We start from the raw sequence: 1,153,433 nt of genomic DNA on the forward strand, positions 1-1,153,433 counted from the left end.
GTGCCGCTACATATTTTCTCCTACTCATCCAACTGAATTCACTTCCAAATAGGTTAAACACATACCCACTTGTACATCTTCTCTAATCGAGATCTCCAAACCATTCTGCATCAACAAAGCCACGGATGTCCAAAACTCCATCCAATCCATGTCTTCCTTGGTAGCACAAACCATAATCACTAGTGCCACACAAGTACTTGAAAAGCCACTTCACTATTGTCCAATGATCCTTCCTTGGTTTTTATATAAACTTGCTCAACACTTCCACTACATGTGCAATGTTTGGTCTAGTACATACCATTGCATACATCAGACTACCAATTGCACATGCATATGGAACACAGGACATGTCCTCTTCCTCTTCTTGTGTGTTGGGACACTATTCAACAGATAACTATACAGCTATAGGAATAGGAACCTTTACCAGTTTACTATCTTGCATATTAAACCTCTTCAGTATTCTCTCGACATACTTCCTCTAGTTTAACTAGAGCTTATTCCTTTCCTGATCTCATTTAATTTCCATGCCCAAAATATAGTTTGCACCACCAAGATATTTCATATCGAATTTGGAGGACAATTTGGTCTTAAATTATGGATAGTTTCTTTGTCATTTCCAACTAGTAACATATCATCCACATACAAGACAATATAAATAACATGGTCACCAATTCATTTAAAATACGCACAGTGATTTTCTTTGCTTCTGGTGAAGCCAAGTCCCCGTATAAATGTATCAAATTTCTGATACCACATCCTTTGTGACTATTTTAACCCATACAAAGACTTTTTTAACTTGCATACCGGTTCTTTCTTACCCTTCACCACAAAGCCTGTAGGTTGCTTCATGTAGATCTCTTCTTCCAGATCCTTGTGAAGAAACGTTGTCTTCACATCCATCTATTCTACCTCAAAATCAGAATAAGCAACAACAGATAAAAGTAATCTAATACAAGCTACCTTGGAAATAGGAGAAAAAATATCACAAAAATCAATTCCCGACACCTAGGAATAACCTTTTTCTACCAACTGAGCTTTGTATTTCTCCACATTTCCTTCTGCATTCATCATCTTCTTGAACACCCTTTTGTTGCTAATGGCTTTCCTTCCAACCGACAACTCCACTAGATACAATGCCTCACTTTTGTGCAAAGATGTCATTTCGTCAACCATGGCCTCTTTCCAAAGTTTTCCATCCTCTGAATCTATTGTTTCCTTCATAATTCTGGGATAATCATCAGTAATAGATAAAGAAAAATTTGAGTATAAAGTAGATGGACTATACTTTTCTCACTACCTTCTTTCATGAATTGATCTTCTCACAATCAAAGTTTGTGGCTCTTCATCTTATGATTCCTCCTCTACTATAGACTCTGATTCTTCCTCCTTTAGCTCAAACTATATCTTCTCAAGTTCCTTTGGTAGGAATTCATATTTAATAAAGTATTTCACCTCTCTAAAAAATACATCTCAACTGTACACAACCTTCCTTATTACCGGGTTCCAAAGCTTATAACATTTTAAACCATCCTTATAACCACTAAAGATGCACTTTTCGAATTTACTATCCAACTTTGTTCTTTTCTCCTTTGGAACATGTACATACGCATCACATCCAAATACCCTCATATGTGAAAGAGAAGGTTTCTTTCCAGTCCATACCTCTTGTGGAGTCTTATCCTCCAACGCTGATGAAGGTGATCTGTTGACTTGGTAACATGCAGTCTCCACTACCTCTGCCCAAAATTCCTATCCTAACCCGACACCACTGAGGATGCTTCTTGCCATTTCCATCAACGTCTTGTTCATTATTTCTGAAAATTCATTTTTAGCATGTGTGTATGGAGTAGACTTCTATCATGATATACCACAATTCTTATAGAACTCTTAGAATTCATTCTTGCAAAACTCTCCATCGTTATCTTTCCTCGGCACCTTTATATTCTTCTATGTTTGGTTTTCCACCAAAGCCTTAAATTCTTTAAACCTGTCAAAGACTTCAGATTTCTTCTTGAGGAAATATAACGATGTATTCCTTGAGAATTCATCTATAAATGATACATAGTAAACATACTTACCTAGTGATGGAACCGACACTGGTTCAAAAGCATCACTGTGCACAAGCTCTAATATTTGTTTCACCCTCTTTCCATTAGAGGGGAAACTCACCCAATTCTGCTTCCCATGTACACAATTTTCATAGATGTTATAGACATTTTTGTGCCTTACATCACTGAGCATGAAATGTCAATAATTAAGGGATCCAAAGTCCCTAAACATGTTGTTCCTACCCCTAGGGGAACAAGGCCAGCAAACCACAGCAATTCACAAAAGTTCTCCACCTGAAAACACTCAAAAATAGGCCATTTCTGGATCATGTCAACTGCTCCACTGAGCATCTGCGCTGAATGTCAACTGCTCCACTGTCTACCTGCGCTGAATGTCAACTGCAAAGAAGTCTACCTGCGCTGAGCATAACTGGACAAGTGGCAGACTCATTTCTTAAGGTGTCAATGCCCAGGAAGCTTCCAAAATGACACTTGGATCAGGGAATTCGACTGGTGATGAGTAAGAGGTTCCAAATCTCCAAGTGGAAGCAAGAACCTCCAAGTGGACTCAAGAACTGAAGTGGGAGAGGACACTAGTCAGCTCCATGCCAGCCTCAAGCTGACTCATCCTTTCTCCAAAACTCCTATATATAGAGCTCTCTCATGAGGTCTAGGGAGGCTGGAATATTGTAATTGCAAAGAATTGCTGTTGGATTGTGGTTAGATCATTGGGTGCTTATGCTTTGAAAGGGGCTGAAGAAGGAATTCCATTCTGCTGGGAAGGAGATGCTGGGTTGGAACCTTATGGGTTGTATCTCTTCCTGAACCTTGTTTATCAATCAATAAAGCTTCTTGGTTCTTTCCTATATGCTGGTGTTTATTGTATGATTTGCATTAGTGTATTTGATTTACTTCTAATCCTGAATCATTTATGAATATGTATATTTGCCTTTGTATTGTGTCCTTCTCTTGCTGCATGTAGCTGTTCTCTTGTCACAGGTAGCTGTTCTCTTGTGATCTCGTGGGAGCAAAAGCAAAGAGGCAAGTAGCTGTGGACACACAAAGAGGAAAGGATCTAGATCGAGGGACAACCGAAAGATAATGGTATGTCTACCAATCTCCTCTCTTTCATATTTCATAAAGGAAGAAACCGAAGTAGCTGTGTTCGTTTGTTGCTAAGGTACTGTCACACCTTAGGTGGATAGGATCGTCCTGCATAGGCATTTTTCCCCACAACAAATTGGCGACTCCGCTGGGGAAGAACTTTGTTTTAGTCATTTTGTTTGTTTGCATCATTGTTTACCTCATAGACTCAACAGCAACAATCGAACTGCTTTACAAAGTAGAATGTTGCTGCTTTGATCCTTCACTGGGTTTTTATCTATGATCTCAACAATGGACTCACAAATGACTTGATGATCCTTTGTGATAGTCTTTAGTACCCTCTCAAAGCATCCCTCTGTTTATACCTTGCTTGTGTTTCTGACTTGGCCTGAAACAGTTGATTTTTGAGCATTTTATGACCCGGAAACCAAGAGAAACGAGAGTTTCTCCTTTCAGCGCAGACACTGTGAAGGCAGTCTGCATTTCAACGTAGGTCCCGTGAAGGCTACCTGCGTTGAATGTCAAACTGACAGTGTTCTACCTGTGCTGAACCAGTGTGGCCTTGTGCAGCTGGGGTTCCTTGCTGTCTTTTGCCCTGTTTTGATCTCTGTTTTTGCAGCCTTTAACCAGCATAGGTACCACCTCTAATACCCCTTTTCTTTTCTTGAATTCCGCCTCATTTTTGTACAAAAAGACTGTAAGTGTTTTTATGTGTTTGTGGCGTCATTCACAATTTTCCTTTGCATGAGTGAAATAGTCATCCTGTAGCCTTGATTCAGATCTGATTGATTGATTGATTGTGATCTTAGGAGAGAGTTCATTGGCTGTTTGCAGTTTGATTATCATTTTCTTTTGCTTATTGGTTTGAATTTGTCACTTTTAAGTGTCGAAACGAGTATTCCTTTCGAAAGATCGCAAAGTGCTTGTAATCTCTTCTACCCTTGCTGATTTTGGAAAAAGTAAACTTGTTTATTTTCAGTCATTTAAAAGCAAATTCGAAGTTGTACAAAAAGCTTTCTCTGTAGGCATTTATACTAAGAAAGTGAAAACAAACACCTGCATTGTGCATTTGCATTTTGATAAGTTTGCATGTGTGATTTAGGAAGAGTGAATTAGAGTGTGCTGATTTCTCTTTGAGAAAAGATAGTCGCTCTCTTTTCCCTTAGTAGCTAGGATTTTCAAAGTTGAAAGATTATAAAGCTTGCTTATCATCTTAGACTGCATTTAGGAATTTGTACCAATACATCTCGTGGTGATCCTGAAAGACAAACTTTAAAAAGATCAACTTAAAATATATTGAATGAACCTAACAACGCTTTGCAACATAACGCACAACATAGAGGTCTAGGTAGAGACGTGTTCTGGCGTCGTTAAACGTGGTGACTGTCGATCTCTAAGAAGGTGGGTGATTCCTCCTGAGGGACGATAGCACTAATACGGACTTGTGCTCCCACGTACCGTTGCGTATATATTGGGAGACCCCTATAGGCATATATCCTTTATCCTTAGGAAGCCGTGTCGGCCGCCCTACTGATCGCAATGCAGTGAACATAGCATTCACGAAGATCGACCACCCGTACTGTAAAAGTATTCTGTGGTTTTGCGAAAAGTTTGGCACACCCTCTACCTAGATCTCCAGAGTAGTTTCTTTTGGCCCTTTTCAGACTCTATAACAGAAAAAGTCCATCCGAGCATTTGTCACTTCGGGCTCGTTAAAACATCGAAGGAGACTAGAGTCATCTTTAGCTTTTTCTCGACTCTTTAAAACTGAAAAAGCAAGTTGTGTCTAAAGCGTCGTTAACAATTTATTTTAAACGGAACAATCACCCTTATTCCCGTGTTGATCTTTAGGTTGAAGAGATGGAGCACACCAAACAAGGAGTTCCCCTTGATGGGAATCCTAGTCCTTTCTCCTCTTGGGGAGATGTTGGTGCACCCCACATGGCCACATTGTCACTTCCAGGACTGACAATTGGCCTACCTGTATGGCTCTTTTCAACCAATGTCGTTCAGAATACCACCATTCCTGAACAGTCGAGTCAACAGTTAGATCAGACAAGAGTTGCCCACCAGCCTTCCACTTCATCTTCCTCTCCTCCTTCCTCTTCGCTTGAGGGAACTGGTCGTTCAAAGAACCGGGTTCCTAAGGAGAAGAAGGAGAAGAAGAAGAAAGAAAAGAAGCAGAAGGAGCCTAAGGCGACTGGGGGCAAACAAGCGTCATCTAACAAAAATCCACACACAGCACTCATAAGGCCTAAATCTCCATGCGTCATATGCAGGGGAGACCACTTCCATAGAGATTGTCCATGTATCCCCCGGATACTAAGAGACTGGTCCCCCCGTTTGCACAATTCGGTAGCATCGACCTATGATAGCCATGTCGATTGTTCACCGTCAACTAGTGGGAGTGAAGCTCCAGGACAGAACGGGAAAGCTAAATTTCCCTGTAGACTGTGTGAAGGCGATCACGCCATCCACCGTTGTCCCTTCTTAGACGAGGCGAAAAGAGTTCTGGAAGATCGCCCGATATTACGAGCGAATCTTCCTCCTGGATATCAAAAACTCTTGCCAAGTCCCTCGCTAGTTGAGAATCCGGTTGACCCGCCCAGGTGGTCAGCCGAAGCACCTGTCATTGAAGATGAACCATCTGAATCCATACCTGACAAAAGTCTAAAGGTTGAAACGGCAGTTGACCCGGTTTTGCCTTCAGAGGATCTATCTTCGAATGACACCATCACAGAGGAGAGTAAAGACGACACCGTCCAAATTCTCTTCATCAGCACTGACTCTGATGATCAAGGGGGCAATGCCACCATTCCTTTATCGCAGGAAGGAAGTTCATCAAAGCGCTATCTGGCCGTTTACTCGGTCCCACCACCAAGCAACCTGGTTGTGTCCTTTGACTGGAATCAACTAGGCAGACCCCGCTTGCCAGCTAGCATACCATTCAGAATCATTGTGCAAATATACAGAATGGTAATGGCTGGTACAGTTATTGATGAAGGGGAATCTGTGAGTATCCTTTCCTCTATTGCTTGGAAAGCGCTTGGTTCGCCTGCACTTTTTCCTGAAATGAGAAATCTATCAGGCTTTGATAAGGGAACCAGTCGCCCTTTAGGGATCCTCCCCAATGTGCCAATAACATTGAAAGGGAAGATCGTTCAAATGAACGTGATGGTCGTTCAAGGACCCTTGGATTATAGCCTACTCCTTGGACGAGACTATATATATTGCATGGGAGCAATAGTCTCCTCACTCTTTAGAGTAATGTGTTTTCCGCATGGAGGAAGAATGGTCAAGCTCGTGGACCAACTTTCGTTTCCCAGATCACACATCGCAAATAGTCATATACCATCCCTAAATGGTCTATTCACGCAAGAAGTGTCTCAACCCATGGTTCGTCCTCCTGATGAGCACGAGTAATCCGAGAGGACATGACTGGAACCCAGGGAGCATGCGTCCTGGTCTGCTTCGGCAGAGAACTTCGGGTATAAGATAGGATTTCCGTGGAAGAATATGACTAGTCCGTACCCCGTCCGTGGAGGAAAGAGGGTTGTTCTGGAAAAAGATTCTTTTGTCAAAGTTATGTGAGTGAAATTATTTTGCTTTTCGCCCACCTTTGTCTATTCCGGTAGACATTTCCAGGGAAGTGTTTTATTCGTAGCCGCGAACGAAATAATCCTTGGGTAACCAGAAAGAGGTAAGCCTCCCTCAGTAACACAAATGTTTTGTCTTTGAGTAGTGTCCTTCTCTTGTCCCAAGTAGCTGCTCTCTTGTCACAATTAGCTGTTCTCTTGCGATCTTGCGAAAAATCTATTGAAAGTTGGACTAACGAGAAGACAAGTATCGTATAGACCCATTAAAACTGGACTAGCAAGATGACAAGTAGCTGTGAACACCCAAAGAAAAGCAGAGGTGAGAAGGAGGAGGGGCAACCTTGAAATTGTATTTTATACCTGGGGGCATGCAAACCTTTTGGAGTGCAAGCTAAGAACGGTTATTTATCTACTTTTTGGGTTAGCCGTTTCCGAACTTGCATAAAGAAAGGGTGAGGAGTAAAGTGCAAGAGAGATGAAGCTCCTTAAAAAATAGCAATCTCCAATGAGACACTCGTATCATATGACTGGTATTTCGAGCAGTTTTACCGCGGAATTTATGCTCGTTAAAAAATAGAAAAGCGAAGATCCGAGCAGTTTTAACGTGGAATTCATGCTCGTTAAAAAATAAACATAAGCTTGAGCAGTGTTTTGGCGCATTGAAGCTCATTAAAAAATGAACCCATCCCGGTAAATAACCATTAAGAATGTAACCTGATCAACCATAAAAGCCTTGGTCGTGTTTGTGTACCGTCACCTCCACTTTTCATTTGGTCGATCGTTTACCTCCATATGATTGTTTACCCATTTTGAGGAACAGCTGCGAAGAGTGATTTCACCTAGCCATCCTTGTGACACTGCCATGATTGGAAAATTCCAACCTGTACCTGGAATCAGCTGCTATCCCTGTTCATCACTCGTTCCTCAGAAGACGAGTCTTCTTTAAGCTCTTTTCAACTGACTCATAAAATATGAAAAGATTGCTGAGTTTTGGCCATCCAGCTCGTTAAACGACCGGAAGAGCTATCCCTCCTCTAGATTTTAATCTTTTTGGACCTGAGGGATTATTGCACAAAAAGATCGAGCGCTTGTTTTGTTCGGCTCGTTAAAACTATCGAAAACTCATCCCTTCTGTATTGTTTTATACTTTTTCGGACTTAAGGGATTAGATGACGAAAAAGGAATTTTGGAGTTAACTTTATGTACCTTTTCAGACTCTCTAAAAGTGAAAAGGGCCGAGTTTTCCTTGTTGTTAGACTCGTTAAAATCACTAAATAGCGACAAACTTGTCTTTAGACGAGAACGAGTTTCCCTATCGCTAGGCTCGTTAAAACATAGCGATGGGCTTGCCCGAAGGGCAGGTTATAGAACAAGCATATGTTATCCTCCTCAAGCTTGACAAAAATAAAGAGGTACTGGTCAGCAATGACTGGGGAAAAATTGGGAAAAATCAAGAAGTCTTTGATGGTAGCAGGTCGCTCTTGAACATGACACTTTTCCTCCGTACCACATCGGGTTGGGTTGTTTCATTCACCGGTCACATCACCATGGTATTTGCCACACCATCCATATTTGGGGTAATGCTACCAATCCATCGCATCAGTGTCGCCATATGTTCAAGAGAAGTCGTTCAGAAAGAGTCAACCAGGTCCCATCCACTGCCATACATTATCCTTCATCCATTTCATGACCGCCACCCTGAATCATATGTTACAGATTGTTTTCACCTCCATTAAAATCATTAGCTCCGTTCCATGTCACTGATGTGGGATTCATTAAGGCCCTCCTTTGACGAATCACTTCTTGTCGACATCAGCTCATTATCCAAGAAGTTGATCTAGGAACAACCCCTTCAGTACTTTGAAGCTTGCATGCCTCAATGGCAAGTTTCTCACTTCCGGCGACAGGTATACATCAATGACCTTCGACCAGAAGATTTTGCGTGGTGTTCGACGCCAAGTCCTTTATTCACACCACGTAAATTGTACTGCAGTACCTTGAGGGTCATTATCATTATTGGTGATTCCTCTCGCGCTTGTTAACGGTTTACATCATTGACCGGTAATCAAGCGATGTCTTTCCATGTTCGACTTCAGCGCAATTCTCACATGGATCGACTTGTACTTAGAGTGAAGATCGAACGAGATTGAAGACCCCGGATCTAGTTTCATCCATCCGGGCTGCGATATATATTCAGGAAATATAAAGACATTTGACATGTACATCATTGCAGCAGATGATCATCCTACTCAAAAGATGATAATTTCGCCAGAATTATCAGTCTACCATCAGACGATCGTCTGTTCTATGTACCAAAATGTATTTATAAAGCTGAGCATGGGAATGCCCGCCTCATCTAGATCATGAGAGCTGTATGAATCATAATGTATTGTATTGTATCTTATTACAGGTCTCCTCCCAGCAAATGGATGAACTTCGGACTCCCCTGGATAAAGCATTTCACCCGATAAACGGCCTCATACTTTAGGGGGCAACTGTTATAGACATTTTTGTGCCTTACATCACTGAGCATGAAATGTCAATAATTAAGGGATCCAAAGTCCCTAAACATGTTGTTCCTACCCCTAGGGGAACAAGGCCAGCAAACCACAGCAATTCACAAAAGTTCTCCACCTGAAAACACTAAAAAACAGGCCATTTCTGGATCATGTCAACTGTTCCACTGAGCATCTGCGCTGAATGTCAACTGCTCCACTGTCTACCTGCGCTGAATGTCAACTGCAAAGAAGGCTACCTGCGCTGAGCGTAACTGGACAAGTGGCAGACTCATTTCTCAAGGTGTCAATGCCCAGGAAGCTTCCAAAATGACACTTGGATCAGGGAATTCGACTGGTGATGAGTAAGAGGTTCCAAATCTCCAAGTGGAAGCAAGAACCTCCAAGTGGACTCAAGAACTGAAGTGGAAGAGGACACTAGTCAGCTCCATGCCAGCCTCAAGCTGACTCATCCTTTCTCCAAAACTCCTATATATAGAGCTCTCTCATGAGGTCTAGGGAGGCTGGAATATTGTAATTGCAAAGAATTGCTGTTGGATTGTGGTTAGATCATTGGGTGCTTATGCTTTGAAAGGGGCTGAAGAAGGAATTCCATTCTGCTGGGAAGGAGATGCTGGGTTGGAACCTTATGGGTTGTATCTCTTCCTGAACCTTGTTTATCAATCAATAAAGCTTCTTGGTTCTTTCCTATATGCTGGTGTTTATTGTATGATTTGCATTAGTGTATTTGATTTACTTCTAATCCTGAATCATTTATGAATATGTATATTTGCCTTTGTATTGTGTCCTTCTCTTGCTGCATGTAGCTGTTCTCTTGTCACAGGTAGCTGTTCTCTTGTGATCTCGTGGGAGCAAAAGCAAAGAGGCAAGTAGCTGTGGACACACAAAGAGGAGAGGATCTAGATCGAGGGACAACCGAAAGATAACGGTAAGTCTACCAATCTCCTCTCTTTCATATTTCATAAAGGAAGAAACTGAAGTAGCTGTGTTCATTTGTTGCTAAGGTACTGTCACACCTTAGGTGGATAGGATCGTCCTGCATAGGCATTTTTCCCCACAACAATAGAAATCAAAATCCAAAGAGATATTAGACATACCTTCTACCATACCTTTACCATGAAGTATTCGAAGGCCCTTCTCTCTGATTTGTCCAAACCTTTGATGCCATAGCATGGTCTTTTCTCCAAAGACCACTAGATTTTCCACTCCACTTTCAGGAACCACAAGTCTGTTGCACCCATCAATGACAGTGCTACTTTGTAGCTTGTACAGAATTCCAATCCAAACTTCCAGCATCAATACGAGTGCTCCCAGAACCATCTTGTAGGTATCTTTCTCGAAATTTGTTTTTACACTTGCATCATCCAACTTTCTTGTTGAAATCAGATTTATGGCTAATGTAGGAATATGTCGAACACTTGGAAGTGTTCTAATCATTCCACCTTGAAACTTCAACTTTACTTTTCCGTGACCAATGATTCTACCCTTCCTATCATCCCCTAAGAATACATCACCACCATCATATTTCAGATACTCACAAAACCACTCTCTATGGGGAGTGAAGTGAAAGGATGCACTTGATTCAATCAACCATGCCTCATGATATACATGTATACTTGAAGAAGAAGCTAAGTAGACATCCCCAGCTTCATCTGAGGTGGGTTTTTCCTCTCCATAAGGACCATCATCATATTTTTTTCCTTTTTGAGGAGCTTTATATTTACAATCCCTTTTGTAGTTCCCTTCCTTTTTGCATTTCCAACACACCTTTAGAGGTTTTCCTGGAGATTTAGATCTCCCTCTAGATTTAGATCTCCCACTCGAGGACTTATTTTTGTTTCTTTTCTGGGATCATCCTTGTACTGACAAGGCATCACCATTGTGGCTCTCCATATTTTTCCATCTCATCTCCTCTATCAGCAATGATGAGACTATTGCATCAAACTGCAAGGCATTTGCATTGCTACCTATTGCAACAACCATACCATCCCACAAATCTGGTAGAGAACACAAAAAATTGATGCACTTATCTTCATCTGAAATTTTAATATCAATAGATAATAACTGACTTACCACAATATTAAATTTGTTCAGATGCTCTGTCACCGAGTCTCCATCTTTCATCCTAAGGTTATATAGTTCTTTCCATAGGAACAATTTATTCACCAGAGACTTACATTGGTACAAAGTCCCCAATTTTTCCCACAAATCCTTCGTTGTAGCTTCCCTTGATACATTCATCAATACTGAATCTAAGACACACAATCGTATTGTGATTTTCCCTTCCGATCTAACTTCTTCTAGTCTTCATCAAACATTGTCGTTGGTTTAGTACCACGATCTACTGTGATCCACTGTTTTTTATCCACGAACAGATCCTCCATATTGAGTTTCCAAAAATCAAAACTCTGACCATTAAATTTATCGATCTCTATATTTCCACTACTCTCCATCTTCTTTAACCACAAGAATTGACCTCGTAGATCTCCCACTGAATAGGGTTTACCATAGGCCCAAGAAAAACCCCTCAGCAGTAAAGGCATCCCCTTGGAGCCAAAAGAACTTTGATACCAAATGTAGGTTTTAACCCCGTACATAAATTACCTACATATGAATTCTAAAAAGTAGAAAATAAACAATGGAGAGAGCATAACACATAGAAAACATATACACAGAGATTTTCCCCTGGATCCAAAAACCGAGACTACCAGATTGATTTTTCATTATATTCCTTCCAATGTTACAATACATATATATACATGTCAAAGCATCCATAAACCCCAATCCATTAACCCTAGATTATAACATAACTGTAGTTCCCTTGACCGAATATATAAAATACCATGGACTTGAAACCGTCGCACCCAAAACCATGTGCAAAATGCATGCACAAACAATAGGTAGGTTCACCCAACTAATATAGGGTCGAAAAAAACACTAGGGCTAGTCGTGGAAAGAATATAACACAACCTAGCGTTCCATTAGATTTAAAATAAATTGAAATAAATTCACATCATACCTCATTGGTATCTCGTTAATAAGGTATACTTGCAATCCTCTTTACTTCTTGTCACAAGAAGTTGAACTAGAATCTTTGATCAAATCATCATGTATAAACATATCACATCAGGTTATCTAAAAAAAACCATCATAGATCAACATCATAAATCAAGTGTAACCATCGTAAATCACATGCATAATAAAACTAAAATAATATATCGATACTTATCCTTTAATCAATCCTTACTTCTACCTTTTATCTTATTTCATGCACACACCAAATTGGTTTCCACACTCGACAAACACCTAGTGAATTCTCCTCAAACATCTGGAAATATACATAGTGTGCATCACACACATACAACCACACATGACATATAACTCCACACAATACATGCACCTACACCAGTACCATATGTACAACATGTACATAGTACCGCCTCTACACTACAACTACCTGCACAACATGTGCACAACATCACATGTACACAACACCACCTTCACAATGTGTATGCAATGCCACATGTACAATGCACCATTGTATAATGTATACACAATACCACATGTGCATAGTACCACATGAACAACATGTATGCGACACCATATGTGTAGAAATTTCACCATAGATTAAGCTAATTATACAATGTACTAAAGAAAAATACTTAATCTACTTCTACAACCAAACTTACGGAAGCTTAATCGATTAGACCAAGATTGAACAAAAGACATATAACAGAGAAGAAGAAATCATACACATGAAACACAAAAGAATACTCTAGGGAAAGCCTTAGCTAAAAACCCTGCTATCTGTATTATCATACAAGTGGAAATATCTCAGGATTACACAAAGCTTTAGCTCACGAGCTATCTAGCTCTTAGTACAATCCCTCATTGCTTCTCATAGACAGAATAGAGAAGACATATTCCTTCTTTCAGTCCTCCAAGCCTCCTATTTCCTTGTGCAGTTTCTCCTGGGTCCTCGAGCTGCCACCTGTGTGTAATTTTCTCACACACTGCTCACTAACCTCTGAAATAATTGCACAATCCTCAAGGAAAGAATTCCTTTTGCATGCAAGAGATATCCTCATGGGAATATTCCTGCAATTAATAGTACATTGTCCCATCCTTTGATCTCAACTGGGTCTCTGTCTGAACTGACATGCATGAGTTATTTATGAGAGAATATTCAGTTATTTGAAGTACACTAGTTGCATGAATGCATGCATTGACTAACTGAACTCACAATCAGTTACGCAAACTGTTGGAACTAATCTAACTGGACTTAACTCAGTTAACTGAGCTAACTAATTACAACTCAAAGTACAAATCATCCTGATCTCCTCAATTAAGAGATAACTTCCTCAATCAAAGGGATAACTATTGCATGTCTTCACATAGACTTCATGCTTGATTTTCTTCAACTAATTAGCTCAAGATGAATTAATTAATTATTTTACAAATAGCTCCTGAGCTCAAAATCGAATTTTAATTTAGGGACTAATTAAAATTGGAATGTATCTCGAAATGCTATCTATAGAAATGATATTTTTATCATTTCTTGTTGCTATCTTAAAAACTCCCTCTCAAAAAGAAAGTGATTATCTGTCACCCCAATCCTGTCTCTGTGGAACTATAATTTGCATTTTGACAATGCCTTAGTCAAAATGTTTGCATCCTACTCCTCAGTCGAAACATATTGCAACAACATGATCCTATTCATCACACAGTCTCGAAGATGATGATACTGGATATCGATGTGCTTAGACCTGTCATGAAACACTGGATTCTCAGAGAGTTTGATACAACTCCGATTATCACAATAGATCACAGTTGGATCAATCCTCTTATCAAACAACCCAACTAGAATTTTACGCATCCAAATGGCCTCACATACTGCCTGGATGGCAGCCATGTATTCAGCCTCTGCTGAGCTAAGTGCAACTGACCTTTGTTTCCTATTGTACCAAGAAACTGCAGTTGAACCAAAGTTGAAAATTCCTCTTGAAGTGCTCTTCCAATCTGATGGACTCCCTGCTCAATCTGCATCTGTGAAGCCTTGAAGCTTCACTCCCTCTATCCATATATACCATAATACATAATGAGATGTGCCTCTAAGGTATCTCAGCACATGCTTAGTTGCCTTCCAAAACATCTTGGTAGGCTGAACCATAGCTTGACTTAGCTAGTTCACCGGAAAGCACAAATCTATTCATGTGTTGACTAAATACATCAATGAACACACAAGCTATTGATACACAGTAGCAGCTACTACCTCACCTGAAGTAGCATCCTCCTTCCTCCAATTACCTACTATAGGATTCTACATGGGCTTGCACTTTTCCATGTGGAATCTCCCAAGTATCTCATTGGCATACTTGCCTTGAGACATAAACACTTCCCCATCTTTCTGCCACAATTCCATGCCTAGAAAGTAGTGCATGAGACCCATATCTTTCATCTTGAACTCTCTTGCAAGGTCCTCCTTGCAAGACTTGATCAACTGATCATCACCTGTTAATATGAGATCATCAACATAAAGAACAATGATCAATAGCTTACCTTCCACCATGATGTGGTATAAGTTCGCATCTGCTTCACTTTTTGTGAAGCCCAAACTAGTGAATTAGTTGTCGATCCTAGTGTACGAAGCACGAGGTGCTTGCTTCAGCTTGTACAAAGCTCTCTTGAGTTGGCACACATGTGACTCATGATCGAAAGTCTCAAATCCTTCCAACTGCTCTATGTACACCTCTTTCTCAATATTGACATTGAGGAATGCAGTATTCACATCCATCTGATGGATCTTCCAACCGATCTGTGCTGATAGTGCCAACATCGATCTGATAGATGAGTACCTTGCTACAGGAAAAAAATTCTCATCATAGTTGATCCCCTCGACCTGTGAGAAACCACAGGAAGCATACCTTACCTTATGTTTCTTCAAACTACCATTAGTTGCTTGTTTTAACTTGTAAATCCAACGGGAACTCACCACTGACTTGTTCTCTGGTCTTGGAACAACATCCCAAACATTGTTCTAAACTATGGAGTCATACTCCTCCACCATAGCATCAACCCAAACTAGCTGTTACATTGATTCCTCGAAGGAAGATGGTTCAGTCTCTATACATTCCCCAACAAGGGCCATGTAACCAGTGTATCACTCAGGTGACCTCCTCTCTCTGCGCTGAGAAGATGACTCTCCCATATTTTCTGTCACATCCATCAATAATTTTTCAGCTTCCCTTGAGCTTTTCTGCCCATCTCTGGAAGACTCTGCATGAGTGGATGTCTCCACTCCTAGATCCTCTACATGCGGCTACTCCACATCAGTCTGAGCATCCTCCTCCTTAAGAACCAAAAGTTCCTCCTTTGCATGCAACTTGAGCTCCTTCTCAAGGGAAAATCGCATGGCCTTCTGCTCGTTGAACTTCAGATCTCTTCGTACCACTGTCCTCTGACTAGTAGGCAAGAAAACGCGATAGTTGTGGGGTGTATTAGTGTACCCAACAGTATCCCCAACTCAGCTGTTGGCTCAAGTTTCTTCAGGGCATCTTTGGTCACATGGAAAAATACTGATGAGCCAAAGATCCTGAAGTGACTCACATCTAGTCTCTTCCCAGAGAAAGCCTCCTCTGGTGTCTTCATCCCAAGTATGCAATGCGGGCTTCTATTATACAAGTAAACCACTGTATTGCATGCCTCAGCCCACAAATGAAGTGGTACACCTTGGTCATGCAGTATCGCACGAGTTGCTCCCACAATCATTTTGTTCTTCCTTTCGGCCACCGCATTTTTCTATGTGTTATTGGGTGCTGTCAACTCCCGTTTAATTCCTTCTGCTGCACAAAAGTCCTTAAACTCTTGATAGACATACTCTCCACCATTTTCGCTTTGCAAGGCCCTGATCTTCTTTACTGATTCTTTCTCAACCAAGGCTTTGAACTCACAAAACCTTGAGAAGGTTTGATCCTTCTTTTGCATGAAATAGATCCAACATCTACAAGAAAAATCATCAATGAAAATAACATAGTACCTTTGTTTAGTGGTGCAAGCTGTCGAGAATGGTCCACACACATTTGTATGAACTCATTCCAAGATTGCTTCAGCTCGACTATCTCGATACTGAAAGGAAGATTTTGCGTACTTACCTAAGGTACAACCTTTGCATGTGTCCACTTGCTCGAGTTTACCCTTTGAAAGTCTGGTAGAAATCTGTTGCATGATCTTTAAGGCCCCATGGTGCAAGTGGCCCAACCTTCTATGCCATAGCTCGCCAATATCTTGGCTTTGTACCAACTCTACTTTGGAACTCAATGCAACACACTCATCTACCTCTAGCTTGTAGAGATTCTTCACTCGAATCCCAAACCTTTTGGTTTGTCCTCACTCATCATAGCCTTTGTCTTCCAACATTGCAACAGATACCAGGTTCTTCTTCAATCCAGGCACATACTTTACATCAGTTAGGGTGAGAAGAGCTCCATTATACCTCTGAAACACAACTGTGCCTTCACCTAAAACATGGTACTTTCCATCATCGCCCATCTCTATGCGCATCTGGAGGTCCTTCTCCTTTAAGGTACTGTATAAACTCCTGTCATTGGTCACGTGGAATGAGGCTCCACTGTAAAGGTACCAAACACAACCCACCATCGAAGAAACCATGCATGCGATGAGGGTAAAATCCATTTTGAACTGTGAGGCCAGTGCCTCACCATCTGATCCTTTCAAGGATCCCTTCTTGGATTTATTTTGTGGACAATTTGTTGCATAATGACCCACCTCATGAATATTAAAGCATCGCACTTTAGATTTGTCAATATTCTTCCCACCATGGGAAGAACTCAATTTGGAATGGGAAGCCTTCCCTTTGCCTTTCCTAGCCTTACTCGCTAAGGCTATATTTTGTTCATCATCATGCTTTGAGGAAGAACCATCTCTGGTGCTTCTTCTAATCTCCTCCTGCATCAGATCTGACCACAATCATTCCCAATCTGGCAGTTTCTCTCTTCCATTCACTAAGTCTTGGTAGCTATGCCAGCTCTTAGGAAGACCAAGGAGAGAAAGACTCACCATGTCATCATGGGCTGTCATGATTCGTACACTTCCAAGCTCATCCCTACAGGTGGTGAACTTGTTCAGATATGTAGAGATCATGTCACCCTTTTCACATTTGATTTTCCAAAGCTTGTCTTTCACCGCTAACTTCCTCTGATCGTTGTTGTTCTGATATAGATCCTTCAATGTCTTCCACATTGAAAACGGTGTCTCCTTCCCATGGAGACTCAAGACAATAAGACTTGAACTCCCTCCAAAAGAATCCTCCTTGCTCTAGCCACACATTTCCTCCATTCTGCCAATTCTTGGGCATTAGTTTTTGTTGGCTTGGGGACCTCTTGATCAATGAAGGTCTTCAAACTATTGTCCTCTAATACCGCTTTGATGCGATCCTTCCAGGCTATATAATTCAAGCTACCATCCAGTGCATACTCGAGTCTCAAACCATTGAACGCCATTAGTGAACTTTGAGATGTGATAAGAATTCGATTTCTTCAATCAGGAACTTTAAACTTCAAACTTCTCCCTTCTTTGTATATTATTCTCTGCTTTGATCACCTCTGCTCTAATACCATGTAGAAATTTCACCATAGATTAAACTGATTATGCAATGCACTAAAGCAAAATACTTAATCTACTTCTACAATCAAACTTGCGGAAGCTTAACTAATTTGAGCAAGATCAAACAGAACACATATAACAGAGAAGAATAAATCATACACATGAAACACAGAAGAATACTCTGGGGAAAGTCTCAGCTAAAAACCCTGCTATCTTTATTATCATACAAGTGGAAATATCTCAGGATTACATAAAGCTTTAGCTCACAAGCTATCCAGCTCTCAGTACAATCCCTCATTGTTGCTCATAGATAGAATAGACAAGACATATGCCTTCCTTCAGTCCTCCAAGCCTCCTATTTCTTTGTGTAGTTTCTCCTAGGTCCTCAAGCTGCCACCTGTGTGTAATTTTCTCACACACTGCTCACTAACCTCTGAAATAACTGCGCAATCCTCAAAGAAAGAATTCCTTTTGCATGCAAGAGATATCCTCATGGCAATATTCTTGCAACTGTCAGTACACTATCCCATTCTTTGATCTCAATTGGGTCTCTATCTGAACTAACATGCATGAGTTATTTATGAGAGAATATTCGGTTATCTAAGTACACTAGTTGCATGCATGCATGCATTGACTAACTAAACCCATAATCAGTTCCAAAAACTATTGGAACTAATCTAACTGGACTTAACTCAGTTAACTGAGCTAACTAATTACAACTCAAATTACAACTCATCCTGATCTCCTTATGTTAGGCACCTATACTACTAGTGTAACCCCTTATTGCTATTAGTACAACCCCCTTATTATATTGTTGTACCCATGTAGTCCCCATATTGTTATTATTCAGCCCCATAGAAGCCCACTATTGTTATCATTGTGCCCTTACATTATTATTGTTATGTCGACTCTGATTATATTACGACTCCTTAAACTCCTATATATAGAAAGGAGGTCTTGTCATTTGTATCATCCAAGAATTGTTCATTTGTGTAATGTAAAGGAGGTTGCCCCCTCAAAGAGGCTGAATTATAAGGTGTTGATCTATCTTTTCTATCTTTTTGTGAGCTGGTTTCATAACATTTGGTATCAGAGCTTTGGATTCTAGGGTTTCACTGCTCCAAATAGGTCATTGTGGAACTTTCACTATAACTTTTTTCTGTGATGTTTTAGAAAAAAAAAAAATCCCATTTGAGATGAAATCGCAATGAACCTTGAGTCTGAATTTCAAAGCTTTTCGCGCAATATTTGTGGAGATATGATCTGAGGAAGTTGGTCTTTTTCTAGACTCCTGAATTACATTCCAAACAGGTCACCTGGGGAAACTCATCATAACTTTCTCTCTAAGCATCATATTGAAATTTCGTTAGAAGTTACAGAAAGAGGATGAACTGTAGTTTCTTTTGTACATTTTTCAGATCCAAAGGTTGAGACAGTGACACGTGGCACTTCGCACAAGTTTCCTCTACTGAGCTAGTCTGTAATCAGGTCACCATGGGAGACTTGTCATAACTCTTCCTTGGAGAATCCAATTTGGATCAGACTTGTGCCATTGGAAAGGGGACGTATAGGGCTACTACTGGTCGCAATTTCAGAATTGGAAGATCCGAAATTACAAAGTTACAATCCTTTCAAGATCAACCTCCTAAAATCAGGAAAAAGCGAGATGAGGAAGTTTGATGGCAAGGATCTGGTAAATTGGATACTACAGATGGAGAAATATTTTGATCTACATGGTGTACCATTGTTACAAAAGGTATGTATTGCATCTAATTATTTAGAACCGAATCAATTTTTATGGTATAAAGGGTTTTGTTCTCCTAAACCACTTGTCACGTCGTCAATTTTCACAGAGGAAATGATAGCACATTATGAGGATACAAAGAGAAACTACTTTAACCAATTTATAAATCTCAAACAAAATGGTTCAATGGAAGACCACATTGACGACTTTCAAAAATTGAATAGAATGATATATATTCCAGAGAAGCAAAGGATTGATGTCTTCATAGGGACTTTGAAGGATAACGTTCAACATGAGGTTTGTTTTTGGGAACCTGATTCATGGGAGGAGGCATTCGAGTTGGCAAGAAAAATTGATATTTAAATTATCGAAACAAGGAATCCCACCACTCATGACTATAATTATGGAAGTGTTTCTTCTCCTAGCCTTCCACAACCTACAAGGCTTACACCACAACAATTGGAAGAAAAAAGAGAAAAAGGGCTTTGTTACAATTGTGCTTGAAAATGCACTAAAGGTCATAAGTGTGCTGAGAAGAAATTATTTTACATAGAGTATGAAGAGTGTTAGTCTCCTATACCAATAGGGTTTCATTTTTCATGATTGACAGTGGAAGTGCCAAAAATGTTCATCTTTGATGATACAAAGGTTCCATATTTTGTGAAAGAAACAGACAGTTAAAAAATGTAAAGAGGGTATACCTTAAAAGAATAATCAAAAGGCAAAGAAAATGAATTGGTCAGAAAAAATAATTGAAATGAACCCCAAAGAAAGACCAGGAAAGTGGCCAACCAAAATGCCACTGCTATCTTGATGGATGGCCCAACAGTTCAAGCTGGGCCATGCCATGTTTTAAATTGCCTGTTCTAGACTAGAGAATGAATACCTGTTCAAACAGTTCAAGCTTGGCAGATGAGTAGCTGGATAGAGAAAGGAAGGAGCCAATTTGCTTAATCTGGGCCCTTGGAAGACATAAGGGTAGATTTAGATAAGAGGGCAGCAAAAATAAAAGAGGATTATCAGGGTTTGCAAGGCTAAGTGCACCCATCCAAAAGAAGAAAAAATGTTAGGTCTATTAGGCAGGGTAGGCAGTTGGAGGTTGCAGAAGCAAGGTCTAACCACATGATATATGGAAAATTATATCTTATCTCATCAATAAGAGAAGGGAAAGAACAATGGTCCATATGGCAAACTACCAAACCAGCTCTAACTTCCCTCATTCCCTTTAAAAGGTTTCTTATTAACATCCCCTTGAGGACTTTAGGATCTGCCTAAACAGTCCTCCTTGCATTTCTTCCTTGACAAAGTCAAGACAAGTTGTGACCTTCTTCTTCAAGAAAAAGTCACATTTCTCCTGAAAAAGCCCTCACTTCATACTTCATCTATCTTTGCTTTCCCACTTCACCTCACATACCCATATTAACTTCTAACCCTATTATATAGCTCCCTAGTACATCCCCACCCCTATTTCTTACAAAAAACTATAGAAAATTCCCAAAAATATATTAAATATCCCCCCCCCCTTAGCATTATAGCTAAGTAACATGGTTATGGGAGACATTAGTCCATCTGGGGCTATAGTCAACCCTTCGGCGTCCTTACCCCGGAATTAGTCTAACCCCTCGTTAAGACTAATAGCCTATGCCTAAACCCTTGAAAAAATTGTCCCCTCAATTGAAATCCAATCTTTAAATGGTAAAAGGTTTAAATAGTTTGTATTAAACATTGTGGCGCCATGACCTCCATTAATTCGAACCCCAAAACCCACCCGAACTAAAGTTTTAAACCCGCACCACAAAATATTATTTAAATAATGGGCGGGTCCCGCTCCAAAACTTGCACGCCGCGTCGGAGGCCCCGCCAGCTGTTGATCTACCACCGCACCCGATCCAATGGTGGGCGGGTGATCTGAGCCACCAACATGCCGGACTTTAACATCTGGGGGATGGGCGGTTTTGCCGTTGTACACCTGCCACGTGTTGGCAGCCCGGGGTGTTCGGAGGCCTCCCCCTCGAAACCGCTTCTCCCCAAAGGCAGTGCGGGGAAACCGGAAACCGCTGACTAGAAACTAGCCACCCCCCATTACGTCTGTGCTCTCGTCACTATGACGTCACACCCAAGCCACCGCCACTGTCCCACGTCGCCCACCACGCTGTCTTTGCACCCCACACATTGTGCCACCGTGTCCCACCACGTTGTCATCCTGGTCAACATTCACGTCACCCATCTGTACCCGGGGCCCGCTGATGACGTCATCGCGGGAAAGCGCCAAACGCGCCTATGCGCCAAATTTATCGTTAAAAAGGCCAAAAGTGACCATTTTCGGTCATTTTCATTGTACAATTGTGGCTGCGTTGTTCTGCTGGTCACCTCCAACTACCTCCAAATTTCTAAATTCACTACTTTGGACGTCGTCACCCGCAAATTCGACGACAGTCTTCGTCCTCCAATCAACTCGACCACCCTCGGCATTGGCTAATCCAGGTATTTGCCAAATTCAACCCGTTTGCCCGTGTTCTTCCCATTCTCTGCAAATTTTTCCACTAAAGTGCCTACAAAACTCCTTAATTTAATGGTACTGTCCTGTAAATGTTGGCCTAAATAATCTAAAGCACCCCCTGTTTAAGATAGCCGAGCACTATACACAATTTCACTGTCACAGAATCGTTTTCGGGCTCAAATTTTCGATATACTCTCACACCTGCCCGGCATTGTTCCCTTTTGCCATGTTTTGATTCAAGCTCTCAGTATATTAAGCTGCAATCCTTTTCTCCTCTGCATTTACCCTCAATGCCTCTAAATTCTGAAAGTTCACCAGAAGAAACCAAAGCTCAAATCAAACTCTTCAAGTTGTTCTTTTCAAAAGGCAACTTTGGCTTCAGCTACACTCATTTTGCCACTCCTCTTCAAATCCTCATAAGCTATCATCTTCAGCCTATTATACTCAAAAAATTCATTCTAAAGATAACACCTGAAAGTTCTACAATGGCTACACCATCAGCTCTTAGTGTCACTCCTATGAATCCAGCAAACAAGGAGCTTGAAGCCATGCCTCTTGCTGATAGAGATTACCTTATCCAAGATCTTGTTGGTGACAGAAACCACTTACAGACCTTCTGCCAGTTGAGAAACAACTATCTAAGCAACAATGACACATATGGTATATGGGAGTCCAATCTGCCTTATTATTTCCTCCCATCTGTCAATATTTTTCTAGAGCTCATCCGCTTATGTGCTGAGAACTATGATCCAACTCAGAGAACTATTAAGTCTCCATCTGGGAGCATACTTTTTCACATTAATCCTGAATCCATCAACCAAATGCTCAATTTCAAGCAGACTCAGCTGTTGTTTCCCTTCTCCATGAACTATTTGCTGGATGCAGGCACCAAACTCTCCAGTGCTGACATTGAAAAGATCACCAAGGCATTCATGAGGGCAGACCGCCAACCTACAGGGCCACCTCCTTTCCTATATGTCCATTTCAATGAGGTAGGCAGGCTCCTAGTTGATATGATCTCTTATGTGTTGGGCTTCAAAACCAGTGAACAAATTGATGAAACAGTGTTGGTATTATTAGCTGCATATAGTCCAGGTCAGCCCCCTGCTTACAAGTATAACTTTGCCAAGTTTATAGCCAATAAAATACATGACCAGCTATTGAAAGTGGATAGGGAGGGAGTATTTAAATATTCATCATATATCTACCACTTATTCATGTATTATCAGTCTGAAATCTTCCAATGCCCCATCAAGAAATTGGATTCTAGGGGTGAAAGGAGGTCTGTCATTTTCTGGTCATCAATTTTCCACCAAGTTCAAGACTCTCCATATTCTTACTGCGAATTTGTTGACCAATTTGTTTACCCAGTCTCTTGCCTCTTAATGAGATCCCCTCCTCCCAGACTGTCATTTGAGATTCAGAAGACCTTGTAGATGTGCAAGAGCTATAAAATAGGTGATTGGTACCTATATCAAAACCATACGGTCATCAAAATCTATGGCTGTTAGCTCTGTCCTTACAGGCTCCTAAGATATGTACCGATGAGATTGTTCGCCTTGGAATACTATAGGCAACTCATTAGCTCTAACCTCGCCCACTTTCATAGTGCCAAAAACAAAGCCCACCTCAAATTTAAAGACCATCTGGGCCCCTTCATCATGAACAAGAAAGAAGGTTGGCAAGATGTTGATCAAATTCTCAGGGATAAATATAAACTAAAGAGGAGCTTCTGGTGGGTCCCTTATGACCCAGAAGGCTTCATCAGTGCTAGAAGAGTCAAATACAGGCTGCTAGGTTATGATCACTGTAAATATCCACAAATTGAGCAGTATGCCAATCAAGATGAATGGTTGCAAGGCACATTCGTTGAGAAATTAACTCAAGAGGAAATAATGGAAAGGAATGTCAAGGATTTAGAAAAAAATCTTGACTTGGATTCAGTGCAGCAGGTAACATTCAAGCTGCCACATCAAATTGGAGAAGGTACATCCACTGCTGCAACTGCACCAGCCACCCAGGGGCCATCTACATCAGCAATAGGTACAGAAAAGGGCAAGGGGATAATTGTTACTGGGAAAAGTGTCTATTTAGAACTGCTCTATCCCACTAAGGTGTGACAGCTGCCTTAGAAAAACTACTTTTGTATTTCCTTTATGAACTATAGATAGAGAGGAATAGAAAGAACCAACCTGTGTCTTGCGCTAATCCTTTGATACAATCCCTCTCTTCTTTGATAGCTTCCAGCTACCTGCTCCCTTACTTGCCCAGCTTCACCAAGTACCTGTAAGATCACAGAAGAAGAACACTATACAAAGACATGGATCTATATTCATAAACAACTTAGGATCAGATTTAAGTTAACCATACAAATGTAACAAGCATCAATGATACAAAAGCATGGAGGAAAAACTCAAATAGTTTTTATTGATAAACAAGAAGATCCAGGAGGAGTTACAACTGATGGTTCCTGACCCAGCATCAACCTCCTAGCAAAGAAGCCCCTCTTCACCTCCAACAAAGCATAGATCACCCAATACTCTGATGTTTGTCTCAAAACCAACAACAATTCCTTACAATGTGCAAAATTCTAGCCTCTGGATCTTTGGGATGAGGGATCCATATATAGATATGTGTAAGGAGGATGAGTCAGCTTGTGATTTGATTAGTGTCTTCTCTCTGTCAGTTCTTGCTTCCACTTGGAGACTAAAGGCCTTTTACTCATCCTTGGTCGAATTCAGTGAGGCAAGTGTCATAGGAGAAGATTCTGGAAGCTTCCATTGTCTCTCCACCTCGTGGAATGACACTGCCATTTGTCATTTCTCGCCCAACACACCCTCATAGTGCATTTAAGTGCGTTGGAAAGCACCTAGCCAAAGTATTTAGGTGCAATGCAATGCACCTAGCCAGTGGAGCAGCTGAAATGATCCTGTTTTGACTTATTCTGAGCAGTTTCTGGTGGAGAACTTCTGGGAGAAGCTGTAATTTGTTGACCTTGTTCCTTTAGGGGTTAGAACAACACTTTTAGGGACTTAGGAGCCCTTGGTTTATGGACATTTCATGCTTGGAGTTGTAAGGCACAAAAATGTCTATAACAGTTGCCCCCTAAAGTATGAGGCCGTTAACCTTTTGGTGTCGGGTGAAATGCTTTATTATGAGGATCCAAAGTTCTTTCAATGCTGGGAGGAGACCTGTAATAAGATACAATACAATACATTATCTTCATACTATTTTTCATGATCTAGCTGAGGCGGGCATTCCCATGCTTAGCTTTATAAATTCATTTTCATGTACATAGGACAGACAATTGTCTGATTGTAGACTGATGATTCTGATAGAGCCATCATCCTTTGGTAGGATGATTATCTGTGCTGCAATGATGTACATTTAATGTCTTTATTTCCCTGGATATATATCGCAGCCCGGATGGATGAAACTAGATTCGGGGTCTTCAATCTCGTCCGATCTTCACTCGAAGTACAAGTCGATCCATGTGAGAAATGTTCTGAAGTCGAACATGGAAAGACATCGCTTGATTACCAGTCAATGATGTAAACTGTTAACAAGCGCGAGAGGAATCACCGATAATGATAATGATCCTCAAGGTACTGCAGTACAATTCACGTGGTGTGAATAAAGGACTTGGCATCTAACACCACACAAAATCTTTCGGTCGAAGTTCATTGATGTAAACCTGTCGCCGGAAGTGAGAAACTTGCCATTGAGGCATGCAAGCTTCAAAGTACTGAATGGGGTGTTCCTAGACCAACTTCTTGGATAATGAGCTGATGTCGACAAGAAGTGATCCGTCACAGGAGGGCCTTAATGAATCCCACATCAATGACACAGAACGGAGCAAATGATTTTGATGGAGGTGAAAACGATCTAATGATATACGGTTCAGGGTGGCGGTCATGAAAAATGGAGTATAATGTATGGTAGTGGGTGGGACACAGTTGGCTTCTCTGGATGACTTCTCTTGAACATGTCGGCGACACTGATGTGATGGATTGGTAGAATTAACCCCAAATGTGGATGGTATGGTGTGAGCATGGCCATGTGGCCGGTGAATGAAACAACCCAACCCGACTCGGACACGGAGTGGAAGTGTCATGTTCAAGAGCGACTTGCTACCAATAAAGATTCTTTGAGTTTTCTTCCCAATTTTTCCCCAGTCATTGCTGACCAGTGCCTCTTTATTTTTGTCAAGCTTGAGGAGGATAACATATGCTTGTTCTATAATTTTCCCTTCGGGCAAATCCATCGCTATGTTTTAACGAGCCTAGCGATAGTGAAACTCGTTCTCGTCTAAAGACAAGTTTTTCGATATTAATCTTTTTAACGAGTTTAACGACAAAGATAACTCGGTCCTTTTCAATTTTAGAGAGTCTGAAAAGGTACGTAAAGGTAACTCCAAAATTCCTTTTTCGTCATCTAATCACTTAAGTCCGAAAAAGTATAAAACAATACAGAAGGGATGAATTTTCGATAGTTTTAACGAGCCGAACAAAACAAGCGCTCGATCTTTTTGTGCAATAATCCCTCAGGTCCAAAAAGATTAAAATCTAGATGAGGGATAGCACTTCCTATCCCTTTAACGAGCTGGAAGGCAAAGGACTCGGCAATCTTTTCATATTTTACGAGTCAGTTGAAAAGAGCTTAAAGAAGACTTGTCTTTTGAGGAACGAGTGATAAAACGGGTAACAGTTGATTCTAGGTAAGGTTTGGAATTTTCCAATCACGACAGTGTCACAAGGATGGCTAGTGAAATCACTCTTCGCAACTGTTCCTCAAAATGGGTAAACAATCAAGTGGAGGTGAATGATTGGCCAATGAAAAAGTGGAGGTGACGGTGCAAACACGACCAAGGCTTTAATGGTTGAAGTACTACATTCACGGTGGTTATTTACAGGGGAATAGTTCATTTTTTAATGAGCTTAAACGCGGGTGGAAACATTTGCTCATGTCTTATGTTTATTTTTTAACGTGCTTGAACTATGTGCTAAAACTGCTCGATGCGGGTTCATTTTTTAACGAGCTTGAACCTTGCGGTAACACTGCTCGAGGCGGGTTTATTTTTAAACGAGCTTAAACCCCGCAGTAACACTGCTCGTGATAAGTTTGCATGCCCCTAGCATAATAACACAAATCGAGGTGCATGCCCCCCAAGCTTCATTGTATTCAACTCGGTGGCTGGAATGAAGGTTTACCTTTGAGATTTGGAAAGGGGATTTGTTTCATTTTTTAATGAGGTTGACACAGTAAAAGAACTATCCTCATGACTCCTTGTTTCATTTTTCAACGAGGCCGACATGAGAGAAGAACCATCCTTGAAATCCACCGTATTTACAGTATTTGATAGAAAATCAAGAACTGATGGATGCTTAAGGTTGCTGGAATAATCTCCGTGGTAATTCGGAAGATGGGAGCAATGGTGGTAATCTTCCCACAGTGCCTCTCCTATCATTGAATGAATGATTCCTTCTTCTGTTAAATGTACATGCAACGAAGGATTTGAAGAAGTGCCATATCCCTTAGACCTATCTATCCAAACACTCGATGAGCGTTGATTTGATTTTGCCCCCCAGGCCAAGAAAATTGATTGCTACAATGTTTCTATTAGGGCGATGATCCATGCTGACAAAATGTTTAGGAATCTTCTGAATCCATTAGATATAGAAGATTTCATATTATAGGTTCCCACTGTGGCCACTTCTTTCAGATTACTCGGAGGTGGTAGGCCAAAAGTACCCATTAAGGCAGGGTCTTTTAGGAGGCCTACTCCAATATTTTGAAGCGAATGATTGCTTCCATAGACCATTGGAATGATTCTCGTAACTTGTGAACTATTGGGGAGAAATGTTTGTTGGTCGACTATTGTAATTTTTCCTTGGAAGGGAAACGCAATCTTCCTGAAGTAGGTCGACACAACTGCGGCCATGGCATATATCCAGGGCCTTCCCAGTAGGATGTTGTAATCGAGGTTTCCATCGATTACTTCAACATCAACTTCTACTGTTTTTCCCCCCAGTTCAAATCGCAAGTTACTTAAAATCCCGTATGGAGTGTATGATCGTCCATCAAATGCTTTTAATGTCGTTGACGATCTCGACAAGGGTGGTGAGCCTAAATTTTTCCAGCAACTCATCGACATAATACATGTAGATGCCCCCTCATCAATAATTGTTCGATGAACAGTTTTGTTGAGGGCTTTCACGTGAATAAGGAAAGCTAGTTGAGCTAGTAACTGAGGGTCATATCCTTTATGATTAAAGGCAACAAGATTGGAATCCATTGGGTCAATCCCACCTATTGCTGATAATAAAGCTTGCTCTTGGGAGGGGCAATTTTGCGGTACCTCAAGTGTCGACATAGCGGACGGCGATTGGGCCAGGTCCTCTACTATATTATAATTCTGTGCTACTTTTGCATGAGGATTAAATTTCGATTTGTGTACTACTCCCTTTGGTGACTTTATCATTGGTTCAGGAATGATGGGTGGCACAACTTCAGTCAAAGTTGTTGTCGAACTACTAGGTTGTTCATTAGCCTTGTTATTCGACAACTGTGGATTCCCGTAATCTTTATTCCTTGTCAAAGCATCACTTTGTTGCTTTGAGATAGACAACATAAGCACTTGGGATCGGGAAGCATTTTGATTAGCAACCAGTTTGGTTCCCGGGTTTAGAAATGGATCAGTCAATACCGCTGAGGTTTTTGAACTCTTAAAGAGTTTCTTAACTTCAGCTTTATGTGGACAATCTCTCGTCCGATGATCCTCATCGCATATATGACACCCCGCAGGGGGTTTCCTTTGCCCAGAAGGGTTTGTAGAAGCTTTTCTAGGAGATGATTCATCCTGCTTCCTTTTTCTCCCTTTCTTTTTCTTCTTGCCCCCCGGTTGCTTCAGTTGTTTGCCCTTGTCGGCCGACACGGCATTTACTTCCGAGGCAAGAATTTCCTCATTTGCATTATGACTAGAAATCTTACAGGCCTTTTTAGATGTAGCCTTTGTCGATTTCGTGTCTATTGCACCAATCATGCCATCGCCAGCATGAGAGTCATTGTTTGATTTAGGAGGAGGAGGAACTGAGAATTCCGGTCTAGGGGCATCAGGTATTTTATCATAGAGCGTGCCGGACTGACTGTAAATCAAGTCCAAATATTGTGCACGAGCGATAACTTGCTCTTCTGTGACGACTCCCCCTTTTGCCACATCTTCCGTGATGGAAGGCAGTAATGACTTAATAAACCATTCAGCCAAAAGCTGATCGGGAACATACGTTTTCACCATTCTATGACGACATCGCCATTCATGTATATGATCAGATATGTGAGTGGTCGTCGTTTGTTTGAAGTTGGTAAGAAGTTCGGTTCCCGTTTCATACCTTATCGATAACTGAAAATGGGTTAAAAAGGTTGTGGCTAGGGTACTAAAGTTGTCGAATGAAGCTCTAGGCAATTTGATATACCATTTTGCTGCAGGACCAGTTAACGTCCTCTGAAAAAGGCGAAGCCTAATCGAATCATCGTTTAGGGTCAATGAACACCACAGATGAAAGGTCATCACATGATTCGACGGATCTTCACCCGGATTTCCATTAAATTTAGGAATATCTGACGAAAGTTTATGCGGAATCACTGGCCACCAAGGGGCATAAGCAATTGGATCATTCGTCAGCCGGTTTAGATCTGGTAATTCTAGAGTTGCTACAAAGGGCAACTGTTGATTCAGGTTAGGCGAAGCATACCCAGGATAAGATGGAATCGCCTGAGCAATGGGTCTTTGCATACCAGCATAATGTATTTGATGTTGGCAACCTTGACAAGGTTGATGGGCATAACCATTATAATATGGTTGTTGATAACCACTTTGGAAATGTGGTTGCCCATTACTTACAAAGACTTGTTGCTCAGGTCCCTGATATGATTGCTGGAATGGCGGTTGTTGAGATTGAACCAGCCCTGGTTGTTGGATCATTTGCTGTTGTCCAATACTGGATGATTGACCAAGATGAGGATTCATAGTACTTGTCTGAGCCTGAGTCTCTCCAGATAAGGAGGGACTAATGTGAGGTTGTGATTGAGTCGTTGAGACAAGAGGCTGTTTTATTGCAACTTGAGAAACTTGGGGTTGACATACAACAGGTAACGCTTCTACTTGCGATGCAGTCACCATAGCAGGTATAGTGGGAATATTCGACATGGGGTGGACTGGTTGCATTGAATATACAACCCTTGGTTGCTGAGGCAGTATTGGTACCCAACTGCTGGACGTAATTCCAGTTTGACCTGAACTTTGTTTTAAACTCCCATATGGTTGTTCTCCAGGAGGGAACAATGAAAGGGCATACTGCCCTCCATATGGTGGAAATCTAGTACTTAAAGGTTATATTGGCCTTTGAAGACACATTGGATCAACTTGTTCAGTTTCAACATAAGAAATACCAGATGATAATCCGGATGAAGAAATAGGAACTGACCATGACGTCGAAACAGTCCCCGATTGGACTCCGGCTTGTTGCTGATAACTTTCCGGGATAGTTGGTATACCATCGAACATCGTTGGAGTAGTAGCAGGAGGCTCTGCCATTGCTGCATCGGATGATACAGTCCTGGATGTTGATGGTTGTTCAGACATATCTAGTCTATCCAAAAGATTTCCTAGTGATTCTACAAGAACTTGTGACGAAGGGAGACTAACTTCGAAGATCAACGAGGGAAAGGTGATGATTATTCCATTTCAAATAAATTTTAGACGCTTTGACACAACTTGTTTTTTCAATTTTTAAGAGTCGAGAAAAAATAAAAGATGACTCTAGTCGCCTTCGATTTTTAATGAGCCTGAAGTGACAAGTGCTCAGATGGACCTTTTCCATTAAGGAGTTTGAAAAGGAACGAAAGGGACTGCTCTGGAGGTCTAGATAGAGGGAGTACCAAACCAATTGCAAAACTGCAGAATACATTTTACGGTACGACAGTCAATCTTCCCTAATGCTGTGTTCAGTGCATTGCAATTGATAGGGCGGCAGACACGGCTTCCTATGGATAAAGGATTTAAGCCTATAGGGGTCTCCCAAAATATACTCGACGGTACGTGGGAGAACAAGTCCGTACTGGCACTTATCGTCTCAAAGTGGAGGAATCACCCAACCATCAGTGAGGACAACAGTTACCAAGCTTTACGACGCTGGAATATGTCTCTAGCCTAGACCTCTAAATGTTGTGCATTAAGTTCCAAAGCGTTGTTAGATTCATTGAATTTATTTTAAGTTGATCTTGCTCATGAAGTTTGCCTTTTGGGTTCACCACGAGATGTAGATGTAATTCCTAAAATGCAATCTAAAGATGATAAACAAACTTTTATCTCTTTTGTGCAATGAAAATTCTAGCTACTAGAGGAAAAGAAAGACACAATCTTTTCACAAAGAGCAAAGAGCACACTGTAAATTCACTTTCCTAAATCAAGCCAAACAGACTGTCTATATGCAAATGCACATACATGTATTTGTTTTCGACTTTCTTAGTATTGATGCTAAAAAGAAAGTTGATGTACAAATCTGAATTTGCTTTTCAAGCGACAAACACAAACAAGCTTCTTTTCGAAATCAAAAGATAGAGACGATTACGACACTTTACGATTTTGAAATGAATACTTGTTTTGACGCTTGAAAATCACAAATTCAGACCAAAGGCAATAGTAACAGTATAATCGACCATCAACAGCAATCAAACTTTCTCCTATGATCGAAATCGACACTTGCGACAGCTCTAAATCAAAGGACGACAGTACGACTATTCTACTTTTGCAATGGAAAACTGTAAACAACTCAAAAAACACACAAAAACATCTACAGTTCTTTTGTACAAAGGAGGCGAAATAACAGCAAGGAAAAGGGGTTTTAAACAGACATATACTGATCACAGGCAGCAAAATTCAGAGACAGAACTGGAAAGAATGAAGCACAAGAACCTCAGCTGCACAGGGCTAGTTTGATCAGCGCACATGTAACACAGAGAAACTGTATTGCAGCGCAGGTTTCCCTTTTGGGAAGTGCGCTGAAATTCAGGATCTCTTAACAGTACCTGCACTGGGCCAAAAACGAGAACCTGTCTGGGTTCTGGGTCACAGTTTGCAGTTCAGTCTTTGGTTTTTGGCCGAGTAAAAGCAATCAGTAATGCACAATCAGGGGTAGATCTAAGGAGGGTCTAAGAGCTATCACAAGGGCAATCAGATAGTTTGTGAATCAGCTGTTCAAATCATAAACAAATCCAGTGAATGGATTGAAGCAGCAGATGTCTACTTTGCATTTGTTATGGAAAATGCAGTTCGAATGCTACTTATAAGTTTATGAAACAAACAACAAAGAGATACACAAACAAACTAATTAGACATTCCCCAACGGAGTCGCCATTTTGTTACCGGGAAAAGTGTCTATTTAGAACTGCTCTATCCCACTAAGGTGTGACAACTGCCTTAGAAACAAACAGAGAAAAACTACTTTTGTATTTCCTTTATGAACTATAGATAGAGAGGAATAGAAAGAACCAACCTGTGTCTTGCGCTAATCCTTTGATCCAATCCCTCTCTTCTTTGACAGCTTCCAGCTACCTGCTCCCTTACTTGCCCAGCTTCACCAAGTACCTGTAAGATCACAGAAGAAGAACACTATACAAAGACATGGATCTATATTCATAAACAACTTAGGATCATATTTAAGTTAACCATACAAATGTAACAAGCATCAATGATACAAAAGCATGGAGGAAAAACTCAAATAGTTTTTATTGATAAACAAGAAGATCCAGGAGGAGTTACAACTGATGGTTCCTGACCCAACATCAACCTCCCAGCAAAGAAGCCCCTCTTCACCTCCAACAAAGCATAGATCACCCAATACTCTGATGTTTGTCTCAAAACCAACAACAATTCCTTACAATGTGCAAAATTCCAGCCTCTGGATCTCTGGGATGAGGGATCCATATATAGATATGTGTAAGGAGGATGAGTCAACTTGTGATTTGATTAGTGTCTTCTCTCTATCAGTTCTTGCTTCCACTTGGAGACTGAAGGCCTCTTACTCATCATTGGTTGAATTCAGTGAGGCAAGTGTCATAGGAGAAGATTCTGGAAGCTTCCATTGTCTCTCCACCTCGCGGAATGACACTGCCATTTGTCATTTATCACCCAACGCACCCTCATAGTGCATTTAGGTGCGTTGCAACACACCTAGCCAGTGTATTTAGGTGCAATGCAACGCACCTAGCCAGTGAAGCAGCTGAAATGATCCTGTTTTGACTTATTTTGAGCAGTTTCTGGTGGAGAACTTCTAGGAGAAGCTGTAATTTGTTGACCTTGTTCCTTTAGGGGTTAGAACAACACTTTTAGGGACTTAGGAGCCCTTGGCTTATGGACATTTCATGCTTGGAGTTGTAAGGCACAAAAATGTCTATAACAATAATGGGTGCAGAAAAAGAAGTGGTCATGGAGCAGCCTGCCTCTTCAATAGGGCATCAGCAAGAATAGACTCCTCCACAACAAACAGAGGCACCAACAGTGCCTGCCTTGCAGACTCCTGCACATGAGGAAAGAGGCAGAAAACGAGACCGAGAGGAGTCCACACCTGTTAGTGGATCCACTCAGCAACCCGAAGCCAAAAGGCAAAAGGTTGATTCTCCAGTTATAGAAGAAATCAGTGAAGAGATCCTTTGAAGCCCAAGGAAAGATAAAAAAGATAGTCAACAAACAGCCACAAGCTCTTTTCAACAAGAGCAGGAAAGACAGCATGGCATGGAGGTGTCCTCCTCCACTCAGCAAAGAAAGAAGCCATCTAGCACCAAGGCCACCTTCAAATAAATTAAGGCACAAAATGAGCTGCTAAGAGTGCAGTTATATGACCAATTTCTCAAGGCAACACCGGCCAAACAAGAAAGGCTGATGGCAGCATATGACATCAAAGAGGAAAAGATGATCCTCAGCCATTTTAAACCCAAAATACAACAGCCTCACTCAGCTACGGATTATGTTAGAACAAATTTGGAAGTCATGGCAAAAGACATTCACCCCATGGATCAGATAGAACTACATAAGCAAACAGGGGAAATGGTCTATGCCACATTGGTAGATAGGGCCACAATGGCACATGAATTAAAGGAATCTCTGAAGAACACTAATACTCAGCTTGATTTAGAGAGAATGTCCTCCACAGCCAGAGACAATAGAATCAAAACATTGGAGGACATTATTGTGGACTTAGGACATGATCGTAAGGATCCTAAGGGTGTGAGGGTCCTTATGAAGAAGAAGGATGATAATATTGCTGCATTGAAGAACAGATTGAGATTGCTTCCTACTGAGCACCCCCAAATAGGAGAATTGCAGAAAGAAAAGGAAGCTGAGGATCAATTGGATCTAATGATGAAACTGAACCAAAGAGTAATTGATCTGGAAGGGGAGTTGGAGAGAGCACTGCAAGAAAAACAGGGAGAATCAACCTCCCAGCCTCCTCAAACTGCCCCAACTACTGCAACAACTACAGAAGCAGTAGTGACCCCTCCAATGGCTACAACAACTATAGATGCTGCAACGGCAACAACAACAGCTCCTAAGGCTAGCATAAGCATGGATGATTTGACCAAAGCTGTCAAAGAGCTGGAGCTTCAGGCAACAGAGATCAAACAAGCCAAAGAAAAATTGGCTGAGCTGGAAACAAAATATGACAAATCCAAAATGACAGTAGCAGAGCAGACCAGAGAGATTAAGGCCCTAAAGGACAAAATAAAGGCCTTGGAAAAGGAACTAAATTTAGAGAATACTCTGGCGGAGATAAAGAAGATTTTGTGGACCCGGATTGACCACTCTATTACCAAACAGTGGAAGTCAATCAAAACAGTGCATGAGCAGATGGAGTTAATAGGCCAAGCACAAGTTGAAAGCCAGAAGGCCAGAGCAGCACTAGGGAATATGCCTGAGTAGGCCAACAGGATGATACATTTCCTCAACACTCACACCAAGGAGGAGTTGGCAACCCTAAACATCAATAGCAGAATAGATGTTGTTCTAACACCTAAAAAATTGCTAACCGTCAGAAATTTTGTGCAAACCGTGGAAAGAAAATGTCAGGAAATGCAGACCGAGGTAGATGACTACAAGCTTAGAATGGGAGCATTACAAGACAAAGGATTGCCCAACCTTTTGACCGGTGCAGGAAGACTGCTCACCCATGAGCAATATGCCACTAGGATGACCAATTTCATTACAAATCATATCACGGCATCCACCAGCACTTCTGAAGAAGCAGGACCTCCATCAGGGCAGAGCCCCTATAACAAGCTAGAAAATTTATTCTACATTGAGCATGAAATTAATCACCTGTTTGAGGTCCCACCAAATTTTTACAGGTACACAGAGGCAGATGAAACTCTAACAAAAATACGAAGACACCAACTGCCTAAGGAGGATTGGTGGCAGGAAATGCTGCAAATTTTGCCCCAATAATCTTAGTTCGGTCTCTTCTAATCAGCTTCAGGTCAACAAAAGTTAATGCAACATGAAGACAGCAGGCAGGGCGGGTGAAAGTAATGACTTAGCATAATACTGGGACAGCAAGCCAAAGAAAGGAAATGCACAAATTTTGGACAACACAGCTCTAGCCGACTAAATGGGTCACAAAAGTCAAAACTCTTTGACAAATATGGACAGCTAATGCACTGAATAGTTATTACAGCATTTACTCTATCAACTGTAATCCCTCAGGGGTTGGCACAAAATTTATGAGCCATTAACTCATCAGCTAGATATTTTGTATCTAGTTTTTGTATATATACCTCCCCACAAAACGTATTTGGGGTTGGTGATTTTCTCTCTGAGACACTGTTGTGTATATTTTCAGACTATCTAATACAAATGGCTGGAAAAGTTCATGATCTCTGCACTGTTTGATGTCAAAGTGATGATCTGCATTCTGCTACAGAATTCCTGTGTTGTCTAATGGAACAATAAGTTATCCTAAACTATGTTTTGTCTTTCTATGTTTGCTTAACTCAAATACATGTGTCATTAGCTTAGCAATAGAGAAAAATAATAGTACAAGAATTGTTTAAATACACCCTATGCTCAATCTCTGTTGTTAAAAATGTTTTCTTCAGAACTAATCATAAACATGAATTCTTAATTGCTCATGTTTCTATTTGTTCCATTATTATGAATGTTGTTCGGGAATTCTTAAATGCTTCTAAATAATGTTCCCACTATTCCCTCTATCAGTTTAGTGAAAGATCCTTAGTTGCCTTTCACTCCCTGATCTCATCCCATCATATTCCATATTTGAAAAATTGTTCCATAGATGCTTCTCTCGCTCTGTAGCATAACCTTTTCTTCAAAAGATATTTCCAGCAGTTCACCACCATTGACTCCATGCCCAATGGTTTAGATTATTCTCCAAAAACATACCTGTTCTGACTGAAATCATCATCCCAATCAATTCAAAACAAAATCCTGTGCACCATAACTAGCCTAAAAATTACACCAAACAAAGATAAATCAGAAAGAGAGAGCCCTCTCTGGTTGCAAGTAGGCTAGGACCTGTGGCCAAAAGATTGGTTAGTGGTTACCTCGGTCGTATTCCCTTCGGAGTCAAAGGGAACAACCTGAGTGATAACATCATTGGCGACTCCACTGGGGACAGAACGAATTTTTCAACTGCTATCTACTTTTTAAAACTACAGATGAAGCCTGAATGTCAGCCAGGAAGCCTTTGAAACTGTTCTTGCTTTGCATTTACAGGACTAGATAAAAGCTGCTTCAGTCAAACTTCATGCTAGTTTTAGACTCTAGATAGCTGTTCCAAAATTTGAGTAGTTCCTTGTTAGTTCTGAAAACATTCCCAAAAATACCAAAAACAAATTCGGAAGCTGGCTCCTAAAAAGAAAACTAGGTATACCAGGTCAAATCCTGACCCAAATCCTCCAGCTGTTTTTGACAATCCTAATTTAATTCCTAAGATTCTTAGGAAGCAAGAGGAACAAGAAGAGCTTGTTGATTCTAGCCCTGAGGCAGTTCAGCAAAGTTACATCCCAACCCCTGCTAAACCATCAGTTCATCCTCACATAACCCCGTCTTCTCCCTCTTCCTCATCCACTTCTCAAAACACATTCTTCACACCTCCATCCACTACACAAACTGTCGTTGTTGTCCCTGTTGTTCCGGTCGTTCCCCTCCTTCCTGTTGTCCCATTGATCCCTGTAAATATGGCAAATCGTTATGCCCCTCTACAGCTACCTGGTAATCCTGGGGCTATGCCTCAGGACTACCAAAGTAAGATCACTTATTTTGATGGTACCAGCACATATATTGCCTTACGGTATACCAAAAAAATGCAAGATTACTTTGAAAATTATGAAATAGATGATGATGATGTGGGAATGAAAATTTTTGTCCAAAGTATAACAGGTGAAGAACTTGGTTCAGAGCACTTGCTGCAAATTCCATAGTCAATTCAAGTGCTCTTTATCAATCCTTCCTGAACAGATGGGAAAAGAAAAAAGACCCACTACATATTTTATCTGAGTATGACACCATAAGGAGAGGCCCACAAGAAACTGTCCTAGATTATTGTACCAGATTCAACAGTGTTTACGATGCCATCCCTCAAAACCTTAGACCTCCACCTGATTTAGCCTTTATCAAATTCCCTGAAGGGTTTGATGGTGATATGGCATATCAACTAAGGGAAAGAGCCCCTGCAACCTTGGCAGACATGCAAAACATAGTTGTCAGTGTAGAGGCAAATCTTATTGCCAAAAGAAACTGGGCAAGAGCTAAAAGAAGAACCACTTTTAAGGAAGAACCCTCAGCATTTGAACAAAAGCTAGATGCAATCATCAAAGGCATGGACAGACTTGGGGACAGGGTAGAAACCATAGAAAGAAAATCATCATGGGAAGGTCAACCAAGTACTGCTAGAAACCCAAATTTTAGAAAAAATCAAAATCCAAATGTTGGAAGGACTGATCCTGACTAGCACATTAGACCCCCTTTTCAAGAAAATTATGCCGAGGCCTCAACATCTAGTGAACCTACTGAGGATCCTCACATCAACCTAATGGGTCTGGACAGTGAACATCAAGTCTTTCTAACACAAGAAGATCAAGAGGACTATAATTGTAATCAATTTCAAACCAAATCAGGAGAGTCTTTTAACTTTAGGGAAGGCTATGGTGCAGTAGTGTATGAGGTACATAAATAGTATAAACTAAGGAGTAGAACCATAGAAGTGCCTGAAACTTTCAAACCAAAAGACACTAAGCAGCCAAAAAAGGTAAAGGATAAAACTGTTCTTCCAGAATCCTCTGATACAACAGACCTGCATCCCACAGAAGTCACTGTGGAGGATATATCAGATGAACAGCCCTCTGGAAACCAGCCATCCCCATCCCATCCTTCAAAAGCAAGTTCAAACAGCATCCCTGAAAATAAATCTGGTACTGATTTCATTCAAAATCATACCAATCATGAAGAAAGGATTACTGAAAATCCAGCTGAAAAGGAAAAATCTGCTGCACTCAATGCCAAGACTCAAATGGAAAAGCCCTTTAACTTAGAAACAGAAATAAGTAAGCTAAAGATAGTTGTCCCTCTTTCTGAATTGGCCAAACATCAAGTGTATAGACAGTAGATTAATAGGTCACTCCAAATATCAGATAATAAGGATGCTGTGAATGTTCTAGATGATCAACCTGAGTTACTGTTTGGTCCTGAGGTTAACGGAAAGATAGCCAATGGAGGGGTTCCACCCTTCTATGTCAGTTTAAACATTCATGACAAGGTTTTACACAATGCGATGCTTGATTCCAGGGCCTCACACAACTTAATGCCCAAATCTGTAATGGAAAAACTAGACCTAGATATCACAAGACCTTACAAAGATCTATTCTCATTTGATTCAAGCCAAGTCAGGTGCCTAGGCTTGATTAAAGATCTGTGTGTCTCCCTGGTCCAATACCCAACCAAAACAATTTTGATGGATGTGGTGGTAGCTGACATACCACCTAAGTACGGTATGCTCTTGTCCAGATCTTGGGGGCCAAACTCCAAGGATATTTGCAATTAGACATGTCCTACGCCACCATTTCAGTCTTTGGATAGCCAAAGAGATTATACCGTGAAACATTAATGAAATATGTGGTGAGCAGTCAAGAGAAGCCCCAAAACTTCCCTATCTATTCAATACATTCTGACATGGATTCATTTATTCTGTATAATGCTGACATGTGCAGCAAGGCTTATTCTAAACTATTAGTGGCAGCACAGACAGAGGGATTGAATGAACAATTTGCCTCTCAAGACCAAAAGACTTTTGATATAATTGATATGACAAAGGAGGATGATGTATCAAATGACTTACAAAAAACCAATCTGCCCATGATCCAAATTTCTAAGAGTCTCAATGCAAACCTTGACCATGAAACCCTGTGGTATTTAGAATTTGATGGCTCTGTAAACAAGTTGGGAGCTGGGGCAGGAGTTTGGATTCACAATATGCAGAATGACCAAGCTGAAGGTCATGCATATAGGTTAAACTTTCGATGCACAAACAATATGGCTGAGTACGAAGCCCTTTTGTTAGGTCTCAAACTCATAAAAAATTTAGGTGCAACCAAAGTTTCAATCTTAGGTGATTCAGATCTGATCATACAACAGATGAAAGGAAACTTTATCACAAATGATCTAAGGTTAAGAGCTTATAAGGGAGCAGCTATCCAAGTACTTGATACCTTCTCAGAATCTCAGCTAACTAAAATTTCCAGAAAACTCAATTTACATGCTCATAGCTTGGCAACTTTTGCCAGCACTTGCAAGCTACCTTTCAAACCCAATCACACTTTCACTGTTGAAATCAAACATAGGCCTACAGTCCCAGATAACATCAAGAATTGGCAAGTCTTTGAGAGTGACACACAGATAAATAACTTCCTTACTCTAAAAGAAGAATTTTCCGGCATTAACATTGATACTAGCACTATGGATGATCAACAGCAGGCATACACAATCAAGCAGAAAATATCAGCTGAAACAACAAATCTGGTTTTGCACCCTACTACCTTTAATAACGAAAATATACAGGAGCTGAAGCAAACAGATTTAGATGAAATAGCTGAGACAGAAGCCGAAGTAATTGATCTAAAAGACAATTTTCTGCCCATAGGTTTAACCCCTTTGGAGGATTTGTTTGATTCAAATGATATCTCAAGAAAACCAAAAATGCAACCGCTGAATGCTGAAATTGAAGACTGTAACATTGGAACCACAAAAAATCCCAAAATGATAAAATTGTCTAAGGCATTACCATCTGATCAAAAGTTGAAATACATTGAATTGTTCAAAGAATTTCAAGATATCTTTGCCTGGAGTTATGAGGACCTCAAGTCCTATGATACCTCAGTCATCCAGCACACCATACCTTTAAAAGAAAACCAAAAACCTTTTAAACAAAAGCTTAGAAGAGTGAACCCTGTGCTCCTTCCCCTCATTGAAAAAGAAGTGAAACGTATGTATGAAGCAGGGATCATTGCTCCAATCAGGTTCTCAGAGTGGATTTCAAACCTAGTACCTACTAGGAAAAAGATGGGAGAGATCAGACTGTGTGTTGACCTAAGGAATTTGAATAAGGTCTCTCTCAAAGACCATTACCCCTTACCAAAAATGGATCATATCCTACAAAGGGTAGTGGGAGCCTCTAGGATCTCATTATTAGATGGATTCTCTGGATTCAATCAGATTTTAGTACACCCGGATGATCAAGACAAAACTGCCTTCACAACACCTTGGGGAACTTTCAAATATGTCAAAATGCCTTTTGGGCTTAAAAATGCAGGGGCCACATTCCAAAGGGCAATGGATATAGCCTTTGCCAAAGAAATCCATGATTTTCTGGTGGTCTACCTGGATGATCTTACTGCCTTTTCAAAATCAGACCAAGAACACTTAGAGCATTTGAGGCAGGTTTTCTTAATTTGTAGAAAATATGGCATATCTTTGAATCCAAAGAAATCACTATTTGGCCTAGAGGAAGGTAAACTCCTAGGACATATATGTTGGCATTATGATTCAAGTGTTGTCCTTGATGGAAACTCACTCAGAGGTTGGTACAGGTGCTCAGAGACTGGTACAGGTGATGACAACTTAACTAGTGGACAGATCTCAGTACAGCAGGACAAGAAAGAGATATACGCAGTTTCAGCAAGGAGAATCAGCGTGTACACGCAGGTTGGCTTCAGTAAAAGCGCGTACATGTGAAAACGTACCTTTGGTCAGTGGCAGTTAGTCCTTGGAAGTTGTGCCTATGGTTTTGGACCATGGCGTCTCGACGGACGTGTTGATCCCTAGTTTTGAGGTTGATGGTATTGTGTTACTATGGTTTTGGCTCTTGGTATTGAGCAAGGCCTAAGGCTATATAAGGAGAAGATCACTAGGCCAAAGTGTGCAAGTGTGAGTGATGAAGATCTGAGAAAGTGTGTGATCCAAGTGCTGGTTATGGGTTGGTGATCTAAACCAAGGTTTCACCCATGTGGAGGATGATGAATGATGGAACGAGATCTCAAGGCTTGGAATGATTATCTTCATATGGTTTGACTCTGGATAGACTAGATCTACTGACGCATGTTTATTATTATGATCTGGGTATGTTTTGATGTCTGATATAGCTGCAGAGTTTTAAGGTTGAATTTATAGATCTGTACGCGAGTTGGTTTTGGTAAAAGAGCATATACACGCAGGTTGGGGTCATCCAAGTAGCGTATACAATGTGAAGTATGATATTTGAATATGGAGCTGGATCTGGTTGTTGCTATGATTGTCTAGTTATTGTTGACAGGGTTACAGTGATTCAGAATTGGGTGTTTCAGTGATTGATGATGCAGGTTGTACTACAATGATGATTGTCTTATGGATCCAGTATGAAAATGTATGAAACGTGGTCCCGGGTAGATCGTAGGCCGGCACCTACGTACTGGTAAACATATCAGCCAGTACAAGAGCCAGGGGGTTGTAGCTCCCTTCCACTAGCAGCTGGAAAACGAGTAAAGAAGCATTCTGTAGGTAGGCACCTACGTACTAGTAAATGGATCGGCTAGTACAAGAGCTAAGAGGGTTGTAGCCCTCTGCAGGTTGTAGCCTGCGTGCTGGTAAAGGACTGCACCAGTACATTGTAAAAGAAGTTCTCATTAAAGAAGAAAGAGACAAATTGCAGCAGGTGGTTTTCACCCACATTGGGTTTCCACCTTATATCATGGTGTTCATGTGTGTGGCATTTGTGTGATGATCTGTTCTGTTATACTGCACCTGTTTACTGTTAATATGCTTAATAATGTTCTGATGCATTTACTGAAGATAAGATTAACTGAATCATAAGATCTCTGGATATACGCTAGTTGCATTAAACACAGTCGCGTGTACACGCGGGTTCACTTAACTGAAGTCGCATATATGTTTCTGAGTATGAAATTGAAAAGTTTTATCTGATCTGATAATACTGATTCACCCCCCCTCTCAGTATTATTTCCAACAATTGGTATCGGAGCCAAGTTCTTCAGAGAAGCTTGATCGCTTGAAGGAGATTCGTAGAACAATGGGGAAGAAAGCACGTCAGAAGAAGAAGACAGCTCAAAAGAACAATGACAACCTGTCGTTGTGTGGAAGCAAGTATTCAGATCCTGAAGCACCTCAGATTGAAGATGTACAAGCAAATGAAGCGTCAGATCAAATCATAGATCAACAAGATCTACCTAGCAAAAGGGAGAATGCCCTCAAAGAAGAAATCATCAGATTAGAAGAACAGTTGGAATGTGCCTCCAGAGTTCGAGAAATGCTGCTAGCACTGAATAAAGAGCAAGAAAACGAGATCCTCAAACTAAGGCATCAGTTGGATGAAGGAAGGAAAGTTGAAGAGACCTTGAAGAAGCAATGTCTTGAAAAAGAAGAACAACATCAAGTTGAGGTAAATATCTTGAAAAGCAAATTAGAAGAAAAGGATAAGCTTTTACGATTTCAAGATAGCTCTAAAGTCTTGGATGATATTCTTAGTAGTCAAAGATCTCCTGCTATCAAGACTGGTCTTGGTTTTCATGAATATGTTGAAAGTGAATCTAGTTCACAAGGTGAGGCAAGAAACTCTAATGAGAAATCTGAAATGCCCAAAAAGGAACAACCAAGGAAAGAAATTCCTCAAGGAAGATTCTCTACTCCTAACTATGGACGTGATAGACGATTATTTCCTCCACTGAATAATGTTGAATGTTTTGTATGTCATAATCTTGGACATGTTGCAGCCATATGTAGAAGAAGAAGGTTTCAAGACCATCATGCAGAAAGATCATCACATTCAAGATACTTTAATGGATATTGCTTTTCTTGCAATATGTTTGGCCACAAAGCTGCTGATTGCTACAAGAGGAATATGAAACATGTAAGATGCTATGCATGTAACAAGTTTGGACATAAAGCAAGAGATTGCAGGAACAAAGCTCATGATAAGAAGAAATCATCAACATGCGTGAAGATATGGAAGAAGAAGGAAGTTCAGTCAGAAAGATGTGGCACAGCACAGGGTACTCAGCACAGCACAGACATAACAGACTCAGGGGGAGCTGAAGGTATAGAACTTCAATGTTCTGATTCTCATACGCAAGTTTCATGAAGACAAGTCGCGTATATACGCGAGTTACAGGCTGCAAAGTCGCGTATATGGAGAAAGGGCAACAGAACAGACCCAGGTTCAGTCATGGTTGGCTCAGGCTCAGGGGGAGCAGAACAGACTCAGGAAATGGTTCAGACATGGTTGGCTTACACTCAGGGGGAGAATATTCTTCAAATAATGCATTGTTGGCATTATGGTTAGAAGGTGTTGATAAAGTCTATGAAGCTAAATGATACATCTTACTGTTTAGGAATGGTATTGCAGACTGATGCTTATGGTACAAATCATGATGCTGTTGGTGGCTTTCATAAGTCTTGGTCTAGATATTTCATCACTATGTCATGTATCTCTTTTATGATGTCAAGGTCATGTAACGGCCTATGTTGGTTTCCCCACTATGCCTGGGATGAATGATGAAATGTTCATGTATTATCATGTATCTTCACATGGTTAGGTGGATGAGTCAATATTGGTATATCCCCACTAGGTTGGGTGATGAATGTATGTTAAGTCTTTTGGTGATAGGAAGGTCTTCTATGATGTATAAGTCTTTGTTCTTCTTGAAGAACATCTTTTGCAGATCTTGCCTACAGTCAAGGGGAGCATGAACAGCACAATTCAGCAAGAGCAGGATGGATAGATTGGTACACTTTGGCATACACAAAGGGGGAGCACATTTGGAGATTTCAGCATGTACTCAGGGGGAGTATGGACAGCAGTATGGACAGCAGAAGGTATACCAAGGAAGAGAATATCTTGGTCCACCCTTTGCCCTTGATGTCAAAGGGGGAGAGTGACTTGGTGTGGTGGTTGCCATCAAGTCCAAAGGGGGAGATTGTTGGCATTATGATTCAAGTGTTGTCCTTGATGGCAACTCACTCAGAGGTTGGTACAGGTGCTCAGAGACTGGTACAGGTGATGACAACTTAACTAGTGGACAGATCTCAGTACAACAGGACAAGAAAGAGATATACGCAGTTTCAGCAAGGAGAATCAGCGTGTACACGCAGGTTGGCTTCAGTAAAAGTGCATACATGTGAAAACGTACCTTTGGTCAGTGGCAGTTAGTCCTTGGAAGTTGTGCCTATGGTTTTGGACCATGGCGTCTCGACGGACGTGTTGATCCCTAGTTTTGAGGTTGATGGTATTGTGTTACTATGGTTTTGGCTCTTGGTATTGAGCAAGGCCTAAGGCTATATAAGGAGAAGATCACTAGGCCAAAGTGTGCAAGTGTGAGTGATGAAGATCTGAGAAAGTGTGTGATCCAAGTGCTGGTTATGGGTTGGTGATCTAAACCAAGGTTTCACCCATGTGGAGGATGATGAATGATGGAACGAGATCTCAAGGCTTGGAATGATTATCTTCATATGGTTTGACTCTGGATAGACTAGATCTACTGACGCATGTTTATTATTATGATCTGGGTATGTTTTGATGTCTGATATAGCTGCAGAGTTTTAAGGTTGAATTTATAGATCTGTACGCGAGTTGGTTTTGGTAAAAGAGCGTATACACGCAGGTTGGGGTCATCCAAGTAGCGTATACAATGTGAAGTATGATATTTGAATATGGAGCTGGATCTGGTTGTTGCTATGATTGTCTGGTTATTGTTGACAGGGTTACAGTGATTCAGAATTGGGTGTTTCAGTGATTGATGATGCAGGTTGTACTACAATGATGATTGTCTTATGGATCCAGTATGAAAATGTATGAAACGTGGTCCCGGGTAGATCGTAGGCCGGCACCTACGTACTGGTAAACATATCAGCCAGTACAAGAGCCAGGGGGTTGTAGCTCCCTTCCACTAGCAGCTGGAAAACGAGTAAAGAAGCATTCTGTAGGTAGGCACCTACGTACTAGTAAATGGATCGGCTAGTACAAGAGCTAAGAGGGTTGTAGCCCTCTACAGGTTGTAGCCTGCGTGCTGGTAAAGGACTGCACCAGTACATTGTAAAAGAAGTTCTCATTAAAGAAGAAAGAGACAAATTGCAGCAGGTGGTTTTCACCCACATTGGGTTTCCACCTTATATCATGGTGTTCATGTGTGTGGCATTTGTGTGATGATCTGTTCTGTTATACTGCACCTGTTTACTGTTAATATGCTTAATAATGTTCTGATGCATTTACTGAAGATAAGATTAACTGAATCATAAGATCTCTGGATATACGCTAGTTGCATTAAACACAGTCGCGTGTACACGCGGGTTCACTTAACTGAAGTCGCGTATATGTTTCTGAGTATGAAATTGAAAAGTTTTATCTGATCTGATAATACTGATTCACCCCCCCTCTCAGTATTATTTCCAACAATATAATCTCAAAAGATGGTATTAGGATCGATCTGGACAGAATTCAAGCTATCCTTCAGGTGCCTCATCCAAGAAACATCAAAGAATTGCAAGGCTTTTTAGGTAAGATTAACTTCTTGAGAAGATTCATTCCTAATTTGGCCGAGCTCATAAGACTGTTAAATAATATGTTGAAGAAGGATTCCAAGGTCAAATGGACCATGGAAGCTAAACAAGCCTTTGAAGACATCAAAAGAGCATTGACAAACACACCAGTCCTAACAAGTCCTAAGTTTGATAGAGACTTCATCATTTTTCTTTTGCATCTGAGCATACAATTGCTGCAATCCTATTACAAAAAGATGACCAGGGCTGTGAAAAACCCATTCCATTTTTTAGCAGAGCCCTTAGAGATGCCCCCTTAAAATATCAGATTATGGAAAATCAAGCCTATGCATTGGTAAAGGCCATCAAAGACTTTAGAATCTATATTTTGTACTCTCATGTAATTTTCTATGTCCCAAATGCAGTGGTTAAGGACATTTTAACTCAAGAAGGAATTGAAGGCAAAAGGGGCAAATGGATTGCCAATATCTTAGAATATGACACTGAAATCAAGCCTACCAAACTCATAAAAGGACAAGGTCTAGCCAAGCTAATGAATGAAACCAATTTCCAAGCCCTTGACATTAATGAACTGGACAACGAATAGGAGATGGCGACTCCACAGATCAACCAAGCCTTTTTGCAATCTCCCTGGTATGCTGACATATGTTTTGTATTGCTAAACCTGCAAGCTCCTCCAGGGTTGTCCAGAACTAAGAAAAGGTTCTTCAAAATGAAAGCTTCAAAATTTTGTGTCATAGATAATGTTTTGTTTTGGAGAAATCATGAAGGAGTCTTACTTAAATACTTAACATTTGATGAAATTGACAATGTCCTCAAGGAATTTCATATAGGTGACTGTGGAGGACACCTATACCAGAAATCCACAGCTGATAAAATCCTAAGGGTTGGATTTTATTGGCCTTCCTTGTTTGCTGATGTGAGAAAATTTGTAATGTCTTGTCACAAATGCCAAATTTTTTAAGGCAAAAGAAAGCTATTTCCTTTACCACTCAAACCTATCTCAACTAAGAGACCATTCCAGTAATGGGGTTTAGACTTCATTGGTGAAATCCACCCTTCATCCTCTGGTCAGCATAGGTGGATTTTAACTGCTACAGACTATTTTACCAAATGGATTGAAGACATCCCTTGTAGGCAAGCCAATGACTCCATCATTATACAATTCCTAGAAACCAACATCTTGTCTAGGTTTGGCTGTCCAGATAAAATTATTACAGACAATGTTGCTGCTTTCAAGTCCAAAAAAATGATCAACTTTTGCCATAAATATCACATGACCTTGGATCATTCCATAGCTTATTATCCTCAAGGCAATGGCCTAGCTGAGTCTTCCAATAAAAGCCTCATCAATATCATCAAGAAGGTTTTTGAGGAGAACAAAAAGAATTGGCATAAGAAGCTGGTAAATGCACTATAGGCAAACAGGTTGACCACCAAGAGATCCATTGGCACAAGCCCATATGAACTAGTTTATGGAATGGAAGCAAGATTTCCTTCATCTTTGGGGATCCCTGTAATCAAGTTACTGTAGGAGATACAAGCTGAGCCAAATGACATTCAAAGAAGGATCAATCAGACAATTCACCTACAGAAAACAAGAGAGGAAGTCTATCAGAGAACCCAAGTACTGCAAGATAAGCTCAAGAGAATATTTGACAAAAGAACCAAAGTTGAAGACTTCTTCATAGGAAGTAAAGTGTTGAGATGGGATTTGAGGAGAGAGGATAAAGGAAAACATGGCAAGTTTGACTTCTTGTGGAAGGGACCCTATGTCATTTATGCTGTACAGGGTAATAACACCTATTTTCTAAAAAGTTTGGATGGCTCAAACACTGAGGAAGGCCCAGTCAATGGGAGGATGCTCAAGCATTATTTTGAACCCCGGTAATGAAACATTGCACATTTATATATTGTACATAAATATTTGTATTTTCAGTATTTTTCATTTACAACAGATAGATGAAGGACCAAGTGGAGCTGATTTTGAGAAAGATTGGGGTACTGCACCATTTTTGATACATGTTTTGATCCAATCATTGGAAAGCAAGAGAAATCACTTGGGAACTATCAAGGTGATGAGGAACACTTAGAGAAACAAGTAAAAAACAGAGCTGTAATTTCACAGCAAATCAGCTTGCAGGGTATTTCATACAAGTTTCTAAAGATTCAGATGAATGGTCTTTAACAAAAGGAGAATTCAGGCTGCAGCAAGATTGGAAAAAATAAGGCGATCTGACCCGTTGTTCTTGACTTTTCATCTGGAAAAGTCATCCCCAAGTGGAGCCACTATTAGTCTCCTATACCAATAGGGTTTCATTTTTCATGATTGACAGTGGAAGTGCCAAAAATGTTCATATTTGATGATACAAAGGTTCCATATTTTGTGAAAGAAACAGACAATTAAAAAATGTAAAGAGGGTATGCCTTAAAAGAATAATCAAAAGGCAAAGAAAATGAATTGGTCAGAAAAAATAATTGAAATCAACCCCAAAGAAAGACCAGGAAAGTGGCCAACCAAAATTCCACTGCTATCTTGATGGATGGCCCAACAGTTCAAGCTGGGCCATGCCATGTTTTAAATTGCCCGTTCTAGACTAGAGAATGAATACCTGTTCAAACAGTTCAAGCTTGGCAGATGAGTAGTTGGATAGAGAAAGGAAGGAGCCCAATTGCTTAATCTGGGCCCTTGGAAGACATAAGGGTAGATTTAGATAGGAGGGTAGCAAAAAGAAAAGAGGATTATCAGGGTTTGCAAGGCTAAGTGCACCCATCCAAAAGAAGAAAAAATGTTAGGTCTTTTAGGCAGAGTAGACAGTTGGAGGTTGCAGAAGCAAGGTCTGACCACATGATATATGGAAAATTATATCTTATCTCATCAATAAGAGAAGGGCAAGAACAATGGTCCATATGGAAAACTACCAAACCATCTCTAACTTCCCTCATTCCCTTCAAAAGGTTTCTTATTAACATCCCCTTGAGGACTTTAGGATCTGCCTAAACAGTCCTCCTTGCATTTCTCCCTTGACAAAGTCAAGACAAGTTGTGACCTTCTTCTTCAAGAAGAAGTCACATTTCTTCTGAAAAGCCCTCACTTCATACTTCATCTATCTCTGCTTTCCCACTTCACCTCACATACCCATATTAACTTCTAACCCTATTATATAGCTCCCTAGTACATCCCCACCCCTATTTCTTACAAAAAACTATAGAAAATTCCAAAAAATATATTAAATATCCCCCCCGCCCCTAGCATTATAGCTAAGTAACGTGGTTATGGGAGACATTAGTCCATCTGGGGCTATAGTCAACCCTTCGGTGTCCTTACCCTGGAATTAGTCTAACCCCTCGTTAAGACTAATAGCCTATGCCTAAACCCTTGAAAAAATTGTCCCCTGAGTTGAAATCCAATGTTTAAATGGTAAAAGGTTTAAATAGTTTGTATTAAACCTTGTGGCACTATGACCTGCATTTATTCGAACCCCAAAACCCAACTAAACTAAAGTTTTAAACCCGCACCACAAAATATTATTTAAATAATGGGCGGGTCCCGCTCCAAAACCTGCACGCCAAGTCGGAGGCCCCGCCAGCCGTTGATCTACCACCGTGCCCGATCCAACGGTGGGTGGGTGATCTAAGCCACCAACATGCCGGGCTTTAACGTCTAGGGGATGGGCGGTTTTTCCGCCATACCCCCGCCACGTGTCGGTAGCCCAGGGTGTTCGGAGGCCTCCCCCCCGAAACCGCTTCTCCCCAAAGGCGATGCGGGGAAACCGGAAACCGCCAACCAGAAACTGGCCACCCCCCATTACGTCAACACTCTCATCACTGTGACGTCACGCCCGGGCCACCGCCACCGTCCCACGTCGCTTGCCACGCTGTCTTTGTACCCCACACATTGTGCCACTATGTCCCATCACGTCGTCATCCCAGTCAGCATCCACGTCACCCGTCTGTACCTGGGGCCTGCTGATGACGTCATCACGGGAAAGCGCCGAACGCGCCTATGCACCAAATTTATCGTTAAAAAGGTCAAAAGTGACCGTTTTCGGTCATTTTCATTGTAAAATTGCGGCTGCGCTGTTCTGCTGGTCACCTCCAACTACCTCCAAATTTCTAAATTCACTACTTTGGACGCCGTCACCCACAAATTCGACAACAGTCTTCGTCCTCCAATCAACTCGACCACGCTCGGTGTTCGCTAATCTAGGTATTTTCCAAATTCAACCCGTTTGCCCGTGTTCTTCCCATTCTCTGCAAAATTTTCCACTAAAGTGCCTACAAAACTCCTTAATTTAATGGTACTGTCCTGTAAATGTTGGCCTAAATAATCTAAAGCACCCCCTGTTTAAGATAGCCGAGCACTATACACAATTTCACTGTCACAGAATCGTTTTCGGGCTCGAATTTTAGATATACTCTCACACCTGCCTGGCATTGTTCCCTTTTGTCGTGTTTCGATTGAAGCTCTCATTATATTAAGCTGCAATCCTTTTCTCCTCTGCATTTACCCTCACTGCCTCTAAATTCTGAAAGTTCACCAGAAGAAACCAAAGCTCAAATCAAACTCTTCAAGTTGTTCTTTTCAAAAGGCAACTTTGGCTCCAGCTACACTCATTCTACCACTCCTCTTCAAATCCTCATAAGCTATCATCTTCAGCGTGTTATACTAAAAAAATTCATTCTAAATATAACACCTGAAAGTTCTACAATGGCTACACCATCAGCTCTCAGTGTCACTCCTATGAATCCACCAAACAAGGAGCTTGAAGCCATGCCTCTTGCTGATAGAGATTACCTTATCCACGATCTTATTGGTGAAAGAAACCACTTACAGACCTTCTACCAGTTGAGAAACAACTATCTAAGCAACAATGACAGATATGGTATATGGGAGTCCAACCTACCTTATTATTTCCTCCCATCTATCAATATTTTTCCGGAGCTCATCCGCTTATGTGTTGAGAACTATGATCCAACTCAGCGAACTGTTAAGTCTCCATCTGGGAGCATACTTTTTCACATTAATCCTGAATCCATCAACCAAATGCTCAATTTCAAGCAGACTCAGTTGTTGTTTCCCTTCGCCATGAACTATTTGCTGGATGCAGGCGCCAAACTCTCCAGTGCTGACACTGAAAAGATCACCAAGACATTCATGAGGGCAGACCGCTAGCCTACAGGGCCACCTCCTTTCTTATATGTCCATTTCAATGAGGTAGGCAAGCTCCTAGTTGAAATGATCTCTTATGTGTTGGGCTTCAAAACCAGTGAGCACATTGATGAAACAGTGTTGGTATTATTAGTTGCATATAGTCCAGGCGAGCCCCCTGCTTACAAGTATAACTTTGCCAAGTTTATAGCCAATAAAATACATGACCAGCTATTGAAAGTGGATAGGGAGGGAGTATTTAAATATTCATCATGTATCTACCACTTATTCATGTATTATCAGTCTGAAATCTTCCAATGCCCCATCAAGAAATTGGATTCTAGGGGTGAAAGGAGGTCTGTCATTTTCTGGTCATCAGTTTTCCACCAAGTTCAAGACTCTCCATATTCTTATTGTGAATTTGTTGACTAATTTGTTTACCCAATATCTTGCCTCTTAATGAGATCCCCTCCTCCTAGACTGTCATTTGAGATTCAGAAGACCTTGCAGCTATCCAAGAGCTATAAAATAGGTGATTGGTACCTATATCAAAACCATATGGTCATCAGAATCTATGGCTGTGAGCTCTGTCCTTACAGGCTCCCAAGGTATGTACCGATGAGATTGTTCGCCTTGGAATACTATAGGCAACTCATTAGTTCTGACCTCACCCACTTTCATAGTGCCAAAAAGAAAGCCCACCTCAAATTTAAAGACCATCTGGGCCCCTTCATCATGAACAAGAAAGAAGGTTGGCAAGATGTTGATCAAATTCTCAGGGATAAATATAAACTAAAGAGGAGCTTCTGGTGGGTCCCTTATGACCCAGAAGGCTTCATCAGTGCTAGAAGAGTCAAATACAGGCTGCTAGGTTATGATCACTGTAAATATCCACAAATTGAGCAGTATGCCAATCAAGATGAATGGTTGCAAGGCACATTAGTTGAGGAATTAACTCAAGAGGAAATAATGGAAAAGAATGTCAAGGATTTAGAAAAAGCTCTTGACTTGGATTCTATGCAGAAGGTAACATTCAAGCTACCACATCAAATCGGAGAAGGTACATCCACTGCTGCAACCGCAGCAGGCACCCAGGGTCCATCTACATCAGCAACAGGTATAGAAAAGGGCAAGGGGATAATGGGTGAAGAAAAAGAAGTGGTCATGGAGCAGCCTGCCTCTTCAATAGGGCAGCAGCAAGAACAGACTCCTCCACAACAAACAGAGGCACCAACAGTGCCTGCCTTGCAGACTCCTGCACATGAGGAAAGAGGCAGAAAATGAGACCGAGAGGAGTCCACACCTGCTAGTGGATCCACTCAGCAACCCGAAGCCAAAAGGAAAAAGGTTGATTCTCCAGTTATAGAAGAAATCAGTGAAGAGATCCTTGGAAGCCCAAGGAAAGATAAAGAAGATAGTCAACAAACAGCCACAAGCTCTTTTCAACAAGAGCAGGAAAGACAGCATGGCATGGAGGTGTCCTCCTCCACTCAGCAAAGCAAGAAGCCATCTAGCACCAAGGCCACCTTCAAAGAAATTAAGGCACAAAATGAGCTGCTAAGAGTGCAGTTATATGACCAATTTCTCAAGGCAACACCGGCCAAACAAGAAAGGCTGATGGCAGCATATGACATCAAAGAGGAAAAGATGATCCTCAGCCATTTTAAACCCAAAATACAGTAGCCTCACTCAGCTGCAGATTATGTTAGAACAAAGTTGGAGGTCATGGCAAAAGACATTCACCCCATGGATCAGATAGAATTGCATAAGAAAACATGGGAAATGGTCTATGCCACATTGGTAGACAGGGCCACAATGGCACATGAATTAAAGGAATCTCTGAAGAACACTAATACTTAGCTTGATTTAGAGAGAATGTCCTCCACAACCAAAGACAATAGAATCAAAACATTGGAGGACATTATTGTGGACTTAGGACATGATCCTAAGGGTGTGAGGGCCCTTATGAAGAAGAAGGATGATGATATTGCTGCATTGAAGAAGAGATTGAGATTGCTTCCTACTGAGCACCCTCAAACAGGAGAATTGCAGAAAGAAAAGGAAGCTGAGGATCAATTGGATCTAATGATGAAACTGAACCAAAAAGTAATTGATCTGGAAGGGGAGTTGGAGAGAGCACTGCAAGACAAACAGGAAGAATCAACCTCCCAGCCTCCTCAAACTTCCACAACTATTGCAGCAACTACAGAAGCAACAGTGACCCCTCCAACGGCTACAACAACTACAGATGCTGCAGCGACAACAACAACAGCTCCTGAGGCTAGCATAAGCATGGATGATTTGACCAAAGCTGTCAAAGAGCTAGAGCTTCAGGCAACAGAGATCAAACAAGCCAAAGAAAAATTGGCTGAGCTGGAAACAAAATATGACAAATCCAAAATGACAGTAGCAGAGCAGACCAGAGAGATTAAGGCTCTAAAGGACAAAATAAAGGCCTTGGAAAAGGAACTAAATTTAGAGAATACTTTGGCAGAGATAAAGATGATTTTGTGGACCTGGATTGACCATTCTATTACCAAACAGTGGAAGTCAATCAAAACAGTGCATGAGCAGATGGAGTTAATAGGCCAAGCACAAGTTGAAAGCCAGAAGGCCAGAGCAGCACTAGGGAATATGCCTGAGCAAGCCAACAGGATGATACATTTCCTCAACACTCACACCAAGGAGGAGTTGGCAGCCCTAAACATCAGCAGCATAATAGATGTTGTTCTAACAGCTAAAAAAGTGCTGACCCTCAGAAATTTTGTGCAAACTGTGGAAAGAAAATGTCAGGAAATGCAGGCTGAGGTAGATGACTACAAGCTTAGAATGGGAGCATTACAAGACAAAGGATTTCCCAGCCTTTTGACCGGCGCAGGAAGACTGCTCACCCGTGAGCAATATGCCACTAGGATGACCAATTTCATTACAAATCAGATCACAGCATCCACCGGCACTTCTGAAGAAGCAGGACCTGCATCAGGGCAGAGCCTCTATAACAAGCTAGAAAATTTATTCTACATTGAGCATGAAATTAGTCACCTGTTTGAGGTACCACCAAATTTTTACAGGTACACAGAGGCAGATGAAACACTAACAAAAATACAAATACACCAACTGCCTAAGGAGGATTGGTGGCAGGCAATGCTGCAAATTTTGCCCCAATAATCTTAGTTCGGTCTCTTCTAATCAGCTTCAGGTCAACAAAAGTTAATGCAACATGAAGACAGTAGGCAGGGCGGGTGAAAGTAATGACTCAGCATAATACTGGGATAGCAAGCCAAAGAAAGGAAATGCGCAAATTTTGGACAGCACAGCTCCAGCCGACTCAATGGGTCACAAAATTCAAAACTTTTTGACAAAGATGGACAGCTAATGCACTGAATAGTTATTACAGCATTTACTCTATCAACTGTAATCCCTCAGGGGTTGGCACAGAATTTATGAGCCATTAACTCATCAGCTAGATATTTTGTATCTAATTTTTGTATATATACCTCCCCACACAACGTATTTGGGGTTGGTGATTTTCTCTCTGAGACACTGTTGTGTATATTTTCAGACTATCTAATACAAATGGCTGGAAAAGTTTATGATCTCTGCACTGTTTGATGTCAAAGTGATGATCTGCATTCTGTTACAGAATTCCTGTGTTGTCTAATGGAACAATAAGTTATCCTAAACTATGTTTTGTCTTTCTATGTTTGCTTAACTCAAATATATGTGTCATTAGATTAGCAATAGAGAAAAAGAATAGTACAAGAATTGTTTAAATACACCCTATGCTCAATCTCTGTTGTTAAAAATGTTTTCTTCAGAACTAATCATAAACATGAATTCTTAACTGCTCATGTTTCTATTTGTTCCATCATTATGAATGTTGTTCAATAATTCTTAAATACTCCTAAATAATGTTGCCACTATTCCCTCTATCAGTTTAGTGAAAGATCCTTTGTTGCCTTTCACTCCCTGATCTCATCCCATCATATTCCATATTTGAAAAATTGTTCCAGAGATGCTTCTCTGGCTCTGTAGCATAACCTTTTCCTCAAAAGATATTTCCAGCAGTTCACCACCATCGACTCCATGCCCAATGGTTTAGATTATTCTGCAAAAACATACCTGTTCTGACTGAAATTATCATCCCAACCAATTCAAAACAAAATCCTGTGCACCATAACTAGCCTAAAAATTACACCAAACAAAGATAAATCAGAAAGAGAGAGCCCTCTCTGGTTGCAGGTAGGCTAGGACCTGTGGCCAAAAGATTGGTTAGTGGTTACCTCGGCCGTATTCCCTTCGGAGTCAAAGGGAACAACCTGAGTGTTAACAAAGAGGAGGAAGAAAAGGATCAAGAAACATCAAAAGAAGAGGATATACGCCAGGACCCAACCCCCAAGAAAGAAGAAATGAATCCGACCATATCTTGTAAAGAATTGGCAAGAATTACCACTCAAACTCTCAAGATAGAAGGACATATCAAGAAGAAAAAGGTTCAAGTGAAATATCACATCAATAAAGAAGAAATGAATCCAACCATATCTTGTAATTCATTGGCCAGAATTACTACTCCTCAAACTCTTAAGATAGAAGGACATATGAAGAAGAAAAAGGTTTAAGAAGTGAAAGATCATATCAAGAAAGAAGAAATTAATCCAACCATATCTTGTAATGCATTGGCTGGAATTACCACTCCTCAAACTATCAATATAGAAGGACATATCCAAAATAAAAATGTTCAAGAAGTGAAATATCACATCAAGCATCAAGAAATGAATCCAACAATATCTTGTACATCATTGGAAGAAATTACCACTCCTCAAACTCTTAAGATAGGACATATCAAGAAGAAAAAGGTTAAAGCAGTCAAAGATCACATTAAGCATCAACAACAAGTTCTCCAACTTTTAAAGGATAATGCCACTTTGGTGTAGAATCGAATGAAACAATAGGTAGATCAACATCATAGTGAAAAAAGTTTTGATGTAGGTGAATGGGTATTTTTACAGTGACATCTCAAGCAAGTTATTTATGAGAAGGAAATGTTGGCAATACTACATGCACTTAAGAAATGGCGACCTTAACCAATGGGAAGACACTTCAAGGTAAAAATGGATCATGATAGTCTTAAATACTTTTTAGAACAAATATTATCTATAGAAATAGAAAAAATGGGTCACAAATATGTTGGGTTATGACTTTGACATCATCTATAGAAAAGGGAAGAAAATTTTTGTTGTAGATGTACTCTCAAGAAAGAATGAGGATGTGGAAGAATTGTTTTTTGCTATTTCTATTATCCAACCAGATTGGAAAAATGAAGCAATGGATGAATGGAAGAAGGACAGAGAAGTGTGGCCACTCATTCAAAAGTTGTAGAATATTCCAATTCAAACAATATTCCCAGAACTTGAAGAGGAAGGAAAAATCAAATTGGAACCTAGAGCAGTCACAGAAACAAGAACCCGACAGCTACAAAACCAATCAATTTCAAAGTATCTCATCAAGTGAAAGAACTTACCCGACAAATATTCCACATGGGAGGACAATAATTTTATATAGAAGCATCAAGAACTACTCAAGCATTGAGGACAACACTTTTTGAAGGAGAGGAGCAAGTTAGGCCCCTATACTACTAGTGTAACCCCTTATTATTATTAGTACAACCCCCTTATTATATTTTTGTACCCATTTAGGCCCAATATTGTTATTATTGTGCCCTTAAATTATTATTGTTATGTCGGCTCTGATTATATTATGACCCCTTAGACTCATATATATAGAAAGGAGGTCTTGTCATTTGTATCATACAAGAATTGTTCATTTGTGTAATGTAAAGGAGGTTTCCCCCTCGAAGAGGCTGAATTATAAGGTGTTGATCTATCTTTTCTATCTTTTTGTGAGCTGGTTTCATAACACCTTAATTAAGGGATAACTTCCTCAATCAAAGGGATAATTGTTGCATGTCTTCACATAGACTTCATGTTTGATTTCTTCAACTAATCAACTCAATATGAATTAATTAATTATTTTACAAACAACTGTTGAGCTCAAAATCAAATTTTAATTCTCAATTTTAATTTAGGGACTAATTAAAATTAGAATGTATCCCAAAATTCTATCTATAGTAATGCTATTTTTAGCATTTCTTGTTGCTATTTTCAACAATATGTCCACAACACCACATGCACAACATGTACACAACACCCCCTACACACAGTGCCACTTGTGCAACATGTACACAACACCACATTCACACATCACCATATGTACATAGAACCCCCCTTACAACATGCACGCAACACCACCTGTACATAGCACTGCATATCCAACATGTGCACAACACCATATGCACACAACTTCACATATCCATCATTTACATAGCACCATCTATACCCAACACTGCATATGCAATATCTACACAACACTATACGTACCATCATGTACATAAAATTGCATAGAAACATGTAAACACGCTAGGTATAGACAACACCACGTGCGCACAATATCACAGATGCAACATGTAAAACATATACAACAATAGTACCTCACATCCAAAAGCACATTGTCTCTACCAAGAAACCTTGCTCCCAGTGTCTTATCTATGCTCATTGCAGACCAAACTTCTTTCATTTTCTTATTGTATCCTTCCACATTACCTGTCATAAAATAAGCATACGCATATACAACATCAATTCATAACCACATGATACTAACCTTGCATATTTGTTAGGGTAATCTTCACACTTGATTCCTCATGAACAAAGAATCTCTTCATGCCATTCACCCGTATAGGAAATCATTTCTCCACATGAATGATCCCTGATAACTTTGTCATACAGTGACATAGATACATACATGCATACATATATAATCATTAGCATAAAAAAATCATCATCCTGTCAGAAAATGACATACACACATACATACATGTATTCATGTAAACTTCAACATAATCATGATCATAACATAATTACCAGATATCAAGGTGAAGGTTAACAAAACTTCCCTTATTCATGCACAAAAAGGATGACACTGAGAACAATGGTTCCCAACATAGCCAAGACATCCAACACCATAGATCCATTTACTTTACCTTTTTTGATTACCTTTCTCATGTCTGTGCTGCCACCATCCATTTACCATAATGGACCCAACCAGTCCAACCGAATGTCATAGTCTTACCTTCTACAATGCTTACTCATGCAGAGAGCTTCATTTCAGTCTTACATTACCTGTTGGTTACCACACAACTCTCCTAAATATCCATTAACTTCCTCTTTCCCAACGAATTCCCAAGACTCAAAACACAAAAGGAAAGCCAAGAAATAAACAAGAAGAAGGTCATAAAAACCGATAACAACAATATGACACCACAACCAAAGTGGCAAGGCCTTGCACCAAACATAAGAAAAACAAAAAATCGCAAAATACCAAATGCACAAGACCTTTTCCATGCAAAATTATTTTTCCATGCAATCCCTTGAATCATAATGCTATCAACACATAACTATCAATGCTTAAATAAACATCACAATACATGAGTTACCTTATCTTGTTGTTTCAAGCACATTTCCTTGTATATGAACACATCTGTGCCTTCTCTCAAGGGACTCCAATTCCCTTGATGAATACACCTTTAACTATAGTCTAGCTAATATACCTATCAAACACAAGTTCATGAGTCTAGCACATATCCACATAATGTCAAACAAAATCAAGGTTAAGAAAACTTCCTATATGCGAAGCGCTTATTTGTTTGGAATTAGGGTTTCCAAACCTAGCCAAAGGAATTCTTTCCCAATTCCTTTCGGTTACCTCTTTACGCTACTGCAATTGAGGCTTACTAGATATTGTCACATCACCCAAATGTTAGTTATATAAACACATCAACTATTACCTTGTCATGCTAATACCTACCATGCTACCCTACAACTTGCTCACACATGTCAACCACATGTTCCAAATATCAAGACAATCATATGTATTGATTTGAAATCATCTTTTACAAACAATCATGTCATAATACATATTCAACTCATGGTCATTAGACATAATTCTACAATTGTCAACTACATTCAAGCACATATCAACTGTCTCAACACATATTTCTTAGTACAATCCTCTTAAAACAAGATCATTTGAACACATACTCATATTATGAAATTTATTAAACAATCAACCAACTTGCAAACATACCATGTTAAATAAATCAACTAGATGACATAATCAAACTGTCAAGCACCAAATATATGACATAAGCGAGCTCATACCTTAGTGTATCCTAGGGGAGGAAATCTTGTCTGCACAAGCAATCAATATTAGCACGATATAAATTCTCAACACATCGGCTTAAACATAAATAAGATCATGATATCCATAATATTAACTAACTAACATATTCACATCATAATCTCATAAGCATTTATCGTTCTTAAATAACAATCACATATGCAAAGTCAATCTAGATTAGTAAATTACCATATCACAAATATGTCAGCTCATACCTGAATACCTTAACCATAACCATCTGCATAAGTGAAACTAACTTAGTATAATACATATAATATACAGATCTTAATGTAATAACCCTAATCATCAAGCTACTAGCATATAACAACAATAAGCGATATATCATGCTCATCAACAACATATAACCTAATTTTCAAGTTATCTAACATGAAGTAACAATACCAATGTATACAACCATAGGTTGCCATCATTCTTGACTATCTGACACATGTGCATATAACTACACTAATTAAATAACATCTATCATGAATATAACCATAGCATCAAAAGACATGTACATAAACCTAATGCATTTAATAGTCCTTAACTTACATACATGCATTCCAACATACAATACCTGTATGATGATATTCTCTTACCCCAAAGTCTAATATTGCAACCTCATTATCATGATTTGCATCTTCTGTTCTATCTTAGCCAAAACATTAGCATCATAAGATATCAATATCACCTTGATGACTTAAATTGCATACCATGACTTCACAAAGCATGTTTTACCTACTATTTAGGCATAACTATAACCAAGACCATACATGCATGACAACTACATATAGACATATAACACATGAGTGCCAAACCATATTCACATTATTCTAGCTAGAGTCTAGTCATCAATGCATGACAATATCAACTTCACAAACCATGACCTCATGCATGAAAACAACCATTACTTCATTGTACACATTTCCATATACAACCATCAACATGCATAAGGAATGCCTAATCAACTACACATACAGTTGAATGCATGTAGTCAAGCATAATTGATCAATTCTTGTAACCAACCTACAAGACTGACACATGCAATCAAACATAAAATAATGCAACCTAACATACAGGGATGTAATCAAGCTGCATATAATCATGTAACCAATCATATACTCCTGATGATACATACCACAAAATCAACACCAATTTCCTCATGATAACCTTACTACCATCATGACCATTCATTATGTAATGCAACAAGCACATGGAATGCAAGTGTAAGAGGTACACTCGCAACTGACATGTATGCATGACCAACGCATTCACCCAAGGAGAGCACAACCACATTCTGATACCACTCTGTAACACCCCCTCCTCCTTGGTCCACCCAAGCAGCCAACTAGCTGAGAAAACATGTTATGAGATAGGTTACTCTAAAGGATTCAATCTCCATGGTGTCCTTAATGAAATTGAATCACCAAAACTCATCAAATAAATCCATCCACATTAGCAATTACACCCCCAAAAGACATGTCAGCCACTCAGACATCCTGTACCTGGGTCTCACTGATGGTTTAAGACTCTTAACCCAAATTTTCTCTCATTCTATAGGAAAAACATCGACCAAAAACTCAAATTCTCTCTCATAGGCCTCTATGACAATGATTGTGGACTTTTCTTAGTAGACCTGTGTTAGCAACCCCACAATATGAGCCACCTTTCTAGCCTAGAATCGCGGCCTTTTCCCGAAACTTACTACAACCTTCAAAATCCATCAAAGACATGATAATAATGTTGATAAATCAAAAATCAACCTCAGGACTAGGCCTGAGCATCCCCAACCAGGATTAACATTATTTCAAATAATTTGCATCAATTCAACCTACAGTTCTAGGATACAAGACAGAGCATAAAGAATTGAAATAAATTATGAAACATAACTAGAAGGATCACCTCATTCTCCATTGGACTATTATATCATCAATTAGGTCTTGAATCCATCCATTTAGCAATTACTAGTAAATACATGAAATAACAATGAAATTAACTAGTCACATAATCAATCTTATAACCAACATTAAACCATATAAATATGAGAGTTATGACTACCAATAAATCCGCATATAAACAATTACAAAAGTAAGAGAACTTAGCTTTTATTAATCATAGGAAAATTTGATCAGGTTCGAGACTTCCATGTATCACCCAACCATAGATGTGGTTGAACCAAATCTCTCTTTTAGCCAGTCACCCCTATGCCATATTCCAAGCATGAATGTGGGATCTCATAGAACAACCAAGGCAATTCAGAGGCTAAACCACCTCCACCCTCTCTAAATCGTGATCACACCAAAACCGGTGCTCCGATCACAATTGAAACAACCTTGGAATGCCATTCCGAATCCATCACTATCCTTGATGAATTTTCCATCTCCTTGCCTCTCACGCTTTACCACAATCCAATCCCAAATCACTAGGCCCTAAACCGAGACCAATATCTCTGGCTTTACTGTAATCGAAACCTAGATCACTAGGCCCTAAACCTATAATTCCCCCTTCATCTTTATCGTATCCCGCCAAAACCAGTCAAGGGATTCCAAGGCCTTTGGGAATGAACCTTGAGACCACTTCCGCCCTGGATTCCAAAATCCATCCGAAAAACCAAATCTCAAAACCGAAATAAACATCCCAACAACATGGCATCTGGAAAAGGAAAGCCTAGGTTGAAAACTAGAGTCATAACCTAGAAAAACCATGCTACCAACAACAAGAGAACCATGCACTAACATGAAAAGCCATGCATGTCCAAACCAGTTAGGAAATCACACATGAAAAAGGTTACCTGCAAGTATTCTTGCTGAATCTGCTTGATCATACTCTTCTTCTGTGATCCTTTCTTTCCTTCCTTTGGCTTTGCTTGCTTTTCCTTCCCTGATCCAAACCTAGAGTGCTCCAAGAAAACTCTAAGTTAACAAGATTGGGAGAGAGAGGGAAAGAATAATGAGAGAGCTCCAAACTTGAACTAACAAATCTTAACATTAACCAAGCTTGAGCCAAGAGCTTGCCAACTAGTCCTTAGAAGCCTTTTAATTAATTCGGCCTTTATTTTCTTCATTTTCCATTATTTTCCTTCAATTTCGTCCTCACATGCAACATGTGACCTTTCACCTCCTTTTTCTCCTAATTTCCATTATTTTCATAAATAATTGTGCCAAAAATTCCTTTTCTCTTTTAATGCCTTTGCAAATTTTCCTTAGGCGAAACACAGATCCAGTGATGCCCACTAAGATATATTTTCCCAACATTCAGCTTGGAATAAGTTTCCCTTAACCATGGTCTTATTTTTCCTTTATTGACTTTTATTGCAAGAACTTTCCACCAAGGCTATTACAGAACCCTCCCCCTTGGGGAATAATGTCGTCGGTGTTAAACCACAACATGACCTCAGAAAAAGCGTTGAAAGACAAACATCTTGCCCATGGAGCTTTATAACTTAGCTCGTTGCATTATTTACAATGAATGACCTACTCAAAAGAAAAATATCATGAAAACATTACACCATACTGCATACTAGAGCTTTATTACACAACTCATTACAATATTTAAAATAACCACATATGCACATATGAACATTTGCTAAACCGGCAAATAAAAGGATATGATGCTTGTATCAATCAAAAAGGGAATCTAGAGGATCACACCTCCACCCTCAAAGTTGTACGAGGATCCACCTCCTTCCGTGGAAGTCTAGAATCCATCGCCACAGTCAAAGATGCATCCAATGTTTGGTGCTATAATCCTGCACCAGTTTTCCTGATCTGAAAATGGAATGTACTTGTTTAAGGGTGCAAGGTATCCATTTCCCATAATTGCAAATGTGAGCTATACTCTCCAAGTGACCTCTGAAAATGTGAAAACTTCTTATTTCTTATACAGAGATAGACTGTAGGGGCATTCACCGGACATGTCACCTCTAAAGAGAGGATGAGTTCCAGATGCTACCTGGCCCTCTACAGGATCTGCCTAAAGAAATAATGAAATAAACACTTAGAAGTCTTTGACATACACATACTTGAAGTTTGATGTCTTACAGAATAAGACAAATAACTTTCTGCAGCGGAATAGGTGATTATGTGTGTATGCAAGTTATGTATATTTTCTATTTAACACTTTATATCAGTTTTGTTTAGCATATCATCTTCAGCAAATAAAGACATCAAAATGATAAAGCAGTTCACCCCTTCTGGGCTACATCTGCTGGACCAAGCCTCTGAAACTAGGCTTGTCCTCTTGTATTAAAAATTCTACAAAGGCTAATACAAGAATATGAGTGTCTCGACAGACAGATCTGGCTATAAATACATAATCAGAAGATATAAATTAGCTAAACGTGCTCTTTTCCAAACACTAAAAAATGAAATTGTACCTTATATAGTACTTTCCCCAATTGGCCCTAGTGGCCCTTTAAACTTGCATGGAGAATTTCGAGGTGAATCTGACCTCAATTGGTTTTTAAACCTCTTCCATTAGACTCAGAAGGTCAAAAATAGTAGACATAGGCTTTTGAATCACCAAAAATGGATGAACATAGCCCCCAAACAGCTCAAGCACTGAAATGGCCCTAGTGGCCCTGAAAGCTTCCCTGAAGCTAAATAGTGAGAAGAATGCCTCAACAGGCAAAAAGAGCTGTAGAAATGGATTCAGAATGCTGAAAAACTTTAGGAATGACCCTCGTTCCACATTCACTAGCTGCACAATTCCTAATGCAACTCCCAAACTGATTTGGCCCTGGTGGCTCCTGGAACTTCCACGAAGCAAAATCACCTGCAAACGACCTTAGATGGATGTGAAACCTATGCCAATGGCTTCAGAAGTTTGAAGAGACCCAAAATCAAAAAACAATTTGTCCAAAAAGGACTTTCCTAGCCAAAGTTATGGCCCATTGAAGATTTCCTCCAATTTGGCTTAAAATCACTCCAGCTAACTGTAGTTGGGGCCAGTTAGCTCCGCCAATTATGGCAGGACCACCCAAATTTGGTGCTCCTCCATTATTCCTACCATCTTAACTGTTAGTTAACTCTGCATTCAGCACACATGTGACCGGGAATCTCGGCTGGTGGTTTGCGTTGGAGTTTGTGCCGGCGGTTAAGGGAGGAACCCACGGTCCTGGGCGTGAGGACACATGATAAGGGGGTTGGCCCTTAGGGGCTGGCCCCCTTCGGGCCCCGCCCATTCAAAGTTAAAACCCATATAGAATTTCCACTACCATCCTAACAAGTCCCAACAATATTACCTAACGGTAAGGCGTGGGAGTGTTACAAGGTAGGTCGCATGTTCAAACCTCAACCCGACCAAAATTTTAACCATATGCGCCCATAGTTGCTGATGTCACCTTGGGCCACGTGGCAGCCTCCGGGCCTGCCACGTGGAAACCTATGATTGGCTTCCCAAATGGAATATTCCAAAGAATATTCTACGAAATATTCTTTTTTTAATTTTTTTTTTGAAAAATATTCAAAAATTAAGGGTTATTGGGCAATTTTGTTTTTGGCATAACTTTCTCATACGGCGAATGTTTTTCAAACCGTTTGTGGCACCGAAATCAGGAGGACGAGCTCTATTCGGTCATTCAGGTTCGAGCCAGTTCTGAGCACTTTCATTTTTGACCATTTTACGACACTTGGTCCTGAGCTCCTGATCATTTCCCCTCGGCGAATAGTTACTATCTTGTTGCTCCATGGCGCACTTGAAATGTGCATCTAATTCCATCTAGAAATTCTAATTACCAAAACCAATAAATCTGTGACCTTCCCTTCTCTACTACATAGTCACTTGGGAAATCCTGTCACCCCCTTCCATGCAGTCACTCACCTTCCAAGTTCCCCAACATCCCCTATCCCGAGTGATCCATCCCTGGGCAAGGCTTCCTTACATCAGAAGATCAAACAACGAAGGCATATACCTACCTCAACCATCATATTGGTTGTAGCATGCTCATGGAAATAAATAAACACTATTGGGTACCAGTGTCCCTCAATGGTCCTGCTCCTAAAGTATTCTACTAGCATACTGCTGCATGTTCCAATCTCTTTTGTTGTTGTTGCCAATTATCGCAGTCGATATCAACCACCCAATTGAGAATTTTTGTGTACCCTATACCAATTACATAACTTCCATTAGATTTAAAATAATTTGAGATAAATTCACAACATCTATAATTGGTAGCTCGTTAATAACATATACTTGCAATCTTGTTTACTTCTTGTCACAACAAGTCAAACTAGCATCTTTGACCAAATCAACATGTATAAACATATCACATCAAGTTAGCTCAAAACACAACCATCATAGATCAACATCATAAATCACATGTAACCATCATAAATCACATGCATAATAAAACTGAAATAATATACTGATACTTATCCTTTAATCGATCCTTACTTCCGTCTTTGTTCTTATTTCATACGCAAATTGGATTGGTTTCCATGCCTGAAAAACATCTAGTGCCTTCTCCTCAAATAGGTGCACATATAGATAGTGTGCATCACACACATACAACCACACATGACATACAACTCCATGCAATACATGCACCTACACCAGTACCATATGTACTACAAGTACATAATACCACCTCTACACTGCAACCACCTGCACAACATCACTTGTACATGACACCACCTACACAACATGTACACAATGCCACATGTACACTACACCATTGTAAAATGTTTACAAAATACCACATGTGCACAGTAACACACACACAGCATGTACGTTACACCATATGTACATAACACCACATGCACAACATGTACACAACACCACCTGCACACATCGCCACTTGTACAACATGTACACAACACCACTTGTAGAATCATGCACAAAACAACATATATACATAGTGCCACATGTACAACATGCATGCAACACCACTTGTACATAATAGTACATATCCAACATGCACACAACACCATATGCACACAACATTGCATATCCATCATGTACATTGCACCATCTATACCCATCACTGGATATGCAATATTCGCACAATGCTATATGTACCATCGTGTACATAAAATTGCATAGCAACATGTACATGCGTTAGGTATACACAACACCACATGCACATAATATCATAGATGCAACATGTATAACATATACAACAATAATACTTCACATCCAAAAGCACACTATCTCTACCAAGAAACCTTGCTCCCAGTGCCTTTTCTTTGCTTGTCCCAACATATCACAGTTCCCACTACTTTCATTTCATTGATGTATCCTTCCACATTAATTTTCATAACATAAACATAGACATAATACAAGTATACAATATCAATTCATAACCATATGATACTAACTTTGTAAACTTGTTAGGCTACTCTTCCCACTTGAGTCCTCGTGAACCAGGAATCTCTTCATGTCATTCACCTGCATAGGAAATTATTCCTCCATAAGAATGATCCCTGACAACGCTGTTAGAGACCGACATATATGCATACATGCATACATATATAATCATTAGTATAAAACAATTATCATCATGTCATACAACAACATACACAGATACATACATGTATTCATATAAACATCGACGTAATCAGGATGATAACATAATTAATAGATATCAAGGTCATGGTTAAGAGAAATTCCTTTATTCATGTACAACATGCATGATGTTGAGAATAATGGTTCCCAACATAGCCAAGGCATCCAACACCTCAGATCAATTTACTTTACCTTTTATGGTTACCTTTCTCATGTTTGTGTTATCACCATCCATTTACCATAATGGACCCAACTAGTCCAACAAATTGTCATAATATTACCTTCTACTACGTTTACTCATGCATAGAGCTCCATCGAAGTCTTATATTACCTGTTGGTTACCACACCTCTCCCAAAGATCCATTAAATTCCTCTTTCCCAACCAATTCCCAAGACTCAAAACAAAAAAGGCAATCCAAGAAACAAACAAGAAGAAGGTCACAAAAACTGTTGGCTTGTTGGGGCCTGACCCAGGTTCGAAGTTAATTAGCCAAAAAAATCCTGGTACTATTGGCCCTTTCGGCAATAGTCCACGAATCGCACACTGGGGTCTCACCTGAAGTAGTATGGGAGGGTGCTAGAACTAGGTTTCCACACCCTTGAGATGTCTGAGAGGTTCGACTGGTCCTTTGCAGGTTGCTTCACATACCTTATGTTCCTCGCATCCTGGTACCCTGCCTTCGCGCAACCCTAACCAAGGGTTGTGTTGTGCTCTACGCTATTACCCAAGATCTTATTTATCTTCCAGTATTATTTAAACACCTTTTCCTACTTAAATGTCTTAAGCTATACTTAGCAATGCAAAACATCCATACAAGTTCGCAAAGTAAATAAACAATATATTTGCAAATTATATCCAATCATGCATTAAACCAGGAAAAGATACACAGAATTATAGCAAAAGTTCACTTAGACTTGTCATTCTTCTATTCTGTTTGTTATTCCTTAGATATCTTTTACACTTAGAGCCTTGCTCTATTTATACAATCCCATGGTATGCGGACCATGGGTAGGTCTATGCAGCCAGCTTTACATTACAAAACTAGGGCAGACAACCCTGTGACTCTATTATACTTTCGTGCCCTGCGCCCGCAATTCACGGAGATTTTACAACAAGATTTGGTCAAAACTTGTGCTTTAAGCCCCAAAACATGCCTTGGGTGGATTCCATGCCCAACAAGCCCCCAACACAAACATCATGACTTGCCCTCGAGTCACTCTACTGACATAGAGTTCTTTGCGTGGAGTCCCTCCAATTGTTCTTGAATTGCGGCAAGGTCAATAACACACTGAGATGTTGCTTGTTGGATCTATTGCATACATTGTTTCGAGACCTATGTGTCAGGAGTTCTTCTCTGCATCAGTACATGCATCCCCTGCATGTGAATGAGCTTTCCTTCAATTTCTGTTGTGATGGTGAAGGCCTCATCAATCCAAGGTTGAATGTGTGCCTTCAAGAATGCTTCCTTGTGTCGTTCCGCGTCCATATGCTCTTTCAGCACCTTAGCCTATTGCATCTGCACGAGCCTCTGAGTGAGGGCCATCGTATCTGCAGTTCCTTTGACGTTGTCATACTGCTATTGGAGTTCCCGTGACTCTGTCTATAAGTGTTGGATGTTGGGGTCCTCCTGCAGATTTGTGAGGACCTCAAATGATTCTTCCAACATGTTGGTGCAATCCCACACTACACTTCCAATTTCCTCTAGTCCCGTCGTGAGAGCGCTAGCGCGGTGTTTTTTGACTTCCAGGGGGGTGGACGGTTGCGCCTTCAATCGTAGCTTGACGATTTGAAGGTTCAGCTCCAGCCGAAACTTTTTCATTTCTTCACTCACCTTACATACCCCTGCTTCTAACCTATGGATGTGTGCCTCTGCTGTTATGTCGGCTGGGATGGCTAGCTTCAAGATGCTTTGGCAAGCTTCATCTATTACCTGTACCAACTATTGATTCTGCGACACCAATTCATCATATTGCAAGCTCAAATTTCCATATTGATTTTCTACTCACTAAGAACTTGTAGTTCGTGACTCTCCCTAGCTCGCAACTCTGTAGTTATCCCATCCTGCAAAACATACAAGGTCTCTCGTGGGAGTGCAGCCATATTGAGACCGAGATCTTTCAGTGTGCTGACCGTAAGCGTGTCAGCCTAATTTTATTTCACTAGTGCCCCTTCTAGTAGCACTACGGTATTTGTCATTCGCGCATGCAACATTTGTTCTGCTGCTATTGAATCAACTGCGAGGCTAGTCGAAAGGGTACCACCCTGAGGAGGGCACACCTGCAACTCTTGCAACTATGCTCTGAGGGCCCCCAACATAGTTTGGTTTTCCTGCATGAAATTATGGAGGGCCTTGAAGGTGACATCATGCACTACCTCGTCGATGTCGTGCAGATCACCCTCGGTTAGGGTGATCATATCAATCGACAACTTCAATGCCTTGATCTTATTACTTGACCTGGCTCGCTCAGCTTGGTGCTAGTGCTTTAAGTATGTTGACTCAATTCGGGGGCCTGCACCTTCCTCTTCTTCCTCTGCTTCCTACTCATGCGAAGGTGACAGTTGGACCTCGTGCACCTTTCCAGCTACCACCTGCACTGTTGTTGCTATCGCTGTGGCCTATTCTTGCTGAAGTGTTATCTTTGCAGTGTCCTGTGCCGCCCACACTTCTACTGCCACATCTTCATTCCTGCGCTTTTCGGCCAACTGTGCAATGCACAGCTTGGACTCATCTTTCTTTCCTTGTGTCACTAACTTCTCTATCTCTACAATGTCTGGAGCACGCCACTCTAGAGGCCATGCCTCCGGTACATTGAAAATGACATCATCTGTGGTTACGAAGGGTAGCTTTATCCACTGTTTGGTTGGGTCCTTGCGCGATCTGTTATAAATGTTGTGGATATCCACTTTGAATTCTGCAAAAATCTGCAGGTTGTTGTAGATACTGGGTGACAACCATGGCTTTCAGTTGATCTCTATTATGAGGTTAATCTCCATGAACACCCAGAATATTTTACAGTCACAGATCCTCTTGGCATCCTTTGTGGCCCAGAGCGAAGCATACTTCGTAGCCTCTGGTAGGTCCCTGTCAATTATGGGGAATTGACTATCCTCTGGTAATTCCCCTACCACGAGCACTATGGACAGTAGAAGCCATGCATAGTGGAACATTTTGCCATGTTCCTGAGCTTCGCAGCAATTCTATAAAAACTCATTGTAGAGGAACTTAGACCAGTTAAACTGGACACCCTCCTCTCACTGCTCAGTTAGTGCTACCTCCAGCGTGTGTACTTCATCCACACAACACTTGTGCATAACCTTTCCTACCAGGATTTGGGTTGCCACACTTACTACTTTGTCCTTGATTTTGGAGATGGCATAGCCCCTCTTCTTCTTTTCCAGCTTGTACTTTTTCTTCATGGCCTTCGCGATGGCCAAGTCACTGTTCTTCCCCTTTGAGATGTCCGCGAGGTCCTCTCCTTTGCAAGGAAGCTGGGAGATACGGTTAATCAAGTTTTTCGTGATGGGGATGGGCTCCTCTAGCGAAAAACACCCTTCATGCAACAAGCAGAGCAGCAGCCTAACGACGAAAATTTTTAAAGGGGCACGGTGGAAATGCAACCACTATCGTGGTTCTAGTTCTGTAACCCCCACCGTGGTGTTTTTCTTGGGCTTCATGAGGTGCTTGGTCTCAAGGTGAGGGAACTTCTCGTGGTCAGCGAGGTCCTAATCTTGGAATTTTAGGGTTGACACCCATCACAGGTGCGTTCCCTAAAACATAATGTTGTCTGGGAAGAATGGGGTCTGGCGTGAGCTCTTGGTCTCTTCCAAGTACTTGGGTACTTTAGCCTTTCCTTTTCGAGGGGGGCCATAGGCAAGCAACTTTGTCAGGGGATGCGGAGGCTAAGTTTCCTCCTCCATCCCTTCATCCTCATCTGTGGTGATGATTAGTTCCTCCATGTCTTATTCCTCTCCATCAATCTCTATGGTTAGCATTCCCCTTCTCCTCCATTGACAGCTTGGTGTACAGCAGGTTTTGTGGGGGCACACATACAGGAACCATCGCTTGTTTGTCCTTCTTAGGTCTTGGGGTGTGTGATGATTTCAGGATTTCTGCCACAATCCCAGCACCTTCCAGAGCATCCCCCATAGCCAAGGCTTGCACGACCTCCCCGGTGGTCATTTTGGTTATCTACATAACAACCTCAGTTGATCCCATCATATCTATCCATAAATATTGCACTCGCGAACTAAGGGACTCAATCAACACTCGGCACACAACAATCAGGGCTCTGCTCAATAACTCAATTCCCAAATGACCAAGTGTTGTTTGCTGGGTAGCCCTTTGTATTTTATAGCACTTTTTGAATTTGAATTCGACTATTTCCCCCAATCCAATTCATTAGTGCTCCCTTGGCGGAAGATTTTCCCAAATCTTGCCCATAAATCACGTCTTAAATGCTTGTCTCCTACTCCATTTGGTCTCAAGTCGAGCATTCCATCATGACTAGTGGCTTCAACAGTCACTTTCTATTCAACCCACGTGGTAGCACATTCCCCTGTGCACGGTCATGAACCTTGTGACTGTTTGCTTCTGCACGCAAATCCAACATTGCACAACTCTCGGGCATAATAGTTTATAGTCCCATGCTCCCTTTCAACTGCCTGGAGCAATAACACTGTTCATCCTTCGACTAGTTAGGTGGTCACACCACCCATGGAAATTTTCATCCTGGAATCCATCATGTTTCCTGGAGAATACCCACCTTTTATTGTTATGATTAGCATCGTGTGCTTCACCATCTGCAATATGCTACCCTAGTCAATTCACTTAGTGACGTGCAGTCCAAGCCAAAGCATCAAACTAATCAATTCGCAGAGATAGGTCTTAAAACTGTCATCGTGATCATACGCATCCTGCCTTATCACCCTAGTCTTTTTGCCAAGAAAATATTCCTTTACCTCGTCCTCCAGCTTCTTGACTTCCACGTCCACCAGAACACTTTTCTTCCTTAATCATACCCTTTATTCTTCAAGTTCTTGGAGTCTAAAATTTCCTTGTTGGATTTCTGCTTTCAAGGTTCCATGAACCATCGTATCTACCGAGGCTATCATGCACGGTCTAAGTGTTAGGCATGGAATCCCCCAAGGCATGTTTTGAGCCTCAAAGCCAAAATTTCACCGAATCTTATTGTAAAGCTCAACGAATTGCGGGCATGGGGCACAAAAGTATGATAGAGTCATAGGGTTGTCTGCCCTAGTTTTGTAATGTAATGTCAGCTGGATAGACCTATTCATGGTCCACGAACCATGGGATTGTATAAATAGAGTGAGGCTCTAAGTAGAGGAGAAAGGAGAAGCATGAAGAAGTCTAAGTGAGTAAGTCGAAGTGTAAAGTGTGTCTTTGGGTCATAGAGTAGAAGAAGGCTCTGCACCTGAGTGTGCAGAGGCCTAGTAGTCTACAGCTGAGTGCGTGGACCCCTACAGCTAAGCGCATAGGGCGAGTCGAGTCTGTAACCAAGGAAGGAATTAATAAAGAGAAGCTTTATCATAATTCTATGTATTTGTTCTTGGGTTAATGCATGTTTGATATAATTTGCAAATATACTATTTATTTACTACATGCACCTAAATGAATGGTTTATGTTGTTAAGTATAACTTAAAACACGCAAGTAGGCTAAAATAATCAACTAACATTTGAATACTAGTAAGGTCTTGGATAATAATGTAGAAGAGTGATATTCAGCCCCTGAGTAGGGCTGCGCAAAGGCCGTATATTAGGCTGCGAGGTACGGGAAAGTGCACGAAGCCACCTGCACATAGTGTCAAACCGCAGACCACTTGAACTCATTAGACATATCCAGGGTGTGAAAACCTAGTTCTAGCACCCTCCCATACTAATTTGGGTGAGGCCTCAGTCTCCACACTGTGGACAGTTTTCAAAAGGGCTAGTAGTATCGGGATTTGTTTGGCTAAAATAACTCTAAACCTAGGTCAGGCTCCAATAAGCCAACAAATGGTTCTGTTGTTGGGAACGGGATCTGCATAGAGATGTCTGATGTCGCATCACTCAAATCTGAAAAAGAAAGGAATTGAAGAGTGATTGGACAGAAAGATTCACGAGTTCACAACCCAAGAAAATAGGAATCCACGATTATCAAAGGAAGAGTGGTTAGATTGCTACTTATATATGGAAATCCATGAAATTTTCTATGCATCCTTCCACTCTGAGTTGTACAAGTGGATCGTGAAGCTAGTAGACAGTCAAGAAAGGTGTAGGCTCAACAAACCTATTGTGTGGACTCCAAAGTTGGTGCACAGACTAGAAGCATTAGAAGATAAGATTGCGTGTGCTGTGGATCACTGGCTCGATCAAATTATAGGAGGATTTATCACCGAGTTCATGGTAGGTACTTCAGTCAGCTATAGCAAGGCAGAATGGTGGTTCCTCAAAGGATCGTGAGGTAAGTAAATTAAATCTTTGAACACTTGGATTAAAATGCTACTGTGTGAAAAGCAGGTTATGTGAGTAAATTTATGTTTGGGGCTACGCGAAGTGGGAGGATCTATAGAAACAAAGGTAGCGTAGAACTAGAAAATAGCCCCTTGATTTCAACTCGATGAGGAAGTGAGGAAGACCTCTCGAAGGTTTCACCGAGAAGTGCAATCATTTTGATAAAGTAGTGAATTTCGTGCATACCACCCCCACCTACACCAGTAGAATTTTCACCATCTTCACCCCCGTCTTTGCCCACACCACCTCCGCCACCACCATAGTTCAATATGGAAAGCGCGATAAAGTTGCTAATGTTCAAAGGAGTAGGGAATGAAGATCTGAACCAGTTTTGGTCCATGGTAAGGGTTGTATGGGCAGCGCAGGGAATCATGAATGACAATATAAAGAAAGCAACACTGGTTAGCACTCTGTAGGATCACGCAATGAATTGGTACATTAAGCATTCCAATGACAATCTGAACACAGGGATCGTGGATATCCAAGCCACACTAGACAAGGAATTTAGCAGGCCAAAATCAAAGACATAGTCGATCATTGGATTTAAGGAAATCATGATGCTTCCGGGCAAGACCCCTAGGAGCTGGATCAGAGACTGAAGTGTACAATTCGTGAAGCCAATATGACCTTGATAGATGGGAAACACCACACATGGTTTGTAGCATTGCTAACGCCGCATCTGAGGAATGCGTTGTCACAACAGAAGCTAACCAACCAGGTCAAGGCCTTGGAGATCACAATGTGATTACATGAGACCCTGATACAAGATCCTAACCTAGGATTTCAACAGATCCACACGCAGTTGAAAAACTTGTGCCTTGAGATGCAGAGTTTTAAAAAATACAGGATAGCTCACCCAGAAGTGCACGAGGAGGTATGGTTCATAAAGTGCGATGGCCAAGGACATGACAAGGACCATTGTCCAGTCTTCGCGAACTACCCAGTAGGAGGAGGACCAATGCCATTGAGACCGGAGGCACAAGTAGGACCGAGCATGGCGTCTGCACTATGGTGTGTGATTTTTCAGATAGGAGGGAAGCATGCTACAGATAACTGCCATCTACTACAGAAGTATACGTAGAATTTGCAGCAGTTTTTTTGTAATTTTTGTAGGTCAGTAGGCCATGATGAGTGTACCTGTAGAACTTATACATTGATGATGGATCGGACTCCTGCCTACAGATTTCAGACCAAAACATAGGCCCTCGATCAAAATGTAGCGATGACGTGCACTAGATTTTAGGGTCGCGGATGAGGTCGAGCTGGAATGGGACCAGGAAGAGGTCATAGACAACTGATATGTGATAATTGTGGAGGACTAGGGCATTATGTCCGCGATTGTACAAATCCAACGAAACCATCACACTTATATTGTACCCAGTTTATTCATGAGACAAAGGATTGTCCCACACTGATAGCGAGGTTGCATGATAAAGGATCACTCCAACCTCCCCTGACTCAGAACCTACAAATGATGAGGTCTGAGCTATGCAAGGAAGACCCAAATGTAAATATCATGCTTTGAAGAGGTATTACAACAGGGGATGACAAGGGAAAGCAACCCGAAGAAAGCACCTGGGTTCACAAAGCTCTGATGAAGGAACCTAAATTTGATATGGAGCACGTTAAAGAGACATTCATGGAAGTTAAGAAGAGCTTCGCAGATGCCTCTACTTCAGGAAGTAGAGACAGACTCGAACCAGAAATGGACCCATTGATGCACACTACATTCCTAGAGACATGCATGAAGCTGTTGCACGATAGCAAGGCTATGAAGGGGCTGCAATAACTCATAACTAGATATGTTGGGACTGTTCTAGGAGAACCGCGCATAGTCAGGAAGCTCGAAAAGCACATGACACAAATAGGAAGGGAGATGAGATTGACCGCGCAGATCGGGGAATATGAAATGGACCAAGTGATTTTGGATCTAGTATCGAATGAAAACGTCCTGCTAAAGGAGACATGGGAGCACATGGGTAGGCCTACGCTGCAATGGTCTCCTATTTAATTACGAATGGTAAACCAGTAAAAGATCCTACCTATGGGAAGATTGCAGAGAATAATGGTAGATATCGAAGGTGCGAGCGCACTTGTAGATTTCAAAGTGATTGAGATTATTGATGACAACAATCCCTATCCCACGCTACTGGGAATATATTGGGCCGCTGACATGAATGGGGTGGTAAATCTAAAGAAGCACAAGATGATTTTTGAGAAAAAGTCACTATGCATAGTGGTACCTTTAGACCCGGTAGAAGGATCGTGCTACACAGAGCCGGTGCACGACTATGATAGCGATGACGATCTAGACTGTATCTACAAGATAATAGTGTGGGACTAGGACTAGGTAAATCTAATAGTGGATGGCAGGATTTCGTGGAAGTACGAAAACTCCTACACCTCAAATTCAGATGAGGAAATAGAACAATGGCAGAACTAGTTACACGAGGTAACCACACTCAACTATAACATGATGAAAAGGTCATTGCGCTGCGTGGCAACAAAGGTAATAGATTTGCCTATGCATGATGGGTTGAGTGAGGTGGATGAATTCTTAAACAAATTTGAAAGAGAAGTACCAAAACAACAGCATTTCGATGCTCTGAAATGGGTATTACGCACTACACCCGCAAGGTGGTGGGGTACGCACCAACAGAATTTTGAGGACTGGTGTGAATGCAGAGGGACAATGCGCATGTGATTTGGGACACCTCAGATGTGGCTAACAGACAACTATGATAGATGGGATGATCCACGTGCACACCTCGTGAAATGGACCAAGGTCTACGGGGAAGAGCCACAACTTGAGTGGGTGCACCTGTTCTGTCATACCCTGGATATCATACCCATGAATTAGTATACTGAGACAGAGCTGCACCATGGCATGAGCGAATGGGATATCTTGCACAAAGGATTCCTGTTAACCTTCACGTTTGAGGATCATTGGTGGGATACTGTTGATGATGCGCTACAAGTAGTAAAAGCAGCTATCTTCAAAATACCCCAAGAGCCAATGGAAGTGCTTCAGCCGGAATGGGCGACCTAGCTGAGCTACGTGATGGAGTGTTACAATGTAAACATTGAGGAGGATGATGAAGATCCATGAAAAATTAACATTCCAGAAACTAAAGGATACTGCAAGGTTCAAGGACCACTGATTGAAGATCCTGACATCATCACACTGGTAAAAATGAAGCAGGTAAACATTGGGACGAAGGCCGAACCGAAGTATGCAATGCTCGGTGACTATTGGGATGATGCCATAGTGGATAAGGTCACTGAGTTACTCCGTGAGTACCAAGACTTATTCCTGACAAAGATTACAGACTTAAAGGGGATTGTTGGAGATTTAAGGATGATGAAGATCACCCTAAAACCTGATGCGAAGCTGGTTAAGAAGAGGCCTTACCGCTTGAATCCAAAGTACAAGGAAAAGGTCCGCATAGAGCTAGACAAAATGCTCATAGCTGGGATTATTGAGCTGGTGGAAGAATCCGACGGGGTAAGCTCTATGGTAATGTAGGAGAAAAAATAGAAGGGCGAGACAAGAATATGCGTGGACCTCAGGAAGTTGAATGACACCTGTGTACATGACCCATTCCCAACCCCCTTCACAGATGAAGTATTAGAAAATGTCAGCGGGAAAGAAGCATATTCTTTCACCGATGGGTTCTCAGGATACCACCAGATCAAAATCGCACCAGAAGGCAGGAGCAAGACCACCTTCACCACTGAATGGGGCTGCTTTCAATACACTGTGATGCCATTTGGGTTAAAAAATGCGCCAACCATATTTTTACGCATAGTTGTTGATGCCTTCAAAGAATATATCTACAAATTCCTGGAGATCTATCTGGATGATTGGAATGTCTTTGGATTGGTTAAGCACCATGTAGCAAGCTTACGATTAATGTTGGATACTTGCCGATGACACCAGATTGCGCTGAACCTTAAGAACTGTATGTTCCTCGATCCCTTTGGGTACCTACTTGGACATGTGGTCCGCAAACAGGGACTAATGGTAGACGCCATGAAGATTGCAGTAATTTTGAATTTGGAAGCACCGCAAAGTGTTAAACAATTGCGCGCTACGTTGGGACACACAGGTTACTATAGGAAGTTCATCAAAAGCTATGCCCAGATCACCGTACCAATGGAGAAACTGTTGAAAAAGTATGTCACATTCTTCTGGAATGATGATTACATGAAAAGCCTGGATGTCCTATAGGGGAAATTAGCCTCCGCTCCAATCGTCGTCTTCCCAAAATGGGATGTGGAGTTTCATGCCCATGTTGATGCATCACGTATCATGCTGAGAGTGGTGCTCACACAAGATGGCATAGAGGGCTTGGATCGACCTATCACATTTGCAAGTCATAGATTGTCCAAAGCTGAAAATAACTATTCCATAATCGAGCGCGAGGGATTAGCTATGGTGTACACACTCCAAAAATATTGGCACTATTTGCTAGGAGGACACTTCAAGATGTATACAAACCATTCCACACTAAACTACTTGGTCAATAAGCCTGTGTTGTGGGGGCACATATCTAGGTGGCTCTTATTGTTCCAAGAATATGACTTCGAGGCCATGGTAAAACCTGGACACCTGAACGTAGGACTGGATCACTTGTCACGTATTGAGACGGACGAGGAACCTACTAGATTGGAGGAAGGGTTACCTGATGCACAGCTCTTTGCTGTGTGCATTGCAGACAGACACTTCAAAGATATAATCCACTTTGTGACTACAGGGATGGTGTCGAAGGAATACTCCATCCAACAGAAGAAGGAATTGGTGGTGCACGCGACAGATTTTTCTGTCATTGTGGAGCACCTATACAAAATGGGAAATGATGAGATATTGTGAAGGTACGTACTTGAATTTGAATGAAGTTAGATCCTTGCAGAAGGACATGGGGGTGCTATAGGAGGACACTATGCAGGATGTGCAACTGCACAAAAGCTTCTCTGTGCAGGGTTGTGGTGACAAACCCTTCATCAGGATTCAAGAAAGCACATTGTAAGGCATGCGATATATGTCAAAGGACCAGTAAACCATCGCGAAGGGATAAAATGCCTTTGAATCCACAAATGATGTTGTAGCCTATTGAAAAGTGGGTAATCAACTTTGTGGGACCTATCAAACCCCAGGGAAAAATGGGCACATGATACATCATCACCGCAATGAAGTACCTGATGCACTGGGCAAAAGCACAACCAGTCAAAGACTGCACAGTAGCTATGATTGTGAAGTTTTTTTTTGAACACGTGTTGACTTGATTTGGCTGACCAAAAATCTTAATGATTGATCATGGTACACATTTCCTGAATGAAACCATTAGCGCACCCATAGAAGAGTTCTAGGTGTATCATCAGAAAAAAGCACAGTGTATCACCCACAAGCCAATGGGACAGTAGAAGCCTTCAACAAAATACTGGAGACTGCACTAACCAAAGTGTGCAACGCGCAGCGAAGCAATTGGGACCTAAGCGGACCTACAATACTATGGGCTTATAGGACAACATGCAAGAAATTAACAGGAAAAACACCTTTTCGGTTAGTTTATGGCATGGAAGCTGTGATGCCGATGGAGTATACTGTACCTAGTCTGTGCATCGCAGTGCTCGTAGGTATGATGGACCGTGAAGCTCTAGAAGAAAGGCTCGTGCAATTGGAAGAACTTGAAGAGGAACGGTTCTTGGCTGGCTTTCATTAGTAGGTACAAAAGCAGCGTGAAAAGGCCTGGCACAATCGCCATACTAAGTTGCACACCTTCAAGGTAAATGGCTTAGTGCTCTTGTATGACAGTAAGTTTGAAAAATCTCGACAATGTTCACAATGCATTGGTTGGGACCATACATGGTTAAGGAGGTCACAGACGGAGGCACAGTCCAGCTAGTCAAACTAAATGGAGAACCTTTCCCAGGGAATGTGAATGGCAGCCACTTGAAGCCCTACAAAGGTGGGTCAGCTATCTGACTAGCCAACAGAAGCACAGTCTTCGTATTCCAAGGATCCGGACAAAGGTGCAGGACCATAAACATATACAGCAGATACCGGTATAGATGTAGAGAAGTAGTTCAGACACAGAGGTCTCGAAATAGCATATGTGGAAGATCCAACAAGTAGTAGCTCAGAGTGCTGCTGACCTCCGCACAGTTCGAGAATAGTTGGAGGGACTCCGCGCAAAGATTTTTGTGTCGATAGAGTGACTCGAGGGTGAGTCACGACGTTTGTGTTGGGGGCCTATTGGGCATGGAATCCCCCCATGGCATGTTTTTGGGTTGAAAGCCCAAGTTTTGAATGAATCTTGTTGTAAATCTTGTGAATTACAGGTGCGAGGTGCGAAAGTATGATAGAGTCGTAGGGTTGTCCACCCTAGTTTTGTAATGTAATGTCATATGGATAAACCCTCTATTTAGAGAAGGAAGGAGAAGCAGGAAGAAGTATAAGTGACTAAGTCGAAGTGTAAAGTGTGTCTTCGGTTCGTAGAATAGGAGAAGGCTCTACAGCTGAGTGCACAGAGGCCTAGTAGTTCACAGCTGAGTGCGCGGACCCCTACAGCTGAGTGCACAGGGTGAGTCAAGTCTGGAACCAAGGAAGGCATTAATAAAGAGAAGCTTTATCATAATTTTGTGTATCTGTTCTTGGGTTAATGCGTGTTTGATATAATTTGCAAATATACTGTTTATTTACTGCGCACACCTATATGAATGGTTTATGTTGTTAAGTATAACTTAAATCACGCAAGTAGACTAAAATAATTAAATAAAATTGGAATACTAGTAATGTTATAGACATTTTTGAGCATTGCAACCCCAAGCATAAATGTCCATAAACCAAGGGCTCCTAAGTCCCTAAAGGTGTTGCTCCAACCCCTAAAAGAACAAGGTCAGCTGATTACAGCATATCCCAGAAGTTCTCCATGAAAAACTACTCAGAACTGGTCAAAACTGGACCATTTCACCTGCTCCATAGGCAAAGTGCATTGCATCCCACCTGAATACACACAGTAGGTGCAATGCATGTCAAAAAGCCCTTCTATGGGGTGCGATGGGTGAGAAGGGACAAATGGCAGGGTCAATCCGCAAGGTGGAGGAGCATGGAATCTTCCAGAAACCTCTCCTGTGACACTTGCCTCTCTGAATTTGACCAGGGATGAGTAAGAGATCATCAATCTCCAAGTGGAATCAAGAACTATCAGAGAGAAGACGCTAATCAAATCTCAAAAGCTGACTCACCTCCCTTGCAGACATCTATATATGGATCCCTCATCCCCAAGATCCAGGGGGCTAGAATTTTGTATCTTATAAGGAAGTGATGTTGGTTTCTTGGTACAATATCATAGTGTTGGGTGATCTAAGCTTTTCATGAGGTGAAGAAGGGCTTTCTTGCTGAGAGGATGATGTTGGGTCAGAACAATTGGTTGTAATCCTCTTTGCTCTTTCTTTATTATCAATAAATCTATTCAAGTTTTCCTCCACATTCTTGTATGATTGATGATTTATGCATTTGTGTGGTCAATGTACATCTGATCCTATATTGTTTATGATAATAGATCTATGTTCTTGGATAGTGTTATGCTGCTTTGATTCTATAGGTACTCCTTGAAGCTGGGTAGACAAGGAAGCGAGTGGCAAAGACCTTCCAGAAGAGAGAGGAATCAAGCAAGGAACCAAGCACAAGACAAAGGTTGGTCTCCTTATTCTTCTCTTATCTATTGCTCATAAAGGAAAACGAAAGTAGTTTTTAGTGTGTTTGTTTCTAAGGTAGCTACCAGCCTTAGTGGGATTAGCAGCTCTGCATAGACACTAGTTTTCCCGATAACAAAATGGCGACTCCACTGGGGAGCGAGTAGATTGTTTGTTCATCTACATTTGTTTACTTTATAAACTTACAGACGGAGCCTGAAGTCAAGCCAGCTAGCCTTCGAACTGCATTTGCTATGCAAGTGAAAAGTAGATCAATGCTGCTTCAGTCAATCTTCGGGTTTTGTTTATGAATTAAATGATTGATTTACAAGCTTTCTAATTTCTCTCATGGTGGCTCTAGTAACCTCCTTAGATCTACCCCTATGATTGATTTACTAATTACCACTTGCTCGGCCTAAATCCCTGAACCAAACTACAAACTGTGACCCGGAACCTAATCAAAGTCTCGTCCCTGGTCCAGCACACTGTCTATTCTGTGAACTTCAAATGAATCACACTTCCTGAGTGTAGTAGGTGCGTTGCATTTCAGTTTCACAGTGTTACAGGTGTGCTGATCAGACAAGGCCTTGTTCCTAAATTTTGGTTTCTGTGTTCACTCTTTTCAGCTCTATTCAAGAGTTTTGCTGCCTATAGTCAGTACACCTCTGTTTGAAACCCATTTCCTTGCTATTATTCTGCCTCCATTATGCAAAGAACTGTAAATGTTTTTATGTATTTTTGAGTCATTTTCATCTCTCCTTTACAAAGAAGTAGTGTAATTGTACTGTCATTTCTTGATTTGAAAGTGTCGCAAGTGTCGTTTTCAGTCATAGAAGAGGATCTGATTGTTATTGATAGTTGATTACACTGTTACTCTTGTATTTGATTTGAGTTAGTATTTTTTCGAGTGTCGAAAGAAAGTTTTCAATTCCAAATAATAAAGTGTCGTCACTGTCCTCATTTTGTTTTGAAAAGAAACTTGTTAGTAATTGTCGCTTTGGAAAATAATTCATATTTGCGCTTAGCTTTCTTTTTATCATTCACACATTAAGAAGGCTGAAAACAAATACATGCATGTGCATTTGCATTTAGACTGTTTGTTGGCTTGATTTAGGACAGTGCATATAGTGTGTGCTCTATGCTCTTTGTTGAAAGAACGCCATCTCTCTTTCCTTAGTAGCTAGGATTTTCATTGCAGAAAGAAGATTGAATGACTATTTGTCATCTTAGCTTGCATTTTAGGAATTGTACATCTACATCACGAGGTGAACCTGAAAGGAAAATTTCTTAAGCAAGATCAACCATAAAATAAATTTAATGAATCTAAAAACGCTTTGGAACCTAACGCACAACTTCTAGAAGTCTAGGCTAGAGACGTATTCCGGTGTCGTAAAGCCTGGTAACTATTGTTTTCACTGTTGGTTGGGTGATTCCTCCACTTTGAGACGATAAGTGCCAGTACGGACTTGTGCTCCCACGTACCGTCGAGTATATTTTGGAGACCACAATAGGCTTAATCCTTTATCCATAGGAAGCCATGTCTGCCACCCTATCAATCGCAATGCACTGAACATAACATTCGTGAAGATTGACTGCCGTACCGTAAAAAGTATTCTGCGGTTTTGCGATTGATTTGGTAATCCCTCTGTCTAGATTTCCAGAGTAGTCCCTCTCATTCCTTTTCAGACTCCTTAACGGAAAAGGTCCATCTGAGCACTTGTCACTTCAGGCTCATTAAAAATCGAAGGCGACTAGAGTCATCTTTTGTTTTTTCTCGACTCTTAAAAATTGAAAAAACAAGTTGTGTCAAAGCGTCTAAAATTTATTTTAAACGGAATAATCATCACCTTTCCTACGTTGACCTTAAGTTAAGAAAAATGGAGTCCACCAACCAAGGAGTTCCCCTTGGAGGAAATCCTAGTCCCTTCTCCTCTTGGGGAGATGTTGGTGCACCCCATATGGCCACATTGTCTCTTCCAGGATTGACAATTGGCTTGCCGATATAGCTCTTCTCAACTTCTATCATTTAGAACACCGTGATTCCTGAACAATCAAGTCAGCAACTAAACGATATTAGAGTTACCCCCCAACCCTCTACTTCATCCAATTCTTCCTCTCCTCCTTCCTCCTTGCTTGATGAAGCTGGCAAAGCCCAAAATCAAGTAACTAAGAAGAAGAAGGAGCCAATGGCGAAAAGGGGTAACCAAGCATCGTCTAGTGAAAATCCACACACTACACCGACCAGGCCTAAATCGCCATGTGTCATTTGCAAAGGAGACCACTATCATCGAGATTGTCCTTGCATCCCTCGGATCTTAAGGGACTGGTCTCCTCATTTGCACAATCCGGTGTCATCAACCTCTGACGATCATGTTGAGTATACACCGTCAACTAGTGAAAGTGAAGCCCCTGGACAAAAAGGAAAATATAAATTTCCTTGTAAATTGTGTGAAGGCGATCACGCCGTCCATCGTTGTCCCTTCTTAGACGAATCGAAAAGAGTTTTAGACGACCGTCTAGTTTCACCGTTACGGCTTCCTCCTGGATACAAAAAACTCTTGCTGAGTCCATCACTAGTTGAAAATCCGGCTAACACGCCCTTGTGGTCGGCTGAAGCATCTATCATTGAAGATAAACCATCTGAATCCATACCAGACGAAAGTCAAAAGGCCGAGGTGGCAGTTGACCCTGTCTTGCCTTCAGAAGGTCCATCTTCAGATGATACGGTCACTGAAGAGAACAAGAACGACACCATTAAAATTCTCTTCATAAGCACAGACTCCGATGAACATGGGGGCAGTCTACCCATTCCTTTACCGCAGGAAGGAAGTTCGTCAAAGTCGTACCTGGCCGTTTATTCGGTCCCACCTCCAAGCAACCTGGTTGTTTCCTTTGACTGGAATCTACTAGGCAGACCCCATTTACCGGCTAGTGTACCATTCTGAATCATTGCTCAAGTATATAGAATGGTTATGGCCGGTACCATCATAGATGAAGGGGCTTCTATGAGTATCCTTTCCTCAACTGCTTGGAAAGCGCTTGGTTCGCCATCGCTTTTGCTTGAGATGAGAAATCTAACAGGCTTTGGCAAAGGAACCAGTCGACCGTTAGGGATCCTTCCCGATGTGCCGATAACATTAAGAAGGAAAACTATTCACATGAATGTAATGGTAGTCCAAGGACCCATGGATTCTAATCTACTCCTTAGAAGAGACTATATTTATTGCATGGGAGCCATTGTCTCCTCACTCTTTAGAGTAATGTGTTTTCCGCACGAAGGAAGAGTGGTCAAGCTCGTAGACCAGCTTTCATTCCCCGGTTCACACATAGAAAATAGTCATATACCAACCCTAAATGGTCTATTCATGCAAGAAATGTCTCATCAATCCCTTGTCCGTCCTCCTAATGAGCACGAGTGATTCGGAGGGCATGGCTGAAACCCATGGGGCATGCACCCTGGTCTACTTCAGCAGGAAAACTTCAGGTATAGGGTAGTATTCCACAAAGGATATATGACTAGTCTGACACACCCGTCCGTTTAGGAAAATGGGATTATCCTAGAATAAGATTCCCTCGTCAAAGTGTTATGTGAGTGGAGGCGTCTGCACCACTCACCTTTTTCTATTTCGGTAACATCACCAAAGAAGTGTTTTGTTTGTGGTACAGATAGAGCAATCTTTGGTAACCTAAAAAAGGTAGGCCTTTCCCGATAAAATAAATGTTTTGTCTGCAAATTGAGGGGTAACCTGAAAAGGTAGGACTTTCCCGATAAAACAAATGTTTTTTCTGCAAATCGAGCGGTAACCTCAAAACTCTATTTCACTATACCTGGGGGCATGCAAACCTTTTGGCATGCAAGCGAAGAGTGACCATTTATTTTTTAAATTTATAGGTCTTCTAACCCTTTAAACTCGTAGGATTGGTCGTTTCCTAACTTGCATAAAGAAAGGATGTGGGGAAAAGCTTTGAAATAATGTCGTTTTTATATATGAGACATCCTTATTATGCGACTGGATTAATCAAGCAGTTTTAACACAGAATTCAAGCTCGTTAAAAAATAAACATAAGCAATGAGCAAGTGTTTCCCCCAGCATTTAAGCTCATTAAAAAATGAACCAATTTTCGGTAAATAACCATCGTGAATGTATTACTTCAGCCTTTGAAGCCTTGGTCATGTTCTCATCATCACCTCCACTCTGTATTGGCCGATCATTCACCTCCACTTGATTGTTTACCCCTTTTGAGGAACAACTGTGAAGAGTGATCTTGTTAGCCATCCTTGTGACACTGCCATGATTGGAAAATTCCAAACCTTACCTGGAATCAGCTGCTACCCGAATCTATCACTCGTTCCTAAAAAAACGAGTCTCCTTTAAGCTCTTTTCAACTGACTCGTAAAATATGAAAAGATTGCCGAGCCATTGGCCTCTCCAGCTCGTTAAAGTGACCGAAAGTGCTATCCCTCCTTTATATTTTAATCTTTTTGGACCTGAGGGATTATTACACAAAAAGATCGAGCGCTTGTTTTTTTCGGCTCGTTAAAATTACCGAAAATTCATCCCTTTCGTATTATTTTATAGTTTTTCAGACTTAAGGGATTAGATGACGAAAAATGATTTTTGGAGTTTCCTTTACATCCCTTTTCAGACTCTCTAAAATTGAAAAGGACCGAGTTATCTTTGTCGTTAAACTCGTTAAAACCTAATAGTGACAAACTTGTCCATAACAGACAATAACGAGTTTCACTATCACTAGGCTCGTTAAAACATAGCGATGGGTTTGCATGAAGGGAAAATTATAGAACAATCATATGTTATCCTCCTCAATTTTCACAAAAATAAAGAGGTACTGGTCAACAATGACTAGGGAAAAAATTGGGAAGAAAACTTGAAGAAACTTTGTTGGTAGCAAGTCGCTCTTGAACATGACACTTTCACTCCGCATCCGAGTCGGATGGGTTGTTCCATTCACTGGTCACATCACCATGGTTCCATCACACCATCCACATTTGGGGTTAATGCTACCAATCCATCATGTCAGTGTCACCGATATGTTCAAGAGAAGTTGCTCAGAGAATTCGCCTGTGTCTCACCCACTATAATACATTTTCGCTCCATTCTTTCATGACCGCCACCCTAAACTGTATATCACCAGATCGTTTTCACCTCCATTAAAATCATTTGCTCCATTCCGTGTCATTGATGTGGGATTCACTAAGGCCCTCCTATGACATATCGCTTCTTGTCAACATCAGCTCATTATCCGAGAAGTCAATCTAGGAACAACCCTTTCAGTACTTTGAAGCTTGCATGCCTTAATGGCAAGTTTCTCACTTCCGGTGACAGGTTTACATCAATGGCCTTCGACCGAAAGATTTTGCGTGGTGTTCGATGCCAGGTCCCTTATTCACACCACGTGAATTGTACTACAGTACCTTGAGGGTAATTATCATTATCGGTGATTCCTCTCGTGCCTGTTAACAGCTTACATCATTGGCAGGTAATCAAACGATGTCTTTCCATGTTCGACTCCAGAACATCTCTCATATGGATCGACTTGTACTTTGAGTGAATATCGAATGAGATTGAAGACCCTGGATCTAGTTTCATCCATCTGGGCTGCGATATATATTCAGGAAAATAAAGACATCAAATGTACATCATTATTGCACAGATAATCATCCAATCTAAGGGATGATGGCTCTACCAGAATCATCAGTCTACACTCAGACGATTGTCTATCCTATGTACATGAAAATGAATTTATAAATCTGAGCATGGGAATGCCCGCCTCAGCTAGATCATGAAAATAATATGAAGATAATTTATTGTATTTTATGTTATTACAGGTTGCCTTCCAGCTCGAAAAAAACTTCGGATCCTCATGATAAATCATTTGAACCGACATCAAAAAGATTAATGACCTCATGCTTTAGGGGGCAACTATTATAGACATTTTTGGGCACTGCAACCCCAAGCATAAATGTCCATAAACCAAGGGCTCCTAAGTCCCTAAAGGTGTTATTCCAACCCCTAAAAGAACAAGGTCAACAGATTATAGCATCTCCCAGAAGTTCTCCATGAAAAACTACTCAGAACTGGTCAAAACTGGACCATTTCACCTGCTCCATAGGCAAAGTGCATTGCATCCCACCTGAATACACATAGTAGGTGTGATGCATGTCAAAAAGCCCTTCTATGGGGTGCGATGGGCGAGAAGGAACAAATGGCAGGGTCAATCCGCAAGGTGGAGGAGCATGGAATCTTCCAGAAACCTCTCCTGTGACACTTGCCTCTCTGAATTCGACCAGGGATGAGTAAGAGATCATCAATCTCCAAGTGGAATCAAGAACTATCAGAGAGAAGACACTAATCAAATCTCAAAATCTAACTCACCTCCCTTGCAAACATCTATATATGGATCCCTCATCCCCGAGATCCAGGGGGCTGGAATTTTGTATCTTGTAAGGAAGTGATGTTGGTTTCTTGGTGCAATATCATAGTGTTGGGTGATCTAAGCTTTTCATGAGGTGAAGAAGGGCTTTCTTGCTGAGAGGATGATGTTGGGTCAGAACAATTGGTTGTAATCCTCTTTTCTCTTTCTTTATTATCAATAAATCCATTCAAGTTTTCCTCCACATTCTTGTATGATTGATGATTTATGCATTTGTGTGGTCAATGTACATCTGATCCTATATTGTTTATGATAATAGATCTATGTTCTTGGATACTGTTATGCTGCTTTGATTCTATAGGTACTCCTTGAAGCTGGGTAGGCAAGGAAGCGAGTGGCAAAGACCTTCCAGAAGAGAGAGGAATCAAGCAAGGAACCAAGCGTAAGACAAAGGTTGGTCTCCTTATTCTTCTCTTATCTATTTCTCGTAAAGGAAAATGAAAGTAGTTGTTAGTGTGTTTGTTTCTAAGGTAGCCACCAGCCTTAGTGGGACTAGCAGCTCTGCATAGACACTAGTTTTCCCGATAAAAAGTAAGGTCTTGGGTAATAATGCAGAATCACGACATTCAGCACATGAGCAGGACCATGCAAAGCCAGTATATTAGGCTATGAGGTACGGGAAAGTGCGCGAAGCCACATGTACACAGGGTCAAACCGTGAACCACTTGAACTCATCAGACATCTCCAGGGTGTGAAAACCTAGTTCTAGCACCCTCCCATACTACTTTGGTGGAGACCTGAATCCTCGCTCTACAGATTGTTGCTGAAAGGGCAAGTAGTACAAGGATTTGTTTGTCTAAAATAACTCTGAACTTAGGTCAAGCCCCAATAAGCCAACACTAAGATTTCCAAGTACTATAGGGCTTACATTGGTTGTTTCATACTCTAATCTTAGCGGTGCCTGTGCCATAAGGTTCTTTCATACAGTCCTATAAGCAAATAGAACCACTAGTACGCGCAGGTACTAGTCACTCTGCTTCACATTGTGGACCCTATTCAGTGCTTCACGTCTTTGTTAAAATCTTCTGTGTGGATGTTCTTCTGCACACTTGTTCTTTCTGTACTTTCTGGTCCCAACTGGAGAGGTCATTCGCACTATTGCATTACCTGTATTTGCTTTCCGATTGTGTCTCCTATTGCGAGGATGGTGTGCATTCGTGCAAGTTTCGCACTATATGCCTGTATCCACTTGGATAGGTGGGTGCGTGGGCTGGTTCGCTCTACAATTTTGTTTGTTAATCACATATGAGGCTTCCCAAACTGCATGTGCATCATCCTTCTACATTCGTGCTAGCCTTCAAAATTTTGTTTGTGCGTACCCCACCATCTTGTGGGCATATTGCACAATACCCATTTTAGAGCATCGAAACATTATTGTTCTAGCACTTCTCTTTCAAATTTTTTCAGGAGCTCCTCCACTTCACCTAACTCATCATACGTAGGCAGATCCCATATCTCCATTGTTACACAGCACAATGATCTTGTCATCATGTTAAAGTTGAGTGTGGTTACCTCGTGTAACTGGTTCTGCCATTGTTCTATCTCCTCGTCAAAATCTGATGTGCAGGAGCTTTCGCACTCTCATGAGACTCAGCCATCTACGGTTGGATTTACCCAATATTGTTCTCATGCAGTTCTCTTGTAGATGCAGTCCAAATTGTAGTCGCACACTAGCTATGTGTAGCTCGATCCTTCTACAGGGTCTAAAGGTACCACTATGCGTAGTAAGAGATCATCTTGCGCTTCTTTAGATTTATTACTCAATTCATGTCAATGGCCCAATCTATTCCCAATAGCGTTGGGTAGGGATTCCTGTCATCAACAATATCTATCACTTCAAAATCCACTAGCGTGCGTTCTCCTTCGATGTCTACTGTGATTCCCTGTAGTCTCCCCATAGGTAGGATCTTTTACTGGTTCACCATTCAAAGTTAGATAGGAGACCATTGCAATGCAGGCCTGCCCATGCGCTCCCATGTCTGCTTTGGCAGGATGTTCGCGTCTGATCCTAGATCCAGAATCACTTGGTCCATCTTGTATTCCCCAATCTATGTGGTCAATCTCATCTCCCTTCTCATTTGCGTCATGTGCTTCCCGAGCTTCCAGACTATGCTCGATTCTCCTGGCGTGGTCCCAACGCATCTAGTTATGAGTTCTTGCAGCCCCTTTACTACCTTGTTGTCATGCTACAGTTTCATGAATGTTTCTAAGAATGTAGTGAGCATCAATGGGTCCATGTCCGGGTCTAGTCGGTCTTTACTTCCTGAAGTGGAGGCATCATTGAAGATCTTCTTAACTTCCATGAAGGTCTCCTTAGCGTGCTCTAAATCAAATTCTGGTTCCTTCATTGGAGATTTGTGAACCCAGGTACTTTCTTCAAGCTGCTTGCCTTTGTCATCCCATGTCATAATACCACTTCGGAGCACAATATTTACATTAGGGTCTTCCTCGCATAGCTTAGACCTCATCATTTGTAGGTTCGGAGTCGGGGGAGGCTGGAGTGCTCCTTTATTGTGCAATCTCGCTATCAGTGTGGGACAGTCCTTTGTCTCATGATCAAATTGTGTACAATATAATCATGATGGTCTCGTTGGATTTGTACAATTGTGGGCATAATGCCCCAACCCTCCACAATTGTAACATATCAGATGTCCGCCACCTCTTCTTGGTCCCATTCCAACTCGGCCTCATCTGCGCCCCTGAAATCCAGTGCACACCATTCCTGTGTTTTGATCAAGGGGTCATGTTTTGGCCTGAACTTTGTAGGTAGGAGTTCGATTCATTATCAACTCATAACTTCTATGGGTGTGCTCTTCATGGCCTACTGATCTACAGAAATTATAGAACAACTACTGTGAATTCTTTGTATACTTTTGTAATAGATGGAAGTTATTTGTAGCATGTTTTCCTCCAATCTGACAAATCATGAACCATAGTGAAAGCACCACGCTTGGTCCTTCTTGTGCATCTGGACTTAGTGGCATTCGCCCTCCTCCCACAAGGTAATTCGCAAACACCATGTAGTGGTCCTTGTTGTGCCCCTGGCCCTTGCATTTTACGCACCATATCTCATTTCACATCTCTCGGTGGGTTGTCCTATCTTGTTTCAAAATCTACATCTCTAGGCACAAGTTTTTCGGCTGCGCATGAATCTACTGAACTCCTAGGTTAGGATCTTGTATCAAAGATTCGTGCAACCTCATCACTACCTACAAATCCTAAGCCTGAGTAGTTAGCCTTTGTTGTGACAATGTGTTCTATAGATGAGGTGTTAACAATGCTACAAACCATTCGTGGTGTTGCCCATATGTTAAGGTCATGTTCACTTCACGAATTGTGCACTTCAATGTTTGATCCAACTCCCACGAGGTTTCTCCTGGTAGCATTGTGATTTCATTGAATCCAATGATCGACTGTGCTTTCGATTTTGGCTGGCTAAATCCCTTGTTTAGTGCAGTTTGGATATTCATTATCCCCGCACTTGGATTGCCATTGGAATGCTTAATGTACCAGGTCAACACATGATCCTACAGAGCATTGACCAACGTCACCTTCTTTATATTGTCGTCTGTGACACCTTGTGCTTCCCATACAACGTCTACCACGAACCAAATTTGGTCCAGATCTTCATTCCCTACTCCCTTGAACACTAGTAGCTTTATTTCAGTGGCCATACTACCTTGCAGTGGTAGCGAAGGTGGGATGGGCGAAGTCGGGGGTGAAGACGGTGGAACAAGTGGTGGTGTGGGTGGGGTGGTATGCGCGGAATTCTCTGCCTTATCAAATTGATCACACTTCTTGGTGAGACCTTCGCAAGCTCTTCTTCACCTCCTCACGAAGGTAAAATCAAGGGGCTAGTCCCTAGTTTTGTGCTACCTTCATTTCTATAGATTCTCCCACTTCGCATAGCTCTAAACATCAATTTATTCTCATAACCCGCCTTCCACATAGTAGCATTTTAATCCAAGTGTTCAAAGATTTAACGTACTTACCTCGCGGTCCCTTGAGGAAGTGTTGTTCTGCCTCGCTATAGCTAACTAAAGTATCTATCACAAATTCAGTGATGAATCCTCCTATGACTTGATCAAGCCAGTGATCAATAGCACGTGCAATCCGATCTTCCAATGCTTCTAGTCTGCATACTGATTCTAGAGTCCACAGGTTCGATGAGTATATACCTCCCTTGGCTATCTGCTAGCTTCGCGATCCACTTGTACAACTTATTAGGGAAGGATGCAAAGAAATTTCGTTGATCTCCATATACAAGTAGCAATATAACCACTCTTCCTCTGATAGTTGAGGGTTCCTATTTTCTTATGTCGTGAACTCGTGAATATTTTTGTCCAACCACTCTTCAATTCCTTTCTTTGTCAGATTCTAGTGATATGACATCAGACATTGTAGAGCTATAAAAAGAGTCTCTTTCACCTCTAATTACCTCACATTAATATGTCAATCCGGGAACATTTTGTTATTTCAAAGAGTGTCTCAGTCTGAGGCTATCATTTGTCAGATTAATGCTATTATAGTGTTCAGAAATATAAGAGTAAATGGATGCTTGTCTACAACTTAACTACTTTAAAGATTAAATCACACATTCAAAAGACTAAGCAACTTATCAGTCAAGGGTTCGGTAGCAATAACCCATCCCTTTGGAAACTGATGGAAAAGGAAACTAGAGAACAAATCGTGGATCTGGGAGCAGGACAGTAAATTCCAATGCTCACTACAGCCTGAGATCGTTCTTCACACCATAACCAATGAATGGAACGACAGATGAGAAATGGAACAACAATTAAGAAATCGAATAGCAAGTCTGCAACGGAACATCAAATCCGAAATGGAACAACAATTCTGAAATGGAATAGCAGCTAAGAAATAGAACAACAACTAAGTCTCACAAGCGGTAACAATATTAATCTATCAGATCCAATGCATTAATCGTAATCTACAGGAATAAAACGACAATATTTCACTCTTAAGGGCGGATTGGATAACACACACCAATGGAACAATGCTGATTATTGATAAATTATGGAACAATGCTTGAAAACCATATATGTACACAACACACTTAAATAGTAACCTGATTCGAGTATCGGTCTCAGTTAGAAAGAATATGACTGCATTTCAAAATAGAACAACATTGTTCATAAATCCAGCAATCGCAAAGAACATATCTTCCAAGATGAATTCTGTAACGTTAATGAACAAGTGCATGGCACAAAGGCTCTGTAATGGAACAATGACAGTATTCTATAAAGACTAGCGGTATTATATCAACTCCTAAAAGAATAGTAATATGATGTAGAGTCAATACAATAGTTCTGTCTATGGAAATCCTAATAAATCAAACATAACAGAGCATGTGATGTAAACTTATAAAACACACCAGATTACCAATTGACGTCGATAAGAAAACCACACATAAACCAAATGTAATGATACAGAAACAAGTTTCCTCCAGGGCCAGGTCCTTAGCCTCCAGGGGTACACCGGTTGAAGTTATTCCAGACTGAGAGATGAAATAATAACCAAGTTTGTATTAATGCATAGAGCAGAATTACAATAAACCAGTTCTTAACGAGACTCGATGATCAAAGTTTTGATCTTAAAATAAATTACATAAAAGCATAATTGTATCTAACTCTCCTCCGAGCTAACAATGCTGCCCCTTTATAAGGGTGACGGCGGAGATATCTAAGTGCAGGAAATAGATAAAACAGCGATCCCTCAGGATCAAGGATCCTGAGGGATTCGCCGAACTGTTAGTCCTCAGTCATTTCTTTTCTCTGCTGCGCCGAGCTGATATCTCCACCTCCTTTTCTGGGCCGATTCGCTTTGATTTGCTTTGCCTTGTTTGCATTCGGTCTCCCGTCAAAGGGACAACGGTTAACCCATCCTTGTCCTTTCCTTTGGAATGGAAACTTCTCGTTTTTCCTCCTTCCTGCATAAGGAAATGACAATTGTCAGCGTTTTAGTCTTGCATATTAATCTCACATGTTTTATTATAATTCTTTATCATTTTCCTAGTTCATGATGCAAAAGGTTTGCAAGTTCTAACGAAAAGATACTGAAATAATCATCAAAAACATACCTTCTTTAGTACTCCACACACCCCCCTGCTTACCCTATTTCATGCCCTCATGAAAACATTGTAGTTGACATGTAAAGTAGTGAGAGAATAGGCTGGAGATGGAATCTCATGAGGAGGCCTAGAGCCATGATGCGTAACTAGGTAGTCAAAGAAATGGCCTGTCTGACCCTCAGGTATCTCATACAGGGCTTGGTATCCAGGTGCAAGGTGCCAAATAATTGGACTTTGGAACCTATATCCTAACCAGGATGGCCCTGCCCTCAAAACGATTTCTCCATAGAGGTGCAAGTGGTTAGCAGCTAATTTAAAATTCTCATACTTAAACAGTTCCCTGAGCTGAATATTCAGATTAGAGATTTGATACCGAAATTTAGTTGCATCAATGGCAAGGTCTTTGATAGAAAGAAAGTATTCTAATCCCTGTCGAATGAGTGCCTCATGCATGGGTCCTAATGCTTCAATTACACCTGGAGTCTTCATGAGGTTTCTATGTGCTTTCCACAACTGTACGGGGTCCCTAGGCTCAGCCCTTACCCACAAATCTAATTCGTTTTCTTACCTTTGGAAAGTATTATAGGCTTTAAGCCATTTAGTTTTATTAACCCAAAATGAAATGAACGCCTGCAATTGGATGTCCCCAACAAAAGGGCCAGGGTTCAGCTCGATTTCCTTGTCTAATACACGGTTATGTAAATAGAACTCACACAGTAGTCTCTGGAATTTTACCCCGTAATGCTTACAGCAGTCTATAAAATTATTGACAGTGTTAATTTGTATGGGAGCACCTGCTTTAACAACCTTTATTTTTCATTGCAAATACCATTCCAGTAGAAACAAAACATAATTCTTAGCAGGGGCTCTACATGCTAAGATGTCATCGTATAAAGAACACAAGGTATCTATCTACTTGATAACGATATCTAACCTACGAGTTACCTTCGTGACTTTATCTTGTTCCCTTTGCCACCCTTCAAAGGCCTGGCTTTCGGATAGATTGACGTTCCTTAGCTACTGCTGTAGCTCTTCATACTTTTCGCGAGGGATCGTTTGCTCTCTAAGCTTTTCTGCTCCTTGCTGAGCTTGCTTCAAACCCTTTCATAGGGTTACTGTTTTTGGATCTCTTCTCCATGCAGCAGTGGAGGCCGGGAGTTTTACCCTAACTTTCCTATTGCGTTGCTTTGAGTTCATAACCCTTATCACTCCCAAAAGTGGTGCCTCTGTCTGAATTTCCTTATCACTGGTCATCATCTCATCCATTTCTATCTTAACGTGAATATCAGTCCGTTGTTGTTCCTTTTCAATTGGAACAACAGTCTGTTTCTCAGCATCATTTGGAACAACAGCCTAGTTTTCGACAGGGTTTTGAACAGCAGGATGAATTCTGGTCCTCCGTCCCTTTGCCTTGAGGGGTTTTGCTGGAGTGGTCACATTTTTTCTTCCCGAAGTCCTTTTTACCCTTTGCCTTGCTTTTAGAATCCTAATCTACTGGTGGAGCTGGACTATTATATTCAATAATCTCTGTTGTTCCTTTTGCAATTCATTAATTTCCAGGATTTCCTTAGAAGGAACAGCAGGCTGTTCACTGCGGCCTGGACTGTGACTAATTCTTGGATTTTCTTTCTAGGGTGTTTCTTCATTGCTCTGTTCTAGCTGTTCTGGGGCAAGAACCCTAACTGGTTCTATTATTTCTTGGGCGACTTCTTTTTTAGCCCCTGTTTCCTCTGGAATTTCCTCTGGTGTCTTCTGGTTAGGAACGGATTGTTCCTGTTCAATATCTCCTATCATCTTTTCATCAGAGCAAGTAGATTCTCTTCTTCTGCCCCTTTTGCATGTGTGTTATAGACATTTTTGGGCACCGCAACCCCAATCATAAATGTCCATAAACTAAGGGTTCCTAAGTCCCTAAAGGTGTTGTTCCAACCCCTAAAAAAACAAGGTCAACTGATTACATCATCTCCCAGAAGTTCTCCATGAAAAACTACTCAGAACTGGTCAAAACTGGATAATTTCACTTGCTCCATGGCCAGGGTGTGATGCATCTCACCTTGTACACATGGGAAGTGCATTGAATTTCAAAAATCCCTTCTATGGGGTGCGATGGACGATAAAAGACAAGTGGCGGAGACAGTTTGCGAGGTGGATGATCATGGAATCTTCCAGAAACTTCTCCTGTGACACTTGCCTCTTAGATTCGCCCAAGGATGAGTAAGAGATCAATGAGATCTCCAAGTGGAAGCAAGAACTATCAGAGAGAATACACTAATAAAAAACCCAGAGTTGACTCACACCTCTGCAAATATCTATATATAGATCTCTCATCCCAGAGATCTGGAGGTTAGAGGCTGGAATTTTGAATATTGTAAGGAATTGTTGTTGGTTTCTTGAGACAACATCAAATTGTTGGGTGATCTAAGCTTTGTATGAGGTGAAGAGGGGCTTCCTTGCTGAGAGGATGATGCTGGGTCAGAACAACTGGTTGTAACTCCCCTTGTCTCTTTCTTGTTTATCAATAAAAGTTATTCAAGTTTTCCTCCATACTCTTGTGTCATTTATGTTTGCTGCATTTGTATGGTCAATTTACATCTGATCCTAGATTGTTTATGATTATAGATCCATGTTCTTGTATAGTGCTATGCTACTATGATCTTACAGGTACTCTGTGAAGTTGGGCATGCAAGGGAACAAGTAGCAAAACACTATCAAGAAAGAGAGGAATCGAACCAGGAGATTAGCGCAAGACAGAGGTTGGTCTTCTTTGTTCTTCTCTATCTATACTTCATAAAGGAAAAACGAAAGTAGCTTTACTTTGTTTGTTTCTAAGGTAGCTATCACACCTTAGTGGGATAAGCAGTTCTGTGTAGACACTTTTCCCTGTAACAAAATGGTGACTCCGCTGGGGACGAATTAGTTTGTTTGTTTATCTTCCTTGTCTATTTTATAAACTTACAAACGGAGCCTGAAGTTGAGCCAGGTAGCTTTCAAACTGCATTTGCTATGCAAATGCAAAGTAGATAAATGTTGCTTTAGCCAATCTCCGGGATTTGTTTACAAATTAAACAACTGATTTACAAACTCTCTGATTTCCCTTGTGATAGCTCTTAGAACCTCCTTAGATCTACCCCTGACTGTTGCATTACTGATTACCATTTGCTTGGCCAAAACCCATGAACTGAACTGCAAACTGTGACTCGGAATGCAAGCAAAGTCTCGTCTCTAGCCCAGCGCAGGTACTGTTCTGTGAATCTGAAATTCAGCGCACTTCCCGAGTGTAGTAGGTGTGCTGCATTTCAAATTCCCTATGTTACAGGTGCGTTGATCAGACTAGGCATTGTTCAGTTTTGGTTTCTGTGATTCATTCTTTCCAGTTCTATTCATGAATTTTGTTGCGTGTGATTAGTATATCTCTGTTTGAAACCCCTTTTCCTTGCTGTTATTCTGCCTCCTTTGTACAAAATAACTGTAAATGTTTTTGTGTATTTGTTGAGTCATTTTCAGTTCTCCTTTGCAAAAAGTAACGTAATCGTATTGTCGTCCTTTGATTTGAAAGTGTTGCAAGTGTCGATTTCAGGCATAGGAAAGAGTTTGATTACTGTAGATAGTCGATTATCCTGTTACTATTGTATTTGGTCTGAATTTGTAATTTTTCTAGTGTCGAAAGAAAGTATTCATTTCTAAATGGTAAAGTGTTGTGATTGTCTCCACTTTTGATTTTGAAAAGAAACTTGTGAATAATTGTCGCTTGAAAAGAAATTCATATTTGTGCATTAGCTTTCTTTTTTCCATTCACATACTAAGAAAGCAGAAAACAAATACATGCATCTACAATTGCATTTTAGACTATCTGATTGGTTTGATTTAGGAAAGTGCATTTAGAGTGTGGTCTTTGCTCTTTGTGAAAGAATTATGTCTTTCTTTCCTTAGTAGCTAGGATTTTCATTGCACAAAGAAGATAAAAGTTTGTTTATCATCTTAGATTGAATTTTAGGAATTACACACCTACATCTCGTGGTGAACCTGAAAGGCAAACTTCATAAACAAGATCAACTATAAAATAAATTCAATGAATCTAACAACGCTTTGGAACCTAACGCACAACATTTATAAGTCTAGGCTAGAGACATATTCCAGCGTCGTAAAGCCTGGTAACTGTTGTTCTCACTGATGGTTGGGTGATTCCTCCACTTTGAGACAATAAGTGCCAGTACGGACTTGAGCTCCCACGTGCAGTCGAGTATATTTTGGGAGACCACAATAGGCTTAATCCTTTATCCATAGGAAGCCGTGTCTACCGCCCTATCGATCGCAATGCACTAAACACAACATTCGGGAAGATTGACTGCCATACTGTAAAAGTATTCTGCAGTTTTGCGATTGGTTTGGTAATCCCTCTACCTAGATTTCCATAGCAGTCCCTTTCATTCCTTTTTCAAACTACTTAATGGAAAAGGTCCATCTGAGCACTTGTCACTTCAGGCTCATTAAAAATCGAAGGCGACTAGAGTCATCTTTTGTTTTTTCTCGACTCTTAAAAATTGAAAAACCAAGTTGTGTTAAAGTGTCTAAAATTCATCTAATTCGGAAACATACTTCCCCTTTATTTTTAGTTGATCGTGTAATCCGCAATTGTGGAAGAAAGTCAATTGAAACCCCGTCGTTCGCAGAGGCTTACGAGTCAACTGTCTTTGTCTTCGGAATCGAAGCTAGTACGGATAAAGCGAACTCGTTTAACTGGTTCCAAATCTCCTATTAAAGTTAGAACAAGTGTTCCAACAACATCAGAGATTCCAGTTACTCCAAACATTTCTGGTATCCCTGCCTTTACAGAAGAAGTTCAGCAGCCACAGAAGGATAGTGGTGTTGATCCTAGTCTGAGGGTAAACACTTGTATCACTGAACCAGTTCCATCTATAACCGGTTCGGAGAGTGTTGCTCCCCAAACATCTGTCGCTGTAGATTCCATACCTTCTTCGGCACCAGAAATATTCTACGGACCTGACGGTCTACCCCTTCCACCTGGTCTGATTGCTATAGAAGAGATTGTGGAAGATCCTCCATCTAGTACTCCATCACAATTTGGAGTCGGGATCACTCTGTATCCTTCTTCATCAGAAGTTAGTCTACCGCCAGCAGAAGCTCCTGTAGAAACACTAGGTAATCTTTTGGATAGACTATAAATGTCTAAACAACCATCAACATCTAGGACTGTGTCATCTGACACAATAACGACGGAACTCCCTGCTATCACTCCAACAATGTTCACCGGTATACCATCTGTCCCAACTAGCTCTCAATCGCTAGAAGGAGCCCACTCAGGGGCTATTTCGACGGTATGGTCCGTTCCTGTTTTTTCATCCAGAATAATATCTGAGAACTCTTATGTTGAGTCTCAACAAATTGATCCATTTGGAGGTCAATTTGGGCAGTCCGGTCCTCAAGGGCAAACCATTCCCTTAAGTACCGAATTACCGCCATATGGGGGGCAGTATACCCTTTCATTTTCCCCTCCGGGAGGATAGCCATACGGGATTTCACAACAAAATTCGGGTTATGCTGGAATTATGTCAAGCGGTTGGGTACCAATACTACCTCAACAACCAAGAGTTGTATATTTTATGCAACAATGTTTACCTATGTCAAGTATACCAACTACGCTAGCTATTGTGATGGTGTCGCAAGTTCAAGCGCTGCCTATTGTATGCCAACCTCATGTTTCTCAGGTTGTAATGCAACAGCCTCTTGACCCTGCAACTCAACCACAATCACCGACTGGTGGAATAACACAGGTTCAAACAGGTACAATTACCCCTCATCTTGGTCAAACAGTTAGTATCGGGCAACAACACATGGCTTCACAACCATGGCTAGTGCAATACCAACAACCACAGTTCCAACAAGTATACCAAGGTTCTGAGCAACAAATCTTTGCAAATAGTGGGCAGCCGTATATTCAAAACAGTCAAAATCAACCATTCTACAATGGTCATGCCCACCAACCTTACCAAAGTTACCAGCATCAAATGCATTATGCTGGTATGCAAAGACCAACTGCTCAAGCAATACCATCTTATCCTGGGTATGCTTTACCTAACCTGAATCAATAGTTACCCTTCGTGGCAACTTTAGAGTTACCTGATTTAAATCAGTTAACAAATGATCTAATCACTTAAGCCCCTTGGTGGCCAACGATTCTGCATAAACTTCCATCAGATATTCCTAAATTTAATGGAAATCCCGGTGAAGATCCATCGAAACATGTGATGACCTTTCATCTGTGGTGTTCATCAAACACCCTAAACGATGATTCGATTAGGCTTCGCCTTTCTTAGAGGATGTTAACTAGTTTGGCAGCAAAATGGTATATCGAATTGCCCAGAGCTTCATTTGACAACTTCAGTACCCTAGCCACAACCGTTTTAACCCATTTTCAGTTACCAATAAGGTACGAAACGAGAACAGAACTTCTTACCAATTTCAAACAAACAACAGCCACTCACATATCTGATCATATACATGAGTGGCGACGTCGTCGTAGAATGGTAAAAACGTATGTTCCTAATCAGCTTTTAGCTGAATGGTTTATTAAGTCATTATTGCCTTCTATTACAGAAGATGTGGCAAAAGGGGGAGTCATCACCGAAGAGCAAGTCATTGCTCGTGCACAATATTTAGACTTGATTTATACTCAGTCTGGCACGCTCTACGATAAAATACCTGACGCTCCTAGACCGGAATTCTCAGTCCCTTCTCCTCCTAAATCAAACAATGACTCTTATGCCAGTGATGGCGTGATTGGCGCAACAGACATGAAATCGACAAAGGCTACATCTAAGAAAGCCCGTAAGATTGCTGATCAAAATGCAAATGAAGAACTTCTTGCCTCGGAGGTGAATGCGGTGTCGACCGACAAGGGAAAACAACTGAAGAAACCAGCGGGCAAGAAGAAAAAGAAAGGGAGAAAAAAGAAGCAGGATGAGTCATCTCCTGAAAAACCTTCTGCAAACCCTTCTGGGCAAAGGAAACCCCCTATGCGGTGTCAGATATGCGATGAGGATCATCGGACGAGAGATTGTCCACACAAAGTTGAAGTTAAGAAACTCTTTAAGAGTTCAAAAACCTCAGCAGTATTGACTGATCCGTTTCAAGCCCGGGAACCAAACTGATTGCTAATCAAAATGCTTCCCGATCCCAAGTGCTTATGTTGTCTATCTCAAAGCAGCAAAATGATGCTTTGACAAGGAATAAAGATTACGGGAATCCACAGCTGTCGAATAACAAGGCTAATGAACAACCTAGTAGTTCGACAACAACTTTGACCGAAGTTGTGCCACCCATCATTCCTGAGCCAATGATAAATCCACCAAAGGGAGTAGTACACAAATCGACATTTAATCCTCGTGCCAAAGTAGCATAGAATTATAATATAGTAGAGGACCTGGCTCAATCGCCGTCCGCTATGTTGACACTTGAGGTACCACAAAATTTCCCCTCCAAAAAGTAGGATCTATTATCAGCAATAGGTGGGACTGACCCAATGGATTCCAATCTTGTGGCCTTTGATCATAAAGGATATGACCCTCAGTTACCAGCTCAACTAGCTTTCCTTATTCAAGTGAAAGCCCTCAAAAAAACTGTTCATCGAACAACTATTGATGAGGGGGCATCTACATGTATTATGTCGATGAGTTGCTGGAAAAATTTAGGCTTACCACCCTTGTCGAGATCGTCAATGACGTTAAAAGCATTTGATGGACGATCATACACCCCATATGGGATTTTAAGTAACTTGCAAGTTGAACTAGGGGGAAAAACAGTAGAAATAGATGTTGAAGTAATCGACGGAAACCTCGATTACAACATCCTACTGGGAAGACCCTGGATATATGCCATGGCCGAAGTTGTGTCGACCTACTTCAGGAAGATTGCATTTCCCTTCCAAGGAGGAATTACAATCGTCGACCATCAAACATTTCTCCCCAACAGTTCACAAGTTACGGGAAGCATTCCAATGATCCATGGAAGCAATCATTCGCTTCAAAATATTGGAGTAGGCCTCCTAAAAGACCCTGCATTAATGGGTACTTTTTCCCTACTGCTTCTGAGTAATTTGGTGGAAGTGGCCACAGTGGAAACCTACAATATAAAATCTTCTATATCTAATGGATTCGGAAGATTCCTAAACATTTTGTCAGCATGGATCATTGCCATTTTAGAAATATTGTAACAATCAATTTTCTTGGCTTGGGGGGCAAACCCAAATCAACGCTGACCGAGTGTTTGGATAGATAGGTCTAAGGAATATGGCACCTCTTCAGATCCTTGGTCGCATGTACATTCTACAGACGAAGGAATCATTCAATCAATGATGATAGGAGAGGCACCATGGGAAGATTACCACCATCGCTCCCATATTCCGGATTACCATGAAGATTATTCCAACAACCTTAATCATCCATCAGTTTTTTATTTTCTATCAAATACTATAAATAAGGTGGTTTTCGAGGATGGTTCTTATCTTGTGTCGACCTCGTTAAAAAATGAAACAAGGAGTCATGAGGATAGTTCTTTTACTGTGTCAACCTCATTAAAAAATGAAACGACTCCCTTTTCAAATCGAGTCTTTGATTACGATCTCGTAAAATCAAAGTCGAGTCTTTCGAAGATCTCAAAGGTAAACCTTCATTCCAACCACCAAGATGAATGCAATGAAGCTTGGGGGGCATGCACCTCGATTTACATTATTATGCTGGGGGCATGCAAACTTATCACGAGCAATGTTACTGCAGGGTTCAAGCTCGTTAAAAAATAAACCCGCCATGAGCAGTGTTACTACAGGGTTCAAGCTCATTAAAAAATAAACCCACATCGAGTAGTTTTAAGACGGACTTCATGCATGTTAAAAAATAAACATAAGCAATGAGCAAATGTTTCCCCTAACGTTTAAGCTCAATAAAAAATGAACCAATTTCTGGTAAATAACCATCGTGAATGTAGTACTTCAGCCTTTAAAACCTTGGTCGTGTTCTCATCATCACCTCCACTCTATATTGGCCAATCATTCACCTCCATTTGATTGTTTACCCCTTTGAGGAATAGCTGCGAAGAGTGATCCTGTTAGCCATCCTTGTAACACTGCCATGATTGGAAAATTCCAAACCTTACCTGGAATCAGCTGCTACCCAATTTTATCACTCATTCCTCAAAGACGAGTCTCTTTTAAGCTCTTTTCAACTGACTCGTAAAATATGAAAAGGTTTCCGAGCCATTGGCCTCTCCAGCTCGTTAAAGGGACCGGAAGTGCTATCCCTCCTTTAGATTTTAATCTTTTTGGACCTGAGGGATTATTACACAAAAAGATCGAGCGCTTGTTTTGTTCGGCTCGTTAAAAGTATCGAAAATTCATCCCTTCTATATTGTTTTATACTTTTTTGGACTTAAGGGATTAGATGACGAAAAATAAATTTTGGAGTTTCCTTTACGTCCCTTTTCAGACTCTCTAAAATTGAAAAGGACCGAGTTATCTTTGTCGTTAAACTTGTGAAAACCTAATAGCAACAAACTTGTCCATAGCAGACAAGAACGAGTTTCACTATCGCAAGGCTCGTTAAAACATAGCGATGGGTTTGCCCGAAGGGAAAGTTATAGAACAAGCATATGTTATCCTCCTCAAGCTTGACAAAAATAAAGAGGTACTAGTCAGCAATGACTGGGGAAAAATTGGGAAGAAAACTTGAAGAAACTTTGTTGGTAGCAAGTCGCTCTTGAACATGACACTTTCACTCTGCATCCAAGTCGGGTTGGGTTGTTTCATTCACTGGTCACATCACCATGGTCCCATCACACCATCCACATTTGGGGTTAATGCTACCAATCCATCACGTCAGTGTCACTGATATGTTCAAGAGAAGTCACTCAGAGAATTCACCTATGTCTCACCCACTGCAATACATTTACGCTCCATTATTTCATGACCGCCACCCTGAACCTTATATTACCAGATCATTTTCACCTCCATTAAAATCATTTTCTCTGTTCCGTGTCAGTGATGTGGGATTCATTAAGGCCCTCCTATGACGGATCACTTCTTGTCGACATCAGCTCATTATCCAAGAAGTTGATCTAGGAACACCTCTTTCAGTACTTTGAAGCTTGCATGCCTCAATGGCAAGTTTCTCACTTCCGGCGACAGGTTTATATCAATGGCCTTCGACGGAAAGATTTTGCGTGGTGTTCGATGCCAAGTCCTTTATTCACACCACGTGAATTGTACTACAGTAACTTGAGGGTCATTATCATTATCGGTGATTCCTCTCGCACCTGTTAACAGCTTACATCATTGGCTGGTAATCAGGTAATGTCTTTCCATGTTCGACACCAGAACATCTCTCACATGGATAGAATTGTACTTTGAGTCAAGATCGAATGAGATTGAAGACCCTGGATCTAGTTTCATCCATCTGGGCTGCGATATATATTCAGGAAAATAAAGATATCAAATGTACATCATTGCTGCACAGATAATCATCCAATCAAAGGGATGATGGCTCTACCAGAATCATCAGTCTACACTCAGACAATTGTCTGTCCTATGTACATGAAAATGAATTTATAAAGCTGAGCATGGGAATGCCCACCTCAGCTAGATATTATGAAGATAATGTATTGTATTGTATCTTATTACAGGTCTCCTCCCAGCTTGAAAGAACTTCGGATCCTCATGACAAAGCATTTCACCTGACATCAAAAAAGATTAACGACCTCATGCTTTAGGGGGCAACTATTATAGACATTTTTGGGCACTGCAACCCCAATCATAAATGTCCATAAACTAAGGGTTCCTAAGTCCCTAAAGGTGTTGTTCCAACCCCTAAAAGAACAAGGTCAATTGATTACATCATCTCCCAGAAGTTCTCCATGAAAAACTACTCAGAACTGGTCAAAACTGGATCATTTCACTTGCTCCATGGCCAGGGTGCAATGCATCTCACCTTGTACACATGGGAAGTGCGTTGCATTTCAAAAATCCCTTCTATGGGGTGCGATGGACGAGAAAAGACAAGTGGCGGAGACAGTTTGCGAGGTGGATGATCATGGAATCTTCCAGAAACTTCTCCTGTGACACTTGCCTCTCATATTCGCCCAAGGATGAGTAAGAGATCAATGAGATCTCCAAGTGGAAGCAAGAACTATCAGAGAGAAGACACTAATCAAAAACCTAGAGCTGACTCACACCTCTGCAAATATCTATATATAGATCTCTCATCCCAGAGATCTGGAGGTTAGAGGCTAGAATTTTGCATATTGTAAGGAATTGCTGTTGGTTTCTTGAGACAACATCAGATTGTTGGGTGATCTAAGCTTTGTATGAGGTGAAGAGGGGCTTCCTTGCTGAGAGGATGATGCTGGGTCAGAGCAACTGGTTGTAACTCCCCTTGGCTCTTTCTTGTTTATCAATAAAAGTTATTCAAGGTTTCCTCCATACTCTTGTGTCATTTATGTTTGCTGCATTTGTATGGTCAATTTACATCTGATCTAAGATTGTTTATGATTATAGATCCATGTTCTTGTATAGTGCTATGCTACTGTGATCTTACAGGTACTCTGTGAAGTTGGGCGTGCAAGGGAACAAGTAGCGAAAGACTATCAAGAAAGAGAGGAATCGAACCAGGAGATTAGCGCAAGACAGAGGTTGGTCTTCTTTGTTCTTCTCTATCTATACTTCATAAAGGAAAAATGAAAGTAGCTTTACTTTGTTTGTTTCTAAGGTAGCTATCACACCTTAGTGGGATAAGCAGTTCTGTGTAGACACTTTTCCCTGTAACAATGTGATTCTTTAGGCGCATTTTCCTGCTGGGGTTTCTTTTCGGCATGGAGGTTTGATGGACTGGAAGGCTGGCCATATTCTACCATATTGGCCAAAACTTTGGCCAATTCATCTTCTCCCACTGGGTCCTGCAATGGGCTACCTTCCTGCTGTTCCATTTCCTCCTCCTGCTCGAATTGCTTAGCTTCTTCTTCTTTGGTTTCAGTTTCTTTTTCCCCTTCTTCTTTAGATTGTTCGGCCTCTTCTTCATTTTCTTCTTCTTCTTCAGATTGCTCGGCCTCTTCTTCTTTTTCTTCTTTCTCATCGTCCTCCCCTTCTGGCCGTGAGGATTGCTCATCTTCAATTTCTACTGGCTGGCTAGTGCTTTCTTGCGGCTTCTCCAGCCTCCCTCATAGTCGTGCTAGCCAAACTGATTTCCTACGTTTTTTTGGCCGTTCGGGTGTACCGGTGGTATGTTTACGCTTTGCCGATTCCTTGCGTTTTTCTGGACGCTCAGGTGTACTGGTGGCATGTTTCCATTTTGCTAATTCCTTGAATTTTTCTGGATGCTCGGGTGTACTGGTGGCATGTTTATGTTTTAGGGATGGTGCGGTCAATCCCCCCATTTATCATAGCAATTAGCTCTTCCCAGCTGCTCTGCTGCTGGGTGAGGCTATGGCTAACAATTAACCAAATCAACCCATGATGACTACCAACTGACTCTACATGTTATACCTTTTTTTTGCTCCGTGCAACGTCATGAAGTAACGAATTAAAAAATGCAGGTAAATTTACAGAGCATTTTTGCTTAAGTACAACTAAGATTTTAAGTTATCGTGGTCTTACCACGTCTTTTTTGCCTTCACAGGTGATGTAGCTTTGAATGGTCTTTGCCAATTCTGCCCACGGATCTCCTAGTGCTGCTGGCAGAACTCCCTTTCCTCTAATTTCCAGACTTTGGCCTTCGTCCCGGAAGATTTCTATAATCTTCTGCAATCTCTCCTTTTTTAACGTCCGTACGGGTCCAGTGGCTGGTAGTCCCAAGACTTTTGTGATAATGTCATCGGTGACTGCTATGTGTCTCCCCCTCACTGTGGAGTAATCCTCTTGCAAGTTCTGCAAGAATTCAATTGCCACCGTCTCGTTAGACTCCTGCAAGCGGTTGAGATAAGTCAGCCACCCTACTCTTGCCAGGATTTCTCGGGTAGCAGCAGAGACTGTTAACACCTGCGGTTCTCTCTGAATCGATCTTCCTCCCATGGTTTTGCTGTAAACTTTTAATGGAACAGCAGTTGTTTGTTCTGTTGAAACACAGAGAAGTTGGCAGACGTAAGACTTGTTCAAAATCTAATGCTGCAGAGTATACAATAGAAATGGTTTATGAACATCAAGTCATGCAGAAAAAATAAAAATAGTATGCCGTTGAGTTGTGCTATACCCTAGTACACAACTTCCCGAATGGTGGGCTGACACGTAACCCAGGGAATGATGAGGTTAACCTCCCCCCCCGCAATGTGATAGGTTGTCCCAACCGTCAAATAAAGGAGCAGCGCCCGCTCTGAAGCAAAGTCATAAAGGAACAGCGTATGGCAATATGCCATGTTTACAAAAACAACAAATTACCGAAATCGAGGGATAGAGTTGGATCGCTTAATACGTAAGAGACTGCTGTGATATGATGCGAGGCTGGGAGGATAGGACATCTGCCATACATTCCAAGTCTCATGTGGTCATTGTCAACTACTCTGCCATGATTAGTGATAATAAATTTACATGCGTTATATGATTCGGGAAATAATATATGATTAATTACTAAGGTATAAGAAATAGAAGGGTGCTAGTAACTTACCTATTGGTGTAAATAATGTGACTTCGATACCATTAATAGTGCTCTGCTGCCAACAGGTCTCCATAACCTTGGCAGAGTTGTTTATTTCACCCATGGAACCATGATCCTTTGTGTATACTTAGGAAATGTTATGTGATGTCAAAATGTAGGCCATTATGCTAGCTTGGTGACCGGTTAACCATAATGCCATTCATGAGGAAGAAGCGAAAAGTGGGCAGGCCGGCTCATGATGAAACCTCTTGTTCCAAGGGTTGTTTATTTGATATACCTTTTGGACCATATCCCTGGTGTGCTGTCCAAAGTGGGAATGCCACTTCACTTTCTCCCTCATGATCATGGTAGGCTGGCTCTTGATGAGACCCCCTATCCTACATTTGACAACTTATAAGTCATGTTTGCTCTTTTTTCTTTGTTTTTCATAAAGTACTTTCCCTTATTTATACACAAAGGGTGGTTCAACACTCCTTAAGAGTAGGAATGGTGGAAGAAGTCTTAACATCTCAATAGGAAGATATAAACCCTTTGCTCTTATTCCTAAATAATAATCAAAGAGGATTAAAAGGGATCATCATGATAAAGATAACCAATCAGAGCAGAATTAGTAGAACAATGACAGCAAAAGATGATAAATAAGTGTGTCCTTCCTTCTGTCCTCTTACCGATGCAGAGAAATTTCTTATAAAGATAGCGATTTATGATTGACTGGTTTCAGTATGTTGTGATTTTGTATCCATTGCATAAGTGCATGGTTGTATTCTAAAACACTTGAAAGAATAGGAGCAATAAGCATCCTCAATTTATAACAACAAAAGGAACAAGCTGTTTCACAAGGAAAGTAAAAGCATGCAAGAGGTGTTCCTTTTGGAAAAAGGGACAACCTAAGACCACGAACAACAGAAAATGCAAATGTCGTTCCTTTGAAAAAGGAACAGCTGAACACACAGATGCCATTCCTTTGGAAAAGGAACAACAGAACATACCAAAGTCGTTCCTTTGAAAGGAATAACAGAACATACCAATTCCATTCCTTGGAAAAAGGAACAACTGAAATAAAAAATGTTGTTCCTTTGGAAAAGGAACAACAAACACTCAGAAATGTCGTTCCTTTGGAAAAGGAACAACAGAAATAAAAAATGTTGTTCCTTTGGAAAAGGAACAGTAGAAATAAAAAATGTTGTTCCTTTTGAAAAGGAACAGCAAAATAGACAAATGTCATTCCTTTGGAAAAGGAACAGCAGAAATCAAAAATGTTGTTCCTTTGGAAAAGGAATAGCAACCACTCAGAAATTTCGTTCCTTTAGAAAAGGAACAGCAGAAATAAAAAATGTTGTTCCTTTGGAAAAGGAACAGCAAAAACAAACAAATGCCATTCCTTTGGAAAAGGAACAGCAAAACACAAAAAATAAGAAAAAGAACCAAATTACAACAAAATGACGACTGATCCAAAGGGGGTGATTATTTTTTAAAAAGGAACAGCCAGAAGAAAATGCTGGTCTTTTGAAAAAAAGGAACAACAAAAATGATAACAACAAAACGTTGATTGAAAAATATGTACAAAAATGATTCAAGAAAAGAAATTATGTACAAACTATAAAAAGAAATAAATTTCTTAATGAATTATAGGTGAGGAACACTTCTCTTCCTCCCCCAAAATCTCCATATCAGAGTCTCGTCGTAGTTGCTGGCAGAAGGACTCCCGAGTGAGTGGTTTGTGATAAAGACGAACTCAATGGCCATTTGCCTTGAAGGCATATCCAGAACCATCAATAATGATTAGAGTAAGTGTCCCATTGTCATGTACCTTTTGGATTTTGTATGGTCCCAACCAGCTTGTTTGGAGTTTCCCAGGGATGTCCTGAAACCTGGAGTCGTACAAAAGAGCCCAGTATCCTTCGTGGAAGACTTTATTTTTAATGAGAGCATCATGCCATGTAGCTCGCTGCTGTTGGATCAGGTTAGTGTTTTGAAATGCAGAGAGCCTAATTTCGTCCAGCTCATTGATCTGTTGCAATCGATTAATCTGTGCCTCAGTTAGGTCTAAGCCAACTTCCTGTGCTATTCGCAATGTTTGGATTTCGAATTCTATGGGGAAATAGGTTGTTTTCCAAACACTAATTGATAAGGTGAATAACCAGTGGTGCTTCTCCATGTTGTTCTGTAAGCCCACAGTGCTTCAGGTAGTCTGGCACCCCAATCACATCTATGTGACGCTATGGTTTTCATTAGGATTGCTTCTATTATTTTATTGTTGCTTTCTACCTGCCCATTTGCCTGTGGGTGGTATGGAGTAGTGATTTTATGCTGGACATGATAGTTGTTGAGTGTTGCAGCTATTCTATTCCCAGCAAACTGTAGTCCACCATCTGTAATTATTTCTCTTGGAAGGCCATAATGTACAAATAGATGGAACATGAATTGTATGACAGAGTCCTCTGTAGCTCTTGGTAATGCCTCTGCTTCAACCCACTTGGTGACATATTCTGTTGCCACCAAAATATATGTTTTCTAGTTGGATGATGGGTTAATTGGTCCAACAAAATCAAGAGCCCATCGCTCGAATGGTTCGATGACTAACTGCGGTTTCAGAGGCATCTCATCAGACTGACCAGGGTGTCCTTCTCTCTGGCAACTGTCACAGGCTTGGACAAATTTCTTTGCATCTTTGAAAATCGTGGGCCAATAATATCCTGTCTGCAGCACTTTATGTCCAGTTCTACGATCAGCGAAATGTCCACCACATGGTCCGTCATGGCAAGCTTTTAAAATGTCAAAGATTTCATCTTCTCTAACGCATCTCCTGATATGCATGTCTACCCCTGTGTGTAACAAATAGCCCCCAATTCAAGAAAATCGAGCACTCCGTTGAACAATCTGTTTCCGCTCATTAGGGGTTAGATGCTTTGGTAATTTACCTACAGCTAAGTAATTGGAAACATCAGCATACCAAGGTGTTTGAACATCCACAACAAATAGATGCTCATCCGTAAATTGGTCTTCAACTGCTGCTGCATCTATTGGCTTTGGCATTCTTGAGAGAAAATCGGCCACAGGGTTTTCTTTTCCAGGTCGATCCTTGATTGTAATATCAAATTCCTGCAATAGAATCAGCCATCTAGTTATTTTGCCATTTGTGATAGGCTTGTTTGCTAAATATTTTATGGCAAAATTATCTGTCTACAAGATAACAGGATATCCAGTAATATAATGTCTAAACTTATTGATAGCATGTATTACAACTAGGAATTCTTTTTTAGTAACAATGTAGTTTAATTCAGCAGGGGATAAATTTTTGCTGATGTAATAAATTGCATATGGTTTTCTATCCTCTTCCTGCCCAAGGATTGCTCCAATGGTTGTATTTAAGGCATCAGATGATATCTGAAATGGCAAATCCCAATTTGGTCCTCGAAGGACTGGGGCTGTGGACACAAGCTTCTTCAGATCCTTGAAAGTATGTTCACATTTTTCTGTCCAAAGAAAATCAATGTTACCAGTTAGTGCATACAGAGGTGCAGCAATGTGCGAATAATGTTCTATAAATCTCCTATAATAGCCAGAAAATCCAAGAAAACTGCGTACCTCTATTTGAGTGGTAGGAGTGGGAATAAGCAAAAGTATTTGGATTTTGGCTGGGTCTACTTGAATGCCAGCTGCTAAAATATAGTGTCCTAGGATAAGTCCTTCAGTCATCATCATATAGCATTTTTCATGGCTTAGACAAAGCCTGGTAGCAATGCAGCGTTGTAGGACCTTTTCCAGTGTATCCAGTGCTAGATCAAAATCATCTCTATATGGTGTAAAGTCATCCATATATACTTCAAGTCCTTCATTTATTAAGTCTGCAAAAATGCTAAGGATAGCCCTTTGGAATGTGGCAGGAGCATTGCATAAGCCAAAAGGTAGAACTCGGTAGGCAAATGTTCCCCAAGGACAAGTAAAAGTAGTTTTGTCTTGGTCTTCAGGGGCAATCTAAATCTGATTGTATCCACTGAAGCCATCCAGGAAGGAGAAGAATTTCTATTCTGCGAAAGTGTCTAATACCTGGTCGATGAATGGGAGAGGGAAGTGGTCCTTTTGTGTTGCTTTATTTAGCTCTCTGTAGTCCACACAGATTCTCCATTTCCCATTCTTTTTTGGTGCCACCACAAGTGGAGAGACCCATTTACTACCAAAGATAGGATAGATGAAATTGACATCTAAAATTTTTTGAAGTTCAGCTTTTACCACATATTTTAGATGAGGATTAAGTCTCCTTTGAGGTTGACGAACATGTCTCACATCTTTTTCTATATAAATGTGGTATGTACATAATTGGGGGTCAATTCCTTTCATATCAGGGCAGTCCCATGCAAATTCTTCTTTATATTTCCTTAACAAATGGATGAGCTTCATTTCTTGTTCGGGTGTGAGGTTGGCATTAATGTTTAAGGTCTTACCTGGTTCAATTTCCACAATTTTACTATTTGCAACAGAAGTAATATGTATTGTTTGATCATGTGTATCTTTCAGATGATCATCTTCTAATTCATTATCAAATGTTGCTTCTATCATATGACACTGTGTGCAGGATCTGGATTCAGTTTGACTAATGAAATTATTAATGGCATCGTCTTCTGTTTGGTCCTTGAAATCAAGTGCCTCTTGTATAGTTAATGGAGATCTAATGTTATTAGTAAGGTATGATACAGGGTGCTTATTAGTTTTGATTATTGTGACACTTGGCTGCGCTAGAGGATATAGAACTAAGTTCTTGATATTTGGTCCTCTGGTTATGGTCATATTTCCTTGCCGGCAGCCAATATAAGCATCGGCAGTGGCAAGCCAAGGTCTACCTAAAATCAACGGATGTCGATCAAGTCGGGTTTTGGGATTTATTATTAGAAAATTGGTCGGATATTCCCAAGAATCAACAGAGACCATGACATCATGTAGTGTACCCTCCGGCCTAACCACAGATTGGTCAGCCAATTCTAGCAAGGTAGAGGTGGCTTCTACAGATGTAATGCCTAGCTTTTGGCAAGTAGTGATAGTTAAGATATTAATTGCAGCTCCTAGATAAACTAAGGCATTGGACAGGGTCTGACCATAAATTTGGACAGTTACAATTGGATTTCCTGGGTCTTCATATTTAATGGGTGTTTCTTTTCCTGATAGTAAGTTAGATAAAGTGCCAACTACTTGGACTCTTCGGTTATTTGTTATATTCCTCCTTGGTTTCTATTGAAGCCCCGAAAATCGGGTCGACAACAAGGGGGATACCCACCCGGTCCGGACCTTGGTTGGTAGCTCCTTATCCGTTTGGTATAGCGGGTCCCACTGGGGATAATGGGACCAGTTTCCCAATCTAAGGGTGTATGTGTGTGTGTGCAGAGTTGGATGTTGCTGATCTAAGAATACTTAAAGCTAATTTAATTCAAACTTTTAAACTAACTCTATGCTATTGTAATCTAATGAGAAACAACACATCTAATCTACGCTAACCCGGGGTGTATTTCTTCTACTATGCGATCTAAAGAGATTTCAAACAATAAATGGTAATAAAGATCATTCAGCTATCATAAGAATAGAAATCAATTAAGATAAACCACCTTGCATAAAAAGTTAGGCAAAACAGTTGTGAACAGCATATCGCATAATAAGTTATTCATATATCAGACATAAATAAATGGCTCCACCATATAGAAGTGCCAAATGGTAAATCATACATTCATGCAGTAACATATAAACAACTAAAAACTATATATCACTTTAAGAATATAAACAGAAACGGTCAAGAGATAAAAGTACCATTTATGACTGGTTCCACTCATAGGCTTCAAGCAACAATGATTTATCTCTCCTTGCTCTAACATCTACTAAGAGTACAAAAGTGCAACATCAGTAGCAGATATCAAATGAAAACATTAATAAACCTTGATCCATCCATTCATCAAAACCCCCTCCAAGGGTGCAAAAGTGCATGTTCTGAGGACAAGTTTTTTGAGAAATTTCTGGACCCTTCTCCTAATGCCTGAGAAGGGTTTAAATACTGCTAACTAATTAACTTAATTACATAAATTTAGGATACGGTTTTTAAATGACCACCCTTCTGCTAAAGCAAAACTAGTTCTAAAAATTGAATCTAATTCCTAACCATTTCTGTATTTGCTCCTTAGTGCTGCAAGCATGCAACATTCGCCTGGGAAGAGTTGGCTGGTCGCCTTCTGCTTTCGTTTGAGCTATGAAAATAGAAATAACAAGCGCTGGCACCACTTTCTAGTAAACTAGAAGATATTTTCGAGAATCTTCCTCTGGCTGGGTGTATTGACTGCATGTATACTTGGTAATAACCCAAATTTCTCTAAAACTGATTCTGCTTTTGCTATTTCGGTTTCTGGCCTTGCGAATGACTGAACAAGTTAGGGACTTTGCTCTCTGAACAATTTTCTGCATTGAAAACTGCCTCCGTTCTTTGTTCCGGGCTTTTTTGGTGCGTTTTCCTTCTTTAGTGCCTTTTTTCCTTTACCGGGCATAAGCTTCAGGATCTTTTGTAAACATGCTGCTTTTGTGCGCTTTTGACTCTGAGCGTTGGATGGCCTATTGACATCAGCATCTGTTGAGTGATACTCTGGAATCTGTGGTCCTGTTGCATGCGGCATCCATTTATGAAGGCATCTCTTCTCTGTTCTCCGAGCATTGACACTTTCCCCTTTTCCTTAGATGTTTCTTGCACATTGCTTCATGTTATTTCCTGTCTTACAGTTTACACAAAGGAAAAGAGTAATGATAATAAAGATTGACATGAAAGCTTTAAGCTCTTATGAATGTATAAAATCATGACACCCATAGTGAACTGACTCTTCGAAAAACACAAAACTGTCCTTCTTGAATACTTTGGCGTACATTCATTAATTTCTTTTAAGGCGCGCGCCCAATTTTGGTTTACGGACAGCTTTCCTTGAATACTGCGCCGAGGAAAATTTGCAATGGGTGATTTCTGCGACTCGCATCGCAGCATCGCGGATCGCGTCGTCAAGATGTGTCATCGCAGAAATTCATGATCGCATTTATCGCAAATCGCATTCATCGCAGATCGCAGCATCGCAGATCGCAGATCGCGCTTAGTCATTCAATCATTGTGTGCTGCTTACGCGATGTTGCGATATGCGACGTTGCATATCGGCCGTCGGAGATTTCTTAAGATTTTTCATTTAAGAGTGCTTCATAATGTATGCGATGCGATGAATTTCGCGTCGCTTCTTCGCAGTTTATTATGCTCATAAGAAAATGTTTTATTCTCTTCTCGCGATGTGATACAGTTTTAAGGAGTTGAATACAAAAAAAATTCATAAAATGTTTTTTTGGATTTTTTATTAAGGGTCCCCATTTGCTTGGTGTTATTGCTAATACCAAACAAAGAGGGGGGTTGTTGGTGGCCACAACAATGGCGATTCATTGGGAAGAACCAGTTATCTCTGCTTTTCTATTGAATTTTAACTTCCAAAGCAGAAAAATTTTCATAAGTCTAAATTTTGTTATGGACAGATAGAGTACATTATGCCTTATCCTATCAATGATATTTTGTTTCAACCTTTTTCTATTCCAATTGTTTGCTTCCTCAGGCTTTGTCCTTGTATTTACATCAGCCATTACTTGGTCTTTTAAAGATAAAATAAGGTCTTCTCTGTGTGCTAGCTTTTAAAATATGCTCATTTGTCGTAGGTAGAGCCTCTGATGCTAGCAGGCATCCATAGCCTCGACAGGGTTACCTGTTACCTAGTAATGATCCTTTATCCTGCTTAAAGCTATTTACAACTTTTCAGAGAAAAACCCATTTTGACACTTTTTTCCTTTTTTATTCTCTAAAGAACAATGTCTTGGTTTGGTGGCAAAATTATGACACAGTCATTCACTTGATTTACACTTTTGCTGAACAAGCTGGCTCATGATGAGACCCCTTGTCTTTTGATTGCAACAATCTTGAGTCATTGCCCTGTTTTGGTGGACAATATTGGCAAAGTCAGCAAGTTATAATATCTGTGATCATGATAAGCCGGCTCGTGATGAAACCTCTTATTCTTTGAGATATAGTGTTTTCTAGAATTGTTTCTCTGAATGTTGCGATTTTCTTTAGTAGGAGGAAATCATTGTTTTTCCTTAAGAAAGCTCTGGACGACAATAATAGAGTTTGAAAACAGCATTTTTACAGAGAATCTTTATTTTATTATTGATACCTTTCATTGTGCTGATATAAAACAATTTTTTGCCAAAGGTTGCTTTCATCAAATTTTTTGAAGTTGAAACTAGTATCATATCTAGGCTAAAGGTTGCTTTCATCAATTTTTTTTTTTTTTTAACTCTATCTGTCAATAATAAAGATCAGATTTTTCGAAAAATTTTACTATTTGTACAAGCTAAAAAAAAAATCAAAATCTAATAGAGAATTGGTGTCTTTTTCGTGAACCCCTGTAGTAACCATCTACAACTGGTTTTATTTATAAGAAAGAAAAGAAAAAAAACCAAAACTATCCTACAAAATAGAAGAATAATCTTCTATGGAAAATATATTTTAAGGATCTGTCCATTAACAGGCAAAGAATCCCTTCTACCTGCTAAATCCTGCAACACAAACGTTGATGGGCCTATGACTTCTACAATTTGAAAAGGACCAAGCCACATCTTCTGAAATTTTGTATGTTTGCCCTTTTCTTCATGAGCCTTATCCCATTTCAAAACTAGATCTCCCATCTAAAAAAAAATTCTGGTCATTATGCTTGAATCAAAAGAGGATTTTATTGGCGCTTGGTGATGAGCATGGGTTTTCTTAGCTTGTTTTCATCGTTCTTCTAATTTAATTATTTCCATTTGTCTTAATTGTAAAGAGGAAGTAGATACTTCATTGATGTATTGTACTAAAGACAAGGAGGGGATCACTAAGTGAGTTCGGAGAACCACTTCCTTCCCATAAACTAAATTAAAGGGAGAAGTGCCGATTGAAGCTTTCTTTGTTATTCTATCTGCCCATAAAGCATTTACCAAAGTTTTGTGCCAATTCTTCTGGTTCTGGTCAACTGTTGTTTTAATAATCCTGATTAGGTTTTTATTTGTTGACTCAGCTAACCCATTACCTTGCGGATAGTAGTTGGCCGAATATTTCAGTTTGAACCCTCTTTTAAGTGCAAACTCAGTCATTGCATTCCCAGAAAAGTATGAGGCGTTATCAAACATTAAAGTCGTTGGTAATCCAAACCTAGTGATTATAAATTGATCTATGAATTCAATGATGTTTTCAGAATTAGTTGTCTTGAGAGGAACTGCTTCTACCCATTTAGTAAAATAATCTGTTGCCTTGAGGATGTATCTATGCTGCTTAGAAGAGTGAGGAACGATCTCACCTATTATGTCCAAGCCCCACTGACTGAATGGTTGCTCGATGTTTACCGACTGTAGTGGCATGGACGGTTTCTTTTGTCTCCCTGCAGTAGTTTGGCAGACTTGGCATTTCCTCACGTAACTATGTGAGTCTTTGAACAGCATGGACCAATAATATCCTGCACGTAAGATTTTATGTGCAGTAGCATCTCCAACATAGTGTCCACCTGCTGGTCCATCGTGGAGTTCCTGCAAAACCTTTTCGGCTTCATTTTTCTCAAGACACCTAAGAAGAACAGAATCGTAATTCCTTTTAAACAAAACATCATTTATGAGCTGATATTGTTTAGCTTTCAATCTCAGAGCTCTTTTCTTGGTGTGATCCAGGTGTGATGGAGCATACCCGTTCTTAAGATAATAAATGGTGTCAGCATATAATGATTCTGCATCGTTTAGGCTTACCTCATACATTTGTACCTCTTCAGATGAATTTTCAGGAATTTGCGATGCTCCAGCCAACATTTTGCAGAAGCCTTGACCTCTTACAATGCTTGCTGGTTTGATCTCAAGGTCATATTCTTGTAAAGCAGTGATCCAATTTGCTCTTTTTTCACCCACATTCTTCTGTACTAGAAGATTTCTTACCGCTGGAAACGGTACTATGACCTTAGTATGGGTTTTAAGTAAGAATGGTCTGAAATATTTGATCGCTTTGAAAATAGTATATGTCTGTTTCTCCACGTCTGAACAATTGAGTTCAGTACCTTGTAAATTTGAGCTAAAAAATGCGATTGGAGCTTCCGCTATCTCTTGATTTGCTTGAGTTAGAATCCCAGCATATGCTTTCTCTGAGGCAAATGTGTATAAGATAAAAGATTCTGAAAAACTCGGGGTTGCTAAAGATGGAGCGTTAATGATAGCTTGTTTGATCAGGTTGAATGCTTCATGCTCATCTTGACCCCATTTAAAATTTGAATTCTTTTTAATCATGGTTTGCAAAGGAGAAACAATTCGTGAAAAATCTGGGACAAATCTCTTCACAAAATTGATTTGACCAAGGAAAGATTGCATGGCTTTTTTATTATGAGGTAGGGATATTTCAGAAATTTCTTTGATTCTATCAGGCTCAATGTGAATACCAGATTTTGACACTATGAATCCTAGAATTTTTCCTTCACTTAATGCGAAAAAAGATTTCTTTGGGTTAAGTGAAATTCCATACCTTAAACATCGTTGAAAGATTTGTTTCAAGTCTTTGAGATGGTCGCTTCGCTTCTTGGAGTACACTGTTATATCATCCAAATAAATTACTACAGACTTATTGACTAAACCCTTGAATGCGATGTCCACGGCTCTCTGAAATGTAGCGCCAGCATTGATCAAACCAAATGGCATCTTCTGATATGCGTATGTGCCCCATTTAGTTCGGAATGTGGTTTTTAACTGATCATCGGGATGTACCAGCACTTGATTGTATCCTGAAAATCCATCCAAAAAAGACATTAGTTCTGATCCTGCTACTGCTTATAATATCTGCTCCATAGGTGGGAGGGGAAAATTGTCTTTTTGACAGGCTTTATTGAGATTCCGAAAATCGATGCAAATTCTAATATCTCCGTTTTTCTTTCTAACGGGTACCATATTGGAGACCCATTTGGAATGTCTGACGGGGAAAATTATTCTGGCTTTTAATAACTTATTTAGCTCAGTTTTTATCTAATTTTCTAAATTGGGGTGGATTTTTCTGAGTTTCTGTTGGACAGGTTTTTCGTTGTCAATCATAGGGATAGTATGTTGAATGATAGAAGTGTCGTATGTCTTCAGCTCATCGTAATTCCAGGAAAAAACATTTTTGTATTGTCTCAAAAGACGAATATACGCTAGTTTTTCTTCAGGGGCTAGGCCGTGGCCTAGATTAATGTTTTGTGGTTTATCATTGGTTCCTAGGTTTACTAATTCGTAGTTCAGAGTTGAACTGTAGAGCTTAGAATTGGTAGACCTTTTAAACCAACTTTTCAAATCGTATAAGTCTTCCAACTTAACCACCGATTTAGGTATAGCATTATCAGTGCTATCTTGTTGTATTTGTCAATCGTGATGGTCTTCGTCAATTATTTGATTGGAGTAGGATCCTTCAGAAGTGAGGAAATTTACAATATCAGGATCGTCATTGAATACTCTCCAATTTGTAATGTTGTCAGGGATGGACAGTTTAAAGATTAATTCTATTGAGAATCTATCTGGACTAAAATCTTCGGAGGGAATAAGTCTAGAGGCTACATTAGCTAAAAGGTCTGCGCTCGCGTTTTGGAGTCTTGGGATTGACGAAATATTGAATGCTATGAAATGCTCAGTCAAATCTTGTACTAAAGATTGATAGTGTTTCAAATGACCTGATAGGCAATGTATGGTGTTACGTACCTGTTTGACGACAATCTCAGAGTCTCCGAAGACTTGAAGATACTTGATGTTCAACCCGATTGCTTTGTATAGGCCTTGCACCAAGGCCTCATATTCCGCTGTATTGTTTGTGCAATCGAATTCAAGTCTGCATGTAAGCATGGTCTTATTTCCTTCTGGACTAATCAGAACGCATCCTGCTCCTGCTCCTTCGTTAGATTTAGAGCCATCAAAATATAATTTCCAAAACAAAGATGCATTTACAGGTTTATCTACAAAATTAACACACTTTGAATTATCAGTTTGGGAAAAAATTTCGACTTGGGACAAAACTGAATTTTCTAAGTAAGGTGATGCATGATCATTGAAATTACCGAGGAAAGAATCTACCGAGTAATTGCCTATGATACTGCTGTTATATGCTATTGCTTCATTTTCTCCCTCCAATTCCGTTACTATGTACTTCTGGTGTAACTCTCGTTCAACCTTTATTTGATTCGGTTTACCATTGTAGGTTAACCACATGTGCAACCAGTGGGTTGAGAAGTATCCATGGAGTTTTTTGGACCAATCCCTGCTAAGAATCAAGCCATAGAATTTTGGGATATCAGCTACTAGAATGTCAATAACCTGACATACCTTCGGGTTGGACGACAATCTTATGGTTACTTGATTAAGTTCACCAATCACTTTGACTTGAGATCGATCAAGCTGAACTATGCGCACTGCGGATTTTTGTGGTTGAACATTCAACTTGGCACATATTGATCTAGGTAAAATATTCGTTGAAGCACCAGAATCTACCAAACAATTGTGCACATTTTTATTGAAAATTTCATAAGTGAGAAGAAAAGGGGGAGTGTGAGACCTTGATCTTCCTCCAATCAAGGCGATGTCATTTGGATCAATCTTATTGATTGTGTTGGTTGGAGTTCTTCCCATGTTGTGGGAAGCTACAGCTGTAGGCAAAGATGTAGTAGGCATGGCATGTAATTCTTTCATCATTATCTTATGTTGATGTTTCAATTTGCTCAATTCATAAAGAGTGATATTAGCCCTAGTCTTTTTCATGTCATCAATAATATTGTATTCCATTTCATCCGAGACTATCAGTGTTCTTAATCGAGGTGTTTGATCTGGTTGGACTGGGCTAGATTGAGTCGCTTTAGCGGTCGTTTTCTTTGTTTCGACTTTATCTTTTGCTGCAGGGCTTGCGCCCTTCTGCTTAGGGGTAGTTTGGGGAGGATCAAGTTGATTTTTGCTTCGTGTGCTAACCGGAAATGCTTCTTGATCTTCTTCTTGTGGGAGGATGAAATCCCACATTCCTTGTAGTTCCACAACTTTTTCTTCATCGGTCTGCCCTTCAGTGGTACTCTCTTCTTCTTCCTCTTCTTCAGATTCGACATTTGAGATAGCGTTGGGTGGTTTCACATCCATTGAAGGGCCTCTTTTAAAAGCTCTGTAGGGCTTTTTTGAAGAAGTTTCTGCTACTTTTTTTTAGGTCAATCATCTCATTGGACATGGTCTTTAATACTTTTTGCAATCCTTCCAAATTGAAAGGGTCTTTCATTTGTTTCTTCTTGGAGTCTTCCTTGAAGGTGACCTTTTTAGATTTGCGTTCCTTTATCGCAGATCTCTTTTCCAGGGCTACTACGCGTTTCTCTACTGCTATCGCCTCTGTCAGGTTTTCAACTAAGGTTGTTTTATTTTCCCTATCCACGAATATTGCTAAGTTTGATGGTAAGGCCGTAATATACCATTCACATCGTACTTCTTCGCTGGGTTGGGAAGCAGTGGGAATTTTGTTGAGGATTTTATTGAACCGTAAATTGAAATCTTTGATGGGTTCTCTAAACTCGGCTTTAAGATTGGATAGGTCATTGATTAACGTTGCCATTGATCTGTCATCACCAAACTTGGTAAGGAATTGACTTTGAAAAATGTCCCAACTTGTGATAGACCCAGAGGGTAATGAAAAGTACCATGACCCGGCTGTTCCTTGCATTGTATAGGGAAAAATCCGGACAACAGCATCCTCGTTGGTAACTCCGTTGAGATTGACAGAAAGCATGAAATTGTTAATGTGCTCTTCAGCTAGCATGCCTGCATCTGGATTGAATTTGGGTAACCATTTCTCAGGATGGGCCGATATTTGGCTCAGGGGTGGAGGCATTAAAACTGCCCCAGGATTGTTCCATGGAGACTGGGCCATCGTTGAGCTGCTAGTAAATGAAAGTGCAGAGGATGATCCCTGAGGCTGGGAAGATGAAGATATTATGATCTTATATGATTGAAGAAGAGGGGTTGTGGAAGATGGATGGGTGGTTTGGAATGAAGATGTGGGTGGCTGACTTCGCGGTGAGGGAGTTGAAATGGACGATGTAGATGAAGGAGTCTCACTGTCAAACTCTTGTGGTGCTTTCCTTGCTCTTTCCCTGGTGGGGAGAGGGAATTCGGTTGGCTGGATGCCAAATTTTTCACTCTTTAATCTGGTCAGGGGATGAGCAGGATTGTACTGCAAAGTCACGCTGCTTTGAGATTTATCAGACCTCTGTGTAGAAATAGAAAATCCCTGGAGTTTGCGAATCAAAGTTTGAACTTCAGGGGGTTCAATGGTAGATTGGTATGAAATATTAGGGTATGTAGCAGCAGTTAATACTCGAGTGACTTCTGACTCTGGATTTAAACGTACTGGGGAAGTCGGGGGAGTTGATGAGGGCGATTTACTCTCAAAATGGTATTTAGATTTTGATTTAGGTGCCATTCATAGTTCGGGCACTCCTTCTAGCACCAAATATGTTGAAGCCTCGAAAATTGGGTCAACAACAAGGGGGATACCCACCTGGTCCGGACCTTGGTTGGCAGCTCCTTATCCGTTTGGTATAGCAGGTCTGACTGGGGATAATGGGACCAGTTTCCCAATCTAAGGGTGTATGTGTGTGTGTGCAGAGTTGGATGTTGCTGATCTAAGAATACTTAAAGCTAATTTAATTCAAACTTTTAAACTAACTCTATGCTATTGTAATCTAATGAGAAACAACACATCTAATCTACGCTAACCCGGGGTGTATTTCTTCTACTATGCGATCCAAAGAGATTTCAAACAATAACTGGTAATAAAGATCATTCAGCTATCATAAGAATAGAAATCAATTAAGATAAACCACTTTGCATAAAAAGTTAGGCAAAACAGTTGTGAACAGCATATCGCATAATAAGTTATTCATATATCAAACATAAATAAATGGCTCCACCGTACAGAAGTGCCAAATGGTAACTCATACATTCATGTAGTAACATATAAACAACTAAAAACTATATATCACTTTAAGAATATAAATAGAAACGGTCAAGAGATAAAAGTACCATTTATGACTGGTTCCACTCATAAGCTTCAAGAAATAATGATTTATCTCTCCTTGCTCTAACATCTACTAAGAGTACAGAAGTGCAACATCAGTAGCAGATATCAAATGCAAACATTAATAAACCTTGATCCATCCATTCATCAAAACCCCCTCCGAGGGTGCAAAAGTGCATGTTCTGAGGACAAGTTTTTTGACAAATTTCTGGACCCTTCTCCTAATGCCTGAGAAGGGTTTAAATACTACTAACTAATTAACTTAATTACATAAATTTAGGATACGGTTTTTAAATGACCGCCCTTCTGCTAAAGCAAAACTATTTCTAAAAATTGAATCTAATTCCTAACCATTTCTGTATTTGCTCCTTAGTGCTGCAAGCATGCAACATTCGCCTAGGAAGAGTCGGTTGGTCGCCTTCTGCTTTCGTTTGAGCTATGAAAATAGAAATAACAAGCGTTGGCACCACTTTTGGGTAAACTAGAAGATATTTTCGAGAATTTTCCTTTGGCTGGGTGTATTCACTGCGTGTATACTTGGTAATAACCCAAATCTCTCTCAAACTGATTTTGCTTTTGCTATTTCAGTTTCCGGCCTTGCAAATGACTGAACAAGCTAGGGACTTTGCTCTCGGAACAGTTTTCTGCATCGAAAACTGCCTCCGTTCTTTGTTCCGGGCTTTTCTGGTGCGTTTTCTTTCTTTAGCGCCTTTTTTCCTTTACCGGGCATAAGCTTCAGGATCTTTTGTAAACATGCTACTTTTGTGCGCTTTTGACTCTAAGCGTTGGATGGCCTATTGACATCAGCATCTGTTGAGTGATACTCTGGAATCTGTGGTCCTGTTTCATGTGGCATTCGTTTATGAAGGCATCTCTTCTCCGTTCTCTGAGCATTGACGCTTTCCCCTTTTCCTTAGATGTTTCCTGCACATTGCTTCATGTTATTTCCTATCTTACAGTTTACGCAAAGGAAAAGAGTAATGATAATAAAGATTGACATGAAAGCTTTAAGCTCTTATGAATGTATAAAATCATGACACCCATAGCGAACTGACTCTTCGAGAAACACAAAACTGTCCTTCTTGAATACTTTGGCATACATTCATTAATTTCTTTGAAGGCGCGCGCCCAATTTTGGTTTACAGACAGCTTTCCTTGAATACTGTGCTGAGGAAAATTTGCGATGGGTGATTTCTGCGACTCGCATCGGAGCATCGCGGATCGCATCGTCAAGATGTGTCATCGCAGAAATTCATGATCGCATTTATCGCAAATCACATTCATCGCAGATCGCAGCATCACAGATCGCAGATCGTGCTTAATCATTCAATCATTGTGTGCTCCTTACACGACGTTGCGATATGCGACGTCGCATATCAGCCGTCGGAGATTTCTTAAGATTTTTCATTTAAGAGTGCTTCATAATGTATGCGATGCGATGAATTTCGCGTCGCTTCTTCGCAGTTTATTATGCTCATAAGAAAATGTTTTATTCTCTTCTCGCGATGCGATACAGTTTTAAGGAGTTGAATACAAAAATTTTTCATAAAATGTTTCTTTGGATTTTTATTAAGGGTCCCCATTTGCTTGGTGTTATTGCTAATAGCAAACAAAGAGGGGGGTTGTTGGTGGCCACAACAATTTCTTTATGCACAATTCTTTGATAGTTTTTGCGTATATTGGGATGTCTTGAATGGCTTGGAGGAATAGAATTTTTATGTACAATTTTTTTAATTCTCCCAGAATGTCAAAACCAGGATAGTGTATAGGTCGAGGTATGACTAATCGTTCTGGGAATGGGGGAGAGGATGTGGTTGCTTGATTATGAGTTTGTTGTTTATTCACATCCTCTTCTTGTGACAGATGTTCTTTAAGTAACTGATCTTCAACCTGAACTGTCTTATCTCCCTCAGTTTCGATAATACGCCCAGATATTAACTGAAGATCATTACACTCCCTCAAATCGGCTCCTGTTTATGGTGTTTCTATGATTTGGACAGATTGGACCGGTCTGTTATTTGGATTGGGGTTGGGTTGGATTGGGAGTTGCGGTCTCAGATTAGATTGGGGATTTTGTTGTAAGGCTGGCAGTGTAGGTTGAGGGAGCGGAATGGTTCCTACTGGTTGATGCATCGGTCTTTGCCAGTTTGTCTGCCAGGCTAAACTTTGCGAAGTAGGGGGAGTCCATTGCGGTGGATATGAGTTACCTTGACAATATGGTGGAGTATAAGGAAGATTTGGCCAACTAGATTGGCTTGCCTAATTCAGCCACGGGTTTGAGGAAGAAAACGACTATGGTGACTAGTTTGGAAACGGGGGTTGGGATTGACTTTGCCACATATTATATTGTTGAGCATTATACTGCGGAGACTGAAAAGAATAAGTTAGGTCCGGAAACATACCGGGTTGTCTTGGCTACCACTGACGGCACCGGTTGAGCAAATACACCGATTCTGGTTCTTCTTCTTCCTCTTTATATACTGCTTTTAATCCGGGAAGTGAGGGACAACTTTCTGTAAGGTGATCTTTTGTGCAGATGGCGCATGTTTGGACTACATCCAGTGGACACTCCTTATGGCTATGCTTTTTCCTGCATCGAGGACAGAAGATTGCCAAATTCTGTTCTGCCTCCATTTGCTTCTGTTTGGCCTGCATAATGTCAAGTTGTGTAGTTAGTGTCCCTAGTATATCATTTTTAAGATTTTCCAATAAATTTCCAATTTCTACACGTGTTACTCCTTCCGTCGAAATTTTATGATCCCTTAGAAACCGATCATGTTCTGTCGGTTTTACTCTTGTGCTGCCTCTCGAGCTCCTGATACATAAATCAATAATATCAGCAAAGTTTTCTTGATAAATATCTCCTTTTCCCATAATGTTTAATTTTAAAATCCATTGTTCCTTCATACCCCTTATTAATGTTGTTTTTAACACATTATTAGGTAAAGGTAGTGATGCATAAGGAGATCTTTGAAGATTATACTGAAAACGTTCCACATACTCCTCTAATGTTTCATTTGGTCTAGCTGTCATCTGGAATATTTCTTCCTTCAATTCTCTAGACTTGCAATAGTCCTGATATTTTTTCAGAAAAGATTCTTTCATTTGATCCTAGTTATTTATAACCCTGCCACCTAATCTCATAAACCATCTTAAAGCAGCCCCTTTTAATGTAGAGGGAAATAGTTTTAGTTTCTAGGGGTCGGTGGTGTAATCATATCCCCTGCACAGTACATCAAATTCAAATAAAAATGCATCTAAATCTTCTGATGTAAGACCATGGAATGTAGGGATATGTTGAAGAGGGATTGCTTTCATAGGCGCATTTGCTGCAGAATCCACTATGGGGTATTGTAATGTAGAGGTTTGGGTGTTTGGCTGGTTTTGAGCCATTGGGTCGAATATATGCCAATAACCTTCTGGGATATCTAGGAGGGTATTCCTAGGTTGAGAGGGAATGGTTTTAACAGGAATAGTTTTAATAGCACTTCCTCTATCCGGGATAATGAGAATGCCTGATGTCTGAGGAGATTGAGTTTCTTCAACAATGATTTTTGCAACACTTCCCTTGTCTGGGTTGTTTAATGGCTGACTTGTTCCAATAGGAGACCTTGGTTCCTCAGTTTCCCATGTTTCTCCTTCTCCTTCACAAAGATTGCTGAAATTCCCTTCCTGCAATAGTTCTGGAGTAGAATTTTCAATTTCTTAAAAGTCCTGCTCTTCAGTTTGACTATGCACCTCAGCAAAGGCTACAGATGGTGATCCTGTGGCCTGAAGGGAACTATTAGGCTCTTTAGAAATGAGTTTCATGGGTCCTACTGAGGGCTGAGATTCTGATTTCTTGTAGATTTCATCTATGAAGGTTGGTCGGCCAAGGGTCACTGGCCCCTTAGCTTTTTCTGGCTTGGGTAGAGGTTTGGGATTTTTTTTTGGCTTTTTCTGCTTAGTCATGCACTCAAATTAACTACTAAATTCTATTCAAACAAAACAACAACAGATCTGTAGGAAAGCAGACAGAGGAGTAGGGCTTTTACATGCTCCACACGTAGGTTCATACTTTCCATTTTTAAAATCCAATTCTTCCCTAGCAGGTTCGTACACTACTCTGAAAAAAAAGAACAAATGGCTACACTCTTTCCCCGGCAACGGTGCCAAAATGTAGAGCTATAAAAAGGGTCTCTTTCACCTCTAATTACCTCAAATTAATATGTCAATCCGGGAACGTTTTGTTATTTCAAAGAGTGTCTCAGTCTGAGGCTATCATTTGTCAGAGTAATGCTAGTAGTATAGTATTCAGAAATAAAAGAGTAAATGGATGCTTGTCTTCAACTTAACTACTTTAAAGATTAAATCACACATTCAAAAGACTAAGCAACTTATCAGTGAAGGGTTCGGTAGCAATAACCCATCCCTTTGGAAACTGATGGAAAAGGAAATCAGAGAACAGATCGTGGATCTGGGAGCCGGACAGTAAATGCCAATGCTCACTACAGCCTAAGATCGTTCTTCAAACCAACACCAATGAATGGAACAACAGATGAGAAATGGAATAGCAATTAAGAAATCAAACAGCAAGTCTGCAATGAAACAACAAATCCGAAATGGAACAACAATTCTGAAATGGAACAGCAATTCTGAAATGGAACAGTAGCTAAGAAACAGAACAACAACTAACTTTCACAAGCGGTAACAATCTTAATCTATCAGATCCAATGCATTAATCGTAATCTACAGGAATCAAACGACAATCTTTCACTCTTAAAGGTGGATTGGATAACACACACCAATGGAACAACGTTGATTACTGATAAATTATGGAACAGCGCTTGAAAACCATATACGCACATAACACACTTAAATAGTAACCTGATTCGAGTATCAGTCTCAGTTAGAAAGAATACAACTGCATTTCAAAATAGAACAACATTGTTCATAAATCCAGCAATCGCAAAGATGAATTCCGTAACGTTAATGAACAAGTGTACAGCACAAAGGCTCTGTAATGGAACAGTAACAGTATTCTGTAAAGACTAGCAGTATTATATCAACTTCTAAAAGAACAGTAATATGATGCAAAGTCAATACAATAGTTCTGTCTGTGGAAATCCTAATAAATCAAACATAACAGAGCATGTGATGTAAACTTATAAAACACACCAAATTACCAATTGACGTCAATAAGCAAACCACACATAAACCAAACGTGATGATACAGGAGCAAGTGTCCTCCAGGACCAGGCCCTTAGCCACCAGGGGTACACCACTTGAAGTTATTCCAGACTCAGAGATGAAATAATAACCAAGTTTCTATTAATGCATAGAGCAGAATTACAATAAACCAGTTCTTAACGAGACTCGATGATCAAAGTTTTGATCTTAAAAGAAATTACATAAAATAATAACCGTATCTAACTCTCCTCCGAGCTAACAGTGCTGCCCCTTTTATAAGGGTGACGGCGAAGATATCTAAGTGCAGAAATAGATAAAACAGTGATCCCTCAGGATCAAGGATCCTGAGGGATTCACCGAACCCTTAGTCCTCAGTCATTTCTTTTCTCTCCTGCATCGAGCTGATATCTCCACCTCCTTTTCCGGGCTGATTCACTTCGATTTTCTTTGCCTTGTTTGCATTCAGTCTCTCATCAAAGTGACAACGGTTAACCCATCCTTGTCCTTTCCTTTGGAACAACAACTTCTCATTTTTCCTCCTTCCTGGATAAGGAAATCACAATTGTCAGCGTTTTAGTCTTGCATATTAATCTCACATGTTTTATTATAATTCTTTATCATTTTCCTAGTTCATGATACAAAAGGTTTGCAAGTTCTAATGAAAAGATACTGAAATAATCATAAAAAACATACCTTCTTTAGTACTCCACAGACATCTCTATGCAGATCCTGGTCCCAAAAATGGAACCATTTTTTGGCTTGTTGGGGTCTGACCTAGGTTTGGTGTTAATTAGCCAAACAAATCCTGGTACTATTGGCCCTTTCAGCAATAGTCCGTGGAGCGCGGACTGAGGTCTCACCCAAAGTAGTATGGGAAGGTGCTAGAACCAGGGTTATGCACCCTTGAAATGTCTAAGAAGTTTGACTGGTCCTTTGTTTGTCCTTCGTGCAGGTGGCTTTGCACACCTTCCGTTCCTCACAGCCTGGTACCCTGCCTTCGCACAACCCTAACCAGAGGTTGTGCCGCGCTATGCACTATTACCCGAGACCTTATTTATCTTCTAGTATTATTTAAACACCTTTGCCTAATTAAATGTCTTCAGTTATACTTAACAATGCAAAACATTCATACAGGTTCACGCAGTAAATAAACAGTATATTTTAAAATTATATCCAATCATGCATTAAACTAGGAAAAGATACAAAGAATTATAGAAAAACTTCTATTTATTGATTCTCTAATGGTTACAGACACGATCCGCCCTGTGCACTCAGTTGCAGACTACTAGGCCTCTGTACACTCAGCTGCAAAGCCTTCTCCTGCTCTACGATCCACAGACACACCTTACACTTCGACTCAATCACTTAGACTTCTTATTCTTCTATTCTCTTGCTTATTCCTTAGTTATCTTTTACACTTATAGCCTTGCTCTATTTATACAATCCCATGGTCCACGGACCATGGGTAGGTCTATCCAGCAGAATTTACATTACAAAACTAGGGCGGATAACCCTGTGACTCTATCATACTTTCACACCTCATGCCCGCAATTCGCTGAGATTTTACAACAAGATTTGGTCCAAACTTGGGCTTTAAGCCCAAAAACATGCCTTGGGGGGATTCCATGCCCAACAAAAACCAATAACAACAATACGACACCACAACCAAAGTGGCAAGGCCTTGCACTAGACATAAGATAAACCGAAAATTAAGTTCAACAATTGCAAAAGACAAAAATCACAAGACTAACAACAAACACCATGACTCAATCCCCATGGTTCCCAAGGAAATATCAACCCGAGCATTCTTCAAGATTTCATGGCAATTTATTTTGTAAAGCAATCCCTTGCATCATACTGCCATAAACACACACTTATCAGTGCTTAAATAAACATAACAATACACTAGTTACCTCATCTTGTTGTGTCAAGCACATTGCCTTGTAGTTGAATAGGTCCATGCCATCTCTCAAGGGACTCCAATTCCCATGGCAAATCCACATGTAACTTGAGTCTAGCTAATATACCTATCAAATACATGTTCATGAATCTAGCCCATATCCCCATAATGTAAAAATTAATCAAGGATAAGAAGACTTCCTAAATGTGAAGCACTCATTCATTTGGAATTAGGGTTTCCAAACCTAGCCAAAGGAATTCTTACCCAATTCCTTTCCTTTACCTTTTTACCATGCTACAATCAAGGCTTTCTATGTATTATCACATCACCCAACTATTAGTTATATAAACACATCAGCTATTACCTTGTCATGCTAGTACCTAGCATGTTACCCTATAACTTGTTCACACATGTCAACCACATGTTCCAAATATCAAGACAATCATATGTATCAATTTCAAATTGGGTTTTATAGACAATCATGTCATAATCCATAGTCAACTCATAGTCATTAGACATAATGCTACAATTGGTAACTACATTCAAGTACATATCAATTGTAACAACACATATGTGTTACTACAATCATCTTAAAACAAGACCATTTGAACAAATACTCATATTATGCAATTCATCAAACATTCAACCAACTTGCAAACATACCATGTTAAATAAATCAACTAGACGACATAATAAAATAGTCATGCACCAAATATACAATGTAAGCGAGATAATCCCTTAATGTATCTCAGTGGAGGCAATCTTGTCTAGACAATCGATCCATATTAACACGATATAACTTCTCAACACATCAACTTAAACATAAATAAAGTCATGATATCCATAACAGTAACTAACTAGTATATTCACATCATAACCTCATAAGCATTTGTAGTTCATGCATAACAATCACATAGGCAAATCCAATCTAGATTAGTACAACACCATATCACAAATATATTGGCTCATACTTCAATACCACAGCCATAACCATCTGCATAGGTCAAACCAACTTGGTAAAATACATATAACATCAATATCTTAATGTAATAATCCTAATCATCAAGTTATTAGCATATAACAACAATAGGCTATATATGATGTTCATCAACAACATATACCCTAATCATCAAGTTATCTAACATAAAACAACATTATAAATGTATACAACCATAGGCTACCATAATTCTTGACTATCCAACACAAGTGTATATAACTACGCTAATCAACTAACATGTATCATGAATGTAACCATAACATCAAAAGACATGTACATAAACCCAATGCATATAATAATCCGAACTTACATACTTGCATGCCAACATACAATACATGTATGATGTGTTGGATTGTGTTATATTCTTTCCATGACTAGCCCACGTAGTGAACCGGGGGATTAGAAGGGGGGCAGAGCCCCCCCTTTGTTGCACTGATTGTGCAATGGGGGGTTCACAAGGGTGGCGGCAGGGCCCCCTGTTTGGAGGGTTTGAGGGGGGTGGGTTGCCCCCCTCTACGAAGTCCGTGGCAGCGCCCCAGGAAAAAAAAAATGGACCCTATATTAGGTTGGGCGGACCTACCTATGGTTTTTTTGGTCCATGGTTTTGGATGCAATGGTTTTCGGTCCATGGTATTGGATGCTTCGGCATGTATAAATATGTATTCTAACATTGAAAGGAATATAATGAAAAATCAAGCTGGTAGTCCCAATTTTGGGATCCAAGGGAAAATCTCTATGTATATGTGTTTTATGTGTTATGCTCTCACATTATTTATTTTCTATGTTTTATAATTCGTTTGCAGGTAATTTTTGTACGCGGTTAAAACCTACGTTTGGGATCGGAGTTGTTTTGGCTTCAAGGGGAATCCTTTGTTACTAAGGGGTTTCAATCGGGCCTGTGGTAGACCATGTTTAGTGGGAGATCTGTGAGATCGATTCTGGTGGTGAAAGAATATGGTGAGCAGTGGAAAGATAGAGATCGAGAAATTTAATGGTCAGAGTTTTGAGTTGTGGAAACTCAAGATGGAGGATCTATTGGTGGATAAATATCAGCGGATCGTGGTACATCTTGTTACTAAACCAACGGGAGTGTCTGATGAAGAATGGAAGAAGTTGGATTGGAAGGAAAATATCACAATATGATTGTGTGTCTCAGATTCAATATTTCTGAATGTATCAGGGGAAGCTACGGTGAAGGCTTTGTGGGCCAAGTTAGGGACTTTATACCAATTTATGTCTTTGGTGAATAAACTGTTCCTGCGGAACAAGCTGTATAACCTGAGGATGAAAGATGGAGACTCAGTGATAGAGCGTATGGACACATTTAATACTGTGGTAAGTTAGTTAACATCTTTTGATATTAAAATTTCAGATGAAGATAAGTGCATCAGTTTGTTGTGTTCTATACTAGATTCGTGGCATAGTCTGGTTATTACAATAGGTAGCAATGCAACTACCTTGAAGTTTGATGAAATAGTCTCATCCTTGCTGATGGAGGAGATGAGACGAAAAAATATGGAGAGCCAGAATGGTGATGCCTTGTCTGTACGAAGATAGTCCTAAAACATAAATAAAAGTAATTCATCGAGTGGGAGATCTAAATCTAGAGGGAGATCTAAATCTCCAGGAAAGCCTGTAAAGGTGATGTGCTAGAAATGACGAAAGGAAGGGCACTACAAAAGGGACTATAAATCTAAAGCTCCTGATAAAGGAAAGGGATTTGATGATTCTCCTTCTGGAGAGGTGAAAACCACCTCAGATGAAGGTGGGGATGTGAACTTGGCTTCTTCAAGTACACATGTAGATCATGAGGCATGGTTGATTGACTTAGGAGCATCCTTTCACTTCACTCCCCATAGGGAGTGGTTCTGCGAGTATGAGAAATACGATGGTGGTGATGTCTCCTTAGGGGATGATAGGAAGGCTAGAATCATTGGTCGTGGAAAAGTAAAGTTGAAGTTGCAAGGTGGAAGGGTTAGAACACTTCCGAGTGTTCTGCATATTCCTGCATTGGCCAGAAATCTGATTTCCCTAAGCAAGTTGGATGATGCAGGTGTAAAAACAGTGTTCGAGAAGTATACCTGCAAGATGGTTTGGGGAGAACTGGTATTGATGCAAGGAGTTCGGATTGGAAATCTGTACAAGCTACAAGGTAGCATGAATGTTGATGGGTGCAATAGTTCTATGGTTCCTGAAGGTGGAGCAGAAAATCTAGTGGTCTCTGGAGAGAAGACCATACTACGGCATCAAAGGCTTGGACATATTGGAGAGAAGGGCCTTCGAATACTTCATGGTAAAGGTATGGTAGAATGTATGAGTAATAGCTCTTTGGATTTTATGTCTGTGAAAATTGTGTATATGGGAAGTAGAATCAGGTGAGTTTCCCCTCTGGTGGTAAGAGGGCGAAACAGATATTAGAGCTTGTGCACAGTGATGTGTTTGGACCTATGACGGTTCCATCACTAGGTAAGTTTGTGTACTATGTATCATTTATAGATGACTTCTTGTTATGAAACCAGCTCAAGAAAAGATAGAAAAGATAGATCAATGCCTTAGAATTCAGCCTCTTCGAGGGGGCAACCTCCTTTACATTACATAAATGAACAATTCTTTGATGATTCAAATGACAAAACCTCCTTTCTATATATAGGAGTCTAAGGAGTCACAGTATAATCCATCCGACCTAACAATAATAATATAAAGCCACAAAAATAACAATAGAGGGATTCTATGGGGCACAAAAATAACAATATGGGGGTAATAGGGGCACAACAATATAAATAAGGGGTATAACTATAATAGTAATGGGGTAATCACTAGTATTATAGGGACCCAACATGCCTCTCTCCTTCAAAAAAGTGTTGTCCTCAATGCTTGAGTAATTCTGGATACTTTTGCATAAAATTCTCATCCTCCCATGTGGAATCTTCAGCGGATAAGTTCTTCCACTTGATAAGATACTCTGAAATCGATCGATTTCGTCGCTGTCGACTTCTTGTTTCTGCGATTGCTTCTGGTTCCAATATAATTTTTCCTTCCTCTTCAAGTTCTGGCAATATTGTTTGAATTTGGAGCTTGTTGCCTGTAACCTTCTTTAAACATGAAACATGGAAAACTGGGTGCAATCGAGAAGCTGCAGGAAGCTCTAATTTGTATGCCATAGTACCAATCTTTTGCAACACCTTGTACGGACCATAATACTTTGGTGATAATTTATTATCCTTCTTAGCTTGCTTTAGGGACATTTTCTTATATGGTTGTAGCCGTAGGAATACCCAATCACCTACATCAAAACTTCTTTCACTGCGATGTTGATCTGCCTGTTGTTTCATTCTATTTTGTGCCAACACGAGGTTATCCTTTAAGAGTTGGAGGACTTGTTGTTGATGTTCGATGTGATGTTCCACTGCCTGAACCTTAGAATTTTCTCTTAAATATGATGTGATGGATGGTGGTTGATACCCATAAAGTGCCATAAATGGGGTCATTTTTGTTGCTGTATGGAAGGAAGTGTTATACCACCATTCAGCCAGAGGCAACCATTTGACCCATTGTGTCTGTTTATCAGATACAAAGCAACGAAGATATCCTTCCAAAAATTTGTTTACTATCTCAGTTTTCCCATCAGATTGAGGATGATAAGATGAGCTATGAGCTAACTGAGTACCAAGACAAGAAAATAATTCTGTCCAAAAATTTCCAGTGAAAATGGGATCTCTGTCACTTACAATAATCTTTGGGTTTCCATGTAGCTTTTGAACTGTTTCCATAAATGCAGTAGAAACTGTACTGGCTTTAAATGGATGTGATAATGCACAAAAGTGTGCATACTTGGTAAGTCTGTCAACTACCACCATGATGACACTCTTTCCCTCAGACTTGGTAAACCTGTGATAAAATCCATTGAAACCTCCTCCCAACGTTGGCTTGGAATGGATAAAGGTTGTAATAGACCCGGTGTCTTAATTGTTTCAACTTTATTTTGTTGGCAAACCAAACATTCCGCCACAAACTTTTGAATATCTGATTTAAGGCCATCCAAAAAAATTCCTTCTTAACCCTGTGGTAAGTTTTTAAAAATCCTGAGTGCCCTCCTAAGGGAGAAGTGTGCAATTCCATAAGAATCTTTTGTTTTAGCTGGGAATTCTTACAGAGGTATAAGCGATCTTTGTACCATAACGAATCATTTTTCCAGCTAAATGTATCAGAAGTACTGGAATCTTGTTGTAGCTTTCGAATAAGTGCCCACACTTCTTCGTCATTCTTCCATTCCTCCCTTGCTTCGTTTATCCAATCTGGTTGGATAATAGAAATGGCACACAACAATGCTTCCACATCCTCATCCTTTCTTGAGAGTGCATCTGCCACCACATTTTGCTTCCCTTTTTTGTAGATGATTTCAAAGTCATAACCCAACATCTTTGTGACCCACTTTTGTTGCTCTTCAGAGGATAATCTTTGTTCTAAAAAGTATTTAAGGCTATCATGATATTTTTTACCTTGAAGTGTCTTCCCATTAGGTAGGGTCGCCATTTCTTAAGTGCATGGAGTATTGCCAACATTTCCTTCTCATAAATAGCTTTGCTTAAAAACTTTCCCTTGATTGGACGACTTTCAAAAGCAATGGGTCTTTCATCTTGCATTAGAACAGCACCAATTCCATTTCCTGAAGCATCACATTCCACAATAAAGGTTTTTGTGAAGTCCGGTGTAGCTAAGACCGGTGCTTGGCACATTGCCTCTTTAAGATGTTCAAAGGCCTTTGTTGCTTCCGGAGTCCATGAAAATGAATCTTTCTTCAATAATGTTGTTAGAGGTGCTGCTATTCTCCCATAATTCTTAACAAACTTGCGATAATACCCTGTCAACCCAAGAAATCCTCGCAGATGCTTTATGGATGTGGGGATTTTCCATTCCTTAATGGCTTTAATTTTGCTAGGGTCTACCTTAACTCCTTCATGAGATACAATATGACCCAAATATTCCACCTCCTGGACTCCAAAGAAACATTTGGATCTTTTTGCATATAATTGTTTCTCCTCCAATAGTTGTAGCACCCTGTCAACATGTTCAACATGATCCTTCCAAGACTTGTTGTAGATTAGTATATCATCAAAAAATACTAACACAAATTTTCTAAGGAATGGTTTGAAAATTGAATTCATCAAACCTTGAAATGTTGAAGGTGCATTGGTAAGGCCAAAAGGCATGACCAAAAATTCATAATGACCCTCATGAGTTCTAAATGCTGTTTTCGGAATGTCTTCAATCTTCATTCTGATTTGATGATATCCCGAACGAAGATCCAACTTGGTGAAGTAAATTGATCCATGCAATTCATCCAGTAATTCATCAATGACAGGAATGGGGAACTTATCTTTAATAGTGAGCTTGTTGAGCTCCCTATAATCCGGACACATGCGCCATGATCCATCCTTCTTGTGCACCAATACTACTGGAGCTGAGAAAGAACTTTGACTCGGTTGAATTATACCAGCCTCTAGCATTTCTGCAACCATACGTTCAATTTCACTTTTTTGGACATAGGGATATCTGTACGGCCTGATGTTTGGAGGAACACTTCCTGGAATCAGATGAATAGCATGATCATGATCACGCATAGGTGGGAGACCTTTGGGAGTCTCAAATACCTTGGAATGATTGTCCAGGACTTTTTGGAGATCTGGAGAAATAGATGATTCCAATGTGGAAACATCTAGCGAACATAATTGTGCAATTACACCTCTTTGCTCCTTTTTTAGAAGCTTTGTCATGCCATTAGAGCTGATTATCTTTCCTGGTTTCCCTGCAATACCCCTTAATTCAACTTCCTTTCCTTCCATAGAAAATTTGATGAAAAGTTCTTGAAAATTAAAAGCTATTGTACCCAAGGATTGTAGCCATTGGACTCCTAGTACAACATCAGCACCTCCCATTGGAATGGAAAGCATTGGGCTAGTCAATACATATTCTCCCATGGATAGCTTGATATTATGGCACTTTCCAAAGCAATTTATTGTTCCTCCATTTGCAATCATCACTTGACACTCTGGTGCTGGATATAGGAAGCAATTCAATTCTTTTGCTACCCTACAATGAATAAAATTGTGGGTGCTTCCTGAATCAATCAACACTATTACCTTTTTCTTCTTGATTTGTCCTTCTATCTTGATGGTTTGAGGAGTGGTAATTCCCACCAATGCATTACAAGATATGGTCGGATTTATTTTTTCTTCATCTAGGCTTTGTTCCTGGAATATATCCTCTTCTTTTGACCTTTCTTGCTCCTTTTCTTCTTCCTCTTCACAATCTATGTAGAATAATTTCTTCTCAGCACACTTATGACCTTTTGTGTATTTGCTATCACAATTGTAACAAAGCCCTTTTGCTCTTTTTTCTTCCAATTGTTGTGGTGTCAACCTTATAGGTTGTGGAAGACTAGGGGCAACAACACTTCCGTCTTTATAGTTGTGAGTGGTATGCTTCCTAGTTGCCATAATTTTGCTTTCCATTTTTCTTGCTAACCTGAATGCCTTCTCTAATGAATCAGGTTCCCAAAGGCAAACATCATGTTGGATATTATCCTTTAAAGACCCTATGAACACAGCAATCCTACTCCTCTGGAATATCTTTTACCCTTATGTTCAATTTTTGGAACTCCTCAATGTGCTCCATTATTGAACCCTTTTGTTTGAGACTTATCAATTGGCTAAAAAAAGTGTTGCTTTTTGTATCCTCATAATGTGCTATCAATTCTTCTATAAAAATTGCCCAAGTGATAAATTGTTTACGAGAACAAAGCCATTGATACCATACAAACTGATTTGGTTCCAAATATACAGTTGCCATACGTACCTTTTGTACGTTTTTGACATTATTGAGATCGAAGAATTGCTCCATCTGTAATATCCATGTGGCGGGATCCTTGCCATCAAACTTCCTCATATAGATTTTTGGAATATGGTGATTCTTAGATCCAACATAATCATGATTAACATTTCTTTTGTTCTCATCATGAGTTTCCTTTATTACCTTTTCACCATTAGTATGTATTTTTTGTAGAAAATTTGTCAAATCTGTCTTCAAATCTGCCATGCCTGTCTTCAAATTTGTGTTCAAATCTATCTTCAAATTGTCCATCTTAGCTTCCATGCCATTCATCTTAGCTTCCACACCATTTATCTTAGCTTCCACACCATTTATCTTAGCATCTGTTAACTTTTGTGAGCGTCACATTTGTTGCACTTTTTCTTGTAATTTTGATATATCATGTAGCATTTCTTCCTCTTCTTCATGAGTCATGCTAGAGCTTTCAGGTTCCTTACTAGGTGTCTACATTTTCTTTCCTCGGGGCATCAGTTACCGATAATAATGCTCTACTATGCCCTTTGAATTCCTTCAAGATAAATTTTCAAACCAAGCTTAAGCAAAAATTTAAAAAAATCTACACACCTTTTTTCACTTTGTAGGAGCTCGATATTGCCTCTGATGTATCTCTATATTTTCGAATCATCTAGTTCTGAATTTGTGACCTATAGTAGCTCTCTTTGTCCTCTTTCCATTGCCACCAATCTAATCCAAGTTGGATTCTCCAAGAAATAGTTATGCACAATCTCCCAAGATGACCTGATTATAGACCTTTCCAAAAGAGCGAAGTTGTATGAAGTGCCTCGTGTACCATTTTCGATATTTGGTTCTGAAAAAGATATACAAGAAACTACAATATGTCCTCTTTCTGTACCTTCTTATGAAATTTCAATCTGATTCCCAGAGAGAAAGCTATGACAATTTTCCCCGGGTCACCTGTTTTGAATGTAATTCAGGAGTCTGCAAAAAGACCAACTTCCTCATATCATATCTCTGAAAATATCGCACGAAAAGTTCTGAAATGCTAACCCAAGGTTCAGCGCAATTTCTTCTCAAATGGGTTGTTTTTGCAACTTCTGAAACGTCATAGAAAGAAAGTTATAGTGAAAATTCCATGATGACCTGTTTGGAGCAGCAAAACCCTAGAATCCAAAGCTCTGATACCAAATGTTATGAAACCAGCGCAAGAAAAGATAGAAAGGATAGATCAACGCCTTAGAATTCAGCCTCTTCAAGGGGGCAACCTCCTTTACATTACATAAATTAACAATTCTTTGATGATTCAAATGAAAAAACCTCCTTTCTATATATAGGAGTCTAAGGAGTCACAATATAATCCAGCCGACCTAACAATAATAATATAAAGCCAGAGGGATTCTATGGGGCACAGAAATAACAATATGGGGGTAATAGGGGCACAACAATATAAATAATGGGTATAACTATAATAGTAATGGGGTAATCACTAGTATTATAGTGACCCAACACTTCTCAAGGAATACATCGATATATTTCCTTAAGAATAAATTTGAAGTCTTTGACAAGTTTAAAGAATTTAAGGCTCTGGTGGAAAACCCGACAGGGAAGAAGATAAAGGTGCAAAGGATAGATAACACTGGAGAGTTTTGTAGTAAGGATTTTTGAATAATTCTATAAGAAGTGTGGTATAGCAGAGTAGAAGACGACTTCATATACACCTCAACAAAATGGAGTTGCAGAAAGAATGAACAAGACGTTGATAGAAAGGGCAAGAAGCATGCTCAGTGGTGTTGGGTTAGACAGGAATTCTAGGCAAAGGTGGTGGAGATAGCATGTTACCTAGTCAACATATCACCTTCATCAGCGTTGGAGGATAAGACTCCACACGAGGTCTAGACTGGTAAGAAACCCTCTCTTTCACATCTGAGGGTATTTGGATGTGTTGCATATGTACATGCTCAAAAGGAGAAACGAACCAAGTTGGATAGTAAATCTGAAAAGTGCATCTTTATTGGGTATAAGGATGGTTTAAAGGGTTATAAGATTTCGAACCCAGCAACAAGGAAGGTTGTGTACAACCGAGATGTGGTGTTCAGAGAGGTCAAAGATGTTATTAAACATGAATTCCAACCAAAGGAACCTGAGAAGATAAAGTTTGAGCTAAAGGAGGAAGAATTAGACTTTACAGTAGAGGAGGAATCAAAAGATGAAGAGCCACAAACTCTTGATGTAAAAAGATCAGTTCGAGAAAGAAGGTAGCCAAAAACGTATATTCCATCTACTTTCTGTTTAAATTTTGCTTTATCTATTACTGATGATGATCCCAGAACTATGAAGGAATTAGTAGATTCAGAGGATGGAAAATTCTGGAAAGAGGCCATGGTTGATGAAATGGCATCTTTGCACAAAAATAAGGCTTTGGATCTCGTGGAGTTGCCAGCTGGAAGGAAACCCATTGGTAGCAAATGGGTGTTCAAAAAGAAGACAAATGCAGAAGGAAAGGTGGAGAAATACAAAGCTCGGTTGGTAGCAAAAGGTTATTCCCAGTTACCGGGAATTGATTTTGGTGATATTTTTTCTCCTATTGCCAAGATAACTTCTATTAGATTACTTTTATTTGTTGTTGCTTCTTTTGATTTTGAGGTAGAATAGATGGATGTGAAGATAGCATTTCTTCACGGGGATCTAGAAGAGGAGATCTACATGAAGAAACCTGAAGGCTTTGCGGTGAAGGGTAAGAAAGAACGGGTATGAAAGTTAAAGAAGTCTTTGTATGGGTTAAAACAGTCACTAAGGATGTGGTATCATAAATTTGATACATTTATACGAGGACTTGGCTTCACCAGAAGCAAAGCAGATCATTGTGTGTATTTTAAATTAATTTTTGACCGTGTTATTTATTTGGTCTTGTATGTGGATGATATGTTGCTGGTTGGAAATGACGAAGAAATTATCCAGGATTTTAAGACCCATTTGTCCTCCAAATTTGACATGAAAGATCTTGGTGCTGCAAACTTAATTTGGGCATGGAAATTAAAAAAGATTGGACAAAGAGGAAGCTTTGGTTAAACTAGAGGAAGTATGTCGAGACAATATTACAAAGGTTTAATATGCAGGATAGAAAACCAGTGAAGGTTCCTATTCCTGTAGGTGTAAAGCTATTTGCTCAATAGTGTCCCAAGACATAAGAAGAGGAAGAGGACATGTCCCATGTTTCATATCCAAGTGCATTCGGTAGCCTGATGTATGCGATGGTCTATACTAGACTAGACATTGCATATGCAGTGGGAGCATTGAGCAGGTTTATGTCAAAATCGGGGAAGGAGCATTGGACAACAGTGAAGCAGGTTTCCAGGTATTTGTGTGGCACTACTGATTATGGTTTGTGCTACCAAGGAAGACCAGGATTGGATAGGGTATTGGATATTCATGGCTTTGTTGATGCAGACTGGGCTAGAGATCTAGATCAGAGAAGATCTACAAGTGGGTATGTTTTTAACCTATTTGGAGGTACAGTCAGTTGGATGAGTAAGAAATAATTTGTAGTGGCACTATCAACTATAGAGGCAGAATACATGGTAGCCACTCATGCAAGAAAGGAAGGAGTTTGGTTGCAGAGATTGTGCTCAAGTATGGGGTTAGTACAGGGAGCTATAAGGATAGACTGTGACAGCCAAAGTGCAATTTTCTTGGCAAAGAACACTGCTTATCATTCAAAGACAAAGCAAATTGATGTTCAATATCACTTTGTGAGGGATATGATAGAAGACAAAAAGGTGTTTCTGGTAAAGGTGGACACTTTGAAGAATACTGTAGATGCATTGACAAAATCTGTGAGCTCTGAGAAGTTCTCTTGGTGTAGAGAAACAATGGGTGTTTCAAGGCTCGGTAAATGACTAACCTCTTCTATCGCCCCCTATGGAAAGAAAACAACAAGTGGGAGAATGTTGGGTTGTGTTATATTCTTTCCACGACTCTTGGAAACCTAATCCTCAGTGGGTTAGTGTGGAAGCCAAATAGACAAAAGGAGTCCAATAGACCTTGGGATGTGGAACCCAACAGTCAAACCATGTACTATAAATGTATATCTCTTGTTAATAAAAATGTATTATCATGTTTTATCTTTCATATTTGTTGCTGCCATGTGTGTGTTTAACATGGTATCAAAGCAAGCGTATTCCTGCCCTGCATAATTACTTTGAGCCATTTGTTTTATGGAATTTATGTGCAGATCATTTCTGCCATCAATTCTCCATTTCATGAATATTTTCTCGTGAATATTTTCTTAGCTAAATTTTAGCTACAACCTGTTATTTCTCCAGTGCCATTTTTATTCACCTGCCTTCTAAAAACACTCCTTGCTCAGACCTGCCATCTCTGCCCTAGGAAAAACGCACCTCTGACTTGTCATTGAATGGCACAATTTCATTTGATTTCTACGCACCGTTACTCCAGTCTTGTGTGTCAGACAACTACGCTGCCCACTATCTGCTGTCATAACAGTTACATTGTCCGCCTCTTCTAGTTGCAGAAAATGTTAGTGCGAACATTCCTGGTATCATTTGTCTCTCTGCCTGCCTAATGCATGGATCTCTGCCCATATACTCTGTCGATTCTCTGCCCTGTAATCAATAATAATTCATGTTATTTCATCTGCTATACAAGGGGACCATTACAAGCCTTCGATTACTGACAGTGCCTAGAATCACTCTCATTTGAATGACTGTGTGTTGAATGTCGTCAAGCCGCTGAAGCAATCCTGAATATCCTGCACTTGGTGAGTGTTATGAGTATGGTGTTGATGCATTAGCCTTATTGTCTATTATGTATCATATTCCAAAAATGTGTCTTCCACCACCATTCGTAGAAGTCAAACTCATGGGAAGGAGCCGAATCCCATTGAAATTTCAGGAGTCCGAATGTTCTTTCTTATGCCTAAAGAGAATCGTGTTCAAAAAAACCTAGCCATTGTTATTTCCTAGAGATTAGAGGCCAAGTTAATCTCAAAGGAAGTAGTTTGAACACCAGGGCCAAATTGTTCTAAGCATTGTCAATAGATTCATGGGTTGTATTCATATGGCTAGAGGTACGGAACGTGAAGTTCTGTGGCAGTGATACCCCAACTATTTGATGCTGACTGAGTGAACTTCCTAACTGAAGGTCCAACCTTGTGGGAAGAGTTGTGTTCCTTTGCTCTGGGAGGCTGAGAGCTTTGCTCTATCACCTGAATGTATTTGGGAGAAGGTCACATTATTTTTGGAGCATCAATGACTTTCACGAATGCTGAATTGATTACACCCTATGGAAAGATCTAAATATGTGTTTAAAGGCTGCTAAACCAATGTCAGAAAAAATTATGTATCATTGGGCTGCATGTTACTTGAAGTTTGGACTGTGTGGACTGTAGGATATGAAATATTGTCACAAGTAGAGCCGCAGGACATTCAGGGATACCTCCAGAAATTTCTGGTACCAGAGAAGGCACATCGTTTTTAGAAGGTTGAGGATAAGTCACGAAATTGCAATACGCTAGGATGTTGGGCTGAGGAAAGCGATTCCTTAAAGCTGAAATTTATTATTTGAGTAAGCCAAGTGCTGATTGCAGTCATCCTCATTTGGGCAGATCAAGTTCTGAGATGGGTTTCTCTGTGCATGGCTTGATGGACAAGTTCCCTTGTACATGGTTCGATGATGTGATTGGTGCAATGTCCAAATTGAGGGTGTAAGGGTCTTAATCCACTGAAACCTGCTGCCACATATGAATGCTTGCTGAAATTATGAGAAAATTTTATGTACGTTGTCACTTTCAAAGGCTAGATGCCTGAAGTGTGATTGTTGGAAATCGAATACTTCACTGGTATAAGAATTGTTGCTATCGTCCTGTAATGAGTGATGCAACTATGCATTTAATTCCTGAAGCAATAATCTTCTTGAACAAATTTATTATTTTCTGGGCAAGTCAATTTGCTTAATCCAGATACAAAATTCGATTATAGTTGGAAGCTGACTTAGTATTGTCGGAGATCATTGGGATTGCACAAATCTAGGTGTGAATTCCTTTGCTAATTTCAAAAAGGTTGGGTTGCTGTACATGCATCTTCAACTGTGGCTGTAGTAGGCATTGTAAAGTAGAAGTGAGGAGGCCATGTTTATCAGTCTTTCCCAGAGTGTATGCACTGTGTATGATGCGTTCAATGAGGTTTCTTATGGTATGATAGTGTATGGTGTGAAAACGGTGATGATTCGAATAGAGATCAAAGAAATAAAAAATGTCGCTTTGTCCATTTCCATTTCTTTGGTGTTAACTATATTCCGTGATTGCAAGTAATGTGACAACAACTTTTCATTCCATGTGGGCCACAAAAAATGGTTTTAAATGCATCCCTTCCCGATGAAGAAATGGAAGCGTGAGAGGTTTTGAATCCAGAGTTCAAAGCATTGTTCCTTTTCTATTTTTGTCAGGTTTTATATATTAAGAAATTTGCCTCTTAAAATCCCGTGGTTTCTCCTCATTCTGGCATATGCGTTTTTAGCTCTCCATAAATTCTGTGTTATATATGAGGAAAGATTGTTTTCCTTGAAGAAAGTGGCAAGATCAGAGAATATTTGTTCATACCCTAGTCAAAGAATTTATATATGAGCATTCAAGTCCTGTCTATGACATGGTGCTATAGTTATTGAAGTTTTGATAGCCATCATTTCTGCTTTGAAAGTGAAGGAGTATTTGAAGGATCCAAGCAAGTTTGCAGTTGTTGCTGCCCCAATGTCACATTGTATTTAAAACTCATTATATTTTTTTTCTACATATATATGCATTGATTCCTTGATTCGACTACTGCATAAGAGTTTAGTGGGCTGCATAAAGGCTGTGATTGTTTTGACAAATAAAAGTAATCTTTTGTAGAGAAAAGTTTAGTCGGTTGTATTTTCATAACATAGTGCTGGTCATTTTTATGTAATGGATTGTTATTGGTGCTTGCTGGTTTCACACTGACCATTTACTACACATTTATAAAGGATATTGCTGTGTACTATGATTGATATTACTTTTTTGCATTGAGTAGTGGTTGTGTTCAGGTTTTTAAGCTGTAATTCTGACAGTAAAGAAAAAAATGGCCATAATCAATGAAGTATTAGAGTTCCTCAAAACTCTGATATTGTCTACCAATCATGATACATTAAAAGTCAACAAAGTTTCTCTCATAGACATTCAGGTCTGTCTACAAAATGCAAAAGAGAAAATTGATTTTTTGCAGCTTGAATCTCAGCTACAGAAAGAATAATTAAAATAGAGGAGTCATCATTCTAAACCTGTTTCTGTTCAGAAGATTGAAACAGACTCCAATAAAGTACCAGTTGTAAATGCAAATGCATAAACTCAGTCTGCACTTCCCAAGCCCATCATCAGACCTTGGGAACAGCTTGTCAACAACAAGCATAGAACTGGTCTTGGATATGACAAGGACTTGTCCTTTCATATTCTAGACTACTCAAAGCCCATTCAATTTCAGAGTGTTGGATTCATTCATGACAGTTCACCACCAGCTGTTCCAGATTCTACTCATCTTCCATAGCAACAACAACAGATTATGAAATGCTAACACTGTGACCGAGTTGGCCATTTGAAAGATCACTGTTTTGATATTCATCCATGTAAGCACTGTCATAAAACCACCCATTCTTCACACAGATGCTTTAGAAACAAATGTCCTACAAGAACAAAGATTCATCTTGGATGGATCGCTTTCTTGCAATGGGCATCAACAACCAAGAAGATACTCCAATCACATGTCATAACTTGTTCCACAGTATTGAACAGTCTTGTAGTTGAGTTTTCTCCATCATCTCACCTCGTATCTGATAGGGGGGAAATGATGGTCATCTACAAGCTTCAAAGCCACATCAAGCGAGCCTGAGCCACAACCTGCCACACCAATTTCAGAGTTGTATCTAGAAACAAATATGCCCCTGAGCATGCCTTCAGTTGGTAATCTGGGACACTTCCTCTAGCAGAAGACTTCAGCTTCTTACAAGTTTCGGAAGAATTCCAGGAACAAAATTGAGGACACTTCCTTTAGCAGAAGACTTTAGCTTCTTGCCAGTTTTGGAAGAGTTCCAGGAATTGCATTAAGCATTCCAAAGTTGTTGGTCATCCTTAAACCATCACAGGTTGAGACTTCCCTTTTCAGGTTGAAGTTCTCCCTTTTATGCTGGGTGAGACCTCCCTTTCATGGTTGAAGGTTTCCCTCTTCAAAACAATAGGAGCACTTCCTCTAGCAGAAGAACTCAGTTTCTTGCTAGTTTTGGAAGAGTTCCAGGAACTGCACTAAGAATTCCAGTGTTGGTGGTCATCCTTAAACCACCGCCCTTTATACCAACATTTCAGAGAGCACATTCATCCTAGTGCTACCATGCATTTTTGCACATTTTTTATTACAGCTCTCTTCTTGGACTCATACATAACCTTTTGGGTTAAGGGGGGGTGGGGGATGTTGGACACCTAATCCTCAATGGGTTAGTGTGGAAGCTGAATAGATGAAAGGAGTCCAAGAGACCTTGGGATGTGGAACCCAACGATCAAACCATTTACTATAAATGTATATCTCTTGTTAATAAAATTGTATTCTCATGTTTTATCTTTCATATTTGTTGTTGCCATGTGTTTGTTTATCAACGACTAGCGCACGTAGTGAACCAAGGGGTTAGAGGGCGGGTAGATCCCCCCCTTGTTGCGCTAATCTTGAAACAAGGGTGTCACAGGGGGAGCGACAGCCCCCCCTATCTAGGGGGTTTGAGGGGGGTGGGTAGCCCCCCTCTACGGGGTCTGGGGCAGCACCCTGGGAAAAAAAATTTGGACCCTACATTAGGTTGGACGGACCTACCTATGGTTTTTTTTGGTCCATGGTTTTGGACGCAATGGTTTTTGGTCCATGGTATTGGATTCTTCGGCATGTATAAATATGTATTGTAACATTGAAAGGAATATAATGAAAAATAAAGCTCGTAGTCCCGATTTTGGGATCCAGGAAAAATCTCTGTGTATATGTGTTTTATGTGTTATGCTCTCGCATTGTTTATTTTCTATGTTTTAGAATTCGTATGTAGGTACTTTTTGTACGGGGTTAAAACCTACATGATGATATTCTCTTACCCCAAAGTCTAACATTGCAACCCCATTATGATGATCTACATCTCTTGTTCTATCTCAGTGAACACAATAGCATCATAACATACCAATATCACCCTGATGACCTGAATTGCATACCATGAATTCACAAATCATGTTTGACCTACTATTCAAGCATAACTATAACCAAGACCATACATGCATGACAACTACATATAGACATATAACACATGAGTACCATACCATATTCACATCATTCTAGCTAGAGTTCGACCATCAATGCATGGCCATATCAACTTCACAAACCATGACCTCATGCATGACAACTACCATTACTCCATTGTCAACATTTCCATATACAACCATCAACATACATAAGGAATGCCTAATGAACTACACATATGCATGAACGCATTTAGTCGAGCATAATGGATCAATTGTTGTAACAAACCTACAAGACTGATACATGTAATCAAGCATATAAGAATGCACTCTAACATAAAAGGATGTAATCAAGCTACATATAATCATGTAACTAGTCATATACTCCTAAAGATACATTCCATAAAATCAAATTCAAGTTCCTCATGATAACCTTACTACAATCATGACCAATCATTATGTAATGCAACAAGCACATGCAATGTAAGTGTAAGAGACACACGCAATTAACATGCATGCATGACCAACACATTCACCCAAGGAAAGCGAAACCACACTCTGATAGCACTCTTTACCACCCCCTCCTCCCATGTCCACCTAGGCATCCAACTAGTTAGACAAACATGTGATGAGAGAGCTTAGTATAAGGGATTAAATCTCCTTGGTGACCTTAAGGAAATGGAATCGATAGTACTCATCAAGCAAACCCATCCACATCAGCAATTCCAAACCTAGGAGACATGTCAGCCATTCAGACATCCTATACATGGGTCCCACTAATTTTTTAAGCATCTTAAGCCAAATTTTCTCTCATTCTATAAGCAAGACAATGACCAAAAATTCAAATTCACTCTGATAGGCCTCTATGGCAGCGATTATGGTCTTCTCTCAGTAGAATTGTGCTAGAAACCTCGATATTTGAGCCACTTTTCTAGCCCAAAATATTGGCCTTTGCCTAGAACTTGCTACAACCTTTAGAATCCATCAAAGACATGATAACAATGTCGATAAATGAAAAATAAACCTAAGGACTAGGCCTGAGCATCCCCAACTGGGACTGACATTTTGTCAAACACTTGGAATCAATGGAACTTACAGGTCTACGATACAAGACAGAGCATAAATTACATAAATAATTTATAAAACATAACGAGAAGGATCACCTCATTCTCCATTAAACTATTATATCATCAATTAGGTCTTTCATCCATCCATTTAATAATTACCATTAAATACATGAAATAACCATGACATGAACTAGTCACATAACCATTCTTATAACTAGCATTAAACCATATAAATATCAGAGATATGACAGGAATTAAATCCACATATAAACAAGTATGAAAGTAAGAGAACTTAGCTTTTATTAATCATAGGCAAATTTGACCAGGTTTGGGACTTCCACGTACCACCTGACCATAGACATGACTGAACCAAATCTCTCTTTCAGCTAGTCACCCCCGTGCCATATTCCAAGTATGAACGTGGGATCTCATAGAACAACCAATCGAGGAAAAACCAAGGGAATCTAGAGGTTAAACCACCTCCACCCTCACCAAACTGTGATCACAGAAAAATCGATGCTCTAGTTACAATCGAACAAAACTTGGAATGCCATTTGGAATCCATCACTATCCTTGAGGAATTTTCGATTTCCTTGTCTCTCAAGCTTTATAGCAATACAATCTCAGATCATTAGGCCCTAAACGAAGGCCAGTCTCTCAAACTTTTCCGCAATCCAAACCCACATCACTAGGCCCTAAACTGAGACTTCTCCCTCAAGCTTTATCGTGTATCCCCCCAAAACCGATCAAGGGATTCCTAGGCCTTTGGGAATTAACCTTGATACCACCTCCACCTTGAATTCTGAAATCCATCCAATAAATCAAAGCTCAAAATCAAAATAAACATCCCAACACCATGGCATCCAGAGAAAGGAAAGGCTAGGATGAAAACTATTGTCATAACATAGAAACACCATGCCACTAATAGCAAGAGAACCATACACCAACATGCAAATCCATGCATGTCCAAACCAACTAGGAAATCACACATAAAAAAGGTTACCTGCAAGTATTCCCACTGAATTTTCTTAATCTTGCTCTGCTTCCTTGATCCTTGTTTTCCTTCCTTTCCCTTTGCTTGCTTTTCGTTCCTTGATCCAAAGCTATAGTGCTCCAAGAAAACTCTAAGTGACCATGACTGAGAGAGAGAGACAATAATGAGAGAGCTCCAAACTTGAACTGACAAAGCTTAACACTAACCAAGCTTGAGCCAAGAGCTTGCCAACTGATCCTAAAAAGCCTTTTTATTAATGAGGCCTCTATTTTCTTCATTTTACATTATTTTCCTTCAATTTCCTCCTCACATGAAACATGTTACCTTTCACCTCATTTTTCTCCTAATTTCCATTATTTTCATAAATAATTGTGCCAAAATTCCTTTTGCCTTTTAATGCCCTTGCCTTTGCCTTTGTCAATTTTAGCCAAAACACACATACAGTGATGCCCACTAGGGTATCTTTGCCCAACATTCAGATTGGAATAAGTGTCCCTTATCCATGGTCGTATTTTTCCTTTATTAACTATTATTACATGTACTTTTCATTAGGGTTTCTACAATGTACTTGCATGAACTAGTAATAAGTCTTGGAACTATTTCCTTCGCTTATTGACTTCATTTTTTATTCCAAATTCAAAGTTGGTCCAAATCCCACTTTACTAATCCTTCTTTCAACCGAGATAGATTTAGTATTTATTTTCTAGTATTTAGATTAGATTTTCATTTAGTTTTAAATATTTCATTCTAGAAGTCATCATACACAGGGGCATATTGTAGAGTGGCTTGGCTGAGCCATTAATTCAACTTAAGGATCACTTTCTTGCATGAGCTCTACAAACAGGAATATTTTATGTCTCTTTAATATTAGAAACTAATAGACATATTATAAGCTAGAAGAGTAAGAGAGAGGCTAACGGGGCCCAATTGAATCAGTCAGAACCACCAGTCCAAACGTAAAAGGACCTAATTTAAGGTCCTGACTAGGTGGTCTCCCTTATAATGTTGACATGGCCATTTTCGGCCATCAACATTTTTGGCACTAGAAGGAGGGCCTGAGTAAATTTTATCTATGATGATTTTGTGCTTTAATATTTTATCTTATTACTATGGCCACATGTAAAAGACCTCCTTGGATTTTCTTTATTAGACATCATCTAACAACCACTCTGATAAAGGCAGTCTAGACCATATCTTAGGTAAAATATAATGGTAAGGTCTCTACTTTTAATCATCTCCTTCAATTTATTTTAAGTTGTAATAATTTTAGTATTGATGAAGATATTATTTGCAAGATCTTTGCTCTTAATTTGATAGGTAAAGCTAAAGACTAGTGCTAATCACTTGCAATTTCCTCCATACATGGTTGGGACGAATTTTCGAAGATTTTCCTTCACATTTTTCAGGAATATGATTATGAAAAAGGTGTGTGATCAATTAGAAGAATTGTGTAGGATGGAAGGTGAGACTTTGGATATCTTTTATATTAAATTTAAATTAATTTTAATGCAATTTCGATCCAAATATTTTCCTCCTCAATTCTAATTAATTGGATGGTTCAAACATTTAGTGTCTTTTCCCTGTAATAACTATAAAGAACCAGAAAGTATATCCATTGTTGATGATGATTCAATTGCTCAAAATGACAACTCTGATTCTTCACAAATTGAAATTACAAATGCTAATCATGATGCACAAACTATTGCAATTAATTTACAATCTGCTGATAATAAATTGGAGTAGCTTAGCAACAATCTACAAATCAATCAAATGCACGAAGAATTTGAATTGTCTATTTTGGAAAATCAAAAATCATCTATGCATAGAGAAACCTTCAGGTATATATCTTCAACTTTCTATTTTTCTCTCTACCCTGGTATCTTTAACAATAATAATTTAATTCATAAAAAATTAGTAATCCTCTTGAATAAATATTTAATTTTAGAAAACACAGAAACCGATATTAATAATGAATTATTAATTTTTTATATTGGAAGTGAAAATTTAACCAACAATTTAATCAATAATCCTAAAGATTCTCTTACTTTGGTATTCAATTACTTTTTTGATTCTGATTTATTTAATTCAAAGGAAAAGAACATTAATGAAGTTATTTATGATGATGACTTGGAAAAAGAAAATACTCAACCTCTTTGTTCTTTAGAAATGGTGTTTTCTTACATTCATATTCCCAATTGTTTAGGTGAATCTGTTTTTGAAGATACAAAGAAGTTTAATCAAGGAATCATTTTGGTCCATTCAAATTTTCAAATATGCAATCATCATAGTAATTTTGGTATTCAAGAGCCTATAGCAATTTTTTATTCCTACCATGATGGAATTCCCTTTTCTAGATCATAAGATTGAATTTTTTCCATTCCCACAAAATAATGCAAACAATAAGTTTAACTTTATAAAAAAATAATTGACACTTGTGGCAAGAAAATCTTTGTAAATGAGTCCCAACTATGTTGTACCATTATTTGTAACATTAATGTAAATTTTAATTTTCTTCATTTTCAGTTCCATCAATTTAAATTTGTTCTTCTTCCGAATTTCATTTTTGAATTTCTGAGAACATTGTACTGGAATTTTGAGCTTTCAAACTTTCAGCACTCTTCATGCACATTAGTGAGCGTATGTGAAAATCCTTTTCAAGATTTCGAGCATGAAGATCAGCTACTTTTTATTTTAAAATTTTATTTGAGGATCATGCTTGCTCGATTTATTTTTATTTTCAAAAGAGTTTTTCACAGATTCTGGCACTTGAGAGTGAACCATTTCATTTTAGTCAACAATGGAATACTTCTAGAAACCTTCCAAATATTTATCCATGCTTTATTGATCCATTTGAAAAGCAACTGGAAGTTCCACTGCTTAGGAATATTTCTGAATCTGCAAGTGTTCAACATGCTTCAATATTTAAAAATGTATCATCTAATGTAGGCTTGACGTTTCCTCTTCCTTTTAACATCTTCCAATCGTTCAATGAAATACATCCTGATTTTTATGATCCTAAAGGCATATGGTTGGAAGAATTTCAAGGAAGGAGTTTTTTAAATAAGTTTATTTTGCCAATTTCGTTAGATGTACATAGTAGGCCGAATTTTCCTTTTACTAATTTAGCTACATTTTTATTTTTGTTTGTCATTTGTGACATCTTCATATGCACAAGAAATAAAATGATTGCATGGTTTCACTAGAAGTATGACTATACTTAGTCATATGCTCTCTCAGTTACTTAGTATAGGAATAGGATTAATTTTGTTTTTTAGTTAATATTTCTTTTACTTTTTAGTTTAATTTGTTGATTTTTAAACAAGTAATGGGCTCAATTGTTTCCTTTGTTATCCATTTCATTTTTGGCAAAAAATGGCTTACAGTGCTTTGGATCACACACATGTGTGACGCTCTTGATTATCCTTCAACACAAACTTTCATCATAACATTGAAATTTCTATCATCAAACAAAATCATGATTGATGAAATTTCAAAGAATCATTATAGCTAAGCATACAAATCTCCCCAAAATCACAAGAATTTCTTTATGGTCACTCTTACCATATTTTCCTCAATTTAAATGGGAAGCAGATGAAAATTTCTCATTACTTAATAGTTAGTTTAGATTAAATGATGAGATGGTTTTGAACATAATACACAAGAGAATGTTGATATCTATTTATCATCAAACTCTTCCAATTATGCTAAACATGTTCATCTTCATCTGTTGTTAATTTTTCTTTTTCATAGTTATCTTCTTATTTCTGTTTGCTTCCTTTTGCAGCTCTTCATTAGCTTGACTTGGAGACTTGAATTTTACAAGAAAATTCAATTAGCTTTATAATAAAATGAGAAACCAACCCTTTCCAATCTACAACATGTTCAGGAAAGTATTTTTTATTTCATCAAAATATGGGTATTCTATAGTTTAGATTCCGTTCGTATTTCCTTTCTTCGCAAATGCATGAGATGAACCAATAATCGTTAATGTAACTAAAACGGAATGTTAGACTCTTTCTTTTTAATATTTTCTATACGAAAAGGAAATAGTAAAAATCTTGCAAAAAATAATTTTTTGATGATATTACCTCTTCCTGTTTTGAATCTTACAATTTTCGTGTTGAGCTAAACCTTTTCATTGCATTCACTTATCTTACATCCAATTTAGTCACATTTCCTCCTTCCAAGATGATTTAGAACCCCTTACAAATCTCGAAATTTCATACCTTCTGGCTCATTGGACTCTTGGGTTTATGTTATATTGGAAGCATTTTAAAACACATTTGAAATTTTTCTCTCTGAGATCCATGTGACCTATTTTATTTCTCTTTCCAATCTCCTCAGTCTCAAAGTCTTGTAAAGGTACATTAAATTATCATTCTATCTGAGTTTCCGATATTATGTTTCTATTCAATAAGTAACCTCAGACTTCCTTTTTATCAGAACTCTTATTTAAAGACTTTGCGAGAAATCTTTTTAAAGTCTCTTCATATTTCGGAACCTCGGTATATTGGGTTATTATCATTAATCAATTGAAATTTCTTCTTGAGATTTCCTTTTTTCTTCTTAACATCTTGGACTAAGTGAGATATCAGACTAATATAATCTTGTTGGCCTCTCGTCAATTCATCCATTACTTTATAGTCCGACTTATCATTATACTCACATGGAGTCCTCTTTGCTTATCTTTGTATCTTCAAGTTGAATTTCATGTTACTCGGGTATTTGAGAGCTTGGATGCATTTTTAATTATAATTTATTCCAACATCCAAGAATTCATTTCTCGAGATGACTAAGTGACTTTGGGGATATACATTCTTCATGGTGTGTGCACTTGGGCCTCTTTTTACTCTTCTAGGCAATCCTCCTAGCTAATGAGAAGTGCATCATCTGTGGGTTGCCTACATTTCCATCTTTATCCTACTATCGTATGCTTATACTGATGATTTTTTAATATGTATGTTTATTTTCTTTTCAAAGACACTCTTGAACAACCACTATGATGATGCAACTAGTTGGTAGGAATTTGGAACAGGTAAAAATAATGGATCATGGTTAATTCATGTTTGTATTCTCTTTTGTTTAAATGTTTGATATATCACTCCATATTTAGCATGTAAAATTTCAAGACCTCTCCATACACACATAAGTACTACATAGGTTGGGTCTTGGTCTTGAATTTTAATATTTTACAAAAATCATGGAGTAGATATAAAATCATATCTTCATTTTCATTTCTGATGGATTTGATTTCTTCTTCCGACTCCTTGAACATAAGACATCATTTTTCTAGTTTTACTGCTCGTTGTAATTTAGATTTAATAAATTATGATTTTGGGTAAATGATATTTCAAAGAGCACAACTTCTTCATGCTTTTAATGTCAATCAAAAGAAGAGGTTATCTGTTGTTGGAGCAAATGATATCTCTCAGGTAAAATTAAACAAAATTCTCCAATGGTAAGTCTCATATGCCCACTTTCATCCTTTTTCTTTTCTTTACATTTTAGTTTCAGCCTTTGTTTTTAATTTTGTTGATCTTAAATTTTGTTTTGTGGGACTTCAAGAATTAATGCATACCTCAAATTTGGCACTCATTCTCCTTTGTTTGGTTTACTTTCAAGTTTTTGGGAGAAGCAGTAAATATCCTCATCAAATCAGCTAAACTGGGGAGTCCCTAAACTTTCTATTTGTTTCATAAGCATTCCTTTTATCAGAAAATGGTTAAGATGCTTTTATGCAGGATTTTCTTTGAAACAAGAAAATTTTCAACATGTATCCTACTTCTCATTTGGCTTAATGATTGTTATTTCCCTTATAGTTTCAAAGCCTAATTGTTCCTAACTTTGCAAGATAAAATTCATTAAAAATCTCAACATAAGACAAACACACACTTGGTTGTCTTCTTTTACTCTTTTGTTGAGACATTTGTATAATTAGTCTTGTTGGGGTTTATCTTTTAGTTTGGCCTTTTCTTTCAGCTTTTCCTTTCCTCATTTTGACATTTTGGAGTTTGTTGATTTCTTCACTTCAGTTTGGATTTATTCTTCCTTTTTGTTATTCCTTATGGTTTGATTTTGGTGACGCCACCAACATTTATGTAGAAGGCCTTTTTTCCCACCTAATATTGGTTGGTAGACATGGAAATTTTTACTCTATCTATTCAATGAGTTTCATTTACCTTAAAGGTCTATCATTATGGAATCTTAAAGCCCTCTTTCTTTAAATATTTTTAATAGAGGAGCATGGATCCTTTCTAAGTTATATAATTCATATTTCCAAGGAAATAAAATACCTAAGTTTAATTCAATGGATCCCTCCTATCCCTTCACTTTATTAAAAAACTTTGATTTAATAGTCGCGGGGAAAATATTTGGAGTCAAAATTACAGAAATATTCTATCCATTAGCATAAGTCTCTATTACCATACCACCTCTTTCACTTAGGTACAACATAAACTTGAGCTTGCAAATGTGCTTATAAAAAAAGTGATGAAAAGGGGAAGCATGAAAAATACAAGTAAACCTGCTGGGACTATGGACACTCACTGGAAGTGAGGCCATTTTTGTATGGCATAAGATACAACTTCGTCATGGTACAGACCAAGCTCGTTGGTAGCAAAGCAATGTCAAATACCATTCATATCAATGGATATATGCCTTATCAAAAAACTCCCATCTATAAGATTTTTTTACTTTTCATACAAGGCAATCTTAATTATTACATTTTCCCAAAATTTGGATTCATGACTTTAGTCTACTTTAAGTACTTATCTTTTTGAGCTTATGTTGTTGGGTTGTGTTATATTATTTCCATGACTAGCGCCCTAGTTAACTGGGGGGTAAGAGGGGAGGGCGGAGCCCCCCCTTCATTTCACAGCAAGGGGGTCATAGTGGGTTTGAGGGGGGTAGGTAGCCCTCCTCTATGAGGTCTGGGGCAGAACCCCGGGGAAAATTTTTGGGGACCCCATACTAGGTGGGACGAAGCTACCTATGGTTTTGTGCATGGTTTTAGCTCATGGTTTTGGGCGTGATGGGTTTTCGGTCCATGGTATTGGATGCTTCGGCATGTATATATATGTATTGTAACATTGAAAGGAACATAATGAAAAATCAAGCTAGTAGTCCCAGTTTTGGGATCCACGGGAAAATCTCTGTGTATATGTGCTTTATGTGTTATGCTCTCACGTTGTTTATTTTCTTTGTTTTAGAATTTGTATGCGGGTAATTTCTGTATGGCATTAAAACCTACATATATTTCTTGATTATTAACATACGACCCATGAGATTTTTTTTATCGTTAAATGGCTTAATAAAATTCGTCATTTTTAACCTTTGGGTAAAGCGTAGTTCATTATCTTTTAACCGAAGACAATTGGTTCTTCCCTGTTTTTTGTCATTATTCATGTGAAAACACAACACCCCCATTTTTGAATTATTTATTTCAAATAATGGGGACCCTGGGGATGCATTCTGTAAATTTTTGATAAATCACCTTTTAATGTTTTCTTTTGGTTAAGTGTTCGACAATTTTTCCAAATTTTCATTTTTTTTCGGATTTCCCTTTTTATTGCTTCATTGCATTTGAATTTTCACGAGATTTCTATTGGTACTCATTTCATCTCATTTGGATGAACAGTTTGCAAATGGTGTTCATCCTAAGTTTGGTAATTTTTACTGCCAGCGCTAAAAAAATGTACAAAATATATATTATTTTAATTTTCGTAAATTAATTGTAAATATTGATTCCTAGTTAATTTCTACTAATTAATTCACTTTTTGCTAACGGTCCTACAAAATCGCCATAACCAAATTTTAGAACAATTAAAATTATGGTGTTTTTGGATTTCGTAAGTCTATGTTAAATCCCAATTTAAAAGAAATTACGAGATGCAAAATCTCAAAATTGAAAAGTGGTTGTAGTTCTTTATGTCAGGACTTTTACACAAGTGGATGTAGTTTATGATGGAAGGGACCCATTCCATGTGGGCCCCACTTCACCTCACCTCCTTATCTCTCCACGCCAGCAGAACATTTATATATCATAATTTTATATCAGAACTTTGGTTTATCATAACACCTCTTTAAAAGAACCTCCGATTTTTTAAAACTATGATACTCCAATAATTTTCCTCCTTCGATCTCCTTTCCTTTGCTCCCGAGACCTCTTTATGATGCCCATTCACCTCCGATACATTCGCCTCCATGTTGTTCCCATTATCTCTCCTCTAATTTCCCTCTCCTCCAATCAAATCCCCATATTGGACCTCAAAAGGTTTGTTGACCCTAGGACTTTTTACTCTGATCCTCTAATTACTATACCACTGATTCCATGTATCTCCTTCTCCTATCCTCTGATCACCTCATAACCTCAAGACTAATGATTCATCAGACCTCGGTGTTGTTATTTCCTCAAAGCTCGTTTCAATTAAATCTCCGATATCGTATTATCTCCAATGCCTGATGTCTTTGTTTACCTCCGATGGTACACTTAACATATGTACGATTGTTTCATATATCACTTCATCACATAACAAAGTCCCTTATGCCTCCTACTTTGGTTTCACCATGGCTCATTCATTGAGCCAAAAGCCACTATGGTCCATTACATTGGCCAATAGCCACTCTCATCATGACACATGTCCCATGTTTATTAATTCAAATTAATTTATATTTTTTATATTATTTTAATTAATTTAATTTTTAATTAATCTAATTTAATTAATTTAAATTTGAAATAAATTTTTATATATAATTCATTTAAAAATTGTAATTAATTAACTTTAATTAGGATATAAAATTTTAACCAAAAGTTTCCTAATTTTAGCCTAGGCATGTATTTTTCCAGAACCGTTGACAATTTTGACACTTCAATGTTGGACACTCATAAGTGGAGTTTTACTTGGCCAAATGAGGTTCACAATGACTCGTTAGAAAGCTAAAAGCATGGAGAATATTTATAAATTGGTTACGTGACCATATTTGGAAATTATTTTGACTCTAAAATTTAGCAGAGAATTAAGCTCCAAATTTGTAATCAAAACTAATTCCCTGAGTTTAGTTTTTGCATTTTCATTTGCCCAAAGCTTCTAGCAATTGCAGATCCATTCGATTTTGTCCTATTTAACTAATAATAAATCTACATGGATCGATGGGAAGCTTTGATTTATTTTTATTTATTTATTTAATTGAATTTTGCTTCGATATGTTTGTTTTCTCATATTTGGTATTTCTGATTTTGGTTTTAAATTTAATATATTTTTTATTGGTTTTTGGCACACGAGTAGTTGAGGAGATGAGGAAGAGAAGATTTGGATCAATGCATTTCTCCTATATGAGAGGAAAAAGAATTTTGGCCAATCAAATTTGTTGGAGCAAATTTATTCCCAACAACTCTCTCATTTTAGTTCTTTTTTGTAATTATAAATATAGCTTTTGTAAGAATTGGTAGGGGGTTCCAAATCTGAAACTCAGGGAGAAAAGTCTTTGCAAAGAGAGGGATTTTTTCACTACTATAGGGAGAAATGTTTTTGTAGAGAATTAGCTAGTTTGGACCAGACTTGTGGAGATTAAAAAGAGATGTTTTTTAGCTCTGAAAATTTCATGCTATCATGAAATTTTCTGAGAATTTCATGCACTACAAGTTTGTAATCATATATTTAATTCTTATACACTATTGTAAGAGATAGAGGACGATTGGTGGCCTAAAATTAATATAATTTGAGGCAATTATTGATCGAGATAAGTATGTGGTTTTTTAAGTTTTTCACTATTCTAAATTCGTTTGATTACATGCTTGTCTTAATAATTTGAAAGTTATCTTTTAATGATGGATCTAATTGCCATCAAGTTAAATTATGAATTCAAATATATAAGTCTGACATACTTGTTAAATATCTAGAAAATTCATGCCATGTTTATCATGGTTTTAATTATGCTTGTTTGATGATAACTATTTCCTTAATGCAATCATATCTTTTTAGTTTGAATTCACTTTATTTAAATTTGGATGTATGTGCACCAGAGATATGATGACCATTCATTAGATAGTTGAATAAATGTACTTACTTGAACTTGTAATAAGTATTGGAACTATTTTCTTGGCTTAATGACTTCATTTTTTATTCCAAATTAAAATTTTGTCCAAATCCCCTTTTACCTTGCTCTTGGTTGAGAGAAGGATTAATCCTTCTTTCAATCGAGATAGATTCAGGATTTGTTTTCTGTTTATTAGATTAGATTTTCATTTAGTTTTAAATATTTCATTCTAGAAGTTATTTTACATAGGGGAAAATTTTAGACCTCCTTAGTTGAGCCATTAATTCAATTTAAGGATCACTTTCTTGCATGAGCTCTATAGGAAGGCAGATCTGATGTCTCTTTTCTATTGGCAACTAATAGACATACTATAATCTAAGAGAGTAAGAGAGAGGGTAATTCAACCCAATTGAACCAATCAGAACCACCATTCCAAACAGAAAGGGATTTGATTTAAGGTCATGATCAGGTGGTCTCCCTTATAATGTTGACATGGTCATTTTGGGCCATCAACTCCTTGGAATAATGACCTTTATAGATGAAATTATTCTCAAATAAAAATCTCAAGTGTCGGCAGGTCCCCGAGTAGCATCTGGGAAGGGTTCTGCTATTATTTCCCATTGAGTAGTAGGGCCATATACCACAACTAACGTTGAGATACAAGATAAAAATTTAGGATCTAAGTAAAGCTTTCAATACATACCTGTTAGGCATCCCAATCCTTTTGATAAGGGTGAGGGGCACTCTTGTAACTTAAGGGAAGGGAGAGGTGAGACAAGCAAATCATACCCTCAACCTTCTAAGCAGGAATCTCCTGTGACACCCATTGTGAGACGAGAAACTGAAGTTCTTGACCTGAGAAGTGTTGTGAGACTTGGTCAAGGTCCAAAACCCTGTCAGCATATTACTCTTTTTTAGATAGTACCTCCTAACTATGTGATCCCTAAATATTAGTGGCATATATTTGACCAAATGTAAAATGCAGTAATAGGAACGCAAACCTCGACCATAGAATATCCTATTGTTGATCCATAGGCTAATGCACCGATGAAGGCTATCCGTCGCAAAACCTTCCAAACTTTCATGGGATGGCCTCTAAAGACCCTGATGCATTTTTGTTTTAGTTTAATGTCTTATGTCGAGGATATGATTATACTATTGTTCCCCAAAAATTAAATTTGTTTCCTTCTACCTTAAAGGGAGAATTATTACGATGGTTCATAGGATTGGGGGGTGGTACTATAATTTCGTGGGATCAAATGAAAGAGGTTTTCTTTACTAAATAGCATCATTATTGTTGATATAGGGATCTAAAGGAAGAAATATTTAAGCCAAAATAATATGAAACCTTGAAATAATATGTTGAAATATTTCAATATAATTTACAAAGATCAATATATACTACTCTACCCAAGGATGTGTTGAAAACTACTTTGATTAGAGGTATTAATGATGAATGGATAGAAATCCTTAATTTAATGGGGAATGATGACATTTATAAAGAATAATATGATGAAATTGTAAAACTTTGTATTAGTTGTTCACAAGGGAGTACACGAACCAAGCCAAAGACTCGCAATCCTCTTAGCAAATCCAACAGAATTGTAGGGGGAGGATTCACATGAGCAAATATTGGTATATTTTTGTGGATTTAAAAACTGATATCTTAAGTAAACTGACAGCACAATTGGATGTTTTATAGGTAAAATAGAATATTCTTGAAGCGGAACAAGCATTAGCTATTTTCTGTCCTCATTGCTGAAAGAATCAAAGTGATAAAGAATGTTCATTGGATATGATGAGCCTCATCATTGGGTAATTATATGGGCGTTAATTCACCTCCTAGCATAGTCAAACCAACTATTCTCACAACTTATTGCATAATTTTGATTATATTTTGTTTATGAGATGAGTTAGAGTTGGATATTTTTCTTTATTGTCTAACATGCATTTAATGCAAGATTAAAGGATAAAATCAAGGAATTTTGGCAAATACCTTGGTCAAAACTCAAATGGGACAAGGGAGAGGAATTATAGGAGGAAAATCTTCCTCATTTATTACCCTTTGAATCTCAAAGTGCAAACAGCCAAATCATGAGGACTAGAAGGCAGTCGAGAAAGTGAAGACAAAGCAACAATTTATCTCGAGTTTTGGAGCCAAGCCTCCCTAATTTTAAGGGAGTCGTTGGAGACTTCAGATGTATAAGTAGAGAGGCCTAGGACCTTAGTAGGATTCAGATTTTTTATTGTAAAACTCTACTCTATTTTTGAGCTACGAGGCTTGTGATAGCTTTTTATGTAATCCATTGTTTTGATAATAAGAATGAGTTTTTTTTTGAGCCAACACTGAGTCAACTTAGAGGGCTGAATCTATTGGGCTAGGGCCCAAACCTAGCAACCAAGGCTAATCTTTATTGTACATGTATCCTAGCATAGATTCATAGTTTAATTGTTCATTTGCTTAAGTAGCTGCATTTCCATTACATTAGTGTAGATTAGATTGGTTGTATGTTAGTTTGCTTCCATTTGTTCCTTCTTTAAATTAGCAAGTTAGCAAGGAAAAAAGGATCACCATAAGGTTTCTAGGTGTCTCGGCCTCACTTCCTCCCTCTGGGATCATGACTTTAGGATGAGAGCCTTCAGCAACCCCAAAAACATAGATTTCTAGCTCTTGCATGAGATTTGGAGTTTTTTGTCTTGATTCAGTATTTGGTTCATTTAATTGTCATCCTTTTCCATTTCTCTATTTTGCAATAAGATCTCACTCATGATTTCATTTCCTCCAACACTTTCTTCATGCGTAATATAGGCAATTGATTCATGCTTTTCTAGTTTATGAAGATGTATCTTGTTGCATAGTTCTTGGAAGACACACATATTTTAGGCATAGCAGGTACTTCAGGACGAAACCCATACTTCATCACCAATACCCACCTTCAACCTCATCCACCATAGCCATCTCTCCTTCCACCATCACCCTCACTAGTTTTTTTGTCATTTTTCATTGAAATTCCCCTAGATACATTAAGCGAATCTAGCCATATATTCCCTTCGATATTAACTCCTGAGTGTTCCTAGACCTTCTAACACCCCATCCCACTCACCACATGCCTTTTCAAAGATTCCCAACACCTCACAATTAGCTCTTGGCTGTATCATGTAGGTTTCCTGTAATTCCTACAAGATCATCCTGTAGGTTTCTAGTACATCCTATAGGTTTTCCTGAAATGGCCTGTTTTGAGGTCGAATTGATGGGGAACCTCTAGAAAGTCACAAAACGCCTCCTAGGACCCTTCCACACCATCCAACCACTCCATAAGCCTTTTAGCCATCCTCAATCACCTTCCATCCACCTGTCACATCCACAAGAACAATTAATTTGCATGCTTGATTTTGCCAAAAAACCAAAAAAAAGGTGAAAACAGATTTAGTTTAAGTTTTCTTGCTTACACATTAGTATGGTTTGATGCTCTTTACTTCTGTAGCTTAGATAGATGCATTAGGTTAGTTTTGATTTAAAAATTCTGCTTAGCATAGCTGTTTAAATGGTTAATTAGGATATGGTGTGATTTAGCATTACATGTTGTTGTCTTCATTACTGCAGTAGAGTAGCTCTCTTAGAGTAGATTTTCTCTTCCTCCATCAAATAATCAAGCTTCTTCTGACTCTATAGAAGTCTAGCTTCAAACTTCTGGGGTCTCTCACCGGATGAATAGTGACAAAAGGCAGGACCTTCACTTTTACTTGTGCATATAGCACTGTTACCTCCAACTTTGTACAAACCTGGGGTTGATCAGTAAAGTTGGTAGCCCAGGAGTTGCAGCATCCTTGCTGCAATACTAGTGGTCATCACTTTTTGGCACCGTTGCTGGGGGAGGTGTCTGAGTAGAATGTGATTACTTCTTTCTTTTCTTCTACTTCATGTCTTCAATTTTCTGTCATTAGTTTATTTCTTCAAAAGTAATCTAGTAGCTTCCTTTCTTTCATTTTTCATTATTTAATTTCCTTTCCATTCTACAAGTAGAATTTCAATTCAACATGTAGTTTTTTCATTCTATCAGTGATTTTCATTCAATTAGCAATTTCATTTCTGCAAAGTACTTTTCAGCTTTAAAAAAATTACAAAAACCAACCCAAAAACATTTCCTTTCATGCCTCGTAGGAATAGGGACAATTTATGGAATTTTTTCCAAATACCCCCATTGCATCTAATAGCCAACCTTCTCTTTTTTTCAGTGACTATAAACTGGAGGAACCTTTAGGTGAGCAACCTGACATATTTGAAGAACCTACAGGAGAAGAAGAAGAAGAGGAACCCATTCCTACTAAACCAATGGTTGAAAACCGAAATGACAGAGGGAATAGAGAGAGAGTTGAGGGTGCTTTCCCAATGAGGGAAACCAAAGAGGACACTAAGATGAAGAATATAAGCCCCTCTTCCCTACCTCATTTCCATGGCCTCACCACAGAGGACCCCGACACTTTCCTATTTGAGTTTGTTGTTATATGTCGAACCTATGACTATACAGATGATAAGAAAAAGTTAAAATTGTTTCCATCTACCCTCAAGGATGCAGCATTGCACTGGTTCATGGGTTTACCTGGAGATAACATCACAACTTGGGCTCAGATGCAACAGGATTTTAACAAAAAATATCAGGACTACTGTAGGTCAAAGGATACTAAAGAAGAAATTTTTAGGATGACCATGGGTCAGGATGAATCCTTAGAAGACTACGAAGAAATATTCCATCTCAGTTACAAAAGGGCGAGGTTCACACTTGACCCCGAGTCACTAAAGTTGGTCCTGCTCAGTGGAGTAAGGGAAAATATTTTGGATACCTTACATTTGTTAGTAGGATGAGATATCTACCAATTACCTTATGAGGATATCAATACTATCTTTAGAACCCATTCTATGGAAGCCAAGAAAAAGGGTAAGGGTGGTCAACCTATGGTTAGTACATCATCTTCCAACTCATCCTTCAAGGGTGAAATTGGAAATATGCTGGAAGATTTCAAAAGTGAGATGTTGCAAACCCTTGCCTTGCAATTGGACACCATGAACATCAAAAGGAAGCAAGAGGAAGCAGAGAGAGTCTTGGCCACCTTTTGTCCTATATGCACCAGGAGGCATCCTAGGAATGGATGTCCATTGAACTGTATTAAAATTTTCTTGGTCTGTGAAGAAAACCACTCCAAAGACAAGTTCCCTTCTTTACCTGGACTCAAAGTTGTATATGAAGGAGCTGAAGGGGTCATGGAGAAGCTTTGCTACATCAACCAAAGGAGACCTCTTGGGCCTAGAACATACCAACAGGGCATGCAAGGGTCATCCCATGCATATTACAACCCCAACCAAACCACATCTATACCTTCCTGGGGACCCCCTACTCATCCTTCCTAGTTTACACCCCCTCCTTGGTCCTATGCATCTCGGTATCATTGCCAAGTAGCCAGCTAGTCATTTCAACCTTATGCTCCACCACAACCTCAGTGCAATACACCACTCAAGGGGTGGAGGCCCAAATACAACAATGCTCCAGCTCTATTGCCTCCACCACCTACCCAACTGCAACTCCTACACTCTTCTCCACCCAAGAAACCCCAGATACCTGCCTAGCCAAATCCAAACCCGAAAAATAGGTAGGCTCAAAAATTATATAGTGGAGAGATATCATATCCAACTTATGTTGTAGAAATCTATGAGATCAATCTAAGATGTGGGAGTGTCCTCCCAGATAACCAACCTCCCCCTCCACATAGGGAGGTTGAGGAAGAAAGAGAGGAAAGAAACATTAAAGTAAATCTTGATCCAGGTGGATATTGGTGGCCACCTACCAAGTTCACTTCGACCCCCACCATTGTTTCTTTCAGCTTTTCAGTTTCCTTAATTGTAGCACAGTTTACTATTTTTAGCAAGTTTTCAGGTCCTAAACTTCAGGAGCCGTTTTGAGGCCCTAAATGACGTTTTTTGGGAAATCTGGGAGCAACATTAGTCCATGGATCAATGTTACTTGTCCCAAAGTTGTATTTCTCAAATAGATCTTTCTAACAAGATACTGTGCACATCAAACGGAGATCGTATGCCAAAGTTACAACACTGGGAAGTTGATGTACCAATTTACCCAAATGGGGCCCAAAGTTTGGCGTTTCATCTTCTAGGGTCAAGTTTTTGGATGTTTAGGGTTTTCCACTGTTTCTCAACAATAAATAGGCCTTTGAGCCTCATTGTAACAAAGTTTAGAGGCATGTAGCCGCCACATCTCTTCTCAAAGATAAGCTACCATCGCCCTAGCTGGTTTAAATCCATTGCTGTTTGTAAGCATATTTCAGTATTTTACATTAATGAAATAAAGTATTATTTATGTTGCATCTTTGTGTATATGTTTATATTTGTATCTTGTTGCATTCCTATTTAAATCCGGATCAGTGGTATAAGAGCTATCTACTTTTTTTCTTTGTTTTTCTTTGCATGTCCCCAACGAGGTCGGGATATAAGGAGTTAGGGCTTGAATTGGTCGAACCTTTGCAAGACCAGCCTCACAAATCCTGATGGCCTCCCATGGCAGATGAAAAGAAAGACGAGGGGGTGGGAGATCCTATCAAAATCTTGCTTGAAGAAGCCCTCGAGCGACAAAGGAATGCGATGATGGACAACTTTGCCCAAATCCTTCAGCGGCTACCCAAGGGCGACGCATCGGCTTCCAACAACTAGTTTGGAAAAGCCACATCATTTAAGGTACAAGTTAATTTTGAAATCACCATATTTGAGGGTCAGATAGACGCAGATGTCATTGATATATAGTTAAATCTACTAGAGGGTTATTTTTATGTTCATGATTTTTCTATTTGGGAAGAGATTATTTTTGCTCTTCTCAAAGCAGCCCCCCATGTCAAGGACTGGTGGGAGACCTACTGCGAGCATAAGGTTGAAAGTACAGGCCACTATTTTCGGCTGCACCCACTTGGAATTCATTCTAGGATGCCATCAAGGAGCAGTACTACCCTATTGGAAGCTATGAGGATCAATACATAAAGTGGACAACGTTGCGGCAGGGAAGGGACCAAGACATTCCGTAGTTCACCAATAGTTTCAATACCCTTCACACAAAGTTGGGTATCAAAGATTCGGAGCAGCATTTGGTACTCAAATATCGTGGCTGCCTGCACAAGCACATCCAGGAAGAAATAGAATTCCTTAACATCTCCTTACTTGGCACTGCATACTGATATGCCATCAGGTTCAAGCAAAAGTTTAAACAGAAGAAGCGAGACTTTTGATCTATGAATCCGAAGCAAGGGAAAGGTTCTCCCAAACTGCAGAACAAAGGACAAAGCCAAGGCAGGGTGGCCCAAGACAACACGCCAAAGTTGCAAGCAAGGAACAGTGCCATGAAGCCAAAAAAGGACATGGGAAAGTGGTGTGAGTTCCATAAGAGCTCCACTCACAACACGAGTGTCGAACCAAGCAGTCACTGGTGGCTGAGCTAAAGGTTTCATAATCGGATGTAGGTTCCAACTCTGAGTCAGAACACGACAAGGGGAATGAAAAATGGAAGCAAATTATTGATGTGGAGCCCAATGCCACCGTTGCCACCACGAAGATCCCGAAGGAGGAACCTGAAGATCCAAAGGAGGAAGAGCATCTCTTCCACTCCCAGATGTGGGTAAAGGGTTCCCTGCTACAATTCATTGTCGACAGTGAGAGCCAAAAGAACCTCATTTTGGTAGAGGTCGTGAAGTGGCTGGGCTTATCGACCACAACACATCCACAACCGTACACCATCGGGTGGCTTCACCAAGGACGGGATCTTCGCATGAGCCAGTACTGTCACCTTCCATACAACATCAAACCCTTCATGGATGAGGTATTATGTGACATTGCTCCCCTTGAAGTTTGCGATGTATTACTAGGACAACCATACTTGTGGAAGCGACATGCTATGTATGAATCAAGGCCTTGTGCTGTTATTGTTACTTTGGGAACAAATTTGTACAAGATATCAGAGGTAGCACTGCCTACCACCATCTCTTTGATTATTGCAAAACAATGTAGTAAGCTCATTTCCAAAACCGGGAAATTTGTTTTTCAGATGATATGCCCTCAAGGAAAGAAGAAGACAGTGGCCACAACCTCCAGACACGGCCCCTCCACACGACAACCACATATGGACAAGGTCATGGAGGAGTACAAGGACATCTTCACCTCCCTCGCAGGGCTTCCTCTACATTGTCAGGTCAAGCACTCCATTGATTTCACCCCAGGTGCACCACTGCCCAATGGACCAATCTATCGGCACTCCGTTCTAGAGAATGATGAAATCAAGAGGTAGATTCAGGAGCTGCTGCAGAAAGGTCACATCCATCCAAGTTCATCACCCTGTGGGAGCCTGATCGTGTTGGTACAGAAGAAGGATGGGACTTGGAGTCTCTGTATTGACTATCGAGCGTTGAACAAGATCATTGTCCATAATAGGTACCTGATCCCATGGATTGATGACCTCTTGGACCAACTAAAGGGGGAAAAATATTTCAGCAAGATCGATTTGAAGTTAGGATATCACCAGGTACCAATCGAACCCTCTGATGTGTGGAAGACTGCCTTCAAATCCAAGGAGGGCCTGTTCGAATGGTTGGTAATGCCTTTCAGATTGACGAATGCTCCCGTGACCTTCATGAGGCTAATGGATGACATCTTGTAGCCATTCACCAACTCATTTGTAGTGATATACTTGGATGACATCCTGATCTTCAACCAGAGTTGGGAAGAGCACCTCCACCACATTCGACAGGTTCTCCAAACACCGATAACACAAGTTATGTGCCAATTTGGAGAAATTCACTTTTGGCATGACCTAGGTTTAGTATCTGGGATACGTTATTGATGAATAGGGGGTACATGTGGATCCATCCAAGATCCAAGTCATTCGAGATTGTTCATCTCCAACAACTTTGATAGAGCTCGGTAACTTTCTAGGTCTTACCAACTTCTACCACAGGTTCGTGTTGGGATTTTCTCATATCACTTGGCCCTTGAGTCAAGTCACCAAGGGAGGAGCAAAAGAAAAATTATTTTGGTATAAATCTCAATGGAGGGCATTCACATAGTTGAAATATCATCTCTGCATGGCACCCATGCTTGCATTACCAGACTTGCAACAACCATTTGACGTTGAGACATATTCCTCTGACTATGTTATTGGGGCAGTCCTTACTCAACATGGGCATCCAGTGGCATATCATAGTGAGACACTTTCAGAAACAGTCTAGAAGTATCCCACCTATGACAAAGAGATGTATTCCATTATGCAGGCCTACCGACAATGGAAGCATTACATTTTGGCGAAGGAAATGGTCATCCACACAGACCACCGACCCCTGCAGTTCATATAGACCCAAGGGAAATTGCAAAATGATTGCCATCAGAAGTGATCCACATACCTGCAACAGTTCCATTTGAATATAAAATATAAGAAGGGTAGCACAAATAATGTTGTATAATGCCCTAGTCGACCACCGATCATGGCATTAACCACTATGCTCAACTCTTGTGTGCACGAGACTTTTGATTGGCCACTTCTCTACAAAAGCGACCCAAAATTTGGCCACACATACCAGACACTCTTGGAGGGTTAGCATGTTCCAGATTTTCACCTCTAGGATGCCCTGTTATGCCACCTGGGTCACCTTTGTGTTACTTCAAGCGAGCGTGCCAAGATGATTTGGGAAGCACACTATAGTCGAGCTGCTAGACATTTTGAGGTTGACAAACGGTGGTAGTACTGCAAAAGTATTTCTATTGGCCGAATCTTCAACATGATGTCGGTAAGTACATCAAATCATGCACTGCCTGTGCCATTGCCAAACCGACCATCAAGAAGCAAGGCCTCTATACCCCATTTCCTACCCCTAGTCGACCTTGGGAATCCATCTCCATGGATTACATGTCAGGTCTTCCTTCCACTAAGCATGGAAATGACTGTGTTTTTGTGGTCATTGACAGGTTCTCGAAGATGGCCATTATGGCCACCTATAAGAAGAATATCACAGCAGAAGCCACTGCTAAACTCTTCTTTGAATGAGTGTGGATACACTTTGGGATCCCACAGTCTATCATCTCATATCGGGACAGCAGGTTCCTCGATACATTTTGGTCTAGTCTCTGGTCAATGCTTGACACTAAACTCACTAAGTCCACAGCCTTCCATCCTCAAACTGATGGCTAGACAGAGGTTGTCAATAGGATGATCGTACAAATTCTGCGCATGTACAACTCAAAGCATCCATGCACATGGGACAAGAGCCTCCCCTATGTTCAAAACAGCTACAACCAGGCTCTCCATAGCTCGACTGGCCACAACCCTTTTCAAGTGGGCTTGGGATTCTAGCCACTATGTCCCATTGATGTGGCCATGCCAGTTGCAGCTACTCACGCAAATTCGGCTCATGTCTAGTCCAAAATAGATAAGGCAAACAACTTCATTGAGAACATCCAACATATTTGCTAGCAGGTCTATGACATTCTAGAGAAATCAAATGCCAAGTACAAGCAGTGACATGAACAACATCGGGTGCCACACAAGTTTCAGATGGGTGACAAATTCTGGTTGCATTTGCAAAAGGAATGCCTTACCGGAGCCTATCACAAAATTAGATCACTCCGATATGGTCCTTACACCATTACCAAGGCTATGGGAGACAATGCATTTGAGCTTAGCATTCCCCCATTCCTTGGCCTACACCTAGTGTTCAATGTGGACCGCCTTCAGCCATACTTTCCACCATTTCTAAACACATCCGACATTGCATAGTAGCTCACACCCATAGAGTTAAATCCATATTGCATGGAACAAGTTGCAACTGATTGGATCATAGACACATAGATCAAGCACACTTGCCAGCAAAATATCCAATTGTATGGATTTGTCAAAGCAGGCCAACTCCTTCACGAGGGCAAGTGGCTCACTAGGGACCAAGTTCAGCAGAAGTTTCCTCATCTCATGGAGGAACTCAATGCAATGGGGACCATTGCTTCCTAAGGGGGGAGGAATGATCCAGGTGGATATTGGTGGCCACCTACCAAGTCCACTTGGACCCCCACCATTGTTTCTTTTAGCTTTTCAGTTTCTTTAATTGTAGCACAGTTTACTATTTTTAGCAATTTTTCGGGTCCTGAACTTCTGGAGCCGTTTTCAGGCCCTAAATGACATTTTTTGGGAAACCTGGGAGCAACATTGGTCCATGGAGTGATGTTGCTCTTCCCAAAGTTGTAGTTCTCAGATAGATATTTCTAATGAGATACTGTGCACGTCAAACGGAGATCGTATGCCAAAGTTACAACCCGGGGAAGTTGATGTACCAATTTACCCAAATGAGGCCCACAGTTTGGCGTTTCATCTTCTAGGGTTAGGTTTTTGGATGTTTAGAGTTTTCCATTGTTTCTCAAAAATAAATAGGCCTTTGAGCCTCATTGTAATAGATTTTAGAGGCATGTAGCTGCCACATCTCTTCTTAGAGATAAGCTACCATCGCCCTAGCTGGTTCCATTGCTATTTGTAAGCATATTTCAGTATTTTACATTAATGAAATGAAGTATTATTTCCACTACATCTTTGTGTATATGGTTATATCTATATCTTGTTGCATTCCTGTTTAAATCTAGATCAAATCTACCCTTTCCTGTGAGATTAGCCCAACCACTCCAGCCTACCCCAGAAGAAACTAAACTTCTAGGAGAATTAAAAAATCTATGTGTAAAGATCCCCCTTCTCCAGGAAATAAAATATGTTCCCATTTACAATAATTTGATTAAAGAGAAATGCTTCAAGCATCCAGGAACAAGAAAAAGGGATGCCCCTACCATTAATTTCATTGGGAAAAATGTTTGACTTAATGTTAGGGTAGGTAATATGTCTGAAATATTTGGACCCTAGAAGCCTTGTAGTAGATGTGCACATCAATGGCACCATTGTCCCAAACACTCTGATCGATCTTAGGGCTGCCATTAATTTTATGACTAAGGAAACCATGCTCAAGCTCAATCTCCAAGGGTCATTGAGGAAGACCACAACAGTTCTGCAATTTGCAGATTGTTCCACAGTCACCCCTGAGGGAATTGTGGAGCATATGATGGTCTCCATTGACTCCTAGGAGTACCCTACAGATTTTCTAGTTCTCTAGCCTAACACTAAGCTTACTAGTTACCCTCTCATCCTTGGAAGGCCATGGTTGGCCATAACCAATGCTTACATTAGCTGCAGAGATGGGAATATGACCATCAAGAATGAGCATATGTCCAAGCAGTTAGTCCTATACCCTCCTGCTCAAGCTTCTCTATAGCATGATTTACCTTTATGGTTGGAGGAGGAGAAAGAAGATGAGGTTTATTCCACCCAACTTTATGCTTTAGAAGTAACCATAGGAGGAGGACAAAAAGATGAGGATGACTTGATTGAACACATGCTCCAAAGTCCAAATACTGGTTCGTTACCTTAGAAGAAGAAGTAAGGGAAACTCAGAACAATCATCCAATTGACTTATTCTTGGCCGATTCCAACCCACTCCATGTCAAAACCATAGAATTAGGCCCAGAGAAAACCTTGAAAATTAATCCATCCTTTTCTGCTCTCGAAGAGGAAAATATATGCAACGTGTTAAAAGAAAACCTAGAGGCCTTTGCTTGGAGTTACAAGGAAATGAAGGGAGTACACCCCTCAGTGTGTACTCACCACATATACATCAAAGAAGGCTGCAAGCAGTCCAAAAACCACAAAGGAGGATGAATCCATCTCTTAAAGATATAGTCAAAGAAGAACTGCAAAAACTGCTAGATGAAGGATTCATTTACCCTATCTCTAACAGTGAATGGGTATCAACTTTGCTGTTAGTTCCCAAGAAAAATGGTAAGTGGAGTATTTATGTCGATTACATGGAATTGAACAAAGCAACAAAGAAGGATCATTTTCCCCTACCCATCATGGACCAAGTGCTAGACGGCCTGGCAGGGAAGAAGTTTTTTTCTTTCATATATGGATTCAATGGGTACAACCAAATCCAAATCTGCCCAGAAGACCAGGATAAGACCACATTCACCTATCCTTGGGGTAATTTTTCTTATAGGGTCCTTCCTTTTGGCCTATGCAATGTTCCTGCCACTTTCTAGAGAGCAGTCTTGAGTATTTTCATCGAATTAGTACATTATGCGGTGGAAATTTATATGGATGATTTTACACCTTATGGCTTTTATTTTTAAGAAGCCCTGGCTAACCTAGGAAAAGTACTGCACAAATGCATTGAAATGAACCTGTCTCTTAGTCTTGAAAAATATGAATTCTTAATAACTGAAGGGACCATGCTAGGTCATTCAATATCTCAGCAAGGATTGCAGGTGGACCCAAACAAAATAGCAATCATAGAAAGGGTCCCACCTCCGCAAAAGCAGAGAGATGTAAGGAGTTTCTTGGGGTTATATGGATACTATCGAAGGTTCATAAAGGACTTCAGCAAGTTTGCCTCTCCTTTATTTGGGTTGTTGGCCAGAAATTCTGATTATATCTAGTCAAAATGCTGTCAAGAGGCCTTAGACATTCTAAAGGGTATGTTAACCACTGCACCAATTCTCCGAGCCCAAACTGGGCCCTCCCCTTTCATATTCATGTTGATGCCTCACACAAAGCCATAGGACCATCCTTAGGAAAGGTATAGGAGAAGCTTCCCTATGCCATTTATTTTATCCGTAAGAATGTGTCAAAGGCTGAGCTAAATTATACTGTGACTGAAAAGGAACTCCTGGTTTTTCTACATTCATTAAACAAATTTAGGCATTACATTATAGGCTATCAAACATTTGTGTATACTGACCATGCTGCAATCAAATATTTAATGAACAAACCAAATGTGAATGCTCGGATTATAAGATGGTTTGTTTTATTACAGCAGTTTGATCTAACAATTATTGATAAGCCTGGTAAGGAAAAGTTGTTGAAGACTTTTTATCTACGATGAATCTGCTTGCAGGTGAAGAAGGAATGGTGGATGACTAGTTACCAGACGAGCACTTGTTTTCTATTTTAGCTCTCTCTCCATGGTTTGCTGATATAGCGAACTATTTGGTATCAGCACAGTTCCCACCAAACTTGCCCTCCAAAGAAAAGAGCAAGATAGTCAGGAAAAGCACCCCCTTCACCTGGTTTGTGGGCAATCTTTTCAAACTTGGCCCAGCTCAAATCTTGAGAAGGTGCGTAAGGGAAGAGGAAGTTTTTGACATCCTTCTGACCTGTCATGATGGGCCCTGTGGAGGTCACTTTCCAACAAAGAGGACAGAATTCAAAGTGTTACAAGCAGGCTATTATTGGCCACTCTTCATCAAGATGTGAAAAAGTACACTAGTTAATGTGATCAGTGCCAGAGGATGGGAAAGCCTACTCCAAGAGATGAAATGCCCCTACAACATCAAGTGAATTTCCAACCATTTGACAAGTGGGGCATGGAATTCATTGGCCCTATCAACCCTCCTTCAAAGCAAAAGTAGTACATTATTGTGGGCACTGATTATTTGACTAAGTGAGCTGAAACCAAGGCAATTAAGGCAAAAACAAAAGAGAAGGTGGTGGAGTTCCTAAGGGATAATGTATTCTACAAATTTGGGTACCCTAGAGAGCTAGTTACATACCTAGGCAACTAGTTTACCTCCAACATGATTGAAGAACTGCTCAGTCATCACAAAATCAAGCATAGGACCTCCACTCCCTATCATCCACAAGCTAATGGGCAAGTGGAGGTGACCAAAAAGGCACTGGAGGGCATCTTAACCAAGTTAGTGAGCAACAATAGGAAGGATTGGGCAGAGAGACTAGTTAAGGACACCTGGGCCTATAATACCACATCGAAGACCACCACTGGATTTACACCCTATGAGCTAGTCTATGGGAAAAATGCCTTGTTGTCCATTGATTTTGAATATAACACATTGAGGATGGTAGCCCAACTATATTTGGATCTCAGTCATGCAAAAAAAGAGAGATAGTTCCAATTGAATGCCTTGGATGAATTCAGAATGCAGGCCCTCCTACATATAGAGATAGTTCAACTTTAGAGGAAGATATGGCATGATAAAAATATTAAGGAGAAGCAATTTCAAGAGGGCAATTGGGCATTGTTATATGATTCTAGGTATAAATACTTCAAGGGCAAGATAAGGACAAGATGGCTCGGACCTTATGTTGGGGAAAGATGCCATGATAATGGTTCAGTGCAAATCAAAGCGATACATGAAGAATCCATTCCATTGCTTGTTAATGGGCACCGATTGGAAATGTTCAAGAGACCTTTATCAGAACTAGATTTCATTGACAATATCAATAAAACAGTGATGATGGTGGAGCAAGTTTCAGCTCCTCCCTCATCCAGTCACTAAAAAAAGAGAAAAAAGAATAAGGACTCAGGTGAAAACCTCCATGAGGTGCCTGAGTCCCATCTTTGGGTTGAAAACCTCGTGAGGTAGCCCAATGATGAGAAAAATAGAAAGAAGAATAAGAATATCCCTGGGTGAAAAGCTTCCTTGAGGTGCCTAGGGCAAGCAGCGAGGGTGAAAACCTCGCTAAGGAAACCTAGGTGTTTTTCAAAATAAAAAAAAAAAGAAGGAGAGAAAAAGATATAATTGTTATTTGCAGGTGGGCGAGAAAGACAACCAAGGAGAGAAAAGAGGATCCAAAGGGAACCCTACCTCACACATATTCATCTCCTCCACTCCTTACCATGCATCCTTCCACCATTTCTATCATTTTTCCACTCCATTTTTTCAATTTATGCGAAGACTGTTTTCTATAGGATCCCCTGTATTCCTACAGGATCCCCTCAAAACCTATAGGATGATCCTGTAGGAATTACAGTGGCCTGGAAAACCTATAGGAAGCAATCTGAGGGCACATGGTAGCTTTGTTAGGTCCCTAAAATTTGTCCTAGGCATGCTCTAACACCTCACCACGTCCACCATCATCATCCCTGCACTCACCATTAAAAACAAAAGGAGATCAATTTCTACCTGTCATAGGAAAAAAGAGAAAATAAAAGAAAAACAGATGGGAATAAGAGCATTAACTGAGTGTCCTTTGCTCTACACACATTTTACTCCCTCTGTCCATTCATTTCACCATCCTGACAGCCCCATCCAGCGACATGATTAAAGAATTCTAAGGGAGAAGCAGCTATATAACATCTTGTGGGAAATCCTGTAGTAGCTTATCCCACAGAATGCCAATCACCAACTATAGGTCTTCACTAGGATGATCTAGGAGCTCCACAACAACAACAACATCAGATCTTTAGTCACAGATACCTACAAAAGCAAAGAAACCATTAGCAGACAACAAGAGGAGGAAGAAGAATGGCATGCAACAAATAAACAACACAGCACCTCTAATCCTCGACAACTGTAGCATGACATCGAAACCATAGGTAAGTATCCCGCTCACTCACTCATATGCATCATTTAATCAAAAGTTGTAAGGGTTATGAGATAGTTGGTTTATAAGTGAAAATGTGGCCAGTTAACTTGGCTACCTTCATTCAATCAGCACATGCAAAATTGGGTGTCCTCTCACACGTGGCTGCAGTTAACTCAAAGACCAAGGAGGAGTAGGACAAGAATTGGTTAACTGTGAATCTACGAGGTGGGAGCTGATTACGAGGAGTGGAAAATGATGAGGTGGTAGTGGGGACCAAGAGTCCAAAAATGGAAACATACCTCTGCTGCCAGCACACCACCTCACCCTGAAACACCATAAAGGGAAATAAAACATCGTTTGCATGCATTCATGCATTCCACCTCCTCAAAACTCCCTCACTCAAGTCGCTCTCATAACTTTGGCCACCCACTAGAAGCAAGGATCCATCGTTTTGGACAGGAATGCCTATAGGAGTATGCATAGGAATTCCTACAGGATATAGTCTACAAGATACATAGAGGCAGTGTACAGATAGGCAAAGAAGAGTTCAAGAGGGGATATCATGGGAATTGTCCACTGCCACCATTCTAAAGAGGTAGGACCTATCATTCCATCCCCATTTACAAGAAAATGAGCCAGAAATAATCTAAAATCTAGTGAATTTAGCAGCTGTGAGAGGTGAATTACATACAAAATCAACTCTATTTTCCTCCTGCATTTAAAAACATTGTGTCAACCCTCTCATTTTCTCCTCAAGCTTCACAAGCAAGATGATACGATGGTTTAATAGGAGAGAACCCACAAACACTGTGAGGATACAACAACACCCCCAGGTGCTTGAAATATTTAAAAGACACAAATGGATGGGGTTTCTCGAAAAATTCACAGGGTATGATGATGAAGTGGCTCAAGAATTTTCTCATTCCCTCACTCCACTTCGCATAATCCATGCCGCTATTTTAGTTAGAGGCCTAACTACAGATCTCACCCTATAACTCATCAGTAGGGTCACCACACTTCCCATGGGAATTCCATGGAGAAAAGAAGACAAAAGAGACAGTTAGGTGGCAAAAGGGAAATTCTTTTTAGAAGGTGAAGAACCTATTGAGGACAAAAATGGAGTAAGGAGGGATAGTCTGCCATACCCATGGAGTGAGGTAGGCTACTAGCTCATCAAATATATCTCATGTGAGGGTAGATATAGTGTTTTTTATGGCTACCATTTCAGGATCCTTGAAGAAATAAGATTTGGGGTAGAAATACTAGTTCACCAAAGACTTAGCATACCCTATTTCTTGATGCAATCACTCGTAGACTCCAACAACAAAGTAAAGGAAGGGAATTCCCAACAATTGTCTCACCATGGGTTGATTAGGATACTCATTGAGGATACCCTCCAAAATCTAAAAATCCCTATAACATGGTCAGTCTTCAGAGACTTGCCAACAGAGGAAGACATCAAAACCCTCACTTATGATGTTAGTCCTTCTGTCACTGAGGAGGAGGCAAAGTAGGGAGAAGAAGATACAAATCTAGATAAGGATGGGATTGATGAAGAAGAAGGTGACGTAGAGGAACATGATGAAGTAGAAGAAGAAGAAGAAGAGGGAGAAGAGAAGGATGATGATGATGAAACAAAGGAGGAAACTAAGGAAGAAATTGATGGAAATGAGGAAGAGCCACAAGAGGAAGAACACAGGAAAAATAGAGAGGAAGAAGGCATTGTAACAGAAAGGGAAGAACACATGGAGGAGTCACCTAGGGTGTCTCCAGAGGCCACTGAGAGGGAGGCAATAGCTGCCCTCACTACTCTCAACACCCCAGTCAAGAGAAAAGGAAAAAGAAGGAGGCAAACCCCATTATATTTTAGAACGAGAAAGAGCACAAGAATCAAACAAGGGAGGCCACAAATATCAACAAAAATTCCTATTGAGATTGAATATTACCCTACACAAAGAGACAAAATTCCTTCCCCTAAGTCACCAATCACCTATGTAAGGAGGCCTAGTACCAGATCAACTTCCTCAAAGGGTAAGGCCATCCTATAGGATCCACAAAAAAACCTACAGGAAGCAAAAACAGTCCTACAGGATACTCTGCTGAAACAACAGGAAGCACAAAAATTGGAAAGCAAGGTAGGGAAGCAACAAGAAATAAAATAAGAAGACCCATAGTCAAAGGAACCAATCCCCCAACCTAACCTGGACTCCTACTATCGGTTTATTTAAGGAGGCAAGGTAATACCTCAAAAATTTGCCATCCCATTGATTTTCAAACTTGAGAAGGAGAGAGATAGAACCCACCAATGGATGCAAATCACCATGTCAAAAGGGGTGGAAGACATTGGGCACATGGAAGAGAAAATCAAAGAAATGATCAAAGAGCTAAACGGCTTAAGGGATAGAGAATCAATAATGAGAGATCAACTTGAGAGGGAAAATGCATGGCTGAGGGGACAACCGTAGGAAAGGCAGAACCAACTAGCATGTATGTCTAGCCTCTCCTTGGAGGCCATCCAGTGTAGGATTCCATCTAAATCCTATGCTCTTTACCTCAAAGAACAATGGCTGCAGTTTCAGATTAAAAATCTAGCACAAAGGGGCACCATGCCATTTCAGGACTACAGGCAGTTTATTGATATTTGTGATCAAAGTACACTAGAGGATAGGGGCAAAATGGTTGAGTTTATTTGCACAACATGGCCCTCACAGACATGAATGTTTGGGATAGTAATGCCAAGCTAGTAGATCTACAATTAATGGCTTTTGCATCATGGATGAACCATGAGGAGTCAAGGGCTGCAGAGATGAAAGAATATTAGCCAGAGAGCAAAATGAACCTCTTTTTATCAGAGCTGAACAATCAAATCATATGGCCCTAATCAACACCCATAATTTGATTGCAAATGGTTCTCAATTGGCACTGTTGGGTAGTGAATTCACCGCGTAACAATTTTGAGGCTTAAAGCCCACAATTTAGGGTAATGATATTGTAAAATTTCTACGAAGAGCGCGGAGCGTGAGATGTAATAGGTCAAGTCAAAGGGTTGTCCACCCGAAAATAATGTAAAATAATAGAAAGCGAGTGAGCCTGCCCATGGTCCGTGGACCATGCGAAGGTATAAATAGAGTAAAGTTTTAAGGATGGGAGGTATATTTTCGTAAGATCTGATGTGTTATGGGTTTGTGAAGGCAATATTCACTCTTAGTCTATAAGTCCAAGTAAGGTTTGGTAGTAGTTAGAGTAGGCTCTGCAACTGTGTATGAAGAGGCCTGGTAGAGTCCGTAGCTATGTGCATAGACCCCTGCACCTGAGTGCACAGGGTGGAACAGATTGTACTGAACAAAAGACATTAATAAATAGAAGTTACTCTTGAAATATTGTGTATCTATTTATATTTTGTATCTGGTAGCAACTCTGAATAATTGTTCTTACGTTATGATTTTATGCATTTCTCTAATATTTCTGGTTGCACGCATTGGTTATAATGATTGAATGCTTGATTAAGACCACAAGACCTAGATCAGATCTATAATAACTGCAATAATAATAAGATTCTGGGAAGCATTCCGTCGTAGATCTACATAAAGGACAGAGTGCTGCACAGAGCAGCGCGAGTGCACAGATCGGATCGTGACCCTTCCAAATCTCATCAAGACATCCCTAGGGTGTGGGAACCTGGTTCCAACACCCTCCCATACTAGCTTGGGTGAGACTTCAATCCGCACTCTATGGATTGTTGTCGAAAGGGCCGGTAGTGTAGGATTCGTTTGGCTAAAATACTTCTGAACATGGGTCAAGCCCCAATAAGCCAACAAATAGTTCCATTGTCGGGACCGAGATCTACCTAAGGGATGTCTAATGTTGGAATGCTGGAACCCTATGAAGAAAGAGATTGAAGATTGAAGGTTCACGAGTTCATGGTGCAAGAAAACGAAACCCTGCAGATATCTGAGAAGAGGTGGATGGATCGCCCACACCACCCCCACCAAACCAGAACTTTGAAACAATGAACGAAATCAAGTTTCCTGTATTTAGAGGAGTAGGAAGCAAAGATCTAGATCAATTTTGGTTCATAGTAACAACAGTGTGGGAAGCCTAAGGCGTTATGGATGATAACATTAAAAATGCTACTTTGGTGAGTGCACTACAGGATCGCGCGTTGACGTGGTATATCAAGCACTCTAGAAATCATCCAAATGCTGGAATAGTGGAGATCCAGGATGCCTTGAACAAAGAGTTTAGCCAGACGAAATCAGAGACACTGTCGATCATCAGGTTCAAGGAGATCGCGATGCTACCAGGCAAAACCCCTTGGGATCTAGATCAGAGACTGAAGAGTACAATCTGTGAGGCTAACATGACGCTGACGGATGTGCAACACCACGTGTGGTTTGTGGTGTCTTTGACACCACATCTCAGGATGGCGCTATCACAGCAGAAGATCTCAACCCAAGCTGAAGCATTAGAGATAGCAATGAGGTTGCATGAAACTCCAATACAAGAACTTATGTTGGGAGTTCAACAAATCCATGCGCAACTACAAAACCTATGCTTGGAGATGCAGAGTTTGAAGCAGGATATGGTGCCCTGGCCAAAGGAACATGAAGAAGTGTAGTGTATAAAGTGTAAGGGCCAGGGTCATGATAAGGATCACCGAACGGTGTTTGCGAACTATTTGGCAGGAGAGGGATAGATTCCATTGAGACCAGAGGCACAAGTAGGACCAAGTGCAGTCGCTACTCTCTGGTGCGCGATCTGTCAAGTGGGAGGAAAGCACACAATGAACGACTGTCACCTGTCACAGAAATATACCTAGATGCCGCAACAACTATTTTTCAGTTTTTGTAGATCAGTAGGCCATGATGAGCAAAACTGTCGAAGTTATGAATTGTTAATGGACCGAACACCTCCCTATAGAGTGTTGATGGAGATGCAAGGCCTTGATCTAGCCACAGGGATGGTACATGTTGGGTTTTGAAGGGGGAGATTGAGGATGAGGAGGAATGCGGCCAAGAAGGGGTCGCCGATAGCTAATCTATTATAACTGCGGAGGACCATGGCACTACGCTCGTGACTGTACAAACCCGACTAGAATATCATGCCCCTACTATGAGCAATTGGATGATGAGATGATAGATTATCCCACACTCATAGCGTAGATACATGAGAAAAGGGTAGCACAGTCTACACCGATGTAGAACATCCAAATGATGAGTTCCAAACTGAGCAAGGAAGACCCTAACGTGATCATGATGCTCAAAAGTGGCACAACTGTAGGGGAAGATAAGAGGAAACAAACCAAGGATGACACATGGTTGACAAGGCCCCTACAAAGCAACCTGAGTTCAACTTGGAATGCACAAAGGAGACTTTTATGGAAGCTAAGAAGAGCTTTGTGGAGGTATCTACTTTAGGTAGTAAGGATCAACCTGAGCCGAATATGGATCCCTCTATGCTAACTACCTTTTTAGAGACATGCATGAAGTTGCAACACGAAAATAAGGTGGTTAAGGGATTACAAGAGCTGATAACTAGGTGCGCAAGGTTGGGTGAACCTCCCATGTTCCGAAAATTGGGAAAAGATGCTTTGCGCACCGGACGGGAAATGTGATTGACAGTGCATATTGGTGATTATGAGATGGATCAGGTCATTTTGGTCTTAGGTTTGGATGCAAATGTGCTACCTAAATATACATGGGAATGTATGGGTAGGCCCACATTACAGTGGTCTCCTATTCAATTACGGATGGCAAACCAACAAAAGATCTTGCCCATGGCGAGATTGCTGGGAGTAATAGTGGACATTGAAGGCACGAGCACACAAATAGATTTTGAAGTAATAGAAATTGTGGATGACAGTAACCCATACCCCGCATTTCTAGGAATAGACTGGGGAACGTATATGAATGGAGTCATCAACCTAAAGAAGTGCAAAATGATATTTGATAAAAATCCCCTACACATAATCATTCTGCTAGATCCGACCGAAGGAGCGTGTTACACTGAACCCATGCGCGACGATGGAAGTGATGACGAATTTGATTATATCTACAAGATAACTGTGAAAGATCAGGATTGGGTAAATCTGACTGTAGAGGGAAGAATATCATGGGGATGTGTAGATTCTTGCCCCTTGGATTCAGATGAATAAGACAAATGCTGGCATAATCGTTTGAATAGAGTAACAACGTTAAACTATAACATGATGACTAGATCATTGTGTTGCGTAACTGCTCAGGATCAAAATCTACTGACATATGATGGGTTGATAGTGGTGGATGAATTCTTGCACAAGTTTGAAAGCATAGTACCAGAGCACCAAAGGTTCGATGCATTAAAATGGGCATTGAACGCGACGCCTGTGCATTGGTGGGGAACACATGAAGTAACCTTTGAATACTGGCACGACTGTAGGAGGATGATGCAAATAAGGTTTGGGAAGCCATAACTATGAATAACCGAGAAATATGATGGACATGATGACCCGCGCGTACACCTCACAAAATGAACCAAAGCCTATGGGGAAGAACCCAAGCCGGAGTGTGTATAGTTATTTTATCATACACTGGATGTCATCCTGAGGAACTGGTATATTGAGATAGAACTCCAACATGGTACAGGTGAATGGGATATCTTGTGTGAAGGATTTTTATTAATGTTATTATTTGATGACCAATGGATGGATACTATTGACAATGTGCTGCAAGTTGTGAAGGCCGCCATTTTCAGAATACCGCTGGAACCAAAAGAAATAATGCAACTGGTATGGTCTCATTAGTTGAGCCAGGCCCTAGAATGTTACAATGTGTAGGTAGAGGATGATAATGATGACCCCAGAAACATCAATATTCCGAAAACCAAGGGGAGTCACAAGGTTCGACGATCCCGACATCACCACGCCACTAAAAATGAAACAGGTGAACATTGGTACAGATTAGGAATTGAAGTACACGACCTTGGGGGATTATTGGGATGATGCCAGTATGGATAAGGTCATTGAGTTACTGCACAAATATCAAGACTTGTTCCTGAATAAAATAACAGAGTTAAAAGGGATCCTTGGTGACCTGGGGATGATGAAGATAACTTTAAAACCAGACGTGAAGCTAGTTAAGTAGCGTCCTTACCATTTGAATCCAAAGTATAAGGAAAAAGTCCGCGAAGAATTGGACAAAATGCTAGCAGTAGGAATTATTGGACCTATAGAAGAGTCTTACTGTGTCAGTCCTATGATAGTACAGGAGAAAAAATAGAAGGGCGAAATTTGAATCTGCATACACCTCTGAAAACTGAATGATGCCTATGTTAACGACCCGTTCTCGACCCCTTTTACAGATGAAGTCCTAGAGAACATGGGTGGACAGGAAGCGTATTCATTTGCGGATGGGTTCTCAGGGTACCATCAGATCAAGATCGCACCAAAAGATAGGAGCAAGACCACCTTGCAACTGAATGGGGATGTTTTCAGTACACTATTATGCCCTTTGGGTTGAAGAACGTGTCAGCGATATTTTCGCACGTAGTAGTGGCCGCATTCAAGGAATTCATTCATAAGTTTTTGGAGGTTTATTTTGATAATTGGACTATATTTGGGCTCGTCAAGAAACATGTAGCGAGTTTACAGTTGATGTTGGATATGTGTTTCCAACACCATATTGCACTGAATCTTAAGAAGTGTACATTCCTCATCCCTTTTGGCAATTTGCTCGACCATGTAATCTGTAGACAAGGCCTGATGGTGGACCCTACGAAGATTGCCATCATACTCAACTCCGTACCATGTTGGGACACACCGGCTACTATCGGAAGTTTATTAAGGGATATGCACAAATCATGGCACCAATGGAATAGTTGTTGAAAAAGGATGCTACATATTGTTGGAATGATGACTGTAAGAGAAGTCTGGAAATTCTAAAGGAAAAGATGACATCCACCCCCATTTTGGTTTTCCCAAAATGGGACATTAAATTTCATGTACAAGTTGATGCGTCATGTATCGCGCTGGACGTTGTACTCATGTAGGAAGGTGCGGAAGGTGTTGATCACCTGATCGCATTCGCAAGTCAACAATTGTCGAAAGTAGAAAGGAACTACTCCACTACTGAGCATGAGGGGTTGGCGATGGTATACGCACTCTAGAAATACTGCCACTACCTACTCGGTGGGCATTTTAAAATGTATACCAATCACTCCACTTTGAAATGCCTGGTGAACAAGCCTGTGTTCGGGGGTGCATTTGTAGATGGTTGTTACTATTTTAAGAATATGATTTTGAGGTCATCGTAAAGCTGGGACGCCTAAATGCGGGCCCATATCACATGTCCTGAATCGAGAATGGTGAGGAGCCAACAAATTTAGAGGAAGGACTACTTGATGCATAGCTTTATGTAGTGCAAGTCACGGATGGCCACTTCCAAGATATAATCCACTTCTTAACCATAGGGACTGCGCCACAGGGATATTCAGTTCAACAGAAGTAAGAATTGGTGGTATGCATGGTGTATTTTACTGTTATCACAGAGCACCTCGATAAAATGGGAAATGATGAAATATTACAAAGATATGTACCAGAATTTGAACAAGGACAGATCCTCGTAGAAGCACATGGATGGGTTTCAGGTGGACATTATGCGAGGAAGGGTGACAACACAGAGGATTCTTCGCGCCAGACTATGGTGGCCAACTCTACATCAAGACTCAAAAGCATACTGTCGGGCCTATGACATATGTTAATGGACTGGGAAACCATCATAAAGGGATGAAATGCTACTCAATCCACAGATGACACTACAACTATTCAAAAAATGGGCGATTGACTTTGTGGGGCCTATCACACCATAAGGAAAGACAGGTGCGCACTATATCATTACCATGACAGAATACTTGGCTCGATGGGTGGAAGCACAACCGATTAAGGACTGCATGGCTGCTATAGTTGCAAAATTTTTGTTTGAGAATGTGTTGACACGGTTTAGATGCTAGAAAATTCTAATGAGTGACCACGGAGTGCACTTCCTAAATGAAACTATCAATACACTCATTGAGGAGTTTTAGGTATATCATCAGCAAAGTATGCCGTATCATCCGCAAGCGAATGTGACAGTCAAAGCATTCAACTAGATTTTAGAGACCACATTGACCAAGGTCTATAACATGCAGTGAAACGATTGGGATTTGTGCATACCTACTGTGTTATGGGCATACCATAAAACTTGCAAGAAATTGACGGATCAGACACCTTTCCGGTTAGTCTACGGCACTTAACCCATCATGCCAATGGAATAAATTGTACCCAGTTTATGAATAACAGCGAGGACAAGCATGGTAAACTGTGGCGCATTAGAAGAGTGGCTCATGCAACTGGAAGAACTAGAGGAGGAATGGTTCCCAGTGGGATTCCGTCAACAGGTACAGAAGCAGCACGAAAAAGCTTGGCATGATCTCCATATCAAGTTGTGCATATTCAAAGAAAATTATTTACTATTTCTTTATGATAGCAAGTTCGAGAAATTCCCTGGAAAACTGCAGATGCATTGGTTGGGACCATATGTAGTCAAGGAAGTCACAGATGGAGGCGTGGTCCAGCTCAGCAAGCTTAATGGAAAACCCTTCCCAAGAAGAGTAAATGGCAGTTGCCTGAAGCTCTACATGGGTGGGCCAAGTGCTTGACTAACCGACCAAAGTACAGTCTCACTGCTCCAGATAGTTGAAAGACAACGCGGGATGATAAAGCAATCTGTGAGAGAGTTGCGTGACAACAAGGGTGCACGTAGAATCGATATGTCACAAGGGTCACGGTTGCGTAGAAGGGGCATCATTGCTGCGTGGATAAACACGAAGGTGACCGTTGTTGTCACTGTTCATGACAAGATTTCTGAGTCACGGTGAAAAGAATCAGGTGGCCGAAAATTAAGATACGAAGTACATGTCAGATCTAGAATGATATACTGTAGATTTAACGTTAATGTGCTAGAAAAGGAGGGAATGGCTGAATTTGAATTTCCATATGCTTATAAATCACAGGGGGGCATCCACCGACCAATCTATGGTATCGAGAGAAGTAAGCTATTGGGCCTTCCAAGTGGTATGGAACTATTTATCGTCGACGCTCAAGGAGTAAGCCCGGGGGTTTTAGTATGGCCAATGGAGATGTAGGACCATCTGGATAGTGTGATGTCGATGACCTGCGAACGCCATGCTGAGTTTAGCACCGACGGCCGGGGATGTCCTGGAAATTCTCAAACATGAAGCAGAACTAGTCCGGGTGCCACTGCCTAAACCACGAGCTGGCAGGCGACCCATGAAAGTTAAGGGAAAGATGGTGAATCTTGAGACAAATGATGGAATTGTAGTTAACAGTACGTCTCTGACACACCATGAAGATTGGGATCTCGCAGACAGCAACATCTTTCTTGCAAAAATGCAACACAAGCTACAGTAAACAGTGCATACAGTGGACTAGAAATGGGAGACTTGCTGCTTTAGCACAAAGAATTCCTGCCTGTGGTGCCTCAGCTAGAGCTAAAATCCTATGAGGGGTCGCTTTGTGTCAACCAAGCAAAGCAGAATGAGCATCATCATTTGAGCAAGTTAGTAGAGGAAATGGAGCAGGAACTTGAAGGAGTTTTGCACATAGAAAGGATGGAGCAACAAAATGTAGTGTGTCACTAGTAGGGATGTTGAACTATGACACCTTGGTAGCGCATCTTGCCACACCGACAAGTGACTCGGGATGAGTCACGATGATTGTGTTGGGGGCCTGTTGTGTAGCGGATCCCCCACGTAATGGTTTTGAAGCTTAAAGCCGACAATTTAGGGTAATGATATTGTAAACGTTCCGTGAAGAGCACGGAGCACGAGCTGTAATAGGTCGAGTCAAAGGGTTTTCCGGCCAAAAATAATGTAAAGTAATAGAAAGTGAGTCGGCCTTCCCATGGTCCGCAGACCATGGGAAGGTATAAATAGAGTAAAGTTTTAAGGATGGGAGGTAGCTTTTTGTAAGATCTGATGTGTTATGGGTTTGTGAAGGCAATATTTTCTTTGAGTCTGTAATTCTGAGTTGAGTTTGGTAGTAGTTAGAGTAGGCTCTGCAGCTGTGTGCGCAGAGGCCTGGTAAAGTCCAAAACTGTGTGCGTGGACCCCTGCAATTGAGTGCACAGGGTGGAACAGATTGTACTAAATAGAAGACATTAATAAAGAGAAGTTACTCCTGAAATATTGTGTATCTATTTATATTTTGTATCTAGTAGCAACTGTGAATGATTGTTCTTATGTTATGATTTTATGCATTTCTCTATGAGTTCTGGTTGTGAATGCTGGTTATAATGATTAAATGCTTGATTAATACCACAAGACTTAGATCAGATCTGTAATAACTGCAATAATAATAAGATTCTGGGAAGTGCCCCGTCATAGATCTACGTGAAGGACAAACTCCTACGTAGAGCAGTGCGAGTGCGTAGATCAGATCGTGACCCTTCCAGACCTCATCAAGACATCCCTACGGTGTGGAAACCTGGTTCCAGCACTCTACCATACTACCTCGAGGGAGACTTCAGTCCACGCTCTGTGGATTGTTTTCGAAAGGGCCGGTAGTGCGAGATGTTTTTGGCTAAAACATTTCTGAACCTGGATCAGGCCCAAATAAGCCAACAAGCACCTAGATATCTTGCTGCCCAAGAGCAAGCAATTTCACATTTTGAGGATATGTTTAGGCTGCTAGGATATGATAGTATACATGCTTGCCTATGGAGATGGAACACACTGCCACACAGCTTGAAGATCAAAGAATATCACTCCCCTCAAAGGTTAAGAGAGGCACTCAACATGACACCTATGTATAAGAAATCAATGCAAAGGTTGAAGGTCAATTGGATAGGCCTAAAAATTAGACCACCACTACTCCTAGGGATGCTATAAGGAAGAGAAGAAGAAGAAGAAAAGAGGTAGTGGGAAGAAGTAGAAAAGAAAGAAGGCTTCTATGAAAAAGAAGAAGAGACCACAATAGAGGCATGGGATGTCAGAGAGGCTAGCAGAGTCATGAAGGACATGTACATTAACTAAGTTGCTCAGAGGATGAGCAAAAATTTCAGTAGGGGGTGATGAGGAGCCTCATCATTGGGTAATTATATGGGCCTTAATTCACCTCCTAGCTTAGTCAAACCAATTATTATCACAACTTATTGCATACTTTCGATTATATTTTATTTATGAGATCAGTTAGAGTTGGATATTTTTCTTTGTGGTGTAATGTGCATTTAATGCAGGATTAAAGGATAAAAGCAAGGAGTTTTGGAAAATACCTTGGTCAAAACTCGAATGGGACAAGGGAGAGGAATTATAGGAGGACAATCCTCCTCATTTACTACACCTCCATTCAAATATTCCTCCATCAGCTCAGAGTGAAAACAGCCAAATCATGAGGACTAGAAGGCAGCCGAGCAAGTGAAGACAAAGCACCAGTTTATCTTGATTTTGGGAGCCGAGCATCCCTAATTTTAAGGAAGTCTTTGGATTCTTCATATGTATAAGTAGAAAGGCCTAGGACCTCAGTAGGATTTGTATTTTTGATTGTAAAACTCTTCTCTATTTTTGAGTTGCAAGACTTGTGACAGTTTTCGATGTAATCCATTGTTTTGATAATAAGAATGAGTTTTGTTTTGAGCCAGCATTGAGTTAACTCAAAGGGCTGAAGCTCATGGGTTAGGGCCCAACCCTAGCAGCCAAGGCTCCTCTTTATTGTACATGTATTCTAGCATAGATTCATAGTTTAATTGTTCATTTTCTTAAGTAGCTGCATTTCCATTACAACAATGTAGATTAGATTGGTTGTATGTTAGTTTGCTTCCATTTGTGCCTTATTTCAATTAGAAGGCTAGCAAGGAGAAAAAGGATCACCATAAGGTTGTCAGCAGGTGTCTCGGCCTCACTTCCTCCCTCTAGGATCATGACTTGAGGAAGATACCCTTCAACAACCCCAAAAACACATATTTCTAGTTCTTGCATGAGCTTTGGAGTTGTCTTGATTCAGTATTTGGTTCATTTCATTGTCATCTTTTTCCATTACTCTATTTTTTCAATAATATCTCACTCATGCTTTAATTTCCTCCAACACTTTCTTCATGCATAATATAGGCAATTGATTCATGCTTTTCTAGTTTATGAAGATGTATCATGTTGCATAGTTCTTGGAAGACACACATGTTTTAGGCACAACAGGTACTTCAGGAGGATACCTAGACTTCATCACCAGTATCCACCTTCCACCTCATCCACCTTAGCCATCTCTTGTTCCACCATCACCCTCACTAGTTTTTTTGTCATTTTTCATTAAAATTCCCCTAGATACATTGAGCAAATCTAGCCATCCCTTCTCTTGGATATTGACTCCTGAGTGTTCCTGGACCTTCTAACACCCCATCCCACTCATCACACACCTTTTCCAAGTTTCCCAACACCTCCAACACCTCACAATTATCTCTAGGTTATATCTTGTAGGTTTCCTGTAATTCCTACAGGATCATCCTGTAAGTTTCTAGTACATCCTATAGGTTTTCCTGAAATAGCCTGTTTTGAGGCTGAATTGATGGGGAACTTCTAGGAAGTCACAAAAAGCCTCATAGGACACTTCCACACCATCCAACCACTCCATAAGCCTTTTATCCATCCTCAATCACCTTCCATCCACCTGTCACATCCACAAGATCAATTAATTTGCATGCTTGATTTTGTCAAAAAAATGCAAAAAAAATGAAAACAGATTCAGTTTAAGTTTTCTTGCTTACACATTAGTATGGTTTGATGCTCTTTACTTCTGTAGCTTAGATAGCCGCATTAAGTTAGTGCTGATTTAACAATTCTTATTAGCATAGTTTTTTAATGGCTAATTAGGATATGGTGTGATTTATCATTACATGTTGTTGTATTCATTACTGCAGTAGAGTAGCTCTCTTGGTGTAGATTTGCTCTTCTTCCATCAAAGAATCAAGCTTCTTCTAACTCTATAGAAGCTTGGCTTGGAACCCCTGGTGTCTCTCGCTGGAAAAAAAGTGACAACAGGAAGTACCTTCTCTTTTGCTTGTGTATATAGCACCGTCACCTCCAAGTTTGTGTGAACCCCAGGTTGATAAGTAAAGATGGTAGCCCAAGAGTTGCAACATCCTTGTTGTAATACTTGCGCTCATTAAGATACAGTCGAGATATGTGCTATTTGTACCAAGATCACTCAACCAATTGTTTTCCTTTGCTTCTTGGGCTGAAATTTGGATTTAAGGAATCTTAAGAACAACCAAAACCAATGTATTTTTTGGCACAATGATGACAATGGCAGAATCACCCATTAGGTATGTTGCAGGACACTTCTATGTTTTTTTCTGTACAATGAACAACTTCCTGTATTAAATTGTTAGGGCCAGTAACATTCTCCCAATACCTGGCAGTCTTAGCCATATAGTTTGTCACCCTGGACAAATCTATCATTCCCTGGTCCTTCTTTGCCGAACCAAAAATATCCCACAACTTCATGGCAGAATACACCAAATAATTCATACCCTCCGCAATGGGAAAACCAAGCTACTTAAGGGCTAATTTTCTCCCATAATTGGCAACACCCCACTGGACTGATTAATTAATAAATGGGCACAATTCCTCATTCAAAAATCAACATCATTACAACCTATACCTACTTACCTCAAAACACTCCACCTTTGCTATGACCTCAGTTACCTACACAGCCAAATCTGAATACAAATAAAAGACCTGTGCAATTTTTTTAAATTCTCAAAACTTCAGATTCTCCCCCTTCTTATTTGGAATGTAACGAACTATATCTAATATATGGGAGAACATATTTCCAGAAGATCACTCAAAAAATCAAGAACAACTAGAAAAGGATAAACCCACTAAGGAGTAGTATTGAACAAAACATTCTCATCCTACCGTAATCATTACTGAAGTAGAATCATCTAGTAAACCAACTAAAAAACAGGAACCCATTAAGATTACGGATATTGCTCCTCCGTTCCCTGAGAGATTAGCCATAGTAAAATCATTTGTCTACCTTGAGTTTGATCTCTTAGGGGAATTACAAAATTTATGTATCAAAATCCATCTCCTACAAGCTATTAGAGAAATACCCATTTATGCTAAAACCATTAAAGAATTATGTGTTAAGAAGCCTAGTAGGAAGCCAAAATACTCTCCTACAGTCCATGTTTTAGGGAAACTCTCTGATCTCATCCTGGGAAAACAAATACCCATTAAATATGATGACCCTGGAAACCCTGTAGTCACTGTCTAGATTCAAGGATATAATTTCCCAAACAATTTAGTGGACCTAGGAGTCATGATAAATATTATAACACTTTAAACTTGTGGACTCCTTGGAAGAGACATATTTAAATTGAATCCAACCATTCTGGAACTAGATTATAGATCAATAGTAATATCGGAGGGGACTTTAGATGATTTCATTGTTTCTGTAGATTCCTAGGAATACCTAGTGGATTTTTTGGTCTTCAATCCTAAAAAAAAACTAGAAGGACACCCTTTGATATTAGGCAGACCATGGCTTTCTCTTGTAGACTCATACATCGGGTGTCAAACTAGAAGTATGACAATCACTAAAGGACCAGCTATCAATAATATTATCTTATACCCTCCCTCTAGACCCAGCATGTTGACTGACAATTTTAGATGTTCCCCGCCTGAATATCAGGAAGGAAACTTACGATCTCCTCTTACTGTCAACAAAGGTATCATATTTAAAAGATAGATTGAGGATGATATAATTAATGGGTTTATTAATCAACCTTCCACTATTGGAAACCCAACCTGTCAAATGTTGAAAGTGGTGCTTGACAAAGAATCCCAAGGATATCTACTAGAGGACCTGAATACTCAACATATATCCACAACTGTAGTTCACAATAACATTCCCATTGAAATTGAGCCTGATAAGACCTTGAATATTAATGCCAATCTTAATGACCTTCAACATGAAAGGCTGATTCAAATTCTTCAAAAATATAAAAAAGATTTTTCCTAGGAATATTATGATATGAAGGGCATCAATTCATAACTCTACACATCATATTTATATCGAGAAAGATTCCTGAGCTATTTTCCAGCCTCAAATAATATTAAATCCATAGCTCAAGGACATAGTAAAACAAGAACTTCAAAAACTTCTTGATGTTAATTTCATATATCCTATTTGTAATAGTCAGTGGGTGTCACCTGTGGTAGTAATCCCTAAAAAGAATGGAAAATGGAGAATTTTTGTCGACTATAGAGAACTAAATAAAGCTATGCAGAAGGATCATTTTCCCCTTCCATTTGTGGACAATTCCTTGACACTCTTTACGGAAAGAAATATTTTTCTTTCCTGGAAGGGTTTAGCAGATATAAGCAAATTCAAATTTTCCCTGAAGACTAAGATAAAACTACGTTCACCTGTGTGTGGGGAACGTTTGCATATAAAGTCTTACCATTCGAGCTATGCAATGGACCAACCACTTTTCAAAGGGAAATTCTCAGTATTTTCTCTGCTATAATTAATGAAGGACTTGAACATTATATGGGAAATTGTAATCCTTATGGTAATGATTTTGACCAATCCTTGAAGATTCTTGAGAAGGTTCTTGCATGATGCATAGCTATTAGGTTGTGCCTCAGTCATGAAAAATTTCATATGATGATGATTGAGGGTGTAGTTATGGGACATTTTATTTCCACTATAACCATTCAGGTAGGCTCAGGTAAGATCAAGGTAATTCTTAAACTCCCTACCTCTCGAACACAGATAGAGGTATGTAGTTACCTTCATTATGCTAGTTATTATCACCATTTATAGAAAAAATTTCAAAAATTGCAGCACCACTATATGTATTAATTGGCCATTGCTTTTGCAAATATATCCTCAAATATCCTCAAATGCATTAGATATGGTGATAGGAGCAGTCCTTGGACAAGAAGAGGATAAAAATCCTTATGTGATTTATTACATCATCAAAATCCTTACGTTGGCTGAGTTAAATTATACTATGAGCGAAAAATAATTTGTGGCCATTGTGTTGGGTTGTGTTATATTCTTTCCATGACTAGTCCATGTAGCTAACCAGGGATTAGAAGGGGGGTGGAGCCCCCCCTTCGTTGCACTGATTGCGTAGTGGGGGGAGTCAAAGTGGGTTTGAGGGGTGTAGGTAGCCCCACTCTATGGGTTCTGGGGTAGCGCACCAGAAAATTTTGGTTTTGGACCTCATATTAGGTTGGGCAGACCTACCTATGGTTTTGTGCATGGTTTTTGCACATGGTTTGGGATGTGATGGTTTTCATTCCATGGTTTTGGACGCGATGGTTTTTGGTCTAGGGTATTGGATGCTTCGGAATGTATAAATATGTATTGTAACATTGAAAGGAACATAATGAAAAATCAAGCTGGTAGTCTCAGTTTTGGGGTCCAGGGGAAAATCTCTATGTATATGTGTTTTATGTGTTATGCTCTCACATTGTTTATTTTCCTTATTTTAGAATTCATATGTAGGTAATCTCTGTACGGGGTTAAAAACTACATTTGGTATCAGAGTTGTTTTAGCTTCAAGGGAACACCTTTGTTACTGACGGGTTTCGCTCGGGCCTATGGTAAACCTTATTTAGTAGGAGATCTGCGAGATCGATTCTGGTGGTGAAAGAAGATGGCAAGCAGTGGAAAGATAGAGATCGAGATATTTAATGGTTAGTGTTTTGAGTTATGGAAACTCAAGATGGAGGATCTGTTGGTGGATAAAGATTAGTGGATGATGGTAGATCTAGGTACTAAACCAACAGGAGTGTCCGATGAAGAATGGAAGAAGTTAGATCGGAAGGCAAAGAGCACAATACGATTGTGTTTCTTAGATTCAGTATTACTGTATGTATCAGGGGAAGCTACGATGAGGCTCTGTGGGACAAGTTAGGGACTTTATACCAATCTAAGTCTCTGGTGAATAAGCTTTTCCTACAGAAAAAGCTATATAACCTGAGGATGAAAGATGGAGACTCAGTGACAGAGCATCTGAATGCATTTAATACTGTGGTAAGTCAGTTATCATCTCTTGATATTAAAATTTTAGATGAAGATAAGTGCATCAGTTTGTTGTGTTCTCTATCAGATTCATGGGATAGTCTGGTTATTACAATAGGTAGCAATGTAACTGCCATGCAGTTTGATGAAATAGTCTCATCTTTGCTACCAAAGAAAATGAGGCGGAAAAATATGGAGAGCTGAAATGGTGATGCCTTGTCTATATGAGGATGGTCCTAGAACAGAAACAAAAATAAGTCATCGAGTGGGAGGTCTAAATTTAGAGGGAGATCTAAATCTCCAGGAAAACCTATAAAGGTTGTTGTTGGAAATGCGGAAAGGAAGGGTACTACAAAAGGGACTGTAAATCTAAAGTTCTTGATAAAGGAAAGGGATCTGATGATGCTCCTTCTGCAAAGGTGAAAACCACCTCAGATGAAGGTGGGGATGTGTACTTGGCTTCCTCAAGTACACATGTAGATCATGAGGCATGGTTGATTGACTCAGGCGCATCCTTTCACTTCACTCCCCATAGAGATTGGTTCTGCGAGTATGAGAAATACGATGGTGGTGATGTCTTCTTAGGGGATGATAGGAAGGCTAGAATTGGTCGCAGAAAAGTAAAGTTGAAGTTGCAAGGTGGAAGGATTAGAACACTTCTAGGTGTTCTGCATATTCCTACATTAGCTAGAAATCTGATTCCTGTAAGCAAGCTGGATGATGTAGGTGTAAAACAATGATCGAGAAGGTTTCATTCAAGATGGTTCAGGGAGCACTGGTATTGATGCAGGGAGATTGGATTGGAACTTTGTGTTAGTGTCAATATCTGCACACTTCCATCAGGGATCAAAATTCACACTTTACATTTTCATAGTAGGGGTCTCATACTGAAAATTTTGTATTATTCCATTAGGTCATGATATACTGATCCACTGATGGTTGTTTTCTCTTCAGAAAATCTTTCCATCATAGAGTATACTTGTTGATCCTTCTTCACAATGTCTTCAGTTATGGTTTCATAATTAATCTACAATTCATTTCATTAGGTCATAGGGCATGATTTCATGAGGTCTAAGGTTTCATCACCAAGGTCAAGAAACTGATTTCAAAGTGTAAATAAAGGTCAGCAAGGGTATGAGGATGATCAATAAATCAATCATGATGGCTTGTAAGTCATAGCTACTAAAAATATTATCTTTCTAAACTAATTTAATTTTCACCTCAAAAACATGATTTTGAGGTGAAAATAGATTATTTTAGTTTATTTGTATTTCATATCTAATTTTAAGTTCCTATATGTAATAATTGATCTTAGCTACATGAGAGCATTTCTCCTTGCTACAAGACCAAAAAAAACTGGAAAATTCAAGTCAAATTGAGCATTTACCCACCTGCAAAGATACAAGAAGAAAAGGCATTAAAACAGTGTTTTGAAAAAGAACTAGAAACATTGAAAAAGTGGGTTTTTCAAGTGAAAAAGTAAAATCTTCTTCTTTCTAATCCCTCATACTTCATTTTCAAAGTCATTATCTTCGTTTGCCAAGGAAGAAGTGAAAGGCAGAAGAAATAAAGTCAAGTTTGAGTGAGTTTAAGTGAAAAAATCCCAGCGCTTCGCTTTTGGCTAAGACAAACTGGCACTATGCTTTTGGAGGTAGGTGCTGCGCTTTTCACCTAATGTTGTGCTTTTCCCCGATTTTTCTAGAAAAAAAATGAACAGGCACTGCGCTTCTTAGCGATGATGTTGCGCTTTTCCCATAAGTGACCAAAAACCTCCTAATATTCCAGAAAACCTTAAATTTGTTTTGCTCTCCATTATTACAAGTAAGTACATGTCCTTCATCTTGGTTTTGGGTTGGAAAATCTAAGTTACAAGCATCATTGGTCATTTGTAATCTCGAAACCCTAAAATTCTCCCTAATTCTACCTAAACCCTACCTCCTTCCTACTCCTCTTAACACCTAGCCCTACAGTCCTAAAATCACCCTATCCCTTTTCCTTATTTCCCACTTTTCCTTCACATTCCCCTTTGTCTCTCTTCCTCGAGAGCTCAAGACACAAAATCCTTCTTCTCATTTCCATTCATTTCCTAGTTGCAGGCCCATTTTCCATCCCCTCATTCCTCATTTCCATACACCTCGACCTTGCAAACATGGACCAGGAAGACCAAGACTATGAGGAGGAGAACACAAGCAGTGATACCTAAGCTAATGGAGCCATGCAACCAAGAAAACCACACAAGGGAGGCAGGATTATCAGAGAAGAGCCGTCAAACCTTAGGGAATTGTAGGCCTCAGAGTTGGATGCCACATGCTTCAGGTACCCTACCTATTATGAATTCTGTGAACAGGTTGAGAGAGTGCAATATCACCCAGAGCTCACTAGACTTTTGACAGAACATCTTCATGACAACAGGGTGACTCTTGCTGGGGTGACTTTCACCATTTCATCTTCTATTATTGCAGATGCTACCAGGATTCCTAATGTAGGGGAGAAGTGATACAAGTGCCAAGATCTAGATGAGCACTATTATGAACCTTATGTTGAACCCCAGTACATAAATCAGGTGAAGAGACTGTTTCCTTTCAAGTTTCTTGAGAACAAGTATGTCCCCGTGAAGAAAATGAACATGAAGTATTTCACTTGTGATGGTTGGTTCTCCAAGCTGTATACTTATCATATCAGGCTCCTCATGCATTTTACTAGGTTGAGGATGTTAAACATCCCTTATTACTTGTTCAGGAGTATTGAGAAGATGGATTTTATTGTCCAAAGGAAGTCTTACCCTTAGCAGATGAGCTGCCTTTAATTACTCCCTGATCAAGGTCATTGTGCTTCGTCATCTCAGTCTCCTTAATATTCCTTGGGAGACCTTTATTTCTCATGAGATCTTCAAGGGTCCTCAAATTCCCCCACCAATGCCTCAGGAAGTAGGATGACCTTCTAGCCCAGTGAAAAGAGATGAGGAGGCCAAGGGGACAAGAACTACTGAGGTGCCCATGTTCATGACATATCAAAGGGGCAATAGGAGATTATTTGTAGTAGATAAGAGAGTTTTTTCGCCATGGGATGTGGAAGGGACCTTGCCTTTTTCATCAGCTCATAGGCAAATGCTAGCTCCATAAGATGTGGAAGGGGCTTTGCCTTCTTCATCAACACAGTAGGTACATGCACAACAACTGCTCAAAGGGAAGGAAAAGGTGCAGGAGTAATACCTTGATGATGAGGAGGAAATAGACATTGATCTAGTAGAGCATGATGAGTTTGAGTAGCATAATACTCAGGCCATTGATTTAGAGACTCAAGATGGAAAAACAATCAAAGACATCATCATACAAGAAAAGGAGGCTCAAGTCCAAGCATTGATGGAAAATTTAGAGAGGGCCAAGTATGTCATCACATACTTAGAGCAAGAAAACAAACAGCTGAGTGACAAACAAGTCCTCATGGAGTTACAAATGCTCAAGGCAAAAAGGCAAAGTGGCAAAGAGACACAAGTCACATTGACTTCTATTGAGCAGGAGATTAAAAATGATAGGGAGAATTGGCTTGAGAGAGTCAAACTACATATTGAGAATCTGCTATGGAAGGCTAACAGAGACAACAAGATGATCAGACACATTGCCTATCATTACAAGACCTGCAACAATATTTGCAGTATGAGGATCAAGAAAATGAAAGCTAGGCTAAGGTGGGCCTTGAAAGGCAAGAAAGCAGAGGATAGACTGAGAATTCTAGCTGAAGCCTCCTTGGCTCATCAAATCACATGATGGTGGTGCTTCACACCAATTTTGGGAAAGTTTTAAACAAATTTTGTCATTTGCAATTTTGAACTTCATTACACAGAAAAACTACCTAAAAGCGCAGCACCACCGGCGCTGCGCTTTTCCTAGGGGCACCCAATGAGGAAATGGCTTGCATTTTTTGATTCATAGCAATGAGGACATGCACCCTAGCAAGTTTCAAAAGTTTTAGGGTAGAAATGGTCCACCAAAAGGTCCAAAAACACCCTAAAAATGACCTTTCTGCCACTTTTTGGGCACACATAAGCAGCCTTGAGAGAATCAAGTTTTAAGGGGTCAAATAAGCTCCAAATGTAGAAATTCTAGGTGTTTTGGAAAGTCAAATTGAAGAAGTTTCCAATGAGATATCATGGGCTCAATGTGGATGTTTGGAAGATCTCCAAAAGGGACCTGAAAGTGGTGATGCGCTTTTCACGATTTTGCTCAGGGTTACTATTTTTCCAGTTTTTTTACTGTAATCATGGATTCTCTCTCATGGTGGACGATTTACCATTGTAAATGATGACTTGGGATGTAACTATGATATAAAAATAGTGATAGAAGGTAGATTCATTGCTTAAGGAGTTATTTTGAGCTCAAATGAATAAGTTTTTCACTTTTAGAGGCAAGTTATTAATGATGCCTATATTCCTGTTTCTTGTTTAGTATCAGTTAGATTAGCTCCTCATCTTAGGTGTTCAACCCCTGAGGATGGGAGGAGGTTGAAACAATGACATTGTAGATGATTGGACTCAGTTGGATGCTTAGAGCTTGATTATACATCATTGTAAGCAGTTTGGCAAGGATATTACTAAGAATTGCAGCTATTTTTATGGGATCCTTATGGTGTGGAGTTTTCGTACAGTTTCTTATTTTGTGAATATATGTCTATATGTTTTATGTATTCCATCATTCATTTCATTGCTTCTAGTTGAATGTTTTCAAGTTTGTTAGGTAGAATCCATTGTATCAGTGCTCTGCCTTGGGAAATCATTCAACATTTTAGGTTTTCTACTATTTAAGAAGGATCCATGATTGTCACAAGCCCTTCTTAGCTCCTCATCAGTCGTAAACACCTCACCCCATCAAGCCTAAAGTGCTAAATCCTATGCCTACCTTTCCCCATATAACACCCTGCATTTCTAACCTAATTCCTAGACCTAAACTGCCCAACTCCAACTGATTTGGCAAAAAACCTACAAAATTCAATCAAAACCTTTGAGCTACTACACCTAGCCTAGAACCCCTTACCTGATCCAATCATCTTGACTGAGGACTTTACAGAGAGAGCTGTCTCCCAGCCTAGTAGGGCTAGCTACTTGGATAAGCTTGGTTTGTGGTTACCCGGGTATTGCCTCCCTTCAGCCTGAGGTCAATCTAGGTGATAACATAGTGGCGACCATACTAGGGACCGAAAGACTAATCACCCCGGTAATATCCTTCATTTAAATTCTTGAACTTTGGATGATGAGTTTTATAATTTACTAGGCTGAAATAGAAAGTTGAAAAGCAATATAGAAAACTTCAAAATTTGAGCATACTGGCTTCGAGAAGGTACACCAGTTCTAATCTAGATCCGAATACACCAGTCATTGTCAATGGTCCTCATAAAATTGGAAGGAAACATAGAAAAGCTACAGAGAAATTCAGTGATGCCGAAGAACAATTAACTGAGCAATCAAGTGAAGTTGTTATTCCTCGTGTTCACTCACTCCCAGAAAGGTTAGATACTCTGCAAGATATTGAGTTTGATATTACTTTTGAGCAAAGTTTGTTTCACAGTAAGTCTTTGAGTTGGCTTGATCAAATAGTTTTTGACTCTTCTATATCTCTTGATAACCCTATTGAAGACTTGTTTATACAAAGTAAATCAGGATCACAGGTTATCAATGCTCTTGATTAGTTACAGAATCTTACCTCAAATGTAGACACTTGGGTAAAACATAGGCCATATTTTGATTTTTGAAGTACCTGTTTTACATCCACTACAACTCAAACAATATCCTACCCACTGCTTTCATCTTTACAGATTGTTAATCCACCTATTTTTGTTGCTCCTTTGAATATACCGAGTACCACAAATCTTGCTTTAAATCCACCTCCCCCACCTCAAGTTATGGCTACTTGTTATGCACCCCTTATTTTACCTCAGAATCTTGGTGTTATGCCTGCTGATTACCAAAGTAAAATACCCCTTTTTGATGCCACTCAAAACATTACCACTCATCAACATGTTGATAGAATGAATGACTTTTTTCACCTTCATGAGGTAGAGATAGAAGATGTGACTATGAGATTGTTTGTCCAAAGCTTTGGAGGTGAAGTTCGAAAGTGGTTCAGAGCTTTATCCACAGCCTCTATCACCACTTTTCAAGTCTTGCATAGGAAATTCATGGATCGGTTGAAGGTAAAGAAGAATCCACTCCAAATTTTGTCTGAATATGAAAATATCAAAAGAAATGTCAATGAAAGTGTGCAAGATTATTGTGTGAGGTTTAATGCAGTCTATAATGCTATTCCGGTCAACATTAAACCACCAGAGGGGTTAGCCTTGCTCAAGTTTCCAGACGGTTTCAACATTGATATGGCATATCGATTATGAGAACATGATCCCACCACGCTAGAAGATATGTAGAAGAACGTTGTAAGTGTAGAAGAAAATATGCTAGCCAAAAGAGCAAGAATGGGATCTGAAAAGAGAATGACCATAAAGGAAGATGCATCTACCTCAGTTGTCAAGATGGATACTTTGATCCGAACAGTGGAGAGGATGGTTGACCAGCTGACCATTACAGATAAACCTGAACCACTAATCAGGAATCCAAATTTTAGAGGACAGCGACAACCCCAATTTCGAATCAAGCAGAGGGAACGAAAGGCACTGGACCAACCAACACAACAACAATATATCAGAACTCCTTTGTAGCAGAATTATGTTCAGAGAATGGAAGAAGAAGATGACGATGATCTGGTAGTTGAAGAAAACCATTTTTTCACTGCCAATGGTATGCTCGTTTTTCTGATGGAAAATGAAGAATATGCAGAGGTTCCAGACATTCAAAGGGATGAGGATTACATACTAGAAAATGATGTAATTTTGGAAGATGAGTTTGATGATTATCAGTGAGGTTATATGAATGCTTTGACAACGCAACAAAGGCAGTATTCTTCGAGGAGCATAGATGTGCCAATCATCCCATTCAGAAAAGAAAAGAGCTGCAATCAAAAAATGACTCCTAAAACATTTAGAAGAAAGGGAAAGAGCCTGCTGATCCGAGTTCCAACAAAGTACCATCCACAAATAACATTGTAAATGAGAACAATAATCAGCAAAATGTAGCAAAAGAGTAAGTAGAGAAGAAGGACCTTACTGTCAAAGAGGTAGAAAAAGTTTCATCCTTTAATTTAGAAAATGAAATTGCTAAATTAAAAGTATCCATTCCCTTGACTGAGTTGGTAAAGAATAGCAATTATAAACACCAGGTGTCCAAAATTTTACAAATAGACCCTTTGTCAGATATGGTGAATGTTGAAGATGATCATCCTGAACTCATTTTTGGTCCAGCCATAGAAGTTTAGTCTATAGATAGTGAAGTTCCTCCCTTTTATCTGAGTCTTAGATTGCATGAGTACATTCTCGATAATGCCATGTTTGATTCCGGAGCTTCTCGTAATTTGATGCCTAAATCCATTATGAAGAAGTTGGGCCTGGATATTACCTAGAAATACCATGATTTGTACTCCTTCAACTCTGATAGAGTTCATTGAATTGGTCTTATCAAAGATTTGGTAGTGTCTTTAGATCAAATCCTAGCCAAAAATGTTTTTATGGATGTGGTTGTTGCTGATATTCCACCGCGATTCAGTGTGCTCTTGTCTAGATCGTGCGGTGCTAAACTTAAGGGCACTTTACAACTTGACTTCTCTTATGCTACCATTCCCATTTTCTATCATTTGAGAAAGTTATACCAGGAGAAGAAAATGAAATACATGATCACCAGCAAAGAGAAGCCACTCAATCATCCAATAAATGTTGTACATACTGATTTAGAATCATTTTTTTTGTACTCTAATAGTGGATTAAATGATGTAAATATTCAGATTGTAGAAGTAGATAATACTAGAAATTTCAAAGAATTTTAGGGCAGTCCTTAATCAGGAAAAAGAGAAAGTGGCAAGTTCTTCTGAGCAGTAAAAGGTTAGTAAGGAGCAGAAAAATGAAGAAATCAGTCAAGGTAAGGAAGGGAAGGAAACATAATTTTAGCACCTAGAAGATGAAGCCTGTCTTTGGAGCGTGGATTTCCATGGCACTGTGGGTAAGGACGGTGTCGATATAGGAATTTGGATTCGCAGCCCTGCTTTCTAGCCTACCAAAGTCCCAAGTAATGTTAGAGTATGTTCTTACAAGTTGGCTTTTGATTGCTCTAACAATGAAGCAGAGTATGAGGCTTTGATTGCAGGTCTTAAAATTTTGAAGAAACTGAGTGAAAAAAAGATTTATGTCTATGGTGATTCAGAGCTGGTGATCAAATAGGTAAAGGGAGAGTATCAAGCAAAGCATCTCTAGATGAGAACCTACAGAAATGAAATCCTAGATATTTTGAGAATGTTTCTTGAATATACCTTGACATTAGTACCCCGAACTCAAAACATTATTGCAGATTCACTCGCCACTGCTGCAAGCAATTTGAATATCCCAATGCACTCCAACAACAAGTTTGAAATTCATGTCAAACACTGACCTATTGTTCAGAATAACTTAAGGTATTGGAAAGTGTCTTTGGATGATAATGAAATCAATGCCTTTTTGCAGAATGAAGGAAAGTTCGAGAATGCTTCCATTGATGATGATAGTGTTACCAATGAACAAGAGATTGAGGTGAATCAGATGGAGGTATTACAGCTGAAGGGTAACATTATTCCTAGAGGTCTTGTACCTTTAGAGGAGATTTTTGATCAGGATGATGTTGCAAGAAAACCAAGCTTGGTTCCTACCAACAAAGGAGTTGAAGATGTCAATCTCAGAATAGCTGACAAGCCCAAGCTTGTAAAGCTATCAAAAACATTGTCTCTCGAGATAAAGGCCTAGTATGTTAGATTACATTCTAAATTTTCTGATGTGTTTGCGTGGGATTATTCAAATTTGAAGGTGTATGACAAGGATATAATTCATCATACTATTCCTATCAAGCCGGATCAAAATCCTTTTAGACAAAAATTGAGAAGGATCAATCCAAAGCTACTACCATCCATCGAAAAGGAGGTGAACAGATTGTTCAAAGCTGGCATCATTGTTCCAATTAGATTTTCTGATTGGCTTTCGAATTTGGTCCCGGAGTGAAAGAAGACTGGAGAAATAAGGTTTTGAATATATTTCCAAAACCTCAACAAAGTATCCTTAAAGGATAACTATCCACTTCCAAAGATGGATCATATTCTGCAAAGAGTAGTTGGAGCATCGCGGATGTCACTACTCGATGGTTACTCAAGCTATAATCAGATCTTGGTGCATGAAAAAGACCAAGACAAAATACCTTCACAACACCTTGGGGAACTTTTAAATACACCAAAATGCTATTCGGATTGAAGAATGTCGGAGCCACTTTTCAACGAGCAATGGACATCACTTTTGCTAATGAGAAGGATGTTTTCTTAGTTGTTTATTTAGATGATTTGACGGTATTTTCTGGTTCTAATGATGAACACTTGAACCACTTAAGGATTGTCTTTCAGAGATGTAGAAAGTTCAAGATTTCTCTCAACTTGAAGAAAAGTCTTTTTGCCATGAACGAGGATAAACTCCATGGTCATATCATTTCTAAAGACGGTATCCACATTAATCCTTCAAGGGTGGAGGCAATTCAGCATATAGACTTTCCATGCAACAAAAAGGAGATTCAAGCATTCAATGGTAAGATGAATTTCTTACGCAGATTTATACCCAATTTGGTGGAACATTTACGTGAAATGACTAATATGTTGAAAAAGGACAGCACTTTGAAATGGACCGAGGACGCCATGAAGTCATTTAATTTGGTAAATTTTGCTTTAACCATAGCCCCAGTATTGATTAGTCCTGATTACACTCAAGATTTCATTATATTTTCATTTGCATCTAAGCATACCATGGTTGTAGTATTGATGCAAAAGAGAGATCAAATTGAGCAACCGATTGCCTTTTTCAATAGGACTACTCGAGATGCTACCTTGGAGTATAATATCATTCAAAAAAAAGTGTTGGCTCTCATAAAAGCATTGAAGGATTTCAGAGTGTACATTCTACATTCACATACCATATCATATGTTCCTAATGCAGCTGTAAAGGATGTTCTAATGCAAACTAATCCGAAGGGAAGAAGATGCAAGTGGATAGCAGCAATGTTGGAATATAATCTGGAGATTAAACCCACAAAACTGATCAAGGGACAAGGCTTAGCAAAATTGAGGGCAGAATCAAATCTGCATGCTCTAGACATAAATCTCATAGCAGCAATGTCGGAGGATGAGGATGATGGCTTGCTCATTCAAGTCTCAGAAATGTTTCTCCAGACACCGTGGTATTTTGATATAGTTTATGTTCTTCAACACCTTTCTCCACCTCCTAGAATATCAAGGAGCAAAGGTAGATCACTAAAACTCAAATCTGCTAAATTCTACATTTTAAACAGTGCTCTTTATTGGAAAGATCTGGGAGGGGTTCTTCTTAATTGTTTGGTTGAAGACGAAGCTCAGCAGGTGATGCATGATTTTCATAGAGGTGATTGTGGTGGCCATTTGTTTTGGAAAACAACAGCTAATAAAGTGTTGAGAGCAGGATATTATTGGCCGGCTTTATTTTCATATTTGTATAAAATAGTCATGAGCTGCCATGAATGCCAAGTTTTTCAAGGAAAAAGGAAGCTGCTTCCTCTTCCTTTGGAACCAGTTGAAGTAAATGCGCCTTTCCAGTAGTGGGAACTTGATTTCATAGGGGAAATCAATCCTATATCATCAACACAACATCGATGGATCTTGATAGATACCGATTACTTCACCAAGTGGATTAAGGCCATTCCGACAACGCAGGCCACGGATATGGTAATTATTCAATTTTTAGAATCTAATATCTCATTTCTTTTTGGTTGCCCTCACAAGATCATAACAGATAATCTAGCGGCATTTAAGTCCTTGAAGATGGTGGAGTTTTGCAACAAGTACAATATTACATTGGATCATTCCACAGCATACTACTTGCAGGGAAATGGATTGGCCGAGTCATCAAATAAGTCCTTGGTGAATATAATCAAGAAATGTTGGGGAAAAATAAGAAGAATTGTCATCAAAATCTTGTTAATGCCTTATGGGCCAATAGAGTGAGCAACACGAAATCCATAGGTATATCACCTTTTGACTTGGTTTATGGTACTGATACAGTTTTTCCTACGTCACTTGCAGTCCCAGTCATGAGATTACTACAGGAAGCTGGCAGCAAAGAGGATAATATTCAGTGTAGAATTAATCAAATGATTCACCTTCAGCAAACAAGGGAAGAGGTTTCTCTAAATACTTTCTGGTTGCAAGAAAAGATAAAGAAGATATATGACCACAAAACCAAAGCAGAAAAGTTTTAGCTAGAGGACCTAGTGTTGCAGTGGGCTGCATGGAATGAGGACAAAGGAAAGCATGGTGAGTTCGTCAATCTTTGGAAAGGACTATACAAAATATTAGCCTATTGAGGGTAGAATGCCTTTTTGTTAAAGGAAATGGATTGTCAGGATTTTTCAGGAGGGCTAGTGAATGGTAGGCTCTTGAAGCACTACTACTTTTGAGGTGGTTCCCTGAAATTATGTCACTTTCATTATATATACCATTTTGATTTTCCTTGCAAGTTTTCAAGTACACTGTCATTTGAGCTTGGGGCCCGAAGTGAAGGCTATAAAGTTTAAATGATTAGTGTCAAGTTTGAGTTGGTTTATAGTCAAGTTTTGAGTCAGTTTGGTTGAGAGTTAGTGTTCAGTTGTATTGAGTCATTTTTCACTTTTTTTGGTTTTGACCATATTGCCCAATGGATGAGGCACTTGGTCTACAGTGTTCTTAAGACCTCTAAGGAGCTTCCACCCCCAATAAGGCCAATGTTAGTGTCAGTATCTACATACTTCCATCAGGGATCAAAATTCACTCTTTACATTTTCATAGTAGGGGTCTCATACTGAAAATTTTGCATCATTCCATTAGGTCATGATATATTGATCCACTAATGGTTGTTTTCTCTTCAGAAAATATTTTCCTCATAGACTGTACTTGTTGATCCTTCTTTAGAATTTCTTCATTTATGGTTTCATAATCAATCTATAGTTCATTTCATTATGTCATAGGGCATGATTTCATTAGGTCTAGGCTTTCATCACCAAGGTCAAGAAACTGATTTCAAAGTGTAAATAAAGGTCAGCAAGGGTATGAGGATGATCAATAAATCAAGCATGATGGCTTCTAAGTCATAACTACTAAAATTATTATATTTTTAACCTAATTTAATTTTCACCTCAAAAACATGTTTTTGAGATGAAAACAGAGTATTTTAGTTTATTTGTATTTCATATGTAACTTTTTATTCCTATATGTAATAATTGATCTCAGCTACATCAGAGCATTTCTCCTTGCTGCAAGACCATAAAACACTACAAAATTCAATTCAAATTGAGCATTTATCCACCTGCAAGGATACAAGAAGAAAATGCATTAAAACAAAGTTTTGAAAAAAGAACTAGAAACATTGAAAAAGTGGGTTTTTCAAGTGAAAAATTAAAATCTTCTTCTTTTTAAGCCCTCATACATCATTTTCAAGTTCTTTATCTTCATTTTCCAAGAAATATTTGAAAGGGAGAAGAAAGAAAGTCGAGTTTGAGTTAGTTTTAGTGAAAAAAACTCGACGTTGTGCCTTTGGCAGAGAGGCACTTCGCTTTTGGCTGAGACAGACTGGCGCTGCGCTTTTGGAGGCAGGAGCTGTGCTTTTCACCCGTCACTGTGCTTTTCCCTGATTTTTCTAGAAAAAAAATGAATGGGCATTGTGCTTTTGTCATGACATTGCACTTCTTAGTGAAGGCACTGCACTTTTCCTAGAAGTGACCAAAAACCTCCTAAACTTCCAACAAACCTCAAATTTGTTTTGCTCTCCATTATTACAAGTAAGCACATGTCCTTCATCTTGGTTTTGGGTTTCCAAATCTAAGTTACAAGCATCATTGGTCATTTGTAATCTCGAAACCCTAAAATTCTCCCTAATTCTACCTAAAACCTAACTCCTTCCTACTACTCTTAACACCCAACCCTACAGTCCTAAAATCACCCTATCCCTTTTCCTTCTTTCCCACTCTTCCTTCACATCCCCTTTTGTATCTCTTCCCGAAGAGCTCAAGACACAAAACCCTTCTTCTCATTTCCATTCATTTCCTAGTTGCAAGCCCATTTTCCATCCCCTCATTCCTCATTGTTATAGACATTTTTGTGCCTTACAGCATTGAGCATGAAATTTCCATAATCAAGGGATCCAAAGTCCCTAAACATGTTGTTCCTACCCCTAGAGGAACAAGGCCAACAAACCACAGCAATTCACAGAAGTTCTCCACCTGAAAACACTCAAAAACAAGCCAATTTTGGATCATGTCAACTGCTCCACTGAGCATCTGTGTTGAATGTCAACTGCTCCACTGTCTACCTACGTTGAATGTCAACTGCAACAAAGGCTACCTACGCTAAGCGTAACTGGACAAGTGGCAGGCTCATTTCTCAATGTGTCAATGCTCAGGAAGCTTACAAAATGACACTTGCATCAAGGAATTCGACTGGTGATGAGTAAGAGGTTCCAAATCTCCAAGTGGAAGCAAGAACCTCCAAGTGGACTCAAGAACTGAGAGAGGGAGAGGACACTAGTCAGTTTCATACCAGCCTCAAGCTGACTCATCCTCTCTCCAAAAGATCTATATATAGATCTCTCCTCCATGGGAAGAGGAGGCTGGAATTTTGTTATTGCAAAGAATTGTTGTTGGTTTGAGACTGGAATCATTGGGTGCTTAATGCTTTGAAGGAAGGTAAAGATAGGAATTCCATTCTGCTGGGAAGGAGATGCTGGATTGGAGCCCTCTGGGTTGTATCTCTTCCTGAACCTTGTTATTTATCAATAAAGCTATCTTGGTTTTCTCCTATATACTGATGTATCTTTGATGTATGATTGCATTAGTGTATTTGATTTATTTCTAATCCTGAATCATTTACGAATATGAATATCTGCCTTTGTGTTGTGTTCTTCTCTTGTCTCAAGTAGCTGTTCTCTTGTCGCAAGTAGCTGTTCTCTTGTGATATTGCAGGAAGGCAAGTAGCTGTTCTCTTGTGGTTTTGCGAGGAGGCAAGTAGCTATGAACACCCAAAGGAGAAGAGGATCTAGATCGAGGGACAAACGGAAGACACCGGTAAGTCCATTGATCTCTCTTCTTTCCCATTTCATAAAGGAAGAAACCAGAATAGTTGTCTCTGTTTGTTGCTAAGGCACTGTCACACCTTAGGTGGATAGGATCGTCCTGCATAGGCATTTTTCCCCACAACACTCATTTCCATACACCTCAACCTTGCAAACATGGACCTGGAAGACCAAGACTATGAGGAGGAGAACACATGCAGTGATATCTCAGCTAATGGAGCCATCCAACCAAGAAAACCACACAAGGAAGGCAGGATTATCAGAGAAGAGGCATCAAACCTTAGGGAATTGCAAGCCTCAGAGATGGATGCCACATGCTTTAGGTACCTTGGCTATAATGAATTCTGTGAACAGGTTGAGAGAGTAAAATATCACCTGGAGCTCACTAGACTTTTTACAGCACATCTTCATGACAATAGGGTGACTCTTGCTAGGGTAACTTTCACCATTTCATCTTTTATTATTGCGAATTCTACCAGGATTCCTAATGTAGGGGAGAAGTGGTTCAAGTGCCAGGATCTAGATGAGTATTGATATTAACCTTATATTGAACCCCAGTACATAAATAAGGTGAAGAGACTATTTCCTTTCAAGTTTCTTGAGAACAAGTATGTCCCCATGATGACAATAATCATGAAGTATTTCACTTGTGAGGGTTGGTTCTCCAAGATGTATACTTATCATATCAGGCTCCTCATGCATTTTACCAGGGTGAGGATGTTAAACATCCCTTATTACTTGTTCAGGAGTATTGAGAAGATGGTTTTTGTTGTCCAAAGGAAGCCTTACCCTCAGCAGATGAGTAGCTTTTATCATTACTCCCTGATCAAGGTCTTTGTGCTTCATCATCTCAGTCTCCTTAACATTCCTTGCGAGACCTTTATTTCTCATGAGATCTTCAGGGGTCCTCAAATTACCCCACCTGTGCCTCAAGAAGCAAGACGACCTTCTAGCCCGATGAAAACAAATGAGGAGGCCAAGGAGACAAGAACTACTGAGGTGCCCATTTTCATGACATATTAGATGGGCACTAGGAGATTATTTGCAGCAGATAGGCAAGTGTTTTCTCCACGAGATGTGGAAGGGGCCTTGCCTTCTTCATTAGCTCATAGGAAAATGCTAGCTCCACGGGATGTGGAAGGTGCTTTGCCTTCTTCATCAACACAGTAGGTACAAGTACAACGGCTGCATAAAGGGAAGGAAAAGGTGTATGAGGAATACCTTGATGATGAGGAGGAAAGAGACTTTGATCTAGCAAAGCATGATGAGTTTGAGCAGCATGATACTCAGACCATTGATTTAGAGACTCAAGATGAAAAAACAGTCAAAGAAATCATCATATAGGAAAAGAAGGCTCAATTCCAAGCATTGATGAAAAATTTAGAGAGGGCCAAGTATGTCATCACATACTTAGAGCAAGAAAACAAACAGCTGACTGACAAACAAGTCCTCATGGAGTTAGAAATGCTCAAGGCAAAAAGGCAAAGTGGCAAAGAGACACAAATCACATTGACTTCTATTGAGCAGGAGATTGAAAATGATAGGGAGAATTGGATTGAGAGAGTCAACCTACATCCTGAGAAGTTGCTATGGAAGGCTAATAGAGACAACAAGATGATCATACACATGGCCTATCATTACAAGACCTGCAACAAGATTTGCAACATGAGGATCAAGAAAACGAAAGCTAGGCTGAGGTAGGCCTTGAAAGGAAAGAAAGAGGAGGATAGACTTAGAATGCTCGTTGAAGCCTCCTTGGCTCATCAAAGCACATGATTTTGGTGCTTCACGCCAATTTTGGGCAAGTTTTAAACAAATTTTGTCACTTGCAATTTTGAATTTCATTGCACAGAAAAATTGCCTAAAAGCACAACGCCACTGGCGCTGCGCTTTTCCCAGGGGCACCCAATGAGGAAATGGCTTGAATTTTTGGATTCATATTAGTGAGGACATGCACCCTATAAAGTTTCAAAAGTTTTAGGGTAGAACTGGTCTAGCAAAAGGTCTAAACACACCCTAAAAATGACGTTTCTGCCACTTTTTGGACACACAGAAGTAGCCTTGGGAGAATCAAGTTTTGAGGGGTCAAATGAGCTCCAAATGTAGAAATTCTAGGTGTGATGGAAAGTAGACTTGAAAAAATTTCCAATTAGCTATCATGTGATCAATTTGGATTCTAGGAAGGTCTCCAAAAGGGACCTGAAAGTGGCACTGTGCTTTTCATAGTTTTGCTCAGGGTTACTATTTTTCCATTTTTTGACTGTAATCATGGATTCTCTCTCATGGTGGATGATTTATCATTGTAAATGATGACTTGGCATGTAATTATTATAGACAAATAGTGATAGAGAGTAGATATTGCTTTAGGAATTAGTTTTAGCTTAAATTAATCAATTTTTCACTTTTAGAGGTAAGTTGTTAATGATGCCTATATTCCTATTTCTTGTTTAGTATCAGTTAGATTGACTTCTTATATTAGGGATTTGACCCCTAAGGATGGGAGGAGGTTGAAACTATGCCTATATCTTCTTCTTCTTCATTGTAGAGGGTTGGACTCAGTTGGATGCTCAGAGCTTTATTGTACATCATTGTAAGAAGTTTGGCAAGGAGATTAATAAGAATTGCAGCTATTTTTATGGGATCCCTATGATATGGAGTTTTAGGACAGTTTCTTCTACTGTGACTATATGTATATATTTTTATGTATGTCATCATTCATTTCATTGCTTCTATTTGAATGTTTTCAAGTTTGATAAGTAGAATCCATTGTATCAGTGCTCTGCCTTGGGAAATCATTCAACATTTCATGTTTTCTATTGTTTAAGAAGGATCCATGATTGTCACATGCCCTTATTAGCTCCTCATCAGTCTTAAACACCTCACCCCATCACGCCTAAAGTGATAAAGCCTATGCCTACATTTCCGCATAGAACACCCTAAATTTCGGACCGAATTTCCCAGACGTAAACTGCCCAACTCCTCTTGATCCAACAAAACACCTACAAAATTCAATCAAAACCTTTGAGCTACTATACCTAGACTAGAATCCTTTACCTGATCCAGTAATCTTAACTGAGGTCCTTATGGAGAGAGCCCTCTTTCGACCTAGTAGGACTAGCTACTTAGCTACACGTGGTCTATGGTTACCCTGGCATTGCCTTCCTTCAGCCTGAGGTTGAATCCAGGTGATAACACTTTATACAAGCTACAAGGTAGCACTGTTGTTGATGGGTGTAATAGCTCTGTGGTTCTTGAAAGTGGAGCAAAAAATCGAGTGGCCTCTAGAGAAAAGACCATGTTGTGGCATCAAAGACTTGGACATATTGGAGAGAAGGGCCTTCGAATATTTCATGGTAAAGTTATGGTAGAAGGTATGAGTAATAGCTCTCTGGATTTTGATTTCTATGAAAATTGTGTATATGGGAAACAAAATTAGGTGAGTTTCCCCTCTGGTGGTAAGAGGGTGAAATAGATATTAGAACTTCTGCACAATGATGTGTTTGGACCTTTGAAGGTTCCATCACTGGGTAAGTCTGTGTATTATGTATCATTTATAGATTACCTCTCAAGGAATACATGGATATATTTCCTTAAGAAGAAATATGAAGTATTTAACAGGTTTAAAGAATTTAGGGCTCTAGTGGAAAACCAGACAGAGAAGAAGATAAAGGTGTTGAGGATAGCTAACGGTGGAGAGTTTTGCAGTAAGGAATTTGAAGAATTCTGTAAGAAGTGTGGTATAGCACGACAAAAGACTACTCCATACACACCTGAGAAAAATGGAGTTGCAAAAAGAATGAACAATACTATGATGGAAAGGGCAAGAAGCATGCTCAGTGGTGTCGGGTTAGGATAGGAATTCTGGGCAGAGGCGGTGGTGACAGCATGTTACCTAGTCAACAAATCACCTTCATCAGCGTTGGAGAATAAGACTCCACAAGAGGTATGGACTGGTAAGGAACCCACTCTTTCACATGTGAGGGTATTTGGATGTGATGCACATATACATGTTCCAAAGGAGAAACTAACCAAGTTGGATAGTAAATTTGAAAAGTGCATCTTTATTGGGTATAAGGATGGTTTAAAGGGTTATAAGCTTTGGAACACAGTAACAAGGAAGGTTGTGTACAACCAAGATGTGGTGTTTAGAGAGGTAAAATATGTTATTAAACATGAAGTCCAACCAAAGGAACCTAAAAGGATATAGTTTGAGCTTAAGGAGGAAGAATCAGGCTCTACGACAGAGGAGGAATCAGAAGATGAAGAGCCACAAACTCCGGGTGTGAGAAGATCAGTTCGAGAAAGAAGGTAGCTAAAAAGGTATAGTCCATCTACTTTCAGTTGAAATTTTTCTTTATCTATTACTAATGATGATCCCAAAACTGTGAAGGAAGCAGTAGATTCAGTGGATGGAAAACTTTGGAAAGAGGCCATGGTTGATGAAATGGAATCTTTGCACAAAATTGAGGCTTGGGATCTAGTGGAGTTACTGGCTGGAAGGAAACCTATTCACAGCAAATGGGTGTTCAAGAAGAAGACAAATGTAGAAGGAAAGGTGGAGAAATACAAAGCTCGGTTGGTAGCAAAAATTTATTCCTAGGTGTCGGGAATTGATTTTGGTGATATTTTTTGTCTTGTTGCCAAGGTAACTTCTATTAGATTACTTTTATCTATTGCCGTTTCTTTTTATTTTGAGGTAGAACAGATGGATATGAAGACAAAATTTCTTCATGGGGATCTGGAAGATGAGATCTACATGAAGCAACCCGAAGGCTTTGCGGTGAAGGGTAAGAAAGAACTGGTATGCAAGTTAAAGAACTCTCTGTATGGGTTAAAACAATCACCAAGGATGTGGTATCAGAAATTTGATACATTTATACGAGGACTTGGCTTCACCAAAAGCAAAGAAGATCCCTGTGTGTATTTTAAATTAATTGGTGGCTGTGTTATTTATCTGGTCTTGTATGTGGATGATATGTTGCTAGTTGGAAATGACAAAGAAATTATCCAGGATTTGAAGACGAATTTGTCCTCCAAATTTGACATGAAAGATCTTGGTGCTACAAACTATATTTTAGGCATGGAAATTAAAAGAGATTAGACAAAAAGGAAGCTTTGGTTAAACCAGAGGAAGTATGTCGAGACAATATTCCAGAGGTTTAATATGCAAGATAGTAAACCGGTGAAGGTTCCTATTCTTGTAGGTGTAAAGTTATCTGTTGAACAGTGTCCCAAGACACAAGAAGAGGAAGAGGACATGTCCCATGTTCCATATGCAAGTGCAGTCGATAGCCTGATGTATGCGATGGTCTAAACTAGACCAAACATTGCATATGCAGTGGGAATATTGAGCAGGTTTATGTAAAAACCAGGGAAGGAGCACTAGACAATAGTGAAGTGGGTTTTTAGGTATTTGTGTGGCACTAGTGATTATGGTGTATGCTACCAAGGAAGACCAGGATTGGACAAGGTGTTGGATATTCATGGCTTTGTTGATGCAGACTGAGCTAGAGATCTGGATCAGAGAAGATCCACAAGTGGGTATGTGTTTAACCTATTTGGAGCTGCAGTCAATTGGATGAGTAGGAAACAATCTGTAGTGGCACTATCAACTACAGAGGCAGAATACATGGCAGCCACTCATGGAAGCAAGGAAGCAGTTTGGTTGCAAATATTGTGTTCAGGTATGGGGTTAGTACAGGGAGCTATAAGGATAGATTGTGATAGACAAAGTGTAATTCTCTTGGCAATGATCCCTGCATATCATTCAAAGACAAAACACATTAATGTTCAATATCACTTTGTGAAGGATATTATAGAAGACAAAAAGGTGTTGTTGGTAAAGGTTTACACTTTCAAGAACACTGCAGATGCATTGACAAAATCTGTGAGCTCTCAGAAGTTCTCTTGGTGTAGAGAAACAATTGGCATTGTAGGGCTAGATAAATGACTAAGCTCTCTTGTGGCCTCCTGTGGAAAGAAAACAACAAATGGCAGAATGCTGGGTTGTGTTATATTCTTTCCATGACTAGCCCACGTAGTTAATCGAGGGATTAGAAAGGGGAAGGAGCCCCCCCTTCGTTGCGCCGATTGTGCAGTGGGGGGAGTCATAGGGGGTTTGAGGGGTGCAGGTAACCCCACTCTATGGGGTCCAGGCAAACCTACCTATATTAGGTTGGGCAGACCTACCTGTGGTTTTGTACATGTTTTTCTCACATGGTTTTGGACGTGATGGTTTTCAGTCCATGGTTTTGGACATGATGGTTTTCAGTCCATGGTATTGGATGCTTCGAAATGTATAAATATGTATTGTAACATTGAAAGGAACATAATGAAAAAACAAGCTGGTAGTCCTGGTTTTGGGATCCAGGGGAAAATCTCTGTGCATATGTGTCTTACGTCTTATGCTCTCGCATTGTTTATTTTCTGTGTTTTAGAATTCGTATGTAGGTAATCTCTGTACGGGGTTAAAACCTACACATTGTTTATGACATCAATAAATTTCACCATTATATAATGGGATATCCAGCTTTTCTATACATTGATCATTCTTCCATATGTTATTTAGATAATAAACTTGTTACCAATGGTAGAATAACTCGTTGGTTACTTTATTACAAGAATTTGACATTACTATAAAGGATTGGCTAGGAAACTAGAACCTTATTGCAAACTTCTTATCAAGAGTTCCAATTGTAGTCGATTCTTCCCCAGTTGACGACCAACTCCTGGATGAACATTTGTTTGATGTAACAATCAAAACGCCTTGGTATGCTAATGTTTTGAATTATCTAGCAGCCAATAAATTACCATCTCACCTATCATCCTCGAAAAAGAAGCTTATCATTCAACACAACACACACTTTTCATGGATGGATGGTTACCTTTTTCATACAGGGGTTGATCTTCAAATTCGAAGATGTGTTAGAGAAGATGAAATTTATGATATCCTCAGGGCTTGTCATGATGAGCCCTATGGAGGTCATTTTGTTGATCGAAGAACTAGACACAAGGTATTATAGATGGGCTATTTTTGGCCCACAATATTTAAATATGCAAAGAAATATGTCCAAAGTTGTGATAGCTGCTAAAGGATGGGTCATCCCATTCAAGCTAATGAAATTCCCCTTCAACCTCAGATTTTATGGGAACCGTTTGAAAAGTGGGAAATGGAATTTGTAGGCCCCTCTAATACACCTTCAAATTAGAAAAAATATATTCTTGTTTGTACAAATTATGTGACTAAATGGGTGGAAGTCATATCACCCGCAAGGGCTCTGGAAGAAGAAACCAACAATTTTGTATTCGAATTGTTTGTTTGATATGGGTTGCCTCAGGAGCATGTAACAAATGGGGGATCACATTGAATTTCTCATAAAAGTTTAACCATGCTACAAAATTACAACATTAAACACATAATCACTTTTCCTTACCATCCACAAGTGAATGGGCAAGTGGAAAGCACCAATAAATTCTTAGAGGTGATTTTAACTAAAATAATATCTATAAATTGCTGAGATTGGGTTGACAGGCTTCCAGAAGACTTATAGGCCTATCAAACAATCTGGAAAAATACAACTCATTGTTCACCTTATTAGCTCGTTTTCAGTAAGGATCACATTTTTCTGATTGAGTTTGAAGTTAAGACTCTCAGAACTACCAAGGAAGTTAGATTGGATCTTACAAAAGCACAAAAACAATGCTTACAACAACTCAATGAATTGGATGAAATGCATCTTCTTTCTTTACAATGTATTGCCATAATTCATCAAAAGAGAGCTAAGTTCCATGATTAATTGACTAAAAATAAATAAAAAGAGTAGAAAGGGGATTCGACATTGTTATACTACTCCAGATTCCAAGACTTTATAGATAAACTTCAAACAAGGTGGCTTGGCCCTTACGAAATTACTGAGGTTTATGACAATGGAATGGTATGCCTTACCACAATTGATAATTCTGGTATTTCATTCCTTATCGATGGGCACCGACTCCATCCATGCCATCAGTCAGTTACTCGAGAATCTTTCCTTCATGAAATTTATAATGACGCTAATTTGATAGTTGTAGCTTACTGAGGAAATTTCCCCACAGTCACAACTAGGAAAAATTTTCTTTGAACTAATGTTTTTACTTTGTACATAATGTAAATAATTTTATTTTTTTAATGATAAATATGGAAAAATTATTGATATTTCAATTACAATCGTTGTTTCTTTAGTCTCAACCATTGTTTCCTTAGTTACAGTTGTTCTTTCCTTAGTCTCATCTATTGTTTCCTTAGTTATAGTTGTTGTTTCCTTAGTCACAGTCGTTGTTTCCTTTATCACAATTAATGTTTCGTTAGTCACATCCATTGTTTCCTTCATCACAATTGTTGCTTCCTTAACCACAATCATCGTTTCTTCACATGCGATTATCATTTCCACTAGCTTATTAATGTTTCTTTTTCTTTAGGGTAAGGAATATTTTTTTTAGCTTTCCTTTCTTATTGTGGTGGAAAAATAGTTTGTTTAATGGTTATCATTGGAGAATTCTTTATGAAAAACCATTATCAGAATTCTGAAATTTTCATGATTTTTAATCCCTTTTAGTACTGTAGAAATTCATAAAAATAATCATGATTCATTCCTCCCATCACCAATTAAGGAGCATTCTTTCACTCCACTATCTAAAGATTATATGATCATAAGTTTTGAGGAAAAAATTAGCAAGCTAAAAATGTAACCATGAAAATACTTTTTACACCATCCCTAGCTCCTAAGGAGTTGATGTGGCACCCCATTTACTAAGTAATCTACTAAGATCAATAAAAATCACAATTTAATAGAGGATAGGAGGTCTCATCACGAGCCGACCTACCATGATCATAGGATCTAGTGGAGTGACATTACCACTTATGGTTAGGCCTTTGGCCTTCAGGTCAAAGGACAAGAGGTCTCATCACGAGCTGACTTGTTGACCTCATTAGCTCTAGTGAATGGCATTATTATTAACTGGTTACCACGCCAAAAAAATGGCCTTCTATAAATGCTGATATATATATATATATATATATATATATATATATATATATATATATATATATATATATATATATATATATATATATATATATATATATATATATATATATATATATATATATATATATATATATATATATATCTATATATATATATATAGAGAGAGAGAGAGAGAGAGAGAGAGAGAGAGAGAGAGAGAGAGAGAAACAAATTTTGAAAGTTCCTTAGTAAATGGGGCAATGGCACCTTAAACGGTTAAAAACACAACCCTCTCAAGGCAATGGAATCCTGCTGGCAGTAGCGGACATGCTTGTGGTATTGAAGTAAAATTGAAAATTACAATATAGCTTGGCTATTTTGTTCCTTAAAAATTAATAAGGAAGTTTCACTAAATTTATTATGGACATCTATAAAATCCTAGGTGATGTTTTGTTGTCCGTAACTTTTTCATTATAATTCTACATACTAGGAATACTTTTTTGGAAATTTAGCATTCAAAATTAATCTCCTTTATTTTCTGTAATTATGTAATTGATACAAATATTAATTCCATTGATCTATTATTTGTAGAAATCTATGCATTCCTTTATTTTGTCTGTACCCTCTATGGATCCTAATAATTTGAAGTTATCATTACATCACACGAGTCCTAAAAGTATCAATGATTTCCTCACATGTCATAGATACATACCGCTTTCTATTATTTCCTTTTGACCGTTACATTGTTGCACTGTATTAATACACCCTTATCCTCCAATCATGCCAAACCTATCATCCTATTAAAACATGATTAACGGTCATGGATAATCTTTACCTTTAATGGTGGGGTGATTTGGCACTGAAAAATGCCTTGTTATTTGAAATTTCAAATACCATTGCATGTCATGATCACTGAGCCTCTATACTTTGTGCATAATTAATTTTATCATATATTTTAATTTTTTTTTTCAAAATGCAAAATTGTGTCTTGTTGAATAGTAATTGAAGGTGTAATAGTAGAATTAACAAGCCTTCCAACATAAGGAGAAAATTGGTACGAGATACATGATTATCTCCAAAACTCAGCCATCTTGTTTTTAAATATTGGTGAAGAATTGATCAGAAAAGGAAAGGGGTATAACCCCAATTCATTTCCAGAACCATGGAAATAAGTAGCATGGATTTACAACGATACATTACATGTGATGAAAGGTATGATGTGGTGAGGGGACATCATCTCAAACTAATGGCATCCATGATGTGAAATATAACTCTAAACCTTCCCCAAGCTTCTCAATTCACCGTTGCATGAGACTGCTACTGGGTTAAGAAGGTCCAAGGACCAACTCTTGGCGGTAAGTCACCATGGACTTATCAAGTTATTGATTATAAGGAGTCTTAATCAAGTTAATTAGACTTGGGAAGGGTTCCGTGGAAACCTTGACCCTGGTCAAGAAATTCCTTTATGGGATTAAACAATCACTGAAACATTTGGGAACATTTCATTTAGTGATGAGCAGCAAGAAAAAGGCCATGAGGAAGATTTAAACAAAATTCTAGAAATAGAAGATATTGTTGATGGAATCGCATAAATGGTAAAACCTAAAAAACTCAGTAGAGTGGAGAAAAGAATGGAATCAATTCTAGATTCACTACCCAAGAAAAGAAGGAGGTTGGCTAGACTTGTTAGGCAAGGTCAGAGTTCTTTGACCCTCTTGAGCAATTACCTGAAGAAAACTTGACTCAAGGTTTTTTCAATATAGAAGAGATGCACCAAGAAACCTTTGGATAAAAATCAGTTCAAAATTTACCAACTTCAAAACAGATAGAATAAGAAACAGAAATAGTTCAAGCATTAGAAGGTATAGAGAGTTTACTTGAAACTGTGAATTTCAGAGAAGCCATGACTACTTTAGTAGAATAAATGTTGGCTGCGTAGGGCCTGACCCGAGTTCAATGTTAGTTAGCCAAACAAATCCCTACACTACTATCCCTTTCAGCATTAGCCCATGGAGCGTGGACCAAAGTCTCACTCGAAGCAACGCGGAGGGACATTGGAACCAAGTTTCCACATCCTGAGATGCTCGTGATGTCGGTTTATACCCTCTTTTCCTGCTTTCATGCAAGTCACTAAGTTTTAGGGCTCTCCCACTCTAGCCCTTTATTCTGCCCTTTTGTACCTCCGCGAAGGAGTACGATTGACCTTCGCGTAGCCCTAACCTGCAGTCAAGGTACTTTCACGTTGCTATGACAGCGTATTGTATAGGTTGCCAAGTTATCTTAAGTGTTTACTTTTCTTACTAAACAATCACATTTAGCACTTCATAAACTAAGATTCTTACTTGTGTTCAATTAACCAACATAATTACATACATTTGCACATCACATAAGAATTTTAAATGAAACCCATACACAATATAACAAGATGCATTAACAGGAAATAAATACCTAGAAATTGTGGAATACTTCTCTTTATTGATATCTTCAGATGATTATAGACTCTATCTACCCTGTGCACACAACTGCAGGGATCCACACACTCAAATGCAGACTTCCACCCTAGGCCTTTGCACACTCAGCTGAAGAGCCTCTACCTATGCTAAGCCATGAAACTTAGACTTCTCTATCAAGACTCCAAGCCTTCTCTTCCACTACCAAAAACTTATGACTACTTAGATCAGCTCTTTTTATACAATCCCATGGTCTGTGGACCATGGATAGATCTTTACAACTAACTTTACACTTTACAAAATAAGGGCAAACAACCCTTTATGACTCATGACACCTTTGCGCTCCGCAACCACAAAATACAGAGACTTTACAACTTTATTACAAACTTTGACCCAAAACATGGGCTTTTAGCCCCAAAACTATCCTTAGGGGATCCCGTTCCAAACAAGCCCCCAACATAAACATCGTGACTCACCCTCGAGTCACCCTACAACCACAAAGATATTAGTGTGAAGACCTCCTAGCTCGACCTAGATGACCACAACCTCGATAGCACATTGTGTGGCTACCTGCTTCACTTCTTCAACCATCTGCTCAGTCACTACTCCTGAACTGTTGGCCTGAAGCTTTTGCTGAGCTGCTTTCAGAGTCATAATCTATCCTTTAATAGAGGTTGTAACTACATAAGCCTCATCCAACCAGGGCTTCAGTCGCGCCTTCAGCACTGCCTCCTTGTGTTATCCTACATTTACCTACTCTTTCAACTGCTTGGCCTCCTGCAGCTTTGCTAATCTCTATGTGAGTGCAACAATTCACATTGTGCCTTTTACCTCGTCATAGCATTGCTACAAGTTTTCCATTGTACATTACGGTCCACCTGCAGGCTCGTCACGACCATGAACGACTGTTCAAAAATTTGTGTGCATTCTGCTACTGCACTGTCGACCACCACTATCACCTCTTTGACATTTGTTGCACACTACTCCTTTACTTCTAGTGGAGTTGAAGGCTAGGCCTTCAAATCTAATTTTATAATATGTAGACTCAACTCTAGCTGAACCTGAGCCATCTCTATGTGAGCATCGCGCACCCCTATAGTAAGCTTGCGGATGCGCACCTCGACTAGTTCTTCCTCAAGAATGGCCAACTCCGAGACCATTCGGCATGTCTCCTCTACGACCTGAATTATACATTTGTTTTGGTTGGTTACCTCGGTCATGGTAGCAATGGCAGAGTCTCTATGTAGGGCCATCTGTTTGTTATTAATTCTCTACTCGCTGATCACCTGTAGGGCTCAGTGTTCACATGTCCTCAGCTCTGCAATCACTCCATCCTGCAATAGGTGGAGAGCCTCACTAGGGAGCACTACCAAATTCAACCCTACTTCCTTGAGGGCACTAACAATGGGCCTGTCAGCTTCATTCTCCATGGTTAGTGCTCCATCAACGTTACCAAGAAAAGTGTCTATTTAGAACTGCTCTATCCCACTAAGGTGTGACAACTGCCTTAGAAACAAACAGAGAAAAACTACTTTTGTATTTCCTTTATGAACTATAAATAAAGAGGAGTAGAAAGAACCAACCTGTGTCTTGCGCTAATCCTTTGATCCAATCCCTCTCTTCTTTGACAACTTCCAGCTACCTGCTCCCTTACTTGCCCAGCTTCACCAAGTACCTGTAAGATCACAGAAGAAGAAAACTATACAAAGACATGGATCTATATTCATAAACAAGATCAGATTTAAGTTAACCATACAAATGTAACAAGCATCTATGATACAAAAGCATGGAGGAGAAACTCAAATAGTTTTTATTGATAAACAAGAAGATCCAGGAGGAGTTACAACCGATGGTTCCTGACCCAGCATCAACCTCCCAGCAAAGAAGCCCGTCTTCACCTCCAACAAAGCATAGATCACCCAATACTCTGATGTTTGTCTCAAAACCAACAGCAATTCCTTACAATGTGAAAAATTCCAGCCTCCAACCTCTGGATCTCTGGGATGAGAGATCTATATATAGATATTTGCAGAGGTGTGAGTCAGCTTTGGGTTTTTGATTAGTGTCTTCTCTCTGATAGTTCTTGATGCCACTTGGAGATCTCATTGATCTCTTACTCATCCTTGGGCGATTTTGAGAGGCAAGTGTCCTGGAGAAGTTTCTGGAAGATTCCATGATCATCCACCTCGCAAACTGTCTCCACCACTTGTCTTTTCCCATCCATCGCACCCTCACAGTGTATTTAGGTGCATTGCAACGCACTTCCCGTGTGTACAAGGTGTGATGCAGTGCACCCTGGCCATGGAGCAAGTGCATTGATCCAGTTTTGACCAATTCGGAGTAGTTTTTCATGGAGAACTTCTGGGAGAAGCTGTAATCTGTTGACCTTGTTCCTTTAGGGGTTAGAACAACACTTTTAAGGACTTAGGAGCCCTTGGTTTATGGACATTTCATGCTTGGTGTTGTAAGGCACAAAAATGTCTATAATAGTTGCCCCCTAAAGTATGAGGCCGTTAACCTTTTGGTGTCGGGTGAAATGCTTTATTATGAGGATCCAAAGTTCTTTCAATGCTGGGAGGAGACCTGTAATAAGATACAATACAATACATTATCTTCATACTGTTTTCATGATCTAGCTGAGGCGGGCATTCCCATGCTCAGCTTTATAAATTCATTTTCATGTACATAGGACAGACAATTGTCTGAGGGTAGACTGATGATTCTGATAGAGCCATCATCCTTTTGGTAGGATGATTATCTGTGCTGCAATGTTGTACATTTGATGTCTTTATTTCCCTGAATATATATCACAGCTCGGATGGATGAAACTAGATCCGGGGTCTTCAATCTCGTCTGATCTTTACTCGAAGTACAAGTCGATCCATGTGAGAAATGTTTCGAAGTCGAACATGGAAAGACATCGCTTGATTACCAGTCAATGATGTAAACTATTAACAAGCGCGAGAGGAATCACCGATAATGATAATGACCCTCAAGGTACTGCAGTACAATTCACGTGGTGTGAATAAAGGACTTGGCGTCAAACACCATGCAAAATATTTCGGTCGAAGGCCATTGATGTAAACCTGTCGCCTGAAGTGAGAAACTTGCCATTGAGGCATGCAAGCTTCAAAGTACTGAATGGGGTGTTCCTAGATCAACTTCTTGGATAATGAGCTGATGTCGACAAGAAGTGATCCGTCACAGGAGGGCCTTAATGAATGCCACATCAATGACACGGAACGGAGCAAATGATTTCGATCGAGGTGAAAACAATCTGATGATATACGGTTCAGGGTGGCGGTCATGAAAGAATGGAGTATAATGTATGGTAGTGGGTGAGATACAGGTGGCTTCTCTAGATGACTTCTCTTGAACATGTCGGTGACACTGATGTGATGGATTGGTAGCATTAACCCCAAATGTGGATGGTATGGTGTGACCATGGCGATGTGACCGGTGAATGAAACAACCCAACTCGACTAGGACACGGAGTGGAAGTGTCATGTTCAAGAGTGACTTGCTACCAATAAAGATTCTTTGAGTTTTCTTCCCAATTTTTCCCTAGTCATTGCTGACTAGTACCTCTTTATTTTTGTCAAGCTTTAGGAGGATAACATATGCCTGTTCTATAATTTTCCCTTCGGGAAAACCCATCGCTATGTTTTAACGAGCCTAGTGATATGAAACTCGTTCTCGTCTAAAGACAAGTTTGTCGCTATTAATCTTTTTAACGAGTTTAACGACAAAGATAACTCAGTCCTTTTCAATTTTAGAGAGTCTGAAAAGGTACGTAAAGGTAACTCCAAAATTCCTTTTTCGTCATCTAATCCCTTAAGTCCGAAAAAGTATAAAACAATACAGAAGGGATGAATTTTCGATAGTTTTAACGAGCCGAACAAAACAAGCGCTCGATCTTTTTGTGCAATAATCCCTCAAGTCCAAAAAGATTAAAATCTAGAGGAGGGATAGCACTTCTTGTCCCTTTAACGAGCTGGAAGGCCAAGGACTCGGCAATCTTTTCATATTTTACGAGTCAATTGAAAAGAGCTTAAAGAAGACTCGTCTTTTGAGGAACGAGTGATAAAACGGGTAGCAGTTGATTCCAGGTAAGGTTTGGAATTTTCCAATCACGACTGTGTCACAAGGATGGCTAGTGAAATCACTCTTTGCAGTTGTTCCCCAAAATGGGTAAAAAATCAAATGGAGGTGAATGATCGGCCAATGAAAAAGTGGAGGTGACGGTGCAAACATGACCAAGGCTTTAATGGCTGAAGTACTTCATTCACGGTGGTTATTTACCGGGGAATAGTTCATTTTTTAACGAGCTTAAACACGGGTAGAAACATTTGCTCATGTCTTATGTTTATTTTTTAACGAGCTTGAACTATGTGCTAAAACTGCTCGATGCAGGTTTATTTTTTAACGAGCTTGAACCCTACAGTAACACTGCTCATGGCGGGTTTATTTTTTAACGAGCTTGAACCCTGCGGTAACACTACTCATGGCGGGTTTATTTTTTAACAAGCTTGAACCCTGCAGTAACACTACTCGTGATAATTTTGCATGCCCCCAGCATAATAATGCAAATCGAGGTGCATTCCCCCCAAGCTTCATTGCATTCAACTCGGTGGTTGGAATGAAGGTTTACCTTTGAGATTTGGAAAGGGGATTTGTTTCATTTTTTAATGAGGTTGACACAGTAAAAGAATTATCCTCATGACTCCTTGTTTCATTTTTTAACGAGGTCGACACGAGATAAGAACCATCCTCGAATTCCACCGTATTTACAGTATTTGATAGAAAATAAAAAACTGATGGATGATTAAGGTTGCTGGAATTATCTTCGTGGTAATCCGGAAGATGGGAGTGATGGTGGTAATCTTCCCATGGTGCCTCTCCTATCATCATTGATTGAATGATTCCTTCATCTGTAGAATGTACATGCGGCCAAGGATTTGAAGAGGTGCCATATCCTTTAGACCTATCTATCCAAACACTCGATGAGCGTTGATTTGGGTCTGCCCCCCAAGCCAAGAAAATTGATTGCTACAATATTTCTATTAGGGCGATGATCCATGTTGACAAAATGTTCAGAAATCTTCTAAATTTAGAAGATATCATGTTGCAGGTTCCCACCGTGGTCACTTCTGCCAAATTTTTCGGAGGAGGTAGGGAAAAAGTACCCATTAAGGCAGGGTCTTTTAGGTGGCCTACTCTGATATTTTGAAGTGAATGATTGCTTCCATGGATCATTGGAATGCTTCCCGTAACTAGTGAATTGTTGGGGAGAAATGTTTGTTGGTCGACGATTGTAATTCCCCCTTGAAAAGGAAATGCAATCTTCCTGAAGTAGGTCGACACAACTGCGGACATGGCATATATCCAAGGCCTTCCCAGAAGGATGTTGTAATCGAGGTTTCCGTCAATTACTTCAACATCAATTTCTAATGTTTTGCCCCCTAGTTCAACTTGCAAGTTACTTAAAATCCCGTATGGAGTGTATGATCGTCCATCAAATGCTTTTAACATTGTTGAAGATCGCGACAAGGGTGGTGAGCCTAAATTTTTCCAGCAACTCATCGACATAATACATGTAGATGACCCCTCATCAATAATTATTCGATGAACAGTTTTGTTGAGGGCTTTCACTTGAATAAGGAAAGCTAGTTGAGCAGGTAACTGAGGGTCATATCCTTTATGATCAAAGGCCACCAGATTGGAATCCATTGGGCCAATCCCACCTATTGCTGATAATAAAGCTTGCTTTTGAGAGGGGCAATTTTGCAGTACCTCAAGTGTCGACATAGCGGACGGCGATTGGGCCAGGTCCTCTACTATATTATAATTCTGTGCTACTTTGGCACGAGGATTAAATGTCGATTTGTGTACTACTCCCTTTGGCGGCTTTATCATTGGTTCAGGAAGGATGGGTGGCACAACTTCGGTCAAAGTTGTTGTCGAACTACTAGGTTGTTCATTAGCCTTGTTATTCGACAGTTGTGGATTCCCGTAACAATCTTCTTATCTACAAGCTTGGAGTTGTAAGGCACAAAAATGTCTATAAAACAATACAGAAGGAATGAATTTTCGATAGTTTTAACGAGCCGAACAAAACAAGCGCTCGATCTTTTTGTGTAATAATCCCTCAGGTCCAAAAGATTAAAATCTAGAGGAGGGATAGCACTTCTTGTCCCTTTAACGAGCTGGAAGGCCAAGGACTCGGAAATCTTTTCATATTTTACGAGTCAATTGAAAAGAGCTTAAAGAAGACTCGTCTTTTGAGGAACGAGCGATAAAACAGGTAGCAGCTGATTCCAGGTAAGGTTTGGAATTTTCCAATCACGGCAGTGTCACAAGGATGGCTAGCGAAATCACTCTTCGCAGCTGTTCCTCAAAATGGGTAAACAATCAAATGGAGGTGAATGATCGGCCAATGAAAAAGTGGAGGTGACGGTGCAAACACGACCAAGGCTTTAATGGCTGAAGTACTTCATTCATGGTGGTTATTTACCGGGGAATAGTTCATTTTTTAACGAGCTTAAACGTGGGTAGAAACATTTGCTCATGTCTTATGTTTATTTTTTAATGAGCTTGAACTATGTGCTAAAACTGCTCGATGCGGGTTTATTTTTTAACGAGCTTGAACCCTACAGTAACACTGCTCATGGCGGGTTTATTTTTTAACGAGCTTGAACCCTGCGGTAACACTGCTCGTGGCGGGTTTACTTTTTAACGAGCTTGAACCCTACAGTAACACTGCTCGTGATAATTTTGCATGCCCCCATCATAATAACGCCTCTAAGAACTTCTCTATCCCACTAAATAAATTGACAACAAGCTTCTTATGGGAAATCCACAAGCTTCTTTTCAAAATCAAAAGATAGAGATGATTACGACACCTTGCGATTTTGAAATGAATACTCGTTTTTGACACTAGAAAATCACAAATTCAAACCAAAGGCAATAGTAAAATTATAATCAACCATCAACAACAATTAAAATTTCTCCTATGATCGAAATCGACACTTGCGACAGATCTAAATCAAAGGACGACAGTACGACTATTCTACTTTTGCAATGGAAAACTATAAACGACTCAACAAACACACAAAAACATCTACAGTTCTTTTGTACAAAGGAGGCGGAATAACAGTAAGGAAAAGGGGTTTTAAACAGACATATACTGATCACAGGCTGCAAAATTCAGAGACAAAACTGGAGAGAATGAAGCACAAGAACCTCAGCTGCACAGGGCTAGTCTGATTAGCGCACCTGTAACACAGAGAAACTGCATTGCAGTGCAGGTTGCCCTTTCGGGAAGTGTGTTGAAATGCAGGATCTCTTCACAGTAACTGCGCTAGGCTAGAAACGAGAATCTGTCTGGGTTCTGGGTCACAGTTTGCAGTTCAGTCTTTGGTTTTTGGCCGAGTAAAAGCAATCAGTAATGCACAATCAGGGGTACTAAGATCTAAGGAGGGTCTAAGAGTCAAGGGCAATCAAATATTTTGTGAATCAACTGTTCAAATCATAAACAAATCCAGTGAATGGATTGAAGCAGCAGATGTCTACTTTGCATTTGTTATGGCAAATGCAGTTCGAATGCTACTTATGAGTTTATGAAACAAACAACGAAGAGATACACAAACAAACTAATTAGACAATCTTCCCTAGTGGAGTCGCCATTTTGTTACCGGGAAAAGTGTCTATTTAGAACTGCTCTATCCCACTAAGGTGTGACAGCTGCCTTAGAAACAAACAGAGAAAAACTACTTTTGTATTTCCTTTATGAACTATAAATAGAGAGGAGTAGAAAGAACCAACCTGTGTCTTGCGCTAATCCTTTGATCCAATCCCTCTCTTCTTTGACAACTTCCAGCTACCTGCTCCCTTACTTTCCCAGCTTCACCAAGTACCTGTAAGATCATAGAAGAAGAAAACTATACAAAGACATGGATCTATATTCATAAACAACTTAGGATCAGATTTAAGTTAACCATACAAATGTAACAAGCATCAATGATACAAAAGCATGGAGGAGAAACTCAAATAGTTTTTATTGATAAACAAGAAGATCCAGGAGGAGTTACAACCGATGGTTCCTAACCCAGCATCAACCTCCCAGCAAAGAAGCCCCTCTTCACCTCCAACAAAGCATAGATCACCCAATACTCTGATGTTTGTCTCAAAACCAACAGCAATTCCTTACAATGTGCAAAATTCCAGTCTCCAACCTCTGGATCTCTGGGATGAGAGATCTATATATAGATATTTGCAGAGGTGTGAATCAACTCTGGGTTTTTGATTAGTGTCTTCTCTCTGATAGTTCTTGATGCCACTTGGAGATCTCATTGATCTCTTACTCATCCTTGGGCGATTTTGAGAGGCAAGTGTCCCAGGAGAAGTTTCTGGAAGATTCCATGATCATCCACCTCGCAAACTGTCTCTGCCACTTGTCTTTTCTCGTCCATCGCACCCTCACAGTGTATTTAGGTGCATTGCAACGCACTTCCCGTGTGTACAAGGTGCGATGCAGCGCACCCTGGCCATGGAGCAAGTGCATTGATCCATTTTTGACCAATTTTGAGTAGTTTTTCATGGAGAACTTCTGGGAGAAGCTGTAATCTGTTGACCTTGTTCCTTTAGGGGTTAGAACAACACTTTTAAGGACTTAGGAGCCCTTGGTTTATGGACATTTCATGCTTGGTGTTGTAAGGCATAAAAATGTCTATAACAATCGAGTAGTGTTATCGTGCTGGAGACCTTCGCACGCAGCATCTCCGTAGCTTCTGAAGTGTCGATAGCGAGGCTGGTGGACACCATGCCAGCCTATGACATGTGGGTCTGCAGCTCTTGCAAACCTATCTGGATGGCCACCAATATTAGTTGCTACTACTACTCAAACTGTTGTAGGGCCTCCACGATGACATCCCACACCATGTCCCCAATGTTGTGTAAATCGCCCTCTGCAAGGGTGATTGGGTCCAGTGATGTCTTAGTGGATTTGGATTTCTTCCTCAACCATCCTTTCTCTTGTTCCCTTAGACGCTTGATTAGGGTGGATGTCGTCTAAGGGTCTACACCGTGCCACTCTATTTGCTCATCCGTTTCTTCCTTTGTCTTGGGCAAAGGTGACCTAGCACCTTTGTTACAGCCCCACTCTATTCCACCTATTTTCTTCTCCATTTGCTGAGCGGCAGTGTGCTCCACCTGGTCCTTGTCAGTGGCCTCCTTCTTCCTCTTCTCGGCCAGCTGTGCCATGTTGATCTTGGCCTCCTCCTTCCTGCATTGCACAGTGGACTTACTCGACCCCACCGCCAAGTCTAATGTGGTGTGCCACTCTGTTGGCCAGTGATCAAGTATTGCATTAATGGCATCATCCGTTTCCAAGTAAGCCAAGTCATACCATGTCTGGGTAGGGCCCTTCTACTCCCAGATTAACACATGGTGAAAATATGCCTTGAACTCTGTGTAACCCTGCAGGTTGGAAAACGCAGTATGCGACAACCGCGGTTTGAAATTGATAGATAGCCACACTGATGTTCATCTCCATCAAGATCCAAAAGATCTCGCTATATTTGATGCACTATGCATCCTTGGTCACCCACAGTGAAGCATACTTCACTACTTCTGGTAGGTCTAGCACGACCGAGGGGAATTGACTATCCTCTGGCAGCTCCCATGCTGCCATCACAATAGACATCAAGAGCCACACATAGTAGAATGTCTTGCTGAGATCCTGTGCTTTGCAGCAGTTCACAAGGAACTCACTGTAGAGATAGTGCACCTAATTGAACTAGACTCCTTCAGCACATTGGGCTGCTAGCGCAACGACAGGTGTCGACACCTGATCGGCGTGACACTTCCTCATCACCTTCCCTGCAAAAATTTGTGTGGCCACCTATACGACAAGATCACTGATACTTGATATGGCATATCCATGCGACTTCTTCATAAGCTTAAATTTTTCTTTCATGGCCTCCGTGAGGGCCTGCTAACCACCTTTTCCGCCAAACGTCATGGCTAGATTTTCTCCTATGTAGGGTAGATGTGTGATCCTGTGGATCAATCTGTCAGTGATGGGTATTGGCTCCTCCAACCACAGACACCCGTCGTGCACCAAGCATGGTAGCTGCTTGATAACCAAGACTATAATCGAGGTGTGGTTGTAGTGTGACATCCATAGTAGGTTGAGTAGACCTACCTTGTCTACTGCCCTGAGCCACTTCCGTGGTTCCAATCTAGTCATCCCGGTGGTTGTGTCAATAATGTGGCACATCAGCTACTCGATTGCCAAGTGCCGAAACTTCTCATGGTCAGCTAAGTCCTAATCTTCGAGCTTTAATATAGGAACCTACCCCAAGCATGTTCCTTCAAAAACAATCTTGTCCAGTAGCAGAGGGGTATGCAAGGGGACCTTGCTCTCGTCAATGTCCTTCAACACCTTGGTCTTGCCCTTGCATGGAGGGATGTACTCAGGCAACCGAGTGATAGGGTTAGCACCCTGAACTTCAACTAACTCCACATCCATATCCATGTCCTCATCATCCATTGGGATGTCTTCAATTTCTTCCTCCTTCAGCTCGAGATTGATGGCTTTGCCCTTTTCCTGTGCAGTGGGCTTGTCCTTCGGTGGGTTTCTTCATAGGGATGTGCACACCAGTATTGTAGGTTGCTTACCCTTCTTATCCTTCGTGCTCTCCTTGGTTTGGATCAACTTCGATCTAGGTGTATGTGGTGATTTGGGAACTTTAGTTAAGACTTCGGCAACCTCTGGGGCAACTTTCTCTGCCTCCATAACAACTTCCAGCACAACCTCCTCGACTATCATTGCTTTAGTGTCCATAGCTTTTGCAGGTGTCGACATAACACTATTCAATAGTTCTTGCATCGTTTCTGGTAATTTCTCAAACGCTGAACTCACTATCAGAGCTTCGAAGAATTCTTAGTTCATATGCGCCTGAGAGCTCAACAACTCAATTCTCAAAATTCCAATTATTTTTCACTGGGCAGCCACCTGTAATTTATAGCGAATTTTGAATTCAAATCCGACCATTCCCCCCACATTCACTTCATTAATGCCAGATTGGTGGCAGATTTCCAATGATATTACCCATAAAGTTCATCTTAAATGCAAGCCACCCACTCCATTTGGCCACATTTCTACCGTCAAATCATGAATAGTGACTTTAACAGTCACTCTCTGGCTAACCTGTGTGATTTCTCCCTGAGTAGCATAGCTTACTTCGTGTTGCTACAAACCCTGTGACACTTCATTGCTTTGTACAATCCTCCAATCACGCAGCCCCCCAACCCAGGCAGTGTAGTTTATTGTCCTGCACCTTCTTTCAGCTACCTGGAGCGTTAACACTGTGCAACCCTCATATAGTCACATGGCTAGACCACAAGTGTATGGCTTCAATCAGCTGCCATTCACCTTTCCTGGGACGGGTTCTCCATTCAATTTAACCAACTGAACTGCTCCACCATCGATAATCTCCTTCATGACATAAGGCCCTAACCAATGCATTCTGAATTTCTCTAGAAATTTATCAAACTTACTGTCATATAACAAAACCAAATCATTTACCTTCAAGGTGCACAGCTTAATGTGCTGATCATCCCATGCTTTTTCGCGCTGCTTTTGGACCTGTTGGTGAAATCCAGCTAGAAATATCTCTTCCTCAAGCTAAGCCAGTTGCGCGAGCCTCTCTTCCAGGGCTCCGTGATCCTTCATACCTGTGAGTGCTGCTATGCATAGACTAGGCACAATTTATTCCATGGGCATCACTGCCTCAACACCATATACAAGCCTAAAGGGTATCTGTCCAGTCAACATTTTGTATGTCATCCGATAGGCCCATAGTACTGTGGGTATGTGCAGGTCCCAATCACTTGGTTGAGCGTTGCAAATATTGGTCAACGCGTTCTCTAGCACTTTATTGAATGCTTCCACCATCCCATTAGCCTATGGGTGATAAGGCATGCTCTTCTAGTGATATACCTTAAATTCATCTGTCAACACGTTGATCGTCTCATTCAAAATGTGCATACTGCGATAACTTATAAAAATCTTTAGACACCCAAATTACATCAGTACATACTTCAAGAGGAACTTCGCAACAGTCACACCTATGAAATCCTTCACAGGCTGTGCCTCTACCCATCAAGTTAAATAATTCATTGCGGTGATAATGTACTTTGCTCTCGTCTTCTTCCCTTGGGGTTGAATGGGTCCCACAAAATCTATCGCCCATTTCCCAAAGGGTTGTAGCGTCATTTGTGGATTTAGAGGCAACTCATCCCTTCACAATGGCCTACCAGTCCTTTGACACACATCACACTCCTTGTAGTAATCTTTTGAACCTTGATGGAGGGTTGGCCACCACAACCCTATGCATAGAATCTTCTGCGCAGTCTCTCTTCCTCCATAATTACCTCCCACGGTGTCCCCATGAGCATCGGCGAGGATACTTCTCCTTTCAAACGTTGGTACATATCTACGTAATATTTCATCAGACCCCATTTTGTATAGATGCCCAAAAATGATAGAAAAGTTTATCGTGCACACCACTAACTCCTTCTTCTATTGGACAGTGTATCCTCCCAAGGAATTTCCTGTTGTTAGGAAGTGTATGATGTCTTCAAAATGACCGTCCACAATGTGCACTGCAAATAGTTGTCTGTCAAGAAATCCTTCCTCCAAATTATTAGGCTCTTCCCCTATTTCAATGCACGATAGATGGTCTGGTCCTGTGTTCAGTCATCTAGGCTTCACAATAACCTCAAAATCATACTCCTGGAACAATATAAACCACCTACAGATTCCCCCCCCCAACACAGGCTTATTGACCAGGTATTTCAACATGGAATGATCTATATACATCTTAAAATGGCCACCTAGCAAATAGTGTCTAAGCTTCTAGAGCATGTATACCATGGCTAACCCTTCATGCTCGATGGTGAAATAGTTCTTCTCAACCTTGGATAACCTTCTGCTTGCGAACCTTACAAGATGGTCCAATTCTCCTTCGCTAGCTTATGTCAGTACTGCTCCCAACGCTATACATGATGCATCAACATGTACATGAAACTCCTTCTTGCAATCTGGGAAGACTAAAATCGGCATGATGACCATCCTTTCTGTCAATACATCTAAGCTTTTCTTATAGTCCTCATTCCAGCAAAATGCGACATCCTTTTTCAACAACTTCTCCATAAGCACGGTGATCTGGGCATATCCCTATAAACTTCCTGTAATACCCATTATTTCCTAAGGTTGCACACAGCTATTTCACACTCCTCGACACCTCCAAATTAAGTATCACCATGATCTTCATGGGATCTAACATTAGTCCCTGTCTGCAATCCACGTGACCCAGCAGAGTCCCAAAAGGAACACAAAATAGGCACTTCTTGAGATTTAGCATGATCTGGTACCTTCGATGGGTATCTAGCATTAGGCGCAAACTTGCGAGATGGTGTTTGACAAACCCAAACATAGTCCAATCATCAAGTACACCTACAGAAATTTATGAATAAATTCCTTGCACACAACAATGACTATGTGTGAAAAAATCATAGGTGCATTCTTAAATCTGAAAGGAATTACAGTGTACTAAAAACATCCCCACTTAATCTCGAAGGTTGTCTTGCTTCTATCCTCCAGCACAATTTTGATCTGATGGTATCCCGAGAACCCATCAGTGAAGGAGTACGCTTTCTAGCCACCTACATTATCCAATACCTCATTAGTGAACAAAGGTGGGAAAGGATCATGTACGCAAGTGTCATTCAACTTCTTGAGATCTATGCATATCCTTATTTCATCCTTCTGCTTCTTTTCCTGTGCCACCATTGGGCTTACCCAATCGGATTCTTCTATGGGCTCAATGATGTCTTACATGAGCATCTTGGCTAGCTCTAAGTAGACATTCTCATTATACTTTGGATTGAGATGGTAAGGACTTTTCTTAATCGGCTTTGCGTCGAGTTTTAAAGTGATCTTCATAATGCCCAAGTCTCCTATTATCCCTTTTAGCTCCATAAACTTGGTAGGGAACAAATCCTAGTATTCATGGAGAAATTTAGTGACCTTATCCACCATCACGTCATCCTAGTAATCTCCAATCTTCGTGAATTTGGGCTCTGCCTCCATACCAATATTTACTTGTTTCGTTTTCAGTGGTGCGGTTATATCAAGATTCTCAATATGTGGTCCCTCAACCTCGCAGTGACCCTCTATTTCAGGGATTTTAATCTTTCACAGATCCTCATCTTCTTCTTCAATAGTCACGTTATAGCATTCCAGTGCGTGGCTCAGCTGAGTAGTCCAATCGAGTTGAATCAGATCCAAAGGATCCCGCGGTATCCTAAAGAGTGTTGCTTTCACTTCTTGTAGCACTTAGTCAATATAGTCAAACCCATATTCAAAGTTTAATGTCATTATGTATCCTTCACGCAAAATATCCCATTCACCTGTACCATGGCGGAGCTCTATTTCTATGTACTAGTTCATCAGGATGACATCAAAGGTATGACAGAACAAGTGCATCCATTCTGGTTGCGGCTTCACTCCATAAGCCTGAGCCCATTTGGCCAAGTTTGTGCGCAAATCATCCTTCCCGTCATATTTGTCTTTCATTCATGCCTTTGGCTTCCAATTCGTGTTCTCATCATCCTCCTACACTCATGCCAATCATCAAAATTACCCTTGTGCGTACCCCACCATCTTGCAGGTGTAGCGCGTAGTGCCCAGTCCAAAGCTTGGAAGCATTTTTTTCTGGTACCTCCCTCTCAAATGCATCCAAAAATACATCTACATCATTCAAGCCATCATAAGTGGGCAGACTTCTTACCTATGATGACACACAGCCAAGTGATCGAGTCATCATGTTATAGCTTAGCATGGTTACTTCATGTAGCCAATTCATTCAGCGCTCTAATTCTTCATCAGAGTCTGAGGTGCAGGAACTCTTGCGATCCCATGTAATTCATCCATCCACTATCAAATTCACCCAATATTGGTCTCACGCTGTTATCTTATATTTACAGTCCAAATCGTCATTGCTCTCATAATCGTGGACTAGTTCAGTATAGCGTGACCCTTCAGTAGGATCTAGGGGTACTATTACGCGGAGCGATTTCTTCTCAAATATCATCTTTCACTTCTTTAGGTTGATTACCCTATTCATGTCAGTAACCCAATCAATGCCAAGGAGTGCAAGGTAGAGGTTGCTATCATCTACAATTTCTATTACTTCAAATTTTTCAAACACGCTCGCACCTTTAATATCTATAGTCACCCCTTGCAGCTGCCCCATGGGGATGATCTTCTGTTGATTTGCTATCCTTAATTGAATCAGAGACCACTGCAGCATGGGTCTTCCCATCCACTCCCACGTCTGCTTTGGTATAACGTTCGTGTCTAACCCCATATCCAAAATGACCTAATCCAGTTCATATTCTCCTATCTGCGTAGTCAGTCTCATCTCTCGTCCTGTCCTTGCTTTATGCTTACCAATCTTTCGTACCACGCGTAGTTCACCCGAAGTGTTTCTGGTGCATCTATTTATAAGCTCCTGTAATCCCTTCACAGCCTTGTAATCACGCAGAAGCTTCATGCAAGTCTCTAGCAAGGTTGTAAGCATAGAAGGGTCCATTTCCTGATCAAGCTTATCCTTGCTCCCTAAGGTAGAGGCCTCAGCGAAGCTCTTCTTTTCTTCCATGAACATTTCACGTGCACGCTCCAAATCAAATTCAACCTCCTTCGTCGGAGCTTTGTGAACCCATGCGCTATCTTTGGGTTATTTCTCCTTATCATCACATGTTGTAATTACACTTTTGAGAACATATATTTACGTTTGAATACTCTTCATGAGGCTCAGACCTCATCATTTGTAGGTTCTAAGTCTGCTGCGATGGCAGTGTTGCTTTGTCACATATCCTTGCTATTAGTTTAGGACAGTGTTCCGTCTCATGATCAAACAAAGTACAATATTTTCACGACGGTCACGTAAAGTTAGTGCACTTGTGGGCATATTGCCTTGGTCCTCCACAGTTTTAGCAAATTAGATGTCCCTAAGCTCTACTAGGGCCTCCTCCACCTCGTCCTCCTCTGTGCCCCTAAAAGCCTATTTGTGTCATCCCTGCGCTCTAGTCAGGGGGTCTCGTTTGTACCTAAACCCTATAGGCAAGAGTTCTATCCATCGTCAGTTCATAACTTCTTCCTTTACGCTCATCATGCCCTACCGACCTGCAAAAGTTGCAGAATAGTTGTTGTGGTGTTTGTACAAACTTCTACAGCAAATGACAGTTATTCGTTGTATGTTTTCCTGCTACCTAACATATAGCGCACCACAACATAGGCTCCATACTCGGTCCTACTTAGGCCTCTAGCCTAAAAGGCATTGGTCCTCCTCCTACAATATAGTTCACAAATATCAAGCAATGGTCTTTGCCATGCCCCTAACCCTTTCATTTCAGGCACCATACCTCTTTTTGCACCTCTGGCTGAATCGTTCTGTCTTGCTTCAGACTTTTCATTTCAAGGAAAATATTTTGCAACTATACTTGGATCTGTTGAACCCCCAGATTCGGATCTTGCATCAGTATTTTGTGCAGTCTCATTGCAATCTCCAAGGCCTCTTCCTAATTCGTAATCTTCTGTTGTGACAACGCAACCCTTAGGTGTGGCAGCAATGAAGCCACGAACCATTTGCGTTGTTGTAGATCTATTAAGTTCATATTAGCTTTGCAGATTTTACACTTCAACCTCTGATCCAATTCCCAAGGTGTATCTCCTAGTTTCATCGCGATTTCCTTGAAACCCACAATTAATTGTGACTTGGATTTAGGCTTACTGAACTCTTTATTCAACATGGTTTGGATGTCTACCACCCTAGTGTTTGGGTCATCATTAGAGTACTTCATGTACCAGGTTAGCACACGATCTTGTAGAGCACTAACGAATGTTGCCTTCTTCATGTGATCATCTGTAATGCCATTAGATTCCCATACAACTTTCATGATGAACCAAAACTAGTCTAGGTCCTCATTTCCCAAGCCTTTAAACAAAGGTAGCTTCGCTAAATTTTCCATGTTGAACTGCAGTGGAGGTGGTGGTGGTATGGGCAAAGTCAGAGGTGATGGTGGCGAAGTTGGAGGTGGTGTGGGGTAGTCACGGGAATCCCTGTCTTATTAACTAAATTTCACTTCGTGGAGAAGCTTGCCCTACTCCCTCCTCATCACCCAATGGAGGTGAAATCAATGGACTATATTTAGGACCCTTTCTTCCTTTGTTCCTGTAAGTCTTTCCACTTTGCGTAGCTCTGAACATCAAGGTAGTTGCATAACCCGTTTTTCACACAATAACATCTTAACCTAGGTATTAAAAGACTTCAAGTACCTACCTCGTGGACTGATCTGAAATGGGGAACTAAAGGCTTCTTGTCTAACTTACAAGAACCTCTCCCACTCCAAAGCTTACATATATTCCAAGACCTTATGATTAACCAATTGCCAAATTAAAAAGTTCTTGAAATAGGTGTATACTTGTGTTTGTTTTTAAACTGTTTATGTGCTTTAAGTTCACTTGCTTATTCTGATATGTAAATACATGTAACAGTAAAATATTGAAGCAAATAATAAACACATAAGACAACAATATAATATGGATTTCACCCAAACTTCTTGGGCTACATCTCCTTGAGCTCTAGTGAAATTGACTAGGCTCTCTGGGATTATGGCATAAGTTCTTTTACAAGCTCCATGCTCAACTCCATTGGATTACATAGAAACAATGGGCTTAGAACACCATCTTATCCTTGGCTCTGAAGCTCTCAAGCTTTCTAGCTCTGGCTCTGGCTTTGGCTCTGGTTCTCAATCTGGCTCTCGGCTCTGGCTCTAGCTCTAGCTCTTGATCTTCGCTCTGGCTCTTGGCTCTGGCTCTTGCTCTTGGCTCTGGCTCTAGCTCTCGCTCTCGCTCTCAGCTCTAGCTCTCGCTCTGGCTCTAGCTCTTATTTCTGGCTCTTCGACTCTGGCCCTGGCTCTTGGCTCTGGCTCTTGGCTTTGGCTCTTCGGCTCTGGCTCTAGATCTTGGCTCCGGATCTAGCTCTCTGGCTCTGGCTCTAATTCTCACTCTTGCTCTGGCTCTCAACTTTGGCTCTAGCTCTGGCTCTGGCTCTGGCTCTCCGACTCTCTCTGGTCCATCATGCTCTCTATGTTTTTATCATGCATCGGTTATAGTCCTCCATCATTGAAGAACCCAAATTTTTCCACAAAAGAATCAGTTTCCTATTGCAATGAATCAATAGTCATAAGAAAACACAACCGTTTGGCCTTCCCCCTACGAAAATAGCCCAATAATGCAATACACAAGAAAATTGATGAAAACACATAATTGGAGAATTTTACCGGACTTCAAAATGCATTCAATCGCATCTATAAACCCATCGGGTCTGCCATTCCATCAGAAATCGCAATCACGTGGCGTATTGGCCAAAAACCCAATACACGGGAAATACACCGAAATCCTAAATTTCTGGATTTCAAAACTTATGAAATCAAGTCTATAAACCCATCGAGTCTAGCCCTTATCGACATATCACTATCACAAATCATGCGGTGCTTGTATCGCCCCTTTGGATCGAGGATCCACCGATAGTCAATTGTCGATTAAATCTAGATCGTCCATTCCATTCCCAATCCGACAGCTAACATTGCACGTCACGTATCGCTATCAAATATTGCATTTGGAATAGCCTGGGGGTCCTTTCCATTGGCTATGGACTATGCCAACCTAATCCACCGATCTGATCATCGGCAATCACAATTTCGCATAATCGCAATCGCCAAGTCTGGGGTCCCGATATCAGAAGTCCAAATCCAGGGTCCTTCTACCTTCGTTTTAAGTCCTCCCCTTGGCTTTTTCCGATGTGATTTCTTCAATGAGCCTTTTAGGCCATGTTTATAAGAATTTTCCTCCTTTTCAAAGGACCATGGAAAACTTCCTTCTGCAATAACTTCTTCATCCGAAGTCCATTTTAGCCCATTCAACTTGCATTAGATTCAGATTGAAAAGATCTATGCAATGGGACTATTTTTAGAAGCATTATTTTACTTTCATTTTTGAGTGAAAAGTCATCTATGATCATTTTTTGATCACTCCTTCCCACTAAAAATCTTTTGGTCCCCAAAAGTCTGATACATTGATCTGAACAGTAGATGAGAGTACAACACCCTATTCTTTCAGCCTTCATACACTTTCCTGCATGGCTAGTGCCTCTAAACCAAAACCTTTGAACACTCCCTTCCTGTATGTTCTTGTCCTCCTGGGAAGAACTATCTTCCTCCCTGACTTCCTACATAAATCCTGCTCAGAAAGTCACAGAAGGTAGTTTGAACTTCTCTACCTTGATCATTGAACCAAGGTGGCTCAAACCAATGTGAAGTTACATCTTCTTCACAAGATTTTCATTTGTACCTATTTGACATGCTGTCAACAACAACTGTTAACAATAACAAAAATACAGACAACAACTAGATGGCATAAATTCCTGCTTCAACAAAAGAAACAAATTTCACATCTTGTGAACACCTCCATGTCTTTACATCTGCATACAAATGATTAACTAGATAACAAGCCAAAAAAACATGATTTTAAAACAAATGACCCTTCAAGTCAATCATGTAGAAAAGATCTCAAAGATTCTTTTCAAAAGATGAAACACTTCATCATTATCTCCATCTTGGAGACCAAGTCAACTTTTCTCAAGTCAATATTACATGCATGTTTAAAACAAAGCAATCAACCCTTCAAGTTAATTACACATACATGTCAAAATACAAGGAAATCATGAACATCCCTATGTTCATGAACATTGTTCTCATGCATGCATTTCATCCTTCAACTTTTGCTTAAGCACACTATACTTTCGAAGCTGAAATGAATATAATGTTGCAGCAATAAAGTGAGTCTCCTACTCAACTTTTCCATTCACCTTCTTGGTAAAAATCTGCAACTTGCATTCCATTAATAAAGAAATGCAAATATATGCATCAAATCAAAAGACATGCAATATTTAATTGGATATGAACTCTAACCATTTCTTACCAATCCATTTCAAAGGTGCTACATTTGTCTGCACATCAGCATCAAAATATGAATCATCTTGAAACACATCATTCATGGAGACTTCATTTCCATTTCTACCATTCTCTCTTTCCACCTTCTTCAACTTTTGTGGAAGCATTGTTGGATCCAGAGTCCAACATTTTGTAGCAACATGTCCTTGCTTATGGCAGTAAGTGCAACACATGCGCCTCCTCTTGACAAGATGATTTTCCTTGTCCAGTGGACCTTTGGCTTCTTTCTTCCTTTCCTTCAAGATTTTCCTATATGTGGCCATTCTCTTCCAACATATAGAAACATTATGGTTATCCAAACCACAAAAGGAACATGCAATTCTTTTCCCATACTTATATGGAAATTTATCATGCTTTACATAATCAAAAGGAATATGATTAGAACTAGATTTATACCTTTCTCTTTCACCTTTATTACCTTCATAAGGAGATGAATTGAATGAAGATGTGGCTCCCCTTGGAACACCATCAATCTCTTCAAGGCTTTCAAAGTTTCCACAACTCTCTGGTTCAAGTGTATGCTTATGAACACCTGCATCCTACAAATGATGTTTCAAGCTATTGCATTCTCCATGAATACAATATTTACACTCTTGAGGTAGAAGACCTGTAATGAAACTCCTTCTTGGAACTGTTTCAGTTGTCTTCATGGCAGCTTTGGAACTTTCTCCATAAGACTATCCATAGCCAAGCCCCAAATACATAGGCCTTTCCTCAACCATTATTGGCTCAAAAATATCTTGTGCATTGTTTGGACAAGCCTTTTCCTTCATAGCTCATCTTGGACATTAACTTGGAACCTATGCCTCTCGTATGTTTTTCAAAGGAACCAACATAAACATTCTTAGAAGAATTTGAAGACAAACAAGAATTGTTTACCTCTTCTTCAAGTTGATACTTGACCAAGGCTTCCTTGCCAACAAGGAGTTGTGTCTCCAACTCATGCATCCTTTTCAGGTTCATACTTGCAATATGAAGTCACCTCTCCATTTCCTATAATTTTTCAGAAAGCAACTACTTCTCTTCCTTGATAGAATTCAACTGCTCTCTAAGTATTCTTCTCTTCCTTCCATCCTCATACATTTCTCCCACATTGTCCATCATGATGGACAAGTCTTGCTTCATGTCTCCATCAAAGAATCTTGTGATGAAGGAGGGATTTGAGGATTCACTTGTAGAAGTTTTCATTATCAAAATGAACAAAAGAATTTCAAACAAGATTAACAAAGAGCTTATTCAAGCAACCTTTTGCAACAAACCGCTTGTGCTTCAAGGATTGCCTTGAGGTCCTTTGGGATAAAAGAATGCCTTTAGCCCTTCTTCCTTCTTTTCCTCTCCTGGACTTGGCTATCAATAGCTTTCCCTTCACCTCTGCAAACTCGCACAATAGTCAGTCTACAAACAAGCAGAAAATCAATCAAACAATCAATCCTTGACTACCCAAACACCTTTCAGACAAGCAATCCTTTGCTCTGTCAGTCAAGCATTGTGATCTGATACCACTTGCTCTGGTATAACCAGCTTTGATATCACCTTCTTTGAAGGTGGGGTTAACCAACCTTAGGCTCTGATACTACCTGATCTAAAATGGGGACCTAAAGGCTTCATGTCTAACTTAAAATAACCTCTCCCACGCCAAAGCTTATATATATTCCAAGACCTTATGGTTAACCAATTGCCAAATTAAAAAGTGCTTGAAATAGGTGTATACTTGTGTTTTTTTTTAAACTATTTATGTGCTTTAAGTTCACTTGCTTATGCTGATATGTAAATACATGTAACAGTAAAACAGTGCAATAAATAAAAAACACATAAGACAACAATATAATATGGAGTTCATCCAAACCTCTTGGGTTATGTCTCCTTGAGCTCTTGTCAACTCGACTAGGCTCTTTGGGATTATGGCATAAGTTCTTTTACAAGATCCACACTCAACTCCATTGGATTACACAAAAACAATGGGCTTAGAACACCATCTTATCCTTAGCTCTGAAGCTCTCAGGATTTCTATCTCTAGCTTTGGCTCTCCCTCTGGCTCTCTCTCTGGCTCTCAGCTCTTGCTCTCACTCTGGATCTGACTCTTGGCTCTGGCTCTTGGCTCTGGCTCTTGCTCTTGGCTCTCACTCTAGCTCTCACTCTCGCTCTCCACTCTGGCTCTGGCTCTTGGCTCTGGCTCTAGCTCTCTGGCTCTGGCTCTGGCTCTGGCTCTTGTTTTGGCTCTCGGCTCTGGCTCTGGCTCTATCTCTAGCTCTAGCTCTGGCTCTTGGCTCTGGCTCTAGCTATGGCTCTTGGCTCTGGATCTTTGGCTCTCGCTTTGGCTCTCCAGCTCTCTCTGGTCCATCACACTCTCTATGCTTTTATCATGCATCGGTTATAGTCATCCATCATTGAAGAACCTGACTGTTTCAACAAAAGAATTAGTTTCCTATTGAAATGAATCGATGGGCATAAGAAAAACCAACCGTTTGGCCTTCCTCCTCTAGAAATAGCACAATAATGAAATACACATGAAAATTGACAAAAACACATCATTGGAGCATTTTACCGGACTTCAAAATGCATTCAATCGCATCTATAAACCCATCAGGTCCACCATTCCATCACAAATCGCAATCGCATGGTGTATTGGCCAAAAACCCAATACACGAGAAATACACAGAAATCCCGAATTTCTAGATTTCAAAATTTATGAAAGCGGGTCTATAAACCCATCGAGTCTACCCCTTATTGGCATATCGCTATCGCAAATCACATGGTGCATGTATCACCCCTTTGGATCAGGGATCCACCAGTCGTCGATAGCCAATTAAATCTAGACTTTTCATTCATTTCCTGATTTGACGACTAACATTGCACGTCATGTATCACTATCACATATTGCATTTGGAACGACCTAGGGGTTCTTTCCATTGACTATGGACTATGTCGACCCGATCCGCCGATCTGATCATCAGCAATTGCGATGTCGCATAATCGCAATCACCAAGTCCGGGGTCCTGATATCGAGCAAAGGCCTACCTCTGATGCGATAAGTCGGAAGTCGCAATCGGGGGTCCTTCTGCCTTCGTTTTAAGTCCTCCCCTTGGCTTTTTCTGATGTGATTTCTTCAATGAGCCTTTTAGGCCATTTTTATAAGAATTTGCCTCCTTTTCAAAGGACCATTGCAAACTTCGTTTTGCAATAACTTCTTCATTTGAAGTCCATTTTAGCCCATTCGAATTGCATTAGATTCAAATTGAAAATATCTATGCAATGGGACTATTTTCATAAGCATCCTTTGACTTTCATTTTTGAGTGAAAAGTCATCTAGGATTATTTTCTAATCACAGATCTTTGAAAAAGTGCCACTTCGCCTCGTTGTAGCTAACTGAAGTATCAACTGCGAATTCAATCAAAAATCCTCCTATGATTCGATCGAGCCAATGATCGATAGCACGGGTGATCTTATCCTCAGAGGCTTCCAATCTCTGTATTAAATTGGGGGTTCATACAGTAGGACCCTCAAGTCTCCACCTTCCTTGGCTATCCACTAGCTTCATGATCCACTCATATAGCTCAACCGGAAATGAACAAAAAAAGATCTCATGAATTTCTGTAGATAGGTACCTATCCATCCACTGTTCCTTTGTCAATCACGGATTTTGGTTATCCTACACCTCGAATTCGTGGACCTTCCTATCTAACTAGTCCTCGATTTCATTCTTAGTTGGATTCGAATGATACAACATCACACATCTCTTATGTAGATTCCGGTCCTCACAATGGAACCATTTTTTGGCTGCGTGGGCCCTGACCTAGGTTCAGCATTAGTTAGCCAAACAAATCCCTACACCACTAGCCCTTTCAGCATTAGTTGATCCGGACTTAAACAAGAACGCAATAAATTACAGAGATAACCATAAACATAGATATGCAGCGGAAATAATACTTCATTTCATTAATGTAAAACACTGAAATATGCTTACAAATAGTAATAGAAATAAACCAACTAGGGCGATGGTAGCTTATCTCTAAGAAGAGATGTGGTGGCTACATGTCTCTGAACTGTGTTACAATGAGGCTCGAAGGCCTATTTATTGTTGAGAAAAAATGGAAAACCATTAACATTCCAAAACCTAACCCTAGAAGATGAAACGCCAAATTGTGGGCCCCGTTTGGGTAAATTAGTACATCAACTTCCCAAGGTCGTAACTTTGGCATACGATCTCCATTTGACGCATACAATAGCTCGTTAGAAAGATCTATCGGAGCACTACCACTTTCGATAGGGAAACATTCGTCCATGGACCCATGTTACCCCTAGATTTCTCAAAAAATGTCGTTTAGGGCCTCAAAACAGCTCTGGAAGTTCAGGACCCAAAAAACTGCTAAAAATAGTAAGTTGTGCTACAATTAAGGAAGCTAAAAATGTTGAGAGAAACAATGGTGTGGGTCTAGGTGGACTTGGCAGGTGGCCACCAATATCCACCTGGATCATTCTTCCCCCCTTCGGAAGCAATGGTCCCCATTGCGTTGAGTTCCTCCATGAGATGAGGAAACTTTTGCTGAACTTGGTCCCTGGTGAGCCACTTGCCCTGGTGAAGGAGTTGGCCTGCTTTGACAACTCGATACAGTTGGATATTCTGTTGGTGAGTTTTCTTGATCTATGTTTCCATGATCCGATCAGTTGCAACTTGTTCCATGCAATCTAGGTTTAATTGTGTGGGTGTGAGTTGTTCTGCAATGTCAGATGTGTCTAGCAGTGGTGGAAAGTATGGCCAAAGGCGGTCCACATTGAATACTGGGTGCAGGCCAAGGAATGGGGAAATGCTGAGCTCAAATACATTGTCTCCCATAGCCTTAGTAATGGTGTAAGGACCATATCGGAGTGGTCTCAGTTTCTGATAGGCTCTAGTAAGGCGTTCCTTTTGCAAATGCAACCAGACTTTGTTGCCCACCTGAAACTTTTGTGGCACCCAATGTTGATTATGTCGCTGCTTGTACTTGGCATTTGATTTCTCTAGAATGTCATGGACCTACTGGTAAATATTTTGGATGTGCTCAATGAAGCTAGTTGCCTTGTCTATTTTGGACTAGACATGATCGGAATCTGTGTGAGTAGCTGCAAGTGGCATGGCCACATCAATGGGGCATAATGGCTAGAATCCCAAGCCCACCTAAAAAGCGTTGTGGCCAGTCGAGCTGTGAAGAGCTTGGTTACAGCAGTGCTAAACATAGGGGAGGCTCTCATCCCATGTGCATGGATGCTTTGAGTTGTACATGCGCAAAATGTGTACAATCATCCTATTGACAACCTCTGTCTGGCCATCAATTTGAGGATGGAAGGCTATGGACTTAGTGAGCTTGGTGTCCAGCATTGACCAGAGACTAGACCAAAATGTACTTAGGAACCGACTATCCCAATCTGAGATGATAGATTGTGGGATCCCAAAGTGCACCCACACTCATTCAAAGAGGAGTTTAGTAGTGGCTTCTGCTATGATATTATTTTTGCAAGCTGCCATAATGGCCACCTTCGAGAACCTGTCGACGACCACAAAAACACAATCCTTTCCATGCTTGGTGGAAGGAAGGCCTGACATGTAATCCATGGAGATGGATTCCCAAGGTCGACTAGGGGTAGGAAGCGGGGTATAGAGGCCTTGCTTCTTGATGGTCAGTTTGGCAATGGCATAGGCAATACATGATCTGATGTACTTCCTGACATCCTGTCGAAGATTCGGACAATAGAAATACTTTTGCAGTAATGCCACTGTTTTCTCGACCCCGAAATGCCCAGCAGCCCGACTGTAGTTTTCTTCCCAAATCATCTTGGCACGTTCACTTGAAGGAACACAAAGGTGACCCAGGTGGCATAACAGGGCATCCTGGAGGTGAAAATCTAGAACATGCCGACCCTCCAAGAGTGTTTGGTATGTGTGGCCGAATTCTGGATCACTTTTGTAGAGAAGTGGCCAATCAGAAGTCTCGTGCCCACAAGAGTTGAGCACAGTCCTTAATGCCATGATTGGTGGTTGACTGAGGAAATCTGCAACATTATTGGTTCTAACCTTCTTATACTTGATATTCAAATGGAATCGTTGTAGGTATGTAGACCACTTCTGATGGCGATCATTCTGCAATTTCCCTTGGGTATGTATGAATTGCAGGGGTCGGTGGTCTGTGTGGATGATCGTTTCCTTCCCCAAAATGTAATGTTTCCATTGTCAGTAGGCCTGCACAATGGAATACATCTCTTTATCATAAGTGGGATACTTCTAGACTGTGTCTGAAAGTGTTTCACTATGATATGCCACTAGATGCCCATGTTGAGTAAGGACTGCCCCAATAGCATAGTCAGAGGCATCTGTCTCAACCTCAAATGGTTGTTGTAAATCTGGTAATGCGAGCACTGGTGCTGTGCAGAGGCGATCTTTCAACTCTATGAATGCCTTCTGTTGAGATTCAAACCAAAAGAATTTTTCTTTCAATCATCCCTTAGTGACTTGACTCAAGGGCCAAGTGATATGAGAAAACCCCAACACGAACCTGCGGTAGAAGTTGGCAAGACCTAGAAAGCTGTGGAGCTCTATCGGAGTGGTTGGAGATTGCCAATCCTGAATGACTTGGATCTTGGCTGGATCCACATGCACCCCCTATTCATCAATAATGTATCCTAGATACTGAACCTAGGTCATGCCAAAAGTTCATTTCTCTAGATTGGCAGATAGCTTGTGTTGCTGCAGTGTTTGGAGAGCCTGTCGGATGTGGTGGAGGTGCTTTTCCCAACTCTGGTTGAAGATCAGAATGTCATCCAAGTATACCATTACAAATGAGTTGGTGAATGGCCACAAGATTTCATCCATTAGCCTCATGAAGGTTGCAGGATCATTCGTCAATCCAAAAGGTATAACCAACCATTCAAAAAGGCCCTCCTTGGCTTTGAAGGCAGTCTTCCACAAATCAGAGGGTTCGATTGGTACCTGGTGATATCCTGACTTTAGATCGATCTTGTTGAAATATTTTTCCCCCTTTAGGTTGTCCAGGAGGTCATCAATCTGCGGGATTGGGTACCTATTACGGACAATGATCTTGTTCAGCACCCAATAGTCAATACAGAGTCTCCAAGTCCCATCCTTCTTCTGTACCAACATGATCGGGCTCCCACAAGGCAATGGACTCAGACGGATGTGACCCTTTTGCAATAGCTCCTAAATCTACCTCTTGATTTCATCATTCTCCAGAACGGAGTGTTGATAAATTGGTCCATTGGGTAGCAGTGCACCTGGGGTCAGATCGATGGAGTGCTTGACCTAACAGTGCAGAGGAACCCCTGTGGGGGAGGTGAAGATGTCATCGTACTCCTCAACGACCTTGTACATCTGTAGTTGTCGCGCAGAGGGACCCTGTCTGGAGGCCGTGGCCACCATCTTCTCCTTTCCTTGAGGCCGTATCATTAGGAAAACAAATTTCCCAGTTTTGGAAATGAGCTTACTACATTGTTTTGCAGTAATCAAAGAGATGGTGGTAGGCAGTGCTATCTCTGATATCCTGTACAACTTATTTCCCAATGTAATAATAACAGCACAGGGCCTTGATTCATACACAGCATGTCATTTCCACAAGTATGGTTGTCCTAATAATACATCACAAACTTCAAGGGGAGAAATGTCACACAATACCTCATCTGTGAAGGGCTTGATGTTGTATAGAAGGCGACACTGCTGGCTCATGTGAAGATCTCGTCCTTGGTGAAGCCACTCAATGGTGTACAGTTGTGGATGTGCTATGGTCGGTAAGCCCAACCACTTCATGACCTCTACCAAAATGAGGTTCTTTTGGCTTCCACTATTGACAATGAACTATAGCGGGGAGCCCTTTACCCACATGTGGGAGTGGAAGAGATGCTCCTCCTCCTCTGGATCTTCAGGTTCATTTTTCTGGATCTTGGTGGTAGAAACAGTGGCGTTGGGATCCACATCAATGATCTGCTTCCCTTTGTAATTCCCCTTGTTGAGTTCTGACTCAGAGTCAGAACATGCATCTAATTTTGAAACCTTTAGCTCAGCCACCAGTGACTGCCTGGCTCGACACTGACTTGTGTTGTGAGTGGAGCTCTTATGGAACTCACACCATTTTCCGGTGTCCTTTTTCGGCTTTGCAACATTTTTCTTTGCTTGTAGCTTTGGCGGGTTGTCTTGGGCTACCCCACCTTGGCTTTGTCCTCTGTTCTGTGGTTTAGGGGCACCTTTCCCTTGCTTCGGATTTGTAGATCCAAAGTCTTGCTTCTTTTGTTTAAACTTCTGCTCGACCTCGATGGCATATCGGTATGCTATGCCGAGCGAGGAGATGTTTAGGAATTCTATTTCTTCTTAGATGTACTTGTGTAGGCAGTTGCAGTATTTTAGTATCAAATGCTACTCCGTATCCTTGATACCCAACTTTGTGCGAAGGGTATGGAAAAGATTGGTGAACTCCAGCACGTCTTGGTCCCTTCCCCGTTGCAGCATGGTCGACTTTATGTATTCATCCTCATAGATTCTGACAGGGTAGTACTGCTCCTTGATGGCATCTTGGAATGAATTCGAGGTGGGTGCAGCTGAAAATAGTGAGCCGGTATTTTCATCCTTATGCTCGCAGTAAGTTTCCCACCAGTCCTTGATGTGGGGGGCTGCTTTAAGAAGAGCGAAAACAATCTTTTCCCGACTCAAAAATTCATGAATAGAAAAATAACCCTCTAGCAGATTTAACCATTTATCTACGGCATCTATGTCTATCGGACTTTTGAATATGGGGATTTCAAAATTAACTTGTACCTTAAAGGGCGTGGCATTTCCATAGTAGCTGCTGGAAGCCGATGCGTCGCTTTTGGGTAGCTGCTGAAGGATCTAGGCAAAGTTGTCCGTCATCGCATTTCGTTGTCACTTGAGGGCTTCTTTGAGAAAGATTTTGATAGGATCTCCTACCCCCTCATCTTTCTTCTCATCCACCATGGGAGGCCGTCAGGATTTGCGAGGTTGGACTCGCAAAGGTTCGACCAGTTCAAGCCGTAACTCCTTATATCTCGACCTCGTTGGGGACATGCAAAAAAAAATAGAGAAAAAGCATACTACTCTGATACCACTGATCCAGACTTAAACAAGAACGCAACAAATTACAGAGATAATCATAAACACAAATATGTAGTGGAAATAATACTTCATTTCATTAATGTAAAATACTGAAATATGCTTACAAAAAATAATGGAAATAAACCATCTAGGGCGATGGTAGCTTATCTTTGAGAAGAGATGTGGTGGCTACATGCCTCTGAACTGTGTTACAATGAGGCTTCAAGGCCTATTTATTGTTGAGAAACAATGGAAAACCCTTAACATTCCAAAACCTAACCCTAGAAGATGAAATGCCAAACTGTGGGCCCTGTTTGGGTAAATTGGTACATCAACTACCCGGGGTCATAACTTTGGCATACGATCTCTGTTTGATCCATACAATAGCTTGTTAGAAAGATCTATCTGAGAACTACGACCTTGGGTAGGGAAACATTGGTTCATGGACCCATGTTGCCCCCAGATTTCCTAAAAAACGTCGTTTAGGGCCTTAAAATGGCTCCAGAAGTTCAGGACCCAAAAAACTGCTAAAAATAGTAAGTTGTGCTACAATTAAGGAAACTGAAAATGTTGAGAGAAACAATGGTGGGGGTCCAGGTGGACTTGGTAGGTGGCCACCAATATCCACCTAGGTCATCAGCCCGCGGAGCGCAAACCGAAGTCTCACCCAAAGTAGTATGGGGGGATGCTGGAACCAAGCTTCTGCACCCTGAGATGGTCGTGATGTCGATTTATACCCTTTGTTCCTGCTTTCACATAGGTTAGTAAGTTCTACGGCTCTATCAGTCTATCCCTTTATTCCACCTTTCTGTACCTCTGCAAAGGAGTACGATTGACCTTCGCGCAGCCCTAACCTCTGGTCCAGGTACTTTTGCGCAGATATGATAGTGTATTGTACAGGTTCCCAAGTTATCTTAATTGTTTACTTATCCTACTAAACAATCACAGTTAGCACCGCGTAAACTGAGATTCTTACTTACATTCAATTAACCAACATAATTACATACATTTGCACATCACATAAGAATTGTAAATGAAACCCATACACAATATAACAAGATGCATTAACAGGAAATAAATACACAAAAATTGTGGAATACTTCTCTTTATTGATATCTTCAGATGATAACAGACTCTATCTGCTCTGCGCACACAGCTACAAGGGTCCGCGCACTCAGCTGCAAACTTCAATCCTAGGCCTCTGCGCACTCAGTTGCAGAGCCTCTACCTATGCTAAGACCCGAAACTTAGACTTCTCTATCAAGACTCCAAGCCTTGTTTTCCACTACCAAAAACTTATGACGACTTAGAGCTTACTTACTTAGCTCTTTTTATACAATCCCATGGTCCGTGGACCATGGCTAGATCTTTATAGCCGAATTTACGCTTTACAAAATAAGGACAGAAAACCCTTTATGACTCATGACACCTTCATGCTCCACGACCACAAAATCCGAAGACTTTACAACTTTATTACAAACTTTGACCCAAAACATGGGCTTTTAGCCCCAAAACTATCCTTGGGGGATCCCGTTCCCAACAAGAACTAGTAGCTCTTTTTGAAAACCTTCTTGACCAAGGGACTTCACCTAATTCGTTAGTTGCAACCTCTCTTGTTCATTATTCATTTACTGTTATTATAGAATCCAATAATGACCCTAAAGTTTTTCCTTCCCAAGATTGTTCTAGAGACCCTATTGCTACTTTACTAGAGCCCTCCTCTCTAGAGGGAACCACTCCACAATATTTTGAAGATTTGGTTGACGTAGAATGAGATGATGCAACTAGATTTTCATCTAAACCTCAGACTAATTTTCTAGACGAGGACTTCCTAATGTATCGAACTAACGAGGTGACAAGGGAAGTTGATAATTCATTGATTGATCCATTGAAAATCGAACCTAATTAAGAAATTATTGTTGAAAATATAAATATAGTATTTTTTGTTTCTTCTCCTTTTATTCCAGTAGCCTTGGTTAGTAGTTTTTATAAGAAGGCCATAGGTACTAGAGTTGTGAGGAATAAGGGAAAAGGAAAATTTCATGAGGAGATTGATAAATTGAAGAAAGAAAACAAGAAACTACGAAGGAAGGTACAACAACTAAAAAATTGGTTGCATGGTAGTAAGCAGTTTCATAAAGGTCATGAGAAGAGACCTAGAAGAAAGAAGGAAACTCAGGAAATGGAAGCCCAAACTGATTTCATATCTGTCTCTAATGAAGCAAGCACCTAAATAGACTTTGTTCTTGTTTCTACTGAAGTAGGAACTTAAAATGACTCTGAGGTATAGATGATTGATGTCCCTCCTAGACTTGTTGAAGTAGGAACTTAGATTGATTCACTATTTACCTCTAATGACATAGGAGTACAAAAAAAGGATGTTACTTCATATACTCCCTTGATTGTAGAAGAAACCCTTAAATTGTTTCACAAAACTATGGAGAAACATTAGGAGACCATGGCAAGATATCAAGGAGAAGTAGTGCCTTGGAGGGAACATCAAGAGTTACTCCAACGATTCAGAGCACTAACAACAACATAAGACAAGACCTATGCACAACTAAGGGCATCTAAGAAGAAAGTACAGAATTTAAAGGACCGCCTTAAGAAGGAAAAAGAGAAAATGAAGGGAATCTTCTCCATTTATTTAGATGCCTCGACATACACGTCCCCAACTCGTAATTATGCTTTGTATTTACTTGAGTGATATTTTTTGCTCAAAGTTAAATCTATACAATCTGGAAAACCATATGAGTTTAGAAATGTAATGGATTTCATTTCTACTTTCCATAAACAGGATGAATATACATAGTATCTTCTATGTGAATTATATATGTATAATTTATTTTTAGAAGAGAATTTGGAATAAATCATGTCCCACTTATTCGATACATTCAATTTCAGGCTTTCATATCATTTTCTAGGCAATAGATGAAATGGGAAAAATCTTATCACACCTTCAAGAGGAGAGAACATGGTCTTGATATTTGTGTCATAGGGGAGCCTAATAACCCCTTTCTCACAAAAATTCATCATGGTATCTTCATAAAAAACTTGGTGTTTCTTTTGCACTTTCACAGATTCACTATGATGGTATCAAAGCTATTTTGGCTTCAAGGGGATGTCTTTGCTGTTGAGGGGTTTTTCTCGGGCCTATGGTAGACCCTGTTCACGGATATCTGCGGGATCGATTCTAGTGGTGAAAGAAGATAGCGAGCAGTGGAAAGATAGAGATTGAGAAATTTAATGGTCATATTTTTGAGTTATGGAAACTTAAGATGGAGGATCTATTTGTGGATAAAGATCAGTGGATCATGGTAGATCCAGGTACTAAACCAACGGGAGTGTCTAATGAAGAATGGAAGAAGTTGGATCAGAAGGCAAAAAGCACAATATGATTGTGTGTCTCAGATTCAGTATTGTTGAATGTATCAGGGGAAGCTATAGCGAAGTCTTTGTGGGACAAATTAGGGACTTTGTACCAATCTAAATCTCTGGTGAATAAATTGTTCCTACGGAAAAAAACTATATAACCTGAGGATGAAAGATGGAGGCTCAGTGACAGAGAATCCGAATGCGTTTAATACTGTGGTAAGTTAGTTATCTTCTGTTGATATCAAAATTTCAGATGAAGATAAGTGCATTAGTTTGTTGTGTTCTCTACCAATTCGTGGGATAGTCTGGCTGTTATGAAACCAGCTCAAGAAAAGATAGAAAAGATAGATCAATGCCTTAGAATTCAGCCTCTTCGAGGGGGCAACCTCCTTTACATTACATAAATGAACAATTCTTGGATGATACAAATGACAAAACCTCCTTTCTATATATAGGAGTCTAAGGAGTCACAATATAATCCAGCCGACCTAACAATAATAATATAAAGCCACACAAATAACAATAGAGGGATTCTATGGGGCACAGAAATAACAATATGGGGGTAATAGGGGCACAACAATATAAATAAGGGGTATAACTACAATAGTAATGGGGTAATCACTAGTATTATAGGGACCCAACATGCCCCTCTCCTTCAAAAAAGTGTTGTCCTCAACGCTTGAGTAGTTCTGGATACTTCTGCATAAAATTCTCATCCTCCCATGTGGAATCTTCAGCGGATAAGTTCTTCCACTTGATAAGATACTCTGAAATTGATCGATTTCGTAGCTGTCGAGTTCTTGTTTCTGTGACTGCTTCCGGTTCCAATATAATTTTTCCTTCCTCGTCAAGTTCTGGCAATATTGTTTGAATTGGGAGCTTGTCACCTATAACCTTCTTTAAACATGAAACATGGAAAACTGGGTGCAATCGAGAAGCTGCAGGAAGCTCCAATTTGTATGCCATAGTACCAATCTTTTGCAACACCTTGTACGGACCATAATACTTTGGTGATAATTTATTATCCTTCTTAGCTTGCTTTAGGGACATTTGCTTATATGGTTGTAGCCGTAGGAATACCCAATCACCTACATCAAAACTTCTTTCACTGCGATGTTGATCTGCCTGTTGTTTCATTCTATTTTGTGCCAACACGAGGTTATCCTTTAAGAGTTGGAGGACTTGTTGTTGATGTTCGATGTGATGTTCCACTGCCTGAACCTTAGAATTTTCTCTTAAATATGATGTGATGGATGGTGGTTGATACCCATAAAGTGCCATAAATGGGGTCATTTTTGTTGCTGTATGGAAGGAAGTGTTATACCACCATTCAGCCAGAGGCAACCATTTGACCCATTGTGTCTGTTTATCAGATACAAAGCAACGAAGATATCCTTCCAAACATTTGTTTACTATCTCAGTTTTCCCATCAGATTGAGGATGATAAGATGAGCTATGAGCTAACTGAGTACCAAGACAAGAAAATAATTTTGTCCAAAAATTTCCAGTGAAAATGGGATCTCTGTCACTTACAATAATCTTTGGGTTTCCATGTAGCTTTTGAACTGTTTCCATAAATGCAGTAGAAACTGTACTGGCTTTAAATGGATGTGATAATGCACAAAAGTGTGCATACTTGGTAAGTCTGTCAACTACCACCATGATGACACTCTTTCCCTCAGACTTGGGTAAACCTGTGATAAAATCCATTGAAACCTCCTCCCAACGTTGGCTTGGAATGGATAAAGGTTGTAATAGACCCGGTGTCTTAATTGTTTCAACTTTATTTTGCTGGCAAACCAAACATTCCGCCACAAACTTTTGAATATCTGATTTAAGGCCATCCCAAAAAAATTCCTTCTTAACCCTGTGGTAAGTTTTTAAAAATCCTGAGTGCCCTCCTAAGGGAGAAGTGTGCAATTCCATAAGAATCTTTTGTTTTAGCTGGGAATTCTTACAGAGGTATAAGCGATCTTTGTACCATAACGAATCATTTTGCCAGCTAAATGTATCAGAAGTACTGGAATCTTGTTGTAGCTTTCGAATAAGTGCCCACACTTCTTCGTCATTCTTCCATTCCTCCCTTGCTTCGTTTATCCAATCTGGTTGGATAATAGAAATGGCACACAACAATGCTTCCACATCCTCATCCTTTCTTGAGAGTGCATCTGCCACCACATTTTGCTTCCCTTTTTTGTAGATGATTTCAAAGTCATAACCCAACATCTTTGTGACCCACTTTTGTTGCTCTTCAGAGGATAATCTTTGTTCTAAAAAGTATTTAAGGCTATCATGATCCGTTTTTACCTTGAAGTGTCTTCCCATTAGGTAGGGTCGCCATTTCTTAAGTGCATGGAGTATTGCCAACATTTCCTTCTCATAAATAGCTTTGCTTAAAAACTTTCCCTTGATTGGACGACTTTCAAAAGCAATGGGTCTTTCATCTTGCATTAGAACAGCACCAATTCCATTTCCTGAAGCATCACATTCCACAATAAAGGTTTTTGTGAAGTCCGGTGTAGCTAAGACCGGTGCTTGGCACATTGCCTCTTTAAGATGTTCAAAGGCCTTTGTTGCTTCCGGAGTCCATGAAAATGAATCTTTCTTCAATAATGTTGTTAGAGGTGCTGCTATTCTCCCATAATTCTTAACAAACTTGCGATAATACCCTGTCAACCCAAGAAATCCTCGCAGATGCTTTATGGATGTGGGGATTTTCCATTCCTTAATGGCTTTAATTTTGCTAGGGTCTACCTTAACTCCTTCATGAGATACAATATGACCCAAATATTCCACCTCCTGGACTCCAAAGAAACATTTGGATCTTTTTGCATATAATTGTTTCTCCTCCAATAGTTGTAGCACCCTGTCAACATGTTCAACATGATCCTTCCAAGACTTGCTGTAGATTAGTATATCATCAAAAAATACTAACACAAATTTTCTAAGGAATGGTTTGAAAATTGAATTCATCAAACCTTGAAATGTTGAAGGTGCATTGGTAAGGCCAAAAGGCATGACCAAAAATTCATAATGACCCTCATGAGTTCTAAATGCCGTTTTTGGAATGTCTTCAATCTTCATTCTGATTTGATGATATCCCGAACGAAGATCCAACTTGGTGAAGTAAATTGATCCATGCAATTCATCCAGTAATTCATCAATAACAGGAATGGGGAACTTATCTTTAATAGTGAGCTTGTTGAGCTCCCTATAATCTGGACACATGCGCCATGATCCATCCTTCTTGTGCACCAATACTACTGGAGCTGAGAAAGAACTTTGACTCGGTTGAATTATACCAGCCTCTAGCATTTCTGCAACCATACGTTCAATTTCACTTTTTTGGACATAGGGATATCTGTACGGCCTGATGTTTGGAGGAACACTTCCTGGAATCAGATGAATAGCATGATCATGATCACGCATAGGTGGGAGACCTTGGGAGTCTCAAATACCTTGGAATGATTGTCCAGGACTTTTTGGAGATCTGGAGAAATAGATGATTCCAATGTGGAAACATCTAGCGAACATAATTGTGCAATTACACCTCTTTGCTCCTTTTTTAGAAGCTTTGTCATACCATTAGAGCTGATTATCTTTCCTGGTTTCCCTGCAATACCCCTTAATTCAACTTCCTTTCCTTCCGAAGAAAATTTGATGAAAAGTTCTTGAAAATTAAAAGCTATTGTACCCAAGGATTGTAGCCATTGGACTCCTAGTACAACATCAGCACCTCCCATTGGAATGGAAAGCATTGGGCTAGTCAATACATATTCTCCCATGGATAGCTTGATATTATGGCACTTTCCAGAGCAATTTATTGTTCCTCCATTTGCAATCATCACTTGACACTCTGGTGCTGGATATAGGAAGCAATTCAATTCTTTTGCTACCCTACAATGAATAAAATTGTGGGTGCTTCCTGAATCAATCAACACTATTACCTTTTTCTTCTTGATTTGTCCTTCTATCTTGATGGTTTGAGGAGTGGTAATTCCCGCCAATGCATTACAAGATATGGTCGGATTTATTTGTTCTTCATCTAGGCTTTGTTCCTGGAATATATCCTCTTCTTTTGACCTTTCTTGCTCCTTTTCTTCTTCCTCTTCACAATCTATGTAGAATAATTTCTTCTCAGCACACTTATGACCTTTTGTGTATTTGCTATCACAATTGTAACAAAGCCCTTTTGCTCTTTTTTCTTCCAATTGTTGTGGTGTCAACCTTGTAGGTTGTGGAAGACTATGGGCAACAACACTTCCATCTTTATAGTTGTGAATGGTATGCTTCCTAGTTGCCATAATTTTGCTTTCCATTTTTCTTGCTAACCTGAATGCCTTCTCTAATGAATCAGGTTCCCAAAGGCACACATCATGTTGGATATTATCCTTTAAAGACCCTATGAACACATCAATCCTATGCTCCTCTGGAATATCTTTTACCCTTATGTTCAATTTTTGGAACTCCTCAATGTGCTCCATTATTGAACCCTTTTGTTTGAGACTTATCAATTGGCTAAAAAAAGTGTTGCTTTTTGTATCCTCATAATGTGCTATCAATTCTTCCGTAAAAATTGCCCAAGTGATAAATTGTTTACGAGAACAAAGCCATTGATACCATACAAACTGATTTGGTTCCAAATATAAAGTTGCCATACGTACCTTTTGTGTGTTTTGCACATTATTGAGATCGAAGAATTGCTCCATCTGTAATATCCATGTGGCGGGATCCTTGCCATCAAACTTCCTCATATCGATTTTTGGAACATGGTGAGTCTTCGATCCAACATTAGAGTCTATGGAATCATGATTAACATTTCTTTTGTTCTCATCATGAGTTTCCTTTACTACCTTTTCACCATTAGTGACCCTTTCTTGTAGCAAGTTCTTCAATTCTTCCATGTCTGTCTTCAAATCTATCTTCAAATTTACCATCGAATCCTCCACCTTAGTTTCCATGCCCTTTATCTTAGATTCCATGCCATTTATCTTAGATTCCACACCATTTATCTTAGATTCCACGCCACTTATCTTAGCTTCTGTTAGCTTTTGTGAGCGTGACATTTGTTGCACTTGTTCTTGTAATTTTGATATATCATGTAGCATTTCTTCCTCTTCTTCATGAGTCATGCTAGAGCTTTCAGGTTCCTTACTAGGTGTTTGCATTTTCTTTCCTCGGGGCATCAGTTACCGATAATAATGCTTTACTATGCCCTTTGAATTCTGTTAAACCAAGCTTACATAAAATTAAAAAAAAAAAAAAACTACACACCTTTTTTCACTTTATAGAAGCCTGATATTGAATCTGATGTATCTCTGTAATTTCGGATCATCCAGTTCTGAAATTGCTACCTATAGTAGCCTTCTGCGTCCTCTTTCCAATGCCGCAAGTCTGAGCCAAATTGGATTCTCCAAGTAAGAGTTATGTGAAATCTCCCACAGTGACTTGCTTTTAGACTGGTTCAGTAGAGCGAAATTGTACGACGTGCCACGAGTCACTGTTTGAACCTTTGAATCTGAAATACACATACAAGAAGCTACAGTCCGTCCTCTTTCTGTACCTTTTTACGAAATTTCAATCCAATCCTCAGAGAGAGAGTTATGACGATTTTCCCCAGGTCACCTGTGTTGAATGTAATTCAGGAGTCTGCAGAAAGGCCAACTTCCTCAGATCATATCTCCGAAAATATCGCGTGAAAAGCTCTGAAATTCGGACCCAAGGTTCAGCGCCAATTCTTCTCAAATGGGTTGTTTTTGCGACTTCTGAAACATCACAGAAAAAAAGTTATAGCGACAATTCCACGATGACCTGTTTGGAGCAGTGAAACCCTAGAATCCAAAGCTCTGATACCAAATGTTATGAAACCAGCTCAAGAAAAGATAGAAAAGATAGATCAACGCCTTAGAATTCAGCCTCTTCGAGGGGGCAACCTCCTTTACATTACATAAATGAACAATTCTTGGATGATACAAATGACAAAACCTCCTTTCTATATATAGGAGTCTAAGGAGTCACAATATAATCCAGCCGACCTAACAATAATAATATAAAGCCACACAAATAACAATAGGGGGATTCTATGGGGCACAGAAATAACAATATGGGGGTAATAGGGGCACAAAAATATAAATAAGGGGTATAACTACAATAGTAATGGGGTAATCACTAGTATTATAGGGACCCAACACTGGCTATTGCAATAGGTAGCAATGCAACTACCTTGCAGTTTGATGAAATAGTCTCATCCTTGCTGATGGAGGAGACGAGATGGAAAAATATGGAGATCCAGAATGGTGATGCCTTGTCTGTATGAGGACAATCCCAGAACAAAAACAAAAATAATTCATCGAGTGTGAGATCAAAATCTCCAAGAAAACCTGTAAAGGTGGTGTGTTGGAAATGCGGAAAGGAAGGCCACTACAAAAAGGACTGTAAATCTAAAGCTCCTAACAAAGGAAAGGGATCTGATGATTCTTCTTTTGCAGAGGCAAAAACCACCTGAGATGAAGGTGGGGATGTGTACTTGGCTTCTTCAAGTACACATGTAGATCATGAGGCATGGTTGATTGACTCAAGTGCATCCTTTCACTTCACTCCCCATAGAGAGTGGTTCTACGAGTATGAGAAATACGATGGTGGTGATGTCTTCTTAGGGGATGATAGGAAGGCTAGAATCGTTGGTTGCAGAAAAGTAAAGTTGAAGTTGCAAAGTGGAAGGGTTAGAACACTTCCGGGTGTTTTACATATTCTTGTATTGGACAAAAATCTCATTTTTGTAAGCAAGCTAGATGATGCAGGTGTAAAAATAGTGTTTGAGAAGGATACCTGCAAGATGGTTTGGGGAGCACTGGTATTGATGCAGGGAATTCGGGTTGGAACTATGTACAAGCTGCAAGGTATCACTGTTGTTGATGGGTGCAATAGTTCTGTGGTTCCTGAAAGTGGAGTAGGAAATATAATGGTCTCTGGAGAGAAGACTATGTTGTGGCATCAAAGGCTTAGACATATTGGAGAGAAGGGCCTTCGAATACTTCATGGTAAAGGTATGGTAGAAGGTATGAGTAATAGCTCTTTGGATTTTGATTTCTGTGAAAATTGTGTATATGGGAAGCAGAATCGGGTGAGTTTTCCCTCTGGTGGTAAGAGGGCGAAACAAATATTAGAGCTTGTGCACAGTGATGTGTTTGGACCTGTGAAGGTTCCATCATTGGGTAAGTCTATGTACTATGTATCATTTATAGATGACTTCTCAAGGAATACATGGATATATTTCCATAAGAAGAAATCTGAAGTCTTTGACAGGTTTAAAGAATTTAAGGGTCTGGTTGAAAACCAGATAGAGAAGAAGATAAAGGTGCTGAGGGTAGATATCGGTGGAGAGTTTTGCAGTAAGGAATTTGAAGAATTCTGTAAGAAGTGTGGTATAGCATGGCAAAAGAATACTCCATATACACCTTAGCAAAATCGATTTGCAGAAAGAATGAACAAGACATTGATGGAAAGGGCAAGAAGCATGCTCAGTGGTGTTGGGTTAGGACAAGAATTCTAGGTAGAGGTGGTGGAGACAGCATGTTACCTAGTCAACAGATCACCTTCATCAGCATTGGAGGATAAGACTCCACAAGAGGTATGGATTGGTAAGAAACCCTCTCTTTCACATCTAATGGTATTTGGATGTGATGCATATGTACATGTTCCAAAGGAGAAATGAACCAAGTTCGATAGTAAATCTGAAAAGTGCATCTTTATTGGGTATAAGGATGGTTTAAAGGGTTAAAACCTACAAGAAGCTTATGAAGCTTACTCATTGACTTCCTTACGTGTTAATCATTTGTTTTCATGAGGTCATGAAAAAGGGTTAGTTGGGGGGTGATGTTGGGCATCATAATTGTCATAAATTCCTTGCCTTACTTCTTAGTTTTCATATTATTTTCTAAGTATTTTTTATAAATAGGTTATGATGACTTATGTAGTATGGATTCTTGTAGTGTTTTATATGCATTCATTATTTTATCATTTTTATGAACGGATTTGACCATTAAAGTGTTATTTACTTACAAATAGATCCTTATTTTGGACAAGAATCTATTGATGCATTGGAATTTGATGTTTCTTTCTAGAATGATCATAGCAGATAAGATAGCCTCGGTCAGTTATACTTTGTTTAGAGAAAAGTAGTTAAAGACTACCTTTTGACCTAGTCCTACGGATGCATTAAGATCTTTTTCACTTAAATGAGCATTCTGAGAATATTTAAATTATCATTATTGCTCGTTATCAAAAAACGATTCTTTGTCCTTATATTTTATCGACACGATATAAAACCTTGCATTAAGCATCAAAAGGGGTTGTTCAATTTGTAATATTGTTTTTACATAAGCTTAGACTTGTGAAGACATTTATTGTAATTGGTTCTTTGTAATTGAATGGAAGCATTTATTACTCAAAGTTAATTTGTTGTGCTGATTCTTTTCATAAGAAAATATGATTGTGGTGATTTGGGCCTGATCCTGGAACCAACATTGTCTTCACTTGTATCATTAAATTAGTGTTAGATTCTCTTATTTCAGCTATTTCTCTTTGTGCAAATGTTTTTAATTTCTCATTTCTTGTTTATTAAATCGAATGCTCTATTTTGAATTAGATTTATCGAGATCGTTACATAATATATTTGTTGTAGTTAATTTGTTAAAACCATTGTCATTTATTGTCGTTTCCTATATATTATCATAGATCGTTATCTTTCTTACATAATATCTTTTGATATTATGATTTTGTAGTATTGTTTTTCTATTTTTTGTTGTTCCCTAAGAAACAACATGATGTCCAACAGGTTTTCTTTTGTTGTTTCCTTAAGAATAATTTAGAAGTTAATGTTTTGAATGGTTTTCTATCATTACAAAATGCATTATGAGTTTATTTATATGATATTTAATATTTTATTTTCAAGAGGATAACAATAACTAGTCCTACCAACTTTTCTCTTGCATAAACTATGTTGATAACCTTGAAATAGAAAAAACGAAACCTCTTATTGATAAATCAATGTGTAGTAGTTAGTTGGTCCTTTTCATAATAATTAATTGGTTCAACACCTGGATTGGTTGATTTTTGACTTGATTGCAAAGTATACTACTCCATCAACATTATTAGTGAATTCTTCAAAGAAATATCTTCTAAAAGTCGTGTGGAAATTTTCTCCTAAATCAAGAAACCAAACATCTTTCCATGAAGAAATTGAATAAGTCTTCAGCTACTCTAATGTTGCAATGTGCCACAACATAATGATCAGAATCAGGTGTTTTTCCTTTCCCTTCACGAGGTGTTTTACCATGTTCGGTGTAGCCCAACTTGGTCTAGTTTTGGTCAAAGACTCCGTATTTTAAGGAGCAAAGTGTGCAGAGTCCGCAAAGGTATATTTACCATGTGATGTTTATGGGATTTGGGGTGGGTAAAAACCCCACATTTTGTAATGGGTATTGGGTGTTAGTTCATTGTTTCTTCAGATCCATGGTATGTGGAACATTGTCTTGTAGTAATGAAATCTATATAAGGAGACGTAATACTTCGTCGAGTAATAGAGAAGTCATAGATGAATCATTGATATCTTCTATCTTTAGTATATATTTTTGGCCTTAAGGGAAGGCTCCGCAATAGAGTGTGTGGTGCCCTTGGAAGAGTCTACACCTGAGTGCAAAGACCACCTGCAGTTGGGTGCGCAAGTAGAGAAGTTGTATGTATTGAAAGATCCATCCTAATAAAGAAGAAGACGTTTTGGCGAAGTCTTGTGTATCTGTGTTCATTATCTATGTTTATACATACTATTATCCATGTTTTTTACTGAATAATGCTAAAGAATACATGTTATACTATTCTTTGATATGTGTATGTGATAAGTGCAAATCTTTTAAGTAAATCATCAACACAAAGTATTTTATGTATGTGAAATTATAGATAGGTATAAAACATAAGTAGACACATGGGCACTACAGTGCGCATATCTCTCTAGATGCAGAAACCTAGTTCTACAACTTCCCATAACTGCTTCAGGTGAGACTGTGATCTTCTTGCAGTTCATTACCAAAAGGGCCATTGGTTGAGGGTTTTGTTGGTGTGTAGTACACTTTGAACTTGGGTCAAGCCCACTCAAGCGAACACATTGGTTAGGGCCATATATCATCAAGGACATCTCTGATGGTGGTGTAGTTCAACTCGCAAAGTTAAATGGTCAGTTGAATCCACGATGAGTGAATGGTAGTAGATTGAAAGTATACAGGGACTATTCTATCCTTGGAACTTCACACTAAAAAATGAAGGGACTAAAGTCTTAGTGCCACCTGTAGTTGAAAGTGGGCATGGGACTATAAACTACTCTGCAGAAGGGGACTTCATCGAAGGAGGATTACTGTCTGATAATTAGGAGTATGATGAAGTCTGAAGGAACTACGACGAAGAAATGATGACTACACCAAAACAAGAGGTTCGTCGAAATTGGCCAGAAATATGACTGTCGGAAGGAAAAGTCTATCATCAAAAAGAAGTTTCCGTTAAAGGGCACAGGAGAACCACATTTATGAAGCACAATTGGTCAAATCTAGCACCATACTTGCATTAAATGAGCAAGATCTTAGCAAATCATGGGGCTGGAAATTCAAATTCGTTATAAAAACCATATCCCATGCCACATTTTACACTTTACCATCTGGAGAATTTAGGTTGAGAACTTTCAACCAAGTGTGGGAGAAGTGAGTTACTACATGTCTGAGAGAAATTTTAAGGAAATTTCTAGATTATTTGCAAAGAAAGGGCTAGAAGGAGTCATGGAAGGCTAGGGTGGTCAAACCGCAGAGACGAGTGTACCCATGTCCCCAAGGCACGCGAGATCACTGATAAAGCAGGTACCCAAAGAAGCACAACTATAGAAGAAACAGGAAAAGAGGCCAGCTAAGGTCTCTGGGATAGAACTAAGGACATCTCCAAGGAAGAAGACACAGAAGGAAGTGCGAACAAAGAAAAAGGAGGACAAGGGGAAGAAACTTGTGCAGAAGGGGAAGAAACCAATCCAGCAGAAGGAACCATAAGAGATTCATGATAGTGAGGAAGAGGTCAAGGTGCACTAGATGGAGACAAAGGGCACAAAAATTCCCTCTATGCTCCCACCTTACATGCCACCAAGAAAACCGAGCACCAAGTCAGTCAAGGACCCACAAGATACAAAGTTTGGCACATTCACTCCATTTCTACCGGAGCAAGTGTCATTTGATGGTGAAATGTTGGGGAAGATCTCACATTTGAAAATGGAGGACTGGGATTTCAATGATCAGAGAAAATAACCATAGTTTGAGCCGAGCAGATACCTACAAAAGGTATATTACTGAGAAAGTGGAGTTACAAGGTTAGAGCCGCACTTGTGGGTTGCAGGATTGTAGAGAGCAGGCCCGTTAAATATTCTACTTGTGCCTCACTTCAGTAGAAGCACATCCAATACAGTCTGGCTGTGATAGCTTCTCGCATTAGTACATGATGGATGCCTCTGTCTAGAGATGAGGATCTTGATCGATGAAATGTTGATCGGAAGGATTGCAGGACTGCCTCACCAAGGAAAAGACCCACAGAAGACTTTGTGGGCAAGAATTAAGACAAGGCGATGACATAAATGATGAAGGATAAGTTCCTAATTGTCAATAAGTCGTGCAGATATGATATCATCTCTATTAGTGACCAAGGGGTGTGCTTCACTACACATATCTTGGCAGGAACAACCATGCAGAAGTGCAGGGAAAATGAGGTCCCTTCAACCGTAGTATCTATGGGTGTGTAGTGCAGCACCAGGGTCCAATTTAACTGGGCCACCTATTTATGTAAATAATTTTTGGAAGATTGTAGGGAAGTTCATGAGGAAGGGAAGATGTTTCATTATGCATGGTTAATCACCATCATCATGCTAATTGCATGGAAGAATATGGAGGACTTGTAGTTTCCTCCTATCAAACAAGATGTTTGTGAAGAAGCGAAGTATGCCTCCCTTTGGTATACCATGGAGTCATTACATGCGATGGAAGATAGGATTTTCTTTGTAATACTATCAATGGATTTACACATGGTGGTGAATCAACACCGAAGGCTATCATCCAGTCTATATAGGAAATACTGCAACATCACAAAATTTAAAGAAGACTTCCATCGAGTCTATGTGAAGGAAAGGAAGGACCCGACAAGGACATGGAACCCATTGCCATATTTAGCAACCAAGGATGACTTACTCATAGTAGTACAATGTTGGTCAGCAGAGTGGATGACTCCACCCAGCAAAGATGTTGGAACAAAGAAGGTTACTCCACACGATGTAAGTGTGAGTGGAAAGGATACAAAAAAGAACATGGCATGAAAGAGATAGATCCATAACAGGAACATGGTACACAGGAACCCCTCAACGATGAAGGAGTGTTAGAGGAGTCACCATTCATTATTAAAAAGAGGGTACCTACAACGACCACATTAGGCATGAGTTAAAAGAAGAAGGAAGACAAATTTAGGGGTGTTATACCACTTGTTTTCGCTAATGGGGCTACCACAGACAGCAAGACAACTAGAGTAGAAAACTGAACGACTATAGGCAGAGTGACAAACAGAAACAACATTTTGCATTAGGATTTTGAGGGTGCCAACTGGAGCACTACAGTTCAAAGCACCAGAGGACATGGAATGAGCTAAATCCTGGAGCAGCTTCAACATGAACATTGTCGCCCTACCGATTTAGGTATTGCATGAATTCCACCAGAGTATAATGATTGAATTGCAGGAGTAGGAACAACGAACTTTGTTGTTGACCAGTCAAGTGGAAAAGGAGAAAGCTTCACTGAAAAATCAACTGGAGAAGTTGGCTAAGAAAAGAGATGAGGTATGGGAGCAACAACAAGAATTGGAAAAATCCATCGCAGATGATTTTAGCACAATTCCAGACATAAAGGTCCATGAAGAGGAGTCACCAGCAGAGAAGGTCATAAAGCTCTCCCTTGCAATCAAAGAATACGGTCACGAATATGAAATTTCACTATGAAGTGCAGATTTCTAAGCTAAAAATAAGGTTGCAGCCAGCCATGCCACCAGAAGTACGGGAGCAGAGGGAGAAGGATTTAAAGGCTTCACTAAAATGTATCTCTGACACAATGGCAGAATGTGGAAAAATGTTGGATGAAACTATGCAAATTTGGACCTCACTGCAGGAGGATCCAAACATTCAAAATATTGAGGAGGAGATACAGGTGAAGCAGAAGAAGCGGGAAGAGATCCTTGCAACTGAGAAGACCCTACCAATCTCGTAGAGGCTTGTCAGCATTATTGAAGGAAAGAACCTCTATAAACAGATAGAATATCTTCAAAGGAAGGAGCAGATCTTGCAAGAGAGGACTTAGCCATGGTAGGATGAGGCCCTCCAACTTTTGTAGGCAGTGGATGGAAGGCTCAAGTAGTTAAAGGAAAGGGAGAAAGAAGTACTGCATAAGTTTGTTGGTCCAACTACAGAGGCATTATTGGAGGAGGTGCGTCGAGAGGAGAAACAAGTAGCAAAAATACTCCAGCAATACAATGCAGTCTACAATGGTATTGCAGCGAAGATCAAGGGCATCATAGTTGAGTGACTCAGGATGAGTCACATTTGAGTGTTGGGGCCATGTTGGGCATAGCCTAACTTGGTCCACTTTTGGTCAAAGACTCTACATTTTGAGGAGCAGAACGCATGGAGTCTGCGAAGTTATATTTACCGTGTGATGTTTAGGGGCTTTGGGGTGGATCAAAGCCCCTCATTTTGTAACGAGTATTGGGTGTTAGTTCACTGTCTGGTCAAATCCATGGTATGTGGACCATGGTCTTTTAGTAATGAAATCTATATAAGGATATGTAACACTTTGTCGAGTAATAGAGAAGTCATAGATGAATCATTGATATCTTATGTCTTTAATCTGTATTTTGGGCCTTAAGAGAAGGCTTTGCAGCTAAATGCATAGAGGCCTTGGAAGAGTCTACAGCTGAGTTTTCAAACCACCTACAGCTAGGTGCACAGGTCAAGAAGTTGTATGTATTGAAATATCCATCTTAATAAAGAAGAATAATTTTTGGTGAAGTCTTGTGTATCTGTGTTCATTATCTATGTTTATACATAGTGTTATGCATGCCTTTTACTAAATTATGTGAAAGAATACATGTTATATTATTCTCTGATATGTGTATGTGATAAGTGAAAAGTTGTGAAGTGAATCATCAGTGCAAAGTCTTTTATGTATGCGAATTTATTAATAGGTATGAAACATAAGTAAACACACTAGCGTCATAGTGCCTAGATCCCTCTAGCTACAGAAACCTAGTTATGCAACCTCCCATAACCGCTTCGGGTGAGACTGCGATCTTCTTGCAAGTTGTTTTCGAAAGGGCCAGTGGTTGAGGGTTTTGTTGTTGCGAAATACACTTTAAATCTGGGACAAGCCCCCTCAATCCAACATACCCTTTTCTTTGTTTATTTCCTGCTCAATTATGTCCCAAGGAAGCTTACATGTGGAAGCATCATGATCAAAACTTTCTCCTTGGAAATGTCTGCCCCCCTGCCTCTAAAACTTTTCCTTCCTCTTCCTCTTCCCCCACCTCTTCCTCTAGCAGAATCTTGTGCATGATTCTTCTTAATCTATGCAAGGCACACAACTTCTTCAGAAGATTGAGGATCTATCTTCTTCAATAGTGTGGAATAACCTGTTATAAAGTTTTTTAAACCCAACGTTTCAGAATTTTAAGTGAGTCCATCTTTGCCAAGTCTTTGAACAAAATGGATACCATATAATCACCATTAACAAAATTATCTTACAAAACTTAAAAGTATATGAAAAGATCCATAGACATACAAAAAATATCACTTAGATACATAAAAGGTACCATTGATAAAATACAAAAAAATTAAACAATCACAATATCAATGTGGCTTTCACCACCCCTAATACCAATAGAAAAATAATTGACTCCATTAAAGACCCAATAAACCCTAACCAACAAAAAGGGGTTTACATAATTCCTTGTTCTTGCAAAAATGAATACATAGGAGAGACTAATAGATCCCTCAACATAAGGCGAAAAGAACGCATTGCTAACATTTTAAGAGATAGAGCTACAACTTCTAGCTTAGTTGAACATGCATGCTCATCCTCACACTATATTTATATGGAAGAAACTAAACTTGTAAAAAAGGAAGACCATTATTTAAAAAGAAAAATTAAAGAAACTATAGAGATTGAAAAAAGAAAAAACAACTTGAACTGTGATGATGGATTAAAACTAAGAAACACATGGAAACCATTAATAAAATATATTCATAATATCAACTAAATTAAATATATTATAAAAAAATTATAATTAAAAAAATTAAAGAAAAAAGTAATCATGATAAAATTTAGATATATTCATAATGTTTAACTAAATTAAATAATTTATATATATGAAATAATTATGATAAAATAATTAAGAATTATTTAATCAATCTATCAGACTCAAATTATTACCTATTCTTATTACACACACACACACACAAAGATATATATATATACACACACACACAAAACACATTAGTCTTCTCAAGATAAATGTCGTTCCCCTGATGATGGACTCACTTAGAAGTCTGAAACGTTGGGTTTAAAAAACTTTATAACATGTTATTCCACACTATTGAACAAATTAACTCCACTTGTATGGGCTCATTATTTAAAATTTATCTTCTTCCCAAAATCCTTCTCTCTTTCAGTAAAGTTGCTCTCAAGGTAGTCAAAGCAAATCTCCTTATGTTTTCCACTTGCTTGCGATGACTCAAGATAATGTGAATTAGTGGGATATAGCGACTTGACATAAGATATCAAAGGAATATATATTTCAACACCAGTGGATCTTAAATCATGCATAATGGATCTTGCTTCTAATGCTAAGTCAAGAGGGCCATCATTTTTCAACTCAAGATTGAACAGCATAATCATAAATTGAACAACTTCAAGTTTAGAGTGTGAATCATATAATTCCTGCAAATTATTTAAGGCTTGAAAGGCATTTGAAAATGACACAATATGATGACTCACCTCTTAGTTTACTAACATAGCAATCAAGGCTTATTGTTATTATTTTCCGAAATGACAAGCTTCTTGTCTAAAGTGGGCTTTTTAGGTGCATTGTCTCCTTCTCCTTCACAAACCCCTTTCCACAACTCATTGAAAATAGGAGTGTGTTTTATCTTCCTATACCACTAATGATAGTTCTCCTTTCCAGTGAGAACTACTCCCATTATGGAAAGGACTATCTACTTTCGATTCAAAATCACAACCTTACTTGATGTTTTCTATTAGGTAAAGGATTGATTTAATTATGTGGATGAAAAAAACTTCACAACAATACATTAATGTGACGTATATAACATGTCACCACTCTTTAATATATTAATGAGCCACTCCTCCTGAATATAAAATAATGTTTTACTACTTCGATACTTTCATATGGCATATATAACATGTCACCACTCTTTAATATATATTAATGTACCACTTCATATATTATATGCCGATCACAATTATATTACATGACCACATACTATATACCATGACTTTCTAAAATCAACTTAATGCACTAGAAGTATTCAATGGACAAGGCTTACCATATATCACTCCATGAAATGCACCACATGGTATTTATAAAAGAGGGCTCAACACAACACATATTCAATGCATACCATGGCATTCAACACACATGGTTTTCAATAAATATTCAATGTAGTCCTTAAAAACTATTGGATCTGTACCACAACCTTCAAAAATGGCTAATGCATAGCATAAAACAACACATACCATTCATGATAGTCATTAATGCACAACAACATGTATTGTTCACCATGTCAGGGGTTTCGACCAGTGTATTCAACACAGATTCCTTCAACATACACGGTCTTCCATCAAATGAGTAAAATCATTCAATGTTTAATGCAGAGGGCATATGTCATTCATGACATTCATTGCCCTTCAAACACACAACACACTAGCACCATTCCAATTCACCATAAAAAACAACTAGCACAATAATCCAAGGTAGCACCATAAACAACAACTAACACAATAATCCAAGGCAACATCGGTTCCTAAGGAATCAAGGTAACACAGATGTAATTCAATGCATAATATAGTAGAGGGACAATATGTAGTAGAGAATAATGGTAGATTTCTGTAGGAGTTGCAACACAAAAGGCTATTTTGGGACCTATGCTCTAATACCATGTAAGGTTAGGAGTAAATCCAAATGAAATTGCTGATTTGCATTAAGAGAGGATATGAATATATCCAAGGAGAGGGAGACTATTTGGTTTCATCTCCTAATGTCTCTCCATATTCCAACTTCCTTTATTTCTCTATTTAAAATATTTACATAGGATTTCCTAATCCCAAATATTAGGTGTCAACACTCCACACAATACTCCTTACACTCTTCAATGCAAAACTATGAAAACACAAAAACATTAATATTATCCCTGAATCAAGGGGATAATATAAATGAGATTACATACTTTGAGAAGAAACATATCAAGATGTCACAATATTTAGCTGACCTTAGATAATAATTAATTTTATTTGCATATTTGGTTAGATAAATTAGCCATGATTCTTCTGAGGACCTCCTAATGATGGGTTGTGATACTTAGCTTGAAACTTCAGTAAAAAAATTATCCAGACATGACTCCATATACTCTTCAATGCAAACCTGCAAAAACACAAAAAGGTTAATCTTATCCTTGCATGGAAGGGATAAGCTGAAGGAGATTATATGGTTTGAGAAAAAAAATATCAAGATGTCACAATATTTAGCTTATCTTACATAATAATTATATTTATTTACATATTTGGTTAGCTAAATTACCCATTATTCTTCAAAGGAGATCCTAATGATGGTTTGTGATACTTAGCCTGAAATTGCGATAAAACAATTCTCCATGCAAGTCTCCATACACTCTTCAATGCAAACCTGCAAAAACACAAAAACTTTAATCTTATCCCTCCATGGAAGGGATAAGTTGAATAAGATTAGAAGTTTGAGAAAAAACATATCAAGATGACATAATATTTAGTTGGTCTTACATAACATTTCTGTTTGATTACATATTTGGTCAACTAAATTATCCATGATTCTTCTGAGGATCTCCTAATGATGGGTTGTGATACTTACCCAAAAATGTTGATAACAAAATTCTCTATGTAGGACTCCATACACTCTTCATATATCCTAGTCAGCCTTGATCACAGACATTTATAAAGACAAAAAATATCTTTCTATTGTGTCTAAACCTCCTTGTTCAGGTCCACCTAAATAGAAAATTTCTCAAGTTGGATCTAGTAAAAGGTCATGGATTTTTAAAGGCTCAAGTTGACCCTATTATAGGTCTCGTCATTCAGTATAAATGTACCTAGTTATGGTCATTCAAGATGAGGAATTTGGGAATTTGTAATAAGATATATTTATACAATAGTTCGAGGTCTAATAAGAAGAAATATCTTAACATGAAGACAAAGGATCGAGCTTAATTGAATGAGTATTATTCTGATATGAAGGAGAAAAATTGAGATATTCATTGAAGGATTTTTTTGAAGTAGTATACATATCCTACGCCTGTTGTTTGAGGCAATATGAAGCTAAAGTCTGAGTTTGATCTGAAGGTGCCACTAAGGTTAATTTGAAATCTATGGTAGAGATATCTAAGGAAAAAATATGAACTTTTGAGACTATGATTGCATAGGTCCAAATGCGTTCATCTCTGAGGTTGTCTAAATAATCTATGAGGTAGATTCATGTCTTCTGTTGAAGCCCTAATTTGGCCCTACCTATGGCTCAGATTCATCCTTACTAAGGCATGTCCCGAGGTTAGTTCCATCTGTGATAAATTTGTTCTCTAGTTTGAATTTCATATCCTTCCTAACGTGTGTTTTTTTGGTTAATTAAAGCTTATTTTGGCCTTCTCTAAGGAAGATCCAACACAAATATTGAATTCATTCTCTCAATTATTTACCATCCGATCACAAGTAAATCTCATGCATACTTCAAGGCACTCTTGAGGAAGATCCAAGTCTTTTGTTAACGCTAATCCAAGACATATTTTGAGACAGTTTTGTAGTTCTTCATGAAGAAGAGTTATACCATATAGTGAAGAAGTTACGTATTGTTTTGAGAATCCCATTTCAAGATAAATTTAATCTTGGCTATGTTTCTATTAAAAAAAACTTAAACATGTATGAATAGCCATTGAGGAAGAATATATAAAGGGGTTGAGTAAGGGTATTGATGTTATGAGGTATGATATCTTGTATTGGTAGTCAATTAGGTATTATTTAATGTCTTTATAAGTTAGAAGCACATTTCAAATTGAATATGACAAGAAGTAGACATGAAGTAGTAAAGGGCTCAACAATATGTAAGAAGCAAAGTAGTGATAGAAGTTGACATTGATAGAGCTCTGTTAACAATATATATGAAGCAAGGTTGTGACAATTTTTTTTTTCAACTATAAACTAAGCATGTATTGGTAGAAGTTGACAATATTTATATCATTATAAGTATGCCATTTTCCTTGGTACAAGATCCCAAGAGTTTTATTTTATATTTTATTGATCCAAACTTAAGCATGAATGCAATAGAATATATATCTAACCATAAATACATAGTTGCAGAATAAATAACACTTCATTTCGTTAATATCAAAGAACTAAAATATGCTTACATATAGAAGGGAAATAAGCTAGCTCAGGTGATGGCAACTTAAATATCTGAGAAGAGATGTGGTAGCTACATGCCTTTGAACTATGTTACAATGAGGCTCAAAGGCATATTTATTATTGAGAAACAATGAAAAACCCTAAACATCCAAAAACCTAACCCTAGGAGATGAAGCGTCAAAACTATGGGCCTCGTTTATGTAAATTGGTACGTCAACTTCCCGAGGTAATAACTTTTGCATATGATCTCTGTTGGCACATAATACATCATTTTGAAGATATCAAAGAGGAGGCCAAAATTTACCAATTTGGACTATTCCAATCTCTCCATTTTTCCTAAAAAAATGCCTTTTGGTCCGTCAAAATGGCTCAAGAAATTTAGGACCCGAAAAACTACTAAAAATAGTAAAGTGTGCTACAATTAAGGAAACTGAAAAGAAACAGCAATGGGGTTCCAAGTGGAATAGGAGGATGGCCACCAATATCCACCTGGATCATTTATTCTATAGGGTGGTAGGGTGGCACTAGGGAAGGAAGTTGTATCTTCCTTAAGGAGGTTGTTCCCTCTTTCTAGTGGATGCTGGTAAAATAAGGGTTACAACTCCTTCTAGTAGTGTTTGATAAATTTTCTTAGGATTTTAGCCCTTCCAGTTGTAGCTAGTAAACCAAAATTTTAAGCTTCCCTTATAATATGAATAATTTTTTTTATATATACTTATTATGCTCCTTTGATGTGATGCTATGGTTAATGTTTTGATATTCAATTGTAAGAAAAAGTGAAATAGTGATTCATCCCCCTCCTAGTATTTCCAAAAATTGTTATTAGAACAAGTTTCTTCATAACACACTAACAGTTGGAAGGCAGGTCCAAAGAACAAGATGGGAAAGGAAAAAAGGCTAGCCTCCAATTCCTCTAACAAAAAGGAAAAAGAAGTCTCCTCTATTTTTATGATTCAAAAACATTCTAAATACACTAAATATGAGGTTAATGTTTTGATATTCAATTGTAAGAAAAAGTGACATACTGATTCAACCCCCCTCCTAGTATTTCCAACAATTGGTATTAGAGAAAGTTCCATCATAACAATCTAACCGTTGGAAGGTAGGTCTCAAGAACAAGATAGGAAAGGAAAAAAGGCTAACCTCCAATTCCTCTAAGGAAAAGGAAAAGGAAAATGAAGTCTCCTCTATTGTTATGATTCAAAAACATTCTAAATACAATAAATATGAGGTTGGACCAGTCTCCTTATCTCACCCATACATCTTGTTTGATGGAATATCATCAAGTGTGATAGATCCATATGATGAATCCTATGAAAGGGAAGCCATAGTTTATTTTAAAAGAGAGATTATATCTATTCTAGAAGAAATTGAGTACTTGCAAATTGACATAGGATTAGACAAAAGAGAAGAAATTTTGATAAAGCATCTTAAAGTAAAATCCAAGGACTTGAAAAAACTACAAGAATAATTGTATTCATAAAAGAGAAGGCTTAAAGAAGAAATTATTTCCTTAAAAAATTTTCTTGAAGAAGGAAGAAAAATTGAGGAAGAGACCAAATTCCAACTAAGAAGTGGGAAGAAGATTGTGAGAACCATGAAGAAGAAGTTGTATAATAGGGTTGATGTTGATCATCTCAATAAAATCTTGAATATCTTGTTAGTATTGGATTACTTTCTTAACTACAAATCAATTTCAGGTGAACCTTCATGCAAAGAAGAGGCAACCACCAAGTCCCCAAAGGAGAAATTTGAAGAAAAATGTGAAATATTTGTCCTCAAAAGGCTAAATGAGAACCATAAGAAGCATGAAGTTTAAAATCCAAGAGGTTATGCTAATTTTGTTAAAAAGACACCTTAACAATAAGAGAAGCGAAGGACTGGACCTCCCCCAAGGAAGAACAATTTTAAAATACCATCATGGCAATCCAACTCATGAAGGTACCAAAGTGTACTTCTTGGTTGTTGTTACTCGTGTACAAATTTTGGGAATAAGGCTAGGGATTGCAAAGTTTATAGCAGACTTAACTACATCATCATAACAATAGAAGCATCTTTACAAACAAACAAGTTAATGGACCTCGCGATTTTGTTAAGAGGAACTTGCGTATACCTCATTTTATTTCATTTTGAGAGCCTAAACTGTGATCTGACCTTTGAGTGAGTTGTCTTTCATCTTGCATTAGAACAGCACCAATTCTATTTCCTGAAGCATCACATTCCACAATAAAGGTTTTTGTGAAGTCCGGTGTAGCTAAGACCGGTGCTTGGCACATTGCCTCTTTAAGATGTTCAAAGGCCTTTGTTGCTTCCGGAGTCCATGAAAATGAATCTTTCTTCAATAATGTTGTTAGAGGTGCTGCTATTCTCCCATAATTCTTAACAAACTTGCGATAATACCCTGTCAACCCAAGAAATCCTCGCATATGCTTTATGGATGTGGGGATTTTCCATTCCTTAATGGCTTTAATTTTGCTAGGGTCTACCTTAACTCCTTCATGAGATACAATATGACCCAAATATTCCACCTCCTGGACTCCAAAGAAACATTTGGATCTTTTTGCATATACTTGTTTCTCCTCCAATAGTTGTAGCACCCTGTCAACATGTTCAACATGATCCTTCAAAGACTTGCTGTAGATTAGTATATCATCAAAAAATACTAACACAAATTTTCTAAGGAATGGTTTGAAAATTGAATTCATCAAACCTTGAAATGTTGAAGGTGCATTGGTAAGGCCAAAAGGCATGACCAAAAATTCATAATGACCCTCATGAGTTATAAATGCCGTTTTTGGAATGTCTTCAATCTTCATTCTGATTTGATGATATCCCGAACGAAGATCCAACTTGGTGAAGTAAATTGATCCATGCAATTCATCCAGTAATTCATCAATAACAGGAATGGGGAACTTATCTTTAATAGTGAGCTTGTTGAGCTCCCTATAATCTGGACACATGCGCCATGATCCATCCTTCTTGTGCACCAATACTACTGGAGCTGAGAAAGAACTTTGACTCGGTTGAATTATACCAGCCTCTAGCATTTCTGCAACCATACGTTCAATTTCACTTTTTTGGACATAGGGATATCTGTACGGCCTGATGTTTGGAGGAACACTTCCTGGAATCAGATGAATAGCATGATCATGATCACGCATAGGTGGGAGACCCTTGGGAGTCTCAAATACCTTGGAATGATTGTCCAGGACTTTTTGGAGATCTGGAGAAATAGATGATTCCAATGTGGAAACATCTAGCGAGCATAATTGTGCAATTACACCTCTTTGCTCCTTTCTTAGAAGCTTTGTCATACCATGAGAGCTAATTATCTTTCCTGGTTTCCCTGCAATACTCCTTAATTCAACTTCCTTTCCTTCCGAAGAAAATTTGATGAAAAGTTCTTGAAAATTAAAAGCTATTGTACCCAAGGATTGTAGCCATTGGACTCCAAGTACAACATCCGCACCTCCCATTGGAATGGAAAGCATTGGGCTAGTCAATACATATTCTCCCATGGATAGCTTGATATTATGGCACTTTCCAGAGCAATTTATTGTTCCTCCATTTGCAATCATCACTTGACACTCTGGTGCTGGATATAGGAAGCAATTCAATTCTTTTGCTACCCGACAATGAATAAAATTGTGGGTGCTTCCTGAATCAATCAACACTATTACCTTTTTCTTCTTGATTTGTCCTTCTATCTTGATGGTTTGAGGAGTGGTAATTCCCGCCAATGCATTACAAGATATGGTCGGATTTATTTGTTCTTCATCTAGGCTTTGTTCCTGGAATATATCCTCTCCTTTTGACCTTTCTTGCTCCTTTTCTTCTTCCTCTTCACAATCTACGTAGAATAATTTCTTCTCAGCACACTTATGACCTTTTGTATATTTGCTATCACAATTGTAACAAAGCCCTTTTGCTCTTTTTTCTTCCAATTGTTGTGGTGTCAACCTTGTAGGTTGTGGAAGACTATGGGCAACAACACTTCCATCTTCATAGTTGTGAATGGTATGCTTCCTAGTTGCCATAATTTTGCTTTCCATTTTTCTTGCTAACCTGAATGCCTTCTCTAATGAATCAGGTTCCCAAAGGCACACATCATGTTGGATATTATCCTTTAAAGACCCTATGAACACATCAATCCTATGCTCCTCTGGAATATCTTTCACCCTTATGTTCAATTTTTGGAACTCCTCAATGTGCTCCATTATTGAACCCTTTTGTTTGAGACTTATCAATTGGCTAAAAAAAGTGTTGCTTTTTGTATCCTCATAATGTGCTATCAATTCTTCCGTAAAAATTGCCCAAGTGATAAATTGTTTACGAGAACAAAGCCATTGATACCATACAAACTGATTTGGTTCCAAATATAAAGTTGCCATACGTACCTTTTGTGTGTTTTGCACATTATTGAGATCGAAGAATTGCTCCATCTGTAATATCCATGTGGCGGGATCCTTGCCATCAAACTTCCTCATATCGATTTTTGGAACATGGTGAGTCTTCGATCCAACATTAGAGTCTATGGAATCATGATTAACATTTCTTTTGTTCTCATCGTGAGTTTCCTTTACTACCTTTTCACCATTAGTGACCCTTTCTTGTAGCAAGTTCTTCAATTCTTCCATGTCTGTCTTCAAATCTATCTTCAAATTTACCATCGAATCCTCCACCTTAGTTTCCAAGCCCTTTATCTTAGATTCCATGCCATTTATCTTAGATTCCACACCATTTATCTTAGATTCCACGCCACTTATCTTAGCTTCTGTTAGCTTTTGTGAGCGTGACATTTGTTGCACTTGTTCTTGTAATTTTGATATATCATGTAGCATTTCTTCCTCTTCTTCATGAGTCATGCTAGAGCTTTCAGGTTCCTTACTAGGTGTTTGCATTTTCTTTCCTCGGGGCATCAGTTACCGATAATAATGCTTTACTATGCCCTTTGAATTCTGTTAAACCAAGCTTACATAAAATTAAAAAAAAAAAAAAACTACACACCTTTTTTCACTTTATAGAAGCCTGATATTGAATCTGATGTATCTCTGTAATTTCGGATCATCCAGTTCTGAAATTGCTACCTATAGTAGCCTTCTGCGTCCTCTTTCCAATGCCGCAAGTCTGAGCCAAATTGGATTCTCCAAGTAAGAGTTATGTGAAATCTCCCACAGTGACTTGCTTTTAGACTGGTTCAGTAGAGCGAACTTGTACGACGTGCCACGAGTCACTGTTTGAACCTTTGAATCTGAAATACACATACAAGAAGCTACAGTCCGTCCTCTTTCTGTACCTTTTTACGAAATTTCAATCCGATCCTCAGAGAGAGAGTTATGACGATTTTCCCCAGGTCACCTGTGTTGAATGTAATTCAGGAGTCTGCAGAAAGGCCAACTTCCTCAGATCATATCTCCGAAAATATCGCGTGAAAAGCTCTGAAATTCGGACCCAAGGTTCAGCGCCAATTCTTCTCAAATGGGTTGTTTTTGCGACTTCTGAAACATCACAGAAAAAAAGTTATAGCGACAATTCCACGATGACCTGTTTGGAGCAGTGAAACCCTAGAATCCAAAGCTCTGATACCAAATGTTATGAAACCAGCTCAAGAAAAGATAGAAAAGATAGATCAACGCCTTAGAATTCAGCCTCTTCGAGGGGGCAACCTCCTTTACATTACATAAATGAACAATTCTTGGATGATACAAATGACAAAACCTCCTTTCTATATATAGGAGTCTAAGGAGTCACAATATAATCCAGCCGACCTAACAATAATAATATAAAGCCACACAAATAACAATAGGGGGATTCTATGGGGCACAGAAATAACAATATGGGGGTAATAGGGGCACAAAAATATAAATAAGGGGTATAACTACAATAGTAATGGGGTAATCACTAGTATTATAGGGACCCAACACTGGCTATTGCAATAGGTAGCAATGCAACTACCTTGCAGTTTGATGAAATAGTCTCATCCTTGCTGATGGAGGAGACGAGATGGAAAAATATGGAGATCCAGAATGGTGATGCCTTGTCTGTATGAGGACAATCCCAGAACAAAAACAAAAATAATTCATCGAGTGTGAGATCAAAATCTCCAAGAAAACCTGTAAAGGTGGTGTGTTGGAAATGCGGAAAGGAAGGCCACTACAAAAAGGACTGTAAATCTAAAGCTCCTAACAAAGGAAAGGGATCTGATGATTCTTCTTTTGCAGAGGCAAAAACCACCTGAGATGAAGGTGGGGATGTGTACTTGGCTTCTTCAAGTACACATGTAGATCATGAGGCATGGTTGATTGACTCAAGTGCATCCTTTCACTTCACTCCCCATAGAGAGTGGTTCTACGAGTATGAGAAATACGATGGTGGTGATGTCTTCTTAGGGGATGATAGGAAGGCTAGAATCGTTGGTTGCAGAAAAGTAAAGTTGAAGTTGCAAAGTGGAAGGGTTAGAACACTTCCGGGTGTTTTACATATTCTTGTATTGGACAAAAATCTCATTTTTGTAAGCAAGCTAGATGATGCAGGTGTAAAAATAGTGTTTGAGAAGGATACCTGCAAGATGGTTTGGGGAGCACTGGTATTGATGCAGGGAATTCGGGTTGGAACTATGTACAAGCTGCAAGGTATCACTGTTGTTGATGGGTGCAATAGTTCTGTGGTTCCTGAAAGTGGAGTAGGAAATATAATGGTCTCTGGAGAGAAGACTATGTTGTGGCATCAAAGGCTTAGACATATTGGAGAGAAGGGCCTTCGAATACTTCATGGTAAAGGTATGGTAGAAGGTATGAGTAATAGCTCTTTGGATTTTGATTTCTGTGAAAATTGTGTATATGGGAAGCAGAATCGGGTGAGTTTTCCCTCTGGTGGTAAGAGGGCGAAACAAATATTAGAGCTTGTGCACAGTGATGTGTTTGGACCTGTGAAGGTTCCATCATTGGGTAAGTCTATGTACTATGTATCATTTATAGATGACTTCTCAAGGAATACATGGATATATTTCCATAAGAAGAAATCTGAAGTCTTTGACAGGTTTAAAGAATTTAAGGGTCTGGTTGAAAACCAGATAGAGAAGAAGATAAAGGTGCTGAGGGTAGATATCGGTGGAGAGTTTTGCAGTAAGGAATTTGAAGAATTCTGTAAGAAGTGTGGTATAGCATGGCAAAAGAATACTCCATATACACCTTAGCAAAATCGATTTGCAGAAAGAATGAACAAGACATTGATGGAAAGGGCAAGAAGCATGCTCAGTGGTGTTGGGTTAGGACAAGAATTCTAGGTAGAGGTGGTGGAGACAGCATGTTACCTAGTCAACAGATCACCTTCATCAGCATTGGAGGATAAGACTCCACAAGAGGTATGGATTGGTAAGAAACCCTCTCTTTCACATCTAATGGTATTTGGATGTGATGCATATGTACATGTTCCAAAGCAGAAATGAACCAAGTTGGATAGTAAATCTGAAAAGTGCATCTTTATTGGGTATAAGGATGGTTTAAAGGGTTAAAACCTACAAGAAGCTTATGAAGCTTACTCATTGACTTCCTTACGTGTTAATCATTTGTTTTCATGAGGTCATGAAAGAAGGTTAGTTGGGGGGTGATGTTGGGCATCATAATTGTCATAAATTCCTTGCCTTACATCTTAGTTTTCATATTATTTTCTAAGTATTTTTTATAAATAGGTTATGATGACTTATGTAGTATGGATTCTTGTAGTGTTTTATATGCATTTATTATTTTATCATTTTTATGAATGGATTTAACCATTAAAGTATTATTTACTTACAAATAGATCCTTATTTTGGACAAGAATCTATTGATGCATTGGAATTTGATGTTTCTTCCTAGAATGATCATAGCAGATAAGATAGCCTCGGTCAGTTATACTCTATTTAGAGAAAAGTAGTTAAAGACTACCTTCTGACCTAGTCCTACAGATGCATTAGGATCTTTTTCACTTAAATGAGCATTCTTAGTATATTTAAATTATCATTATTGCTCGTTATCAAAAAACGATTCTTTTTCCTTATATTTTATCAACACGATATAAAAACTTGCATTAAGCATCAAAAGGGGTTGTTCAATTTGTAATATTGTTTTTACATAAGCTTAGACTTGTGAAGACATTTATTGTAATTGGTTCTTTGTAATTGAATGGAAGCATTTATTACTCAAAGTTAATTTGTTGTGCTGATTCTTTTCATAAGAAAATATCATTGTGGTGATTTGGGCCTGATCCTGGAACCAACATTGTCTTCACTTGTATCATTAAATTAGTGTTAGATTCTCTTATTTCAGCTATTTCTCTTTGTGCAAATGTTTTTAATTTCTCATTTCTTTTTTGTTAAATAGAATGCTCTATTTTGAATTAGATTTATCGAGATCGTTATATAATATATTTGATGTAGTTAATTTTTTAAAACCATTGTCATTTATTGTCGTTCCATATATATTATCATAGATCGTTATCTTTCTTACATAATATCTTTTGATATTATGATTTTGTAGTATTGTTTTTCTATTTTTTGTTATTCCCTAAGAAACAACATGATGTCCAACAGGTTTTCTTTTGTTGTTTGCTTAAGAATAATTTAGAAGTTAATGTTTTGAATGGTTTTCTATCATTACAAAATGCATTATGAGTTTATTTATATGATATTTAATATTTTATTTTCAAGAGGATAACAATAACTAGTCCTACCAACTTTTCTCTTGCATAAACTATGTTGATAACCTTGAAATAGAAAAAACGAAACCTCTTATTGATAAATCAATGTGTAGTAGTTAGTTGGTCCTTTTCATAATAATTAATTGGTTCAACACCTGGATTGGTTGATTTTTGACTTGATTGCAAAGTATACTACTCCATCAACATTATTAGTGAATTCTTCAAAGAAATATCTTCTAAAAGTCGTGTGGAAATTTTCTCCTAAATCAAGAAACCAAACATCTTTCCATGAAGAAATTGAATAAGTCTTCAGCTACTCTAATGTTGCAATGTGCCACAACATAATGATCAGAATCAGGTGTTTTTCCTTTCCCTTCACGAGGTGTTTTACCATGTTCGGTGTAGCCCAACTTGGTCTAGTTTTGGTCAAAGACTCCGTATTTTAAGGAGCAAAGTGTGCAGAGTCCGCAAAGGTATATTTACCATGTGATGTTTATGGGATTTGGGGTGGGTAAAAACCCCACATTTTGTAATGGGTATTGGGTGTTAGTTCATTGTTTCTTCAGATCCATGGTATGTGGAACATTGTCTTGTAGTAATGAAATCTATATAAGGAGACGTAATACTTCGTCGAGTAATAGAGAAGTCATAGATGAATCATTGATATCTTCTATCTTTAGTATATATTTTTGGCCTTAAGGGAAGGCTCCGCAATAGAGTGTGTGGTGCCCTTGGAAGAGTCTACACCTGAGTGCAAAGACCACCTGCAGTTGGGTGCGCAAGTAGAGAAGTTGTATGTATTGAAAGATCCATCCTAATAAAGAAGAAGACGTTTTGGCGAAGTCTTGTGTATCTGTGTTCATTATCTATGTTTATACATACTATTATCCATGTTTTTTACTGAATAATGCTAAAGAATACATGTTATACTATTCTTTGATATGTGTATGTGATAAGTGCAAATCTTTTAAGTAAATCATCAACACAAAGTATTTTATGTATGTGAAATTATAGATAGGTATAAAACATAAGTAGACACATGGGCACTACAGTGCGCATATCTCTCTGGATGCAGAAACCTAGTTCTACAACTTCCCATAACTGCTTCAGGTGAGACTGTGATCTTCTTGCAGTTCATTACCAAAAGGGCCATTGGTTGAGGGTTTTGTTGGTGTGTAGTACACTTTGAACTTGGGTCAAGCCCGCTCAAGCGAACACATTGGTTAGGGCCATATATCATCAAGGACATCTCTGATGGTGGTGTAGTTCAACTCGCAAAGTTAAATGGTCAGTTGAATCCACGATGAGTGAATGGTAGTAGATTGAAAGTATACAGGGACTATTCTATCCTTGGAACTTCACACTAAAAAATGAAGGGACTAAAGTCTTAGTGCCACCTGTAGTTGAAAGTGGGCATGGGACTATAAACTACTCTGCAGAAGGGGACTTCATCGAAGGAGGATTACTGTCTGATAATTAGGAGTATGATGAAGTCTGAAGGAACTACGACGAAGAAATGATGACTACACCAAAACAGGAGGTTCGTCGAAATTGGCCAGAAATATGACTGTCGGAAGGAAAAGTCTATCATTAAAAAGAAGTTTCCGTTAAAGGGCATAGGAGAACCACATTTATGAAGCACAATTGGTCAAATCTAGCACCATACTTGCATTAAATGAGCAAGATCTTAGCAAATCATGGGGCTGGAAATTCAAATTCATTATAAAAACCATATCCCATGCCACATTTTACACTTTACCATCTGGAGAATTTAGGTTGAGAACTTTCAACCAAGTGTGAGAGAAGTGAGTTACTACATGTCTGAGAGAAATTTTGAGGAAATTTCTAGATAATTTGCAAAGAAAGGGCTAGAAGGAGTCATGGAAGCCTAGGGTGGTCAAACCGCAGCAACGAGTGTACCCATGTCCCCAAGGCACGCGAGATCACTGAGAAAGCAGGTACCCACAGAAGCACAACTATAGAAGAAACAGGAAAAGAGGCCAGCTAAGGTCTCTGGGATAGAACTAAGGACATCTCCAAGGAAGAAGACACAGAAGGAAGTGCGAACAAAGAAAAAGGAGGACAAGGGGAAGAAACTTGTGCAGAAGGGAAAGAAACCAATCCAGCAGAAGGAACCATAAGAGATTCATGATAGTGAGGAAGAGGTCGAGGTGCACTAGATGGAGACAGAGGGCACAAAAATTCCCTCTATGCTCCCACCTTACATGCCACCAAGAAAACCGAGCACCAAGTCAGTCAAGGACCCAAAAGATACAAAGTTTGGCACATTCACTCCATTTCTACCGGAGGAAGTGTCATTTGATGGTGAAGTGTTGGGGAAGATCCCACAGTTGAAAATGGAGGACTGGGATTTCAATGATCAGAGAAAATACCCATAGTTTGAGCCGAGCAGATACCTGCAATAGGTATATTACTCAGAAAGTGGAGTTACAAGGTTAGAGCCGCACTAGTGGGTTGCAGGATTGTAGAGAGCAGGCCTGTTAAATATGCTACTTGTGCCACACTTCAGTAGAAGCACATCCAATACAGTCTGGCTGTGATAGCTTCTCGCATTAGTACATGATGGATGCCTCTGTCTAGTGATGAGGATCTTGATCGATGAAATGTTGATCGGAAGGATTGCAGGACTGCCTCACCAAGGAAAAGACCCACAGAAGACTTTGTGGGCAAGAATTAAGACAAGGCGATGACATAAATGATGAAGGATAAGTTCCTAATTGTCAATAAGTCGTGCAGATATGATATCATCTCTATTAGTTACCAAGGGGTGTGCTTCACTACACATATCTTGGCAGGAACAACCATGCAGAAGTGCAGGGAAAATGAGGTCCCTTCAACCGTAGTATCTATGGGTGTGTAGTGCAGCGCCAGGGTCCAATTTAACTGGGCCACCTATTTATGTAAATAATTTTTGAAAGATTGTAGGGAAGTTCATGAGGAAGGGAAGATGTTTCATTATGCGTGGTTAATCACCATCATCATGCTAATTGCATGGAAGAATATGGAGGACTTGTAATTTCCTCCTATCAAACAAGATGTTTGTTAAGAAGCGAAGTATGCCTCCCTTTGGTATACCATGGAGTCGTTACATGCGATGGAAGATAGGATTTTCTTTGTAATACTATCAATGGATTTACACATGGTGGTGAATCAACACCGAAGGCTATCATCCAGTCTATATAGGAAATACTGCAACATCACAACATTTAAAGAAGACTTCCATCGAGTCTATGTGAAGGAAAGGAAGGACCCGACAAGGACATGGAACCCATTGCCATATTTAGCAACCAAGGATGACTTACTCATAGTAGTACAATGTTGGTCAGCAGAGTGGATGACTCCACCCAGCAAAGATGTTGGAACAAAGAAGGTTACTCCACACGATGTAAGTGTGAGTGGAAAGGATACAAAAAAGAACATGGCATGAAAGAGATAGATCCATAACAGGAACATGGTACACAGGAACCCCTCAACGATGAAGGAGTGTTAGAGGAGTCACCATTCATTATTAAAAAGAGGGTACCTACAATGACCACATTAGGCATGAGTTAAAAGAAGAAGGAAGACAAATTTAGGGGTGTTATACCACTTGTTTTCGCTAATGGGGCTACCACAGACAGCAAGACAACTAGAGTAGAAAACTGAACGACTATAGGCAGAGTGACAAACAGAAACAACATTTTGCATTAGGATTTTGAGGGTGCCAACTGGAGCACTACAGTTCAAAGCACCAGAGGACATGGAATGAGCTAAATCCTGGAGCAGCCTCAACATGAACATTGTCGCCCTACCGATTTAGGTATTGCATGAATTCCACCAGAGTATAATGATTGAATTGCAGGAGTAGGAACAACGAACTTTGTTGTTGTCCAGTCAAGTGGAAAAGGAGAAAGCTTCATTGAAAAATCAACTGGAGAGGTTGGCTAAGAAAAGAGATGAGGTATGGGAGCAACAACAAGAATTGGAAAAATCCATCGCAGATGATTTTAGCACAATTCCAGACATAAAGGTCCATGAAGAGGAGTCACCAATAGAGAAGGTCGTAAAGCTCTCCCTTGCAATCAAAGAATACGGTCACGAATATGAAATTTCACTATGAAGTGCAGATTTCTAAGCTAAAAATAAGGTTGCAGCCAGTCATGCCACCAGAAGTACGGGAGCAGAGGGAGAAGGATTTAAAGGCTTCACTAAAATGTATCTCTGACACAATGGCAGAATGTGGAAAAATGTTGGATGAAACTATGCAAATTTGGACCTCACTGCAGGAGGATCCAAACATTCAAAATATTGAGGAGGAGATACAGGTGAAGCAGAAGAAGCGGGAAGAGATCCTTGCAACTGAGAAGACCCTACCAATATTGTAGAGGCTTGTCAGCATTATTGAAGGAAAGAACCTCTATAAACAGATAGAATATCTTCAAAGGAAGGAGCAGATCTTGCAAGAGAGGACTTAGCCATGGTAGGATGAGGCCCTCCAACTTTTGTAGGCAGTGGATGGAAGACTCAAGTAGTGAAAGGAAAGGCAGAAAGAAGTACTGCATACGTTTTTTGGTCCAACTACAGAGGCATTATTGGAGGAGGTGCGTCGAGAGGAGAAACAAGTAGCAAAAATACTCCAGCAATACAATGCAGTCTACAATGGTATTGCAGCGAAGATCAAGGGCATCATAGTTGAGTGACTCAGGATGAGTCACATGTGAGTGTTGGGGGCATGTTGGGCATAGCCCAACTTGGTCCAGTTTTGGTCAAAGACTCTACATTTTGAGGAGCAGAGCGCATGGATTCTGCGAAGTTATATTTACCGTGTGATGTTTAGGGGCTTTGGGGTGGATCAAAGCCCCTCATTTTGTAACGAGTATTGGGTGTTAGTTCACTGTTTGGTCAAATCCATGGTATGTGGACCATGGTCTTTTAGTAATGAAATCTATATAAGGATATGTAACACTTTGTCGAGTAATAGAGAAGTCATAGATGAATCATTGATATCTTATGTCTTTAATCTGTATTTTGGGCCTTAAGAGAAGGCTTTGCAGCTAAATGCATAGAGGCCTTGGAAGAGTCTACAGATGAGTTTTCTAACCACCTACAGCTAGGTGCACAGGTCAAGAAGTTGTATGTATTGAAATATCCATCTTAATAAAGAAGAATAATTTTTGGTGAAGTCTTGTGTATCTGTGTTCATTATCTATGTTTATACATAGTGTTATGCATGCCTTTTACTAAATTATGTGAAAGAATACATGTTATATTATTCTCTGATATGTGTATGTGATAAGTGAAAAGTTGTGAAGTGAATCATCAGTGCAAAGTCTTTTATGTATGCGAATTTATTAATAGGTATGAAACATAAGTAAACACACTAGCGTCATAGTGCCTAGATCCCTCTAGCTACAGAAACCTAGTTATGCAACCTCCCATAACCGCTTCGGGTGAGACTGCGATCTTCTTGCAAGTTGTTTTCGAAAGGGCCAGTGGTTGAGGGTTTTGTTGTTGCGAAATACACTTTAAATCTGGGACAAGCCCCCTCAATCCAACATACCCTTTTCTTTGTTTATTTCCTGCTCAATTATGTCCCAAGGAAGCTTACATGTGGAAGCATCATGATCAAAACTTTCTCCTTGGAAATGTCTGCCCCCCTGCCTCTAAAACTTTTCCTTCCTCTTCCTCTTCCCCCACCTCTTCCTCTAGCAGAATCTTGTGCATGATTCTTCTTAATCTATGCAAGGCACACAACTTCTTCAGAAGATTGAGGATCTATCTTCTTCAATAGTGTGGAATAACCTGTTATAAAGTTTTTTAAACCCATCGTTTCAGAATTTTAAGTGAGTCCATCTTTGCCAAGTCTTTGAACAAAATGGATACCATATAATCACCATTAACAAAATTATCTTACAAAACTTAAAAGTATATGAAAAGATCCATAGACATACAAAAAATATCACTTAGATACATAAAAGGGACCAGTGATAAAATAGCAAAAAATTTAAACAATCACAATATCAATGTGGCTTTCACCCCCCCTAATACCATTAGAAAAATAATTGATTCTGTTAAAGACCCAATAAACCCTAACCAACAAAAAGGGGTTTACATAATTCCTTGTTCTTGCAGAAAAGAATACATAGGAGAGACTGGTAGATCCCTCAACATAAGGCTAAAAGAACACACTGCTGACATTTTAAGAGATAGAGCTACAAAGTCTGGCTTAGCTGAACATGCATGCTCATCCTCACACTACATTTACATGGAAGAAGCTAAACTTGTAAAAAAGGAAGACCATTATTTAAAAAGAAAAATTAAAGAAACTATAGAAATTGAAAAAAGAAAAAACAACTTGAACTGTGATGATGGTTTAAAACTAAGTAACACATGGAAACCATTAATAAAATATATTCATAATATCAACTAAATTAAATATATTATAAAAAAATTATAATTAAAAAAATTAAAGAAAAAAGTAATCATGATAAAATTTAGATATATTCATAATGTTTAACTAAATTAAATAATTTATATATATGAAATAATTATGATAAAATAATTAAGAATTATTTAATCAATCTATCAGACTCAAATTATTACCTATTCTTATTACACACACACACACACAAAGATATATATATATACACACACACACAAAACACATTAGTCTTCTCAAGATAAATGTCGTTCCCCTGATGATGGACTCACTTAGAAGTCTGAAACGTTGGGTTTAAAAAACTTTATAACATGTTATTCCACACTATTGAACAAATTAACTCCACTTGTATGGGCTCATTATTTAAAATCTATCTTCTTCCCAAAGTCCTTCTCTCTTTTAGTAAAGTTGCTCTCAAGGTAGTCAAAGCAAATCTCCTTATGTTTTCCACTTGCTTGCGATGACTCAAGATAATGTGAATTAGTGGAATATAGTGACTTGACATAAGATATCAAAGGAATATATATTTCAACACTAGTGGATCTTAAATCATGCATAATGGATCTTGCTTCTAATGATAATTCAAGAGGGCCATCATTTTTCAACTCAATATTGAACAACATAATCATAAATTGAACAACTTCAAGTTCAGAGTGTGAATCATATAATTCCTGCAAATTATTTAAGGCTTGAAAGGCATTTGAAAATGACACAATATGATGAATCACCTCTTAGTTTACTAACATAGCAATCAAGCTATAGGTCTTATTGTTCTTATTTTCTGAAATGACAAGCTTCTTGTCTAAAGTGGGCTTTTTAGGTGCATTGTCTCCTTCTCCTTCACAAACCCATTTCCACAACTCATTGAAAATAGGAGTGTGTTTTATCTTCCTATACCACTAATGATAGTTCTCCTTTCCAGTGAGAACTACTCCCATTATGGAAAGGACTATCTACTTTCGATTCAAAATCACAACCTTACTTGATGTTTTCTATTAGGTAAAGGATTGATTTAATTATGTGGATGAAAAAAAACTTCACAACAATACATTAATGTGACGTATATAACATGTCACCACTCTTTAATATATTAATGAGCCACTCCTCCTGAATATAAAATAATGTTTTACTACTTCGATACTTTCATATGGCATATATAACATGTCACCACTCTTTAATATATATTAATGTACCACTTCATATATTATATGCCGATCACAATTATATTACATGACCACATACTATATACCATGACTTTCTAAAATCAACTTAATGCACTAGAAGTATTCAATGGACAAGGCTTACCATATATCACTCCATGAAATGCACCACATGGTATTTATAAAAGAGGGCTCAACACAACACATATTCAATGCATACCATGGCATTCAACACACATGGTTTTCAATAAATATTCAATGTAGTCCTTAAAAACTATTGGATCTGTACCACAACCTTCAAAAATGGCTAATGCATAGCATGAAACAACACATACCATTCATGATAGTCATTAATGCACAACAACATGTATTGTTCACCATGTCAGGGGTTTCGACCAGTGTATTCAACACAGATTCCTTCAACATACACGGTCTTCCATCAAATGAGTAAAATCATTCAATGTTTAATGCAGAGGGCATATGTCATTCATGACATTCATTGCCCTTCAAACACACAACACACTAGCACCATTCCAATTCACCATAAAAAACAACTAGCACAATAATCCAAGGTAGCACCATAAACAACAACTAACACAATAATCCAAGGCAACATCGGTTCCTAAGGAATCAAGGTAACACAGATGTAATTCAATGCATAATATAGTAGAGGGACAATATGTAGTAGAGAATAATGGTAGATTTCTGTAGGAGTTGCAACACAAAAGGCTATTTTGGGACCTATGCTCTAATACCATGTAAGGTTAGGAGTAAATCCAAATGAAATTGCTGATTTGCATTAAGAGAGGATATGAATATATCCAAGGAGAGGGAGACTATTTGGTTTCATCTCCTAATGTCTCTCCATATTCCAACTTCCTTTATTTCTCTATTTAAAATATTTACATAGGATTTCCTAATCCCAAATATTAGGTGTCAACACTCCACACAATACTCCTTACACTCTTCAATGCAAAACTATGAAAACACAAAAACATTAATATTATCCCTGAATCAAGGGGATAATATAAATGAGATTACATACTTTGAGAAGAAACATATCAAGATGTCACAATATTTAGCTGACCTTAGATAATAATTAATTTTATTTGCATATTTGGTTAGATAAATTAGCCATGATTCTTCTGAGGACCTCCTAATGATGGGTTGTGATACTTAGCTTGAAACTTCAGTAAAAAAATTATCCAGACATGACTCCATATACTCTTCAATGCAAACCTGCAAAAACACAAAAAGGTTAATCTTATCCTTGCATGGAAGGGATAAGCTGAAGGAGATTATATGGTTTGAGAAAAAAAAATATCAAGATGTCACAATATTTAGCTTATCTTACATAATAATTATATTTATTTACATATTTGGTTAGCTAAATTACCCATTATTCTTCAAAGGAGATCCTAATGATGGTTTGTGATACTTAGCCTGAAATTGCGATAAAACAATTCTCCATGCAAGTCTCCATACACTCTTCAATGCAAACCTGCAAAAACACAAAAACTTTAATCTTATCCCTCCATGGAAGGGATAAGTTGAATAAGATTAGAAGTTTGAGAAAAAACATATCAAGATGACATAATATTTAGTTGGTCTTACATAACATTTCTGTTTGATTACATATTTGGTCAACTAAATTATCCATGATTCTTCTGAGGATCTCCTAATGATGGGTTGTGATACTTACCCAAAAATGTTGATAACAAAATTCTCTATGTAGGACTCCATACACTCTTCATATATCCTAGTCAGCCTTGATCACAGACATTTATAAAGACAAAAAATATCTTTCTATTGTGTCTAAACCTCCTTGTTTAGGTCCACCTAAATAGAAAATTTCTCAAGTTGGATCTAGTAAAAGGTCATGGATTTTTAAAGGCTCAAGTTGACCCTATTATAGGTCTCGTCATTCAGTATAAATGTACCTAGTTATGGTCATTCAAGATGAGGAATTTGGGAATTTGTAATAAGATATATTTATACAATAGTTCGAGGTCTAATAAGAAGAAATATCTTAACATGAAGACAAAGGATCGAGCTTAATTGAATGAGTATTATTCTGATATGAAGGAGAAAAATTGAGATATTCATTGAAGGATTTTTTTGAAGTAGTATACATATCCTACGCCTGTTGTTTGAGGCAATATGAAGCTAAAGTCTGAGTTTGATCTGAAGGTGCCACTAAGGTTAATTTGAAATCTATGGTAGAGATATCTAAGGAAAAAATATGAACTTTTGAGACTATGATTGCACAGGTCCAAATGCGTTCATCTCTGAGGTTGTCTAAATAATCTATGAGGTAGATTCATGTCTTCTGTTGAAGCCCTAATTTGGCCCTACCTATGGCTCAGATTCATCCTTACTAAGGCATGTCCCGAGGTTAGTTCCATCTGTGATAAATTTGTTCTCTAGTTTGAATTTCATATCCTTCCTAAGGTGTGTTTTTTTGGTTAATTAAAGCTTATTTTGGCCTTCTCTAAGGAAGATCCAACAAAAATATTGAATTCATTCTCTCAATTATTTACCATCCGATCACAAGTAAATCTCATGCATACTTCAAGGCACTCTTGAGGAAGATCCAAGTCTTTTGTTAACGCTAATCCAAGACATATTTTGAGATAGTTTTGTAGTTCTTCATGAAGAAGAGTTATACCATATAGTGAAGAAGTTACGTATTGTTTTGAGAATCCCATTTCAAGATAAATTTAATCTTGGCTATGTTTCTATTAAAAAAAACTTAAACATGTATGAATAGCCATTGAGGAAGAATATATAAAGGGGTTGAGTAAGGGTATTGATGTTATGAGGTATGATATCTTGTATTGGTAGTCAATTAGGTATTATTTAATGTCTTTATAAGTTAGAAGCACATTTCAAATTGAATATGACAAGAAGTAGACATGAAGTAGTAAAGGGCTCAACAATATGTAAGAAGCAAAGTAGTGATAGAAGTTGACATTGATAGAGCTCTGTTAACAATATATATGAAGCAAGGTTGTGACAATTTTTTTTTTCAACTATAAACTAAGCATGTATTGGTAGAAGTTGACAATATTTATATCATTATAAGTATGCCATTTTCCTTGGTACAAGATCCCAAGAGTTTTATTTTATATTTTATTGATCCAAACTTAAACATGAATGCAATAGAATATATATCTAACCATAAATACATAGTTGCAGAATAAATAACACTTCACTTCGTTAATATCAAAGAACTAAAATATGCTTACATATAGAAGGGAAATAAGCTAGCTCAGGTGATGGCAACTTAAATATCTGAGAAGAGATGTGGTAGCTACATGCCTTTGAACTATGTTACAATGAGGCTCAAAGGCATATTTATTATTGAGAAACAATGAAAAACCCTAAACATCCAAAAACCTAACCCTAGGAGATGAAGCGTCAAAACTATGGGCCTCGTTTATGTAAATTGGTACGTCAACTTCCCGAGGTAATAACTTTTGCATATGATCTCTGTTGGCACATAATACATCATTTTGAAGATATCAAAGAGGAGGCCAAAATTTACCAATTTGGACTATTCCAATCTCTCCATTTTTCCTAAAAAAATGCCTTTTGGTCCGTCAAAATGGCTCAAGAAATTTAGGACCCGAAAAACTACTAAAAATAGTAAAGTGTGCTACAATTAAGGAAACTGAAAAGAAACAGCAATGGGGTTCCAAGTGGAATAGGAGGATGGCCACCAATATCCACCTGGATCATTTATTCTATAGGGTGGTAGGGTGGCACTAGGGAAGGAAGTTGTATCTTCCTTAAGGAGGTTGTTCCCTCTTTCTAGTGGATGCTGGTAAAATAAGGGTTACAACTCCTTCTAGTAGTGTTTGATAAATTTTCTTAGGATTTTAGCCCTTCCAGTTGTAGCTAGTAAACCAAAATTTTAAGCTTCCCTTATAATATGAATAATTTTTTTTATATATACTTATTATGCTCCTTTGATGTGATGCTATGGTTAATGTTTTGATATTCAATTGTAAGAAAAAGTGAAATAGTGATTCATCCCCCTCCTAGTATTTCCAAAAATTGTTATTAGAACAAGTTTCTTCATAACACACTAACAGTTGGAAGGCAGGTCCAAAGAACAAGATGGGAAAGGAAAAAAGGCTAGCCTCCAATTCCTCTAACAAAAAGGAAAAAGAAGTCTCCTCTATTTTTATGATTCAAAAACATTCTAAATACACTAAATATGAGGTTAATGTTTTGATATTCAATTGTAAGAAAAAGTGACATACTGATTCAACCCCCCTCCTAGTATTTCCAACAATTGGTATTAGAGAAAGTTCCATCATAACAATCTAACCGTTGGAAGGTAGGTCTCAAGAACAAGATAGGAAAGGAAAAAAGGCTAACCTCCAATTCCTCTAAGGAAAAGGAAAAGGAAAATGAAGTCTCCTCTATTGTTATGATTCAAAAACATTCTAAATACAATAAATATGAGGTTGGCCCAGTCTCCTTATCTCACCCATACATCTTGTTTGATGGAATATCATCAAGTGTGATAGATCCATATGATGAATCCTATGAAAGGGAAGCCATAGTTTATTTTAAAAGAGAGATTATATCTATTCTAGAAGAAATTGAGTACTTGCAAATTGACATAGGATTAGACAAAAGAGAAGAAATTTTGATAAAGCATCTTAAAGTAAAATCCAAGGACTTGAAAAAACTACAAGAATAATTGTATTCATAAAAGAGAAGGCTTAAAGAAGAAATTATTTCCTTAAAAAATTTTCTTGAAGAAGGAAGAAAAATTGAGGAAGAGACCAAATTCCAACTAAGAAGTGGGAAGAAGATTGTGAGAACCATGAAGAAGAAGTTGTATAATAGGGTTGATGTTGATCATCTCAATAAAATCTTGAATATCTTGTTAGTATTGGATTACTTTCTTAACTACAAATCAATTTCAGGTGAACCTTCATGCAAAGAAGAGGCAACCACCAAGTCCCCAAAGGAGAAATTTGAAGAAAAATGTGAAATATTTGTCCTCAAAAGGCTAAATGAGAACCATAAGAAGCATGAAGTTTAAAATCCAAGAGGTTATGCTAATTTTGTTAAAAAGACACCTTAACAATAAGAGAAGCGAAGGACTGGACCTCCCCCAAGGAAGAACAATTTTAAAATACCATCATGGCAATCCAACTCATGAAGGTACCAAAGTGTACTTCTTGGTTGTTGTTACTCGTGTACAAATTTTGGGAATAAGGCTAGGGATTGCAAAGTTTATAGCAGACTTAACTACATCATCATAACAATAGAAGCATCTTTACAAACAAACAAGTTAATGGACCTCGCGATTTTGTTAAGAGGAACTTGCGTATACCTCATTTTATTTCATTTTGAGAGCCTAAACTGTGATCTGACCTTTGAGTGAGTTGTTGTCAAGGACAACACCTGTTCCATAGTGCCAAACCTGTGTCATAATGCCAACAATCTGGTCAATGGGATGAACATCCTTGGCCAACACCTCGAAGTCCGTTTTTCTGTAGTCAACTAATTTCTTTGGCTCTTAGACAGTTGGCTGCATGAAGAACACCTACATTTTTCCTGCTTTGATGTCAAAAGCTGACATCAACCTGCTTTGATTTGTTGGTGTATGCTTGAAGTACTGAGCATAGGTTTCAGCCTTCAACTTTTCATTTCTCAATTTGATTTCCTTGTATCTATCCTTGATGTATTTTTCTCTATCTGCTGGCCTGGTGAAAGAAGAAACCTCAACACTGATATGTCTCTCAATTAGTTGAGTGTTAGATTTTGAAGGCTGTTGTGTTTCTCCTGAAGCAACTGTGCCTTTGCTTCTTTACACCATTGTATCAGTGTCAGTGATTTCCATTGATTCAATGGTTTCTTGTTCAATTACAGGATTCAGCTTGGGCCTTTTCTTGAGCTCAAACTACTCATCTATGGTTTCCATAGCAGAAATGGAACCCTCCTCCCTGTTTCTCCTTGGGTTTCTCTCCTCATTTGATGGGGTCTGTAAAACAGGAGGAATATTCATGGGTTCCCCCAGTTCTAGAACTTGCAAGAAAGAACTTTCATCAATTTGTTTCTCTACATCAATCAATGTATTTTCTACATCCACTATTGTGCTATTCATGTCAATTAGAGTGTTTTCCAACCATTCTAATTGGCTAGAAAACCTCTCAATATTTGGTCTAGGATGGTGGATGAGAGGTCCCAATTTGACCTTGATTCTTAGCTTATTTATGACTCCATAAGGGTCATACTACCGCATAAAACTATTTTTGAACTTCATTTGTTGCAGAATCTTGTCTTCCTCTGGTCCAACTTTTCTGTTATTACAAATGAAGGGGCACTTATAGAACCTTTACAAACCTAATTCATATCCCTAAACCTAGTTATGGCTTCCCAAACCTCCCTGGACGTGAGACCTCTGTAAACACCTCACCTAGACATCGACCACCTTGCATTAGCAGACAAAGATTTTCAGATAAAGGATACTGCTTCCCCTGCTTACCTTCTAAAGCTCCGTTGTTGTAGTAAGGACATATTCTTAAACTAGAATGATGACATCCACCTTTGGGAATCTAATTTTCCCAAATATTTGTTTCTAGAAGTACACCCATTCCCAGACATCATTCATTATTGTCATGCTTTCTACATTCCTAGTCAAAGAGCTGTTGTCACCCCTAACCAAAAAGTATTATTTATCATCACTGCAAAATCTATCAACCAAATGCTTCAGGTCCAAACGAGCCCTAATGAGACCCCACTATCTATTGGAGACTTGCTAGACCTATATGTCAAGTTAGACCTAGCCAAAATAGCCCAAATTTTCAAAACATTCATCATAGAGGAATGCCATAGTCCTACAGATAGTCCCCCTTTTGCTAACACCATTTTTTCAGAAAGGAATAGATAGATTATCACCATGCTCTCTTGCATCTAAGGATATACCACAGATGAGCATGTGGATGATTTTGACCTAGCCTTTCTTTCCATCTTTAGCCTAGGAAAGCCTCTTGTTGTTATTTATAACTATGCTCAGTTCATTGCAAACATGATGCATGAATAGTTCACCAGACTACCAACTCAGAGAGTTTACAAGTATTTTTCTATATTATTTCACATGTTTTTATATTATCAATCAGATAAATTCCCTGTTAGCATCCAAAATCTGGAGACCAAAGGAAATTCAAGGTCAGTTATTTGTTGGACACCGTTGATCCATAAATACTCCACTGCATTCACCTATAAGGACTTCATTGATTCATTTGTCCATCCAGACATGAACATGCTAACCAGTAGTCCTCAGCCAAGAATTAGCCAAGAGATCAAGAGGGTCATACAATTGGCCAAGAAAAACAAGGTGGTGAACTGGTATTTGTACCAAAACCACACAGATATTAGAATTTATGGATGCCAACTTGCCCCTTACAAATTGCCCAAATACCTCCCTATGAGGATATTTGCACTAAAATATTTTAGGAAGATCATCAATTCTGATGAAGTCAACTTCCTAGCAGCTAGGAAGGAAACCCAATTCAAAATGAAAAATCAATTGGGGTTTTAGGAGTTTCTGGTACAGTGAGTGAGCAATTACAAACTGTACAAGGAGGGTTTGGGCTATACAAATAAGCTTGTCTTCAATTTAGGAAAATTTCTTAATTTATTTCAATTAAATAAGCTTTCAATTAGACTGTGCATTTTCAAATTTAAGGGCCGTTTTGGTTTTCCCAACAATACTTGGAAATTGGCGGTCTGGCTTGCAAACTGGGTTCAAAGGTGAATGCAGAGGGTATGGTGGCTTCAACTGTGAACTGGTTTCTTGAATTGGGTGTCTGGAGCTTCTTCAGGTGGCAAATGGTGGTCCATTCGGTTTTTTTTTTAGGTTAATGGTGTCGCAAATTGCTTGAGTAGTGGTTGCAGTGAACAACAAGTGAAAAGAGAAAACTGGGGCTTTTCCGGCTTTTTAATGGGTAATGGTCACATTTTGGCATGGAAAATATAAATGAACAGTGGGAAGTTTTTTGGCTTGGGTGGGGAGGTGGTTTTCTGGGCCATCACAACACTTTTGGAGGGTAGGCAATATTTTTCGCAAGCATGCGATCTAGCCTGGGGCCTCCACGTAGCAAAATAGTGCCCAGGAAAAACCGCAAATCTCGCGTGCTCTCAGGCTGCTATCGGTTGGATGGTGAACCCGCGTGATATGGATGTGCATCGTCAAATCTGGGGGTGGGAGATCAGACGAATTTCGCGGGGTTAAGCTACATGGAGGGAATTGGGAAAGGGATTTGTGGGGCCAAGGGTTTAATTATAGCAAATTGTAATTAATTAGTGTATAAGGTCGGGATTAAATATAAGCAACAAGTTAATAAAGTGGGAGAAGGGGTTATGTGGCGTGGTTTTTTAACTGTACCAAGGGTTGGTGGGTTAAGAAAGGGTTTGTTGGGGAAATATAAAGTGGGGAAATTAATTAGATAATGTGGGGGGATAAAAACTTAGGATAAGGGGGTTTTTATAGGTTTTTGAAGGGAAATAGGGAAATTAATAAGGGGGAAGGCAATATTTGCAATGGGAAATGGGTTTCACACTAGGGAAAAGGGGTTTTAGGTAGGGGGATGAAATTTGAAGGGTAATTACTAGGGAAATGTGTGAAACCAAGGGGTAAAGGTCAAAATTAAAGGAAAAGGGGATTTATAACTGATAAAGGGATAATGGGGAAATTAGAAAATAAAAATGTGGGGGCATAGTGAAATGAGGGGAAATTAGTTAAACCATTTTGTGAACATATTTTATTTCTCATAAATGTTCTTGCACATGAAACATAGGATTAGGCATGATAAATGTGCTTTTGACTTAACAACCTTGTACATTTGCAACCTTTCTTCTACCTACCCTTTATTTATCCTAACATTTTTTCTTCATTTTATTGGGTGCATTTGAGCTTTCTGACCCTTTATTTCCTTTTGTTTTGACAAGAAAAGTATCTAATTCTAACTTTTATAACTTCCAGTGGCTTAGATTAAACTGATGAGCTCATTTTTATTCTCTACCTAACTACTGATCTGGCAAGGTTAAACAGTTCGGATAGATGCTTATTCTTTATCTATCAACATAAAATTTAAAGCATGAGTAAGTCAGGATTAAGCTATTTGACCATCATGGATTGTGGCATTTCTGACAAGCTGCACACAACCTTATTTTACAAAGTAAAGTAAAAAGTAGTGGTATTTGAATTTGCACACTTTCATGATCTGTTTTATTTATTTTTGGGGTTCATATTTTTCACTTTTTTGATCTTTTCCATTTCTTTTTGTCCTTTGATTATTCTTTTATGAAATACCCTCTTTACATTTTTTAATTTTTAATATGGAAAACATTTTGGAGAAAGAAAAAGTATGTACAATATTACAAGACTAACCATAGCCAATTCAAAATTATGAATCCTATTATTATAGGACCCTAACACAACCCAACAAGAACAATAATCATTCAATTAACCTCTATCCTTTCTCTTCATGTTAAGATATTTCTTCTCCTTAGACCTTCAACTGTTCCTGAGATATATCTTATTATAGATGCCCAAATTCCTTATCTTGAATGACCATGAATAGGTATATTTATACTAATTTACGAGGCCTATAATGAGGTTGACCTAACCTTTTAAAAAGCCATGACCTTCTACTAGATCCAACTTGACAAATTTGTTATTTAGGCCGACTTACAAAGAGGTTTAGGCACAATAAAAAAATATTTTTTGTCTTTATAAATGTATTTGATCAAGACTGACTAGGATATATGAATTTAGGATAATTTGAATTTCAATTTGACCTCCTTCCAAAGGTAAAATAAAATATTAAAGTCATGAATATAATGGGGCATGATCTAGTGAAAAACCCATCCATTTGGGGCATCAACTTCAAATCAAGATATCTTTGCAATATTAAAGACCCACATGGTGTTCCACGTATAAAAAAGAATTACATGATGAGGGAAACCTAACTAGAGTGATCTCATATCCAAATTTATTATCCCTTGCATGCATATCATCAAACAAATGCAAAGGCATCTTAGGGTTTCTTCATCTTTGTCAATGTCCCATTCATCCTTTTACATGAATAACAACTTCTTCTAATAATCTCCCCCTTTGTCATTAATTTCAACACTCATGTTCCCTTTGTCATCATGCTTCCACTGTCTCCATACTTTAGTTCCTTTGTCCTCATGTTGCACTTCTTTTTCTACCCCCCTTTGACATAAATGGTGAAGGGTTGCTTGCTTTTGCTAGGCTGCTCCCCCCTAACTATGTTTATTCTTCTTTCTCAACATTTTTTCTTCTCCAAACCATAGTGGGTTTTCGTTCTTTCTTAATCTTCTTAGGTGTCCACTTCATGTCACATGTACAATCTTGTGAAAAATGTCCAAGATTATGGTATTTAAAGTGTTTTAAGTTGTACCTAAATGATGGAGAAAATGTTGTGTACCTCTCACTGAAGATATTAGGATAATTTTGAGGTGTAAAATGAACCTCCTAAGGAAATTATAAAATAATAGTAGAAATAATATAATAATATTTGATAAAATCATCAAATTTTAGAGGGAAAAAATAAAAAACTATTTTTTCAACTAGAATTTTCAACATATCTCCCTATGGGTTTAATCAAATTTTGAGCGGAAACACTTCTTAGATGCAGAATTTGATTCTTCATACAAGGAGTACCAATGTTTTGTACTTTAGATGGACCTTGCTACCCTAAAAATAAGAAATACATTAAAAACGTGATTGTAATCACTTGTTTTCATGTATTTCTCATTTTCCATGTTGCAAGGTCCATCAAAAGTATGCAACATAGGTACTCCTTGGATGAGGAATTAAATTTTGCATCCATCAAGTAACCCCCCTTAAAATTTGAGTAAAACCTTAGGGAGATAAGTTGAATTTTTTTTATTATTTATTATTTTTAATCCTTTTATTTTTTTACTCCAAAAATGGTGAATCATCCCCCATGGTTGACATAATCACTTTGAATCCTATTGGTTCTTATAAATTTTATTTTGGTTTTACATTTTTCGTAGGAGGCCCAATTTAGACCTCAAAATTCCCCTAATACGTTCTCCTCTAATCAAGATAGGTATCGGATATACTGAAGAAGCGTCTCAAGCACAGAAGCCATCCACCTCAAAAAGTTATCTTGATGCAACAAGAAAAAGTGAACAGATTGACAATCGAAAAAAAAAAGCATAATGAAGATCCCTAAGTAAATCAGGGACGATTTTCTTAAAAAATGAACAAATATTACCAAATAAATCGGGGGCAATCTAATTCAAGGATGAACAGAAACTTCAACCAACCACAGGTAAATCATTCCCAATTTACCTCAAGAATGGACATCAATAGAAACTACAATCAATTGGTTGGTAGGTTTGATAATCGCAGAAATATCTTCAATGGCCAATGTTTCTCTTGTCATAACTTTGGTCACAAAGCTGCTCAATGTGTTGCCTACAAGACCATCATGACTAGAGAAGCGCAAAAACAAAGGAGTATGACTAGGATCATGAAAAGGACCTACAATAAAATTTTTTCTCTTGAGAATGAAGTAGAATGTTCTATTTGTAACAACTTCGGTCATGAAGATTCTAAATGCAGGAGTAAGTTTTGGCAAACAACTCAGAAGGAGCAAGTTTCATTGAATTCTAAAACATGGAGAAAGAAAGAATTGCAACCAGAAAGATGTCGGATAGGCTTATATGCGGAAGGACAGGAAAATCAATGGTACATCGAAAGTGGATGCTCGAAACATATGGCAGGTGATAAAGAAAAACTTCATTCATATAGTGCCTTAGAAAAGGAAAAGAAGTATCATTTGGAAATGACACCCCTGCACTCATAAAAGGTAAAGGTTCTGTGTTTTTGAAAGAAAAGGTCAAGGCTGGAAATGTTATGTATGTTGATGGCTTAAAGCATAATCTATTGAGTGTCAGTCAAATGTGTGATCAAGGAAATGAAGTAATATTTCGATCAAATGAATGCATTGTTCGTGAGCTTGATATAGGAGAAACAGTGATCAAATTCATAAGAACTCCAAATAATTTATACATAATCAAGGGAGGATAACAACAATGCTATCTAAGCAAGAATGATGAACACTAGCTATGGCACAGAAGATTGGAGCATCTAAACTTCTCTCAGATAAGGAAAGCATGCAAACATCAGGCAGTTCGTGATCTCCCTGACATTAGAATTCCAAACAATAAAATATGCAAATGATGTCAGTTTGGTAAGAAAACCAGAACTAATTTCCCTAAGAAGGAAGGATCAGCTAGTAGGCCACTTGAACTTGTCCATACTAATGTATGTGGTCCATCTAGGAAAAGGTCTCCTAGAGGAGAAGAATAATTTATATTGTTCATTGACGACTTTTCCAGGATGTGTTGGTTAGGACTTATGAAGCATAAAGATGAAGCCTTCGAAAAGTTCAAAGCATTTAAAGCCTTGGTTGAAAACAAATCAGATCGCATAATCAAATGCCTCAGGTCTGATCGAGGAGGGGAATTTACCTCAGATGAATTCTTCAATTTTTGTGAATAACATGGAATAAGAAGGGAATTCTCTACTGCAAGGACCCCTCAGCAAAATGGAGTAGTGGAAAGGATGAACAGAATGGTTCAACAAATGGCTCGTGCTATGCTTGATGAGTCTGGAACCCCCGTAACCTTCTAGGGTGAAGCCGCATTTGCTGCAATTACTATTCTCAATAAGACAAACGTCTGGGTAAACAGCACTCAGACTCCTCATGAACTTTGGTATGGTAAGACTCCCACAGTTAAATACTTCAAAATTTTTGGAAGCAAATGCTACATCAAAAAGACTAATGAAAACCTTGGCAAGTTTGAACCTAGAGCAGATGAAGGCATTCTCCTTGGCTACTCTCCTCACAACAAAGCATATAAGTGTTACAATAAAAGACTTGGAAAAATTGTTGAAAGCATTGATGTAGTGGTTGATGAAGAAGGGAACACTCCTAGGCAAGTAAAATCTGAATATTCCGAAGATGATGAAGACTATCCTTCAACATCAAATCAAATTCATTATGACGAAGAAACCCATGAGGCACCAGAAGAACAGATAATAATAGAAGAAAAGACTCCATCCAAGTACGTTCAGAAGAATCATCCAGAAACCCAAATTTTGGGGCAAAAGGAGGCAGGTGAACAAACGAGAAGAACCATTTCAGAAGCTTCAAGTTATCTAGCATTACTTTCCTCCATTGAACTACAAAATGTAAAAGAGGCATGCAAGGATGAATGCTGGGTAAAGGCCATGGAGGAAGAACTTGAGCAGATTGAAAAGAATAACACTTGGGAGTTGGTTCCTAGACCAAAAGATAATAATGTCATAGGAACAAAATGGATATTCAAAAATAAGCTGAATGAAAATGGAGATGTGATTAGAAACAAGGCCAGACTTGTTTGTAAAGGGTATGCTCAACAAGAAGGTATAGACTTTGAAGAAACCTTTGCACCAGTTGCTAGACTTGAGGCCATAAGAATGTTCCTTGCTCTTTCTAGCTTTCAGAAGTTCAAAGTATTTCAAATGGACGTGAAGTCTGCCTTCTTGAATGGAGACTTGGATGAAGAAGCATATATTGAACAACCAGATGGATTTATTCTTGGAAATGATCCAAAACTTGTATGCAAATTCAAAAAGGCTCTCTATGGCCTTAAATAGGCTTCAAGGGCTTGGTATTATCGGTTGGATAAGTACCTCCATCAACAAGGTTTTATAAAAGGATCAACAGATAGCAATCTATATATAAAAATTGACAATGATAAGTTGCTAATACTTGTTGTGTATGTTGATGATATCATCTTTGGTAGCAATGAAGAAGACATGAGTCAAAATTTTGCCTTGGTGATGTAGAAAGAGTTTGAAATGTCCATGCTTGGTGAGCTCACATATTTTCTTGGTTTACAAGTCCAACAAAACAAAGACAACATTTTTCTATCACAAACCAAGTATCTCAAGTAGATCTTGAAGAAATATGGGATGGAGGATTCGAAACCAATGTGTACCCCTATGGTAACAGGATGTAGCCTCAGCGCAAATCATGAATCAGCAACAATACATCAACCAACCTATAGATCCATGATTGGTAGTCTGTTCTATCTAATAGGTACCTGACCAGACATTATGCATGCAGTGGGAATAGTTGGAAGGTTTCGGGCAAATCCAAAGGAAACTCATCTTCATGCAGTTAAGAGAATTTTCAAGTATCTTCGAGGAACTCAAAACTATGGCTTATGGTATCCTAGAGATACAGATCTCACACTTCATGCATATACAGATGCAGATTGGGCAGGAAGCTTGGATGATAGAGAAAGCACTAGTGGTGGTGCATTCTTTATGGGTCCTAGATTAGTATCTTGGTTCAGCAAGAAACAGAGTTCAATTGCATTATCTAAAACTAAAGCAAAATATGTAGTTGTTGCATCTTACTGCACACAACTTCTTTGGATGATGTAAACATTGCAAGACCCACAAATCACTTGTACTCCACCTATCTCCATTTTTTGTGACAATACAAGTGCAATCAGTGTTTCAAAGAATCTTGTTATGCATTCAAAGACTAAGCACATACCTATCAAGTGTCATTTTCTCCAGGAACAAGTGCTTGAACAAAAGGTTAAACTGGAGTATGTTCCCTCTAAGGAACAAGTTACTGATATACTCACCAAACCACTGCCCAGGGATACATTTGAATACCTCAGACAGAAGCTGGGGGTAGTTTATGCATCATCTTGCTGCTGAATATTGTCTATTTCAGAGAAAAGTTGTTGTACGCGAGTTTCATGAGGAGGATCCATGTACATACGCTGGTTTATGAAGATATATTCACGTATATGTTGGTTTAAAGAAAAATAGTGGGCCATATTTAGGATGAAAATAGTTTGATATAGGTCTAGCAGAGACCATCTGGCACAGGCTCAGGGGGAGCATTGTTGGCATTATCTTAGAAGATCTTGGTTTACATTCATAGTTTTTTTAATTTCAAGTGGAACAAGTGCATGAGGAAGAGCATGGTTGTTGGTCTAAATGATGATTGATGATTGAAAGATGCTAGTCTTGCTGTAGATATTTCCTCTCGATGCCATGTATTTCTTTTCTTATCAAGGCCATGTAACGGCCTATCTTGGTTTCTCCACTATGCTGAGGATGGATGAAGTAATGTTCTTGTTATTATCATGTGTAAATTATTGATGTATCTCCACTTGGTTGGGAGATGGATGTATATATGAGTCTTTGGTGATAGGAAGGTCATTTATAATGTATAAAGTCATGTTTCTTTTGTAGAACATATTCTTGCAGACCTTGCCTACAGTCAGGGGGAGCTTGGATAGCACAACAGAGCAGAAATTTCAGCATGTATTCAGGGGGAGCATAACCCTTTCCCCTTGATGTCAAAGGGGGAGAATTATTTTGAGTGACTTGGGGTTGCCATCAAGTCCAAAGGGGGAGATTGTTGGCATTACGACACATGTTTGGCACTATGGCACAGGTGTTGTCCTTGATGGCAACTCACTCAAAGGGAAGATCATAGTTCAGGCTCTCAGAATGAAATAAAATGAGGTATACGCAAGTTCCTCTTAACAAAATCACATATACACATGGATGTACCGATCAAAAGGCGCGTATCCGTATGCACGCACTTTCATGCCAAGAAAAGCGCATACATGTGGGAAAACTTATGGTTGGTCCATCGTATTTAGTTTGACATATTTGAACCTATGGTTTTGGTCCTTGGTATTGCATCCAAAGTGTTGAACCCAGGTATTGAGTCCCTACTATTCTCTATGGTTTTGGACCATGGTTTGAGTAAGGCCTAAGTCTATAAAAAGGGAAGGAGATCATTTGGCAAGGTAATCATCTGAAGCATTGAATATCTTATGAAGAGAAAGATCTAGAATACAGTCATTGGGTTATGGTACATAACTAGATCTGAATCAAGGAGGAACCTGAGCGCGAGGAGAAGAATAAGTCCTATTGATGGTTCAATATCTTAAGGCGGTTTGAAGAGAAGTATCTTTGTGTGATTTTTGATCTGTTATATTTGGCGCATGACGTGATCTATAAATATGATAATATGGCTATATCTAATGTCTGAATAAGTATAAAGGATAAATTATCTTTTATAGATCTGTATGCAGGTTTAGCATAGCAGAGGCACGTATACACGCTGGTTCACTAACTTAAAATAGCGTATACGCTGGTTGGCCTTGATACAAAAGCGTATGCACACAGGTTTCACATATTGAAGTAGCGTACATCTCATGAAATATGTTTTAGCTACTTCTATTTATTGCTACAGTGCTCAGGGTTCAGAATTGGTGTTTGGTTACATGTATTGTTTTCTGGTTATAGCATTCTGAGAATTTATTGGTTGATTCAGTATTTGTTTGTACAAAGGAGTTTGGTTAACGCAGATATACTTGATGTTTAATTGATATTCATGGATCCAGTCCGAAAATTTATGAAACGTGGTCCCTGGAGGAAAAGAGAAGGTTGTCGCCTTCTGTAGGTCAGCACCTATGTACTAGTACCTCAGCTAGAACAAGAGCTAAGGGTGTTGTAGCTCCCTTCCAGGACAAGCTGGAGAACTAGAGAAGGTTGTAGCCTTCTACAAGTAGCAGCCTACGTACTGGTATAAGACTACATCAGTACAGAAACATTGTAAAAAGAAGTTTCTAATTGAAAGAAGATAGAGACGAATTGCAGCAAGTGGTTTTCACCCACATTGGGTTTTCACCTTATATCTTGTGTTCTTATGTGTGATTTCCTATTCTGTTTTATTGTTCCTGGTTACTTTTCATATGGTTTGATGCACAGATTAATGATCAACATCTGAAGAATAATTTAAATTACAAGTCTGCTTATATACGCTTGTTTCCTTAACTGAAGTTGCGTACATATGCGATATTTACTAACTGAAGTAGCATATACAAATCTGATTGTGAAATGAAAAATATTTGACCTGATAATACTGATTCACTCCCCCTCTCAGTATTATTCCCAACGCAGATTGAATTGCACAAGAAAGCATGAGAGATGATCTAATCCACCTTAACAGGAAATGCCATGGCTGCACATAAGCTACAAAGTTCATTAGATAACATTACAGCTCAATACAAATTGGAAAAAGGCCTCCTCACAGACCAAGGACAACAGGATCAAGTCATTGGAGGACTTGGTAATTGAGTTGGGACATGATCCCAATGACATCAAAGTGGCTGAGAAATTGATCAAGAAGAAGAATGAGGACATTGCAGCTCTTAGAAAACAACTGAAGCTTCCTCATTCAGAGCACCCACATACCAAAGAATTACTGGAGAGCCAAACACATTAGGAGGAGGTGATGGACCTGGTGCTACAATTGAATGATCAACTAAAGGAGATGGAAAAGGAGTTAGATAGCTTGATACAGTTAAAACAAGCTAGTCTGGAGACTACCCCTGCCAATGTTATCCCAACAATTACTACATGACTACCTTCCACTTTGGAAGCATCCTTAGCTCCTACAACTCCAATGGCTACAACCCTCCCAGCTTCTACAATGTCTACATCAGTAACAGGGTTAACGACAACAACTCATCCAGGTGATGAGGCTAGTAGATTGGTCAAGGAAATGGAAGACATGTCTATTCAGACCACAGAAATGAGCAAGCTCAAAGAAGGGGTGACCAATCTAGAGACTTACTATTATAGCATCATTTACCACTCTTGGTATATGTGATGCTTTGTTTATGGCCTAGGGAAACCCCTCCTTCAAAACTTGGTCCAAATATATAAAAAAGCACTATTTTATTCCCTGTACGCTACATTTCCCTGAGCTAAAGCATGTACACATGGGTCAGTCAATACCCAACCGACGTATATGTATTAAAACACTTTAAAAAATTAAATTTCCTTAATTATGGGCAAAGTTCACGGGTTTTACCTGTTGATTACCTCCTATTGCCTGTGGCCCAACTGTTTCCCAACTAAAAAACTAGTTGGGAGAGGTATAAATAGACCTCCATGGGAAGGCCTTAGGGAGGAGGAGAGATACAGTTATTATACTGAGATTATCCCTGACTGCGTCTGATGAATCCCTGTACCTCATGCACTTCCCCAAGCTTCAAGAAACCCTTGTTTCCTTGATTATAGGTATCCTTCCCTTTGCTTGAGATATCACGGTGTTGGTGATGGAAGAAGATTGTTGAAGGTTGGGATAGGACAAGTCCAGAGGATGGTTCCACTTCGAGCCAGAGAAAGACTCACGTGAATTCTCTCCATGTTATTTATAGCTTACTTCAATAAAAGAAATGTCATATTGTTTCCAAAATTCACTAAGTTTATGCATCAAATTATGTTTTAATTCATATATGAATGTCGTTTTGATGTATGATCAATCATTTGTTTATATGATATAAATTCAATTTCATGAACATGATTTACTTCTATACTACTACGTATGTTTGAATTGAATGATTTTCGGGTATGAAGAACATCGAGAGTTATAGAGGGTCTGGACCCTATGGGACCTAATCAAACAAAGGAAATCTGGGTACAGTCAATCTTATGTAGTTTGATAATATAAACATCTTGCCTAAGTTGTATGAGTATTTCTTGTTGTACTTTTCTTCTGCTCTGTTGGGGTTCTAACCCAAAGCCCTAGGGTGCTTTCACCTGAAACAAAATTGGCAACTCCACTGGGAATAACAATCTTTTTATTCTTGGTTTGGGTTGTTCATTCTCAAGAAGGGCCTAGTCTTTGGTTTGCTTTCTATTACAGTCTTATTTGGTCTACTAGAGTCCCAGGCCTTAAATCTGATCTTTTGGATCAGACTTTGTTTTTTTATTTTTTCTTGCAAAGCTTTGTATATGCTCTTTACTTTGTTTACAGTAGTGTATACACACTTGTTTCTGTAAAGTGAACTCGTGTATACATGAGTTTCCTATGTCAGAAGCATGTGTTCACGCTTCTATGTTTGAACACAGTCACGTATGCAAATTTTTGCATTGTTTTTTCAAATCTTTCAGCCCAGATAAATTTGTTGCCTACTCTTTTCAGTCTTTTTATGGTCAATTGTTGTGTGAAGAATTTAATTATTTTGCAAGCTTACTGTTTCAAAGTTTTTCCTAGGTTTTCTTCTTTAGCGAGTTTGTAATTTTTGTTTTTGCACACAAGACTTCATCCTAGAGTTCTTGATTGTTCTGGTCCTCTAAAACGTGAGGTTGTATTCAATTTTAGTGTCAAGCCCAAATTTCAAATCTACTTGCTTTGCTCTCCTTTGTTTTGTGGCCTCATAGCTTTCCTTTCTTTTTGAAAGTATTTTTGACAAATTTGGAAGTATTTCTTTCTTGACTTCTTGGTCAGTTTGTCAAGCTCTTTGCTGCCATTTGGGTCATTTGGTACAAGTTGAAGTCTTTTTTCTCAAGTTTTGTTCATTTTCGAGTTTGTGATTTGCAAAGACTCCTTATGCTCTCTTTTTCAATCTTTTGAGTTTTAGTAGAATTTGGTGTTTTCAAAAAGTTATTTTGGTTGCTTCTTTAAAAAAGAAAAGATCTCAAAAAACTTTGTTTTTATTTTTCTTTTGCCAAGTTTGGTTTAGGGTTTCTTTTTATTGTTGAAAGTGAATTGCGATCTTTTTACAATTTTTCCTTCTTGTTTGGAGAGAATTTTGTGTTCAAAGTTTGTATCATCTTCAATGCTTAAGTTGGCTCATTGTTAGTTATAAACAATAGCTTTTGCTTTTTGAGTGTTAATTAGGATCTTGCATCTCCATCATACCTTGCATTAGGGTAGTTTGCATTGTTAAAGCATTCATAGTCTTTTAGTTTTTGGGTGTGTGAATCGTGTTTCAAGAAAAAAAAGAGAAAAAGTACTATGATTTGTAGAAGTTTCGCAGAACCCACATAGAGATCTCTTTTCATCAAAGAAAAAATGACTGCATGCATGTAGTTAATTTTTCATTGATTTTTTTTTGCGTTATACAAACATCATTGGTTTCACTCCCATCTTTACCCTTGACTTAAAGAACAGCCATTAAAATAAAGTGATTAATTAAAATAAAATAGAACTTTTATGTTTTCATTAGAATACACCAACAAGTTTAGGTTTATTAGGGCCTTGGATTAGGCAAGAGGAGAGTTAACTCTCCAAGGCCGCTCAAAATTACAAAACATAGAAGTTTGATTAATGAGCGAAATCCAATAGCGTTAGGGAGACCAGGAAAGCTCCATAACTAGGAGTAAAGCACGAGGGAGAGTGAAGATAAGGACGAGAGATACCCCCTCTCTTACTTGTCAGATCCTGCCTCACGACTGTTCCGCCTGGCTTCTGATACGAGTTGGTGACCATAGTTTCGTATCCTAGGGATCACACAGGTGGCTATGAAGGGGAATCATGTGGCACCTGAGGCTGGCGTTGTATCATGTTCAACAGTACTTATGGAGGGTACCATTGTGAAGCTTGGGTGCTTTCACCGACAAGTCTGTTGTCTGGAGGTCAGCATAACTGGCTCTGATACCTTCGCTAGTAGGCCTGGGGTGTAATTACCCCAATCTATTTTAAAAAGGTCCATGTTATTAACTTTCTTGTATTTTGGTGTCTATTCCTAATCACCCGGAGGGGAAATACTCGAGATTTTTTTGATTGCTGATATCTTTAGGGACTTTTTAGTGAGTGTTCTTTGCTCCTAGTTAGCCTAGATTTATGATTCTTTGATTCTTTAATTAGATCTTTTAAATAATTCAAAGTGGTTGATCGACCATCTCAACGGTCTAGGACACCTCGTGGGCTATTAGCTACGAGTCCTGAGCCTTCCCCCAGAAGGCGTAGGAGTGATTCTGCTAATGGTTTTCAACCAGTGGCAGCAGGTGCATCGGAGATTAATCCTCCACTTGGGGTCATTACTTCACAAGATAGACCTGGCACCAGTAGAGAGTTAGAGAGGAACACACCAGTTCTTTCTTGAGTACTTTTTCTGTCAAAAGATAATATCGAAGTTGAAGAGCTTTCAAAGTCGGTTGCGGCTACAAATTCTCCTCTTCCTCCTAATCATCCAGATGTTCTATTATACATTGGAACACCAACTTATAGGCCTTTGAGCCTAGGATTACACCCATCTATTCCTTTAATGACCACTATTGGAAGCATGGAATCTACCACGAGTGTTACGACCATGTAGGCTACCATATCTGTACAAGGAGGGAACTATTTCCATCCCTTCTATTACTCCCAACATGACTATATTTGGTCTACTTCCATTCTGTCAATGAGTGGAAGTTCTCAGGTTACTGCATCTAGCTTTGGATTTATCCCTTTTGGAATGCCATCCCATGGGATTCCTTCGGTTCCTTTGAACATACCATCAATCGCCTCCACATCCATGATGACTGGGTCAGCTTCGTTTCAGGGTTTGCCATTTGGAAGTGGTCATAGATCACATTCCAATCCAATAGTAGGGTCAATGCCTTTTTCTTTTACAAGTCAAGGTAATAACCCATTCCAAAGTTGGACAAACCCTGCTGTTAGTGGGACAGGAGCTGGGAATCAATTTTTCGACCAACAACAGAATGTGCCATATTCTCCAGTTAATTTGTTTCAGAATTTTCCACCCTTTGCTAATGCATGGAATCCTTATCAAAGGCTATCAGCTCCTTTCAACACTTCGTTAGGGGGTAACTTCACTGGTTATGGAGGATTTTCGGTAGGAGTTGGTCAAGCTCTGACTTTTGTTGGACCACAAGGAGCACCTTTTGGTTTAGTAGTATCTATGAGTTACTTCAGGTAACCCGGTGTTTTTCAAAATCTAGGTCAATCGTTTCAGACCTTTGACAACCCCGCCCACACTGGATGGAATTCCGAAGGTCTGCCACAACTCCCTTTTCTGGCCATGTTGAACTTGCTAGACTTAACTAAATTGAAAAATGATCTGATTTGGTACAATCTGGCTTGGCCTCCGATCCCAACTAAACTTACCTCAGATATCCTAAAATTCGAAGGGAAGAGTGGTGAAGATCTAGGAGACCACATGACCACATTTCACTTATGTTGCTCATCGAACTACCTGATAGATGATTCGATCAGGTTGAGGTTATTTTAGTGCACCCTAACCAGAAATGTGGCCAAATGGTATTTAGAGTTGCCAAGGGGAACCTATACTTCTTTCTGTGATTTCGCTAATGTAATTTTGAACCATTTTTAGTTGCATGTCTGATATGAAGCTGGAACTAAACTTCTGGCTAACTTTCAGCAAGACACCGCAACTCATATTTTGGATCACATCCAGGAATGGAGGAGGAAGAAAAGGCTTATCAAAGCTGAAATCCAACTAGAGTTCCTTCTTGAATGGTTTCTAAAATCATTACAAATTGAGATCTCAAAAGACATGTCTCTCTACGGTGTTTATATGGAAGAGCAGGCCATTTTCAAAGCCCAACAATTGGAACTGATATATTCTTAGTCTGGGGTTCTTCAGAAAATTCTACTTGATGCTCCTAGATCTAAGGTCGATTTAACCAAACTGAAACCAGGTCCCCATGCCTATGGTATAGATGAATCGATTGATATTAACGCAGTGAACCTATTGAATCAATTACAACAGTTGTCTCTACAAACTGCTTCTTGTACCCAGACAACACCGTCTATACCTACACCTTCCCAACCTACCTCTATAAATGTCGTCCAGACCACTGACACCAAAGGAAATCAACAATCCGATGGGAAGAGGAAGGGAAAGGCAATGCAAACAAACCTAACAATGATGCCGAAGAGGGTAGGAAAGAGTCCAAGAAAAAGGTAAAAGTTCCATTCAAGTTATGCAATAGAGATCATCTCACTCACCTCTGCCCTAAGATGCAAGATGCTTAGTGCTTCTTGGTACAAAATGGGTCCTCTAGCTCCCAAGCTTTTCTGACTAACCCTTTTTCCGAAGGGCAGCGATTACTTGCTGGTATGAATTCTAATGCTGGTACCTCCTCTGGGGGCAACCAAGAAGGGGAAAATTTGTCAAATGTTTATATGATGAGCTCTCATATCGACATCGCTATGCGAGCACATGATTATGGTGAATCAGAAACATCTAGGGCTAAATATATTCCCAAATCCATAGAACCGCCTCATATTAAGCGGCCCACTATTGAGTCTATGCCTCGGACACTCAAAGGCTCCACAAAGTGCTCGACTATTAACTCTAATGCTAGGGAAGCCCATAACTACTCGATTGTAGAAGATTTGGCTCAAAGTCCTTCTGCTATGTTAGCATTGGAGGTACTTGAGTCGTGCCCTGCTCAAAGAAGTGATTTTCTTTCGGCAATCGGTGCAGTAGATCCAAAGATTTATTTAGTGCTCACTTTTGATATGTTGAATGTCAAAAAGAGACTTCCTCACCATATGGCTTTCCAGATAAAATCCACATACCGAAAGACCAATATTTTTCAAACTGTTATAGATGAGGGAGCTTCCACATGCGTGATTTCTATGTCATGTTGGAAGGCCATTGGATCACCTTTAGCTATTCCTTCACTGACTCTTTTGATGGCATTTGATGGACATTCTCATAGGTTGCACAGGATTATCCTAGCCTTTCTTATCTGTGTTGGGGGAAGGGTACTGAATATTGAGGTAGAAATTGTCGATGCAAACCTAGATTATAACCTCCTCTTAGGTAGGAATTGGATTTATAACATGGATGTCATAGTTTCATCATTATTCTGCATCCTCTATTTTCCTCATGAGGGGAGGATTGTTAGAGTTGATCAGTTAGATTATTCTCTAGATGACTCCAAGCAACCTCAAATTCTATTGTTCCATTAGTGGAAAATCCTCGTCAACCTATTGAGAATTTAGGAGTTGGGATGTACCCTTTGTTAATGGGTGTATTTGACCTCCCTACTCCTACAGCTAGAATCAATGTGATTTCATCCTCTAGGGGACCTTCTCGGAAAGAGTACTTTTTAACTCATTGTTTTTTGAACCCTTGGCCCTTACCTTCATCTACCACCACATTAGATGAAGGGAAGGTAGGTGGAATGGCATTTCCCATGTCTGCCACAGAACCTAGTTATCAATCTATTGTTAACTCTACAGACAACCATCCCACTCCCTTTTCACAGGAGGAGTTAGACGGAGATGTGGCTTTGGCTTGGACCCTCGATTCTACTTCAACTCTGGATTGCTTGGATATAGTCTTACCATTCGAAGAAGCAATTTTGGAAGCAGTGATGGGTGTGGATCGACCATGGGAGGATTTACATCATCGTTCATATTTTCTTCCTCCATTGCATGTAGTTGAATCTAGTTTGTCTAATTTGTCTACTAGTGATGTTTGTACAGTTTCAAACCCTTTGGCTCTAGCACAATTTTCTGCCAAAGGTAACATGTCGATTATCTCACGAACTGTACTTGTAAACATCTCTATGAATCCTAACGTAATAAAAAATGTCTCCATCGAAGTTGATTTTTCCCCTGAATAAATTCAAATCTATACCAATCTCTTTAAAGAGTTTCGAGATGTGTTCGCTTGGTCTTATGAGGAAATTCCAGGAATTGATCTATCTATAGTCCGACATGAGATCAAGACATACAAAAACACCAAACCTATTCATCAAAAACTTTGACCGGTCAATCCTTGGAAAGTGGCAGCTATTAAAGTTGAAGTTGAAAAGTTGCTTAAGGTGGGTTCTGAGCGGGTTTCCAACCCAGTCCTTGTAGATAAGAAGCAAGGAACGATCCGAGTATGTATCGACTTTAGGGATTTAAAAAAAGCTTTTCCAAAAGGCAACTACCCCATGCCTTTTATTGATCAAATTTTTGATGAATGTGCGGGTAATGAAATTTTTTTGTTCATGGATGGATTCTCTGGTTACAATCAAATTACTATCCCTCCATAGGATCAGCACAAGACAACCTTTATTTGTCCTTGGGGCATGTTTGCATACAAGAAGATGCCTTTTGGCCTTAAAAATGCTGGAGCTACATTTCAGTGGGCCATGCATTACGCTTTCCATGACATCAAATATGTTATTGAAGCATACTTGGATGACTTAGTTGCTCATTCTCGCAAGAGAATTGATCATCCCAGCCACCTTTGGTTAGACTTTGAGAGATGTCGTTTTTATAAAATCCGATTGAATCCGAATAAATGTGTTAGGATTCATCGTATCGACTGAAGGGATTCAAGTTGATCCTTTCAAGGTTGAGGCAATAATTCAATTTCCTCCCCCGTCTTCCATTCATCAACTTCAAAGTCTCCATGAAAAGGCAAATTTCTTGAGGAGATTTATAGAAAATTACGCCAAGATTACCAAAGGATTTATGTGTTTTCTTGAGAAAGGAGTTCCATTTTTATGGGATGATTTCATGCAACGATCTTTTAATGCTTTGAAAAAAACATTAAACTCTGCTCCATTATTGAGTCCACCAGATTATGGCAGAGATTTCCTTTTGTATCTCACTGTGGCAGAATCAACCATCGATATGGTTCTAGTTCAGGAAGATGATGCTCACATTGAGCATGTAATCTACTACTTGAGTCAAGGCTTAGTAGGACTTGAGCTACACTATTCTCCTATCGAGAAATTGGCCTTGGCGGTTGTCCATGTTGTCCAACAACTTTTTCACTACATTTTGCTTCGCAAAACGTTCATCTTGGTGATTGTCAATCCTTTTCAGTTGTCCTAAGTAGGCAATTGATTGGGGGCAAGTATAATTGATGGATTTTTATTTTGCAAGAGTTAGATCTTGAATTCTTGTTAGCTAAATCTAAGAAGTCATTAATTTTTGCGGAATTGATTTCGGAGCTTCCTTGTGAGGAAGCTATTGTTTATGAGGAAAATTTTCCCAACGAACATTTATTCCTCATTTCTTCACAAGATCCCTGGTACAAAGATATTATTATATATCTCCAGACTTCGAAGCTTCCACCTGTTTTCTCCAAAGATGAGCATCAAAAGTTACGTCACCTTGCCAAAAAATATGTTATGATTGGTGATACATTATATTGCAGAGGGGTTGACTCAATCCTTAGGTTTTTCTTAACTTTGGAAGAAGCCGAGTCAATACTTAATGATTGTCACAGTAGAGCTTGTGGCAGTCATCCATCAGGGCTTGTGACAGCCCAGAAAATTTTGTGAGCAGGCTACTTTTGGCCTTCAATTTTCAAAGACTGTATTGAAGCGGTCAAACATTTCCATCCTTGTCAAGTTTATACTCGGAAAATGTGCGCACATCTAGCTCCACTTTTTCCTATTATCACTATAGGTCCATTTACGAAGTGGGGCATTGATTTTACTACTTGTAATCCGCCTTCAGCAGGGAATCACAAGTACATCATTGTGGTCGTAGACTACTTTACAAAGTGGGTTGAGGCCATGCCTACTTTCAAAAACAATAGTGAGATAGCAGCCTTGTTTCTCTTCAACCAGGTTATTTCACGATTTGGTATCCCAAGAGAGATTGTCACTGACCATGGCAGTCACTTCTAAATTCCACCGATGACTGAATTGGCTCTCGAGTTGGGCTTCCAGTGGGAGCATTCATCTCCATATTATCCTCAGGCCAATGGGTAGGTTGAAGCCGTGAATAAGTCCCTTAAGACCATCCTGCAAAGGAAAATTGATAAAACTCGATCTAATTGGCACATCATGTTGTACCCGGCACTTTGGACATATCGAACCTTAGTTAAGACTGAAACTGGTTTACTCCTTTTCAACTAGTTTACGGGTTGGAATCTATCTTCCCTATCGAATGTGAAATTTTGTCCCTTAAGCTAGTTGTAGAGCTTCTACCTGAGACATCTAGTCTCGAAGAACACCTCGTTCATTCAGAACATCTTGATGAGCAGTTTCAAGATGCAACCATAATAAGCGAAGCCCATAAGAAGAGGATTAAAACTCAATATGATAAAGTTTTCCGTCCTCGGGTTTTTTCTGAAGGCGACCTTGTCTTAGTCTATGACCAAGACAAAGACTCCCTGGGGGCAGGCAAGTTCAAATCTATGTGGTATGGTCCCTTTATAGTCAAGCGTGTTTTGAAAAAATGGGCTTATGAATTAATTGATTTTGAAGGGAACAAGCTAGCAGAGCCCAGAAATGGGCTCTCCCTTAAGAAGTATTTTGCTTACGCTTCGGCCAAGCAATTTCTTCTTTATATATATTTTATCTTTGTACATATCTATCTCACATTTTTGTGATATAGATCTTTTTTTATCTTCTTTGGCAGGTATTGATGGACGATTCGATATATTTCAGATTTGCTAATGGTGCGAGTAAGCACACTCAGAATCTTGCCTTTGTGGCTTGGGTGATTTATTATCCATCTAGCCAATTGATGGTGTTGAGGGGTGTTTGTATTGGCCCTGCTTCGAACAACATTGCCAAATATATTGACGTTCTTAATTTACTATCCGAAGTAATATCTTATGGGATTGATTGATTGATTGATTAATTTACTAGACTCACAACTGGTGGTGTCTTAGTTAAATGACACTTATCGGGTTCATGATCCTTATTTATATCGCCAATTCCTTAGAGTGAGAGTGTTGCAATGATCATTTATTGATATCACATATGTTCACATTCCACGATCTGATAATTCATTAGTAGACTCTATTGATAATCAAGCATTAGATTGGCACATTAATCATTCATCAAATTAAATAACATAAGAAAAAATTGGATCTGTATATATATCATAAAAATGCCTGTATATAGATGGAGTGTTCAAAAAATAATATACAAAATTGGGACAAGATGCCCTCAAAATTTGGGCTTATGCCCATAATCATGTCCAGTCATACATAGATCTATCTATCGAGCCAGCTTAGGATGAGTGGCTAAAAAGTTAACCACAGCTTTGGTTACACGCCGAAGTATCCGGACCCAATCCCGTGGTACCCCTAGCACACGACGCTACATCTCCTTAGGTAGATCCTCTACAGCTATGATAAGTACCTGGTGAGTTAATATCACCAAGTTTCTCTGAACAGCATAAAGGACTCTCTCTGTCTCAGTTGTGGCATCTTCGGCCCCTCTTCTGCGATGCCTGTGCCATGGAAATCCATTAGATCTCACTAGACCCACATCTGGAACACAGTCATTATATTTTTTCAGTATTCTGTCTCATCACAAATATTTTTTCTAAGTTCATTTTAGATTAAAAAATCCAAAAAATCTTTAAAAACCCACAAAAGCTTAAAAATTGTTACCTATGTCTCCCTATGCCGCATTTGGTGGTAACACTAAGTTTGGATCTCCTTGGAAATCCATGCTGGAATATGGGTAGTCATCGACGACAATAATCTGTTGATCCCACCAGGTGAAAAACTCATCATCAAAAGTTGTTCTAGGCATGTCACTATCCCTAAGGCGCTTCATCAAGTCCTCCGATCTACCCATTCATGGATCTCTAGGGCTAGTGATGGACACTAATACTTTGGGACATAGCCCAAGTACCTTCTTGAAGAAGAATGAACATAAGATGGTTCCATATCCAAAGTTATTCATTTGACCCTTATGTATAGACGTCAATTGACTCTTCATGTTAGTCATAAGAGGTGTGCACCAATCAAATACTGTGGTAAGACATTCCATTGCCAGGCTCATAGATACTCGTGATGCCTGATGAAAGGAAGCTGACCCATTTACCCAAGCAATGGTAAATAGCAATATCCTAAAGGATAGACTTTCCACATGTTTGATTGGAATTTGAATCCCAATCTTCTCTAGATGTCCAGGACAATATATGTGGACATAGTCGCCAATTCTGTTTCGGGTGAAAGCATCCTAGGGATTTGGGTTAGAACACCAATAGAGCAGAAGAAAACTACAACAAGAAATACTCATATAGCTCAGGCAAGATGCTTATATTATCAAACTACATAAGAGTGACCGTACCTATATTTCCTTCATTCGAGTAGGTCCCACAGTGTTCAGACCCTCTACAACTCCCGATGTTCTTCAAACCTAAAAATCATTCAATTCAAACATACATAGCAGTATAGAAGTAAAGCATATTCATGAAATTCACTTTATATCATATAAACAAATGATTGATCATACATCAAAATGACATTCATATATGAATTAAAACATAATTTGATGCATAAACATAGTGAATTTCAGAAACAAGAAAACATTTCTTTTATTGCAATAAGCTATAAATAACATGGAGAGAATTCACCTGAGTCTTTCTCTAGCTCCAAGAAGAACTGTCGTTGAAACTCGTCCTATCCCAGCCTTCAACAATCTTCTTCCATCATCAACACCATGATATCTCAAGCAAAGGAAGGATATCTATAATCAAGGAAACAAGGGTTTCTTGAAGCTTGGGGAAGTGCATGAGGCATAGGGATTCATCAGACTCAGTCAGGGATAATATCAGTATAATAACTGTATCTCTCCTCCCCCTAAGGTCTTCCCATGGAGGTCTATTTATACCTATCCCAATTAGTTTTTTAGTTGAGAAATAGTTGGGAAATAGTTGGGCCATGGGAAATAGGAAGTAATCAACATGTAAAACCCGTGAAATGCATCCATAATTAATGAAATTTAATTTTTTTTAAGTGTTTTAATACATATACGTGGGTTGGGTATTGACTGACCTGCGTGTACATGCTTTTAACTCAAGGAAAAGTAGCGTACAGGGAATAAAACACTATTTTTATATATTTGGACCATGTCTGGAAGGAGGGGTTTCCCTAGGCCATAAAAAAAGCATCACATATACCAAGAGTGGTAAATGGTGCTATAACACTGACTATAAGCTTGCACAGATTATGCATAAAGAAGAAGTGCAGAAATCCACCAGGATGAATGAAAGAATAAAAAGCTTGGAGAAGGAATTGAATTTAAAGGAACCCCTTAGAGAGGCTAAGGAACAATTATGGGCCAATATCATTGACTCTATCAATGATATTTGGCAATCCATTCAAGTAATTTTTTAGAAAATTGACTTGGTGAAAGAGGCTACAGAAGCCATACAACGAGTGAAAACGAAATTGGGAGATATTCCAGAGGAAGCAACAAGGATCATTCGCTTCCTCAACTCTAAAAATAAGTATGAATTGAAATAATTAAAGCTACCTGACAGGACAGGTACAATACTGGAAGTAAAAAGGATCCTCACCAAGAGGAATTCAATGCTAAACCTTGAAGATAAGTGCCAAACCATGCAGCTAGTTATAGACAAATTCATGGTTGAATTTCAAGTTTTGAGGCAAAAGGGTCTGCGCAAACCCTTGGTAATAAATGATAAGTTAAAGCCACAAGAGGACTACAATAGAAGAATTAGATAAGTGGGCAGGGATTAAGTGAACACTTCATCTATGAAGGGGATGCCAACTGGCAAGGTCCTATACCAAACTTTTGAGAACTTGTTTTACCTCCAGCATGAGGTAAAACACCTTTTTGTGAATAAGCCCACTTTTTCCAAGTATACAGAGGCGGATGAGATTTATAGGAAAATGATAAATATTCAATTACCAGATGCAGAAACATGGGATAAGTTGAATGACTTATTGTAGAAATACACAGACAAAATGTAAAAATGTATAGTAAGGGTAAAAAGCACAGTAAAAGGATAATGATAGGCCAACCAGGTAAAAGAGTATCAAGTGAAAGTGTATCAATTGAAAGGCCAGAATGAAAAGAACATCCAACGTGAAGACCAACAACAAAGCAGAGATTAAAAGGCAAAATATCAGAGCTTAAAGATAGCACAACCTAATAAACATGGACAATAAACAGTAGTTCAATAGTTGTCTCTATCTTCTTGCATGAAGACATTTCTTTCTCCTAGATTAATTCCCAAGATAGTTTGGGATATTTTGTAAATTATTTTTGCATAAATACTTCATAATTCGAAGTATTGAGGGTGGATTGTTATACATTTGTAGAGTTATTTTGATCATAAACCTAAGGGTTATTGTACCAATTTTTCAAGTCAGCAGACTGGACCAAGTAATAGAGAGATTGCATTATAGGATTCATGTGTTGAGCTATTATAGTGAAGTATTTTCTTTGTCAAATTTGTTGTTTTCTTATGTTTTTCACAAACTTGAATGTTATCTAAAGTCGAATTGATTAACTAGAAATTTATCTCAGAATTTGTTTAAGTACACTCTGTTTTGAGCAATTGATCATTTCCATGTTTTCTTCTGATATCTAGATCTAAGAATCCTTAATTTCTCTCCCATCCCAGTTGACCTCTTTCACTTTCTTCATAATCTGGCCTAAGGAACCCTTAATTTCTCTTTGGATCCGATTGAAACCCACTTCACCGTCCAGCCTTGAAATCTAAAGTAACTCTATTATCTTGCCCTGTAGACACTATTTTTAGAACTTGATCCAGTCTTTCTTGCTTCATATTTGACCCCATAGCCCAATGGTAAAAGACACCCCTCTTTTCATCTAAGTGATCCCACAACCAAATCCAAATCAAAACCCATATACAATCATAACTACCCTAAAATCAAATAACTAAACAAAGTTAAATCATAAAGAGAGAGCCCTCTCTAAGAATTAGAAAGGCTAGATCCTAATCTCCAAAGTAGGTTTGTGGTTACCTCTAATCATTTCCTTCTAATCAACTCCTGAGAAATATTGGAGTGATAACAGGTTGCTAATGAGCCTAGGTATTGTAGCAAGAATGTTGCAACTCCCAGGGCTACCAGCTTTACTTATCAACCCAGGGTTCGTACAAACTTGGAGGTGATAGTGCTATATGCACAAGTAGAAGTGAAGGTACTTCCTGTTGTCACTGCTCATCTGGCAAGAGACCCCAGGGGTTCCAAGCTAGACTTGTATAGGGTCAAAAGAAGCTTGATTTTGATGGAAGAAGAGAAAATATATTCTAAGGGAGAGATACTCTACTGCAGTAATGAAGAAAACAATCATGTAATGCTAAACTCACACCAGACCCTAGCTAACCAATTAAACAACTATGCTAAGCAGAATTACTAGATCAATCACTAATATAATGCTAATTCTCTAAGTTACAGAAGTAAAAGCATCAAAACTAGACTAAGGGGTAAGCAAAGGAAACTAAGCTAAGTCTATGTTTAAGCAGAAGAGCAGTTGGAGATCAAAATTGGTCAAAAGAGGACGTAATGAGCAACAGTGCATAAGAGCCATTGGATCAAGCGGGTGAAAGGTAAATGAATGGCTGAGATCAGATCACAGGAGGGTATGTAGATAGATGGGTGAACAGGGTTAACTAATAGGATGAATGGTGGAGATTATGTTGCAGTGGTTGAGTGAATAGATGAATGAACAGGGTTAACAGGAGATGGACGGCTGAGATTATGTCAAGGAGGATAAGTCAAGAGATTGACAGACATGATTAATCGGTAGATGGACAGTGGAGATTAGATCGTGGGCAAAAGAAACATGCAGAAATGTAGCTGGTTTATGAAGATGGTAAGTTGTATTTCGCATGCCCTCAAAACTGTAAGCTGTATTTTGAGATTTGACATGATTAGCCTTACCAAGTAACACATAGCACACGAAAACCACTTTTATCGCTTGCTCTTGGTCAAATAACGGTCATGCAAGTGTCCACGTGAGATTGCGTGGGAGCCATTGGATCAAGCAGGGCTAATCAATAGTGGAGATCGGCCAAGCTAGTTGGTGATCGAGTGAAGCGACAGCCATCAGATCAAGAGACAGATTGATGGTGGAGATTAAAGCGAGAGAAGAAAATGTGCAAAACTGACGAAGCAAGCTTAGTGGGCGGTAAGCTGTTTTTTGTGCGCCCTCAAAGATGTAAGTATTTTTCTAAAATTTTACACGATTAGCCTTCCTAAGCGACACATAGCACAGGGAAACCACTCTTATCATGTTCCCTTGGGCAAATAATGATTAGATAGAAATCCACACGATATCACGCGATAGCCATCGAATTAGGCAAGGTAGATCATCAGTGGGGATTTAACCGAGCTAGTTGGTAAGTGGGTGCATGATAGCTATCGAATCAGACAAGGTAGATCGATGGTGGGGATTTAAAGTGCATAAAGTCAGCGTTGAAAATGAATTGGGTGGTGATTGGTCGGGTTTTGTTGTATAAGGTAATCTTGTTAGACTAAACAAAGCGCAGCTGAAATAAAATAAACATACATGGCACATACAAAAAACCTCACAAAACCATAACACAAAGATTTAACGTAGTTCACCCAACCAATCTGGGCTACGTCCAACAGAACAGAGGCATCGACAATCTTATTATTCAAAGGAGATTACAACAAATCTAATAATTCACACATGCTCTCAGCTCTCCCCTATTTTCCTTATTTTCTCTACACACTCTTACACACTCCTATACGGGATTACATTTCTATATAGCTGGAGCATAAAACTGAATCATAAATTCCCTCACAATAAATATAGGATGCATTAACTCCTCCTCAAAAAATACTGGAGCTAATATAGCAACTAATCCTCTTGTTGTCACATAAATGAGATTTTTCCCAATTTAATAAAACAGAAAATCTCAACAATCTCCACCTTGACAACAATGAGCCTGATGCCTTGTTCATTTATTATTTTTATCTTTTCTGCAAGCCAAGAGAAGCCATACACCAACACAACGTCTCTAACAAAACTGGTTTCGTGAACATGTCTGCACAGTTTTCCTTCGTATGCACCTTTTCAAGAAAAACACTCCTTTCAGTGATAACCTGTCTTACAAAATGGTACTTGATTGGTATATGCTTTGATTTACTATTATAGGCTGGATTCTTAGCCAAGTGAATTGCACTTTGACTATCACAAAATAGTTTGATGTTGTCCTGTAACCTCCCAAACTCACCAATCAAACCTTTCAACCAAACCGCTTCTTTGTAAGCATGTGAAGCAGCTATGTATTCTGCTTCAGTAGTGGATAAAGAAACAATATTCTGTAGCTTTGACATCCAGCTAATAGCTCCACCTGCAAGAGTAAAGACATACCCTGAAGTCTCTTATCCAAATCACCTGCAAAATCGGAATCAACATATCCACAAACAAATTCACTACTTTTATTATAAGCGATACAATAATCACTTGTGCCTCTCAAATACCGAAGCACCCATTTCACTGCTGACCAGTGTTCTTTTCCTGGATTTGCCATATACCTGCTGACAACCCCAACTGCATGTGAAATATACGGTCGAGTACAAACCATTGCATACATCAAACATCCTACTACATTGGCATATGGAATTCGAGACATATATTCCTTTTCTTCATCTGTATTAGGACATAAACTGGAAGAAAGCTTAAAATGGGAAGCTAAAGGGATTGACACAGGCTTCACATTTTTCATACCAAACCTCAAGAGTATTTTCTCAATATACTTTTGTTGTGATAGCCACAGCTTACCATTGCTCATGCCTCTGAAAATCTCCATGCCCAAAATCTGTCTTGCTTCTCCCAGATCTTTCATATCAAACGTCCTTGCCATCTGAGCCTTTAACTTGTTGGTCTCCACTATGCTTTTGCTTGCTAAAAGCATATCGTCAACATATAACACTAAGATAATGAACATGCCATCATTTAATTGCTTAAAGTAAACACAATGATCATATTCACTTCTTATATATTTCTGACTCAACATGAAAGAATCAAACTTCTTGTACCATTGCCAAGGCGACTGCTTCAGGCCATACAATTATTTCTTGAGCCTGCAGACAAATTTCTTATTGCGATGCTGAAAAAACCCTTCCGGTTGTTCCATATAAATTTCCTCATCTAAGTTGCCATGTAAAAATGTAGTCTTAACATCTAGTTGCTGCAATTATAAATCAAGCAAAGCGACTAATGCTAACACAATTCTAATTGAAACTATTTTAACAACTGGTGAAAAAATCTCATGAAAGTCAATGCCTTCTTTCTGAGAAAAACCTTTTGCGACCAGCCTCGCTTTGTATCTATCCTCAGTATCATTCACACCCCGTTTCAACTTGAAAACCCATTTACATCCCACAGGTTTCCTGTCTTTCGGAAGTTCAACTAGATCCCATGTGCCATTCTTACCTAAGGCCATCATTTCTTCCTTCATGGCTGCTTTCCTCTTGTCACTTTTCGAACCTTCTACAGCTTACTGATAGCATAGAGGTTCATCGTCATTAGCGGTAAATGCAACTGAAGTAACATAATCATCATACCTTTTAGGAGGGCATTTGATTCTTGTAGACCTCCTTAAGGATGTTTCTGGTGCTTCCATAATTGGCTGACTACCATCTGTAGGAACTTCTTCATGATCAGCATCTGAGACCTGTTCATGATCTACATCTGAACCCTATTCATGATCTGATTCTGAAACCTATTCATGACTAGTATCTGAACTATGGGCATCATGACTATCATTAGAAGTGCTTTCAAATTGAATGTGCTGAAAATCAGATACATCATCCTGTTTCAATCTATTATCTACATCTAATTGTACAAGAGAGGATTCATTAAACTTTACATCTTTGTTGATGATGATCTTGTGGGTAGTAGGCTCCCACAATCTATATCCCTTTGTTCCATCACCATATCCAACAAAGATATACCTTTTTGACTTTGGATCTAATTTAGTTCGCTGATGTTTAGGCACTAGAGCATATGCATCACAACCAAACACTCTGATTTTAGAATAATCACAAGGGTGACCTTTCCATACCTCTTGAGGAATCTTGCAACCTATCACCATGGATGGTGATCGATTTATCACATAACAAGCTGTAGCCACCGCTTCTGTCCACAATTCCTTTTGCAAACCGGTGTTACTCAACATGCTCCTTGCTCTCTCTAAAAGAGTCCTATTCATGCGTTCAGCAACTCCATTTTGCTGAGGAGTATAAACAGTGGTCTTATATCTCTTGATCCCTGCATCCTTGCAATAGGTTTTAAGCTCCTTGGAAGTAAACTCACCACCATTATCAGTTCTTAAACATTTTATAGTTCTACCAGTGATGTTTTCTACCAATGCTCTAAAATGTTTGAAAACTGTAAACACATCAGACTTCTTATTTAACATGTAGACCCACACTTTCCTAGAGAAATCATCAATAAACGATACAAAATATGACGAGCCACCATATGAAGTTGTAGGGGCTGGACCCCAAACATCTGAATGGATATAATCAAGTATCCCTTTACTAGTATGTTTGCCTATTTTAAACTTCTGCTTACTTTGTTTTCCAAACAGACAATGTTTACATAAATCTAACTTTCCAGATTTTAGATTAGGAAGTAACTTGCGATCAGCCAAAATTTTTAACCCTCTTTCGCTCATATGGCCCAACCTTTGATGCCATAAGTGAATGGAACTACTGTCATGTTTAGACACCATAGACACATGATCTGACCCTGTTCTTCCTTCTAACTGAAATAGATTTCCTACCTTCTTAGCTTAGATTAATAGTAAAATACCTTTGTAAATTTTCATTACTCCACCTTGAATTACAGTTTTATATCCATTTGTGTCAAGTGCTCCTAGTGAAATTAGATTTTTCCTTAAATCTAGTACATGTCTTACATCAGTTAACATTTTGGTTGTCCCATCAAACATTTGCAGTTGTATACTCCCTATTCCCACAATATTACATGTGACATCATTACCCATGTACGCGACTCCATCATTAATTGATCTATACGTCTTAAACCATTCTCTATGAATACACATGTGGTTTGATGCACCAGAATCTAACAGCCAATGTTGATCATGATTTGACAAATTAACTGATAACACTTCATCACTCATACCTGAACCAGATGTCGAACCTGTATCTGTCGTGTTTGCTTCTTGCTTCGCTGTCGAAGAGTCTTCTTTGGATTCTTGCTGTCTCTTCCAATAGTCCTTCTTCAAATGTCCCGATTTGCCACAAAACTAGCACTTTACCTTACTCTTCTTCCCTTTCGATTTTGATCGTGAGTCGTTGTGCTTACCAGAGCGTCTTTCTCTCGAACGACCTCTAGCCATCATTGCTTCTGATGTAGAGGTGTCGGCATTTGACCTCTTCCTTGTCTCTTCGGACAACAAAGCTCCAACAACATCATCAAATTCAAGGGTTTCTGATATACTTAGACTGATAGAAGTAACAAAATGATCCCATGACTCAGGCAACGAGCACAATAAAGTTATAGCTTTATCTTCTGATTCAAATTTTACTTCTATACTTTCTAATTGCACCATGAGAGTATTAAAGACATTCAAATGATCAGTAATAGTTGTACCTTCCTTCATACCTAGACTGTACAATTTTCACTTCAGAAGAATCCTATTGGTCAAGGATTTTGTCATGTACAGCTTCTCCAAATTTGTCCACAAACCAACAACAGTTTTCTCTGACACGATGTTAAACAAAACATCATCCACCAAACACAGTTGAATACCACTCAGAGCTATTCCATCCAATTCATTCCATTCATCATCTGTCATGGGGTAAGGTTGTTTGGATCTTCCCAACAGCGCCTTCGCCATGCCTTGTTTCACAAGCAGATCGTGCATCTTCACTTTCCAGATCTCGAAGTTATTTTTTCCATTAAACTTCTCGATCTCAAAACAAGCACTTTGAGTTTTTGCCATGTTGTATCAAACAAACAATCTCCAATTCTGAATTAAAAAATGCCTTTGTCGTACTGTGTAATCACAATTTTAAAAGAAAAAACCAAAATTGCAAGTTTGCCAGAGGGAAAATCTGTCGAGCGCTCCTTGACAGCGAAAAAACTGCGCCTAAAACACATCCACTGCCTGGTGCTCCGCTGACAGCCGATCAACCGCGCCAGAGAAAAATCCGTTTAAGTGTCACAAAATTGGCGTGCTAAATCCCATCGATTCCGCGCTAATCTGAATATTGGATCTCTGGCGTGAGTATCAGACTTGGATCCGCACCAATTGGCGCGTCTGTTCCAAAATAAACCGCACCAACCCATTCTGCTACAAATTGGTGCGACTGTCTCTGATAAAACCGTGCCAATCACTGAAACTCCACCTTCAGTTGATCTGTCACATGCACCAGTGCCACAACCAGAGACTTGTAGGTTATGGGCCCTCCATGCTCCGCTTCGCCGCTCTGATACCACTTGTTAGACTAAACAAAGGGCAGCTGAAATAAAATAAACATACATGGAAAATACAAAAAACCTCACAAAACCATAACACAAAGATTTAACGTGGTTCACCCAACCAATCTGGGCTACGTCCACCAGAACAGAGGCATCGGCAATCTTATTATTCAAAGGAGATTACAACAAATCTAATAATTCACACATGCTCTCAGCTCTCCCCTATTTTCCCTATTTTCTCTACACACTCTTACACACTCCTATACGGGATTACATTTATATATAGCTGGAGCATAAAACTGAATCATAAATTCCCTCACAACAAATATAGGATGCATTAACTCCTCCTCAAAAAATACTAGAGCTAATATAGCAACTAATCCTATTGTTGTCACATAGATGAGATTTTTCCCAATTTAATAAAACATAAAATCTCAACAAATCTATGGGTAAAAACCGTTTAAACTTAAATGAACAGCTTCTACCTAAGTATTTCATGCTGAGGGAGAATGAAAGGGATATGAGGGAGATGAAATGACAAGAAGAGAGTTAAGGAGAAGAAGATCATGAAAGGAATAGAGTAACAATGTAATGAACCCAGTGACTGCGCTAAACAACAAACTCCCTATGAAAACCAAAACCCTGTGTTTTTGGGGTTGCTGCAGGGTTTCTTCCTCACATCATGTCCCAGAGGGAGGAGGTGAGGCCGAGACACCTGTGGGAAAACTTGTGGATCTTTTCTTTCCTAGCCAGGTAATTGAATGAAAGAATAAATGAAGAAAACTAAAACACAACTAATCTACTCTACACTACTGTAATGAGACTGCAACTACTTAAACAAATAAATAGTTAAATAATAAACCTCTGTAATGGAAATGCAGCTAATTCAACAAATAACCAGTTCAACCATGAATCATCTACTCTATACTATGGTGATGAAAATGCAACTACTTAAGCAAATAAACAACTAAACCATGAAACTATGCTAGTGTTGTAATGGAAATGAAGTACTTAAGTAAATGAATAGGAAACCATGAATTTGTACCACTGCTATAATGAAAATGCATTTAATTAAGCAAATGAACAGAAAACAGGAATCTATGCTAGCATAACAATACAATAAAGAGGAGCTTTAGCTACTTGGGTCGGACCCTAACCCAAGATCTTCAACCCTCTGAGTTAACTCAGTGCTCTCTCAAAGCAAAATTCATCTTCATTATAAATCAAAAACTATTACAAGACTTGCAGCTTGAAAACAATGTAGAGTTCTATAGTGAGAATTATGAATTCTTACTAACTCTTCGTAACTACTGGTCACTAAAAAATAATGAGGTCCTAAGCCTCTCTACTTATACACCTAAAGTATCCAACGACTTCCTTCAAAATTAGGGAGGCACAACTCCCAATTCAATGATAAACTCGTGCTTTCCCTTTCACTAGCTCAACTGCCTTCTAGTAGGGAGGCTTGGCTCCCAACTCAAGATAAACTCATACTTTCACTTGCTTGGCTGCCTTCTAGTACACCTGATTTGGTTTTTTTCACCTTCACTTGCTTGGCTACCTTCTAGTACTCCTGATTTGGCTGTTTGCACCTTCACTTGCTTGGTTGCCTTCTAGATGTTTGTACTTTCAACTGATGGAGGGATATTCGAATGGAGGGGCAATAAATGAGGAGGATTTACCTCCTATAATTCCTCTCCCTTGTCCCATTCGAGTTTTTACCAAGGTCTTTACCATAGTTCCTTGCTTTTATCCTTTATTCCTACATTACATGCACATTAGACCACAAAGAAAAATATCCAACTCTACTCATCTCATAAACAAAATATAATCAAAAGTATGCAATAAGTTGTGAGAATAGTTGGTTTGACTAAGCTAGGGGGTGAATTAAGGTCAATTGAGGCCCATATAATTACTCCATGACGAGGCTCATCATCAACCCCCTTTGAAAGTGTTGTTCATCCTCTGAGCAACTTAGTGGCTTTGGTAGCCTCTCTCGCATCTCATGCTTCTATTGTGGTCTCTACTTCTTGTTTGTAGAAGCCTGTTTTCCTTTCTACTTCTTCCCTCTGATCTTCAAGCTAAGTGGCAGTGTTTTCCATCTCCTTATCTAGGCATGTATATTATCATTTCTTGGCAGCCTAAACATGTCCTCAAAATGTGAAATTGCTTTCCCTTGAGCAGCAAGATATCGAGGTGCCAGCTGAGGATTATTTACAATTAGATTATGGGTGTTGATTAGCACCATGGGATTTGATTGTTTAGCTAATTCTCTATCCCTGAAGCCACTTAGCTCTTTTGTTTCTTGCTGCTCTTTCTTTTTCTAAAATGTAGAGGGGTTTTCCTCCTTCTTTATCTTTTTTTCTTAACTTGTGTGTCGAGATCAGTGATGGAAATTGTTTCCTTCTACTCAGGGACCTCTGGAGACACCGTAGGTGACTCCTCCTTTTGTTCTTCCCCTTCTATTTCAATTCATTCTTCCTCTCTGTGTTTTCTTTCTCATCTCTATCAGTTTCTTGCTTCGTCTCCTCCTCTGTTTCAATGCCTTCTTTCTCTTCTGTTTTAGCATCATCCTCTGTATTAGTTCACTCTTCATCCATCTCATACCCATCTAAATCTATATGTTATTCTTCTTGTTTTGCCTCCTCCTTACTAACAGAATGACTAACATCATAGATGAGGGTTTTGATGTTATCCTCTTCTAGTAAGTCTCTAGAGATTGACCATGTTATAGGGATCTTGAGGGTTTGGAGGGAATCCTCAATGAGGATTCTGGTCAACCCATGGTGAACTAACTGTTGGGAATTTCCTATCTTTTCTTTGCTGCTGTATTCAATGATTGATTTCATCATAAAATAGGGTATGTTGAGTCTTTGGTGAACTAGTGTTTCTACCCCAAATCTTAATTCTTCAAGATCTCTAAAATGGTAGCCATAAACGACACTGTATCTATCCTCACATGAGATATACTTAATGAGAATCTTGCTTGTGAGGCTTGAGAAGGCAATAAGAAAATTATTTGAGAAAAAAAACAGAGTTTCCTGTGTATGTAATCCACTAGCTTTCTAGAGGAAACTGGCCACCTTTTTACTTACAAACCAAGTACCTCTTAACCTTTACAACTTTTTATCAAATGATGCATATGAGTGAGTGAGTAGGATACTTACCTGTGGCCTTAATGCCACGTTGCAGTTGTCAAAGATCAAAGGTAACGCTAATGGTCATACTTCTTCCTCCTCTGTTGTCTACTGATGATTTCTTGACTACAGAACTGATGTTGTTGTTACTATATGGTCATCTTTCTTCCTCCTCTACTACCTGTTGATGGCATCCGTTACTACAGATCTGATGCTGCTAAATGGACAGAGGGAGTAGGATTGTGTGTGGATGCAGGGATGATGGTAATGGATGAGGTGAGGGGTTAGATCATGTCTAAAATGAATTTTGGGGATCTAACCAATCTACCAGTCAAGGGATCCTATAGAAAACACAATTTTCACCTAAATTGGAGAAATGAAGTGAAAAACAATGGAATTTATTGAGGGATGCATGGTAAGGAGTGGAGGAGATGAAAATATGTGAGTCAGGTCTCCCTTTGGATCTTCTCTTTTCTCCCTCATTGTCTTTCTCATCCTCTTGCAAATGACAATTATGTTTTTTCTCTCATTATATATATATATATATATATATATATATAGATATATTTATGTATGTATGTATTATTTTTGGTTTTTTAAACACCTAGGCTACCTCAGAGAGTTTTTCACCCTAGATATTTGCCCTAGGCATCTCAAGGAAGGTTTTCACCCAGGGATCTTCTTTTTCTTTCCATTTTTCTCAACATTGGGCCGCCTCATGGAGATTTCACCTGAATCCTTATTATGTTTTCTATCTTTTTCAGTAACCTGATGAGGGAGGATCTGAAACTTGCTCCACCATCATCATTGTGTTATTGATACTGTCAATGAACTCTTGTTTAGATAAAGGCCTCTTGTACATTTTCAATCTCCATTAACTAGTAATGGAATGGCTTCTTCATCTATAGTTCTGATCTGCACCAAACCATTGTCATGGCATCTTTCGACCACATAAGGTCCGAGCCATCTTGTCCTTAACTTACCCTTGAAGTCTTTATACCTAGAGTCATATAACAATGCCCAGTCCCCTTCTTGAAATTGCTTCTCCTTAATATGCTTGTCATGCTAGATTTTTCTCTAAAGTTGAACTATCTCTATATGGAGGAGGGCCTACATTCTGAATTCATCCAAGCCATTCAAATGGAACAATATTTCTTTCTGTGCATGATTGAGATCCAAATCCAGTTGGGCTGCCATCCTCAATGTATTACATTCAAATTTAGTGGATAGAAAAGCCTTTTTCCCATAGACTAGCTCATAGGGTGTAAATCCAGTGGTGGTCTTCCATGTCGTATTATAGGCCCAAGTGGCCTCAACTAGTCTTTATGCCCAATCCTTTCTGTTGATGTTCACTAAATTGGTTAGGATGTTCACCAGTGCTCTATTGGTCACCTCAACTTGCCCATTAGCTTGTGGATGATAAGGAGTGGAGGCCCTGTGCTTGATTTTGTGATGCTTAAGCAATTCTTTAATCATGCTGGAGGTAAACTCGCTACCTTGGTCTGTGACTAGCTCTCAAGGGTACCCAAATTTGTAGAATATATTCTCCCTTAGGAACTCAACCACCTTCTCTTCTATTACTACCTTAATTGCCTTGGTTTCAGCCCACTTAGTCAAGTAATCAGTGCACACAATAATGTGTTGTTTTTTCTTTGAAGGAGGATTGATAGGCCCAATGAAGTCCATGCCCCACTTGTCAAATGGCTCGAAAGTCACTTGAGGTTGTAGGGGAATTTCATCTCTTGGAGTAGGCTTTCCCATCCTCTGGCACCGATCACACTAACTAATGTACTTTTTCACATCCTGATGAAGAGTAGGCCAATAATAGCCTGCTTGCATCACTTTGAATGTTGTCCTCTTTACTGCAAAGTGACCTGCACAAGGCCCATCATGATAGGTCAAAAGGATGTCAAAAACTTCCTCTTCCTTAACATACCTTCTCAAGATTTGATCTGGGTCAGGTTTGAATAGATTACTCCCAATCCAGGTGAAGGGGGCACTTTTCCTAATTATCTTTCTCTTTTCTCTCGAGGGCAGGTTTGGTGGGAACTGTGCTGATACCAAATAGTTTGCTATATCAGCAAACCATGGGGAGAGCACTAAAATAGAAAACAAATGCTTGTCTGGTAAGTGATCATCCACCATTCCTTCTTCACTTACAAGAAGATTCATCCTAGATAGAAATTTAGCAACAACATTCTCCTTACCAGGCTTATCAACAATAATCAGATCAAACTGTTGTAATAAAAGTAACCATCTTATGGTTCTAGCATTTACATCTGGTTTGTTGATTAAATGTTTAATTGCAGCATGATCAGTATGCACAAATGTCTGAGAGCCCGTAATGTAATGCCTAAACTTGTTCAATGAATGCACAATAGCCACAAGTTCTTTCTTGGTCACAGTATAATTTAACTCAGCCTTTGACAGGTTTTTACTAGTAAAATAGATGGTGTAGGGCAATTTATCCTCTACCTGACGTAAGGTTGCTCCTATGGCTTTGTGTGAGGCATTAGCATGAATATGAATAGGGAGGGCCCGGTTTGGGCATCTAAGAATTGGTGCAGTGGTTAACTTCCCCTTTAGAATGTCTAAGGCTTCTTGATAGCTCTTTTACCATATAAATTTAGAATGTTTGGCCAACAACCCAAACAAAGGAGAGGCCAACTTGCTGAAGTCCTTTATCAACCTTCTGTAGTATCCAGCTAACCCTAACAAACTCATGACATGTCTCTGTTTTGTGGAGGTGGGACCCTTTGTGTAGGAATTTACAGGGTAAGTTCCACAGAAGAATACCAAAAGGACACCGCTCACAACCAGATCTCAAATCAATACACCAGTATTTTTGACGTGGTTAAAACCCTCAGAGTGCAAGGAGGGAAACAGTCCATGGCCTGTCCCAACGTGGGTACAGACAATTTATTAATCAAAGAATGAAAATTTACATAAGCTTCTCTCATGCACGGATTACCCGAACAATGACCCTCCATGCGCTTTAAATAGAACTCATGGACCAATCGGGTGTCAAGCCACGGATCAAGTGTCGGTAATACCGAGGTGAGAGTGAACCGTCGGATCACTACATATCGTGACCGTCGGATTGTAAGTTACAAAATGTACAACGGTAAAGAAACACACTTTACCTAACTCTAACCTAACTCTATACTAGACCAAGTTGAACTTAACTATATCCTATGTGTCGGAATATCCTAACATCCCCCCTTAAGAACAACTTGGGATAGGATTGAAGGATTTACAAATATGACACAATAGGAGAAGGAAGGAGGCACTAGAGCCTATCCCCCCTTAGTGACAACTTCCTGAACTCCAAGCATATATCGAAGTTTAGTGAACTTCGCCTCTGTGAGAGCCTTTGTGAAGATGTCTGCAACCTGATCATCCGTTGGACAATATTGCACTTCAAGAACATGGTCAAGAATGAGCTTTCTGATGAAGTGCATGTGTAGTTCAATGTGTTTGCTGCGCTGATGCTGGACTGGATCTTTGCATAGCTGAATGGCACTTTGATTATCACACCAAAGTGTGGTTGGATGCTGCTGCTCAAAGCCAAACTCTGATAGGATCTGACGAAGCCACAAGGCTTCCTTACTAGCTTCCACGGCACCACGATACTCTGCTTCTGCTGACGAAAGAGAAATGGCAGCCTGTTTCTTACAAGCCCATGTAATAGGTCCTGAACCAAGAGTGAAGACATAACCGGCAGTAGACTTCCGATCATCAAGGTCACCAGCCCAATCAGAATCAGTGAAACCAACTAACAGAGGAGCTGCTTTGGCACTGTAATGAATCCCAAACTGTATTGTACCTCGAACATAACGAAGTATTCTTTTAGCTGCTTTCCAATGACTTTCACGGGGGTTTTGCATAAAACGAGCAACAAGGCCAACAACAAAGGAAAGATCAGGACGAGTATGGGTTAAATACAAGAGTTTTCCGACAAGTTGACGGTATAAGGTAGCATCAACTTCAGGAGAAGTACAAGAGACTGAAAGTTTGACTCCAGACTGAAAGGGAGAAGGGGCTGGCTTACAGTCTTCCATGTGAAAATGACGAAGAATATCACAAGCATACTTGGACTGGGAAAGGAAAATACCCTCTTGGGATTGCAAGACTTGAAGACCGAGAAAATAGTGTAAGTGTCCTAAGTCTGTCATTTCAAATTTCTTTTTAAGGCTGGACTTCACATGGTTTATAAGGTTGGGATCACTACCAGTAAGAATAAGATCATCAACATAAAGAACAAGGATGATGAGAGAGTTGCCCACTTTCTTGGTGTAGACAGTATTGTCAGAATGACACCTAGAAAAGCCAGATTCTAAAAGAAAGCTATCCATTTTGGCATACCAAGCTCGAGGAGCTTGCTTGAGGCCATAAAGGGATTTCTTAAGGCGACAAACTAGGCTGGAGTCTGTTTGTATGAAGCCAATGGGTTGTTCCATATAGATTTCTTCCTGCAAGTCCCCATGCAAGAAGGCAGATTTAACATCCATTTGATGTACTTCCCATTTTAAAGAGGCAGCAAGGGAAAGAACAAGGCGGATAGAGTTCATTTTGGCAACTGGAGAGAAGGTTTCAGTGTAGTCAATGCCTTCAACCTGTGAAAAGCCCTTAGCAACTAGACGAGCTTTATGTTTGTCAACTTTCCCATCTGGTCCATACTTGGTTCTGTAAACCCATTTGCATCTAACAAGTTTGCGTCCCTTTGGTAGAGGAACAAGATCCCATGTATCATTTGTCATCAATGAATGATATTCTTCATTCATAGCTGTTTCCCAATGTGGATGGCCTGAAGCTTCTGCAAAAGTGTCAGGATCATGATTCACTGGAGCTTGAGCCAGTAAAGAAGAGGCTCTTTCAAACTGAGAACGTGTACGTCGCTGATCTGTAGGATCACCGGCAAGATCACCTGCTGCATCCCGAGTAGCACGGACCCATCTTGGAAGTTGAGGATCCTGAGAAGGTGGGGAAGGATTATCATCCTCGCTTTCATCATCAGAAGAAGAAATGTTTTCAAAGATAGAAGAGATGGGAAGAGGTGGCACATCCGCCGGACTAGGCTCGCAGGCCGATTTATTTTCATCAAATTTTACATCTCTTCTAATGATAACATTTTTGGACTTAAATGGAATAAGTCTATAGCCTTTTACATCTTCAGAATATCCAACAAAAGTACATTTCTCACTCTTAGGTTCTAAGGCTTTATGCTTTTCATCTGGAATATGGGCCCATGCTTCACTTCCAAACACACGAAAGTGACTTACATCTGGTTTAATGGAACTCCAAGCTTCTTCTGGAGTGATATTCTCTAGAACCTTAGTAGGAGTGCGATTGATTATATAATTTGCACAATTAATTGCTTCGGCCCAAAAACTAAGACTGAGTCCTTTAGATTGCAGCATACAATTAGCCATTTCCTTTAAAGTGCGATTTTTCCTTTCAGCTACACCATTTTGTTGTGGAGTGTATGGAACAGTATGTTGCATTTGAATTCCATTTTCGGTGCAAAAGGTGATGAATGCATTTTTAACATATTCTCCACCATTATCAGTTCTTAGCTTAAGAATTTGATGTCCAGATTGTTTTTCAACGAATGCTTTGAAGGCCAAAAAGGTGGTAAATACTTCGCTCTTGAGTTTTAAGAAGTATACCCAAGTGCGTCTAGAGAAATCATCAATGAAAGTTAAGAAGTACTTGCAGCCAGAGAATGAAGCAACAGGAAGAGGACCACATAAATCACTGTGCACAAGCTGTAAAGGGGCTGAGGCGTGCCAAGAGGCACGTTTGTCAAAACTGTCCCGATGATGTTTTCCGAGTACACATCCGGAACAAACACCATCTTTGCAAGATACCATAGGAAGACCTGTCACCATGTTTTCTTTACATAGATGCTGAAGGGAGCGATAGTTTAAGTGACCATACCGCTCATGCCAAAGTTTGCTCACTTCATCATTATGAGCAACAAATACTGAGGGAAGATGGGATGACCCAAAGTTGTGAAACTTATACAACCTTTTGGAATCATCAGCAAGACCAGTAGCTAGAATCTGTTTAGGATCTTTTAGATCCTTGATTACAACATCATGAGGTGAAAATTCAACAATTTTACCTTCACCTGAATGAGTTATCTGATAGACAGATAGAAGGTTGCAGGATAAGTTTGGAACACATAATACATCATTGAACTGACCATTGTCTAGATGAACAGTTCCAGTCCCTACAACATTAAGAGATCTATCATCACCAACATATATATTTTTGGTGTTACAATCATTTAAAGAAGAAAACATGGCTTGGTTTTTGGCCATGTGACAAGAGGCTCCAGAATCAATGAGCCACTCATGAGAATGAGAAGAAGAAGAAGATACATTTAATGCATAACCAGACTGAGATGATTGACGATGACATGCAGAAAATGCCGTTCCGGAAGTTGAAGTTGAAGTAGGCTCCAGATGGATGTTATGTTTCTTCATTGCGGCTTCCAAGGCTTCCATCTTCTTAAAGCATTTAGATTCTAAGTGGCCATCTCGATTACAAAAGTTACAATGTCTATCAGTCTTCTTCCATTTGTTTTTATTGGGCTTATCATATTGCTGAAATGATCTTTCATCTTGAGGCTGAGTTGGTTTAGGACCATTCCTTTGAGGATAAGACTTCTTAGGATTCTTTGAATTTGGTTGCTGCTGGGCGGCTAACGCTTTTGTGGAAGAGTTTCCAAGATTAAGAAGACCAAGGTGTAAGAGTTTTTCTTGTTCTCTTATTAAGGAATCACAAAAGGAGTCAAAGGAAGGGGGCTTGTAGTCTTTGCCTTGACAAATGAAAGCTTCCCTGGTAGAATGGAAAGTGGAAACAAATACAGAGTAGGCTGGTCCTAACTTAGTAAGGATGGAATAAATAAGGTTACCATCTTCTTTCTTAACTTTAACACCTTCCAAGAGATATCTAAGGTCTTGAATTTTGACAAGAAATCTTCAATGCAAGAAAAATTATTAGGATCCAAAGTAAGCAGCTCATTTTCAAGTTGATGGGATCTAATTTCATTTTTAATCCCAAAAACTTTAGCAAGTTTTTCTAATGCTTCATGAGGAGTTTCAATTTCTGCAATGTGGAATCTAAGATCAGGAGAAACAGACATTCCTATCAAACCACGTGCTTGATCTTGTCGATTTTCCCATTTTTCGGCCTTGTCTTCATCTTTGGGTTTCTTCTCTTGGTCTGTGGCTATTCTGAAGAGACCTTTACTTCTAAGTAAATCTCCCATGTAGGCTACCCATTGGAAGTAGTTAGTGCTGTCAAGAATGACTTGGCATGGACTTTCCATTTTTGAAAAACAACTGAAGCTGAAGATGCTGAAAGTAAGTGGTCCAATGGATAGATCTCGAAAAAATAGGCGGTTTTAAAAAAAACGGCTCTGAAAAAGGCTTCCGGATGAAGAAGTTATGGCTTTTTGAAAAAAAATTGTTGACGTTGCCGGCAAAGTGCGCGAATGTGCGGGAATGAAAAAATCCGCCCCCACAAAATGGAGACTTGAACCCAAGACCTCTACTCTCTTAAAAGGTCTTTGAACCAATTGATCTATACAAAATATTTGAGAGAGAGAGAGAGAGAGAGAGAGAGAGAGAGAGAGAGAGAGAGAGAGAGAGAGAGAGAGAGAGAGAGAGAGAGGGGGGGGGCCTCGATTTGCGTGCTTGCCTTGGGAAGACTCTTTTCCCCTACAAAACACAAAACACAAAACCCAACACGAATATCCAAAGAAAAACGAACCTTACGGCTCGAAGTTAGCTTTAGCCAAAAAACTAGAAATTTAAAAAAAATCTCAAAGTTAGCTTTTAGCCGAAAAACTAAATATTTTCCTCAATGTTTCTGATTTTCCGAGATCACACTAAGGTGCAGGGAAAAGAGCATACGCATGAGAAAAATCCTTTCTTTCTGTTTCTGATTTGCCCAGATCGCACAGAGTCGCAGGGCAAAGAGCATACGCAGAAATGAAAGGTATAGATCCGGGAAAAAAAAGGCTAAATAAACCGAAACCGAAATAAGCAGAGAGAAAATGACAGTAAACTGCAAAAAAAAACACTGTATACCTCCCGATCTGAAAAATGACGCAGCTAGGGCTACCGGAAACCTTTTCGCGTGAAACGAAAGGGGTTCCTCACTGAAACAGATGCTCCGAATGCAACAGAGCAGTCCTCTCGGCCCGAAAGCAGTCAGAAACAGCAGATCTAGGAAACGACAGCCGCATGCAGTTCTACCGGCTTCAGATTTGGATCACCAACGGACGCGGCCCTCAAATAGCTCTGATACCATGTAGGAATTTACAGGGTAAGTTCCACAGAAGAATACCAAAAGGACACCGCTCACAACCAGATCTCAAATCAATACACCAGTATTTTTGACGTGGTTAAAACCCTCAGAGTGCAAGGAGGGAAACAGTCCACGGCCTGTCCCAACGTGGGTACAGACAATTTATTAATCAAAGAATGAAAATTTACATAAGCTTCTCTCATGCACGGATTACCCGAACAATGACCCTCCATGCGCTTTAAATAGAACTCATGGACCAATCGGGTGTCAAGCCACGGATCAAGTGTCGGTAATACCGAGGTGAGAGTGAACCGTCGGATCACTACATATCGTGACCGTCGGATTGTAAGTTACAAAATGTACAACGGTAAAGAAACACACTTTACCTAACTCTAACCTAACTCTATACTAGACCAAGTTGAACTTAACTATATCCTATGTGTCGGAATATCCTAACACTTTGGATGATGGCTATTTTGTTTGGGCCCACCTGCAGTCCTTGCTGAGATATGGAAAGACCTAGCACAGTCCCTTCAATCATTAAGAATTCACATTTTTCTGGACTGAGAGACAGGTTCATTTCAATGCATTTGCGTAATACTTTGCCTAGGTTAGTTAGGGATTCTTGAAAATCATAGCCATAAGGTGTAAAATCATCCATATAGATCTCTACAACATCATGTACTAATTCAGCAAAAATACTCAAGACTTCTCTTTGGAAAGTGGCAGGAGCATTGCATAAGCCAAAAGGAAGGACCCTATAGGCAAAAGTACCCCAAGGACAGGTGAATTTTGTTTTATGTTGGTTTTCTAGGCAAATTTGGATTTGGTTGTACACACTCAATCCATCTAGGAAAGGAAAGAACTTCTTCCCTGCCATGCCATCTAGCACTTGGTCAATGAAGGGTAGCAGAAAATGATCCTTCTTTGTGTCTTTGTTCAACTCCCTATAATCAACACAAATCCTCCACTTACCATTCTTCTAGGGAGCTAACACTAAAGGAGAGACCCACTCACTGTCAGAGATAGGGTAAATGAACCCTGCATATAACAATTTTTGAAGTTCTTCTTTGACTATGTCTTTAAGGGCTGGATTCATTCTCCTTTGTGGTTGCCTGACTGGATTACAACCTTCCTTGATGTATATATGGTGAGTACACACTTAAGGGTGTACTGCCTTCATTTCCTTGTAGCTCCAAGCGAAGGCTTCTAGGTTTTCTTTCAACATATTGCATAGCTTTTCTTCTTCAAGAGTAGACAAAGATGGGTTGATTTTCAAAGTTTTCTCTGGGCCAAATGTAGGTTTTAACCCCTTACAGAAATTACCTGCATATGAATTCTAAAACACAGAAAATGAACAATGGGAGAGCATAACATATAAAACACATATACACATATATTTTCCCCTGGGTCCCAAAACTGGGACTACCAGCTTGATTTTTCATTATGTTCCTTTCAATGGTACAATACATATTTATACATGCCGAAGCATCCAATACCATGGACTGAAAAACAAATTTTTCCGAGGCACTGCCCCTGACCCCATAGAGTGGGGTTACCTGCACCCCTCAAACCCCCTATTCCCCCCCGGCTACACAATCAGTGCAATGAAGGGGGGGCTCCACCCCCCTTTTAACCCCCAAGTTAACTACGTCAGCTAGTCATGGAAAGAATATAACACAACCAAACATTCTCCCACTTGTTTTTTTCTTTCCACAGGGGGCCATAGGAGAGCTTAGCCATTTATCCAGCCCTGCAATGCCCATTGTTTCTCTACACCAAGAGAACTTCTTAGAGCTTGAAGATTTTGTCAATGCATCTGTAGTATTCTTCAAAGTGTCCAGCTTTACTAGCAACACCTTTTTGTCTTATATCATATCCCTCACAGAGTGATACTGAACATCAATGTGCTTAGTCTTTGAATGATATGCAGGGTTCTTTGCCAATAAAATTGCACTTTGGCTATCACAGTCTATACTTATAGCTCCCTATACTAACCCCATACTTGAACACAATCTCTGCAACCAAACTGCTTCCTTGCTTGCATGAGTTGCTGCCATGTATTCTACCTCTATAGTTGATAGTGCCACTACAGATTGTTTCATACTCATCCAACTGACTGCACCTCCAAATAGGTTAAACACATACCCACTTGTAGATATTATTTGATCCAGATCTCCAGCCTAGTCTGCATCAACAAAGCCACGAGTATCCAACACTCTGTCCAATCCTGGTCTTCCTTGGTAGCACAAACCATAATCACTAGTGCCATGCAAATAATAGAAAACCCGCTTCACTGCTGCCCAATGCTCCTTCCATAGTTTTGACATAAACCTACTCAATCCTCCCACTGCATGTGCAATGTTTGGTCTAGTATATACCATTGCATACGTCATGCTACTGAATACACTTTCATATGGAACATGGGACATGTCCTCTTCCTCTTGTTGTGTCTTGGGACACTATTCAGCAAATAACTTTACACCTACAGGAATAAGAACCTTCACCGGTTTATTATCTTGCATATTAAACCTCTGTAATATTGTCTCGACATACTTCCATTGGTTTAACCAGAGCTTCCTCTTTGTCTAATCTCTTTTAATTTCCATGCCCAAAATATAGTTTGCAGCACCAAGATATTTCATGTCGAATTTAGAGGACAAATGGGTCTTCAAATCTTGGATAATTTCTTTGTCATTTCCAACCAGCAACATATCATCCACATACAAGACCAGATAAATAACATGGTCACCTAATAATTTAAAATACACACAGTGATCTGATTTGCTTCTGGTGAAGCCAAGTCCCTATATAAATGTATCAAATTTCTGATACCACATCCTTAGCAGCTGTTTTAACCCATACAGAGACTTTTTTAACTTGCATACCAATTCTTTCTTACCCTTCACTATAAAACCTTCAGGTTGCATGTAGATCTCCTCTTCTAGATCCCCATGAAGAAATGTTGTCTTCACATCCATCTATTCTACCTCAAAATCAAAAGTAGCAGCAATAGATAGAAGTAATCTAATAGAAGCTACCTTAGCAACAGGAGAAAAAATATCACCAAAATCAATTCTCGGCACCTGGGAATAACCTTTTGATACCAACCAACCTTTGTATTTCTCCACCTTTCCTTATGCATTTGTCTTCTTCTTGAACACCCATTTGCTGCCAATGGGTTTCCTTCCAGCTAGCAACTCCACCAAATCCCATGCCTCATTTTTGTGCAAAGATGCCATTTCATCAACCATGGCCTCTTTCCAGAGTTTTCCATCCTCAGAATCTACTTCTTCCTTCATAGTTCTGGGATCATCATCAGTAATATATAAAGCAAAATTTGAATAGAAAGTAGATGGACAATACCTTTCTGGTTGTCTTCTTTCTCGAACATATCTTATCACACCTGGAGTTTGTGGCTCTTCATCTTCTGATTCCTCGTTTGTTGTAGAGTCTGAATCTTCCTCCTTAAGCTCAAACTCTATCTTCTCAGGTTCCTTTGGTTGGACTTCATGTTTAATAACATCTTTCACCTCTCTGAACACCACATCTCAGTTGTACACAACCTTCCTTGTTACTGGATTCCAAAGCTTATAACCCTTTAAACCATCCTTATACCCAATAAAGATGCACTTTCCAGATTTACTATCCAACTTTGTTCTTTTCTCCTTTGGAACATGTACATATGCATCACATCCAAATACCCTCAAATTTGAAAGAGAGGGTTTCCTACTAGTCCATACCTCTTGTGGATTCTTATCCTCCAATGCTGATGAAGGTGATCTATTGACCAAGTAACATGCAGTCTCCACTGCCTCTGCCCAGAATTCATGTCCTAACCCAGCACCACTAAGCATGCTTCTTTCCCTTTCCATCAACGTCTTGTTCATTCTTTCTGCAACTCCATTTTGTTCAGGTGTATATGGAGTAGTCTTCTGTTGTGCTATACCACACTTCTTATAGAATTCTTCAAATTCCTTACTGCAAAACTCTCCACCGTTATCTATCCTCAGCACCTTTATCTTATTTCCTGTCAGGTTTTCCACCAGAGCCTTAAATTCTTTAAACCTATCAAAGACTTCAGATTTCTTCTTAAGGAAATATATCCATGTATTCCTTGAAAAGTCATCTATAAATGATACATAGTACACAGACTTACCTAGTGAGGGAACCTTCACAAGTCAAACATATCACTATGCACAAGCTCTAATATTTGTTTCACCCTCTTACCACTAGAGGGGAAACTCACCCGATTCTACTTCCCATATACACAATTTTCACATAAATCAAACTCCAGAGAGCTATTACTCATACCTTCTACCATAACTTTACCATGAAGTATTCTAAGGCCCTTATCTCCAATATGTCCAAGCCTTTGATGCCACAACATATTCTTTTCTCTAGAGACCACTATATTTTCTGCTCCACTTTTCGGAACCACAGAAATGTTGCACCCATCAACAATAGTTCTACCTTGTAGCTTGTACAGAGTTCCATTTCGAGCTCCCCGCATCAATATCAGTGCCCCTTGAACCATCTTGCAGGTATCCTTCTCAAACACTATTTTTAAACCTGCATCATCCAAATTTCTTACCGAAATCAGATTTCTGGCTAATGTAGAAATATGCAGAACACCCGGAAGTGTTATAACCCTTCCACCTTGCAACTTCAACTTTACTTTTCCCTGGCAAACGATTCTAGCCTTCCTTTCATCCCCCAAGAAGACATCACCACCATCATATTTCTCATACTTGTAGAACCACTCTCTATGGAGAGTGAAGTGAAAGGATGCATCTGAGTCAATCAACCATGCCTCATGATCTACATGTGTACTTGAAGAAGCCAAGTACACATCCCCATCATCATCTAAGGTGGTTTTTGCCTCTGCAGAAGGAGCATCATCAGATCCCTTTCCTTTATCAAGAGATTTAGATATACATTCCCTTTTTTAGTGCCCTTCCTTTTCACATTTCCAGCACCCCACTTTTACAGGTTTTCCTGGAGATTTAGATCTCCCTCCAGATATAGATCTCCCACTTGATGAATTGTTTTTGTTTCTATTCTAGGACCGTCCTTGTACAGACAAGGCATCACCATTTTGCCTCTCCATATTTTTCCATCTCATCTCCTCTGTCAGCAAGGATGAGACTATTTCATCAAACTACAAGGCAGTTGTATTGCTACCTATTGCAATAACCAGGCTATCCCATGAATTTGGTAGAGAACACAACAAACTGATGCACTTATCTTCATCTGAAATTTTAATATCAATAAATAATAATTGAATTACCACAGTATTAAATATGTTTAGATTCTCTGTCACCGAGTCTCCATCTTTCATCCTTAGGTTATACAACTTTTTCCGCAGGAACAGTTTATTCACCAGAGACTTAGACTGGTACAAAGTCCCTAACTTGTCCCACAAAGCCTTCGTCGTAGCTTCCCCTGATACATTCAACAATACTGAATCAGAGACACACAACTTTATTGTTCTCCTTGCCTTCCAATCCAACTTCTTCTATTCTTCATCGAACACTCCCGTTGGTTTAGTACCTAGATCTACCGCAACCCACTGATCTTTATCCACCATCAGATCCTCCATCTTGAGTTTCCATAACTCAAAACTCTGACCATTAAATTTCTTGATCTCTATCTTTCCACTATTCACCATCCTCTTTCACCACCAGAATCGATCCCACAGATCTCCCACTGAACGGGCTCTACCATAGGCCCGAGTGAAACCCCTCAGCAACAAAGGCATCCCCTTAAGCCAAAACAACACTGATACCAAATGTAGGTTTTAACCCCGTACAAAAATTACCTGCATACGAATTCTAAAACACAAAAAATAAACAATGCAAGAGCATAACACATAAAACACATATACACTGATATTTTCCCCCAGATCCCAAAACCAGGACTACGAGCTTGATTTTTCATTATGTTCCTTTCAATGTTACAATACATATTTATACATGCCGAAGCATCCAATACCATGGACCGAAAACCATCACGTCCAAAACCATGTACGAAAAATCATGCACAAAACCATAGGTAGGTCTGCCCAACCTAATATAGGGTCCAAAAACAAAATTTTCCACGGCACTGTGGAGAGATAAAAAGGTGTATTTTGAACTCCTAATTACCTTCACATTAATTATCAACCCAGGGACAACTTTTTATTTCAAGAGTGTACTCAGTCTGAGGCGGCTATTTACTCAAAAGTAATGTTTTGTAGTATAGTGCTTAAAAGCTACAAAAGTAAATGGCTGCATGTCTACAACTTAACTACTTCAAAAGGCTAAATCACACCAAGCATTGCATCAGTCGAAGGTTCGGTAGCAATAACTCATCCTTTCCATAACTGATGAGAACAAATCTGAGGTCTGGGAGCTAGGTAGCAGATGCTGGGGCTCACTACAGCCTGAGATCGTCCTTGATGAATGTAAATGAAATGGCAAGTAAAGGAAATAACAATGAAATAGAACAGCACATCAGCCAAGGGTTTGGTGGCAATAACCTATCCCTTTCATAACTGATGGGAGTAGATCAGAGGTCTGGGAGCCAAATAGTAGAAGCTGACACTCACTACAGCCTGAATCTGTCCTTAAGAAATGGCAAGTAAATGAAACAACAAATAAACAATCTTGAAATAGACCAGCAATTGAAATCAAACAACACGCAGAAATAGAACACCATTAACTAATAATGAATACGAAACAACGATGGAAAGTCAAATACAAATGCATAACAACTTAACACACGGCACACCTCAATAGCAATCTGATCTTGGTAATCCACTTGTCAGTCTTAGTTATAAATAATACGATTGTCTTTTAGAATGGAACAACAACGTTCATAGATTCAACAATCGCAAGGAAATATAATTTCTAAGATGAATTCAATAATACCAATGGTCAAATGTTACAACACAGACATTCCATAATTGAATAGCAACGGTATCCTGTAAAAACCATTTATATCAACACTTAAAGAAACAGCAATGCGTTGCAAAATCAATATGATATTTCTGTCTCAGAAAATGAGATTACGTGACAGAGCTGTGATGTAAAATAATAGAACATACTAGATTACCAAGTAAAACTGATAAGCAAACCACGCATAAAACAAAAGAATATAATATACAGTAGCAGCAGCGTACTCCACCAGAGGCTGGACCCTTAGCCGCCAGCGGATGCTGCTGGGTTACTTCAGATAAACAGAATGAACAACAACTCCCAAATCATGTATTAATCATCAAATTGTGAAATCATTACAATAACAAAAGCTTGAGGATTACCACATGCAACAATCCCTTCTTCTTCCTATCCTATCATGAAGCCTTGCTTCTAAATCTCTAATTCAAATCATCAATTCTCCATTCTCTTAGCCATCCCGAAATCTCATCTCTATTTTCATTTAAATAGAGAGATCATAGAGAGGTTACAAATAGAGATAAGTACAAGATTTACATTACAAAATTGGATTGTTTCCAACCAATTGATAAACAAGAAGATATATTTCCATCCAGCTTTCAACAAGAGCAAGACGAATTTGGCTTTGCAGCTGAGATTTGGAGGACGGTCGTAACAATAAATCTGAGAAAATCGTGCTCAAAGAGCCCTGCGCTTCTCTCAGTACAAGCTGAATTTGGGCAAACCGTTCTTTGTAAAAGTTAATTGGGTCCGTTCTGGACAAAACCCATGTTCCAGATTTTCCAGATTCTGCTTCATTTGCTCAGAATCTCAACCGCAAAACCGTCACTTCTTATTCCAGCGAATTTCTGAGTTGGCACTTTTAATGATCAAATCTTCAATCTGGAAATTATCTTGAAGGCTAAAAATGGTGAATAATGTTATAACTGATTTATTAAAACTATCATTGATAAAATCATGCATAATCATCAATTTATTAGAAATAAAGGAGAATAAATAATATTCATTCATAAGAGCATAAATCATTATGAAATGGATTTAAATAATAAATTATAATAAATGACATGATGAAGAATAATAGAAATGGGTGGAATAAGTGTTCAAAAGTAATAATAATAATGGCATATTAACGGCCCAATATACCCCCACACTCAATATGTTGCATGTCCTCGTGCAACGAAAACTGAATATATTGCATGTCCTCATGCAACCCAAAGACAAAACCCATGTGTTAACCAAGCAATAAAAATTTGTTCATCCCAACTCATGAAATGGATAGAACAAATGAATTCTTCCGTGTTGGTTCAGGTGCACAGCAACATTAAATAAACACAGAATTAACACAGCAGAATAATCAAGCACATAGGAGACAATTTTTAACGTGGTTCACCCAACCAATCTGGGCTACGTCCACCAAACATAGGCATCAGGAATTTATTAATCAAATTGGAGATTACATCAAGAAATCCTCACACTCTCTTAGCAAATCATCTGAATGATTGCCTGTTATATAGCCTAGAGAATTTAACAGCCTCATTAATTCCCTCACATCAAATATAGGAGGCATTAACTCCCTCCCAACAACCTGGAATTAATCTAGGACCTGAATTCCTATTGATGTCACCAGCTGAGATTTTTCCTATTTCATCCCAAACAGAAAATCTCAACAATCTCCACCTTGACAACAATTCGCCTGATGCCCTGTTATTATTATTTTATCTTTTCTGGAAGCCAAGAGAAGCCAAACACCAGCGTAGCTTCTCCAACAAAACTGGTTTCGTGAACATGTCTGCACAGTTTTCCTTTGTATGCACCTTTTCAAGAGAAACTCCCCTTTCAGTGATAACCTGTCTTACAAAATGATATTTGATTGGAATATGCTTTGATTTACTATGATAGGCCAGATTCTTAGCCAAATGTATTGCACTTTGACTGTCACAAAGTAACCTGATGTTGTCCTGTAACCTACCAAACTCACCAAGCAAACCTTTCAACCAAACCGCCTCTTTGCAAGCATGAGAAGCAGCAATGTATTCTGCTTCAGTAGTGGATAAAGCAACAATATTCTGTAGCTTTGACATCCAGCTTATAGCTCCACCTGCAAGAGTAAAGACGTACCCTGAAGTTTATCTTCTCTTATCCAAATCACCTGCAAAATCGGAATCAACATATCCGCAAACAAATTCACTACTCTTATTGTAAGAAATACAATAACTATTTGTGCCTCTCAAGTACCGAAGCACCCATTTCACTGCTGACCAGTGTTCTTTACCCGGATTTGCCATGTACCTGCTAACAACCCCAACTGCATGAGAAATATCTGGTCGCGTACACACCATCGCATACATCAAACATCCTACTACATTGGCATAAGGAATTTGAGACATATAATCCTTTTCTTCATCTGTATTAGGACATAAACTCGAAGAAAGCTTAAAATGGGAAGCTAAAGGGATCGACACAGGCTTCACATTTTTCATACCAAACCTCAAAAGTATTTTCTCAACATACTTTTGTTGTGATAGCCACAGCTTACCATTGCTCCTGTCTCTGAAAATCTCCATGCCCAAAATCTGTCTTGCCGCTCCTAGATCTTTCATATCAAACGTCCTTGCCATCTGAGTCTTCAACCTGTCGATTTCTTCAATGCTTTTGCTTGCTAAAAGCATATCATCAACATATAACACTAAGATAATGAACATGCCATTATTTAACTGCTTAAAATAAACACAATGATCATATTCACTTCTTACATATTTCTGACTCAACATGAAAGAATCAAACTTCTTCTACCACTGCCGAGGCGACTGCTTCAGGCCATATAATGACTTCTTGAGCCTGCAGACAAATTTCGCATTGCGATGCTGAACAAACCCTTCCAGTTGTTCCATATATATTTCCTCATCTAAATCACCATGTAGAAATGCAGTCTTAACATCTAACTGCTGCAACTCCAAGTCAAACAAAGCCACTAATGCTAACACAATTCTAATTGAAACAATTTTAACCACTGGTGAAAATATCTCATGAAAGTCTATGCCAGCTTTCTGAGAAAACCCTTTTGCAACCAGTCTCGCTTTGTACCTGTCTTCCGTATCATTCACACCCCGTTTCAGCTTGAACACCCACTTGCATCCCACAATTTTCCTGCCTTTGGGAAGTTCAACCAGATCCCATGTACCATTCTTACCTAAGGCCATCATTTCTTCCTTCATGGCTGCTTTCCATTTGTCACTATTTGAACCTTCTACAGCTTCCTAATAACACAAAGGTTCATCATCATTAGCGATCAAAGCAACTGAATCATCATACCTTCTCGGACAGCGTTTGATCCTTGTAGATCTCCTTAAGAATGTTTCTGGTGCTTCCACAACTGGTTGTCTATCAACTGTAGGAATTTCTTCATGATCGCCATCTAAGACCTGTTCATGTCCTCCATCTGAACCCTGTTCATAATCTGATTCTGAAACCTGTTCATGACTAGAATCTGAACTATGGTCGTTATGACTATCATTAGAAATGCTGTCAAACTGAGTATGTTGGAAATCAGATACATCATCCTGTTTCAATCTTCTATCTAACTGTACAAGAGAGGATTCATGAAACTTTACATCTCTATTGATGATGATTTTGCGGGTAGTAGGATCCCACAATCTAAATCCCTTTGTTCCATCACCATACCCAACAAAGATATACCTTTTCGATTTCGGATCTAATTTAGTTCGCTGATGTTTAGGCACTAGAGCATATGCATCACAACCAAACACTCTGAGTTTAGAATAGTCACAAGGGTGTCCTGTCCATACCTCTTGCGGAACCTTGCAGCCTATTGCCGTTGATGGAGATCAGTTTATCACATAACAAGCTGTTGCCACCGCTTCCGTCCACAACTCCTTTTGCAACCCGGCGTTACTCAGCATACACCTTGCTCTCTCTAGAAGAGTCTTGTTCATGCGTTCAGCAACTCCATTCTGCTGAGGAGTATAAACCGTGGTCTTATGTCTTTCGATCCCTGCATCCTTGCAATAGCTGTCAAACTCCTTGGAGGAAAACTCACCACCATTGTCAGTTCTTAAACATTTTATAGTTCTACCAGTGCTGTTTTCTACCAATGCTCTAAATTGCTTGAAAACTGTAAAAACATCAGACTTTCTTTTCAACATGTAGACCCATACTTTCCGAGAAAAGTCATCAATAAATGACACAAAATATGACGAGCCACCATATGACGTTGTAGGGGCTAGACCCCACACATCTGAATGGATATAATCAAGTATGCCTTTACTAGTATGTTTGCCTGTTTTAAACTTTTATTTACTTTGTTTACCAAACAGACAATGTTTACAGAAATCCAATTTTCCAGATCTTAGATTAGGAAGTAACTTTCGGTCAGCCAAAATTTTCAATCCTCTTTCACTCATATGCCCCAATCTTTGATGCCATAAGTGAATGGAACTACTGTCATGTTCAGACACAGACACATGATCTAACCCAGTTCTACCTTCTAACTGAAATAGATTTCCTACTTTCTTAGCTTTCATAACTAGTAAGATGCCTTTGTAAATTTTCATTTCTCCACCTTGAATTACAGTTTTATATCCATTTGAATCAAGTGCTCCTAATGAAATCAAATTTTTCCTTAGATCTGGTACATGCCTCACATCAGTTAATATTTTTGTTGTCCCATCAAACATTTGCAGTTGTATGCTCCCAATTCCCACAATATTACATGTTACATCATTACCCATGTACACAACACCATCATCAATTGATTTATATGTTGTAAACCAATCTTTATGTATACACATGTGGTTAGATGCCCCGGAATCTAACAACCAATGTTGATCATGTTTTGAAATATTAACTGACAATACCTCATCACTCATACCTGAACCGGATACTGAACCTGTATCTGTGGTGTTGGCTTCCTTCTTTTCTGTCGAAGAGCCTTCTTTAGCAGCCTGCTTTCGCTTCCAGCAATCCTTTTTCAGATGTCCAGCCTTGCCACAATGTCAGCACTTCACCTTTGGCTTCTTTCCTTTGGATTTTGAACGAGAGTCACTATGCTTTCCCCCGGAGTGTCTCTCTCGTGAGCGACCTCTGGCCATCATTACCTCTGATGTAGAGGTGTCTGCATTCGACCTCTTCCTCGTCTCCTCAGCCAACAAGGCTCCAACAACATCGTCAAACTCAAGGATTTCAGATGTACTAAAGCTTATAGAAGTAACAAAGTGATCCCATGATTCAGGCAATGAGCACAATAAAGTTATTGCCTTATCCTCTGAATCAAATTTCACATCTAGACTGTCTAATTGCACCAATAAGGTATTAAAAACATTCAGGTGATCAGCAATTGAGGTACCTTCTTTCATCCACAAACCGTAAAGCTGCCATTTCAGGAGAATCCGATTTGTCAAAGATTTTGTCATATAGAGCTTCTCTAGCTTCGACCACAGGCCTGCGGCAGTTTTCTCTGACACAATGTTGAACAGAACATCGTCCGCCAGACATAACCGAATTGCACTCAGAGCTCTATCGTCCATCTCATCCCATTCATCCTCTGTCATGGAAGGAGGCCTTTTGTTTTTCCCCAACAATGCTTTCGCCACACCTTGTTGAACCAGCAGATCGTGCATTTTCACCTTCCAGATCTCAAAATTATTCTTGCCATTAAATTTCTCAATTTCAAACCGGGCACTTTGAGTTTTCGCCATTTATATCAACAAAAAACACAATAATCTCCAATATCCAACCAGCAATTTAAAAAAAAAAAAAATTGCCTATGCCTTTGAAACAAAATATCTTCCCTTCACACAAAACTTTTCTGCCTATGTCTTTGTACCTTTGCCTTTATTTAAAAAAAAAAAATATTTAAGCCCCCCTTACACTTTTAAAGCCTTTTAATTTGAAAAAACCATGTTACATAACCCTTATAACTCCCTTTTTTGTTTAAAAAACATAATTACGTACTCCACCACATGCGTTCACCATCATATAAAACAATTGTTCATATAAAACAATTACGTACTCCACCATCATATAAAACAATTGTTCATATAAAAAACTTTTAGCACCAAGCTTTTAATCTGAGGTAACCAAAAAATGACACGCTTCAACGCTGGGCACTGATTTGATTTTCGCAGCTAGTTTTCTGATATTTAAGATTTATGCGTTTTGTTTTCGGTGAACATTGATCTACGGTCACTTAAAAAATACGCATCAGCAATTTTAATACGCACCATTAAATAATTCGCACCAGGTTTCGGGCAATTTAACAACGCGCAGGGGTAATTACAAAACGCGCAGGCGCCACACCAGGCAATTTAACAACCAGCAATGTAAACGCAGCAGGTATTGTTGATGTAAACGCAGCAGCAATTTTAATTCATATGCACCAGCCTTATGTAAAACACAAAAAACAGCGCACCAGCATGAATTAACACCACGCGTTCAGGCTCCACATACCAGGTCAACAGCGTGCTCAATGCGTGCTCCACAGCTCCGTGTAGGTATTACAGCACTCAGTCAGCAACACCTCTAGCACCACGCTCCCTGAGCGTTCCAGCTCTTCACGCCGAAAAACTGCCAGCAATCCACTCACGCAGAGAATCCTCCTCTCAGCACCAGCACCTCCAACATCCTCTGATACCAATTGTTGGTTCAGGTGCACAGCAACATTAAATAAACACAGAATTAACACAGCAGAATAATCAAGCACATAGGAGACAATTTTTAATGTGGTTCACCCAACCAATCTGGGCTACGTCCACCAAACATAGGCATCAGGAATTTATTAATCAAATTGGAGATTACATCAAGAAATCCTCACACTCTCTTAGCAAATCATCCGAATGATTGCCTGTTATATAGCCTAGAGAATCTAACAGCCTCATTAATTCCCTCACATCAAATATAGGAGGCATTAACTCCCTCCCAACAACCTGGAGTTAATCTAGGACCTGAATTCCTATTGTTGTCACCAGCTGAGATTTTTCCTATTTCATCCCAAACAGAAAATCTCAACATTCCGTAATTATTGAATATTCAATCTTAGCAATCTTGATAAAGGCATAACAATGAAGTTGCAGCAAAATATGATATAAGTAACAACAAACTTCATTAACCATTTTCTCAAAAACTACAAACCAACTTTTGTTGAAATGTTGCAAGTAAATTTACAATATATGAATGCCTCTATGATCCAAAAATCAAATCGTTTTGATGCACGGATCATGAGATATAAACAAAATGGCTATAGGTGAGAGTGCATGATTTCCGAAATTTTATGAACCAATATTTCTTGAAATTGTCTGGGTTTGTATTAATGATACGTCTGTGTTTTCCAAAAATCACAAGAATTGAGTTCATAGCTTTAAAAATATTATGGAAATCAATTTCTACACTGAAAGTGTATGCCTTAAATGAGAAAGAAAATAGAAAACATCCATCATGCGTAGCAATTCCTCCCCCTCTTTGAAAAATTAGCATGCCCTCATGTGATGCTAGAAAACAAATAGAGGTGGTTGCTACTATCTGTTGAATTCTATGCTTGGTGTAAAACAACATGGAATAAGGGAGGTGTTGAGAATGAATAAGAATAGCAATGGATGATAAAGAATATGAATGGCATGGTCATAAGAAAGAAATGAATGAAAGCAACACTCCCCCAAACTGAAAGATGATATGTCGGTGAAAAATGGGAAGTGGTACAGATGTGGAGTGAAGGATGATAAATAATGCTCAAAATGGGTGTTCATGAAATTCTCCTAAATTCGTAATAAATCAGAAAACTATGCGATTTTACCTCAAGTTTTACCTCCAAAAATATGGAATGACATATATGGACTGGCAGTTGTTGAAGCTAATGTAGGCAGAGTTGGTGCTGAAAGTGATGCAAAAGGTTGAATCCAGGTAAGCACATCATGTCTGAAGAATTGTTCACGTTCATGAGTTGCTCGAGCCGCTTCTGTTAGTTGCAATCATGTGGTCATGCTGTGAATAGAATTCTGTCCATACTTGTTGTTCTCATGTAAACAAAACACTATTTTGCATACAATGTTCTTGAATCCATAGTGTTAGCTTTGAATAGCGACAGATAAGATGCATGCAAAATTTCAATTAGAAAAACTTATGTATACATGCAATACTAATATGTTGTCAAATCAACAAGGTATGGCAAAGTGCAGTAATCATATCGCATGCAATCCCATAATGCATACATTCCCCCCTCCAATTGGAAAATGGGTTCCATAACGATAAAGCATATGAAAGGGGTGGTGCTGACGGCAAGGCAATGGAATGAACAATATATCAGTAAATGAAGCAGAGTACACTTATCAATGATAGGACAGCGAGAGTTATGGTTATAATGAGAGCAGAGTATGTAAAGATAGTTATGAATAAGAGATAGGACGCTTTGGATTGATGATAGTTTATGGAAAACGAAAAAGGACAACAATATGCTAAAAAGATGCTTTGCTGACGGTATTCTAGCTGAAAATGATGTGATTGATCATAAAACAGTTTCTTATGCATAAAGGTTCAAAACAGGGAAAAAGTTAAGGAAATAACTTCTCTGATAAAAGAAAAAAATAAGAAAAGGGTATTATAATAATAATTGACGATAAGATATAACTTCAATACCATAAGTAGAGCCGCTGCTACCAGCAGGCGTCCATAGCCTCGGTAGGGTTGCTTTTTAACCCATATGAGCCAGGATCCTCAATTTATAAATGGAGAGTTACAATGTTGTTCTACAGAAGAGATCAGTGTGTTGGCGTGGTAACCAGATAATCACACTGCCATTCACTGGGATGTAGCAAAAGTGATCAGGGCGGCTCATGATGAGACCTCCTGTTCCAAGGATAATTTGGCTATCAAATGGATCATAACCCTGGTGTGGTGGCCATAATGGGAATGTCACTTTGTTACAACCTTATGAACATGGTAGGCTGGCTCGTAATAAGACCCCGTATCCTCCATCTGCGAACAAAATTTTGTTATTATTACATATTTTTATGATAAAATGAGCGAGGCTCAGTACTCCTTAAGAGTAGAGATGGTGGAAGAAGTTGAACATGTCAATAGAAAAATATACTCATAATCTCATTTATTACAGACAGAGAAGATTATAACTAGGAAAGGTGGAACCAGCATGGTAATAAGATGATCAATCAATATCATGTTCAACAGAAAACAATGTAGTAAAATAGTATATAAATAATTGTGTCCCTTTTGAAAATAAGCTATCATCAAGGAGTTGTCCTATTAAAGATCATAACGTGAACGATATTAACTCGCTTCAATAGAATCCATAATTCTTGTCCTTATAAAAGTAGTGTACTTCATGCCATGAAAGGGAGTCAGTAAAATGTGGTTGAGATGAACTAAGAATAATTCCACAAGAGGAAGGAAGGGTTGCTCTCGAAAATAATCCCAAAGCATTGCTCTTTTGAATGAACAGCAAAAACACTCAAAAAGTGGTGTTCCTTGTAGGGAACAACAAAGGAAATGCACACAGTAAAACAAAAATACACACAAAAAAAAGTGTGAAAATGCAAATGTCATTCCTTTGGAAAAATGAACAGCAAAAACTAAAAGTGTCATTCATTTGGAAAAGGAACAGCAAAAAAGCAAGTGCTGAAAAATGAAAAGTGTTGTTCCTTTGGAAAAGGAACAGCAAAAACACAAGTGTCGTTCCTTTGGAAAAGGAGTAGCAAAAATGAAAAGTGTCGAAGTGCTGTTCCATTCGAAAAGGAAAAGCGAAACGTGAAAGTGCAAAAGTGTTGTTCCATTAAGAAAGGAACAACAGAACGTGAAAGTGCAAAAGTGTTGTTCCATTCAGAAAGGAACAGCAAAACGTGAAAGTGCAGAAGTGCTGTTCCATTCAGAAAGGAACAACAAAACGTGAAAGTGCAAAAGTGTTGTTCCATTCGGAAAGGAACAGCAAAACGTGAAAGTGTTGTTCCATTTGGAAAGGAACAGCAAAAAGTGAAAGTGCAGAAGTGTTGTTCCATTCGGAAAGGAACAGCAAAACGTGAAAGTGCAAAAGTGTTGTTCCATTCGAAAAGGAACAGCAAAACGTGAAAGTGTTGTTCCATTTGGAAAGGAACAGCAAAAAGCGAAAGTGCAGAAGTGATGTTCCATTCGGAAAGGAATAGCAAAACGTGAAAGTGTAGAAGTGATGTTCCATTTGGAAAGGAACAGCAACAATGAACCATGGAAAAGGAACGGCAAAATGAACCATGGAAAAGGAACGGAAAAATGAACCATGGAAAAGGAACGGCAAAATGAACCATGGAAAAGGAACAACAAAATGAACCGTGAAAAAGGAACGGCAAAATGAACGGTGGAAAAGGAACGGCAAAATGCACAAGCATGAAATGCAAGCACGCAAAGAATGAATTAGCTGTTCACTGTATTGATGCTGAGGATGGGTCACAGTTTGAATGAAGCAACACCTGAAACACAAAATAAACGAGAAACTAGAAAGGAAACAACATTTTATTTAAAAAACAGTATGTAAATAAGTAAATTAAGTTACAACAGCTATGATGTTATGTAAAAAAAATGATCTCTTTGAAAAATGTTTTGGCAACAGTGACAAGACACAAATCTTCAAATGGAAATCAATTCTTCATTTCTTCTATTATGAATCCATTGGGTAATGAGTTGGATGAAATTCCTTTGTTTCATTTAAAATTTCTTTCAAAAATCACTCGTCCATAAATTGACCTTCTTTATTTTCCCAAAACCTGCAAAAAACGAGTATCTACCTGCAATAAAACATTAAATCATGGAGAAAGAGAGGTGCGCGGGCTCCCATAATCCAAGAATTATGCAAAAAACTAACAAGTAGTTACTCTATATAACAAATCCACAGAGAAAATAACAAAGTAAAATTTATTTGTCACCTGCGGGAGAGCAGTGGTCGACCATACTAACCAGCGGTGTTTTAATCACAACTTCTTTGTTTTTCGTCGAAATTGAGTGATTCCAAAGGAAAATGAGAGCTAATTCAAATTTTTATCTCCAGTAGAAACAGGTTTTAAAGATTCAATGATATGATATGTCAATTTTAGTTACAACAACCTGCATAATAGAGTCATTGTCGATTACCCGGCTTAGACCAACAGTTGATATTTCAAGCGTAAATTTTACGTTTGATGTCGGATTCGAATGATTCAAATTGGAAATGAAAATAGATTCATTTATTTATCTCCAATAGAAACAGGTTTTGAAGACAAGAAGAATTGATAGGTAAAATACTGTAAGGAACAGCCGGAAAAACAGAGTTTTAAGAGTGCTGATTTACGATAGACAGTCAGTATTTTGATCATAACTTCCCCATACAAAATCAAAAATGAGTGATTCAAATTGAATTGTAAACTAGATTTATAGTGGAATCTACCATAGTAACAAGTTTTAAAAATTCAAACATTTAGGCCTCTAAAAACTGACTGTCCCAACTCTGTTCCTGAGCTGCCCACTAGACACCCTGTCAATGTTTTGGCTCTAACTTTTTCATTTCAAATCCAAATTGAGTGATTAAAATTGAGTTAGAAAGTAGACATCAAGGGCTACTTAGTGTAGAAATAGGTTTTAAAAATATTCCCTTTTGGTCCCTCAAAACATGACTGTCCCGACTGTTTTTCCAGAAATCTCATTAAGCCCGCAAGCCAAAAAAAAATGATATTCAAGCATTTTTTCAAATTGGTGATAAGAATGAAAATGAGTGTTTGTAGAGCTTATTATTTCCATTATGATTCATCTACATACACAAATGATTAAAAAATTTATCACCGATGTTGATTTCGATAGTGTGTTGCAACAAAAAAAAACTATTTTTACAAAAAAAACAAGATGCATTTATTTATGTCCTTATTTTATTTTATTTTATTTTCTCCACTATCCTACTCTTCTTTGAGAATCGAATATGTTTATGTATAAGAGTATTTCCAGTGGAACCATTTTAGAAATAAGGCCTCTAGTATGCACATACCCAAATTTGAAAAATACATGTTGATAAAAATTAGGGTATGAGAAGCCAACTTCCCTTGAAAAGATGGAGTCAAAAATTGTTGAAGTGTGGAGCAATGTTGCAAACAAGTGATGGAGTGAAACCAATCTTCAATATATCCTTTATTTTCTTGATTTCCCATATCCATCATATCATGAAGTTCTTGAGCTTTTAAAATGGTTTGTTGATGCATACTAAAAGAAACTTCATTTTTTTCCATAGCTTCTACAATTTTTGAATTTGAAACATTCTGAATCTCATTGTAAGTTTTCTCTAATGGCGCATGTGAGATAGAATGGGTGAGAAGGGTGGGTAAATTTGGCAGTTCAACATTGTAAGCATGTTGTACTGGTTTATTGTGGTGAGGGTGTGGAATTAGTTGAGCAGGAAAATGTGTAAGGAATGGAGCATTGTGATGATGTGGTTGATTGGGTTGAGTGGATGAATTTGGTATGCAAGGAGGATGTTGTGGAAGAGCTGGTGAAAAATATGGAGAATATGTTTGTGCTACAAGATGAGGGAGAGTAGTCATGCCATCATAAGATGAACCATGCCCAACTTGTAAACAAGATTGGTGGTTATATTGAAATTGACATGGCTGCCCTAACACATTAGCATTCCATAATGGATTATGCAAGTATGACAATGGAGAAAAAGTGTTTTGAACCATACCTATAGGCCTTGTTGCAGCTTTCCCATCTCTTTGATATGCCACTTCCATCCTAGATAAGGAAGAGTGAGTATCTATGAGATGCTCCTTTCGGTCATGAGGGCAAAACACTTCATCAAATTCTTCATTTTTATGAACCTGCAAAACGTCCAATTTTTCATTTAGAGAGCTAATAAAATCAACTTTAAGATTTTCAAATAAAGCATTGATTTCAGCTTTTATGTTTCCTATTCTTGTAGCAAATTTAGAAAATAAGGAACAAACTTCTCTAGAATTCTTACCAGCCTTGGAAATTCCCAAATCATGTATTAATCATCAAATTGTGAAATCATTACAATAGCAAAAGCTTGAGGATTACCACATGCAACAATCCCTTCTTCTTCCTATCCTATCATGAAGCCTTGCTTCTGAATCTCTAATTCAAATCATCAATTCTCCATTCTCTTAGCCATCCCCAAATCTCATCTCTGTTTTCATTTAATAGAGAGATCATAGAGAGGTTACAAATAGAGTTGGAACATTTCTTACCATAATAGAAGATGTTCTTCATGTGTTTCTTCGAGGCCCCTTCTTCAAATGTTCCTGTCAATCGGTTAGTGAAATGGGTGGCGCTTACATCACCACTTGAGAGAAATCATTAGATTTGTTTTTCAAAATTTCTATTTTTTCTTTTAATTCATTGACACAAAAATTCAAACATCTATTTCTACCCAACAAAGCAACAACAAATCTGTTAGGAAAGCGGACAGTGGAGCAGGGCTTTTACATGCTCCGCACGCAGGTTCTTACCTTCCGTTTTTAAGATCCAACTCTTCCCTAGTAGGCACTCATCAGATTCACACTACTCTTCAGAAATGGCTACACTCTCCCCGGCAACGGCGCCAAAATGTGAAGCGATAAAAAGGTGTCTTTTGAACTCCTAATTACCTTCACATTAATTATCAACCCAGGGACGACTTTTTATTTCAAGAGTGTACTTAGTCTGAGGCGACTATTTACTCAAGAGTAATGTTTTGTAGTATAGTGCTTAAAAGCTACAAAAGTAAATGGCTGCATGTCTACAACTTAACTACTTCAAAAGGCTAAATCACACCAAGCATTGCATCAGTCGAAGGTTCGGTAGCAATAACCCATCCTTTCCATAACTGATGAGAACAAATCCAAGGTCTAGGAGGTAGGTAGCAGATGTTGGGGCTCACTACAGCCTGAGATCGTCCTTCATGAATGTAAATGAAATGGCAAGTAAAGGAAATAACAATGAAATAGAACAACACATCAGCTAAGGGTTTGGTGGCAATAACCTATCCCTTTCATAACTGATGGGAGCAGATCAAAGGTCTGGGAGCCAAATAGCAGAAGGTGACACTCACTACAGCCTGAGTCTGTCCTTAAGAAATGGCAAGTAAATGAAACAACAAATCAGCAATCTTGAAATAGACCAGCAATTGAAATCAAACAACACGCAGAAATAGAAAACCATTAACTAATAATGAATATGAAACAACGATGGAAATTCAAATACAAATGCATAACAACTTAACACACGGCACACCTCAATAGCAATCTGATCTTGGTAATCCACTTGTCAGTCTTAGTTATAAATAATACGATTGTCTTTTAGAATGGAACATCAACGTTCATAGATTCAACAATCGCAAGGAAATATAATTTCTAAGATGAATTCAATAATACCAATGGTCAAATGTTACAACACAGACATTCCATAATTGAATAGCAACGGTATCCTATAAACACCATTTATATCAGCACTTAAAGAAACAGCAATGCGTTGCAAAATCAATATGATATTTCTGTCTTAGAAAATGAGATTACGTGACAAAGCTGTGATGTAAAATAATAGAACATACTAGATTACCAAGTAAAACTGATAAGCAAACCACGCATAAAACAAAAGAATATAATATACAGTAGCAGCAGCGTACTCCACCAGAGGCTGGGCCCTTAGCCGCCAGCGGATGCTGCTGGGTTACTTCAGATAAACAGAATGAACAACAACTCCCAAATCATGTATTAATCATCAAATTGTGAAATCATTACAATAGCAAAAGCTTGAGGATTACCACATGCAACAATCCCTTCTTCTTCCTATCCTATCATGAAGCCTTGCTTCTGAATCTCTAATTCAAATCATCAATTCTCCATTCTCTTAGCCATCCCCAAATCTCATCTCTGTTTTCATTTAAATAGAGAGATCATAGAGAGGTTACAAATAGAGATAAGTACAACATGATTTACATTACAAAATTGGATTGTTTCCAACCAATTGATAAACAAGAAGATATATTTCCATCCAGCTTTCAACAAGAGCAAGATGAATTTGGCTTTATAGCTGAGATTTGGAGGACGGCCGCAACAATAAATCTGAGAAAATCATGCTCAAAGAACCCTGCGTTTCTCTCAGTACAAGCCGAATTTGGGCAAACCGTTCTTTGTTAAAGTTAATTGGGTCCGTTCTAGACAAAACCCATGTTCTAGATTTTCCCGATTCTGCTTCATTTGCTCAAAATATCAACCGCAAAACTGTCACTTCTTATTCCAGCGAATTTCTGAGTTGGCACTTTTAATGATCAAATCTTCAATCTGGAAATTATCTTGAAGGCTAAAAATGGTGAATAATGTTATAACTGATTTATTAAAACTATCATTGATAAAATCATGCATAATCATCAATTTATTAGAAATAAAGGAGAATAAATAATATTCATTCATAGAAGCATAAATCATTATGAAATGGATTTAAATAATAAATTATAATAAATGACATGATGAAGAATAATAGAAATGGGTGGAATAAGTGTTCAAAAGTGATAATAATAATGGCATATTAACGGCCCAACAGGCACTGCCTTATACCCCATAGAGTGGGGTTACCTCATTCTATGGTTTTGACTTGGAGTGGGTTGGAATTGACCAAGCATGAGTCAATTTGATGATTTTTTAGTGTTTCCTTTACTTCTTCTTCAAATGGTAATGAACTAGGAGTTGGAATTTGGAGTAGGTGTTCAATTAAGTCATCCTCCTCTTGTTTTCCTCCTCCTATGATTGCTTCCAAAGCATAAAGTTGGGAAGCATAAAGCTCATCTTATTCCTCCTCCTCCAATCATACAGGTAAATCATGTTCTGAGGGTTGAGCAAGAAGGTATAAGACTAATCGTTTGGACATATGCCCATTCTTGATAGTCATATTCCCAGCTCTAAAACTAATGTAGGCATCCGTTGTGGCCAACCATGGCCTCCCAAGGATGTCAGGGTAACTAGTAAACTTAGCCTTAGGCTGGAGAACTAGGAAATCTGCAGGGTACTCCATGGAGTCAATGAAGACCATCACATCCTCCACAATTCCCTCAGGGATGACTGTGGAAGGGTCTGCAGGTTGCAAAACTATTGTGGTCTTCCTTAATGACCCTTGGACATTAAGCTTGAGCATGGTTTCCTTGGTCATCACATTAATGGCAGCCCCAAGATCAATCAGAGTGTGTGGGACAATTGTTCCATTGATGTGCACATCTAGTATAGGGCTTCCAGGGTCTAAGTATTTTGGATATATTACCTGCCCCAGCATTAAGTCAGATTACTACCTAATGACATTAATGGTAGGGTGTTATAGACATTTTTGGGCACTGTAACTCCAATCATAAATGTCCATAAACCAAGGGCTCTTAAGTCCCTAAAAGTGTTGTTCCAACCCCTAAAAGAAAAAGGTCATCTGATTACATCATCTCCCAGAAGTTCTCCATGAAAAACTACTCAGAACTGGTCAAAACTGGACCATCTCACCTGCTCCATGGTCAAAGTGTGATGCATCCCACCTAAATGCACACGGGAGGTGCGATGCATACTGAAAGCCCTTCTATGGGGTACGATGGGCGAGAGTGGACAAATGGCAGGGTTAGTCTGCGAGGTGGAGGATCATGGAAGCTTCCAGAAACTTCTCCTGTGATACTTTCCTCTCTGCATTCACCGAGGGATGAGTAAGAGATCATCAATCTCCAAGTGGAATCAAGTACTATCAGAGAGAGGACACTAATCAAATCTAAAAATCTGACTCACCCCCCTGGCAAACATCTATATATGGATCCCTCATCCTAGAGATCCAGAGGCTGGAATTTTGTATCTTGTAAGGAAGTGCTATTGGTTTCTTGGTGTAACATCATAGTGTTGGGTGATCTAAGCTTTTCATGAGGTGAAGAAGCGCTTTCTTGCTGAGAGGATGACACTAGGTCAAACCAATTGGTTGTAATCCTCTTTGCTATTCTTGATTATTAATAAAGCTATTCAAGTTTTCTTCCACATTCTTGTATGATTGATGATATATGCATTTGTGTGGTCAATATATATCTGGTCCTATATTGCTTATGATAGTAGATCTATGTTTTTGGATAGTGTTATGCTGCTTTGATTCTACAGGTACTCTTTGAAGCTGGGTAAACGAGGAAGCAAGTGGCAAAGGTCTATCAGAAGGGAGAGGAATCAAGCAAGGAACCAAGTGCAAGAAAGAGGTTGGTCTCCTTCTCTCCCCTCTTATTTACTTCTCATAAAGGAAAACGAAAGTGGTTTTAGTTTGCTTGTTTCTAAGGTAGCTACTAGCCTTAGTGGGACTAGCAGCTCTACATAGACACTAGATTTCCCGATAACAAAATAACGACTCCGCTGGGGACGAATAGATTGTTTGTTTGTCTATATTTGTTTGCTTTATAAACTTACAGACGGAGCCTGAAGTCAAGCCAGCTAGCCTTCGAACTGCATTTGCTATGCAAGTGCAAAAGTAGATCAATGATGCTTCAGTCTATCTCCGGGTTTTGTTTATGAATTGAAAAATCGATTTACAAGCTCTCTAATTGCCCTTGTGGTGGCTCTAGTAACTCCCTTCGATCTACCCCTGTGATTTATTTACTGATTACCACTTGCTTGGCCTAAATCCCTGAACTGAGCTGCAAACTGTGACCCGGAACCCAGTTGAAGTCTCGTCCTTGGACCATCGCACTGTCTCTTCTTTGGAATCTGGATGCATCGCACTTCCCGTGTGTAGTAGGTGTGCTGCATCTCACTTTCCCTGTGTTACAGGTGTGCTGATCAGACAAGACCTCTTTTGCTCTTAGATTTTGGTTTCTGTGTTCACTCCTTTCAGCTCTATTCAAGAGTTTTTCTATCTGTAGTCAGTATACCTCTGTTGAAACCCCCTTTCCTTACCATTATTCCGCCTGCATTGTGCAAAGAACTAGAAACGTTTTTATGTATTGTGAGCCATTTTCAGTTCTCTTTTACAAAGAAGTAGCGTAATTGAACTGTCGTTTCTTGATTTGGAAGTGTGGCAAGTGTCATTTTCAGTCATAGAAGAGAATCCGATTGTTCTTGATCATCGATTACATTGTTACTCTTTCATTTCATTTGAATTAATAGTTTTTCATGTGTCGAAAGCAAGTTTCCAATTCCAAATCGCAAAGTGTCATCATTGTCTTCATTTTGTCTTGAAAAGAAGCTTGTTAGTAATATCGCTTTGAAAAATAATTCAAATTTGTTCTTAGCTTTCTTTTTATCATTCACATATTAAGAAGGCTGAAAACAAATACATGCATGTGCATTTGCATTTAGACTGTTTGTTGGTTTGATTTAGGACAATGCATATAGTTTGTGCTCTCTGCTCTATGTTGAAAGAATATCATCTCTCTTTCCTTAGTAGCTAGGATTTTCATTGCAAAAAGAAGATTAAACGATGGTTTATCATCTTAGATTACATTTTAGGAATTGTATATCTACATCATGCGATGAACCTGAAAGGAAAATTTCTTAAGCAAGATCAACTGTAAAATAAATTTAATGAATCTAAAAACGCTTTGCAACCTAACGCACAACATTTAGAAGTCTAGGCTAGAGACGTATTCCGGCGTCATAAAACCTGGTAACTATTGTTTTCATTGCTGGTTGGGTGATTCCTCCACTTTGAGACGATAAGTGCCAGTATGGACTTGTGCTCCCACGTACCGTCGAGTATATATTGGGAGACCACAATAGGCTTTATCCTTTATCCATAGGAAGCCATGTCTGTCGCCCTATCAATCGCAATGCATTGAACACAGCATTCGGGAAGATTGACTGCCGTACCGTAAAAAGTATTTTGCAGTTTTGTGATTGGTTTGGTAATCCCTCTGTCTAGATTTCCAGAGTAGTCACTTTCATTCCTTTTCAGACTACTTAAAGGAAAAGGTCCATCTGAGCACTTGTCACTTCAAGCTCATTAAAAATCGAAGGCGACTAGAGTCATCTTTTGTTTTTTCTTGACTCTTAAAAATTGAAAAAACAAGTTGTGTCAAAGCATCTAAAATTTATTTTAATCAGAATAAACATCACCTTTCCTGCATTGGTCTTAGGTTGAGAAAAATGGAGTCCACCAACCAAGGATTCCCGCTTGGAGGAAATCCTAGTCCTTTCTCCTCTTGGGGAGATGTTGGTGCACCCCATATGGCCACATTGTCACTTCTAGGATTGATAATCGGCTTGCCCGTATGGCTCTTCTCGACCTCTATCGTTTAGAACACCATGATTCCTAAACAATCAAGTCAGCAACTAAATGATACCAGAGTTACCTCCAAACCTTCTACTTCATCCAATTCTCCCTTTCCTCCTTCCTCTTCACTTGATGAAGCTGATAAAGCCCAAAATCAAGTAACTGAGAAGAAGAAGAAAGAGAAGAAGAAGAAGGAGCCAAAGGCGAAAAAGAGCAACCAGGCATCATCTAGCGAAAATCCACACACTGCACCATCTAGGCCTAAATCGCCATGTGTCATTTGCATAGGAGATCACTATCATTGAGACTGTCCTTGCATCCCTCGGATCCTAAGGGACTGGTCTCCTCGTTTGCATAATCCGATGTCATCAACCTCTGATGATCATGTTGAGAATACACCGTCAACTAGTGAATGTGAAGCCCCTGGACAAAAAGGAAAATGTAAATTTCCTTGTAAACTGTGTGAAGGCAATCACGCTGCCCATCGTTGTCCCTTCTTAGATGAAGCTAAAAGAGTTTTGGACAACCGTCTGGTTTCACCATTATGGCTTCCTCCTGGATATAAAAAGCTCTTGCTGAGTCCGTCACTAGTTGAAAATCCAGCTAACATGCCATTGTGGTCGGTCGAAGCGTCTATCATTGAAGATATACCATCTGAATCCACACCAGACGAAAGTCAAAAGGTCGAGGCAGCAGTTGACCCAGTCTTGCCTTCAGAAGGTCCATCTTCGGATGATACAGTCACAAGAGAGAACAAGAATGACACTGTTCAATTCTCTTAAAGCACAGACTCCGACGAACATTGGGGCAATCTACCCGTTCCTTTACCGCAGGAAGGAAGTTCATCAGAGTCGTATCCGGTCGTCTATTCGGTCCCACCTCCAAGCAACCTAGTTGTTTCCTTCGATTGGAATCTACTAGGAAGACCCCGTTTACCAGCTAGTGTACCATTTCGAATCATTTCTCAAATATATAGAATGGTCATGGCCGGTACCATCATAGATGAAGGGGCTTCTGTGAGTATCCTTTCCTCAACTTCTTGGAAAGCGCTTGGTTTGCCATCGCTTTTGCCTTAAATGAGAAATCTAACAGGCTTTAACAAAGGAACCAGTCGACTGTTAGGGATCCTTCCCAATGTGCCGATAAAATTGAGAAGGAAAACCGTTCACATGAACGTAATGGTAGTCCAAGGACCCCTGGATTATAATCTACTCCTTGGACGTGACTATATTTATTGCATGGGAGCCATTGTCTCCTCATTATTTAGAGTAATGTGTTTTCCGCATGAAGGAAGAGTGGTCAAGCTCGTAGACCAGCTTTCATTCCCCGATTCACACATAGCAAATAGTCAAATACCATCCTTGAATGGTCTTTTCACGCAAGGAATTTCTCATCAATCCCCAGTCTGTCCACTTGATGAGCGCGAGTGATTCATAGGACATGGCTAAAACCTAGGGGGCATGCACCCTAGCCTATTTCGACAAGAAAACCATGGGTATGGAGTAAATTTTCACGAAGGATATATGACTATTTTATGAGATTAAACTGGAATAAGATTCCTTCGTCAAATTTATGTGAGTGGAGCCAGTTGCGCCACTCACCTTTGTTTATCTCGATAAACATCACCGAGGAAGTGTTTTACCTGAAGTATGGATAGAACAATCTTTGGTAACCTGGAAATTTTTCGCTATACCTGGGGGCATGCAAACCTTTTGGCGTGCAAGCGAAGAGCTACCATTTATTTCTTTTAAATTTGTAGGTCCTCTAACCCTTTAAACTCGTAGGATTGGTCGTTTCCTAACTTGCATAAAGAAAGGATGCGAGGCAAAGCTTTGAAAAAATGCCATTTTAAATGAGACATCCTTATTATACGACTGGATTGAGCAGTTTTAACGCGGAATTCAAGCTCGTTAAAAAATAAACATAAGAAATGTGGAAATGTTCCCCCAGAGTTTAAGCTCATTAAAAAATGAACCAATTTCCGGTAAATAACCACCGTGAATGCATTATCATTAGCCTTTTAAGCCTTGGTCGTGTTCTTATTATCACCTCCACTCTATATTGGCCGATCATTCACCTACATTTGATTGTTTACCCTTTTTGAGGAACAACTGCGAAGAGTGACCCTGTTAGCCATCCTTGTGACACTGCCGTGATTGGAAAATTCCAAACTGTACCTGGAATTAGCTGCTACCCAAATTTATCACTCGTTCCTCAAAAAACGAGTCTCCTTTAAGCTCTTTTCAACTGACTTGTAAAATATGAAAAGATTGCAAGTAATTGGCCTCTCTAGCTCGTTAAAGTGACCAGAAGTGCTATCCCTCCTTTAGATTTTAATCTTTTTGGACATGAGGGATTATTACACAAAAATATCGAGCGCTTGTTTTGTTCAGCTCGTTAAAAGTACCGAAAATTCATCCCTTTTGTATTGTTTTATACTTTTTCAGACTCAAGGGGTTATATGATGAAAAAGGATTATTGGAGCTTTCTTTATGTCCCTTTTCAGACTCCCTAAAATTGAAAAGGACCGAGTTATCTTTGTCGTTAAACTCGTTAAAACCGAATAGCGACAAACTTGTCCATACAGACAAGAACGAGTTTCACTATCGCTAGGCTCGTTAAAACATAGCGATGGGTTTTCCTGAAGGAAAATTATAGAACAAGCATATGTTATCCGCCTCAAGCTTGTCAAAAATAAAGAGGTACTCGTCAGCAATGGCTGGGGAAAATTTGGGAAGAAAACTTGAAGAAACTTTATTGGTAGCAAGTTGCTCTTGAACAGGACACTTTCACTCTGCATCCGAGTCGGGTTGGGTTGTTTCGTTCACTGGTAATATCACCTTTGGTCCATCACACCATCCATATTTGGGGTTAACGCTACCAATCCATCATGTCAGTGTCGCCGATATGTTCAAGAGAAGTCGCTCAGAGAATTCACCTGTGTGTCATCCACTGCAATACATTTATGCTCCATTCTTTCATGACCACCACCCTAAACCTTATGTCATCAGATCGTTTTCACCTCCATTAAAATCATTTGCTCCATTCCATGTCATTGATGTGGGATTCACTAAGGCCCTCCTATGACGGATCGCTTCTTGTCGACATCAGCGCATTATCCAAGAAGTCGATCTAGGAACACCCCTTTCAGTACTTTGAAGCTTGCATGCCTCAATGGCAAGTTTCTCACTTCCGGCGATAGGTTTACATCAATGGCCTTCGACCGAAAGCTTTTGCATGGCGTTCGACACCAAGTCCCTTATTCACACCACGTGAATTGTACTATAGTACCTTGAAGGTCACAATCATTATCGGTGATTCCTCTCGTGCTTGTTAACAGCTTACATCATTGGCTAGTAATCAGGCGATGTCTTTCCATGTTCGACTCCAGAACATCTCTCACATGGATCGACTTGTACTTTGAGTGAAGATCGAATGAGATTGAAGACCCTGGATCTAGTTTCATCCATCCGAGTTGCGATATATATTCAGGAAAATAAAGACATCAAATGTACATCATTACTGCACAGATAATCATCCAATCCAAGGCATGATGGCTCTACCAGAATCATCAGTCTGCACCCAGACGATCATTTGTCTTATGTACATGAAAATGAATTTATAAAGCTGAGCATGGGAATTCCCACCTTAGCTAGATCATGAAAATATTATGAAGATAATGTATTGTATTTTATCTTATTACAGGTCATCTTCCAGCTTGAAAAAACTTCAGATCCTCATGATAAAGCATTTCACCCGACATCAAAAGATTAACGAACTCATGCTTTAGGGGGCAACTATTATAGACATTTTTGGGCACTGTAACCCCAATCATAAATGTCCATAAACCAAGGGCTCTTAATTCCCTAAAAGAGTTGTTCCAACCCCTAAAAGAACAAGGTCAATTGATTGCATCATCTCCCAGAAGTTCTCCATGAAAAACTACTCAGAACTAGTCAAAACTGGACCATCTCACCTGCTCCATGGTCAAAGTGTGATGCATCCCACCTAGATGCACATGGGAGGTATGATGCATACTAAAAATCCCTTCTATGGGGTGCGATGGGTGAGAGTGGACAAATGGCAGGGTCAATCTGCGAGGTGGAGGATCATGGAATCTTCCAGAAACTTCTCCTGTGACACTTGCCTCTCTGCATTCACCTAGGGATGAGTAAGAGATCATCAATATCCAAGTGGAATCAAGAACTATCAGAGAGAGGACACTAATCAAATAAAAGCTGACTCACCCCCCTTGCAAACATCTATATATGGATCCCTCATCCCAGAGATCCAGAGGCTGGAATTTTGTATCTTATAAGGAAGTGTTGCTAGTTTCTTGGTGTAACATCATAGTGTTGGGTGATCTAAGCTTTTCATGAGGTGAAGAAGGGCTTTCTTGCTGAGAGGATGACGTTGGGTCAGAACAATTGGTTGTAATCCTCTTTGTTATTCTTGATAATTAATAAATCTATTCAAGTTTTCCTCCACATTCTTGTATGATTGATGATATATGCAGTTGTGTGGTCAATATATATCTGGTCCTATATTGTTTATGATAGTAGATCTATGTTCTTGGATAGTGTTATGCTGCTTTGATTCTATAGGTACTCTTTGAAGCTGGGTAAACGAGGAAGCAAGTGGCAAATATCTATCAGAAGGGAGAGGAATCAAGCAAGGAACCAAGCGCAAGAAAGAGGTTAGTCTCCTTCTTTCCCCTCTTATTTACTTCTCATAAAGGAAAATGAAAGTGGTTTTAGTTTGTTTGTTTCTAAGGTAGCTACCAGCCTTAGTGGGACTAGCAGCTCTGCATAGACACTAGATTTCCCGATAACATAGGGGCATCCCTTTTTCTTCTTCCTGGATGATTGAAGCACTTCTCCTTAATCAACTTATTGTAGATAGGAACATCTTTGATTGCCTAGAGAAGGGGGATCTTTACACATAGATTCTTCAATTCTCCCAGAAGTTCAGTTTCTTTTGGGGTAGGCTGGAGTGGTTGGGCTAATATTTCAAGAAAGGGTGGATTTGCTTTAAGGTTGCTTTCCTCTCTTTCTTCCTCAACCTCCCTATGTGGAGAGGGAGGTTGGTTATCTGGGAGAATTCTCCCATATCTTAGGTTGATCTCCTAGATTTCTACAACATAAGCTGGGTATGATGTCTCTCCATTGTATTCTTGTTGATCTTGCCTATTGCTTGGGTTTGGATTTGCCTGGATACGCATCTAGGGTTGCTTAGGTGGAGTAGAGTGTAGGAGTTGTGGTTGGGTAGGTGGTGGAGGCAATAGGGCTGGAACATTGTTGAATTGGGGCCTCCACCCCTAGGGTGGGGTATTCCACTGATGTTGTGGCTGAATGTAAGGTTAAAATGACTAGATGGGTAGCTGGGAATGATAATGAGGTGCATAGGACTAAGAAGGGAGTGTAGTCCAGGAAGGATGAGCAGGGGGTCCCCAAGAAGTTATAGTTGTGGTTTGTTTGGGTCCGTAATATGCATGGGATGATCCTTGCATACCCTACTGGTATGGGCTAGGCTTAGGAGGTCTCCTTTGCTTGATGTAGCAAAGCTACTCAGTGACCCCTTCAGCTCCTTGATATAAAAGTTTGAGTCTAGGTAAAGAAGGGCACTTGTCTGTGGAGTGGTTTTCTTCGTAGACTCAGAAAATCTCAATACATTTCAATGGGCATTCATTCCTAGGATGCCTCCTGGTGTTTCTAGGAAAAAGGATGGCCAAGGCTCTCTCTGCCTCCTCTTGATTCCTTTTGATATTCATGGTATCCAATTGCAAGGCAAGGGTTTGTAGCATCTCACTTTTGAAGTCCTCCAACATATTTCCAATTTCACCCTTGATGGATGAGTTTGAAGATGATGTACTGGCCATAGGTTGACTACTCCTACCCTTTTTTCTGGTTTCCCTAGAATGGTTTCTAAAGACACTCTTGATATCCTCATAGGGTAGTTTATAGATATCTCCTCATTCTAACAAATGCAAGGTATATAGGATATCCTCCCTTACTCCTCTAAGTAGGACCAGCTTCAGCGACTCAGGGTCAAGCGTGCACCTGGCCCTTTTGTAACCAAGCTGGAATCTTTCTTCATAGTCTTCTAAGGATTCATCGTGGCCTATGGTCATCCTAAAAATCTCTTCTTTAGTGTCCTTTGACCTATAACAGTCCTTATATTTGTAATTAAAGGCCTGTTGCATCTCAGCCCAAGTTATGATACTATCTCCAGGTAAACCCATGAACCAGCACAATGCTGCATCCTTGAGGGTAGCTAGAAACAGTTTTAAATTTTACTTATCCTCTGTATAGTCATAGGTTCGGCATATAACAACAAACTCAAATAAGAAAGTGTCAGGGTCCTCTGTGGTCAAGCCATGGAAATGAGGTAGAGCAAAGGGGCTTATATTCTTCATTTTAGTGTCCCCATTGGTTTCCCTAATGGGGAAGGCACCCTCAATTCTCTCTCTATCTCCTCTGTCATCTTGGTTTTCAGCCATTGGTTCAGTAGGAATGGGTTCTTCCTCTTCTTCTTCCCCTATAGGTTCTTCAAATATGTCAGGTTGCTCACCTAAAGGTTCTTCCAATTCACAGTCACCGAAGAAGAGAGAAGGTTGACTGTTGGATGTAGTGGGGGTATTTGGCAAGAATTTTCCTGAATTATCCCTATTCCTACGAGGCATGAAAGGAAATGTTTTTTGATTTATTTTTGTAAGATTTTCTTTAAAGCTAGAAAGTACTATGCAAAAAGGAAATTGCTGATTAAATGAAAAACTACTAATAGAATGGAAACTACTTGCAGAATGAAATTGTTGATTGAATGGAAAGACTTCTAACAAAAATAAAACTACCTACATAATGTAATTGCTTAATTGAATGAAAAACTACTAACAAAAAGGAAACTATTTGCTGAATTGAAATTGTTGATTGCAGAATTGAAAGGAAAGTGGATAAATGACAAATGAAAGAAAGAAACTAGATTACTTTTGCAGAAATAAACTAATGGAAGAAAAGAAAGTTAGAGACTAGAAATAGAAAAAGGAGTAGTAATTCAAATCCTACTCTAACACCTCCCTGGCAACAACACCAAAAAGTGATGAGCCTACATATTACAACAAGAATGTTGCAACTCCCAGGGCTACCAGCTTTACTTACCAACACGGGGTTTATACAAACTTGGAGGCAACAATGCTACATGCACAAGTAGAAGTGAAGGTACTACCTGTTGTCACTGCTCATCTGGCAAGTGATCCCAGGGGTTCCAAGTCAAACTTCTATAGGGTCAGAAGAAGCCTAATTTTGATGGAACAAGAGAAAATATATTCTAAGGGAGAGCTACTCTACTGTCGTAATGAAGAAAACAATCATGTAATGCTAAACTCACACCATACCCTATCTAACCAATTAAACAACTATGCTAAGTAGAATTACTAGATCAATCACTAATCGAATGCTAATTCTCTAAGTTACAAAAGTAAAAGCATGAAAAATAGACTAAGGGGTAAGCAAAGGAAACTAAGCTAAGTCTGTGTTTAAGTGAAAGACCAATCAGAGATCAAAATTGGTAAAAAGAGGACATAATGAGCAATAATGCATAAGTGTTACTGGATCAAGCGGGTGAAAGGTAAATGAACAGATGAGATCCGATCGTAGGAGGGTATGTAGATAGATGGGCGAACATGGTTAACTAACAAGATGAATGATGGAGATTATGTCACGGCAGTTGAGTGAATAGATCAATGAACAAGGTTAACAGGAGATGGACAGCTAAGATTATATCGCAGAGGCTAATTCAAGAGATGGATGGATAGGATTAATCGACAGATGGATGGTGGAGATTAGATCGCAGGTAAAAGAAATGTGTGGAAATGGTAACGGGTTTGCGGAGGGGGTAAGTTGTATCTTGCGTGCCCTCAAAACCATAAGCTATATTTTGAGATTTCACACGATTAGTCATACCAAGTGACATGTAGCACGAGAAAACCACTTTTCTTACATGCTCTTAGCTGGATAACGGTAGTGCAAGTGTCCATGTGAGATTGCACGACAGCCTTTGGATCAGGCGGGGTTGATCAATGGTGGAGTTTGGCCACACTAGTTGGCGATCGGGTGAAGAGACAACCATCTGATCAAGAGACAAATGAACGGCTGAGATTAAAGCGGGAGAAGAAAACATGCGGAAATGTTGGAGCGGGCTTAGAGGGTGGTAAACTGTTATGGAGTGCCCTTAAAGATGTAAGTAGTTTTCTAAAATTTTACACGATTAGTCTCCCCGAGTGACACGTAGCATGGGGAAAACGATCAGACAAAAATCCATGCGATATCATGCAATAGCTGTCAGATCTGGCGAGGTAGATCAAAGGTGGAGATTTGACCGAGCTATTTGATGAGCGGGTGTGTGTTGGGAATGGAATCCCCCCCAAGGCATGTTTTGGGGCTTAAAGCCCAAGTTTTGACCAAATATTGTTGTAAAGTTCCGCGAATTGTGGGTGCAGAGTGTGAAGTCATAATAGAGTCACAGGGTTGTCCGCCCTAGTTATGTAATGTAATGTCAGATGGATAGACCTACCCATGGTCCGCGGACCATGGGATTTTATACATAGAGCGAGGCTCTAAGTGTATAAGATAACCAAGGAATAATGAAAGAATCAGGAGAAGTCTGAGTGATTGAGTCACAGTGTGAAGTGTGTCTTTGGGTCGTAGTTTGTAGCTGAGTGCGCGAACCCCTACGGCTGAGTGTGCAGGGAAATTCAAGTCTGTAACTAGGGAAACAATCAATAAAGAGAAGATTTTCTATAATTTTTTGTATCTGTTCTTGGTTTAATGCATTATTGACATAATTTGCGATTATACTGTTTATTTATTGCGCGCACCTGTATGAATGTTTTATGTGGTTAAGTATATCTTAAAGCACCCAAGAAGGCCAAGATAATTAACTAACATTGGAATATAAGAAAGGTCTTGGGTAATAACGTAGAGCGTGGTGCTTATTCCCTGGGTAGGGCTGTGTGAAGGCAATATATCAAGCTGCGAGGAATGGGAAAGTGCGTGAAGCAACCTGCATGTAGGGACAAACCACGGACCAGTCAAACTCATCAGACATCTCTAGGGTGCAGAAACCTGGTTCTAGCACCCTCCCATACTACTTTGGGTGAGACGTCAATCCATGCTCTGCGGACTGTTGCCAAAAGGGCCAGTAGTACTAGGATTTTTTTGGCTAATTGACTCTGAACCTAGGTCAGGCCCCAATAAACCAACAAATGGTTTCGTTGTTGAGACTAAGATCTGCATAAAGATGTCTGATGTCACATTGCTGGAATCTGACGAAGAAATAAATTGAAGATTGGCTAGATAGAAATATTCACGAGTTTGTGGCACAAGAAAACAGGAATCGACAATTATCAAAGGAAGAGTGGTTAGATTGCTACATATATATGGAAATCCACGAAATTTTCTTTGCATCCTTCCCTATTGGGTTGTATGAATGGATCACAAGGCTAGCAAATAGCCAAGGAAGGTGTAAACTCGACAAACCTATTGTGTGGACTCCAGAGTTGGTGTGCAAGTTGGAAGCATCAGAAGATAGGATCGCACGCGTTGTCGATCATTGGTTGGATCGGATCATAGGAGGGTTCATCACTGAATTCGCGATAGATACTTCAGTCAGCTATAATGAGGCAAAACAATGCTTCCTCAAGGGACCCCGAGGTAGGTACGTGTCGTGGTCACAACCACCAACCTATTAAAACCTATTCTAGTGGAAAATTTGAATGGGTCCCCTAGAAGTTTGATCTTTCATGTCTTTGAATGCTAACTCTCTGAGTGATCTGTTTTTATCCCAGGGATTTTAACTCTCTGCCGAGTCAAATATTCAACTCTTAATGATTAAGATCCCCCTTGAATAAATCTCTGTAGCATGATTCATTTATAACCTAGTCTAGCCCTTCATTCATATCTTTCATTGAGACATTTTCAATCCTCATAAACCTTCATGGTGCTCTATGCCCACCCATATAACCAACCCCCACTCTTTACTATGGTCGTATATAGACTCAACCCACAAAACCTTCTATCACGTCTTTATTTCTATTATAACACTTTTGTAATAGAAATGTGTTGCACACGTATTTAACTTACCTTTTCCGCTCTTTTTCGGTCTTTATACATTTCCCAATGCCTCCCTTTATCGCTATCACAATCTCTCAATTTTTGCGGTTACACTGTGCATTCCTCTCTTACATCCTATAAGCGATGACCATACGGACTTCAAATGCTATTAACCATGTCCATATCCTTTCGGGTCCGCCATTACATCGCTTATCACAATCGCTTGTCCGAAGCCCATTGCAAATCGCAATTGGTAGAATTCAAAGCTTATACATAAGGTGCAATGCGATACAGTAGACCCGACGAGACTATTAAGAATAACACATATGATTTCGGGTCCACTTCCCCAATTGCAAATCACAATCAGCAGAGTTTAGTACTTATACATAATGCGCAATACAATATGGTGGACCTGCCATAATTATTAACCATAGTGCATATATTTTTTGGGTCCGGCCTATCACAAATCGCAATTAGCGGAGCCCAAGGCTTATACATAAGGCGCGATGTGATATGGTGGACCGGAAAATAATTATAGATGCGGGTGTATAGTATTTGAAGTCCAGCCTTATGGTTCGGCCACGGGTTTTCCCATGTATTCCCATGTATTCTGATAAAGTGTTGTGGTCTAGGTTTTTAAAAGAAAATCCAATAGAGTGAATGGTCCGCTTTTGAAGCATTGTCAAGCGATTCTTAAATAAAAATGAATATTATGCGCAACGAGAATACATGTTACAACAAGTTTAGTGGTTTAATAATTATAGTTGCTCTGCGTTGCGAGATTAAATAGAAACTATGACTGAATGCAAGGTCTGTTTATGGGCATGTTTGTCATATTTCTCATAATCATAGCTAATATGAACTATTTCTGCAGGCGAGGAACAAGAGAAGAAAGGTGAGTTCGAGTGGACTGGTAACAGATAAATGTGATTTATATCAAGACAACACCTCTACACCACTGATGTCGATATTGTAAAGACATACTTTGCAGGAAAGGGATACGAACTGCCATAGTGCATAATGGAGGCATGCTCTATGTCAAGAGGAAGCACTCATGACAATGTTAATCCATCAAGATGTTATTACCTTCAAACACACCTTCGATCATGCCAGATGTGGGATGATGACTGCAATATATTTAGTTTCCTTTAGGAAATAATATGGAATAACGTCTATTCACTATAGGTGCGAAGAGATGACACGCAGTCAGTCTCTTTTGATCAATATCTATTCATTTCCCCAGGAAATGAAGCACTCAAACAGATATGTCCTCTAAATGTCAGTCGTTTCCCTGATCGATTCTACATCTGTATATTTTAATGTGTATATGGAAAAGAGCAGGAAAGGGAAAGTTGGGGGGAAGGCGGAGGGTTAGTTTTTTTGCATAAGTATTACCTCCGAAGATGGGTAGAGGAATTTGTTTTTGGGGCAGAATAGATTTTGATTTATTGTGCTAATAAAGAAGACTGTTTGGTTCAAGAAGGAGCCTTTTTCAAATTTATTTTCCTCTTCTTTCATGTGTTTAGAATCAGGGTGTTGTTGTTGGCATAAATATAAATGTGTTTTGTTTTGTGCAGATTGATAACGATACTGCTTATGACTAGTATTTGTTATTTGAATGTAATTCTTTATCATGGTTAACTCATGAGTGGTCCCCGATTCAAAACTATATTAAACATCAGTTGCAAGTTTGTTTGTAGGAACAAGAATGTGCATTCTTGTATGAATAATTAGATTGCAATTAAGATTTAATATAGCCTTGTTCATCTGTGAACTCAGTAATTGATTCATTTGGACTTGGAATCTATATATGATGTTTAATCTCTTTTTTTATGCTCCTGTAGGATAGATTAGAATAGTTAAGATTAGTATAAGTAGGTAGAATTAGTATAGATAGGACTTAATACATATAGGTTAGCTATTTCTTTCGTTGATTTAACTAAAGTCTTCCTCCTAGGAGCAATCTTTCAACACCTATAATAGTTTACAGTATCCTTTAAAACCTATTGGAACTAGCCACCCCAAATGAATGCAGATCTAATCAGGGCCTGTGATCAGGTTAGTTCCCCTTGTTGGCATAGCAAACATCCGCAGCGTCAACAAAGTGGCGCTAAAAGGAAGGCCTGAACCAACGTCCACAGCTTTTCAGGATTTCATCTATAAATGTCACGCATGGATTCGAAAAGATTAATGTATGGATCGTAAAGGTCGAAAAGATCCTTCCGCCCATTTGGAAGATCCTCATTTCAAAGAAGCAAAGATCCCTCTATGTCCCGTGTTTGGGTCACCCAAAGAAGAGACACTGTGGGAATATCTTGTCACTTAGGAGCAACAAGTCAGAGTACTTACTCGGGCTTACGCTCCTTCCCTCTCTTAACTCCCCATCTTTCACTCTTTACCTCTGACAACTAGAAGAAGGCCAAGGATCTTTACCATAAGCAAAGAGACATCTGCAACCTGTTCTCTTGAAGATATTGTGCTAGAGTCCTTGCAAAGTATCGACACTCATTGGGAAGAAATTCTTGAGGATCCCCCCTCTAAAGGTATTCCCTGGCTTGATTTGGAAAATCCTAACAAAGAACACCTTGAAGAAACCTTCAACCAGAACCTCCCTATCCATAATATGGCTAATGTTCCCCCTCTAGGTGGGAATCCACCTCTACCACCTCCTCTAGGTGGGAATCCGCCTCTACCACCTCCTCCAGGTGGGATAAACCCCCACCTCCTCCATGTGCACTCCCTCCCTGGCTCGCTTAGGATGCTGTAGCAGTGCGTGGGCAACAACATGCCTTACCCAAGAATGCAGAAAGAGTATTGCCTAAATTCGATCCTGAGTGGGGAGAAACTACTGATAACCATATTCACTCTTTCTTCCTAGTCGTGCACATGTTGGGGGTAGCTGATGAAGATTTAGTATGTCGCTTATTCCATTTTACTCTGATTGGTGCGACCTACACATGGTACTTTAGCTTGAGAATAGGCTTGATCACCTCATGGGGTGCCTTCCAACAGGCCTTTTTAGACAATTTTGGCAATGACAAAACACCTGCAGCCTTAGTTTTAGAACTATCCCATTTGAAAATGGAAACCAAAGAGAAGGTCAAGGATTTTAACATCCAGTTCAATACTTTGTTCAATAGAATCCTGGCTAATGCTAGACCTATTGATGATGTGCTCATGCAATTCTACATCACTTCTCTCCCTATCCCTATTGCGATGTGGGTCAAAAGGAGTAATGCACAAACCTTATAGGGCGCTATCGATGAAGTAGTAAAAGTCACGAATGAAATGACCAGTCTCACAGCATACCATCATGCAACCTGAGAAAAGAAGGCCTCTCAATCATCTAAGAAGAATAATGGGAGCGATAACAAAGTGGTTGTGATCAAAGAAAAGGATACCACAAATGTCGAAGGTTTGCATTGGATCATTAAGAAATTAACGAACACAGTCATCGATATGAAAAGGAACTCTGGGGAAAGTATAAATGGGAATGGAGGAGATTATAACAATATAAAATCATTCAAACATTTCTATCGTAAGAAGATAGAAGGTGGTCATGGCCAACTTGTGCTACCTGCTCCACCCAATGAAGGGATTTTAAATATGGAAGAGCTGGCTCTTATCAAATCTCTCCTTACCAAAGAAGAACCTACAGTGGAGTTGGAGCCAGAACAAGAAAATGAGGAAGAATACCAAGTAGAGGAGCCCTTGGATGAGGAATGTCAAATCAATGTACTATGGGATTTATATACAAATGAGAATGATGACAACAAAGGAGATAGTATGGCAAAAATCCACACTAATTAAATCCACACACGAAGTAAAGGGCCACTTGCAGGTGTGATGAAGCCTATAGACCAGACAAAGAAATATGTTCGCCCTTTGAAGGCATCTACTTCCAAAGTTCTTGTTAATAAGGGTAGACCTAGTGTCACACGGAAAGAGTCGTTAGTGCGGACACAACCGACCTCCCTAGAAGCCTAAGACTTTCTAGTGACAAACAAGACAAAGGAGAGCAATCCTTCTCTAAATATGCATTTACAATATGAGAAATCAAGTGTTTAGATCCTACCTGTAACCCAACGGTGTTGTAGTAGTACAGCTTCGTTGATCCGGATGAGCTCCTCCTTCTCTTCGAAACCTGCATTTACTAACAATCAAACGATTAAATAGCACCTGAATATCACATAAAATAAAACATATTTAACATATAGACCAGGGAGTATATGAAACAACTCATAAATAACAAATTGTTGAGAAGAATGGACTTATTTGTATTAAAAGGTAACAAAAGGAACCATTACAACCTGAGCCTTGGTGTTGTGCAGGTCCCTCCCAGGGTCCAGAAGAGTTCTCCTTTACTCTGATCAGCTCACCCACTTCCAAATGAAACAAGCAAAGATGGTAATCTCTCCTCACAAGCTTCTACAAGGAAGTCCTAATTCCAGCAGCATCTACCCTTAGGAATGTTCAGCTTTCAACCTCTCCTCCCTTTGGCCCAATGCCTGTATTTATAGTGCTCTAGAGGAAGTTATTCAGGTCCACCATCAATGGGATAAGCCCCTCTTTGGATGGGATAGCTCCCCTCTTGATGGGATAAGTTCCTCTTTGGTAGGGATACATGAACCATCTGGAGGCGCTTCATACACGTCAAACAAGTTTCTAGAAGACTCTAGAAATGACCACAAGTAATGTTTTTAAGATGAAACTCGCGCCTTTTGATCTTTACAGGGGTACGCACCCACCCCTTTACATACAGAGCGTACAAGTACGCAGGTATTATGAACTGGGGTTGCGTACACGCAGGTAAGGCTAAGAGAAACTGCGTACCAGAGATAATTGACTTTAAATGACTTTTCTCTCTTTCTTGAAGTTTGACATGAAGAGCAGAGGCATGAGACTTGCCAAGGAGGATAGTATGACAGTGGATGGAGCCATACTAACTGCAAATAGTCATGGTGACATTTTTTAGGGTTTTATATGATCTAGGAAGGGTGAAGTACTTTATCATTTCAAGGAGTATCTTGCGGAGAGCCCGGTCAGAACCTGCAAATATTCAACACAAAATACATATATAAGATGATATCATCGCTGAGGTAGGCATTCCCATACTCAGATTGAAAATTTTAACTAACAATCTAACTACTGTTCTGATACAAGAATGATTTTGCAGTACATCACAATCATAGACTTTTGTAGACACAGTATGGACGCAGCCATCTGTTTATGGTTAGTCTACTATATAATGAATACAAAACTCCTCGCAGCCTAGATGGTGGAAACTAGATCCAGGGTCTTCATCTCTACTTCCTGAATTGGTACGATTCTATCCATGCGAATAAATGAGTTGATGTCGAACATGGTAGAAACCACTTGATTACCAGTCGATGATGTAAACTGTTAACAAGTGTGAGAGAGACCACCAGTGATGTCAATGGTTCTCAAAGTACCCAGTACAATCCATGAAATGTGAATGAATGGGTTGATGTCGAACACGTCACGGAATCCTTTGATCGAAAGTCAATGATGTAAACTGTCGTCAAAGGCGAGAAACCTGCCATTGATGCATGTAGACTTCAAGGTACTGACGATTTCTAAGTCATCTTTCTAGATAATGTGCTGATGTCGATAGAAAGCGACCCATTTCAGGCAAGCCCACAACATGAAATCCTTGCTCAAATTGAAGAAATGTTGCTGTAAGGACTGATTCAGGGATGGTCAAATGGATGACAAGTATTTTGCATATGAATGGTTTATTTGTAGAGACCTCTTGAACACATAACGACACGACAGATGGCTTGGCGACGATTGACCCAAAGTTAATACCCAGAAACGGTTGAAGACTTTCAAAGTGGTTTTATCAGCTTTAAGGCAAAGGATTTCCCAACCCAGGTGAATGAAAAGTGTCGTGTTCAAGAGCGGTGGTAAGATTCTTCTATAACAAAGGATAACAAATAGGTTCATTCTTCTCTCTTTTCCCCCACCATTTCTGGCAAGTACCTCTTTATTTTTTACAAGCTTGAGGAGGATAACATATGCTTGATTATAAGCTCATCCTTCGGATGAGTCCAACTTAGTTTAGATTCGGACCCTAAGAAGGAGTGGTCCGTTCCTGTTTGTAATCGAATAGGTCCTTTACTGTGAAATTTTAACGAGTCCAGTATAGGAGAAACTCGGCGTTTTTCAATTTTAGAGAGTCTGAAAAAACTAAAGAAGACTCCAAGGTGAACTTTTTCGTAAATTTGCATCTCCCAAGCCCGAAAAAGTATAAAATAATACCTGAGAGAACCACTTGATCTTGCGACCAAGGAGTACTTTCATGATTAATGCCTTTGACCTGAAAAGTAAAAAGCGATCAGAGGCATGTCGTTTTATTTCCAGTATCGAATTTGAAACGACAAAAATCCGGCAATCTTTTCTTGTTTTTACGGTCAGAAAAGGGCTATAAGAGGACCGTCTTTTAATTCCATTTTAACGAGTGTAAAAGAAACGCTCGGCAATCTTTTCATGTTTTAGGAGTCAGAAAAGGGCTTAAAAGATGACTCTGATGTCTTGGTTCGTGAAAAATGATGATTTTACCCTAAAGTCCTTTTGTCCTGCACAAAAACAACACATTACTCATACCTGTTTAAGATGGGCAAAAAATACATTGAAAAATATCTTTTCATGGTGAAAAATAAACAAACTTAGCATTCATTTATCCAAAAAACCTATAAAAAGACTTTTTACCATGTCATTTTTACCATTTTATTGTTGAGGGTGAGAAAAGGGCTTTTGACAAGAAACTTCCCGTGGACTTTGCGGAGAATCCGACCGTTAGAATCGAGCGCTGTCTCTTTCAGGTATTTCACAACATCCTCCTCTTCAATTTCATCCATTTAGAATTCCATTTTAAGTTTTAGTTTGATTTTTTGGAGGGTTTGGGGTTTTAGGGTCCACTTTTCGGGGTACGCAGGTGCCCTATGGGTGACCTGCGTACCCCGACATTTTCGTATATGGGAAAATGGTCAGAGTACGCAGCCCACCTTCAGAATAGCTGCGTACCCACGCTCTGTTTTCTGAACGTGGGGTGCATACTCCGCGCAAAGCGGATTTTCAAAACCCAAACTCAAAACCTAACCATCAAAATTTGATTTAATGAATTCTAATCAATGTTTTTTGGTGTGTATATTATCCACCATGCTAGATTGGCGCGAAAGAAGATGTTGATTTGGCTGCAATAGGTCATCAACCTTCCATTGATGCTTTAAAGGCATGCGGTCTCTACAAGTACTGGGCCATACCTGGCATGAGGGCCCAGGTGCCATTCTTAGAGTGGCTGGTTGAAAGGTGGAACATTCAGGATCAATGTTTCTATATCGGAGAACACCAGCTCGAGATAGAGCCCTCCGACATATATTTTCTCACTGGCTTGCCTAACAGGGGCGAGCAACTGTCTCTATTCGGGACTAGGCCGGGTGGCCAATCCTTTGCTAGTCTCCGGCTAGAGTGGTGCAACAATCAAAACCAGGAGAAGGGGATAGAAATCAAATACATATCCCGACCTGAACTTATGGTAATTGCCTTTACAGTTACCAGACTTTGCGGTGCTTCCGCTTTGCACATAGCCACTGGTTCCCAAATGCAGATGGCTATAGATTGCTTCCGAGGCACCATTTTCAACTGGTGCGATGCTGTGCCGGCCAATATGAAAGGCCCACTGACTAGGGCAAAGAACGGACAATTGAATACCTTCGGATATGGGCCTTTAGTTGTGAGCTTTGCCCTAGAGAGAGTTCCAATGCTGATCCCTCAGCATCTTACTGTTCCAGTTGGGCCTCCTCGGGAGCCTAAGTTGACGCGGTGGGTTTCGGTAATGGCCCGGCATCCTGATGACGGAGCGGGAGTTGTCCGATTTCCTGCGGGTTACTTTCACTGGTTGGAGAGCCAGGTCTTTGCGATTCAGGATTTTCCTTATGCCAGAATGGATTTTCGCAATGATCCGGACATGGTTCTTCCACAGGGAGAACAATGGGACGACAGAGGTACTTCATTTTTTACAATTTTTTAAATTATCTATTTTTGTTTTGTTTTTTATACATCGTCTCAAAACTGACAGCAAAAATTTTCAAAATGCAGATGTAGGCCCACGGCGTCCGGCCAATCTCCGGGCTTTTGAGAGGAGACATCCAGCTGCACCGGCACTGGCCCCATAGGACGCGGCTGCAGAGACACTAGCTGAGTTGGAGCAGAATCTAGAGCGTCTGACGGCGGGTATACCAGAGACTACTATAGATGATATTCCTATCAGACTTCAGCGTTACGTAGTCGCAGTCCTAGGACCTTTTAGGAGGTTTTTGTGTAGAGTAGCCCATGCAGTGGTGTTGTATAGAGAGCACCACAAGTGATTGGATGGTCATTTGTAGACACATGTGACATTTTGGTTTTTGTACTTATCATTTTTGCCGATCATAAGGTGTCTTTCAACCTATGATCGAAGACGATGTATATTTTTTGACACACTCCTATCTATATATATCATTATTATCGGATTATTTTGTTAAACATGTGTGATGAAATGTTTATAAATTTACATTTATGATTGTTACAAATGTCTATTTAACATTCGAGATGCCATTGCATCTGCTAATGTGTTTAAAGACCTTGGAATATGTTGATATTCAATGTAATCAAATTCACGTTCCAAGAGACACACCCTCAAAAACAATCTTAATAACACTGGATTTCTAATGGCATAGACTCTATTAAGCTATAATACAACGAGTTCAGAATCTAACCTCACTATCAAACTCCGAATCCCAAATGAAATAGATTCAGATAATAATTCAATCACTGCACTGTATTCTGCAATGTTGTTTGTTGTTTGACCGAGGCCCACCCCATGCATAGAAACTAACTCGTCAGAGGGCGAATAGATAACCCAAGCTGTGGAAGAGATATTCCGTGTACTACGACAAGCACCATCAGCAAATCCAATGTACGTTTGGAGAGGCGTCGACATCTGCAATATCAAGAGTAAAACCAAGATAAGCCAGAATAACGACGAAAAACACACTCTCTAAACTAAGCACACTTGTCTAAACCAAACACACAGTCTAAACTAAGCACACATACTAGCTAGAAAGAAAAAACTAACCTAACTAAAATCTCCATACCCGACATTTAAGCATAATACCTCTTTAGGTAAAGTCCATTTCTGGGTTTACCCAAAGAGTCCCCGTCAAAGTCTACCAGCTCATAGGCCCCTTTTGCTAGCTTGCGCTTGACAATGTAGGGCCCATGCCACATAGGAACGAATTTTCTAGCACCTAACTTATCATTAGCTTGATCATATAACAACACTAGGTCTCCTTCCAAAAAATTTCGAGGGGTCACATTCTGATCATACTGAGCTTTCATTCGTTTCGTGTGAGTCTCGATTGCTAAAGCAGCTTCACGTCGAGTCTCATCTAATTTAGCTAAGTATAACAGACGCTTCTCCTCTTCGGAAGTAGCTGGAAGTAATTCGATGGCCATTTGCAGTGACGGGATTTCGCATTCAATGGGTAGCACGGCTTCCAAACCATAAACTAGTTGGAAAGGAGTGAACCCTGTTGATGTTTTCACTGAGGTTCGGTATGCCCAAAGTGCTGAAAATAACATGTTGTGCCAATTCGACCGATGAATACCAATGATCCATCGGATCATGATAACTAGAACTTTGTTGATAGACTCAACCAGACCATTCGCTTGGGGATAATAAGGAGTAGAACTATCATGACGTAAACCAAGCTGGCCTGTAAGTTCTGTCATCATAATGTTTTGAAAATGGCGCCCATGGTCAGTGATTATCACTTGTGGGACACCAAACCTAGCAATAATGTGATTGAATACGAAAATTGATGTTGTCTTGCCGTCTGCCTCGAATGTAGGCATCGCCTCGGCCCACTTAGTAAAATAATCAACCGCAAGGATGATATAGGCATGCCCCCCCGGCCGAGTGAGGTTACAAGTAATAAAGTCGATACCCCATTTGGCGAAAGGACCAACGGCAATTATAGGGTGGAGAGGAGCAGGTGGCGCCCGCATCTTTCGATCAAACACGTGACAGTTGTGGCATTTTCGGACCGCAATAATACAGTCTTTAAACAAGGATGGCCAAAAATAGCCAGCGCGCAATATCTTTTGGGTTGTGGCATACCCAGACATATGACCGCCACACGCTCCAGAGTGACAGTCATTCAAAACCCTCTCAGCTTCCTCATGAGTTAAGCAACGTCGAAAAATCAAATCCGCCCCACGACGATAAAGAGTATCTCCAATGATTTTGTATTGTTGAGACTGGAATCGAATTTTCCGACGCTCCGACTTTGAGATTTCGGGCCGAAAGGATTGGGTCTGGAGATAGACAATTATATCCCCATACCACGGATCTAAAGTGCTGATAAGAAACAAAGATTCATCCGCAATGGGCTCCTCTGCCACTGTTTCTGTGTCAGCATGCGGGAAATCACACATTAACTCTGCAAAGACTAAGGATTTCTTAGACTTGGACTTCTCGAACTCCAAATCGAACTCCTGCAGGATAACAATCCATTTGGAGTACTTGCCCCCTAGCAATTGTTTAGTGAGAATATAGATCATAGGGTTGCAATCCGAAATCACTGTAGTTTTACGGAGAAGAATGTAGTGACGAAATCGCTGGACAGCTTGAACGACTGCCAGTGCCAACTTTTCCACATGCGAGTACTTTAGCTCAGTTGGATTCAACGTCCGACTGAGGTAATATATCACATGTTCCGTTCCGAATTCGTCTTCTTGAACTAAGACCATTCCAATGGTGGAGTGGGAGGCGGCGAGATACAAAAAGTAGTCCTGGTTGTAGTTGGGAGGATGCAGCAACGGTGCATGGGTCAACGCGTGCTTAAGTGCATCAAAAGATTTCTGAGCTATCTCATCCCAAGAGAATTGAGCATTTTGTTTCAACAACCGGGTGAAACCCTTTGTAACCTCGACGTAGTTAGGAATGAATCGACGTAAAAAGTTTGCTTTCCCCTGCAAACTTTGGAGTTGGCGCAAACTCGAAGGAGGAGGCAATTTGATGATAGCTTCGACCTTCGAGGGATCAACGCGGATACCGGCTTTTGAAACGACAAATCCTAGCAATCGTCCCACTTCTATGCAGAAGACACATTTGTGTGGGTTCAACCGAATTCGATAATGCCGACACCTCATAAAAATAGCACGTAAGTGGACAAGGTGGTCAGCTCGATGTAAAGAATGAGCAGGAAAATCATCGAGATACGGTTGCACAATGTGTTTGATGTCGTGAAACGCGTAAGACATTGCCCATTGGAAAGTGGCTCCGGCATTCTTAAGTCCAAAAGGTAATTTGCAGTAAGCAAATGTCCCCCAGGGACAAATGAAAGCCGTTTTTGGTTGATCGGCAGGTAGAATATTGATTTGGTTGTAATCGGAAAAACCGTCCATAAAGGAAAATATTTCACTGCCGGCACAATCATCAATTATTTGATCGATATAGGGCGTGGGATAGTCGTCTTTTGGACAAGCACGATTTACATCCCTATAGTCGATGCATATTCTTATTGTTCCTTGTTTTTTGTTAACCGGAACAATATTTGATACCCAATCCGTTAACGGGATCGGATAAATGAAACCTGCTTTCAACAGCTTTTCGACTTCTGCTTTAATCGCAGCTGCTTTCCTAGGGTGTATCTGACGCAGACGTTGCCGAATGGGTTTAGCGTCTGGGTAGGTCTTAATCTCATGAACAACAATGGAGGGATCAATTCCTGGCATTTCCTCATAGGACCAGGCAAACACGTCGCGGAATTCTTGAAATAGGACCTTGTATTTTTGAATTTCATCATCTGTACACGAGGCACCTATATGAATGTTCTCAATAATTCCGGTTTTGACTGAAATGTCAATGGCAATAGTTTGGGAAATGTTTCCCAAATTCAACTCTAAATCAGGATGTTTCATGGGATTCTGAGCGTCCTTGACATATTCAGCTGTAAAAATTGATGAAAAATCATTTTCAAAGTCATCACCCTCAGGTAAAAATGAAGATCTATGATGAAGATCTTCCCATGGTAGATCGTCTACACTTAGGACTTCGCGAAGTTGTTCGTCAGATGACACAACTTCAGGAATCGTTATCCGTTCTGAGGTTGATGTGAAAAGTGATTCCTCATGGACCACATTCATTTGGTCGATTTGGGTTGAACGCGAGTCGGTAAAAGACTGCACGGCTTCATAAACAATTTCATATGGACTCAAAGGCATGGCATCACCGAATGAGTCTATCTCAGATTCAGATGGGACAATCCAAGGATCATCGTAAATAATAGTGTCTGAAGTAATCATATGAATGAAAGCAAATGAAGGGTCTGCGTTGATTGGAGGGAAAGGAAAAGTTCCCAGTAAACCAGAATCTTTAACTAATCCTACACCAACATCCTTGTAAGGGATAGTCATTTTACCGACATGCTGGATACTCTCTGAAGAGGCTGGGTCGGATGAAAAGTAAGCCAGCTGGTCTATCGTCACGATCTTACCATTGTGTGGAAACTTTATAACTCTGAAGACCGATGACACGACCGCTGTCATAGCGTAAGACCAACTGCGACCCAAAAGAAGGTTGTAGTCTAGAGGGGCATCAACCACCTCCACATCCAGACTAACGGTTTTTCCTTCAACCCCTATAGGCAAATCCTATAGAATGCCAAACGGATGGAACCCACGGCCATCAAAGGCCTTAAGAATCGTCGGGGATTGGTTCAGTGAAGGAGAACCAAGCGATCTCCAACACTGAATCGACATAATACACGTAGAAGCTCCTTCATCAATTACAGTCCGATGAATAGGCCTGTTTTTTACTATCACTGGGATCTGGAAAGCCATCTGATGAGGGAGACGCGGTGTACTATTTTCTAGATCAAAGATTATCAGGTTCGGGTCCTGAATATCAACAGCTCCTATAGCCGGCAAGAGTAATTTTCGTTGTGCTGGACATGATTGCAGCACTTCCAAAGCCGACATTGCTGAGGGTGAAACAGCTAAATCCTCAACAATGTTATAATTCTGAGCTGCTCTTGCATGTGGATTGAAAGCAGACTTTCAAAGTATACCCTTGGCGGGTGGTTTGATTACCAAGTCCGGGTTAGGTTTCTCGATCTGTAGTGGATCGGAACCGGGAGCTGAGGTTGATGGATTAGAATGAGAAGATTATGCTTCTTGTCCATCAACAGGACTCTTACTACCGTAATCTTGCGATCGAGTCGCAATTCGTACATGAGACATCATCAATATGGGTTCTTCACTGGCACTCGAGGAAGAACCTATCATTTTACTCTCCTGCTTTGGAAATGGATCTTTCAAAACAGTAGGAGTTGGGGAACCTTTAACGATTTTCACAACCTCTGCCCGATGAGGGCAATCTCTTGTGAAATGATCTTCTTCACAAATTAAACAAGGATAGCGAAGTTTGCACTTTTCGTCATTAGATTCCGACTTCTCTTTTTTCTCCTTTGGAGCCTTATCTGCTTTATCCTTCTTCTTTCCTTTCTTCTTACCACCGTTTTTTGATTTAGCCGTAGATGACTCTACAGCGTGAACGTTGGCGGTAATTTCAGGAGAAGACTCTCCTGTCGGGGAGTCTGGTAAGGTTATTATTCGAGAAGAATTCTTTGAGGATTTCTTCTTACTTTTAGTATTCACCGTACCAATCATGCCATCAGCAGCATGAGACCCCGAAGGAGCAGCAGCGATTTGATTCGACTTAGGAAGATCTGGGATCTTCTCGTGCAACGTACCCGACTGAGTGTAAACTAAATCAAGGTACTAGGCTTGAGCAATGACTTGCTCCTCAGTAACTACTCCGGCCTTAGCTACGTCTTCAGTAATCTTCGGTAATAATGATTTAACAAACCATTCAGCTAAGATTTGGTCCGGGATAAAAACTTTCACTAGACGCCTTCGACCTCTCCATTCATGGATATGATCAGAAATATAAGTGGATGTCGATTGTTTTAATGAAGTTAATAGCTCAGTACCATTATCGTATCTGACCGGCAACTGAAAATGAGTTAGGAACGAGGTAGCTAACTGGCTGAAATTATAAAAAGAGGACTGTGGTAACTCAATGTACCACTTGGCCGCGAGACCAATGAGCGTATGCTGGAAAAGACGTAAGCGGATCGAATCATCCGAGATGGAATTTGAGGCACACCAGAGGTGGTAAGTCATCACGTGATTTGACGGATCCTCTCCAGACTTACCTTCGAACTTGGGTATATCACTGGGCAACTTATTAGGCATTGGTGGCCAAAACGGAAGATAATTGATTGGATTGTTCGTTAGGCGCGTCAAGTCGGGTAAATCCAAAGTTGCGATAAACGGTAACTGCCGGTTAGGATCTCTAAAACTCTGGGTCACAATGCCAGTTCCAGGAGGAGGATATCCAGGATAACTAGGAATAGGAATCGCATTCGGGATATTATATCCTCCTGGAAAACCAGGATTAACCGGACCGTACTGGGGTTGTTGAGGTTGCTGATAAGTGTACCCAGGATACGGTTGATACTGGTAAACCAGTTATTGGACAGCAGGACCGAATTGGTACTGTCCCTGGTACTGTTGATAAGGGAATTGTGGTTGACTTGTTACAACAGTATCTAAACCAGGCTACCCTACAGGAATCTGAACCATGGTTTGAATCGTAGATTCGGACAACGGTAAAGATGTCTGAGGAGTGGTTGCAGAGACAGTAGAAACCGGAGCTGTCGATACTCCAGAAGTAAGTGTGGTAGATGTTGCGGTAGTTGCAGCAGTCGTTTGAGATGGAGTACTAGGTGAAATTGGCGGCTGAGTAACTACCGAAGTTACAGAAGTTTGAATATTTGACTGGGCAGGTTGCGGTTGCTGGGGTGAACCAGAAACTACGGGTTGTCCAGTTTGAGGTAACAACTGTATACTTGGCTGCAACACCTGTTGACCTTGTGATGGATCCCACACTATCATCCCGGGGTATTGACCCGTAACAGGTTGAGGATACTGAGATCCGTAACTAGGTTGAGGGTAAGATTGATAATTGACAGGTACATTTCCCATACTTTGAACATAAGCTTGACCTTGAGGTGGTTGATAACCTTGACTCGAGTATTGACCTTGAGGTTGATAACCTTGGGGTAAATACTGATACTGGGGTTGACCTTGACCTTGAAGTTGATACCCTTGAGGTAAATACTGATACTGAGGTTGACCTTGGGGTACATATTGAGGCTGGGGTTGACCTTGAGGAATGTATTGTACTATGGGTACATACTGTCCTTGAGGTTGCCCCCCAGACACAATTTGCGTACCTTGAGGTTGCCCCCCAGGCGTTAATTGAGGCTGCCCCCCAGGCGGTAATTGGCCACCTTGAGGTGGAGAACCGGGAACTGAACCTGACATCATGTAAATGTCTCCTACGCCCAACGGCTTATTACCATTGTTTCCAGTTAATAACCCATGTTCAATGGGTTGAGGAGATGCTCCCGCAAAAGTACCAGAAAGGGACTAATACCCGAAAGGAACAGAAGGACCGCTGTACAAGAAAGATTCAGGAGATTGAGTGAACACGGACGACTGACCGGACATATTTACAGGAGTATAAATACCTCCAGGTGGAAAAGGAGTTCGAGGTGGAGAAAAACCTATCCCTGAGTTGTCTAAATAATTGGTTAACGAAAGGTACCAAGTATTACTTCTAGGAGGACTGTAAAAGATAGATTCACGCTCTCTGAGATCAATAGTAGGTTGATCTTCAAGGATAGATACGCCTAATTCTTCCTCTGGAGCAAGTTCTTCAATAGCTATCAAACCAGCAGGAAGATTTTCGGTGATGACTCTTTCTACCCTAGGTGAATCAGGTGCACTAGAAGTTGGAGTAATAGGTTCAGATACTTCAGGTTCTTCGCCTATGTCACTAGTAGATGAAAAACTACCAGCAAGCTCGGAAACTGCAACTGCTTCAGGATTGTAACCTATTTCTAGACCTTGGTAATCTGAATGGACTACCAATGACGATTCTCCTTCTTCAGGTGAACCTACTTTACTGCCACTAGGAGTTACAAGGACCTTTAAACCTTCGTAATGACTCGGAACCTCTTCGGGAGGTTGGCCTCGAAGTCTACGAGACCTCCTCAACAAATCGGCCACGGTGACAACTTCAGGAGACTTGCCCCGAGATCCAGGGGACTGTCTCGGTAATTCAGCCACAGTTAAAGACTTTTAACTACTGCACACGCAAACAAAGTAAAATCTCAAAGCAAACTGCCTAAAGTCTCTAAAGAACCAAACAAATTTGAATCACACGCCTAAAGAATCTAGGGCGTCAAACCAAGCACAAACAGTAGCCTTCCGGACCAAAAACGCTAGTTGGAGATGAAACCCAACATCGCCGGATTCAGTACAGAAGTGGCGGGTGGAACAGTTACCCCGGCAACCTGCTTAATGAATAGACCGACACAAGTTCCTCCACTTTAACCGTCTCGAGTGAAGTGAACCCCCCGCAAAATCCAAGTGAGTCTAGCCGACGTCTGCTCCAGGTACAGTGGGATCTTCCCTCCACCGTCACCTCGGTAGAATCCTAAAGATAATGGTCACTAAGGTTACCAACAGCAACAAATGCACCTGGGGGAATAGTCTACACTCCGACAGCATGCAAGGGCAAAGTATCAAGCTCAATCCCCTTGCCGGCTCCTTGACAATAATCCAAGGTTTACCAACAAGTGACCCCTGGCTCCTCGACAATGGTTAATCCAAGGTTTACCGTTTGTAATACGTGCGTGTTTGGCGTCGTTCCCAACGAGGGAGGATTGATCCCCTCACTGGTTCAGACACGAGCTCGTGCTTCTCCTTTAAGAGGAGCTTTCCCAGAGTACAAATGAAACAATTGGATTTATTCTATCACAAGATAAGCTACTTGTTTGGTTTTGTTGTCTTGGAGAGTTAATTACTCTCCTACTCCAAGACACTAGCCTGATCTATATTGGTGTTTCAGAGCCCTAGTAAATAAAAATTACTAAGTTGATTTTACTTTAAGCGTTAATTTTATGGTTTTTCTTAAAGACAAAAGGTAGTGGAGATGAAACTGGTGGTGTGTAGACTCGACTCGCAACCACTACAAAGATGCACCTAAGATGATTTACACTACTTTTCTTTTTCAATGAATCTCCTAGCTAAGAGAGTTGGAAAATGCAAATTTTATAGAAACAACTTTCTTGGCAAAGACAATCAAAGAAACAATCTCTTTATCTTTTCAAAACATACAACTCATGACCACTAATTACTTCACGAAATTTCCTTTCTCTTCCAAAAGACTACAAATGTTACCAAAGCAAACTTTTTCCAAAAGAATTTTTTGTGTTTTTTCTATATTAATAAAGCATGTAAAACTATTTATCAAATCAAATTTAACAAATCTAAGACAATCAAATCAAATTCACTCAAAAGCAAATTAAAAGGAAATTTACCTAAAAGCAAAAAATAATGAGGACAAAAGCCTACAAGGATAATTCCTGGATGTTTTACTCAGTCAAAATGCAACTAAGGATCAGTTCATGCAGAATCATAAACTAATCAAAAAACAAAATCGAAATCTTTTTGTTCTTTTTTCTCAAGGATGAAATTCAAAGCTTTAACCAACAAAATTTTCGAGATTCGCAAAGAGAAGACACAAAGGTAGGTCTCTCACAAGGGTGACTTCTATGACAGGCCCGACTCCTAAGAGGACTGAACAAAACTAAGGAGATCCAAAGTTTGACAATCTCTAACGCCAAAGTCACTACAGGACCAGTTAAAAATCAAACCCTAAGGCAAAATCCCTATGAATTCCACCAAAACCCTCGACACTAACGGGACAAGTTCAGGTGAAGGTCTCTGACAATAAACCAATGGATCTGGGCAGTAAAAACAAATTTAAAACAAAATCTAAAGAGCAAAAAGAGGAAAAATGAAATTTTCTCAAATTTGACAGGGGTACGCAGGTGATCTGTTGACACAGGCACGGGTACGCCCTGTGCACGAAGACGCAGTGCGTACAAGTACGCACTGTGCCTAACTCAGAGGCTGCGTACTACTGGCAAAGCTAAGAAAAATAAAAATCTAATTTGACTCTAAGATAACCCACCCAAACACACAGTTAGACAGCCAAAAATCAGAAAACAAGCGATTTTTCTCAGACCAAAATATCAAATCAAAAAGAACTCAAACACATTCATGGAATCCCCAGCGGAGTCGCCATTTTGTCACATGGAAAGAGTCGTTAGTGCGGACACAACCGACCTCCCTAGAAGCCTAAGACTTTCTAGTGACAAACAAGACAAAGAAGAGCAATCCTTCTCTAAATATGCATTTACAATATGAGAAATCAAGTGTTTAGATCCTACCTGTAACCCAACACTGTTGTAGTAGTCCAGCTTCGTTGATCCGGATGAGCTCCTCCTTCTCTTCCAAACCTGCATTTACTAACAATCAAATGATTAAATAGCACCTGAATATCACATAAAATAAAACATATTTAACATATAGACCAAGGAGTATATGAAACAACTCATAAATAACAAATTGTTGAGAAGAATGGACTTATTTGTATTAAAAGGTAACAAAAGGAACCATTACAACCTGAGCCTTGGTGTTGTGCAGGTCCCTCCCAGGGTCCAGAAGAGTTCTCCTTTACTCTGATCAGCTCACCCACTTCCAAATGAAACAAGCAAAGATGGTAATCTCTCCTCACAAGCTTCTACAAGGAAGTCCTAATTCCAGCAGCATCTACCCTTAGGAATGTTCAGCTTTCAACCTCTCCTCCCTTTGGCCCAATGCCTGTATTTATAGTGCTCTAGAGGAAGTTATTCAGGTCCACCATCAATGGGATAAGCCCCTCTTTGGATGGGATAGCTCCCCTCTTGATGGGATAAGTTCCTCTTTGGTAGGGATACATGAACCATCTGGAGGCGCTTCATACACGTCAAACAAGTTTCTAGAAGACTCTAGAAATGACCACAAGTAACTTTTTTAAGATGAAACTCACGCCTTTTGACCTTTACAGGGGTACGCACCCACCCCTTTACATACAGAGCGTACAAGTACGCAGGTATTATGAACTTGGGTTGCGTACACGCAGGTAAGGATAAGAGAAACTGCGTACCAAAGATAATTGACTTTAAATGACTTTTCTCTCTTTCTTGAAGTTTGACATGAAGAGCAGAGGCATGAGACTTGCCAAGGAGGATAGTATGACAGTGGATGGAGCCATACTAACTGCAAATAGTCATGGTGACATTTTTTAGTGTAACACCTAGTGGTGATTCCAAGAGTACTCCAGTTGCAAACTATCCAGAGAAAGTTAATACATCTCTGACTGCAACGAAGGAGACTCAAAATGGTAAACTCCCACCTAAGAATGGGAAAATTGGTATGTTTACTTTGCCCTACCTTGTTTATAACATTGATTACAACATTATGGATGATCTTAAGAAATCTCGAGCTAATATCACATACTTTGGTTTGCTAAAATTAACACAGCAAAGAGATCTTCTCTTGAAAGGTATGAATGAATGGAATTCCAAATCTCCCACCATTCTGAATAGCCAAACCAAGAAGTCGGCATCTAGACCTGTTGGTGCCCCCAATACAGCCCAAACACCATCAGCTATGGAAGCCACTCTGTCCAAAATGAATCGAACCCCCAAGATGTCAGTGTGGCCATGACAGGAAGGAAATCAAAATCCATGACTCCACCTTTCATTATCACATTTGAAATCTTCAACATGAACGTACACAATTGCTTGGTAGATTTTAGTGCCTTGTCCACTATTATGCCTTACGCTCTTGCTAAAAGACTTCATGCGATACCTGAGAAAACCCGAACTCGAATTATGCACTTGGACAGAATGAATGTGAAAGTAATTGGGGAATTGAAAGATGTGTTGATTAGAATGGTTTCTAAACCACAATATACACAAGTCATTAACATAGTTGTAGTCGACCGACCCGAGGCTTATGGAATGTTGCTTAGTAGGGTCTGGTCAGCAAAACTGAATGGATATTTCTCAACTGATTAGTCCCATCCCTTGCTACCTCAAAAGGGAAAAGGTGATATGCTGAGAGTTGATAGAGAAAGATACATGAAGTATGTGGTGACGGAACTAAACAGCCCCAATGAACTTGTAATGTTTAGAAACTCTATCCTTGGGAATTATAGTTTCGACGTTTGTGCCATCGAAACCTGTTTCGGAGAATTCCATGCAGAGATAGTTGAAGAAACTGTGACAAACACATAGTTGGAAGCTCTCCCCCATAGTCCAACTGTAGAGCCACCCTGTAATATAGTAGATGATAGAACCAATTTCGTAGGAAGCAGTTCATTTAATGGAACATTAGATTCTATTTTCTAGACACTCTACTTTGATGGCTCTAACTACCTTGAAGGTGCAAGTGCTGGCAGAATTCTCATTGACCCGCAAGAGAACCAACATCTGATGGCCAGCCGGTTGGAGTTCACGTGCACCAACAACATGGCAGAATATGAAGGCTTGTTGCAGGGCCTGAAAAAAACCATTGATATGAAGGTAAAAAATATTAAATTTTTTGGTGATGACAGATAATTGTGGACCAGGTAAGGAAAAGAATACACTGTAATTCGCCACACCTGGTAATATACGAACATGAGGTATGGATCTTAATTGACAATTTTCATTCTTTTAATATCACGTACATACCTCGAGGGAAAAACCAAGATGTCGATCTAATGGCTGGTATGGCTACGAAACTTTTGCCTGATCTTAGACTAAACAAGAATAAATGTTACGTTGAATTGATTTTCAAACCATCCATGCCTAATAAAATCTTGAATTCGCAGGTGTTCGAAGGTGATGAGCAAATCCTTGAGTTCCTGCATGGAAAAAAACATTCAAAAACACAGGCATTTGTCAAGATGGAGCACCTGTATGACCTGCATGATAAATTTAAGAAGTCAACTAACTGAAAAATGCATAGCTCATCCATGAAGTATGAATCGGTCAACCTTGGAACCAAATAAGACCCAAAAATTGTTAATTTAGGCTTGGGATTCTCTCCATGAGAAAAGGATACACTCGTTAAGCTGTTTAAAGAGTACAAAGATGTCTTTGCATGGACATATGGCAACTTAAAAACCATCAATACCAGTGTTATGCAACATGTGATTCCGTTGGAGAAGGATGTTAGGCCATACCAACAAAAGCTTCGCAAGATACATCCAAGCCTGGAACCATTGGTGAAGAAATAATTAAACAAAATGCTGGAAACCAAAATCATTTTTCCTGTTAGGCACACCCACTGGGTAGCCAATCTCATGCTAATAAGAAAGAAAAATGGAGACATTAGGTTATGTATTGATTTCAAAAACCTGAACAAAGCATCGCAGAAATATAACTATCTTGTCCCTTCTATGGAACACATTCTTTAGTGCGTTTCTGGGTCTGAAATGTTGTCCCTATTGGATGGTTTTTTGAGATATAATCAAGTGTTGGTATCGAATGGAGATCAGCTTAAGACAACCTTCAACACTAACTGGGGCACTTACGCATACCATAAAATGTTGTTTGGACTTATTAATGTGGGCACCACATTTTAGAGAGCTATGGACATAGCTTTTTGAGGATTGATTAACAGATCAATAGTATTGTACATGGATGACATTACAGTGTATTCATATCATAAAAGGGATCATATTTATCACCTGAAACAGATTTTCAAAAGATGTCAAAGATATGGAATATCATTGAATCCCAAGAAGAGTGTCTTCGCAGTTATAGAAGGGAAACTACTGGGTCATTCTCTAAAGAAGGAATTTTTATTGATCCTAAAAGAATAGAGACCATCATGAGAATACAACCCCCTGAAAATAAAAGGGCAATGCAATCTTTCTTTGAGAAAATTAATTTCGTTAGGAAACTCATTTCAGGTTTCGCAGAAATAGTGCCTCCCATGCAGCTAATGATGAAGAAAGACGTTGTGTATAGATGGAGTGATGAAGCTAAGCAATCATTTCAACGAATTAAGGAGGCCATCGCAGAAGCTCCTGCGTTGGTCAGCCCCAATTTTGACAAGGAATTCTTGTTCTACACTTTCGCTTCTGATGTTTCATATGCCGCAATCCTCACCCAAAAAAATGATGATGGCAACGAAGTCCCTATTTCTTATATGAGCTCTAATCTTCAAGGAGCGGAACTCAACTACCTAGACGTGGAGAAACAAGGTTTTGTGGCTTTTAAAGCCATAAAACATTTCTGTCCTTATTTATTAAAGGCCGGGACTAAATTAATCATTCCCCACCCTATTGTAAGAGCCCTCTTTATGCAAAAAGAAATGGGTGAATGAAGAGGGAATTGGATAACTGCCCTTCAAGAATACGACATCGAGATTAAGTTGACAAAGATAGTTTGAGGGTAGGGATTATGTGAGCTCGCAGCAGAAGCCTTGGCAGATAAAGAAGGGGCATCCAAAGAACCAGAAATGTAGAGCATACAGAATGCATAAGTATAATTCAGTGAGGATCCCCTATGGATTAATGAGAGGTTGATGTGTGAGCATGAAATGGAGGAATTCCCTTTGGACCCTGAGTCATGGTATTATGACATACACTTTTATTTAACATGGGGATCATGTCTTGAGCACATGGATGCATCACAAAGGAGAGCTCTCAGATTGAAATCTAATCAATATCACTTAGCCAATGACACATTATACAGAAAAAAATTATGATGGAGTTTGGCTGAGGTGTTTGGAAAAGGATGATGCCGATCATGTCTTGAAAGAAATGCACGACGGCCTAGTAGGTGGTCACTATGGAGGAGAGACCACTGCTCACAAAATATTAAGAGCTAGATATTATTGGCCCACAGTGTTCAGAGACTCGCATGCCTATGCTCAAAAATTCAAGGTATGTCAAACTGCCACAAGACGAGAAAGAAAGACAGTCGTTCCCCTCAGGCCCGTTATGATTTATCGCCCATTCCAGTAATGGGGCCTAGATGCCATTGGTGAGATCACTCTGAAATCTTCACAGCAGCATAAGTATATACTCACAACAATCAACTACTTCACCAGATGGACCAAAGCCATCCTTCTTTGGAAGGTTAACGAGGACGAGGTAATATCTTTTATTGAGAAATTTATTATCAACAGGTTTGGCATCCCTCACGCTATCATATTTGATAATGCTTCTTAATTTTCATCACTAAAATTGACTGGATTTACTATCAATAAATCAATTCACATAATTTATGCATCAAACTATTACCCCCAGGGAAATGGAGTTGCAGAGTCCTTAAATAAAAACCTCATCTGCATAATCCGTAAATTTGTCGCCAAAAACTAGAGGAATTGGCACAATGCTCTAACAAGCGCCCTTTGGGCCAATAGGGTCACCCCAAAAGTAGCATTAGGAAACTCTCCATACTTCCTCGTCTATGGACAGGAAGCCATCTTGCCTCCTATTGTTACCCTTACCTCTTTACAGCTCTCCCAAGCTTCCATAGGGACCCCTTCAGCCTTACTTCAAAAGAGGATCAACCAACTGGTGAGGTTGGAGGAATTGAGAGATAAAGCCAGAAATAAATTTAGAAATCACCAAATGATTGTGAAGAGATGGTTCGATCACCATCTGGCAGGAGATAAAGATTACTAAGTGGGAGAGCTAGTCTTGAAATGGGACAAGATTAGTGAGCCAAAATGTAAGCACACGAAATTCCAACACTTATGGCTAGGCCCGTTCCAAGTTGAGGAAAAAATTGGTCAGGGAACTTACAGATTGAAAACTTCACTGGGAGAAACTAAAAAACTCCCTGTTAATGGCAAACATCTTAAGAGATACTTCCAGTAGCCACCACATGGTGGTTACCTCCTGAGTAGGGTAGGATTCATTTTATTTTTGCTATTAGCTTAAGTTATATTTTCGTCCCGCCCATTCTTGTTTTTTCGCAAAGTTTATTTTCCTTCTATTTTCTCAGTCCTTTTCAGCCAATTGATTTTGGTCCTTCAGTCTCGTTTTCACCTTTATAACTCTCTTTAGATTTCCCTCATTCCCCACCTTTAGCTTTTTGCCTCTCTCAATAACCTGTTGATGAGTCTACCAATACTAAATTCATCGTTACCTTGCAAATCAAGCAAACTTTCAATGAGCCTATGAGAATTGTAAAATCAGTGGTGAAATTCAAATCAAAGCCACTCATTAGCATCCACTGGGAACTAGGTAGGATATTAACCTGGATACCTGGAGCATGTAGGGGCATCTTTATAAAATGAAAAATGTGTAACCACAGCTGGACTGGCATGGCAAAACACTACATTTTTAAAATCCCATCCAGACCTAGCCTATACTTGTCTATGAGGTTTGTAGTCATTCTCCATTGGTTTCGTCCACCACACTAAAATTTCAAATATCTGTCATATACAAGTAAGCCTCCTCTCATGCGCTAAGTTTACTGTCGTATATCCTATGGCAAATTTAATCGTGCTCTAGTCCTTTTGCCTGAAACTGGAAGGACCTGTGTAAAAGAAAATGAAATGTTAAGTCCTTGTGCCAATCTAGAAGGACAGGTTGTTTGGGAAGCTGGTTGGAGTAGGGACTGTTGCTGGACTCAGAGTACCGGTTGACACAGCAAGCCCAACCTTAAGTAGTTTAAAAATATGGCATGATCCATGATTGTGTGCCATTCAATCATTACGAAAGTATAGCACTAAAATTCTCACATAAAGTGTAGATAAACATGTCCACATCAAGTTTGATGAGCGATAAAGAGCTAAGGTAAACACCTAAACAGGTATTGACAGACTAGTGATGGCCCCGAAAGGATTTTGAAAGTAGAAAATAGGTAAAGGAAGGTCAATAAATCCCATAATGCGACCATTGGAGAATGCCTGTCAAAAACCTATCAGTAAGTAGAAGCTATTTGTATTTATCCCACCTAAAGCTATTAATGTTGAAGTGGAACCCATGCATGTCTGTCTATACAGTTTGCATTTCAAGTTTATCTCAACACCCTGATGTTCTACTAATCCAAGGCTTATTTGGTAATAGAGATAACTGGTTCGCCCAACAGTCCGCCAATTGTTGTGGTCACAACCACCACCCTATTAAAACCTGCTCTGGTGGAAAATTTGAATGGGTCCCCTAGAAGTTTGATCTTTCATGTCTCTAAATGATAACTCTCTAAATGAGCTGTTTTTATCCCAAGGATTTTAACTCTCTGCCGAGTCAAATCTTCAACTCTTAATGGTTAACACCCCCCTTGAATAAATCTCTACGGAACGATTCATTTATAACCCAATCTAGCCCTTCATTCGTATCTTTCATCAAGACTTTTTCAATCCTCATAAACCTTCATGGTGCTCTCTGCCCACCCATATAACCAACCCCCACTCTTTACTGTGGTCGTATATAGACTTAACCCACAAAACCTTCTATCACGCCTTTATTTCTATTATAACACTTTTGTAATAGAAATGCATTGCAAGTGTATTTAACTTACCTTTTTCATGCTTTTTCAGCCTTTATACATTCCTCAATGCCTGCCTTTATCGCTATCGCAATCTCTCAATTTCCGCAGTTAGACTGTGCATTCCTCTCTTGCATCCGATAAGCGATTGACCTTCCAGACTTCAAATGCTATTAACCACGTCCATATCCTTTTGGGCCCACCATTACATCACTTATCGCAATCGCTTGTATGAAGCCCTTTGAAAATCGCAATCGGCGGAATTCAAAGCTTATACATAAGGCGCGATGCGATACAGAGGACCCGATGGAACTATTAAGCATAACACATATGATTTCAGGTCTACTTCCCAAATAGTAAATCAAAATCGATAGAGTTCAGTGCTTATACATAAGGCGCGATGCGATATGGCGAACCCGCCGGAATTATTAACCACAACACATATATTTTTCGGGTTTGACCTATCGCAAATCGCAATCGGTGGAGCCCAAGGCTTATACATAAGGCGCGATGTGATATAGTGGAAAAGACGATAATTATAGATCCAGGTGTATAGTATTTGAAGTCCATCCTTATGGTTCGGCTATGGGTTTTTCCATGTATTCCCATGTATTCTGATAAAGTGTCGTGATCTGGGCTTTTAAAAGAAAATCCAATAGAGTGAACGGTCCACTTTTAAAGCATTGTCAAGTGATTATTGAATAAAAATGAATATTATGGGCAATGACAATACATGTTACAACAGGTTTAGTGGTTTAATAATTATAGTTGCTCTACATTGCGAGATTAAATAGAAACTATGACTGAATGCAAGGTTTGTTTTTGGGCATGTTTGTCATACTTCTCATAATCATAGCTAATATGAACTATGTCTACAAGCGAGGACCGAGAGAAGAAAGGCGAGTTCGTGTGGACCGGTAATGGATAAATGTGAACTATATCAAGACGAAACCCATGCACCACTGATGTCAATATTGCAAAGACATACTCTACAAGAAAGGGATACGAACCACCATAGTACATAATGGAGGCATGCTCTATGTCAAGAGGAAGCACTCAGGAAAGCATTGATCCATCAAGATGTTATTACCTCCAAACACACCTTAGATCATGCCAGATGTGGGATGATGAGTGCAATATCTTCAGTTTCCTTCAGGAAATAATAGGGAATAACGTTCGTTCAATACAGGTGCGAAGAGATGACATGCAGTCAGTCTCTTTTGATCAATATCTATTCATTTCCCCAGGAAATGAAGCGCTACAGCAGATATTCCCTCTACGTGTCAGCCATTTCCCCGATCGATTCTACGTCTGTATATTTTAATTTTTATATGGAAAAGAGCATGAAGAGGGAAATTTGGGGGGAAGGTGAAGAGTCATTTTTTTCTGCATAAGTATTACCTCGGGAGAAGGGTAGAGGACCTTTTTTTTTTGGGTAGAACAGATTTTGATTTATTGTGCTAATAAAGAAGACTGTTTGGTTCAAGAAGGAGCATTTTTTAGATTTATTTTCCCCTTCTTTCATATGTTTGGAATCAGGGTGTTGTTGCAGGCATAAATATAAATGTGTTTTGTTTTGTGTGGATTGATAACGATACTGATTATTATCAGTATTGGTTATTTGAATGTAATTCTTTATCATGGTTAACTCATGAGCGGTCCCTGATTTGGAACTATATTAAACACCAGTGGCAAGTTTGTTTGTAGGAACAAGAATGTGCATTATTGTATGAATAATTAGATTGCAATTAAGCTTTAATATAGCCTTGTTCATCTGTGAACTTAGGAATTGATTCATTTGGACTTGGAATCTATATATGATGTTTAATCTCTTTTATTATGCTCCTGCAGGATAGATTAGAATAGTTAAGATTAGTATAAGTAGGTAGAATTAGTATAGATAGGACTTAATACATATGGGTTAGCTATTTCTTTTGTTGATTTAACTGAAGTATTCCTCCCGGGAGAAATATTTCAACACCTATAATAGTTTACAGGATCCTTTAAAACCCGTTGGAACTAGCCACCCCAAATGAAATCAAATCTAATCAGGGCCTGTGATCAGGTTAGTTCCCCTTGTTGGCATAGTGAAAATTTGTAGCATCAATAGCACGTTAAATATTTGAACACCTAGAGTAAAATCCTACTGTGTGAAAAGTGGGTTATGTGAATAAATTGATGTTTGGGGCTACGTGGAGTGGGAGGATCTACAGAAATGAAGGTAGCACAGAACTAGAAACTAGCCCCTTGATTTCACCTCTGCACGAAGGCGAGGAAGAACTCGCAAACATTTCACCAATAAGTGCGATCAATCTGATAAAGAAGAGGATTCTGCGCATACCACCCCCACACAAACCGCCACCAGTTTCACCATCTTCACCCCCGACTTCACCCATACCACCTCTGCCACCCCCGTGAAGCAATATGGCTAGCACGATAAAGCTACCAGTGTTCAAGGGAGTAGGGAATGAATATCTAGACCAATTTCGGTTCGTGGTAAAAGCGGTATAGGAAGCACAGGGTGTCACGGATGAAAATATAAAGAAGGCAACCTTGGTCAGTGCTCTATAGGATCGCGTGATGACTTGGTACATTAAGCATTCCAATGACAATTCAAATGCAGGGATAGAAGATATCCAAACTGTGCTAAAAAAAGAATTTATTAGGCTGAAATTGGAATCACAGTCAATCATTGGATTCAAGGAAATCACAATGCTACCAAGCAAAACCCCGTGGGAGTTGAATCAAAGACTCAAGTGCAAAATTCGCGAAGCGAACATGACCTTAACAGATGGGTTCGTAGCCTCATTAACACCGCATCTACGGAACGCGTTGTCGCAACAAAGGCTAGCCACTCAGGTTAAAACTTTGGGGTTCGTGATGAGATTGCACAAGACTCTGAGACAATATCCTAGACTAGGAGTCCAGCAGATTCACACGTAGTTGAAGAACTCATGCCTTGAGATGCAAAGTTTGAAACAAGACAGGATGGCTCATCTAGAAGTGCACGGCGAGGTATCGTGCATAAAGTGCAAGGGCTAGGGACACAAAAAGGACCACTACCTGATTTTCATGAATTACCTCACGAGAGGAGGACCAATGTCGTTGAGACTGAAGGCACAAGTAGGACCAAGCACAAAGCCTACATTGTGGTGTGCGATTTGTCAGATAGGAGGGAAGCATGCTACAGATAACTACCATCTATTACAGAAGTATACGCAAAATTCCCAGCAGTTGTTCTGTAATTTATGTAGGTCAGTAGGCCATGATGAGCACACCTGTAGAAGTTATGAACTGATGATGGATCAGACTCCTACCTACAGAGTTCAGGCTGAAACACGGCCCCTTGATCAAAATGCAGGAATGGCGCGCACTGGATTTATGGGGTGCAAACAAGGTTGAGGTGGAATGGGACCAGGAAGAGGTCGAGGACAGTTGATATGTTACAATTGCGGATGATCAAGGAATTATGCCTATAATTGTATGAATCCAATGAGACCATCATGCTTATATTGTATGCAGTTTGATCATGAGATAGAGGACTATCCCATACTGATAGCAAGGTCACATGATAAAGGATCATTCCAACCTCCCCCGACTTAGAACCTACAAATGATGAGGTCTAAGCCACACGAGGAAGAGCCGAATGTAAATATCATGCTCTGGAGTGGTATCACGACCGGGGATGACAAAGGCAAGCAACCCAAGGAGAGTACCTGGGTTCACAAGGCTCCAACAAAGGAAACAAAATTTGATTTGGAGCATGCTAAGGAGACATTCATGGAAGCTAAAAGGAGTTTCGCGGAAGACAGACTGGACCCAGAATTGGACCCATCGATGCTCACTACATTCTTGGAGACATGCGTGAAGTTGTTGTGTGACAGCAAAGCTGTGAAGGGGCTGCAAGAACTCATAACTAGATGTGTTGGGACTGCGCCAAGAGAACCCACGTAGTCCGGAAGCTCGAGAAGCACATGATGTGAATAGGAAGGGATATGAGATTAACCGTGCGGATTGGGGAATATGAGATGGATCAAGTGATTATGGATCTAGGATCAAATGCAAACGTCCTACCAAAGTAGACATAGGAGCGCATGGATAGGTCTGCGTTGCAACAGTCTCCTATCCAACTGCAAATGGAAAACCAGCAAAAGATCCAACCTATGGGGAGATTGCAGGGAATCATAGTAGATGTCAAAGGAGTGAGCGCGCTAGCAAATTTCAATGTGATAGAGATTGTTGATGACAACAATTCCTATCCCATGCTATTGGGAATAGATTGGGCCACTGACATGAATGAAATGATAAATCTAAAGAAGCGCAAGATGATTTTTGAGAAAACGTCACTACGCGTAGTGGTACCTTTAGACCCTATGGAAGGCTCATGCTACACAGAACCAGTGCGCGACTACGACAGCAACAACAATCTAGACTGCATCTACAAGATAACTGCATGGGAGCAACATTGGGTAAATCCAACCGGGACGGCCAAATCTCTTGGGAGCACGAAAGCTCCTACACATCAAATTCTAACGAAGAAATAGAGTGATGGAAGAACCAGTTACACAAGGTAACCATGCTCAACTCTAACATGATGACAAGGTCACTGCACTATGTAGCAACAGAGGTAAGGAATCTGCCTACGTATGACGGGTTCGGTGAAGTGGAGGAGTTCCTAAACAAATTTGAGGAGGAAGTGTCGGAACAATAGTGTTTTGACGCTTTGAAATGGGTACTGCACGCTATGCTTGCATCGTAGTGGGGTACGCACTAGAAGAGTTTTGAGGACTGGCATGACTTCTGAAGGATGACACGCCTATGATTTTGGAAGCCTCAGATGGGGATAAAATCCCAAGTATGACAGAAAAATAGCCCACGCGGCCACTTTTCCAGATGGATACAGGCATAAGGTGCGAAACCTGCATGAAGGCACACCGTCCTCATTGTAGGAAACACGATCAGTAAGTAGGAGTAGGCAAGACAATGGCGCGAATGACCCCTCCATGTGGGACTGGGAAGTATGGTAAGACCAAGCACACAAAAGCATCTTCACACAGAAGTTGTTGACAAAGTACGTGAAGCACTGAACATAGTCCACCAGGTGAAACGGGCTGACTGGGACCTACGCGTATTAGTGGTTCTCTAGGCATATGGGACTGTGTGCAAAACCCTGACCGTGCAGGCATTGCCAAGGCTAGAGTATGAAACAACTCAAGTAGGCCCTATAATACTTGGAGAACTTAGGCCGCGTATGATCACATGTTAAAATTGGCAACTAGGGAAAAACTTCATGTGGGTCATCTTATTCATGGCTGATATATTTTTATTAGATTCCTCTCGTTGAGAGGTGTAGGATTGATATAAAGATAATCCGATTCCGATAAGTATTCATGGAGATATGAATTTATTTTGATTATGGAATTATTATCAAGCTGACCTACAACTCATGTAGGCTCAGAAACCCAATAGTCGCATCCATTCACCCACCAAAGTTGTGTATAAATATAAGAAGAATTTTCCTCATTTGGACTCACTCATATCATCACTTCTCTCTCTCTCTCTACTACGCAGAAATGAGTCTCTTCTCTACTGCGCTGAAATGGGTCTCTCTCTCATACATGTGAAGCTGGAAGCTATTGAATTTGAAGCTACAACTGCAGAAGTAAAGATTGAATTGCATGGCCTAGAAGATATCCTCTTTGGAACTACACTATAGGTTCATCTGAACCTCCTCTAAAAGCCGCAACTTTTGGTGGTGGAATGAAGTCAATCCGATGAATGGTTTGCAAGATATAAACTGCCCTAGTTTGAAGCCAGAAACTGCTGAAACTGAAGCTGTAACTGCAGAAGTAAAGATTGACTTGCGTGGCCTAGAAGATCTCCTCATCTAAACTGCGTTGTAGCTTCATCTGAACCTCCTCTGGAAGCCGAAACTTTTTGTGGTGGAATGAAGTCAATCCGAAGGTCGGTTTGTGAGATATGGTCTGCCCTAGTTTGATAATGAAGCCGCTAATGCTGATGCTGTTGATCTAGGGTTTGCTACTGCTGATATGAATCAGATTTATTGTACTATTTCTCGCTGCTGAATTATTGAAGATAAAAGAAGATTTTATCAAAGGGTTTCCCCACATATTGTGGGGTTTGTCCCTAGCTAGCCGCCACATCTTGTGTCTCTTGTCTTGGCTTGTTTTCTATCGATCGTTTAATGTTCTATCTACGCTTTACTTTATGTACATGTGATTGCTAATCGGTGGAAAATAATAAGAAAAAGAAGTAAACTGTTATAAGCATATAACATACCATAACTTAACATGGTATCAGAGCTGAGGTGAAGACAAAGCCCGAGCAAGAGCAAGAGTAATCATTGAAGAGAATCTTGGCAAGGCTATCCTAAAAGAACTATGGGGTCCTCAACACTCTTTCCTGCTGAAGAAAAGCTCCGTGAGAAAGCTGACTATCACGGATGGAAGATGTCTATCGATCTAACCCTTGAGAATAGAGTGTTGGATCATGTGAGAGGCAATATTGTTGAGCCTCCATCAAATGCATCCGCTGTTGCCTGGAACAAATGAAAAAATGGAGAAGTCAAAACAATAGAAGATCATCTGGGACTCTATCAACAAGCACTTGGTGGCCTACATCTCTGAACTGGACACCTCCAAGGAAATCTACGATAGACTGGTGAGTTTATTTAAAGTTAATGATGCAAATCAAGTTTTGTTTCTTAGAAATAAGCTGAGGGAAATCAAGAAGGGTAAAGATGAAAGTATGCAAGCATACTTCTTAATAATCACTAAGATCAAGAACGATCTCCTATCTATTGGGGAAACTATTATTGAAAGAGAAATGGCACTCACAACTCTTGGAGGATTGCCATTTGAATGGTATGTGTTCAGGACTACTGTTTTGAACTATAATGTAATTCCTAGTTTCGAGGAATTAATGGCTAGATGCATTCAAGAAGAAACAAGGGAAGAAGTGCAAGAAATGCCCATGCCTAAAGGTCCTCCTACTACCTTTTCTTCTCATGCAAAGAAAAGAAATAATTCTGGGACTAAATCAAAAGGAAAGGCTAGACCTAAGGCTAGAAGAAAATGACGATGTTACATTTGTGATAAAGCAAGTCACTATGTATGAGATCATGAGCATCATGATGAATGAGATCATGGACATAAAGGGCAACATGAGATCATGGACATATAGGATAGCATGATGATGATGCACACTAGTTTGAGCAGCATTATGATGGATAAAATCATGGACATGGGCAGCATGATGATAATCATGATTAGAGAAGCTGGTACAGTATGCAGTGGTGCAACCCGAAATCCCTCTGATGGCAATCAAAGGAATTACAAATTCAATAGCAAAGGTAAGAGGAAAGCTGGGAATCAAGGAAGAGGACAAGCATTCAAGAAGGCTAGAAATTCTAGGATGTATTAAATGCACCTGACCTCAAAAGGAACCTAGTGTCCATCTTAGCAATGGAAGACAGAGGCTACAAGGTAACCTTCAACAATGGCAAGGTATGTATATGGAAAAATAATGTTAAATATGCCTTTACTCTTGGGTTTAGTGTTGATTCATTATATCAGGTCGATGGAAGTCCGCTAAGTGTCATGTCTTGTGACACAACTCTTTAGTCCGAACTTTGGCATCGGAGGTTTGCCCACCTTCATTACAAACCTCTATCTGATGTAAGACAGATGGTAACAGGGATGCCTGAATTCCAAGTAGAGAAAGAAGGTGTATGTCCGGGATGTGCCAAAGGAAAGCTCAAAAGGGGACCATTCCCCTCAAGCCAAAGCAAGACCTCTGATATATTACAATTGGTTTACTCAGGCATACCTGAGGTTGGCATTAAGAGGGAGACTACTACAACACATACTCCTGAGCAGAATGGTGTGGTGGGAAGGAAGAGCCACACGATGATGGAAGTTGTCCGGGCCATGCTACATGATCAAAGACTTCCAAAGTTTCTATGGGCTGAAACTACAATCACCGCCGTATATGTACAAAATCGATGCCCTCATCAAGTATTGGGTTCCTAAACTCCTGAAGAAATGTTAACCACTGGTCAAAGGGAAGTCATGATTAGTCATGATGTCACCTTTGACAAAGATATGGCTCTCAGCAAGGTGGACAATCTGCTGACTTTGAGTAGCTCTCAAGAAGCCGACACCAGGGAACCGAAAGAAAAGGATGATGAATCAATGCCTGATGTAGAAGAACCCATGGATCCGATTGATCCTCATCCACATGAGCCTTCCTCTTCTAGGAAGAGGCCTTCATGGCTTAGGGGGATACTTGATGATGCTGAAGGACATGCTGCACCCTAAGGAACCTTCCATTAAAGCAAGAAACTTAACAGGTATCAGGGATACCTGACCATCATGAGCACGATCATACAAAATGAACCTTCATCATTCTTAGATGTCATCAAGCATTAACTATGGAAGGATGCTATGACCATAGAATATGAGTCTATTATGGAGAATGATGTATGGGAAGTAGTTCCCAGACCCTGGACAAGACAATTGTTACTTCAAAATGGCTTTACAAGATAAAGCATGCAGCAAATGGAAGTATGGAAAAGTATAAGGTTCATTTTGTTGCTCATGGTTTATCCCAGAAGGGAGGTATAGGCTATGATATTTGCACCTGTTCCCAGATATACAACCATCCACTTGATCATAGCCCTTGTGGCTTCACAAGGATGGAACCTACATAAAATGGATGTTAAGACCGCGTTCTTGCATGGTTCTATCAAAGAAGAGGTCTATGTGGAGCAACCTGAAGGATTTGAGATTTATGATTGAAAATCTCATGTATGCAGATTGAAGAAGGCTCTCTATGGGCTGAAGCAAGCACCCCGAGCATGGTATGAGAGGATCGATAGCTACTTTATGAAGCTGGGATTCACTAGGAGTGAAGCTGATCATAACCTTTACTTTAAGGTTGAAGATGACAAGCCTCTCATACTGGTGTTGTATGTGGATGACCTCTTTCTAACAGGTGCAAACCCTCTCATTCACAAATGTAAGAGGGAGATGGCTTCTGAATTTGAAATGAAGGACCAAGGACTTGAAGTGTGGTAGAAGCCAAGGGAAATATTCCTATCTCAAGGAAAATATGTGGTAAATATATTGGAAAGATTCGGTATGATGTACTGCAAGCCTGTGACTACCTCAAGGATCTTAACTTTTAGAAGTTATATGGTAGTGATGTCGGACTAGACTTGGGAAATGCCTCTGAGTTTCAAAAACTCATTCGCATTGATGTTCTTGGTGAACCTCCGTCCGAACATATGTTTTGCAGTTAGCATTGTGAGCTCATATTTGGTTGAGCCTCACTGGACTGATGCCAGGAATATTCTGAGATGTCTTCAGGACACAATCTCTCATGGATTAAGATACACTGCTAGAGATGTGAGACTACTTGGATATACTAATGTTGATTGGGCAGGCAGTGTGGTGGACCATAAGAGCACTTCCGGGTACTGTTTCACCTTGGGATCTGCTTCAATATCCTGGATGAGCAGGAAGCAGAAGTCGGTGGCTTTGAGCACCGCCGAAGCAGGATATATTGTTGCTAGCATAACCTCGTGTGAGGTAGTCTGGTTGAGAAAGCTCTTCAGTGAGCTGTTTGGATTTACATTGGATACCATTGTGATTCTCTATAACAACAAGAGGTGGGATTCGATTATTGAGGAATCCCATATTCGTCAATTGCTCCAGCAGATAGACATCATCTGGGATATGGTAATTCGATGAGCAAGGAAGCTCCATCACATTAAGATGATGTACAGGTTGATACACCTTGTCAAAGCCCCGACGAAAGATCTAATATGTGATTTTCCCAAACGACTTGGAGTCGGAAAGAAACCCTTGTACAAGGGTCCTACATGTTGCATACATTGAGCTCTGGGAGCTCTGAGGGCTTGCGGTTCCTACTGGAGCAACATATGACCACAGGGTGACTCACCCTCCCTTAGTGGTGCACACTGGAACAAGATGATTCGCTCTCTTGTGGGACAAGATGATTCGCTCTCTTGTGGAACAAGATGATTCGCTCTCCTGTGTAGCAAAATGATTAGTTCTCCTGTGAGGCCTGGATTGATGTGTTCTCCATGGCAGCCTAGATTGATGTGTTCTCCACAGTGATTGTAGTAGGATTGATGTGTTCTCCTGTGAGGACAGGATTGATTAGTTCTCCTGTCAAGGCATCCTACCCATGCAGTCTGGGACTCATGGGAAGTACCTCTCATCTGATCAATGAGCAGGGAAATGAAGTTAGGGACCATAGTAGTACCGATGGATGCATCGTTGTATCTACCGTACTCCCTATGCTAGGATGAGCTCCATTGATCTGGGATCAGTGATACTGGTCTAGGACCAGTGGTATGAGTTGTACCATATTATGACGCTGACTTTGGGTCAGTTGAGACTGGTCTGGGACCAGTGGTACATACTCCGAGACTGATTTCGTGTCAGTGCAGTACTGGTCTAGGACCAGTGAGAGTGGTACATACTATGACGCTGACTTCGGGTCGGTTGAGACTAGTCTGGGACCAGTGGTACACTCTTTGAGACTACGATACTAGTCTGGGACCAGTGGTAGGAGTTGTACCATACTATGACGCTGACTTCGGGTCGGTTGAGACTGGTCTGGGACCAGTGGTACACTCTCTGAGACTGCGATACTGGTCTGGGACCAGTGGTAGGAGTTGTACCATACTATGACGCTGACTTCGGGTCGGTTAAGACTGGTCTGGGACCAGTGGTACATACTCCGAGACTGACTTCATGTCAGTGCAGTACTGGTTTGGGACCAGTGAGAGTGGTACATACTATGACGCTGACTTCGGGTCAGTTGAGACTGGTCTGGGACCAGTGGTACACTCTCTGAGACTACGATACTAGTCTAGGACCAGTGGTAGGATTGGTACTTACTATGAAGCTAACTTCGGGTCGGTTGAGACTGGTCTGGGACCAGTGGTACGCACTCTGAGACTGACTTTGAGTCAGTGGAGGATGATACTGGTCTAGGATCAGTGGAGTTGTACTCACTATGACGCTGACTTCGGGTTGGTTGAGACTGGTCTGGGACCAGTGGTACATACTCTGAGACTGACTTTGAGTCAGTATGATACATCCTCGATCATTTCTTCTTCTTCATAATTCAGACAAAAGCAGAGCAGAACAGAACAATGCAAGGGCAGAGCAGAACAGAGAAAAACAGTACAGATCAGTGCAGGGCAGAACAAGACAAAGCAGAATAGGCAGAATAGAGCAGAGTAGGGAAAGGGTCAGGCTGTACAAGGCAGTGCATTTGATGGATGAATAGTAACGACCGATAGACAAATTGCAGATGAAATTCTCCATGGTTGAGAGGGAGTGTTAAAATTGGAAACCAAGGAAAAACTTCATGTGGGTCATCTTATTCATGGATGATAATATTTTTATTAGATTCCACTCATCGAGAGGTGTAGGATTGATATAAAGATCATCCGATTCCGATAAGTATTCATGGAGATATGAATTTATTTTGATTATGGAATTATTATCAAGCCGACCTACAACTCATGTAGGCTCAGAAGCCCAACAGTCGCATCCATTCACCCACCAACGTTGTGTATAAATATAAGAGGACTTTTCCTCATTTGGACTCACTCATCTCATCACATCTCTCTCTCTCTCTACTACGCAGAAATGAGTCTCTTCTCTACTGCACTGAAATGGGTCTCTCTCTCACACATGTGAAGCCGGAAGCTGTTGAATTTGAAGCTGCAATTGCAGAAGTAAAGATTGACTTGCGTGGCCTAGAAGATCTCCTCTTTGGAACTATGTTGTAGGATCATCTGAACCTCCTCTGAAAACCGCAACTTTTGGTGGTGGAATGAAGTCAATCCGATGAACGGTTTGCAAGATATCGACTGCCCTAGTTTGAAGCCGGAAATTGCTGAAACTGAAGCTATAACTGCAGAAGTAAAGATTGGCTTACGCAGCCTAGAATATCTCCTCATCTAAACTTCACTGTAGGTTCATATGAACCTCCTCTGGAAGCTGAAACTTTTGGTGGTGGAATGAAGTCAATCCGACGGTCGGTTTGTGAGATATGGTATTCCCTAGTTTGATAATGAAGTCGCTAATGCTGATGCTGCTGATCTAGGGTTTGCTACTACTGATATGAATCAGATTTATTGTACTATTTCTCTCTGCTGAATTATTGAAGATAAAAGAAGATTTGATCAAAGGGTTTCCCCACACATTGTGGGCTTTGTCCCTGGCTAGCCGCCACATCTTGTGTCTCTTGTCTTGGCTTGTTTTCTGTCGATCGTTTAATGTTCTATCTGCACTTTACTTTATGTACATGTGATCGCTAATCGGTGGAATATAATAAGAAAAAGAAGTAAACTGTTATAAGCATATAACATACCATAACTTAACATCACACCAATGGATGCGACGGTTCGCAAAAAATTAGAAGCAAAAATCCAACAGGGAATTTTTAGGCTCCAAGAACTTGAAAAAGAAAGGGTGTGATTAAGGAGGAAAAGCGCTTTTGTAGAAGTGGAAGTCAAGAAGCTGGAAGATGAGATAAGGGACGAGTTTCTCGATAAGAAGACCACGGTGATAAAACAAGGTGCACACGATCATGCTGACAAGCTTGAGGACTATCGCCACGAATTGATCAGTCTAATGCCTTGGCTTGGACCACATATTACTAAGAGAATTAACCAGGGTGATGCACTGCAGAGGATAAGGTGCATGACACGGCTAGTAATGGTAAAAGGTAGGTATTTCCCAAAAAGAATGTTGGATGATCGAAGGAAACCACACATAGGTGGCGCGGCCACCTGACTAGTCAAGGAAGAAACAGTATTAGTACTCCAGGTAGTTGAAAGGGAGCGCAGGACTATAAACTATTCTTCTCGGGAGCTACACGATATTGGAGGTGTGCAGAAGAAAAGAGTCACAAGGTCTGCGACCGTGCACAGGGGGCTGCGCTGTCACATGGGTTGGCTAGAAAGTGACCATTGAAGTCAGTATTCACTATGGGATGCTCAACTTGAGGCCAAATGGAGTGGCCAGCAGGTATTTAAGATGCGAGTTATGGGCAAGATTTGGAAAGATCTGCCGCCAAGGAAGCATTAATGAACTAGATTTGGGGGCAACGGCCAAATTCAAATTCAAAAAGCGCTATAAAATACAAAGGGCTACCCAGAAAACAACACTTGGTCATTTGCAAATTGAGTGATTGAGCAAATCCCTGAGTGTTGTGAGCCAAGCATTGATTGAGCCCTTGAGTTCACAAGTGCTAGATTTCTGGACGAATACAATGGCCACAGCTCAGGATGTTATGGAGATAACTGAAATAACCACCGGAGAGGCCTTGCAGGCCCTAGCTATGGGAGATGCTCCGAAAGGAACCGGGATTGTGGCAAAAATCATGAAATCACCATGCACGCCACAACCCAAGAAGGACAAACAAGTAATGGTTCCCATACGTGAGTCCTCGTGGAACCCGCTACACAGCAAACTGTGAATGGAGGAGAAGGGGAAGCCACCACCATAGAGACGGATGAAGAAGAAGAAGATCTGGAGGATCTTATCATAATGGAGGAAGAGGATGAACGCATGGAGGAGGACACTCAGCCTACACACCACACAACAAAATTTCCCACCTATGTCCTCCGGCGAAAAGGGAAGGCGAAAGTTCACAAGGACCTAGACGAGACCAAGAGCTCGCTCCAGACCCCGCTCCTCCCAGACAACATTATGTTTGAAGGCACACACCTAGGACGCATGCCGAGCCTAAAATTTGAAGATTGGGACCTCGCTAACCACAAGAAGTTCCCTCACCTAGAGACACGGAACCTCATGAAGCCCACGCAGAACACCATGACTAGGGTTACAGAGTTAGAGCTGCAGAAGCGGTTGCACATGTGGAGAAGGCTTGTCATGCGGGAAGAGTCGATTTTGCGGACAAAACCAACCTCCCTAGAAGCTTAAGGCTTTCTAGTGACAAACAAGACAATTAAGAGCAATCCTTCTCTAAATATGCATTTATCATACAAGAAATCAAGTGTTTAGATCCTACCTGTAACCCAACGCTGTTGTGGTAGTCCAGCCTCGTCGATCCGGATGAGCTCCTCCTTCTCTTCGAAACCTGCATTCACTAACAATCAAACGATTAAATAGCACCTGAATATCTCATAAAACAAAACATATTTAACATACAGACCAAGGAGTATATGAAACAACTCATAAATAACAAATTGTTGAGAAGAATGGACTTATTTGTATTAATAGGAAACAAAAGAAACCATTACAACCTTAGCCTTGGTGTTGTGCAGGTCCCTCCCAGGGTCCAGCAAGAGTTTTCCTTTACTTTGATAAGCTCACCCACTTCCAAATGAAACAAGAAAGGATGGGAATCTCTCCTCACAAGCTTCTACAAGGAAGTCCTAATTCCAGCAGCATCTACCCTTAGGAATGTTCAGCTTTCAACCTCTCCTCCTTCTGGCCCAATGCCTGTATTTATAGTGCTCTAGAGGAAGTTAATCAGGTCCACCATCAATGGGATAAGCCCCTCTTTAGATGGGTTAGCTCCCCTCTTGATGGGATAAGTTCCTCTTTCATAGGGATACATGAACCATCTGGAGGCACTCAATACACGTCAAACAAGCTTCTAGAATGCTCTAGAAATGACCACAAGTAACGTTTTTAAGATGAAACTCGTGCCTTTTGACCTTTACAGGGGTACACACCCATCCCTTTACATACAGAGCGTACAAGTACGCAGATATTGTGAACTTGGGGTGCGTACACGCAGGTAAGGCTAAGAGAAACTGCGTACCCAGAGATATATAGATTTTTAATGACTTTCTCTCTTTCTTGGAGTTTGACATGGAGAGCAGAGGTATGAGGCTTGCAAAGGAGGATAGTATGACAGTTGATGGAGCCATACTAACTGCAAATAGTCATGGTGACAAATTTTAGTGTAACAGATTGCCCCCTAAAGTGCGAAGCCTGTAGTAGATTAGGGTTTCTTATAATCTAGGAAGGGTGAAGTACTTTATCATTTCAAGGATTATCTTGTGGAGAGCCCAGTCGGAACTTGCAATTATTCAACACAAAATACATATATAAGATCATATCATCGCTGAGGTAGGCATTCCCATACTCAGATTGAAAACTTTAACTAATTGACTATCTACTGCTCTGATACAGGAATGATTTTGCAGTACATCATAATCATAGACTTTTGTAGACACAGTATGGACGCAGCCATCTGTTTATGATTAGTCTACTGTATAATGAATACAAAACTCCTCGCAGCCTGGATGGTGGAAACTAGATCCAGGGTCTTCATTTCTACTTCCCGAATTGGTACGTTTCTATCCATGCGAATAAATGAGTTGATGTCGAACATGGTAGAAACCACTTGATTACCAGTCAATGATGTAAACTGTTAACAAGCGTGAGAGAGACCACCAGTGATGTCAATGGTTCTCAAAGTACCCAGTACAATCCATGAGATGCGAATGAATGGGTTGATGTCGAACATTTCACGGAATCCTTCGATCGAAAGTCAATGATGTAAACCGTCGTCAAAGGCGAGAAACCTGCCATTGATGCATGCAGACTTCAAGGTACTGACGATTTCTAAGTCGTCTTTCTAGATAATGTACTGATGTCGATAGAAAGCGACCCGTTGCAGGCAAGCCCACAACACGAAATCATAGTTCAAGTTGAAGAAATGTTGCTGTAAGCACTGACTCAGGGATGGTCAAAGTAGATGACAAGTATTTTGCATATGAATGGTTTATTTGCAGAGACCTCTTGAACACATAACGACACGACAGATGGCTTGGCGACGATTGACCCAAAGTTAATACCCAGAAACGGTTGAAGACTTTCAAAGTGGTTTAATCAACTTTAAGGCAAAGGATTTCCCAACCCAGGTGAATGAAAAGTGTCGTGTTCAAGAGCGGTAATAAGGTTTTTTTTGTGACAAAGGATGACAAATAGGCTCATTCTTCTCTCTTTTCCCCCACCATTTCTGGCAAGTACCTCTTTATTTTTTACAAGCTTGAGGAGGATAACATATGCTTGATTATAAGCTCATCCTTCGGATGAGTCCAACTTAGTTTAGACTCGGACCCTAAGAAGGAGTGGTCCGTTCCTGTTTGTAATCGAACAGGTCCTTTACTGTGAAATTTTAACGAGTCCAGTATAGGAGAAACTTGGCGTTTTTCAATTTTAGAGAGTCTGAAAAAACTAAAGAAGACTCCTGGGTTGAACTTTTTCGTAGATTTGTGTCTCCCAAGCCTGAAAAAGTATAAAATAATACTTGAGAGAACCGCTTGATCTTGCGACCAAGGAGTACTTTCATGATTAGTGTCTTTGACCTGAAAAGTAAAAAGCGATCAAGGACACGTCGTTTTATTTCCAGTATCGAATTTGAAACGACAAAAATCCGACAATCTTTTCCTGTTTTTACAGTCAGAAAAGGGCTATAAGGGGACCATCTTTTAATTCCGTTTTAACGAGTGTAAAAGAAACGCTCGGCAATATTTTCATTTTTTAGGAGTCAGAAAAGGGCTTAAAAGATGACTCTGATGTTTTGGTTCGTGAAAAATGATAATTTTCCCTGAAAGTCCTTTTGTCCTGCACAAAAACAACACATTACTCATACCTGTTTAAGATAGGCAAAAATACATTGAAAAATATCCTTCCATGGTGAAAAATAAACAAACTTATCATTCATTTATCCAAAAAACCTATAAAAAGACCTTTTACCATGTTATTTTTACCATTTTACTGTTGAAGGAGAGAAAAGGGCTTTTGGCAAGAAACTTCCCGTGGACTTTGCGGAGAATCCGACCGTCGGAATCGAGCGCCGTCTCCTTCAGGTATTTCACAACATCCTCCTCTTTGTTTTCATCCGTTTAGAATTTCATTTTAAGCCCTAGTTTGATTTTTGGGGGGCTTTGGGGTTTCAAGATCCGCTTTTCGGGGTACGCAGGTGCCCCATGGGCGACCTGCGTACCTCGACATTTTCGTTAATGGGAAAATGGCAGGAGTACGCAGCCTACCTTCAGAACAGCTGCGTACCCACGCTCTATTTTCTGAAAGCGGGGTGCGTACTCCGCGCAAAGTAAATTTAAAACCCCAAATCTCAAAACTAAACCATTAATTTTTGATTTAATGAATTCTAATGAATGTGTTCTGGTGTGTAGATTGCCCACCATGCTTAATTGGTGCGAAAGAGAACACGAAGATGTCGATTTGGCCGCAATAGATCATCAACCTTCCATTGATGCTTTGAAGGTGTGCGGTCTCTACAAATACTGGGCCATACCTGGCATGAGGGCCCAGGTGCGATTCTTAGAATGGCTGGTTGAAAGGTGGAATGTTCAGGATCAATGTTTTTACATCGGAGGGCACCAGCTCGAGATAGAGCCCTCAGACATATACTTTCTCACTGGTTTGCCTAATAGGGGCGAGCAACTGACTCTGTCCGGAACTAGGCCGGGTGGCCAATCCCTTGCTAGTCTCTGCCTAGAGTGGTGCAATAATCAGCACCAGGAGAAAGGGATAGAAATCAAATACATATCCTTGCCTGAACTTATGGTAATTGCCTTTACAGTTACCAGACTCTGCGGTGCAGCTGCTTTGCATATTGCCACCGGGTCCCAAATGCGGATGGCGATTGATTGCTACCGAGGCACCATTTTCAACTGGTGCGACGCTGTGTTGGCCAATATGAAGGGCCAACTGACTAGGGCAAAGAATGGGCAATTAAAGACCTTTGGGTATGGGCCTCTAGTTGTGAGCTTTGCCCTAGAGAGGGTTCCGATGCTGATCCCACAGCATCTCACTGTTGCAGTTGGGCCTCCTCGGGAGCCAAAGTTGATGCGATGGGTTGCGGGGATGGCCCGGCATCCTGATGAGGGAGCGGGAGTTGTCCGATTTCCTACGGGTTACTTTCACTGGTTGGAGGACCAGGTCTTTGAGATCCAGGATATTCCTTATGCCGGAGTGGATTTTCGCGGTGATCCAGACATGGTTCTTCCATAGGGAGAACAATGGGACGACAGAGGTACTTCATTTTTCACAAGTTTTTAAATTATCTATATTTTTTTTTATTTTTTATATCGTCTCAAAACTGACAGTGACAATTTTCAAAATGCAGATGTAGGTCCACAGCTTCCGGCCAATCTCCGGCCATTCGAGAGAAGAGTACCAGTTGCACTAGCACTGGCCCCACAGGATGCGGCTGCAGAGACCTTAGCCGAGTTGGAACAGGACCTAGAGCGTCTTACGGCGGACATACCAGAGACGACTATAGACGATATTCCTATCCGACTTCAGCGCTATGTGGTCGCAGTCCCAGGACCTTTCAGGAGGTTCTTGTGTAGGGTAGCACAGGCAGTGGTGTCGTATAGAGAGCACCACCAGTGATTGGCTAGTCATTTTTTGTAGACACATATGACATTTTGGTTTTTTGTACTTATCATTTTTGCCGATCATAAGGTGTTTTTCAACCTATGATCGAAGACGATGTATATTTTGATACACTCCTATCTATATATATCATTATTACCGGCTTATCTTGTTAAACATGTGTGATGAAATGTTTTTAAATTTACATGTATGATTATCGCAAATGTCTGTCTAACATTCGAGAAGCAATTGCATCTGCTAATGTATTTAATGACCTTGGAATATGCTGATATTCAATGTAATCAAGTTCACGTTCCAAGAGACGCACCCTCAAAAACAATCTTAATAACACTGGATTTCTAATGGCATAGACTCTATTAAGCTGTAATACAACGAGTTCAGAATCTAACCTCACTATCAAACTCCGAATCCCAAATGAAATAGATTCAGATAATAACTCAATCACTGCACTGTATTCTGCAATGTTGTTTGTTGTTTGACCGAGGCTCACCCCATGCATAGAAACTAACTCGTCAGAGGGCGAATAAATAACCCAGGCTGCGGAAGAGATATTCCGTGTACTATGGCAAGCACCATCAGCGAATCCAATGTACGTTTGGAGAGGCGTCGACATCTGCAATATCAAGAGTAAAACCAAGATAAGCCAGAATAACGACGAAAACACACTTTCTAAGCTAAGCACACTGTCTAAACTAACAAACACACCAGCTAGAAAGAAAAATTAACCTAACTAGCCTAACTAAAATCTCCACACCCATCATTTAAGCATAATACCTCTTTAGGTAAAGTCCATTTCTGGGTTTATCCAAAGAGTCCCCATCAAAGTCAACCAGCTCATAGGCCCCTTTTGCTAGCTTTCGCTTAACAATGTAGGGTCCATGCCACATAGGAACAAATTTTCCAGCACCTAATTTATCGTTAGCTTGATCATATAATAGCACTAGGTCTCCTTCCGAAAAATTTCGAGGGGTCACGTTACGGTCATACTGAGCTTTCATCCGTTTTGCATGAGTCTCAATTGTCAGTGCAGCATCGCATCGAGTCTCATCTAATTGAGCTAAGTATAACAAATGCTTCTCCTCTTCGGAAGTAGCTGGAAGTAATTCGACAACCATTTGAAGTGATGGGATTTCGCATTCAATAGGCAGCACAGCTTCCAAACCATAAACTAGTTGGAAAGGAGTGAACCCTGTTGATGTTTTCACTGAGGTTCGGTACGCCCAAAGCGCTGAAAATAACATGTTGTGCCAATTTGACCGATGAATACCAATGATTCGTCAGATCATGATAACTAGAACTTTGTTGATGGACTCAACCAAACCGTTTGCTTGGGGATAATAAGGAGTAGAACTATCATGATGTAAACCAAGTTGGCCTGTAAGTTCTGTCATCATAATGTTTCGAAAATGGCATCCATGGTCAGTGATTATCGCTTGCGGGACACCAAACCTAGCAATAATGTGATTGAATACGAAAATTGCAGTTGTCTTGCCGTCAACCTCGAATGTAGGCATCGCCTCGGTCCACTTAGTAAAATAATCAACCGCAAGGATGATATACGCATGCCCCCCGACCGAGTGAGGGTTACATGTAATAAAGTCAATACCCCATTTGGCAAAAGGACCAACGACAATTATAGGGTGGAGAGGAGCAGGTGGTGCGCGCATCTTGCGATCAAACACTTGACAGTTGTGGCATTTTCGGACCGCAATGATACAATCTTTAAACATGGACGGCTAGAAGTAGCCAGCACGCAACACCTTCTGAGTTGTGGCATACCCAGACATATGACCGCCACACGCCCCAGAGTGACAGTCATTCAAAACCCTTTATGCCTCTTCATGAGTTAAGCAACGTCGGAAAACCAAGTCTGCCCCACGGCGATAAAGAGTATCTCCAATAATTTTGTACTGTTGGGACTGGAATCGAATTTTCCGACGTTCCGACTTTGAAGCTTCGGGCCGAAAGGATTGGGTTTGGAGATAGACAATTATATCCCCATACCATGGATCTAAAGTGCTGATGAGAAACAAAGATTCGTCCGCAATGGGTTCCTCTGCCACAATTTCCGTGTCAGCACGCGGGAAGTCACACATCAACTCTGCAAAAACTAAAGATTTCTTAGACTTAGATTTTTCAAACTCTAAGTCGAACTCTTGCAGGATAACGATCCATTTAGAGTACTTGCCCCCTAGCAATTGTTTAGTCAAAATGTAGATCATAGGGTTGCAATCCGAAATGACTGTAGTTTTACGGAGAAGAATGTAATGACGAAAACATTGGACAGCCTGAACGGCTGCCAGGGCCAATTTCTCCACATGCAAATATTTTAGCTCAGTGGGATTTAACGTCCTACTAAGATAATATATCACATGTTCCGTTCCGACTTCGTCTTCCTGAACTAACACCATTCCAATAGTGGAATGAGAGGTGGCGAGGTACAAAAGGTAATCTTGGTTGTAGTTGGGAGGATGCAACAATGGTGCACGGGTCAACGCGTGTTTAAGTGCATCGAAAGATTGCTGAGCTATCTCATCCCAAGAGAATTGAGCGTTCTGTTTCAACAACCGCGTAAAACCTTTTGTGACCTCGGCGTAGTTAGGAATGAACCGGCGTAAAAAGTTTGCTTTCCCCTGCAAACTCTGGAGTTGGCGAAGATTCGAAGGAGGAGGCAATTTGATGATAGCTTCTACCTTCGAGCGATTGACGCGAATGCCGGCTTTTGAAACTACAAATCCCAGCAATCGTCCCACTTCTATACAGAAGACACATTTGTGTGGGTTCAAACGTATACGATAATGCCTACACCTCATGAAGATTGCTCGTAAATGGACAAGGTGATCAGCTCGATGTAAAGAATGAGCAGGCAAATCATCGAGATACGGTTGCACAATGTGTTTGATGTCATGAAATGCATAAGACATTGCCCTTTGAAAAGTGGCTCCGGCATTCTTAAGTCCAAAAGGTAGTTTACAATAAGCAAATGTCCCCCATGGACAAATGAAAGCCGTTTTTGGTTGATCGGCAGGTAGAATATTGATTTGATTGTAACCGGAAAAACCGTCCATAAAGGAAAATATTTCATTGCCGGCACAATCATCAATTATTTGATCGATATAGGGCGTGGGATAGTTGTCTTTTGGACAAGCACGATTAATATCCCTATAGTCGATGCATATTCTTATTGCTCCTTATGTCTTGTTAACCGGAACAATATTCGATACCCAATCCGTTAACGGGATCGGATAAATGAAACCTGCTTTCAACAGCTTCTCAACTTCTGCTTTAATCGCAGCCGCTTTCCGAGGGTGTATCTGACGCAGACGTTGCCGAACGGGTTTAGCGTCCGGGTAAGTCTTGATCTCATGAACAACAATGGAGGGATCAATTCCTGGCATTTCCTCATAGGACCAGGCAAACACGTCACGGAATTCTTGAAATAGGGCCTTGTATGTTTGAATTTCGTCATCTGTACACGAGGCACCTATATGAATGTTCTCAACAATTCCAGTTTTGACTGAAATGTCAATGGCAATAGTTTGGAAAATGTTTCCCAAATTCAACTCTGAATCAGGATGTTTCATGGGATTCTGAGCGTCCTTGACATATTCAGCCGTAAATATTGATGAAAAATCATTTTCAAAGCCATCACCCTCAGGTAAAAACGAAGATCTATGATGGAGATCTTCCCATGGTAGATCGTCTACACTTAGGAGTTCGCGAAGTTGCTCGTCAGATGACACGACTTCGGGAAACGCTATCCGTTCTGAGGTTGATGTGAAAAGTGATTCCTCACCGACCACATTCATTTGGTCGATTTGGGTTGAACGAGGGTCGGTAAAAGACTGCACGGCTTCATAAGCAATTTCATATGGATTCAAAGGCATAGCATCACCGAATGAGTCTATCTCAGATTCAGATGGGACAATCCAAGGATCATCGTAAATAATAGTATCTGACGTAATCATATGAATGAATGAGAATGAAGGGTCTGCGTTGATTGGAGGAAAAGGAAAAGTTCCCAGTAAATCAGAATCTTTAACTAATCCTATGCCAACATCCTTATAAGGGATAGTTGTTTTACCGACATGCTGGATACTCTCTGAAGAGGCTGGGTCAGATGAAAAGAAAGCCAGCTGGTCTATTGTCACGATCTTTCCATTATGTGGAAACTTTATAACTCTGAAGACCGATGAGACGACCGCTGTCATAGCGTAAGACCAACTTCGACCCAAGAGAAGGTTGTAGTCTAGAGGGGCATCAACCACCTCCACATCCAGACTAACGGTTTTTCCTTCAACCCCTATAGGCAAATCCTGTAAAATGCCAAACGGATGGAACCCACGGCCATCAAAGGCCTTAAGAATTGTCGGGGATTGGTTCAGCGAAGGAGAACCAAGCGATCTCCAACACTGAATCGACATAATACACGTGGAAGCTCCCTCATCAATTACAGTCCGATGAATAGGCCTGTTTTTGACTATCACTGGAATCTGGAAAGACATCTGATGAGGGAGATGCGGTGTACTATTTTCTAGATCAAAGATTATCAGTTTCGGGTCCTGAACATCAACAGCTCCTATAGCCGACAAAAGTAATTTTCGTTGTGCTGGGCATGATTGCAGCACTTCTAAAGCCGACATTGCTAAGGGTGAAACAGCTAAATCCTCAACAATGTTGTAACTTTGGGCCGCTCTCGCATGTGGATTGAAAGCAGACCTTCGAAGTACACCCTTGGCGGGCGGTTTGATTACTAAGTCAGGGTTAGGTTTCTCGATCTGTAGTGGATCGGAACCGAGAGCTGAGGTTGATGGATTTGATTGAGAAGATTCTGCTTCTTTCGATCCATCACCAGGACTTTTACTACCATAATCATGTGAACGAGTCGCAATCCTTACATGAGACATCATCAATATGGGTTCTTCACTGGCACTTGAGGAAGAACCTATCATCTTACTCTCCTGCTTTGGAAATGGATCTTTCAAAACAGCAGGAGTTGGGGAACCCTTGACGATTTTCACAACCTCGGCCCGATGAGGGCAATCTCTTGTAAAATGATCCTCTTCACAAATAAGACAAGGATATCGAGGTTTGCGATTTTCGTCATTGGTTTCCGAATTTTCTTTTTTCTCCTTTGGAGCCTTGTCTACTTTATCCTTCTTCTTGCCTTTCTTTTTCCCACCGTTTTTTTATTTAGCCGTAGATGACTCTACAGCGTGAATATCAGCAGAAATTTCAGGAGAAGATTCTCCTGTCGGGGAGTCTGGTAAGGTTATAATGGGAGAAGAATTCTTTGAAGACTTCTTCTTGCTTTTAGTATTTATCGTACCAATCATGCCATCAGCAGCATGAGACCCCCAAGGAGCAGCAGCAATTTGATTTGACTTTGGAAGATCTGGGATCTTTTCGTGTAACGTACCCGACTGAGTATAAACTAAGTCAAGGTACTGCGCTTGAGCAATTACTTGCTCTTCAGTAACTACTCCGGCCTTAGCTACGTCTTCAGTAATCTTCAGTAATAATGATTTAACAAACCATTCAGCTAAGATTTGGTCCGGGATAAAAACTTTCACTAATCGCCTTCGACGTCTCCATTCATGAATATGATCGGAAATATAAGTGGACGTCGACTGTTTTAATGAAGTTAATAACTCGGTGGCATTATCATACCTGACCGGCAACTGAAAATGTGTTAAGAACGAGGTAGCTAACTGACTAAAATTATAAAAAGAGGCCCGTGGTAACTCAATGTACCACTTGGCCGCGAGACCAATGAGTGTACGCTAAAAAAGACGTAAACGGATTGAATCATCCGAGATAGAATTTGAAGCACACCAGAGGTGGTAAGTCATCACGTGATTTGATGGATCCTCTCCAGACTTACCTTCGAACTTGGGTATGTCACTGGGCAACTTATTTGGCATTGGCGGCCAGAACGGAAGATAATTTATTGGATCATTCGTTAGGCGCGTCAAGTCTGGTAAATCCAAAGTTGCGATAAACGGCAATTGCCGATTAGGATCCCTAAAACTCTGGGTCACAAGACCAGTCCCAGGAGGAGGATATCTAGGATAACTTGGAACAGGAATCACATTCGGGATATTGTATCCTCCCGGAAAACCAGGATTAACCGGACCGTACTGGGGTTGCTGTGGTTATTGATAAGTGTACCCAGGATACGGTTGATACTGGTTAACCGATTGTTGGACAGCAGGCCCGTATTGGTACTATCCCTGGTACGGTTGATAAAAAAATTATGGTTGACTAGTGACAACCGTACTTAAACCAAGTTGCCCCACAGGCATCTGAACCGTAGTTTGAATCGTGGATCCAGACAATGGTAAAGATGTCTGCGAAGTAGTGGCTGAGACAGTAGAAACTGGAGCTGTCGATACTCCAGAAGTAAGTGCGGTGGAAGAAACAGATGTTGCGGTAGTTGCAGCAGTCGTTTGAGATGGAGTACTAGGTGCAATTGGCGACTGAGTAACTACCGAAGGTACAGAAGTTTGAACATTAGACTGGACTGGTTGCTGGGGTGGACCAGAAACCACAGGTTGTCCAGTTTGAGATGACAACTGTATGCTTGGCTGCAACACTTGTTGAACTTGCGATGGACCCCACACTATGTTCATTCTGGGGTATTGACCCATGACAGGTTGAGGATATTGAGATCCATAACCGGATTGAGGGTAGGATTGATAATTGAAAGGTACATTTCCCATACCTTGAACATAAGATTGACCTTGGGGTGGTTGATAAACTTGACTCGAGTACTGACCTTGGGGTATATACCCTTGAGGTAAGTACTGATACTGGGGTTGACCTTGAGGCATAAATTGATACTGAGGTTGACCCTGGGGTACATATTGAGGCTGCCCCCCAGGCGGTAATTGGCCACCTTGAGGTTGAGAACCAGGAATTGAACCTGACATCATATAAATGTCTCCTACGCCCAACGGTTTATTACCATTGTTTCCAGTTAATGACCCATGTCCAACGGGTTGAGGAGATGCTCCTGCAAAGGTACCAGAAAGTGATTGATACCCAGTAGGAACAGAAGGACCACCATACAAGAAAGATTCAGGAGATTGAGTGAACACGGACGACTGACTAGACATATTTACAGGATTATAAATACCTCCGGATGGATAAGGAGTACGAGGTGGAGAAAAACTTATCCCTGAGTTGTCTAAATAATTAGTTAACGAAAGGTACCAAGTAGTACTTCTAGGTGGACTGTAAAAGATAGATTCACGCTCCCTTAGATCAATAGTAGGTTGATCTTCAAGAATAGGGCCGCCTACGTCTTCTTCTGGAGCAAGTTCTTCAATAGCTATCAAACCAGAAGGAAGATTTTCGGTGATGACTCTTTCTACCCTAGGTGAATCAGGAACACTAGAAGTTGGAGTAACAGGTTCAGATATTTCAGGTTCTTCACCTATATCACTAGTAGATGAAAAACTACCAGCAAGCTCAGAAACTGCAACAGCTTCAGGATTATAACCTGTTTCTAGACTTTGGTAATCTGGATGGACTACCAACGAAGACTCTCCTTCTTCAGGTGAACCTACTTTACTGCCACTAGGAGGAGTTACAAGGACTTTCAAACCTTCGTAATGACCCGGGACGTCTTCAGGAGGTTCGCCCCGAAGTCTACGGGACTTCCTCAACAAATCGGCCACGGTAACAATCTCAGGAGACTGGCCCCGAAGTCTACGGGACTGTCTCGGTAATTCCGCCACAGTTAAACCTTTTAACTACTGCACACGCAAACAAAGTAAAATCTCAAAGAAAACCACCTAAAGTCTCTAAAGAACCAAACAAATTTGAATCATACGCCTAAAGAGTCTAGGACGTCAAACCATACACAAACAGTAGCCTTCCGGACCGAAAACACTAGTTGGTGATGAAGCCCAACATCGCCGAATTCAGTACAGAAGTGGTGGGTGGAACAGTTACCCCGACAACCTGCTTAATGAATAGACCGGCACAAGTTCCTCCATTTTAACCGTCTTGAGTGAAGTGAAACCCCCGGAAAATCCAAGTGAGTCTAGCCGACGTCTGCTCCAGGTACAGTGGGATCTTCCTTCCACCGTCACCTCGGGTAGAATCCTAAAGATAATGGTCACTAAGGTTACCAACAGCAACAAATACACCTGGGGGAACAGTCTACGCTCCGACAGCACGCAAGGGCAGAGTATCAAGCTCAATCCCCTTGCCGGCTCCTTGACAATAATCCAAGGTTTACCGACAAGTGACCCCTGGCTCCTCGACAATGGTTAATACGAGGTTTACCGTTTGTAATACGTGCGTGTCTGGCGTCGTTCCCAATGAGGGAGGATTGATCCCCTCACTGGTTCGGACACGAGCTCGTGCTTCTCCTTTAAGAGGAGCTTTCCCAGAGTATAAATGCAACAGTTGGATTTATCCTACCACAAGATAAGCTACTTGTTTGGTTTTGCTGTCTTGGAGAGTTAATTACTCTCCTACTCCAAGACACTAGCCTGATCTATATTGGTGTTTCAGAGCCCTAGTAAATAAAAGTTACTACGTTGATTTTACTTTAAGCGTTAATTTTTATGGCTTTTCTTTAAGACAAAAGGTAGCGGAGATGAAACTAATGGTGTGTAGACTCGACTCAAATCCACTAAAAAGATGCACTTAGGATGACTTATACTAATTTTCTTTTTCAATGAATTCCCTAGCTAAGAGAGTTGGAGAATGCAAAATTTATAAAAGACAACTTTCTTGGCAAAGACAATCAAAGAAACAATCTCTTTATCTTTTCCAAAACATACAACACATGACCACTAATTATTCTACGAAAATTCCTTTTTCTTTTCAAAGACTCAAATGCTACCAAAGCAAACTTTCCTTCAAAAGATATTTTTGTATTTTTTTTCTAATTAATAAAGCATGTAAAACTCACTTTAACAAAAATCAAAGTTAAAAAAGCTATGGCAATCAAATCAACTCAATTTCACTCAAAAGCAAATCTAGAGAAATGCACCTAAAAACTAAATCAAATGAGGCAAAAGCCTACTAAAGATGATTCCTGGATGTTTTACTCAGTCAAAATGCAACTAAGGACTAGTTAATGCAGAACCAAAAACCAGTCAAAAACAAAAATCAAAATCCTTTGTTCTTTTTCTCAAGAATAAAATTCAAAGTTCAATCAACAAACTTTTTCGAGATTCGCAAAGAGAAGACACAAAGGTAGGTCTCTCACGAGGATGAATTCTATGACAGGCCCGACTCCAAAGAGAGTTGAACAAAACGAGGGAGATTCAGAGTTTGACAACCTCTAATGCCAAAGTCACTACAGGACCAGTTAAAAATCAAACCCTAAGGCAAAATCTCTATGAATTTCACTAAAACTCTCGACACTGACGAAACAAGTTTAGGTGAAGATTGATGGCAGAAAACCAGTGGATCTGGGTAGAGAAAACAAATTAAAACCAAAATCTAAAAGGCAAAAAGAAGAAAATTGAAATTTTCTTAATTTTGACAGGGTACGCAGGCGACCTGTTTGCACAAGTGCGGGTACGCTCTGTGCACAAAGCTGCAATGCGTACAAGTATGCACTGTGCTCAACGCAGAGGCTATGTACTTCTAGCAAAACAAAGAAAAACTAAAAACTAATTTAACCCTAAGCTAGCCCACCCAAAAACACAATCAGACAGCCAAAAACCAGAAAACAAACGACTTTTCTCAGATCAAAATTTCATACAAAGGAAAAATCATTCACATCAATGGAGTTCCCCAGTATGGTCGCCATTTTGTCATGCGGAAAGAGTTGATTTTGCGGACAAAACCAACCTCCCTAGAAGCTTAAGGCTTTCTAGTGACAAACAAGACAATTAAGAGCAATCCTTCTCTAAATATGCATTTATCATACAAGAAATCAAGTGTTTAGATCCTACCTGTAACCCAACGCTGTTGTAGTAGTCCAGCCTCGTCGATCCAGATGAGCTCCTCCTTCTCTTCGAAACCTGCATTCACTAACAATCAAACGATTAAATAGCACCTGAATATCTCATAAAACAAAACATATTTAACATACAGACCAAGGCGTATATGAAACAACTCATAAATAACAAATTGTTGAGAAGAATGGACTTATTTGTATTAATAGGAAACAAAAGAAACCATTACAACCTGAGCCTTGGTGTTGTGCAGGTCCCTCCCAGGGTCCAGCAAGATTTTTCCTTTACTTTGATAAGCTCACCCACTTCCAAATGAAACAAGAAAGGATGGGAATCTCTCCTCACAAGCTTCTACAAGGAAGTCCTAATTCCAGCAGCATCTACCCTTAGGAATGTTCAGCTTTCAACCTCTCCTCCTTCTAGCCCAATGCCTGTATTTGTAGTGCTCTAGAGGAAGTTAATCAGGTCCACCATCAATGGGATAAGCCCCTCTTTAGATGGGTTAGCTCCCCTCTTGATGGGATAAGTTCCTCTTTCATAGGGATACATGAACCATCTAGAGGCGCTCAATACACGTCAAACAAGCTTCTAGAATGCTCTAGAAATGACCACAAGTAACTTTTTTAAGATGAAACTCGCGCCTTTTGACCTTTACAGGGGTACGCACCCATCCCTTTACATACAGAGCGTACAAGTACGCAGATGTTGTGAACTTGGGGTGCGTACACGTAGGTAAGGCTAAGAGAAACTGCGTACCCAGAGATATATAGATTTTTAATGACTTTCTCTCTTTCTTGGAGTTTGACATGGAGAGCAGAGGTATGAGGCTTGCCAAGGAGGATAGTATGACAGTTGATGGAGCCATACTAACTGCAAATAGTCATGGTGACAAATTTTAGTGTAACAAGGCTGGACTACTGAATTTGCTTCAGGTGTCACATTTCCACTGCACCCCAATAACCATTTTCGTCATCAGGCAGCTACACTTCCTGGTGCATCATGGGTGTTTGTGGGTGGAGGAGCCCATCTCCATCATGGCAGACCCAATTCAGCATGTCTCCCAACTTCCATGCAAAGGAAAGGACCCCTCAGATATATCGAAAGGGAAGGGCAGTGAATTGGCCATCGTGGAGGCCATGAATAAAATGTACAAGCTGGAAAAGAAAAAAAGGGCCTATGCCAACTCCAACATCAAAGAGAAAGTCGTGTGTGTAGTGACCCAAATCCGGGCAGCAAAGGTCATGCGCAAGTGCCGCGCAGATGAATTCCCCGGGCTGATGGTAGCACTGGCTGAGCAATGCACGGAGGGTGTTTAGTTTAATTGGTCTGAGTTCCTTTGTAAGGAATTTTTAGAAAATTTCCATGAAGCCCAGGAACAAGGCAAAACGTTCCACTATGCATGGCTGTTGTTGTCCATAGTGCTTGTGGTTGGGGAGTTGCCGGAGGATAGTCAATTCCCCATAATTGACAAGGACCTGCCAGAGGCTGCGAAGTATGCTTCACTCTAGGCCACAAAGGATGCTAAGTGGATACACAACAGCAAAATATTCTCGGTGTTCATGGAAATGAACCTCAGAATGGGGATCAACCGTAAACCACAGTTGTCACCCACTGTTTACAAAATTCTATAGGGTTTTGAAGAATTTAAAGTGGACATGCATAACATCTATATCAAGGCATGCAAGGACTCGACTAAACTGTGGACAAAGCTACCCTTTGTAGCCACTAACGACGTCATTTTCAATGTCCTATAGGCATGGCTGTAGGAGTGGCAGACCTCGAACATTGCAGAAATCAAGAAGCTGGCGGCACAATGAAAGAAGGATGAAGCCAAGTTGTGCATCGCATAGTAAAGCAAAGAAAAGAAGCAGTGGTAGTATAAATGCGGGTAGTTTGAGATGTGGCACAGAAAGCAGTTGAGTAGGAAAAGGCCGCAGTAGTGGAAATAGCATAGGAGGTAGCCACGACAGTGGGCGAGGGCCAAACAATGCCTTCGCAAGGGCAAGAAGCAGTTGAAGCAAAAATAGAAGAAGGAGGCACAGACCCACAAACTGCGTCAACACAGTTGCAATGCCAGCACCCGGCCGAGCGGGCAGGGTCGTGGAAGAAGGTCAAGGCATCGAAATTGTCCATTGACCCGATCACCCTAACCGAGGGTGATCTGTACGACATCAGCGAAGCAGTGCACGATGTCACCAATGAGACTCTCCAAGATTTCATGCAGGAGAACCAATTGTGTTGGGGGTCATCAGATCATAGTTACAGGAATTACAGGTACGCCCCCCTCAAGCTGGTATAGTCGGATCCTCAGTAGTAGAGAAAATGTTGTGTGTGCAGATGACAAACACCATAGTGCTACCGAAACAGGCACTAGTGTCATCAAATGGGGCTGACAAACCTCTGGCTAGTACACTAAAAGTTCTCAATATCAATCTAGTTGCACTCCCATGCGAGACCTTATATGTGTTGCAAGATGGGATAACTACAAAGCTGCGAGCTAGGGAGAGCCACGCACTCTAAGTCCGCAGTGAGCAGAAAGTAAAAATGGAACAACTAAGCTTGCAGTGCATCGAATTGGTGTCGCAGAATCAATAGTTAGTATAGGTGATAGACGACGCTTGTCAAAGCATCCCAGAGTTGGCCATCCCAGTAGACATACCAGCAGAGGTGCAGATCCACAAATTAGCGACATGGGTCCATGAGGTGAGGGAAGAAATGATAAAGGTTCAGATGGAGCTGAACCTTCAGATCTCCAAGCTACGATTAAAGCCGCAATCATCCACTCGCCTGGAAATCAGAGAAAAGCGCGCTAGCGCTATCACAGCAAGATTGGAGGAAATTGGCAGTGCAGTGTGAGACTGCACCAACATGTTGGAAGAATCATTTTAGGTCTTCAGAAATCTACAAGAGGAACCCAACATCCAATGCTTGGAGACAGAGGCACGTGAATTCCAATAGCAGTATGACAACGTTAAAGGAACTGTGTAGACGGTGGCCCTCACTCAGAGGCTCGTGCAGATGCAACAAGCTAAAGTGCTGAAGGAGCAGGTGGACGTGGCACGACATAAGGAAGTAGTCCTAAAGGTGTGTGTCCAGCCTCGGATCAACGACGCCTTCACCATCATGGAAAAAATTGAGGAAAATCTCATAAACATGCATGGTATGCACACATTGAAGCAGAGAAGCACTCCCGACACAGATGTCTCGGAGCACCATATGCAACAGATCCAGCAAGAAACAACTCAGTGCACTTCTGGCCTTTGCGTAGTTCGAGAACAGTTGGAGGGACTCCACACCAAGATTGCCAAGCCAACAGAGTGACTCAAGGGTAAGTCATGATGTTTATGTTGGGGGCCTATTAGGCATGGAATCCCCCCCAAGGCATGTTTTGGGGCTTAAAGCCCAAGTTGTGACCGAATCTTGTTGTAAAGCACCATGAATTGAGGGCGCGAAGTCATAATAGAGTCACAGGCTTGTCCACCCTAGTTTTGTAATGTAATGTCGGCTAGATAGATCGACCCATGGTCCGCAGATAGTGGGATTGTATAAATATAGAGAGGCTCTTAGTGTATAAGATAACCAAGGAATAATGAGGGAAGCAGGAGAAGTCTGAGTGATTGAGTCACAGTGTGAAGTGTGTCTTTGGGTCGTAGAGTAGGAGAAGGCTCTATCGCTGAGTGCGTAGCGACCTAGTAGTCCATACCTGAGTGCACAGACCCTTGCAGCTGAGTGCACAAGGCGAGTCAAGTCTATATCGAGGGAAAGTATCAATAAAGAGAAGTTTTGCTATAATTCTATGTATCTGTTCTTGGTTTAATGCATGATTGACATAATTTGTGATTATATTGCTTATTTACTATGCGCACCTATACGAATGTTTTATGTGGTTAAGTATAATGTAAAGCATTCAAGCAGGCCAATATAATTAAGTAACATTGGAATATAAGAAAGATCTTGGGTAATAACGCAGAGCACAGTGGTCAACCCCTGGGTAGGGTTGCACGAAGGTAGTGTGTCAGGCTGCAAGGAACGAGAAAGTGTGCCGACCAACCTGCATGTAGGGACAAACCACAGACTAGTCTAACCCATCAGACATCTCCAAGGTGTGGAAACCTAGTTCTAGCACCCTCCCATACTACTTCAAGTGAGACCTTAGTCTGCGCTCCACGGACTGTTGCCGAAAGGGCCAATTGTACCAATATTTGTTTGGCTAATTAACTTTGAACCTGGGTCACGCCCCAATAAGCCAACAGTGCATGACAGTTGTCGAATCAGATGAGGCAGATCAATGGTGGGGATTTAAAGTTCATAAAGTCAGCATTGAAAATGAATTGGGTGGTGATTGGTTGGGCTTTGTTGTGTAAGGTAATCTACAGGTAAAAACCATTTAAACATGAATTAACTACTTCTGCCTAAGTATTTCATGCTGAGGGAGAATGAAAGGGATATGAGGGAGATCAAATGACAAGAAGAGAGTGAAGGAGTAGATGATCATGAAAGGAATAGAGTAACAATGTAATGAACCTAATGACTATGTTAAACAACAAACTCCCTGTGAAAACCAAAACCCTATGTTTTTGGGGTTGCTGCAAGGTTTCTTCCTCACATCATGGTCCCAGAGGGAGGAGGTGAGGTCGAGACACCTATAGGAAACCTTGTGGATATTTTCTTTGCTAACCTACTAATTGAATGAAAACATAAATGAAGCAAACTGAAACACAACTAATCTACTCTACACTACTATAATGAGACTACAACTACTTAAACAAATAAACAGTTAAACAATAAACCTCTGTAATGGAAATTCAACTACTTAAACAAATAACAAGTTAAACCATGAATCATCTATTGTATACTATGTTGATGCAAATGTAACTACTTAAGCAAATAAACAACTAAACCATGAAGCTATGCTAGTGTTGTAATGGAAATGAACTACTTAAGCAAATGAACATGAAACCATGAATCTGTACTACTATTGTAATGAAAATGCATCTAATTAAGCAAATGAAAAGAAAACAGGAATCTATGCTAGCATAAAAGTACAATAAAGAGGAGCTTTGGCTACTAGGGTTGGGCCCTAACCCAAGAGCTTCAGCCTTATAAGTTAACTCAGTGTTGGTTTAAAATAAAACTCATCTTCATTATAAATCAAAAATTGTTACAAGACTTGCAGCTTGAAAACAAAGTAGAGTTCTACAGTGAGAAGTCTGAATTCTTGCTAACTCTTGGTAACTACTAGTCACTAAAAAAACTGAGGTCCTAAGCCTCTCTACTTATACATCTGAAGTCTCCAATGACTTCCTTCAAAATTAGGGAGGCACAACTCCCAATTCAATGATAAACTCGTGCTTTCCTTTTCACTAGCTTGGTTGCCTTCTAGTAGGGAGGCTTGTCTCCCAACTCAAGATAAACTCGTAATTTCACTTGCTTTGCTACCTTCTAGTACACCTGATTTGGCTATTTGCACCTTCACTTGCTTGGCTACCTTCTAGTACTCCTGATTTGGCTATTTGCACCTTCACTTGCTTGGTTGCCTTCTAGATGTTTGTACTTTCAGCTGATGGAGGGATATTCGAATGGAGGTGCAGTAAATTAGGAGGATTAACCTCCTATAATTCCTCTTCCTTGTCCCATTCGAGTTTTTACCAAGATCTTTACCATATTTCCTTGCTTTTATCTTTTATCTCTACATTTTCCTTGCTTTTATCCTTTATTCTTGCATTACATGCACATTAGACCACAAAGCAAAATATCCAACTCTACTCATCTCATAAACAAAATATAATAAAAATTATGCAATAAATTTTTAGAATAGTTGCTTTGACTAAGATAGGAGGTGAATTAAGGTCAATTAAGGCCCATATAGTTACTCAACGATGAGACTCATCAGTTGTGTTATATTCTTTCCACAACTTGCCACACTAGTTAACCCGAGGGTTAGAGGGGGGTCGGCAACCCCCCCTGTTCAAGGGATTTGAAGGGGGCAGGTAGCCCCTCTACGAGGTTCAAGGTAGCTTCGCGGGAAAACTTTTTTGGGACCCTATATTAGGTGGGCAGACCTACCTATGGTTTTGTGCATGGTTTTCGCACATAGTTTTGGGTGCGATGGTTGTCGGTCCATGGTATTGGATGCTTTGACATGTATAAATATGTATTGTAACATTGAAAGGAATATAATGAAAAATCAAGCTGGTAGTCCCGATTTTGGGATCCAAGGGAAAATCTATGTATATGTGTTTTATGTGTTATGCTCTCGCATTTTTATTTTCTATGTCATAGAATTCGTATGTAGGTAATTTCTGTAAGGGGTTAAAACCTACATTTGGTATCATCGTTGTTTTGGCTTCAAGCGGACGCATTTTTTGCTTAAGGGTTTCACTCGGGCCTGTGGTAGACCCTGTTTAGTGGGAGATTTGTGAGATCAATTCTGGTGGTGAAAGAAGATGGCAAGAAGTGGAAAGATAAATATTGAGAAATTTAATGGTCAGCGTTTTGAGTTGTGGAAACTCAAGATGGAGGATCTGTTTGGTGGACAAAGATCAGTGGATTGTGGTAGATCCAGGTACTAAACCAACGGGAGTGTCCGATGAAGAATGGAAGAAGTTGGATCAGAAGGCAAAGAGAAAAATATGATTGTGTGTCTCAGATTCAGTATTGTTGAATATATCAGGGGAAGCTATGGTGAAGGCTTTGTGGGACACGTTCGGGACTTTGTACCAATCTAAGTCTATGTTAAGTAAAATGTTCCTACGGAAAAAGTTGTATAAACTGAGGATGAAAGATGGAGACTCGGTGATAGAGCATATGACGCATTTAATACTATGGTAAGTCAGTTATTATCTATTGATATTAAAAATTTAGATGAAGATAAGTGCATCAATTTTTTGTGTTCTCTACTAGATTCGTGGGATAGTCTAGTTGTTGCAATAGGTAGCAATGTAATTGCCTTGAAGTTTGATGAGATAGTCTCATCTTTGTTGATGGAGGAGATGAGACGGAAAAATATGGAGAGCGCGAATGGTGATGCCTTCTATGTACGAGGGCAGTCCTAGAATAGAAACAAAAATAAGTCATCAAGTGGGAGATCTAAATCTCTAGGAAAGCCTATAAAGGTGTGTTGGAAATGTAGAAAGGAAGGGAACTATAAAAGGGACTATAAATATAAAGCTCCTAACAAAGGAAATGGATCTGATTATGCTCCTTCTGCAAAGGCAAAAACCACCTCAGATGAAGATGGGGATTTGTACTTGGCTTCTTCAAGTACACATGTAGGTCATGAGGCATGATTGATTGACTCAGGTGCATCCTTTCACTTCACTCCCCATAGAGAGTGGTTCTGTGAGTATGAGAAATATGATGGTGGTGATGTCTTCTTGGGGGATGATAGGAAGGCTAGAATCATTTGTCGCGGAAAATTTAAGTTGAAGTTGCAAGGTGGAAAGATTAGAACACTTTTGGGTGTTCTGCATATTCCTGCATTAGCCAAAAATCCAATTTTTGTAAGCAAGTTGGATGATGCAAGTGTAAAAATAGTGTTTGAGAAAGATACCTGTAAGATGGTTCAGGGAGCATTGGTATTGATGTGGGTAGTTTGGATTGGAACTTTGTACAAGCTGTAAGGTAACATTGTTATTGATGGGTGCAACAGTTCTGTGGTTCCCCAAAGTGGAGCAGAAAATCTAGTGGCCTCTAGAGAAAAGACCATGATATGGCATCAAAGGCTTGGACATATTGGAGAGAAGGTCCTTCAAATTATCCATGGTAAAGGTATGGTGGATGGTATGACTAATACCTCTTTGGATTTTGATTTCTACGAAAATCATGTCTATGGGAAGCAGAATCGGGTGAGTTTCCCCTCTGGTGGTTGTTGGCTCACTAAGATGTCTTTTTATAGGCAATCTTAATCTCTACATTAGTTGTCAACCCAAGGTAAGTCTTTTTATCTCAAGAGTGCCAACATAGTATGTGCAGTGAATCTAGAGGTTATCTAATGACAAATTGTTGTAATCATTAAAGGCTAATTCTTCAATTCGATTCGAACAATTGTGAAAAGAACTATCTATGGAAGAAATACTATCAACACACTCTGCAATTCTATGCAACTTGTTCCGAAATCAATTGAAACATAATGCAAATAAGAATTACAGTTATAATCATTCAAATAAGCTTAAGACTAATCACACTTAATCAAGTAACGAAACTATAACCACTGAACAGCACTACCAATCTATAATGACCCAAATCAATCTGCATTACTCAATTGAACAGCAAATAGCGATAAAATATTCCTAAATGGAAAACGTTCTATATTGCAATCTGTAGAAGTTAATTAGTCTTGTCTTTCAAGATCTATGATAACATCTATTCAAATGAATGACAATCTGCTATCAATACAAATTCATTCATTCTAATCAAAGTGCTACTTAAGTATATCTCACAACTTCACTCTAAATCTAATTGAACAGTAGTATAAATCAATACCACAAATCTTCACGATAAATGAAATAACTGAACATTAAATCAATTGCAAATGCTGCATATAAAACTATAACACAAGTAGCAATGGAACTTCTTGTTACTGGGCCCAAAGTCGCCAGAAACCTCTGCTTAATAAAAACTCAAAAAACGAAGATGTATGAAATGCAGCGTTCTTTCATTAACTTCAAGTTACAACTGCTAGAGTCACTGATATAACAAAGTATATGTTTCAAAAAGAATAATTACAAATTAAAAGTTTGAACAGTATCTAATTGCCTTTTAGCCCTATATATAACATAAAAGAGAAACTGGATTCGGGGGATCTTGAGGATTTCACAATATAAAATCTGATCATGTGATAAAATAGGAATGCTTGAAATGATCTTATGCTTCCTTATCTACCCCAAATGTCATGGCTTTTCCCTTTTATGTCGTGTTTTTCTGCCAACTGAACATCTTTTTCCCAATCGCATCTCTGCATACAAAGATAGCAAAGAATCAGTTTTTCATACTAAATTTTCCTATTCTAACACCAAATACTTTCATCCAACTTTAGCCAATATTTTCCTCATTTTAATCTATAAATGGAGTTAATCGTATAAGGATAAATGATAACTGAAACATTTTATGAAGAGAAATCATACATTTTTCTTGTCCCAACATACTCCCTAGCTTACCCTGTTGCACGTCCTCGTGCAAGTGTATTCTTCATATGTAACTGAGTGAGGGAGTAAGCAAGATATACTTCCTCCTTATAATTCCTAAAACCATTCTTTTTCTTATGGACAGCAAGATCCTAGGTTACCTTATGATCCTTTAAGTTATAATCACTATGGTATTAATCAAGAGGGTACCATATGATTGGGGTTCTGTAACGGCATCCTATCAAACCTAGCCCCATTGTTAAAATCAAATTGCTATAGTTATAAAAACAGGAAGAGGTAGCTTGGAAGTTTCAATATCTGAATGGCTCTCAGCCCCTCACAGTGTTACTGGAGACTTCCCACCTTTGTCTTGATGCATCCAAGGCTTCTTCTTTAATGTCCTGGAAGTATTCCTTTCTGGCCTGAATGGTATCAGTATGGAGTGGCACCAATTTTCCTACGACACTGTCTTTTTTCATAAACTATTTATGGTGGATAGATAGGAGTAATGGTTGTGTAGGCTCTCCTCTAACCCATAGGTCAATTCCATACTCGCGCCTTTCGAACATGTTGTAAGGCTTGGCCCATTTTATCTCATTAGCAGCAAATGAGAGGAACGCCTGAAATTGAATGTCTCCTATAAAAGGGGTAGGGTGGTTGTCCCTGTCATCCTCTAAAACAAAATTATGCATATAGAGTTCATAAAGGAGGCGTTGAACCTTCTCATTGTGCTCTCTAATGAATTTGATCAAGTCAGGAGACATTTTTATTTCTACCAGTTTACCAGCCTTACTGGCCTTAACTTTTAATAGGAGGTATCTTTCCATGAGAAATAAAGCATAATTTGTGGCAGGGGCTCGGCAAGATAGAGTGTCTGAATAGAGAGAACAGACAATCTCCATTTTCTCTCTAGCTTTTTGCAATTGACCCTCTAATTTTTCAACCTTATTTTTCTCAGCCTTATATTGAGCAAAGGTCTCATCTTCAGTCCTGGTAAGTGCTTCAAACTTCTTCTTTAACCCTTGATGTTCATGCAGAGGGACCACCTTTTCCTTGTGCTAAGCCAATTCTTGGTGAACTATCAGTAGCTCATTCTGTAATTTTCTGATAACGGCCTCTCTTACCAAGGGGGTGTAAAGGGGTGTTTCATCCATTTGGACCTCTGCATTCTGGGTCTCTGCAGGTTCAGTCTGCACAGCAGCTTCAGCTGCTTCTTGAATTATACAATCAACTTGAACATTTTCTTCAACATCTGTTTGGACAGCAATGTCCGCAGTGGGTAGACCGTTTGAGTTCCCTGTGACAACATACAGGGCTCCTCAGTTTGTATGGCAGTATCTTCTCTCATAGCTAAATCAATATGGGTTTCCTTTGCAAAAACCTCAAGAAAATCTATCTGAGTCTCAGCATCCTTCACAGAACATTGTTCTGTTTGCGTTCCTGCAGTTTCCATTTCCGCTTTCAATTTCCTGGTTCTGGTTGCTTCTTTTAGCCAATATTTCAGCTGCCTAATTACTTACTTCTATTTCTTGTACATTTTTAGCACCTTTTAAGCCTAGATTTGTATGGCTTCTCTACTCTAAGGCCTCCGTCTGAAGCTGCGTTATCCTCTACTACCTGTACAGGTTGTACTATGTCATCATCAGGAATGTTCCCAATTGGAACTGTGTTTTCTGGTGGAATTTCTCCTTCCAACTCATAATTATTATACATTTTGTTTTCAGGAGATCCGAATGCAATGGTATCTCCTGAAAAATTATCATTCTCATTGTCTTCTCCTTGGTAGGCCTCGTCCACAGGGGACTTTGAAAATGGAATATCACTTGGTTGATTGGCATCTCTCAAGTTTTCATCTTTAGGTTTTCCTTCTACTAGGGGGTCCACTAGACCGGTGCCTACTGCTTGAGTTTCCTTTCTACTGGCTATTCCTTCATGTTCCTCAGCTTCAAGGGGTGTTTCCATAGTTGGAATTGACTCCCTCTAGTCCTCCATGCCATCAGTGCATGTCTGGGTTTGTTCATGACCGGATTTGTCAGCAGGGGCCAATCGGTGAGGGGTACAATTCTGTTTTTCAATGTTCCCTAGTTGTACCCTTCCTTTGATAAACACTCCCATGCTTCTCAAAACCTTTGCCACTTCCTCCTCATAGTCTTGCAAAGGAGGATCTTGCGGACTAAGAGGAGGTGTGTGGGATGGTTCGGCTTCCTCTACTTGGATTGGGATGCTCCGTTGGGCTTTTACTTGCACAGAGCATCTACGCTTAGCTAATTATAGGGGTGAAGAGGGGCTCTTTCACTTTAGTATTTTCTTTGGGCCTGGGGTTCTTGGCCCTTGCTGCTTTGTTTCCTCATTTTCTGGGGGTGGAGCCAAGGTAGAATTTATGATACTGAACCATGTTAATTCTTGTTGTGCCAATCTGTTGGAAATAATATTGTGAGGGGCAGGTGAATTAGTATTAGCAAGTCAATAATTTTTCATTTCCATAATCAGATTTATATACGCTACTTCAGTTAGTGGAACTCGTGTGTATGCGTAACAATGATTAAGGAAACTAGCATATATATTGCAAACTTAAGATTCAGTTAATTCATCATATGTTGATCTTTAATCAATGCATCATAACCATATAAATTGTAACCAGGTGCGGTAAAATAGAACAGAAAATCACACACATGAACACAAGATATAAGGTGGAAACCCAATGTGGGTGAAAACCACCTGCTGAAATCGTCTCTATCTTCTTTTTAATAATAAGAAACTTCTTTTTACAATTTTTGTATTGATGTAGACTTATACCAGTATGCAGGCTTCAACCTATAGAAGGCTACAACCTTCTCTTGTTTTCTAGCTTCTCTTGGAAGGGAGCTACAACCCCCTTTAGCTCTTGTACTAGCTGATATGTTTACTAGTACATAGGTGTCGGCCTATAGAAGGATACAACCTTCTCTTTTCTTCCAGGGGCCACGTTTCATAAATTTTTAGACTGAATCCATCATTCAATCATTAAATGTATCTGCATCAACCAATCTCCTTTTCACAATTGAACCAATCAACCACTTTGACAACCCTTCAAACTGATCTTTCAGAATGTTGTAACTATAACACAGTAACCAAAACCCAAGTTAGAACCCAGAACACTGCAATAGTAAACAAAAGCAGCTAAAACATATTTTACAAGGTATACGCTACTTCCATATGTCGAACTTGCATGCATATGTACTTTTCTCAAGGCTAACCTGCATATAGATCTGCAAATCAAATTTAAGATGTATACGCTATTTTAATATGGAGAACCAGCGTGTATACACGCCTTTTCTAAAGTGAACCTACATATAGACCTGTAAATGATGATTTAAAACATTACAATAATTCCAGACATCAGTTATACCTAGATCATCATATTTATAGACTACAACATGCGCTAGTTATTTAGATAAATGATCAAACCACATAAAGATACTTCACTTCAAGCCTTAAGATCTTGACCCATCATTAGATCTTATCCTTCATCAAGTGTCGAGGTTCATCCTGGTTCAAATCCAACTATGCACCATAACCCAATAACCTGTACACTAGATCTTGCTCTTCATCAGATATTCCATTCTTGAGTACCTTTGCTTAATGATATTCTCCTCCTTTTATAGTCTTAGGCCTTACTCAATACCATGGATCAAAACCACTTAGAACCAATACCTTGGACCAAATACCTCGGACCATATATCTTGGACCAATACCATGGATCAAAATACCATGGACCAAAATACCATGGACCAAATACCTTGGACCAAAACTTAGTTTTCCAAGATATACGTGCCTTTCATTCTGTGAAAGTGCATATGTATGTATACGCAACTTGTATACATATAACCCATGTGTATACGTGGCTTGGCCAATGATGAACCTGTGTATACCTCTCTCTCTTCATCCTGAGAAGTCTAACCTGAATTCTGTGCTGTTAATCCTGCTGAACTGTGATATGTCATTTGAGTTAGTTTCCATCAAGGACAACACTTGTGTCATAAAGCCAACAATCTCCCCCTTTGGACTTGATGGCAACCCCAAGTCACTCTCCCCCTTTGTCATCAAGGGCAAAGGTTCATGCTCCCCCTAAGTATAAGCTAAATTCTCTGATATGCTAAATTGTTGATTGAGCTCCTACGATCGAGTCCATGCTCCCCCTAAGCATAAACAAGGTCTACAAAAAGATAACATGACTCTATACATACATCACCAATGACCTTCCTATCACCAAATACTCATACATACATCCATCTCCCAACCAAGTGGGGATATACCAAGTTTGACTCATCCTCCCAACCAAGTGGGGATATACCAATTGTTTATACAAGTCAAAACAAGAAAACATTACATCATCCATCCCATGCATAGTGGGGTAACAACTTAGGTCGTTTCATGACCTTTACATTAAAAGATATACATGACATATATATAACAGAGACAAAATATCTTAAGCAAGACCATGATAGTCATTAGCAGCATCTGTCAACCAACAACCATGTTCTCCCCCTGAACTTGTTCTACCTGAATCAAAAACAACTGTGTGAATCTGTATCAATCTCTTCTAAGATAATGCCAACAATGCATTATTAGAAGCATATGCTCCCCCTCAACTGAACCATGTCAGACCCCTTTCTTCCTGAGTCTAGCCCACTACTTTTCTTTAAACCAACATATACGTGACTGTATCCACAGAAACTAGCGTATGTACGCGACTACACTTCAGGAAACTCAAGTATGACCTTCTTTCTCTAAAACAGATAGGATTTAACAACAGGATGATGCATCAACTACTCCCAGCTTCTGTCTGAGATATTCAAATGTCTCTCTGGGTAGTGTTTTGGTGAATATATCAACAACCTGTTCTTTGGAGGTAACATACTCCAATTTGACCTTTTGTTCAAGCACTTTTTCACGTAGAAAATGATATTTGATGGGTATGTGCCTGGCCTTGGAATGCATGATTTGATTCTTTGAAACACTGATGGCACTTGTATTATCGCATAGAATGGATATGGGTGGAGTACATGTGATCTGAATGTCTTGCAATGTTTGCATCATCTAAAGGAGTTGTGTGAAGCAAGATGCAGTAGCCAGATATTCTACTTCAGCTGTAGATAATGAAATTGAGCTTTGTTTCTTACTGAACCAAGACACTAATCTGGAACCTATATAAAATGCACCACCACTAGTGCTTTTTTTGTCATCAATGCTTCCTACCCAATCTACATCTATATATGCATGAAGTGTAAGATCTGTATCTCAAGGATACCATAAACCAAAGTTTTGTGTTCCTTGAAGATATTTGAATATCCTTTTGACTACCTGAAGGTGTGATTCCTTTGGATTTGCTTGGAATATTCCAACTATTCCCATTGCATGCATGATGTTCGATCGGGTACCTGTTAGATAAAGCAATCTGCCAATCATGGATCTGTAAGTTGGTTGATGCACCGCTACTGATTCATCATTTGAGCTGAGACTGCATCCTATTACCATTGGAGTACATACTGGTTTAGAATCTTCCATGCCATACTTTTTCAGGATCTGTTTGAGATATTTGGTTTGTGACAGAAAAATACCATCTTTGTTTTGTTGAACTTGTAGACCAAGAAAATATGTAAGCTCACCAAGCAGGGACATTTCAAATTCTTGCTGCATTACTGAAGCAAAATTTCAACTCATGGCTTCTTCATTGCTACCAAAAATGATATCATCAACATACACAACAAGTATTAGCAATTTATTATTGTCAATCTTTGTGTATAAATTGCTATCAACTGATCCCTTTGAAAAACCTTGTTGATGGAAATATTTGTCAAGATGGTAATACTAGGCCCTTGGAGCTTGTTTTACACCATAGAGAGAATTTCTGAGTCTGCATACACGTTTTGCATCATTTCCAAGAATGAATCCATCAGGTTGCTCAATATAGACTTCTTCTTCTAAATCTCAATTAAGAAAGGCAAATTTTACATCCAATTGGTATACTTTGAATTTCTAAAAACTAGAAAGAGCAAGGAACATTCTGATGGCTTCAAGTCTAGCAACAGGTGCAAAAGTTTCTTCAAAGTCTATACCTTCTTGTTGAGCATATCCTTTACAAACAAGTCTGGGCTTGTTTCTAATAACTTCTCCATTTTAGTTTAGCTTGTTTTTGAATATCCGTTTAGTTCCTATGATATTCTTCTCATGCGGTCTAGGAACTAATTCCCAAGTATTATTCTTTTCAATTTTCTCAAGTTCTTCATTCATCGCCTTGACCCAACATTCATCTTTGCATGATTCATTTACATTTTGAGTTTCAGTGGAAGATAGTAATGCTAGATAGCTTGAAGCTTCTGCAATGGTTCTTCTAGTCTACACACTTGCCCCTTTTTCTCCCAAGATTTGAGCTTCTGGATGATTTTTCTGAACATACCTGGATGGAGTATTTTCTTCTACCGTTATCTCTTCTTCTGGTGCTTCATTGGTTTCTTCTTCAGAATTAGTCTGATTTGATGTGGGAGGATAATCCTCATCTTCTTCATAATCTTCGGTTTTTATTTGTTTTGGATTTTTGCATGCTTCATCAACCACAACATCAATACTTTCAATGATTTTCCCAAGTCTTTTATTATAACATTTATATCCTTTACTTCGAGAAGAGTAACCAAGGAGAATACCTTCATCTGCTCTGGGTTCAAACTTACCAAGTTTTTCATCAGTCCTTTTGATGTAACATTTGCTTCCAAAAACTTTGAAGTATTTTATAGTAGGAGTCTTACCATACCAAAGTTCATGTGGAGTTTGAGTGTTGTTTACCTGAACATTTGCTTTGTTGAGAATAGTGATGGCAGCAAATGTAGCTTCACCCCAGAAGGTTGCAGGAGTTCCAGACTCATCTAGCATAGCACGATCCATTTGTTGAACAGTTCTATTCATCCTTTCTACCACTCCATTTTGCTGAGGAGTCCTTGCGGTGGAGAATTGCCTTTTTATTCCATGTTCTTCACAAAAGTTGAAGAATTCATTCGAGGTAAATTCCCCTCCTCAATCAGATATGAGGCATTTCATTTTGTGATCTGATTCATTTTCAACCAAAGCTTTGAAGGCTTTGAACTTTTCAAATGCTTCATCTTTATGCTTTAGAAGTCCTATCCAACACATTCTGGAAAAATCATCAATGAACAATATAAAGTATTCTTCTCTACGAGGTGACTTTTTCCTTGATGGTCCACATAAATCAGTATGAAAATTTTCAAGAGGCTTACTAGATAATCCTTCCTTTTCAGGGAAATGTGCTCTGGTTTTCTTACCAAATTGACATGATTTGCATATTGTATTTTCTAGAATGCTGATGTCAATAAGATCACTAACAACTTGGAATATGCATGTCTTTCTTATTTGAGAGAAGCTTAGATGCCCCAATCTTCTATGCCATAGCTAGTGTTCATCATTTTTTCTTAGATAGCACTGTTTTTGTCCTCCCTTGAGTATGTATAGGTTGTTTGGAGTTCTTGTCCCTTTAATCACAGTTTCTCCTATATCAAGCTCATGAACAACACATCCATTTGATCAAAACACTACTTCATTTCCTTGATCACACATTTGACTCACACTCAACAGATTGTACTTTAAGCCATCAACATACATAACATTCCCAACTTTAACTTTTTCTTTCAAGAAAATAGAGCCTTTACCTTTTATGACAGCGGGAGTGTCATTTCCAAATGAGCTACTCTTTTCCTTTTCTAAGGCATTATATGAGTGTAGTTTTTCTTTGTCACCTATCATGTTGTTTAAGCATCCACTGTCGATGTACCACTGGTTTTCTTGTCCTTCGGCATACAGGGCTATGCCACATATTTTTGTTTGTGATTCTTTCTTTCTCCATATTTTGGAATTTAATGGAGTTTTCTCCTTTTGAGCTATTTGCCAAAATTTACTCCTGCATTCAGATTCTTCATGGCCAAATTTGTTACAGATTGGGCATTCCATTTCATTTTCAAGAAGAGAAAAGCTATTATAGGTACTTTTCTTGATCCTTGTCACATTTCTTTGATTTCATGCTTCTATAGTCATGATAGTTTTGTAAGAAACACATTGAGCATCTTTCTGTCCAAAATTATGACATGAGAAACATTGACCATTAAATAAGTTCCTACTATTATTGAATCTACTGACCTGATGATTGTAGTTGAAGTTCCTTCTACTGACCTGTTGATTGATATTTCTTGAAGAAAATTGAGTGTGGTTTACCTGAGGTTGATTGTGGCCTCTATTCATTCTTGAAGTAAATTGAGCCTGATTCACTTGGTGATCTGCTTTATGCCTTTGTTGATGATTGTCGAACTGTTCACTGCTCTTTGCTACATCACGATAGCTTTTAGTGGAGGTTGACATCTTTTGTGATTGAGATGTTTCTTCAAAGTATCCAAGACCTGTCTTTATCAGAGGAGAGAGCTACACTTCGATAATTTCGTTTAAGGTATCTGATCCTTTGGAAAATCTAAGATTTAGAGCTTTTGTTTTCTCAAGATCCTTTCTTAGAACCACAATTTCACATTCTAGCTTTTCATTGTGTTTTTCTCTTTCAGCAAGTTGGAATGTCAAGCTATCTATAATAATACTCTTTTCTTCTAAAAAGATTTTGAGTTTAGAGATTTCTTCATAAAGGTCATCTTCATCTAAAGCATATAAAAAATCATCATCTTCATAAGCCATCAGAAGTCTATAGTCTTTGCTATTTTCATCTTCATCACAATTTGATAAACCATCTCTATCTTCATGAGTATAGTAGCTCTTTTTACTTACATTTTGTTTTCTATTCCATTTTGCAGATTCCTTACCTTTATCAACCTTCTCTTTATGAGTACATTTGGCAACATAATGATCAACTCTTCCACAAGAAAAACATTTGAAAGGTAGTTTACCTCTGAATCTTTCGAAACCTGGTTGAAGGTTCTTGACAAAATTTGCTTCTTCTTCTCCTTCAGAAATATGTCCTAATTGATTAAGTTCTTCTTTTCCTGAAGCTTTAAATGTGGCTTCTCTCATATCTAATGGACCTTCTTTTCTCATCTCAAAATCAGTTAAGATCCTGTGCAGCTGTGTCATAGTAATAGTTTGAAGATCCTACTTTTCTTCTCTGGTAGATACTTTTGATTCAAACTTAGTAGACAAGGATCTTAAACCCTTTTCAACTAAATTAACTTCCTTTATCTCATCACCCAAATTCTTCATGCAATTAAAAATCTCATCTATATGTAAGAAGTAACTAGCTATACTTTCATCATTATGCATTTTGAGAGTTTCATATTGAATTCTGAGAATTTGTAGTTTTGCACGTTTTACCTGAGTGTCTCCTTCATAGCTTAGAAAAATTTTGTCCCATATTTCTTTGGCGGATTTGAGCTGCATAACTTTGACCAATTCTGATTGTGATAGACTTCCCAATAATGTATTGACAACCTTAGCATTGGTTTCATATTGCTTTTTACCTGCTGCATCTATAGGAATTGCCGATGGAAATGTATATCCTCCTTCCATGATTTCCCAAACATCTATTCCAAGAGATTGAAGATAGGTTGTGGTTCTACCTTCCAATAAACAAATTTGCTTCCATCAAATATTGGAGGTTTGATGGATCCCTCTCTTTCTTGATTACTCATGATGATGGATCTTCCTTCAAGTGATCAAGCTTCTTCTGAAGGACTTGCTCTGATACCAATTGTTAGAAATAATACTGAGAGGGGGGGTTTAATTAGTATTAGCAAGTCAATAATTTTTCATTTCCATAATCATATTTATATACACTACTTCAGTTAGTGGAACTCACATGTATACACAACTGTGATTAAGGAAACTAGAGTATATATTGCAAACTTAAGATTCAGTTAATTCATCATATGTTGATCTTTAATCAGTGCATCAGAACCATATAAACAGTAACCAGGTGCAGTAAAACAGAACAAACAATCACACACATGAACACAAGATATTAGGTGGAAACCCAATGTGGGTGAAAGCCACCTACTGCAATTGTCTTTATCTTCTTTTTAATAATAAGAAACTTCTTTTTACAATTTTTGTACTGGTGCAGACTTATACCAATACGCAGGCTTCTACCTGCAAAAGGCTACAACCTTCTCAATCCTTCCAGGGACCATGTTTCATAAATTTTCAGACTAGATCCATCATTCAATCATCAAATATATTTGCATCAACCAATCTCCTTTTCACAACTGAACCAATCAACCACTTTGACAACCCTTCAAACTGATCTTTCAGAATGCTGTAACCATAACACAGTAACCAGAATCCAAGCCAGGACCTAGAACACTGCAAAAGTAAACAGAAGCAACTAAAACATATTTTACAAGGTATACGCTACTTCCCTGTGTCGAACCTGCGTGCATATGCACTTTTCTCAAGCCTAACCTGCATACAGATCTACAAATCAAATTTAAGATGTATACATTGTTTTAATATGTAGAACCAGCATGTATACATGCCTTTTCTAAAGTGAACCTGCATACAGATCTGTAAATGATGATCTAAAACATTAAAATAATTCCAGACTTCAATTATACCTAGATCATCATATTTACAGACTACAACATGTGCGAGTTATTCAGATAAATGATCAAACCACATAAAGATACTTCACTTCAAGCCTTAAGCTCTTGACCCATCATTAAATATTATCCTTCATCAAGCATTGAGGTTCATCCTTGGTTCAGATCTAGCTATGCACCATAACCCAATAACCTATAGACTAGATCTTGCTCTTCATTAGATATTCCATTCTTGAGTACCTTTGCCTAATGATCTTCTCCTCCTTTTATGGTCTTAGGTCTTACTCAATACCATGGATCAAAATACCATGGACCAAAATACCATGGACTAAATACCTTCGACCAAAACTTAGTTTTCTAATATATACGCGCCTTTCATTCCATCAAACTACGTGTGTACATATATGTGACTTGTATACTTATAACCCACATGTATACGCGACTTGGCCAATGGTGAACCTGCGTATACCTCTCTCTCTTCATCCTGAGAAGTCTGATTTGAACTCTGTGTTGTTAATCCTGCTAAACTGTGATCTGTCATTTGAGTTAGTTGCCATCAAGGACAACCCCAGTGTCATAAATCCAACACAATCTATTTTTGATAATTAATTTAATTAACCCATGATGGCTGACTACACTATGTGGGTCCTTGGTTTTCCTTACCCATCAGGCAACATCGTGCAACAGGGAATTTAGATAAAATGGTAAATTAACTAAAATTATTTGCTTTAAAATGGCTAAAAGTTTTAGTTTTCGGGGCTTTACCCTATCATGTCGGTTGTCGCAGGTGATATATCTTTGGATGATGACCACCAGATCTTACCACGGTTGCTGCAACGGCGAAGGATGAATTCCTTTCCCCATTCGTACTAGCCACTCGCCTGGGTCTTAGAATGCTTCAATTTCACTGTATAAAAGGACGTGTTTGTCTGCCCATTTCACTCCTTCTGCCGGAATTTGGGTGACTTCGGCCAAGACTTCTTAAGAAACCATTATGCTTATGCCTTTGACCAGTATACTACCATTCTACAGATTTTGCAAAAATTCGAGTGTTAGCTCTTCATGGAATCCCTACAATCTGTTTAAATACTGCAACAAACCAGTGCATTCAAGGATTTCACGAGCTCAATCCAACACCATCAATACTGGAGGTTCACTCTAGATTTCTCTTCTACCCATAGTTGCTACATTTGAGGCTGGTTCTTCTGTATACAACTGTATTTTACCCCTGTAATGCAACATAGAAGAAATGTATATTACAGCAACTATCAAGGAAATGGCATTGCTTGGATAATTATTATCGTTTTAAGTTAAGTCATTCATCCTGTCAGCCATACTTAATGCAGAATCGTAAGTTTGCATGCTTGCCATAATGGTTGCCATTCTTCGACCAATCAGAATTTTCTACTAATTATTACACATTCATGCTCATCATGTAGTTCGTACTCTGGAGGTAATTTGAATGATTATCACACAGTTATCCATAATTAGAATACGTGTCATCCATACATAGGCCATCCCCCCTCTGATGAGAAAAGAGCATCCACGTCCTTTCAGTATGCAGAAAATAGGCAAATAAAGCAATGCGAAATAAATGCCAACAACCAATCTAAAAAACACAACATGTAAATTAGTAAAGAATTTAAGCAATATCCATCATCAGTCATGAATTGGCCAAGTCAAATAAAAATAGCAATTTTAAGTCATTATGTCAAATATATTTACTGTGAGTGGAATTAATCACATCATCATAATCGGCGGTTTATGTTTAATGACTGTCATTTAATGCTCGGATGGATGGAATATAATAAATCTAAATTAAAGTCACCATGCTATTCGGCTTGTAAAATTGCTACCAAATGGAAATTTTCATTAGAAATAAAGTCATAGGTGATAAGAGGTAGATATCATATGGCAATATAAGATGATACTCCAATACCACAAGCAAAGCCACTGCTACTAGAAAGCATTCATAACCTCTACAAGGTTACTTTTTAACGCTCCCAAATGAGCCAAAGTCCTTCTTACAATTACTTTTTCTTTCTTTTGTCATAAAGAGACCACTATGTTGGCATGGTGACCAGATAACCATAGTGCCACTCACCAGGGCGTAACAAAAATGATCAGGTTGGCTCGTGATGAGACCCCCTGTTCTTCTAACAAAATAATTATCAAGAAGGTCATTACCTTGGTTTGGTAGCCAAATTGGAATGTCACCTGTTACATCCTTATGACCATTGTAGGCTTCCTCATGATGAGACCCCCTATCCTCTTTGGACAATGTTTTAAGCATTTTGTGTTATCTCCAAATCTCACTCTTATGGTTTGTGATGTTGTACTCATGGCGTAGGGCAACCCCTCCTTCCAGACCTGGTCCTAAAATTAAAAAAAAAACAGTGTTTTATCCCTTATACGCGACATTGCCCTGAGTTAAACGCATGTATACGCAGGTATGTGTATATCCAACCCGCGTGTATGTATTAAAACACTTAAAAAAATATAAAACTCCTCATTTTCGGGCGGAGATCGCGGGTTTTACCTGCTGATCACCTGTTAGTGCCCATGGCCCAACTGTTCCCAACCAACTCCTAACTAAAAAACTACTTTGGAGATGGTATAAAAAGACCTCAAAGGGAAGGCCTAAGGGGGGAGAGAATAGAGAGAAAGGTTATTATGCTGAGATTTTTCCCTTGACCAGGTATGAAGTCCCTTGTTCCTTCTGCACTTCCCCCATTTTGTACAGGAAACCTTTGTTTCCTTGTGTGTTGATGTTCATCCACCATTTATGACATCATGGAGAGAGGCATGGAAGGAGTTTTGTTAGAGGCTTGAGGCTAGAACGGATCCGGAAGGAAGCTTTGCTTGGAGCCTGCTGAAGGTGACTCAGGTGAACATATTCCTTTTTATGTACTTTATTTGTCTATAATAAAAGAAACACATGTCTTGGTTCCCGAAATGAATCTTCTTTATGTTAATGATAGTCATGTTTAGAATTCAAATGTAAATGGTTGTTTGGATTTCATAACTAACTACCTTTCTTTATAACATGAAGATGGTTTCTTTGTAAGTTTTGTCCATGTACTGATGTGTTCTTTGAATTGGTTGTTTTGCAGGACAAAAGAGAAGAAGGTAACTCCAAGAAGGGTTTGGACCCTAAAGGCCTTCTCAAACGTAGGACCAAAGGTACGTACCCTTATCATAGAATTTGCTTACTATAGCATAATGGCTGTATGAATGTATGTTTCTTTGAATAGATAACTTTCAGTCTGCTAGGGTTTCAACCCAAAAAGCCCTAGGGGAGTAATTCCCTCTATCATTTTGCTCTTTTATTTTTCCTTTGGAATCTTTCTTCTAGAAAAAGGGAGGCTCATTTGCTCCTTAAGTGTCAGGGATGGTGTAAGAAGTAAGAAAATGCCAATGGAAGTTTTATACTCTTATCCCCTTAACATTATATCAATGAGTTTTATTCATTTGGAAGTATAAACATAGACCAACATGGATTAAGAATAATGAATCATTTCATGATGTGTTCAAAAGAAAAGATGTTCAGACAGTCATTGTAAAGATACACCATATTAGATTATGGATAAAGATAACTAACAAAAGGCTTTTAGAAGTCATAATGATATTTTTATTACCATTTTTCTTTAGAAGAGGCACAAATCAGTGCAAATGGTGCTTATTTGCAATACAAAAGAAGAAGAAAATAACATAATGATTAAGAGAAAAATGAGAAAAAAACACAATTTAGCTCTTAAAAGGTGCGGTTCAATCAGTTGAACGGCAATCATTCAATCGTTTGAATGGAAAAATCAAAATAGAAAATAAAAAGTGTTGTTAAATTAATTGAACAGAAATCATTCAATCATTTGCATAGTGAAATCAATTAAAAACAAAAATGTTGTTCAATCAATTGAATGGCAGTCATTTAGTTGTTGGAACAGCGAAATCAAAATAAAAACAAAATGTGTTGTTAAATCAATTGAACGACATGCGTTCAATGGTTTGAATAGGAAAAAACAACAAGGAAAGTATGTTGTTCAATCAATTGAACGACAATCGTTCAATTGTTTAGGCAACGAAAATAAATAAGAAAATAAATGCGTTGTTCAATCAATGGAATGATAGAAGTTCAATAGTTTGAATAGTGAAAACAAATAAGAAAAATTGCATGGTTCAATCAATTGAACGACAGTTGTTCAATAGTTTGAACAGCGAAAACAAATAAGAAAAATTGTGTTGTTCAATGAATTGAATAGTAGTTGTTCAATCATTTGAACAACCAAAACAAATAATAAAAATTGCGTTGTTCAATCAATTGAACATCAATCATTCAATAGTTTTAACAGCGAAAACAAATGAAAGGAAAATGTGGCGTTCAATCAATTGAATGGCAAACATCGACTTGTTTTAACAATGAATAACAAAAAGGAACATGTGTTGTTCAATCAATTGAACAACAAACGTTCAATCAATTGAACGGAAAACTTTAAATTGTTTAAACAGTGTAAAACAAAAAATAAAAATATGCTTGTTCAATCAATTGAATGGCAAACGTTCAATTGTTTGAACAGTGAAAACCAACAAAGGAAAATGTGTTGTTCAATCAATTGAACAACAAATGTTCAATTGTTTGAACAGCAAATTACAAAAAAGAAAAATGTGTTGTTCAATCAATTGAACAGCAAACGTTCGATTATTAAAACAACGAGAAACAAAAAGAAAAGTGTTATGTTCAATCAATTGAACGGCAACCGTTCAATTGTTTGAACAACAAAAAAAGAAAAATGTGTTGGTTAATCAATTGAACGGCAATTGTTCCATTGTTTGAATAGCGAAATGTGACAAAATAAAACTACGTTGTTCAATCAATTTAACGGAAAATGTTCAATTGTTTGAACTACGAAGTACAGAAGAGGAAAAAAATGTGTTGTTTAATCAATTGAATGGAAACTGTTCAATTTTTTGAACAGCAAAAACAAAGAGGAGAAAAATGAAACTTAAAATAAAAAATCATATTTACATGGTGATGCCTAAGAAGGTATGTACATTATTTACAATTTTTCAAGCAATTTCAATTTAAAAAAAAATTGTTGGGTTATCATTCCTTGCAACTAGAATTTGCATGGAGGGGTCCTCGCATACCTACTCGCAAAAAGACTCCTTGGTAAGTGATTGATGATAGAGGTGCACTCGATGCCCGTTTACCTTAAAGGATTGGTCGGATCCATCTATGGTAGTCAAGGTAAGAGTACCATTGTTATGTACTTCTTGAATCTCATAAGGGCTGAGCCATCTTGTTTGCAACTTGCCCAGGAAGTCCTGGAATTTGGAATCGTACAGAAGTGCCCAATCCCCTTTTTGAAACATTTTCTTCCAGATAAGGCTATCATGCCATTTTTCCCTTTGTTGTTGTATTATTGTGGTTCATTGCAAAGTAAGAAATCGAGCCTCATCTAGTTCATTAATCTGCTGAAGATGCTTGGTTTAGGCTTCTGTTAAATCTAGACCCACTTCTTGGGTCGTCCTTAGAGTCTTTATTTCGAATTTGATTGGAAAAATTGGTTCTTTACCGAACACAAGCTGGTAGGAAGAGTATCCATTAGTATTCCTCCAAGTCGTATGATAGGCCCACAAGGCCTCTGGCAGTCTAGCAACCTAATATTGTCTGTGCATTGAGACTATCTTGGTCAGAATTGCTTCTATAACCTTGTTGGTGCTTTTGACCTGCCCATTCACCTGCGGGTGATACGAAGAAGTGATCTTATGCGTGATATGATGGTTTTTGAGAGTGGCAATAATTTTGTGCCCAGTGAATTTCTTTCCTCCATCTGTGATCACCTCTCACAATAATCCATACTGCACAAATAACCATAAAAGGAAGTTAATCACTGCTTCCTCTATGGCTCTTGGTAAATCTATTGTTTCCACCCATTTTGTCACATAATCCGTGGCTACCAATATGTAGGCCTTCTGATTGGATGGCAGATGGAATGGACCTACGAAGTCCAATGCCCAATGCTCGAAGGGTTCTATGACTAATTGTGGCTACAGAGAATTTCATCAGATTGGCCAGGCCGGCCCATCCTTTGGCAACTGTCATAGGCCTGGGCATCTTTTTTAGCATCCTTAAAAATAGTGGGCCAATAATAGCCCATTTGTAATACTTATGTCCTTTCCTTCAGTCAGTGAAATGTCCCCAACAGGGTTCGTCATGGCAAGCCTTCAGAATGTCACGGATCTCATCCTCACAAATACATCTGTGTATACACTTGTTGGCCCCTATATGAAAAAGATATCTGCCTATCCAAGAGAATCGAGTGTTGTGTTGAACAATCAGTTTTCTTTCTCTTGTCGTTAAATGTTTAGGTCGCTTCCCTACTGCCAGATAATTTGCCACATTTGCATGCCATAGTATCTTAACTACCACAGCAAACAAGTGTTCATCCGAGAATTGGTCATCTACTGCCAGTGGATCATTAACCTTCAGGATTCAAGATATAAAATTAGGAATTGGATTTTCCTTTCCTGGACAATATTTGATAGTAATGTCAAACTACTACAAAATAAATAGCCACTATGTTACTCGACCATTTGTGATTGGTTTATTAGCTAGATACCGAATGGCAGAGTGATTAGTGTACACAAAGACTTGGTAGTTGGTTATATACTGTCTAAATTTGTTTATTGCATAAATAACAACTAAGAATTATTTTTATGTCACTATGTAATTGAGTTCTGTAGGAGTGAGATTTTTGCTAACATAATATATAGCATAAGGTTTCTTGTCCTCCTCCTGGCTGAGGACAACGCCTATAGCTACATCTGATGCATCCGTGGAGAAGTGGAAAGGAAGCTCCCAGTTTTGTCCACGTAATACTGGTGTTGTTGAGACTAGTTTCTTTAAACCTACAAAAGCTATCTCACACTTGTCAGACCAATTGAAATCAGCATTTCCAGTTAGAGTGTATAAGGGTGCTGCAATCTATGAAAAAATCTTGATAAACATGCGATAATAACCTACATATCCTAGGAAACTACGTACCTCTGTTTGGATGCATGGGGTATGCAGTCAAAGAATTACTTGTATTTTTGTTGGATCTACCTGTATTCCTACTGCAAAGATGTAATGGCCTAGGATCACACCCTCGATCATCATCATGTGACACTTGACACTGCTTAAACATAACCTGGTAGCAATGCATCGTTCTTAGACCTTTTCTATCATTTCAATGCTTGATCAAAATCATCCCCATATGGAGTAAAGTCATCCATATATACCTCTAGTCCTTCATTCATTAGATTAGAAAAAATGCTTAGTATAGCTCTCTGAAATGTTGTTGGGGCATTACACAATCCAAATCGTAATACCCTATATGCGAATGTGCCCTTGAGACAGGTGAAGGCTGTTTTGTCCTGGTCTTTAGGGATAATCTGAATTTGATTGTAACCACTGAAGTCGTCTAAAAAGGAGAAGAACCGCTTAAATACCATCGTATTGAGGACTTGATCAATGAATGGGAGGAAGTGATCTTTCTGTGTTGCCTTGTTTAGCTCTCGATATTCTACACAAATACGCCACTTCCCATTTTTCTTAGGGATGACCACCAATGGAGAGACCCATTTACTGTCCATGACAGGATAAATAAAGTTTACATCCAGTAGCTTCTGCAATTCCTCTTTCACGATATCCTTGAGGTGTGGGTTCAACCTCTGTTGAGGTTGTCGGATGGGTCACACATCTTTCTCTGTATAAATGTGGTGTGTACATAGTTGTGGGTCTATCCCTTTCATATCAGGATAATCCCAGGCAAAAGCCCATTATTTTTCTGCAATACCTGGATAAGATTTTTTTGTTGTTCGCTATCCAGATCAGCATTGATATTTAGAACTTTTCCTAGTTTTATCTCAACTAGTTTGTTGTTATGAACAATAGTCGTCTGAATATTCTGGTCATCTGTATCCTTCAGGGGATCTTCCATGGCTTTGTTATCACGGATTTCTTTCAACATCTGACACTGTACATTACTCACATTAGCTAGCTGATTTATAAAATTGATGATAACATCATCTTTAGTTTGATCATTAAATTCTAATGCTTCCACTACTGAGAGTGGTGAACGGATGCTCTCTTCCAGGTACGCTGGTGGCTGCTTACATATTTTTACGATGGGAAAACTTGGCCTTGTAGGAGGATATAACACCAAATTTTTACAGCATCTCCCTTTGTAATAGTCATGCTACCTTCTCGACATCCAATATATGCATGAGCTATTGCTAGCCAAGGTTGACCCAGAATCAAAGGATGCCCATCTAACCTACTACTTGGGTTTATAACCAGGAACTCTACTGGATATTCCCATGAGTCAACAGAAATAGTGATATCTTGTAAGGTCCCTTCTGATCTTACCACCGGTCAGTCAGCAACTTATAATAAAGTGGTGGTTGGTTCTAAGGCTGTAATACCAAGTGTTTGACAAGTTTCAATTGTTAATATGTTAATGGCAGCTCCTAGGTCAACTAGTGTATTTAGAAAAGAGGGGCCATATATCTGAACTGTTACTATGGGGTTTCCAAGATCTTCATGCTTTATTGGAGTTTCCTCTCCCATGAGTAGATTGGATAAGGTTCCTACAACAGGGATAGTGGGTGAGGCTTTTACCTTCCTCACAGGCTTCCTTACACATAATTCTTTGATTGTTTTGGCATAGATGGGAATGTCTTGAATAGCCTGGAGGAGAGGAATCTTAATACACAATTTTTTAGTTCCCCTATAAGGTCGAAATTAGGGTAGGCGATCGGTTTAGGTATCGTTAGCCTTTTGGGAAATGGAGGAGAAGTGACTATAATTTTTTCAGGGTCATCATGCTAATCTATTTCTTCCCCTTGCTTTGATTCAGTATTATTTACAAGTGGTGGAACATGTATAGGTGATGGAATATGTACAGGTGGAGTTACATTTTCAATTGAAGGTTGGTCCCTGTTTTCCTAGGGGGTAATGACATGTCCTAACCTAAATCTTAGCTCATTACATTCTTTCTACTCAATCTCATACTCTTGGTTTTCAATAATCTATACCAATTGGACTATTTGTTATTAGGATTCAGGTTCGAATGAGCTGGTAACTGTGGCTACAAAAGAGGTTGAGAATTTTGTTGTAATGAGATGATAGTGTGGGTTGAGGTTGAGGGCCTGTCCGCATAGATACATTAGATGTCCCCAGAGGTTGCTGCCATTTTGTATACCAATTCGGATTTTGAGAGGTGGAGGCAGGCCACTGGGATTGATAGGGATTGCCTTGCCAAACAGGAGTAAAAGGAGAATTCAGCCAGCCATTTCTTAGAAAATATTATGCTGGCTAGGATGTCATATGGAATGGTGTGCTTTTCCAATTTGGGTAGGGCGATTGTCCTTGCCAAGCTGCCCCAAGTTTTTTTTGTTGATTAAACTACGAGGAAGGAAAGAATTGGGATGTGTCTTGTGACATACCTGTAGGTTTAGCTTCTTATTGTCGACGTTGGTTCATCAAATATACTGGTTTTGTTTCTTCCTCTACTTCTTTGAATACTTCTTTTAACCCAAGTAATGATGAACATTGGTGAGAGCCAGTATTGCAGCAAGAATGATGCATCTCCTAGGCTACCAACTTTACTTTTATCAACCCGGTAGTTCATAACAAAATTGGAAGCGTCGTTGCTATATGCACAAGTACTAGTTCTCACTGCAAGTTGTCACTTGGTCAGCTGGCACGAGATCACTAGGAGCTCAAGAAAAATTCTATAGATTTCAAAAGAAGCTCTATGTGTGATGAAAGGAAAGAAAGATTACTCTACAGATGTTATTCTAACTGCAGAAAGGAGAAAGACTAGAATGTAAAGCAAAACCTAGTAAACCCTAATTAACAAACTAATTCTATTTTTGCCAAAACACTATGCAAACCATGAAAGAAATGCCATTACCTACTCAAGGAAGTAAAAAACATATAACCATGCTATTTCTGGAAGTAAATAAGCAAAAAAACATATTTTTGGATTTTTATGTGTTTTTATGTGAATTTAACATGCATCTAATTTATTTTGTGTGAGTGTGACAGTGAATAGGTGGCCTTAGAGGGCGGTTTTGGAGCTTCGGAGGATGTAGGATGGTGTGCATGGGTCCTAGGAGGTCTTAGGTGGCATTCTAGAGGCTTTTCCCACACTCGACCTTCAAAAGAAAGCCTACGGGAAAACTACAGGAGGACACTGGAAATCTACAGGAGGAAAACAGGGAAACTATAGGAGGCCTACAGGAGGAGGCCAAGAGAAATTTTTGTTGTTTTGAGGGTGTGAGAGTGGGTGGAAAATGTGTATGAAGGTTGGAATGAGGTGTTAGGGTGTCTAAGGTCTACCATGAATAACCAGGAGAGAGAAAGATGAGTGGGTTTGCTCAAGGAGAGTGGAAGAAGTTCTATGAAAAATGAAGGAAGCTAGGGAAGAATTGAGGTGAGGTTTGGGAGAACTATAGGGCACGGATCAGATGGAGGGTGTGATTTCTGGTAAGCTGGCCTAATGCTGGAAGAGATTTGCTGCATAGAAACTGACAATCAACCAAGAAAATCAAGCAACCAATGAAATGAGTGCATCCTAGGAAAAACAGAATTTTGCATTAAAGTGGCCTAAACTATGATGTATAGAAGGAAATGTTGGGAAATTTTGTAAGAAAGGAAAGCATGCAAAAGGACTATTGCAAATCAAGAAGTGAAAATGATAAAGAGGATCTAAAGTAAAGCAAAACTTGACTATCAACCTACTAGAGAGCTACAAACACTAGAATTCCTAGGAATGAGGAAAATCTGTGTTTTTGGGGCAGCAATAGAGTCTTCGCCTCAAATCATGGTCCAAAAGGGAGGAAGAGAGGATAAGGAACTATTGCTAGCCTTTTGAATCTTCTCTGATCACTGCTTAACCTGCTACAGAAAGCACAAATGGAAGCAAGCTACTAAATCATCAAAAGCAACCTATTCTTAACCATAAGAGAAATACATCTAACAGCAAACTAATCTACAAGCTGAAGTAAAGCATACAAATACAAGTAAAGAGAATCTTGGCTTCTTGGATTGGGCCCTAACCCAAGATCTTAAGCCCTTTGAGGTAACCCAGTGCTAGCTCAAAAAGGATTCCATCTTCATTATCAAAAAATAGCAAGATTAAATAAAACTGTCATAAAATAGTAAGCTCAAAATTTGAGTAGAGTTTACACAAGCAAAAAAAAGTTGACCCTAGTGAGGTCGTAGGCCTCTGTACTTATACATCTAAAGCTACCAACAGCTTCCTCGAAATCAGGGAGGCTTGGCTCCCAAAACTCGAGATAACTATCAATCATCTTCCACTTGCTCGACTTCCTTCTAGTGCATGATTCGGTTGCTTGTACTCCAAGTTGAATGAAGGGGAATTCGAAGTGAGGAGCAATAAATGAGGGGGATTCCCTCCTATAATTCCTCTCCTCTATCTACTTCGATTTATTGCTACAGTTTGACCACTAGATCCTTGACTTTGACCTCAAAATCCATCAATAATCTGCATTAAATACATGTCAGACCACATGGCATAATAACTAACTCAACTCACCCTATAAGCATAAATATAATCAGAAAATCATACAATAAGCTAAGAGAATGGTTGATTTGGCTAGGTTAGAGATGAAATGAGCCCATATAATTACCCATTTATGAGGCTCATCAAACATTGTTTAGTGTCATGATATTTAGTACAGATGGCACATGTCTAAACCATGTCTAATGGCCATTCCCATTGGCCGTGCTCCTTTCGACAACGTGGGCCTATTTTTTTTTAGCCTATAGGATGTCTAGATGTGTTGTAAGAGTGCCCAGGATGTTCGTCTTAAAATCTTCCAAGAGGCTGTCGATCTCCATCCATGTTACACCTCCACTATGTGGTTTTCTTCTTTGCTCAATGGATCTCGGCTAGTTGTTTTGGTACGTGTGCTTCCCCGCGAACACCTGATACACAAATGAATAATTTAATCATAATCTTCCTGAGAAATATCTCCTTTTCCCATTAAGTTCAAAGCTTCTACCCATTCCTCTTTCATTCCTTTAATCAAGATAGCTCTTAGGACTTATTTTGGTAGGGCAGTGTGTGAAGACCTCTACAAATTATAATTAAATTGTTCTACATATTCTTCTAGTGTTTCATTATCTTTTGTAGTCATCTTAAAAATCTCATCTTTTAGTTCCCTAATTTTACAACATTCCTGGTATCTTTTAAGGGAGGATGTTTTCATTTCGTCCCAAGAATTGATGGTTTTCCCACCTAGACCCATAAACCATCTCAATGCTGCCCCTTTCAGAGTGGAAGGGAACAATTTCAGCTTTTGGTGGTCGGTGGTATAGTCATACCCTTTACATAGGACATCAAACTCAAACAGGAAAGCATCAGGATCCTCTGTGATCATCCCATGCAAGGTTGGGATGCTCTACAGAGGAATAGCCTTCATAGAGGCATTGTCCACCTGGTCAACTATGGGGTACTCTAATGTCGAGGTTTGACCTTGGGGTGGCTTATTTTCCATTTGATGAAAGATATGCCAATAATCTTCTAGGATTTCAACGGGTGCTTCTGGAGTAAGTAGAGATTTAGCGACCCAAGTTGGCTTTACAACACTTCCTAGGTCTGGAATCTAAGGAGATCCTTGTTCAGAAAATTGTGGTTCTACTTTAGCAGCTCCACTAGTTTCTCCTTTTCCTTCTCTTAAGTTACAGGATTTTCCCTCTTGTAGAGGATTGGAATGCAAACTTATTGTAGCTTGAAAACTATGTTCCAATCCTCCTACTTGGCTTTGAATCTCAACATGAGTTGCAGATGGTGAGCCACCTACTTGAGGGATAGCAGTAGAACATTTTCTAGGTATAGCCTGGAATCCTACTAATGCTTGAGACTCTGCTCTTCTTATGATTCTGTTTATAAAGGTCATTCTTCCAAGGTTCACTGGTCCTTTGGGTTTTGTGGGTTTTGGTGGAGGATTCTACTCATTTTCTATCTTTTTATTTCTAGTCATTCATAAAAACAAATTCCTATATAACCTCTAAGGTTTTGCTATAAAGAGGGTAGGTAAGCAAGTACTTTACTTTCTAGGTACATAGGTTCTTACCTTTCGTTTTTAAAACCCAGTTCTCCTACAGCAAAGAAATAAAAACAATCACTTGTAACACTCTCCCTAGCAACGACGCCAAAATGTTGGCTCACAAAAATGTCTTTTTACAGGAAAACTTAATCCCTACATTAGTTTTCAACCCGAGGTAAGTATTTTTATCTCAAGAGTGTCAACACAGTATGTGCAGTGAATCTAGATGTTATCTAATGATGAATCGTTGCAATCACTAAAGGCTAATTATTCAATTCAATTCACACAATTTTGAAAAGAACTATCTATGGAAGAAATACTCTCAACACACTCTGCAATTCTATGCAACTTGTTCCAAAATCAATTGAAACTGAATGCAAATAATAATTACACTTAGAATCATTCTAATAAGATTAAGACTAATCACACTTAATCAAGTAAAGAAACTATAACCATTGAACATCCCTACCAATCTATAACAACCCAAATCAATCTGCATTACTCAATTGAACAACAACAGTAAGTGAACAATGATCGATAATTGAACAACAAATAGCGATAAAAGATTCCTAAATGGAAAATGTTCGATATTGCAATCTGTAGAAGTTAATCAGTCTTGTCTTTCGAGATCTATGATAACATCTATTTAAATGAATAGCAATCTGCTATCAACACAAATTCACTCATTCTAATCAAAGCGCTACTTAAGTATATCTGACGACTTCACTCTGAATCTAATTGAACAATAGTATAAATCAATATCACAAATACTCACAATAAATGAAATAACTAAACATTAAATCAATTACAGAGACTGAATATACAACTATAACACAAAGGAGCAGTGGAAATTCTTGTGACTGGGCCTAGAGTCCCGAGAAGCCTCTGCTTAATAAAAACTTAGAATACAAAGATGTATCAAATGCAACCTTCTTTCATTAACTTCAAGTAACAACTGACAGAGTCACTGATATAACAACGTATATGTTTCAAAAAGAATAATTACAAATTAAAAGTCTGAACTGTATCTAATTTCCTTTCGGCCCTATATATAACATAAAAGAGAAACTAGATAAAATTGAATCCCCAGGATTAGGGGATCCTGAGGTTTTCACAATATAAAATCTGATCATGTGATAAAATAGGAATGCTCAAACTGATATTCATCTTCCTTATCTACCCCAGACACTGTGGCTTTTCCCTTTTATGGCCTCATGTTGTTCTACCAGCTGAACATATTTTATCCAATCACATCTCTACATACAAATATAGCAAAGAATCATTTTTTCATACTAAATTTTCCTATTCTATCGCCAAATAGTTTCATCCAACTTTAGTCGATATTTTCCTCATTTTAATCTATAAATGGAGATAATCGTATAAGGATGAATGATAAATGAAGCATTTTAGGAAGAGAAATCATTCCTTTTTCCTATCCCAATAGTGGTAAGAGAGCGAAACAGATATTAGAGCTTGTGCACAGTGATGTGCTTGGACCTGTGAAGGTTCCATCACTAGGTAAGTCTGTGTATTATGTATCATTTATATATGAATTCCAAGGAATATATGGATATATTTCCTCAAGAATAAATTTCAATTCTTTGACAGGTTTAAAGAATTTAAGGATCTGGTGGAAAACCAAATAGAGAAGAAGATAAAGGTGCTGAGGACATAAAATGGTGGAGAGTTTTGCAGCAAGGAATTTGAAGAATTCTTTAAGAAGTGTGGTATAGCACGACAAAAGACTACTCCATACACACCGGAGAAAAATGGAGTTGCAGAAAGAATGAACAAGACATTGATGGAAAGGGCAAGAAGCATGCTTAGTGGTGCCAGAGGCAGTGGAGACAGCATGTTACCTGGTCAACAGATCACCTTCATCAGCATTGGAGGATAAGACTCCATAAGAGGTATGGACTAGAAACAAACCCTCTCTATCACATCTGAGGGTATTTGGATGTGATTCATATGTACATGTTCCAAAGGAGAAAAGAGCAAAGTTGGATAGTAAATCTGAAAAGTGCATCTTTATTGGGTATAAGGATAGTTTAAGGGGTTATAATCTTTGGAACCCAGTAATAAGGAAGGTTGTGTACAGCCGAGATGTGGTGTTCAAAAAGGCGAAAGATGTTATTAAACATGAAGTCCCATCAAAGGAACCTGAAAAGATAGAGTTTGAGCGAAAGGAGGAAGAATCAGGCTCTACAGCAGACGAGGAATTAGAAGATGAAGAGAAAAAAACTCTGGTTGTGAGAAGATCAGTTCGAGAAAGAAGGCAGCCAAAAAGGTATAGTCCATCTTCTTTCTGTTCAAATTTTTCTTTACCAATTATTGATGATGATCCTGGAACTATGAAGGACGTAGTAGATTCAAAAGATGGCAAACTCTAGAAAGAGGCCATGGTTGATGAAATGGCATCTTTGCACAAAAATGAGGCTTGGAATCTAGTGGAGTTGCCAAGTGGAAGGAAACCGATTGGCAGCAAATGGTTGTTCAAGAAGAATATGAATGCTTAAGTAAAGGTGGAGAAATAAAAAGCTCGTTTGGTGGCAAAAGGTTATTCCCAGGTGCTGGGAATTGATTTTGGTGATATTTTTTCTCCTGTTGCTAAGGTAGCTTCTATTAGATTACTTTTCTCTGTTGTTGTTGCTTTTGATTTTGAGGTAGAATAGATCGATGTGAAGACATCATTTCTTCATGATGATCTAGAAGAGGAGATCTACATGAAGCAACCTGAAGGCTTTGTGGTGAAGGGTAAGAAATAATTGTTATGCAAGTTAAAGAAGTCTCTGTATGGGCTAAAATAGTGACCAAGGATGTGGTATGAGAAATTTGATACATTCATATGAGGACTTGGCTTCACCAAAAGAAAGTAGATCACTATTTTTATTTTAAATTAATCGGTGACCATGTTATTCATCTGGTCTTGTATGTGGATGATATGTTGCTGGTTGGAAATGACAAAGAAACTATCTAGGATTTGACGACCCAATTGTCCTCCAAATTCGACATGAAATATCTCGGTGCTACAAACTATATTTTGGGCATGGAAATTAAAAGAGATTGGGCAAAGAGGAAGCTCTGGTTAAACCAGAAGAAGTATGTTGAGACAATATTGTAGAGGTTTAATATGTAGGATAGTAAACCAGTGAAGGTTCCTATTCCTGTAGGTGTAAAGTTATATGCTGAACAGTGTCACAAGACACAAGAAGAGGAAGAGGACATGTCCCGTGTTCCATATGCAAGTGTAGTCAGTGGCCTAATGTATGTGATGGTCTGTACTAGACCAAACATTGCACATGCAGTGGGAGTATTGGCTAGGTTTATGTCAAAACCAGGGAAGGAGCATTGGACAACAGTGAAGCAGGTTTTCAAGTATTTGCGTGGCACAAGTGATTATGGTTTGTGCTACAAAGGAAGACCAGGATTGGACAAAGTTTTGGATATTCGTGGCTTTGTTGATGCAGACTGGGTTGGAGATATGGATCAGAGAATATCTAAAAGTGGGTATCTGTTTAACCTATTTGGAGGTGCAGTCATTTGGATGAGTAAGAAAAAATCTGTAGTGGCATTATCACCTACAAAGGTAGAATACATGGTAGCCACTCATGCAAGAAAGGAAACAATTTGGTTGCAGAGATTGCATTCCAAGTATGGGGTTAGTACAGGGAGCTATAAGGATAGACTGTGACAGCCAAACTACAATTTTCTTGGCAAAGATCCCTTCTTATCATTTAAAGATAAAGCACATTTATCTTCAGTATCACTTTGTGAGGGATATGATAGAAGACAAAAAGGTGTTGCTGGTAAAGGTGGACACTTTGAAGAATACTAAGATGCATTGACAAAATATGTGAGCTCTGAGAAGCTCTCTTGGTTTAGATAAACAATGGGCATTGCAGGGTTGGATAAATGACTAAGCTCTCCTGTGGCCTCCTGTGGAAAGAAAAAACAAGTGGGAGAATGTTGGGTTTGTTATAGACATTTTTGTTCCTTACAGCATTGAGCATGAAATGTCCATAATCTAAGGGATCCAAAGTCCCTAAACATGTTGTTCCTACCCCTAGAGGAACAAGGCTAACAAACCACAGCAATTCACAGAAGTTCTCCACCAGAAACTGCTCAAAAACAAGTCAATTCAGGATCATTTCAGTGGCTACACTAGCTGTTTGCGCTGAATGTCAAAGCCAACACTGGCTACCTGCGTTGAATGTCAAAAGGAACACTGGCTACCTGCGCTGAACGAGAGTGGACATGTGGCAAGCTCATTTCTCAAGGTGTCAAAACCCAGGAAGCTTCCAAAATGACACTTGCCTCAGGGAATTCGACTGGTGATGAGTAAGAGGTTCCAAATCTCCAAGTGGAAGCAAGAACCTCCAAGTGGAATCAAGAACTGACAGAGGGAGAGGACACTAGTCAGATCTCAAGCTGACTCATCCTCTCTCCAAACATCTATATATGGATCTCTCCTCCATGAGATCTAGGGGCTGGAATTTTGTTATTGCAAAGAATTGCTGCTGGTTTGAGACTGAGATCATTGGGTGCTTAATGCTTTGAAGGGAGGTGAAGATAGGAATTCCATTTGCTGGGAAGGAGATGCTGGATTGGGCCTCTCTGGGTTGTATCTCTTCCTGAACCTTGTTATTCATCAATAAAGCTATCTTGGTTTTTCTTATACATTGGTGTATCTTTGATGTATGATTGCATTAGTGTATTTGATTTATTTCTAATCCTAAATTAGTTATAAATGTGAATATATGTCTTTGTGTAGAGTTCTTCTCTTGTCGCAAGTAGTTGTTCTCTTGTCGCAAGTAGCTGTTCTCTTGTGATCTTGCAGGAATCTATTGAAGTTGGACGAGAAAGAAGGCAAGTAGCTATGAACTCCCAAAGAGAAGAGAGACCGGATCGAGGGACAGATGGAAGACATCGGTAAGTCTATTGATCTCTCTTCTTTCACATTTCATAAAGGAAGAAAACTAGAATAGCTGTCTCTGTTTGTTGCTAAGGCACTGTCACACCTTAGGTGGATAGGATCGTCCTGCATAGGCATTTTTCCCCACAACAGGGTTGTGCTATATTCTTTCATTGAATCGCTCCCCTAGTTAACTGGGAGGTTAGAGGGGGGCTGAGCCCCCCCCCCCCCCCCCCCCTCGTTGCGCCGATTGCGTAGCAGTGGTGTCACATGGGGGGCAGCAGCCCCCCTTTATCTAGGGGGTTTGAGGGGGCCGAGTAGCCCCCCTCTATAGGGTCCGAACCAGCACCTCGGGAAATTGTTTTTGGGACCCTATATTAAGTGGGCAAACTTACCTATGGTTTTGTGCATGGTTTTCACACATGGTTTTGGGCGCGATGGTTTTTGGTCCATGATATTGGATGCTTTGGCATGTATAAATATCTATTGTAACATCGAAAGGCATATAATGAAAAATCAAGCTGGTAGTCTTGGTTTTGGGATTCAGGGGAAAATCTATATGTATATGTTTTTTATTTGTTATGCTCTCGCTATGTTTATTTTCTGTGTTTTAGAATTCGTATGTAAGTAATTTCTTTACGGGGTTAAAACCTATAGTTCTAATCAGAGGAGAAAATTTGAGATATTCTTTGAACGATTTTTTTGGCGTATTAGACATATCCTACTCCTCCTATCTGAGGCAATTTGAACTTGTAGTCTAAGGTGGATCCAAAGGGGCCAATGAGGTTAATACAAAGTTTGTGGCAGAGTTATCTGAGGCATAAATATGAACTCTTAATGCTTCATTTCCACAACTATAAATATATTCATCTATGAGGTTGTTTGAATCATCTCTGAGGAAAATTCATGTCTTCTCCCATGGCCCTAATTCGACCCTTCCTTAGGCCAAAATTCAGCCTTCCCAAGGTTAGTTCCATCTACGACAGATCTGTTCTCTAAGCCAAATTTCGAATCCTTCCTGAGGCTTGTTTCTATGGTTAATTGAATCTTATTTCAACATTATCTAAGGAAAATCTAAGACCAATCCTAAACTCAATCTTTGAGTCTTTTTCCATCTAATCAGAAGCAAAACTAATGCATAATTCAAGGCACTCTTGAGGCAAATCAAAGTCTTTTGTTGAGGTGGATCCATGACATATTTTGAGATAGTTTTGCAGTTCTTCGTGAAGAAAAGTTAGATCATATAGTGAATCATTCAAGATTGTTTTGAGAAGCCTTTTTCAAGACACATTTAAGGTTTGTTGAGTTTCTATTAGAAAAAACATAAACTTGTTCAAGTAGCCATTGAAGAAGAATGTATAAAGGGGCAGAGTAAGGCGACTAATTTTTTGAGGTATGATATGCTATTTTTGTATTCAATTAGGTATTCTTGAGGATATTTATAAGTTAGAAACACATTGAAAATTGGATATGCAAAGAAGCATACATGAAGTAGAAAGAGCTCAATAATATGTATGAGGCAACAAAATGATAGAAGTTGAAATTAACAGAGATTTGTTAACAATATGTATGAATCAAGGTAGTCAGAGAAGTTTAAATTGACAGAGATTTGTTAACAGTATGTATGAATCAAGGAAGTGATGGACTTTTTTTTACTATATCTAATCATGAATTGATAGAAGTTGACAATGTTATATTGTTGTAATTGGGCCATTTTCCCTGGTACAAGAGCCTAAGAGTTTTTATTTTATATTTCATTCTATAGGGTGGTACGGTGGTTCTAGGGAAGGAAGTTGTAGCTCTCTTCGGGAGGTTTTCACCTTTTTCCAATGGATGTTAGTAAACTAGGGGTGTAGTTCATTCTAGTAGTGGCTGGTAAATTTCTTGGGGTTGTATCCTTTCTAGTGGTTGTTGGTATTTGTTGGACAGTTGGAATTGTTAGGAGGCATGTGGCATTATGTGCATTGGCATTGATGTCAACCAAGAACATTGATGTCAAAAGGGAAAGGATAGAAAATCGATGGCGTTTTCAAATCTAGAACTTTTATAGAGAACCATCATAGTAACAAGACAATTGAAGAAGCTGTAATACTATGACTATGATGGTTGGATGGCCTAGGAATTGAGAGAATTTCAACCTCAGAATACCATCTCATATGCATATGGAAATGAAAGAGTTGGATATTGCTCTGAAATATATTTCCAATGGTATGATGAAGTCTGAAAAATTCCTTCTAGATCAGGATTTATGGTTGGTCAAAGTATGCAAATCACAAGGTCAATAGGCAAGGTTCGAAAATAGGTGATTTGTGCCTAGTCAAGTGTCAGGCTATGCTACAGAAGTTCAAATTGGAAACCCTCACTAATCCTTGACCTGTGTGATACCGGCTACCTAGTTGAGAACTTGGACTAGTAAGAGATCAGTCAAATCAAGAGGTTTCAACAAGAGTTTAAAGGACTGGCCCATGATTCTCGACCTGTGTGGGAAAAACTACAGATGGAAACCAAATTAGGAGATGATGTTAGCATAGGGTGATGTGGCAGCATGGGAAGAGGACAGATGGCATGTGTTTTCAACATTTTTAGATGGTTAAATGGGTCAAATCCAGGTGGCATGTGGCACCACATAGGCATGGATGATGTCATTTTGACATCAGGGTGACATATGCAAGATGAAGCCAAAAAATCCTTTGAATTTTTCACCAGCAAGTCGGTTTGGTGGAGTGTCACGTGTATTTAGTTTTTGGTAGAAAATGGCTAGGTGTTAGGGCTTCAAGCTAGTCGAACCTCCATGCAAGTCAAGGAAAATATAGGCATAAAGAAATAAAGTTGGTTTTCCTCCAGCCTCTCGACCAACATCTTTAGGCACACCCAAGAATTAGTTGTACAATGCTTCTTTGTGTGTTATGTGACCAATGGGCCTTCGCGCTTATTACAATTAAAAAGGTCCTACCGGGAGTCAAAAGAGCCTTAGGGTGGTATGATGAAAAGTGTTGAGGACTAAGCACTATGGGTGCCAGTGCATTTGGCATAAATATATCAACAACAAGTTTGACACTATGAGCCATATTATGTGATTATATCACATTTAGAGGTTCACTAAAGTTAGGAACTTTGTTAAATCTTGTGCTTGGAGTCAATGGTGATTAGATAGAATGGAGATGTAAGGAATCGAGGACCACAAAAACTCAGAGAATTAATGATGCGGCTTTGATATTAATGAAGAGATCCATCCATGATCACATCATTAATGCATTAGTTCATTTAATGAGCAAGAAGACCCATGTTGAGTATTAAAGATCTCTAATAGCATGTTAACATAACTAGAGAATCCTTACAAAAAAATAATGAATACTATACCAGTCTTAGTTGGTTGAGTAAATTTATCTTATACGTGTGTCCTTAATTGAATATTAGTGTACCATACTAAATGGATGATGAACTGATTAATGACCTAATTAATGAGCTGAAATATTACATTGTTAAGTGTGTTTCTACTGAATGAAAACTCAAGAAACACTGAGTTAGTGTGGGTGAGTGAAAAGCTATATGAGTTGGTGTTTTCAAAGTTGAGAAGTGTGATGAGTGAGGGTGCAGTAGAGCAGTAAGATAAGAGAGTGCAGCGGAGATAAAGTTGCATATAAGAGGGTAGTTAAGAGCGTGGATGCAACGCAGAGAGGATGAAGTTTTAAGAGACAATAGAATAGTTTCTTTTTGTTTGATGTAACAGAAGTAAGTCATTGTTCTTAGTTTGAAATTTGTATGAAAAATAGGACAATTGGATGAAGCAGGGTGTGGGATGTGATTATAAGAGGTTGGAGCCTCTTGGAAAGTTGTGGCTTGCTAAATTTGAAGAGGGTTGGGGCCTCCTATGAGTGGGTTCTCACAAACAAATTGATGTCACTGAGTACATGCTTATATTACACCATATTAATAAACAAATTGGTGGATTTTCCCTTTTGAGTTTCCACATTAAATTCTTGTGTCCATGTGTAAATGTTGCTCATGTTAATGGTGTTTGATCATATGAATGATTTACTCTACTTCTTATGTATTTAGTTTTGAATTCTCACATGGGTGATTTCCAAGTCATAAGAGAAAATAAGAAGTGTGATTACAAATTCAAATTAGCAGTAATTATTGATTCGCCCTCCCAGTAATTCATTATTCCAATAGTTTTAGCTTCCCTTGTAATATAAATAAATTGTTTTATATATGCATATTTTTTTCATTTAATGTGGTGTTACTTGTTAATGTTTTGATATTCAATTGTAAGAAAAAGTGAAACACTAATTCACCCCCCCAGTATTTCCAACAACACCAGTAACTATTAAGGTTATAGACGCAACTCCACTACCGCATTCCAACCCACCTTTAACTAACCATTTTAACCTTATACTTGTACAATCAAGTGATATTGACAATACCTTTGTCCTCTTCATGGGAAATTCCACTAGTTTCTTCAACGAAACCCTACACATTTTCCAAGTGTGTATGTACCATGCCCTCATCCACATTTGTGTTTGGAATCGGCAAAAACTTGAACCAGCCAACAAGAGCCTAGGGGTTTCCACTTATCTCACCTATTTTGATGGTTTCAATTCATAATCTAAGTCTATCTTCTTTGAGGAACTTGTAGGGGGGTCTAAGTTTATCCCTAGTCACTCTTGGAGTAATAATGTTTTTGGAGAAACATCTCATCCATGGGGCAGTTCTTTATTAGGTGGAACAACCTTCTCTTGGTGATTTTTTTCCTTCAGAAGGGATAGCTTACATGGGGGCATCAACACCACTAGTACCACTATGCTAACAAGTTCTCATCCTTATAGTGGTACTTTTACACTGAGAGTTCCTTCCTCTAACATTGGGTACAATCCTATCAACAATCATGCTTTTGGGAGTTCCTTTGTCCCTGGTGGTAAAACTCCTTTCAGAATGTTTTTTGGTCCATGAGTCCAATTCCCTAGGTTTTTCAACCTTATTCTTCCATTAACTATGGTACTGTTGACAATGTTGGACCCACCAACATGTCAAGGGGATATCCCCAGTAAGCAGTGCCAATTATACCTCAGACCGTTTCGTGTAGGAGTCCCAATAGTGGGTCATAAGGTAATGCCTTGACCATAATGTCGCACAGAGGCAAGTAAGATAACTCTGTCAGTAGCAAGGGTGTGACCATTGCAATGAGTCAAGGAAGATGTATGAGAGGTTCAAAAACATAATGGGGGAGGAGATAATGGTGAAGATGAGTTCCAAGTTGAAAGGGATCAATCCCAACTCGGCTAGGAACACAAAACACAAAAGGATACACACAGCTTCCAGTGGAGCGGTCCACTCAGATGCGGTAGTCACAACATACAAGGTAAGTTAATACCTACAATACTCACGGATCAATCTTAATGAGTGCAATGGTTGTTAAAGCAAGGTTCGTGTGAAAGGTTTGTCTGGTGTCTAGCAGAGCAGTCGACATGGATGGGACAACATTAACAACATATACAACACATTTGCAACAAGATTCATATAATTGCATGTGAATCAATTCATACACAAATATGTAAGTTAAACAACATATATCATTAAGGCAACCAAAGCAGTCCAACTATAATAACAACATTTGCATGAAAACGTGTTGGCTCTTATTACATAGAAGTGGAAGTTCAAATCATATGGTACATCCATGTAAACCTGCTAGCCCCATCAGTGAAACATTACAGCCACATCCACCTGCTCCTCCAAAGATATGTACTAGCTCCGTGCAGTGGAGAAGCGAAGGAACATTCCAATATTGTCCAAGATTTCTTCAAGAGAGTCTTAATAGAAGCTGGGCTTACCAAAATCCCATACAATGAGTTATGAGGGAAAATTTATAGCAAAGGGTGGGGTGACCCTTGACATTCCCCTTTGTGAAATTTCAACTACCCTCATGAATCTTCACCTACTCTATGACTGTTACATCCAACTATTGAGACTTGACATAAACTTGACATGACTCAACATTACAATGTACATGTACTCATGTGAGACAAAATGGCTTGAGCAAGCCATGCAAGACAACACTAACACTTGGTCCATTGCATGAGACCAACTCTTTGACATGCTTGTGATGTTCAAAGTGGTGAGATGATTCCAAGCTTGGTGGTATGTGATGGTGTGCATTCACCTCATGGTGACTGTTATAGCACCATTTACCACCCTTGGTATTTATGAAGCTTGGTTTATGGCCTAAATAAACCCCTCCTTCCAGACTTGGTCCAAATATATTAAAAATGGTGTTTTACTCCTTGTATGCTACTTTTCCCTGAGATAAAAGCATGTACATGCAGATCAGTCAATACCCAAACCACGTATATGTGTTAAAACACTTAAAAAAAATTCCTTAATTATGGGCGGAGTTCATGGGTTTTACCTATTGATTACCTCCTCTTTCCCATGGCCCAACTATTTCCCAACTAAAAAACTAATTGGGAGAAGTATAAATAGACTTCCATGGGAAGGCCTTAAGGAGGAGAAGAGATAGAGTTATTATACTAAGATTATCCCTGACTGATTCTCATGAATCCCTGTGCCTCATGCACTTCCCCAAGCTTCAGGAAACCCTTGTTTCCTTGATTATATATATTCTCCCTCTCTCTTGAGATATCATGGTGTTGGTTATGGAAGAAGATTGTTGAAGGTTGGGATAGAACGAATTCGGAGGACGGGTCTGCTATGAAGCTGAAATTGAACTTCTGGCTAACTTTGAGCAAGACACTGCAACTCACATTGTGGATCATATCCAAGAATGGAGAAGGATAAAAAGGCTTATCAATGCGGAAATTCCACCAAAGTTTATTCTCTAATGGTTTCTCAAATCTTTACAACCTAAGATCTCAAAGGGTGGTTCTCTTTCTGGCGTTTATTCGGAAGAGTGGGATATTTTTCGAGCCCAACAATTAGAATTGATATACTCTCAGTCTGGGACTCTTCAGAAAATTCTACCTGATGCTCTAAGGTCTAAGGTAGATTTAGCCAAACCGAAACCAGGCCCCCATGCTGATGGTATAGTTGGATCAATTGACATTAACACGGTGAACCTTTTGAATCAATTGCAGCAGTTGTCTTTACAAACTGCTTCTTCTAACCAGGCAGCACCGTCTACAACTACATCTTCCCAACCTACCTCTATAAATGTCGTCCAGGCCTCTAACCCCAAAGGAAATCAACAATCCGATGGGAAGAGGAAGGGATGAGGTAAGAAGAAGAACCAAGAAGGGAAAGGCAATGCAAACAAACCCGACAATGGTGCCGGTGAGGGTAGAAAAGAATCCAAGAAAAAGGTAAAGTTTCCATGCAGGTTATGCAATGGAGATCATCTGACTCACCTTTTCCCTAAGATGCAAGATGCTCAGTGCTTATTAGTGTAGCAAGGGTCCTCTAGCTCCCAAGTTGTTCTAACTAACCCTTTTCCCCAAGGGCAACAATTACTTGCTGGCACGAATTCCAATGCTTGTACCTCCGCAGGGGGTAACCAGGAAGGGGAAAATTCCTCAAATGTTTATACGATGAATTCTCATATCGACATCGTGTTGATGCCCTGAAAATCATTGTATCAACATTGGGGGATAACCACCCTGTCCGGACCTTAATACAGCTCCTTTTCCATTTGGGATGGTGGCTCCGACTGGATATAATGGGACCAGTTTCCCAATAATGAATAAAAAGGGGATGGATGAGTGATTGGTTTCTAATAAATGATAATGAATGGATGACTTAATCTAACAGTGAAAACATAAATGACTATTCTATCCCGGGAGGCTTCTATTGTTTTAAGTGCAACGCTTGATGATCTTTGTTCATTGATAGGCATATAGATGACTCTACACAATAAACATAGACATTCATTCACTTAATGATTGCTTTGTTCAAATAGTTGAACAAAGTGATTAACAAAACATTGTTACACTTATCCTTTTATATTACCGATACATGTATGATAAAAGAAAAGCATGTTGTAAACATCCAATAGTGGAAATTGTAAAGAATGTTGTTGAAAACACACGCATATATCCGATAATAGCAAGAGCAATCAAACAACAATTCACATAAACATAATGAACTCAGACATAGATAGTAGTACCATATGAGCTGTAAATCATTCCCAACATCAATCGCTATCTGAATTCCTTATTCCGACTCAGAAATACTTTTAAACAAAGGCAGTAGTGCACATCCACATAAAAGCTTCGTTATCAAAATTGGAATAATTGGCCCAATCTTTATAAAAAAATATCACTGAATTACAGTAGTGCAACTTCAGGTTTAAGTCATATACAAAAACTTATGACCCTTTCCAATGCATTGAAAGGGTCTATAAATACTTGATTAAAACTAACTAACTATGAAATTAAAATCCTACTTAATTGGTAAAACTTGATTTGGAGTATCTTCCTCATAGCAATCTGGCAGTCGGCAGCATGATTCATCACTTAGGCTATTTGCCTTTCGACCTGAGTTGGCATATTGCAAGCATTGGTTCCACTTCTGGAGGTCGGTTGAGACAAGAATTGAGTTGGGCAGCATAGGTGGAATCTTGTATATCGGGAATGATACACCCGATTGCATCTGTCAGGCACTTGAGGGTGGCTCTCTTGCTGTATGGTTTGACTAGGAACAACCAATAGGTGTCTGAAGTCAAACTGTTAATACCTGTGATCAATCTCCCTTCTTCTCCAGCTCTTGATAACATGACTGCTCCAATGTTTTAGCCGATAGTAATTTACCTGGGGTACATTGAGAGATCATGTTAGATAAGTAGATAGTATCATTAATAAATTCAACCAAATTACTTGTGGTTAACTTGCATCTGGAAACTGCTCTCTTTGCCTTCATTAACTGGGACTGCCATTCCATAAATAGGATCTCTTTATGGGATTCTAATATTTTTGGCAAATTAGTTGCCTGTCCCTCATCAGTGTCTTGCTACTCAAGAAAATTGGTCAAGGTCTCATCGGCCTGCTCCAAATCTTTTCTAGCAACAACTGATTTATCAATTATTGATGTTATTATGTCACATAAGGGTTCTGCTTGATCGATTTGTTGACATAACAACCTTATTTGTGTTACTAATGCTTTTTTAATCTGTAATGCTTCGGCTCTGAACTCAACATGTTGTGGAAGATTATTTGACTTTTCTATTTGGGCTGATAATTGAGAAATTTTCTCATCTTTAGATTTCCCCATCTGTTCATGCACTGATTTCAATTTTGCCAGTGCTTCTGACAACTCCTTCTGCTTTTGAATGGCACTTGAATCAATTCTTTGTTTCTCTTCCTGCAATTGTTTATTCAAATTATTGTTTATTTGTTGCTATGTAGACAACTGCTGTTCAAGTTGCTTTGCTTTCTGCTGTGCCTCTGATAACTGTACTTGTGGCGAGGCGATTGCTTGGTCCTTTTCTCTTAACAGATTAGTTGCTTCTGATGCCTTGTCCATGGTGGCCGTCGAATAGGCTCCATCATATTGGGACAATTTAGTAAGGTCATCAAAAGGATCAAACTCCTATTTCCAGACCACATTGGCTATCACTGTTTGTTCAGGGAATAGGGAAGGTTGATCAGTCCTTCTTCTTTTCTGCTGTCGTTTTACTACAGCCCTATGCTTTGGGCTGTAAAAGACATCCAATGGAGGTATCTCCTCCACTTGAAAAACGATCTGATCCGAAGGATCCTTGGGAATTATCTCTATTCCTGTAGAAAGGGGTAGGCCACTGGTTCCACTTGGAACCTCTTTAGATGTTGTATCTTGTGTGTCAGCCGCTTTTGATGTATCGGCTTCCTTTGAGCTCTCAATATTACTTATGATTGAGACGAATTGCTGCCATTCCTGGAGAAATTTCGAGTCAATCTGGGCATCTACATTCACGTCTGTGCTACTCTGCTCCTGCTCTTTCCTCTGCATTTCCTCCTGCTCTTTTCTCTGCACTTCCTCCTGCTCTTTTCTCTGCACTTCCTCTTGCTCTTTTCTCTGCACTTCCTCCTGCTCTTTTGTTTGGATTTCTCTAGCAATTTCCAATGTAGCAGGAGGTTCATTAGTGAGTCGCTGCTCAGGCTCGCTTGATTGTGTCATCGGGGTCGTTGCTAATAGATCTAGAGGCAGAGTTTGCAACCTCTGTTCTCTAAGTCTGTTAAATTCAACTAACCCGTCATCATGATCTTTCATTCTGGCTAGTGATTGAACCTGGAATAGTGACTCGGCTGAGGAGAACAGGTCATCAAAATCATCATCTTTATGGTCAAATTTAGTGAGTTTTTCCTGTTCAAGTGCATTATAGGCGACTTTGTTTGGATCAAATCGCCTGTTAGGAAGAGTGGCGAGATTCAGTGCCTTAATCTTATCTGCTTCTTTCTCTGCATGTTTGAAGTCATGCAGAGCGTAGACACCACATCTTAGAGGAAAATAAGGCCAAACCTACTTCGTTTTATTCCTTAGAGTCTGTGTAACTCCTTCGGATGTAATCTGATATGCTACCTCTCGGGTTAACAGTTTGTCAGGTATATACAAAGGGAGGACATGAGGCTTGGCCTGGCTGCCGAAAACTCTTACATAGGTGAATTTTTCTTCTCCGAACCATCTCCCTATGGCTGTCAAGTCAATCGCCGCTTGTGAGGAAATCTTTGGAGCAGGTTTGTCAAAAATGGCATAGTGAATGGGTAACATAAAACCATTGCAAACTTGATATAAATGGTGTTTATAGTGGGCTTCTGGTGGTATATATGAATGGGCATGGGGTCTTGTGGAGTCCATCTCCTCCCCAACACAGGAAATTCGGAATTAAAACACAGGGTGTCCAAGATGTAGGCACTATATTAAAATGGGGGAATGAACCTTTCAGTAATGCGGGATTTGTTTTTGAATTCAAGAACTGCGGTTGCTAACCTATCAGATAATATATTTCCCCAATCCATTATTTCACTATTGCATGCTACCTCCATCAAAGGTACCATATCTATAGTGAAGTTTGCGGAATCATGTAACCCCCAAAACCTACACATCATTACTCCGGCATAACAATAAGGAGAACACAAGGAATCGATTGAGTACTTACCCGAAGACTCATGCTTGTGTTTTGCTGGGTTTTGCCTCCAATCCCGTATGGGTTCTGATTCAAGGTCATTTTCATTTCTGAATTTCTCCAGGAATGCTTTGTTGTACTTCTTCTCTGGTGCAGGAAAATGGTACGTTTGCCTCAAATCATCGGGTTGAAACGAGCCAAAGACTCTCCCGTCCATGGTGCAAAATGTCCTGTTTGTGATTGGGATTTATTCAATTGCCCATCTCACCACATCTGTATATGGGAGAATTTGTTCTCGGGCTGCTATCCGATTAAGGTAAGAGTCGGCTAAATCCTTTAGAGTAGCATCAGACTTCCAAGTCTGGTCTGTTGTGGCTTGCACTGTTGTTACCTCAGGCTGTTCGGCCTCAATCAGATTGTAGATGCTCAGCCAAGTAGTTTTACCGAGTCCTAGAGATGTGGTGTCGGATATCAGTCCCTTTTTGCTTGCTCCTGGATAGGCAATGTGTTGTCCTGTAACTGCCGAAGCGGAAGCTGTTCCAGTTTTCTTAGATTTCTTCCCCATTTGGCTTGAATTTGCTGCTTCGGAAGAGCTCTGCACAGGATAGAAAATGAATGTAATGCGAAGAATTGGTGGTGCAAACCAAAGATGAACGAGATATATTAATCAATGAATAATGGAGGATTTAACTTAAGGTGGCCGCGGATACAATCTCTAAAGAGATTTTAGCCTTACTGTTTCATTAAATGGTTGTTTAAACCTGTCAATCCTTTAAATTCTCATCATATCGTTTATTGGCCGAATGATTCATTTAAGTGTGGCTTCGATGTTTTGGCGGTTGAGCGTATGTGAATCACTATCGAGAAGAGAAAGGCCTTTAATACTAAATAACCATAATATATCTCAGCTTTATCAATCTTTTTTGAAATCTGCGCTTAGCTTTATCGCAATCGGCGATCGGGGGAATGCTTAAGTTGTTATATTGGTGTCCTTTCGGAATCCCCGATCGCCGATAGCGATATCGCCAATTCGCATCGGGAGTTTTAAACGAGGGCTTTAGATGCATGCATGGTACATCTCCGATCGCCGATAGCGATATCACATCGGAGCGAAGAGGGGCCTTTTGTTAGGATCGCTTGCCTTCCCGATATCCGATAGCCATTTGTGCATTGTCGCATCGGGGAAAATCAATGGGCCTTTAAGTAATGCATCCTTTGTTATTGTGATATGCGATCTTGTGATCGCTTTATTGCAATAATAAAAGATTATTCATTTTTTATTATAAGACCGATTAAGTGATTTATCAAAAAGTTTTATAATGTTTTATTTCTTTTCGGACCTTTTGAATAATGATAAGTTGATACCAATTTAAATGAAAAGGGACCCATTTCATATTATAGTTAAGAAAAATAAAAACTGTATAAAATGGGGGGTTGTTGTAGAGCACAACACATCGCTACAAGAGCACGTGATTATGGTGAATTAGAAATATCTAAGGCTAAATCTATTCTTGAAGCCGCAGACCCACTTCATATTGAGAGACCCTCTATTGAGTTTGTACCTCGGATATCGAAAGGTTCCGCAAAGCGCTCGACTATTAACCCTAATGCTAGGGCAACCCAGAACTACTCGATTGTAGAAGATCTGGCTCAAAATCTTTTTGCTATGTCTGCATTGGAGGTACTCCAGTCGTGCCCTACTCAGAGAAGTGCTTTGCTTTTGGCAATCGGTGCAGTAGAGCCAAAAATTTATTTAATGCTCATTTTTGATATGCTAAATGTCAAAAAGAGACTTCCTCACCATATGGCTTTCTAGATAAAGTCCACTTACTGAAAGACCAATATTTTTTGGATATTTATAGATGAGGGAGCTTCCACATGTGTGATGTTTATGTCATGTTGGAAGGCCATTGGATCACCTTCAGTTGTTCCTTCACCGAATCTCTTGACGGCATTTGATGGACATTCTCATAGGCCACATGGGATTATCCTGGCCTTTCCTATATGTGTTGGGGGAAAGGTCGTAAATATTGAAGTAGAAATCATCGATGCCAACCTAGATTATAACCTCCACTTAGGTAGGAATTGGATTTATGATATGGATGTCATAGTTTCATCGTTATTCCGCATACTCTGTTTTCCTCATGAGGGGAGGATTGTTAAAATTGATCAATTGGATTATTCTCCAGGTGACTCCCACACAAATTCAGATTCTACTGTTCCATTGGTGGATAATCCCTGTCAACCTATTGAGAATTTAGGATTTGGGATGTACTCTTTGTTAATGGGTATACTTGACCTTCGTGCTCCTACAGCTATAATTAATGCAATTTGATCCTCTAGGGGACCTTCACGGAAAGAGTTCTTTCGAACTCATTATTTTTTGAACCCTTGGACCTTACCTTCATCTACCACCACATTAGATGGAGGGCAAGTTGGTGGAATGGAATTTCCCATGTCTGCAGTGAAACTTAGCTATCAATATATCGTTAACTCTACAGACAACCATCCCACTCCCTTTTCACAAGAAAAGTTAGGTGGAGATGTGGCTCCAAATTGGACCCTCAATTCTACTTCAGCTCTGGATTCCTTGGATACAGTCTTACCATCTAAAGAAGCAATTTTGGAGGCAATGATGGGTGTAGATCGACCATGGGAGGATTTACATCATCGTTCATATTTTTTCCCTCCATTGCATGAAGTTGAATCTAGGTTCTCCAATCTATCTACTAGTGATGTTTGTACAGTTTCAAACCCTTTGGCTCCAGCACAATTTTCTGTCGAAGGTAACAGGTCGGTTATCTCAAGAACTATACCTGTAAACATCTCTAGGAATCCTAACGTGATTGAAAATGTCTTCATCAGAGCTGATTGTTCCCCTGAAGAAATTCAATTCTACACCAACCTCTTTAAAGAATTTTGAGATGTCTTCGCTTGGTCTTATGAGGAAATGCCTGGAATTGATCCATCTATAGTCCAACATGAGATCAAGACGTACGAAAACGCCAAACCTATTCGTCAAAAAATTTGACTGGTCAATCCTTGGAAAGTAGCTATTAAAGCTGAAGTTGAAAATCTACTTAAGGCGGGTTCCATATACCCTCTTCCTCTAACTAAGTGGGTTTCCAATCCAATCCTGGTAGATAAGAAGAAAGGAATGATCCGAGTGTGTATGGAATTTAGGGATTTAAATAAATCTTGTCTGAAAGACAATTACCCAATGCCTTTAATTGATCAAATTGTTGATGAATGTGCAGGTAATGAAATTTTTTTGTTCATGGATGGATTCTCTAGTTACAATCAAATTACTATCCATCCAGAGGACCAACACAAGACAACTTTTATTTGTCCCTGGGGCACGTTTGCATACAAGAAGATGCCTTTTGGTCTTAAAAATGTTGCAACTACTTTTCAGTGGGCCATGTATTATGCTTTCCACGACATCAAACATGTTATCAAAGCATACTTGGATGACTTAGCAGCTCGTTCTCGAAAGAGAATTGATCATCTTGGCCACCTTCAATTAGTTTTTGAGAGATGTCGTTTTTATAAAATCCGATTGAATCCGAATAAGTGTGTTTTTCGATCACATCTGGTCAGCTGTTAGGATTCATCATATCGACTAAAGGGATTCGAGTCGATCCTTTCAAGGTTGAGGCAATAATTCAGCTGCCCCCTCATCTTCCATTTATCAACCTCAAAGTCTCCAAGGAGAGGAAAATTTCTTATGGAGATTTATAGCAAATTACGCCAAGATTACCAAAGGATTTATGTGTTTGCTTAAGAAAGGGGTTCCATTTTTATGGAATGACTTCGCGCAATGATATTTTGATGCTTTGAAAAAATCGTTAACCTCTGCCCCATTATTGAGTCCACCAAATTATTGCAGAGATTTCCTTTTTTTAGCTCGTTGCGGCAGAATCAACCATCGATATGGTTCTGGTTCAGGAGGATGATGCTCTCAACGAGCATGTAATCTACTACTTGATTCAAGGCTTAGTAGGACCTGAGCTACGCTATTCTCCCATTGAGAAATTAGCCTTGGCAGTTGTCCATGCTATCCAACGTCTTCTTCATTACATTCTGCTGCGTGAAATGTTCGTCTTAGCGGTTGTCAATCCTTTCAGTTTGTCCTCAGTAGGCGAGTGATTGGAGTAAAATATAATCGATCGATCGTTATTTTGCAAGAGTTTGATCTCGAGTTCTAGTCAGCGAAATCTAAGAATTCATTAGTTTCTACAGAATTGATTTCGGATCTGCATTGTGAGGAAGTTATTATTTATGAGGAAAATTTTCTCGACGAACATTTATTCCTCATTTCTTCACAAGATCCCTGGTATGAAGATATCATTATATATCTCGAGACTTCGAAGTTTCCACCTACTTTCTCCAAATATGAGCATCAAAGGTTATATCACCTTGCCAAAAATTATGTCATTATTGGTGATACATTATATCGTAGAGGGGTTGACTCAATCCTTAGGCATTGCTTAAATTTGGAAGAAGCTAAGTCTGTATTTAAAGATTGCCACAATGGAGCTTGTGGTGGTCATCTATCAGGGCTTGCAATAGCCCAGAAGATTTTGCATGCAGGCTACTTTTGGCCTTCAATTTTCAAAGATTGTATTGAAGCAGTCAAACATTGCCACCCTTGTCAAATCTATACTTAGAAAATGCACGTGCATCTAGCTCCACTTTTTCCTATTATTGTTGTCGGTCCATTTAAGAAGTGGGGCATTGATTTTACTACTTGTAATCCACCTTCGGCAGCGAATCACAAGTACATCATTGTGGTCGTAGACTACATTACAATGTGCACTGAGGCCATGCCTACTTACAAAAACCATAGTGAAACAATAGCCTTGTTTCTCTTCAACCAGATTATTTCACAATTTGGTATACCAAGAGAGATTGTCACTGACCATGGCAGTCACTTCCAGAATCAACTAATGACTGAATTGGCTCTCAAGTTAGGCTTTCGGTAGGAGCATTCATCTCCATATTATCCTCAGGCCAATGGGCAAGTCGAAGCCGTGAATAAGTCCCTTAAGACTATCCTGCAAAGGACAATTGACAAAAATCGATCCAATTGGCACATCATGTTGTACCTGACGCTCTGGGCATACCAAACCTTAGTGAAGACTGCCACCAATTTTACTCCTTTTCAACTAGTTTACAGGATGATATCTATTTTCCCTATTGAATGTGAAATTCCGTCCCTTAAACTAGTCGTAGAACTTCTTCTAGAGACGTCTAGTCTCGAAGAGCCACTCATTCATTTGGAGCATCTCGATGACCAGTGTTGAGATGCAACCATAATAAATGAAGCCCACAAGAAAAGGGTTAAAACTCAGTATGATAAAGTTGTCCATCCTCGGGTTTTTTCTGAAGGTGACCTTGTCGTAGTTTATGACCAAGACAAAGACGCCCTGGGGGCAGGCAAATTCAAGTCTATGTGGTATGGTCCCTTTATAGTCAAGCATGTTTTGGGAAAAGGGGCCTATGAATTAATTTATTTTGAAGGGAACAAGCTAGCAGAGCCTCGAAATGGACTCTACCTTAAGAAGTATTTTGCTCAGGCTTCCACCAAGCAATTTCTTGTTTGTATATCTTGTATCTTTGTACATATTTATCTAGCATTTTTGTGATATCAACGTTTTTTATCTGCTTTGGCAGGTATCAATGGATGGTTCGATATATTTTGTATTTGTCGATGGTGCAAGTCGGCACACTTGGAATCTCGGTTCCACAACTTGGGTGATTTATTATCCATCTGGCCAGTTGATGGTGTCGAGGAGAGTATGTATTGGCCCTGCTTCAAATAACATTGCTGAATATATTGCCGTTATTAATTTACTATCTGAAGCAATATCTTATGGGGTTGATTTGTTGGTAGTTTATCTAGACTCACAGCTGGTAGTGTCATAGTTAAACAACATTTATCGAGTTCATGATCCTTACTTATATCACCAATTTTTTAGAGTGAGAGTGTTGCAATGATCATTTATTTATATTACATATGTTCACATTCCACGATCTGAGAATTCAATAGCGGACTCTATTGCTAATCAAGCATTAGATTGGCATATTAATCATTCATCAAATTAAATAACATCAAAAGTCGAATATGTATATATATATCATAAAATTTCTTGTATATAGATAAAGTGTTCAAAAAATAATATACAAAATTGGGGCAAGATGCCCTCAAAATTTGGGTTCATGGCCATAATCATGTCCAAAAAATACATAGGTCTGTCTATCGACCTAGCTCAAGATGAGCAGCTAAAATGTTAACCACTGCATTAGCTACACGCCAAAGTATCCGGACCTAGTCCCGTGGTACCCATACCACATGGCACTGCATCTCCTCAAATAGATCCTCTATGGCTATCATAGGTACCTAGTGAGTTAGTCTCACCAAGTTTCTCTGAACTGCATATAGGACTCTCTGTCTCAGCTGATGCCTCTTCGACTCCTCTTCTATGATGCTTGTGCCTTGGAAATCCATCTGGTCTCACTGGACCCACTTCTGTAACATGGTCATTTTGTCAGTATTTTGTCTCATCAAAAATATTTCTAGGTTCATTTCATATTAAAAATCCAAAAAATCCTAAAAAATTCACAAAAAACTTTAAAATTGTTACCTATGTCTCCCAATGCTGCGTTTGGTGGCAACATCAAGTCTAGATTTCCTCAGAAATCCATATCGACATATGAGTAGTCATTGACTACGATGATCTATTGGTCCCACCATTTGAAAAACTCATCATCAAAATTCATTCAAGGCACATCCCTACCTCCAAGACTTTTCATCAAGTCCACCCATCTACCCATCCATAGATCTCTAAGGCTGCTGATGGACACTGATACTTTGGGATGTAGCCTAGGTACCTTCTCGAAGAAGAATGAGCACAAGATAGTCCCATATCCAAAATTCTTCGACTAGACTTTCTAAATAGAGGTCAATTAGCTCTTCATGTTAGCCAGAAGAGGTGTGCACCAGTCAAATACCGTAGAAAGACATTCTACTGCTAGGCTCATGTACACTCGTGATGTCTGATGTAGCGAAGCTAATCCATTTACCCGTGCAATGGTAAATAGCAGAATCCTCAGAGATAAAATTTCCACGTGCTTGATTGGAATTTGACTTCCAATCTTCTCTGGGTGTCTAGGACAGCATATATGCACATAGTCTTCTACTGAAAGACTACTTCTTGTCCTGCCAGTTGAATGCACGACCTCCCCTCTTCAGGAGAGACCTGTAATAAAATAGATGTCTTCAACCTGAATCTGTAGAGGCATCTGGTCTATCATGAAGGCATCATCCTCTGCACTCCATTAGTGAATCAGTAGTTCGAGCAAGTGCGTGTTGGCTTTCATGTTTGGCATTTTGAAGAATTTCAATAAACCACATCCTCTCAGAGCATCTAGTGCATTTATGGAGACTAGTATCTTGGTTAGAAACCATTTTCGCTCGCCGATTTTGAAATCATGATGAGATGGTAGAGCCATCCTTTACATGGGAATCTTAGTTAGAACCTCGTTGACATTGGTTGCCTATGCTACTATACTGAGTAGGCTTGAGAGTCCTATTTGGTCCCGCCATGAATTATGCGTTGGAGACACATTCTCCTTTCTTCCGCGCTGATTTCTAGCCTTATACCCTAGAGGCTCCTTTTTGTTGAGTTGTACTGCTGCATTGCATTTTGACTATTTGCACCCTTTTGGCCTTGAGCTGGCTTCACTTGGACTTGTGTTTAAGCGACTTATTTGACCATGTCTTCTGCAAAATCAACCATGCAATCACTTAGCTTCTGCAACTTGATGCATCCTTTTACCCGTGGAAAGAACATCCCTTTGAGTGTCCTTGACCAGTTTTGCCTCCTTGCATTGAGCATAGGAATGTTCCCCTCCCAAGAACTAGATCATCTATTTCTCTAACACTCGTTCTTTCCATTGTACTATAGCATTTGTTTATTTTTTTTCTAGCTTAAAGAAAAAGACAAAAAAAATTTATATATTCCAAAAAGAGCAGGAACGGGACAACATTTCTATATTTTGTTGGCAGCTAGATTCAGTCGTGTTGCCCTTGAACAAAGCACTCAAAAGAAAGTATCTCCTCCATTTGGGCGAGATTTACTTTGACTTAGGTGTGCCTTAACCTTGTTAGTAAGTCAATACTCCTCTGATTAGTTACCTCTTCCAATCATATGGAGAGTTTTCTCATGCCTCCTGCATGAAAAACTTATACAGAGTTATCATATGTTTCCATACAGTCATCATTGAGTCGTGATTTTGTTTAAGGGAAGTAAGCCTGAGTCGGCCTCTTTGCGATGTCTCTTGACCTATTTTTCAGTCGGCCATCCCTGTTTTTTAGCGTCATGTTTATCATCTCATTAGTTATATTGGTCCTTTGCTCATGCCGGTTTGAGAAGGTCTCCGTTGACTTCTTGCTGGTTGGTCTTGTCCTTATTGACTATGACATATTGCTCTGAGGGAAGACCTAGAGCCGCACCCTGGCCATATTTTTATTATTGATCGGTCACCTTGTGCTCAACATCGATCAGTATCATGGGTTTTTGACTAGGTGGTTTCACTTGTGTTCGATATCAGCTTTCATCATCACACATTGGGATTCGTGTAGTGCCTTGGTTTCCATTTGACCCTATTGGTGGATTCCTTGCCTCTGTGTCAGCTTTGATTATTGGTTGGTTCAGAGGGTTTCTATCGTGTGCTAGCTACATCCTGTGTACACCGGAAACATGCTTCATTTGGGTTACTACATCTTTTTTTTCTGATTCCTTCCACATTATTGGCCTACGGGTTACACTCACGCTATTGATGAAGGATGCCATAATGCCTTCCTTCTAGAAGATCTTTTCCTATCAACTACAACTCATTTGCTCTGGGAAAAAGATCTAGAGTTCATTTGGCAGTACCTTAGTGTTTGCAGTCATCAGTGGCAAATTCCTTAACTATCGACAGTGGGAAACCATCATTGTCCCCTTATTGATAGATTCTTCCAAGTGTTTGACTTCAGCTCATTAATTCACACTTGTTAGATTGTTCTGGTTACCTTGACTCTCATTATCATTATCGATGAGTAGTCTTGCGTTTGTTAAAGGTATACATCAATGACTGGTAATCAAACAATTTATCACGTGTTCAACCTCAGATCATTTATTCCCATTGTGTACAAATGCACCATGGCAGTCGATGAAGACCTCGGTTCGCATCAGCATGTTTTGGTTCAGTTGTCAGTTGCTCCTGCTGTTGCTAGTTGACACCATCCACCTTATATGTTGCACTTCTTCACAGCGGCATCTTATATGCTGGAATCTGAGTTGCGATGTAGTATCATTTTATTCCATCATGTTCATTTGGTACTATTGGGATCATTTTTTTGACATCAGTGATCAGCTTTATCCTTCAGCATCATTGATTGTCTTCTTATATGTGATATTCCGACATGTACTTTTTTAATCACGATCAGATGATCCATTATGTACTTTTAGTTATTTATACGTGTATACATATTGGATCCACTTGTAATTGATATGCAAACATGCTTTACTTTCTCTGAGCATGGATATGCCCACCTCAGACAAAATTTTCTTTCTGATCTCTTTTGATGGCCTGGCAGGCTAAATTCTAGTGAAGTGCTTCTTAGTCTCGACAAGATTCTTTCCGTACACTTAATACATTCCCGCCATCATGTACCCCTTCTAACCTCATATATTAGGGGGCATCTGTTATAGCAACATTTATCACCCGTGCTATTTGTGATGCTTGGTTTATGGCCTAGGGCAACCCTTCCTTCCACACTTGGTCCAAATATATCAAAATGATTGTTTTATTCCTTGTACACTACTTCGCCCTGAGATAAAAGCATGTACACGCGGGTCAGTCAATACCCAACCCATGTATATGTGTTAAAACACTCAAAAAAAAATTAAATTTCCTTAATTATGGGCAGAGTTCATGGGTTTAACCTATTGATTACTTCCTATTTCCTGTGGCCCAACTGTTTCCCAACTAAAAAAATAATTGGGAGAAGTATAAATAGACTTCCATGGGAAGGCCTTAAGCAGGAGAAGAGATAGATTTCTTAGACTAATATTATCCCTAACTAAGTGTGATGAATCCTTGTGCCTCATGCAATTCCCCAAGCTTCAGGAAACCCTTGTTTCCTTGATTATAGATATTCTCCCTCTTGCTTGAGATATCATGGTGTTGGTTAGGGAAGAAGATTGTTGAAGGTTGGGATAGGATGAATCTAGAGGATGGTTCCACTTGGAGCCAGAAGAAGACTCAAGTTAATTCTCTCCATGTTATTTATAGCTTACTGCAATAAAAGAAATTTTGTATTGTTTCCGAAATTAACCTTGTTTCTGCATCAAATTGTGTTGTAATTCATGTATGAACATTGTTTTGATGTATGATCAGTCATTTATTTATATGATATAAATTCGATGTCGTGAATATGCTTTACCTCTATACTGCTATGTATGTTCGAATTGAATGATTTTCAGGTTTGAAGAATATCGGGAGTTGTAGAGGGTCTAAACCATGTGGGACCTACTCGAACGAAGGAAAACTGGGTACGTTTACTCTTACATAGTTTGATTATATAAGAATTTTGCCTGAGCTGTATGAGTGTTTCCTGTTGTAGTTTTCTTCTACTCTGTTGGGTTCTAACCCAAAGCCCTAGGGTACTTATTCCTGTAACAATGACATCTTGCTTAAGCGAACTCTTGCCTCCGTTGCAGCCGATGCATTGGTTCAACCCCTTCAACCAACTCGTCTGCTAACATGTGCATGGTCTTCTTGGGTGCGACTAAACCGGAAACACACTGATACATAGTGTCCACACCGATCTTCAATTTTTTTCTAGTGGTCATGCACATCAACTTGCCAAAGTACATGTTCAGCTTCAGTTGGACTTGCTTCTTGTCTTTTCCTTGGTGAGTGTGCTGAATGGTTGGATTGCATGCATGCGCACAATGACATGCATGCTACTCAATCCGTTGCATGCAATCAACAACATTTCCCACCATGTCTACCTCATGTCAGCTGCTAGGATGGATATTGAACTTGTATGGTCGCAGTTTCATCTGTGAGTGCACGTTGCACCCACTGTTGTTCCTGATCCTACTGTAACTCATTCGTCTGTCTATGAAGCTTCATGTTCTTCCTTGAGTTTTTGCTTTCACACATGAAACTCCTTCTTTGTTCCATTCTCTATATTCACATGACACTCATTTCGTGCCTTCACCTCATAGCCTGAGTCTCCAAATTTGCTTTCATTATCAGTGGATCTCCTTGATCTTGCAACTTTGTTCCAACTCCGTGTTGTCAACAACCTTCCTCTTGCATTCGTTGCGTTCATTATGCTGCCTTCAGCTATTATTCATGATCTTGCTCAGTATGATGTTTCTTCTTGAAGTCCTTTTCTATGAACAACTTGATGTCTTCGTGAGTAGGCAAGCTCATAAACACTTGATCGACTGCATCTCCAAGTGTGCTTTGAATGGTATCTTCGAATCTTCTCTCTTGGAGACCATTGTACCTGCACTGCTGAGAAGCAGATGAGCACCTGCAATACTTGGGGACATGGCAACACCCATGGAAAGTAATTTGTTAATCGAAAACAAAAATTGACTTTGAGAACTAACTTTCAACGTACCTGTGTGACTGATCATGAAGGTTGATCAATTTCAGCTGGGAGGTTAGGAGACTGACCACCAAGACTGCACAAGGCACAATCTGGGTTGTTGGGAGACTGACTGGCTATTGGAACTGCACAATGCATAGTCTAGTCCGACTACTGACTATTGGGATTGCGTAATGCGCAAGTCCAGTTGGGAAGGACTGTTGGCCTAGGGACATATTTGCCTAATTTCTTGGGCCAAGAAGCCACTTTCCTCCAAAAATGCACAAAATAGTACTAGAGGCTAGTGCTAGGTAGGAATGCGCAAATCTGGAGAGGAAGGGTAGCCTTCCTTCCCCAAATTGTGCAATGCAGCCTTGGTGAAGGTAGAGTTTAGGCCATGGTTGGCCAGACTCAGTGACAGGCAACTGAAAATAACTAAGACAGTAAATGCATGGTGACACTAAGTGACAGCAGAAGTGATTAACAGTGCATGCAAAACATGAATGAAATCTTTAGCAAATAGATCAACATGCATGTGGGTGAGGCAGTTTGCTAGTTGGGCGAACGTTCGTGCAAAACAGTTTCATGCACGCGACAACAGTGAGATAGCAACAAAAACTGAAACAGAGCTAGGAAAAACTAGTGTACATGTAAATGACAGTTTGCACTCAAACAAATCAAGAAAACAATACTCTGACAAGCGAAAACACAAAAAGCGACAAAAATGCAGCACAAGGCATGGGAAACAGGCTTACCCCAAAACTGTTGAGCTAAATGTGCCGACTACTCCTAGATGTGATGTGGGATGTCAAAGTGCAAGTTTGATGTGAGGAGTGAGCTCTACAGCATCTGGTTAATGAGTTTTGATAACATTGAGGTTGTGACACACATGCCACAAATCTAAGGGAAGCGACACGTGGTGGGAGGTTTCTGAATTGCTACTTGCATGTAACCACCAACTGCTAAACATAGATCCTTGAGACAAGGGATGCCTTTGAATGTTGCCTTAGGAGAAGCATCCTACACATGCAAGTCTACTTTTCTTGGTCCTGGAGGGAACCGGTCAACTCAGCTGCACATGCAAGAGGCTATTTGACTGCTTGAAGGAAATATGCATTTCTAGATGGGAGTTGGGTTGGATACCTAGGAGATTTGCAGGAGATTTGCACAATTTCTAGGCAAAGCAGTTGATTGCTGCCCAAATTTTCATAAATTCTGGGCTGAGCAGCCTTGCTGGGGAAATTTGCACAAATACTGCTAGGAGTGTTGACAGACAGGATTACGCAAACCTAGAGCCCAATAGGCTGCTAGAGAGGATTGTGAAATTTCTAGAGGGAAGGTTGTTTTCCCTCCAGAAATGTGTAATTTTCAAGGGGAAACTGCTCAACCTACAATTGAACCAAGTCCAGGTGAACAACCTGTGAGGGGAATGGATCAAGATGTGATCGACAGGCTACCTTTGTGCAAGAAAGACACTGAAGCTTATGAACTTGAGAAAGCAAGGAAAGATGCGGTGAAGGTTGGAAGGGAGGCTCCAAAATGGAGCTAAGGAAAAATTTTGGAGGGTGGTTGTAGCTGCTACAACAATTAGTGACACAGTGGTACAACTCCAACTCTCCGAATGGACCTTGCTCATGAAAAGAAAGTCTAACACCTCCAAAAGTATTGTTTAGTTCTCAACTCATCTTGGTTTCACACTAACTTGATTGAAAGATGTAGCATATGTCAAACCCTTGGTCGATTGACACACATTCCAAGGCAACGCAACACAGTTGTTTCGATTCGAGTTGAGTGTTATATAGGTGCACAAGCAGTATAGTCATCAAAGTCTTAGTTTCATCTCTAGTTTTGCTCCACTTCCAGTAGACTTGGATAGTACCACGACAGAGTCACATAGGAACACAAGCATGGCTTTGCTACCAGTGAGTCTGGTTAGTACCCCGATAGAGTTACTTGCATCACCTCCCTGCGCAGGAAGAATTTCTCTTCTTTCACCTTATTCATTTTCATTTTGATTTTTTTGAATTTCCATTTTTTTTCATTTTTCACTGTGCATAGAACTTATTCATTTTAGAGGCGAAAGAGGGATCCCGAATTATTAAGAGTAGAAGAGGTTGTTCCAACAGAGAAGTATTTTATTGTATCTTTGACATGCCTGTTAAGGTTTTCCCCCTCACCCTACTCTACTTGACTGGGCTAACCAAGGTTTACCCAAAAACTACCGACTAGAGAAGGTGACACTAGTTAGCATGCAAGCATTGTGTTTTCACCAAGGTTCACTTCGAACAGTACGTATTTTCCTTTGGCGTATCATGGAATAGAAGTAACAAGCTCATCATACAGACGAAAGATGAAAGATAACCAAGTAGTGATAGTTGTACAAGCCCTCTTGTACTTTACCCAGCTTTCTTCAAGAGTCATACATGGTTTCATGAAAAACTAACCTACGAACGAAACAAGAAAACCGAAAAACAACAAAAGAAAAGAAAGAGTGTAAGAAAAGTGAAAGTGAAGCAGGTAAACAAACAAGAAAGCAAACAAACAAGAAAAGAAAGCATGTAAGAAAACAATCATGCAAGAAAACAATTGAAAGAAAACACTCCTCCTACTCTTGCATTAATGGCGCATGGGCCTGATCACGTTAAGTGATACTTCTAATGCAGCCACCAGCACATTGGTAGACCCATTTTGGTGAACGCTTCGTCTGTGATCAACCCAATTGTGTGAACCAGAAAACAAGAAAGATATCACAATGAAGACAACCACACTTCGTATTTCAAAACGCCCACGGGACATAAGTGAGTGCATGTGCATGACGGGTAGTCCATGGACTTACCATGGTGTTGTGTGACACTATGTGCAACTCTGAAGCATAAGCACACTCTTGACTATAACATGCAAGCAAACAAAAGAAATAAAGATAACTTGCATCACGAATGAGTGCTTGCAATGTAATACTCCTCCAATTCATGAGCCATGGGATCGTGCAGTTCATGTGGAGGAAGTGTGATCTATGAGTGAGATGGATCTTCAATGCATACAGATGAGTGATGAGGAGCCTTGGGTGATTGAAAAATTTCATGATCGGAAGTGAGACTAACCCCAAGAGAGCGAGGACCTGACATAACCATCTACTCGGACTAAAGTGCCTTCACAGTCTTGGGTGTCTCAAATTCATCATCAAGTAGATCATCATAAACCGGTGGCTTCGAAAGATCAATTGTGATAGATTCATGATAGTGATAAAAAATGGGAGTAAATGGATCATGACCACCATGATCAGGAAAATCAATGAATTCTTCAACATCCTCATGATCAGATGAATCAAACATAAGGGTAGATGAAAAGCGAACAAACTAATCCTCTGTGTTTCCGAAGAAGACAGATGAAGGATCAAGTGGATTTTCAATGAGCAACTTATCCTCTCCATTTTCGAATGATGGACTAACATCCTGAGAGTCTTGTGAGTGATCAACAATGGGTGCATCTGTGGAAAATCATGGATGGCAAGATCAGCAAAGAGGTCAGGAAAGAACAAAGGGGGCTCAGGCAGAAGGTAGTCATCCTCTACCGAGTGTTAATGCTCAAGCTCCCACTCATACTCTTTATGAATGACAACACATGTTGGTTGTGCAACACCAACTTCATCAATGGGTTTTTCCTCATTCACAACAAGTGAAGAGTCTAGAATGGATGAACACAATACAACATCATTCGGAGGAACACCCGAGTGCAAGGAAGGAGGTTGTAGACAAGAATGCACAGAAGAAATCAAAGGATTCACAACCAAATCTACATGAAAATTGAGTGAAGTGATGTTGGGAGAGTGTGAAGGATGAAAAAATGTGTGAGCATGATCCTCAACATCACTTGGCAGTGGTGGAACTGTTGAATGAGAGGGAGGCAGATTGTCAGTCGAGATAGTTCATGCATCCACATGAGGTTGCACAGCTCCATCAATGAAGAATGTTGAGTGAGGCTTGATTTCAAGATTTCTCTTGGGATGGGCAGATTTCTTAAGGCAATACTCAAATCAGTCCCAAAAATAAGAAAACTTCAACTGGCTCCTTGGAGCTTGAAACTACAAGTCATAGAAGCACTGCCAAAAATCAATAACTGATTCATGTGGAGCCCTCCATTGTTGTAACAATTTCCGGTCAAGATGGTCTAGATCAAAACGATAGAACATGTGTTCAACGAGATCATAGAAGTGCTCAAATGAGTGCATGGTGTCAACCAATAGGCTAAGCACCCAACGAAATGGAGATTCATGAAGTGTGTATGAAAGCATCAAACCGACCTGTTCGTTAGAAAACTCATCTTCCTCATGAAGCATGGAAATAAAGTTTTGTAAGTTCTCGGGCCAAGCCGCTTCACCTTCACCATCATATGTGTGAGTGTACAAGAGATTGAAAAGCTTCCCCATGATGGAGACATCTTCATGATTCAAAAAACATCACAAAGGAAGAAGAGTGCAAGACTCCATGAAAGATGTTCAAAGGTTCAATGCTCGATGACAGGACATAGCCTGTCATCAGGCCCTCCTTCTAGCATCAGAAATGTTGATGATGCTAGATCTGCCAACATGTCAAAGGGATCTCCCCGGTAAGAAGTCCCAATTAGAGCTCAGGCCGTTTGGTGTAGGACTCCCAGCAGTGGGTCATAAGGTAATGCCTTGACTACGATGTCGCACAGAGGCAAGTAAGATAACTCTATGAGTAGCAAGGGTGTGACCACTGCAGTGAATCTAGGAAGATGTATGAGAGGTTCAAACACATAAGGGGGGACATAAGGGTGAAGGTGAGTTCCAGGTTGAAATGGATCAATCCAAACTCGGTTAGGAAAACACAACACAAAAGGGCATACACGACTTCCGGCGAAGCAGTCCACTCAGATGCGATAGTCACAACATACAAGGTAAGATAACACGTACAACACTCATGGATCAGTTTGAATGAGAGCAACGGTTTTTATAGCAAGGTTCATGTGAAAGGTTTTTCTAGTGTCCGGCAGAGCAGTCGACACGGATGGGACAACATTAATAACATATACAACACATTTGCAACAAGATTCATATAATTGCATGTGAATCAGTTCATACACAAATACGTAAGTTAAACAACATATATCATTAAGGCAACTGAAGCAGTCCAACTAAAATAACAACATATGCATGAAAATGTGTTGGCTCTTATTATATAGAAGTGTAAGTTCCAATCATGCAATACATCCATGTAAACCTTCTAGCCCCATCAGTGAAATGTTACAACCACATTCGCCTGCTCCTCCAAAGAGATGTACTAGCTACGTTCAGTGGAGAAGCCAAGGCACGTTACAATACTTTCCAAGCTTTCTTCAAGATAGTATTAACAAAAGCTTTGCTAACAAAAATGTAGGTTTTAACCCCATACATTTGGTATCAGAGTTGTTTTGGCTTTAAGGGGACGCCTTTGTTGCTGAGGGGTTTTTCTCAGGCTTGTGGTAGACCCTGTTCAGTGGGAGATTTGCGAGATCGATTCTGGTGGTGAAAGAAGATGGCGAGTAGTGGAAAGATAGAGATCGAGAAATTTAATGGTCAGAGTTTTGAGTTGTGGAAACTCAATATGGAGGATCTGTTGGTGGATAAAGATCAGTGGATTGCGATAGATCTCGGTACTAAACCAATGGGAGTGTCTGATGAAGAATGGAAGAAGTTGGATCGGAAGGCAAAGAGCATAATATGATTGTGTGTCACGGATTCAGTATTGCTAAATGTATCAAGGGAAGATACAGTGAAGGCTTTCTGGGACAAGTTAGGGACTTTGTACCAGTCTAAGTCTCTGGTGAATAAACTGCTCCTATGGAAAAAGTTGTATAACCTGAGGATGAAAGATGGAGACTTAGTGACAAAGCATCTAAATGCGTTTAATACTGTGGTAAGTCAGATATCGTCTGTTGATATCAAAATTTCAAACGAAGATAAGTGTATTAGTTTGTTGTGTTCTCTACCAGATTCATGGAATAGTCTGGGTATTGCAATAGGTAGGAACGCAACTACCTTGCAGTTTGATGAAATAGTCTCATCCTTGCTGATGGAGGAGATGAGATGGAAAAATATGTAGAGCCAGAATGGTGATGCATTGTCTGTATGAGGACGATCCCAGAACATAAACAAAAATAATTCATCGAGTGGGAGATCTAAATCTAGAGGGAGATCTAAATCTCCAGGAAAACTTGTAAAGGTGGTGTGCTAGAAATGCGGAAAGGAAGGGCACTACAAAAGGGACTGTAAATCTAAAGATCCTAACAAAGGAAAGGGATCTGATAATGCTCCTTCTGCAGAGGTGCAAACCACCTCAGATGAAGGTGGGGATGTGTACTTGGGTTCGTCAAGTACACATGTAGATCATGAGGCATGGTTGATTGACTCAGGTGCATCCTTTCACTTCACTCCCCATAGAGAGTGGTTCTATGAGTATGAGAAATACGATGGTGGTATGTCTTCTTGGGGGATGACAGGAAGGCTAGAATCATTGGTCGTGGAAAAGTAAAGTTGAAGTTACAAGGTGGAAGGGTTAGAACACTTGTGGGTGTTCTACATATTCCTGCATTAGCTAGAAATCTGATTTCTGTAAGCAAGCTGGATGATGCAGGTGTAAAAATAGTGTTCGAGAAGGATACCTGCAAGATGGTTTGGGGGGCACTGGTATTGATGCGAGGAGTTCGGATTGAAACTCTGTACAAGCTGCAAGGCAGCACTGTTGTTGATGAGTGGAACAGTTCTATGGTTCCTGAAAGTGGAGCAGAAAATCTAGTGGTCTTTGGAGAGAAGACCATGATGTGGCATCAAAGGCTTGGACATATTAGAGAGAAGGGCCTTCGAATACTTCATGGTAAAGGTATGGTAGGAGGTATGAGTAATAGCTCTCTGGATTTTTATTTCTGTGAAAATTGTGTATATGAGAAGCAGAATCGGGTGAGTTTCCCCTCTGGTGGTAAGAGGGCGAAACAGATATTAGAGCTTATGCACAGTGATGTGTTTGGACCTGTGAAGGTTCCATCACTGGGTATGTCTGTGTACTATGTATCATTTATAGATGACTTCTCAAGGAATACATGGATATATTTCCTTAAGAAGAAATCTAAAGTCTTTGATAGGTTTAAAGAATTTAAGGCTCTAGTCGAAAACTAGACAGAGAAGAAGATAAAGGTGCCAAGGATAGATAAAGGTGGAGAGTTTTGCAGTAAGGAATTTGAAGAATTCTGTAAGAAGTGTGGTATAGCACGGTAGAAGACTACTCCATATACACCTCAGCAAAATTGAGTTGCATAAAGAATGAACAAGACGTTGATGGAAAGGGCAAGAATCATGCTCAGTGATGCCGGGTTAGGACATGAATTCTGGGCAGAGGCGGTGGAGACAATAGGTTACCTAGTCAAAAGATCACCTTCATTAGTGTTGGACGATAAGACTCCACAAGAGGTATGGACTGGTAAGAAACCCTCTCTTTCACATCTGATGGCATTTGGATGTGATGCATATGTACATGTTCCAAAGGAAAAATGAACCTAGTTGGATAGTAAATTTGAAAAGTGCATCTTTATTGGGTATAAGGATGGTTTAAAGGGTTATAAGCTTTGGAAACCAGTAACAAGGAAGGTTGTGTACAGCTGAGATGTGGTGTTCAGAGAGGTGAAAGATGTTATTAAACATGAAGTCCAACCAAAGGATACTGAGAAGATAGAGTTTGATCTAAAGGAGGAAGAATCAGACTCTACAACAGAGGAGGAATCAGAAGATGAAGAGCCACAAACTCCGGGTGTGAGAAGATTAGTTCGAGAAAAAAGGTAGCCAAAAAGATATAGTCCATCTGCTTTTTGTTCAAATTTTTCTTTATCTATTACTGATGATGATCTGAGAACTGTGAAGGAAGCAGTAGATTCAGAGGATGGAACACTCTGGAAAGAGACCATGGTTGATGAAATGGCATCTTTGCACAAAAATGAGGCTTGGAATCTGGTGGAGTTGCCGACTGGAAGGAAACCCATTAGCAGCAAATGGGTGTTCAAGAAGAAGACAAATGCAGAAGGAAAGGTGGAGAAATAAAAATCTTGGTTGGTAGAAAAAGGTTATTCCCAAGTTCCGGGAATTCATTTTGGTGATATTTTTTCTCCTGTTGCCAAGGTAACTTCTATTAGATTACTTTTATCTGCTGTTGTTACTTTTGATATTGAGGTAGAACAGATGGATGTGAAGACATCATTTCTTCATGGGGATCTGGAAGAGGAGATCTATATGAAGCAACCTGAAGGCTTTGCAGTGAAGGGTAAGAAAGAACTAGTATGCAAGTTAAAGAAGTCTTTGTATGGGTTAAAACAGTCACCAAGGATGTGGTATCAGAAATTTGATACATTTATACGGGGACTTGGCTTCACCAAAAGAAAGGCAAATCATTGTTTGTATTTTAAATTAATTGGTGACCGTGTTATTTATCTGGTCTTATATGTGGATGATATGTTTCTGGTTGGAAATAACAAAGAAATTATCCAGGATTTGAAGACCCAATTATCCTCCAAATTCGACATGAAATATCTTGGTGCTGCAAACTATATTTTGGGCATGGAAATTAAAAGAGATTGGACAAAGAGGAAGCTCTGGATAAACCAGAGGAATTATGTCAAGACAATATTGCAAAGGTTTAATATGTAGGATAGTAAACCGGTGAAGGTTCCTATTCCTGTAGGAGTAAAGTTATCTACTGAGCAGTGTCCCAAGACACAAGAAGAGGAAGAGGACATGTCCCGTGTTCCATATGCAAGTGTAGTCAGTAGCCTAATGTATGCGATGTTATGTACTAGACCAAACATTGCACATGCAGTGGGAGTATTGAGTAAGTTTATGTCAAAACTAGGGAAGGAGCACTAGACGGTAGTGAAGCAGGTTTTCAGGTATTTGTGTGGCACTAGTGATTATGGTTTGTGCTACCAAGGAAGACCAGGATTGGACATAGTGTTGGATATTTGTGGCTCTGTTGATGCATACTGGGCTGGAGATCCCGATCAGAGAAGATCTACAAGTGGGCATGTGTTTAACCTATTTGTAGGTGCAGTCAATTGGATGAGTAAGAAACAATCTGTAGTGGCACTATCAACTACAGAGGCAGAATACATGGCAACCACTCATAAAAGCAAGGAAGCAGTTTGGTTGCAAAGATTGTGTTCAAGTATGGGGTTAGTGCAGGGAGCTATAAGGATAGACTGGGATAGCCAAGGTGCAATTTTCTTGGCAAAGAACCCTGCATATCATTTAAAGACAAAGCACGTTGATGTTCAGTATCACTTTGTGAGGGATACGATAGAAGACAAAAAGGAGTTGCCGGTAATGGTGGACACTTTAAAGAATACTATAGATGCATTGACAAAATATGTGAGCTCTGAGAAGTTCTCTTGGTGTATAGAAACAATGGGCATTGCAGGGATGGATAAATGACTAAGCTCTCTTATGGCCCCCTGTGGAAAGAAAGCAACAAGTGGAAGAATGTTGGGTTGTGTTATATTCTTTCCATGACTAGCCCAAGTAGTTAACCGGGGGGTTAGAAGGGGGCCGGAGCCCCCCCTTCGTTGCACCGATTGTGTAGCGGGGGGAGTCACAAGGGGTTTGAGGGATGCATGTAACCCCACTCTATGCGTTCCGGGGCAGCACCCCAGAAATTTTGGTTTTTGATCCTATGTTAGGTTGGGCAGGCCTACCTATGGTTTTGTGCATGTTTTTCGCACATGGTTTTAGACGCGATGGTTTTCGGTCCATGTTTTTGGACATGATGGTTTTTGTTCCATGGTATTGGATGCTTCAGCATGTATAAATATGTATTGTAACATTGAAAGTAACATAATGAAAAATCAAGTTGGTAGTCCCGGTTTTGGGATCCAAGGGAAAATCTCTATGTATATGTGTTTTATGTGTTATGCTCTCGCATTGTTTTTTTCTATGTTTTAGAATTCGTATGCAGGTAATTTTTGTATGGGGTTAAAACCTACACAAAATCCCATACAATGAGTCATGAGGGACTATTTATTGCAAAGGGTGGGTTGACCCTTGACATTCCCCTTTATGACAGTTCAACTACCCTCATGACTCTTCACCTACTCTATGACTGTTACATCCAACTATTGAGAATTGACCTACACTTGACATGACTCAACATTACAATGCACATGTATTCATGTGAGACAACATGGCTTGAGCAAGCCATGCAAGACATCACTGACACTTGGTCTGTTTCATGAGACCAACTCTTTGACATGCTTGTGATGGTAAAAGTGGTGAGTTGATGCCAATCTTGGTTGTTTGTGATGGTGTGCATGCACCTCATGGTGAGATCTTGAGAAAACTCTTGCCTCTGTTGTGACTGATGCATTGGTTTGTCTCCTTAATCCAACTCACCTGCTAACATGTGCATGGTCTTCTTGGGTGTGGTTGAACAAAAAACACACTGATGCATAGTGTCCGTGCTGATATTCAAGTGTGTGCTAGTGGTCATGCACATCAACTTGCCAAAGTACGTGTTCAGCTTCGGTTGGACTTGCTTCTTGTCTTCACCTTAGTGAGTGTGTTGAATGGTTGGATTGCATGCATGCGCAATATGACATGCATGCTACTGAATCCCTTGCATGGAATCAACAACACTGCCCACCATGTCTGCTTCGTTTCAGCTGTTGAGATGGATTTTTAACTTGTACAAGCACAGTTTCATCCGTGAGTCCATGTTGCACCCACTTTTGTTTGTGATCTTGCTACAACTCATTCGTCTATCTGTGTAGCTTCATGTTATTCCTTAAGCTGCTGCTTTGGCACATGTAACCCCTTCTTCATTCCATTCTCTATCTTCGCGTGACATTCTTGTCACGTCATCACCTCATAGCCTGAGTCTCCAAAGTTTTTTTCATTATCAGTGGATCTACATGATCTTGCAACTTTGTTCCACCTCTGTGTTGTCAACAACCTTCCTCTTTCATTTATTGCATTCGCTACATTCGTTGTGTTTGATATGTTGCCTTCAGCTGATGTTCATGATGCTGCTCACTATGATGCTACTGCTTGATGTCATTGTGATCCAAGTTCAGATGTGATGAAGGACACTTCCAAGACCTTTTACTTTCATGATGTGTTAAATTTCATTTTTAAAAAAACATGAATGAATACATCTGTATGTGGAAAAGAATAGGAACATGGCAATCATCAACACATAAAAACATAAGCGTTGATAACGGAGTTCGTCCAAGAGGGACTACGCCTCTGGGCCCCAATGTCAAGATGGTGTAGGCTGCTACATTAAGTGTTGTCAATAATGGTGATGTACACAAGAGATGATGTCACAATCATACAAGGAAAATACCCTCATGCAGGAGTGTCTCTAATCAAAAGACTCCTATCAGTATGACACAAAAACATGCTTGATGAGCATACAGCTAACATGGCATAAAAGGGATCTCAATGCAAAATATGCATGACAACAACAAGAGTATCCCATCAACATACAACAAGGGATCTCAACACATAACATGACAAATCATGACAGCAAGTACCTCACATAGAAGATCCCGCATCAAATCAAGCAAGGAATCATGACAACATGTAATAAACAAGATCCTGCATCAACATAAATCAAGGATCCATGTAGCATAATGTATAAAATAGAAGTACATGCACACATCATATACCTCACAACCAATGGCCATTTGAAGAAGTGGATGTCAAAATGCTGAATTTGTTTGGATGATAAATCTTAAGGCATCGATTGCATCAAAATGATTGCTCGCACATGAATGTGGACATTTGCACCAGCACGTAGAAAAGTGGCTGGAAAATTGAATGAGAGAATGACAAATATGAATGCACCATCAGATTTGTGGCATCAAGTAGTGAAAAATCGATTGTCCAAAATCTAAATTCTGAGAAGTTTAGAATCTGGGGCTCAAGGAATCTTTTAGATTCCCCTGGGATTCCTCAAAGATTCTGCTCCATGGATGGACTGGAAATCTGCAACTCAGATGACAAATCTAAACTCGCCATTTCCATCCCTATGGAAAACCATGGAAAGAAAGTATAAACTTGACTATATTCTGACATGGAAAAATTTTACCTCCTTGGGAAAATTTCAAGGCTCATGGTTCCGCTCCCTATTTTTGCAGCAATCATGGTTCCATGTGCATTTTGAAAAAGGGTCAAAAAATGCAAAACTTTGATGGAGAAATAGATAGTGCCATTGTGTTTGTGGTGAAAAGAGGTGTTGAATCCATATAAAATTTGTCAAATTCTGACAAAGTGAAAATTTGGCCCTCCTGCAAAATTCATGGTTCCTGCATTAAAAAATAATAAAAAATTAATTTCCTAGAAATGCATGCCCACTCCTGGTTCCTCCGTCTCCTCCTATGCACTGGCGAAAATGATTTTTTATATAAAATCACCGGTGGATAAAACAAGGTGATGGTTATGGTGTGTTGGTAAAATTGGTAGTTTGTTGAGGAGGCGTCGGGGGGTCAAATCCCGCCCCTCCCTAAGTAACACACACATAAATTTTTGTAATTTCCCTGCGCTCCATATACCATTTAAGTTTGGCACATTAACATTTCTTTTTGATTGGGCGGTTACATAGGCATTATGTTTTGGGGCCGCCCGCTTGGGGGCCGGCCACGTGGGTCGGGCAGGTTCGACCCCCGCTAATCCCATATAATTATTGTCAATGTCGTTAAAGGAGGTGGTTGGGACATTGGGGCGTGGGCCGGGTCCACCACCGGTGGCCCTCCCACCCCATTACACTATGTTTTAAATCACTAGCACATATGGTGGAGGGCTTGACGGGGTCATGGCCGCTCGCCCCTTATTTTTTAATATATTTTTTTGTTGTGAGGTTTTTGGGTGGCACGGGTGGTGGCCCACCACCTCATAATAATTTTATTTTATTTTTATTATGAGGGGGAGGGGCTATTTTTTAAACTTTTAGAAAATAAGGGTCATTGGGAAAATTAACGAGGCCGCAATTTCGACCAATTACGGGAGCTATGTTTCATGCCTCGGGGTCGGTCAAATTGTAGGACACTTAAGCCTGGCCCACAGTCCAACTTTGACCAAAACTTTGACTGGCCCATTCTCCCTCATATGATCTCGGATTGATGAACCGTTCACACCTCCATGATTAGGACGACAAGATCTACTCTCTAGTTCTAGGTCGAAGTCATTCTAAGAACTTTGATTTTTGAGCGTTCATAAGCCCTCTTTGTCCCGTGTGTCTCTCTGGAGCCACCTGGATCAATCCTCCCCATTGAGGAGCTTTTGGTCCTCCAAAAGCATGAAAAATAATATGCAACTTCTCTATATCTTGTCTCCATCACAAGCGTCCTAAAAAAGGTCTTGCTTCCATATCCTTCACCTGTGTTGTTCGGAGCCTTAAGCGACGAACCGACACCTACTACCTCTACAACCTGTAGTGCATTGTTTTGCAAAATACATGCTGGATTGACATGACCAACTAATGACCCAAACGTCCCACACTTGCCACGAGTTTATAACACATACTCGGTTGTCAAGTTTACATCAAGATGGACACAAGACCTCAGCTATGACAACAAGGCCGACACATCATTATTGCTTCAACAAGTGATGGAAAACACCTCATCACTGCAACACATGATTTACAATCATAAGGCCAAACACTATTTCTTTAACAAGTGATGGAAACATAATCATCACTTTCAAAGTATAAAATGTGACTGAAAATATGACCAAACATCATTGTTGCTGAACAAGTGATGGAAAACACATCATCACTTTTACATTTGAAAATCCAACAAATGATTTACAAAAGATCTACCATGAAACAACAACATGTCTAGAAACCAGTTTTCACTTATTAATGTGAATGGGTCGCCTCCGTGTGGTGATTTTGCTTGTTGAACAACTGCTTTACCTGGTCCATGCACTGACGCTTTGTCTTTAAGGTGTTGCTCTAGATGGAGCCTCCAACAAGTGGTTCTTTGATGGTCATTTCTGTCGCAATGACTGCAGTAGGTTTTCTTCCTCCATATCGGCTTAACCTGTTTCTTTTCATGCTGTTGAGAGGATCTTTCAAGCCTCATCCTTTTGAGTGCTGCCATTCTTTTCCAACACTTCGAAAATTTATGGTTATTGAATCCACAAAAGGTGCATGTTTTTCAATGCCATGTTTTACGTTCATTATCATCAACATGATCATAATCGAAATGAACATTCAAAGATCGAAAGTGGTTATACCTTCCCTTATTGTCTTTGATGTCATTATGGCGATGAGAGATTGCCTCAGCTCTCTCCCTGCAATGCACTGCCGTGGGATGATGCGGATGTGTTCCCGCCATTCTCTTTCCTCGATGATTTCAACGATGTCTCGAAAGCATACGACACCTTTGAGCACTCTCCTTTAGTGTATCTCGAGCATGTAAATCAATGTTTGTGCACAACCTCGAATGTTTGAGTTATGCCTTGGTTATTAGCACCAAGTTCTTCTTCCTCCTCGTGCCTTGTCCTTATAAGGAGCCTCATGTTTGTCCCTGTAATTGAGATCTCCAAATCTCCAACAGACATCATACTATAAGAAGATGAAACTGAAAGGAAATCAACATCTTTTACCTCCTCTTTCTTTGGAAAGAACTGATTAGGGTTTCTCATCATCCGTTGTTGGTGGTTCGCTAACTATCTCAGCGCATTCCCCAACTTCCTTTCTGACATACACATGTCCTGCCTGACGAGATAATTCCTCTACTTTGATGGGATTGACAATGCCTTGGCCATTAACACCCAAGCCTTTTCCTTCATAACCCATTCTCTTCAACAGTTTGGATCCAATTCCTATGGTATGATTTTCAAAAATGGCAAAATCATCATCAAGAAACATACATGAAGATGGAGAACTACTTTTTAATTCGCATGGGTCATGCTGCAGCTTTTCCAAGGCCTCATCCTTTGTTTGCAGTTGTCATAGCAAACTTGTGTTTCCTCTTTCTCTTCATGTAGATGCATCTTCAATTCATCATTCTCTGTTTGAAGATTATGTTTGTTATGCTTCAGTTCTTCCAGGGCCTCTTCTGTGGCTTGTAACTGAAGCTGCAATCGCTCCTTTTCCTCTGTCTCTTTTTGTAGAGTTTCATAAATGATTTCCACTCTTTTGGAAATGTTTAGCATGGTCTCATACATCACTCTTTCATCCTCTATTGCTGCATGTTCCATTGTTCACACTACAATTCACATCAATGCAAAGACCGCTCTGATACCACTTGATCCAGGTCCGAGTGTGACGAAGGACCCTTCCAAGACCTTTTACTTTCATGATGTTTTAAATTGCATTTTTAAAAGAGCATGAATGAATACATCTATATGCAAAAAATAATAGGAACATGGCAATCATCAGCACATAAAAACATAAGCATTGATAACGGAGTTCGTCCAAGATGGACTACGTCTCCGGGCCCCAGTGTCAAGATGGTGTAGGCCACTGCATTAAGTGTTGTCAATAATTGTGATGTACACAAGAGATGATGTTGTGATCATACAAGGAAAATGCCCTCACACAGGAGCGGCTCTAAGAGATGTTCCACTACCAGAACTCTCAGTCAAAAGAATCTTATCAGTATGACACAAAAACATGCACAATTAGCATCCTGCCAACATGGCATAAAAGGGATCTCAATGAAAAACATGCATGACGACAACAAGAGTATCCCATCAACATACAACAAGGGATCTCAACACATAACATGATGAATCATGACAGCAAGTACCTCACATAGAAGATTCCGCATCAAATCAAGGAATCATGACAACATGTAATGAACAAGATCCTACATCAACATCAATAAAGGATCTATGTAGCACAATGCATAAAGAAAAAGTATATGGACACATCATATACCTCGCAACTAAGGGCCATCTGAAGAACTGGATTTCAAAATGTTGAAGCTATTTGGAACATCAATCTCAAGGCATTGATTGCATGAAAATAACTACTCACACATGAATGTGGACATCTGCACCAACACTTAGAAAAGTGGTTGGAAAATGAAATGAGGGAATGACAAATCTGAATGCACCATCAGATTTTTGGCGTCGAGCAGTGCAAAATCGACTGTCCAAAATCCAAATTCTGAAAAGATGAGAATCTAGGGCTCAAGGAATCTTTTAGATTCCCCTGGGATTCCTCAAAGATTTTGCTCCATGGGTAGACTGGAAATCTGCAAATCAGATGGTGAATCTGATCTCTCCATTGTCATCCTTATAGAAAACCATGAAAAACAAGTACAAAATTGACTATATTCCAACATGGAAAAATTTTACCTCCTTGGGAAAATTTCAAGGCTCATGGTTCCGCTCCCTATTTTTGCAGCAATCATGGTTCCACGTGCATTCTGGAAAGAGGCTGAAAAATGCAGAACTTTGATGTAGAAACAGACATCTCCATTGTGTTCATGGCAATGAGAGGTGTTGAATCCATATAAAATTTGTCAAATTCTGACAAAGTGAAAATTTGGCCCTCCTGCAAAATTCATGGTTCCTACATTAAAAAATAATTAGAAATTAATCGCCTCGAAATAAGTGCCTACTCCTGGTTCCTCCATCTCCTCCTGTGAACTAGTGAAAATTATTGTTTATATAAAATCACTGATGGATAAAATAAGGTGATGGTTATGGTGTATTGGTAAAATTTGTTTGGGGGGATCAAATCCCGCCCCTCCCTAATTAACACACATAAATTTTTGTAATTTCCCTGCACTCCGTATACCATTTAGGTTTGGCGCATTAACCTTTTTTTTTGGTTGGGCGGTTACATAGGCATTAAATTTTGGGGCTGGCCACATGGGCCGAGTGGGTTCGACCCCCGCTAGTCCCATATAACTGTTGTCAATGCCGTTAAAGGAGGTGGTTGGGATGTTGGGGCGTGGGCCGGGTCCACCACCGGTGGCCCGCCCACCCCATTACACTATGTTTTAAATCATTGGTGCATATGGTGGAGGGCTCGTCAGGGTGATGGCCGTTGAGCCATGTTATGAGGTTTGTTGCGGTTCCAGGGCCGGCGGGGTCATGGTCGCCCGCCCCTTATTTTTTAATATATTTTTTTGTTGTGAGGTTTTGGGGTGGTGGGGCTGGTGGCCTGCCACCTCATAATAATTTTATTTTTATTTTTATTTTAACTATCGGGGGGGGTCTATTTTTTAAACTTTTATAAATAAGGGCCATTGGGAAAATTAACGAGGCCGCAATTTCGACTGATTTCGGGAGCTAGGTTTCATGCCTTGGGGTCGGTCAAATTGTAGGACACTTAAACCTAGCCCATAGCACAACTTAGACCAAAACTTTGGCTGGCCCGTTCTCCCTCATACAAGCTCGAATTAATGAACCAATCACACCTCTGTGATCAGGACAACGAGATCTACGCTCCAGTCCTAGGTCGAAGTCATTCTGAGCACTTTGAATTTCAAGCATTCATAAGCCCTCTTTGTCCTATGTGTCTCTCTAGAGCCACCTGGATCACCTTATCTACGAACAACTTGATGTCTTCATGAGTAGGCAAGCTCATAGACACTTGATCAACTACATCTCTAGGTGTGCTTTGAATGATGTCTTCAACTCTGCTCTCTTGGAGACCATTGTACTTGCACTACTGAGAGGTAGATGAGCACCTACAGTACCTGGGGACATGGAAACACTCATGGAAAGCAATTTTTCAATCAAAAACCAAAATGAACTTTGAGAACTGACTTACAATGTACCTATGTGACTGAACATGAAGGTTATGCAATTTCGACCGGCAGGTCGGGAGACCAACTGCCAAGACTACATAAGGCACAGTCTGGGCTGCTAGGAGACTCACTCACTGCTAGAACTGTGTAATGCACAATCCAGTCGTACTTCTCACTGTTGGGATTGTGCAATGTGCAATTCCATCTAGGAAGAACTGTTGGCCTAGGGACATATCTGCGTAATTTCTTGGGGCAAGCAGCCACTGTCCTTTAGAAATGCACAAAACAGTCTTGTAGGCCAGTGTTGGGTAGGAATGTGCAAATTTGGAGAGGAAGGTGAGCCTTCCTTCCACAGATTGCACAATGTGCAGCCTTAGTGAAGAAAGAGTCTGGGCTAGGGTTGGCCCGACTCGCCGACGGGCAACTGAAAGCAACTAAAATAGTAAATGCATGGAAACACTAAGTGATAGAAAAATTGATTGATAGTAAATGAAAAACATGAATGAAATATTCAGCAAACAGATCAACATGCATGTGGGTGAGGCAGTTCGTCAGTTGGGCAAACGTCCTTGAAAAACAATTTCATGCATGCGACAGAAGTGAGATAGCAACGAAAACTGAAACAGAGCTAGGACAAGCTAGTATACATGTAAAAAACAACAGACTCTCAAAGAAATCATGCAAACAATATTCCCACAAGCAAAACACAAAAAGCGACAAAAATGCAGCACAAGGCATGGGAAGCGAGCTTACCCCAAACAGCTGAGATGAATGTGCCGAATACTCCTAGATGTGATGTGGGATGCGAGAAATACAAGTTGGATGTGAGGAATGAGCTCTGCACCATTCGATTGATGAGTTTTGATAACATTGAGGTTGTGATGTGCATGCCACAAATCTAGGGGAAGTGACACATGGTCGGAGGTTTTTGAATGGTTCCTTGCATGTAACCTCCAACTGCTAAACATAGATCCCTGAGACAAGGGATTCCCTTGCATGCTTCCTTAAGGGAAGTAGCCTATGAATGCAAGTTTTCTTTGCTCGGTGCCAGAGGGAACCAGTCAACTCAATTGCACATTCAAGAGATTGTTCAACTTCTTGAAGGAAATGTGCATTTTTGGCTGGGAGCTGAGCTGACTACCCAGGATATTTGCGCAATTTCTGGGCAAAGCAGTTGACTACCTACCAGATTTGTGAAAATTATGTGCTAAGCATCCTTGTTAAGGAAATTTGAGCAAATCTTGCTGGGAGTGTTGGCAGACAGGATTGTGCAATCCTAGATCCTAGTAGGCTGCCAGAGAGGATTGCACAATTTCTAGAGGGAAGGCTGGTTGCCCTCCAGAAATGTGCAATTTTCAAGGGGAAGCTGCTCAACCTATAGTTGAACCAAGTTTGGGTGAACAACCTGTGAGGGGAATGGATCAAGATGTGACCGACGGGCTTCCTTTGTGCAAGAAAGACACTGAAGTTTGTGAACTTGATGAAGCAAGGCAGGATGTTGTGAAGGTTGGAAGGGAGGCTCCAAAATGAGGCTAAGGAAAAAATTTGGAGGGTGGTTATAGCCGCTACAACAGGTACGAAGAGATTGCAAGGTCTATGGGGGGGTCAATCTTTACCTACTAATCCATTCAACCAACACCATTTTCTATTTATGGTACCACTTGTTTTTCCAAATTTGGACAAACTTACAATGTCTCCATATGGCATGATCCTAGGTGGCCACCTATGCCCACCAAATTACCATATGATATCCCTAAGTTCAAAGGGAATCAAGAAGAAAACCAAACCACACATATTACTAGTTACAATCTCTAGTGCTCTTCAAATTATTTGGTGGATGATTTTGTGTAGTTGCATCTTTTCCAATGTACCCTGACCATAGATGCCACCAAATGGTACATCAAAATCAAGAGGGCATCCTACAATGAAAATTATTCCTTTTGAACCTTCTTGAACCATTTCTAATTAATTTCATGGCAAGAGCTCAAGGCTGACCTCCTATCAAAATTTAAACATGAAACCTATACTCATGTTGCTAATAATATATGCGACTAGAGGTAATGGATGACATTAGTTAGGACCAATCTTCCTAACCAAATGCTTAAATATTGGTTTAACCTATCCTTTCTTCCACCTACCACGAAGGATGTTTCCATGGCTAGGGTGGCTACTGAGGAGTGGGCCATTCTATGTCCTAAAATCTTGATCTAATTTATTCTCAATCTAGAAATTTGTATGATATCATCCCTAACACTCCTTGATCTTTCTCTAATCCACCATGATTTAATATGGGACCACATTATGATAGCTACTCAATTGGGGAAATTGACCATCACTTCACAAACCCCAATAGTTGTGATCATTTCTCAATGAGAATTTTCTTCGAAGAAAATATTCAAGGTTCATATTGTGTAGTCCACAGCACCTAAGAATATTTAGCAACCTCATGGGAAAAATGAGAAAAAATCATAAAATTACTTTGAATCCTACTTAGGAGACCCAACAAAACCAACCTAATTAGGGTGGTAGCACAAATGAGAAACATCGTAAGATCAAAATCCATTGCAATATTTTTCAAGGGGATTACTTAAATCATTGGTGTCCATGAAAGGATGAGATTCATCATTTCCTTGTGCAACCGATAGCCACACAACAACCAACTGTATTGACCCATCCATTCCTTGCCTAGCCATAACAACATATGGTTGCATAAACTCCCCCACCTCCGCCTAGGGACAATGGCGGGAAATATATTTTTTGTAGAATCCATGAACCTATTGTTATGAGTAATGTGAAAATTAACCTATCCATGGGAGCCAAATTCTATGACACTCTAGAGTCGAGTTCTTCCCCTAAAGGCTCAACCACCCCTACTACGCCCATTAAACCTCTCATCCTAGATAACCTTTTGGAGCTAGTTTTTCCTCCACATAAGGGTGTTCTCGAAAATTTTACACACAAGCCTAATGCGAGGGCTTCCCAACACTATAATATTTTTAAATATTTAGCCCAAGCACCCTGTGTGAATAAAAAGTTTCTACATAACGTATTGAATAACTTTAGTTTTGCATTATTTCTCATGGTTTTATATTTTTTATTAGTAGAACACCTTGGATAGACATTCTTGAAATGTTGTAGTGAATGAGGTGAAGTACAGAAAAATACTCTCACATCTACAACATTACATTATAGGACTAGAGATTTCTTTTTTTATTTTTTTTTGTGTGATTTAATTTGATTCTTGCAAAAGTAGAAGTAAATTTTTATTTCCTTGAAAGTGTTATTTAATTTTTTTCCTTGCAAAGTAGTGTAGCCTTCATTTCCTATAACTTTATTTTCTTGTAATTTTACTGGTTTGCAACGTTATTTCTATTACATTATTTCCTACAACATTTTTTACTACAATCTCATTTCTTGCAAGAGTAAACCGTGTATGGATCTACCTGACTACCCATTCCACTTGATTAAAAAAAAACAATTGCTTCCATAAATTAGTGTGCATTGAGAAGTAAGAACTGTTAATTCCATATAAAATGCATGATACCTCTTAAGTTTGTACAAACTTATAGGCCATTTTGTCACATATGACCAATAGACCTCCAAATGGAATCAATCAACATCATATTCCCCCTTGTCATCATTTTTCACAAAGACCGAAACATGCCTTTTTCATTCCCCAAAGTTTCTTCCTAAACCTACATAATTTGAGCCAGTTTAGGACCAACATACCCTGGCCTCTAGTTGGAAAATGTTCACCTACAGGTTCCTCCACTGTGGCCTGCGTTGATCACCTATAGGTTTCTCTACTTGCACTTGTGTTGGTTCTAGAAATCTAAGAAAAAGAGAGAAAATCCCAAAGCCTCCATTTCCAGAAGCTTCCAGGATCTGTTGTAACCATTTACCTCAGATAAAACAATTGAATCCTATCCTATCCTACCTTGGAGTTCCATCCCTTATCCGTAGATCTCATCCTCCCATCAAGAGTGGATCTCAATCCCATGAATGGTAAAAGGATAAGAACTCCCAACTTACCTCACTCCTCTATATATTTAAAGTGTTCCATATGCAAGGGGTTGGATTTTGGAGAGTGATTCTACCCTTATGATGATGTTTTGAGAGTTATTCCTTTCATGAATTTAGGGTGATTGGAGTTACACTTTGTGACAAAGGAAGGACAAGTCAACAACTTGGAGGAGCTCTTTTACAAGATCAACACCTATTTATGGTTGTAACTTGCTCAATTTATATCAATACAAATAGTTCTTTCATTTTCCTATATGTGATGTCATTATTTCATGTATTTTGATACCATGTTGATCTCTTGTATAAAGTAGATAGATGATGCTACAAATATCTCGTATTTTCTTGGCTTGTGTTGTCTAGTTGTGCAAGTTCTAATTTTGGTAGTTGGAGCATTCAAGTCAAAGAAGGAACGAAAAATGTGATAGACTTCAAGTAGGTTTATTCTCATCATCTACTTAATTTAAGGAAAACATTGTGTCCTTTGTCATTATGTTGTTCTAAGCTAGCCACCAAACCTAGGGGAGATATTTTTGTTTGCATTCATAAATCCTTCATAACAAATTGGTGACTCTGCTAGGGACTGATGTGTTCCCTTGGTGGTTTATTTGTCCATTGTGTTTGATTTACCTCTATCATATACCTTTGCTTCTTTGACCAGCCATGAAAAGACCTAGGAAGTTATTGTATTGAGTCTTGTTTGCAATTTTTGTGCTGGAATCCTCTTTCCTAGGGCCAACGCACCCTATGGTCTACTAACAGAGTGTTGCACCTCACTTGGGCCTTCTATGTGACTACATTTCACCTCACCTGTGCCCTCTTTGTGTCTGTGTTGTAGAGCACTGGTATCTCTTCTGAACCTATGTTGACCCTTGTTCTTGCAAAAAAAATTCCTTGTTTTCTCAATGTTGATTTGATCAGCCTAATTTGGTTTTCATTTGTGTTTGATTGTCTTTGGTAAGAATTGGTTTCAATTTTATTTGTTCTTATCATCAATTCGCTTGAAAACTTGTTTTGTTTGATCATTGATTGCTTCGATGAATTGTTGCTCTAGCCCTCATTCTGAAAAGTGCATTTGAATCAGTGATTAAACATTTGCATCTCAATTTTCCTCATTCTGAAAATTAAATGTGGTGAAAAGAAAAATCTTGCATTGACATTTAGGGTTTTGCATCTATATTGATTTAGGAACAATTGCATGAAAAGGGAATTTCATTGAGCATCTTGTTTGCTGCATTTTCTATGTTGCATATTGTTTGTCTCTTACCTTCCTTAGCTAGATTTTCATTGAAGAGAATGTTTCCATTTCATCATGCTAGATTTTCATTTTAGGGAATTCATGTGAATTCCTGGTGAGCCATAAAGCTAAAACTTAATTCAAGATCAACTTAAAATTTACTAAATTAATATAAGGAGAATTTGTAACATTAACACAAGCACATATAGGTCTAGGCTAGAGACATGTTCCAACGTTGTTAAATGTAGGATATCTCATTGTTTTCCAGGATTGCATCTTGGGGCTGAAATCATGTTCCACGTATGTGAGTGTATATGATCGTACTCCACATACCTTCGAGTATACTGGACAGCACTCCATGCATGTAAAGTATATGGGAACTCTCTCATAGAACGATTACACATTAGACAACACTACTACGGACTGCACTCCCATATATAGTCAATTATATTCTGGGAGTCCCCTATGTGTGCATTATGATACATGTGTTGTACATGATGGCAACCCACTTGTAGCAGAAAAAATCACTTTTATATGGTAACTAGATAAATCTACGTAACTAGATGAATCTACAAGAGAGATATCAGATGTGACAGAATGCATGGAAGTTGTGTTTACAGATGTGACAAAATGTAGGGTAGTTCAAAGGAATCATTTCAGAAGTAATATGGAAAATCGCATTATAGCAAGTCTCTTTAGAGGGAAGAAAGTAATGGTAGAAAAGAATAGGATGAAGGAACAAAGGACTATAGACTAGAATCAAGAAAGTGAAGAAAGAGAATGGTTTAATAAGTATACATTGGTTCACCTTGTCCAAGTAGCATATACACGCGGGTTCACAGAAAAAAAAGTGTGTATATGTATGCACACACTTTCACAATAGAGAAAGTACATATAGGTTGGAAAAAAAAAGGAATTTCAAGAGTAGAGAATACCAAGGGTCAATACCATGGTATTAGCCCGCAATATTGAGCAGAATAACAACTATTTGATCCCGTCCAAGAATACCACAAATCCTAAGTGTGGTTTTGGTCCGAGGTATTGGTCCAAGGTATTGGTCCGGGGTTTTTGGTCCAAGGTATTGGTCTAAGGTTTTTGGTTTGAGGTATTGGTCTGAGGTTTTAGTCCAAGGTATTTGGTCTGAGGTATTTGTCCTAAGTGGTTTTCGTCTGAGGTATTAAGAAAGGATAAAACTATATAAGGAGGAGAAGATCAAAGGGCTAAGAGCAGAAGTAATGAATATCTTATGAAGTGCTAGATCAAAAGAAAATATGTATGTTATGGGTTTCTGATGCTTTTCCTGATCTAGACTAAGTATGCACCTGAGTGTTTGATGATGGACAAGATCTAATGATGTATCAGGATCATAATGACATATCATTATGTGATATGATAATGGATGGGCTGGATCTGATTGCTAACACATGTTTTATCCTTTATATGTGACAATCTGGTTATGTCTAAAGTCGGGAATTGCATAGAAGTTATAAGTAAGTATTTTTAGATCTATACATTGGTTCACTTTGGTGAAGGTGTGTATCCACACTGGTTTGACTTTTCCAATTAGCGTATGCAAAAGAAAAGCTTGATGTTCAGGGATCACTGATCTATCATATCAGTATTGTTGTTTTGCTGTTATTTTACTGTTGTTTGTCAATGATGTCTTCTTAGATCTGAAAGTAGAATTGAATGTATAAGGAAATTGAGTCTGATTGATTGATTGATTGAGAAAGAAGGTTGATCCTTATTGCTATCTATTTAAACCTCTGTAATATGACTGTAGATCTTCAGAATGTCACTAATTGGTACAATTTGTGGTTCAGAGGTTTTATGATTCAGTATCTTTAGAGGTATACGCAGGTTGGGATAAAGGAAGTAGTGTATACACACAGGTTGGATTCATTGAAGGAGCGTATACATTCTGACAGATGCCTTTTGAGGTTACAATTAGCACTGGTTGTTGATGTAGTGACATGTTTCTGTACTAGTTATAGTGATCTGTTTGTTCCAGTTGTTTGGTTGAATTTGATTAAGTTTGAATGAATGGTTGATTCAGTTTTGTCAGTATGTCAAAGGTTTCAGTGATTGTATGATTCAGTATGTCAAACTTTTCAGTGATTGATTGATTACAAGATTCATGATTGAGTTTCAGTGATTGGTTTTGATGGTTGTATTGTAGTGCTGATTGATTTTTAGCTTCAATGTCACTAATGGGTCCAACGTGAAAATTTGATGAAACGTGGCCTTCATATTGTAGTATTTTGTACGAGGAGTATCCAGTGTGAAAATTTATGAAACGTGGTCCCTGGAGGAAACTGAGGGTTCGAGCCTTCAATGAGGAAGTCGAAGCTTCCTTCTAGTAGCTGTTGGTGATTTTATCAAGGGGTTGGAGCTCCCTTCCAATAGTAGCTAGACAATGAGTGAGGGTTGTAGCCTTTTGTAGGTTGGAGCCTACGTACTAGTAAACATATCGGCTAGTAGAAGAACTAAGAGGTTGTAGCTCCCTTCCAGTAGAATATGGAAAACGAGAGAAGGTTGTAGCCTTCTGCAGGTGGGTGCCTGCGTACTAGTATGAGTCTACACCAGTACAAGATTTTAAACATATTTTCTTATTATTAAAAGAAGACAGAGATGACAGCAGCAGGTGGTTTTCACCCACATTGGGTTTCCACCTTAAATCTTGGTGTTCATGTGTGTTGCTCATGTGTGATGGTTTATTATGTTATTACTGAACATGGTTACTATTTAATGTTTAATAGAGTATTGATGCATTGATTAAAGATCAACATATGATGAATTAACTTAATCATAATTTCATTGGATATATGTTGGTTACCTTAAGAACAGTTGAGTGCACACGCGAGTTCCCTTCACTTAAGTAGTGTATATAAATCTGATTATGGAAATTATTTGTAAATACTGATTCACCCCCCGTCTTAGTATTATTTCCAACAATTGGTATCAAAGCAAGTCATTTTGCAAAAGCTTAATCGCTTAAAGGAGATCTGTAGGAACAATGGGAAAGAAGCTAAAGAAGAAAGCACCTCAAAAGAACAAGACATCTCAAGGGAACTATGGCAGTGGAAGAGACGATTGGCCATTATGTGGAAGAAACTCCTCAGATTCAAAAGCACCTCAGAATGAAGTTGAAAAAGCAAAATAATTATTAGGTATGATTTTTTTTGTCCTCTGGTGATACATTTCTCTGTTCATTTGAATATAATGAATGTGACAGCGAAACAACTGAATTTGCTCTTATGGGTGAAAGAGAAAGAAATAAAATAGAGGCATAATTTAAAAAGCTCACAGACACAATTAGAGATCAAAAGGATCTAATTGATAAAAGGGAATGTGCCTACAAAGAAGAAGTTACCATATTAAAAGCTCGGTTGGATGAAGGAAACAAAGTAAGGAAGCAGTACAAGGAAAAGGAATACCAATGTCAAAGGCACCAGGATGAAGTGACATCATTGAGAATTGAAGTGAATGAAAAGGACACAACAACCAAGGAACTTTTAGAAAGAACTAGCTATTGTGAAGGTCTTGAAGGTGTGATCGTTTCTCTAAAAGAAGATCTCAAAAATTCAAATAAGCAGAATGAAGAACTACTCCAAGCATTTGAAGAACAAGAAATTGAAGTTCTTGAATTAAGGAAACAAGTGGAAGAAGGAAGAAAAGTTGAATAACGCATGAAGAAGCAGTATCTTGAAAAGGAAGAGTCAAGTTGATATAAATATCCTAAAAGGTAAATTAGAAGAAAAGGATAAACCTTTACGATTTCAAGATACTACTAATATCTTGGATGGAATTCTTGGTAGTCAAAGGTCCCCTGCCATCAAATCTAGTCTTGGTTTTCATGAAACTATTAAAGGTGAATCTAGCTTACAAAATGAAGCCAGGAACTCTAGTGAAAAATCAGAAATTCTCAACAATGAGATATGAGGTCAACCACATCAACAACCAAGGAAAGAAAGTCTTCAAAGAAAATCATTTACTTCTAACTATGGAAGTGTTAATCGATTCTTTCATTTGATGAATAATGTTGAATGTTTTATATGTCATAATTTTGGACATGTTGTAGCCAGATGCAGAAGTAGAATGATTCAAGTTAATAACAATCACACAGAAAGATCATCAACTTCCAAGTACTTTAAGGGATATTGTTTTTCTTGCAATATGTTTGGTCACAAAGCCATTAAATGCTATAGAGGGAATATGAAACATATAATATGTTATGCTTGTAACAAGTTTGGGCATATAGCAAAAGAATGCAGGAGCAAATTTTGGCCAACATACCAAAAGGAGAAAACATCATCACACTCCAAGGTATGGAAGATGAAGGAAGTAAAACCATAAATATGTGGCATAGCTTAGTATACATATAGAACAGACTCAGGAGTAACTGAAAGTATGAAATTTCAATGTTCTAATTCTCATACGCAATTATCATGAAGACAAGTCACGTATATACATGAGTTCGAAGCTGCACAATCATGTATATTTTGGTTTGATGAAGAAGCAGTGGGACAGACTCAGAAAAATGATCTGATATGGTTTAGACAATTATCAATTATCCTTCTGAACCTAAGACCAGAGATCAACCTGAGGGTGGTAGGGTTTTTCTTCCTTACATTCATGGAGTCACGGATAAGATTGCGAAAGTCCTAAAAAAGAAAAACATAAGCACGCAATTCTCAGCCCCTGGGACAATCAGGCAAAGTATGAGATCAGTTAAAGATAACATTGATAAACATCAGCTTAAAGGGGTCTATAAAATCGACTGCTCATGTGGGAAAAGCTACATTGGTGAAACTGGTCGTTCGCTGCAGACAAGACTCAAAGAACACGGGGCTGATATTAAAAATGAAAGGTCTCGTTCCTCCGCCCTTGCAGAACACTCATCAAAAACCAAGCACCATGTCCTCTTGGAAAGCGCCTCCATTATCGCGAAGGAAGAACAGCACCAGAAGCGAAAGATCAGAGAAGCCCTGGAGATTATCAAACACCCGCACAATCTCAACAGAGACAACGGTATGGAGATTAGTGGAAGCTGGTTTCCCCTAATCAAAAAATTAACCCAACAGTATAATAATAATAATAATAATAATAATATAATATAATAATAATAATAATAATAATAATTCTCCATTAGAAATTTATAATATTAATCAATTAGGTAGTCAATTGAAACCTATTTTTAATATAGTTAATACAATAATAACAATCATTAAGATTCAAAAAATTTTATAAGAATTTTATTATAAATAATAAATAATATTAATTAAGATTATTATTTATGTTTCTATATTAATATGATTTATTGAATATTACATTAATTATTATATTAAATATTAATTATTATATTAATTATCATATTAATAATTATTAATTTAATTTATTTAAATTATTTATTTATTATTATTATTTATTATTAAGTTGATATTCTAATTTTTAGATTAACAACATTAATTATTGTAGTTATATTTCATTTCTATATTTTTAAAACAACATTTTCTTTAATAACAATTAATAATTATTGATTTTAATTAATAATAATTAGAGTTATTAAATAAATGATTAATCTCCCATTAACTAACCGTTAACTAACAAATAATAAATATCAATAATTAATTCATGTTAATAATAATAATTAATTTCTAAATAATTAATAATAATTATATGTATTAATTCTTTATATTAATATTATTCATTATTAAAAAATTTTAACTATTATAAAAATAATTAATATAACTAGTTATTACATTATAATAATAATTAAAATAACTATAATATTTTATTTATTATTATTATATTATTTATTTGGTTTTACAAGTTTTTCCAATTATTTTATTAATACTATATTAATTATTTATTATTATAAGAAAAAATTATAATAATTAACCTATCTAATTATTATTTACTATAATAAGTTATTAAAACATATATAGTAGTTTGTTATTATAAACATTAAATACTAATAATAATTATTAAAGTAATATTCAAAAAATTAAAAAATTAAAAAATAATTAATTTAAAAATTATATATTAAAAATTATTAAAATTAAAATAATAATCAAGAGGCAGCCGACTTCTCAAGAAATTGAGAGCCGACCTTCCCCTCTTCTTTCCTCATCTCTATTTATAACATAATAAGCTGCTCTTCTTCTATCAAGCTTCAAGTTGCCCTGATGATGGATCCCGGTTGGGGTTTGAAACGTTGGCAGAACAATTCTCTTACTGTGGAAACTCCGATGACTGAATCAAAAATATCCTTTCTATCTTGATGATTGATGACTACAATCTATGGATGTTATTTAGAAGTGCTTTTGACCCTCATAAGTTGTTGATGACTTGATGTATAACTAATTGATGATGATGCCTTGATTACCCTCATATATGCAATGATCAAATCTGACAGTGAACAGGTGGCACAGGATCAGGGGGGGAATATGCTATGATTTTAATAATTTGTTGCCATTATGTTTAGAAGTATTTGGTACATAACGATTCTTATCAATGGTGAGGATGCTTATGTTGTTGAAGTGTTTAAATGAGACATCATGCTATGTTGCAGTCATAAGTTTCCTATAATGAAATCTCAGATGAAACTTATATTGCTTGAGCCACATAGTTATTATTCAAATCAAATTTATGGATGATTATGGATGACTCTTTTTGATGATGCATATATGGCATGTTCTTACATGATGATCGTCATAAGGACCAGCAGAAGAACAAAGATTGAATACACAACTTCATTATTTGATAAGTATCATTTCTTTTATGTTGTTGTCAACATACCTTCAAAGATGCATAAAATTCATATGGTACAGTTATGGATGAGGATTCCTATAGTTCTTGGCTCTCACATGGTTGAGGATTACTGCTACTAATGGTATCAAGAAAGCTTGACAAATCACTATGAGCTCATGGTTTTCTAGATACATATTGTTGGATACACAAGTTGCATATTGATAAATATTTCTGGTTGGCCAAGAGAATGGTGTTGTTACAGGTTCCATGAAGACATATCTATTTGGAGACATGGCTTACTTAGTCACATAATGAGGATGACTTCTTACTTTATGATGATAGTTTTGATACTCACATATGTTCATTATCATCGTTGATGCTTATTAGATATGGGATGTTGCCTAGGGATGATACATGGTTGATATATTGAGGGTTCTTGTGGAAAGATCATGCAGTTCTTGATCATGATGCTATGATCATAGATAATGACTATGGTGTTTTCACATACATATGATATGATTTTTTGTTACTGCTTGGAGATATGACATGTGCTTAGTTGATTCATGGAAGGTTATGATAAGGCTCTTTCTACTAAGGAAACGTAGCAAGTTGATCTTGATGAGATCAAGAGGATGAGTTGATATCTATATGCGACATACTTTGTCATAGGTTAATGATATTTGCATTGTCATATCTTGGGAAATGATGATGGGCATATACAGGTTGTTGTTCTGGATGTTGTTGGTAGATGCTTATGGATCAAACCATATATGGTGTATGATAGTTGCTGATGACTATCATGGTCTTGTTTAGATCTTTGGTATTTGTTTTAGATGTCATGTATATCATTTGACGTAAAGGTCATATAAAGGCCCACAATATGTCTCTATTTTTCATAGTCTTTTAATGAGTCTTTTTTTATCATATGATGTGATTTTTACGCCCACTATGCATGGGAAGGATGGTGTAATAATGATATATTTCAATCATGTGTAAACAATTGGTATATCCCCACTTGGTTGGGAGATTGATGTATGTATGAGTCATTGGTGATAGGAGGGTCATACTCACATAATTGAGTTATAGAGTCATGTTATTCTTTTAGAAATATTTGTGCAGACTTTACATGTGCTTAGGGGGAGCATGGATGGTATAGTGCATCTCAGCATGTACAAAGGGGGAGTTTATTCAGAGAATTCAGCATGTGCCTAGGAGGAGCATGATCAATGTTCATTTTCAACTGTTCAGGTATGAAAGTATTCATTTTGGTCAACCCTTTTCCCTTGATATCAAAGGGGGAGAATATCTTCGTCCACCCCTTGCCCTTGATGTCAAAGGGGGAGAGTATATTGGTGTTGCATGTTGTCTCTAACAATTTCTACAGCTTGCAGTAATCAACACCAACATGGTTTCCATCAAGTCCAAAGGGGGAGATTGTTGGCATTATGATACATGTGTTGTACTTGATGACAACCCACTTGTAGCAGAACAACTCACTTGCATATGATAACTAGATGAATCTATAGGAGAGATATTAGATGTGACAGAATGCATGGCAGTTGTGTTTACAGATGTGAAAAAATGTAGGGAAGTTCAAAGGAATCATTTCAAAATTAATATGGAAAATTGCATTATAATAGGTCTATTCAAAGGGAACAAAGTAATGGTACAAAAGAATAGGATGAAGGAACAAAGGACTACAGATCAAAATCAAGAAATTGAAGAAAGAGAATGGTTTAATAAGTATATGCTAGTTTACCTTGTTCGAGTAGTGTATACAGGTGGGTTCACAGAACAAAAAGGGCGTATACATATGCACACACTTTCACAAGAGGAAAAGCATGTATAGGTTGGAAAATCAAGGAATTTCAAGAGTAGAGAATACCAAGGGTCAATACCATGGTATTAGCCCGCAATATTGAGTGGAGTAACGACTATTTGGTCCCATCCAAGAATACCACAGATCCTAAGTGTGGTTTTGGTCTAAGGTATTGGTCCAAGGCTTTTGGTCCAAGGTATTGGTCCGAGGTTTTTGGTCCGAGGTTTTTGGTCCGAGGTTTTGGTCTGAGGTTTTGGTACGAGGTATTTGGTCCGAGGTATTTGGTCCGAGGTATTTGGTTTGAGGTATTGGTCCTAAGTAGTTTCGGTCTGAGGTATTGAAAAAGGCTAAAACTATATAAGGAGGAGAAGATCAAAGGACTAAGAGCATAAGTAATGAATATCTTATGAAGTGCTAGATCAAAAGCAAATATTCATGTTATGGGTTTCTAATGCCTTGCTTGATCTAGACTAAGTATGCAACTGAGTGTTTGATGATGGATGAGATCTAATGATGGATCAGGATCATATTGACATATCATTATGTGATCTGATAATGGATGGGCTAGATCCGATTGCTAACACATGTTTTATCCTTTATATGTGACGATATGGGTATGTCTGAAGTTGAGAATTGCAGAGAAGTTATAAGTATGTATTTGTAGATATATATGATGGTTCACTTTGGTGAAGGTGCGTATACACACTGGTTCAGCTCTTCCAAGTAGTGTATGCAAAAGAAAATCTTGATGTTTAGGGATGACTAATCTATCAGATTAGTACTATTGTTTCACTACTATTTTACTATTGTTTTCAATGATGTCTTCTTAGATCTAAAAGTAGAATTGAATGTATAAGAAAAGTGAGTTTGATTGATTGATTGATTGAGAAAGAAGTGTGATCCTTGTTTTTGTCTGTTTAGAACTCTGTAATATGACAGTAGATCTTCATAATGTCATTGATTGGTACAGTTTTTGGTTTAGAGGTTTTATGATTCAGTATCTTTAGAGGTATACATAAGTTGGGCTAAAGGAAGTAGCGTATACATGCAGGTTGGATTCTGAAGGAGCGTATACATTCTAACACATTCCTTTCGAAGTTACAGTTAGTTCTAGTTGTTGATGCAGTGATCTGGGTTCAGATCTGTGTACTGGTTAGAGTGATCTATTTGTTCCAATTGTTTAGTTGAATTGATTAAGTTTGAATGAATAGTTGATTCATTTGTGTTAGTATGTCAGAGGTTTTAGTTATTGTATGATTCAGTATGTCAGCGGTTTCAGTGATTGATTGATTCAGTTATGATTAATTCAGAGATTGATGATTGGTTTCAGTTATGTCAAAGATTGATGATTGAGTTTCAGTGATTGGTTTTGATACTTGTATTGTAGTGGTGATTCATTTTGAGCTTCAATGTTACTAATGGGTCCAGTGTGAAAATTTGATGAAAAGTGGCCTTCATATTGCAGTATTGTGTACTAGGAGTATCCAGTATGAAAAATTATGAAACGTGGTCCCTGGAGGATATTGAGAGTTGGAGCCCTTAGTGAGGAAGTCGAAGCTTCCTGCCAGTAGTGGCTGGTGATTTTATCAGGGGGTTGGAGCTCCCTTCCAGTAGTAGCTGGACAATGAGTGAAGGTTGTAGCCTTATGTAGGTCAGAGCCTACGTACTAGTAAACATATTGGCTAGTACAAGAACTAAGGGGTTGCAGCTCCCTTCCAATAGAAGCTAGAAAACAAGAGAAGGTTGTAGCCTTTTGCATGTGGGTGCCTACGTACTGGTATGAGTCTGCACCAATACAAGATTGTAAACATATTTTTTTAGTATTAAAAGAAGACAGAGACAACAGCAATAGGTGGTTTTCACCCACAATGGGTTTCCACCTTAAATCTTGGTGTTCATGTGTGTTGCTCATGTGTGACAGTTTATTATGTTATTACTGCACATGGTTAGTGTTTAATGTTTAATAAAGTATTGATGCATTGATTAAAGATCAACATATGATGAATTAACTAAATCATAAGTTCACCAGATATATGTTGGTTACCTTAAGAACAGGTGCATCCACACACGAGTTTCATTCACTTAAGTAGCATATATAAATCTGATTATGGAGATTATTTGTAAATACTTATTCACCCCCCTCTCAGTATTATTTCCAACATCTTATAGGTTTCTATCTATCCATAGGCAACCAAATCGTCTGCATTTCATACCGTGATACACCGAACACAACATTTGGGGAGATTTCCTGCACATACATTAAGTCCTTGGTTCATTAAGGTGTATATTGCAATTCACAATTTATTGGTAAACCTTTGTGCCTAGTTACCCCTTTGTTTTGTTTGTGTCTTTAATTTCTTAAATCAGTTAATTAACCACAAAATAACATCCTCCCCATGGAACAACTCCTTAGTGGACCTTAGGTTGAGACTAATGGAAATACTTATAGATTCTACCAATCAAGGGAACCCCTCCAATGGGAATCCTTGTCCTTTTCCTTCTTTTGGAAATATTGGTGCTCCTTATATGGAAACATTTTCCCTTCCTGAATTTACCATTGGTTTTCTAGTTTGGTTATTTTAGACCCATATGGTTCTAAATTTCCAAACTACTTCTCAACCGATTTCTCCTCCAGCTTAACAAAATCAACCTCCTGTTGATCCTAAAGTTGACCCTTTTCCTTCTTCACCTATTATTCCTTCATCCCTTTCTTCCTCTTCTCCTAGTGAAAGTCTTGATTCTAGTAACCAGGAAGCTAAGAAGAAGAAGAAAAGGACGATGAATAAGAAGAAAAATAAGCATTGGGGCAATCAAGAAACTATTTCTATAGACACAAATACTATGGAGAAATATTTCATTCAGCCCCATAAAGTTAAATTCCCTTGCATGTTATGTAAGGGTGACCACCTTCTTAGAGAGTGTCCTAGTATTCCCAAGGTATTAAAAGTGTGGTCCACATGCTCACATCAGCCTTTGTCATCATATTTTGGAAATCATGCTAGTGACAAACCCTCAACTAACAATAGTAAGGTCCATGGGAAAAAGGGTGAATTCGAATTTCCGTGTAAGTTATGTGAAGGGAATCATCTTATTCACCTTTTTCCTTATATGGATGAAGCCTCAAAAGTGTTGGACAACCATACAGCTTCTCAGCCTCGTCTTTTAGCCTATTATTGAAATCTTTCTTCCAATCCCCCACTAGTTGATGAAGTGATTGATCAAAATATGAATCTTGCTCTCTCTGAATGTGAATCCCATGACTCTGTTCCCAACCAACCATTGTTTGAGAAAATGGTTGACTTGATTCCAACTTTATTCGATCGTACCTTTCCCATAGAGAGTGAACTTCATACATCTCAATCTCTTCTCATTTCTTCAGGTTTAATGAACTAGGGGGAAATCCTCCTGTTGCCACGGTATAGGGGGACATTCCTCTCGTTCCCAAAACACAAGGGCATAGTTCTTCCATTCCCATAGCACCCCCTGCAAGTAGTATGGTTACTTCCTTTGATTGGAGTTGACTGACATAATATTTTCTTCCTCCTTACGTGCCATTCCAAATCATAGTACAGTTTTATAATGTGGTCGTACATAGCACAATTATAGATGAAGGTGCATCTGTTAGTATTTTTCCCTCAACAAATTGGAAAGATTTAGTTTCCTATAGCTTGTGCCCGTTATCCAAAATCTATTGCCTTTTAACAGAGGAACAAATTATCCATTAGGGATCCTTCCTAAGTTGCCTATTACTTTGGGAGGAAAGACCATCTATATAGATGTGATGGTTTTCCAAGTCCCTTTGCATTTTAATTTATTCCTTGGGCGTGACTATGTTTATGTCAGGGGAGATCTTGTCTCTTCACTCATTCGAGTGATGTGTTTCCTGCATGAAGGAAGAATCGTGACTATTGGACATCTTTCATTTGGTGGTCCTAATTTTACTCCCAATCAACCCCATCCCTAAATGGTCCTTATTGTAGGTTTTAACCCTGTACAGAAATTACCTGCATATGAATTCTAAAACACAGAAAATAAACAATGTGAGAACATAACACATAAAACACATATACACAGAGATTTTCCCCTGGATCCCAAAACAGGGACTACTGGCTTGATTTTTCATTATATTCCTTTCAATGTTAGAATACATATTTATGCATGCCGAAGCATCCAATACCATGGACTGAAAACCATCGCGTCCAAAACCATGGACCGAAAAACCATAGGTAGGTCCACCCAACCTAATATAGGGCTAGCCGTGGAAAGAATAACACAACCCAACATTCTCCCACTTGTTTTTTTCCTTCCACAGGGGGCCACAAGAGAGCTTAGTTATTTATCCATCCCTATAATGCCCATTGTTTCTCTACACCAAGAGAACTTCTCAGACCTCATAGATTTTTTCAATGCATCTGCAGTATTCTTCAAAGTGTCCACCTTTACCAGTAACACCTTTTTGTATTCTATAATATCCCTCACAAAGTGATACTGAACATCAATGTGATTTGTCTTTGAATGGTAAGCAGGGTTCTTTGCCAAGAAAATTTCACTTTGGCTATCACAGTCTATCCTTATAGCTCCTTGTACTAACCCCATACTTGAACACAATCTCTACAACCAAACTGATTCCTTACTTGCATGAGTGAATGCCATGTATTCTGCCTCTGTAGTTGATAGTGCCACTACAGATTGTTTCTTACTCATCCAACTGACTACACCTCCAAATAGGTTAAACACATACCCACTTGTAGATCTTCTCTGATCCAGATCTCTAGCCCAGTCCGCATCAACAAAGCCATGGATATCCAAAACTCTATCCAATCCTGGTCTTCCTTGGTAGCACAAACTTTTGGCTTATAGGGGCCTGACCTAGGTTCAGAAGTGTTTAGCCAAACAAATCCTACACTATTGGCCCTTTCGACGACATTTCGCGGAGCACGAACTGAAGTCTCACCCAAGGTAGTAGGGGAGGGTGTTCGAACCAGGTGTTCGCACCCTAGGGATGTCTTGATGAGGTCTAGAGGGGTCACGAACTGATCTACACACTTATGCTAGTCTGCATAGCAGTCCGGTCTTCACGAAGAGACACGAAGGGGTTTTCCTTAGATCCTTACTCTTATTGTCGTTATTATAGATCTGATTTATTCTTTAACATCTTTAAGCAAGCATTTAATAGTTATGACCAGTGCCCACACCCATAAATCTCACAGATCTTGCATAAACTCAGTACAAAAGCATAAACGAATAGATGCATAAACCAACGTATAACCAGATCCACAATATTTCAGAGCCAACTTATCTTTATTAATGTCTTCGTTCAGTACAATCCACTTCCTGCCATGTGCACACAACTTCAGGGGTCCACGCACACAGCTACGGACTCTACCAGGCCTTCGCGCACACAGCTGCGGAGCCTCTATCTCCTACCACGACCCATGACACGGACTTACAGACTCATATTACTCTTGCTTTTGCAAATCCATACATCAAAGCTATCATCTCCATCAAAACTGTCTTCTAATCCTAGATCCTTGCTCTATTTATACATTTCCATGGTCCGCAGACAATGGGCAAGCCGCCACATTCTAGATTGATCTATAATATTTTTAGGGCGGGCTACCCTTGGACTTTAACCATTACAATTCGTGCTTCACACACTTCGCAAAAATTTTACCATACTTTTACCCAAAATTATGGACTTTAAGCCCCAAAACCATTATGCGAGGCCTCTGCTACCCAACAGGCCCCCAACACAATCATTGTGACTCATCCTGAGTCACTCGTCAGTGCGGTGATTCACGCTGTCAAGGCTTCACGATCCACCATCCCTGTGAGTGACGTACTACGTTCTGTTGCTCCTCTCCTACGACTCTTCTTCATGCTCCTACTCCATTACCTTTATTACTTCACGCAACCGATAATTCTCATTTTTCTCTGCTCGGTTAACACAGAGCACCCCCTCATAGGATTTTAGCTCAAGCTTGGGTGCCGCATACGGGAAATCTTCATGCCAAAGCAGCAAATCTCCAATTTCTGATGTACTATACTCACTGTCTGCTGCAGCTTGTGTTTCTTTTTTGCAAGAAAGATGTTGTTGTCTACAAGATCCTAATCTTCAAGGTGCATCAGGGAAAAACTATTAAGTGCAATTCCATCATTTGTCCCAGTATTCACAGTCTTTTCCTTATCTTTTATGGGTCGCCGACCAGCCCGTGGTTTAGGTAGTCGCATCTGGACCAGTTCTGCTTTGTGTCTAAGAATTTCTGGTACCTCCCCTACTGTCAGTGTTGAACCTGGTGCGGCGTCCGCGGCCATCAATACCACACTATCCAAGAGATCCTGCATCTTTATTTGCCATATTACAACCCCTGGGCTTACTCCTTTAGCGTCAATGATCAAAAGTTCCATATTGTTGGGAAGGCACAAAAGCTCACTTCTCTCGATACCATAGATCACTCAGTGGATGCCCCCTTGTGATTTATAAGTGTTTTGAAATTCAAATTCAGTTGTTCCCTTCTTTTCTAGCACCTTAATAGTAAGTCTATAGTAGATCGATCTAGATCTGGCTCGTACTTCATCTCTTAATTTCCCACTGTCCACTTCTTTTCTCCATAATTCATACATCTTGTCATGAACAATGACAAAAACGGTCACTTCCCTGCTTGTCCACGCAGCAGCATAGCCACTTCTGCACAACCGCAACCCTTGTGACATACCCAATCTACGTGCACCCTTGTTGTCGCGCAACTCCCCCACAGACGGCTTTATTGTCCCATGCCCTCTTTCAATTGTCTGGAGTGGTCAGACAGTACTTCGATCGGTTAGTCAGGCAGTTGGCCCACCCATATAGAGCTTCAGGCAACTGCCATTTACTCTGCCTGGGAAGGGCTCTCCATTAAGCTTGGCAAGCTGGATCGCACCTTCATCTATGACTTCCTTGACTACGTATGGCCCCAACCAATGCATCCGGAGTTTTCTAGGGAATTTCTTGAACTTACTGTCATAAAGCAATACTAAATTGTTTTCTTTGAATGTGCACAACTTGATATGGCAATCATGCCAAGCCTTTTCACATTTCTTATGTACTTGCTGATGGAATCCCGCTAAAAATCGTTCCTCCTTTAGTTCTTCCAGTTGCACGAGCCTTTCTTCCAATGCTCCCCAGTCTGCCATGCCTATCATTGCTACTATTCACAAACTGGGTACAATGTATTCCATTGGCATGATGGCTTCCTTACCGTAGACTAACCGAAAAGGTGTCTGACCCATCAATTTCTAGCACGTGGTTCGATATGCCCACAGCACAATAGGTATCTGCAAATCCCAATCGTTTCGTTGTCCATTACAAACCTTGGTCAACGCGGTTTCTAAAATCTTGTTGAAAGCTTCAACTGTCCCATTCGCTTGCGGATGATACAACGTACTTTGCTGATGATATACCTGGAATTCCTTAGTGAGTGCACTGATAGTTTCATTTAGAAGTGTGTTCCGCAGTCACTCATTAGAATTTTTGGGCATCCAAACTGTGTCAACACATTCTCAAACAAAAATTTTGCAGTTTTAGTGGCTGTGCAGTCCTTAACCAGCTGTTCTTCCACCCATTGGGTTAAGTATTTTATCGCGGTGATGATGTAGCGGCACCCGTCTTTCCTTGAGGTGTGATAGGCCCCACAAAGTCACTCGCCCATTTTTCAAACGGTTGCAGCCTCATCTATGGATTGAGCGGCATTTCGTCCCTCCACGATGGTTTCCCAGTCCATTGACACATGTCGTAGGCCCAACAGTATGCTTTTGAATCTTGATGTAGATTCAGCCACCATAGTCCGACACGAAGAATCTTCTGTGTTGTCGCTCGTCCTGCATAATGTCCCCCTACAACTCCTCCATGTGCTTCTACGAGGATCTGTCCTCTTTCAAATTTAGGTACATATCGGCGTAGGATTTTGTCGATTCCCATTTTGTAAAGGTGCCCCACAATAACAGTAAAGTCCACTACGCATATCACCAGTTCCTTCTTCTGTTGAACAGAATACCCCTGTGGCGTGGTTCCTATGGTTAAGAATTATATGATATCTTCAAAGTGGCCATCCGTGATGTGTACTGCATAAAGTTATGCATCAGGTAGTCCTTCCTCTAAGTTTGTGGTCTCTTCACTATTCTCGATTCGGGACAGGTGATCTGGGGCTATGTTTAAGCCTCCCAGCTTCATAATGACTTTGAAATCATACACTTGAAATAGTAACAACCATCTACAGATGCGCCCCCCAACACAGGCTTATTCACTAGGTATTTTAATGCAGAATGATCAGTATACATCTTAAAGTGTCCACCAAGTAGATAGTGGCGATATTTTTCGAGCGCGTCTACCATTGCCAACCCCTCATGCTCAGTAGTGGAGTAGTTCTTTTCAGCTTTGGACAAACGTCGACTTGCAAACGCAATCGGGTGATCAATTCCTTCCACTCCTTCCTTCATGATTACAGTGCCTAGTGCGATACACAACGCATCAACATGGACATGAAATTCAATGTCCCATTTTGGGAAAACCAAAATGGGGGCGGATGCCATTTTTTCCTTGAGAATCTCCAGACTTTTCTTACAATCATCATTCCAACAATATGTAGCATCTTTCTTCAACAACTGTTCCATTGGTGTCGTGATTTGTGCATAGCCCTTAATAAACTTATGATAGTAGCCAGTGTGTCCCAATGTGGTGCGGAGTTGTTTGACACTGCGCGGCGCTTGCAGATTGAGTATGACAACAATCTTCACAGGGTCCACCATCAGGCCTTGTCTACAGACCACATGGCTGAGCAAGTTTCTGAAGGGGATGAGGAAAGTGCACTTCTTGAGATTTAACGCAATCTAGTGCCGTCGGCAAGTATCCAGCATCAACCGTAAGCTCGCAACATGTTTCTTGACTAGCCCAAATATAGTCCAATCGTCAAAATAAACTTCCAAAAACTTATGGATGAATTCCTTGAACGCAGCCACTACTACACGTGAAAATATTGCTGGAGCATTCTTTAACCCAAAGGCATAACCATGTACTAAAAACATCCCCATTCGGTTGTGAAGGTGGTCTTGCATCTATCTTCCGACGCGATCTTGATCTGATGGTACCTTGAAAACCCATTCGTAAATGAGTACGCTTCCTGTCCACCAACATTTTCTAGGACCTCATCTGTAAACGACGTTGGGAATGGATCATGAACATAAGCATCATTCAGTTTTTGAAGGTCCACGCAGATTTGAATTTCGCCCTTCTGTTTTTTCTCCTGTACTATCATAGGACTTACCCAGTCAGATTCTTCCATAGGTTCAATAATTCTCACTGCCAGCATTTTGTCTAATTCTTCACAGACCTTTTTCTTATACTTTAGATTTAAACAGTAAGGAAGTTGCTTAACTGGCTTTGCGTCTGGTTTCAAAGTCATCTTCATAATCCCTAGGTCACCGAGGATCCCTTTTAACTCGGTTATTTTGTTCGGGAATAAGTCTTAATATTCGTGAAGTAACTCGATGACCTTATTCACCATGGCATCGTCCCAATAGTCCCCAAGCATTGTGTACTTTGGTTCCTCCTCTGTACCAATGTTCACTTGTTTCGTTTTCAGTGGCGTAGCGATGTCAAGGTCCTCAATTACTGATCCACACACCTTGCGACTCCCTTCTATTTCTAGAATATTGATGTTTCTGGGGTCATCATTATCATCCTCTACCTACACATTGTAACAATTAGCTCTGCTATGTTCTTCAGCAATTGATGGATAAAAATAGGTGTTTACAGTGCTGGTTTGGGTGGGTATGGATTACAAAGTGTTTGCAGTTGTCTATTGGATCCTTCCTCCTTCATTTTCATTATGCCCTTATAATTCCCCACACCTCTGTCTCCTCCTTCTCATTAAATCCTCCTTATGCTCTTTGAACCCCTTATATCCATGTTTTACACCCACTTTTGGCATAAAATCCTTGTTTATCTAGCTCCCGGGTGTTTATGTTTAAAAGCCTTATAAAACCCTCAAAACCCTTTATAAAAGCCCGACAGCCTTTCAAAACTCTGTATAAACCCTTTTCGTTTAATCCCGCGCGCATATAATTAAAAGAAAGTTATAACCCACATGACCATATTCATAAAGCCGCGGGGTCTTTTCACCCGTCACATCACTCCAAACATGCTCGTTCTTTCTCGGCCTTCCGATGATCCCATCTCATCATCCGACGGTGTTCGCAAGCCTTTATCCCGTTAACTGCTCGTTTGATAGCCCCCGGGAAAGTGGTTTTCCCCACCGTTCTCCCAGCCACGCGTCATCATATAACTTGATCGCAAGCCCTCATACGGAACCCGCCATCTCCCGATAAGCAGTGCGGGGAAACCGCTCGCCCGCCATACCGCCACCTCCTCGCCCATTAACTCCCTTGCATCTTCTGCTCCTGTCAACCATTGGATCTACCCAACAACGATCCGACGACCATCGTTCATCCATCCTTGTTCCTCCCCGATGGCCTTCGTAATCCAATCTACGTTGTTCATTTAAGCGATCCGATCGTTGATACTGTCCTGGTGGTGTCTTTGCCTCCTGCTAGCAGATCTCGATCATTCGCATAATCCATCCAACAGCCAGTGTTTCATCTCAGCTCCTATTCATTTTCAAGGTATTTTAAAGTGTTTTTTGCCTGAGTTATGCATGCAGAGAAGGAGGGAAGCCACGAACTAGCAACCTGCACATTAAAGCCCTTAGCTACTGTATTCAACAAAGTGTACCTCTGAAGGAAAGAAGGACCACCTTGAGCAGATAAATGACTGCAGCAGTTAATTGAAAGTCAGGCAGATAATACTTCACCTGTTCAAGGAGTACACTAGAGTACAAAAGGAGCCATTTTGTTCATTAGAAACATTCATATTGTAGCAGAGGACCCATATCTAACTGTAAATGTGGTTGGTGTTCAATTAACACACCTCCACGCATAGCCTAGTAGAGCAATTGTGTAAACAAATTCTATATATACTAAAAAACAAACCGTAATGAGGTTGATGAATGTAATTTTGGTGTAAATTTCAACTTCTGGAGACTGTAACTATTATGAGACCTGCAGCTTCTGGTCTTCATTTCCAGCTAATACAAGCTTCTTTTGCTATTGATTGCTCCCTTTCCACTTATCCTTCTTGTTCCAAGCTGTGCCTATTTTGCATTATTTCATGTTCTGTTAATTTTTAGCATTAGAGGGGTTGTCATCCCATCTCTGTGTCAGGATTTAGCATGCATCATTGAGTTTGTTTGCAGGTTTCTATTGTTTTAATGCCAGAGAGCTATCATCATGTCTGTGTATTAGAAAACATATTTACAGACCTTTAAACTGGTTGCAGCTAGCCTTCACAGGGTTCTGTGCATCTGCTGGTGTGTTAAGTGTTCTCCATCATCACATTGTCTCTAAAACTGTGAGTAATTGGTGGTTAAAAGCCTTGTATTCTAGGGGTGTTCACCCATGTCTGGGGTTAAGAATAGTAGGAGTGGTTATCTGGCTTGAATATGCAGCATTTCTTTCATTCATCCACCAATTTTCCAACATTTTTGTTGAGTTTGTAATGTTCTCGAGCATCACTGATATACAACCTAGGTGAGTTTCTTCGGGTGATAACATTAATTGGCGTCGTTGCCAGGAGAGGAGAATCGAAGCTCAGCTTCCCTAGGAGAACGACACAGCTTCAAGATTTGATGACAGATAAGGTTTGAACATAGTTTCTAGTTGTAATCATCTATCTGGCGACTCCATTGGTGGAAGACCATCCTTTGGCAACTCCACATTGAAGTTTTTGCTCAGTTTGTGAGACATACTCAAAGAAATCCTCAGAAATCACCAGCTGAATCAGTGCCTGAACCTGAGAGGATTGTTAAATCGAAGAAAGCTTCACAGAGAGGGGGATCAGGATTAGGTAAGCCTAAAAAATCTAATTCAACTCTGAAAGATAAAGTTATTATTGAAGATTTACAGTTTGAAGATTTAGAGCACAATACTGCTAATAAGGAAAAATCTTCAGAGATTGGTTCAACCCCTTGTGCAGTTAGTTCCCCTTTGAATCTCAGTCCAAAGAAATCTTCCCATTCAGTCCAAAACATCCCTTTATCTCTGCCATCCATCACATTACTCCCTACCATTCAATCTGCTAGTATTCTTCCAAATATTCCAATCATGGCAGGACAGCAAGCACCTACGAGGATAGAAAGAATTGTAGCTGCCAGATATGGACCATTGGTATTTCTTGTGCCTTTAAATCCTATGCCTACAGGAGAATATTAGAAATATATTCCTAGATTCACTGGCACAGAGGGAGTAATTGCAGAAGAACATCTTGAAGCTTTTTACAGTTATGTTGATAATTTAGATGTAAGTGAAAATGATGTGTGGATGAGAGTTTTTGTCCAGAGCCTTGATGGAGAGGCTAGGAAGTGGTTTAGAGAATTGCCCCAGAGATCAATAACAGATATTGAGGCATTAGATGATGCATTTTTTAAGCAATGGGGTGATAAAAAGGACTTCCTGTATTATCATACTGAGTTTGGTAATTTGAAGAGGGAAAATGGTGAATCAATACCTGATTTTAATAAAAGATACAATCGAATGTATAGTAAGATACCAACTGAGGTAAAGCCTACTCCTACCTCTGCCAAACTAACCTATGCCAATGCTTTTGACTCTGATTTCTGCTAACTATTGAGAGAAAGGAGATGTGCTACGCTGGCAGACATGCAAGATGCAACTCTAGAAGTAGAGTCTAATATCATGGCTGCAGAATAGCTAAAAGGTCATGATGATAGACGGAGGCAGAGAGGTCAGGCTTCTACTTCCTCTGCATTATCTTCCGACTCCAAATTTGATAAAATGACTAAAATGATAGAGTTGTTGGCTGCTAAGATATCTAAGTTGGAGGTTGAGCAGAATTCAGGGAAAACAAAGCAGCAAAATACATTTTCTCCAAGAAATCAGAATACAAATCCTTTCAGAAGAGAAAATGAGTAGTTACAAATTATGCAGAGGGGTGAAGAATCAAAAGAAGATCAAAAAGTTAAAGCACCTTTCCAAAATGTAGTCATGGAGGAGGAACAATTTGAAGAAGATGAGGATGAAATTCACTGCATGGAAGATAAAGGCAGCGCTGCATTTTTGACATTAGCTGAGTATGAACAATCATTGCTGCATGAACAAGACAACCAAGAATGGGACAGAGGAGCTATTCTACAATCTGGTGAGCAGCAGAAGAGATATAATCTGAGGTCTAATGTAAAGAATATCAAAGAAAATCCTGCCCAAAGAGCTGTTATCCAAACAGAATCACAGAATGTCAAACAAAAAAGACCAGCAGTTAATCTAGTCATCCTCAAAGCTCCAGTTCAAGAGGTAAAAAGTTCTGATAAGTCATCTTCTTCTTTCAGCTTTGAGTCAGAAGTTCAGAAATTGAAAATATCTATGCCTCTGGTTGATTTGGTTAAGAGTGAAGTATTTAGGAAGCCTATCCTTGAAGCCCTTGAGCTAGAAACCAAACATGCCTCCACTGACTTTGTTAATTTGCAAGATGAAAAGCCTGTCATTGTGCTCAATCCCATGATTGAACCTGCTGATAATAATTCTCCATCTTTTTATGTCTCATTGACCATTCATGAAAAAATCCTCCACAACTTCCTGCTAGACACAGGGGCCAGCCACAATCTAATGCCTAAAGCTATCATGGAAGATTTAGGCCTTGATATCACTAGACCCTATCATGATTTATTTTCTTTTGATTCAAGGAAGGTCAAATGTCTGGGATTGATTAAAGATCTGGCCATTACCTTAACTCAGCTGCCCATGAAGAGTATGATGATGGATATTGTGGTAGCAGATGTCCCTCCTAAGTTTGGCATGCTGCTATCTAGAGAGTGGATTAAGAGACTAGGTGGGACATTACAGAATGATCTATATTAGGCAACTGTCCCAGTGTTTGGAGGAGAAAGCAAGAGGTTATATAGAGAAGCACAGTTGGCATACATTATCAGTGATGAAAATAATCCTACAAATCATCCAATATATGCAGTGGACACTGATTTTGGAGCATGTATTCTCCAAATAGAAGAATCTCAGAAAGCCTCATTGCAGACCAGGAAACCAGCAGTCCAGGCTGAGAAAGAGAAAGGAAGTCAAATTTGGGAGTTGTTCTTTGATGGAGCATGTTCCAGGGAGACTGCAGGAACAGGGGTGGTGCTAGTGTCTCCAGAGAAAGAAATCATTCAGCTATCTTTTAAGCTATTTTTTCAATAGCAGAATATGAAGCATTGTTGTTGGGCCTTAATGCAGCAAAAGACAGAGGAATTAAGAACACTAAGGTGTTTGGAGATGCTGATCTGATCATTCAGCAAGTAAATAAAACATTTCAAGCAAAGCACCCAAGGTTGAAAGCATACAGAGATGAGGTATGGAGAATCATAGACTCTTTTGATTTTTTCTGTATTTCATACATTCCTAGAGCCCAAAATAAGCTTGTTGATTCCCTTGCTATTTCTGCTAGTTTATTTATGCCTCCTATGCCTCCCAGACTAGTTTATGAAGTCCAAATGAAATACAGACCATCCTTGTCTAACAATGTCTACCATTGGAAAGTTTTTGAAGATGATGATGAGTTGAATAGGTTCTTGCAAGTCATTGATGAATTTTCAAAAATGCAAATTGACCAAGAGAATGATGCCTTGGAAGAAAAATCTCAGTCCCAGTTTAGAAATAAAATTGGTAAAAACAGTATTGTCTAGCTTTCTAATAACCATATCCCTAAGGGCCTAATTCCTCTTGAAAGATTGTTTGACCAAAATGATGTGCCTTACAAAGTTGCTCAAAAAGAAGACCAATCTGTAGTCTGTAACCATGATATAGGAAGTCCAGGTCAGCCTAGGTATGTGAATTTGTCTACTAATCAAATTGCTGAATACTGCAATTTAATGAGGCAATTTGCTAATGTGTTTGCCTGGGAATATATTGACCTGAAAACTTATGATAAGAATATAATTCAGCATAGAATCCCTCTGGAAAAAGACACCATTCCTTTCAAACAAAAGCTGAGACCAATAAATCCTATGCTTCTTCTACTGATCGAGAAAGAAATTAAAAAATTGTTGGCTGCCAAGATCATAGTACCTCTCAGATATTCAAAATCGATAGCCAATCTAGTGGCGGTGAGGAAGAAGAGTGGAGAAATTAGACTGTGTGTTGATTTCAGAAATTTGAACAAATCCTTGAAAAAGACAACTATCCTCTGCCCAAGATGGAGCATTTGTTGCAGAAGGTCTCAGGAGCTAAAGTAATGTCATTCTTGGATGGATTTTCAGGCTTTAATCAAATTGCTGGTCACCCAGAGGATCAAGAAAAGACTGCGTTCACCACTCCTTGGGGAACTTTTATGTATGCCAAAATGCCATTTGGATTGATGAATGCTGGAGCCACCTTTCAGAGAGCTATGGACATAGCGTTTGTGGGAGAGAAGGACAAATTTGTGCTCATCTACCTTGATGATATAATAGTTTACTCCGGAATCCATCAAAATCATTTGCAGCATTTAAGAAAAGTGTTTCTGAAGTGCAGGAGGTTTGGAATCTCAATTAATCCCAAAAAATCACAATTTCCTTTGAATGAAGGCAAGCTATTAGGACATGTTGTGTCTGCTACAGGTGTTCAGATTGACCTAGAAAGAGTAAAAGCCATACAGACTTTGTCTGTCCCAAGATCAAAGAAGGATATCCAATCCTTTTTGGGAAAAATTAATTTTTTCAGGAGGTTTATACCTAATTTTGTTGAACTAGCTAAGCATGTGACCTCAATGTTGAAGAAAGTAGCAGAGGTAAGATGGACTAATACAGCAAGACAATCATTTGAGTCAATTAAGAAGGCAATTATGGAGGCTCCCACATTTATAAGTCCTGACTACAGCAAGGAGTTCCATATATTTTCTTTTGCCTCTGAAGATACCATTGCAGCAGTTTTATTACAGCAAGATGAAGAAGGTTCAGAGCATCCGGTGGCATTTTTCAGCAAGAATTTGAAGGATGTTGAACTGAGGTATGATATTATAGAAAAATAGGCATATGCTCTTATTAAATCTTTAAAGGCTTTCAAAGTTTATATCTTGCATTCAAAAATAATTGCATATGTACCCTCTGCTGCAATAAAAGATGTCTTGACACAACCTGATGCTAATGGAAAGAGGGAAAAATGGATTGCTAAAATGATAGAATTTAATATAGAGCTGAAGCCCACCAAGCTAGTCAGAGGTCAGGGGCTTGACAAGTTATTAGCTAAAGAAAATTGCAGGTCTTTAGATATCGATTTCCTATGCACAGTGGCAGCAAATGGTCAGAAAAATGAAGAAGAGGAAACAGCTGAAACAGAGAAAAAACAGTCAGTGGCCGAGAATCTAGCTTCATGTAACTGGTATGCTGAAGTAATTAATTTCTTGCTGAAGCTAGAAATCCCTTTAGGATTTACTCAAAGTCAGGCTAGAACTTTGAAACTTAGAGCAGCAAAATTTTGCATTATGGAAAATCTGCTCTACTGAAGGGATCCATCTGGAATATTTTTAAGGTGTCTAGACAAAGAACAATCAAAAGAAGTTATACAGCAGTTTCATAACAGCATGTGTGGAGGGCACCATTATTGGAAAACTACAGCCCACAAAATTCTCAGAGCTGTGTACTATTGGCCCACTTTATTTTCTGATATATTTGCTTTTGTTAAATCTTGTGACAGGTGCCAGAGATTTGAAGGAAAATAGTAGTTGAAGTCCCTACCCTTAAAACCAATAATTGCAAAAGGACCTTTTCAGTAGTGGGGCTTGGATTTTATTGGAGAAATTAATCCACATTACAGTGGCTAGCACGGGTGGATATTAGTAGCCACTAATTATTTCACAAAGTGGATTGAAGCAATCCCTACCAAGAAGGCTGATCATAATGTGGTCATGAAGTTTTTGACAGAGAATATCTTCAGCAGTTTTGGTTGCCCATATAAATTAATTATTGATAATGCAGCAGCCTTCAGGGCAAAAGAGTTGATGGAAATGTGTGATTCAATGGGTATTAAACTTGTTCATTCCATCTCATATTACCCACAGGGAAATGGTCTAGCAGAATCCTCTAATAAAAGTCTAATCGGGATAATTAAAATGTTGTTAGAGGATAATAAAAAGAATTGGGATTCAAAGCTCAAGTATGCATTGTGGGCTGACAGAGTGACCATTAAAAAATCCACAGGTAATTCTCCTTTCAAGCTGGTATATGGTACTGAGGTTGTATTTCCAATTCAGCTAACTCTCCCTGTGGCAAATTTCCTTCAAGAAGAGCAAGATGAGGAAGAATGCATGGCGAAGAGGATCACTGATTTGGCAGAAATACATCATATTAGAGAACAGCTGGTTGAAAAGGATGTAGCACATCAAAGAAAGATCAAGGAAGCCTTTGACAGGAAGGCAAAAACAAATAATTTTCAGATTGGTGACTTGGTTTTGAAATGGGATGCATTAAAGGAGAAGAAAGGAAATCACGAGAAATTTGATGCTTTCTGTACAGGGCCTTTCATCATTTCATAGGTTCAAGGGAACAACACCTTCATACTGAAAAAGTATGGGAGGAGAAACAGTTTTTGATGGCCCAGTTAATGGGCGGTTTTTGAAATTTTACGTTGTTTAAGGTCTTTGACATTAAAAGTTGTAAATATTGTGTTTTTATCAATTTTCTGCAAGCAAAGTAGACCCCATGCCCAATGGAACACTAGGAATTTTGGTTAATTGGTTTTCATCAGGAAGGCATTGATCTGTAGGTTCTTGAGGCCTCACTGGGAGGATCTCATCCCCAGAAGGAGCCAGTGTTAGCTCTGCTATGTTCTTCAACAGTTGATGAGTAAAACTAGATGTTTACAGTGCTGGTTTTGGTGGGTATGGATTGCAAAGTGTTTGCAGCTGTCTATTGGATCCTTCCTCCTTCATTTTCATTATGCCCTTATAATTTCCCGCACCTTTGTCTCCTCCACTGTTGGCATAAAATCCTTGTTTATCTAGCTCTCGGGTGTTTATGTTTAAAACCCTCAAAACCCTTTCTAAAAGCCCGACAACCTTTCAAAACTTTCTATAAACCCTTTTCATTTAATCTTGCGCGCATATAATTAAAAGAAAGTTATAACCCGCATGACCATATTCATAAAGCCGCGGGGTCTTTTCACCCGTCACATCACTCCAAACATGTTCATTCTTTCTCGGCCTTCTGATGATCCCGTCTCATCATTTTACGGTGTTCACAAGCCTTTGCCCCATTAACTGCTCATTCGATAACCCCCGGGAAAGTGGTTTTCCCGCCATTCTCCCAGCCATGCGTCATCATATAACTTGATCGCACGCCCTCATATGGAACCTGCCATCACCCAATAAGCGGTGCAGGGAAACCACCCACCCACCATCGCCGCCTCCCCGCCCATTAACACCCTTGCATCTTCCACTCCCATCAGCCGTCGGATCTGCCCAATAGCGATCCGACGGCCATCGTTCATCCATCCTTGTTCCTCCCCGATGGCCTCCATAATCCAATTTGTGCCATTCATTTAAGTGATCTAACGGTTGATACTATCCCAATGGTGTCTTTGCCTCCTGTTAGCAGATCTCGATCGTTCGCGTAATCCATCCAACGGCCAGTGTTTCATCTCGGCTCCTGTTCATTTTCAAGGTATTTTAAAGTGTTTTCAGCCTGAATTATGCACGCAGAGAAGGATGGAAACCACGAACCAGCGACCTACGCATTAAAGCCCTCAACTACTGTATTCAACACAGTGTACCTCTGAAGGACAAAAGGACCACCTTGAGCAGATAAATGATTGCAACAGTTAATTGAAAGTCAGGCAGATAATACTTCACCCGTTCAAGGAGTACACCAGAGTACAAAAAGAGCCATTTTGTTCATTAAAAACATTTAGATTGTAGCAGAGGACCCATATCTAACTGTAAATGCAGTTGGTGGTCAATTAAGACACCTCCACACATAGCCTAGTAGAGCAATTGTGTAAACAAATTCTATGTATACTGAAAAACAAGATGTAATGAGGTTGATGAATGTAAGTTTGGTGTAAATTTCAACTTATGGAGACTGTAATTATTATGAGATCTGCAGCTTCTGGTCTTCATTTCTAGCTAATACAAGATTCTTTTGTTGTTGATTTCTCACTTTCCACTTCTCCTTCTTGTTCCAGGCTGTGCCTGTTTTGCATTATTTCATGTGCTGTTAATTTTTAGCATTAGAGGGGTTGTCATCCCACCTCTGTGTTAGGATTTAGCATGCATCATTGAATTTGTTTGCAGGTTTCTATTGTTTTAATGCCAGAGAGTTGTCATCCTGTCTGTGTATTAGAAAATAGATTTACAGACCTTTAAACTGGTTGCAGCTGGCCATCACAGGGTCCTGTGCATCTGCTGGTGTGATCAGTGTTCTCCATCATCACATTGTCTCTAAAACTGTGAGTAATTGGTGGTTAAAAGCCTTGTAGTCTGGGGGTGTTCACCCATGTCTGGGGTTAAGCATAGTAGGAGTGGTTATCTGGCTTGAATATGCAGCATTTCTTTCATTCATCCACCAATTTTCCAACATTTTTGTTGAGTTTGTAATGCTCCCGAGCATCACTGATATACAACCTAGGTGATTTTCTTGGGGTGATAACAGTAACACTGTAGGGCCTGGCTCAACTGATGAGACCACACTGGTTGCACTATTTCTTCAGGTTCCAATGGTATCTTGAAATTGGCAGCCTTCACAACTTTTAGCGCATCTTCCACAATATCCATCCATTGGTCCTCAAATAAGAACGTTAATAAGAACCCTTTGTGCAAGATATCCCATTCACCTGTACCATGTCGGAGTTTTGTCTAGGTATACCAGTTCCTTGGGATGACACACAAGGTATGATAAAATAAGTGTACCCACTCCGGCTGGGGTTCTTCTCTATAGGCTTTGGTCCATTTTGTGAGGTGCACGTGCAGGTCATCGCATCCATCATATTTCCCAGTTATTGGTAGTTTTGGCTTCCCAAACCTTATCTACATCATTCTCCTATAGTCGTTCCAATCTTCAAAGGTTCCTTCTTGAGTTCCCCACCAACACGCAAGCGTTGCACACAGTGCCCATTTTAATGCATCGAACCTCTGGTGCTCTGGTACAGCGTTCTCAAACTTGTTCAAGAATTCATCCACCACCATCATCCCATCATATGTTGGTAGATCTCGATCCTGAGCTGTTACACAACACAGCAACCTAGTCATCATGTTGCAGTTTAGCATTGTTATTCCATTCAACAGATTATGCCACCATTCGTCTTCCTCATCTAAATCTACAGTGCAGGACTCTATGCATTCCCATGATATTATTCCTTCTACAGTCGGATTTACCCAATCCTGATATCGCGTAGTATTTTTGTAGATACAATCCAGTTCATTATCACTTCCTTCGTCGCGCATAGGTTCAGTGTAGCGCGCTCCTTCAGCCGTGTCGAACGGGATGACTATGCGAAGTGACTTTTTCTCGAATATCATCTTCCGTTTCTTTAAATTAAGGACTCCATTCATATCTGTGGCCCGATATATCCCTAACAATGCGGGGTAAGGGTTACTGTCATCCACAATTTCTATTACCTCAAAGTCCATTTGTGTGCTTGCACCTTCAATATCGAATTTGATTCCTTGCAATCTCCCCGCACACAAGATCTTTTGTTGGTTCGTCATCCGTAATTAAATAGGAGACCATTGTAATGTGAGCCTGCCCATGCGTTCCCATGTCTTTTTAGGTAGCACATTTACATCCGAGACTAAGTCCAAAATGATCTGATCCATCTCACAACCGCCAATCTGCGTCATTAATCCCATTTCCCGTCCAGTGCATAAGGCATGTTTCCCCAGTTTTCGGATCATGCGAGGTTCACCTGAGCCTGCGCACCTAGTTATCAACTCTTATAATCCTTTAACTGCCTTATTGTCGCGTAGCAACTTCATGCATGTCTCTAAAAAGGTAGTTAGCATAGAGGGATCCATTTCTGGCTCGGGTTGATCCTTACTACCTAGAGTAGAGACCTCCGCGAAGCTCTTCTTAGCTTCCATACATGTCTCCTTCATGCGTTCTAAGTCGAACTCAGGCTATTTTGGAGGGACCTTGCGAACCCCTATGCCCTCCTTGGTTAGTTTCCCCTTATCCTCCGTTGTGGTTGTGCCACTTTTGAGCGTCATGTTCACGTTGGGGTCTTCCTCGGGTGGCTTGGACCTCATCATTTGGGTGTTCTGCGCTAGCATAGATTGAGCTGCCCTTTTCTCATGTATTTTTGCTATCAGCGTGGGGAAAACTATCGTTTCATGATCGAATTGCTCATAGTAGGGGCACAATATTTTGGTCGGGTTGGTATAATCACGAGCGTAGTGCCCTGGTTGTTACAGGGAAGAGTGTCTACTCAGAACTGCTTATCCCACTAAGGTGTGATAGCTACCTTAGAAACAAACATAGTAAAGCTACTTTCGTTTTTCCTATATAAAGTATAGATAGAGAGGAACAAAGAAGACCAAACTCTGTCTTGCATTAATCTCCTGGTTTGATTCCTCTCTTCCTTGATAGTCTTTCGCTACTTGTTCCGTTGCACGCCCAGCTTCACAGAGTACCTGTAAGATCACAATAGCATAGCACTATACAAAGACATGGATCTATAATCATAAACAATCTAGGATCAGATGTAAATTGACCATACAAATGCAGCAAACATAAATGACACAAGAGTATGGAGGAAAAATTGAATAGCTTTTATTGATAAACAAGAAAAAAGCCGAGAGGAGTTACAACCAGTTGTTCTGAGCTAGCATCAACCTCTCAGCAAGGAAGCCCCTCTTCACCTCATACAAAGCTTAGATCACCCAACAATCTGATGTTTGTCTCAAGAAATCAACAGCAATTCCTTACAATATGCAAAATTCCAGCCTCTGGATCTCTGGGATGAGGGATCCATATATAGATATCTGTAATGGAGATGAGTCAGCTTATGATTTGATTAGTGTCTTCTCTTTGATAGTTCTTGCTTCCACTTGGAGATTGATGATCTCTTACTCATCCTTGGTCGAATTCAGAGAGGCAAGTGTCACAGGAGAAGTTTTTGGAAGCTTCCATTGCCTCTCCACCTTGCGGAATGACACTGCCATTTGTCATTTCTCGCCCATCGCACCCCATAGAAGGGATTTTTGAAATGCAACACACCCTCACAGTGTACTTAGGTGAGATGCAACACACCTGGCCTGTGGAGCAGCTGAAATGATCCTGTTTTGACCAATTCTGAGCAGTTTTTCATGGAGAACTTCTGGGAGAAGCTGTAATCAGTTGAGCTTGTTCCTTTAGGGGTTAGAACAACACTTTTAGGGACTTAGGAGCCCTTGGTTTATGGACATTTCATGCTTGGGGTTGTAGGGCCCAAAAATGTCTATAACAGTTGCCCCCTAAGGCATGAGGTTGTTAATCTTTTGATGTCGGGTGAAATACTTTATTATGAGGATCCAAAATTATTTCAAGCTGGGAGGAGACCTGTAATAAGATACAATACAATACATTATCTTCATAATATTTTCATGATCTAGCTAAGGCGAGCATTCCCATGCTCAGCTTTATAAATTCATTTTCATGTACATAAGACAGACAATCGTCTGAGTGTAGACTGATGATTCTGATAGAGCCATCATCCCTTTGATTGGATGATTATCTGTGCAGCAATCATGTACATTTGATGTCTTTATTTTCCTGAATATATATCGCAGCCCGGATGGATGAAACTAGATCCAAGGTCTTCAATCTCGTTCGATCTTCACTCAAAGTACAAGTCTATCCATGTGAGAGATGTTCTGAAGTCGAACATGGAAAGACATCGCTTGATTACCAGCCAATAATATAAGCTGTTAACAAGCGCAAGAGGAATCACCGATAATGATAATGACCCTCAAGGTACTGCAGTACAATTCACATGGTGTGAATAAAGGACTTGGCGTCGAACACCACGCAAAATCTTTCGGTCGAAGGTCATTGATGTAAACCTGTCGCCGGAAGTGAGAAACTTGCCATTGAGGCATGCAAGCTTCAAAGTACTGAATGGGGTGTTCCTAGATCAACTTCTTGGGTAATGAGCTGATGTCAACAAGAAGTGATCTGTCACAGGAGGGCCTTAATTAATCCCACATCAATGACACAGAATGGAGCAAATGATTTTAATGGAGGTGAAAACGATCTGGTGATATAAGGTTCAGGGTGGCGGTCATGAAAGAATGGAGTATAAATGTATTGTAGTGGGTGAGACACAGGTGAATTCTCTGAATGACTTCTCTTGAACATATCGGCGACACTGACATGATGGATTGGTAGCATTAACCCCAAATGTGGATGGTATGATGGGACCATGGTGATGTGACCGGTGAATGAAACAACCCAACCCGACTTGGATGTGGAGTGAAAGTGTCATGTTCAAGAGCGACTTGCTACCAACAAAGTTTCTTCAAGTTCTCTTCCCAATTTTTCCCCAGTCATTGCTGACCAGTACCTCTTTATTTTTATCAAGATTGAGGAGGATAACATATGCTTGGTCTATAATTTGCCCTTCGGGCAAACCCATCGCTATGTTTTAACGAGCCTAGCGATAGTGAAACTTGTTCTCGTCTATAGACAAGTTTGACGCTATTAAAATTTTAACGAGTTTAACGACAAAGATAACTCGGTCCTTTTCAATTTTAGAGAGTCTAAAAAGGAACGTAAAGGAAACTCCAAAATTCCTTTTTCATCATCTAATCCCTTAAGTCCAAAAAAGTATAAAACAATACAGAAGGGATGAATTTCCGATACTTTTAACAAGCCGAACAAAACAAGCGCTCGATCTTTTTGTGTAATGATCCCTCAGATCCAAAAAGATTAAAATTTAGAGGAGGGATAGCACTTCCGGTCCCTTTAACGAGCTGGAGAGGCCAATGGCTCGGCAATCTATTCATATTTTACGAGTCAATTGAAAAGAGCTTAAAGGAGACTCGTCTTTTTAGGAACGAGTGATAAAATGGGTAGCAACTGATTCAAGGTAAGGTTTGGAATTTTCCAATCACGGCAGTGTTACAAGGATGGCTAGTGAGATCACTCTTTGCAGCTGTTCCTCAAATGGAGGTGAATGATCGGCCAATACAGAGTGGAGGCGATGGTGAGAACACGACCAAGGCTTTTAAAGGCTAAAGTACTACTTTCACGATGGTTATTTACCGGGGAATAGTTCATTTTTTAATGAGCTTAAACGCAGGGGGAAACATTTTCTCATGGCTTATGTTTATTTTTTAACGAGCTTGAACTATGCGCTAAAACTGCTCGATTAATCTAGTCGTGTGATAAGAATGTCTCATATATAAAAACGGCAACTTTTAGAGTTTTGCCCCACATCCTTTCTTTATGCAAGTTAGGAAACGACCAATCCTACGAGTTTAAAGGGTTAGAGGACCTACAAATTTAAAAAATAAATAGTCGCTCTTCGCTTGCATGCCAAAAGGTTTGCATGCCCCCAGGTATAAAACAGAGTTTCAAGGTTACCTCTTCTTCTTTCCGTTAAAACATTTGTTTTACCGGGAGAGGTCTACCTCTTACAGGTTACCAAAGATTGTTCTATTTACGGCGTAAACAAAACACTTCTTCGGCGATGTTTATCGAAATAAACAAAGGTGAGTGACAATGCCTGCCAACCCACATAACTTTGACAAGAGAATCTTATTCCAGTCCAACTCCCTCTTCCAATCTTGGATGGGAGTACGAAGGTCATATACTCTCGCGGAAACCTACCCTATACCCGAAGTTTTCCTGCCGAAGCAGACCAGGGTGCATGCCCCCTGGGTTTCAGTCATGTCCCCCGAATTACTCGCGCTCATCGGGCGGACGGACTGGGGATTGAGACATTTCTTGCATGAAAAGACCATTCAGGGATGGTATATGACTATTTTCTATGCGTGAATCGGGGAATGAAAGCTGGTCTACGAGCTTGACCACTCTTCCTTCGTGTGGAAAACACATTACTCTAAAGAGTGAGGAGACAATCGCTCCCATGCAATAAATATAGTCTCGTCCAAGGAGTAGATTATAATCCAGGGGTCCTTGAACTACCATTACGTTCATTTGAACGGTTTTCCCCCTCAATGTTATGGGCACATTGGGAAGGATCCCTAACGGTCGATTGGTTCCTTTATCAAAGCCTGTTAGATTCCTCATCTCAGGCAAAATCAATGGCGAACCAAGCGCTTTCCAAGAAGTCGAGGAAAGGATACTCACAGAAGCCCCTTCATCTATGATGGTACCAGCCATAACCATTCTATATATTTGAAAAATGATTCGGAATGGTACACTAGCTGGTAAACGGGGTTTGCCTAGTTGATTCCAATCAAAGGAGACAACTAGATTGCTTGGAGGTGGGACCGAACAGACGGACGGGTATGACTCTGACAAACTTCCTTCCTGCGGTAAAGGAATGGGTAAACTGCCCCCATGTTCATTGGAGTATGTGCTTACGAAAAGAATTTGGACGGTGTCGTCCTTGTTCTCTTCGGTGACTGTATCATCTGAAGATGGAACCTTTGAAGGCAAGACCGGGTCAACTGCCGCCTCGACCTTTTGACTTTCATCTGGTATGGGTTCAGATGGTTTGTCTTCAATGATAGATGCTTCAGCTGACCACCTGAGCGGGCCAGCTGAATTTTCAACTAGTGACAGACTCGGCAAGAGTTTTTTATATCCAGGAGGAAGTCGTAACGGTGAAACTGGAAGATCGTCCAAAACTCTTTTAGCCTCATCTAATAAGGGACAACGGTGGACGACATGATCACCTTCGCACAGTTTACATTTACAAGGAAATCTATGTTTTCCTTTTTGTCCTGGGGCTTCACTTTCACTAGTCGACGGTGTGTTTTCAACATGATCACCAGAGGTTGACGACACTGGGTTGTGCAAACGAGGAGACCAGTCCCTTAAGATCCGAGGGATGCAAGGAGAATCTCTATGATAGTGGTCTCATTTGCAAATGACACATGGCGATTTAGGCCTGGTCGATGCAGTGTGTGGATTTTCGCTAGACGACGCTCATTTGCCCCCATTCGCTTTTGGCTCCTTCTTCTTCTTCTCTTTCTTCTTCTTTTCCTTCTTCTTCTCAGGTACTTGACTTTTGGCTTTCCCAGCCCCATCAAGCGAAGAGGAAGGAGGAGAGGAAGTAGAAGGTTGGTGGGTAACTCTGGAATCGTCTAGTTGCTTACTCGATTATTCAGGAATTACGGTGTTCTGAACATCAGAGGTTGAGAAGAGCCATACAGGCAAGCCGATCGTCAGTCCTGGAAGCGACAATGTGGCCATACGGGGTGCACCAACATCTCCCCAAGAGGAGAAGGGACTAGGATTTCCTCCAAGGGGAATTCCTTGGTTGGTGGATTCCATTTTCTCAACCCAGGATCAACATAGGAAAGGGTAATGAATATTCCGTTTAAAATAAATTTTAGACGCTTTGACACAACTTGCTTTTTCAATTTTTAAGAGTCGACAAAAAACAAAAGATGACTCTAGTCTCCTTCGATTTTTAATGAGCCTGAAGTGACAAGTGCTCAGATGGACCTTTTCCGTTAAAGAGTCTGAAAAGGAACGAAAGGGACTGCTCTGGAAATCTAGGTAGAGGGATTACCAAACCAATCGCAAAATTGCAGAATACTTTTTACGGTACGGCAGTCAATCTTCCCGAATGTTTTGTTTAGTGCATTGCGATCGATAGGGCAGCAGACACGGCTTCCTATAGATAAAGGATTAAGCCTATTGGGGTCTCCCAAAATATACTCGACGGTATGTGGGATCACAAGTCCGTACTGGCACTTATCATCTCAAAGTGGAGGAATCACCCAACCATTAGTGAGAACAACAGTTACCAGGCTTTACGATGTCGGAATACGTCTCTAGCCTAGACTTCTAAATGTTGTGCGTTAGGTTCCAAAGCATTGTTAGATTCATTGAATTTATTTTATAGTTGATCTTGTTTATGAAGTTTTCCTTTCAGGTTCACTGCGAGATGTAGATGTAATTCCTAAAATGCAATCTAAGATGATAAACAATCTTTTTATCTTCTTTGTGCAATGAAAATCCTAGCTACTAAGGAAAGAAAGACATAATTCTTTCACAAAGAGCAAAGAGCACACTCTAAATGCACTTTCCTAAATCAAACCAATCAAACTGTCTAAATGCAAATGCACATGCATGTATTTGTTTTCGACTTTCTTAGTATATGAATGATAAGAAGAAAGTTGATGCACAAATCTGAATTTCTTTTCAAGCAACAAATATCAACAAGTTCCTTTTCGAAATCAAAAATGGAGACGATCACAACACCTTACAATTTTGAAATGAATACTTGTTTTTGACACTAGAAAAATTACAAATTCAGACCAAAAACAATAGTAACAGGATAATCGACCATCAACAGCAATCAAACTCTTTCCTATGATTGAAATCGACACTTGTGACACTCTCAAATCAAAGGACGATAGTACAATTATGCTACTTTTGCAAAGGAGAACTGAAAATGACTCAAAAAACACACAAAAACATTTACAGTTCTTTTGTACAAAGGAGGCGGAATAACAGCAAGGAAAAGGGGTTGCAAATAGACATATACTGATCACAGGCAGCAAAATTCAGGAATAGAACTGGAAAGAATGAATCACAGAAACCAAAACTGCACAAAGGCTAGCCTGATCAGCGCACCTGTAACACAGGGAATTTGAAATGCAGCGCACCTTCTACACTCGGGAAGTGCGCTGAATTTCAGATTCTCAGAACAGTACCTACGTTGGGCCAGAAACAAGACTTTGCTTGGGTTCCGGGTCACAGTTTGCAGTTCAGTTCATGGGTTTTGGCCGAGCAAAAGGTAATCAGTAATTCAACAATCAGGGGTAGATCTTAGGAGGATCTAAGAGTTATCACAAGGGCAATCAAAGAATTTGTGAATCAGTTGTTTAAATCATAAAAAGATCCCGTAGATGGACTGAAGTGGCATTTATCTACTTTTCATTTGCTATGGCAAATGCAGTTCGAATGCTACTCGTAAGTTTATGAAATAGACAACAAGGAAGATAAACAAACAAACTAATTTGTCCCCAACGGAGTCGCCATTTTGTTACAGGGAAAAGTGTCTACTCAAAATTGCTTATCCCACTAAGGTGTGATAGCTACCTTAGAAACAAACACAGTAAAGCTACTTTCGTTTTTCCTTTATAGAGTATAGATAGAGAGGAACAAAGAAGACCAACCTCTATCTTGCGTTAATCTTCTGGTTTGATTCCTCTCTTCCTTGATAGTCTTTCGCTACTTGTTCCCTTGCACGCCCAGCTTCACAGAGTACCTGTAAGATCACAGTAGCATAGCGCTATACAAAGACATGGATCTATAATCATAAACAATCTAGGATCAGATGTAAATTGACCATACAAATGCAGCAAACATAAATGACACAAGAGTATGGAGGAAAACTTGAATAGATTTTATTGATAAACAAGAAAAAAGCCAAGAGGAGTTACAACCAGTTGTTCTGACCCAGCATCAACCTCTCAGCAAGGAAGCCCCTATTCACCTCATACAAAGCTTAGATCACCCAACAATCTGATGTTTGTCTCAAGAAATCAACAGCAATTCCTTACAATATGCAAAATTCCAGCCTCTGGATCTCTGGGATGAGGGATCCATATATAGATATCTGTAATGGAGATGAGTCAGCTTATGATTTGATTAGTGTCTTCTCTCTGATAGTTCTTGCTTCCACTTGGATATTGATGATCTCTTACTCATCCTTGGTCGAATTTAGAGAGGCAAGTGTCACAGGAGAAGTTTCTGGAAGCTTCCATTGCCTCTCCACCTCGCAGAATGACACTACCATTTGTCATTTCTCGCCCATCGCACCCCATAGAAGGGCTTTTTGAAATGCAATGCACCCTCACAGTGTGCTTAGGTGAGATGCAACACACCTGGCCTGTGGAGCAGCTGAAATGATCCTGTTTTGACCAATTCTGAGCAGTTTTTCATGGAGAACTTCTGGGAGAATCTGTAATCAGTTGACCTTGTTCCTTTAGGGGTTAGAACAACACTTTTAGGGACTTAAGAGCCCTTGATTTATGGACATTTCATGCTTGGGGTTGTAGGGCCCAAAAATGTCTATAACACTGGTCCTCCACAATTATAACAGATTAGCTGCCCGCAGCCCCTTCCTCACCCCATTCCTCCCCATCCTCATCCTCACCCCTGAAAGCCACCGCATGGGATTTATTCGGCTGGATCCTGACCTCACACCTCAGTATGCATCTTATAAGCAGGTGCTCGATCCATCAACAATTCATAACTCTGACATTTTTTCTCATCGTGACCCACCAATCTACAAAAATTGCAAAATAGCTACTGGGAGGGTGGTGTAAACTTCTGTAATAGGTGACAGTTATCTGTTGTGTACTCTCTTCCCACCTGACAGATCACGCACCAGAGTGCAGGTGTCGCACTGGGCTGTTAGAAAATTATATTATTACAGAGAAATGGAACACATAAAATATTACAGAAATATAAACAAAGAAAACACATAAAACAAGAGAGACACAGATATACGTGGTTCACCCAGTTTGCGCTACGTCTACAGAGAAACAGCCAATCCTTCCTTTATTATATTATCTTGCAAACGGAAGAGATACAACCTACAGCAAATCCATTGTAACTCCCTCTTCGCTCTCAATCTCCTCTCTCTTCCTCACTCAAAATACAGATCTACATAGACGTAATAGAATTCCCTCATATATAGTGAGGAGTTGCCTTCTCGGGCAAAAAACCCTAAATTAAACATAACTTCTACTGTCAGATCTCCGCCTAATGAATGGCCCAGATTGACTAGAAATTACTATACTTTACAAGCCAATTTTACATTTATTCTTAGCTTTGGGGACACTGCCCCTGAAACCCCCTGCCAGTGGGGGGCTCCCAAAAGGTCACAGCCGCCCCCCCTAGACCCCCCCTGCAACGAATATTTTACGGGCGACATTGCTGCCCCATTTCGAACTAGGGTCCAATGTGGCGATACCTTTGAATACAGAATATAATTAGGCTCCACACCCAACATGGGCCCTGCCTACACCTCTGGTCTCAATGGCATTAGTCCTCCCCTTGCCAAATAGTTTGCGAATATTGGGCAATGATTCTTATCGTGGCCCTGGCCCTTACATTTTATGCACCACACCTCTTCTCGTGTTGCTAATCGGAGTGCCTTCTCCTGCTTTAAATTCTTCATTTTCAAGCATAGTTTTTGTAGTTGCACATGGATTTGCTAAGCTCCCAACCCTGGATCTTGTATAGGAGTGTCATGCAACCTCATCGCTATCTCTAATGCTTCAGCCTAGGTTGAGATCTTTTGTTGTGGCAACGTCATCCTCAGTGGTGTCAAAGATGCCACAAATGATGCGTGGTGTTGTGCATCCATCAATGTCATGTTAGCCTCATGGATCATACTCTTCAGTCTCTGATAAAAATCCCAAGGGGTTTCACTTGGCAGCATCATGATCTCCTTGAACTCGATGATCGACTGCATCTCTGATTTCAGCTGGTTAAATTCTCTTTTCAATGCATCCTAGATCTTCGTTATTCCTGCATTTGTATGATCGCTAGAGTGCTTTATATACCACATCAACGAGTGATCCTGTAGCGCGCTTACCAAAGTATCATTTTTGATGTCATCATCCATAACTCCATGTGCTCCACACTGCCCTTAAAATGAACCAAAACTGTCCTAGATCTTCACTTCCTACTCTTTTGAATCGAGGTAACCTGATCGTGCTTGCCATGTTGGTTTGGTTGAGGTGGTATGCGTTGGTGTGCTAAGGCCAACCATGACCTCGTACAATTTCTAATCAATCTTCAATCTCTTTCTTCATAGGGTTCCAATATTCCGACCTCAGACATCCCTTAAGCAGATCCCTATCCCACCAATGGAACCATTTGTTGGCTTATACGGGCCTAACCCAGGTTCAGAAGTGTTTAGCCGAAAAAATCCTACACTACCAGTTCTTTCAACGAAAATCCACGGAGTGCGGACTAAAGTCTCACCCAAGGTAGTAGGGGAGGGTGTTGGAACCAGATTTCCGCACCCTAGGGATTTCTTGATGAGGTCTGGAAGGGTCGCGAACCGATCTGTGCACTTATGCTAGTTTGCACAATAGTTCGGTCTTCACGAAGAGCCGCGAAGGGGTGTTCCTTAGATCCTTAGTCTTATTGTCGTTATTATAGATCTGATTTATTCATTAGGGTCTTTAAGCAAGAATTTAATAGTTATGACCAGTGTGCACACCCATAAATCTTAAAGATCTTACATAAACTCAGTACAAAAGCATAAACGAATAGATGCTTAAACCAAAGTATAACCAGATCCACAATATTTCAGAGCCAACTTATCTTTATTAATGTATTCGTTTAGTACAATCCACTCCTTCCCTGCGCACATAGCTACGAGGGTCCACGCACACAGCTACAAACTCTACTAGGCCTCGCGCACACAGCCCCAGAGCCTCTATCTCCTACCACAACCCACGACACGGACTTACAAACTCAGATTACTCTTGCTTTCACAAATCCATACATCAAAGCTATCATCTCCATCAAAACTGTCTTCTAATCCTAGATCCTTACTCTATTTATACATTTTCATGGTCTGTAGACCATGGGCAAGCCAACACATTCTAGATTAATCTATAATATTTTTAGAGTGGACTACCCTTGGACTTTAACCATTACAATTCACGCTTCGTGCAATTCGCGGAACTTTTTCCATGCTTTTACCCAAAATTATGGACTTTAAGCCCCAAAACCATTACACAGGACCGCTGCTACCCAACACAAACAATAATCACTAGTGCCACGCAAATCCCTGAAAACCTACTTCACTACTGTCGAATTCTCCTTCCCTGGTTTTGACATAAACTTGCTCAATACTCCCACTACATGTGCAATGTCTGGTCTAGTACAGACCATTGCATACATCAGGCTACCGACTACACTTGCATATGGAACACGGGACATATCCTCTTCCTCTTCTTGTGTCTTGGGACATTGTTTAGCAGATAACTTTACACCTATAGGAATAGGAACCTTCACCAGTTTACAATCCTGCATATTAAACCTCTGCAATATTGTCTTGACATACCTCCTCTGGTTCAACCAAAGCTTCCTCTTTGCCCGATCTCTTTTAATTTCCATGCCCAAAATATGGTTTGCAACACCAAGATCTTTCATGACGAATTTGGAGGACAATTGGGTCTTCAAATCCTGGATAATTTCTTTATCATTTCCAACTAGCAACATATCATCCACATACAAGACCAGATAAATAACATGGTCACCAATTAATTTAAAATAAACACAGTGATCTTCTTTGCTTCTGGTGAAGCCAAGTCCCCATATAAACGTATCAAATTTCTGATACCACATCCTTGGCGATTGTTTTAACCCATACAGAGACTTCTTTAACTTGCATACCAGTTCTTTATTACCCTTCACCGCAAAGCCTTCAAGTTGCTTCATGTAGATCTCCTCTTCCAGATCCCCGTGAAGAAATTTTGTCTTCACATCCATCTATTCTACCTCAAAATCAAAAGCACTAGCAATAGATAAAAGTAATCTAATAGAAGCTACCTAGGCAACAGGAGAAAAAATAGCACCAAAATCAATTCCCGGCACCTGGGAATAACCTTTTTCTACCAACCGAGCTTTGTATTTCTCCACCTTTCCATCTACATTTGTCTTCTTCTTGAACACCCATTTGCTGCCAATGGGTTTCCTTCTAGCCGGCAACTCCACCAAATTCCAAGCCTCATTTTTGTGTAAAGATGCCATTTCATCAACCATGGCCTCTTTCCAGAGTTTTCCATCCTCTGATTCTATTGCTTCCTTCACAGTTCTGGGATCATCATCGGTTATAGATAAAGCAAAATTTGAACAGAAAACAAATGGACTATACCTTTTTGGTTTCCTTCTTTCTCGAACTGATCTTCTCACACCCGTAGTTTGTGGTTCTTCATCTTTTGATTCCTTCTCTCCTATAGAGTCTAATTCTTCCTCCTTTAGCTAAAACTCTATCTTCTCAGGTTCCTTTGGTTGGACTTCATGTTTAATAACATATTTCACCTCTCTGAACACTACATCTCGGTTGTACACAACCTTCCTTGTTACTGGGTTCCAAAGCTTATAACCCTTTAAACCATCCTTATACCCAATAAAGATGCACTTTTCAAATTTACTATCCAACTTGGTTCATTTCTCCTTTGGAACATGTACATATGCATCACATCCAAACACCCTCAGATGTGAAAGAGAAGGTTTCTTACTAGTCCATACCTCTTGTGGAGTCTTATCCTCCAATGCTAACGAAGGTGATCTGTTGACCAGGTAACATGCTGTCTCCACCACCTCTGCCTAGAATTCTTGTCCTAACATGGCAACACTGAGCATGCTTCTTGCTCTTTCCATCAACATCTTATTCATTCTTTCTGCAACTCCATTTTGCTGAGGTGTGTATGGAGTAGTCTTCTGCCATGCTATACCACACTTCTTACAAAATTCTTAAAATTCCTTACCGCAAAACTATCCATTGTTATCTATCCTCAACGCCTTTATCTTCTTCTCTATCTAGTTTTCCACCAGAGCCTTAAATTCTTTAAACCTGTCAAAGACTTCAAATTTCTTCTTAAGGAAATATATCCATGTATTCCTTGAGAAGTCATCTATAAATGATACATAATACACAGACTTACCCAGTGATGGAACCTTCACAGGTCCAAACACATCACTGTGCACAAGCTGTAATATATGTTTCACCCTCTTACCACCATAGGGGAAGCTCACCCGATTTTGCTTCCCATATACACAATTTTCACAGAAATCAAAATCCAAAGAGCTATTACTCATACCTTTTACCATACCTTTACCATGAAGTATTTGAAGGCTCTTCTCTCCAATTTTTCCAAGCCTTTGATGCCATAGCATGGTCTTCTCTCTAGAGACCACTAGATTTTCTGCTCCACTTTCAGCAATCACGGAACTATTGCACCCATCAACAATAGTGCTACCTTGCAGCTTGTACAGAGTTCCAATGCAAACTCCCCGCATCAATACCAATGCCCCCTGAACCATTTTGCAGGTATCCTTATCGAACACTGTTTTTATACCTGCATCATCCAGCTTGCTTACAGAAATTAGATTTCTGGCTAATGCAGGAATATGCAAAACACTTGGAAGTGTTCTAACCCTTCCACCTTGCAACTTCATCTTTACTTTTCCGTGACCAAAAATTCTAGCCTTCCTATCATCCCCTAAGAAGACATCACCACCATCGTATTTCTCATGCTCGCAGAACCACTCTCTATGGGGAGTGAAGTGAAAGGATGCACCTGAGTCAATCAACCATGCCTCATGATCTACAAGTGTACTTGAAGAAGCCAAGGACATATCCCTACCTTCATCTGACGTGGTTTTCACCTCTGCAGAAGGAGCATCATCAGATCCCTTTCCTTTGTTAGGAGCTTTAGATTTACAATCCCCTTTGTAGTGCCCTTCCTTTCTGCATTTCCAGCACACCACCTTTACAGGTTTTCCTAGAGATTTAGATCTACCTCTAGATTTAGATCTCCCACTCGATGACTTATTTTTGTTTCTATTCTCGAACTGTCCTCGTACAAACAAGGCATCACCATTATGGCTCTCCATATTTTTCCATCTCATCTCCTCCATTAGCAAGGATGAGACTATTTCATCAAACTGCAAGGCAGTTGCATTGCTACCTATTGCAATAACTAGACTATCCCATGAATCTGGTAGAGAACACAATAAACTAATGCACTTATCATCATCTGAAATTTTGATATCAACAAACGATAACTGACTTACCACGGTACTAAATGCATTTAGATGCTCTGTCACTGAGTCTCCATCTTTCATCCTCAGGTTATACAGTTTTTTTCGTAGGGGCAATTTATTCACCAAAGACTTAGATTGGTACAAAGTCCCTAACTTGTCCCACAAAGCCTTTGCCATATCTTCCCCTGATACATTTAGCAATATTGAATCTGAGACACAATCATATTGTGCTCTTTGCCTTCCGATCCAACTTCTTCCATTCTTCATCAGACACTCCCGTTGGTTTAGTACCCAGATCTACTGTGATCCACTAATCTTTATCCACCAACAGATCCTCCATCTTGAGTTTCCACAACTCAAAACTCTGACGATTGAATTTCTTGATCTCTATCTTTCCACTGCTCGCCATCTTCTTTCACTACTAGAAGCGATCCCGTAGATCTCCACTGAATAGAGTCTACCACAGGCCCAAGCAAAAACCCCTCAGCAACAAAGGCATCCCCTTGAAGCCAAAACAGCTCTGATACCAAATGTAGGTTTTAAACCTGTACATAAATTACCTGCGTACAAATTCTAAACACACAGAAAATAAACAATATGAGAGCATAACACATAAAACACATATACACAGATATTTTCCCTTGGATCCCAAAATCGGGACTACCAGCTTGATTTTTCATTATATTCCTTTCAATATTACAATACATATTTATACATGCCGAATCATCCAATACCATGGACCGAAAATCATCCCGTCCAAAACCACAGACCGAAAATCCATAGGTAGGTCCGCCCAACCTAACATAGGGTCCAAAAAAAAAATTCCCGAGGTGCTACCTTGGACCCCATAGAGGGGGACTACCTGCCCCCCTCAAACCCCTCAGACAGGGGGGCTACCACCCCCCTGTGACCCCCCCGCTACACAATCGGTTCAACGAAGGGGGGGCTCCACCCCCTCTAACCCCCTGATTCACTATGTGAGCTAGTCATGGAAAGAATAACACAACCCAACACTTATATACAAGTGGTATCCCCCCCACCACAGGTTAATTATGTGGAAAATTGTTCCATGTCCATGTCTACTGATGATCTAGTAGGTGATGTAGTGCACCATTTACTACAGGCATTAGAGTTTTATCTTTCCATTAGATCCTTTGATCCCTTCAAGAGCATTGCTTTCCTATATATTGAGAACCTCTTGGAAGCCACAGTCTCTTGGAGGCCATGATTAGGTCCCTGGAGTAGATTTCCTTTTCTTGTGTCAAGCTCACTAAAAAATGAAACAAGGTCCTTGGAGAAAAGTTCCTTGTCTTGTGTCAAGCTCCTTAAAAAATGAAACAAGATTCTTGGTCATAGTTCCTTTTCTTGTGGCAAGCTCATTCAAAAATGAAACAAGGTCTTATGATGATAGTTATTTTACTATGTCAACCTCATTAAAAAATGAAATAGATTCTTATGAGCATAGTTCTTTTCCTGTGTCAATCTCATTAAAAAGTGAAACAAATCCCCTTTCAATTAGAGTCTTCGATTAGATCTTGTAAATTCCCAGACAAGTCTTTCAATTGATCTCATAAATGAACCTTCATTCCATCCACCTGTTAGTACCTAGTAGCCTACTTAGGTGCATGAAATCAAGCTTGGGGGTCATGTACCTCAAATTGAGTCATTATGATGGGGCATGCAAACTTATATTAAGCATAGTTTTCCTTTTTTCAAGCCTATGCAAAAATGAAACCAATTTCAAGCATGGTTTCCCATGTTTCAAGCTTCTATAAAAATGAAAACGTTCCCATTCTATCTCTCGCGATTTCCATTTTTCAGCCTGTTTGTGCTAGATGAACCTTGGTTTTTTTCATTCCCTCGTCACCATCTGCTTGGCTGATCATACGCTTTTACTTGGTTATTTTACCCTTTCCTAAGGAACAACTATGATGAGTTGTGTTATTAGCCATCTTCTTGATATTTTTGTGTTTTTAGAAGTTCCATCATGATCGGATATATTTTCTACCCTTTATGCCACTCATTCCTCCTGGAGAAGTCCTCTTTTAGATCTTTTCAAGCTCCCAAAACATGAAAATATTGTTAAGAAATTGTCTTTTTGAACTTGTTATATACCTAGGGGGGATAATATGGGGTACAAAGGGAGGTACCCAAGGGAATAATGTAATAATGGGATGGGCCATAGTAATAAATAAGGTGGTTAACCAGTATCATGTAAGGGACCACAAGTAGTTAGTAATAATGTAATGGGCCCATAGTATTAGATAGATGGTATTGAGGGAACCATGGTAATGACCCATGGTATTGTATGTATGAGGCCTATATAGAAGCTAGAGACTTCACATTGAGTGATGTCAAGGAATTATTGTATGAACAGGCATATTGCTTGTGGAGTGTTCTCCTTCCTTAAGGAGTGAATGTATGGTGTTGCCCTACCTTAAGGGTTTTTTATCAATAAAGAAGCATTTCTATCTATTTCTATCTTATTATTTCTTGGGTTTATTTGCATTGTCTTATATTTTTATATAAGATCTATAACAAGTGGTATCATAGCACTTTCTTGGGCCAAAGTGGAGAATTTCTGGGGCAGTGAGTTTGTAGATCAGATCTGTACATTTTGGGGGAAAATATGCAAAATCTAATTGTAGATCTGGATTCTTTGCGAAAAAAATACCCGATTTCAAAAAAAAAAAAATCGGCCGAATCGGAGTCCGGATGAAGGAGATATCGCTAATCTAAAAATTAGTGGTGTTGTAGACATTTTTTTAGGGTAGCGATTTTGCGGTGTAGATCTGTACGTTTTGGGGCAAAATCTACAAAATCTAATTGCAAATCTATATTCTTTGTGATAAAATACCCAATTTCAATAATTAAAAAAAAACTGTCAAATCGGAGTCTAGATGAGGGAGATATCGCTGATTTAAAATCAGCTTTTTTTTTCAAAAATTTTGGTGACAGCGGGAGAGTTGCAGCATAGATCTGAAATTCCAGTGCCTAGATTGGGATTTCTACCACACGAGAAGATGCAGAATGATGGTTCCATTTCCGAAAATAGGTCATAATAGGGATTCTAAGAAATATTGATGGAATTGTGGCCATTTAAAATTGTAAGTGAGTTTTTCCCAAACCCTCTTCATGGAGAGGCTATGTTTTACAGGAAAAGATAATGGTCCTGCTATTGAAGAATTCATACAGAGACAAAAGTCCACACATGGGACACGTTGGAAGATTTCAGTGGTGCTTAATATGAAAGATGAGGCTGACAAATGGTGGTTATCACTTGACCACAAGCACTTGACCAAAATTTCAGATGCAGAATTTGAAAGAGTCCTTTTAGACAAATGGTCTCGGGATAGAAAAAAGGAGAATGAGACACATAAGGGGTTAATTTCTATGGGTGTCTCCTTATTGCAGGTTCATGGATGGATTTAGAAGGAGAAGATCATTTTTTCTATAAATCCTAGTTGCAAGCATAATTTTATCAATGTTAATTTGGCAAAAAAATTGCAAGTTCCAGCAAAACACATTGAAAACACACAAGTGGATGATGAGGATGTTCAAGTGTATAAGGATTTGAAGATTTCTATGGATAAGTATGTGTTGCATGGTTATTTTTACACTTCAGAGCTGGATAATATGGATGTTGTTTTGGGATATCCTTGGATGGAATCTGTGGGTACTATCAATATTAATGTGCAAAAGAAATTCTTGAAACTCTGGTATAAAAAGAAAAAAATTACATTACAGGATATTTCCATCAATAAACGGGTAGAGTACATGGAGGCTGAATCAGAAGATGTTCCAGGCACTGACATATTAGATGATAAGCCAGTGACGATCGACAATCAAACACAAACAGAGGCTGAAGCAGAAAAGGTTACAGGTGCTAATACATCAAATGAGGGAATATTGGAAGATAAGACACCACAACATGCACCAGATAATAGTCAGGCTCCAGTAAAGGGTGAATTAAAGAAAAAGACACCGTGGGTTAAAACTTCAACATATCATCACCCCGCAAGAAAACAACCAATAAGATTGCAACCAGTTAGCCACAAGGACAACAACCCCCGCATGACGGATAGCGAGGAGCGAAGATCCACCTACTACACATCAACACAGAAGAGCTGCCACAGTCAACTTCCATCTCAAGCAAGTGAGCCACTAGCGAGATCGAGGGTTCACCCTTCCCCTGGATGTCTAGATTCACGTGCATAGTACCTGTGGACTACTCTTTTGAGTATATCTTATTATTTGTGTTCTTCCCATGTTTCAGGGACGAAACATGTTAACGGGGGTGGAATGTTATATACTTATGGGGGATAATATGGGGTACAAACGGAGGTACCCAAGGGAATAATGTAATAATGGGATGGGCCATAGTAATAAATAAGGTGGTTAACCCGTATCATGTAAGGGACCACAAGTAGTTAGTAATAATGTAATAGGCCCATGGTATTAGATAGATGGTATTGAGGGAACCATGGTAATGACCCATGGTATTGTATGTATGAGGCCTATATAGAGGCTAGTTACTCCACATTGAGAGATGTGAAGGAATTATTGTATGAACAAGCATATGGCTTGTGGAGTGTTCTCCTTCCTTAAGGAGTGAATGTATGGTGTTTTTGATCAATAAATAAGCATTTCTATCTATTTTTATCTTATTATTTCTTGGGTTTATTTGCATTGTCTTATATTTTTATATAAGATCTATAACAAATGTTATATACCTATGGGGGATAATATGGGGTACAAAGGGAGGTACCCAAGGGGATAATGTAATAATGGGATGGGCCATAGTAATAAATAAGGTGGTTAACCCATATCATGTAAGAGACCACAAGTAGTTAGTAATAATGTAATGGGCCCATGGTATTAGATAGATGGTATTGCGGGAACCATGGTAATGACCCATGGTATTGTATGTATGAGGCCTATATAGAGGCTAGAGACTCCACACTGAGAGATGTCAAGGAATTATTGTATGAACAGGCATATGGCTTGTGGAGTGTTCTCCTTCCTTAAGGAGTGAATGTATGGCGTTGCCCTACCTTAAGGGTTTGATCAATAAAGAATCATTTCATATTATTTCTGGGTTTATTTGCATTGTCTTATATTTTCATATTAGATCTATAACAAGTGGTATCAGAGCACTTGATATAGACCTAACCCAAAAATATATGATAATAGAAATAAACCCAAGAATAACAAGATCTGAATATAGAAATGCTTCTTTATTGATCAAACCCTTAAGGTAGGGCAACACCATACATTCACTCCTTAAGGAAGAAGAACACTCCACAAGCCATATGCCTGTTCATACAATAATTCCTTGACATCTCTCAATGTGGAGTCTCTAGCCTCTATATAAGCCTCATACATACAATACCATGGGTCATTACCATGGTTCCCTCAATACCATCTATTTAATACCATGGGCCCATTACATTATTACTAACTACTTGTCGTCCCTTATATGATATGGGTTAACCACCTTATTTATTACTATGGCCCATCCCATTATTACATTATTCCCTTGGGTACCTCCCTTTGTACCCCATATTATCCCCCTAGGTATATAACAGAACTCGTAAAATTAAATGAAAAGACATTTACTCAGTATAAATTTACCCATTTTCCTAACTAGGATAGACTAACTACGAAAAAGGAATACCTTAGTCGAACATGGCTAAGAGATTCTCTTATGTATTGTTTTTTGCCTTTTTGAACCTAAGGGACTACCTATGAAAAGGGACATGGATTTTTCTTTTTCGCCTCTTTTTCAAACTCTCTAAACGTGAAAACGATGTCAAGTTTTACGTTCATTAGACTCATTAAAACATCAAACAATGATGGAATCGTAGAACATGACAAGGTCGTACCACTCCTTCTCAGGGTTCGTTAAATATACTCAGAGGGATTCATCTGAAAGATGGACTTACAGATCAAGCATATGTTATCCTCCTCAAGCTTGTTAAAGAATAAAGAGGTATTGACCAGTATGGTTAGGGAAATTGGGAAAATAGGGTACTCCATTTGTTAATGGCAGTAGGTCACTCTTGAGCGTGACACTCTTCCACTTCATCTCCATGGTTGTTGATTTGGGTAATATGGTTGTGTTTTGGTTCATCATACCTTCAAAGAACCTCCATTTCATTTTTGGGTGAATGCTTCTTGTCAGGACAAGAGGTAACTCCTCAATAATGAGATTGTATTATTCATTTAGGTTGTTCATTATTATATACATCAGGGAGTGACTGTTGAGTTTCATCTCTCGATGACTATCCATTTTCTCTATTATTTATTTACACTATTTACAGTTGTTCACCCAATCCCTATGATTAGGTGTCAACATTCCCCCCCTTAATTTGAAGGGATGTCAGTGAGTCCAAGCATCGTTCCAAATCTTTCAAGCTTTTCTCTTCCAAGCACTTTGGTGAAGATGTCTGCAATCTGCTCATTAGTGGAACAATGGCGAAGATGGATTGGTTTGGCCTCAACATGATGTCGAATTAGATGATATTTTGTATTGATGTGCTTAGTTTGATCATGGAATTTTGGGTTCTTGGCCAACTTTATTGCTGAGGTATTGTCAATCATAAGTGGAGTCGAATGTACTTGTTTTACCTGCAAGTCTTCCAAAATTTTCCTGAGCCACACAATTTCTTTTGTTGCCTCAGCTGCTGTCACATATTATTTCTCTATTATGGAATCTATTGGAACTAATTGTTTGCATGATCTCCAAGAGATAGATCCTGATCCAAGACTCATAGCATAACCCGAAGTAGATACCCTAGTTTCTTTGTCTCCATCGAAGTCTGAATCAGAGTATCCAATCAAGCTGACATCGCCCACCTGTGTATACTTGAGTCCAAAGTCTTGAGTTCCTTTCAAGTACTTTATAACTCTTTTTGCAATAGACTAATGTCCCTCATAAGGCTTTTGCATAAACTTGGAGAGGATTCCAATAGCAAACGAAATGTCTGGTCTGGTAGTGGTTAGGTAGTTAAGACTTCCTACAAGCTATCTATACTTTGTTGCATCCTCAAATTCTTTTCCTTCAATGGATGAGAGCTTTAAGTTTGGTTGCATTAGAGTACTAAGAGGATTGCATTAATCCATGCCAACCCTATTCAACAAATCTCTAATGTACTTCTTTTGAGAAAGGAACATGGACTTCGGATGTTGAGTTACTTCAATACCAAGATAGTAATGAACATAGCCCAAATTAGTCATTCCAAAACCCTTCCTCAATTCCTTATTTATGGATGAAATGTAGCTCTCATTGTTCGCTGTCATCAAAAGATCATCTACATATACCACAATATATACAATTATTTTTCCAATTTTATTGACAAACAAAGTTGCATCATCAAGATCATAATGTTTGAAATTGAGTTTCAGGAGATGCTCAATTAGTTTTTCATACCATGCTCATGGTGCTTGTTTGAGGAGATACAAGGATTTCACAAGTTTGCATACTTTATGTTTGTGTCCTTTCATAGAAAATCCTTCAGGCTGGGGCATAAAAACATTCTCTTTTAGATCTCCATTCAAGAAAGAAGTTTTTACATCCATTTGATGGACTTTCCAACCGTTTTGAGCTGCTAGGGAAAAGAGTGTCCAGATGGTAGCCCATTTTGTTGTGGGGGGCAAGTGTCCTCATAATAGACCCCTTCCTTTTGTGCAAAACCTTTTGCCACAAGCTTGGCTTTGTGCTTGTCAAGTGAGCCATCAGCTTTATACTTGTTCTTGTAGACCCACTTACAGCCAATTGGTTTGGTTCCCAATGGAGGATCAACCAACTTCCAAGTGCCATTCTTTATGAAGGTATCATACTCCTTTTGCATTACTTCTTTCCATTCATCATGAGAAGTAGCTTCTTTAAAGGAAGTTGGTTCAAAATCTATAGATAAATTCAATTCACAATCATAATAAACAGCCATATCAATAGGTGAATCAGAGTCATCTACATCGCCTCCATTTTTCCGAGTTAAATTTCTAGTTCATGTCTTTCCAACCTCATCAGGATGAACACTTTCAAGTGTCTTTGTCAGCGACTTTGGGGAACCTTTCTGAGATGGTCCAAGTTGCTCCATTGATTGAGTTGGGACTGAATCAAGATTGAGTCTCCCAATTTTGTCAATTACATCACTCAAAGTATCATCTGTTGTTCGAGTTTCATGTGGGGGAGAGAGTGCTTCAGAAGAAGATTCCATAGGTTGATCTAGTATAGGAATCCCCCCTTCAGGATGTGGAATTTGATTATCAAATTCTTGAAATTATTTTTCATTTGCGAATCTATCCAAGCGATCAAGTTGCCGCTCAAAAACATTGTCAATTTTGGATGATTCAAGAAATATTGCATCTCTAGATACAACAAAATTTTTATTGACTTCGTCATAGAGACAGTATGCTTTGGAGGTGTTTGAATACCCTAGGAAGATACACTTACGACTCCTTGCACCAAGCTAGTTTCTATGCACCTTTGCTATCAAGGCATAACATGTGGAACCAAAGACCCTGAGATGCTTTACCAAAGGAATGTGCCCATACCACATTTCATAAGGAGTCTAACTTCTAATAGCATTAGATGGACATTTATTCTTACATATACAACACATAGAACTGCATCAGCCCAAAACATCAATTTTACATTCTTGAAAAACATCATGGAGTGCACCATATTTAAGATTGTCCTATTCATTCTTTCAGCTACTTTATTTTGTTGGGGATTATAAGGCACATTTGTTTGATGTTTGATCCCATGTTGGCGAAGATAGTTTTCAAATTCATTTGAAGTGTATTATTTTCCATTATCAGTGCAAATAGAGCCAATATAAGATTGTGCATCATTTTCAATCCATGTATGAAAGTTCTTGAATGTTTGAAAAGCATTAGATTTGCCCTTTAATAAATAAACCCAACACATTCTGGTGTAGCCATCAATAAATGTCATCATATATTTATTTCCATTTGCAGAAGGAATGGACATTGGACCACATAAATTTGAATGAATGAGTTCAAGTTTTCTATGTGCTCTGGAATGTGAATCATGAAAAGAATGTTTGCTATGCTTTCCTAGAATGCAAGCATCACAATGCTTATGTTTCCTAGGAATTGTAAGCAAACCAGTAACACCATTTTTCTTCAACAAGTAGAGGTTGTCATAGTTCCAGTGTCAAAATATAGCATGCCATAATAAACTTTATGGAAATGTACCTTCTTCATAATGAGAATTGTATGAGAAATTTTGTGCACAAGAAGAGGTATCCTGCAGCTTGAGAAGCCTTTCTTCTTCTATCCCCATCATGACAAGTGAGTGGTCTGATGCTTTTCTCACCTCAACCTTGCCATCAAACATATGAATGGAGTTTCCTTGCTTGCAAATGTGGACCAGGGACAAAAAGTTTCTCCTCAGCTGTGGGAGATATAAAATATGATGCAGAAGAAAGTCTAGAAGACCATGAAATTTAAGCTTGATTGTGCTAAGCCCTAATGGCTTGAGTTTTGATTTGTCTACAAAGTATACTACTCCATCAAAATTTTTAGTAAATTCTTCAAAAAAATATCTTCTAAAATTCATGTGGCAAGTTTCTCCTGAATCAAGCAACCAATAATTTTTCCAAGAAGCAAGTGAAGCATTAAATAAGTCTTCATTTACTCCAATATTACAGTGTACCACAACATAGTGAGCGGATTCAGGTGCTTTACCTTTCTCTTTGTTATTAGTTTTACCTTTGGGTTGGTTTCTTTCCTGCTCAATTCTGTCCCAACACAACTTGCATGTGGATGCATCATGTGATCCATCTCTTTTGCAACGTATGCAATGCAAATCTAACTTTTCTCCTTGAGAGTGTCTACGCCCCCTGCCTCTAAAATTTCTTCCTCTTCCTCTTCAACCACCTCTTCCTCTAGAAGAATCTTGAGAAAGATTATTCTCTCTATGTGCAAGACACACAACCTCTTTAGAAGACTAAGGAGCTATCTTCTTCCTAAAATCATTCTCTCTTTCAACAAATTTTTTCACAAGCGAGTCAAAGGTAATATATTTTAGGTTTCAATTTTCTTGCAATGACTCAAGATAATTTGAGTACGTGGGATAAAGTGCCTTGAGAAAAGCTATCAGAGGAATGTCCAATTCAACATTAGTGACTTTGATATCATGCATAATAGATTTTACTTCTGATGCAAGAGCAAGAGGATCATCATTTTGTAATTCAAGCCTGAACAATTTAATCATGAGTTGAACAACTTCAAGTGTAGAGTGTGAGTCATAGAGTTCCTTCAATTTTGTAAGGCTTAAAAAGCATTTGAAAATGGAGAAATATGGCAACTCAACTCTTCATTTATTGATGCTGCAATCAATGCATAAGCCTTGTTGTTCTTATTTTCCCAAATGGTGAATTCCTTGTCTGAGGTAGGTTGTTTTGGCTCTTCATCTCTTTCTCCAACACACACTCTTTTCCACAGCTCATTAAAAATGAGAGTGTGTTTTATTTTCCAAGACCACTCAGGATAATTTTCCTTCCCATTGAGGACCACTCCCACAATAGATATTAATGAGTGCATTTTAAAAAAACTGTGAACTGTAAAAAATATATACTTCTGCTACGAATATATAAAATATTTTCACTTCTGGTGTTTAAATAAGTAAAAAAATGCACTGTAATAGTAATATTCTTAAGAAAAAAAGTGAAATTCGGATCAAGGAAGTAGTTCTGGTCAAAAATTCATTACCAATAAAAATGCAGTCCTAGTAACAAAAAAATCATCTTCCAACATGGCTTTAAAGGACTCCATCTTCTGTGGCTTTAAAGGACTCCATCTGCTCTATTCAAAAACAAAGAAGAAATAGCTTAGACGTTCTGTTCAAAACCCCATAAAACCATAATGGAGATTCTTAAGCATTTTTTCCTCCTCAAACCTCTTACAGGACCAATACTGGGCATCCAACATAGTCTACTGTGATACTGGAGAGGAGAATATTGGCAGTGCAGTGTATTGGAGCCAGGAGAGAGGGAGAGAGCAGCGTATGGAGGGAGCAGCATATGTATGGCCAGTAGGGAGGGAGAGAGTAGCGTATAGAGGGAGGGAGCAACGTATGTATGGGATCATGCTACAAACAAGCTACAAACAAGTTGTAATGGAATGTTGTTACCACGTGAGAAATAGCGAAACGCTATTACCAGGTGAGAAATATGAGTGCTGCAAACAAGTTGCATATATGAGTGCTGCAAACAAGCTGTAATGGAACGTTGTTACCAGGTGAGAAATAGTGAAATGCTATTACCAAGTGATAAATAGCGAAACACTATGTATGGGAACATTGCGTATTAGGAAACAGTCCAGTCTTGAGCGCCCGGAGAATAGCAACACAGTCCAGTCTTGAATGCTTTTCAAAATAATTGGAGAGGGCGGTTTTCGAAATAATTGGAGCAGCATTAACCTATGCGATATCACCAAATATGCACTCATCGCACCACAGTACAGTCAGAGATGTCAGTTCTGCAATATGGGCAGAACATAGGCAGAATAGGAAAATAGGCAGAAAGGGAGTTACAAGGGCAGGAATGCTAAAAATAGAGCTGGCTCTGATACCATGTCAGGCCAGGAGGTAACTCCTCAAAAATGAGATTGTATTATTCATTTAGGTTGTTCATTATTATATACATGAGGGAGTGACTATTGAGTTTCATCTCCCGATGACTCTCCATTTTCTCTATTATTTATTTACAATATTTACAGTTGTTCACCCAATCCCTATGATTAGGTGTCAACACTTCCAACTCCATTTCAGTGTCACTACTGTATTTAAGAGAAGTCATTCAATTGACATTCATTGCAATGCTCTTAATCCTTCATTCCATGTTTTCCTTTCCTCATCCAGTTCCATATCAGCATCATTCTGATCATTTTGTCTCGATCATCACACATGTTTCATGTCGTTGATGGTGGATACATCAAGGTGCTCTTGTGATGGGTTGCTTCCTACCAACATCAGCACATTATCTAGGAAGATTGACTTAGAAACACCCATCGGTACCTTGGTGGTTGCATACATCAATGGAAATTTTCCTCAATCTCAGCGATAGGTTTACATCATTGGCCTTCGACCAAAATATTTTGTGTTGTGTTTGACATAAACTCATTTATTCACACCATACTGATTGTATTTTAGTACCTTGAGAGCCATTAACATCATCAGTGGTTTCTCTCACATTTGTTAACGACTTACATCATTGGCTGGTAATCAGATGGTGTTTACCATGTTCTACTTCAACTCATTGATTCACATGGTTAGACTCGTATGTTGGTTGGTCATGTGAATGACATAGAAGACCCTAGATATAGTTTTCGCCACCCGGGCTGTGATTTCAGGATTATACAAATATCACTAGGTATGATGGCTATGATCATATTGACAATCATCGAGTCATGGGTCCACCATCAGTCATCAGTGGACATGTCTTTTGATCACTGTACATGTTATGTTAGCTTATGTGTTAAGTATAGGTATGCCTCCCTCAGTAAAAGGATGTCATGATGTAAATGTATTGTAACAGAAGACGATCTCGCTAGTTTTTATTAATCCTAACTTCTCACAAAGTAAAGCACTTCAGTCATTAGTATTCATTTCTAACTTTGTGCTTTAGGGGCTAATCTGTTATATGCCATTTTGTCACATTAGACCAATAGACCTCCTAATGGGATCAATCAACATCCTATTCCCCCTTGTCATGATTTTTCACAAAGCCCTAAACATGCCTCTTTCACTCCCCAGAGTTTTTTCCTAAAACTTCATCATTTGAGCCAATTTTAGGACCAACGTACCCTGGCCTCTTTCTAGACAGTGTCCACCTATAGGTTACTCCAATGTGGCCTACATTGATCACCTTCATGTTACTCTCCTTGCACTTGTGTTGGTTCTAGAAATCTAGGAAAAATAGAGATAATGTTGAAGCCTCCCTTTCTAGAAGCTTCCAGGATCTGTTGTAACCATTTACCTCAGATAAAACACTCGAAACTTATCCTATCCTACCTTGGATTTTCCATCCCTTATCCTTAGATATCATCCTCACATCAAGAGTGGATCTCGATCCCAAGATTGGTAAATGGAAAAGAACTCCAAAATTACCTCACTCCTCTATATATTTACAGCCTTCCATATGCAAGGGGTTGGCTTTGGAGATTGATTCTACCCTTATGCTGTTGTTGTGAGATTTATTCCTTTCATTCATTTAGGGTAATTGGACGTAAACTTTTTGACAAAGGAAGGACAATTCAACAACTTGGAGGAGCTCTTCTACAAGATCGACACCTATTTATGGTTGTAACTCACTCCATTTATATGAATACAAAGAGTTCTTTTGTTTTCCTATATTTGATGTCATTATTTCAGGTATTTCAATACCATGTCGATCTATTGAATAAAGTAGATAAATGATGCTACAAATATCTCGTAGTTTCTTGGCTTGTGTTGTCTAGTTGTGCAGGTTCTAATTTTAGCAGTTGGAGATAATATTGGTGCATTCAAGCCGAAGAAGGAGTGAAACATATGACATATTCCAAGTAGTTTTCTTCCCCTCATCTACTTACTTTAAGGAAAACATTGGATCATTTGTCATTCTATTGCTCTAGGTTAGCCACAAATCCTAGGGGAGATATTTCTGTCTGCAATCATAAATCCAGCATAACACCTAGGTTGATATATGAAAGTTGAGACCTCCAAGACTCAACATTGTTGTTGGAATACTATGTGACCACCAATTTTTGGTGCCATTCCAGGGAGGTGTTAGAAGTTTTCAAATTTTATTTTCTTCACATACAATAGAAAGAAAAAAAAAATTCTTTTAACTAAGCACGCATGTCTCCTAGACTTAGAGATAAGATTAGATATTTTTTCCAAAAATACCCACTTCTAAAACTATAAGTAGAAATCAACAATAATTAGTTGATTGTGATACATTGCCTTCAACACCAAAAAGCTTTGATGATTATCTAGAAGAACAATCTAGGGCATTTAAGACCCTAACAGAAGTAGGTATATTTCCATCTCAGTATACAACGGTTTAAGATGGAGATCAACTAGAGGTCATTGAGTTTCCTATTTGGGAGACCAATACGAAAGCTATGATGAAAAATATCATTCCATCTATAATATTTTACTTTTATAGGCTAACCACATAAGATGCTCACAATTTTCTATTTTATTTTTTTGTAGTGTGTAGTACTAATGACTATCTTACAAATGAAGAAAAACCCAATATTTTCCCTATTACATTGAAAGATGCAGCCCTAAGGTGGTTCACAAGTGTTGAGGAAAATAATATTTTGAGGCTGAAGTAGATGTAATAAATTTTTAGGAACAAGTACAAATATTATTATGGGGCTTGAGATATAAGGGATGAGATCTCTCATGTGACCCAAGGAGATAATGAATCCTTAGAAGACTTTGAAGCAACATTTCAATTAATCTAGAAGAGGTCACACAACTGCACCTCGGATGACAACTCTCTAAATCTTGCTTTGCTAAGAGGAGTAAGAGAACACTTGATGGAGACAATGAATCAGTGGGTTGATGGAAACATTTGCCAGCAAGATTATTCTACTATCAAGAAAATGTTCAAAAATCATCCTAGAGAAAACAAGAAGGAAGGACATAGATCTATTAGAGGCTTGGTAAGTCCTTCTTATTCTTCTCCTTTTCTTACAAATAATGAAATAGGAGAAATGTTAGAAGATATGAAAACGTAATTTTTTTCACTCACTACCCTTGTTCATGGATACATTGCAATCTAAGAAGAAGAAAGAAGAGACAGAAAAGGAATTAGACATATTTTGTCCAAAGTGCACCAAAAGACATTATTGATGTTGAGAAATGGCAACAAGAAATTCCAATTTCATTTGTCTTTGAATTAAACTGAGAATTAAAATCGAATTCTATTCTCATATCAACTTGTAAATAGTTAATTAATTTTAATTAACTTAATTAGCTTAGGAATTTCAAGTTGGAAGTATTTTTGAAATCATGTATATGTTATCCCTATTTTATAGGGGTCCACGATGAGTTAAGTATGATTTGTAATTAGATAAATCAGTTTACTGAGTTAAGTTCAATTAAATTAGTTCCAAACTATTTTAGGAACTAATAGTGAGTTAACGGTTAGTTGGTGCACTAATGAATTAACTAGTGCTACTCCAGTTAACTGAAGATTCCCTCATCAAAAACTCATGCATGTCGATTCTGAGAAAGGCCCAGCTAAGACTAGAGTTATGGGATAGTGTAATATCAGTTGTATGATTTACTGAGTTGCATAGATCATGCATGCAACAGGAACTGAACCTTGTAGGGATTGCGCAGTTTTTGATGCATTGGCCTCCCATTAATATGGGCTGATCAGCCATAAGAATTGTGCAAGGAAATATGGACTTGGAGAGTTGCAGAATTGGTTAAGTGTTGGCCAAAATTTTTCTTGTGAGTTGGAGACTGATTTTACTTAGTGATCAAATTGTTCATGTGAGAACAAGCATTGTATTATCATCTTGGATTTCTAATATACGCAATATAGATAGTGGGGTTTTGAGTTGTGGCTTTCCCCAGATATTTATTTTGTTATGTATATTTTATTATCTTCCTCTTGTCGATTATTGTTTTCATCGATCTATTAGCTTCCGCTGAATGAAAGTAGAAGTATATTCTTGCCTTTTTCTTTAGTACATTGCATAAGCTTATGAATCTACAGGATTTTCTACATGGTATCAAAGTTGAGAACAGTATACTAGAGGAGATTTCAAAGTTTTGAGTTTTGGGTTACAAGTGAAATTCAAATTTGCAATACATACTTCAGGATCGGCAAATGGTGTCCTACAGTTTGTGGCTCGAGTATGCCTTCGAAAGAAGCTCAAATTTTATAGCCTGGAGGTTCAGGATGGAGGATATGCTAGAAGATAAAGGCTTGAAGTAATTAATTGATCAAGAAATCCTAAGCCGGTAGCATTAGATGCACAGAACTTGGCCGAATGGAAGAAGTGTGTGGCAAAGACGAGGTAGATAAGCCTTGAGGGAGTTTGAGACCACATTGTCTCAAGTCTCCATAGAAAGGAAACACCATACACTATGTGGAAAACATTTACGGTCTTGTATCAAAACAACAGTGACCAAAGGAAATTGGCACTAAGCGACAAACTTCGAAAAATCAAAATGGAGAAAGGCAAGACTATTTCCAAATACTTGACCAAGCTCACTCAATGTCGTGATGAACTTGGAAGTGTTGGAATCACGATTGTTGAGGAATATATGGTGAGTATTTCTCTTCTAGGACTCCCAAAGAGTTGGCATAGTTATCAGGACTCTATCAATGGTCGGGAAAAGCTACCAAATTGGGAACGACTGTGGTCATATTTGATGCAGGAGGAACACCAGGGATGGCTCTTCATCAAAGACTAATGATGAAGAGAACTATGCCTTAGCGATTAAGGCGAGGAAGGGGAAAGGGAAATCTTCCTATTCCAAATCAGATTCTTATCATGGAGGCATGAAGAAAGACATGACGAAACTTAAATTCTTTCATTGTCATGAGCTAGTCCATTTTGATACAAAAATTCCAAGAAGAAGTCCTCAGGAGGAGCAACAGGTGAGGCTTTGGCCTCTCAATTTGAATTGGACTTTTCCCTCATTGCATGCATGGTGTCATCAATGATGGGAAGTGTATGGTACTTAGACAATGGAGCTTCATTCCAAATGACTAGCGACAAAGAGTTATTCAGTTACCTGAAGGAGAAAGATCTCTAGATGCATATCGATATGGGTGACGATGGGAAGTATAATGTTACTGGATTGGGCATAGTTACTTTCAGAGGGAGCATGGGGCTCCAATCACCTCGAAGAATTTTATGTATGTGCCCAGGCTAAAGACAAACTTGGCATCCATTATCATGCTTGAGGATAGAGGTTTTGATGTGATCTTCTCGAAAGGAAAGGCATTCCTTCGACACATAGCCATGAGTCAAGTAAAGAAGATAGGGATTCGGGTGAAGAATCTCTATACGTTGGAGGTAGAGGAGTGTGTTTCTTTGAGCTAAAAAGACTAAAAGGGTGTAGAGCCAAGACGTTGGCAAGTTGTGGCACAGGCAATTGGGCCACTTGCATCATGGGGCTTTGAATATATTGCAATAGATCTCTATCAGTCTTCCCAAAGGTATGCTTGAGCAAGTTGACACATGAAATGGGTGTATTTTTGGAAAATACACCAAGTCTTCCCTTCACAACAAAGACAATCGAGCAGAGGCTATTCTAGAGAGAGTCCATTCAGATTTGTGTGGACCATTCTCGACAGCATCCACGGCCAAACACATGTATTATCTTATATTTGTTGATGACGATTCTCATAAATGCTGGATATTTTTCATGTAGAAAAAGGATCAAACCTTCACAAAGTTGTGTGAGTTTAAATCATTGGTGGAGAAAGAGTCAGGAAAGAAGGTTAAATCTTTACGGAGTGATAACGGTGGTGAGTATGGCTCAAATGAGTTTAAGAACTTTTGTGCAGAAGAAGAGATTAAATGGGAGTTGACAAGACCCTATAACCCTCAGCAGAATGGGTTGGCTGAGAGCAAGAAGATAAGCATAGTAGGGGCAGTGAGAGAAATGTTGCATGATCAGGGCCTACCACTACACTTTTGGTCTGAGGCATGAAACACATCGGTTTATGTTCAGAATCATAGCCCACATCAAACACTTCAAATGAAGACACCAGAGGAGCTTATTCCGATAAGAGGCTAGATATTGGTCACTTCAGGATTTTTGGGTCATTGGTATATTTCCATGTGACCAACGATCCACAAAAGAAGCTTGAGCTAATAGTAGAGTTGTGGATATTTGTGGGGTAAACTGATATACCTCACAACTATTGGTTGTACTTGCTAACCAGTAGGATGACAATGGTTCACAGGGATGCCAAATTTGATGAGGAGAAGACCATGTGAGTTTCCCTTTAGAGGGAGCTTGAGCTACATGCAGATGAGGATATTTTAGCTCCTAAGGTTGAGGAGCCTCAGATTGATGTGGAGTAGCCACATGTAGAGGATCCGGGAGTGAAGGCATCCACTCAAACAAAGCCTTCAAGAGAGGGAAGAAAGCACACCAAAGAGGCTGACAGATTATTGGATATGCATAGGAGAATGTGGGAGCACCCACTTCTCAGTGCAGGCAGAGGAGGTCACCTGAGAGATACACTGGATACATGGCTCTTATGGGATATTTTTTTGTGATAGAGACATCTTCCTTTAAGGAAGCAGTGCAACAGTTGGTTTGGGTTGATGCCATAGTGGAGAAGTATGACTCCATAATTCGTAACAGTGTTTGGGATGTGGTCCTGAGACCGAATAACCAATTAGTGGTGAGCTCCTGTTGGCTTTACAAGGTAAAGAAAGCTGCAGATGGTAGTGTGGAGAAGCATAAGGCTAGATTTGTGGCTCATGGCTTCTCACAGGTAGAGGGGTTTGACTATGATGAGATCTTTTCTCTTGTTGCAAGGTACTCATCAATCCGATCTATATTGGCACTATCTGCACAAATGGGTTGGAAGATACATCATATGGATGTGAAGACAACCTTCATTAATGGCATGATTGAGGAAGAGGTGTATATAGAGAAGCCTAAAGGTTTTGAAACTTTTGACCATGAGTTGTATGTCTGCCGACTCAAGAGAGCATTGTATGGGTTGAAGCAAGCACCTTGTGCTTGGTACACAAGGACAGATATCTACTCCACTGAGTTGGGCTTCACGAAGAGTGAAGTGGATGTGAACCTGTACCACATAGTGGTGGAAGGTAAGTCGTTGATCATTGTACTTTATATTGATGATCTCATACTGACATGTGATGATCATCTAATCAAATATTACAAGGAGGACCTTTCAAGAGAGTTTGAGTTGAAGGACATGGGGCTCATGCATTACTTTCCTAGCATGGAGGTATGGCATGGAGATGGGGAGTTTTTTGTCTCTCAGGGAAAGTATGCCAATGAGATACTCAGGAGATTTTGCATGGAGAGAGGTAAACCCATGGAGACTTCTCTAACAGGTAACTGGAGGAAGGAGGATGCTACTTTAGGGAAATAGTGGAAGCTATTGTTTACATGCAGCTTGTGGGTTCACTCATGTACTTGGTGAATACACACCAGATATGTGCTATGCAGTTAGCCAACTTAGTCAAGCGATGGTTAGGCCTACCAAGATGTATTGGAAGGCAACAAAGCATGTGTTGAGATACCTCAGGGGCATTTCTCAGTATGTATTATGGTACAGGCAGACAAAGGGAGTGAAGCTTCAAGGCTTCACTAATGCAGATTCGGAAGGAAGTCCATCCGATAGGGAGAGCACATTAGGAGGGATCTTCAGTATTGGGTCAACGACTGTTAGGTCCCTATAATACTAGGATTACCCCATTACTATTGTAGTTGTATCCCTTATTAATATTGTTGAGCCCCTATTGTCCCCATATTTTTATTATTGTGCCCCATAGAATCCCTCTATTGTTATTTTTATAGCTTTATATTATTATTGTTAGGTCGGCTGGGTTATATTGTGACTCCCTAGACTCCTATATATAGAAAGGAGGTTTTGTCATTTGAATCATCCAAGAATTGTTCATTTGTGTAATGTAAAGGAGGTTGCCCCCTCGAAGAGGCTGAATTCTAAGGTGTTGATCTCTCTTTTCTATATTTTTGTGAGCTGGTTTCATAATATTTTGTATCATAGCTTTGGATTCTAGGGTTTCACTGCTTCAAATAGGTCATCGTGGCATTTTCGCTATAATTTTTTTCTGCGACGTTTCATAAGTGGAAAGAAAAACCCATTTGAGACGAAATCGCACTGAACCTCAAGTCTGAATTTCAAAGCTTTTCGCTATATTTGCAGAGATATGATCTGAGGAAGTTGGTCTTTTAAAGACTCCTGAATTACATTCCAAACAGGTTACCTGGGGAAAATCGTCAAAACTTTCTCTCTGAGCATCGGATTGAAATTTTGTAAGAAGTTACAGAAAGAGGACAGACTGTAGTTTCTTGTATATATTTTTCAGTGCCATAGGTTGAAACATTGACACGTGGCACTTCATACAAGTTCGCTCTTCTAGAAAGGTCTATAATCAGGTCATCTTGGGAGATTGTGCATAACTCTTTCTTGGAGAATCTAATTTGGATCAGATTGGTGGCATTGGAAAGAGGACGCAGAGGGCTACTACAGGTCACAATTTTAGAACTGGATAATCCGAAATTACAGAGATACATCAGATTCAATATCAAGCTCCTACAAAGTGAAAAAAATGTGTGTATTTTTATTTTTATTTTTCTTAAGCTTGGTTTGAAAAATTAGTTTGAAGGAATTCAAAGGGCATAGTAAAGCATTATTATTGGTAATTGATGCCCCGAGGAAAGAAAATGAAAACACCTAGTCAGCAACCTGAAAGCTCTAGCATGACTCATGAAGAAGAGGAAGAAATGCAACATGATATATCAAAATTACAAGACCAAGTGCAACAAGTGTCACTTGCACAAAAAGTAACAGAATCTAAGATGAAAGATGTAGAAGCTAAGATGGATGGTTTAAAGAAAGGTGTAGAAGCTAAGATGGATTGTTTAAAGAAAGGTGTAGAAGCTAAGATAGATGGCATGGAAGCTAAAATGAATGACATGGATGCTAAAATGGATGGCATGGATGATAAGATGGAAGAATTGAAGATAAATATGAATAAGTTGTTACAAGAAATGGTCACTAATGGTGAAAGGGTAGTAAAGGAAACTCATGATGAGAACAAAAAAAATGTTAATCATGATTCCATAGACTCTAATGTTGGATCGAAGACCCACCATATTCCAAAAATCGATATGAGGAAGTTTGATGGCAAGGATCCCGCAACATGGATATTACAGATGGAGCAATTTTTCGATCTCAATAATGTGCAAAACACACAAAAGGTACGTATTGCAACTTTATATTTGGAACCAAATCAGTTTGTATGGTATCAATGGCTTTGCTCTCGTAAACAAATTATCACTTGGGCAATTTTTACGGAAGAATTGACAGCACATTATGAGGATACAAAAAGCAACACTTTTTTTAGCCAATTGATAAGTCTCAAACAAAAGGGTTCAATAATGGAGCATATTGAGGAGTTCCAAAAATTGAACATAAGGGTAAAAAACTATTCCAGAGGAGCATAGGATTGATGTGTTCATAGGGACTTTAAAGGATAATATCCAACATGATGTTCGCCTTTGGGAACTGATTCATTAGAGAAGGCATTCAGGTTAGCAAGAAAAATGGAAAGCAAAATTATGGCAACCAGGAAGCATACCACTCACAACTATAAAGATGGAAGTGTTGTTACCCCTAGCCTTCCACAACCTATAAGGTTGACACCACAACAATTGAAGAAAAAAGAGCAAAAGGGCTTTGTTACAGTTGTGATAGCAAATACACTAAAGGTCATAAGTGTGCTGAGAAGAAATTATTCTACATAGATTGTGAAGAGGAAGAAGAAAAGTAGCAAGAAAGGTCAAAGGAAGAGGATATAATCCAAGAACAAAGCCTAGATAAAGAAGAAATGAATCCGACCATATCTTGTAATGCATTGGCTGGAATTACCACTCCTCAAACCATCAAGATAGAAGGACAAATCAAGAAGAAAAAGGTAATAGTGTTGATTGATTCAGGAAGTACCCACAATTTTATTCATTGTAAGGTAGCAAAAGAATTGAATTGCTTCCTATATCCAGCACCATAGTGTCAAGTGATGATTGCAAATGGAGGAATGATAAATTGCTCTGGAAAGTGCCATAATATCAAGCTATCCATGGGAGAATATGTATTGACTAGCCCAATGCTTTCCATTCCAATGGGAGGTGCTGATGTTGTACTAGGAGTCTAATGGCTACAATCCTTGGGTACAATAGCTTTTAATTTTCAAGAAATTTTCATGAAATTTTCTGCCGAAGGAAAGGAAGTTGAATTAAGGGGTATTGCAGGGAAACTGGGAAAGATAATCAGCTCTAACGGTATGACAAAGCTTCTAAAAAAGGAACAAAGAGGTGTAATTGCTCAATTATGTTTGCTAGATGTTTCCACATTGGAATCATCTATTTCTCTAGATCTCCAAAAAGTCTTGGACAATCATTCCAAGGTATTTGAGACTCCCAAAGGTCTCCCACCTATTCGGGATCATGATCATGTTATTCATCTGATTCCAGGAAGTGTTCCTCCAAACATCAGGCCGTACAAATATCCCTATGCCCAAAAGAGTGAAATTGAACGTATGGTTGTAGAAATGCTAGAGGCTGGTATAATTCAACCTAGTCAAAGTTCTTTCTCTGCACCAGTAGTATTGGTGCACAAGAAGGATGGATCATGGCGCATGTGTCCAGATTATAGGGAGCTCAACAAGCTCACTATTAAAGATAAGTTTCCCATTCCTGTCATTGATGAATTACTGGATGAATTGCATGGATCAATTTACTTCACCAAGTTGGATCTTTGTTCAGGATATCATCAAATCAGAATGAAGACTGAAGACATTCCGAAAACAGCATTTAGAACTCATGAGGGTCATTATGAATTTTTGGTCATGCCTTTTGGCCTTACCAATGCACCTTCTACATTTCAAGGTTTGATGAATTCCATTTTCAAACCCTTCCTTAGAAAATTTGTGTTAGTATTTTTTGATGATATACTAATCTACAGCAAGTCTTGGAAGGATCATGTTGAACATGTTGACAGGGTGCTACAACTATTGGAGGAGAAACAATTATATGCAAAAAGATCCAAATGTTTCTTTGGAGTACAAGAGGTGGAATATCTGGGTCATATTGTATCTCATGAAGGAGTTAAGGTAGACCCTAGCAAAATTAAAGCCATTAAGGAATGGAAAATCCCCACATCCATAAAGCATCTGCGAGGATTTCTGGGGTTGACAGGGTATTATCGCAAGTTTGTGAAGAATTATGGGAGAATAGCAGCACCTCTAACAACATTATTGAAGAAAGATGCATTTTCATGGACTCCAGAAGCAACAAAGGCCTTCGAACATCTTAAAGAGGCAATGTGCCAAGCACTAGTCTTAGCTACACCGGACTTCACAAAAACCTTTATTGTGGAATGTAATGCTTTAGGAAATGGAATTGGTGCTGTTTTAATGCAAGATGAAAGACCCATTGCTTTTGAAAGTCGTCCAATCAAGGGAAAGTTTTTACACAAAGCTATTTATGAGAAGGAAATGTTGGCAATACTACATGCACTTAAGAAATGGCGACCCTACCTAATGGGAAGACACTTCAAGGTAAAAATGGATCATGATAGCCTTAAATACTTTTTAGAACAAAGATTATCCTCTGAAGAGCAACAAAAGTGGGTCACAAAGATGTTGGGTTATGACTTTGAAATCATCTACAAAAAAGGGAAGCAAAATGTGGTGGCAGATGCACTCTCAAGAAAGGATGAGGATGTGGAAGCATTGTTGTGCGCCATTTCTATTATCCAACCAGATTGGATAAACGAAGCAAGGGAGGAATGGAAGAATGATGAAGAATTATGGGCACTTATTCGAAAGTTACAACAAGATTCCAGTACATCTGATACATTTAGCTGGAAAAATGATTCGTTATGGTACAAAGATCGCTTATACCTATGTAAGAATTCGCAACTCAAAAAAAAAATTCTTATGGAATTGCACACTTCTCCCTTAGGAGGGCACTCAGGATTTTTAAAAACTTACCACAAGGTTAAGAAGGAATTTTTTTGGATGGCCTTAAATCATATATTCAAAAGTTTGTGGCAGAATGTTTGGTTTGCCAACAAAATAAAGTTGAAACAATTAAGACCCCAGGTCTATTACAACCTTTATCCATTCCAAGCCAACGTTGGGAGGAGGTTTCAATGGATTTTATCACAGGTTTACCCAAGTCTGAGGGAAAGAGTGTCATCATGGTGATAGTTGACAAACTTACCAAGTATGCACACTTTTGTGCATTATCACATCCATTTAAAGCCAGTACAGTTTCTACTACATTTATGGAAACAATCAAAAGCTACATGGAAACCCAAAGATTATTGTAAGTGACAGAGATCCCATTTTCACTGGAAATTTTTGGATATAATTATTTTCTTGTCTTGGTACTGAGTTAGCTCATAGCTCATCTTATCATCCTCAATTTGATGGGCAAACTGAGATAGTAAACAAATGTTTGGAAGGATATCTTCGTTGCTTTGTATCTGATAAATAGACACAATGGGTCAAATGGTTGCCTCTGGCTGAATGGTGCTATAACACTTCCTTCCATACAGCAACAAAAATGACCCCATTTATGGCACTTTATGGATATCAGCCACCATCCATCACATCATATTTAAGAGAAAATTCTAAGTTTCAAGCAGTGGAACATCACATCGAACATCAACAACAAGTCCTCCAACTCTTAAAGGATAACCTCGTGTTGGCACAGAATAGAATGAAACAACAAGCAGATCAACATCACAGCGAAAGAAGTTTTGATGTAGGTGATTGGGTATTCCTATGGCTACAACCATATAAACAAATGTCCCTCAAGCAAGATAAGAAGGATAATAAATTATCACCAATGAATTATGGTTCGTACAAGGTGTTGCAAAATATTGGTACTATGGCATACAAATTGGAGCTTCCTACAGCTTCTCGAGTGCACCCAGTTTTCCATGTTTCATGTTTAAAGAAGGTTATAGGTGACAAGCTCCCAGTTCAAACAATATTGCCAGAACTTGATGAGGAAGGAAAAATTATATTGGAACTAGAAGCAGTCACAGAAACAAGAACTCGACAGCTACAAAATCGATCAATTTCGGAGTATCTCATCAAGTGGAAGAACTTATCCATTGAAGATTCCACATGGGAGGATGAGAATTTTATACAGAAGCATCCAGAACTACTCAAGTGTTGAGGACAACACTTTTTTGAAGGAGAGGGGCATGTTAGGTCCCTATAATACTAGGATTACCCCATTACTATTGTAGTTGTATCCCTTATTAATATTGTTGAGCCCCTATTGTCCCCATATTTTTATTACTGTGCCCCATAGAATCCCTCTATTGTTATTTTTGTGGCTTTATATTATTATTGTTAGGTCGACTGGGTTATATTGTGACTCCATAGACTCCTATATATAGAAAGGAGGTTTTGTCATTTGAATCATCCAAGAATTGTTCATTTGTGTAATGTAAAGGATGTTGCCCCCTCGAAGAGGCTGAATTCTAAGGCGTTGATCTCTCTTTTCTATCTTTTTGTGAGCTGGTTTCATAACAACGACAGTTTCTTGGTACAACGAGAAACAAAGATCGGTTTCACTCAGTTTGGTAGTGGTGGAGTACATGGCTACAAGTCAGGCAACATGTGAGGCCATCTGGATGAGGAAGATCCTAGTTGGTTTGTTTGGTCAACAGATGAATCCAACTGTGATTTACTACAATAATCAGAGTTGTATCAAACTCTTTAAAAATCCAGTTTTTCATGATCAGTCCAAGAATATTGATATCTAATCATCTAAGAGATTGTGTATTGAGATGTATTTTGTTGTTAGAGTACATTCCCATGGAGGAGCAAGATGCTGACATTTTGACAAAGGCATTGTCAAGATGTAAATTTGAGTTTCACAGAGACAGGATCGGGGTAGCTAATAATCCCTTTCTTGTTGAGAGGGAGTGTTGAGAAATGACAACAAGAAATTCTTGTTTAATTTTTCCTTGAATTAAACTGAGAATTAAAATCAAATTCGATTCTCATAGCAACTTGTAAATAGTTAATTAAGCTTAATTAACTTAATTATCTTAGGAATTTTGATTTCGAAGTCTTTCTGAAGTCATGTATAGCTTCTCCCTATTTTATAGGGGTCAAGGATGAGTTAAGTATGAGTTGTAATTAGATAACTCAGTTTAATGAGTTAAGTTTTTTTAAATTAGTTCTAAACTGTTTGAGGAACTAATAGGGAGTTAATAGTTAGTTGGTGCACTAATGCATTAACTAGTGCTACTTCAATTAACTGAAGATTCCCTCATCATAAACTCTTGCATGTCGATTTTTAGAAAGACCCAGTTGAGACTACAATGCAGAGACAATGTATTATCAGTTGTATGATTTACTGAGTTGTATATATCATGCATGTAATCAGGAATTGAACCTTGAAGGGATTGTGCAGTTTTGGATGCACTGACCTCCCATTAATATGGGTTGATCAGCCATAGGAATTGCACAAGGAAATAGGGACTTGGAGAGCTACAAAATTGGCTAAGTGTTGGCCAAGAGTTTTCTTGTGAGTTGGAGATTGATTTTACTGAGTGTTGGGATTGTTCTTGTGAGAACAAGCATTGTATTATCATCTTGGATTTCTAATATATGCAATACAGATAGTGGGGTTTTGAGTTGTGGCTTTCCCTGGATATTTATTGTGTTATGTGTATTTGATTATCTTCCTCTTGTCGGTTATTGTTTTCATCGATCTATTGGCTTCCATTGAATGAAAGTAGAAGTAGATTCTTGTCTTTTGCTTTATTACATTGCATAAGCTTGTGAATCTACAATATTTTCTACAATTGAAATGAGTGTCCTCTTAATAACATAGAAATATGTGCACTTTCTGAGGAACAACATCCTACTGATAAATGTCCCTTGTTAGGTTTGAAGATTATCTACTGAGTGGAAGTAAGCATGGAATCAGTATGCTTCATTAACCAAAACAGGTAAACAAAAATTAAACCTTATCAATAAGGTATGGGTTATAACCCTTCATAATATTTTAATAATTACCATGCATAATTTCAAACTCAACCTTGGCACCTAATCTTAGAAATTGAAATGGTTATTGGCTATACCCATTTTTGGCCATCTTTAGCTGCCTACTCCATCTCCATGCTTCCATCACTATGGGTGGATGACTACCTAACTACCCAGTCTCATTCATTAACTAATTTTAGGTAAATGGGAAGAAAGGAAATACTATCAAATTCAAAATTTGGTATTTTGGAAATATATGTTTTTTACTATCACTATTTTCTTATTATACAAGGCAATTTTCCAACCCCATCATTGGTTCTTGCATGTGGTATTATGAATACTACTAATGCTCCACCATTTATTTAGTAAGTTGATGAATTTTTATTACTTACTGAAACACTCAAAACCACCACAATGTCTACACTATAATTTTCAACAACACTAGGTCATAATTACAATCATAGAATGGGAGAAAACATGGTGTTACATTTATAAATTCTTATAAATGTACTTAATGAAAATCCTAGATGTTGGATGGTCCATATGGTGGAACCTGCAGTGTGTGAATGCATAGCCATTGGAATAATGAAATTATGGTTACAAAGGATCCAAAAGTCTAGAAAAAAGTGTATGGCCAATATTTTGGAAAGCCCATATCTAGATGCCATTGCAATGAACCATGTGGAGGATTACATGGAGTCCACAAGCACACTCTTAAGCCTTTTGGCAAGAAAATAAGTGATGTTCCATGCTAACATGTCAAGCTAATGTAGAATAACAAGGAAGTTTAGGTGACATGTCATAGTGGTGTTTATGGTTGACATAGTATGACGATGTGGTGTTGTAGTGAAAATGATTCAATGTGATGATAGATGTGTCACCTATCATCACAAGTGATGTGGAATATGAAAGTTATGTTTTTGTGAAATTAAATTTTTTGGGTTTGTTCAGATTTGCATTGATCTAGAGGAATCCATAAAAATTAATAATGAGAGGGGGTTTGACTCAAATTGGCAGATAACGACATGGCAAGGTGATAACATGGATACAAGTCATAGAAGTTTGGAGGTGGAGGCCCAAGTGGTATGCACCATGGAGATGATGTGGGTTAGCAATTATTTGGATAGAAAAAATATAGAAGTATAACTTTCTATAAAAATGGAAATTTGGAGTTTTCCCACACCCATATATTGACCATTGACTAAGTGGAAATCTAAGAGATTTGGAAAAGCCACTAGAGTGAGAAATGAAATCCAGGATCTAGATGTATGTAGAAGGTTGAAAATTCATATTAGTGTAGATCTATAACTTTCTAAATGGGATATTAAGAACTTTCTCAGATCTGGATGCAAGTGGATAGTAGGGAAAATTTTAAGGATGGAAAATTATCTTGAAGTTTAGCAACCTTAGCGAATATTAATAGTCCCATATATCCAAATTTTAAAATGTTTGAGGGAAATTTTGTAAAAAAATGTAGATTTCTAATATTTTTATATTAGACAATATATAATATTGGTGATTTTTAAGGTAAAATAATTTTAGACTATAAAATTTGGGCGAATTTATTTTTAGAAAAATGGAAATTGGCAAATCTTGTTTTTTGAAAAATCATGGAATATTAGCCCACCTGCGAATATTAGCCCCTAAAATTTTCCCTGGTTCACTGGATAGGCTAACATGTCTATCTATAGATGTGGTCATATGCAGTGGTAACATATAGGCAGAGGATTGCTAGATGTCAGCCACATATTGCTAACGCAACACTGCATGATGATGTCATGGGGATAAATGACTACCATGTATCTGCCATGTGGAAATGGTACAAATGTTGAGTGTGAATTTAAGAAAGGTAATCCTTTAGAGGGCCATAATTTTGGATTCAGAAGTCAAATTTGATGAAATTTATATCTTGGAAAGCCTTAAGTGAAGAAAAGATGATGGTGATCTTAAGAAATATATTTAAGGTGGTTGAAGGAAGAGAAATTTTGATAACTCCATCGTCATAAAGTAGCCTTGGAAGTCAAGTTGGTACATTTCGTATCCTTAAAAAGGCCTTGAGGGCAGTAGGTGTTTTTACATCTTTGAAAGAGGTTGAAAGAGATAAAGGTTCCTTTTGGTTTGAGCATTGCTATGAAAAGGTTGTATGAGAATGCCATTTCCAAGTTTAAGACTAGGATATTTTTTAAGGATTTACTACTTTTCTATATATAGTATTACAAACGACTATTCTGGTTTGAAAATTCATACTTGTAGAATGTAGGTGAATATTCAAATAGAAAACATGCAATTTACAATTAAAATCGGTAATTTTTTGACAAATATCATCCATTTATCATATATACGTAAAAAATAGGTGGATTTGTAACCAAATTGGTAAATATTTTTTTTCAAAAAATGTCCAAAAAATAGCCCATTTGCAAAATTTCGCCCCTAAACTTTTTCTTGCACTATTCCGAAGAAATTAATTGCAATATCATAATCAAGAAACTGTGTCCCTTGTCCCCTATCCTTTTTGGCATATACATTGATAAGTTAAAAGAGTGTTAGGAGGAAACATGTTTTGGCCCAAATTTCATTGGTATAGTCACCACACTTCCTTTTTATGCTAGTAGTATTGTTCTTTTCGAAAGCAGTGCTTTCAATCTTGGAAAGAAACTATGAATATTCCACGATTTCTATTCCAAGATGGTTATTAATGTTAATGCCAACAAAACAAAAGTTATAATAATTAAGTTGAAAATTTTCACCTATGATACTTTTGTACATTGCAACAAGAACAACTTGGAGGAAGAACCTTCATACAAATATCTTGGAATCAATATCCATCACAAGCTCAACTAAAATTATAGCATTGATAAAATGATTAATGGAGTGTGGAACACTCATTATTGAATTGAAGACAATTGTAAATCAATAGATCTTTGGATATGTGATTAGAAAAGGCTCTTCTTCGAGACTCTAGTAACTCTTTTTTTTTCTATATATATGGATGTGAGATTTAGGGATGCAATATCTCCAAATGAGTCATGAAGAAAAATAGAGTAGAACCAAAAGTAATTTATAACCTATGATCTTAAAATTAAAGGAATACACCCTAACATATCCTCTTCATTGAATCAAGCCTCTCTCCCATTGAGAGCATGACTATGACTAGGCATCTAATGTATAAGAAGTTAAACAAAATGGAGACAAGAGGTTTCCTAGATTTACTTTAAACTTTAGCCAAAAATATAGGGCTCAAGGGAGAATAGCATAAGGATGTTTGATCTTGGGTACACCATAGGGGATAAATGAGAAAATCATTTTGCACAACAAGGACAAGATTAAAAGTATTATTTCCTCAAAATGTAAGGAGAACTTGTCATGTGATAAGGAGATAGAGGGAAGAAAGAAAATAAGATATTATGAAAATGTGATCAACCCAAATCTCTAAAATCATAAGTATCTTTGTATTGACTAATGTAAAGATGAAAATGAACATTGCTAAAATAAGAACAAATTCTCATAGGCTTCATAGTGAAATTTGGTGTTGGTCAATTCCCAAAATCCTTTGAGATGAAAAAGTCAATTAGAGTTAAAGATGAAAATCATTTTATCTTAAATGGTACATTATATACTAATATTAAATCTAAATTTCAAAATATTTGTCACTATACCAATCTTCTTAGACATTTAATTTAATCAGACTATGTTGATATCGAAATACTTACATTAATACTTTTCAAACATAAAAATAAACTTCCAAATAATACCTTACTTTCTGAAAATTGAATAAACCATTTTCAATTTTTTAATTAAAACATTAGTAATATAATATTATCAAACATAAAATACAAAATAACATCATTTTAATTTAAACATTAATAGTGAATATTTTAACCCGCCTACTTATACACATATTTAGTTTAAAAGAAAAATGTCAAATTTAATGTGTATTTTTACCATTATGTGAACACTTCATGAATTTCTATAATGATTGCTAAATGAAAACATCAATAAATAGAAGCAATGGCTATTTACTTTGTATGATTGTTTGAATAAATAGAAGCAATGGCTATTTAATTCGTATGATTGTTACAAGGTCATTTGTTTATCAAATATAATCAAAAAGTTTATAATTTTTTATAATCAAAAAGTTCATAAATTTTTTAAAATCTTTTGTTGAATTATGAAAACAGATAAAGTTCTTGCCATAAAAGTCAAATTTGACGACTAAGTATGTTTTGAAATCAGCTACGAATTTTTGAGGCCCAGCTTTATTTTCACGTTCAAATCGGTCATATTCCACATGGGCGGCGTTGTGGCCAGCCACAAACAATGAATCTCGTTTGCAAACAAAGTTGCTTTCTACACGTGGTGGTGGCATGTCCATGTCAGCATATCTTGCATCCGAAAAATGATTAGATTCTCCCCCTCTACGTCTTCTCTTTTCCAGGGATTCCACATTTTTGTGGTACCAAATTGTTTGCGGCGAAAACGTATCGCCCAGTCATCGTCCATGGATCTTCAAACTGTTTAACCTAGTTTACGTCTTAACATTCTATAATAATGTTTTTAAATATGTTTATTAATTAAATGGTTGGTGTACTCTATTAATATTAATCATTTCTGTGGAAATTAAAAAAATAATTAAAACTAATTAAATTATAAATTTATTTTAAATTAATATTAATTATAAAAAAAATTAATATATAAATTAAATATATATACGATTAAGAAATTATGGAATAAAATTTTTAATTCTGGAGATTCAGCTCTATTATGTTATGGAGATTTTTAATGTATATAGATTCTGTTACTATTGTTCATCAATACTACATAACCAAAAAAAACCATAATTTTATATGACACGTGTTTGATATGACATTTTTTATTAATTAATCTAATTAAAAAAATTAACATAAGTACATTATTGATTTATATAATACTATAAATATTGAGTTGAGGTTTTTGTGATCCATATTAATGTTGAGAAGATTTTTTAGCGAAATCACATCATGATATATTTGTCCACCTCTTTTGAGCCAACAAGTTGAAGACCCAGACCAAGGTAGCAAATTAAATAGAGAGAGCAGATCATCCAACGGCTATATTGGACCAGTAACAACTATATTTGCTCAGGAAATGACTAAGTTTGAACAAGAAACCATACTTGGACGGAGAGATAGTAGGGATAGGGAAATTCAAAAGTTAGTTTGGTTAATTTTATTATTAAATTTAATTGTTTATAAGAGTAAAATAATAATGATTAAATAGAAGAATATAAAATAAAATTATTAAATAAATCAAGAATGTTTATTAAAGGTTCACTTAATTGGTTAGTTAGAGTAAAAATTATTAGATCCTAACATATTTATATTTAAGAGACTACCAGTTCTTTGATTTTTTCTCTATTAAGTTAAAGCCTATTTAATTATTACATTATATTACTAATTAAGTAAATCTTAATTTTAACTTAATATAATTAAGGAGTATAAAATAATATATTTATTAATAATGTTAAAGTTATATAAATATAAATTAATGATATTAATATTAAAGGAAATAATAAGAAAGCTTAAAAAGTTAATTTAATAAGGGTCTAACTAAGATGAAGAGGCAATATCTTAAAAAATATATTATTCTAAGGTTATTAAGGTTATTAGGGTTATATTCGATTAAATTTTTAATTGTTATATTTAATGAAAGTAAACTAAATATTATTACAGTTAAATATTAACTAAATCAAGATTGTTTATTAAAGTCAAACTTAGTCATTTGGTTTGAAAGGCGTGGACAAATATATCATGATGTGATTTCGCCAAAAAATCTTTTTAATACTATAAATATTTTAAAATATTCCACTAAAACTAAATCTCTATTATTCAGATAATAATTATCTATAATAAAACTTCTCCCAAAATAATGAGATCATTGTTATAATTATTTCTTATTTTTTAAATTAATATATTTTTTATATTACACATTAAAATATTAAAATTAGTAAAATTATATTTTTAATTATGTAAATAAATTTAATATATAATAATATTATACATAATTTAATTATGCAATTTAATTCTATAAATTTAATATATTTTTTCAAAATTTAATTAAATTTATGGAAATATTTATAATAAATAAATAAAAAATAAAAATTGAGAAAGTGGCGCTTATAATGCTTTATGCTATTTTCAAAAGCCAGCTACGTAGCAAAAGAAGTCATAGACGCATGAAAAGTTGGAAAAAAATAAAAAAAAGGTTGAAAGTAAGAAAAAAGTAAAGTGATGGTTTCATATCAAGTGATGGTTCAAGATCAGGTGTTGGTCCATTTTTAGGAAGCACTGTCAGATTTGGATGTGTTGAATTCTATATCTCTAGAAAAAAATAAAAGGTTGGAGGGCAGAGGGATATTTGATTAGAAGGTGAGGTGATGGGGCCCATCAAGACTGACCGAAGGCTCATTTCAAGCCCTGCCTTGCCGGGTAATAGAAATTTGCAAATGACCCAAACCTCATTTGAAAGCATATTTTCAAAAGCCAGCTACGTAGCATAAAGGATAGGTTTAATTATCATCAAATACAAATCACCTAGGACAATAGGAATAAGATCACTTTTGCCATGGAATGGGGGTTATGATTGATCAATGCAGCATTCCGTTCCCTCCGATGGTGCATTAAACCCGATGAACCGTAAGAGTAATACAAAAATCAACAACACTTCCTCCTCTGGGGATTCCGGCACAAGCATATTAATACGAAATGTCCACAGTTCTGTGAGTGAAATATTCACTTTAAACGTTTTAGAGGAAATAAATAGTTTTTATTAACTTGTCTAATTTATCATTTTAAATTAATAAAAAAAATTATTAAATAATATTTATTGTGCATGGCTTTTATAATGTATTGAGAGAATGGTAATATTATATAATAAAAAATTTAAAAATATATTTTTAATTATATAATTTATATAATAATCAAAATATTCAAATATTAAAATCAATTTAAATATATAATCTCTTTTATATATAAATATATTTTTTGGGCGTTTCTCCACCTAAGTCTTTTTCTCATATATATATATATATATATATATATATATATATATATAACATATTAAAATGTCGAGTTCTCTGACACACGACTAGTCTTTGAAGCAATCTGCTTTAAAAATACAAAGGAACAATTTTACCTATGTTTCTCTAGTTATTCTTAAAAAAAAAAAAGTAAAGCAACTCTAATGGTTAAGCATTGACTGTCACATACAATATGGACACAATATTCTGGGATATATATGCATAAAAAGCAAAAATCAGCATGACATCTCAGATATCACTCTTACACTGAGGTGCCACACACTTCCTTAACTCATCAAGAGATTGCTCCACTTTCTCAATTAAGGATATCAGTGTTAAGGATGTCTTTGGCCTTTCTTCCTACGAAGGTTTCAACAAAGGCTCATGTTTTGTAGGCAATTCAACATATTTGTCTACATGCTTTGTATTCCCAATCCCTGGGAACCCAGGAACACCAAAAAGAACAGTGTTCAAAGCTTCTGAAACTTTCCCAAGCTCCCATTGCAGCTCCCACTGAAAAGGAAACATTCCCATACAGTTCCAAAGCTTATGGGAACATGGGAACCATTGGAACCGGTTTCCCACTTATTATATTAGTATTATGAAAAGGTATTTTAAAATATTAAATTTATTGCATTAAAGTTACAAGTTCATTAAAATTATAAGTTTATTAAAAATTAATTAACTAAAATTTCAAAATAAACGATTGTAAAGAAGAAAATGTAAAACATTTAATCTATTTCTTAAAAAAAAATGCTTATTTGTTTGTGCAAATTCATTGTTCCTAGTTTTGAATATTTTTATTTCAAAATAAGCCAATGATATATAGCGTGAGTGGTTGAAAGGGTTTAATGATAATCTCTCACTCTGGTTCGAATAGCATGACATGACTATATTGTAATATCCTGCAAATAAAAAGAAGTAAAAACCTGTATTTCAAAATAAATGCGTCTAATTATGACTTATATATAAATACTTTATAATGTAAAGAACCAACATAATTATAATATTTATACATAGATTGAAGGCAATAAATTTAAGAAAAAAAATTTATAAAAAAATAAAATAAAATAAATTATATAAAAGTAAAATTATAGTTACATAACTAATGTGATTTCTTTATAGGAAAAGAAAATATAATTTATAATATATGACATTAATATTAAAATAATAATAAATTTATGTATTTATTTTATATATATTTTATTAATATTAATATATTAAACTAATTTTAATATAGACCACGCCTAGAACTTAAGTAGCTTTAAGCTTTAAAGAGAGTTCATAACTATAAATCATTTTGTGGATTTTTAACGGAATTTTGAAATACCAGTTTTGTTAGCTGCATCTAGTTAGCCTGATTATTGTTGTTCATTATCAGAGTTCTTGAAAAATTACTTATCCATATATCTATGATTTATATTTCATATGCAGTAAGATAAAGTTGATTATTTATTTATTCTATATTTTTTAAGTGATTTTTAAGAGAATTTTATAAATGTATTGTAATTACAAACTTGAATTGTAAAATTTATATATAATTAAAATATTTTTTTCTATGAAATTTATTTTATATATTTAAAAATATATTTTTTTGACTTTATTAAAAACTATTTTACCTAATTTATATTGCAATTATTTACATATATGCACATTTTAAAATCAAATTATTTACATATATTCAAACTTTAAATTGAAATTTATCTTCGTACGCTGTCATATATATGATCGGTTAAGTTATGCGGAGAAAGAGTTATGCCCATTCCTTCGTCGAAACCTTCGTTATTAATTTAGAGTCGCCAACCCGTGGAATCGAATACAAGACAGCTGGTGAAAAAAAAAAATTTAATTTAGTTTAATTTGTTAATTTTATTTTTAAAACTTAAAATTGTGATTTTTCATTTCTTATTAGATTCAGAGAAAAAATATCCAATGTACATTGAATTAAGATCATCTAAATAATTTTTAATTTAAAAAAAAATAAATTCTCCAAGCTCAATTTTAATATAGATTATTTTTAAAAATATTTATAAAATATATAACATATTTTAGCATTCTTTAAAAAAAAATTATAGTGATATAGTATTGATTTATTATTAAATTTTATTATAATTTTGTGTGAATTTTAAAATTTATTATAAGAAAACATTTTTTTATATATATTATTTTAAAAAATGTTATATTACCATTTCAAAGTTTTATTACATGTTTTTTCTACTTATGCAGATGTTTACACTAAAAAAATTAAGTTAACCTAAAATTAAGTTCTAATATTTAGTTTGACTATCCCATTTTCTTATTGACAACCTCATAACCTTCATTCCAGCGAAGATCCACAACAAACTAGTGGTAAGTTTTATCGAAATTTTCAAAAAATATTTGATTTATAAAGTTACAATTCATGATGTTCCCCTTAGTTTCATTCTTTATACATATAAAATATATCCGTTAAAGTGGCATCCATGTTAACTCTCATGGCTCCCAATCCTGGAATCCATGTTAACTCCAATGGATATAAAAACTATGTCAAAGTTATCTTTTACAACAACCTACAAATTACATGCCAACCAAAATTAATGATAGACAAGCTCATTTCATTTTAAAAAGCCTTACCTCATTTCATTTTTCTTTTCTTTATCCGGTTATAATTCACATTATTTTATTTTCACAATATTTCTTCATTTCCATAAAGATGGATATATGAGCAATCCCTCTTCTAATTTCATTCATTTTCTTTAAAACATGAATAAAATCCATAACTCTTACCAATTTTCAAATTTTTACAATCTTTTTACCAGTTTTGTAACAAATTTGAGCACCAATCTCATGATGTGGTAAACTAGTAACAATCTCATCATGTGGTAAACTAGTAACAATCTCATCATGTGGTAAACTAGTAGCAGAAAAAAGAGGAATGTTTTAACCATAGGCAATGGAGTTCATCACATCTATTGTAGAAATTCCACTTTAGATCATTTCTTTTAGATAAGTTCCTTCACTTGGATTAATGTAACTACCTTGCATAATTAATTTTCATCACATAAGAAGCTACAATAAAGAATCAAGAACTAGTACATAAGAAAAATAGGCTAATTCTTCACATAGACTAACATTAAGAAAGCCTTGAAAACCTTGATTATAGTGTAACATTGGAGCAAGGAGTATTATTGACGGACAATGGGAGCATAAGCAACTCTCTTATTCCATGATCATCAAATCAAATCTAATTGTTATCGCATATTTAAGCAATTTAAAGGCCCTGCAAGTTGAATTGAGGAACAATGGGCCAGGATGGATCCCGTCTGCGTGCATAATCCTTTAAGGAGATGGTCCATAGCTCGAAATCTGTTGTGCAGTAATAAGTATGGGAGCCTCTCGCTCCGCAATATGTAAGGAACAAATTTTGTTTTAATTAACAAAATAAATGTTGTTATTGAGTTTCGAAGTTTATTTTAAAATTAGTATAATGTGTAAAGGGTGTCAGTCTATTAAAGTCTAAATTTTGATTATTTTAATTTAAATATATTTTTTTTAATTTAAAAATAAAAAATCATATTAAACATTTAAATAATATTCATAAAAACATTTACCTATCAAAAAATTCATACAAAACATTTAAATAATATGCATAAAAACATTTACCTATCAAAAAAATTGGTTGATAGGCCAAAAAAAACAAGAAGGAGCATCGAGATTTTAATATGCTATGGGGTACGCTAAACTTTATTTATAACTTCATTGATGTGCAAGCTTGCGTTATTTCTTATACTTCTCTGTAACACGTAACTGTCATTTCGCAAGTATTTCACGAATAAAGCATGAATATGCCAACTTTTCTCTGCAATTATCTCGTGAAGCGTTTCAGGAGAAGGCGTTATATAATGTGTCGTGTGACTCTTTATTGTCGTGGAGCATTATTTCTAAGTTTTCAGAATTGTGGACAGGGGAGGCCACTAATCTTGGAAGCTCAACTCGTGGAGATCCGCAGCGCTTAGATGGCGAGCCTGAGAGATCAAACTCAAGAGGTTGAACAGGTTAAGACCAACCATTCATTGACATAGTTGATTGAATTTGTTGAAGGCTTATTGTACACTACAAAGGAGCGGGAGCACAAAACTTATCAGCTTCTCATGGACATAAAGCACGAATTGATGCATGGAAATTGGACCCGTTTGGGCCAGAAATTCAGGCCGAGCTAACTGCGTTATGGACTTGTTTAATATTTCATGTTATGGACTTTTATAAAAGTTGTTTATATATGGAAAAGGAAGAATAATTTATGGGTATTAACCATGTATTTATTTAGTTTTCCTATACTTGATTTTTGAAAAAAAAAAGAGAGTAAACTTTGATAATAAAAAAAAAAATTAAAAAAAATAAAACATTTTTTATTAAAAAAAAATGAAATTGTATATTTTTTTTGGTAAGGTAAAATTCCATTACTTTTATATTTCAAAATTACAACTCTAGTATTTCAAACTTTTCCTCATGCCTATAAAATTGAGATAATGGCCTCGAGCAACTATAAGGAAATCTCAAACACTGTATTAAAAATACTACAACCATAAAAATGATAAAAAAGATTGTGATCCACCCCACTAAGACCATTACATCCACTATCAACATGAAAACAAGAAGGAGAAAAATAGAAGATTAGGAATCTAATCAATTCATCGGTTTCAAGTCCAGAGCATTGGTACTTACTTATAGGGTCATAAAGCTTGCCCTCACATTGGAGATGACTCTCCAAATGAACGAGAACATCCAACCATTCCAGCGAATGTTTCTAATGTGTCTCGATCTGCTGAATATCCTTGAGAAATTAGATTATTTCATTCTTTTCCTCTCTTTTTTCCTTCAACACTCCAAACAGAGCCTTCGTGTCCTAGTGCAAAGTGACAGAATGCTAGTATCAGTTCCTTCCTCCCTTGTCTTTTCCACAATCAAGAAACCAATGATATACCCCTATAGTGAGTTCTGAATTTGAGAAAGCCTATCACTCATGCACCACCTAAGTCTATGGCTAACGAATGTTTTCTGTAGTATTCAGGGGAGGTTGAGGCATGAAGCAGGAGGTTGCCTCCTGCGCCTAAGATTATGCAAGGATTTTTCACATAGAATTTTAGCCACCCCACCCGATCATGCCATGTTGACTCCTCATGCATTATCTAGCCATATTAAACAAGACTATCTAAAACCAAGGTCCCCATTGCAGCAACATAATCCCACCACCAGAAAACAACCCCACCCAACAAAGAAAAAAGAAATACGTACACCACATAACCATGACCAGAGTCCCAAGACCCACATAACACTAACTAAGCCATTAAGAGGGAATCCCCAAGGCCTTCAATGAGAAAAAAGGCCCATGTTCTAGAGCCATAAGTGTGAAAAAAGACAAGGTAAGCACAACAAAGTTTTGGAAAAACAAAACCAAATTAAAGGAGAAAGAAACTAAGAGGCTAGACTCCAACCAGAGAGTGGCCAGGCTCCCAGAAAAATAGAAGGAACACCAGAAAGGGGACTCCACCAAATTCTATATAACTAACTTCTAAGCTTCAATACCACAACTCAAGCCAAAACTCAAATGCTAACTAGACCTTGCTTAATGTGAGTAGTCATATAACGAGACTTAAGAGACAAACCCCCCTCCGAGAAGCACTGATTATACCACAATTTCTAGAGAAATAATTGATAGCCCTTTACAAATTCGAAAATCCTCTGAGAGACTTGATAGACAATATATAATGAGCCTTCAGAAAACAAATAAACCACCAAGGAGCTATAAGATAGGACAGGTGACACCCGGACAACTAAGGATTGTAAATTCGATATTAAGAACCCTTTGAAAATGTGAAAGTTCTAGATGGGATAAAATACAAACAAGACAATACCTTAGAGTAGTTGAAACAAAAGCTCTTGGATAATGTTGCAAGTACAAAATGGTCCTTCCCTATAAATAAGCTTCATATTTTGCACTAGAGACATACCACTGGTGTGCTAAGCCACCCCACCTAGTGGCCAGAAAGTTTGCTTGAGATGTAGTAACCCCCTAAAACACTAGAGAAATAAATAACAAAGTTGGACGACCCTCTAGAAATCCTATCACAAGAATGCCATAACCAACCCAAATGCACCCCTTGCTTGGCTAAACATCTTATGGTGTCAATCCATTTGAGGATAGGAATAATCCCAAGGTCATGAGGTCCATATTAACATTGAGTCTTAAATAACAACCTACTTTATTTAACACTGTGTATAGAGGAGACACAACATTCCAGTCGAAAAACTTGTCTGAATAAGATATTTGCATGGGAATGTCCTAGGTGGGCATGCCATGCCACCCCCTACATTAATAACCTCAAGATATGGTGAGGTGGCAGACACCTCCTTCAATAACTTTTACAATCTTGTTAATCACCCTAATCGAGGGACTTAAATTCTATATATTAAAAAAATCAAAACAACTTTTATATATATATATGCAATCTGGTATATGATAAAAAGAGACAAAATTCTTTTGATAAATTCTTTTTATTAATTTATATACGATAGTAAGCCTCTATCAATATAGGAGGACCATTCCTTTGCATTTGTTTTCGATCTCTTTTATATAATTTGACACCAATCGAGATAAGTATGATATTTATTGATTGAAAAACTATATTTTTGTTTGTTATTTTCATAATGATTTTACCTTGATTTAGATAAAATTGTATAGCGTTAACTAGCATGGTTGTGACTTCTAGTTGTCGGTTCTTGGAGCCATTTTTTAGGTTATAAACTAATAGATAAACAAAACCCATTATGAGTTATAGGATCATACTACAACAAATACCTTTGATTAGCTCCCTTTATTGCTTCCAAGGACTATTTTAGTGTTTTTTTTTTCCAATTGTTTGAAAAGTTGACGCTATTTATCAAGATAGCACAAATTTTTGGCATTGCTTTCACTAACCAAAAACTTTAAACACTAATTTAGGAAATAATAGCGTCAGAAGTAGCATCATAAATAATGTTGGAAATAACACCATCAATTTCCCAGGAAAATAGCGCTAGTGATAGCACCAATTTTATCTCTTTTTTCACCTACATTACCTCCTTTGTTAGCTCCCATTTTAGCCCCAAAATTAGCGTCTAATGTTCCTAAATAGTTAATTAGTTGAGGTGTGAGGGTTTAATTGGATATGGTATTTCAGGATTATGGGATTTAGGGATTTAGGGTACAGGGGTTAAGGGTTAAGGGATTAGGGGTTAGGGTTTAAGGGATTAAAGGTCAAGAGTTAAGGGATTTGGTGCTTACAATTAAAGTAGTTTAGTGGTTAATGGCTGGGTTGTTTCAAGTTTGGATGGTATGTCGAAGCTTGTTGTTATAAGATTACATTTCAGTTCCTTTGTTGATTTAGATTAATTAAGGTTTTAAGAGTTGTTGTTGTTACACGGACAATTGCTTAAACACGTGATGTTTTTCGTAATTAGACCGGATCTAGGAAACTCAATTATTCATCTAATTAATACATACCTCATCGTGCCATAATACTACATTATTAGACCATTATGAAACCATTGCATTTTACAATTAAACCAATGTAATCACCACCGTTAGTAACAATACTCCATCATTATTACTTTTTATTCTTTATTATTCGTATTATTGCACTTGGAGATCAGTACAATCATTTGAAAACTCCTTTTGATTTAAAAGTTTCCACTTGGTAATAAGGAGGAGTAACCACCAGTAATTCCAACACCTTGACATTCTCCCCTGAGCAAGCATCTATGTGTGCTGAAGCAACTCTGTAATAGGTTCCTATCATTATTTAGTAGTGTGCTTGTGAGCAACTATGAGTGGATCAATAGTCATACACGAACTTAACTCTGTTAATGTGTTGTTACAACATCTGGAAGCATTGGAAATTTTTTGAAGCGCTGGATGGTTAAGTTATTTTGAGAAATTATAGGGTTTCAGTGAATTGGTCACTTTAGAATTTTCCCAAGCCTTAGTTGAACAACACTCTATGGTCAAGGGCTTTAGAATTGCTATTACAGAAGAAGTTATCACAAAAGTGACGAGGTTGCCTAGGATAGGAGAATGGTGGTTCTCAAGGAAAGTAGCCAATCTTGAAGCTAAGGCCATATTTTTATAGGAGGGAGAATAATCGACGCCCATGTTGATCCATATCTTTTAACTTCAAGGATGCGTACATAATTGCATATAAAAGAGCATGTTAACTAAGTAACTTAAACACATGAAAAATAAGTGGAAATCATAAAGAAACCATGAGATCAAAGGCACAAAAATGATTTGATTACAGAGCTCAGCCAATGTGGGCTATGTCTTCGGGCCCTGCTCAAAGTGGGAAGACCTTCTTTTATTACATGACAACAAAGAAATGAATGACAATAAAATTTACATAAATTACCCTTATACCTCCAATATATTTCATGGAAGAAAAATGCAAAGCTCAGATGCAGAAACAAACATCACCATTGGATTTGTGGCATTAAACCGTGTAAAAACGACTATAAATTTACCAAATTTTGACATTGCCACTTATGGATTCCAAGGAATCTTCTTAGCATCAAAAGATAACCCTCCTTAGGGTTCCGCCACTCCTGGACCGCTCCTGGTTCTGCTGGTTAGACCCCACTCCGCTCTCTCGCTGGTTCGAATGGAAATTTTGTAAGGTTTTGTATGGATGTGAGATTCAAAGATGCAATATCTCTAGTGAGTCATGAATAAGAATAGAGTAGAACCAAAAGTAATTTATAGCATATAATCTTAAAATTAAAGGAATACACCCTAGCATATCCTCTTCATTGAACCAAGTCTCTCTCCCATTGAGAGAATGACTATGACTAGACATCTAATATATAAGAAGTTAAACAAAATGGAGACAAGAGGCTTCCTAAAATTACTTTAAACTCTAGCAAAAATAACTAGGCTCAAGTGAGGATAGCATAAGGATGTTTAATCTTGGGTACACCATTGGGGATAAAGGAAAAAATCATCTTGCACAACAAAGACAACATTGAAAGTATTATTTCCTCAAAATGTATGGAGAACTTGTCATGTGATAAGGAGATAGAGAGAAGAAGGAAAATAAGATATTATAAAAATGTGATCAATCCAAATCTCTAAAATCATAAGTATCTTTGTATTGACTAATGTAAAAATGAAAATAAACATTACGAAAATAAGAACAAATACTCATAAGCTTCATAGTTAAATTGGGTGTTGATCAATTATTTTTTTAATTTTTAAAATATTTCCAAATCATGATGATAGATTCTAAAATATTTAGAAACTTTGATAATGAAATTGTTTAAATTATTTTTTTTTGAATTTTTATAATATTTCAAAATCGAATAAGATAAGATAATAGCAATTCCACTCACTCAATTTCTTAAATTTAAATGAAACTTCGAGATTATACCTGTCCTGGATTACTTTACGCTTATTATTTGGTATTATAAACGACACTTTAATATTTTTTTTTTCCAGCGGCGCTAGAAGCTTTGCGCTACAGGAGGAGCAGAGATAAAATAAGGAAGAATGTCGTGCTGGACAAAGGACGGCGAGGAATAAACTTTAGTTACTCGACCGATAAGGTATCATAATATAGGTGCTAAAAGATTGCTATTCCCGGCGTTTACGTCCTTCATTTTTTAATGATTAGAATAAACGAACGAAAGGTCTTATCAGGAAGGAATCTTGATGTCCAGGTTCAGGTTTTTTTTTTCTATAGTTTTTTTCGTTTTGTAATGAACATTTTTCCTCTAGTAATGACCATGCGTACTTAGTGTGTTTCAATTCAACGTCAATGGATACATTCCCTTCTTCCCGAGTTCCAATAATTTTAAATGCGAGTGATAAGACCGACGTCTCCACCGTACCGGAATTTGACGGGCAAATTGTTTGTTATAGGGTGAAATCTTTTGTTGAAATTATGAAAATCAATAAATTATGATTAAAAAGTCCAATTTAATGAGTAAGTCTGTTTTAAAATATGGGCCTGGAGTACTCCCTAAAACTGCCTCTGGTTGGCTAAGAGCTCGTCTTCCTCGGACGTAAGGAAACAGGGTAACGGCCCAAGACTCAGAGGCATCTCGCAGGAGTGATAGCCTGCTCCCTTACGGACCACCAGCGGGTTATTTCAGGTGGCGTGGTTTTCCTTGATAACAGTGATGTGTCAACTGACATTCGCGGATAGCAGCCAGAGATGGCTGTCCTCAATGTTGGTTTGACAAAACTGAGTTTGATAGGTTTTTCCACCTTTTGAAAAAAAAAGAAAAAAGAAAGAGTCTGTTTTAAAATCACGGCCTGGAGTATGCCGTAAAACTGCTTCTGCTTGGCTAAGAGCTCGTCTTCCTCGGACGTAAGGAAACAGGTTAACGGCCCAAGACCCAGAGGCATCTGGCAGGAGTGAAAGCCTGCTCCCTTACGGACCACCAGGGTTATTACAGGTGGCGTGGTTTTCCTTGATAACAGTGATGAGTCAAACCGACATTCGCGGATAGCAGCCAGAGATGGCTGTCCTCACTGTTGGTTTGACACCTGAGTTTGATAGGTTTTGCCACCTTCGGAAAAAAAGAAAAAAGAAAAAGTCTGTTTTAAAATCAATTACAAAGTTCGGAGGGCCGTATTTATTTTCACGTTCAAATCCGTGAAATTCCACGTGGGTAACGTTGTGGCCAGCCACAAACGATGAATCTCGTTTGCAAACAAAGTTGATTTCTACACGTGGGGGCATATCTTGGATCCGAAAAAAGAGTAGATTCTCCCCCTCTACGTCTTCTCTTTTCCGGGGATTCCACATTTTCTCGTACCAAATTGTTTGCGGGGAAAACGTATCACCGAGTCATCGTCCATGGATCTTCCAATGCAAGAGTTAACCAGCCTGGCATAATGCATTAAAATGCTTGGTTAGTTGCGTCTTTCATATCCGGATAACATACGTGCACAGTGACTTTATAAATAAAAAATAATGAGTAGGTGTTATAGGAATATCGAGGGTGCAGCTAACCAGGCGTTTAATGCCCTATGTTAGCGTTTGAACCTATTTATGTGTCAACATTAACTTAATTATATGAATTAAATGGTTGGTGTATTCGATTGATATCAGTCATTTTCATTAAAAAAATAATAAAAACTAATTAAATTATAAATTGATTTTAAATTAATATTAGTATAAAAAATTAATATAAATTATATATATATTATAAAAAATATGAAACACAATTTTTAATTATGAAGATTTAGCTCTATTTTATCACAGAGATTTTTAATGTAAATAAGTTTTGTTACTATTATTTATCAATACTACATGCTTAAGAAAAACTATAACTTTATATGACAGACATTTTTTATTAATTAATTTAATTAAAAAATAATAATAATATAAGAAGATAAATCCCAAACATTAATTTGTATAATAGAATGAATATTTTAAAATATTAATCTCTACCATTCAAATAATATTTATAATAAAATATCTCTCAAAATAATGAGATCTGATAATTATTTATAATAAAATCTCTACCAAAATAATGAAATTTATTAATGTAATTACTTTTTTGGATTAGTATATTTTTTATATTACACATTAAAATATTAAAATGGGTAAAATTGTAATTATTTAAATTATATGTTTAATTATAAAAATAAATTTAATATATAATAATAATATACATAATTCAATTCTATAAATTTAATTATTTCTTTTCAAATTTTAAATAAATTTATAAAAATATTTATAAAAAAATTAAAAATTAAAATAAGCTTTTTGCGAAAGGAGCACTTATAATGCTTTATGCTATTTTAGAAAATAAACTGCATGAGAGGGTACAAATGTCCACAGTTTTAGGAGGGAAATATCCACTTTAAATGCCGGAGAGGAAATATATATCTTTTATTAACGTGTGATTTATCATTTTAAATTAATGAAAAAAATTAAATAATATGATGATGATAATAGTGGTGGTTAACGTCTACTGAAATCAAATTTTGGTTTATCAGATATAAAGAAACGAATTATTTAGTTTGATTTAAGATTTTATTCCTATGCTCAAAAAACTTAGAGAGAAGCCTCCTGAGCTCACTATAATTGTGACATCATAAAAGGCTAGGAAGGTCAGTATTGCAACAAAGATTAAGAAATTGAGATCTATGTGGTTGTACGCGGGGCACTCTAAGAGGAAGTGATTTTCATCCTCGATGTTCATATTCTCACAGAGATGGGAGATCCTTTCCATCCATGGTGTTTTAGGAACTGCCCAACTACCCATTTCACTATGGAGCTCATGAGAGTTTGTTCTAATCTTGGCTATATTAATTTTCTTCTTTGAGATAGTTAAAACAGAGAGATACTTTTGATCTTCTAGGGTGGGGTTGATACCTCCTTATAATATCTTAATTTTCTTTTAGCTGCTAAATCTTTCTCACACCACATTTTTTCTTTGAACTTAGAAGTAACAATATTTTTAATGTTATTAATATTTTGCAATGCAACATTCTCGTCAATCTCCCAATAGTTTAACTAAGCCCTAGTGTCTTTATGCCAACCTCGTTTGAGCCTTAGGTGGTTTTGGCTGGAATTTAAAGCTAGCTTAGGAAGTCTATGATCTCCTATGTTATTGAGTTTGTGCTTGTACAACATAATCCTAGTCATAGCTAGGCTCTCTATAGGGGAAAGACCCACTTCTATAAGGAGAATATGATAGGGTGTATTGCTTTTAATTTTGAGGTTATATGTTATACAATGCTTCTGGATTTGCTCAATCTTTCTCCAGGATTCTCTAGATATGTTGCAACCCCAAACCTCACATCCATATAAAATAACAGGAGTGACTAAAGTTTCAAAGAGAAACTTCTTTCTATCCCACATTACGAGTTTTTCCATTTTACAATTATTTTCAAGACCAAAATAAGCTTTCCACCCCCGATTAATCCTTTTCTCAATGCTATAGTTCCAATTGAGCTTGTGATGGATATCAATTCCTAGGTAGTTGTAAGAAGACACTTCCTCCAAGTTACTATTGTCATATGTAAAATTAGCGTAAGTTTCCTTCTTGGATTTGATAATCATAACTTTTGTTTTGTCAGTATTAACAGTTGTACCCATGGTAGAGGAGAAATCCTTATGAAGTCTAAGTTTCTTATCTAGATTAGATGGGCGCCTTGCGAGCAGAACAATATCATCAGCATAGAGAAAAATGATGATGACTATCTCAGCTAAGATCGTGCCAGCACAACTTGCTTCCTCTAAGCAACCTTCTAGCTTGTCGATGTAAATGCCAAATAGGGTAGGGGAGAGGGGGAAACCTTGTTTGACTCCGATATTACAATTAATATCTTTTGACCACCCCTCATTGCTCTTTAACTTGGCAATTACATTCTCGTATAACCTTATAGTAGCAGCTCTCAACTCGAAAGAAACCTTTAGCTCTTCTAATCTATTCCATAGGTTGTTTCTAGGAACCGTATTAAAAGCCTTTCTAAAGTCCACAAAGCAACAAAAGAGTTTGGATTTATCATTGCGACATTCCTCCACAATGATCCTAGGCGTAACGAGGTGGTCTGTTGTTGAGTGTTGCCTTCTAAACCCCGCTTGGCCTTTAGCTCGTTTACCTTCACTTTCAAGCCATATGCTCAACTTCGTTTCCAAAACAATACCATATAACTTGGCTAAGAGAGGGCTAATCATAATTGTCCGATAAATGGAGGGGTTATTTGTATCCCCACTTTTAAAAATAGGGATAATGAGGCTCTGAGTCCATGATTTAGGGAACCCTTTCTTGACCGCTTGATTGAAAAGCTTATGGATGTGGGGGATGAGGACAGGACCTCCAATTTTTAGGATTTCCACCTGGTAACCTTCAATGTCCTTAGCTTTACCATTTTCCAGGCGTTTAAACCCAAAATCAATGTCTTCTAATGAGAAAACTTCTTTAGTTGTGAGCAGGGTTTCAAAGTTATCCACGACATTTGGAGATTCATAGAGCCTTTTAAGATAGGAATCCCTGTCTTGTAAAGCAATTTTATTATTATCTTTAGTTTTCCTAGTTAGAATCTGCCTCCAGAATTTCTTAGGAGTTATCTTAGAGAGGTGTAAGAGATTCTCTTGTCTTTTACGAATATACTGCCTTTTTTTCCTTTTAGTTAGGGCTTTGTATATTTTTATCTGGCCAATTTTAAGAGATTCATCAACAACTTCCTTAATTTCTCTCCTCAGCTTCCTTAATTGCTTTCCTCGCACTTTTACAATCTTTGTCATACCATGGGTTGGTTTTGCTATTTCTTTTATTACTTGAAACCTCAATTGAGAACTTGTTAATAGAATATGAGATGGTTGTAGTAAAATTATGATAGAGGTCTTCTATGTTGTCTATACTAGATAAAGGAAGCAAATTAATTTTTAATTCATTTAGAAAGAGATCGATTTTATTTCTATCAAAGATTAATTTCTCTTGGCTATAAGGATTATCTTCTATGGGATCTCTATGCATGACAAAATTGAGAGTTATAAGTAAAGGCCTATGATCAGAATCAGGCTCGTGGTCGTTTAAGATGTCAAAATTTATTATTTTGTTGTATAAAGGGAGATAAAAAATAACATAGTCTACCGCATTGCTACCAAGCCCATGGATGCAGGTCATCTAGCTAGAATTGGGCCACTTCTTTAGACCATTGCAAATTATGAGATCCTGAGCACTACAGAGCTTGACTAGCTCCTACCCAAACAAATTCTCCCCAAGGTCTTTACAACTCCTTTTGTACTGGCTAGCCAGAATAAAGTCTTCGTCTAACCAAAAAAGATTAAAATTAAATTTATTAAAATTAACTAAAATTTCAAAATAAACAATTGTAAAGAAAAAATGTAAAACATTTAATCTATTTCTTAGAAAATAAAATCCATATTTGTTTGTTCAGATTCATTCCTCATCCATTGGAAGGATGGAAATTGATCTCTCGCGAAATATTTTACTCCTAGTTATGAATTTTCGTACAGCTAACCTCTATTTCAAAATAAACTCCATGGATTGAATGCAATGGATTTAAGGGGAGGATTTTTATATATATATATATAAATTATAATTACGCTACATTAATAAAAACTTTATTTTTTCATATAAAAGAAAATATAATTTCTAATATATGACATTAATATTAAATAACATTAATTAATTAATTAATTTATTATATATATATATATATATATTAAATCCAATTTTAATATAGACAACCCCTATAACTTAAGTACCATTAAAACTTAAGTAGCATTAAGCTTTACAGAGAGTTCTTAACCATAAATCATTTTGTGGATTTTCTTACGGATTTTTGAAATACCATTTTTGTTAGGTGCATCTGGTTAGACTGATTATTGCTGTTCATTGTCAAAGTTCTTGAAAAATTATTTATCCATTTATCCATGATTTATATTTCATGTGCACTGGGATAAAGTTGATTATCTATTTATTCCATATTTTTAAGTGAATTTTATGGGAGAATTTTACGAAAGTATTATCATGAATTGTAAAATTTATATATAATTAAAGTGTTTTATTTTTTTTTCACAAAATTAAATATAAATTTGTTTATTTATATAAAAATATATTTCGTTGATTTTATAAAAAATTATTTTACCTAATTTTGTTTTGCAATTGTTTGTTTTGGTATATATTCAAATTTTCAAAACAAATTTCCATTCACTGCGATCTGTCCTCTTTTATCATCAAATACAATTAAGAACATTTTTTTCACTGTTTCGTCGCAAATGCAATTAGGAACATTTTCTGTTTCATATCCAATATACTTTTGTACGCTCTCATATACATGATCCGTTAAGTTATGCGGAAAAGAGTTATGCCTAAACCTTCGTTATTAATTTAGAGTCGCCAATCATGTCGAAACCTTCGTTATTAAGTTATGAGGAAAAGAGTTATGCCTATTCCTTCGTCGAAGGATCCCACGATAATTCATGATGTTCCCCTTAGTTTCATTCCTTGTGCATACAAAATATATCCGTTAAAGTGGCATCCATGTTAACTCTCATGGATATACAAACTATGCAAAGTTATCTTTTATATAACTTACTGACTACATGCTAATCAAAATTAATGATAAACAAGTTCATTTTATTTAAAAAAACAAAGTTACCACGTTCGAATTTCATACGATATCATAAAAATTCTGATGAAAAAATTTCAGTTTAGAAAAAAATTGACACTATACATATTAAACACACGCACATACACACACACATATATATATATATGACTTAAATACTTTATCTTCATTTTCTTTCCATTTAATTTGAAATTTAAATAATTTTAATCAATATAATATACAAAACTCAAAAGTGTATTAGTCATTAGTTTATGATTTTATTTAAATTTTTTTTATAGTTAACACATTTAAAAATTAAATATTCAGAACTTATTTTTATAAAATCCTTCTTAACATAAATTTCTTTATTATCAAAGCTTTTTTAACTATTAAAGGAAACACAAAAAAATTGAAATGGGAAAATTTGAGGTGGCTATCAGTTTCCATTTTACCTGCGATCCTGTCTCCGTTGACATTAACATTGACATCTATTTAGTGTAAATTTTAAAATCTGAGAAAATTTCTCATTTTACCTGCTATCCTATCTCCATTGACATTGACATCAATTTTGTGTAAATTTTAAAATCTAGGAAAATTTCCCCTCACCATTAATTTCCATTTTATATTAGTTTCCATTTTACCTGCTATCCTTCCTCCATTGACATCTATTTTGTGTTTAGCAGTAATTGTATTTACCATTCCAGACAAACAAATTAATAGATCTTATCATAAACTATAAACTATGATATTTTTTTGTTTATCTAATTAAAAAGAAACTATTTGTCACATCTCCATGTACTTTAACATAAATCATAGTAAAAAGAAAAATTGTTACATGCTACCATAGTTCTTTATGATGAATGTAAAGGCACTTACCCTTTGAACATAATAGCAATCAGGCATTAATTACAAGGCGGATTATTGTTATACAATACATTTGCATATATTTCAATGCATTTTCAATTAAGTCTCGGTACTATTGATTTATTATACACATAGATTTTATACGCTTAATACGGATTTAATAATGTCATTCTGCTCTGCCACGAGATGTGGCAGGAGTAGGCCTCGACTCCTTCGTCGTTCCCCCTCCAGCTGTCCCTCTTGCCTCGTTCTCCTCATTGCATCAACGATGATCAGACCATAGCACTAATCCAATGGACGATGGCTCTTTTGAATACTTCATTTGGAATTTACGGAGGTCTTGTTTCATTTTCATTGTTTCAGTCTTCGGCTCTCTGGTTTTTTGGTTCTGATATCAGGGTTTCATCCCTGAGTGGTTTGAGCTGTGAAGAATACAGTTTGGCTTCTGCGAAGGCCTCTGAATAGGTGGAGCCACCACCCATACGCGACCCTTTCAGGTAATCTCTTATTCTTCCTTGCATTTCTCTTGAGCTACCTTAATCGCGGTTGTAATGATACCTCCTAACGGATTTCTTGGTATTGGAGTTTGCAAGTTCTTCAGGTGAGGTCTCGGCATTCCAAGGGATTTCTGAGGTGGTTTTCTCTGATTTTCTGAGACCTACACACTTAGGTCTTCAATGGGTTCACGGGTATGTTCAATGTTTTCTTGTGGCACAGATCCTCTCTCTTTCAGCGCAAATCCTCTCCCTTTCTCCTCTGTTACTCTCAGGTTTCCTATCTACCCTCTTGAGTCCTTTCCTTGGAGAATTCATAATCAGGGAGGTAGTTAGAGTTAGGAAACTTCCTACCCTAACTTTATTGATATGAAAAGTTACAAGATTTGTTAACACTCCAAAAATAGTTTTCTTTATAATTATCAAATTAAATACTTAATTCAAATAGTAACCATAATATCCAGTTTTACTTTTACTGCAGTAAAATAAAAATAATTACAATTTTCTGGGGACATCACATCTCCCCCCCGAAATAAAACATCGTCTTGATGTTTTTCTGCTGAAAACAGACCTGTAAAGGCTTCCTTCATGAGTTGCTCATCCTCCCATGTGGCCTCATTCGGCTCATAATGCTTCCATTGCACTTTAACCTGGGTGATAACTCGTTTTTGCAACATTACTTCTCTCCGATCGAGTATAACCAGAGGTTTGACCAAGAATTCTCCTTCCGGATCGACCTACATAAGTAGAAAATTTTAGTCAGTTTTTATTATCATTAATTTTTTATTTGTCTTGCTTAGAGAAAATTATTTTACCTGTATATCTTTCCAATTGATTATACATTTAGGATCACAAACATATCTTTTTTTGTAGGGATACATGGAAAAAATTGTGTACTCGAATATGGCTGGGCAAGGCTAGTTGGTATGCCACTGGCCCCACCCGTGCCAAAATTTGAAACGGACCACAAAATCGGGGTGCTAATTTAGCACACCCGCTCCATTGTAAGGTACTCTTTTTGGCACGTACCCTTACATACACATGATCCCCTACTTGGAATTCTCTGAAATTCCTTTTTCGATCGACGAAGTTCTTTTGTCGATCTTGAGCAACCCTTAAATTGGAACGAACCTTCTTAACCATTTCTTCCATTTCCTTTAACATTTCAGGTCCCAACATCAACTTGTGCTCAGGTCCTCCCTAACTGTATGGTGTGCGACACTTACGTCCGTACAAAACTTCAAACGGGCCCATTTGTAAGGAGGTATGATAGCCATTGTTGTAAGCAAATTCGACCAAATGTAAGTAATCTTCCCATTTGGAGGGTTACTGCATCACATAAGTTCGTAGCATGTCCTCTACCACCTGATTCACCCGCTCTGTATTCCCATCCATTTGAGAGTGATAGGCGATGTTGAAGTTTAACTGCGTACCTAACCCTTCAAACAGAGCTCTCTAGAAGGCTGATGTAAGTTTTACATCATGATTATAAATTATAGTTTCTGGTAGCCCATGTAATCTGAAAATATTATGCATGAATATGTTGGCAATTTGTACTGCCCTATATGTGGATTGCACTTCTATGAAATGAGCTGATTTGCTTAATTTATCCGCTACCACCATTGTTGAATCATTTTTCATTTCAGATCTGAGTAATCCCGTGATGAAGTCGAGGGAGATGGTATCCCATTTCCATTCTGGAATTGGTAATGGATGCAGTTATCCAACAGGATGTTGGTGTTCTGTTTTTACTTGCTAACATTCCACATAGGGAGTCAAATATTCTGCTACATCCTTTTTCATACCCGGCTAGTAGTATTCCTTGAGGAGTGCAGTAGTTAATTTTTTGTATCCTGGGTGTCCTGCATAGGGACTCTTATGATATTCATCTAAAATCAAATCCTTAATGTTGTTTTGGTTTGGCACATACAATCTCTTGTTATAAATCAACATACCTACAAGATTCATTTCATATCCTAATTGATGTTCATGGTTGTTTGTAATTTGAGCTTCCTATCGTAAAAACTGGTATTCTGGATCCCTCTCAACTACTTCTTTAATTATTTCATTGAAGGTGGTCCACACCTCACTGTAAGAAATTTCATAAAGACAATGTACCTTTTGACTTAAGGCATTAGCTACTGAGTTCTCCTTTCCTTTCAAGTGTTTGATTTCAAAATCAAATCCGCTTAAAAAGTCTACCCACCTGGCTTGCTTGGCATTCAAAGTGGACTTCTTAAAATAATTAGTCACACTATGATGGTCAATCATCAGAAGGAATTTCTTACCCATCAAATAGTACCACCACATTTTTAGTGCATGAATAACGACTGTCAATTCTAAGTCATGGGCTGAGTATTTCTGCTCGTGCTCCTTCAGCTTCCTAGATTCATAGGCGATTACTCTACCTTCTTGCATTAAAACACAACCTACCCCTTCCTTGCTAACATCTGTACACACCACATAGTCCTTACTTGGATCTGCTATGCTTAAAATTGGTGCAATGGTAAGTAAATTCTTGAGCTATTCAAAGCTCTGCTGGCATTCGACTATCCATTTAAAGATTTTTCCCTTCTTCTATAGGGAGGTAATAGGATAGGCCACCCTGGAGAATCCTTCAACAAATCGTCTGTAATACCCTGCCAGTCCCATAAAATATCTTATATCTGCCACGTCTTTTGGTACTGGCCATTCCATTATGGTATTTATCTTTTCTGGGTCTACAACAATTCCATCTTTGGTAATGATGTGGCCTAAATACTAAATATGCTCTTTAAAGAAATCACACTTGCTAAATTTTTCATACAATTGGTGTTCCCTGAGAGTCTGCAGCACTATCCTGAGGTGCTCTTTATGTTCTTCAACATTTCGGGAATAAATCAGTATATCATCAATAAAAATTAATACAAATTTATCTAAGTATTGATGAAATATATTGTTCATTAGACACATAAAAGTTGCGGGGGCATTGGTCAGCCCGAAGGGTAACACCACAAACTCGTAATGTTTATAGCGACTCCTAAAGGCCATTTTTGCTATGTCTTCCTCCTTGATTCTGATCTGATAGTATCTTGACCGTAGATCAATCTTTGAAAACACCACGCACCCTTCACTTGATCAAATAGTTTGTCTATGTGAGGTAAAGGGTACTTGTTCTTAATGGTTAGCTTATTTAGCTGACGATAATCCATACAGATATGTAGGGTCCCGTCATTCTTTTTGACAAACAGTACAGGGGCTCCCCAAGGCGAGACACTTGGATGGATATAATTTTTATCCCACAACTCCTGTAATTGCATTTTTAATTTTGTCAGTTCTGGTATACTCATACGATAAGGAGCTCGGAACACTGGGGCTGCTCCTGGTATTATTTCAATGGTGAAATCTATGTCTCTTTTTTGAGGTAGCCCTGGAATTTCATCAAGAAATACATGTAAAGGCACTTACCCTTTGAACATAATAGCAATCATGCATTAACTACAAGGTGGATTATTGTTATACAATACATTTACATATATTTCAATGCGTTTACAATTAAGTCTTGGTACTATTGATTTATTATACACATAGATTTTATACGCTTAATACAGATTTAATAATGTCATTCTTCTCTGCCACGAGATGTGGCGGGAGCAGGCCTCGACTCCTTCTTCATTCGCCCTCCAGCTGTCCCTCTTGCCTCGTTCTCCTCGCTGCATCAAAGGTGATTAGAACATAGCACTAATCCAACGGACGATGGCTCTTTTGAATACTTCATTTGGAATATATGAAGGTCTTGTTTCATTTTCATTATTTCAGTCTTCGCCTCTCTAGTTTTTTGGTTCTAATATCAGGGTTTCATCTCTGAGTGGTTTGAGCTGTGAAGACAACGGTTTGGCTTCTGCGAAGGCCTCTAAAAAGGTGGAGCCACCACCCATACACGGCCCTTTCAAGTAATCTCTTATTCTTCCTTAAATTTCTCTTGAGCTACCTTAATTGCGGCTGTAATAATACCTCCTAACAGATTTCTTGGTATTGGAGTTTGCAAGTTCTTCAGGTGAGGTCTCAGCATTCCAAGGGATTTTTGAGGTGGTTTTCTCTGATTTTCTGAGACCTGCACACTCATGTCTTCAATGGGTTCATTCAATGTTTTCTTGCAGCACAGATCCTCTCCCTTTCAACACAGATCCTCTCCCTTTCTCCTCTGTTACTCTCAAGTTTCCTGTCTACCCCCTTGAGTCATTTCCTCAAAGAATTCATAATCAAGGAGGTAGTTAGGGTTAGGAAAATTCCTACCCTAACTTTCTTGATATGAAAAGTTACAAAATTTGTTAACACTCCAAAAATAGTTTTATTTATAATTATCAAATTAAATATTTAATTCAAACAATAACCATAATATCCAATTTTTCTTTTACTGCAGTAAAATAAAAGTAATTACAGTTTTCTGGGGACATCACATCTCCCCCCTGAAATCAAACATCGTCTCGTTGTTTTTCTGCTGAAAACAAACCTGGAAAAGTTTCCTTCATGAGTTGCTCATCCTCCCATGTGGCCTCATCCAGCCCATAGTGCTACCATTGCACTTTAACCTTGGTGATAGCTCGTTTCTGCAGCATTAATTCTCTCCGATCGAGTATAACTCGAGGTTCGACCAAGAATTCTCCTTCCGAATTGACTTATATAAGTAGAAAATTTTAGTAAGTTTTTATCATCATTAATTTCTTATTTGTCTTGCTTAGAGAAAAAAATTTTGCCTGTATATCTTGCCAACTGATTACACGTTTAGGATCACAAACATATCTTTTTAGTACGGATACATGGAAAGCATTGTGTACTCGAATATGGCTGGGAAAGGCTAGTTGGTATGCCACTAGTCCCACCCATGCCAAAATTTGAAACAGACCACAAAATCGGGGTGCTAATTTAGCACACTCGCTCCATTGTAAGGTAATCTTTTTGGCACGTACACTTACATACACATGATCCCCTACTTGGAATTCTCTGAAATTCCTTTTTCGATTGGCGAAGTTCTTTTGTCGATCTTGAGCGGCCCTTAAATTGGAACGAACCTTCTTAACCATTTCTTCCATTTCCTTTAACATTTCGGGTCCCAACATCAACTTATCCTCGGGTCTTCCCCAACTGTATGGTGTGCGGCATGTACATTCATACAAAACTTCAAATGGGCTCATTTGTAAGGACGTATGATAGCCGTTGTTGTAAGAAAATTCGACCAGATGTAAGTAATCTTCCCATTTGGAGGGTTGTTGCATCACATAAGTTCATAGCATGTCCTCTACCACCTGATTCACCCGCTCTGTCTTCCCATCCGTTTGAGAGTGATAGGTGACGTTGAAGTTTAACTGTGTACCTAACCCTTCAAACAAAGCTCTCCAGAAGGCTAATGTAAATTTTACATCACGATCAGAAATTATAGTTTCTGATAGCCCATGTAATCTGAAAATATTCTGCATGAATATGTTGGCAATCTGTACTGCCCTGTATGTGGATTGCACTGGTATGAAATGAGCTAATTTTCTTAATTTGTCCACTACCACCATTGTTGACTCATTTTTCTTTTTAGATCTAGGTAATCCCGTGATGAAGTCGAGGGAGATGGTCTTCCATTTCCATTCCAGAATTGGTAATGGATGCAATTATCTAGCAGGATGTTAGTGTTCTGTTTTTACTTGCTAAAATTCCACGCAGGGAGTCAAATATTCTTCTACATTCTTTTTCATACCCGACCAGTAGTATTCCTTGTGGAGTGCAGTAATTAATTTTTGGTATCCTGGGTGTCCTGCATAGGGACTCTTATGATATTCATCTAAAATCAAATCCTTAATGTTGTTTTGGTTAGGCACATACAATCTTTTCTTATAAATCAACATACCTGTAGGATTCATTTCATATCCTAACTGATGTTCATGGTTGTTTGTAATTTGAGCTTCCTGTCCTAAAAACTGGTATTCTGGATCCCGCTCAGCTACTTCTTTAATTATTTCATTGAAGGTGGTCCGCACCTCACTATAAGAAATTTCATAAAGACAATGTACCTTTCGACTCAAGGCATCAACTACTCGGTTCTCCTTTCGATTCAAGTGTTTGATTTCAAAATCAAATCCACTTAAAACGTCTACCCACCTGGCTTGCCTGGCATTCAAAGTGGGCTGCTTAAAATAATTAGTCAAGCTATGATGGTCAATCATTAGATGGAATTTCTTACCCATCAAATAGTCCTGCCACATTTTTAGTGCATGAATAACAACTGTCAATTCTAAGTCATAAGCTGAGTATTTCTGCTCATGCTCCTTCAGCTTCCTAGATTCATAGGTGATTACTCTACCTTCTTGCATTAAAACACAACCTACCCCTTCCTTACTAGCGTCTGTACACACCACTTAGTCCTTACTTGGATCTTCTATGCTTAAAATTGGTGCAGTGGTAAGTAAATTCTTGAGCTATTCACATCTCCATGTAAAGGAACTTACCCTTTGAACATAATAGCAATCATGCATTAATTACAAGGCGGATTATTGTTATACAGTACATTTGCATATATTTCAATGCATTTACAATTAAGTCTCAGTACTATTGATTTATTATACACATAGATTTTATATGCTTAATATGGATTTAATAATGTCATTCTGTTCTGCCACGAGATGTGACGGGAGTAGGACTCAGCTCCTTCGTCGTTCGCCCTCCAGTTGCCCCGCTTGCCTCATTCTCCTTGCTTCATCAACGACAATCAGACCATAGCACTAATCCAATAGATGATGGCTCTTTTGAATACTTCATTTGGAATTTATAGAGGTCTTGTTTCATTCTTCGGCTCTCCGGTTTTTTGGTTATGATATCAGGGTTTCTCCAATTTTCTGAGACGTACACACTCAGGTCTCCAATGAGTTCACGAGTATGTTCAATGTTTGCTTGCAGCATCTATTAGCCGGGTAGAGAGGCATACACTCTTGCCCTTATATGAATTCCCTTGGATGGGTTTCTAGATTTCTACTATGTTAATTTTTGGTACTTCGGATGTATATTTATTATCTAAGCAAAAGGGCTTTTCTCCTGAATAATTGCTATTGTAATCTTGTATTTACGTTGAATGTATTATTTTTAATTGAAAGGAAACCCTTGTCGACCCTTCAGGTGATGGTTCTAGACTTCGGGGTTTATCCAGCAAACCCCTTGGGGATCAAACTGGAAGGTCCCTAGTATTATTGACAGTGCTCGAATTATTTGTCTTATTTACTCTGGAATTTTCATCCAGTGCTTGTTTAATTATTTCATTTACTCTGGAACTTCTTCCATTAATATTGAATGCTTTCAATGATGTCTCTTATGGCTAGCTCGACTCGTTATAAAATACTAATGAATTATTAGTTTAGAACTGGTTAATAATCATGTTTGACAAGAAATTCCTGTAGCTCTCGCATCTCTCTGTTTCTAGGTACTCTTTTATTATTTATGCAATATTCAGGCTCTAATTTGTATGTATAGTCTCTCAGCGACTTATTCCTTTCTGGTTATGTCATTTCCAGTCTTTCCGAATTGCTTGTCTGGGTTTGAAAGCTTTCAATTCACAATTTCTCTGTTTTAACACTTTATGTGTAATTAGGCTTATTACTTGCAGGAATGAAGACTTAGAACTGGAAGCCTTACCCTAGCCTATGTACGTTTCAGGTCCTATGGGTCTGGGTTTGACTTTCTGGATTATTTGTTGGCCCTCTCTGTAATACGATACTTCTTGAGTTTTCTTGATGCTATACTGTACCGCATTGCTATATGTTTTCAGGCTTCCTAACAGTAGTATAACACATATATATAGTTCTCAAAGATGGCAATAGGATAGGCCTCGGCCCAGGCTTTCCTCTATATTTAATATGCGGTTTTAGTTATATCAAGGAAAATAATACGTATTGCTTTCTTGTCAAAAGGATATGCCCATATTCCCTCAACAGTAGTATAACATATATATATAGTTCTCAAAGATGGCAATAGGACAAGCCTCGGCCCAGGGTTTCCTCTATATTTAATATGTGGTTTTAGTTATATCAAGGAAAATAATACGTACTGCTTTCTTGTCAAAAAGATATGCCCATATTCTCTCAATAATTCTGGTTTTTGCTCAGTGAATTTCTTTCCTTTCTAACTACATTCTTAATTTATATCTGAACTAGAAAAATTCTCTTTCTATGATTTATGGAAATAGCTACTCTCCTATTTCAGGATATGACTGTACAACATTTAAATTTCCAAGTTTTTTTAGTAACAGTATTTTTCCAGAATTGAGCATTTACTCTATTATTTCATATTTAATAAAGTTTCTCCAAGTTATTTTACTTACTTGAGATCAGTAAATAAAGGAAAAATCCAACTGTAGAAATCACCTCTGTAATTTAACAGATTCCAATCCTCCCAACCTTGAGACTTGCCTTCAAGTCCAAGTCTCCCCCGAGCTTGCTTACAAGATCAATATCTTCTTGCAAGGCTTCACACACAGTGCCACAACTATCTGGTCACCACCAGACTTAGCCTATTTCCCCGCCTAACTTTCGAGCACGGATCCTCTCCCTTTCTCCTCTGTTACTCTCAGGTTTTTTGTCTACCCTCTTGAGTCATTTCCTTGGAGAATTCATAATCAGGGAGGTAACTAGGGTTAGGCAATTGCCTACCCTAACTTTCTTGATATGAAAAGTTACCAGATTTGCTAACGCTCCAAAAATAGTTTTCTTTATAATTATCAAATTAAATGCTTAATTCAAACAGTAACCATACTATCTATTTTGTTTTACTGCAGTAAAATAAAACTAATTACAATTTTATGGGGACATCACACTATTATTTCATTTGTTTATTTAATTAAAAAATTAAACTAACTAGATTTTGATTGCACCCTTAAAGTCCCAGATTAAGTATTATCCACAACACGCTTACAAGCAAGACATGGTAACTAATATAAATGTGCAAAAAATATGCTAATATGAGGAGCGTGATTAGGAATGCACACCCTCACAGAAGGCAGCTACTATGAACTGGATCGAATTTTTATCGAAGTATTCGAAATACGAATCAAACTCACTAATTTCCGTATCTTTTTCACCGATTCAAACGTATTTGGTATAAAAAACTCTACATCATTTCATAATTTCCGTATTTTTTTCCCGATTCAAACGTATTTGGTAACTATGTAAAAAAACTCTACGTCATTTCATTCTTCTTTCCTTTATCTGGTTAGAATTCACAATATTTTTTCATTTCCAAAGAGAAAGATATATATATGAACAATCCCTTTTTTTAATTTCACTCCCTTTCTTTCTTTAAATTATAAGGAAAATCCATACCTCTAACAAATTGTTACGATCGGTCCAGGTAGGTAGTGACAGAGATCATTCGTTCAACAACTTTTGGAACCCCACAACGCCCAAGCTCAGAGAGATTTCGTTGCCTCCATTGCTGGTGGCCATCGGGGGCAGAGATATGTTGAGAGATCGCGACCACGAGTACTGAGTGGTTAAAGTTTTTCGGAAAGAGCGTTGAGGTTGAGGTTGACGAAGAGCATGGATTCTACGCGCTCCAATCTGAACAACTCATGCAACAAATCTCTCATTTCATCTCCCAATTTTTGGTTAGAGTATTTCAAATTAGAGAAATAATCGTTTCTTGAACCAAGAAGATTGAAGTTATTCATGTGAAACAAAAAGTACGGATCAAGATGGGTTTCCATGTGTATGTCGTGGTCTTTCTTCACTATTATCGAATCATGTGAACTCTAGTTAAGGTTAATGAACCAAGAATTTAATTCGAAAAAATTAATAACTGTAAGAGGAGCTTACCAAATACGCATTTCTCTTTTTATATTGACTAAATATTTGTGTTGTGGAATATTGTGGGATGTTTAGATCTGAAAATTGAATATTGTGTTGCGTGTAGGATATGATTTGTTAACGATGTCCAGAAGATTAGGTAACGCTACAGATAGGCTAGACCATACTGTTTTGGTGTTCATCACTAACCCTGAACTGTGAGATTAAATATTTCGAGAATGTCTAGGCTTTTCATTCTAATCAAATTCAAACGTCACGTCGCTTATTAAATAAAAGTACATGGTAATCGTAGTTAATTTATACTACAATTTTATATTGATTTGGCTTTATCGTAAGCCCATGGTAATTACTAATTATGATTGACATTATATAACAATAATAATCTAGTTTAAAATATTTAGTATTTTATAGTGATTTGGCTTTATCGTAATCCCATGGTAATTACTAATTATGTTTGATATTATATAACTAGTTTAAAATATTTAGTTTTTGAAATGTGAGTAATTTTTAACGTGTAATATATGTGTTTATATTTAAATTAATTTAATTTATTAAAATTAATTGAATATTGGTTTTTAGTTGAAAAAGTATTATTGAGAAAAATATTTTAAAAGTTACATGGATGAATTAAGTGATGGTGGTAAATTAATATTTTTTTTTTAACTTTTTTGTGAGGTTCAGTGTCCATGGAAAACCCACATTTCATGTACAAATGATTCTTGGACTACAACCAAGTGGGAAGGATAATAGAAACTTATGCTTGAGCTATACCGACATGACATGAAAATTAACAATATTTAATAATGATTAAGATGAATAATAATAAAATAAAATTATTTTCAGTGGACATCTACAAAATTGATTTGTTGGATAAAAAATATGCTCAAAAAGGAAAGCCATCGGAATGGCTCGAAATTGGAACGACTGGATAAATCTCGTCGTTCTAAATCCAGGGCAACTCATTTCACGGAAAACAAACATGGTATGCTCTCGGAAATGAGTTCTGGTCGATTTCCCAAATAGGTAAATTTTGGCAAAAATTATGCATGCTGCTGTGTCAATAGTCCGTACAGCTAACTGGGCATGCTGATTGTGCAAGTGTGACTGTGCTTCAAAGGGCCAATGACAACTCACCACCTAGCATGCGTTGGTGGCGTTGTCTAGGTCGAATGTGATTGGGTGGTGGTGGTGATGTGGGCCAATCGAATGTTGCCACGTGGCCCAGTTTGAGGCTTCCACGTTGCACCTTGGTGGCCAGTAAAATTTTGTTGGCAGGTTAGATAAAACTCCATAGGAATCAAATTGTACACCTCATTCCAACAAATTACTGTAGTTTATGTTAAACCATGGGTAGTCCTTATTAAAAAGACCTCTGAAATTTTAATATAGCATTAATGGGCGGAGGTATGGGGTTAAGGGCCGAGGGCTAAGCCCAGCCCTGGCCACTGCACCCGCACGGACCAGGGGTGGTTCCAGGGGCCAGGGCTTAGCCTTGACCTCCCGCCCCCCTCCCCCTCCTCCCGCCGACTTAAACAAACCACCATGCGACCATGAGCCCGGAACCAGGGGCACGCCGAAAGGGGGCCAGGTCCTAGGCACCAACCCCTAGTCACATGGGGGTCATGTGACCACTAGCGTGCCCACAAAGGTCATTAAGAAATTTAATGAACCCACAATTTGCACCAGATTTGCGTCGATTTGTTGCCTAGTTAGCGGGAAAAGGGCCGAAATTGTAGGACGGTTAGACTGACTTGGTGAATTTGTGGGTCAATTAGCAACAAAACTTGGGAAGCTCAACTTTCTCAGGTTTTGGCCTTTTTGGGAGCATAAAAAAGCTAGACAGAGGTTTTGGATAGCTCTGAACGCATTGGAGTTGTTATTAAGCCATTTGAGCATTGTAACTGATTGTAATCACCATTGTTATGAGAACAATGATATAGGCCCAAGCATTGGAAGTTGGACCAGGAGACGTAGCCCACGAGGGGTGAAATCCTTCATCACTTGCTATTTTGTGTTTAATGTTATGGTAATATTATCTGCAATTTTTGCAATTTATGAGTTAAATTAATGTTTTAATGTGTATGAATTCAACTTAAAGAGCTATAAAAACTCATTTTATTAACTTGAAATTTACATAATCCTCAAGCACATACATATATAGATCAAGAATCCCCAAATACATTTTCTTCATATTTCATATGTTTTACGTTTCTTATCTTTTCATATTGATTTAGTATGAATATAAGGTGAATTGAATTACCATTGAAATATTTAACTAAAAATATATCATATTATAGTGTAGCTTATATTGTATTTCTCAATATTAAAAAATTATTTCCCAATCCTATATGTTCCACATAATTCTATTTACAGTTCATTATATGATTTTGATTTACTGTGAATAGAAGTTGATTTCAATTACCGTTATTTTTAACTAAAAATATATCATATTATAGTGTAGTTTACATTGTATTTCTCAATATTAGAAATTTATTTCCCTATCCTATATGTTCCACACAATTCTATTTACATTTCATTATATGATTTCAATTTTAATGCATTCTATTGATTTTAGTATTTTTATATATCTTAGAATTATAACCAAACATAAATTAGACATGAAGAAAATGTATATGACTTTAACCTATAATATATGTATTTTAAAATTGTTTTTCATTATTTATATTGTTAAGCACTTCTCTCATAATTTGTATTATTGTAATGTTGAAACCAATTTTGCAAAACGATTTCTTCTTCATCTTTTCATCAATTAATGTGTTACATCATTTCTCATATTAAAATTAGTGTACCCTACAATGTATTATATTTTATCGTTGTTCAAATCAACCCTACAATGTATTATATTTTATCATTGTTCAAATAACGATACAATGTATTATCTTTTATCATTGTTCAAATCAACCTGATATTATAAATCAATTTCTAATGTATCATTTTTTTTGTTTGTTAGTTTATGAGCTTTGAGATGACTTGCATGTCTAACTTATGGCTTGAGTAGCTGCAACTGAGGGGCATTTAATCCATCAAAATCATGTAAGGATCGTACCTAGCCTAGGCAACATTGATTCTTACCATGGTTGGATTTTTTCCCATATAGTTTCAAATTGATGATCATGGAGTGTTTTGACATAATGCCCTATCACAGTCTTTTCTACACCCCATGGGAATTTCCAATGTATCATTATTTTTGTAAGTTCAACATTGGTGAGGCTACGTCATGTTTATGATCAAGAATAACCCGTGAACAGGGAGGGGAGCTAAACATGTGACTTAGCATCTAGGAGTGCCTTAACAGTGCACCCGATCACCATCCATCCAAGACCCATTGGAAAATATATTGTTACTCAAATCCATGCATCTTATTTTTTTTTATTATGTCATTATTGAAATAAATTAAACCAATTTATTTACATATTTTTCAGTGTACCATTTTTGAAATAAATATATCATGTTGCTTTTGTCTTATATTTTTATTGATGTTATATCATTGTTAAAATGATTTGAATTACAACAAAACCATTGCAACTTCCTAATTGTTGTACATCATTATTATCTATATCGTTGCTAAAATCAATATATTCTATTATTTTTTGTTATGCCATTAGATTTTTTTTATATTGCATGATTAATATTTCACTTATTCGTTATTTCTAATAATGGAGCATATCAATAGTGTTAAGCTCTATCTCTTAAAATTTGCTACTACTTTCAGTTTGATAATACACACACACACACAGTGTGCCTATTTTGGAATAGGAATTCCATAATTTTAATTTAATTATTAATCATTATTAGATGGACAATAGGGATTGCTGATACAAATTGTTAATATTGAATCATGCTTCACCAACAAGCATGGTAGGAATTTCACAATTATTTTGTACATACTAATATATTAATATATATTATTTTATTTATTTTCAATAAATGGGAAATATTTATTTATAAAAGTGATGGAGTCAAAGCATTCAAAAAGGAGAACAAATATGAACCAAAGAGCTTGAAGAAGAGTACATGTAATTACAAAAAAAAACTAAACAATTTCATTTTATAACCCAATTACAAACATCCATATATGATTTGGCTCTTGAACCCTTAACAAAATATATGAATCATAAATAAGACTCAATATTACAAAATTTATAGGAGGAATATTGTTATCCCTATTAACTATTATCCCGAGAATTGGGTGAAATAGGTTGAACTTAGACATCTAGTGTACCAAGAATGAAATTCTCATAGGAAAAGGAGACTTTCTCATGATAGTGATGGAGTGATGAGGAGGTAGATCCATTACCAACAATAGTGAGCCTAGAAAGCTCATTAAGTGAATACTTGTAATATCCCTAGAACTCGATGTTATAATTTTAATAACATGGAAAATATTAATGACAATATAGGATCAAATATACACATTGCAATGTCAAGCAATTGAAGGTCATCTTGCCATGTTAAGAAGAACCAAATAAGGAAAGAGACTTGATCGATGTATATGTGTATCTTTCGTATATGCACATAGATATCAAAGCATGCATATATGGATGTTACACATAGGCGAAAATGCTTTCACAGGATTAAAATTAACCATTTTTCCATTTTGTTTTATGTGTGATTAAAAACAAACTCATTCCTATTCTTGCATTTTCATCCTCACTCAAACACCACCCACTCACTTGGGCATCATAGGGGACCACATAGTCACACATATGTGGAAGTCATCTTCTACATATTCACTTGCATTTTCGCATATGTGTGACTTCCATATATGTATGCTTCTATATTTATGTGCATATACAGAAATTTCACATATATGGAAGATGGTTTATGTATATGGACAATTTTTGTATATGCACATAGATATGGAAGTGCACATATACTAAAGTCACACATATGTGAAAATGCAAGTGCATTTATGAAAGTAGACTTCTATATATGTTCTTGCATATCTATGTGCATAAAAGAAATTATACAGGTAGTATCCTCGATGACGTGACTTAAGACCTTATTGGTTAAAGTTGAACTATAATTAATTTGGAAAATGTAAATCATAGAATTTACATGTTTTTCTATTAACAAGAAAATATTTATATTTACATTTATTTGGAAGAAAAGACAATGAAATTTAATCGCATTAATATTCTTGAGAATATGTAAAGGGTTATCAGGTGTGACTAAATTGATAATAGTCAAAGAACCAGTTGGTGAGTTAGTTATGTTCTAGGAATGGAAATAACAAAGCAAGAAAAATTCCTCATTACTTCCCATTCACTTTCTCAAGGAAAGGAGAGATAAAAATGGTATCAAAGAGAATGGATGGAGATAAATGCCATTAGTCTGGACATTTATGCAGAGACCAGGGATAAATGGTTGGAGATAAATGCCATCAATCTGGTTCTTTGTCGAATTACTGTGGGAGAGAAAGACATAAATTTCCAAGCAATGATAGTGGGAGAAAAACATTGGTGAGAAACCCTCAATTTAAAGTAGAACATTGCTTGAGGTTGCAGGGAAATAGTCTTAGAATTTATCAGAAAAATGTATTCTTGACTGGAATGAAAATCTCAAGGGTAGCTAGGCGAGAAGATGGCTTACAATTGGGTGGACCGTGAGATCCCTATAACCTGCCACCTTTGGGTGACACCCATAGGAGGAATTATTTTCTCCTAGATAGTCTTCAGGCGAAAGCCAACAACCCCTTGCAGACAACAGATAGCTCTATGTGCCACCATCTCAGCCACCTGAGTCAGCTATTATGTACCCACGCCCATTTGTTATGATCATATGTTTGAAGGTGGGCCTTCCAACCTCGAAGGTATGGATTTCATTGTGTAGTTGAATATTTGTGCTTACTTATAATTGACACTCTTGGGCATGGAATAGTGGGTGGATTTAGCAGAAATATGGGCTTGGTTTGTACTCTTCTCCCCTTTTCCAACTTGGTGGTTAACCTTGTATCCTAGTCTGATGGGATCTCCTTTATTGGATACTAGCTTTAGTAGTGGCACTACATGGGAAATATTGATTTTGGTTATGTGGTATCGCTTCCCAACACAACATACATCACCCTCCTCTACTCATTATAACCCCTTTCCACATATTTCCCATCCAAGTCCACATTTGTCCATTGGGTCCACAAGGAGTTAGTGATTTGAAAATAGGGCACTTAGGCTTCTTGTCCAACTTACAAGAACCTCTCCCACTTTCAAAGCTTAAATATTCCCAAGTCTTATTGATTAACCAATGCGGAATTAAGAAATGCTTGAAAATACAGGTGTATGTTGGTATTTGTTTTTAACTGATTATATGCTTTAATTTCTATTGTTGTGTTGTAAGTTGATGTGCTTAAACTTATATATCTATATATATATATATATATATATATATATATATATATATATATATATATATATATATATATATATATATATATAATGTAGCAATAAAATAGACACATGAACAACAATTTAACTTGGAGTTCACCCAAAACTCTTGGGCTACGTCTCCTTGAGCTCTAATCAACTCAACTAGGCTCTCTGGGATTATGGCAAAGTCCTTTTACAAGCTCTTGGCTCAACTCCACTATTTTACACATAAACAGTGGGTTTATACACCATTTTATCCCTGGGTCTTGAAGCTCTCGGATTTCTGGCTCTCGGCTCTGGCTCTGGCTATTGGCTTTGGCTCTTAGCTCTGACTTTTCGGCTCTCTGTTAGTTTATAGCCCTTTGGCTTTCCACTTGAACTCCAAGTGGCTCCCTTGGTTGCTCTACGCTTCAGCTTTTAATTTCTGCACTACTTGTTTTGCTGCTAGTCTCTTTCACCTTGGCTTCCTGCTTTGGCTTCGCTTTCTACTTATGCTTAGTTTTAGTAACAACTCCAACAACAAGCCCCTATCTCTGAAATTCATGGCTTCTTAAGCCAACTGGCGATGTATGTTCATTTTCCCTTTCGGGCTCTCTGTCTTCCAGCCTTTGTCTGCTCAAATCCCCTCTCTGAGCATTAGAAATCATTGGTAAACACCCTCGGGGATAGTGGCCTCCTGTGCTATAACAGAATGGAACCATCGGCGCTTGAAATCCTTAGAAAAATTCGTTCCCTGTTTACACAGAGAAATGCTATAAAACATGGGAAAAATTCGCAGAAAACATTGTTCATCGAACTTCAATTACTATGAATTCCGCTCTAAACTCCTATCGGGTCTGCCCATAATCACTTATTGCAAGTCGCAATGCCCATTCCATGGCTTCCCTTTGTATTTATAAAATATTACGTTAAAAACATCGCAAAATCCCGCAAATTGGCCTTATAGCGGATTTGAAACATTATGTATTTTTATTCGCAGACCCTTTCGGGTCTGGTCTTCATCGCATCAGTGTTTTCCCATCGTATTTCATTTATCAAACAAAATACGTGGAAACACAATGAAACTGTTGTTTGACGGATCTAAAACTTTATAGAATATCGTGTGTAATGTTATTGGGTCCGCAGCACGTATATATATGTGTGTGTGTGTGTCCTGCTCCTCTGTGTGGCTCCGATGTGACTTTGCGATGTGACCCATTACAATCACATGTCGCATGAGCCCCAGGTCATGGGTAAGTTCTCCGCTGTAACTTCCAATTGCGATATTGCGATAGCAATAATCATATAACCTGTTCTGATATCCTTCGCCTGCCACCACCGATTGTGATTTGCCGATCGGATCTGGATTGTTGATTGGCTAGATCTGACGACTCCTATTCATTGCTCTGTTGACCGTCGATAGGTATGTTTTTCAATGTTTTCTCTATGGTTTTGCCTCTTTTCCAAAGAACAAAGGGAACTTCTTTTTATGATAACTTCTTCATCTGAAGTCCATTTTCGCCTATTCAAGTTGCATTGGATTCATAATGAGGATATCTTTGCAGTGAGACTATTTCTGAGAGCAGCATGTGATTTTCATCTCCCTCTGATTTACAAAGGATTTGTGCCATTTGGCACCTTTTACCTCTTATATGAAGTCTTTTAGACTTAGAGGTTTATCGAGGATCCATTTTTGGATCACGCCTTCCCACTAAAAGAACTTTTGGTCTCCAAAAGACTGATATACTGATTTGAACGGTACCTAAGAGTAACAACACCCTCTCCTTTTAGCCTCCACACACTTGCCTTGCATAGTGCCTCTGAACCAAAGTTTCTGACTACTTCCCTTCTGAATGGGCTGGTAATGGTTATAGAAGGTAGTTTGAGCTTCTCTACCTTGATCATTGATCCAAGGTGGCTCAAACAAATGTGAAGTACATCTGCTCCACAAAAATTTCATTGTACCTATTTGACAAGCTGTCAACAACAATTGTTAACAGCAACAGAAATATAGACAACAATTGGATGGCCTAAACTCCTGCATCAATAAAAGAAACAACTTCCACATTTTATGAACACCTCCATGTCTTACATCGGCATACAAATGATGGACTAGACAACAAGCCCACAAAACTTGACTTTAAAACAAATTACCCTTATAGTCAAGCATGTAGAAAAAGACCATTAGGATTCTTTTCAAAAGATGAAACATTTCATCACTATCTCCATCTTAGAGACCAAATCGACTTTTCTCAAGTCAATATTACATGCATGTTCATATCAAAGCAATCAACCCTTCAAGTTGATTACATACACATGTTCAAATACAAGGAAAACATCAACATCCCTGTGTTCATGCATCTCATGCTCATGCATGCATTTCATCCTTCAACTTTCACTTAAGTACACTGTACTTTTGAAGTCGAAATGAAATCTAATGTTGTAGCAACAAAGTGAGTCTCCCACTCAATCTTTTCCATTCACCATCTTGGTAGAAACCTGCAACTTGCATCTCATCAACAAGAAGTGCAAATAGATGCATCAATATACATGCAATCCTTAATTGGGAAAGAAATCTAACCATTTCTTACCAATCCAGTTCAAAGGTCTTTCCTTTGTTTGCACATCAGCATCAACATGTGAATCATTCTGAAGCACATCATCGATGGAAACTCCATTTCCACTTCTATCGTCTTCTCTTTCCACTTTCTTCAGCTTTGGTGGAAGCATTGCTTGATTCAGAGTCCAACACTTTTCAGCAAGATGCCCTTGCTTATGGTAGTAAGTGCAACACATGTGCATACTCTTGACAACATGATTTGCCTTGTCCAATGGACCTTTGGCTCTTTGATTCTTTTCCTTCAAAATGTTCCTGTATGTGGCCATTCTCTTCCAACATCTAGAAACATTATGGTTATCCAAACCACAAAAGGAACATGCAACTCTTTTCCCATGCTTATGTGTAAATTTGCCATGCTTTACAAAATCAAAAGGAATATGATTAGAACTAGATTTATACCTGCCTCTTTCACCTTTATTGCCTTCATGAGGAGGTGAAGCAAATGAAGAAGTGGCTCCCTTTGGAACACCATCAATCTCTTCAAGGTTGTTCAAGTTCCCACAACTCTCTGGTTCAAATGTGTGCTTTTGAACACCTGCATTCTACAAGTGATGTTTCAAGCCATTGCATTCCTCTTGAATACAATCTTCACACTCTACAATGCAACCCATTCTTGGAGCTGTTTCAATGACCTTCATGGCAGCTTTGGAGCTCTCTCCATAAGACTGTCCATAGCCAAGACCTAGATACTTAGGCCTTTCTTCAACCATTATTGGTTCAACAATACCTTGTGCATGGTTTCCCAAGCCCTTTCCTTCATAGCCCATCTTGGAAATTAGCTTGGAACCTATGCCTCTAGTATGTTTTTCAAAAGAACCAATATAAGCATTCTTAGAAGAATTTGAAGACAAACTAGAATGGTTTCCCTCTTCTTCAAGCTGATACTTGACCAAGGCTTCTTTGGAAACAAAGAGTTGTGACTCCAACTCATGCATCCTCTTCAAGTTCATATTTGCCATATGAAGTTGCCTCTCCATTTATTGTAGTCTGTCAAAAAGCAACTGCTTCTCTTGCTTCATGGAATTTAACTGCTCTCTAAGTATGCTACTCTTTCTTCCATCCTCATACATTTCTCTCACCTTGTCCATCATGATAAACAAGTCTTGCTTCAAGTCTCCATCAAAGAGTCTTGTGATGAAGAAGGAAGAATTCGAGGATACACTTGAGGAAGTTGTCATTATGCCAATGAACAAAGAACTTCAAACAAGATTAATAAAGAGCTTATTTCAACAACCTTTTGCAACAAACCTCTTGTGTTTGAAGGATTGCCTTGAGGTCCTTTGGGATAGAAGAATGCCTTCAACCCTTCCTCCTATTTGTCTTTCCTGGATTGAGCTATTAGTAACTTTCCCTTTACCTCTGCAAACTCAGAAAATAGTCAATCTGCAAAACAAGCATATGGTCAGCCTCTTGCTCTTCCAACACCTTTCAGACAAGCAGTCTTTGCTTTGTCGATCTAGCATTCTGATATAACCTTCTTAAAGGTGTGGTTAACCAAACCAGGCTCTGATACCACCTAATATAAACATAGGCAACTTAGGCTTCTTGTCGAACTTACAAGAACCTCTCCAACTTTCAAAGCTTAAATATTCCCAAGTCTTATTAATTAACCAATGCGGAATTAAGAAATGATTGAAAATATGTGTATGTTGGTATTTGTTTTTGACTGATTATATGTTTTAATTTATGTTGTTGTGCTGTAAGTTGATGTGCTTAAACTGACACACACACACACACACACACACACACACACACACACACACACACACATAACATTAAATAACGCAGCAATAAAACAGACACATGAACAACAATTTAACTTGGAGTTCACCCAAAACTCTTGGGTTACGTCTCCTTGAGCTCTAGTCAACTTGACTAGGCTCTCTGGGATTATGGAAAAGTCCTTTTACAAGATATTGGCTCAAATCCACTGTTTTACACAGAAACAATGGGTTTATACACCATTTTATCCCTGGCTCTTGAAGCTCTCGGCTTTCTGGCCCTCGGCTCTAGCTCTGGCTCTTATCTATGTCTCTTCAGCTCTCTGTTAGTTTACAACCCTCTGGCTTTCCACTTGAACTCCAAGTGGCTCCCTTGGTTGCTCTATGCTTCAGCTTTTGATTTCTGTGCTACTTGTTTTGCTGCTACCTTTTTTGTGCTGGTCTCTTTCGCCTTAGCTTCCTGCTTTGGCTTCGCTTTCTGCTTATGCTTGGTTTCAGCAACAACTCCAACAACAACCCCCTGTCTGTGACATCTATGGCTTCTTAAGCCAACTGGCAATGTCTGTTCATTTTCTCTTTCGGGCTCTCTGTCTTTCAACCTTTGTCCACTCAAATCCCCTCTCCGAGCGTTAGCAATCATTGCTAAATGCCCTTGGGGATAGTGGCTACCTGTGTTATAACACAATGGAACCATCAGCGTTTGAAATCCTTAGAAATAGTTGTTCCCTGTTTATACAGAGAAACACTGTAAAACATGGGAAAAATCCGCAGAAAACGCTGTTCATCGGACTTACAATTACTATGAATTCTGCCCTAAACTCCTATCGGGTCCGCCCATAATTGCTTATCGCAAGTCGCAATGCCCATTCCATGGCTTCCCTTTGTACTTGCAAAATATGTTTAAAACACTGCAAAATCCCGCAAAATGGCCTTATGGCGGATTTGAAACATTATGTATTTTTATTCGCAGACCCTTTCGGGTCCGGTCTTCATCACATCGACGCTTTCCCATCGTATTTTGTTTATCAAACGAAATACGTGGAAACACAATGAAACTGTCGTTTGATGGATCTGAAACTTTATAGAATATCGTGTGTAATGTTATCGGGCTCGCGGCGCGTATATATATACATATATATATATATATATATATCTAGATATCTATATATATATATATATATATATATATATATAGATATATATATATCTATACATAGATGTGTGTATATATGTATATATATATAGATGTATATATGTGTATATATATATATATATACATATACACACACACACACACACACATATATACACATGTATATATATATATAGATATATATCTATATCTATATATCTATATATATATATATATATATATATATATATATATATCTATATATATATATAGATATATATATATAGATATATCTATCCCCCTCCTCTGTGTGGCTCCGATGCGACTTTGCGATGTGACCCGTCGCAATCGCATGTTGCACGAGCCCCAAGTCGTGGGCAAGTGCTCCACTGTAACCGTCAATTGCGATATCGCTCTGTTGTAATCACTGATTGTGATATCGTGATCACAATAATCATATAACCGGTTCCAACATCCTTCGCCTACCACCACCGATTGCGATTTGCCGATCGGATTTAGACTGTTGATCGGCCAAATCTGACGGCTCCTGTTCATTGCTTTGTTGACTGCCGATAGGTCTGTTTTTCAATGTTTTTTCTATGGTTTTGCCTCTTTCCCAAACAACAAAGGGGAGCTTCTCTTTATGATAACTTCTTCATCTGAAGTGTGTTTTCGCCCATCCAAGTTGCGTTGGATTTAGAATGAGGAGATCTTTGCAATGAGACTATTTCCAAGAGTAGCCTGTGATTTTCATTTTCCTTTGATTTACAAACGATTTGTGCCATTTGGCACCTTTTACCTCTTATATGAAGTCTTTTAGACTTAGAGGTTTATCCAGGATTCATTTTTGGATAAGTTAGCCTCCTCCTCCCCATGTACACACTTTGGGTTGGACCTAAAATAATGCCCTAGAGGTTTATGCAGCTAAAAACAAAGTAAAAAGCATATTTTGGCCCCTCTCAATAGGAAATGTACCATAAAATGCAAAACATGGTTGGGACATACAAATTATGCCCCCAATACATTCCATCATTATTTCACATGATACCTACCATTTGAGGGATGTACCATGGAATTGTCACTCCCTTGGAGGCTAAAACTACCTAATAGGGTCCTTGATTAACCCCTTTCTTGTACCTGGGAAGATCTATACATTCTAAATCCCAATATGGAAGGGCGTGACACTATGGAGTTTCCACTTGGTTCCATGATTTGTAAGGTCATTTACCCAATTTCATTAATGAAATGTTTGTGATAGAAGTTGAGGAGACACATTGGATCTTATACACAATTGTAGGTGTGTCTTCATCTTGGGGTTTGGTCTCCCTATACAGGGTCGAAGCCCTCCAGAGAGTCTTAATGACACTAGTAGGGTGAGCGTTGAGAGCCATGGGCCTCCACTATAGCAGAGAGTAGATATCCACACCATGGGATCCTCTAGCACCATTCATTTCTTGCTTGTGTCCCATTTATTCAATATACAACTTTCTTTCTCCTTGTATAAATATACTTTTTGCACTGTCCTTGAGGCATTCGATTGACTTGTTGAAGAAATCAACTTTGGTACTATGTCTTACCAATTGATCTATGCTACTTAGTGTTTCGGGAATATTTAGTGTTTCTACAAATGTCTAACCCTCTAGACCTAGTAGCTGATCTAGAAACAACAGTCAAAGAAATCTTAATTTTTCCTATAAACAACAAATAAGATAAGGGACGAAGAACCTACTTGTAACTTCTGCTTGTTCCTTATCTCCCTTGACCAATTTCGCTGCTCCTTCCCGTACTTAAATCGCTTGAGAAGTACCTGCACGACTTACAGAAACAAGAACCCGTCAAAGCATAATGATCTATTATTCATAAGTAGCACAAAATCGAAAGCATGATATACACATGAATGCATTTAACATAAACACAAACATAAGGGAAAAATATCGAAAGATTTATTTATAAGAGGAAAGGTTACAACCAATGTGAGTTCGATCCAATGTCATCCTTCCAATTCAATCCTTCTTCACCTCATGGAAAGCATAACATTCCAACAATATCACAATACTTGCACTCAAACCTAATCTCATTCCACCAACATCTCCTTGCAACTCAATATTTTTCAGCCTCTAGATCTCTGAGATGAGTGATCTATTTATAGATGAGTGAAGGAGGTTGTGTCATCAATCATGATGATGAATTCCTTTCTATTTTTAGAAATTAGTTCCATGAAAGAGGGGATTGGATGATGTATCCAAATTCTCTTTGTCATCCAAGGGTGAACTCAAAGGGCAGGTGGCACTTGAGAAACTTCTAAAGGGTTCCAGTGGATAAGGAATCTTCAAACCCTCATGGAAATTTTCCCAAGTTTGCTCATTGCAGGCTAATGAGGGACTTAATGCAATGCATAGCACTCAGTCAATGTAGTTCCTGCAATGCATTGCAGCCTGATAGAAGGCTTCCTATGTTGATCTCCTTAGGGGCACTTTTTGGATGTTTTTTGTGATGGAACTTCTTTGGGAGTAAGGAATTCTGATGACTAACTTCTTTAGGGCATGTAACAACTGTATTAGGGGTTGATGAGCCCTAATAACACTGACCCATAAGTTGGGGTTGATATGCCCAAATGGATCTATAACAGTTGCCCCCTAAAGCATGAGGTCGTAAATATTTATGTTGGGTGAAATTCTTTATCATGAGGATAGGAAGTTTCAAAACGGAAGGCGACCTGCATCAATTACAATACAACACATCATGATAATCTAAATTTTTTCTCATGAATTAGTTGAGGGATGCATTTCCATGCTCAGCTTATAAACTTTCATTACATGTACATAAATCAGATAGTCGTCTACAGATATAGACTCATGTTTCTACAGATATAGATTCGTGATCCATGATTAGGATGACCATCTATTTAATGTCTTTGTACATTTGATTTGGTACTCCTGAATATATCGCAGCCCCGATGGATGAAACTAGATCCAGGGTCTTCAATCTCATTCAATATTCGCTCAAAGTACAAGTCTAACTGTTAAGTTATGGTATGTTTTATGCTTATAACAGTTTACTTCTTTTTCTTATTATATTCCACTGATTAGAAATCACATGTACATAAAGTAAAGTGCAGATAGAACATTAAACGATCGACAGAAAACAAGCCAAGACAAGAGACACAAGATGTGGCGGATAGCCAGGGACAAACCCCACAATGTGTGGGGAAACCCTTTGATCAAATCTTCTTTTATCTTCAATAATTCAGCAGAGAGAAATAGTACAATAACTCTGATTCATATCAGCAGTAGCAAACCCTAGATCAGTAGCATCAGCATTAGCGGCTTCATTATCAAACTAGGGCAGACCATATCTCACAAACTGACAGTCGGATTGACTTCATTACACCACCAAAAGTTTCGGCTTCCAGAGGAGGTTCAGATGAACCCACAGCACAGTTCAGATGAGGATATCTTCTAGGCCACGCAAGTCAATATTTACTTCTGCAGTTGCAGCTTCAAATTCAACAACTTCCGGCTTCACATGTGTGAGAGAGAGAGACCCATTTCAGCGTAGTAGAGAAGAGACTCATATCTGCGCAGTAGAGAGGGAGAGATGTGATGAGATGAGTGAGTCCAAATGAGGAAAAGTCCTCTTATATTTATACACAACGTTGGTGGGTGAATAGATGCGACTGTTGGGCTTCTGAGCCTACATGAGTTGTAGGTCGGCTTGATAATAATTCCATAATCAAAATAAATTCATATCTCCATGAATACTTATCGGAATTAGATGATCTTTATATCAATCCTACACCTCTCGACGAGAGGAATCTAATAAAAATATTATTAGCCATGAATAAGATGACCCACATGAAGTTTTCCCCTGGTTTCCAATTTTAACACTCCCTCTCAACCATGGAGAACTTCATCTACAATCTGTCTATTGGTCGTTACTATTCATCCATCAAATGCACTGCCTTGTACAGCCTGACCCTTGCCCTGCTCTGCTCTATTTTTCCTGTTCTGCTTTGTCTTGTTCTGCCCTGCACTGATCTATACTGTTTTGTTTTGTTCTGCTCTGCTCTTGCATTGTTCTGTTCTACTCCGCTTTTGTCCGAATTATGAAGAAGAAGAAATGATCGAGGATGTATCATACTGACTCAAAGTCAGTCTCATAGTATGTACCACTGGTCCCAGACCAGTCTCAACCAACCCAAAGTTAGCGTCATAGTGAGTACAACTCCAATGGTCCCAGACCAATATCATCCTCCACTGACTCAAAGTCAGTCTCAGAGTATGTACCGCTAATCCCAGACCAGTCTCAACCGACCCGAAGTCAGCGTCATAGTATGGTACAACTCCTACCACTGGTCCCAGACCAGTATCATTGATCCCAGATCAATGGAGGTCATCCTAGCATAGGGAGTACGGTAGTTACAACGATGCATCCATCGGTACTACTATGGTCCCTAACTTCATTTCCATGCTCATTGATCAGATGAGAGGTACTTCCCATGAGTCCCAGGCTGCATGGGTAGGATGCCTTGACAGGAGAACTAATCAATCCTGTCCTCACAGGAGAACACATCAATCCTGCTAAAATTGCCATGGAGAACACATCAATCCAGGCCTCACAGGAGAACACATCAATCCTGCTACAATTGCCATGGAGAACACATCAATCTAGGCCTCACAGGAGAACACATCAATCCTGCTACAATTGCCATGGAGAACACATCAATCCAGGCTGCCATGGAGAACACATCAATCCAGGCCTCACAGGAGAACACATCAATCCTGCTACAATGTCGCCACGGGGTGTACATGTATACCACCAGGGGATAGTGAATAATCCTGTGGTCATATGCTGCTACAAGAAGCACCCCACACCCCCCTGGAGCTCTCAGAGCTCAATGCATCATACATGACCCTCATTGGAGGGTCTTTGAACAACTCCAAGTTGTTCACGGAAAGTCAGAAATTTTACTTTCCCAAGGGGTTTTGTCAGAATGTCGGCGACCTGTTCATCTATACCGATATGATGGAGCCTTATAGCTCCCCGTTGCACCATATCTCGAATATAATGGTATCTGATACAATATGCTTGGAGCGATCACGGAATACGGGATTCTCTGACAAACGAATCCCACTTTGGTTGTCACAAAGGATCACAGTGGTATCCAATGTGAATCCAAACAACTCACTGAAGAGCTTTCGCAACCAAACTGCCTCACAAGAAGCCATGCTAGCAGCAATATACTCTGCTTCGGCGGTGCTCAAAGCCACCGACTTTTGTTTCCTTCTCATCCAGGATATCGAAGCAGATCCCAAGGAGAAACAACACCCGGAGCTCTTACAGTCCTCCACATTGCCTGCCTATCCAGCATCTGTGTATCCAAATAGTCTCACATCTCTTGCAATGTATCTTAACCCATAAGTGATAGTGCCACGAAGATATCTCAGCAGATTCTTGGCACCAATCCAGTGTATGTGGTGGGGTTCAACCATATGCTGGCTCAACGTGTTGACTGCAAAGCATATATCTGGACGGGAGTTCACTAAGAACATTAATGCTCTGACGAGTTGCCGATACTCGGTAGCATTTCGTAAAACAGGTCCAGCAGCACTACCGCTTAACTTCTTGAAGTCAAGCTCCATCGGAGTAGTTACAGGCTTGCAGTCCACCATTCCAAATCTTTCCAATATCTTCATCACATATTTTCCTTGAGATAGGAAAATTTCTCCTGGCTTTTGCCACACTTCAAGTCCTAGGAAGTAGTGCATCAGTCCTAGGTCTTTCATTTCAAATTCAGAGGCCAGCTCCCTCTTACATTTGTGAATGAGAGGGTCTGCACCTATTAGAAAGAGGTCATCCACATACAACACTAGTATGAGAGGCTTGTCATCTTCAACCTTAAAGTAAAGGTTAGGATCGGCTTCACTCCTAGTGAATCCCAGCTTCATCAAGTAGCTATCGATCCTCTCATACCATGCTCGGGGTGCTTGTTTCAGCCCATAGAGAGCTTTCTTCAACCTGCATACATGAGATTTTCGATCATAAATCTCAAATCCTTCGGGTTGCTCCACGTAGACCTCTTCTTTGATCGAGCCATGCAAGAACGCAGTCTTGACATCCATCTGATGTAGGTTCCATCCTTGTGAAGCGGCAAGGGCTATGATCGAGCGGATGGTCGTATATCTGGCAACAGGTGCAAATATATCATCATAGTCTATACCTTCCTTTTGGGAGAAACCTCGAGCAACAAAACGATCCTTATACTTTTCCGTGCTTCCATCTGCTGCATGCTTTATCTTATAAGGCCATTTGGAAGTAACAACAGTCTTGTCCTGGGGTCTGGGAACTACTTCCCAAACATCATTCTTTATGATAGACTCATATTCTTCGGTCATAGCATCCTTCCATACTTGATGCTTGACAGCATCTGAGAATGACGAAGGCTCATTTTGTATGATCGTGCTCATGATGGTCAGGTATCCTTGATACCTATTAGGTTTCTTACTTTCACGAAAGGTTCCTCGGGGTGCAGCATGTCCTTCAGCATCATCAAGTAACCCCTTAAGCCATGAAGGCCTCTTCCTAGAAGAGGAAAGCTCATATGGAGGAGGATCAATCGGATCCATGGGTTCTTCTACATCAGGCATTGATTCATCATCCTTTTCTTTCGGTTCCCTGGTGTCGGCTTCTTGAGAGCTCCTCAAAGTCGGAAGATTGATCACCTTGCTGAGAGCCATATCTTCGTCAAAGGTGACATCATGACTAATTATAACTTCCCTTTGACCAGCTACATAGATTCTATAGCCTTTAGTATTTTCACCATAGCCCACGAAAATTCCCTTGTTTCCAGATGCTCCCAATTTATTTCTTTTCTCTTTCGGTACATGAAAGTATACAGGGCTTCAAAAAATTTTAAAATGAGAAACATCAGGTTTCTTACCGATGAATTTTTCTTCAGGATTCTTGGAACCCAATGCTTGATGAGGGCATCGATTTTGTACATATACGGCAGTGTTTGCAGCTTCAGCCCATAGAAACTTAGGAAGAATTTGATCATGTAGCATGGCCCGGACAACTTCCATAATTGTGCAGTTCTTCCTTTCTGCCACACCATTTTGTTCAGGAGTATATGGTGTAGTAGTCTCCCTCTTGATGCCAGCCTCTTTAAAAAAATCATGGAACTCATTAGATTCATATTCAGTCCCATTGTCAGTTCTTAAGATCTTGATCTTCTTTTTGGTTTGATTCTTGATTAGGGCTTTGAAGTGTCGGAACCAAGGGAACACTTCATCCTTCTTTTTCAAGAAGTATATCCAGGTCTTTCGAGAATGGTCATCTGTAAAAGTGAGATAATATGAGTATCCTCCCAAGGAGTTCACAGGCATCATACCTGATATGTCTGAGTGAACTAGTTGTAATATATCAGAGGTCTTGCTTTGACTTGAAGGGAATGGTCCCCTTTTGAGCTTTCCTTCGGCACATCCCGGACATACACCTTCTTTCTCTACTTGGAATTCAGGCATCCATGTTACCATCTGTCTTACATCGGGTAGAGCTTTGTAATGAAGGTGGGCAGACCTCCGATGCCAAATTTCGGACTGAAGCGTTGTGTCACAAGACATGACACCTAGCGGACTTCCACCGACTTGATATAAAGAATCAACTCGAAACCCAAGAGTGAAAGCATCTTTAACATTATTTTTCCATATGCGTACCTTACCATCGCTGAAGGTTACCTTATAGCCTTTGTCTTCCATTGTCGAGATGGATACCAGGTTCTTTTTGAGATCAGGTACATATAACACATCTTGTAAGTGAATCGTATTACCTTGATTCAGTTTAAGAGAAACATTGCCTACACCTTTCACTGGGTATTTCATGTCATCTCCAAGGACAATTTCCAGGTTAGTTTCTTTCTCTACCAAATTATAGAGTACTTCTTTGTAACTAGTGAAGTGTCTTGAGGCACCACTATCAATGAGCCAAATTCCCATTGAGTCGGAAGGAGTGGAGGTAGATAGAGCAGCTGGTAGATAATATTCAGCCTGCTTATCATCAACAGTGTTAGGTTCATACCTGGAATTTCTAGCCTTCTTGAATGGTTGCCCTCTCCCTTGATTTCCCACATTCTTTTTTCCTTTGTTGTTGAATTTTCCATTCCTTCGATTACCATGAGAGGGATTTTGATCATCGTCACGGTGAGAGTCCTTTCTATCAGGGCATTCCCTTGCATAGTGACCTGCTTTATTGCAAATGAAACATCGTCCTTTTCTTCCACCCTTAAATCCAGCCTTTCTTTTCGATTTAGACCCAGAATTATTTCTTTTCTTAGCATGAGAAGAAAAAGCAGTAGGAGGACCTTTAGGAAAGGGCATTTCCTGCTCTTCTACCCTTGTTTGTTCTTGAATGCATCTAGCCATTAATTCCTCGAAACTAGGAATTACATTATTATTCAGAAGAGTATTCCTGAACGCATACCATTCAGATGGTAATCCTCCGAGAGTTGTGAGCGCCATTTCTCTATCAGTTATGGTTTCCCCAATAGATAGGAGATCGTTCTTGATCTCGGTGATTCTTAAGAAGTATGCTTGCATACTTTCATCTTTACCCTTCTTGATTTCCCTCAACTTATTTCTAAGAAACAAAACTTGATTTGCATCATTAACTTTAAATAAACTCACCAGTCTGTCGTAGATTTCCTTGGAGGTGTCTAGATCAGAGATGTAGGCCACCAAGCGCTTGTCGATAGAGTCCCGGATGATCTTCTTTGTTTTGAATTCTCCATTTTTCCATTTGTTCCAGGCAGCAGCAGATGCATTTGATGAAGGCTCAACAATATTGCCTCTTACATGGTCCAGCACTCCTTGATCTTCAAGGGTTAGATCGATAGACATCTTCCATCCGTGATAGTCAGCTTTCTCACGGAGCTTGTCTTCGGCAGGAAAGAGTGTTGAGGACCCCATAGTTCTTTTAGGATAGCCTTGCCAATATTCTCTTCAATGATTTCTCTTGCTCTTGCTCGGGCTTTGTCTTCACCTCAGCTCTGATACCATGTTAAGTTATGGTATGTTCTATGCTTATAACAGTTTACTTCTTTTTCTTATTATATTCCACCGATTAGCAATCACATGTACATAAAGTAAAGTGCAGATAAAACATTAAACGATCGACAGAAAACAAGCCAAGGCAAGAGACACAAGATGTGGCAGCTAGCCAGGGACAAACCCCACAATGTGTGGGGAACCCCTTTGATCAAATCTTCTTTTATCTTCAATAATTCAGCAGAGAGAAATAGTACAATAAATCTGATTCATATCAGCAGTAGCAAACCCTAGATCAGTAGCATCAACATTACCGGCTTCATTATCAAACTAGGGCAGACCATATCTCACAAACCGACAGTCGGATTGACTTCATTCCACCACCAAAAGTTTTGGCTTCCAGAGGAGGTTCAGATGAACCTACAGTGCAGTTTAGATGAGGAGATCTTCTAGGCCACGCAAGTCAATCTTTACTTCTGTAGTTGCAGCTTCAAATTCAACAGCTTCCGGCTTCACATGTGTGAGAGAGAGAGACCCATTTCAGCGCAGTAGAGAAGAGACTCATATCTGCGCAGTAGAGAGGGAGAGATGTGATGAGATGAGTGAGTCCAAATGAGGAAAATTCCTCTTATATTTATACACAACGTTGGTGGGTGAATAGATGCAACTGTTGGGCTTCTGAGCCTACATGAGTTGTAGGTCGGCTTGATAATAATTCCATAATCAAAATAAATTCATATCTCCATGAATACTTATCGGAATTGGATGATCTTTATATCAATCCTACACCTCTCGATGAGAGGAATCTAATAAAAATATTATTAGCCATGAATAAGATGACCCACATGAAGTTTTTCCCTGGTTGCCGATTTTAACACTAACCATGTGAATAGATGTTCTGAGGTCAAACATGGAGAGACATCGTCTGACTACCAGCCAATGATGTAAGCTGTTAATAGATGTGAGAGCGGTCACCGATAATAATGATGACCCTCAAGGTACTGCAGTACATTTCACATGCTGTGAATAGATGATTTGATGTCAAACACCATAAAAAGCCTTTTGGTCGAAGGCCATTGATGTTAACCTATTGCTGAAAGCGAGAAACTTGCTATTTATGTATGCAAGCTTCAAGGCACTAAAGGGGATTTTCTAAGTCAACTTCTTGGATGATGAGTTGATGTCGACAAGAAGTGACTCGTCGTAGGAGGGCCTTGACGTATCCCACATCTATGACACGAAATGAGGTAAATGATTTTTGGAGATGAGAATCAACTAACGACACAAGGTTCAGGAATGAAGGTCATGAAAATGAAGGCTTATAGTATTGCAACAGATGAAGTTTTAACTGGATGACTTCTCTTGAACATATCGGCGACACTGAGATGAATTGGTAGCATTGACCCAAAACAAAAGTGATGGATGGTGTGATAGACCAATGATGTGATAACCGTCAAACTAAATGACCCAACCCAACTAGTCACGGAGATGAAGTGGAAGTGTCATGTTCGAGAGAAACTTGCTACCATAAAATTTTCTCATTTTTTCCCTAGTCATTGCTAACCAATACCTCTTTATTTTTATCAAGATTGAGGAGGATAACATATGCTTTTTCTATAATTCACCCTTTGGGAAAACCCATCGCTATTTGATGTTTTAATGAGTCTAGCAACGGTGAAACTTGGCCTTGTCTAGATGGACAAGTTTGTCGCTATTTGATGTTTTTAACAAGTCCAACGACAAAGACAACTCGGTGCTTTTCATGTTTATAGAGTTTGAAAAGGGACGAAAGGAAAGCTCTTGTAAGTTCTTTTTTGTAAAAATAATATCTCAAGCCTGAAAAAGCATAAAATAATACGAGAGAGATATCGTTTCCATCCTTTAACAAGCTGGAAACGATAAGCGCTCGATAATCTTTTCATGTTTAAAAAGTCTAAAAAGAGCTTAAAGAAGACTCCATTTTGAGGAATGAGTAGTGTCTAGGGTAGCAACTAGTTCCGATGATGTGGGAACTTCTCAAAACATGTTCATTTATGTGAAGAGGCTGGCCAATAAGACCACTCATTGCAAATTTCCTCAAAAAAGGGTAAGACAACGAAGTGAAAGCATATGATCGGCCAAAGAGATTGTGGTGATGGAATAAAACAACCAAGGATCATCTGATAGAAAAGCCTGATAGAATGACAATCACAAGGGTTAAAATGGAAATGGGTTCATTTTTACACAAGATTAAAATGAAAAAATATGCTTGAGATTGGTTTACATGCCCCCAACATGATGAAAGGAAGAGTCTCCTGTAACCAAATGGAAGTTGTTGCGGTGAAGCAGGATGGTTATCCAACACTTTTTGGCTTCGTCCAGATAGGGACAAAGGTGAATGGGGTGATTCCCTTCACATAACCTACAAGGAGACTGAACTTTATCATTAGGTGCATGCCCCCAAGCTTCATTACATTCACCTAAGTAGACTACTTGTGGCTATGAGGTGGATGGAATGAAGGTTCGTTTACAAGATCAAGTGAAAGACTCGACTGGGATTTTACGAGATCTAATCAAAGACTCGACTTGGAACTTGGGACCTTGTTTCATTTTTTAATGAGCTTGACACAAGACAAGGAACTCTGCTCAGATTCCTTGTTTCATTTTTTAATGAGCTTGACACAAGACAAGGAACTATGCTCATGGCCCTATTTCATTTTTTTAACGAGGTTGACATAGTAAAAGAACTATCCTCATATTCCTTGTTTCATTTTTTAACGAGGTTGACACAGTAAAAGAACTGTCCTCTTGGACATGTCAATCACAACTCATACGAGGTCACGAGGGAGAGATCTGGTTCCAATTCCCCCAGTACATGATGTACAACATCACTGAATTGATCGTCAGTTGATGTAGGTATGGAATAGGTTGCCACATAATTAACTCATGGCGGGGATGATACCACTGGTATAAATGGACCATTTATGGATGATGGTTGACTAGGAGCTATATTTGGACTAGGAAATGAAAGCTGGTCAACGGTGACAATTCTGCCTTCATGCGGGAAACAAATCACTCGAAAGAGTGTTGAAACAATAACTCCCATGTCATAAACAAAGTCACGCCCAAGAATTAAATTGTAATCTAAAGGTCTTGGGACTACCATCACATTCATATAAACGGTTTTTCTTCCCAAGGTAATGGGTAACTGAGGGAGGATCCCTAACAGTCGACTCCTTCCTCTGTTAAAAGCCAACAGATTCTGAGTAACTGGCATAAGCGGCGGCGAATCAAGCGCTTGCCAAGCAGTTGAGGAAAGTATACTCACTGATTCACCTTCATCTATAATAGTTCCCGATACAATCATATTGCAAACTTGTACTATGATCTAGAAAGGCACATAGGAAGGAAGGCGGAATCCTGCCAGTCGATTCCAATCAAAGGAAGTGACTAGACTACTTGGAGGGGGTACCGTAAGAATGGGAGAACTAACCCCTGGAGTTACGAGAGCGAGAGGATTTTCCTCCCGTCTTGATGGAACCAGAGGATTGCCCCCAAGCTCATTAGAATCTAAAGAAACAAAAAGAACTTGAGTGGTATCATATTCACTCTCTTTGGGAAAGGTACAATTTACCGAAGGTGAGTTGGGTCAACTATTATCTTGACCTGTTTATTTGGGTCGGGTATAGACTCATAGTATTCACTTTCAGAGAGAGTGGTTTCAACCGACGGTTGATTTTGGTCAGTAAATTCATCAACTAGTGAAGGATTTAGGGAGAGTTTCTTGTAACCAGATGGAAGTCGCTGCGGTGAAGCATGACGGTTATCCAACACTTTCTTGGCTTCATCCGGATAGGGACAAAGGTGAATGGGGTGATTCCCTTCACATAACCTACAGGGAAACTTAACATTATCCTTCTTTCTATAATCTTTACTGCCACTAGTGGATGGTGTGTCACCAACATGATCTCCAGAAGTTGATGACAAAGGATGATGTGAACGAGAAGACCATTCTTCTAAGATCTGAGGAATATTAGGACAATTTCGAAGAAGATGGTCTCCCACACAAAGTTTGCATGGATATCGAACTTTGTGAGGCTTGACAGATGGTTTCTCATCAGATGCTGCATTCAAAGCAATTGTTTCTTTGTTGCCCCGTTGTTGAATTTGCTTCTTCTTCTTCTTCTTCTTCCCTTTCTTCTTCTTCTTAACCACCTGGTTACTAGTACCAATACTTTCACCAGGTGAAGAGGAAGAAGGGGAGGAAGAAACATCCAAGGAAGAAGGCAAAGGGTCAACTTTAGGATCAACTATAGGTTGATTTTGTCCAGCTGGAAGTGTACTCAATTGCGGAGAAATCACGACATTTTGAACCAAGGAGGTTGAAAAAAACCATACTGGAAATCCAATGGTAAATCTGGAAAGGGACAATGTAGCCATATATGGAGCACCAATATTTCCAAATGGAGGAAAAGGACTAGGATTCCCATCAAAAGGAATTCCTTGATTAGTGGACTCTGGATTTGTCGCCATATGTTTCAACCTAAGATCAACTAAGGAGAGAACATGGAGGATGTTATTCGTGGTCTATTAATTTTACGACACTTGGAACACAACTTTGCTTTTTCAGTTTTAAAGAGTCGAGAAAAAGAAAAATACGACTCTAGTCGCCTTCGATTTTTAATGAGCCTGAAAGGACAAGTGCTCAGATGATCCTTTTACTTTTAAAGAGTCGAAAAGGAATGAAAGTGACTACTCTGGAGACTCTAGACAAGAGGATTTACTAGACAAATTGCAAAACTAAAATATACACCTTGGTAATAAATGAAAGAGAAATTACCAAGGACTTTACATACGACAGTCAATCTTCCAGAATGTTGTGTTCAGTGCATTGCGATCGGTAAGGTGGCAAACTTGGCCTCCTAGGGATAAAGGATTTCAACCTATTGGGGTCTCCCACTGTATATGCGACGGTACAGGGGGAACAAGTCCATACTAGCACTTATCAGATCAAAGAGGAGGAATCACCCAACCCTTCATTGAAAACGACAGCCACTAGGTTTAAACACGCCAGAACACGTCTCTAGCCTAGACCTTTAGATTTTTTTCGTTAAGTTCCAAAGCATTGTTAGATTAATTGATTTTTATCTTAAGTAGATCTTGCTTAGAAATTTTCCTTTGAAGGTTCACCATGAAATATGTTAAGAAATTCCTAAGAATGCAATTAGAATGATAAGCACTCTTTTCGTTTGATTTCAACAATGAAAATCCTAGCTATGAGGGATAGAGCATAGAAGTACTTTTTGAACAAATAACAAAGAGCACAAACTAATGCAATTCCCTAAACCATTCCTTTTAGCACACAAACTGCAACTCTAAAATGCAAATGCATGTATTTCTTTTCAGTTTCTCTTAATGTGAATGATGCAATAAGAAAAACTAATGCACAAACGATTCAGAACTTTTTCATAAAAAATGGCGATTGCGACAATTTCTTTCAAAGAGGGAGGAAGACTTGTACGACACTTTCAATTTTGAAGAAATGAAGTTTTTCAACACTTTGAATGAAAATCAAATCAAATGCACAAAATAGATCGATCGACTATCTATGAAGGAGGATTCTACGACACTTCACTTTCTGAAGAAAATGACGATTTTACGACACTTTTCTATCAATACGACAATCGATCAAAACTACTTTTCGACAATGGATTGCAAATGACAAAACAAATACATAAAAACATTCACCAATCCTAGTCTAAACAGGAACGAGTTAAAGAGATGAGACATCATTCATATTCAACAAGCAATTCAATCAAAGATGAAAATTGACAAAAACTTCAGTTCCTAGATGGAAAAACTGATCTTCAAGAGATCAGCGCAGGCTGTGGTAATAGACAGGTGATGCATAGCACTGTATCCATGTGGGAAGTGCAATGCATAGCAAGCATTAGTTAGAGACAATCCGCTGACTATAGTGAGCAATTCTGAAGGTGTTTTTGGCTCAAACTTGATTCAATTTTCAGTGAATTTAGACTTGAATTCAATAAACGATAGTAAGTACAGTATATTGGAATGATATAAGAGGCTACTTAGCTACTAAAAAGGGAAAATTCTCCCCAGCGGAGTCGCCAATTTGTTTTGGGAATATTTAGTGTTTCTACAAATGCCTAACCCTTTAGACCTAGTAGATGATCTAGAAACAACAGTCAAAGCAATCTTAGTTTTTCCTATAAACAATAGATAAGATAAGGGACATAGAACCTACTTGTAACTTCCGCTTGTTCCTTATCTCCCTTGACCGATTTCGCTGCTCCTTCTTGTACTTAAATCACTTGAGAAGTACCTGCATAACTTATAGAAACAAGAACCCGTCAAAGCATAATGATCTATTATTCATAAATAGCACAGAATCGAAAGCATGATATACACATGAATGCATTTAACATAAACACAAACATAAGGGAAAAATCTTGAAAGATTTATAGATAAGAGGAAATATTACAACCAATGCGAGTTCGATCCAGCGTCATCTGTCCAATTCAATCCTTCTTCACCTCATGAAAAGCATAACATTCCAACAATATCACAATACTTGCACTCAAACCTAATCTCTTTCCACCAGTATCTCCTTGCAACTTAGTATTTTTCAGCCTCTAGATCTTTGAGATGAGTGATCTATTTATAGATGAGTGGAGGTTGTGTCATCAATGATGATGATGAATGCCTTTCTATTTTTAGAAATTAGTTCCATGAAAGAGGGGATTGGATGATGTTTCCCAATTCCCTTTGTCATCCAAGGGCGAACTCAAAGGGCAGGTGGCACTTGAGAAACTTCTAGAGGCTTCCAGTGGATAAGGAATCTTCAAACCCTCATGGAAATTTGCCCAAGTTTGCTCATTGCAGGCTAAAGAGGGACTAAATGCGATGCATAACACTCAGTCAGTGTAGTTCCTACAATGCATTGCAGCTTGATAGAAGGCTTCCTACACTGATCTCCTTAGGGGCACTTTTTGGATGTTTTCTATGATGGAGCTTCTTTGGGAGTAAGGCATTCTAATGACTATCTTCTTTAGGGCATGTAATGACTGTATTAGGGGTTGATGAGCCCTAATAACATCGACCCATAAGTTGGGGTTGATATGCCCAAATGGATCTGTAACACTTAGTACATCATATGACCCTAATGGTAGCAATTTCATGTCAACTATCATGGGAATGTTGTCTAATATTATAGCTAGACATGATTTTATCACACACTCAACCTGTTTCTTAGTTTAGATGACCAATTGAACAGGAAAATAAATTTCATGTGCTATGCTCTTCAATGTACACTCCTCTACAACTAATGGACTCACATAACTAAAATTTAAGCTAGGGTTAATTAAAATTGAAAGAGATTGGTGATTGACTGAACCTTCAACTTCAACCACTGAAGCTTGGTGATTTGCCTATATGTTTTCCAATGCTACATAAATCCGCAGTGTAACAACCCTTGGTTGATTTTTTATATATGATCATATCCATTTGTAAATATATGAAAGATATGCACATATACAAAAGATGTGTATATACAGAAGTTGCACCTATACAGAGGCCAAAATTATGCACAACTTCCATATATGCGCATATCTTCCGTATATGCACATATCTTCTATATTTTCCATGAGATGTAAAAGATAAAGGATGACATGTATCACTTAAAAAAGAATACTTACAATCATATTAGATTAAGATTTAAATTATGCATGTTAGTGTCACCTTGATAAATCATGGGGTCAACATTCACACTAAGATCCATGAGATTACGAGAACATTCAAAGTGGAAATGGATAGTAGAGGAAGGAAATAATCTATTTGCAGTGATACAATTAACTCATTTGTTGGTATTGATATGAACTTTAACTATTCAATTGTGTATTAGTGGTATGTGAACCCGCCAATGAAATAGTAGAACCAAAACAAAATTTGGAGAAGAGGATTAAAGAATGTTGTTAGAATCAATCAATTAATTTACTTTAAAATGTTTTGGTTAGAATGACAAAAGTATGTTGACTTGTGCAGCAGGGCATGCTGATCTTCTTTTTGCTATTCCATCTTTATTGACCAATTCAACTACTTTTGAAAAATTGCCAATATTTAGCCAAAGTTGTAGCCTGATTCAATAGATTTTAATTTTGTTTTGAGTTGGATTCAAACATAATTGTTCTTATTAGGAACACACGTTATTGTAGTGGATTGGGAAGTCCACCACCATCCACTTAAAAATTTTAAATCATCATGGTTTCTACTCTCACGAATGAATAAAGAATCCACTGATCAATTGTATCTCAGATCAAGATACTTCTAAATTGGTGGAAATATGTCTTACCTCTACTTTCTTTAGTTTTGAAGGAGACTTTTATGAACAAACTTGTGGTTTTTCCATGCGTTCCACTGTTTCTCCTGTAGTGGCTAATATATTCATGGAGGACTTTGGATCTAAGGCTTTGTCCTTAACTCTATTGAAAATAACAAGAAGAAATGTTAAAATAGAATCCAGAAATTCCAATTGAATTTGTCCTTCAATTAAATTTTGAATTTAAATTGTAATTCTTTTCTCATAGCAATTTGTAATAGTTAACTAAGTTAAGTTGACTTAGTTAACATAGGAATTTTGAGTTGGAAGTATTTTGGAATTCATGTATATGTTCTCCCTAAGTTTTAGGGGTCTAAGATGAGTTTATTTATGAGTTGTAATTAGATAACTCAATTTACCGAGTTATGGTCAGTAAAATTGGTTCTAACTATTTATGGAACAAATAGAGGATTAGCAGTCAGTTGGTGCATCCACAAGTGTTACTCCAGTTAATTGAAGATTCCCTCATCAGAAACTCATGTTTGTCAGTTCAGAGACAGACCCAATTGAGACTAGAGTGCATGGATATTGTAATATCAGTTGTATGATTTACTAAGTTGTAAATATCATGCATGTAGTCAGAGAAAGACCTAATTTTGGATTACACATTTATGGATGAGAAATCTCCCATTAAATACAGCCCAATTATCTTAGAAATAATGCAAAGAATTAGAAGCTTGGAGGCTTGCAAATTTGGCTAAGTATTGGCCAAAGGAAGTCATCAGGTGGAGGATATGAAATACTTGTGCAAGTTAAGCTCAAGGTTGCACAAAGCATATTGTATTCATCCAAATTCTTTGACCAAGGGTGCAAGGAATAGGGGCTTGGAGAGTAGCAGAAGAGGCTAGAGATTTTCTTGAGATTGCTTGTGAGCAGAGAGATTGATCATACTAAGTGCTAGAATTTTTCTTATGAGAACAAGCATTGTATTATCATCTTGGATTTCTTATTTAATGCAATACACATAGTGGGTGTTTTCAAATGAGGCTTTCCCTGGATACTCATTGTCTTATGTGCCATTTATGTTCTTCCTCTTGTTGATTATTGTTTTCATCGATATTTATGGGCTTCCACTATAAAGAGTAGAGTAGATTCTTGTATTTTGTTTTAGGAAATTACATGAGTTGTGAATCTACTGGAAAATCTACATGGTATTAAAGCCAAATATTTTTGGGCCACAAGTTTGTAGAACAGATCTGAAATTTTTTGTGCAAAATTTTCAGAAACAAATAGCATATCTAAGTTCCTTGTGAAAAAATACCCAAATTCAAAAAACATCAGCTGAATAATAGTTCAGGTGAGGGAAATGTCGCTTATTTAAAATCAACTCTTTTTCCAAAAAAAATTGTGACGACAAGACAAATGAAATAGATTGGTGTGCTAGCCAAGAACCTGTATGCACTTGAGTACAAGATGCATATAGAGCCTTGAGGAGCAAGGAAAAGTTTAGATACTTGGTGGTTGAGAGGGAGAGTAAATTACCTCTCAACATGCAGCCCTAGAAGAAGCCTCAGAAGTAGCTCCAGGAAGTTGTGGAGCAGCCAAAACTAGAGAAGTTGAGAGCAGACCAAGTGGAGGCATCCACTCATGCAGAGACCTCTAGTAGCAGGAAATTTTTAGCCATCTGGGCAGAGGGATCACATGTAGCCATACCTCCAGGTGTGAGGTGGGGCGATGTGAAGTGATTGTCCCAAAAGGGTTGAAATTGGGTAGGGTCCATTGAGAGGTTTTATCTCATGGATCGTACCTTGCTATGGGAGCCCAAAGTACATAGTAGCGAGAGGAATCAGTGGGATTGATGTAGTCATATATCAAAGTGATAGATGCTATAGCAGTCAAATACTGAAGAGCGTAGAGAAGGGTTGACAACATTACATAAAGGCAAAGTCAACAAAAGCATAGAGTTTTCAGTCGACAGAGGCAATAATAGTCAGAACTTTGATGACAAATGCATCATACTGATTTAGGTTGGATTTTATTTTAGTTTTTGGAGTTTTTATAGCAACAACACTAGAGAGAAGTGTTGAATGCAAAACATTCCAAAGGTTCATGATCAGGATCAAGTTGAATTTACTTCTTGTTAAGAGGGAGTGTTGAAAATAACAACAAGAAATGTTAAAAATAGAATCCAAAAATTCCAATTTAATTTGTCCTTGAATTAAATTGTGAATTAAAATTGTAATTCTTTTCTCATAGCAACTTGTAATAGTTAACTAAGTTAAGTTGACTTAGTTAACTTAGGAATTTTGAGTTGGAAGTCTTTTGGAAGTCACGTAGATGTTCTCCTTGAGTTTTAGGGGTCCAAGATGATTTTATTTATGAGTTGTAATTAGATGACTCAGCTTACTAAGTTATCGTCAGCTAAATTAGTCCTAATAGTTTGCAGAACTAATAGAGAATTAACAATCAGTTGGTGAATTGATGCATCCGCAAGTGTTACTATAGTTAACTAAATATTCACTCATCAGAAACTCATGCATGTTAGTTCAGAGAAAGACCTAGTTGAGACTAGAGTGCAAGGATAGTGTGCTATCAGTTGTATGATTCATTGAGTTGTAAATATCATCCATGCAATTAAAGAGGGACCTAATTTTGGATTGTGCAGTTATGGATGAGGAATTTTCCTTTAAATATGGCCTAATTTTCTCAAGAATTGTGCAAAGAATTAGAAGCTTGGAGGCTTATAAATTTAGCTAAGTATTGGCCAAAGGAAGTCATCAGGCGGAGGATAGGAAATACTTGTGTAGGTTAAGCTCAAGGTTGAGCAAAGCATATTGTATTCATCCATATTCTTTGACCAAGGGAGCAAGGAATAGGGGCTTCGAGAAAAATAGAAGAGGTTAGAGATTAGATTGAGCTTGCTTGTGAGCAGGGAGATTGATCATACTGAGTGTTGGGGTTGTTCTTGTGAGAACAAAAATTGTATTATAATCTTGGATTTCTGATTTAATGCAATACAGATAGTGGGGGTTTTCAGCTGAGGCTTTCCCCGGATACTTATTGCATTATGTGCGATTCATGTTCTTCCTCTTACCGATTATTTTTTTCATTGGTATTTATGGGCTTCCACTGTGAAGATTAGAGTAGATTCATGTCTTATGATTTAGGAGATTACATGAGCTGTGAATCTATAAGAAAATCTACATGGTATCAAAGTGATATTTTTTTGGACTATGAGTTTGCAGAGAAGATCTAAAAATTTTGTGCAAAATTTTCAGAAAAAATAGAAGATCTTAATTCCTTAAGAAAAATACCCAAATTCAAAAAAAAATCGGCCGAATCAAAGTTCGAATGAGGGAGATATCGCTAATTTAAAATTAACACTTTTTCCAAAACATTTCGTGACAACGAGACAAATGAAACATATTGGTTTGCTGGCTAAGAACCTGTATGCACTTGAGGTGCAAGATGCATGCAAAGCCTTGAGGAGCAAGGAAAAGGTTAGAGACTTGGAGGTTGAGAGGGAGAGTAAATTACCTATCAACATGCAACCCCAAAAGAAGCCTCAGAAGCAGCTTCAAGAAGTTGTGGAGTAGCCACAACTAGAGAAGCTGAGAGGAGATTGAGTGGAGGCATCCACTCATGCAGAGACCTCCAGTAGGGGGCAATTTTGATCTAGGTGGGAAGAGAGATCACATGCAGCCATACCTCCAAGTGTGAGGTGGGGAAATGTGAAGTGATAGTCCCAAGAGGGCAAAAATTGGCCAGGGTCCATTGAGAGGTTTTATCTCATGGATTGTACCTTGCTACAGGAGCCCAAAGTACATATTAGAGGGAGGAATCAGTGGGATTGATGCAGTCATAGATAAAAGTGATAGAGGCTAGAGCAGTCAGATACAAAAGAGCATAGAGAAGGGTTGAAATTAGTATAGAAAGGTAAAGTCAACAGAAGCGTAGAGTTTTTAGTCGACAAAGGCAATAACGATCAAAGACTTTGGTGATAGATGCATCATACTGATTCAGGTTGGGATTTTTTTTAGGTTTTGGAGTTGTTGTATCAACAACACTAGAGAGAAGTGTTGCATACAAAACATTCCAAAGGTTCACAGGCAGGATTGATTTGAATTCCTTTCTTGTTGAGAGGAAGTGTTGAAAATAGCAACAAAAAATGTTAAAAATAGAATCCAAAAATTCCAATTTAATTTGTCCTTGAATTAAATTGTGAATTAAAATTGTAATTATTTTCTCATAGCAACTTGTAATAGTTAACTAAGTTAAGTTGACTTAGTTAACTTAGGAATTTCAAGTTAGAAGTCTTTTGGAAGTCATGTATATGTTCTCCCTAAGTTTTAGGGGTCCAAGATGAGTTTATTTATGAGTTGTAATTAGATAACTCAGTTTACTGAGTTATGGTTAATTAAATTAGTTCTAACTGTTTGTGGAACTAATAAGGGATTAGTAGTCAGTTAGTGCACTAGTGCATCCACAAGTGTTACTCCTGTTAACTGAAGATTCCCTCATCAGAAACTCATGCATGTCAGTTTAGAGAAAGACCTAGTTGAGACTAGAGTGTAAGAATAGTGTACTATTAGTTGTACGATTTATTGAGTTGTAAATATTATGCATGCATTTAGAGAAGAACCTAATTTTGGATTGCATAGTTATGGATGATGAATTTCCCATTAGATACAGGTTAATTCTCTCAAGAATTGTGCAAAGAATTAGAAGCTTGGAGGCTTGGAAATTTGGCTAAGTATTGGCCAAAGAGGTCATCAGGCGAAGGATAGGAAATACTTGTGTAGTTTAAGCTCAAGGCTGAGTAAAGCATATTGTATTCATCCAAATTCATTAGCCAAGGGCACAAGGAATAGGGGCTTGGAGAGTAGAAGAAGAGGCTAGAGATTGGCTTGAGGAGATTGATCATATTGAGTGATGGCATTTTTATTGTGAGAACAAGCATTGTATTATCATCTTGGATTTCTGATTTAATGAAATACAGATAGTGGGAGTTTTCAACTGAGGCTTTCCCCAAATACTTATTGTGTTATGTGCCATTAATATTATTCCTCTTTTTGATTATTATTTTCATCGATTTTTATGGGTTTCCATTGTAAAGAATAAGGTAGATTCTTGTCTTGTGTTTTAGGAAATTACATGAGCTGTCAATCTACAGGAAAATATACATGGTATCAGAGGCAGTTTTTTTTGGGCCATGAGTTTGCAGAGAAGACATGAAAAATTTTGTGCAAATATTTAGAAAAAAATAGCAGATCTGAAATCCTTGTGAAAAAATACCCAAATTCAAAAAAACAATTAGTTGAATTGGAGTTCAAATAAGAGAGATATCATTGATTTAAAATCAACTCTTTTTCTAGGAAATTTCTTGACGACAGGATAGATGAAACAAATTGGTGTGCTAGCCAAGAACATATATGCACTTGAGGTACAAGATGCATGCAAAGCATTGAGGAGCAAGGAAAATGATAGACTTGGTGGTTTAGAGGGAGACTAAATTACCTCTCAAAAGGCAGCCCCAGAAGAAGCCTCAGAAGTAGTTTTAGGAAGTTGTGGAGCAACTGTTTGGTCAATTTAGTGAGGTCTAAATTGCTACTTTAAAATGTCAACCCAGGGTTTGTAAACTGATGAAGTGAAGTGTACTATATGTACTAGATAGCCATTTCCTTAGTCTTTTGTCGTTTTTCGTTTTTTTTAAGTTTGTTTTTGGATTTATCTTTCCCTAATGTGAGATGATGAAAATGTGATAAAGCAAGTGAAATATGGATGATTATGGTGATTTCTAAGTGGTTTTTCAAAACTTAAAAGAAAGAAAGCTTTAAAGTGACTGAAATGAAATCAATTCTTAAAAAGAAATAAAGACATCAAACAATGAACTAATGACATCGGCCCAGTATCTTTGTTGCTGAATGAAAATGAAAGTGAAATCTACACTAAATTCAATTAAAAGTAAGAACAACTAATCCACACTATTTCAACTCTTCAACTCAATCTTCCTTGTGAAAAGATATCATGAAATGTTAAGCAATGTGAAATCTAAAAGAAGTTAAACTACATAAAAGAAACTAATCACACTACTTTAACTCTCTTGACCTTTTTCCTTTCAGCTTAATTTATCCTGTGAGAAACAATCATGAACAAGTCAAGCAATGTGAGGTCTAAAGCAACTAAATCAAGCTATAATGAGTGATATTCTGGTTCCTAATAAAGTTACTTGATTATAGAAAGAAACCATTAACAGATGAATAGCATGATATCTAAGAACAGAAAATAAATGTACTACTCAAGGGAATGACAGTACTGGAAATCAAACTTCAAAAAACAAGAGTCAGCGACAAAGACAAGATGATCTCGTATGCCAATAGTGATAAAAAGAAAAGGTGAAATAATTGCCCCGGGCTGCCTAAGAAAACCTGCAGAAAACACTGATCAGTTGTAACCATAAAAGAGCAGCAATGAAAATGTAAATCAACAGAAATCAAAAAGCTTTGTTATGTACAGCTAATATACATGATGAAATAAAACGCAGCATTTAAATGACAACTGTACAGCTAATATACATGAACAGAAAAAAGGTACTGCAAGAGTTAAAGGACAACTGTACAAGGCTTTAGTAAGTAGGGGCCCTCTGCCACTTCAACCGATTCAACAAACAACTACAAGCGTAAGTTTAAACCAGTCTTCTCATATATTAAACAGCAACGTAAAAGTGCAGTGGGGAAATACAACAACTTTGAATTACATTAACAGAGATTAACCTTTACAACATTCATGGACGCGTTATTTATAAGGAAAGAAAACTAAACAGATTAACTAAATCTACGCTATTAACCACGCTGCCAGAGACACATAAATCCTCTTCAGCCCAGATCTAGGTAACTGTCATCATGTTTATTAAATCCGAGAGGTATGGCTGTTGGATTCACGCTACCAGGATGTCTTCGTGGCTAAAGACTGTGCCACGTAGCTTCACATGCTAAGAAACAGAGCTACGCAGAGCCGTACCACCGTTGAAAACTTCCGTTGACTATCCTTTGCCCCCTGTTTGACCGCGGGCTTTTATGGCCGTGCTGGATGATCTGGAGGGACACGTTCCATGTCCTTGACTCTTGGAACTTGCCCATGTGGCTCATTTCTTCAGAGGACATCTGTAGCATGGTGTTTGACAAAACGGCTGCGGAATCCTATGCTGGCTGTAGAATCCTAGGTCGGCTGCGGAAACCTGTGTCGGCTGCGGAAACTGAGAAGCTTCCGCAGCTGTCTGAACAAAATTCTAAACCAAACAACAGTCATCAGCGTAGTTAGAAAACCATGTCAAAAGCTCTTTTTTAAACTAAAATACAATGATTTAATCGAGTAGGTGGATGAAATGAGTGGAAAAAGAAGGCCGAGAGGGTGTATAGGAAGGTGCAGGTTCGAGGCTCAACATACCCCCACTGTGAAGGAGTTGCATGTCCTCATGCAACCAAAACTTAGTTATTTTCCTTTAATCCATATGCTCTGAGGCTTCTGTAAGAACATCTAGCCCTCTTCTTTTTCTCTTTGATGCTAAAATAGTCCTTGGTTTCCTGACTAGACATTTGAACTTAAGATTAATCAATGCCCTGCTCAACTTTTTACACTTTTTCTTCAGCTTCCTGTTCTTCTTTTGCCACAGTCCTAAATGGAGCATAGTGTTATCATGGACAATCTTGTCTACCTTACTCTACTCTTTGAGTGCTTCGTTTTCCTGTTTAATGTGCCTATTTAGGACTTCCAATTCAAACACTTCCTATTTTAAAGACTGTACTTGTGCATCAAGTGGCAAGGTGGTGCTTGGTCCTGCAGCTGATTGTTCCAAGGACTCTAGGTAGTTATATACCTCTTGCTGATTAGGATCTAGTTTTGGTGTCTTTCTTGGGCTAGGCTCAAAATCAAAATCTGGTGGAGGAGGAAGACTGTCCTCTCTTTCTGGCCGAAAAGGGCTTTCATCACGTGGAGGACTTGACTCAATGTCTGGCTGAGCTGGAGCTTTTTCAGGTGTTCCTTCACCTAAATCAATAAAGTGTGATTGTTTTTCTTGGGTTACACTTTTCTTTCCTTTTAGCCTACTGCTCCTCCTCACGTGTGGACTAGTGCTCTTTTCCTATGCACTCTGTTTTCCTTTTTGTTTCTTTGCTATGGCAGCAGCTTGAAGATGTGCTAATATTTCTGCCAAGTTTGAGAATCTTCCTCTATGGATGGTTCAGGGGATGGATAGGTTTCTTGAATGATTACTTTGCCCTTGTCCTTCTTCTGTTTCTTGTTTTTAGCTCCCTCTTCTTCTTCTTTCTGAATAGTTTCCTGAATGTCTATTGTAGGAGAGTCTTGGGCTGTAATATTCTTTTCTTTCCTCCTACTTCTCTTTGGAATTTTTGGGGGACTGCTGCCAGAGGCTTTAGTCAGTTCTTGGAAGTGGTTTCTTGTCAAAAACTTTTCCCAAGTATCCTTAGTGTTTTTCAACTGATCTTCAATAAGGATTTTTATGAACCCGTGATGGTAAAGATGGGGTTCAATATTGCCTACGTGTTTTTGAATAGTAAAGCTCATTTTCTTCAAGCTTGATAACAGAAAATAAGGCAAATTAAGGGTATAACCTTCCATAAAATTCATCATTAGCCTGGCATGATACATGTACATGGAGCCAAAACGACCCTCGCATGTGATAAATTTATGGATAAGTAATAACAGAGGGGACCATTCTTCTTTTATTGTATGCACAGGGATTCCTTTTGTAAATATAGAGGTATCCATACCTGGGTTTTGTAGCATTGTTCTCCATATTTGATCTTCCACACTTCTGTTTTTGAACCACCTTTCACCTTCTTGCGGAAGACTTGTTGCAGCTGCTATTGTGGCCTCGGTCACTGTAAATTTCAAGTCTCCAACCTCCACTGTTTGTCCATTAAAAGACCTTGCAAAAGATTTAGTCACTTCTTTGTTATAGCCCCTGAACTTTTGAATGAATCTCAGCCACCTTGCTTTCTTCAACGACTCCTTCGTTTGAGGATAACCCTCCAGGTATTTTGGTCCTTCCGGTTCAGCTCTTAGCAGTTTTCCCATTCTCGGCTTTAAATTCCGACTGGAAATTCTACTGCGTATGACGGTTCAGGAAAAAATGGGCTGATTACGGGGTTCTTAGGGTAACTGGAGTGGCCGTAATCGAAGTTCGGAATGTATGTGGTGACTGTGGCCAGGGTTTGGAGCAAGCTGTAGTGGACGCAGCGGAAATGGAGAACAGGGAATGGTATGAGTACCGAGGGAGTAAAGGGTAAGCAACAGTAACGAGTTTAATATCGAATGCATGCGGGAGTGAAGTGATAAATGGGCAGAATAACGGCTGAGTCCTTTTGGATCGGATGACTTGCGCACACGTCTCAGCAGACAGCTGTAGGAATTATGGTGAAGGAGAGTCGTAGTACAATTGGTCACGTCTCCAAAGTATGGCCAATAAATGGGAGAGCAGTCCATCTTGAGTTTAAATTTATAATGATCGTGGGACCGTTGTGGAATGACATCGTGGAAGAGGAGTGGTATGGGGCTTGCCGTATCAAATCATTGCATTTAGTGGAACTTGCCATGGTTTAATAACTATGCATAATAATGACATTGAATTGTTATTTGGTAGAGATTTTTGATCATACCTTTGGAAGTTTTATCATTTCTTGATTAAGGCTTCTGACCCATTGTTGTTTTTTGATCTTGAAGATGCCCCATGTCTTTGCTGCACTTGGTGATGATGACACTAATCTTTGACTGTGATTTTTTTGAAAACAGAGTGATGCCAGCTGTAAAGACAGAGTGATGTTGGCTGCAGAAATCATTTCTAGTTGCGGAAACTGGTTCTGGCTGCGGAAACGGTTTCCAGCTGCAGAAACTAAGACAACACCCCTTTAACTACACAAAGATAGTTAGAGAAGAACTAACTAAATAAAATAGTCCTGAGAGGGACTTTTATTGATGGAATGAAATTAAATGAGTGGAATGAGATGGAAATGAAGTGGAGTGAAGATGGAGATGAAAATGAGATGGATGAACTGAAATGGCAAATGAGGTGGAGTGAAAATGGAAAGAAAGAGAGACTCTTTTTTTTTTTTTTTTTGGAAAATATAGAGTGTCAGGTGCCCCTGATTTTCACTCTACATTTTCTGTATAAGACTGCCAATCTATGATTGGTTTTCAGGCTTATACAAAAGATTTTTTTTTTTTTTTTCAACCGAAAGAAACAAAGACTAGGTTGATGGAGGAGAAGGATTCCTCTCCACCAGCCTCATTGCAGAATTTTCTTGAAACATTTTGACAAATTCCTCTTTTGAGAGTGGCTTATGATAAATTTTCAATCGATGGCCATTCACAATGAGAGGAGTTTGAAACTCATCAATGGTCTTGACTCGAACTACTCCATTGCTAAAGACTTCGTCAATCTCATATGGTCCAAGCCAATGAGTCTGAAATTTTCCTTTGAAGTCTTTAAACTTGGAATCAAACAGTAACGCCCAATCTCCCTTTTGAAACTTTTTCTCTTTGATATATCTGTCATGCCACTTAGTTCTTTGGTGCTGAACTAGATCATTCCTTAAAATTGCAACTTGTCTTATTTCATCTAGCTCATTCAGCTGCTCCATTATGTGCTTTTGGGCTTTTGATAGATTCATCCCCAACTAAACTGCCATCTTGAAGGTCTTGACTTGAAACTCAATGGGGAGCAGAACTTCTTTCCCATAAACAAGTTCATAGGGAGAATTTCCTGTTGTATTCCTCCATGTAGTTGTATAGGCCCATAAGGCTTCAGGAAGCCTTTCTGCCCAATCTCTTCTATGTAGATGAATAGTTTTGGTGATGATGTTCTCAAGGACTTTGTTTGTAGACTCCACTTGGCCATTTGCTTGCGGATGGTACGGAGTAGATTTTCTATGCTTGATTTTGTATTCTTCCATCAGTTTCTCCATCAAATTAGATGTGAATTGACTTCCTTGATCTGTTACAATTTCTCTTGGGACACCAAAACGAGTAAAAATATCCTCAAAAAGAAATTGAACAATTGAATTTTCAGTGGCAGAAGGCAATGCCTTGGCTTCTATCCATTTAGTAACATAATCAGTGCAAACCAATATATACTTCTTTTGTTTAGATGGTGGATTAATAGGTCCAATGAAATCTAAAGCCCATTTTTCAAAGGGTTCGATGAGTACCTGTGGCTGTAATGGCATTTCATTTGAAAGAGTTGGTCTCCCAATTCTTTGGCAGCTGTCACACCTCCTGACATATTGTTTCGCATCTTTGAAGAGAGAAGACCAATAATATCCTAAAGAAAGGATTTTATAAGCTGTCCTTTTTTCAGTGAAGTGCCCACCGCATGGCTCATCATGACATGCCTTGAGGATGTCAGGCATTTCATCTTCCCGAACACATCTTCTGATCACACAGTCTAGCCTTGTTTTGAACAATTCATTAGAAATCCATGAATAACTCGAACTCTCCTGAATAATTCTTCTCCTTTCATTAGGAAATAAATGTGGAGGTAGTTTCCCTGTAACCAAATAATTAGCAATATCTGCATACCAAGGAGTTTTAGTAGTTACTGCAAACAAATATTCATCTGGAAACTTATCCTCTACAGGAGAATCTTCGTTAGTATTTTGGATTCTAGACAAGAAATCAGCTACTGTATTTTGTTTCCCTGGTCTATCTAACACAGTAATATTGAATTCTTGTAAAAGTAAAAGCCATCTTGTAACTCTGCCATTAGTAACAGGTTTTTTCATGAGATATCTGATTGCAGAATGATCAGTATGGACAAAAGTTTCATAGCCTGTTATATAATGTCTAAACTTGTTGATTGCATGAACAACAGCTAAGAACTCTTTTTCAGTCACAGTATAATTTAACTCAGTGGGAATCAAATTTTTACTGGTGTAGTAAATGGCATAAGGAACTAAATCCTTTTGACCCAACACAGCTCCTAGAGCTGTATCTGAAGCATCTGTATAAATATGGAAAGGAAGTTTCCAATTCGGCCCTCTCAAAATGGGTGCTTCAGATATTCTTGTTTTTAAAGTTTCAAATGCAGATTGATAGTCAGGATCCCAATTGAATTCACAGTCTTTTGTAAGTAATTTGAAGAGCGGAGATGCTATCTTAGTGAAGTTTTCAATAAATCTTCTATAATATCTAGTAAATCCAAGAAAACTTCTAACATCTCTTTGACAATTTGGAATAGGCAACTTGGAGATGACTTCAACTTTTGATCTATCAACTTTAATCCCATCTCCTGAAATATGATGTCCTAAAACAATCCCTTCAGTAAACATCATAAAGCATTTCTCATGACTTAATGAAAGGTTTGTTTCTTTACATCTTATAAGGACTTTTTCCAAATTCTCTAATGCCTCTTCAAATGAATTACCATAAACTGTAAAATCATCCATATAAACCTCTACACAATCATGAATTAGATCAGAAAAGATTCCTAGTACTGCCCTTTGAAATGTTGCGGGTGCATTACATAATCCAAAAGGAAGTACTCGGTAAGCAAAAGTTCCCTGTGGACAAGTAAATGTGGTCTTGTCCTGATCTTCAGGTGCTACCTGAATCTGATTGTAACCACTAAAACCATCCAAAAATGAGAAATACTTTTTGCCTGCTAAAGTATCTAATACCTGATCAATAAAGGGTAAAGGAAAGTGATCCTTCAAAGTTGCTTTGTTTAATTCCCTGTAATCAATGCAAAGCCTCCATTTACCATTCTTTTTAGGTACTATAACCAAGGGAGAAACCCATCGACTATCTGAAATTGGATAAATGAAGTTTACATTAAGTAACTTTTGGAGCTCTTCTTTCACTATCTCCCTAAGGTTTGGATTCATCCTTCTTTGAGGTTGTCTAATTGGCCTACTGTTTTCCTCAATGTAGATGTGATGAATGCAAGTCTTAGCGTCAATACCTTTCATATCAATATACTCCCATGCAAATGCAGTAGAATGTTTTTGCAAGATTTTGGTTAGCTCTTCCTGTTGTGGATTTTCCAAGTTTTTGTTGATATTCCATGTTTTTCCTGGAAACATCTCAATGGCAGAACTACCAAACTCTTCCATAGAGAAAAGAGACATTTGTCTAGATGATAGACACTCAATGTCAGAATCCAACTGAAATTGTGTGTGGTCATATTCTGAAGATGGTTCAAAGTTTTCTAATGTGTTCAGAATTTGACTATCTTCACTAATCTCAGAAATGGTAAAGACAAGTTGTATAGTATCTTCATCATCGACCCACTCATCTTCTTCTATTTCTGTTATTGCCTTTGCTGGAGGATACAAATTGAACTTCTTTGTTGAATTACCATCCGAAATATACATATCCCCAGACCTACAACTGATAAAAGCATCAGCTGTCGCTAGCCAAGGTCTTCCTAAAATAAGAGGATGTCCTCCTAGATTACTCTTGGGAGTTAAAATCATGAAATCGACTGGATATTCCCAAGAGTCTAAGGAGATTGGAATGTCTTCTAATACACCATCTGGTTTGATAATTGATCGATCTGCAAGTTGCAGTAAAGTAGGTGTAAAGAGAAGGTTAGGAAGTTTTAGCTGTTCCATAGTCTGTCTACTCATAATGTTGATAGCAGCCCCTAAATCAATCAAAGTATTTGGTATTTCTACCCCATTGATATGTGTTTTGACAATTGGACTACCAGGATCTACATATTTCTGCATAGTAATTTTTCCCATCATGATATCTGCAATTTTTCCTACCAGGTGGATTCTTCTTGTGTCTATTGGTTTCTTTCCTGGTCTTTTAAGGCTCAACTCCTTTATTGTTTTTGCTAGAATAGGAATCTCTTTAATGGCTTGTAACAAGGGAATCTTGATACAGACATTCTTCAATTCATCTAGAAAATTATAGTCAGGCAACCAAATTTGTTTTTCCACTCCTTTGTCAATTTGTAATCTTTCAGGAAAAGGAGGTGTGGATAAAGATGCAGGTTGCTCAACTATGGGAGTTGTGGGGGTTAACTCTTTTTCTTTTTCTTTTTGAGTACTTGGGTTTTGAAGAGATGCTTCAGAACCCTTATTGGCTTCAAGAGAATCTTCCTCAAAAATGCTTTGCTTTTGAGCATTTATAGAAGGCTTATCTAAGACTCTACCTGATCTGAGTTGTACATCATTGAGAGGAACAATCATATAGGCAGGAAATTGTTGACCTTCCATCATGTAAGCATTTTGAGGGTTTTTGTTATTGGGGTTTGGCAATGGCTGAGAGGGAAGTTGATTTGACTTTTGTTGGAATGGAAGCAAGAGTTGAGAATTTGGATTCTGTTGAGAAGGTTGTTGTGGAAATGGCAATGATAGTTGTGGATTTTGATTTGGAAGTTGTGGAGCTTGTTGGTTTTGAAAAGATGGGGGATATTGATAAAATTGAGCAAATCTCCCATAAGGATTTTGCATACCTTGAACCCATGATTGAAAAGGATTTTGAGGTTGGGACCAAGGTTGTTGCCAAGGATTCCAATTTGGTGGGGGTTGAAAATTCATAGAGTTGCTAAACCCTTGATTTTGTTGCCCCTGCCAAGGTCTCCTTGCAACAAAACAGAGAGATTCGATTGTATTTGGATCTTCTTGAAAGACAGCTTTGAGCCCAGGAATTGAAGGACAATCCTTGGTCTCATGATTCTCTGAAAAAATTACACATGTTTCTACAACTTTTGCATCCAAGGGACATTCCCTTAGAGCATGTTTCTTCCTACACTTTGGGCAAAAGATGGCCAAAGCCTCAGCTTCTGCTTTCTACTTATTGTGAATCTTAAGGGTGTCTAGTTGCTCACTAAGACTCCCTAAGATGTCAGTTTTGAATTCATCAAGCATGTTGCCAATCTCAACCCTACTTACTGATCCAGTTGCAGATTTGTTTGCTCTGATGAGAGAAGGATCTCTAGGCCCTTTTTGAGTTTTAGATTTCCCCCTTGAGAGATGGACACATAACTCTGCTATATCAGAAAGTGGAAGTTGAGATATATCTCCCTTTCCCATCATGTTCAAAATATCTATCCATTCATCTCTAATGGCTTTTAATAGAAGGGCTTTCAAGGTCTCCTCATCTAAGTTACTCATTTTTGCTCTTTTCAGGTTGTATTGAAATCTTTCAAGTAACTCCTCCAAGTTTTCATCTTCTCTTTGCACCATTTTGAATACCTCATCCTTGTGATTGGTGGGCATACAATAGTCCAGGTACCTATCCAAAAGTGCTTGTTTCATATCATTCCAAGTCCTAATGGATTGAGTGAGTAATCCCATGAACCATTTCAAGGCTGCTCCTTTCAATGTTGAAGGAAACAATTTGAGTTTTTGAGAGTGTTCCAGATAATCATAAGTTCGACACACGACTTCAAACTCAAATAGAAATGTTTCAGGGTCCTCATTCCTGAACCCATGGAAGTTTGGGAGGACAGATGGTGAGATGTTTTTCATTGTGGCTCGGGAGTCCTCATCGACTATAGGAAATCCGAATGAGTTATCCCCATCCCTATTTCCCCCAATGTTACCTCTACCTCCTCCATTGTTTCCTCCTCCTCCTCTACCTCTACCTCTACCAAATCCAGTTGCTCCTTCCTCTGTCATGGTAGTTTCCCTGGAGACTTTAGAGTCTTCTGGTTCTTCTACTAAGGGTGAATGAGAAGGAATTTCTCCCTCTTCTTCTTCAGATGATTCTACTTCTTCAATTACAATTTGTATCTCTATAGAAGGAAGGAAAGAATCTCTTTCTAGTTCAGATTCGATGGAAGGTGTGGGAGAGTCGACTCCTGCCTCTTGAATTCCAGGAATCCTAGGCCTAGGAGTGTAAGTTGGAGATGATGGAGGTGTCTCCTGTCTATTCCTTGAAGTAGATGGAGTTGTAAAAATCGAACTTTTGGCTCTAGCTAAAAACCTTCCCCTAGAATCTCTTGCTCTATGCATGTCATTTTTTTTTTTTTTTATTCAAGTCGGGCTAATAATTCTCTTTCTGATCTTCCAGGTCACTCTAGGTGCAAGAAGAGAGCATACTCAAGAAACTATTAAACCAATAACTTTCTCTTTTCTGATCCTCCAGATCACACTAAGTGCAAGAGGAGAGCATACTTTGAGAGGTTATCAATTTTCCTTTCTTGAAATTTTCTTGTTTTTTTTTTTTTAGAAATTGGCTACCTAATTTCACTTCCCCGGCAACGACGCCAAAATGTTTGGTCAATTTAGTGAGGTCTAAATTGCTACTTTAAAATGTCAACCCGGGGTTCGTAAACTGACGAAGTGAAGTGTACTATATGTACTAGATAACCATTTCCTTAGTCTTTTGTCGTTTTTCATTTTTTTTAAGTTTGTTTTTGGATTTATCTTTCCCTAATGTGAGATGATGAAAATGTGATAAAGCAAGTGAAATATGGATGATTATGGTGATTTCTAAGTGGTTTTTCAAAACTTAAAAGAAAGCAAGCTTTAAAGTGACTGAAATGAAATCAATTCTTAAAAAGAAATAAAGAAATAAAGACATCAAACAATGAACTAATGACATCGGCCCAGTATCTTTGTTGCTGAATGAAAATGAAAGTGAAATCTACACTAAATTCAATTAAAAGTAAGAACAACTAATCCACACTATTTCAACTCTTCAACTCAATCTTCCTTGTGAAAAGATATCATGAAATGTTAAGCAATGTGAAATCTAAAAGAAGTTAAACTGCATAAAAGAAACTAATCACACTACTTTAACTCTCTTGACCTTTTTCCTTTCAGCTTAATTTATCCTGTGAGAAACAATCATGAACAAGTCAAGCAATGTGAGGTCTAAAGCAAACTAAATCAAGCTATAATGAGTGATATTCTGGTTCCTAATAAAGTTACTTGATTATAGAAAGAAACCATTAACAGATGAATAGCATGATATCTAAGAACATAAAATAAATGTACTACTCAAGGGAATGACAGTACTGGAAATCAAACTTCAGAAAACAAGAGTCAACGACAAAGACAAGATGATCTCGTATGCCAATAGTGATAAAAAGAAAAGGTGAAAAATTGCCCCGGGCTGCCTAAGAAAACCTGCAGAAAACACTGATCAGTTGTAACCATAAAAGAGCAGCAATGAAAATGTAAATCAACAGAAATCAAAAAGCTTTGTTATGTACAGCTAATATACATGATGAAATAAAACGCAGCATTTAAATGACAACTGTACAGCTAATATACATGAACAGAAAAAAAGTAATGCAAGAGTTAAAGGACAACTGTACAAGGCTTTAGTAAGCAGGGGCCCTCTGCCACTTCAGCCGATTCAACAAACAGCTACAAGCGTAAGTTTAAACCAGTCTTCTCATATATTAAACAGCAACGTAAAAGTGCAGTGGGGAAATACAACAACTTTGAATTACATTAACAGAGATTAACCTCTACAGCGTTCATGGACGCGTTATTTATAAGGAAAGAAAACTAAACAGATTAACTAAATCTACGCTATTAACCACGCTGCCAGAGACACGTAAATCCTCTTCAGCCCGGATCTAGGTAACTGTCATCATGTTTATTAAATCTGAGAGGTATGGCTGTTGGATTCACGCTACCAGGATGTCTTCGTGGCTAAAGACTGTGCCACGTAGCTTCACGTGCTCTGAAACAGAGCTACGCAGAGCTGTGCCACCGCTGAACACTTCCGTTGACTATCCTTTACCCCCTGTTTGACCGCGGGCTTTTATGGCCGTGCTGGATGATCTGGAGGGACACGTTCCATGTCCTTGACTCCTGGAACTTTCCCATGTGGCTCATTTCTTCAGAGGACACCTGTAGCATGGTGTTTGACAAAATGGCTGCGGAATCCTGTGCTGGCTGCAGAATCCTGGGTCGGCTGCGGAAACCTGTGTCGGCTGCGGAAACTGAGAAGCTTCCGCAGCTGTCTGAAAAAAATTCTAAACCAAGCAACAGTCATCAGCATAGTTAGAAAACCATGTCAAAAGCTCTTTTTTAAACTAAAATACAATGATTTAATCAACTAGGTGGATGAAATGAGTGGAAAAAGAAGGCTGAGAGGGTGTATAGGAAGGTGCAGGTTCGAGGCTCAACAACAACCACAACTAGGGAAGTTGATAGGAGACTGAGTGGAGGCATATACTAATGCAGAGACCTCCAGTAGGGGGAAATTTTGAGCCAGGTGGGTAGAGGGATCACATGCAGCCATACCTTTAGGTGTGAGGTGGGGCGGTGTGAAGTGATAGACCCAAGGGGGCTGAAATTGGACAGGGTCCATTGAGAGGTTCTATCTCATTAATCGTACCTTGCTACGGGAGCCCAAAGTACATAGTAGCAAGAGGAATCGATGGGATTGACATAGTCAGAGATTAGAGTGAAAAAGTCTAGAGTAGTCAGATACTGAAGAGAACAGAGAAGGGTTGAAAACAATGCAGAAAGCCACAGTCAACAAAAGCACAGAGTTTTCTATCGATAGAGGAAATAACAGTCGAAGACTTTGATGATAGGTGCATCATATTGATTCAGGTTAGATTTTTTTTTAGTTTCTAGAGTTGTTGTAGCAACAACACTAGAGAGAAGTGTTGCATGCAGAAAATTCCAAAGGTTCAGGATTGGGATCAAGTTGAATTCCTTTCTTGTTGAGAGGGAGTGTTGAAAATAACAACAAGAAATGTTGAAAATAGAATCCAGAAATTCCAATTTAATTTTTCCTTCAATTAAGTTCTGAATTAAAATTGTAATTATTTTCTCATAGAAACTTGTAATAGTTAACTCAAATAAGTTGACTTAGTTAACATAGGAATTTCGAGTTGGAAGTCTTTTGGAAGTCATGTATATGTTCTGCCTAAGTTTTAGGGGTCCAAAATGAGTTTATTCATGAGTTGTAATTAGATAACTCAGTTTACTGAGTTATGGTGAGTTAAATTAGTTCTAATTGTTTGTCAAACTAATAGAGGATTAGCAATCAATTGGTGCACTGGTGCATCCACAAGTGTTACTCCAATTAACTGAATATTCCCTCATCAGAAACTCATGCATGTGAGTTCAGAGAAAGACCCCGTTGAGACGAGAATGCAGGGATAGTGTACTATCAGTTGTACGATTTACTGATTTGTAAATATCATGCATGAAATCATAGAAGGACCTAATTTTGGATTACGCTAATTTCTGTTTAAATACGGGCTAATTCTCTCAACAACTGTGCAAAGAATTAGAAGCTTGCAGGCTTGGAAATTTGGCTAAGTATTGGCCAAAGGAAGTCATCAAGCAGAGGATAGGAAATACTTGTGCACATTAAGCTCAAGGTTGAGGAGATGATATTGTATTCATCCAAATTATTTGACCAAGGGCACAAGGAATAGGGGCTTGGAGAGCAGCAGAAGAGGCTAGAGATGGGCTTGAGCTTGCTTATGAGTAGGGATATTAATCATACTAAGTTTTGGGATTGTTCTTGTGAGAACAAGCACTGTATTATCATCTTCGATTTATGATTTAATGCAATACAGGTAGTGGGGATTGTTTGGAATGGGTTCCCCCAATGACAGTTTTGGGGCTAAAAGCCCATGCTTTTGGACAATTTTGTAATAAAGTTGTAAAGTCTCCGCATTTTGTGGTCACGGAGCACGAAGGTGTCAAGAGTCATAAAGGGTTGTCCGCCATTATTTTGTAAAGTGTAAATTCAGCTGTAAAGATCCACCCATGGTCTGTGGACCATGGGATTGTATAAAAAGGAGCTAAGTAAGTAAGCTCTAAGGAGTTGATAGCGAAGAATGAAGTGAGGAGTCAAGCATTGGAGTCTAAGTGTTCTCGGGTCTTAGCGTAGGTAGAGGCTCTACAACTAAGTGTGAATAGGCCTAGGGTGGAAGTCCATAGCTAAGTGCACGAACCCCTACAACTGTGTGCGTAGGGTGGATAGAGTTTGTATTAAACTAAAAGATATCAATAAAGAGAAGTGTTCTGCAAATTTTGTGTATTTATTTCTTGTTAATGCGTTTGATTATATCGCATTTTGGGTTTAATTTACAATACTCATGTGATGCATGAATGTATGTGACTATATTGGTTAATAGAACGCAAGTAAGGATATCAGTTTACGTAGCACTAACTGTGATTGATTAGTAAGATAAGTAGAACAATTAAGATAACTTGGGAACCTATACTATATGCTGTCATAGCTACGCGGAAGTACCTAGATCATGGGTTAAGACTACATGAAGGTCAATCATACACCTTTGTGGAGGTACTGAAGGGTGGAATAAAGGGTAGAATGATAGAGCCGTAAGGCTTAGCAACCTGCTCAAAAGTAGGGGTTGAAAGTAAAAGCCGACGTCACGACCATCTTAGGGTCTGGAAACTTGGTTCTAGCCTCCCCCCATACTGCTTCGAGTGAGAATTCAGTCTGCACTTCGCGGGATGATGTCGAAAGGGCCAGTAGTGTAGGGATTTGTTTGGCTAACTAACACTAAACCTAGATTAGGCCCCACAAAGCCAACAAATGGTTGTGTTGTTGGGACCGGAATCTGCATAAGAAATGTGTGATGTCGTATCACTGGAATCCAACTAAGAAAGAGGTCGAAGACTGGTTGGATAGGAAAATCCATGAATTCCCGACACAGGAGAACATAAATCCACTACTGACAACGGAACAGTGGCTGGACAGTTACCTGTATACAGGAATCCATGAGATCTTTTTCTGTTCCTTTCTAGTTGAGTTATACGGGTGGATTGTGAAGCTAGCGGATAGCTAAGGAAGGTGGATGCTTGGTAGTCCTATTGTCTGGACCCCGGAGCTAGTACAAAGACTAGAAGATTTTGAGGATAAGATCGCCCATGCTATCAATCATTGGCTATCATTGGATTGATTGTATCGTAGGAGGATTTGTGACTGAATTCACGGTCGATACCTCAGTTAGTTACAGCAAGGCGGAGCGATGCTTTTTCAAAGGTTCACGAGGTAAGTAATTGAAGTCTTTAAACAATTGGATTAAGATGTTATTGTGCAAAAAATAGGTTATGCAGCTACCTTGATGTTTGGAGCTACGCGAAGTGGAAAGACTTACAGAAACAAAGAAAGAAAGGGTCCTGAATATAGCCCACTAATTTCACCTCCTTTGAGTGACGAAAAGGGAGTAGCACAGGCTTCTTTGTGAAGTGCAGTTCAGTTGATAAAGCGAGGGTCCCCATGACTACTGCCTCCACCCACACCACTTCCACCTTCACCAACATCGCCCCCTGCGACCTATCCCACACCATCACCACCTCCACCACAGTTCAACATGCCGAATTCAGTGAAGCTACCTTTATTTAAGGGCTTTGGAAATGAGGACCCGGACCAGTTCTAGTTCGTCGTAAAAGCTGTATGGGAAGCTCAGGGTGTTACAGACGATCACATGAAGAAGGCAACATTGGTTAGCACTTTGCAAGATCGCGCTAACTTGGTACATCAAGTACTCTAATGATAACCCAAATGCCGGGTTGGCAGTGATCCAGACTGTGCTGAATAAAGAGTTCAGTAGGCCTAAATCCTAGGCACAGTTGATTGTGGGGTTCAAGGAAATTGCGATGAAACTAGGTGAGATGGGAATTGGATCAGAGATTGAAGTGTAAAATTCACAAATCTAATATGAGCTTAACATATGGACAACACCGTAAATGGTTCATGGCTTCGCTCCTGCCTCACCTAAGGGTTGCACTATCACAACAAAATATTATGACTCGCGCAAAGGCCTTGGAGATTACAATAATATTACATGAAAGACTGATACAAGATCTGAATCTAGCGGTTCAACAGATCCTTTCACAATTGAAAAATCTTTGCCTCGAAACGCAAAGTTTGAAGCATGATAGAATAGTTCGACCGAAGGCGTGCGGAGAAATATGGTGCCTGAAATGTAAAGATCATGGGCATGACAAAGACCACTGCCTGGTCTTTGTGAACTCTATTGTAAGAGGAGGACCGATGCCTTTAAGGCTAGAAGCCCAAGAAAGACCAAGCGCAGGGCCTGTGTGGTGGTGTGCTATATGTCAGGTAGCAAGGAAACATATAAATGATCATTTCCATTTTCTACAGAAGTTTGTACAAACACCGTAGCAAATGTTCTGCAACTTCTGCAGGTCTATAGGGAATGATGAGTGTAACTACCGTAGTTACAAATTGATGATGGACATAAAACCTGCCTATAGAGTTCAGGAAAAAACGCGGCCTCCTGACCAAAGTGCTGGGATGGCGCGAACAAGATTTCGGGGGTGTGGACGAGGCGGAGGCAGAGGAGGACCTAGCAAAGATCGGGGACAATTGATCTATTACAATTGTGGAGGACTAGGACACTATGCCCGAGAATGCACTAACCCAACGTGTCCATCATGCAAATATTGTACTTAGTTTGATCATGAAATGAAGGGCTATCCTACATTGATAGCAAGGATACGTGACAAAGGGGTGCTACCACCCCATCCAACTTAGAACCTACAGATGATAAGGGGAAACAACTCGAAGACAATGAATGGGTTCACAAAGCTCTTGCTAAGGAGGCTGAATTTGATTTGGAGAACTCATGCAAAACATTCATGGAAGAAAAGAAGAGCCTCGCTGAAGCCTCTACCTCAAGAAGTCGGGATAAGCCTGATCAGGAAATGGATCCTTCTATGCTTACGACCTTTCTAGAGACCTGCATGAAGTTGTTGCATGATAGCAAGGCTGTGAAGGGGTTACAGGAAATTATAAATAGATGTGCCAGAAATGCTCCGGTTGAATCGCACGTGGTATGGAAGATTGGTAAGCATAAATCAAGGACAGGGTGTGAGATGAGACTCATCACGCAGATAGGAGAATATGAAATGGATCAGGTTATTTTGGATCTGGGGTCAGACGCGAACATTTTACCAAAGCATACTTGGGAGCGGATGGGGAGACCTGCACTACAGTGGTCTCCAATTCAGTTAAGGATGGCCAATCAATAGAAGATCATCCCCATGGGATGACTACAAGGAGTAACTGTCGATATTGAAGGTGCAAGCGCATTGGCTGACTTTGAAGTGATAGAAATTGTGGATGACAACAACCCCTACCCTACGCTCCTTGGCATTGATTGGGCTACTGACATGAACGGGGTAATCAACCTAAAGAAGCGAAAGATGATATTTGAAAAGAAATCGCTTCGTGTAATAGTACCCCTAGATCCTGCTGAAGGATCTCGCTATACTAAACCAGTCCGCAATTACAAGAGCGATGACGATTTGGACTACATATATAAAATAACAACGCGAGACCAAGATTGGGTGAATCCGATAGTGGATGGCCGAATTACATGGGATCGTAAGAGTTCCTGCACCTCAGACTCGAATGAAGAATTAGAGTGATGGCAGAATAGGATACATGAAGTAATCATGATGAGCTGTAACATGACGACCTGGTCGCTGCGTTGTGTATCGTGAGAGGTAAGAAATTTTCTCATTTATGATGGTTTGAATGATGTGGATGTGTTTTTGGATGCATTTGAAAGGGAAGTACCAGAGAAGCAGTGATTCTAGGCTTTGGACTGGGCACTGCACACTACTCCTGCGAGATGGTGGGGTACGCACAAGGGTATCTTTGACAATTGGCGCGAGTGTAGGAGGATGATGCGAACACACTTTGGGAAGCGGAAGGTGTGAATGACAGAAAATATGACGGGAAGGATGATTAGCATGCACACTTTTCCAAATGGGCTAAGGCTTATGGAGCGAAGCCCCAACTTGAACGGGTGCACTTGTTCTGTCATACCTTGGATGCAATCCCGATGAACTAGTGCTTGGAGACAGAGCTCCACCATGGAATAGGTGAATGGGATATTTTGTGCGAAGGATTCATAATGACATTCAACTTTGAACATGGTTTTGACTGTATTAACGAAGTGCTACAAAATTTTAAAGCAGAAATGTTTAGGATACTGCAAGATCCTTTGGATTTGGTTCAACCCGATTGGACCACTCAGCTGAACCACGTGTTGGAATGCTATAATGTGACTGCTAAAGAAGAAGATGAGAACCCAAAAAAGATTAATATCCCTAAAACCAAGGGTCACCATGAGGTTGAGGGATCACAGATCGAGAATCCTGATATAACCACACCACTGAAAACGAACAAGTAAATATTGGTACGGAGGCGAAGCCCAAATTCGTGAAGATTGGAGATTACTGGGATGATGCAATGGTAGATAAGGTCACCAAATTTCTCCGCAAATACTAGGATTTGTTCCCTACTAAGTTTACAAAGTTAAAGGGGATAATAGGAGACCTGGGGATTATGAAGATCACGTTAAAACCTGACGTAAAGCCGGTTAAGAAAATACCTTACCGTCTCAACCTGAAGTATAAGGAGAATGTCCGCTTAGAGCTAGACAAGATGCTTGTAGTAGGCATCATTGAGCCCATACAAGAATATGATTGGGTAAGCCCAATGGTGGTACAGGAAAAGGAGAATAAGGATGAAATAAGGATATGCATAGTTCTCGGGAAGTTGAATGATGCTTGCATACACGATCCTTTCCAAACTCCATTCACTGATGAGGTATTGGATGATGTAGGTGGCCAGGAATCGTACTCCTTCACTAATGGGTTCTCTGGGTACAATCAGATCAAAATTGTGCCTGAAGATAGAAGCAAGACGACCTTCATGACTGAATGGGGATGTTTTCAGTACATTGTAATGCCCTTCGTATTGAAGAATGCGCCTGAGATTTTTTCGCGCGTATTCATTGCTACATTCAAATAATTCTTTCATAAGTTTCAAGAGGTGTACTTTGATGACTGGATTGTCCTTTGGTGGGTGAAATTACATGTGGCAAGTTTGTGCTTGATGCTAGATACTTGTCAAAGATATCAGATTGTGCTCAATCTGAAGAAATGCCTCTTTCGTGTTCCTTTTGGGACTTTTCTAGGTCATGTGGTTTGTAGACATGGAATGATGTTAGATCCCCCAAAGATTGCAGTAATACTTGAATTGGAGGCACCGAGGAGTGTGAAACAGCTACACGCAACCTTGGGACATGCTGGGTACTACAAGAAATTTATCAAGGGCTATGCCCAGATCACCGTTCCTATGGAGAGTGATCTGGAATTTATCCAAGATAAAAAATGAAAGGTATTACAGACTCATGTGCATGGATGTGCCTATGTTACTTATGCAATGGATCGATAAGATTGCTAGAATACATAGACACTGAGGAAAATAGAGAAAACATAAGAGTCAAACATGTAAATAAAACAAGTTTAATAAGGAGTTCACCCAATGCTCCTGGGCTACGTCTCCTGGTCCAGCCTTTCAATGGTGGCCTCTCTATTATGTTTTCAAGCAGAGTTTTACAACAATGAACTCAAATTGAGTCTCACTTAACAGATGTAAGTTAGTAGGACTGGAGTACACAGACTCTCCTTACTGAAACAAGACCTCTAAGGGTCACAGTAGTATGACAGGCCTATGCCGAGGAGTTTGCTTGAACCTCTCAAGCCTTCAATGGAGTACACAGACTCTCTGACTCTCTCTGTCTCTGTCTAGCTCGATGTTGCCTTCAGGTCAGCTCGACTTCTACTCTCTATGTGTTGCTTCTCTGTATGCTTGCCTTCAATGGGCTCTTGCCTTAATGGGCCTTGCCTACTCTGCTTCTGTCGGTTTATAGCTTTAAAGCCAGTCTATTCTTTTGACTGTTCATTTCCACTTCCTAGCCTTCTGGTTTCCTTTCCTCTGTCCATTTGAATTCCTCTGCTCTACGTCATCATCACCGGGTAGCACCTCACAGGGAGGTGGCCACCTGTTTACTAATGAACTGGGTGTTAGATTCCCTGAATCGTACTCGAATGGTCGTTAAATCTATTTGCTTCAAGATCGCCTGCGATCACGAATCATTTGCCAACTCATCATCCACGTCGGATGTCAAATCCTCTATCATCTTGATTTTTTAACCTGTAAAATCTGGTCAATCATCAGGACATATCTCCACCGTCAATCTGGACCCCCTACATCTTACGGTCGTCCTTCATATCGGGCAGACAAGTCACACGGTGTTTACCATCCGATGCGGGAGATTTTCTCTCTCATCCACCGGTCGCGTGTCGCTCAATGTATGGCATCGGGCGAGACTCAACCAAAACTGCTTATCACCTTGAAGCCTTCTGATATCCTACCGGTTTGGGGAATCCTGTGCTATAGAACCGAAATGGTTACTTTTCCAAATTTTATTGCGATTTCGGGTCCGGGCGCTTTGGGGATTTCCTTCACTGAGGGGGACATCCTGTGATACGCGATTATCACTTCAGCGCTAATCGCATATCAGAATCTACCTCCTTTTCTCATTTTAGCCTCTGTTTTTGCCAATTGGTACACTTGCTCTTTACCATGGCCTAATGGTCTGCGCGCTCGATCGAGGGTCCTCGTTGCTCCGCTCTGGCCACAACTGCAATTGTCACAAGGATTCCTTCTGAAAGCTCGATTGCTCTGAGACTTGAATCTTTTTAGCATAATTTGAAACAGTCATGAAAACTTAGAGAGTTTTAGGATCCAATTCGGATCATGGCCTTCCCACTGAAAAAAGCTTTTGGACCACCAAAAGTTGGCTTTCTTTCAAGCATCAATCAAGTGAGTTTATTGCTTCCTCGCTTGTTCAATTTTTATCCATTTCGCACTGCTTGGCTTTGAACCCTTGAGTTCGATCTTGAGGTACTCAACATCCCCTCTGTGTGTAGTTCTTACCTTCCTATCCAGAACTATATCTTCCTGCAACTCATTAAGATATTCAGGTAACATATCATCAATAGAAGGCAATTAACTCTTCTTTTGGGGATCTTCAATTAATGAAGGTTCAAATAGTTTCAAGCTGTCTGCATTAACAACTGCGTAGATGTGCATGTAAGCCGGTAGATCAAGGCAAAAAGCATTCTCACCAATTTTCTCAAGTATCTTGAAACGTCCATACCTTATTGGCATAAACTTCTTACCTTCTCCTTGCATTCAGTATTTTCTGACATACAGCCAGACTTGGTCACCAAGTTGGAAACTATGCTCCATCTGATGCTTGTCATGCCTTGCCTTGTACTTCACTTAGCTCTTTTCCAGCTGTTCCTGTACTGCCTACTGAATCTCTTGGATTTTTTCAGTGAACTTGGTTGCCTTGTCCACATCATTGTGTCCATCAACTGCTATGTCTTTACCAAAGACAAAATCCAAGGGAGACCTTGGTGTGAAACCAAAACAGGTCTCAAAAGGAGATCTCTGTGTAGAAGAATGTTTAGCTCTGTTGTAAGCATGTTGCACATAACACAAATCTTCATCCCAATGTTTGGGATGCTTGCTGCAATATCCTTTGAGCAACTGGATCATTGCCCTGTTGGCCACTTTAGTTTGACCATGTGTTTGTAGATGAAAAGCTGTGCTTTTCTTCAACGTGGTGTCCATCAATTCCCACAAACTTGACCAAAATTTCCGCACAAATCGAGTATCTCGATCAGATATTATGGAAGTGGGTAATCCAAAATGAACCCATACATGCTAAAAGAACAACTTTGTAGTTTGTTCAGCTGTAATCTATTTGTTACAAGGTATTAAAATACACATTTTCTTGAACCTATCCACAACAACATATAAATAGTCATGACCTTTCCTAGATTTAGGCAATCCTCCAACAAATTCCATGGAAACACTTTCCCAAGGATGAGAAGGAACTAGTAGTGGAGTGTACAAGCCTACTTTTCTATTCTTGGGCTTGCTTTTAGCACACATGGTACACCCTCTTACATATCTAGAAACTGTCCCATTCATTTTTGGCCAATAAAAAAATCTTTGCAGCTGTGCAACTATTTTACTTACACCAAAGTGACCTGATATCAGAGAAGTGTGTGCTTCTCGAATTATCTTTACTCTTTTAGTTTGTGGAATTCATATTTTACCACAATGATACAAGAGTTGGTCCTTAATATGATAATCCAATTCTTCTACCTTTTTTCCTTGACTCAAAGTTGCATATACATCTTTAAAATCTATATCTTGAGCATATTGTTCGATGTAGATTTCATGCAATACTGAATTATGCTTAAGTATAGTAGATGCATTTATAATTGGTCTAGAAAACATATCTGCAACTTTAATGTGTATGCCCTTTTTATATCTGATGACTAAATGAAACTGTTGTAGGAAACCCATCCATCTATAGTGTCTTGATTGCTGCAACTTAGTTTGGGAGTGTAGATATTGAAGTGGTTGATGACCAGTATGTATAGCTATCTCTTTTCCCATTAAGTAACGTTTCCACTTTTTCACACTCTGTACTAATGCATACAATTCTTTATCATATGTAGGATAGTTAACTACTACAGAATTAAATGTCTCAGAATGATAACATATGGGTTTATCATGCTGCATCAACACTGCTCCCATGCCATAGTCACTGGCATATATTTCAATCTCAAATGGTCTTTGAAGATCAGGCAATGCTAGTACTGGTGTTGTACTAATCTTTTCTTTCAAGGTGTTGAAGGCTTTTTGATGTTTTCCTTCCCACTGAAACACCTTGTTCAATCCCGTTAAAGCATGTAAGGGAGTTGCAATTAAGTAAAAGTTAGAAATAAACTTTCTCCAATATTATGTTGCTCCTAAGAAGCTTCTAACTTTTGTAGTAGATTTGGGTTTAGGCCAGTTTACTATGACTGCAACCTTAGAGGGATCTATCTTCAATTCACCACCCCTTACTATATGTCCCAAATAATTCAAAGATGTTTTGCCAAATTCACATTTTGAGAGTTTAACATAAAGTTTTTCTCTTTTCAAAACATCTAGTGTCTGCTTAACATGCTTTAAATGTTCTTCCCACATTTTGCTGAATATAAGAATGTCATCCAAATATACAATAACAAAATCATCAAGAAAAGGTTTGAGTACATCGTTCATTACTCTCATGAAAGTAGCAAGAGCATTAGTTAAGCCAAAAGGCATAACCAGCCACTCATACAATCCCTGCTTTGTTTTGAATGCAGTCTTCCATGCATCTTGCTCTACAACTTTGACCTGATGATAGCCACTATGCAAGTCTAACTTGGAAAAATAAATAGCTTCTTTCAACTGATCTAACAAATCATCTATGCGAGGAAGGGGATAACGATTTTTTATTGTTATCTTATTCAGTGCTCAGTAATCAATGCACATTCTCCACAAGCCATCTTTATTCTGCACTAAAACAATTGGAGACCCACGTGGTGATGTGTTAGGTCTGATGAACCCTTTCTCAAGTAGCTCTTGTACCTGCTTCTTGATTTTTTCATTCTCTTAAGTGGGCAACCTTTAGATTCCTATGTTAGGCAATGGACCATCTTGCTGCAAATTAATATCATGCACTATTTCCTTTTTGGGTGGCAGACCTTTAGGTTCTTGAAAACAATACATCATATTCTTAAACAACTTTTTCTAAATCGGCTTGCTGTTTAGCATCACAACCCTCAAATACATTGGTTTTATCAGGTTTCTTTTCCTTTAAAACTGTCAGTACAAATTGTTTGCATGAATTTATAATTTGTTTCATCTGCCCTGAGTTTATGAGAGTATAATTATTCTTGAGCTTATGAGCTCTTACAATATATTCGATGCCATCTTTAATGAGTAGATACTTGTTCTCAGCTCTATAGAAAATAACTTTTCTATCATAAAAGTAAGGACTTCATAAAACAGTTCCACATATATCCAAAGGAACTATATCTAACTCAACCTCATCTACAAATGCTAACCCATAAGAAAACTTAAGTTTACATTGTCTAGTCACTTCTAGCTTTGCTTTATCACATAGCCAACCTAATCGATATGGTTTCTTATGAGGTGTGGTTAGTAATCCCAACTTCTTTACAAATATTTCAGAAATTAAATTTACTTGTGAGCCACTATCAAACGAAGTATCAATCTTTTGATGATTGGAAATAACTCGAATATGAAAATTCTCATGTCTTTTCCTCTCATTTTCTTCATTACTAGTAGATTGTGCAGAATTACTAGTAGATGCTTCAGAATTTTTACCTTTTATACCTGTGGCTGCGGTTGTTGTTTCATCTCCTGAGTCCGACCCCAAATCCTTTTGAATAGTTGCAGTAGTCTTCTTCTTCTTGCCCTCGAACTTCTTAGGTTTCCGCTCCGAATGCAGAATCTAGCAGTGTTCATCATCATGCCCATCCTTCTTACAATGAGTGCATGAAGACTTGTCTTTCTGTACATTGTTTATCTTCCTCGCTTTCCATTTATGTTTTCTTTTCTCCTTATTTTTGCTTGCAGTGGGTTTGGATGCTCCCCCAACTTCTGGGTTCCCATTCTTACCTCTTGCTTCAAGATGCGTAGCCTGAACGGATACTTCATCTATCCTAGTGGGATTAAACATGAGGATAGTGTGCCTCATGTAGCTGTGTAGACCACCTATATACTTCAACAGAGTCTCATGTGAGTCTAAAGAAATTCCTAGAATCAAAGCTCTTTTCCTAAATTCTTGGGTGTAGCCTTGTACACTTTGCCCCTTTAGTTGTCTAAGAGTTTGCCAGCTCATCATGGCTTGCTGCATGTAGGCTAGTGGATAGAATTTCCTTTTAATTGCAGAAACAAATTCACTCCAGACAGAAAGAATCTTACCATGTTTCTTCATGTCAGCTTGTGTCCTACGTTCCCACCATACCAAGGCAGTGCCTCCAAGGCATAGGCTGGCCAGCTAAATCTTACTCTTGTCTAAGTCAATACTCTGCACTCTGCAATAAACATCAATCTGTCTGATCCAATTATCCAGCTTCTTTGCATTCAACTCTCCATCATATACTAGTAAATCAAATTTAACATCTAATGTAATCAAAGATGTCTTCTTTTTATTTTTAGGGCTATTAGGAGGCGTGAGAAATTTTTCTTCTTTCCCTTTGCCTTTGGAGTGGTCATGGAGGAGAGATTCTTCTACTCCTTTGTCTTGTTTGGAGCTTGATGAATCTTCATCTCTATGTTTCTTATAGTCCCTATACATTTCCTCCACCATGGATTTCATGGTATCCATGAACCGGGAGTCTGATTCCAAGGGATTTTCTCCTAACATTTTCCTCTTAGAATAGACTCTTCCAATTTTCGGGTTAGTTTCAACCAATTCTCCTTCTCCTAATTTAAGCTTTGATCTAGTTAGTATTCAACAACAAGATCTAGCACAAGCTTGTCTAACCTTAGTAACCTAGAGCTCTGATACCACTTGATCTGGAATTTATCCAGGATAAAGAATGAAAGGTATGACAGACTCATGTGCATGGATGTTCCTATGTTACTTATGCAACGGATCAATAAGATTACTAGAATACATAGAAACTGAGGCATATAGAGAAAACATAAGAGTCAAACATGTAAACAAAACAAGTTTATTAAGGAGTTCACCCAATGCTCCTAGGATATATCTCCTGTTCCAGCCTTTCAGTGGTGGCCTCTCTATTATGTTTTCAAGTAGAGTTTTACAATAGTGAACTCAAATTGAGTCTCACTTGATAGATGTAAGTTAGTAGGACTGGAGTACACAGACTCTCCTTATTGAAACAAGACCTCTAAGGGTCATAGTAGTATGATAGGCCTATGCTGAGGAGTTTGCTTGAATCTCTCAAGCCTTCAATGGAGTACATAGACTCTCTGATTCTCTCTGGCTCTGTCTGGCTTGATGCTGCCTTCAGGTCAGCTCGACTTCTACTCTTTTTGTGTTGCTTCTCTATATACTTGCCTTCAATAAGCTCTTGCCTACTCTGCTTCTATCGGTTTATGGCTTTAAAGCCATTCTGTTCTTTTGACTGTTCGTTTCCGCTTCCCAACCTTCTAGTTTCCTTTCCTCTATCTGTTCAAATTCCTCTGCTCTGCATCATCATCACCGAGTAACGCCTCACGGGGAGGTGGCCACTTGTTTACTAATGAACTGGGTGTTAGATTCCCTGAATCATACTCGAATGGTCGTTAAATCTATTTGCTTCAAGATCGCCCGCGAACACAAATTGTTTTCCAACTCATCATCCACGTCAGACGTCAAATCTTCTGTCATCTTTCTTTTTTAACCTGACAAATCTGGGTAGTCATCGAGATGTATCTCCGCCATCGATCTAAACCCCCCAAATCCTACGATCATCCTTCATATCGGGCGAACAAGTCACATGGGGTTTACCCATCCGATGTGGGTGGTTTTCTCTCTCATTCGCTAGACGTGTGTCACTCGATGTATGGCATTGAGCGGGACTTAGCCAAAACTGCTTACCACCTCGAAGCCTTCCAATATCCTGCTAGTTTTGGGAATCCCATGCTATAGAACCGAAATGGTTACTTTTCCAAATTTTATAGCGATTTTGGGTCTGGGCACTTCGGGGATTTCCTTCACTGAGGGGGACGCCCTGCGATACGCGATTATCGCTAATCGTGTATTAGAATCTACCTCCTTTTCTCATTTTATCATCCGGTTTTGCCAATTGGTACCATTGCGCTTTACCATGGGCCAACGGTCTGCGCGCTTGACTGAGGGTCCTCGTTGCTCCGCTCTGGCCATAGCTGCAACTGTCATGAGGATTCCTTCTGATAGCTCGATTTCTTTAAGACTTGAATCTTTTCAGCATAATTTGAAACAGTCATGAAAACTTAGAGAGTTTTAGGATCCAATTCGGATCAGAGAGGTTGTTTAAAAAGGATGTGACATTCTATTGGAATGAGGACTATCAGAAAAGCTTGGATGTATTGAAAGGAAAAATGGTCATCACGCCAATTTTAGTCTTCCCGGATTGGAAGAAGGAGTTTCAAGTACATGTAGATGCATCATGTATAGCACTGGGAGCAATACTGACATAGGCTAGCAGAGGAGAATTGGACCATCCTATAGCATTCGCAAGCAGAAGGTTATCCAAGGCTGAGAAGAACTATTCCACCACCGAGCGCGAAGGGTTAGCCACGGTATACATGCTCCAGAAGTTTAGACACTATTTGCTGGGTGGCCATTTTAAGATGTATATGGATCATTTTACGTTGAAATACCTGGTCAATAAGCCTGTGTTGGTAGGGAGAATATGTAGGTGGTTGTTATTGTTCCAGGAATATGATTTTGAAGTTATTGTGAAGCTTGGATGACTGAATGCGGGACCAGACCATCTATCACTGTTATAAACATTTTTGGGCACTGCAACCCCAATCATAAATGTCCATAAAACAAGGGCTCCTAAGTCCCTAAAAGTGTTGTTCCAACCCCTAAAAGAATAAGGTCAGCTAATTACATCATCTCCCGGAAGTTCTCCATAAAAAACTACTCAGAACTGGTCAAAACTAGACCATCTCACCTGCTCCATGGTCAAAGTGTGATGCATCCCACCTAATGCACACAGGAGGTGCGATGCATACTGAAAAGCCCTTCTATAGGGTGTGATGGACAAGAATAGACAAGTGGCGGAGACAATTTGCGAGGTGGATGATCATGGAATATTCCAGAAACTTCTCCTATGACACTTACCTCTCAGAATCGCCCAAGGATGAGTAAGAGATCAATGAGATCTCCAAGTGGAATCAAGAACTATCAGAGAGAAGACACTAATCAAAAACCTAGAGCTGACTCACACCTCTGCAAATATCTATAATATAGATCTCTCATCCCAGAGATCCAGAGGTTGGAGGCTGGAATTTTGTATCCTGTAAGGAAGTGTTGTTGGTTTCTTGGTGCAATATCATAGTGTTGGGTGATCTAAGCTTTTCATGAGGTGAAGGGCTTTCTTGCTGAGAGGATGATGTTGGGTCAGAGCAATTGGTTGTAATCCTCTTTGCTCTTTCTTGATTATCAATAAAACTATTCAAAATTTCCTCCACATTCTTGTATGATTGATGTTATATGCATTTGTGTGGTCAATATATATCTGGTCCTATATTGTTTATGATAATAGATCTATTTTCTTGGATAGTGTTATGCTGCTTTGATTCTACAGGTGCTCTTTGAAGATGGGTAGATGAGGAAGTGAGTGGAAAAGATCTATCAGAAGGGAGAGGAATCGAGCAAGGAACCAAGCACAAGACAGAGGTTGGTCTCCTTATTCCCCTCTTATCTATTTCTCATAAAGGAAAATGAAAGTAGTTTTAGTTTGTTTGTTTCTAAGGTAGCTGTTGAGCCTCAAACCTGCACTCATTTACCCATCCTCCCAGTAGCCTTTTCCTACTCATTTCCTTCTTTTGTCATCATTTCCTTCATCAACTTGTTCAATTAATTGCATTATAGGACTTTTTAACATGATTTGCTAATTGTGCTAATGATTGACTGTTGGTTTAGATTTTTGGTTCAAATGCTGCAATTCCGCAGCTTATACAGGGTTTCCGCAACCGATCTTTGATTCTGCAGCCGATCCCAAATTCCGCAACCATTTTCTTATTTGCTATGCTCCAGGTGTCCTCCAGGGGAAAGAGCCACATGGGCAAGTTTGTATGACTGTGTACATGGTGCGTGTGCTGTCAGCTCAGCCAAACTGGTCGTCTACACCCCTGGTCAACGCGGAGGTAACTCTGGTCAAACGGCAAGGTTGCAAACGGTGGCACGGCTCTGCGTGTTCAGGTGGAGCACAGAACGCACAACTGGCCTCTTCTTTAGCCATGAAGACTGCAGGGGACAAGAATCCAACAGCGGATTTATCAACCACGATGACCGTTTCCTAAATCCGTGCACGGTGCTGCTGAACGTGTCTTTTGCACAGCTGTTAGTTAGCTTAGTTTACGCACAGAACAGTTTGTGTTTCTGCTATAAATAAAGCGTTTCCACACGCTGATTAGTTAGCCTTTAAGTTAGTCTTTTGCTGTTGTTATTCAGTTTGTAAAACTCTGTTTCAAGACTATTTTACACAGCGTTTACGCTCCCCACTGTATTTTATTATGTGCTGATTTAATACCAAGAAGACAGTTCTGTTCTTACCTGCGTAGTTGATCTTTTTAATTGGTTGAAGTGGATGGAGGGCCCCTGTCTGCTACAACCATTGTACAGTAGCTTTTAAATTTATTTTCCTGCATTTCTTTTTTCTAATTTCCCATGTATATTAATGTACAGTTTGATTTCTGCAATTTTGATTTCTTTTGACATGTATATTATTGTACAGTTTGAATTATGCTGCTTTACATTTCCGTACTTTTCATGACTGATCAGTGTGTGTTTTTGCAGCTTTATTAGGAGCCCGGGACAGTGTGCTTTTCCTTCTTTTTATCACTAGTGGCATTTGAAGTTGTCTTATCTAAACTGCTGACTTTTGCTTTGATTTTCATTAGTTTCCTTGCTTAGTTAGTTTCCTTGCTTAGTTTACTTTATCAAGTTTTGTCAAGTTGCTAATCTCTTGATGGTTCTTTTTATCATAATTCACTAACTTTTATGGGACCAAAACATCATTTAATTGCAGCTTGGTTTATTTAGTTTTAGACTCATATTGCTAATTCACTCCTAACTCTTTTTCACATGATCAATTTAGCTAAAGGCAGAATGTTAAGGGAGAATTAAGTAGTGTGATTTGTTACTTAATTTTTGCATTGCTTTAGATTCAATAGAGGAGTTAGAGTAGTGTTCTTGCTTTCAATTGAGTTAATGTAGATGTCATTTTCATTCTTATCAGCAGTAAAGGTATTGGACTAGTGCCATTGGTCTTTTTGTTTGATGCTTTACTTTCATTTGAAGCTTTAATTTCATTCCAAGTTATTGTTCAAGTTTTCTCTTTAAATTTCAAGAAGCATTTATAAATCGCCACATACACACACATTCACTCACTTGTTTATAACTTCATGACATCACATTAGGAAGATAAGTCAAACATGAACTAAAAACGACAAAAAGAACTAGGAAAGGTTGCTTAAGTATATATTGTACACTTCACTTCATCAGCTTACAAGCCCCGGGTTGACAATTTATGATAGCAATTTAGACAACACTAAATTGACCAAACATTTTGGCGCCGCTGCCGGGGAAGTGAAATTAGGTAACCAATTCTTAAAAAGAAAAAAAACACAAGAAAATTTCAAGGAAGGAAATTGATAACCTCTCAAAGTATGCTCTCCTCTTGCACCTAGAGTGACCTGGAGGATCAGAAAAGAGAAAGTTATTGGTTTAATAGTTTCTTAAGTATGCTCTCTTCTTGCACCTAGAGTGACCTGGAAGATGAGAAAGAGAATTAGTATCCGGACTTGAAGAAAAATAAAAATGACATGCATAGAGCTAGAGATTCTAGGGGAAGGTTTTTAGCTAGAGCCAAGAGTTCGATTTTTACAAGTCCATCTACTTCAAGGGATAGACAAGAGACACCTCCCTCATCTCCAACTGACACTCCTAGTCCTAGGGTTCCCGGAATTCAAGAAGCAGGAGTCGACTCTCCCATACCTTCCATCGAGTCTGAATTAGAGAGAGATCCTTTCCTTCTTTCTCCAGAGAGACAAATTATAATTGAAGAAGTAGAATCACCTGAAGAAGAAGGAGGGAATCCTTCTCATACACCCTTAGTAGAAGAACCAGAAGACTCTGAAGTCTCTGGGGAAACTACCATGGCAGAGGAAGGAGCACCTGGATTTGGTAGAGGTAGAGGTAGAGGAGGAGGAGGAAACAATGGAGGAGGTAGAGGTAATATTGGAGGAAATAGGGATGGGGATAACTCATTCGGGTTCCCTATAGTCGATGAGGATTCCCGAGCCACCATGAAGAACATCTCACCATCTGTCCTCCCGAACTTTCATGGATCAAGGAATGAGGACCCTGAAACATTTCTATTTGAGTTTGAAGTCGTATGTCGAACTTATGATTATCTGGATGAATCTCAAAAACTCAAACTGTTTCCTTCAACTTTGAAAGGACAAGCTTTGAAATGGTTCATGGGATTACTCACTCAATCCATTAGGTCCTGGAATGATATGAAACAAACATTTTTGGATAGGTACCTGGACTATTGTATGCCCACCAATCATAAGGATGAGGTATTCAAAATGGTACAAAAGGAAGATGAAAACTTGGAGGAATTGATTGAAAGATTTCAATATAATCTGAAAAGAGCAAAAATGAGTAACTTGGATGAAGAGACCTTGAAAGCCCTATTACTAAAAGCCATTAGAGATGAATGGATAGATCTTTTGAATATGATGGGGAAGGGAGATATATCTCAGCTTCCACTTTCTGATATAGCAGAATTATGTGTCCATCTCTCAAGGGGGAAATCCAAAACTCAAAAAGGGCCTAGAGATCCTTCTCTCCTCAGAGCAAACAAATCTGCAACTGGATCAGTAAGTAGGGCTGAAATCGGCAATATGCTTGATGAATTCAAAACTGACATCTTAGGGAGTCTTAGCGAACAATTAGACACCCTTAAGATCCACAATAAACAGAAAGCAAAATCTGAGGCCTTGGCCATCTTTTGCCCAAAGTGTAGAAAGAAACATGCTCTAAGGGAATGCCCCTTGGATGCAAAAGTTGTAGAAACATGTGTAATCTGTTCAAAGAACCATGAGACCAAGGATTGTCCTTCAATCCCTGGGCTCAAAGCTGTTTTTCAAGAATATCCAAGTACACTTGAATCTCTCTGTTTTGTTGCAAGGAGACCTTGGCAAGGGCAACAAAATCAAGGGTTTAACAACTCTATGAATTTTCAACCCCCACCAAATTGGAATCCTTGGCAACAACCTTGGCCCCAACCTCAAAATTCCTTTCAATCATGGGTACAAGGTATGCAAAATCCTTATGGGAGATTTGCTCAGTTCTACCAATATCCTCCATCTTTTCAAAATCAACAAGCTCCGCAACTTCCAAATCAAAGTCCACAACTATCATTGCCATTCCCTCAACAACAACAACCTTCTCCACAAAATCAAAATTCTCAACTCTTGCTTCCATCCCAACAGAAGTCAAATCAACTTCCTTCTCAGCCATTGCCAAACCCCAATAATAAAAACCCTCAAAATTCTTACATGATGGAAGGTCAACCATTCCCTACCTATATGATTGTTCCTCTTAATGAAGTACAACTCAGATCAGGTAGAGTTCTAGATAAACCTTCTATAAATACTCAACAGCCAAGCATTTCTGAGGAAGAGTCTCTTGAAGCCAATAAGGGTTCTGAAGTTGCTCTTCAAAACCCAAACACTCAAAAAGAAAAAGAAAAAGAATCAACCCCCACAACTCCCATAGTTGAGCAACCTACATCTCTATCCACACCTCCTTTTCCTGAAAGATTACAAATAGATAGAGGAGTGGAAAAACAAATTTGGTTCCCTGACTATAATTTTCTAGATGAATTGAAAAATGTCTGTATCAAGATCCCCTGGTTACAAGCCATTAAGGAAATTCCTATTCTAGCAAAAACAATAAAGGAGTTGAGCCTTAAAAGACCAGGAAGGAAACCAAGAGAAACCAGAAGGATCCACCTGGTAGGGAAAATTGCAGACATCATGATGGGAAAGATTACTATGCAGAAATATGTAGACCCCAGTAGTCCAATTGTCAAAGCACATATCAATGGGGTAGAAATACCAAATACTTTGATTGATTTAGGGGCTGCTATCAACATTATGAGTAGACAGACCATGGACCAGTTAAAACTTCCTAACCTTCTCTTTACACCTACTTTACTGCAACTTGCAGATCGATCAATCATTAAACCTGATGGTTTATTGGAATACATTCCAGTCTCCCTAGACTCTTGGGAATATCCAGTTGATTTTATGATTTTAACTCCCAAGAATAATCTAGGAGGACATCCTCTTATTTTAGGAAGACCTTGGCTAGCCACAGCTGATGCTTTCATAAGTTGTAGGTCTGGGGATATGTATATTTCTGATGGTAATTCGACAAAGAAGTTCAATCTATATCCTCCAACGAAAGAAATTACAGAAATAGGAGATAATGAGTGGGTTGATGATGAAGATACTATACAACCTGTCTTTACCATTTCTGAGATTAGTGAAGATAGTCAAATTCTGAACACATTAGAAAACTTTGAACCATCTTCAGAATATGACTCCACACAATTTCAGTTGGATTCTGACATTGAGTGTCTATCATCTAGACAGATGTCTCTTTTCTCTATGGAAGAGTTTGGTAGTTCTGCCATTGAAAATTTTCCAGGAAAAACACTGAATATCAACAAAAACTTGGAAAAATCACAACAGGAAGAGCTAACCAAAGTCTTGCAAAAGCATTCTACTGCATTTGCATGGGAGTATACTGATATGAAAGGTATTGATCCTAAGACTTGCATTCATCACATCTATATCAAGGAAAATATCAGACCAATCAGACAACCTCAAAGAAGGATGAATCCAAATCTTAGGGAGATAGTGAAAGAAGAGCTCCAAAAGTTACTCAATGTAAACTTCATTTACCCCATTTCAGATAGCCGGTGGGTTTCTCCTTTGGTTATAGTACCTAAAAAGAATGGTAAATGGAGGGTTTGCATTGATTACAGGGAATTGAACAAAGAAGCCTTGAAGGATCACTTTCCTTTGCCCTTTATTGATCAAGTATTAGATACTTTAGCAGGCAAAAAGTATTTCTCATTTTTGGATGGTTTTAGTGGTTACAATCAAATTCAGGTAGCACCTGAAGATCAAGACAAGACCACATTTACCTGTCCATGGGGAACTTTTGCTTACCGAGTACTTCCTTTTGGATTATGTAATGCACCCGCAACATTTCAAAGGGCAGTATTAGGAATCTTTTCCGATCTAATTCATGATTGTGTAGAGGTCTACATGGATGATTTTACAGTTTATGGTAACTCATTTGAAGAAGCGTTAGAAAATTTGGAAAAAGTCCTTATTAGATGTAAAGAAACAAATCTTTCATTAAGTCATGAAAAATGTTTTATGATGTTTACTGAAGGGATTGTTTTAGGACATCATATTTCAGGAGATGGAATTAAAGTTGATAGATCAAAAGTTGAAGTCATCTCCAAGTTACCTATTCCAAATTGTTAGAAAGATGTTAGAAGTTTTCTTGGGTTTACTGGATATTATAGAAGATTTATTGAAAAATTCACCAAGATAGCATCTCCGCTCTTCAAATTACTTACAAAAGACTGTGAATTCAAATGGGATCCTGAGTGTCAATCTGCATTTGAAACTTTAAAGACTAGAATATCTGAAGCACCCATTTTGAGAGGGCCAAATTGGAAACTCCCTTTCCACATTTCTACTGATGCTTCAGATACAGCTCTAGGAGCTGTCTTGGGACAAAAGGATTTGGTCCCTTATGCCATTTACTACACCAGTAAAAATTTGACTCCCACTGAGTTAAATTATACTGTGACTGAAAAAGAGTTCTTAGCCGTTGTTCATGCAATCAACAAGTTTAGACATTATATAACCGGCTATGAAACTTTTGTCCATACTGATCATTCTGCAATTAGATATCTTATGAACAAACCTGTTACTAATGGCAGAGTTACAAGATGGCTTTTACTTTTACAAGAATTCAATATTACTGTGTTAGATAGACCAGGGAAACAAAACACAGTAGCTGATTTCTTGTCTAGAATCCAAAACATTAACGAAGATTCTCCTGTAGAGGATAAGTTTCCAGATGAATACTTGTTTGCAGTAACTACTAAAACTCCTTGGTATGCAGATATTACTAACTATTTAGTTACAGGGAAGCTACCTCCACACTTATTTCCTAATGAGAAAAGGAAAATCATTCAGGAGAGTTCACATTATTCCTGGATTTCTAATGAATTGTTCAAAACAGGGCCAGATTGTGTGATCAGAAGATGTGTTCGGGAAGATGAAATACCTGACATCCTTAAAGCATGTCATGATGAACCATGCGGCGGACACTTTACTGACAAGAGGACGGCCTATAAAATCCTTTCTTTAGGATATTATTGGCCTTCTCTCTTCAAAGATGCAAAACAATATGTCAAAAGGTGTGACAGCTGCCAAAGAGTTGGGAGACCAACTCTTTCAAATGAAATGCCATTACAGCCACAGGTATGCATCGAACCCTTTGAAAAATGGTCTTTAGATTTCATTGGACCTATTAACCCACCATCTAAGCAAAAGAAGTATATATTGGTTTGTACTGATTATGTTACTAAATGGGTAGAAGCAAAGGCATTGCCTTCTGCCACTGAAAATTCAGTTGTTCAATTTCTTTTTGAGGATATTTTTACTCGTTTTGGTGTCCCAAGAGAAATTGTGACAGATTAGGGAAGTCAATTTACATCTAACTTGATGGAGAAGCTGATGGAAGAATATAAAATCAAGCATAGAACATCTACTCCATACCATCCGCAAGCAAATGTTCAAGTGGAATCTACAAACAAAGTTCTTGAAAGCATCATCACCAAAACTGTTCATCTCCACAGAAGAGATTGGGCAGAAAGGCTTCCTGAAGCCTTATGGGCCTATAGAACTACATGGAGGAACACAACAGGACATTCTCCCTATGAACTTGTTTATGGGAAAGAAGTCCTGCTCCCCATTGAGTTCCAAGTCAAGACCTTCAAGATGGCAGTTCAATTGGGGATGAGCCTATCAGAAGCCCAAAAGCACAGAATGCAGCAGCTGAATGAGCTAGATGAGATAAGACAAGATGCAATTTTAAGGACTGATCTAGTTCAACACCAAAGAACTAAGTGGCATGATCGACACATCAAAGAGAGAAAGTTTCAAAAGGGAGATTGGGCACTATTGTTTGATTCCAAGTTTAAGGACTTCAAAGGAAAATTTCAAACTCATTGGCTTGGACCATATGAGATTGATGAAGTCTTTAACAATGGATCAGTTCGAGTGAATACCATTGATGAGCTTCAGACTCCTCTCATTGTGAATGGCCACCGATTGAAAGTTTACCACAAGCCACTCTCAAAGGAGGAATTTGTTAAAATCTTCCAAGAAGATTCTGCAATGAGGCTGGTGGAGAAGAATTCTTCTCCTCCATCAGCCTAGTCTTTATTTATTTCAGTTGAAAAAAAAAAAAGAAAAAAAATCTCTTGTATAAGCCTGAAAACCAATCTTGGATTGGCGGTCTTATGCAGAAAATATAAAGTGAAAATCAGGGTCACCTGACACTTTATATTTTCCAAATAAAAAAAAATCTCTCTTTCTCTTTCCATCTCATCCGCCATTTTTTCCATCTCATCCGCCATTTCATCCATCTCATCATCTCCATTCCAGTTCATTTTTTCTTCTAGTTCATTCATTCCATCTCATTTCCACCAAGAAAGTCCCTCTCAGGACTATTCCATTCAGTTAAGTTTGTTCTAATCATCTTTGTGCAGGCAGAAAAGTGTTGTTGCAGTTTCCGCAGCTAGGAAACCGTTTCCGCAGCTCATACCAAGTTTCCACAGCCAGCACACTCTGTCTCTGCAATCAAAGCAACTCTGTTTTCAAAAAGAAAAATTTACAGTCAGAGGTATCATCATCATCAAAGGGCAGCAAGGATACATAGCACCTACAAGGTCAGAAAGCAATCAAAAGTTAGCCACCATAATCAACAAAGGGATCAAATGCAAACGTATGAAGGTATGTTCCAAATTTTTAACCAACAGTTTAATGTCATTTATGCATGGTTTTCAAATCGTGGTAGGAGTCACTTAATGCAATGATTGACAAGATTATCCCACTCCTCGTCCACGAGCACGCCTAATCCACCTCATCACCCTCCTAACGGTCCCCTAATTACTATTGATTCAAACTTAATACGGGCTGCTCTTCCATTAACTACTCGTACCTCAGTGACATATACCAGTGTACTACGGCTCTACATATGATCATTTCCGCAGCCAAGTGTACGTAGCCACCCAACGCTTAAGGATTTGGTCGTTGCTTCATCTACTCATATCTCCATTTCCCGCATGCATAAACTCATTGCCGTGTTGTTCTCTACTCTCTCATACCACCGTTTCCATTCTCGTTTTCATACACCACTCTCATTTTTACTGTAAACCTCTCTGTTTTCTTTTTCCTCACCTCTCTGTTCAAAACCCCGATCACAAGTTCTGCACCATATTGTTTATTACATTACGGCTACTCTGTTACAGCCGTAATTCCCCTGTTTTTCCCGTGAGCATTCTCCTCAAGCGTCCATATACCACTGTCAGAGCTTCAAGTAAAACTGAGAGCCGAAAATGGGGAAATTGTTAAGAGCAGAACTGGAGGGTTCGAAATTTTTAGAGGGTTACCCACAGACAAAGGAAGCACTGCAGAAAGCCAAATGGTTGAAGTTCATCCAGAAATTTAAAGGGTACAATAAAGAGGTGACAAAGGCATTTGCCCGGTCATTTAACGGAAATACCGTGGAGGTAGGAGACCTGCAGTTCACCATAACAGAGAGCACCTTGGCCACAGCAACCGGTTTGCCTCAAACAGGAGAACGCTGGTTCAAAAACAGAACAGTTGAAGATCAAGAGTGGAAAAATATGCTCAAGAATCCAGGTATGGATACCTCCATTTTCACTAAGGGAATTCCTGTACATGTCATTAAGGAAGAGTGGACTTCATTACTGTTGCTTGTTCAAAAAATTTTAACATGTGAAGGCCGCTTCGGTACCATGTATGTATACCATGCAAGAATCATGATGCACTTTATGGATGACCATGCTATCAACCTACCTTATTTTCTGTTAAGAAGCCTAACAAAAATGAATTTTACTGTCCAAAAGAATATAGGCAATATTGAACCTCACTTGTATCATCATGGGTTCATTAGAATTCTTATAGAGGACCAATTGAAAAACAACAATGATACATGGGAGAAGTTTCTAGTTAGAAACCATTTTCAAGAGGTAGCTGAAGCCTCTAGCAGCTCTCCTAGGATACCAAAGAGAAGTAGGAGAAGAGGGAAAGAAGTTACTGCCCAAGAGACTGCTGAAGAAACTGTTCAAGAAACTGCCCAAGAAATTGCTCAAGAAGAAAGGAAAAAGGGAGGCAGAACTAAAAGACAAAAGAGGGATAAAGGGAAAGCCATTGTGCAAGAGTCATACCCTTCACCTGAGCCCTCAATTGAAGAAGACTCCCAAACACTAGCTGATAGACTTGCTCAACTCCATGCTACTGCCCTCTCAAAGAAGAAACAAAAGCAAAAACAAAGTACCTTGCAAAAGCAAAAGAGCACTAGTGCCGTGAGAAGGAGCAGCAGACTAAAAGGGAAAATGAGGGTCACTAAAGACAAACAGCCACATTTTATTGACTTGGGAGAAAGTACACCTGAAAAGGTTGCTACCCAGCTTGATTTTGAATCAAGTTCCCCACGTGTTGAGGTCACTCCTCCACGTGAAGAAAGCCCATTTCAGCAAGACCCTCAAACAGAGTTTGAATATGAACCAAGTCCAAGAAGATCACCTGACATTGACCCTAACCAGCAGGAGGTGTATAATTACTTGGAAACCTTAGAGCAATCAGCTGCCGGTCCTAGCACTATCTTGCCTCTTGATCAACAGGTTCAATCTCTAAAACAAGAAGTGTTCGAGCTAGAAGTCCTGAATCGCCATATTAAACAGGAAAATGAAGCATTGAGAGAACAGAGCAAGGTGGACAAAATTGTCCACGACAACACAATGCTTCACTTGGGTCTTTGGCAGAAAAAGAATAGGAAATTGAAGAGGAAACGCAAGAAATTGAGCAGGGCCTTGATTAACTTGAAATTTAGGTGTTTGGTTAGAAAACCAAGAACAAATTTGGCAGCAAGAAGAAAAAGGAGAAGGTTGGATGTCTTGGCAGAGGCATCTGAGCATATGGACTAAAAAATCATGACAAAGTTTTGGTTGCATGAGGACATTCAACACCTTCACAGTGGGGGTATGTTGAGCCTCAAACCTGCACTCATTTACCCATCCTCCCAGTAGCCTTTTCCTACTCATTTCCTTCTTTTGTCATCATTTCCTTCATCAACTTGTTCAATTCATTGCATTATAGGACTTTTTAACATGATTTGCTAATTGTTCTAATGATTGACTGTTGGTTTAGATTTTTGGTTCAAATGCTGCAATTCCGCAGCTTATACAGGGTTTCCGCAGCCGATCTCTGATTCCGCAGCCGATCCCAGATTCCACAGCCATTTTCTTATTTTCTATGCTCCAGGTGTCCTCCAGGGGAAAGAGCCACATGGGCAAGTTTGTATGACTGTGTACATGATGTGTGTGCTGTCAGCTCAGCCAAACTGGTCGTCTACACCCCTGGTCAACACGGAGGTAACTCTGGTCAAACGGCAAGGTTGCAAATGGTGGCACGGCTCTGCATGTTCAGGTGGAGCACGGAACGCATAGCTGGCCTCTTCTTTAGCCACAAAGACTGCAGGGGACAAGAATCCAACAGCGGATTTATCAACCACGATGACCGTTTCCTAAATCCGTGCACGGTGCTGCTGAACGTGTCTTTTGCACAGCTGTTAGTTAGCTTAGTTTACGCACAAAACAGTTTGTGTTTCTGCTATAAATAAAGCGTTTCCACACGCTGATTAGTTAGCCTTTAAGTTAGTCTTTTGCTGTTGTTATTCAGTTTGTAAAACTCTGTTTCAAGACTATTTTACACAGCGTTTACGCTCCCCACTGTATTTTATTATGTGCTGATTTAATACCAAGAAGACAGTTCTGTTCTTACCTGCGTAGCCGATCTTTTTAATTGGTTGAAGTGGATGTAGGGCCCCTGTCTGCTACAACCATTGTACAGTAGCTTTTAAATTTATTTTCCTGCATTTCTTTTTTCTAATTTCCCATGTATATTAATGTACAGTTTTATTTCTGCAATTTTGATTTCTTTTGACATGTATATTATTGTACAGTTTGAATTATGCTGCTTTACATTTCCGTACTTTTCATGACTGATCAGTGTGTGTTTTTGCAGCTTTATTAGGAGCCCGGGACAGTGTGATTTTCCTTCTTTTTATCACTAGTGGCATTTGAAGTTGTCTTATCTAAACTGCTGACTTTTGCTTTGATTTTCATTAGTTTCCTTGCTTAGTTAGTTTCCTTGCTTAGTTTACTTTATCAAGTTTTGTCAAGTTGCTAATCTCTTGATGGTTCTTTTTATCATAATTCACTAACTTTTATGGGACCTGTTAACACCCAGGTTGTTCCCTATGACTCCCAAGGGAATACGGCCGGGGTAACCACTAACCAATCTTTGGGTTACAGTTCCTAGCCTAACTGCAACTAGAGAGGGCTCTCTCTTTATGATTTGTCTCTGTTATGATGGTGTTTTAGGCCAGCTATTATGCTCAGGTTTTGGTTTGTGTTTTGGTTGAAGGATTCCTTTCAGGTCTTATGATGCAGTGTTTAGACAGTATAATACCATTGGGCAATGGAGTCTGAAGTTGTGAAATGATCTGATACGCTGGTTTGGTGGTGCTCAAACTGCAGGGCCTATTGTGTATTTTAAACAGACAAACTAGAGCAAATGGTTATGTATTTTGACCAACAGAAAGCAATTAAGAATTTTCTATTGAGCTGGTGGATGAAAGTGAACTGCACAGGAGCAAAACTTGAATTCCTGTGACAAAGGTCACTGTGATAGATGTATTCCACAAGTGCAGCATTTAAGAATTACACTTAACTAGATTACAGCTGAAGAAAACATTAATAAACAACGCAGATTGAACTCAGGTTACTCACTGAATAAATCCTGAAAGCTATTCTTTTTCCTTGTTGTTTAGTACTGAAACAGATGACATATATGGATTTTAACAAACAACTGAATAACAGAGAGAGATACAGAGACTTATTGTATGATGAAATACACAGGGATCCAGTAGTTATCAACAGACACCAGAACGCATCCAACACCTCAGAAATCTGAGAAATTCCATTGCTTTGCTCTATTAACTTCTGAAAAGGATTACAGCATCAGAACTTCTTCAGGAGAAATCAACAACAACCCTCTCTCTAGTGCGAGGGCTCTATATATACAAAACATCTTTACAAAATATCAAGGCGTTGAGTCATCTGAGAAATAACTCCTTCACCAACTTTGTCATTACAGCGGAGTAAAAGTTAATGTTTCCTTTAATACAACATAAATGCTTTTGCATTTGTCAGAAGATATTTTAGCTTTGGGAATCCAACGAGTCGGTTGGAATGATCCGCATCAATGCTGAAGAAGGCGTTGTGGAGCTGTTCCACTGTCTTTCTCGGCTGGGACACCTGTGGGCTTTCCCTTTGCTGTGCTGGCTATGGGCTCTGCTGAGTTGGCTCAGCTTTCGTCTTAAATGCCTGCTGACCGAAATAAACTGTCCTGTGCATGATAATTCAGTTTTTTCTGAAACCGAAATTTAGTGGATGGCCTGCTGTTCATAAAATCATTTGAATTGCCTTGACCCACCAGTCCTGTGGAGGCATTTGATGCCTGAGAATGGCCTCCATTGTTTCCTCTGCCTCTGTATATTTGAAAAAATTTGGGGCTACATCAAACAAGTGATTAATTTCATTCATTATAAAAAATAGATTTTCTATTTTACTATAGAAATCCTGCCCTGTAATAGGTCCCATGTCTTCTGAAGTGCTGGCCTTCTCATTGATCTGTGCTGAGGCAAAAATGTTTACTCTTTTAGCATACTGTTCATGGGTGAATAATTTCCCTCCGCTGTTCAGTAAGCTAGGGAGTCCTCTGTTCTGCAATACCTGAAATCTCTCCATGAACCTGTTTACCTCAGTGTGCATATCCTAAGTTCTTCTGTCCAGTGTTTGCACCAAATTTCTCAAAGTAAGCACCCTCTTGATCATTTGAATGGTCTCAGTTCTGTTTGTGATTCCAATGGTGGCTAACTGAGAGCTTGTCCTATTATTGAGTACATTGATCATTCTGGTGGCCACTTCAGGCATATTGCTCAATGCAGCTCTTGCTCTATGGACCTCCTTTTGTGCTTTTGGGATGAGATCTAATTGCTCATGGATTGTCTCAATGTATTGCCATTGATTTGTAATAGATTGGCCAATATTGGCCCATATCATTGCTCTGACTTCAGCTACAATCTTATCCAATCTGAGCTGCTTTTCCAGCTCTTTGATCCTGTCATTAAGGGCCTTGATCTCCCTGCCCTTTTCTGCCACTTCTCTTTTTGATTTATCATATTTATCATCGATCTTGGCCAGCTTTTCCTTGGTCTCATGCAGCTCTGTCATTTGAGCTTCCAGGATTTGTATCTCATTTCTCAGTTTCTGCATGTCTAGGCTATGTGCCTGTTCTGTACTTGTAGGTGCTGCTGAAGTGGATGTAGCTGTTTGCTCAGTTTGTTGAGGTGGAGGCACAGTGGTAGGAGCAGTGTTCTCAAGATTGATGACCGGGGGAGGCTGAGAGGTCTGGCCCTCTTCCCTTTGCTTTAGTGCTGCTTGCAGTGCCACCTGTGCGGCCTCAGACTCTCCTAATTTCTCTTGTGTCTGCAGGAGCTGCTTATATATAGATATTAGTAGGTCTGTGGCATCCTTTTCCATCCTCTGTTGGGCTACCTCATCTGTTTGGGGGTGAATGGTAGCTGGGAGTTTGACTTTCTTCCTTAATGCAGCCATGTCAGCATCTCTAAGTTTCAGGATCTCTTGTATCCCTTTGATGTCATTGGGATTGTGCCCAATTTCTATAATGATTTCCTCCAGGGATTTTATCCTGTTGTCTTTGGCCTGAGAAGAGGCCCTCTCCAATTCTAGTTGGGAGGCTGTAGCATTCAGACTGCTTGTTAATTTATAATTCTCCAAAGTCTTGTCGGCCAATGAAGCATACACCATTTCGCCAGTTTGCTTATGCAGCTCAATTTTGTCCATAGGGTGTATGTCCTTGGCGAGGACCTCTAGGTTAGTCCTAAGATAGTCAGCAGTAGATTGTGGCTGGAGCGCCGTAGGCATAAAGTGACTCATTATCATTTGTCCTTCACTTACATCAAAAGCAGACATAAGTCTCTGCTGATTGGAAGGAGCCATGTTTAGCAGGTGATTGTACAGTTGCACTTTGATAGGATCACTCCTCCTCTTGATGTCTATAAATTGCTGCTTGATGCTTACTTGTCCTTCTTTCTGCTGGCTGGAGGAGCTGACCTCCCCTCCTATGGTCCTGTCCTGTTCCTGCTGGAAGGAACTTGCTAAAGCTTCTCTGCTGGGTGGGCCCATGCCCAATGCCTCTCTTATTGCTATATCCTCCTCTGGAAAATCATTGAGTCTCTGCCTTTTCTCTCCCTGGTCTGCAGAGGATGTCAGGGGAGTCTCTCTGTCTCCTTTTCTAAAGACAAATGTATCCTCCTTTTGAGGGGTTTGGAGGACCGAGGCATCAAAGGTAGTGTCTTGTCTTGCAGGCACCGTTTTTTCAGTGGTCTGAGGAGTCTCCACTGTTTCCTTTTGCTGGGCAGACTGCTACTGCCTTTGTTCTTCTTGGTGTTGTTGATCTTGCTGTTCTGATCCTTCTTGCTACCCTTGCTGCAGCCCTTCTGCTTGATGCTGTTGTTTTAGTTGCTGTTCCTGCTCTTGCTGCTCTGGCTCTATCTCCATCACCTTTTCTTTTCCCTTTTCTGATATATTTCCAGCAACTCTCGTGGCTTGCTGTTGGGCAGTTGAAGAGGATGCTGCTGCTCCAATTTGTATGCTTGGTAGTGAGCTGACCTGTGAATAAAACTCAAGGTCAGCCATTTTCTTTATGTTTCTTTGAGCTCTTTGATTAAGCTCTTCTTGAGTAACAGCTTCCTCTAAAGTCCCTCTCCTCCATTTACTTTGATTGGCATATTTTTCTATGTGAGGAAGGCTGCAATGATCATAAGCAGACAACTTGTATTTAAGTCTCCTCATGGTAATGAAGTTGTTAGGGTCATAAGGTTTCCATAGGAAGCTGTATTTGAGACCAAGGCCCCCAAGTATTCTATCTGCCTCCTTCCACCCTTCATCCCTTTCGTTATAGAGGAAATGGCCAAGTTGACTTCTGACTTTTAACTGTGCCTTCTTACCTTTGCCTGAAAAGTGGAACATGTCCACAAAGCCAAACTGCCTGAAGTATTCTAAGGCAAATAGTCTCATGGGCACAAACCTGGGTAGTCTAAATGGGGGCAACTCACACCCATATATTCTAATAACGGTGTGGTGTTGGTAGAAGTACCAATCCCCAATGCTGTATGCTTTTGATAAATGCAGGAGTCTTTGCATATCATCTGTCAATCTGGGAGGAGGTGAGCCCAAAAGTAGAGTCATGGCTGGATGAATGAAGTTATCAATGAACTCACAGTAGGTGTATGGAGAATAGAAATTGAGGTGGAAAGCAGATGTCCAGTACACCACCGATCTCAAATTTCCCTGTGCATCTTCTCTTTTCATTGGGAAGGAGAACTTCTCATGCTGGAAGTATAAAAGCAAATGATATATGTAAGAAGTATATTTAAATACCCTTTCTCTTGATAGGTTCATCAACTGCTCATGCATCTTGTCTGAGATGTATGTGGCATAGTCATAGCAGACTGGTTTTCTTCCTGGAGAAAACATGAGCATTATGTGCATAACTGTTTCATCCACATACTCCACTGAATCATATCCCAGGATGGGACTGATCATGTCAACAAGGTCCAGGCCCAATTGGTTGAGGTAGACATAGTTGATGGGAGGGACTTGCACAGTGTTAGCTTTGATGAATAACTGGTTAAGTTTTGTAATCTGAGCCTTTGTCATTCTGGCTCCCTCCATAATCAAATCAGCTAGTGATAGAGGGACCAACTTCTTATCTGTTTTGAACTGCAGCATCTCCCTGATGGCTTCAGGGGTAATGAAAAACAAAATTGAGCCTGAAGAGTCCAGCACTGCCCTTTGGGATGCATCATAGTGGTCAGCAACTAAGTGGATAAGCTCAGGGAATTGATTAACCTGAGGAAGCTTGAATATTGGGAGAAATGAATCCCAAATTCCCAGGATGTCTGTCCCATTCTGATGTTGGATTTTGATTTCATTTAGTATTTGGAGATGAAACCTGCTCCTGCTTAGCATTTCTTCTGATATCTTATAATCTAAGTCAGCTAATGCTTTCCAGTCCAATGCTTTGTGAGGGGCATTCAGAGGGGCTACATTTAGGGCTATAGGAGCTACAGGGGGGTCCATTGTTCTCCTTTAGGATTTCTGTTTCTTCAAGGACTGTGTTGCTATGCAGAGTAACACAACCAGAGTTCTCTTTGCAAAAAATGAAAATATCTGAGGAAAAAGGGTGAATGCAGAGTCTACAGCAGTTTTAATACTGTTTATAGCAATTGGGACCAATGTTTGGCTTTTCCTTGTCTCTCTCAATGGTGAAATTTGGTTTAACTGAGCCTGCCGCGATTGCGCAGACAGAACCTAGTTTTCAACAGAATGTAGGTAGAACAAAGCTCGGCTGGTGTTTTTCAAGGTGGTAGTTGGAAATTAAAAGCTATGCAGAGGAATCCACTGGTGAATTCATAAGTTTTAACGTTCTTCAAGCCTTCGGAGTGATTTATAGAGAATTTCAGGCACACAGAGGACAAATGATGAAGAATACCTGGTAAAACAGTGAGCAAAGGTCGCAGATGCAGGTTGGACTCGTACGCTGGAGGTCTCCTGGTCGATTTAGCAGGTTGACAGCAAGCTCGGACGTGAACGCATGCAGCAGCAAGAACGGGAAAATGAATGAAAAGAACGTAAAAAACGTGATTTTTGGCCATAATAGAGACTTTTAGCAATTTGGCGCCTTTTTGCGATGACGTCAGCAAGACATCATTGGTGGGGTCAAGGTCGGATGACGTCATGCTGACGTTATCGGGTGACGTGGCGAGACCTGACTGGCCCACAGGGGTGATGAGGTGGCGGGACAGATCGGCCAATGACTGGGACGAAAGTTGACGTGGCGGCATAGGTGGCGGTGACGTAAGGCGACGGGGAGCTGACGCGGCGAGGACGTAATGTAAGCGGAATGGGAAAACCGGAAACCGGCAGCGGTTTCGTATCGCACCGCTTACGGTACGGTGGTGGTTTGCCGCAGTTGTACCTCCGACGCGCTGTAGTGAGGGCGCGTGGCAGCGGAGTGACGTACTCAAAATACGGACGTCGGGAGATAAGTTTCGGGCAACGGATGAGCTCCGACGTCATGGTGACCGTTAGATCTGCAGAGGTTAATCGGACGGTGGTCGGATGACTGATGTGACAGGGGGATAGTACACATAACTGTCGGATGTCGGAAGGACTCCGACGCGTTCAGGGCCGTCGGATCTGGAGGGCCTGATCTAACGGTCATCGGGGAGGTGACATGGGCAGTGTATACGGAATCGGGCGGAGGCATAAAAACATGTTTTGAACGAATTTCCAAGGTATTTCAAAAAAAACAATTTACATGCGCTAACCTTGGTTATAGAGCGGAAGGTGGGTTTTTCATGTCTTTTGTTCATTGAAGCGGGTGAAGGTGGGAATTTAGGCCTTTTAGGGGTTTTTTATGTGCAAAAGGGGTTAAAATAGAGGAATTAGCTCATGAAGGGGAAGGGGTAGTTGGCATAGGTTCATCAATATGACCAGGTGTCATTTGATCCCTGACTCGAGACTTTATTGGCTATAATACCAAAAGGGGGAATATTTATAAGATTTTGGGGTTTATACACCGTGGTGTTAGTAATAATAGGGAAAAAGGTGTTATAAGGGATTTATATAGTAGAATTAGAGTTAATATGGATGAGGGGGTGAGTGGAGGAGAAACCATTCAAGTTTATGTGAAACAAACTTGGTTTTGAGAGTATATCAAAATGAAAAGATTTTTAGACAAGAAATGTGGCTTCTAAAGATTAAGAACCACCATGAAACCTTAGTCTTTTCCATGAATCTTAGCTGATGGGGGAATGTTAGAAATGAAATTGGAGGGGAATGAGGGAAATTAGTCATGGTCCTTGCTGCAACTTGATGAATATGCACACCTTGTCACTTGATAGACTTTGCCTTGGTAATCATAGTCACCACGCCTGCAATGGTGAAAGTAGCCTTTTCTGCAACCACCACTACCTACCCAACTATTTTGCCTAGCATTTTTTATTTCTTCTTGGAGGGTGCACTTGAACTTGCAGACCCTTACTTGCCTTTTCTTTTCTTTGGATTTCTCTTTGTTATTTCTATCTACTTCTACCCTTATTTCCTCCAAGGTCCCAGATTAAGCTGTTGGGAGCTTTTTCTTCTCTACCTGAACTAGTTGTCTGCCAAGATTAAGCAGTTTGGACAGACTTCTTTCTCTAGTCTATAGCAGAAAATTGAAAACATGGCATGACCCAGATTAAACTGTTGGATCATCCATCAAAATTGAAATAAGGTCATCAACATTGAAACACTTTACACACCTTTTGTTCTCTAGGAAATATGGGATCTTTGTGATATCAAAGCAGAGCATATTTGGACTTTCTCTTGCTAATCATGAAATATGAAACCTATTGGTATAGGTATCCAACAGGACCAAAACATCATTTAATTGCAGCTTGGTTTATTTAGTTTTAGACTCGTATTGCTAATTCACTCCTAACTCTTTTTCACATGATCAATTTAGCTAAAGGCAGAATGTTAAGGGAGAATTAAGTAGTGTGATTTGTCACTTAATTTTTGCATTGCTTTAGATTCAATAGAGGAGTTAGAGTAGTGTTCTTGCTTTCAATTGAGTTAATGTAGATGTCATTTTCATTCTTATCAGCAGTAAAGGTATTGGACTAGTGCCATTGGTCTTTTTGTTTGATGCTTTACTTTCATTTGAAGCTTTAAATTCATTCCAAGTTATTGTTCAAGTTTTCTCTTTAAATTTCAAGAAGCATTTAGAAATCGCCACATACACACACATTCACTCACTTGATTATAACTTCATCACATCACATTAGGAAGATAAGTCAAACATGAACTAAAAACGACAAAAAGAACTAGGAAAGGTTGCTTAAGTATATATTGTACACTTCACTTCATCAGCTTACGAGCCCCGGGTTGACAATTTATGATAGCAATTTAGACAACACTAAATTGACCAAACAATAGCTACCAGCCTTAGTGGGACTAGCAGCTCTGCATAGACACTAGTTTTCCCGATAACAAAATGGCGACTCCGCTGGGGAGCGAATAGATTGTTTGTTTATCTACATTTTTTTTCTTTATAAACTTACAGATGGAGCCTGAAGTTAAGCCAGCTAGCCTTCGAACTGCATTTGCTATGCAAGTACAAAGTAGATCAATGTTGCTTCAGTCTATCTTCGGGTTTTTTTTATGAGCTGAACAATTGATTTACAAGCTCTCTAATTGCCCTTGTGGTGGCTCTAGTAACGTCTTTAGATCTAACCCTGTGATTGATTTACTGATTACCACTTGCTCAACCTAAATCCCTGAACTGAACTGCAAACTGTGACCCAGAACCCAGTTAAAGTCTTGTCCCTGGTCCAGCGCAATGTCTCTTCTGTGAATTCTAGATGCATCGCACTTCCCGAGTGTAGTAGGTGCGCTGCATCTCTTTTTCACTGTGTTATAGGTGCGCTGATCAGACAAGGCCTTTCATGCTCCTAGATTTGGTTTCTGTGTTCACTCTTTTCAGCTCTATTCAAGAGTTTTGCTGCCTGTAGTCAGTACACCTCTGTTGAAACCCCCTTCCTTGCCATTATTCCGCCTCCATTGTGCAAAGGACTGTAAATGTTTTTATGTATTTTGAGCCATTTTCAGTTCTCTTTTACAAAGAAGTAGCGTAATCGTATTGTCGTTTCTTGATTTGAAAGTGTCACAAGTGTCATTTTCAGTCATAGAAGAGAATCTGATTGTTCTTGATAGTCGATTACACTGTTACTCTTGTATTTGATTTGAATTAGTAGTTTTTCAAGTGTCGAAAGCAAGTTTTCATTTCCAAATCGCAAAGTGTCGTCATTGTCCTCATTTTGTCTTGAAAAGAAACTTGTTAGTAACGTCGCTTTGAAAAATAATTCAGATTTGCACTTAGCTTTGTTTTTATCATTCACACATTAATAAGGCTAAAAAAAATACATGCACGTGAATTTTGCATTTAGACTGTTTGTTGGTTTGATTTAGGAAAGTGCATATAGTGTGTGCTCTCTTCTCGATGTTGAAAGAACGTCATTTCTCTTTCCTTAGTAGCTAGGATTTTCATTGCAAAAAGAATATTAAACGATTGTTTATCATCTTAGATTGCATTTTAGGAATTGTATATCTACATCACCCGGTGAACCTGAAAGGAAAATTTCTTAAGCAAGATCAACTGTAAAATAAATTTAATGAATCTAAAAATGCTTTGGAACCTAACGCACAACATTTAGAAGTCTAGGCTAGAGACGTATTCCAGTGTCGTAAAACCTGGTAACTGTTGTTTTCATTGCTGGTTGGGTGATTCCTCCACTTTGAGACAATAAGTGCCAGTACGGACTTGTGCTCCCACATACCTTCGAGTATATATTAGGAGACCAAAATAGGCTTTATCCTTTATCCATAGGAAGCCGTGTCTGCCGCCCTATTGATCGCAATGCACTAAACACAGCATTCGGGAAGATTGACTGCCGTACTATAAAAATTATTCTGCAGTTTTGCGATTGGTTGGTAATCCCTCTGTCTAGATTTCCAGAGTAGTATCTTTCGTTCCTTTTCAGACTCCTTAGAGGAAAAGGTCCATCTGAGCACTTGTCACTTCAAGCTCATTAAAAATCGAAGGCAACTAGAGTCATCTTTTGTTTTTTCTCGACTCTTAAAAATTGAAAAAACAAGTGTCAAAGTGTCTAAAATTAATTTAATTCGGAAACATATTTCCCCTTGATTTTTAGTTGATCGAGTAATCTGCAATCGTGGAAGAAAGTCAATTGAAACCCCATCGTTCGCAGAGACTTACGAGTCAACCGTCTTTGTCTCCAGAATCAAAACTGTTACGGACAAAGCGAACTCGTTTAACCGGTTCCAAATCCCCTGGTAAAGTTAGAACAAGTGTTCCAACACCATCAGAGACTCCGGTTACTCCAAACATTTCTGGTATCCCTGCATTTACAGAAGAAGTTCCGTAGCCATCGAAGGATAGTGGATCTGATCCTAGTGTGGAGGTAAACACTTGTATTACTAAACCAGCTCCATCTACAGCTGATTCGGAAGGTGTTATTCCCCAAACATCTGTCACTGCAGATTCTATACCTTCTTTGGCACCAGAAGTATTTTACTGACCTGGCGGTCTACCTTTTCCACCTGGTCTGGTTGTTATAGAAGAGATTGTGGAGGATCCTCCATCTAGTACTCCATCGCAATTTGGAGTCGGGATCACCCTATATCCTTCTTCATCAGAAATTAGTCTACCATTATCGGAAGCTCCTGTAGAATCGCTAGGAAATCTTTTGGATAGACTAGAAATGTCTGAACAACCGTCGACATCTAGGACTGTGTCGTCAGACACAACGACGGCAGAACTTCCTGCTGTCACTCCAACAATGTTCGTCGGCATACCATCTGTCCCAACTAGCTCTCAATCACTGGATGGGGCCCACTCAGGGGCTATTTCGACAGTATGGTCCGTTCCTGTTTGTTCATCCGGAATAATATCCGGGAACTCTTATGTTGAGTCTCAGCAAATTGATCCTTCACGGTGTCAATTTGGGCAATCCGGTCCTCAAGGACAAACCATTCCTTTGAGTACCGGATTACCGCCGTATGGGGGGCAATATACCCTTTCATTGTCTCCTCCGGGAGGACAACCATACGAGAGTTCACAACAAAATTCAGGTTATGCTGGAATTACATCTAGTGGTTGGGTGCCAATACTGCCTCAACAACCAAGAGTTGTATACTCGATGAAACAATGTTTACGTATGTCTAATATACCAACTACGCTGGCTATTGTGACGGTGTCGCAAGTACAAGTGTTTCCTGTTGTATGCCAACCTCAGGTTTCACGGGTTGTAATGCAACAGCCGCTTGTCCCTGCGACTCAACCACAATCGCTAACTAGTGGGATAACACAGGCCCAAACGGGTACAATTACCCCTCATCTTGGTCAAACAACCAGTATTGGACAACAACATATGGTTTCCCAACCATAGCTGGTGCAATATCAACAACCGCAATTCCAACAAGTTTACCAAGGATCTGAGCAACAAATATTTGCAAATAATGGGCAGCCGTATATTCAAAACGGTTAGAATCAACCATTCTACAATGTTTATGCCCATCAACCTTATCAAAGTTACCAACATCAAATGCATTATGCTGGTATGCAAAGACAAATTGCCCAGGCGATTCCATCTTATCCTGGGTATGCTTCGCCAAACCTGAATCAACAGTTACCCTTCGTGGCGACTTTAGAGTTACCGGATCTAAATCGGCTAACGAACAATCCAATTTCTTACGCCCCTTGGTGGCCAGTGATTCCGCATAAAATTCCGTCACATATTCCTAAATTTAATGGAAATCCGGGTGAAGACCCATCGAATCATGTGATGACCTTTCATCTGTGGTTTTCATCAAACACCCTAAACGATGATTTGATTAGGCTTCGACTTTTTCAGCGAATGTTAACTGGTCCAGCAGCAAAATGGTATATCGAATTGCTTAGAGGTTCATTCGATAACTTCAGCACCCTAGCCACAACCTTTTTAACCCATTTTCAGTTACCAATAAGGTACGAAAGAGGAACAGAGCTTCTTACCAATTTCAAACAGACAACGGCCACTCACATATCTGATCATATTCATGAGTGGTGACATCGTCGCAGAATGGTAAAAACATATGTTCCTGATCAGCTGCTAGCTGAATGGTTATTAAGTCATTATTACCTTCTATCACAGAAGATGTGGCAAAGGGAGGAGTCGTCACTGAAGAGAAATTTATTGCTCGTGCACAATAACTAGACTTGATTTATACTCAGTCTGGCATGCTCTACGATAAAATACCTGATGTCCTAGACCAGAATTTTCCGTTCCTTCCCCTCCTAAATCAAACAAATACTCTCATGCTGACGATGGCGTGATAGGTACGACAAGCATGAAATCTAAAAAGGCTACATGTAAGAAAGCCTATAAGATTTCTTATCAAAATTCAAATGAAGAACTTCTCGCCTCGGAGGTAAATGTCGTGTCGACCGACAAGGGCAAAAACCTGAAGCAACCAGGGGGCAAGAAGAAAAAGAAAGGGAGGAAAAAGAAGCAGGATGAGTCATCTCCTGAAAAACCTTCTGCAAACCCTTCTGGGCAAAGGAAACCCCCTGCGGGGTGTCAGATAGGCGATGAGGATCATCGGACGAGAGATTGTCCACATAAAGCTGAAGTTAAGAAACTCTTTAAGAGTTCAAAAACCTCAACGGTATTGACTGATCCATTTCCAAACCCACGAGCCAAACTAGTTGCTAATCAAAATGCTTCCCGATCCCAAGTGCTTATGTTGTCCATTTCAAAATAGCAAATTGATGCTTTGATATCGACAAGGAATAAAGATTACGAGAATCCACAGCTGTCGAACAACAAGGCTACTGATCAACCTAGTAGTTCGACAACAACTTCGACCGATGTTGTGCCGCCCATCATTCCTGAGCTAACGATAAAGCCGCCAAAGGGAGTAGTACACAAATCGACATTTAATCCTCATGCTAGAGTAGCACACAATTATAATATAGTAGAGGACCTGGCCCAATCGCCGTCCGCTATGTCGACACTTGAGGTACCACAAAATTGCCCCTCGCAAAAGCAGGCTTTATTATCAGCAATAGGTGGGATTGACCCAACGGATTCCAATCTTGTGTCCTTTAATCACAAAGGGTATGACCCTCAGTTACCGGCTCAACTAGCTTTCCTTATTCAAGTGAAAGCCCTAAACAAAACTGTTCATCAAACAATTATTGATGAGGGGGCATCTACATGTATTATTTCGATGAGTTGCTGGAAAACTTTAGGCTCACCATCCTTGTTGCAATAGTCAACGATGTTAAAAGCATTTGATGGACGATCATACACTCCATACGGGATTTTAAGTAACTTGCAAGTTGAACTGGGGGGCAAAACAGTAGAAATTGATCTTGAGGTTATCGATGGAAACCTCGATTACAACATCCTACTGGGAAGGCCCTGGATTTATGTTATGGCTACAGTTCTGTTGACATACTTTAGAAAGACTGCATTTCCATTTCAAGGAGGAATTACAATCGTCGACCAACAAACATTTCTCCCCAACAGTTCACAAGTTACGGGAAGCATTCCAATGATCCATGGAAGAAATCATTCGCTTCAAAATATCGGAGTAGGTCTCCTAAAATACCTTGCCTTAATGGGTACTTTTGCCCTATCGCCTCCGAGTAATCTTGCGGAAGTGGCCACAGTGGAAACCTGCAATATGAAATCTTCTATATCTAATGGATTCGGAAGATTCCTAAACATTTTGTCAGCATGGATCATCGCCATTTTAGAAATATTGTAACAATCAATTTTCTTGGCCTAGGGGGCAAACCCAAATCAACGCTCATTGAGTGTTTGGATAGATAGGTCTAAGGAATATGGCACCTCTTCAGATCCTTGGTCACATGTACATTCTACAGCCGAAGGAATAATTCAATCAATGATGATAAGAGAGGCACCATGGGAAGATTACCACCATCGCTCCCATCTTCCGGATTACCACGAAGATTATTCCAGCAACCTTAATCATCCTTCAGTTTTTGATTTTATATCAAATACTGTAAATACAGTGGATTCTGAGGACGGTTTTTATCTTGTGTCGACCTCGTTAAAAAATGAAACAAGGATTCATGAGGATAGTTCTTTTACTATGCCAACCTCATTAAAAAATGAAACAACTCCCTTTCCAAGTCGAGACTTTCAAAGATCTCGGAAGTAAACCTTCATTCCAACCACCATTTTGAATGCAATGAATCTTGGGGGGGCATGCACCTCGATTTGCGTCATTATGCTGGGGGCATGCAAACTTATCACGAGCAGTGTTACTATAGGGTTCAAGCTCATTAAAAAATAAACCCGCCTCGAGCAGCTTTAACGCGAAATTCAAGCTCGTTAAAAAATAAACATAAGCAATGAGAAAATGTTCCCCTAGAGTTTAAGCTCACTTAAAAATGAACTAATTTCCGGAAAATAACCATCATGAATGCATTATCATCAGTCTTTTAAGCCTTGGTCGTGTTCTCATCATCACCTCCACTCTATATTGGTCGGTCATTCACCTCCATTTGATTGTTTACCCTTTTTGAGGAAAAACTGCGAAAAGTGATCCTGTTAGCCATCCTTGTGACACTGTTATGATTGGAAAATTCCAAACCATACCTGGAATTAGCTGCTACCCAAATTTATCACTCGTTCCTAAAAAAAAAAAAAAAAAAAAAACGAGTCTCCTTTAAGCTCTTTTGGACTGAATCGTAAAATATGAAAATATTGCCGAGTAATTGGCCTCTCCAGCTCGTTAAAGTGACTGGAAGTGCTATCCCTCCTTTAGATTTTAATCTTTTTTGACTTGAGGGATTATTACAAAAAAAGATCGAGCGCTTGTTTTGTTTGGCTCGATAAAATTACCGAAAATTCATCCCTTTTGTATTATTTTACACTTTTTCGGACTTAAGGGATTATATGACGAAAAAGGATTATTGGATTTTTCTTTACGTCCCTTTTCAGACCCTCTAAAATTGAAAAGGACCAAGTTATCTTTGTCGTCAAACTCTTTAAAACCGAATAGCGACAAACTTGTCCATACAGACAAGAACGAGTTTCACTATCGCTAGGCTCGTTAAAACATAGCGATGGGTTTGCTCGAAGGGAAAATTATAGAACAAGCATATGCTATCCTCCTCAAGCTTGACAAAAATAAAGAGGTACTAGTCAGCAATGACTGGGGAAAAATTGGGAAGAAAACTCGAAGAAACTTTATTTGTAGCAAGTCGCTCTTGAACATGACACTTTCACTCCGCATCCGAGTCAGGTTGGGTTGTTCTGTTCACTGGTCATATCACCATGGGTCCATCACACCATCCATATTTGGGGTTAATGCTACCAATCGATCATGTCAGTGTTGCCGATATGTTCAAGAGAAGTTTCTCAGAGAATTCACCTATGTCTCATCCACTGCAATACATTTACGCTCCATTCTTTCATGACCACCACCCTAAACCTTATATCACCAGATCGTTTTCACCTCCATTAAAATCATTTGCTCTGTTCCGTGTCATTGATGTGGGATTCACTAAGTCCCTCCTATGATAGATCGCTTCTTGTCGACATCAGCTCATTATCCAAGAAGTCGATCTAGGAGCAACCCTTTCAGTACTTTGAAGCTTGCATGTCTTAATGGCAAGTTTCTCACTTCCGGAGACAGGTTTACATCAATGACTTCGACTGAAAGATTTTGCGTGATGTTCGATGCCAAGTCCCTTATTCACACCACGTGAATTGTACTGTAGTACCTTGAGGGTCATCATCATCATCGGTGATTCCTCTCGCGCCTGTTAATAGTTTACATTATTGGCTGGTAATCAGGCGATGTCTTTCCATGTTCAACTCCAGAACATCTCTCACATGGATCGACTTGTACTTTGAGTGAAGATTGAACGAGATTGAAGACACCTGATCTAGTTTCATCCATCCGGGTTGCTATTATTCAGGAAAATAAAGACATCAAATGTACATCATTGCTGCACAGATAATCATCCAATCCAAGGGATGACGGCTCTACCAGAATCATCAGTCTGCATACAGACGATTGTCTGTCTTATGTACATGAAAATGAATTTATAAAGCTGAGCATGGGAATGCCCGCCTCACCTGGATCATGAAAATATTATGAAGATAATTTATTGTATTGTATCTTATTACAGGTCACCTTCCAACTTGAAAAAACTTTGGATCCTCATGATAAAGCATTTCACCCGACATCAAAAGATTAACGACCTCATGCTTTAGGGGGCAACTGTTATAGACATTTTTGGGCACTGCAACCCCAATCATAAATGTCCATAAACCAAGGGCTCCTAAGTCCCTAAAAGTGTTGTTCCAACCCATAAAAGAACAAGGTCAGCTAATTACATCATCTCACGGAAGTTCTCCATAAAAAACTACTCAGAACTGGTCAAAACTAGACCATCTCACTGTTATAGACATTTTTGTGCCTTGCAGCTCCAAGCATGAAATGTCCATAAACCAAGGGCTCCTAAGTCCCTAAAAGTGTTGTTCTAACCCCTAAAGGAACAAGGTCAACAAATTACAGCTTCTCCCAGAAGTTCTCCACCAGAAACTGCTCAGAATAAGTCAAAACAGGATCATTTCAGCTGCTCCACTAACTAAGTACGTTGCATAGCACCTAAATCCACTGGCTAGGTGCGTTGCAATGCACCTAAATGCACTATCAGGGTGCGTTGACCGGGAAATGACAAATGGCAATGTCATTCCACGACGTGGAGAGACAATGGAAGCTTCTAGAATCTTCTCCTATGACACTTGCCTCACTGAATTCGACCAAGGATGAGTAAGAGGCCTTCAGTCTCCAAGTGGAAGCAAGAACTGACAGAGAGAAGCCACTAATCAAATCACAAGCTGACTCATCCTCCTTGCATACATCTATATATGGATCCCTCATCCCAGAGATCCAGAGGCTGGAATTTTGCACATTGTAAGGAATTGTTGTTGGTTTTGAGATAAACATCAGAGAATTGGGTGATCTATGCTTTGTTGGAGGTGAAGAGGGGCTTCTTTGCTGGGAGGTTGATGTTGGGTCAGGAATCATCGGTTGTAACTCCTCTTGGATCTTCTTGTATATCAATAAAAACTATTTGAGTTTCTCCTCCATCCTTTTGTATCATTGATGCTTGTTACATTTGTATGGTTAACTTAAATCTGATCCTAAGTTATTTATGAATATAGATCCATGTCTTTGTATAGTTTTCTTCTTCTGTGATCTTACAGGTACTTGGTGAAGCTGGGCAAGTAAGGGAGCAGGTAGTTGGAAGCTGTCAAAGAAGAGAGGGATTGGATCAAAGGATTAGCGCAAGACACAGGTTGGTTCTTCCTATTCCTCTCTATTTATAATTCATAAAGGAAATACAAAAGTAGTTTTCTCTGTTTGTTTCTAAGGCAACTGTCACACCTTAGTGGGATAGAGCAGTTCTAAATAGACACTTTTCCCGGTAACAAAATGGCGACTCCGCTGGGGAGAATGTCTAATTAGTTTGTTTGTGTATCCCTTGTTGTTTGTTTCATAAACTTATAAGTAGCATTCGAACTGCATTTTCCATAACAAATGCAAAGTAGACATCTGTTGCTTCAATCCATTCACTGGATCTGTTTATGATTTGAACAGCTGATTCATAGACTATCTGATTGCCCTTGTGATAGTTCTTAGACCCTCCTTAGATCTACCCCTGATTGTGCATTTCTGATTGCTTTTACTCGGCCAAAAACCAAACACTAAACTGCAAACTGTGACCCAGAACCCGGATAGAATTCTCGTTTCTGGCCCAGCATAGGTACTGTGAAGAGATCCTGCATTTCAACGCACTTCCCGAAAGGGCAACCTGCGCTGCAATGCAGTTTCTCTGTGTTACAGGTGCGCTGATCAGCCTAGCTCTGTGCAGTTGAGGTTCTTGTGCTTCACTCTTTCCAGTTTTGTCTCTGAATTTTGCAGCCTGTGATCAGTATATGACTATTTCAAACCCCTTTTCCTTACTGATATTCTGCCTCATTTGTACAAAAGAACTGTAGATGTTTTTGTGTGTTTGTTGAGTCGTTTACAGTTTTCCATTGCAAAAGTATAATAATCGTACTGTCGTCCTTTGATTTAGATCTGTCGCAAGTGTCGATTTTGATCATAGGAGAAAGTTTATTTGCTATTGATAGTCGATTATGCTTTTACTATTTCCTTTGGTTTGAATTTGTGACTTTCTAGTGTCAAAACGAGTATTTATTTCAAAATCATAAAGTGTCGTAATCATCTCTATCTTTTGATTTCGAAAAGAAGCTTGTTTGTGTTTGTCGCTTGAAAGCAAATTCAGATTTGTACATCAACTTTCTTTTTAGCATCAATACTAAGAAAGTGAAAAACAAATACATGCATGTGCATTTGCATATAGACAGTTTGTTTGGCTTGATTTAGGAAAGTGCATTTACAGTGTGCTCTTTTCTCTTTGTGAAAAGATTGTGTCTTTCTTTTCCCCTAGTAGCTAGGATTTTCATTGCTGAAAAGAGATAAAAGTTTGTTTATCATCTTTAGATTGCATTTTAGGAATTACATCTACATCTCGTGGTGAACCCAAAAGGCAAACTTCATAAGAAAGATCAACTTAAAATAAATTCAATGAATCTAACAACGCTTTGGAACTTAACGCACAACATTTAGAGGTCTAGGCTAGAGACGTATTTTGGCGTCGTAAAGCCTGGTAACTGTTGTCCTCACTGATGGTTGGGTGATTCCTCCACTTTGAGACGATAAGTGCCAGTACGGACTTGTGCTCCCACGTACCGTCGAGTATATTTTGGGAGACCCCTATAGGCTTAAATCCTTTATCCATAGGAAGTTGTGTCTGCCGCCCTACTGATCGCAATGCACTGAACACAGCATTCGGGAAGATTGACTACCGTACCGTAAAAAGTATTCTGTAGTTTTGCGATTGGTTTGGTACTCCCTCTACCTAGACCTCCAGAGCAGTCCCTTTCGTTCCTTTTCAGACTCTTTAACGGAAAAGGTCCATCTGAGCACTTGTCACTTCAGGCTCATTAAAAATCGAAGGAGACTAGAGTCATCTTTTGTTTTTTCTCGACTCTTAAAAACTGAAAAAACAAGTTGTGTCAAAGCGTATAAAAATTTACTTTAAACGGAATATTCATTACCCGTTTTCCTACGTTGATCTTGGGTTGAGAAAATGGAGTCTACCAACCAAGGAGTTCCCCTTGGTGGAAATCCTAGTCCCTTCTCCTCTTGGGGAGATGTTGGTGCACCCCATATGGCCACATTGTCGCTTCCAGGGCTGACAATTGGCTTGCCAGTATGGCTCTTCTCAACCTCTGTCGTTCAGAACACCACTATTCCTGAACAATCGAATCAACAATTAGACGAGTCCAGAGTTGCCCACTAGCCTTCTACTTCCTCTAATTCTTCCTCTCCTCCTTCCTCTTTGCTTGATGGGGCTGGTAAAGCCAAAAGTCAAGTTCCTAAGGAGAAGAAGGAAAAGAAGAAGAAAGAGAAGAAGAAGAAGGAACCAAAGGCGAATGGGGGAAAACGAGTGTTGTCTAACGAAAATCCACACACTGCACCGACCAGGCCTAAATCGCCATGTGTCATTTGCAAAGGAGACCACTTTCACAGAGATTGTCCTTTCATCCCTCGGATATTAAGGGACTGGTCTCCTCGTTTGCACAACCCAGTGTCGTCAACCTCTGGTGATCATGTTGAAAGCACACCATCAACTAGTGAAAGTGAAGCCCCAGGACAAAAAGGGAAATGTAGATTTCCTTGTAAACTGTGCGAAGGCGATCATGCCGTCCACCGTTGTCCCTTCTTAGACGAAGCTAAAAGAGTTTTGGATGATCGTCCGGTTTCACCGTTACGACTTCCTCCTGGATATAAAAAACTCTTTCCGAGTCCGTCATTAGTTGAAAATCCGGCTGACCCGCTCAGGTGGTCAGCTGAAGCACCTATCATTGAAGATAAACCATCTGGATCCATACCAGACGAAAGTCAAAAGGTCGAGGCGGCATTTGACCCGGTCTTGCCTTCAGAGGTTTCATCTTCAGATGATACAGTCACTGAAGAGAACAAGGATGACACCGTCCAAATTCTCTTCATAAACACAGACTCCGACGAACATGGGGGCAATTTACCCGTTCCTTTACTGCAGGAAGGAAGTTCGTCAGAGCCGTACCCGGCCGTCTATTCGGTCCCACCTCCAAGCAACCTAGTTGTCTCCTTCGACTGGAATCAACTAGGCAGACCCCGTTTACCAGCAAACATACCATTCCGAATTATCGTTCAAATATATAGAATGGTTATGGCTGGTACCATCATAGATGAGGGGGCTTCTGTGAGTATCCTTTCCTCAACTACTTGGAAAGCGCTTGGTTCGCCATCGCTTTTGCCTGAGATGAGAAATCTGACAGGCTTTGATAAAGGAACCAGTCGACCTTTAGGGATCCTTCCCGATGTGCCCATAACATTGAGAAGGAAAACAGTTCGCATGAACGTAATGGTAGTTCAAGGACCCCTGGATTACAATCTACTCCTTGGACGAGATTATATTTATTGCATGGGAGCGATTGTCTCCTCACTCTTTAGAGTAATGTATTTTCCGCACGTAGGAAGAGTGGTCAAGCTCGTGGACCAGCTTTCATTTCCCGGATCATACAGAGCAAATAGTCATATACCATCCCTGAATGGTCTTTTCACGCAAGAAGTGTCTCAATTTACAGTCCATCCTCCCGATGAGCGCGAGTAATTCGGAGGGATATGACTGAAACCCAGGGGGTATGCAACCTGGTCTGCTTCGGCAAGAAAACTTCAGGTATAGGGTAGGTTTCTGCGGGAGAATATGACTAGTCTGTACCCCCATCCGTGATTGGAAGCGAGGTTATTCTAGAACAAGATTCTCTTGTCAAAGTTATGTGGGTTGGCGGGCATCGCTGCTCACCTTTGTTTATTTCGGTAGATATTGCAAAAGAAGTGTTTTGTTTGCGCCGCGAATAGAAAAATCTTTGGGTAACCTGTAAGAGGTATGCCTCTCTCGGTAAAACAAATGTTTTGGCGGAAAGAAGTAGAGGTAACCTTGAAACTCTGTTTTATACCTGGGGGCATGCAAACCTTTCGGAGTGCAAGCGAAGGGTGACTATTTATTTTTTAAATTTTTAGTACCTCCAACCCTTTAAACTCGTAGGATTGGTCATCACCTAACTTGCATAAAGAAAGGATGTGGGGCAAAAATCTAAAATTTGCCGTGTTTATATGAGACATTCTTATCATATGACTGGATTAATCGAGCAGTGTTACCGCAAGGTTCAAGCTTGTTAAAAAATAAACCTGCACCGAGCAAATGTTTCCACCCGCGTTTAAGCTCATTAAAAAATGAACTATCCCCTGGTAAATAACCACCGTGAATGTAGTACTTCAGCCATTAAAGCCTTGGTCGTGTTTGCACCGTCACCTCCACTTTTCATTGGCCGATCATTCACCTCCATTTGATTGTTTACCCATTTTGAGGAACAGCTGCGAAGAGTGATTTCACTAGCCATCCTTGTGACACTACCGTGATTGGAAAATTCCAAACCTTACCTGGAATCAGCTGCTACCCATTTTATCACCCGTTCCTCAAAAGACGAGTCTTCTTTAAGCTCTTTTCAACTGACTCGTAAAATATGAAAAGATTGCCGAGTTCTGGCCTTCCAGCTCGTTAAAGGGACAGGAAGTGCTATCCCTCATCTAGATTTTAATCTTTTTGGACCTAAGGGATTATTACACAAAAAGATCGAGCGCTTGTTTTGTTCGGCTCGTTAAAGCTATCGAAAATTCATCCCTTCTATATTGTTTTATACTTTTTTGGACTTAAGGGATTAGATGACGAAAAAGGAATTTTGGAGTTACCTTTACGTACCTTTTCAGACTCTCTAAAAATGAAAAGGACCGAGTTATCTTTGTCGTTAAACTCGTTAAAAAGATTAATAGCGACAAACTTGTCTTTAGACGAGAACGAGTTTCATTATCGCTAGGCTCGTTAAAACATAGCGATGGGTTTGCCCGAAGGGCAAATTATAGAACAAGCATATGTTATCCTCCTCAAGCTTGACAAAAATAAAGAGGTACTAGTCAGCAATGACTGGGTAAAAATTAGGAAGAAAACTCAAAGAATCTTTATTGGTAGCAAGTCGCTCTTGAACATGACACTTCTGCTCCGTGCCCGAGTCGGGTTGGGTTGTTTCATTCACCGGTCACATTGCCATGGTCACACCATACCATCCACATTTGGGGTTAATGCTACCAATCCATCACATCAAGTGTCGCCAACATGTTCAAGAGAAGTCATCCAGAAAGGCCACCTGTGTCCCACCCACTACCATACATTATACTCCATTCTTTCATGACCGCCACCCTAAACCGTATATCATCAGATCGTTTTCACCTCTATCAAAATCATTTGCTTCGTTCCGTGTCATTGATGTGGGATTCATTAAGGCCCTCCTATGACGGATCACTTCTTGTCGACATCAGCTCATTATCCGAGAAGTTGGTCTAGGAACACCCCATTCAGTACTTTGAAGCTTGCATGCCTCAATGGCAAGTTTCTCACTTCCGGCGACAGGTTTACATCAATGACCTTCGACCGAAAGATTTTGCGTGGTGTTCGATTCCAAGTCCTTTATTCACACCACGTGAATTGTACTGCAGTACCTTGAGGATCATTATCATTATCGGTGATTCCTCTCGCGCTTGTTAACAGTTTACATCATTGACTGCTAATCAAGCGATGTCTTTCCATGTTTGACTTCAAAACATTTCTCACATGGATCGACTTGTACTTCGAGTGAAGATCAGACGATATTGAAGACCCCGGATCTAGTTTCATCCATCCGGGCTGCGATATATATTCAGGGAAATAAAGACATTCAAATGTACAGCATTGCAGCATAGATAATCATCCTACCAAAAGGATGATGGCTCTATCAGAATCATTAGTCTACCATCAGACGATTGTCTGTCCTATGTACATGAAAATGAATTTATAAAGCTGAGCATGGGAATGCCCGCCTCAGCTAGATCATGAAAACAGTATGAAGATAATGTATTGTATTGTATCTTATTACAGGTCTCCTCCCAGCATTGAAAGAAGTTAGGATCCTCATAATAAAGCATTTCACCCGATTAACGGCCTCATACTTTAGGGGGCAACTGTTATAGACATTTTTGTGCCTTGCAGCTCCAAGCATGAAATGTCCATAAACCAAGGGCTCTTAAGTCCCTAAAAGTTTTATTCTAACCCCTAAAGGAACAAGGTCAACAAATTACAGCTTCTCCCAGAAGTTCTCCACCAGAAACTGCTCAGTATAAGTCAAAACAGGATCATTTCAGCTGCTCCACTAACTAAGTGCATTGCATAGCACCTAAATCCACTGGCTAGGTGCGTTGCAACGCACCTAAATGCACTATCAGGGTGCGTTGAGTGGGAAATGACAAATGGCAGTGTCATTTCGTGAGGTGGAGAGACAATGGAAGCTTCCAGAATCTTCTCCTATCACACTTGCCTCACTGAATTCGACCAAGGATGAGTAAGAGACCTTCAGTCTCCAAGTGGAAGCAAGAACTGACAGAGAGAAGCCACTAATCAAATCACAAGCTGACTCATCCTCCTTGCATACATCTATATATGGATCCCTCATCCCAGAGATCCAGAGGCTGGAATTTTGCACATTGTAAGGAATTGTTGTTGGTTTTGAGATAAACATCAGAGAATTGGGTGATCTATGCTTTGTTGGAGGTGAAGAGGGGCTTCTTTGCTGGGAGGTTGATGCTGGGTCAGGAATCATCGGTTGTAACTCCTCTTGGATCTTCTTGTATATCAATAAAAACTATTTGAGTTTCTCCTCCATGCTTTTGTATCATTGATGCTTGTTACATTTGTATGGTTAACTTAAATCTGATCCTAAGTTATTTATGAATATAGATCCATTTCTTTGTATAGTTTTCTTCTTCTGTGATCTTACAGGTACTTGGTGAAGCTGGGCAAGTAAGGGAGCAGGTAGCTGGAAGTTGTCAAAGAAGAGAGGGATTGGATCAAAGGATTAGCGCAAGACACAGGTTGGTTCTTCCTATTCCTCTCTATTTATAATTCATAAAGGAAATACAAAAGTAGTTTTCTCTGTTTGTTTCTAAGGCAGCTGTCACACCTTAGTGGGATAGAGCAGTTCTAAATAGACACTTTTCTGGGTAACACTTACCTGCTCCATGGTCAAAGTGCAATGCATCCCACCTAATGCACATGGGAGGTGCGATGCATACTGAAAACCCCTTCTATAGGGTGCGATGGACGAGAATAGACAAGTGGCGGAGACAATTTGCGAGGTGGATGATCATGGACTCTTCCAGAAACTTCTCCTGTGACACTTGCCTCTCAGAATCGCCCAAGGATGAGTAAGAGATCAATGAGATCTCCAAGTGGAATCAAGAACTATCAGAGAGAAGACACTAATCAAAAACCTAGAGCTGACTCACACCTCTGCAAATATATATATATAGATCTCTCATCCCAGAGATCCAGAGGTTGGAGGCTGGAATTTTGTATCTTGTAAGGAATTGCTGCTGGTTTCTTGGTGCAATATCATAGTGTTGGGTGATCTAAGCTTTTCATGAGGTGAAGAAGGGCTTTCTTGTTGAGAGGATGATGTTGGGTCAGAACAATTGGTTGTAATCCTCTTTGCTCTTTCTTGATTATCAATAAAACTATTCAAGTTTTCCTCCACATTCTTGTATGATTGATGTTATATGCATTTTTGTGGTCAATATATATCTGGTCCTATATTGTTTATGATAATAGATCTATGTTCTTGGATAGTGTTATGTTGCTTTGATTCTACAGGTGCTCTTTGAAGCTGGGTAGACGAGGAAGCGAGTGGCAAAGATCTATCAGAAGGGAGAGGAATCGAGCAAGGAACCAAGCACAAGACAGAGGTTGGTCTCCTTATTCCCCTCTTATCTATTTCTCATAAAGGAAAACGAAATTAGTTTTAGTTTGTTTGTTTCTAAGGTAGCTACCAGCCTTAGTGGGACTAGCAGCTCTGCATAGACACTAGTTTTCCCGATAACAGTCACGCATCGAAAAGCGGGAAGAGCCCACTAATTTGGAGGAGGGATTTCTTGATGCGTAGCTATTTTCAGGGACATCATACAATTCCTAATGACAGGAACTACCCTAGAAGGCTACACCATCCAGCAGAGGAATGAGTTAGTGGTGCGTGCGGCAGAATTTTCTGTCATTGCTGGACATCTGTACAAAATGGGGTTTGATGAAGTATTAGGATGATATTTACCAGAGTTTGAAAGGAGCAGTATCCTCACTAACACTCATGGGGGTACCGCGGGAGGGCATTATGCAGGAAGGGCGACCAGACAAAAGATTCTACGTGAAGGGTTATGGTGGCCAACCCTCCATCAGGATTTAAAAGCTTACTACATGGTGTGTGATGTGTGTCAAAGGACTGGTAGGCCATTGCTGAGAGATGAGCTACCTCTGAACCTATAGATGACGTTACAACCTTTCGAGAAATGGGCGATAGATTTTGTGGGACCCATTCAGCCCCAAGGGAGGAAGATGAGAGTGTGGTACATTATAACTGCGACTGAGTATTTGACTCGATGGGCAGAGGCACAGCCTGTTAAGGACTGCACAGGTGTAACCACTGTGAAATTTCTCTTTGAGTATGTACTCATGTGATTTTGGTGTCCAAATATTTTGATGAGTGATCGTGGTATGCACCTTCGGAACAAAATGATCAACGCGTTGACAGAGGAATTTCAGGTATATCACCAAAAAAGCATGCCTTATCACCCACAGGCTAACGAGATGGTGGAATCATTCTATAATGTGTTGGAGAACGCATTGACTGAGGTTTTCAACGCTCAGCGAAGTGATTGGGACCTACGCATACCCGCAGTACTATGGACCTATCAGACGACATGCAAAAAGTTGACTAGACAGACACCCTTTTGGCTTGTCTATGATGTTGAAGCAGTGATGCCCATGGAATATATTGTGCCTAGTCTGCGCATAGCGGCACTCATGGGTATGACGGATCGCGGAGCCCTGGAAGAGTGGTATACACATATTTGGGCACTACAACCCCAATCACATATGTCCATAAATCAAGGGCTTCTAAGTCCCTAAAAGTGTTGTTTCATACCCTAAAGGATCAAGGTCAGCTGATTACATCATCTCCCAGAAGTTTTCCATGAAAACCACTCAGAACTGGTTAAAGCAGGACCATACAAACTTCCCAGTGCAAAGGGTGCGATGCATCTCACCTGCCACATGCAAAAAGTGCGATGCATACAGGAAATTCCTTCTGTAGGGTGTGATGAGCGAGAGCAAACAAATGGCAGAAGTAGTTTGCTAGGTGGAGACCCTGAGAATCTTCTAGAAGCTGCTCATTTGACACATGCCTCCCTAAATTCGCCCAAGGATGAGTAAGAGATCATGAAATCTCCAAGTGGAACCAAGAACTATCAGAGACATGACACTAATCAAAATCCTAGAAGTTGACTCATCCCCCTGCAAATATCTATAAATGGATCCCTCATCCCAAAGATCCAAAGGTTGGAATTTGGTAATTTGCAAAGAAATGTTGTTGGTTTCTCTTTGAAGCCATTGTTGTGTGATCTTGCTTTGTATGAGGTGAAGAGGGCTTTCAAGCTAGGAGGATGGCACTGGGTTAGACCAAGTGGTTGTAATCCTCTCTTCTACTACTTTTACTAACAAAGCTATTTGACTTTTCCTCCATATTCTTGTGTATCTCTGAATATTGTGTTGATATATGCATTTGTATGGTCAATATATATATGATCCTATATTGTTTACAGTGATAGATATCTATGCTTTGATGGTATTATGCTGCTGTGAATCTATAGGTGCTCTTTGAAGCAAGACAAGTAAGGAAGCAGTGGCAAGATTCTGTCAAAGGAGAAAGGAAACAAGTAAGGAGCCAAGCGGAAGACTGAGGTTGGTACTCTCTGCTTCTTTCTCATCTCTCTCTCGTAAAGGAAAAACAAGTGACTTTAATCTGTTTGTTTCTAAGATATCTACCCGTCTTAGTGGGACTAGCATTTCTGAATAGACACTAGATTTCCCGATAACAAAGAGAGTCTCGCGCAACTTGCTGAGATTGAAAAATAAATATTTCTAGCTGGATTTCACCAACAGGTCCATAAGCAGTGCGAAAAAGCATGGCATGAACGACACATTAAGCTGCACACCTTTAAGGTAAATGATCTGGTTTTGTTATATGACAGTAAGTTTGATAAATTTCTAGGGAAATTCAGAATGCACTGGCTAGGGCCCTATGTCATTAAGGAGATTACCGATGGTGGAGCAATTCAGTTGCTTAAATTGAATAGAGATCCCTTCCCAGGAAAGGTGAATGGTAGCCGATTGAAGCCATACACCGATGATCCAGCCAGGTGACTATATGAGGGTAGCATAGTCTTAGCGCTCCAGGTAGCTGAAAGGAGGCGTAGGACTATAAACTACACTACCCAAGTTGGGGAATTGCACGATTGGAGGATTGTGCAGAATGAGGAAATGTCACAGGGTTCGCGACAACGCGAAGAGAGTTGTGCTACCCAGGGAGAAGTCATGCAGGTCAGTCAGAAAGTGACCGTTAAAGTCACTGTTCATGATTTGACGGTAAGAATGCGGCCAAATGGAGTGGGTAGCCAACATTTAAGACAAACTTTATGGGTAAGATTCTTGGAAATCTACCGCCAATCTGGAATTAATGAACCGAATGTGGGGGAACGGTCATATTTGAATTCAAAATGGCCTATAAATTATAGGTGGGGGCCCAACAAAAAACACTTGGCATTTTGAACATTGCGTTGGTGAGCTCTTAGACGTGCATGATCCGCACATTCCTCGAAGCATTGCTTGACTACCCAGTGTTTGATCGATTCCCAGAATCCAACTACAACTTCATCCATGATTTTATTCCAGGATTAGAAGCTATGGACGCCGAAGCAATGACAACCGAGGGGGTTGTGCTAGAGGTTGTTAGGGAGGCAAAGGGAGCTGCTTCAGAGGTTATAGAGGTATTAGCTAAAGTCCTCAAATCACCATGGACGCCTATACCGAAGCCAACCCCAACAAAGGAGAGTGTGAAGGATAAGAAGGGAAAGAAGGATGCGATACCGGTGTGTGCATCACCTAGAAGAAACCCACCAAAGACAAGCCCACCGCACAGGTAAAGGGAAAAGCCATTAACTTGGAGCCGAAGGAGGAAGAAATTGAGGACATCCCTATGGATGATGAGGATTTGGGGGTAGAAGTGGAGGAAGTTGAAGTCCAGGATTCTGGCCCTATCACTAAGTTGCTCGAGTATGTCCCTCAGCACAAGGGCAAGACTAAGGTTCCAAAAGACATTGACGAGAGCAAGCTCGCCTTGCACACCCCTCTGCTTCCGGACGAGATTTTCCTTGAAGGACTGTGCTTGGGGCATGTTCTTTTGTTAAAACTAGAAGATTGGGACTTAGCTGACCATGAGAAGTTCCCGCAATTGGAAAAATAACAGCTCGTGGGCCGCATTGTTGACACAACCACCAAGATGACTACATTAGAACCGTAGAAGTGACTCAGGGGAGTGGACAAGGCAGGTCTGCTCAACTTGCTATGGGTACTGCACCATAATCCCATACCCATTACGGTATTGCTCATTAAGAATTTGTTATGCTTGGTGCACGATGGGTATCTTTTGCTGGAGGAGCCGATACCCATCACCAACACATTGATACATAGGATCACGCGGCTTCCCTATACAAGGGAAAATATGGCCATGATGTTTGGCGGAAAAGGTGGCGAGCAGGTCCTCGTGGAGGCCATGAAGGAGAAATTCAAGCGTATGAAGAAGCCACGAGGCTATTCCATCTCAAGTATCTGTGACCCTATAGTCAAGGTGGCCACACAGATTTTGGCAGGAAAGGTTATGACGAAGTGTCACACAGATGAAGTGTCGGCACCAGTCATCACACTAATATCTCAATGCATCAAAGAAGTCTAGTTTAATTAGGCGCACTATCTCCACGGTCAGTTCCTTGTTAACTACCGCGAGGCACAGGAGCTCAAAAAGACCTTCCACTCTGTGTGGATCTTGCTGTCTATTGTGCTGGTACCCTGGGAGCTGCTAGAAGACAATAAATTCCCCTCGATCGCGTCGGACCTGCCAAAAGCAAGGAAGTACGCTTCGCTGTGGGCGACCAAGGATTCTTAGCGCATCAAGGATAGCAAGATCTTCTAGATCTTGATGCAAATGAACATCCGCATGGCTATCAATCGAAAACCACGATTGTCACCTACTGTGTTTTCCAAACTACAGGAGTACGTGGAGTTCAAGGCAGACTTTCACCATGTATTGATCAGGGCATGGAAGGAACCTAAACAAACATCGTATGACTTGCCTTTATTTGGAAATGGATGATATGATTGATGTAGTGCTTGATCGTTGGCTGGCAGAGTGGCGCACCACCTCAGACTTGGCAGTGGGGTCAAGCAAGTCCACCACGCAGCGCAAAAACAAGGAGGCCAAGCTCAAGATGATGTAACTGACCGAGAATAGGAAGAAGGAGGCTGCTGACAAGACACAGGCAGAGTGTGATGCCACCAAACAGGTGGAAAAGAAAACAAGTGAAACAGAGCATGGCTCTGACAAAGGTGTGAGGTCACCCTCACCCAAAATAGAGGAAGAAACAAACGAGAAAACATAAAAAACATTGAGCGGACTCACAAACAGTGTCATACCACATCAAACTTCTGAGAGAACAAGAAAAAGTGGGGCCTCAGAAGAAATCCAAGGCCAGTAAAGCATTGCTAGACCCAATCACCCTCATAGACGGAGATTTGAATGACATTGGAGACATGGTGTAGGATGTCACTGTGGAGGTCCTAAAGCAGTTTGAGTAGCAGCAAAAACCACTATTGGGGGTCATCCAGACGGGTCTACATGAGATGCAGATCTGCGCATCATAGGCTTGCACGTTATCCACTAGCCTCGCTATCGGTACTTCAGAAGCTGCCGAGATGCTACGTATGAAGGACTCCTAAGCGATAGTGTTGCTGAATGGAGCACTTACCATAGAAAACGAAGCTGACAGGCCCACTTTTAGTGCCCTCAAGGGAGTGGGGTTGAACCAGGCAGCGCTCCCTGGCGAGGCACTCCACCTACTACAGGATGGATGATCTTAGAGTTGAGGGCTTGTGAACATTGTGCTTTGCAGGTAATCAGTGAGAAGAAGATTAATAATGAACAAATGGCCCTACATCGAGACACCTCCCTCACTTCCATGGTGGAACTCACTAACACAAATATGTGCATGATTAAGGCTGTGAGGGAAGCCTGCTGAATGGTACTCGAATTGGCCATTCCTGAGGATGCGGAGGTAGATGAATAAGTCTACAAGCTTGCTACAGGGGTGCATGATGCTCGCAAAAAGTTGGCTAAGGTTCATCTGGAGATGAGCCTACAAATTGCAGATTTACAGTAAAGGAGCAGCATGCAACTGTTGTCACAGAGGCGATAGCGGCGGTAGACAGTGTAGTAGCAGACTACACATGGCTGTTTGAACAGTCATGCAACATCCTAATGAGCCTATAGGAGAACCCTAATGTACAGCGGCTGGAGACAGAGGCATGGGAACTGTAGCAGCATTACGACAAAGTAAAAGGTACATCACGCACCGTCGCTCTCACGCAGAGATTGGCGAAACTGCAGGAGGCCAAAACATTGAAGGAACAGGTCGATGCAACACAGCACAAGGAGGCAGTGCTAAAGGTGCACTTGAAGCCTTGGTTGGATGAAGATTATTCGGTCATGACCTCCATTGAAGGAAAGCTTTATAATCTGCAAGTGACTTAGTAGAAGCATCAAGCTGACAGTTCAAGATGAGCAACAGAGCAGTTGGTTGACGAAGTGAAGCAGGCAGCCGTACAATGCACCGCTGAGGTTGTCGTCATACAAGTTGAGCTGGGAGGTGTTTTCACCAAGATCTACGCACCTGCAGAGTGACTCAAGGGCGATTCACCATGTTTGTGTTGGGGGCCTGTTGGGAACGGGTTCCCCTAAGGATAGTTTTGGGGCTAAAAACCCATGTTTTGGGACAATTTTTTAATAAAGTTGTAAAGTCTCCACATTTTGTGGTCGCAGAGCGTGAAGGTGTCAAGAGTCATAAAGGGTTGTCTGCCATTATTTTGTAAAGTGTAAATTCGGCTATAAAGATCGACCCATGGTCCGTGGACCATGGGATTGTATAAAAAGGAGCCAAGTAAGTAAGCTCTAAGTAGTTGATAGTGAAGAATGAAGTGAGGAGCTAAGCATTGGAGTCTAAGTGTTCTTGGGTCTTAGCGTAGGTAGAGGATCTATAGCTGAGTGTGCAGAAGCCTAGGGTGGAAGCCTGTAGTTGAGTGTGTGGGCCCCTGTAGTTGTGTGCACAAGGTGGATAGAATCTATATTAAACTAAAAGATATCAATAAAGAGAAGTATTCTGCAAATTCTGTGTATTTAGTTCTTGTTAATGCATTTGATTATATCACGTTTTGGGTTTAATTTACAATTTTCATGTGATGCGCGAATGTATGTGACTATATTGGTTAATAGAACGCAAGTAAGGATATCAGTTTATGCAGCGCTAACTGTGATTTATTAGTAAGATAAGTAGAACACTTAAGATAACTTGGGAACCTATACAGTACAGTGTCATAGTTGCGTGGAAGTACCTGGATCATGGATTAAGGCTGCATGAAGGTCAATCATACACCTTCACAAAGGTACTGAAGGGTGGAATAAAGGGTAGAATGACAGAGCCGTAAGGCTTAGCGACCTGCTCGAAAGTAGGGGTTGAAAGTAAAAGCCGACATCACGACCATCTTAGGGTGTGGAAACTTGAATCTAGCCTCCCCCCATACTACATCGGGTGAGACTTCGGTCCGCGCTCCATGGGCTGATGCCAAAAGGGCCAGTAGTGTAGGGATTTGTTTGGCTAACTAACGCTGAATCTGGGTCAGGCCCCACGAAGCCAACAAGGGTTTTCAGCTGAGGCTTTTCCTAAATACTTATTGTGTTATGTGCCATTATGTTGATGGTGCTGGACCTGCCAACATGCCTTGGGATCTCCCTAGTAAGAAGTCCCAACTAGACCTCAAACCGTTTGGAGTAGGAGTCCCAGTAGTGGGTAGTAAAGATATGCCTTGACTGCAATAGCGCAAAGAGGTAAGTAAGATATCCTTGTTAGAAGTAAGTGTGTGACCTTGAAACAAGTCACGAGAGATGCATGGGGAGGTTCTAACACACGGAGGGGGAAAAGAAGTGTGTCCCTTAGAAGCCTGTAATAGTACACAACCTTAAAGGAACACATGAGTTGAATGACATCACAAACTAAAAAGCAAAATAGTTGACAATCCAAAGTGATGAGTTAAACCAACAACACACTTCAATAAGATTCGTACAATCACATACGGAATAGTCCATACATCAATGCTTAAGTAAAACTATATGCATTTCTAAGGTAACCAGAATAGTCAAACTACAATAAAAACATATGCATTAAATGTGTTAGATCTGTTATATTATATAAAGTGAAATTTCCATACATACATACAAACATAACATCCACTAGGCCCAATAGTGGAATGTTACAGTCAACACCACCTACTCCTCTAAAGAGATGTGCTCGTTGTACACTGTGTAGAAGCCAAGGCTCATCAAAATACTCTCCAAGCCTCTCTAAGCAATGCTTACCAAAATATTGGCTCCCAAAAGCCTTTTCTATGAGTTATGAGGTTCTATTTATAACAAAGGGTGGGGTGATGCTTGACATTCCCCTTTGTGATTCTTGGATTACCCTCATGACTCTTCAACTTCATTACATAACTCTTACATTACATATGGCTGTTTGTATTCCACTAATGACACTTGAAATTTCACTTTACATCATGTTTACAAAATGATACATTTTCCACATATACCCATGTGGGACAAAATTAACTTAAGTGAGCCAGACAAGACAAAACTAAGACTCAGACAGTTGTGGAAAGACCATGTCAAGAACCTCCTCTCTGTGATCCTCAGTGATGAACTGAAGCCATGCTTGGTACTGTGTAGTGGTGTCTGCATGCTCTTTGATGATGTCCTTCTAGAAACGAACTCTTGCCTCCGTTTCTTATGGGTTTAATGATTTGGAACCTTAGTCCAACTCATCCTGTAACATGTGTAGCTTAGTCCTGAGTAAGGCTAGACCCACGAAGTACATCCACATGTTATCTGCACTCACTTGAAAATCTACACTAGTGGATGTGAACATCAACTGATCAAAGCACACATCAAGATCCAGTCTGACTTGGTTCTTCTCTTTGGCCTCGGTGAGCATACCAATCGATGGGGTGTCATACTTTCTCATCACGACATCCAAACTCCTATACAACCATGCATACAAAGTCTCTACACTGGTGATGAGCGACAGGAGTTCCTCAAAGTTATAAATCAGACTCTGAATGCGTGCTTTGTCCAAATATACCTTTTGATTCATCATCTTGTTCAAGTGAAGCGAGGCTCCCTTATACCTCATTGTCCATGTCTATACATGATCAACTACGGCATTTATATCTACAAGTGTTCGCGCTATCTTGGTGTAGCATTATTGATGACCATGTAGATGGACAAGTGCCCTGTGCATGGTGATGAACCTATCATACACTCTCTGCGTGACTTTCTCAAAGTCCCATACTTCAGAAAGTATTTCCATCTTCATCTCTGCTTTGGTGGATCCTATTGATTGTTCCTTTTTCTGCCTGGCTACTTGCAACTCCTTGGCCATGTTCTCATTTTCTTCTACCAAGAACTTAACACTCGAGCTCGTGGCTTCGACATAATCCTTTGTAGCATCGGTTAAGGTGGTTGGATGTCTCTGTACATCTGACACAATCACCCATTATTCAAAGTGTGAAAGTGATGCATGCTCATTCGAGGTGCACACTCTACATGCTTGGACAACTCTATTTTGCGACACATGAAAGGCTATGTTGTACACATATGTTCCCAGATGGTCTTGAAGGAGAATGGTATCCCCTTGTTCACTCGAGAATTGCTTTGTTGTTGGAGCTGGTGATGCTTGTAGAGTGACCTCAGTTGCTTTTGGCATGAGGTTGGTATCCTGATCATGTTCCAGCTGCTCCATCTCCATGTCCATTTGTTCTACTGTCTGTTCCTACCGCGGAGCAAGTTCATGTTCCTGCAAATGCTCACCCTGTTCCTCATTTGTTGTTGGTTCAAAGTCTTCAACTTGTATTGGTGCAGCTTATGCTAGATGTCAGCCTTTCACTTCCTCCTGTTCCTATTCATGCTCATGTTGCGCTTTCTTCTCTCTTCTGTGTAGCTCTTGTTCTTCTTTGAGCTTCTACTGGACTTCCAACAACATCGTATTTGCATCTTCCAGTATTTTCTTCTCTCTCTTTCTTTGTGCTATCCTCCTATCACGTTGTCACCTCTTTGCATCTATCTCCAAAGCTACATTTTCCACAAGTGGGTCTTCCTTAAACTTGTAGCTTTTCTCCATCTCTATGCTTTCAGAAATCTTCCTCTTGACTTTGTCTTGCACTGGTTCTCTGCTTGCTTCAACTTTTATTGCTGCTCCATGTGGTGTTGCTACCTTGAGTGTTGTTAGCCACTCTATTGCAATTCTGGATGGTTGATTGAGCCTAGAGGGGTTATGACAATATCTCCATGGGTCTTCCTCTGGCCAATGACACGCCCCATGGATTTAGTGATAGTACAATCTTGTACAGTGGTCCCTACATAAACCATTTGGGTCATACCGGTTGAAACTCTTAGTTCCAAACTTAAATTTCCTGAATTCTACCACCTCTGCATCTACTCCTTTCAAACTCCTGATCACATACAACCCAATTCGCACAGGACGTGTGGGGCATGGTGCCATCTTATTCCTGTGCAATCTGGTTGATAACCATGTCGAGATGTGGTATGCAACCTCCTACATGACCAAATTTTCTATGGAAAACCTCGGCAACACATGCAAATCTTTCTCTGTGTTGTACATCCCGATGAAGGTGCCCTCAGGTGAGGCGTACCATTCTACAATGTTCAACAATGCCACGATTGTTGCCTGGGACATGCAGGGAAGATCTTGTTCAAAGATCATCATGTGTAGAGGGGCGATGAAATTGTTAGATATTCTAGCCATGACTCCTTGTTAGTTACAATCTGATAGCAACCTGCAATATACATTCATAACACCCTCTAAAGGTGTCCATGCCCAACCCATGCTAGGAAAGTGTTGATGGGAATAAATTTCATTGAGCAAGTTGGAAGACATGAAGAATATTGCTTACTAATCCTTGGGCAGACTCCAGGAATTGGATAGATGCACTTTCAACTAGAGAGCCAACATGTCAGACCAGTTGAATGGTTTTCCTTCACTTGCTAGCTAATCCAACATAGCAACCCAACTCTACGGGAAGGTCTCTATACTCCCTTGGCCATACAAGTGGCATGCGAAGATGACCAAGAGCTGGTATGCCTTCATTAGTTTCTTCATCCTGTATATATGGTTGGGTGTTGTCTTGAACTTTGCTAGCTCCTTTACCCAATGCTTCAAGATGTCTCTTGTGTTTGTGTTGTTGTTGGGAGCATAGAACAGTGCATCCATCCTACTCGCTGCTAATGGAAAATGATATATCTGTTGATAATCCTCCATTGTAAGGGAAGAAATACTTGCTCCATTGGCATTGCTTGTAATCATTGTCATAGGATTAGTGTGTGAGATAATCTAGTGGATCACATTTGTGCAAGGGAACACAGGAAACCTGCATGTAACCTTGTATAATCCTGACTTATGGATGTTCACAGTAACTTGTTGATCCTCTAGATTCTCCTCAAAGTTGCCCGAGAAAATGGTGTTGATGTCTTTCCATGTGATCTTGATGTATTTATCGTTGAACAGGTGTGTGTCTGTGTACATAGGCAACCTCATAGACCCCTGTTCAACCACATCCCCAATACTTCTTTCAACTATGTATTTTGATACAGATCTCTTAGAGGCCGTGATATCTGTACTGCTGAGAATCTTCTCAAAAAATTGTGGTACCTGGAGACGAAGAAGACACTCATGGAGAGACAATGTCAGCTAAAAACACCTCAACAACTCGAGAAACATTCAGGCAACAAACTCATGACTGTTGGGAAAGATTGCGTAGCATTTACTTCAGGAAGCTGGGAGACTGTCAGCTAGAACTACGCATTGCACGGTCCTAGCTACCTGTGAGACTGACTGTTGGATGGATCTGCGGAATGTGTAGTCCAGTGAGGATGACTTTTGATTGAAACTATGCAATGCGTAGGAACAATCAGGCTGGGTTGCTAGCTGGAACTGCGCATTACGCAATTCCAGTGGGCAGTACTGGGCACTACCTCCCAAGATTACATAGGGCATAGCTGAGAGACAGTGTGGGCAACCTCTATGCAATTCCTAGAGGCAAGTCAGAGCCTTGATTTCCAGGAATGCACAAAACATGCTGGGAAAGACAAGATTCAGACCAAGCTAGCCCGGATCTACCCAATGGCAACCTGAAAACACAAAGGAGTGAATGTGTGTATGGAGTTGGTTAAGATCAAAGTGAAATAAGCACGCATGCAATTCAAGAAAGTGTAGAAATCAGTCAAACAACAAAACCAAGAAGCTCAAGAAACGAGTCGCTAAAACGAGGACTGCAAGTGTAGAAACAATGTTATGTGTGTGACACTACGGAAAGGTAATGAAAAAAATGAAACAACACTTCTACAAGATAAAATACATTGAAACATCAACGTTCGTTCAATAAAACCAAGGAAACAATACTCATATAAGATAAAAAATAAAAAGTGACAGAAAAAGCGGAAAAAGGCATGAAAAGAAAAACTTACCTAGAAAAGTTGCATCGGTTGTACCAAAGGTTCCTAGATGCCTCAGGAATGCCAGAGCTCCAAGATAGATGTGAAGAAAGAGCTATGAAGTGCGTTTAAGTAGATTTGGTGAAATTAGGGTTTATGGCACACATGCCACAAATCTAGGAAAAATCGACACTTGGTGAGGAGTTTCTAAAACGGTTTTTCATGTAAGTCCTCCTGCTAAAAATAGATCCCGAAAATCTAGGGATGCTTTTTTCTTTTTTCTTTTTTCTTTTTTGGTAAAAGATGCCAAGAATGAAAATAAGGATTGCACAATTCTGGAGGGAACCAGGCAACCTACTGGCACATGTGACAGACAAGAGCTGAGGGAAAACTTCTGCGTTGTTTCTGGACTGAGTGGCTCTGGCTGGCTATCCAACTCTGTGCAATTTTCCAGAGACGTGATGTAGGGTTTCTCTGTGCATTTCCCAAGGGTAGTGCAGTTGGCTAGCTTTACACAATTCCAGAGAATAATGTAGTTGGTCTGGGCTACTCTACGCATTTCTGGAGAGCAGTGCAGTTGAGCTAGTTTGGTGCATTTCTGGAGGGCAGTGCATCTGGCCTGGCCTGCTCCACGTAATTATGGATAGCAGTGCCAGATGGATGAAACTGTACATTTCTGGAGTAGTGTCATCTGGTCTACTTTGCGCAATTTCCAAAGCAAGGTTGGTTGGCCTTCTCTACAGAATTTCTCAGTACAAGGCAACTACTGGGTTGTTCTGCACAATTCCTGAGGGGAAGACAAGTCGTCCTCTAGGTTTGCACAATTTTTCCCAACAGTCGGTTGGCCGGATGTGACCCAAGTGTTAGGTGTGCTTGTGGTTGTTTAACGGGATAAATGAGTTGAACACAAGCTGCTAGATGATAGATGAAATCAAATAAGAATAATTACATGATCAATCTAGGATAGTTGTGATGATTTCAAGGAGGGAGGCTCCAAAACAAAGAAAAGGAAAAATTTTGGAGGGTGGTTGTAGCCGCTACAACATTGGCGACACACTGGTAGAACTCAAGATCTCTGTATGGACCTTGTTCGTGAAAAGCGATTCTAACACCTTCAAAAGTATTGTTCGATTCTTCGATCTCCATGGCTTCAATACTAAGCTTGAGTTAAAGATATAGTCCCTTACCATTCTCTTGATCTATTAGCACACATTCCAAGCCAAGTCAAGTGAGTTTTTTTGATTGGGGATGAGGGGTATATTGGTACACAAGTAATAAAGATGTCAAAGTCTTAGTTTCATCTCTGGTGTTGCTCCACTGCTAGCAGGCCTAGACAGTACCCTGGCGGAATCACGCAGGAACACAAGCATCTCTCTGCTTCCAGTGAGCCTGGCCAGTACCCCGGCAGAGTTACTTGCATCACCTCTTTGTGCAGGAAGCCTTTCTCTTCTTTTGTGTTATTTATTTTTCATTTTTCATTTTTTTTTCGTTCTTCAAAGAATTGTGCATAGGCACTTATTTATTTTAGAGGCAGAAGAGGGATCCCGACTTATTGAGAGCAGAAGAGGTTGTCCCTTCAGAGAAGTATTTTATATATACCTCTAACAATACTTGTTAAGGTTTAAGGTTTTCCCCCTCACCTTACTCTACTTGAAGGACCTGACAAGAGTTAACCCAAAAGAACCGATTAGAGTAGGTGGTACTATTTAAAGTGCAAGCGTTGTTTTTTTACCAAGACTCACTCTGAACAGAACTTATTTTCCATCAGGGTATCATCGACTGAAGAAAACAAGCTCTTTCATAAAGAGAGAGGACAATAGATAACCAAATGTTTATAGTTGTACACGTTCTCTTGTACTTTACCTTGCTTGTCTTGAGAGCCACAAGGTTTTATGCGAAACTACACCTATGAGTGAAAGCAAGCAAATAAACAGAAATAAAAGGATAGAAGTAATGAAAGAAAAGCAAGAAAACAAAGCAAGCAAACAAGAAACACAAACAATGTAAACAAAGCAAGCATGCAAAAAAAAGAAAAACAAGAAAGAAAATAGTACTCATACTGCTAAAATAAGCATTGCATGGGCCGGCTCACATGAAGTGATATTTCCAATGCATCCATCGACGCATTGGTTGACCCATGTTGGTGAAGGTGTTGTCTATGAGAATGATAAATGTGTAAACCAACAAGCAAGAAATATATAATAGTGAAGACCAACATGCTCCGAGTTTAAAATGTCCACAGAAAAGAAAAGAATAAAAGCGTAAGACAAGCATTCTGTGGACATATCATGGTCATGCTTCACATTGCGCGCGGACAACAAACATGCACACTCTTTTCATCGTGACAAACGAGAAAACATGAGAAAGAAAGACAACTTACACTTAGCAAGAGTGCTCGTTGTGTATGATTCCTCCAATGAATGAGAAATGGGATTATTTGATTCAGGTGGAGGATGTGAATTTTGTAAACTCGATTGATCTTTAGTGTACATAGGTGAGTGATGAGGAGCCTTAGGTGTTTCAACAAATTTCTAATATGGAGTGGATCGACCTCAAGACAGTGAGGAACTGACATAACCATTAGCTTGGGTTGAAGTTCTTCAATAACTTGTGGTGTTTCCACTTCATCAATAGGTAGATCATCGAAGACGGGTGGCTTAGAAATATCAATAGCGAATGAATCAACATCATGATCGAATGAAGGAGAAAAGAGATCATGAAAACCATGATCAGAAAATTCGATATGTTCATTGGCATCCTCATGATCTGATGTATTGTACAAAGAGGTTGATGAGAAGCAAGAATTTTGACCCTCTGCGTTTTCGAAAATGACAGATGAAATATCAAGTGGATTTGCAAATGCAGGTGTGTCCTCTCCACTATGCAATGACAGATTGACATCCGGTGTATTCTGTGAATGATCGGAAGTAGATGCATCCAAGAATGTATTCTCACACAAAGAATCAACAATGGCAGAATCATAAAAGATGTTAAGAAAAATTAGATTAGGTGTGGATAAAATGAGGTTATCCTTCACTGTTGGTTATTCTTTAGATGCCCATGCATACTCATCATAAATGATAGCACAAATTTCCTGCTCAACACCAACTCCATCGACAACTTGATCCTCATGGACAACAAGTGTGGAGTCTGAAATGGGAGAACATAACACAATACAATCTGGAGGATCAATAGAACGTGGGGATAGAGGTTGAGGAAATAATTCCACATGAAAACCAATAGCCTTGATAGCCAAATCTGCGGAGATATCAAGGTCAGGTGGGGTGGGAGGACGTGACAATTCAACAGATAGATGCGTACCTTCTCTCGCCTCCCAATGCAGGGCCAACATTGTTTGATGAGATGAGGATGGATAGTCACTTGTGAAAACAACCGTGTTTGTCTTGGATTTAATAGCTCTAACACCGAGGTATGTTGGGGTAAGTTTGAATGATTCTAACACATGTGGATTCTCATACATGTGAAGAAGATACTAAAATATTTCATTGAAAAACTTCCAATCAATTTCATCCACTGGGAACTGAAATGCGAGATTACAAAAGAGATACTAGAATTGCGCCAAGGATTCATCAGGGGCTTTCCGTAATTCAAGAATTTTTTTATTAAGTGCTTGACAGTCAAACTTATGGAATGCATCAAATAACTCTATAACAAAGTGACAAAATGAGTGAATAGATATTTCAGGGAGTGTGACAAGCCATTGCAATGGGTGCCCACAAAGCGTGAATGCGAACAACATGCAGATCACATAATCCTCATGGGATTCGAGGTTGTCACATAGATTGGAAAAGGCAAGACTATGCCTCTCCCAAGTTGTTCTGCCTTCACCTTCATATGTGTTCTGTGACAAGAGATTCCAAAACTCCTCTAAGATTTCAAATTCATCTCCATAAGACATACATCTCGGAGGATGAAGTGTAACATAAGACATGGTAGATGTGTGAATATTCAAAACATATTTTGAGGACATAGCTTGTCATCTAGCCCTCCTTCTAGTGCCAGAAATGTTGACAGTGCTAGACCTGCCAACATGTCCGGGGATCTCCTCTGTAAGAAGTCCCAACTAGACCTCAGACCATTTGAAGTAGGACTCCCAGCAATGGGTAATAAATATATGCCTTGACTGCGATAGTGCGTAGAGGTAAGCAATATATCCTTGGCGAAAGCAAGTGTGTGACCTTACAACGAGTCAAGAGAGATGCATGGGGAGGTTCTAACACATAGAGGGGGAAAAGAAACATGTCCCTTAGAAGCATGTAATAGTATGCAACCTGGAATGCACACACAAGCTACATGACATCACAAACTAGAAAGCTGAATAGTCGACAATCCAAAGTGATGAGTTAAACCAACAACGCGGTTCAATAAGATTCATACCTTCACATACAAAATAGTCCATACATCAATGTGTAAGTAAAACTACATACATTGCTAAAGTAACCATAATAGTCGAACTACAATAACAACATATGCATGAAACATGTTGGCTATGTTACATTATATAAAGTGAAAGTTCCAACCATACATACAACCATGAAAACCACTAGCCCCAATAGTGGAACGTTACAGTGAAAACCACTTGCTCCTCCAAAGAGATGCACTTGCTCTACACTGTGGAGAATCCAAGGCTCATCACAATACTCTCCAAGCGCTCTCTAAGCAATTCCTAGCAAAATATTGGCTCCCAAAAGCCTATTCTATGAGTTATGAGGTTCTATTTATAACAAAGGGTGGGGTGAACTTTGACATTCCCCTTTGTGACTCCTGGACTACCCTCATGACTCTTCAACTTCATTACATAACTCTTTACATTACATATGACTGTTTGTATTCCACTAATAACACTTGCAATTTCACTTTACATCATGTTTACAAAATGATACATTTTCCACATATACCCTTGTGGGACAAAATTAGCTTGAGTCAATGAGATAATACAACACTAAGACTCGGACAACTATGGAAATGCCAACTCATCAACCTCCTCTTCGTGATCCTCAGTGACGAACTGATGCCATGATTGGTAGTGAGCAATGGTGTCTGTGTACTCTTTGATGATGTCCTTCTAGAAATGAACTCTTGCCTCCATTTCTTCTGGGTATACTGATTTGGAACCTCGGTCCAACTCGTCCTGTAATATGCGCAACTTAGCCTTGATCAAGGTCAAACCGACGATGTACATCCGAATGTTATCTGCGTTGACTTGAAAATCTGCACTGGAAGCCATGAGCATCAATCGATCAAAATATGCATCGAGCTCCAGTCTAACTTTCTTCTTCTCTTTAGCCTCGTTGATCATACCAATTGACAGGGTGTATTACTTTGTCACCACAAAATCCAAACTCTTGTACAATCGTGCATACGAAGCCTCCACACTAGTGATGAGAGACGGGAGTTCCTCACAGTTCTGGATCAGACTCCGAATGCGTGCTTTGTCCAACTCTACCGGCGGCTTCATCATCTTGTGCAAGTGAAGTGGGGCTCCTGTTTAGTCAATTTAACATTCTTAAATTGATGACATAAATTATCGACCAAAGTTGGTAAACTTGTGAAGTGCAAGTGCACTATATATTCTAGAATCCCTTTTGAGTTTATTATGATGATGATTGTGTTTGTTTTAAGGATTTTCTTTATTCTATGTTCCTAATGAAACTGAAGATTTACAACTAAATTCATACAATCCACTCTTGAAAAGGAAAGTAATACAAGATATCATGATCCTATTTAACTGACTTTTGTTAGTTTCAAAAGAATTAATATGCAAGGTGATGGAAAAGAAAAACTACATTGTAAATTCTATGAATATTTTTTAAAGATAAATTGTGTTTTTTAAAAGAACTAAAAGAAATTTATTCTAAAATCTATGAATAAACTACTTATTTTCTAGAAATACAATTATTTCTGCTCTACAAAGAATCACTTCTATTTAAGAATAAATTTATAAAGCAATCTATGTTAAGATCTTCATACTGCAATTAACAATTTTACTTGAAATAATAAAACAAAAGCAGAAGGAATGTGATCTAATCAAACATATTTGCTATGAAAAGAAGAGGATTATGTACATAGTCCTATTTTAGAAAGCATACAAATGATTTGAAATTGACAAACAACAAATGAAAGACTGTAAACAAGTAATTACAAAGAAATTGAAGCTGCGATAATGCAATTCTGGAAATAATGAAAACGAAATGAACTGAGCTAAAAATAAAAGAAATAACCTCGACTGTCTATAGGGGCCCTCCACAAAACAACAAGTTTTAAGACTTTAATTCAACAGCTAACTGCGCATGAGATTGACAAGAATAATTCTTCAATTAAAAAGAACAGAGTTATGAAACTTCAAACGGTCAATTAAAAATTAAATATATGTGTTTTTAATTTTTGTTTACAGAGTTGTATATATAGAATTCGTGCTCAACAGATTGAGACTTTTATTCCTTAAAAACTTAAAACAATCCTAATCTGAATTCTAATATTATAATGGAGAAATAATGTTTCTCGACGATTTTCTATTTGGAAGAAAATCGGAGAGTCATGATCTATTTGAACTCTCACTGCCTTGTTTATCCACGTATTGACCTGCTTCTTTCACTGGGCCACTAGGTGATTTCTTTGATGATTTGGCTCAGGCAAATAGGATGAGATCCATGAGGAGATCAATCCCCATCTTCCCATGTGCTTCTTTGCTTGGATGGTGTACTGGAATCTGGAAAACCATGGATATAGCTACGGAATCATGAAACACCTACAGAATCGTGTTAAGTATGTAATTATTACAATCTTTTAACTTAATAATAAGGCACATTAATAAATATGAAAAATGTCTCTTCGGAGACATCTGATAAAATTGGAGTGATACAGAGAAGATTAGCATGGCCCCTCGCAAGAATAACACGCACAAATCGAGAAATGGTCCTAATTTTTTATAAAAGCCCCAAGAGTTAGCTCAATCGGTCAATCAGTGCCTCGCCAATCGAAAGGTCACACGGTCAATTCCTGAAAGCTCTTGGGGTAAGGTCAGTAAATAGGCTGAGGGGTGTTGATCCCCTTCGAGTGGCGTCCACTCAGTGTTGAACAACCCTGGATGTAGCGGCTCCTAGTGACCAAGGGTATCCATGAACCAGAAGTGAAAAAAATAAATAAATTTGAAAAATAAGACATTTGTGTACCTTACCATGTCAGAATATAGTTTACTGTTTATTTGAGTTGATAGCAATGATTAAAAGAGGAAAAATTGATGGAAATGGTGTCAAAAGCAAAACAATCATGACACTTTGCATTCTCCCATGTTGAGGTCTTTGCATGTCCTCATGCAAAACACAAAACTAATGTCTCCTATTTAATTACTACATTTATTTTGAGACTTCTTCAGGCACATCCAACTTCATCTTTTTCCCTTTCTTTCCAATCACTACCATCCTTGGCTTTTTCATGAGAATGTTGTACTTCAGGTTGATGACTTTTCTTTGTAGAGCTTTGTTTTTCTTCTTTAGTTTCTTATTTTTATTATACCACATACTTAGGTGTAAAAGGAGATTGTCACTCTTAGATATTTGGATTTCACTTTGCACCTTTAGGGTTTGATTCTCCTTCTAAATGTACCTATTTAGTATCTCCTGCTGGAAAATTCTAGTTTTAAACCATTTATTACTGGAGGTTCTTGTGTTTTACTAAATTGGACTTCTTCTTGATTTGAAGCTGATGTTTTTGTCGCATCTCTTTTCTCTAGGGACTCAATATAATCATAAATATATTGTTTTATAAGATCAATTTCAAGTGTTCTTCAGCCTGGACTCTGAGGAGGTGTGATGAAAGTTGGCGGAGAAACCCTTGAATCTCTTCTAAGTCGATATGCTCCATACCTTTTGAAGGTCATTCTTTTGTTGTTGGATTGAGTCTGGTACTTCTTCTTAAGCTTGTCATAGGAGGCATTTGATTTTTTTTCTTTCTTTCTATCTTAGGCTTCTCTGTTTTGGGTGTACTCTCTATCTTTGGGCTAGATTTCTTTATTCTAACATCTTTCTTGTTTATATTCTCTAAAATTTCCGCAAGAGGAATGTCATCCTCTGACTACTCTTGTGATTGTTGTTGTCCTTGTTCTATTGGTTCTTCAGTTTTTCTTTTTCTCCCTCTCTTGGTTTTGCTGCTGCTTGGTTGTTCTTGTTCCACTGGTTCTTCAATTTTTCTTTTTCTCCCTCTCTTGGCCTTACTGTTGCTTAGTTGTTCTTGGTTATCTTCCTTAAAATGGTTCCTCATTAAAAATATTTCCCAGTTATCACCTATATTTTTTAGATGAAATTCAACAAGGATTTTAACAAGACCATGGTGATACATGGTGTTCTCTATAAACTGAATTTTCCTTTCAACATTCCCTAACATCTTTCTTAGAATATTAAGTAAGAAATATGGATGATTTATTTCATTATCCTCAATAAAATTCATCAGCAGTCGGATATGAGAGGAAAACATACATCCAAACGTCCCTTCACAAGTAAAAAAATTTTGAATTATCATAATTAAATTTCTCCACTTACTTTTCAATGATGTGCTCAGAATGTCCTTCTTGAAAATGGTGGTGCCCATGCCAGGGTTCTTCAGAAAAACCTTCTAGTACTCTCTCTCAATACCTCTATTTTTAAACCATTTTTCTCCAATTCGAGGCAATCCATTAGCTTTGGCAACAAAGGATTCTGTCATTGTAAATTTTATGTCCCCTATCTCGACTTCCACCCCATCAAAGGCTTTGGCGAAGGATTTGGTTACGTCTTTGTGGAAACCTTCAAATTTCTCCACAAACTCCAGCCACTGCACTTTTTGCAATAGTTCTCTTGTCTATGGATATCCTTCTAAAAATTTTCTTCCTGCTCATTCTGTTATGACTAACTCCCATTGCTTAGAAGCTTTGTCTCAAGACTATTTGTTTGACAAGGTATGAGGGTTTTAGAGGGTTTTAGAGTAATGAGGACAAGAGTGTGAATGATGAGAGTGTAGTGGTAAGGGTATGAAGAAGTGCGACAAAATCTAACCATTGAGAGCATGAATGAGCATGATTTGGGCGATTAGATCATTAAAATCAGGATGTGGGTTGGAGTGTAGGTATAATGATGAGAAGTGAATGGTGGATTAGATCCTATTTGACATGATACTATCAACTCTTAGTAATAATGATTTTGAATTTGGTAGTACGATGTCTATATAATTCATACAATTAATGTTTTTTATCCTTATTATCAAATTAAAGAATTGCATACCTTTGAATTATTTCTTTCTAACCTTTGGTTGTTGTCCTTTGTATTGTCTTCAGGTGCTTTGCAGTGGAGGGATTCAATCACTCTTTCAATTATTCCATCAAAAATTTCTGTCAAATTGGCTGCAGAAATCTGTTAGAGCTGCAGAAACTCAATAATTCTGTAGCTATTTTATTTTTGAAAGAAAAGAGTGGAACATAAAGAGAATGGGTTTAGAACAGATGTGAGGGAAATTTAAGGTGTCAAAAATTGATTTTCACCTTAGATTTTTTTATAAACATGCCAACCGTTGTTGGTTTTCAAGTTTATACACTATTATTATTTTCAGAAAGAAAAAGACTTTTGGAGATCAAGTTGGAGAAGAAGGAAAATCCTTCTTCACCAACTTTAAATCAGTATTATCTTGCAAATATTTGATAAAATATTCCTTGGTCATTGGTTTATGATAAATTCTCAGTCAATGACCATTCACAAGAAAAGCAATCCTTTCTTCATCAATATTTCTGATCCTAACTACACCATTGTCAAAGATTGTTTCAATCTCATCAGGCCCAAGCCAATGAGTTTTAAATTTCCCTTGAAAATCTTTGAACTTTGAATCAAACATTAATGACCAATCTACTGGTTGGAATTTTCTCTCTTTGATATATTTGTCATGCCATTTGTATCTCTGTTGTTGAACTAGATTGGTTCTTTGGATTGCATCTTATCTTATCTCATCAAGTTCATTTAGTTGCTCTATTCTTTGTTTTTGTGCTTCTGAAAGATCAAGACCCAATATGACTGTTGTCTTGAAATTTTTGACTTGAAACTCAATAGGAAACAAGACTTGTTTTCAATAGACAAGCTCACAAGGAGTACGCCTTGTAGTATTTCTCCATGTGGTACAGTATGCCCATAAAGATTCTGGAAGCTTTTATACCCAATCTCTTTTATGCAAATGCACAATTTTGGTGAGAATTCCTTCAATGACTTTATTGGTGGACTCCACCTGTCCATTTTCTTGAGGATGATATGGAGTAGACTTTCGATGTTTGATTTTGTATTCCTCCATTATCTTATTTACCAACTTGCATGTGAATTGAGTACCTTGATGTGTTAAAATTTCTCTTGGAACATCAAAACGAGTAAATATATCCTCAAAAACAAATGAATCTACAACATTTCGAGTAGTAGAAAGAAGTTCTTCAGCTTCTACCCATTTTGTAACATAATCAGTGCAAACAAGAATGTACCATTTTTGTCTCAAAGGTGGATTGATTGGACCAACAAAATCCAGACCCCATTTTTCAAAAGGCTCAATAAGTACTTGAGGTTGTAGAGGCATATCATCAGAAGGAACATGTTTCCCCATACTTTGACAACTATCACATCTCTTAACATACTCTCTGGCATCGTTAAAAAGGGAAGGCCAATAGTATCCTAAGAGAAGAACTTGGTAAGAAGTTCTTTTGTCAGCGAAGTGTCCTCCACATGACTCATCATGACAAGATTTCAATATCTCTGGTACTTTATCTTCTCTCACACACCTTCAGATGATCAAATCTAGACTTGTTTTATACAATTCATCATTTATCCATAAATAAGATGCATTAATTTGAATTATCTTCCTTTTTTCTTGAGGAGACAAGTATGATAGTAATTTTCTTGTAGCCAAATAGTTAAGAATATCTACAAACCATGGAGATTTAGTAGATACCGCAAAAGGATATTAATCAGGAAAATTATCTTCTACAGGCATGTCATTATTATCATTTTGAATCCTTGATAAAAAGTCAGCAACTGTGTTTTGTTTTCTAGGTTGATCCAAAATAGTAATTTTAAACTCTTGCAGCAATAACAAGAATCTAGTTATTCTACCATTAGTAATTCATTTATTCATTAAGTATCTAATTGCGAAATGATCAGTATGTAAAAAAGTTTCATAGCCAATAATATAATGTCTGAATTTATTGATGGCATGAACAACAACTAAAAAATCCTTCTCTATGGTAGTATAATTTAACTCTACAGGAGTCAAATTTTTACTGGTGTAATAAATGGCATATGGAGTTAAGTCTTTTTGTCCTAGTACATCTCCTAAAGTTGTGTTTGAAGCATCATTCTAAATTTGAAAAGGTAATTTCCAATTGGGTCCTCTAAGAATGGGTTTTTCAAAGATTTTATCTTTTAATGACTCAAAGGCCTTTTAGCAATTAGAATTCCAATTGAATTCACAGTCTTTTGTGAGTAGTTTGAAAAGTGGAGATGCAATTTTTGTAAAGTTTTCTATAAATCTTCTATAATAACCTGTGAAACAAAGAAAACTTATAACATCTCATTGATAGGTTGGAATTGATAATTTAGAAATAAATTCTACTTTAGATGTGTCCACTCTAATTCCATTTCCTGAAATATGGTTTCCTAAAACAATTCCCTCAGTAAACATCATAAAACATTTTTCATGGCTTCATGAGACATTCTCCTCTTTGCATCTAGTGAGAACTTTTTCCAAAATTTTAAGAGCTTCTTCCAAATAATTTCCATAAATTGTAAAATCGTCAATATATAATTCCACACAATCATGAATTACATCAGAAAAAATGCCTAATACTACTCTTTGGAATGTTGCAGGAGCATTACATAATTCAAAGGGAAGTACTTAGTAAGCATAAGTTCCCCATGGGTAGGTAAAGGTGGTTTTATCTTGGTCTTTTGGGTCTACTTGGATTTGGTTATACCCACTAAAACCATCTAAAAATGAAAAATATTTATTTCCTGCCAATGTATCTAAAACTTAATTTATGAAATGAAGTGGAAAGCGATCGTTTAAAGTGGATTTATTAAATTCCCTATAGTCAATACACACTCTCCATTTTCCATTCTTTTTAGGAACAATTACTAAGGTTGAAACCCACTTTATGCATGATATTGGATAGATGAAATTGGCATTCAACATTTTTTGTAGTTCTTCCTTAACAATCTCCCTTAGATTTGGATTCATTCTTCTTTGAGGCTGTCGAACTGGTTTGGCATTTTCTTCAATGTAGATATGATGTTTACAAGTATTAGGATCAATTCCCTTCATGTTAGTATGTTCACATGCATAAGCAGATGATTTTTCTTGTAACATCTTGATTAATTCTTTCTTTTGAAATTCTTCCAAATTATTGTTGATATTCAAAGTCTTTCCTGGAAATATTTCAATTGTAGAATTGACAAATTTTTCCATAGAGTGCAAGGATAGTTTACGAGATGATAAATATTCAATATTGAATTTCTCTTGAAAACTCTGACTAGATTGAAAATATGATGAAGATTCATTATTTTCCATTAAATTTGAAATTTGTTCTTCTTCATCTAATTTTGAAGTAGAAAATACTGGTCTTATATCAAAGTCATCATCTATCCATATTTCTTCATTTTCAACCTCTACTGTCATTTTTTCTGGTGGATATAGTGTGAATTTCTTTGTTGTAATCCCAACAGAAATGAACATATCACCAGATTTACAACTTATGAAAGCATCAGTTGTAGTTAGCCATGGTCTTCCTAGAATCAATGCATATCCTCCTAAGTTATTCTTGGGTGTTAAAACCATAAAATCAATAGGGTATTCCCAAGAATCTAAGGATACATATATGTCTTCTAATGCACCATCAAGTTTGATTGCAAATCTATCTGCCAATTGTAATAGTGTAGGTGTATATTGAAGATTAAAAAGTTTTAATTGATTCATAGTTTTTTTACTCATGATATTTATGGATGATGCTAGATCAATTAATGTATGTGGTATCTCCACACCATTGATGTGTGTTTTCACAATGGGATTTCCTCGATCAAGAAATTTTGGTATTGTTGTTTTATCCATCATGATATTTGAAATTTTTCCAACAAGTTGGATGATTTTGATTTATTTTCTTTTTCTTCTAGGTATTTTTATGCTCAAGTCCCTAATTGTTTTTGCGAAAATTGGTATTTCCTTAATGGCTTGAAGCAAAGGAATATTTATGCAAACATTCTTTAGTTCATCTAACACGTCGTAATCAAGCAATAAATGCATTTCTCTACCCGTTCATCAATTTTTAATCTTTCAAGGAAAAGTGGTTTTGAAACAGATACTGAAGGTTGTTCCATAATAGGAGTTGAGTTATTTGAATCTGTTGGAGTAACTTGTTTTTGAGTTTCTTCTTTTTCATTAAGAGACTTTTCTTCTTCAGGTATCTTTTCTTTTTCAATTTCTTGAATAACAACTGAGGGGGACTTATTTTCTAATATTCTACCAGATCTAAGTTGAACATTATTTAGATCTAGTGGAGTTATCATGTAGGTTTGAAAATTTTTTCCTTCCATATTGTAAACAGGTTGTGAATTTTTTATTATTAGTTGGATTTGGAAATGGTTGGGCAGACAATTGATTTGGTATTTGAGCAAATGGTAATGAAAGTTGTGGATGAGGTTGAGTTTGTTGAACAAGCTGAGGATAATATTGTGGAGGAAAAGTAGGATATGATTGTTGAAATTGTGGAAATTGAGGATATTGAGGGAATTTTCCATAAGGATTTTTCCATCCTTGTGACCAAGGTTGTGGCCAAGATTTCCAAGGCATTGGGGTAGTCCAATTACTTTGTGAATATTGTGCAAATGGTTGTGTATTAAAATCTTGAGTTGTATTTGTCTGTGGATTCTGCTAAGGTCTTTTAGCAATAAAACAGAAAGGATCTACCTTATTTGGTACTTCTTCTTCTTGATAAACAACTTTAAGACCTGGTATTGAGGGACATTCTTTTGTATCAAGATTTTCTACACAAATAACACAAGTTTCTACACTTTTTAAATCAAGAGGACATTCTCTCAAGGCATGTTTCTTTCTACACTAAGGGTAGAAAATGGATAATGCAATATTTTCATCTTTTTGCTTGTTTTTTATTTTAAGTTTGTTAATTTGTTCACTAAGACTCCCTAAAATATCTATTTTAAAATTATCAAGAAAATTTCCTAATTCTGCTCTACTTATTGTCCTAGTTGCAGATTTATTAATCCTTGTTAAAAGAGGATCTCTTGGATTTTTCCTGGTTCTTTCTTTGCCTCTTGAAATGTGTATGCACAAATCATAAATTTCTCCTAGGGACTACTGAGAAATGTTTCCCTTACCCATTTGATTGAAAATATCAATCCACTCATCTCTAATTGATTTCAATAGGAGATATTTCAAAGTTTCCTCATCTAGATTATTCATTTTTTCCCTTTTTACATTGTAAGCAAATCTTTCGACGAAATCTTCAATATTTTCATCTTCTTTTTGTGTCATTTAAAATACTCCATCTTTAATTTTATGTGGCATACAATAATCCTTATATTTCTCTAAGAATGTAGTTTTCATTTGTTCCCATGTTCTTATGGAGTTTATTCCTAAACCTATAAACCATTTTAATGCTACATCTTTAAGTGTTTCACGCAATAATTTCAACTTTTGAGCATCATGTAGATAATCATATGATCTACAAAAGACTTCAAATTCAAAGAGAAACGTCTCGGGATATTCATTCCTTAATCCATGAAAGTTTGGAAGGATAGAGGGTGAGATATGTTTTCTTGTTACAATGGTATCTTCATTGAGGATTGGAAATCCAAAGGGTTCTAGATTTATATTCTCTCCTCTTCCTCTTCCTCCTTGTCTTCCACCTCCTCTTCCCCCTCAAATCCTAGGTTGTTCACCATTCAAATTATGTACCTCTCCTTCCCCTTCTCCAACCATTGTAGATTCTTTAGAACTAATATAGGGTTCTGATTCTGGTTCTAAGATTGGGTTTTCAACCTCCTCTAGTTCCTCTGGTTCTTCTATCAATGGTTTGAAGTAGGTTTCTTCTTCCTCTTCTTCAATAGGAACTTCCAACTCTTGAGCTAGAATTTTTTCTCCAGTTGAAGATAGGAAAATTATTCCTGTTGTTGGGGATATGGGATATTCTTCTATTATGGCTTATGTTGATGAATTTGGTGAATCTCTAGGTTGGATTTCGAATCTTAATACCTCAGGAAGTTTATGTTGGCCTGCTATGGATGGAATTCGAGTTTGTGTGGGTGGTGTGGCACTACGAGGTCGTGGTGGAGTAAGTGATGTTGTTGGAATTAAGCTCTTTCCTCTACCTACAAATCTACCCCTAGAGTCTCTTTCCCTATGCATATCATGTTTTTTTAAAGAAATCAAGACTTCTATTTACACTTTCCTAGTAACGGCATTGAAATGTTTAGTTACTTTAATGTTCTTAAATTGCTTACATAAATTATCGATCGGAGTTGGTAAACTTGTGAAGTGCAAGTGCACTATATATGCTAGAATCCTTTTTGAGGTTATTGAGATGATGTTTGTGTTTGTTTTAAGGATTTTCTTTATTCCTATGTTCCTAATGAAAACTGAAGATTTACAATTAAATTCCTACAATCAACTCTTGAAAAGGAAAGTAAGACAAGATATCATGATCCTATTTAACTGACTATTGTTAGTTTCAAAAGAATTACTATGCAAGGTGATGGAAAAGAAAAACTACTTTGTAAATTATATGAATACTTTTTAAAGATAAATTGTGTTTTTGAAAAGAACTAAAAGAAAGTTATTCTAAAATATATTAATAAACTACTTATGTTATAGAAAGAAAATTATTTCTGCTCTACAAAGAATCACTTCTATTTAATAATAAATTTATAAAGAAATCTATGTTAAGATCTTCATACTGCAATTAAAAATTCTACTTGAAATAATAAAACAAAATTAGAAGGAATGCAATCTAATCAAACATATTTTCTATGAAAAGAAAAGGATTATGTACATACTCCTATTTTAGAAAGCATAGACATGATTTGAAATTGACAGAGAACAAACGAAAGACTGTAAACAAGTAATTACAAATAAATTGAAGTTGTGGTAATACAATTCTGGAAATAATGAAAACGAAATGAAATGAGCTAAAAATAAAAGAAATATCCTCGACTACTTGTAGGGGCCCTCCACAAAATAGCATGTTTTAAGACTTTAATTCAACATCTCACTATGCATGAGAATGACGAGAATACTTCTTCAGTTAAAAAGAACAGAGTTATGAAACTTCAAACTATCAATTAAAGATTACATATATTCATTTTTTCTTTCTATTTACAGCGTTATATATATAGAATTTGTGCTCAATAGATTGAGAATTGTATGCCTTAAAAACATAAAAAAAATCCTAATCTGAATTCTAATCTTATAATGGAGAAATAACGTTTCTCGATGATTTGATATTTGGAAAGCAAATCAGAGAGGCATGATCTATTTGAACTCTCGCTTCCCTATTTATCCACGTATTTACCTGCTTCTTTGACTACGCCACTGGGCAATTTCCTTGATGATTTGGCTCGGGCGAATAAGAGGAGATCAATCCCTATTTGCCCATGTGCTTCTTTGCTTGGTTGGCGTACTAGAATCTGACAAACCATTTAGATAGCTGCAGAAACATGAAACAACTGTAGAATCATGTTAATTATGTAGCTATTACAATCTCTTAACTTAATCATAAGGCACATTAATAAATATGAAAAATAATACATCTAAGTACCTTACCATGTTAAAATCTATATTTTACTGTTTATTTGAGTTGATAGCAATGATATAAAGAGGAAAAATGGATGGAAATGGTGTCAAAAGCAAAATAGTCATGAGACTCTACAACTCCCTTGTACCTCATTGTCCATGCTTGTACATGATCGATTGCCACATGTATATCTACGAGAATTTGTGCTATCTTGGTGCAGCATTGCTGATGACCATGTAGATGGAAAATTGCCTTGTGCACAGTCACAAACCTATCATATAGTATCTGTGTGGCTTTCTCAAGAGTCGATATTTCAGCTAGTATGACCATCTTCTTCTCTACTCTAGTGGATCCTATTGATTGTTCCTCTCTCTCCCTAGCTATTTCAACTCCTTAGCCATGTGCTCATTTTTTCTATCAAGAACTTAACACTCGAGCTTGTGGCTTCGGTACAAGCCTTTGTAGCATTGACCAAGGCGGTTGGATGTCTCCGTACATCTGACACAATCACCCATTCAAAAAGGTGCGCAGGTGATGCATTCTTATCTGGGGTGCACGCTCTATGTACTTGTAAAAATCTATGTTGTGACTCATCAAAGACTATGTTTTACACCTCTATTGCCAGATGGTCCTCAAGGAGAATGGTATCCGCTTGTTCTGATCCAAATGGAAAATGGCATCAACCCATGGTATTCATTGACCCATGGAATTTACCCATGGTATTGTAAATGGCATCCGCCCGTGGTATTGTAAAATCCACCCATGGTATTCATCAACCCATGGAATTTACCCATGGTATTGTAAATGGCATCCGCCCGTGGTATTGTAAAGTCCACCCATGGTATTCATTCACCCATGGAATTGACCCGTGGTATTGTAACTAAAAAATAATATAAGTAACAAGTCACATTTTGTAAAAGGACAGATTGTCCGCCAAAATGTAGCCTTTACAGTTCAGAGGCATGTAGCCACACATCTCTTCTCAGAGATAAGCTACCATCGCCCTAGCTGGTTTATTTTCATTACTATTTTAAATAAAATTTTCTTTGTGGTTTTGTTTATTGGGCACTCTCCTATTTTTCTTTTGGCAATTCAAGTTTTCAGATCTTGGGGCTCGCTCTACCCCAAGATCCATTTCAATCTTTCAGATCTTGGATGCCTCCTCCCATGATCCGGATCAGTGGTATCAGAGCAGGTTATGATTCCATGGGAATGAGGGTTTCATGCATATTTCAGTCTCAATTTTTTTGCAGGAACTTTTTTTTTTGGGCGGCGACTTTGCAGATCAGATTTGAAAATTTTGGTACAAAATTTAAAAAATCAAATATCAGATCTGGATTCCTCTCGAAAAATCACCCAATTTCAAAAAAAAAATGGGTCGAATCGGAGTTCGGATGTGGGAGATATCGTTGATTTAAAATCAGTTATTTTATCATAATTTTTGTGACAGCGGAACTATTGCAGCGCGAATCTGAGATCTCAGAGTGTCCAAATAGGGATTTCCAACTCATGGGAAGATGAAAAATGATCCTTCTGCTTCTAAAAACAGGTTATAATAAATATTCTGAGTTATATTGGCCAATTTATGTCCATTTTAACTTTGGAGCAGCATTCAGAGTGGGTTTCCATTGGAGACGTGCCCTCCCACCCCACTTTAGTAGGCACCTGCTTCACATTCATCAGTTTCAACACAGCAGCATTCGGCTTGGGTTATTTGGAGACGTGCCTTCCCACCCCAGGCTATGTAAGCACCTGTTACTTCATCAGCAACCAACATCTTGGTTATCGGTCAACCGCATAAAATCCTTGTCATCGAAGTCCATTTGCTAGGCCGCACACTGTCAGAATCACAGTTGGTCACAAGCATTACAGGGTATCTCTATCCTCAAATCTTCGTTTATCAGGGTTTTGGGTTAACCAAATAAAACCCTTATCTTCAGTGGCTCTTCATATTCAACAAAGGCTTCGCAGGAGGAAACTTTACGCAATGGGGACCATTGCTTCTTAAGGAGGGAGGAATGATCCAAATGGAAAATGGCATCAACCCATGGTATTCATCCACCCATATTATTCAGTGACCCATGGAATTTACCCATGGTATTGTAAATGGCATCCGCCCGTGGTATTGTAAAATCCACCCATGGTATTCATCGACCCATGGAATTTACCCATGGTATTGTAAATGGCATCCGCCCGTGGTATTGTAAAATCCACCCATGGTATTCATTCACCCATGGAATTGACCCATGGTATTGTAACTAAAAAATACTATAAGTAACAAGTCACATTTTGTAAAAGGATAGATTGTCCGCCACAATGTAGCCTTTACAGTTCAGAGGCATGTAGCCACACATCTCTTCTCAGAGATAAGCTACCATCGCCCTAACTGGTTTATTTTCATTACTATTTTAAATAAAATTTTCTTTGTGGTTTTGTTTATTGGGCAGTCTCCTATTTTTCTTCTGGAAATTCAAGTTTTCAGATCTTGGGGGTCTCTCTACCCCAAGATCCATTTCAATCTTTCAGATCTTGGATGCCTCCTCCCAAGATCCGGATCATGTTCACTCGGGACTTTCTCTGTTGTTGGAGCTGGTGAAGCTTATGGAGTGACCTTAGCTACTTTTGGCATGAGGTTAGTATCCTAATCCTGTTCCAGCTACTCTATCTCCATTTCCATCTGTTCTACTGTATGTTCCTCCCGCGGAGAAAATTCCTGTTCTTGGGGATTTTAACCATATTCCTCATCTGCTACTATTTTAGAGTCTTCAACCTATATCGATGCAGTTTGTGTTTTCTGTGCACCTTGCCCTTCCTCATGTTCCTATTCATGTTCCTGTTCATGCTCATGCTACGCTTCCTTCTCTCTTATGTGCAGCTCTTTTTCTTCTTTGAGATTCTTCTGGAATTCTTGCAACATCTTCTCTACATCTTCCAATATTTTCTTCTCTCTCTTTCTTCATGCTATCCTCCTATCACACTGTCGCCTCTTTACATATATCCCCAAATCTACCTTTTCCATAAGTGGGTCTTCGTTAAACTTGTAGCTTTGGTCTGTCTCTGTGCTTTAAGCAATATTCCTCTTTCCTTTGTCTTAGACAGGTTTATTGCTTGCTACTATTGTTGTTGATGCTCTCCGTGGTGATGCTATCTTGAGTGTTGCTAGTAACTCCATTGCAATGTTGACTAGTTCATTGAGCCTAGAGGACTTATAACAATATCCCCATGGGTCTTCCTATGGCCAATGACACGCCGCATGGATCCAAGGATAGTACACTCTGGCACAATGGTCCCTGCAAAAACCATGTGGGTCATACGGGTTGAAACCCTTGGTGCTTGTTGGCTTGATGGGGCCTGACCCAAATTCAGAGTTAATTAGCCAAACAAATCCCTACACTACTGGCCCTTTCGGCAATAGCCCGCGAAGCACGGACTGAGGTCTCACTTGAAGCAATATGGGGGGATGCTGGAACCAATTTTTCGCACCCTTGAGATGTCTAAGGGGTCGATTTAGTCCAACTTTGAATAGCTTCACGTAGGTCACTTTGCGCATTGTCCTAACCTGTGAGATCTTCGCTATCTATTATGATCACCTTCGTGCAACCCTAACCAAGGGCTGAGGCACTTTCGTGCTGCTAAGGCAGCAATCTGCGCTAATTCCCCAAGTTACACGTGGATCTTAATTATCTTCTTATAACTGTTAGTTAACTTCACATAAACAAATACTTTATCTTATATTCTCTTAATCGACATAATCATATAATTTCACACATATAAATAGTGAAATTACAATTCATACCTAATATACTCAATGGATAAAACAGGAAAAAGATGCTCAGAAATTATACGAAACTTCTCTTTATTACTTCTCCAAAGGTTACAGACTCGACTCGCCCTTCGCACTCAGCTACAGGGGTTCGTGCACTCAACTGTGGACTACTAGGTCTCTGCACACTTAGTTGTAGAGCCTTCTACTACTCTATGACCCAAGACTCGACTCTACACTTAGATAAGACTCAATTCTTCATCTTCCTTGCTTCATTCCTTCATTCCTTTACAATTTAGAGCCTTGCTCTATTTATACAATCCCATGGTCCGCAGACCATGGGTAGATCTCTAAATTCGACATTACATTTACAAAAATGAGGGTGGACAACCCTATGACTCATTTACAAGCTCGTGCTCCGCACCCACAAAACGTGGAGTCTTTAGATCAGATTTAGTCAAAATCTGGGCTTTAAGCCCCAAAACGTCCCTTGGGGGATCCCGCGCCCAACAAGCCCCTAACACAAACAACGTGGCTCACCCTCGAGTCACCTTTTCGGTGTAGAGATTTTCATGTAGAGACCTCCCAACTCTGCCTGAACTGTTGCAAGATCAACAGAGTGTTGAGATTGCAACAAGATGATGGAGCTTAGTGAAAAGAGTCGCCTTCACTAAGTGGGCCCACAGGCTATTTTTGGCGCAAGTCTATTTTTAGACTATGTCTATTTTTAGACATATGGATCATGTCTATGGATTGTAGGTTGCTGTTTATGGATGATTGATCAAGTTGGGAAAAAATAGATGTACTTCTATTTTTGATGAAAGTGTGAGTGATCACAGTGTGAGTGATCAAAGTCTATTTTTAGACTGGCTGTCAAAAATAGAAAAGTCAAATATTATTATCTCACAATAATATTTGGACTATAAACTTAATCTTATTCTCTTGGAACACTTCAGTTTGAGCTACAGAGGTGGCACATGCAGTTGTCAGAAGGAAATACGCTTTTCTTATGAGTCAGTTGAGTTGTTGCATGCATGACTTCAGTTAGAACTCAATCAGTTGAGTTTGGTGGAGTTGATTGTGGAGTTGATGGAGTTGTGTTCAGTTTAGCTTTGTTAAACTAGTTGTATTTAGTCTAACTGGAAAATAGACTAGAGATGAGTTGGGTGAATTAGTTATTATTTAATTCACAAGTTATTAACTCATAATACAACTAATGAATACATCAATTAACTCAGTTGCATGTCAGTGCATGTTCAGTTCAACAAGGACAGGTGGTAGAGAATCAGATTGCTATCAGTTGTGACTATAGTTGTGCACCAGATCTTGCACAAGCAAGGGATTGAGTATGCCAATGAGTTTGCTCACGTATTTTCCCACATTATAGCTTGTGCTCACGTCCAACAAAGAGTGAGTGACTATTTTGCAGGTGAAAAACGAGTTTGGTGAGCCATTCTCATCAGTTCTTGAGCAAGTATTGAGCAGTGGAGGCAGGCAAGCAGTGGAAGAGATTTGGAGATCAGATCTGAGCTGTATTGTGTGTAACAGAGGTGGAGATACTTGTGAGAAGTATTATGCTGTGTAATGTTACATGACTCAATCATTAATATACAGATAGTTGGGGTTTTTAGCGAGATGCTTTCCCCGGGATACATACTGTGTTAATGTGTGAATGCTCTTGATGTTTTATTGTTATTGATACTGCTATATTGTTGATCAACGTAGAGGAGCTTATGTACTGTGTATGTTTTCCGCAATAGTACATGATCAGGATAATCTCCATTGAATATGTGTTAAATTATTCAAAATTTCTACATGGTATCAGAGCAAGCTAGATAATTGTAGAAAAAGTTTCTACATGGTATCAGAGCGAGCTAGATAATTGTAGAAAAAGTTTCTACACAGCGCACTGAGCAACTACCTGATGTACCTCCTGCATGCATTGTTTAGAGACTGTGGTATCTGAACTGCTTCCTTGCATATACTCTTATGTTCCCTACATCTGTACGATCTTGGCTTTGATTGAGGCTGTAATGACGAAGGCCTCATCGATCAATGGTTGGACATGCACCTTCAAAACTTCTTCCTTATGTCGCGCCACATCTACCTGCTCCTTAAGTGCTTTTAACTGTTGCATCCGTGCAAGCCTCTATGTAAGGGCCACCATCTGCTTTGTCCTTTTTATATCATCATATATTTGTTGCAGCTCACACACCTTTGTTTCTAATCATTGTATGTTAGGGTCCTCCTGCAGAGTGGTGAGGACCTCGAATGACTTCCAAAAGTTTGGTGAAGTCCTTCACTACACTGCTAATCTCCCCTGTTCCTATTGTGATGGTGTTGGTGCATTGTTCCCTCACCTTTGGTGGAGTTGAAGGTTGCGCCTTCAACTGTAGCTCAGCTATTTGAAGGTTCAGCTCCAGTTGAACCTTAGCCATTTCTTCTCGTGCCTCACGCACCCCTGCTGCTAACCTCCGGATGCACGCCTCTGCTGGGATGGCCAACTCAGGGACCATCTGGCAGGCCTCTTCAACCACCTACACTAGCTGCCTATTCTATGTTATGACCTCATCACGTTGCAGGCTTATTTGTTCCATGTTAATTCATTGTTCACTCAACACCTGTAGCGTGCGGCCCTCCCTAGCCCACAGTTCTGTAGTTACTCCATCCTACAGAACATAGAGTGTCTCCCAAGGGAGCGCAGCCATGTTGATCCCCACTCCTTTTAGCGCACTAACCATAGGCCTGTCAGCCTCATTTTCTGTAACCAGTGCCCTCTCTTACAGCACTATAGTATTGGTCATGCGGGCGCGTAGCATTTCTTCAGCTGCGGCTATGCCTACTGCGAGGCTGGTTAACAGAGTACCAGCCTAAGGAGTGCGCACCTACAAATCCTGTATCTATGTCTGGAGGGCCCCCAATGCCATCTGATTTTCCTCCATGAACTACTGGAGGGCCTCCGTGGTGACATCCAACACAGTCTCCACCATGTCATGCAGATCCCCCTCAATGAGGGTGATCAGTTTTAAAGAAGTCTTGGAGGCTTTTGACTTCTTCTACGTCCCACCTGCTCTCTCAGGCACTAGCCCTTCAACTATGTAGACGTTGTCTATGGGTTCGTGCCACCTTCCTCTATCTCGAGCTCTTCCTTAGGCGATGGGGAATTATGGCCCTCACGCTCCTTCTCTGTTGCCTACTGTTGTTCTATGGCTACCTTCTGCTATTCTGCTGGTGTCTTCGCAGCGTCCCGCACCTCCTGCGCCTCTACTACTGCTGCCTTTTTTCTTCTCTTCTTTGCTAACTTTGCCATCCATAGTTATGCCTCCTCCTTCCTTTGGGCAGCTGACTTCTCCATTTCCAACACGGAGATGGTTGGAGCATGCCACTCCGATAGCCACAACTCAAGTACGGCAAATATGACATCATCTGTCTCCAGGTACGAAAGCTCATTCCACTTCTTCGGGGGGTCCTTCTGCACCCTGATATACACGTGATGGAAGTCTGCCTTGAACTTCGTGAAGTTTTGTAGACTATTGTAGACAGTGGGCGATAACCACAGCTTGCGATTAATCCCCATTCTGATGTTCATCTCCATGAACACCCAGAATATCTTACTGTCTCGGATCCTCTATGTGTCTTTAGTGGCCCATAGCGAAGCGTACTTCGCTACCTCTGGAAGATCCCGTGCAATTGTGGGGAACTGGCTGTCCTCAGGCAATTCCCAAGCCACCAGCACTATGGACAACAGAAGCCATGCATAGTGGAAGGTCTTCCCCTATTCCTATGCCTCGCAACAATTCTCCAGGAACTCCTTGCACAAGTACTCAGACTAGTTAAACTGGACCCCCTCCGTGCACTGCGCGACAAGTGCTATCACTGGCGTGGGCACCTCATCCGCGCGGCACTTCCGCATAACCTTGCCAGCCAGTATCTGGGTGGCAACTCTGACTGCCTTATTGTTGATACTGGAGATCACGTACCCTCTCTTCTTTTTCTCTAGCTTGAATTTTGCCTTCATGGCCTCCGCGATGGCCAAATCATTGCTCTTACCCTCCAAAATATCTGTTGGGTCCTCCCCTTTGCAAGGAAGTCAGGTAATTCTATGAATCAGGTGGTCCATGATGGGGATGGGCTCCTCCATCCATAAACACCCATCATGCACCAGGAAGAACAGCTTCCTGATAACAAAGATAGTTACTGGGTCCCGATGGTAATGCGGCACCCAGAGAAAGTTTAACAACCCTGCTTTCTCTAGTCTGGGCAACCACTTGTGTGGCTCCAACTCGATGACTCCTGCCTTGGTTTTCTTCTTCGGCCTCATGAGCTGCACAGTTGCCAAGTGTGGGAATTTATCGTGGTCCGCGAGGTCCCAATCTTCAAATTTTGGACCCGACACCCTTCCCAAATGCGCTCCTTCAAAAATGATATCGTCGGGTAGCAACGGAGTCTGCAGAGAGCTCTTGCTCTCATCTAGGTACTTGGGCACCCTTGTCGTCCCCTTCTGCAGAGGAACATACATGGGCAGCCTGGTTAGAGGGTTTTCGCCCTCGCTTTCTTCCTCCATTTCTTCGTCCTCCTCCTCTTCGACCAGGATTTCCTCAAGGTCTTCCTCATCCTCATCAGTTTCCAAATTAATCACTTTCCCCTTTTCTTCCATGGTTAGTATAGTTCTTAGTGGATTTTGAGGGGACATGCACATCGATACCATAGGTTGCTTATATTTCTTGGGCCTTGGCGTGCGCGGTGATTTAAGGATTTTTGCAATTATCCCGGCGCTTTCTGGGGCGTCTATCATCATGGCCTGTGCAGCCTCTTCAGTGGTCATTTCTCTGATATCCATCGCTTCCTCTGGCATGGTCATATTATTGTTCTACAAATCTCTCAATGGTCGAGGTAGGTGCTCAAATAATGCCTTCAACTTCAAAAGATTAAACAGATATGGGTTTGTGAATATCTGGGCACGCAATAGCTCAATTCTCAAATGGCCAAGTGTTGTTTACTGGGCACCCCTTTGCAATTTATAGCACCTTTTGAATTTGAATTCGACCGTTCCCCCCAAATCCGGTCCATTAATGCTTCCTTTGCAGCAGATTTTCCCAAATCTAGCCCATAAAGCCTGCCTTAAATGCCTATCGCTCGCTCCATTTGGTCTCAAACCAAGCATCACATCGTGAATAGTGACTGTAACGGTCACTTCCCAACCAGCAAGCATGGTAGTGCAGCTACTCTTGTACTGTCGCAGACCTTGTGACGCTTTTTCCTACATGTAATCCTGACATTGTGCAGCTCCCAAGAAGAGTAGTTTATAGTCCCGCGCCTCCTTTCAGCTTCCTAGAGCACTAAGACTGTGCTTCCCATGGCTAGTCAAGTGGCCGGGCCACCTGCATACGGTTTCAACCAACTATCATTTACTTCTTCTGGGAAGGGTTCTCCATTTGATTTCACCAACTGCATCACGCCACCATCTGTGATCCCCTTTGTAACATACAAACCAATACAAGGTATCAAACTGATCAACTCTCGGCGGTAGTCCCAAAATTTGTTAGCATAACGCTGCACATCCTATTTTTTCACCACGGTTTTTTATCAAGAAAGTACTTCTTTATTCCTTCCTTAAGCTTCTTGACTTCTTGTTTTGCCATGGCGCTTTTCTCTCTCAACCAAACTCTCTCATTCATGAGTTCTTGGAGCCTAAGATTACCCTGCTGGATCTCTTCATTAGGTCCCAAACATTCTTCTTCGAGCTCTTCCAACTGCGTGATCCCTTCTTCCAAGGCTCCGCGATCCATCATATCCATGGGCACTGCTATGCACGGAATAAGCATGATATATTCCATCGGTATCACAGCGTTTTCTCCATAGGTCAACTTAGAAGGTGTGTATCCCGTCAGTTTCTTGCACGTCATCCTATAAGCCCATAAGACTGCTAGTATGCGCAGGTCCCAATCACTTCGATGCACATTACATACCTTGTTTAGTTCTTCACACGCTTCGTTAAATGCTTCCGCATTGATAACCTTCTGTGCTCTCGTTTTTTCCACACTCTATCATTCCAACTTTAGGAACCATTCACACATTTTCCCCCCCAACACATGCTTATTGACCATATTTCCCAATGCAAAGTTCATGTGCATCTGCGTGGGTCGTTTACCATATGCCTGTACCCACCTGGATAGATGCGTGTGCGGACCATCCTGTCCATTTTATTTATCTACCAATTGCACTATAGGTTTCCCAAACTATGAGTGCATCATCCTCTTACATGCATGCCAGTCTTCAAAGCTCCCTTTGTGCATACCCCACGACCTTGCGAGCATAGCGTGCAGTACCCAATTCAAGGCCTAGAATTGTTGCTTTTCTAACACCTCCCTTTCAAATCTATCCAAGAAAGCATCTACCTCACCTAATCCATCATAAGTAGGAATATCTCTCACTTTTGTTGATACACAGCACAGTGACCTTGTCATCATGTTACAATTAAGCGTGGTTACCTCATGTAACCGGTTCTACCATCGCTCTATCTCCTCATCTAAATAGAAGTACAGGAGCTCTCGCACTCCCATGAAATTCGCCCATCCGCTGTGGGATTTACCCAGTCTTACTCTTGCGCGGTTATCTTGTAGATACAATCAAAATCATCGTCACTTTCATAGTCTTGCACTGGTTCTATATAGTGCGATCCCTCAGCAGGGTCCAAGGGTATAACTACATGTAGAGACTTCTTCTCTCAAAAAACATCTTGCGCTTCTTCAGATTAATCACCCTGTTCATGTCAGTGCCTCAATCAATTCCTAAGAGCGTGGGGTAGGGATTGTTGTCATCAACAATCTCTATCACCTCAAAGTCTATTAGTGTGCCCGCTCCCTCAATATCCATTGTGATTCCCTGCAATCGCTGCAGGGATATTATCTTCTGTTTTTCACCATTCGCAACTGAATAGGAGACCACTGCAGCGTAGGCCTCCCCATGTGCTCCCATGTCTACTTCAGCAGAACGTTCATGTCTGATCCATAGTCTAGGACTAATTGGTCCATCTCATATTCTCCAATCTGCGCGGTTAGCCTCATTTCTCTCCCCACCCTTGTCTTATGCTTTTCAATCTTCCAAACTACACGTTGTTCTCCTGGTGCGGTCGCAGTGCATCTGTTAATGAGTTCCTGCAATCCTTTTACATCCTTACTGTCGTGCAGTAGCTTCATGCATGTATCCAAGAATGTCGTAAGCATATATGAGTCCATCTTTGGCTCCAATCTATCTTTGCTTCCTGAAGTGGAGGCATCAGTGAAGCTCTTCTTAGCCTCCATAAAGGTTTCTCGGGTGCGCTCCAAATCAAACTCCGCTTCTTTCGTAGGAGCTTTGCGAACCCAAGTGCCATCTTCGAGTTATTTGCCTTTATCATCTCCTGTCACAATTCCACTTTAGAGCATAATATTCACATTAGAGTCTTCCTCGCGCATCTCAAACCTCATCATCTACAGGTTCTGAGTCGGGGGAGGTGGTAGCCCTCCCTTGTCGCGTATCCTAGTTATCAGCGTAGGACGATCCTTCGTCTCATGATCAAACAAGGTATAATACAGACATGATGGATGTGTTGGATTCATACAATGGCAGGCTTAATGTCTTGGCCCTCCGCAATTGTAGCATATCAACTGTCCGCAACCTCTTCCAGGTCCTCCTCCACCTTGGCCTCGTCCACGCCCGTGAAATCCGGTTCACGCCATCCCTACACTCTCGTCTAGGGGTTGCGTTTTAGCCTGAACCCTGTAGGTGGGAATTTTATCCATCATCAGCTCATAGCTTCTACAAGTGCGCTCATCGTGTCCAACCAACCTACAAAAATTATAGAACAACTGTTGCGAATTTTGTGTATACTTCTGTAGCAAATGACAGTTGTCCATAGCATGCTTTCCACCTATTTGAAAAATCGCACACCACAAAGTAGGCACTGTACTAGGTCCTGCTTGCCCTTCTGGCCTTAATGGCATTGGTCCTCCTCCTGCGAGGAAATTTTCGAACACCGAGAAATGGTCTTTGTCATGACCCTGACCTTTGCATCTTACGCACCACACCTCTTCTCGCACTTTTTGTCGAGCTGTCCTGTCCTATTTCAGACTTTGCATCTCAAGGCATAAGTTTTTAAACAGTGCATGGATTTGATAAACTCCCAAGTTAGATCCTACTTTGGGGTCTCATGTAGTCTCATCGTGATCTCCAAGGCTTCTACTTGAGTCATTTCTGCTGCGACAACGCGTTCCTCAAATGCGGCATTAGCGATGCTACAAACCATTTGCGGGGTTGTCCATCCGTCAAAGTCATATTAGCTTCACGAATTGTACACTTCAGCCTCTGATCCAACTCCCAAGGAGTCTCGCTTGGTAGCAATGTGATCTCTTTGAATCCAATGATCGACTGCACCTCTGACTTTAGCTTGCTAAATTCCTTATTTAGTGCAATTTCAATATCCGCAATTCCCGCATTCGGATTATCATTAGAATGCTTTATATACCAGGACAGCACGTAGTCCTGTAGGGTGCTAACCAGTGTAATTTTGTTTATATTATCATCTGTAACTCCCTATGCTTCCCATATGGCTCTTATCATGAACCAAAACTAGTCCGGATCCTCATTTCCTACTCCCTTGAAGGAAGATGGAGGTGAAGGCAGTGAAGCTAGTGGCAGTGTGGGTGGGGGTGGTATGCGCAGAATTCTTTGCCTTATCAAATGGATCACACTTCGCGGAGAGACCTACGTGAGCTCTTCTTCATCCCCTCGCGGAGGTGAAATCAAAGGGCTATTCTTTGGCCCCTTACTTCATTTCTGTATTTTTTCCACTTCCCATAGCTTTGAACATCAAGGTAATTGCATAACCCTCTTTTCACACAATAACATTTTAATCCAAGTATTCAGAGACTTTACGTACTTACCTCGCGGTCCTTTGAGAAAGTGTCGCTCTACCTCGCTATAGCTAACTGAAGTATCTACCGCGAACTTAGTAATGAATCCTCCTATAATCTGATCGAGCCAGTGATCAACAACGCACACGATCTTATCTTCTGATGCTTCCAATCTGCACACCAACTATGGGGTCCACACAATAGGATTGTCGAGTTTCCATCTTCCTTGGCTATCTACTAGCTTCGCAATCCACTCATACAACTCAATAGGGAAAGATGCGAAGAAGACTTTGTGGATCTCTGTGTACAGGTAGCAGTCTAACCACTCTTCTTTTGTCACTTGCGGATTCTTGTTCTCCTGCGCCGCGAACTCGTGAATTCTTTTGTCCAACCAACCTTCAATTTCCTTCTTAGTTGGATTCCAATGGTACGACATTAGACATCTCTATGAAGATTCATGTTCTAGAAACAGAACCATTTGTTGGCTTGATGGGGCCTAACCCAAGTTCAGAGTTAACTGGCCAAACAAATCCCTACACTACTGGCCCTTTCGGCAACAGCACGTAGAGCACGGACTGAGGTCTCACCCGAAGCAGTATGGGGGGATGCTGGAACCAAGCGTTCACACCCTTGAGATGTCTAAGGGGTCGATTTAGCCCAAATTTAAATAGCTTCACGTAGGTCACTTCGCACACTGTCCTAACCTGCAAGACCTTCGCAATCTTTTATGATCGCCTTCGCACAAAACTAACCAAGGGCTGAGGTGCTTTCATGCTGCTAAGGTAGCAATCTATGCTAATTCCCCAAGTTACACCACAGATCTTACTTATCTTCTTATAACTGTTAGTTAACTTCGCGTAAACAGATACTTTATCTTATATTCTCTTAATCAACATAATCATATAAGTTCATGCATATAAACAATGAAATTGCAATTCATACCCAATATACTCAATGCATAAAACAGGAAAAAGATACTCATAAATGATATGAAACTTCTCTTTGTTACTTCTCTAAAGGTTACACACTCGACTCGCCCTACGCACTCAGCTGCAAGGGTCCGCGCACTTAGCTGCGGACTACTAGGCCTCTGCGCACTCAGCTGCAGAGCCTTCTCCTACTCTACAACCCAAGACTCGACTCTACACTTAGATAAGACTCAATTCTTCATCTCCATTGCTTCATTCCTTCATTCCTTTAAAACTTAGAGCCTCACTCTATTTATACAATCCCATGGTCCACGGACCATGGGTAGATCTCTAAAGCCGACATTACATTTACAAAAATGAGGGCAGACAACCCTATGACTCATTTACAAGCTCACGCTCCATGCCCACAAACGTGGAGTCTTTACATTAGATTTAGTCAAAATCTGGGCTTTAAGCCCCAAAACTTCCCTTGGGGGATCTTGCACCCAACAGTGCTGAAATTAAACTTCTTGAAGTCTACCAACTTGGCATCCGCTTCTTTCAAACTCCCGATCATGTACACCCGAATTCGCATAGGAAGTGTGGGCCATGGTTCCTTCTTCTTCCTGTGCAATCCAATTGATAACCGTGTTGAGATGTCGTATGCAACCTCCTGCATGACCAACTTTTCCATGGAAAGCCTCAGAAACACATGTGGAGCTTTCTCCGCATTGTACACCCTGATGAAGGTGCCCTCGAGTGAGGCGTACAAATCTGCAATGTTCAAGAATGCCTCCATTACTTCCTAGGACATGCAAGGCGGATCTTTTTCAAATATCATTGTATACAAAGGGGTGATGAAATGGTCATATATTCTAGCCATGACTCCTCGGTAGCTGAAATTTAAGAGGAACTTGCAATATACATTCACAACATTATCTGAAGGTGTTTATACCCAACCCATGCCAAGAAAGTGTTAATGGGCACAAACTGCATTGAGCAAGTAGGAAGACATGAAGAATCTTGCTTGTTGATCTTTCGGTGGACTCCGGGCATTAGATAGATGCACTTTCAACTAAGGAGCCAACATGTTGGACCAGTTGAACAATTTTCCTTCACTTTCCAGCTAATCCAACATAGCAACCCAACTCTGCGGGAAGGTCTCTGTGCTCCCTAGGCCATACAAGTTGCATGCGAAGATGACCAAGAACTGGTATGCCTTCATGAGTGTCTTCATCTTGTATATCTGTGTAGTGTCATCCTGAAATTTGTTGTCTCCTTTACCCAACGCTTCAAGATGTCTCTTGTGTTCGTGTTGTTGTTGGGAGTGTAAAATGGTGCATCCATCCTGCTCACTGGTAATGGAAAATGATATATCTGTTGATAATCCTCCATCCCAAAGGAGGCAAACCTTGCTCCACTAACACTTCTTAGTATCATTGTCTTAGGACCAGTGTGTGAGACAATCCAGTGGATCACATCTACACAAGGGAACATGAGAAACCTACATGCAACCTTGTATAATCCTGTCTTATGTATGTTCACATAGACCTGTCGATCGTCTATATTCTCCTCAAAGTTTCCTGAGAAAATGGTGTTGATGTCTTGGCATGTGATGTTGATGTCTTTCTCAATGAAAAGGTGTGTGTCTGTGTACATGGCCAAGCTCATAGACCCATGTTCAACCACATCCCCAATACTGCATTCAATTGTGCCTTTTGATCTAGCTCTCTTGGAGACCATGATACCTATATTGCTGAGAAGCTTCTCAAAAACCTATGGAACCTAGAGACAGAGAAGACACTCATGGCGAGACAATATTATCTAAAAACACCTCAAACAACTTGAGAAACATTCAGGTAAGAACTGGTGACTGGTGGGCAAGATTACATAGCATTGACTTCGGGAACCTGGGAGATTGTCAGCTGGAACTGCACATTGCACAGTCCCAACTGCTAGTGAGGCTGACTGTTGGCTAGATCTAAGTAATGCATAGTCCAGTGAGGCTGGCTGCTGGCTAGATCTGCATAATGCATAGTCGGGTTATTGGATGGAACTATACATTGTGCAGTTCCAGTGGGTAGGACTGGGCACTGCCTCCTAGTATTTTGCAGAGCACAACTGGGAGACAGTGTGGGAAACCTTTGCATAATTTCTGGAGGTAAGGTAGAGCCTTGACTACCAAGAATGCATAGATCATATTGGGAGAGACAATATCTGGACCAAGCCAGCTCGAATCTGCCTAATGGCAACCTAAAAACTTGAAGGAGTGAATGTGTGTGCAAATATGGTGCAAATCTAAGTGAAATAAACATCCATGCGATTAAAGCAAGTGCAAAAATCAGTCAAATGAAAAAACCAAGAAGCTCATGAAGCGAGTCGCGGAAACGACCACTGTGAGTGCAAAAACAATGTTGTGTGTGACACTAAGGAAAGGTAATGCAAAACTTGAAACACAACTTCTATAAGCTAAAATACATTGAAATGCTAGCGTTCATTCAATAAAACCAAGGAAATAACACTCATATAAGATGAAAACTAAAAAGCGACCAAAAAGCAGAAAAGGGCACGAAAAGAAAAACTTACCCGAAAAAGTTGCACGGACTGTGTCAAAGTTTCCTAGATGCCTCGAGAATGCCAAAGTTCCAAGATCAAATGTGAAGAATGAGTTCTAAAGCGTTGTTTAAGTAGATTTGGAGAAATTAGGGCTTATGATGCTCATGCCACAAATCTAGGAAAAAGCAACACTTGGTGGGGAGTTTCTAAAATAGTTTTGCATGTAACTCATGCTGCTAAAAATAAATCCCTAAAATTTATGGATGTTCTTCCACTTTTTCTTTTTTTCTTTTTTGGGAAAATATGCCCAGGATGCAAAGAAGGATTGCACAATTCTGGAGGGAACTGGGAAACCTACTCTCACAAGTGACGGACAGGAGCTGAGGGAAAACTTTTTGTTGTTTCTGGACTAAGTGGCCCAGGCTAGCTGGCCAGGTTTGCGCAATTTTCCATAGCAATGATGTTGGGCTACTCTGCGCATTTCCAGAGGGCAGTGCAACTGGCCAGTTCTGTGGAATTACAAAGAACAGTGCAGCCGGCTTGGGTTTCTCTGCACATTTCTGGAGATCAATGTAGTTGGGCTAGTTCTATGCATTTATGGAGGGCAGTGCAGCTGGCCTAGCCCACTCTGTGCAATTCTGGAGGATAGTGCTAGCTGGCTGAAACTGCACATTTCCGGAGAGTAGTGCCAGTTGGCCTTCTCTGTACAATTTCCATAGCAAGGTTGGTTGGCCTACTCTACGTAATTTCTGAGTGCAGGGAAACTATTGGGCTTCTTTGTGCAATTCCTGAGGGGAAGAAGAGTTTTCCTCTAGGTTTGCATATTTTTTCCTGACATTCGATTGACCGGATGAGAACCAAGTGTTGGGTGTACTTGTGTTTGATCAATGGGACAATTGAGTTGATCATAAGCTGCTAAATGACAGATGAAATCAAATAAGCACAAGTACCTGATCAATGCAGGATAGTTGCTATGATTTTGAGGAGAGAGGCTCCAAAACAAAGCGTAGGCAAAATTTTGGAGGGTGGTTGTAGCTGCTACAACACATTTATTTATCTTCTTCTTGTTCATATTGTTTTCATTGATCTATTGGCTTCCGCTAGTTGAAAGTGGATGTAGATTCTTGTCTTTCGATTTAGTACGTTTCATGAGCTCGTGAATCTAAAAGATTTTCTACATGGTATCAGAGCTAGATTTGTAGAAATATCTACAAACTCCCCTCAAACCAATGAAATGGAAGAGATTTGTGGATGACACCTGCATTATCTAGACTCATGGGTGGGAGAAGTTGGATCTCTTTTTCCAACTTCTGAACAATCAGTCTAGCTCCATAAAGCTTACTATGGAATGTGAAGTCAATGGTTGCCATCATTTCCTTTATGTCCTTATTTCAAACAAGGATGAGGTTCTTTCGCCCACTAGGTATTTTAGAAGAAAACTCATACATAGCACTATCTTCATGCCAAGTCCCATCATTTCCCTTCTTAAAAGCTAGGTGTTCTCAACACTTTAGCTACTCATGTGTTAAGAGTTTCTGATGAAAACCACCTTTTTGATGAAAAATCCCATCTCCTTAGCATTTTCAATAATAATGGATATACTAGACAACAATGTCTTATAGCTTTCCTTAAAGCTAAAAAAGTTCCTAAGATTAAAAAAGAACTAAAGGATTGGTTTCAGGGGTGCATCTTCCATTTATCCAAGGGACAATGGAGAAGATTACAAGGATCCTGAAGAAGCATAAGGTTCCCTCGACATTTAGGCCCCTAAACACTATACGAAGCTCCCTAAGATTAGTGAATGACCCTATGGACCACAAATATGGGAAAGGTGTTTACATCATCTCATGTTCCTATGGGACTCCACACATTAGTGAAACATAACACTTTGTAAATCATAAGATTCATGATCACGCAACTGACATCAAACATGGAAGGACATGTTCCTGAGAAAAGCAGAGCATTTAAAAAATAGAAAACATCATATCTACACTCAAAAGGTAAGGGTCATTGCAAAGATTTATCATTTTCATCACCATAAGTTTGGGATGGACCTGGAAATTCAAAGGAGTCCAAGAAATTTGAATACAGATGATGGTTGGAGAATTAGCAGGTGTTGGATCCTTGCCTTGTATTCCTAAGTTTTTTTATTTTTTATTTTTTTTAATTTTTTATTCTCATATCTTCTCGTTCTTGTCATTCCATTTTGAACAATTAGAATTTGGGTTATTCTTTCAATTCATGTGATTATATATATATATATATATATAAGTTTGACCATATGATTATTTAATTATTTCCATTTCTTTAGAGCTTTCCTTCTAATTAAATTTCTTTCTTTATTCAATATTAATATGTATATTCTAACAACTACTTTTTTAATACTAAAATAATACTTTTTTTTAATAAATGATAATTCTCAATATTAACAGCGATATTCTTTAAAATAATTCTCAATATTCTAATAGCTACATGCTTTAAGATAATTAATAATAATTCTTTAGTCAAAACTAGTTGTTATATTTGAACGACTGGAAAATATTTCTAGCATCTATTTAATTTGATGGCTTCCGCTCTTTATGGATCTTGGGAAGCCCATAGATCCTCAGAATGAGAGGGTTAGTCTTGATGAGTTTATCGCTAAATGAACTAAGAATGCTACTAGATTTTATAGCAAGAGAAATTGTTCTGGAGATCTTCTTTAAGAGATTCTTATTAAGTTTCTTGTAGCTCCCATTGTTACATAGGTGATCTAACATCTTTTTTTGGTAATCCTCCTTATCAAGGATAACTACAACCCCACCCTTGTCATCTCTGAGAACAACAATGTCATTGTTTTTGTTCAAAGATTTAAGGGCATCAAACTCTTGTTTGCTAATGTTGTTCTCAAGGGGCTTTGCCTTTTGAAGGTCAACAACACAATCTTGTCTGATGATATCCTTAGTGTTTTCTGGTTAGTCCTTTATCCCATATTCAATGTCACAAATAATGCCTTCGATAGGGATTTTTCTAGGAGCAAGGGAAAATTTTAATCCTTTTCACAAGAGACTATAGACCAGAGGGTCAAAGGAAAACTAGAAAGATTAACTACCTTATTACCAAAGGAGAGAGACTATTATTATTATTATATTCAAAATTCTTACTATCATTATTATGAAATTCAAAATAATTATTATTATTATTATTATTGTCGATGTTATTAATAATAATACCATAGGATTCAAATGAAGAAGGACACAAAGGACTCTAAATGTAAATGTTTTTAAATGACTCTGAATCTATATCTAATAGATGGGGCAAAGGCATTTCGTTGGGTTAAAATGCATCCCTGTCGAGACTATAGATGCCTACTCATAGTAGGACCATGCTAGTGGTATTAGGATTAACTCTATACTATGATTTACTTGGTTGATTTTGTCTTTCCCAGACTCATTATCATATCTCTTTGAGAATGGCTTTAAGGTCCTTTCAATAATGTGCTTTAGAGTTGTATCTTTCAATAATATGAAGTTTTTTATGGATGTGGGACCCTTAGTGTAGGTGATTCACTTTTCCCGAACAAGAGAAGCTTTAGCTATATGCTTTGATAATGGTAAGATGGTCACTGTGGGAAGGTATTATTCTATCATATTTTCTTAACACCATGGATTTCAAATCATGTCACTTCTATTTATAATGAGGATATTGAAAGTGAATACCTATTGGTTTGGATTTCTCTCGAGATGCTTTGTAGAAAATTTTAATAGCTGGCCATTTTATTCAGAGATAACACTATCCTTGCGGTTTAGCATCCCTAGAGTAGCCTTGGTATTTTCTTTCTTAGAATTGGTCTTAATGAATGAATAATCTAGCACAATACAAACCAACATGTATCTCCAATGTCAGAACAACCATATCTAGCAGGAAATCTTTGCAGGAATATTGTAAGTGCAAGGTCACCTATAGATGTTGCAATCTTGTTTTTTACAAGGGAGTGATTGTACAACATTTGATTCACTTGCATGAGGATAACTTTATTCTTCTTGCATTGAGATGCACTATCTTTGATCAGTTCTTTGATGTGTTTCTTTTGGTTCTGTAACTATCGATTTATTCCAGGTGCTGTTTATTTCAATTACTGCAATGTGACAAAGAGAGTGAGAGTGTTTTATGTTTCAATCTTTTCCACATAAGATGCTTACACAGTGAATGTATTGAATAAGGTTTGATGATTCTTTCAGCTAATTGGGTTCTTTTTAATATTATTTACATGGAGAATGGTGTGGATTGATCTTGAATTTGAATTTCTTTCAGTATTTATATTGTTCGGTTAAATAGTAGTTAGGATTTACCTTTTGTTTGTCAATAATCGATCCAAGGTCTGTTACTTACAGATGCATCGGAATTACATATAACAAATCTAAGTAACCATGGAACTTAAAAGAACATAAATAATGTGGAAATAATCAGAATAACATGAAACCATGACACAATGGTTTGATTACGGAGTTCGTCTGATTTGGACTACATCTTCAGGCCTTGCTCAATAGTGGGGAGGCCTTCATTCATTAAGTGGCATAAAAAGAGATAAAAATACAAGAAACATTCTTTACAATCCTTATACCTCCAAGCTGGAAGATGGACGAAGAATGGAGAGCCTAGCTTCAGAAACAGACAGTACCACTGAAATCCTCGCGAACAATCATGCAAAAATTCCTATCCAAACACCCAATTTAGATAATCGGGCCTTCTAAAACTTCTGAGAACCTCCCCCCTACTCAAGGCAAGGTTCCAACCTGCTGCCAAATCAAGGTTTGTTGTGTTCAATGATTCTGAACTATTCCCCTAATCCCCTCTACCCTCTTTTGACACAAAATGGCCTTTTATATAAGTAGGGCGGCGAATCCCTCAATACCCAAATAGTTTCCAACCATAGACCAAGTTAAGCAGGTGGGATCGTCTTAAGACCAAGGATATTGGGCCTGAATGATACATGCAACAAACCTTTACAAACATGGTGAAATTATTTAACTATGTGTTTAAACGGTGGATGATACTATCGGCGGTCCCCTCTATCGACATTTCCAAATGACGAAAGACTCAAACTATGCTTCAAGCGTTTCGCGATACAACAAACCTGTCGGGCTATAAAACACAACATATAAAACATCGCATCTGGTAGTCCTATTGCAAATCGCAATCAGTGCTTTTTCCCATCGGCGTATCGACCCAACCCTGCATTCTATGATAACACAGACCCACTGGGATTATAAATCACAATGGATAAAACATCGCATCTGGCAGTCCTATCACAAATCGCAATCGACGATTACTGCCAAGGCCGCTTCACATCCACTAGACCTTCTGTGATTGTGATATGCAATAAATCACATCGCAACTTAGCTTTGTCGGGAGTCGATTCTTGAATACTCGTTCATCCTCTAACCTGCGATATGTGATATCGCAATGGCCGTCGGGATCCTGTCGGGACAGATTCTCCTTAAGCTGCTTCTTCCTCTTGTTTCGATATGTGATATGTTGGACCAATGGTAGCCTTCCACTTTGCATTTCCCCATTCACTGACACTTTTACCATGTCCTCTCCTCCTGCCACCTGGACAAGTCAAACTTTGAACTTTGACTTGCTCTAACTTTTTCATATGAACTCAGATTTGAGTATCGTTCACACTATTGGAATCAGGATGATGAGCACTTCAGTTTGATGCTAAGTTTATTTAGATTTTACAACTTTGATTTCTGAGCCTTTTACCATGCCACTAGTACTTTCTAAAGATCCACTTGGATCAATAGTTAGGTTTTTTTTTTTTTTGCAATTTCTAATAATGCAAGTTTTTATTTTGCTTTCCAAACATTATATTAAGGTTTCTTCCGGCTGTAAGGATTGGTGTTTATGTCTTCTTTAAGTTTCCTTTGAGTGCAGGATTCGAATTAATTATTGTTTGCAAGATATTGTGAAGAGATTTATGTGCAAGTTAAACTAGAATTTTGATTTGTAGGTTGTTAGGGGCTCTCTTTGGCATTTCCAGTGTTGTGCCTCAAAGTTTACAAACTGCCTGATTGACATTAAATGTTGGTCTATTCATATAGCATATACTACACCCAACAATTTCCAATCTCAGAACTTGAGATAGGTATTGGATGTACCCATCTTTGACTATCTTTAGCTTCCTACTCCATCTTTGTGCTTCCACCATTATGGGGGACTTGCTACCCAACTACCTAGTTCCCTTCATTAACTAATATTAGGGAAATTGGAATGAGGAAAATATTATCAAATTAAAATTTTGGTGTTTTGACAACATGTGTTTTTTTACTATGATTGTTTTCTTAACAAGCAATGTGATTTCTAACCCCCTTGATTATCATTTGTGGTATCATGTCTAGTACCAGTTCTCCACCCTTTAGTAAATTGGTTGATGATGTTTTATTACTTAATGAAATATAAATAGATAAAATTTGTCCTCAATAAATTGAAACTACCCAAATGTCTATGTTGCAATTTATAACAACACTATGTCATAATTGCAATAAAAAACCTATGAGAAAATGGGGTGTTACATATATAAATTCTCATAAATGGACCTAATGAAAATCCTAGATATCAAATGGACCATATAGTGAATCTTGTAGGGTGGGAACCTAGAGCCATTAGAACTTATACATTATAGTTACAAAGGATTTGGAGATCCAGGAAAAATTATATGGCCAATATTTTGGAAAACTGAGATCTAGATGCCAACACAACAGACCATGCAAAGGATTATGTGTAGTCGATGTGAGCACTCTTAAGTCATGTGGGTAGGCATGAACTAATGTGGCATGCTAACATGTCAAGATGATGTGGCACAAAAGACAAGTTTGGGTGACTTGTCACAATGATGTTTTTAGATGATGTAGTATGATGATGTGATGTTGTAGTGAAGAAGAGTCGACATCGTATTATATATGTCACTTATCATTGTGGGTGATGTGGAATATAAAATTTATAGATCCATCAAACTTAATAACATTGAATATCTAAATGATATGGGATTTGACCCACATTGATAGATAATGGTATTGCATGGTGATAACATGGATTAGACTTGCAGTATTGTCGACGTTGATTCCAAGGTGGCAGCCACCTTGGATGATGTGGGTTACCATATGTTTTAGATAGTGGAAATATAGAAATATGACTTTTTGTAAAAATGGAACTTTGGATTTTTTCTAGACCTAGATATTAACCATTGACTAAGAATAATTTTGAGAGATTTGGAAAACTCACTAGAGTGAAAAAATTAAATCCAAGATCTAGATGTATCTAAAAGGTCAAAACTTTGAATTAGAGAAGATCCAAAACTTTTATAAATGGGATATTAAGAAGTTTATCAGATATAGATGTGAGCAGATAGGTTGACACGACAATCTATAGATGTGCCCATAGGCGATGGTAACATGTCGACGTAGGATTGCCACAAGTTAACCACAAATTATTGATGTAACATTGTACAATAGCTTCATTAGGTAAAATGATTTCCATGTATCTTCCATGTGGAAATGGTATAAATGCTAATGTGGATTTAAGAAAGGTAATGTTAGAAAAATATTATATATGACAGAGAAATGCAAGACATATAATATGCGGAAAAACACAAACACATAAAACCAGAGAGACACAGATATACGTGGTTCACCTAGTTTGGGCTACGTCCACCCCAAACATCCAATCCTTCCTTTCTATTATCCAACAAAATGAAGAGACACAACCTACATCAAATCCACTGTAATATCCTCTATTTACTCTCACAGTCTCACCTCTCTGTTTCTCACTCTGAGAATACACCTCTATTCCACAGCCTCAATACAATACCCTCATACAAAGAGAGGGGTTGCCTTCTAGGGCAAAAAAACCTAAACTAAACATAAGTTCTACCGTCAGATCATCCACCTAATGAACGACACAGATTGACTAGAAATTACTATAATTTTACAAGGCAATTTTACATCTATTTTTAGCTTCGGGGGCACTGCCCTCGAAACCCCCACCAGCGGACCGCTGGCCCTTGAACCCCCCAGCCGGGGGGGATGGGCCCCCCCCTCCAAACCCCCGCAGGGGGAACAAGTCCTCCCCGCACCCCCCCCCGCATGGTGGGGTATACATCCGGCTGAAACAAAGACCTCTAAATTTGGATGATAATCATGCTCCATACCCAACAATCTCCCACTTCGAGAATGATTGTAGCAACTCCACCGTTGCTTCATTTGCTGGACAATGACTCCTCTTTGGACCTGATTGTTTCTCATCTTCATCGTCATCCTTGAAGACCAATTGAAACTGAGCATATTCTTAGTTTCTCCCTGGTTACAACTTTTGTTAGCATATCTGCAGGATTTTGGCTAGTTCTTATCTTTTCCAGCTTCAACTCTCCATCTTCCAACACTGATCGTATTAAATAGTACTTGAGCTATATGTGTTTAGTCTTGGAATGAAATTCTGAGTTCCTTGCAAGATGAATGGCACTTTGGCTATCACTGTATAACGTGCCCATATCATGCTTCTTACCCAATTCATCCATAAACCTTTGTAATCAAATCATTTCTTTACTAGCCTCTGTAGCAGCAAAATACTCTACTTCTTTTGTTGAAAGTGCAACAACACTTTAGATTTTTGAAACCCAACTGATAGTTGTTCCACCTACAGTGAACACATATCCTGTAGTGCTCCTCCTGTTATCTCTGTCACCTACCATATCTGAATCAACATATCCCTATAGAGAAATGTTTGAACCACCAAATCATAATGCTTGATTTGTGGTACCTCTCAAATATTTGAGAATCCATTTCACTGCCATCCAATGTTCTTTTCCTGGATTTTTCATGTACCTGCTTACAACTCCCACTGCATGTGCAATATCAGGCCTTGTGCATACCATTGCATACATTAAGCTTCTAACAGCTGATGCATATGGAACTTTAGACATATAATCGATGTCTTCTTGGGTCTTTGGGCACATCTTCTTACTAAGTTTGAAATGGCTAGAAAAAGGTGTACTAACTGGTTTTGCATTGTGCATATTAAATCTTTTCAACACCTTTTGTATGTACTCATTCTGAGACAATGTTAATTTGCAATTTTTCCTGTCTCTATTTATTTTCATACCAAGGATTTGTTTTGCAGCTCCTAAATCCTTCATTGCAAATGAATTTGCCAATTTTCTTTTGAGCACATTTATTTCTTGCATGTTAGACCCTGCAACAAGCATGTCATCTACATACAATAACAATATAATATAGCTGCCATCATTTTGCTTTTTCAGATAAACACAATGATCAGAGTGACATCTAATATAACCTTGTTCAAACATAAATTTGTCAAATTTTAGATACCACTTCCTTGGAGCCTGTTTTAAGCCATACAAGCTCTTCTTCAACTTGCACACTAGTTTCTCCTTCCCTTTTACCTCATATCCTTGTGGCTGCTACATATATATCTCTTCCTCCAAATCCCAATGGAGAAAGGTTGTCTTTACATCTAACTACTCAAGATGCAAATCTTCCACTGCTACTAGACTTAAAATAGTTCTAATTGAAGTCAATTTAAGAATAGGAGAAAATATTTCATCAAAATCAATACATTTCTTCTGTGCAAACCCCTTCACCACAAGTCTAGCTTTGTACCTTTGTTTTCCTCCATCTTCTTCCTTCAGCCTGTAAACCCATTTATTCTGCAATGTAGTTTTACCTACAGGCAACTTGACTAAGTCCCAAGTCTGGTTATGCATTAAGGAGTCCATCTCTTCTTCCATGGCTAGCTCCCACTTCTTCCTGCTTTCAACCTGCATTGCTTCTTCATAACATTCAGGTTCACCAAAATCAGTCAACAACAAATAATATAATGAAGGAGAGTATCATTCAGGGGGTCTACTTATCTTGGTAGATCTTCTAACACCACTTTCAGGTGTTTTAGGTGCTTGTTGTTGTTGTGGTTGTTGTTCTAGCTGTTGATTATTATTATTTTCAGGCACCTTTACTTTTTCAGTGATCCCATCAAGAACTGTGTATTCCTTGTTTTCTTTTTCTTGTTTCTTTTCCTGCAACTGATTCTTATATAAGACCTTTTCATTTAATATTACATCTCTGCTCCTAATGATTTTGTGATTTTCATAATCATATAAGCGATAACCAAAATCATTAACACCATATCTAATAAAGGTACATTTATTTGATTTTGCCTCAAGCTTTGTTCTATTTTCTTTATTAATATGGACAAAGGTCTCACAACTAAAAGGCTTTAAAAAGTAGTAGTTTACCTTTTTACCTGTCCATGCTTCCTCTGGAATACCTCCATCCAAGGAACTTGAAGGCCCACTGTTTATTAGATAAACAACCGTATCTACAACATCTGCCAAAAAATTGTAAAGGCAATCCTGCATGCAATCTCATGCACCTTACATGCTCCATGATTGTTCTATTCATCCTTTCTGACACTCCATTTTCTTGTGGTGTTCTTGGAACTATGTTCTCTTTGTGAATACCATGCCTAGAGCAATATCTATCAAACTCTTTCCTACAATATTCACCTCCATTGTCTAATCTGAGACACTTCAATTTCTTTCCTGTCTCAATCTCAACCAAAGCTTTCCATTTCTTGAAAGTATTAAATACATCAGATTTATTATGAATACAATAAATCCAAGTTTTTCTGGTTGCATCATCAATAAAAGTAACATAACAATAAGAGCCACCAAGAGATGATACCTGAGCAGGTCCCCATACATCTGTATGCACAAGCTCTAATTTTTTGCTCTTCTTTTCTTTCCCAACTCTGAGAAATCTAACTCTCTTCTGTTTTCCATAAATGCAATTCTCACAGAAGTCTAAATGAACATTCTTCAAACCCGGCAACAAATTTCTTGAGTGAAGAATCTTCAACCCTTTCTCACTCATGTGTCCAAGCCTATGATGCCATAATGCTGCATCTGCTCCTTTGGAAGTTAAAGCATTAACAGACTTAGAAATATCATTGCATAAATGCAATGTACCAACCTTTTCGCCTTTTTCTATTACCAGGGCTCCTTTGGTGACCTTCCAAACTTTATCTATGAAAGTTGTCACACAACCTTCATCGCCTAACTGCCCTGTTGAAATCAGATTTTTCTTCAGATCTGGAACATGCCTTACCTCCTTTAGTAGCCATTGGTTTCCATTCTGCTGTTTTACAAGAACCTTACCCATTCCAACAATTTTACAGGGTTTATCATCACCCAAATGGACTTGTCCAAAATCTCCTTGAACATAGTCATGAAAATATTTCTTATCAGGTGTGGCATGGAATGAGGCCCCTGAATCTACCACCCAGGAATCAGTAATATTTTCGAAAGAAAGAATCAAAACATCTTGTAACACCTCACATGTCACATTTGCTTAATGATTGTTTTCTTGTTGTGCATCTCCTTCTTTTCCCTTCCGAGATCTATACTCTTTCTTTAAGTGTCCTTTCTTTCCACATTTCCAGCACATTATCCCCGATCTGGACTTGGATCAGCCTTTCCTTGATTTACTGCGATATCCTGAGCTCTTTCCTCTTTCCATTTTTCTTCCCATAGACTCTGCACTCAAAGCATTACCCGATGTCTCACCGGAGCTTTTCCATCGCATTTCCTCACTAAGGATAGCACCGACAACATCATCAAACTTTAAAGTACTAGATCCAGAAACAAAGTTACTAATGGCCATTACTAAACCATTCCAACTTTCTAGCAATGAGCACAAGAATAACAGAGCTCTAACTTCATCATCAAAGTTTACCCCTACAGAACTTAACTGACTTGTAACTGTATTAAAATCATTTAAATGGTTTGTAAAAAATCCACCTTCCGACATCTTCATGTTACACAAAAATATCGTCACCATGATTATTTGCAGTCAGTATGGGTCTATCATCACTTGTACTGTCCTCCAAAGCAAGTCTCAGACCTCAGCTCTTCAAGTCAAGCTTTGGAAATGAGAGAAAGACATTAAAAATCAATGTAACTCTGGTTCCGCACTTTCTCTCACTGTCACCTGCGGTCCCGCACCTTCTGTGTACAAAAACTACGGACCTGTCCGCTCTGTCCCTAACGGTGTGGACCCCTGTGAAAGTCAAAAGGCGCAAGTTTTATCTTAAAAAACTCACTTTGGGTTAATTCTATAGGTTTCTAGAAGGAATTTTGACGTGGATTGTTCACTCTGAGGTGGTTCATGCATCCCAAAAGAGAAGGAGCTAATCCCTTGATGAGAGGAGCTATCCCTTTGAAGGAGGGCTTTATCCCTTTGAAGGAGGACCTAGTAACCTCCCTCCATTGCACTATAAATACAGGCATTGGGCTGGCTGCTGGGGAGGTTAGAAGCTGAACATTTTTTAGGGTAAATGCTAGTGAAATCAAGACTTCCTAGTTGAGCTTAAGAGGAGAGATCACATACCTTTTTGGCTTCATTGGGGAGTGAGTGAAACTTGTCAAAGTAGAGGAGACTTCTTGCTGGACCCTAGGAGGAGCTTGTACAACGACAAGGCATAGGTTGTAAAGTTCTTCTTCTTTTGAATTAATACAATCAAACTCATTTTTCTCAACAAGTATCTCATGTTATTTGTTTCATGGATTCCTTGACTTTCATGTTAAATATGTTTTATGATATTGGCTTTTCAAGTGCTATTTAATTTGTTTGCCTTGTTTGTGTTTGCAGATTCGCGACAAAGGAGCTCATTTGGATCAAAGGAGCGAGGGCATCCACAAACTTGTGTTGGACCTAAGGTAGGCCCTAAAAACACTTGTTTTCCATTGTTTATTAAAGCATATTTAGAGAAAGATAATGTCTGGTTGGTTTTCTTGTCATTAGGTCTTCTTTAGATTCTTTAGATTGCTTGTCATATAGTTCCTTGTCTTGTGTCAAGCTCGTTAAAAAATGAAACAAGAAGTCTTGAGCATAGTTCCTTGTCTTGTGTCAAGCTCTTTAAAAAATGAAACAAGGGTAGGTTATATAGGTAGATTGTAGAGAGTAGTTATGAGCATAGTTCCTTATCTTGTGTCAAGCTCGTTTAAAAAATGAAACAAGGGTTTTGACGATAGTTCTTTTCCTGTGTCAACCTCACTAAAAAATGAAACAACTCCCACGAGACTTTCCAAGATTTTGAAAGTAAACCTTCATTTCATCCATCTGGTCGAATGCAATGAAGCTTGGGGGGCATGTACCTTGATTTGCGTCATTATGCTGGGGGCATGCAAACTTATAACAAGCATAGTTTTTCGTTTCAAGCTTGCGTAAACATGAAACCGAATCCGAGCATAGTTCTTTTCCTGTGTCAAGCTCGTTAAAAAATGAAACAAATCCTCCTCTAATTGAGTCGAGAGTTTGACTAGATCTCATAAATGTTAAGCTGTATATTTAGGTTAGTTATTTCAGTTTTTTGCATAATTTTCTTATAGTTTTAGGTCGAGTCTTTCAAATGATCTCGTAACTGAACCTTCATTTCATCCACCTAGTTGAATGAAATGAAGTTGGGGGGGCATGCGCTCTAGCAGTTATGCTTGGGGGGCATCAAGCACAGTTTTCTCTTTGTTTCAAGCTTGTGTAAAAATGAAGCTAGTTTGAAGCATAGTTTTTCTCTATTTCAAGCTTTTGTAAAAATGAAACCTATCTCAAGTCAATTTCAGTTATTTTCAAGACTCGTTAAACTCATGAAAATCTCGAGATTATTTCGCTATATTTCATTCTCATAAAACAAATGAAAATGCCGAGTTATTTCCATCTTTTCCTGCTCGTAAATTAAATTGAAAGTCGGCCATATGAGTACATTTTTATCATTTTTTCGAACTCATTAAAACTTATGAAAAAGTGAAAACCATGAGTAGATTTTTATCATATTTTCAAACTTGTTAAAAATTATGAAAAAGTGAAACCTTAGAGTCACCTTTAAGCTATTTTCTGACTCCTAAAACATGAAAAGATCGCCGAGTTTTTCTTTTTAAACTCGTTAAAATGGAATTAAAAGACGGTCCACTTACAGCTCTTTTCCTGATCGTAAAAACATGAAAAGATTACCGGATTTTTGTCGTTTCAAATACGATATTGGTTATAAAACGACATGTCATTGATCACTTTTTTTACTTTTTCGGGTCAAGGGCACTAATGACGAAAAGTACTCCTTGGTCGTAAAAGATTAAGTGTTTCTCTCGAGTATTATTTTATACTTTTTCGGGCTTGGGAGACACAAATTTACGAAAAAGGTCAACCTTGGAGTTTTCTTAAGTTTTTTCAGGCTCTCTAAAATTGAAAAACGTCGAGTTTCTCCTATACTGGACTCGTTAAAATTTCACAGTAAAGGACCTGTTCAATTACAAATAGGAACTAACCACTCCTTCTTAGGGTTCAAATTTAAACTAAGTTGGACTCATTCAAAGGATGAGCTTATAATCAAGCAAATGTTATCCTCCTCAAGCTTGTCAAAAATAAAGAGGTACTTGCCAGAAATGGTGGGGGAAAAGAGAGAAAAATGAACATGTTTGTCATACTTTGTAACCACTCTTGAACACAACACTTTTATTCACCTGGGTTGGGAAATCCTTTGCCTAGCAGTTGATCAAACCACATTGAAAGTCTTCAGCTGGTTTCTGGGTATTAACTTTGGGTCAATTGTCACCAAGCCATCTGTGTCGTTATGTGTTCAAGAGGTCACTGCCAATAAGCCATTCATCTGCAAAATATCTGTCGTCCATCTTGACCATCCCTGAGTCAGTCCTTGTAACTAAATTTCTTCAACTTGATCTATGATTTCGTGTTGTGGGCTTGCCTACGACGGATCACTTTCTATCGACATCAGCTCATTATCTAGAAAGATGATCTAGAAATCGTCAGTACCTTGAGATCTGCATGCCTCAATGGCAAGTTTCTCGCCTTTGACGACAGTTTACATCATTGACTTTCCATCAAAGGATTCTGTGACATGTTCAACATCAACACATTTATTCACATCTCATGGATTGTACTGGGTACTTTGAGAGACATTGACATCACTGGTGGTTTCTCTCACACTTGTTAACAGTTTACATCATTGACTAGTAATCAAGTGGTTTCTACCATGTTCGACATCAACACATTCATTCGCATGGATAGAATCGTACTCTTTCGGGAAGTAGAAATGAAGACCCTGGATCTAGTTTCCACAATCCAGGCTACGAGGAATTTTGTATTCATTATTAAATGGACTATTCATAAACAGATGGCTACGTCCATTCTGTGTCCACTTGAGTATATACTTGTGATGTTTTACAAGATCATTCCTATATCAGAGAAGTAGTTAGTAATTCTAGTCAGTTTTGATTTGAGTATGGGAATGCCTACCTCAGCGATGATATGATCTCATATATATATCTTGCATTGAATGTTTTTACAGGTTCCAATCGGGCTCTCCACAAGATGATCCTCGAAATGATAAAGTACTTCACTCTTCCTAAATGATCAATGAAATCCTCATCTACTACAGACTTCGCACTTTAGGGGGCAATCTGTTACACAAAAATATCGTCACCATGATTATTTGCAGTCAGTATGGGTCTATCATCACTTGTACTGTCCTCCTAAGCAAGTCTCAGACCTCAGCTCTTCAAGTCAAGCTTTGGAAATGAGAGAAAGACATTAAAAATCAATGTAACTCTGGTTCCGCACTTTCTCTCACTGTCACCTGCGGTCCCGCACCTTCTGTGTACAAAAACTGCGGACCTGCCCGCTCTGTCCCTAACAGTGTGGGTGCGGACCCCTGTGAAAGTCAAAAGGCGCAAGTTTTATCTTAAAAAACTCACTTTGGGTTAATTCTAGAGGTTTCTAGAAGGAATTTTGATGTGGATTGTTCGCACTGAGGTGGTTCATGCATCCCAAAAGAGAAGGAGCTAATCCCTTGATGAGAGGAGTTGTCCCTTTGAAGGAGGGCTTTATCCCTTTGAAGGAGGACCTAGTAACCTCCCTCCATTGCACTATAAATACAGGCATTGGGCTGGTTGCTGGGGTGGTTAGAAGCTAAACATTTTTTAGGGTAAATGCTGGTGAAATCAAGACTTCCTAGTTGAGCTTAAGAGGAGAGATCACATACCTTTTTTGCTTCATTGGGGAGTGAGTGAAATTTGTCAAAGTAGAGGAGACTTCTTGCTGGACCCTGGGAGGAGCTTGTACAGCGTCAAGGCATAGGTTGTAAAGTTCTTCTTCTTTTGAATTAATACAATCAAACTCATTTTTCTCAACAAGTATCTCATGTTATTTGTTTCATGGACTCCTTGACTTTCATGTTAAATATGTTTTATGATATTGGCTTTTCAGGTGATATTTAATTTGTTTGCCTTGTTTGTGTTTGCAGATTCGCGACAAAGGAGCTCATTTGGCTCAAAGGAGCGAGGGCATCCACAAACTTGTGTTGGACCTAAGGTAGGCCCTAAAAACATTTGTTTGCCATTGTTTATTAAAGCATATTTAGAGAAGGATAGTGTCTGGTTGGTTTGCTTGTCATTAGGTCTTCTTTAGATTCTAGGAAGGTCTATCTTGTCCGCAAGATCTTGTGTCAAGCTCGCTTTGCATCATTATGCTAGGGGCGTGCGAACTTCTGGAGCATAGTTCCTTGTCTGGTGTCAAGCTCATTAAAAAATGAAACAAGAATTCTTGAGCATAGTTCCTTGTCTTGTGTCAAGCTCTTTAAAAAATGAAACAAGGGTAGGTTATATAGGTAGATTGTAGAGAGTAGTTATAACCATAGTTCCTTATCTTGTGTCAAGCTCGTTTAAAAATTGAAACAAAGGTTTTGAGGATAGTTCTTTTCCTGTGTCAACCTCAATGAAAAATGAAATAACTCCCACGAGACTTTCCAAGATTTCGAAAGTAAACCTTCATTTCATCCACCTGGTTGAATGCAATGAAGCTTGGGGGGCATGTGCTTGATTTGCGTCATTATGTTGGGGGCATGCAAACTTATAACAAGCATAGTTTTTCATTTCAATCTTGCGTAAACATGAAATCAATCCGAGCATAGTTCTTTTCTAGTGTCAAGCTCATTAAAAAATGAAACAAATCCTCCTCTAATTGAGTCGAGAGTTTGACTAGATCTCATAAATGTTAAGTTGTATGTTTAGGTTAGTTATTTCAGTTTTTTGCATAATTTTCTTACAGTTTTAGGTTGAGTCTTTCAAATGATCTCGTAATTGAACCTTCATTTCATCCACCTAGTTGAATGAAATGAAGCTGGGGGGGCATGCGCTCTAGCAGTTATGCTTAGGGGGCATCAAGCATAGTTTTCTCTCTGTTTCAAGCTTGTGTAAAAATGAAACAAGTTTGAAGCATAGTTTTTCTCTGTTTCAAGCTTTTGTAAAAATGAAACCTATCTCGAGTCAATTTCAGTTATTTTCAAGACTCGTTAAACTCATGAAAATCTCGAGATTATTTCGCTATCTTTCATTCTCGTAAAACAAATGAAAATTCCGAGTTATTTCCATATTTTCCTGCTCGTAAATTAAATTGAAAGTCGGCCATATGAGTACATTTTTATCATTTTTTTGAACTCATTAAAACTTATGAAAAAGTGAAAACCATGAGTACATTTTTATCATTTTTTCGAACTCGTTAAAACTTATGAAAAAGTGAAACCTTAGAGTCACCTTTAAGCTCTTTTCTGACTCCTAAAACATGAAAAGATCGCCGAGTTTTTCTTTTTAAACTCGTTAAAACGGAATTAAAAGACGGTCCACTTACAACTCTTTTCCTGACCGTAAAAACATGAAAAGATTGCCAGATTTTTGTCGTTTCAAATTAAATATTGGTTATAAAACGACGTGTCGTTGATCGCTTTTTTTTACTTTTTCGGGTCAAGGGCACTAATGACGAAAAGTACTTCTTGGTCGTAAAAGATCAAGCGGTTCTCTCAAGTATTATTTTATACTTTTTCAGGCTTTGGAGACACAAATTTACAAAAAAGGTCAACCCTGGAGTTTTCTTAAATTTTTTCAGACTCTCTAAAATTGAAAAACGTCGAGTTTCTCCTATACTGGACTCGTTAAAATTTCACAGTAAAGGACCTGTTCAATTACAAACAGGAACGAACCACTCCTTCTTAGGGTTCGAATTTAAACTAAGTTGGACTCATCCGAAGGATGAGCTTATAATCAAGCAAATATTATCCTCCTCAAGCTTGTCAAAAATAAAGAGGTACTTGCCAGAAATGGTGGGGGAAAAGAGAGAAAAATGAACCTGTTTGTCATACTTTGTAACCACTCTTGAACACGACACTTTTATTCACCTGGGTTGGGAAATCCTTTGCCTAACAGTTGATCAAACCACATTGAAAGTCTTCAGCCGGTTTCTGGGTATTAACTTTGGGTCAATTGTCACCAAGCCATCTGTCGTGTCGCTATGTGTTCAAGAGATCACTGCCAATAAGCCATTCATCTGCAAAATATCTGTCATCCATCTTGACCATCCCTGAGTCAGTCCTTGCAACTAAATTTCATCAACTTGATCTATGATTTCGTGTTGTGGGCTTGCCTACGACGGATCGCTTTCTATCGACATCAGCTCATTATCTAGAAAGATGATCTAGAAATCGTCAGTACCTTGAGATCTGCATGCCTCAATGGCAGGTTTCTCGCCTTTGACGACAGTTTACATCATTGACTTTCGATCAAAGGATTCCGTGACATGTTCGACATCAACACATTTATTCACATCTCATGGATTGAACTGGGTACTTTGAGAGCCATTGACATCACTGGTGGTTTCTCTCACACTTGTTAACAGTTTACATCATTGACTGGTAATCAAGTGGTTTCTACCATATTCAACATCAACACATTCATTCGCATGGATAGAATCGTACTGTTTTGGGAATTAGAAATGAAGACCCTGGATCTAGTTTCCACAATCCAGCCTGCGAGGAATTTTGTATTCATTATATAATGGACTATTCATACACAGATGGATGCGTCCATACTTTGTCCACCTGAGTATATACTTGTGATGTTTTACAAGATCATTCCTATATCAGAGCAGTAGTTAGTTTCTCTAGTCAGTTTTGATTTGAGTATGGGAATGCCTACCTCAGCGATGATATGATCTCATATATATATATATATATATCTATATATATATATATATATATATATATATATATATATATATATTTCATGGAATGTTTTTATAGATTCCAACCGGGATCTCCCCAAGATGATCCTCGAAATGATAAATTACTTCACTCTTCCTAAATGATCAATGAAATCCTCATCTACTACAGACTTCGCACTTTAGGGGGCAATCTGTTACACAAGAATATCGTCACCATGATTATTTGCAGTCAGTATGATCCGGATTTAAACGGGAACGCAATAAAATATAGAGATAACCATAAAGACAGATATGCAGCGGAAATAATACCTCAATTCATTACTGTAAAATACTGAAATATGCTTACAAACAGAAATGGAAATAAACCAGCTAGGGCGATGGTAGCTTATCTCTGAGAAGAGATGTGGTGGCTACATGCCTCTGAACTGTCTTACAATGAGGCTCGGAGGCCTATTTATTGTTGAGAAACAATGGAAAACCCTTCACATTCCAAAACCTAACCCTAGAAGATGAAACGCCAAATTGTGGGCCCCGTTTTTGGGTAAGTTGGTACGTCAACTTCCCGGGGTCGCGAATTGGTAGTACTATCTCCGTTTGATGTGCATGATAGCCCGTTGGAAAGATCTCTCCAAGGAATACGACAGAAAAGGCGATTTTTATCACAAGAATTGCTCGCGGTAGATTTCCCAAAAAACGTCGTTTAGGGCCTCAAAACGGCTCCGGAAGTTTAGGACCTGAAAAACTGCTAAAAATAGTAAACTGTGCTATAATTAAGGAAACTAAAAAAAACTGTAAGCAGCACTAGAGGGGATCCAAGTGGAATTAGCGGGTGGCCACCAATATCCACTTGGATCATTCCTCCCCCCTTAGGAAGCAATGGTCCCCATTGCGTTGAGTTCCTCCATGAGATGAGGGAACTTCTGCTGCACTTGGTCCCTGGTGAGCCACTTGCCCTGGTGAAGGAGTTGTCCTGCTTTGACAACTTGATATAGTTGGATATTCTACTGGCGAGTGTGCTTGATCTGTGTGTCCATGATCTGATTAGTTGCGACTAGTTCCATGCAAGCTGGATTTAACTCTGTGGGTGTGAGTTGTTCTGCAATGTCGGACGTGTCTAGTAATGGTGGAAGTATGGCCGAAGGCGGTCGACATTGAACACCGGGTGCAGGCCAAGGAATGGGGGAATGTTGAGCTCAAATGCATTATCTCCCATAGCCTTGGTAATGGTGTAAGGGCCATATCGAAGTGGTCTGAGTTTCCGATAGGCTCCGGTAAGGCGTTCCTTTTGCAAATGCAACTAGACTTTGTCGCCCACTTGAAACTTGTGTGGCACCCGATGTTGATCATGTCGCTGCTTGTACTTGGCATTTGATTTCTCCAGAATGTCATGGACCTGTTGGCGAATATGTTGGATGTGCTCAATGAAGTTGTTTGCCTTATCTGTTTCGGATTGGAAATGAGCAGAATCTGCGTGAGTAGCTGCAAATGGCATGGCCACATCGATGGGACATAGTGGCTGGAATCCCAATCCCACCTGGAAAGGGCTGTGGCCAGTCGAGCTGTGGAGAGCCTAGTTGTAGCTGTGCTGAACATAGGGGAGGCTCTCGTCCCATGTGCGTGGATTCTTTGCGTTGTACATGCGCAGAATATGTACGATCATCCTGTTGACGACCTCAGTCTAGCCATCAGTTTGAGGACGGAAGGCTGTGGACTTAGTGAGTTTGGTGTCCATCATCGACCAGAGGCTAGACCAAAATGTACTGAGGAACCTGCTGTCCCGAACTGAAATGATAGACTGTGGGATCCCAAAGTGTACCCATACTCGTTCAAAGAAGAGTTTAGCAGTGGCTTCTGCTGTGATATTCTTCTTGCAGGCCGCCATAATTGCCATCTTCGAGAACTTGTCGACGACCACAAAAACACAGTCATTTCCATGCCTAGTGGAAGGGAGGCCTGACATGTAATCCATGGACATGGATTCCCAAAGTCGACTAGGGGTAGGCAGCGGGGTATAGAGGCCTTGCTTCTTGATGGTCGGTTTGGCAATGGCGCAAGCAGTGCATGATCTGATGTACTTCCCGACATCCTGTCGAAGATTTGGCCAATAGAAATATTTCTGCAGTACTGCCACGGTTTTTTCGACCCCAAAATGCCCAACGGCCCGACTGTAATGTGCTTCCCAGATCATCTTGGCATGCTCGCTTGAAGGAACACAAAGGTGACCCAGGTGGCATACCAGGTCGTCCTAGAGGTGAAAATCTGGAACATGCTGACCCTCCAAGAGTGTCTGGTATGTGTGGCCGAATTCCGGGTCGCTTTTGTAGAGCAGTGGCCAATCATAAGTCTCGTGCCCACAAGAGTTGAGCACGGTGGTTAACGCCATGATCGGTGGTCGACTGAGGCAATCTGCAACATTATTCGTGCTGCCCTTCTTATACTTGATATTCAAATGGAACTGTTGCAGGTATGTGGACCACTTCTGATGGCGATCATTCTGCAATTTCCCTTGGGTCTGTATGAACTGCAGGGGTCGGTGGTCCGTGTGGATGACCTTTTGCTTCCCCAAAATGTAATGCTTCCATTGTCGGCAGGCCTGCACAATGGAATACATGTCTTTGTCATAAGTGGGATACTTTCGGACTGTGTCTGAAAGTGTCTCACTGTGGTATGCCACTGGATGCCCATGTTGAGTAAGGACTGCCCCAATAGCATAGTCAGAGGCATCTGTCTCGACCACAAATGGTTGTTGCAAGTCTGGTAATGCAAGAACTGGTGTTGTGCAGAGTCGATCTTTCAACTCTGTGAATGCCTTCTGTTGAGATTCAGACCAAAAAAAATTTGCTTTCGCTCCTCCCTTGGTGACCTGACTCAAGGGCCAAGTGATATGAGAAAATCCCAACACGAACCTGCGGTAGAAGTTGGCAAGGCCTAGAAAGCTGCGAAGCTCTGTTAGAGTGGTTGGAGATGGCCAATCCCGAATGACTTGGATCTTGGCTGGATCCACATGCACCCCCCGTTCATCAATAATGTATCCCAGATACTGAACCTGGGTCATGCCAAAAGTGCATTTCTCCAAATTGACACATAACTTGTGTTGTCGCAGTGTTTGGAGAACCTGTCGGATGTGGTGGAGGTGCTCTTCCCAAGTCTTGCTAAAGATCAAGATGTCATCCAAGTATACCACTAAAAATAAGTTGGTGAATGCCCGCAAGATGTCGTCCATTAGCATCATGAAGGTTGCAGGAGCATTCGTCAATCCGAAAGGCATAACCAACCATTCGAAAAGGCCCTCCTTGGCTTTGAAGGCAGTCTTCCACACATCGGAGGGTCCGATTGGTACCTGGTGATATCCTGACTTCAAATCGACCTTGCTGAAATATTTTGCCCCCTTTAGTTGGTCCAGGAGGTCATCAATCCATGGGATTGGGTACCTATTACGGACAGTGATCTTGTTCAGCACCCGATAGTCAATACAGAGTCTCCAAGTCCCATCCTTCTTTTGTACCAGCACGATCGGGCTCCCACAGGGCGATGAACTCGGACGGATGTGACCTTTTTGCAGCAGCTCCTGAATCTGCCTCTTGATTTCATCGTTCTCCAGAACAGAGCACCGATAGATTGGTCCATTGGGCAGCGACGAACCTGGGGTCAGATCAATGGAGTGCTTGACCTGACAGTGCAGAGGAACCCCTGCAGGGGAGGTGAAGATGTCCTCATACTCCTCCACGACCTTGTCCATCTGTAGTTGTCATGCGGAGGGGCCCTATCTGGAGGTCGTGGCCACCGTCTTCTTCTTTTCTTGAGGGCGTATCATCAGGAAAACAAACTTCCCAGTTTTGGAAATGAGCTTACTGCATTGTTTTGCAGTAACCAAAGAGATGGGGGTAGGCGGTGCTACCTGTGGTATCCTGTACAACTTATTTCCCAAAGTAACAATAACAGCATGGGGCCTTGACTCATACACAGCATGTCGCTTCCACAAGTATGGTTGTCCTAATAACACATCACAAACTTCAAGGGGAGCAATGTCACACAATACCTCATCCGTGAAGGGCTTGAAGTTGTATGGAAGGCGACACTGTTGGCTTACGCGAAGATCTCGTCCTTGGTGCAGCCACCCAATGGTGTATGGTTGTGGATGTGCTGTGGTCGGTAAGCCCAGCCGTTTCACGACCTCTGCCGAAATGAGGTTCTTTTGGCTCCCGCTGTCGACAATGAACTGTAGCGGGGAGCCCTTTACCCACATCTGGGAGTGGAAGAGACGCTCCTCCTCCTCTGGATCTTCAAGTTCCTCCTTCTGGATCTTCGTGGTGGCAACGGTGGCGTTGGGCTCCGCATCGATAATCTGCTTCCCTTTGTCATTCTCCTTATCGGGTTCTGACTCAGAGTTAGAACATGCATCTGATTCTGAAACCTTTAGCTCGGCCACCAGTGACTGCTTGGCCCGACACTCACTTGTGTTGTAAGTGGAGCTCTTATGGAACTCACACCACTTTCCCGTGTCCTTTTTCGGCTTCGCGGCACTGTTCTTTGCTTGCAGCTTTGGCGGGTTGTCTTGGGCCGCCCCGCCTTGTCTTTGTCCTTTGTTCTGCGGTTTGGGGGCACCTTTCCCTTGTTTCGGATTCGCAAACCCAAAGTCTCGCTTCTTCTGTTTAAACTTTTTCTCGACCTTGACGGCATATCGGTATGCCGTGCCGAGCGAGGAGATGTTTAGGAATTCTATTTCTTCTTGGATGTACTTGTGCAGGCAGCCACGGTATTTGAGTACCAAATGCTGCTCTGTATCCTTGATACCCAACTTTGTGCGAAGGGTATGGAAAATATTGGTAAAATCTGGTACGTCTTGGTCCCTTCCCTGCCGTAGCGTGGTCCACTTTATGTATTGATCCTCATAGCTTCCGACAGGGTAGTACTGCTCCTTGATGGCATCTCGGAATGAATCCCAAGTCAGTGCGACTGAAAATAGTGAGCCTATACTTTCATCCTTCTGCTCGCAGTAGGTTTCCCACCAATCCTTGACGTGGGGGGCTGCTTTGAGAAGAGCGAAAATAATCTTTTCCCGACTGGAAAAATCATGAACAGAAAAATAACCCTCTAGCACATTTAACCATTTATCGACGGCATCTGCGTCTATCTGACCCCCGAATATGGGGATTTCAAAATTAACTTGTACCTTAAATGGTGTGGCGTTTCTAGAGTTGCTGTTGGAAGCCGATGCGTCGGCCCTGGGTAGCCGCTGAAGGATTTGGGCAAAGTTGACCATCATCGCGTTCCTTTATCGCTCGAGGGCTTCTTCGAGCAATATTTTGATAGGATCTCCTGCCCCCTCGTCTTCCTTTTTATCCGCCATGGGAGGCCGTCGGGATTTGCGAGGCTGGTCTTGCAAAGGTTCGACCAGTTCAAGCCCTAACTCCTTATATCCCGACCTCGTTGGGGACATGCAAAGAAAAACAGAGAAGAAAAGCAGACCGCTCTGATACCACTGATCCGGATTTAAACTGGAACGCAATAAAATACAGAGATAACCATAAAGATATATATGGAGCGGAAATAATACCTCAATTCATTACTGTAAAATACTGAAATATGCTTACAAACAGAAATGGAAATAAACCAGCTAGGGCGATGGTAGCTTATCTCTGAGAAGAGATGTGGTGGCTACATGCCTCTGAACTGTCTTACAATGAGGCTCGGAGGCCTATTTATTGTTGAGAAACAATGGAAAACCCTTCACATTCCAAAACCTAACCCTAGAAGATGAAACGCCAAATTGTGGGCCCCGTTTTTGGGTAAGTTGGTACATCAACTTCCCGGGGTCGCGAATTGGTCGTACTATCTCCGTTTGACGTGCATGATATCCCGTTGGAAAGATCTCTCCGAGGACTACGATGGAAAAGGAAATTTTTATCAGAAAAATTGCTCGCGGTATATTTCCCAAAAAACGTCGTTTAGGGCCTCAAAACGGCTCCGGAAGTTTAGGACCTGAAAAACTACTAAAAATAGTAAACTGTGCTATAATTAAGGAAACTCAAAAAAACTGTAAGAAGCACTAGAGGGGATCCAAGTGGAATTAGTGGGTGGCCACCAATATCCACTTGGATCATTCCTCCCCCCTTAGGAAGCAATGGTCCCCATTGCGTTGAGTTCCTCCATGAGATGAGGGAACTTCTGCTGCCCTTGGTCCCTGGTGAACCACTTGCCCTGGTGAAGGAGTTGTCCTGCTTGAAAACTCGATACAGTTGGATATTCTACTGGTGAGTGTGCTTGATCTGTGTGTCCATGATCCGATCAGTTGCGACTTGTTCCATGCAAGCTGGATTTAACTCTGTGGGTGTGAGTTGTTCTGCAATGGCGGACTTGTCTAGTAATGGTGGAAGTATGGCCGAAGGTGGTCGACATTGAATAACGGGTGCAGGCCAAGGAATGGGGGAATGATGAGCTCAAATGCATTATCTCCCACAGCCTTGGTAATGGTGTAAGGGCCATATCGGAGTGGTCTGAGTTTCCAATAGGCTTCGGTAAGGCATTCCTTTTGCAAATGCAACTAGACTTTGTCGCCCACTTGAAACTTGTGTGGCACCCGATGTTGATCATGTCGCTGCTTGTACTTGGCATTTGATTTCTCCAGAATGTCATGGACCTGCTGGAGAATATGTTGGATGTGCTCAATGAAGTTGTTTGCCTTATCTGTTTCGGACTGACATGAGTAGAATCTGCGTGAGTAGCTGCAAATGGCATGGCCACATCGATGGGACATAGTGGCTGGAATCCCAATCCCACCTGGAAAGGGCTGTGGCCAGTCGAGCTGTGGAGAGCCCAGTTGTAGCTGTGCTGAACATAGGGGAGGCTCTCGTCCCATGTGCGTGGATGCTTTGAGTTGTACATGCGCAGAATGTGTACGATCATCCTGTTGACGACCTCAGTCTGGCCATCAGTTTGAGGATGGAAGGCTGTGGACTTAGTGAGTTTGGTGTCCATCATCGACCAGAGGCTAGACCAAAATGTAATGAGGAACCTGCTGTCCCGATCTGAAATGATAGACTGTGGGATCCCAAAGTGTACCCATACTCGTTCAAAGAAGAGTTTAGCAGTGGCTTCTGCTGTGATATTCTTCTTGCAGGCCGCCATAATGGCCATCTTCGAGAACCTGTCGACGACCACAAAAACACAGTCATTTCCATGCCTAGTGGAAGGGAGGCCTGACATGTAATCCATGGAGATGGATTCCCAAGGCCGACTAGGGGTAGGCAGCGGGGTATAGAGGCCTTGCTTCTTGATGGTTGGTTTGGCAATGGCGCAAGCAGTGCATGATCTGATGTACTTCCCGACATCCTGTCGAAGATTCGGCCAATAGAAATATTTCTGCAGTACTGCCACGGTTTTTTCGACCCCAAAATGCCCAACGGCCCGACTGTAGTGTGCTTCCTAGATCATCTTGGCACACTCGTTTGAAGGAACACAAGGGTGACCCAGGTGGCATAACAGGTCGTCCTGGAGGTGAAAATCTAAAACATGCTGACCCTCCAAGATTGTCTGGTATGTGTGGCCGAATTCGGGGTCGCTTTTGTAGAGTAGTGGCCAATCATAAGTCGCGTGCCCACAAGAGTTGAGCACGGTGGTTAACGCCATGATCGGTGATCGACTGAGGCAATCTGCAACATTATTGGTGCTGCACTTCTTATACTTGATATTCAAATGGAACTGTTGTAGGTATGTGGACCACTTCTGATGGCGATCATTCTGCAATTTCCCTTGGGTCTGTATGAACTGCAGGGGTCGGTGGTCCGTGTGGATGACCGTTTCCTTCCCCAAAATGTAATGCTTCCATTGTCGGCAGGCCTGCACAATAGAATACATCTCTTTGTCATAAGTGGGATACTTTCGAACTGTGTCTGAAAGTGTCTCACTGTGATATGCCACTGGATGCCCATGTTGAGTAAGGACTGCCCCAATAGCATAGTCAGAGGCATCTGTCTCGACCTCAAATGGTTGTTGCAAGTCTGGTAATGCAAGAACTGGTGCTGTGCAGAGTCGATCTTTCAACTCTGTGAATGCCTTTTGTTGAGATTCAGACCAAAAAAAATTTCTTTCGCTCCTCCCTTGGTGACTTGACTCAAGGGCCAAGTGATATGAGAAAATCCAAACACGAACCTGCGGTAGAAGTTGGCAAGGCCTAGAAAGCTGCGAAGCTCTGTCAGAGTGGTTGGAGATGGCCAATCCCGAATGACTTGGATCTTGGCTAGATCCACATGCACCCCCCGTTCATCAATAATGTATCCCAGATACTGAACCTGGGTCATGCCAAAAGTGCATTTCTCCAAATTGACACATAACTTGTGTTGTCGCAGTGTTTGGGAACCTGTCGAATGTGGTGGAGGAGCTCTTCCCAAGTCTTGCTAAAGATCAAGATGTCATCCAAGTATACCACTACAAATAAGTTGGTGAATGGCTGCAAGATGTCGTCCATTAGCCTCATGAAGGTTGTAGGAGCATTCGTCAATCCGAAAGGCATAACCAACCATTCGAAAAGGCCCTCCTTGGCTTTGAAGGCAGTCTTCCACACATTGGAGGGTTCGATTGGTACCTGGTGATATCCTGACTTCAAATCGATCTTGCTGAAATATTTTGCCCCCTTTAGTTGGTCCAGGAGGTCATCAATCCATGGGATTGGGTACCTATTACGGACAGTGATCTTGTTCAGCGCCCGATAGTCAATACAGAGTCTCCAAGTCCCATCCTTCTTTTGTACCAGCACGATCGGGCTCCCACAGGGTGATGAACTCGGACGGATGTGACCTTTTTGCAGCAGCTCCTGAATCTACCTCTTGATTTCATCGTTCTCCAGAACAGAGCGCCGATAGATTGGTCCATTGGGCAGCGGCGAACCTGGGGTCAGATCAATGGAGTGCTTGACCTGACAGTGCAGAGGAACCCCTGCGGAGGAGGTGAAGATGTCCTCATACTCCTCCACGACCTTGTCCATCTATAGTTGTCGTGCGGAGGGGCCCTGTCTGGAGGTCATGGCCACCGTCTTCTTCTTTTCTTGAGGGCGTATCATCAGGAAAACAAACTTCCCAGTTTTGGAAATGAGCTTACTGCATTGTTTTGCAGTAACCAAAGAGATGGCGGTAGGCGGTGCTACCTCTGGTATCCTGTACAACTTATTTCCCAAAGTAACAATAACAGCACGGGGCCTTGACTCATACACAGCATGTCGCTTCCACAAGTATGGTTGTCCTAATAACACATCACAAACTTCAAGGGGAGCAATGTCACACAATACCTCATCTGTGAAGGGCTTGATGTTGTATGGAAGGCGACACTGTTGGCTCACGCGAAGATCCCGTCCTTGGTGCAGCCACCCAATGGTGTATGGTTGTGGATGTGCTGTGGTCGGTAAGCCCAGCCGTTTCACGACCTCTGCCGAAATGAGGTTCTTTTGGCTCCCGCTGTCGACAATGAACTGTAGCAGGGAGCCCTTTACCCACATCTGGGAGTGGAAGAGACGCTCCTCCTCCTCTGGATCTTCAGGTTCCTCCTTCTGGATCTTCGTGGTGGCAACGGTGGCGTTGGGCTCCGCATCGATAATCTGCTTCCCTTTGTCATTCCCCTTATCGGGTTCTGACTCAGAGTCAAAACATGCATCTGATTCTGAAACCTTTAGCTCGGCCACCAGTGACTGCTTGGCCCGACACTCACTTGTGTTGTGAGTGGAGCTCTTATGGAACTCACACCACTTTTCGGTGTCCTTTTTCAGCTTCGCGGCACTGTTCTTTGCTTGCAGCTTTGGCGGGTTGTCTTGGGCCGCCCCGCCTTGGCTTTGTCCTTTGTTCTGCGGTTTGGGGGCACCTTTCCCTTGTTTCGGATTCGCAGACCCAAAGTCTCGCTTCTTCTGTTTAAACTTTTGCTCGACCTTGACGGCATATCGGTATGTCGTGCCGAGCGAGGAGATGTTCAGGAATTCTATTTCTTCTTGGATGTACTTGTGCAGGCAGCCACGGTATTTGAGTACCAAATGTTGCTCTGTATCCTTGATACCCAACTTTGTGCGAAGGGTATGGAAAATATTGGTAAAATCTGGTACGTCTTGGTCCCTTCCCTGCCGTAGCGTGGTCCACTTTATGTATTGATCCTCATAGCTTCCGACAGGGTAGTACTGCTCCTTGATGGCATCTCGGAATGAATCCCAAGTCGGTGCGACTGAAAATAGTGAGCCTGTACTTTCATCCTTCTGCTCGCAGTAGGTTTCCCACCAATCCTTGACGTGGGGGGCTGCTTTGAGAAGAGCGAAAATAATATTTTCCCGACTGGAAAAATCATGAACAGAAAAATAACCCTCTAGCACATTTAACCATTTATCGACGGCATCTGCGTCTATCTGACCCTCGAATATGAGGATTTCAAAATTAACTTGTACCTTAAATGGTGTGGCATTTCCAGAGTTGCTATTGGAAGCCGATGCGTCGCCCCTGGGTAGCCGCTGAAGGATTTGGGCAAAGTTGTCCATCATCGCGTTCCTTTGTCGCTCGAGGGCTTCTTCGAGCAAGATTTTGATAGGATCTCCTGCCCCCTCGTCTTTCTTTTCATCCGCCATGGGAGGCCGTCGGGATTTGCGAGGTTGGTCTTGCAAAGGTTCGACCAGTTCAAGCCCTAACTCCTTATATCCCGACCTCGTTGGGGACATGCAAAGAAAAACTGAGAAGAAAAGCAAACCGCTCTGATACCACTGATCCAGATTTAAACGGGAACGCAATAAAATACAGAGATAACCATAAAGACAGATATGCAGCGGAAATAATACCTCAATTCATTACTGTAAAATACTGAAATATGCTTACAAATAGAAATGGAAACAAACCAGCTAGGGCGATGGTAGCTTATCTCTAAGAAGAGATGTGGTGGCTACATGCCTCTGAACTGTCTTACAATGAGGCTCGGAGGCCTATTTATTGTTGAGAAACAATGGAAAACCCTTCACATTCCAAAACCTAACCCTAGAAGATGAAACGCCAAATTGTGGGCCCCGTTTTTGGGTAAGTTGGTACATCAACTTCCCGGGGTCGCAAATTCGTCGTACTATCTCCGTTTGACGTGCATGATAGCCCGTTGGAAAGATCTCTCCGAGGACTACGACGGAAAAGGGGATTTTTATTAGAAAAATCGCTCACGGTAGATTTCCCAAAAAACGTCGTTTAGGGCCTCAAAACGGCTCCGGAAGTTTAGGACCTGAAAAACTGCTAAAAATAGTAAACTGTGCTATAATTAAGGAAACTGAAAAAAACTGTAAGAAGCACTAGAGGGGATCCAAGTGGAATTAGCGGGTGGCCACCAATATCCACCTGGATCATTCCTCCCCCCTTAGGAAGCAATGGTCCCCATTGCGTTGAGTTCCTCCATGAGATGAGGGAACTTCTGCTGCACTTGGTCCCTGGTGAGCCACTTGCCCTTGTGAAGGAGTTGTCCTGCTTTGACCACTCGATACAGTTGGATATTCTGCTGGTGAGTGTGCTTGATCTGTGTGTCCATGATTCCGATCAGTTGCGACTTGTACCATGCAATCTGGATTTAACTCTGTGGGTGTGAGTTGTTCTGCAATGTCGGACGTGTCTAGTAATGGTGGAAGTATGGCCGAAGGCGGTCGACATTGAACACCGGGTGCAGGCCAAGGAATGGGTGAATGCTGAGCTCAAATGCATTATCTCCCATAGCCTTGGTAATGTTGTAAGGGCCATATATGGAGTGGTCTGAGTTTCCGATAGGCTCCGGTAAGGCGTTCCTTTTGCAAATGCAACTAGACTTTGTCGCCCACTTGAAACTTGTGTGGCACCCGATGTTGATCATGTCGCTGCTTGTACTTGGCATTTGATTTCTCCAGAATGTCATGGACCTGCTGGCGAATATGTTGGATGTGCTCAATGAAGCTGTTTGCCTTATCTGTTTCGAACTGGACATGAGCAGAATCTGCGTGAGTAGCTGCAAATGGCATGGCCACATCGATGGGACATAGTGGCTGGAATCCCAATCCCACCTGGAAAGGGCTGTGGCCAGTCGAGCTGTGGAGAGCCCGGTTGTAGCTGTGCTGAACATAGGGGAGGCTCTCGTCCCATGTGCGTGGATGCTTTGAGTTGTACATGCGCAGAATGTGTACGATCATCCTGTTGACGACCTCAGTCTGGCCATCAGTTTGAGGATGGAAGGCTGTGGACTTAGTGAGTTTGGTGTCCAGCATCGACCAGAGGCTAGACCAAAATGTACTGAGGAACCTGCTGTCCTGATCTGAAATGATAGACTGTGGGATCCCAAAGTGTACCCATACTCGTTCAAAGAAGAGTTTAGCAGTGGCTTCTGCTGTGATATTCTTCTTGCAGGCCGCCATAATGGCCATCTTCGAGAACCTGTCAACGACCACAAAAACACAGTCATTTCCATGCCTAGTGGAAGGGAGGCCTGACATGTAATCCATGGAGATGGATTCCCAAGGTCGACTAGGGGTAGGCAGCGGGGTATAGAGGCCTTGCTTCTTGATGGTCGGTTTGGCAATGGCGCAAGCAGTGCATGATCTGATGTACTTCCCGACATCCTGTCGAAGATTCGGCCAATAGAAATATTTCTGCAGTACTGCCACGGTTTTTTCGACCCCAAAATGCCCAACGGCCTGACTGTAATGTGCTTCCCAGATCATCTTGGCACGCTCGCTTGAAGGAACACAAAGGTGACCCAGGTGGCATAACAGGTCGTCCTAGAGGTGAAAATCTGGAACATGCTGACCCTCCAAGAGTGTCTGGTATGTGTGGCCGAATTTCGGGTCGCTTTTGTAGAGCAGTGGCCAATCAGAAGTCTCGTGCCCACAAGAGTTGAGCATGGTGGTTAACGCCATGATCGGTGGTCGACTGAGGCAATCTGCAACATTATTCGTGCTGCCCTTCTTATACTTGATATTCAAATGGAATTGTTGCAGGTATGTGGACCACTTCTGATGGTGATCATTCTGCAATTTCCCTTGGGTCTATATGAACTGCAAGGGTCGGTGGTCTGTGTGGATGACCGTTTCCTTCCCCAAAATGTAATGCTTCCATTGTCGGCAGGCCTGCACAATGGAATACATGTCTTTGTCATAAGTGGGATACTTTCGGACTGTGTCTAAAAGTGTCTCACTGTGATATGCCACTGGATGCCCATGTTGAGTAAGGACTGCCCCAATAGCATAGTCAGAGGCATCTGTCTCGACCTCAAATGGTTGTTGCATGTCTGGTAATGCAAGAACTGGTGCTGTGCAGAGTTGATCTTTCAACTCTGTGAATGCCTTCTGTTGAGATTCAGACCAAAAAAATTTTGCTTTCACTCATCCCTTGGTGACCTGACTCAAGGGCCAAGTGATATGAGAAAATCCCAACACGAAACTGCGGTAGAAGTTGGCAAGGCCTAGAAAGCTGCGAAGCTCTGTCAGAGTGGTTGGAGATGGCCAATCCTGAATGACTTGGATCTTGGCTGGATCCACATGCACCCCCCGTTCATCAATAATGTATCCCAGATACTGAACCTAGGTCATGCCAAAAGTGCATTTCTCCAAATTGACACATAACTTGTGTTGTCACAGTGTTTGGAGAACCTGTCGGATGTGGTGGAGGTGCTCTTCCCAAGTCTTGCTAAAGATCAAGATGTCATCCAAGTATACCACTACAAATAAGTTGGTGAATGGCCGCAAGATGTCGTCCATTAGCCTCATGAAGGTTGCAGGAGCATTCGTCAATCTGAAAGGCATAACCAACCATTCGAAAAGGCCCTCCTTGGCTTTGAAGGCAGTCTTCCACACATCGGAGGGTTCGATTGGTACCTGGTGATATCCTTACTTCAAATCGATCTTGCTGAAATATTTTGCCCCCTTTAGTTGGTCTAGGAGGTCATCAATCCGTGGGATTGGGTACCTATTACGGACAGTGATCTTGTTTAGCGCCCGATAGTCAATACAAAGTCTCCAAGTCCCATCCTTCTTTTGTACCAGCACGATCGGGCTCCCACAGGGCGATGAACTCGGACGGATGTGACCTTTTTGCAGCAGCTCCTGAATCTGCCTCTTGATTTCATCGTTCTCCAGAACAGAGTGCCAATAGATTGGTCCATTGGGCAGCGGTGAACCTGGGGTCAGATCAATGGAGTGCTTGACCTGACAGTGCAGAGGAACCCCTGCGGGGGAGGTGAAGATGTCCTCATACTCCTCCACGACCTTGTCCATCTATAGTTGTCGTGCGGAGGGGCCCTGTCTGGAGGTCGTGGCCACCGTCTTCTTCTTTTCTTGAGGGCGTATCATCAGGAAAACAAACTTCCCAGTTTTGGAAATGAGCTTACTGCATTGTTTTGCAGTAACCAAAGAGATGGCGGTAGGCGGTGCTACCTCTGGTATCCTGTACAACTTATTTCCCAAAGTAACAATAACAGCACGGGGCCTTGACTCATACACAGCATGTCGCTTCCATAAGTATGGTTGTCCTAATAACACATCACAAACTTCAAGGGGAGCAATGTCACACAATACCTCATCTGTGAAGGGCTTGATGTTGTATGGAAGGCGACACTGTTGGCTCACGCGAAGATCCCGTCCTTGGTGCAGCCACCCAATGGTGTATGGTTGTGGATGTGCTGTGGTCGGTAAGCCCAGCCGTTTCACGACCTCTGCCGAAATGAGGTTCTTTTGGCTCCCGCTGTCGACAATGAACTGTAGCGGGGAGCCCTTTACCCACATCTGGGAGTGGAAGAGACGCTCCTCCTCCTCTGGATCTTCAGGTTCCTTCTTCTGGATCTTCGTGGTGGCAACGGTGGCGTTGGGCTCCGCATCGATAATCTGCTTCCCTTTCTCATTCCCCTTATCGGGTTCTGACTCAGAGTTAGAACATGCATCTAATTCTGAAACCTTTTGCTCGGCCACCAGTGATTGCTTGGCCCGACACTCACTTGTGTTGTGAGTGGAGCTCTTATGGAACTCACACCACTTTCCGGTGTCCTTTTTCAGCTTCGCGGCGCTGTTCTTTGCTTGCAGCTTTGGCGGGTTGTCTTGGGCCGCCCTGCCTTGGCTTTGTCCTTTGTTCTGCGGTTTGGGGGCACCTTTCCCTTGTTTCGGATTCACAGACCCAAAGTCTCGCTTCTTCTGTTTAAACTTTTTCTCGACCTTGACGGCATATCGGTATGCCGTGCCGAGCGAGGAGATGTTCAGGAATTCTATTTCTTCTTGGATGTACTTGTGCAGGCAGCCACGGTATTTGAGTACCAAATGCTGCTCTGTATCCTTGATACCCAACTTTGTGCGAAGGGTATGGAAAATATTGGTAAACTCTGGTACGTCTTGGTCCCTTCCTTATCATAGCGTGGTCCACTTTATGTATTGATCCTCATAGCTTCCGACAGGGTAGTACTGCTCCTTGATGGCATCTCGGAATGAATCCCAAGTCGGTGCGACTGAAAATAGTGAGCCTGTACTTTCATCCTTCTGCTCGCAGTAGGTTTCCCACCAATCCTTGACGTGGGGGGCTGCTTTGAGAAGAGCGAAAATAATCTTTTCCCGACTGGAAAAATCATGAACAGAAAAATAACCCTCTAGCACATTTAACCATTTATCGACGACATCTGCGTCTATCTGACCCTCGAATATGGGGATTTCAAAATTAACTTGTACCTTAAATGGTGTGGCGTTTCCAGAGTTGCTGTTGGAAGCCGATGCGTCGCCCCTGGGTAGCCGTTGAAGGATTTGGGCAAAGTTGTCCATCATCGCGTTCCTTTATCGCTCGAGGGCTTCTTCGAGCAAGATTTTGATAGGATCTCCTGCCCCCTCGTCTTTCTTTTCATCCACCATGGGAGGCCGTCGGGATTTGCAAGGCTGGTCTTGCAAAGGTTCGACCAGTTCAAGCCCTAACTCCTTATATCCCGACCTCGTTGGGGACATGCAAAGAAAAACAAAGAAGAAAAGCAGACCGCTCTGATACCACTGATCCGGATTTAAACGGGAACGCAATAAAATACAGAGATAACCATAAAGACAGATATGCAGCAGAAATAATACCTCAATTCATTACTGTAAAATACTGAAATATGCTTACAAACAGAATTGGAAATAAACCAGCTAGGGCGATGGTAGCTTATCTCTGAGAAGAGATGTGGTGGCTACATGCCTCTGAACTGTCTTACAATGAGGCTCGGAGGCCTATTTATTGTTGAGAAACAATGGAAAACCCTTCACATTCCAAAACCTAACCCTAGAAGATGAAACGCCAAATTATGGGCCTCGTTTTTGGGTAAGTTGGTACATCAACTTCCCGGGGTCGCGAATTGGTCGTACTATCTCCGTTTGACGTGCATCTTAGCCCGTTGGAAAGATCTCTCCGAGGACTACGACGGAAAAGACGATTTTTATCAAAAAAATCGCTCGCAGTAGATTTCCCAAAAAACGTCGTTTAGGGCCTCAAAATGGCTCCGGAAGTTTAGGACCCGAAAAACTGCTAAAAATAGTAAACTGTGCTATAATTAAGGAAACTGTAAGAAGCACTAGAGGGGATCCAAGTGGAATTAGCGGGTGGCCACCAATATCCACCTGGATCACAGTATGGGTCTATCATCACTTGTACTGTCCTCCTAAGCAAGTCTCAGACCTTAGCTCTTCAAGTCAAGCTTTGGAAATGAGAGAAAGACATTAAAAATCAATGTAACTATGGTTCTGTACTTTCTCTCACTGTCACCTACGGTCCCGCACCTTTTGTGGTCAAAAACTGTGGACCTGTCTGCTCTGTCCCTAACGGTGTGGGTGCGGACCCCTGTGGAATTCAGAAGGCGCAATTTTTATCTTAAAAAACTCACTTTGGGTTAATTCTAGAGGTTTCTAGAAGGAATTTTGACGTGGATTGTTCGCTCTGAGGTGGTTCACGCATCCCAAAAGAGAAGGAGCTAATCCCTTGATGAGAGGAGCTATCCCTTTGAAGGAGGGCTTTATCCCTTTGAAGGAGGACCTAGTAACCTCACTCCATTGCACTATAAATACAGGCATTGGGCTGGTTGCTGGGGAGGTTAGAAGCTGAACATTTTTTAGTGTAAATGCTGGTGAAATCAAGACTTCCAAGTTGAGCTTAAGAGGAGAGATCACATACCTTTTTGGCTTCATTGGGGAGTGAGTGAAACTTGTCAAAGTAGAGGAGACTTCTTGTTGGACCCTGGGAGGAGCTTGTACAGCGTCAAGGCATAGGTTGTAAAGTTCTTCTTCTTTTGAATTAATACAATCAAACTCATTTTTCTCAACAAGTATCTCATGTTATTTGTTTCATGGACTCCTTGACTTTCATGTTAAATATGTTTTATGTTATTGGCTTTTCAGGTGCTATTTAATTTGTTTGCCTTGTTTGTGTTTGCAAATTCACGACAAAGGAGCTCATTTGGATCAAAGGAGCGAGGGCATCCACAAACTTGTGTTGGACCTAAGGTAGGCCCTAAAAACACTTGTTTGCCATTGTTTATTAAAGCATATTTAGAGAAAGATAGTGTTTAGTTGGTTTTCTTGTCATTAGGTCTTCTTTATATTCTAGGAAGGTCTATCTTGTCCACAAGATCGACTTATTCCGTGTGACACTTCATATTAAATAACCATTTCATAAGAAATACCTTGTTTGAGGTGGAGGGTTTTTCATATAGTCTCGCCAATGTAAACATTAGACCCTCTGTTTTCCTTTCCTTTGAAATATTAAACGCTATCGGTGCTGCTAGGCACAGCTGTATTGTTCCAAGTGCCTTTCTATCAAGAATGTTCCATTCTTCATTTGTCATAGCCGTCGGCATCTTTGTTTTTCCGCTCAATGGTTGGTACAGATATTTCTGATACAGATAATCTTCCATCTGCATCTTCCACAGCGAGAAGTTTTGGCTATTAAATTTCTCGACCCTAAACTTACCATCTTCTGCCATTTCTCCTACTTGAACCAGGAACCCTTCTCTCCTACAAGTTTTTCAACTAAATAGACCTTCGGCTCTGATACCAATTGTTAGAAAAATATTATATATGACAGAGAAATGCAAGACATATAATATGTGGAAAAACGCAAACACATAAAACCAGAGAGACACAGATATACGCGGTTCACCCATTTTGGGCTACGTCCACCCTAAACAGCCAGTCCTTCCTTTCTATTATCCACCAAAATGAAGAGACACAACCTACAGCAGATCCCCTGTAATATCCTCTGTTTACTCTCATAGCCTCACCTCGTTGTTTCTCGCTTTGAGAATACACCTCTATTCTGCAGCCTCAATACAATACCCTCATACAAAGAGAGAGGTTTCCTTCTAGGGCAAAAAACCCTAAACTAAACATAAGTTCTATCGTTAGGTCATCCGCCTAATGAATGGCCTAGATTGATTAGAAATCACCATACTTTTACAAGGCAATTTTACATCTGTTTTTAGCTCGGGGGCACTGCCCCGAAACCCCCACCGGGGGACCACTGGCCCCCGAACCCCCCAACTAGGGGGGATGGCACCCCCCCCGAACCCCCGTGGGGGGGGGAAGTCCCCCCCCCCCCCCGCATGGAGGGGTGTACAATCTTCCTGGGGTATATATCCAGTTGAAACAAAGACCTCTAAATTTGGATGATAATCATGCTCCACACCCAACAGGTAATGCTTTAGAGGGCCATAAATATGAATCTAGAATTTGAATTTAGATGAAATTTATATCATCAGAAAGTCCCTCAATAAGCGAAATATGACATTGATCTCAAGAAAGATTGTTAAGGTGTTTCAAGGAAAATAAATTTTGATAACCCCATATTTTTAAAGTAACCGTGGAGGTTAAGAAAATATATTTGTATCCTTAGAAAGGCATTATGAGGACTAGGTTATTTTACACCTTTGGAATAAGTTATAAGAGATTAGGTTCCTTTTGAGTTAAACTTTGTTATGACAAGGTCATATGAGAATTTTATTTCCAATTTTTGGACCACTAAGGGCTAGTTAGAAGAAATTAATTGCGATATCATTGTCAAGAAAGGGGGTTCCCTATCCCTTACCCTCTTTGGCATATACAATGAAAAGTTAGAAGAGAATTTGGGGGAAGTAGATTGTGATGGCCCAAATCCCATTGGTACAATCATATCTCTTGTTCTTTATGTTGATAATATTGTTGTTTTGGCAAGGAATCCTTCTGATCATGGCAAGAAACTAAGGATCCTCTAAGATTTCTATTGCAAGATGGGTATGATTGTTAATAACAAGAAAAAAAAAGTCAAAGTAATTATATCCGAAATGTTCATATAATGATGCAATTGTATATGACAACAATAACTTGGAGGAATTTCCTTCCTACAAATGTTTTTGAATGTACACATAAATCTAAAGTGGAATTATAACATTGAGAAAATGATTAGTGGAGAATGAAAAGCTTATTATTGAATTGAAAACAATTGTAAATTAATAGATCTTTATGAGATAAGAAAATGGTTCTTTGAGACTCTTGTAACTCTTAATTTTTTATATGGATGTGGTATTCAGGGATACAATGTCTCCACAGAGTCATGGAGACAAATTACAACAAATTGTAGAAAATCTAATGGTAGGTTAACTCGATAATGCAATATAAATCAAAGCAGAATACTATAACCTAATTCTACTATCGATTTGTGGAAGCTTAAAGATCGAGTTAAACAATATAACCAGAAGAAGAAGAATCAATGGCACAATACACATGAAAATACTTTGGGGAAAGCCTCAACTAAAAACCCCACTATTTGTATTATCATACAAGGTGGAAATACATAAGAATTATACAAAGCCTTAGCTCTCACAGCTAGCCAGCTCTTAGTACAATCATCACATATGCTCACAGGAAATCTTGGCTTCTCTTTAGCCTTCCTCTCTGCCCTCCAAGCTCTTATTTCCTTGCGTTGTTCCTCTGGGATGATTCTCCTGTTACCAAGTGGATGATCTCCTTACAAAGTGGATGATGTCCTTCAAAACTACGTAATCCTCAAGGATTAAATCCTTGACTGCATGGATGAGTTTTATCCATGAGAAAACACATGCAACTTATAGTACATTGTCCTTGAATTTAATCTCAACTGGGTCTTTCTCATAATAGACATGCATGAGTTTCTGATGAGGGAATCTTTAGTTAACTGGAGTAGCATTAGTTGAGTGCATGCATGCATCAACTGACTATTAACTCATTATTAGTTCCTCAAACAGTTTCTAACTAATTTAACTAGACTTAACTCAATAAACTGAGTTAACTAATTACAACTCAAATATAACTCAATCTTATCTCCTTAATTTAAGGGATAACTCTTGCATGACTTCAGAAAGACTTCTAACTTGAATTTCTCCAACCAATTAATTCAAAATTAATTAATTAATTATTTCCAAGTAGCTATTAGGACTAAATTCTATTTTAATTCAAGGACAAATTAAATTGGAATATTCTTGTTGCCATATTTCAACACTCCCTCTCAACAATAAAGGGATTATCTGCCACCCTGATCCTGTCTCTATGGAACTCGAATTTACACTTTGATAATGCCTTTGTCAAAATGTCAGCATCTTGCTCCTCTGTCGAAATATACTGCAACAACGTGATCCTCTTGATCTGTGAAAAGCCACGGACAACAAATCTTGCCTTATACTTCTCCACACTACCATTGGCAGCATGCTTTACCTTGTAAAGCCAACGGGAACTCACAACTGACTTGTTCTCCAGTCTCGTAACCACGTCCTGAACACTGTTACGAACTATGGAGTCATACTCCTCCACTATAGCATCAACCCAAATCGGCTGCTGCACTGCTTCCTCAAAGGAAGATGGCTCGATCTCAACACATTCCCCAGTAAGGGCCATGTATCTAGTGTACCTCTTAGGTGACCTCCTCTGTTTGCGCTAAGAAGATGGTGCTCCCACATTCTCTCTTGCATCCTCCAACAATCTGTCAACTTCTCTTGTGCACTTTCGTCCATCTCTGGAAGACTCTGCTTGAGTGGATGTCTCCACTCCTGGAACCTCTGCATGTGGCTACTTTGCATCAGTCTAAGGCTCCTCCTCCTTAGGAACCAATAGTTCTTCGACAGCCTGTAGTTGGAGCTCCCTCTCAAGGGAAACACACATGGCCTCCTTCTCATCAAACTTGAGATCTCTACGAACCACTGTCCTCCGACTAGTAGGCAAGTACACCCGATAGTTGTGAGGTGTATCAGTGTACCCCACAAGTATCCCCAACTCTGCTTTCGGCTCAAGCTTCTTCCATGCATCCTTTGTCACATGTCAATATACTAATGAGCCAAAGATCCTAAAGTGACCCACATCTGGTCTCTTACCGGAGAAAGATTCCTCTGGTGTCTTCATCCCAAGTATGCGATGCGGGCTTCTATTCTGCAAATAGACCGTTGTGTTGCCTGCCTCAGCCCATAAGTGAAGTGGTAGGCCTTGGTCATGCAACATTGCCTATGCTACCCCTACAATAGTTTTGTTCTTCCTCTCAGCCACCCCATTCTGTTGTGGGTTATGAGGTGATGTCAACTCTCATTTAATTCCTTCCGCTGCACAAAAGTACTTAAACTCTTGAGAGACATATTCTCCACCATTGTCGCTTCTCAAGGTCTTGATCTTCTTCCCTGACTCTTTCTTGACCAAAGCTTTGAACTCACAGAACTTTCTGAAAGCTTGGTCCTTCTTCTACATGAAATAAATCCATCATCTACAAGAATAGTCATCAATGAAAATCACATAATACCTTTGCTTCACTGTGGATGCCATCGAGAATGGTCCACACAAATCAGTATGAACTCACTCTAAGATAGCCTCTGCTCGACTGTCTCGATCATGAAAGGAAGACTTGGTGTACTTTCCCAAGGTACAACCTTTGCATGTGTCAACTTGCTCAAGTTTACCTTTGGGAAGTCTTGTACATATCTGTTGCATTATCTTGAAAGCGCCATGATGCAAATGGCCTAACCGCCTGTGCCACAACTCGCCAATGTCTTGGATTTGCACCAATTCTTCTTTCGTACTCAATGCTGCACAATCATCTACCTCTAGTTTATAGAGATTCTTCACCTAAATCCTTATCCTCTTGGTCTGACCAGTGGCTATGTGTCTTAGGAATTCCTTTCCTTTACTGAAGACAACATCGTAGCCTTTTTCCTCAAACATCACGACTGATACAAAGTTCTTCTTCAATCCAAGCACATACTTCACATCTGTCAAGGTGAGAGGAGCTCCATGCTCCCGCTGAAAAGCAACCGTGCCCACTCCTGAAAAGCTATACCTTCCGTCATCGCCCATCTCTATGCGCATCTTGAGGTCTTTCTCCTTCAAGGAACTGAATAACTTTTTATCACTGGTCATGTGGAATGAGGCTCCACTGTCAAGATACCAGACACAACCCATCATCGATGACACCATGCATGCGATAAGGGTAAAGTCCATTTCACACTGAGAGGCTAATGCCTCACCTTCCGATCCTTCTGAGGATCCCTTCTTGGACTTCTTCGATGGGAAATTAGTCGCATAATGTCCCATCTTGTAACAATTAAAGCATCTTACTTTAGACACATCACCCTTCTTCCCTCCATGAGAAGAATTCGATTTGAAATGGGAAGCCTTCGCCTTCCCTTTCCTTGCCTTACTTACTAAGGCCAGATTTTCTTCATCATCATTCTTGGATGAAGAACCATCTCATGTGGTCCTCTTGATCTCCTCCTGCATAAGATTCGACCACAGTCGTTCCTAATCCGACAATTTCTCCCTTCCATTCATAGAGTCCTGGTAGCTATTCCAACTCTTTGGAAGGCCAAGGAGAGCGAGGCTCACCATATCATGATCAGAAATAGTTATTCCCACACTCCCAAGCTCATCTCTACAGGTGGTGAGCTTGTTCAGATATGTGGAAATAGTATCGCCCTTCTCCATCTTGATTCTTTGAAGCTTATTCTTGAGCGCCAATTTCCTCTGGTCACTACTGTTCTGGTAGAGGTCCTTCAATGTCTTCCACATTAAAAATGGAGTATCCTTCCCATGGAGACTCGAGACAATATGGTATCAAACTCCCTCAAGGATGATCCGTCTCGCCTTCGCCACACACTTCTTCCACTTAGCAACTCTTGTGCATTAGTTGGAGCTGGCTTTGGGATTTCTTGATCAATGAATTCCTTCAAGCCATTGTCTTCTAATACAGCCTCCATTCTATCTTTCCATGCTATGTAATTCGAGCTACCTTCCAAGGCATACTCGAGTCTCAAGCCATAGAATGCCAATGGCGAACCTTGAAGTATGATATGAATTCGATTTTCACTTGCAACCCCGAACTTCAAACTTCGAATTCTCTTCTCAGTATACTGTTCACAACTCCGATACTATGTAGAAAATTTCTACAAATCTAGCTTTTATACCATGTATAAAATTTGATGGTAGGTTAACCCAATAATGCAATATAAATCAAAGCAGAATACTATAACCTAATTCTACTATCAATTTGCGGAAGCTTAAAGATCAAGCTGAACAATATAACTAGAAGAAGAAGAATCAATGGCACAATACACATGAAAATACTTTGGGGATAGCCTCAGCTAAAAACCCCACTATCTGTATTATCATATAAGGTGGAAATACATAACAATTATACAAAGCCTTAGCTCTCACAGCTAACCAACTCTCAGTACAATCCTCACAGATGCTCACAGGCAATCTTGGCTTCTCTTTAACCTTCCTCTCTACCCTCCAAGCTCCTATTTCCTTGCGTTGTTCCTCTGGGATGATTCTCCTGTTACCAAGTGGATGATGTCCTTAAAAACTGTGCAATCCTCAAGGAGACTGCATGCATGAGTTTTATCCATGAGAAAACACATGCAACTGATTGTTGAAAATGCAACAAGATGATGGATCTTAGTGGAAAGGAGTCGCCTTCACTAAGTGGGCCCGCAGGCTATTTTTGGCGCAAATTCTATTTTTAGACATATGGATCATGGTCTATGAGTTGCAGGATGTTGTTTATGGATGATTGGTCATGTTGGGAAAAATAGATGGACTTCTATTTTTGGTTCACACCAGAGTGATCAGAGTCTATTTTTAGACTGCCAAGTTAAAAATAGAAACAGTCAAATATTATTAGCCCTTAGTAATATTTGGACTAAACATTATCTTATTCTCTTGGAGCACTTCAGTTCAAGCTATGGATGTGGCACATGTAGCTGACAGAAGGAATCACGTGGTTTCTTATGTGTTAGTTGAGCTATTGCATGAAGGACTTCAGTTAGAACTCATGCATCTGAGTTCTGTGGAGTTGATGGAGTTGTGTTCAGTTTGACTTGGTTAAACTAGTTGTATTTAGTCTAACTAAAGAATACACTAGTGATGAGTTGTGTGAATTGATTGTTAATTAATTCACTAATTATTAACTCATAAAGAAACTAAAGAACACATCATTTAAATTAGTGCATGGACAGTTCAACAGAGACAGGTGTTAGAGGTAAGTGAAAGGGTGAGTTGTGACGATCAGTTGTGCATGAGATTTTTCACATGCATGGGATTGAGTTATGCCAATGAGGACTGCGCAGTGTGGGCCAATATCTAGGAAATTGTAGCTTGTGCTCATGTGATTTTGGATCAGCCAAGGTAAATAGGAGTTTGGAACAACCATTCTCATTCATTTTCTTGCAGATTGCGCAGTGGAGGCAGGCAAACAGTGGAGGAGATTTGAGGCATCAGACCTGAGCTAGTTTGTGTGTAACAGGTGGAGATAGTACTGAGTACTTGTGAGGAGTATTGTACTATGTATTGTTACATGTTCTCAATCATTATAATATACAGATAGTGTGGGGTTTTCAGCTGTATGCTTTCCCCGGGTTACATACTGTGTTAATGTGTGCATGCGATTGATGTTTCATTGTTTTTGATGTTGTTAAATTGATGATCAACATAGAGGAGGTTATGTATTATGCATGTATTCCGCAATAGTGTATAATCGGCATAATCTCTATGAATAAGTGTTTATTATTCAAAATTTATACACTGATAGTACATTGTCCTTGACTTTAATCTCAACTGGGTCTTTCTCAGAACAGACATGCATGAGTTTCTAATGAGGGAATCTTCAGTTAATTGGAGTAGCATTAGTTGAGTGCATGCGTGCATCAATTGACTGTTAACTCATTATTAGTTCCTCAAACAATTTGGAACTAATTTAACTGGACCTAACTCAGTAAAATGAGTTAACTAATTACAACTCAAATATAACTCAATCTTATAACCTTAATTTAAGGGATAACTCTTGCATAACTTCAAAAAGACTTCCAACTTGAATTTGTCCAACTAATTAATTCAAAATAAATTAATTAATTAATTCCAAGTAGTTGTTAGGACTAAATTCGATTTTAATTCACAATTTAATTCAAGGACAAATTAAATTGGAATATTCTTGTTGCCATATTTCAACACAAATTCTAAAGAAATTTATAACCTATAATTGTAAAATTAAAAGAAATAGCTATCCCATTATGTTTATTGAAACAAGTCTTCCCCCACTGTAAGAATCACTATGACCATGGATCTAATGTATAAGAAGAGGATAAACACAGTGGAGATAAGAGGCTTTCTAAAATTGCTTCAAACTCTAGCCAAAATGTCCGATCTTGGGTAGACCATTAGGGGAAGAGATCATTTATTAAAAATATTAAAAATTAGGTCCAAATTTAACAAGAAATTGTCTTGTGATAAGAAGATAGAGGGAAGATGGAAATTAAGATACTATAACAAGGTGATCAACTCAAATCTAGAAAATAAAAATTATGTGTCTTGAAAATAAACACCACTAAAATAAAATAAAAATTCTCATTAACTTCATAGTGAAGGTAGGTGTTGGTCAATTCTCAAAATCCCTTGGGATGAAAGAGTATGTTAAGTGAAGATAAAAAGAATTAAATCTAAATTTCAAATATTTGTCAAAGTACCAAAACTACCAACATTCTTAATCTTCTAAGGAAGCTAAGTAATATCAATTTCTCAAAGTACTTATTTTAATGATTTTGAATATTGAATAAACTAATTTTAAAATAAAATTGAGGAATTATTTCCTAATGTAAATATAGTTTCGGTTTCCCTCATTTTGTGGAAAAAGTGAAACTATTCATCTCTTGTGACTCTTGATTTTCCCATGTTAGCTTTCTTTTAAAAGACAAAGAGTGTTTGAAGAGAGGAAAAGAGAAGAGAAGCTCGAGAGTGAAAAGAAGAGAAGAGAAGAGAAGCTCCAGAGTGGAAAGAAGAGAAGAAGGATGAGGATTTTGGTGAAAGAGGCTTGGGATGCATATGTCCACATTGTATATATGGTCAGTTTAATGTACATGTGAATTCGATTAATGAGTAACATGGTTATAATCAAGGTTGAGGGTTTTGGAGAAAGAGGCTTGGGATGCACATGCCCGCATTGTATATATGAACAGTTTAATGTATATGTGAATTTGATTAATGAGTAACATGGTTATATGCCTCTGTGTTTGTTAACTGCTCTGTCTATATATTGTTAATGAACTTGTTGGTCTTTAGGGCAAATTGATGCTTTGGTTCATGTGCAATTTGGAGTTGTGTTGCTGATGTGTTTCAAATATATGTTGTTGTCTTAATATTAATGTGTGTCATCATGCTCTATATATGTTGTAGATGCTATGTATTCTCGGTACTTAGTTTTTGAGTGCTTGTAATCTGTTGAATCGATTGATATTAAGAGTTGATACCTTGTGACTTTAACCGCTGTGTACTTTAGTAATGCATCTTTGTGATTTTGTTGTAATTGTTTTCCAAACCATGGAATGAATATTCTGGAGTAGTAAATTCATATTCCTTAATTGATTACATACGTTAATGTTACATAAAATAATGTGGAATTTGATGTATGTGGAGTTAGCCCGAGGCTATTAGCAACCCAGCTAACCGGTCTGTCCGGTCTGTCATCAAAATACACTCCAATTTTCTGTAATGTTATCCTGAACCAATATGGAATTAAGATTTCAGTCTCAAATACCATAAATTTTATTAATTTACTTTTCCAGCTTTATTTGAAAGTGATCTAATGGCGATGTGCAGCAGTGAATATGGAGTATATGCTATGAGAACCACTAAAAGATGCCAAATCGATGAAAGATAAAATGGAAATGAAAGAAACATTTTATTATTTTCACAGATATTCTAAATATTTTGGAAATTCTATTAATATAATTAACTTTATATTATTTAAATTAACTTATATTTATCAAAATTTTAAAATATTCCAAAATTAAAATTAAAATGATTTTTTAACGTTATAAATAACTCATATGATACTTCCGCGACCTCAGCTAACTGAACTTAGATTTTCGAGATTATACTTCTCAAATATAGTTCAACGTTCTGTTATTTTTTTTTTTAATTAAAATTATCAAAAACAAGTAATAGAGTTAAAAAACAATTAGGTGTTTTAGATTTGAAATTTCTGTCATATTTCTAGATTGGAAATTCCTAATCCTGAGTGTTTACTTTCTTATTAAATTTTCTTAATGATTACAGAAGCCCGACTACCCTTCCAAAACGAGATATTAGAAACCTGCTGGCTGCTACCAAACATAAATCACGAATCAAAGGTCTTATCAGGAAGGAATCTTGATGTCCACGCTCAACTTTTTCCATTTCTTAGTAATGAGAAAATCAATCAAAGGTCTTATCAGGAAGGAATCTTGATGTCCAAGCTTACCTTTTTCCATTTTTTAGTAATGAGAAAATCAAAGGTCTTATAGGGAAGGAATCTTGTTTTCTTTTAGTAATGAATATGTGGAATGTTGAAAATAAGTAGTTTGTCGATTAACATTAAATAAGTAAGTGGCATTGTATATGTATACGGTTAAATTTTGGCGAGTTAAATAAGGGAAATGCTATTTCCAATTTTATAGTAAAGTTAATGTGGTCTCACATAGTCATTAAATAGCCTGACATAATATATTGTTTTTTTTCTTTAGTAATCACCGAATGTGTATTATATCAGAGTATCAAACTAACTTTGCTATAAAGTTGGATATAAGAATCGCGATTAAATAATATTGAGTAACCCCAAAATTCAACGATAGAACTGTACAACCCATTAATTTAAATAACATTAACAATTCCATTAATTTTATGACGATTGACCGACTATAGATGGATACATTCCTTTGTTCCCGAAGTTCCAATAATTTTAAACGCTAGCCATAAGAACGAGGTCTCCCTCAATGTACCAAATGTCCCTGGCCTCAAAAGAGTCTCCATAATTGGGGGTCGTGAATAGCGGTTATGAAGTTGTGAGGCCACGCTTGTTTTTCACGGTCAAATCTCTCGACTTCCACATGGTGGCAACCCACAAACAATGAATCTCCTTTGCAAACGAAGGCGGTCCAAATAGCAGTGATGAAAGATGACGTCGCAAAATTGCTTTCTCGACTTGATGGCGACATGTCCATGTCAGCAGATCTTGGATCGGAAAATTGGTTAGATGCTCTCTTGTACGTCTACGCCTTTCCAGGCATTCCGCATTTTCGACGTACAAAATTGTGTGGATAAAACATTTCGCCCAGTCGTCGTCCATTGCTCTTCCAACCGTTGAACTTTATCTACGTGTTCACATTGTAATGTCCTTTGAAATATGTTTATTAATTATCTTTTCTATTGGTATATTATAAAAGAGGTTGATATCCTCTGTCTTACCCTTGGTGGCATGGGATAAGGTGGCTAGACCAAAAGACTGGGGAGGATGGGGAATAAAAAGGCTCCCTGAGTTCAGCCTTTCTCTAGCAGCTAAATCAGGCTGGAGATTAGTCACAATGGAGAATCTTTGGACAAAGGTGGTTAAAAGGAAGTACATTGATCCAGCTCCCTTGGAAGACTGGATTCGGAGCCAAGATAAGAAAATGAAGAATATCTCAGTCATCTGGAAGGCCACGGTGGAGGCCTTCTCTGTGATTGAACAAGGTTTGGCATGGAAAGTGGGAGATGGAAGACATATCAGAATCGGCAGAGACCCATGGGTAGGTTGTAATGAAGCTTTTGCCTTGTCACCGGGTTTTCTCAGACATCTTGATAGCAAAGGAATTACAACTCTAAATCAGGTGGAGAAAGTAGGACACTCTACAATATGGGGCCAGGCTTGGAAGAATGATGAAGACTTAGGAATAAATATCAGATGGAAGAACGAATGGGCTTCTTACATCCAAGAACTGCATCGTTCAAATGTTAGGCTAAAAGACGAACCAGATCGTCTGATATGGGCGCAAGGCAAAACAGGAGAATATTCCCCAAAAGATGGATATACTTTCTTAATGGCAAAGAAAGGATGGGGAATACCAGACTGGTGGGCGAAAAACATATGGAAATTAAAATGCCCAGCTAAGGCCAGGATTTTCCTATGGTGCATACTAAAAAGAAAAGTCCCTACTTGGGACATTTTACAAGCCAGATATTTAGTTGGGCCTGGGAGGTGCCCCTTATGCAAGTCAGAAGAGGAATCAATCAGACATCTCTTTACAGCATGTGTAGTCTCTCAAAAAATTTGGGAGGAGGTAACCTGTTTGCTTAAGGTAAAAGCTCAGTGGGGATTAGATCCTTTGGAAGAGGCTTGGAGGAAATGGTGGCAAAACTATCCGGAGGGAAACATGAGAAATCTGCCTGTTATAGACATTTTTGTGCCTTACATCACTAAGCATGAAATGTCAATAATTAAGGGATCCAAAGTCCCTAAACATGTTGTTCCTACCCCTAGAGGAACAAGGCCAGCAAACCACAGCAATTCACAAAAGTTCTCCACCTGAAAACACTCAAAAATAGGCCATTTCTGGATCATGTCAACTGCTCCACTGAGCATCTGCGCTGAATGTCAACTGCTCCACTGTCTACCTGCGCTGAATGTCAACTGCAAAGAAGGCTACCTGCGCTGAGCGTAACTGGACAAGTGGCAGACTCATTTCTCAAGGTGTCAATGCCCAGGAAGCTTCCAAAATGACACTTGGATCAGGGAATTCGACTGGTGATGAGTAAGAGGTTCCAAATCTCCAAGTGGAAGCAAGAACCTCCAAGTGGACTCAAGAACTGAAGTGGGAGAGGACACTAGTCAGCTCCATGCCAGCCTCAAGCTGACTCATCCTTTCTCCAAAACTCCTATATATAGATCTCTCTCAGGAGGTCATGGGAGGCTGGATTGTATTGTAAAGAATTGCTGTTGGATTGTGGCTGGATCATTGGGTGTTTATGCTTTTGAAAGGGGCTGAAGAAGGAATTCCTTGCTGCTGGGAAGGAGATGCTGGGTTGGAACCCTATGGGTTGTATCTCTTCCTGAACCCTGTTTATCAATCAATAAAGCTTCTTGGTTCTTTCCTATATGCTGGTGTTTATTGTATGATTTGCATTAGTGTATTTGATTTACTTCTAATCCTGAATCATTTATGAATATGTATATTTGCCTTTGTATTGTGTCCTTCTCTTGTTGCATGTAGCTGTTCTCTTGTCACAGGTAGCTGTTCTCTTGTGATCTCGTGGGAGCAAAAGCGAGGAGGCAAGTAGCTGTGGACACACAAAGGGGAGAGGATTTAGATCGAGGGACAACCGAAAGATAACGGTAAGTCTACCAATCTCCTCTCTTTCATATTTCATAAAGGAAGAAACCGAAGTAGCTGCATTCGTTTGTTGCTAAGGCACTATCACGCCTTAGGTGGATAGGATCGTCCTGCATAGGCATTTTTCCCCACAACAAATTGGCGACTCCGCTGGGGAAGAACTTTGCTTTAAGTCATTTTGTTTGAGCTTGCATCATTGTTTACTTCATAGACTCAACAACAACAATCGAACTGCTTTGCAAAGTAGAATGTTGCTGCTTTGATCTTTCACTGGGTTTTTTGTCTATGATCTCAACAATGGACTCACAAATGACTTGATGATCCTTTGTGATAGTCTTTAGTACCCTTTCAAAGTATCCCTCTGTTTATACCTTGCTTGTGTTTTTGATTTGGCCTGAAACAGTTGATTTTTGAGCATTTTATGACCCGGAAACCAAGAGAGACGAGAGTTTCTCCTTTCAGCGCAGGCACTGTGAAGGCAGTCTGCATTTCAACGCAGGTCCCGTGAAGGCTACCTGCGCTGAATGTCAAACTGACAGTGTTGTACCTGCACTGAACCAGTGTGGCCTTGTGCAACTGGGGTTCCTTGCTGTCTTTTACCTGTTTTGATCTCTGTTTTTGCTGCCTTTAACCAGCATAGGTACCACATCTGTAATCCCTTTTCTTTGCTTGTATTCCGCCTCATTTTTGTACAAAAAGACTGTAAGTGTTTTTATGTGTTTGTGGCGTCATTTACAGTTTTCCTTTGCATGAGCAAAATAGTCATCCTGTAGCCTTGATTCAGATCTGATTGAGTGATTGATTGTGATCTTAGAAGAGAGTTCATTGGCTGTTTGCAGTTTGATCTATCGTTTGCTTTTGCTTATTGGTTTGAATTTGTCATTTTTAGGTGTCGAAACAAGTATTTCTTTCGAAAAATCGCAAAGTGATTGTAATCTCTTCTACCCTTGCTGATTTGGGAAAAAGTAAACTTGTTTATTTTCAGTCATTTAAAAGCAAATTCAAAATTGTACAAAAAGCTTTCTTTGTAGGCATTTATACTAAGAAAGTGGAAAACAAATACCTGCATTGTGCATTTGCATTTTGATAAGTTTGCATGCTTGGTTTAGGAAGAGTGCATTAGAGTGTGCTGATTGCTCTTTGAGAAAAGATAGTCGCTCTCTTTTCCCTGAGTAGCTAGGATTTTCAAAGTTGAAAGATTATAAAGCTTGCTTATCATCTTAGACTGCATTTAGGAATTTGTACCATACATCTCGTGGTGATCCTGAAAGACAAACTTTAAAAAGATCAACTTAAAATATACTGAATGAACCTAACAATGCTTTGCAACATAACGCACAACATAGAGGTCTAGGTAGAGACGTGTTCCGGCGTCGTTAAACCTAGTGACTGTCGATCTCGGGGAAGGTGGGTGATTCCCCCTGAGGGACGATAGCACTAATACGGACTTGTGCTCCCACGTACCGTCGCGTATATATTGGGAGACCCCTATAGGCATATATCATTTATCCTTAGGAAGCCGTGTCGGCCGCCCTACTGATCGCAATGCAGTGAACACAGCGTTCACGAAGATCGACCACCCGTATCGTAAAAAGTATTCTGTGGTTTTGCGAAAGGTTTGGCACACCCTCTGCCTAGATCTCCAGAGCAGTTTTTTTTGGCCTTTTTCAGACTCTATAACAGAAAAAGTTCAACCGAGCATTTGTCACTTCGGGCTCTTCGGGCTCGTTAAAATATCGAAGGAGACTAAAGTCATCTTTAGCTTTTTCTCGACTCTTTAAAACTGAAAAAAGCAAGTTGTGTCTAAAAGCGTCGTTAACAATTTATTTTAAACAGAACAATCACCCTTTATTCCTGCGTTGATCTTCGAAGTTAGTCTACCTTCATCACAAAGTTCTTGTAGAATCGTTAGGAAATCTTTTGGATAGACTAAATATGTCTGAACAACCGTCGACATCCAGGACTGTGTCATCCGACACAGTAGCGGCAGAGCCTCCTGCTGCTACTTCAACGATGTTTGCTGGTATACCATCTGTCCCGGCAAATTGTCAACAACAAGCTGGAGTCCAATCAGAGACGGTTTCGACGACATGGTTAGTTCCTATTTCTTCATCCGGATTATCATCTGGTATTTCTTATGTTGAAACTCAACAAATTGATCCAATGTGTCTTCAAAGGCCAATCTACCCTTTAAGCACTAGATTGCCACCATATGGAGGGCAGTATTCTTTTTCATTGTTCCCCCCCGGAGAAAAACCATATGGGAGTTTACAACAAAGTTCAGCTCAAACTGGAATTACATCCAGCGGATGGGTACCAATACTGCCTCAGCAACCAAGGGTTGCATATTCAATGCAACCAGTCCACCCTGTGTCGAATGTTGCCACTATACCTGGTATGTTGATTGCGTCGCAAGTACAAGCGCTACCTGTTGTATGTCAACCCCAAGTTTCTCAGGTTGCCATACAACAGCCTCTTGTCTCGACAACTCAATCACAACCTCCGGTTAGTGCCTCCTTATCTGGAGCGACTCAGGCTCAAACAAGTACTATGACTCCTCATCTTGGTCAATCATACAGTATTGGACAACAGCAAATGGTCCAACAACCAGAGCTGGTTCAAACTCAACGACCGCAATTCCAGCAATCATATCAAGGACCCGAGCAACAAGTCTTTGTAAGTAATGGGCAACCGTATAATAACAGTTATGCCCATCAAACTTGTCAAAGTTGCCAGCATCAAATACATTATGCTGGTATGCAAAGACCCACTGCTCAGGCGATTCCATCTTATCCTGGGTATGCTCCACCTAACCTGAATCAACAGTTGCCCTTTGTAGCAACTCTAGAATTACCAGATCTAAACTGGCTGACGAATGATCCAATTGCTTATGCCCCTTGGTGGCCAGCAATTCCGCATAAACTTCCATTGGACATTCCTAAATTCAATGGAAATCCAGGTGAAGACCCATCGAATCACGTCATGACTTTTCATCTGTGGTGTTCGTCGAACACCCTGAACGATGATTCGATAAGGCTTCGCCTTTTTCAGAGGACATTGACGGGTCCAGCGGCTAAATGGTATATTGAATTACCTAGAGCCTCTTTCGACAATTTCAGTTCCCTAGCCACGACTTTCTTAACCCATTTTCAATTACCGATAAGGTATGAAACTGGAATGGAAATCTTAACCAACTTCAAGCAGACGACGGCCACACATATATCCGATCATATACATGAGTGGCGTCGTCGTCGTAGGATGGTAAAGACTTACGTTCCGGATCAGCTGTTAGCTGAATGGTTTATAAAGTCGTTACTTCCTGCCATAACGGAAGATGTGGCCAAGGGGGGAGTCGTAACGGAGGAGCAAGTTATTGCTCGTGCACAATATCTAGACTTAGTATATACTCAGTCCGGCACGCTCTATGATAAAATACCTGACGCCCCTAGACCGGAATTTTCAATTCCTCATCCTCCTAAATCAAATAGTGACTCTCATGCCGGCGATGGCGTGATTGGCGCAATAGACATGAAATCGACAAAGGCTATATCTAAAAAGGCCCGTATGATTTCCGGTCAAAATGCAAATGAGGAACTTCTTGCTTCGGAAGTAAGTGCCGTGTCGGGCGACAAGGGCAAACGACTGAAGCAACCAGGGGGCAAGAAGAAAAAGAAAGGGAGAAAAAGGAAACCCCCTACAGGGTGTCATATATGCGATGAGGATCATTGGACAGCAGATTGTCCATACAAAGCTGAGCTTAAAAGATTCTTTAAGAGTTCGAAAACCTCAGCTATGTTGACTGATCCGTTTCCAAGCCCGGGAACCAAACTGGTTGCTAATCAAAATGCTTCCCGATCCCAAGTGCTTATGTTGTCTGTATCAAAGCAACAAAATGATGCTTTGACGAGGAATAAAGATTACAGGAATCCAAAGCTGTCGAACAACAAGGCTAATGAACAACCTAGTAGTTCGACAACAACTTTGACCGAAGTTGTACCACCCATCGTCCCTGAGCCAATGATAAAGTCGCAAAAGGGAGCAGTACACAAATCGACATTTAATCCTTGTGCGAAAATAGCACAGATAAAGGACCTGGCCCAATCGCCGTCTGCCATGTCGACACTTGAGGTACCGCAAAATTGCTTCTCCCAAGAGCGAGCTTTATTATCAGCTATAGGTGAGATTGACCCAATGGATTCCAATCTTGTGGCCTTTGATCATAAAGGATATTACCCTCAGTTACCAGCTCAACTAGCTTTCCTTATTCAAGTGAAAGCCCTCAACAAAACTGTTCATCGAACAATTATTGATGAGGGGGCATCTACATGCATTATGTCGATGAGTTGCTGGAAAACTTTAGGATCTCCAACCTTGTCGAGGTCTGCGACAACGTTAAAAGCATTCGATGGAAGGACATATACCCCATATGGTATACTAAATAACTTGAAAGTTGAACTAGAGGGAAAAACGGTAGAAATAGATGTTGAAGTCATCGATGGGAATCTTGATTACAACATCCTACTAGGAAGACCATGGATATATGCCATGGCAGCTGTTGTGTCGACCTATTTTAGGAAGATTGCATTTCCCTTCCAAGGAGGAATTACAATCGTTGACCAACAAACTTTTCTCCCCAACAGTTCGCAAGTTACGGGAAGCATTCCAATGATCCATGGAAGGAATCATTCGCTCCAAAATATCGGAGTAGGTCTCCTAAAAGACCCTGCCTTAATGGGTACTTTTGCCCTACCACCTCCGAGTAATCTGGCGGAAGTGGACACAGTGGAATATGAAACCTTCTATATCTAATGGATCTGGACTCCGAGGACGGTTCTTATCTCGTGTCAACCTTGTTAAAAAATGAAACAAGGAGTCTGAGGACGGTTCTTATCTTGTGTCAACCTCATTAAAAAATGAAACAAATCCCCTTTCTCAAAGGTAAACCTTCATTCCAACCACCGAGTTGAATGCAATGAAGCTTGGGGGGCATGCACCTCGATTTGCGTTATTATGCTGGGGGCATGCAAACTTATTTGAGCAGTTTTACCGCGGAATTTATGCTCGTTAAAAAATAGAAAAGCGAGATCCGAGCAGTTTTAGCACATAGTTCATGCTCGTTAAAAAATAAACATAAGATTGAGCAGTGTTTTGGCGCATTCAAGCTCGTTAAAAAATGAACCCATCCCGGTAAATAACCATTGAAGTATGTAGCCTGATCAACCATAAAAGCCTTGGTCGTGTTTGTGTACCGTCACCTCCACTTTTCATTTGGCCGATCGTTTACCTCCATATGATTGTTTACCCATTTTGAGGAACAGCTGCGAAGAGTGATTTCACCTAGCCATCCTTGTGACACTGCCGTGATTGGAAAATTCCAACCTGTACCTGGAATCAGCTGCTATCCCTGTTCATCACTCGTTCCTCAAAAGACGAGTCTTCCTTAAGCTCTTTTCAACTGACTCGTAAAATATGAAAAGATTGCCGAGTTTTGGCCTTCCAGCTTGTTAAACGACCGGAAGAGCTATCCCTCCTCTAGATTTTAATCTTTTTGGACCTGAGGGATTATTGCACAAAAAGATCGAGCGCTTGTTTTGTTCGGCTCGTTAAAACTATCGAAAACTCATCCCTTCTGTATTGTTTTATACTTTTTCGGACTTAAGGGATTAGATGACGAAAAAGGAATTTTGGAGTTAACTTTATGTACCTTTTCAGACTCTCTAAAAATGAAAAGGGCCGAGTTTTCCTTGTCGTTAGACTCGTTAAAATCACTAAATAGCGACAAACTTGTCTTTAGACGAGAACGAGTTTCCCTATCGCTAGGCTCGTTAAAACATAGCGATGGGCTTGCCCGAAGGGCAGGTTATAGAACAAGCATATGTTATCCTCCTCAAGCTTGACAAAAATAAAGAGGTACTGGTCAGCAATGACTGGGGAAAAATTGGGAAAAATCAAGAAGTCTTTGATGGTAGCAGGTCGCTCTTGAACATGACACTTTTCTTCCGTACCACATCGGGTTGGGTTGTTTCATTCACCGGTCACATCACCATGGTCTTTGCCACACCATCCATACTTGGGGTAATGCTACCAATCCATCGCATCAGTGTCGCCATATGTTCAAGAGAAGTCGTTCAGAAAGAGTCAACCAGGTCCCATCCACTGCCATACATTATCCTTCATCCATTTCATGACCGCCACCCTGAATCATATGTCACAGATTGTTTTCACCTCCATTAAAATCATTAGCTCTGTTCCATGTCACTAATGTGGGATTCATTAAGGCCCTCCTTTGACGGATCGCTTCTTGTCGACATCAGCTCATTATCCAAGAAGTTGATCTAGGAACAACCCCTTCAGTACTTTGAAGCTTGCATGCCTCAATGGCAAGTTTCTCACTTCCGGTGACAGGTATACATCAATGACCTTCGACCAGAAGATTTTGCGTGGTGTTCGACGCCAAGTCCTTTATTCACACCACGTGAATTGTACTGCAGTACCTTGAGGGTCATTATCATTATCGGTGATTCCTCTCGCGCTTGTTAACGGTTTACATCATTGACCGGTAATCAAGCGATGTCTTTCCATGTTCGACTTCAGCGCAATTCTCACATGGATCGACTTGTACTTAGAGTGAAGATCGAACGAGATTGAAGACCCCGGATCTAGTTTCATCCATCCAGGCTGCGATATATATTCAGGAAATATAAAGACATTTGACATGTACATCATTGCAGCAGATGATCATCCTACTCAAAGGATGATAGTTTCGCCAGAATTATCAGTCTACCATCAGACGATCGTCTGTTCTATGTACCAAAATGTATTTATAAAGCTGAGCATGGGAATGCCCACCTCAGCTAGATCATGAAAACTGTATGAATCATAATGTATTGTATTGTATCTTATTACAGGTCTCCTCCCAGCAAATGGATGAACTTCAGACTCCCCTGGATAAAGCATTTCACCCGATAAACGGCCTCATACTTTAGGGGGCAACTGTTATAGACATTTTTGTGCCTTACATCACTAAGCATGAAATGTCAATAATTAAGGGATCCAAAGTCCCTAAACATGTTGTTCCTACCCCTAGAGGAACAAGGCCAGCAAACCACAGCAATTCACAAAAGTTCTCCACCTGAAAACACTCAAAAACAGGCCATTTCTGGATCATGTCAACTGCTCCACTGAGCATCTGCGCTGAATGTCAACTGCTCCACTGTCTACCTGCGCTGAATGTCAACTGCAAAGAAGGCTACCTGCGCTGAGCGTAACTGGACAAGTGGCAGACTCATTTCTCAAGGTGTCAATGCCCAGGAAGCTTCCAAAATGACACTTGGATCAGGGAATTCGACTGGTGATGAGTAAGAGGTTCCAAATCTCCAAGTGGAAGCAAGAACCTCCAAGTGGACTCAAGAACTGAAGTGGGAGAGGACACTAGTCAGCTCCATGCTAGCCTCAAGCTGACTCATCCTTTCTCCAAAACTCCTATATATAGATCTCTCTCAGGAGGTCATGGGAGGCTGGATTGTATTGTAAAGAATTGTTGTTGGATTGTGGCTGGATCATTGGGTGTTTATGCTTTTGAAAGGGGCTGAAGAAGGAATTCCTTGCTGCTGGGAAGGAGATGCTGGGTTGGAACCCTATGGGTTGTATCTCTTCCTGAACCCTGTTTATCAATCAATAAAGCTTCTTGGTTCTTTCCTATATGCTGGTGTTTATTGTATGATTTGCATTAGTGTATTTGATTTACTTCTAATCCTGAATCATTTATGAATATGTATATTTGCCTTTGTATTGTGTCCTTCTCTTGTTGCATGTAGCTGTTCTCTTGTCACAGGTAGCTGTTCTCTTGTGATCTCGTGGGAGCAAAAGTGAGGAGGCAAGTAGCTGTGGACACACAAAGGGGAGAGGATTTAGATCGAGGGACAACCGAAAGATAACGGTAAGTCTACCAATCTCCTCTCTTTCATATTTCATAAAGGAAGAAACCGAAGTAGCTGCATTCGTTTGTTGCTAAGGCACTATCACGCCTTAGGTGGATAGGATCGTCCTGCATAGGCATTTTTCCCCACAACACTGCCTCTTATTTTCTTTTGGGGTGTATGGTTAGCAAGGAACAAAATCTTGTTTCAAGACAAGGACACTCCCACAGCCACCATTGCCATAAATTGTGCTGCCATTTACTCTGCCATCCCGATCCCTGATGCTAAAAATATCCAAAAGAAACAAAAGCCTGTTTCTATCTTGGAGGGCATTCCTTGGGCCTTTTTTGACGGGGCATCCCAGAATAACAAGGCCGGAGCAGGCCTGTGCATTCACTTGAACCCTGATCATACTCTAAAAGCATCTGTAGGGCTAGGACCTGGTACAAACAACTACGCTGAGCTGTCTGCCTTGCGCCTTCTCCTATGCTGGTTACTTCAAAGAAATATCTTCACAATTCAAATCTTCGGAGACTCTCTGAATGTCATAAAATGGGTTAATGGAAATGCATCCTGTCAAAACCAGATTCTGAAGACTCTTGTAGAAGAAATTATGTTTTTAAAGTCATCCTTTAACAGTTTTTCTATCTGCCACATCTACAGGGAAAAGAACGAGGAAGCAGACCAGCTTTCTAAGGCTGGTCTACAGCAAGTTTTGGGCGTTTGGTCAATAGTAGAAACCAGACAGGGGCAGTCATCCTCTTCACATCAGGCCCCTTTTGCTCCTCCACTGTGATCGAGGCACTTCCTTTCTTTTTTGTCAGCAGTTCCGCAGGCTAAATGAATTTTTTGTATACAGCTTTCTCAACTTTTACTGTTATCCTTATCATGAGCTCTTCAAACAGTAAAACAAAACTTTTTGTACAGCTTTCAGATGTTTTTATCACAGTCACACTTTTAATCTTGTAAGGGGTTGTTTTCCTTCTCTGAAGGAGACCCCGGAGTATGCATTATATGGTTTGTATTAAAGCCTCCTGTAGGGAGGAAGACTACTCATGTTTTTCTCAGCAGTTTCAGGACAGAACATATCCTTCACAAACAGTCAAAAAAGGACTGAGAATTATGTTTTGGTTTTTACTTTTAAGAAGTACAAAACAGCACACATGGGAGCCATCAGGCCTGCAAAAGATATCATCAGAATGTAAACTTTTTATATGCTTAATAAAAAGTTATGCTTTTTTCCTCGGAAAATTATAAAAGAGGTTGAAATTTTTATTATTTAAATGGTATTTATAAATATATAAATAAATTTAGTATGGGTTTGTAATATGTTTTAAAAATTGTTTTTGTTTGATTAAGGGTTTGTTTTTCTCAATGAAAAGTAAGAGATTAATGAATAGCATTTAGCAGAGTGAAAATCTACGTCTGGCAAATAATATTATTATATATAATTTATTTTTATAATTTAAATTTATATAAAAAAGAAAAATCTAGAATATATTCTGGAGAATATTTTTAAGTATAATTTTTTATTTTATTTTTAAAAATAAACTATATAAAAAGGAATGTCTATCTTTTCTTTAATATATATATATATATATATATATATATATATATATTTCACAATTATAATGTATATATTTTTTGTTATAAAGAATATACATATATTATCAATATCACTCATACAAAACAAATTTAATTGAGAAAATTTTCATTATTAACTCATGAAATAATCCCAATTAAAATTAAATTTATAATAATTGTTATTTTAAATTAATAAATTAAAAATATTAAATAATATTTATTTATAATATGAAAAGATATTAAATTTTATTTCTTTAAAATTATAATTTTATTAAAGATAGATTAACCCTATTTTAATACTAAACAATTATATTGAGGAAAACGTAAACATTTAATCTATTTATATATTAATAAAAAGAGGGAGAGAATGGCTATTTGTTATTATTTTGTGCAAAATCAATAAAATCCATTAATTTACCAATGATATCATTGAAAATCTTGAAATGATCGAAATTGATCTTTTCGGTAATAGTTTACTCCTACCTTTGAATTGTCTTGGTGGTAACCTTTATATTTTATTTCAAAATAGACCTCGTCTAATCATATGACTTTTTTTAAGAGTACTTTGTAATGTAAAAGACCAACATAAATATAATATTCTGTACTTATCGAATATAATGGTTATGGATTTTTTTCCATATCACAAGTTTCCTCATGGTACAATCACATTTAGTATAGGCAATTCCTATTTCCAACCCCATTGAAACATAAATGCAGCCTGACATGCAAGGGATATAGCAGTTGCTTTGTTGCTAAAATGCCAAAGTCAACCCCATTGAAACATAAATACAAGAGAAGTGCTATATCCCTTGCATGTCAGGCTGCATTTATGTTTCAATGGGGTTGGAAATAGGAATTGCCTTTAGTATATGTCCATAGGTGTATTTAAAACATTTATTATAGTTCGGTAGGCGTGCGTATTAATTACATTAATAAATGTAAATATGGTTGAAATACGTTAGTGTAAATTAATATAAATATTAAAATTTATATGGTTAAATATATAGCCATAATAATATAAAAATATTATTATTATTATTATATTTTAATTCTAATAAATATAAAAATAATTTATATAAAAAATAATAATATTTTAATTATAATAATTAAAATTAATATAAAAATTATAATAGTTGATGATGATGATTAACATTTATTAAGATCAATGTGGTTTATTGGACTTAAAAAAAATAAAAATAAAAAATAGTCTAATAGTAGTTCTTCAAAATCTTGTTTGTGATCAAGAGTCTTGGGATGATATTATATTATAATAAATATTAATTATAATTAATTATTTTTAAATAATTAATTAATTAATAATAATAATAAAATTTATATTGATAAACAATAATAAAAATAACTATTACATAAAATAATAATAATAATAATAATAATATGCCTTGAGAGGTTCGTTAGCTCAATATGATAGAGATGTTGTAATATAATGTTTAACATTTTGGGTTAGTGAAATTATTATTATTATTATTATTATTATGCCCTGAGAAGTTCGTTAGCCCAATATGATAGAGATGTTGTAATGTAATGTTTAACATTACATAAGAATAAAAATAAAATAAAAATTTAAAAACAAAATTAAATAAACTGATTAATGTAATGTAATGGAAACATTTTCATTTGGTCGAAAAAAATAAAAGTAACAAAATAAAAATAACTCTAATAAATAAAATAAAAATAAAAATGGTCCATGGTATTGGCCAATAGTATTGAGAACCCATAGTATTCATGTGGAATGTAGCCTATTTAAAAAGGGAAATTAAATCTATCAAGCCCCAATGGGGATGAAATAATTGGGCAAAAGGCATCAAATCTTCTCAGAACTTAATATAGATACAGAAGCCTCAATTCCACAAAGGGATCAAATCTCTTAATACTCAAACCTCTTTTACAGTGAAAAGATATATGATCCCTCTCAACTTGGTAGATCCGAAGTTAAGATGGATCTAGGCTGGTACATATAATAATTAGGTTTAGTATGATAATTATAATAATTATATGGATGTAAATCCTATTTCTTTTTATGGATGTGAGATTTAGTGATACAATGTCTCCACAGAGTCATGGATAACCTATAACCTCAAAATTAAAGGAAATACACCCTATCATATCATCTTTATGGAAGCAAGGCTTTTCCCACTAAAAGAAGCAATATGATCATAGATCTAATGTATAAGAAGAGGTTAAACAAATTGGAGACCGCTAATGGAATTGGAGGTGGTTGTCAGACTGAAAGTTTCGACAACATCAACAAAATTAGCCAGTGGGCGGTCATCATCAACAAATTCACCAGTGGAAAGTCAACATCAAAGTAGCCAGTGGGCAATTTCGACATCATCAAATTCGCTAGTGGGCATTATCAACATTTTGTCAGTGGACAAGTAATTGGGATGTTGATTGAAAGCAAAGGACAGAGGTATCCTTTTGCAACTTGGCACCTGATGGAGTTGTCAAGCAATTTTTAGAGATGTATCAGACTTGCAGTTGATTCATGTTATCTTTAGATTGGAGTTTTTTCGGCATCCATCTTTGGCGGTTTTTCGAGTAGTTTTTCATTGAGGATCAACAGTTTCAACATAAGAACTTGGAGATGGTTCTTGGTTCTTATTTTGGACTTATGATTGAGGGGGGGAATGTTAGCCTCACTCTCATGTGATAAAAACAATTCTAAGTCCAAAATAATTAAATTAATTAAAATCATGAAAGTTGGATTTAATCCTACTTTTCTAGATTGGGTTTGTTCCTCATAGATAAGAGTTAGTTTAGGTCTAGTTGGTTGAGAGATTCTCTCCAACTAGTTAGACTCCTAGATTAGTGTGTGGTTGAGATATTTGCTCAACCAAAGTGTCAAAGATAGACGCACTATCTTGACACAATTTCCTCATGTATTTATATTTGTATCATAAACATTATTTGAATGAATGAGAGAGGAATACAGAGAGGCTCTCAAGCATTCCATTATGGAGTGGCTTCTTACAATACTCAACTAGGTTGCTTCTTATACACAGGACTTTGCGGTAGCCTGTATTGATACACACAACTACAGTCTGACCTCAATATCTCACAAATCACAGGCCCTACCTTAACGGAGTTAACCCAAAGCAACTTGCCCTGATACCATAATGAAGAAAATTAAAATAAACATAAATGAAATATAGATACAGGAAACATGGCAGAAAAGGTTATAGAGCCTCTCTGCATTCCTCGCTCATTCATCCAAATAATGTTTATGATACAAATATAAATACATGAGGAAATTGTCTCAAGATAGTGTGTGTATCTTGGACACTTTGGTTGAGCAAATATCTCAACTACACACTAATCTAGGAGCCTAACTAGTTGGAGAGAATCTCTCAACCAACTAGACTTAAACGCTAAACTGACTCCTATCTATGAGGAACACACCCAATCTAAAAATGTAGGATTCTATCGAACTTTCATGATTTTAATTAATTTAATTATTTTGGACTTAGAGTTGTTTTTTTCACATGAGAGTGAGGCTAACAAAGACAACCTATAACCTCAAAATTAAAGTAAATACACCCTATCCCATCATCTCTTGGAATCACTACTTTCCCCACTGAAAGAATCACTATGACCATAGAGCTGATGTGTAAGAAGAGGTTAAACAAATTGGAGACAACATGCTTTCTATAATTGCTTCAAATTCTAGTCAAACCCACCTTCAACTCAAGTGAGGATAGCATAAGGATGTCCAATCTTGGGCATACCATTAGGGATAAAGGAAGATATCCTTTATTAAAGATATTAAAAATATTATTACCACAAAGCTTAACAAGAAATTTTCATGTGATAAGAAGATAGAGGGAAGATGGAAATTAAGATATTATGACAAAGGGAACAATCCAAACCTAAAAAATCAAAAGTATCTCTTTCTCTTAACTAGTATAAAAAAGAAAATAAAGACAACTAAAATAAAAATAAATTCTCATATACTTCATAGTGAAAGTAGGTGTTGGTCAATTCCCAACACCTTGGGATGAAAAACTCTATTCAGTGAAGATGAAAAAATCTTAATGTTAAATTGTCCATTATATATTAAGATTAAATCTAAATTTCAAATACTTACCACACTACCAACTTTCTTGACTTTTTAACAAAACAATTTGATATCGATCTCTAAAAATATTTCTATTAAGTATAAAAATATTATTTTAAAACCTCCATATAATATATATATTTTTAAATTAAATAAACTATTTTTGAAAACATAATATCTATATTATTAATTGAAACATTAAAGTATTTCTAAAAACATGAATACCAATATTATTAATTGAAATATTTAATATTTATAATATAATATCATTCAATGTGAAATACAACTTTTTTTTTTTGAATTTAAACAATAAAATTGAGTATTTTAAACAGCTGTACTCATACATATATTTTGTAAAAAAGTTTAAAATTAATATATATATATATATATATATATATATATATATATATATAGTTTTACCTACGTAAATTTGTTTGCACTTGCATTTTACCATAACCCTACACAATGAAATCATATCATGACTCTCCGTAATGATCACTAAATGGAAATGGTAATAAATAGAAGCAACATATGGCTATAAATAGAAATGGTAATAAATAGAAGCAACATGTGGCTAGCTAATTTATAAAATTAAAATTAGTTGGCTTGAAACGCGTTGACAAAAGTTTTTTACATATGATTTACGCTGAAACTCTTTTTCATAATGTTATGAATCACAAAAGCCTCAATTCAATCAAAGATTAACACTGTTCCGTATTTTTTATCAAATGAAAATAGAAAATCAAAGTGTCTTCTCAAACACAAACAGTAAATGAAACGTCTTTCGCACGAACGAATCTTCATGTCATTTTCACCCACTTACTCTCATTCACTTCAACGTCAACTTGCTCTCTTGTACGTCTTCTCTTTTCCGGGGATTCCGCATTTTTGACGTACAAAATTTTCTGCGGAGAAAACACTTCGCCCAGTCATCGTCCATTAATGGGTTAAGTAAGAGAAAGCTTATTTTTTTGTGGTCATTTTAGTGGTATCATTATTTTTTGAATAACAGTTTCGACCACTTAGGGGAGGGTCGCCAATACATGTGCGCCCTCCCCGCCACGTCACTTTACCACGCGTCAACCCACATGGCTCCGGTACGACACCTGTCCACCGTGGAGCTCCATGTGTGGGCTATCACCTCGCTGCATAAAAATCCTCCTTCGCGCCATTTCAAAGGTTGGTCTGGGCTCATTTCTGTGATGTTCCATTTTCCCTTTGTCTTTCTGCTCGGGGCCGGTTGTTGGGCGAAGCCCCCCGCCGAAGATGGCGCGGGACGGCCCTATAACCTGCGCGCATGGTGGTTTATTCGTGTGCTGGGGGAATGCTTTGTTCGGTTGACAGGGTTTGTGTACCTGCGCGCAGAGTCGTTTATTCGTGTGCTGGTGCGAAGGTTTGATGGAGTTTCAGGGTTTCTGGCTGGGACAGCGGTTCTGCTTTTCTTGTGCTTTTCCGCCTGGATTTCTTGGTCGTTCTGGAATGCAAGTTGTTTAACATGGAATGCCGGTTGTTTAGCATTTCTCTGGTGGTGGTCTTATTCGGCGATTTTGTTGTTTGGGGAGGAGTCGATCGCCATTCTACTGAGCTTGAGGTAACATAGGATTTTTCTGTTTTGCGCTACTATTTTTGTTGTTTTTCTGATCTCTAATGGCTTTTTTCTTCCTGTTGCAGGTATGGAAAAGGACGTTGCAGGTGTGGAGAAGGTCTGGCGAGCTCTGGGGAAGGTGGGGGAGGTCGGCGACCATCCATGGCCTGTAACCGGTAGGATTTTTAATCCTACCAGCTATTACTCTGTGTTTTTCAACACAAGCATCTCTAACAGGATATTTTGTGAACTTTCTATGGCATTTTATGGCATTTTTTTGAGCATTTGTTTGAGGGTTTAGGGTTTTAGGCATTCTATGGCATTCTATGTTATTTTTGCTGTTTTAGCCTATAATTTTTTTGAGCATTTTTTTCAGGGTTTAGGGTTTTAGGCATTCTATGGCATTCTATGTTATTTTAGCTGTTTTAGCCTGTAATTTTTGCTGCCCCGTGCCCTCGGCCATCCCGTGCCCTCAGCCGTCCCATGCCATTCTCGGCATTCTATGACATTCTATGCTATTTTTGCTGTTTTAGCTTGTAATTTTTGCTGCCCCGTGCCCTCGGCCGTCCCGTGCCATTCTCGGCGGAGGGCTTCGCCCCACAGTCGGCCCCGAGCAGAAAGACAAAGGGAAAATGGAACATTGCAGAAATGAGCCCAGACCAACCCTCAAAACTCTCTGTAGCTGCTCTCAATTGACTTGCATAGCCGGCTCCGAGCAGAAAGACAAAGGGAAAATGGAACATCGCAGAAATGAGCCCAGACCAGCCCTCGAAACGCTCTGTAGCTGCTCTCAATTGACTTGCATAGCCGGCCCCGAGCAGAAAGACAAAGGGAAAATGGAACATCGCAGAAATGAGCCCAGACCAACTTTCGAAACTCTCTGTAGCTGCTCTCAATTGCCTTGTTACTGTGTTTGCTTTATAGATAAAAACGCTGCATTTTTATTGTCCCTGCTATTGTATCTTTTTCATTGAATTAGGGATTTCAATCACTCGTATGAATGGAAAATAGATGAATTTTGAGCTCATAGTCTCCCATTTGGAGTGAAATTTTCACTTCTATCCCCAAATTTAATCATACCTCCATTGGTGATCATGATTTTGAAGTGTTGCTTAGAAGGTACAAGCAATGAGTTTTTCTGCGACTCTCTTGTGAATGAAATTGTGAGCACTGCCACTGTCAACTAGGATTACAACTTTTCAGTGCTTGATGTAGCCTGTGAGTTTCAAATTTTGCGGAGTTGAAATGCCCGATAATGCATGCAGAGAGATTGACCGTTCTTCATGAAGAAATAGGTTCGATATCTGCTTGAGTCGGAGTGTTGGTGTTTTCAACCTGTAACTCCAGTGTCTCTCAGTAGTTATGTCTTCGGTCAAGTCTTGAGTGGGCAAATCAATTTGGAACAATTTCTATTTTTACACCTATGACCTGGAGCATATTTTTCATCACAATTATAGGAGAGTCCATTTCTTTGGTGGTCTGCCATTTGTGTTGGAGACAACCTTTGTACTTCCAAGGGATGTGTAGGAATTGTGCTAAGTTGGAATATTTGATTCTGCAAACAGATTTCTATGCACTTTTGAAACTTTTCTTCCTAGTTGCTTGGGGAACAGGGATATAAGGAGTGCAGAGCTATCGGGAGAGGAGAATGTGTTGATAATTGTGATATATTTGTAGGGTGCTGGTGTCCATTGTAGCTGTTGAATTGTCTAGATTGTGTACCTCTGAATGTAAATTTCTTGTAATATGTGAAAAGAATATTGAATCAAAACCCTCCTTGACCCGTATATAGCACATGACCTACTGAAATTTTAAATTTATGGAGTCGGTATAATCTCTATTCCAAAAAACATAATTATTGTTGCTTAGTTGCCATGCATTAGATATTGTGAACACTCTTTTCAAGAGCCAATTCAATCCCTTTAAGAATGGCATGTGCTTCTGCCTGATTGTTGATCTTTCCTAAGGTTCATTCAAATTTTAAACTTTATTTATCTCCAACGTTGATGACAAGACTCACAATTGCAGTTACCCTGGATTTCCTTTCGGTACACTGATTTCCTTTGAATCTCTCTTATTTTTGCAATGCCTAGTTTTGTGCAGGGAAGTTTAAATTACAGGAAAGCTTAACATGCTGTAGATTTTGAGCTCTGAAGCAATTTTGTGGGATTTTTGTATACCTACTGCTTTGGAATTTCCTTCTTACATGTATTAGAGGCAATTCATAATTTTTCTGTACCGTAATACACTGTTATAGATCAATATTAACTCCAGATCTCATAAGTGTAAAAAGGGATCTAAAGAAACAGAGACATGATTCTCTTGATGCTTAAAAGATCCCATCTTAAGATGGGTCTACGCTGGTTTATATTTTGTAGATTTATAAATTATTGTAATTTTATTTTTATTTAGTTTTTATAATAATTTAGCTATTTTTAATTTTCCATTTTTACTCCAATTCTTTTTTCCCCCTCTAAGAAGGCTGTTGTAACTTTGCGTCAATTATAACAATTCATTAGTTAACCAAACAATTGTCATATGTGAATCACTCATATTGTCAAACAATTGATCTACTCATGAAGGAAAATGAAAAAGGTGAATAGGTGCTTAGAAAAGAATTAATGACTAAGCCACAATTCGTCATATAGCTGATTAGGTTACTGTTCACCCAAATTTCTCTATCTTTTGGAAAGTTGATGTAACAAGATGGAACAATATGATTCTCATAGTTGTTCATCAACTGATTTGATTAATTTAGATACTTCCATCATTTTTACTGACACATATAAAAACACATGCTCTCTATAAGTTGGGCAGTAGTAAAAAAATAGGCTAGCTAGGTGATTGATAAAAATCATAACTATGTTCTTTATTGTATTTCTAGTTTCCAGCAATGTAAAGTTCTTATTCATTCTAATTCAATCAATAACATGCTAAGTATAGAGTTCCTTACTACTAGTGCCTCGTACATTAGAAGCGAGCAGGAGGTGTTTCTAATTGTGAGTGTAGAATTCTATTCAGTGTTAAGTGATTGTAAACTTGCCCAGCACTGTCATCACATTATAACGGTCCACTTATTGGAGCCATAAGTGAGTTTAGAGCTTTGTACAGTGCGCACAGAATAACTTATAGAAATAGTTTTATCATAATTAATATTTTACAGAAAGACATATTCCATTGAAAATTTCTTATCAACACACAGTTAGGTTGCCACAAGAAATCACTACTAGGTTGTAAGCCAAAATGTTGCTGTGCCAAGAAAAAGATACAATCCATCCAAAATCCACATCATAATGTGGTTAGAACTGAAAACATATGACACCCCTATTCTTTATGGCCCTGAGAATCTTGAGTGCCAAAACTCCCCGAGTTACCTTCTTGAGCCAGGTAGGTTGGCCTACTAGTCAAGGGCTGATTAGGAAATGGTTGATTGTTGCCATATGATTGATTCCAATTTTCAGCTTCCAACCATGGAGGTATTGAGTACTCATACCTCACATTTGCACTAATGACCCCTGCATTAAGTGGAGGTGTGTAATGAGCATACAGAGAATTGACACCAGCTCTGGTAGGAACAAGGCAAGTGGGTAAACCCTCGGTTTGATAGTGGGGCACTTGAATGTTTATGAGATCTTGGAATAATGGTGTATTATCTGCAATGGAGTCCAATGAGTTTGAAATAATCCTAGTTTCATAAGCTATTCTTGTATCGTTGATCATCCCTTGTTCCTTTTCAAGCATTTGTTGTGCCTTTCGTTTTTCCTTTTCCTGTCTTCCCATTTTCTTTTGTTGGTCCTTAACTTGCCTTGCTTTATCTCTTTCAATCCTTTCTACTGCTCGCTGTTGTGCTGCAACAATCCTTGCTGCCTTCTTCTCCTTGACCATATCCTTCTTTTTCTGTTTTAATTCTTGCATTTCAAGTTTCTTTTTTTCTGACTCAACTAACAGGTTTATATAGTCCTCTGAGGTGAGTAGCTGTGAGCTTCGGCCCAGACGAAGACTACCCGGTGCACCTTGCTTTTTTCTCATTGATACTCTCTCTACTGGTAGCTTTAGGAACCGTCCAAGTGTCTTCTCCACCCCTCCCACCTACATGTCATTGCTTGGTACTTCCCTTTCAGTATCTGTTGGAACTGATTGAACCATATCATTATCTTCATTTGATGCCTCATTATGTCCTTCATCTTCTTCCATTGATCTATTGTCCACAAAAAAATGAACAATTTCACTATTCAATTCTGCTGTTTGTGAGGGCATGTTCATGCTTTCTTCATTGGTTGCTGAGACACTATGTGCATTCATATTGATCATTGCTTCTGCTAGCCATGAAGGTGGGGTTACTTGGCTTGGCAATGTCAATTGGTCATTGTCAACTGCATGTTCAACAATATCATTAGCAATATCAGCAACAGGAATTTGATGTTCTTGAGTTGGTGGAACAATCTCCATGTTACTAGGAATTTGTTCATTGTTATATTGTGTTTCACATACAGTTTCATCATCTTCAGCATATAACTGTCCTTGAGACAGGGAAATCATATTACCAGCTGCAACAACATCATCTTGGTCATCTACTTCTTGCACTTCAACACATGTTTGGACATTCCCTTCTTCCTGACCATCCACATGAAACGCTTGGCTACAACCAGTATCATGCATAAGAGCATCATAGTTCAGTGGCCAGATTCCTGTCCTCCTAAAGCCAGCCTTGTACTTGATGGTGTCAAAGCCCTTTTAAAAGCTTTACTTGCAAGCTCTGCTAGCTCAAACCTTTCCACCTCAACCCCTGGATTCTTTGCCATCCATGCAGCACGCTCCGACCTGAAATAGTTCTTGAAAGGGCCAAACACACTAACATCAAGGGGTTGCAGCCTATGAGTGGTATGAGCGGGCAATGTCAACAGGTCGATGCCTAAATTGTTTGCTTCCTCAATTGTTTGTACAGCCATGTGGCTCCCATGGCCATCTAATATCAAAAGGTGTCTGTTATTAGGCGAGACGGCACCTGGTACCGATGCAGCAAAGTGAAAAAGCCAACTTAGAAACAGTTCTTTAGTCATCCATGCATGGGGATGTGCAGCCATGCATGCACCTGGTTCACAGTTCTGTATATAGTTTTTCAGTTGATTTTTACCTTTGAATAGATAAAATCCTGGGATTGAAGTACCAATTGCATTAACACAACATAAAATAGTTATCCACTCCCTGCTCTTGGGCAAAATCTTTGGCACATTTCGGCTCCCTCTCTTGGAAATTACCCGCATGCCACAATTCCTCCCTGCCTGTAAACCTGTTTCATCACAGTTCCATATATGGTCTGCTCCATAAGAATGTTTATCATAAGCACTAGAAAGTGTGTCATAGAATTTTTGCACAACTGCAGGGCGCAAATTTAATGCTCTGTCTCTGTCAAGGCCCTCAGCAGTACGCAATACAAGTTCTGGATGCCTTTTTTTTAACCCAAACCACCATGATTTACCAGGAAACCCATCTTTGAATGGGTTTGGCCTCCCTTGACAGATTTGAGCAACTGTTGATTTGAGTTGTATCAACTCTAGCCCATGTCCCAGTTGGGCCATCTCTTTACACCACTCAACCACCTCGGCCTCCTCATCCTCAGTCATAACTGTAAGAGGCCCTCTACGTTTTGTATGAGTCAGTCCATTTATCCAATAATGTATTGACGAGGGAGACATACCATGTTTTTTTGCAGATGCCCGAACTGAGTATCCATTAAACTCTATGTCGTCAATTGCAACTAACATTTGTTCTTTTGTCCATCCTCTTATAGCACTGATCTTTTTAGTTGAGCTTGCCCCTTGGACTGTTGTTGATGGTGGTTCTGTGGCTGATGGTGTGTTAACATCAGCAGCTGTCACATGGTCATCTTCAACAATGTTCCCTGGTGCATTGCTGGCATCGACATCAGCTGGCCTGTCATCATCAAACGATGTGCATCGCAGCTGCGCACCCCTTGTCACTCTCCTGCCACTTCTCCTTGTACGAGCAGAGTAACTTCCTTTTGCCATAGATGCAACAACCTGTAAAATTATTGCATGCATTTAGACATTAGAATATATGTTAAATTATGCTTTATTACTTCTGCAAAAATTACTTTTCCTCTATTACAGGAAATTATCAACATGTATGTTGCATTTAGACATTTGAATATATGTCAAATTATGCGTTATTAATTCTGCAAAAATACTTTTCCTCTATTACAGGAAATTGTCAACATGTATGTCACTGTTTTCATAATGAGAGCAAATGTTTCACTTTCATAGGGCAGTGTTAGGATATGCGTATACATTAGGATACAGAGCTTGTTACATTAGGATATGCGTATACAGTGATTACAGTCTATCCATATGTATTACCTTAGGATATGCGTGTAGAGTGAGAACCCCGGGATATCATGTTGTATATTGATTAACTTGTCACCTTTGTATCTTATCTAAGCTTATGACAAGCTATGCAATTAGAACACAGTAGTTACACATGACTCTTTCTAACCATGCTTGTTTACCTAATCACTTGCTTGTCTCATTCTCATTACACTCGGAATAAGTAATAGCACAGATATTTTACAAGTAACATCATCTAAAGGTTGAACTATCAGTGCTAACCTAAGAAATACATGTATAGATATGATAAAGTACCTGTATCACAGGTTGGTTATCTCCCTAATAGACTGGATTCAGCTTTAATATACATATAACATATGTAATTATACAGAGCTTTGTTCTAGCTCACTCATAGATAAGGGTGAACTGAAACCATGCTTTGTTCTAGCTTTGTTCTAGCTCACTCTAGCTCAACGAGGTGAAAAGATATGAAGGCCAATAAGACGGTCATCTGCTATGTTACTTATAATTGTGTTTTCTCATTATCCAAAATCTTACAGTCATCTAATTCAATAAAGAGAAATGGTCATCCGCTCGGGCTTCCATTCTAAGAAACCATTCCTCAGTTCTATGGTCCATTCACCAGTAGTAGAAATTCATTTATTTGCACTTTTTCGACTCAATATCAAAATTTTTTCTTTCTCAATAGCTTCATGCTTCTGAAAATACATGTCTTTCGATTATGTTTCAATGTGATGTCTCAATGATGATTGTCAAGGTCTGAAAATATGTGAAAAATTACTAAGTTTATCAGAGTCATTAAAGTTACAATTCGTTTTTGTTCTATGTTTTAACTCATTCTGCATAGAACCCAAGCCATAATAATCGCTCAATTCCTGTAAGCTAAGGTTCAAGGTTCAATTCCTGTTAGGTAAACAAGCTATGACTACAGTACTAGCACGACATACGTAACATTTGTGATATGTAAGTTGTAATCCCTATGAAGTTGATGATCGAATAATTCCTGTAAGCTAACCTTCAATTCCTGTAAGGTAAGCAACCTGTGACGTTGATTAGATGGATACGACTGTATTCAATAGGTTAACTGTATAAGCTAGAACACATACATAAACTCTGTATAAAAAAGGTTAACTGTAACTGTATAGGTTAACTGTCACCACCCTATGGACAGAACTGTAATGTAAGAAATCTGATAAATGAATGGATAGAACTGTAATGTAAGAAATCTGATAAATCAAAACAATGAAAACAGAACTGTAATGTAAGAAATCTGATAAATCAAAACAATGAAAACAGAACTGTAAGAAGAATGAGTTGTAATTCATAAAACTGACTTGAATATATTGGCCACTGTTTTGTGATGTTGTCTTCAAGTTTGCTGAATAGTTTGAAAGCATAAGATGCAACTTCAACAGTGGGTGGACTTCTTTTATAGTTTTGGGGACTTGATTTTAATTGGTGGACATGGATGCACATGGATTGCAATGGCTTCTTTTTGAATGTGTGGTATGGATTTAATTTGCTGTGATCTAATGGTTGGGAATTGTTTATTTGTTGATCCATGTGCTTTGATCTGTTTTAATGAGAAATAGAATGAGTTGGGTGTCATTTATTGCAGTTATTGGGTCTGGGGGTCATTTATTGAACAAAGTGGATTTAATTGTTATTGGGTTGGGTGTCATTTATTGAACAAATTGGATTTAATTGTTGATGGGTTGGGTGTCATTTATTGGACATAGGGTGTTTAGTTGTTGAACAACTCAGCAGTTATGGCTGACATACATTCCTTTTGTTATGTGCAGGTAGGCATATTTATTTGGGATGCAAAGTTGCAGTTCTGATGAGTGGGGGTTGAAGTGACTGCTGTTTTGTACTTCTGGAATAGACCAGTTTGGAAGCCTTTATGGCTCTAGCTGTTTTCTACTTGGGTCAATATGTTTTGCAATATTAAGTAGTAAAATACTATTTATGGACAGTTGTGGGCCTAGTCAATGTATGGGTGATTTTTGGACATAATTTAAAACTTATTTATACATAATGTTATTTATTTCTGTTTAAATTTTGGTTTCAAAAGTCTTAATCACTGGTGGTTTGGTGGGACCAGTATTATATCAACTACTGGTCCCTACACAATATTAGGAATCCCTCCCCTAATTATAAGAGATTTTATCATTATTAAAAAATATAAATAAATTGAATAATATATAATATTATTATATATAATTTAATTTTACAATTTAAATTTAAAAAATATTTATAAAAAAACTGATATTTTAAAATATGGTGATTTTCACCCATAATGTTTCATTCTATTTTAAAAATAAATTTTATTTTATTTAAAAAAGAATTATATATAAAAATACGAAAAGTGTACATTTTTCCTTATGAATTTTATTATTTAATTTATAGTGATTTTTTAATCTTATTTTCATAAGTTTAATGCATTTTATTTTTTATTTAAATTGGGGTGATGGTTATATATATATATATATATTCAACATACTTCATGTCATTTGTAAAAATTAAATCTAAGTAAAGAGAATTTTATTTCTTCTTCCCATTTCCAAAAATAATCTCAATTAACATTTAAACTATAATAATTATTATTTTAAATTGATAAATTAAAAATATTAAATAATTTTACATAGAGTATTTAAAAATATTAAATTTTATTTTATTGAAGTATAATTTATTTAAGAATACATTAACCAAATTTCAATAATAAACCAAATTTTAGTAATAAACCAGTATAGGGAGGAAAACTTAAACATTAATCTATTTTATGTTAAAAAAAAAGGGAGAGAATGACTATTTGTTTGTGCAAGACTCAATTCATTGTTCTTCCATTAATTTTCAAATGATATCATTGAAAATCTTGAAATGGTCTAATTTTTTCTTTTCAGTAATATTTTACTCTCATTTTTTTTATTTTTTAGAGTTAACTTTTATATTTGATTTCAAAATAAACAAACTCTAATCATATGACTTCTTTAAGCAATGGATTTTATTAGCCTAAAAAAATAGTATTATATATATATATATATATATATATATATATGATATTTGAAGTTTCATATAAAAACAATAAAAAAAAGGTGTAATTTAAAAAAATATTATATCAAAATTATTATTGATTAATTTCGAAGTTTTATTATGAGCCATTATTATTTCAAAAATATTATTGAATAATTTTCAAGTTTTATAGTTGGTTATACTTTTTTTTACACATCTTTTACATTAAAAATCTTTAGTTAACTTAAATTTTCTATCATACATCCCCAGATGCGGGTGCTTCAGCTGGCATTTAAGAAGATGGGACAGGGGTGCGGCAATGCAGGACGACACCTGCCAGCCCAGCACCACCTGGATAAGGATGGGACGAGCCTCATACAGAGAAGGGTGCGTTCACATGGCCTCAAGCATTGGGAAGACAGCATGCACAGTCGGAACCTGGACCAGACCATCACCTCCGCATGCTTCAGGTATAGCTGGGCTTCGGCTCCATTTATTGCAGAAGTTATGGCGGGGGATAGTCGAGGAGAGCTGGTGGTAGTTAATTTCATGTATAGCCATGGACTCGGTTGGAAGCTTCATATGCATTGTTGGTCGGGCGAAGGTGGGTTCAGGGACGCTGTTGGGTCATGCTCGGCTTCTAAGTCGCGCCCTCCGCCAGCTCCAAATTTGCTCTTTTCTCCACTCTCGGAGTACCTGTGCGCTCTCTCTGCTCCATTTCCCATCATGGTGCGACAACGGTTAATTAGCAGAAGGGGCGGCTCGAGAGGTGGTAGCTCTCGATAGCAAGTTCAGAGGCGAAGCACCTCGGGCTCTCCCTCTTCCTCTGTGGAAATCCTCGGTATCCCAACACTAGAAGCGGACGAGGTAGAGCAGGCCTTCGCTCAGCTCCATTTCCTTTGCCCCAGCACCCCTCCCCCCATACCACGCTCTTCCACTTCTGCAGCATGCTCAACCAGCCAGTTATCACTGCAACCATCTCCATCTCCTTCTCCGAGGAAGCGATTCAGAGTGCCTAGATGCCCTTCCCTGGAGGCGATATGCCTAAAGCGGAGCCCAGTCATCGTAGAGACCAGCAGAATGAAAGAAGAGACAAGGAAATTGCGCATGGTGGACAGCCCAAGCGGAAAGGGAAGGAGGCTCTGAGGGAAAGGCAAGAGGATTCAGAGCCTCAGCGAGCCAAGCTAGCTATGGAGATGGGCAAGATGAACGAGGAGGACACGCAGCAGGTTGAAGGAAGAGGAGAAGGCGAGCAATCTCAGCCAGATAACCGCGAAGATTGGAGCTGCTCGGTGGTGGAGGAACCTGCCATGGAGGAGTTCATCAACCAAATAACCAATGCCAGGTGGCACTTCATCTAACGTTTGGTTCCACCTCTTTTTTGTCCACGTAGGTGCATCTAGGAAGATGAATTGCTGGTTTTATGTTGTTTTCTTAGCTCTTTTCAGAAAACTGAGGAAAATGTTCAATGATGTCCTTTTTCTTTTTGTAATTCCCGCACTATCATACTGGTTTCCCCTCTGTTGGGGCAGTCTCAGAACTAGTTCTTCGGCAAGCTAAGATAGGATGTTTCCATTTATAGCCAGTTCCTCTCTATAAATATTTTTTTTTCTCCTCTTAATAGATTAATCTTACTTAGCAAAAAAAAAATTCTATCATACATCATTTTTAATATTTGTTTTAGTAATAAGTGGTGTAAGTTTTACGTAATATCCTTATTTTTTATTTTCTACTTACAACCATCATCTCATCTCCTCACATATTACATTTTCCCATTGAGCACCCCATTCCTTTCCTTCATTCAAGAGAAGATCACACAACCAACTACCACCTATTCTAATTTGAACCTATCCCCTTCCTCCATTCAAAAGAAAATCTCACAACAAACTTTATCAAAATTTTCGAAAAAATATTTGATTCATGATGTTTCCCTTCCTTTTACTCTTCCTACTTACAAAATATATCCATTAAAGTGACACCTATACTAACTCCCATAGATACAAAACCTAACATCCATATAACTCCATGGCTACAAAAATTATGTCAAATCTATTTTTTACAATAACATACCAATTACATGCCCACCAAAATCAACCATCAAAAAGTTCATTGCTTTAAAAAAAAACCTACATCATTTTTTACTTCTTCTCTTTATTGTGTCATAATTCACACTATTTTATTTTCACAATAATTCTCCATTTCTATAGTGATGGATATACGAGGAATCCCTTTCCAAATTTAATTGTGTTTCTTTATTATATGAGTAAAGTCCATACCTAACAAATTTTCTAGTTCGTCGTCATTTTTACGCACTTCATGCATTGTATCTATCCCTCTATTTTGACAGTTTTACCTCTCTGAAATGAGGCTTGGGACTTCTTCCCTCTATTCTTCTTTGATTCTTCTCCTTCTGGACATCTTGAGGATGTATGTCCAGTTTTGCCACACAACCGACAAGTGAGTTTGTTCCACTTTTCTTGCTTTGATGTGTGTAAATGAATGTCAAAGGGTTTATAATAGTGTGTCCTTGGGACATACCTATAGTAGCCTTTCTTGGCTTTAAAGGAGCGGACTTTATATTGTTGAGGAAGCTTTCTTCTTTCTTTGTAGACTTTAGTAGTCTACTTATACTCCTTTTTAGCCCTTTTCTTTGCTTTCCTTCTCTTGACCAGAGGGTCATTAACTGTGAGTCCATATTTATTGCAAATGGACTTTCATTCTAGAAGCTTTGAAAGTTTTTTCAAAGACTTATTTACTTTGGAATTGGTGCATAAGCTTACCAATGTTTTTGTAATGTGAGAATAAATCTCACCCCAAGTATATGATTCAAATGGAAACTAGAAAACTTCTTGCAACCTGATATAATCAACAAATCTGGATGGAAGAGCAGCAAGATATACCTGTTTCCATAACAGATTTTTTAAATCTTTCAGTTCATAGATTCTTTGCATCCAATATTAGTGAAAGTCTTCATATTGTGACATCTTGTGGCACTTGAGATTCATGAGGATAACTTTATGCTTATCTGCAATCTCCATTCCATTGCCACACCAATGTTCTAAGATCATGGAGGTTAAAGCTCCAATCATGTTGCTTGTATTTGAGCCATATGAATTATGAATCACATCTCCTGCTTCTGCTTTAAACACTTCAGCTTCCATTTTTATTAGTAATGTTGGAGATGATTCAATCTCCCACCACCTGAGTAGTGTTCTTGTAAAACACTGAATAATAGTCTTGCATGCTTCAATGTCAGTCTTTCCTCTGAGACATGAGTTTATATTCTGTAAATATCATGTCTATTAATTGTCTAATCTGACCAACACTCAGATTATCAATATTCCATTCTCTGTGTGATTCAGGGAAGAAAGTATGAGCTTCAAGAAGCTTGCCTTTTCCTTCAAGATTAGGTGCAAGATATTTATTGAACCTACTTTCTAGAGGTTCATATATGGGAAGAATATGAGAATTAGATTCTTTGTTCTCTTCTTCTTCTTCTTTGAATAAAGAGGCAATGGTAATTTTTTCTGTGGCTTCTGTTTTTTTTGCAGAAGATGGGGCTACCTCTTTAGGAAATAATGCCGGGAACCTGTTGATTGGTTTAACAGGATCTTGAATCTTGATATTTATTTTATAGAGAAAAGAAGTGGGAACTGGTTTATCAGTTTTGGACAGGCTCATCTTTTCAACCTTTTCAGTTAAACTAGTGATTAAGCTTTTAGTAGTACCCATGTGGTCTACTATCTTTTCCTCTACTTCTTCTATCTTATTTAAATATTCCTTGGCATAAGATCTAACAACAGATGAAGTATAATGTACATCATTGAGGTTTCTGTTAACCTCATTCAGAGAGACTTGAACAGTGTCAAACTATTCCTTTATTTCCGCAGTCTTTGCTGAATTTATTTCTGAGCCTTTTATTGTTGTATTTGTCTAGTTGATCTATTCACTGGTCCTTTGAATTATTCCATCTATTCCCAGAGCATTATCATATTTTTGAACCAAAGGGATGGCCTTTGCTGCATTTTGATTCTCTCCTATGATAATTCCTCGGTAAGGGGGAAAAGTAGATGGAGTCTCTACTCTACTGCCATCTAAAGCAGTCCAAACATGTTTGGTGGATGATGAAGAAGATGATCTAGTTAACGCAATTTTCAGGGGAAACATTCCTTTTCCATTCGTAAAAGGAAATCTAGGAATTTGTGACTTCCATGTAATGTTTCCAATCCTGGGATAATTTAATCTTCTCCTCAATGGTATGATTAAGACCAAACTGTTTTGCTTCTGGATGGGTGTATAAGGCCCAATTCAACATGGCTTTCATCCATTTGGAACTTATTTCTGATTTCAAGTAGCCATTCATTAGAGTAAAGAACTTGTGCATTTCCATGACTGTAGGCTTTTCACAGTCATCAGGAATAGGGCCAAATCTGCATGAAGGGATTAGACCCTTTGCTTGCTCTAAATAGCCTAATCCATATTTAGGCTTAGCTGGCCTCATTAGAGTAATAATCTCATGCATCATCAAGACATGGTCAAACTCTGGCTCATGAGGAAAAGGGATATCTGAACATTTTGGATTCGGGCATGGATTCACTGATGTGAAAGGAGGGGCTTCTCCGGTTCTCGGATGTGATTCTCATGGATGACAGATTCAACAAGAGTACATAAATTTACAGCTGATTGGAACTCTGTACATTTGACTTCTAAAGAATTAAAATAAACAAGTTGGGCAAACTCAAATAAAGAAATGTGTTTACATGAAACTGAACTTGAACTAGCAGTATCAACAGTGGATGGATCACGATAAAAATGAGAACTTTTGTAGACTCTTTCAATTCCTCTGTAATCAATTGTGGATCTTCTAGGGAAAGATAAAATGGCATAGGAATGGTTCTCTTGGATATATGCTGAGGTTATTCTTTTAAAAGCTCGAGGCTTGGGATTAGAAACTATCCAGTGTTCTGGGAATGTGAGATCCTCCCAACGAATGGTTTGATGTTCTATTTTCTGATTTTTAGAATCTATTAGAACAACAACACTTGTTTTTGAGTCTCGGCTAGGGGTATGGCGTACAGCTAGATAACAAGTATTTGTGTGCCTGAAACATCCTCTAGTTTGTATGCCTATATTATGTCTTTTTTGTTACATATCAAACCCTGTGGTCTGGATCTGCAACTACAAGATCTGATCTATGGTTTCGTCAAAGACATAGACTGAAAAATTAGGATAGCAGTCGAAATATACTAGGCCATGTGACAGAGGGGCGACTATACCACCTATTAATGAATCGGTATACTTGTTATGAGTAATATCTTTCACCGTGGCTAGTACGAAGGTGTTTAGCCCTTGATGAGTCAGGGGATTGATCCCAATTATTATGCATCCCAAATGTAAATACTTTGTATTTAACCTTTTAGCTTCGGCCTGTAAATTTTTTGGGTCCAGAAGAGGGATAGACTGGATATTGTCAGAATTCTCTTGAATCTGACTAATAGACTCTTTTATACTAATTCTAGTGGCGGCTTTCAAATGAAAAATAGACAAATCATCATAAATTTATGATGCAGAGATACTAGGCAGTTGCCATCGGGAAGACGGTTGTGGCTCTTCATATTATAGTTCATCTTGGTTTAGAACACGACTAGAACTAGTGGAAAACATATCTCTGAGTGGATTTTCTGTGGCAAAATATTCTCTTTCTTCTAATTCACGAAATGATACAGACTTCCTGAATGGATCCATTTCTATTATGAGTGATCATTTAGAATACCAACCTCTTGAACCAGACGTTACTGGCTCCGATACCAATTTTCAGCAGGGGCTTCCATAAAGCTTGCTACAGTGCTGCTACAGTGCGCGTGCTCTGTGCACTATGCTATCATGCTTTGCTATCTTGGCCTTGCTGTGTCTTTTCGTTTGTATTCACTGATTGACCTCTGGTGAACTTAGTGCGAACCGACTTCGATCTTTCACGCTCTGTGACCTTACACACGGCTTCCTCACCTTTCAACGGTCTGGCGTTCCTTCGAACCTTTGGCGAACCCCTAATGAACTTTGAGTGAAGATTATGAGACAACTACTACACAACAGACGATTTATAAAAGCACACAGGTATTCAAATGCGGAAAATGCCTTCTCATATTATTTCTCAAAAATGGATATAGATTACAGATTACAGATTACATAGAGTATTCCTTACAGAGATAGACTATTGTTGCATTTATCGGACTTTTGCTTTTCACTGAGGAATAAGCATTACCGAAGGCTTCCTGGAAACAGATAGGCTCTGCCTAAGAATATACAGACTCGACTGGTATGCAGACTGACTTCAGACTTCTAATAGATCTGGCCACTTTAGGTTCTTACCAGTGCCAAGCACACTGATACACAGGCTTCTCAGATCTCTAAACTCTAAGACTCTAACACACTCTGAATGTGAATGCCTCAACAATGAACCTTACTCTCAATTTATAACAAATGAGAGGGGACAAACATTACTATAGGGCATCAAACAAAGGGACAGAATCATTGCTTTTGGGTAACACCGAGGTGACATCCGCACAAAGATTCTTGGTCCATAAAAGTAAATATTATTAAAAAATAAATACTATTAAAAAATATATGGAAAATATGTTGTCTACAATGTTTACAAAGTGGATACTTTTGTCCAGCAAAGCCCACGAGAAAAGCTAGCCACAATTAAGTCCTTGTGACTGGACAACATTATTACAATAATGGATGCTTTTGTCGGTTAAGCCCATGAGAACCGTCAGAATACAGTAATGTCAGGGAATCTATGCTTTTTGTACAATAATTCATCCCATGCTTTGGTGAAAATCCTCCGAACAATCATAGGTTTCCCTAAAATGATTTGTTGTTTCACCTTAGTTAATACAAGCCATTCATAATGGCAGGACATGTATTCTTTTAAAGTTTTATTCTCATCATGAAAAGGAGACCAATCTCCTGCTGTCATTTCTTTGACAGTTTTATAAGGTATGTGGAAGAAATCTGGGATGTTGTGTTTGAAACAAATATCACAGTGGAATCTGCAGTATGCTTCATGATAGAGTGGGTCCATTGCTGTTCTGTTAACACCGTAGTTGGCCCACCATTTTTGTAGCCAGTCGCATTGTTGATTTCTTTGCATTATCCCCGTTGTACTAAATTTTAATTTAGTATAATGGGTTTCTTCTTTGTCATCTACATTCAGAAAATCCCACCACAACTGTTTATATGCTGAGAAATCATATACTGTGTCTAGAAAGATTATCTTGGGATCTCCTCCTGGCCATAATGCAGAGGTCTGAGTAGGCATGGGCCATGCAAGATTTCTGGTACGATTTATGCAGAAATATTTTTCATAAATCCCACAGCGGATACCTCCATGTGACCAGATTCCTGAGATATCATGAAAATATCTTTGAAGGGCATCTTCTGCATACAATGCATCTCTTTTGGCTTTTGTGTAGATCATGTCATGAATCCATCTACTCCCTTTTGGGTACACCCTTCTTTCTGGTACAAGATGTTGAATGTCAGTATGCACTTGCAAATTGGCATCTAATACTTTTGTATTTCTCAACTGCCAGGTTGGCTTCCATTTGTCTCTGTATTCTTCCCAGTCCTGGTTGTCTGGTATTGTACACAGGACTTCCTGTTTCTGGCTTTGGTCCCATTCTGTAACAATGACCATTATATGTTCTTGTGGCTGGATAAATTCTCTGCTGAGAAAATCTGGTAAATAGTTCTTTGTGCCCTTGATATGTTCGACTTGAAAGTCGAAGTTGGCGAAGAGTGCTTGCCACCTAGAAAATTTCGCCTCTCCTGGTTTCTTGATGTCCTTAGTTAAAACTTTCTGCAAAGCTGAAGCATCAGTTCGGAGCAAGAACTGTCTGTTTATTAAATGGACATCGAATTTGCTAATGCAGTTCCACGCAGCTTTTACTTCTTTCTCAATTGTGGAGTAATTCTGCTCAGCAGGATTCCAGGTGCCTGATGCAAACTGGACAACTTGTTCAGTGCCATCTTTTCTCTGCTTTAGGATACCTCCCCATCCTATATTATTGGCATTTGTTTCAACAATCTTGAATGCACTATCATCAGAGACATATAGAATAGGAAGAGACTTTACCTTGGCTTTGATGTTCTGAACAGCTCTGGTGTGTTCTTCCGTCCACTGGGGTGGCTCGTTTTTAAGCCTCTTATTTAATACGCTCTTGTTTGCGGCACAATCCTTGTAAAAGTTACTAACATAATTTAAACAACCAAAAAACCTTTGAAGCTAGATTTTGTCTATAATAACATCTGGGAATTTGTCAGCAAACTCAAGTGCATGCTTCTGCAGAGAAATTTAGCCATTGAAAATAGTATGGCTGAGAAATTTGATAGTAGTTTGGAAAACTTATATCTTTTTCTTGCTTAAAACTAGACCATTATGCTTTACCAGCTACTTAAATGTATGAACATGCTTGAAATGGTCCTAAATGTTCTTAGAAAAAATTAGAACATCATCAATGTAAACTATAAGTGAGTCAAAGTATGGCTTAAATATTTTATCCATTACCTTCTGGAATTTAGATGGAGCATTTTTCAAACCAAAAGGCATGACATTCCACTCATAGTGGCCTGTTGGAATACTGAAGGTGGTCTTGAACTTATCTTCTTCTGAAATGGCTACTTGCCAAAATCCTGCCTTCAAGTCAAACTTTGAAAATATCTTAGCTCCTGCTATCCTTGCAATCAGATCTCCTTTGTGGGGAATTGGATAGGTGTCATCGGCAAGAACAAAATTTAGAGGTTTGAAATTTATTACCAGCCTTGGAATCCCTCTGATTTGTTCTGCTCTTTTGTTGACATAGAATCCGTAACAGTTCTAGGGACTGTCAGATTCTCGAATGAGCTTGCGATCCAGAAGTTGCTTGATCTCTTTTTCACAGAGATCTCTGTATTCCTTATTCATTGGAATAGCTCTACTTTTACAGGGCTTGCCTGTATATCCTTCCTTGTATGGGAGTTGGACAGTATGCTGCTTTCTGTGCCAAAATGCATTTGGTTCTTCTGAGCAGCATTATTCTTCAATTTGTTTCCTCAGTTCCTCAATTTTCTTCTTAACCTAAGGATTTTTTAACTGATCTTCTACTTTCAGTGTAGATTTCAGATCTTTTAGATTTGACAGTTTTGCTTCTGCTTTGTCCAATTCTTGGACAGTCTAGACCATTGTAGAGATTCTAGGATTTGAGATATATGGTAACTCAATCCTTTTTGTTGTTCCTTTTGATGTAGGAACAGAGATAAAGTAACCAGCTTTATTTTCTTTTAGCCTGGTTGACCCATGAGGTTCAACAGCTGCTAGGAAGATATTTCCTAGAATACAGTCGACTGGTATTTCTGCTACTGCAAATTTCAAATTGATGCAGTGATGATCAAAACAAATAGAGGCCTTGGGAACTTCATAATTGAGCGTTTTGTTACCCAATCCTACAACTCTTCTCGTTGCAGAAATCCAATACTTTGCTGGTATCACTTTTTTATTTAAAATGTTCACATCAGCTCCTGAGTCAAGGAGTGTTGTTAGTGCAAACATTTCTCCTTTTATGCAGATATTCACCTTCACATGATGCTGTTGGTAGGAAATAGCAAGAATTCTCATTTCTTGAAACCCAAAAACAGGATCTTTCCTTCCTTCAATGATTTCAAGATTTGGATTGGAATCTTTAGCATATTCTTCTGTGTCCCATGAGTGAGAATTTTCTTCCACAGATTGCTTTCCCTTTTTAATTTCAGCAAGTTGGGATTTCAAAGCAGAGATTTCAGATTTAATGTTATGGATCTCTCTACTTACCTCCCCCAAGGTGAGTGAATGCACCTTGCCTGGCTTCTCTTGATGTCGCTGGAAAGATCTGGTATTTCTTTCAAAAGAAGCATCAACAAATAATGGCTTTTTTCCTGTATTCCTGGAAGAACTGGATTTGAGCTGATCCATGAATGCCTCTGTCAGCTGATTCTTCATTTCTCCATCCTCCATTGCTCGAATCTGAGAGAGAATTTTTATCTCATCTCAATTTTCTTCTTAACCTGAGAATTTTTTAACTGATCTTCTACTTTTAGTGTAGATTTCAGATCTTTTAGATCTAACAGTTTTGCTTCTGCTTTGTCCAATTCTTGGATAGTCTAGACCATTGTAGAGATTCTAGGATTTGAGATATATGATAACTCAATCCTTTTTGTTGTTTATTTTGATGTAGGAATAGAGATAAAGTAACCAGCTTTATTTCTTTTAGCCTGGTTGACCCATGAGGTTCAACAACTGCTAGGAAGATATTTCCTAGAATACAGTCGATTGATATTTCTGCTACTGAAAATTTCAAACTGATGCAGTGATGATCAAAACAAATAGAGGCCTTGGGAACTTCATAATTGAGCATTTTGTTACCCAATCCTACAACTATTCTCGTTGCAGAAATCCAATACTTTGTTGGTATCACTTTTTTATTTAAAATGTTCACTTCAGCTCTTGAGTCAAGGAGTGTTGTTAGTGCAAACATTTCTCCCTTTATGCAGATATTCACCTTCACATGATGCTGTTGGTAGGAAATAACAAGAATCCTAATTTCTTGGAACCCAAAAACATGATCTTTCCTTCCTTCAATGATTTCAAGATTTGGATTGGAATCTTTAGCATATTCTTCTGTGTCCCATGAGTGAGAATTTTCTTCCACATATTGCTTTCCCTTTTTAATTTTAGCAAGTTGGAATTTCAAAGCAGAGATTTCAGATTTAATGTGATGGATCTCTCTACTTACCTCTCCCAAGGTGAGTGAACGCACCTTGCATGGCTTCTCTTAATGTCGCTGGAAAGATATTGTATTTCTTTCAAAAGAAACATCAACAAATAATGGCTTTTTTCCTGTATTCCTGGAAGACCTGGATTTGAGCTGATCCATGAATTCCTCTGTCAGCCGATTCTTCATTTCTCCATCCCCCATTGCTCGAATCTGAGAGAGAATTTTTATCTCATCTTCCTCTGTAGCAGCCATTAAGACTTTTTCTTTCTGTGGTTTGAAGGATATTTCTTCAGAACTGGAGTCACTGTATGATTCTGAATTAGAATCATAATGCATATGACAAGCACATTCTTCTGACTCTGGACATGAACAAGACTCTGGTTCTGAACATGAACTATCTTGTATATGAGCTTGTAATTCTTCTTCACATGAAGAACTATAGGAGTCAAAAGATGACTCTTCAAGTTGTTGCTGCTGTATTTGGTCTTTGATTACCACATTCGGGCAACGTTCTGTTCTATGAGTGCGGGCACCGCACTTCATGCATTGTATCTGTCCCTCTGTTTTGACAGTTTTACCTCTCTGAAATGAGGCTTGGGACTTCTTCCCTCTATTCTTCTTTGATTCTTCTCCTTCTGGACATCTTGAGGATGTATGTCCAGTTTTTCCACACAACCAACAAGTGAGTTTGTTCCACTTTTCTTGCTTTGATGTGTGTAAATGAATGTCAGAGGGTTTATAATAGTGTGTCCTTGGGACATACCTATAGTAGCCTTTCTTGGCTTTAGAGGAGCGGCCTTTATATTGCTGAGAAGGCTTTCTTCTTTCTTTGTAGACTTTAGTAGTCTGCTTATACTCCTTTTTAGCCCTTTTCTTTGCTTTCCTTCTCTTGACCAGAGGGTCATCAACTGTGAGTCCATATTTACTGCAGATGGACTTTCTGTCTGGAAGCTTTGAAAGTTTTTCCAAAGACTTATTTACTTTGGAATTGGTGCATAATCTTACCAATGTTTTTGTAATGTGAGAATAAATCTCACCCCAAGTATATGATTCAAATGGAAACTGGAAAACTTCTTGCAACCTGATATAATCAACAAATCTGGATGGAAGAGCAGCAAGATATACCTGTTTCCATAACAAATTTTTTGAATATTTCACTTCATAGATTCTTTGCATCCAATCTCGGTGAAAGTACTTCATAGATTCTTTGCATCCAGTCTCGGTGAAAGTCTTCATATTGTGACATGAGGATAACTTCATGCTTATCTGCAATCTCTGTTTCACTGCCACACCAGTTTTCTAAGATCATGGAGGTTAAAGCTCCAATCATGTTGCTTGTAGTTGAGCCACTTGAATTGTGAATCACATCTCCTGCTTCATCTTTAAGCACTTCAACTTCCATTTTTATCAGTAATGTTGGAGATGATTCAGTGTCCCACCACCTGAGTAGTGTACTTGTAAAACACTGAATAATAGTCTTGCATGCTTCAATTTTAGTCTTGCCACTGAGACACATGAGTTTATATTCTATAAACATCATGTCTATTAATTGTCTAACCTGACCAACACTCAGATTATCAATATTCCATTCTCTGTGTGATTCAGGGAAGAAAGTATGAGCTTCAGGAAGCTTGCCTTTTCCTTCAAGATCAGGTGCAGGATATTAATTGAACCTACTTTCTAGAGGTTCATATATGGGAAGAATCTAAGAATTAGATTCTTTGTTCTCTTCTTCTTCTTCTTTGAATAAAGAGGAAATGGTAATTTTTTTTGTGGCTTCTATTTTTTTTGTCGAAGATGGGGCTACTTCTTTAGGAAATAAAGCCGGGAACCTATTGATTGGTTTAACAGGATCTTGAATCTTGATATTTCTTTTATAGAGAAAATAAGTGGGAACTGGTTTATCAATTTTGGACATGCTCATCTTTTCAGCCTTTTCAGTTAAAACAATGATTAAGCTTTTATAGTACCCATGTGGTCTACTATCTTTTCCTCTACTTCTTCTATATTATTTAAAGATTCCTTGGCATAAGATCTAACAACAGGTGAAGTATACTATACATCATTGAGGTTTCCGTTAACCTCATTCAGAGAGACTTGAATAGTGTCAAACTGTTCCTTTATTTCCACACTCTTTACTGAATTTATTTCTAAGCCTTTTATTGTTGTATTGGTCCAGTTGATCTGTTCACTGGCCTTTTGAATTCTTCCATCTATTCCCAGAGCATTATCATATTTTTGAACCAAAGGGATGGCCTTTGCTGCATTCTGATTCTCTCCTATGATAATTCCTCGGTAAGGGGGAAAAGTAGACGGAGTCTCTACTCTACTGCCATCTAAAGCAGTCCAAGCATGTTTGGTGGATGATGAAGAAGATGATCTAGTTAGAACAACTTCAGGGGAAACATTCCTTTTCCATTCGTAAAAGGAAATCCAGGAATTTGTGACTTCCATGTAATGTTTCCAATCCTGGGATAATTTAATCTTCTCCTCAAGACCAAATTGCTCTGCTTCTGAATGGGTGTATAAGTTCCAATTCAACATGTCTTTCATCCATTTGGAACTTATTTCTGATTTCAAGCAGCCATTCATCAGAGTAAAGAACTTGTGCATCTCCATGACTGTAGGCTTTTTACAGTCATCAGGAATAGGGCCAAATCTTCATGAAGGGATTAGACCCTTTTCTTGCTTTAAATAACCTAATCCATATTTAGGCTTAGATGGCCTCATTATACTAAACATTTATGTCAATCTGGGATCTTCTCCTTCTAGAGTAATAATCTCATGCATCATCAAGACATGGTCAGACTCTGGCTCATGAGGAAAAGGGATGTCTAAACATTTTGGATTTGGGCATGGATTCACTGATGTGGAAGGAGGGGCTTCTTCGGTTCTCGGATGATGATTCTCATGGATGACAGATTCAGCAAGAGTACATAAATTTACAACTGATTGGCACTCTGGACATTTGACTTCTAAAGAATTAAAATTGACAAGCTGGGCAAACTCAAATAAAGAAATGTGTTTACAAGAAACTGAACTTGAACTAGCGGTATCAACAGTGGATGGATCACGATAAAAACGGGAACTTTTGCAGGCTCTTTCAATTCCTCTGTAATCAATTGTGGATCTTCTAGGGAAAGATAAAACGACAGAGGATTGGTTCTCTTGGATATCTGCTGAGGTTATTCTTTTAAAAGCTGGAGGCTTGGGATTAGAAACTATCCAGTGTTCCGGGAATGTGAGATCCTCCCAACGACTGGTTTGATGTTCTATTTTCTGATTTTTATAATATGTTAGAACAACAACGCTTGCTTTTGAGTCTCGGCTGGGGGTATGGTGTACAACTAGATAATAGGGATTTGTGTGCCTGAAACATCCTCTGGTTTGTATGGTTATATTATGTCTTTTCTGGTGCATATCAAACCCTGTGGTCTGGATCTGCAACTGCAAGATCTGATCTATGGTTTCGTCAACGACATAGACTGAAAAATTAGGATAGCAGTCGAAATATACTGGGCCATGTGACAAAGGGGTGACTATACCACCTATTAAGGAATCGGTATACTTGTTATGAGTAAGATCTCTGACTGTGGCTAGTACGAAGGTGTTTAGCCCTTGATGAGTCAAGGGATTGATCCCGATTCTTATGCATCCCAAGTGTAAATACTTTGTATTTAACCTTTTAGCTTCAGCCTGTAAAGTTTTTGGATCCAGAAGAGGGATAGACTGGATATTGTTAGAATTCTCTTGAATCTTACTAATAGACTCTTTTATACTAATTCTAGTGGCGGCTTTCAAATGAAAAATAGACAAATCATCATAAATTTTTGGTGCAGAGATACTAGGCAGTTGCCATTGGGCAGAAACTTGTGGCTCTTCATATTCTAGTTTGGCTTGGTTTAGAACACGACTAGAACTAGTGGAAAACATATCTCTGAGTGGATTTTCTGTGGCAAAAGACTCTCTTTCTTCTAATTCATGGAAGGATACAGACTTCCTGAATGGATCCATTTCTATTATGAGTGATCATTTAGAATACCAACCTCTTGAACCGGACGTTACTGGCTCCGATACCAATTTTCAGCAAGGGCTTCCACAAAGCTTGCTACAGTGCTGCTATAGTGCCGCGCATTTCAGCAGGGGCTTCCACAAAGCTTGCCACAGTGCTGCTACAGTGCTGCGTGCTCTGCGCTATTCAAACAACAATCTTAGTACGTGGCAAACTAACATAAGAGAAAAGAGAAATGTTTTTCCCTTCATCACATATATTACATAAATTCCACTTTAGATCATTTCTTTTAGATAAGTTCTTTTATTTGAATTAATTTCAAAACTATCTACATAATACTTGCATACAAAATACACATAAACATGATTTAAAAAATCAATCAGTAACTTTTATAATATTTTTATTATTATTAAAAACTAACTTAAATTTTATATATTAAAAAAATTAAATATATATATAAATAGATAAATTGATTGATTGATTGCATAGGTTAAAAGTACAGAATTATTTTAATCAAATCATTGTATTACTTTATATATCACGGTAAGCCTTGGAAATATAGGCATATAGGAGGACCATTTCTTATAGGCTTTGATGACCCATTAAATATGAACATTTCTGTTTATTGTCCATCTTTTATATAATTTGACATTATCCAAATAAGCATGATATTTATTAATTGAGAAACTATTTTTTAGTACTTTCATAATGATTTTACTTGGTTTAAATAAGATTATAGAGCATTAACTAGCATGGCTCTAACATGTAGGTATGGCTTTTAGAGTCGTTTTGTAGGTTATAAATTAATTGATAAACCCAACCCAATATGAGTTATAGGATCATGATACAAGAAAATACACATTCAACATGATCGGTTAAAAAAATGCACTAAATGGTTTATTGGGATGTGGTTTAAATGGTTGTTGGGACGTGGTCTAAATGGTTCGTTGGGTGCGGTTTTGCGATAATTTGGAATAGTTATGAAATTGATTTAGATTTACAATAAATTAAGTTTGAATTTTAATTATTTTTTTTTCACACTTAATATAGGTTTAAGATCTTGAAATTTGAAAAATATAAAATATTTGTATGGAAAAAAATTATGTAACTTTTGTAGATGATTCGAAACGTTGATTCAAAATTATTGATATGATTAATCCGAGATATATTCTAAATAACGATATGGATCACAGAAGTCTGAAAACCATGATTATGTAACCACATAAAAGAAAACCCTAATAATCTTGAAAACTTAAAAAATAGAAAATATGTGCATAGAAAATTTTTATGTAACAACATAAAGGAAAAACCTAAAAAGGGATTTTCCATAAACTATTCCAAGTTGGCTAGCAAAATAAGAAGAATTCTAATCACTTTATATGTCCATTACAAGAGAGCATTCAATTAAATAGACTTGTTTTATGAGAGTCTGGTTGGAAACATGTATATTGAGTTAAAGACAATCTTCCAAACAACATTGACTAAGTTGATCATTGCACCAATCACATCTCTCTTGTAAATTAAATTGTTGTAGGCTTATTATCAATTTTTAATGTTATTTTATCATAATAAGAAAAAAGTATTTACAAAAAACAAAAGTATAGTGTTTGATAAAAAAGAAAAAAAAATATCGTGAATATGGTTTGATTGCAACCTATGAAATGTGGTGACATTTACACCGGAGCCAATAACAATGAAGGAGTGGACTTGGTTGAAAACCAATGACATTGAACCACCATTCCTTAGTAGAACTACTCCATGCTTAGAAGTCTTTAGAGCCAATCGTTGATGCTTCTTGCACACACATCCTTTGTTCCAAAATTCCCATATGGTTGCTTGGTTGGATCCCTGTCAAACCAATCGAGGTGTATTACCATATTCCGACAACTTTCAAATGCAATCCTACAATGTCTAATTCAATTCAAGTATAAATTTTCGTAATGGAAAGGCACTACAAACTATAGGAGGATTGGATGGAGAGACCAAACCAAAAATTATGTATCTCTTATGGACCAACTTCCCAAAAGTTAAAATAAATTGAAGATATTCCATAGAGAAAAATGCGTAGGCAAGAAGCATGGAAGCATATTGGAAGGGGAACTAAAATGCACTATGAAAAACCTTAAACCTTATGATAAGTTTATTTTCCAGTTAGGTCTACTAGCTACTAATGCTTGGAAAGCATGCCTTTCAGGTCTTATAGAAAGGTAGACAAGTGGTCATTGCACAAGTTTACACATTTATTTAATTAATTTAAAATATGATAATTGATTAATTACTTGATTAATTAGACCTTTGGTGTGGTGTCTAATTCTCCATGTGTGCTGAGGGTATTAATGGTTGGACTGCGCAGACATAAAGAAATAATGGGAGTAAAATTTGCTTTCATTAAAGATATTATACATATAATTACACCATGAGAATCACTGGATTCAACTTTCAAGATTTCTTGGACATGTAGTAATTGTCCACCATAGCCCTAATGAATTAGGTGTCCAACATCACTTCCCCACCCCCCCGCCCCCCCCAATCTTAAGGGTTATATATGAGTCCAAGAAGAGAGATAAAGTGTAAAAATGTATGGTAGCCAATGACTGAATCAACTCTTTGAAATGGTGGTTTAAGGAAGACCAAGAACCAAATGAGGTAGAAGGTTGTTTAAGGAAGACCACAAACCAAATGAAGTGGGAGAATCAAGGTCCCTACCGGTGGAGGCTTAATGTTGACCACCAACTCTGGAACTAATGCTCGAAGCAATTCCTAGATCAATTCCAAATATGGCTAGAAGTTGACATCTTTTGCTAGTGGACATGCTCCTTGATAATGGATTGAAGATGACCACAAATTGAAGTAGAAGAAACAATTTTTTTTGTAGGTGGTGGTTTAAGGCAGATAACCAACCGAAATTCCTACTCATGGAACATAAATATGTCTCTGGCTACAACTCTGATTTTGGCTATGGTTGACTCTTGCTCTAGGTTCGAAGTTGGTTTTGGTTTAGGATGTGGCTCAATCTCACTTGATAAATCTTTGATGTTGATTTCTATAGCATCGGATGTGCTCTAGCCTCAAAATTTTGTAGAGAGGCTAAGACACATGAATTCTCTAAGATCAATAAATCGTTTGAGAAATTCCACCTAGAGATGGTTTAATTAAAATAATTAACCATTTTTAACGTATTCCTAAGTCTAAAATTAGGAAATGTGATTAATTAAAGGGTGGTAATTAAATCTTGTGTGAATCTTCTAGATAAAGACAAGGATCAAATCCCAGTTAATCTTAGCCTTTGATTATTCTTTAATCTTGCCCATTGGTGCTCCAATGAGATATTATAAGAAGGATCTTGATGGGCACTTGGAGAACACACTAAGATAGTGAGATCCAGAGATCGAGTTCTCAAGGGTAGCAACATTGAGTTGCTGGAGAGAGATCGAGTGATCTTCTTGTAGTGAGGGGTAGGGATAGTAGACCAGAGGGGATTTTTCCAGTTCTGGTGAGTGTAAGGTAGAGAAGGCATCGAGAGGTCCAGAGAGGCAGCAATGCTTCAGAGGGAGTCCATAATTTTTGCTGAGGTGTAGTCGAGATCCAGTGCCAGAAGCTTAGGTGTGAGTCCAGAGGGCAAGAGGAATGAGTTTCCAGTCAACAGAAGGTCAAAAGGAGGAGGTGACACAGTCCCTTGAGTTGTCATGCAGTGAATGCGTAAGCCCACATAGAGATTGCACAGTAATAGCATAGGGCAGCTCATCCAGAGCCTGGATCAATGTCAAATCTCCAGTGATAGTGTGAGATATATTCTCACTACCTCTTTGCCAATTTATTCTCTGTATCAAATAGCCAGTTTGGGCATCCAATGATTTATACTTAGAAAACTACTGCTTAATAATTAAAGTCCTCACCTATTGCATTGGTTTTCCTAAGTTGAGTTTTGCCGGGGATGTTGTCCAAAAACAACGGTGTAATTTTGTTTGTGTTTATTTCTCTCATGTGCAGTATTTTGTTTCCACAATATTGTATTTATGAAGGCTACAGTGTATATGTTTTGATATTTTTCGTAGGAAACTGCAAGTAATTTGTTTGATTAATTTAATAAAGAAAATAAACATTATTAGTTGCTGCAGTAGGATTCAGGATCGCTAAATTTTCACATGGTATCAAAGCACAGTTCGTAAGCCAGAGAGCTTAAAGAAGAAAGGGAGATATTACACAAAATATTGTCACCATGACTTTCTGCAGTCAGTGTGAGTCTATCACCACTCATACTGTCCTACTTTGCAAGTCTCAAACCTCAGCTCTTCATGTCAAGCTTTAAAAATGAGAGAAAGTCTTTAAAAATCTATAAAACTCTAGTTCCGCACTTTCTATTACCATTACCTGCGGTCCCGCACCCCTTGGTCATGTTACCTGCAGACCTTCCTGCTCTGTTTCTAAAGGAGTAGGTGCGGACCCCTGTAAAAGTAAAAAAGGCGCAAGTTTATTCTTAAAAACTCACTTTGGGTTAATTTTGGATGCTTCTAGAAGGAATCTTGACGTGGTTGGTTCGCTCCTAGGTGGTTCATGCATCCCATAACTAAAGGAGCTAACCCCTTGATGAGAGGAGCTTATCCCTTTGAAGGAGGGCTCTATCCCTTTGAAGGTGGACCTAGTAACTTCCTTCCTTTGCACTATAAATTGAGGCATTAGGCTGGTTGCTAGGGAGGTTGAAAGCTGAACATTTTTTAGGGTAAATGCTGTTGGAATTGAGACTTCCTAGTTGAGCTTGAGAGGAGAGACTACATACCTTTTGGCTTCATTGGGAAGAGAGTGAAACTTGTGAAAGTAGAGGAGATTCTTGCTGGACCCTGGGAGGAGCTTGTACAACATCAAGGCACCAAGCTTATAAAGTTCTTCTTTGTTTAAAGTTAATACAATCAGATTCATTTTTCTCAGTAAATTGTCTTCTATGGTTTGTTTCATGAATTCCTTGATCATCATGATAAATATGGTTTATTATATTGGCTATGCAGGTGGTATTTGATATGTGTGCTTGTTTGTGTTTGTAGATTCTTTAAGAGGGAGCTCATTTGTACAAATGGAGCGTGGCTTCCACAAACTAGCATTGGACCTGAGGTAGGCCTAAAACACCTGTTGGCCTTTATTTATAAATCGCATATTTAGAGAAAGATAGAATTTGTTTGGTTTGCTTGTCACTAGATATCATTAGATACTAGGGAGATCGGTCTTGTCCGCAAGAACGATTTATCCGCCAGACAAAATGGCGACTCCATTGGGGACTTGAATTTTTGGTTTTTGCCTTTGCTTTTACTTTGACTTGAGAAACTGTTTCTCTGTTTCTGGTTTTTGCTTGATGTGTGTTGGATTGGGTAGCTTCTTTAGATCTTGAATTATTTTTTGTTTTTCACGCTTTTGGAAGAGAACCACACCCTCTGTCTGTAACACAGTGTGGACATCCCCGCACTTTTGCTTTACACACAGAGCGGTACCGCACCTGGTTGTACTGGTGGCCTGCGGACCCTGTCAAAATTTTGAAAAACTTAAAATATTTTCATTCAATTAAGCTTAGGATTTGTTTATGTGTTTTAGCCTCTGCCCAGATCTGCACGTGTCTTGTCAGAAACTTTTCGTAGGTTAATTCCATTGGCATTTAGGTTTTAGGTCAATTTCTAGAAGCTTTGTGTGCCTGGCTTGATTTTCGTTTGGTCTTTGTAGCAACTCAGAGCTTAGAAGCCTTAAAAACCTCAGATCACCCTGGTTTTTGTTGGTCTTCTTTATCAGTCTGACCGATTTGTAAAATCTACCTTTGGTGAGGAATACATCTTGTTTTTCTCTTTGCGAAGCTTCAAAAGAACTTGTTTTGAAAGTTTTTGATTTCATTTTTTAAAAAGAAAACAAAAGCTGGTTGTTTTTTGATTAATTTGTGATTCTGGACAAATTAGTCCTTAGTTTGCTCATAACTAAGTAAAACATCCTTGAAAAGAAATTTTGTAAGCTTTTACTTCAATTAGTTTTTTAGAATTTATAGATCTCAAGATTAGATTTTTTTTTTTAATAGTTTTGAGTGTTTTATAAAATAAAAAAATAAAAATCTCTTTTGAAAAGGTTTGTTTTTGTATTTTTTGAATGTTGAAAAGAAAAAGGATTTTTTCGTGAGCATAATTAGTGGTTTCGTTTTTGAGTATATTGAAAAAGACAAAAAGCTCTTCTTTTCATTTGTTTGTTAAGGAAAGATTTGTTTTTCAAGCATTTGCATTCTCAACTCTTTCTTTAGCTAGAAATTCATTGAAGAAAAAGGATTGTTTATCATCTTAAGTGCATTTTTAGTGTTTTGGAGTCGAGTCTTCACACCATAAAGTTTCATCTCCGCACCTTTTGACTTAAGGAGAAACCAATAAAAATAACACTTAAACTAAAATCTATCTAGTAATCCTTTTATTTTTAGGGCTCTTTATCACCAACATAGCTTAGGTTAGTATCTTGGAGTAGGGATTAATTAACTCTCCAAGATAGTAAAAACAAACAAGTAGCTGTATCTTGCAGTAGGAGATAAATTCCAGTTGTTACATCTATGCTCTGGGAAGCTCCTCTTAAAGGAGTCAAGCACGAGGTCATATCCGAACCAGTGGGGTAATCAATCCTTCCTCATTGGGAACGATAGCAGATATACACGTATTAAAAACGGTAAACCTCGGATTAACCATTGTCGAGGAGCCTGGGGTCACTTGTTGGTAAACCTTGGATTATGTCAAGGAGCCTTCAAGGGGATTGAGCTTGCTACTCTGCCCTTGCGTGTGTATCGGATCACAGACTGTTCCCCCAGGTATATTTGTTTTCGTTGGTAACCATAGTGACCATAATCTATAAGATTCTTTCCTAAGGTGATGATGGAGGGAAGATCCCATTGTACCTGGAGTAGACGTCGACTAGACTCACTTGGATTTTCTGGGGGGTTCTCTTCGCTCGAGATGGTTTAGTGGAGAAACTTATGCCAGTCTATTCATTAAGCAGGTTGTCAGGGTAACTGTTCCAATCGCTATTTCTGTATTGAATTCTGCGACGTTGGATTTCATCACCAACTAGTGTTTTTGGTATGGAAAGTTATTGTTTGTGTGTGGTTTAAACTCCTAGATTCTTTAGGCGTGTGTTTCAAATTGTTTGGTTCCTTAGAGACTTTAGGTGGTTTTCATTGAGATTTTTCTTTGTTTGTGTGTGAAGTAATTAAAATATTTAATCGTGGCTGAATTACCGAGATAGTCCCGTAGACTTCGGGGCCAACCTCTTGAGTTTTCACCAAGCCAGCTTGAAGGGCTACGATCCCTTGTAACTCCTATTGACAGTAGAGTTGGGTCACCTGAAGAAGAAGAGTCTTCTTTGGTTGTGCATCTTGATTATCAAGTTCAAGCACCAGAGTATATTATTGAACCTATTTCATTTTTCGAAGTTACTGGTAGTTTTTCTTCTACTAGTGAGTTAGCCGAGGAACCTGAAATTTTTGAACCTGAAACTGAACCTGCTGCTACTCCATCATCAGGATTTGCCTCTCCAACTTCCAGTGGTCCTGGTTCACCCAGGGTAGAAAGAGTCATTACCCAAAATCTTCCTTCTGGACTTATTTCTATTAAAGAACTTGTTACTCCGAAAGAAGGTATACCTATCCCTGAAAATCAACCAGCTATAGAACTTAGGGAGCGTGAATCGATCTTTTACAGTCCACCTAGGAGGGACGCTTGGTATCTTTCATTGACTAATTTTTTGGAAAACCCGGGACTAAGTTTTTCACCACCTCGCATTCCTTTTCATCCAACACCTAGAGGTTATTATCCTCCTATGAATATGTCGATATAGTCGTCCATGTTTTCTCAATCTCCAGAAACATTTTTATATGGTGGTCCTTCTGTTCCCTCTGGGTATCAGTCACTTACTAGTACTTTTTTGGGAGCATCTCCTCAACCTGTTGAAGAAGGGTTATTAACTGGTAATAATGGAACTAAGCCGTTGAGTGTAGAAGATATTCTTATGATGTCAGGTACGATTCCAAATCCGCAACCTCAAGGTCCTCAATTATCGCCTGGGGGGCAACCTCAAGGTACCCAATTACCACCTGGGGGGCAACCTCAAGGACAGTACATACCTTCGGGACAGTACATTCCTCAAGGTCAACCCCAGACTCAGTATGTACCTCAAGGTCAACCCCAGTATCAATATGTACCTCAAGGTCAACCCCAGTATCAGTACGTGCCTCAAGGTTATCAACCTCAAGGTCAGTACCCAACCCAAGGTTTCCAACCACCTTCAGGTCAATCATTTTTCCAAGGAGCTAGAAATGTACCTTTGAATTATCAACCCTACCCTCAACCCGGTTATGGTCCTCAATATGATCAACCTTCTATGGGTCCATACCCCAGAATGAACATAGTGTGGGATCCATCTCAATCTCAACAGATCTTGCAACCGAATGTGCAGTTGTCATCTCAATCTGGACAACCCTTGGTTTCTGGTTCAACCCAGCAACCTGTCCAGCCTACTATTCAAACTTCTGCACCTTCTGTAGTTTCTCAGCCTGGGCCTAGTACACCTCGTACTTCGCCTCAAACGACTGTTGCAACTGCTGCAACATCTGTTCAATCTACCCCACCTACTTCTGGAGTATCAACAACTCCGATTTCTACTGTTCCTGCATCAACTCCTCAAGCATCTGTACCTCAGTCTAGACCTACAATTCAGACTTCGGTTCAAATGCCTATAGGACAACCTGGTCCAAGTATGGCTGTCACAAGTCAACCTCATTTTACTTATCAACCGTACCAGGGACAGTACCAATTCGGTCCTGCTGTGTAGAACCCAGTCTATCAGTATCAACCGTACCCTGGATATACTTATTAGCAACCTCAACAACCCCAGTACGGTCTAGTTAATCCTGGTTTTCCGGGAGGATATAATATTCCAAATGAAATCCCAATTCCTAGTTATCCTGGATATCCTCCTCCTGGGGCTGGTCTCATGACCCAGGGCTTTCGGGACCCTAATCATCAGTTACCGTTCATTGCAACTTTGGACTTGCCTGATTTGTCACGCCTTACGAACGATCCCATTAATTATCTTCCGTTTTGGCCGCCAATGCCGAATAAGTTTCCCAGTGACATCCCAAAGTTTGAAGGTAAATCAGGAGAGGATCTGTCAAACCATGTGATGACTTATCACCTCTGGTGTGCGTCTAACTCCATTTTAGATGATTCAATTCGTTTACGGCTTTTTCAACGCACTCTAATTGGTCTTGCGGCCAAGTGGTACATTGAGTTACCGCGAGCCACTTTTTATAACTTTAGTCAGCTATCCACTTCATTCTTAACTCATTTTCAGTTGCCTGTCAGATATGACAATGGCATGGAATTATTGACTTCATTAAAATAGTCAACGTCCACTTATATTTCAGATCACATTCATGAATGGAGACGTCAATGACGTTTAGTGAAAGTTTTTATTCCAGATCAAATCTTAGCAGAATGGTTTGTCAAATCATTATTACCAAAAATCACTAAGGATGTAGCTAAGGCAGGAATTGTTACTGAAGAGCAAGTAATTGCTCAAGCTTAGTACCTTGACCTCATTTATACGCAATCGGGTACGTTACACATGAAAATTCCCGACCTTCCTAAACAAAATCAAATAATTGCAGCTCCTTTAGGGTCTCATGCCGTTGATGGTATGATTGGTACAGTTAATACCAAAAGTAAGAAGAAATCTTCCAAGAATTCTTCTCCTATCATAACTTTACCAGATTCCCCGATAGGAGACTCTTCCATGGAAATTTCTGCCGATATTCATGTCATAGAGTCATCTACGGCCAAATCAAAATCTGACGGTAAAAAGAAGGGGAAGAAGAAAAATAAATCAGATAAAAATTCGAAAGAGAAACCAGAAAAAATGGAATCTACTGATGAGAAACGTAAACCTCATTATCCTTGTCTCATTTGTGACGAAGAGAATTTTACAAGAGACTGCCCTCATTGCGCTGAGGTTGCAAAAATCGTCAAAGGTTCTCAAACGCCTGCTGTTTTGAAGGATCCTTTTCCTAGTCAAGACAGTAAGATGATAGGTTCTTCCTCAAATGACTCAGAAGAACCCATAATGATGATGTTCCATGTTAGGATTGCGACACGATCGCAAGATTATGGAAGTAAAAGTCCTGTTGGTGGTAAGGAAGCAGAATCTTCTAATTCGAACCCATCAACTTCAACTCCCGATTCTGATCCACTACAGATCGAGAAACCTAAACCAGACTTAGTAATCAAACCGCCCACCAAGGGTATACTTCGAAAGTCAGCTTTCAATCCGCATGCGAGCGCTGCTTAGAACTATAACATTGTTGAAGATTTAGCTATTTCACCTTCAACAATGTCGGCTTTGGAGGTGCTGCAATCATGTCCAGCATAACGTAAATTGCTGTTGTCGGCTATAGGATCTGTTGATATTCAGGACTCGAACCTTATAATCTTCAATTTAGAAAATAGCACACCTCACTTACCTCATCAAATGGCTTTCCAGATTCCAGTGTTAGTCAAAAACAGACCTTGCTATAGGACCGTGATTGATGAGGGAGCTTCAACGTGTATTATGTCGATCCAGTGTTGGAGATCGCTTGGTTCTCCCACACTTAACCAATCCCTGATGATTCTAAAGGCTTTTGATGGCCGTGGGTTCCATCCTTTTGGCATTCTACAGGATTTACCTATAGGGGTTGAAGGCAAAACTGTTAATCTAGATGTGGAAGTGGTTGATGCCCCTCTAGATTACAACCTTCTCTTGGGTCATAGTTTGTCTTACGCTATGACTGCTGTTGTTTCATCGGTCTTTCAACTTATAAAGTTTCCTCATAATGGAAATATCGTAACTATAGACTAGCTAACTTACTTTTCATCCGACCTAGCCTCTTCTGAAAGTATCTAGCATGTCGGCAAAACAACTATCCCTTATAAGGATGTTGGAGTAGGATTAGTTAAAGATTCTGGTTTACTAGGAACTTTTTCCTTTCCTCCTCCTAACGTATTGCCTTCTACTGCAACCATTCATATGATTTCATCAGACACTATTGTTTATGATGATCCTTGGATCGTACCTTCTGAATCTGAGATAGATTCATTTGGCGATGCTATGCCTTTAAGTCCATATGAAATTACGTATCAGGCCGTGCAGTCGTTTTCCGATCCTTCTTCAACCGAAATTGACTTAATGAATGTAGTCCATGAAGAATCACTTTCAACATCAAACTCAGATTCAACGAAATTTTCCGAACTTGTTCATACAGATGAGCAGATCCGTGAAATCTTGTCTGTTGATGATTTACCATGGGAAGATCTTCATCATAGATCTTCATTTTTACCTGAGATTGATCACTTTGAAAATGACTTTTCATCTATTTTTACGACTGATTATGTCAAGGAACCTTAGAATCCATTGCAAAATCCTGATTCTGAGTTAAATTTTGCAAATATTTCTCGAACTATTCCTATCGACATTTCAGTTAAACCTGGAATTGTTGAAAACATTCATATAGGTGCCTCTTGTGCGGAAGATGAATTTCAAACATATAAGGCCCTATTTCAAGAATTCCACGACGTGTTTGCCTGGTCATATGAGGAAATGCCAGGAATTGACCCAGCAATTGTTGTTCATGAAATCAAAACTTACCCGGATGCTAAACCTGTCCGGCAACGTTTGCGTTAGATCCATCCGCGAAAAGCTGTTGCTATTAAAGCAGAAGTTGAAAAATTACTTAAAGCAGGTTTCATTTATCTAATTCCCTTAAGGGATTAGGTATCGAATATTGTTCCTGTTAATAAAAAGCAAGTGACAATAAGAATATGTATCGATTATAGTGATATTAATCAAGCCTGTCCAAAAGACAATTATCCGACTCCCTATATCAATCAAATCATTGATGATTGTGCCGAAAGTGAAATATTCTCCTTCATGGATGGTTTTTCCGGTTATAATCAAATCAATATTCTACCTGCTAATAAACTAAAAACGGCTTTCATTTGTCCATGGGGGACATTTGCTTATTGCAAATTACCTTTTGGGCTTAAGAACGCCGGTGCAACTTTTCAAAGGGCCATGTCTTACACATTTCATGACATCAAGCACATTGTGCAACCCTATCTCGATGATTTACCTGCTCATTCATTACGTAGAGCCAATCATCTCATCCATTTACGAGCAATCTTTATGAGGTGTAGGCATTATCGAATTAGGTTCAATCCACACAAGTGCGTTTTCTGTATAGAAACGGGTCAGTTACTGGGATTTGTTGTTTCGAAAGCCGACATTTGTGTCGATCCCTCGAAGGTTGAAGCTATTTTCAAATTGCCTCCTCCTTCGACTCTTTGCCAACTCCAAAGTTTGCAAGGGAAAGAAATTTTTTTACGTCAATTCATTCCTAACGACACCGAGATAACAAAGGGTTTTACCAGGTTGTTGAAACAGATTACTCCATTCTTTTGGAATGAGATAGCTGACAAATCTTTTGATGCACTAAAACACGCGTTGACCCATGCACCGTTATTGCATCCTCCCAACTACAACCAGGACTACTTCTTATATCTCGCCGCCTCTCATTCCACCATCGGAATGGTGTTAGTTTAGGAAGATGAATTCGGTAGTGAGCATGTGATTTATTACCTTAGTCGAACTTTAAATCCAACTGAGCTAAAATATTCACATGTGGAGAAATTGGCCTTGGCAGCCGTTCAAGCTGTCCAACGTTTTCGTCATTACATTTTACTACGCAAAACTACTGTAATTTCCGATTGCAACCCTATGATCTATATTTTGACCAAACAATTGCTAGGGGGCAAGTATTCCAAATGGATTGTAATCCTGCAGGAATTTGACTTGGAGTTTGAAAAATCTAAGTCAAAGAAATCTTTAGTTTTTGCGGAGTTGATGTGTGACTTCCCGCGTGCTGATACAGAAATTGTGGCAGAAGAGCCCATTGCGGACGAATCCTTGTTTCTAATCAACGCTCTTGATCCATGGTATGGAGATATCATCATAGTTTATCTCCAAACCCAATCCTTTCGGCCTGAAATTTCAAGATCTCAGTGTCGGAAAATACGATTCCAATCCCAACAATTCAAAATTATTGGAGATACACTTTATCGTCTTGGGGCGGACTCTGTTTTTTGACGTTGTTTAACTCATGAGGAAGCTGAAAGGGTTCTAAATGAATGTCACTCTGGAGCATGTGGCGGTCATATGTCTGGGTTCGCCACAACCCAAAAGATATTGCGCACTGGCTATTTCTAGCTATCTTTGTTTAAATATTGTATTAACACGGTCCGAAAATGCCACAACTGCCAAATTTTTTATCGAAAGATGCGCGCTCCACCTGCTCCTCTCCACCCTATAATTGCCATCGGTCCTTTTGCGAAATGGGGTATCGATTTTATTACATGTAACCCTCACTCGGCCGGGGGGCATGCGTATATCATCCTTGCGGTAGATTATTTTACCAAGTGGGCCGAGGCGATGCCTACATTTTCGGCAGATGGCAAAACTGCTGCGATTTTCATTTTCAATCATATAATTGCTAGGTTCGGTGTTCCACAAGTGATTATCACTGATCATGGGCGTCATTTTCGAAACATTATGATGAATGAACTAACAGATCAACTTGGCATGTGTGACGATAGTTCAACTCCATATTACCCATAGGCTAATGGTCTAGTTGAAGCCATCAACAAAGTTCTAGTCATTATGATCTGATGAATCATTGGGATTCATAGGTTGAATTGGCATAACATGTTATTTTCAACGCTTTGGGCGTATCGAACCTCAATAAAAACATCAACTGGTTTCACTCCTTTCCAATTAGTTTACGGTTTGGAAGCTGTGTTACCCATTGAATGCGAAATCCCGTCATTTCAAATGGCCATAGAATTACTTCCAGCCACTTACGAAGAGGAAAAATGTTTGTTGTACTTGGCTCAGCTAGATGAGAATCGACGTGATGCTGCACTAGCAATCGAAGCTCATGCCAAATGTATTAAAGCTCAGTATGATCGAAATGTTACACCTCGTAATATTCAGAAGGAGACCTAGTCTTAATTTACAATCAAGCAAATGATAAGTTAGGCGCTGGAAAATTCGTACCCATGTGGCATGGTCCTTATGTTGTTAAGCAAAAGCTGGCAAAAGGGGCCTATGAATTGGTAGATTTTGACGGAGTCTCTTTAGGAAAGCCCGAAAATGGTCTTTATCTGAAGAGATATTATGCTTAAATCTGGGTGTGGAGATTTTAGTTAGGTTAGTTTTCTTTCTAGCTGGTATGTTTTAGATTAGAAAAGTGTGCTTAGTTTAGAGAGTGTTTTCGTCATTATTCTTGCTTATCTTGATTTTACTCTTGATATTGCAGATGTCGACGTCTCTTCAAGCGTACATTGGTTTTGCTGATGGTGCTTGTTACACAGCAATTTGTCACCGTTTGTCACCGTCCCTGTTACCCCTCACCCGCACACTGGAGGACTCATTCCGGGACCTGTGAGAAGTGACATGACCTAAAACCACTTGCATCATATTCCTCTAAGTATGAGCTTCATATGCCCTGAAGACATCTCCTACAAAATACCCATGAAAAATAGCTCTTTTTGCATTAGCGCGGGTCCACAATTCACTGCCCGCGCCAATGAGGGAAATCCTCTAAAAAGGGCGCGCCATTGGCGCTCTGTCTCAGAGTCACACTCGCGCCAACCGAATTGAGTAAAGTTTTTAACCAACAAGCTTCCAAAGGTTCTCTTCAACCCATTCACCAACTGAATCTATGTTGAGCTAGGATGGTTTGGCTTCGAATCTCCATAGAAGGAAAGTGGTTTGCCACCTTTCATGGAAGTTTCCAAGTGATAAATCCAATCCCATGAATAATGTGGTTGATCCTATCTCTTTCCTCTCTATCTATAAAAGCTTGCCTCTATGCCTTGAGCAAGCTAGTTCTAGTCAGTAGTTCCAGTTCTAGCATAGTGATAGAGAATTCCAGGAGTTCAAGAGTTTGAAGCTGCAAGAGCCTTCTTTGCACCCATAAGGCCAAATCTAAGTAAGGAGATTCTTGTCACCCAAAGAGAGAGAGGCTTGTTCCCTATCCCAACAAGCTTTGCAAGACTTGTGTAGCTGACTACCCAGCCAAAGGAGGATTTGACGTCAGAACAATGGTTGTATTCTTCTTTGTTATTTATCAATAATAGATGACTATCATTATGGTTCCACTCTCATTGTCTTATGTTTGATGTTGAGTTATATCTTTTCTGACTGATATATAATTGCATCTACTAGATTTTATGCTTGTATTCGTGTTATTCTTTGCATGTGCAGGTGTCCAATCACGGAGATCGTGGGGATCGTGACCGGCCAAGGCAAAGGAACGAGAGCGACGTCTCTTCTATGAACATTAGCGTTGGAATCCAAGTAGGTTCTCACCATCCACTTTTTATTTGCAATTAGGAACTTGCGTGATAGCATTGTGTGATTGTTGCTAGACCCGGTCTGGGCTAGTAGGGATCGTCTCTGTCCGCAGAGAGGATTTACCTCCACAACAATTTGGCGACTCCGCTGGGGAGTTAGCTTGTTGTTTGATTTGTAAACTTTAGACGGAGCCTGAAGTACGACCAGATAGCCTTCGAAACGCTATTGCTTTGCATTAGCGAAGTAGATCAACGCCACTTCAGTCAATCTCCGGTTTGGTTTACGGACTAAACAACTTGGAGTTTGTCTTGTCTCTTTGGTTTTCTCTTGTTTGGATTGCTTAGATAGCTTTCTGGGTTGGATTTCTTGCTGTCTCTTGCTTCCTGGTCTGCCTGGATACTGTTAACCAAGCCTTGGACTGCTTGTTTTTATTTTTAAGCTAGCAAACTTGATTGGCGCTCTTTTTTGCATGACAGTCGCACCAATTGGCGCCACTTGCCAGTGTACAGCCCGCGCCAATCCTCAATTGGCGCTAGTTTTCCGCCTGACAGTCGCGCCAGGCCTGTGAACTTTTCCAGTTTGCTTGTTTGCAGCCTTCCAAGCTTGGGTTTTGTGTCTAGCTACACCTTTTTCAATCACTTGAGTGTGTCAGAGTCTTGTTTGACTGGTTTTGAGTTTTTTTTGGCAAATTATTAATTTGATTTCCTTTGATCATTACTTGGAGGTTTGTCTCAGTCTTTTCACAATTTTGTATGAGTGTTAATCGCCTTTGAGTGTTTTTAGTTTATGATCTTTGGAACTCACACCCGTTTTTCTTGATTTGCACTTGATTGGTTCTTAGATTACATTAGAATCATCGTGTGTTTGAGAATTCTCTTGCATAGATCACACTTGCATAATTAGAATTCTCATTTTCAGGATATGAATGAAAAGTGTGCGTAGATTACATTTGCATACTTTAGGTGTTTGCCATTTTCCACCGATTTCACATTTTAGCCCTAGGGTATCTAGTGGCTTTGTGCATCGAGCCTTCCTTAGGAGTTTTGGTCTTCTGTTGGTCCAGTCAACTTTTTGGTTACTCTCTTGCACTTGTTCAGTGATTGTTAAACTTTTTATTGCGTTATTCAAGTGATTTGCTTCTTTTCCTCTTGGATTTCGCTTGACTTCGTTTGGGCTCAGATTACATAGTTCATAGAGGTCTTTGTGTTTTCTTCTTGGTTTGAAGGACTATCTTGGTGTTTTGGGGATTTGATTGCGTTCTCATTGAGTGAAATTTGTCTCTTTTACTCGGTGTTATTATCTCTCAAAATTTGTTTAGTGCACTTTGCCATTGAAAAGGAAACGAACAGTCTCTTTTGCGTTGAATTAGTTAATGGAAATTAGAGCTTTTCATTGATTAGTGACTTTAAAGAAAAGTTTTGTTTATTGCCATTAGCTGCATTAGAGTGGTTCTTGATTGTTTATGGTCATTTTGTTTGATTGAAAAGTTCTCAACTCTCTCGTAGTTAGCATTCATCGAACGAAATGATATATTTTGGCATATAGCTTGCATTTAGGGAATTGTGAGGGATTACATATGGTAGGACTTGGAAATCGAAACCTAATCAAAGATCAACCGTAAAATGAACAGAATGAACTTAAAAATGCATTGGAACATAACACTAACTGATTAGAGGTCTAGGCTAGAGACGTGCTACGGCGTCGTTAAACCTAGTCACTTTTGTTTCACTTAAGGTTGGGTGATTCCTCCTTCCGTGACGCAACAAGTGGTCTAGCACGGACTTGAGCTCCCATGTACCGTTGAGTATATGGGGAGACCCCACTAGGTTATCATCCTTTATCCACAGGAAGCCGTGTCTGCCGCCTTACAAGCCGTAACGCACCGAACACAACATTCGGGAAGATTGACTGCCGTACGGGAAGTCCTTGGTTTTCATATGACTGCCAAGGTGTATATGCAGTTTTACGGATTTATTTGGTAAACCTTTTTGCCTAGCTCTCTAGAGTAGTCACTTTTGATCCTTTTCAGACTCCTTAAACGAAAAGGCTCATCTGAGCGTTTGTCACTTCAGGCTCACTAAACATTCGAAGGAGACTAGAGTCATCTTTTTTTCCTTTTCTCGACTCTTAAAACATGAAAAGGTCAAGTTGTGTCCTTGCGTCTTAAAATTTCTTTGGCCGCGATTAACATTACCTGGTTCGATCTTGTTTGCGTTAGCTTGAGTAGGCTTCTTTTCGTTCTCGATGGCAACTTTTCCGGGGTTCACCAACCCAGGGATCCCCTCTGTCGGGAACCCTGGTCATTTCGCTCCTTTTGGAAATGTTGGTGCTCCTTATATGGCAACGTTGTCCCTCCTAGGGTTAACTGTTGGGTTGCAGTTTGGTTGTTCTCAACCTCTTTGGTCCCTGCCGTCTCACCATCTAGTCAATCCGTCCCTCCACCTAAACAACATCATGTTGATTCTAAGGTGGATCTCTCCCCTTCTATGCCCACTTCTACATCCTCATCTTCCACTTCACCTGGTGAAAGTCTAGATTCGAGTAACCAGGTGGCTAAGAAGAAGAAGAAGACGAAGAAGAAGAAGGCTCCTAAGGGAGAGGTTACAAGTGCAGCTACCCCCTCGAGTACACCTGAAGTCGGGCCCCCTTCCGCTCCTTCGCGGAAGGTCAAGTTTCCTTGTCGATTATGCAAGGAGGACCATCTTCTTCGCGATTGTCCTGGCATTCCCAGGGTACTAGAAGTATGGTCTCGCGATCTGGCCCGCCCCTCATCGTCTCCTAAAGCTCACGGCGATGCTACCTTACCAGCTGGGAATGGTAAGGGAAAAGGGAAGATTCGAATCCCCTGTAGACTTTGTGAAGGAAATCATCCCCTTCACCTTTGTCCACTCATGGATAAAGCCTCCGTTGTCTTGGAAAGTCTTACAGCTCCTTCACCCCAACTTCCTGTTGGTTATCAACGTCTCTCTGTAGCCGCAGATCGTTCCCCTGCTGACAACAAGATTGATTCATATTCTTCTCTTGTCTAGCCTCCTCTTCCCGAACCTGGCTGTGCCCCGCCTGTTCTAGACCAACCATTGGTCGGAAAGAGTGTCGATTCGAGTTCACCTCCCGTCAATCACTCTGTTTCGGAAGAGCATCACTCCCATGTTCTTCTCGTCTCCTCAGATTCTCCTGAGTCTGGAAATGACTCTCCTATCCCAACTGCTCCCGAGAGTCTTGCTTCAGTTCCTTTAGAGCAGGGGGGCAATCATATGATTCCCCCACCAAGTAGTTCAGTCGTTTCCTTCGACTGGAGTCGTTTGACTACCTCCCCCCTTCCATCCCATGTGCCTTTCTGGGTCATGGTACATGCCTATAATAAGGCGATACCTGGCACTGTGTTGGATGAGGGAGCATCAGTTAGTCTTATGCCGTACACTACTTGGCAAGCTTTAGGTTCCCCGCAGCTTGGGCCAGTCACTCAGAATTTGTTGGCCTTCGACAGAGGAGCCTGTCCATCTCTAGGAGTTCTCCCGAAGTTCCCTATTACTTTGGGAGGCAAAACCATCTATATAGACGTCTTGGTTACCCAAGGTGTTTTAGACTTTAGTCTTCTCCTTGGTCGCGACTATGTTTACGCCATGGGGGCCCTCGTTTCTTCGCTTTTCCGTGTGGTTTGCTTTCCGTACGATGGAAGAATTGTGACTCTCGATCAAGTGTCATTCGTTAGTCCCCCGATGCCTCCTGCGCCGTTGTCGTCCCCTCCTAGTTTTCATCCACCAGTTGCATCTACCCCACCATAGATCAACTACATGGCCACCTATCCCATGCCTGGATCCAGTGATGCCGCCATCGTGCATAGTGTCCTGGGGGCATTGGGCCCTGACTTCCAAGATGTTTCCCTTCCACCAGGAGTGGCAATCTTGGAAGCCCCGACTTTCTATTCATTATGATGCAGATCGGGCGGAGCGTAGTTATTTTCCTATGTCAAGCTCCTTAAAAAATGAAACTAGGTCTGGTCGGAGCATAGTTCGTTTTCCTGTGTCAAGCTCCTTAAAAAATGAAACTAGGTGTCTGGAGCATAGTTCCTGCTCTTGTGTCAAGCTCGTTAAAAAATGAAACAAGGGTTTCGAGGATAGTTCTTTTACTGTGTCAACCTCATTAAAAAATGAAACAACTCCTCCTTTTCCAAATCGAGTCTTTGATTAAGATCTCGTAAAATCCAAGTCGAGTCTTTCCAAGATCTCGAAAGTGAACCTTCATTCCATCCACTTTGTTGAATGCAATGAAGCTTGGGGGGCATGTACCTCGATTTGCGTTATTATGTTGGGGGCATGTGAACTCATAACAAGCATAGTTTTTCTTTTCAAGCTTGTGTAAACATGAAACCGAATCCAAGCAAAGTTGTCCATGGTTCAAGCTTGTGTAAAAATGAACCCATACCCGATTTACATCTCGTGATTTCCATTTTTATCCGTTGAATTCTGCTAGATGAGCCTTGGTTGTTTTCATTCCATCGCCGCCATCTCTTTGGCCGATCATATGCTTTCACTTGGTTGTTTTTCCTTTCCTGAGGAACCGCAATGATGAGTGGTTTTATTAGCCAGCCTCTTGACCATTACATGTTTTGAGCAGTTCCACCATTGCCGGAACCAGTTGCTACCCTTTATACCACTTGTTCCTCTAGGATGAGTCACCCTTAAGCTCTTTTCTGATTTGCGTTATTATGTTGGGGGCATGTGAACTCATAACAAGCATAGTTTTTCATTTCAAGCTTGTGTAAACATGAAACCGAATCTAAGCAAAGTTCTCCATGGTTCAAGCTTGTGTAAAAATGAACCCATACCCGATTTACATCTCGTGATTTCCATTTTTATCCGCTGAATTCTGCTAGATGAGCCTTGGTTATTTTCATTCCATCGCCGCCATCTCTTTGGCCGATCATATGCTTTCACTTGGTTGTTTTTCCTTTCCTGAGGAACCGCAACGATGAGTGGTTTTATTAGCCAGCCTCTTGACCATTACATGTTTTGAGCAGTTCCACCATTGCCGGAACCAGTTGCTACCCTTTATACCACTCGTTCCTCTAGGATGAGTCACCCTTAAGCTCTTTTCTGACTCATAAAAAATGAAAAGATTGCTGAGTATTTTTCCCTTTTTGACTCGTTAAAGAAAATAAAAATGGAGGTCTACTTTCAGCTCTTTTCCGACCGTTTAAAGATGAAAAGATTGCCGAGTTTTCCCTCTTGACTCGTTAAACGTAAATAAGAGGCGGTCGTCTTTAAACTCTTTTCCGACCGTGTAAAGACGAAAAGATTGTCGGGCCCTTGTCGTTTCAGGCTCATTAACGGTTACGAAACGACGTGATATTGATCACTTTTTTACTTTTTCAGGTCGATGTCACTACATATGAAAAGTACTCCTCGATCGTAATGATCGGGCGGTTCTTTCGAGCATTGTTTTATACTTTTTCGGGCTCGAGAGACACAACTTTATGAAAAAGGACCCCCCGGAGTTCACTTTTCTGCCGTCTTTTCAGACTCTCTAAACAAGAAAAGACGCCGAGTTCTTCCTTTGTCAGACTCGTTAAAACATAATGACATTGGATTCTGTCATAATGACGCCTTACGAGCATATGCTATCCCCGTCAAGCTTGTCATCAAAAAAATAATCGGGGTACTCACCAGAAATGGTGGGGAAAATGGAACCATAATCATTATTGTGTCGGCAGTATGTCGCTCTTGAACATGGCACTAGTCTGCATTCGTGTCTGGGTGGGGACATCTCATCTTGTTTTTTACACTAGCCTCCATGGGTTTGGGTTATCCTGTTTTGACCTCTCATCTGCTCCTTGCCTTGTCACCATGACCTCCGCTCATTTGATGTCAAATACTGCCAAGTCCACTGTCGTGCCACCGATATGTTCAAGAGAAGTTGACCTCTGCAGAATTACAACCTCCCTCTGATACCTCACATAATTTTGATTCACCACAACATTCTTCCTCTGTCTCGTGTCACTGATGTGGGAAACACTATGGCCCACCTTTGATCAAGGTCACTTCCTGTAGACTTCAACTCATTATCCAGGAAGCTGATCTAGAGACTCCCTTCCGGTACCTTGGAGCCTGCATGCCTCAATGGCAGGTTCTTCATGTTCGACAAAAGGTTTTCATCATTGGCCTCCGATCGAATGATTCTACGGGTGTTCGACGCCAGCTCACTCATTCTCACGTCGTAGTTTGTACCTATAGTACCTTGAGGGCCATTGTCATTATTGGTGGTACCTCTCGCGTATGTTAACAGTTTTCATTATTGGCTGGTAATCAGATGATGTTCATGCATGTTCGACTCCAACTCATGTATTCGCATGCCTGAACTTGTACTCTGTTCGGGTCGAGATGGAGCGCAAGACCCTGTATTTTGTTTGTTGGAATCCAGGCTGCGAGTTGTGGATTATTATGATCATTACATGACTCATTCACTGGATGGCTACGACCATGCTTGAGTCTATTTATCACTCCTCTCTGGATGGCTGCGTCCATGCCTTGGATCTAGATTATTATGTACTTTGTTATGGATAGCTGCGCCCATACCACATATATCATGTAATTGAGATATCAGTTGTACTTCTTTTCGCAGGTTCTCCGGTGGCCGTGTTTTCAATTACACATGTTCTTGTAAAGCATTTCACCCCTCTCTCCCCCTCGGGCCTCATGCTTTAGGGGGCATCTGTTACACAACAATTTGTCACCGTTTGTCACCGTCCCTGTTACCCCTCACCCGCACACTGGAGGACTCATTCCGGGACCTGTGAGAAGTGACATGACCTGAAACCACTTGCATCATATTCCTCTAAGTATGAGCTTCATATGCCCTGAGGACATCTCCTGCAAAATACCCATGAAAACAGCTCTTTTTGCATTAGCGCGGGTCCATAGTTCACTGCCCGTGCCAATGAGGGAAATCCTCTAAAAAGGGCGTGCCATTGGCGCTCTGTCTCAGAGTCGCACTCGCGCCAACCGAATTGAGTAAAGTTTTTAACCAACAAGCTTCCGAAGGTTCTCTTCAACCCATTCACCACCTGAATCTATGTTGAGCTAGGATGGTTTGGCTTCGAATCTCCATAGAAGGGAAGTGGTTTGCCACCTTTCATGGAAGTTTCCAAGTGATAAATCCAATCCCATGAATAATGTGGTTGATCCTATCTCTTTCTTCTCTATCTATAAAAGATTGCCTCTATGCCTTGAGCAAGCTAGTTCTAGTCAGTAGTTCCAGTTCTAGCATAGTGATAGAGAATTCCAGGAGTTCAAGAGTTTGAAGCTGCAAGAGCCTTCTTTGCACCCATAAGGCCAAATCTAAGTAAGGAGATTCTTGTCACCCAAAGAGAGAGAGGCTTGTTCCCTATCCCAACAAGCTTTGCAAGACTTGTGTAGCTGACTACCCAGCCAAAGGAGGATTTGACGTCAGAGCAATGGTTGTATTCTTCTTTGTTATTTATCAATAATAGATGACTATCATTATGGTTCCACTCTCATTGTCTTATGTTTGATGTTGAGTTATATCGTTTCTGACTGATATATAATTGCATCTACTAGATTTTATGCTTGTATTCATGTTATTCTTTGCATGTGCAGGTGTCTAATCACGAAGGTCGTGGGGATCGTGACTGGCCGAGGCAAAGGAACGAGAGCGATGTCTCTTCTACGAACATTAGCGTTGGAATCCAAGTAGATTCTCACCATCCACTTTTTATTTGCAATTAGGAACTTGCGTGATAGCATTGTGTGATTGTTGCTAGACCCGGTCTGGGCTAGTAGGGATCGTCTCTGTCCGCAGAGAGGATTTACCTCCACAACAGTGCTTGTCGTAATACAAGGAACATTTCTTCCGCATCTTGGGTTATCTATTCACCCTCTGATGAGTTGGTATATATGCATGGGGTAAGCCTCGGTCAAACAACGAACAACATTGCAGAGTATAGTGTAGTGATTGAGTTATTATCTGAATCCATCTCATTTGGGATTCAGAGTTTGATTGTGAGGTTAGATTCTGAACTCGTTGTATTGCAGCTTAATAGAGTTTATGCCATTAGAAATCCAGTGTTATTGAGATTATTTTTGAGAGTTCGTCTCTTGGAACATGAATTTGACTATATTGAATATCAACATATTCCAAGATATTTAAATACATTAGCAGATGCAATTGCTTATCGAATGTTAAGTAGACATTTGCAATAATCAAACAGTAAATTTAAAAATATTCCATAATATGTTTTACAAGATAGACGGTGATAGTGATATAGCATAGCATAGAAGTGTGTCAAATATACATCGTCTTCGATCATAGGTTGAAAAAACACCTTATGATCGGCAAAAATAATAGTATAAAAAGCAAAAATGTCATATGAGTTTACGACAGGCAATCATCCTATCACTGGTGATGATCACGATAAGAAACCACTGTACGGGCCACCCTACAAAGGAACCTCCTGAAAGGTCCTGGGACCCCAATCACATAGTGCTATAGCCTAAGAGGAATGTCATCTATGCTAGTTTCTGGGATGTTTGCTGTCAAATGCTCTAGATGGTTTTCCAATTCGGCCAGGGTCTCTGTAGATTCGTCCTGTGGGGTTGGTGCTACTATAGCTGGCTGTTTCCTCTCATAGGGCTGGAGAGTGGCTGGTCGCCGTGGACCTACATCTGCATTTGAAACTTTTTGCTATCAGTTTTGAGACGATCTAAAAACAAAAAAAAAAATTAAATTAGAAAATGTTGAAAATGATTTTACCTGAGTCATCCCATTGCTCTCCTGGTGGAAGAGCCATGTCTGGGTCACCACGATAATCCATCCCAGCATAAGGAAAATCCTGAATCATGAAAATTTGGTTCTCCAACCAATGAAAATACTCTGGAGGAAATCAAACAACCTCTGAACCCTCCTCAGGATGACGGGCCATAACTGCAACCCAACGCATCAGTTTGGGCTCTCGGGGAAGTCCAGCTCCAACGGAAAGATGCTGTGGGACCAACATTGGGACCCTCTCTAGACCAAAGCTCACAACTAAGAAACCATATCCAAAGTTTTTCAGTTGTCCGTTCTTTGCTCTAGTCAATTGGCCTTTTACATTAGCCAACACAGCTTCGCACCAGTTGAAGATGGTGCCCCGAAAGTAGTCTACTGCCATCCGCATTTAGGATACAGTGGCCATATGTAGTGCTGTGCTTCCACAGAGTCTGGTGACAGTAAATGCAATCACTTTGAGTTCAGGACGGGAGATGGCTTTGATATCAATCCCTTTGTCCTTGGTTTGGTCATTACAAAACTCTAGCCGGAGGCTATCGACAGACTGGCCACCTGGCCTAGCCCCGAATAGATTCAATTGTTCACCTCTCTTAGGCAAACCAGTCAAAAAGTAAATTTCCTTTGGCTCCATTTTGAGCTGGTGGCCACCAATAAAGAAACACTGGTCCTGCACATTCCACCTGTCTACCAGCCACTGCAAAAAGTCCACTTGGGCCCTCATGCCAGGAATGGCCCAGAATTTAAATAAAGCGCATGCCTTTAATGTGTCTATCGAAGGTTGATGATTAATTGTGGCGAGGTCCACATCCTCGTGCTCCTTTTCCCGCCAATCAAGCATGGTGTATACCCTACATTCAAAGAAAAGGTGGATTAGAACATTTTAAATCAAAGTTTTTGGGAAAAATTTGAAGAATTTGGAATTTTAGAATATATGCCGCGGGGACCGCACCCTCTAAGTTAGAGATAGTGCATAGGTCTACACTCTGCCTAAATAGCAGGTGCGGGCCCTTGACTTTTTTCTGCATGCGAAAAAGTCGGGGTCCACAGGTTTCGCATGCTGTGCCTGCGGACCCCCGCGAGCGGGTTTTTAAACAAATTTCTTCCTAAAAAATCAAAATAAAACCCTAAAAACAAATTTCAAATGGTTGAAATGCAAGAGTAAGGTGATGTGGATTACCTGGAGGTGACGGTGTTCGATTCCAACAGATGGATTTTCCGCAATCTTCACGGGAAGTTTCTTACCCAAAAGCTCTCTTTCTCACTCTGAAGTCAAATGGTAAAAATGAATTTACAAAAGTCATTTTTATAAGTTTTTTTGAATAAATGAATTTTTAATTTGTTTATTTTTCACTTTAAAGAGGTAACTTTTGAAACATTTTTATTTATTTTAAACAGGTATGAGTTATGTTTGAGTTTTTGTGTAGGATAACGAATTTTTCAGGAAAAATTGATCATTTTTGACAAAAAACATTAGAGTCATCTTTAAGCTCTTTTCCGACTCCTAAAATATGAAAATATTGCCGGATTTTTGTCATTTCAAATTCGATATTGGTTATAAAATGACGTGTCATTGATTGCTTTTTCACTTTTTCGGATCAGAGACATTAATTATGAAAAGTACTCCTTGATCGTAATGGTCAAGTAGTTCTCTCAAGTATTATTTTATAATTTTTCGGGCTTGGGGGACACAAATTTACGAAAAAGGACAACCATGGAGTTTTCTTAAGTTTTTCTTCCGACTCCCTAAAATTGAAAAACACTGAGTTTCTCCTATATTGGACTTGTTAAAATTTAACAGTAAAGGACCTGTTCAATTACAAACAGGAACGGACCACTCCTTCTTAGGGTTCGAATTTAAACTAAGTTAGACTCATCCGAAGGATGAGCTTATGATCAAGCAAATGTTATCCTCCTCAAGCTTGTCAAAAATAAAGAGGTACTTGCCAGAAATGGTGGGGGAAAAGAGAGAAGAATGAACCTGTTTGTCATACTTTGTGTCTCAGAAAAAAAATTAACCACTCTTGAACACGACACTTTTTGTTCACCTGGGTTGGGAAATCCTTTGCCTAACAGTTGATCAAACCATATTGAAATTCTTTGGCCGGTTTCTGGGTATTAGCTTTGGGTCAATTTTCAGCAAACCATCTGCAGTGTCGTTATGTGTTCAAGATGTCAGTGCAAATAAAACATTCATCTGCAAAATATCTGTCATCCATATTGACCATCCCTGAGTCAGTCCTTGAAACTATATTTCTTCAAACTTGATCTATGATTTTGTGTTGTGGGCTTGTCTATGATGGATCACTTTCTATCGACTTCAGCTCATTATCTAGAAAGATGATCTAGAAATCGTTAGTACCTTGGGATCTACATGCCTCAATGGCAGGTTTCTCGCCTTCGATGATAGGTTGCATCATTGACCTTCGATCAAAGGATTCTGTGACATGTTCGACATCAACTCATCTATTCACATTTCATGGATTGTACTGAGTACTTTGAGAGCCATTGACATTAATGGTGGTTTCTCTCACACTTGTTAACAGTTTACATCATTGACTGGTAATCAAGTGGTTTCTACCATGTTCGACTTCAACACATTCATTCACATGGATAGAATCGTACTATTTCGAGAAGTAGAAATCAAGACCCTGGATTTAGTTTCCACCATCCAGGTTGCAAGGAATTTTGTATCCATTATATAGTGGACTATTCATAAACAAATGGCTGCGCCCATACTGTGTCTACATATATCTATACTTGTGATGTATTACAAGATCATTCCTATATCAGAGTAGTAGTTAGTTTTCTAGTCAGTTTTGATCTGAGTATGAGAATGCGTACCTCAGGGATGATATGATCTCATATATATATTTTGTGTTGAATGTTTTTACAGGTTCCAACCCAGCTCTCCACAAGATGATCCTCGAAATGATAAAGTACTTCACTCTTCTTAGATGATAAATGAAATCCTCATCTACTACAAACTTCGCACTTTAGGGGGCAATATGTTACACAAAATATTGTCACCATGACTTTCTACAGTCAGTGTGAGTCTATCACCACTCATACTCTCCTCCTTTGCAAGTCTCAAACCTCAGCTCTTCATGTCAAGCTTTAAAAATGAGAGAAAGTCTTTAAAAATCTATAAAACTCTGGTTCTGCACTTTCTCTTACCATTACCTACGGTCTCGCACCCCTTGGTCATGTTACCTGCGGACCTGCCCGCTCTGTCTCTAAAGGAGTGGGTGCAAACCCCTGTAAAAGTAAAAAAGGTGCAGGTTTATTCTTTTTAACTCACTTTGGGTTAATTCTGGATGCTTCTAGAAGGAATCTTGACGTGGTTAGTTCGCTCCTAGGTGGTTCATTCATCTCATAACTAAAGGAGCTAACCCCTTGATGAGAGGAGCTTATCCCTCTGAAGGAGGGATCTATCCCTTTGAAGGTGGACCTAGTAACTTCCTTCCTTTGCACTATAAATTGAGGCATTGGGCTGGTTGCTAGGGAGGTTGAAAACTGAACATTTTTGAGGGTAAATGCTATTGGAATTGAGACTTCCTAGTTGAGCTTGAGAGGAGAGATTACATACCTTTTGGCTTCATTGGGAAGAGAGTGAAACTTGTGAAAGTAGAGGAGATTCTTGCTGGACCCTAGGAGGAGCTTGTACAACATCAAGGCACCAAGGTTGTAAAGTTCTTTTTTGTTTAAAGCTAATACAATCAGATTCAATTTTCTCAATAAATTGTCTTCTATGGTTTATTTCATGAATTCCTTGATCATCATGATAAATATGGTTTATTATATTGGCTATGCAGGTGGTATTTGATATGTGTGCTTGTTTGTGTTTGCAGATTCTTTAAAAGGGAGCTCATTTGGACAAACGGAGCGTGGCTTCCACAAACTAGCATTGGACCTGAGGTAGGCCTAAAACACCTGTTGGCATTTATTTATAAATCACATATTTAGAGAAAGATAGAATTTGTTTGGTTTGCTTGTCGCTAGATATCATTAGATACTAGGTAGATCGGTCTTGTCCGCAAGAACGATTTATCCGCCCGACAGGAGAAGGTGGTTCGAATTTCTGCGTAGGCAACAATTCGAAACTCTAACGATAGCGCAATCCTTGGGCAAAGAGTGTCAAGTTTTGAGGAAAAATATATTTCTCTTAGTGAGTTGATAGAGAAATTAGATTTTTCGTATCAAAGTTTACCAGAGTTAGAAGGGAGCAACAATATTTCCTTTCAGAGCAGATCTTTAGTTGGTACACAGATTTTGCAAGCAGTTTGCTAATGCAAATAATGTTAGGAGGAAGGAAGAGAACACAATAAAGGAATTCTTTCCTTCAGGGTCTTCTAGCCAAGAATTTCAAATTTTCCTAGCACAACAACAGTAGTTGTATACAATATTTCTCACTCCAAAGGGGAGTGCGAATAGATGGCCAGCAGCTACACAGAGGAGAAGAGGAGGAGTTCGACAATTTTTTGAGAGATGGTATCAACTGGGTTGAGAGATCAAGATTGGTTAGAGGGAGCCTCCAACTATGTAATCTGGATGGCTAGAATTTCCTACCTTCTAGATGAACATGATCTCAAAACTTATATCGATAGTGTGGTAGTTGTACCCGCAGATGCAGATCCGCTTAAGAAGTACAAGAAGGAGATGGAGACAGCAAATAGGATGATTCTCGATGGGGTTCAAGATCACTTGGTATCTCACATGGTTTGCAAAGATACTTCTCGATAGATGTGGGAAGCCTTTGCTATGTTGTACGAAGGATATTCCGAGTAGTGAAAGATGTATCTTGAGGAGAAGCTGAGATGCACGAGGAAGCAGAAAGGGGAGAGTATATACCCCTTCCTTACTATGCTTTAGGATGTTCGGGATCAACTATCCTCAGTAGGGTAAGTGACCCAACCTACATAGTTGGTGTGGTTAGCTCTGAATAGCGTTTCTGAAGAATGGGAAGTTTTCGTCGAGAGTATCCTGGGTAGAGAAAAATAACTAGATTTGGATCGTATGCGGGCTAATCTGCAATAGGAGGAGATGAGGTGAGATCTGTTGAAGAGCACCATTAGTGGTGAGAACATAAGTGGTGGGACAAAGGAAGGAAAGGAAGAGGAGAATGTGACCTTAGCATCTTAGGGGTAGTAAGAGAAACATAGGAGGAAGAATGGCATTTTCAAGATTGAGTTCTTCATATGTGGTGAGCTTGGCCACTACAACTCTCAATGTCCTCTCAGAAAGAAGGACGAGGGGAAGCAGGATCAGCAGGCTGCATCCGCAGAGATTGATTGGCTATCCTCCAGATTGGAGGAAGAGTTTGTCATGATCACCAAGATACCTCTAGGAGTGAGGTGGGGTGATTTGGTTTTGTAGCCCCAGAGAGCTACAAGATGGGAAGGATTCTTGGGGAGGTCTGCCTATTGAATCAATACCATGCTATGGGAGCCCATAACATGTAGTATCAATATGGACCAAGGCCAATTGGTGCAGTCAGGTGCCACAGTGACAGATGCAGTAGATAGTAGCGGTCAAATTTTGAGTAGCACAAAGTAGAGTTGGCAACAGTGCAGTTGGCATAGTGCAGAGTCAGCAAAAACGCTGAGGCTTCAATGACAGTGTAGAGTATAGCAATAGTTAGGACTCGAGTGATAGATGCATCATATTGACCATAGTTGGTTCAGTATTTTGGATGATTTTCTGTTGTAGTTGCAGCAACAATAGTTGGAGAGGGTTGCAGTGCAAATCCAGTGTTGGTAGTAGTATTGGAGGGCTAGAAACAGCAGGATGCAACAATCATAATTGTTCAATAATTGATGGGCAACAAAAACAAACATTAGCAGCGTAGCAGGATATGGTGCAGAGGCAGAGTGATGCTTCAATGGGTTGTAGCACTAAAGTACATTCCTTGCTAAGAGGGACTGTTTCTTTTTGTACCATCGAATGTGCTCTAGCCTCGAAATTTTGCAGAGTGGTTAAGACACATGCATTCTCCAAGACCCATAAATAGTTTGGGAAAATTCCACCTAGAGATGGTTTAATTAAAATAATTAATCAGTTTTAATGTATTCCTAAGCATAAACTTAGGAAATGTGATTAATTAAAGGGTAGTAATTAAATCTGGTGTGAATCTTCTAGATAAAGATGAGGATCAACTCCTAGTTAATATTAGCCTTTGATTATGTTTTAATCTTGGTCGTTGGTGCTCCAATGAGAGATTATAAGAAGGTGCTTGATGGGCACTTGGAGAACACACTAAGATAGTGAGATCTGGAGATCAAATTCTCAAGAGTAGCAATGCAGAGTTACCGGAGAGAGATTGAGTGATCTTCCTCAAGTGAGGGGCATGGATAATAGACCAGAGGGGATATTTATAGTTCTGGTGAGTGCAAAGCAGAGAAGGCATTGAGAGGTCTAGAGAGGTAGCGCAGTGCTTCAGAGGGAGTCCGCAATTTTGCTGAGCAGTGAAGATCTAGTGCCAGAAGCCGGGGTGACATTCTGGCGGGCCAAAGGATCGAGTTTCCAGTCAACAGAAGGTAAAAAGGAGAAGGTGACATAGTCCCTTCAGCTACGACGCAGTGATTGGGTAAACCCACGTAGAGACTACGTAGTAATAACATAGGGCAACTCATCCATAGCCCAGATTAGTTTTGGATCCGCAGTGACAGTGTGATATATCTTCTCACTACCTCTTTGCTAATTTATTCTTTGTATTGGATAACCATTTTGATCATCCAATGGTTTGTACTCAGAAAACTACTACTTCAAATTAAAACCATCAATTGCTGCACCGGTTTTCCCAAGTTGGGTTTTTCTGGGAACGTTTGTCCAAAAACAATGATGTAATTGTGTGTGTGTTTATTTCTCTCCTGTGCAGTATTTTTTTTCAAAGTATTGTATTTGTGAAGGTTATAGTGTATGTGTTTTAATATTTGCCGTAGGAAATTGCAAATAATTTGTTAGATTTATTTAACAAATAGAAGAAACATTACTAGTTGTTGCATTAGCATTAGGATCCGGGATCACCAAATTTTTCACGAAGCAAGTAGTTAACCATGAATTCCCCCATGTTAGATACAAGGTGAGAAGATGAAGAAAAATTTACTACAAGACTAGTCAAAACTTGAGAACAAATTATATGCTATGACTAATATATCTTCTTTCCTATTGAAGACCATTGTTAAGAAGCGATCCATATAAGGAGAATCTTTTTTCTTGCATGAGTTTTGTTTCTAGAGCATCTATTTGAATGATGAGTATGCTTACCAGAATTCTCACAAGTGTGAAGATCTAAACACTAATCTTTCACATGGCCAACTTGGTTACAATGTTGGCATTTGACATTTTTTTTGTGAATGTGGAACAATAGCAGGTGAAAATGAATCATCCTAAAGAAACCCATCACTACAAAACTAGATGGGCATGGAATAGTCTAGAATATGAAAAGACACATCCTTGTCATATCCAAGACAAAGTTTGTTCCTGTCGTTAATAACCTCTTCCCAAGGTCCGAAAATGGGCTTGGGAAGCGTAGGCTGAACCTCTACATATTTATGCAAATTTGCTCCTAAAATGGACTTACAAATCTATTTATTTTTTCACTGTTGAACTAGTTCAAAATCATGACCCTTCTATTGTAATTCATCTCGTTATAGTTGTCACTCAAGCTCCCAAAACTAAATCTTTTATTGAGAATTTTGTAAACAATTTTGAATGCTAGAAAGAGTGTCCTTGTTGATTTTGATAGTGCTATGAATAATAGACATAATTAGAGTATTTAGTAACTACAATACTCCCTCAATTTTGGCCATTTTCATAGAACACAGTGAAAACACTTGCAATTAATATTTGATAAAAGGTGTCGGCTTCAACCAAAAATGCATCCATTTACAATACAATTTAATAAGAAAAATATAGATGACACCCAAATTTTAGATACAAGAGAAATTTCAATAAAAAATTTATAGTCAAATATGACAAATAAAATATAGGAATTGAGAAGCCTCCAACAGGCATTGCCAACCTTAAAAATAAAGCACCACTCTCATATATGTAATGGCATGATCACTATTAATATTAAGCTCTGTATTTTCTCCTAGATGCACTTGACATCCACACTCACCATACCAAGAGGTTTCTTCTCATACAGATCCTTCTTACATTTGATGTTAATAGTCTTAGCTTTTATAAGTCCTTAATTCATGCACATTAAATAAGAACTAGTTCAAAATCATGACCCTTCTATTGTAATTCATCTCGGTATAGTTGTCACTCAAGCTCCCAAAACTAAATCTTTTATTGAGAATTTTGTAAACAATTTTGAATGCTAGAAAGAGTGTCCTTGTTGATTTTGATAGTGCTATGAATAATAGACATGATTAGAGTATTTAGTAACTACAATACTCCATCAATTTTGGTCATTTTCATAGAGCACGGTGAAAACACTTGCAATTAATCTTTGATAAAAGGTGTCGGCTTCAACCAAAAATGCATCCATTTACAATACAATTTAATAAGAAAAATATAGATGACACCCAAATTTTAGATACAAGAGAAATTTCAATAAAAAATTTATAGTCAAATATGACAAATAAAATATAGGAATTGAGAAGCCTCCAACAGGCATTGCCAACCTTAAAAATAAAGCACCACTCTCATATATGTAATGGCATGATCACTATTAATATTAAGCTCTGTATTTTCTCCTAGATGCACTTGACATCCACACTCACCATACCAAGAGGTTTCTTCTCATACAGATCCTTCTTACATTTGATGTTAATAATCTTAGCTTTTATAAGTCCTTAATTCATGCACATTAAATATGAAAAATCTCAAAATAATCATACACATCCACTTTCCCTAGAAATTTTCCATCACTTTTAACTCCAAGTTAACTAATTTCAAAATTAATCACTTTTACTTTTACTTTCTCATTTTACATTTTTATTTTGTTGTTGTTGCTAAAATAACATTTCTTTTCTTTTCTTTTCTTTTTATAAAGCAATGAGAAATATTTTCTTTATCCATAGAGTTCTTTAAATACCTTTCACATTCAACCATAATTTGATGCAACCTTCTTTCACGTTCCTCCTCTTGGAAATTTTGTGACTAGGGTCTTCCTCTTATTAGCTTTGATCTCCATGTTCACCTTTTTGATTTATTTCTAATTGTACTTCTTACCACACACAAAATTGTCGCTTATAGAAGTAATATCAAAAATCAATGAAATACACTCACATTGCTATTCAACATACTATGTTCTGAAAAATGTCTTTACTATCCATTTTCACTTGAATTTTACAAATTCTTGTACAAAGTTAAAAAACCTAGTGATTTGTTTTTATTGTTTTCACTCTCATATACGTTGTAACATTGTTTAATTTCCAATAATATATGGATTAAACTCAAATATTTAATTTCCAATAATATATGGATTAAACTCAAATACCACATATGTAAAAGATATTCATACTTAAAAATATAATTGATAATTTACTCCACAAAAATACTTTAAAACCTTAACCGCGAGGGTTAAATACTGGGCAATCTTGGCCGCTCTTAAAGTTCGAACCAATAATATCTTGCTCAATTAACATTCTTTATATTTGATCTTAATATAATATTTCCCACCCCACACTAAGATATCGTGGCAACAAGATTTAACAATTTATTTTATTTTTTATTTTATATATATATATCTATATCTATATCTATCTATCTATATATATATATATATATATATATATATATATATATATATATATATATATATCTATCTATCTATATATATATATATATATATATATATATATATATATATATATATATATATATATATATATATATATATATATATATATATATATCTGTTACAGTTTTCAACATGCTTCAAGTGAATGTGAAAACTCACATAACTCAAAAGGCTTAGTTAATGCCCAAATTCATGTGCCTCAAATGACTCCATTCTCATGACAGGGGGCTGCATTCCAATCACTCAAAAAAACATGTAAAAACATCTAGTGAGAAAAAAATTTCATGTGCATATTCTTCTTCACTAAGGAGAATCCATGAGAGGTTTAAAAATTTTCTCAGTGTTTACGGAAAAACTAGTGTCCATTTAGAGCTGCTAGTCCCACTAGATGGGTAGCTATCTTAGAAACAAACAATTCGAAGTTACTTGTGTTTCCTTTATGAGAGATAGATGAGAGAGAAGCAGAGAATACCAACCTCAGTCTTTCGCTTGGCTCCACGCTTGTTTCCTCTCTCCTTTGATAGAGCTTTCGCCACTCTTTTCTCACTTGTCCCACTTCAAAGAACACCTGTAGAGTCAAATCAACAAAATACCATCAAAGCATAGAGATCTATAACCATAAAAAATATAGGATCAGATGTACATTAACCATAAAAATGCATACACAAATACAAGATTCAGAGATATACAAGTATATGGAGGAAAACTCAAATAGCTTTATTGATAGAAGTAGTAGAAGAGAGGATTACAACCCAGCTGTCTGATCCAGCGCCATCCTCCTAGCATGAAAGCCCTCTTCACCTCATGAAAAGACTAGATCACCCAACAATACAATGTTTCACAGAGAAACCAACAACACTTCCTTACAGAATACAAAATTCCAGCCTTTGGATCTCTAGGATGACGCATCCATATATAGATATTTGTAGGAGGGTGAGTCAGCTTCTGGGATTTTGATTAGTGTCATTTCACTAATAGTTCTTGGTTCCACTTGGAGATTTCATGATCTCTTACTCATCCCTGGGTGAATTCAGAGAGGCAAGTGTCATATGAACAGTTTCTAGAAGATTCTCTGGGTTTCCACCTAGAAAACTACCTCTGCCATTTGTCTGCTCTCGCTCATCAGACCCTACAGAAGGGCTTTTCAGTATGCATCACACCCTCTATGTGTAACAGGTGAGATGCATCTCACCCTTAGCATGGAGTAGTATGTATGGTCTAGTTTTGACCAATTCTGAGCAGTTTTTCAGGGAGAACTTCTGGGAAATGATGTAATCAGTTGACCTTGATCCTTTAGGGTATGAAACAACACTTTTAGGGGTTTATAAGCCCTTGGTTTATGGACATATGTGATTGGGGTTGCAGTGCCCAAATATGTCTATAACAGTTGCCCCCTAAAGCATGAGGTTGTAAATCTTCTGATGTCGGGTGAAATGCTTTATCATGAGGATCCAAGGTTTTTCGAACTAGAAGGTGACCTGTAATAATATACAATACAATACATTATCTTCATAATATTTTCATGATCTAGCTGAGGTGGGAATTCCCATGCTAAGCTTTATAAAGCCATTTTCATGTACATAGGACAGACAATAGTATGTGTAGCAAATTGATGATTCTGGTAGAGCCATCATCCTTTAGCTTGGATGATTATCTGTGCAGCTATAGAGTACATTTGATGTCTTTATTTTCTTGAATATATCGCAGCCCAGATGGATGAAACTAGATCCGGGGTCTTCAAACTCATTCAATCTTCGCCCGAAGTACAAGTTGATCCATGTGAAAAGATGTTCTGGTGTCAAACATGGAAAGATATCGCCTGATTACCAGACAATGATGTATGCTGTTAACAGGCGTGAGAGGAATCACTGATAATGATGATGACCCTCAAGGTACTGCAGTGCAATTCATGTGGTGTGAATACATGAGCCGATGTCGAACACCACGCAAAATATTTCGGTCGAAGGCCATTGATGTAAACCTGTTGCCGGAAGTGAGAAACTTGCCATGAGGCACACAAGCTTCAAAGTACTGAAAGGGTTGTTCCTAAGTCAAATTCTTGGATAATGAGCTGATGTCGACAAGAAGTGACCCATCATAGGAGGGCCTCAATGAATCCCACATCTATGACACAGAACGGGGCAAATGATTTTGTGGAGGTCAACATAATCTGATGATACAAGGTTCAGGGTGGTGGTCATGAAAGAATGGAGCGTGAAGGTATTGAAGTGGATGAGGCGTAAGATGGGTTGGTGAATTCTCTGAGTGACTTCTCTTGAACATATCGACGACACTGAAATGGATTGGTAGTGTTAACCCCAAAAATGGATGGTATGGAGGACCAACGGTGATATGATCGGTGAACAGAATAACCCAACCCGACTCAATCACGGTGATGGAGTGAAAGTGTCATGTTCATGAGCAACCTGCTACCAATGAAGTTCTTCAAGTTTTCTTCCCCTTTTCCCCAATCATTGCTGACCAGTACCTATTTATTTTTGTCAAGCTTGAGGAGGATAACATATGCTTGTTCTATAATTTGCCCTTCGGGCAAACCTGTCGCAATGTTTTAGTGAGCCTAGCGACCAGGGAAAATTTTAAGAACCCCCCCCCCTAAATTTATATGTATAATAAATGGGCGAATATCCATGGTATATAGGAAAAATGGAAGGCGATTTTATCAATAATATAATATGTATATATAATTTTTTGGCGAATCTCTCACTAGGCATGGCAAATATTTTACTCAATTATAAAATCTTGTAAGATCTTGGCGAGTCTTTCACTAAATAATAAAACTTTGTAAAGCCCTAGTGAATCTTAGCATTGTGAACTCTTAGAGAATTTTTTGAAAAAGTATAAAACCATATATGAAAAGAGCCACATGGTGGCAATATCACTATTTTTTTTCACATTTCTACGACATGGAACTTGTTTATAAAATTATAAAAAAGCCAACCAAGTCCCTTATAATATGCAGGTAAGCTTATAACAGAGTCTGATACCTCCACTATGCTTGTCTTCATTCAAGTGTCATAGCTACTATACTTAACACTGTGAATCACAACTCTCTCAGAACTCAACTCTATAGTGTAATTAAAACCTTTGGAAATTGAATCTGACAAATCTATAAAAAGGATTAGTGAAATAGAAGCTTTTGTGAATGAGCCCACTAACTATCACTGCTAAACAATCAATCTAGACTATGAAGTATTCCATCTTGATCACAATTGTGCTCACGATCAAGGGAGTGCGACCACCTGGCCTGACATAATGGCCATCATAGCTTCTAATAATCAACAACCACCTTGCAACGACATCCTAGCTCATGTCTCATGAATTTTATTCATCAATCTTAACTGATATAAATCTTATAAATATAATATTAGAATCCTCTCCAGATTCACTGTTAATACAAGGGTAAAGGAAATTTTCTAGCTCAAGGCACTAGCCAATACCAACTTTGGTATTTGTGACCCCTTTGTGGTGATGCACCTACCCTGCCCCGTTGGGTTTCTGCCTTGTAACATAGTTCAAGGATCACAATACTTTCCAATCTTCTTACTCCATTAGACACACTTTATATGCTATACATAGTGAATGGAAAAGAAGCATTATAGAACACACAATTTCACAGAAGGAAGAAAAATCTTAGCTAGTCAATATCAAAATCTTAACCACTGATTAATAAAGAATAACAAGTAGTTTAATGAATTGTTCCAAGTTATTTATTTACACGCTGTAAAGAATGTAGTGGAATGGAAAATATTACTTAGGCAGCCCTTCAATATTTTATACTAATATCTCTGTGCATGTACATATGAAATTAAGAGCATTGTTGAATACAAAGTTTCCTTTTCTCTTGCCTCCATTTTGACAAATCAGTCTGAAATCAGTGTCACTATGAATCTCTTTTCCTGTGTGGATGTTTTGACAAATCAATGTGAAATCAAAGTCACTTTGAATTTCCTTTCCTGTGAGGGATCACATCCACAGTTGATTAGTAAAAGATAATCTACCATATATTATGTTCAAGAAACTGACTGCAATCTATAGTGGAAATGAGACCTCAATTCTTATTCTAAATTTGAATATCTCAGGACAATATAAGAGATAAAAATGCATATGTGTTACAGGGAAAAGTGTCTATTTAGAACCGCTCTATCCCACTAAGGTGTGACAACTGCCTTAGAAACAAACAGAGAAAAACTACTTTTGTATTTCCTTTATGAATTGTAGACAGAGGGGAATAGAAAGAACCAACATGTGTCTTGCGCTAATCCTTTGATTCAATCCCTCTCTTCTTTGATAGTCTCCAGCTACCTGCTCCCTTGCATGCCTAGCTTCACAAAGTACCTGTAAGATCACAGAAGAAGAGCACTATACAAAGACAAAGATCTATATTCATAAACAACTTAGGATCAGATTTAAGTTAACCACACAAAATGTAACAAGCAACAATGATACAAAAAGCATGGAGGAAAACTCAAATAGTTTTTATTGATAAGCAAGAAAAGATCCAGGAGGAGTTACGACCAGTGATTCCGACCCAGCATCAACCTCCCTGTTATAGACATTTTTGTGCCTTACAGCATTGGGCATGAAATGTCAATAATCTAAGGGATCCAAAGTCCCTAAACATGTTGTTCCTACCCCTAGAGGAACAAGGCTAGAAAACCACAGCAATTCACAGAAGTTCTCCACCTGAAACTGCTAAAAAACAAGTCAATTCAGGATCATGTCAACTGCTCCACTGAGCATCTGCGCTGAATGTCAACTGCTCCACTGTCTACCTACGTTGAATGTCAACTCCAACAAAGGCTACCTACGCTGAGCGAGATTGGACAAGTGGCAGGCTCATTCCTCAATGTGTCAATGCCCAGGAAGCTTCCAAAATGACACTTGCCTCAGGGAATTCGACTGGTGATGAGTAAGAGGTTCCAAATCTCCAAGTGGAAGCAAGAACCTCCAAGTGGACTCAAGAACTGATAGAGGGAGAGGACACTAGTCAGATCTCAAGCTGACTCATCCTCTCTCCAAAATAACTATATATAGATCTCTCCTCCATGAGATCTAGAGGCTGGAATTTTGTTATTGCAAAGAATTGCTGTTGGTTTGAAACTGGATCATTGGGTGCTTAATGCTTTGAAGGGTGGTGAAGATAGGAATTCCATTCTGCTGGGAAGGAGATGCTGGATTGGAGCCCTCTGGGTTGTATCTCTTCCTGAACCCTGTTATCAATCAATAAAGTTATCTTGGTTTTCTCCTATATACTGGTGTATTTGTATGATTGCATTAGTGTATTTGATTTACTTCTAATCCTAAATCATTTATGAATGTGAATATTTGCCTTTGTGTTGTGTTCTTCTCTTGTCGCAAGTAGCTGTTCTCTTGTCACAGGTAGCTGTTCTCTTGTGACCTCGCGGGAATCAAGTAGCTGTTCTCTTGGACGAACGAGGAGGCAAGTAGCTGTGAACACCCAAAGAGAAGAGGATCTAGATCGAGGGACAAACGGAAGACACCGGTAAGTCCATTGATCTCCCCTCTTTCACATTTCATAAAGGAAAGAACCAGAGTAGCTGTATCTGTTTGTTGCTAAGGCACTGTCAAACCTTAGGTGGATAGGATCGTCCTGCATAAGCATTTTTCCCCACAAAAAATTGGCGACTCCACTGGGGAAGATTTGTGTTAGTCATTTTATTTGTGTTTACATTATTGTTTGCTTCATAGACTCAGCTGCAACAATCGAACTGCTTCTGCAAAGTAGACAGTTGCTGCCTTGATCCTTCACTGGATTTTGTCTATGATCTGAACAATGGACTCACAAATGACTTGATGATCCTTTGTGATAGATCTTAGTACCCTCTCAAAGCATCCCTCTGATTATACCTTGCTTGTGTTTCTGATTTGGCCTAAAACTGTTGATTTTTGAGCAATTTGTGACCCAGAACCCAGGGGAAATGAGAGTTTCTCCTTCAGCGCAGACACTGTGAAGGCAGTCTGCATTTCAACGCAGGTCCCATGAAGGCTACCTGCACTGAATGTCAACTCCACAGTGTTGGACTTGCGCTGAACCAGTTTAGCCTTGTGCAGCTGGGGTTCTCTGATCTCTGTTGCCCTGTTTTGATCTCTGTTTTTGCAGCCTTTAACCAGCATAGGTACCAGTCTGATAACTCCTTTTCTTTGCTTAGATTCCGCCTCCTTTTGTACAAAAATACTGTCAGTGTTTTTATGTGTTTTTACGTCATTTACAATTTTCCTTTGCATGAGTGAAATAATCATCCTGTAGCCCTTGATTCAGATCTGATTGACTGTGATCTTAAGAGAGAGTTCATTGGCTATTTACAATTGATTATACATTTGCTTTTGCTTATTGGTTTGAGTTTGTCTCTTTTAAGTGTCGAAACAAGTATTCATTCCGAAAGTCGCAAAGTGATTGTAATCTCTTCTACCCTTGCTGATTTTGGGAAAAAGTAAACTTGTTTGTATCTGTCATTTAAAAGAAAATTCAAAGTTGTACAAAAAGCTTTCTTTGTAGGCATCTATACTAAGAAAGCGGAAAACAAACACCTGCATTGTGCATTTGCATTTTGATAAGTTTGCATGCTTGATTTAGGAAGAGTGCATTAGAGTGTGCTGATTGCTCTTTGAGAAAAGATAGTATCTTTCTTTTCCCTTAGTAGCTAGGATTTTCAAAGTTGAAAAGATTATAAAGCTTGCTTATCATCTTAGATTGCATTTAGGAATTGTACCATACATCTCATGGTGATCCTGAAAGACAAACTTCTAAAAAGATCAACTTAAAATAAACTGAATGAACCTAACAACGCTTTGCAACATAACGCACAACATAGAGGTCTAGGCTAGAGACGTGTTCCGGCGTCGTTAAGCCTAGTGACTGTCGATCTCGTGGAAGGTGGGTGATTCCTCCTGAGGGACGATAGCGCTAGTACGGATTGTGCTCCCACGTACCGTCGCGTATATATTGGGAGACCCCTATAGGCATATATCCTTTATCCTTAGGAAGCCGTGTTGGCCGCCCTACTGATCACAATGCAGTGAACACAACATTCACGAAGATCGACCGCCCATACCTTAAAAAGTATTCTGCGGTTTTGCGAAAAGTTTGGCACACCCTCTGCCTAGATCTCCAGAGCAGTTTCTTTTGGTCTTTTTCGGACTCTATAACAGAAAAAGTCCATCCGAGCATTTGTCACTTCGGGCTCGTTAAAACATCGAAGGAGACTAGAGTCATCTTTAGCTTTTTCTCAACTCTTTAAAAGTGAAAAAGCAAGTTGTGTCTAAAGCGTCGTTAACAATTTATTTTAAACGGAACAATCACCCTTTATTCCCACATTGATCTTTAGGTTGAAAATATGGAGCAAACCAACCAAGGAATTCCCCTTGGTGGAAATCCTAGTCCCTTCTCCTCTTGGGGAGATGTTGGTGCGCCCCACATGGCCACTTTGTCACTTCCAGGATTGACAATTGGCCTACCAGTCTGGCTCTTTTCAACCAATGTCGTTCAGAATACCACCATTCCTGAACAGTCGAGTCAACAGTTAGACCAGACAAGAGTCACCCACCAGCCTTCAACTTCATCTTCCTCTCCTCCTTCCTCTTCGCTTGACGGAACCGGTAAATCAAAAAACCGAGTTCCTAAGGAGAATAAGGAGAAGAAGAAGAAAGAGAAGAAGAAGAAGGAGCCAAAGGCGACTGGGGGCAAACACGTGTCGTCTGACAAGAATCCACACACAGCACTCGTAAGGCCTAAATCGCCATGCGTCATATGCAAGGGAGACCATTTCCACCGAGATTGTCCCTGTATCCCCCGGATACTAAGAGACTGGTCCCCCCGTTTGCACAATTTGGTAGCATCGGCCTCTGATAGCCATGTCCACTGCTCACCGTCAACTAGTGGGAGTGAAGCCCCAGGACAGAGTGGGAAAGCTAGATTTCCCTGCAGACTGTGTGAAGGTGATCATGCCATCCACCGTTGTCCCTTCTTATACGAGGCAAAAAGAGTTCTGGAAGATCGCCCGATTTTACGAGCGCAACTTCCTCCTGGATATCAAAACTCTTGCCGAGTCCTTCGCTAGTTGAGAACCCGGCTGACCCACCCAGGTGGTCAGCTGAAGCACCTGTCATTGAAGATGAACCGTCTGAAGCCATACCTGACGAAAGTCTAAAGGTTGAAATGGCAGTTGACCTGGTTTTGCCTTCAGAGGCTCTATCTTCGAATGACACCACCACAGAGGAGAATAAAGACGACACCGTCCAAATTCTCTTCATCAGCACTGACTCTGATGATCAAGGGGGCAATGCCACCATTCCTTTATCGTAGGAAGGAAGTTCATCAGAGTGCTATCCGGCCGTATACTCGGTCCCACCACCAAGCAACCTGGTTGTGTCCTTTGACTGGAACCAACTAGGCAGACGCCGCTTGCCAGCTAGCATACCATTCAGAATTATCGTCCAAATATACAGAATGGTAATGGCTGGTACAGTTATTGATGAAGGGGCATCTGTGAGTATCCTTTCCTCTATTGCTTGGAAAGTGCTTGGTTCGCCTGCGCTTTTGCCTGAAATGAGAAATCTATCAGGCTTTGATAAGGGAACCAGTCGCCCTTTAGGGATCCTCCCCAATGTGCCCATAACATTGAAAGGGAAGACCGTTCAAATGAACGTGATGGTCGTTCAAGGACCCTTGGATTATAACCTACTCCTTGGACGAGACTACATATATTGCATGGGAGCCATCGTCTCATCACTCTTTAGAGTAATGTGTTTTCCACATGAAGGAAGAATGGTCAAGCTCGTGGACCAACTTTCATTCCCCGGATCACGCATCGCAAGTAGTCATGAACCATCCCTAAATGGTCTATTCACGCAAGAAGTGTCTCAACCCACGGTCCGTCCTCCTGATGAGCGCGAGTAATCCGGGAGGATATGTCTGGAACCCAGGGGGCATGTGTCCTGGTCTGCTTCGGCAGAGAACTTTGGGTATAGGGTAGGTTTCCGTGGGAGAATATGATTAGTCCGTACCCCATCCGTCTAGGAAAGAGGGTTGTTCTAGAATAAGATTCTCTTGTCAAAGTTATGTGAGGTGGCGGGATTACGTCTCTCACCTTTGTCTATTTCGGTAGACACTGCCGAGGAAGTGTTTGTTTGAAAGATTAACAAGACAATCTTTGGGTAACCTGAAAGAGGTAAGTCTCTCTCGTTAAAACAAATGTTTTAGCGGAAGAGAAGTAGAGGTAACCTTGAAATTCTGCTTTATGCCTGGGGGCATGCAAACCTTTTGGAGTGCAAGCAAGGGGCGACTATTTATTTTTTAAATTTTTAGGTCCTCCCTTTAAACCTGTAGGTCTAACCCTTTAAACTCGTAGGATTAGTCGTTTCTGAACTTGCATAAAGAAAGGATGCAGAGCAAAGCTTAGTGAGATGAAGCTCCATAAAAAATAGAATCTTGATGAGACACTCTTATCATATGACTGGTATATACGAGCAGTTTTAGCATAAAGTTCATGCTCGTTAAAAAATAAACATAAGCTTGAGCAGTGTTTTGGCGCATTCAAGCTCATTAAAAAATGAACCCATCCCGGTAAATAACCATTGTGTATGTAACCTTATCTACCATAAAAGCCTTGGTCGTGTTTGCACCGTCACCTCCACTTTTCATTTGGCCAATCGTTCACCTCCATATGATTGTTTACCCATTTTGAGGAACAACTGCGAAGAGTGATTTCTCCTAGCCATCCTTGTGACACTGCCGTGATTGGAGAATTCCAACCTGTACCTGGAATCAACTGCTAACCCTGTTCATCACTCGTTCCTCAAAAGACGAGTCTTCTTTAAGCTCTTTTCAACTGACTCATAAAATATGAAAAGATTGCCGAAGTTTGGCCTTCCAGCTCGTTAAAACGACCGGAAGAGCTATCCCTCCTCTAGATTTTAATCTTTTTGGACCTGAGGGATTATTGCACAAAAATATCGAGCGCTTGTTTTGTTCGGCTCGTTAAAACGATCGAAAACTCATCCCTTCTGTATTGTTTTATACTTTTTCGGACTTAAGGGATTAGATGACGAAAAAGGAATTTTGGAGTTAACTTTATGTACCTTTTCAGACTCTCTAAAAATGAAAAGGAACCGAGTTGTCTTTGTCGTTAGACTCGTTAAAATCACTAAATAGCGACAAACTTGTCTTTAGACGAGAACGAGTTTCACTATCGCTAGGCTCGTTAAAACATAGCGATGGGCTTGCCCGAAGGGTAGGTTATAGAACAAGCATATGTTATCCTCCTCAAGCTTGACAAAAATAAAGAGGTACTGGTCAGCAATGACTAGGGAAAAATTGGGAGAAAACTAAAGAGAACTTTGATGGTAGCAGGTCGCTCTTGAACATGACACTTTTCCTCCGTACCACAATCGGGTTGGGTTGTTTCATTCGCCGGTCACATCACCATGGTCTCGCCATACCATCCATACTTGGGGTAATGCTACCAATCCATCGCATCAGTGTCGCCATATGTTCAAGAGAAGTCGTTCAGAAAGAGTCAACCGGGTCCCATCCACTGCCATACATTATCCTTCATCCATTCATGACCGCCACCCTGAATCATATGTCACAGATCGTTTTCACCTCCATTAAAATAATTAGCTCCGTTCCGTGTCACTGATGTGGGATTCATTAAGGCCCTCCTTTGACGGATCGCTTCTTGTCGACATCAGCTCATTATCCAAGAAGTTGATCTAGGAACAACCCCTTCAGTACTTTGAAGCTTGCATGCCTCAATGGCAAGTTTCTCACTTCCGGCGACAGGTATACATCAATGACCTTCGACCAGAAGATTTTGCGTGGTGTTCGATGCCAAGTCCTTTATTCACACCGTGTGAATTGTACTGCAGTACCTTGAGGGTCATTATCATTATCGGTGATTCCTCTCGCGCTTGTTAACGGTTTACGTCATTGGCCGGTAATCAAGCAATGTCTTTCCATGTTCGACTTCAGCGCAATTCTCACATGGATCGACTTGTACTTAGAGTGAAGATCGAATGAGTTTGAAGACCCCGGATCTAGTTTCATCCATCTGGGCTGTGATATATATTCAGGAAAGATAAAGGCATTTGACATGTACATCATTGTAGCAGATGATCATCCTACTCAAAGGATGATAATTTCACCAAAATTATCAGTCTACCATCATACGATTGTCTCTGCTATGTACAAAAATGAATTTATAAAGCTGAGCATGGGAATGCCCACCTTAGCTAGATCATGAAAGCAGTATGAATCATAATGTATTGTATTGTATCTTGTTACAGGTCTCCTCCCAGCAAATGGATGAACTTCGGACCCTCCTGGATAAAGCATTTCACCCGATAAACGGCCTCATACTTTAGGGGGCAACTGTTATAGACATTTTTGTGCCTTACAGCATTGGGCATGAAATGTCAATAATCTAAGGGATCCAAAGTCCCTAAACATGTTGTTCCTACCCCTAGAGGAACAAGGCTAGAAAACCACAGCAATTCACAGAAGTTCTCCACCTGAAACTGCTCAAAAACAAGTCAATTCAGGATCATGTCAACTGCTCCACTGAGCATCTGCGCTGAATGTCAACTGCTCCACTTTCTACCTGCATTGAATGTCAACTCCAACAAAGGCTACCTGCGCTGAGCGAGATTGGACAAGTGGCAAGCTCATTCCTCAATGTGTCAATTCCCAGGAAGCTTCCAAAATGACACTTGCCTCAGGGAATTCGACTGGTGATGAGTAAGAGGTTCCAAATTTCCAAGTGGAAGCAAGAACCTCCAAGTGGACTCAAGAACTGATAGAGGGAGAGGACACTAGTCAGATCTCAAGCTGACTCATCCTCTCTCAAAAATAACTATATATAGATCTCTCCTCCATGAGATCTAGAGGCTGGAATTTTGTTATTGCAAAGAATTGCTGTTGGTTTGAAACTGGATCATTGGGTGCTTAATGCTTTGAAGGGTGGTGAAGATAGGAATTCCATTCTGCTGGGAAGGAGATGCTGGATTGGAGCCCTCTGGGTTGTATCTCTTCCTGAACCCTGTTATCAATCAATAAAGCTGTCTTGGTTTTCTCCTATATACTGGTGTATTTGTATGATTGCATTAGTGTATTTGATTTACTTCTAATCCTAAATCATTTATGAATGTGAATATTTGCCTTTGTGTTGTGTTCTTCTCTTGTCGCAAGTAGCTGTTCTCTTGTCACAGGTAGCTGTTCTCTTGTGACCTCGCGGGAATCAAGTAGCTGTTCTCTTGGACGAACGAGGAGGCAAGTAGCTGTGAACACCCAAAGAGAAGAGGATCTAGATCGAGGGACAAACGGAAGACACCGGTAAGTCCATTGATCTCCCCTCTTTCACATTTCATAAAGGAAAGAACCAGAGTAGCTGTATCTGTTTGTTGCTAAGGCACTGTCACACCTTAGGTGGATAGGATCGTCCTGCATAGGCATTTTTCCCCACAACACTCCCAGCAAAGAAGCCCCTCTTCACCTCAAACAAAGCATAAATCACCCAACAATCTGATGTATGTCTCTAGAAACCAACAACAATTCCTTACAATATGAAAAATTCCAGCCTCTGGATCTCTGGGATGAGGGATCCATATATAGATATGTGTAAGGAGGATGAGTCAGCTTGTGATTTGATTAGTGTCTTCTCTCTGTCAGTTCTTGCTTCCACTTGGAGACTGAGGGCCTCTTACTCATCTTTGGTCGAATTCAGTGAGGCAAGTGTCACAGGAGAAGATTCTGGAAGCTTCCATTGCCTCTCCACCTCGCGGAATGACACTGCCATTTGTCATTTCTCGCCCATCGCACCCTACAGAAGGGAGTTTTGAAATGCAACGTACCCTCACAGTGTATTTAGGTGCAATGCAACGCACTTAGCCAGTGCAGCAGCTGAAATGATCCTGTTTTGACTAATTCTGAGCAGTTCTGGTGGAGAACTTCTGGGAGAAGCTTTAATCTGTTGACCTTGTTCCTTTAGGGGTTAGAACAACACTTTTAGGGACTTAGGAGCCCTTGGTTTATGGACATTTCATGCTTGGAGTTGTAAGGCACAAAAATGTATATAACAGTTGCCCCCTAAAGTATGAGGCCGTTAACCTTTTCGTATCGGGTGAAATGATTTATTATGAGGATCCGAAGTTCTTTCAATGCTGGGAGGAGACCTGTAATAAGATACAATACAATACATTATCTTCATACTGTTTTCATGATCTAGCTGAGGCGGGCATTCCCATGCTCAGCTTTATAAATTCATTTTCATGTACATAGGACAGACAATCGTCTGAGTGTAGACTGATGATTCTGATAGAGCCATCATCCTTTTGGTAGGATGATTATCTGTGCTGCAATGATGTACATTTGATGTATTTATTTCCCTGAATATATATCGCAGCCCGGATGGATGAAACTAGATCCGGGGTCTTCAATCTCGTCCGATCTTTACTCGAAGTACAAGTCGATCCATGTGAGAAATGTCTTGAAGTCGAACATGGAAAGACATCGCTTGATTACCAGTCAATGATGTAAACTGTTAGCAAGTGCGAGAGGAATCACCAATAATGATAATGACCCTCAAGGTACTGCAGTACAATTCACGTGGTGTGAATAAAGGACTTGGCGTCGAACACCACGCAAAATCTTTCGGTCAAAGGCCATTTATGTAAACCTGTTGCTGGAAGTGAGAAACTTGCCATTGAGGCATGCAGGCTTCAAAGTACTGAATGTGGTGTTCCTAGATCAACTTCTTGGATAATGAGCTGATGTCGACAAGAAGTGATCCGTCACAGGAGGGCCTTAATGAATCCCACATCAATGACATGAAACGGAGCAAATGATTTTGATGGAGGTGAAAACGATCTGATGATATAATGTTTAGGGTGGCGGTCATGAAAGAATGGAGTATAATGTATGGTAGTGGGTGAGACACAGGTGACTTCTCTGGATGACTTCTCTTGAACATATCGGCGACACTGATGTGATGGATTGGTAGCATTAACCCCAAATGTGGATGGTATGGCATGACCATGGTGATGTGACCGGTGAATGAAACAACCCAACTCGACTCGGACACGGAGTGGAAGTGTCATGTTCAAGAGAGACTTGCTACCAACAAATTTTCTTTGAGTTTTCTTCCCAATTTTTCCCCAGTCATTGCTGACCAGTACCTCTTTATTTTTGTCAAGCTTGAGGAGGATAACATATGCTTGTTCTATAATTTTCCCTTCGGGCAAACCCATCGCTATGTTTTAACGAGCCTAGCGATAGTGAAACTCGTTCTGGTCCAAAGACAAGTTTGTTGCTATTAATCTTTTTAACGAGTTTAACGACAAAGATAACTCAGTCCTTTTCAATTTTAGAGAGTCTGAAAAGGAACGTAAAGGTAACTCCAAAATTCCTTTTTCGTCATCTAATCCCTTAAGTCCGAAAAAGTATAAAACAATACAGAAGGGATGAATTTTCGATAGTTTTAACGCGCTGAACAAAACAAGCGCTCGATCTTTTTGTGTAATAATCCCTCAGGTCCAAAAAGATTAAAATCTAGAGGAGGGATAGCACTTCCTGTCCCTTTAACGAGCTGGAGAGGCCAATGGCTCGGTAATATTTTCATATTTTACGAGTCAGTTGAAAAGAGCTTAAAGGAGACTCGTCTTTTGAGGAACGAGTGATAAAACGGGTAGTAGCTAATTCCAGGTAAGGTTTGGAATTTTCCAATCATGGTAGTGTCACAAGGATGGCTAGTGAGATCACTCTTCGCAGCTGTTCCTCAAAATGGGTAAACAATCAAATGGAGGTGAATGATCGACCAATGAAAAGTGGAGGTGACGGTGCAAACACGACCAAGGCTTTAACGGCTGAAGAACTACATTCACGATGATTATTTACTGGGGGATAGTTCATTTTTTAATGAGCTTAAACGCGGGTGGAAACATTTGCTCATGTCTTATGTTTATTTTTTAACGAGCTTGAACTATGTGCTAAAACTGCTCGATTAATCCAGTCTTGTGATAAGAATGTCTCACATAAAAACGACAACTTTTAGAGTTTTGCCCCACATCCTTTCTTTATGCAAGTTAGGAAACGACCAATCCTATGAGTTTAAAGGGTTAGAGGTCCTAAAAATTTAAAAAATAAATAGTCGCTCTTCGCTTGCATTCCAAAAGGTTTGCATGCCCCCAGGTATAAAACAGAGTTTCAAGGTTACCCCTTCTTTAGTCCGTTAAAACATTTGTTTTACTGAGAGAGGCCTACCTCTTATAGGTTACCAAAGATAGTTCTATTTACGGCGTAAACAAAACACTTCTCTGGCGATGTCTACCGAAATAAACAAAGGTGAGCGGCGATGCCCGCCAACTCACATAACTTTGACAAGAGAATCTTGTTCTAGAATAACCCCCTCTTCCAATCACGGATGGGGGTACAGACTAGTCATATTCTCCCGCGGAAACCTACCCTATACCCGAAGTTTTCCTGCCGAAGCAGACTAGGATGCATGCCCCCTAGGTTTCAGTCATGTCCCCCCGAATCACTCGCACTCATCGGGTGGACGGATTGGAGATTGAGACATTTCTTGCGTGAAAAGACCATTCAGGGATGGTATATGACTATTTGCTATGCGTGATCTGGGAAATGAAAGCTGGTCCACGAGCTTGACCACTCTTCCTTCATGCGGAAAACACATCACTCTAAAGAGTGAGGAGACAATTGCTCCCATGCAATAAATATAGTCTCGTCCAAGGAGTAGATTGTAATCTATGGGTCCTTGAACTACCATTACGTTCATGCGAACTGTTTTCCCTCTCAATGTTATGGGCACATCGGGAAGGATCCCTAACGGTCGACTGGTTCCTTTATCAAAGCCTGTCAGATTTCTCATCTCAGGCAAAAGCGATGGCGAACCAAGCGCTTTCCAAGTAGTTGAGGAAAGGATACTCACAGAAGCCCCCTCATCTATGATGGTACCAGCCATAACCATTCTATATATTTGAACAATAATTCGGAATGGTACACTAGTTGGTAAACGGGGTCTGCTTAGTTGATTCCAGTCGAAGGAGACAACTAGGTTGCTTGGAGGTGGGACCGAATAGACAGTCGGGTATGACTCTAACAAACTTCCTTCCTGCGGTAAAGGAACGGGTAAATTTCCCCCATGTTCGTTGGAGTCTGTGCTTATGAAAAGAATTTGGACGGTGTCATCCTTGTTCTCTTCAGTGATTGTATCATCTGAAGATGGAACCTCTGAAGGCAAGACCGGGTCAACTGCCGCCTCGACCTTTTGACTTTCGTCTGGTATGGATTCAGATGGTTCATCTTCAATGATAGATGCTTCGGCCGACCACCTGAGCGGGTCAGCCGGATTTTCAACTAGTGACGGACTCAGCAAGAGTTTTTTATATCCAGGAGGAAGTCGTAACAGTGAAACCAGACGATCATCCAAAACTCTTTTAGCTTCTTCTAAGAAGGGACAATGGTGGACGGCATGATTGCCTTCACACAGTTTACAAGGAAATATATATTTTCCTTTTTGTCCTGGGGCTTCACTTTCACTAGTTGACGGTGTGTTTTCAACATGATCATCAGAGGTTGACGACACCGGGTTGTGCAAACGAGGAGACCAGTCCCTTAAGATCCGAGGGATGTAGGGACAATCTCTGTGAAAATGGTCTCCTTTGCAAATGACACATGGCGATTTAGGCCTGGTCGGTGCAGTGTGTGGATTTTCGTTAGACGACACTCGTTTGCCCCCATTCGCTTTCGGCTTCTTCTTCTTCTTCTCTTTCTTCTTCTTTTCCTTCTTCTCCTTAGGAACTTGACTTTTGGCTTTACCAGCCCCATCAAGCGAAGAGGGATGAGGAGAGGAAGAATTAGAGGAAGTAGAAGGTTGGTGGGTAACTCTGGACTCGTCTAATTGCTGATTCGATTGTTCAGGAATAGTGGTGTTCTGAACGACAGAGGTTGAGAAGAGCCATACAGGCAAACCAATTGTCAGTCCTGGAAGTGACAATGTGGCCATATGGGGTGCACCAACATCTCCCCAAGAGGAGAAGGGACTAGGATTTCCTCCAAGGGGAATTCCTTGGTTGGTAGACTCCATTTTCTCAACCCAAGATCAACGTAGGAAAGGGGTAATGAATATTCCGTTTAAAATAAATTTTTAGACGCTTTGACACAACTTGTTTTTTCAGTTTTTAAGAGTCGAGAAAAAACAAAAGATGACTCTAGTCGCCTTCGATTTTTAATGAGCTTGAAGTGACAAGTGCTCAGATGGACCTTTTCCGTTAAGGAGTCTGAAAAGGAACGAAAGGGACTACTCTGGAGATCTAGGTAGAGGGAGTACCAAACCAATCGCAAAACTGCAGAATACTTTTTACGGTACAACAGTCAATCTTCCCAAATGCTGTGTTCAGTGCATTGCGATCGATAGGGCGGCAGACACGGCTTCCTAAGGATAAAGGATTTAAGCCTATAGGGGTCTCCCAAAATATACTCGACAGTACGTGGGAGCACAAGTCCGTACTGGCACTTATCGTCTCAAACTGGAGGAATCACCCAACCATCAGTGAGGACAACAGTTACCAGGCTTTACGACGCCGGAATACGTCTCTAGCCTAGACCTCTAAATGTTGTGCGTGAAGTTCCAAAATGTTGTTAGATTCATTGAATTTATTTTAAGTTGATCTTGTTTATGAAGTTTGCCTTTCGGGTTCACCACGAGATGTAGATGTAATTCCTAAAATGCAATCTAAAGATGATAAACAAACTTTTATCTCTTTTGTGCAATGAAAATCCTAGCTACTAAGGGAAAATAAAGACACAATCTTTTCGCAAAGAGCAAAGAGCACACCGTAAATGCACTTTCCTAAATCAAGCCAAACAGACTGTCTATATGCAAATGCACATGCATGTATTTGTTTTTTCGACTTTCTTAGTATTGATGCTAAAAATAAAGTTGATGTACAAATCTGAATTTCTTTTCAAGCGACAAATATAAACAAGCTCTTTTTCAAAATAAAAAAACAGAGATGATTACGACACCTTACGATTTTGAAATGAACACTTGTTCTTGACACTAGAAAATCACAAATTCAGACCAAAAGCAATAGTAACAGCATAATCGACCATCAATAGTAACTAAACTTTCTCCTATGATCGAAATCGACACTTACGACAGATTCAAATCAAAGGACGACAGTACGACTATTCTACTTTTGCAATGGAAAACTGTAAATGACTCAACAAACACATAAAAACATCTATAGTTCTTTTGTACAAAGGAGGCAGAATAATAGTAAGGAAAAGAGGCTTCAAACAGGCATATACTGATCACAGGCAACAAAATTCAAGGATAGAACTGGAAAGAATGAAGCACAGGAACCACAGCTGCACAGAGCTAGTCTGATCAGCGCACCTGTAACACAGAGAATCTGAAATGCAGCGTAGGTTGCCCCTTGGGAAGTGCGCTGAAATTTAGGATCTCTGAACAGTACCTACGCTGGGCCAGAAACGAGACTCTGTCCGGGTTCTGGGTCACAGTTTGCAGTTCAGTCCTTGGTTTTTGGCTGAGTAAAAAGAAATCAGTAGTGCAACAATCAGGGTAGATCTAAGGAGGATCTAAGAGCTATCACAAGGGCAATCATATAGTTTGAGCATCAGCTGTTTAAAACATAAACAGATCCAGTGAATGGATTGAAGCAGCAGTTATCTACTTTGCATTTGTTATGGCAAATGCAGTTCGAGAGCTACTTATAAGTTTATGAAACAAACAACAAAGAATGATACACAAACAAACTAATTAGACATCCTCCCCAGCGTAGTCGCCATTTTGTTACAGGGAAAAGTGTCTATTTAGAACTGCTCTATCCCACTAAGGTGTGACAGCTGCCTTAGAAACAAACAGAGAAAAACTACTTTTGTATTTCCTTTATGAATTATAGACAAAAGGGGAATAGAAAGAACCAACCTGTGTCTTGCGCTAATCCTTTGATTCAATCCCTCTCTTCTTTGATAGTCTCCAGCTACCTGCTCCCTTGCATGCCCAGCTTCACAAATTACCTGTAAGATCACAGAAGAAGAGCACTATACAAAGACAAAGATCTATATTCATAAACAACTTAGGATCAGATTTAAGTTAACCACACAAAATGTAACAAGCATCAATGATACAAAAAGCATGGAGGAAAACTCAAATAGTTTTTATTGATAAGCAAGAAAAGATCTAGGAGGAGTTACGACCAGTGATTCCGACCCAGCATCAACCTTCCAGTAAAGAAGCCCCTCTTCACCTCAAATAAAGCATAAATCACCCAACAATCTGATGTATGTCTCTAGAAACCAACAACAATTCCTTACAATATGCAAAATTCCAGCCTCTGGATCTCTGGGATGAGGGATCCATATATAGATATGTGTAAGGAGGATGAGTCAGCTTGTGATTTGATTAGTGTCTTCTCTCTGTCAGTTCTTGCTTCCACTTGGAGACTGAGGGCCTCTTACTCATCTTTGGTCGAATTCAGTGAGGCAAGTGTCACAGGAGAAGATTCTGGAAGCTTCCATTGCCTCTCCACCTTGCGGAATGACACTGCCATTTGTCATTTCTCGCCCATCGCACCCTACAGAAGGGAGTTTTGAAATGCAACGTACCCTCATAGTGTATTTAGGTGCAAAGCAACGCACTTAGCTAGTGGAGCAGTTGAAATGATCCTGTTTTGACCAATTCTGAGCAGTTTCTGGTGGAGAACGTCTGGGAGAAGCTGTAATCTGTTGACCTTGTTCCTTTAGGGGTTAGAACAACACTTTTAGGGACTTAGGAGCCCTTGGTTTATGGACATTTCATGCTTGGAGTTGTAAGACACAAAAATGTCTATAACAATATGGCCTTAGTAGCTAGAAAACAATCACTCCATTATTACAATACCACCTAGATTTCGGCACTTAATCTAAATAATGGCACTAGTTGCAGTGCTTATTTTCATTAACACCATGGAAAAGCAACAACAATGTTTCAAAGCACACTTACTGGACAAGTTGTAACGTTCCGAGAATATTTAATGATAGCATCTAAACCTCGTAGCTATGGTGGGGAAACTAGGGAACCCAAATATTGGAATATATCTCATACCAAATCCAAGAAAAAAATAAAAAAGGGAAAAAATCAAAATCTATAAATCAAGCAATGAATTGTTTACAAATCAAATACAATTCCTTAACTAATAGTTAAATTGTGGTGATATATTTAAATATTTGGTAAGAGGGGAACTTCAAACCATGGAATATTACCTTTGTCATTACTGTCATCTCTCAGTGACTGAGATTACAAATTAATACTTATGGAAAGATTGTAAGAAATTTTGTGAAATAGTAAAGCATAACCTCTATTTTCAAGGAAAAAAATCAAGACATTGTTACATCAAGAGCCATAATTGATACATAATCAAGGAATCAAGTCCTTGTATGGGACAGGATTATTTCACAACCTCTATTTTCTCAATAACAAAATCAAGACATTGTATGTGGTTATTGCCAAAAGGAAACTACGTTCTAATTTGGAAGAGGATCTTATAAAAAGACATGGATTTATTCAAAGCTACAAAGCCTAATGGGTTACTGAAAAATAAGTTGGAATATGGGATCATGATACTTAAATTGAAAAAATATGCTTTCCTTTTAGAAACATTACAGTTATACAATGTTTTTTGAAAGCATTAGAATTTGAAATTGGGCCTTTCTATCAAGACAAATTTTCATTAACAGAATGTACTTTCCTACCTGAAACGTTGTAGATATCCAAGAAAAACTTGAAAAGCATAAGAGAACTTAGCATAATGTAGTTTCTTTCCTTCCTTAACATTCTTAAAGAGTTGAGGTTCCCCAAGTCATCAGGTAACTTTCGAAGGAAATGATAGTTAGTAATGGTCCAATTCACAACTAAATATGTGTCACAAATACGAGGGGGCATCTACTCCAAATCACAAAAGTGCTCTAGGTTAAAATCTTGCATTATTGGAAGCTTAATGCTCGACTGGGTGTTATTGAACCTAGACATTTTTCCAATATTCACTAAAAGCTTAAAGATAGCTTCTCTAAGTTCTACATGACTGTACTATTCTCTTGAAGTGGGGGCACATGCAACCTCTCCAAGTGAATAGTCTTAAACTAAGTGAAGATAAGGCTGATAGATCATTCAATGTGGATCTCTTTAACCCATAATTGAATACTATGTCTCTCTTGAACCCATAATTGAATACTATTAGGACTTTCAAATTTTTCATGGAACTCAAAAATGTTGGAAGAAAGTATTTGCTTCCAGAAAAGAGTAAAACTAAAGCCTCTGCTTGAGGACAATTGATGTCACACCACTAATACTTCTCCATGGAATCTGTGTAGGTAAACCACAAATGAAAAATTCCATTAGAATATTGTGTTTATTGAATACACAAATGAAATCATAGAATTTCTTTAAAATATCTTTTCAAATCAAAATTACCAAAATTACATATCGATAACCTAGTGGGTGTAGGATAAAATTCACCCGTGTCATTCACAGAAAGCATGAGAAAAAAACCTAATACCATATATAAAACCAAGAAAAATTCAAATTCATCACTTCTAGGGACCTCTAACCACCCTGCCAATACACAAGTATGTTCCTGTTTGCAGTTAGACGAATTACCCAAATTGCAATATGTTTACTCCAGCCTATGTTGGAAAGTTATAGAAGGATGACTATTGCAATCAATCCATTCCTTTTAGCCTTGGATTTGTTTCAGTTTAAAACAGAAGTATACAAATATACTTGTCTAATGTCTATGCTTTAACCATTCACCTTAAGATGTTTTTACAATATAATTTCCTAAGTCTATTTAATATCTTCATTATCATAAAAACCAACCTATATACATCTTAACTCCACATCTACCACTCTTAAGGGGATGAAATCTATTTATCCCTCTGAGCACTTGGTAGACCCATAATTAAGATGGATCTAAGATGATAGAATTTCCCCTTTAAATAGTATATGCTCACATGAATACCATGGTATTACCATGGGTCAATACCATGGGTTATCATAAACCTGGAGCTTAAAAATTACTATTAGTAATTTATAAAAATTAATAAAATTAATAGTTGATTTTTATTTTAACAAGCTAAAATGTTTAACATACATTAAATTACAACATCCATTTTTACTCTTGATCCACCAAGCCCCAAGAGGGATCAAATATTTTTTCACTCTATGCTAGTTTGCATATCACAATATTTGATACCTCTGAGGGGTTAGTAGATCCAGAGTAAACATGGTTCTATGCTGTTTAATTCCCCCATTTAAATAGGCTACATTCCAGGTGAATACCATGAGTCAATACCATGTGCCATTTTGGTGAATACCATGGGTCAATACCATGTGCCATTTTTATTTTTATTAATACTAATATTAGGGTTAATAATGTTTTTTTGCATGGTATTAATAATAATCTAGCCCATGGTATTTGTCCCATAGTATTTTGTCCATAGGGTTCACCTAAATATAACTTTCTAAGTGTTCGTAAATATAAGGTGACTTATGGAGTAAACATAAAAAAATGTTTATTTGTTTACCATACCTCTCGTTTATTTATATTTTTATTAATTTAACATACCTCTTTTACAAATATGGTATTTGGCCCATAGGATTCACTTAAATAAAACCTCTTTTTTGAGCCTTCATAAATAGAACGAGGGTTATGGACTAAATATAAAAAGAGGTTTTATTTATTTACCATACGTCTAGTTTATTTATATTTTTATTTATTTACCATACCTTTTGAGTAAGTATAAAAAGACGTTTTATTTATTTACCATACCTCAACTTTACTTATATTTTTATTTGTTTACACCCTTGCATGTATATAAGGTGACTTATGGAGTAAATATAAAAAATGTTTTATTTATTTACCATACCTCTCATTTATTTATATTTTTATTATTTTACCATTCATCTTTTATAAATATGGTATTTGGCCCATAGGATTCACTTAAATAAAACCTATTCTTGAAAATTAGGGCGAATGGAAGGTTGTAACTCCTAATTTCAAGGGCTAAATTTACCTTTTTTACCCTCTCCCTTAAAATAAGGTGGGCTATTTGAGGTGATTTGTAAAGATGTACTATGATACAAAATATTCGCCCACTAAAAATTTAAAACCCCTTAATTTCGCCAAAGGGCGAACTTTCACCCCTAAAATTTTCCATGCTAGCGACAGTGAAACTCGCTCTTGTCCGTATGGACAAGTTTGTCGCTATTATTTTAATGAGTTTAATGACAAAGATAACTTAGTCCTTTTTAGTTTTAGAGAGTCTGAAAAGAGACGGAAAGGAAACTCCAATAGTCATTTTTCGTAATATAATCCCTTAAGTCCGAAAAAGTATAAAATAATACGAAAGGGATGACTTTTCTGATCACTTTAGCGAGCCGAAAAAGACAAGCGCTCGATCTTTTTGTCTAATGATCCCTCAGGTCCAAAAATATTAAAATATAGAGGAGGGATGGCACTTCCAGTCACTTTAACGAGCTGGAAAGGCCAATTGCTTGACAATCTTTTTATATTTTATGAGTCTAAAAAGAGCTTAAAATAGACTCGTTTTTTGAGGAATGAGTGATGTTTTCGGGTAGCAGCTGGTTCCAGGTAAGTTTGGATCTTTTCAATCACAACAGTGTAAAGAAGGTGGCTAACAGAATCACTCGTCGCAACTATTACTCAAAAGGGTAAACAATCAAGTGGAGGCATATGATCGACTAAAAAGTGGAGGTAATGATAAGAACAAGACCAAGGCTCAAAAGCTGATAGCAATGCGATCACAAAGGTTATTTACCGAAGGTGGGTTCATTTTTTAATGAGCTTGAACTCTGGGGGAACATATGCTCATTGCTAGGTTTATTTTTTAACGAGCTTGAACTTCGCGTAAACCTGCTTGTGCTAGTCGTATAATAAGGATGTCTCTCATTGGTAGGTTCATTTTTTAGGGAGCTTGCCCCATGTGAAACTTTGCTCCGGAGCCTTTTGTATGCAAGCTAGGAACGACCAACTACTGTCCTAAGGGTTAATGAACTACTAAGGTTAGGTAGGATAGTTTCGTAGAAAAATCTCCTTTACTTTGCTGGTGCCATTTGGCCCTTGCAAAGGTGAATGGTTGACTAGACCAATCACCTAACTTAAGCAGTTGAAGTTAGTAAAAACTACGGGGTTAGAGTTACACTGGTCGCTTTTCACTTGCGTAAAAAAGGTTTGCATGCCCCCAGGTATAAAGAAAAGTAGAGTTTCCAGGTTACCATATGGAAGTCCTTGCATTAGCAAAATTGTTTCGTCCACGTAGCAGCCAAAACACTTCCTTGGCTTTGTCCATCGAATTAGAAAAGGTGAATGGTGTGAGCTTCCAATCACATAACCTTCGACGAGGAAATCCTATTCCAGACTAATCCCATTTTCCTAAACGGACGGGTGTGTCAGATTGGTCATATATCCTACGCGGAAACCTATCTTATATCTGGGGTTTTCCTGCCGAAGCAGGCCAGGGCGTGTGCCCCCTGGGTTTCGTCACATTCACCGAATCACTCGCGATCATCAGGTGGACGGACTGGAGATTGATGAGACATTCCTTGTGCAAAAAGACCAGTTAGGGATGGCATTTGACTAGTAGCCGTGTTTGAACCAGGGAATGAAAGTTGGTCAACGAGCTGGACCATTCTGCCTTCATACAGAAAACACATCACCCGGACTCTTTTCAACTTCTGCCTTGATGGCATCAGCTTTCTTCGGGTGCACCTGCCAAAGCCATTGTCGTGCCAGTTTGACATCTGGATACATCTTGATTTCATGTTCAACTATGCTCGAGTCAATGCCTGGAATTTCTTCATATGACCATGCAAAGACATCTTTGAATTTGTGAAAGAGAGTGCAATATATTTCCAGTTCTGAAGAAGAACATGATTTGCTGACATGAATATTCTCTACAACATTAGGTTTTGTCGAGATATTTATGGCGATAGTTTCTTCAATATTGGATAGATTTCACTTAGAATCCACTGTATTTACAGTATTTGATAGAAAATCAAAAAATGAAGGATGATTAAGGTCACTGGAATAATCTTCGTGGTAATCTGGAAGATGGGAACGATGGTGGTAATCTTCCTAGGGTGCCTCTCCTATCATCATTGACTGAATGATTCCTTCGTCTGTAGAATGTACATGCGACCAAGGATCTGAAGAGGTGCCATATTCCTTAGACCTATCTATCCAAACACTCGATGAGCGTTGATTTGGGTTTGTCCCCTAGGCCAAGAAAATTGATTGCTACAATATTTCTATTGGGCTTAGAGGAAAAACCTAGTGATGATCCATGCTAACAAAATTCTCGGAAATATTCTGAATCCTTGTTAATATAGAAGATATCATATTGCAAGATTCCACCACGGCCACTTCCGCCAGATTAGTCGGAGGTGGTAGGGAAAAAGTACCCGTTAAGGTAGGGTCTTTTAGGAGGTCTACTCTGATATTTTGAAGTGATTGAGAGCTTCCATGGATCATTGGAATGCTTCCCGTAACTTGTGAACTGTTGGGGAGAAAGGTTTGTTGGTAAACGATTGTAATTCGTCCTTGAAATGGAAATGAAATATTTCTAAAATATGTGGACACAACAGCAGCCATAACATAAATCCAGGGCCTTCCCAGTAGGATGTTGTAATCGAGGTTTCCATCGATAACTTCGACATCAATTTCTACTGTCTTGCCCTCCGGTTCAACTTTCAAGTTACTTAAAATCCCGTATGGGGTGTATGTTCATCCATTGAATGCTTTTAATGGTGTTGATGATCTTGACAAGGGTGGTGAGCCTAAAGTTTTCTAGCAACTCATTGACATAATGCAGGTAGATGCCCCCTCATCAATGATTGTTCGATGAACAGTTTTGTTGAGGGATTTCACTTGTATGAGGAAAGCGAGTTGAGCTGGTAACTGAGGTTTGTATCCTTTATGATTAAAGGCCACCATATTGGAATCCACTGGGTCAATCCCACCTATTGCTGATAATAGAGCCTGCTTTTGGGAGGGGCAATTTTGCAGTACCTCAAGTGTCGACATAGCGGATGGCGATTGGGCCAGATCCTCTACTTTATTATAATTATGTGCTGCTCAAGCATGAGGATTAAATGTCTATTTGTGTACTACTCCCTTTGGTGGCTTTATCGTTAGCTCAGGAATGATGGGTGGCACAACTTCGGTTGAAGTTGTTGTCGAACTACTAGGTTGATCTGCAGCCTTGTTGTTTGACAGCTGTGGATTCTCGTAATCTTTATTCCTTGTTGATATCAAAGAATCATTTTGCTGCTTCAAAATGGACAACATAAGCACTTGGGATGGGGAAGCATTATCGCTAGCAACCAGATTGGTTTTTGGGTTTGGAAACGGATCAGTCAATACCACTGAGGTTTTTGAACTCTTAAAGAACTTCTTAATCTCAGCTTTATGTGGACAATCTCTCGTCCAATTGTCCTCATCACATATGAGACATGGCCGATTAGGTTTCTTTTGCCCAAAAGGGTTTTCAGAAGATTTTTCAGGAGAAGAATCATCCTATTAACCTATGAGGTAGGAAGTTTGTCATTTTCCTTTTTATTGGAAACTGCAAGGGCTTTACCAGATGGGGCCTTTTCGGTTTGTGTACTTGAGGTGCCAATCACGCCGTCATTGGCATGAGATTCCCTGTTTGATTTAGGAGGAGGAGGAATGGAAAACTCTGGTCTAGGAGCATCAGGAATTTTGTCGTAGAGCGTGCCACACTGAGTATAGGTCAAGTCTAGATATTGCGCACGAGCAATGACTTGCTCTTCAGTGACAACTCCTCCCTTGGCCACATCTTCTGTAATAGAAGGTAACAATGACTTAATAAACCATTCATCTAGAAGCTGCTCAGGAACATATGTCTTTACCATTCGACGGCGACGCCGCCACTCATGAATATGATCAGATATGTGAGTGGCTGTTGTTTGTTTAAAATTGGTAAGGAGCTTCCTTCCTATTTCATACCTTATGGGTAACTGAAAATGGGTTAAAAAGGTGGTGGCAAGGGCGTTGAAGTTATTGAATGAAGCTCTAGGCAATTCGATGTACCATTTTGTTGCCGGACTAGTTAATGTTCGCTGAAAAAGGTGAAGCCTAATTGAATCATCATTGAGAGTGTTAGACGAACACCACAGATGAAAGGTCATCACATGATTCGATGGATTTTCACCAGGATTTCCATTGAATTTAGGAATATCTGACGGAAGTTTATGAGGAATCGCAGGCCACCAAGGGGCGTAAGCAATTGGATCATTTGTTAGCCAATTCAGATTTGGTAATTCTAAAGTTGCCACGAAAGGCAACTGTTGATTCATGTTTGGTGAAGCATACCCAGGATAAGATGGGATCACCAGAGCAGTGGGTCTTTGCATACCAGCATAATGCATTTGATGCTGACAAATTTGATAAGGTTGATGGGCATAACCATTATAATTTGGTTGTTGGTAACCGTTCTGAATATACGGCTGCCCATTACCCACAAAGCTTTGTTGCTCAGGTCCTCAGTAAGGTTGTTGGAATTACGGTTGTTGATATTGCACCAGCCATGGCTGTGAGACCACTTGCTGTTGTCTAATACTAGACATTTGACCAAGATGAGGGGTGATAGTACCTGTTTGAGCCTGAGTCGCTTCAGTTAAGGAGCCACTAATCGGTGGTTGTGATTGAGTCACGGAGAAAAGAGGCTGTTGTATTACGACTTGAGAGACTTGAGGTTGACATACAACAGGCAATGCTTGTAGTTGCGACACTGTCACAATAGCCGATGTACTGGGAATATTCGACACAGGTTGATTTGGTTGCATTGAATATACAACTCTTGGTTGTTGAGGAAGTATTGGCATCCAACCACTAGATGCAATTCCAGCTTGACCTGAATTTTGTTGTGAACTCTCATATGGTTGCTCTCCCAGAGGGAACAATGAAAAGGCATACTGCCCCCCATATGTCGGCAATCCAGTGTTCAAAGGGTAAATTAGTATTTGGAGACTGGATTGCCCAAATTGATACTGTTGTGAAGGATCAATTTTTGAGACTCAACATAAGAAATTCCAGATAAGATTCTAGACGAACAAATAGGAACAGACCATACTGTCGACACAGTCCCTAGGTGGAATCCATCTAGTGGTTGAGAACTAGTTGGGATAGATGGCATATCAGTGAACATTGTCGGAGTAGCTGCAAGAGGTTCTGCTGCTGCTGTATCAAATGACATAGTCCTAGATGTCGATGGTTGTTCAGACATATCGAGTCTATCCAAAAGATTTCCTAGCGATTCTACAGGAACTTGCGATGAAGGGTGACTAACTTCTATAGTAGAAGGATATAGGTGGATCCCAGTTCCAAAATGAAATGGGGTACTAGATGGAAGATCCTCCACAATCTCTTCTATAGCAATCAGTCCAGGTGGAAGAGGTAGACCGTCAGGTCCGTAAAATATTTCTGATGCCAAAGAAGGTATAGACTCTATAGCGACAGATGTTGGAGGGGTGACACCTTCCGAATCAACCCTAGATGGAGCTGGTTCAAGAATAGAAGTGCTTACCGTTACACTAGGATCAGTTCTAATGTCCTCTTGTAACTGCAAAACTTCTTCTGTAGAGGCAGGAGTACTAGAAATAATTGGAGTAACTGGAGTCTTTGATGATGTTGAAACACAAGTTTCAAATAGACCAGTAGAATTTGACCCAGTTAAACGAGATCGCTTGGCCTGGAATGCTTTTGTTTCCAGAGTCAAAGACGGCTGACTCGTTAGTCTCGGCGAACGACGGGGTTTTGATTGACTTTCTTTCACGATTGCGGATTACTTGATCAACTCAAAATTAAAAGGGGAAAATGTTATTCTGATTTAAATGACACTTTGACATAACTTTATTTTTCAATTTTTAAGAGTCGAGAAAAAGCTAAAGATGACTCTAGTCACCTTTGATTTTTAATGAGCCCGAAGTGACAAGTGCTCAGATGGACCTTTTCTTTTAAGGAGTCTCAAAAGGAACGAAAGTGACTACTTTGGAAATCTAGACAGAGGGATTACCATACCAATTGCAAAATTGCAATATACTTTTATGTACGACAGTCAATCTTCCTGAATGTTGTGTTCAGTGCATTGCGATCGATAGGGCGGCAGACACGGCTTCCTAAGGATAAAGCATATAGCCTATTGTGGTCTCCCAATATATACTCGACGGTACGTGGGAGCACAAGTCCATACTAGCACTTGTCGTATCAAAGAGGAGGAATCACCCAACCTACGATGAAAACTATAGTTACCAGGCTTTACAACGCCGGAATACGTGTCTAGCCTAGACTTCTAGATGTTGTGCGTTAGGTTCCAAAGCGTTTTTATGTTCATTGAGGTTTATTTTACAGTTGATCTTTCTTAAGAAGTTTGCCTCTCAAGGTTCACCGCGTGATGTAGATGTACAATTCTTAAATATGCAATCTAAGATGATAAACAGTCATTGATTTTCTTTTAGCAATGAAAATCCTAGCTACTGAAGAAAGAAGAGTAAAATTATTTCAACATAGAGCAGAGAGCACATACTAAATGCAATTTCCTAAATCAATTTCCACATGTAGTCTAAATGAAAATGCACATGCATGTATTTTTTTTTTCAGTTTCCTTAATGTGAGAATGACAAAAAGAAAACTAAGTACAGATCTGAACTATCTTTCCTCAAAGCGGCACTTTACCAATTTCTTTTCAAAAACGAAAGGAAGACTAAGATGACACTTTCACTTTTGAATGGAAAATTGTTTTCGACACTTCAAAGAATTGACAATTCAAATCAAATACAATGGAAAAAGTGTAATCGACTATCTAAAAGAGGAAGACTTTACGACACTCTTTTCTCAACTGAAAACGACAGTTGCGACACTTTCAAATCAAAAGACGACAGTTCGATTAAGCTACTATTTGCAAAGGAGAACTGTAAATGATGAAAAATACATAAAAAAACATTCACAATTCCTTATCAATGGAGGCTAAATAATGCAAAGGAAGAAGGCTTCAACAGTGATATACAGATCACAGACAACAAAACTACTGAATAGAGCTGAAAAAAATGAAGAAAAAACCAAAATCTGGAGGCAGAAACAATCTCACTCAATCATCGCACCTGTCCTTAAGGGAAATAGGGATGCATCTCAACTGCAGCACACAGGAGGTGCAATGCATCCAGACTGCCCATGAGAGACAGTGTGATGGTCCAGGGACGAGACTGAGCTTGGTTTTCACTCACAGTTTGCAGCTAAATTTAGGGATTTAGGCTGAGATTATGATAGGCAGTAAACACAAAGTATAGGAGCTGATCTAATGAGGTTATTTGAGCTACCATGAGGGCTCTTAGGATGCTTGCAAGTTAGATGTTCAGTTCATAAACCAACCCAGATATTGACTGAAGCATGGTTGATCTACTTTGCAGTTGCATAGCAAAAGCAGTTCGAAGGCTAGCTGGCTTAACTTCAGGCTCCGTCTGTAGTTTATAAAGCAAACAACAGTGACAACAAACAAACTATTCGCTCCCCAGTGGAGTCACCATTTTTATTACGGGAAAACTAGTGTCCATTCAGAGCTGCTAGTCCCACTAAGATGGGTAGCTATCTTAAAACAAACAATTCAAAGTTACTTCTGTTTTCCTTTATTAGAGATAGATGAGAGAGAAGCAGAGAGTACCAACCTCAGTCTTTCACTTGTCTCCACGCTTGTTTCCTCTCTCCTTTGATAGAGCTTTCGCCACTCTTTTCTCACTTGTCCTGCTTCAAAGAACACCTGTAGAGTCAAAGCAACAAAATACCATCAAAGCATAGAGATCTATAACCATAAACAATATAGGATCAAATGTACATTAACCATACAAATGCATACACAAATACAAGATTTAGAGATATACAAGTATATGGAGGAAAACTCAAATAGCTTTATTGATAGAAGTAGTAGAAGAGAGGATTACAACCTAGCTGTCTAATCCAGCGCCATCCTCCTAGCATGAAAGCCCTCTTCACCTCATGAAAAGACTAGATCACTCAACAATACAATGTTTCATAGAGAAACCAACAACACTTCCTTACAAAATACAAAATTCCAACCTTTGGATCTCTAGGATGAGGGATCCATATATAGATATTTGCAGGAGGGTGAGTCAGCTTCTGGGATTTTGAGTAGTTTCATTTCACTGATAGTTCTTGGTTCCACTTGGTGATTTCATGATCTCTTACTCATCCCTGGGTGAATTCAGAGAGGCAAGTGTCATATGAGCAGTTTCTAGAAGATTCTCTGGGTTTCCACCTAGCAAATTGCCTCTGCCATTTGTCTGCTCTCGCTCATCGCACCCTACAGAAGGGCTTTTCAGTATGCATTGCACCCTCTATGTGCAACAGGTGAGATGCATCGCACCCATAGCATGGAGCAGTTTGTATGGTCCAGTTTTGACCAGTTCTGAGCCGTTTTTCAGGGAGAACTTTTGGGAAATGATGTAATCAGTTGACCTTGATCCTTTAGGGTATGAAACAACACTTTTAGGGGTTTATAAGCCCTTGGTTTATGGACATATGTGATTGGGGTTGTAATGCCCAAATATGTCTATAACACTCAGCCAATAAAAAAACTTCCCACTTGTAGATCTTTGATAGACATATTCCTGAATCTTCAATCTTAAATTTCCATGTGCTCTGATATAACTGTTGAAATGCGCAAACATAAAGAAATAATGGGAGTAAAATCCACTTTCATTAAAGATATTATACATAGAAATACAACAAATAATCGTTGAATGTAACATCCAAGGTCTCTTGGAAATGAAATAATTGTCTATCATTACCATAACAGATTAGGTGTCCAACATTAACATGTATGCCAAATTTTCTATTAAGGAATTGAAACTTATTAATAAGTATCCATATTTTTAGATGGCCTAAGCACCCACAACCTCCAACATTTTATCAATACTATTTTTCTACCAATAGATGAGGATGTCATCTATTTTACTATAGTAGAAAAAGGAAATAGTTTCGTCAAGTTTTAGTGACGAATCACTAATGGCCTCAAACTTTTATCTATGTAAGGGGTTGTCTCTTTCACTGTAATGCACCCCCAAGTGAAAGGAACAAATTCCTACTTGGATTTGGTGGGTGTGGGGCAATTTCTAATTGCTAAAAGGAGTTATTGGTTAGTCTCATTCTCATATTGTATAGTTCTATTTTTAAAAATTTTTATATTAAGTTTTATCTATGCAATTTTGCAAGTGAATATTAAACATAAGGAAAAATTGAAATAAAGAATTCCTATGGTGAATCAACAAACAACCATTCTTTGAAAGATTATTCTAGAGTTACGTTGTGGCCACAATCTCCCCATAATTTTTTATAAAAGATATGGGGACTTTCTATGTAAATTTTGTCATATCATTTTTTTCATGCTTTGATTTTGTTAATTTTGCGAGATTTTTTTTTGATTGATTTTTCACTTTGATCGCTTTATTGTGTACAATTTCTCGCTAACTTCTCAACAACTCAAATTTCACTGAATTTGGACTTACGATTTGAAAATGACACTTGTTCAAAATTTGAGTAATTTTCATTATCTAAACTTTAAAATGTAAAAAATGTAATATACATTTAATTAATTTAAAATATATAAACAAATTATTTAAATAAATTAATTATAATGTATTTATTTAATTTGTAAATATTAAATTTTAATTATTTAAATACTAATTATTAATTATTTAATTTTTATTTAAACATTATCCGTAACCACTATAACGGAAAGCTTATGTATATATTATAATTATGTAATAATAAAAAACTTTATATTAAAATTTTATTGAATATATATATATATGACATTATTCTGCTCGAGCCACCCCGTAGGTTTAATATTATGCAAAATACCCCGCAGTTCTGTCAACGGGATCACGTAGTGGGAGGAGTCATATGAGCTGAATGAGAAGCTCTATTGTAATGGGTGAAATGGAAATATTTGAAGGAGAGCCCACACTCCACTATGGGCATCCGCCCACTCCTCGTTAACTCCCTCACTTACCACGTACCTCCTAAAACTCACGTTCAAGCATAAACTCTCACTCCTTCAACTTAATTAGATTGTTTCATATTTTTTATTTTCATTTTATTTTAAGTTTTATTTTATATATATATATATATATATATATATATATATATATATATATATAAAATTTAAAATTTATTAATATTTATAATAATTGAGTTTAGGTTTTTTTAAATAATAATTACATCAAGAAATATTTGTCTTTCGAACCAACTAATGTAGTTCATTGTCAAGACAAGATGAAAAATGACAACAGATTAAATAGATAGACAGATAATTCCAATGACTATAAAAAAACATCTATAAAAAAACTACTTTTAATTGGGTCAAAAAGTAAATAAAGAATTAATTTATTCATAATTTAAATAATTATGTCAAATATATATAAATAAACATTAATATTTTTTTCACGTAAGAAAATTAATCATATATATAGTATAATCATAGATTCTAAAAAACCCTTTGATTGGACTAAGAATTAGGAGTGTATATATATATATATATATATATATATATATATGATGAACTACTATAACTTATTTCATAAATTGAAGCCAATGATACATTATTAAAATACTGGGAGATATTATTCTTATTACAAAGTTTAATAAATAAGAAATTCAAATAAATTATAAACTACCAAAGTAAAAGGTAGAATATAAAAATAAATTAAGATCAATAACAAAAATATAATACATAAGAATATAAAATATAAAAAGGGGAAATAAATCGACAAAGGGAAACAAAGAGGAATCAATAAACCCAAGGGGGAGAAATCAGAAGAAACCAAAATCAAGGAAAAAAGGGAAATCAAAGAAATCGACACAACCACTAGACTAAGAAGGAAAAAATACTAAGAGGAAAGGGTAGGGATCCAACAACTACTAATTTTCCATCCGTCGTCCCTGTTTAGATTACTCAACCTTCTTTCAATTTCAGTGGCTTCCCTAAACTTACGGTAATGAAAATGAGAAATCTTCATAATAACCTTAGCCTCTTCAATGCATATATGATGCTTTGTCTCATCATCATGTTCAACCAAAGTTGAAGAGCAGGTCCTCCCATGCTTGATGTTAGTCGCATGTTCCTTAATCCTCTGATTTATAGACCGCCCAATTTCACCAATGTATGAGGTTCCACAAGAACATGGGATAACATAAACAACTTTCATATCCATGGGGTCCACTAGGTCTTTCATACATTTTAAGGAACTTCTAATGTTGTTGAGAGGTTTAAAGGTTGAGGGAACATTATGCTTGATCAACCTTTAGACCACTCAACACCATTAGAAGTTCCTTAAAATCTGTTAAAGACCCAGTGGACCCCATGGATATGAAAGGTGTTTATGTTATCCCGTGTTCTTGTGGAACCTCATACATTGGTGAAATTGGTTGGTCTATAAATCAGAGGATTAAGGAACACACAATTGACATCAAACATGGGAGGACCCACTCTTTAGCTTTGGTTGAACATGCTGAGAAGACAAAGCATCATATATGCATTGAGGAGGCTAAGGTTATTGCGAAGATTTCTCATTTTCATCACCGTAAGTTTAGGGAAGCCATTGAAATTGAAAGGAGGTCGAGTAATCTAAACATGGATGACAGATGGAAAATTAGCAGCTATTGGATCCCTGCCCTTTCCTCTTAGTTTTTTTCCTTCTTGGTCTAGTGGTTGTGTTGATTTCCTTTTTTCCTTGATTTTGGTTTCTTCTGATTTCTCCCCTTCGGTTTATTGATTCCTCTTTGTTTCCCTTTTCCCCTTTTTATATTTTATATTTTTATATATTATATTTTTGTTATTGATCTTAATTTATGTCTATATTCTACCTTTGACTTTGGTAATTTATAATTTATTTGAATTTCTTATTTATTAAGCTGTGTAATAAGAATAATATTTCCCATTATTTTAATAATGTATCCTTAGCCTCAATTTATGGAGTAGGTTATATCTCTCTCTATATATATATTTCTTATTCCAATTAAAAGTTATTTTGGAATCTATATATATATATATATAATTAGAAGATAAATTTTCTTAGTTTAGTTAAAAGTATTTTCAAAATTATGTGAAAATAATAATAATAATAATATTCATTTATAGATATTTGACTTAATTATTTAAATTATGAATAAATTAATTTTTCACTTATTTTTTGCCCCAGTCAAAAGTAGTTGTTCTTTTATAATCGTTGGAATTATTTATCTATCTATTTAACCTATTGTCATGATTTGATTCTTCGTCTTGTCCCGATGATGAACCACATTGGCTGGTTCAAAACGCGTCGAAAAATATTTTTTGATGTGATTATTACTGAAAAAAATCTCATAACATTTATAATAGTTTTTTAATTTTATTTAAAATAAAACTTTAACAATGTGCCTGGAGTTTTGGCCATAATTTTGCATTTTATTTGGAAGGCTTTATCTTGAGTTTTACTTAGTCAAATAAGGCCTAGGATGGCTCGTTAGAAAGTTAAAATAATGGAGAAGACTTTGGGAGTGGTTACATGACCCGATTTGGTCATTTACTATGCCTAAATTTAGAGGTAGTTGAAGCTCCTAATTTATACCAAATAATCAATTTCTAAATCTAGTTTGGAAGGATTTGGTTGGTTGAAGCTTTTAGCTATTGCAATTTCATTCGAGTCTATCATTTTAGGCCAAAGTGATAATCACTGATATAAATGGGAGTCACCAATTTCTTTTATATCATTTGTTTAATTAGATTTTAATTTGGGAATTCGTTTTCTCAATTTGGTATTTTATATTTTCATGTGCATTTTTAATTGGTTTCAATTTTAATTTTGATTGGTTTTTGTAGGAGATTTGTTGAAGAGGATGAGACAAAGAGATATGAAAACAATAAAATTGTACCAACAAAGCAGATAAAGAGATTATTCCAAACTAAAGTTAGAGATTTCAATCATTTATCCAACAAATTTCCCTTTTTAAGATTCTTTTGTAGATTATAAATATTTGTCTTGAGAATGACGAGCTTGTTCCTCGTTTCTGCAACTTTTATACTTTGAGCACTTTTCTGAAGGGAGATTTAGTTGTAGGAAGAGATAAATACTCAGATCTCAGTGCTTTGGGATTTTTTCTCTCAAGAATTAAGTCATATTATTGACCAAAGTTTGTACTATTACAACTCTTTCCTCTATTAGTAGAGATTATGCTTTTGATAGAATTTTTGGAGATCCATTGAAAAACAGAGCAAGCGAATCCAAGTTTTATTGTCTGTTTGAAAATACTTTTATTTGTAAATGTAATTTTTGTTCTTTTAGTGACAAATTTATGCCAACTGTTTCATGTTCAACGATTTTGTTTAATATGGGCATGCTTGTTTCTTAGACTAGATATCTCATCTATTGACCTCATAGATATATTATTGATTTCCCATTTTCTCGTGTGTTTAATCAAATTTCTGAGTAATTATATACTCATGATTTATCCATCTAAAATCAATATTAATTGCCATTAGAACTAAATGAAGTTTTTCTTAGTTTTGATGGCTAATCATTCACTTTTTTTTTTAATATATAAACAAAGCATGTTTTGTAATAATAATATCAATTGTTTGAACTATTTCAATAGTCAAATATTCATCATAAAAGGTGCATGTTAAATCCCCATTCTTTGAAATCACTTTGCTCTTGATTTGGATGAGATCTATATCTTGTCCTAATTGAGATAGGATAGATTATATTTCTTTTTGTTGCTTGCATCCTAGAAAAAATTTTCATATAGAATTAATAAATTTCGTTTTACAAGACTCCTTAGGTAGGAGCAACCTTAGGTGTGGCTTGGTTGAGTCCTCAATTCAATTTAAACACTACTTCCTTGCATGTGCACTACAAAAAGGTAAGTTTTATTTCCTCTTCTTGTTGATGGTAAATTAGAGACATCACAAGTTACTAGGGAGAGCGAGGGGGTAACTGGACCCAATAGATCTAGTAAGAACCATAAAATCAAATGGATAAGAGCTTATTTTGGGTCTCTGATCGGTTGATCTTCCAAAATGTTGATGAGGTCATTTTTGGCCATCAACATGTGTTTGGCGCTAGAAGGAGGGCCATTGATGAGGAGTGTTTTTGAAGTCGTGTATTTTTAAAAGTTTTAATCATTTACATTGGCTCATTCTAAATTTCCTATTCGGAGTTGCTTCACTAGACTTCAACCTGCCACCGCTTCGATAAAGGTAGTAAAGCTTCGATCAATTTTTTTTAATGGCAAGTAAAACGTTTATGCTTACGATCATGCTCTTCAATTTATTTTAAATTATAATGATTAGGATATTTAAGAAGGTGTGATTTGTTGGATGTTTACTCTTACTTTGACAGACTTAGTCAAATACTGGTGTAGATTATTGCCATTTGCTTCTGTACACACTTGGGACGAATTCACAAAAAAATTCCTTCATCATTTTTAGGATTACGATTATGAAAAGGTTTGTGATCAACTTGAAGTACTTTGTCGATTTAAAGGTGAGTCCTTGGATGAATTCCTCATTAGATTTAAATTAATTTGTTTTTAGTTTCAATTCAAAGACTTACCTCTTGAGTTTCAGTTAATATGATGGTTTAGAGAATTGGTTTCTCTTTTGTGCATTCTAAATCCATAAAATAAAACAATTCCAAGCTTTTATGAGTCGCCTTCTACTTCTATTAACATGATTGAAAATTCACCTACTGAAGATGTACATATTAATCATGACGAAATCGCATCATCCATGTATGATAAGTTCCTACAACTTGTAAATACTACCTACAATGTTGAAAATGATCCTAAAAAACCCTTAAAACAAGTTGTCATTAATGAGTCAACTGATGATTCTCAAGTTGAACCTTTTGTTTATAATAATTCGATTAATTTCCAGACACCAGTTCAACTTAAACAATATAATGATATGTATGCCAATGAAGATTGTGAGCTCTCTCATGTTATTAATTTGCAATCACAAAGCTTGGAAGAATTTAATATTCATTCTCAGGAAGATCTGGACAACACATTTGAAGATGAATATGCAATATGTCTTAATGAAGATAATGCAAAATCTAGTAGTAGAGGAATTTTCATATTCATATCTTTAAATAGTCATTTTTCTCTTTATCATAATCTGTTTGATGATGACGATTATCATTAAAAGATTTCTCTTGACACATGTAATTTGATGTCAAACAAAGGAATTACTACAAACATGATTAATGATCAATTGTTACTCAAATCTAACCAAGATAATAAATTATTAACAGATCATATTTCTCATGATTCTGGTAATTCTCTTAAGGATGAATTTATTTTTCTGAATTTGATTTAATTTTAAAGAGGGAATAGAATTTTGGAAAATTCATTTATGATGACTATTTAGATTTTTAGGACAATGAGTTAATCCAATAATTATCAATTCCTCAAACTCTTGATAATTCTTTTATGCCTAAAAATAAATACTCACCTTTTACTAATATTTTTATTGAAGAGTTTCATTTTAAAACCCCATCAAATCATGATGAATTTTCCATTCCTATTTATGATCCTGATAATCTTCAAGTTCCCATTCTGAGTCATAGTCTTGAATCTCTTCCTCATTGACAAATAATTTCTAGTAATTATTTCGATTAGATTATTATGACAAAAAATTGTGAGGAGGAGATTAATTGAAAGAACTCCCAACTTTGTTGTAATATTAGTTGTAACATTATCGTAAATAATGATCTAATTTTATTGTTTTTGCTTCATTTATTATGGTTATTTTTGGATTTGTATTCCTCTTTCATTTTTCAATTTTTGAATAGTCTATGTTGGCATGTTGATCAATTAAGCATTGAAAACTTGCAAAGTCCATTACAGGAAGAATGTGAAAATGAATTTCAAAGTTTAATCATGAGCATCAAGAAATTTTAATATTTTAGTTTCATTTGATGTTCATGTTTTAGGAGCTTACTCTTTCTTATAGAATACATCTTCCACATGAATCGTCACTTGAGAGTGTAACTTCACAATATGACTGACCATCTAATTCAATTAAAATTATTTTGAATGATTCATTAAATTTCCACCCTTAGGCTTCCAAGATCCATTTGAAAGTTTCTTGGAAAATTCAATTCAACATAAGGTTTCTAATGTTTTTCCTCATATGCATAATACTAATAGTTTTATACAGGTTGCAACACCAAAATACACATCATTAGAGCTTTCCCTCTTATCCTCTCTTCTTTTAAATTCACTTCAATTATTAATTGAGATTTATCCTTATTTTTATTATCCCATAGAGTTTTGGTTGGAGGAAAATTTTCAAGAGAGAGTGATTGTAAATAAGCTTCCTTTCGTAGATACGTTAGTAATAGATGTACATATTTCATCATTTTTATTTTTGTTAGTTTAATCATATTTTTACTTTTTTTTACTAACGTTTGATGTGTGCACATGTGCAGGTATTGAAGAATTTGAATGGATGCATTGGAAATATGACTATACCTAGTTCTATTTATTTTGTTTTGTTAGATTAGATTAGGAGTAGAAGTGGTATAGTTAGATTGTTTTATTTTCTTTTTATTCTCATAATTTAGGTAGAAGAATAAGTGAGCAACGAGCCTTTTGATTTTTCTGGAGAAGAATGATTCAAAATTGTACCAATAAAATTTGGTCATGATCATGTGCATGGATGTAATTATCTGTTCATCAAAATATTTAATTCTTTGTGCTCTATACATGTGCTTTGTTTTATATTTCCTTTTCTTTTCACATTTACAAGAGAGGTCATGATCATGCTTTTCTTGTTTCATTGATGCAGTTGTAAAAAAGTGCATGTCTTACGCTTGTTTTGTTATGTCGTACGCCTTGATTTTTGAAGTTTTAAAATGACAAATCAAAGAAAGGTTCCTAAAAGCAAAGGAAAATCACAAAGAATTTTGCAACATTTGCATAAATGTCCTATCGATAATTGTAGCTATGCGCTTTATGAAATTTTGCATTTGTTCAAGCTGAGATATAATTAAATAAATGAAATTTTGGGTGCTTGCCTTTATTTTTCAAAGCTTTTGTTAATGGTTAGCACATGTAATTTAGATGCCTAACACGTGGCCTGGTGGATATAACCCGGTATTTCCGAGTTTTCATCCTTATTTTTCTTCTGTGATCTCTCCTATAGGATGATTTGTCATAGATTTGCACATATCAAAGCAGATAAAGCCCTGATAAGTGCTTGTTCCTTATTCATTTACACATCATCCTTGCATAACTCACCCCAGAAGATTCATATGAAACACTTCATGTAAATGTCAAGAAAGTGTTGGATAGTTGGCATTATATGGATGATCAGTGGCTGCAAGTGTGTTGGCATTGGTTTCCACTGGGCTAGACTTGTTTGATATGATTTATATGTCAATCTTAGGAGGAGTACTATGGTTGTTGAAGTCCCTTATAGAGAATCATAATAGTAGTAGGCTTACTGGAGAAGCCATAAAAAGATGACTCTGGTGGTTGGGAGGCTCAAAATTTGGAGGATATTTTCCTTAAGAGATCAGCTCAAATACTCCCGGAATTAGGATGGTGGGTTAGTGCTCTGAAATATCTTTCCAACGGTATGTGGAAGTCCATAAATGGTCTCCTGGATCAAAATTTATTGACTACCGAAGTTAGGGTCTTAAAGTCCAAAGAAAATTGAATTTCGGCCCTAGAGATTTCAGAACCCGAAATATTAGATCAAGTCGGCAGTTCAGAGATCGGAGCATGCCAAATATTGGGAGCTGAATTTTGGAAGGTTGGAGCCTCAAAGCTCAACATCAGAATGGCATGAAATATTGGAATTTTGAAGGTTAGAGTGGATCTTGGTATATCGTAGTGAACGAGAACATTGAAATGTCAGAGCTTATGGCCATCAGAACATCAAAGAAAGAAATATCAGAAGGCTCAGAACATTGGAGGTTTAGAACCTCGGGACTGAAGAACATCATGACCTATTTTCAAAACATCGGAAGAATATTGGGATTTCAGAACCTTGAAGTTTTGTAAGTCCTTATGATTTAAATTCATTAGAAGCACCGAGGTTATTAGGTGCAAGGAATTAACAAATAAATTCATCATGAAACCAAGGCTTGATAGGAACCTTTCCATCTTCTCTGTAGGACACATGGCGACAGGTGATTGGCCCTGAGAAGTTGACATATAAGATGATGTTAGCATGATGCGACTGTATGGTGGACACATGGCAGTTTGATTTAGGATTTTCAGTAACATATTGGGTAAAATTCAAGTGACACGTGTCACCACTAAGGAGGTGCCATGTGGAGTAATGTCGATAGTATGATGTCGTCTCATAGTTTGTAACATTGGAGGTTGGGATTTCATAACCTCTCATTTAATTCTTATGAAGAAACTCTAATCCCATAAGGGAGCTCCAATGTGAAATAACACTTAGTTGTAGGAAACCCATAAAACTAATGGCATAGAAGCAAGACTTAACACCGAGGTGCTATAGAGTATTTCGGAGGCTAAAATTTCGGGACTCCTCTGGAATTGTTATTTTGAGAGGAATTTCGATACCAAGGGCTCCGATATTATTTAGCGTTTGGTTGAGGGGAACCAAAGGACCAAGGGTGTAGAGAAAAACTGAGCACCTAAGTGTTGTGTGATGCCATGAGAAAATCATTTCATAGGTTGAAACCTCAGAAGTCCTATATAATTAATTTGAAAAATTTATGATGCAGAAGAGCTATGATGTGGCTAGCGCTTAACTCAAACAATCAAGTGGGAGAGAAAATAAATAAGGAGATAGGCCTCTAGTAGGAGCCTAGAAGCCTTAAAACCTAAGTGCTAAGCCCCCGGTCACAGCACCAGGTCATATGAAAAGAAATAAGAAGGGGATAATCATGAAGGGGCTCAGACCCTCGGGACCCTGAAATTGCATAACGTCTCTTTTAACAAAAGTTATGATATCAGAAGCCTCGATACTGTTGAACAAAGGAGAATGAAGTTGCCAGTCACAAACGTGATCCTATGGTGTGTAAAGCTAAAAGGGGCTAAGAATCAGGAGATGATGACATATAGGAACCTTGCGATTTCATAATGTCTCTTCCAATAAAAGTTACGAAATGTTGAAACCTTGAAATTGTAGCACAAAGGTGTTCAAGGACATTTGAGTTGGTAGTCGAGTAAATGAGCACATAGGTCAATGGTGTCAATAGTGACTCTTGAAGGCAGGAGACCATGATAGAGAGGATCATGGTTGCATAGGATGAAGTGTTAGGCATGTCATGAGCTGAGACACGCCTCAATGAAGTGATTGAAGTACATAGAAGCCATCATGATGCATATTCAAGCTCAAAGAGCCATGAATAAGCATGGAGAGCCTCGGGGATAGGATATTGGTTGACAGAGAGGAAAATTCCTAGTTTAAGTGTGTAGTATTGACTGAGAATTAATTCTCAACATGAAGAACCACACAAAGAGTTGGTAAAGCGCTTAGCTATCCATATGTAGAGTTTAATGAAGTAGCAGAATTGCAACATCAAAAGCAACATCAACATGGAGGAGCTATACAGAGCTACACTCAAGAAGTGAGGCAACATGCAAGAAAGGAAACATTGGGCAATGTGCAACATATGAATAAAACTAGTGATTTACCATTGAGGAAAGTGGGGAAGATAGTATTGTTGCAAGTGTTGAAGAATGAAAGCAAAGTGTGTGTGAGCTAAGCAAGTAGCCCAAGTGTTGCACTAGAGAAGTATCTTGCATAGAACCTATGGAAGAGAACGTAGAAGTGTAGAGAATAGGGAGCTATTGCGTGAGGCCAAGAGAGACTGCAGAACAGTTGAGGATTGAGAGAAGAAGTTGATTATGCAGTAAACTAGTTTGGTACTTTTCTATATTTGTATGTGCCTATGTTTTCAGTTTGAAAATTATAGGAAAAATAGAATAGTGGCAAGGGAAGGTGGTGGCCTACATTCATAAGAGGTTGGTGCCTCTCAAAAAGTAGGTTCTTGGTATCTTAAGGGGGTTGGTGCCTCCTATGAGTGGGTGCTCACAAAAAAACTGATGTAATTAAGTAGGTGCTTAATTTACATCATAAAAACAAACATATTTGTGGTTTTTTCCCTTTGGGTTTCCAAGTGAAAATACCAGTGTCAATATGTGTATGTTGCTCATGTGATGGATTGTATGTACATATGAATGTTTCATCTTACTCCTCTTTTTATTTATGTATGAATGTTTTCATAAGTACTAAATAGTAGAGGAAATAACTAATAACATATTCAGTAAAAGTTTTTAAGAACCTCACTATTAAGTATGGGGGATTTACACAGTCAATGAGTGCTAAGTGAACTATTCAAAAATCATGAGAAATTAGTCAGTTACGACTACCTCTCATGGAAATGGTCATACATTTGAATGACTTACTTAACGCAGTTGAATCCCAAAAATGATATCTAACCTCACTATTACTGATTCACCCCCCCTCCTTAGTAATTCCTTATTTCAACAATTGGTATCAGAGCCAAGTTCCTTTAGGAATAGTCTAACCACTGGAAGGTAGATCCATAAGGAATTATGTCTAAGAAAGAGAGTCAAGAGGCTTACTCAAGCAGAATACCAGTCTTTGATGGGACAAAATACGCCTTTTGGAAAGTAAGGATGGAAGTGTATCTTATGTCCTTGGGAATAGATGTTTGGACTTCCGTAATGATATTTTATAATGTCCCTGATGTTCCTCTGACTGATGCATATGGTAAAAAATTATATGGAAATAATGCTAAAGCCAAGAATTCCATTCTCTTTGGCCTTAGTCAATCACAATGAGTAAAGGTTATGCATTGTAAGTATGCTAAGGAAGTGTGGGTGAAGCTCAATCATAGTCATGAAGGAGATGAAAAAGTCAAGTAGGCAAAACTTCAAACCTTCCGAATGAGGCTTGAAAGCTTAAAAATGAGTGAAGCTGAAAGCATAGCAGAATACTTCCTCAGAGTTGATGAAGTAACCAATATGATTAGGTGACTTGGTGAAGAAGTCAAGGAATATATGATTTTTCAAAAAGTATTAAGATCTCTACCCATAATATTTAATGCCAAAATCTCGGCTATTGAAGAGATGGTTGATTTAAAGAATCTCAATATGGATCGGTTGCTTGGTATTCTCACAACTTATGAGATGAGAGTAGGAAGAGAAAATTTAGAACCTAAGGAAGCAATGTTCAAAGTTTCCAAGAAGGCCAAGAAGCACAAAGATCATCAAGAGCGCTCCAACTGTGAATCTGATTAGGAGTTAGCTCAATTAGCTAGGAAATTAAGGAGTGCTTGGGAAAATATAAAGGGAATTTTCCCTTTAAATGTTTTGAGTGTGGAAGAGTTGGAAAATTTTCATCCAAATGTCCTTAGAAAGAAAAGGATGAAAATAAAGATGATTAGAAATTTGGAAACAAGTCTCAGAAACATCAGGAGAAGAAGTTCTATAAGAAAAAAGGGCTCTACTGCAAAGAGGATAGCTTAGCACTAGAGTCAGTCAACGAAAACTCTTTAGAGGATGATTCAAATACGTATTTACTTATGGAATTTGGAAAAGAATCCAAGAACCAAAATTTTATTGACTCTGAAGAGGAATAAGAGGAAGAAGGAGTGGTGGACCTTGAAGGGGAACTCATCAGTGATATGTATGAGTTAAAGAAAGCTAGGAAAAAGAATAAGAAATTGTGAGAAGAGCTACAACATGCTGAAGAAGGTATGTACAACTCTAAAAATTAGGAGTTTGTTTATCAAACATAAAAACTTAAAGAATCCATTAAAATAAAAGATAGTTTATCTCTTCTACTATAAGAAAAACAAGGAATGTGTGAGAAACTAGAAGAAGAGAACAAGCAACTGAAAAATGAGTTGTTCAAGGTAAACAAGGAAACGATCTAAAAAACTTACAAAGATGAAAGTTTGTCCTTGAAATTTCAAACTAGAAGAAGCTAAACGAAAGGAAGAGGTTCTTTAAGATTTGATCCATGGATGGGAAGAGAATTATCAGAGTCTCGAGGAAGAGGTTGTCTCTCTAAGAACGGATCTTCAGAAAATAAAGATTGAAAAAAGAATAAATGAGAAATTTACAGAAGGAACAATAAATATATATCATATTCTAAGTAGTTAGATATCTTCAGGAAAAAAACAAGTCTGGGTTAGTCAAGGCCACAGGAATCTTCTATGGGAAAGATGAACTTCAGGTCCAAATGATTTGAGGAACCTCATAGCAATGTGAAGATGCATCGAGAAAGAACCAATGAAGGCAAAAAGGGAGAAAAATAGAGAGGAGCCCTTCACTGGAATAATAACTTCATCTACCCCAAGGAACCACACCAATGGAGAATGAATCAATCAACCAGAAAACAGAGGCACCTTCATGCATAAATGGATGGACTGTCCAACTTCAGGTACTCTGATTTATTCTATGGTAATTATTATAAATGTCACATCTTGGGGCATAAGGTTGTTGATTGTAAATGGATCAAAGTTGAAAGAGATGAAAATTTCAGATACAATAAGTATCAAGATTTTAGATCTCAAAACTCTACACTCAAAAATCAAATGATAGAGTATCCATCCAGGTCTTAGAACACTTGGCGGTTAGTTGTTTGAAAGGATAAGAAGAATTGGAAACGAAAATTTGGAAAGAACATGGAATGTTGACTCACTCTATTAGCACGAAAGTAAGAAAACATATGGTATGTGGATAGTGGATGCTCCAAGCATATGACTGGTGATAAGAGTTTGTTTATGTCGCTAAAAGAAAAGGACAAAGGGAACAATGTCACGTTTGGTAACAATTCTCTAACAATAATCAAAGGTAAAGGCATAGTCAGTCTTGATCACAAGACAAAAGCACAAAATTTGTTGTATGTGGAAAGCCTCAAACACAACTTACTTAGTGTTAGACAAGTGTGTGATAATGGATATGTTGTGACCTTTTGATCCAAGGACTATGATATCCACAATCTGCAGAATGGAAATATAGTGGGAAAGCAATAAGAACTCACAATAATGTATATGTGTTTGATGACTCTGGAGTTAACTGTTATTTAAGAAAGAAGAATAAAGCACAGTTGTGGCATAGGAGGCTTGGGAATATGAATTTTGATAGTTTAATAAAAGTCAGCAAGCTTGGAGCTCTGAGAGGATTACCAAGACTGTTAAGGCCTAATAACTCAATCTACAAGTCATGTCAATTTGGCAAGAATATTTCAAGTCAAAAGATTTATCCTCATCTAGACTATTGGAGCTAATTCACACATATATTTGTGGCCCAACAAGAGAAAAAACCCAAAAAGGAGAAAGGTATTTCATGCTTCTCATTGATGATTTTACTAGGGCTGCTTGGATCATTCTCTTAAAACAAAAGTCAAAAGAATTTAAGCATTTAAATTTTTTTAAAGCTCAAGTGGAAAATGAGAAAGACTTAAAGAGAAAATGCTTAAGATAAGACAAAGTGGGAGAATACACATCAAGAGAGTTTTAATAATTCTGTGAAGAGCATAGAATTAGGAGGTAATATTTAGTGGCTAGAACTCCATAATGAAATGGAGTAGTGGATAGAAAGAGAAAAACAATCCAAGAAATGGTTAAATCTATGTTGGATGAAGTATATGTATCCCACCTCTTCTCGGGAGAAGCGGCTCAAGCAAAAGAGTACCTATAGAACAGAACTCAACTCACGCATAACAATGATAAAACCCCCTATAAGTTGTGGAAGGGAAGACCTGCATCAATGAAACACTTTAGGGAGAAAATTCTTTATCAAAAGGAATGATAAAAATATATGAAAATTTGATTCACGTGCTGATGAGGGCATATTACATGGGTACTCTGCTCAAAGCAAAGGATACAAGTGTTACAAAAAACGAGAAAAGAGGGTTGGAGATTGCATTGATGTAGTAATAACTGAAATTTCTTCACAAATTTGGTCCTCCTAGGGAATCGTGAACTTAGGTGGAGAAGAACATTCAGATATTGAGCCCTCGGATAAAGAAGAAACAAATTCAGATAATAAGGTGAGGAAATGAGCACGACTTTGAGGCCCAAAACACCTTCCAAGTATGTATAAAAGGAACATCGTGAGAGTCAGATTCTTGGAGATCAAAGACATAATGTTCAGACCAGGAGGAAACTTGTTGGCAGTTCAATTTGTACAAATCTTACTCTCTTTGAGCCTAAAAATATAAGTTAGGAAAGTAAGGAGAATTTTTGGGTGAGATCTATGAATGAGGAACTTGACCAAATTGAAAATAATAACACCTAGGATCTTGTTCCAAGACATAAAGAGAAAAACATCATTGGAACCAAATGGGTTTTAAAAAACAAGCTAAATGAGCAAGGTCAAGTAATTAGGAACAATGTACTTGATATGTTGCTAATAAATTTTATTTGTTGCTATATATAATGGCTTGTGAGAACTTTAGATGCTTTAGAGAGCCTTAATTGACAACACCTTTATGTTGCTACTAATATTTCAACTAAGGTGCTGAAAGTATCCATGTTTTAGCATGTGCTATGGTATTGTACTTTCACTATTGTTGCATAGAGTGTATATTGTTGCCATCTTCTATAGAGATGTGTCTAATTCGACTATGTCTAGGCTATTAGATGTCAAAGTCTTGTCTTTTATATCATTGACATAACCCTTGTCTCATTTTTTTATTGGGTCACTTGTTGGAATGATGTAACTTGGGTCCATGTAGTCATGAGTCATTAGTTGGTGATAGGCATGCTTATAAAAGAGTCATATATCAAGGAGATTCATATTTGTGTTGCACATCATTGTATAACATTGGTCAAAAGTTGGTTAGATTCTTACACTTGGCAAGGAGGATTATTGCAAAGAAGCATCAGTGTTGGTACAACAACAAAGAGAGTATGATTGCAGCTCCATTATATGCTTAGGAGGAGCATGGCCAACATGAGAGATTGCATTTTCTTGAGCATTTCAAGGGGGGTATGCTAATGTTGGCATTGTACCATGTCAATGCTATGTATTGTGTGTTGGCATTGCTATTAATTTCCTTTTCCCGTTGATTTCAAAGGGGGAGAGAAAGAATTGATGACTTGGTGTTTTCCAAGAGGTTGACATCAATGCCAAAGGGGAAGATTGTTGGAATTATAGATAGTTTGTTGGCTTGATGTCAACTTGGATTTTTGTATTATCTCACTCCTTATGATTAGCAACAAAATTGTAGGAGGATGTAGAGTTGTCTGGAAAAGTGATGATTGTCTCTAGCCTTCGTATGACTGCACCACACCCTTTTTTCTCAGCAACACGTGCCATAACACGAGTCACTTATGTTAAAGTCAGTATTTGCATACTGCCATCAGTGATCAAAAATCCTCTTTTCATATTCATATTAGGGTCTCGCTAAGAAACTATTTTCATTCCACCTAGGTCCTCATTCAAAAATTTACTCACTGATGATAGCCCTAGTAAAAAAACTCACTCTCCCTCAAAAATCTATACTTGCTAGCCCACCTTTATGTATTACTTTTTTCGGGAAAACTAGTGTCTATTCAGATCTGCTAGTCCCAATAAGACGGGTAGCTATCTTAGAAACAAACAATTCAAAGTAACTTGTGTTTTCCTTTATGAGAGATAGATGAGAGAGAAGCAGAGAGCACCAACCTATACTTGTTATGAAACCAGCTCACAAAAAGATAGAAAAGAGAGATCCACGCCTTAGAATTCAGCCTCTTCGAGGGGGCAACCTCCTTTACATTACATAAATGAACAATTCTTGGATGATACAAATGAAAATACCTCCTTTCTATATATAGGAGTCTAAGTGGTCCCAATACAATCAAAGCCTACATAACAATAATATTGCAGGGCACAACAGTAACAATGGTGGGCTTCTATGTGGCATAATAGTAACAATATGGGCACTACATGGGTACATCAATATAATAAGTGGGTTATACTAATAACAATAAGGGGTTACACTAGTAGTATAGGGGCCTAACATGCCCCTCAACGCTTGAGTAGTTCTTGATGCTTCTATATAAAATTCTTGTCCTCCCATGTGGAATATTCAGCGGGTAAGTTCTTCCACTTGATGAGATACTCTGAAATAGATCAATTTCGTAGCTGTCGGGTTCTTGTTTCTGTGACTACTCCAGGTTCCAATATGATTTTTCCTTCCTCTTCAATTTCTGGCAATATTGCTTGAATTGGGATCTTTTGCAACTTTTGAATAAGTGGCCATACTTCTTCGTTCTTCTTCCATTCATCCGTTGCTTCGTTTATCCAATTTGGTTGGATAATATAAATAGCACAAAACAATGCTTCCACATCCTCATCCTTGAAGCATCTTCCCATTCGGTAAGGTCGCCATTTTTTAAGTGCATGTAGTATTGCCAACATTTCCTTCTCATAAATAGCTTGCTTGAGATGTAGCAGTAAAAATACCCAATCACTCACATCAAAACATTTTTCACTACGATGTTGATCTACCTGTTGTTTCATTTGATTTTGCACCGAAGTGGCGTTATCCTTTAAAAGTTGGAGAACTTGTTGTTGATGCTCGATATGATCTTTCTCTACTTGAACCTTTTTCTTCTTGATATGCCCTTCTATCTTTTGAGGAGCGGTAATTTCTTCCAGTCCTTTACAAGATATGGTCGGATTCATTTCTTGATGCTCGATGTGATCTTTCACTTCTTGAACATTTTTCTTCTTGATGTGTCCTTCTATCTTGATAGTTTGAGGAGTGGTAATTTCATCCATTGAATTACAAGATATGGTTGGATTCATTTCTTCTTTCTCGATGTGATCTTTCACTTCTTGCACCTTTTTCTTCTTGATATGTCCTTCTATCTTGAGAGTTTGAGGAGTGGTAATTCTTGCCAATGCTTTACAACATATGGTCTGATTCATTTCTTCTTTCTCTGGGGTGGTGTCCTGACGTATATCCTCTTCTTTTGATGTTTCTTGATCCTTTTCTTCCTCCTCTTCATATTCTATGTAAAATAATTTCTTCTCAGCACACCTATGACCTTTAGTGCATTTGCTATCACAATTGTAACAAAGCCCTTTTTCTCTTTTTTCTTCCAATTGTTGTGGTGTAACCCTTGTAGGTTGTGGAAGGCTGGGAGAAACAACACTTCCATCTTTATAGTTGTGAGGGGTATGCTTCCTGGTTTCCATAATTTTGCTTTCCATTATGTCACAAAGCCCTTTTACTCTTTCCAATTGTTGTGGTGTTGCTCTAAAGAAGGTGTTGCTCTTTATATCCTCATAATGTGCTATCATTTCCTCCGTGAAAATTGACCACGTAACAAGTTTTTTACGAGAACAAAGCCCTTTGTACCATAAAAATTGATCTGGTTCTAAATATGAAGATGCAATACATACCTTTTGTAACAGTTGTACACCATGTATATCAAAATATTGCTCCATCTGAAGTATCCAATTTACCGGATCCTTGCCATCAAACTTCCTCATCTTGCTTTTTCTTGATTTTAGGAGCTCTAACTTGAAACGACTGTAACTCTGTACTTTCGGATCTTTAAGTTCTGAAATTGTGACCTCTAGTAGCCCTCTGTGTCCTCTTTCCAATGCCACAAGTATAATCCAAATTGGATTCTCCAAGAGAAAGTTATACACAATCTCCCGCAGTGACCTGATTATAGACTAGTTCAGTAGAGCGAATTTGTATGAAGTGCCACGTGTCACTGTTTCAACCTTTGACTCTAAAAAATATATAAACAGAAACTACAGTCCGTCCTCTTTCTGTACCTTCTTACGAAATTTCAATCCGATGCTCAGAAAGAAAGTTATGACGATTTTCCCCAGGTCACTTGTTTTGAGTGTAATTCAGGAGTTTGTAAAAAGACCAACTTCCGCAGCTAATATCTCCGAAAATATTGCGCGAAAAGATCTGAAATTCGGACCCAAGGTTCAGCGCCAATTCTTCGCAAATGGGTTTTTTTTGTGACTTCTGAAACATCACAGAAAAAAAGTTATAGCGAAAATTCCACGATGACATGTTTGGAGTAGCGAAACCCTAGAATCCAAAGCTCTGATACCAAATGTTATGAAACCAGCTCACAAAAAGATAGAAAAGAGAGATCCACGCCTTAGAATTCAGCCTCTTCGAGGGGGCAACCTCCTTTACATTACATAAATGAACAATTCTTGGATGATACAAATGAAAATACCTCCTTTCTATATATAGGAGTCTAAGTGGTCCCAATACAATCAAAGCCTACATAACAATAATATTGCAGGGCACAACAGTAACAATGGTGGGCTTCTATGTGGCATAATAGTAACAATATGGGCACTACATGGGTACATCAATATAATAAGTGGGTTATACTAATAACAATAAGGGGTTACACTAGTAGTATAGGGGCCTAACAGGCTCCTTGCTTTTTTCCTCTCTCCCTTGATAGAGCTTTCACCACTCCTTTCTCACTTGTCCCGCTTCAAAGAACACCTGTAGAGTCAAAGTAGAAAAATACCATCAAAGCATAGATATCTATAACCATAAACAATGTAGAATCAGATGTACATTAACCATACAAATGCATACACAAATACAAGATTCATAAATATACAAGTATATGGAGGAAAACTCAAATAGCTTTATTGATATAAGTAGTAGAAGAGAGGATTAAAACCCAGCTGTCTGATCCAGCGCCATCCTCCCAGCATGAAAGCCCTCTTCACCTCATGAAAAGCTAGATCACCCAAAAATACAATGTCTCACAGAGAAACCAACAACACTTACAAAATACAAAATTCCAGCCTCTGGATCTCTAGGATGAGGGATCCATATATAGATATTTGCAGGGTGGTCAGTCAACTTCTGGGATTTTGATTAGTGTCATTTCACTGATAGTTCTTGGTTCCGCTTGGAGATTTCATGATCTCTTACTCATCCTTGGGCGAATTCAGAGAGGCCAGTGTCATATGAGCAGTTTCTAGAAGATTCTCTGAGTTTCCACCTAGAAAACCGCCTCTGCCATTTGTCTGCTCCCACTCATCGCACCCTACAGAAGGGATTTTTAGTATGAATCACACCCTCTGTGTGTAATAGGTGAGATGCATCGCACCCTTAGCATGGAGCAGTCTGTATGGTCCAGTTTTGACTAGTGCTGAGTAGTTTTTCAGGGAGAACTTCTGGGAAATGATGTAATCAGTTGACCTTGATCCTTTAGGGTATGAAACACAACTTTTATGGGTTTAGAATCCCTTGGTTTATGGACATATGTGATTGGGGTTGCAGATCCCAAATATGTCTATAACAGTTGCCCCCTAAAGCATGAGGTCGTAAATCTTCCAATGTTGGGTGAAATGCTTTATCATGAGGATCTGAGGTTTTTCGAACTGGAAGGTGACCTGTAATAAGATACAATACAATACATTATCTTCATAATATTTTCATGATCTAGCTGAGGCGGGCATTCCCATGCTCAGCTTTATAAATTCATTTTCATGTACATCGGACAGACAATCGTCTGTGTGGCAGACTGATGATTCTGGTAGAGCCATCATCCTTTAGCTTGGATGATTATCTGGGTAGCTATGGAGTACATTTGATGTCTTTATTTTCCTGAATATATCACAGCCCGGATAGATGAAACTAGATCCGGGGTCTTCAAACTCATTCAATCTTCGCTCGAAGTACAAGTTGATCCATATGAAAAGATGTTCTAGTGTCGAACATCGAAAGACATCGCCTGATTACCAGCCAATGAAGTACGTTGTTAACAGGCGCGAGAGGAATCACCGATAATGATAATGAACCTCAAGGTACTACAGTAAAATTCACGTGGTGTGAATACATGAGTCGATGTCAAACACCATACAAAATCTTTCGGTCAAAGGCCATTGATGTAAACCTGTCGCCGGAAGTGAGAAACTTGCCATTGAGGCATGCAAGCTTCAAAGTACTAAAAGGGTTGTTCCTAAGTCAACTTCTTGGATAATAAGTTGATGTTGACAAGAAGTGACCCGTCGTAGGAGGGCCTTAATGAATCCCACATCTACGACATGAAATGGAGCAAATGATTTTGTGGAGGTGAAAACGATTTGATGATACACGGTTCAGGGTGGTGGTCATAGAAAATGGATTGTGAAGGTATTGCAGTGGATCAGGCATTAGCTAGGTTGGTGAATTCTCTGAGCGACTTCTCTTGAAAATATCGGCGACACTGAAATGGATTGGTAGAATTAACCCCAAAAATGGATGGTACAGAGGACCAATGGTGATATGACCAGTGAATGGAATAACCCAACCCAACTCAATCATGGTGACAGAGTGAAAGTGTCATGTTCAAGAGCGACCTGCTACCAATGAAGTTCTTCAAGTTTTCTTCCCTTTTTCCCTAGTCATTGCTGACCAATATCTCTTTATTTTGTCAAGCTTGAGGAGGATAACATATGCTTGTTCTGTAATTTTCCCTTCGGGCAAACCTGTCGCTATGTTTTAGTGAGCCTAACGACAGCGAAACTCGCTCTTGTCCATATGGACAAGTTTGTCACTATTGTTTTAACAAGTTTAGTGACAAAGATAACTCGATCCTCTTCAATTTTAGAGAGTATGAAAAGAGACGGAAAGTAAACTCCAGTAGTCCTTTTTCCTAGTATAATCCCTTAAGTTCTAAAAAGTATAAAATAATACGAAAGGGATGACTTTTTCGATCACTTTAGTGAGCCGAAAAAGACAAGCGCTTGATCTTTTGATGTAATGATCCCTCAGGTCCAAAAAGATTAAAATATAGAGGAGGGATGGCACTTCCAATCACTTTAACAAGCTGGAGAGGCCAATTGCTCGGCAATATTTTTATATTTTACGAGTCTAAAAATAGCTTAAAAGAGACTCGTTTTTTAGGAACGAGTGATGTTTTTGGGTAGCAACTAGTTCCAAGAAAGTTTGGAACTTTTCAAGCACGACTGTGTAAAGAAGGTGGCTAACAGAATCACTCATCGCAGTTGTTCCTCAAAAGGGTAAACAATCAAGTGGAGGCATATGATCGGCTAAAAAGTGGAGATGATGGTAAGAACATGACCAAGGCTCAAGAGCTGATAGCAATGCGATCACAAGGGTTATTTACCGAAAGGTGGGTTCATTTTTTAATGAGCTTGAACTCTGGGGGAACATATGCTCATTGCTAGATTTATTTTTTAACGAGCTTGAACTTTGCGGAAACATTGCTCGTACCAATCGTGTTTTAAGGATGTCTCTCATTAGTAGGTTCATTTTTTAGGGAGCTCGCCCCATGCGAAACTTTGTTCCGGAGCCTTTTGTATGCAGGCTAGGAACGACCAACTAATATCTTAAGAGTAATGAACTACTAAGTTTAGGTAGGATAGTTTCGTACAAAACATTTCCTTTACTTTGCCGGTGCCATCGACCCTTGCAAAGGTGAAAGGTGGATCAGAACAATCACCTAACTTAAGCAGTTGAGGTTAGTAAAAATTAAGGGGTTAGAGTTACGCTGGTCGCTTTTCACTTGCGTAAAAAAGGTTTGGATGCCCCCAGGCAAAAGAAAAGTAGAGTTTCCAGGTTACCATACGGAAGTTCTTGCATTAAAGAAAGGTTGTTTCGTCCACATTGCAGACAAAACACTTCCTTGGCTCTGTCCATTGAAATAGACAAAGGTGAAAGGTGTTGTTATATATTCAGGGAAATAAAGACATTAAATGTACATCATTGTTGCACAGATAATCATCCACTCAAAAGGATGATGGCTCTATCAGAATCATCAGTCTACACTCAAACGATTGTCTGTCCTATGTACATGAAAATGAATTTATAAAGCTGAGCATGGCAATTCCCGCCTCAGCCAGATCATGAAAATACTATGAAGATAATGTATTGTATTGTATCTTATTAAAGGTCTCCTCCCAGCATTGAAAGAATTTCGGATCCTCACAATAAAGCATTTCACCCGACATCAAAAGATTAACGGCCTCATGCTTTAGGGGGCAATTGTTATAGACATTTTTGGGCCCTACAACCCCAAGCATGAAATGTCCATAAACCAAAGGCTCCTAAGTCCCTAAAAGTGTTGTTCTAACCCCTAAAGGAACAAGGTCAACAGATTACAGCTTCTCCCAGAAGTTCTCCATGAGAAACTGCTCAGAATTGGTCAAAACAGGATCATTGCAGCTGCTCCACTGGCTAAGTGCGTTGCATCTCACCCAAATACACTATGAGGGTGCGTTTCATTTCAAAAGTCCCTTCTGTGGGGTGCGATGGGCGAGAAATGACAAATGGCAGTGTCATTCCGCGAGGTGGAGAGGCAATGGAAGCTTCCAGAATCTTCTCCTGTGACACTTGCCTCACTGAATTCGACCAAGGATGAGTAAGAGGCCATCAGTCTCCAAGTGGAAGCAAGAACTATCAGAGAGAAGACACTAATCAAATCACAAGCTAACTCATCCCCCTTACAGATATCTATATATGGATCCCTCATCCCAGAGATCCAGAGGCTGGAATTTTGCATATTGTAAGGAATTGTTGTTGGTTTCTTGAGACAAACATCAGATTGTTGGGTGATCTAAGCTTTGTTTGAGGTGAAGAGGGGCTTCTTTGCTGGGAGGTTGATGCTGGGTCAGAACAACTGGTTGTAACTCCTCTTGGCTCTTTTCTTGTTTATCAATAAAAGCTATTTGAATTTTCCTCCATGCTTTTGTGTCATTGATGCTTGTTACATTTGTATGGTTAATTTACATCTGATCCTAGATTGTTTATGATTATAGATCCATGTCTTTGTATAGTGCTATGCTTCTGTGATCTTACAGGCACTTTGTGAAGCTGGGCATGCAAGGGAGTAGGTAGCTGAGGACTATCAAAGAAGAGAGGGATCAAATCAGGAGATTAGCGCAAGACAGAGGTTGGTCTTTCTGTTCCTCTCTATCTATAATTCATAAAGGAAAAACAAAAGTAACTTTTCTCTTTTTGTTTCTAAGGCAGCTGTCACACCTTAGTGGGATAGAGCAGTTCTATATAGACACTTTTCCCTATAACAAAATGGCGACTCAACTGGGGAACTAATTAGTTTGTTTGTTTATCATTCTTTGTTGTTTGTTTCATAAACCTACAAGCAGCATTCGAATTGCATTTGCCATAACAAATGCGAAGTAGACAACTGCTACTTCAATCCATCTACTGGATCTATTTATGATTTAAACAACTGATTCACAAACTATCTGATTGCCCTTGTGATAGCTCTTAGATCCTCCTTAGATCTACCCCTGATTGTTGCATTACTGATTGCTTTTTGCTCGGCCAAAACCCAAGAACTGAACTGCAAACTGTGACCCGGAACCCGAACAGAGTCTCGTTTCTGGCCCAGCGCATGTACTGTTCAGAGATTTTGAATTTCAGCGCACTTCCCGAGTGGACAACCTGCGCTGCATTTTAGATTCTCTGTGTTATAGGTGCGATGATCAGACTAGCTCTATGCAGTTGTGGATTCTGGGGTTCATTCTTTCCAGTTCTATTCTTGAATTTTGCTGCTTGTGATCAGTATATGTCTGTTTGAAACCCCTTTTTCTTGCTGTTATTCCGCCTCCTTTGTACAAAAGGACTGTAGATGTTTTTGTGTGTTTGTTGAGTCATTTACAGTTCCCCTTTGCAAAAGTAGCATAATCGTACTGTCGTCCTTTGATTTGAAATTGTCACAAGTGTCGATTTCAATCGTAGGAAAGAGTTTAATTGCTGTTGATGGTCCATTATCCTGTTACTATTGCTTTTGGTCTGAATTTGTAATTTTCTACTGTCAAGAACAAGTATTCAGTTCAAAATCGTAAAGTGTTGTGATCGTCTCCATTTTTTGATTTCAAAAAGAAACTGGTTGATGTTTGTTTCTTGAAAAGAAATTTAGATTTGTGCATCAAATTTATCTTTAGCATTCATATACTAAGGAAGTCGAAAAACAAATACATGCATGTGCATTTGCATATAGACAGTCTGATTGGCTTGATTTAGGAAAGTGCATTTAGAGTGTGCTCTTTGCTCTTTGTGAAAAGATTCTGTCTTTCTTTTCCCTAGTAGCTAGGATTTTCATTGCATAAAGGAGATAAAATGTTTGTTTATCATCTTAGATTGCATTTTAGGAATTACATCTACATCTCGTGGTGAACTCGAAAGGAAAACTTCATAAACAAGATCAACTTAAAATAAATTCAATGAATCTAACAACGCTTTGGAACTTGACGCACAACATTTAGAAGTCTAGGCTAGAGACGTATTCCGGCGTCGTAAAGCCTGGTAACTGTTGTTCTCACTGATGGTTGGGTGATTCCTCCACTTTGAGACGATAAGTGCCAATATGGACTTGTTCTCCCACGTACCGTCGAGTATATTTTGGGAGACCCCAATAGGATTAATCCTTTATCCATAGGAAGCCGTGTCTGCCACCCTATCGATTGCAATGCACTAAACACAACATTCGGGAAGATTGACTGCCGTACCGTAAAAAGTATTCTGCAGTTTTGCGATTGGTTTGGTAATCCCTCTACCTAGATTTCCAGAGTAGTCCCTTTCATTCCTTTTCAGACTCCTTAACGGAAAAGGTCCATCTGAGCACTTGTCACTTTAGGCTCATTAAAATCGAAGGAGACTAGAGTCATCTTTTGTTTTTTCTCGACTCTTAAAAATTGAAAAAACAAGTTGTGTCAAAGCGTCTAAAATTTATTTTAAACGAAATATTCATTACCCTTTCCTACGTTGATCTTGGGATGAGAAAATGGAATCCACCAACCAAGGAATTCCCTTGGAGGAAATCCTAGTCCCTTCTCCTCTTGGGGAGATGTTGGTGCACCCAATATGGCCACATTGTCACTTCCAGGACTGACAATTGGTTTTCCTGTATGGCTCTTCTCAACCTCTGTCGTTCAGAACACCATAATTCCTGAACAATTGAATCAGCAACTAGACGAGTCCAGAGTTACCCACCAACCTTCTACTTCCTCTAATCCTTCCTCTCCTCCTTCCTCTTCGCTTGATGGGGCTGGTAAAGCCAAAAGTCAAGTACCTAAGGAGAAGAAGGAAAAGAAGAAGAAAGAGAAGAAGAAGAAGGAGCCAAAAGCGAATGGGGGCAAACGAGTATCATCTAGCGAAAATCCACACACTACACTGACCAGGCCTAAATTGCCATGTGTGATTTGCAAAGGAGACCACTATCATAGAGATTGTCCTTGCATGCCTCGGATATTAAGGGACTGGTCTCCTCATTTGCACAACCCGGTGTCGTCAACCTCTAATGATCATGTTGAAAACACACCGTCGACTAGTGAAAGTGAAGCCCCAGGACAAAAAGGAAAATATAGATTTCCTTGTAAATTGTGCGAAGGCGATCATGCCATACACCGTTGTCCCTTCTTAGACGAAGCTAAAAGAGTTTTGGACGATCGTCCGGTTTCACCGTTACGACTTCCTCTTGGATATAAAAAACTCTTGCCGAGTCCGTCACTAGTTAAGAATCCAGCTGGCTCGCTCAGGTGGTTGGCCGAAGCATCTGTCATTGAAGATAAACCATCTGAACCCATACCAGACGAAAGTCAAAAGGTCGAGGCGGCAGTTGACCCGGTCTTGCCTTTAGAGGTTCCATCTTCAGATGATACAATCACTGAAAAGAACAAGAATGACACCGTCCAAATTCTTTTCATAAGCACAGACTCCAATGAACATGGGGGCAATTTACCCGTTCCTTTACCGCAGGTAGGAAGTTCGTCAGAGTCGTACCTGGCCGTCTCTTCGGTCCCACCTCCAAGCAACCTAGTTGTCTCCTTCGACTGGAATCAACTAGGCAGACCCCGTTTACTAGCTAGTATACCATTCTGAATCATTGTTCAAATATATAGAATGGTTATGGCTGGTACCATCATAGATGAGGGGGCTTCTGTGAGTATCCTTTCCTCGACTGCTTGGAAAGCGCTTGGTTCGCCATCGCTTTTGCCTGAGATGAGAAATCTAACAGGTTTTGATAAAGGAACCAGTTGACCGTTAGGGATCCTTCCCAATGTGCCCATAACATTGAGAGGGAAAACCGTTCACATGAACGTAATGGTAGTTCAAGGACCCCTGGATTACAATCTACTCCTTGGACGAGACTATATTTATTGCATGAGAGCCATTGTCTCATCACTCTTTAGAGTGATGTGTTTTCCGCACGAAGGAAGAGTGGTCAAGCTCGTAGACCAGCTTTCATTTCCCGGATCACACATAGAAAATAGTCATATACCATCCCTGAATGGTCTTTTCACGCAAGAAATGTCTCAACCCCCAGTCCGTCCACCCGATGAGCACGAGTGATTCGAGGGACATGACTGAAACCCAGGGGGCATGCACCCTGGTCTGCTTCGGCAGGAAAACCTCGGGTATAGGGTAGGTTTCCGTGAGAGTATATGACCTCCGTACTCCCGTCCGTGATTGGAAGAGGGAGTTGGACTGGAATAAGATCCTCTTGTCAAAGTTATGTGAGTTGGCGGGCATCGCCACCCACCTTTGTTTATCTCGGTAGACATCGCCGAAGAGGTGTTTTGTTTATGCCGTAAATAGAACTATCTTTGGTAACTTGTAAGAGGTAGGCCTCTCTCGGTAAAACAAATGTTTTAACGGACTAAAGAAGGGGTAACCTTGAAACTCTGTTTTATAGCTGGGGGCATGCAAGCCTTTTGGCGTGCAAGCGAAGAGCGACTATTTATTTTTTTAAATTTATAGGACCTCTAACCCTTTAAACTCGTAGGATTGGTCGTCTCCTAACTTGCATAAAGAAAGGATGTGGGGCAAAACTCTAAAAGTTTCCATTTTATATGAGACATTCTTATCACACGACTGGATTAATCGTGCAGTTTTAGCACATATTTCAAGCTCGTTAAAAAATAAACATAAGCCATGAGCAAATTTTTCCTCCCGCGTTTAAGCTCATTAAAAAATGAACTATTCCCCAGTAAATAACCATCGTGAATGTAGTACTTCAGCCATTAAAAGCCTTGGTCGAGTTTGCATCGTCACCTCCACTTTTCCATTGGCCGATCATTCACCCCCATTTGATTGTTTACCCATTTTGAGGAACAGCTGTGAAGAGTGACTTCACTAGCCATCCTTGTAACACTGCCATGATTGGAAAATTCCAAACCTTACTTGGAATCAGCTGATACCCATTTTATCACTCGTTCCTCAAAAGACAAGTCTCCTTTAAGCTCTTTTCAACTGACTCGTAAAATATGAAAAGATTGCCGAGCCATTGGCCTCTCCAGCTCGTTAAAGGGACAGGGAGTGCTATCCCTCCTCTAGATTTTAATCTTTTTGGACCTAAGGGATTATTACACAAAAAGATCAAGCGCTTGTTTTGTTCAGCTCGTTAAAAGTATCGAAAATTCATCCCTTCTGTATTGTTTTATACTTTTTCGGACTTAAGGGATTAGATGACGAAAAAGGAATTTTGGAGTTACCTTTACGTTCCTTTTCAGACTCTCTAAAATTGAAAAGGACCGAGTTATCTTTGTCGTTAATCTCGTTAAAAAGATTAATAGCGACAAACTTGTCTATAGACGAGAATGAGTTTCATTGTCGCTAGGCTCGTTAAAACATAGCGATGGGTTTGCCCGAAGGGCAAATTATAGAACAAGCATATGTTATCCTCCTCAAGCTTGACAAAAATAAAGAGGTACTGGTCAGCAATGACTGGGGAAAATTGGGAAGAAAACTTGAAGAAACTTTGTTGGTAGCAAGATGCTCTTGAACATGACACTTCCACTCCGTGTCCGAGTCGGGTTGGGTTGTTTCATTCACCGGTCACATCACCATGGTCATGCCATACCATCCACATTTGGGGTTAATGCTACCAATCCATCACATTAGTGTCGCCGATATGTTCAAGAGAAGTCATTCAGTGAATTCACCTGTGTCTCACCCACTACCATACATTATAATCCATTCTTTCATGACCGCCACCCTGAACCTTATATCACCAGATCGTTTTCACCTCCATTAAAATCATTTGCTCCGTTCCGTGTCATTGATGTGGGATTCATTAAGGCCCTCCTGTGACAGATCACTTCTTGTCGACATCAGCTCATTATCCAAGAAGTTGATCTAGGAACACCACATTTAGTACTTTGAAGCTCGCATGCCTCAATGGCAAGTTTCTCACTTTTACATCAATGGCCTTCGACCGAAAGATTTTGCATGGTGTTTGACGCCAAGTCCTTTATTCACACCACGTGAATTGTACTGCAGTACCTTGAGGGTCATTATCATTATCGGTGATTCCTCTCGCACTTGTTAAGAGTTTACATCATTGACTGGTAATCAAGCGATGTCTTTCCATGTTCGACTTCAGAACATTTCTCACATGGATCGACTTGTACTTCGAGTGAAGATCGGATGAGATTGAAGACCCCAGATCTAGTTTCATCCATCCGGGCTGCAATATATATTCAGGGAAATAAAGACATTAAATGTACATCATTGCTGCACAGATAATCATCCACTCAAAAGGATGATGTCTCTATCAGAATCATCAGTCTACACTCAGACGATTGTCTGTCCTATGTACATGAAAATGAATTTATAAAGCCGAGCATGGGAATGCCCACCGCAGCCAGATCATGTAAATACTATGAAGATAATGTATTGTAGTGTATCTTATTACAAGTCTCCTCCCAGCATTGAAAGAATTTCGGATCCTCACAATAAAGCATTTCACCCGACATCAAAAGATTAACGGCCTCATGCTTTAGGGGGCAACTGTTATAGACATTTTTGGGCCCTACAACCCCAAGCATGAAATGTCCATAAACCAAGGGCTCCTAAGTCCCTAAAAGTGTTGTTCTAACCCCTAAAGGAACAAGGTCAACAGATTACAGCTTCTCCCAGAAGTTCTCCATGAGAAACTGCTCAGAATTGGTTAAAACAAGATCATTGCAGTTGCTCCACTGGCTAAGTGCGTTGCATCTCACCCAAATACATTGTGAGGGTGTGTTGCATTTCAAAATTCCCTTTTGTGGGGTGCGATGGGCGAGAAATGACAAATGGCAGTGTGATTCCTATTGGACACAGATTGTCATTGATGTCAATATGGCAATATTCAAGAGGAGGAGACAGAGCATATTGGAGCCAAGGGGAGCAGACCATATCGGAGGAGCCACATATATCAGAGCAAGAGGAGCCATATCGGAGGAGTGCCAGAGCAAGTGGAGCCATCGGAGGAGAAAATGAAGCAAACAGAGCCATATATGCCTCAGATAACATTACAGGGAGCTGTTCGGGCGATCAAAACCCATATATGCCTTCATTAATACTATCGAGAGTTGTTCGGGCAATGGAAACCCAGATATGCATGTATTAATGCTATCGGGAGTGTTTGAGCGCCCAAAATCTACATATATGCATTTATAAAAATCAAAGGCCTTTTTCCTTTTTGGCGGAAACAACACAAGTTAAATGTGTTTCGGCACATATGGACCCGATGGCATATATATCTCTATATATATATATATATATTTCGCCAAATCGGCGATCAGGGAATGGAGAATGGAGGATGCGATATGCGATGGACGCAATATGCGATTTAGCGCTGACCGTCCGATCTGAAGGAATAATGGATGGCGGAGATCTAATTGGCAATCGGAATATATATGAGCATCGGATGAGTGGAGCCTTTCAGAACCGCCGAAGTGAAAGCTCCGAATTAACGGAGCCGAAATATTATGAAGCCAGTATAAAATAGATCGGGTCCGGAAAGGGCCTTAAGCAGTGCAAAGTTCCGACTTCTGGAGCCGAGTCCCTTATCAAGTGGAGTGTAAAATCATATCGGGTCTACAGAAATCTTGTATCGCATCGGAGCAGTGGAGGTAGCGATTGCCGAAATCATATGGAGCCAAAATCATATTAGAGAGCAGCCTAAAGGGAGATCGGGTCCGCTAAACCTTCGCGTTACAAATCCACCGAAGCGAACCTGCCGATATCCTGGACCCGAATTCAATATAGAGACGGGAGTATAAGAAGGCGTCGGGTCCGCGTTCCATCGGAGGATCGGGACTATTGTTTACAGCGAGTGCCGATATACATCGGACCCGAAACCAACATAGAAGGGAGTCTAAAAGGGCATCGGGTCCGCACCTCGTCGGAGGTCTGGGCTTAAGAGTTATTGCGACCGCCGAAATCCGGACCCGCCGATAATTGTAAAGGTGGGTGCATAATAATTGAAGTCCGACATTTGAATTAGAGCGGGGGTTTATAATGTTTTTCGTGTATTATATGATACATGGCCGCGGGGTTAAGGTATATATTAAAACCTGGGTGATGGTTGATTAAAGCGCTCAGTGATGGTTGATTAAAGGCTTGGTTGGTGGCTTCTGATGGTTGATAAAATGCTCGGGTGGTGGCTTCCGATGGGTGATTAAAACGCTCGGGTGGTGGCTTCCGATGGTTGATTAAAACGCTCGGGTGGTGGCTTCTGATGGGTGATTAAACGCCTCCGATAAAGCCTGTAAGGTATTAACCACAGGTCAAGGGCCGAGTTTTATTTAAGAAAGGGGAGTTTAGGTTTTTCTACTCAGATTTTGGAACACTTGTATAGACAGAAGAAGCAAAGGAATGGAAGCCGAAGTGTCAAGCGATCAAGTGAGGAGGAAGCCAAAGAGCTAGCATGTAAGAGGAAATGAATGGACAGGGGCATGGAGCATATAAAAGCAGCAAAAATAGAGAAATGTGGTGGTTGTTCATGAACGGTATAACCTGAGCATGAGATAGGGAAAGCAGCAGAAGAAAAGGGGGCAGCAGAAGCAGTGGAAGCTGAAAAGAGCGCAGTAGCACACCAGTGTATACCAAAGAGGTTGGAGCCTCAGAATTGAATAGGATTGAAGTCCTTGGGAGTTGGTGCTCCTAAGTCCAAGATTGGTGTCTTGGCAAAATAGAGTTGGTGCTCAGGAGGTTGGAGCCTCACCAAAGTCCAAGTTGGAGCTTGGCAACCAATTGTGACAATCTATTTATTGTATTTATGTTTCTACACAATTATATTAATAAAAGCATTTATTCCTGTTGTTCATTTTGTGTTCTGAACATATATGTTTTAACTAGTAAAACAATAGTGAGAAAAAGAAATACTGATTCACCCCCCTCTCAGTATTTCCAACAATTGGTATTAGAGCCGACTTCTTCATTCTAGCCTAACAGCTTGTAGAAGGATCAGCAACCATGATGAGAAATCATGAAGCATCAGGAAAACCTCCTTTGTTTGATGGCACTAACTTTGGGTTTTGGAAGAAAAGAATGACTTACTATTTAATGTCCCTTGGACCTGAAGTTTGGCATTTTTGTCAAACTGAATACCGAGCGACTTCCACTCTTCCAACAGACCAAGACGAGAGGAAAGCCTACATTGCAACTGCAAAAGCCATGAACTCTATCACTAGTGGAATCACTGATTCTGAGTTTACAAAAATCATGCACTGTAACTCTGCCAGAGAAATGTGGGAGAAGCTAGTTAGCTTGTACGATGGAGACTCAAAAGTAAAAAAGGCAAAGCTTAAAACTCACAGAAGACAATTTGAAAGTTTGAAGATGGAAGAGGAAGAAGATATTGCAGCATACCTCCTCCGAGTAGCTGAAGTGGTAAATTCCCTGAAAGGATTGGATGAAAAGGTTGAAGAAAGTACTATTGTACAAAAGGTATTAAGGTCCCTTCCAGACAGATTTGACTCCAAAATAAGTGCTATAGAAGAATCAAAGGATCTTGACATCCTCAAAATGGATGAACTCCATGGAATTCTCACTACCTATGAAATGAGGAAAGGTGGACCTAGCTCCAAAGATGCAGCATTCAAGGCCTCAAAGTCAAAGAAAGGGAAAGAAAGGAATGACTGTAGTGATGAGTCAGATGTGGAATCCGAATTGGCTCAATATGTACGGAAGCTGAAGAGAGGATCTAAGCTTAAAGGCAAGTATCCTCTTATCTATTTTAAATGTGGTAAAATAGGTCATTATGCAGCAAAATTTCCTCATAAACAAGACAGTGATGATGAAAGAAATTCGAAAAGAATGACATACAAAAAGAAAGGGTTCAATAAGAAAAACCTTCTCTCCAAGCAAGGTGAGTCTGATGAGGATGAGTTTATGGTCATCAAAAAGAAATCAGATGAGGAAAGCGATCATGATGAAAGCCAAGAAGCATTATTCATGGCACTCATAGATGATGATGACTCGGGGCCAGAAGGAAATGTGGATGAACTGTTAATAAGTGCCATTGAAGAGAATGAGAAACTGCGGAACAAAATTATCTCTCTCAAAGTGGAAAACAAGGAAATAAGAAGGAGAGAAGATCTCTTGGAAACAAAGCTTAAGGAAAAAGAAGAGACTTGTGAAGAACGTGAGGCCGAAGTAGTATCTCTGAGAAAGGAGTTGGAGCAAATTAAAAAGGGTTGTAAAAGCTCTCAAATACTTGATACTATTCTAAAAAATCAAAAACCTCAACATGATAAGTCTGGAATAGGTTTCAAGGGAGAAACCTCAAGCACTAAGAATAGTGCGAAAAGCTATGCCGATGCACTTTCCTGCAACCCAAAAGATGAAAAAGTATCTTATCAAAAGTGCATCCCAGATTCCAAGAATAAAGAAAGAGTTACTCCAAAGAAGAATGTGGAGTCGAATCATGGACACTACAACAAATACAAATCTGTACCCCACCAAGGGCCCATCAAAAATCCAAAGGACGAGGGAGGAGTAATTTTCAGAAAGGAAAGCGAATTAAACCGTGGTTACTTCAAAACCATATTTCTTGGACACTGTTTTCACTGTAAAAACTTCGGTCACCAAGCTAGACACTGTATGGCTCGCAGAAGTGAGAAGACAACGCAAAAGGACCAAGTAATCAACTCATATGCTCCCAAAAGACAGGGACAAATCAAAACCTTCAATTCATTCGATCCCTTGACTAAATTTGATCTGACTTGCTCTTTTTGCTACAATAATGGACACTATGAACAAAACTGCCCACTCAAAGGAATAAAGATGAGCAGCAAGATCTCTACAATGGACAAATGCGGCCTAGCTCTATTTGTGCAAAATAATGGAAACCAGTGGTTTGTGGATAGTGGGTGCTCCAGACACATGACAGGAGACAGAAGGAAATTTATCTCACTGAGCAAAAAGGAAGGGAATGTGTCCTTTGGAAGAGGAACTGGCAAAATTGCACGAAGAGGAACAGTTACTCTGATCAATGGAAAAGGAAAAGATCAAGATGCTCTGCTGGTTGACGGACTCAAACACAACCTTTTGAGTGTCAGCCAAATTTGTGATCAAGGACATAAGGTTGTTTTCAGCACCAAATACTGTGAAATAAGGAACTCTACCTCAGGGAAACTTGTGGCAAAAGGAGTGAGAACACCAGACAACATTTACGTTCTGAACAAGATTTAGGAAAACAAATGCTACTTGAGTCAGGCAGATGAGAGTTGGTTGTGGCACAAGAGACTTGGACATACCAGCTTCGAAAATCTGGTCAATATCAGCAAGATCAAAGCTGTACAAGACATCCCAAGGTTGTCCAAACCAAATCAAGCAGTGTGTGGTCTATGTCAACATGGAAAACAGACCAAAACCAGCCACAAGACAAAGGAACACTATACATCAAAGCCCTTGGAGATCATACATGCTGATGTGTGTGGGCCAACTAGAAATCAAGCACTCCAAGGAGAAAGGTACTTTGTATTATTTGTTGATGATTATACTAGAATGATGTGGATATATTTCATAAAGTATAAATCTGAAACTTTTGAGTGTTTTAAGAATCTAAAAGCCCTTGTAGAAAATGAAAAAGATTCAAAAATTAAGTGTCTCAGAACAAACCGAGGAGGAGAATTCACATCAAACGAGTTCAGAGAGTTCTGCAATATTCATGGAATTAAAAGGGAATACTCGGTTGCCAGAACACCTCAGCAAAATGGGGTAGTTGAAAGATGAAACCGAACTGTCCAAGAAATGGCAAGAACCATGCTGTTAGCAGCAGATCTACAACCTAAATTCTGGAGGGAAGCAGTAGGGATAGCTGTCTATACATTGAATCGGACTCAATTGAGACCAAATTGTGACAAAACTCCTTATGAGCTATGGAAAGGGATACCTGCTTCGGTGAAGTATTTCAAAATATTTGGAAGCAAGTGCTTCATAAAAATAAATGATGGTTCACCTGGAAAATTTGATTCTCGGGTTGATGAGGGGATATTTCTTAGATATTCACCACGGAGCAAGGCTTACAAGTGCTACAATTTTCGACTGAAGAAAATAGTGGAAAGCATCGATGTAAAGGTTGATGAAGATCTTCCAGAAAAGGAAATTGAAGAACAAGAAGATGACTTTCTCATTGAAGAAGAAGAACCTAAAGAAGAAGAGATAGATGATGAAGAAGAAGAAGAGGAAAGAGAACCACCTCATACCCCTTCAAAGATGAAGTATGTAGAAAGATATCATCCAGAAGAACAAATCATCGGCGATAAAGACGAAGGTGTGCAGACCAGAAGAAGGATAACCACCTCACCCAAGAGAAAAGCCATTGCCCTCCTATCTATGATAGAACCAGAAACATTCACAGAAGCAAGTAAGGATCCTCATTGGGTAAAAGAAATGGAGGAAGAAATGTCCCAAATTGAGAAGAACAAGACATGGGAGCTGGTACCTCGTCCAAAGGAAAAAAACATAATAGGAACCAAATGGGTGTTCAAAAATAAAATGAATGAGGAAGGACAGGTTATCAGAAACAAGGCAAGACTTGTCTGCAAAGGCTACTCACAAATTGAAGGAGTTGACTTTGAAGAGACATTTTCACCAGTGGCCCGTATGGAAGCTATCAGGATGTTCTTAGCATTTGCTTGCTCGAAAGGATTCAAAATCTATCAAATGGATGTGAAATCATCATTTCTAAATGGGGAACTCAAGGAGGAAGTCTACATGGAGCAGCCAGAAGGCTTTGATCTGACAACAAGAAAGGACCTAGTCTGTAAGTTGAGAAAGGCTTTGTATGGGTTGAAACAAGCTCCTAGAGCTTGGTATGCAAGACTGGATAACTATCTCCAACAAAAAGGCTTCAAAAAGGGAATGGCTGGAAGCAATCTATACATAAAGACAGATCAAGGTAAGTTACTAGTTGCTCTTGTTTATGTCGATGATCTAATTTTTGCTAGTAATAATGATGAAATGAGCCATGAATTTTCTCAAAGCATGGCAAAAGAATTTGAGATGTCAATGATAGGTGAACTGTCCCACTTCCTTGGACTTCAAGTATCTCAAACCAGAGCAGGATTGTATATATCTCAAGCCAAATATCTAAAAGACATGCTCAAAAAATATGGAATGGAGGACTGTGCACCCATGAGCACCCCCATGACCACAAACTGCAAACTGAGCAAAGATGATGACTCCCCTCTAGTAGATGCAACTCATTACAGGTCAATGATTGGAGCCCTCCTATACTTAACAGCTACACGACCTGACATAATGCCATCAGTAGGAATGGTGGGAAGATTTCAATCGGCTCCAAAACAATCTCATTTATTAGCTGTAAAAATAATTCTCAAATATTTGAAGGGAACTTCTCAATTTGGTCTCTGGTACCCAAAGAGTTCAACATTGACTGTAACTGCATACACTGATGCTGATTGGGCTGGAAATATAGATGATCGGAAAAGTACTAGTGGAAATGCATTCTTCCTAGGAGACTGTTTGGTATCCTGGCTCAACAAAAAACAATCATCCATATCATTATCCACAACCGAAGCCGAGTATATTGCTGCAGCAGACTGTTGTACTCAGATACTATGGATGAAGGAAGCGCTAAAGGATGTAAACATATGTACAGATCAACCAATTACTGTTTATTGTGACAACACTAGTGCTATCAGTCTCAGTAAAAATCCAGTGATGCACTAAAGAACCAAACATATACCAATCAAGTATCATTTCCTCCATGAGCAAGTAGCTAAACAAAACATCGCTCTGGAATATATAAGTACTAAGGAGCAGATAGCTGATATTTTCACTAAACCTCTTCCTCAGGAAGCATTCGAACACCTGCGACAAAAGATGGGGGTTATTTCTTTATCATCACTCAAGTCTATTCATAAAGATGCAGCAGGACAGGGGGAGCAACTTGACAGGGGGAGTTCGTATGCATTCCTTTGCCATTGATGTCAAAGGGGGAGAAAGCAGAAGAATATTGCCATCAATAACAAAGGGGGAGATTGTTGGACACAGATTGTCATTGATGTCAATATGGCAATATTCAAGAGGAGGAGACAGAGCATATCGGAGCCAAGAGGAGCAGACCATATCGGAGGAGCCACATATATCAGAGCAAGAGGAGCCATATCGGAGGAGTGCCAGAGCAAGAGGAGCCATCGGAGGAGCAAATGAAGCAAACAGAGCCATATATGCCTCAGATAACATTATCGGGAGCTGTTCGGGCGATCAAAACCCATATATGCCTTCATTAATACTATCGGGAGTTGTTCGGGCAATGGAAACCCACATATGCATGTATTAATGCTATCGGGAGTGTTTGAGCGCCCAAAATCTACATATATGCATTTATAATAATCAAAGGCCTTTTTCCTTTTTGGCGGAAACAACACAAGTTAAATGTGTTTCGGCACATATGGACCCGATGGCATATATATATATATATTTCGCCAAATCGGCGATCGGGGAATGGAGAATGGAGGATGCGATATGCGATGGACGCGATATGCGATTTAGCGCTGACCGTCCGATCTGAAGGAATAATGGACGGCGGAGATCTAATCGGCAATCGGCATATATATGTGCATCGGAGGAGTGGAGCCTTTCGGAACCGCCGAAGTGAAAGCTCCAAATTAACGGAGCCGAAATATTATGAAGCCAGTATAAAGTAGATCGGGTCCAGAAAGGGCCTTCAGCAGTGCAAAGTTCTGACTTCCGGAGCCGAGTCCCTTATCAAGTGGAGTGTAAAATCATATCGGGTCCGTAGAACTCTTGTATCGCATCGGAGCAGCGGAGGTAGCGATCGCCGAAATCATCTGGAGCCGCAATCATATTAGAGAGTAGCCTAAAGGGAGATTGGGTCCGCGAAACCTTCGCGTTACAAATCCGCCGAAGCGAACCTGCCGATATCCCGGACCCGAATTCAATATAGAGACGGTAGTATAAGAAGGCGTCGGGTCAGCGTTCCGTCAGAGGATCGGGACTATTGTTTACAGCGAGTGCCAATATACATCGGACCCGAAACCAACATAGAAGGGAGTCTAAAAGGGCATCGGGTCCGCACCTCGTCGGAGGTCTGGGCTTAAGAGTTATTGCGATCGCCGAAATCCGGACCCGCCGATAATTGTAAAGGCGGGTGCATAATAATTGAAGTCCGGCATTTGAATTAGAGCGGGGGTTTATAATGTTTTCCGTGTATTATATGATACATGGCCGCGGGGTTAAGGTATATATTAAAACCTGGGTGATGGTTGATTAAAGCGCTCGGTGATGGTTGATTAAAGGCTTGGTTGGTGGCTTCTGATGGTTGATAAAATGCTCGGGTGGTGGCTTCCGATGGGTGATTAAAACGCTCGGGTGGTGGCTTCCAATGGTTGATTAAAACGCTCGGGTGGTGGCTTCCGATGGGTGATTAAACACCTCTGATAAAGCCTGTAAGGTATTAACCACAGGTCAAGGGCCGAGTTTTATTTAAGAAATGGGAGTTTGGGTTTTTCTACTCAGATTTTGGAACACTTTTATAGACATAAGAAGCAAAGGAATGGAAGCCGAAGTGTCAAGAGATCAAGTGAGGAGGAAGCCAAAGAGCTAGCATGTAAGAGGAAACGAATGGACAGGGGCATGGAGCATATAAAAGCAGCAAAAATAGAGAACTATGGTGGTTGTTCGTGAACGGTATGACCCGAGCATGAGATAGGGAAAGCAACAGAAGAAAAGGGGGCAGCAGAAGCAGTGGAAGCTGGAAAGAGCGCAGCAACACACCAGTGTATACCAAAGAGGTTGGAGCCTCAGAATTGAACAGGATTGAAGTCCTTGGGAGTTGGTGCTCCTAAGTCCAAGATTAGTGTCTTGGCAAAATAGAGTTGGTGCTCAGGAGGTTGGAGCCTCACCAAAGTCCAAGTTGGAGCTTGGCAACCAATTGTGACAATCTATTTATTGTATTTATTTTTCTGCACAGTTATATTAATAAAAGCATTTATTCCTGCTGTTCATTTTGTGTTCTGAACATATATGTTTTAACTAGTAAAACAATAGTGAGAAAAAGAAATACTGATTCACCCCCCTCTCAGTATTTCCAACAATTCCGCGAGGTGGAGAGGCAATGGAAGCTTCCAGAATCTTCTCCTGTGACACTTGCCTCACTGAATTTGACCAACGATGAGTAAGAGGCCATCAGTCTCCAAGTGGAAGCAAGAACTATCAGAGAGAAGACACTAATCAAATCGCAAGCTGACTCATCCCCCTTACAGATATCTATATATGGATCCCTCATCCCAGAGATCCAGAGGCTGGAATTTTGCATATTGTAATGAATTACTGTTGGTTTCTTGAGACAAACATCAGATTGTTGGGTGATCTAAGGTTTGTTTGAGGTGAAGAGGGGCTTCTTTGCTGGGAGGTTGATGCTGGGTCAGAACAACTGGTTGTAACTCCTCTTGGCTCTTTTCTTGTTTATCAATAAAAGCTATTTGAGTTTTCCTCCATGCTTTTGTGTCATTGATGCTTATTACATTTGTATGGTCAATTTACATATGATCCTAGATTGTTTATGATTATAGATCCATGTCTTTGTATAGTGCTATGCTTCTGTGATCTTACAGGCACTTTGTGAAGCTAGGCGTGCAAGGGAGCAGGTAGCTGAGGACTATCAAAGAAGAGAGGGATCAAATCAGGAGATTAGCACAAGACAGAGGTTGGTCTTTCTGTTCCTCTCTATCTATACTTCATAAAGGAAAAACAAAAGTAGCTTTTCTTTGTTTGTTTCTAAGGCAGCTGTCACACCTTAGTGGGATAGAGCAGTTCTATATAGACACTTTTCCCTGTAACAGGTGTGTATCCACTTCCAATCACATAACCTTTGACGAGGAAATCTTTTTCCAGATTGATCCCATATCCTAAACGGACGGGTGTGTCAAACGGGTCATATATCCTACGAGGAAACCTATCTTTTATCTGGGGTTTTCTTGCCGAATCAAACCAGGGCACATGCCCCTTGGGTTTCGTCACATTCATTGAATCACTCGCGGTTATCAGGTCGATGGACTGGAGGTTGATGAGACATTCCTTGTGTAAAGAGACCATTTAGGGATGGCATTTGACTAGTAGTTGTGTTTGAACTGGGGAATGAAAGCTGGTCAACGAGTTGGACCATTCTGCCTTCATACGGGAAACACATCACTCGGAAGAGTGAGGAAACAATATCTCCCATGCTGTAAATGTAGTCACGCCCAAGGAGTAGATTGTAATCTAGCGGCCCTTGGACTACCATCACATTCAGATGAATGGTTTTCCTTCTCAAAGCTATAGGAAAATTTGGAAGGATCCCAAATGGTCGACTGGTTCCTTTATTGAAGCCTGAAAAATTTCGAATCTCAGGCAAAAGTGATGGCGATCCAAGTGCTTTCCAAGCAGTTGAGGAAAGGATACTCACAAAAGCCCCTTCATCTATGATAGTGCTAGCCATGGTCATTCTGTAAGCTTGTACTATGATTTGGAATGGCACATTAGATGGTAGGCGCGGTATCGCTAGTAGATTCCAATCAAAGGAAACGACTAGATTGCTTGGAGGAGGGACTGAATAAATGACCGGATGAATCTCTTGAAATCGGAAACTTCCTTCCTACAGTAAAGGAACGGGTAGATTGCCCCCAGGTTCATCGGACTCTGTGTTAACAAAAAGAATTTGAACGGTGTCGTTCTCATTCTCTTTGGAGACTGTATCATCTGAAGGTGGACCTTCTGAAGACAAGACTGGGTCAACTGCCATCTCGACCTATTGACTTTGGTCCAGTGTGGACTCAGAGGGTTTATCTTCAATGATAGGCATTTCGACTAACAACAGAGATGTGTCAGTCAGATTTTCAACTAGCGATGGACTTGGCAAGAGTTTCTTGTATCCAGGAGGAAGTCGCTGCGGTGAAGTAGGACGGTTATCCAAGACTCTTTTAGCTTCGTCCAGGAAGGGACAATGGTGGAGAGCATGATCGCTGTCACACAGCCTATAAGGAAATTTAGATCTTCCTTTTTGTCCATTGACTTCATTTTCACTAGTTGATGGTGTACTCTCAACATGATCGATAGAGGTTGAAGACGCCGGATTGTGCAAGCAAGGAGACCAGTCTCTCAAGATCCGTGGGATGCAAGGACAATCTCAATGATATTGGTCTCCTTTGCAAATGACACATGGAGATTTGGGTTTGGATGGTGCAGTGTGTGGATTTTCACCAGGTGATGCATGGTTTCCCCCTTTCGCCGTTGGCTTCTTCTTCTTCTTCTCCTTCCCTTTCTTCTTCTTCTCAGTTACTTGGCTTTTAGTGTTACTAGTTTCACCAAGCGAAGAGGAAGAAGGAGAGGGAGAAACAAACGAAGTGGAAGGTGGGGGAGCAACTTCAGTATCATCTGGTTGCTGATTTGTGTTAGAAATTTATATATTACGGAGCAATGGAACACACAAAATATTGCAGAAATATAAACACAGAAAACACATAAAACAAGAGAGACATAGATATACATGGTTCACCCAGTTTGGCCTACGTCCACCCCAAACAGCCAGTCCTTCCTTTCTATTATCCAGCAAAATGAAGAGACACAACCTACAACAAATCTGCTGTAATATCCTCTGTTTTCTCTCACAGTCTCACCTCTTTGCTTCTCGCTCATAGAATACACATATATTACACAGACTTAATACAATGCCCTCATACAAAGAGAGGGGTTTCCTTCTAGGGAAAAAAAACCCTAAGCTAAACATAAGTTCTACCGTCAGATCATCCGCCTAATGAACGGCCCAGATTGACTAGAAATTACTATACTTTTACAAGGAAATTTTACATCTATTTTTAGCTTCGGGGGCGTTGCCCCCAAAACTCCCCACCAGGGGGGGGCTCCCTAAAGGTCACAACCGCCCCCCCTTGGACCCCCCCTGAAGTGAATATTTTACAGGCAGCGTTGCTGCCCCCATTTCAAAATGGCGTCCAATGTGGCAATACCTTTGAATACAGAATATAATCAGGCTCCACACCCAACAATCTCCCACTTGGAGACTGATTATAGCAACTCCACCGCTGCTTCATTTGCTGGACAATGACTCCTCTTTGGACTTGGCTGTTTCTCATCTTCATCGTCATCCTTGAAGACCAATTGAAACTGAGCATATTCTCAGTTTCTCCCCGGTTACAACTTTTGTTAGCATATCTGCAGGATTCTATCTAGTGTGTATCTTTTCCAGCTTCAACTCTCCATCTTCCAGCACTGATCGTATGAAATGGTACTTGAGCTATATGTGCTTAATCCTGGAATGAAATGTTGAGTTCTTTGCAAGATGAATAGCACTATGGCTATCATTGTATAACGTGCCCATATCATGCTCCTTACCCAATTCACCCATAAAACTTTGTAACCAATTCATTTATTTACTAGCCTCTGTAGCAGTAACATACTCTGCTTCTGTTGTTGAAAGTGTAACAACACTTTGGATTTTTGAAATCCAATTGACAGCTGTTCCACCAATAGTAAATACATATCCTGTAGTGCTCCTCCTGTTATCTCTGTTACCTGCCATATCTGCATCAACATATCCCTGTAGGGAAATGTTTGAACCGCCAAAGCATAATGCTTGATTTGTGGTACCTTTCAAATATCTGAGAATCCATTTCACTGCCATCCAATGTTCCTTTCCTGGATTGTTCATGTACCTGCTTACAACTCCCACTGCATGTGCAATATCAGGCCTTGTGCAGACCATTGCATACATTAAGCTTCCAACTGCTGATGCATATGGAGCTTTAGACATATAATCCATGTCTTCTTGGGTCTTTGGGCACATTTCCTTACTAAGTTTGAAATGGTTAGAAAAAGGTGTACTAACTGGTTTTGCATTGTGCATGTTAAATCTTTTCAACGCCTTTTTTATGTACTCATTCTGATATAATGCTAATTTACGATTTTTCCTGTCTCTAGTTATTCTCATACCAAGGATTTGTTTTGCAGCTCCCAAATCCTTCATTGCAAATGAATTTGCCAATTCTCTTTTGAGCACATTTATTTCCTGCATGTTAGACCCTGCAACAAGCATGTTATCTACATACAATAACAATATAATACAGTTGCCATCATGTTGCCTTTTCAGATAAACACAATGATCAGAGTGACATCTTGTATAACCTTGTTCAGACATAAACTTGTCAAATTTTAGATACCACTGCCTTGGAGCCTGTTTTAGGCCATACAAGCTCTTCTTCAACCTGCACACTAGTTTCTCCTTCCCTTTCACTTCATATCCTAGTGGCTGTTGCATATATATCTCTTCCTCCAAATCCCCATGGAGAAAGGTTGTATTTACATCTAACTACTCAAGATGCAAATCTTCAACTGCTACTAGACTTAAAATAGTTCTGATTGAAGTCATTTTAACAACAAGAGAAAATATTTCAACAAAATCAATACCTTTCTTCTCTGCAAACCCCTTCACCACAAGTCTAGCTTTGTACCTCTATTTTCCTCCATCTTCTTCCTTCAACCTGTAAACCCATTTATTCTTCAATGTAGTTTTTTCTGCAGGCAACTTCACTAAGTCCCAAGTCTAGTTATGCATTAAGGAGTCCATCTCTTCTTCCATGGCTACCTCCCACTTCTTCCTGCTTTCAACCTACATTGCTTCTTCATAACATTTGGGTTCACCAGAATCAATCAACAATAAATAATATAATGAAGGAGAGTATCATTCAGGGGGTCTACTTAACCTGGTAGATCTTCTAACACCACTTTCAGGTGTTTGGGGTGCCTGTTGCTATTGTGGTGGTTGTTTATTATTATTATTTTCAGGCACCTTTAATTTTTCGGTGATTTCATCAAGAACTGCATATTCCTTGTTTTCTTTTTCCTGTTTCTTTTCCTACAACTGATTCTTATAAAAGACCTTTTCATTGAATATTACATCTCTGCTCCTAATTATTTTTTCATTTTCATAATCATATAAGCGATAACCAAAATCATTAGCACCATATTCAATAAAGGTACATTTCTTTGACTTTGCCTCAAGCTTTGTTCTATTTTCTTTACCAATATGGACAAAGGCCTCACAACCAAAAGGCTTTAAAAAAAAGTAGTTCACCTTTTCACCTGTCCATGCTTCCTCTGGAACACCACCATCCAAGGAGCTTCAAGGCCCTCTGTTTATTAGAACAAAAGCAGTATCTACAGCATCTGCCCAAAACTGTAAAGGCAATCCTGAATGTAATTTCATGCACCTTGCACGCTCCATGATTATTCTGTTCATCCTTTTTGACACACCATTTTCTTGTGGTGTTCTTGGAACTGTCTTCTCTCTGCGAATTCCATGCTCTGAACAGTACCTATCAAACTCTTTGCTTCAATATTCACCTCCATTGTTTGATCTAAGACACTTCAATTTCTTTCCTATTTCAATCTCAACCAAAGCTTTCCATTTCTTGAAAGTATCAAATACATCAGATTTATTCTTAATACAATAAATCCAAGTTTTTCTAGTTACATCATCAATAAAAGTAACATAATAACGAGAACCACTGAGAGATGATACCTGAGCAGGTCCCCATACATCTGTATGCACAAGCTCTAACTTTTCTCTCTTCTTTTCTTTCCCAACTCTGAGAAATCTAACTCTCTTCTGTTTTCCGTAAATGAAATTCTCACAGAAGTCCAAATCAACATTCTTCAAACCCGACAACAAATTCCTTGAGTGAAGAATCTTCATCCCCTTTTCACTCATGTGTTCGAGCCTATGATACCATAATGCTGCATCTGCTCCTTTGAAAGTTAAAGCATTAACAGAGTTAGAAATACCATTGCATAAATACAATGTACCAACCTTTTCTCCTTTTGCTATTACCAGGGCTCCTTTGGTAACCTTCCAAGCTTTATCTGTGAAAGTTGTCACACAACCTTCACCACCTAACTGCCCTATTGAAATCAGATTTTTCTTTAAATCTGGAACATGCCTTATCTCCTTTAGTAGCCATTGGTTTCCATTCTGCTGTTTTACAAGAACCTTACCCATTCCAACAATTTTACAGGGTTTATCATCACCCAAAAGAACTTGTCCAAAGTCTCCTTGAACATAATCATGAAAGTATTTCTTATCAGGTGTGGCATGGAATGAGGCCCCTGAATCTACCACCCAGGAATTAGTAATATTTTTGAAAGAAAGAATCAAAGCATCTTGTAACACCTCACCTGTCACATTTGCTTCATGATTGTTTTCTTACTGTGCATCTCCTTCTTTTCCATTCCGAGATCTATAGTCTTTCTTTAGGTGTCCTTTCTTTCCGCATTTCCAGTGCACTATCCCTGACCTAGACTTGGATCTGCCTTTCCTTGATTTACTGCAATATCTTGAGCTCTTTCCTCTTTCCATTTTTCTTCCCCTAGACTCTGCACTCAAAGCATTACCCGATGTCTCACTGAAGCTTTTCCGTTGCATTTCCTTGCTAAGGATAGTACTGACAACATCATCAAACTTTAAAGTACTAGATCCAAACACAGAGTTACTAATGGCCATTACTAAACCATTCCAACTTTCTGGTAATGAGCATAAGAATAATAGAGCTCTAACTTCATCATCAAAGTTTACCCCTATAGAACATAACTGAATTGTAACAGTATTAAAATCATTTAAATGGTTTGCAACAGATCCACCTTCTGACATCTTCATATTAAATAACCATTTCATAAGAAATACCTTTTTTGAGGCTGAGGGTTTTTCATATAGTTTCTCCAACCCTTTGTCGTTGTTTCCTTCGAAATGTTGAAGGTGACTGACGCTTTGAGGCACAACCGTACTGTTCCGAGTGCCTTTATATCGAGAAGGTTCCATTCTTCATCTGTCATACCCGTTGGCATCTTTGTTTTTCCACCCAATGGTAGGTGTAGATCTTTCTGATACAGATAATCTTCCATCTGAATCTTCCACAGTGAGAAGTTTTGGCCGTTAAATTTCTCGACCCTAAACTTACCATCTTCTGCCATTGCTCCCACTTGAACAAGGAACCCTTCTTTCTTGCGAGTTTATCAGCCAAATAGACCTTCGGCTTTGATACCAATTGTTAGAAAATTATATATTACGGAGCAATGGAACACACAAAATATTGTAGAAATATAAACACAAAAAATGCATAAAACAAGAGAGACACAGATATACGTGGTTCACCCAGTTTGGCCTACGTCCACCCCAAACAGCCAGTCCTTCCTTTCTATTATCCAACAAAATGAAGAGACACAACCTACAACAGATCCACTGTAATATCCTTTGTTTTCTCTAACAGTCTCACCTATCTGCTTCTCGCTCGGAGAATACACTTATATTACACAGACTCAATACAATACCCTCATACAAAGAGAGGGGTTGCCTTCTAGGGCAAAAAACCCTAAACTAAACATAAGTTCTACCGTCAGATCATCTGCCTAATGAACGGCCCAGATTGACTAGAAATTACTATACTTTTACAAGGCAATTTTACATCTATTTTTAGCTTCGGGGGTGCTGCCCCTGAAACCCCCCACCAGGGGGGGCTCCCTAAAGGCCGCAACCGCCCCCCCTTGGACCCCCCCTGCAGTGAATATTTTACAGGCAGTGTTGTCGCCTCCATTTTGAACTGGGGTCCAATGTGGCGATACCTTTGAATACAGAAGATAATCAGGCTCCACACCCAACAATTTGATTATTGAGGAATCACGGTGTTTTGAACGACAAATGTTGAGAATAGCCAAACTGGTAGGCCAATTGTCAATCCTGGAAGGGACAATGTAGCCATATAAGGGGCACCAATATCTCCCCAAGAAGAGAAAGGAATAGGATTCCCCCCAAGTGGAAATCCTTGATTGGTGGACTCCATTTTCTCAACCTAAGACCAACGAGGGAACAGTGATGTTATTCCGAATAAAATAAATTTTATGACGCTTTGACACAACTTGCTTTTTTAATTTTTGAGAGTCAAGAAAAAGCTAAAGGTGACTCTAGTTTCCTTCGATTTTTAATGAGCCTGAAGTGACAAGTGCTCAGATGGACCTTTTCTTTTAAGGAGTCTAAAAAGGAACGAAAGTGACTACTCTGGAAATCTAGACAGAGGGATTACCAAACCAATCGCAAAATTTCAATATACACCTTCGTGGTAAATTATAGAGAAATTACCGAGGACTTTACATACGGCAGTCAATCTTGCCGAATGCTGTGTTCAGTGCATTGCGATTGATAGGGCGACAGACATAGCTTCCTAAGGATAAAGGGTATCAGCCTATTGTGGTCTCCCAATATATACTCGACGGTACATGGGAGCACAAGTCCGTACTAGCACTTGTCGTATCAAAGAGGAGGAATCACCAAACCTACGATGAAAATGATAGTTACCAGGCTTTACGATGCCGGAATACGTCTCTAGCCTAGACTTCTAGATGTTGTGCGTTAGGTTCCAAAGCGTTTTTATGTTCATTGAGGTTTATTTTATAGTTGATCTTTCTTAAGAAGTTTGCCTTTCAAGGTTCACCACATGATGTAGATGTACAATTTATAAATATGCAATGTAAGATGATAAATAGTCATTTATTTTCTTTTAGCAATGAAAATCCTAGCTACTAAGGAAAGAAGAGTAAAATTCTTTCAACATAGAGCAGAGAGCACACACTAAATGCACTTTTCCTAAATCAATTTTCGCATGCAGTCTAAATGCAAATGCACATGCATGTATTTGTTTTTCTGCTTTCTTAATGTGAGAATGACAAAAAGAAAACTAAGTATAGATCTAAATTACTTTTCCTCAGAGCGATACCTTAGAAATTTCTTTTCAAAAACGAAAGGAAGACTAAGACGACACTTTCACTTCCGAATGGAAAACTGTTTTCGACACTTCAAAGAATTGATAATTCAAATCAAATACAATGGCAAAAGTGTAATCGGCTATCTAAAAGAGGAATACTTTACAACACTCTTTTCCTGACTAAAAACGATAGTTGCAACACTTTCGAATCAAAAGACGACAGTTCGATTAAGCTAGTTTTCGCAAAGGAGGATTGTAAATGATGAAAAATACATTAAAAACATTCACAATTCCTTATCAATGGAGGCTGAATAATGTAAAGGAAGAGAGTTTGAACAGCCTACTGGATAGAGCTGAAAACAATGAAGAAAAAACTAAAATCTGGAGAGAGGAACAGTCTCACTCAATCATCGCACCTGTCCTTAAGGGAAATAGGGATGCATCTCACCTGCAGCACACAGGATGTGCGATGCATCTAGACTCCAATGAGAGACAGTGAGATGGTCCAGGGATGAGACTAAGCTTGGTTTTCACCCACAATTTGCAGCTAAGTTCAGGGATTTAGGCTGAGCTTATGATAGACAGTAAACACAAAGTATAGGGGCTGATCTAATGAGGTTATTGAGCTACCACCAGGGCAAACAATAGTAACAAACAAACAAACTATTCTCCCTAGTGGAGTCGCCATTTTGTTTCCGGGAAAACTATTGTCTATTAAGATCTGCTAGTCCCACTAAGACGGGTAGCTATCTTAGAAACAAAAAATTCAAAGTAACTTGTTTTTTCCTTTATGAGAGATAAATGAGAGAGAAGCAGAGATCACTAACCTTAGTCTTTCGCTTGACTCCTTGCTTGTTTCCTCTCTCCCGTGATAGAGATTTCACCACTCCTTTCTCACTTGTCCTGCTTCAAAGAACACCTGTAGAGTGAAAGTAGGAAAATACTATCAAAGCATAGAGATCTATAACCATAAACAATGTAGAATCAGATGTAAATTAACCATACAAATGCATACACAAATACAAGATTTAGAAATATACAAGTATATGGAGGAACCTCAAATAGCTTTATTGATAGAAGTAGTAGAAGAGAGGATTACAACCCAGCTGTCTGATCCAACGCCATCCTCCCAGCATGAAAGCCCTCTTCACCTCATGAAAAGCTAGATACCGGACAATACAATGTCTCATAGAGAAACCAACAATACTTCCTTATAAAATACAAAATTCCAGCCTCTAGACCTGTGAAAAGCCATGGGCAACAAATCTTGCCTTATGATTCTCCACAATACCATCAACAACTTTCTTTACCTTGTAAAGCCAACGGGAACTCACCACTGATTTGTTCTCTGGTCTCAGAACCACGTCCCAAACACTGTTATGAACTATGGAGTCATACTCCTCCACCATAGCATCAAACCAAATCAGTTGCTGCACTGCTTCCTCAAAGGAAGATGGCTCGGTCTCAACACATTCCCCAGCAAGGGCCATGTATCCAGTGTACCTCTCAGGTGACCTCCTCTGTTTGCTGAGAAGATGGTTCTCCCACATTCTCTCTCGCATCCTTCAACAATCTATCAGATTCTCTTGTGCACTTTTTTCCATCTCTGGAAGACTCTGCTTGAGTGGATGTCTCCACTCCTTGAACCTCTGCATGCCGCTGCTCTACATCAGTCTGAGGCTCCTCCTCCTTAGGAACCAACAGTTCCTCCACAACCTGTAGCTGGAGCTCCCTCTCAAGGGAAACTCACATGTCCTTCTTCTCATCAAACTTGAGATCTCTGCGAACCATTGTCCTCCGACTGGTAGGCAAGTACACCCAATAGTTGTGAGGTGTATCAGTGTACCCCACAAATATCCCCAAATCTGGTGTCAGATCAAGCTTCTTCTATGCATCCTTTGTCACATGGAAATATATCGATGAGCCAAAGATCTTGAAGTGACCCACATCTGGTCTCTTACCAAAGAAAGCTTCCTCTGGTGTCTTCATCCCAAGTATGCGATGCGGGCTTCTATTCTACAAATAGACTATTGTGTTGCATGCCTCAGCCCACAAGTGAAGTGGTAGGCCTTGTTCATGTAGCATTGCCCGTGATGCCCCTACAATAGTTTTGTTCTTCCTCTCAGCCACCCCATTCTGTTGTGGGTTATGAGGTGCCGTCAAATCTCGTTTAATTCCTTCTACCGCACAGAAGTCCTTAAAATATTGAGAGACATATTCTCTGCCATTGTCACTTCTAAAGGCCTCAATCTTCTTCCCTGACTCTTTCTCGACCAAAGCTTTAAACGCACAAAAATTTGTGAAAGTTTGGTCCTTCTTCTGCATGAAATAAATCCAGCATTTATGAAATAGTCATCAATTAAAATCACATAATACCTTTGCTTCACTGTGGATGTCGTAAAGAATAGTCCATACAAATCAGTATGAGCTCGCTCTAAGATAGCCTCTACTCGACTATCTCGATCATGACAGGAAGACTTGGTGTACTTTCCCAAGGTACAACCTTTGCATGTGTCAACTTACTCAAGTTTACTTTTGGGAAGTCCTGTAGATATCTGCTGCATTATCTTCAAAGCCCTATGATGCAAATGGCCCAACTGCTTGTGCCACAACTCGCCAATGTCTTGGCTTTACACCAATTCTGCTTTTGTACTCAATGTTGCACAATCATCTACCTCTAGTTTATAGATATTCTTCACCTGAATCCCTATCCTGTTGGTATGAACCGTGGCTATGTGTCTTAGGAACACCTTTCCTTTACTGAAGGCAACATCGTAGCCTTTGTCCTCCAACATCACGACCAATACCAAGTTCTTCTTCAATCCAGGCACATACATCACATCTGTCAAGGTGAGAGGAGCTCCATGCTTGCTTTGAAAAGAAACCGTGCCCACTCCTGAAACACTATACCTTCTGTCGTCACCCATCTCTATGTGCATCTTGAGGTCTTTCTCCTCCAAGGCATTGAATAAATTTTTATCACTGGTCATGTGGAATGAGGCTCCACTGTCAAGATACCAGACACAACCCATCATCGATGACACCATGCATGCGATGAGAGTAAAGTCCATTTCAAATTGAGAGGCTAATGCCTCACCTTCCAATCCTTCCGAGGATCCCTTCTTGGGCTTCTTCGATGGGAAATTAGTCACATAATGTCCCATCTTGTGACAATTAAAGCATATCACTTTAGACATGTCACCCTTCTTCCCTCCATGAGAAGAATTTGATTTGAAATGGGAAGCCTTCCCCTTCCCTTTCCTTGCCTTACTTGCTAAGGCAAAATTTTCTTCATCATCATTCTTGGATGAAGAACCATCTCATGTGCTCCTCCTGCATAAGATCTGACCATAGTCGTTCCCAATCTGATAGTTTCTCCCTGCCTTTCATAGAGTCCTGGTAGCTATTCTAACTCTTTGGAAGGCCAAGGAGAGTGAGGCTCACCATATCATCATCAACAGTAGTTATTCCCACACTGCCAAGCTCATCTCTGCAGGTGGTGAGCTTGTTCAGATATGTGGAAATAGTATCACCCTTCTCCATCTTGATTCTTCGAAGCTTATCCTTGAGTGCCAATTTCCTATGGTCGCTACTGTTCTGGTAGAGGTCCTTCAATGTCTTCCACATTGAAAATGGAGTATCCTTCCCATGGAGACTCGAGACAATATGGTCTCGAACTCCCTCAATGATGATTCGTCTCGCCTTCGCCACACACTTCTTCCATGTAGCCAACTCACGTGCATTAGTTGAAGCTAGCTTTGGGATTTCTTGATCAATGAATTCCTTCAAGCCATTGTCTTCTACTACAACCTCCATTCTATCTTTCCATGCTATGTAATTTGAGCTACCTTCCAAGGCATACTCAAGTCTCAAGCCATAGAACACCATTGGCCAACCTTGAAGTATGATATGAATTCGATTTTCACCTACAAACCTGAACTTCACACTTCAAGTTCTCTTCTCAGTATGCTATTCATAGCTCTGATACCATGTAGAAAATCTGTGTAGGTTAACCTGATAATGCAATATAAATCAAAGAAGAATACTATAAACTACTTCTACTATCAATTTGCAGAAGCTTAAAGATCGAGCTGAACAATTGTCAGGCGGAAAGAGTCGATTGTGCGGACACAATCAACCTCCCTAGGAGCCTAAGACTCTCTAGTGACAAACAAGACAAACAAGAGCAATCCTCACATGAGACATCATCAAAATGGGTTCTTCACTGGCAGTCGAGGAAGAACCTATCATCTTACTCTCCTTCTTTGGAAATGGATCTTTCAACACAATAGGAGTGGGAGAACCTTTGACTATTTTCACAACCTCGGCCCGATGAGGGCAATCTCTTGTAAAATGATCCTCTTCACAAATAAGACAAGGATATCGAGGTTTGCGTTTTTCGTCATTGGTTTCCGACTTTTCCGTTTTCTCCTTCGGAGCCTTGTCTGCTTTAGCCTTCTTCTTTCCTTTCTTCTTTCCACCATTTTTTGATTTGGCCGTAGATGACTCTACAGCGTGAATATCGGCGGAAAGTTCAGGAGAAGACTCTCCTGTCGGGGAATCAGGCAAGGTGATTATAGGAGTAGTAGAACTCTTGGAAGACTTCTTCTTGCTCTTTGTGTTCACTGTACCAATCATACCATCAGTGGCATGAGATCCCGAAGGAGCAGCAGCGATTTGATTCGATTTTGGAAGATCCGGAATCTTCTCGTGTAACGTACCCGACTGAGTATAAACTAAGTCAAGGTACTGCGCCTGAGCAATGACTTGCTCCTCAGTAACTACTCTGGCCTTAGCTACATCTTCAGTAATCTTCGGTAACAATGATTTAACAAACCATTCAGCTAAGATTTGGTCCGGAATAAAAACTTTCACCAACCTTCTTCGACGTCTCCACGCATGAATGTGATCGGAAATATACGTGGACATCGATTGTTTTAGTGAAGTTAATAACTCCGTGCCGTTATCGTATCTGACTGGCAACTGAAAGTGAGTTAAGAACGAGGTAGCTAACTGGCTAAAATTGTAAAAAGAAGCCCGTGGTAACTCAATGTACCACTTGGCCGCGAGACCAATGAGTGTACGTTGAAAAAGACGTAAGCGGATCGAATCATCCGAGACAGAATTTGAAGCACACCAGAGGTGGTAAGTCATCACATGATTCGACGGGTCCTCTCCAGGCTTACCTTCGAACTTGGGTATATCACTGGGCAACTTATTTGGCATTGGCGGCCAGAACTGAAGATATTGAATTGGATCATTCGTTAGGCGCGTCAAATCTGGTAAATCCAAAGTTGCGATAAACGGTAATTACCGATTAGGATCTCTAAAACTCTGAGTCATGACACCAGCCCCAGGAGGAGGATATCCAGGATAACTAGGAACAGGAATCGCATTAGGGATATTATATCCTCCTGGAAAACCAGGATTAACCAAACCGTACTGGGGTTGTTGAGGTTGTTGATAAGTGTACCCAGGATACGGTTGATACTGGTAAACTGGCTGCTGGACAGCTTGCCTTTGTTGGTACTGTCCCTGGTACGTTTGTTGAACAAATTGAGGTTGAGAAGTGACAACCGTACTTATACCAGGCTGACCCATAGGCATCTGGGCCGTGGTTTGAATCGTAGGTCCAGACAACGGTAAAGATTCCTGAGGAGTGGTTGCAGAGACAGTAGAAACCGGAGCTGTCGATACTCCAGAAGTAAGTGCGGTAGATGCAGCGGTAGTTGCAGCAGTCATTTGAGATGGAGTACTAGGTGCAATTGGCGGCTGAGTAACTACCGAAGTTACAGAAGTTTGAACATTTGACTGGGCAGGTTGCGGTTGCTGGGGTGAACCAGAAACTACGGGTTGTCCAGCTTGAGGTACCAACTGTATACCTGGCTGCAACACCTGTTGACCCTGTGATGGATCCCACACTAACATTCCAGGGTATTGACCCGTAACAGGTTGAGAATACTGAGGTCCATAACCGGATTGAGGATAGGATTGATAATTGAAAGGTGCAGTTCCCATACCTTGACCATATGACTGACCTTGAGGTGGTTGATAACCTTGACTCGAGTATTGACCTTGAGGTTGATAACCTTGGGGTAAATACTGATACTGGGGTTGACCTTGACCTTGAGGTTGGTACCCTTGAGGTTGATACCCTTGGGGTTGCCATCCTTGAGGTTGCCATCCTTGAGGTTGATATTGATACTGAGGTTGACCCTGGGGTACATATTGAGGCTGGGGTTGACCTTGAGGCATGTATTGTACCATAGGTGCATACTGACCTTGAGGTTGCCCCCCAGACACAATTTGTGTACCTTGAGGTTGCCCCCCAGGCGTTAACTGAGGCTGCCCCCCAGGCGGTAATTGGCCACCTTGAGGTTGGGAAACGGGAACTGAACCTGACATTATGTAAATGTCTCCTACACCCAATGGTATATTACCACTGTTTCCAGCTAATAACCCATGATCAACGAGTTGAGGAGATGCCCCCGCAAAGGTACCAGAAAGTGCTTGATACCCAGTGGGAACAGAAGGACCGCCGTGTAAGAAAGATTCAGGACTTTGAGTAAACACAGACGACTGACCAGACATATTTACAGGAGTATGAATACCTCCAAGTGGAAAAGGAGTACGAGGTGGAGAAAAACCTATCCCTGAGTTGTCTAAATAATTAGTTAACGAAAGGTACCAAGTAGTACTTCTAGGAGGACTGTAAAAGATAGATTCACGCTCCCTGAGCTCAATAGTAAGTTGATCTTCAAGGTGAGAAATGCCTATTTCTTCCTCTGGAGCAAGTTCTTCGATAGCAATCAAACCAGTAGGAAGATTTTCGGTGATAATTCTTTCTATTCTCGGTGAATCTGGAACACTAGAAGTTGGAGTAACAGGTTCGGATATTTCAGGTTCTTCGCCTATATCACTAGTAGACGAAAAACTACCAGCAAGCTCAGAAACTGTAACAGCTTCAGGATTATAACCTGTCTCTAGACTTTGGTAATCTGGATGGACTACCAAGGAAGATTCTCCTTCTTCAGGTGAACCTACTTTACTGCCACTAGGAGGAGTTACAAGGACCTTCAACCCTTCGTACTGACCCGGGACGTCTTCAGGAGATCCACCCCGTGATCTACGGAGTTTCCTCAACAAATTAGTTCCGGTAACAATCTCAGGTGACTTGCCCCGAAGTCTACGGGACTGTCTCGGTAATTCCGCCACAGCTAAAAACTTTTAACTACTACACACGAAAACAAAATAAAATTTCAAATCAAACCACCTAAAGTCTCTAAAGAACCAAACAAATTTGAATCACACGCCTAAAGAATCTAGGGCGTCAAACCAAGCACAAACAGTAGCCTTCCAGACCGAAAGCGCTAGTTGGTGATGAAGCCCAACATCGTTGGATTCAGTACAGAAGTGGCGGGTGGAACAGTTACCCCAACAACCTGCTTAATGAATAGACTGGACCAAGTTCCTCCACTTTAACCGTCTCGAGTGAAGTGAACCCCCCAGAAAATCCAAGTGAGTCTAGCCGACATCTGCTCCAGGTACAGTGGGATCTTCCCTCCACCGTCACCTCGGTAGAATCCTAAAGATAATGGTCACTAAGGTTACCAACCACAACAAATGCACCTGGGGGAACAGTCTAAACTCCGACAGCACGCAAGGGCAGAGTATCAAGCTCAATCCCCTTGCCGGTTCCTTGACAATAATCCAAGGTTTACCGACAAGTGACCCTTGGCTCCTCGACAATGGTTAATCCGAGGTTTACCGTTTGTAATACGTGTGTGTCTGGCGTCGTTCCCAACGAGGGGGGATTGATCCCCTCACTGGTTCGGACACGAGCTCGTGCTTCTCCTTTAAGAGGAGCTTTCCCAGAGTACAAATGAGACAATTGGATTTGTTCTATCACAAGATAAGCTACTTGTTTGGTTTTGTTGTCTTGGAGAGTTAATTACTCACCTACTCCAAGACGCTAGCCTCATCTAAATTGGTGTTTCAGAGCCCTAGTAAATAAAAGTTACTACGTCGATTTTACTTTAAGCGTTAATTTTATGGTTTTTCTTAAAGACAAAAGGTAGCGGAAGTGAAACCAATGGTGTGTAGACTCGACTCAAACCACTACAAAGATGCACCTAAGATGATTTACGCTACTTTCCTTTTTCAATGAAATTCTTAACTAAGAGAGTTGAGAGATGCAAATTTTATAGAAAACAACTTTCTTAGTAAAGACAATCAAAGAAACAATTCTCTTTATCTTTTCAAGCATACAAACATGACCACTCCTTACGTGCACGAAAAAACTCTTTTTCTTTCAAAACTTTTCAAAGCTACTTGAAACAAAACTTTCCAAAGGAGATGTTTTTGTATTTTCTTTTATCTAATAAAGCATATAAATCTATTTTAACGAAAATCAATCTCAAAAGCTATAAAATCTATGAAAACTTGACTCACAAGCAAATCAAAAAAGGAAATTACTCTAAGCAAACCTAACAAGGCAAAAGCTCACAAAGATGATTCTAGGTTGTTTTACTTGACCAAAATCAAATCAAGGACTAGCTAATGCAGAATCAAAAGACTAGTCAAAACAAAACTCAAATCTTTTTGTTCTTTTTGTAAAATGGAATTCAAGACTCAATCAACAAGCACTTCGAAATTTGCCCAAAGAAACAACTCAATGGTAAGTTGCTCTCATAGGTAGACTTTATGACAGGTCTGACTTCTAAGAATGCTGACAAAACCAGAGATATCTAAGGCTTGACAACTTCTACCGCCAAAGTCACTACAAGACCTACTCAAAAATCAAATCCTAGGGCTTAAATTTCTATGAAATCCACTAAAACACTCAATGCTATCGAAACAAGTTCAGGTGAAGATCTTTGACAAGAAACTAATGGATTTGGGCAGTAAAAACTGAGAAAAAGCAAAATCTAAGAGAAAAAATGCAAAAAATGGAATTTTTTCAAATTTTAGCAGGGGACGCAGGCGACCCGTTAAGACAGGTGCGGGCCCGCTCTGTGCACACAGCGACAGTGCATCCAGGGACGCACTGTGCAATACTCAGAGGGTGCGTCCTACTAGAAAATTCAAGAAAAACCAAAATAAATCTAACCCTAAGCTAACCCACCCAAAGACAAAGTCACAGAGCCAAAAACCAGAAAAATAAACCAATTTTCTCAGAGCAAAGTTCATACAAAGGAAAAGACTTTCACATCAATGGAGTCCCCAGCGGAGTCGCCAATTTGTCAGGCGAAAAGAGTCGATTGTGCGGACACAACCAACCTCCCTAGGAGCCTAAGACTCTCTACTGACAAACAAGACAAACAAGAGCAATCCTTCTCTAAACATGCATTTACTATATGGGAAATCAAGTGTTTAGATCCTACCTGTAATCCAACGCTGTTGTAGCAGTCCAACTCCGCTGATCCGGATGAGCTCCTCCTTCACTTTGAAACCTGCATACACTAACAATCAAACGATTAAATAGCACTTGATAATCTCATAGAATAAAACATATTTAACACATAGACCAAGGAGTACATGAAACAACTCATAAATAACAAGTTATTGAGAAGAATGGACTCATTTTCATTAATAGGTAACAAAAGGAACAAATACAACCTGAGCCTTGGTGTTGTGCAAGTCCCTCCCAGGGTCCATCAAGAGTTCTCCTTTACTTTGACAAAGCTCACCCACTTCCAAATAGAACAAGCAAAGATGGCAATCTCTCCTCACAAGCTTCTGAATGGGAGTCCTAATTCCTGCAGCATTTACCCTTAGAAATGTATAGCTTCCAACCTCCCTTCCTTCTGGCCCAATGCCTGTATTTATAGTGCTCAAGAGGAGGTTAATCAGGTCCACCATCAATGGGATAATCCCCTCTTTGGATGGGATAGCTCCCTTATTGATGGGATAAGTTCCTCTTTGGTAGGGGTGCATGAACCATCTGGAGGCGCTCAATACACGTCGAACAACCTTCTAGAATGCTCTAGAAATGACCACAAGTAACTTTTTAAAGATGAAACTTGCGCATTTTAACCTTTACAGGGGGACGCACCTGCCCCTTTACATACAGAGCGTCCAAAGACTCAACTTTTGTGAACATTGGGTGCGTCCCCGCAGGTAAGGTTGAGAGAACCTGCGTACCCAGAGATAAATACATTTATAAAGACTTTCTCTCTTTTTTGGAGTTTGACATGGAGAGCAGAGGTATAAGACTTGCCTAAGAGGAAAGCATGACTGTTGATAGAGCCATACTAACTGTAAATAGTCATGGTGACATTTTTTAGTGTAACAACAATATAACTAGAAGAAGAATAATCAATGGCACAATACACATGAAAATAATTTGGGGAAAGCCTCAGCTAAAAACCCCACACTATTGTATTATCATACATGGTGGAAATACATAGGAATTATACAAAGCCTTAGCTCTCATAGCTAGCCAACTTTCAGTACAATCCTAACAAATTCTTATAGGAAATCTTGGCTTCTCTCCAACCTTCCTCTCTGCCCTTCAAGCTCCTATTTCCTTGCACTATTCCTTGTGGATGATTTTCCTGTTACCAAGTGGAAAACCCTACCTTCAAAACTGCGCAATCCTCAAGGATAAATCCTTGACTGCATGCATGAGTTTTCTCCATGAGAAAACACATGCAACTGATAGTACATTGTCCTTGAACATTTATCTCAACTGGGTCTTTCTCAGAATAGACATGCATGATTTTTTGATGAGGGAATCTTCAGTTAACTGGAGTAGCACTAGTTGAGTTCATTAATGCATCAACTGACTGTTAACTCACTATTAGTTCCTCAAATAGTTTGGAACTAATTTAACTGGACTTAACTCAATAAACTAGGTTAACTAATTACAACTCAAATATAACACAATCTTATCTCCTTAATTTAAGGGATAACTCTTGCATGACTTCAGAAATACTTCTAACTTGAATTTCTCCAACTAATTAATTTAAAATAAATAAATTAATTATTTCCAAGTAGTTGTTAAGACTAAATTTTATTTTAATTCACAATTTAATTCAAGGAAAAATTAAATTGGAATATTCTTGTTGCCATATTGAAAAAAAATACAGTTGCTACAAGAGGTTTTTTGAATTTCTGGAGTGACCTTGGGAGAATCAATGTTTCTCCTAGATGGAGTGTCCAAATGCCTTTCTTGATGAGGCCAATGATAATGAAACATAAAGATATTTCCAACGAGCTATTATGAGCTCAATTTGGAATTAATGAAGACCTCCAAATGTTTCTTGCAAGATCACACTTCATTTTTTGCACCCTCATTTTGCACTTTTTGAACAGTCTTGGGAGAATCCATTTTTGGAGCGTCAAATCATGTCCATTTTGCAAACTAAAGGTAGCTCTAGAAACTAGATAGGATATGATTTCCAATGAGCTATCCTGGGCTCAATTGAGACTTTGGAAGGCACTCAAAAGTCCATTTGAAGATGGCGCTGCGCGTTTGACACTGACGCTGCGCGTTTGACACTTGGCCCAATTTTACACTGTTTCTCTTCAAAATTGATTGTTACCTATGGGAAATCAATATTTTACTGATGTAATTGATATTATTGATGTAATTATCATGTTTTTAATGTTACCTAGAGTAAGTAAATTCATTAAATGGCCTCCATGACTTGTAATGAATCAGTTTTCTTAAGTTAGGCATGAGTCAATTTGACCACCCTACACTCTAGTTATGAGTTCATATTTTAGTGGAACTACTTCTCCTCTCATGGATTCGACCCCTAATGGTTGGGAGGAGTTTTTTGAGGCCTATATCATGTAATTTTTCAGTCATTCTACAGGTTGGACTCTATTGGATGTTGTATTAGTGTTTCAGACTTTGGCATGAAATATATTGGATGAGTTTCAGCTATTTTGGTTGGATTCCTATGGCATGGTATTTTGACATTATTTCTTCTTCAGCTACATGTGTGTGAATGTTTTTTACCTTTCATGATCCCTTTCACTTTAAATATGTTTGATTTTTAAGGTGTGATAAGCAGAATACATATTCTATGCTCTGTTTTGGGAAAATAGTCATAAATTGTTTCATTTCTTCAGTTTAAAAAGAATTCATGGTTTTCATGCTCTTTTTAGCACCTCACCAGTCTAAACCATTTCATCACTATACTACAAAGTGTTAAAGTAACTTTCCTACCTTGCCCCATCAGATGTCTGTAATTCTAGTTCTCTTTTTCCCTGACCTAGTTCACTCTCTGACCTAATTCACTCATCCAGTGACTACCCCAATCAAATCAAATCAAACAAACCCTGAGCAACTATATCTAGACTAAAACCCTAATCCATTCAGCCCTCTTGGCTATGATCCTTTGGAGAGATCCATCTCCAGTTTGGTAGGGCTAATTACCAAGTCAAAAGATTGGTCTGTGGTTACCTAATTGGACTCTTCCTCAGCCTTGGAGATCCAGAGGAGTGATAACAACTTATTCCACAAATCATGTTAAAATACACATCTTTTGCCTAGGCAACCGTGTTACCCAACTCGACCATCTTTTAGTAAAAATCCACAAAATGCACAACTTTAAGCAACAATCAATATATAATGAGTAAAATGGTCCTAAGAATGACTTACATTCATTGATTAGGTCCAAAAATTAATTTAAAATGGATATGTGGAGATGGAATTAATCACTTTGTTCAGGAGAAAAAATTGTCTTTTAATTCTTTATGAAATTATTTGGTCCATAAATTAGTTTTATATGAAGGAGGTCAGTGAATCAATCCATTAAAAAAATATCATCAATGTTGGGCAGCGGATCCCCCGCGTAACAGTTTCGGGGCTTGAAGCCCACATTTTTGGGTAGTGTATTGTAAAAGCTCTGCAAAGTGCGTAGAGTGCAAATTGTAATGGGTCAAGTCTAAGGGTAGTCCGCCCTAAATATCATAAATTAATCTAGAATGTGTTGGCCTACCCATGGTCTGTGGACCATGGGAATGTATAAATAAGAGCAAGGCTCTAAGTGTAAAAAGGCAGCTTTTTGGTAATAGAAGTAATATGGGTGTCTGAAAGTGATAGTAGATCTGAGTCAGTAAGTGAAATTTTGGGTTGTAATAGAAGATAGAGGCTTTGTAGCTATGTGTGTGGAGGCCTGGAAGAGTCCTCAACTTTGTGCGTGGACCCCTGCAGCTGTGTGCGCAGGGTGGGAAGTGGATTGTAACCGGATAAAGGCATTAATAAAGATAAGCTAATTCTGAAATATCGTGTATCTGTTCTAGATTTTGGTTTATGCATCTATTCCTAATTTATGATTATGGGCATGTCTGTTTATGTTAAATAATAACTGAAAGTGCTGTACCCGTGTAAGTAACCAAAGATCTATAATAATATTAAGCACATAAAAGGGTAAATTGCATTCGCGCTTGACTAAGGTAGTTGCCCCGAGAAGACAGCTGCACAGAAGCAATGTTTTGCATAAGATCACTCTATGCCAACTTAGACCACATCAAGACATCCCTAGGGTGTGGAAACCTAGTTCCAGCACCCTCCATACTACCTCGGGTGAGACTTTAGTGCATGCTCCATGACTGTTGCCGAAAGAGCTGGTAGTGTTGGGATTTGTTTGGCTAAACATTTCTGAACTTTGGTCAGGCCCCATTAAGCCAAAAAATGGTTCTATTGCCAGGACCGGGATCTACCTAAGGGATGTATGATGTTGGAACACTGGAACCCTACAAAGAAAGAAATTGAAGATTGTTTGGATTAGAAGCTGCACGAGTTTGTAATACAAGAAAATAAAACTCCGCAGATATCCGAGAGAAGGTGTTTGGATCGCTTCATATATATAGAAATCCATGAGGTCTTCTTTGTAACATTCTCTTCAGAACTATATGCTTGGATCAACAGGTTAGAAGATAGCCAGGGGAGGTGTAAGCTTGATTAGTCGATAGTGTGGACTCCAGAGTTAGTGCGTAGGCTAGAGCCATGTAAAGATAAGTTTGCGCGAGCCGTAGATCATTGGTTGGATCAAATAATAGGAGGATTTATCACTGAATTTGTGATAGACACAACTGTCAGCTACAACAAAGCCGAAATACGCTTCCTTAAATGACCTCAAAGTAAGTACATCAAGTCTTTGAATACGTGGATTAAGATGTTGTTATGTGAAAAACAGGTGATCTGCATAAATTAATGAGTGGAATGATGCGAAGCGGAAGGATCTTCAAAGGGATTGAAGGGTTAGGAAACAATCCTTTAATTTCACCATCGCGAGCAAGTGGGGAGAAGCGCGCTTGGGTTTCTCTGAGGAGTGAGGTCAGTTTGATTGGACAACGCATTCTGCAGTTATCATCTCCTCTAACGCCACCAGTCCCATCACCTTCTTCACCTCAGACTTCACCCACTCCACCTCCACCAAACGAACAGTTTAGCATGGTGAGCACAATCAAGTTGCCTATATTCAAAAGAGTAGGAAATGAAGATCTCGATCAGTTTTGGTTCGTAGTAAGAGCAATGTGGGAAGCGCACGGGGTTACGAATGATAACACTAAGAATGCCACATTGGTAAGTGCATTGCAGGATCGCGCACTGACTTGGTATATCAAGCACTGAAATGATCATTTGAATGTCGGAATAACAAAAATTTAGATTGCATTGAACAAATAATTTAGCTGACCAAATTCAGAGACGCGGTCGATTATAGGATTCAAGGAGATCGCGATGCTTCCAGGTGAGACCCCTTGGGATCTAGATCAAAGGCTGAAAAATATGATCCGCGAGGCTAGTATTAAACTGACATATGCGTAGCATTGCCCGTGGTTTGTGGCGTCTTTGACACCACACCTGAGGATAGCACTATCACAACAGAAGCTCTCAACCTAGGCAGAGGCATTGGAAATGGCAATGAGATTGCATGAAACACCGATATAGGATCTGGCGTTGGGAGTCCAAAAAATCCACGTGCAACTACAAAACCTATGCTTAGAGATGCATAGTTTGAAGCATGATAGGGTGCCTCGGCCAGAGGTGCGTGAAGAAGTGTGGTGTATAAAATGTAAAGGCCAGGGTCACGATAAGGATCACTATCCTGTATTCGTAAACTATTTGGCAGGAGGGGGACCGATGCCATTGAGACCAGAGGTGCAACCAGGGCTGAGCGTGTCTGTGGCTCTCTAGTGCGTGATTTTTCAAGTGGGAGGAAAGTATGCAATAGAAAATTGTCACATGTTGCAGAAATATACCCAGACTCCGCAGCAACTGTACTGTAATTTCTATAGATCAGTGGGTCATGATGAGTGAACATGTCGAAGCTATGAACTAATGATGGATAGGACCCCAGCTTATCGAATGTAGACAGAAATGTGAGGCCTTGATCCAGCTGCAGCAATAGTGTGGGGTGGCTTCCAAGGGCAAGGTCGAGGTTGCGGGGGAATGGGGCCCGGAAGGGGCTGTGGACAGCTAATTTGTTACAATTGCGGAGGACCTGGGCACTATGCTCATGATTGTACCAACCCGACGAGACTATCTTGCCTGTACTGTGAACAATTTGATCATGAAATGATAGATTGTCCAACGCTGATTGCACAAATGCACGAAAAAGGGGTGTTACAGCCCACTCCGACGCAAAATATCCAAATGATGAGGTCTGAACTGCGCAAAGAGGACCCTAACGTAAACATGATGCTTAGAAGTGGCGCGACCATGAGGAAGATAAAGTGAAGAAGGCTGAAGAGGATACTTGGTTACGTAAGGCTCCTACAAAGGAACCCAAGTTTTACTTGGACCACAGAAAAGAAACGTTTATGGAAGCTAAGAAGAGCTGCGTGAAGGTCTCTACTTAAGGTAGTAAGCATCAACCAGAACCGGGAATGGATCCCTCTATGCTTACTACATTTTTAGAGACATGCATGAAGCTGCTATGAGACAATAAGGCAATTGAAGGACTCCAAGAGCTGATCACTAGGTGCACAGGGTCAGGAGAGCTACGTGTAGTTCGAAAATGGGGAAGCATGCTTTGCACACCGAAAGGGAAACGCGGTTGAAAATGAAAATTCACGAATATGAGATGGATCAAGTAATCTTAGACCTGGGCTCGAACATGAACGTATTACCAAAGAAAACTTGGGTACACATGGGCAGGCCCGTACTACTATGGTATCCAATTCAATTGCGGATGGTGAACCAACAAAAGATCTCAACCATGAGAAGATTGATAGGAGTAACAGTGGATATCGATGGTGCAAGCACGCAGACATATTTTGAGGTAATAGATATTGTAGATGATAGTAACCCTTACCCCGCATTACTTGGAATAGACTGGGCAATGGATATGAATGGAGTCGTTAACCTAAAGAAGAGGAAAATGATTTTCAAGAAAAAGTCCCTACGTGTGATAGTTCCGCTGGATCCTGCCGAAGGAAAGCGTTACACAGAACTCGTGCGTGACGATGAGTTAGATTGTATCTACAAAATAACCACGTGAAACTAGGATTGGCTAAATCCGACTGCAGATGAAAGGACCCCGTGGGAGCATGCAGAATCCTGCCTGTCGGAGTCTGACGAAGAAGATGAGTGATGGCACAATTAGTTGAGTGAAGTGACGATGCTAAATTGTAATATGATGACCAAATCATTGCGTTGCGTAATCGCCCAGACTCGAGATCTACCAACCTATGATGGACTAACAGTGGTGGACAAATTCTTGAGCAAGTTTGAGAGTGTAGTACCAGATCACCAGAGGTTCGATGCATTAAAGTGGGTGCTGTGCGCAACACCTGCGCATTGGTGGGGAACACATGAAGGAAATTTTGAAAACTAGCATGATTGTAGAAGGATGATGCAGCTAAGGTTTGGGAAGCCGGAGCTACGAATAATTGAGAAATATGATGGACATGATAACCCATGCATACACCTCGCAAAATGGACCAAAGCATATGGCAAAGAGCCCCATCTTGAATGGGTACACTTATTCGATCATACCATGGATGTCATCTGCAAAAACGGGTATACTGAGACAAAACTCCGACATGGTACGGGTGAATGGGATATCTTGCACGAAGGGTTTTTATTAATGTTCTTATTCGAAGACCAATGGATGGATACTGTTGACGATGCGCTGCAAATTGTGAAAGCCGTTATCTTCAAAATACCATAGGAACCAGAAGAAATAGTTCAATCAGAATGGTCACATCAGTTAAGCCATGCCCTAGAATGTTACAACATGCAAGTAGAGGATGATGATGATGACCCCCAAAACATTAACATTCTGGAAATAGAAGGGAGTCATGAAATTCGAGGACCGTCCATTGAGGACCCCGACATCACAGTACCACTAAAAATGAAACAGGTGAACATTGGTACAAATGAGGAGCCAAAGTACGTGACCCTCCGGGACTATTGGGATGATGCCACGATGGATAAGGTCATCAAGTTACTGCGCTAATATCAAGACTTATTCCCGACCAAAATAACAGAGTTAAAGGGGATTCTCGGTGACCTAGGGATGATGAAGATAACTCTGAAACTAGAAGCGAAGCTAGTTAAGTAGCATCCTTACCATTTGAATCCGAAGTATAAGGAAAAAGTCCGTGAAGAATTGGAAAAAATGCTTGCAGCAGGAATTATTGAACCTGTGGAAGAGTCTGACTGGGTGAGTCCTATGATAGTGCAGGAGAAAAAACAGAAGGGTGAAATTTGAATCTGTGTGGACCTCCAAAAACTGAATGATGCCTGTGTTCATGACCCGTTCCTGACCCATTTTACAGATGAAGTCCTGGATAATGTTGGTGGATTAGAAGCGTACTTTTTCACGGATGGGTTCTCGGGGTACCATCAGATCAATATCACACTGGAAGATCAGAGCAAAACCACCTTCACAATTGAATGGTGATGTTTCTAGTACACTGTTATGCCCTTTGAGTTGAAGAACGCGCCAGCAATATTTTCGTGCATAGTAGTGGCCGCATTCAAAGAATTCATTCATAAGTTTTTGGAGGTTTATTTTGACGATTGGACTGTATTTGGGCTAGTCAAGAAACATGTAGCGAGCTTACAGTTGATGTTGGATACGTGTCGATGACACTAGATTGTGCTAAATCTTAAAAAGTGTACATTCCTCATCCCTTTTGGCAACTTGCTTGGCCATGTAGTCTGCAGACAAGGCCTGATGGTGGACCCTGCGAAGATTGTTGTCATACTCAATCTGCAAGCGCCACGTAGTGTCAAACAACTCCGTACCACGTTGGGACACACTGGCTACTATCGAAAGTTTATTAAGGGCTATGCACAAATCACGACACCAATGGAACAGTTTTTGAAAAAGGATGCTACATATTGTTGGAATGATGAATGTAAGAAGAGTCTGGAGATTCTAAAGGAAAAGATGGCATCTACCCCCATTTTGGTTTTCCCAAAATGGGACATTGAATTTCATGTACATGTTGATGCATCGTGTATCGTGCTAGGCGCTGTACTCACGCATGAAGGAGCAGAAGGAATTTATCACCCGATCATGTTCGCGAGTCAACGATTGTCTAAAGAAAAAAAGAACTACTCCACTACTGAGCGTGAGGGGTTGGCAATGGTATCTAGGCTCCAGAAATATCGCCACTATCTACTCGGTGGGCACTTTAAAATGTATACCGATCACTCCACTTTGAAATACCTGGTGAACAAGCCTGTGTTGGGGGGGCGCATTTGTAGATGGTTGTTACTGTTTCAGGAATATGATTTCAAGGTCATCGTAAAGCCGGGATGCCTAAACGCAAGCCCAGATCACTTGTTCCGAATTGAGAACGGTGAGGAGCCAAAAAATTTGGAGGAAGGACTACCTGATGCACAACTCTATGTAGTGCATGTCGTGGATGGCCACTTCGAGGATATAATCCACTTCTTAACCACAAGGACCATGTCGCAAGGGTATTCAGTTTAGCAAAAGAAAGAATTGGTGGTACGTGCGACGAATTTTACTGTTATTGAGGGCCACCTCTACAAAGTGGGAAATGACAAAATATTACAAAGATATGTACCTGAATTTAAACGAGGATAGATCCTCGCAGAAGCACATGGGGGGGTTGCAGGAGGACATTATGCGGGATGGGCAATAGCACAGAAGATTCTTCGCGTCGGACTATGGTGGCCAACCCTACATCAAGACTCAAAAGCGTATTGTCGGGCCTGTGATGTATGTCAGCGGACTGGGAAACCATCGTGAAGGGATGAGATGCCACTCAATCCATAGATGATGCTATAGCCATTCAAAAAATGGGCCATAGACTTTGTGGGGCCTATCACCCCTCAAGGGAAGACAGGTGCACGCTATATCATCACTGTGACAGAATATTTAACTAGATGGGCGGAAGCACAGCCAGTTAAGGACTGCATGGCTACTACAACTATGAAATTTTTATTTGACAACATCTTGACATGGTTTGGATGCTCGAAAATTCTAATGAGTGACTGCGGAACACACTTCCTAAATGAAACTATCAACGCACTTACTGAAGAATTCCAGGTGTATCATCAGCAAAGCACACCATACCATCTGCAAGCGAACGAGACCGTAGAAGCATTCAACAAGATTCTAGAGACTGCGTTGACCAAAGTATGTAATGCACAACGAATCGATTGGGATTTATGCATACCTACCGTGTTATGGGCATACAGAACCACATGCAAAAAATTGACAGGGCAGACACCGTTCAGGTTAGTCTACTGCACGGAAGCTGTCATGCCAATGGAATATATTGTACCCAGTTTGCAGATGGTAGTGATCACAGTCCTGGTCGACTGCGAAGCCTTGGAAGAAAGGCTCGTGCAACTGGAAGAGCTAGAGGAAGAACAATTTCTGGCAGACTTCCATCAGCAGGTACATAAATAGTGCTAGAAAGCTTGGCATGATCGCCACATCAAGTTGCGCACGTTCAAAGTCAATGACTTGGTATTACTGTATGATAGCAGGTTCGAGAAATTCCCTAAAAAACTTTGAATGCATTGGTTGGGACCATATGTAGTCAAAGAGGTCACAAATGGTGGCACGGTCCAGCATGACAAGCTTAATGGGGAGCCCTTCTTAGGAAAGGTAAATGGCAGTCGCCTGAAGCTCTACACAAGTGGGCCAACTACCTGACTAACCAACCGAATTATAGTCTTAGCACTTGAAGTAGTTGAAAGAAGGCGTGAGACTATAAACGAGTCTGCAGGAAGGCTGCGTGGAAATAGGGTTTCGAGTAAGAAGTGTTTATTACACGATTTGTGGTCACGCATAAAGGGCTGCGTTGCTGCACAAAAAGGCGAGAAAGTGACCGTTGAGGTCACTGTTCATGACAAGATGGTCAATCTGAGGCAACAAGGAGCGGATGGTGGGAATTTAAGACATGAAGTCAGTACTGGATTTGAAACGATCTCCAGTACGTATCGCATTAATGAACCAGAAAAGGAGGGAATGATCGAATTTGAATATTGGCTAGCTTATAAATCACAGCTGGTCATCTACCAAACAAACCATGGCATTGTGAGACTTAAGTTATTGAGTTACCTGATAGATATGGACCCATCCAACTTCGATGATTTGCAGGACCTTTGGGACAACGTAATGCCAACAGCTGAAGTCACCGTGCCGAGCCCAACACCAATGGTAAGAGACATACCACAAATTCCCAGACAGATAGCAGGATTGGTCCAGATATCGCCGTGAAACCTATGGTCGTGTAATCGATCTATGAAAGATAAGGGCAAGATGGTGAATCTTGGGATATCGTGGACAAGTGCAACCCTGGGCTACATGCCTACGATGAACCTTGAAGATTGGGACCTGGCGGACAGCAACATCTCTCATGCAAACTTGCTACACTTGTATAAAGAGTTCATGGCTTTGGGATCTCAGCTAGAGCTAAAATCCTAGGAGGAGCCACTTTGTGTTAACCGAGCAGAGCAGAATGAGAATCATCGGTTAGGCGAACTAGTAGGGGAAATGGAGCAGGAACTTGAAGAAGTGTTGCAAGAAGCAAATATGGAACAACGAAGCGTAGTATGTCACTCACAGGGATGGTGAACCACGAAGCCTTGGTAGCGTGTCTCGCCGCACTGACGAGTGACTCAGGACGAGTCACAATGATTGTGTTGGGGGCCTGTTAGGCAGCGGATCCCCTCGCGTAACAGTTTTGGGGCTTGAAGCCCACATTTTTGGGTATTTTATTGTAAAAGCTTCGCAAAGTGCGCAGAACGCGAATTGTAATGGGTCAAGTCTAAGGGTAGTCTGCCCTAAAATATTATAAATTAATCTAGAATGTGTCAGCCTGCCCATGGTCCGCGGACCATGGGAATGTATAAATAAGAGCAAGGCTCTAAGTGTAAAAAGGAAACTTTTTGGTAATAGAAGTAATATGGGTGTCTGAAAGTGATAGTAGATCTGAGTCTATAACTACAATTTTGGGTTGTAATAGGAGATAGAGGCTCTGTAGCTATGTGCACGGAGGCCTGGAAGAGTCCGCAACTGTGTGCATGGACCCCTGCAGCTATGTGCGTAGGGTGAGAAGTGGATTGTAACTAGATAAAGTCATTAATAAAGATAAGTTGATTCTGAAATATTGTGTATCTGTTCTAGATTCTGGTTTATGCATCTGTTCCTGATTTATGATTACGCGCATGTCTGTTTATGTTAAATAATAACTGAAAGTGTTGTACCTTTGTAAGTAACCAAAGATCTATAATAATATTAAGCATAGAAAAGGGTAAATTGCATTCGCGCTTGACTAAGGTAGTTGCCTCAAGAAGGCAGCTACTCAGAAGCAATGCTTCACGTAAGATCACTTTGCGTTAACCCAAACCACATCAAGACACCCCTAGGGTGCGGAAACCTAGTTCCAACACCCTCCCATGCTACCTTGGGTAAGACTTCAGTCCGCACTCCATGGACTGTTGCCGAAAGGGCCGATAGTGTCGAGATTTGTTTGGATAAACATTTCTGAACCTGGGTCATGCCCCATTAAGCCAACAATCAACAAACTTATGATTTTTTCCCAAGGTAATTGGAGAGTGAGAAGGCTATAATTTTACAAGGAAATCAAGCAATCAGTGCACAAGTGGAGTTTGATCTAGCAATTGAAGGATTAAACCTATATTCACCGACCTAGATTAAATTAATGTTCTTTCTTTTTTATCTCTCTTTTCTAGCTCAGGTTAAAATAAGTATAGAATGATGATTCATTTGGAAGAGATATGATGCATTAGATGGATCCATGGTAGACGGTAAAAGCGTGGATTTGATGCATTTAAAAGTGTAAGAGATTGAGTGTCTGAGATAAATTTGATAGTGCACTAGTGGATTTTCTTGCATTCTAATTTGTTTATTGCACATGTAATGAATCACGAATGAATCTACTTGTTATGTTCTAATGCTTTGATCTAAAATTGCAAAATTATCTATCTTACAAATTGTAGAACTAAGTTCACTCGTGCACAAGGCCAAATCTAACTATGTAGTGCTTGGTTTTGGTAAAAGGCTCATCCTTTATTTGCTATTTGAGCTTGTAATGGTTTATTTTCTTGGTTGTGCACAAAGACATAAAATTATATGCACCTCTTGGTCTAGATTGATAAGCCAAAATTTATGATTACACATATTCTTTTAATTGATGGAGGTTTCCTTTTTTTTGTGCACACCACATTTTATTCTCTAGAAGCCTCTTTTAGTTTATGCACACCTGGAAGTCTCTTAGACATATGCACACCATATAATAATAAGTGTGACTACAAGGGTAAAATCAGTTTGCATGAGTGTATCTAGTGGTATGTAGTCGATTGGGGTTCCTTGCAGGAATATATGCATAGATAATCTACTTGTATTTGTTGAAGATTCCATTACAAGGATATATACAGAGGACATGACAATGCGCACACTCTTGTCCAAGATATTTACTAGTATGGTTTATATTGTTTATTATACTTGTATGCACTAATTTTATACAAGGTTCATTAATCAATAGACTGATTGTAGAGATCAATATCCTAAGTTAGAGAAGAGTTGAAGTATCAAATCATTATCCATGATGAGCACATTTGTTTGCCTTTTAAATGATTTTGCAAAGATCTTCATGAGGGTTTTGCAAGAGATTAATAGTTGAATAAACTTAGTATGTTGTTGACCTTGTATGAATCACAACTATTTTATTGGATAAGGACTTGTGTTCACTTGTTGTAGGGGTTTATTTTTATAGCCTATGAAGAGATTAGTGCTTTGCTAAGGGAATAAGTTTATATGATAGAGTATTGTGTATGAAAATATTAGGGACAAATTTTTATATCACATAGTTTTGTTTCTTTTTCTTTGATGACTTCCCAGTTTGCAAGGTTGAAGATAGATACTGAGTGTAGTTATGCTTGATGTTTTCATGCATTGGTTATGCTAGAGCATAGGGATTGTTTCCATGATGTTGCGGGTTTTGCATGTTAAGGTGCTCATTGCAGGGACAATTTTGTATGGTTACATGTCTCATTGATTGAGATGTATTGTCATAAGTTGCTAAGGAATTGCGTTATTATGATTGATGATGCCTTGAGTTTGGTAGAAAAAGTGTTACTCATGGAAATAACTAGTGTGTTGATATTGGTAACTATAGCTTCATCGTATATATGTTTCTAGGTTTTTGTCAATGATGTTGTAAAGCATATGTTGTGGCAATGAAGTAATACATATTGCAAGGAGTTGAAATTGTGCTAAGTTTGTTGCTATTGTCATGAATATTTTCATGATGTTACATCATGCATGGAAAAAGGTCGATGCTATGAGTATATTACCATTATGGTTTTGCATATGTATTGTCTTAGTGATCTAAAATAATGTTTGGGTTGGAGTGAAGTAAAAGTGTTAGCTAGAGTGATAGAAGGTTGAGTCAAAGTAATACAATTGCTAATGACTTGATAAGCTAAGTCATGTACCTATTTGTCATAATTTTGATGATACTGGATTAGGGTTTGTCATTGGCAAAGTGAAAGGGATTTTTGTGGTTATTTTTTACTGATGGTTCATGGGAATTTATATTATAGTGGGAATGGTATGAGAAAATTGTTAAATTGGAAACTAGGGCCAAACTTCATGTGGGTCATCTTATTCATGGCTAATAATATTTTTATTAGATTCCTCTCGTCGAGAGGTGTAGGATTGATCTAAATATCATCCGATTCTGATAAGTATTTATGGAGATATGAATTTATTTTGATTATGGAATTATTATCAAGCTGACCTACAACTCATGTAGGCTCGTAAACCCAACAGTCACATCTATTCAAACATCATCAGTTGTGTATAAATACAAGAGGAATTTTCCTCATTTTCACTCACTCACCTCATCACATCTCTCTCTCTCTCCTTCATAGAAAATAGGGTCTTCTCTACCGTGCAGAAAAGAGTCTCTCTCTCACACATGTGGAAGGAAGCTGTTGAAACTAAAGCTGCAACTGCAGATCCAAAGTTTGACCAGCATGTACCAACAAACCTACCCTTCTGAATTGCGCTGTAGGTTTAGCTAAACCTCATTTGAAGGTTGCAAATTTTGGTGGTGGAATCAAGTCAATCCGACGGTCGGTTTGTGAGATATCGACTGCCCTAGTTTGAAGGAAGTTTCTGAAACTGAAGCTGCAAATGCAGATCCAAAGTTTGACCAGCATGGACCATCAAACCTCCTCTTCTAAAATGTTCTGTAGGTTCATCTGAACCTCCTATGAAGGCTGCGACTTTTGGTGGTGGAATCAAGTCGATCCGATTGTCAGTTTGTGAGATATCGACTGCCCTAGTTTTGATGATGAAGCTGCTAATGCTGATGTTGCTGATCTAGGGTTTGCTACTGCTGATATAAATCAAATTTATTGTACTATTTATCTTTTCTAAATTATTGAAGATAAAAGAATATTTGATCAAAGGGTTTCCCCACACATTGTGGGGTTTGTCCTTGGCTAGCCACCACATCTTGTGTCTCTTGTATTGTCTTGTTTTGTCTCGATCGTTTAATGTTCTATATGCACTTTGCTTTATGTACATGTGATTGCTAATCTATGGAATATAATAAGAAAAATAAGTAAACTGTTATAAGCATAGAACATACCATAACTTAACAAAAATGCTTTGATTTATTGTTGATGTATGTAACTTGTAGAAATTCTCACTATAGATCAACAGATTATGCAATATACTAAAGAAAAATACAAGATCTTCTTCTACAACAAAATTTGCAAAAGCTTAATCGAATATGAGCAAGATCAAATAGAACACATATAACTGAGAATGAGAAATCAATCAAACATGAACACAGAAGAATAACCCACAAAAAGCCTCAGCCTAAAACCCTAATCTCTGTATTATCATACAAGTGAAAATATGTTCAGATTACAAAAAGAATAAGCTCACAAGCTATCCTGATCTCTCTGCAATCCAACTGTTGCTCATAGACAGTTAGAGGCTTCTCACAAATCTTCTCCTTTGCCCTCCAAGCCTCCTATCTCCTTGTGCATTTTTCCTTGGGGTACAATGTTGCCACCTGTGTGAATTGGCCTCTTCACACACTCACTAATCTCTGATCTAACTGTGCAATCCTGAAGGAGATAATTCCTTCTGCATGGATGAGTTTCCTTTATAGAAAAATTCCTCCAACTGATAGTACATTGTCCCTTCCTCTAATCTCACTGGGTCTCTGACTGAATTGACATGCATGAGTTATTTATGAGAGAATATTCAGTTATCTGGAGAGAAGCAGTTACATGCATGCAAGCATTAACTAACTAAACTCACAATTAATTCCGCAAACTGTTGGAAATAATCTAACTAGACTTAACTCAAATAACTGAGCTAACTAATTACAACTCAAAGTACAACTCATCCTGATCTCCTTTGACTAAGGGATAAATTCCTCAATCAATGGATAAACTGTTGCATGTCTTAACATAGACTTCATGTTTGATTTCCTACAACCAATTAACTCAAGATGAATTAATTAATTATTTTTCAAACTGCTGCTAAGATCAAATTCGAGTTTTAATTCTCAATTTTAGTTCAGGGACTAACTAAAATTTGAATCCATCCCAAAATGCTATTTATAGCAATGCTATTTGTAGCACTTCCATTTTTCGTTCCTTGTTGCTATGTCCAACACTGGTACTCGAACTGCTATTTATAACAATGCTATTTTTAGCATTTCTTGTTGCCATTTTCAACATTCCCTCTCAACAAGAAAGGCATTCAACTCAAACCCGAGCCTGAACCTTTGAAATTTTATGCATGCAACACTTTTCCCAATTTTTATTGCTCCAACAACTCTAGAAATAAAAAAACTCCCAATTGACCTCCCTGTGGGCTAGAAACATCCTCTGATGCTGAAGCTTCCTCTGTCACTGACAAGTACTCCCTCTGTGACCTCTGAGATGATGCAACACTCCATGCAACTTGCACCGTTGCACACCTCTCTGTTCCATCCTGCACTGGTGCAACACTCCTGTGCCTCTCCCATTGTTGCAGCCTTCTAGCTCTGCACCGTCTTGGGAATACTGCACTGTAGCTCTCTCTACTGCTCCATCCGCATCTGTCTCTACCCATTCAGCTTATCGTGCTACTCCTCATTGGGCCTCCCGTAGTAGGTCCTAATCAAAGAGGTTGGGTACCTCAATGATCTTGCCCCTATTCCAACCTTCTTGGGACTGTCACTCCACATTGCCCCACCTCCTATCTAGGGGTATGGATGCATGTGATCCCTTTGCCCACTTAGCTAAAACTTTTCCCCTAATGGACGTCTCTTCATGAATAGATGTCTCTACTCGATCTCCTCTTAGCCTCTCTAGTTGTGGCTGCTCCACAACCTCCTGAAGCTGCTTCACCAATTGTGGCTCCTCTCGAATTGTCTAAGACTTCTTTAGGCACTGCATGTTGAGAGGTAATGTACTCTCCCTCTCAATCACCAAGTCTCCATCAGTTGCCTTGCTCCTCAATGCTTTGCATGCATCTTGAACCTCAAGAGCATACAATGTACTCTCCCTCTCAATCATCAAGTCTCCATCAGTTGCCTTGCTCCTCAACGCTTTGCATGCATCTTGAACCTCAAGAGTATACAGGTTCTCGACTCGTGAACTGATCTGCTTCACCTGTCTAGTGGTGATGTGTCAAAGGAAAAACTTTCCCTTACTGAAGACTACATCATAGCCTTTGTCTTCTAGCATTGCGATCGACACCAAATTTTTCCTTAGTCTTGGTACATAGTTGAAATCAGTCAAGGTAACGTGAACTCCATGCTCCCTCTGAAAAACAACCCTGCCTACACTTGAGACACTATACTTTTCATCGTTTCCCATCGCTATGAGTATCTAGAGATCTTTCTCCTCCAAGGTACTGAAAAAAATCTTATCATCAGTCACGTGGAATGAAGCTCCACTATTAAGAAACCAACCACATCCCACCATGGATGAAACCATGCATGTGAAGAGGGTGAAATCCAACTCAAACTATGAAGCCAATGCCTTACCTTTAGATCTTTCCTTGGATCCCATCTTGGATCTCTTCAATGGACAATTTGTAACAAAATTTCCCACCTCATGACAACGAAAGCTTCACACTTTCGATTTGTCAAACTTCTTCCCACCATAGGAAGAAATCAATTTGGGATGAGAATCCTTATCCTTCCCTTTCTTTTCCTTACTCGCTAAGGCGCAATTTTCTTCATCCTCCTTGGATGAAGAACCATCTTTTGTGCTTCTTCCTATCTCCTCCTGCATCAGATCCAACCAAAGTTGTTCCCAATCTGGCAGTTTCTCTCTTCCATTTACCAAGTCTTGGTATCTATGCTAGCTCTTAGAAAGACTGAGGAGAGCAAGACTCACCATGTCATCATCAGCTGTCATGATCCATACACTTCCAAGCTCATCCCTACAGGTGGTGAGCTTGTTCATATATGTAGAGATCATTTCACCCTTTTCATACTTGATTTTCCAAAGCTTTTCTTTCAGCACCAGCTTCCTCTGATCGCTGCTATTCTGATATAGATCTTTCAATGTTTTCCACATTGAAAATGGTGTCTCCTTCCCATGGAGACTCCAGACTATGTGGTCTCGAATTCCCTCCAGAAGGATTCTCCTTGCTCTAGCCACACATTTCTTCCATTCTGGAAATTCTGTAGCATTAGCCACTACTGGCTTGGGGACTTCTTGACCAATGAAGTCTTTTAGATCATTATCCTCTAATACTGCTTCCATGTGATCCTTCTAGGCTATATAATTCGAGCTACCATCAAGGGCATACTCGAGTCTTAAACTGTTGAACGCCATTGGTGAAATTGAGATGTGATAAGAACTCAATTTCTATACTCAGGAACCTCAAACTTCGAACTTCTCCCTTCTTGTATACTGTTCTTCACTTTGATCACCTTAGGTCTGATGTCAGGTATAAATTTCTCTATAGATCAGCTAGATCTGATACCTTGTAGAAATTCTCACTATAGATCAATAGATTGTGCAATATACTAAAGCAAAATACAAGATCTACTTCTACAACAAAATTTACGGAAGCTTAATAGAATATGAGCAAGATCAAATAGAGCACATATAACTGAGGATGAGAAATCAATCACACATGAACATAGAAGAATAACCCAGGGAAAGCCTCAGCCTAAAATCCCAATCTTTGTATTATCATACAAGTGGAAATATGTTCAGATTACAAAAAGAATCAGCTCACAAGCTATCCTGCACTCTCTGCAATCCAACTACTACTCATAGACAGTCAAAGGCTTCTCACAAACCTTCTCCTCTACCCTCCAAGCCTCCTATTTCCTTATGCAGTTTTCCTTAGGGTCCAATGCTACCACCTGTGTGAATTGGCCTCTTCACACACTCACTAACCTCTGATCTAACTATGCAATCCTGAAGGAGATAATTCCTTTTGCATGGATGAGTTCCATTTATAGGAAAATTCCTCCAATAGATAGTACATTGTTCCTTCCTTTGATCTCAATTGTGTCTCTGACTGAACTAACATGCATGAGTTATTTATGAGAAAATATTCAGTTATCTAGAAAGCAACAGTTACATGCATGCAAGCATTAACTAACTGAACTCACAATTAATTCCACAAACTGTTGGAACTAATCTAACTGGACTTAACTCAGATAACTGAGCTAATTAATTACAACTAAAAGTACAACTCATACTGATCTCCTTAACTAAGGGATAAATTCCTCAATCAATGGAGAAATTGTTGCATGTCTTCACATAGACTTCAAGTTTGATTTCCTACAACTAATTAACTCAATATGAATTAATTAATTATTTTTCAAACAACTGCTAAGATCAAATTCGAATTTTAATTCTCAATTTTAGTTCAGGGACTAACTAAAATTGGAATCCATCCCGAAATTCTATTTATAGCAATGCTATTTTTAGCACTTCCAATTTTCATTCCTTGTTGCTATGTCCAACACTGGTACCTGAACTGCTATTTATAGAGATTCTATTTTTAGCATTTCTTGTTGCCATTTTCAACACTCCCTCTCAACAAGAAAGGCATTCAACTCGAACCCAATCCTAAACCTTTGGAATGTTCTACATGCAACACTTCTCCCAAGTGTTATTTCTCCAGCAACTCTAGAGACAAAAAAATTCCCAACTGACCTCCTTGTTGGCCTAGAAACGTTCTCTGATGCTGAAGCTTCCTCTGCCATTGACAAGTGCTCCCTCTGTGACCTCTAAGCTTATGCAACGCTCCATGCATCTTGCACATTGCACACCTCTTTGTGCCATCATGCACTAGTGCAACACTCATATGCCTCTCGCATTGTTGCAGCCTGCTAGCTCTGCATTGTCTTGGGATTCCTGCACTGTAGCTCTCTCTACCGCTCCATCCGCATCTGTCTCTACCCACTTATCCAATCCTACTACTCCTCATTGGGGCTCCCATAGCAAGGTCTAATCAAAGAGGTTGGGTACCTCAATGATCCTGCCCCTATTCCAGCCTTCTTGGGACTGTCACTCCATATCGCCCCACCTCCTACCTAGAGGTATGGATGCATGTGATCCCCCTGCCCACTTGGCTCGAAATTCCCCCCTACTAGAGGTCTCTACATGAGTATATGTCTCTATTTGATCTCCTCTCAGCTTCTCTAGTTGTGGCTACTCCACAACCTCCTAAAGCTACTTCACCAATTGTGGCTCCTCCCCAATTGTTTGAGACTTCTTCTGGCACTGCATGTTGAGAGGTAATGTACTCTCCCTCTCAACCACCAAGTTTCCATCAGTTTCCCTACTCCTTAAGGCTTTGCATGCATCTTGAAACTCAGGAGCAAACAGGTTCTCGACTCGTGAACCGATCTGCTTCACCTGTCTAGTGGTGATGTGTCAAAGGAAAACCTTTCCCTTATTGAATACTACATCATAGCCTTTGTCTTCTAGCATTGTGATTGACACCAAATTTTTCCTCAATCCTGGTACATACTTGACATCGGTCAAGGTAACGCGAGCTCCATTCTCCCTCTAAAAAACAACCGTGCCTAAACCTGAGACACTATACTTTTCATCATTACCCATCACTATTAGTATCTGGAGATCTTTCTCCTCCAAGGTATTGAACAAAATCTTGTCACCGGTCATGTGGAATGAAGCTCCACTGTCAAGAAACCAACCACATCTCACCATAGATGAAACCATGCATGCGAAGAGGGGGAAATCCAACTCGAATTATGAGGCCAATGCCTCACCTTCAGATCCTTCCATGGATCCCATCTTGGATTTCTTTAGTGGAAAATTTGTAGGAAAATGGCCCACCTCATGACAACGAAAGCATCGGACTTTCGATTTGTCAAACTTCTTCCCACCGTAGGAAGAACTCGATTTGGGATGAGAATCCTTCTCCTTCCCTTTCTTTGCCTTACTCACTAAGGCATAATTTCCTTCATCCTCCTTGGATGAAGAACCATCTCGGGTGCTTCTTCTTATCTCTTCTTGCATCAGATCCAACCAAAGTCATTCCCAATCTGGCAGTTTCTCTCTTCCATTTACCGAGTCTTGATCGCTATGCCATCTCTTAGGAAGACTGAGGAGAGCAAGACTTGTCATGTCATCATTGGCTGTCATGATCCCTACACTTCCAATCTCATCCCTGTAGGTGGTGAGCTTGTTCAGATATGTAGAGATCGTGTCGCCCTTTTCACACTTGATTTTCCAAAGCTTGTCTTTCAGTGCCAACTTCCTCTGATCACTGCTATTCTGATATAGATCTTTCATTGTTTTCCACATCGAAAATGGTGCCTCCTTCCCATGGAAACTCCAGACTATGTGGTCTCGAACTCCTGCCAGAAGGATTCTCCTTGCTCTAGCCACACATTTCTTCCATTCCGCCAATTCTGTAGCATTAGCTGCTGCCGGCTTGGGGACTTCTTGATCAATGAAATCCTTTAGACCGTTATCGTCTAATACTGCTTCCATGCAATCCTTCTACGCTATATAATTCGAGCTGCCATCAAGGGCATACTCGAGTCTTAAACTGTTGAACGTCGTTGGTGAAATTGAGATGTGATAAGAACTTGATTTCTATATTCAAGAACCTCAAACTTTGAACTTCTCCCTTCTTGTATACTGTTCTTCGCTTTGATCACCTTAGCTCTGATACCATGTAGAAATTTCTCTATCGATCAGCTAGCTCTGATACCATGTAGAAATTCTCAATGTAGATCAACAAATTATGTAATATACTAAAGCAAAATACAAGATCTACTTCTAGAATAAAATTTGCGAAAACCTAATCGAATATGAGCAAGGTCAAATAGAACAGATATAACCGAGAACAAGAAATCAATCACACATGAACATAGAAGAATAAGCCGGGGAAAGCCTAAGCCTAAAACCCCAATCTTTGTATTATTATACAAGTGGAAATATGTTCAGATTACAAAAAGAATTAGCTCACAAGCTATCCTACTCTCTTTGTAATCCAACTGCTACTCATAGACAGTCAAAGGCTTCTCACAAACCTTCTTCTCTACCCTCCAAGCCTCCTATTTCCTTGCGCAGTTTTCCTTGGGTTCCAGTGCTGCCACCTGTGTGAATTGGCCTCTTCACACACTCACTAACCTCTGATCTAACTGCACAATCCCGAAGGATATAATTCCTTCTGCATGGATGAATTTCCTTTATAGAAAAATTCCTCCAACTGATAGTACACTGTCCCTTCCTCTAATCTCAACTGGGTCTCTGACTGAACTGACACACATGAGTTATTTATGAGAGAATATTTAGTTATCTGGAGAGCAATAGTTACATGCATGCAAGCATTAACTAACTGAATTCACAATTAATTCCACAAACTATTGGAACTAATCTAACTGGACTTAACTCAGATAACAGAGCTAACTAATTACAACTCAAAGTACAACTCATCCTGATCTCCTTAACTAAGGGATAAATTCTTCAATCAATGGAGAAACTGTTGCATGTCTTCACATAGACTTCATGTTTGATTTCCTACAACTAATTAACTCAAGATGAATGTTTGGTCTAAAATGCGGATGCAAATTAGAGTTTAATTAATGTCAACCCGCGAAGGTAAACTTAGAAGTGCTTATCTAAAATATATAGATCTAGAAAGATTCCTAATTTGTCCAAGATCTTAAAGTCCCCTTACAAGAACATATTCATTAAGATCTCTTTCAATAACTAATAAAACCTAGATCTTACAATTGTTTGAGATCTATGATTCTCTTACAAGAACATATTCTACAAGATCTCTTCCAAAATTAGATCATCTAATAAGAACTTAAAAGTTGAAATGAAGTAAACCTAGATATAATCATTGTATGAGATCTTATGGTTCTTTTACAAAAACACTTTCAAATAAGATCCTTCCAATATTAGAACATTTAATAAAACTTGAAAGCTGAAATCAAACAAAAAAAAACATAAAACAAATTATACCTAAAATAAGAAAATAAGCATGCAAGTGAGGCCATGGGGACCCTCCATAACTCCACAAGCACACCACTTCAATGGAGACTCAAATGTAGAAGAAAAATTGAAGTATGATCCTTTATTCCAAAATCTCCATTACAAACCAACTCTAAGATTACAACTCTAAGCTTCTAAGATTACATACTCCAAAATTCTAAGATTACAAAAACTTCAAGATTCTAATATTACAAAAACTTCAACATTCTAAGATTACAAATGGAGGAGATTGTACTCCTATTTATACAATGGGATGAGTAACAAACTCATAATGATCATCCACTAATCTCTCATTTAGTTCCATAAATCTCTCAACCATCTAGACACATAACCCCCTTTTGTCCTTGATCTTCTCCATGAGATCATAATCTTCTCCATGAGGTTTATCTCTTCAAATTCGAATTTGATCCTTCAAGGCCACATAAAGGTGTCTTGGAAGCTTCCTTGGCACCTACACATGTCACAAAAACAACCCACTTTCCATATATAAAGTAAAATATATTATTTTCTAATATTTAATCAATCATTTCTCTCAAAAATGCTTAAAAATAAATAATATTTGGAAAATATAAATGAGACCCATTAATGGTGAATAATAGGGAAAATGGAGTGACAAGGTGGTGAATAGTGAGTGATATAATGGAAGCATAGGTGAAAAATGTATGGTAATGAGTGATATTTGTATGACATTTTTGGAGCCCAACATACTCCCCAACTGAAGCTCTTGCATGTCCTCATGCAAGCTACTACAATGACTTATTTGATTTGATTCTTAGATGAGCTTCCTTTTACAAGATGTTTGGTTCTTGTGTAACAACCATCTTTCAATCATGGACTTCCTTTTAACTTTGAACATTTTTGGATAACTTTTTATTTTTGCAAAGCATTTACATATTTTAATGATTGGTTCTTGTGTTACAATCATTATTTACTTTGTTGAGATCTCTTTTTAATGATTGGTTCTTGTGTTTACAATCATTATTTACTTTGTTGAGATCAATCATTTTAAGAAGTCATTTAATATGCTCATCATTTTGTAGTAGTTTTTATTGTGGGAAGACTATGTGGGTTAATATGTAATATGAATGAGGGGAAAAAAAATGAAGTGTGAAATTCCCCCCTCCCCAACTGATGGTTTTTGGAAATTTTTAATGAGAAAGGGAATAGTGAAATAGTGGAATATTTCCCAATTATCATCATTTTAGCATCTAAAAAGAATTTCAAGATTAAAGGTTAGAAAACATCATACCTTACTTACCTAAAGAAGTGGATGAGTCATGCATGTTCAGCTATTGCAATTATGGTTTGAAGCTTCTTCTGCAAGTTGTAGATGAAAGATGGATCTGTATTGTCGTATCTGCTACTGGATAGTCTAATGAATCTGATGAGTTTGTTGAATATGGCTGAAAATCTATAAGGCTTGGAAGGTATAAAAAATATATAAGTTACATTTTCCTCCCCCCAACCTTATTTATTGACTTGTCCTAAAGTCATGACAAACTGAAAAACAATGAAAGGAAATCTGCTTCATCTGCTATAAAATATGGGTCTTCAAGACTTCAATGATCAATGGCACAAATCTTACTATGTGATTAAATGTGCTGGTGTCAAACATAGTAAGAAGTTGTTGACTTAGTGGCCACTAATGAATGCCACTAGCCAACACAAGAGCTCCCACCATTGATTCCAATAGGAGTCAAGATTCCTAACACATCTTTGTAGGTACGAATGAATTTGCTGTGGTCGAGTCACCTACAAGATCCAACGAACAAGGGATATTAATGTACTCCCATTGTTCATTGGCAAGAGTACTTGCCATTAAGGCATGCAAGCCTCTAGGTGTTTTTACAAAGATAATTAGACTCTAGGACTTTGACTCAGTGATATGTAGAAGCAGGATTTTATTGGCGGAAGATGAAAATGGTGGAAAAAGAAGGAAATGGAAATGACAAGGAAAATGACAATAAGTGAGCTTTTTGTAAGTGAGATTCTTGTTTTATTTTGTGGGTTAGGGGTGAATGAAAACAAGTAGATTTGACTGCATGATTGAATCTTGCTGGGAAAAAGGGATTTTGGCTTGCATTGAGGACTCATTGGGATTTACAATTTTACAAAGGGAATAAAAAACTGGCTGTAATGGATATGGACTTTTCACATGATTCATCATAAAATTGATCTGTCAGAAGTCCAACTGTCGACAAATTAGACTCCTTGAATGATCATCTGATTAACGCAAACCTGCAAAAACTTGGCATTCACAAAACATAAATATATCCAAGCAAAAGTGATCAATTTCTACTTGGTTTTTTTATGAAAAAAAATTAAACACCAATGGAACAGATTTAAATAAAATCAAATGTATAAGTTAGCCCAATTCCATGATTTTTTACAAATCCATTTTCAAATATGAAATGAGTATAATTAATTCCCTTCTTATGTAAATAAAATTCAATTTCGTTGCAATTATGCAAATCCCGACAATAGTCGAAATTGTTTCATGATTTGCGTCGATGATATCAAATTTCACATGTCGTCGTTGATCTTGTAATTGCCAAAATCTGCATCATTTAAAAATTTGCAAGAGTTTAATACAAATGCGTCAAATAAAAATAAATAAATAAAAAACAAAATTCATGAAAAAAACTAATTGTTACTCCTCGTTGAAAGTTTCGCCGTGTCGTGATTTCTGTGCTTCGCCCATCAATGGAAATCATCTGTCTAAAAAATGTTATGATATTGCACATGCATATTCTGCATTTGATTCCATTTTTGCAGCTATTTCGATGTTTTGTATGGATTTCAACCCTAGAAAAACTCACAATCAATCCCGTAAATAGACAAGTGTTAATTTATAGCGTTTTCTCCCACTGTCTCAAGCTGGAATTTTAGCCACGAAAATCAGATCTGGCCACAAAGAAAATCGGATTTTGGCGCAATCTATCAAATTAGGCTCGAAAGAAACCCAATTTTCTCCTAAACCGCTGCAAATTTCAGGAAATTTCTCGCAAGTCACCTAATTACCCCCATTCCAGAGAAAACCCATGTCTTTGTTTTTTTTAATTCATCCTGGTTTGTGCAGAAAATCCATTTTAAAATCACGTGTTGAGACTGGTGCGATTTCGTGAAGCTTTTGGCAACAGAAATCAATTGGTGTGCGTGGTGATGGAGTGAGCCATATGAAGGTAAAGAATTCAAAATTAAAAAGCACAACCCCAAAAGTAACGCTGTCAATGGGTATAGAGAGGGCTTGCACTAGAAGCACAGCCACGCCCCTAACCATATAACCCAACACAACGAATGCTGCAAAACCCATGTAAAAACGAAGAAAATTCGTCCATCTGTAATAGAAAAGGCATACTAACAGGAACGTGACCACTGTGACAACAACTACAAATAAAAGGGCATTCAAAAAAACGCCCCCAAATTTTTCCAGTTTGAATCGGAGGATTGTTCATCATATATGTGAGTGGTGATTGTAGTTATTGATGATGATGAAGAAGAGCTGTTGTTTGGGATAATTACCAGAATAACAACCAACAGGATGCAGATTGAGACAGGGGACACTATTCTCACGATTTCTTCTCCAAGTCCATCCAGTATGCTTCTCCTATTCATTTTTCCTTTGATAATTGCAATCAGCCGAAACAACACAATTGCAGTTGCATCCTGAATGTGTATGCCTTCATTAAATGTTGAGAAACTGTTGGCCGCCTCGAAATGCATTAGTCTTACCAGGTGACCTTTTGCGGCAGATTTTTCTAGGGATATAGATATCGTGGTATTTGTTATTCTTCGTATATTTATAAGTCGCACCCTAACATTTTAAATCATAACCAATGACCCGAAAATGTTTTGGGCTTTGTGTGAGAGAGGTCACTGGCAAATTGAGATAACATAGATCCTTATCACCATAAAATCCTGCCACCGTTGAGAGAAATCGTTGTTTTGTAGGAGTGAATCCCAAATTTAATTACAGATAAGGCGAAATAGTGGGTTGAGGCAGATTTCTTGCGATTTCTATGGCTTCTGTTATGGGTTTTAACGGATCCTCAACCAGAATGCCAAAGCTACCGCCACCGTCACCGCCCTCTTCCCAGCTCTCGTCCTCTGTATCTCCACTTATCTCGAACGATTTTCTGCGATAATTTGGCCTTTTTACTGTTTAATGTTACGTAGAAATTGCTCAGTCAACAAACAAAATCTCACACGCTGCAAAACATGGACTTCTACCCAAATTACATCTTATTTGAACATCGCTCACAAAATATCAACCTCCGAGTCATATGAATCATTGTAAAATGCAGACTTATGGTAATGTAATATCATATATTGAGCTACAGTGTCATTTACACACAGGTGCGAGAAGTGAGTCACATATTCGAGCCATAGATTGGAGAATCGGAGCAAACTGTGATGGCTTGAAATTGCAGGGTATGGGCAATATGGATATACTTGGAAGACTCTGAAAATTTTCAGCGAATTGCATCATGTGGTATGACAACGAAGCTTTCTAATCTTTTTAAAGAAATGCAATGCGCTGGCAATTTGCAAAAACCAACCAATCATGACAATGAATGATCTTATTCCTATGAAACTTAAATGCTAGAATGATGAAAGCGGTGAAATCATTTTTTTCTACACCCATATAACTGTGTTGTTTGTTGAAAATTGTGGAGATTGAACTGCTTTCCCATTATGTGAATTCAAGTTGTGCTCTGTGTTACAGTAAATGAAACCTTGATAAGACAGAAAATACAATGAAATTCACTATGAAAACCAGGTTATAATAATTCTGGGCGTATCATAAATCGATTTTTGATGAAATTTGGAATACATTTGTTGTTTGTGGCAAAGTCAACGTATGGCTTCTTTTACAGTTCAAGTTTTTTTTTATAATAAAAAAAAAATGGAATCCTATCTTTTAAAAAAAATTGGTTAGCTTAAATTTTTTTTTTTTTTTTTTAAAACTAAAACTTAAAAGACTAAGTTTTATCTAAAATGTTTTTTTTTAAAGATGATTTTCGCTCATTTACAAAATTCTTTATTGTCATATCGCAAATCAATTTTCCAGCAAAAGTATTTTTATTTGAAATAAATCAATAGATTTTCTGATCTTCCTGATCGCACGAAGTGCAGGAAGAGAGCATACTAATCTCTTGATTTTTTTATTTATGCAGGTTAGCGTGGATGGATAAAACACAATTAAGATTTGTGACAAAACCTTGCATTATCTACACTCTTTCTGCAATGTCACGAGGGTGTTTAGACTCTCGGAAGACAAGGTTTTCTGATAATCAAGCTCCTGGCTCACCCGTGATACAGAAACAAGACATAGAGATGCAAAGATGTGCCACTGAATTTATTCATGATGATTTATTTTTTGAAAACAAGACTAAAAACTTCTAATGATAATGACTTCTAATGAGATCTCATTTTTATTTTTCTAATCTATTCTACATTAACTTAAAAGATGTTTTATTTTCTAAGTAAAAGAATGCTTCCAATGAAGCCATCTACAGACTAAAAATTCGAACATGCTCACATCAAGATTTAAAAATTTTACATTATGTTTTACCAGTATGTGAGTAACCTGTCTTAGAGTTGGCTCAAGGTTATTGTCCTTGCTCTCCAAGAAGTACCTGTTCAACATTTTCAAAGTCCTCATCCATAGATGGATTAGTGAGAAATGGGGGGTTTAAAATAAAAACTGAATTTAAATTAACTATGTGCGAAAATAAAAATGCTCCAAACTTTGAACTCCTTTATGAACCTGCTGTCACCAAGTTCCACAAATTAGTCCATAAAAACAAATGCATAAAATAAATACTAAATCCTTCTAGTTGCACTTCCCCGGCAACGACGCCAAAATGTTTGGTCTAAAATGCGGATGAAAATTAGATTTTAATTAATGTCAACCCGGGAAGGTAAACTTAGAAGTGCTTATCTAAAATATATAGATCTAGAAAGATTCCTAATTTGTCCAAGATCTTAAAATCCCCTTACAAGAACATATTCATTAAGATGTCTTTCAATAACTAATGAAACCTAGATCTAACAATTGTTTGAGATCTATGATTCTCTTACAAGAACATATTCTACAAGATCTCTTCCAAAATTAGATCATCTAATAAGAACTTAAAAGCTGAAATGAAGTAAACCTAGATGTAATCGTAGTATGAGATCTTATGGTTCATTTATGAAAAAACTTTCAAATAAGATCCTTCCAATATTAGAACATTTAATAAAACTTGAACGCTGAAATCAAACAAAAAAAAACATAAAACAAATTATACCTAAAATAAGCAAATAAGAATGCAAGTGAGGCCATGGGGGCCCTCCATAACTCCACAAGCACACCACTTCAATGGAGACTCAAATGTAGAAGCAAAATTGAAGTATGATCCTCTATTCCAAAATCTCCATTACAAACCAACTCTAAGATTACAACTCTAAGCTTCTAAGATTACATACTCCAAAATTCTAAGATTACAAAAACTTCAAGATTCTAATATTACAAAAACTTCAACATTCTAAGATTACAAATGGAGGAGATTGTACTCCTATTTATACAATGGGATGAGTAACAAACTCATAATGATCATCCACTAATCTCTCATTTAGTTCCATAAATCTCTCAACCATCTAGACACGTAACCCCCTTTTGTCCTTGATCTTCTCCATGAGATCATAATCTTCTCCATGAGGTTTATCTCTTCAAATTCGAATTTGATCCTTCAAGGCCACATAAAGGTGTCTTGTAAGCTTCCCTGGCACCTACACATGTCACAAAAACAACCCACTTTCCATATATAAAGTAAAATATATTATTTTCTAATATTTAATCAATAATTTCTCTTAAAAATGCTTAAAAATAAATAATATTTGGAAAATATAAATGAGACCCATTAATGGTGAATAGTAGGGAAAATGGAGTGACAAGGTGGTGAATAGTGAGTGATATAATGGAAGCATAGGTGAAAAACGTATGGTAATGAGTGATATTTGTATGACATTTTTGGAGCCCAACAATGAATTAATTAATTATTTTTCAAACAACTGCTAAGATCAAATTTGAATTTGAATTCTCAATTTTAGTTAAGGGACTAACTAAAATTGGAATCCATCTCGAAATGCTATTTATAGCAATGCTATTTTTAGCACTTCCATTTTCATTCCTTGTTGCTATGTCCAACATTGGTACTCGAACTGTTGTTTATAGAAATGCTATTTTTAGCATTTCTTGTTGCCATTTTCAACATAACTATGGCTTACCAATAGTTGATTTGGTTATTGGTGAGAGTTTTCTTGTTGTCAATTTTGTAGAGACCTGATGTGTTTTTAGTATTGATCAAAATTATATTTATTGATTAAGGATAATGATATATGTGGGTCCAGTTTGAAATTGGATGAAACTTGGATTGAAGGATTTGTGTTTGAGTCAAGTGGATCTAGTGTGAAATATTTTGAAACGAGGTCCATAAGGGTGTGAGGGTTGGAGCCTTTAGTGAGGGAGTGTTAGCTTCCTTTTGTTGGTGGCTGAAGAACTTGATCAGGTGGATTCCTTCCAATAGCAGATGGAAAAACAAGAGGAGGTGTTATCCCCCTACAAGCAGAAGCCTATGCATTGGTAAGAGTTTGTGCCAATGCAATAGGTATTAGAAGTTGTTCTTTATAATAATAAGAAGAAGTCATAGACAACAATAATGGTGGTCTTTCGTAGTTGAGTTTTCCACCTAATAACTAGTGTCCTTACGTGATGATGTTTTAAATTCTTATGGTTCACATGGTTTATGATTTTATTCTTATGTTTCTATCTACTTTAATAATTTGCTACTAGTCAAGTGATGGATCAGTTAACCTTGCAAATAAAAGTATAAATCGAGTAAAAATTGTTTTTGCATGAAATGTTGATTCAAGCGCCCTCCTCCGAATATTTGTAATATGCAATTACATTAGCGTGAATCTCATTTTAATATAATGAGATGAGTCTTGGTTTCAAATTCCAAGAGCTCTACTAACATTTCATATTCTCCTATCTATTCATATTTCTCTTAATATTTACAATTCAATTAAAATGACACAAACATCTTGTAGATATATATGTCCAACAATATCAAAGGTTGACCATCTCGTTTCCATTTTACATGAAGCTTCAGGACTAGAACCAATTGAAAATATTATTATTTCTTATGAATTGATTAAGTTTATTAATTTTTTGTGTAAAGTATCTTGATAACTATATAGATGAATTCTTGTTTTAGTCTCCCTCACAAGTATTTCATCCTTTAATCCACTCATATGGTTTTATTCATCAAGTAAGTAAAGAGGTGTTCCATTACAATTTTTTGTGGTGCTCTAAACAAGTTAAAAGACTTGTATGACATAGTTATAATGGTAGCTTGTGCGATTACTGGTGAAATTCTTCAACCCTTTAGTTGAAGGATATGATGTTGTGGCCTTGTGTTGTGAGACCAAATCCATCATGCATGACATAGATGCCACTATATTAAAGATATGTCTTCCTCTCGCAGATTCCATCAAGGCCCTCTACCCTACATACTCTCACCACCTTGAGTCCCTACAAGCTAGTAACCAACTAAAGTCTATTATATTTAACTCTTTCATGGAGAAATTTGTAAAGCCCAAGAAAACCTATTGGAATAGGAAGATATAAAAACCACCTAAAGAAATCATATTCCTTTCTTAGAAAGGGAAGAATCATTCAAATGATTCTTCTATAAGATAATATAGTAAAACAGGACATGGAAGAAAAAAATTTAGATGTTTGGGGGGGGGGGGGGGGGGGGGGGGGGGTGTAAGACACAACCATATTGAGAGACCTGATATTTAGGGTGTATTTTGTAGTAGAAGGACATGATGCATTAACGTTCCAGATTCCTGGGAGAAAATCAAAGAAAAACAAGAGCATAAAGAAGGTAGAGGTAAAACACCAAATTTAGTGAAGGGTAAAGCACATGAATATGCTCATTATATTGTTGACCCATTTTAATTTTGGATTAATTGAATTTTTGTTTCATAATTCATTTGTTTCTTAGTGAAATTCTTGACTTCTTGACATAGTGCAACATGTCACATGACCTTCCAAATATACTACTTTGAATATTGTAATGACAATATAGATGACATAGTGTATTTTGTAGATAAATGAAGCCTCAAAGCAGCAGGGCTTGGCACCATCAGACTTAAAATACCTAGATTCTTTTATTTTATTTGGAGTGATGTATTGCATGTTCTAGTGTTGGGAATAAATTTATTGTCCCTTCTACACATTTGAAAACAAGGTCACTTCATTCACATCTTTAATTTCAATGTAGAAATAAGAAAGGATTTTGAAAACATGGTTGTCATCGTTAGAGTAAAAAATGAAAGCCTTTTGAAACTAAAAATGACATCTACTCATGCACAAAAATTATACATACCTCAGTCATAACAATGAAGGTACGTTGCATCAATTCTTTTGTCCTTGTAAAGCATAATAACAAACATTTCATGATTCCACTTCTGGAGCATGTAGAAAACTTGGACTAATACATTTTGAATTTTTGTGGCCCCATGCCTATTCTATATACTATTAAAATTAAATATATGATAAATTCTATTGATGATTACACTAAGATGTGTTGGGTGTACTTGTTTGGAGATAAATTTAAATTTTTTAAACTTTTACAATTTTTCATGTATGAATTCAAAATGAATCAAAATCACATGTCAACTCTCTTTGTACTAATAACATAAGAGAATATACATCTAGTGAATTTTAAAACTATCTTTGTCAACATAGGTTTTAACACCTAGCTACAAAACCATACAATCCTCAACAAAATGGTGTAGTTGACAGAATGAACATGGCTATCTTGAATATGGTTAATTCCATGATGTTTTCCAAAAATGTAAAGTTGATGTTTTTGGATTATTCAATTCTATTTGCAATATATGTGAAAAATAGGTGTCCATATCACACTCTTAAGAATGTGACTCCTTATGAAATGTGGAATGAATACATTCCTTTGATGAGGCATGTCACAGTCTTATGGTTCCTCCTACCATGTCTTGATTCCTAAGGAGAAAAAAAACAAGCTTGATGCAAGGATTTTGAAGTGCATAGTCTTGAGGTATTCAAATATCACCAAGGAATAACATCTTTATGATGAGGTAAATAATAATTTCATTCTCTCCATAGATGTAATTTTTCTTGAACCCTCGAATACTAAGAGCATTTTTGAGCAACTGCTCCATCGTATAGATACATTCACTCGTGTAAAGACATATCATGAATTAATACGAGATTTCAAATCTTGAAGGGGGGATCCCCATCTTGGATCAATCTCTAGCATCTCCTTTTGAAGCTCCACCCCCCATCATGAAGTTTTGATCACTTCATTAGATCAAGAAGATCCTTTAAGTGATGTGATTGAGATGATTGTAAGGATGAATCTTATTTATCACCATCTCAATCAATAGAGAAAGTTATACAATTGGTGGGCTCCAGTATTGTAGCAATAATGCTACAACTCCTGGAGCTTCCTATCTCTAATTTTATCAACCCGGTAGTTCGTACAAACTTGGAAGCGACGGTGCTGTATGCACAAGTACTAGCTCTTGTCGCAGCTGTCACTTGGTCAGCTGGCATAAGTCTGCTAGGGCTCAAGCCAACTTCTATATGCTCACAAAAGAAGCTTTATGAATGATGGACGAAAGCTAACTCAAAGGAGACTAGTCTAACTGCAGAAAGAAACTGAAAGCCAATAAAGCATGAAAACCCTAGTAAACCCTAATTTGACTAGCTAGACCCTTACAATGCAAAACTGTGAATGAAACTATTACCACTAATGCCATTACTTGCAGTGAACTGAAATACATGCATCTAAGCTACTTGCATATGAAAAGACATGTTTTTGTATTTTTTTCATTAGGTGGTTGGATTTATTGTGATGATGCTTTTGATTAGGGTTTGGTTGTGCAGGAGCGGTTGGAATGGAAGGAAAGCATGGGCAAGGTCAGGATGGCTAAGGGAGGTCCCAGAGGGTCTCCAACATCAGTCCACAGAAGTCTACCACGTTCAGATGCTCAGCAACCGAGTTTGCAGGCTTCTACAGGAAGTCTGCAGGGGATCCTACAGGAAACTCAGGAATTTCTACAGGAAGTCTGTGCAATTCTACAGGATGTTTGGCCGTGGAGGTTTTGGGAGATGGTGAAGTGTTGGAGTGGTGTGGGAGGATAGGTGAGATGGAGATGGAGATGGAGCTGGTGATGGCTCAGGAGCGGAGAAGTCAGATGGAGGAAGAGTGCATGCAGTGGGTTGATGGCTGGAAGGATGGGATCAACGAAAGGTTAAGTAAATGAAGCTACGTGGCAATGGATGAACTGGAGGGTAAACGAGCTGGATAGAGGTCGAGTGGCTGACTTGAGGAGAGATCAAGAAGAAGAAGAAGGAAGTGGAATGATATGGAGCAGCGTAAATGAAACAAATGACTTATGCACCAAAACGAGAATTCATTAACCTATGATAACTGTGCCATGAAACCTATGAACAGCAATGGAAAACCAAGAAAAGAAACTCGTGCATGGAAGTAGAATGTAGAAGTATGGTTCAATATCAAAAGTGCATGGATGGATCTTCAACGAAAATGACTATGTTGCAGCTTGCATGGAAGTGAGAAGAACTGCGTTTCTTTTTGGTGGTTGGTTATGGACTGCACCCCAATCCCTAACAGAGATGGCAGTGAGCCTTAACAACCTTTTTCTAGAGCTCCAATGAATTATATCTATCCTCTTCTAACCTAAGCAACTGGAAACAAATTCACCATAAACTAATCCTATTCGATCTCATGAAAAAGACTAAATTAACAGACTGTAAATTCGAATTGCATGTTAAAGTAAAAACTCAAAGTGCTGGAACGAAATGCAAACAACATTACAACACCAAGGAGATCTATTGCTCTCAGGTTGGGCCCTAACTTGAGAGCTATAGCTCCCTTAGAAACTCAGAATGAGATCAAAATCTGCCTGCCTTTATTCATAAACGAAAATCTGATGTCATGCCAAAACTGGCTTACAAAAGGAACAAACACCGAGCTGTAGCTCGTACTTCCAAATTACAAGAGCAATACAAAAGTTCAAAAAGCTCCTATCCAAGGCTACGGCCTCAGTATTTATGCAAAATAGTCATCCAACAGGTGTCCTTGATTTGTGGAGCTCGGCTGTCCAACTGAAGGTTAAACTGCTGATCCTGTAGAATAGTTATAACTGCTGTTCCTGTAGAACAGTTGGCTGCCTCTAAGCTCGGTGGGGGAGATGGATTGGAGCTCGGAGCTATGGTGGGAATTACGAGGAAGGTCCCCAAGACCGTGGACATCCTCTCCTAAAAACCAGCAGTGCCACCTCATTGTCTCCTTGTCTCCTTTTTCGTGGTCTTTGCTCCCTTTTAATGCCAAAACCTGAAATCATCATGTATTAGTCACGTAGATAGAATGCCTACCCTTCTTCCTACAAAAAACACGAATAAACCAAGAAATGAATGCATAAGCAATAAAAAATGAATGGTTTGAGCAGAGCAAGTAGGCCAAATGAGCCCAAATTATACCAAAAATTGGGGCTCATCATCACCCCCCAGCTAAACTATTTGCTCATCCTTGAGCAACTTAGTCCAAGTCCTCATCCTTCATTGCTTTCACTGCTTCCCTTGCATCCCAAGGCTCTGTGGTAGTGTCCTCTCTGTGGATATGAAACCCTGCTTCCTGTTCACCTCTTCCCATTGTTGACTGTCATCCTCCTTTGTATTGCCTTCAGTCAATCCTAGCAGTAGTGGTGGGCTAAGTTTAAGGCCAATCCAGCTGGCCTGAAGGCTTTGCATGGATTTCTTGTAAAGGTCAACCCTTGCCAAAGCTTCCCTCATCTGGATGGGGGTATGGTACTCTCGGATTTTCAAGCTGTGGGCCAGGGTATTCCATCTGCATGCACATGCCTGGGCAGCACTTTATCCCAACAACCTTTCCATGTCTTCAAAGTGAGCTATGGCTTGGGCCTGTTGGTCCATAAATCTCAAGGAAGCTGTGGGATCCGTAGCCAACTGTTGGTGGGTTGAGATGAGTGCCACCGGATCCTCTAGTTCTGGCCTAATGAACAGTGGCTTGCTCACTTCTCGGTTCATGACTGATTTTGCTTCAGCTGCTCTCTGATCCTCATGGTTTATCCATGAGGCGAACGCCATCAATTGCATATCACCCAAGGCAATATTGGGATCCCAGGAGACTTCATTAGGCAAAGCCAAATTGTGGAGGTAAAACTCTGCTAACTTGGCTTTGTCTTCTGACGAACTAGTACTGCACAATTCAGAAAATTGTTGTGGGTTTTGGATATGTGAAAGACCTCTTTGTGCCAAGGTGTTTATTTGGAACTGCAGCCATTGATCTTTTAAGAACAATCCATAGGATTTTGCAGGCGGTCTACACTGAATTGCCTCCATGGCCCAACTGGCCATGCAGGCCAATTGTGCTTCCTTTTGTTGCAGCTGTTCTTTTAGGGCTTACACTTAAATTTTTGTTTGTTGTTCTGCTTCCTGTAGAAGTGTCATTGGCTCTTCAAGACTGGTGGTCAGCTCCTTTTTGCTTGGTTGTTCTTTTGTGATTTCCTTGGAGGATGTTCCTGCTCCTGCCCTTAGTTCTTGTAGCTGCAACCTCAGCTTCTGATTTTCTTCCTGTAGAAGCGCATGTTGGCAACTAGCCACATGTTTAGCCATGGTGAATTCACTCCTGACTTCCTTGAGTTGCTCTTGTAAAGGGCCTATTTCCGCCACACCCTTTGATTTGGCGATCTGCATCCATGTGTGGGAACGGACTCTTTCCTCCTCTAGTGCAAAAAATAGAGGAACAGTAAATTTCTGCGGTATGATTTTGCCCGCATCTAAAAAGGTGTAATACGAATTTAGATTGGGCGAAGGGCTAGGTTCTGGTATATGTTCTCTTGCTATCTCTTCAGGTGGTTCTGCCTCACCCTCCCTTGGTGATGAGGGTCCTTCTCCTTCCCTCTTTTCTGTTTCCTGTAGCTGGGCCAGAGTATCCTGTAGAACATTTTCAGCTTCCTGTAGCTGAGTTTTTTCTAACCTTTCTTGCCACGTATTTTTCTTTGGACTCCCCTTCTCGTAGGTGACTGTGATCCTGGAGGGTGACTTTTCTTTGGGAGAAGCAGGTGTATCTTCGATGACAATCGGGCTGCTGGATTGAGGCGGTGGCTTGCCCGTCTTTATCCTAACACTTCTTCGAGCTTTAAAGTACAGAGGGGTCTCCCTCTTCCTCTTTTCTTTTGGCTTAGGTGGCGTGCTGAGGCCAGCTAATACAGCTGCTGCCTCCCGTGCCAGAATATCCACCTTCTTCTCTTTGGGTTTTACCTTTTCGGGGCTTCCTGTAGAAGCCTGTTTCTGCAATTTCGGGCTTCCTGTAGAAGCCTTTATCTCTGTTTTCGTTCTTCCTGTAGAAGCCTGTTTCTGCTTTCCTGTAGGCACAGGTGTCTCTGTCTTTGCTTGCTTACCTGCCTGAGTTTTTCTTTTTGCTTTGGTTGCAGGTACTGTTGAGGTACTTGGGCTGACGTGGACCACCTCAGCTTTGTCCATTCTGCTCTTCAGCCTCTTTTCTCTTGCTGACAGGATAGGTGTGCCACCTTTTTCTTCGTCTTCCTTTTCCTCATGCTTTTTCTTTTGCTCCTTCTTCTGCACTGTGGTCGGGGTCTTTTGGCCTTCTTCTCTCTGTCCCTCAGCCACTGCTTCTTGTTCCTCACTGCTGGAGGAACCCGTTTCTTCGATCAACATCTTAATGTCTCCATCTTTTGTTAAATTTCGGAAGGATTCCCATGAGAGGGGGACCTTATATGAGTGCAATGCATCTTCCACAAGAAGTTTGATCAACCCATGGTGGGCTATCTGATCTGGTATGCCCTCTTTCAGCTTTGTGGCACACTCCATGAGAGACTGCAATAGGAAATAGGGGATGCTCAGTTTCTGCTCTACAGGAAGATCAATTCGGTGCCTCAATTCAGTGAGCAACCGAAAGTGATATGCATACACGATGCTAAATCGGCCTTCACAAGTGATATATTTCATGATTTGCAAACTGACTTCATTCCATGGTGGCAATAGACTCGTTCTTCGCACCCCGTTTTTGTCCTCCGAGAATTCTTCCTCAGGTGGAAAGAATTCTTTCTTTGCTTGCTGGCTCAGCTTTCTTTCGTCCTTATCCCATGGCAAACCCATAGGAAGTTCTGTGATTTGACTGATATGTTGCGGGGTGAGCTTGAGGCTTAAGCCTCTGAAGTTTACTGTGGCCAGTGTCTGGGATTTAGGCTTCAGAGCCTGCAAGAATTCTTCGGCCACTTCATCATCGTAACCCTGCAGCTTATCACAAAAAGACATCCACTGTGCTCGTGTAAAGAGCTCTACCACTTCCTGGTTTTCCCTTAATTTGCTTGAATCAGTGGGTTCCCGTCTTATAAACCCACCTAGCATGATGAACATGGTTGTTTTAACTAAAGGTGGCAAATGCAAAAGAGATTTGGTCTATTAAGACAGAGCATGCACATAATCCACAAAATTCAACACAGTCTACTTATACTGACATCCTGTAGAACGACAGCATAGGCACAGCAAACAACAATTCCACCAATATCTTTATGACCAGACTGTGGACGATGGTCTTGCCACTCTTACTAACCAGTTGCATGAAGAGTTCAGGGTTACCTCTTTAATTGGCCACCTTTTTTTCGTGAGGCACCCGCTTCCCTGTAGAAGACTGCGTTCCTGTAGAGACTGCGTTCCTGTAGAACTGCGTTCCTGTAGAACTGTGTTCCTGTAGAACTGTGCACAATTCTCGGGGAGGACTGTAGTTGGCCCGCGCTCGAGGTGTGCTTCTCCGGCGTTCTGGTAGCCAACAACTCGGTGTATCAAAGTGCAGAGGAGATCAGAATAGCCACCCGAGTTTGAAGTGGTGGTTGATAAATGCATGCGCATGATCTAGCCGATTAGATTTTGAATCGGCGCAATCCGTGGCGCGGGGGATGAGCTGTCCCCGCCGGACCGTTGGGCGACGTCATCCATCATTCGCCTGCGTATTCACTTGCTGCCGCATCCATTCCCACAGATTTGCCGCCGCCTTTTCCTGTTAAACTCATGCTTCTGACGGGAGTGTTCTCACGTGCGTGCCGCTCATTCTTGTTGTCGTGGCCGCCACCCAAACATCCAATTACACTTTAACTAGCCGACGTGGCCAGTCGACTGGCCATACGGCCGCTCAACCATTCAATTTTACGCTGTGCAAACAATTTCAAAGTAAAATTCATGCGATTTGATGGAAGGAAGGGTTGAGACACTTACCTGCGTGGCTGCACACGATTTTTCCAGTTCTTGGACGATGGTGAGTGGATCTACCTGCTGCATGCGACTTACACAGACCCGGAGGCTCGTGGTTACAGGCTGCCAACGATGGAGTGGATGCTTTGGTTGCATGCGCCCGCGTTTTGTTGCAGATGGCGGTGCTGTGAATGGTATCCACTCGAGCAGTTTGAACTGTTACAGGATTCCCGCGAGGTGTCTCGTAACAGTTCTTCCTCCTTGGGTGCATGCTGCACGACGGAGGATCTGGCCTTTCAATCACGTTCCCGGAGCTTCTGATGCCTACGGTATGAGATCTCAGCATTTGTTTAACTTCGAACATGGCTTTTCCCGCGAGAACTCATCGATCTTCTTTTTTGGTGCAGGGAACTTGGTTGCATGTCGACAAGGATGGTGGAGCAAGGTGACAGCAATGTGCAAGGGTGCCAACAGAGGCTTGCATGCGTCCAAACCAATCCATAGCCGCTAGATCTCCTTTTACAATGAATTCTGGGCCGTCCCAAACTTCTACAGGAAGTTTCCTGTAGAACACAGAGCTTCCTGTAGAAAGTCTACACTTTCCTGTAGAAAATCCGCGTCTTCCTGTAGAAAGACTGCATCATCCTGTAGAAGATTCAAACCATGATAAAATTGCACATACCTTGAAAAAACATGGGTACCCTTGGAGGAGGTGCTGGTGAGGTTCCTTGACAGCATGATAAGGACCCTTGGCTTTGAGTTGGAGGGTTTCCTCTCCTCCATAGAACATCTGCAACCTTCTACAGCAAGTTTCCTGTACACAGATTTGTAGAAAGCCTGCATGCAATTTTACCATATTTTGCTTATTGTTGTTTTTTTTTTTTTTTTGAAAGATAACAGGGGCGCCTCAAAGAGGTTTTCACCCATGCCATCTGCCCTGAGCGCCTCAGAGAGGTTTTCACTCAAGGATCTTTTTCGAACCTTTTCTTCTTTTTTTTTTTTTTTGAAAGACAATAGGGGCGCCTCAATGAGGTTTTCACCCCTACCACCTGCCTTGGGCGCCTCAGAGAGGTTTTCACCCAAGGATCTTTATTATTATTATTATTTTTTTTTTTTTTTTTTCATATCCCTCAGGGTATGCCAAAAGCAGAGGCAGAACCCTTCTCTATGACCAATACAGATTTCTCCATAGTTTTGATGAACTCTTGTCTTGAGAGAGGTCTCCTGTAGATCTTCAATCGATGCCCATTGACAAGCATGGGAATGGCTTCCTCATCAATGGTTCGAATGAGGACAGATCCATTGTCATGGCATTTCTCCACTGCATATGGTCCTAGCCATCTGGTTCTCAGCTTCCCCTTGAAATCTTTGTATCTGGAGTCATACAACAAAGCCCAATCTCCCGGCTGAAATTGCTTGTCATGGAGATGTTGGTCATGCCACACCTTTCTCTGAAGTTGAACCACTTCTGAGTGAAGGAGGGCCTGCATTCGGTGCTCATCCAGGCCATTCAGCTGCAGTAGCCTTTCTTGTTGTGCATGGCTGAGATCTAGGTCCAGCTGAGCTGCCATCCTCAAAGTGTTGTATTCAAACTCAATGGACAACAAAGCTTTCTTCCCATAGACCAGCTCATACGGTGTGAAGCCGGTGGTGGTCTTCCAAGTGGTGTTGTAAGCCCATGTGGCTTCAACCAGGCGATCTGCCCAGTCCTTTCTGCTGCTGCTCACCACCTTAGTCAAGATCCCTTCTAATGCTCTATTGGTGACTTCCACCTGCCCATTTGCTTGAGGGTGATAAGGGGTGGAAGTCCTATGCTTGATCTTGTGATGAGCTAGGAGATCTTCAACCAGGTTGGAGGTGAACTGGCTCCCTTGATCGGTGACCAGCTCTCTTGGATAGCCAAACTTATAGAAGATGTTTTCTCTTAGGAACTCGGCCACCTTTTCTTCTGTTGCTGCTTTGATTGCTTTGGTCTCTGCCCACTTTGTCAAATAGTCAGTACACACAATGATGTAAGTCCTTTGCCTCGAAGAGGGGTTGATTGGGCCCACAAAGTCCATGCCCCACTTCTCAAATGGCTCAAGAGTCACTTGAGGTTGGAGAGGCATCTCATCCCTTTGGGTCGGTTTCCCCATTCTTTGGCATTGGTCACACTGACTGACATATCTTCTGACATCTTGATGAAGTGTGGGCCAATAGTAGCCTGCCTGCAGGATTTTGAAGGCAGTTCTCTTTGCTGCAAAATGTCCTCCACAAGGCCCATCATGACAAGTGAGGAGGATATCAAAGACTTCCTCCTCCCTTACACAACGCCTTAAGATCTGATCGGGGCCAAGCTTGAACAGATTGCCCCCGATCCAAGTAAATGAGGCACTTTTTCTGATGATTCTGCTCTTCTCTCTGGAAGATAGGTGTGGAGGGAACTGTGCTGAAACAAGATAGTTTGCTATATCAGCAAACCATGGAGAGAGTACTGAAATAGCAAACAGATGTTCATCGGGCATCTGGTCATCCACTGTTCCATCCTCATCTGCAGACAAATCCAATCTAGATAAAAAGTCAGCAACAACATTTTCTCTACCTGGTTTGTCAACAATGGTCAAATCAAACTGCTGCAATAAAAGTAACCATCTAATAATACGAGCATTCACATCTGGTTTATTCATTAAATATCTAATAGCAGCATGGTCAGTATGTACAAAGGTCTGGTAACCAGTAATATAATGTCGGAACTTGTTCAATGCATGGACCACAGCCAAGAATTCTTTCTCGGTTACAGTGTAATTCAGCTCAGCTTTGGACAAGTTTTTGCTAACAAAGTAAATGGCATATGGAAGTTTTTGCTCAACTTGTCCTAAAGCTGCACCTATGGCTTTGTTCGAGGCATCAGTGTGGATGTGGAAAGGTAGGGCCCAGTTTGGACCTCTCAGGATTGGGGCTGACACCAACTTGTCCTTTAATTCATTTAAAGCCCTCTGACAATCGTCAGTCCAATTAAACTCCACATCTTTTGCCAACAGGCCAAACAATGGCGAGGCTAGCTTGCTGAAATCTTTAATGAATCTCCGGTAGTATCCTGCTAATCCCAAGAAACTCCGGACATCCCTTACCTTTTGAGGAGGTGGAACCCTCTTGATGAGAGCAATTTTGTTAGGATCCACCTGCAACCCTTGGCAAGAAATGGTATGGCCTAGCACGGTCCCTTCAGTCATTAGGAATTCACATTTTTCAGGACTAAGGGACAAGTTCATCTCGGTGCATTTGGTTAGGACTTTTCCCAGGTTGGACAATGCTTCCTGGAAGTTGGCCCCATAAGGAGTAAAGTCATCCATATAGATTTCTACTGCATCATGGACCAGCTCCGAGAAGATGCTCAAGACAGCTCTCTGAAAGGTAGCAGGAGCATTGCATAGCCCAAAGGGAAGGACTCGATAGGCAAAGGTACCCCAAGGACAAGTGAAGGTGGTCTTATCTTGGTCTTCCGGGCTGATTTGGATTTGGTTGTACCCGCTAAACCCATCCAGGAAAGAGAAGAACTTCTTTCCTGCCAGTCCATCCAACACTTGATCTATGAAAGGTAGAGGGAAATGGTCCTTCTTGGTAGCTTTGTTCAGTTCTCGGTAGTCCACACAGATTCTCCATTTCCCATTTTTCTTGGGAACCAACACTAGAGGGGACACCCATTCACTATCTGAGATGGGGTAGATGAATCCGGCATCCAACAGTTTTTGCAATTCTTCCTTGACAATGTCCTTAAGGGCTGGATTCATTCTCCTCTGAGGTTGCCTAACCGGTTTACAATCCTCTTTGATGTATATATGATGGGTACAGACCGAAGGATGGACTCCTTTCATTTCCTTATAGCTCCAAGCAAAAGCATCTAGGTGATTGGCCAACAGACTACACAGCTCCTTTTCCTGGGAAGGAGATAGGGAGGAGCTGATCTTCAATGCTTTCTCAGGGCCGAACTCCACATTCTTGACTCTGGGAGTAACAGGGTTGGTTGTACAAAGATCCACTAAGGTGCTAGCTTGGGCATCCTCCACCAATTTCTCTAAGGGTAGTGCACTGGAAGGTGGATTCTGGATCAAGGTCTCGATCAAGTCATCCTCGGTTGGGGGGTCTCTTCTAGTGGTATCTAAGGTGCACAGAGGTGCTGAGTACACCTCGTCTTCCTCTCCTTCTTCCAACCAGAGTGGTAAGTCATGCTCTAAGGAGGGTTGGGCAGGAGGGTATAGGACTAGCTGCTTGGACATGGGACCATTTTTGATGGTCATGTTTCCCGCACGACAACTTATGTAAGCATCTGCAGTAGCTAACCAAGGCCTTCCCAAAATGAGAGGATATCCAGTAAGCTTGGCCTTTGGTTGCAGAACCAGGAAGTCTGCAGGGTATTCCCAAGAGTCAATAGAGACCAAGACATCCTCCACAATCCCTTCGGGAGTCACGGTGGAGCGATCTGCTAATTGCAGTACTGTCGAGGTCTTTCTCAAGGAACCCTGAAGATTAAGCTTAAGCATGGTATCCCTGGTCATCACATTAATGGCGGCCCCCAGATCAATCAAGGTGTGAGGTATAATGGTGCCATTGATGTGAACATCTACTACAGGACTTCCAGGATCTAGGTACTTTGGGCAGATGACTTGTCCTAACATAAGGTCAGACAGTTGTCCTATGACATTGATAGTTGAGGCATCTTTCTTCCGTCTGCCTGGGTGTTTGAAACACTTCTCCTTAACCAGTTTGTTGTATATTGGCACATCCTTGATGGCTTGGAGAAGTGGTATTTTTACACACAACTGCTTGAGCTCACCCAGAAGCTCATCCTCCTCTGGGTTGGGTTGTGTGGTGGCTGTTAGTCTCTCAGGAAAGGGTGGAATAACCTTCGGTTCACTTTCTTGTTTATCTTCCTCATCCTCTGGGGGAGGAGGTTGGCGATCTGGTAGAGTCTTTCCAGATCGAAGATTGATCTCCTGGATCTCCACAGCATAGGTAGGGCATGAGGTTTCCCCAGTGTATACCTGCTGGGCCTGTCTATTGTTGGGGTTCGGGTTCGGTTGAGCAGGCATTTGAGGTTGCCTTGGAGGAGCAGGAGGTAATGGCTGAGGTTGAACTGGTGGTGGAGGCAAGATGGCAGGAGGAGTGTTGTATTGGGGCCTCCACCCCGACTGAGGTGCATTCCATTGAGGCTGTGGCTGGGCATGTGAGTGATATGAATGAGAAGTAGGTTGAGTGGGGTACTGAGGTGGATAAGACCATGGAGGAGGCATGGACCATGAAGGATGAGCAGGGGGACCCCAGGAAGGCATAGGAGTCGATTGGTTGGGGCTGTAATAAGCTTGAGATGCCCCTTGCATCCCCTGCTGATAAGGTCTAGATCCCTGTGGCCTCCTTTGGTTGAGGTAATAGAGAGGCTCTGTGGGAGCTTCTGTCCCTTGGTACATGGCTTTAAACCCAGGTAAGGTTGGACACTGATTTGTGGGATGGTCCTCCTCACAAACGAAACACACTTCAACCGAATGCAATGGACATTCGTTCTTAGGGTGTCTCCTTGTGCACCTAGGGCAGAAAACAGCCAAGGCTCTCTCAGCTTCTTCTTTCTTTTGCTGAATCCTGAATGTGTCAAGCTGCATGGCAATGGTCTGTCTCACCTCACTCTTAAGATCTTCTAATTGATTTGCAAGCTCATGTTTGGAGAAAGGGACACTAGTTGAGAGGTGGTTTCCTCTACCTCGTTTCCGAGCTGCCCTGGAGTGGTTTCTAAACACAGTCTTGATGTCCTCATAAGGCAGTTGGTAAATGTCCCCCCCAGCTAACATGTGAAGGGTATCTAAGAGGTCTTCAGGGACTCCTCGGAGCAGGACCAACTTGAGGGATTCAGGGTCAAGTGTGCACCTGGCCCGCTTATAGCTTAGTTGGAACCTCTCCTCATAATCCTCTAAGGACTCATCATTTCCCATGGACATCTGAAAGATTTCCCCCTTTGTTTCCTTGGACCTACAGTAATCCCGGTACTTGGTGTTGAAAGCTTGCTGCATCTGAGCCCAAGTGGTGATACTATTCCCAGGTAAGCCCATGAACCAGCGTAGTGCTGCATCCTTAAGAGTGGAAGGGAAAAGTTTCAACTTTTGCTCATCTTCAGTATAGTCATAGGTTCTACAAAGGACATCAAACTCAAACAGGAAGGTATCCGGATCTTCAGTAGTCAGCCCATGGAAGTGAGGTAAGGCGGAGGGGCTAATGTTCTTCATTTTCATCTCTCCATTGGTCTCTCGGATGGGGAAGGCACCTTCTATTCTCTCATCTTCTCTTCTATTGTCAGCCATAGCTTCAGATGGAGTGGTCTCTAACTCTTCTTCTACTATAGGGTCTTTGGATATCTCAGGATGTTCACCTATAGGTTCCTCTGGGTCACTGTCACCAAAGAAGAGAGAAGGGTGACTCAGTGATGTGGTGGGGGTGTTTGGTAGGAATTTGCCTGATCTATCTCGGTTCCTACGAGGCATGAAATGGAAAAGACTTTCTTTTTCTTTTGATTGTTTTTGCTTTGCTTTTCTTTTGGTACCTGCAAAACTGAGACAGATTGATCTACAACTAACTATGAAAGATGCAGAATTAAACTGAAAGCAGGAAAGAACTAATCTACTTTGCTCAAATGAAATTGCAAGAATGGAAATGCTAATCTACGCTTGCAGAAAGGAAATGCTATTCTATGAAAGCAGGAAATGTTGATCTATGAAAGCAGGAAATGCTAATCTATGAAAGTAGGAAATGCTAATCTATGAAAGCAGGAAATATCTATGCTACTTTTGCAGAATGGAAATGAAGTAAACTACTTAGAAGAAGGCAAGAGTAAGAAAGTAGAAGAAAAGCAACAATTACTAATACTCTGACGCTTCCCCGGCAACGGCGCCAAAAAGATGGTGGGCTCCAGTATTGTAGCAATAATGCTACAACTCTTGGAGCTTCCTATCTCTAATTTTATCAACCCGGTAGTTCGTACAAACTTGGAAGCGACGGTGCTGTATGCATAAGTACTAGCTCTTGTTGCAGCTGTCACTTGGTCAGCTGGCATAAGTCCGCTAGGGCTCAAGCCAACTTCTATATGCTCACAGAAGAAGCTTTATGAATGATGGACGAAAGCTAACTCAAAGGAGAATAGTCTAACTGCAGAAAGAAACTGAAAGCCAATAAAGCATGAAAACCCTAGTAAACCCTAATTTGACTAGCTAGACCCTTACAATGCAAAACTGTGAATGAAACTATTACCACTAATGCCATTACTTGCAGTGAACTGAAATACATGCATCTAAGCTACTTGCATCTGAAAAGACATGTTTTTGTATTTTTTCATTAAGTGGTTGGATTTATTGTGATGATGCTTTTGATTAGGGTTTGGTTGTGCAGGAGCGGTTGGAATGGAAGGAAAGCATGGGCAAGGTCAGGATGGCTAAGGGAGGTCCCAGAGGGTCTCCAGCATCAGTCCACAGAAGTCTACCACGTTCGGATGCTTAGAAACTGAGTTTGCAGGCTTCTACAGGAAGTCTGCAGGGGATCCTACAGGAAACTCAGGAATTTCTACAGGAAGTCTGTGCAATTCTACAGGATGTTTGGCCGTGGAGGTTTTGGGAGATGGTGAAGTGTTGGAGTGGTGTGGGAGGATAGGTGAGATGGAGATGGAGCTGGTGATGGCTCAGGAGCAGAGAAGTCAGATGGAGGAAGAGTGCATGCAGTGGGTTGATGGCTGGAAGGATGGGATCAATGAAAGGTTAAGTAAATGAAGCTACGTGGCAATGGATGAACTGGAGGGTAAACGAGCTGGACAGAGGCCGAGTGGGTGACTTGAGGAGAGATCAAGAAGAAGAAGAAGGAAGTGGAATGATATGGAGCAGTGTAAATGAAACAAATGACTTATGCACCAAAACGAGAATTCATTAACCTATGATAACTGTGCCATGAAACCTATGAACAGCAATGGAAAACCAAGAAAAGAAACTCGTGCATGGAAGTGGAATGTAGAAGTATGGTTCAATATCAAAAGTGCATGGATGGATCTTCAACGAAAATGACTATGTTGCAGCTTGCATGGAAGTGAGAAGAACTGTGTTTCTTTTTGGTGGTTGGTCATGGACTGCACCCCAATCCCTAACAGAGATGGCAGTGAGCCTTAACAACCTTTTTCTGGAGCTCCAATGAATTATATCTATCCTCTTCTAACCTAAGCAACTGGAAACAAATTCACCATAAACTAATCCTATTCGATCTCATGAAAAAGACTAAATTAACAGACTGTAAATTCGAATTGCATGTTAAAGTAAAAACTCAAAGTGCTGGAACGAAATGCAAACAACATTACAACACCGAGGAGATCTATTGCTCTCAGGTTGGGCCCTAACCTGAGAGCTATAGCTCCCTTAGAAACTCAGAATGAGATCAAAATCTGCCTGCCTTTATTCATAAACGAAAATCTGATGTCATGCCAAAACTGGCTTACAAAAGGAACAAACACCGAGCTGTAGCTCGTACTTCCAAATTACAAGAGCAATACAAAAGTTCAAAAAGCTCCTATCCAAGGCTACGGCCTCAGTATTTATGCAAAATGATCATCCAACAGGTGTCCTTGATTTGTGGAGCTCGGCTGTCCAACTGAAGGTTAAACTGCTGATCCTGTAGAACAGTTATAACTGTTGTTCCTGTAGAACAGTTGGCTGCCTCTAAGCTCGGTGGGGGAGATGGATTGGAGCTTGGAGCTATGGTGGGAATTACGAGGAAGGTCCCCAAGACCGTGGACATCCTCTCCTAAAAACCAGCAGTGCCACCTCATTGTCTCCTTGTCTCCTTTTTCGTGGTCTTTGCTCCCTTTTAATGCCAAAACCTGAAATCATCATGTATTAGTCACGTAGATAGAATGCCTACCCTTCTTCCTACAAACAACACGAATAAACCAAGAAATGAATGCATAAGCAATAAAAAATGAATGGTTTGAGCAGAGCAAGTAGGCCAAATGAGCCCAAATTATACCAAAAATTGGGGCTCATCAACAATCTCAAAAAGTTCCACCAAAATGGATCATAAAAAGAATCAAACTTTTCATCTTGATGAGGTCAAAAAAATAGGAACTAAAGGTTCCACCAAACAAGATGCAAGTGTTGTAGATAATTCTAATTCATGTGATGTAGATGATATGGATGTCTCATATGACTATGAATTCAATTTATCTATCAATTTTGAACAAAATTCCTTTGAAAAATTTTCTTCTCATGATGAGTGGAAATATGTAATGTAGGAGTATGAAGTTCTCAACAAGAATGAACATGGAGTTTGGTTAAACCTCCATTTGGAATCAAAGAAATTGGATGCATTTGAGTCTATAAAAACAAGTACAAATTAGATGTCTCACTTGAAAAGAACAAAGCAAAGTCTGTGGTAAAAGGATTTGCATACAAGGTAGGTGTTGATTATGAGGATACTTTTTTCCTCCACGACAAAATGGGTCACCATCCTAACTCTCTGTCTTTGCAACATATAATGGAGATAAAGTCCATAAAATGTATGTGAAGGCTACTTTCTTGAATGTAGGACTAAAAGAGAATGTGTTCATTTATCAACTAGAGGGTTTTTTTTTCAAGGGAAAAGAATAAAACGTATGTAAACTTACAAAATTATTATATGGCTTGAAGCAAGCACCATAAGCCTAGTATGAAAATTTAACTAAGAATATTTTGAAATTAAATTTCAAACACTATAATCTTGGTGAAAAGGCTTTGTTATCAAGAAAGTTAGAACAAATATTATATATCTTGTAATGTATGTAGATGATCTTTCGATGATAGAGAACAATAAGAACTATATTGCATCCGTAAAGAAAGAGTTGAAAAATGGATTTGAGTTGATAAATTTGGGACATCTTCACTACTACTTGGGAATTAGAGTGGCTCAACATGCAAAGTACATATTTATCTCCCAAAATAATTACATTGAAGAATTGTTGAAAAAGTTTGGCATGCATGAATGTAACCCTCTTTCTCCTCCAATTGAACAAAATTTGACGCTCACATCAAAACAAGGGAATGATCCAGGTGGATATTATTAGATACATGCCTATTCCACCTAGATGTATAGTCGGTTTCATCTGCTTCCTTGATTATAACAAAATTTACTATTTTTAGGAATTTTTTGGGTCCTGAACTTCCCAAGTTTTTTTGACCCCCTAAACGACATTTTCTTGAGGTAAAGTCTCTGCGGTTTGTGGATGCGGAGTGCGTAGATGAATAGTAGTTAAAGGGGGCTTATCCTCTTATTTTGGATAATTTTAAGTTGGTTTTTTAGATTCACCCATGGTCCACGGACCATGGCATTGTATGAAAAAGACTATAAATAGGTGTGTCTTAGAGAGTCTAAGGTAGTAGACTAGAGAAAAAGGGTAAGGTCAAAGAGCGAAGAGCCTAGGAGGGCTTAGCTGAGAGGAAGGAAGGCTTTGCAGCTTAGTGCGCAGAGGGCTAGGTAGAGTCCGTAGCTAAGTGCACATATCCCTGCAACTCTGGGCGCAGGGCAAGTTGAGTCTGTAATCTGTGAATTAAGATCAATAAAGACAAGTCTCTGAAGAATTATTGAATATTTTTGTTCATATCTATTTATGTTATATATAGTTGATGAATGTGTTATCATTCAGAATTAACCTCAAGGCTGGGAAAGGAAATTCCGAGTTTAACAAAGATCAAGCTTCGATCTGGCATGTAGCCCTACCAGACCAGAGAGGGATCTCTCTTTGCCCACAAGATGTGGCTGAAATAAATGAAATTTTAGGCTAGATATGGAGTGCGGGGATTTTGTTTGAAATTTTTTGGGTCGAAATAGCAAGAGAAAGGATGATTGGGCTATGGAGTCGATGCCAGTTTCTACTGGAAAACTTGGGGCAAGGTAAGTGCCATGTTCAACTAGATAGAAGATTGCAAATGTGTGAAGAATAGGGGAGAAAGCCCATTTCCCTTCAGACATCAAACAGAGGATGGATCTGTTGTAGCAACTTTAGACGAACGAAAAACACAGGGTTTCTCAACAAAACATCTAACTAAGGATGAATTCTGCAAATACAACCGCTACATCTAACAACAAAATCATCATGAAAGGAGCATCATAGGGGATGTATTCCTAACATATCTCTTAGATAATTTTGTAACAAGGTAGAGAAAACAAAATATGTAAGTGAGTTACATGAAAAAAATACTGAACAATAACACCATGATGGATCCCAGGTTCAAAGGATAGAAAACTGCTTTATTAAAATGATATTCAGGAAAAGTTTACAAAATGCCAAGCAGCCTCTTTACTGCAAAAATCGAACCTCTATCTTTTAAAAAAAATCCACTATATACTAAATTACATATAAATTTTTATTTCCTCAACATAGGAAATAAAAAATAAAAAAATAAAACTAAAAATAATATCCTATCATAAAACTCTATTATAAACTAATTTGCAACTAAAATCCCAAACTATCTCGAGAACCATGAGAAATAGTTTTTGAAAACCCAAATTAGGTGAAGGTTTGCCAAGTGGATTAATATTACTATATTTGCTCCTTCAGGTGTGGAACCATATTCCACAAAATCTTCCTTTTGACTGCCACCTTGCACCTGCCTGCACGAATTTTGGAGTTGTTTGATCGACCTGTTGTTCTTGTCCCTTCTTGGATGCTCTCTGATTGCCATTCGTACCCAGAATTCTGCTGAGCTATTAATTTGTGCCACAATAGCTGTAATGTCATCACTAGAAATGTCATACTCCAGCCATTCACTTTAAATTCTGCTCTCCGTGTACTATGGATAAATTTGTCTACGGGTTAATCGCTTCAAGACTGTTGGGCATGGATGCATCTAGTTCTTCAAGAATTAGAGGACATAATTATTTTTTTTTTCTTCTGGATATTGAACATGGTCATTGCAAAACTCTAGTTGCATCCCTCAATCTGTATATTCGACTAGGCTTTGATCACGATTGTCCATAATTGATAACTTAAGATCATGACTGCTCACCATCGCCAATGAATTGGTAGATTGGTAATCATGAGATGCAAGCAAGGAAGAGTCATGTGACTCATCCATCATTCATCTTCAGCCTGAGAGCACTCTCATTCTAATTTTGATGACCATGGTTTTTAGACCAAGTTTTATATTCATACTTGTAGGATTCCTCTGGGAAAACTCGTGGCTGTTGGTTGGGATGTTCCTAGTTATGGCAGAGCAGACTCTATTGTTGCCTTGCTCATTGTAGTTGCTCGAGGAAGTTGTGCCCTTCTCGAGAGATGCCATAGCTAGCAACATAAGCCATCATGTATTCAACAGGATTCTTGTTGTATATGGTTCCATCCTCTTGGACATGCCAACCAGCTTCATTGCAAAGAGCCTTGAGCACTTTGTTGTCATCAGCATGTTTAGGAAAACTATAATTACCATGAGCATGTAGAAGAACAGATATTTTTTGCAGCCATTGACCATCTCATCCTCTCCCATTGTCGATTCTTTTCCCTTTCATTTGCCGAAGGATTTTGCATCTCAAGTCCTTGTTATAGATATTTTTGGGCACTGAAACCCCAATCATACATGTCCATAAACCAAGGGCCCCTAAGTCCCTAAAAGTGTTGCTTCACACCCTAAAGGAATAAGGTCAGCTGATTACATCATCTCCCAGAAGTTCTCCACAGAAAACTGCTCAGAACTGGTCAAGGCTGGATTATACAGACTGCCCAGTGCAGAGGGTGCGATGCATATCACCTGCTCAGTGAAAAGGGTGCGATGCACACTAGAAAGCCCTTCTGTAGGGTGCGATGGGCGAGAGCAGACAAATGGCAGAGACAGTTTGCAAGGTGGATCGTCATGGAATCTTCCAGAAACTTCTCCTGTGACACTTGCCTCTCTGAATTCGCCCAGGGATGAGTAAGAGATCATCAATCTCCAATTGGAATCAAGAACTATCAGAGAGAGGGCACTAATCAAAATCCTAGAAGCTGACTCACCCCCCTGCAATCATCTATATATGGATCCCTCATCCCAGAGATCTAGAGGCTGGAATTTTGTATCTTGTAAGGAAGTGTTGTTGCTTTCTTGGTGGAATATCATAGTGTTGGGTGATCTAAGCTTTTCATGAGGTGAAGAAGGGCTTTCATGTTGAGAGGATGACGCTAGGTCAGAACAATTGGTTGTAATCCTCTTTTCTATTCTTGATATTAATAAAACTATTCAATTTTTCGTCCACATTCTTGTATGTTTGATGATATTTGCATTTGTGTGGTCAACATATATCTGGTCCTATATTGTTTATGATTGTAGATCTCTGTTCTTCGATAGTATTATGCTGCTTTGATTCTACAGGTGCTCTTTGAAACTGGGTAGACGAAGGCAAAGCGGAAAGGATCTGTCAGAAAGGAGAGGAACCAAGCAAGGAAATAAGCGCAAGACTAAGGTTGGTGTCCTTTGTTCCCCTCTTATCTACTTCTCATAAAGGAAAGTGAAAGTAGTTTTAGTTTGTTTGTTTCTAAGATAGATACCAGTCTTAGTGGGACTAGCAGCTCCGAGTGGACACTAGATTTCCCGATAAAAAATGGCGACTCTGCTGGGGATTGAATAGATTGTTTTCTTGTCTATATTTGTTTGTTTTATAAACTTACAGACGGAGCCTGAAGTTAAGCCAACTAGCCTTCGAACTGCATTTGCTATGAAAGTGCAAAGTAGATCAATGCTGCTTCAGTCTATCTCTGGGTTTTGTTTATAAACTGAACAATCGATTTGCAAACCTTCTAATTGCCCTAATGGTGGCTCTACTAACCTCATTAGATCAACCCTTGTGATTTATATTTACTGAACATCACTTGCTCGGCCTAAATCCCTGAACTGAGCTGCAAACTGTGACTAAGAGCCAAGTAAAGTCTCGTCCTGGTACCATCGCACCCTCTCTTCAAGGAAGTCTGTATGCATCGCACCTCCCATGTGTAGTAGGTGGGATGCATACTAGATTCCCTGTGTTACAGGTGCGATGATCCGAAAAGTCTAATTTTGCCTCCAAGTTTTGGTTTTTCTTCACTCTTTTCAGCTCTATTAAGGAGTTTCGCTGTCTGTGATCAGTATACCACTGTGGAAACCCCCTTCCTTTCCATCATTCCACCTCCATTGTGTAAAGAACTGTGAATTTTTTTATGTATTGTGTGCCATTTTCAGTTCTCTTTTACAAAGTAATAGTGTAATCGAACTGTCGTTTCTTGATTTGGAAGTGTCACAAGTGTCGTTTTTAGTCATAGAAAAGAATCCTATCGTTCTTGGTGGTCGATTATATAGTTACTCTTGTATTTGATTTGAATTAGTATTTTTTCAAGTTTCGAAAGCAGTTTTCAATTCAAAATCGCAAAGTGTCGTCATTATCTTTCTTTCGTTTTGAAGAGAAATTTGTTAGTACTGTCGCTTTGAAAAATAATTCAGATTTGTACTTCACATTCTTCTTGTCATTCACACATTAAGAAAGCTGAAAACAACTACATGCATGTGCATTTGCATTTAGACTGCTTGTTGGTTTGATTTAGGACAGTGCATCTAATGTGTGCTCTCTGCTCTATGTTGAAATAATATCATCTCTCTTTCTTTAGTAGCTAGGATTTTCATTGCAAAAATAAGATTAAACGATTGTTTGTCATCTTAGATTACATTTTAGGAATTGTATATCTACATCACGCGATGAACCTGGAAGGAAAATTTCTTAAGAAAGATAAACTGTAAAATAAATTTAATGAACCTAAAAATGCTTTGGAACCTAACGCACAACATCTAGAAGTCTAGGCTAGAGACATATTCCGGCGTCGTAAAGCCTGGTAACTGTCGCTTTCATTTTTGGTTGGGTGATTCCTCCTCTTTGAGACGACAAGTGCCAGTATGGACTTGTGCTCCCACGTACCGTCGAGTTTATATCGGGAGACCACAATAGGCTATATCCTTTATCCATAGGAAGCCGTGTCTGCCGCCCTATCGATTGTAATGCACTGAACACAACATTTGGGAAGATTGACTGCTGTATCGTAAAAATTATTCTGCAGTTTTGCGATTGGTTTGGTAATCCCTCTGTCTAGATTTCCATAGTAGTCTCTTTCGTTCCTTTTCAGACTCCTTAAAGGAAAAGGTCCATCTGAGCACTTGTCACTTCAGGCTCATTAAAAATTGAAGGCGACCAGAGTCATATTTTGTTTTTTCTCGACTCTTAAAAATTGAAAAAACAAGTTGTGTCAAAGCGTTTAAAATTCATTTAATTCGGAAACATTTTCCCCTTTATCTTTAGTTGATCGAGTAATCTGCAATTGTGGAGGAAAGTCAATTAAAACCCCGTCGTTCGTGGAGACTTACGAGTCAACCGTCTTTGTCTCTAGAATCAAAATTATTTCGGACAAAGCAAACTCGTTTAACCAGTTCAAAGTCCCCTGGTCAGGTTGGAACAAGTGTTCCGACACCCTCGGAGACTCTGGTTACTCCAAACATTTCTGGTATCCCTGCCCTTGCAGAAGAAGTTCCGCAGCCACAAAAGGACATTACAATTGATCCTAGTGTGAGGATAAACACTTTTATACCTGAACCGGCTCCATCTACAGCTGATTCGGAAGGTGTTATTCCCCAAACATTTGTCACTGCAGAATCTATACCTTCTTCGACATCGGAAATATTTTACGGACCTGACGGTCTACCTCTTCCACCTGGATTGATTGCTATAGAAGAGATTGTGGAGGATCCCCCATCTAGTACTCCATCGCATTTTGGAGTTGGGATCACCCTATATCCTTCTTTGTTGGAAATTAGTCTACTATTATCGGAAGTTCCTATAGAATTGCTATGAAATCTTTTGGATAGACTAGATATGTCTGAACAACTATCGACATCTAGGACTGTGTCATCTGACACAGTAGCGGCAGAACTTCCTGCTGCCACTCCAACAATGTTCGTCGGCATACCGTCTGTCGCAACTAGCTCTCAATCGCTGGATGGAATCCATCCAGGGGCCGTTTCGACAGTATGGTCTATTCTCGTTTGTTCGTCCGGAATAATATCTGGAATCCCTTATGTTGAGTCTCAACAAATTGATCCTTCGTAATGTCAATTTGGGTAGTCCGGTCCTCAAATGCAAATCATTCCCTTAAGCACTGGATTACCGCCGTATGGGGGGCAATATGCCCTTTCATTGTCTCCTCTGGGAGGTCAAACATACGAGAGTTCGCAACAGAATTCAGGTTATGCTGGAATTACATCCAGTGATTGGATGCAAATACTGCCTCAACAACCAAGAGTTCTATACTAAATGCAACAAAGTCTGCCTATGTCAAATATCCCCACTACACCAGCTATTGTGATGGTGTTGCAAGTACAAGAGTTACCTGTTGTATGCCAACCTCAAGTTTCTCATGTCGCAATCCAACAACCCCTTGTCTCTATGATGCCACCACAATCATCGATTAGTGGCTCCTTAACTGGAGTGATCCGGGCTTAAACGGGTACCATTACCCCTCATCTTGGTCAAGCAGCCAATATTGGACAACAGCAGATGGTCTCACAACCATGGCTGGTGCAATATCAACAACCGCAATTCCAACAAGTTTACCAAGGATCTGAACACCAAGTCTTTGCAAGTAATGGGAAGCCGTATATTCAAAACGGTCAACATCAACCATTTCATAATGGTTATGCCCATCAACCTTACCAAAGTTATTAGCATCAAATGCACTATGCTGGTATGCAAAGACCCACTGCTCAGGCAATCCCATCTTATCCTGGGTATGCTTCGCCGAACCTGAATCAACAGTTGCCCTTCGTGGCAACTTTAGAGTTACCAGATCTAAATCGACTAACAAATGATCCAATCGCTTATGCCCCTTGGTGGCCAGCAATTCCTCATAAACTTCCATCAGATATTCCTAAATTTAATGGAAATCTGGGTGAAGACCCGTCGAATCATGTGATGAACTTTCATCTCTGGTGTTCATCTAACACTCTAAATGATGATTCAATTAGGCTTCACCTTTTTCAGCGAATATTAACTGGTCCGACAGCAAAATGGTATATCGAATTTCCTAGAGTTTCGTTTGACAACTTCAGTACCCTAGCCACAACCTTTTTAACCCATTTTCAGTTACCCATAAGGTATGAAACGAGAACAAAGCTTCTTACCAATTTCAAGCAAACAATGGCCACTCACATATCCGATCATATTCATGAGTGGCGAAATCGTCGTAGAATGGTAAAAACATATGTTCCTGATCAGCTGTTGGCTGAATGGTTTATTAAGTCATTGTTACCTTCTATTACGGAAGATGTGGCAAAAGGAGGAGTCGTCACTGAAGAGCAGGTCATTCCTCTTGCGCAATATTTAGATTTCATCTATACCCAGTCTGGCATGCTCTACGATAAAATCCCTGATGCTCCTAGACTGGAATTTTCCATTCCTCCCTCTCCTAAACCAAACAAAGACTCTCATGTCGGGGACGGTGTGATAGGAACAACCAGCACGAAAACCGTAAAGGCTAAGTCGAAGAAGGCTCGTACGGTTTCAGGTCAAAATGCAAATGAAGAACTTCTTGCCTCTGAAGTAAATGCTGTATCGACTGACAAAGGCAAAGAAACCAAGCAACCTGGAGGCAAGAAGAAAAAGAAAGGGAAAAAGAAGAAACAAGAGGAGTTGTCCCCTAAAAATCTTCTGCAAACCCTTCTGGAGATAGGAAACCGAATCGTCCATGCCTTATATGTGATGAGGATCATTGGACAAGAGAATGTCCATATAAAGCCGAGCTTAGAAAATTCTTCAAGAATTCAAAAACCTCGGCGGTATTGACTGATCCATTTCCAAATCCAGGAACAAATCTGGTTGCTAGTGACAATGCTTCCCTGTCCCAAGTGCTAATGTTGTCGGTTTCGAAGAAGCAAAATGATGCTTTGATATCAACAAGGAATAAAGATTACGGGAATCCACAGCTGTCGAACAACAAGGCCAATGATCAACCTAGTAGTTCGACAACAACTTCGACCGAAGTTGTGCCACCCATCATTCCTGAACTAACGATAAAGCCACCAAAGGGAGTAGTACACAAATCGACATTTAATCCTCATGCCAGAGTAGCACAACATTATAATATAGTGGAGGATCTAGCCCAATCGCCATCCGCTATTTCGACACTTGAGGTACTACAAAATTGCCCCTCCTAAAAGCAGGCTTTATTATCGGCGATAGGTGGGATTGACCCAACGGATTCCAATTTGGTGTCCTTTAATCACAAAGGATATGACCCTTAGTTACCAGCTCAACTAGCTTTCGTGATTCAAGTGAAATCCCTCAACAAAACTGTTCATCGAACAATTATTGATGAGGGGGCATCTACATGTATTATGTCGATGAGTTGTTGGAAAAATTTAGGATCTCCACCCTTGTCACGATCTTCGACAACATTAAAAGCATTTGATGGACGAACATACACCCCATATGGGATTTTAAGTAACTTGCAAGTCGAACTGGGGGAAAAACAGTAGAAATAATTGTTGAAGTAATTGACGGAAACCTCGATTACAACATCCTACTGGGAAGGCCCTGGATATATGCTATGGCTGCTGTTGTGTTGACCTACTTCAGGAAGATTGCATTTCCCTTTCAAGGAGGAATTACAATCTTCGACCAACAAACATTTCTCCCCAACAGTTCCCAAGTTATGGGAAGCATTCCGATGATCCATGGAAGCCCTCATTCGCTTCAAAATATCAGAGTAGGCCTACTAAAAGACCCTAGATGGTTTGAGGGGGAAAATGAGGGCTCTTGCTAAGTTTCAGGTAAATTTAGCAATTCCCAGGCACACTTATGGTTATTTTTCAACCAGGGGGAGGGGATAAGAATATAGGGCAGTTATTAACATCATTATAGTAAGGGGAGGGGAGATAGATATGGAGTTATTGTTGAGCCTCAAACCTGCACTTCTTTACACATCCTCTCAGCCTCCTTTTCCTATTCATTTCCTTCTTTTTGCCACTCATTCCCTCCATCAAATTGCTCAAATCATTGTATTTTAGGACTTTTTACATGGTTTGTTAATTATGCTAATGACTATGTTGTTGGATTAGAATTTTGGTTCAAGTGTTGTGCTTTCCGCAGCTCACACAAGGTTTCCGCAGCTGATCCCGGTTTCCGCAGCCAACCCCAGATTCCGCAGCTGTTTTATTAAACAGCATGTTCCAGGTGTCCTTCGGGCAGAAGAGCCACATGGGCAAGTTCGTGGAACCAAGGACATGGTGTGTGTCCTTCCAGCTCAGCCAAACCAGTCATAAAAACCCATGGTCAACGAGGAGGCAACTACGGTCAACAGAGGTCATTGGCGGTGGCACGGCTCTGCGTGTTCGGTTTTAGAGCACGTGAAGAACAGCTGGCCTCTTCCTCAACCACGAAGATGATGGGAAACCAAAATCCAACAGAAGATTTAATGCCCACCACGACCGTTGCCTAAATCCGAGGACGCTGCCAGATTACGTGTTTTTACACAGCGGATAGAATAGCGTAGTTTGTGTTAAGTTTGTTTTGTTTTCTCTGCTATAAATAAAGCATCTCTGAACGCTGGATAGTTAGCTGCTGATATGTAATTTTGATCTCCCACTGTACTTTCTATTTTGCTACATAATATATGAGAAGACCGTTCTGTTTCTAAGCGTGTAACTGATCTTTTGAGCTGGCTGGAGTAGGCAGAGGGCCCCTATTTACTTTAGGCATGTACAATGCTTTTAATTTCCTACATTTCTTTTTATCATTTTATGTATAATAGTTGTACATAATGCCTTTGATTGCTGTGTTTCGATCATGTACAATAGCTGTATATAAACATTGAATTCTGCTCATTTATATTTCTACACTTTTCCATGACTGATCAGTGTGTTTTGCAGATTGCTTAGGCGTGCCCGGGACAGTTTCTTTTCTTTCTTTTTCACAGCTAGTGACAATTGTGATCATCTTGTCTATGTTGCTAACCTTCTTTGTTTTGCAGCCTTTATTTCTCTAAGTTGCATAGTTGCTTCTTACTTTTAGACATCAAGTTGTTTACCTATTGATGGTTTCTTCTCTATAATTCAATATCTTTATTGAGGACCAAAATATCACTAACACAGCTTGGTTTAGTTGCTCAAGAACTCACAATTGCTTGGCTTAATTTTGACTGTTTCTCAGATGATATATTTAGTTAAAAGACAAGAGGTTAAGAAGAAGTTAAAGTATTTGTGACTAGTCTTTCTTTTATGTATATTTACTTCAGTTTCATATTACTTAGTTTTAGCTAGACTTGACATAGATTTCATCTTCATTTTCTTGCAGCAGCATAGATACTGGGCCAATGTCATTAGTCTTTTATTTGATGACTTCATTTTCCTTTAAGAGTTGATTTCACTTTAGTTGTTGTTCAAAGCTTTCTTGTAGATTATTTTTAAGTTTTAAGAAATCATTTAGAACTCATCACAATCACACACACTTCACTCACTTTATTTCATTTCCATCACATCATTGTAGGAGAAATATATTTGAAAACAAACTTAAAAAGTTGAAAACGACAAAAACATAAGAAACATTTGCCTAAGTACATACAGTACACATCACTTCATCAGCTTACGAGCCCCGGGTTGACATTTAAAAGTTGCAATTTAGACATCACTAAATTGACCAAACATTTTGGCGCCGTTGCCGGGGAAGTGAAATTAGGTAGCCAGATTCTTAAAAAAAAAAACATAATAAGAAAATTTCAAGGAAGGAAATTGATAACATCTCAAAGTATGCTCTCCTCTTGCACCTAGAGTGATCTGGAGGATCAGAAAAGAGAAAGTTATTGGTTTAATAGTTTCTTGAGTATGCTCTCTTCTTGCACCTAGAGTGACCTGGAAGATCAGAAAGAGAATTATTAGCCTGACTTGAAGAAAAATAAAAAAAATGACATGCATAGAGCTAGAGATTCTAGGGGAAGGTTTTTAGCTAGAGCCAAGAGTTCGATTTTTACAAGTCCATCTACTCCAAGGAATAGACAAGAGACACCTCCCTCATCTCCAACTGACACTCCTAGCCCTAGGATTCCCGGAATTCAAGAAGCAGGAGTCGACTCTCCCATACCTTCCATCGAGTCTGAATTAGAGAGAGATCCTTTCCTTCTTTCTCCAGAGAGACAAATTGTAATTGAAGAAGTAGAATCACCTGAAGAAGAGGGAGAAATTCCTTCTCATACACCCTTAGTAGAAGAACCAGAAGACTCTGAAGTCTCCAGGGAAACTACTATGACAGAGGAAGGAGGTGGTAGAGGTAGAGGTAGAGGAGGAGGAGGAGGAAACAATGGAGGAGGTAGATGTAACATTGGAGGAAATAGGGATGGAGATAACTCATTTGGGTTTCCTATAGTCGATGAGGACTCCCGAGCCACCATGAAGAACATCTCACCATCTGTCCTCCCGAACTTCCATGGGTTAAGGAATGAGGACCCTGAAACATTTCTATTTGAGTTTGAAGTCATATGTCGAACTTATGATTATCTGGATGACTCTCAAAAACTCAAACTGTTTCCTTCAACATTGAAAGGATCAGCTTTGAAATGGTTCATGGGATTACTCACTCAATCCATTAGGTCTTGGAATGATATGAAACAGACATTTTTGGATAGGTACCTGGACTATTGTATGCCCACCAATCATAAGGATGAGGTATTCAAAATGATGCAAAAAGAAGATGAAAACTTGGAGGAATTAATTGAAAGATTTCAATATAATCTGAAAAGAGCAAAAATGAGTAACTTGGATGAGGAGACCTTGAAAGCCCTTTTACTAAAAGCCATTAGAGATGAATGGATAGATCTTTTGAATATGATGGGAAAAGGAGATGTATCTCAACTTCCACTTTCTGATATAGCAGAATTATGTGTCCATCTCTCAAGGGGGAAATCCAAAACTCAAAAAGGGCCTAGAGATCCTTCTCTCCTCAGAGCAAACAAATCTGCAACTGGATCAGTAAGTAGGGCTGAGATTGGCAGTATGCTTGATGAATTTAAAACCGATATCTTAGGGAGTCTTAGTGAACAACTAGACACTCTTAAGATTCACAATAAGCAGAAAGCAGAAGCTGAGGCTTTGGCCATCTTTTGCCCAAAGTGTAGAAAGAAACATGCTCTAAGGGAATGTCCCTTGGAAGCAAAAGTTGTAGAGACATGTGTGATTTGCTCAGAGAATCATGAGACCAAGGATTGTCCTTCAATCCCTGGGCTCAAAGCTGTTTTTCAAGAAGATCCAAGTACACTTGAATCTCTCTGTTTTGTTGCAAGGAGACCTTGGCAGGGGCAACAAAATCAAGGGTTTAACAACTCTATGAATTTTCAACCTCCACCAAATTGGAATCCTTGGCAACAACCTTGGCCCCAACCTCAAAATCCTTTTCAAGCATGGGTACAAGGTATGCAGAATCCTTATGGGAGATTTGCTCAGTTCTACCAATATCCTCCATCTTTTCAAAACCAACAAGCTCCACAACTTCCAAATCAAAATCCACAACTATCATTACCATTTCCACAACAACAACCTTCTCAACAGAATCAAAATTCTCAACTCTTGCTTCCATTCCAACAGAAGTCAAATCAACTTCCTTCTCAGCCATTGCCAAACCCCAATAATAAAAACCCTCAAAATGCCTACATGATGGAAGGTCAGCAATTTCCTACCTATATGATTGTTCCTCTCAATGAAGTACAACTCAGATCAGGTAGAGTCTTAGATAAACCTTCTATAAATGATCAAAAGCAAAGCATTTTTGAGGAAGAATCTCTTGAAACCAATAAGGGTTCTGAAGCATCTCTTCAAAACCCAAACACTCAAAAAGAAAAAGAATTAACCCCCACAACCCCCATAGTTGAGCAACCTGCATCCTTATCCACACCTCCTTTCCCTGAAAGATTACAAATTGATAAAGGAGTGGAAAAACAAATTTGGTTGCCTGACTATAATTTTCTAGATGAATTGAAAAATGTCTGTATCAAGATTCCCTTGTTACAAGCCATTAAAGAGATTCCTATTCTAGCAAAAACAATAAAGGAGTTGAGCCTTAAAAGACCAGGAAGGAAACCAAGAGATACCAGAAGGATCCACCTGGTAGGAAAAATTACTATGCAGAAATATGTAGATCCCGGTAGTCCAATTGTCAAAACACATATCAATGGGGTAGAAATACCAAATACTTTGATTGATTTAGGGGCTGCTATTAACATTATGAGTAGACAGACTATGGAACAGCTAAAACTTCCTAATCTTCTTTTTACACCTACTTTATTGCAACTTGCAGATCGATCAATTATTAAACTAGATGGTGTATTAGAAGACATTCCAGTCTCCCTAGACTCTTGGGAATATCCAGTGGATTTCATGATTTTAACTCCCAAGAGTAATCTAGGAGGACATCCTCTTATTTTAGGAAGACCTTGGCTAGCCACAGCTGATGCTTTCATAAGTTGTAGGTCTAGGGATATGTACATTTCTGATGGTAATTCGACAAAGAAGTTCAATCTGTATCCTCCAGCAAAAGCAATCACAGAAATAGGAGATAATGAGTGGGTTGATGATGAAGATACTATACAACCTGTCTTTACCATTTCTGAGATTAGTGAAGATAGTCAAATTCTGAATACATTAGAAAATTTTGAACCATCTTCAGAATATGACTCCACACAATTTCAGTTGGATTCTGACATAGAGTGTCTATCATCTAGACAAATGTCTCTTTTCTCTATGGAAGAGTTTGGTAGTTCTACCATTGAGATCTTTCCAGGAAAAACACTAAACATCAACAGAAACTTGGAAAAATCACAACAGGGAGAGCTAACCAAAATCTTGCAAAGACATTCTACTGCATTTGCATGGGAGTATACCAATATGAAAGGTATTGATCCTAAGACTTGCATTCATCACATCTACATTGAGGAAAACAGTAGACCAATCAGACAACCTCAAAGAAGGATGAATCCAAACCTTAGGGAGATAGTGAAAGAAGAGCTCCAAAAGTTACTTAATGTAAACTTCATTTACCCTATTTCAGATAGCCGGTGGGTTTCCCCTTTGGTTATAATACCTAAAAAGAATGGTAAATGGAGGGTTTGCATTGATTACAGAGAATTGAACAAAGCAACCTTGAAGGATCACTTTCCTTTACCCTTTATCGATCAAGTATTAGATACTCTAGCAGGTAAAAAGTATTTCTCATTTTTGGATGGTTTTAGTGGTTACAATCAAGTTCAGGTAGCACCTGAAGACCAGGACAAGACCACATTTACCTGTCCATGGGGAACTTTTGCTTACCGAGTACTTCCTTTTGGATTATGTAATGCACCTGCAACATTTCAAAGGGCAGTACTAGGAATATTTTCTGATCTAATTCATGATTGTGTAGAGGTCTATATGGATGATTTTACAGTTTATGGTAATTCATTTGAAGAGGCATTAGAAAATTTGGAAAAAGTCCTTGTAAGATGTAAAGAAACAAATCTTTCATTAAGTCATGAAAAATGTTTTATGATGTTTACTGAAGGGATTGTTTTAGGACATCATATTTCAAGAGATGGAATCAAAGTTGATAGATCAAAAGTCGAAGTCATCTCCAAGTTACCTATTCCAAATTGTCAAAAAGATGTTAGAAGTTTTCTTGGGTTTACTGGGTATTATAGAAGATTTATTGAAAACTTCACCAAGATAGCATCTCCACTCTTCAAATTACTTACCAAAGACTGTGAATTCAAGTGGGATCCTGAATGTCAATCTGCATTTGAAACTTTAAAAACTAGAATATCTGAAGCACCCATTTTGAGAGGGCCAAATTGGAAACTCCCTTTCCACATTTCTACAGATGCTTCAGATACAGCTCTAGGAGCTGTCTTGGGACAAAAGGATTTGGTCCCTTATGCCATTTACTACACCAGTAAAAATTTGACTCCCACTGAGTTAAATTATACTGTGACTGAAAAAGAGTTCTTAGCCGTTGTTCATGCAATCAACAAGTTTAGACACTATATAACAGGCTATGAAACTTTTGTCCATACTGATCATTCTGCAATTAGATATCTCATGAATAAACCTGTTACTAATGGCAGAGTTACAAGATGGCTTTTACTTTTACAAGAATTCAATATTACTGTGTTAGATAGACCAGGGAAACAAAATACAGTAGCTGATTTCTTGTCTAGAATCCAAAATACTAATGAAGATTCTCCTGTAGAGGATAAGTTTCTAGATGAATATTTGTTTGCAATAACTACTAAAACCCCTTGGTATGCAGACATTGCTAATTATTTGGTTACAGGGAAGCTACCTCCACACTTATTTCCTAATGAGAAAAGGAAAATCATTCAGGAAAGCTCAAAGTATTCTTGGATTTCTAATGAATTGTTCAAAACAGGGCTAGATTGTGTGATCAGAAGATGTGTTCGGGAAGATGAAATGCCTGACATCCTTAAGGCATGTCATGATGAACCGTGCGGCGGACACTTTGCTGACAAGAGGACGGCCTATAAAATCCTTTCTTTAGGATATTATTGGCCTTCTCTCTTCAAAGATGCAAAACAATATGTCAAAAGGTGTGACAGCTGCCAAAGAGTTGGGAGACCAACTCCTTCAAATGAAATGCCATTATAGCCACAGGTATGCATCGAACCCTTTGAAAAATGGGCTTTAGATTTCATTGGGCCCATTAACCCACCATCTAAGCAAAAGAAGTATATATTGGTTTGTACTGATTATGTTACTAAATGGGTAGAAGCAAAGGCATTGCCTTCTGCCACTGAAAATTCAGTTGTTCAATTTCTTTTTGAGGATATTTTTACTCGTTTTGGTGTCCCAAGAGAAATTGTGACAGATCAGGGAAGCCAATTTACATCTAACTTGATGGAGAAGTTGATGGAAGAATACAAAATCAAGCATAAAAAATCTACTCCATACCATCCGCAAGCAAATGGTCAAGTGGAATCCACAAATAAAGTTCTTGAGAGCATCATCACCAATATTGTTCATCTTCATAGAAGAGATTGGGCAGAAAGGCTTCCTGAAGCCTTATGGGCCTATAGAACTACATGGAGGAACACAACAGGACATTCTCCCTATGAACTTGTTTATGGGAAAGAAGTCTTGCTCCCCATTGAGTTTCAAATCAAGACCTTCAAGATGGCAGTTCAGTTGGGGATGAATCTATCAGAAGCCCAAAAGCACAGAATGGAGCAGCTGAATGAGCTAGATGAGATAAGACAAGATGCAATTTTAAGGACTGATCTAGTTCAGCACCAAAGAACTAAGTGGCATGATCGACACATCAAAGAGAAAAAGTTTCAGAAGGGAGATTGGGCACTATTGTTTGATTCCAAGTTTAAGGACTTCAAAGGAAAATTTCAAACTCATTGGCTTGGACCATATGAGATTGATGAAGTCTTTAACAATGGAGCAGTTCGAGTAAAGACCATTGATGAGTTTCAGACTCCTCTCATTGTGAATGGCCACTGATTGAAAGTCTACCACAAGCCACTCTCAAAGGAGGAATTTGTTAAAATGTTCCGAGAAGATTCTGCAATGAGGCTGGTGGAGAAGAATTCTTCTCCTCCATCAGCCTAGTCTTTGTTTCTTTCAGTTGAAAAAAAAAAAAAAAAAAAGTCTCTTGTATAAGCCTGAAAACCAATCTTGAATTGGCAGTCTTATGCAGAAAATATAAGGTGAAAATCAGGGGCACCTGACACTTTGTATTTTCCAAAAAAAAAATCTCTCTCTCTCTCTTTCCATCTCATTCACCATTTCAGTTCATCCATCCCATCATCTCCATTCCACTTCATTTTCATTCCATTTCATTCATCTCACTCCATTTCATCAATAAAAGTCCCTCTCAGGACTATTTCATTTAGTTAAGTCTTCTCTAACTACTTCTTGGTATAGACAGAAAGGTGTTGTTTCAGTTTCCATAGCTGAGAACTGTTTCCGCAGCTCGCACCAGTTTCCGCAGCTAGCATCACTCTGTCTCTACAGCAGTAGTAGTCTGTTTTCAAAAATCATAGTCAGAGGTATCAACATCACCAAGGGCAAAAAGGATATGAGGCACCTGCAAGATAAGAAAGCAATAAGGGGTCAGCAACCTTAATCAACAAAAAGAAAATCTATGAAGGTATGATCAATTTTTTTTCCAAACAACCATTTAAATGTCATTTTATGCATAATTATTAAATCGTGGACAGAGCCACTAAATGCAATGATTCGGCAAGATCATCCCACTTCTCCTCCACGATAATCCTTCATCCACCTCATACCCTCCTAACGGTCTCATAATCACTCTTAGTTCAAACTCAAATCGAGACTGCGCTTTCATTAATTAGCCGTACAAGGGAGAAGAGACCTATCGTACTACGTATCTTCTCTACCAAGATCTTCGTAGCCAATGCTGAAACATGTGCGTAAGCCGCCCGACTCCAAGGGATTTGGCCGTTATTCCATTCTCTTATCACCCCATTTCCGCATGCATTTGAACTCATTCTCGTGTTTGTCTTCTACTCCCTCGCACTCACACCATTTCCACTCTCATTTTTGCTGCAAACTCCATGGCTCTGTTTCAAACCCCGCAGCTCTGTTTCAAACTCCATAGTTCCGTTTCAAACCCATATTGCCTTGCATTACATTGCGGCTATTCCACTTACAGCCGTAGTCCATCTGTTTTTCCCGTGAGCATCCTCCTTGAGCATCCATACACAGTCAAAGCTTCAGCCGAAGTTGAGAGCCGAAGATGGGGAAACTACTTAGAGCTGAACCTGAAGGTTCAAAGTATCTAGAAGGATACCCACAGACAAAGGAAGCATTAAAGAAGGCAAAATGGTTGAAGTTCATTCAAAAATTCAGAGGATATGATAAGGAGGTAATGAAAGCATTTGCTCGATCATTCAATGGACACACTGTGGAAGTAGGGGACCTGAAATTCACAATCACAGAGAACTCCATAGCAACAACAACGCGTCTACCTCAAAAAGGAGAAAGATGGTTTAAGAACAGAACAGTGGAAGATCAGGGATGGAAAGACATGCTTAAGAATCCAGGTATGGACACTTCAATATTCACCAAAGGGATTCCTGTACATGTGATTAAGGAAGAATGGATTGCATTTTTATTACTTGTTCAAACGTTTGTTACATGTGAGGGCCGCTTTGGCACTATGTATATGTACCATGCAAGAATTATGATGAATTTCATGGATGACCATGCCATCAATTTACCCTACTTTCTGTTAAGAAGCCTAACGAAAATGAGTTCCACTGTCCAAAAGAATATAGGCAATATTGAATCTCACTTGTATCATCACGGGTTAATTAGAATTCTCATAGAAGAGCAGTTAAAGAGTAACAATGATACATGGGAAAAGTTTTTAGTCAGGAATCATTTTCAAGAGGTAACTGAAGCTTCTGCTAGCAGTTCCCCTAGAGTCCCAAAAAGAAGTAGGAGAAGAGAAAGGGGTGCTGCAGCCCAAGATCCTCCTACAGAAGAAACTGAAGAAACTGCTCAAGAAGAAGAGGAAAAGAGAGATAAAACTAAGAAATAGAAAAAGGATAAAGGGAAAACAATTGTTCAAAAATCATATCCATCACCTGAACCTTCAATAGAAGAAGACTATCAAACCTTGGCTGATAGACTAGTACAACTCCAAGCTACTGCCCTCTCAAAGAAGAAACAAAAAGAAAAACAGAGTAGTCAGCAAAAGAGAACTAATGTACAAGTGAGAAGAAGCGGTAGACTTAAAGAAAAAATGAGTGTGACTAAAGAAAAACAATCACATTTCATTGATTTGGGAGAAGGCACACCTGAAAAGACTCCAATTCAGCTAGTTATTGAGCCAAGTCCTCCACGAGAGGAAAGTCCCTTTCAGCAAGAAAGAGAAAACAGTCCTCAAGAATTCGAGTTTAGGCCAAGAAGAACACCTGAAACTGACCCTGACCAGTAGGAGGCATACAATTATTTGGAGACCTTGGAGCAATCAGTTGCAGGTCCAAGCACTATATTGCCTCTTAATGAACAGGTCCAATCTTTAAAACAAGAGGTGTTTGAGCTAGAAGTCCTGAACTGGCATATTAAACAAGAAAATGAAGCATTGAAAGAACAAAGCAAGGTGGAAAAAATTGTCCATGACAACACCATGCTTCACTTAGGACTCTGGCAGAAGAAGAACAAAAAATTGAAGAGAAAATGCAAGAAACTGAGCAGGGCCTTGATCAATTTGAAATTCAAGTGTTTAGTTAAGAAGCCAAGAATAATTTTGGCAACAAGAAGAAAGAAAATAAGGCTAGATGTTTTAGCAGAAGCATCTGAGCACATGGACTGAAAAGCAATGACAAAGTTTTGGTTGCATGAGGACATGCAACACCTTCACAGTGGGGGTATGTTGAGCCTCAAACCTGCACTTCTTTACACATCCTCTCAACCTCCTTTTCCTATTCATTTCCTTCTTTTTGCCACTCATTCCCTCCATCAAATTGCTCAAATCATTGTATTTTAGGACTTTTTACATGGTTTGTTAATTATGCTAATGACTGTGTTGTTGGATTAGAATTTTGGTTCAAGTGCTGCGCTTTCCGCAGCTCACATAGGGTTTCCGCATCCCGGTTTCCACAGCTAACCCCGGATTCCGCAGCTATTTTATTAAACGACATGTTCCAGGTGTCCTCCGGGTAGAAGAGCCACATGGGCAAGTTCATGGAACCAAGGACATGGTGTGTGTCCTTCCAGCTCAGCCAAACCAGTCATAAAAACCCGTGGTCAACAAGGAGGCAACTACGGTCAACAGAGGTCATTGGCGGTGGCACGGCTCTGCGTGTTCGGTTTTAGAGCACGTGAAGAACAGCTGGCCTCTTCCTCAACCACGAAGATGATGGGAAACAAAAATCCAATAGAAGATTTAATTCCCACCACGACCGTTGCCTAAATCCGAGGACACTGCCAAATTACGTGTTTTTACACAACTGATAGAATAGCGTAGTTTGTGTTAAGTTAGTTTTATTTTCTCTGCTATAAATAAAGCATCTCTGAATGCTGGATAGTTAGCTACTGATATGTAATTTTGATCTCCCACTGTACTTTCTATTTTGCTACATAATATATGAGAAGACCGTTCTGTTTCTAAGCGTGTAACTGATCTTTTGAGCTGGCTGGAGTAGGCAGAGGGCCCCTGTTTACTTAAGGCCTGTACAGTGCTTTTAATTTCCTGCATTTCTTTTTATCATTTTATGTATAATAGTTGTATAGAATGCCTTTGATTGCTGTGTTTCTATCATGTACAGTAGCTGTATATAAACATTGAATTCTGCTCATTTATATTTCTACACTTTTCCATCACTGATCAGTGTGTTTTGCAGATTGCTTAGGCGTGCCCGGGACAGTTTCTTTTCTTTCTTTTTCACAGCTAGTGACACTTGTGATCATCTTGTCTATGTTTCTGATCTTCTTTGTTTTGCAGCCTTTATTTCTTTGTTATTATTTCTTTAAGTTGCATAGTTGCTTACTACTTTTAGACATCAAGTTGTTTACCTATTGATGGTTTCTTCTCTACAATTCAATATCTTTATTGAGGACCAAAATATCACTAACACAGCTTGGTTTAGTTGCTCAAGAACTCACAATTGCTTGGCTTAATTTTGACTGTTTCTCAGATGATATATTCAGTTAAAAGACAAGAGGTTAAGAAGAAGTTAAAGTATTTGTGACTAGTCTTTCTTTTATGTAGATTTACTTCAGTTTCATATTACTTAGTTTTAGCTAGACTTGACATAGATTTCATCTTCATTTTCTTGCAGCAGCATAGATACTGGGCCAATGTCATTAGTCTTTTATTTGATGTCTTCATTTTCCTTTAAGAGTTGATTTCATTTCAGTTGTTGTTCAAAGCTTTCTTGTAGATTATTTTTAAAAGAAATCATTTAGAACTCATCACAATCACACACACTTCACTCACTTTATTTCATTTCCATCACATCATTGTAGGAGAAATATATTTGAAAACAAACTTAAAAAGTTAAAAACGACAAAAACATAAGAAACAGTTGCCTAAGTACATATAGTACACATCACTTCATCAGCTTACGAGCCCTCGGTTGACATTTAAAAGTTGCAATTTAGACATCACTAAATTGACCAAACAGTTACATAGTAAAGTTAGTAGTTAACATGATAATGATAAGAAAAAGCGCTAAGTATGAGATCTTAGGCTATTAAGGGGAAAAATGACTCATAGAGGAAGTATGGACATTCCTTGAGTAAAGCAGATCTTTACCAAGGCAACTGATATGAAAATGATGAGACTAAGAGATATCAAGTAGATCTTGACCTCTTTAGGGGAAGTTAGTGAGTGATTTGGGAGAGAAGAAGAAGGGGAAGTTAGACATGCCTCACTTGAGCTCCTTCAAATGGAAAACTGCCTCATGCTTGAGATGTGAATAGATATGACACTTGAAAATATGAAATGGATCACAAGCCATGATTCTGCAACCACAAAGCTACCTACCCGGCCTACTCACCTAGCATTTTCTCTTCTTTTTGGTTTGGGTGCACTTGAACTAGCATACCCAACTTTTCATTCTTTTCTTCTTGCTGTCCTCCTATCTAAATCTACACTTATTGCATCCAGGGGCTCAGACTAGGCTATTGATCACCCTTGTTTCTCTACCTATCTACAAATCTGCCAAGACTAAGCTGTTTGGATAGATATTCATTCTCTATATTCTACAACAAGAAATTGAAACCTAGGGAAGCCAAGATTAAGTTGTTTGGACTTCCCTTAACTAAAAAACTCATCAAAAATGGATTAACTCATCAAAATTTGGAATACAACAGTGGCATTTAGACTAGCACACTCTCATGGCCTTTTCTTTGGCCTCTTAAGGAAATATGGAACATTGCAGCATGCAAAGTATGACATATTTGGCATGTAAAAAATGCCGATCATGAAAGATGAATACCTGTTGCAACAGGAGGCTAACAGATAACACCTTAGTTTTATTTATTTTTCCCTTATACGTAAGCCCCAAGTGTGACCAATCTATAGCAAAGCATTTGTTCAGCTTGTTAGACTAGTCTCTGCTGAGCAGTAACCCATATTCTTCTGGTATGTCCACAACAATAATGTTTATGCACTGGTGAACTCGGCTGTCATGAGATAGTGAGATGATCACATCGTGGAGTTCACCAATGGATGGTACGATGTCTGATCGATTTGGATTATCTACATGGATGTCTTACTCCATTGTGCACTGATATTCTTGGAAATGGACAACAGCATGACGTTGGGTGATGCGCTAGAATCAACCAAACAATTGTGAACATTGCAGTTAAAAATTTCAAATGAAAGCAAGGATGGAGGGCAAACGGACTTTTCTTCTTCCATCCGGAGTGTGTTGAGCACAGTTGTGAGTGAACCGAGAGATGTGCTTGCTCCCTTGTTGAAAAAGCTTGTGCTATCTGTAGATGTGTGCCCTAGTGCATGCAACAGGATGTCTCGCTAACCTTGAATCTTAGCCAACTCAAACAAACTGATGTTTGCGAGATTTTTCTTCATATCTTCCATAATGTTATAATCAAGAGCGAGTAGACTCACCGAGATGTATGGGTTAGACTAGTGTTTGTGTTTTCTGGCAAGGTGTTCTGCAGTTTGTTGCTCATGGACACACTCTTGCTCGCTGCTGTCTTCTCGGGCTTGCTTTGTGTTTGCTACTTTTGGGTGGCTAGTGGATCAACCTTCCCCAGCAGTTTGAGCCTTTGTTGCATTTCCCCAATTGTAGGGGGAGCCCCTTGACTTCTGATATTGTAATGACCATTTTTATTTTGGGGTTGCTTCTTGGTGTTTCTCTTATGTGCTGCTTGCGATCACTAATACATGTTAATCACCTACCCAGTGCTTGAGGTATCATTAGGTGCAACATATTCGTCATCATTTGTGTCTCTCGGTTGTCCCTGCGTACTGCTTATCATGTTTGGCATATGGTAACATACTGATCTTGTAACTCGTTTCTAGTCCGAAGAAGACATTTCTGAGTGCTTATCTTCATGAAATGAGAAAAATTCGTTGTTCATGCATTGTTCGGCCTGGAACACTCAGTTGGAGCTCTACGCAATTTTAGTCAGGAAGCAATTTCCACCTGAACATGCTTCCTTTTCTTTGTCTGGGAAACTGACTACTCATAGATGTGTACATTGTTCATTGTTTGAGCTCAGACACTTTTGTTGTCAAATTCTTGAAAAGGTAAGTAAGGGTTTCAATGTCACATGTTTCCTTGTCTTTACCCTTGCTTGCCGCAGCTTGGGGCTTCCTGCTTGCATCTATGGAGTCCTTAGCTAGTTAATCATCCTTGATCACTCCAATCACGCATGGGCCTTCTCTACAGCGATTGCCTCTTCGCAATTTTCTAACAATTTTGGTTTCGCAGCTTGCTTGACGAATTGTGTAATGTTGGTTGGTAGTGAGAACGTGTAGTAGTTGACAATGAAGGAGTCATGAGGCTTTGTGTTCACTACAAACTTGTTCAAAATGTGCAAAAACCTCTGTTAAAATCTTTTACCTTTTATTTCCCCTCCATCTTTAGGCTTCCCAATTCTTTGAGAAACATGGCTGGGGTCTTGTCATCAACAAACTTTTCCATAAACATGCATTTGAACGTAACCCAGTTATGGATGGAGTTGACAGGAAGGCTATGTTACCATACTGTTGTGCGACCATCCAAGGTGCACAGAAAAAATCTACATGCAACATCGTCCTACTGCACCTCGAGTGTCTGCAGCTGTAGGTAGAAGTTGTCCAAGTGATCTTCTGCCTTCACTGTGCTATCAGGGTCAAACTTTGTGAGAATTCTCTTCGACTTCTTTGGCATCCTGTACAAAGCATCCGAGATAGCTAATGGTCCCTGAGTCATCCATTCCAAGTTTTGTTCAGTCTTGTCTTCTTTTTCTTCGTCCTTCTCCTCTTCTTCAAAATCTAATGGTTCTAGCCCTGAGTTTGTTGGTTTGTCTCCGCCTCTGCCTCCTCCACTGCCTTCCCCTCTGCCTCCTGTACCGGAAGTTGAGCCTAAGATCATGAGGGTGTCTTGTTCTCCATGCCAGAAGACTGGAGGTTCCTCTCTGTTCTAAACAGCTTCTACCAAACCTTCAAGTGTGGCAAGAACTGCTTCTTCCACTGATGATATAACGATCCCTGTGGGAGTGTTTTTTTCCTTTCTTGATGTGTATGGAAAATGTTGGATTCTTGGGATCACTCTAACTGCTTTCGTGAACTGACGGGTGAGGGGGCAGACAGAGCAGAGCTGCTGATACTGAATTTCACATTCATGTATGGGAGGTGAGAAGTAACCAACTTGAGAGTCGCATGTAGGTGAGAGGGAGTGCGAGTTACTACCTTGACCAGATGATTGATGAGTGGGGGTGAGAGGAAATTCAACCATAAACAACTGGCGACCCTCATTCTAACACCAAAAATGTTGACGATACTAGATCCGCCAACATTCAGGGGATCTCCCTGGTATGAAGTCCCAACTAGACCTCACGTTGTTTGGTTTAGGAGTCCCATCTCGTATGATGGCCCAATTGGCATTGTCTTAAAGGTTTTCCTTAACTCTTTCTTGTCAACACATGAGGGTGGTCTTCTTTGTCTCCGAATAGCAAGATTTGTGTGCCTAGTGAGTGCTAGTGTTACTTGCGTCAAGGCTCTTTGATTGCATAGGAAGAGGGCGGAAGTGAGTCTCCAATTGAAAGGGAAGAGCCCCAACTCTATAAGAGGCACACAACACAATAGGACATACGCAGCTTCTCGCGAAGTAGTCCACATGGATGCGACAGTCACAAACACACAATGAAGGGATAGCATATACAACACCCTGCGAAGCAGTCCATGTGAGTGCAATGATTGTTATAACAAGATTATGGGAAAGGTTTTGTCTAGTGTCCAGCGAGGCAGCATACATGGGCGAGACAAAATTAACAACTTATACGACACATTTTCATAAACATATGTATTAAAAAAACCGTAATAGTTAAATTGTTTTAACACAAGTTAAAGTAACATGCATTACAAGTGTTCAAATATTAGTCTTACAAACAATCACAATACCTGTGTGAAAATGTGTTGGACCATTATCAGGCTTCTAAATTAAGTGAAAGTTCCAAGACACATCGGTAAACCATCCATTAGTAACCCCGTGAGTAAGGCGTTGGAGCCACTACTCACTCCTCAAAGAAAAGACAACAAACTCTCAAGGCTATGTGGGAGGAGCCAAGGTGAAAAGTCCTTTGCATGTACAAATGAGGGGTATTTATAGCCAAGGGTAAAACTGGCCCTTCCAACTATTCGAATTCCCTCATGAATGTTTGACTTATTTGACTCTTCAACTTTACATGACTCCTCAAATTACATGTGGGTCTCTTGGACTTCCATATTACATTACATTGATTACAACAGTGTGGCCCACAGTAGTGATGTGGTCGAGTTGACTCATGACATGACTCAAGCTACAGTGTTGTTGAGTGATGGATGTGCTCTTGGTGTATGATAGCTTCACCACTACATGGCAAGGTGTGCGAAGTCTTCAATGGTCTTTGTGTTCGCTTGATGTTGCATGTGCACATTGTGCTTTCACTTGTACTTTGGCATGCTTCAGATGTTTGTGCATTCATGAAAAAATATCCTCACATGCATTCTTTGTTCATCCATTCACAAACAAATCTCCTTGCATGCATTCTTTGTTTGCACACTCGCAAACAAATCTCCTTGCATGTGCTCTCCTTATTCATCCCATTCATCGTCGCATCATGTCTTATCCATGTACCTATATCTGCAACCACTCATGAGGAGATGGAATCAAATCCATAAATCTCCTAGTCTACCATGATGCATTGTTGTTCGCTTTCGAATGCAGGTGATGGAGAGAGAGGAAAAGGATATGAAGTTGTGCAAGGAGGATTTCAAGTTGGGAAGTGGGCTCCAGGCACTACTAGTGAAAATTGTGTAGAAGTCACTGGGAGACTGAGATGGACAATCTGTATCAGCAGTGACTTTTCAAGGGATCTAGCTCAGTTGGAGGGCAGATCTGTGCAATTTTTTTGAGGGAAGTAGTGCAGGAAGCATAGAGGTTTGGAAGTTAAAACTACTCAATTCCTCCAGGGAACTGGTAGCTGGCTGTAGGAGGCTTGCTAGGAAAAAATGTGCAATTTTTTCGGGGAGCTCGCAGTGGGCTGTGAGAGTGGTGCTAGAAAAAACTATGAAATTCCTAAGGGCTGAACTGCTTATAATCCCTTTGCAGTTTTTTAGCTGAGCAGGATGCTAGGTAGCTTGGTGACTTCTCATGAAAACTATGCAGTTTTTCGAGAGAGCAGTAGGCCAGCTGACTAGGTGACTGACTAGAAACATTGTGCAATTTGTTAAGGGAGATAATGATAGATAGAGGGCATCTATCTGGCATGTCTATGAAATTTCTTCAGTCAGCAGAGTGGGCATGCTTCACAGCTTTTACGCAATTTTTTGGGGAAGTGAGTCCTCGGGTCACTTCCCGGTTAAACTCTCTGGTGGACCAGCTAGAGGCATGGTTCATTTTCTTGTGGGCATCGCAGATTGAGATGGCTTGTTGAGAAACTTCTCCACTATTCTGGGTGACAGTTGGTCTTGTTGATTCGACGATTGCGCACTAAAAGCTACCTAGGAGACAACCTCAAACTCTATGCAATTCTGGGAAACAATACATGATCACTGAGGGTTGAGACTGCACAATGTAGCTTAATGAAGGTTCAATTGCTGGAGGATGTTCTAGTCGTCAGAACTCCAGAAAAATGACTAAGCGTGTGAGTGAGTGAACTTGTGCATACGTGACCTTGCGAACACACACTCAACATGAATCGATGACAAGACCCTCAAACCATCAAGACAACATATACTTAGTGTGACTAACTGATGGTGTGAGCGACAAGCGTGAAACAGATCATTGAACGAACACGACGATGATTGTGTGACAGTTCATACAATTTCGTGTGTGAATGCAACAGATGTTTACATAGTGGACACAACTTGTACACAAGAAGGCAGACCTTTTGCATGGCCAAAACATGATTATAAGCATAACATTATGACTAACATGTATAAAGATGTACGATGAATGGTCAAGTGAGGAAGGTGAAAAGACTCAACACGAGCTCACAGGATGAGCCTGGGTGCTTGCAAACATCAAGGAAAGACCCAAGGAAGGCTTCAAAATTGAATGCAGGAAAATTTTTTGGAGGGTTTTGTAGCTGCTATAACAAACTACCACCTATTATGCCTCCATTTTGGAATCTACTAGAATCGATTGTTTGTGTGACCTCCAAGAGACAATTCTTGATCCAAGACTTGTGAGATAGCCTAAAGTCAACACTCCATTTTCTTTGTCTCTGTGAAAGTTTGAATCAAAATATCTAATAAATTTGAAGTCATCCACCTTAAACTTACTTGAATGCAAAATCATGAGTTCCCTTCAAGTATTTTACAACTCAATTTGCAAGAAACCGGTGTCCTTCACAATCCTTTTGCATAAACTTGGAAAGAATCCAAACAACATATGAAATATATAGTCTAGTGGTAGTGGGGTAGATAAGACTTCCCATAAGTTATTTGTACTTAGTTTTATCTTCAAGTTCATCCCCTAATACGTACTTATGCAATAACGCGACAAGATACCTATATAAACATAAACACATAGATGCAACAGAAATAAAACTTCATTACATTAATATCAAATAACTAAAATATGCTTACATACAGAATGGAAATAAACTAGCTCGAGTGATGGTAGCTTATCTCTGAGAAAATATGTGGCAGATACATGCCTCTGAACCATGTTACAATGAGGCTCAAGGGCCTTTTTAATATTGAACAACAGGGTAGATCCCTAAACAACTAAACCCCTGGTCCCAGGAGATGGAACGCCAAGAGTTTGTGGGACGTGTTGAGGTTAGTTGGGCAACCAACTTCCGAGGGTCGTAACATGGTCATATAATATTTGTTTGGCGCATTCGATACCTCATTGGAAATATCTCTTCGAGTACTACAGGATTTTTGGTAGTCCCCTACCAGTTTAGATAGGCCTACTGTGGACCTCAAAAAAATGTCATTTAGGGGGTCAAAACATATCCAAAAGTTTGGGACCCGAAAAAATGCTAAAAATAGTAAATGTTGCTATAATCAAGGAAATAGATGAAACTGGCTAGAGGTCTAGGTGGAATAGGTGGGTGGCCACCAATATCCACCTCGATTATTCCTCCCCCCCTTAGGGAGCAATGGTCTCCATTGTGTGCAGAGCCTCCATGAGGTGAGGAAATGTTTGTTGAACCTGGTCCCTAGTGAACCACTTGCCCTGGTGAAGGCGTTGGTCTGCTTTCACAACTCAATATATATAAATCCTCTATTGGGAAGTGTTTTTAATCTTTGTGTCAATGATCCAATTAGTTGTGTCCTGCCTAATGTAGCTTGGGTTGTTCTCTATTGGTGTCAGCTTCTCCTCAACATCGGGTGTATCCAACAATGGAGGAAAGTATGGTCGCAACTGATCCACATTGAATATTGGATGCAGTCTAAGGAATGGTGGAATTATGAGCTGAGAGGCATTGCCCCCTACAACCTTGGTGACGGTGTACGACTGATATCAGAGTGGTCGAAGCTTGCAGTAGGGCCCAGTGAGAGACGCCTTCTACAAATGTAACCAAACTTTGTTGCCCACTTGGAACTTATGTGGCACTCAATGTTCACCATGGCACTACTTGTAATTAGAATTGGCTCTGTCTAATATGTCATGGACTTGTTGGAGGATGTGTTGAATGTGCTTAATGAATTTGTTAGTTCAGTCCGCTTCAGACTGGACATGAACCTAATTTTCTTGAGTAAAGGAAAATGGTATGGCCACATCGATGGGACATAGTGGTTGGAACCCCAAACCCACCTAAAAAGGGTTGTGGCCAGTGGAGTTATGGAGAGATCTGTTGTAGCTATGCTAAAAATAGGGGAGTCTTTCATCCCATGTGCATGGATGCTTCGAGTTGTACATGCAAAAAATGTGCATGATCATCCTATTGATGACCTCTGTTTGGCCATCAGTTTGGGGGTGGAAGGTCGTAGACTTAGTGAGATTTTTATCCAACATCAACCAGAGGCTTTACCAAAATGTACTCAGGAATATATTGTCCCGATATGAGATGATGGACTGTGGGATCCTAAAATGTAACCACACTTGTTCAAAGAAGAGATTAGTAGTGGATTCTACTATGATACTCTTCTCGCAGGCTTCTAGAATGGAAATCTTAGAGAATATGTCGATGACCATAAACACCCAGTCATTTCCATGCTTAATAAAAGTAAGGCCTGACATGTAATCCATGGAGATGGATTCCTAAGGTTGACTAAGAGTAGGTAGAGGAGTATATAGGCCTTGCTTCTTAATTGTTGGTTTGGAAATGGCGCAGGAAGTGCAGGATCTCATGTACTTCCCAACATCCTGTTGAAGGTTTGGCCAATGAAAATATTTCTGCACCATTGCCACTTTTTTCTCTACTTCGAAGTGTCCAGTGATCCGACTGTAGTGCACCTCATAAATATTCTTAGCACGTTCGCTTGTAGGAACACAGAGGTGTCCCATGTGGCATAATAATGTGCCTTGTAGGTTAAAATATAGAAATTTCTTGCCTTCAAGGAGCATCTCGTAACTGTTGCCAAATTCTGTATCTCTCTTGTAAATATGTGTCGACCCCGAAGTCTCGTGTCCACAAGAATCAAGCACAATGGTAAGCGCCATGACTGTTGGTCAGCTAAGACAATGTGAAACGTTTTTGGTGCTTCCCTTCTTGTACTTGATGTGTAAATGGAATTGTTTCATATATGTGGATCATTTCTAATGGCGATCATTATGAAACTTCCCTTGTGTTTGTATGAACTACAGGGGTCGGTGGTCTGTGTGGATGATCTTTTCCTTCCCTAAAATGTACTTCTTCCATTGTCAGCATGCCTGCACAATAGAATGCATCTCTTTTTCATAAGTGGGTTACTTTCAGACTGTATTTGAAAGTGTCTTGCTGTGATATGGCACCGTATGCACCTGTTGGGTAAGAACTGAACCAATAGCATAGTCAAAGGTACCTGTATCAATTTCAAATGGTTGCTGTAGGTATGGTAATGTGAGCATTGGTGTAGAGAAGAAGCGATGATTCAACTCAACAAATGCCTTCTATTGGGATTTAGACCAAAATAGCTTTCCTTTCACTCCTCCATTGGTGACTTGACTCAAAGGCAAAGAGATATAAGAGAATCCCAACATGAAACTATGATATAAATTTGTAAGGCCCAGAAATTTATGGAACTTTGTTAGAATGGTTGGGGCTGGCCAATCTCAGATAACTTGTATCTTGGCTAGGTCCACATTCACAACACACTCATTAATGATGTATTCCAGAATTTGAACCTGGGTCATACCAAAAGTTCATTTCTCTGAATTGGCACACAATTTGTGTTGCTGCAAGGTTTAGGGGATATGTTAGATATGGTGTATGTTCTCTTCCCAAATCCAAATGAAGATCAGGATGTCATCCAATTACACTACCACGAATGTGTTGGTAATGGGCCACAAGTTTTTGTCCATCAGTCACATGAAGGTTGCAAGGGCATTCATCAACCTGAAAACCATGACCAGTCATTCAAAAATGCCCTCCTTGGATTTGAAGGTAGTATTCCACACATCGGAGGGTTCAATTGGTACTTAATGGTACCCAAAATTCAAGTCAATTTTGCTGAAATGTTTGGCCCCCTTGAACTGGTCCAGAACGTCATGAATCTATTGGATTGAATATCTATTCCAAACAATGATCTTATGCAACACTAGTTAATCAATACAAAATCTCCAAGTGCCATATTTCTTCTATACCAACATGATTAGGATTCCATAAGGTGATGAACTTGGCCTGATGTACCCTTTTTGCAACAGCTCTTGAATCTACCTCTTAATTTCATTATTCTCCAGAACAAATCATTATGAAATCAATATTTTGGGTAATGACACGCCCGTCGTCAGATAAATGGAATGTTTGACTTGGAAGTGTGGGGATACCCCTATAGGTGAGGTGAAGATGTCCTTGTACTCTTCCATGACCTTGTAAATCTGTTGCTGGCATGTAGAGGAACCCTATTTGGAAGTTGTGGATGTGGCCACAATCTTCTTCTTGCCATGAGGGTGAATCACAAGGAAGAAAAACTTTCCAGTTTGGGAAATTATCTCACTACATTGCTTCACAGAGATCAAAGAGATGGAGGTGTTGGCTTAGGGGGTCCTAACCCAGGTTCGGAGTTAGTTGCGCCAACCAACAAAACCCTACACTACTGACCCTTTCGACAATAACCCGCGTAGTGCAAGATGCAATCTCCCCCAAAGTAGTATGGGGGGATGCAAGAACCAAGTTTCTGCATCCAGAGACTAGTGTGATGTCTTCCAATCCCTTAGATATGTCATCATGTAGATCAACAAACTCTTTGGGCTTGTCATTGTAACTCTGCTAAAACAGCCTTCAAACCTTCACGAAGGTCCATGATTAGTCCTTGTAGACCTTTAGCAGTCGATCTACCTACTTACGTGCATCAGAAAGAAATCCTAAATTGGTGTTCGCGCAGATCTACTTAAGTCATCAGTAAACATAAGAGAAATCACCAGAATCTTCATGAAAGTGTTTAAACATTCATTGTGTACATTATTAAGACTAATTCAAGACAATCACATAGCAATCAATTAATATTACATAAAACAAGTCATTCATCAGTGGTATATAACATAAATTGATATGAATAGAAATACTCAATAATTCTTCAAAAACTTGTCTCTATTGATCTTAATTCACAGATTATAAACTCAACTTGATCCATGCACATAGCTATAGGGGCCCATGCACTCAGCTGCAGAGTTTACCTAGGCTTCTGTGCACTAAGTTGTAGAGCTTTCCTTCCTCTTGGCTAAGCCCTTGTAGGCACTTCGCTCTTCCACCTCACCCTTTTTTCTCTAGTCTACTGCCTTAGACTATCTAAGACACACCTATTTATAGTCTTTTTCATACAATGCCATGGTTTGCGGACCATGGGTGAATCTCAAAAACTGACTCAAAATTATCCAAAACAAGATTCTAAGCCCCCTTTGACTCCCATTCATCTATATGCTCGACATCTACAATCTGTGGAGACTTTACATATTTTACAAAATTGTACCAAAATTTGGGTTATCTAACCCTAAAATAACCCAGGAAACCCCATCCCAATAGGCCCCCAACAAAAAGATCACGACTTTCCCTCGAGTCACTCTGTTGGTGCCACAATCTTACTACCATGATCCCCAACTCCACCTGGATCACTGCAAGTTCAGCAGCACTCTGTGCCACTACCTGTCGAACCTCCTCAGCTAATTTTTTAGTGGCTGGTCCTTTTACTACCAACCTCATCATCTATTGCATCTATTTTAGTCCCTTAAGCTTATCTTGAATGGAGATCGTGATCTAATAAGCCTCATCCAACCAAGGCTGCAACCTAGCCTTTAGCAAGACTTCTTTCTTTTGTGCTTCTTCTACCTATGCCAGTAGCTACTTTCCTTCTTGTAACTTGGCAAAGTGTTGCGCTATTGTTAAGGTGCATGTAGTCACCCTAACCTCATCATATTGGCGTTGCATCTCCCTTACCTTTGTGTTCAATGTTTGCAGGTTCGGATCCTCCTGATGATTAGTCAATAGCTCCATAGCATGATCAAACAATGTCACACAGTCAATGAATGTGGAATCCATGGTAGCCATGCCTTCCTTAATTACGGTACAACGCTGCTTCCGGACCTTAGGCAGAGTTGTGGGCTGCAACTTCAACTGTAGCTCTACAATCTTCATGTTAAACTTAAAAGTTATGCGTCCAAATTTTTCTTTAGCCTCATGCACACCAGCGGCTAATTTTCTGATTTTGGCTTCAATTTTTGTATCCTCTGGAATGTGAAGTTTAGGCATTGCCTGATAGGCTTCTGCTACTGTTGACTCTAGACTTGAGCTACGCACTTGTAGTGCCACCTTTTCCTTCAGATCCTGTGTTTTCTCAATGAACATTTTTTCATTGTTGACTTTGTACTCAATTATGAGGTTGAGGGTGCGCTTCTCCCTAGTTCTCAACTCATTTGTTATCCCCTTATGCGGTGCATGGAGAGTTTTGAGGGAAACCACTGCTATATTCAGTCCTACATCCTTGACTGTACTAAGTACAGTAAGATCCTCTGTGGATTTTGTGTGAATGGACCTGTTTGGCAATGGTATAGTTCTGAGATCCAGGGTCGTTACTAGCTTTGCTGCTTGGCTTGTCCCGGGTGTCAGGCTCACTTGCTCCTCACTCGCTTGTCCAACACGCGCCTGTATTCTGCTCATTTGGATCTGTAGCTCACGTAGATCCTTTTGCATGCTCCCAAGCCTCTGCATCTATTGCTGCTCAAACTGATGCAACACTTTTGTTGTTGTATCCCTTACTTTCTCGTTGATCTCATCGAGATCACTTTTTTTCAATACCACGGGATCAATCGGCGACTTATCAAATTTCTTCTTATTTTGTGTTCCACCTTTCTTTTGCTTGCCACGTTTTTCCAAAATTAAGGTGGTTTTCTTCCCCTCATCACCACTTCCACCTTGATCTGAAATCTCTTCTTCATCTATCTCTAGCAAAGGTGACTTATCACCTTTCTGTGACTCACGCTATTATTTTTCCACCCACTCCTTAGTAGCACACTCTTGCTCTATGTGAGCCTTTTTTGCGAATTCCTTCTTTTTCTGTTCTATTAGCGCACATGCAACTTTCTGAGAGTCCTCCTTTATTTTCTGCGCAACTGAAATTTCCACGCTCATGCATGTTCCAACATCTAACTCTAATGACACGCACCATTCTGTAGGCCATAATCCTACGATCTCATGTATGCCCGTTTCTAACACCAAATAGGGAAACTGGTGCCCTTTCTGTGCTGGATCCTTTTGTGCTTGGATATAGACTCTGTGGAAGTCAACCTTGAATGCTGCATAGGCTGACAACTGCGTGAACAAGTTTGGGGACAATCTTGGACGATGATTGATTACCATATGGAGATCCATTTCCACAAAAGTCCAAAATATCTTTGTTTCTGTAACCCGCGCGACATCCTTTCTAGACCATAGAGAGGCGAATTGCATTGCCTCCGACAATCCTTCCTCGAGAGGAAGAAATTGGATATCCTCCAGAAGCCTTCATGCAATGAGCACAATCGATATCAACAACTAAGCATAGTGGAACGGCTTGGTTTCTTATTGGGCCTCTCGGTAGTTCGCTAGGAAGTCTTGACAAGGTACCTAGCCCAATTAAATTGTACGCCTCTCACGCCCTGTGTAGCAAGTGAAACTACTAGCACCAAAACTTCGTCCACACCAAATTTTCAAATAACCTTTCTTGCTAAAATATGTGCAACAAATTGAATTTCCTGTTCTGAAATAGAGACAATGGAATAACTTCGCGACTTCTTGAGGAGGTCGTATTCCTTATTCATCCTATCTGCAAGCTCCCTCTCCCAAACTTTCCCTCCGAACTCCTTAGTAGGGCTCATGCCTTTGTAAGGCAGCTGCGTGATTCTGTGAATCAACATGTCCATGTTGGGGATAGGCTCTCCTAGCCATAAGCACCCATGATGCACTAGCGTGAGGAGATGGCACACACACAGAGTATTGATGTTAGAGTGGTGATCATGCGGCACTAGTATCATGTTCAAAAATCCCGACTACTCAACTCTGCGGACCCATTCCATCGGCTCCAATGCTGTAACACCTATTTCTTCATAATACATCTTTCTCATATATTTATCCATCACCAAATGTGGAAACTTAGTGTGGTCCGTGAGGTCCCAATCCTCCATCTTCAACAATGGGATTTATGCAAGATGAGGTCCTTCAAAGGGGACCTACTCAAGCAGCAGGGGCATGGACACTTTAAACTTCTTAGTATCATGGTCTTTCATTACCTTTGCTTTTCCCTTTCATGGAGGGATATACTTTGGAAACCTCGTCATGGGTTCCACCCCTTCGCATCAATATCCTCCATTCCCTGGAATTCTTCCTCCTCCGGATCCACTACTCTTTCCAATTTCTTATCCTTTTTCAGCTTTGCCTGTGGTTCGATATGCTTCCTCAGTGACATGTTCACCGACACCTTCTTCTTCTTCTCCTTCACATATTATTTTGGCTTGGCTAGTTGTTTTTCTCTGGTAGAGGTGTGCTTCGGCCTAGGCGACCTCGACACTATAGGCACAACAGCTGGAGCTTCCACACTTACAACTTCCAGGGCCACTACGTCAGAGAAAACAACATCACCACTAACAGTTTCAGCAGGGTTTGTTTCATACATTTGCTCAAGAATAAGCTTACGGTTTATCTCAGGCAATTTGGAAAACACTTGGCTTACAACTAAATCTTCCCAAACTTGATGATTCATCCAGCAAAGGAATAATGCTCAACTGTAATTCTTAGATAGAAAAGTGTTTTTTTGCAGGCCAACATGCCATATTTATAGTGTTTTTGATTTCAAATCCGACTGTTCCCCCCAAATTCTAAAAATAAATGTTGTTTTGGCGGTAGATCTTCAAATATTTTTTCCTTAATTTTACCACCAGCCCACTCCACTTAACCATTTTCTAGTCGTCAAGTCATGAATAATAACTTTAACGATCATTTTCTTGCTTGGTTGTGTGGTATCTTTCCCCATGCCACAACTTCCTGAGTGCAACTTCATTTGTTGCATCTTTGCCACTCTCTATGTAGCCTCCTCATTGCTTTTAACTTCAAACTGGGTAGTGTAGTTTATAGTCCCACGCTCCCTTGCAACTGCTTAGAGAACTAAGACTATTATGCTGCCATATAATCATTGCATAGGATCTACTGTATATAATTTCAACATGTTCCCATTCACTCTTCCCAGGAAGGGTTCCCCATTCAACTTTGCGATCTGAACTGTGCCTCCATCTGTAATTTCTTTGACAATATATGGCCCTAACCAATGCATATGGAGTTTACCTAGAAATTTATTTAACTTACTATCATATAATAGGAGAAGATCATTTACCTTGAATGTGCGAAGCTTGATATGGTGATCATGCCATGCTTTTTGGCATTCCTTATGCACGTGTTGATGGAATCCTACCAAAAATAAATCTTCTTCGAGCCCCATCAGCTGCATGAGCCATTCTTGTAAGGCCTTGGATTCACCATATCTGTTAAAGCTACTATGCATAGGCTAGGCACAATGTATTCCTGCGACATCATGACTTCAGCGCCATATACTAATCTGAATGACGTTTGTCCTGTCAACTTCTTACAAGTAGTCCTATAAGCCCATAGCACTGCAGGTACACGTACATCCCAATCATTTCATTGTGTGTTGTAGATCTTCATCAACGCATTCTCCAAAATCTTGTTAAAGGATTCCACAGTTCCATTTCTTGTGGTTGATATGGTGTACTCTTCTGATGGTAAACTTGGAATTCCTTAGTCAATGTTCTAATTGTTTCGTTTATAAAGTGCATACTCCTATCACTCATCAACACTTTCGGGCATCCAAATCTGGTTAAGACATACTCAAACAAGAATTTCGATGCCATGGTCCTTGTACAATCCTTAACCGATTGTGCTTCCAGCCATCCAGTTAGATATTCCATCGTAGTGATAATATAGTGCACACCTATTTTCTTTCTAGGGGGATGAATTGGCCCAACAAAATCAATCACCCACTTCTGAAATGCCTGTAAGGACACCTAAGGATGTAGGGGTAACTCATCCCTTTGCGATGGTCTGCCAGTTCTTTGACATGCATCATATGCCTTACAATATGTCTTGTAATCCTTGTGCAATGTTGGCCACCATAGACTTGCAGGCAAAATATTCTATGGCGTTTCTCTGCCTGCATAATGGCCTCCTGTAGCTCCTCGATGAGCCTCAGTGATAATGTTGTCCCGCTCAAAGTTCGGCACATATCTTTGCAATATTTCATCTACACCCATATTATACAAATCTCCCGCAATAACTTAAAAATCAGTCGCATGTAGTACCAATTTCTTCCACTGCTGACTTGTATATCCTTCTGGTGTCATTCCTGTAGTCACGAAGTGAATAATGTTTGAAAAATGGTCATCCGCTATGCGCACCGCAAAGAGCTACACATCTGGCAACCCTTCCTCCAAATTATTAGGTTCTTCTCCTATTTCGATTCGCGATAAATGGTTAGGTCCAGCATTTAACCTCCCCAACTTCACAATGACTTCAAAGTCATACTCCTAAAATAATAGCAACCATCTGCAGATTCCCCCCCCCGCCCCAACACGGGCTTGTTAACCAGGTATTTCAAGGCAGACTAATTTGTTTGCATCTTGAAATGCCCTCCTAAAATATAATGCCTAAATTTTTGCAATGCATACACTATGTCTAACCCTTCGCGCTTAGTCGTTGAATAATTTTTCTCGGCCTTTGATAACTTCCTAGTTGTGAAGACTATAGGATGGTTTATTTCTCCTTCACTGGCCTGCGTTAGCATTGCACCCAACGCAATACAAGAGGCATCCACATGTACATGAAACTCCTTTTTCGAATCAGGGAATACCAAGATCAACGCAGTGACCATGTTTTCTTTAGCAGTTTCTCCATGGGCAGAGTAATTTGAGCATAAGCTTTGATAAATTTTCTATAGTATCTTGTATGCCCAGCATTGCACGTAGCTGCATAACATTCCCAAGGGCCTCCAAATTTACAATTACCCCAATATTTGTAGGGTCCACCATCAATCCTTGCTTGCACACAACATGACCTAGCAAGATCCCGAAGGGAACATAGAATATGCATATTTTCAAATTCAGCGCGATCTGGTATTTTCGACGTGTATCCAACATCAGGCGCGGACTTTGTACATGGCGCTTCACTAATCCAAACATTGTCCAATCATAAAAATATACTTCAAGAAACTTATTACTAAACTCCTTGAACACTGTTATGACTAAATGGGGAAAATATTGCAGTCTCATTCTTAAGTCCAAATGGCATCACAGTGTACTGAAAACAACCCCACTTTGTTGCGAAGGTCATTTTTCCCCTATCGTCTTGCACGATCTTGATTGGATGATACCCTGAAAACTCATCTGTAATGGAGTAGGCCTCCTTCCCTCCAACATTGTCTAACACTTCATTCATGAATGGTCTTGGGAATGGATCATGAACACATGCATCATCAAGCTTCCGCATATCTACGCATATTCTTATTTCAACTTTTTGTTTCTTTTCCTGGACTACCATTAGGCTCACCCAATCGGATCCTTTGACAGGTTCTACGATGCCTGCTTCCATCATCTTATCCATCTCTTGGAGCACCTTTTCTTTATACTTAGGATTAAAGCGATAAGGCCTTTGTTTAGCAGGCTTCGCATCCGGCTTCAATGTGACCTTCATAATTCCTGAATCATTGATTATGCCCTTTAAATCTAAAAAATTATTGGGGAAAAGATCCTAGTATTCTCGAAGTAATTCAACAACATTATCTACTATAGCATCATGCCAATAATATCCAATTTTCATGAACTTCGATTCTTCATTAGTGCCAATGTTTACTTGCTTCATCTTCAAAGGTGCGGAGATGTCCAGGTTTTCTATTTGTGGGCCTTCGACTTCGCGATGCCCTTCTACCTCCAGAATATTGATGTTACTTGGGTCCCCTTATTCCTCCTCAGTGGTCACATTATATAATTCCAATGTGTGGTTCAGCTGCATGCTCCAGTCTGGTTGGGTCCATTCCACAGGTTTCGTTGGTATTCTGATGAAAACCGCTTTAATTTCCTATAGTGCTTCATCGATGCTTGCAAACCCATCCTCAAAAATAAAATTCAATAAGAACCCTTCCTTTAATACATCCCATTTTGCGGTGCCATGACAAAGATCCATTTCAAGATACTAGTTCATGGGGATTGTATCCAAAGTATGACAAAATATGTGTACCCATTCTGGCTACATTTCTGTCCCTCATGCCTTAGTCCACTTTACCAAGTAATTGTGTGGACCATCCTTCCCATTATACTTCTCAGTCATTCTAGTATTAGCACGTCCAAACCATAGCTTCATCATTCTTCTGTAGTCTTGCCATCCAACAAAACTATCCTTATGTGTACCCCACCATCGTTCAGGCGTAGTGCGCAACGTCAACTCCAATTCTTGAAAGCAGTGGTCCTCAGGGACTTTGCGCTCAAAGTCATCCAAAAAAATATTTACGTTAGTTAAACGATCATAATAAGGTAATTTTCTTACCTCCGACGAAACACAATGCAACGCCTTTGTCATCATATTGCATTGCAATGTGGAAACTTCATGTAAGCGATTCTGCCAATGCCCTAATTCCTCGTTTGAATTAGAGGTGCAGGAACTCTTGTGATTCATCCATCAGCTATTAGATTGATCCAGTCCTCATCTCATGCAATTATCTTGTAAATTTGATCTAGTTCATCGTTGCCTTCCTCATAATCACTGACTGGTTTAATATAGCATGCCCCTTCTACTGGATCTAGTGGCACTATAACTCGAAGTGACTTTCTTTCAAAGGACATTGTCCTCTTCTTCAAATTAATGACCCCATTCATATCAATAGCCCAGTTAATTCCCAAGAGCACGGGGTAGGGATTATTGTCATCGACAATTTCTATAACTTTAAAGTCTACCATCGTACTAACACCTTCAATGTCAACTGGTACTCCATATAGTCATCCCATGGGGATGATTTTGTTGAAAAATTGCAACAAGAAATTGCTAAAAATAGCTAAAAATAGCAGTTTGGGCATCAGTGTTGGATTGCGCAACAGGGAATGAAAAATGTAAGTGCTAAAAATAGAAGTTCTATTTTTAGCAATTCTAGTTGGATTCCTATTTTTAGGCAGTCCCTGGTCTAAAATAGGAAGTAAAATTCGAGCTTGGTCTTACCAGCAGTTTGAATATTAATTAATTAATTCAGTTTGAGTTAATTAGTTAAGGAAAATCAAACTTGAAGTCTTTGTGAGAACATGCAATAATTTCTCCACTGATTGGGGATTGTGTCCTTGATTTGCTCCACTGATTGAGGAATTAAGGATGTGTTCTATATTGAAAGGATCAACTGACTTAGTTTAACTTAGTCAAGTCTAGTTAGATTAATTTAACAAGTTGTTAAATTAATGAGATTCAGTTTGTTGATGCTTGCATGCATGTGACAACTGGTATTTTCAGATAACTGAGTATTCACTCATGGATAACTGATGCATGTCAGTTCAGACAGAGACCCAGTTGAGATTAGATGAGGGAATGTGTACTAACAGTTGCTAGGATATTCCTAGTGAATATTCCTTGCACGAGGAAGGAATATTATTCCTTCTATGACTACGTAGTTGGACCTGAGGTGACAGCAGGTATGATTTGGGCCAATTCGCACATGTTATGTAATTGGACCCCATTCAAAACTGCGCAAGGAAATAGGGGCTTGGATGACTTGTGGAACCTATATATACAAGTCTAGATAGTCCATGAGCCACATCATCAAAGTACAGAGAGAGCATGATAGCTTTTGAGCTGATTCTTTTTGTAGGTTGTTGAGGCTTTCCACTTGATTGATAATTCAGTGATGGGGTTTTAGGCTGGTGCTTTTCCCAAATAAATTCTTTTGTGTTATGTGTGATTGAATCCTTCTTATCAGTTATATGTGTTCATGCTTGATGTTGCTCATGTTCAATTAAGCTTCCGAAAAGTTTATGGTAGATGTAGTTCTAGTATTATGCTTTAGTACATTGCATATATCAGTTTGGTCTGCAGGTGAAATTTCTTCATGATATCAGTGAGCTAGCTAATTTGTAGAGAAAATTCTATAGATTTTCCATTGGTTCGCCATTCTAAGTTAAATCAGAGACCACTGCAGTGTAGGCCTCCCCATCCTTTCCCATGTTTGTTTCAGTAAAACATTCGCATCATATCTGAGATCCAAGATGACCTGATCCATTTCATAATCACCTATCTATGTTGTTAGCTGCATTTCTCACCTTGTTCGTCCCTTATGCTTAGCAATATTTCCAACTACCTGGTGTCCATCAGGGACCTTTTCTTTACTAATGCATTTATTTATTAGTTCCCGTAGTCCCTCCACATCCTTGCTATCGTGCAGTAGCTTCATGCATGTCTGTAAAAACGTAGTGAGTACAGAGGCATCAACATCTGCAGGTGCGCTGATTTCTTGCATCTTGTCCTCACTTCCTGAGGTGGAGGCCTTAGCAAAGCTCTTCTTAGCTTCCATTAATGTTTCCTTAGTGTGATTCAAATCAAAGTTGGCTTATTTTTTTGGCACTTTATGAACCCACCCCTCTTCTTCAGGTTGTTTACCTTTATAAGCACTAGTCATCATTCCACTCTTCAACACAATATTAATGCTTTGATCTTCTTCACAGGGCTTAGCCCTCATCATTTGTAAATTTTGCATCCGCCACTAAGGCTGCATTTTCTTCCCTTGCATCTTAGTGATTAACACCAAGCACTCTTCGATAGTATGTCCAAACTATCTATAGTATTGACATGATGGATGTGTAGGATTCTATCACTCTCGCACATACTACCCCAGTTGTTCGTAGTAGTAGTAGATAATATAATCATGACCTCTACCAGGTCCTCCTCCTCAGCCCCGCACTTAACCCTGATAACCTTTGCATGCTCCTCTTTGTTATAGACATTTTTGTGCCTTACAGCTCTAAGCATGAAATGTCCATAAACCAAGGGCTCCTAAGTCCCTAAAAGTGTTGTTCTAACCCCTAAAGCAACAAGGTCAACAAATTACAGCTTCTCCCAGAAGTTCTCCACCAGAAACTGCTCAGAATAAGTCAAAACAGGATCATTTCAGCTGCTCCACTGGCCAGGTGCGTTGCATAGCACCTAAATACACTGGCTAGGTGCATTGCAACGCACCTAAATGCACTACGAGGGTGCGTTGGGCGAGAAATGACAAATGTCAGTGTCATTCCGCGAGGTGGAGAGACAATGGAAGCTTCCAGAATCTTCTCCTATGACACTTGTCTCACTGAATTCGACCAAGGATGAGTAAGAGACCTTCAGTCTCCAAGTGGAAGCAAGAACTGACAGAGAGAAGACACTAATCAAATCACAAGCTGACTCATCCTCCTTACATACATCTATATATGGATCCCTCATCCCAGAGATCCAGAGGCTGGAATTTTGCACATTGTAAGGAATTGCTGTTGGTTTTGAGACAAATATCAGAGTATTGGGTCATTTATGCTTTGTTGGAGGTGAAGAGGGGCTTCTTTGCTGGGAGGTTGATGCTAGGTCAGGAATCATTAGTTGTAACTCCTCCTGGATCTTCTTGTTTATCAATAAAAACTATTTGAGTTTTTCCTCCATGCTTTTGTATCATTGATGCTTGTTACATTTGTATGGTTAACTTAAATCTGATCCTAAGTTGTTTATGAATATAGATCCATGTCTTTGTATAGTGTTATTCTTCTGTGATCTTACAGGTACTTGGTGAAGCTGGGCAAGTAAGGGAGCAGGTAGCTGGAAGCTATCAAAGAAGAGAGGAATCGGATCAAAGGATTAGCGCAAGACACAGGTCGGTTCTTCCTACTCCTCTCTATCTGTAGTTCATAAAGGAAATACAAAAGTAGTTTTCTCTGTTTGTTTCTAAGGCAGCTGTCACACCTTAGTGGGATAGAGCAGTTCTAAATAGACACTTTTCCCGGTAACAAAATGGCGACTCCACTGGGGAGGATTGTCTAATTAGTTTTTTTGTGTATCTCTTTGTTGTTTGTTTCATAAACTTATAAGTAGCATTCGAACTGCATTTGCCATAACAAATGCAAAGTAGACATCTGTTGCTTCCATCCATTCACTGGATTTGTTAATGATTTGAACAGCTGATCCACAAACTATCTGATTGCCCTTGTGATAGCTCTTAGACCCTCCTTAGATCTACCCTTGATTGTGCATTACTGATTGCTTTTACTCGGCCAAAAACCAAAGACTGAACTGCAAACTGTGACCCAGAACCCGGACAGATTCTCGTTTCTGGCCCAGCGCAGGTACTGTTAAGAGTTCCTTCATTTCAGCGCACTTCCCGAAAGGGAAACCTGCGCTGCAATCCAGTTTCTCTGTGTTACAAGTGCGCTGATCAGACTAGCCCTGTGCAGCTGAGGTTCTTGTGCTTCATTCTTTCCAGTTCTGTTTCTGAATTTTACAGCCTGTGATCAGTATATGTCTGTTTAAAACCCCTTTTCCTTGGTGTTATTTTGCCTCCTTTGTACAAAAGAACTGTAGATGTTTTTGTTTGTTTGTTGAGTCGTTTACAGTTTTCCATTGCAAAAGTAGAATAGTCGTACTGTCGTCCTTTGATTTAGATCTGTTGCAAGTGTCGATTTCGATCATAGGAGAAAGTTTGATTGCTGTTGATGGTCGATTATACTTTTACTATTGCCTTTGGTCTGAATTTATGATTTTCTAGTGTCAAAAACGAGTATTCATTTCAAAATCGTAAAGTGTCGTAATCGTCTTTATCTTTTGATTTCGAAAAGAAGCTTGTTTGTGTTTGTCGCTTGAAAGCAAATTTAGATTTGTACATCAACTTTCTTTTTAGCATCAATACTAAGAAAGTCGAAAACAAATACATGCATGTGCATTTGCATATAGACAGTCTGTTTGGCTTGATTTAGGAAAGTGCATTTACAGTGTGCTCTTTGCTCTTTGTGAAAAGATTGTGTCTTTCTTTTCCTCTAGTAGCTAGGATTTTCATTGCACAAAAGAGATAAAAGTTTGTTTATCATCTTTAGATTGCATTTTAGGAATTACATCTACATCTCGTGGTGAACCCAAAAGGCAAACTTCATAAGCAAGATCAACTTAAAATAAATTCAATGAATCTAACAACGCTTTGGAACTTAATGCACAACATTTAGAGGTCTAGGCTAGAGACGTATTCCAACGTCGTAAAGCCTGGTAACTGTTGTCCTCACTGATGGTTGGGTGATTCCTCCACTTTGAGACGATAAGTGCCAGTACGGACTTGTGCTCCCACGTACCGTCGAGTATATTTTGGGAGACCCCTATAGGCTTAAATCCTTTATCCATAGGAAGCCGTGTCTGCCACCCTATCGATCACAATGCACTGAACACAGCATTCAGGAAGATTGACTGCCGTACCATAAAAAGTATTCTGCAGTTTTGCGATTGGTTTGGTACTCCCTCTACCTAGACCTCCAGAGCAGTCCCTTTCGTTCCTTTTCAGACTCCTTAACGGAAAAGGTCCATCTAAGCACTTGTCACTTCAGGCTCATTAAAAATCGAAGGAGACTAGAGTCATCTTTTGTTTTTTCTGGACTCTTAAAAATTGAAAAACCAAGTTGTGTCAAAGCGTATTAAAATTTATTTTAAACGGAATATTCATTATCCTTTCCTATGTTGATCTTGGGTTGAGAAAATGGAGTCTACCAACCAAGGAATTCCCCTTGGAGGAAATCCTAGTCCCTTCTCCTCTTGGGGAGATGTTGGTGCCCCCCATATGGCCACATTGTCGCTTCCAAGACTGACAATTGGTTTGCCTGTATGGCTCTTCTCAACCTCTGTCGTTCAGAACACCCCTATTCTTGAACAATCGAATCAGCAATTAGACGAATCCAGAGTTACCCACCAGCCTTCTACTTCCTCTAATTCTTCCTCTCCTCCTTCCTCTTCGCTTGATGGGGCTGGTAAAGCCAAAAGTCAAGTTCCTAAGGAGAAGAAGGAAAAGAAGAAGAAAGAGAAGAAGAAGAAGGAGCCAACGGCGAATGGGGGAAAACAAGTGTTGTCTAACGAAAATCCACACACTGCATCGACCAGGCCTAAATCACCATGTGTCATTTGCAAAGGAGACCACTTTCACAGAGATTGTCCTTGCATCCCTCGGATATTAAGGGACTGGTCTCCTCGATTGCACAACCCGGTGTCGTCAACCTTTGATGATCATGTTGAAAACACGTCGTCGACTAGTGAAAGTGAAGCCCCAGGAAAAAAAGGAAAATATAGATTTCCTTGTAAACTGTGTAAAGGCGATCATGTCGTCCACCGTTGTCCCTTCTTAGATGAAGCTAAAAGAGTTTTGGATGATCGTCCGGTTTCACCATTACGACTTCCTCCTAGATATAAAAAACTCTTGCCAAGTCTGTCACTAGTTGAAAATCCGGCTAGCCCGCTTAGGTGGTCGGCTGAAGCACCTATCATTGAAGATAAACCATCTGGATCCATACCAGACGAAAGTCAAAAGGTCGAGGCGGCAGTTGACCCGGTCTTGCCTCCAGAGGTTTCATCTTCAGATGATACAATCACAGAAGAGAACAAGGACGACACCGTCCAAATTCTTTTCATAAGCACAGACTCCAACGAACATGGGGGAAATTTACCCGTTCCTTTACCACAGGAAGGAAGTTCGTCAGAGTCATACCCGGCCGTCTATTCGGTCCCACCTCCAAGCAACCTAGTTGTCTCCTTCGACTGGAATCAACTAGGCAGACCCCGTTTACCAGCTACCGTACCATTCCGAATTATCGTTCAAATATATAGAATGGTTATGGCTGGTACCATCATAGATGAGGGGGCTTCTGTGAGTATCCTTTCCTCAACTGCTTGGAAAGTGATTGGTTCACCATCGCTTTTTCCTAAGATAAGAAATCTGACAGGCTTTGATAAAGGAACCAGTCAACCTTTAGGGATCCTTCCCGATGTGCCCATAACATTGAGAGGGAAAACAGTTCGCATGAACGTAATGGTAGTTCAAGGACCCCTAGATTACAATCTTCTCCTTGGACGAGACTATATTTATTGCATGAGAGCCATTGTCTCATCACTCTTTAGCGTAATGTGTTTTCTGCACGAAGGAAGAGTGGTCAAGCTCGTGGACCAGCTTTCATTTCCCGGATCACGCATAGCAAATAGTCATATACCATCCCTAAATGGTCTTTTCATGCAAGAAATGTCTCAATCTCCAGTCCGTCCACCCGATGAGCGCGAGTAATTCGGGGGGGACATGACTGAAACCCAGGGGGCATGCACCTTGGTCTGCTTCAGCAGAAAAACTTCGGGTATAGAGTAGGTTTCCGCGGGAGAATATGACTAGTCTGTACCCCCGTCCGTGATTGGAAGAGGGGGTTATTCTAGAACAAGATTCTCTTGTCAAAAGTTATGTGAGTTGGCGAGCGCCGCCACTCACCTTTGTTTATCTCGGTAGACATCGCCGAAGAAGTGTTTTGTTTGCGTCGCGAATAGAACAATCTTTGGGTAACCTGTAAGAGGTAGGCCTCCCTCGGTAAAACAAATGTTTTGGCGGAAGGAAGTAAGGGTAACCTTGAAACTCTGTTTTATGCCTGGGGGCATGCAAACCTTTTGGAGTGCAAGCAAAGGGTGACTATTTATTTTTTAAAATTTTTAGGACCTCTAACCCTTTAAACTCGTAGGATTGGTCGTCTCCTAACTTGCATGAAGAAAGGATGCGGAGCAAAACTCTAAAAATTGCCGTTTTTTATATGAGACATTCTTATCATAACATTGGATTAATAGAGCAGTGTTACTGCAAGGTTCAAGCTCGTTAAAAAATAAACCCGCACCGAGCAAATGTTTCCACCCGCGTTTAAGCTCGTTAAAAAATGAACTATTCCCCGATAAATAACCACCGTGAATGTACTACTTCAGCCATTAAAGCCTTGGTCGTGTTTGCACCGTCACCTCCACTTTTTCATTGGCCGATCATTCATCTCCATTTGATTGTTTACCCATTTTGAGGAACAGCTGCGAAGAGTGATTTCACTAGCCATCCTTGTGACACTGCCGTTGTTGTGGGGAAAAATGCCTATGCAGGACGATCCTATCCACCTAAGGTGTGACAGTGCCTTAGCAACAAACAGAGACAGCTATTCTAGTATTCTTCCTTTATGAATTAAGAATGAAGAGAGATGGATGGACTAACCGGTGTCTTCCGTTTGTCCCTCGATCCAGTTTCTCTTCTCTTGGAGAGTTCCCAGCTACTTGCCTTCTCGCTCGCCCAGCTTTAACAGGTTTCTGCAAGATCACAAGATAAGAACACTACACAAGACATGGATTCATATTCATAACTAGTTCAGGATTAGAAATAAACTAAACATACTAATGCAATCATACATCAAAGATACATCAGTATATAGGAGAAACCAAGATAGCTTTATTTATGAATAACAAGGTTCAGGAAGAGATACAACCAAGAAGGCTCCAATCCAGCATCTCCTTCCCAGCAAATGGAATTCCTATCTTCACCTCCCTTCAAAGCATTAAGCACCCAATGATTCTGATCTCAAACCAACAGCAATTCTTTGCAATAACAAAATTCCAGCCTCCCCAGATCTCATGGAGGAGAGATCCATATATAGATGTTTGGAGAGAGGATGAGTCAGCTTGAGATCTGACTAGTGTCCTCTCCCTCTGTCAGTTCTTGATTCCACTTGGAGGTTCTTGCTTCCACTTGGAGATTTGGAACCTCTTACTCATCATAGTCGAATTCCCTGAGGCAAGTGTCATTTTGGAAGCTTCCTGGGTTTTGACACCTTGTGGAATGAACTTGCCACATGTCCAATCTCGCTCAGCGCAGGTAGCCAGTGTTGGCTTTGACATTCAGCGCAGGTAGCCAGTGTTGGCTTTGACATTCAACGCAGACAGCTAGTGGAGCCACTGAATTGACCCTGAATTGACTTGTTTTTTAGCAGTTTCTGGTGGAGAACTTCTCTGAATTGCTGTGGTTTGTTAGCCTTGTTCCTCTAGGGGTAGGAACAACATGTTTAGGGACTTTGGATCCCTTAGATTATGGACATTTCATGCTCAATGCTGTAAGGCACAAAAATGTCTATAACAGTTGCCCCCTAAAGTATGAGGCCGTTTATCGGGTGAAATGCTTTATCCAGGAGGGTTCGAAGTTCATCCAATGCTGGGAGGAGACCTGTAATAAGATACAATACAATACATTATTTTTCATACTGCTTTCATGATCTAGCTGAGGCGGGCATTCCCATGCTCAGCTTTATAAATTCATTTTTCTGTACATAGAACAGACAATCGTCTGATGGTAGACTAATATTTTTGATGAAATTATCATCCTTTGAGTAGGATGATTATCTGCTGCAATGATGTACATGTCAATGTATTTATTTTTCCTGAATATATATCGCATCCCGGATGGATGAAACTAGATCCGGGGTCTTCAAACTCGTTCGATCTTCACTCTAAGTACAAGTCGATCCATGTGAGAAACGTTCTGAAGTCGAACATGGAAAGACATCGCTTGATTACCGGTCAATGAGGTAAACTGTTAACAAGCGCGAGAGGAATCACCGATAATGATAATGACCCTCAAGGTACTGCAGTACAATTCACATGGTGTGAATAAAGGACTTGGCGTCGAACACCACGCAAAATATTTCGGTCGAAGGTCATTGATGTATACCTGTCGCCGGAAGTGAGAAACTTGCCATTGAGGCATGCAAGCTTCAAAGTACTGAAGGGGTTGTTCCTAGATCAACTTCTTGGATAATGAGCTGATGTCGACAAGAAGCGATCCGTCAAAGGAGGGCCTTAATGAATCCCACATCAGTGACACAGAACAGAGCTAATGATTTTGATGGAGGTGAAAACAATCTGTGACATATGATTCAGGGTGGCGGTCATGAAAGGATGAAGGATAATGTATGGCAGTGGATGGGACACGGTTGACTTTTCTGAATGACTTCTCTTGAACATATGGCGACACTGATACGATGGATCGGTAGCATTACCCCAAATATGGATGGTATGGCGAGACCATGGTGATGTGACCGGTGAATGAAACAACCCAACCCAATTGTGGTACGGAGGAAAAGTGTCATGTTCAAGAGCGACTTGCTACCATCAAAGTTTTCTTTACTTTCTCCCAATTTTTCCCCAGTCATTGCTAACCAGTACCTCTTTATTTTTGTCAAGCTTGAGGAGGATAACATATGCTTGTTCTATAACCTGCCCTTCGGGCAAGCCCATCGCTATGTTTTAACGAGCCTAGCGATAGTGAAACTCGTTCTCGCCTAGAGACAAGTTTGTCGCTATTTAATGATTTAACGAGTCTAACGACAAAGACAACTCGGTCCCTTTTCATTTTTAGAGAGTCTGAAAAGGTACGTAAAGATAACTCCAAAGTTCCTTTTTCGTCATCTAATCCCTTAAGTCCGAAAAAGTATAAAACAATACAGAAGGGATGAGTTTTCGATAGTTTTAACGAGCCGAACAAAAAAAGCGCTCGATCTTTTTGTGCAATAATCCCTCAGGTCCAAAAAGATTAAAATCTAGAGGAGGGATAGCACTTCCTGTCGCTTTAACAAGCTGGAAGGCCAAAACTCGGCAATCTTTTCATATTTTACGAGTCAGTTGAAAAGAGCTTAAAGAAGACTCGTCTTTTGAGGAACGAGTGATAAACAGGGTTAGCAGCTGATTCCAGGTACAGGTTGGAATTTTCCAATCACGACAGTGTCACAAGGATGGCTAGTGTAATCACTCTTCGCAGCTGTTCCTCAAAATGGGTAAACAATCAAATGGAGGTGAATGATCGGCCAAATGAAAAGTGGAGGTGATGGTGCAAACACGACCAAGGCTTTAATGGCTGATAAGGTTACATTCACAGTGGTTATTTACTGGGTAGTGGTTCATTTTTTATTTTAAAATGAGCTTAAACGCTGGTGGAAACACTTGCTCATTGCTTATGTTTATTTTTTAACGAGCATGAAGTCCGCGTTAAAACTGCTCGGATCTTGCGTTTACTTTTTAACGAGCATGAACTTTGTGCTAAAACTGCTCGATTAACCCAGTCATATGATAAGAGTGTCTCATTAAGATTCTATTTTTTATGGAGCTTCATCTCACAAAGCTATGCCCCGCATCCTTTCGTTATGCAAGTTCGGAAACGACTAATCCTACGAGTTTAAAGGGTTAGAGGTCCTAAAAATTTAAAAAATAAATAGCCGCCCCTTGCTTGCACTCAAAAAGGTTTGCATGCCCCCAGGCATAAAGTACGATTTCAAGGTTACCTCTACTTCTTTTCCGTCAAAACATTTGTTTTAACGAGAGAGGCTTACCTCTTTCAGGTTACCCAAAGATTGTCCCGTTAATCTTTCAAACAAAACACTTCCTCGGCAATGTCTACCAAAATAGACAAAGGTGAGCGACGTAGCCCGCCAACTCACATAACTTTGACAAAAGAATCTTATTCTAGAATAAACCCTCTTCCTAGACGGACGGGGTACAAACTAGTCATATTCTCCCGCAGAAACCTACCCTATACCCAAAGTTTCCCTGCCGAAGCAGACCAGGACGCATGCCCCCTGGGTTCCAGTCATATCCTCCCAGATTACTCACACTCATCAGGAGGACGGACCGTGGGTTGAGACACTTCTTGCGTGAAGAGACCATTTAGGGATGGTACATGACTATTTGCGATGCGTGATCTAGGAAATGAAAGTTGGTCCACGAGCTTGACCACTCTTCCTTCGTGCGGAAAACACATTACTCTAAAGAGTGATGAGACGATGGCTCCCATGCAATATATATAGTCTCGTCCAAGGAGTATGTTATAATCCAAGGGTCCTTGAACGACCATCACGTTCATTTGAACAGTCTTCCCTTTCAATGTTATGGGCACATTGGGGAGGATCCCTAAAGGTCGACTGGTTCCTTTATCAAAGCCTGATAGATTTCTCATTTCAGGCAAAAGCGCTGGCGAACCAAGCGCTTTCCAAGAAATAGAGGAAAGGATACTCACAGATGCCCCCTCATCAATAATTGTGCCAGCCATTACCATTCTGTATATTTGAACGATAATTCTGAATGGTATGCTAGCTGGCAAGCGGGGTCTGCCTAGTTGGTTCCATTCGAAGGACACAACTAGGTTGCTTGGTGGTGGGACCGAATAGACGGCCGGGTATGACTCTGACGAAGTTCCTTCCCGCGATAAAGGAATGGGCAAATTGTCCCCTTGTTCGTCGGAGTCTGTGTTGATGAAGAGAACTTGGACGGTGTCGTCTTTATTCTCCTCTGTGACGGTATCATTCGAAGATAGAGCCTCTGAAGACAAAACCGGGTCAACTGCCGCCTCAACCTTTTGACTTTCGTCAGGTATGGATTCAGTCGGTTCATCTTCAATGATAGGTGCTTCGGCTGACCACCTGAGCGGGCTAGCCGGGTTCTCAACTGGTGAAGGACTTGGCAGGAGTTTTTGATATCCAGGAGGAAGTTGCGCTCGTAAAATCAGGCGATCTTCCAAAACTCTTTTGGCCTCGTCTAAGAAGGGACAACGGTGGATGGCATGGTCACATTCACACAGTTTGCAGGGAAATCTAGCTTTCCCTCTCTGTCCTGTGGCTTCACTTTCACTAGTTGATGGTGTGCAGTCAACATGGCTATCAGAGGTTGACGCCACCGAATTGTGCAAACGGGGAGACCAGTCCCTTAGTATCCGAGGGATGCAGGGATAATCTCTGTGGAAGTGGTCTCCCTTGCATATGACGCATGGCGATTTAGGCCTTGCCAGTGCTGTGTGTGGATTTTTGTCAGACGACACTTGTTTGCCCCCAGTCGCCTTTGGCTCCTTCCTCTTCTTCTCTTTCTTCTTCTTCTCCTTCTTCTCCTTAGGAACTCGGTTTTTTGTTTTACCAGTTCTGTCAAGCGAAGAGGAAGGAGGAGAGGAAGAATTATATGAAGTCGAAGGCTGGTGGGCAATTCTGGTCTGATCTAACTGTTGACTCAACTGTTTAGGAATAGTGGTATTCTGAACGAAATTGGTTGAAAAGAGCCAGACCGGCAGGCCAATTGTCAGTCCTGGAAGCGACAATGTGGCCATATGGGGCGCACCAACATCTCCCCAAGAGGAGAAGGGACTAGGATTTCCACCAAGGGGAATTCCTTGGTTGGTGGGCTCCATGTTTTCAACCTAAAGATCAATGCGAGAATAAAGGGTGATTGTTCCGTTTAAAATAAATTTTTAACGACGCTTTAGACACAACTTGCTTTTTCAATTTTAAAGAGTCGAGAAAAAGCTAAAGATGACTCTAGTCCTCTTCGATGTTTTAACGAGCCCGAAGTGACAAATGCTCGGATGGACTTTTTCTGTTATAGAGTCTGAAAAAGGCCAAAAGAAACTGCTCTGGAGTTCTAGGCAGAGGGTGTGCTAAACTTTTCGCAAAACCGCAGAATACTTTTTAAGGTACGGGCGGTCGATCTTCCTGAATGCTGTGTTCAGTGCATTGCGATCAGTAGGGCGGCCGACATGGCTTCCTAAGGATAAAGGTTATATTCCTATAGGGGTCTCCCAATATATACGCGACGGTACGTGGGAGCACAATCCGTACTGGCGCTATCGTCCCTCAGGAGGAATCACCCACCTTCAACGAGATCGACAGTCACCAGGCTTTACGACGCCGGAACACGTCTCTAGCCTAGACCTCTATGTTGTGCGTTATGTTGTAAAGCGTTGTTAAGTTCATTCAGTTTATTTTAAGTTGATCATTTTAGAAGTTTGCCTTTCTGGATCACCACGAGATGTATGGTACAATTCCTAAATGCAGTCTAAAGATGATAAGCAAGCTTTATATCTTTTCAACTTTGAAAATCCTAGCTACAAAGGGAAAAGAAAGACACCATCTTTTCTCAAAGAGCAATCAGCACACTCTAATGCACTTTTCCTAAATCAAGCATGCAAACTATCAAAAATGCAAATGCACAATGTAGGTGTTTGTTTTCCGCTTTCTTAGTATTGATGCCTACAAAGAAAGCTTTTTGTACAACTTTGAATTTGCTTTTAAATGAAAAATACAAACAAGTTTACTTTTTCGAAATCAGAAAGGGTAGAAGAGAATACAACACTTTACGACTTTCGAAATGAACACTTGTTTCGACACTTAAAAGAGACAAACTCAAACCAAAAGCAAAAGAAAATGTATAATCAACTGTAAACAGCCAATGAACTCTCTCCTAAGATCACAATCGACAGATCTGAATCAAGGGCTACAGGATGATTATTTCACTCATGCAAAGGAAAACTGTAAATGATGCCACAAACACATAAAAACACTCACAGCCTTTTTGTACAAAAGGAGGCGGAATTTAAGCAGAGAAAAGGAGTTATCAGACTGGTACCTATGCTGGTTACAGGCTGCAAAAATCAGAGATCAAAACAGGGCAAAACAGAGCAGAGAACCCCAGCTGCACAAGGCCAAACTGGTTCAGTGCAACCTCAACATAGAGGTTTTGACATTCAGCGCAGGTGGCCTTCACGGGACCTGCGTTGAAATGCAGAACCCCTTCACAGGGTTCGCGCTGAAGGAGAAACGAGAGTTTCTCACTGGGTTCTGGGTCACAGATTGGTGATTAATCAACGGTTTCAGGCCAAATAAAAGCAACAAGCAAGGTACAATCAAAGGGATGCTTTGAGGGGGTGCTAAGATCTATCACAAAGGATCATCAAATCATTTGTGAGTCCATTTGTTCAGATCATAGACAAATCCAGTGATTGGATCAAAGCAGCAACTATCTACTTTGCATCTGAGAAGAACAGAAGCAGTTCGATTGTTGCTGTTGAGTCTATGAAACAAACAATGATAGAGACACAAATAAAATGACTAAACAAATCTCCCCAGCGGAGTCACCAATTTGTTGTGGGGAAAAATGCCTATGCAGGATGATCCTATCCACCTAAGGTGTGACAGTGCCTTAGCAACAAACAGAGACAGCTATTCTAGTATTCTTCCTTTATGAATTAAGAATGAAGAGAGATGGATGGACTAACCGGTGTCTTCCGTTTGTCCCTCGATCCAGTTTCTCTTCTCTTGGAGAGTTCCCAGCTACTTGCCTTCTCGCTCGCCCAGCTTTAACAGGTTTCTGCAAGATCACAAGAGAAGAATGCTACACAAGACATGGATTCATATTCATAACTAGTTCAGGATTAGAAATAAACTAAACATACTAATGCAATCATACATCAAAGATACATCAGTATATAGGAGAAACCAAGATAGCTTTATTGATGAATAACAAGGTTCAGGAAGAGATACAACCAAGAAGGCTCCAATCCAACATCTCCTTCCCAGCAAATGGAATTCCTATCTTCACCTCCCTTCAAAGCATTAAGCACCCAATGATTCTGATCTCAAACCAACAGCAATTCTTTGCAATAACAAAATTCCAGCCTCCCCAGATCTCATGGAGGAGAGATCCATATATAGATGTTTGGAGAGAGGATGAGTCAGCTTGAGATCTGACTAGTGTCCTCTCCCTCTGTCAGTTCTTGATTCCACTTGGAGGTTCTTGCTTCCACTTGGAGATTTGGAACCCCTTACTCATCATAGTCGAATTCCCTGAGGCAAGTGTCATTTTGGAAGCTTCCTGGGTTTTGACACCTTGTGGAATGGACTTGCCACATGTCCAATCTTGCTGAGCGCAGGTAGCCAATGTTGGCTTTGACATTCAGCGCAGGTAGCCAGTGTTGGCTTTGACATTCAGCGCAGACAGCTAGTGGAGCCACTAAATTGACCCTGAATTGACTTGTTTTTGAGTAGTTTCTGGTGGAGAACTTCTGTGAATTGCTGTGGTTTGTTAGCCTTGTTCCTCTAGGGGTAGGAAAAACATGTTTAGGGACTTTGGATCCCTTAGATTATGGACATTTCATGCTCAATGCTGTAAGGCACAAAAATTTCTATAACAGCCGTGATTGGAAAATTCCAAACCTTACCTGGAATCAGCTGCTACCCATTTTATCACTCTTTCCTCAAAAGATGAATCTTCTTTATGCTCTTTTCAACCGACTCGTAAAATATGAAAAGATTGTCGAGCCATTGGCCTCTCCAGCTCGTTAAAGGGATAGGAAGTGCTATCCCTCCTCTAGATTTTAATCTTTTTGGACCTGAGGGATTATTGCACAAAAAGATCGAGCACTTGTTTTGTTCGGCTCATTAAAACTATCGAAAATTCATCCCTTCTGTATTGTTTTATACTTTTTCGGACTCAAGGGATTAGATGACGAAAAAGGAATTTTGGAGTTACCTTTACGTACCTTTTCAGACTCTCTAAAAATGAAAAGGACTGAGTTATCTTTGTCGTTAAACTCGTTAAAAAGATTGATAGCGACAAACTTGTCTTTAGACGAGAACGAGTTTCACTATCGCTAGGCTCGTTAAAACATAGTTATGGGTTTGCCCGAAGGGAAAATTATAGAACAAGCATATGTTATCCTCCTCAAGCTTGAAAAAAATAAAGAGGTACTGGTCAGCAATGACTGGGGAAAAATTGGGAAGAAAACTCAAAGAATCTTTATTGGTAGCAAGTCGCTCTTGAACATGACACTTCCACTCCGTGTCCAAGTCGGGTTGGGTTGTTTCATTCACCAGTCACATCGCCATGGTCACACCATACCATCCACATTTGGGGTTAATGCTACCAATCCATCACATCAGTGTCGCCGACATGTTCAAGAGAAGTCATCCAGAAAGGCCACCTATGTCCCACCCACTACCATACATTATACTCCATTCTTTCATGACCGCCACCCTGAACCGTATATCATCAGATCGTTTTCACCTCCATCAAAATCATTTGCTCCGTTCCGTGTCATTGATGTGGGATTCATTAAGGCCCTCCTATGACGGATCACTTCTTGTCGACATCAGCTCATTATCCAAGAAGTTGGTCTAGGAACACCCCATTCAGTACTTTGAAGCTTGCATGCCTCAATGGCAAGTTTCTCACTTCCGACGACAGGTTTACATCAATGACCTTCGACCGAAAGATTTTGCGTGGTGTTCAATGCCAAGTCCTTTATTCACACCACGTGAATTGTACTGTAGTACCTTGAGGATCATTATCATTATCGGTGATTCCTCTCGCGCTTGTTAACAGTTTACATCATTGACTAGTAATCAAGCGATGTCTTTCCATGTTCGACTTCAAAACATTTCTCACATGGATCGACTTGTACTTCGAGTAAAGATCGAACAAGATTGAAGACCTCGAATCTAGTTTCATCCATCCGGGCTGTGATATATATTCAGGGAAATAAAGACATTAAAATGTACAGCATTGCAGCACGGATAATCATCCTACCAAAAGGATGATGGCTCTATCAGAATCATTAGTCTACAATCAGACGATTGTCTGTCCTATGTACATGAAAATGAATTTATAAAGCTGAGCATGGGAATGCCTGCCTCAGCTAGATCATGAAAACAGTATGAAGATAATGTATTGTATTGGATCTTATTACAAGTCTCCTCCCAGCATTGAAAGAACTTCAGATCCTCATAATAAAGCATTTCACCCGATTAACGACATCATACTTTAGGGGGCAACTGTTATAGACATTTTTGTGCCTTACAGCTCTAAGCATGAAATGTCCATAAACCAAGGGCTCCTAAGTCCCTAAAAGTGTTGTTCTAACCCCTAAAGGAACAAGGTCAACAAATTACAGCTTCTCCTGGAAGTTCTCCACCAAAAACTGCTCAGAATAAGTCAAAACAGGATCATTTCAGCTGCTCCACTGGCCAGGTGCGTTGCATAGCACCTGAATACACTGGCTAGGTGCGTTGCAACACACCTAAATGCACTATGAGGGTGCGTTGGGCGAGAAATGACAAATGGTAGTGTCATTCCGCAAGGTGGAGAGACAATGGAAGCTTCCAGAATCTTCTCCTATGACACTTGCCTCACTGAATTCGACCAAGGATGAGTAAGAGACCTTCAGTCTCCAAGTGGAAGCAAGAACTGACAGAGAGAAGACACTAATCAAATCACAAGCTGACTCATCCTCCTTACATACATCTATATATGGATCCCTCATCCCAGAGATCCAGAGGCTAGAATTTTGCACATTGTAAGGAATTGTTGTTGGTTTTGAGACAAATATCAAAGTATTGGGTGATTTATGCTTTGTTGGAGGTGAAGAGGGGCTTATTTGCTGGGAGGTTGATGCTGGGTCTGGAATCATCAGTTGTAACTCCTCCTGGATCTTCTTGTTTATCAATAAAAACTATTTGAGTTTTTCCTCCATGCTTTTTTATCATTGATGCTTGTTACATTTGTATGGTTAACTTAAACCTGATCCTAAGTTGTTTATGAATATAGATCCATGTCTTTGTATAGTGTTCTTCTTCTGTGATCTTACAGGTACTTGGTGAAGCTGGGCAAGTAAGGGAGCAGGTAGCTGGAAGCTATCAAAGAAGAGAGGAATCGGATCAAAGGATTAGTGCAAGACACAGGTCGGTTCTTCCTACTCCTCTCTATCTGTAGTTCATAAAGGAAATACAAAAGTAGTTTTCTCTGTTTGTTTCTAAGGCAGCTGTCACACCTTAGTGGGATAGAGCAGTTCTAAATAGACACTTTTCCCGGTAACACTCTTTCACCTTGATCTAGATATCTCGTTTCTTCTTGCATACGATACGTAGGGGTTCTTTCCATCATCAGCTCATAGCTTCAACAGTCGCGCTTGTCGTGGCCCACAGATTTGTAGAAATTATAGAACAACTGTTGGGGTGCCTGGATGAACCTCTGAAGTAAATGGAAATTATTCATCGCATGTTACCCAGTAACTTGGTAAATGGCACACCACAGCGTAGCCCCCATGCTTGGCCCTGCTGGCACTTCTGGTTTTAGGGGAATCAACCCCCCTGTAATATAATTCATGTACATGGGATAATGATCTTTATCATGCCCATGGCCCATGCAATTCAAACACCAGAATTTTATGTGTGCTTCTGGTTTAATTCCATTGTCTTTCTTCAAACTTTGTATTTCTAAATGTAAGATCTCTAACTGTGAGTGGATCTGTTGTACTCCAAGGTTTGTATTCTGAATAGGTGATGCATGCAACCTCATCGCGATCTTTGAGGCTTCTGCCTATATTTCTATATTCTGTTGCAAAAGAGAAATTCTCAAGTGGGACAAAAGGGATGCTATAAACCATTCATGATGTTGGCTATTTGTGATCTGCATGTTAGCTTCTTTGATCTAACACTTCAACCTCTGATCAAATTCCCAAGGCATCTCCTTGACCCTCATCATGATCTCTTTAAATCCAATTATTGACTATGAGTTAGATTTAGGTTTTCTAGACTCTTTGTTTAAAGTCATCTTAGTCTTTGCTATCATTGTAATAGGATTATCATAACAATACTTGATGTACCAAGCTAGCAAGTGATCCTGCAAAGCGGTAACCAACTGTGCCTTATTTATATTGTCATAAGTAATCTGTTGCACTTTCCATACAAAATTCAAAACAAACCATAACTGCTTTGGATCTTCACTTATTATGCCCTTGAAGATTGGCATCTTCATCACGTTCACCGTGTTGAATGGTGGTGGTGGAGGTGGAGGTGTGGGCAAAGGTCTATGTGGTGGAGGTGGAGGTGGAGGTGGAGTGGAAGGATTATTTGTTCTAGGAATCCCCTGAGTGACTAACTGAACAATGCTTCGCGACGTAGTCTGCCCCACCCCTTCATCGTCACTTGAAGGGGGTCCAATCAATGGACTATACTCTCATCCTGATCCTTCGTGATTTCTAAAGAATTTTCCACTTCGCGTAGATCCAAACATCAAGGTAATGGCATCACCCATTTTTAACATAACAACATTTTAATCCAAGGATTCAGTGATCTTAAATACTTACCTCGCAGTCCTTTGAAAAATCTCCGCTGCAAACTCTGTAACAAATACTCTGAGAATCTGATCGAGCCAATATTTGATAGCTTGCATGATCTTGTTTTCAGAGGCTTCTAGTCATCACACTAATTCTGGAGTCCACACTATAGGATTATCGAGCTTCCACCGTCCTTGACTGTCTATCAATTTGGCTAACCACTTATACAGTTCAATGGGGAAGGTGCAGAAGAAGATCTCGTGCATCTCAGTATATAGATATCTATTCAACCAATCCTCCTTTGACAAGCATGGATTCCTATTCTCTTGCGTTGCGAACTTGAGAATCTTGTGATCCAACCACTTTTCAATTTCTTTCTGAGTCATATTCCAATGATGCGACATCACACATCTCTTTAAGAAGATCTTTGTCCTGGCAATGAAACCATTTTTTGGCTTAGGGGGTCCTAACCCAGGTTCAAAGTTAGTTGCGCCAACCAATAAAACCCTACACTACTGGCCCTTTCGGTAACAACCCACGTAGCGTAGGCTACAGTCTCACCCAAAGTAGTATGGGGGGATGCAAGAACCAAGTTTCTGCATCTAGAGACTAGTGTGATGTCTTCCAATACCTTAGATCTGTCATCACGCGGATCAATGGACTCCTAGGGCTCTTCATTGTAACTCTTCTAAAACGGCCTTCAAATCTTTACGAAGGTCCATGATTAGTCCTTGTGGACCTTTAGCAGTCGATCTACCTATTTACGCACATCAAAAAGCATTCCTAAATTGGTGTTCATATAGATCTACCTAAGTCGTCAGTAAACATAAGAGAAATCACCAGTGTCTTCATAGAAATGTTTAAATGTTCATTGCATACATTATTAAGACTAATTCATGATAATCACGTAGCATTCAATCAATATTCCATAAAACAAGTCATTCTATTAGAGTTAATCCGTTGAACTTCCTTCAGTGATCAAAATGGGCCTCTTACTATGTTTGGTTTGTTTAGATGTTTTACACATGATATTCAGTACAAAAATTGTCACACATGTTTCCATCAGAAGTAGCTCGGAAAGGGCTTTCCAACGGTATATCATGCCCCAAAAACCGGCTCCCGGATCAAAAGATATGACCAAATGAATGGTTGACTCAAAGGCTGACCTCCCGTGCAGTAGTTTAGGTATTGAATGATCCAGAGGAAGCTAGGAGATGTCAGTGGCTATACTGTGATAGAGAAGGAGAGAACATAACATTTGAGGTCTATTGTTGTGCTGCTAATCCTCATCTCAACATATGGCGAGCTCGTTTCTCTGCTTTGATTGAAAGAGATATCCTGTGCAGAGGGCACTGTGCATTGCTGATAGTGAAATTGCTGGTGAAAGGTATACAGTTGCTGGTCTCATGGTTCTAGAGAGGAAGTACTTGAAGATTTATAGATGTTCATTCAGTGTTTATTGGGAGCAGCTGCATTGGGAATTTTTCAATGGTTGTGCCTTCGTTTGGAAGCATCCAGTTCACATGGCTGCTTTCCTCATTTGGGCTCCGAGTTGTAAAGAATGAAAGCTGACAGTGATTTACAGTGGGTTAGATTCAAGGAAGCAACAGTTGTTGGTTGCGAGGATGACTTTGGGGATAGTTGGGTAGGTCAACAGCCATATTCAAGAGAGGTCAATGGACAGGATGTGCAAAGACTCTCGAGAATGCAGGTGTGAACAAAAATGCTAGAATCTGTTCACAATATGTATAGCTTGTTCTAAATCCTATTGAAAACCTATCGCAGTGGAAGGAACTTAAAAAAAAGGGGTTCTCAAGGATTGTGAGCCAAAGAGCAAAGCATGGTCTGATATTCTACAAACACCAGGATCAAAAGGGGCAGCCATAGATAACGGTACCCCAAAACTGCCATCTAGCTATTCAATCTCAAGAGCAGATTCAATGAGTAAAGAGAATTTTCTGAGTGAAGAAGAGGTTAAACTCGCGCCTGATGCTTTGGATGTAGTTGATGAACTGAGCCAAAAGAGAAAACATGTTACCATCACTTCTGATCCAGTTTCTAAACACCTAAATCAACAGGGAAATTTCATCATATTCCTGAGGAGACACCACCATCACGTATGCTGCATGTGAATTCTAGCCTATCTCACTAGCTGAAAACACCACAAATTGAAGACGGAAATGTTGGATAGTCTAAAGGGATGTCGAGACCATATGCTAATCAACAGTTTGAAACTCCAAACTCAGAAGCTAAAACATCATGCATCTTGTCATCTTCTAGTTCAAGCCCGAGAGTTCGACAGATGCTAAGCTCACCATCAAGTAAAACTAGTGGAGATGATGACAGACCTATTATAGGGATGGTTGCAGCTCACTGGAATGATAAGAAAGTATGTCTCCCAAGTGGTGGGATGGAAAGGGAATACCAAACTCAACAAATAAATATAAAGAGGATCAGAAGGTAAGTTGGCACACTACACCTTTCGAAGAGAGATTAGAGAAGGCACTCTCCAATGAAGGTGGAATTGAGAGGAAAACTTTTTCTAGAAAACCTATCAATTTTGATGAATGCGAGGAAAGTGATACTGCAGCATCATAGCCAGTTGTTCATTAGCTACTGTGAGCATATGTAGCTATAGTCCATAGTTTTCATACGTTGTCCATCATGTTTGCATGTGATCTCAATCTCTTGACTGGAAAGGAAATTTCACAATTTCTTTGAAGGCGTTATTGAAATGAGAGGTTTCAAAGAGAGGCCTTTCAAGGTTGAACCACTGGATTGTGACAAGGGTTGTGTTTCAGTTAGCATGTCTCTATATCAGACAACCTTCTGCTTTATGTGTAGCCACTTGGCCTCTGGGAAAAAAGACGGCGATGAACTCAGAAGGAATTCTGATGTCATGGAAATCCTCAAGAACACATGCTTGCCCCTGCATCCACAACATACACAAGTCAAAACATTGAAACCAAGTCAAAAAATTGAAAGCCAAGCCAATCTAGAGTGTGGCGCTGCGCTCCTAGACTGTGGTGCTGCACGTAGCCCTTTGGCGCTGTGTGTAGGGCCAGTCTTAAAAACAAAGCTCTGTAGGTGCCTGCTTGGCCTCGCATTGCTCTTTCGCTCACGCTGGGGACACCTCCCATGGGGTGGAACTCCTAGAATCATTTTGGTTGCGATATCAATGAGAAAGTAATCAAAGAAACTACTGAGGCACTGATCTCAATTGGGTTCAATAAACGTGGTTATGAATTTGTCAATATAGATGATTGTTGGAGGAAGCTCCAGAGATTAGAGATAAAGTTAGTGCAAAAAGTGAAGCGACATTGGTATAGGCACAAAAAAGGCCAACTTGAGGATTGGCAGCTATGCTGGGTCCTTCAAGATTAAAACAAAAGAGAGAAATGAGTTCTAAAGTTTATGATACTGAGCAAGAGCGAGGAATTCAATTATGGCATGTCCAAAGGAGTTTTCATGGCATTAAGTTCTCCTTTATTATCTAAGTATATAGGAATGTTATCGAGAAATCTAGTGTCCACTTGGAGCTGCTAGTCCCACTAAGACTAGTAGCTATCTTAGAAACAAACAAACTAAAACTACTTTCGCTTTCCTTTATGAGAAGTAGATAAGAGGGGAACAAAGGACACCAACATTAGTCTTGCGCTTAGTTCCTTGCTTGGTTCCTCTCCCTTCTAATAGATCCTTGCTGCTTTTCCTTCATCTACCCAGTTTCAAGAGCACCTGTAGAATCAAAGCAGCATAATATTATCGAAGAACAGAGATCTATAATCATAAAAAATATAGGACCAGATATATATTGACCACACAGATGCATATATCATCAAACATACAAGAATGTGGAGGAAAACTTGAATAGTTTTATTAATATCAAGAATAGCAAAGAGGATTACAACCAATTGTTCTGACCCAGCGTCATCCTCTCAGCATGAAAGCCCTTCTTCACCTCATGAAAAGCTTAGATCACCCAACACTATGATATTCCACCAAGAAACCAACAACACTTCCTTACAAAATACAAAATTCCAGCCTCTGGATCTATGGGATGAGGGATCCAAATATAGATGATTTCAGGGGGGCGAGTCAGCTTCTGGGATTTTGATTAGTGTCCTCTCTCTGATAGTTCTTGATTCCACTTGAAGATTGATGATCTCTTACTCATCCCTGGGAGAATTTAGAGAGGCAAGTGTCACAGGAGAAGTTTCTGGAAGATTCCATGACGATCGACCTTGCAAACTGTCTCTGCCATTTGTCTACTCTCGCCCATCGCACCCTACAGAAGGGCTTTCTAGTATGCATCGCACCCTTTTCACTGAGAAGGTGAGATGCATCACACCCTCTACACTGGGCAGTCTGTATGGTCCATCCTTGACCAGTTCTGAGCAGTTTTCTATGGAGAACTTCTGGGAGATGATGTAATCAGCTGACCTTGTTCCTTTAGGGTGTGAAGCAACACTTTTAGGGACTTAGGAGCCCTTGGTTTACAGACATGTATGATTGGGGTTGCAGTGCCCAAAAATGTCTATAACAGTTTCAACCTAAAGCATGAGGTCGTTAATCTTTTGATTTCGGGTGAAATTCTTTATCATGAGGATCCGAAGTTTTTTCGAGCTAGAAGGCGACCTGTAATAAAATACAATACAATACATTATTTTCATAATATTTTTCATGATCTAGCTTAGGTGAGCATTCTCATGCTCAGCTTTATAAATTCATTTTCATGTACATAAGACAGACAATCGTTTGTGTGATAGACTGATGATTCTCATATAGTCATCATCCTTTGATTCGGATGATCATCTATGCAGCAACAATGTACATTTGATGTCTTTATTTTCCTGAATATATCGCAGCCCAGATGGATGAAACTAGATCCGAGGTCTTCAAACTCGTCCAATCTTCACTCGGAATACAAGTCGATCCATGTGAAAGATGTTCTGGAGTTGAGCATGGAAAGACATCGACTGATTACCAGCCAATGATGTAAGCTATTAACAGGCGCGAGAGGAATCACAGATAATGATGATGACCCTCAAGGTACTACAGTACAATTTGCGTGGTGTGAAAAGGGACTTGGCATCTAACACCACGAAAAATCTTTCGGTCGAAGGTCATTGATGTAAACCTGTCGCCAGAAGTAAGAAACTTGCCATTGAGCGACTTCTCTTGAACATACCGGCGACAGTGACATGGATTGGTAGCATTAACCCCAAATATGGATGGTGCGATGGACCAATGGTGATATGACCAGTGAACGGAATAACCCAACCCAACTCGGACGTGGAGTGAAAGTGTCTTATTCAAGAGAAACTTGCTACCAATAAAGTTTCTTCAAGTTTTCTTCCCAATTTTTCTCCAGTCATTGCTGACCAGTACCTCTTTATTTTTTTCAATCTTGAGGAGGATAACATATGTTTGTTCTATAATTTTCCCTTGGGGCAAACCTGTCGCTATGTTTTAACGAGCCTAGCGACAGTGAAACTCATTCTTCTCTATATGGACAAGTTTGTCGCTATTCGATTTTAACGAGTTTAACGACAAAGATAACTCGGTCCTTTTCAATTTTAGAGAGTCTGAAAGGGATGTAAAGGAGACTCCAATAATCCTTTTTTCGTCATATAATCCCTCAAGTCCGAAAAAGTATAAAATAATATGAAAGGGATGAATTTTTGGTAATTTTAACAAGCCGAACAAAACAAGCGCTCGATGTTTTTGTGTAATAATCCCTCAGGTCGAAAAAGATTAAAATCTAGAGGAGGGATAACACTTCTGGTAGCTTTAACGAGCTGGAGAGGCCAATTGCTTGGAAACCTTTTCATATTTTACGAGTCAAATGAAAAGAGCTTAAAGGAGACTTGTCTTTTGAGGAATGAGTGATAATTTCAGGTAGCAGCTGATTCCAGGCAAGGTTTGGAATTTTCCAATCATGGCAGTGTCACAAGGATGGTTAACAGGATCACTCTTTGCAGCTATTCCTCAAAAGGGGTAAACAATCAAGTGGAGGTGAATGATCAGCTAAAACAGAGTGGAGGTGATGGTAAGAACACGACCAGGGCTCAAAATTTGATGATAATGCATTCACAATGGTTATTTACCGAGGATTGGTTCATTTTTTAATGAGCTTAAACTCTGGGGGAACGTTTGCTCATTGCTAAGGTTTAATTTTTAACGAGCTTGAATTTCGCATAAAAACTGCTTGTGATAATGGTCATTGATTATTTGATTTCACCGCTAACCACTTTGTTCCTTCAAAGGTTGTATTGTCTGTTCAATTGCTTCATCAAACCGACTAGAAATGAACAATATATGCTTGAAAAATGAGTTAAAACACTAATATTTTACTCGAATTACGTTTAAAGTAATTTAAAAGTGGTTCTTACCCTTCATTTTACAATTTCATTTGAACTTTGGTTTGTTGGAGCTCTGGAGGTGCTTTTCCCCCTTGATTTTCACGAGCTGATTCCGAGAGATTCCGTGGATGATTCTTGGCACTATCTGGTTTAGGTAGGAGCTAAACCTGAGCTCTTCAGTTGCATTCCTTCCTTTTTGAATTCTGAGCATGTTTCCCTGTTTTTCTGAACCCCTGGGTTTGAAAAATTCGCCCTGGCCCCATATCACCCTTTCTATATCGAAAGGTGCGATGTATACTGGCTTGGCCATTGGCCAGTAAGTATGCATCTCACCCAATACACTGCTAGGGTGTGATGGGCACGAGAAGGGAAACTTTTGCACTATTTTCTCATGGAATTTGTGCTTGTTTTTTGCCAAATTAGGACCCTGACTCTTTTCTTTCTTGTTTTGCAGAGATTCATCAGAGCAAAATGGTTGTTACATGGTGAGAATGCAAGCATGAAGAAGAGGACATGGTTGCTTTACAAGATCCGGTTATGGTAACTGCACTGCAGAACTGTGGCCTGTTCAAGTTTTTCTGCATCTCTAGCATGAGGCAACAAATCAACTTGTTGCAATATCTTCTCGATGCATGGGATCCTACCAACCAGGTGTTTTAGATCCAAGGGAAATCTATCCCCTTGACTATCGTGGACATCTATTTTTTGACCGGTTTATCGAGGCGTGGTGCCCCTCTTTCATGATCAAGTTCCACCCATGGGGGCGAATCTGTGAGAGATTATATTCGCTGGTATTGCAGAGAGGGATCTCAGCCAAGTAGGGGCGGAAAGATCAACATCCGAGATGTCACTGATCGGTCTTTGAGGACCATCCTGTTCACTTTTTCTAGACTGGTTGGTAGTGTGGCTCTTCACGTGGTGAACAGGTCCTATATGCAGTACGCCTTGGAATGCCTTGAACCAAAGGTGTTCAACTGGTGTGACGCAGTACTCCCTGTGATGAAAGAACAACTGACCAAGGTAAAAAGCGGAAAATCCAAGAACTTCGGCTATGGTTCTATTTTGACCGCTTTCGCCTTGGAAAAGATCCCATTGATGCAGCCACAGTACATTTCACTTGGCTTACCTCCACCGACTGAGCCACAGATGCAGAGATGGGTCGACCTTATGGCCTGACATGCTGGTCAGTCCCAGGTTTCCTTTTCTGATACCTTCTTCGAGTGGTTCAACCATCAGGAGATGGTTTTTTCCGAGTATCCATATGCTGGTATGGATTTCCGGGGTGACCCAGATTTGGTGTTGTCGGTTGGTGAGCAGTGGGGTGCTATCGGTAAATTCTCTGACCATATCTCTATTTATCATTTCTTTTATAATGTTCTTGTGCTTTCTTCTATCAGGACTAATCAAAACTCATGTGCTCATGCAGATATTGGACCAGTTCAGCCAGCAGTACGTCTAAGAGTACCAGCTGCCGCTCTAGCAGGAGAGGCTGTGGGGAGGGCTATCCTTCGTGACCTTGATGTGGCCAAGACTCTTTCAGCATTGCAGGATCAGGTCGAGGGCCTCACTCTTGGTATTCTAGACATGAGGACTGATGAGCTGCCTCTAAGGTTGCAGCGACATACTACTGGCGTGCCGAGTCGATGGACTAGGCTTTTACGCATGATTGCACAGGCGGTGACTTGTTATCACCAGCATCATTAGACTAGGGTGCCCCCTAGCATTTTGAGTTTTGGGTCATTTGACTAATTTTGTCTTGGTTACAGAACATTATGTATAAACCATAAACAGTTATATATATATTTTTTATTTTCGGAGCTTTATTTTGGTTGAGTTACATGATCTTGATGCAAATATTGATGAAATGATTCTTTTATAAATGTTGCAAATGTCTATATAACACATAGTTTGCCAATGAGTCTATTAATGTGTTTAAGTTTCTAGAAATATGCTGATATTGAATAGAATCAAACTGCCTTTCCAAAATCTTGACCCTTAGGAACATGCGATAGATAGCTGGATTCTGTACGGAGTAGATACCAGTGAGCTGTAGGATGATGAGTTGTGAGTCTAGCCTGATGACGAGTCAGTGTATGCCACGCGTAATGGCATCAGATAGGAGCTCTATCAACGTGTTGTATTCAAAAATATTGTTCGTTGACCGACCAATACATACCCCTCTAAAACTCACTTACTCACCACTTGGATTAAAGATGGCCTAGGCTGCAGAAGATAGATTCCGTGAAATACGACTCGCTCCGTCAGCATATCCAACAAATGATTCCAATAGGTCCGACATCTACAACGAAAATAAAATCAGATCACTTAACCAAAACAATTACCCTTAGCGAAAACAAAAATGTAACAAAAGCACAGGGGTTACTATCTTGAGTCAAGCACAGTAACGCTTAAGTTACAACCCGTTGCGGGGTTGCGCCAGTGGAATCCCATCATAATCCACTAACTTGTAGGCTCCTTTTGCTAACACACGTTTAACAATATAGGGGCCCATCCATAAAGACTTGAATTTTCCTACTCTCAATTTATCGGATTCCTGGTCGTATAGTAAGACCAGGTAACCTTCTGAGAAGACACAGGGTTTGACATTCTTGTCGAATTGTGCCTTGACTCGTTTCTTATGGGCTTCATTAGCCAAAGCGGCATCACGATGGGTTTCATCCAATTGGATTAGTTCCAAGAAACGAGCCTCCTCTTCTGAAGTTCTGGGGAGAAGGTCGACCACGAGTTTAAGGGACGAGATTTCACACTGAACTGGTAAGATTGCTTCTAGGCCATACACCAGTTGAAAGGGTGTAAACCCGATTACATTCCTCACCAATGTCCGGTATGCCCGCAAGGCTGAGTACAGGATCAGGTGCCAACTCCTTTTATGGACTCTAATCATCCTTTGCAGCATCCGCTTTAGGACCTTGTTGATTGCCTCAACTTGTCCATTGGCCTATGGATAATATGGAGTAGAGCTGTCGTGGGACAGCCCTAATTTGGCAGCCAATTCAACCATCATGTCATTGCGAAAATGCGATCCATGATCTGTGACTATGGCCTGTGGAACGCTGAATCTGGAGACTACATGATTGAAAAAGAAGAGGGCAGCCATTTCGCCGTTGTTGTTTAATGTAAGCATCGCCTCGGCCCATTTGGTAAAATAGTCTACTGCGACTATGATATACCCATGCCCCTCGGCCGAGGTGGGGTTACATGTCATGAAATCTATGCCCCATTGGGGAAATGGCCCAACAACAACTACCGGTTGCAGAGGTGCGGGTGGTATTCTGGTTTTTCGATCAAAGATTTGACATGCATGGCAACTTCTGACTATGGTTATGAAATATTTGAACATTGTTGGTCAGAAGTATCCTGCTTGTAAAATCTTTTGCACCGTAGTGTAACTAGATTGATGCCCCCCACACGCGCCTGAATGGCAATCATTCAGGACTTTTTCGGCCTCCTCGTGGGTAAGGCACCTCCTCAGAACTGTAACAACACCACGACGGTAAAGTGTATCACCGACAATCATGTAGTCTTTTGCTTGGTATCGAATGCATTGTTGTTCCAAGTGGGAGGTATTATACCTATATGTTTGGGTTTGGAGATAGATTATTATGTCTCCACACCATGGATTGCTTGAGGATATCAGAAACAAAGATTCGTCCATGATTGCTTCTTCTGATGTTGCATCGTTGGACGACAATGGGAAATCGCATAGTAACTCCACGAAAACCATGGATTTCTTTGATTTGGATTTTATAAATTCCAGATCAAATTCTTGTAGAATTGCTATCCATTTTGAATATTTTCCCCCCAGCAACTGTCACGACAATATATAAGTCATGGGGTTGCAATCTGACAAAATGGTAGTTTTTCGAAAGAGGACATAGTGTCAAAATCTCTGTATCGCTTGAACAGCTACGAGAGCTAGCTTTTCAACGTAGGAGTACTTGCTTTCTGTATCATTTAAGTTTCTACTCAAATAATATATAGGATGTTCAATTCCATTGTCTTCTTGAACTAAAACCATTGCGATGGTCGTATCTGCTGCGGCGAGATACAGGTTAAAGTCTTTTTGATAATTAGCAACATACGTTAATGATGCTTTTATTAGGGATTCCTTTAAAGCATCAAAGGAAGCTTGCACAACCTGATCCCAGATGAAGGGTACTTCTTTTTTCAATAGACGAGTGTAACCTTTAGCAAGTTCGGTGTAATTTGAAATGAACCTCCTCAAAAAGTTTTCCTTCCCTTGGAGTTTATGAATCTGAAGCAAATTGGAAGGTGGAGGCAAATTTATGATTGCCTGAACCTTACATGGGTCGAGATGAATCCTGTCCTTTGAGACCACAAAGCTAAGTAAATGACCAAAACTGACACAGAACACACATTTGTGTGGATTCAGTCGTATTTTGTAGTGTCGGCAACGTAGAAATATCGCTCTCAAATGCTGCGGATGATCGGTCCGCTTTCGCGAATGAGCTGGAATATCGTTGAGATATGGTTGAACGATGTTTTTGATGTCATGGAAGGCATAATTCATTGCCCTCTAAAATGTTGCCCCTGCATTCTTCAAACCAAAGGGTAGCTTGCGATATGAAACTGTGCCCCACGAACAAACAAATGAAGTCTTTGACTGGTCCTGTGGGAAGATAATTATTTGATTATACCTGGAAAATCCATCCATAAATGAAAATATTTCACATCCAGCGCATTCATCAATTATCTGGTCAATGAAGGGTGTAGGGTAGTTGTTTTTTGGACAAGCTTGATTTACATCCCTATAATCGACACACACTCTAATCATTCCTTGTTTTTTCATTACAGGAACAATATTCGATACCCAATCGATTAGAGGAATCGGGTAAATAAAACCAGCATGGAGAAGTTTTTCAATTTCTGCCTTGATGGCAGTGGGTTTCTTGGGGTGTACCTATCGTAGCCGCTGTCGTACCGGTTTGACATCTGGATACATCTTAATTTCGTGTTCAACTATGCTCGAGTCTATGCCTGGAATTTCATCATATGACCAAGCAAAGACATCTCTAAATTCGTGAAAAAGAGCCTGATATATTTCCAATTTTGAAGGAGAACAAGATTTTCCGACATGAATATTCTCTACAACATCTATTTTGGTCGAGATATTTATGGTGATAGTCCCTTCAATATTGGACAAGTTTCATTCAGAATCCACCGTATTTACAGTATTTGACAGAAAGTCAAAAACTGATGGATGATGAAGGTCAGTAGGAGTATCTTCGTTGTAATCCGGAAGATGGGAATGATGGTGGTAATCTTCCCATGGTGCCCCATCAATCATCATTGACTGAACAATTCCTTCGTCTACAGAATGTATTTGCGACCAAAGATCTGAAGGGGTACCATATTCCTTAGACCTATCTATCCAAACACTTGATGAGTGTTGATTTGGGTTTTCCTCCCATGCCGAAAACATTGATTGCTACAAAATTTCTATTGGGCTTGGAGGCAATACTTGCAGATGATCCATGTTAATATTGTTTTCAGAGATATTTTGAATAGAAGATATCATATTGCAGGTTCCCACCATTGCTACTTCCGCTAGGTTGATTGGAGGCGGTAGCCGATGCATAAAACCCCTCATCACTCCTTAAAACCTCCCAAATGCTTTGGGACTCCTTCCCAAAGCATAGATTTCCCTTCAAATGTATAAAAACCATCCTTTTTGCTTTGTTTTTACCTTCTCAAGACATAAACCCCTTGTTTGGCCTTAAAACCCTTCTCAAACTGCATAAAATTCCTCTTGAGTGCCTTTGGACTCCTTCGAAGGCATGAAAATCCCAAAAATCATGCAAAAAACCATGAAAATCCCTCAAATGCATGAAAATTCCTCCTTTTTGGGCTATCAAACCCCCTCCGATGCCTTATAATTCATGCCAAACTCTAAAGGAAACGCCTCCGACTTCACAAAACTTACCTTTTTTCCAAAAATCATGGTCTGATTGGTAAATGGGCTTCATTTGGGCCCCCTCTGATGCGATATCGCTATCGGGAGGGGGCAAACATATGTTTTAAACATCAAATAGACTCCTCCGAATGCATGACCCTCCCTCCGACGCGATATCGCTGTCGGAGGTTGGGCAATGTTAAAGCATTGGCATTATTTGCATGAGCGATGGGTTTAGTGCCAAAAGGTTTACCTCCGATCGCATATCGGCGGATCGGCGTTTTGTAATGCACCCCACACATATTCCATTCACCCCGCCCTACTGCCGATGCGATATATATTTTGTATCGCAAATGTTTCATTTGATATATATTATATTTGATATATATTATATATTACTGCATCGCGCGTTGATCGCATATAACGCAATATCGCATCGCTTCAATTCATATGGGCCACAGCCTCCGCCCTGCCGATTAGCGATATGTCGATTGATCCAGAGCCATTGGATCGGGCCCTCAGATCAATAGCCCCGATCGTATCGCAGCGCCCCCATATATGGATCTGATTGGCGGAGTCGAAATAACAAAAAATGCGGCATATATAGTTTTCGGGTCCGTGGAGCAATTTTCATCAAATCCGTTGATTGGGTTCTGCCGATGGGCCAGACCCAATTTCAATAAAAGAGGGCCTTAATGCATTTTCGGGTCCGCAGGCTATATCGCTCATCGGAGGTTGGTGTTATTGGATCCGTCGATCGCCGATTTAGCGCCAGCCATTGGATCGGCCCGCACCGGATCCAACGGCCACGATTTAATAAAATGAATAGTGTTGCGGCAACGCCAAAAATTCATGAATTTTACAGTTTTAGGGGCATTTTCGCCTGTTTTGATGGAAAGGGCATTTTTCAAAGTTTTCATGCAGCGCCCGCGCCACCCAAATACAAAGGAACGATGCTTTCCTCAGCAATTTTTGAGATCGCTCCAAGCCTTAAATGCCTCCAAATGCAAGATCTTCTCCTCGACATACCTCCAAAGCACAAACTTCGGCTAGATTGCAATTTTTCACCATTTTTGAGGCATTTTTTGATCGGCAAGGGCCGATAGTAGCTCCAAAGGTAGCAGAGGGCCTCGCAGCAGATATTTGGGCCGAACATCGGCCATAGGGGGACGATTTAATAGTTTGGAGCATTTTTGCAATAAAGAATGGGCCCAGATGCGTGTCAAGGAGTAGCAGGAAGTGGCAAAGTGTATCAGGACGCGGCAGAGAGTATCAGTTAAGTGTTTTTAGTGGAAATATTTATTTTCAAAGCAGGTGAACATTGAATGGCCTCCAACAAAGTCAAAGAAAGCGGTGAAGCCATTTAAAGCTCTCAGAATCACAATTAATGATATTAAAGCCACCTGGGAAGCAGTAGATCAGAGATCAACTAACAATTTTTGCCACTTAAGGCAACACAAGGCCACTTGAGGGTGCAGATGGAAGCTTTAAAAAACCAATTATTGCAGAGGCAATGAATCAAGCCACATTTTGGGCAGCGCTGCTGCCCCAATGCACAGTTATTACATAGAGGGACAACGTGTGGCTCAAGAGTCAATATGAATTCATTTTTGAGGTTGTTGTCTCATGAGCAGGCTTAGATCAATGTTTTGAATTGCCAGTTGCCCCAGCGCAGCTGTTTTAGATCATATATGCATTTATTTTCAGTACAATTTAGGAGTGAAGACAGTTATTGCCACAAATCTGTTTAAATATCTATTTGATAGATATTTTTCAGATATTTTCTCCCTTCAGATCTGCTCAAGGGCCAGTCTGTACATATTTTGATATATACCACCCTCTGCATTGTTTAAAGGGTTGTTTGGTTGTATTTCTCATTCTAGACTTGCGCTGTAAGCTTAATAACTTCTGTAATCAAAGATTGCTGGAATATTTGCATCTGAACTGGCTGGTTGTGCTTTCAATGGCTGAAGAGCTTGATATGGAATTCTCGTGCTTTCTCATGGTCCAATAAGTCTTTTATCCCTCCGTTTATCAGTTTATATGTATCAGTATCATCTATATATCATAATCTAAGTTGCAGGAAGAAGGAATAGATCAGAATTGGCTTTCATGCCCTCTGTGCTCAATTTTTGTAACTTTTCTATGTTTTCCTCTGAATTAGGGATGAATGTGCATACTTAATTGATCATGTTTAAGCTATTTCTCATTTCTAAATGCTATAACTTTTCTATGTTTTCCTCTGAATTAGTGATGAATGTGCATACTTAATTGATCATGTTTAAGCTATTTCTCATTTCAGAATGTTGTTTAGGAATCCTCAATTGCTCCTATTTAGCCTTCATCCACTTTCCCTCTTTGGCTGGATGAGAGATCCTTAATTGCCTCTCATCCCCTAACCTCCATTTCATCCTTGTTCCAACATTAATCATTATGCTATGAGTGGCTATCCTGCTCCATATTCCTCTCTTCTGCCAAGGAAAATACACCCTTCAGTTCACATTCATGGACTCCATGCCCAATGGTTTGAACTTCTTACACTTTGCATGCCAACTCTGCTTGAATAGATCAACCATCCCACCAAACTCAAACAAAACCCATGTGCACTCATATCTAGCCTAAAATCACCCCTAAACAAAGCTAAATCATAAAGAGAGAGCCCTCTCTGACTGCTGGTAGGCTAGGACCTGCAGTCCAAAGATTGGTTTGTGGTTACCTCGGTCGTATTCCCTTAGGAGTCAAAGGGAACAACCTGAGTGATAACATTATCCAAGAGATACATGAGGCACAATGTCACTACCATCAATGGTGAGAACAAACCATTATCCTTCACAAAGCTCATGTTCAACAACTACCTCTTGGAAATAATGCGGGGTGTTATCTCGAATAGCCAGCTCTAACACCACCAGAAACGTAGTTGGGTCCCCTTCCTCACCCAACTGATGGAAATGAAACTTGTATAGTGCATTGTAGCATTAGTAGCAGCAGTAGGAGCAATAGCAGTAGAAGTAGGGAAAGAAAATTGAACGGTCCATGTACAGACGAGTTGTGAACCATGTACTTTGACAGATCAAAGACACAGGATGGCTTTAGAGCTAGGTGTGTCTTGATTAACTCAAAAAATAGGAAACATTTGATTTCAAGTTGCTTGGAGTTTGAGTGCACAAACAACATTGTTGAATATGAAGCACTCGTGTTGGGCTTGCAAAAAACCATTAGCCTCAATGTGGTCGCGCTTAAAGTGGTAGGCGATTCGGAAATAGTGGTATTGCAAGTACATAACACCATACACTATTCATCAACTCATCTCAAAAGTTACTAGGAATAGGTATGGTGACTGATCTCTAGCTTCCAAGCATTTAATATCACTTCTGTATTAAGAACGCATAATGCAGCTGCCAATGCCTGGGCAAACACAACTTCTAGAATGTCACCGCTTAGGGTTAGATTTACTGTTGAAATTTTGTATAGGCCTTCTATCTTGGATAACATATCTAATTTACGCGTGATTGATGATGATCAACAGTGATCCAGATTTATACAGGAATGTAATAAAGTACAGAAATAACCATAAATACAAAGATGCAGCAGAAATAATACTTTATTTCATTAATGTAAAATACTGAAATATGCTTACAAACAGAAATGGAAATGAACCAGTTAGGGCGATGGTAGCTTATCTCTTAGAAGAGATGTGGCAGCTACATGCCTCTAAACTGTGTTACAATGAGGCTCAAAGGCCTATTTATTGTTGAGAAACAATGGAAAGCCCTAAACATCCAAAAACCTAACCCTAGGAGATGAAACGCCAAACTGTGGCCCCCGTTTGGGTAAATTGGTACATCAACTTCCCGGGGTCGTAACTTTGGCATACAATCTCCGTTTGACGTGCACAATAGCTCGTTAGAAAGATCTATCCAAGGACTATAACTTACAAAAGATAAGCATTGGTGCGAGGAATCATGTTGCTCCCAGGTTTCCCAAAAAACGTCGTTTAGGGCCTCAAAATGGCTTCGGAAGTTCAGGACATGAAACACTGCTAAAAATAGTAAATTGTGCTACAATTAAGGAAACTGAAAAATTGAAAGAGATAGTTGTGGGGGTCCAAGTGGGATAGGTGGGTGGCTATCAACATCCACCTGGATCATTCCTCCCCCCTTAGGAAGGAATGGTCCCCATTGCGTTGAGTTCCCCCCTAAGATGAGGAAACTTCTGCTGAGTTGGGTCCCTAGTGAGCTGTTCTGCAACCTCTGATATGTCCAGTAATGGTGGGAAGCATGGTCAAGGGTGGTCGACATTGAACACTCGATGCAAGTGAAGGAATGGGGAAATGTTGTGCTTCAAAGCATTGTTTCCCACAACCTTGGCACTAGTGGGAGGACAATATCGGAGTAGTATGATCTTCTGATGGGCTCTTGTAAGGCATTATTTATGTAGATGAAACCAGACTTTGTCGCCCACCTGAAACTTGTGCGGCACCCGATGTTGATCATGTCACTGCTTGTACTTGGAATTTTCTAGAATGGAGTGGTGATAGATCGGCCCATTGGGTAGAGGTGCTTTGGAAGTCAGATCGAAGGAATGCTTGACCTAACAGTGCAATGGTACCCTTGTGGCGGAGGAGAAGATGTTATTGTGTTGTTTTATGATTGCATCCATCTGATGCTACTAATGCATCGAGGAACCCTTCACGGGGGTCATGGATGTGGTGACGATCTTCTCCTTACTTTGGGAGTGAACCAGACAGAAAATGAATTTCCTAGTTTGGGAGATGAGCTTGCTATATTACTTAGTAGTGATCAAAGAGGTGGCGGTAGGTGGGGATACCTCCGGTATCCTGGATAATGAATTACCCAAAGAAATAATAACAACATGAGGCCTTGACTCATACACATCATGTCGCCTCCATAAGTATGGTTGGCCTAATAGTACATCACAAACATCAAGAGGTGCAACATCACACGATACCTCATCTGTGAAGGGCTTGATGCTGTAGGGAAGGCGACATTGCTGGTGGACTCAGACATCTCGTCCTTGGTGAAGCGAACCAATTTGTATAGCTATGGGTGTGGTGTAGTCGATAGGCCCAACCGCTTCATGACCTCTGCTGAAATGAGGTTATTTTTGCTGCCACTATCGATAGTGAATTGTAGCGGCGAACCCTTCACCCACATCTGTGAGTGGAAAATTCGCTCCCCCCTCCTATGGATGTTTGGGATCATTCTTCTGGATCTTGGCAGTGGAAATAGTGGTTTTGGGCTCCACATCAATGATCTGCTTCCCTTTTCCATTCCCCTTGTCAAGTTCTAACTCAGGGTTGGAACATGCATCTGATTCTGAAGCCTTCAACTCAGCCACCAGCAACTGCTTAGTCCAACACTCGTATTATGAGTGGGGCTCTTATGGAACTTACACCACTTTCTTGTGTCCTTTGATTTTGTGGTGTTGTTCTTTTCTTGCGGCTTCGACAGGTTGTTTTGGGTCACCTCGCTTTGTCTTTGTCCTTTGTTCTTCGGATTCGCAGATCCAATGTCTTTCTTCTTTTGTTTAAACTTCTACTCGATTTTGACAGTGTATCGGTACGCAATGCTGAGCGAGGACATGTTCAAGAACTCCATGTCATCCTAGATGTACCTATGTAGGCAGCCGTGGTATTTGAGTACCGAATGCAGCTCAGAATCCTTGATACCCAACTATGTGCGAAGGGTATGAAAAATGTTTGTGAACTCCGGCACATCTTGGTCCCTTCCCTGCCACAAAATGGTCCACTTTACGTATTTGTCCTCATAGCTTTTGACAAGGTAGTACTACTCCTTGATGGCGTCCCAAAATGAATTCCAAGTGGGAGCAGCTGAAAACAGTGTGTTCGTACTTTCATCCTTCTGCTCGCAGTAGGTTTCCCACCAATCCTTGATGTGGGGGGCTACTTTGTGAAGTGCAAAAGTGATCTTTTGTTGGCTGGAAAAATCATGAATATAAAAATACCCTTCTAACAGATTTAACCATTTATCTATGGAATCTATGTCTATTTGACCCTTGAATATGGAGGTTTCAAAATTAACTTGTACCTTACAGGGTGTGGCATTTTTATAGTAGTTGTTGGAAGCCGATGCGTCGCCCCTCGATAGCTGCTGAAGGATCTAGGCAAAGTTTCCCATCATCACGTTCCTTTGTCGCTCAAGGGATTCTTCGAGTGAGATTTTGATAGGATCTCCTGCCCCCTTGTCTTTCTTTTCATTCACCATGGGAGATCGTTGGGATTTGCGAGGTTAGTCCTGCAAAGGTTTGACCCGTTCAAGCCCTAACTCCTTGTATCCTGACCTCATTGGGGACATGCAAGGAAAAACAAAGAAAGAACAGACCACTCTGATACCACTGATCCGGATTTATATAGGAACGCAATAAATTACAAAAATAACCATAAATATAGAAATGCAGCAGAAATAATACTTCATTTCATTAATGTAAAATACTGAAATATGCTTACAAATAGAAACAGAAATAAACCAGCAAGGGCAATGGTAGCTTATCTATTAGAAGAGATGTGGTGGCTACATGCCTCTGAACTATGTTACAATGAGGCTCGAAGGCCTATTTATTGTTCAGAAACAATGGAAAACCCTAAACATCCAAAAACATAACCCTAGGAGATGAAATGCCAAACTGTGGGCCTCGTTTGGGTAAATTGGTACATCAACTTCCTAGGGTCATAACTTTGGCATACAACCTCCATTTGATGTGCACAATCGCTGGTTGGAAAGATCTATATGGACCCATGTTGCTACCAAGTTTCCTAAAAAACGTTGTTTAGGGACTCAAAACGGCTCGGGATGTTCAGGACTTGAAAAATTGCTAAAAATAGTAAACTGTGCTACAATTAAGGAAACTGAAAAAATGAAAGAGACAATTGCCAAGGTCCAAGTGGGATAGGTGGGTGGTTACCAACATCCACCTGGATCAAATAGATACTGCATTTCATGGTCAACACTGTTATCTTCGAGGATGCATCGATTGAGGAAGACGAGCACGAGTAGTCTCTACAAGCTAGGGTTGATGACAGGAAAGGCAACCTCATCCTCAAGAGTGTGGTATCTTTGGAAAAGCTCTATGACTTGCAAGACTGATTTCAGGGGCCAAAGAAAAACACAACCCACATCTCTACCATGATGAATGAACTAATTAACTTGGGAACAAAACAAGATCCGAAGTTCATCAATCTCAGTACGTGTTGCACGCAGTAGGAGTGGCAAGCCTTTTTCTGCTTGTTCAAACTATATCGGGATGTGTTCGCGTGGACATATGATGATCTAAAAACCTATGACATACGAATAATCGAACATATCATTCTGATTAAAGAAGGGTTCAAGCCATATCAGCAGAAGCTAAGGAAAGTACATCCTGCACTTGAACCCCTCATACAGAAAGATCTCACCAAGCTATTGGATGCATAGATCATTTACAAAGTTCATCATTCCATATGGGTTTCAAATCTTGTCCCTGTATGTAAGAATTTTCGGGAAATCTGCTTGTGTGTTGATTTCTAGAACTTGAACCACTCCTCATACAAAGACAATTTCCCCGTGCCATCTATATAACACATTTTGTAGACAATATCTAGGGCACAAATGCTTTCCTTACTTGATGGGTTTTCAGGATATAGTCAGGTCCTGGTAGTGGATCCTGATCAACTCAAAACTACCTTTGTACCAAGTGGGGTACCTTTTCATACTGATGAATACCATTTCAGCTCGTGAATGAAGCCACAACCTTTCAGCATGCCATGGACATCACCTTCCACAGACTCATCAAATAGGGCGTAGTGGTGTACATCGATAATGTGATTGTGTTTTCAAGAAAACGGGAAGACCACATACGCCATCTAAAGAAAATTTTTGAGCAATGTCAAAAATTCGTAATTTCCTTTAATCCAAAAAAGAGCACATTTGCAGTGTCTAAGGGGAACCTCCTTGGGCACATCATTTCCAGAAGCTAAATCAAGTTTGATCTAGACCGGGTCTGGGCTATTACACAGAACCCTCACCTAGCCAACCTGTTTTAGGAATATTTAGTGTTCTCGGATAAACGCCTAACCCTCTAGATCTAGTAGCAGGTCTAGAAACAACAGACAAAGTAATTTTAACCTTTTCTATAATCAACAGATAAAACAAGAGAGAAGAGAAATCTACTTGTATTTTTCGCTAGCTCCTTATCTCCCTTGACCGGTCTTGTTGCTCCTTTCTGTACTTAAACTGCTTGGAAAGTACTTGCACAAACACAGAAACAAAAACCCATCAAGGCAAATGATAATGATCTATTGCTTATAAATAACATGGAATGGAGAACATGATATACATATGAAAGCATTAACATATAACACAAGCATAAGGAAAAGGTCTTGAAAACTTTATTGATAAGAGGAAAGATTTCAACCCATATGTGTTCGATCTAGTGACACTCTTCCAATTCAATCCCTCTTCACCTCATGACAAGCAAGACACTCCAACACTATTACAATACTTGCACTCAATTCTAATCTCATATCACCAGCAGCTCCTTACAACTCAATATTTTTCAGCCCCTAATCTCTTAGATGAGTGATCTATTTCTAGGTGAGTGAAGGAGGTTATGCCATCAATGTTGATAACGAATGCCTTTGTAAATTTAGAAATCAGTCCATAGAAGAAGGGATGGGGGATTGATGTTTCCTAATTCCCTTCTTCATCCAAATGCGAATTCAAAGGTGTAGGTGGCATTGAGAAACTTTTAGAGGCTTCCAATGGATAAGGAATCTTCAAACCCTCAAGGAAATTTGCTCAAATGTGCCCAGCACAAGCCAAAGAGGGACCAACTACGCTGCATAGCACCCTGTCAGTGTATGGTTTGCATTGCAGCGCACCCTAATGAAGGCCTACCTGCGCTGATCTTCTTAGAGGTAGTTTTTGGATTTTTTTCAATGATGGAACTTCTTGGGAAGTGAGGCATTCTGATGAATAACTTCTTTAGGGCATGTAACAATTGCACTAGGGGTTGATGGGACCTCATAGTATTGATCTGTAATTTGGGGTTGATGTGCCCAAATGGATCTGTAACAGTTTCCCCCTTAAGCATGAAGTCATAAATATATATGTTGGGTGAAATGCTTTATCACGAGGAGAGGAGGTTCCGAAACGGAAGGTGACCTGCATCAATTACAATACATATATCAGGATAATTTGATTTTTTTCTCCTGATTTAGTTGAGGGAAGGCATACCCATGCTCAGCTTATAAAATTTCATTACATGTACAAATATAGTCATCTACAGATATAGACCCATGAATAGTTGACCATGAATGTAAGGCCATTGTACATTTGATTTAGTACTCCTGAAAATATCGCAGCCCAGATGGATGAAACTAGATCCAGGTTCTTCAATCTCATTCAATATTTTGTTAAAATACAAGTCTAACCATGTGAATAGATGTTCTGAGGTTGAACATGGAAAGACATCGTCTGATTACCGGCCAATGATGTCAGCCATTAACAGACGCGAGAGGAATCACCGATAATGATAATGACCCTCAAGGTACTATAGTACATTTCACATGGTGTGAATAAATGATTTGATGTCGAACACCATACAAAGTATTTCGATCGAAGGCCATTGATGTCAACCTATCGCCATGTTAGTGCCTAGATTTACCTCAGGCTGAAAAGGCAGGATCCAGGACCAACATCAAACCACGCTCAGCCTCGTAGCTAGCCCTACGAGGACAGGAAAGGGCTTTCTCCGGGTCAATCTCAGCAAATTATGATCTATGGGACTTGAGATGACTAAAATATCTTCTGATTTTAGGCTAGGTATGAAGTGCAAGGATTTGATATTATTTTTTGGGGATTTTGTTGGAATCAAGGGAAAGGAAAATTTGGGTTTGGGGATGAAGGCCAGTTTTGCAGAGTTCTGATTGGGGCAAGAAAGGCAATCGTTTTGATTCTTTGATTTGTAAAGATGGAGGGCTCAGACTAGTGGGAAGCTGAAGAGGGCAAGAGGATATCAAGAATCCTCTTCAAACTGAAGAAAACATTGAAAATTAAACAAAACTGAAAGGTAGAGCACAACAATCTAATGAATTCTACCTTTGTCACTCATTTGTTTAATTTCAGAAGAAAAATAGAAAGGAAATGGTACACAAAAATATCAGGGAACTTACAAATTACATAGAGAAAACCACCATCAAAACATAGAGCCACAGGGATCCCAAAAAGTGCTACAAACCCTGGTCTTTCCTTTGCCAAAAATGCAAAATTCAAATGTACAATGGAGTGCCAAGCAATCCCAAGTGTCCAACCCTGAAAATGATTGAGAAATTACATGATATAGACAAGCCTAACTCCTTCCCATGCCTCTAGGGGTCGAGCTCATCATTCTAGGAGCCATTTCAACCATATCTGAACAAGGAACTGAAAAATAGGCAATGAAACAACTTGCCTCTATATAAAAGGAAACTGATTCATTCACTATTTTTTTCACCTTTTAGTGAATGAATCTACATGGATGAGTAACAATGTGCCAAAATTACATCAAATTCATGAATTTACATCAAGATAAATCAAGAGTTACATAAAAAAGTGAAACTAGTCAAAACTAGGTGAAATTCTGCGCTGCTGAGTGAAAAATAAGCCAAATTTCCCTATGCGCCGCGCCTAAAACCTGTATGCGTAGCACAACTTTGAGGCTGATTTTGAGGGTCTTCCTGAAGTCCAAATTGAGCTCAAGATAGTTTGTTCGAAAGCCCTGCCCGTCTACTTTCCAACCCAAGTGGAATTTCGGGATTTGGTGCCCATTTTCCCCTCCAAAAATCCTATCTCCCAACACTACTTCTTGTGGGTGCAAAAGGTGGTAGAGAGGTCATTTTTTGTGTGCTTTTGACCCTTTAGGAAACCCACAACTTGATGAAATCCTTAGGTAATTTATGAGAATGTATAAATTTTCATAAAAAATCTAGAAATGCAAAGTTTTCCTCCAAAGGAACTCCCAATTATAAGTGCGCGCCAAGTGGCGCTACGCATTGGGCAGGAAAATCTGTTTTGAAGCCAAAAAATTCAAAATTGACAAAATTTTCTCCAAATTTGTTGAAATTTGGATTGAGGGTCCATCATCAAGTATCGTGCTCAGCCAAGGAATCTTTGGCCAATATTTGGAGTCCTTCATTCTCTTTTTGCCTCCTTGATGCTCTTTTCACCTTTGCTTTCAAACTCCTGATTCTCGCTTTGCACACCAAGTTCCGGGATAAGTAATGATATGACAAATTTCTAAGCATATTCTTCTCATTTATCACCTTCTCCAGCTTCCGCTCCAAGTGGATATTGACTCTCTCGAGCCATGACTCCCTATCAGCATTGATCTCTTGCTCCAAGGTAGTGAACTCCATCCTCCTCCTTCGGGCAGCTTGGCGGTTTTGCCGAATGTTTTGTAACTCCATGACTGTACGCTGATCCTCCAATTGTTTGTTTTGCTGCTCCAAATAGTTTATGACCCATTGAGCTCTCTGCAACTTGTTGGTCAATGCATCTATCTCGGCTTTTTGCTCCTGAATAATCTCCCTCAGCTTTGAGCTAGGAGAGGTCACATCATCATCGATGAGTATGAAATCAGCGTCTTGGCCTCTTAAAGGGCCCTCATCCTGCATAGGATTCTTGCCTTTGTCCTGTATCTGTACCTGTGTTGCTGAGGATGGAAACAAGACCCCTTCCACCCCAGGTGGAGATAATACTCGTCGGGCTGCTGCAAACAATCCTCTCTTGCCTCTCTGATAGGTGACATATGTCGACACACTAGTAGTCTCTGCCTCCTGACCTTCATGCTGATGTGAAGGTTCACCCGCATCATGGACAACCTCTTGATGAGCTGCTGAAGTTGTGAAGAACTCATGAGAAATGAAGTCTTCCCATGTGATACCCTGCAAGCCAAGTTGATGTACAACAATGATCTTGACAAGCGCATAATGGTAAATGCTATTGTACTACTGTTCGGGAGTCTTCTGTACAAGAGTAGTCATCCTCTCAATGTTTTGACACATGAAATATGGAATGTTCATCATCTTCACTCTCATGAAATGCATCAATAATCTGATATGGTATGCATAGAGGCGTGAGAAGTGGCCCTCACAATTGAAGTATCTGATAAGGAGTCTCATTAATGGCGCATAGGATTCTTTCAAAAACCAGAATGGGAACACCCTGCTGAGCTGTTTCACATAGCTGGGCCCGATGTATGGTTCATAATGTACTTTTTCTACCTGTTGTCTTTTGTTCCACTCCTCACCCACGTTCGGTATTCCTGTTGCTTGAGAAATGGTCTCTGGTGTCAAGGTGAAATTTACACCAGCAAGAGTTACCTGACCATTATGCAAATGTAAAACAAAAAACCGAGCCAACTCGTGATGATGCTGAATCTGAGCAATCATTTCACAATACTAAAAGCATGACTGTTTTTGGAAACAAGCCATGGCAAGTGGGCAGGCCTGTAATTCAGTCAATGAGGTGGGATCTTCTCTGACATGTCTACCACCCTTACGAGGCCTCCTCGGCACATGAAGTTCTGTGGTAGAATCACTGTCTTGTTCATATGATGAATCAATGTCTATCATGGTGTTACAAGTCTATGCCAAGTGAATGTTTGACTTGTTGAAAATGAGAATTTGGTTCTTTGTTTCCAATTGCCAAATGTGTGCCAAATAGGAAAGGACTGTGGGAAATATGGACAGTGGGTGTATGTAATTACAGTCAAAGTAATAATAGTCACTTGATTGTATTTAGGAATCTGGGGTTTGATATGGAAAAGTGAAATTGTAGGGTTTAGGGATAGGGATAAGTGGGGAATGAGTGACTTGGGATCATAAGGGAATAGGGGATTGGAAATGATGATATGATTACAGTGATACGAAAGGGAATATGGGTTAGATTATTTTGGCACCAAAGTCAAATTTTAAACTCAAATTCAAACCCCAAGAGCAGTTTTCATAAGAAGATAGGGTTTAAATTTCAACATTCAAATTCTCCAAATCAAACTTCGAAAGCACACCAAACACTTTTCAATATTAATTGCAAGGTCAATCGAACTTACTCGGGACAAATGGGAGTGAAGTCAATGGAAAAACTACTTGTTGGCTTTGTGCGACGCGTGCACAACCCAGTGCACTGCGACCCGTATGTGCGCAGTGCACGTTATAATTAACACGATAATGTGTGGCTATATGCGCCGTGACCTCCCAGTGCGTTGCGACTACCTCCCAACGCGCCGCGCAACACTCCAATACACAGTCCCAGCCTCAAACACAAATTTTCGCTCCTCCACGATTTTCCTTTCGGTCTTTGACAACATCTTGTGTGCAAATGACATTTGAACGGTGAAAATATCTTGTATAGTTGTGGATTTGATTTTTGTTTTGCAACAACCCACTTTCTTATGTTTTGAATTTGGAACTTTTAACTTTTAATACAAAATCTGTTTTTTTGTTTCCATTTTGACTTTTTTGACTTGAATAATGAAACTTTTGTCAATTTTTTTGCAGGGATGGTTGGCATTGGATTTCGTCAAAGGATGACCAGGGCTGCGCTTGAAATAATCCATGACTGAAAAACTTTAAAAATTACATATTTATTACAAACAATAAATTTGACGATTTCTTCTTTAAAACAGAGTTTTGAAGAAGAATCGTTCTCAAGCATTATTGATAATGAAAATTTTGGAATGGAAACTTATTAGGAACATCCTCATGTGTCTGCTGGCATTATTGGACACTTTGAAGACAAAATTTGAAAAACCCTAGACCTAATGACTGAAATGACTCTTGGCTGACCAAAAGACCATCCATAATGACTATAAAAATGACTTTGATGAACTTTGATGATCAGACACGAACCAGCAGGTACATGACATGAGGGAAGTATGGAGACAAGACCCTTCCGTCAGAAGATTGATGCTCCTAATGGAATGCAGATGATCGAACTGAATGAGACACCAAAAATGAAATGCAACAAAAGAGGTTTTGAACTCTGATGGAGGGCTGAACAGACCGACTCTAACATTGGCTCCAATGGGGATGGTAGCTCCTTGGAGGTGCCAAGAACTACAGATCTCTGGGAGAAAGTACAGATCAAGGTACTATAGTACATTTCACATGGTATGAATAAATGATTTGATGTAGAACACCATACAAAGTATTTTGATCGAAGGCCATTGATGTCAACCTATCACTGGAAGTGAGAAATCTGCGATTGATGTATGCAAGCTTCAAGGTACTGAAGGTGTGTTTCTAAGTCAACTTCTTGGATGATGTACTGACGTCGACAAGAAGCAACTTCGTCACAAGAGGGCCTTGACGTATCCCTCATCTATGACACGAAACTAGGTAAATGATTTTGGAGATGAGAATCGACTAATGACACAAGGTTTAGGAATGACGGTCATGAAAATGAAGGTTTTTGGTATTGCAAAGGATGAAGTTGAACTGAATGACTTCTCTTGAACATGTCGGCAACACTAAGATGAATTGGTAGCATTGTCCCACAACAAAGTAATGGATGGTATGATAGACCAACGGTGTGACAACCATCAAGCTGAATAACCCAACCCACATATTCATGGTGATGAGGTGAAAGTGTCATGTTTAAGAGCGACTTGCCACCATAAATTTTTCTCGGCTTTTTCCCTTTTTTCCCAGCCATTGCTGACCAGTACCTCTTTATTTTTATCAAGCTTGAGGAGGATAACTTATGCTTTTTGTATAATTTCACCCTTCAGGTGAATCCATCGCTTTTTCATGCTTTAACGAGTCTAGCGAAGGTGAAACTCAGCCTTGTCTGGATGGACAAGTTTGTCGCTATTTGATGTTTTTAATGAGTCTAACGACAAAGAAAACTCGGTCCTTTTCATGTTTAGCGAGTTTGAAAATGGACGAAAAGGAAACTCCGTAAGTTATTTTTTGTAAAATAATACAAGAGAGATATCATTTCCAATCCTTTAACGAGCTGGAATAGACAAGCGCTTGACAATATTTTCATATTTAGAGAGTCTGAAAAGAGTTTAAAGAGGACTCCAAGGGGGTTTCTTTTCGTTTCTAACAAAGCTCGAAAAAGAAACAAAAGTTTGCTTTGTGTTCAAAGATGTTCAATCTACACTTAAGCACATTGAATTCTTTTTTCAGCTATTAAACCTGCTCAAAAACTCCAAAGAGGATTAAAAATACATGTTCATGGATAAAATGAATAAAAAACTAATGTTTACTCGATTAATGTGCAATAAATACACATAAAAACAAGTTTTATTATTCATTTTAACCATTTCACTTTTATCCTTTGACTTTGGTGCTCTATAGTAGTTTTTCACCTCAAAGTTCACTAGCTGATTGCGGAGGATTCAGTGGACCGTTTCTTGTGCTGTCCAGACTAGGTAGGAGCTATCCCTATTCTCTTCCATTTTGTTCCATTTATTTTCAGTTTTAAGAAAAAAATTTGGTTTTTGAGGTCCCTAGGGTTTCATTTTGTGCACTCTGGATCAGTGCACCCTTTCAATATCGAAAGGTGCACTGCACTGCATACACCTAGAAGGCAGTATGCATTGCAACGCACTGTCTCTAATGGAGGGGTGCGATGGGTGCAAAAAAAATAAATTTGTCAGTTGTTTTCTCCCAAATATTGAACTGTTTTTTGCAAAAAATGGATCCTAATTTGTCTGATGGTTGCATTTCAAATGTTCATCGAATCAAAATGGTGATTATATGGAGAGAATGACAGCATGAAGAACAAGACATGGTTGCCCTAAATGATCAAGGAACAGTTGATGCCCTAAGGAATTGTGGGTTACTGAAGTAATTTTGATTATCCAGCATGCGACAACAAATTGAACTTTTACAATACCTTGTTTGTTCTTGGGATCCTACTAATAAGATTTTTCACATTAGGGGCAAAGTGACCCCCTTTACCATCAATGATGTTTACTTTTTGACTAGACTGTCGAGGCCAGGTGCCCCCATCTCATTATCAGGATTTACCAGAGGAGGTGAATCAGTGAGAGATTATATACGACAATTCTGCCAGGAAGGAGCTCAACCTAGCAGAGACGGAAAGATCAACATCAGGGATGTTAGTGATTTACCATTGAGAACAATCCTTTTTACCCTCACCAAACTAGCTGGAAGCACAACTTTACACTTGGAAAATAGGTCATATATGCAGTATGATTTAGAGTGCTTGGAGCCAAAGGTATTCAACTAGTGTGAGGCAATTCTTTCATCCATGAAAGAACAACTGACCAAGGTAAAGAATGGAAGGATTTTTTTTTTGGCTATGGGTATATCTTGATTTCCTTTTCCTTGGAGAGAATTCCACTCATGCAACCACAACACATCTCACTGGGAGTACCTGGACCTAGAGACCCACGGATGTAGGGATGGGTAGATCTTATGGCTAGGCATGATGGCCAGTGATTGATCTTGTTTACCTCTCCCTTCTTTCGCAGAATATCCATATTTAGGGATGGATTTCCATGGTGATCCAGATCTGATGTTACTGGTTGGAGCACAGTGGAGTGCTATTGGTAAATTGTTTGACCAAAATGTTTTTCTTTTTAAAGTTTCTACCTTTTTTTTGTGTGTTTTTTTATTATTTCCAAGACTAAACAAACATTTTTTATATGCATGCAGATGTTGGATATGTTCGACCTGTGGGACACCAACGAGAGGCAGGTGCGCCAGTACAGAGAGCTGTTGGGAGAGTAGTTCTCCGAGACTTGGATTTAGTAGAGACATTGGTTGAGCTACAGGATCACATAAAGGGTTTAACCCTAGGAATTCTGGATGTCCATATCGAGGAGATACCTATGCGATTGTAGCGCCATACCATTGGCATGTCGAGTCAGTGGATGAGACTCCTACGCATGATAGCCACAGGCTGTGACATGTTATCATGAGCAGCACTAGTCTATTTGGATATTTTCTGCATACATTTTTGAGCTTTTTCGGTCAGATGACCAATTTTTGTCTTGGACACAAACTATTTGTAAAAAATTTATATACAGCTATCTATTTGACTTTCAGAGTTTTATTATGGTTAAGTGATGCAATCCTCGTCAAATGATGATGTGAATTGAAAATGTTTACTTTAAATATGTCACAAATGTCTATTTAACACATAATTCGCTAGAGAGTCAGTTAATATGTTTAGATTTCTGGAAATGTGTTGATATTGAATAAACTCAAAATACCTTTCCAAAATATGAACTCTAAGGAACATGCGATGAATTGTTGGGTTTCAGACGGTATAGAGGCCAGTAAGTTGTAGTACAACAAGTTGTGACTCTAGCCTAATGATGATTCAACATATGCCAAGTGAAATGGCATCAGAGAGGAATTTAATCAACGCGCTATACTCAATGATATTGTTTGTTGATTGTCCAATACATATCCCTCTAAAACTCACTAACTCGCCGCTCAGAGCGAAAATGGCTTATGCTGCGGAAGATAAATTACGTGTACTATGACTAGCTCCATCGACATAACCAACAAATGGTTCTGAAAAGTTAGATATCTGCAACAAATGCGAAGTGAATTACCTAACCAAAAAAAAACTCTAAAAGAAACACACACACAAATGCAATCAAAGCATATATACGGTGAGTTTTACTACACTTAACTAAGGATAGTAATGTTTAAGGTACAACCTGTTTCGGGGTTACAACAATGGAATCCCATCATAGTCCACTAAATCATAGGCACCTTTCATCAACACACATTTAAAAATATAAGGGCCCATCCATAGCGGTTTAAATTTTCCTGCTCCAAATTTATCAGAATCCTGATTGTAAAGCAAGAGCAGGTCACCTTCTGAGAAGACACAAGGATTAACATTTTTATCATATTGCACCTTGATGCATTTTTTATGTGCCTCATTAGCCACTGCGGCATTACGAAAAGTTTCATCCAGATGGATTAACTCCAAGAAACATGCTTCTTCTTCAAAAGTGTTAGGTAGCAGGTCAATCGTGAGCTTGAGAGACAAGATTTCACATTAGATTGGTAAGACTGCTTCCAAAACATACACCAACTGAAAAGGCGTAAATCCGGTCACATTTCTCACTGAGGTTAGATATGCCCACAAAGCCGAGTACAAGATTAAATGCCAATTCCTTTTATGAACTCCAATCATTCTTTGCAACATGCGCTTAAGGACTTTGTTGATAGCCCCAACTTGTCCATCATCTTGCGGGTAGTATGGAGTAGAACTATCATGTGATAGTCCTAATTTGGCAGTTAATTTGACCATCATGTGATTGCGATAATGCGACCCATGATCTATAAGTATACCTTGTGGTACACAAAACTTGGCAACCACATGGTTGAAAAAAAACAGAGCAGCCGTTTCGCCACTGTTGTTCAATGTTGGCATCACCTCGACCCATTTGGTAAAATAGTCAACGACGACTATAATGTACCCATGTGCCTAGGCCGAGGTGGGGTTACATGTCATAAAGTCAATGCCCCATTTTGCGAATGGGCCAACAGCAACTACTGGATGCAGTGGTGTAGGTGGTAATATGGTTTTACGGTCAAATATTTGGCAAGCATGGAAACTTTTGACAGCAAGAATCCAATCTCCGAATATGGTTGGCCAGAAGTGACCAACATGTAAACTTTTCTATGCAGTTGCGTAACCAGATAAATGCCCCCCACAAGCACCTGAATGACACTCATTCAAAGCTTTTTCAGCCTCCTCATGAGTAAGGAACCTACGTAAGATCGTATCGACACCACGATGATAAAGTGTATCACCAATGATCAGATAATCTTTGGCTTGGTATTGAGTACATCGATGTTCAGAGCGAGAGGTATTAGGCCGAAAAGTTTGGGTCTGGGACCAGTATATCTCCATACCATGGATCACTTGATGAGATAAGAAACAGAGACCCATCCAAGATTGATGCTTCTGATGTTAAATCACTGGAGGATGAGGGAACATTGCAAAGTGACTCAGCAAAGATAAGAGATCTCTTTGATTTAGATTTGATGAATTCCAAATCAAACTCCTGCAAGATAACTATCTATTTAGAATATTTTCCCCGAAAAAATTGACGTGACAAGATGTATGGCATAGTGTTGCAATATGATATAATGGTAGTTTTGCGGAGGAGGATGTAATGACAAAACCTCTGCACAGCTTGAACTGCTGCCAAGGCTAACTTTTCGACATGTGAATACTTACTTTCTGTATCATTGAGATTACGACTCAGATAGTAAATAGGATGTTCAGTTCCACTTTCTTCTTGAACTAAAACCATAACAATGGTTATATCTGTAGCAGCGAGATACAGGTAAATGTCTTTTTGATAGTTTGGGGCATACATTAATGATGCTCTAATCAGGGAATCTTTGAGAGCATCAAAAGAAGCTTGCGCAACTTGGTCCTAATGGAAGGGCACCCCTTTCTTCAATAGACGTGTATAACCTTTAGCTAATTTATCATAGTTTGGTATGAACCTCCTCAGAAAGTTTGCCTTCCATTGAAGTCTATGTATCTGTAACAAGTTTGAAGGTGGAGGCAAGTCAAGGATTGCATGAACCTTAATGGGATCAAGTCAAATTCCATCTTTTGAAACTATGAATCCAAGCAATGGACCAGAGCCAAAAAAAACACACATTTATGTGGATCGAGTCTTATCTTGTAGTGTCGACATCGTAAGAATATTGCTCTCAAATTTTGCGGGTGATCAGTCCGTTTTCGTGAATGAGCAGGCAAATCATCAAGATAAGGTTGAACAATATGCTTGATGTCATGGAAAGCATAATCCATTTCCCTCTGAAATGTAACCCCTACATTCTTCAAACCAAAAGGTAGCTTTCGATAAGTGAATGTGCCCCACGGACATACAAAAGTGGTTTTTGAATTGGTCCCGTGGGTGGATAATGATTTTATTGTAGCCATAAAATCCATCCATGAATGAAAAGATTTCACACCCGACACATTCGTCAATAATTTGGTCGATAAAAGGTGTAGGATAATTGTCCTTTGGACATGCTTGGTTTACATCCCTATAATCAATGCACACTCGAATTTTCCCTTGCTTTTTCATCACTGGAACAATATTAGATACCCAATTAGTAAGAGGTACAGGGAAAGTGAAGCCAACACGCAAAAGTTTTTCAACCTCTGCTTTAATGGCAGTAGCTTTCTTAGGATGAATAGGTCGAAGCCGTTGTCGTACTGGTTTGACATTAGGGTACATTTTAATCTCATGTTCAACAATACTTGAGTCAATGCCTAGCATCTCCTCATAATACCATGCAAAGATATCTCGAAATTCACGAAAAAGAGCACAGTAATTATCAAGTTCCAATGGAGAACAGGATTTGCTGACATGAATGTTTTCTACAATGTTAGGCTTGGTCGAAATGTTTATAGAAATCGTTTCTTCTATGTTGGACAAATTACGCTCAGAATCTACAGTATTTACATAATTTGACAAAAAATCAACAATCGATGGGTGATTTAGTTCATTTGAATAATCTTCATTGTCATCTAGAAGGTGGGAATGATGATGATAATCCTCCCACGGTGTCTCTCCTATCATCATTGATTGGACGATTCCTTCATCCGTAGAATGTATACGTGAAAAAGGATTCGAAGAGGTACCATATTCTAATGATCTATCTACCCATACAATTGTTGAGTGTGGATTAGGGTTTTCCGCACAAGCCTGAAAAATTAATTGGTATGATGATTCAATGGGGCTTAGCGGCAACGCCTTGCTATGACCATCAGTTTCAAAGTAGTTTGAAATCTTCGTAAAATCAGATGATGTAGAAGAAATCATGTTGCAAGTCTCTACTCTTGCCACTTCCGCAAAACCAGATGGTGGCGGGAGGGTAAAAGTGCCCATCAGGGAAGGATCTTTAAGGAGACATAATCCAACACTTTGAAGTGACAGTGGGTTTCTGTGTATCAACAGAATGCTTCCTGTAGCCTGTGAACTATTGGGAAAAAAATCCTAGCTGATCATTGACTATGATTCCACCCTTGAAAGGGAATGCAATTATACAAAAATACGTGGAAACAACAACAGCCATAGCATATACCCAAGGCCTTCCTAGTAAAATGTTGTAATCAAGGAGTCCGTCAACTACCTCGATGTCAACAGTATCTCTCTTGCCCCCTAGTTAGATTTGCAGGTTACTTAAAATCCCATATGGAGTGTAGATTCTTCCATCAATTTCTTTTAACGTAGTTGGTGATCATGACAAGGGCGTGAACTAAGTGTTTTCCAGCAGTTCATGGACATAATGCAAGTAGACGCTCCCTCATCAATAATAGTTTGGTGAACATTTTTTTTTAGAGCTTTTGCTTGTATTAGGAAAGCTAATTGTGTTGGTAACTGTGGTGAATATCCCTTATAGTTGAAAACTACAAGATTTGAATCCGTAGGATCTATTCCACCTATTGCTGACAATAAAGCTTGTTTTTGGGAGGGACAGTTGTGCAACACCTCAAGTGTCAACATAGCGGAAGGTGATTGAGCTAGGTGTTCCACTATGTTATAGTTTTGAGCTGTTCGAGCACGAGGATTGAATGTTGATTTGTGCACAACTCCCTTTGGTGGATTTATCGTCAATTCAGGTATAATTGGTGGAACAACTTCTGATGAAGTCGAGGTCGAAGTACTAGGTTGATCAGTGGCTTGGTTATTCGATGATGACAGATTTCCATAATCTTTGTTCCTTGTTGACACCAAAACATCATTTTGTGGATTTGCGATGGATAACATGAGTACTTGGGATGTGGAAGCATGGTCAGTTGCAACCAAATGTGTCTTCGGGGTTGGAAATGGATCTATCAACACTGTTGATGTGGTTGAAGTCTTTAAAAGTTTAGAGACCTCAGAGTGATGTGGACAATCTCTTGTATAATTCTCGTCATTACATATCAGACATGGATAACGAGGTTTCCTAGCCGCAGTAGGGGAATCAGATGATTTTTTTGTAGTGGAATTTGCCTGTTTCTTTTTGTTATTCTTCCCCTTTTCTTACCTCCTGTTTGCTTTGGATTTTTTCCTTTATCAGATGACATGGCATTAATCTCTAAGGCATGAGTGTTTTCTGTTGCATTTGCAGCTTGATTGGAAATAGCAAGAGTTTGACTAGATGGTCTTCTTGTTGCCTATGTGCTTGAAGAACCAATCACATCGTCATCGGCATGAGAGTCCTTACTCGATTGTGGGGGTGGTGGAACAGTGTAAGCTGGTCTAGGTGCATTAGGAATTTTATCATAGAGCGTGCCGGATTGTGTGTAAATCAAATCCAGGTATTGGGCATGAGCAATAACTTGCTCTTCTGTGAAAATTCCACCTTTTTCCATATCCTCAGTGATTGATGGCAACAAGGACTTTATGAACCACTCAGCTAAAAGCTGATTGGGAATGTGTGTCTTAACCATTCGACGATGACGCCGCCACTCATGAATATGATCTGATATATGGGTAGAGGTAGTCTGTTTAAAGTTGGTCAAGAGTTCCATTCTAATATCGTATCTGATAGATAACTCGAAGTGGGTCAAAAAAGTAGTGGCTAAAGTGGTGAAGTTGCCGAAAGAAGCTCTTGGTAATTCAATGTACCATTTAGCAGGTAGACTAGTAAGTGTTCTTTGGAAAAGACGGAGTCTGATCGAATCATCATTCAAAGTGTTGGATGAACACCATAAATGAAAGGTCATAACATGATTTGATGGATCTTCTCTAGGATTTCCGTTAATCTTCAGAATATTAGATGGTAACTTGTGTGGAGTTACCGGCCACCAAGGTACATATGTGATTGGATCATTGGTGAGCTAGTTTAAATCCAATAATTCTAAAGTTGCTATGAATGGCAATTATCAATTCAAGTCAGGTTGAGCATACCCAGGATATAATGGAATTTCCTGTGCAATAGGTCTTTGCAGACCATCGTAGGGCATCTGCATTTGGTAACCTTGGTATGGTTGTTGAATAAAACCAGTATAAGGTGGTTGTTGACAACCAGATTTAAATTGTGGTTGTCCATAACCTGCAAATCCTTGTTGCCCAGGAACTTGGTCAGCTTGCTATTGACCAAAACTAGGTTGAGCTTGTGAACCAAGTCCAAACTGAGGTTGGAACTGTTGGAATTGGGTTGTTGGAATTGTGGCGACCATGGTTGTTGAACCAACTGTTGCTGCCTAGTAATGAAAGGTTGACCAGGTTGTGAATCAACTATACCAGTGTAAGCCTGGGTTAATCCAAATAAAGGTATACTAACCTGAGGTTGTTTCTGAGCTCCATAAACAAGTGGATGTTGTATAACAACTTCAGAAACTTGAACCTCTTGACTTAAAACTTGTGGTTGCAAGGGAGAAGGATCAGTTTGTACCGGTTGAGATACAACAGTTTGAGCTTGTGACTGTGGCACAGTAGTAACAACAAGTGTAGTAGGAATAGTTGACACAATTTGCATTGGTTGTGTTGGATACACAAGCCTTGGTTGAGTTGGCATTACTGGTTTCCATTGACAAACTCTAATTCCAGTTTGACTTGAATATTGTGGGAAACTACCATATGGTTGTCCTCCGAAATAAGGAGGATACGATGAATAAGCATATTGCTCTCCATATGGTGGAAATCCAGTATTTAATGGATACATAGGTCTTTGTTGACCAGATTTCCCAGCATGATACTGATGTGCAGGATCAAACTGTTGAGTTCCCATTAGAGAAGAACCAGGTAGAATTTTGGTTGAGGACATGGGTGATGACCATGGTGCAGAAGCAACCCCTGAGTGGGTTCCAGACAATGATTGGTAACCAACCGGGACAGAAGATTCACCATACAGGTGTGACTCAGGTGTGGTAGAAAACATCGAAGGCGTTACAACACAAGATGTTGTTGCCGCTGAATCAAATGATACAGTATTGGATGTTAACAGTTGTTCAGCCATAGTTAATTGGCCTAAAATTTGTCCTAAAGATTCGATGGTTACTTGAAAGGAAGCAGGATCAGATGAAGCAAGGTAATCAGGAGTAGTAGGGTAAAGATTAAGCCCTGTTCCAAAGTGAAATGGGGTTCCAGGTGTGGAATCTTTTACTAATTCCTCCTCTATGGCAATCAAATCTGGTGGAAGAACTTAACCGTCAGGTCCGTAAAAGATTTCTAGTGTTGATGAAAGTGTTGTTTCAACAGTAACTGATGTGTGAGGGGTAGCAACTTCTGAATGTCGAAATTTGAAGTCCAGATGTCCAGGTAAATGAACAATGGTTTCAAAGGGAGGTTCCTGAACAACTTCAGGTTCAAATGTAACTTCTATTGGAACTGGGATAGATTCTGGACCAACTCCTGGTTGAGTTGTTTTAAGTTTAGAAGCACTTTGCTGTTGAACAATTTCAAGTTGAGTATCAACTTGTTGTTGGACAACCTCGGTTACTGTTACACTAGGATCAGTGCTAATGTCCTCAAGTAATTGTGAAACTTATTCTTTAGGAACGGATGTACAAGAAATAGTCGGAGTAAATGGAGTTTCTGTAGCTATTGAAACAAATGTTTCAGTTAACCCAGATGAAGAACTAGGAGTTCTTGATGTACTAGACTCAGTTAAACGAGACCGCTTTGTCTGAATTGGTTTCGCTTCTGGAGGCAAAGGCAGTTGGCTCGTTGTTCTACGCAAACAATGGGGCTTGGGTTGATGTTCCTCCATGATTGCTGATTAATTTTATCAACTTAAAATCAACTAATGAATGAGGATGTTATTCGTGGCCAATTAATCTTTATGACACTGGAACACAACTTTGCTTTTTCATTTTTAAAGAGTCGAGAAAAAGTAAAAGATGACTCTAGTCACCTTCGATGTTTAATGAGCCTGAAAGGACAAGTGCTCAGATGATCCTTTTACTTTTAAAGAGTCGAAAAGGAATGAAAGTGACTACTCTGGAGATTCTAGACAAGAGGGTTTACCAGACAAATCACAAAACTGCAATATACACCTTGGTGATAAATGAAAGAGAAATGACCAAGGACTTTACGTATGACAGTCAATCTTCCCAAATGCTGTGTTCGGTGCGTTGTGATTGGTAAGGCGGCAGACTCAACTTCCTAGGGATAAGGATTTAAACCTGTTGGGGTCTCCAACCATATACTTGATGGTACAGTGAGCACAAGTCCGTACTAGCACTTATCGAATCAGAGAGGAGGAATCACCCAACCTCAGTGAAAACGACATCCACTAGGTTTAAAGACGTCGGAACACGTCTCTAGCCTAGACCTCTAGATGTTTTTTGTTAAGTTCAAATACATTATTAGATTAATTGATGTAAATTTTAGGTTGATCTTGCTTAAAATTTTCCAATTGAAGATCACCGCATGATGTGTTCTGAAATTCCTAAGAATGCAACTAGAATGAGAAGCACTCTTTCCATTTAATTTCAGCAATGAAAATCCTAGCTATGAGGGATAGAGCATATAGTATGACTTTTTGAACAAGCAACAAAGAGCACAAACTAATGCAATTCCCTAAACCATTCCTTTTGAACACACAAATTCAAACTCTAAAATGCAAATTTCATGTATTTCTTTTCAGTTTCTCTTAATGTGAATGATACAATAAGAAAAACTAATATACAAACGAATTAAAACTCTTTTCATAAAAAATGATGATTTGTGACAATTTCTTTTAAAAGGGAAAGGAAGACTTGTACGACACTTTCGATTTTAAAGAAATGAAGATTTTCGACACTTTAAATGAAAATAAAAATCAAATGCACAAATAAATCAATCGATTATTTATGAAGGAAGACTTTACGACACTTCATTTTTCGAAGAAAATGACGATTTTACGACACTTTTCTATCGATAAAACAATCGATCAAAACTATGTTTTGACAGTGGATTGCAAATGATAAAACAAATACATAAAAAAACATCCAACAATCTAGTCTAAATAGGGCCAAATTAAGGAGATGAAAACTATTTTCAGAGAAAAAACATCATTGACATTCAAAAACTCATTCAAACAAGAGAAAACTGGCAAAAACTTTCAGTTCCTAGATGGAAAACTAACCCTAAAGGGATCAGCGTGGGTAGCAGTTAGAGACAGTGTGATGAATCTTACTGAACCTATGTAGGAAGTGCACTGCAACGCACTGTGTCCTTCATTAGACTGTGCTTGTGACAGTAAGCAATTCTAAAGGCAATTTTGTCACAGTTTCGACTCAATTTTCAATGAAAGTACAGTATGTAGAAATGTCTTAAGAGGTTGATAAGCTACTAAGATGGATAAACGATCCCTAGTATGGTTGCCAATTTGTTTCGGGAATATTTAGTGTTCTTGGACAAACGCCTAACCCTCTAGATCTAGTAGCAGGTCTAGAAACATCAGACAAAGTAATCTTAACCTTTTATATAATCAAAAGATAAAACAAGAGAGAAGAGAAACCTACTTGTAGTTTTTGCTAGCTCCTTGTCTACCTTGACCAGTCTTGCTACTCCTTTCCGTACTTAAACCGCTTAGAAAGTACCTGCACAAACACATAAACAAAAACCCATCAAGGAAAATGATAATGATCTATTGCTTATAAATAACATGGAATCAAGAACATGATATACATATGAAAGCATTAACATATAACACAAGCATAAGGAAAAAGTCTTGAAAACTTTATTGATAAGAGGAAAGATTACAACCCATATGTGCTCGATCCAATGACACTCTTCCAATTCAATCCCTCTTCACATCATGACAAGCAAGACACTCCAACACTATTACAATACTTTCACTCAATTCTAATCTCATATCACTTGCATCTCCTTATAACTCAATATTTCTCAGCCCGTGATCTCTTAGATGAGTGATCTATTTATAGGTGAGTGAAGGAGGTTATGCCATCAATGTTGATAATGAATTCCTTTCTAAATTTAGAAATCAGTTCCATAGAAGAGGGGATAGGGGATTGATGTTTCCTAATTCCCTTCTTCATCCAAATGCGAACTCAAAGGTGTAGGTGGCATTGAGAAACTTCTAGAGGCTTCTAATGGATAAGGAATCTTCAAACCCTCACAAAAATTTGCTCAAATTCACCCAGTGCAAGCCAAAGAGGGACCAAGTGCATTTCATAGCACCCTATCAGTGTATGGTTTGCATTGCAGTGCACCCTAATGAAGGCCTACCTGCACTGATCTTCTTAGAGGTAGTTTTTGGATGTTTTCAATGATGGAACTTCTTGGGAAGTGAGGCATTTTGATGACTAACTTCTTTAGGGCATGTAACAACCGCACTAGGGGTTGATGGGCCCTAATAGTATTGATCTGTAATTTAGGGTTGATGTTCCCAAATGGATCTGTAACACAACTAGAAAGCAATGTAGTCCTTCTTGGGAAATATAAACTTCCTCTGGAAGTTCATCTTGGACTATGCACAGATAATAAAACCAATGCAAGACACGACGAAGGATGCAATCTACAACTGGGGCAAGAGAGAGAAGTACATATTCACTCGTATCAAGCAGGCTATTGTAGAAGCGCCTGCACTCTACAACCCATTTCTCAACAAAGACTTCCTACTATACACCTTTGCCTCTGATAACTCACATGTTGCAGTACTCACTCAGAAGGATGAGCTAAATGATGAACGTCCCATATCCTTCATGAGCGCAAGCATGCAGGGACCCGAACTCAACTACCCCGCTGTTGAAAAACAAGCATATGCAGTATACAAGGCATTGAAACACTTCAAACCCTACTTGCTGAAGAACCATTGCATAATGTATGTGCCTCACCCAAAAATCCTCTCACTACTCGTACAACAAGAGTTGGGTGAACGATGTGCAAATTGAATAATAGGCTTGCAAGAGTATGATCTTGAAATCAAGCCAATTCACACTATCAAGGGTCATGGTCTCTACAGACTCGCAGCTGAGGCAGTACACACATAGGATGAAGAAGAGGATCTTGTCAGTTGGGAGCAGGAAATCGAAATGTATGTTGTAGTGCGAGCATCACCCACTGCAAGCGGAAACTCTTGGTATGTAGATGTGTGCCCGTACCTTGAGCATGGCACCATACCCTCTTACCTCTCCATCAGACAAAAGAAGGAATTGTGTCTCAAAGCTTTAGCATATCAGTTGATGCACAGAGTGCTTTATAGAAAGCACAGTAACATAATCTTGCTCAGGTGTCTGGAGGCACATGAATTAGAGAAGGTTTTACAAGATCTACATGACGGACCAGCCGGGGGCCACCTTGCAGTGAATACCATTGCACATAAAGTTATGCAAGCCGATTTCTATTGGCTGACATTATTAAAGGATTCATATGCTTACACCCGCAACTACATGGTTTGTTAGCGATGCACTGACAAAACACGAAGGTTAGTAGCCCCACTGCACCCTGTTGCAGTGACTGAACCATTCCAACAATGGGGCCTGGACATCATCGAGGAAATTTTCCCACATTCGTCAAAACAACATCACTACATCTTGACAGCAACTGATTACTTCACACGGTGGACAGAAGTAGTTCTGCTCAAGCAAGTGAATGACCAAGAAGTCATTAGCTTCCTCCAACAGAACATCATCTCATGCTTTAGCATTCCGATATCACTTGTTTTTGATAGTGCAACTTAATTTTCATCTTTGAAGATTTATGATTTTTCATTGCAATATGGTATTGTTCTAAAACACTCATATAACTGCTACCCGCAAGGAAATGGTCTTGCCAAATCCACGAATAAGAACCTTATCCTCATAATAAAAAAGACCATTTACTCTGAGCAGTGTAACTAGCACTCTGCCTTGATGAATGCCTTATGGGATGATCACATAACACCCAAACCCTCTCTGAATACCTCACCATACTTCTTGGTCTATGGGAAAGAATCCATCCTACCGCCCAACATCTACTTGTCTGCACTTCAGTTGTCTCAAGAATCCCAAGGAAAGCCTTGTCTGCTAGTTCAGTGTAGGATGGATACACTTCACAAACTACAGGAAGAAAGGATGAAAGCAAAAGAAAAAGTTTACACTCCACCAGAACCATATCAAGAGATGGTTCGACAAGAAGTCTACAGGGAATGCTAACTTTGGTGTTGGAGACTTAGTCTTGAAATGGGATAAACCTCATGAAGACAAAGGCAAGCATACAAAGTTCTAGTCCCTGTGGATTGGTCCATACACAGTCCACGAGAAGCTTGTCCCTTACATGTACCATCTGCAATCAATTGATGGGAGGATTGACAATCTTCCTGTCAATGACCAAGATATCAAACATTATTTTCAGTAGGCCAGGTCACACCCCCGGACATGTACATAAGTCTGTATGCTACTTATTGTTTTGTTTTGTTTTCTTACTATTTTTGTTTCGTTTGTTTTGTTTTCTTAATATCCTGCTATTTTTTGTTTGTAAATAAATGTTTCCATCTACTGAGTTCTGGATTTTGAATGAGTATGCGGCTGAGATCTAAAGAGTCTTATGACACTGCAGTGCTTGGCCAGTCCTGTGTCCATCTTATCTGTGCTTGGTTATAACCTTCGGCCAATGAGGTCTTGATAGAAAATATGAGTTGTCTGCAAGGGGAGCTTGGGTACAACCATGAACATGTATCCACACTGGGAAACCACATTCCTGTACTTAGCCTTCTGCTCTGTGTTTTCAAGCTCATCCAACTAGTAGAAACAGAGAAGGGGAAAATATAAACGAGAAAACCGATGTCAGAGGTCTTACATTCTTCTATGGCAAATCAACCTCTTTTGATCTCAATAAGTCAATATCCCTCTTTCGCCCAAAAAATAAATAAGTGCCTATGCACAATCCTCTTTAAAAAAAAATACAAAGGCGAAAGAAGAGAAAGGATTCCTACGCAGAGAGGTGAAGAATACAACTCCACTGGGGTACAGACCAGGCTCGCTAGCAGTGGAGCAATGTGTGTGCTCCTGTATGACTCTATTGAGGTATTTTCTAGGCCTGCTGGCAGCGGAGCAACACCAGAGATGAAAACTTATACTCTGAAATTTTTTAACTTGTGAGCCAAACTACCCTTTCCATTTGTGAAACATTATGATCAAGCTGAAACTTGTTGTTGTGTTTTAATGAGCTTCTGAAAGGTGAACCATGCATGTCCATGGGGTAAGTGGGGAAGACGAAGTAACCCACACAAGGAATCATTACTCCCTGAAATACCAAGGCCCTGTGCTGTCAATGAACCAAAACTAAGAAGTTGGAATTCAACCAGTGTGTCACCAAGTGTTGTAGCGGCTGCAACACCCTCCAAAATTTTGGCTTGCATTCAATTTCAAAGCCTTCCTTAGGTTCTTCCTTGATGTTTGTAAGAACCCAGGCTCATAGCTTGACTGTTCATCAAAGATATTTTTGCATGTTGGTCACAATGTTATGCTTGCAGTCATGTTCAGACCATGCACAAGATCTGCCTTTGTGTGTACAAGTTGTGTTCACTACGTAAACATCTGTTTCACTCACACACAAAGTTGTATGCACTGTCGTGCAAGCATCATTGCGGTTGTTCAATGATCTATCACAAGTGTCGCGCTTGTCGCTTACACCGTCGGTCAGTCACACTGAGTATATGTTACCTTGTTGGTTTGAGGTGTCTTGTTGTCAAGTCATGTTAAGTGTGTGTTCACAAGGTCACGTATGAAAAAGTTCACTCGGTCACACACTTAGTCATTTTGCTGTAGTTATAACGACTGAATCACCTTCCAACAGTCAGACATTTACTGAGTTGCATTGTGCAGTCTCAACCCTTAGTGATCATGTATTGCTACCCAGCATTGCAAAGAGCTTGAGGTTGTCTCCCAGGCATCCTGCACTATGAAATCCTGGAATTGACTGGACCAATTGTCACCCAGAACATCGCAGAAGTTTCTCAGCAAGCCATCTGAATCTGCGACACCCACAAGAAAATCAACCAAGCCTCTAGTTGGTCAACCAGAGAGTTTGAACGGGAAGTGACCCTAGGACTCACTCCCCCAAAATATTGCACAAAATTTGTAAAGCATGCCCACTCCATTGACTGAAGAAACTACGCAGACATGCTGGACAGATACCCTATGTCCGTCACTGTCTCCCTCAAAAAATTGCGTAGTTTTTCCAGCCAATCACCTAGTCAGCCGGCCTGTTGCCTGCCCAGAACACTATGTAGTTTTCATGAGCATTCAGCAAGATGCCCAACATCTCTCTCAGCTCAGAAACTGTGTAGGGATGTTCATTAGGCCAGCCCTCAGCAACTGCGCATTTTTTTCCAGCATGCCAAAGTACAAGCAAAATAGCGATGTGCACATGCAACATTAAGCGAACACCAAGACCATCGAAGACTCCGCACACCTTGCCATGCGGAGGTGAGGTTATGATACACCAAGAGCACTTCCATCACTTAGAAGCATGACAACTCAATATGGACATCACCACCAACATGAACATACCAGCACTGTCGTGTCGAATTGTGTTATGATTCAAATCGGCCACATCACTACTATGGGCCATACTGTTGTAATTAATATAATGTAATGTGGAAGTCCAAGAGACCCACATGTAATCTAAAGAGTCATGTAAATTTTAAGAGTCAAATAAGTCAAACAGTCATGAGGGAAGTCGAACAATCACAAGGGCCAATTTTACCCTTGGCTAGAAATACCCCTCATTTGTACATGCAAAGGAATTTTCACCTTGGTTCCTCCCACATATCCTTGAGATTCTGTAGTCTTTTTTTTGAGGAGCGAGCAGTGGATCCAACGCCCCGCTTACGGGGTTAGTGATGTATGGTGTACCGATATGTCTTGGAACTTTCGCTTAATTCAAAAGCCTAATAATAGGCTAACACATTTTTACACATGTATTGTAATTGTTTGTAAGATTAATCTTTGAACACTTGTAATGCATGTCGCTTTAATGTTGTCTCGCCCATGTGGGATGGCTCATCAGACACTAGATAGAACCTTTCCCACAAACTTGTTATAACAATCATCACACTTGCGTGGATTTCTCCGCTGGGTGTTGTACGTGTTATCCCTTCATTGTGTGTTTGTGATTTCCGCATCCATGTGGAAAACTCCGCCGGAAGCTGCACATTTCTTGTTGTGTTGTGTGCCTCTAACAAAGTTGGGACTCTTCCCTTTTGTTGGAGACTCACTTCCACCCTCTTCCTCTGCGGTGAAAGAACCTTGACACAAGTAACACTAGCACTCACCAGGAATGCGAACCTCACTGTTCGAAGACAAAGCAGACGACTCTCATGTGCTGATAAGCAAGAGCTAAGGCAAACCTTTAAGACAATGGCAACCAGGCCATCATACCAAATGAGACTCCTACACCAAACGGTGTGAGGTCTAGTTGGGACTTCATACCGCGGAGATCCCCTGAATGTTGGTTGGTCCAGAACCGTCAACATAGTTGTAGAAGTAATAAAGAAGATTGTGTGACTCAAGAAAGTACTTGAAGATTTGTAGGAGAAATAAGTGAATTCTATTGCTCTTCTACTTGACAATACTTCTACAATCAAGCTGGCCAAAAATCCAAGATTCCTTGATCTAATTAAATGCATCAACACAAAGTATCATTTGCATCAATATCATGTAGAGGCAAGGATTATTCCTTTAAGATACCATTCCATGAATGACCAAATAACGAACATCTTTACCAACGCACTAAGAATAGGAAATTTTGAAATGTTCATAATGTTGCTTGGGATCACAAACACCTCTTCAACTTAAGGGGAAATATTGGAGACATATCTTATGGGATTTTTATGTTTTTGTAAATAAATTTTAAATATTAGGAGAAACAAAAATAGATAGGTGAATATGAAAGGCCACCAAACCTCTTAGAATATGAAACCAAGGGTTGTGTCATTCTATTAAAATAATATTCACTATATTGTAATTGCATCTAGTTATGGAGTTATCTCTAGGAGATATGATAAAGTGTAAAATTATGAAAACAAATCCATTTGGAAATATTCCAATAGTCCCTAAAAGATGATAAGACACATAATTACAAAACCATATTATAAATAGAAAGAAAAATAGTCTTTTACACCTCTTTATATCAGATCAACATTTTTTTTTGGAAAAAATGTAACTCATAAAAATTAAAGAAAGACACATGGTTTTCGTGAGGGCATATAATCCATATTTTAAGAATATTTATGAATTTCTTGATATTGTAGATAACATTCAAACCCTCAAACCCTTACTATGAAGGAATATTTTTTATTTTTATTTATTTATTTATTATTATTATTTTTTTTTAACTTTAGGTTCGTGTCCATATTAAGGTTAGTCGTTTTCTTTATGGTAAATTTAGGGGTTTTGGAAATTGAAAAAAGTCTTAGACGATGTTGGAATATTAGCAAAAGATCTTTGTCATGTCATTTTAGTTTGTTTCTGTTTATCGATTATTTTGTTTTTTAGGATTTGATGTTTCTTTTATGAATTGTTCTTTAGTTGGTTTCTCTTTATCGATTATTTGTTTTTTAGGATTTGATGTTTCTTTTATGAATTGTTTTGTTTTTTTATTGGTTTTCTCATCTTCAAAATTTTTTTATCCTAATCTTTCTTCCTTTTTTAGTATTATTTCATCTCAACGGATTTGAATATTTGTTAGACTTTATTGATTTTCTTGGCTCTTTCGCCTTTTAGTATTATTTCATCTCAAAAACTTTGAATATTTTTGAATATTTCTTAGACTTTATTGATTTTCTTGGCTCTTTCGCCTTTTAGTATTATTTCATCTCAACAACTTTGAATATTTGTTAGAGTTTATTGATTTTCTTGGCTCTTTTGCTTTTTAGTATTATTTCATTTCAACAAACGTTGAATATTTGTTCGAGTTTCTTGATTTTCTTGGCTCCTTTTATTGATTGTAGGGCCCTAGACCCTTATTTTTTGGTTGACCCTAATTTATTTAACCATCTTTTGGCCCTGTTCCCTGCCTTTGTTTGACTTTGATTATTTGTTTCTGGTTAGTGTTTATGTTTTTCGATCTTTTCTTAATTAATATTTTTTATTTTAATAATTATAAATTATAATATTATTATTCATAAATTAACCGTTATTCTTAAACTAGCAGTTATAAGAATATTATTATTAAAATATTATTTAGCTGTTATATGATCTTTTCGTCTCTACATCGCCCTCTATTTAAGCACGTGTCATGATCTGCATGTCACATGGTCGGTGGTTCGAAACGTGTTGACAAAAAATTTCTCCTATATGTTTTCTACTAAAAAGACTCTTTTTAATTGTAAAGAGTCTATCAAACATATTGTTTGATACGATGTTGATTTTACAAGCAAAGATATACGCTAGTACCAGATTAATTTTATAAGGGAAAAAATATGATTAAATAAAACAATCGTCCAAAGTGCTAAATTTTTTTTAATTATTAAAAACTTAAACTGAAAAATCAACCTAATGAGATTAAGTTTCGATCATACCTCTTACAAACTTGGCCAACAATATTACTTACAGTGCATCCAACTAATCAATCAAACTTACTCAAACAAGCGAGATTACATTTTAACAATTCCTCTTTACTAATAGCTACAACTGTCACAATATTATTTAAAAATGCATCCTTTCAATCGTTCGATCAACGTCGATTCATCCGATCTACATAGGAACATTAGTCTACTCTGAATATATTATATTGGACATAACTAGTTGACATTCTAAGTTGTTGATCTTTTTAGTTCGATTTTTCTGCGTTGTCTCGATTATGTTTTTGATGATGGTTGAACGTTAGTCTACTCTCAATATATTATATTAGACATAACTGGTTGACCTTCTGCGTTGTTGATCTTTTTAGTTCGATTTTTCTGCGTTGTCTCGATTATGTTTTTGATGATAGTTGATGATGGAAAGGGATTCAATATCATCGGAATTTATGGAACATCTATAATTTATAAAAATGTCTGCCAAATTTGACTAAAATCTTACAAAAATTTCCATCATTTTAGAGGACAAATTTGAAGCGAGGCTAGTCTGTGGCATTTATTGATGGTAATTGTGACATGTGCAGATGCTCAAGTTAACGAATCAATAGTACTTATGGGTACCATCCACCTATCGAGACGTACGGTCGTTATCCTTCTGCACTATTTTTTTCAAGAGTAGTGGATTTTTGAGAGGTTATTGGGGATTTTGAAATTTTCCCTATGAAAGGTTAAGTGTTTTTCTTGTGTTCTTTAGTCAAATTTCCAAAATATGGTTTAAAAAAAAATAAGTATTAAGTATTATGTAATAAATTAGTGATTTGTGTGTTGTTTTTTCATTTGTTTAATTAAGTAAAAATAATATAGTATTTAAAAATAAAAAGATGAACGTTCGATAAACCTGCAACATCACGGCTCGTAACAAGACAAGGGCATATGACAATGGATCTGGCTGATAGTGGGGATGAGTAGTATGGCAGGGGGGAGAGATTCCCTTTTACCGAAACGTCGCAGCAGGGGAGACGAGTCATCATGGCACATCCGAAGGCAATGGAAATCGCGGGAAGGGTCTATCGGTACTGGGAGCTAAATGGCAAGATGGGCTGGGAGGAAAATGCCTACCCAGAGCAACCAAGAAACCCCGATTCGTAATACCTAATAACAAGCTGGAGGAATATAGAGGATATATGAAGGACCATGCCCTGATCTGCAAGTTTATTGGGGCCTGGCCTACCGAGAAGGAATTGATCAAATGGATCCAGCAACGATGGCAGCCAAAGGGGCATATCGACCTCAAGCTGGGGGCAAAAGGGTTCTTCTCGGTAATTTTTTCTAACCTAGAAGACAAGGAGAAGGTTTTTGAAGATGGGCCATATTTCTTCAACAATGCTGGCTTGTTTATGAGACACTGGGAGGAGTGCTACAACCCGGACCAAGAGAAGTTGTTGGCAGCACCCATCTGGGTTCGACTCTTCGGCCTACCAATGGACTTCTGGGACCCTGAAATACTGGAAGGAATAGGCAACTCGATTGGCACCTTTGTCAAAGTGGCAGACTCAACAAGAAAAGGTAGGTACACATCCTATGCAAGAATTTGTGTTTACATGAATATCACTGAGCCACTACTAGACTACATAGATCTAGAATACCATGATGAGGTATGGCAACAAACCCTAGACTACGAGCATATCCCATTCAGATGTAGGCGCTCCCATGAATACGACCACCTGTATCGGGCTTGCCCGGTAAACAACCCAGAAAATCAATCGCAGGGGAAGAAGGCAGGAGAGGCGACATGAAAAGAGCATGGGGGCGGATTCCAGGAAGTGCATAGAAAGAAAAGAAATCAGAAACCAACTGGGAACCAGAAGGAAAACCAAAATGAGATAGAGTAACAAAACCATAACAGATTTGCTACCCTTCAGACGGATGAGATGGGGGAAATGAGTGGGGAGGCCACTAAGGAGATGGAAGGCATACAGACAAAGGAGATCGAGGGAAATAAACAAAAGAGACAAGAATTAACTAAAAATCAAAGAGAGGAGAATACCATGCAAATGGTGGAGCAAAATCCAATGGAAATCGACTCCCAGAAAGAAGACCTTAGCGTGGAAGAGCAAGTGATGAAACGACTACTACAGGAGTGGAGACATCTGGATGAACGCTTCATTCCAGAGGACCAAAAACAACTCTATAAAGAAACCTTTCAGCAATACAAGATAAAACAAGGATCGACCATCATAGCCCAACCAGAGCACTTAGGATCCCATGGCGGACAAGGGCATGAATCAGGAACCTTAGGAAAAGGGGGAAAAGAGGTAGAAGACCTATGAATGAATCCATACAGATGGTGGGGGAACTATTAGTAAACTCCGGGAGAGTGGTGCCATTATCAGAGGTCTTTCAACAACCCCCAAAATTATTGAAATGATTATTACAACTTGGAATATAAGAGGCCTCAATAGCAGAGGCAAACAAAGATACCTCAAAGAGAGACTGAAAAAAGATAGACCTAGTATAATGATCATTCAGGAAATGAAAATAAGCGAAAGGAAATTGAAAGAGATTTTGGAAAATTTCAAACCCCAGTACTAGGTTATTGGACAGGACGCTAATGGTAGTGCAGGAGGGTTGGCGATCATCTGGAACCTAGGAGAAATATGGTTTGAAGATTGGGTCAGCATCCCGAGAATCCTCTCAAGATGGTTCAGAGTCATTGGATCAAAAGATTGGGTGCTACTCATAGGAGTATACAGACCCCATATCCCAGGAGAAAAAAGGGCTTTTCTACAAAACCTAGCAAAAATGAGAAGCTTATACCCGGAGGACTTATGGGTGGTGGGAGGTGACTTCAACATGATCACATCACTAGCAGAAAAAAGGGGAGGTATGAGGAGAATGGACACAGATATGGAGCTTTTCGGGGACACTATAGTAGAGCAACGATTAGTAGACATCCCAACCATAAACGGGGTGCACACTTGGAACAATAGAAGAGGGGGGAATCACCAAATTGCATCCAGATTAGATAGATTCCTAATATCAAAACAGATAATTAGCAGAGATATATTCATAGAAGCATCGATTCTCCCTAGAATGGGCTCAGACCACTGGCTAATTCGGCTGGAAGTGGATCTGAAAGCAAGTCCGAAAAATCGACCCTTTAGGTTTGAAGCTTTCTGGCTCAGAGATCCAGACATCATTAAAAAAATTGAGCTCTAGTGGATGCAGAGTGACCAACAAGGGAGGAACTATATGCATACGTTCCAACTAAAACTCAAAGAAATTAAAAAGAAGATAAGGAAATGGAACAAAGAAGACTTCAAACACATCATGAAGGATCAACAACAATTAAATCAGAAGATGATGGAAGTGCAACAAAAAATAATACAAGAAGGGAGATTAGAAGAGGCAGCAACAGAAGAGGGACAACTAATCAGTGAGTTGGAGGAAAGGCGGAAGCAAGAGGAGATCCTATGGAAACAAAAATCAAGGGTTAATTGGTTAAGAGAAGGGGAGAGGAACACCCATTTCTTCCATAAGGCCATGATCCAACACTTCCAGAGCAACAAAATATTCTCACTTAAAGATGAAGAGGGGAACCACAAAACACAACATGAGGAGATGGAGGGGATCTTAGTAAACCACTTCAGAGACCTCCTATCAAAACCTCAAGAAGACAGAATGGAAGAAATTCAAAGAATCTCCCAACATATTCCTCACAAGGTCACTCAAGATCAAAACCTGGCCTTGATGAGAGCAACAACACTCGAGGAGGTGGAAAATGTTGGGTGTGGAGCATGATTATCTTCTGTATTCAAAGGTTTCAGCCGGATGTATACCCCAGCAAGACTGTACACCCCTCCATCCAAGGGGGACTTGTCCCCCCTGCGGGGTTCCGAGGGGGCTAATCCCCCTCAGTTGGGGGGTCTGGGGGAAACGACCCCAAAGCTAAAAATAGATGTAAAATTGCCTTGTAAAAGTCTAGTAATTTCTAGTCAATCTGGGCCGTTCATTAGGCAGATGATCTGACGGTAGAAGTTATGTTTAATTTAGGGTTTTTTGCCCTAGAAGGCAACCCCTCACTATATATGAGGGAATTTTATTGCATCTATGTATATCTGCATTCTAAGTGAGGAAGAGAGAGGAGATTGAGAGCGAAGAGGGTGTTACAACGGATCTATTGTAGGTTGTATCTCTTCAATTTGCTGGATAATATAATAAAAGAAGGACTGGCTATTTCTCCATGGATGTAGCTCAAACTGGGTGAACCACGTATATCTGTGTCTCTCTTATTTTACGTGTTTTCTGTGTTTATATTTATGCAATATTTTATGTGTTCCATTGCTTTGTAATATATAATTTCTAACAGAAAAAATTGTCAAAGGCATGAAAAAAAATAAGGCCCCAGGCCCAGATGGGTTCACAGTAGAATTCTACCAAGCCACTTGGCCTTTCATGGGAAAATACATTCTGGAAGTTGTGGAGGAATCAAGGAGAAAACAAAAGGTATGCCTTAGTCTTAACTCCACCTTTATTACCCTCATCCCTAAGACCTCGAAATTGGAAGACCCCTAGGGATTCTGTCCCATTGCCCTCTGTAATGTCATTTATAAAATTATATCTACTCTTATAGTCAAGCGGCTAAAGCCTCTTCTCCCAAATATCATCTCCCCGGAACAAACATGTTTTGTCGAAGGAAGGAAAATTTTAGACGGGTTGGTTACCTCCCAAGAAGTTGTCCATTCCCTCAAGGCAAAGAAGCTAGCAGGCATGATGGTGAAGCTGGATCTATCAAAGGCTTATGATCGACTGAGCTGGGGGTATCTAAGGAGTATCCTTAGAGCCTATGGTTTTAACCCCAGATGGATTAATTGGATCAGTGCTATGATATCCACCCCTGTCTTCTCTATCTTGTTGAACGAGACTCCTACCCGAACCTTTAATCCTACTCGGGGTCTGCGACAAGGCGACCCTTTGTCTCCATTTCTGTTCATTATCGCTGCAGAGGGCTTGGGCAGATACATTAAGAAGGAAGCTCAGGAATCCATGATCAAAGGCTTAAGGATATGGGGGAACGACCTTGCAATAACCCACCAACAATTCGTGGATGACATCATGCTCTTTTTCCAGGTATCACTCAAAGAAGCTTGTAGAATCAAAGAAATCTTGAACACCTTTATGTTGGCATCAGGGACTCAAATAAACAATGAAAAATCCTATACCTTCTTCTTCAATACCCAAGGGAATGTAAAAACCTATTTGGCTAGGATACTAGGGTTCAATACAGGTAACCTCCCCACTAAATACTTGGGTATGCCTCTCTCGGAGAATTCCCTAAAACTGGTAGGATGGCAACAGATCCTCCAGAAGATCCAAGGAAGGTTGGGAAGTTGGGCCTTTCGATCCCTCAACCTAGTTGGAATAACAATCCTCCTTAAAGCAGTACTACAGTCAATACCAATATACCAACTGTCAGGCATGGTAGCCCCTAAGGGGGCCTGCACCAAAATGGTTGACATATTTAAAAATTTCCTATGGGGCAGGGCTCAACAGAAGAGGAAATGGGCCCTAATATCTTGGCAGGGCTTGAAAAAAAAAATATGGAAGGGGGGATAGGCCTTAGGGACCCTTACACTTTAAACCAAGTCATGGGAGCTAAATTATGGTGGAGATGGCTGGGGGGAGGAAGGGACCTACAAATATGGAAAAGAAAATATAACATTTCAGAGAGATGTTGGCTTAATGGGGCCTGACCTAGGTTCGGAGTTAATTAGCCAAAAAAATCCCTACACTACTGTCCCTTTCACCAACAGCCGCGGAGTGTGGACTGAGGTCTTACTCGAAGTAATATGGGGGGATGCTGGAACCAAGTTTTCGCACCCTTGAGATGTCTGAGGGCTCGATTTAGTCCAACTATGAATACCTTCATGCAGGTCACTTCATGCACTGTCCTAACCTGCAAGACCTTCACAATCTGTTATAATTTCCCTTGCGTAGCCCTAACCAGGGGCTGAGGTGCTTTTGCACTGGCTAAGGCAGCGATCTGTGCTATTTCCCCAAGTTACACCATGGATATTACTTGTCTTCTTATAACTATTTGTTAACTTCGCATAAATAGATACTTTATCTTATATTCACTTAATCAACACAACCATATAAGTTTGTGCATAATATAAATAGCAGAAATGTAATTTATACCCAATACATTCAATGCAGAAATAGTAAATAAATCACAAGAATGGTATAAAACTTCTCGTTATTAATGCTTCAATCGGTTACAGACTCAACCTTCCCTACACACTCAGATGCAAACTACTAGACCTCTGCGCACTTAGCTGCTAGCCTTCTCCTACTCTATGACCCAAGACTCGTCTCTACACTTAGATAAGACTCAATTCTCCATCTATTACTTCTCAATTGATTCCCCCCTTTACAACTTAGAGCCTCGTTCTATTTATACAGTCTCATGGTCCGCGGACCACGGGTAGATCTCTAAAGCTGACATTACAATACAAAATTGAGGGCAGACAACCCTATGACTCATTTACAAGTTCGCACTCTATGCTCACAAAACGCGGAGGCTTCACATCAGATTTATTCAAAATCTAGGCTTTAAGCCCCAAAGATCCCCTTGGGGGATCTTGTGCCCAACAGTTCCCCAACACAAACATCGTGACTCGCCCTCAAGTCACTCTGTCGGTGCGGAGATCTTCATGCAGAGATCTCCCAACTCTGCCCGAACTACTGCAAGATCGACAGCGCATTAAGCAGCTACTAGTTGTATCTCCTGCAAATGTTGTTTAGAAACCATGGTATCTGAACTACTACCTTACATCTCCTCCTATGTTCCCTGCATCTGCGTGAGCTTGGATTCGATCAAGGCTGTAATGACGAAAGCCTCATCGATCCATGGTTGGACGCATGCCTTCGAAACCACTTCCTTATTTCATGTCGCATCTACCTGCTCCTTGAGTGCTTTTGCCTGTTGCATCCATGCGAGCCTCTGTGTAAGGGCCACCGTCTGCGCGGTCCCTTTATAGCACCTTTTGAATTCGAATTCGACCATTCCCCCCAAATCGGTCCATTAATTCTCCCTTGGCAGCAGATTCTCCCAAATCTAGCCCATAAAGTTTTCCTTAAATGTCTACTGCCTACCCCATTTGGTCTCAAACGAAGCATCACATCACGAATAATGACTACAATGGTCACTTTCCAGCCAACCCGTGTGGCAGCGCAGCTACACTTACATTGTCGTGGACCTTGTGACACTTCGCTCCTGCACGCAACCTTAACAACGCAACCTTAACATCGTGTAGCTCTCATGCATAGTATTTCATAGTCTCGCGCCTCTTTTCAACTGCCTGGAGCGCTAAGGCTATGCTTCCTGCGACTAGTCAGATGGGAAGAGTTTGCCAGTTAAATTCACAACCGGTTAATTTTCCTGGGAAGAGTCCGCCATTTGACTTCACTGATCACATTGCGCCCCTATCCGAGGTCTCCTTAATAACATACGGTCTAATCCAAGGCATCAAGCTGATCAACTCTCGGCGGTAGTCCCCAAGTTCATCAACGTAAACAAGCTCATTTTGTTCTATCACCATGGTCTTTTTATCAAGTCCTTCTTTATTCCATCCTCCAGCTTCTTGACTTCTGCTTCCACCATGGTGCTTTTCTTCCTGAACCGAACACTTTCATTCATGTGTTTTTGGAGCCTAAGATCGCCCTACTGGATCTCTTCATCAGGTCCCAATCGTTCTTCTTCGAGCTCTTCCAACTGTGTGATTTGTTCTTCCAAGGCTGCATGACCTATCATATCCATGGGCGCTGCTATGTGCGGAGTAGGCAAGATATACTCCATCGACATTATAGTGTTCACTCCATAGGCTAGCCTAGAAGGCGCCTGTCTTGTCAGTTTCTTGTACGTTGTCCTATAAGCCCATAAAATTGAAGGTACACACTGGTCCCAATCACTTCGCTACACACTACATACCTTGTTCAGTGCTTCACACACCTCTTTAAATGCTTCTGCGTGGGTAACCTTCTGCACGATCGTTCTCTCCACATTCTTTCGTTCCATCTTGAGGTGTCGTTGGTGCACTTGCCCACCTAACACATGCTTATTGTCCGTATCTCCCAACGTGAAGTTCATGTGCATCTATGCGGGTTGTTTGCCATATGCCTGTACCAACCTGGACAGATGCACGCAAGGACCATCCCATCTATTGTATTTATCGACCAATCACACTCTAGGCTTCCCAAACCGTGTGCGCATCATTCTCTTGCATTCGTGCCAATCCTCAAAGATCCCTTCGTGCGTACCCCACCACCTCATGGGCGTGGCGCGTAGTACCAAATTCAAGGCCTGGAAATGTTGCTTTTCCGGCACCTCCATTTCAAACTTATCTAGGAAAGTATCTACCTCACTTAACCCATCATAAGTAGGCAAGTCCCTTACTTTTGTCGATACGCACCGCAATGATCTTGTCATCATATTATAGATCAACGTGGTTACCTCGTGTAGCCAGATTTGGCATCGCTCTATCTCTTCATCAAAATCTGAAATACAGGAGCTTTCGCGCTCCCATGAGATCTTGTCCATTCGTGGTGGGATTTACCCAGTCTTACTCTCGCATGGTTATTTTGTAGATGCAGACCAAATCATCACCACTTTCATAGTCGCGCACCTGCTCTATATAGCGCGATCCTTCAGTAGGGTCCAAGGGTATAACTACATGCAGAGACTTCTTCTCAAAAATCATCTTGCGCATATTCAGATTAATCACCCCGTTCATGTTAGTGGTCCAATAAATTCCTAAGAGCACGGGGCAGGGATTGTTGTCATCAACAATATTTATTACTTCAAAGTCTGCTAGCACTCTCTCTCCCTCAATATCCATAGTGATTCCCTATAATCACTCGAGGGGTATTATCTTCTGTTGGTTTGCCATTCGCAATTGAATAGGAGACTACTGCAGCATAGGCCTCCCCATGTGCTCCCATGTCTGCTTCGGTAGAATGTTCACATTCGATCCTAAATCCAGAATTACTTGGTCCATCTCATATTCTCCAATTTGCGTGGTTAACCTCATTTCTCTTCCCATCCTTGTCGTATGCTTTCCAATCTTCTGGACTACATGCGGTTCTCCTGGTGTGGTCCCAACGCATCTGTTAATGAGTTCCTGTAGTCCCTTTATAGCCTTACTATCGCGCAGTAGCTTCATGCATGTTTCCAGGAATGTCATAAGCATAGATGGGTCCATTTCCGGCTCCGGTCTATCTTTGCTTCCTGAAGTGGAGGCATCAACGAAGCTCTTCTTAGCTTCCATGAAGGTTTCCTTAGCGCGCTCCAAATCAAACTCTGCTTCTTTCGTCGGAGCCTTGCGAACCCAAGTACTATCTTCGGGTTGTTTTCCTTTATCATCTCCCATTGCAATTCCACTTCAGAGCACAATGTTCACATTTGGATCTTCCTCGCACAGATCGGACCTCATTATTTGAAGGTTTTGAGTCAGGGGAGGCGGTAGCTCTCCCTTGTCGCGTATCCTAGCTATCAGCATAGGACAATCTTTCATCTCATGATCAAACAAGGTATAATACAGACATAATGGACGTGTTCGGTTCGTACAATCACGGGCATAATGTCCTAGCCCTCTGCAATTTTAGCATATCAACTGTCTGTGACCTCTTCCAGGTCCTCCTCCACCTCGGCCTTGTCCGCGCCCCTGAAATCTAGTTCACACCACTCCTGCATTCGGGTCTAGGGGCCGCGTTTCAGCCTGAACTCTATAGGTGGGAGTTCTATCCATCATTAGCTCATAGCTTCTACAATTGTGCTCATCGTCTCCCACTGATCTATAAAAGCTATAGAACAATCGCTGTGAATTTTGCGTGTACTTCCTGTTAGAAAATTATATATCACGAAGCAATGGAACACGTAAAATATTGCAGAAATATAAACACAGAAAAAGCACAAAACAAGAGAGACACAGATATACGTGGTTCACCTAGTTTGGGCTACGTCCACCCCGAACAGCTAGTCCTTCCTTTCTATTATCCAGCAAAATGAAGAGACACAACCTGCAGCAAATCCGCTGTAATATCCTCTGTTTTCTCTCACAGTCTCACCTCTCTGTTTCTCACTCACAGAATCCACATCTATTTTCACCGCCTCAAATACAATACCCTCATACAAAGAGAGGGGTTTCCTTCTAGGGAAAAAAACCCTAAACTAAACATAAGTTCTACCATTAGATCATCCGCCTAATGAACGGCCCAGATTGACTAGAAATTACTATACTTTTTCAAGGCAATTTTACATTTGTTTTTAGCTTCAGGGGTGCTGCCCCCGAGCCCCTACCGAGGGACCGCTGGCCCCCGGACCCCCCAGCCGGGGGGGATCGGCCCCCCTGGATCCCCACGGGGGGGACAAGTCACCCCTGCACCCCCCCCCCCCGTGGAGGGGTGTACAAGACTTCTTGGGGTATACATCCGGTTGAAACAAAGACCTTTGAATAATCATGCTCCACACACAACAATCTCCCACTTGGAGAATGATTGTAGAAACTCCACTACTGCTTCATTTGCTGGACAATGACTCCTCTTTGGACCTCGTTGTTTCTCATCTTCATCGTCATCCTTGAAGGCCAATTGAAACTAAGCATATTCTCAGTTTCTCCTTGGTTACAACTTTTGTTAGCATATCTGCAGGATTTTGGCTAGTGTGTATCTTTTCCAGCTTCAACTCTCCATCTTCCAACACTGATCATATGAAATGGTACTTGAGCTGTATGTGTTTAGTCCTAGAATGAAATGATGAGTTCTTTGCAAGATGAATGGCACTTTGGCTATCACTGTATAACGTGCCCATATCATGCTCCTTACCCAATTCACCCATAAACCTTTGTAACCAAATCATTTCTTTACTAGCCTCTGTAGTAGCAACATACTCTGCTTCTGTTGCTCAAAGTGCAACAACACTTTGGATTTTTGAAATCCAACTGATAGTTGTTCCACCAACAGTAAATACATATCCTGTAGTGCTCCTCCTGTTATCCCTGTCACCTGCCATATCTGCATCAACATATCCCTGTAGAGAAATGTTTGCACCACCAAAGCATAATGCTTGATTTGTGGTACCTTTCAAATATCTGAGAATCCATTTCACTGCCATCCAATGTTCCTTTCCTGGATTGTTCATGTACCTGCTTACAACTCCCACTGCATGTGCAATATCAGGCCTTGTGCAGACCATTGCATACATTAAGCTTCCAACTACTGATGCATATGGAACTCTAGACATATAATCCATGTCTTCTTGGGTCTTTGGGCACTTTTCCTTGCTAAGTTTGAAATGGCTAGAAAAAGGTGTACTAACTAGTTTTGCATTGTGCATGTTAAATCTTTTCAACACCTTTTGTATGTACTCATTCTGAGACAATGTTAATTTACGATTTTTCCTGTCTCTAGTTATTCTCATACCAAGGATTTGTTTTGCAGCTCCCAAATCCTTCATTGCAAATGAATTTGCCAAAAAAAATTTGAGCACATTTATTTCCTGCATGTTAGATCCTGCAACAAGCATGTCATCTACATACAATAGCAATATAATATAGCTGCCATCATTTTGATTTTTCAAATAAACACAATGATCATAGTGACATCTAGTATAACCTTATTTAGACATAAACTTGTCAAATTTTAGATACCACTGCCTTGGAGCCTGTTTTAAGCCATACAAGCTCTTCTTCAACCGCACACTAGTTTCTCCTTCCCTTTCACCTCATATCCTTGTGGCTGCTGCATATATATCTCTTCCTCCAAATCCCCATGGAGAAAGGTTGTCTTTACATCTAACTGCTCAAGATGCAAATCTTCAGCTGCTACAAGACTTAAAATGGTTCTGATTGAAGTCATTTTAACAACAGGAGAAAATATTTCATCAAAATCAATACCTTTCTTCTGTGCAAACCCCTTCACCACAAGTCTAGATTTGTACCTCTGTTTTCCTCCATCTTCTTCCTTCAGCCTGTAAACCCATTTATTCTTCAATGTAGTTTTTCCTACAGGCAACCTGACTAAATCCCAAGTCTGGTTACGCATTAAGGAGTCCATCTCTTCTTCCATGGCTACCTCCCACTTCTTCCTGCTTTCAACCTGCATTGCTTCTTCATAACATTCGGGTTCACCGGAATCAGTCAACAATAAATAATATAATGAAGGAGAGTATCGTTCAAGGGGTCTACTTATCCTGGTAGATCTTCTAACACCACTTTCAAGTGTTTGGGGTGCCTGTTGTTGTTGTGGTGGTTGATGTTGTTGTGGTTGTTGATTATTATTATTTTTAGGCACCTTTCCTTTTTCATTGATTTCATCAAGGACTACGTATTCCTTGTTTTCCTTTTCCTGTTTCTTTTCCTGCAACTGATTCTTATACAAGACCTTTTCATTGAATATTACATCTCTTCTCCTAATGATTTTGTGATTTTCATAATCATATAAGCGATAACCAAAATCAGTAACACCATATCCAATAAAGGTACATTTCTTTGACTTTGCCTCAAGCTTTGTTCTATTTTCTTTATCAATATGGACAAAGGCCTCACAACCAAAAGGCTTTAAAATAGAGTAGTTTACCTTTTTACCTGTCCATGCTTCCTCTGGAACACCACCATCCAAGGAACTTGAAGGCCCTCTGTTTATTAGATAAATAGCAGTATCTACAACATCTGCCCAAAATTGTAAAGGCAATCCTGCATGCAATCTCATGCACCTTGCACGCTCCATGATTGTTCTGTTCATCCTTTCTGACACACCATTTTCTTGTGGTGTTCTTGGAACTGTCTTCTCTCTGCGAATTCCATGCTCTGAACAGTACCTATCAAACTCTTTGCTGCAATATTCACCTCCATTGTCTGATCTAAGACACTTCAATTTCTTTCCTGTCTCAATCTCAACCAAAGCTTTCCATTTCTTGAAAGTATCAAATACATCAGATTTATTCTTAATACAATAAATCCAAGTTTTTCTAGTTGCATCATCAATAAAAGTAACATAATAACGAGAGCCACCGAGAGATTATACCTGAGCAGGTTCCCATACATCTGTATGCAAAAGCTCTAATTTTTCATTCTTCTTTTCTTTCCCAACTCTGAGAAATTTGACTCTCTTCTGTTTTCCATAAATTCAATTCTCACAGAAGTCCAAATCAACATTCTTCAAACCCGGCAACAAATTCCTTGAGTGAAGAATCTTCATCCCCTTTTCACTCATGTGTCTGAGCCTATGATGCCATAATGCTGCATCTGCTCCTTTGGAAGTTAAAGCATTAACAGAGTTAGAAATACCATTGCATAAATACAATGTACCAACCTTTTCGCCTTTTGCTATTACCAGGGCTCCTTTGGTGACCTTCCAAGCTTTATCTGTGAAAGTTGTCACACAACCTTCACCACCTAACTGCCCTGTTGAAATCAGATTTTTCTCTAGATCTGGAACATGCCTTACCTCCTTTAATAGCCATTGGTTTCCATTCTGCTATTTTACAAGAACCTTACCCATTCCAACGATTTTATAGGGTTTATCATCACCCAGGCGAACTTGTCCAAAATCTCCTTGAACATAGTCATGAAAGTATTTCTTATCAGGTGTGGCATGGAATGAAGCCCCTGAATCTACCACCCAGGAATCAATAATATTTTCGAAAGAAAGAATCAAAGCATCTTGTAACACCTCACCTGTCACATTTGCTTCATGATTGTTTTCTTGCTGTGCATCTCCTTATTTTCCCTTCCAAGATCTACAATCTTTCTTTAGGTGTCCTTTCTTTCCACATTTCCAGCACATTATCCCCGATCTGGACTTGGATCTGCCTTTCCTTGATTTACTGCGATATCCTGAGCTCTTTCCTCTTTCCATTTTTCTTCCTCTAGATTCTGCACTCAAAGCATTTCCCGATGTCTCACCGGAGCTTTTCCGTCGCATTTCCTCGCTAAGGATAGCACCGACAACATCATCAAACTTTAAATTACTAGATCCAGAAACGGAGTTACTAATGGCCATTGCCAAACCATTCCAACTTTCTGGTAATGAGCACAAGAATAACAGAGCTCTAACTTCATCATCAAAGTTTACCCCTACAGAAATTAACTGACTTGTAACTGTATTAAAATCATTTAAATGGTTTGCAACAGATCCACCTTCTGACATATTCATATTAAATAACTGTTTCATAAGAAATACCTTGTTTGAGGCCGAGGGTTTTTCATATAGTTTCGACAACGTCTGCATCAAATCCTCTGTCATGGTTTCCTTCGAAATGTTGAAGGCGACTGACGTAGCAAGGCACAACCGTATTGTTTCGAGTGCCTTTCTATCGAGAAGGTTCCATTCTTCGTCTTTCATACCCTTCGGCATCTTTGTTTTTCCGCCCAATGGTAGGTATAGATCTTTCTGATACAGATAATCTTCCATCTGCATCTTCCACAGCGAGAAGTTTTGGCCGTTAAATTTCTCGACCCTAAACTTACCATCTTTCGCCATTGCTCCCACTCGAACCAGGAACCCTTCTTTCCTGCGAGTTTATCAACCAAATAGACCTTTGGCTCTGATACCAGTTTCTAGAAAATTATATATTACGGAGCAATGGAACACATAAAATATTGCAGAAATATAAACACAGAAAACACACAAAACAAGAGAGACACAGATATACGTGGTTCAACCAGTTTGGGCTACGTCCACCCTGAACAGCCAGTCCTTCCTTTCTATTATCCAGCAAAATGAAGAGACACAACCTACAACAAATCCGCTATAATATCCTCTGTTTTCTCTCACAGTCTCACCTCTCTGTTTCTCGCTCAGAATCCACATCTATTTTCACCGCCTCAAATACAGTACCCTCATACAAAGAGAGGGGTTGCCTTCTAAGGAAAAAAACCCTAAACTAAACATAATTTCTACTGTCAGATCATCCACCTAATGAACGGCCCAGATTAACTAGAAATTACTATACTTTTACAAGGCAATTTTACATTTGTTTTTAGCATCGGGGGCGCTGCCCCCGAGCCCCCGCTGGGGGACCGCTGGCCCCCATACCCCCCAGCCGGGGGGGATCAGCCCCCCGGATCCCCGCGGGGGGGGACAAGTCCCCCTCGCACCCCCCCCCCCCCCCCCACGTGGAGGGGTGTACAAGACTTCCTGGGGTATACATCCGACTGAAACAAAGACCTTTGAACAATCATGCTCCACACACAACACTTCTGTAACAAATGATAGTTGTCCGTAGCATGTTTCCCTCCTATTTTACAAATAGCGCACCACAAAGCAAGTGTTGTGCTAGGTCTTGCTTGTGCCTCTGGTCTTAATGGCATCATTCCTCCTCCCACGAGGTAATTTGCGAACAATAGGCAATGGTCCTTATCATGACCCTGACACTTGCATTTTATGCACCATACCTCTTCGCGCACTTTCTGGCGAGCTGTCCTATCCTGTTTCAAACTCTACATCTCAAGGCAAAAGTTTTTCAATTGCACATGGATCTGTTGAACTCCCAAGTTAGGATCTTGCATCAAGGTCTCATGCAGCCTCATCGAAGGCCTTTGCATGAGTCGTTAACTTTTGTTGCGACAACGCACTTCTCAGATGTGGCGTTAGCAATGCTATAAACCATTCATGGTGCTGTCCATCCATCATATTCATATTAGCTTCACAACTCATACACTTCAACCTCTGATCCAATTCCCAAGTAGTCTCACCTGGTAGCATTGTGATCTCTTTGAATCCAATGATCCACTGCACTTCTAAGTCCTCACTTCGGCCTGCTAAATTCCCTATTTAGCACAATTTGAATATCCACGCTTTCCCTCATTCGGATTGTCATTAGAATGCTTAATATACCAGGTCAGCGCGTGGTCTTGCAGGGTGCTAACTAGTGTCACTTTCATTATATTTTCATCTGTAACTCCCTGTGCTTCCCATATGGCTCTTATCACAAACCAAAACTGGTCCGATCCTCATTTCCTACTCCCTTGAACACAAGCAAGTTTATCATTCTTGCCATATTGACTCATGGTGGTGGTGGAGGTGGTACGGGTGAAGATGGAGGTGAAGGTGACGAAGCTGGTGGTGGTGTGGGTGGGGGTGGTATGCGTAGAATCCTCTACCTTATCAAATGGATTGCACTTCGTAGAGAGACCTTCATGAGCTCTTCCTCGTCCCCTCGCAGAGGTGAAATCAAAGGGCTATTTTCTAGTCCCTTACTTCCTTCATTTCTATAGGTTTTTCTACTTCGTGTAGCTCTGAACATCAAGGTAATTGCATAACCCTCTTTTCACACAATAGAATTTTAATCCAAGTATCCAGAGACTTTACGTACTTACCTTGCGGTTCTTTAAGAGAGCGTCGCTTTGCCTCGCTATAGTTGACTCAAGTATCTACCGCGAACTCAGTAATGAACCCTCCTATAATCTAATCAAGCCAGTGATCAACAGCGTGTGTGATATTATCCTCCGATGCTTCCAATCTACGCACCAACTCTGGGGTCCACACAATAAGACCATCAAGCTCCCACCTTCCTTGGCTATCTGCTAGCTTCATGATCCACTCGTACAGCTTAGTAGGGAAAGATGTGAAAAAGATCTTGTGGATTTCTGTGTACAGGTAGAAATCGAACCACTCTTCTTTTATCAATCACGGATTCCTGTTCTCCTGCGCCGCAAACTTGTGAATCCTTCTGTCCAACCAACCTTCAATTTCCTTCTTAGTTAGATTCCAATGATATGACATCAGACATCTCTATGCAAATTCTAGTCCCAGCAACGGAACCATTTGTTGGCTTGATGGGGCCTGACCCAAGTTCGAAGTTAATTAGCCAAACAAATCCCTAGACTACTGGCCCTTTCGGCAACAACCCACAGAGCGAAGACTGAGGTCTCACCCGAAGCAGTATAGGGGGATGCTGGAACTAGGTTTTGCACCCTTCAGATGTCTAAGGGGTCAATTTAGTCCAACTATGTATACCTTCATGCAGGTCACTTCGCACATTGTCCTGACTTGTGAGACCTTCGTGATCTGTTATAATTTCCCTTGCGCAACCCTAACCAGGGGATGAGGTGCTTTCACGCTGCTAAGGCTGCGATTGGCACTATTTCCCCAAGTTACCCCACAGATCTTACTTATCTTCGTATAACTATTAGTTAACTTCGCGTAAACAAATACTTTATCTTATATTCACTTAATAAACACAACCATACAAGTTCGTGCATCATATAAACAACAGAAATGTAATTTATACCCAATACATTCAATGCAGAAATAGTAAATAAATACACAGGAATGGTATAAAACTTCTCTTTATTAATGCTTCAATCGGTTACAGACTCAACCTGCCATACGCACTCAGCTGCAGGGGTTCGTGCACTCAGCTGCGGACTACTAGGCCTCTGCGCACTCAGCTGTAGAGCCTTCTCCTACTCTACAACCCAAGACTCGTCTCTACACTTAGATAAGACTCAATTCTCCATCTATTACTTCTCAATTGACCCCCCCCCCCCCCCCCCCCCCCCCCCCCCACTTTACAACTTAGAGCCTTGCTCTATTTCTACAATCCCATGGTCCACAGACCATGGGTGGATCTCTAAAGCCAACATTACATTACAAAATTGAGGGTGGACAACCCTATGACTCATTTACAAGTTCGCCCTCCACGCCCACAAAACGCAAAGTCTTTACATCGGATTTAGTCAAAATCTAGGCTTTAAGCCCCAAAACTTCCCTTGGGGGATCCTGCGCCCAACAAGAGAACTAAAGAGATTCTACAATACAGAGACCCACCCAAGGGTTCAGCAATATGGAACTTGGCAAGCCAAAATAGAGACCTCATTACTTAGCATGTCTTCTGGGAAATCCAAAATGGCATAACATCAAGATTTTGGCAGGACTCATGGCAGCAAAGAGAAAGACTCATAGACAGGCAAGACCTCTGAGACATATACTGATTTACCAATGATAACAACATCTAGTGTGTAGAACAATTTTGGACCGAAGAGAAAGGGCCAGGAAACTGGAGAACATGGAAAAAGAAGGAAGACTGGGGACGGGGTATAGAGACAGAGCAATGGGCATAATTTGATAAAGAAATGAGAACAAGAAAAATCATGATCAGGAATGACCCGGATATTTTGAGATGGGGCCATTCAACAAAAGGAACCTTCACCATCAAAGAAGTGTATGAACTAAAAGCAAAACAAGGACAAGATGGCCAAGCACTTCTCTGGAAAAAAATCTGGAAGGGAGGATGGTGGCCTAAGGTTGCCCATTTCCTATGGCTGGTATGTAAAGGGAGGATCCTTACTTGGGACCAACTACAGAAGAAAGGAATTCAGGGACCATCTTTATGCTAGATGTGCCAACAAAACAGAGAGGATATAGAGCATATGCTGAACTCATGCCCATTTGTAGAACAGAAATGGTGCCAATTGCAAGGACTCTTCGGAAGGATGGACCGGGATTGTCACAACATAAAGGAGACAATCCTCTTATGGTGCAACAATATCTTCTCAAGTCCAGTTCTGAATTGAGCTTGGGGTCTAGCCTTGGGGTTAAACCTATGGGCCATATGGAAAGAACGAAACTGTAGAATATTCAAAAACAATCCTCAACCCAAGAACAGGTATGGGAAGGAATTGTAAGAAACATCAGGGAAACTATTCTAGCAGATCACTGGAGCCCAGAAGACTGGCAAGTCCCTCCCCAAGAAGCAAGAATTCTTTGAAGACTTAACCTAACAATGGAAATGGTAGCCCCAAATTCCTGGAAAACAGATAGGACAAATATAGATTCCTTGATGCAGTTCACTACCCCCGGTGAAGGGTTCATAAAACTTAATTTTGACGGGGCTTCAAAAGGGAACTTAGAACAACAGGGCTTGGTGGCATATTTCGAGATACCCAAGTGAACACGCGGCTCATATATGCAGACTCGTGTGGGTTTGCAAGCAACAATGAGGCAGAATTCACAGCAGCTGGATAGGGACTCCGAATTGCTGTAAGAATGGGGTACCGAAATGTGGTGGTGGAAGGAGATTCTAGCCTGGTCACAAATACCATGAGGAAACTCAACAATGGCATGTCATGGGACAAATTGAGCCAAAGTTGGAGGACAACTCACCTCATATAGGAAATAGGGGAGCTCATTCACAAGTTTAACTATATAATGGTTAGACATGTAAGAAGGGAAGGGAATAAAGTGACTGAATTCTTGGCCAATTGGGGTTGCAACCAGCAACATGGTCCACTAGAAAAATTATGGCCACTACAGCCCAGGGATGACAGACTCAAATCCCTAGAGGACATTCTGGGCCAAGACCGTCAACAAAGCCAGGAAACTGGGAACACAACCAACCAAATGCTCAATGGGGGTGCGTTCTTGAGGACGGAAGGGACGTCAGACAATAATGTTAGTTATGAGGATTAATGGAGGGGTACCACCCACTGACCCTAACATGCTCATGGCGATGGGTGCGGTGGCCTCCCACATGCATAATGGTAGAGGAGATAGGAAAGGTGGCGGGCATGGCAAGGACGAGGTGGGAGGTGATGAATGTAAGGAAGGACAGGGGAAAGGATATGGAAGGTTAGATTGGGGAGTTAAGGCAATTCGAGAGGGGGACAACTGCATTGCTGCGAACACTGGTGGGAGCTGGAGCATTGGAGCAAGTAGGCGGAGCTACTATCATTGGCATCAGCAGAGTGTATTCGGGTATGTGTCTTGGTTCTACTATCCCATTGCTATGGCATCTCTGTTTTTTTATGGATGGGGGGTTCGGGAGAAGCCAGGGGAGGGGAACTAGGGGGTTAGCCGGGGAGAACACTGCAAGCTTGGGGTGACAGTGGTCTGGCTTAGTGTCCTGGCTTTGAGAGCCTTGAGTGCCAATTGGGCAAGTAGACGGGACGCTCCTCTTGAGAGCGACATAGTGGCTTCGCATGAATATGAGGGTGGAGTGGTAGAAGCAATGCAATGGGGAAGTGTAGACATGAGGGAACGTAGAGGAGGGGCACAACTTAACTGGGCAGAGGGGCATGGGAAGGCTCAACCTTGCTGGGGAACCCTTGATTGGGTAGAGGGGAATGGGAAGATTCACCTGGGCAGGGGCATTCTTGCTTGGCCACGTGAGGGGTGGGTCAACTGCAATATGTATGAGAGGCATGGGGTTGGGAACAGAGACTAGCACGACAGGGAAAGTCAACCGGCCTCGCTTCCTACTCAAGCTGTCACCCAACCGACGTCTGTCTTTGAATGCATTAGGGATAGACCAAAGCATAAGCATAACGGTGGTATGCAACACCAGAGGTTAACTCATCGTGCTTTTGAACAGGGAGTGGACAGAGTGGAGATGGCTCGACCGACAAGAGGAAGAGGGTGCAGAAGACGGGGGCGGGAGCCTGCACGGGAAAATGGCCCGAGCACCTCAGAACCGAGACGAGGTAGGAAATTGGTAGAACACCTCATTAGCGAAGCTGTAGCGGCCTACAAGGAGGGAACGGATGTTGGAACCCGCAATTTGTTCAAAGAATGGGAGGGGGAAATTAAACAGGAAGGTGAATTCGAAGAGGAGATGGAGAACTGGCGGACTGTAATTCCAGATCCCAGGAACACCAAAGGCCGAATAACCCAGTTTAAGTAGACCCTTTACCTATACTGGCTTATGAAAAGCCTTATGGGGAAGGCGATGGAGAAAATATCAGTGGGGATGGCATTGACACTCCAAGACATGCCTAACTATAAAAAATATTTGCAGACAATCCAATTTCAGCTTCACAAGCAAGACATTCGCCTGGACAGAATTCAAAGGCACATCCCTTGCATCATTGAACTAGCTGAGATGCCTGGTGACTCAGCCAAGGACCTGACTTCGGTCGAGTCAACTTCAGAAGAACAACAGGAATAGCCAGTTACCTGGTCTTTTTTGTTTTTACGGGTAGAATTTACTTTTAAATATGCATGCTTATGTTAGATAGACATATAGAATATTATCATGAAACTGATACGTATCTAGCTTGGTTAAAACGATTGATACTTTACTATTTTTGGATGGTCGATCACGAGGATAGGTGACCAATAGACTTGGTTTCCCACTGGGCAAGTTGAGGTCACCTATCTCACATATGTGGTGTAAATTTGTTGTTTATAAATATAAAAAGAAGGACCTACCAAGCTTAACAAAATGAAAATAAAAAGACAAATAAATAATTTCTAACTTATTACATAACTCTTAATAGTATTAGATCAGTCTAACTAACTAGTAAATGAAATAGGCTTTTCATAAAATAGAAAATAGAAAAAATACTTTAGATGACAACCTCCACCATGATTAAAGCATTAAAGCTAGCTTTCCACACAATTAGTAATATTGATATTGTTTAAGTTTCCATCAATGTAATGATATAGTGATCCTCTATATAATTGAGAGTTGTAATTAGCTATGGAATTTGACATTTTTTTATTTTTTAGAAGTATTTGACTTTCAATAAGATTTTAAAAACGTCAAATGTTAGAAAAGATAGAATTATAAATTTATGGTTTAATAGTTTAAACTAGTTGTTATTTTAAGAGGCGTTTTTTTTATTACAAAAGAAAAAAGATGATGTAAGGTTATGTCGTGTAAATGATTATGTAAGGCTAAGCTGTGTAAAAATTTGGTCAAACTACATTAAAATGAAATAAAATTATAATTATAATTATTAAGTAAAACATTTTAACTTGACTAAATTATAAACAAATAAAAATAAATTTCTTTTATTGGCAATTTAGACAGCTTTTTAGACTCTTCTATAGCAATGACAACCATTCCAAATTTCTTAGGGAAGCTTATGACAAAATTTTCAACAATTTTCCAATATTAAGTATTTTCTATATGAATCATGAGTTGATTAATAACTCACATCGCTCTTGTCATGAATTGGTCAATTTCCTCTACCTCCATATTCAAGGTTTAAAACTCTCTCATTTAGGGTTTGAAGTTTTGCTATTTTCACTTTGTCATGAGAGTCGTATACTAAACTCTTGATCTAATACTTGACCTTGTTTTCCTTTTTCCTAATTTTCATAAGTTGATTTATTTTGGCATTAGCCATGGACTTCATAGTTATCATATTATAAGAAAGCATTTTCGATTGGTTTCAAACATTCCTTAACTTGGAGTAAAGTTTTCATCTTATGAAACCAAAACTCATAGTTCTTGCCCACAAAAACGTGTCCATGTGTTTACCCTCAATTACTTGTATAAAATATTTTTAAGAAAATGTTAAAAATATGTTAACAATAAAGATTTTCCTTTTACTTCAACATCCACACAATCTATTTAAAATAATAAATTATTTTCAAATATAATTAACTACAAAATAAATTACATGCAAAGGGAAACATACTATACACAACAATTCCCATATTACACAAGCACATCAATAAATAGCTATGCCAATATTACAATCTTGATTTATGGACTCCATTAGCGCTTTATTGGACCAACAAATGTTACCACATTATAGAGGTACCATGGTTCAATCTCGAGAAACCCTATCACTGAAACTACAAACATTTAAAGTGTTGATAGGTAGCAATCACCATATATATACATCTAAGTCATGTGCTAGCCATCATGCAACCTTCATAACGATTTCTTTCCTTTAGAATAAAAAACATACATTTGATATTTCATAAGAAATTAGAAAGTACAATCCCTTGGACGCATCACAATCAACTTAATAAATTAAAGAAAAATTGAGTAGAGAATAAAATCCCAGATATATATTAGCCCTTAAATATATCTTGAAACTTAATCCTATTTGAATAGGATCAAATATATTAAAGGAAAAAAATGACAACACATTACCATTATACAATATCAGATGGAAACTAACACAACATTTAATAGTAGAGCTTCCTTGCATCACATATCTTCCATGGCATTATTTTCCCTATATGTATGAAGAACTTGCACATCATCATATTGCTCCTATGGCTATCATATTTTCCTTTGCCATGATTCTACATGAAAGATCATTAAGGAAACTCTTTTGTTGAAGTAGTCCACAAGGACTTGTGAATCCCCATACAATCTAAATTGTACTACTACTCATCAGAGCTCCCATAGTAAGGTCTAATCAAAGAGGTTGGGTACCTCAAGGATCCTACCCCTCTTTCAGCCTTCTTGGGACTATCACTTCACATTGCCCTGCTTCCCACTTAAACATATGGATGCATGTGATCCCTCTGCCCACTTGGCTCGAAATTTTCCCCTACTAGAGGTCTCTCCATGAGTGGATGCCTCCACTCGGTCTCCTCTCAGCATCTCCAATTGTGGCTCCTCCACAATTGTCTAAGACTTCTTCTGGGACTGCATGTTCAGAGGTAATTTACTCTCCTTCTCAACCGCCAAGTATCTAACCTTTGCCTTGCTCCATAAGGCTTTGCATGCATCTTGTACCTCAAGTGCATACATGTTCTTGACCAACACACCAATCTATTTCATCTTTCCCACCGTCATGAAATTTTATAAAAAAAAGAGTTGATTTTAAATCAGCTATATCTCCCTCATCCAAACTCCGATTCAGCAGATTCGTTTTTTGAATTTGGGTATTTTTTCCCAAGGAATCCATTTATGCTATTTGTTTCTGAAAATTTTGCACAAAAATTGTGGAAAATTTTCATATCTGCTCTGAAAACTGGTGGCCCAATTTTTTTTTTACTTCGAAATTTCTTCTTCTTATACTGTTCACCACTTCGATCACCTTTGCTCTGATAAACTGTAGAAATTTTCCTACAAAACCTTGCTCCGATACCATGTACAATTTCCCACTGTAGATCACTAGGTAATGAAATATACTAAAGAAAAATACTTGATCTAATTCTACAAACAAATTTGCGGAAGCTTAATCTATTTTGAGCAAGATCAAATAGAACATATATAACAGAGAATGAGAAATCAATCACACATGAACACAGAATAATACTTTGGGGAAAGCCTCAGTTAAAAACCCCGATATCTCAGGAGGAGCGCACGCTGCTGTTCTGGAGACGCCTGTAGGTTGCCGCCGACAAGTTCTTGGACGCTGCCATGAGCGGTCCCGGGGGTGGGGAGTCTGCTCCCACCCCTCCTCTATCCTCCGCAGATGCCTTCAGAAGGCTGTTAACACAGAAAGGGAAGAAGCACCAGCGCGTTGAAGTGCCGAAATTCATTAAAAAGCTTGACGAAATTCCAGAGATAGCTCTCCCAGAGGAGCAATCGATTAAAATCGCTCTAGCATTGTCTGACAGAGGCCTAGTAGGGCAGTTTATGGGCCGATGGCCGTCCACTAAGACCACGGACGATTGGATACAATGAAACTGGAGACCACAGCTGGAAAATAATGTGATCTGTTATGCTCTAGGGCGAGGCTATTTCATTTTTGAATTTACCACCAAGGAAGATCACGACCTGGTTTTCAGAAACGGGCCGTACTTTATGGGAAACCAGGGACTGTATCTCAATAAATGGAGTCCTGATTTTGATCCATCCGTTGATGTCCCCAAGGAGGCGCCGGTCTGGGTTCGTTTACCCAATCTCCCTCTTCACTGTTGGAGCTATCAATCTCTGCAGAAGATCGGTAATGGGCTGGGTCGATTCATTGACAAAGCTGATCACAAGGGCCAATATACTTGTGCCAGAATCTGCGTAGAAGTCGATCTGGAAGCCGGGCTACCAGAAGCGATTAAACTCAAAGTTGGAGAATGGCAGCACTACCAGAAGTTGGACTACGAGCAGCTGCCTTTCAAATGTCGAACTTGTCATGAGCATGGACACTTCCAGAGAAACTGCCCAAAAGCCCCATCAGGGAACACAGTTGAAGAAGAAGGATGGAAAGAAATCAGAAAGGGAAAGGCTATCCCAAAGCCTCCCGGACA

At 39.4% G+C, this 1,153,433-nt stretch overlaps 1 non-coding gene across 1 annotated transcript; it reads left to right on the forward strand.

Annotated features, from left to right (window-relative positions):
- The first annotated feature begins 734,279 nt into the window (after positions 1-734,279).
- Positions 734,280-734,381, forward strand: LOC149147654 (U6 spliceosomal RNA). Its single transcript, XR_016263837.1, has one exon. It is a non-coding gene; the product is annotated as a U6 spliceosomal RNA (small nuclear RNA).
- The last annotated feature ends 419,052 nt before the right edge of the window (positions 734,382-1,153,433 follow it).

This window comes from Pinus tabuliformis, chromosome 9, assembly GCF_031772625.1.
Source record: "Pinus tabuliformis cultivar Carrire ecotype Pingquan chromosome 9, CPIR1, whole genome shotgun sequence".
Lineage (NCBI taxonomy): Eukaryota > Viridiplantae > Streptophyta > Pinopsida > Pinales > Pinaceae > Pinus > Pinus tabuliformis.